At 45.0% G+C, this 1,153,433-nt stretch overlaps 2 protein-coding genes across 8 annotated transcripts in view; both read left to right on the top strand.

Moving 5' to 3' along the window:
• GREB1 (growth regulating estrogen receptor binding 1) overlaps positions 1–17,982 on the top strand; it is a 612,299-nt gene extending 594,317 nt beyond the window's left edge. The window contains exon 33 of the mRNA XM_086926326.1: positions 11,625–17,982. Within this exon, the coding sequence (XP_086782452.1) occupies positions 11,625–11,788 (164 nt within the window). The 3' untranslated portion in view covers positions 11,789–17,982. The remainder of the gene's footprint in view (positions 1–11,624) is intronic.
• A 215,793-nt stretch (positions 17,983–233,775) lies between these two features.
• On the top strand, positions 233,776–746,199 carry LPIN1 (lipin 1). Of its 7 annotated transcripts, XM_086926319.1 has the most exons (22): positions 233,776–234,013; positions 455,031–455,087; positions 614,794–614,994; positions 616,287–616,382; positions 628,375–628,703; positions 662,281–662,400; positions 665,252–665,359; positions 677,947–678,076; positions 680,112–680,466; positions 684,070–684,163; positions 693,207–693,397; positions 705,853–705,946; positions 708,210–708,279; positions 712,433–712,525; positions 713,885–713,964; positions 719,778–719,922; positions 722,032–722,180; positions 725,022–725,108; positions 725,962–726,114; positions 727,730–727,844; positions 738,610–738,713; positions 745,735–746,199. In XM_086926319.1, the coding sequence occupies exons 1-22, from the start codon at positions 233,792–233,794 to the stop codon at positions 745,892–745,894; spliced, it is 3,153 nt and encodes a 1,050-aa protein (XP_086782445.1). In that variant the 5' UTR covers positions 233,776–233,791; the 3' UTR covers positions 745,895–746,199. The 7 variants fall into 7 exon arrangements, with proteins under 7 accessions (XP_086782445.1, XP_086782446.1, XP_086782447.1 ...); XM_086926320.1 differs by lacking the exon at positions 455,031–455,087; XM_086926321.1 differs by lacking the exon at positions 665,252–665,359.
• Positions 746,200–1,153,433: the final 407,234 nt, after the last annotated feature.

The raw sequence follows: 1,153,433 nt of genomic DNA, 5'->3' as shown, positions 1-1,153,433 counted from the left end.
CTACCTATATAGGGATCATTATCTGAAATATAGATGATATACTACCTTCAGGATATTTTATAATTGGATTGCACTACTAGATCGTCAAAAGTAGTGTCAACCCTCGCTCCTCTTTACCCCCTGGATATTTGGGTTTCTTTACCGGAAGTGGTCCTGAAGAAGGTGGCCCTGAGCCGCCGAAACGCGTCGACCAAGTGCGGGGTCTCCCATTGACCTTGGAGACCTTCACTCTTGATTTTTCTTCCGTGTTTTAAATGTTGTGAGAATGTGTGTAGTTTGAGTGGTAATGTGGAGATTGTTATGAATGTATTTGGATGTTGTTATCTTTTTTCTTTTTTCCAGGGGTTGTTTCATACATGTGTTAGTCTTTAGTCATTTGATTTGTTATAAATGTTTGACTCACTTGCATTCGTTGTTATATTCTTGTGTTCTCTTTTTTTGTATTTATAAAAATATTTTGTTAGTATAAAAATTATAAATTTCACCATATCTGATGAATTTTTTGAAACAATGTTATTTGAAGTAAAAATATGGAGCATATATTTATAAAAATGAAATAAATAATATATACCTTGTTGTAATATTGCAAGTTATGGTCTTGTTCTTGTCACCTATTTTGTAGTAGCTGCATCTTTCAATTATGTGGTAGGTAAGGGAAAACTGTTCTTTCTTGTCTGATCATTTCATTCCCCTCCTTCCCTGGCTTGTACAAGTCTTGAGGGGGTCCCATCATTATTGCTAATAGTTTCCGCTGGATTACCCCCTAGAATGGTGCGACGCTGACCTTCGCAATTTGGGTATTGTGATATCACTCAATAGGGAGGAGACGATTAGGCTTAATTATGGTGTTGCTATTACCAAATTGGCGGATAATGTTGCGCGATGGATGTCCTTGCCGCTGTCTATGGCGGGTAGAGCCTCGCTGGTGAAAATGGTGGTACTCCCACGCTTCTTGTATCTGTTCCAAAATATTCCCTATCACCCTGGCGCGTATTTTTTTAAACGCCTTAGGTCGGAACTACTCAGGTTGTTCTGGGGGGCAAGCAACCGCGGTTGAAATGGTCTACTTTAACATTACCTTATGATAAAGGGGGGTTTGATGTCCCGGATTTCGAGGTGTACTATTTGAGTGCTCAGGCGCAATATGCCTATCATTGGATGCGGCCCACGCCGTTTATGCCTCAGATAGCGGCTGAGGAATGGATTGCACATCCCCTCCCACTTGATGGTATGGTGCTGGGGAGAGTCGGTAATGTGGATACGCAGCCCACCATGGTCACTTGCACGGTGGATGCCTGGACTCGGGTTGCGAAGACTTTGGGGCTAAAGTTACTTTACTCACCGGCGCTGCCGCTTGTCTATCACCCTGCCTTGTCACTGCTACGGGAAACGGGATTCCAGAATATGTGCAAACGGAACAAGATACTCACATGGGGGGATTTGTTCCTTGAGGGTAATTTCCGTGCGAGAGGCCAATTCTTCCGTGAGGAAAATCCCTCTCCCTTAGATGTTTTTTATTACGTGCGGCTTCGGCAGGGGCTCCGTGCTTTGCTGCCTCAGTTCCCGAGTGAACCTGGAGTGGCTCTACCGCTACACGCTATATTGGTGTCTGATGGTCGTCATCTGGTCTCGAAGTTGTACAGCACCATTAGGGCGCAACGAGAGGTGCCAGCTAGTCGCGCACGTGAACAGTGGACTCTTGAACTTGGCATCGATATTTCTGACGAGCAATGGGCCTATTGTTGTGGCGTTACTGCCAATGTATCTTCTAGCTGCCGACTGAAGATAATTCACTATAAATTTGTACAGAGGTTTTATTATACTCCAGCTAGGAAACTCAGATTCCGCCTGGTGGAGGATGGTAGATGTTATCGTTGTCGGGCGGAGGGGGCTGGCTTTCTTCACTTGGCTTGGGAGTGCAGTGCGATACGTGATTATTGGGCTCAGGTACACAACGCCCTACAAGTCATGACTGAGGAGGCGGTGGCATTCGATCCCATGGTGATGCTGCTGGGGTACACGAAGGAAGTGCCGACAACTTATCGCAGATTTGCAGATTTGGCTTTGCTGCTAGCGAAACGAAGGATAGCCTGTAGGTGGGGAAGAGGCAGGGCTCCGAAATTTAAGGACTGGATGGACGATATGGTATATTGTCAGGATCAATATAATATATATGCTGATATGATGCCTGTGCGGTGCAGGCCTAAGGATTTCTGGAGTCCGCTGCAGGTTTACTGGCTGACCAGGGCTGCACAACATGCTGATTCAGATAGTGAGGGTCATGTTGGCCTGGTGTGAGAGCGGTCCTTCCTGGCTGACATTATGCTGCAATAATAGACTGGCGTACGCTGTCACTGTGTGCTCTGGATAATCCATCCTGCCGTTCTTGAGGTGTAATAAGCGCTGATGGCTGAACTCTGCAGGTGTAGTGGGCAACTGTTGTGTAATATGTCACGATTACCATTTGCCTCTCATGAATGACTGCTGACTGTTGCCGGGTATCGCTATCTACTGATGATGTGCATTATGTATTACGCTCTGCTGGGAACCTACCGACTGTAATGTACCTCCTCCTTATGCTCCGTGATACTATTGCGCAATGTTGCCTGTCCTCAATGTAGACCGCTGTTTCTGATTGCAGTGTTTGCTTCCCAGTGCGAGGAACGATGTCTTATAATATATGACTTTGTAATGTGTCTTTTACTCTTGTGCCAGATCTGAATGTACACCACTGTATGTTTTTTCTTTTGCTCAAATAAAGGTTTAAAAAAAAAAAACATGAGCTGAAGTGTAGGAAACAGGAATTAAGGGAACAAGCCTGGGAGGACCTGATCAAGGCAGCAGCACTGCGGGATAGTAAGTTATTCTGGAGCACTGTAAACAGCCCATTCCTCCAGAAGGAGGAATTCCCAGTTTTAACTGCGCAGTTTAGTGAGGACAGTTGGGTCCAATACTTTACAGGAATTTTTGATCCAACCTGTGAGGTTCAGGATAGTCCCTGTGTTAACTCCACCAGATTTATTCAACCGTTGGGGATTACTCTCCAAGAAGTTGACACAGCAATTCGAAACAGCAAAGAGGGGAAAGCTTCAGGACCAGATGGGGTGCCGGTCGACCTATATAAAACTGACCAATATAAAACTGATCTGGCCCTGTGGAGCCCCCTACTGACCCAGGTGTTTAACGCTGCTGTCAACGATACTACCCCCTCTACCTGGAGTGAATCTGTAATCCTGCCAATCTATAAGAAGGGAGATAGAGGAGAGGCTAAGAACTACCGCCCTATCTCCCTCCTGGATTCCTCGTTAAAAATCATGAGCAGGGTTTTACTGCTACGTCTGGAGGAATGGGCTGAAGCTAATAACATCCTTGCGGTCTCCCAATACGGTTTTAGGAAGGGCCTTGGCACTAATGAGCAGTGTATCAATTTAGATCTTTTAATAGGAAAATACACTAAAGCTAAACAGGGTTCTTTGTTCCTTTGCTTTGCGGACCTCTCTAGTGCCTTTGATCTGGTTGACCATACTTTGTTGTGGTCAACCCTACTCAAAATGGGAGCACCGGCTGCGATAATCCATTTCCTGGAAAGACTTTATAGCAATCTATCTGCCCAGATTCGCTACGGTCATGAGGGGGAATGCACAAGGAAGATCAGGGTTAAATCTGGCATTAGACAGGGTTGTGTCTTGGCCCCTCTACTTTTTTCCCTTTTTATAAACTCCATGGAGTCCGAACTGAGAAATGTACAAGCCGACGCCCCACAAGTCGAGGGACAATCAATCCCGGTGCTGCTTTATGCAGACAACACTGTCTTACTCTCAAGAACTCCCATAGGCCTCCAGAAACTTATGAACCATTTTTATGATTTTATAAAGGGGAAGAAATTAAAAATTAATAATTCTAAAACTTTCATCATGGCTTGCGGGAAAAAGGTGAACCAACTTAAATCATTTTATTTTAAGGAAATCTGAATTGAGGTTGTGAACAATTTCTGTTATCTGGGCATTACTTTTAATAATGGTGGGTCTTGGGCCCCAGAACTACTCAATGTTAAAGCTAGGATGGGCAAGGCTTCCTCAAGTGTATTTCGTTTTGCTGCTAAATTGGGAAGTCGCCGCATCCCTGACATGCTGAATGTTTATGGGCACAGGTGTGCATCTATTGCCCTTTATGGCTCAGGGGTTTGGGGACACAGGACCCAAGGGGATCTGCAAATTGCTGAAAATATATTTCTTAAGAGACTCCTATGCTATGGGGGTGTGAAATTGTGTCACTAGATGAGGACTTGTGGGAAAAATCTTTTTCCCTTTTGTACAAATTAGTTAAACCCACCTGGCTTAGACGTAATCATCTGTTTACCCTACATCGTGCGTATCTCTCCCCTCTACGCTTGTCTAAATATCAGGATGGGAAATGTTGTAATAAGTGCCAACTACTAGCTGCCTCAGATATACATATGTTTTGGGAATGCCCCCTCATATCTGCTTTCTGGAAGGAGATCAAAACCACTTTAGACTCAATTCTCAAGATCAACATCTCCTTAACATTACAACTAGTCATTTTCGGGTTTGATCAGAACATCACTGGGGCATCGCGGTCTCTTCTTTTTTATGCTATTCTACTGGCAAGACGGCAGATATGTATGCATTGGGTAGATATCATCCCTCCCAACCATTCCGCTTGGTTAACCTCACTCTACGAGACAGCTAAGGCAGATTTGGAAAGAACTTGTAATGTTCAGAATCTCACATTTTGGAAACTTCTGATAGATTGGAAGTAAAGTTTTCTTCGCCTCTTTGGGGTTTTTTTTTTTTTTTTTTTTCCCCCAAAGATCTGATGATTATGCCCATCTACTCCATGGCTCAGTATATTGGTTTGCCCCTACCTTGCTATTTATGTACTGGCCTAACAGGCATGAAGTTGCCTAGAGGAGCGTTAATAAGGTGTATTGTATAGCCCATCAACTTGTAATAACTCCTGCCTAGATTGCGAAGCGGCTCAATTCTCAGGGCCTTGCTCCCAATTGCAGTGAAGTGGTTGGGCTGTTTTTACTTGCACCTAAGGAACGTGAGTCGGGCAGATGAGGATAAATTTTTTTTTTTTTTTTAAAAAAGAGACTCCTATGCCTCTCATCTTCAGCATCTACTGAACTGACCCATAAAGAACTAGGGCTGGATTATATAACAGACTTAATCGGATTGAGACCCCTCATGGCCTGGAGGTCTATTTGGTCTAAAGATGAAACTGGTTTTACCAGGGGAATAATTCAAGACTGTTTACGCCTGGATAATGCCTACCAGATTCCGTGGCTAAAATATGTTGTCTCATCTTTTAAGGAACTTTTCGATCTGGATGTCCACAGTGATCCTCCGTGTGCCGTTGACTTACCGAAGCAGGAGGTTAAAAGAGTTTTTTTGGGGCATAAATATAATAGGCGTAAAGAACAATGTAGCCATTATTCAACCCATGCTTTCTATTTTTCAAACAAGGAAGAAGGGATTGGCATTCCTATGTACCTAAAAGTTACTACCAGACAGTCTCATCAGTACGTACTCACAAGGCTGAGATTAGGTATTGTACATAACCTGGTGGCATTCCAGAGGATGAAAATTTATTCTCCCACCCCCTGTCCGTGTGATGGAATCACTAAACAATGCACACTGCACTTTATGCTAATATGCCCTCTGTATAAACATTTGCGTATTCTCTACCTCAAACCATTGTTTAAGAAATACTCTGTGTCCACAACTGTTAATGCCATGAGATTTCTATTTGCACTTGCCACCCCAGATATTTGTTTTTTTATCGCAACCTTTATTCTAAAATCAGTATCGGTCAGAAACAGTTTGGTTTTTTAATATTGTGTTAGTCCAATCTTGTCGCTGCTAAGTCCATGATTTTACTTATCTGAATTCTGCTATTTTATTGTACTGTATTTCCCTATTTTGTACCAATTCATATGTGTCTTAATCTGTATGCTTTTATGATTGTTTTTACGAATAATCGAATACAGTTTAAGAACTGAACTGAACTGGGAGTTTGCATGGGTCACAGAATTAACACCAATGTTGTAACCCTAGGGTAATACATGCGAGATACATAGGCTGACACACACCAGATAGCTCGGAAAATGTAGCGTTGCAACCCAGAGGCCCTCGGAGGCCAGGTGAAGTCAGTGCAAGGGAATGAGCTACAATGCTGGCTACATTACACAATGCCTGTGTGCTTGTTTCTTTCTCTGTATGCGAGTCCCTTCTGTTGTATGCCATTTTCACCTTGTGTTTGTTTCTTCTGCTGTTGTGTATGCTTCTAGCAGTGTGTGTGTATTTGTCTCTGTCTAGTATGTTGCTATATATTACTGTTTATTATTGTTATGACATTTATGGAACAGGGTGACTTTGCCCCATTGGAGCTAATTTTGGCTTTTACTAATAAAACATGTGGCATGGCGGATGGCCTTGCAGGTGCTAGAGGATGCCCTTCACTTTGTAAAGGAAGGTAACATAATCTGCCTTCTGTCATTTCTTGGTATCTCAGCGGCTTTTGATAATGTTGGCAATAAAGCACTTCTCGACACTTAGGCCATATTTTTGGAAAGACTGCACTGGCTTTCTTTTTTCCCTTTGGAAAGATCTCAGTTTATATTCACTGAAACTACGACCCTCCCCCCAGCCCCTTACTTGCAGGATTCTTAAAGGTACCACCCCATCATCAGTGCTATTTAACCCCGTGCATGACAGCTCTGTGAGCTTTCACCTCACTGTGTTGTAGTTCCCTATTTGTGTGGATTACACCCATCTGTTATATATTGCCACTTTGCAGTCCTGCCTCACAGGAATACACCAAAGGATTTCTTTTGCTTTTCAGCATTAAATATGCTATTTGGAAAAAACAAGAAAGATTAATGTATTCATAAGACAGAATAGGTTTTGTTTGCAATGTCATGCATGCATTAGTACTTTCAGACATTAGTGGGGACAGTACTACCATCTAGTTCTTTCACCTCTTATTTTGCTAAAAGGGCATCGCACTTCATTATCATTAGGGTTAAGGAAATCTGACAGCATTACCCTTTGGCTGGCCACATGCTTATCCCATGGCTACCAACGATGATCATATAATGTACTACCTATGCTGCACCACATTCAAACAGCTCATATGCATATAAGAACATCTTAAAATAGCCCCTGGGTCCACATTTACCCAAAGCAAATATGCTAGCAGTAAAAATGAAATGAAAAAAAAGCAAGAGCATCTGTTCACTCTGATGCCTAGAACTTTTACTTACATTTATGTGTGGGGTGGGGCACTCTTTCCGGAGATGTATCGGCTTGGTTAAAACAGAGCATGTCTCTTTCCCCTATGGAGGAATCGCGTTGATTGAGATTTGCCAAAACCCTCACCTCTTCTATCTATCTATCGCCCTCACTTTATCTATCTATCTATCTATCACCCTCACTCTATCTATCTATTGCCCTCACTCTAACTATCTATCGCCCTCCCTCTATCTATCACCCTCACTCTATCTATCTATCGCCCTCACTCTATCTATCACCCGCACTCTATCTATCTATCGCCTCACTCTATCTATCTATCGCCGTCACTTTATCTATCTATCGCCCTCACTTTATCCATCTATCGCCCTCACTCTATCTATCTATCGCCCTTCCACTATCTATCGCCCTTACTCTATCTATCACCCTCACTTTATCTATCTATCTATCTATCTATCTATCTATCTATCTATCTATCTATCTATCTATCTATCTATCTATCTATCTATCTATCTATCTATCTATCTATCTATCTATCTATCTATCTATCGCACTCTATCACCCTCACTCTATCGCCCTCACTCTATCTATCGCACTCTATCTATCTATCGCCCTCACTCTATCTAACTATCTATCTATCGCCCACATTTTATCTATCTATCTCACTCTATCTATCTATCGCCCTCACTCTATCTATCTATCGCCCTCACTATCTATCGCCCTCACTCTATCTATCTACCACCCTCACTATCTATCACCCTCACTCTATCTATCTATCTATTTATCTATCTATCTATCTTTCTATCTATCTATCTATCTATCTATCTATCTATCTATCTATCTATCTATCTATCTATCTATCGCACTCTATCTATCGCACTCTATCTATCACCCTCACTCTATCGCCCTCACTCTATCTATCGCACTCTATCTATCTATCGCCCTCACTCTAACTATCTATCTATCGCCCACATTTTATCTATCTATCTCACTCTATCTATCTATCGCCCTCACTCTATCTATCTATCGCCCTCACTATCTATCACCCTCACTCTATCTATCTATCGCCCTCACTATCTATCACTATCTATCTATCTATCTATCTATCTATCTATCTATCTATCTATCTATCTATCTATCTATCTATCTATCTATCTATCTATCTATCTATCTATCTATCTATGTATCGCCCTGACTCTATCTATCGAGTCTGTACTAAGTAAATTTCTGCTTTTACTTGTTTATTTATTTATTAGTTTTCACTTTTATATAGCACAAGCTTTACCCGCAGGTATCAGAGCACTTTAAATCAGCATGCTTATAACAAGCAAGACTAGCACTTTATATTACTGGCAACTTAGCTTAGCATAAGCAACAGCTAACCATTCACAAACAATGTTTATATACCAATTGTAAATTTAAAAAAAATATATGCAAAGCATTGTCATTTACAATGCCAGTAACTCAAACTTTAATGCTGCGAGACCTATTGCATTGCAAATGCTTGTTATGAATATGAACACTCTCAAAGTTTGGGCGTCCTCTCCATGATACTGAGTGGACAATGGCAATAGAATCCCTGCAGAGTATATCACGCAAAGGACTTTTGAAGCAGCTATAAAGAAGTGAAATTGGGATATACTGTGCTTAATGTTCCAGATCACCGAGTAGCCTGTTTTAGGTTAGGAGGGACAACAACTGAGAGAAGGGATTGATTATGACCAAAACAAAGGACCATTGAAATCAATTCCACTGCTTTTTTGATCTGACTAATATGGGTCAGATCCGAATGGGAGCACTATTTAACATTTGCTAGGTGTGATATACCCACTCCAAGATAAGAGAAAAAAGGGCACAGAGCTGGTATTAAGGGCAGGGATAGCCACACCAACGTCGGGCCTAGCTAATGACGGCGTGATCAACAAAATGGCTTGATACCAGCTCTTTCTTCTAAAGTAAGTCAAACCACTTTTCCCAGAAAATGACTTCAGAACTGCTCTTCAATCACTCATATCCTTGCATCTGGATGGTGGTAGCACACTCTCCTTGACTCCCAGGCTCCACACTCACATTCCTTAAAGGCATTTTACATGCCACAGTGTGTCTTTTACATGGCCTGAATAAATCCAATGGCTTCACTTTCCAGCCCCCAACATCTTCAACCAGCTGCGCCATTTACAAAGCCATCACAAGAAGCACCCCCACTTTTATTGCAGGCAAGCTCACCATCTCTAGTGGTTCTCGTCACACTGCAGCCTGGACACCATCAGACTTTAGATTAAGCAGTGTACAAAAAAAAAATCAAGGCAGCCATAGATGCACTCAGGATCTGAAACAACAACCTAACACTGCTCCAATTCAGGAAAGAGTTAAAGATGCACCTCTTTAAAGAACACTACAACCCAATGCATTAACAGTCCATAAACCAGCTACCTCCCCTAAAACACATTGGGCCCGATTTACAGAACTAACTTAAGACAAAGTCCTAAATTTAATACCATTTTCGTATTCACAGAAGGCACTTACTCATTTTGGTATTCACAGAAGACACTTACTCATTGGCGTATTCACAGAAGTTAGGAGTCCTAACTTTGGGACTCCTAAATGCCTTCTGTGAATACCGAAAGTCCTAAAGTTAGTATTTTTCTCAGTTTAGGAGTAGTAAAGTTAGGACTCCTAACTTTAGGACTCCTAAATGCCTTCTGTGAATACTGAAAGTCTTAACATTAGGATTTTTCTCAATTTAGTAGTAGTAAAGTTAGGACTCCTAACTTTAGGACTCCTAAATGCCTACTGTGAATACCAAAAGTCTTAAAATTAGGATTTTTCTCAGTTTAGTCGTAGTAAAGTTGAGAAAAATCCTAATTTTAAGACTTTCGGTATTCACAGAAGGCATTTAGGAGTCCGAAAGTTAGGAGTTCTAACTTTACTACTAGTAAATTGAGAAAAATCCTAATTTTAAGACTTTCGGAATTCCCAGAAGGCATTTAGGAGTCCTAAAGTTAGGACTCCTAACTTCTGTGAATACCGAAATGAGTAAGTGCCTTCTGTGAATACCAAAATGGTAGTAAGTTTAAGATTTTGTCTTAAGTTAGTTCTGTGAATCAGTTCCATTGACTTTATGCTTGTCTTTGACCATGTCCATGTCTCTATTGTCTTTTGGTGAGGTTTGTGCTATATGCCACATACATTCATACATCCATGCATTTAATTGCTTCAGAATAATATGTCTGTCAAGAGATTAGTGAACCAGAGCAGATCATGTACATGGACATTTGGAAAAGGTTTTGCTGTGACTGCAATGCTTCAGATGTGTCAAGTGTCATCCATCTGGGAGCTAACAGACTAGATTCAACTGATAAACTAGGTGGAGTGAAGAATAAAATGTTGTATTTAATTCAGTGGACACTGCTTTATAGGTGATGATGCTCGAACATATCCACATATTTTGTTTAAGTGTTTCAATTGGGTATAATTACACTGAAAGAAAAGAAACACTGGAAGGATAAAAAAGTATTAAAAAAAGAAAGAATCAGGATTTACATAGTTGATGGTTTATGTTTTTTAACCCGTAGCGTGCTAATGACGTGCTCAGCTCTTCATGAGGCACGATTGAGTCTCACTCATGACGAACTGAGCTCGTCACGGCCGTTGGAACGTTTGCACGCGGGGATAATTTCCCCGCTGTGCTGAACGTTCGAAAAACGGGTGTGACCGTAACAAGCTCAGATCTTCATGAGTGCAGCTCCGCTGTGCCTCATGACGAGCTGAGCTGGTCAGCAGCACGGCGGCGCGGCACGCGGCTCCCCTTCCCCCCGCACAGGATGTGAAAAACCCCGCAGGGAAGGGGGAGCAGGATTAGGAGTCTTAACAGGTATGTCCATTACACATTTTAGGGGCTTGATCATATATTTTCTTGCACATACATACTTTTATTTGATTTTTTTCTTCAGCCACTGCTCATAAAATAATGTATTGTAAGATAAATTAAATTGCAGTTTATATAATGAACTGTGCCATTTTGGTGAAGGTTAGAATACCAGTTTATGTGTGTGGAAGAAGTGTCAATTCTTATTCTCTTATCAGTTGTCTTAATTATGGGAGCACTGGGTTTTTACGTTTTCAAATGCAGCTGCCTGTATGACCTAGCCCTATCCTTCTGTTCATTGTCTTTAGAATCTATGGCTTTAATAAATCATTGCCTCAGCATGCAATGGCACTTTGTTAGACCATAGTACCATTTACATAGAAGATGATCTTTCTTTAGAGAGCTTTGCAAGCTGATTGTAATAAAAGTGTGCAAGCTTCTTCCATTATTCCAATCTGACGGAATTGTCAATTTTCCTGCAGATGCCACATTGTGCGTAATTTGCCAGGATCGCAATTCTCTGCGTCAGACTGTGGTCCGGCTTGAACTGGAGGATGAGTGGCAGTTCCGGCTAAGAGATGAGTTTCAAACTGCTAATTCCAAAGAAGACCAACCGCTTTTCTTTCTGACTGGGAGACATGTTTAACTGGACACTTCACAGTGACAACGTTAAATAGCAAAAGCGTACCATTGTACAAAGACTGCGCTTGTTTCTTGTTGACATCGGTTTGCAACCTAATATGGACATGTTGCACAACAGGTCATCAACCAGAGCCAACTGAGTAACTTCATTTGTTAAAAATGAGAATGGTCCTATTTGTGAGCTCTTCTGTTTCCTACATTTCAGAAATGTGTTTCAGATTAGAGACGTGTCCTGGTAACTCATTGTACCAGGAAAATGTTTTAAATATAAAATGATGTACTTTTTTTTCATTTGTACCTAGTTTTATTATTTTATTGTATTGTATACCAAGAAGAAGGAAGCCTCCACCATAATGAAGGGCAAACTGTTAACACTACCATTTTGATACACCAATGGTGTTTTCTTAAAGTGTTGTATAAAAAGCTTCATTTCTTAACACTGTCAATTAGGGTTTGTATTTTAGAGAACAAGAGAACGGGAAATATATATATATAATGTGTGTGTGTGTGTGTGTTTGGGTTAGACGGTAACAAATTAGAAACCATTGAATACTGTTTTCTTCAAGCTATAATATTCTGATATGTCAATAGATACTGTTGACTTTGTGGTTGCCAACCATTATTAATGTCCGAGAACTGTTAGGGCTCTCCCGAAACCTTTATTCATAGAGGTTTTAATCCAAGGCACTGGCGATACCAAGTCCTCCCTGGGTCTACTCATGTCTCTAAAAGTGATTACATTCCAGGTGTACATAGGCAGAACCTCTGCATCAAGACTTTTGCTTTTTGCGCAGATGAACGCGGACATTGAATTTTGTGCCTTAAATCCCACCTGGTTGCCGACCAATTTATTTCAGAACCTGGCTTCTCCTAGCACAGTCTGTAGCAAGTGCCACAGTTAGTGAACACCTAATTGTGAAGGTAATGGCATATCATTATGGTATACTCCTAGCACATAATGATTCTGCAACCTCACATTTCGCAATGTGGCCAGAAATTGCTTATGGCTCTATCAAATGTGGATACATAACATGCATGATACACAGAACACAATTAATGGACTGAAGCTAATTTAAAGTCACAAACCCATGCAAAACTTCTCAAATCACAGCCCCATACTACTCCCCATGTCAGAGAGATCCTGGTAAATTGCAGTTTGTATCCTGAAAAGAAAATGTTAAAAACCGTGGGCCTCATTTATGAAAAGTGTTGCATCACTGCATGAAAACAGCAATGAAAAGCTTTTTAATCTGCTATCTTTGCGACGCTATGGATGCACTGTGCTACTGTACAACGCTCCATGTTGCATGAATTTACAGATATGTCAGTATTCCTTACGTATCTGTAGGCACAGAAGTGGTATATTGCTGGGGTGTGTCTGAAAACACACAACTTCAGCAATGTATCCTTTCACATGGGGCAAGCTACATGTGAAAGGGCATGTGTCACTCCTTACGTCTGCTGTGAAGCAGGCGTAAGGATTTCACGCAGTGGCATCCTTGAAGTTGCATAGTGAAATTTCATAGATTTCACTGCACCACCACTACGGGCCTCTTTTGCAGGGGAACGCCCACCCTGTATACATTATACCTGACATAGGTATAATGTAGCACAGGGCTTTACAAAGTGACGCATCTGCCTAGATTTGTCACTTTGTAAATAGGGCCCATTGTGGCACATTGATTATGTCACCACATTGTCACAAAAAATGCTGCAATGGTGGCGTAAAAGGCTCATAAATAAGGCTCCATGATTATGAAGGATGAGTACAGTTAGAAGCCAGGTTTTGTAACAAGTGCGGGATATAACTCAGGGGATTGTTTTTGTGCAGAAAGGTGCCCCTTCTCAAAACAATCCTGCATGTGACGAAGGCAGACTTGCATTAGGGTGCAAGGGTTCCTTTGTTGGCGCTAGGCAGCCCACTGTGCGCCAGTGTTGGGGAAAAGACAGAAATGCGCCATATTGTGTTAAATATGATGCATTACTGCACTTTACGTGTAATGCAGCGAAGTGCAGCAACGTGACTGGCTACGCTGCAGTACTTTTTTAATACATTGCCATCCTCGTATCCAATACTTGTCATTTGTGAAGTGTGAAAGAACTGGCCCTTCAGTCTCTCCTTCAGGTAATAGAGGCCTAAATATACAGTATTACAGTAAAACATCATCCTGAAAGAGAGGCCATAAGTGTGATATTCTTGAACAATGTCTTAGTGAAGACCTTTAATATCTTGTGCACTTAGAACTGTGTGGTCTATACGTCACATGTTTAAATCATCACTAGATAAGGTGAGATCTTCATCCTTCATGTTCAATTAAATAGTACCAATTTAGTTTGTGTTTAATAATGGCATATAAAAATGATTGTTGTAGCTTTCTGTGGATTTAAACACTGTATAAATAATAGATTATTGTTTTGTCAATTTTAAGAGGTAGACTTGATATTTTTTCTGATGTTTGTGTGTCTTTGACTCCTCCACATTTAGCCACTGGTACTTCAACCTTGCCTTATCTGTTACAAAAAGGAGAGAACATGTATTACAAATTTAATTCCAGCCACTACAAAAAGTGAAGTTGTCCACACAGGCAGAAATCCCCTAGTTAGGTATTGCACCATTTTTAGACACAAGCCTATTGGCAATTGGGCAGAAATTTGATTGATTACATCTTATATTTTACTGTGATATGAACTAAGCTGCTGCCCATTTACAAAAAATCTCTCTACCTACGGAGAGTTGGTGCAGCAGATTTGCAGAGAAGCAACACAGTCTTTGTTTTTATAACTATGTTCAGAAAATTATACTAACTAGCTTCTATTGCTTGGATAGAGTCTAGGTTATGCAGCACGGTGTTCTCAGGTTCCTTGTGTCCTATGACCTTAATTGGCAAGGAACTGCTTGAGTAAAATCTTGGAAGGGACCATTAACCACCAACTCAGTACTTACCTTGAAGAAAACCAACTCCTGGATCCTTCTCAATCAGGATTCAGGCCAGGGTTTAGTACTGAGACAGCAATGCTGGAAGTAACCGACTCCCTTAGACTAACCATTGACGTAAGGGGATCAGCAATTCTAATCTTACTCGATCTCTCCGCAGCCTTTGATACCATCTCAAACTCTAGGCTGGCGGAGAGACTCATGGTTTTAGGAATAAACGGGATGGCACTTAAATGGCTGATTGACTTCTTGTCAGAGCGATTCCAAACTGTAATGCTGGGACCGTATACATTAAAAAAAAGGCACTTGGGTAGAGGCGTCCCGCAGGGCACTTGTTTGAGCCCTACCCTTTTTAACATTTATATGGCCCCTCTGGCCAGGATTGTGGAGAGATTAGGCTTTGTTATCGTCTCCTACGCAGACGATACACAGCTCATCTTTAACATTGGATCAAACCCCACTCTTGATAAAGCTCGTTTTGCCGAAGGCATGATCATCATTGTTAACTGGATGACAGCTAATTGTCTCCAGTTGAATCAGGACAAAACAGAGCTGATGCTGTTGGGGAAAGCAACTGATATCTGGTCAGAGGATTGGTGGCCTAAGGAGCAAGGCGCTTCTCCTTCCCCTAAAGGATCAGTAAAGAGCTTAGGATTAAAGCTGGACCAAGGCCTAAACATGAAAGCCCAAGTTTCCTCCATGACAAGCTCATGTTATTATGCCCTACGATTGGTGAGGAAAATATTTCCTTATATTCCTGTTTCCCATCGGAGATCCCTGGTACAAGCAATGGTCGTCTCTCGCTTGGACTATGGAAATGCCCTTATGGCGGAAGCTGGAGAGACTCTTATGGCTAAACTGCAGGTGGTGCAGAACACTGCCGCTAGAATGATTCTTAACCAGCCGACAGGTTCACTTTCAGCCCCCTCAGCCCCTCTCCTAAAGAAATTACATTGGTTGACAGTAAAAAGAAAGGTCACGTTTTAGGATCTGTTGTTTAATATATAAGGCTGTTAACAATACTGGCCCAGTGTACCTACGGAATAAATTACGTAAATATATTCAAAGCAGGAATCTTAGATCAAGGGCCAAGGATTTGCTTCATATCCCCCGGATTCGGTTGGTCCGGACGGGAGGTAGATCATTCTCGTTCTTGGCTCCCAAGTAGTGGAACCACCTCCCTCTGGATTTACGGGAAACAACAAGCAACAGTGCTTTTAGGAAACGGCTGAAAGCACACATGTTTTAATTCTGGCCAGTTCTATCTGCTCCTCTATCCACCTTAGGATATATGTCTTTCTGGATAGCGCCGCGATGCCCCAAGGTGATGTGAGCGATCTACAAACCCTTAACATAACAAAATCATTTAAAAAGCCTAGAACCTCCTAGGATACAGTTCCGGTTTGAATGGTGGTACATCAGAAAAGTTTTTAATCTGTCGGAAAAGCTTACCATCCTGTCATTTGCTTTTGGTTATTATTGGAATGATCATTGTCAGCAATATAATACATTAGAGGAGCTAAGGTTGTGTCCTATAGCCACCGTCATGTCATGCTATAGTGAATTAAGCTTGGCATTGCTGGCATTAATTTGTGTCTTGCTGTGAATTTTCAGGCTGTGCTGTGGGGTACTGCAAATGGATGTCACAGGATGTACATATATTCTTGTTAATAGAACTGGCAGCTCACTTCTTTCAACACATACTGTAAAACAAAGTGACAGATTTATCTAGGCTTTGTGCAGTTGCAGTCACAGAAAGTGGCTCCAAGGGCAGAAAGTCTTGATAGGATATAAACTTTCCATTGCAAATCGTTTTTGTGTTAGAATAGTGCCCTTTTTAGCCCAAATAGTGCTTTGTGATACTTAGCGCTAATGCATCCATGGGTGGTACTGGGCATACCAGGGCAACCAACCATTGTTCTTGATGCAAAGCCAATTTACTAACATTGTCAGACCTCGCCTTGCATCATAAAAATAATTCTTCCTTGAGGCAGGCACAAAGTTGTAGAAATCTTTTTATTTCTCCTAATATTTCTTACATTGCATTTGTGTTGCAATTTATATCACACATGCAATGAGTGAAATATGTTAAAGTTTATCTAGTCATAACAGCACGCACACGCCTTGGCACAGTTGTGAATAGTTGTGTGCGTGGTACTAGGCAGCCTGATTATGTGCCAGTGCAGGCAAAGAAAGGAGCAGTAGGCCGTATTTAGTGAATATGGCTTTTAGCTGCTCTCCCTAGCGCAATGCAGCAGAGAAACTTTGGTTGCTATGCTCTATTGAGCTATAATTAGGAAAATTTGCCACACGCAGTAGTAGTCAGATCGTATTAAGGAGGTGGCCCCGCAAAACAGTTAAAAAAGCACTTGTTACTATGGTAAATTAGTTTCTGCTTCATGTTTATTGCAGGATAGAGCCATAGTGGCACTTACCAATGTATTCTTAGTTATTGTAGTGCTATTCCAGCTAATGTCTTGTAGATTACTCTTTAATGCATAGTCATTTAACCTTCAGGATTTTTTGTCAGTCCACCTGCTAAGCTGGATGCTACCAGTGGGATGTACTGTTTTTCTCTTTAACAGACACTCCCAATTGGAAAGAGTGAAGTTACTTTTGTGCAGTTCTCAAATAAGCAGACTGAAACATCTGCTGCACAACAGAAACATGCAGTGCAAAGTCCGTTCGTAGTTGTCTGCTCACTCCAGTAATTGTGTATATAGAGTTGATCTAATTTCCTGCGTAGTCTCACAAATGTTTACTTTTTCTCAACTCAGCCCAGTCCAAAGCTTAATATTTTGTATTTACGTCATTGCTGTACAGATTCGAGCACTGCTCAGCCATGTTTCCATGTTGTTTGAGTATAACTTGCCATGGTGCCTATTCCTTATCAGAAAACATGCACTATGTTTTCTAATTGTTACACTGGATAAGTATCTCATCTTCATGAGCTTTAGAAATCTCACAAAATAAGTTTACTTTGGCAAATAAACTAGTTGCAATGTAACTTCGAATAGTAAGACTGTGCCAAAGTTGAGCTCAGCATAGATGTATTGACTAAAATCATTAGGTTGATGTTTACACAAGTATTTTGTTAGACAATGGTATTTGTACATTTTTAATTTGCTTATTTTTCCTTTGTGGAAGAAGCTTTGTGTTTTTTAGTCAATATGGTTGATTGTACATAGCATATTCTGTGAATTTTATTTCACTGTTCATTTCTGTTTGGTCGGTTAATTTAAATACTTTTAAATAAAAATGTTATATTCTAATCTGAGTCCTTTGTAATAAATAAAACTACTAACAATTTCTCTGTTTTGTAATATTGGAAATACTTGCTTAACGGAACACAGAAATTAAGTGCATCATTCTAGTTGCAATTAATTGCCCCACTGTGTGGAATTCAGCAGTTACATATGCAATAGTTTGTCTAAATTGCATCAGTTTAGGAACATACCAGTATCAAGTAGCTAACCGTGGCGGCCCACCAGCATGCATTATTATTTACGCCTATTGAATGCGAGTAGTTCATTTGAATTTGCTGTTTTTGGTCACGTTACAACTTTCCTAGACCATATCTCAAATAGATATTTTATTTTCCTTTTTCAATCATGGGTCAGATCTTTTATTTTTTTTATGCAGCGCAGCAACCAAATTTGTGGCACTGCACAGCGCTACTCAAGGGGGAAAACAGCGCAGAGCTATATCTACTAACATTAGCTTTCTGCTGCTGCATACCCCTACACTGTCCCTCTAATAAGCTCACCTTGCGCGAGGCACAGCCTTGCACCTTGATGCAGAGGCAAATGTGCGCTGTCTAGCATAGGATTTGTACTGGAAGATATCCTTCCTATACAAACTTCTATCGGTAAATAACCTCACCACCATTTCCCCTGTTAACTCAAGGAGGCAATATTATTTCATGCTGAGCCAGGATCTGCTATCTCAATAGATCAGGCTTTGTGTTAAAACCTAGGTGTGTGTGCGATGACTCACTGGAGTAATGCCTCCTAGACGCAAAGCAGCGCACTAGTTGCACTCAGAAAATTGCACCAGTTGTGCTTGAAAGTACCTATCAATGCATTGCTTTGCGTCACTTCAGAGCAGCGCAAAGCCAGAGTAAATCTAGGACGCTGCTCTCAAGCTGCTTCCCTTTCTGGCTTCATCATTGTGAGTTTACTTCCTGTTTAGCCTGTTTGCTTTTCTTATAAATATTCTAATGAATTCTAGGGAGTGATGGAGACTATTACAGCATTCCAGTAACCCTCAGTGTGAGGCCTTTTCCCAAATGTGTCCCTACTTTGTGTAAAAATACACCAATATCCTGCTGTTACCCTCCAATATATCTATCTAGTGCAGTGTATGTCAATGGAACATTCGTGATGTACCAGGATTTCAATTACAAAGACTCTTATAACATATGTGAGAAAGTTGAGAACTATTCAATGTATCTGCAAGTGGCCTGATTACTCACCTGTAGTCTACATCACTTCAAGTCCAGGTATTCTTTATCGTGGTCCTTACAAACCAGATGAATCCATCTCCTGAGACACAAATGCCCATGCAAACAACCAGTGAAGACTGATATTCCCCTGTAGATAGCATTCTTCTTATTTACTTGTGGCAACTTCCTGCCATTGTATGTGTATGTGTGTTATGTCTGTGCTGTAATAAGTATGTGATTTTTTTATTGGTTAAATCAGTGTTCCTAGATGGAATGTGCTCTCTTGGTTTTCATTTGAAAGAATTCAGTTATGTACTGGCTCCTGTCCAGTGCTTAATTTGTAAAAAAAAAAATTAGAGTGCCAGGCCTCTCGTCTGGAGACCACTGCAGCTTGGGCCACATATTGCCCCTGCCATGCTGCCAATTGATAGTAACAACACAACTACTAACCATCACACTTCTACAAGTGTGACAATTCGGACTATTCCAGGCCCCTAAAGCTATAAGGATGGCAATGGCGGCAAGTAATAGTCATTTTTATTGTATACTGAATTAATTGTTGACTTTTGTTGTGGGTATCTGTACATCAGCCAGACACTGCCACCTTGTGGCCGACTGTCACAAGCGTCGGTGTTGACAATTATGTGCCGTGATGAGCACCGGAAGCCACCGGCTGAAATTAAGCACTGCTCCTGGGTGCTTTGCGTTTCCAGATCAAATAAGGACTGGGCCTTTTGCAGCTGACTTCTTACGTTCCTGTTATCTCAGTAAAATATTCAACATGGAACACTTTGTGCTCACAGATACGTTTGGATTAACGTTCCTTTTTTTGCTGCATATATCTCTTTCCATCAATCAATCAATCAATCATTTGTAAAGCACAATACATACCCGCAAGGGTCTTAAAGCGCTGGGGGGGGGGGGGTGGGGGGGTGCTACTGATCGAACAGCCAGGTCTTGCGTATTCTCCTGAAGGTCAGCAGGTGTTGGGTCTGTCGTAGGCTTAGTGGGAGGGTGTTCCATGTCTTGGCGGCGAGGTCGGAGAAGGATCTCCCACCGGTGGTTGTTCTTTGGATGCGCGGGACGGTGGCGAGTGAGAGGTCGGTGGAGCGTAGCTGGCGGTTGGGGATGTAGAAGGAGAGCCGTCTGTTGAGGTAGGCTGGGCCAGTCTTGTGGAGTGCCTTGTGTGCGTGTGTGAGGAGCTTGAAGGATATCCTCTTGTTGAGTGCAGGTTTCTCAGGTGGGGGTGATGTGGCCATGGCGTGGTATGTCAAGGATCAGTCGTGCCGAGGCGTTTTGGATGCGTTGTAGTCATTTGATGAGCTTGGTCAGGCCTCCCGCATAGAGGGCGTTTCCGTAGTCGAGTCTGCTGTTGACGAGGACCTGGGTGACTGTCTTTCTTGTATTTGTTCGGGATCCATTTGTAGATCTTGCGGAGCATGCGGAGGGTGTTGAAGCAGGAGGAGGAGACGGCGTTGACTTACTTGGTCATTGAGAATGTTGAGTCAAGGATGACTCCCAGGTTGCGTGCATGGTCCGTGGGTGTCGGGGCTGCCCCCAGTGCCGTCGGCCACCAGGAGTCGTCCCAGGCTGAAGGGTTGGAGCCGAGGATGAGGACCTCCGTCTTGTCCGAGTTCAGCTTCAGAGAGCTGGTCTTCATCCAGTCTGCGATGGCCTTCATTCCTTCGTGGAGGTTATCTTTGGCTGTGATGGGGCTCTTGATGAGGGAGAGGATCAGCTGCATGTCGTCGGCGTAGGAGATTACGTTGAGGTTGTGCTGTCGGGCTACATGTGCGAGCGAGGCCATGTAAATGTTGAACAGCGTCGGGATGAGGGACAATCCCTGGGGTACGCCGCAGATGATCTCGGAGGCTTTGGAACGGAATGGAGGGAGGCGGAGGCTCTGAGTTCTGCCGGAGAGGAAGGAGGTGGTCCAGTTCAGAGCCTTGTCTTGGATTCCTGCAGCTTGGAGGCGTGCGCGCAGTGTGCAGTGGCAGACGGTGTCGAAGGCGGCAGAGAGGTCTAGGAGGATGAGTGCTGCAGTCTCGTCGTTGTCCAGCAGGGTCCTGATGTCGTCGGTGGCGGTGATGAGGGCAGTCTCGGTGCTGTGGTTGCTGCGGAACTCTGACTGGTAAGGGTCCAGGATTCTGTTTTCTTTGAGGTATCGGGTTAGCTGTCTGTTGGTGGTTTTCTCGATGACCTTGGCCGGGAAAGGGAGCAGAGAGATGGGCCGGAAGTTCTTGAGGTCTCTTGGGTCTGCCTAAGGTTTCTTTAGTAGGGCGTTGATCTCGGCGTGTTTCTAGATCTCTGGGAAGGTCGCGATCTCGAGGGAGAGATTGATGACGTTGTGCAGGTGGAGTGCAATGGTGCTGCTTGCTCTGTTGAAGACATGGTGCGGGAATGGGTCCGACGGAAAGCCGGAGTGGATTGAGCGCATGGTCTTGATGGTGTCATCGATGCTCATGCTGGCCCAGGATAACAGGGGGTCGTGGTCGATGGTGTACGGAGGGTCTGTTGTGTTGCTGTCTCTTGGGGCTGTCTGAGTGTTGAAGCTGTCGTGGATGTCTGCTATCTTGCGGTGGAAGAAGGTGGCGAGGGAGTCGCACAGGGCTTGCGACAGCGGGATGCTGTTGGTGTTCGAGCTGGGATTGGAGAGTTCCTTCACGATGTTGAAGGGCTCCTTGCTATTGTGTGTGTTGTTGTCGAGGCGGTCTTTGAAGGAGGTGCTCTTGGCCGCCCTGATGAGGTGGTGGTGGTTGCGGAAGGCGTCCTTATGTGCTGCGTGGCTGTCCGAAGTTTGTTCACTGTGCCATTTCTTCTCTAGTTTCCGGCAGGCTTGCTTGGAGGCCTAGGAGTTCTGGGGTGAACCAGCTAGCCCTCTTGCTGGTGTCTCTGTGGGGGGGGGTTTCTTCAGTGGGGGGTTTCTTCAGCAAGGGTGCTGGCACAGTCCTCGATCCAGCGTCTGAGGCTGTGGGCAGTATCGTCGGTGTTGGAGGGTTCGGTGGGTGGGCTAAGAGCGAGGTTTGCGTGTAGTTGGTCTTCGGTGATTTTGCTCCAGCAGCGGCGGGGGATCTATTGGGTGCGGTGGTGTGTGGTGGGTTTCTGGAAGGCAAAGTGGATGCAGCGGTGGTCGGTCCAGAGGAGTTCAGTGGTTGGGCTGATAGTGACGTACGGGCTTGAGGAGACGACTGGGTGGAGCGTGTAAATGTAAATATAAATGTAAATGTACATGTATTTATATAGCTCAAACCACCCACATCGCAGGCATCTAAGCGCTTGCTTAGGGAACCCGTCCTGGTATTCCCCTGTGAGATAACCGCGGCAGGGTATCCACAAGGTGAAAGCCAGGCATCCCGCCGCGAGGGGCCGTTGTGGAGATTAAGCAAGCTATTGCCCAGAGTCGCAGAGTGTGAACCCGTGAGTCGAGTAGGCACCGGAGCGAGAATTATTGAGTCTGTGGAATTATTGAGCCCAAGCCCCGTCGAGGCGGGGAATTGAACCCTGGTCCAGGGCCGATCTCAGCTTCCGGGTCTGCCGCCTCTAACCCCTGAGCCACACTTCTCCAGCTCAGGGGTTAGAGGCGGCAGACCTGTAGCTGGCGGAGTGGGTGGGAGGTGTGACGAGTTGCTTCAGTCAGAGGTTGGCAAGGTTATCGATCAGGGTTGTGGAGTTGTTGTTGTTCTCAAGGTGAAAGTTCAGGTCTCCGAGGAGGATGTAGTCAGTGGAGGTCAGGGCGTGCGTGCTGATCAAGTCGGCGATGGAGTCGTTCAACTGGGGGCAGGGTCCGGGGGGTCGGTAGACGAGGGTACCTCTGAGGGTGGAATTAGGGTCTGTATGGATCTGCAAATGCATGAGTTCGGCGGTGCTGAGTGTGTCGTCTGTGCTAGTCGAGACCCTGATGCTGTTCTTGTGGACGATGGCGATTCCTCCTCCGACTCCGTTGGTGCGGTCTCTGCGGGTGATCTTGCAGCCGTCTGGGATGGCTATGGCGATGTCGGGTGCGGAGGAGTCGTTAAACCAGTTCTCTGTCAGGAAGGCGACGTCCTGGGGGATGTTGTGTCGAGCACTTCCCAGAGCTCGATGGCATGCTTGCGTGCGGAGCGTGTGTTCAGTAGTATGCATCGGAGGTGGTTGGGGTCTTTCTTGGTGGGTGGTTTGTCGGCTCTGAGGCTGGTGTAGCTGCAGTTCCGGCAGGTGAAGGGGCTGCGTGTGCGTTTCGGGCGGCCTTGAAGCAGGTGTGGCTCCGTCTGGAGTTGAGAGCATGCAGGGTGCTGGCGTCGTGGCGGTGGTCGTCGTGGCGGGGGCCAAAGGTTCTGGTGCTGGGCTCGGTCCAGGGACGGACGGGCACAGACGGGCTCGCCTTCTGTGCGCCAGCAGCGCGGCTGAGCAGCGGCTGGCATATATGGGGAGGTGGGAGGGAGGAGCAGCTGGGAGGCGGGGGCAGCGAATGGGTAGTGGGCAGTCAGGGCGGCGCGGCCACAGGGGAAGCAGCGGCGAGGGCGGTGAGGGACAACGAAGGTAACAGAAGGAAAAGGGGCACAAAAATTGAGGGTAAAACGATTAGCACAGAAGGCAAAAGGGCACAAAAAACCAATTGGAACAGAAGGCAAAAGAGGCTCAGAAACGAGGAAAAAAAGAGTGGCACAGAGGGCAGAAGGGCACAAAAAAACGAGTGGAACGCAGGGCAGAAGGCCACAAAAGACTAGGGATAAATTAGTGGAACAGAGGGCAGAAAAGCACAAAAAACAAGGGAAAAACAAGTGGAACAGAGGGCAGAAGGCACAAAAAACAAGGGGAAAACGAGTGGAACAGAGGGTAGAAGGGCACAAAAAACGAGTGGAACAGAAGGCAGAAGGGCACAAAAAACGAGGGGAACAGAGGGCAGAAAGGCACAAAAAGCGATGGAAAAACGAGTGATAGAGGGCAGAAATGCACAAAAAACGAGGGAAAAACGAGTGGAACAGAGGGCAGAAATGCACAAAAAACTAGGGAAAAACTATTGGAACAGAGGGCAGAAGGCACAAAAAACGAGGGAAAAACGAGTCGAACAAAGGTCAGAAGGGCATAAAAACGAGTGGAACAGAGAACAGAAGGCCACAAAAAACAAGGGAAAAACGAGGGGACCAGAAGGCAGAAAGGCACAAAAAAACGAGGGAAAAACGAGTGGAACAGAGGGCAGAAAGGCACAAAAAACGAGGGAAAAAAGGGCAGAAAGGCACAAAAACGAGGGAAAAACGAGTGGAACTGAGGGCAGAAAGGCACAAAAAAGTAGGGAAAAACGAGTGGCACAGAGGGCAGGAGGGCGCAAACAAACGAGTGGAACAGAGAGCAGAAGGGCACAAAAAACTAGGGAAAAAATGAGTGGAACAGAGGGCAGAAAGGCACAAAAAACGAGGGAAAAACAAGTGGCACAGAGGACAGAAAGTCACAAAAAACGAGGAAAAAAACGAGTGGAACAGAGGGCAGAAAGGCACAAAAAACGAGAGGCACTGGGCAGCGAGGGGAAAAGAAGGGAAAACTAAACCGAGACACTGGGGCAGCGAGGAGTAAAGAAGGAAAGACCGGGCAGAGAGAGCACAGGGACAGCAAGGGGAACAGAGTGAAGAAAAAGGGGCATGGACCACGTACAGGCAGAGGGGGAAGACAGACACCAGCAGTCACAGACACAACAATGAAAATACAGGCAATACAACAAAAGCAATAAAGCAGAGGATGAACAAACCTACCTACGGCCTACCACTGGCCACCAGGGATGAGGCGCAGGTGGTAGCCTGCAGGAGGTGGAGGGCCTCGAACTTCCTCAGCAGCGGCAGCTGGGGCGGGGACACACAGGCTGTGCTGTGCGGAGGGGGAGCGACCTACCTGGTGGCTCCCCATGACTCTACACTGCCGTTTTCATTAACCCTGGGCGTAGTATGCGTAGTGGGGCTACGCGAAGCTACGCAAAGTGGGCGAGAAACTACGCCCACCTACGCACTTCGCGTAGCCCCACTACGCGCCGCATGCCCCCCTCCCCTACATACCTAATTTTAGTAAATGGGTAAAGAAAAATAAATAAATGGCAATTACCTTGTCCAGTGTGTCCCGGGGCTTCCTCTGCTCGTTCACGCCGCCGTCTTGATAACCAATGCGCATGCGCGGCTGCCCGCGCATGTGCATTTCTCACGAGAAATGCGCATGCGCGGGCGGCCGCGCATGTGCATTGGTTATCAAGACGGCAGCGTGAATGAGCAGAGGGAGCCCCGGGACGCAGCGAATAAGGTAAGTGCCTTTTATTTATTTTTATTTGCCCATTTACTAAAATTAGGTATGTTCGGGAGGGAGGCGGGTGGCGGGCAACTTCGCTACGCCCAAGGAGTGGGCGTAGTGTTACCTGTTTCGCCTACTTTGCAAAGGGCGAAGTAGGCAACACAACGCCCACTTCGTGGGCGTAGCGAAGTCCTTCACCCAGGGTTAGTTTTCATAACAAAGGCCCAGGAAGCGTGCTCTACTAATTTATTTTTCAAGTTAAGGTTCATTTTTTTTGCTGCATATTTCATCTCTTTCCATGACTGTAGGCTGCCGTTTTCATAACAATAGCCCAGGAAGCGTGCTCTACTAATTTATTTTTCAAGTACACTTTATCTTTGGGATTTGCATTCAGTAATTTAGTTTGAGGTCTATTGAGTTTCCTCTCTGCTGCTTTCCATGAGTCTCACATGCTGCCTTCCATAGCGCTGGGACACATTTAGCCAGCCTACTTGTCTGCATAGTGAAAGTTACTTTCATCATTTCACAAACACTTGGAAAACATCATTTCTTACCTTAGTAGGAGTCCGTGACGCATCACACTTTTAAGGGATCTTTTCTGTTTCCTCTGCGGATCAGCATGACTTCCAGTTTCAGTGATGTTACCCTGCTACCCACTGATTGTATTCTTTGAAAGAAGGATTATATTAGACAGTATACAGACATTTGTACACTTGTGCAGATTTTAATATTGATAACTCTGGATAACAAACTGACTGTATTTCAAAGCATCAAGACTTCATCAGCAACAATTTGTACGCTTGTACAATAGTCTATGGGGCATATTATCAAAACGGCGCTATGAAATTATTGCCGCTTTTGCGTCCGTTTCCGGGCGAAAAGCGGCGATAATTTTATCACCTTATCAGCAAAGACACGCTAGCGTGTGTTTTGCTGACTTAGCGCCAGTCACAACAACGCCCAGATTTGCATCTCTAATGAGATGCAAAGTGGGCGTTCCTCCTCGAAATAACTGGAGAAATGTCGCTAACCGACATCTCTCCAATTGTTAAGCTGCACACTAACAGGCAGAGCGATAAGAAAAGTAGCGCTAACCACGGTTAACGCTACTTTCCTTATGCCTGCTTGTTAGCCATATAATCCAATGGGAGCTGGATTACATGGCTAAGAACACCCTGCCCTATCAGAAATGTATCGCAGGTCGCAGTACGATTATCGCTGGATTTCCAGCGATAATCACACTGTTTTCCAGCTAACACTTGGATTCCTATCGCATTGGAGATATGCGTTGCTGATAGCATGCTATCTCCGCGATAGGAACCAGCGTTAGGCAGCGATAATTATCCTAGCGCTAAGTGCGCTCAGCGATAATTATCGCCTGGCCTTGCTGATATGCCCCTATGTTTGGAATCATCAACTGGGTATTTGTTCATAGCACTTCATTAACTATTTATTACTTTGGTTTTCTCTTTATTTGTTTCTAAAGTAACCACTGTCTATATATGGTCCAACATTTTGTTTTCTGTCTTTCCCTTTTTTATGCTCTCTCTTGATATACATATATATTTTTTCCTCATCATGATGCAAATGGTTACGCCTCCAACTCCCTCCCTTCAAGAAACCTGATGAATCTCCCTTGAAGTGGCACATTTTGTTTAGATGCTTCAATGCTTATTTGGTGCTATTGACGGTGCTAAATGTAAACCTGATCACAAAAGAAGCATAATATATCACTAACTTAGGGTGGAGGGTCAAAACATTTTTGATCATCTATCAGATTTGACGATGAGGTTCTATACAAATTCCAGGTTGCTATCAAACAAATAGAAAGACAAAGTAAATCTTGATTTGCGCAGAATTATATTGCCAGGTCCAAACTAATCCATACATACTTATGTGACAGCTTTCAAAGTAATAGCTTCTTGTTGTGAATGTAAACATTTTACTTCCCTGTTGATTGTGGATCAGATAGATTCTACATGCAATTCTAAAAAAGTTCAACAAAAACGTAGAACCGGTGTTAAAATTATCGCCGTTTTATCAGCAGGTAATTGCCGAAAAAACGTCGATAAGGGGCTTGATAATACGCCCTTGTTAATTCCCATAGAAGCCCATGTTCTGATGTTAACATGCCCGTGCAGGTAAGAGGGGTGGGGAGGAGGGGAGAGGTGGGGTGTGGGGAAGTCGACATACGACGACAAGGGAAACTTACATAAAAAATAAAAAAAACATGTCTTCTCTTTTGTTTAATTTAAGTTTCGCTCGTTGTCGTATGTTGACTTCCTCCTCGCCCAACTGCACTTACCTGCACAGGCCTTGCCTGAATGCCTGATATTATCACTACTGCTTTTGAAGGTAGTAGGATTGTTTTACCTAGGTGTTTTTGGACTAATATTGAATTTCAGGATAGGCGTATTAAGGACAAGGTTTATGTAACTCAAAAAGAGAATTGAATTTTGATGAAGGGTGATAAGTTCATTGCTCCACAGTGTTTTAGCAGTGTATTTTTGGGACATCACATTCTGGACATTTGGGTGTGAGTGCTACCAAGCGGAGGATACATAATAACTTTTGGGGGGCTGGCATGGATGGAGATGCTGAGGCTTTAGTGAGAAACTGTTTGCAGTGTGCTAGCAGTGACAAACACCTGTGACAGCAGTTCCAGTACCATCGTTAGCTCCATGTCTGGCTGGATTGCGGCAAAAGGTGGCAGTTAGGGCCTCATTTATGAGGCCCCTTGCGCTACTGGACGTCACTTTTTGTGACGTTCCGTGGCGCATGAGCCTGCTCCATATTTACGTGGCAGCACTAAGCCACTTTTTTTGGCTTAACGCTGCCTCGTAAATAGGGCTTCCTTTAACATAGTTTTCTTTGTTAAAGGGGCTTGCAATCAGTGTCGCTGGGGTGTTCCTAGCTACATCCATGGCTTTTTGACACTGTCCCAAATTTCTAAAAAATTATAAATCTGAGGCAGCGCCAAAAACGTACGCCTCCCTGGGCAAGGTGTAAGGGAGGCACAACGAGGAGAAATATCTTTATTTTTCTGTCGTTTTTCCATTTTCTATGTGTGCTGCATTGTGCAGCATACATAGAAAGAGGAAAAAGCTCTTCCAATTGTTTTTGTGCAGGAAGGTTACCATTCCTGCATAGAAATAATCATCTCCGCAACTCAGGCACTCTTGCACCATGGTGCAAGGTGTCTGCGTTGGTGCACGGCAGCCAATTGTGCACTAGCGCAGGGGAAAAGTATAGGAATGTGCGGTATCTGCTAGATACCGCACATTCCTGCCCTTTTCTTTTAATATTTTAGGACCGTTTCATGTATTAACCAGGCACCTGAGATATTTTATTGTTTTGGTTGACCATCTTTCACGCTGTGTAGTAGTAAAGTGGGAGTATGAACCGACAACAGACAATATTATTGGTTTCTTTAAGGAAGTCTTTCCTAGGGAAGGTTTAAAGAGTGAAACTTTGACAGGTAATGAAGTCCAATTTACTTCGGTGATCGTGACGGATTACCTCAACAAGTGTGGCATTAAACATTCTCGCACTCCTTTTATTACCCTCAATTTAATGGTAAAGTGGAAAGGTTTAACAAAGTCTTAATAGAAGGGGTCCAGAGTGCTCTTAGCTCCAGAAAGGATTGGTAGAAGCCATTAAAGAGAAATGCTGTAGGCTTATTGGGGCATATTATCAAGAACAGGCGATAAAATTATCGCCGCTTTATCGGCAGGAAACTGCAGCTAAAGCAGCAATAATGGGCTTCATAATATGTCCTTATGAATTCCCATAGCAGCCCAGGATCTGGTGTTAACCTGGGCTGCTATGGGAATTCACAAGGGCATATTATCATGGCCATTATCGCCGCAGCGGCGATAATTGTATCGCCTGTTCTTGATAATATGCCCCATTGTTCCACATCACACTCGATAACTGGAGAAATTAAGTTCAAACTGTTGAGAGGAAGAAAAGTAATATGAAGTTTTCCACAGTTTTGGATGGCTTAGGTCAGGAATTTTGAAGCTTTCCATAATAGCGCTAAACACAATAGTGATGATAGTAATGCTGCCCGATGTGATTGTAAGAACATGTCTAGTATAAAAAAAAGTTTGAAGTTATGTGTGGGAGATTGAGTATAGGTGAAAGACCCGCTGTTAAGAAAGGGATTTTCAAAATGTAGAAAACCTGTACAAATCTGCAAGTTGTGAGGCAATGCTGTATGTACATCTAATAGTGGAATGTCTCTGGGGTGGCTAAGTATAATATGAAATTCTATGAAAACAAAGATATTAACTACAGTGTGCAGTGTATGGGTGAATATTGAATGGATTCAAATCTGGGATGTATTAAGTTTGTAGAACATGGCCAAAGTTGTCTGGTTCAGAAGCACTTGTACAAGGAAGATTCCCTGTAGACTTCTGGAAAGTTATTGAGGTAAATAGATTGTTTATACTTGTCTTGCATTTTTGTGCAAGATTTCCCACAGATTTCTTTATTATAGTTATTGATGCGAATAGACTGTTTTATAACTCCTTTGCATTTTTGTGTGTGTAGGTGTATTTGTGTTAATATTCTCGTTGTTTGGGAGGAAGATGTGTGGCATCTTATGGCATCTTCCTTTTATTGTATGAGTATTTTTGTAATGCCTATGATGTAACTTGTATGTGTTTTCTTATTGGTTCAATCAATAATATTTCCTTCTGATTTGTCAGAATTCTTCAGCATACAGACACTCTCAGGGGCTTATTTATGAGCCCTTGCGTCACTTTTGCGCCGCTGGTGGGTCACTTTGTGTGACGCACCAGCGGCGTAAAAAATGCGCCTTGTTGCGTCATATTTACAAAGTGACACATTTAGGTAGATGTGTCACTTTGTAATCTTGTGTGCCATATTATACTGGCGTCAGGTATAATGTATGCAGGGGGGCGTTCGGACGCAAGAAAGGGTCATAGAAGTGACGCAGTGAAATCTATAAGATTTCACTGCACCAGTTCTAGGACGCAAATCCGTCAATATCTTACGCCTGCCTCATGGCAGGCATAAGACAGACACAGGCACATTTCACATAGGACTTGCCCATGTGTAATGACCCATTGCTAGAGTTGTGTCACTTTTGTGACATACTGCAGCAATGCGTCATTTTTACACCTACAGATATGTCAGAAATACTGACGTATCTGTGACTCCTTGCGACCTGAAGCGTCATACTGTAAATATGATACATCATTGGTGTCGCAAGGAGGGAGCAATGAAAAGTGATGCATCACTTTTTTCCCGCAGCTATGCGTACCTTTTTATAAATGTAGCCCTCAGTTTACAGGGGCTCTTGTCAGTCCTCTACTGACCTACTCACCCCTCTGCTGCTTCCTGTCGCTGCTGCCCCCACTGCCCCTCCCGCATTTTTCTCCATTCCCACCGCCCACCTCTCAGCTGTCCCGCCCTCCCCCAACCTCTACTTATTGGAGGCTGCTGCGCACTGAGTCGAGCTAAGCCCCTTTGGTGGCTGCTCTCCCAGCGCGTATTCCATAGCTCAGGCAGTGCTCTGGCCGTGCCTCTGCCCGACACAGACCACGGTTCGCACCCCGGACTGGACTGCTCCGGCCTCAGTCCTTGCCAGCTGCTGCATTATTATTTTCCTTTAATTTTATTTCCTTTTCTTCTTTATTTTAAATTTTATTTCCTTTTAATTTGTCAGAATTCCTCAGCTTACAGACACTCAGTTTACAGAGGCTCTAGTCAGTCCTCTACTGACCTACTCCCCCCTCTGCCGATTCCTGCCACTGCTGCCCCCATGACCCCTTCCCCTCCTGCATTTTTCCCCGTTCCCACCGCCCACCTCCCAGCTGTCCCGCCCTCCCCCGACCTCTACTTAATGGATACCACTGTGTTGCCGGCAAACCAAAGGCATGCCCGTTTGCCCCAGTCTACGACCTGGTCCTCCAAACTACCAATGCTACAGCTCTCCAAGCGCTCAACGACGGCAAAAACAACAACTGTAAACTCTCCTCACCACTCAACACCCACGGTCCTTTCACCTGCCGAAATTGCTGCCACTCCTTCAACACCGCCAAAACCCAGGTCTCACCTCCGCTGACCACCAACACCCCCACCACAGCATAGACCCTGCGATGCCTTCTCCTTAACGTCCTCTCCCTCCACAGACACATCACAGAAATCTCGGAGCTCCTCGACAGCACCTCTCACGACATCGCCTTCCTCACCGTAACCTGGACAAGCGCCACCTCGGGACCTGACATTGCGATTGTCATCCCAGAAGGATACAAAATCACCCGGAAGGACTGCGCAAACCGCACCGGAGGTGGCATCGCCGTTGTCCACAAGGCCAACCTCTGCCTGAGCACCTACACCGACAGACCTACAGACCTCCTGGAACACCTCCACTTCAGGATACAGGCCAACCCAACCACCATCCTATGTGGCACCCTCATCTACCGACCTCCCAGGCCCTGTGCACCTTTCTCCTGATCCATCACTGACATAATCACCCCGCACGCCATCACCTCCACTGGCTACATTCTACTGGGTGACCTCAACTTCCACCTCGACAACCGCCAAGTCCCCAACTCCACCTCCCTCCTGGAAAACATTCCCATCATCAGACTCAATCAGATCGTACCAGGACCAACTCACTCAGCAGGACACACATTCGACCCTATCTTCACAGTAGGAAATTCCATCTCCTTCAGCCACACCTCCGAACTCTCATGGATAGACCACCGCTGCACCCACTTCACTTACAGCATATACTAATCCAATCACTCTGCCAATACCCAAGAACTTATAAATTCCCCATGCACTCTCCTTGCAGCACCCTAAGTATTCAGTCACTATCCATGTACTCATAGAGTGACCCAGGCACTAACACATGCAATACTAGAATCGCATTTGCACTATCCATGCAGTCCTCTAACCATCTACACACCACTTCCAAATTCTCTCCTCCAATTACCCAGGTAGTACCCATGCAGTCAAGCAATCACACTATCACACCCCGTGCACTCTTCCAATCACCCATACAGTATGTACTAATCCACTCACTCCGCGAAAAAGCACTTATAAATTCACCATGCACTCTCCTTGCAGCACTCTAAGTATTCAGTAACTATCCAAGAACTCATGAAATGACCCAGGTACTAACACATGCAATGCTACAATCACATGTGCACTATCCTTGCCGTCCTGTAAACACCTACACACTACTAATTGATTTCGCCAACTACCCAGGTAGTACAGATGCAATCCAGCAATCACACTGTCACTCCCCGTGCACTCCTCCAACTACCCAGCCAGTACCACGTACTAATTCAAATACTCTGCAAAACCCAAGCACCATGTACTCTCTTTGCAGTATTCTAATCATCCGGTCACTACCCCTGTACTCATGCAATTACCCAGGAACTAACTCTTACACTTTTACAATCCTTTGAGTGCTACCTATACAGTTTAGTGATCTCCATGTTAGTACCGATGTACTCCTTCAATTACCCAGCCAGTCCCATGTCCTAATCCAATCACTCCGCCAAAACCCAAGCACTTATAAAATCAACATGCACTCTCCTTGCAGTAGTGTCATCATCCAGTCAGTACCCATGTGCTCCTACAATAACACAGGCACTAACACATGCAGACCTACAATTACCTGTGCATTACTCATGCAGTCCAGCCATCTCCCGGTCATGCACTCTTAAAATCAATCATGCTCTACACATGTACTCTAGCAATCACCCAGATGTTAGCACGCAGTTAATTATCTTTTTTAACCAAATAAGGAGATGTCATCAGTGATGTTATGAGTGATGTCACTGACCATGTCATGAGTGATGTAATATGTGACGTCGTCAGCAGTGCATTGCTGGCGCGCGAGTTATAGTTAGCTGAACTAACTATAACAGGGGAATTTCAATGGTTTTGTATAGGTGAAATGTCTTGCTAACTATACCACACCTGAAAGTATGATTTCTCTGTGAATTTCTATGGTTTTGTAAATGCTAATTCCTATGTATAACGTGCCTGAAACCTATGTTTTTTTCAGTGAATTTCAAAGGTTTTTTAAATGCTAATTTCTAACTTTAACGTAACTGAACCCTATGGTTTTTTAAGTGAATTTCAAAGCTTTTTTAAATGCTAGTTTCTAACTATGCCTGCAGAGGTAGAACATGTGAAGAAAGAAAGAAAACACACAGAAAGAAGAAAAAGAAATGCAGAAAGAAGCAACAGAAGTCCTCAAAGACGAAGAGAAGTGCAGGAAGAAGAAAGACGCACAGAAAGAACAAACAGAAGAGCAGAAAGAGACTTTGTTGCTAAATCATCCTGTGCCCTCAACTTTTTCAGATGGGTACTAGTGGTAACTGACTCTGACTAACCAGTCCTAGAGCCAGGGCTATGCTAAAAGACACTTAGAATACAGTTAAAACACCTACATACACTAGGGAACACTATGCGTTGGGGTACCCCTGTTATTAGCATGAACTCCTCTGTAAGCCCCTAGTATATTAGGGCAGGGGGATTAAAACTACCTCTTAAAATGCACCACAGGGCGTGTTTGCACACTGGTGAAGGGGTGGGGAGCTGAGCTGGCGTGTGCACACGCCCTGTGGCCGTTTTAATTTAGGGGATAAAGTCCCCTTGAATCCTGAGTGTCCTTTAGGTATAATTAGCCAATGAGGTATCTCTAGTTAGCACCACAGAGCTGCGTTGCAGAGAAAAAGGGCACGGCCTGGACCACATCTCTGCAACGTAGTGCAGTAGCGTTTCCTGGAAGCACCTGGTGGACTAGTTGGCCCCCATGGGCCCTCAGGATTGAAGAGGAATTATTTCCCCAGCTTTAAATGCACCATAGGGCGTGTTTGAACACGTCACCTCAGGCCCCGTCCCCTCCCTTACCCACTGTGTAAACACGCCCTGTGGCCGTTTTAAGTTGGGAGATTAACTCCCCTTGAGTCCTGAGGGGCAAATTAGCCCACTAGGTACATCCAGTAAGCACCATTGCAGAGAGGTGTAAAAAGGGGCACAGCCTGCACCACCTCTCTGCAACTCAGCGCAAGGGCGCTTACTGAACGCTCCTGGTGGGCTAGTTGGCCCCCAGGGTCCCTCAGGATTGAAGAGGAATTATTTACCCAACTTAAAACGCGCTACAGGACGTGTTTGCACACATCACCTTAGGCCCCGTCCCCTCCCTTCACCACTGTGAAAACGCGCCCTGTGGCCATTTTAAGTTGAGAGACTTAGGGGCAGATTTACAATTACTGGTGCATCCCTGCATATCAGCAGGGATGCGCCAGTAATTGTGCACCGCAGCTCCGCCACCCTTGATGCGCCGCATTTACAATGCAGTACACCATGGGGCAAAAACGGCACAGATGTGTCACACATCGGTGCTAAGCATGGGCGAGTTTTATGAATTCGCGATTCCCGAATTTGCGTATTCACGAATTCGCAATCCGCAAAATACATGAACTTTCTTGAATTTGCTGATTTTTTTTTTTTTGTGTTCGCAAGGTTTTCTGCCAGTTCGCGAGGGTTTTGTACCAGTTCGCAAACGCGAACTTACTTGTCGGGTCGCAACGGTCGCGATTTTGTTGTTTCTACATCTGGTTCATCACAGCACCCTCTGTTTCACTACTGCCACCCTCTGTCTCACCCATGCCACCCTCTGGTACATCACTGCCACCCTCTGATTCATCACTGTAGATTATGGGGGGAAAAGCACACCTGCCCTGCCTCAACTGACATGAATTAATTTGGGGCTGATTAATGTGTCACTGAATTTGAGCTGGCACCTGCTTCCTTAGCTGTAAGTTCTTCCTGATTAATGATGAGCTTGAACATTTGCACCTGCTAAGTGCTTTCAGTTTTGCAAAATATGTTAGCACACCTCCCCTGCCTCAACTGACATGAATGAATTAGGGGTTGATTAATGTGTCACTGAATTTAAACTTCCAGTCTGGCACCTGCTTCCTTATCTGTAATTGCTTTCAGTTGCAGTGTAATTTTTTTTAACAGGACCTTTGTGTCATACTTGTAGCTATTCTCTGAGCCTGCTGTGAGGGAGGGAGCAGGGTCATAGAATAGTTGCAAGTAGGCAACTGAACTCTGGAGGGGACCCTCAGGAAGCACTACAGGGAATGGTTACTAATGATGAGCTTGAACTTTTGCACCTGCTGAGTGCTTTCAGTTTTGCAAAAATCGTTTTTCTGCAATTTCGCGGGGCGCGAATTTGCGCGAGATCGAATTCGGAAGCCGCAAATTCGTGCAAATATGCAATTAGGTTTTTTTCGGAAAGTGTGCGGCTCGCTAGTACAAGTTTGCGTGTGATCACGGGGGAAATCTCGCGCAAACTTACCCACGCGGTCGTGAACGGGCGCGGCCATCTTGTTTTTCATTCATTGCTATGGTTCTGGGCATGCTTTCTGTATCCACTCTGAATCTCTGCCATCCTTTGCTTGTTTGAAGTTTATCTATTTTACTTATTATCTATCCCTCTATTATTCTAGCTCTATATTTTTGTGTTTTCTGCTACTTTTGGTTAATTTTAAACTACTTTTTTAAACTCTTTTCTTTTCTTCTTCCCTATTCTATTTCTTATTTATTATTTACCTTCCTTTCTGCCCAGACCAGGGTAAAGGGAGCCAGGAAGCAGCCCGAGAAGGGGAAGGGTCCCGCACCCCGTGCCCGGCTCCCGTGTGGGCGTTTGAGGGGGGAGCTAGTGATGCCACGGGAGATCTTTAGCGCGGAAGAGGTGGCCGCACTAGTGTTCTATGTGCAGCGCCGCCTCCCCAGGTACATCATGGCAGGCGGCAAGATCGCAAGCGGGTACGGGCTCCGGGAGCGCCGGAAGTGGTGGGAGAAGGTGTGCCGGGCCATGTATGCTCTGGGGTGCCCTATCTCCCCAATGCTGCGTCAAGCCGTACGTCTGCTTTAAGCAGGCACAGGGTTTGAGTGACGCATCATTGTCCTAAAAGTGACTGATTGAAATCTTGTAGATTTCCCTCAGCCACTTTTAGGATGCGTTCCTGCGCAGGAACGCCCTCCCTTGCGCCGGAACGCCCCCTGATGGCGCAGGGCTTTACAACGTTATGCATCTCCCATATGCGTCATGTTGTTAATATACGCCGCACCATGAGGCCTCTTTTGTTCTGCCACTGCATCTCAAAAGTCACGCAACAACGGAGCAAAAGAGCCGCAAGGGGCTTGTAAATCTGCCCCTACAGACTCATGTCCAGTCCTTCCTTTGTACACCTGGCAATAAGAAGAAATAGTGGTGGTGGATTGATAGTTTGAGTATTTTAATGACTGTTTAATGTAGTAGGAAACTTTTTAGTGTTGTCACTGATCTGCAATCACGATGGACTTTGTCTGTCACTTCGCGTGCTGCGGACTGCTGCCTGCCAGTCCTAGGCGAACCTTTTTAGTAGTTTGTTTAGTGAGTTACATAACTTTCCAAGTCGACGGTCCGCAAATCAAGCAATACTAATATCGTAGTAGACCACATGAGATAGGTCAATATATCCCATGGAATAGTTGTCTATTTGCTATTTCACCAAAATATTTTGTTATTGTTCTTTTGAAATGTTTCATTTGGTTGACAACAATCATCCATGTTTTCGGGTCTTTCTTTCTTTCATGTTGTACATCAGCTCCCCCCAGGGGCAAGAGGACAGAGGAGGAGGCTGCTGCTGCTGTACAAGGCCAGGATCGGTCAGGCAAGGGCTCCTTTGCTGGCCCCGGTAAGTTTTAATTTTAATATAGAGTACCTATTTTTTCCTAGCGTTCCTCATTCGATTTTTTCTAAATCGTCTTTGATCTTCTTGTAGACTGTATCTAAATTCTTATCCTGCCTCTACTATAACTCCCTGTGGTATTACTAGATTATTCTTATTAGTCTGTCTGTGTAGCTAACTAAGATTGCACAGTTGGCAAAAGGTGTTAAACTAAACTCCCATTCTAGTCTGCAATAGCTCTATGCACTGAGTGCAGTCCTCTGGGATTGTCCATAATGTCTTTTCAAGTCTTCTAAATGTTTATGCTTTGACAATTCCCAAAAATAAAATGTGAATGACCACCAAGAAAGAATAAGATACTACTTTACTTTTGGTTTGGATAGGAGGACAATCCATACTACTACTGTTGCAGGGACAAATCTGCAAAAACAGAACTATGGACACTAAATAGTGCATTGTTTATCAATTATAATAGGCGCAGGTAGACTTTCCACATACCTCAGTGATATCAGACTTTGAAGAGCCCCCAATCTCCTTACTGACTAGATAGTGTGGCAGAGTCATTTAGCTCCCGAATTCATCGATGATTGACCCCCAATGATGATTATCCAACGCAGGACAAGAGTACGGAGTCAGAGTCCAGAAGTGTCAGAGGCACGGACTCATGCTTGCAAATTGCAAAATCTTTTTCTCAATCACTCTTGACTAAAAACCACAGAGTCTATTTCAGTTTTAAAGCTTTATTAAAAGTAAAAACATTTATTAAAATCAGGCTTGTCATAAAACATAAACGGTTGATTAAAAATGGAAAAGTGCTTAGTGATTTATTTCACACATTTATTGTGGGCGAGCCGAGCCCTCACCTGGTTTGAACTTTAATTTTTCTTTTTGGTGCTGAATCGTTGGTCACTCCGTCCTAGTGATGATGATCTGATCTTGCTCTTGTTCTTAGAAGTGAAGCTTCTGTCTGTTATGAGAAAAATGGTGCGTGTTAAAAAGCAAGCGTTCATCAGTTGTGCCAAAAAGTGCAGCAAGACAACACCCTTCCCTTGAAAAATGGACATTTTTACTTTAGAGTAGACAGTCACAAATTATTAGATTGGTTTCTGTATTCACATTTCTTCATTCCTAGACAAAATACTAGTGAGTGGTGTATGTCTATGACATGTAACATTCTTAAATGTACTTTGTAGGTGGAACATCTGGTGCCGGACCCAGCGCGGAGGTGGAGAAGGACACTTCTGAGGAGGAGGCGGTGCAAGTGCCGGAGGAAACTGCTGTGCGGGTTGCCACGGTAGTGGCGGGCAGTGGTAAGCTCTTATATTCCTTACATATTGAGATTGCAGACTGTAGAGTGTGCTCTCTGTATAAATGTTCAACAGTTAAGTTACTATACTGTTAAGCAGACTTTCAAATTTAGAACAAAGTAGCCTCCTCTAAATTTACTTCAACTCAGCGGAGAATTTTTTTTCGAGAATCCAAATCAGATCTGAGATGAACTTGATGGATGGGATGAACGAAAAGCGAAAGAAGGGTGTAAGTAAGTGTGGAAGGACGAGCAAGTTAAAAGTAATGATGACTGACAAAGAAGAATGATACATGTTTGATTGGTGCCCGAGGTAGCTGGGAAGGAATATGATGCATGGCTGGGTGAAGGATGAAGCAAGGATGGGTGGAAGGAGAACAGCCTGGGTGGGTGAAACAGAAACTGTATGGGCCTTATTTATGAAGGCCTTGAGTCAGTTTTGCGCCGCCGGTGCGTCACTTTTTGTGACGCACCAGCGGTGTAAAAAATGCGCCTCGTTGCGCCATATTTAAAAAGTGACGCATCTAGGTAGATGCGTCACTTTTTAAACCCCTGCGCCACATTATACCTGCGTCAGGTATAATGTATGCAGAGGGGGCGTTCCCCCGCAAAAAGCCTCGTAATAGTGACGCAGTGAAATCTATGAGATTTCACTGCGTCACTTTTAGGACACTGTTGCGTCAAAATCTTGCGCCTGCCTCACAGCAGGCGTAAGACTGACGCAAGCCCTTTCACATGGGGCTTTCCCCATGTGAAAGGACGCATTGCTGGAGTTGCGTCACTTTTGTGACACATTCCAGCAATGCGTCACTTTTGCGCTTACAGATACGTCAGAAATACTGACGTATCTGTAACTCCTTGCGACATGATGCGTCATACATTAAATATGACGCATCAGGAATGTCGTAAGGAGTGCGCAGTGAAAAGTGACGCATCGCTGTTTTCACACAGCGATGCGTCACTTTTCATAAATGAGGCCCTATGTGTGAGCAATATATCCTTTGGTTGAAATTCAAATGCAAGTCAACCACGGATGTATGGCTTGCGGTTTCCCAAATAAAATTTAAAGGTCGTTTTCCCGTGAGAAAACGTAAGGTTTGTCCAGATGAGAGACATGAAGAAGAATGATTGACATATAGTTTGAATGGATGGATGCCTGGATCATGGTACTATCTGACTCTTAGATAGCATATGTGTATCTAGAGAGAGTAGACGGTCACTGGATGAACTAAGTGTTACTTTGAAGAGCATGTAACACCGCACCCGCACGTCCGTCCCAGTGTAGGAAAGGCAAGGAAAAGAAGTTTTAAATTAATTTTGTCCGAATACAACTATGAATAGTAGCAGTAGTTTGTATTGCAAGCACAGCATATATCCGGCTATTACGATGGCCACTCACTACCTCTGTTAATAAGTTTAGTAGAACTCGGTCATTCATGTGTGGATGTATCACTGTTCACTCAATAAAAAGCAAAGCACCTAAAGTCATCCCATATGTAAGCAAATACATACCATGTGCTGTGATAGATAATCAGATTATTTATCTTCTTCATTTTCCTTTTCTAGTATTCATTGGCACTGTAGGGTGAAAGTTAAATTAATTAAGCAGTAGCCTTTGTAACAGAGTATTCTCAGTGCCACCCGTAATAGAAAAGTAAGAGCATCACCACATGCATGTACTTTACTGGTACAGTTACGCACGTCTGTCTCACTCATCATGGCGGGCGTCTGTTTTTCTCGGGTGCAAGTTGACTGCGCTTGCAGAAGTTAACGTACCAATTTTGCTAAACAAGAGAGAAGAAGAAAAATAAGACTGGTGTACTGTCATAGTCAACTCTAATGGAGTGAGTCCATAGTGCTCGTAGAATTGATTCCTTAAACTCCCACTAATGTCAGAGCAAGGATGAAGAAGTGGGAGGTTAGATAGATACTGTCCACAATAGTTATGTACTGCGCTTGCAAGTTGCTAGTTCTACTGTGACACAACTTTCTGCTGAAGCATTTTGTGTTAATCTTAAAGAGCATTGGTTACAGACTATGGGGCATATTATCAAGGGGGTTTATCTCCGCTTTTTTGGATAAAAATCGCCGCAGCTCAGCGTTAATGTTTTCACGCTAACCAAGCAATAGCGACAATTATCGCTATTGCTTGGTAATATGCCCCTATGTCTTTATTTCTTCATATAGATGCTCCTTCCAAACCAACACGGAAGGAGCTGGCTAAAAGGGCCCGGCAACGGAGGCTGGAGGCGACTGTCGCCGAATATCGCCGGCTGGTGGCCCAGGAGGAGGAGGACACGCAGAGTACGTCAACAACATCCACAACAACACCTGCATCCTCCTCAGCGCTCCCTGGGCCAGCCAGTCAGTGCAGCAGGTCTCCAGCGGTACAGAGCCGGGGTACCGCAGCCACCCTCCACCGCCGAGCAGCAAAAAAATCAGCTGCCCCCCACAGCAGTACCAAAAAAAGATTGCACCGCCTTTCACTCAGGGTGTCCTACCTCGAGCAGAAGCTGCTCAACACCAAAACCCTGCTCGAGACCCTCCGCAAGGAGCATGCCGACCTGACCCGAAAAGTCAACAGCAGCCAGCAGTAGGAGGAGACTGTCCTTTGCCCCTTTTTTAAAGACTTCGGGGGTGGGAATTGGGAGTTGGGTTTTTTGGACTTTTCACGGACATTCGTTGAGGTTAGGGAGTGGGGGTGGGTTGGGTCTTGCGGGAGATTATTTATGTTAGGGATATAAATATACTTTAAACTTTATCTTTGCATACGTGTTTTTTTTCTGCTTTTGAGGCTGGTGGGTGGGGGTTTAACAGTAAGTTTGTTTTCCTGAAACTTAAGTGGCATCTTGATTCAAGTTGTGTAAGTAATTGCCCAAATGTTTTTAAAACTAAGTCCCTTTCACAGAGTAAGTGAACTCAATAGTCCCAGGACTTTACTAGTACTACCGTCAGCCTCTCGTCTCTCCTAATACTCCATTATACAACCTCCCCCCAAACGCTTATCTTACCTGTAATTTGAGTTTGGAAATAGGGCTAAGCACAGGGCTGGCTGCACGGGACATGGCGATTCAGGTTGGCAATCCTGGGCGGATGAAATGTCATCATTGCAGAGGTACTAGTGGTGTTACACAGTGGCAGTGGCAGCATCTGAAAAAAAAGAAAATGAAACCTTGTTTGTCCTTACCGTAGCATTCGAACGGTACGTTAGAGAATATAGCAGGTGACAGTACATTAGAACAGTGCCACAATGTAGCCTAACAAATGGTAAAGTATTGAAAGTATAACTAGTACATGCGTTGAATTTCTTTGACATTGGCTACTACTACAAGAAATAGTACTGAAGGTGAAGGACACAGCAGCGTAATAATTTGCCACGTCTAGGAGGAGGATGTTCTTGATGACCAATCAAGTTGATGGCGCACATGAAAATCTGCTTTCATTTGCCAATAGTGACTCTGTGTCAAGCTGAGTAAGAATATATCGTCGGATTCCTTCACCAGCCTGTTGCTATGACCTTATCCTCCCCAGCAAGTGTGTGGAATTATTGCTGTCATTTAGTCACACATCAATCAAAACCACACAGCCCGGGGGAAGAGGGTTAGGGTTTGGAAAATGGATGGGAATGGGGGTTTTTGGGAAAGTTTTGTTGAGAGAAGAAAAAAAAGCAGAGCATGGACAAACAATAATGGAAGATAAACAAATCTTTGGGTACAAAGCTATCCATAAATCTTTTAAGTGACATAAAGGAAGTGCATGCACTACTGCATGCATGGTTACTGAAAAGTAAGTAGTACTTTCGACAACCGTGAATGAAAGAATGCGACAGTACAGGGCTGCAGTAATAATCTTGAGTTTTCACTTGCCTATCTCTGCACTCAGAGAAACACTTCTTACATTAAATTAGGTTTAAAAAATAGCAGAAGTAAAACCTATACAATGGCTGTAGGGATGAATTTAGAAGCAGAGATCAAATAAATGCAGAGTCACACTAATAGAAGTTCACAGCAATAACATTACTTAAAAGATAATTAGAAAAGAATGGATACTGTATCTGTATGTTGTTGTAGTTGTCCTGTTGAATTTGGTAAGTTGCATGCATACAACCATTCCTCTTATTAGAGGGACTCCTCCATTCCATCTGACGCTCCGTCCATCAATGTTGGTGACCAGAAGACACCCTGTCCACTGCCTGCCTGGCAGATGCTCAATTGCGGCTCGCTAATGTGAAGCCTGACTTCATCCTTTTTTTCCCAGTGCACAGGCTGAAACCCGGCCTGTAATTATTTATGGAAAAACAGGAAGTGATATTAGAACACCACTGACAAATGAATATAAGGTATGTACGCTGTGTAGTGCAATAAGTCACACTTTGAGTTTCCTAGTAGACAGTACAATATTTTTGAAAGTGCGTTCTCTGTCTGAGTCTCCTTTTGAAGGATAAATAAGTATGGGCGAATTAATTTAGCGGATCTTTCCCCTCAAGCTAGGTGTACTGTAAACTGTGTTTAAGAACAAAATTAGACCTTCCCAGCAGTGCTCCCAGACCCTTACTAAACCCAGGCGCAAAAATGTAGAAGACCCCCAATCAGATCTCCAAAAACGAGGCCTAGTAGAAAATGGTGACAAAACGTACTTTGAAAGTAAAGTAGGCCCAAATCCCCCCTTACCCACCATGGATTGTATTAAAACCACTTGCAAGCTAGCAAAAGTATCCATACCTAGCATTGCTCCAAGACTCGCAAACCTCCCCACAAACACCCGGAACCCCCACAAACAGCCCCCGAAAACGGTAGAGTGAGCGAAATCTCAGAAAATGCAAAAACTTTTTCCCCAGGGATTGTCTCCAAAACACTTTCTTTCGGGTATTAGACCTTCCCAGCAATGGCCCCAGAACTGTCAACCTGGGCGAAAACAAGTTTAACCCCCCCAACAAGCCAAAATGCAAAACCCGGGAAAAGCCACACTTAAAAAACTTTGGGCCTACCTGGAATTCAGTCCAAATGCGCTCTGCAGCTCGGCCCCAACTCCCCTTTTCCACCATGGATTTCCTGAAAAACAAATGCAATCAACATTAGACTGTGCCAGCAGTGCTCCCAGACCCCAAAACCCACCCACAAACACCCGGAACCCCCCCAAAAAGCACCTCCAAGACAAGCAAGTCAGCAAAAACGCAAAAACATTTGATTTTGTCCAAACCACTTTTATCCGGTATTAGACATTCCCAGCAATGGCCCCAGACCCGTCAACCCAGGCGGAAAGAAGTAGAAGCCAAAAAGCAAAACTACAAAAATGGGGACTTAGACATTTTCAGGCAAATTTCCAAAATCCCTCCACGCGCGCTCTGCAGCTAGGCCCTAACTCCCCTTTGCCACCATGGATTTGCTTCAAACCTCTTGCAATCAAAAGTATCTATACCCAGCAGTGCTCCCAGACCCCAAAACCCACCCACAAACACCCAGAACCCCCCCAAACAGCACCTCAAAGACAAGCAAGTCAGCAAAAACGCAAAAGAAATTTCTCCTCCAATTTTGTACAAACCACTTTTATCCGGTATTAGACATTCCCAGCAATGGCCCCAGACCCCTGCAGCCACCCGCAAAAAAGCAGAGCACCCCCAAACAGGCAAAAAGCGAAAATGGGCCTACTACCTTCAATTCAGTCCAAATACGCTATGCAGCTAGGCCCTAACTCCCTTTTTCCACCATGGATTTCCTGAAAAACAGATGCAATCAACATTAGACTGTGCCAGCAGTGCTCCCAGACCCCCAAAACCACCCACAACAACCTAAAAGCCCACCAAACAGCACCCCAAAGACAGGCAAGTGATCAAAAGCGCAAAATCTTTTTCTGCTCCGATTTTCTCCAAACCACTTTTATCCGGTATTAGACCTTCACAGCAATGCCCCAGACCCGTCAACTCACCCGCAAAGAAGTAGAACACCCCCACAAGTGCAGAGTCTTTCTTCATTGGGCGTAATCCAGCCATCTGCTTTGAGGGAAATAGGAGTCTGGAGGAGGAGGATAGAGGAGCATGTTCTTGTGAACTTGTGAACCTGAGGAATGCAGACTTCGGCACCTTCAAATCAATAAGCAAATAAGTGAAGACAGTTCTGCTGATGGGCTTGTTTTTGTGATTAGGTGATTAAAGTTTTTATTTATATAGATTTTGCAAAACAAAGAAAGACAGACACAGGAATAAAAGTGAATAAGGACGAAAAAGAAAGTTAGTGATTAATTGACTCATTTTCAGGGCTCGGTGTCAGGGAAGAAGAGCTTGTCCTCAAACTCTGCAAATTCAGACGGGACTAGGTCACCTAACAAAGAAGAACTTCCCTCATCTAAGTTGGTGTCCTCCTCGTCTTCTTCCTGCATGCATTTTCGTATTTTGTAATCTGGTGGTATGAGGTGCTGATTCATCTTGATCATTGTTAACCTCTCCACATTTTTGGCCGAGAGGCGGGTCCTTTTGCGAATTACAATGCCACCAGCAGCACTGAAAACACGTTCAGAAGACACGCTTGCGAGTGGGCAAGACAAGTAATTTATAGCCAGGTTGGTGATCTCTGGCCACAATTCTCTTTTCCCATGCCAATACTCCAATGGGTCATCATGAACATAGACCTCTGTTGAGTCATTCAGATAGTCCTGCACCATCGACTCAAGGTTCTCCAGGGTTCCTCCACTTTGTTTACTTTTTGCTGGGACCTTTTGAGAAGCAAACCCAAGCTGAGTTAGCCAATCATCTTCTTCACACAATGTTACTGTTGTGTCTGGTGCAGATGATACAGTTGCTGGTGTCTTTAACGGCTGAGAGGGAAAATCACTCACTTCTGCCACAGCCACAGATGCAGAAGTGGATTTTTTTGACTCCGGATGGCCTGCTGATGCTGATGTACTGCCTTTTCCTTCAATTTCTTGCCGATCGCTTTCAAACCGACTGGCTGACACAGCTAGCCAATGTTTGTACTTTGTAACATCTGCGTCATCAAAAGGAAAGAATACTCTGCCTGCCACTGCCTTTTTGCACCGTGGATCCAGAATAGTAGCACAAATGTAATGCTGTTCTGTGTGGATCTTTTGAAGACGTTCATAGCAAAGTAGGCGCTGTAATAATGTCTCCGCCAACTCAAATGGTTGTTCCTTTCCCTCTTTTTGAGACGTAGAAGACACCGCCTTCAGTTGGTGCTCTAGCATGCGCAACAATGGGATAGCTTTTCCCAAATTACAGTCCTCCCTGCTGACTGCACGCGTGAAGACCTCAAACGGACGAAGCATGTCTGTCAGGCTTTTAACTAGCTTCCATTGCTCCACCTGTATCCTCAGGTCCATCATAGGTGTACCCTGTGTAAAGAAATACTGATTGACTACCGCATACTGCTCATACAGACGCTCAAGCATGTAGAAGGTTGAGTTCCAACGTGTTACCACCTCCTGGATGAGTGATTTCACTGGCAGTTTACGTTCATGTTGCAGGCACCTCAGCTGCTTCCGGGCCTTAAAAGAATGGTTGAAATGTGTGCACATTCTTCGGCAGGTGGTCAGTAACTGGCACACTGGACTTTCTTCACTCAAGAATTTTTTAACAACCAGGTTTTTACAGTGCGCCAAACACGGCTCTCTGAAATAGTTACCCTTATCCATGGCCTTAACTACATTGGCGCCATTATGCGTGGAAACATAACCAACTAAGTATGGGCGAATTTTGCGGATCTCGCGTTCGCGAATTTTGCGGATTTGCGAACTCGCAATCCGCAAAATCCGCGAATTCCCGCGAATTTGCGAATTTTTTTTTTTTGTGTGTTCGCAATTGTTTCTGCCAGTTCGCGAGGATTTGGTACTAGTTCGCAATTGCGAACTTACTTGTCGGCTCGCAACGGTCGCGACTATGTTGTTTCTACGTCTGGTTCATCATCACAGCCTCCCAGCACCCTCTGTTTTACCACTGGCACCCTCTCTTTGACCCATGCCACCCTCTGTTACATCAATGCCACCCTCTGGTTCATCATCACTGTAGAAGATGGGGGGGAAAAGCAAGCCCACCTGCCCTGCTTGAACTGACATGAATTAATTTGGGGTTAGTTTATTAACAACACCTGCCCTGCCCCAACTGACAATAATGAATTAGGGGCTAATTAATGTGTCACTGAAAGAATTTAAAGTTCCAGCCTGGCACCTGCTTGTCTGCTCCTTTAGCTGTAAATCAGGACCTTTGTGGCATACAGTTAAGGTCAGAGCAGGGTCACACAATAGTTGCAAGCAGGCAACCGAATTCTGGAGGGCCCCCTCAGGAAGCACTACAAAGAATCGTTACAAATCATGAGGTTGACCTTTTGCACCTGCTCATTGCTTTTGCTTTTGCTGAAATCGTTTTTCGGTTTTTTTCGCGCTATTCGCGGGGCGCGGCGTCGTGCGAAACCGACCGCGGAAGCCGCCAATTCGTGCGAATGAGCATTTTATTTTTTTGCGGCTTGTTGTTTCGCGAGTTTTTTTGCAGTATTCGCGAGCCGCTTGCAGCGCAACACGCGAATTTACCCCAAGGTCGAGTACGGGCGCGGCCATTTTGTTTGCGTGACGTATTTCCGTTTCCACCCGCTATGTATAATCTCGCGCAGTAAGCGCATTGCGAGTAGAGGTTCGCACGAGATCGCGCGGGAAATCTAGAGGTTCGCACGAGATCGCGAGGAAAATCTCGCGCGAACTTACTTTCGCGCTCGTGAACGGGCGCCGGCCATCTTGTTTTTCATTCATTTCCTGTGTCTGGGCATGGTGTTTAATCCTCTTGGTATCTTTGCCATCCTTTGCTTGTTTTCAGTTTTTTTTTTTACGATTTTGCTTCTTATCTATCCCTCTCTTTTCCTAGCTGTATATTTTTGTCTTTTCTGCTATTTTTCTTTACTTTTAAACTACTTTTTTAAACTCTTTCCTTTTCTTCTTCCCTATCCTATTCTTTCTTAATTTTCTACTTCTTCCTACCTTACCTGCCCAGACCATGGTCAAGCCAGGCGCCGTGAAGCTGCCCAGGCACTTGAGGGCCGCAGCGGCGGCGGGGAGTAGTGCTGGACCCAGTGGCAGGACAGCATGCGGGAGATTGAGGGGGGAGCAGGTGACGCGACGGGAGATATTCAGCCCGGAGGAAGTGGGCGCGCTGGTCTACTTCGTCCAGCGCCGCCTGCCCAGGACCATCGCGGGAGGCGGCAGGATCGCGGCCGGCGGCTACAACATGCGGGAGCGCCGGAAGCGGTGGGAGAAGGTGTGCTGGGCCATATCCCACCTCTACGGGGTCCAGCGCACCTACAGCCAGGTCACCCATCGCTGGACGGACCTCCTGGACCGCGAGCGCGACCTGCTGGACCAGCTCGGCTTGGAGATCCCCGGGCTTGGTGAGTAGTAGTAGCCATTTAATCACTCACTACTATGATGTTTTCTCCTGCTCTGTGTTGTTGTATTGCAAATATTTGTTTTTTACATGGAGCAAGCCAATAATGCCGCTGATGACGATTACATTGTAGTTAAATTATATTTCAAAATCTTCTGTGCATTTCAGGTGCACTGCTCTCCTTCTCAGTGGCGTTGCTACTATGCTTATTTGTTTTCTATTTCGTGGTCTCATTGGCCTGAGTAACTATTATGTATGAGTGTACTTTACAGAACTGCGTAATGCTAGACACTAGGGGGCAGATTACATTTACAAGCTCCTTGCGCCACGTTTACGTTGCCTTGCGTGACGCAACAGCGGCGTAAACGTGCCGCATCCCTGCGAGTCATTTACAGCATGACGCATCTAGGGAGATGCGTCACGTTATAAAGCCATGGGCCTGCACCACAATGGGTGCGTTCCTAGTACGCAGGGTGGGCGGTCCAGTGGCTGTGCGCCTCGCAAAATTGCCTGCGTGAAATCTACAAGATTTAACGCAGGCACTTCTGCGACACTGCTACGTCAATTCAATTCCTTATGTCTGCTCGAAGCAGGCGAAAGGACTGACACAGCATGTTAAGTATTGGGTGGCCCTGAGCATTACTGGAGTTGCATTGCGTTGGCGACGTGACTCCAGCGATGCGCCGCTCTTACGTGACGAGATGCGTCACGCAAGTGCCTACCCTTGCGCCAGGGCGCGCCGCATTGTAAATGAGGCACATCTGCCGTGTCGCAAGGGTAGTTTTGCGTGACGCATTTGATCTGGCGCATCTCTGGAGATGCGCCAGAACGCGTAAGTAAGTATGCCCCTAAGGGGCAGAATTGCAATTACCGTCGCATCCCTGCAAAGTAGCAGGGATGCGCCATTAATTGTGCGGCCCGCTACCACCACCAAACATGGTGCGCCGTATTTGCAATGCGGCGCACCATGGGCCCAAAACGTCACCGAAGCTTTACTGCTGGAGTTGCGTCGCAACGATGGCGCAGCTCCATCAGTGCTCTGGGGTACCCTATCTCCCCAATGCTGGGTCAAGCCGTACGTCTGCTTCAAGCAGGTGCAGGGTTTGTGTGACGCATCATTGTCCTAAAGGTGACTGATTGATATTTTGTAGATTTCCCTCAGCCACTATTAGGATGTGTTCCAGCGCAGGAATGCCCTCCCTTGCGCCGGAACGCCCCCTGATGGCGCAGGGCTTTATAACGGGATGCATCTCCCAAATGCGTCACGTTGTTATAATATTATACGCCGCACCATGGCGCCCTTTTTTGTTTAGCTGCTGCGTCACAAAAGTCACGCAAGAACGGCGCAAAAGAGCCGCAAGGGCTTAAATCTGCCCCTTCCTTTGTACCCCTGACAATAAGAAAAATAGTGGCGGTGGATTGATAGTTTGACTATTTAAATGACTGGTAATGTAGCAGGCAACTGTTAGTGTTGTCACTGATCTGACTGAAATCACAATGGAGTTTGTCTGTCACTTTGCGTCTTGCCTGCGGACTGCTGCCTGCCAGTCCTAGGTGAACGTTTCAGTACTTTGTGTAGTGAGTTACGTGACTTTCGAAGTCACAGGTCCGCAAATAAATGAAAAGTAACCATAATCAATATAATTTCGCGGAAATATTTTGTTATTGTTCTTTTGAAATATTTGATTTGGTTGACATTGACAAGCAACAATCATCCATGTTTTCTGTTCTTTCTTTCATGTTGTACGTCAGCTCCCCCCAGGGGCGAGAGGAGGACACAGGAGCAGCAGGCGGCGGATGCTGTTCAACAGGGCCAGGATCGGGCAGGCGAGGGCTCCTCTGCTGGCCCCAGTAAGTTTTCATTTTAGACTAGTACCTATTTTTCCTAGCGTTCCTCATTTGACTTTTTTCAAAATTGTCTTTGCTCTTCTTGTAGACTGTATCTAAATTCTTATCCTGCCTCTACTATGACTCCCTGTGGTATTACTAGATTATTCTTATTAGTCTGTCTGTGTAGCTAACTAAGATTGCACGGTTGGCGAAACTCCCATGATTCTAGTCAGCAATAGCTCTATCAACTTAGTGCAGTCCTCTGGGATTGTCCATAATGTCTTTTGAAGTGTTCTATCTGGACTCATGCTTGCAAAAATTGCAAAACCTTTCGCTCAGTCACTCTAGTCTGGACCAAAAAACACAGATTGTATTTAAGTTTAAAAGCTTTATTAAAAGTAAACACATTTATTAAAATGAAGTCATAATAAAACTAAACGTTTAACTGATAATGGAAAAGTGGTTAGTGCTGACGATTAATTGAAGACATTTCTTGTGGTCGAGCCGAGCTCTCACCTGGTTTCAACTTGATCTTGTTGTTAGAAGTCCATCTTCTGTCTGTGTGGAGAAAAATGGTGCGTGTTAAAAAAACAGCCTTCATCAGTTGTGCCAAAAAGTGCAGCAAGACAACCTTCCCTGGAAAAAGGGACATTTTTTTTAACTTTAACGTAGACAGTCACAAATTACATTGTTTTCACATGTCTTCATTCCTAGACCAAAGACTAGTGAGTGCTTTATTCTAACATTCTTAAATGTACTTTGTAGGTGGAACATCTGGTGGCGGGGCCAGTGTGGAGGTGGTGGTGCTCGACACGGAGGCGGAGGGCGATTCTTCAGGGGAGGAGGCGGCGGCTGTGAGAGTTGAGACGGTGGTGGTGGCGGCCAGAGGTAAGCTCTTATATATTCCTTACTTATTGAGATTGAAGACTAGCTGGGAAGGCAAGAATATGAGATGCATGGCTGGGTGAATGATGAAGCAATGATGGGTGGAAGGACAACAGCCTGGGTGGGTGACAAAGAAACTGTATGTGTCCATATACCTGGATCATGCTACTATCTGACTCTTAGATAGCATATGTGTATCTAGAGCAGGGGTACTCATAGTACGGCCCGCGGGCCGGTGGTGGCCCGGCAAGCCTTCCTTGGCGGTGCGCAGACCTTGCAGACAATCACTGCTCCCCCGGCCCCCACAGAGCAGAGGCTTTTTTGTATTTCACCTGTTAGCGCCCCTGCATCTCCACTCTGACAATCACTGCTCCCCCGGCCCCCACAGAGCAGAGTGGAGATGCAAGGCCACAAAGAGGTGAAATAGAACAAAGCCTCTGCTCTGTGGGGCCGGGCAAGCAGTGATTGTCAGGGTGGAGAAGCAGGGGCGCTACAACAAACAAAGCCTCAATAATATGTTATTGGTCTTTTAAAGACCTGTTAAGTACTTTGGTGTTGTTGTCTGTGTGTGCGCGTTGAGGAAGCGGTCTCAACCCGGGCTGAAGGCTGACACAGATAGACACACACACAGTGAGATGACAGAGGGGGAGGGAGAGGGAGGGCAGGAGGGAGAGAGAGATGGAGGGAGGGCAGGAGGGAGAGCAGGAGGGAGAGAGATGTATGTAAATGCTGGGTCTGGTGGCTCAGTGGATGAGGGCATCTGCTGCAGGGACCTGTGTGCAACCTCATGGTCACAAGTTATCGTTTTGCTTTAGCCCCGCCCCCTCTGACTCCGCCCCCACCAGTGCGGCCCTCGGCCCCAAACTACACTGTAAATGTAGCCCCTGAGAGAAAGTTTGCGAGTACCCATGATCTAGAGAGAGTAGACGGTCAGTGGATGAACTAAGTGTAACTTTGAAGAGCATGTAACACTGCACCCGCATGTCCGTTCCAGTGTAGGAAAGGCAAGGAAAAGAACTTTTAATTTTGTCCAAATACTACCATAAATAGTAGCAGTAGTTTGTATTGCAAGCACTGCATAGATCCGGTTATTACGGTGGCCACTCCCTACCTCTCTTAATAAGTTTAGTAGTACTCAGTCATTCATGTGTGGATGTATCACTGGTCACTCAATAAAAAGCAAAGCACCTAAAGTCATCCCATATATAAGCAAAAACATCCCATGTGAAGTGATAGATAATCAGATTATTTATCTTCTTCAATTTTCCATTTCTAGTACTCATTTCCACTGTAGGGTGAAAGTTAAATTAATTAAGCAGTAGCCCTTGAGTTGTAACAGAGTATTCTCAGTGCCACCCGTAATAGAAAAGTAAGAGCTTCACCACCTGCATGTACTGGACGGGTACAGTAACGCAACGCAAGTCTAGGTCACTCCTCATGGCGTGCGTCTCTTTTTCTCGGGTGCAAGTTTACTGCGCTGGCATTATGCCGGCTTGCAGAAAATAACGTACCAATTTTCCAAAACAAGAGATAAGAAGAAGAATAAGACTGGTGTACTTTCATAGTCGACTCCAATGGAAGTCCACAGTGCTCGTAGAATTTGTTCCTTAAACTCCCACTAATGTTAGAGCAAGGATGAAGAAGTGTGAGGTTAGATAGATACTGGCCTCAATAGTTATGTAATGCGCTTGCAAGTTGCTAGTTGTACTGCAACACAAATTTCTGCTGAATGATTGAGTTAATCTTAAAGAGCATTGGTTACAGACTATGTCTTTCTTTCTTCATATAGAGGCTCCTTCCAAACGAACAAGGAGGAAGGAGCTGGCTAGAGCGGCCCGGCAACGGAGGATCGAGGCCACTGTTGCGGAATATCGGCGGCTGGTGGCCCTGGAGGACGAGGAAAGTGTGCAGTCGACAACAACAACAACGTCGTCTGCATCGGCCTCCGTGGCCCCGGGGCTGCCACCCAGCACAGTGGTCCACCCAGACTGAGCCGGGCTGCCAAAGGCAAACGCCACCGCCGAGCAGCAAGGCCAACAGCTGCCTCTCACAGGCATTGCACCTGCAAGGCAGTGAAGGCACGCCTGCGCCGCACTACCCTGATGGTGTCCCGCCTTCAGCAGGAGCTCGCCTTGCTCCGCGAGGAGCATGATGCCCTGGCCCAAAAAGTTAACAGCATCCACCCATAGTGTCCCTTGCCCCTTTTTTAGAGACTTTTGGGGGGTGGGAATTGGGAGTTGGGTTTTTGGGGACTTTTGAAGGACAATCGTTGGGGTTAGGGAGGGTCTTGCGGGAGATTATTTTGTTAGGGATATAAATATACTTTTTCAAACTTTATCTGAGCATACCTGTTTTTTACTGCTTGCCTGGTGGGTGGGGGTTTAACGTTGACTGTTTTCCTGAAAGTTTAGTTCCATTTTCTTCCTTTAAGTGTAAATGCCCAAATGTTTTCAACACTAAGTGCCTCTCACAGACTAAGTGAAGTGAATCCAAGAGTCCTAGGACTTTAGTAGTACTACCTTCAGTCTCTCGTCTCTCGTACTAATACTCCATTATACCCCCAAACCACCAAACGCTTATCTTACCTGTAATTTGTGTTTGAAAGTAGGGCTAGACCCAGGGCTGGCTCCACGGGAAACACCGAATAAGGTTGGCAATCTTGGTCGGATAAAATTTCCTCATAGCGGTGGTACTAGTGGTGTGACACAGTGGCAGTTGCATGCCTATGAAAAAAAAGAAAATTAAATCTGGTTTGTCCTCCTGAGCAATTCAACGGTACAACTGAGAATATAGCAGGTGACAGAAGTACAGTAGAGCAGTGCCACATTGTAGCCTAACAAATGGTAAAGTATAACTACTAATTCGGTTGAAGTTCTTTCACATTAGCAATGGTTCTTTGTCAAGCAGAGTAAGAATATATCCTCGGATTTCTTCACCAGCCTGTTGCTATCACCTTATCCTCCCCAGCAAGTGTGTGGATTTATTGCTGTAATAATAATTTAGTCACACATCAATCAAAACCACACAGCCCGGGGGAAGAGGGTTAGGGTTTGAAAAATGGATGGGTACGGGGGTTTTTGGGAAAGGTTTTGGGAGACAAGAAAAAATAGCACAGCATAGACAAACAATTGTGAACATAAACAAATCTTTGGGTACAAACCTATCCATCAATCTTTGAAAGTGCATGCACTACTGCATGCATGTCAGTGAAAAGTAAGTAGTACATTCGACAACTGTGGAAAGAAAGAATGCGACAGTACAGGGCCTGTGTGGAATTATTGATAACGATATTCAACATAAGGTCTCTGTAGCCAGATACCCAAGAGCCTTGCTGGTCACTATAAATCCATTCACAACAACACTCAATGGGGTTGGTCTGGAAGGTGTCAGGTTTACTCCCCGTGATCCAGTCGATGCAAATATGGTTCCACCTCCAAATGTCACCAACACCCAGAAGTGTAAACACAGGGTGTTCGAGCCATTAGGCGGGGGAGAAAAATAACAAACTAAAATAAAAAATGTGGGATGGGTAAAGGTAGGGTCAGCAGGGAAAGGATACCTGTAACAGAAGACAAGACAGGCATCAGTGAAGTGCTGTCCTAACATACAAGGCTACTCTCATATAGTCTCACTAAATAACCAAGGAAGTAGACAAGTACCTGAGCACCAAGAAAACATGACCTTGGATAGGAAATACTATAGCCCTTCTGCCACAATCTGTGAGGAAGGCCTAAGAAACACATAAACATATAGTTAACGAACACACTCCTGTCGCACCAAACACACTCGCGTTATACTAAGACATCAAACCCACTACTCACAACATACCACAAACATGGTAGAGGACTCAATGTACAAAGGGGGTTCCAAATAGTCAAAGCAAAGATGTATGGTCCAACAAAAAGGAAGAGGGAAACGGTAGTGTGTAGGAAGCAAGAACTACAACACTGCGCTCTCTAAGTAATGACCCAGTAGAGAATCTTTGGTGAAGGTCAAACAGAAAAACGTAGTTGCGACCACCACTGAATTCTGCCAACAACACACCCCACGGTGCACTACACAAAGAGAAATGGGGTAGCCTGTAGTTACCTCACTACATGCCCAGTTATGGAGGTCCTTTGAAATACACAGTTATACAACGGAGACGCGTAGTTGTCCTTACTACCGCGCTCCGTTTTAATAGTACAAAAACGATCCCCGATGTGAACGGTAACACGTGGTATAGACCGCCACTGTGCTCCGCCACACACAATTCAACCAAACAGGAATTCAGCAAAGGTAGAATTCTGTTAGAAAACAGTCACAGAACCTCCCTTAACAATCCGTTCAGGCAGTAATCAGCTGACCGCACGGGCGGCCGAAGAGTTTAGAGCGGCTTTACCTGAAGACGCGTGAAGTCCGTCTACCGCCAAGGACAGAACACGGAAGCGCTCCCCACTGAGCCTCAGGGGGGGAGGGGGGGGGGGGGAAGGTGATAGTCCACAGGAGACATGATAGAAAAGCATGCAGAGCGTCCGCTCTCATGCCGGTGCAGAACAGAAACCAGAATAACGCGCAACAGGAAGCGCGTCTGTTCCCCAGATAAACTTCCTGCAAGTCTCCCGCCTACTCATGGGAAATGTAGTTTCATAGTACGGTAGGCGCTTAGGGGCTGCGTAACCTGACAGAAGGTATAGTAGATAGAAAAGGAGAAATTGCTTTTTTTCTAGGTGTCCCCTCACTCACCAGGGTTGCCCCTTGGTGACATGCTTCATCATTGGGGCCATCCCAGTCCTCTACGGCCTGGGGCGTGCTGCGACTTGCGAATTACGTAGGAGCACTTACAAATGACTATGTGTGGTGCAGATGTGATAGTGGAGTGGACTAAGTGATGTGTTAAGGGATCAATTTAGAAGCCGAGAGAGAGCCAAGAAATGCAGTCACAGTCAGAGAAAAAGGCAAGGGATACTGTATCTATGTGGTTGTAGTGGTCCTGTTGGAAGTGGTAAGTAAGTTGCCTGCAGAAAAAAAATCCTCCTATTAGCGGCACTCCTCCATTGCAGCCGACGCTTCGTCCATCGATGTTGGTCACCAGAAGACACCCTGTAAAAAAAAGCACAGCATAGACAAACAATTGAACATAAACAATTCTTTGGGTACAAACCTATCCATCAATCTTTGAAAGTGCATGCACTACTGCATGCATGTCAGTGAAAAGTAAGTAGTACATTCGACAACTGTGGAAGAAAGAATGCAACAGTAAAGGGCCTATGTGTAAATTATTGATAACGATATTCAACATAAGGTCTCTGTAGCCAGATACCCGAGAGCCTTGCTGGTCACTATAAATCCATTCACAACAACACTCAGTGGGGTTGGTCTGGAAGGTATAGTAGATAGAAAAGGAGAAATTGCTTTTTTTCTAGGTGTCCCCTCACTCACCAGGGTTGCCCCTTGGTGACATGCTTCATCATTGGGGCCATCCCAGTCCTCTACGGCCTGGGGCGTGCTGCGACTTGCGAATTACGTAGGAGCACTTACAAATGACTATGTGTGGTGCAGATGTGATAGTGGAGTGGACTAAGTGATGTGTTAAGGGATCAATTTAGAAGCCGAGAGAGAGCCAAGAAATGCAGTCACAGTCAGAGAAAAAGGCAAGGGATACTGTATCTATGTGGTTGTAGTGGTCCTGTTTGAAGTGGTAAGTAAGTTGCCTGCAGAAAAAAAATCCTCCTATTAGCGGCACTCCTCCATTGCAGCCGACGCTTCGTCCATCGATGTTGGTCACCAGAAGACACCCTGTCCACTGCCTGCCTGATGCTGAATTGTGGCTCGCTACTGTGAAGCCTGACTCCATCCTTTTTTCCCCATTGCAGAGACTGAAACCCGGCCTGTAATTATTCAACGAAAAACAGGAAGTGATATAATATTACAACACCACTGATAAATAAATATAAGGTATGTAGGCTGTGGAGTGCAAAAAGTCACAATTTGATTTTCCTAGTAGACAGTACAATATTTTTGAAAGTGCGTACTCTGAGTCACCTTTTGAAGGATAAATAAGTATGGGCAAATTAATGTAGCGGATCTTGCCCCTCAAGCTAGGTGTACTGTAAACTGTGTTTTAGAACAAAATTAGATCTTCCTAGCAGTGCTCCCACCCAGACCCTTACTAAAGCCAGTCGCAAAAATGTAGAAGACCCCCAATCAAATCTCAAAAAACGAGGCCTAGCAGAAAACTGGTGACAAAACTTACTTTGAAAGTAAAAGTAGGCCGAAGTACCCCCTTCCTAATTACCCATTACCCACCGTGGATTGCATTCAAACCACTTGCAAGCAACCAAGCAAAAGTAGCCATAGCCAGCATCGCTCCAAGACTCGAAATCCCCCCCACTCAAACACATGCAATAGAAATACTGCTAACCCTAACGAACCCTAAGTTAAGAATAGTGGCAAAGGCTTTCTTTAACTATGCCAAATCCCCCCTTTCCCACCATGGATTTTCTTCAAATGACTTGCAACCAAAATTACACATTCTCACGAGTGCTCTAAGACCCCAGAACTCAGTTGGAAAAATCTAGAACACCCCGAAACACATGCAATCCTGCTGCTAGGGCTAACCCTAAAGAACCCTAAGTTACAAAAAGTGCCAAAACTAAAGGCTTTTCCGCGCGGATTTTGTCCCAACCACTTCTACCCGGTATTAGACCTTCCCAGGAATGCCCCAAGACCCGGCAACCCACCCGCCAAGAAGCATAACACCCCCAAACAGGCCAAAAGCAAAATCTCATACTTGCAATATTTCTGGGCCTTCGGTCCAAACGCGCTGCGTAGCTAGGCCATAAGTCGGGGTTGGCACGACGGATTTCCTGAAAAGCAAATGCAATCAAGATTAGAGTGTCCCAGCAGTGCTCCCAGACCACGAAACTCACCCACAAACAGACGGAACCCCCCCTAAGAGCACCTCAAAGGCAAGCAAGTCATCAAAAACACAAAAAAAATTCCGCCTGGGATTTGGTCCAAAACACTTTTATCCGGTATTAGAGCTTCCCAGCAATGGCCCCAGAGCCGTCAACCCAGGAGAAAACGAGTAGAAGACCCCCAAACAGCCAAAGAGCAAAAGTACAAAAATGGGGACTTAGTCAATTTTTCACAAATTTCCCAAATCACTCCGCGCGCGCTCTGCAGCTAGGCCCTAAGTCCCCTCTGCCACCATGGATTTGCTTCAAACCTCTTGCAAAGTAAAGTATATATAGCCAGCAGTGCTCCCAGACCACGAAACTCACCCACAAACACCAGGAAGCCCCCCAAACAGGCCCCCGAAAACGCTACATAGAGCAAAATGTCAGAAATAGCCAAAAAAAAAATCGGCCTGGATTTTGTCCCAACCACTTCTACCCGGTATTAGACCTTCCCAGGAATGCCCCAAGACCCGGCAACCCACCCGCCAAGAAGCATAACACCCCCAAACAGGCCAAAAGCAAAATCTCATACTTGCAATATTTCTGGGCCTTCGGTCCAAACGCGCTGCGTAGCTAGGCCATAAGTCGGGGTTGGCACGACGGATTTCCTGAAAAGCAAATGCAATCAAGATTAGAGTGTCCCAGCAATGCTCCCAGACCACGAAACTCACCCACAAACAGACGGAACCCCCCCTAAGAGCACCTCAAAGGCAAGCAAGTCATCAAAAACACAAAAAAAATTCCGCCTGGGATTTGGTCCAAAACACTTTTATCCGGTATTAGAGCTTCCCAGCAATGGCCCCAGAGCCGTCAACCCAGGAGAAAACGAGTAGAAGACCCCCAAACAGCCAAAGAGCAAAAGTACAAAAATGGGGACTTAGTCAATTTTTCACAAATTTCCCAAATCACTCCGCGCGCGCTCTGCAGCTAGGCCCTAAGTCCCCTCTGCCACCATGGATTTGCTTCAAACCTCTTGCAAAGTAAAGTATATATAGCCAGCAGTGCTCCCAGACCACGAAACTCACCCACAAACACCAGGAAGCCCCCCAAACAGGCCCCCGAAAACGCTACATAGAGCAAAATGTCAGAAATAGCCAAAAAAAAAATCGGCCTGGATTTTGTCCCAACCACTTCTACCCGGTATTAGACCTTCCCAGGAATGCCCCAAGACCCGGCAACCCACCCGCCAAGAAGCATAACACCCCCAAACAGGCCAAAAGCAAAATCTCATACTTGCAATATTTCTGGGCCTTCGGTCCAAACGCGCTGCGTAGCTAGGCCATAAGTCGGGGTTGGCACGACGGATTTCCTGAAAAGCAAATGCAATCAAGATTAGAGTGTCCCAGCAATGCTCCCAGACCACGAAACTCACCCACAAACAGACGGAACCCCCCCTAAGAGCACCTCAAAGGCAAGCAAGTCATCAAAAACACAAAAAAAATTCTGCCTGGGATTTGGTCCAAAACACTTTTATCCGGTATTAGAGCTTCCCAGCAATGGCCCCAGAGCCGTCAACCCAGGAGAAAACGAGTAGAAGACCCCCAAACAGCCAAAGAGCAAAAGTACAAAAATGGGGACTTAGTCAATTTTTCACAAATTTCCCAAATCACTCCGCGCGCGCTCTGCAGCTAGGCCCTAAGTCCCCTCTGCCACCATGGATTTGCTTCAAACCTCTTGCAAAGTAAAGTATATATAGCCAGCAGTGCTCCCAGACCACGAAACTCACCCACAAACACCAGGAAGCCCCCCAAACAGGCCCCCGAAAATGCTACATAGAGCAAAATGTCAGAAATAGCCAAAAAAAAAATCGGCCTGGATTTTGTCCCAACCACTTCTACCCGGTATTAGACCTTCCCAGGAATGCCCCAAGACCCGTCAACCCACCCGCCAAGAAGCATAACACCCCCAAACAGGCCAAAAGCAAAATCTCATACTTGCAATATTTCTGGGCCTTCGGTCCAAACGCACTGCGTAGCTAGGCCATAAGTCGGGGTTGTCACGACGGATTTCCTGAAAAGCAAATGCAATCAAGATTAGAGTGTCCCAGCAGTGCTCCCAGACCACGAAACTCACCCACAAACACCAGGAAGCCCCCCAAACAGGCCCCCGAAAACGCTACATAGAGCAAAATGTCAGAAATAGCCAAAAAAAAAATCGGCCTGGATTTTGTCCCAACCACTTCTACCCGGTATTAGACCTTCCCAGGAATGCCCCAAGACCCGGCAACCCACCCGCCAAGAAGCATAACACCCCCAAACAGGCCAAAAGCAAAATCTCATACTTGCAATATTTCTGGGCCTTCGGTCCAAACGCACTGCGTAGCTAGGCCATAAGTCGGGGTTGCCACGACGGATTTCCTGAAAAGCAAATGCAATCAAGATTAGAGTGTCCCAGCAGTGCTCCCAGACCACGAAACTCACCCACAAACACCAGGAAGCCCCCCAAACAGGCCCCCGAAAACGCTACATAGAGCAAAATGTCAGAAATAGCCAAAAAAAAAATCGGCCTGGATTTTGTCCCAACCACTTCTACCCGGTATTAGACCTTCCCAGGAATGCCCCAAGACCCGGCAACCCACCCGCCAAGAAGCATAACACCCCCAAACAGGCCAAAAGCAAAATCTCATACTTGCAATATTTCTGGGCCTTCGGTCCAAACGCACTGCGTAGCTAGGCCATAAGTCGGGGTTGCCACGACGGATTTCCTGAAAAGCAAATGCAATCAAGATTAGAGTGTCCCAGCAGTGCTCCCAGACCACAAAACTCACCCACAAACACCAGGAAGCCCCCCAAACAGGACCCCCGAAAACGCTACATAGAGCAAAATGTCAGAAATAGCCCAAAAAAAAATCGGCCTGGATTTTGTCCCAACCACTTCTACCCGGTATTAGACCTTCCCAGGAATGCCCCAAGACCCGGCAACCCACCCGCCAAGAAGCATAACACCCCCAAACAGGCCAAAAGCAAAATCTCATACTTGCAATATTTCTGGGCCTTCGGTCCAAACGCGCTGCGTAGCTAGGCCATAAGTCGGGGTTGGCACGACGGATTTCCTGAAAAGCAAATGCAATCAAGATTAGAGTGTCCCAGCAATGCTCCCAGACCACGAAACTCACCCACAAACAGACGGAACCCCCCCTAAGAGCACCTCAAAGGCAAGCAAGTCATCAAAAACACAAAAAAAATTCCGCCTGGGATTTGGTCCAAAACACTTTTATCCGGTATTAGAGCTTCCCAGCAATGGCCCCAGAGCCGTCAACCCAGGAGAAAACGAGTAGAAGACCCCCAAACAGCCAAAGAGCAAAAGTACAAAAATGGGGACTTAGTCAATTTTTCACAAATTTCCCAAATCACTCCGCGCGCGCTCTGCAGCTAGGCCCTAAGTCCCCTCTGCCACCATGGATTTGCTTCAAACCTCTTGCAAAGTAAAGTATATATAGCCAGCAGTGCTCCCAGACCACGAAACTCACCCACAAACACCAGGAAGCCCCCCAAACAGGCCCCCGAAAACGCTACATAGAGCAAAATGTCAGAAATAGCCAAAAAAAAAATCGGCCTGGATTTTGTCCCAACCACTTCTACCCGGTATTAGACCTTCCCAGGAATGCCCCAAGACCCGTCAACCCACCCGCCAAGAAGCATAACACCCCCAAACAGGCCAAAAGCAAAATCTCATACTTGCAATATTTCTGGGCCTTCGGTCCAAACGCACTGCGTAGCTAGGCCATAAGTCGAGGTTGCCACGACGGATTTCCTGAAAAGCAAATGCAATCAAGATTAGAGTGTCCCAGCAGTGCTCCCAGACCACGAAACTCACCCACAAACACCAGGAAGCCCCCCAAACAGGCCCCCGAAAACGCTACATAGAGCAAAATGTCAGAAATAGCCAAAAAAAAAATCGGCCTGGATTTTGTCCCAACCACTTCTACCCGGTATTAGACCTTCCCAGGAATGCCCCAAGACCCGGCAACCCACCCGCCAAGAAGCATAACACCCCCAAACAGGCCAAAAGCAAAATCTCATACTTGCAATATTTCTGGGCCTTCGGTCCAAACGCACTGCGTAGCTAGGCCATAAGTCGGGGTTGCCACGACGGATTTCCTGAAAAGCAAATGCAATCAAGATTAGAGTGTCCCAGCAGTGCTCCCAGACCACGAAACTCACCCACAAACACCAGGAAGCCCCCCAAACAGGACCCCCGAAAACGCTACATAGAGCAAAATGTCAGAAATAGCCAAAAAAAAAATCGGCCTGGATTTTGTCCCAACCACTTCTACCCGGTATTAGACCTTCCCAGGAATGCCCCAAGACCCGGCAACCCACCCGCCAAGAAGCATAACACCCCCAAACAGGCCAAAAGCAAAATCTCATACTTGCAATATTTCTGGGCCTTCGGTCCAAACGCGCTGCGTAGCTAGGCCATAAGTCGGGGTTGGCACGACGGATTTCCTGAAAAGCAAATGCAATCAAGATTAGAGTGTCCCAGCAATGCTCCCAGACCACGAAACTCACCCACAAACAGACGGAACCCCCCCTAAGAGCACCTCAAAGGCAAGCAAGTCATCAAAAACACAAAAAATTTTCCGCCTCGGATTTGGTCCAAACCACTTTTAGTGCTTCCCAGCAATGGCCCCAGACCCGTCAACTCACCTGCAAAGAGGTAGAACAACACCCCCACAAGTGCTGAGTCTTTCTTCATTGGGCGTAAACCAGCCCTCTGCTTTGATGGAAATAGGAGTCTGGAGGAGGAGGATAGAGGAGCATGTTCTTCTGAACTTGTGAACCTGAGGAATGCAGACTGCGGCACCTTCAAATCAATTAGCAAACAAGTGAAGACAGTTCTGCTGATGGGCTTGTTTTTGTGATTATCTGATTAAAGTTTGAATTATATTAACTGTGCACAACAAAGAAAGACAGACACACAGGAATAAAAGTGAATAAGGATGAAAAAGAAAGTTATTGATTCGTTGTCTCATTTTCAGGGCTCGAAGTCGGTATCACGGTCCAGGAATAAGAATAAGGCTTCGTCATCATACTCTGCGAATTCAGGCAGGGTGAGCTCAGTGTCACCTGACAGAGTAGAAATTCCCTCATCTATGTTGCTGGCCACCTCCTCTTCATCCGGCACGCTCTCTCGTACTCTGAAATCTGGTGGTATGAGGTGCTGATTCATCTTGATCATTGTTAACCTCTCCACATTTTTGGGCGAGAGGCGGCTCCGTTTGGGAGTTACAATCCCACCAGCCGCACTGAAAACCCGTTCAGAAGACACGCTTGCGAGTGGGCAAGACAAGTAGTTTAAAGCCAGGTTGGTGAGCTGTGGCCACAATTCTTTTTTCCCATGCCAATACGCCAATGGGTCAGAATTAACATAGACCTCTGTTGAGTCATTCAGATAGTCCTTCACCATCGACTCAAGGTCCTCATCCAAGGTTCCTCCACTTTGCTTAGCTCTTGCTGTGCCTCTGACCTTTTGAGAACCAAACCCACGCAGAGCTAGCCAATCCTCTTCAGCCTCCAATGTTTCTGTTGTCTTTCGTGCAGATGATCCGGTTGCCGGTGTCTTTAACGGCTGAGAGGTCACTTGTGCCACAGCCACAGGTGCAGAAGTGGATTGTTTTGACCTGGGATGGCCTGCTGATGTACTGCCATTTCCTTCAATTTCCAGCCGTTCTGTTTCAAACTTCTTGGCTGACAAGGCTAGCCAACGTTTGTACTTTGGAACATGTTCATCATCAAAAGGAAAGAATGCTTGGCCTGCCAGCGCCTTTTTGTAGCGTGGATCCAGAATAGTAGCACAAATGTAATGCTGTTCTGAGTGGATCTTTTTAAGACGTTCATCACCTTGTAGGAGCTCTAATAATTGCTCAGCCAGAAGCAAAGAGTCTTGGTTTTTGTCATCTTTTCCAAACACAGAACACACCTCCTTCAGTTGGTCCTCCAGCATGTACAACAATGGGATAGCTTTTCCCAAATTAGAGTCCTCCTTGCTGACTGCACGCGTGAAGAACTCAAAAGGACGAAGCATGCGTGTCAGGCTTTCAACTATGTTCCATTGCGGCCCACCCATCCTCAGCTCCTCTATACCCTCTTTCAAGAAATATTGATCGAGTTCCGTATACTGCTCATACAGACGCTCAAGCATGTAGAAGGTTGAGTTCCAACGTGTTACCACCTCCTGGATGAGTGCGTTCACTGGCATTTGACGTTGATATAGCAGGCTCCTCAGCTGCTTCCGGGCCTTAAAAGAATGCCTGAAATGCTTGCACATTTTTCGGCAGGTCTCCAATACACTGTACGCTGCACTGCCTTTATTACCCAAGAATTTTTGGACAACCAGGTTTATACAGTGCGCCAAACACGGCACTCTGAAATAGTAACCGTCCCTCATGGCCTTAACTATATTGGCGCCATTGTCCGTGGAAACATAACCAACCTTGCGTTTTAGTGGGGACAGCCAGTTAAGGACCTTTGTGTTAAAGACATCCAAAATGTTTTCTGCTGTGTGACGTTTCTCCAAACCAAACATGGCTAGTGTTGCATGTTTCCGAGCACCTTTAAAAACAATGTTAGTGTCAACACCTGAGTTTAGCTTTGCTTTAGCCCCTGAAAAAGAGACCCAGTGTGCAGTGATGCACATGTAATCAGCGCCTGCGCCACTGGTCCACATGTCTGTTGTCAGATGTATAGTGTGAACAGCACTCTTCTGCAAAGCTGCCCCAATCACCTTCAGAACATCTTCATGTAGTGCTGGAACCGCAACTCGGGCAAAATAGAACCGGCTAGGAACCTTCCATTTAGGGCAGAGCGCTGTCACTAATTCTAGAAAACCAACCCCTTCTACAAAAGAAAAAGGGAGAAGGTCCAGAGCTAGCATTTTAGCCAGCTTAGTGTTATACAGACGGGTCATTGGGTGGTTGCGTTCATATTGCGCTTCTGTAAACAACATCTTTTTAATGTTGCCCTGGACCAAGGATTTACGGGATGATGATGATCTCTTCGACCCAGTTACGCTCGCTGATGAACTTTTCCGCATTGATGTCTCACTCTCTCCCACACTCTTAGTGTGGCACCCATGGGGTGTGCTGCTGACAGGGGAACTGGGTGTAAGTGAAGTGTTTGAATCGTCTTCTACCTCCTCGTCATCACCAGATGAAAAAACAACGTTTTCATTGCGTGCAATTGCGGCTTCCTTGATCGTGTGTAGGTGCGCAAACCATTGGACATCGTGCGTTCTCCTAAGATGACCTCTCTGGCCTCCGGTACCATAGTTGGAACCCAACTTACCACGACTAACTCGAAGCTTACAAATGCTACAAATGGCTACGTTTTCATTTTTTGGGCAAACACTAAAGAAGTCCCAAACTGGAGACTTGAAATGTCTTCGGGGGCCGGAGGAGGCGGCGATACTGGTGGTGGTGGTCCTGCTGCTAATGCCAGATGAAGTGGAGGATGTGGATTGCCGAACTTCAGTACGTTTTGCACTTTCACCACCACGAATTGAGGTCGAGGACGAGGTGGGTACCTTCTTGCGAGGAAGAAATATGGAAGCGGTAGGTTTTGGTGTACTACTTAACTCCAAATCTAATGATTCCATTTCCATTGCCTCCTCGCCGACATCATCATCACGCTCAGCAGCTTCTCGGGATAGGGTCAAAATGTCTCTTTGCTGCATGCCCGGTGGGGCTGCAGTGACCTTTGTGATGACTGGCTCGTCGTCATCGTGAGAGGCTTCATCACCAGCAGTATCTGTCACTTCTTGTTGAGCCTCATCACACTCCATAGGTTTGAGTTTTTGGACGACCTTCCTTTTACGCTTAGGTACCGGTGTCAGATCATGGTGTGCCTCACTGTCAGACCGCAGTTGTGGTTCCCAAGACAGATCACTTGCATCAGAACGAGGTGGGCTTGAAGAAGATGTAGACACCCCCCTTGATCTTTTCCTTGCTAGGGATGTGGAAGACAATGAATGATCATCAGGAGGAGTGGCTTCCAATGATACCTCGGCTTCATTGTCGATTTCCAAATGTGCCCCTACTTCGGGAGGAACAACTATTGTGGGCACTTGTGAACCTCCATGCACCTTTGCTTGCGCATCTCCTTTTGCTGCCTCTCCTTCCACATGTACTTGGGCGTGTACTTGCACATGGTGTTGTTGTTGCGGCTGTGGTTGTTCAACACTTGTCAGATGAGTTACAACAACCTGTGTTGATTCAGGGACATTGCTGCTACTTTCTTGCGATGAGCCAACATCACTGGTCGATGGTGATTGGAGAAGTACACTGACTGCCTCTGAAGCACTCAAGGGCTTTGACTTAAGTTGGCGTGGTGGTGGAGGCACTGAACCCAATGGAGCAGGGGTGCTGCTCCCAGCTTGGTCCCCAGCAGATCCTGCTGCTGCAGGCGTACTTTTTTTTTTGCTCCCAAAAAACGTGGCGGGTGGCACACCAGCCTCCTTGGTAACTTGCTTCTTCTGCTCCTTACTAGCAACTTTCTTGCTAGAGGAGCTACGGAGAACTTTCTTTGGGGGCGGGGCCATCTTCTTCAGAGCAGGTCAGACAGCAGGCCGCAGTTGCACGAATTTTAGAGTTGTCTGAGGCCAGACGTGACGTCGCGTGACGTTATGCTGCACACACACACCGCTGCAGGACTTCTTCCTGGCACTGGTGGTTCTCTTGAGTCTTGTGCACCTAAAAAAAATGGAAGACAGAGGAACATCAGTTCAGTTATAGAGCACAAAAAAATCGAAAAACACTGCAAAATCAGCACAATCCCAATCCATCCATGCCCTCCATAATGTTTAAATTCAAGACAACCCACAGAAAGACTAGGCCCATGCAAGACTCACTACCCCTGGGCATAAATAAAGGTTGAAAAGTAGGCAAAATGGTTGGAGGCCTAACAACAAAGCCTGCATTCAAAATGGCCACTTGCCTGCCAGCACATGGCCAGTGCCTGTAGCTGCACTCAAAATGGCCACCAGCCACATGGCATGTCCCTCCCCATGAACACCCCCAAAAATCGAAAAACACTGCAAAATCAGCACAATCCCATTCCATCCATGGCCTCCATGATGTTTAAATTCAAGACAACCCACAGAAAGACTAGGCCCATGCAAGACTCACTACCCCTGGGCATAAATAAAGGTTGCAAAGTAGGCAAAATGGTTGGAGGCCTAACAACAAAGCCTGCATTCAAAATGGCCACTTGCCTGCCAGCACATGGCCAGTGCCTGTAGCTGCACTCAAAATGGCCACCAGCCACATGGCATGTCCCTCCCCATGAACACCCCCAAAAATCGAAAAACACTGCAAAATCAGCACAATCCCATTCCATCCATGGCCTCCATGATGTTTAAATTCAAGACAGCCCACAGAAAGACTAGGCCCATGCTAGACTCAAATACCCCTGGTGAAAAGGCCACAAGTACAGGCCCAAAAAACGAAAATCACTGAAAAATCTGCACAATCCCATTCCATCCATGGCCTCCATGATGTTTAAATTCAAGACAACCCACAGAAAGACTAGGCCCATGCAAGACTCACTACCCCTGGGCATAAATAAAGGTTGAAAAGTAGGCAAAATGGTTGGAGGCCTAACAACAAAGCCTGCATTCAAAATGGCCACTTGCCTGCCAGCACATGGCCAGTGCCTGTAGCTGCACTCAAAATGGCCACCAGCCACATGGCATGTCCCTCCCCATGAACACCCCCAAAAATCGAAAAACACTGCAAAATCAGCACAATCCCATTCCATCCATGGCCTCCATGATGTTTAAATTCAAGACAACCCACAGAAAGACTAGGCCCATGCAAGACTCACTACCCCTGGGCATAAATAAAGGTTGAAAAGTAGGCAAAATGGTTGGAGGCCTAACAACAAAGCCTGCATTCAAAATGGCCACTTGCCTGCCAGCACATGGCCAGTGCCTGTAGCTGCACTCAAAATGGCCACCAGCCACATGGCATGTCCCTCCCCATGAACACCCCCAAAAATCGAAAAACACTGCAAAATCAGCACAATCCCATTCCATCCATGGCCTCCATGATGTTTAAATTCAAGACAGCCCACAGAAAGACTAGGCCCATGCTAGACTCAAATACCCCTGGTGAAAAGGCCACAAGTACAGGCCCAAAAAACGAAAATCACTGAAAAATCTGCACAATCCCATTCCATCCATGGCCTCCATGATGTTTAAATTCAAGACAACCCACAGAAAGACTAGGCCCATGCAAGACTCACTACCCCTGGGCATAAATAAAGGTTGAAAAGTAGGCAAAATGGTTGGAGGCCTAACAACAAAGCCTGCATTCAAAATGGCCACTTGCCTGCCAGCACATTGCCAGTGCCTGTAGCTGCACTCAAAATGGCCACCAGCCACATGGCATGTCCCTCCCCATGAACACCCCCAAAAATCGAAAAACACTGCAAAATCAGCACAATCCCATTCCATCCATGCCCTCCATGATGTTTAAATTCAAGACACCCCACAGAAAGACTAGGCCCATGCACCACTCACTACCCCTGGTCAAGGCCCCAACAACAGGTCAAAAATCGAAAAACACAGAAAAATCAGCACAATCCCATTCCATCTATGCCCTCCATGATGTTTAAGTTCAAGACAGCCCACAGAAAGACTAGGCCCATGCACCACTCACTACCCCTGGTCAAGGCCCCAACAACAGGTCAAAAATCGAAAAACACAGAAAAATCAGCACAATCCCAATTCATCCATGGCCTCCATGATGTTTAAGTTCAAGACAACCCACAGAAAGACTCAGTCCACCCACCACTGAGTACCCCTGGGCAAAAGGCCCCAAAACAGCCCAAAAATCGAAAATTCCAAAATTTTAATTGCAGCAACTGTAATGCCCCAAACAAACTTACTTGTAAAATTTCTAATCCAACAGTGATCCAAAGAAAGTCAAAAAGGCCTCAAATCCAAATATCCAGCAGCATCCACAAAAAGTAATCCTTCCAGCTCCAGACCCAAATGAAAAGTGAACAGGAGATGGACAAAGCACTGGGAGGAGCCTGCTGAACAGGAACAGGAAGTTGAAGACTGTGGGGCACTTCCTTCCTCCCACCCCCCTGCCCCCCTCCCCAAAATGGACTCCTCGCTAAAAAAGTGCAGGCAAATGTCAAACTAAGGAGTTATTCACATAAAAATCATCATTTCTAGAAGGTTTATGCTGCTTGCTGGTGGATTTCTTGTGCAGAATTGCAAATTTATATTTTCGCTCGCCGCATCTCAAATCTCGCAATTGCGAAGTACCGCGAGACGTGATCTCGCCGTACTCGCGTTGACAAACTATCGCTGGCAAGCCGCGATGACGTAATCGCGCTCGCCAATTCCCGCGGGATCACACAGCAAGATCCAAAATGGCGCAGCACTCACAAACTATTGAAAAAAACAACTCGGCAAACGATGATAAACGCCGCGCGCCGCAAAAATTGTATCACCAACGCCGCGCGCCGCCAAAAAAATCCGCTGCGTGCGAATTTGCGGATTTTGCGGTAAATTCGCAAATCTCGCGGATTGCGAATTTCCCAAAAATCCGCAAAATCCGCGAGCGTAACGGATTTTCCGCCCACACCTATAACCAACCATGCGTTTTCTTGGGGACAGCCATTGAAAGACCTTTGTGTTAAACTCATGCAAAATGTTTTCTCCTGTAGGATTTTTCTCCATGGCTAGTGTTGCATGTTTCCGAGCAGCTTTATAAACTTTGTCCAGGTCAACACCTGCGGTTACCTTTGCTTTAACCCCTGAAAAAGAGACCCAGTGAGCAGTGATGCACATGTAATCAACGGCTTGGCAACTGGTCTACATGTCTGGTGTCAGATGTATAGTGTGAACAGCACTCTTCTGCAAAGCTGTCCCAATCACCTCCAGCACATCTTCATGTAGTGCTGGAACCGCAACTCTGGCAAAATAGAACCGGCTAGGAACCTTCCATTTAGGGCAGAGCGTTGCCACTAATTCAAGAAAATCCACCCCTTACACAAAAGAAAAAGGGAGAAGGTCCAGCGCTAGCATTTTAGCCACGTCATTGGGTGGTTGCGTTCAAATGGCGCATCTGAAAACAACATGCTTCTAATGGTGGGCTGACCATTTTACGGGATGATGATGACTTCTTCTACCCAGTTACGCTCGGTGATGATGAACTTTTTCGCATTGGTGTCTCACTCTCTACCACACTCTTAGTGTGGCTCATATATCTTGCAGGGGGTGTGCTGCTGACAGGGGTACTGGGTGTAAGTGAAGAAATGTTTGACGCTTCTTCCTCCTCGTCATCATCAGATGAAACATCAACGGATACAGTTTGTTGACTTGCAATTCGGGCTGCCTTGATCTCCTTTAGGTGCGCATGCCATTTGACAGTGTTCTCTCTCTCAAGATGACCTCTCTGGCCTCCGGTACCATAGTTGGTACCAAGCTTACCACGACTAACTCGAAGCTTAAAAATGGTACAAATGGCTATGTTTTCCCTTGTCTGGCTAACACTAAAGAAGTCCCAAACTGCGGACTTCAAATGTCTGTGGGGGGTGGAGGAGGCGATACTGGGAATGCTAATGCCAGATGAAGTGGAGGATGTGTGTTGCCGAAATTTACTACGTTGTGCACTTACAGCACCACTAATTGAGGAAATGGAGGTCGAGGTGGATGGAGGTCCCTTCTGGTGAGAAAATATGGAAGCGGTAGGTGGTGGTGTACTAGTTAACTGCATTGGTGGTGGTCCCATTCCCACGTCGCCAACATCATGCTCAGCAGCATTTCGGGATAGGGTAAAAATGTCTGTTTGCTGCATGCCCGCTGAGCCTGGAGTGACGTGTATGATGACTGCGTCGTCGTCGTGAGTGTCTTCATCAGCAGGAGTATACGCACCTTCTTATTCAGCGTCATCATCACACTCCATAACTATGAGACTTTCGGGGACCTTCCTTTTACACTTAGCTACCTTTGTTAGATCATGGTGTGCCTCACTCTCAGACGGCTGTGGTGGTTCCCAATTTTCATCCATATCATCAGATGGAAGGGGGCTTGAAGAAGATGTAGACACCATCCTTGATCTTTTCCTTGCTAGGGATCTGGAAGACAATGAATGATCAGGAGGAGTGGCTTCCTCAAATGATACCTCGGCTTGATTGTCGATTTCCTAATGTGCCCAACAACTATTGTGGGCACTTGTGCCTCTCCATGCACCTCTGCTTGCGCATCTCCTTGCGCCGGCTCTCCTTCCACATGTACTTGGGCTTGTACTTGCACATGTGGTTGTTGTTGCGGCTGTGGTTGTTGAACACTCGTCAGATGAGTTACAACATCCTGTGTTGATTGAGGGATGCTGCTACTTTCTTGCGATGAGCCAACATCACTGGCCGATGGTGATTGAACAACTATACTGGCTGCCTCTGCAGCACTCAAGGGCTTGGACTTAAGTTGGCGTGGTGGTGGTGGCACTGAGCCCAATGGAGCGGAGGTGCTGCTCCCAGCTTGGTCCCCAGCAGACCCAAAAAATGCGCGGTCGGCACACCAGTCTCCTTGGTAAGTGGCGCCACTTGCTTCTTCTGCTCCTTACTGGCAACTTTCTTGCTAGAGGAGCTACGGGCGACTTTTTTTGGGGCCATCTTCTTCAGATATCAGAACAGCAGGCCGCAGTTGCACAAGTTGCAGAGTTGTCTGTGGCCACACGTGACGTTGTGCTGCACACACCGCAGCAGGACTTGTTCCTGGCACTGATGAGGAACGATGAGGCTGATGATTTGTCTTTCTGCACCTAAAAGAAAACGAAGCCAGAGGAACATCAGTTAAATAAATGTTGCATATGTAGCGCTTCAATTAATAGCTTGCAAGTAAGCATTTTTATTATACCCACCCCCCAAAATGGAAAGACCAATAAAATGCACCACTGACAGAGTACCCCTGGGCATAATGGATGAAAGCATGGCAGACTGGGTGCAGGCCTATGGCACAACAAAGCACACTGCCTGGCTTCAAAATGGCCCCTAGACACCCACCACATGGCCAGGCCCTGCCTGTACCAGTCCTCAAAATGGCCCCCACCCACATAGACATGCCCCATCAACACCCCAAAAAATCGAAAAACACACACAAATCACCACAATCCAATGCCATCGATGCCCTCCATGATGTTTACATTAAAGAAACCCCACAGAAAGACTCAGTCCATGCACCACTGAGTACCCCTGGGCAAAAGGCCCCAACACCACCCCCAAAAATCAAAAAACACACACAAATCACCACAATCCAATGCCATCCATGCCCTCCATGATGTTTACATTAGAGAAACCCCACAGAAAGACTCAGTCCATGCACCACTGAGTACCCCTGTGCAAAAGGCCCCAACACCACCCCCAAAAATCGAAAAACACACAAAAAGCACCACAATCCAATGCCATCCATGCCCTCAATCATGTTCAAATTCAAGACACCCCACAGAAAGACTAGGCCCATGCACCACTGAGTACCCCTGGGCATAATGGATGAAAGCATGGCAGACTGGGTGCAGGCCTATGGCACAACTAAGCACACTGCCTGGCTTCAAAATGGCCCTTAGACCCCCACCACATGGCCGGGCCCTGCCTGTACCAGTCCTCAAAATGGCCCCCACTCACATGGAAAGGCCCCATCAACACCCCACAAAATCAAAAAACACACAAAAATCACCGCAATCCAATGCCATCCATGCCCTCCATGATGTTTACATTATAGAGACCCCACAGAAAGACTTAGTCCATGCACCACTGAGTACCCCTGGGCAAAGGCCCCAACACCACCCCAAAAAATTGAAAAACACACACAAATCACCACAATCCAATGCCATTGATGCCCTCCATGATGTTTACATTAAAGAAACCCCACAGAAAGACTCAGTCCATGCACCACTGAGTACCCCTGGGCAAAAGGCCCCAACACCACCCCCAAAAATCAAAAAACACACACAAATCACCACAATCCAATGCCATCCATGCCCTCCATGATGTTTACATTAGAGAAACCCCACAGAAAGACTCAGTCCATGCACCACTGAGTACCCCTGGGCAAAAGGCCCCAACACCACCCCCAAAAATTGAAAAACACACAAAAAGCACCACAATCCAATGCCATCCATGCCCTCAATCATGTTCAAATTCAAGTCACCCCACAGAAAGACTAGGCCCATGCACCACTGAGTACCCCTGGGCATAATGGATGAAAGCATGGCAGACTGGGTGCAGGCCTATGGCACAACTAAGCACACTGCCTGGCTTCAAAATGGCCCTTAGACCCCCACCACATGGCCAGGCCCTGCCTGTACTAGTCCTCAAAATGGCCCCCACCCACATGGAAAGGCCCCATCAACACCCCACAAAATCGAAAAACACACAAAAATCACCGCAATCCAATGCCATCCATGCCCTCCATGATGTTTACATTATAGAGAACCCACAGAAAGACTTAGTCCATGCACCACTGAGTACCCCTGGACAAAAGGCCCCAACAACAGCCCAAAAATCGAAAAACACACAAACATCAACACAATCCAATGCCATTCATGCCCTCCATTATGTTTACATTAAAGAGACCCCACAGAAAGACTCAGTCCATGCACCACTGAGTACCCCTGGGCAAAAGGCCCCAACACCACCACCAAAAATCGAAAAACACACAAAAATCACCACAATCCAATGCCATCCATGCCCTCAATCATGTTCAAATTCAAGACACCCCACAGAAAGACTAGGCCCATGCACCACTGAATACCCCTGGCATAATGGATGAAAGCATGGCAGACTGGGTGCAGGCCTATGGCACAACAAAGCACACTGCCTGGCTTCAAAATGTCCCCTAGACCCCCACCACATGGCCAGGCCCTGCCTGTACCAGTTCTCAAAATGGCCCCCACCCACATGGGCAGGCCCCATCAACAACCCCAAAAATCGAAAAACACACAGAAATCACCACAATCCAATGCCATCCATGCCCTCCATGATATTTACATTAAAGAGACCCCACAGAAAGACTCAGTCCATGCACCACTGAGTACCCCTGGGCAAAAGGCCCCAACAAAAGCCCAAAAATCGAAAAACACACAAAAATCACCACACTCCAATGCCATCCATGCCCTCCATGATGTTTACATTAAAGAGACCCCACAGAAAGACTCAGTCCATGCACCACTGAGTACCCCTGGGCAAAAGGCCCCAACACCACCCCCAAAAATTTGAAAAACACACAAAAATCACCACAATCCAATGCCATCCATGCCCTAAATCATGTTGCAATTCAACAAAACAGGTGTATCATGCACCTATAACTAACCCTGGTCCTACTGGATACTGTGGCTACCCACAATATATTTTATTTAATGTTCTGAAAAAGTTCCAAAATTGTAGTTGCAGCAACTGTAATGCCCCAAACAAACTTACTTGTGAAATTTCTAATCCAAAAGTGATCCAAAGAAAGTAAAAAGGCCTTAAATCCAAATATCCAGCAGCATCCACAAAAAGTAATCCTTCCAGGTCAAGATCCAAATCAAAGTGACCAGGACATGAACAAAGCACTGGGAGGAGCCTGCTGGACAGGAAGAGGAAGTTGGAGACTGTGGGGCACTTCCTTCCTCTCACCCCCCACCCCACCCCCAAAATGAACTCCTTGCAAAAAAAAGTGCAGGCTAATGTCAACCTGAGGAGTTATTCTGATAAAAATCATCATTTTCAGAAGGTTTATGCTGCCTGCTGGTGGATTTCTTGTGCAGAATTGCAAATTTAGCAATTTCGCGAGTGCGAGATTGTTGCTGCCCGCTGCATCTACGTGTTCGCAATTGTTTACTCCCGCGAGGCGTGATCAAGGGCCTTTATGACGTACTCGCGTTGACAAACGCTCGCTGTGCAAGGTGGCAAGCCGCGATAACGTAATCGCGGTCGACAAACTCCCGCGGGATCCCGCAGCAAGATCCAAAATGGCGCAGCACACGCAAAACATGGAGAAAAACAACTCTTCTCCATAATATTGTATCACCAAGCAAAAAAATCTGCTGCGTGCGAATTTGCGAGTTTTTGGGAAATTCGTGAGAATTCGCGGATTGCGAATTTGCCGAAAATCTGCAAATTCCGCTTGCGGGAACGGATTTTACGCACATGCTTAATTTGTGCCGTGAAAGGGGCGCATTGCTGGAGTTGCGTCGCAAGCCCGACGCAGCTCCAGCAATGATCAGGGGGGCACAATGCAGCGTCAATCCTTACGCCTGCTTCAAGCAGGCCCAGGGTTTTGACGCAGCATGGACCCAAAAGTGACTGAGTGAAATCTTGTAGATTTCACTCAGTCACTTTTGGGAGGCGTTCCTGCGCCGGAACGCCTCCCCCTGCGATGGTACGCCTCTTCTGGCGCAGGGCTTTACAACGTGACGCATCTGGGAGATGCAAACAAAACAGGTGATGTGTCACGTTTTAAATACCCCGTACAATGGCGCACCTTTTGCGCCACCGCTGCGTCACAAAAATGATGAAACAGCGCTGTAAAAGCGCCGCAAGGGGCTTGTAAATCTGCCCCTAATTCCCCTTGAATCCTAAGGGTCCCTAGGGTCAAACTAGCCCACTAAGTACCTCCAGTAAGCACCATAGAGCTGCGTTCCAGAGAGGTGTAAAAAGGGGCATGTCCTCTGAACAACTGTCTGCAACGCATCTCCCTTGTGCAAACTGGAGATATCTGTTGGGCTAGTTGGACCTCATGGACCCTCAGTATTGAAAGAGAGTTAATCCCCCAACTTAAAATGCGCCACGGGAAGCATTTGCACCGTGGTGAAGGAAGAGGGCGTGGCCTGAGGTGACATGTGTGCAAACACACCCTGTGGCGCGGTTTAAGTTGGGGAATTAATTCCTCCTCAATCCTGAGGGTCCTTTGGGGCCAACTTGCCCACCAGGTACCTCCAGTATGCGGCAGAGAGCTGCGTTGCAGAGAGGTGTTCGGAGGCCAGGCCCTTTTTTCAACACTGTGCAACGCAGCTCCGTGACAGTTACTGGAGGTACCTGGTGGGCTAGTTGGCCCCCACGGACCCTCAGGATTGAAGAGGAACTAATTCCCCAACTTAAAGTGGGCCACAGGGTCTGTTTGCACACATGTCAAATCAGGCCCAGCCCCTTCCCTTCACTACTGTGAAAACGCGCCCTGTGATGCGTTTTAAGTTGGGGGATTAACTCCCCTTAAATACTGCGGGTCCCTGGGGTGCAACAAGCCCACCAGCTACCTCCAATAAATGCCACAGACCTGCGTTGCAGAGAGGTGTAAAAAGGGGCGTGCCCTCAGAACACCTCTCTGCAACGCAGCCCCCTCGTGCATACTGGAGGTTCCTGGTGGGCTAGTTGGCCCCCAGGGACCCCCAGTATTCAAGGTGAATTCGTTCCCCATCTGCAAATGTGTCAGGGGGCGCGTTTGCAAAGTGCTCAAAGGAGGGGGCGTGGCCTCCGGCGCGATGCCAGTGCTTTTTTTTTATTTTAGAAGGGGGCTGTGTGACCCCCTTTCTTTTCCTAATATTTTTGGCCCTGGGGACCCCATTCCCAGGGCCTGCCCCCAAAATCAATTTTTTTTCACAATTTTGGGAAGGGGGCCGTCTGGCTCCTTCCGAGGCCAAAATCTGCCCTGGGGACCCCATCCCCTGGGGCATGGTCATATTGGTTACAATAAATTTTTTGGTAGGAGGGCTGCCTTGCCCCCCTCCTTAGGCCATTATGTGGCCCCGGCGACCCCATGTCCTGGGGCCGGACTTGGCCCTTTTTTTAAATATTTTTTTTAAAACTTTGGGGAGGGGGGCCGCTCTGCCCCCCCCAACCTCCTCTTGGGCCACTTGTAGCCGCAAACCCCATCCCCGGGGCTGGCCCTCCCCGTTGGGACCATGGGAGGTCCCCAATTCCCCCACGGTCCCGCCGGCTCCCCCCGTCCTTCGGAGCCGGCATTGCTTTTCCACAGGGGGAGCTGCTAAGATGCAGCTCCCCATGTGGAAAAGCAATTTTGTTTGAATTTTGAAAGAGAGAGTAGGTTTTCCTGCTCTCTCTTTCAAAAATTCAAACCAAATTTGATATGGCAGGGTGGGAGCCGCGAGGCTCCCGCCCTGCCATAGCAAACTACTGTGTCCCGGGTGGGCACCCCGGGACACTGGAGCTGGCCCTGGGGGTGGCGGTCCCCAGGGCCATGACAAGGCTCTAGGAGGGGGGCGCACGTCCCGCCTCCCACAACCAACAAAGCCCCGGGGTGGTGGTCCCCGGGGCAGGGCGGTCCATCACGGACCCCCCAATTTAAATATTTAGAGCCCTGAGGAGGTGGCCGTCCCCAGGCTGGGGGGGCCTGAGAGCCCCACTGCACCTAATTAAACAAGCCCCGGGGGTGGCGGTCCCCGGGGCTGAGGTGCCCCTCTGGAGTGTTGACAGTCAATTAGCATACAGCTTGTCATCGGGAGGGTGCACGGATTCTGCGTGGCCATAGATATATATATATATGATTTTACTTTTGATTTTCTCAGGAACTACTGAACAGATTACACCATTTAACAAAAAGGCACGAGTCTGCACCAAGGACTACCTCTTTGCCAAATTTGGTGAAATTCCGTTCAGCAGTTCGGGCTGTAGCTGCGGCTAAAGGTTCCTGTGGGAGATCCCCGAGGCCTGAGCAGGCCTAGGGGATCAGGGTAGGAATACCCTAATCCCCTAGGCCTGCTCAGGGTGTTTTTATAAAAAAAATCGAAATCGCACTGCGTGAGTGCCTCCTGCCGTGAACATTTTTAGAAAAGCAAGCCAGGTCCATGGGGCACTCAGCCATAATTTGCGGGGGCACACGGGGGTCGCCCGTTGACCGGGGACCTCTACCTTCCCGGGGCTGAAACAAAAAAAATGTGTGGGGGTCACAGAGTCCACATGCTGACTCGGGGACCACCACCTCCCCGGGGCTTTGATAATATACTGCAGTTTGGCATGCGGTCCCCCTGCAGCCATGGGGACCTCAACCTGCCCGGGGCTCTGTTTTCAAATAGAAATTATGTGTGTGGGGGAAAGGGCTCCTCCTCACATGCCTCGGGGACCGCCACCTCCCCGGGGCACTTGAAGTTGACATTTTTTTTGCCAAAGTTTGAAGTCACGATTTAAGTGCAGCGTGGCCCCCTAGTGTAAACGCGATGGGTGGTGGCTCCAAGCAAAAATAATTAAGATATTTTTTTTAAAGCTTGATTATATGTTGGGGTATTGGGTGGCTGTAAAAAGAGCCCTTGTTTTCATTGGGAGATTGTTGTAGCTGTAAGTGCAGATGCAGAGCTTCAGTTTGTTGAGAAACACAACGGAGCATATTAGCAAGGGCAATATCGCCGCTTTAGCAGGACTTTTTCCAGATAAAGCGGCGATATTTTTATCGCCCTATCAGCAAGCTGTCGCTAATAACAGTTAGAGACAGCTTTTAGGCGAGAGTGACCGATTTGGGGCCTGCTTTGCCTGTCAGCGATATTTATCGCTAATGACATGCAAAGTGGGCGTACCCAAACTGTTAGCGACTCAAAGCAGTCGCTAATACAGCTATCGCCTGTTAGCAACGCAGGCTTAGCGATAAAAAAGTTGCACTAAGCGCGATTATCGCTAGACTCTAACGCCTGCTAATAGGATGACTTACCTGTGTATTCAATGGGAGGTGGATTGTCAGGTTAAGCCCCCATTGGCGTTAATGCGTGAATATTGCTGGATTTCCAGTGATATTCACGTATTTGCCGTTATCGCTGGATATTTTAGCACAATGGAGAAAAACGTTGCTAATAGCATGTTTTCTCCGTTAACATATCCAGTGATAGGCAGCGATAAAAAAAAACGCGCTAATTGTGTTTTGCGATAATTATCGCAATTCCTTGCTAATTTGCCTCCAAGTTGCCTTGATCAGTGAAGTGTACTCCATCACTTCTGGGGATGTCATTCATATGAAAGCGCAGATTGTGTTATAAATGGAGCCCATCCTGTGGTCTCAGAGGTAAGCAGAAATAGCTTTATTGGCATTTTTTCTAGCTTTCTCAATCTGAGAACAAAATTGATTGGACCAGTTCCATTTCTGTCTTTGGCATATGTTAGAGTATACAAAGACAGTTTGGGGAAAAGGAATATCAATTATGCAAATGTGCCTAGCTCATTGCCACCACAGTGCACAATCATGAGGTCAGGGGGTTAGAGATGCAAAAGGTTTTAACCAAAGGCATTAATTGATGCCACTTTAATATTCTCTGTCCAATCCATATAATGTCTACGGGGCTTATCAGCAAGGGCTTTATCCTGCTTATTTGGCGTTAAAAGCAAGAAAAGTGGAGATAAAAGCATTGCCCTATCAGCAAGAGGTTGCTAACATGCATATTCCTTTGCATCTCTAATTAGAAGCAAAGAGGGTGTTCCTGACATACACTACATCTCAGGACATCAATAGCGTGGCTTCGCGCTATCAGCAAGGATGCCCTAGCATTTTTGCAGAATTTAGTATTTGGAGAAAACAGCAGTTTTCTCCCAAAAATAACGTCTGCTAAATTCTTGATTTAGCCACCCCTAACATAGGGGGTGGATTCTGCTGATCTGACCACAGGGTCGTATCAGCAAGGTTATCGCCATTTTGCAGGGAACATTGCTTGAACCAGCGATGTTCCCTGCAAAACAGTGATTTCCCTGCTATTGCAGGAATGTTTATTGCTTTAGGGAAAGGAGCGCTAAGCACGCTTTCTGATAGTTATCGCAAAGCGTTGCTGATATGCCCCTACATTTTGCAAAGCTAGGTCTTTGTCAATACCTCTGCGTTTAGCATACCTTTAGCACCAGAAAACATAGCTGTGCCCAACAATCCACACTGAAAGCATCTTGAAGGGATGACTGGAAGTAATGAAAAGATGTATGTAGCTGAAGTAGTCAGTTGGTAGAATGAGAGGTAAGGTGGACAAGATGCTGTTTTTAAGAAAGTAGAGAATTGATTGGCTGTTTAAGAACTTTGTGCATTTAAAAATAGGGTGCATTTTACTTTCTTTAAAAAACAGGAGGCATGTTATCGCCCTATTAGTAAGCCTGTGATAACATGCGTTAGCGCAAGCTTTCCGGCGTTAGCTGCAGGTTTTTCTATCACCTTGCATGCCAGCGATATTTATTGCTAATGACATGCAAGGTAGGCGTTACTGACCTAAATTGCACAGTAAAAGTCGCTAAAAGTACTTCGCAGTATTAGCAAACATGACCCGCGCTAAAAGAAATCGCGCTAGGCCCCGAAAAACGCAGGATTATAACACCTGCTAAAAACCTGACTAAAGATGGTGATGCATGGAGGTACATAGGGGAGACTAGCCAAGATTTCCATCTGAGGAGCCAGAGACACCAAAAAGGTAATGGTCATGCTGCATTATTAGCCCCTTACTATGTACAGTGGTGTTGTAAGGGGGTACATCACAGTACAAAATCATATCACACCATCTGCCATGTGTCATAACATTAATGTTACCATTACTGTTAAACATACATTTCTAACTGTTGTTAGCCTGCCATGTTAATTGTGGCACTGATCATGCCATACATGAGGTTTTAAGGGGGTTTAAAGGCATGATTACTTGTTAGAGGAAATATTATCGCCGCTAACGCAACGCTTACGCACGTCTCCCAAGCTACCGCATGAATGTTCACCGCATGTTAGCGGGAGTTTTTGCTTCCTTTGCCGGCAAATATCTCATGTTACCAATGTGTTGATAATACATTGGAAACAATGCAAATGTATCCTGGAAATGATGAGCTAACAAAAATGGCGAAATCTTGCTCATGCAATCTTTATCTCCATTTCTAGATAATATGCCCCCAAGTTTCTTATTAGTTAGTAACAAATGTTTGAAAGGTACAGTCGAAAGGATATGGTCATATTTTACAAAGTCAACCACACCTGCTTTTTGCCTTTGCAGCATTGTGTGATTAACTTGAAAATATAGTGAACTTGTGACCTGTCAGTTTAGTTGAATGTTCCACAAACTGTTACTAAGGAAACTGGCATTAACCAGAATGGGGTTAGAAGTAAGTTGCTAAGGGTTATTATGTGTAACCAAAAGATGTGCTCCCGCCTGATAGTTAAGACAAAGGAACTTTCAACCCTAATGTTAGTTTGTCATCTGCTTGCATTCAGGCAGTGTGATGTGCCTTGGTGGGGGTGGGGTAGGATGTGTGCGACTTTGGATTCATGTTTATCATGTCTTGCATGTGACAAATATGCGGCATCACTGTGTGCAATGTTGCCTCACAGCTGCTCCTCCGTCCCTCCGGGTCTATTTACTTGGGTGCGCTGTGCAGATGAATCACTTGCACTCCTACGGCACATCATTGTCATGCTTTTCCACAAGCCTCATATCGACACCCTGATGTTGGCAATTGAAGGTGGGGGGCCCCGTGAGTGCAGGCCTATGGTAAGGATAGGGCGGACACAGATGTAGAGTTCATGCCTGGTGAAGTTGCACTGTGAGTAGGGCGAGGCATGTAGCTCATGCTGCGGCAATACAGATACACACCGCACTTGGCATGTATGAGCCAAGACCCGAGCAGTCTTGCGCTCCTTCATTTGTCCGTTCGTGCGAGCACGCCTTCTGGGTGCATGATACATTGCAACATTGTCGATTGTGTGCCAGGTGGCGCCAACACTAAAACACAGATGCAAGCATTTGTTACTTCCTTGTCGAGTCCAGAACTGAATCACTGCCAAAGCCCTGGGCAAATTCTGCACACCCCTAAACTGTACTGGTGTACGCCGGCTCTGCCCACTCCACTTACGCTTACAGGGGGGACGACAAAGCTACATAACCAAGGTCTTTCCCACTGCCAGAGGTAATATGGTTGCGTCAGCTGTCCACAGCACAATGTAATGTGGTAGGGCCAGGGGACATCATGCACACATAATGAACACACGGACACAGTTAGATAGAAAGTGGAACTGGCTACGGGCATGTGTGCCCGACCCCTTTTTATTACCAGGGTCACATGTCCAGTGACGCCTGTGCTGGATGTGTGTGGGGTGAGTGTAAGCCAACCCTCAGGGAATGGTTGGTGCTGGCAACAACTACAACAGTGTTCATTGGATTATGCACAGAGATTCAATCATAAAGGGTCCATGACTTGTGGGGCACTAGGGTAGGGGTTCCAGATCTGAAATTACACACAAAAGATTTTATCGTAAAGGGTCCATGACTTTTGTTGCACTGAGGTAGGGGCAGTAGAGATGACCGTGCTTATGTGAAGAAAATGTTAATGTCCCTTCTGGATATTCCTGCTGCCTTATGTGACATTGTTACACCTGAAGCAGTCAGCATGTGCGCAGCCAGCGATAATGAGTCGTACGGGCAGGCCTCACTGGATGCAATGTCTGTTGCCGTACTGGACTCTGCAATTAATGAATCAAGACTGAATTTGAATTGTGAGCCCTTGTGACCGCAGTGTAGGCATATGGAACAACAGATGAAATATGTATGGAATACATTGTCGAAATATTGGATCTTCTGAGTACAATCTTGTTAGAAATTAAAAAACCTTAGAAATTCACTGAGAAAGCCCAGGTTTCAGTGACGTTATAGTTAGTTTCCTACTGGACTCTGCGGTTAATTAATCAAGACTGAATCACAATTGTGAGCCCAGCTGTTCGCAGTGTAGTACCAAAAAAGAGCTGGCTCTAATCAGTAGGCTGAGCACTTAGAACAACATAACAGAAAGATATGCCAAAACTGATATGACAATTTCAAACAATAAATGGCTAGCAGTAAAGAAAAGGTATTCTCAACCGGGATTTGCTAATTAATAGCTATTTATTCCATGTCAATGAAAAAATGCAACAAATGGATTATTTCAAACATGTTACGTACATCTATAAAGTGAATTTGGACACAGCACAATAAAATTACACACACACTTTCACTAGTCAAACATATCACAGTCATTCAACTCACATACATGCAATCGTACAATACTCAACACAAGCTGGAGTGGCAAGTGTACCAGTGTGAAAAGTAAAAGGAACAGAACTGCTCTCTTAATCAAACTGAAATTTACAAAGCAGTCTCTAAAAAATAGTACGCTCCAGACAATTAGTGGCAATGACAATTATCAGGGGACATTTCATCAAAGTTGTGCACTCAAAATGAACTCAAATGTAGTATATCTCAACACTTGAATTTACAAGAGCAGACCATAAGCCAGAGGCCTTCCCATAGAAGTCCAGGTTAACACCAGAACCTAGGCTTCTATGGGAATTCACAAGGGCATATTATCCAGCCCATTATCACTGCTTTAGCGGCAGTTTCCTGCCGATAAAAGCAGCGATAATGTATCGCCCTTGCTTGATAATATGGCCCATGGTTTCTGAAATGGGTGTGCACCAGGTCATGAAGTCCAGTAGTCAACAGTAGTGGAAAAACAGTACTTTATTCCAAAAACATAAATTAACAACACGAAAATATCAAACAACGAGTGACATTCCCAATGGAAAACATAATCAGGGCAACTTGGTGGATCCCAAATAACTGCAGATCCTCCTGTAAATCCCAATAAAATTCAAGATTCCGAAAGTCCGTATTCAGAAACCTGTTGGATAAATGGTGACAATGTTCAACCGCTAGTATGGTCACAAACATAATCTGGTACATTAATTTCTGGCATGGCTCTGGAAATTCTAAATCCTATGAGCGTTTCGGCTGTAAGCTTTCATCAGGAAGCCATGTACATAAACAATGAAACCTAAACAAGGTACCTGTAAACAAAAAAACATGTATCAATGTTGCGTAACGGGCCTATTTACATTATAAGGCTCAAAAGAGTAATTCACAAAAAACTTACATTATTACAAAAAAGTTCAAAACACTAGTCATAAATCTACACAGTTTAAAGTTAGAACATGTAGACCATTGATGCTATTCACAGCCCATCCATGTTATCTAATTCCCATCACCAAGTGTTAGAATTGAACAAATGAAAAATCAGGGTAAAGTACCGCCTTAATATCTAAAATAGAAAAAAAAACATGCAAATAGATGAAAAAGGATATAGCCAAGTGGGTCTCCCCTACCATGAAGCTCACACCAAAAAGAGCTAGTATTATACTGATAGAGCGCGCAGGTCACCCAACCATATTTTTACCAATACTCACCTGGGCCCATAATCAATAACTTATTTATTTAATCAGGTAACCTTCGCTCTACTACCAGATATTTTTACCTACTAGGTCCTATATCATTGACTTACCAATCCTTGTCACTGGTACCTGTAACCTACTGGATCAGGGAGTTAGTTATAAAGATAGTTCGATAATCAATAGCATTTGCACTCATATTATAACCACAGACTAAGGAAGTTTTAAAACTCTTTATCTAAGTTTCTTAAATGGTCATGATCCAAAGATTAAACACTACAAGACTCTCAATAATGAAAATCAGAACCAGAATATAACTATGCAAAAGATGTATTAAACTGATTTCGATCATTTAGCAAATAAGGGAAGGTAAGAAAGGAACATGCCATATAACCAAACGTTTGAGCATTTGTTCTTTGGGAAGGGTAAAAAAAAAAAGGAACATGCTAAGTCATCAAAACAATTCAGCAATTTTAAAGGGAAGGTGAGAAAAGGAACATGCTAAATCAATTAAACAATTTCGGGCATTTATTCAAAGGGAGGGTAAGAAAAGGAACATGCTAAACTAGTTTGCAAATGATTCTGACCATAGGGTGGGTAAGAAAAGGGAATATATATATATATGCACATGGAAAGCTGTGCTCTGTGCTGCCGCTTAATCCGATGGAAAGCGCTCGTCTGTCCCAATCAGCACGAAACGCGTCGGAGGGGTGATTTTCCATGCTGTGGTTGCTGTTCGGCAAAACTGTGTTTGTAATATTGAGCGGCCTGCCTGAGCCGCGGGAGGGACCCTGCTGCGTGTTGCGCAGTCCTGCTGGGATGTTAATCACGTTCGAGCCATTGGGACAGACGAACGCTTTCCATCGGATTAAGCGGCAGCACAGAGCACAGCTTTCCATGTGCAGACCCACTTGGGACTTTACTTATCGTGTGGGTGTTAGCAGACAGCATCTTATTTCAAGAACAATGCCTGAACTACGATGACCAGCAGCCTCAGGAGAGGCGCCGCCCAGGGGCGGAGTTAAAGTGGTCATCTGGTGAGCGAAACAGCAGTCCCTAATCTCCACAACCCCAGCACTCCATGATTAAGTGCTCTCATCAGCACGAAACGCGTCGGAGGGGTGATTTTCCATGCTGTGGTTGCTGTTCGCTGTGCATGCCTCCGAGGATTAAAAAGCCTATTACTGAACTCCTCTGTTTGGTGTCCTCCCTTTTTGCAGGCAAAACTGTGTTTGTAATATTGAGCGGCCTGCCTGAGCCGCGGGAGGGACCCTGCTGCGTGTTGCGCAGTCCTGCTGGGATGTTAATCACGTTCGAGCCATTGGGACAGACGAGCGCTTTCCATCGGATTAAGCGGCAGCACAGAGCACATCTTTCCATGTGCAGACCCACTTGGGACTTTACTTATCGTGTGGGTGTTAGCAGACAGCATCTTATTTCAAGAACAATGCCTGAAATACGATGACCAGCAGCCTCAGGAGAGGCGCCGCCCAGGGGCGGAGTTAAAGTGGTCATCTGGTGAGCGAAACAGCAGTCCCTAATCTCCACAACCCCAGCACTCCATGATTAAGTGCTCTCATCAGCACGAAACGCGTCGGAGGGGTGATTTTCCATGCTGTGGTTGCTGTTCGCTGTGCATGCCTCCGAGGATTAAAAAGCCTATTACTGAACTCCTCTGTTTGGTGTCCTCCCTTTTTGCAGGCAAAACTGTGTTTGTAATATATATATATATATATATATATATATGCAATCAAAGCTTTACTTTAGGGAGGGTAAAGAGAAGGAACAAATATATGATGACAAACCCACACAGATTTACCTAAAATGGTGTGAAACCAACCCTAGCCACGGGTCAGTTGAAAAACAGGAAAAAACCCAAAGGTTGCAGTTGCAAGTAGGCCAGCAAGTGCAGATCAGAATCAGGACAGGAATACCAGATTTGGATCAGGACAGGACCAACAAAGGTTAAGACCAGCACCCGCAGTTCAATTGCAACGCCTGCGCTACTCCCTCTCTGCAGCTAACAGTCAGAACCCTGATTGGGTTATCAAATTCACCTACAAAGTGCTTCGCCAGCACCTCAGCTTCCGGGACCCCGATTGGGTCAGCGAATCTCCTGACAGAGTGGTTCGCAGCCCCTCTGTTCTCGGTCACCTATTGAGTGCGTTGGGTCAGTGACAGGTCAGCTATTCAGACAAGTCGGACAAATTAACTAACTAAGCCTACCCTAGTTATACTGTTTTCCAGGTCAGTCTACCACCACCCAATGTTGCAAGTGTAAGGATCCCCAATTTTGATTGGTCAAGGAGGAGGAGAGGTCATCACACCACACCAAAAATGAGACTTTTACCGTCTCATATTCAAATTTTCGTTCCCGCCCATCAAATTTAGGTTCTCATGATGTCTTTATTCCACCCAACAATGGATGTTCTATTGACAAATACATTGTTATAACATTGTAAGAATTTAGGTGCACAGGTTCACGTTCCCACAAACATCTATTAGTCAGCCAGCTCCTTGGCTACAGTCCAAAGGTCATTGTTCCAAAGACTTGAGACTTTCGCGCAGTCACAGTTTCAACAAAGATGGAGTACAGTGAAATACAAGTCAGGCCAGTTTTCAGAGTGTAACATGAAATGGAAAAGAAACAGTTTTAAAACACAGAATAAATGAATGCACTGTATACCTCTTATTTCTAGTCTATTCCCATTACTTTATTTTTAACTATTGCGTTATGGTTAGGCAGAACGAACAGCTTAGCAAAAGCAAAAGCAAGAAATTCCCTCCAAAGCAAAGAGTACGACATGTCACGTGAGTATGATAGACGCATGCGCAGTCGAAAATCCCGCATAGCAACAGCCATTTTATTGTAAGCGTATGACAGTTAGTAAAACACATAAGCAAGCTTCCCTCGGATACTCAAATGTTTATGTATAATGTAATATTAATAAAAACAAACATGTTGATTAATTCATTCACGTTATTCGAGGTTCATGAATTCAAGCATGTTGCTTCATGTGCGAATCCTTGCTCCATCAATCCCCTCTTATCATCACCAAAATAATGAAACAGATGCCAACTTTTCACAATTCCCCCAACTCAATCTCTTCAAACTTTCTATTTTGTTTCTTCTCATTATTGTTGTGGACATTTTTCACTTTCTTATATACTAGCAGCCCGTCCCGACGTTGTCCGGTAGCAATTAGGCTTCAGAGCCCCCACCTGCACGTAGAAAAAGGGATCGGTTAGGCTCTGGGTGTATTTAAACCTTTTCTTTCAGACCATGTTTTGGGTTTGCATAAGAGCCCACTTTTCCACCTCCTGGTCACCTTTTTAGATGCTAGGGCAGCATTCTTTCGACTTCTGCAGACACATCTGCATCATACCCACTCTTGTTAGTTTGCTCACTGACTTTCTGACTGTGCTGAAGGATGATTGTACTGCAAAAGCCGCTATTTGGTTCTCTCTATGCATACCAGCCCTCTCAAGCCTTCTGCCATATCCCTTGCGCTCCAGCTGGCTGTATACATCATACCTGTTCCCTTCCCACGCGGCATCTACTACACCTTGTCACAGCAACCCTTCCCACGCGGCATCTACTACACCTTGTCACCTGTTCCCTTCCCACGCGGCATCTACTACACCTTGTTACAGCACCCCTTCCTGTGCGCTCGGTCTTTGTACCTCAATACCTGCTCCCTGGCCGCCTCAGCATCACGTCACTCCACCCCCTTCCTAGCGCTGTTGCCTTGTGACGATCACACAAGTGAGTGACCCCTTTCCAGACCCTCTCTGCTACTCGTCACACGTCTCTCGTTTATCGGGTCCCCCTTTCTTCGCCTCTCGGTTGCTCCAATCACGTCTCACCAGTCCTCCAGTCTCCGCTCTTTGCAATCAATGCTCAGACATCAGCGTACGCCGCTCCTCCCCCGCTCCTGATGTCATGACGTACCTCGCGGCCGGCACTACTTTCAAGGGACTACTTTTTTTTATGGTAAATTTTTTTAATTACGTTTTATTCTTATTTTTATATAGCCTATGTCCATCTCCTGGACCTCCCCTTTCCAACGCTGTATTGGGTGTTGCGATTGGTGGTGTACTTTTTGAGTTTACCTGGCTCAAAGGACACAGTTCTCTCTTTATAATAGTAGTATAGATTTTCTCATTCATTTCTTCTAATTCAAGCTCATCAATATTTCTCTTTACTCCTCGCCTATTTACGGATTATGTCTTTTTATGCTTTCGACATTTGCAATAAATCATTATTCCTAAAACTAATAAGCCTATTCCAAGCATTGGCATCATTATTTTACCTACAAAATTTTTTCCTACATTAGAAAGCCAACTACCTATAGAGGAGAGACCATCAGTAAGTCTCTTCCATGCACTATCAACCTCCAGTGGTTTAAGCTCTTTTTCCAAATTAGTAATATTCCTCACATACCTCTTAATTTCAATGCTTTTGTCAGGTATGTAAGTGCAACAATGTTGCGCTTTCAACATTCTACAGACTCCGCCCTCTTTTGTCAATAATGTATCAAGAGCAAGTCGGTTTTGTAAAACCATTGATCCGATCGCAACCAATTCGGTATTGACCATTAAGAACCCTCCAGCACTGTCAATTGATAACCGATCAACTACTGTTGACAATTTGCAGATTCTACGTGTATTCAGAGCCACTCCCACTGTAGGTATCAATGCACCAAAAATATCACCTACTATTTCATCAAAACTAGCTCTTTTACCACGTATTAATCTATTAGTTTCTTCATTGTTTCCAGTGATTTTGTCTACATGATATATTTTTGGGAAAACTATTCGAAAATAACAACTCCCATACCAATGGTCTGCCAATTTGTAATAAGCCTTGGTTCCGCATATAAAATAAATTCCAGGAAACACAGGTTCAGTTCCATCTTTGAAACCCCAACCCCCAATTACCTTATAATTGTGTTCACATTCACAAAAACCATTGAATATATTGTTATAGTAACTAGTTCTTTCTCTATGGAGACAGAGGGGCATATTACCAAGAAATAGCAATATTTATCGCTAAGTAGGGTTAGCGGCAATATTTTTATTGCCGCGCACCACCGGTTTTTATCGCTGAGATAACTTGCTATTAGCAAGGTTTATCTCAAAAGCGATAAAAATCCTGACGATGGCAGCGAAATGCGTGAATAGTGCTGAGAATACAGCGATATTCACGCATTAGCGACAAAATGCTCTTAGCCATGTTATCCACCTCCCATTGGATAACATGGCTAAGAACTGGTCTGGGCAGGTGTTAGTATTTGGAGATATTCGCGCTTAGCGCGAATATTTCCATCGCTACGCCTGCCTTGCTAATAGGCGATAGCGACCTTAGCGACTGCTGTCAGTCGCTAACGAGTTGGGTATGCCCACTTTGCATGTCATTAGCGTAAATATCGCTGACATGCAAAGCGGGCCCCAAACCGCTCGCTATCGCCTACAAGCTGTCGCTAACTGCTGTTAGCAACAGCTTGTTAATAGGGCGATAGAATTATCGCCGCTTAGCGGCCGAAAACGGCCGCTAACACGGCGATATTTGCCTATCGCCCTCCTTGGTAATATGCCGCGGAGTTTCCCCTTCTTTTCTAAATCTAGCAACATAGCAGCATGGGTTTTACCATTTAGGGTGTACCCTACACTTTCAGCCCATTTAGGAATGTTATGATTCTTATTATTAGCCTTTCTTTGGAAATTCTCTCTCCTTTTCTCAACCATATTCAAAAATATGTTCTCTTTTTCTTGTAATAAGCATGTTAAATAATTCTTGTGTGCTTCAGCTATATCTATTGTACGTATTGTTAGAAAATATTCACCCATATAACGTGTTACATCACTTTTAGTATGTACAGGATTCAGGTTACCATGTATAGGAAGTTCTGAAAATATCACATCTGAATTAGAATAGTAATACTGTAAAGGTCCTTTCTTATAGAATAAACTAGCTAAAACACTACATGAAATTACATATGTTAGTGTTAAATGGTGGTAGGTCACACCCTCAGCTACCGAAGTAGGTAACTTCATACATACATAACAATCTTCTATTTCCATCGCTTCTACATAATGTACTAATAGGTTTACAAATACATTTAAATGAGTTCAGTTTTTAATTCTAGTATAATGTAGTTCTTCCTCATCTAATGCTTCTAAATCTACATTCTTTTGTCTAATTCTAAGTGCTTTCTCCTGTGTATCTATTCTTGCATGTGTATCTGTTGTTTGTAGCTCCTCTGTAACTACTAGTGTTTGCTTATTAGTATCATCTATACTACTATTATAAAGAGAGAACTGTGTCCTTTGAGCCAGGTAAACTCAAAAAAGTACACCACCAATCGCAACACCCAATACAGCGTTGGAAAGGGGAGGTCCAGGAGATGGACATAGACTATATAAAAATAAGAATAAAACGTAATTTAAAAAATTTACCATAAAAAAAGTAGTCCCTTGAAAGTAGTGCCGGCCGCGAGGTACGTCATGACATCAGGAGCGGGGAGAGGAGCGGCGCACGCTGATGTCTGAGCATTGATTGCAAAGAGCGGAGACTGGAGGACTGGTGAGACGTGATTGGAGCAACCGAGAGGCGAAGAAAGGGGGACCCGATAAACGAGAGACGTGTGACGAGTAGCAGAGAGGGTCAGGAAAGGGGTCACTCACTTGTGTGATCGTCACAAGGCAACAGCGCTAGGAAGGGGGTGGAGTGACGTGATGCTGAGGCGGCCAGGGAGCAGGTATTGAGGTACAAAGACCGAGCGCACAGGAAGGGGTGCTGTAACAAGGTGTAGTAGATGCCGCGTGGGAAGGGAACAGGTGACAAGGTATAGTAGATGCCGCGTGGGAAGGGTTGCTATGACAAGGTGTAGTAGATGCCGCGTGGGAAGGGAACAGGTATGATGTATACAGCCAGCTGGAGCGCAAGGGATATGGCAGAAGGCTTGAGAGGGCTGGTATGCATAGAGAGAACCAAATAGCGGCTTTTGCAGTACGATCATCCTTCAGCACAGTCAGAAAGTCAGTGAGCAAACTAACAAGAGTGGGTATGATGCAGATGTGTCTGCAGAAGTCGAAAGAATGCTGCCCTAGCATCTAAAAAGGTGACCAGGAGGTGGAAAAGTGGGCTCTTATGCAAACCCAAAACATGGTCTGAAAGAAAAGGTTTAAATACACCCAGAGCCTAACCGATCCCTTTTTCTACGTGCAGGTGGGGGCTCTGAAGCCTAATTGCTCCCGGACAACGTCGGGACCGGCTGCTAGTTCTTCATATTTCTACTCATTATGTAAGGAATAGCTATTGTCAGTCCTATCCAAACTATGAATACTATTTCTATACTACATACACATACTCTACAGCATGTTTTTAAACTATTTCTTTTCGGTCTCCCATTAACAGTACGATCAGCCATTTCGAGCTTAGGAGATTCAACCCCTCTTTGTAAATTTTACACAGCCTTTTACCCTGTGAAGTTTTCAGGTTGGTCTCACTTCTTCGTCAGTTTGATCAGCAATTAATTCTTCATCACTTTCGTCACTTATTTCCAAGTTTTCAAAGTCTTCCAACACGATTTAGGTCCACTCTGGCCTTTGAATTTATTAGTTAGCCTTTTCAATCGTGGGCTTCTTCTTCTTGGTTGTATCACAGGTTGATCAGCTTGACTTGTTATTTCATTCACTTGTTCTGGTGCTTCATCAATTGTCTTTAAACGTAGTCTCAGTCTTTTGACAAACCTAGGCAACTTGTCTCCTTTTCTGAGTCTTTTAGCTGGCAGTGTGCTTTGGCCTTCTTCCAACACTCTTTTATTTTCATTCAGTTGTGGCACATCTATTTCAATGCTGTCTTCTGTATCCCTCTCTATCTGACTAGGTCCAGGTCTTATTTCAGTTTCTTCTGCCTGGTTACTAATCTGGCCTTGTTCAGGTATGGGCTGATTTTGATTGCTGTCTGCTTCACCTTCTTCTTCCTGAACACAATTTTCTACCCCTGTCTGGTCCTGCTCAAGCTATTCGAACCCTTGATTTTCTTCCGCCCTAATTACTATCTGTCCCTTTTCAAACTCTGGAGTTCTTGGTGGAGTGTCAATTATATGATCTTTCCCTATCTGCTCCTCCTCAAAATCACTTTTGACTTGTATTTCTATGATCTGAGTACCTTCTTCTAAACCTGTCTTGTCCTCACTGTCACTCTGTCTATCTTGGTAGGTTTGACTTCTAGTTCTTACATATTCTGCAGGTATATCGATTATTGGAATCCAATCATCTTGACTGTTGCACAGTTGTTCTTCTTCAGCTACTTCAAGATCGATATTTTGAGACCCCTCAGCTGCACAACCTTCAGCTTCAGTTTCATCCGGTTCAGTTACTCTTTTTGTATGACTGGCATGTATCCAGTGTGGAACTCCTGCACACTTTACAGCTGTAGTAGTTACTAAAATGACTTGACGTGGTTTTTCCCACCTTGGTGCAAGGCAAGACTTTCGAATATGTTTCTTCAGCACTACCCAGTCACCTAGGTTCAGGTCATGTGCTGGAGTTGCTTGTCTGGCGACAGCGTCTTTCCCAACCTGGTGAGAGATAGAACGCACTTGGTCAGCCAATTCTTTGCAGTACTCCAGTACTAAATCATCAGACCAGTTTGTGTCCTGGCACCCATGCTTGCCTCATTGCTCTTCCCATCAGTATTTCATGGGGACTCAAGCCTGTGTTCCTGTCTGGAATACTTCTGAGTTCCATCAGAACAAGTGGCAAAGCATCTGGCCACTCCAATTGGGTAGACTCATACATCTTTCCCAGTCTTGACTTTATTGTGCCATTCAATTGTTCTACCACTCCAGAAGCCACAGTGCAGTTTTTGCTTAATTTTGAATGCTTCACAAATTAGACCAATTATTTCATTATTAAAATGACAGCCTCGATCTGATTCAATCGTTACTGGAAAACCAAAACGTGGTATAAGCTCTCTACGTATAAGTTTAGCTACAGTGATGCTATCATTTCTGCATGTGGGGTAAGTTTCCACCCATTTTGAAAACATGCAGACAATGACAAGGATGTATTTTAGTCCTCGACAAAGGAGTAACTGAATGAAATCAATGTGTAATCGTATAAAGGGACCTTCTGCCTTTCCAATCTTTCCTGGTAGCACTATTGTTTTCTTTCCTGGATTCATTTGCTGACAAACCAGGCATCTCTGGCAAAGCGCCTCTGCTATGTTTCTGAATCTCGAATTGAACCATGACTGTCTGAACAGACGTATCATAGCATCTCTTCCCAAATGTGAATCACCATGAACCATCCTAGCCATAGGAGCAAGCATACAGTCTGGTAACACTGGCCTCCCATCGAGATATACAATGACACCATCTTCAGCCCTTCTCTGACAACCTATCTTCCTCCATTCTGCCTTTTCCTTTGGTTCTGTTCCATTCTGCAAATCTCTCACTTCTTCCCACGTATTCACACCTTCTAGCAACATAAGTTGGCAGCTGTTTCCGCCCACCTCAAGTTTCTTATTAACAGCCATTTTATATTTTGCACAATGTTGAGCTAACTGGTCTGCATATCGGTTACCAGCTGTCACTTTGTCATTTCCAGATTTGTGAGTAGCAAACTTAACAACAGCCACTTCTTTTGGTAACTGGATTGCTTAAAGTAAATATTTTACGTAATGACCATTTTTAATTGGAGTACCTGAAGAAGTCAGAAACTCTCTTTGCATCCATAGTTGGCCATAGTTGTGCACAACCCAGTAACTATACTGGCTGTCAGTATATATGGTTACTTTCTGATTTTTCCAAAATGTGCAGGCTTTTGCTAATGCAACCAATTTGGCTATTTGTGCAGACTTGACTCCAGGTAAATAGGATGCTTCAATTGGACCTCCCAGTGTGCACACGGCATAAGCAGCACTTAGATCTCCTTCCTCATGTCTCATACATGAGCCATATACAAATAGCTCATATTCGGAATCAATTAATGGCTCTTCTCTTATGCCTGGACGTGGTTTTGTACTATATTCAGTCAAGTCGATACAGTCATGCTCAATTTCTCCCTTCACTTCTGCAAAGTGTGAGTTAGGTAGCAGTGTTGCTGGGTTCAGAATATTACACCTAGCAATGGTTACATTTCCTGCCCCTACAAGGATTCTCTCATACTTAGTCAGCCGACTAGGTGTGAGATACTGGGTCTTAATCCTGGTTAACAGAATTACAACTGCATGTGGAACATACACGGTTATAGGATGTCCCATAATAATGGACTCACTCTGTTCCAGGCTCATGCAAGTTCCAGCCACTGCTTTCAGACATCCAGGCAAGGAAGATGCCACTGGGTCTAATGTGGAAGAAAAATATGCCACAGGACGTCTCATCAAACCGTGAATTTGAGTTAAGACGGAAAGTGCACAATTATCTCGTGTGTCACAGAAAAGCGCAAAATCCTTTGAATAGTCAGGCATCCCTAATGATGGTGCTGTACACAGACATTCTCGTAATTTTACAAAAGCAGTCATGCTTTCGTCATCCCACTCTACTGGGTCTTTTGTTCTTTTCTTTGTCATTTGTATCAATGACTTTGCTAGAGCTGCAAATCCCACAATCCATTGTCTGCAGTATCCAACAACTCCAAGAAACATTCTGATCTCTTTCTGAGTTTGAGGCAAATTCATGTTTATAATTATTCTGATTCTTTCTGAGGTAACCCTTCTGACTCCTCTTTCTATCTGGTGCCCCAGATATTTCACTGACGTGGTGCAAAATTGTAATTTTTCAGGTGGCACTTTATGTCCTCCATCACCTAAATTATTCAGTAAAGTAATGGTATCGACAACACAGTCATTTCGAGTTTTAGACGTCACCAATAGGTCATCTATATACTGGACCAGGACTGACTGTCCAGGCAGTACCAAAGACTCAAGGCCCTTTTTCAAAATCTGATTAAAAATAGAGGGGCTTTCTGTGTACCCCTGAGGGACACGATTCCAGACATAAACATGGCTGTCGAATTCAAATGAGAAAATAAGTTTGCTATCTGGGTGCAATGGAATTGAGAAAAATGCGTGACACAGGTCAATGACAGTAAACCATCCAGCCTCCCATGGTATCTGATACAGAATCACTGCAGGATTTGGCACGACTGGACAGCATGGGATAACAATCTTATTAATTTTGCGGAGGTCTTGTAAGACCCTGTAATTGCCACTCAGTTTCTTTATACCAATTATGGGTGAATTACAAGGACTGCTCATTATTTCTTGTAAAATGCCTGCTTCAACCAAACGTTTTATTTCTGCTGCAACACCTGCTTTTATTTCTGGGCTCATTTTGTATTATTGAGTATTTGGATAAACTGCACCTTCTTTCACTGTCACTTTTTTGGGATCGACATTTGCCATTAATCTTACATCTTTTTCAGTAAAATCCCATACATTAGGTTTTACAGTATGTTGTAGTTTTTCTGGTAAGTCTTCAATTGTCAACCTTTTAGTCTCTGTCTCTTGTTTAGCTAACATCAGTTTCTAAACTCCGTCTTCATCTGGGGTTTGAATTTCAACACCACTTGGGGTACAGAAAATAGTGCAATTCATTTTGCACAACAAGTCTCCACCTAACAAGTTTACTGGACTTGAATCACATACGACAAATCTATGAATTTCTTTAAAATTCCCTATTCTAACTTTCATTGGCTTTGTAACTGGGATACTAATTTGTTTATTAGAAACGCCCACTACTTGGATCGCTTCTCCCGAGAGGGGTAGGTTTGGAACGTCTGCTTTTCTCACAGTAGAACGGGTAGCACCAGTGTCCAATAGAAAGGTGACATCATTTCCTTCAACCTTTCCTTCAATGTATGGACCTGACTGGTCTACCGGCAAGGAGGCGCCAAGCACACACTCCTCGTCCTCCCCTCTCAGGCACCGTCAGTAAGGATCTTCACTAAAAAATGTATCACTCAAAAGAAATTGTGAGGTTGCTGTATCTCTTCTTTCACTTCCCTCCCAATTTGTGGTATCTACACTCTGTTGTGCTTTGCTCCTGTAATTTAGCATAGGTGCGGGAGGTAACTGGTTTTGTATTACCTGCTGTTGGGTCTTCCGCGGCACCTCATTCTGCATCTGTGGATTAAAATCATTAATTTGCATCTTACCACTTTGTATCGCCGTACACTCGTTCTTCCAATGCCCCAACTTGTAACACCCGTGACATGGAAACTTCTTCCTTGCCTCCTCCCTATTGTACTTTCCCCTTGGCTTTCCTCCATTTCCATCACCCTGATTCTGGTTACTATTTAATTGGTTTAACTGGAGTTTTTGTTGCTCCGCTAATTTTACTTGTGCCCACATTACTTTTTCTTTTAACTCTTTTTGTTTATTGTCAATCTCATCTTCACAATATTTAGCATATTTAAGGATTTCATCAATAGGTTTTGCTTGCCAACAAATGTTATGATCTTTAAATTTCTGGCCTTAATCCTGACACGAATCGATAAATGAAATGCGTCATATCCTTCATATCTATGTTAACCAATCCACTGTACTGTTTGAATACTTGTAATAAGCGTTCATAATATGCATGCACAGATTCAACTTTATTTTGGGTAGTCCTATCAATTCTAGTCCAATCTGTCTCCTTTGCAGGCACCTTCGAGGTAGAGTATTACTTGGTTATCTTTAATCATAACTTCTTCGGAAGGTGCCCCTGTCTTTGGATCTCTAGGGTATTTGTCACTAGGCCAATAAACAGCAATTTTACATTCTGTACACAAATCTACAGGTACAATTATGTCAAATAATCCATCTAAATCTTTCAAAAGACATTTTGATACCTTCACAAATTTTTCGACTTGTCTGTACCATTCTACAGGTTTCTCACGAAGTTTCGGGAAATCATTTGTAAATGACAAAATATCCTGTCGGGACCACGGGACATGCACATAACCTCCACTTGGTACCTCTCTCATAGGACATCATTTTTCCACTATTTCTGTCTCTTTTAATATGTATTCAGAAGCAATTTGTCTTGCTCGAACCTCTTCTTTTTTCCTTGCCCCTCTGGTTTTCCATTTTTCTAGTTCTCCCCATTTTTGCAATAATGTCATCAGCTTTCTGATTTGTACCTTTCTCCCTGACACATTCATATTTTCTAAATCTTTGTCGCAAAATTCAACTCGATATGGTTTTTGTCATACTTTAGATTTGCCAATATCAATTCCCATACTAGCTGCTGTATCCATTCATTTTTCATGAAACACTTTTGTATTTCAGGTAATGCTTGTACATATAAATAATAATTCATCTTCACTAAATGTATTTAACCTTTCCAATCCCACATTCCCAGCCATCATTTCCTCTAATTCAATTCTTAATTTGTATATATCTAATGGCTTTGGCTGTGATTTTGGTTTCTCTATTTCTCGTGTGCATCTTTCTATTTCTTCTGGGGTCACTACTGTGGCACTTCTTGTACCTGAGGATGTTTCCATCTGTACTTCTCTCAAATTTTGAGGAGTGGTTTTCCTAATTGAGCTACTCTCTGGTTCTCTTATTGGTAAGTCCATTAAGGAGATTACGGACTCACATTCACTTGCCTGATCATCTATTATCATAGGTTCTTTTCTTGGTTGCACTACCGGTTTAGTCAAAACAGGAGTTTCAGGACTAGCTTGTTTGTCTCCGTACAAAGGAACAACTGGACTAATGTTTACTGGTATTGTCAGGGCTTCGGGACTTGTATTTAATTGAGAAATCTTCTGAATTAACTCACTTCTCTGTTTATTTAATGCTTCTCTTTCTCTGTCCTGTAATACCTTTTCTATTGAAGGCTCATGTACCACTTGAGGAATCAGAGGTGGTTTCAGAAACGGTGCATTTGGATTTACTATATTTGGTTCCTCATTATAGGGTGGTGGATTTTTCATTAATAAATCCTCTAAATAATTATCATCTGATTCACCACTAGTCATTAACGGCCAGATTCATCAAGGTAAGGAATTGCGAGTCCTTAATAGCGAATTTTAAGGATTCGCTATTAAGGTCTCGCAAAACGGGATTCATGTAGGAATCGCAACTGAATTTGCGATTCCCACTGATTCCTTATTTGCGATTAGCTAATTGCTAATCACAATAGCTAATTGCTAATCGCAAATAAGGAATAACTCCCCATTCATTCCTATGGGCCTTTAGGCCCATACGAATAAATGGCCCATAGGAATGAATGGGGAGTCATTCCTTATTTTCGATTAGCAATTAGCTAATCGCAAATAAGGACGCAATTTCTAGGGTGCCAGGGGTGTCCAAAGGACACCCTGTAGCACCCCTGAAATGTAATCTACATTGGTGTTGCGCACACACATGTCCAAAGGACATGTGTGTGTGTGTAACATGCAACTTAGAAAAATGCATTTAAATGCATTTTTCTAAGTTTTCGCTATTTACCACGAGGTTTGACTTCGCGGTAAAAAGCGGCCCAAAATTGCTATTTCGCAATTTGAAAATGGTTCATGAATTGCATTTAAGGAATCTCAAATAGAGATTCCTTAAATGCAATTCCTCGCAAATGTGCGAATTCTTTAATAGCGAACTTTGCATTTGGGATGATGAATCCCAAACGCAAAAATTGCACTCGCAAAGGGCCAGATTCTCAGAATCTGGCCCTTTGCGAGCGCAATTAAGCTTGATGAACCTGGCCGTAAATGTTTTATTTTCTCAGTGCTTTTACTTCCAGTAGGTTCTTCTAAAGTTAACACAGGATATAATCCTTCCACTATCATGTTCTGTCGCCATTGTTTCATTTGTTTATCTCTAGTTTCTCTGGGACACTTAGGGTAGAATTTACTCAAACCTTTGTCACTTCTGGGTCTGTCTCGCTCAAAAGCCTCAATCTCTCATTCTTCTAGTGCCTCATACTGCGTTAATCTTAATCTACGTCTGGGATTTAAATCATTCATACGTGTCCTTAAATTGAACGGAACTCTGCTATTAAAAGTACCATTTTGGGGGAATGCCAAAACTCTGTCATCTTTAGTGTATTCCACCCAATTTTCTAACCATACACAAGTGTGGTAGCCTCTGTCCAACATCATATATGATGCAGGAGTATTCGGTGGTGGAATAATAATTCCTTCTCTAGTTTTAATCGGTTTGTCCTTTTTGAAAAAATTCTTAACTTTATTTACGAATGACATTTTTCTTTCACATCCGTGCATAGTATAAGGTCTGCCTCTTATCATCTGTTCTTTAGCAAAACCTAAGTACCTCCTATCAGGTCTGTATCCGTCAAATGGACCTATCTGCCAGATATAGTTTCAACAGGTTTCTTGGTTTTCAATTATACTCGTTTGTTTAATTAAAGTACTTCCAATACCAGTGCGTTTCTTATTTTTCTTCAACCAATCAACACTGTTGTTACAAATAACACTAACTAATGAGTGCGCAGCCTTTCTCGTGAGACGAGTTCCCACGCTCCTGCGCTCACCCCTCCTTTACAATTACTATCTCAGCTACACGCCCGCTGTTTCAACCAATACTAGCGCGGTTCTGAGTGACGTCAGCGCAGCACCGCGACCCACTCCCTCCTTTGCAAGGTAATATGAAAACCTTTTTCTTTTCTCTTTAAAGTGCAGATTTATTATTCAACAGCATAAAAACATTTGTCACTGTACCTGAGTGACTAATTCAAAGGAAAGATACATTTCACTTATTATGAGTAAATCCCTTCTGTTTACTCTTCATACACTATGAGTAGATCCCTTCCGCCTACCTTTCATGCAAGCATTAGAGAACCTGTTACTCCTTCAGACTTATCCACTCCAGGATATATACTAAGACCAAAGTTTCACCAGCGTACCCCTTTGCTATCAATCAAGCTCAGACAAACGTGCTAGTCCTTCCGTGTGACCCTTTCTAGGTGATATCACAACAAAAGTTTTGCTAGTGAACTCTTTGCTATCATTTATTCACACATTCATTCAGAAAACTCTAAATAGTGCTTCCGGTTTTACCAAACCATCCACTAACTTCCTCTAGGTAAGTGACCTCACTGCAGTATAGCTTCCATTTACCACCTGCTATTCTGCCTCCGGGGATTCCAGACAAAACATATAATGGTTACGAACAATTTTGGTTAATACATGAAATCAATATAGAATCAACAGAATCAATAAAATTTCAATAATATCACAATAATATAATTTTTGATCAATCAATAAATGTAATCATAACCAACTAACTAACTACCTATCTTGTAACTAAACCCTAACCTTACCTCTGCTACCAAATAAATATACTGAGTATGACAGACGCATGCGCAGTAGCAAATCCCGCGTAACAGCAGCCATTTTAATGCAAGCGTATTACAGTTAGTAAAACACATAAGCAAGCTTCCCTCCGATACTCAAATGTTTATGTATAATGTAATATTAATAAAAACAAACATGTTGATTAATTAGTTAACGTTTTTCGAGGTTCATGAATTCAAGCAAGTCGCTTCACGTGCGAATCCTTGCTCCATCAATACAATACTAGAGAAAAGGTTTTACCTCGTCAAATGTCGTAGGTACTCTAGCTTCTAGAGAAGTCACACTATATCTCTCCAATGCTTGTGTAGTACAGAAGATTCTGTAAAGAATCAGGGAATAGTCTTACATTGTTTGAAGAAGTTGCACAAAAACGGCATATATGTGGACCTTAATACTCTCCAGTTACCTCTCATGTAATTTAATCAGGTACTGAGATGGACAGAAGGGTCTGAGGACTTTAGCAATATAGTTGCGAAGGTCCAATATCAGACACCTGTTAGTTCATTGAGCGCCTATCCGAGTTGTCAGCAAATCAAAATTGGTCCACTATAACAAAACATGATAATAGTCAAGGTATAGAGATGAAACTCTTAACGTTCGGACGCGAAACATAAGGATAAAGAATCCTAACATGTACCATACCTATCTGAATCTACGATGTATCTAAAAAGATGTGTTTGAGGCAAAGAATGCTAATTGATCCAAAAGTTTACATCATTCTATGGCTTAAGAAGCTGTGTATGGGAAAATATTTAAATCAAAGCTTTATACAATGTTTCTAGTGAACCCTAGCTCAATAGCTGATCATATCTGTAGTGAAGCAAAGGTTCAAATATTCAGATATAGTGGCCCGATTTAATGGCAACACTAGCTTATATAACACAGTTCTTAAGAGTACAATGCAGGAATAAATGCAAGGTACCTCCTATATCGGACCTAATGTTGATGAACAACGATGATATGTCGTGCGTTCCCCGATTTTTAAGAGCCAGAGCTGGTGGCCGCTCTTTTAGAGTGCTTGCGGCCAGACTATGGAATTCACTTCCTGCCTCAAACAGAGGGATTCAGAATCATCTTGCCTTTCACAGAGCCATAAAGACCTGGCTTTTCCCGGCATAAATCCCCTTCAACCTGCTACAGTCTTGAGTCTTTGTTTGCGCTGGGACACCTCATTGCTGGGGCAGCCATGCCCATTACAAATCCGACAATAAAATAATAATATGTGTGGCGGCAACAGTGGAATAACAGAGTACAATCACGACGATTGCTGTGGATGAAACACATTATAATAGTATTGTTCACCCCTACTACACAGATAACGATATTGACATTTAAGTATATCAAGTTTTAAATAAGGGAATCTGCTTACCGATTTTCCAGACAGGTCTAAGAAGAAGACTGTGGAGAACTGATTGGGTGTCTAAAAAGGTCCTTGGGTCCGCATAAGGGCTTTATTCACACAAGGCTAAAGGTGAAAGGATATAGCGTCTTACATACTATACACTAAGAAAGGAAATGCTTTCTATACTGATAACACTCTAAACTTGTGGTAGAGTCGTGCTTATAAATGCCAAATATAAATTACCGTCTTTCAAAGACTGCTCTCGGAACAAATGCCGGGAACTTGATAGAAGTCTAGAGGTCCGTAATTGGACTCTAATTTTCGGATCTGGGGATAAAGAAGTTTCACATCCTGGACGCCGTGTACAAAAATGTATGGAGGTGCTGGTAAAAATCAAACTGAGCTATTTAAACCCTTATTGATGGCGATCAGGGCCGGACTGGCTACCGGGCAGTTTGGAATGCTGCTGAGCTCGGGGCTGAGTGCATTCTTGGAGACCTGCGTGTGCTAAACGAAATTCGTTTTTCTTTAATTATTTCAAAGCACACGCAGGTCTCCATGAACAAAATCAGCCCCCACCGCAGTCAAATCAGCCCCCAGCTCGGCAGCATTCCCAACTGCCCGTAGTCAGTCCGGCCCTGATGGCAAGTACTGGCGCCAACATTGGCGGATGTAGTCTGTGTGAACCGGAATAGGTTTACCAAGATATGCTGGACAGCACCAGCCGACATCGTGTCGGAAAGTCTGATCAGTATGGCGGCCATCTTAGTATGGGTCTAAAAAAGAAAACGGCCCAATAATACAGACTGAAATAAAAGGTCAGGAACTACCATGGGGGAATTCCACCCACATAATGATATGAGGTTTCATCTAACTAACTATATCAAATGTTATTCATTCAGCTTCACAGCTTCACAGCTGCCAAAAAAGCCTCGTTGGCTGAATTTCTGAACAGAAAAGAAAACTGGTGGCCTAATCAACCAGTTATATTTTCTAACTTAGTTCCATGGGATTTCATTATTTATCCCATTTTGATAGGTGTTTAAAGAAAAGATCCAATACACTTCTCTGCACTTACGTATACTGGTGCTTAACCCCTTCAGTGCTGCGCGAATTCCGCTGCGGTGCTGAAGGTTCTAAAGAACCTATGGACTCATGATGGAACGGTTCCGTCATGAGCACAGGCCAACCGACGCTCATGACGGAATCGTTCCGTCATGAGCACCGAAGGGGTTAAAGTGCCAGAATTGATGCAAATTTTTTCCAATATTAGCCATCGTACATCATTCGCAGTATGTTGTGTTTACATATAGTGTTTAACTAATGGAGCTTGAATTTTCTGAGTGCGGATGGCTGACCTATGTTCTGGGAGTCGTGTGGACATAGTACGTGCTGTTTCGCCCACATAGCCTTTGTTGCATGGGCATAGGAGCCGGTAGATAATATTAGAGGTTTTACAATTTGTTAGGGTCTTAAGTTGTAAATCGACATTATTAAAGGAAAAAACTTTCGCCACACAAGTCATGCGCTTGAAATTACCTGTAGGGAATACAGGGCCTGCAATGGAAGTTTGAATAGTATCATTGGATTTGACTGGCATACGGGATTGAACAATAAGATCTTTCAAATTCTTATTTTTTCTGTATGCATACAGAGGTTTAGGTAACTCACTGCCCTTGACTCAGATATGATCAATCCTGCACAAAAAGAGCGTAACAGAAGTTTAGGAAGGTTAAGACCACACAAACTTCTGTTATGGTCTCATTATGCAGGATTTATCATACATTTAAGAATCACGGTTCATTTCAGGTTGATACACCAGCAGCTTCACTTCACCCACACTGCGCTGGAACAGCTGGAGACCAAGCAAGGTAACCACACCACAGCAGTCTTCCTAAACATATTGGGGGCAATTGACTGCATATATGTACTACTTGTGCCCCCTGCTAACACTACACACAATCACTGCAACAGAAACCACACGCATTCTAACAATGTGAAGACAAAACTGGGCCACCCGGGACTGTACACTAATGTGGTTGCAAACTTCGTAGGCAGTGTGCATGATTTTTACATCTTTCGCAAGCACCCCAGCCCTAGTCCCAAGACCGGTCCTCCGCCCAGCGATGACTGCCCAACCCTGCACACCCAGACCTCAATGCTCACCTACCGCCACCAGCATGTCTCCAAGAGGGCCCACCACATGCTGGAGCAACCTCCTCAGCTGTTGCTGAATTCCATGGCATAGGTCCCCAGTGCATCCTGCTGCACCACGCGGAGGAGTCTTGTTTGTACAGCCTGCTGCCTGGTGTACTCGCGGTCCAGCTGAGCTCACAATTCAAATCAGGTATTGATTGCCAGGATGGCGTATCAAGGCCTACGCATCATCGAAGGCTGCACACCCGCTCAGCTCTGGTTTCACGAACTCAGTGCAGCTCAAGTCATCGCCACGTGGTGGGAGGTCCATGTTGGCTAAAGTGCCTTGGCTGCTAGCAACTTTGTGTACCTCAAGTCATCGTCACGTGGCAGGAGGACCGTGTCGGGCAAAATGCTTTGGCTGGCACCACGTTGCAGGAGGCGTGTGTCGGACAAAGTGCCTCGGTTGCCACCAACTCTGTGCACCTCAAGTCATGGGCCCTTTATGATTGAAAATCTTGGTGCGGATGCCATCATGTCACTTCCCGCAGTGGAGAATGTGATGTGGTAGGTCCCTAGGCCCTCATGCATAAATATTAACCACGCAGACACACCCAGATAGAGAGTGGAAATGTGTCAAGCACGTGGGTCCGGCCCTTTTTATTTACAAGGTCACATGTCCTGTGATGCCTGTGCTGGAAGGGTGTGGTGTGGGTGTAAACCAGCCCTGAGGAAGTTGCTGTGGCATGCTGACAACTAGACCTGTGATCAGCTGATCACTACAAGGAATACCTGGGACATATAGCGTTGTCATTCCCTCCCCCTGTAAGCGTAAGCAGAGTGGACTAGTCTGGCGTATGCCAGTCCAGCGTAGGGGTGTGAACAATGACCCCTGGGATCTGGGCATGGTTCCGTCCTGGGCTGGAGAAGGAAGTAAGTAATAGGTGTGTCTCTGTTGTAGTGTCGGCGCCACCCGGAGCGCAATCGATAATGTTGCACCCTGTGACTCAAGTCCCCACAACATGAGCAACATGGACGTAAGAGGGAATTACTGACTCTACATTCATACATACTTCCACACTTGAATGCTCATAGACATCTGTATGAATTTGAATGTGTAATTCACATTCAGTGGAGTGTTGTCTTAAGGTATTTGGTTTTTGGTATAGCCAGTACTATGTACTCAACCAATCACTCCGCAAATTCACAAGCACTTATACATTTACCATGCACTCTCCTTGTAGTACTCTAATCATTCAGTCAATACCCATGTACTCATGCAATGTCCTAGGCACTAAAGCATGCACTGCTACAATCCCCTGTGCACTACCCTTGCAGTCCTCTAACCACCTACACACTACTCATTCGCTCCTTCAATTACCCAGGTAGTACCCATGCAGTCCCGCAATCACCCTCTCACTCCCCATGCACTCCTCCAATCACCCAGCCACTACTATGTACTTATCCAATCACTCTGCCAATACCCAAGCACTTGCAAATTCACCATGCATAATCCTTGGAGTACTCTAATCCTCCCGTCAGTACCCATGTACTCATGCAATGACCCGGGCACTAACTATGCACTGTCCCAATCACTGATGCACTACCCCTGCACTCATGGAATAACCCAAGCATTACCCATACACTGATGCAATCACACATGCAGTACCTTTGCAGTTCTACAATCACCTACACAGTGCCCTTGCTCTCATGCAATCATTCAGCAATGTTTTCATTTTTTTAACCAATAGATGTGGTTCTGTAGGAACCGTTTTTTTAACTATTAAAAATGTAAAAAATATTATTTAAACCTTTTTTTTTTTTGGTGTTCTTCATTTTTTAAAGAACATAACAAATTTAAAAACAGCAAATAAGCTATCTCACAAACATAAAAGCACATTTAAATTTTGTAACATTTATGTGCTTTTATGGCAGTTGTAACAACATTGATGCATGTTTGGTGTCACACTTCTTACAGAAGATCACCACTTCAAAAGGTTCAGGTATGATGTGGGGCCTTGGCGCTGGAGACACTTGCTGTGAAGAGGTAGAACGGGCGTTTGGGTCTTTTTTTGCGCTGCCTCATTAAGTTGTCTCCTCCTCTGCTCTCTAGCCAGGTGAAAAGGGTGTAGAGTTTCCAGATGCTTTTTCATGCTGCTGGTTCCGCACCAGTATTTTTGCACAAAGCGGTAGGCACCACGCAGTACCTGCAGCTTCGTGCACGCAAAGGAAAACATGGTTTATTTAACATTGCGGCATGTGCTGCTTCAAGCAGCACCCCCCCGCAATGTTAAATATACAGGATGTGACCATCAGGGTGGCGGTCACATCCTAATCTGCACGGAAAGACCGCCGCAGCCCCTGTGGACGGTCCCTCCGACTCTGGGGTGGCGGACGGACGCAGGTCTGTCCGCCATCCTAATGAGGCCCTAGGTATTGATAATTTCTTTAATACTATTTCTTACTTTTCGAATTACGCAGAAGTTGCGGCCGCGGCACGATGCTGGCGTGACCCCCGGCGCGACTTCTGAAATGTACGGTAGTGAGGTGCGCACAGCCATCGTGTAGGGTGTGCGACCCCTGTAAATCAGTTAAAATAAGAAAAAACAATTAATATAGTTTTCCAAACTTTAAAGTATTCTCAAATGTTGTTTGATTTATAAATATATATGTAGTAAATAAAAAAACAATAGGATTGAGGCACACTATACTTATATATATATTGATGTATATATATATATATATATATATATATTCACTGAAAAAACCATAGGTTATAGACCATATATAGTTAGGAATTAGCATTTACAAAACCTTATTTTACTCACACAAAACCATTGAAATTTGCATATATAGTTAGTTGCACTAACTATATATCGCGCACCCGCAATCCACTGCTGATCATGTCACATATTACATAATTCATGACATGGTCAGTGACATCACTGATGATATCTCAAATGACATCACTGACATCACTGAATTTTCAAGGTTTTGTAAATGCTAATTCCTAACTATATATGGTCTATAACCTATGTTTTTTTCAGTGAATTTCAATGGTTTTTTAATAGCAAATATCAAAAGCTGTAAAATGTATTATTCTTTTAAAGGAAAAATATATTTTATATGTATTTAATATAATTTTTTTATGTATATACATTTTTTGAGGGAACGAATTTATGAACTATCATGCTGAAGAAGAGTGTGGGGAAAAAAAAACAAAGAGGAGGACTAAGAGGAAAGAACAATCAGTTCAAAAATACAATTGCTTTAAAGCATGAAGTGCTTTTCCACACATTTACATTTAAATAACCCATATTAGAACATACAAAATATCTACAGAGGAGACGGTGTACATTGAATTTTAGACTCTTTATTGGTACCTACATGTTGGTACTTACATCACCCACACAACACAACAGCTCTATTCAGAGCTACCCTACCTCAAAGCACTCTAAAATATTATTTTACTATTTCCCTTGGTTTTTCCCCTTGTTACGCTTTCCGGAACGCTACCCAGAGTGCGGCCCGGGCGCTAACCGTGGGAAAATTTGAAAAAAAAATGTTTTTTTTTTACATATATGGGCCTCCTCAGCCACCCTCAGAAAACCTCTGGGGTCAGGATATGTCTCCTGTGCCCCCTTATACCAATTCTCAACATTGTTTATCCTCCATCTTGTGACTAAATTCGTCTGAAACACAAGATGGCGGACTCCCGTTACGCTACCGGTGAGCTACCCGGTTCGCGTACCAGGTAGCGCTTCCACCGCGAAAAATCGAAACAAAATGTATTTTATTTTTTTGCCCCGCGGGGCCCTTTAATAGCCCCCACATCAATCTTAGGGGGTCAGGAGGGGTCTACCTTACCCCCTTTCATTCATTTCCCCCTGCGTTTATTTCCACCTCTTGTCTCTCGATCCTACCGAGAGACAAGATGGCGGCTGCTCCAGACTGTTTAGAATGTTGACAGTCATCGGAGAGCCAATCCGCTTCTCCTCGCGAAGTTCCGTTACGCGTCTGGTACGCGAACCGGGGTGCTAACCGGGACGCTGTCACAGATATAAATATTTTTTGGAACGTTAATTTCTCAAAATCCACTGGAGCACATATCTTGAGACCTAGCAAAGGCACAAAGGGCAAACAGTCTCTACAATTTTGCCAAGTTTCCTAGAAATCCATTCAGCCGTTCGAGCTAAAAGTGAGTCCAACTCAATGTTAAAAACACGTTTTGGGACCCCCCTTTTTTCTCGGCCCCTGCTTGACGAAACCCCCCCAAACTTTCAGGGGATGCTCAGAAACAGAATGTGCCATTTTCCTGAAAATGTCAGCCAATTCCGTCCATCAACGCCAAAGTTATTCAACATAGAATTTTCGGAAATCCCTATTCAAAAAAATCCTAACTATATATACCTACTGGTGACCGCCAGTAGGTAATATATTGATATATATATATTGATATATATATATAAAACATATTTAAACTTTACATAAACACACATCACTGGATGATGTTGTTAGTGATTTCATCAGTGATGTCATTTGAGAAGTCACTCAAAATGTGCCCTAATTTTTCTTTCTTCAGCACTAATCATAATTTCTACGGCAAAATGAACCCCCTCATTTTGTTCCTTTGCAAATTAAATGTTTTAAGTGTTAACACTTTATTCCAATCAAGATGACTTCCGGTGTGCCATACTTTTGTCATAAGTAAGACTGTTAGCGCTCTAGTTGCTCTTTAGAACACTCTGGGACATTCTGTCACTGGGCTATAGTTGGGCTACATCTGGCTGATATTTGGGCTACATTTGTTTTTTTTGTCTCTGGTTGCCATCTTTGGGCTACATTGGGCTACATTTGGGCTCTAACATATATATAGCCCAATGTAGCCCAATATATATTTTTCAAAGTTAATTTTCGTAAAAACCACTGCAGCATATATCTTGAGACATAGCAAAGGCACATTGGGCTACCAGTCCCTACAATTTTGCCAAGTTTTGTAGAAATCCATTCAGCCGTTCGAGCTAAAAGTGAGTCTAACCGCCCTATGGAAAACTCAATGTTAAAAACACGTTTTGGGACCCCCCTTTTTTCTCGGCCCCCGCTTGACGAAACCCCCCCCCAAACTTTCAGGGGACGCTCAGAAAAAAAATGTGCCATTTCCTGAACATTTCAGCCAATTCCGTCCATCAACGCCAAAGTTATTCAACATAGAATTTTCAGAAATCCCTATTCAAAAAAATCCTAACTATATATACCTACTGGCGACCGCCAGTAGGTAATATATTGATATATATATATTGATATATATATATAAAACATATTTAAACTTTACATAAACACACAGTCACTGGATGATGTTGTTAGTGATTTCATCAGTGATGTCATTTGAGATGTCATCAGTGATGTCACTGACCATGTCATGAATGATGTAATATGTGACGTCATCAACAGTGCATTGTGGCGGCGCGAGTTATAGTTAGCTAAACTAACTATAACAGACGCATTACTCTGGTTTTGTACTAGTGAAATGTCCAACTAACTATAACATCCCTGAAACCTATGGTTTTCTTCAGTGAAAAAAATAACATTATATATATGTTATATATATATATATCCACAACTCACATCCACCATCTGCCGCTCCTCATTTTCCTGGGTGCCTCCTTAACGCACGGTGGAATGCGTAAAATGTCTCCAAACACACAGCTCGAATCCCCGAGCTGTTTCACAAGTAAGGACACTCCAGCCAATTTTCGTTGTCTCTGCGCTTAGTTTATTTTAGCGCGCACACTCAGTCAACAAACAAACGCGTTTCGGCGTTGCCGCCTTCGTCAGTGCTGGCTGACAGAGACATTTTTTCATTTAAATAAAGTTAACAAAAACATCACATGTTAAAAAAGTAAACATAACAGAGGCACAATAGTTCATTCACTTTTGGCAGCCATCTTATAGTGTTTCAGATCGGTATCATCACCCTCTGATATAACGTTTGGCTTAAGTTCATTGCATCAGTTTTAGGCAAATTATACACAGAGCAGATAATTCATGTCATAAACATCCAACATTGTATTATTTAGCCCTCGATGGGCTTTTTTCGCTCCGCAATCTCATAGTTCGAGATACATTGTTACCACATGTTCTTACTATTACCTAGCAATGACTGCAGTTAATTCTATTACATTCTAAGGAATACCCTTGTTTGACATATCGTGCCCTGAATGGACTAGTTACACGACGGACTCTTAAATCAGAGTACATCGGTACTATTGTTCATATTAGAAAGTGCCTCATAATACCCTCTTTGTTCCCTACTATTCTGCCCTGGATGGGCTGTCTCATCTTAGTCATTTAAGGAAACAAAGGGGAGAGTAGGACAGTCATGGGGAAAGGGGGGGGAAAAGGAAAAACAGCAGAAAAATTATAACTAGCAATAATCAGTTGTCAGTGGCGGTAAGGGAAAGGGGAAGAGGAAAGGATATGGAGGGGGACACAGATTTAGGAAAAGGAAACCCTCTGTTCCTTGTTCTCTGCTCTGGTTGTGCGGGCTAGTGTAAATGTGCCCACATTTCCTCTTCGTTGTTCAGACCTACCGGGTTTTTCGTTTGGAGCATGATGATATAACGAGACTCCAACATTCTTAACTTCTTGACCCAGTCTCCTCCTCTCTCTGTTCTAACCAATTGATCTAATATGAAGAAGGACAGCAGATTGTTGTTGCTTTGGTGTTCCTTCTCATAATGCCAGGCCACTGGGTAGGTTTGGTCTTTCAAATGAATGGCCCTCATATGCTCGAGGATTCTTAATTTGGTCTGTTTGATGGTACTGCCCACGTACTTCTTACCACATGGACATATCAAGCAGTATACTGGTTTACTATATAACGATGTTTGTATCTTATTATTTCATAGTGTCGGCAATAGATAGTTTGTTGGAAAAAACCTCTATGTATATCGACACTTTTATAGCACCATTAGTTAAGGACTTGAGTTCCTATCTTAGGGACACACAGGACACACAGGACTTCTTAAGAACCATCCAAGGTGTGATGTGGGATGAGGACCTACTGTTGATAATATTAGACATTACAAGCCTCTACACATCGATTAGGCACGAGGATGGTCTGGAAGCCATGAGTTTTTTCTTGCAAAGAAGACCATTGAAATTCAGGACACATAATCACATGATTATTGCATTAACAGAATTTTGTCTGAAAAACAACATTTTTCTATTTTCAGGCCAATTGTACTTGCAGCTACAGGGGACCGTGATGGGCACGTGCTTCGCCCCCAGTTACGGAAATCTTTTTGAGGGCTGGTGGGAGGAGCACGTGGCCTGGGCGGGAACAAATGAAAAGTGGGTTGAGAAAATATCACCGTGGACCCGCTACATAGATGACCTCTTCATCGTGTGGCGGGGATCGCAGGATGAAGCGGAGGAATACATCATAAACCTCAATGAGAATAATCTCAACCTGAGATTCACCAGCAGTATAAGTAAGGAGGAGGTTTTCTATTTAGACCTGAGGGTATACATCCAGGATAATAAGATACAAACATCGTTATATAGAAAACCAACTGCAGGCAATACAATCCTGCACGCTGGTAGCTGCCACCCACGATGTGTAGTGAACAATATCCCGCTGGGGGAGTTCCTGCGATCAAGCGGAACTGCTCCACTGAGGAAGAGTATACTAAGGCCAAAAAAGAATCCAGACAGAGATTTGAAGAAAGGGGTTATTATAGAGGGGTCCTAAATGAGGCTGAAAAAAGAAGTGATGTACGACCAAGGAATGAGTTATTGATTGATAAGGTCAAGAAACCAGACATGACATTAAGACTCATTACGAACTTCCATGACAAATCACCAGAGATGTTCCAAATTTTGCGTAAAAATTGGAATATTCTTAAATCGGATAATGTGGTGGGAAAGTCGTTATCCAACTACCCACTGGTAACATATCGAAGAAGCCACTCACTTAGAGACCACCTAGTGAACAGTCACCATGAAGCAAAGAAACAGAAAAAAGCCCCAGCATTGGGCTTTTACCCATGCATGAAATGCAAGGCCTGCAGAAATTCCCAAAAGGTTAAGGAGTATGAGGTACCAGGAAGGGGACAGAAAAGACACATCTCTAAACTATTGAACTGTAATTCTGAGTTTACAGTATACTGCTTGATATGTCCATGTGGTAAGAAGTACGTGGGCAGTACCATCAAACAGACCAAATTAAGAGTCCTCGAGCATATGAGGGCCATTAATTTGAAAGACCAAACCTACCCAGTGGCCCGGCATTATGAGAAGGAACACCAAAGCAACAACAATCTGTTGTCCTTCTTCATATTAGATCAATTGGTTAGAACAGAGAGAGGAGGAGACTGGGTCAAGAAGTTAAGAATGTTGGAGTCTCGTTATATCATCATGCTCCAAACGAAAAACCCGGTAGGTCTGAACAACGAAGAGGAAATGTGGGCACATTTACACTAACCGGCACAACCAGAGCAGAGAACACGGAACAGAGGGTTTCCTTTTCCTAAATCTGTGTCCCCCTCCATATCCTTTCCTCTTCCCCTTTCCCTTACCGCCACTGACAACTGATTCATGCTAGTTATAATTTTTCTGCTGTTTTTCCTTCCTCCCCCCCTTCCCCATGACTGTCCTACTCTCCCCTTTGTTTCCTTAAATGACTAAGATGAGACAGCCCATCCAGGGCAGAATAGTAGGGAACAAAGAGGGTATTATGAGGCACTTTCTAATATGAACAATAGTACCGATGTACTCTGATTTAAGAGTCCGTCGTGTAACTAGCCCATTCAGGGCAGGATATGTCAAACAAGGGTATTCCTTGGAATGTAATAGAATGAACTGATGTCATTGCTAGGTAATAGTAAGAACATGTGGTAACAATGTATCTCGAACTATGAGATTGCGGAGCGAAAAAAGCCAATTGAGGGCTAAATAATACAATGTTGGATGTTTATGACATGAATTATCTGCTCCGTGTATAATTTGTCTAAAACTGATGCAATGAACTTAAGCCAAACGTTATATCAGAGGGTGATGATACCGATCTGAAACACTATAAGATGGCTGCCAAAAGTGAATGAACTATTGTGCCTTTTATGTTTACTTTTTTAACATGTGATGCTTTTGTTAACTGTATTTAAATGAAAAAATGTCTCTGTCAGCCAGCACTGACGAAGGCGGCAACGCCGAAACGCGTTTGTTTGTTGACTGAGTGTGCGCGCTAAAATAAACTAAGCACAGAGACAACGAAAATTGGCTGGAGTGTCCTTACTTGTGGAACAGCTAGGGCATTCGAGCTGTGTGTTTGGATATATATATATATATATATATATATATATATATATATATATATATATATATATATATATATATATATATATATATATATATATATATATAAGGCAGGATGTCTGACTCGGAATCAAAGGAGTCGCACTCGTTCCGGCAATTTAAAACATTTATTCTTCTGTTGGCAGTGACGGCTTTATTTTCCCGATGCATTTTGGTCAATCCGTGACCTTCTTCGGGGTAAGTGGCCTCGGCATCCTCGCAGCCAAACTGAGCACTCGCCATTCTTGCTACTGATATTTGTTCGCCCTCTAGTGGTCACCTCAAGCAGACTGATGTAGCTATTGTGCATGCTGGTTCTCGTAGTGCTGAGTTGGCTATAGGTGTGGTATCCCAGTGGTGGGTGATGCTGATATAAATTGCTGCCGCTTAAATTAGTCGAAATTACCCACGCAATCCATTTTTAGGGCTCGTGGGCACCTTCCCAAAGTCCAGTATTTGGTGGCAGCCTGCTGTCCTGTGTGCTTTCGCGTTACTCTAAATTGGTCCGTTTTCGGGCAGCATACGGCGCTCTGTTGTAGGTGGTGCGTTCACTCGGAGCAGGACCAAGTTCCAATATATAAGGCAGGATGTCTTACTCGGAAACAAAGGAGTCGCACTCGTTCCGGCAATTTAAAACATTTATTCTTCTGTTGGCAGTGATGGCTTTATTTTCCCGATGCATTTCGGTCAATCCATGACCTTCTTCGGGGGAAGTGGTCTCGGCATCCTCGCAGCCAAACTGAGCACTCGCCATTCTTGCTACTGATATTTGTTCGCCCTCTAGTGGTCACCTCAAGCGGGCTGATGTAGCTATCGTGCATGCTGGTTCTCGTAGTGCTGAGTTGGCTATAGGTGTGGTATCCCAGTGGTGGGTGATGCTGATATAAATAGCTGCCGCTTAAATTAGTCGGAATTACCCATGCAATCCATTTTTAGGGCTCGTGGGAACCTTCCCAAAGTCCAGCAGTTGCCGATATTTCATGTCGGCCAGAAGACACGTCAAGGAGCCCCGTTCTGTCAAGTGATTGCCTGCTTTTCTGGTTTCTGCGCAAGCAGAGTAATGGAGCGTGCTCAGGTATGGGGTATCAGACAACCCACCAACTGAGCGCCGGCATGCGAGGGACACTGCTTAAGCGCAGGCCGTGACTTCACGGGAGTGTTGGTGCAATCTCGCCAACCTATGACCCAGCTACACGGCGCCCTGCGGGTTTGAACATTATGCAGGGACTCGAGGGGCCAGGACATTCAAAAAGCGACCTCATCAAGTCTGCCCAGCTCCATAACGCCAACAAACTATAAGAAATAACTTTGGTTTCCCACATCACGCCATTCCAGACATACAGCATTCTGGGTGTTGGAGTTCTACACTATCTGCAACATGGCGGATGATCACATGGTTGGGGTGGCGTTTGGCAGCGTACCGCTCTAAAAAGACACGGACATCTTATTTAGGCAATACGGACATGAGGCGCGGCAGCAAGAGGTGTCTGAAGAAGGAGTAAATCCGAAATGCATTATACCTACGCTGTCCAGTTGCCATTAAACAGCCTCACCTGAAATTCCCTGTTTGTAGCTCCTTCATTGCACGTCGCTGGAGGGCGGATGCTGATATATATATATATATATATTCACTGAAAAAACCATAGGTTTCACACCAGTTATAGTTAACTGGAAATTTTACTGACATAAAACCATTGAAATTCCAACGTTATAGTTAGTTGGACTCACTATAACAAGCGCGCCTGCAATGCACTGCTGATGACGTCACATATTACATCACTCATGACATGGTCAGTGACATCACTCATTACATCACTGATGACACCATCCAGTGAATGTGTGTCTTTCTGAAAAATAAATATTTTTTATATGTGTATTTGTAAAGGTCGATGGAAGAATAAATGTTTAAATAAGTGTGTAAATGGATGTTTTTTTAATAAAATATTGATTGGTTAACTGGCTTATTAAGTGTATCTTAGTAAATACATATATTAGCGAATAATTTTTAAATATTTAAATGTATGTATCAGTGTTTCACTTTGTGTATAAGTGGCTGCATGGGTTGGTGACTGACTCACTGTTTGTATGTGTTTTGAAGACAGCATATGTGCAGGACTGTGTGGGTGGCTAAGTGTGTATATGTGTGTGTTAGTGAGTTAATGCCTGCCTCACTAGTGTCTTTATGAGTAACTACATATGTTTTAATCTTGTATATGTGAGTATTGATGTATATAAGTGAGTATATGTGAGAGTGAGAGATTGTAAGAGTTCCTGTTTAAATAAGTATGTGTTTCTATAAGTGATTGTTTAAAAGAGTAAGTATGTGTAAGTTTCCTTAGAAGTAAGGTGGTAGTGTGTGTATAGTTGTATATGCTAATAAATGGATGTTCAATAGTTTATATGCATGTGTGAGTATGTGTGTGAGTAACTTTTGGAAGACTGCCGATGTGTAACAGGATGTATATGTGTATCACTACATATGATGAGTGAGTATATGTATGTGTGACTATATAGAAATGTTGCTGAATGAGTGGATGTGTATGTAGATGGTGGAATTACTGAATTGGTTGTTGTAACTGGTATGGGTATCTCCATTTTTTGAAAATGTTAGTTTCTATTTTTGAATATGTGTTTCAAGGGTTACATTACACTGCAAGGAGGTCTGTCACTCTGTCACAAGGATGGTGTCATCAGTGATGTCATGAGTGATGTCACTGACCATGTCATGAGTGATGTAATATGTGGCGTCATCAGCAGTGCATTGCAGGTGCGCTTGTTATAGTGAGTCCAACTAACTATAACGTTGGAATTTCAATGGTTTTATGTCAGTAAAATTTCCAGCTAACTATAACTGGTGTGAAACCTATGGTTTTTTCAGTGAATTTAATAGGTTTTTTAAATGCTAATTCCGAACTATAACTGGTGTGAAACCTATGGTTTTTTCAATGAATTTCATAGGTTTTTTAAATGCTAATTCCTAACTATATATAGGGCCTCAAACCTATGAAATGTAATATTTGTTATAGTGAATCCTATATTGTATATTTATATAATACTATCTTTTTTATTTTTTATTTATTTATTTTAATTTTTTGCCCTGGAGCACTCCCGGTGCGCGCCCCGGCGAGAGCACCGGAAAGCGCAGTTTTCCGGCACGCCACGGTGAGCGTCCCGTTAGCGCTATTGCCGTGAACGAAAACATCATTGTGACGTATCGCGTAGCCGCGTCCGCGTGATACGCACGGCGTAAGCGCACCCGGAAGCACTCGAGCGAATACGATTGCGCAACATAAGCATCCGACGCGTTTACGCGACGCGCCCGGGGGCACGCAGCGTAAGCGCGTCGAGTCATGTGACCTGAAAATAACACTTTTTATTGGTGCAGAACAGTTATGGTTTCTAAATGATGAAAGCCCGGGTCATCTGACCTGAAAATAACACTCTTCATTGATTCAGGACAGTTTTTTTTTTCCAAATGATGAAAGACCCCACCTTTTTTCCTTATTCTGACTTTGTACTTTGACTGAGAAAGACCTGTTTGGAGATCTCTGAATAATATTTTGTACTTTAAAATGGCTACAGTAGCAGCAGCAGCTGGAGCATCTGCACCACCACCACCAAGAGGACCACCACAACACCACAGTGGTGGAGATGAAGAAGAGGAGGAGGAGGAGGAGGAGGAGGAGGAGGAGGAGGAGGAGGAGGAGGGGAGTAGAACATTCCTACCAGAAGACAATACCCCATATAGGCCAAAGCAGCGCATTGTATGGGAGTTTTTTCCATCCCAGAGGGCAAGAAGAAAGTGAATGCGCCAAAGGTGACTTGCCTACTCTGTAACATGGAACTTTCAAGGGGGAACCCTAATAAAAAATACTCCTTTGGCAATAACACCATGATTCGGCACATGCAGCGCAGGCATCCCAACAACTATGCTGCGGCAGAGGTGAGAGAACTGGCCAGCAACCCTCCCCAATCTTCACCCAGCACCTCCAAACGAAAGCAACCCACTCCATCGGGACCAGAGACAAGGGAGATGGTCCCAAACATACAACCACAGTTTGGGGAATACAAGATCTCTTGTATATTTTGTGGTATGACCATCAACTATGGTGAGCAAAGCATAAAGCTCATCAACCGTGCTGGTGACAACCACAATTGCCCCAAAAAACAATAATTTTTTCCTTATTTTTTTTTTTGCTCCAGTTGAGCCGTTTACAATTCCCTGTTGTTTGTTTCTCTACATAAAAATAACAAAAAAAATATAAAATAGTTCATAAAAGCCAAAAAAAGTACAAAATGTTCAAAAAACATTAGAAAAAATATAAAACAACAAAAAGAAGAAAAAAACAGTTCTTTTTAGAACTACCTCCAATTTATAAAAAGAGGCTACATTTTTTTAAAAGTCTGTCATTCTTTTTTCCCCAAGGTACGCTCCCCGGTCCGCTCCCCGGTGTGCGTACCGGGCGCTCCCCCCGCGCAAATCGAAAAAAAAAACTATTTTTTTTTTTTTGCCCCGCGGGGCTCTTTTATGGCCCCCACATCAAACCTAGGGGGTCGGGGTCTACCCTGCCTCCTTTTGGTCATTTCATCCATTGTTTTTGCCACCTCTTGTGTCTCGATCTTACCGAGACACAAGATGGCGGCCGCTCCGGACTGTTTGGAATGTTTACAGACACCCGAGAGCCAATCAGCTTTCCACGCGCGAACTCGCGTAGCGCGCTGGTTCGCCCCACGGTGCGCGTACCGGGAGGCGCTTATAGATATATATATTTTTTTGAACCTAAATTACTCAAAATCCACTGGAGCACATATCTTGAGACATAGCAAAGGCACATCGGGCTACCAGTACCTACAATTTTGCCAAGTGTGGTGGAAATCCATTCAGCCGTTCGGGCTAAAAGTGAGGTCGACCGCCCTATGGAAATTAACATGGGGAAAACACGTTTTGGGACCCCCCTTTTTTCTCGGCCCCCGCTTGACAAATCCCCCCCAAACTTTCAGGGAAGGACCGGCGCGCCGCGAGGCATATTTGAAGAAATTTGCAGGCAGATTCCTCAACCGGCGCCAAAGTTATTCACAATAGAATGTTGAGATTTTCTATTAAAAATAATCCTAACTATAACTACCTACTGGCAACCGCCAGTAGGTAATATATATATATATATATATATATATATATATATATATATATATATATATATATATATATATATTGGAAGCATCTTTAGAATAGTTGTGAGCAGGAAGGTATCCCTGGCTGCACAAAAACTATTCTGACCACAATAAAGGCACCCTTGTATTGCGGCGCAAGGGCACCTATGTTTGCACAAAGCTGCTGCCACAAGTGCGCCAGCGCAAGAACAGCGCAGACGTGCACCATATCTTAGTAAATATGCCTCATTTCTGCTATCTCCCTTTCACACAACGCAGCAGAGCAAGTTCCTTTGCAGCGTTGCATTGTGTGAATTGTGTAAATGGTTATTAAATCAGGGACTAAAAGCTTTCCATTTTTGAGTTAGAATTAGCACCTCCTGTGTGGTGAAGTGGCTTGAAGGTAGATTCACAAGGAGTTATTGGTAATCTTTGACTCTAAAAATAGAGGGGCAGATTTACAATAAGTGGCACATCCCTGCATATTAGCTGGGATGCGCCACCTATTGTACGCCATGCCTCCGCCACCATTTATGCGCCGCATTAACAATGCGGCACACCAATTGGCAAAAATGGCACAGATGTGTGACGCATCTGTGCCGTAGAGGCTGCGCATTGCTGGAGTTGCGTCGCAAGCGCGACGCAGCTCCAGCAAGGCTCTGGGGGGCCCTATCTTGTTAATGCTGCGTCAATCCTTACGCCTGCTTCAAGGGTTTTGACGCAGCATGGGCCCCAAAGTGAATGAGTGAAATCTTATAGATTTCGCTCAGCCACTTTTAGGAGGCGTTCCTGCGCCGGAAAGCCCCCCCACCCCACCCTCCTGCACAGGAACGCCTCCTTCTGGCGCAGGGCTTTACAATGTGACGCATCTCCAAGATGCGTCACGTTGTAAGTACCCCATACCATGGCGCATCTTTTGCGCCACCACTGCGTCACAAAGTGACGCAACGGTGGAGTAAAAGGGGAGCAAGGGGCTTGTAAATCTGCCCCAGAATGTCCTTGCAATATTGACTGGTCTGAAAAGGAGTAAAGCCGAAAACGAGTAGCTTTCTGACTTTTTAAAGAAGCTATCTGATTCACCCTTTCCAAATTAGCATTGAAGATTCACGGCCCTAAATTCCACGTTGTGCCCATTTATTCTACTTTTCCAACAAAGGCCTTGATTACAAGGACTGTGGAGAGCAGTTCCCACGTGGGATTCCACAATACTCCGGGACATATTACCAAGCAATAGCGATAATTATCGCTATTGCTTGGTTAGAGACAAAAATGTATCGCTGAGCTGCGGCGATTTTTATCGCAGATAAACCTTGGTATTACCAAGGTTTATCGCAAATGCGATAAAAAACGGCCGCAATGCATGAATATCGCTGAAAAGTCAGCGATATTCATGCATTACCGAGCTAATGCTCTTAGCCATGTTATCCACCTCCCATTGGATAACATGGCTAAGAACTGCTCAGGGCAGGTGTTATCTTTTGGAGATATTCGCGCTCAGCGCGAATATCTCCAAAAGTTGGTAATAGGAGATAGCGATGTTAGCGACTGTTTCCAGTCGCTAACATCTTGGCACGCCCTCTTTGCATGTCATTAGTGATAAATATCACTGACATGCAAAGCGGGGCCAAAGATGGTCGCTATCTCCTACTAGCTGTCGCTAACTGGTGTTAGCGACAGCTAGGTAATAGGGAGATAATTTTATCTCTGCTTTCTTGGCTTTTAAAGCCAAAAAAGCGGAGGTAAACACCCTTGATAATATGCCCCTCAATTATAAGTGTGATGGTGTTCTCATACTAGGATTTCGCACGGGAACACCGATCTCCATTTTACCGCCAAGAAATTCGAGCCAGTAAAATCACTTTGAAAAAACTGCTTCCAATCCCAACCCTGACCTGTTTCTCAGTGTGTGACCGGCATTCTTCCATATGAAACAAAACAATTGCCAGTACTGCTCGGACAAATTAACCATAGACTCAATAAGCTGAGTTGATAATTCGCAACTTAGAATGACCACTCTCTCAGTCCAATATATTTCAAAAATATTTTTATGTAGGTATCTTATTTCTTCTTACAAAAGTTTTTTAGGAGCTTTTTTTCTTTGTTTATATGTATCAACAAAAAGACAAACTAAATTAAATTTTACGTTCTAGAATCTTATTCACAAAGGGGGGGTGTGGATATGTACAATTTGGTGTGGTAAGGGGTTGTGTAGGCAACACGGGGGGAGACAAACCACATATATTTCAAACTTTAGTAATCATCCCACAATTATTCTGGGTAAATACACAACACATACAAGTGGTGGGGAAGTGAAAAGGTATGTGAAAAAATGTACAGGTATGTGAAAAGGGGTTTGTTGAAAATAATGCTATTTAATATATACAACTAGGATAAGCCTAGAGAGCTTGATTCTCAAAGAGTATGATTGAACACAAATTCAATGAATCAAACGCACAACATGCGATCATTTAGTTGCATTTCAATAAATCAGATGACACACAGTCATCAAATACAAGTGAAACAGATATTCAAATGTAAATGGGTCGACTCGTTTCGAATCCCATGAATCCGTGGGATTCTCCTCAGGACCAAAAACAGGTACAATCTGAAAAACATAAAATTGACACAAAAAACTCAGTCAGATCTCAACACACAAAAGAGACTCTTAACTTAACATTCGGCGCAACATTCACTCACGTAGTACCTTTCGGGGTTTCTTCTAGGTTTCTTTGGTGAAAACTGTGAAACAGAGAAAGATCAGTCTATGAATTGCTAATCCAAGGAAGGAAGGGAGCCTCTATCCGCAATTCTCAAAACTACTTACTGGGGTCTGTTCGTACAATCCTCTGTAATATTGGCGTCTATGAGTCGGCCTCAGTAAATGAAAATAGATGCATACATTTTGATTTTATCTGTTGGAAAAACAAAGCAAAGAGAATTCTAAGAGATGGGTTATGTTTTTCTGTGAACTCGTTAAAAATCGCCATGGTTTATAACAGTTTGACAATAATAGTCGGACAAGAAACGTGGCCGCTTTTCCTATGGCGTTGTCTATTTCTTTTTTGTTAACCGGCGGTGTGCTTATGGGATCTAAGTTTATGAAATTCAAAGTCGGGTGGTCTAGCGTTTACAGTTTCTGCCCACCTGCCTATAAGGTTCCTAAAGAGGTAATAACTTTTGAAAAAACAGTGCTCTCGGCCATTTCATTCGAAGAAAAAAAGAAGCGGAATTACATCAAACCCAACCTCTCAAAAGCCCAGAAAGAGGCATTATGCAACTTAAAAAATGACGACAACATCATAATAAAGCAAGCCGACAAAGGCGGATCGATTGTCGTTTGGGGCACGAATGAATACATTGCAGAGGCTACCCGCCAATTAACAGATCAGGAATGCTACCGCAAAATTGACTATGATCCTACTCAAGAACTCCAAAAAGAATTATTTTCTATCTTGAACAAAGGGTTTGTAGAGGGGTTTCTTGGCAAAAATGAGTTTGAATACTTACAAAATAGACATCCCCGAATACCATTGTTCTATGTACTGCCTAAAGTACATAAAGATGAAAAATCGCCACCAGGGAGACCGATCACTTCCGGCTGTGAGTCACTCTTCAAACCCATATCTAAATTTATAGACTTTTTCTTGAAACCATTCATGCCACAAGTGAAATCGTACTTACAAGACACAACAGACTTTATCAATAAACTGAACACCTTACCATTTACTGAAAATCAAGATCTACTTGTAAGTATGGACATAGTGTCGTTATACACACAAATCCCCCAAGATCAAGCCGTAGAGGTTTTGGAATTATACTTAGATCGGAGGGATAGACCAACTAAGATTCCAACAAAATTTATCTTAGAGCTTGAAAAAATGGCCCTTACTAGGAATTATTTCAAGTTCAAAGAAGATTTTTTCTTCCAAATCAAGGGAGTTGCGATGGGCTGCCCTTTCGCCCCTGAGTTAGCCGTACTTTTTATGAGCCAGTACGAAGAGTCATTCGTGTACAATAATAATCCCTACAAAGAATGGATCGGAGGATGGGTCCGGTTCATAGACGACATCTTCTTGACATGGACAGGAAATGAAGATGAACTCATGAATTTCCACGGATGGTTAAACAACCGAACTAGAGACATTCAATTCAGCATCCAGTTCTCAAAAACTAGACTGACCTTCTTAGACATAGAAGTCTACTGCACAAATGGTGAATTGGTAACAACTCTGTACAAGAAAAAATCGGATAGAAACAAAGCGCTTCATTTCTCAAGTAATCATCCGAGAAGCCTAAAACAAAATCTACCGGTAGGCCAATTCCTCCGAATAAGGAGAAATTGTACATTCAAAGAAGAATATACAGATCATGCCAACGCACTGAAAGAAAGACTCCTTCAAAGAGGTTACCCTTCTAAACTTTTGAAACAAGCTCAGAAAAGGGCGTGGTGGACACCACAGGAAGAATTACTAAAAAAGAGAGAACGGGAAAGACAGTCTAGAATTGTTTGTGTCTCTACCTACTGTCCTTCGTCAAACTGGCTAAAAAAGACTATCCATCAAAATTGGCATTTATTAAAAGAACTAGACCCGCAATTCAACAACAAACCCCTTTTTGCATTCAAAAAGGATAAGAGCATTGCCAATCAGATAATACGAGCGATGGTACCAAAAGCACCCAACCCCACATTGAGAGAATATGTTGGTCTACCACCTATAAAAGGCCACCACAAATGTGGGACATGCGTCAACTGCCCTTCAACGATAGAAGGATCATTATTTCAACATGATGGAATTTTTTGGAAACACGACAGTTTCACTAACTGTAAAACCCGCAATGTGGTGTACGGAATTGTGTGCCCCTGCGGCAAATTATATATCGGAAAAACAAACCAAGAGATAAGACAAAGGATCTCACAACACAAATCAAGAGTAAAAAAGAAGGTACTCACAGCGCCATTAGTACAACATTGGCTAGAAAATGGACACAATGACACCGATCTGAAATGGACGGTCATTTCTAAAATTGACCCTGACAAAAGAGGTGGTGACCAGGAAGTAAAACTAAGACAGAGGGAAGCTATGCTTATACTCAAATTCAACACTGCAACTAGTGGACTGAATGAAATGTCAGAACTCTATAACCTATAGGCAATATCACAAAACATCTATACTTCACCAAAAAAATTTCACTTTTCCATTTGAAATGAGGGGCCTCAGCTTTCGGAATTTTTCATGTGACATAGAATGCCTTCTATTTTAGCCTCCACCAAGGTGCTACATTTAACAAATCTATGAGTATGTTTCAACCAATTATAGCTTTCGTTAAAATTAGCGTCTAAATAGCGGTTAAGGACTGCATCTTGCCCGTAGCGAGAACACCAGAAAATTATTTTCGCGTAGATGCATTGGAACTATTTGTTCGAAAAAAACTACATCTCCCAGCATCCTATGGGACATTGACCGCTTTGCTAATAAGCGCCAAACCCATGACGTGTTAGCACGGCGCCAGAATCTATTGCCAAACGAGGTTCACGGGAACAAGACTACCGACGGTAAGAGCTCATAGGGAATTCGGACTCACTTTTGAAATGTTAAAGATTGCAACGACTGTAAACGCTAGACCACCCGACTTTGAATTTCATAAACTTAGATCCCATAAGCACACCGCTGGTTAACAAAAAAGAAATAGAAAACGCCATAGGAAAAGCGGCCACGTTTCTTGTCCGACTATTATTGTCAAACTGTTATAAACTATGGCGATTTTTAACGAGTTCACAGAAAAACATAACCCATCACTGAGAATTCTCTTTGCTTTGTTTTTCCAACAGATAAAATCAAAATGTATGCGTCTATTTTCATTTACTGAGGCCGACTCATAGACGCTAATATTACAGAGGATTGTACGAACAGACCCCAGTAAGTAGTTTTGAGAATTGCGGATAGAGGCTCCCTTCCTTCCTTGGATTAGCAATTCATAGACTGATCTTTCTCTGTTTCACAGTTTTCACCAAAGAAACCTAGAAGAAACCCCGACAGGTACTACGTGAGTGAATGTTGCGCCTAATGTTAAGTTGAGAGTCTCTTTTGTGTGTTGAGATCTGACTGAGTTTTTTGTGTCAATTTTATGTTTTTCAGATTGTATCTGTTTTTGGTCCCGAGGAGAATCCCACGGATTCATGGGATTCGAAACGCGTCGACCCATTTACATTTGAATATCTGTTTCACTTGTATTTGATGACTGTGTGTCATCTGATTTATTGAAATGCAACTAAATGATCGCATGTTGTGCGTTTGATTCATTGAATTTGTGTTCAATCATACTCTTTGAGAATCAAGCTCTCTAGGCTTATCCTAGTTGTATATATTAAATAGCATTCTTTTCAACAAACCCCTTTTCACATACCTGTACATTTTTTCACATACCTTTTCACTTCCCCACCACTTGTATGTGTTGTGTATTTATCCAGAATAATTGTGGGATGAATGAAAGTGTTGCGAGGTTGATTAGTAAAGTTTGAAATATATGTGGTTTGTCTCCCCCCGTGTTGCCTACACAACCCCTTACCACACCAAATTGTACATATCCACCCCCCCCCCTTTGTGAATAAGATTCTAGAACGTAAAATTTAATTTAGTTTGTCTTTTTGTTGATACATATAAACAAAGAAAAAAAAGCTCCTAAAAAACTTTTGTAAGTAGAAATAAGATACCTACATAAAAATATTTTTGAAATATATTGGACTGAAAGAGTGGTCATTCTAAGTTGAGAATTATCAACTCAGCTTATTGAGTCTATGGTTAATTTGTCCGAGCAGTACTGGCAATTGTTTTGTTTCATATAGTTGCAGCGTAGCCTTACTGCGCTTAAGCCAAACCCTTCTTTGTTCCCGGCATTCTTCCATGGCACAGGTGGCGCGTGGAGACAATACTTTCAGGAAAAATCCGGCCTGCAGTGTTGTTCCCCATTTCATAATCTAACTGAACTGCAGGAATCCCATTCGAAAATTCCTGCAGATAGCCGTAATTCTGTGGAAACTCCAAATGAGCTTGTAGTTTACGACCAAATCGACTTCAGTTGTAGAAACATAATACAGTTGGCCGTTAGAGGGCGCTAAATACACAAAAAGATATATTTCCGTCTTATGAATGTGCTCTTCATACATACAGTAATTCATTCATTTAAAGCGTAGATGCTTGCATCCGCAGGGTGGGGCCTGTAAGGGAAAGGGGATGTATGCTTCCTTTCTTTTCTTTCAGACTATGTTGGCATTCCGTCTGCGGGGAGCCGGTCGATGTGCTTCTACTGTACACTGCCTCCAAATACTAAATGAACAGCATTGGTCCCTTTAAAGGCTGGAGAGAGGATTGCTGTGAGTTTCTAGTTACAACCCAAGAGTAATATATGTGATTGTACTCTACGAGGCACGCCGCCTCCACAAACATTGTGGAGATACTGCTTGCTTACACTACAGTAGATACGTTTAATTTGTTTTATGTTCCTCATTTTTTTATCGTGCGCCCGTCCTCTTCTCTGCCTCTCCTCATTTTACCATATTCATTCATTCACCATTCATCCACAACCTTCTTCTCAACCATGTGTCAACAGCTGCCATTGTCGGCAATTATCCGCAACAACCTGCTATTAACCACTGACAGATATTCAATAAAAACCAAGCCAACAAAAGCTGAGAGGTGGAATGCTTGTAAAAGTCGGTCACCCTCGAAGTGAGTCCTTTGCCCATTGCGTTTTCCTACTGTGCTACTCCTTATCCAAATAGGCATTGGACTCAGTGGTTAATTTGTGAAAAATAAACCCGGGTGCTGTCGTCAGGAGGCAGCCCATCCTGTACTCAAGTCACAATCCCTCTGAACAAGTGCAAAAGGAACCCTATTTGGGCCTCCCCAGTGGGTTGCTACCCAGTTGCTATCGCACAGCCAGCATTTGACCAGCATTTGGGCATTGGAAGGACCCAAGCGTGTTTTGAACATGGCTAGTCTCTGCCTGGAGTGGCACGGTGGGAAAGCAATAAAGGACTGTGGTGCAACCCCGAATAATTAGGGTGGACCGGCTGAGGGCTCTACTCTGATAGCTCCTACTCCACTGGGCATTCGAGTAAGTTTTCCGACTGTTGTCCGAAAACTGAGGGGCATATTATCAAGGGGGTTTATCTCCGCTTTTTTGGCTTTAAAAGCCAAGAAAGCGGAGATAAAATTATCTCCCTATTACCAAGCTGTTGCTAACACCAGTTAGTGACAGCTAATAGGAGATAGCGACCATCTTGGGCCCCGCTTTGTATGTCAGTGATATTTATCACTAATGACATGCAAAGTGGGCGTGCCAAGATGTTAGCTACTGGAAACAGTCCCTAACATCGCTATCTCATATTACCAACTTTTGGAGATATTCGCGCTAAGCGCGAATATCTCCAAAAGCTAACACCTGCCCTGAGCAGTTCTTAGCCATGTTATCCAATGGGAGGTGGATAACATGGCTAAGACCATTAGCTCGCTAATGCATGAATATCGCTGACTTTTCAGCGATATTCATGCTTTGCGGCGATTTTTACCGCATTTGCGTTAAACCTTGGTAATACCAAGGTTTATTTGCGGTAAAAATCGCCGCAGCGCTGCGGTAAATTTTTGTCTCTAACCAAGCAATAGCGATAATTATCGCTATTGCTTGGTAATATGCCCCTTTGTTTTATGGTGACTGTGCACATTTTATGTAATATGCGCCTAGAGGATCTGGGTAAACACTTCAGCATTCAAAACATGCAGGGGCATATTACCAAGCAATAGCGATAATTATCGCTATAGCTTGGTTAGCGGGAAAAATTTACTGCTGAGCTGCGGCGATTTTTACCGCAAATAAACCTTGGTATTACCGCACTATCTCCTACTAGCTGTCGCTAACTGGTGTTAGCGACAGCTAGGTAACAGGGAGATAATTTTATCTCCGCTTTCTTGGCTTTTAAACCAACTACTAGCCATGTTTAAGTGCCGTTGCTGAGCACCGGAAACCACTGGCTCAAATTAAGCACTGCCTGCATCACTTTTGAACCACATAATGTGGTACATGTGTGACACGGGGCTCTAATAAAGAATTATGAAGCCACGCAAAGCCACCCTGAGTGGCTTTGATTGGCCTCATACATCATGAGTGAGCCAACACAGCGCAAATCGCCTTACTCTGCGCCTGGGAGACATTCCATGGGTGTAGCAGTGGGTTTTCCCATGCAACATGCATGGAATCTGATGCTTCCCCAGATTTACAAAGTGATTAAAACCTGAGGAAGCACCAAATTCGTATGCCTCCAGAGGTGAGGCGCAACAAAGAGAAATATGTTTATTTCTCCTTGTTTCTTCTCTTCCCATGTGCAGCAAACATAGAAAGAGGAAAGCGTCTCGTAGGATTGTTTGTATGATGGAAGGTGCCCCTTCCTGTACAAAACAATCCTGCCTGCAAAGCAGGCACCCATGTGGTGCAAGGGTGCCTACGTTGGCACTAGGCTGCAGAAACGGCACCAGCGCAGGCAGAAAGGAGGAATGCACCACATTGCTTAAATACGGTGCATTCGTGCCCTTCCACTTTGGCGTAGGGCAGCGCAGCAAGTTGCCTTCCAGCACTGCCCTATGCCAAAAGGCCATAAATGAGGCACTTATGGGCATATTTACAAACTTTTAGTGACATTCCTGTGGTAATATGTGCTACACCGTATTCAGAAGGCGTTGTTAAGCCACTTGACGTGGTTTAACACTGCCTTGTAAATAAGGTACCCTTTCATGCTATACTTAGAGTGAAAGGGGATGGCAACGGGTGTTGAAGTGGGTGTTCCACCACAACACCCATTGCTTTTTTGAGCTGCCCCTATTTACAAGGGAGGCGTACATAGGTGGCAGCGCAAGAATTAAGACCAGGAAAACCTGGTCTTAACCTGGCTGGAAAAAGAGGAGAAATGTTTACTTTCTCCTTGTTTTTGCTGTTTCCATGTGCGATGTGTTGTGTAGCACACATAGAAACAACAAAACCTCATTGATTGTTTATGTGCAGGAAGGTATCCCTTCCTGCACATAAACAACCATTTAACAAAATGACGTTTTCCAATTTCTATGTGTGCTGCATTAAGCAGTATATATAGAAGTTACAAAACACAATGTAACGATTGTTTATGTGCAGGAAGGCAGACCTTCCTGCACATAAACAATCTACCCCTCAACGCAGACACCCTTGCACCATGGTGCAAAGGTGTCTGCATTGGCGTTAGCGGCTAAATTTAGCACCAGCGCAGGGGGAAACGCCGGGCTGCACCCTATTGTTGTAAATATGGTGCAGCCCTGCCTTTCAGAAGTGGCGGAGCGCAGCGTGGAGCCAGGAAGGCTAACACAGCACTCTGCCACTTCTTAGGTAACCATGCCCCTTAGTGTCTACATGCACAACCTGAATTCAAAGTTCAGGTTGTGCCAAATGCCAAAAATATACTATTGCTCTTTTTACTACTATTACTAATCAAGCTATTAATAATATAATTATATTGATGTGCTAGAAAGCAGTTTAAATATTTGTGATGGGGTTGTTAGAAAGCTGCTGGCTTTCACATTCAATGGTACAAGGAAAGTGGAAGATTAGCAGCACATATCTCAATAGAAGGTTGGAAATAGTGTCCAAAAGTATTTCGACAGAAAATGTTAACCAAGTACCAAGAGCAAGGAGTAGACTGACAATGTAGATGCCCCAGGGTCTTCTAAACTAAATTTAGGCTAGAATGCAAACTAATTGGATACTTAAGTAGAAAGCCTTCTAGAATATTCTTCATTTGTATTGTTCTCAGTTGAAAGGTTTAGATAAAAATAACTCTGTTCTAAAATGGATTTCTCGAGGCCTCGCACTCCACAGATGAAGAGCTCATACAGAGATGAGCATCTCAAAATAACAAACAAAATGACTGGAGGGTTCAAATGCGAGGGCTTCAGTGTTTGTCTTTGCAGAGTTCAAACTAGAAACATATCATTGAAAGATCCTTCTTACTTATTATTGTTTGCAGTGAGAAGGTTTTAGAGACATGGCAGGAAATCACTGAAAATTGCTACAGTTTATGGTTTTAAATATAACAAACTCCCACTTATTTTCTATAGGATTTCAAAGTCACTACTAAACAAAATTCTAGTGCTTTGCTCTACTTAGATCATCGTTTTACTTAGGTAGATTATGGTTGAGCTGTTATGTAATACAGTATTTGTATAGCGCAGGTATACCAAAAAGGTTTCTTCGCACTGGGGTAGGGAGAAGCAACATCTAGCCAGAGCTTTAGCCATATGCTTGTCTAAATAGCCAAGATGAAAATTGTAAATTGATACTTGTATAGCGCACTACTCACCCTCAAGGGTCTCAAGGCGCTTGTACGAATACCACTGTGGAACCCATCCTGGCTTTCCCTGTGAGGCATCCACTCCTGGGCACCCCCAATGTGGAGGCTAGGCATCCTTAGTGTTGTAGGGGCCGTTGTGGAGATTAAGCAAGCTATTGCCCAGAGTTGCAGAGTGGGACTCTATGATTGGAATAGGCACTGAGGCGAGAATTATCAGGTCCGTGGAATTTTGTGCCAAAGACCCGCCGAGGCGCGGAATTGAACCGTGGTCCTGGGCTAGACCTCTGCATCAGGGTCTGCCGCTCTAATCATTGAGCCACACTTCTCCACTACGACTAATGAGAGACTGAAGTAGTGTGGCTCACTGGTTAGAGGCGGCAGACCCGAGAGCAGAGGACGGCCCGGGACCAGGGTTCGATTCCCGGCGCGGCAGGTTTCTGGACCAGGGTCAGCGGACTCGATAATTCTCTCGCCTCGGTGCCCACTCTGATCAGCGATCACACTCGGCAACTCTGGGCATTAGCTTGCCTCATCTTCACTAACGGCCCCACCAGACTGCTGGGGATGCCTGGTCTCACCCTGGAGATACCCATTAAGGGACCATCTCTCAGGGAAGCCAGGAAGGGTTTCGCAGCGGTCGAAGCGCCTTGGGACCCTACGGGTAAGTAGTGCGCTATATAAATGCCTATACATTTACATTTACATTTACATTTACACTATTGTTTGTCATTCATCCTGCAGGGTGATTTTAAAAGTCTTGACTTACAAGGATTGTGTTCTTCCTGAGGTGGTTAGGCTTTCAGTGAGCCAAACCCATATGTCAGACCCTGTTCTGGGGCACAGGGGACAAGCAAGGGCCAGTGGGCCTCAACCCTGGAAGACATTTGCCTCTGATGTCCTGGTCTCGGTCCTCTCGGCCAAGTACAACCCCATCAACACTTGACTCTCATTGGTAGCAATGGTCGAGCAGTCACAGGCTTCTTAGGGAGGTTGGGGTGCTCGAGCTCAAGAGCAACACAGCAGCGTAATAAATGAATGTCCAACCTAGTGCTTCACTTTCAAAAGAGAAACCTTCTTTAATGCAAAATGGATGCCACAGGTGTCCATTATTCTGGTTCACTCACACACAGTATACATGTACCATGCACTCTAACATACGCAACATACACTGGGGATGTTAGCACCAGGAATCATGTAAGGGCATAGAAGCAGAACTATGCACAAATAAGCTAGTATGTTATTTAATGTTATGTTATTTAAGCTTATAAAGTGCATTACTACCCTGAGGCATCTAAGCGCTGTGACAGAAATTAGCCTGGCATCAGGGCCACAATAAAAAACCAGGTCACCAGATACACTCAGAGGAGAACAACTGTACAGCATGCAGCAGCATGCAGGGGACATTCCCGTCTCAACACCATACCAAAACTGGAAATTCCTTATTTGCCCTTTCCTTTTCACATTTGAACCACTTGTGGCACCTCACATGCCCTGTGGGCTGTTCCATGAGTACACACTGGAATGTCAGACACATTGCAATGATGTATCCAGTGGTGAGGTTCAGGCACACATGTAGCCATGAGCGTGGCTCAGAGATTGTGCTGCCCTGACATGATGGGTGGGCATGCTACAGTTGGCCATTTTGCAACCAAGGTGCCAACCTACCAAAGTATGGCAAACAACAAGGAAGCTAGTGCTTGCATACCATTACTCGCTAAACTCTTGCAGACATGCGAATGACTATTCATGTGCATTTCACATAAAAATCTAATGTTGCCTAGTGCAAATCAGAAATAAACAATGTATGGTTATCAGAATTTTTTTTCCATTGAACAATGTAAGGTGATGGCACATCAAGAAAGTTGAGACAATGGAAAAACAACATTTATAAGTGTATTTCCCACAGGTATCAGCACACTTAAGTTGCTTGGAAATGTTACAATGTAACCGCTTAGAATGTATGCAAGTAACAGAAATCAGTTTTCACATGGGGCATGAGCGAATAATGGATAGATTATTGACAAAAGTGAAACAATGAAGGATTTCTAAAGTTTACGTAAAAAGTGGGCTACATTTTCTTACACTAAACTGGTGTATTTTACTCTAGGCTTAAAATATGTGTTAACATATGGTTAGAAAAACAGTTGCAAATATCTATTTTCAGTATATCACACTCGCATAAGACTATTGCAGCAGTCATGCATTATGTTAGTTTGGGAAGAGAAGTTTAGTGAACTCCTCACTTAAGCAAACGTTATGATATAGGCCATCATTATGAGTGGCCCAGTGTTATGGGGCAGTAAAAACGATATTACAAATAGTGGGAGTATCAGTAATACTGCATCCCTGTGTTAGAGAATCCGTTTTTCTGCAACAATTCTTGCATGCAAACCTGTAATTCCTGACAATTTACCAAGGACCAAGGTTCTCCAAAAATACTGTGTACAGTAACACCACACCACTTGTAATCCACTGCATTACCAGGGCACTTGTAATGAAGGACTAAGGCGTAAACAGAAAGGTCCGCAGTGCTTAGAGGTGTTTAGGTTTTCTTATAAGATATGGTATTCTGTACTCCAAGTATAAGCAGCAGTCTCTAATTTCTTTATATTCAGTGACTTGTAATGCATCAAGTCGCTCATTATAAAGAAAAGATGTCAGAACTCGACTATTATAAGTTATTACAGTTGTTTGAAGCAACAAATGAAACATTGCTTTTCTTCCTTCTGCTCAATTTTATTAGCTTACAATGACTAGCAGAAAGAATATGTTTCTTTTTTGCAATCGTTAGAGAAAAGCTAGAATCTATCTGCTTGTTTCTACACATTCCGAGCTACGGCAGCTTTTTTTTCTGGAAACCTACCTGTATTAAATTGTTTCTAATAGCTAAACTAGGGTAGTTTTGGCTAATAACAGCCCTGCTGGACAAACCCTGGAAACAGAACCCTAGTGCCAAAATGTAATGAACTACTGTAACAATAAATGTTACAATTTAGTAGAGAGTCCTAAAATGGAAAACATAATGACACTGTTTGAATTAAAGAACAATTACACTTTATGTTGAAAATCTCAATGCAATATTAATTTAATTAGTTCTTCATTTCATTTTCATTTTGCAAGTTCGTATCTTCACGTAATACATAAGATTACTTCCAAAATTCAGTGTTGCTAATTTAAATGTTATTGATGTAGGACAATCCAACAATTTCAAATTTCAATACAGTCACTTTCCATTCATATCAATTGCAATAATTGTTTTTTTTGATGTTTTGCAGCCAGCACGTATTCCACAGCTTAAAGTGAACTGCTGCTTCTTCAGGCCTTAATCAAATCTCCTCACGAGCTAATACCACAGGAATATCCTTCAAAAAACTGTAAATGATCTCTTTTAGTTCCACCATCACATTAATCCTTCCAAAATGCACTAATTATGAAAAAGACCGTATATACCACTTTTAAGACAATCCGATGCTTTTTCAAAGCTTTATTCACCAATTATCCTAAAGACCCGAAATTCACCAATTTGTGATCCTGAATTTTAATATAAGGTTATATACCCCGCATCTCTTCATTAACTAATAATTCATTCTATTGGTATTCATAATCTCCACCACACGTTCATCGTCCCACCATCTGCTCATTTCTATAATCAGCATATTTTTAAACATTTCTTGCCACAATAGTTTATGTCTCTAATATCTGTTTGCAACACATATCTAACAGGTTTTTGATGTGTTTAATTATGCACTAGAGGTTTTATTTTTATTCTTTCATATGAAAGATGTATGCACCAAGGTTTTACATGGTTTGTGGGAAAGGTGATGGTGTGATCAGTAATCAGACGGGATAAAGTCCCTCCTGATGTTTATGATAAGGATATTCCAAGTCATCTCAGAGTTCCACAACCTTATGAAGGAACTTGTCCTTCGGCCTCATTCCTCTATATTGCTATGGAACTCCTCGCTGACTTGCAATTTGCTTATAATGTACGGCGGGGGTACTTTATCCCTTATGTATTAGGGCTTTAAAGGATTGGGTGTTACAAATTGTCATGATTTCCACACGTGAACCACATTTCCTATGGATTGCAATTCCCTTTACGTCAGCTATTTTCAGTGATTAACAAACTCTGGCCCTACACAATCAGATGGCTGTTTTCCAAAGTTTATTTCAAGACTGAAATGAATACGTATTTTTTTAATCTCATCATACATCAGAGGTATGGGAGAGTAACTGTTCGGAACACAGTGTGCACAGTGAAATGTTCCATGATAAATTGACAAGTCATACAGTGGCATTGACAGGGGCTTTGGGGCTTCAGATCAAAGAAGGAGTCACAAACATTCACTAGCAACGAGAAGTCACAAGCAAGTCTGGGGCCAAGGGCTTCAAGTTATTGATGATTATGAGCTATTAATCAAGGGCAGGGTACACCTGTTTATGTATAATGAACTATCAGCCTGATTTAGAGTTTGACGGGCATGTACTTCAACTCAGATGTGACGGATAGCCTGTCTGCCTTATTAGTGCCAATCAAAAACAGAGGGAGGATTGGACTAGGTTTATCCTCCTATGTGTTCAGAGTACACACAAAAAATCCATAGATGATGGATCATAAGAACCTAGCCAAGGGTAACAGGGGTTTAACAATTTGGTGTGAACCGAAAATGTCAGTAGAAAAGAAAAATGTATTTTCTTGAGTTCCCTCACTTACCAAGAGTTGCCCCTAGGGGACATGCTTCATCATTGGGCCATTCCAAACATATACTGCTTGGGGGCGTGCTGCGACTTGCGGAGTTACAAAGGAGCACTTATTTTGTGAGCATATGTATAGTGCAGTGTAGCGGGAGTGGTGTGTGCTAATTAAAAATGTACCTAACTAGTGAGCTAATGCTTTATTCCGGCTCCTAGTTGGTAAGTATAAAAAGGGGTTAATAAAAGGGAAAAACAAGTATTGTGTCGACATGTTTCGAGGTATCCCCTAAAACCTCTTCTTAAGGACAACAAGGGGACCAGCCCCATGTGTACCACTCCATGCAGTACCTTATTAAAGTGAAAACAGTTTATGAATGCACACCTATTGTGTGCACATTGATAAAATACATGCGGTTAATTCTGAACTCATAGTATCTGTTATGGAGAAGAAATAGCAAAATGCAAATTAATACATACTGCCAGCCCTGGTGGGCAGGTTATCGCATACGCAACGCATAATCAATGGTGTAGGTGCCCTTGAAAATAACATTAATTAGTGCTCAGATCCTGTGTGGATTAATATACTTGAAATCTCTATTGTGAGAAAACAGAGTTAAAAAACATAATAATTACACTTGTGTTCCTGGACAAAACAAGACACATACAAAACATAACAAAAAACTATTCGTATTGAAACGTACTAACTTAGTGGCAATATTACGCCTCATGGTCTGTCTGGGTGGAGGGGCCTGTAGTAACCCTATAGGATAATAGGAATAAATTATAGAATAAACTTGCAGGAGAGTGTTTTTTAAGTTTAAATACATAACTCTAAACAGGCTTGAAAATGCGGAAAAAATGCGTGTAATAAATCAATGTTAGGTTCCTGTAGGTTGAAAGAGTTCTTACTGTGCTTGGCTGCCCTAAGTCAATATGACCTATTCGTCCCAGGCTCGACCGCGTCTTAGCATGTCTGTGCCGCAGTACCTACAAATATAGTCGTGCAAAACAGCCGAGTCATGTCCTCATGCTGTATGGAACTAGCGTGACTAGCCTGCATACTTCCTTCCTTTGGAAAAACGGGCTGCCATGTTGCTAGTGCTCATGATTGTTGATGACTTCTGGTGAAACTCTTCTGGACATCCCAAAAATAACTACTAAGGACCTGACCACTCTCATTAACCAAACTAAATCTGGTTCTCCCTCTGATCTGATACCAGCTAAATTCATCCCCCCGCTAATCGAGATATTGGGTCCTCATATTCAGAACCTACTTAATTTGTCTTTTGCCAAAGGCCAACTTCCATCTGCCTGGAAGGAAGCGGTAGTGAACCCTATTCGCAAAAATTCCACCTTGCCCTGGTCTACACTCTCCAACCTTCGCCCGATTTCTCTCCTTCCCTTCATCAGCAAACTGGCAGAGAAGCACGTCAACACCACCCTCTCCAATTTCATCGAAGCGACAGGGGGCCTGGACCAATCCCAATCTGGATTCAGGCCCAACCACAGCACTGAATCAGCCCTCCTCTCTGTGACAGATCAGATCAAAATGTCACAAGATAGAGGGGGCTCTATGATTCTAGTGCTGTTGGACCTGTCCGCAGCCTTCGATACCGTGTCTCATAACACCCTACTGAACCGGTTGCAGGGAGTAGGAATCGGAGGCGTAGCACTATCTTGGTTGGAGAGTTTCCTCGCCGGGAGATCACAATCTACCAGCCTGGGCCCCTTTCGTTCCATCTCAAGGGGGCTCACGAAGGGGGTGCCACAGGGCTCATGCCTTAGCCCTACATTGTTCAATGTCTATGTGACCCCCCTTGCTGAGATTGTGCGGAAATACGGGTTCATACCGGTCTCCTACGCTGATGACACTCAGCTCCTCTACCCTTTCAGCTCCCTTGACCCTAAAATCAAGGGGAATTTTGCTGAGGGTATGAGAGCGGTGTCACACTGGATGGCGAGGAACTGCCTCCAGTGTAATGTAACAAAGACTGAGGTCTTGCTCTTTGGCAAAGCAAGTATCCTTTGGACCCCTGACTGGTGGCCACTCGACCTTGGCCCAGTACCTGTACCCAAAACACATGTTAAAAATCTTGGAGTGAAGTTTGATCAAAAACTGACCATGAAAGAACACACCAACTACATCGCGGGTCTGTGTTTTCACACCATTGGTCTACTCAGGTGTGTCTTTCCTTTTCTTCCTGCCACATGCAGAAAGACACTTGTACAGGCCTTGGTAACCAGCCGCCTGGACTACTGTAACGGCCTGCTGACATTAGCCAGTACGGATGCAGTAGGTCGTTTACAGGTGGTCCAGAATACGGCAGCCAGATTGGTCATGGGTGCACCTGCCAGGACTCCTTCCAAGCCCTTGCTGAAAGAACTGCACTGGCTTCCCATACGACAGCGCATCCACTTTAAGATCTGTTGTACGGTACACAAATGTCTGTATGGAGCAAGCCCTAAATACCTAGCCCAGTCTCTTGAACTGTACCAGCCTAGCAGGTCCCTGCGCTCCTGCAACCAAGCCCTGTTAAAACCTCCCAACACAAAGAAGACTAGACATGGTGACCGTGCTTTCTCCGCTGTTGGTCCTGCCCTTTGGAACAACCTTCCCATTAACCTAAGAATCACCATAAATCACTTGTCCTTCAGAAAGGCATTAAAAACCCTTCTTTTCCAAGAAGCATTTCCATCCACATAAACCTCAGGCTGCTCTACCTAATAACCTTCTTAGCTGGCAAAGCGCGGAGATACCCTTTCGGGATTGATTCCTGCGCTATATAAGAAATTAAATAAATAAATAAATAAATGAAGACATCGTGTTAACACCTTAGCTGCGTCGAACGTTCAGAACCCAGTGCTGAACGTTCGAATAACGACACACCCCAAATGTCATGCAGTGGGTAGTGTTAGAACACATCAAACCCTGCAAAAACTTACAGCAGATGCTACTAGAGAAAGAACAAAGGTGGGTGTTCAAATTACATACAGACACTACAGGCTTGAACGATAACATACCATAGGGACAGTTCATTAGGTGAATGAACCCATTTATCTCAATAGAAACCCGAGACCGCAAGGAGAAGGTATTCTTAAACACAAACTGCCAGTAAGTGAACAACTGTCCTAACCGCTTATCTAAAAACTTGATCTATAAATGAATAATTTGGCAATCACAGGACAATAGCATAGAGAAATCATCTTCCAAAACCCTCCTACCTAGACAACAGCAACAATTCTAAAAACATGTGTGTTTGTAAGTAACAGCAAATATGTTTGAAACATTCCCAGACTTTAGTTAAGGTGTTTAGTTTTTTTGCTTGGTGTATTTATTATCCCTTCCACTCCAGAGTAGCCACCAATTTGGATATTCATTTATCACGAATATCGTAGACTGGGGTACAATACTATGTTTAGGGACTACTCCAAGAAACTAAGAATGAATGTACTTTGTTTTTCTAATCAATGGATAATATAGGTCAAACATCACTCTGTTTTATTGCAAAACTTTCGAAAGTTTGACCATTCCAAAATGGCCGCCGTTTCCAAACTCTCTCCGCTAAGGGTTGAATATCGCCCCCCCCCCCCTTTTTCATGCAGAAAATCTCATTCTGACCGATTACAAATTAAAAGAAACATTGCCATACATAAAGAAATAATTAATGCTTTGTAATTAACACAATGTCTTCATCAACAATCACGGGCACTAGCAACATGGCGGCCGTTTTTTTCCAAAGGAAGGAAGCATGCAGGCTTGTTGCGCTAGTTCCATACAGCACGAACACATGATTCGGCTGTTTTGCATGACTATATTTGTAGGTACTGAGGCACAGACACGCTAAGATGTGGTCGAGCCTGGGGCGAATAGGTCATATTGATAGAGGGAAGTCGAGCACAGTAAGAACTCATTCTCCCGACAGGAACTTGACATTGATTTCATCCACCCATTTTCTGCATTTTCGATCCTGTTTTGAGATATGCGTTTAAACTTAAAAAACCCTCTCCTGCCAGTTTATTTTATCATTTATTCCTATTATCCTATAGGGTTACTACAGCCCCTCCACCAGACAGACCATGAGGCTTATTATTGCCACTAAATAAGTATGTTTCAATACAAATTGTTTTTTGTTATGTGTTGTATGTGTCTTGTTATGTTGTTTTAACTCTGCTTCCTCACAATTGAGATATCAAGTGTCGTATATTAATCCACAAAGGATCTGAGCACTAATTAATGTTATTTTCAAGGGCACCTACACCACTGATTACGTGTTGCGTAAGCCATAACCTGCCCACTGGGGCAAGCAGTATGTATTTATTTGCATTTTGCTTTTTCTTCTCCATAACAGATTCTACAAGTTCAGAATTAACCGTATGTATTTTATCAATGCGCACACAATAGGTGTGCATTCATAAACTGTTTTTCACTTTAATATAGGTACTGCACGGAGTGGTACACATGGGGCTGGTTCCCTTGTTGTCCTGAAGAAGAGGTTTTAGGGGATACCTCGAAACATGTCGACACAATACTAGGGATTATAATTTCATAACAGTTATTTTTCGCTTTTATTAACCCCTTTTTATCCTTACCAACTAGGAGCAGGAATAAAGCATTAGCAGCCTGATTCATGAACGGGCCGTTTTGCGAGGCTCAAATAGCGAATCATAAGGAATCGCTATTTGAGACTCGCAAAACGGTATTCATGTAGGAATCGCAATATTAATTGCGATTCCCACTGATTCCTTATTTGCGATTAGCTAATTGCTAATCGCAAATAAGGAAAAACTCCCCATGCATTCCTATGGGCCAAAAGGCCCATAGGAATGAATGGTGAGTATTCCTTATTTGCGATTAGCAATTTGCTAATCGCAAATAAGATAGCGATTTGAAGGGTGCCAGGGGTGTCCAAAGGACACCCTGTAGCACCCCTCAAATGATCTGTGACACAGGTGTTGCACACACACATGTCCAAAGGACATGTGTGTGTGTAACATGCAACTCAGAAAAATGCATTTAAATGCATTTTTCTGAGTTTTCGCAATTTACCGCGAGGTCTGACCTCGCGGTAAATTGCGCCTAGAAATTGCGAAATCGCAAATTGAAATAGGATGTTGAATAGCATTTAAGGAATCTCAAATAGAGATTCCTTAAATGTCATTTCCTCGCACATTTGCGACATCGCAATTAGCGATTTTTGCTTTTGGGATGCTGAATCCCAAAAGCAAAAATCGCACTCGCAAAGGGCCGGATTCTCAGAATCCGGCCCTTTGCGAGCCGATTTAGCCTTCATGAATAAGGCTGTAGCTCACTAGTTAGGTAAATTTTTAATTAGCAGACACACCACTCCCCCTACACTGCTCTACACATATACTCACAAAATAAGTGCTCCTACGTAACTCCACAAGTCACAGCACACCCCAAGCAGTAGATGTTTGGGATGGCCCCAATGACGACGCATGTCACCTAGGGGCAACCCTGGGTGAGTGAGGGGACTCAAGAAAATACATTTTTCTTTTCTACTGACAATTGCGGTTCACACCAAATTGTTGAACCCCTGTTACCCTTGGCTAGGTTCTTATGATCCATCATCTATGGATTTTTTGGTGCTTTATTAGTGCATTATATGCTAATGTGATTGTAATTTTCTGAACGTGCTAGCCACCACGTTTGTCCCAGAGTATCTGTCCACCATACTCCAAATCAGGTCCTATATTTGTTGTATCTGAGTAAGAAAGCGTGTTAGGGGAAAGATTAGGAGGTTGGTGGCAAAGGGGAACAATTTGGAGTTTAGAGGGTAAAGTTTAACAAGCAGAGTACAGAGGTTGAAAATAAGGAGGGAGGTTAGGGTAGGAAATGTCCAGGCCAGAGGTTTCCTGGTTTGTGAAATTAGTGAGTTTGAGGGGTAAATGAAGGGTTGGCTCACTTCCTGGACAAAAAAAGCCTGCTTATCTTTCAGAATAAGGTTCTGGTGGGGGTTGACTACCCTATTCTCCCCTTGGCCACGTTTGGCAAGGTGCAATATTTGACCCGGGCCTACACGGTCTAGGATGCCAATTGGCCTAGGTTGTGGCGGACAAGGCCTTGGGAGGCCTAGGAGTGGATGCGTATGGAAGAACTTGCTCTTTCTTGCGGGTGAATCAGTGAAAGCGGCTGTCGTCCCTTCCTGTAATTAGGGCTTAATGAAGATGTATAAGGGTAGGATAAATGGGAGGGTAAAGGGAATTTGTGAGACCATCTTATTCATGACTGGTTTTGACAGCGTTGTTGTATATAAGTGTAAGAAGCTGGGTTTTTCTTTTGCAGTAGCTCCCCCACTTTTTGCCAGATTACTGGTGCACTTTTACTTGATGTGCCCTGGGTCCCTGCTGATCAGGTTCCTAGGGCCTGTATTCTTTCCCAAAACTGTACCTTGTACCCCCAATTGGCACATCTCTGGCTACATTTCAGTCCTTTGTAAAAGGTGTCATTGGTACCAAGGGCACTGTGGCGTGGGAAGGCCTCTAAGGGTTGTAGCACTTATTGTGCCACCCTTAGAGGCTCTGTACCTTTACACACACACACACACTGCCATTGCAGACTCATGTTTTGTGCAGAACAAACTGAAGAGTCGACATGGCACACTTCCCTGGGTGCCATGCCTACAACCTAGTGCCCTGGCATAGGTCGGCAACCCCTCCAGCTGGGTGCACTATACCAGTGGTCAGGGTACAGGTGTATTAGCCCTGTACCAGTACAGTGTCTAGACCAATTCTTAGACATTGTAAGTGCAGTAATGCCATTAAGAGTATATGGTGCTGGGAATTTGTCATTGAACCCCACAGCACCATAATGGCGTTAGTGAAAATTTGGAAGTTTGGTATCAAACTTCTCAGCACATTAAACCAAAATGATTCTAGTGTGGAATTTAAAGAAAAATGCACTCAGAGGGAATCTTACAGATGCCCCCTGAAAAATGACCATCCTCTGGTGGGTTAGCTGACTGGTACACACCAGGCCGCCACCCCAAGACATGTTTCTGGACCCCTGGGGTGGAAGCCTTTGCTCCCTGAGCCCAGAAACGAGGGGGCATATCAGCAAGGAACCGCGATAAATAACACAAAGCGTGCTTAGCGCTTTGTTATTCATCTCCGTCTATCTCTGGAATTTATCGAACTGGTAGTGCGTTGCTCCAGGGCGATAAAAATTCCAGAGATAGTGGGGGAAATCGACGTTTTGCAGGGAACATCAAGCCTGTACCCAAACGTATGCAAATTGGCATAGTGAAGAAAGTAGTCAGAGGATAGAACAGAGTTTTTAGGCAGAAGCTGTAGATTTCTGTGGGTTACACAATAACAGAAATTCCATTGAACACCATTACTAGCCTAACATAGACAATACACATTTCACAGTATATGGTGTTTTAAGAGGTCAACGGCGTTTCGATCCCATTAAAGAATTAAAGGGATCATCATCAGAACAAAATAATGCCTAAATCTTACAAGCCATGATAGCCTATAAAGAAAGAAGAATAGAAAAAATCATACAATGTACAATCTAAAGAAAGGCACACAGTAAAAATACCTTACAGTGTACAATTTTGAGAGACTCAAATGACAGCTGTGATAGTGACTTGGTTAACCCAATTACAGTTGTGACAGTAATATTACCTTATGGGCCACTATGTACACAATTGGGCATAAAGGATCAGATTAGCTGTGCCTCTAGTTGCAAGTGCCACAAATACGTGATACGGTCTAAATTACGAACTGTGAAGCTTAAAAAACGGCGAAAGTAGTGACTAAGTGTAGCCCTGGATAGTGATGGTGATCAAGCCATAGAAGGGGTGAGAGGGTCTTGGACTCCATTAAGGTGAGCCAATGGTGAATGAGGTTATCACCCTAGTCGATAGCACCTTACAAACATGAGGAAATAAAAGTGAAAGTCAGAGAACGGCGATAAACGATGGATATCGGAATTAAGGGGTGACTAATGTGGGTGCGTTGCTGAATGCAAGTGCTTACCGTAGGTCGACCTCTTAAAACACCATATACTGTGAAATGTGTATTGTCTATGTTAGGCTAGTAATGGTGTTCAATGGAATTTCTGTTATTGTGTAACCCACAGAAATCTACAGTTTCTGCCTAAAAACTCTGTTCTATCCTCTGACTACTTTCTTCACTATGACAATTTGCATACGTTTGGGTACAGGCTTGTGCCCTTCTCTATAGAATTGTTGAAGGTATCCTTTTAAACATTTTCTTGTATAAGTAAAAATTGGACCTCTGTCCGGCTGGACAAGTCAGTACTGAATATAGCCTCCATTGTGTCTATATTAATTTTGTGTTCGTATATCTCTTATGCATGGGACCACTGTTGTTCTAAAAAAAAATATGTTCCCCAAGGTCCTGTGCTGACTCGTATGGGTGCCCTTGTTGTTTTGTATAAATTAACTGAAATCCATGGCAGTAAGCTGGGGTGATTAACAGGCTCTTCCGAACATGTGAGTTTTTAAAGACCTCCTGAATGCCATTCGGTTGTTGTTCTCTCTAAGGTCAAGCGGGAGGGAATTCCAAATTCTCGCAGCATTGTGTGAGAATGATCGACCGCCCCAGCGAGCTTGGTTTATTTTAGTCGTGGTGGCTAGATGCAACGAACTGGAGCGGAGAGCTCTAAAGGGAAAGTAGGGAATAGCTAGAGAGTACTTTATGGCTTGACCTGTTCTATGAATGGCTTTTTGAACAAGGCACATGGCTTTGAATTGTACCCAAGCTGCCACAGGAAGCCAATGTAGCTTCTTTAAGGCATGTTTGGCCGATTGCCAGCGTGGAATATTAAAGAGCAGTCGAGCCGGCAAGTTTTGGGTGACCTGGAGTTTGTTGAGCGCTGCCACCGGGGCTCCTAGGTAGAGAGCATTACCGTAATCCAGGTGGGAGAGTATCAGGGCCTGGACCATGACTCTCCTTGCCTGGAACGGGAGCAAAGGGAGCACTTTCCGGAGCATTCTCATCAGCCCAAAATAGGTGGATGCAGTTTTGGTGGCCTAGAAGGTGAAGTCCAGTGATTTGTCAAGCCAGACTCCCAGACTCTTTATCTGAGGTTTAGGAGGGGGAGGGGACCTAGACAGGTAGGCCAAATGGAGGCCAGAGTGGTAGGGGAGGGGTTTCCCAGTAGCATGATTTCTTTCTTATCCCCATTTAATCTGAGGCAGGAGGATTCCAGCCATTTAGCCGCTGCCTCTAAGCATGGGCCCAATGTGCCAGACGACCCCTCAGTGTGGTCCAGTGAGACCACCAACTGAGCGTCGTCTGCATAGGTGACCATACGCACGCCAAAAGGATGAACTATCTCCGCTAGAGGCCTCATGTAAGCATTAAAAAGTGTGGGGCTCAGGGCAGAGCCCTGGGGGACTCCACAGCTGAGTGGCTGCTTGGTGGATACTAACTCCCCCTCAAACATCGGGAAGAAGCGCTCGTCCAGGAAGGAAGTTAACCATCCCAGAGCCGCGCCCGACACTACCATGACCTACAGTCAATGTAATAGGGTGGCATGGTTAACCGTGTTGAACGCGGCGCTGAGGTCTAATAGTATGATGGCTGCTTTCCCTCCCCACTCTAGCACAGTTCTGCTTCTTCGGTCACTGCTAGCAAGGCTGTTTCAGTCCTGTGTTGGGGACGGAATCCCGTCTGGGAGGTGCACAGCAGATTGCTAGATTCTAAATAATCTACTAAGATATTATTAATGTGCTTTTCTAGCAGTTTACACATCCAGGGTAATAAGGAGATGGGATGGAAGTTAGCTAGATTATTTTGGTCCAGGGTAGGTTTCTTTAGAAGGGCTCTGACCATTGCACATTTCCACGCGGTCGGGACAGTGCCCGAAGTGATGGAGGAGTTGAGAACGTCAAGGATGACTGGGCGGAGAGTATCAATGACCAAGGTAAGGAACTGAGGGGGTGCAGGGTCACTAGGGGATCCTGAGATGACTTTAGGAATTATTTTATCCAAGGAGGTGGAGTCTAAAAGAGTGAATTTGTCCAGTATACAAGGGGCTAGAGTATTGGGGCCTGCTGTGGTGGCAACATCCGAGTCAGTTCTATCGGTGGCAAAAGAGGAGTAGATGGTCTGGATCTTCTGAAAGAAGAATGTTGCTAGATTGTTGCAACAGACTGGTGCCCCATCTGGTGACATTCGTTCGGAGGGGGGAGAGACCAATGATTTGGCTATTTTAAAGATTTCGTTCGGAGCATTTGCAGCCAAGTTAATTTTTGATTCGTAGAATTGGGCTTGAGCTGACTTAATTTCCTTTTTATATAGCCTGATTGCGGCTCTATAGTCTGCTTTCTTAGGCTGTGAACGGTCCTGTCTCCAAGCTCTTTCCAATTTATGACATGATTGTTTCATTGCCCTTAAGATGGGAGTATACCAAGGGGCTACTTTTTGCCTTTTTATAGAATGCAGAGGTTCCTTTGGGAGGACTAGGTTAAGGGAGTTGATAATCCAGTTATCAAAGTTGGTACTGGCTATATTGGGATTTGTAGCTTTCGAAGGTTTAGTTTCGGCGAGCACCGATTCCCATTTGGAAGAGGGAAGTGTGGCCCATTTTCTGCCCCAGTGTTTTTTGGGATCTTGTGTAGGAGGGGAATTTCTGGTAATCCATGTGAAGGGTATTAAAAAGTGGTCGGTCCAGGGCAGTGGCACAGGCGACTCGGTGTTTAGACTGTCGAGATTACTATAGATATGGTCTAAAAGATGACCTTTAATATGTGTAGGGAGGAATCCTTTTTGGGTCAGGTCGATTGCTCGAAGACTGTTGGCTGCTGAACCAAGCGGGTCATCTAAATGCAAATTTAAGTCACCTAACAAAGTAAAATTTGCCGAAGTGAGCACTAGGTTGGCGACTAGGTCAGTCATGTTTGCGACAAATTGACCCGGTGTTCCAGGCGGTCGATAGACCAAGAGGCCTGTGAAGGTGTTGGTTGGGGATAGTTCTAATGTAAAGAGTAGGCTCTCACAAACAGGCGTAGTGGAGGGGGTAATGCGGCATTTATACTGTTCTCTATAGATGATAGCTAGCCCTCCTCCTCTACCCGTGTTGCGATCTGATCTGTTTATGGTGTAACCTTGTGGGGTGGCCCATACTGTCGTAGGATCAGCATCCAGCTGGAGCCAAGTCTCTGTTAGAAAGAGAACATCAGGTTTATACTCTTCTAGTAGCAGAGCCAGCTCTGTGTGATGTTTAGGCATCGATCTGCAATTAAGAAAAAGCATCTTCCAACTGCGATCGGTGGAGTATCTCCCTATGTGTTTTGGAGGAGGTTTCCAATTGCAAGCCTTACAACTGGCCTTGTTGCCTACAGGGCGCACCGAGTGCAGACATTGAGGATTGATGGTTGGTCTTAATTTATGCAGGGATTTGGAGTCATAGGTGATTAAAGTACCCACCTTAATACCAGGGGTCTGGGGATCTGGGAGCGGATGGACGGAGACTGGCGCAGACTGGCTTCTCTTAGGCGCCTCTTCGGCGCGTCTTTGGCACTCACGCTCACGCTGTGTCTAACCGCTGCGCGGTAGGGGCCGGGGGTTTAAGTAGATTGGGCTCCAGAAAAGACTGGAGCGTCACCCTGCTAAGAAGGCCGCCCGCTAATGGCACCACCAGGAAGTGAAAGCGCTCTGTTCTCCCTCCACAACAAACAGCATAAATCGCTGCGGTGGAAAGGGGAGTCAGCGCACGAATTACCAGTAACAATAACAATTTTTAAAAAGAGAACGTGGTTTTAAAAACACTTGCAGCAATAGTTACAATGTTTTACCCAGAGCGCTAGCGCTGTAATGATCAGGTTCCAATATGATTGTGCCCGTCGGCGCTGTGGTCTTAAGTAGTCAGGGCTCGAGGAAAGACTGGAGCATCACCCTGCTAAGATGGCCGCCCGCTAATGGCACCACCAGGAAGTGAAATCGCTCTGTTCTCCCTTCACAACAAACAGCATAAATCGCTGCGGTGGAACAGGGAGTCAGCGCACAAATTACCAGTAACAATAACAATTTTTAAAAAGAGAACATGGTTTTAAAAGCACTTGCAGCAATAGTTGCAATGTCTCACCTAGAGCGCTAGTGCAGTAATGATCAGGTTCCAAACAATGAGTTGCTGCTGTTAGGACACATCTCCAGAAGGAGGTTTGATAAGACATCTAAGAGGAATGAAGAGATTTAGGGATAGATTGAGGGATGTTCCTGTTTGGATGAGCCAGCTCTGAGATGGAGGAAATGGAGGTGAGCTGTTAAGCTCCGAAAGTGGTAGGAGTAGACCAGTTGTAAGTAAGGGAACAAGTTTGGGACAATGGGTTAGGGGCTTGATATATGTATTTTGTATTGTGATGGTTTTTATTAACTAAAAACAATTAACAACAAATTCAAAATATCCTTCAGATGTTTGTTGGTCATTGAGTAAATGAGGGACGTTTTTCATGGTGGTGAAACCAATCATTGGCAGTTAATGAACTAAAGTGATGAAGTAATGGAAGAGCCTGTGATACTCACAATAGCAGGTTCTAGTCAAGAGATAGCTATCTATGCCTGTTGCAAAAGCACCAACACATCTGTTAAAATTCAATCCAGTAATCAAATAGATTAAAATAGGATTTATTGTCCAGCACAGCATTAACAGCATCTCTGCTATCATATCCAGATGCAACTGGCTCTCTCCTCATTAACCACCTTCAGAATACAGAATGTCATTGGAATGTAAACAAGGTGTACAGGCAGGCCTCTCTGGAACTATATGATGTCACCCAAGCAGATACAAATGAACACATAAAGATATGATGAAGGATGTAACATATCCCCCTTTTCCATAGGAAAATATAGGTGTTCACACATAATCTCTAAACTTAGTTGGTCTATTTCTTACACGAACATCTTGCTTGATCCTAGAAGATATAGTGTCATCAACATTCTGTCCTACAAGATCAGAGTTGGTTTTATCTCTTGAACTAGAACCATAGACCAAATTATTACATTTGGCAATTCTCCTTACATTCCACAATTTTCCATCTTGTGTAATTACAGAATTACAAAACACTTTTTTAATTTGTATAGGCTTACCAAATTTACATGAACCTTTTCTCGTCAGACCAGGTCTCATAATTCTCACCCAATCCCCCACAACAAAATTATGAGATTTAACTGTCCATTTTTTATTGTACCAACCCATGGTCTTGATTTGCTTCGCTTCAACTCTCTTAGCTGTATCATGTACACATTCCTTAATATCCAACTTATCCTGGCATTTATTTTTAAACCACCACGGACAGATTTTAGATGCTGGATCTCTTCCCTTTAGTAATCTAAAAGGGCTAAGTTCTGTAGTAGAATGAGGTGTGATTCGGTAAACCCACAACCTTTCACTCAACTCATTCATCCATTCTCCACGTGTCCTCACCACATCCGTTACATAGGACTTTAACACCCTGTTAAATCGTTCAACCTGGCCATTTTCGTGTGGCTCATATAATGGCGTGCACCTGTGTGTAATACCATGTGCTTTTAAAAAATTCTCCATCTCTATAGATTTCAATTGCACTCCATTATCCGTTACTAACACTGAAGGGCAACCCTCACGAGCAAAAACTTCCTTAAAGAAAACAATCACAGCATTAGTAGTAGCATTAGATCTCACACATGCAATGCACCTTACAGCCTCTACGGGATAAATGGGCGGCGGACGGAGGGAAGGTCTGGACAGACAAGGAATGGGCTGTGATACTAGCGGGCCCCGAAACATTCCCCGTAACGCACGCTTTAAACAGATTCAGTTTTATATCCTACACCGAGCATACCTCTCCCCAGACAAGATAAACTCATACTTTCCAGGTGCGGCAGCTGGGTGCCCAAGATGCAACACAGAGGGAGCGGACCTCCTACACGTGCTGTGGCAGTGTCCTCAGATCCGGACGTACTGGCAGTCGGTGTTGCCGCTACTGGAGCGTAGCACAGTGATGCCGATCCCGCTCACGTGGGAGGCGTGCCTGCTGGGACTCTTCCACAGGACTAAACACAATAGGGTGCCCTCCCGCTTCTGGGACCTCGGCCTCATCACTGCAAAACGACTCATTACTAAACACTGGAAGTGTGCGGAACCACCCAGGGTAGAACACTGGCGCACCTCACTGGACAACTGGGCAAAGGCAGAAACCATATCCCTACATAATGAGGAAACGGCAGGACTGCATAAATTCCCCATAGCGGCGCTCTGGGATGAAATGCTACGCTCCTTCCACAACGGACTCCAGACGCTATAAGCATCCGAGGGACAAGCCTCCCCAGGCGGAGAACACAGAGAAAGTTGCCCTACACCAGATACCGCAGTAGTTGGACAAGTTGCCAATGCACCCGACGCATAGTAGAGAAGGGCGCTGCCCCCTGCGCGCCCTCCCCCCCTCTCCTCTCCCCCCGCTTCGCCTGCATGCTGCGCCCACCGCAGGCCCCGCATTGCCATCTCCGTCCTGCGGAGATAGGCACGGACCAATCAAGACACCACCGCTGGACCCCCCCACTGCAGGACCCAAAGACCATCTCACTACACGCCATACACCCCCAAGTTTGGTAACCCTGTTCCTCCCCGTTCTTATTATCCTTACATATCCAACACGATAAGATAACAGGGACAGCATGATTGAGCAATGCTTCAGCCGTTGTATTTCTCTGTGCAAGATTACAGTGTACTTTATGTTTCGCTCCGTGATCCATGTCCACACTTCTTCTTTTATTGAGCCTTAATGTAACAAAATACTGTGTGATACATGCTTGTTTTATCCTGTGAACTAAATAAAGGATATATTTAAAAAAAAAAAAAAAATTAGTAGTAGCATTAGATACAAATTTTACTTCGGGCCATTTTGAGTGGAAATCAATCAGAACTAAAGCATATTGTGAATTCTCAGGTAAATTCTTAAATGGGCCCGAAATATCAAAAGCCAATTTTTGCCACGGCATGTCTGGCCACCTAACTACCTTTAAAGGTGGAACATTAGTTCTAAGCATTTTCTCACTTGACACGCACTCTTCACATTCTCTTACAATCCTATCTATAAATGCATCCATTCCTGGCCACCAAAAAAAACCTCTAATCAACCTCTTCATAGAAGAAATACCAGGATGCGTCTTATGAGCCAACTTAAGAATAACATCTTGTATACCTTGTGGTGGAACGCACTTGCCTGACTTAAACAGAAAATAATTTTCCCACTCCAATTCATCTGCTACTCTTGCAAACGGAAACAGCTCTTCTTTAATTAAGTTTTTTTTAGGCCATCCTTCCATCACATATTTCTTGAGGATACTCCACCTATCATCTATCCTGACATAACTATTCCACTTTTCCTCTGTAATTTCTTGAAACTGGTCACCCATTACATCAGCTATCGTTACAATAAATTATTTTTCCTTAACCACATCAACCTTATCTTGTTCACACGGCAAACGAGATAGAAAATCAGCAGTGACATTTCTTTTCCCTGGAACATACTCTGTGCTAAAATTGTATTCCTGCAATTTTGAAGATAACCTCGCAATTTTGGCTGTAGAATTCCAACCGCCACCTGTAGACAATATATTGACCAGTGGTTTATGATCTGTCCCTGTGAACCTACAACCCCACACATACAGCCTAAAGTGCTCCACTGCCCACACACAAGGGAGTATTCTCTCTCAATTGCCGCATACTTCCGTTCACATTCATTAAGTGTGCGTGAAGCAAAAGCAACGTTCCATTCTTCTTTTCCCTCTCTTTGTGACAAAACTCCTCCTAACCCATATAAACTGGCATCCACCGTGATTATACACTCTTTCTTCATCCTAAATGGTTTCAATGTGGGTGCATTAATAATATCTTTCTTAATACACTCAAAAGCTTCTTGTTGTTCATTTGACCAAACATATTTGACATTTTGTCTCAATAAAACCCGCAGAGGTTCCATTTTTGTCGCAAAACTTTCCACAAACTTACTGTAGTATTCACACATACCGGTAAACAATAACAATTGATCTCTGTTTACCGGTGAAGGAGCCTTGACAATTGCATCTACATTAGTCTTCTTTGGAACAATACCATTTCCAGACAATGTATGACCTAAATATTCAACTGTACGTTTGAAAAGCTTACACTTATGTGCCTTTAATGTAAGCCCATGATTCTCTAATCTCTTGCAAACTTCATTTAAATGGCCCACATGCTCAGTTTCATTCCTTGAAAAAAATCAAAATATCGTCCTGAAAACATTTTACATATTCGTCCAAATCTCTAAAAATCAAAAACATTACCCTTTGAAAGACTGACGCCGCTGACGCCAGGCCAAATGGCATCCTCGTATATTGGTAAAGACCAAAAGGCGTGATAAATGCTGTGAGTTTCTTCGACTCCTCCTTAAGTTCTATTTGGTGGTATGCAGAACGTAAATCTAACGTTGAAAAGATATTAGCTCCCTCAAACATTGATACAACCTCATTAATGTTTGGCAATGGATGACAATCTATAATGGTACTAGAATTGAGAGCTCTTAGGTCAACACACACTCTCAACTTTTGATCAGGTTTGCGGACCAAAACTATGGGAGAAACCCACTCAGCTGATTCAATTGTTTCAATGATCCCCTCATCCAAAAGTTCCTTTAACATATCCTTCAGTTCTTGTCTTACACTTATTGGAACACCCCTAATTTTTTGTTTAATAGGTGCGGCATTTTCCTTTAAAACAATTTTATGAGAGAAATTCTTTAATTTCACCAACTTTTCACAAAACACATTCTTGAAACTGTTCACCAAAATCCTCTCCTTGTCAATGCACTTATCATCGTTACAAGTAGTGGCAACTTGATTATATAATGTGTCATCACATAAAGTCACAGGTTCCTTTGCTCTCGGATTCAATATGAATCCCAACTTATATTGGTCACGCCACCCTAGTACATTAACTCCTCTCTTTGCAACGTACAATTTAATAACCGCACATCTATGCTTAAAGTGAATGTTTACTTCAAAATAACCTTCAACTTCAATTTGATTCCCTTCAAAACTCACAGCCATAATATCAGAAGACAATAAATTCTCTAAACACAACTGTTTGCTCAATTTCCCCAAAAAATATTGCTGTGTGATGATCGTCCAAGGAGACCCTGAATCTACCATCAACACTATATCCACTCCACATATCTTAAAATCACTGTTCGGTGATTTCCTAATTTGATCCGGAACTGCATCAATAATGGAAACAACAAATCCTTTGTCAACATTCTCTGTATTACCTGTTGCATTAGATATCATTACTTCATTGTTTGCAACATAAGATACTGCTCCCTTAGAAGGTGTGACGTTCCGTCTGATATCCTTACATACACTTGTAAAATGTCCTACCCTACCACAGTTCCTACATTCTTTATTAATTGCAGGACACCCCGGAAATGACGCCAAATAAGATTTATTCCCACATCTGAAAAAAGCTGTCATATTCCGTGATGGACTTTGAACATTCCTGCACATGTTCATGTTAAAGCCCCCTCTATAATTTTGTTGAAAACGTGAAGGCTGTTGTTGCATTTGGTTCTCACTCTTTTTTTTAACATAACACGCTTCCTCCTCTGTAATTTGTTTTAGAGTTATCTTTTACCACTTCCATCCATTTTTCAAATTGTTCTAATGCTTTTGCTTCAGATATAGCTTCAGCTAAACTAGGGTTTCCTAATACCCATAGCCTTTCTTGTATCTTTTTATTTTTGACATATACTATGATCTGATCTCGTTAGTAGCCCAAAATTACAATGCAAGGATAACGATCTTAATCCTGTAAGAAAGTCATCAAAATGTACATCATCTTTTTGCGATCTGGTATAGAACTTGAATCTATTTAAAGCAATGCTTATAACAGGCTTAAATCTTTTTTCTATCCTTAATAAAGCTTCATTATATACATTCATGTTATCACCACTTCCATCACTCTGTGATGTAATTTGAGGTAATGACCTAAAAATAACTTGACCTTCCGAACCCAAGCAATGTAAAGAAATACTTTTCTTTTTTCTGCCCCCATGCGTTCAAAATCTATAGCCTTCATATATGTGATAAATTCCTCTTTCCATCTTGCCCAGGGCATGGGGGGATCACCTTTGGAATGTAAAAATTTTGCTGGGGGGTCAAACTGCATGTTTATGCTATATTGAAAATAACTTACACACAGTTAACACTTTGACACATGTAAATGTAAATATTAATAGCTGCTTACTACTTTGTACTTAGAAGTTTTAAAATATTCAACATAAAACCGAGAAATATAACCTTAAAGAACTTTCCTAAAAGTTAAAACAATCTTAAAAATATACTTAGAATAGCATTCCGCTGCATTCAGCAGTTACATCTGCAAAGAAATCGCCGTGATAAAATGTATTTTAAATTGCGTGTTAGAAGATCGGCGTTTGTCTTGAGTTTATTGTTTCCAAGGTAACAAATATGGCCGCCGATGACGTTGCACGTCGCTGATGATGTTGCACGTTGTAGAGACGCTCTGATCCGCACGTTGTCCGTAACGCGAAGAGAAGCTTAGACGTTGGAATGCGCCATGGCGAAGAGTTCTCTTCAATTCGTTCCACGTAGTGTAGATCGCGCTCTGGATCGCGCCCTTTGGATCGCGCCCTTACGGATCCAAAAAATGCCGACAACAACTGTAAGTTGACACACAACAATGTCGCCGATGTTACCGATGTTGCCAAAGTTTAAAGTATAAAACGGTGGCAATTAAACGGTGCCGATTAAAGGAAGGCAGTAAGCAGTCAATTTCGAATATCAGCAAGCATAGCACTCTGCAGATAAATTCCAAAGTAGACAAATCCAAAGTAATCGCACTTTAAGTTTTTTAAATAAAATCAGATTCAGGTTAAAAACAGCCACAGGTGCTATCAATGCACAACATAAGAGTAAATCTTGAAAACTGCCGCTGGTGCTATAAAAGCACAGAAATAATGGATAAAAGAAAAATTCTTTAAAGCACTCCGTACCTGTGCTGGTAAATAACTGGAGTGTAGTTAGGTTCTTCTCCCTCGTAGCCAAAATTGTTAAAATTCAATCCAGTAATCAAATAGATTAAAATAGGATTTATTGTCCAGCACAGCATTAACAGCCTCTCTGCTATCAGATCCAGATGCAACTGGCTCTCTCCTCATTAACCACCTTCAGAATACAGAATGTCATTGGAATGTAAACAAGGTGTATATAAAAGCACAGAAATAATGGATAAAAGAAAAATTCTTTAAAGCACTCCGTACCTGTGCTGGTAAATAACTGGAGTGTAGTTAGGTTCTTCTCCCTCGTAGCCAAAATTGTTAAAATTCAATCCAGTAATCAAATAGATTAAAATAGGATTTATTGTCCAGCACAGCATTAACAGCCTCTCTGCTATCAGATCCAGATGCAACTGGCTCTCTCCTCATTAACCACCTTCAGAATACAGAATGTCATTGGAATGTAAACAAGGTGTACAGGCAGGCATCTCTGGAACTATATGATGTCACCCAAGCAGATACAAATGAACACATAAAGATATGATGAAGGATGTAACAACATCCCTCACCGTGATCGCACCATCAGCCATTGGATCCCAGCGTCCACTCACAGGTATACAAGACATGCACATGGTACAATATCGCAAAATCAATGAAAGGGTGGCAGTATGAACATGTAAATCTTGACCAACGAGGGTTGAAATACTAGCTAACCTACTGGAAGACACTCTCCTGCATTGAGACCTCGCGAGGCCACCAATCCAACACAGGACCCATGAAACTTGCACCTCTAAATTTAAGAATAGGACTCATGTGATACTCCAAGGAAAGGTGCAACTGTACACCCATTACAGAAAGATAAAGCAAGTGATGAATGCCTGAGATATGGCATACAAAAAAGCAACAACTTGCCAAAGAAGGATACTTATCCCAGCTCAGACTAAGAACCAGAGTGGCAGGCCACTGACATTTACCCAAACACAATCACTGAGTGGAAATAACATGGCATGGAAACTCACGCCAGCAGTATCAAATGTAAGAGAGGGGCATTTCAAACAAGAACAACCAGTGAACACAGGTGCATTTTCAAGGCCTTCTGGAAAGGAACCCGCTTATTAATAAATCTTTTCTTTTCATGTATGCCTTTCTTCTTTCATGTATACTCCTTTCATATATATACTTCAATCAACTGTAAGGCAAAGAAGACAACCTGGCTGAGTTTCAGTCCTTCAAACAGGAACAGTGGTTCAAATGAGGATACAAATTTAGCTGCAGTTTAAACTTTTTATTGATGACTTGCCTTCATTGATAAAGCAACTCCAGGCCACAACTTTCATGCCCACTGGCTCAGAAAATAAATGTTGTCTGTACTGTACTGAATAAAAAGTAACCCTACCAACCTAAAATGAACGTTAGTTCAACAGTGCAAATCATGCTCCTCTCTCACCTGGAAGGAGGCAGCACGAAGCTCAAAGCCCTCCCCAACACCTCTAAAATACATCTTATAAGCTGCGGCCTAGCTCATCAAAGGCTTGAAGACTTATGACCATGGCAGTTCAACACTGAAGAAACTACATGGGCTCCCCTCCACACCTGTATCATAGAAACTAGATGGACAATTCCAAACATGGAACAAGACATCGCCAGACTGAAGAGAAAGAAATGCAAGAAGGAAAACACTAGAAGGCAGGCTTTACTCATTCCAGGCAGCCAGGGGCAGGAACATCACATATTAACATCAGAATAATCAGTACCCTCCTGAGGCTCAGACAGGAATTGAAAACTAAGGGGCATATTTATGAGAAAATTGTCGGAGCTTGGAGCTGCAACAAATTTGGTATTGCAGCACTCCGACACTTTCAAAATGTAGGGATGTGCTGTATTAACAAGACTACAACGCACACCTGTGTTTCCCTAGTGCGGGCCCTAAATGTATCTGCCTAGTGCCAGTGCAGGCACCCTTGCACCATAGTACAAGCGTGCCTGCTTTGGAGGGATTGATTGTTTATGTGCAGGAATATGTCCCTTCCTGCACATAAACAATCACTAATTGTGATTTGTTACTTCTATGAGTGCTGCAGGATGCAGAACACATAGAAGAAGCAAATCGTCATTATTAAATGATTGTTTATGTGCAGGAAGGAATACCTTCCTGCACATAAACAATCATTAATGGCATTTTGCTTCTTCTACGTGTGCTGCATTCTGCATGAAAGTATTTCTCCTCATTTTGCTATTCTAACACCTGCTCTTGCCTACACCTCCTTGTAAATCTGGGGCAGCATCAACAGCAATGGGTGTTGCGGTGGAATGCCAAAGCAACACCCACTGCACACCCCTTTCACGCTAAGTGATGCGTGTGAAGGGGCAGTATTTACAAGGCAGTGTTAAGCCACAAAACGTGGCTTAACACTGCTTTGTAAATATGGAGAAGGGCAAATCACCAGCAGAAAGTCGATAAAAGTGACGTTCTGGTAGCGATATCCCCTTCTAAGTATGCTCTAAATATCTTCAACGCGCACTAGCTCCTGATGACACTGTATACCCTACCTGTGTGTAAATGATCTTGCATCGTATTTCATGGGTTAAGCCAATGTTCAGTGCTCTGCTGTTTTCCAGTCACTTTTGCACTATGCAAAGGATAACCTTCAAGCTCCTTACCCACGCACACAAGGCACTCCATGACACCGGACTAGCGTACCTCAACAGACGACTCAGCCTCTACACCCCTGCCCGCCAGCTCCGCTCCGCAGACCACGCCCTCGCCACCATCCCCCAAATCCGAAGAGTGACCACCGGCGGCTGATCATTCTCCCATCTCGCCGCCAAGACATGGAACACCCTCCCCATCCACCTACGGCAGACCCAAGATCTTCTAACCTTCAGGAGACTCCTCAAGACCTGGCTCTTCGAACAGTAGTAGCATCCCTTCCTCTCCCCACCCACCCAGCGCCTTGAGACCCTCACAGGTATGTAGTGCGCTTTACAAATGCTATGATTGATATGCATTGTACAAGACAGAGGACCCTAGTTATTTAGGATCATACAAAGGAATAGACATATACTGAATAGTATATAACCTCTGTCCAGCCGGACAGGATTTTATTATTTAGATTTTTTATAATAGTTCAGGTATCTCAACATTTATACAAAAGTGGGCACAACCTGTGACCCACAGGGGACAAGACAAAACAGGTGACAGGGTGTTATGTAAGAAACGCACAAGGCGGTCTGCACTGTTATTCAATATAACAGACTGAGATTCATTTTGAGCAACCCATTGTTAACGACATTTCTTTAAATTCAAAACAACATATGGTGCTTTTAGAGTCGACGACGTTTCGATGCAATTCAGAGATACATGCATCATCTTCAGGACAGAAACATTAAGTCATGTTTGTCTTAGAATTATTTTGCATATGCCACATAACCACTGGACGGGCTGTGTTGTAGTCAAGGACTGTTTAGAAGGGCGTGTTGCCGTCACGGTGCCGCGAGGTATTTCATTGAATATATAGATCGGCCAGATCTGGAGATTACCGTGAGTTGATAAAAAAGATCCGAGATCGGGAACGCGGCATTGCCGGGCTTCCACGTGGGATGTGTGAAGGGTCTTGCTCGATGGCAGGACGGATGGGGTTCTGGCGGTGATCGCTCAGGAAACTCCTCAAGACCTGGCTCTTCAAACAGTAGCAGCATCCCCCCCTCCCCCCAGTGCCTTGAGACCCTCATGGGTATGTAGTGCGCTTTACAAATGCTATGATTGATATGCAAGTAGCAATACCCACAAACTAATACACACAATTCCTGTTGTGTGCGGATGATAGTAGCATCTATAAAGAAGGAGTACTGCATACTATAATCTTGATGAAGTGTACTGGAAAATAAGGGCTGGTGGGCAGAATGCAACAAGACCACAATTAGGAATGTATTCATATTATTTGACTGTAGTCTCATTCTGCCAAGATATCGTAAATGGTGACTAGTCACCAACTTTAAGGCTGTAGCCGAGTTGGTGGCACTCACACCTTTGTCATCACCAATGGCCCACCAAACCTCAGATATGGCCTGACAGAGTAGAGACTATTGGTGGTGTATAAATGGGGCCCACCAGCTCAAAGCCAGTGGTTCCCCCATCTCCTGTTTCTCAGGGTTCATCCTGAAACATTCCCCCTCCTGCCAGACCCACACAAACCTAGTAAACTGAGGGAAACACTAGGGATCCCCTATGCCCTGTGGAGTGGGGGTTAGCTCCTACTGCTGCACATTGATGCATGATGGTAATCCCAAGGATATCCATTCCTAGGTTGCAAAAGAGAAAACCCAGGGATTCCCTTTCCAACACACCACGCACTCCAAGCATGCATAGAGCAAGACTCAATATCTTGCAACAGAACTCATCCCTATCTCCATGCATTTCTAACACTAAAAAGAGAAACAAATAGTTTTGGAACATTCCCTTTGTTACAAATAAAACTAATCAAATTGAAAAGCCTAAAGTCCAACCAGTGTTTGATACAAAATAGCAAGTAGTAGAGAGAAAGATTAAAGTTAAAGACTGTTGTCATTTCAACTGACCAAGGCTCTTGGAAGAAAATTGTCAGTTGGAGCAAAGAGCTAAACTTCACAGAAAATCAATCTAGTGTGTATGTATATATATATATATATATATATATATATATATATATATATATATATATATATATATATATAGATATTCACTGAAAAAACCATAGGTTATAGACCATATATAGTTAGGAATTCGCATTTACAACACCTTATTTTACTCACACAAAACCATTGAAATTCCATATATAGTTAGTTGCACTAACTATATATCTCGCACCCGCAATCCACTGCTGATGATGTCACATATTACATCATTCATGACATGGTCAGTGACATCACTGATGACATCACTGATGACATCTCAAATGACATCACTGATGACATCTCAAATGACATCACTGATGACATCACTGATGACATCTCATTTGACATTACTGATCACATCACTGATGATATCATTCATGTGATAATATGATGAACCTCTTCAGACTCTAATATAACCTTAGATACAATCAGTGTAAACAGACACTCACAGACTGTCACTCATCCATGGAGTTACTCACACACCTAGTCAGTCATGCAAAGAATCAATCACACCTCCATTTCCTCAACTATACAGTTATATAAACTTTACTTATTCAAACATATACTAACACATATTTACTCTCTTATACAATACCTGATACAAGTTCACAATGATCCATACAGCCACTCACACATTCACTGGCTCTTATGCACAGTTATTTATATATGTCAACTCTCACATGTACTGTGTTTTACATATGTACTTACTTTGACATGTAGCACTGAGATATCCATTCACTCACCAATACACTCATGCACACAGTCAACCGCCCATACTGCTGTTTCCACATGCACTTTTGAAACCATACATCTAGTGAATCAACTGCTCACACATCTATGCACAGAGTCATACACCTCCCAGCCACCCCCACACACACTCAGTCTCCCATACAAATACTTGGGCAACCAATCAATAACCCATATAGTTACTCATATAGCTACTTATCAACACATGCAACAGTTTACAGAACAACAGACATAATGATGCACAAATTAAGACAGTTTAGTCACTAACCCATGCACTCAGTTAATCACTCACTCATACAGTCAGTCATGCACCTACTAAATCCTTCATCCAGACACTTATACATCCACTCATTCTTCAATATGTAAGACATATTTTAACTTTACAGAAACATACAGTCACTGGATGTTGTCATCAGTGATGTCATCAGTGATGTCATTTGAGATGTCATCAGTGATGTCACTGACCATGTCATGAATGATGTAATATGTGACATCATCAGCAGTGGATTGCGGGTGCGCGATATATAGTTAGTGCAACTAACTATATATGGAATTTCAATGGTTTTGTGTGAGTAAAATAAGGTGTTGTAAATGCGAATTCCTAACTATATATGGTCTATAACCTATGGTTTTTTCAGTGAATTTTCAAGGTTTTGTAAATGCTAATTCCTAACTATATATGGTCTATAACCTATGGTTTTTTCAGTGAATTTTCAAGGTTTTGTAAATGCTAATTCCTAACTATATATGGTCTATAACCTATGGTTTTTTCAGTGAATATATATATATATACATACATATATAAACATATATCATCTGTATATCTATATAAATACAAACATAAATGCATGCATACATATACTTATATGCATACAGATGCGTGTTATTTACATGAAAGTTGAAAAAACACTAATAAAAGCAAAGCTAAAAAGCCACCTCATTACAAACAGAATGACTTTAACTTAAACGAGGGCGAGATCTATTGCATTTTCAATGCTTGTTTACTTTGGTTCCATCAAGAAGGCATTCAGATGTGTCACACATTTGCCATAAATTCTGAATGTTAGCACTCTAGTTGCACATTAGATCACTGTAGTAAAGCTACTGCTCACCAGGGACGTCTGCTGCTGGTATTCAAAGTGCATGTTTCAGTCTGCATGTCAGAATTTTTTTAATGAAATAGAAGAGGATTTGAGAAGTCACTCAAAATGATCCCTAATTTTTCTTTCTGAAGCACTAATCATACTTTCTATGGCAAAATTAACCCCCTCATGTTGTTCCTTTTTAAATTGAGTGTTTTCAGACTTACCACTTCATTCCAATCAAGATGGCTTCTGGTGTGCCATACTTTTGTCATAAGTAAGACTGTTAGCGCTCTAGTTGTTCTTTAGAACACTCTGGGACATTCTGTCATTGGGCTATACTTGGGGTACATCTGGGTGATATTTGGGCTACATTTAGTCTCTTTTGTCTCTGGTGGCCATCTTGGGAGACTGTATGTCAGAATTTTTTAATGAAATTGAAGAGGGTTTGAGAAGTCACTCAAAATGTGCCCTAATTTTTCTTTCTGCAGCACTAATCATAATTCATAAGGCAAAATATACCCCCTCATTTTGTTCCTTTTTACATTAAATGTTTTAAGAGGTACCACTTTATTCCAATCAAGATGGCTTCAGGTGTGCCATACCTTTGTAATAAGTAGGACTGTTAGCGCTCTAGTTGTTCTTTAGAACACTCTGGGACATTCTGTCATTGGGCTATACTTGGGCTACATCTGGGTGATATTTGGGCTACATTTGGGCTCTTTTGTCTCTGGTGGCCATTTTGGGAGACTGCATGTCAGAATTTTTTAATGAAATAGAAGAGGATTTGAAAAGTCACTCAAAATGTGCCCTAATTTTTCTTTCTGCAGCACTAATAATACCTTCTATTGCATAATATACCCCCTCATTTTGTTCCTTTTTAAATTAAATGTTTTAAGAGTTACCACTTTATTCCCATCACGACGGCTCCAGGTGTGCTATACCTTTGTAATAAGTAGGACTGTTAGCGCTCTAGTTGTTCTTTAGAACACTCTGGGACATTCTGTCATTGGGCTATACTTGGGCTACATCTGGGTGATATTTGGGCTACATTTGGGCTCTTTTGTCTCTGGTGGCCATTTTGGGAGACTGCATGTCAGAATGTTTTAATGAAATAGAAAAGGATTTGAGAAGTCACTCAAAATGTGCCCTAATTTTTCATTCTGCAGCACTAATCATACTTTCTATGGCAAAATATACCCCCTCATGTTGTTTCTTTTTAAATTAAATGTTTTAAGAGTTACCACTTTATTCCAATCAAGATGGCTTCAGGTGTGCCATACCTTTGTAATAAGTAGGACTGTTAGCGCTCTAGTTGTTCTTTAGAACACTCTGGGACATTCTGTCATTGGGCTATACTTGGGCTACATCTGGGTGATATTTGGGCTACATTTGGGCTCTTTTGTCTCTTATGGCCATTTTGGGAGACTGCATGTCAGAATGTTTTAATGAAATAGAAAAGGATTTGAGAAGTCACTCAAAATGTGCCCTAATTTTTCATTCTGCAGCACTAATCATACTTTCTATGGCAAAATATACCCCCTCATGTTGTTTCTTTTTAGATTAAATGTTTTAAGAGTTACCACTTAATTCCAATCAAGATGGCTTCAGGTGTGCCATACCTTTGTAATAAGTAGGACTGTTAGCGCTCTAGTTGTTCTTTAGAACACTCTAGGAGGCTGCAGTAGAACACAAAGGAATCAACTGACAGTCTCTGTCCTTGTTGGATGTACATGTTTTACTGAGAATGTCAGACTTCATTTTCACATGACTGAGAAAGATAATGTGAATTTACAGAAAATATGCTTTCAGTTTAGCTTATAGATCCCCTTCCAAACCAATGTGGGAAAATCATGAGATATTAGTTTTCTTTCAAACAATATTCATGATATCACAGCAGAAGGTTTTTTCACATGGTAAAATCACCTTAGAACCCACCACAATTCCTAAAACGAGTATGGTACCATCAACAAATGATTTATAATGTAACTAAAGTCCTAAAATCCTCTATTAACTACAATGCTTTTTAATGAGGTGCTATCATGTATATTGGTCCCAAGATGGCTGCCAACACTTCTTGGATGAAGTGCTGACAGCCAATCATATCAGATGTGTGGTTAGGCTCCGCCCAGATATATATCTTTTTTTGAACCTAAATTACTCAAAATCCACTGGAGCACATATATTGAGACCTAGCAAAGGCACATCGGGCTAACAGTCCCTACAATTTTGCCAAGTTTCGTGCAAATCCATTCAGCCGTTCGAGCTAAAAGTGAGGCCAACCGCCCTATGGAAATTAACATGGGAAAAACGCGTTTTGGGACCCCCCTTTTTTCTCGGCCCCCCCTTGATGAAACCCCCCCAAATTTTCAGGGGCTGCTCAGAAACAAAATGTTCCATTTTCCTGAAAATTTCAGCCAATTCCGTCCACAAACGCCAAAGTTATTAGACATAGAATTTTCAAAAATCCCATAGAGAAAAAATCCTAACTATATATACCTACTGGCGACCGCCAGTAGGTAATATATATATATATATATATATATATATATATATATATATATATATATATATATATATATATATATATATATATATATATATATATATATATATATATATATATGTGTGTTTCTTCTCTTTACACTTCAATGAAACTTATACATAAGACAGGAACATGTTACTCACAGCAAAAACGTATCTAATGTGCAGGAGGCAGCATAATACCTGGATAAAACACTGAACACACTTGAGAGGAAGGTAATATGCACATTTACAATACTAGCCTCATTTTTTTTACAAAATCCTGTACCCACATTGCCAGGTTTTAAAGAAAGGTTACGCATTTAGGAAAAGTGCAGGGTACTACCGAAAGCCCTATGGCTTCTGGGCTTACAAGGGTCTCGAAAATTAGCAAGCACGTTTAGTGTTAAAGAAAGCCTTGGAGTAGAGTAATTTTTATCCCATCCTGAGAAACTGTAGGAGTGCATCATAATCATGCGTAGTCATCAGTGGCGGGTGGTGACTTTTTAAAGTTGTGGGCGTAACATTATTGTCGCACTGCACTGCGGCGATCGAGCCCAAACATCCTACAGGGTTTTGGGGGGCTTCTCCCCCCAAGGAAATTTGGAAAAAAGAGTGGACAAATGGTGCATTTTCAAGCAAATGTGAGGAAGCAGGAAGGTTAATAAAGCAATTAGTGCTGGGCCTAATAAACATAGCTCAGTCACTGCATAAGAAAAGCTACTGCAGGCTGCGCAGTTGACGAACAATCATTGCAGGTGGCTAAAATGACAATGTGCAACTGCAAATACCAAGAGCAGCTTTTGCAAATCCCCATGTCTTATCTCTCCCAAATTCACAGTGCCCTCACGCGTGGCTTGTTATTTGCTTCTAATAGTACCGGGTTCCCAAGACATGCTGTGTTTCGTGTTAATGTGGTGCTTTGGGATTGTGGCATGATGTGGGAGTTTCTGTCTGCAAGTAACAATAGTGTTGGTTAAAGTAAGTGTGTGATAGATGTGCCTAGGGAACGGGAGAGGCACTGGTGGTGCGGTGGACTCGTGCGTGCGCACTTGTGGTTGTGAAATAGGAACTGTTTGCACTGCCACAAACTTTGCAGGCTGCTCGTCGGCGGGGCTGAGCTCTTGAAATGTGTGATGCCTCGACGTGTGTGCCCTGGTGGGTTTGTGTCTCCCATAGGAATGTGTGTTGACAGGCGTGTTTCTGCACCACACATTGGCTAGCTGCAGGAGGATTTCAATTGTGTGACCGAATTGGTTACACTATTTTGAGATTCATATGTGATTGTTTTCTCCCTCTTACCTCTCAAGCTGCTACCAAGACCATCAGATTGGAGATAAAAGTTTAAGTGAGCCCAAGCTCTTGCAGTCATAAGCTCAAATGTAAAATAACATCTATATTTGATTCGATATTCAGGGCTATGCCTCCGGATATTAGCACAACATTATTTGAAAGTACATTAGCATAATACAGCCAAAGTTTTACATTTGTTTTTACACCTCCTTAGCATTCCTGAACAGATCCATTCAATTCTTGGCTTTTACTGTGTCATCAAAATTGGATTATTGCAGTGGCCCTACCGTGCCCCTTTGTCTTAAATGTCAAATGGCGAGAAAGAAAAACAACAATTTGGTTGATTTGACTCCTTAGCAAATATTACCATGTATTCACTGCATGTACACATCTTAACTGGCAGCCTATGGAGCAAATGATTAATTTTAAATGCAGTGCCTCATTTACAAGGCATTCTACCATACTGGTACATCCTGCCTGACCAGCCAGAGTCAACATTCTAAGGTTGGTTGCAATCGCTCTTAAGCCTGTTACTTGCAGGATAGCTATTTCACCCACTCCGCTGCCAGAAAGCTGCGTAAAAACAATTTAAGTGGTCTAAAGGAGCTGTGATCTATTCTTCCTAGGTGACGACTGAATTAACACTCACACAAAAAACTAGCTTATGGTTGGTTGTTTATGAAGCTGCCCAGGCTCATCTCCTGCTAATGAATCACGGTTAAGAAACATCTACCCTCATTTTCTAACAGGTTCAGCTTTGGGAGTTCATTGTTACCTATCAATAATTACACATACATTTCACTTTCAAAGCACATCATTATTTCTGAGTTTTGTCATATTATCAACAAATGTTAAAAATCACTTCCACAAAGTAAGAACAACCAGATAGCATAGCCTAACTATTTTCAATTCAATGTTTGCTTCATTTTTACAAGGGAATAAAAAATATCTGTCTCTCCAAACATAGCAAGACTGGGGTTGCAGGGTATGAATCAACTCAATTTTAAGTCCCACTCAGTGCTTAATTTGTAAAAAAAATAAGTTCCAGAGCTCTCGTCACAATGCCACTGCAGCTTGCACCACACATTGCCCCTGCTATGCAGTGATAGTAACAACACAACTACTAACCATCACATTCCTACAAGTGTGACAATTCGGACTATTTCAGTCCACCAAAGCTAAAATATTTGCTTGGGAGTCAGGTAATAGTCATTTATAATTAGGGCTGAGTGGTAAACTCTGCTCCTCTGGTAGAGTTTGCTGAGTTTTGCCTTCGATGGAAAAACTTTGCCAAGAGTGAAGATGGTGGAGATTTTTCTTGCATGCCCCTCACAGCAACATTAAGGGGCAGAATTACAAGCCCCTTGCGCCACTTATATGCCGCCGTTGCTTCACTTTTGTGATGCAGCATCGGCGCAAAAGTTACGCCATGGTGCAGGTTATTTACAACATTACGCATCTCATAGATGCGTCACATTGTAAAGCCCTGCGCCAGAAGAGGCGTACCATCGCAGGGGGAGGCATTACGGCGCAGGAACACCTCCAAAAAGTGGCTGAGTGAAATCTACATGATTTCACTCAGTCACTTTTGGGCCCTTCGGCATCAAAACCCTGCGCCTGCTTGAATCAGGCATAGGGCCCCCCTGATCATTTCTGGAGCTGCGTCGCGCTTGCGACGCGCAACTCCAGCAATGCGCCGCTTTTGGCACAGATGCCTGACTCATCTGTGCCGTTTTTGCCCCATGGTGTGCCGCATTGTAAATGCAGCGCATCAAGGGTGGCGGAGCTGCTGCGCACAATTACTGGCGCATCCCTGCCAATATGCAGGATGCCCCAGTAATTGTAAATCTGCCCCCAAGTTGGCAAGTGAGAAAATTGAGCACTAGACCGCCTCTCGGCCAGATTTCTCAACGTGGGTGGTCGTGGCAGGTTACTACCACTCGTGAAGAAAACTCTGCAGCTCCAGAAGAAAATCTACGTGAGCAGCAGAAAGAAGAAGTGTCCACTGCCTCGTTGCCTGGTGCCATTTACTCTGCTTTTACAATGCATGTCAAGCTTCCAGTGCTAAAAATAAGCAAGGGTAGTGCGATGCACAGAACTCCGTGGAAACGCGCAGAGTTTATAGGTTACTTCACAGAATTCTGTGGAGTGCAATTCCGTGAATTCCGCCCACCCCTATTTATAATGTATATTGAATTAAGTTAACTGTTGTTGTGTTCCTCTCAAAATTCGCTAGACAGGGCCACCTTGTGGCAGACTGTCACAAGTGCTGGTGTTGATAATTAAGCACTTGTACCAAACACTGGAAACCACTGGCTTAAATTAGTCACTAGTCCCACTTGGGAGAAACACATCTATAGGAACAGAAATAAGAATTGTCCTATTCTACTTGTAAGTAATTGTTAGAAACGGGTTTTCTGGTTGACTAGGGTATCCACCTATGCCAGGAAGAATCCACCAATCTAGTCAGGATAAGGGGATTACATGTCTAAAATAACCCCTGCTCACCCCCCTTGGTAGCTTGACACGAGCAGTCAAGCTTATCTCAGAGGCAATGCGCACAGCATTTGCACACAGGAAACATAATACAGTGAAAACACTACAAAAGGACACCACACCATGTTAAGAAAAATATCCAATATTTATCTGTGCAAAACATGACCAAAAGAATAAAAAACCAACATACAGTGATTAAACTACGAATAATAGAAAAATAGACTTTATATACAGTTCCTTGAAGTTGATAGCTCCATCCGGGACTATCACTGCATCATGAGCAAACAAATCCAACAGTTCAAGATGGTTGTGATGTCGCAGGCCAGCTATGGTGTTGGGGAGATCCCTAAAACAGTACATTTGGAGATGCAGGGTGTCGGACCTTGCGGTGAGCTCTGAAGGAGAGGCGTAATCAGGCGTCAGTTACGGAAGTCTATGCATGAGTTATCAGGCCCTTTAAGTCGGAAGCGTTGCAGGTAGAACTCCCTGAGTTTTAAGTCAGGAGAGCCGGCGATGTCAGCCTTCGGAGCTGTTGTGTAAAGCGAAACGGTACCCTCAGGTTGTGGTGCAGGCAGTGGATCAGTGATGGTTGTCCAGTGGCATTGGTGAGACCAGGGCTGCGGTGTAAGGCAGGGCAGTTCTTGCAAACAGTGGCGTCAGTGACAGTGTTGCTGTGTTGTCAGGGATACCAGGGAGGTGGTGTGAAGCAAGTCTGTACGGAGTGCAGTGGCCACAGGTCACGGTGCAAGCAGTGGTTCGGTGGCGGTGTTTGATGGCGGCATCGGTGAGACCAGGTTTGCGGTGTAAGGCAGGAAGTGCTGACAGGTCACGGTGCACTCAGCGGGATTCATCGTAGCGATGCCGTCGATAGACCCAAGCGGGTGTCTGGGTCCCACAGGTCACGGTGCAGGCACCAGCATCGGTTGATGAACTGGTGTCAATAGCACTGGCGTTGGTGGGCCAAGGCTGCGGTGTGGGACGGGACAGTGTGTCATGTAAGTGACGAGTGGTGCCCCCAACAGTGTAGGCAGGGGTGTCAATGTCAGCTTGGAGCGGAGTTGCCTGTGAGACCGGGTTGCGGTACGAAGTGGGACGATGCTCCGTGTCTCCACGAGCGGTGTTCACAGGTCATGGTGCAAGCAGTGGCGTCAGTGAAGGCATTACAGCATCCTCTGGGATACCAGGGCAGTGGTGTGCAGCCAGGTGGTGCGGAGTGTGGTGCCCACAGGTCACGGTGCAAGCAGTGGTTTGGTGGCGGCATTGGATGGCAGCATCGGTGAGCCCATGGTTGCAGTGTGAAGTATTCAGTGCCCTCCTCTGTGCCTTCAGGTCACGGAGCTGGCAGCAGCATTGTTCACGATCCTCAAAGCCCTCCCCAACACCTCTGAAAAACATCTTATAAGCTGCGGCCTAGCTCATCAAAGGCTTGAAGACTTATGACCATGGCAGTTTAACACTGAAGAAACTACATGGGCTCCCCTCCACACCTGTATCGTAGGAACTAACAACCTCAGATGGACAATTCCAAACATGGAACAAGACATCGCCAGACTGAAGAGAAAGAAATGCAAGAAGGAAAACACTAGAAGGCAGGCTTTACTCATTCCAGGAAGCCAGGGTCAGGAACATCACATATTAACATCAGAATAATCAGTACCCTCCTGAGGTTCAGACAGGAATTGAAAACTAAGGGGCATATTTATGAGAAAATTGTCAGAGGGTGGAGCTGCTGCAAATTTGGTATTGCCGCACTCCGACACTTTCAAAATGTAGGGATGTGCTGTATTAACCCCTTCGATGCGGTCGCGATTCCCCTGCTGTGCTGTAAACAGCACGAACAGGGGCGGGCCGTGACGAACCCTAGCCGTCATCAGCACACAAGCACCGTAGTGCATGACGGCTGGGGTTCGTCATGAGCATGGAAGGGGTTAACAAGACTACAGCCACACCTGTGTTTTCTCTAGTGAGGGCCCTAAATGTATCTGCCTAGTGCCAGTGCAGGCACCATAGTGCAAGCGTGCCTGCTTTGCAGGGATTGATTGTTTATGTGCAGGAAGGTGTCCCTTCCTGCACATAAACAATCACTAATTGTGATTTGTGACTTCTATGTGTGCTGCAGGATGCAGAACACATAGAAGTAGCAAATCGTCATTATTAATCATTAATGGCATTTTGCTTCTTCTACGTGGGCTGCATTATGCATTAAAGTATTTCTCCTCATTTTGCTATTCTAACACCTGCTCTTGCCTACACCTCCTTGTAAATCTGGGGCAGCATCAACAGCAATGGGTGTTGCGGTGGAATGCCTAAGCAACACCCACTGCACACCCCTTTCACGCTAAGTGATGCGTGTGAAGGGGCAGTATTTACAAGGCAGTTTTAAGCCAAAAAAAGTGGCTTAACACTGCTTTGTAAATATGGAGAAGGGCAAATCACCAGCAGAAAGTCGATAAAAGTGACGTTCTGGTAGCGATATCCCCTTCTAAGTATGCTCTAAATATCTTCAACGCGCACTAGCTCCTGATGACACAGTATACCCTACCTGTGTGTAAATGATCTTGCATCGTATTTCATGGGTTAAGGCAATGTTCAGTGCTCTGCTGTTTTCCAGTCAGTTTTCCACTATGCAAAGGATAACCTTCAAGCTCCTCACCCACGCACACAAGGCACTCCACGACACCGGACTAGCACACCTCAATTTAGTTATTTATTTATTTATGTCATTATTACAATTTATAAAGCGCAGCGAATGTCCGTGGGTGTCTTGGCGCTATAAGTTCAGTTAGTGTCTCTGAAGAAAGATGGAAAAACCTGTCAGTGATGGTAAGGAGCGGACAGTTTACTGGTCAAACAGTCATGTCTTCAGCAATTTCCTGAATTGGAGAAGAGAGTGACTTGATCTAATCGTTAGCGGAAGGGAATTCCAGAGTCTGGCTGCTGTAACCATGAAACGTCTGTCTCCCCAGGTCACAGTCCTTGTGCGTGGTACCACTAGTTGATGCCGTGTCATAGATCTGAGCTGTCTGGTAGGACGGTAAGCAATGAGCTGCTGTTTAAGAAACTCCGGCCCTTGTTTGTGAAGCGCTTTAAATGTCAGGCATAGAGTTTTAAATTTAATCCGATTTTTAATGGTCAACCAGTGGTAGTTCCTGATTATTTGCCTAAACGGTTTAAATTTGGGGGTCCTGGAAAGCAGTTTTGCCGCCGCATTCTGAATCGTTTGTAGTTTGGCGACCACCCGGGCTTGGGCATTGGCAAATAGGCCATTACAATAATCCAGTGAGGAGAGCACCAATGAGCTCACCACAGTTTTTCCAGCACTTTCTGGAAGGAACGGTATTATTTTTCTTATAAGCCTAAGCTTGTGGAATGCAGTGGACGCTGTTTGGTTTGCATGGGTGACAAAATTAAGCTTTTCATCAAAGATGACTCACAAGTTCCTGACCCTTGGGACGGGACTTGGTAAAGCTCCTAGTGATGGAGGCCACCAGACTGACTACCATAACGGGGAGATATTCCCGAAGATGACCACCTCCGTCTTCTCAGAATTGAGCCTGAGGCAATTACCGGCCATCCAATCTTTGATCGCTAGCATGCCTTCTTGGAAGCGTGCATCTACCTCTTCTCCATCATTATTGATAGCGAGCACAAGCTGGGTGTCATCAGCATAGGAGGTAAGGCTCATCCGGTAGGTTTTAATAATTCTTGCTAAGTCCGACGCATAGATATTAAAAAGTGTCGGACTTTGGGATGTGCCTTGGGGGACCCCACAGGGTAAAGCCAGTTCAGCCGACTTAAATGGTCCTAGCGTTACAGCCTGTGTTCTGCCAGATAGAAAGGAAGCAAGCAGGTCCTTTGCTCTGGATTGAATGCCCAAATTACCGACACGGTCAATCAGGATGGAATGATTGACCGTGTCGAATGCCACAAATAAGTACAGCAGTATGAGCACTGCTGTCCCCCCCTGTTCTCTGATGACTCTGATATCATCAGCGGCTTTAATAAGGGCTGTCTCCGTGCCGTGAATTTTGCGAAACCCAAACTGTGAGTCGTCTAGCAGGTTGTTTTGTTCAATGTATTCGGATAGTTGACCGTTCATTGCCCTCTCGAACACTTTGGCTAGAAACGGCAAGCTGGCGATTGGTTTATAATTCTTCATAATTCTTCAGCACATCTTTATCTAGACAAGGTTTTTTGAGAAGTGGTTTTAAAAGTGTGTTCTTCAACATGTCCGGATAGATCCCTGACTTGAACATCACATTACAAACTTGTGTAATGACTATGCTTATAGAATCCGTTACAGGAGGAAAGACTTTGGGAGGACAAGGGTCCAACGACGACCCCGTTTTTATGAGTTTCATAATGTCCGTTATTTGTTCCTCCTCCATTTCTTTAAATTGAACTAGTGAGCAATCAGGGGGTGTGATGTAAGTAATAGGAGTAACGGGCTTGTTCCTAGCTCAGAAATCTGAGTAGATGTCATTTACTGTAGCAAAAAATAAATTGGCCAAGGAGTCGCAAAAGGCCTGAGAGGGAGAAGGGACCATATCTGGAGATTTCCCAGCCAGTTGTTTCACTACATCGTACAGTTGTTTACTGGAGTTCTTTGCATTGTCAATTTGTTCGCCAAAGAACTTCTTTTTCGCCTCAGTAATCATCTTTTTGTAGCTGACCAGTGTCTCCTTATATCGCAATTTACTGTCCAGGTCATAGGACCTTCGCCAGTGTCTTTCGTGCTTCCTACAAACTTGCTTTTGTTTTCTTAGATCTTCCGTGAACCAGGGTGCAGAGGGCACCATCCTATTTCTCGATATGGTCTTGGATGGCACCAGTAAGTCCATTGCACTCCCTATCCAAAGTGAGTATTGTTTCGCAGCTATGTTAGCGTCTGCGGAGATAATTGGGCGGGTACTGACCAGCAGCGCTTTAAGTGCTGCGTTATCTATATCCTTCCAGACTTTAAAAGGCTCTTGACTTGAGGGAACCTGTCTGGTTATGGGAACGTCGCTGATGGAAATGGCACATAAGATAGCATGATGATCGGACCATGTAAGGGGGAGGATGTCTTGTATAGTTATTCCTTTTATGTTAGAAAAAATGCCATCCAGGGTGTGGCCGGCCTCATGTGTGGGTGCTTTTACCAGTTGAACGAGCCCTAGGGTTTCCAGGTCAACCATTAGGGCTTGAGTTTCAGTATCGTCCATTTTTTCTAGATGGAAATTCAGGTCGACCAGGACCATGAAGGAATCTTCGATTGCCAGAGATTCAAGCAGTGAGTTGAGATTGGACAAAAATTCAGAGCGGGGACCAGGCGGTCTGTATATGAGTGCTCCTTTGAAATTGTACAAGGGGGTCAACATAATAGCGAATTGGAATGCTTCGCATGTTGTAGAAGCTATAGGAGATATTCTAGCCGAGAAGATATTTTGGGTGATTATTGCCAGGCCCCCTCCTTTCTTTCCCTGTCTATTCAGCTGGTATACCTTGTATCCCTGCGGTACTGCCACCACTAAATCTGGATCTGATGCACCGTCCATATATCTATGTTCCTATCTTGGATCAGATCAACTATGTCCTGTCTGTGCCTGCCCAAGGATCGGGCATTAATGAGTGCTGTTATAATTTTCTTGGTTTTGTTGTTGGTACCGTTTCTAAGACAGGCTTTGTTGTTAATGAAGGGTAAGGTGGATTTGCACCTAGGACAGCTAGTGATTCTAGTGCGTAGGATGAACTCAGGGTCATAATGAGGGCAGGTGCTACAGTGGGCTGACCTGAGCTGAATGAGATCGGCGTGTGAATAAATAGTCTCATCCGTCGTCTTGCATGGACCAGGGGTCGTGGCCCTATGCCCGGTCCTGGCGCGGACGGGCACAGACGGGCTTGCCATTGGCACGCCGCTGGCGCCCGCTGCGCCCGCCCGCTGCGCGGACGAGATGACATCGTCCTTTTATCCAATGTAGAGGAGGGTGGGAGGCGGTCAGCAGCTGGACAGCAACCCTTTCGTCCCCCCAATATGGCGGCTGAAAACACTCTCTCCCGCAGCATCAGCACTTAATCTGCTGCGCTGGGAGCAGGGTTAAGTTGGGGCGTGATCAGAAAGGTGAGGCTTTCTATTTTTTAAAAATTCCCATACGGTAAAATCAAATGCCACTAAACAAAATTGAATGCACACTCTTAAAAAAGCTAACGAGGTAAGCCCCCGGCGTTCCGTCTCAGAGATGAGACAAACTGAAGTCAGCGCGCTCACGCTCAGGTGATGGTTAAGTAACCTGGGAGGGCGGGAGGCGGCCAGCAGCTGGACCGCAACCCTTTCCTCCCCCCCCAATATGGCGGCTGAAAACACTCTCTCCCGCAGCATCAGCACGTAATCTGCTGCGCTGGGAGCAGGGTTAAGTTGCGCATGATCAGAAAGGTGAGGCTTTCTATTTTTAAAAAATTCCCATAAGGTAAAATCAAATGCCACTAAACAAAATTGAATGCACACTCTTAAAAAAACTAACGAGCTAAGCCCCCGACTTTCCACCTCAGGGGTGAGACAAACTAAAGTCAGCGCGCTCAGGTGATGGTTAAGTAACCTGGGAGGGCGGGAGGCGGCCAGCAGCTGGACCGCAACCCTTTCCTCCCCCCAATATGGCGGCTGAAAACACTCTCTCCCGCAGTGTCAACACTTAATGTCCTGCGCTGGGAGCAGGGTTAAGTTGCGGCGTGATCAGAAAGGTGAGGCTTTCTATTTTTAAAAAATTCCCATATGGTAAAATCAAATGCCACTAAACAAAATTGAAAGCACACTTAAAAAAGCTAACGAGCTAAGCCCCCGGCTTTCCGCCTCAGGGGTGAGACAAACTGAAGTCAGCGCGCTCGCGCTCAGGTGATGGTTAAGTAACCTGTGAGGGCGGGAGGCGGCCAGCAGCTGGACCACAACCCTTTCCTCCCCCCAATATGGCGGCTGAAAACACTCTCTCCCACAGCGTCAGCACTTAATCTGCTGCGCTGGGAGCAGGGTAGTTGTGGCGTCATCAGAAAGGTGAGGCTTTCTATTTTTTTAAAATTCCCATAAGGTAAAATTAAATGCCACTAAACAAAATTGAATGCACATTCTTAAAAAAGCTAACGAGCTAAGCCCCCGGCTTTCCGCCTCAGGGGTGAGACAAAATGAAGTCAACAGACGACTCAGCCTCTACACCCCCGCCCGCCAGCTCCGCTCTGCAGACCACGCCCTCGCCACCATCCCCCGCATCCGAAGAGTGAGCACCGGTGGCAGATCATTCTCCCACCTTGCCGCCAAGACATGGAACACCCTCCCCATCCACCTACGGCAGACCTAAGACCTTCTAACCTTCAGGAAACTCCTCAAGACCTGGCTCTTCAAACAGTAGCAGCATCCCCCCCTCCCCCCAGTGCCTTGAGACCCTCATGGGTATGTAGTGCGCTTTACAAATGCTATGATTGATATGCAAGTAGCAATACCCACAAACTAATACACACAATTCCTGTTGTGTGCGGATGATAGTAGCATCTACAGAAGAAGGAGTACTGCATACTAATCTTGATGAAGAGTACTGGAAAATAAGGGCTGGTGGGCAGAATGCAACAAGACCACAATTAGGCATTTATTCATATTATTTGACTGTAGGCTCATTCTGCCAACATATTGTAAATGGTGTCTAGTCACCAAGTTTAAGGCGGTAGCCGAGTTGGTGGCACTCACACCTTTGTCATCACCAATGGCCCACCAAACCACAGATATGGCCTGACAGAGTAGAGACTGGTGGTGGTGTGTAAATGGGGCCCACCAGCTCAAAGCCAGTGGTTTCCCCATCTCCTGTTTCTCAGGGTTCATCCTGAAACATTCCACCTCCTACCACCCCCACACACACCTAGTAAACTGAGGGAATCACTAGGGATCCCCTATTTCCTGTGGAGTGGGGGTTAGCTCCTACTCCTGCACATTGATGCATGATGGTAATCCCAAGGATAACCATTCCTAGGTTGTAAAAGGGAAAACCCAGGGATTCCCTTTCCAACACAACTCGCACTCCAAGCATGCATAGAGCAAGACTCAATATCTTGCAACAGAACTCCTCCCTATCTCCATGCATTTCTAACACTAAAAAGGGAAACAAATAGTTTTGGAACATTCCCTTTGTTAAAAATAAAACTCAGCAAATTGAAAAGCCTAAAGTCCAACCAGTGTTTAAAACAAAATAGCAAGTAGTAGAGAGAAAGATCAAAGACTGTTGTCATTTAAACTGACCAAGGCTCTTGGAAGAAAATTGTCAGATGGAGCAAAGAGCTAAAATTCAGTGAAAATCAATCTAGTGTGTATATATATGTGTTTCCTCTCTTTACACGTCAATGAAACTTATACATAAGACCGGAACATGTTACTCACAGCAAAAAAGTATCAAATGTGCAGGTGGCAGCATAATACCTGGACAAAGCACTGAACACCTTTGAGATGAAGGTATTATGCATATTTACAATACTAGCCTCATTATTCTTACAAAATCCTGCCCCCACATTGCCAGGTTTGAAAGAAAGGTTACGCATTTAGGAAAAGTGCAGGGTACTACCGAAAGCCCTATGGCTTCTGGGCTTACAAGGGTCTCGAAAATTAGCAAGCACGTTTAGTGATACAGAAAGCCTTGGAGTAGTGTAATTTTGATCCCATCCTGAGATACTGTAGGAGTGCATCATAATCATGCGTAGTCAGCAGTGGCGGGTGGTGACATTTGAAAGTGGTGGGCGTAACATTATTGTCGCAGTGCGCTGCGGCGAACGAGCCCGAACAACCTACGGGGTTTTGGGGGGCTTCCCCAATTTTGAAAAAAGAGTGGACAAACGGTGCATTTTCAAGCAAATTTGAGGAAGCAGGAAGGTTAATAAAGCAATTAGTGCTGGGCCTAATAAACATAGATCCGTCACTGCATAAGAAAAGCTACTGGAGGCTGAGCAGTTGGCAAACAATCATTGCAGGTGGCTAAAATAACAATGTGTAACTGCAAAAACTAAGAGCAGCTTTTGCAAATCCCCATGTCTTATCTCTCCCAAATTCACAGTGCCCTCACGGTGGCTTGTTATTTGCTTCTAATAGTACCGGGTTCCCAAGACATGCTGTGTTTCGTGCTAATGTGGTGCTTTGGGATTGTGGCATGATGTGGGAGTTTGTGTGAGTTTTTATCTGCAAGTAGCAATAGTGTTGGTTAATGTACGTGTGTGATAGATGTGCCTAGGGAACGGGAGAGGCACTGGTTGTGCGGTGGACTCGTGCGTGCACACTTGTGGTTGTGAAATAGGAGCTGTTTGCACTGCCACAAACTTTGCAGGCAGCTCGTCGGCGGGGCTGAGCTCTTGAAATGTGTGATGCTCTAGTGTGTGCCCTGGTGGGTTTGTGTCTCCCATAGGAATGAGTGTTGACAGGCGTGTTTCTGCACCTCACATTGGCTAGCTGCAGGAGGATTTCAAACGCCATGACGTATAATATCCTACGTGAGGAAACCCTTTACCTAAGGTTAGTGCGGTATCAGATTGAAAGGAAAAACGCATCAGAGTACCATTAGTACTTTTCAGTTTTGAAAGTGAGGTGCGTGTTTAGGACTGCCTCTGAGTGAAAGATGCCAGAAAGAGGCGAAAAGTGGAAATTCGGAACAGAAAGTGAAATTGCCTTATAATGGTGAAGTAGCATTGCTATGCTCGTGAGGGTAGTGAGTCAGAAGAGATACCCAAGAGACCCCCCACCCACACACACACTCCGTACCATAACAACTCCCTCACAACCCTCCCAAAAACGGCAAGGTCTGGTGCAGCCTTGGGATGCATTAGCATAAAAAGTACATTTTTGGGAAGGTGTAGTCCTCGTAATAACCGCATTTACTTCAGTCGCTATGTCTCTCAGCTTATTTCGTATTCTGAAGGCTGCTAGCCGGATAGTTATCTGCCTTTCTTTAGACAAGATACCATGATTCCCTCTGCCCTAATTTTGAATATTGGTCACCCTTAAAACACACAAATAAATTCCAAGGACAAACCACCTGTGTTCAAGATGGCATGAGAATCACTAGGCTCCTATGTAACTACTCAAGAGCTTGAAGTCAATCAAACCCGTAACTTTGTAAACACCAGAATCTAATATGAAGTAGTATCAAGATTCGTTCTAACATGTGTGGAGCTGTACTTGCAGCCTTGTTCTGTGGAATGAAGAAGTCACCAAAAGCTTCGCACTGAAACATGTGATTACCAGATTTCAGTCACAATGCCTTTTAACATTAATGAATTCTGCAATAAAATAAACACGCATTTGGGAACATAGGCAACCATTGTGTATCCCCAAAGGTCCACTGATGTTACTGCCATCAGCGGCTGGCATACTCGCGGGAGGGAGGGGGATAAAAATAAACAAATAAAAGGTTACCTACCTTACCGCAGTGTACCGCGCCGCCTCCGCTCCTGGTAAAGGTGCAGCCGGGTCCCACCGCTCCCGCGTGTTCCTGCAGTAACAGGAAGCAGCCAGCAGGCAGCCTCCCTCCCCTACCCTAAGCCAATCATAACGCTGCAATGGCAGTGTTGTGATTGGTGTGGTGCAGAGGAGAGCGCCCTGCCGGGCACCTAAGGGGAGGCCATTTTCTCCATGTAGGCTACATGCAGCCCACATAAAGAAAATGTACAGTGGGCATGACTGCTTTGGTTAGCCCTGGGGCCGATCAAACAGTCAAGGCCCATAACATTGGCCCTGCCACTCCCCCCTGCCCCGAGCAGGACCGCTCACCCGCCCGCTCTCCTGCCTGCCCCCAACCAGGCACTTCTGCTTTCTCGCAAAGTGAGAAGCAGAAACATAAAATGGTAGTTTTGCCATTTTATGTTTCTGCTCCTGGCACTGCGAGAAAGCAGTAGGGCGTATTTAAAGCGCTCCATATGAAGATTTATCTGTATAGAACGTGACTAAAAAAGGTCTATGTAACATTTACATATGAATGTGACAGGAGAAGTTAACGGTTAAAATGTGTCTCATTGGGAGATTAATAAAATAGAATATGCATGTATAGACTACTGATTAAACATGTATACACGGAACAAGAATTATTTCCATAGAGGTGCATTTGGAATGACATCTTCATAATTCTTTCAAATGTTTTCATGTGATAAGAATTTGCATATATTATATGTGTAAAAATGTGCATGTATTCTGTAACCCTGTGCACTGATAAATTGACATGAGGGGGCCTCGAGAAACCATTTAGATCAAGCTCACGTTTAGGGACCCATTAGGATGTCGGGCGGATTGCCTCCGCCAGGGTAGCGGTGGCCACCGCCACCCTGGCGGAGGCAATCCGCCCGACATCCTTCCCTGCATTCCCCCCCGCCATATTACGATGGCGGAGGGTACCGCAGCGATGGGAAACACCGCCCGCCTGTTTATCGCCCGGTCGCCTTGCGGCCGGGCGGAAAAAGGGATAACATGGTGGCGGTGTCTATCAGACACCGCCAGCCATATTAGAATAGGCATTTTTCAATGCCTGTCCGTGGCGGCAAGGCATGCAGTGTGCACTCTGGGGGGCCCCTGTGGGCCCCCAGAGTGACGGCCAAAGGGGGGTGGCACACGGGGGTACCTGTGATACCCCCCTGCATTTGCATAATCGCAGCGGCAGGCACCGTGCGGTGCCTGCCACTTCGATTATGCAAATGCGTGCATTTGTTTTTAACATTGTGGCGGGCGGTGCAGTGAGCATCGCCCGTCACAATGTTAATTTGAGGAATGCGCCCGCCACTGTGGCGGGCGCATCCTAATGCCAATGTCGGGACCCCCGCCCTTTAGGCGGGCGGTCCCGATCTTCGTTAGGGTGGCGGGCGGACTTTTTCCGCCCGCCATCCTAATGGACCCCCTAATGTCTAACATGCAATTCATATTAAACTTCAACGTAGAATGTATTTGTTTGTATTTTTGTTTCCACTGCAGGTGTGGACAAAGCCTCATTAGTTAGCATAGAAGGTTTTGTTTTTATTAGATAGCAAGTTATGAGAAGGTGAACTTTGGAAAGGAGAAATGCAGCAATGAGCAAGCAGGCATATTCTCATGGATGAGGAAAACAATGACCAAGGACAAATTAAGTTGCAACTTATCGATGTGGGAACGGTGGTGCAAGTATCGAGTTGAGCCAGAATCATAAAAAAGTATTAGCAAAAGTCATGTAGGATTGTCTACCTTGAATTCAGTTGATATTTTATGCTGTAACTTAGAGAGGGACAAGAGAGACATCTTAGGACTTCACTTCAGATCTATGCATCTGCCTGTGTGTCTTTATGCTAAATGACCCATGGTTGGAGTGCCTTCTACTGAAGACTACGACAGCAGACACCTTTCTAATTTCACCCTTATTCAATGCTTCTTATTTAGGGTTGTCCCTTTAAGGCAGTGTAGGGAGAGATAGTTTTGGCATGCTTACCTTGGAGAATCTTTTGATGCAGTTCAATCCTCAATTCTTTTTCCTGATTATTTGCTTTGTCGTTATAGTGCTAGTTGTCTGCTTTGTGTTATATAAGGCGAATCTCTTTAGGAGATTCAGATTAATTTTGTTTGTTCAGTATTTCTATATGATAATGTTGAGGCAGGTCTATATCGATATGTTTCAAAATTTATAATTAAATCTTACTAATCTCAGATTTAGTTGTTGAGTGGATTATTGTGTGACCGAATTGGTTACACTATATTGAGATTCAAATTTGATTTGATTTATAAATGTATAAAGTGCAACGAATGCCCGGAGGTGTCTTGGCGCTGACACTAAAAAATTGACGTCAAAGCAGATGCATGTGTGTTAAATATCTGTTTGAAAAAAACAGGTTTTTAAAGATTTTATGAACATAATGAGGTTTGGACTGCTTTTGATCGTAATGGGTAGGCTGCTCCAGAGTTTGGTCACTCTTACCAAGAAATATCTGCCACCCCAACAAACTTGTTTGAATCTAGGTGCTTGCAGCAACTTGTGATTGAGCCATCTAAGATTCCTAGCAGGAGCATAGTATTTTATTCTGGAGGTCAAATAGAGTGGACCTCTACCGTGAAGTGCATTAAATGTGATGCATAGTGCCTTGAAAGCTATTCTTTTCCGAATAGGCAGCCAATGGAGTGCCACCAGTCGCTGAGCCACTGGTTCATGCCTGGGAATATTTAAGATTAGTTTGGCTGCCGCATTCTGCAGACGTTGAAGCTTGCTTAGATATTGCTTTTGAATTCCAAGATACAGTGCATTTCCATAGTCCAATTTGGATATTGCGAGGGCAATTATCACTGTTTTCAATGACTCTGGGGGAATAAAAGTTCAAATCTTTCTGATCAACTTAAGAGTGGACCATAACCTGGCTGTAAGAGCATTGATCTGACTATTAAATGTTAGCCGATCGTCGAAAATCACCCCAAGATTTCTAACTTTGGTGACAGGTTGGGGACATTCACCCAACTCAGAGGGCCACCATGCAGGCGACCAACCCGGAGGATTAGTTCCCAAGAGTAAAACCTCTGACTTGCTACCGTTTAATTTCAGACAGTTGGCTTGCATCCAGCTATTCACCTTTGACATAAAGTGTTAAAACGGTCTGCCACCTCGTTTTCGTTGTCAGTGATTGACACCACAATTTGTGTGTCATCGGCATAGGTGATTACTGAAAAACCATACTGTCTGATTAAGGCCGCTAGAGGGGCCACATATACATTGAAGAGCGTAGGACTCAAGGAGGATCCCTGAGGCACTCCACAATGTAAATAAAAAAAATTGTGAGCTGGTACCTCCTACTTCTACTCTGAATGATCGTTCAGTCAAATAAGATAGAAGTAGCTCTAGTGACAAGCTGTGCACGCCCAGCTCAGACAGTCTAGAGATAAGGATATTGTGATTGACCGTATCGAAGGCCACCGATAGGTCTAACAATATCAAGGCGGCCTTCCCGCCTCCATCCAAAGACTGCCTGAGCTCCTCACTAGCAGTCACCAGGGCCGATTCATTGCCGTGCCCTTCTCTGAATTCATTCTGAGAGTGGTACAGCAAATTGTTTGAGGAGATGAAGGTGGAAAGTTGGATATTGAGGAGCTTATTTATGAGCCCGTGCGTCACTTTTCCACCACTGGTGCGTCACTTTTTGTGACACACCAGCAGGGTAAAAAATGTGCCTTGTTGCGCCACATTTACAAAGTGACGCATCTAGGTAGATACGTCACTTTGTAAACCCCTGCGCTACATTATACCTGCGCCAGGTATAATGTATGCAGGGGGGTGTTCCCACGCAAGAAAGGGTCATAGAAGTGACGCAGTGAAATCTACCAGATTTCACTGCGCCACTTCTAGGACTCAAATGCGTCAAAATCTTACGCCTGCCTCACAGCAGGTGTAAGACTGACGCAAGCCCTTTCACATTGGGCTTGCCCCATGTGAAGGGACACATTGCTGGGGTTGCGTCACTTTTGTGACACACTACAGCAATGCGTCACTTTTGCGCCATACAGATACGTCAGAAATACTGACGTATCTGTAACTCCTTGCGACATGATGCGTCATACAGTAAATATGATGCATCAGGTATGTCGCAAGGAGGGCCCACTGAGAAGTGACGCATCGCTGCTTTCATGCAGCGATGCGTAATTTCTCATAAATGAGGCCCTAAGTATTTTCTCCAGGACCTTTGCACAGAATGGATTTCTAGAGATTGGACGATAGTTGTTAGCATCATCAGTGCTCAAGAGAGGTTTTTTTAACAGATGAAGCACCGATGCTCCTTTCCATGCCATTGGAAACTTTCCGAGCTGTATAATTCCCCTAAATATATCCATTAGATGAGTACTGAGCTCTTCGGCACACAGTTGATAGATCTTGCGGGGACAAGGATCAGAGGGAGCTCCTGATTTAATTTCTTTAATGGTTTGAAAGATTTGGTCCCTACTGGGTGGGGTGAAAGAGAAATTCTGAGTTTCCATTATGGGGGAGGCGTTAGCATTGGGCTCAATAGGAGTGTTGCAGAAAGTGTCATAGATTACTTGCACTTTATCAACAAAAGCCTGGCCTAAAATATTACAGAAATCAGCATTATTACTCGGAATCCCTTTCTCTGGGATTTTAGCTAATTTTGTTGACCTTCTTAAAGAGTTCTTTACTCAAGTTGTTGGATACTGCGATCTTATCCGAATAGTATCTACTTTTTTCCATTCAAATGTGATTGTTTTCTCCCTCTTACCTCTCAAGCTGCTACCAAGACCATCAGATTGGAGATAAAAGTTTAAGTGAGCCCAAGCTCTTGCAGTCTCAAGCTCAAATGTAAAATAACATCTATATTTGATTCGATATTCAGGGCTATGCCTCCGGATATTAGCACAACATTATTTAGAAAGTACATTAGCATAATACAGCCAAGAGTTTTACATTTGTTTTTACACCTTCTAGCATTCCTGAACTTTTACTATGTCATCAAAATTGGATTAGTGCAGCGGCCCTACCGTGCCCCATTGTCTTAAATGTCAAATGGCGAGAAAGAAAAACAGCAATTTGGTTGATTGGACTCCTTAGCAAATATTACCATGTATTCACTGCATGTACACATCTTAACTGGTAACCTATGGAGGAAATGATTAATTTTAAATGCAGTGCCTCATTTACAAGGCATTCTACCATACTGGTACATCCTGCCTGACCAGCCAGAGTCAACATTCTAAGGTTGGTTGCAATCGCTCTGAAGCCTGTTACTTGCAGGATAGCTATTTCACCCACTCCGCTGCCAGAAAGCTGTGTAAAAACAATTTAAGTGGTCTAAAGGAGCTGTGATCTATTCTTCCTAGGTGACGACTGAATTAACACTCACACAAAAAACTAGCTTATGGTTGGTTGTTTATGAAGCTGCCCAGGCTCATCTCCTGCTAATGGATCACGGTTAAGAAACATCTACCCTCATTTTTTAACAGGTTCAGCTTTGGGAGTTCACTGCTACCTACCAATAATTACACATACATTTCACTTTCAAAGATCATCATTATTTCTGAGTTTTGTCATATTATCAACAAATGTTAAAAATCACTTCCACACAGTAAGAACAACCAGATAGCCTAACTATTTTCAATTCAATGTTTGTTTCATTATTATAAGGGGAATAAAAAATATCAGTCTCTCCAAACATAGCAAGACTGGGGTTGCAGGGTATGAATCAACTCAATTTTAAGTCCCAATCAGTGCTTAATTTTAATAAAGTTCCAGAGCTCTCGTCACAATGCCACTGCAGCTTGCACCACACATTGCCCCTGCTATGCTGCCAGTGATAGTAACAACACAACTACTAACCATCACATTTCTACAAGTGTGACAGTTCGGAAAATTTTAGTCCACCAAAGCTAAAATATTGGCTTGGGAGTCAGGTAATAGTCATTTATAATTAGGGCTGAGTGGTAAACTCTGCTCCTCTGGTAGAGTTCGCTGAGTTTTGCCTTCGATGAAAAAACTTCGCCAAGAGTGAAGATGGTGGAGATTTTTCTTGCATGCCCCTCACAGCAACATTAAGTTGGCGCCTCTCAGCGAGATTTCTCAACGTGGGTGGTCGTGGAAGGTCACTACCACTCGTGAAGAAAACTCTGCAGCTCCAGAACAAAATCTACATGAGCAGCAGAAAGAAGCCGCGTCCTCTGGCGCGTTGCCTGGTGCTGTTTACTCTGCTTTTACAATGCAGGTCAAGCTCCCAGTGCTAAAAATCAGCAGGAGTAGTGCGATGCACTGAACTCCTTGGAAACGCGCAGAGTTTTTAGGTTACTTCACAGAATTCCGTGGAGTGCAACTCCGTGAATTCCACCCACCCCTATTTATAATGTATATTGAATTAAGTTAACTGTTGTTGTTGTGGTCTTCTCAAAATTAGCCAGACAGGGCCACCTTGTGGCAGACTGTCACAAGTGCTGGTGTTGATAATTAAGCACTTGTACCGAGCACCGGAAACCAGAGGCTCAAATTACGCACTCGTCCCACTTGGGAGAAACACATCTATAGGAACAGAAATAAGAATTGTCCTATTCTACTTGTCAGTAATTGTTAGAAATGGGTTTTCTGGTTGACTAGGGTATCCACCTATGCCAGGCAGAATCCACCAATCTAGTCAGGATTAGGGGATTACAAGTCTAAAATAACCCCTGCTCATCCCCTTGGTAGCTTGACATGAGCAGTCAAGCTTATCTCAGAGGTAATGTGCACAGCATTTGCACATAACAAACATAATACAGTGAAAACATTACAAAAGGACACCACACCAGTTTTAGAAAAATATCCAATATTTATATGTGCAAAACATGACCAAAAGGATAGAAATCCAACATACAGTGATTAAACTACAAATAATGCAAAAATAGACTTTATATACAGTTCCTTGAAGTTGATAGCTCTATCCGGGACTATCACTGCATCATGAACAAACAAATCCAACAGTTCAAGACAGTTCTGATGTCGCAGGCCAGCTATGGTGTCGGGGAGATCCCTAAAACAGTACATTTGGAGATGCAGGGCGTCGGACCTTGCGGTGTGCTCTGGAGGAGAGGTGTAATCAGGCGTCAGTTACGGAAGTCTGTGCATGAGTCATCAGGCCCTTTAAGTCGGAAGCGTTGCAGGTAGAACTCCCTGAGTTTTAAGTCAGGAGCGCCGGCGACGTCAGCCTTCGGAGCTGTTGTGTGAAGCAAAACGGTACCCTCAAGTTGTGGTGCAGGCAGTGGCTCAGTGATGGTTGTACAGCAGCATTGGTGAGACCAGGGCTGCGGTGTAATGCGGGGAAGTGCTTGTTACAGTGCTGACAGGTCATGGTGCAGTGAGCAGCACCATTGTTGCCGTAGCACTGTCGTCGGTAGACCCAGGCGGGGTCCGGGCCCCACAGGTCATGGTGCAGGCTTCAGCGTCGGTTGATGAACTGGAGTCAATAGCGTGGGCATCGGTGGGCCAAGGCTGCGGAGTGAGACAGGGCAGTGCGTAATGTAACTGAAGAGTGGTGCCCCCAACAGTGCAGGCAGGGGTGTCAATGTCAGCTTGGAGCGGAGTCGAAGGTGAGAACGGGTTGTGGTGCGAAGTGGGACGGTGCTCCGTGTTTTCCACGAGCGGTGTTCACAGGTCATGGTGCAAGCAGTGGCTTCAGTGACAGTGTTGCTGCGTCGTCGGGGATACCAGGGCGGTGGTTTGAAGCAAGTCTGTGCGGAGTGCGGGGCCACAAGTCACGGTGCATGCAGTGGTTCGGTGGCGGCGTTTGATGGCGGCATCGGTGAGACCAGGTTTGCGGTGTAAGGTGGGGCAGTGCTTGTTACAGTGCTGACAGGTCACGGTGCACTCAGAGGGATTCATCGTTGCTGTGGTGATGCCGTCTGTAGACCCAAGCGGGTGTCTGGGTCCCACAGGTCATGGTGCAGGCAACAGCATCGGTTGACGAACTGGTGTCAATAGCACTGGCGTCGTTGGGCCAAGGCTGCGGTGTGGGATGGGGCAGTGCGTCATGTAACTGACGAGTGGTGTGTAGGCAGGGGTGTCAATGTCAGCTTGGAGCAGAGTTGCCGGTGAGACTGGGTTGCGATGCTCGGTGTTTTCCACGAGTGGTGCTCAATGGTCACGGTGCAAGCAGTGGCGTCAGTGAAGGCGTTGCAGCGTCCTCTGGGATACCAGGGCGGTGGTGTGAAGCCAGGTGGTGCGGAGTGTGGTGTCCACAGGTCACGGTGCAAGCAGTGGTTAGGTGGCGGCGTTGGATGGCAGCATCGGTGAGCCCAGGGTTGCAGTGTGAAGTATTCAGTGACCTCTGCTGTGCCTTCAGGTCACGAAGCTGGCAGCAGCATTGTTGATGGCATAGGGTTACCTTTTTCCTCTTTGGCAGCTGAAGCATCCAGTTCAGGAAGCCGGTACCCAGAAAATGTTGAAGGTTTTGATTTACCTGAGACTTCCAACAGGAGGCAAGCTCAACATCAAGCCCTGGAGATACTTAGGATGCAGAAAGCACAGCTCAGTTGTTTCCCTGCCCAACACAGAAGCAGCAACTGCAGGCTATCCCAACAAAGCAACAACAGCAATCAGGCAGTACTCCTCCTGGCAGCTCCTCCATCTCTCCCTCCTGGCAAGTTCCTTAGTCAGTCATCTAAAGTTCTGGGGTCAGGGCCACAATATTTATACTACATTTTTCTGTGAAGTTGGTACAAACAAAGTTCCTCTAGCACAGGCCAGGTTCACTACAGGGGGTGGAGACAGCTTTTTAGAAGGCAGCCACAGTCCATTCTGGTGCAAGCGACAACTCCTCCCACTACTCTAAATGCAGCCAAGTCTATTTAACCTAGCAATGATTCACAACAGGAAAGGCAGGACACACCTCAAACCTCCTCCCCTTGTGTCTGTCTAGTGTGAACGCACAGCACCAGGTCCTGACACTCCAAACCCAGACGGTGAAAACATAAATGGCAGTGGCATACAGGCTGGTTAAGCAAGAAAATACCCACTTTCTAAAAGTGGCATTTTCAAGCACACAATGTAAAAATAATCTTTAGTAAAAGATGTATTTACACATTTTGAGTTCAGTTAACCTTAACTCCATTTCTCGATCTTGTCCCAATAGAAAGTTAAGCTGGTAAAATGTTACAGTGCATCTCCCATGATATCCTATTGGACAGACAGCTTTTCAATAGTGAAAAACAAAATACACAGTATTTCACTATCAGGACATGTAAAACACACCAGTACGTCCTACCTTTCACATACACTGCACCCTGCCCATGGGGTTACCTTGGGCCTACCTGAAGGGTGACTTATATGTAAGAAAAGAGAACGTTTGGGCCTGGCAAGTGGGTACACTTGCCAGGTCAACATGGCAGTAAAAACTGCCCACAGCCACTGCAGTGGTAGGCCTGAGAACCATTTGAAAGGCTACTTGCGTGGGTGTCACACCAGGGGCTGCAAGCCCACCAGTAGGATTTGATTTACAGACCCTTGGCAAACACAGTGAAGTGTACTAGGGACTTACTAGTAAATCAAATATCCCAATCATGGAAAACCAATTATAACACAATTTACTTGGAGAGCATATGCATGTTAGCACTCAATAGCAATGGTAAAGTGCTCAGAGGCCTAAAACCAATGTAAAATAGGTAAAAAACAAGAGGTCAAAAAGCAAAATGTCTTGGGATAAAACCGCTGAAAAAGCCAAGTTTAACAGTAATCTTCAGTTCTTCAAGCTGAAATACTCCTTTACCTTCACACAACTTCACATAACTCTTTGCCTAATAGCAGTACGAAATGACCTTCAATCCACATTCCACTTATGACCTTGAGATGTGTGTGATTGGCTATTGGGTTCCTTAATTGCAGCTGCAGTGGGGCTGGCGCTAGTGTTCTTCATACGTTCTTCCCTTCCTGAATTCTTCATTATATCATTTCATGTATTTCATTTATTATTTCATGTGCATTGTTTGCAGAGAATCTGTATTATGTGTTTGCATTTCACATCTTTTCCAGGTTTATTGATGCAGCATTTCTGTTTCCTCTTTGCATATGGCCAGCTACATATATTTTGATGTGATTTACACTGTACATCATAATCTTAGGGGCAATTTATTCTGCTTGTGAAATGTTCTTTCACGAGAGCTTCATTAGTATGTGGAACCTCTTTTGTACAGGGACACTGGCTGTGCCTGATTTGTTCCATTTACCTTGTGCTTTACTTGTTCTTATATCCTGTATTAGGATGTTGTATTTCTCTGTGCCCATTGGTTTGTGTGACATTTGATTGAAGTTCCTATGAGAGGCCTGTTTGTGGTGTGTGACTTACGTCAAGGCTGGGTGGATGTATGTTTGATCCTGCTTGGCTGGAAGAACTACTTGAGCAGCAGTGGGCGTTTCCTTTGGTGACCTGCCCTTCCTTCAACCTCTCACACTTCTGCAGGTGTGTCACTGGATTTTCATTGCTTATTATTGTGTTTCCTTCATTTCCTCTTGCCACAGCCACAGTTTGGAGATGTCCCCTATTTTGTGCCAAATCTTTTGAACACACCACATGTACACCTCTGTAGTATGCTTTTAAAAAAAATATTGTTTTTTATTAAGTATAAGAGTATTAAACAGTACAGTCAAAAAGAATATAACAATTAGATATATTACAGAGATGAGTAACTATTAGTCAAGCAATACCATAGAAATTAAGAAATTATGATGTACAAATCTAATAGTAGAATATAGTAAAATAAACAAGGAATTCTTCTTTTTATGTTTTTTAATACATACAAAAAAAGCAAAATAGAGAGAAGAAACAGAGGAAAAAGAAAGATAAAGATACAACTATAGGAGTTAGGATGAAGATGAGTGTGAAGACAGAAAAGTAGTGAAGGGTAACCAAAGTAATTCAGATTTAAATTTTTGAGATATCAAAGATGAAAGACTCTGTATTATGTTTAGACTACGGAATATTCCACTGATGTGGTGGACTTTTCTGCCAGCAGAAGTCTTGCTCCTGCTCCACATGTTTTCAAATGGGGTTTTGTAAAGGTCAAAAGAACTGATTGGCAAAGGCTGCTGACATATGCTTAGCATATTATTTTGTATTGTGCAAAGCTGAATTGTGAATCATGCCTCTGTGTTTGATACACCTTACTGAGCTAACACAATCCCATATTCAAAGAATTAAAGACAAAGGTGAGACAAATTATTCACTGAAGTAACAGTTAGCCTTCCAACAGTAGTCCAAGGCTTCGTTCAGCCAGAGGTGATTTAACAGAGCAGATGTAACACATTCAATCTCTATCACATTACAAGATAACATACAAAAAAGGACTAGGGGGCATATTATCAAGGACAGGTGATACATTATCGCCGCTTTTATCGGCAGGAAACTGCCGATAAAGCGGCGATAATGGCCTTGATAATATGCTCCATGAATTCCAATCGAAGCCCATGTTAGATGTGAACACATCACTGCCAATAAAGCGGCGATAATGGCCTTGTTATGTTATGTTATGTTAGTCTCTCTTTTATAGCACACAAATCACCTGGGGGCATCTCAGCGCTTAACTCTAGAACAACCCAAAAGGTAGGAAGCACGGAGGGTAGGAGAGCGTTAGAACAGTAGGGCCTTAAGATGTTTCGTAAACATCAGTTAGGAGGGGGATTCCCGCAGGGACAACGGCAGACTGTTCCAGTATTTAGGCGCAAGGCATGAAAAGGCCATGCCCCCAGATCTGCGAAGTCTGGACCGAGGGACCACCAATAACTGTTTAAGACTTGATCTCAAAGAGCGTGAGGGGATATATCTTCCCAGTTTCTTCCGAAGATACTCAGGACCTTGCACCTGCAGCGCACAGTAAGTAAGGCAGCAGATCTTAAAAAAAGACCTCTGTTTTATAGGAAGCCAGTGAAGCCTTTTCAGTAAAGGTTGTGAAGGGGTGCCATATGGCAGATTCATGACCAGTCTAGCTGCCGTATTTTGAATGACCTGTAATTTCTTCAGGGAGGTGGTTCCCACCTCAGCCAGCAGCGCGTTCCCGTAATCGATGCGACTCAAGACCAGGGCTTGCGTGACTGTTCTACGGTGTTCTAGGGGAATAAAAGGGAGGATTTTTCTAAGTAATCTGAGCCTATAATAGCATGCGCCAGATACCGCGGTCACATGGTCCTGCATGGTTAAGGACTGATTTAATTTAATGCCCAAATTATTTACACAAGATTTAGGCGTAGGGGGCAAGCCCAATTCTGCCGGCCACCAGTCACTATTCCACATTACTGAGGCTTTTCCTAGAAGCATCAGCTCCGTCTTGCTCGGGTTCAACTGGAGACAGTTGCTATTCATCCAGTTAGAGATCGCCGATAACCCCGTAGCAAAGTGAAGCCTGTCCGCCTCAACATGTGGTCCGATGTTAAATAGTAGCTGGGTGTCATCGCGTACGATATTATTTCGAACCCCAGGGCCTCTGCCACCCTGGCCAAGGGGGCCATATAGATATTAAAAAGGGTGGGGCTAAGGCAGGAGCCCTGGGGCACCCCCTTATCCAATGATGTTCTTTCAGATTGATAGGGACCCATTTGGACTGATTGTGAACGGTCTGCCAAGAAATTCCGTAGCCAATTAAGGGCAGGGCCCTTGATACCACAAGAGCTTAACCTCTCCGCAAGCCTATGGTGAGATATGGTATCAAAGGCCGCAGAGAGGTCTAACAGTATCAAAATAGCAGAGCCTCCTGCGTCCACTATTGTTCGGAGGGAGTCAGTCACCGCCAAAAGGGCCGTTTCCGTGCTGAACCCCCGCCGGAAGCCGGACTGCGAGGGGTCCAGGATGTTATTCGCCTCTAAATAGCTATTTAATTGCCTATTAATCAGGCTTTCTAATATTTTACCCAGAAGAGGGAGCAGGGATATGGGACGATAATTGCTCAACTCTTTCGGGTCGGCCGTGGATTTTTTTAGAATAGGGCGAACATGAGCCTCCTTCCAGGCTACTGGGATTATTCCTTCCCTCATGGAGAGATTAAACATCTACTGGACTGTAGGGTGACCTGTTCTCAGGACACCCCCGCACCGCACGGCCACCAGCTGTAGCGTGTGGCCCTTCGCCCTGCTGCTGCACTCAGCCTCGCTGAGCCTGCCGCCACGACCCCGCCCCCGCTGCTCTAGTGGGCTCTCGTGCATTGACTGTATTGCTTTGTCTCTCCCCTCGTGCTAACTCTTATTTTTCCTCATTTTGTCTCCACCCTGGTATTTAACTGTTTTTGTCTCCCCTTGTGCCAACTTTGATTTTGTCCTTTGTCCCATCCGTGTTATAGTATTTTACCTTGTGCCCCTTGTGCCCCCCGCCCCGCTCCCCGCTTCCCGCCGTTGTGATCGCGGCCACGCCCCCTTTTTCTTCTGTACCCTCCCCGCTCCCACCTCCCAGCTGCTCCTCCCTCCCTCCCACTTCGCCATAAATGGCGACCGGGGTACGCGCAGCGGGCGCGCCGATTGTGTGCCGAAGGCGCGCCAAAGGCAAGCCCGTCTGCACCCGTCCGCGCCTGGACCGCGCCCAGTGCCAGGACCCCTGGCCCCCGCAGACACGAGCCCACCCGCCAGTCCTACGACGCCGCCACACTCATCGCACTCAACGCCGGCCAATCCCCCGGCTGCTACCGAGCCACCCCGAGACGCACCCATGGACCCTTCAGCTGCCACTCCTGCAAGTTCACCTGCATCCGGCACTGCACTACACCAGCACCCACCAAGCCGAGCACCAGCAGCAACCACCTGAAGTGCATCCTGCTCAACACCCGCTCCGTCCACAGACACGCCATCGAACTCTGGAACCTCCTCGACACCACGTCTCCAGATGTCGCCTTCCTCACGGAAACCTGGATGAACGCCTCCTCAGCGCCCGACATCGCCATCGCCATCCCGGACGGATACAAGATCACCCGGAGGAACTAAGGCAACCAGACGGGAGGAGGCATCGCCATCGTCCACAGGAACACCATCCGCATCACAACCAACACCGACGACGCCCTCACAACCGCCGAACACATGCATTTCCAGATCCACACCGACCCCAAGACCACCCTCAGAGGCACCCTCATCTTCAGACCCCCGGGACCACGCACACAATTCAGCGAAGACATCGCCGACTTCATCAGCCCGCACGCCCTCCCCTCCACGGACTACATCCTCCTCGGGGACCTCAACTTCCACCTGGAGAACAACAACGACCGCAACACCACCACCCTGCTGGACAACCTCGCCAACCTCGGTCTCAAGCAGCTGGTGACTGCCCCCACCCATTACGCCAGACACACACTCGACCCCGTCTTCTCATCCAGCAAGGACATCGTCTTCAGCCACTCCACCGGACTCTACTAGACGGACCACAGCTGCGTTCACCTCAGCTTCAGAAGAACCACGATCCACCACCACCAGCAACAGGTTGCACGCAGAAGCTGGAACAAGATCACAGCCGGCCAGCTCGCGGCATCCCTGAGCCAACACCCACCAACCAGCTCAGCAAACCCCAGCCAGGCCGCCAACAACCTCACGAAGTGGATCAGCAACTGTGCAGACGACCTCGCCCCACTAAGGATCACGCCTAGCAGACCCAGCAGCAAGAAAGCATCCTGGTTCACCGACGAACTCAAGAGCTCCAAGAAGAACTGCCGGGCCCTCGAGAAAGCCTGGCGCAGAGACCCAACTACAGACAACATGACCACCCTCAAGCTCGCCACTCGAAAACACCATCAACTGATCCATGCCACCAAGAAAACGGCATTCAAGACACGACTGGACAACAACGCACACAACAGCAAGGAACTCTTCAACATCGTCAAAGAGCACTCCAACCCCAACGCCGGAAACAACGACATCACCGCATCTCAAGACCTCTGCAACTCCCTCGCCTCCTACTTCCACAACAAGATCGCAGACATACATAACAGATTCAGCACACAACCAACGCACCCTACGACCGCACCGACGCCCCCCACCACCACCCTCCGCACCTGGACCCCGATCAACACCGAAGACACCATCCGCACGATGAACTCTATCCACTCCGGATCTCCAACCGACCCCTGCCCTCACCACGTCTTCAACAAGGCCGATGCTGTCATCGCACCCCACCTGCGGGACATCATCAACACCTCCTTCGACACCGCTTCCTTCCCGGAGAGCTGGAAGCACGCCGAACTCAGTGCTCTTCTGAAGAAACCATCAGCGGACCCCACCAAACTCAAAAACTACCGCCCCATCTCGCTCCTTCCGTTTCCGGCCAAAGTCATCGAGAAGACCGCCAACAAACAGCTGGCCGCCTTTCTCGAGGCGAACGGATCCCTCGACATCTCGCAGTCTGGCTTCCGGGCCAAACACAGCACCGAGACCGCCCTCATCGCAGCCACCGATGACATCCGAGATCTGCTCGACAACGGAGAAACAGCGGCCCTCATCCTCCTGGACCTCTCCGCGGCATTCGACACTGTCTGCCACCGCACCCTAGTGCAGCGCCTCAGCAACGTCGGAATCCAGGAGAAGGCACTAGAATGGATCATCTCCTTCCTCGCCGGAAGAACTCAGAGAGTCCGCCTACCCCCGTTCAGATCAGAAGCCTCCGAAGTCATCTGCGGCGTCCCTCAAGGCTCCTCGCTCAGCCCCACCCTCTTCAATGTCTACATGAGCCCCCTCGCGGCCATCGCACGCCAACACAACCTCAACATCATCTCCTACGCCGACGACACCCAGCTGATCCTCTCCCTCACCAACGACCCCGCCACCGCCAGAGCCAACCTACACGAAGGGATGAAAGACGTAGCCGAGTGGATGATGACCAGCCGCCTGAAACTGAACTCAGACAAGACGGAAGTTCTCATCTTGGGCTCCTCCCTCTCCGCCTGGGACGACTCCTGGTGGCCCCCCGCCCTGGGCAGTGCACCCAAACCAACAGACTACGCACGCAACCTGGGCTTCATCCTGGACTCCTCCCTCTCCATGACCAGACAAGTCAACGCCGTCTCCTCGTCCTGCTTCAACATCCTGCGCATGCTACGCCGAGACCAGGAAGACGGTCACCCAGGTCCTCGTCACCAGCCGACTGGACTACGACAACGCCCTCTATGCCGGAACCACCGCCAAGCTCCAGAAGAGACTCCAGCGAATCCAGAACGCCTCAGCAAGACTCATCCTCGACATCCCCGACGCAGCCACATCTCTGGACACCTGAGAGACCTGCACTGGCTCCCGGTCAACAAGAGAATCACCTTCCGTCTCCTCACCCACGCACACAAAGCCCTACACAACCAAGGCCCAAGATACCTCAACAGCCGCCTCAACTTCTACACTCCCACTCACCAGCTTCGATCGACCAGCCACGCCCTCGCCGCCATCCCCCGCATCCACGGGAGGAAGGTCCTTCTCCTACCTGGCCGCCAAGACCTGGAACTCCCTCCCGACCCACCTCCGCCTGACCCAAGACCACCTCGCCTTCAGGAAGCAGCTCAAGAGCTGGCTGTTCGAGCAGTAGCGGACCCCCCCTCCCCAAGCGCCTTGAGACCCTTCGGGTGAGTAGCGCGCTATATAAATGTTATTGATTGATTGATTGATTGATAGGGGCCAAACTATGAGATAGAAGCGACATGATTTTGGGTGGGCAGAGATCTGTCGGAGAGCCTGATTTAGCAGAGGCCAACGCCATCTGTGTCTCTGCAAGAGAGACTGGCTCAAAGCCATCTAAGGAGCAGTCAGATCTAATAACATCTTCTTCAGGGAGCCTGTCACCAGTTGTAGTCACCAGCTTATCGGTGGAGAAATTTGCATAGATTTTATCAATTATCTCAGAGAAAAACTCTGCTAAAGAATTACAAAGTTCCATTGACTCCATAGTAGGCTGTTTGTACACCGTCGGTTCCACAAAGTCCTTTACAATATCGAAAAGGGCTTTGGCTGAGTTCTTAGAACGCTCAATTTGGCTGGCAATAAACACACGGTGTGCAGCCTTCAGGTTCAGGTGATAGGTCGCCAGAGCTGATTTATAGAGATGTTTGGAGTTCACCGTTTTGTTATGTCGCCACGCTTGTTCCAATTTTTTACAGACGGCCTTTTCCTGGCTCAGTTCTGGGGTATACCACTTAGCAGAAGGTCTGCTAGAAGTGGGCTTTAGATTGAAATTCCTAGGTATGGTGGCATCAAATTGTTTTTCCAACCCAGCGTTAAATTCAGCCAACATGTTAGCTGCCCCAGGGCTTCTAGCTGAGCCGGAGGCCTATAGGCTTCCTCGAAAGCCTGTGGGGTGAGTTTATTCCATGGCCTATATGCGGTGGAACGCCGACCAGCCGTTTGCTCCCTTTGAGACTGCATAGGCAGCAGGTATGTGAACTTGATCATCGAGTGATCAGTCCATACAAGAGGCAGTGGTATATCAAATTTAAGCTCCTCTACATTGGAGAAGACAAGGTCGAGAGTATGACCACCACTATGCGTAGGCCCTTGTATTCTTTGATGGAGACCCAGTTGCTCCATATCAGTAAGGAGTTTCTTAACTTCAGGTAGGGGACCAAGTTCTCCATGGTAGTTAAAGTCACCTAATACCAAAGATTTGTTAGCCGCAAGGGCGTGCGTGGCTATCAAGTCTTCAAGTGAGTCCGTGAAATCGGTTTTTGGGCCGGGAGACCGGTAAACTAGTGCTCCCGACCAGCACTCCGATGCTGAAAAGTTTATTTTAAAAATCTCGATTTCCAGACTCTCCTCCAGTTTGGAGCTAATCCAGGAAATGTTAATATGCTGTCTATATGCTATTGCAATGCCCCCCCCGATTTAGCTGTCCTATCAAGATGAATAAATTTATAGTCTTCAGGGATAGCTACATTGATAGCTGGATGATTTGTGTAATTCAGCCAGGTTTCCGTCATAAAACATATTTCCGGGGAATAGGTGTTAAGCAGATCCCAAATTTCAAACTGATGTCTGGGAAGGGACCTGACATTGCATAGCATAAAAGTAGGGGCTTCCTCCCTGTTAGACTCCCGGGTGTGTTTCACCTCTCTATGGCGAATACGTTTATCGCCCTGGAAAGTGCATCTGCTACAGGCTACCGGGCCTTGTAACTGGGCCAGGAATTTTGATGGACAGGTTATCATACCTTCCACGGAACCGGATGCAAACCTCCGAAGATTATGGAGATCTGCCGAAGAATAGCTTATGTTTATTTGCTTAGTAGTACGAGCCAAAGATGAAAGGGGGGGTCCTAAGCCCTAGCCCCGGCCTGCCGCGGACGGGCGCAGACGGGCTTACCTTTGGCGCACCTTCAACGCGCCAAAGGCGCGCCCGCTGCCCGCGTCCGCTGCGCGGAGGTAACGGCATGTTCTTTTATAATTACGCCGCTCGCGTCAGCTGCCTCAGCCGCGCCCCCACCGCCCAGCCTGCAAGGAGGGCGTAGGATGTCACCGCAGCGTTTACAGGGAGGTGTGTACTCCGCGCCTAAATCGGCGGAGCCCGTGTGATCAGCGCTTCACTAGGGGAATGAATTAAAAAGTAAAGAGCACACTCTACTAGTGCATTGAACCATAAACAAATTACAAGTTAAAAACACGACACAGCCTAACTCCCGGCTTTCCGCCTCAGGGGTGAAAGAGTAGGGCGAGCCTCGAGCTAGGCGGTCCTTTTGTAATTACTATGCTTTTTGTGAACACATCTAACATCTAACATGGGCTTCGATTGGAATTCATAGAGCAAATTATCAAGGCCATTATCGCCGCTTTATCTGCAGTTTCAAGCCAATAAAAGCGGCAATAATGTATCGCCTGTCCTTGATAATATGCCCCCTGATTTTTTTAAATGACAAATTTCAAAATTTCATTTATTTTTTATTTTCCTGTTGATCCATGTTAAATATTACAGTGCTGTTTTGTATGGTACTGTATAACATGATTGCAGTTATGCCTTAATCGAAGTTCACAGTAATGGCAGTTTAATATTAAAGTCAATGGGACTGTGTCTAAAAATCTCGAAAAATTATGAAGTCAAATAATGGTCTTTTCAGCTTTACTAGGGCACAAGGTGTCTTTGGTGGCCATAACCGAGACATAGCACTCTGTTCGAAAAATTACCTTTGAATGAAGCTGTCAGTCTTTTAGCTTTACATAGTGTGAACTTGATCCAAAGGCATTGGAGCAAATACCATGCGCACCAGCCACATTGCAAAATATAATTTTTTCCGTATCCTCCATATAACAATATGATGCCACAGCAACCTTTTTTAGGGTTTGGCCCCACACAACAAAGGGGAAGAAGAAGAACATCAAAGACAGGGGTACGCTGGAATACACCAGTTGCAACAACAATGACTCGCAGCATGGCACAATCTCCAGCACAACCAACAACGAGCAGCGGAAACAAATGATTGTGAATCTTAGCTCCTATGTTCCCACTCAGTTGGAGCTGCAAGTCCTGGAAAAAGGACTTGGATAAGTCCCTACTTTCAAAGGAGATGCTTTTCAGACGCGCCAAGAATTGGCAGCTTTTTTTAGGAAAATTCGTCTCAATGGTTTTTTCAGGGACAAAGATACTGGAGAGGAAAGAAACTTGAACTCAGGGTTAAATCCTCCTTCTACATTTAACCCACCGGCGCACTTGGTCCCGCAACGCATTATTGCCTTTGAGGAAGCAGTGCTTCATGACTTTGATACTATCACTACTATGAATACCAGCCAGTTTCAGAACCTAACTAGACTGGAAAAGTCAGCACTACAAGATCTAGCAAAGAATCCAGATTTAGTGATAAAATCTGCGGATAAAGGGGGAGCAGTTGTACTTATGAACAGAGAGACCTACAGAGACGAATGTCTGAGACAATTGAGTGATCAGAGGTCATACAAGCCTTTGCAACTAGACCCCTCGACACGTCTCAAAAACGAGATCATCAAGAAAGTGGACGAGGCAAAAGAAAACAAATGGATTACGGACAATGAAGCACTATATCTGGTAGCTACAACACCGATAGAGTGGGCCTCCTTCCTGAGCAGCCTGTCAGGTTGAGGTGAGGCAGGGCTATCCTACGGCAGAGGGTAAGTCCCTTATATTAGTGGCTAAAAGTAGCACGAATAGACTTGTGATATTGTGACCACACACAATACCTACGTTACCTTGTGATTTATATTATGTGTCCTTTTCTCTCTTTTCCTCTCCCCCGTTCCTGTTTTTTGTCTTTCTTTATAGATACCTTGGGTATAAACCTGACAAAAAGAAAGAGCAGGAATACCGGTGTTGTATATATATTTCTATTTATTATTTTTTCACTTGTTGCAGCAGCAATATCACTATTATACCTGGTCCTGAAGAAAGCCGCTGATACATAGTTCTGATCAATAGGCTGAAACATGTCGACCACAATGTGACAGTGGTTATATATCCATACCACTGTGCTGTTTCATTTTTAATCCTGTCAGGTGGAACACATTAATAACAAGCATTTACAATGCAATAGGTCTCGCAGCATTAAAGTTTGAGTTTTTGGCATTGTATATAATAATTTCTTGCATAAATTTTTATTTTAAATGTCATATCCTACAAACGTAATTTCAAAGTAATATAGAAACTGCATTTACACTAAATAAGGTATTTTATTTTAGACAACAAAGCTTTCTTAATTTGCATATTATTTCAAACACACATTTAATTGTAAACATCCATAAAAAAATAATATTTACTGTACAAGCTCTGTGCACGCAGTTGGCAACATGAAAAGCACTTGCATTATATTAACATCTGTGTAAACGTAGAACTGTTTTAAGTGAAATACATGAGATACATTGTCCTTTTGCAGAATTGAACAATGTATATAGTGTGCTGTAAGTGTAATTTAAATGATACATTACCCTCCATGCCTTTAAAAGGTAAGAGAGTTGCAACGCTGTTTTAGCAAGGGCTGTCATAGAGGAGTAAATGGTATGCTCACTGCTTCAAACTTGCTAGGCCAGTGCCTAACAGTTGCATTAGCCTTTCTGCCTGCTATTACCCTCCATGCTTTTAAAAGGTAAGAGAGTTGCAACGCTGTTTTAGCAAGGGCTGTCATAGAGGAGTAAAGGGTGCTTAATTTGTGCCGGTGCTTTCCGGTTTTAAGCACCGGCACTTATTTTTCAGGGCCGGGTCTACACTGGAAGACTGCTGTTGAGAGACTGGCCAAAGAATAGGGAACAAAAGAAAAACCCATGCGCTGTCTCAGGCTGTATGTAACCTGAAACTAAGCAGGAGAGATCGCACTGTATAAAACTGAAAAAAAAAAGAAACAAAGCACTGAATAATTGATGAAGCAAGAGAGAGGCGACTTTTTTTTGTTGCAGATTTATATAGCGCGAAATCGACCCGAAGGTATTGAAGCGCTTTACACAAGCACCAGTTACAGTACACACACACGGACATATTCATTTTCCCCGGGGCCGTGCCTATCAATAAAGATGAATGATTTGGCCAGTTACAGGATGCTGAGCCGACGCCGAGGTGTGAACATGTTTTCCCAGCTCCAACGTCGGCAACTCTTGCCCTTAGGCCACATCCTCGCCCTTAGGGTGCGCCTCAACATTGGTAACCGAGACAAAGGAGCATGGCATAAATTGTATTTTTTCTGATTCTACCAGTAAAGCTGGAATTGCCCCCAGCCCCCTTGTAAATATGGCGTTGTGTGGGCCCAGATAGGTAAGGTTTCCTTTTCTCACCATCTCGCCTTCCTGTTTTAAGAGTATGCCTTCTGTAAAAAAAAAACAAGCATTGGAAATGCAATAGGTCTCGCAGTAGTAAAGTTTGAGCTATAGGTGTTATTTATTTTTTTGTTTTTTATTTATGTGTTGTTTTTTCTAAATAGCGAAATTAATAGCTTTCTTCTTTACAAAGCCAATAGTTATAATTTTTGTAAATGTGACACCTCTAGCATTTGTAAAGCAACATGTTTTGTATTAACGGGACTTATATGTGACTTATATGTATTGAAATAAAAAAAATCAATGGCTTTAAAAAAAATTAATAATTAATACGTAAATAAAATGGATTTTATTTTATATTGCCAATAGCTTAAAGTTTATTAAATATATTTAGTTTAAGATGCTGTGGTTGCGCTGAGTGAGGGTGAGTGAGGGTGAGTGAGGGTGAGTAAGGGTGAGTGAGGGTGAGTAAGGGTGAGTGAGGGTGAGTGAGGGTGAGTGAGGGTGAGTGAGGGTGAGTGAGGGTGAGTGAGGGTGAGTGAGGGTGAGTGAGGGTGAGGGTGAGGGGTTGAGGGTGAGTGAGGGTGAGGGTGAGTGAGGGTGAGGGGTTGAGTGAGGGTGAGGGTGAGGGGTTGAGGGTGAGTGAGGGTGAGGGATTGTGAGGGGTTGAGGGTGAGTGAGGGTGAGGTTGAGTGAGGGTGAGGTTGAGTGAGGGTGAGGTTGAGTGAGGGTGAGTGAGGGTGAGGTTGAGTGAGGGTGAGGTTGAGTGAGGTTGAGTGAGGTTGAGTGAGGGTGAGTGAGGGTGAGTGAGGGTGAGTGAGGGTGAGTGAGGGTGAGTGAGGGTGAGTGAGTGAGGGTGAGGGGTTGGGGGTGGGTGAGGGTGGGTGAGGGTGAGGGTGGGTGAGGGGTTGAGGGTGAGTGAGGATGAGGGGTTGAGGGTGAGTAAGGGTGAGGGTGGGTGAGGGTGAGTAAGGGTGAGGGTGGGTGAGGGTGAGGGATTGAGGGTGAGGGGTTGAGGGTGAGGGGTTGAAGGTGAGTGAGGGTGAGTGAGGGTGAGGGGTTGAGGGTGAGTGAGGGTGAGTGAGGGTGAGTGAGGGTGAAGGGTTGAGGGGGAGGGGTCGAGGGGGAGGGGTTGAGGGTGAGTGAGGGTGAGGGGTTGAGGGGTTGAGGGTGAGTGAGGGTGAGGGGTTGAGGGTGAGTGAGGGTGAGGGGTTGATGGTGAGTGAGGGTGAGGGGTTGAGGGTGAGGGGTTGAGGGTGAGTGAGGATGAGTGAGAGTGAGGGTGAGTGAGGGGTTGAGGGTGAGGGGTTGAAGGTGAGTGAGGGTGAGTGAGGGTGAGGGGTTGAGGGTGAGTGAGGGTGAGTGAGGGTGAAGGGTTGAGGGTGAAGGGTTGAGGGGGAGGGGTCGAGGGGGAGGGGTTGAGGGTGAGTGAGGGTGAGGGGTTGAGGGGTTGAGGGTGAGTGAGGGTGAGGGGTTGAGGGTGAGTGAGGGTGAGGGGTTGATGGTGAGTGAGGGTGAGGGGTTGAGGGTGAGGGGTTGAGGGTGAGTGAGGGTGAGTGAGGGGTTGAGGGTGAGTGAGGGTGAGGTGTTGAGGGTGAGTGAGGGTGAGGGTGAGTGAGGGTGAGGGGTTGAGGGTGAGTGAGGGTGAGGGAGTGAGGGTGAGGGTGAGTGAGGGTGAGGGGTTGAGGGTGAGTGAGGGTGAGGGGTTGAGGGTGAGTGTGAGGAAATATAAATTTTATGGTCAAGATTGTGTTCCCTAGCGTGTACCCCACCGACTCCATGTACCAGCTTAAAGTGCATGTAACTTCCCTCCTGTGCCAGCTACGAAGACGCAAATACATTTGCGTCCAACGTTAACATGTCCTCTTTCCGACTCACCCTGAATGGGTTGAATAGTTCGTTCCTAAATATGCTATGCCAACGTCTTTTTGTAGTGTACCTTACATGTTTTTCCTGCTCTGGCAAAGTAGGCCCTGAATTTCTGCCATCGAGCCTTTTTTCTGGCTTCAGACTCTGAAACCCTCAGCCCAGGCTGCCTCTGTACCCGTGAACTCTGACTTACTTCAAGCGCGGCCCACCGTGCTCAGCTCAGCCTGCTGCCTGCCAAGACTGACTATAACCTTCGAGTTATCTGTTCCGCTCCTCGAAAATACATTCCTGCCTACTAGCTTCAGTAAACATCCCCCTCATCTGCAGAGCAAAGGGCCAACCTGTCTCCGTGCAAGTAATTCATAGCCTCTGTTACCATGCTCCCATGGAAGGCTCATGTCCCCACGCTTCTCATGCAGACACCCAGGCGCTTACACATGCACTCACAGTCAGTATAGAATAGCTTCTGCCCCAGAGACCTTTCCCTCTCGATAGTATGTTTCCCAAACATCAGATATCAGATATGATAAAAGTACAAGTTGATCTGACATGCCAGACTTCTGTCTCTTTCCGTCAGTATAAATGTCAAGTCCCCTGCACCCTCCAGTCTCACGTCAATCACACGTCATGCAGCTGCGCGCGCATCCAAGCTTCCGATTTCTGCTGACATTGCAACATTTCTGTTGGTGCCACCCCTTCTGTGACACCTACCTGGTGACGTTTCTAGCACACACCTCCAGTTCACGCCTAGTCCACGCCTTCTGATTACGTACTAGTAACACGTGGATACTGTTATCTTGTCTTCTCTCAGCTGTTACGCCTACTCTATTGCCTCATATGACGTAAAATAAGTATATAAGCTATGTATTGTCAATAAAGTTGTGCGGCATATGCTCTCTATCCCTTCCTGAACCCTGTGTGGTTGCGGGAACATGATAGCCAAGTCATGACCATTCCTTTTTAAGGAATAAAACCCCTAAGAACTCTAACACCACGGACTCTGGTTTTTTTCTTTCCGATTGAGTTATTATTGATTAAGTACTTACCTGCATAGAAATTATGATAGTAAATTAAATATTTACAACATTTTGGCGCCCGAATAGGGACCCCTCCCCCACCTCACGCGCCGGTTGGTGCATTGCAAGCTCTGTACCCTGCCATCAGCTAGACGGAAACTACGCGTACCGGCAGGATTTCCTGCATCTCCCTCTGGTCCACGGAGGTGACGAAGACTGCGATCAGTACCCAGACGAGGCGGTGAGGAGTGCGGAGGATCCCGACCAGAGCCTAGCCGAAAGAAGCAAGGTCCGAGGTGTCAAGAGGCCCACCAGTTTTCCGTAGTTTTCCGAAGTTTTCCGAAGTTTTCCGAAGTCGAAGTCGAGCCGAGTCCAGTCCAGTCGAGTTTTCCGAGGCCTTCCGATTTCCGTGCTTCCCGGTGAGTACCATTGCTGGGTCGTATCAAGACGGGTTTGGGTACACAAGTCCGGTCTGCACTGTTTTTAGACAGTGTATCTGTGCTGTTTAGCAGTACATCCGTTATTTCAAGTTTCTGCACTGTTTTTAGACAGTGTATCTGTGCTGTTTAGCAGTACATCAGTATAAAGGGGTAGTGATATATGTTTTAAATGTTCTTCATGTGATTAATGTCGTGGTATGAGTGTGACTGTTTTCAATGTGCATTATTGTATGTTCTTGTATAATTAGCTGTATTCAGTATTAAGTAGTTAGGGTTAAGCATTCAGTATTAAGTAAACAAAATGCCGTTTTTCAACAAGTTAAAGCAGATAGGAACTAGGAAAGGGATACTGGAGGAAGAAATTCCTATTCCCCCTAGGGACACTCCAGGAAACTTCATGTACCACAAGCATGGCTTAGATGCCATATTGTATCTAGATTTATGGGCCGATTATACAAAACATCTAGACGAGAGACACAGATGGCCAGTTACTGGAACATGGGATGCTGAGTGCATCATGAAAGTAGAGGAAGCACTATGGAAAAAGAAAGCCAGACAATCTCAGAAAGACGCCATAGAGTTTTGGCGTAAGGAATCACATAAGCGTGCTGAAAAAGCACTACGTAGAGAAGACAGACTTAGAGAATCAGATAAAGCCCAAGAAAACGAATTAGTTACTGAAGGGATCCGAGTAAAAACAGAGCAAGTAGACCGTGCACGAAATAACCTCGTAAACGGTATGTATCTCGCGGCCGAGGGTTCGCCTGAGGCCATTTCAGAAATACCGAAAAATCTGCCGTCACCATTGGTGCCAACTAAAGTAAATCATAGGACCACTAAAGACATATTCCTGAATTCCTATCTAGAGGATGTAGCACCCGCTTACACCAATCTGCCTGTCCGCGCCCTGCCTAACGACAGGGACGGGGGTGGTAACCCGCCCCAAGATCATATTCCGCCAGTACCACAACAGATTCCTCCACCTCCACCACTTCCCGCAGCTAAAATAGATCTACTGAAACCACGTCTACCTGACGCTACTAAAGGACAAATTCAAGCTCAGATACAGACTCCACAGAGAGATAATGCCCAAGCTTCCGCCTCAGGAGGTGCGACGGGGGGTCTTCACACCCCACCATTGACACACAGAATAAACCTCAGGGATATGCAGAGTCCTCTCACGTTCAAGTCACCCCGTCTTGACATACTCAAAGAAAAACTTTCAGTTTGCAGATATGATCCAGTACCCGGCAAAAACGACAGAATGATGATGGCCTCACTACGGTTAAGATCTGCTACTGATTTCCTGCTGTTATTTCCAGGGATGAAGGAGCGCCTAGATAGAATATATCAGTTCATTCAGACTGGTAAAGACCCTGACAGTGTTAAGGATGCCATGGAACATCAGAAAGTTGACATTCAAGCACAGATACTACGTTTTTTCATAAATTGTCTAATAAGAGAACGAGATAGGCCTGGGACAGATCAGAGCGAGTTAGATGCACTAAACAAGAGGGGTCAAAATATATCTGAAGGAAAACATGATAAGGGGGCTTGCATAGCCAGTATGTACAAGAAAATAAGGAAAGCAGTGATAGAAATGCACGAAAAAGAGAAAGAAAGGGCCTCCTCCGAGGAGGAGGAAGAACTCGAAGAATCAGAAAAGACTACAGATACTATAGCGTATGTAGGTAAGGGAACTTACCTTAGGAAAGGTATCCGTCCGGAAAGCAAGAAAGTTTTTCTCTCTGCCTTAACCAACCCGAATTCTTCTGAACACCAGTTCCAGGAGACTGATAAAAGACTCCGAGACCGAGTGGGGTACCACATACTAAATTCAATGGATGAACAGGAATTAGCCCGGTCAGCCATATTATGGGCTGAAAATCCGGATATGTATAATGATGACACCGTAGCACAGACATTCCTGAACCTCTCCCCAGACGAGCAGAAATTAGCAGGTGTATACATGATGCAGCACCTCCTCACGAAATACAGAAATAAACATTCCGATCCAGGTCCCTTACACGAAACTCTAGAAGCACTACTCATGGATAGATGGAGAGGTTTAAGTACCAAGTTAATACAAATAATTCTAGAACAACGACATAGATATGACACTTTTGTAAGCTCTGAATATGTTCCCGCTCCACCCCCAGAAAGAAAAATGTATCGTATGGAATGCCTGAGTGGCATTGAAAGTCAGAACCCCTTACGAGAAGTACACCCAGTTATGGGTGAGGATCATCTCTTGAAACGCGTGTATGTACACACGCCACTGACTAAGTTAGAACTGTTAGAAATGAAGAAACTAGTACCCTGCCATGATAAAGACCCTGCAGGTTTCCACAGAGAGCTTAAAGACATGTTACTGATGGGGGATTACACATACGAAGATATTATGAAAATGTTAAAGGTACTGCTGCCCACGGGCATTTACGAGAAATTAAAGGAAAAGGAATGGGAGGTGGGAGACAAAAAGATTGTATGGGCAGAAATAGAAGACGAAGAAAGCAAACGGGTCCCAGGGGTAGGCCTCGGGGACAAGACTAAAGCATTACCAGGTTTAATAGTACAGGTTCTGCCAAGATTACTAGCAACTAGGAAAGAAGACTGGGATGCAATCTCAGCATGTAAACAGAAACCCGACGAAGATACTAGTGACTTTTACTCAAGATTCGAGAAATGTTTTATTATTAATAGTGGTCTTAAACCAAGTAGCGAGTCGTATCCGCATCTTTTTGTATCAAAGCTAGTCGAGAATTCCCTGTTAGCAGTTAAAAACCGTGTATACAAGGTCGAGAGTACATGGCAAGCAAATACGCCATCCCAGATGTTACAAATGTTACAATACCATCAGAACAGAATCAGAGAGGAACAGGATCAAGAACAGAAACGTATGAAAGACACAAAAATGAAAATGTTAGTAGCCCAGTCGGTACATACCGACGGAAACAGAAAGGGTACGAACCAGACAAATCATTCTGCAGCTCCCGTTAAAGGGACATGCAACTATTGTAAGCAACCAGGTCACTACGTACATGAATGTCCAGTTCTGAAACATAACATAGCAACAGGTAAAACTAAAGAGAGACCGCATCCACCAAGACAAGAGCAAGTTCAGCCACAGACTTCACAGAATGTACAGCCCAAGCAGAACACACAGCCTATGCATGCTTCATCTCATACAGCACAGACAGTAGCGGTACCACAGCCTCTTGCCGCGACTCAACAAGTTTCCCAACAGATGTACCAGTATGCCCAGTCTGCTTATCCAGAGTATTCACGATACACATGAAACAGCCTAGAGAGGGAATTTGGCTTGCCTCTTATTGAAATTCCTGTAGATCAAGAAGGTCCTTATGTACACAGTCAAGTATTGGGAAAAGATAGAAAGTTTTTAATTGACACAGGGGCAAGCCGCACGACGATCAGCCATAATGAAGTCCCAGGGGCACCCCTCTCAGGCTCACAGAATGTTTCCCTTGGTTTTTCAGGACAGCCCATTATAAATGAAGTATCAGAACCAGTCCCCCTGGCTGTGGGTCCATTATCACGTGTTACAGACTTGTTACTTACGAAATCATGTCCAGAAAATCTGTTAGGAATTAAAACATTGAAGGCTCTAGGAGCCATAATTTGCTGTTCCCCGGAGGGGGTCAGACTCTTTCTGCGGGATTTCAAGGGTCATTATGTTTTGCGAGAATTCGATGTCAGATTGAAAAATGTACCAGATCACTTGTGGGCAACAGGCCCAACTGATGTAGGTTGCATGCATATCACACCATACCGTGTTACACTCAAGACAGGAGCTGTTCTACCACGAATCAGACAATACAAGTTACCACCCGATGCTGTAGTGGCTTTACTGAAAATCATTGAAGAGCTCATAGCCCAAGGAGTGGTCGTAGAGACCGACTCCAATATCTGTAATTCACCCATCATTCCGATTCTTAAACGTACTGATCCCAATGCACCGCCAGTATATCGGCTGGTGATTGATCTTCGAGAACTGAATAAATGTATTGTACCACAGTACCCTGTGGTCCCCGATATCTCTTCCTTATTGACTGCTATTGATTCAGAAGCAACGTTCTTTACTGTAATTGATCTCAAGAACGCCTTCTTTAGTGTGCCTATTGATCCAGAGAGCCAATATCTCTTCGGATTCAGTTTAAATGGACGAAGTTTCAAATTTTCCCGCGCACCTCAAGGATTTACAGAAAGCCCCAGCATCTATAGTCAAGCACTGAAAAGACAATTAGATTGTATTCAAATGCCAGTTAACACTGCTTTACTGCAATACGTCGATGATCTGCTGATCACCGCACGAAGTGAGCCCGAATGTGAACGAGCATCACTGACAGTCTTACATTTTCTGGCCGACAAGGGACACAAGGTGTCTCCTTCGAAGCTACAATTCTGTGTTCAGCAAGTTGTGTACTTGGGTCACTTGCTGTCCAAAGTGGGGAGACAGCTCACTCCCGATCGCATTCAGTTAATTGTAAATATGCCACGACCCCAGACACAAAAAGAAGTGCGGGCCTTCATAGGCCTCACCTCGTACTGCAGACAATGGATTCCTCAATATGCATTTCTAGCTAAACCACTCATCCAGTTAACGACACAGGAGGCAGCGACTTCGACTGTCCTCCCTTGGACTCAGGAACATACACAAGCCTTTGAGGAATTAAAGAAAGCTTTATGCCAAGCACCAGTTTTAGCGACACCATGTTACAGCAAACCGTTTACACTTTTTGTTACAGAACGTGATGGTACAGCATTGTCTGTCCTCACTCAAGATCAAGCAGGTTCACATAAGCCTTGCGCTTATTTTTCAAGTACATTGGATTCAGTAGCCCAGGCACTCCCTGCGTGCTTAAAGTCAGTAGCAGCAACAGCGTTAGCAATAAGAGAGAGTGATTCAATTGTTTTAGGACATCAGTTAACAGTACAAGTTCCACATTCTGTAGAGGTTCTGTTAAACAGAACCCAGACTCAACACTTGACTATAGCACGACTGACAGGTTATGAATTGACACTATTCCAGCCACACATAGAAATCAGACGCTGCAGCATTCTGAACCCCGCAACACTGTTACCTACAATTAAGACAGATCCAGCCCCGCATGATTGTATAGAAATCATTAATGCAGTAACAAAGCCCCGACGAGACTTAACAGATGTTCCACTGACAAATCCAGACCTGACACTTTATGTGGATGGTTCATGTATGAGAACAAGTACAGGAGAATTAGTGGCCGCGTATGCAGTGACCACTGAAACCGAAGTAAAAGAAACACATCGTATTGACACACTGTCTGCTCAAGCGGCAGAGCTTATTGCTCTGACTCGAGCCTGTATTCTAGCCAAGAACAGAAATGTTAACATATATACTGATTCCCGTTATGCGTTCGGAGTTGTACACGACTTCGGCATGTTATGGCAGGAACGAGGTTTTCTGACCTCTCATGGTGCCAAGATCCAACATGGTCCCCTCATTCAAGCACTGTTAGAAGCAATACATCTGCCTTCAGGCATATCCGTCATGAAGTGTAAAGCACATATTAAAGTTACAGATTCTGTTTCCCAGGGTAACGACCTGGCAGACCAGACAGCAAAACATACAGCATTGACTCACACTCAGACAACTGACATGACAAAGACCATAGGACCGACAAATTGCATGACAGTTAGGGATCCCACACTAGATGTAATCGATATTCAGGCACATGCTACTCCAGATGAAATAAAGAAATGGACTGAACTAGGAGGGATCCAGACAGATCAAGGTTGGATGACGAAGGGAAAATCTACATGGTTTCTCCCTGATTCTATGGTTCAAGTCATGGTTAATACAGCACATAGTCCAGCACATCTAGGAGAAAAAGCGATGTTAGACAGTTTACAAAATCTTTGGAGCAATAAACACTTACGAGCAGCAGCAAAACAGAAAGTGCGTACTTGCATGATCTGTTGTCAGTTCAATCCAGGTAAAAGCGTCCCTGTAGAGCGAGGTGGATTTCATCCTCCCGATCACCCTTTTGAAGTCCTCCAGATGGATTATATCCAGATGGACCGTTGTCGAGGATTCAAATATGTCCTCGTAATTGTTTGTGCTCTGTCCCGTTGGACCGAAGCATACCCAGTCCCAGATTACACTGCTCCGACCACTGCCAGGCAGTTGGTTCGTGAATTCTTCCCACGGTACGGCTTGCCTCGTGTCGTGTACTCAGATAACGGTCAGCCATTCTCATCCGAATTAATGAAGCAGGTTTCCCTATTGCTAGGATATCAGTGGAGATTCCATTGTGTCCGACATCCCGAAGCCGCAGGCCTTGTAGAAAGGCATAACCAGACATTAAAGACACGCCTTGCAAAAATATGTAAAGAGAAAGGGGTCGACTGGATAGTCGCCCTGCCCGTGGCACTATTCTACATGAGGATGGTGGCCCACTCGAGATCAGGACTATCCCCGTACGAAGTGGTCTTTGGGAGACCACCGAATATGTGGGGGACGCCCATTCCGAAGAAGATTACTGATGTTGATTGTAATATGTTGACAGATTACCTTGCCTCCTTGATGTCTGCACTCCAATCATGTCGTTCACAGGTTGCCGCAGCTTTCCCCGACAACACTGATGTAAAGCCACATGATGTCCGTCCTGGGGACACAGTTTTAGTACGGAACTTTGACAGAAAGAGTCCGCTGGAGCCCCGCTGGAAGGAGCCAAAGACCGTCCTTCTTACAACGAGGACCGCAGTGAAACTGGAAGGCAGAAAGGGGTGTGTCCACACGAGCCATATCAAAAAATACAATGAACTGAAACCAGATCCAGGCTCGTCCACCCCCACCAAAGACTGTATCAAAACTAGTGACTTTAAAACTTCCGAACGAGAGAAAACTCCACAAGAAGAATATAGACTTAAGCTCCGATCTAGCAAGTCAGACAGTTTAATTGTTTAAGTCCTCCCCTAGGTGAATCGGTTAAATAGTTTCTGACATGTATCCCCTAGATCGAGATAGAGAGAGAGAAAGACAATTAAAGAAACGAACATATTGTAAATCACTACGTAGTCACTGTATGGTGACATTATTAAGTATGTTTTTTCTAAGTGTTCTGATAATTATTGCAAGTATACTGCTCCCCATCTATTATCCTATTTTCAAGCGTGAACAATCTGCTTATAATGTTTCTGCTGAACATTCTTTTAGTAAATTACCTCCACATGAACTTTCTTACAGACTTGCGCTGCGCAACAACACATTCATTAGTATGTTACATCACTCCCATCAGACTCACAACGCTACAAACTGCTGGATATGTGGCCGACTCCCTCCCTACCAGAAATACGAGGGAGCTCTGCCCCTCTTTCCGTACCCGTTCACTCACAATGGTTCCTGTGGTGCTTGGTTTAGAATAATAAATTCCGTAGATCCTGATATTGCTGTTTTCAAAGGGAGCTGGGTTTGGGGAAACCTGAACTTAGTTCTGCTTAATGCCTGTTATCCTGACAAGAAGGGACTCCCCATTAGAATAGGAACTGATCTAGAAAATGAAGTTTATGGATTAGGTAATTACACAATTAACCTCATGATCCTTACTGTTGAATCCGAAGCTGCTCCAGTTCTGCCTGCTATGTCAGTGCTACCAGTCACTGGTGAATTATGTGTCAGCAAGAAAGGTTCAGTACACTTAGGCCATAGTAAATGTACTATTGTGGTCGAATTCAGTGATCAAGGCAAGTCTTCTTTTAAAGCTACCCGTCATTCCTATTTTGTTTGTGGTCATACCGCATACATACGCTTACCTCCAGATTGGGATGGTACCTGTTACATTGCATTCCTTCTGCCACCTGTTTTTCTAGCTCCTCCTGATTACCACAGAAATACAAACATAGTAAAGAATAGACTCAGAAGAGATATCTCACTTGTCGATTACACTGAAACAGCATGGGAACAATACACCGATTTTAATAAAGGATTCTTTTTCTTTTTAGGTCCCGTCCAAAATAGTAAACTAATACGCAGATTAACTAGAACACTTGAAGCAGTAGTGAATGAAACTGCCTCCGCCTTAGGTAACTTAACAGAAGAGCAGTCCGCCATGCGGGTTGTTGTTCTTCAGAATCGTCTTGTTATTGACGTCATCTTGGCAGATAGAGGTGGAGCCTGTAAGGTCATCGGGTCAAGTTGCTGTATTTTCATCCCACAAAACGCACCATCAGTGTATCAAGCTATTACAAGTCTTCATAAAATTGCAAATCTGATACATCAGAATCCAGGCACCTGGACTTGGTCCGGTTGGTTCTGGACAACGTTAACTGCTTGGGGATGGAAGATCCTATCCTTCCTAGGCATTGGCCTAGTCCTAGTATTCAGTTGCTGCCTGTGCCTACAGTGTGGGCCAGCGATTTGTGGACTGTGTGCCACATCGTGCATTGAACATTCCAGTTTCCTCTCAAAACGTGAAAGAAAGAAAGAAGAGCAAATGATGTTACAAGAACAAACTGATCGATTCATGAGGATCGATATATCATGAAGGGTCCGTAGGGAACAAGGAGGGAATGAGGAAATATAAATTTTATGGTCAAGATTGTGTTCCCTAGCGTGTACCCCACCGACTCCATGTACCAGCTTAAAGTGCATGTAACTTCCCTCCTATGCCAGCTACGAAGACGCAAATACATTTGCGTCCAACGTTAACATGTCCTCTTTCCGACCCACCCTGAATGGGTTGAATAGTTCGTTCCTAAATATGCTATGCCAACGTCTTTTTGTAGTGTACCTTACATGTTTTTCCTGCTCTGGCAAAGTAGGCCCTGAATTTCTGCCATCGAGCCTTTTTTCTGGCTTCAGACTCTGAAACCCTCAGCCCAGGCTGCCTCTGTACCCGTGAACTCTGACTTACTTCAAGCGCGGCCCACCGTGCTCAGCTCAGCCTGCTGCCTGCCAAGACTGACTATAACCTTCGAGTTATCTGTTCCGCTCCTCGAAAATACATTCCTGCCTACTAGCTTCAGTAAACATCCCCCTCATCTGCAGAGCAAAGGGCCAACCTGTCTCCGTGCAAGTAATTCATAGCCTCTGTTACCATGCTCCCATGGAAGGCTCATGTCCCCACGCTTCTCATGCAGACACCCAGGCGCTTACACACGCACTCACAGTCAGTATAGAATAGCTTCTGCCCCAGAGACCTTTCCCTCTCGATAGTATGTTTCCCAAACATCAGATATCAGATATGATAAAAGTACAAGTTGATCTGACATGCCAGACTTCTGTCTCTTTCCGTCAGTATAAATGTCAAGTCCCCTGCACCCTCCAGTCTCACGTCAAACACACGTCATGCAGCTGCGCGCGCATCCAAGCTTCCGATTTCTGCTGACATTGCAACATTTCTGTTGGTGCCACCCCTTCTGTGACACCTACCTGGTGACGTTTCTAGCACACACCTCCAGTTCACGCCTAGTCCACGCCTTCTGATTACGTACTAGTAACACGTGGATACTGTTATCTTGTCTTCTCTCAGCTGTTACGCCTACTCTATTGCCTCATATGACGTAAAATAAGTATATAAGCTATGTATTGTCAATAAAGTTGTGCGGCATATGCTCTCTATCCCTTCCTGAACCCTGTGTGGTTGCGGGAACATGATAGCCAAGTCATGACCATTCCTTTTTAAGGAATAAAACCCCTAAGAACTCTAACACCACGGACTCTGGTTTTTTTCTTTCCGATTGAGTTATTATTGATTAAGTACTTACCTGCATAGAAATTATGATAGTAAATTAAATATTTACAACAAGTGAGGGTGAGGGGTTGAGGGTGAGTGAGGGTGAGGGGTTGAGGGTGAGGGGTTCTCCATTTGAATGCAAAAATAAAAGAAACATTCTATCCTTTCAATGAAAGGTTTGGGTAAATTCACGGGCCATGTGTGTATTTGTTACTGCAGCAAAAATGTTTGTGAAATCAGAGTAGTCTCCATAAGATTGTGTACTTCATGGCAGAATCTATCAAGACTTGGGAGCAACCACTGTAAGTTGACTATTTTTTTTTGTGTTTTTGTCATTTTCTGGGGAACTATTAAAGCCACGTTTTGCCTCTAGAGAGGATGTCTGTTTCCTTTAAAGATGAATTAACAGCACAGTCAAGTTAATCATTCTGCCCAACAGTAGCCATCACTGAAAATGCATGATTTTAAACTGTGTGTGGCTTGGAATGTTGACCTTCATATACAGCTGTTTTAGCTGACAAAGTAAGACTGATGTGGGGCTTACTATACCCGTTTACATCATACATCCAACATTTATTTCTAGTAGTTTAAACACGAGAAAGAAAAACTTCTTACACGTACAGTGAAATAATTTGTTGTAAGCAAAAGTATTTTATAGCAGAGAAAATACATTTTCTACTTTCCTTTTGATAAAGCCTTACTCTAGTCAAAGTAGACGTCAATGCCCAGCATGCTCACTGTGCAGAGTACTGGAATGCGTGTTTGCACGAAAAAACGTGTTAATTTTATACGAGTACAGATAATGAAAAAGAAAAATAGCAAAATATAGGACATAACACCGTACCCATATCCACCTTAAACGGACAACACAACACTGTATAGTTTCTACGCAAACAAAATTATACACAAATGAAAAAACGCGCTCAACTGTAATTTTCGTGGTACTGTTTCAGAAATGTGCCCTTTATTGAAAAGACGTGTTCAGTGATACAGATATTACCCTTTAGCAAAAAGCTCAAGTAAAAAAAAAAAAAAGCAGAAACTATTCGTAGCTTCAAGAGGGTACACCATTATTTAAAATAAAAAGTATAGCGGGTGTAAAAATAGTAACGCCCTGCCTGAAGACGGGCTTCTGAGGCCTCAGAGATACAGACACAAGCCCTAATCACTCGAGTGAGGTCCGTAATCACCAAAGAACAGGAAGCTTTGGGCGGCTCCTCGTAAGTTACTGACTCCTACATATAAGGGCGAGGTATCTATAAACAAGCACTGCCGAAGCCAACCATGCTGGGGCTTTTACTGTGGTCGTTGTCTCTTTAATGAAACCAGTACAGCGTGTGGTCAAGAGACAACAAGACGGAGGGAAGAGAGGGGAGGGGGGAGGAGAAATGCGACACGGCGGGAAGGGGAGGGGGCGGAGCGGGTAAAATGAGACGGACGTGCACGCGCTTTTAAGCTCAATGCGCATGCGCATTGAGCTTAAAAGTCACGGGCACTGCAAGGAATCGCCACGATTCCTTGCAGTGGATAAAGAGTGGATAAGCCCCCATAGTCTTGCTTGCTCGATGCGCATGCGCATCGACAGGCGAGACCTAAAAAAACACAGAAGGGAAACGATCTTTAGTAGCCTCGGCCTCAGTCCGGGAGGAGACGAGACGAGAGTCTGGGTTGGTTTGCAGTAAACATGTTAATCCCTCCCCCACCTCATGCTGGCCTGGGATGCTTCAAAGAGCAGGGGCTGGAGGAGGGGCCCACAGTGTATTAGGCTGGCAGTTGGCGCCTTGCACGTGAGAGAAGTAACGGGCTGGAGGAGGGGCAGTCCAGATTATTTTGTTTGAATATCGGCATGGTGTGCATTGCTCTATCAATACTGTTGCCTCAAGTTACAGGATAGATTACACTACTGCTAGTGCTGCCAAATGCCCACTCCTTTGGAGCTGAGGTGCGTCTTTGTTGATTGGAGCCAGGCTGCAGCCCCAGACAGCACGTCGACATTGACTGAATTGACTGTCTCATGGGAGACGGGTCATCTGCATTAGGTATGTGAAAATAGGTAGCAGCTAACACTTTACAGCATTAATGCTGTAAAGTGTAAAAAAACGTGTTGCCATTGTTAAGTTTGGTATGGAGATGTTTCCCAATTGCGTTTCCAGGTTTTGGACATGTAATATCTGCAACCCTTGGTTAGTGCATCTCATCAGCCACAACGAGAGAGTGCAATCACATTCCTATTTACTAGCGCCTCACAGTAAGTGAAGAGTAATTAGTTTTGAGGTCTGCGCGCTGGTGTAGCTGGAGCGGTAGGCAACAAGAATGAGCACAACATGTAGTAGAGTAAGGGTGGTAACTTCCAATGATGCAGCAGGTGTATTGGCACCAGGACCCAGGAGTATGAGGCACCTATGATCACAATTAAATAGCTGCTTTTTACTACTTAACAGGGAGCTGTGGCAGGGGCAGGAAAGCGTTCTTGTTAGGGTACTGCATAGAGTACACAAAGGCAGATGCAACGCTTAGCAGTCACTTGTAGCTGGGACCTTTTGGACACTTTTAAGATACTCTGTCCACTGGTGGCCTTACTGTGCTCAATCTAAGGGATAAAACACTAGCCAACGATAGTTATCGTCACTTACTTCACTGAGGTATAAAAACTGTAAATCATGTGCGTTACCACGGCCGATGGTGCAAGGGCAGTATTTAATTTGAGCCAGTGGCTCCGTGTGGGGATTACCAGCCCATTATTAGCTGCTCTTATTTTTTTCCTATCAGGTTATTTACCGACCACAAGAGGGGAAAAAACACAGCTTTGAAAGACTAAGGAAGAGAAAGATGACGGAGGAAGAGAAAGACAGGAAAACATTCACAAACAGAGAAAGCAGGGGCCTTTAAGAATGAGATAAAGGGGCAGGGAGTGGCTGATAGTGAATTAAAAAGACATGAGGTGTATTAAAGACCACCAGCCTTGGAGTTTGGCGTGCCGACATTTAATTGCACCAGCCTCTGGAATCTGAACTGAGGTTTGAGCACCGGCACCTTTTTTTTTTTAAACAAATTAAGCACTGGGTATGCTCACTGCTTAAAACTTGCTAGGCCAGTGCCTAACAGTTGCATTAGCTTTTCTGCCTGCTATTACCCTCCATGCTTTTAAAAGGTAAGAGAGTTGCAACGCTGTTTTAGCAAGGGCTGTCATACAGGGGGACAGAGTATGTGTATTGCTTAAAACTTGCTAGGCCAGTGCCTAACAGTTGCATTAGCCTTGCTGCCTGCTATTATGCTTAATGCTTTTAAAAGGTAAGAGAAATATGTGCATTTGCGTTTTAAATGTCCAATCCTATAGCAACACACTTTCAAAGCCAATAAAGTAACTGTATTCAAAGCCCCATTCTCCTTATAGTTTTTTGCAATCTTTTATTTTGCTCTTCTGAAATGTTAACATGTATGCATTATAGGATGTGCATGCTTTTAACACTAATTAAGGGCTAATACTGAAATATTAACTAAAATATTTTTATACTAGACATTGTATTAAATCACGACGAGAAATACTCCATGGGCCCCAAAGTGACTGAGTGAAATCTTGTAGATTTCACTTAGCCACTTTTAGGAAGCGTTCCTGCGCTGGAACGCCTCCTTCTGGCGCAGGGCTTTACAACGTGGCGCATCTCCCAGATGCGTCATGTTGTAAACACCCTGCAGCATGGCGCATCTTTTGCGTCGCCACTGCATCACGAAAGTGATGCAACGGTGGCATAAAAGAGGCGCAAGGGGCTTGTAAATCTGCCCCTAAGGATTTTGGGGCCAGATGTACGACCATTTAATTTAGCGCCTTGCAATTGGCGACACATATCGAGTGGCAAGTTGCGAGTCGCTAAATGAAATGTACAACAGTGTGTTTAACACTGTTTCGGATTCCCAATGGGGTCGCAAATTGCGAGGTTCATTAATATTAATGAGCCTCTCGCAATTTGCGAGCCTATTGGGAATGCCAGCCCTCCTAGGTATGGTGCCTGCTGGGCTCTGCAGGCCACCATGCTGGGACTGCTTTTAAATAAAGAAGTTTAAAAAAAATGCAACCCATTTACCATGCATTTAAAAAAAAAAAAAAAAATGAAAGGTTTTCGTTTCATTTTCTAAGGGCAGGCAGAGGTCCCTGGGACCACTGCCTGCCCTTAAAAAAATAATTTGCATGCATTTGCAAAGGGGGAGGGGTCCCTTGTGGACCCCTTCCCATTTGCAAATGCATTACCATCTACTTGAAGTAAGTGGTAATTGCGAGTGTTTTGGGACCGCAAAACATTTGTACATGGTTTTAAGACTCGCTATTTGGAAGGGAATGCCCCTTCCAAATAGCAAGTTGCAAAACCTATTTAGCGAGTCGCACACAAATTGCGACACGCGAAATAGGCAATGTACATGGCCCAATACATTTTTGCATGTGAAAGCAGGTTCACGAACCCGTTCACGCATATAAAAACGGATCGTACATCTGGCCCTTAATATTTTATATTGAAGTAATAGCCCCTCTGTCACATGTATTTCATTTGTTATATAGCATCTCTCATACCATTGTAGGATGTCAGAGCACTTTACATCACACACATATAGAAACATTGAATCGTACATGTAAATCAGTGTGTGTATAAAATGTTTAAAGAGTGCTTGGTCTGGAAAAGCACAAACTCAGGATTCAGAACATAACACAGTGGCTAGCACTGACTTTAACATTAAAAATGTATTCCACCCAAATAAATCTTTTTAGTAGCATCAGGATAATGAATAACTGGGAAAAAACAAAAGTTACTAACTGGTACCATGCAGTTTGCAAGCATCTCTTTGATGACAGTTTATAGGTCCCTCTGCTACATTAGGATTGTCACTTATGAAGTGCTCAGTAACAAAAGAATCTGTGACAAAAGCAGTAACCACAAACCTATGCACATAAAATGATGCTTTTTAAAATGCATGTTACACGTTCTTTGCAGTGGCACATTAACCCTCTGTGCTACATTAGTTAAGTCAAAGCTGCCACTAAACAAAACTCTCCTCACGCTCCAGCAGGTACATTGATCACTGGCTTTATCTTGACACTTTTATTGCTGCTGGAAAGCTGCTAACTATACAAGAAATTTTTCTGTGCTTTTAAAACTGTTGCCTGCGGACCCCCTGGGAAAGTGTCACGGACCACAGTTTGGGTGGGAAACACTGCTCTAGACTAATGTGCGCTGTAGACTAGTGTGCACTGTAAATTAGTATGCGCTGTACACTGGTGCCCGCCACAGAGTGGTATGTGCTGTAAAGTGGTGTGCATTGCAGAGCAGTGGTATGCGTTGTATAATGTTTTGCGTCCCAGAGTAATGTGCATTGTACAGTGGTTTGTGCTGTAGAGTGTTAGTATGTGTTGTAAAATGCTATACGCTATAGAGTAGAGGGTGCTGTAGAGTAGTCTGTGCTGTAGAGTGTTATAGAGTGGTGTGGGTTGTATAGTGGTGTACATTGGTAAGTGGTGGGCATTGTAGATTGGTAGATGCTGTATAATAATGTTCGTTGTACACTGTTATGTGCTTAAAAATGTTGCATGCTGTAAATTGGTGTGCAAAGTAAAATAATATGTGCTGTACACTATTGTACCATGAGCTGTGGTGCATTGTACAGTAATATGTACTGTAAAGTACTGTATGTTATAGAGTGATGTGTATTATAGAGTGATGTATGCTGTACAGTAGAATGTGCTGTGGAGCGGTGTACGTTGTAGAGTAGTGCTTTGTAGATTGATATGTGCGTAAAATGTTGCACACTGTAGAATGTTTTGCACTGTAGTGTTGCATACTGTAGAGCAGTATGTGCTATTGAATTGTATGTACTGTATAGTAGTATGCACTGCAAAACAATGTGTGCTGTAGAAGGGCATGTTTTGTAAACGGGCATGTGCTGTAATTAGGCATGCGCTGTCAAGGGGCATGCGCTGTAAAGAAGCATGCGTTGTAGAGGAGCGTGCGCTGTAAAACGACATGTACTGTAGTACAACATGCATTGTACAATGGTATGCGCTGTAAAAGGCTATATGCTGTAGAAGTTTATGCACTATACAGGGATGTGCACTGTACAGCATTGTGCGCTGTAAAGGGCTATGTGTTGTAGAGGACTGCATGTTGCAGAGCGATATGCGCTGTAAATTAATATGTGCTTTAGATTGGTATGCATTGTAAAGTGATATGTGCTGTAGATTAGTGTGCGTGCTAGAGTGGTGTGCGCGGTAAATAGGTGTGTGTTGTAGAGTAGTGTATGTTGTAGAGTAGTGCTCATTGTACAATTAGGTGCGTCGTAGAACAATGTGCCCTTTAAAGTGTGCATTGTAGAGTGCTGTGCGTTGTAGAGTGCTATGCATTCTACAGGTGCGCATTTTGTGGAGTGGTGCGCGTTCTAGAGTGGTGTCCATTGTAGAATGCTGTGCACTGTAGAAAATGTGCGATGTACAATACTATGCGTTGTAGAGTGGTGTGCACTGTACAATGGCGTGTGCTTTAGAGCAATGTACACTGTAAAGAGGCGCGCGCAGTATAGAGGCGCATGCAGTATAAAGATGCATGCAGTACCCAAGTGCACCCTGTAGAAGGGTGCATGCTGCAAAGAAATGCGCCCTGTAGAGACGTCTGTGCTATAGAGGGGTGCCCGCTGAAGTGTGCCATGCTGTACAGGAGTGTGCATTTTACAGTGGTGGTAGAGGCGTCTGTGCTGTAAAGGGCTGCGCGCTGTACAGTGATGCACGCTATAGTGTTACACGCTGTAAAGGAATGTGCATTGTACCGGGATGTGCGCTGTAATGGGATGTATGGTGTAGAGAGATGCGCAATGTAGTAAGGTGCCTGCTGTAGAGGAGTAGGTGTTGCAGGCATTGTGCACTGTACAGTAGTACACGCTGTAAAACACCATACGCTTCAAAAGGCATGCAGTGTAGAAGGGCATGCGCTGTAGAGTAGTGCATGCTGTAGAAGCGCCTAAGCTGTAGAGAGGTGCACACTGCAAAGGGGTACGTGCTATAATGTTGCGCACTGTACAAGGCTGTGCACTGTAACAGGATGTACGCTGTAGAGGAATAAGTATTGTAGTAAGGTGCGCATTGTAGAGGGGTGGGCATTGTAGGAAATGTGCACTATAAAGTGGTGCACACTGTCTAGAGGTGCACGCTGTGAGGGCGCATGCTGTAGTAAGATGCGCGCACACTGTAAAGGAATGTGCAATGTAGATTAGTTATAGAACAGTGTATACGTAATAAGTATTAATAACGTGTAAATGAATTGTACTTTTCTAGCAATATGGCATATTAATTTGAGCATTAGTTGGTTTGTAAGACTGTTTGTGATTTAAAAACTGCGTGGTCATAGACTGCAATACAGAATAATAATGAGAATGTGAAGTTATTTTCTTTAAGTGAGATTGCAAAAGCACTTAATGAATAGGATGGAATTGCTAATATACCTTTCAGTTGTTTGAGCTTTTATTTTGTGTTTCTTTATGTATTTTGCAGCCGTGAAAGCGTAAACTGCAACACATAAAGAGAATGATAACTTAACATTTTTTGTTCAGAAGAATTGTAGTTATTTTTAAAGGCTATTTAAAACACACCTAATGTTCTAAGTCCTTTTAAAGAAAAATTAATAATGTCTGAGTTACATGTACGCAGTTTAAAAACGCTTTGTTTGTGCTAAAATGGCTTTTATGTTATAAGAAAGTTTCTACGAATATATAGCATCTAAATGGGCAAATGTCGTTTGAAACAGTTTCGTGTGTCCAAATTGAAGCCAGCTGTCCATGCATGACTGAAAATGAAACTGAATGTGTAAGCACGGCTAAGAACGAAACTAAATGTCTAAGCAAAAACATAATTTGCAACAACAGGGAAGTGCCATCTCGATGTAAATAGCTGTATGCCTTACAATTGTTTAAGCATTTGCCCTTCATTGAAGCTATATGTGCCTTACTTAACAAACGTATTGTTGTTTTAGAAAGCTTTTTTATTGTCTCAAGGATTAGCTTGTAGTATGGTGTATGCTGTAATAGAATGGTATGTGTTGTAGTGGATGTCTGCTGTTGAGTTGTATGTAATTGAGCGATATGTATTGTTAAGGGCAAAGTACATAGTAGTGTAAACTGCAGACTGGTATTGAATGCAAAATGCACATTGTTGTTAAGTGCAGAGTGCCTATTGTTAAGTGCAGAGAGCAGTTTGCTGCTAAGTGCAGGGCGCAGATTGTTTCTGAGTGCAAAGTGCAAATTGTTAATGAGTGCAGGGTGCAGATCGCTATTAAGTGTACAATGTTAAATGCACAGTGCATATTGTTGTTAAGCGCAGACAGCAGATTGTTACTGAATGCAAGGTGCAAATTGCCACTGAACACAAAGTGCAGATTGTTGCTGAGTGCAGAGTGCTACAGCGCAACGCTCCAATCTACAGCGCAACGCTCCACTCTACAGCGCAGCGCTCCACTCTACAGCGCAGCGCTCCACTCTACAGCGCAACACTACACAATGCAGCATTCTGCTCTACAGCGCAGCGCTCCACTCTACAGCGCAGCATTCACTCTACAGTGCAGCATTCACTCTACAGCGCAGCGCTCCACTCTACAGCGCTCCACTCTACAGCGCAGCGCTCCACTTTACAGCGCAGCGCTCCACTCTACAGCACAGTGCTCCACTCTACAGCGCTCCACTTCACAGTGCAGCGCTCCACTCTACAACGCAGCAGTCCACTCTACAGCGCAGAACTTCCCAGTATAGCACTCCACTCTACAGCACAACGCTCCTCTCTACAGAGCAGCGCACCACTCTACAGCGCATCGCTCCACTCTAAAACGCAACACTACACAACGCAGCATTCTGCTGTACAGCGCAGGGCTCCACTCTACAGCGCAGCATTCACTCTACAGTGCAGCATTCACTCTACAGCGCAGCATTCACTCTACAGCGCAACGCTCCACTCTACAGCGCAGCATTACAAAACGCAGCACCCCAGTCTACAGTGTAGCAATTCATAGCCCAGCACTCTACAGCGCAGCACTATACAATGCAGCACTCCACTCCACAGTACAGTGCTCCACTCTACAGCGAACTGCTCCACTCTACATTGCAGTGCTCCACTGTACAGCGCAGTGCTCCATTCTACAGCGCAGTGCTCCACCCTACAGCGCAGCACTACACAACACTCCACTTTACAGCGCAGACATTCCCAATTTAGCACACCACTGTACAGCGCAGCATTCCAGTCCGCAGCACAGCGCGCCACTCTACAGCGCAGCGCGCCACAGCGCAGTGCTCCACTCTACAGCGCAGCACTACACAACACAACACTCCACTTTACAGCGCAGACCTTCCCAATTTAGCACACCACTGTACAGCGCAGCATTCCACTCTACAGAGCAGCACTCACTATACAGCGCAGCGCTCCACTCTACAACGCAACACTCCACTCTACAGCGCAACACTCCACACTACAGCGCAACACTCCACTCTACAGCGCAACACTCCACTCTACAGCGCAACACTCCACTCTACAACGCAACACTCCACTCTACAGCACAGAACTTCCCAGTATAGCACTCCACTCTACAGCGCAGCGCTCCACTCTACAGTGCAGCACTACACAACGCAGCACTCCACAGCACAGAACTCCCCAGTATAGCACTCCACTCTACAGTGCAGCACTCCACTCTACAGCGCAGCGCTCCACTCTACAGCGCAGCGCTCCACTCTACAGCGCAGCGCTCCACTCTACAGCGCAGCGCTCCACTCTACAGCGCAGCGCTCCACTCTACAGCGCAGCGCTCCACTTTACAGTGCAGTGCTCCACTCTACAGCGCAACACTAGACAACGCAGCATTCTGCTGTACAGCGCAGCGCTCCACTCTACAGTGCAGCATTCACTCTACAGTGCAGCATTCACTCTACAGCGCAGTGCTCCACTCTACAGCGCAGCGCTCCACTCTACAGCGCAGCGCTCCACTCTACAGCGCAGCGCTCCACTCTACAGCGCAGCGCTCCACTCTACAGCGCAGCACTCCACAGCGCAGCGCTCCACTCCACAGCGCAGCGCTCCACTCTACAGCGCAGTGCTCCACTCTACAGCGCAGCACTACACAACACAACACTCCACTTTACAGCGCAGACCTTCCCAATTTAGCACACCACTGTACAGCGCAGCATTCCACTCTACAGAGCAGCACTCACTATACAGCGCAGCGCTCCACTCTACAGCGCAGCGGTCCAGTCTGCAGCGCAGCGCGCCACTCTACAGCGCAGCTCGCCACTCTCCAGTGCAACGCTCCACTCTACAGCGCAACGCTCCACTCTACAGCGCAGCGCTCCACTCTACAGCGCAACACTACACAACGCAGCATACTGCTCTACAGCGCAGCGTTCCACTCTACAGCGCAGCATTCACTCTACAGTGCAGCATTCACTCTACAGCGCAGCGCTCCACTCTACAGCGCAGCGCTCCACTCTACAGCGCAGCGCTCCACTCTACAGCGCAGCACTCCACTCTACAGCGCAGCGCTCCACTCTACAGCGCAGCGCTCCACTCTACAGCGCAGCGCTCCACTCTACAGCGCAGCGCTCCACTCTACAGTGCAGCATTCACTCTACAGCGCAACGCTCCACTCTACAGCGCAGCGCTCCACTCTATAGCGCTCCACTCCACAGCGCTCCACTCTACAGCGCAGCACGCCGCTCTACAGCGCAACACTCCACTCTACAGCGCAACACTCCACTCTACAGCGCAACACTCCACTCTACAGCGCAACACTCCACTCTACAGCGCAACACTCCACTCTACAGCGCAACACTCCACTCTACAGCGCAGCGTTCCAGTCTGCAGCACAGCGTGCCACTCTACAGCGCAACGCGCCACAGCGCAGTGCTCCACTCTACAGCGCAGCACTACACAACACTCCACTTTACAGCGCAGACCTTCCCAATTTAGCACACCACTGTACAGCGCAGCATTCCACTCTACAGCGCAGCGCTCCACTCTACAGCGCAGCGCTCCACTCTACAGCGCAGCGCTCCACTCTACAGCGCAGTGCTCCACTCTACAGCGCAGCGCTCCACTCTACAGCGCAACACTACACAACGCAGCATTCTGCTTTACAGCGCAGCGCTCCACTCTACAGCGCAGCATTCACTCTACAGTGCAGCATTCACTCTACAGTGCAGCATTCACTCTACAGCGCAGCGCTCCACTCTACAGCGCAGCGCTCCACTCTACAGCGCAGCGCTCCACTCTACAGCGCAGCGCTCCACTCTACAGCGCAGCGCTCCACTCTACAGCGCAGCGCTCCACTCTACAGCGCAACACTACACAACGCAGCATTCTGCTTTACAGCGCAGCGCTCCACTTTACAGCGCAGCATTCACTCTACAGTGCAGCATTCACTCTACAGTGCAGCGCTCCACTCTACAGCGCTCCACTCTACAGCGCAGCGCTCCACTCTACAGCGCAGCGCTCCACTCTACAGCGCAGCGCTCCACTCTACAGCGCAGCGCTCCTCTCTACAGCGCAGTGCTCCACTCTATAGCGCTCCACTCCACAGCGCAGCGCTCCTCTACAGCGCAGCACGCCGCTCTACAGCTCAACACTCCACTCTACAGCACAACACTCCACTCTACAGCGCAACACTCCACTCTACAGCGCAACACTCCACTCTACAGCGCAGCGTTCGAGTCTGCAGCACAGCGCGCCACTCTACAGTGCAGCAAGCCACAGCGCAGTGCTCCACTCTACAGTGCAGCACTACACAACACAACACTCCACTTTACAGCGCAGACCATCCCAATTTAGCACACCACTGTACAGCGCAGCATTCCACTCTACAGAGCAGCACACTCTACAGCGCAGCGCGCCACTCTACAGCGCAACGCTCCACTCTACAGCGCAGCGCTCCACTCTACAGCGCAGCGCTCCACTCTACAGCGCAGCGCTCCACTCTACAGCGCAGCGCTCCACTCTACAGCGCAGCGCTCCACTCTACAGCACAAAACTACACAAAGCAGCATTCTGCTCTACAGCGCAGCGCTCCACTCTACAGCGCAGCATTCACTCTACAGCGCAGCATTCACTCTACAGTGCAGCATTCACTCTACAGCGCAGCGCTCCACTCTACAGCGCTCCACTCTACAGCGCAGCACTCCACTCTACAGCACAGCGCTCCACTCTACAGCGCAGCGCTCCACTCTACAGCGCAGCGCTCCACTCTACAGCGCAGCGCTCCACTCTACAGCGCTCTACTCTACAGCGCAGCGCTCTACTCTACAGCGCAACACTCCACTCTACAATGCAACACTCCACTCTACAGCGCAACACTCCACTCTACAGCGCAACACTCCACTCTACAGCGCAACACTCCACTCTACAGCGCAACACTCCACTCTACAACGCAACACTCCACTCTACAACGCAACACTCCACTCTACAACGCAGCAGTCCACTCTACAGCACAGAACTTCCCAGTATAGCACTCCACTCTACAGCGCAGCGCTCCACTCTACAGCGCAGCGCTCCACTCTACAGCGCAGCACTCCACTCTACAGCGCAGCACTCTATAGCGCAGCGCTCCACTCTACAGCGCAGCGCTCCACTCTACAGTGCAGCACTACACAACGCAGCACTCCACTCTACAGCACAGAACTCCCCAGTATAGCGCTCCACTCTACAGCGCAGCGCTCCACTCTACAGCGCAGCGCTCCACTCTACAGCGCAACACTAGACAACGCAGCATTCTGCTGTACAGCGCAGCGCTCCACTCTACAGTGCAGCATTCACTCTACAGTGCAGCATTCACTCTACAGTGCAGCGCTCCACTCTACAGCGCAGCGCTCCACTCTACAGCGCAGCGCTTCACTCTACAGCGCAGCGCTCCACTCTACAGCGCAGCGCTCCTCTCTACAGCGCAGTGCTCCACTCTATAGCGCTCCACTCCACAGCGCAGCGCTCCTCTACAGCGCAGCACGCCGCTCTACAGCTCAACACTCCACTCTACAGCACAACACTCCACTCTACAGCGCAACACTCCACTCTACAGCGCAACACTCCACTCTACAGCGCAGCGTTCGAGTCTGCAGCACAGCGCGCCACTCTACAGCGCAGCAAGCCACAGCGCAGTGCTCCACTCTACAGCGCAGCACTACACAACACAACACTCCACTTTACAGCGCATACCATCCCAATTTAGCACACCACTGTACAGCGCAGCATTCCACTCTACAGAGCAGCACTCACTCTACAGCGCAGCGCTCCACTCTACAGCGCAGCGCTCCACTCTACAGCGCAGCGCTCCACTCTACAGCGCAGCGCTCCACTCTACAGCGCAGCGCTCCACTCTACAGCGCAGCGCTCCACTCTACAGCGCAGCGCTCCACTCTACAGCACAAAACTACACAAAGCAGCATTCTGCTCTACAGCGCAGCGCTCCACTCTACAGCGCAGCATTCACTCTACAGCGCAGCATTCACTCTACAGTGCAGCATTCACTCTACAGCGCAGCGCTCCACTCTACAGCGCAGCACTCCACTCTACAGCACAGCGCTCCACTCTACAGCGCAGCGCTCCACTCTACAGCGCAGCGCTCCACTCTACAGCGCAGCGCTCCACTCTACAGCGCTCTACTCTACAGCGCAGCGCTCCACTCTACAATGCAACACTCCACTCTACAGCGCAACACTCCACTCTACAGCGCAACACTCCACTCTACAGCGCAACACTCCACTCTACAGCGCAACACTCCACTCTACAGCGCAACACTCCACTCTACAACGCAACACTCCACTCTACAACGCAGCAGTCCACTCTACAGCACAGAACTTCCCAGTATAGCACTCCACTCTACAGCGCAGCGCTCCACTCTACAGCGCAGCGCTCCACTCTACAGCGCAGCACTCCACTCTACAGCGCAGCACTCTATAGCGCAGCGCTCCACTCTACAGCGCAGCGCTCCACTCTACAGTGCAGCACTACACAACGCAGCACTCCACTCTACAGCACAGAACTCCCCAGTATAGCACTCCACTCTACAGCGCAGCGCTCCACTCTACAGCGCAGCGCTCCACTCTACAGCGCCACACTAGACAACGCAGCATTCTGCTGTACAGCGCAGCGCTCCACTCTACAGTGCAACATTCACTCTACAGTGCAGCATTCGTTCTACAGCGCAGCGCTCCACTCTACAGCGCTCCACTCTACAGCGCAGCGCTCCACTCTACAGCGCAGCGCTCCCCTCTACAGCGCAGCGCTCACTCTACAGTGCAGCATTCACTCTACAGCGCAGCGCTCCACTCTACAGCGCTCCACTCTACAGCTCAGCGCTCCACTCTACAGCGCAGCGCTCCACTCTACAGCGCAGCGCTCCACTCTACAGCGCATCGCTCCACTCTACAGCGCAGCGCTCCACTCTACAGCGCTCCACTCTACAGCGCAGCGCACCACTCTCCAGCGCAACACTCCCCTCTACAGCGCAACACTCCACTCTACAGCGCAGCGCTCAACTCTACAGCGCAACACTACACAACGCAGCATTCTGCTCTACAGCGCAGCGCTCCACTCTACAGCGCAGCATTCACTCTACAGCGCAGCATCCACTCTACAGTGCCGGATTCACTCTACAGCGCAGCGCTCCACTCTACAGCGCTCCACTCTACAGCGCAGCGCTCCACTCTACAGCGCAGCGCTCCACTCTACAGCGCAGCGCTCTACTCTACAGCGCAGTGCTCCACTCTACAATGCACTACTCCACAAAGCACACTAGTCCACTCTACAACACACCACCCCACTATACAGCGCTGCACTCTACAACGCAGCACTCCACTGTACAGCACAAACACTTCCTAACATGCTCATTGTATTGAAAACACACACATTATTATTGTAGTTAAACACAAACACTTTTTTACGGACTAATTATCAAAAACACCCACTTTTCAACACACTTGTATTAAAACACACACATTATATTAAAAAAAACCATTAAAAAAATTGTATGCAGAAGCTGTTTGCACACAGTTGGCAAGGGAAAACTGAAACTGACATGTTCTTCACAAACCAGCCTTTAAAACTGCAACAAAGTAACAAATGTAGAACTGCTCGTGTAAACTGAAACTGACATGCTCTTCACAGTTGACGCGCGCGACCTAATCCAAGTCCAAGATCTGCGCGTTCACATCTCTTGTCTCTTGTCTGTTCCCCTTGAGTCCTTGAAAACTGAAATGATCACAATAAGTCTCGCAGCGACGGATCGCTTTCGCGATCCGGTTCGCAGGTGCGAGACCTAAAAACGAGTGTTAGTGATTCTCCCTAGACTGTTTTAGCTAACTCACTTATTTGTTCTACACAGCGCTGCACACCTCACTACACCCATAATCCTCACATATGGGAATAGTTTCCATCCTTATATACAAAAAAACATCTCTGAGCTCCTTCTTTAAACTACGAAGTAGTAGCTCCCAGTGGCGACTAGGTTTTCCCCACTGGTAAGGAGGACCCATATGATGAAGCATGTCACCTTCGGGTGAGTGAGGGTTCTAATCCTTAAGGGATGTCTCCCCCTTAATGTTAATTTACACTTTAGTTGGTTTTGAGAGAGTAAGGGCCGTTTTTGTCAAACACAGGAGTGAGACTGTAGGTGTTCTTTGGTATATACATTCATCTGTAACCTCCCATGAGGACTGGCCCTTTTACTTCGGCTATTACATGGTACGTCTTCTTTAGTCTGTAATCACTATTTGCTTTAATAAGTTTCTTTTAGTGCAGGAGGGTCATTTGTGCGCAGTTGTGACACAGACTTGTTTTTTAACTCATAGCAAACGGGGAGCTCTTTAGGGGCCATGGGAGACAGAAGAGGCATCTCAGCGCAGCCTTCAAACATTTGGAATGCAATAGGTCTCGCCGAACAGGTACAGATGCCCCTGTCACAACTGATACACGCAGGGCCCCAGGCAGAAAAATCTATCCCCTCGATCCCCACAGATGATTCCGCCTCCTTAGTACAGCAAATCATTGAACTCACGAAAGAGCACCAATAGCTTCCGACCTTAAAGAACATAAACTTGTCGCTGATACTGAAATTGTATATTTTCGCCAGACACAACTTAAAAAGGAACATTCCATGATCACTGTGAGAGTTTATCAAGCTCAAAAGATGTTCAGGGTTAGGAAATCGAAAAAAGTGCAAAGAATTGTGGAAGAACCCCATGGTCGGCCGTATAAGTAATTGACATAAAACTTTAGTTCACATGGATGAGAAATATGACAAACAACTTTCTTGATGTCAAAATACCATTTGATTTAGTAAGCCTGCAGTGTATGAACATGAATTTGGGCCACACGCATTTCCAAAATATTTTATTAGCGTGAAGTCTGAAAATTGTATACAAACAATATTTTCTCTGCAGCAAAAGTTAATATGGTTGGTTTAAAACTGTCTATGTCTAGACAATACTGTACCTTTTGGTATTCTGCAAAATAAAACATAGTCAATCCACCAGGCCCAGCGCTCATGCTGCACGTATCATTCACATATTGTGCAGTAAATGCTGCAGCTTTCGCATTTGGTCCACCCACCCCGAATCCAATCAGTGGGCGTAGCAATAGTATATTTCTTGACGCTGTAGGCATTCAACACATTCCTTTCAACTTCCTTCAAATTCCAAAATTCCTAACTAACGTAACTTTGACAGGTTAAGCCAGTATGAGTATCAGCAAGTAAAGGTGACGTCAAAATGTTATCTGAAGGCACAACAACCAGAATAGCTTCAAGGGAGTAGGTAAACGACCGGTAGCTGCCTACGTCTGTGTAATACGTTGTACTTTCTTTATTAATGTTCACGTGCGCTCCTCACGCTCATGTTGTGATTTTATGTCTTTGACTGCATGCGCACACTTGCTGTTATGGTGTGACCTAAGTTGTAAAGTGAATTCCCATAAATTTGCACTTATCAGAGCCCAGGGTGACTCCAAATTCCTTGAATTTTTGAAGAACTTTTCTCAAAGTTAACATGTGATCATTTCTGTCTTTGGAGTAAATCAACACGTCATCTTGATGAGCCTGTACTGACTCAATACCTGCTAAAATGTGATTTCTAAACCTCTGAAACACACTAGCCGCAGAAGCTAGACGAAAAGGTAACCTAAGGTATTTATATGCCCCGAAAGGTGTAATAAACTCCTTTTAGGCTTCTTAGAAAGAGAGATCCAAATGGTACCCTTCATGGATAAAAACATTGAGAAAGACGGATAGTTCCTGTTTTGTTTGTAAAGATAAGAAAAACATGCTTAAAAATGTTTCCTTTAAACAAGCTGTGCAAAACAGGAATTTTGACAGTACGAATTACAATGTTATTAGTGAATACATCCAGATTGGACTACGCAAATGGCCTATATCTTGGCCTACCCAAATATTTGGTACATCGCCTGCAGATCGTGCAGAATGCGGCTGCGAGACTGCTAAAACACATCCCTTTTAGACAGCATGTCTCTCCGCATCTACACGACCTGCATTGGCTCCCTGTGGCTAGTAGAATAAAGTTCAAAGCTCTAACCTTGGCGTTCAGAGCACTTAAGGGGTCCTGTCCTGATTACTTAAAACTTAGACTTCCCAGGTATCACCAGGAGAGGCACCTGCGTTCTAACGCTCGGCTTCAGCTCCTCGTCCCTCGCGCCAAAAAAGCGAGATTCGGTGGCAGGTCCTTTTCTGCTAACACGGCAATACTTTGGAATACCCTGCCGGTCGCCATCCAAACTGCCACGACTGAATCCTGTTTCAAGAAGCTACTAAAGACCTGGCTATTTGCCCAGAAAAGATAAGCACTCTCCCCCCTTTTTTTGTTTTCCTGCCTAACAAGAGTTGCCCACTTAGCGCCGGGACACCTACTTGTGAGGTAGCTGATCGCGCTTTAGAAATGTCAGTATTATTATTATTATTATTATTATTATTATTATTATTATTATTATTATTATTATTATTATTAATATAAAATTGGAGACTGGGTAATGATTAAATCTCCAATAAGAGTTAAGAAAGGTTTGTCAACATTTTCTCTTCCTGTACAAGTTTTGAAAATTTCTAAAGGATCTTTATTTCTTGGTCAGAAAGTTTGGTGGAGTAAGAGAATGTTAGTAAAATTAACATCTGATCAAGCTAGTAAGATTATTTCAAAGAAAAAAATTCTTTATGATGATTTACATTTTTTCACACTTTTTGGATGATTTGTGCATGCAAGATGAGGTTTCTAATTGTAATGATATTCAAAATCAACATCCTCAGCATCAAGAGTTAGATGACTCTGTTACAAATTCAATGGTGGCGGATAATTCTTTACCTGATGATGTTATACTTTCTAATACTGAAACAGGAAGACCAACAAGGAATTAATTGTTTTTTTCCTTCAAGATACAAAGATTTTTATTTATCTTAATTTTGTTTTTCTTTTTGTTTATGAAAGGGGAAGGGTGATGTAATACGTTGTACTTTCTTTATTAATGTTCATGTGCGCTCCTCGCTCTCATGTTGTAATTTTATGTCTTTGACTGCATGCGCACACTTGCTGTTATGTGCGCATGCAGTCTAGTGATGCTTTGAATATGTTTTCAATTAAAAGTGTATTCTCGTGGTTGCAGCCTTTGCCTCTGTAGTCTGAACGGTAAAACAAATCAGTTTGCCGTTTGGACTGCAGAGAGGAAGGATGCACTCCCGTGGTGTTGATGTCTTTAACTTGAAATAAACTTCAATCAACATTTCTACGAGTTTCCTGAAGTTTCATTAATGTTTAAATTGCAACTTTACAGTCTCCGAAGCGTGCTACAAGCATTTTGTGAACAATTTTCTTTTGCGTATCAGGAAGGGCTGTGACTCTGTAGGGCATCAGTTAATTTTCCCCATCGTGAACAAGGGGAAAATATTCTTCCCTGACAAGAAGCGGTCACAATCTCTAATATAATTCCTAGGCATCATCAGTGGCTTTATCTTTCCATGGCTGTAGCTGTCCTCCAGTGCAGGAGGTGAAGTGACACCGAGGTTGGAGGATTTGAGGACCCTACTGCACGCCAATTGACCACCACATCGTGAATAATTAAAAAAGTTGAGTGATAAATGACGTGAACGCGAAAAACATTTTACCACTATATTAATGGAGCTTGTTCGTCTCCCCCTTATCCAGCCAGCACCGAAGACTACCGTCGACCTTGGGCAGAGACGGGCTGTCTGTGCTCTACAGGCCGGAGTGTGCGCGCCTTCCTGGCTTCATCTGAGGACAGGGAAAAGACTGCAGGGCTGAGCCACAGACCCGAAAAGGTGCCCTTTATCAGACAAAACAGCCTTGAGTGATAGGGGTTTATTGTGCCTTTTGGCAACAGAACAGCCTTTCCATTTATAAATCTGTTTCTAAACAAAATATACCAGTGTTATCTTAACCCCATGCATGCTGGTGACGGCTCCCGTTCATCATGGCACACAGTGCTCGTGTGCTGATGACGGCCGGGAGCCGTCACGACCACGCCCGCGATCGGAATGTGCCACACCGGAGCGGAATTCCGACCTCAGGCAAGGAGTTAAAGTTCTTTTTGACCTCCGCTCTACTAATTTTTTACAGTAATGTATACATTTTACGACGTGTTATTTAATAATGAACCCAACAGTTTGACAGAAAACACTGATAGGGAGAAGTTATCATTTTGAACAGCGTCTTAAAGTCCTTCCTGCGGTCACCCTCCGAGTCCACATTCTGGGTGCACCGTGGATTTCCTTCTACAAAACATTATTTTGTATTACTTTACTCTCATTCCCACGCCTCCTGTCCATTGGCACCTTCAACAGCCGAATCACTGCTGCAGTGATGGCAAGTGGCAATCCCTCTCAGCCAATCCTCTCACCCAATCCTGGCGCTGGAGCAGCACCAGGATTGACTTAGGGCACGGTTACTCTCCGCCCGCAAGCCCATTAGGAGACCGAGGTTTGAGCCTTTGCTCAACCATCGCTCTCTTAATGAGCATGCGCCAGCCTGAGCAGACACCAGTGCGCACAACTGGGCACGGCGGAAACATTTTCCGACCTTCCCCACTCATGCGCACTTGTGCTGCTGCCTGCCCCTGCCAATACCTATCAGTCAACATGACGTTGGACCGCCCACCCCCTTCAGACTCTGAAGGGGTGGGCGGTCCCACGTCATGCTGACTGACATGATTGTCAGTTCTCCCTCGGTGTCTCTGAACTTAAGTAAACTGAGAGTTTACTTAAGTTCAGAGACGCTGAGGGAGCTGCGGGCAGGGGTGGCTTGTGGAGCAACGCCCCAGCGCCCTAATGGATGCACCGCCACTGTCCTGCTGGTGCCGAGCACCGGCAGGTCTAAAAAGCAGGTGCTGAGATGGGTCCCTATTGGGCTCTCCATTTTGGCCCTCAATCGGGGTGGAAAAAAAATCTTAACTCTGCAGCAGTACCACCCTTCAATACCTGTGATGTAACTTCAAAGATACTCCTTATAGTTCTTTCTCAGGTTCATTTCAGAATCAAAGCATTTGCAATATTATATTTAAACACAACAAAGCCATAGTTTTTGCAACAACCACTGACAAAGCCAATAGTCCTGGCGTGTTGTAGGTGTAATGTTACTGGTTGTATTATATATCAAGCGCCAGGATGCCCTTTGGGTGACAGGACTGCGCTTTATAAATACACTAAATAAATAAATAAATCTGGATGCAATGACAGAAGCAGCTCACTAAGCTGAGCAAAGATTTATAGTGTAGGTGTTATTAATCCACAACCTTAATCACATCGGACACGCCCCTTTGAGAGGCGCCCCCACCCCAGTTTTTTCATCCAACTTAAAGCCCTGCTTGCATGGTATCCCTCCCAAGAGTGCACTCCTCAGAGACTCAGACTCGTTGAGGTACACCTGTTGGGACATTGGGGAAGAGGAGGGCTCTGACTGAAGTGAGAAAATGAGAATAAAGGTGTTGAAGGGCAGCTGAGGGACCCAGGTTTTTTTATGGCCAAATGATTAATAACATGAGTTAGAAAATGTCACGAACGTTTTGCAAAATAAAGTGATGGAGGGCATTGTCTACATCCTTAGAAACTCAGGTTGTGATGTGAAGGATCAGCTTACAAAGTTAGCCCTCTCCATGCCTCACTCCACACATGCAGAAGCACATCCCTGCTCTTTCTTCCTCGCTGGCCAGCTCCCGAGGAACAGATGCTCCTCCTTACAGGTTCTTGCATTACTTATGTGCTACAGAGATTGCTCGCAATCTAGCTAATAACCAAGGGGCATATTACCAAGCAATAGCGATAATTATCGCTATTGCTTGGTTAGAGACAAAAATTTACCGCTGAGCTGCGGCGATTTTTATCGCAGATAAACCTTGGTATTACCAAGGTTTATCGCAAATGCGATAAAAAAAACGCCGCAATGCATGAATATCGCTGAAAAGTCAGCGATATTCATGCATTACCGAATTAATGCTCTTAGCCATGTTATCCACCTCCCATTGGATAACATGGCTAAGAACTGCTCAGGGCAGGTGTTAGCTTTTGGTTAGTTTTGGTTAGCTTTTAGTTGGTAATAGGAGATAGTGATGTTAGCGACTGTTTCCAGTCGCTAACATCTTGGCACGCCCACTTTGCATGTCAATAGTGATAAATATCACTGACATGCAAAGCGGGGCCCAAGATGGTCGCTATCACCTACTAGCTGTCGCTAACTGGTGTTAGCGACAGCTAGGTAATTAATAGGGAGATCATTTTATCTCCGCTTTCTTGGCTTTTAAAGCCAAAAAAGCGGAGATAAACCCCCTTGATAATATGCCCCCAAGTGCACAAGTTGATTGCCTCCAATCAGGGTCCGTGTACCACACCTGGGCTTCCTCTCAAGGTGCATAAGCTTCCCGTCTTCCAGAAGTTTCTCAGAAAAGTTCCTGGTGATGATCTCACTGGCCTAACTCACCTTACAGAGACAAGTAGTAAGTCGTCCATGTTTCACGGTCCATTGTCAGGTTCTTCCTGAGGCCTAGCAGTTTAGGGAGCCTCCGTGAAGCCAGTGGTCACATTAGTGTTGTTATCTGTCTGTGGTGGTAGGCCGCATGCTGGTACCTCTAACACTGGTGGGCACACCACTAGCCCCCTAACAACACCCGACAAATCTGAATTTGTGCATTTTGAGTTTTTTTCCTTGTTAAACCTCCTTGATTCAATTAAATCATTGTTGGGAGCTATACTTAGACTTCACGCGGCAGGAACCTTCTTTTGTGTCGCTTGCTGCCTAATGAGCCTCTCAATAAACTTTCAGCTCCTCCTATTGACCTATTCCCACAAAGTTGTGAGCAAATGTGCAAAAGAACAGCAAGAAACATTGGGGCTTATTTACAAGCCCCTTGCGCCGCCGGTGCGTCACTTTTAAATTGGGAAAAAGCGACGTACCGGCTGCGTAAGGGCTCGTAAATAAGCCCCATTCTTTTCAATTGAAGTGCAAAATTTATTTGCCAAATTTTACACCGTGCCCTGCATACCTGCTGTCTACAATGAAACGCACAAAGCACAGTTGTAGCAGCAGCGCGCGGTAGGGGCCCGCTTCCTCGAGCTGTTCTGCGCCCTCTCGAGGCCCCTGCACTTCGCATCTGAGACTTGACTGGAATACCCGAGGAGTCAGTTCCGAAGTGCGCACATGCGTCTCTGTCTCAAGTTTCTGCCTTGGCTGCCATTCCAAGAACTCGGGCAGGTAAAATTAGCAGGCAAACATGTGCCCGGGCGACGCGTTTGCTCCTCATTGTGAAAATCCGTGTTTTGAGCGCAGGATTGTAGTGTACGATGAAGCGCTCGCCGGGCGCCACCACCCTGGGACTGCGAGTGTCCTGGTAATGGATGCACCCAGCCAAGTTCAACTGCAAGAGGAGGAAACAGCCGAGGACGCCGGGCTAAGGAGAGATGCGGGCATTTCCATAGATTCACCTTGGTCTTGGGTAAGGACTGAAGCCGCCTATGAGTGCAGCGTCCGTTAAACATAGACCGTCTTTTGTCCTTTTTTGTTTTTTTAAACATCTGAAATGCATTTGCAGCAATTTCCGGAAGAAAAGCCTGCACCGTTGTTTGGATAGATTTTGGTCACAGGAGATGACGAGCACACCCCTGGTTTAATGATAAAATATAGAATTATATATTTTTTCAATAGTGGCCTGCACTTTTATCGTACAGTCCTAGTCGGTAAACATTTTTCATGTTACGTTGGCCTATGCGTTTTCAGGAAGGAACTAAAAGGAATTCTGTTTAACAAAAGTACAATGAATGTATAAAGTGAAGAACAAACTGAAACTGTCTTTGAATGGTTCTGATATTCTGTGCAGTTATGCTTGAGTTCCCCGTATTTTTATTTATTTTCGTCTCCATCAAACCTTAACAATTTAGCTATTTGCATAATAGTTCATATATTTCATAGAAGAACATGGTATTGTTGGATTGATAATGTCATAAATCTAGAGACTACAGAGTAAATTAATTATATGGGAAATCATTAAGATATATATATATATATATATATATATATATATATATATATATATATATATATATATATATATATATATCTCTCCTCCAGTGCCGGTAGGTGCGTGGGGTTGTCCCGGCGCGGTCCTGGTTAGGCCACCGACAGGCCTCAAATGTACATCAATCCCCTCCAAATACTGAAGGAAGCCAGGACACTCAGAGTTCGTTGCAGAATATTTTAATGGCAGTAGAATACGGTGCGACGCGTTTCGCCGATAAGGCTTGCTCACGCTCGTCAACAACACATAGTCAGCCATTTTTAAATGCTGAAAAACACACCCCCAGTGTACTACAGTGTAATCAGACGTTAACACAAAGTCGCCATCTTGTAACATATAAAATACATTGGCAGAATTATCCCACAGTGTGATTTATACATAACAAAGCATCATATGCGTAAGGGGTGAAATATAATTCATGCATAATATATGCTAGGTAAAATTCAGCCACAGATAAGATATTCGGTTGTTATTTCCTCATGCGCTAGTAAAACCACCTGGTCCAGTAAAGATTTGTTATCAAATATCTTTCAATCATTATACGCTAATATATTAAAGATCTTGTGAAAGCGAGAGGTCGCGATCACGTGGTTTACAAAGAAACAATATCCCCGCGCTCATTGGCTGCTGAGATTGTGTGTGAAATGAAACCCCATGCGATTGGATATCGTCGCTAGGTAACAAGGGAAACAACGATTGTCACGGAAAGGACATGTAGCAATTAAATAACAATGCAAGCATTGCCCAAGTGGGCAAATCAATAATAGTGCTAGATTGCAACATATTATACTATAACCAATGAAGTTGTGAGGTAAAGTCCAAATGCGCCGTGAATGATCATAGATCGCGCCATTTTAGTGACAGTTCAAGGTCCTTGCCCCAGTGGGCATTAATGTGGTGATTCCACAATTGTTTCCAAACGAACTAGTATCCAAATCCAATCCACTCATGCTATTACGCAATGCCAGATAACGTCTGTGAAAGAAAAGGTTTCTTGTGTAAGTGAATGAAATAAAATAGAAGGATTTAAAATACAGACAGCATATATACAGTACAGTTCATTGTAAAATGTGTATCATTCTTCATGTAAATGTATGGCCAGTTCCTCACTGGTATTCAATCCTACAGGGGCCAGACATTGAAAATCTATAATGTATCTCGATTCAAGTTTTCTCATGGAGAGCTCACAGTTACCCCCCCGTACCCCCAAATCCACACAATCAATAACCACCATGCGTAACTTAGTATCATCCTGCATGTGGTGGTCAAAAAAGTGCCTGGCGACGGGATATTGCTTAGTATGATTTCGAATCGCTCTCAGATGTTCTAACACCCTCTTTTTCGCCTCATGTTTGGTACTGCCCACATACCACTTGTTACATGGGCAGATTAACAGGTAAATGCTGTAGGGGGTGTTGCAGGATAAACTCTTTTTAATGGTAAACACCCTCGATGTACCAGGTATGGTGAGAGATTTACAATTGGTACTAAACCTACAGGCCTTACATCTCCTACAGCATGTAAATCCATTGGATGTGGCTTGGGTGGGGGGATTGGTGTCTGTCACATAATTACTGCTGAGCTCATCACGTAATGATCTGCCCTTTCTAAACGTTATCTGGGGGTTATCTCCTAGATATTTTTTGAGGTGATCATCCGTATTTAAGACATGCCAGTGTTTCTTAAGTACTTGTCTGACATCATGGGATTGACCAGAAAAGGTAGTGATGAATCTGATGGTTTCAGTTTGTTCTTGTGATGGTTTAGGAACTAACAGTTCCTCACGGGATTTGCTGCTACTTCGTTCTATGGCTTTGGCAATGATTTTGTTGCCATAACCTCTTTGTCTGAACCTTTGGCACATGATTGTTTCTTCAGCTTTATAACTCTCTTGTGTGCTACAGTTTCTCCTAGCACGCAAAAGTTCTCCATAGGGGATACTGTACACAAGGCTTTTGGGATGGCAACTGGATGCTTTCAGAAGGCTGTTCCCTGCTGTACTTTTTCTAAACAGTTTAGTGGTCAAGGTGTTGTCCCTGTGGCTGCGATACATTGATGATATTTTTTTCATTTGGAATGGTGATGAGAAGTCGGCGAAACATTTTGTTGACAAACTTAACATCAACACACTCAATCTAACTCTGACTGAACACATCAGTAAGAAGAAGATGGAGTTTTTGGATGTAGAAGTAGAAGTGATTGACAACACCTTGACCACTAAACTGTTTAGAAATACATTTACATGAAGAATGATACACATTTTACAATGAACTGTACTGTATATATGCTGTCTGTATTTTAAATCCTTCTATTTTATTTCATTCACTTACACAAGAAACCTTTTCTTTCACAGACGTTATCTGGCATTGCGTAATAGCATGAGTGGATTGGATTTGGATACTAGTTCGTTTGGAAACAATTGTGGAATCACCACATTAATGCCCACTGGGGCAAGGACCTTGAACTGTCACTAAAATGGCGCGATCTATGATCATTCACGGCGCATTTGGACTTTACCTCACAACTTCATTGGTTATAGTATAATATGTTGCAATCTAGCACTATTATTGATTTGCCCACTTGGGCAATGCTTGCATTGTTATTTAATTGCTACATGTCCTTTCCGTGACAATCGTTGTTTCCCTTGTTACCTAGCGACGATATCCAATCGCATGGGGTTTCATTTCACACACAATCTCAGCAGCCAATGAGCGCGGGGATATTGTTTCTTTGTAAACCACGTGATCGCGACCTCTCGCTTTCACAAGATCTTTAATATATTAGCGTATAATGATTGAAAGATATTTGATAACAAATCTTTACTGGACCAGGTGGTTTTACTAGCGCATGAGGAAATAACAACCGAATATCTTATCTGTGGCTGAATTTTACCTAGCATATATTATGCATGAATTATATTTCACCCCTTACGCATATGATGCTTTGTTATGTATAAATCACACTGTGGGATAATTCTGCCAATGTATTTTATATGTTACAAGATGGCGACTTTGTGTTAACGTCTGATTACACTGTAGTACACTGGGGGTGTGTTTTTCAGCATTTAAAAATGGCTGACTATGTGTTGTTGACGAGCGTGAGCAAGCCTTATCGGCGAAACGCGTCGCATCGTATTCTACTGCCATTAAAATATTCTGCAACGAACTCTGAGTGTCCTGGCTTCCTTCAGTATTTGGAGGGGATTGATGTATATATATATATATATATATATATATATATAAAAATTAATAATGTTTATGTATCATTGCATAACAATTGTAAAGCGCTCTGATACCTGTGAGGGTCAAGTTCTCACTATATAAAACTCATTTTGAATTTCTTTTAATTCTTTTTTATTTTTTCCATGTCACAATGTAAAACAGGTATATGTCAACAATTCATACAGTTTGACTGAGCATCGTTAAATGCATTTAATGATTCATAATACATTTCCATATATGATTACTCATCATTAGAATTAATAAAATCCCATTGAAAATTATTCCAAATCTTTTCAAACTTTTAATAGGGAAGAGAGGCCCCTTGCTTTGGCCAGAGCGAGCTCTGATTCATATAGTTGATATATAAGGGTACACTATTCAATATCTTTAGGGGGGTGCGTACACAGGAACCCATGCCCTGGAGATGCAGAGCCGGGCAAATACAAACATAATTATTATTATTCTCTTAAAGCCTCCCCGAGATCATATTTAAGACCAGCCATTCTCTCTTTAATAGATAAATGTGCTGGGTATCCCAGACTTAAGGGTGACCGTGAGGCGAAATTGCGCCTACTGGAAACCCGGTACATCCTAGAACTTGATAGTAAGCAGCCACAGGGTCTAAATGCAACGGAAGATCTTTACACCTGTTTATAAAGTCATGACAGGCATTTTGCACTTGCTTTCTCTTCTGCGCTTACAATTATTCTAAGATATGTCAGCCATTCATTATGTGTTTTTTTGGAAATTGCCGCATGGGTACATGGTCTTTTTAATTTTACAACACTGTTGTTGCTGCATGTTAAAACATCTAAAGCCTCCACATTTTCTGTGTTAAGAACTTTTCCATATACGGGAGGATTGGTCCTTGGAGTTTAACCAAGGGTTCAACACAACATGTGTTTTTTTGAATAAGTTATGATTTCTTTTTCATACATCTATTTGAGCACTAGCACGAGCACTTTATGTATTTTTTGTTACTTAGCACTTTTCTTAGCCTATGCCAGTAAGTGAGGTACTATATCAGGACGCAAATTCACGAGATTCTGTGCCCACTGGGGCTTAATTTTTCTCATCAAGTGCCTTGTACATTTGGAGGTTGAGCGTTTTGTGTATTTGAACATCTGATTGCAATGAATCCATGTTTGATTTATGTGGGTTTATGTTCACGACACGATTAACTTGTATTTATACAGTTATTTACAACATTCTTTGTGGTTTTTAAAGTGTAAATATATATTTATATTTTATATATTAAGCCACTTGTACTTTTAGCAGGGTATGTGTATGAATTAGACATAGATCTGCTAGCACTTGAAAAGGAAGTATTTCTTCTATGTTGCTGATTCTTGTGTAACGATTTGCGCGCGCACTTGCACTTTAAATGTTTGGCATTGGCTGTAGGCAACTGGCCATGTGATCAAGCTGTAAAGGCGAAACGCGTTATGGCGGCGGCAGGCTTGCTGAAATAAACACGAAGGATTGAGCACTACAATTTGGGTCCGTTCTTTCGTCAGCGTGAGTGTGGGGCTGGGGCTGCTGCCTTAGCCGGTGACGAACTTTCGTTCATATATATATATATATATATATATAAAAATTAATAATGTTTATGTATCATTGCATAACAATTGTAAAGCGCTCTGATACCTGTGAGGGTCAAGTTCTCACTATATAAAACTCATTTTGAATTTCTTTTAATTCTTTTTTATTTTTTCCATGTCACAATGTAAAACAGGTATATGTCAACAATTCATACAGTTTGACTGAGCATCGTTAAATGCATTTAATGATTCATAATACATTTCCATATATGATTACTCATCATTAGAATTAATAAAATCCCATTGAAAATTATTCCAAATCTTTTCAAACTTTTAATAGGGAAGAGAGGCCCCTTGCTTTGGCCAGAGCGAGCTCTGATTCATATAGTTGATATATAAGGGTACACTATTCAATATCTTTAGGGGGGTGCGTACACAGGAACCCATGCCCTGGAGATGCAGAGCCGGGCAAATACAAACATAATTATTATTATTCTCTTAAAGCCTCCCCGAGATCATATTTAAGACCAGCCATTCTCTCTTTAATAGATAAATGTGCTGGGTATCCCAGACTTAAGGTCATATATTGTGTCACCCCTTCCCAAAATGTTTGTAAACACAGACAAAGTGCAAACATATGTAAGACTTCTGCATGCAAAAAGATTATACTTAAGGCATTTAGTTCTATCTGTGTAGTCCGTTGCTCCCCATTTTATATGTATAATATAAAAGAGACATCGTATGCAATTGTTACAAATTAAGATTAACAGAGTGTACAGAGCGATCTAGCAGATCTAAAGACATCTGAATCTCATGAGAAACAACCTCAGATGAGAGAAGCCTGCTCCACTTTGCCGCTAGTAGCGGGATGTCTTCAGCAACAGACTGTGAAAGCGCCTGACACATCGTACCAATGGAGGGTTTGATACTGGGTTTAAAATAGTATGAGGAAGGCCTTAGGCTCTTAATGCCAAGCACATATTCGTAGCTAGTCCGCATAAAGTCCGTAACTTGCAGATATTTAAAGAAAGAGTCGCGAGGAAGACCATTAAAATCTTGTAGATCAGAGAAAGAACGAAATCCGTTAGGATCAAATAGTTGGCCCATTGTTATAATCCCTCAGTGTGCTCAAACCCTGAAAGTTGGATCCCGGAAGATAGGGGAAAACGCAGGATTGTCCCATATCGGAGTATCTTTATTAATAAAGCCAATAGAGTATTTTTTACAAAATCCCCCTCCAAATATAGATAGTATTTTTTAGTACCTTAAACCTTACCCTTTTGTCATAATTGGGATTCCCTAGTTGGTAAAGGTAGAGCCTCACCTCTGCCCCAATAGAAAGCTGAAAACAAAATGTTGTTGGGTCTGGCTCATCTAAGGTAGATAATCTACACATACGTCGCGTGAAAGCGCCCCATAAATAAAGTTTGAAATTTGGGAGTGAAAGCCCTCCTTTCTTATAGGGAAGTTTCAGAAACCGAATGGCTAGCCTTGCACATCTGTAGCCCCAAATAAAACTTCCAATAGCGCCCTCTAGGCGTCCGAAAAAAGATCCGGCACCCTCAATGGAATTGCCCTGAACAGGTAGAGAAATTTAGGAAGAATATTCATTTTATTATTATTTACTCGCCCGATAACGGAGAGCGGTAGCTTATTTCAAGATTTTAATTTAAGGATTATTGTCGATAGCAACGATTCATAGTTCCGTTTATTTATATTACAAACTTCGGGGCATAGCCTAACACCAAAATAGACTGCTGAAGAAGTAAGACCTGGGGTAGGAAAGTTGGGCTTGAAATTTAAGAGAGCCTGAGTTTTAGATAAATTCAGCCTGAGCCAGAAAAACTTCAAAAAATACAAGGCTCATGGTGATCTGGCTAATTGCTGTTACTGGATTGGAAGAGAAAATCGCCACATCGCCGGCATATGCAATCAATTTCAGTTGTTGATCACTGAAGACCAAGGATTTAATTAATGTATTCCTAAGGAGAGACTGTAGATACAGCTCTCTATATAGGGTGAATATTAAGGGGGAAAGTGGGCATCTCTGTCGTGTACCTCAATAGATTCGGAAAAAATTCAAATTACTCCCGGCATGGGAAACCCTAGCACATGAGTGCCTAAATCATGCTTGTATCTTTTTGATAAAAACATCCCTTATACCAAAGGCACGCAGGGTGGCCCATAAGCAGCCTCAAGCAACACGTCAAATGCCTTATCTACATCTAATAGGATCATACCATATTAATATTACACTTTTCAGCAACATTAAATGCTGCAATTGCCGTATTAGTATGTCCTGTAGTATCTCTGCCAGGGACAAATCAGTGTTGTTATGAAGATACTAAAACCAAAATTACCGGAGCCAGGCAACTGGCTAAGATTTTGGCGAACCATTTAGCATCAGTATTGGTCAAAGAAATAGGTCTATATGATCCAAATTATTCAGCTGATTTATCTTTTTTTAAAAAGAAACAATGTTAGTTGTATTCCAAGTTTCTGGACTACCCCCCAACGCCCCGCCTGAATAAATTGGACGACCTTACCGAACTTCACAATCAGTAGCTCTTTAAGTGTCTTGTAAAACTCAAACAGATAGGTAGTCCTCAAAGACTGCCTTGCCGGAAAGTAGGGCCAATAATGCTGCCTCAGTTTCAAGCACATACATTTCTACCTGTAAATCGTTTTCCTGATCCTCACTAAGAACGGGTAGGTGATACTGTTGCATTTATTCTGAGGCTTCACCCTGATTAAATACTTGCGGCTGGCTATATAGCTCCCAATAAGCTATATAAAACTCTTAAACTAAAAAAGTTATATATATTGTGTATAAATATATATATTACATGTTTGGGTGCTTCTATTTCACAAAACGCAGTGGTGTAAAAAGCCACCCATAATGACTCAGGGGAAATGTGAAATATGTGACATTTTTCATGGTTCCATGTGCAATATGGATACCATCGTCATTATGATACTTTACAAATCACTCTGCATAGCTTTGCCACTGTGCAGGCTACTAGGATTATGTGGCATAGAGATTATAGTTATGCAGCAAGGTTTACAGGTTTATACAACAAAAATTCGCAAATTATGCTGCACATTTTCTGTGAGTATTGTTTTCAGCAACTTTAGCTGGATTCAGACAATTTTGGGTAGAAACTATTTTTTTGTGAAATCTTCAAATTTTGAAATTTATGCATGAAGTGATCTGGCAAATGAAGAAAATCTATAATTATGTGGCAAATGCTGCAGCCACAGAATTGAATGAATCTTCTGGCCATATTCAATGTTCATTCTATCCTCAACAATTTATTCATGAAAAGTTAACCTAAATATTGTAATTGCAGTAAATGGAAATTGTTAGGGACAATCTGGAGAAAACACCTTGTTCAAGATAAGTGCCTCAAAATCAAAATGTAAAAAAAAAACGAAACAACAGGTAACAGGTGCAATCATGACCAAATCTTTCATATAAGCTGAAACACGTCAGGTGACTTTCATTGGAACCATAAATCACAAACTAAGTAGCAAGATATACCAAGTGCCTGTATCTTCTGTGAAACACCAAGGATATATATATATCACCCAATAGCAGTGGCGAGTTGGTGGTTATAGTTAGTACCACGTTGCCATAGAACTTTGACACTGTTTGATGAATCTTCACAAAAAATTTCCAAAAGAATATTCTTCCACCACAGCTCCTTTCTGGAAAGTTTCGGGGTGATTCGTCAAGGGAGACCCGAGAAAAAGGGAGGGTTCCAAAACATGTTTTTCCCATAGGAAATTTAAAGACAGCTATAGCCCAAACAACTGAACGGAATTACACCACATTTTGATGTTGTCAGTGATGTCACTGACCATGTCATGAGTGATGTAATATGTGAGGTTATAAGCAGTGCATTGTGGGGGATTAAGTTTAGGTAGATCAGGTAACTTTAACTGCTGAATTTCACTGGTTTTGTATGAGTGAAATGTGAGCCTAACTATAACGTCCCTATAACCTTTGTTTTTTTCAGTGAATTTCTAAGGTTTTTGTTATTCTATTTCCTAACTATAAGGTCCCTGTAAGCCTTGTTTTTTTCAGTGATTTTCTAAGTTTTTTTTAATGGTGTTTCTTAACTATAACATCCCTGTAACCTTTGTTTTTTTAAGTGAATTTCTAAGGTTTAACATTTGTATTCCCTAACTGTAACCTGTAATCCTTGTGAGTCAGTGTGGGAGTGAGTGCATGAGTGTCTCAGTGTCAAGTCAAGTCAAGAAAACTTTATTCGGTTGTTTAAAATGACAACCATAAAAGCATTACACATTATACACATATTAGCTCATATTGGCATAAAAAACTGTTAAAAACTGAACTAACAAGAAAATCACTTCACAAAAAGTTGCAGGCGTATTAAACATTAAGATTAATTAATAAAAGTGTTCCGAAGACATAAAAAAATATATCTTTTCAATTAGCAATACTATTATCCTTCCATACTTTTCCTAAATTTGATTGCCTGTTTTAAAAAACTGCATACAAACAAGGTGCACTCACAACTTAGCAACTGGAGATAATAAAGTGCTGGTCTGAATTGAGAAAAGTTAAGTTTTTTTCGGCAAGGTTTTAAATATAGCCTCCTTGGAATATTATAAAAGGGACAGAAAAATAAAAAGTGTGCCAGGTCTTGCGGAGACTTTTCGTCGCAGCCGCAAGCCTGCAACACTTGTCCACGATGAGAACCTTTGGGCACAGCCAGAAGTAAATGAAATAAATCCAGCCTAAACCTTGTCAACAAAAAACGGTCATAACTTGACATTGGCCATGTAACTTACGGTTCCATGAGCAGGGTTGTTTTTATTAATACATGGTTTCGTACACTGACTTTCCTCATTTCACCACTCTCCCTATCTAGGTATCTGGAAGAAATAAAAGCCTTCTTCACAAAGATAACATCTAATTTGGCAATGGATTCAGGAGTTAAGAAAAGTTCGGGTCTCCCTATATCAGTAAAGCAATTACACAAGTACTTTATCCAAGGAACCTTCAGCCTATTTTCCCATGTTAGCGCTTCTCTCATTATGAGCTGAGTAAGTGGTATGTCGTCATTTAACCTACAATTTAGCCAACATACTAGAGGGTTTACTGCCATTTTATCACATAAAAATGGGATACCCAGCTCTTCATGTACAGAAAAATTTGCTGTTCCCCTGGGGACTCTTAGTAACTGCTTGAGGAAATTGTTTTCAACTGTCTCTAGGGCTCCTAATAGAACGAATCCCCATATCTCACTACCATAACATGCAGTAGTAACACTCTTGGCCTGGTAAAGTTGGAGTAATGCAGCAACTGGGCTATTTCCCATTTTTCTTGAGAAATCAAATATTGCTGCATTTGCCCTGATTACCTCTCCCTTTTTTCTTTGTATTACGGGTCCCCAGTTCAATTGATGGTCGAACAGGACTCCTAGATAGGAGAATGTGTTTGTTACAGGGATTTGTACTCCGTTTACATTTAGACGATTAGGCTTTTTATTTCCCTGGCCAACCTTCATTACGAAGGATTTAGAGTTGTTTATACTCAGGTCTCTAGATTTCATGAAGGTAAAAAAAGAATTTAATAAAGTCTGAAGACCATTAGCAGTTCTGGATAAAAGGACTGTGTCCTCCGCATAAAGCAGAACCGGCAGTCCCTTTCGTCCAATATACGGATAGTCTGCATTTGTACTTAAAAGGTGCTCCTCCAATTCATTTATATATAAATTAAAAAGAAACGGGGCCAGAATACATCCTTGACGGACTCCCCGGTACACTCCAAAATCTTTTGTCACGTTTAAATCTTGTGTGTACCTGACATTTGCTTTCGTATTGGAGTGGATATCTTCTAACAGATTGATTAAATTCTGCTCCACACCCATTTTCGCCATGGCGTCCCAGAGTTTTCTACGGCTTACACAGTCGAAAGCCGACGAAAGATCCATGAACGCCATGTGAATTGTTCCTTGTCTGGCCTTGGTATACTTCCCTATAATTAGGTATAAATTTAGGCATTGGGTAATCGTAGAATGACCGGGCCTAAATCCGTATTGGATTGGGGATATTATGTTATTTTCATCTGACCATGTGACCAGTCTATTTAAAATTACTCCCCCACTACTTTGGCAACAGAGTTAATTAAAGATATTGGTCTGTAGCAGAGGGGGCGATTACGGTCACCTTTTTTGAACACGGGCACGATGGTAGATACCCCCCATGACTTTGGGCAGCCACAAGTCACAGCCGCATTAAGTACGGCTGTGAGAACTGGTGCCCACAATGTTATACAGGATTTAAAGAGGTCCGGTGGAAGACCATCCGGTCCTGGGGCCTTGTTATTTGTCAGCCCTTCGATTCCCTTTGCAACCTCGTTTGTTGAGAAGAGCAACAAATTTTCTTTAGATTTAACCGGAATGTGTTCGACCTGCAACTCATTATTTTTAAAAATAGAACTAAAATGATTGACCCACTCTTCCTCTGGGATATTTGTACCCACAGTAGAGTTTCTAGGGTTCTCAAATAGGGGTTTATTCATAATATCCCAAAACTTGGAACTGTTTCTCAATGTTTCAGGATCTAGCAGGGACTCCCAGACACTTTTCTTTACCTCTCTCTTACGATTAGCGAGGGACTTTTTATACCTGGCCCGCATAACCTTGATAAGCACCGGATCTCTAGGTTTTGTTTTCAGTGCTATCTTGAGCTCGGGGCTAGCCTTGGAGCAATCTTTATCAAACCACTTTGGATTACTATTTGCATTCCCTTTAGCTGGCACCGTTAACAATGACTCTACTTTTAAGGCAACATCCTGAAATGATGCTAAAATTTGTTGCGGTACTGATACAGGTGATGTACATACTGAAAGTTCATGGCTACACATATTACTAATAGAAGTGTACAGGTTTTCACAGTCCACCAATGACCATTTTAAGCGACGCTTTCCATTTATACATTTTGTGGATCCACGATCCACACGTGGATTTCGTTTTTCAAACATTTTCCCACCCATTTTGATGCATATAGGGTTATGAACGCTATAAATGCTCATTTGAATGCAGTAGTCCAGAACAACATTAGCAAGGTCTGCAGAGAATAAGATATGGTCTATATATGATCCTGTTGCATGGCCTTTAAATGTGGGAATAGGGAAGAGAGTTTGATCCGCCACTGTGGACATTGCTGTGATGAAGTTGTTTTCATTCATTAACGCATTTAGTCCTGTTCCACGCCGCGAATGGTCAAAATGGAAACCTTCCAGGCTATTACAACCCAGTTGGCCAACAATGGTCTCTCCAGGGTTCCCACATGGATGTGTATTAAAATCACCTGCAATTATTATTTGGCGAGGCCAATATCCAGCAATATCCCTTAAGAATTCACATAAAAACTGTATGTTACAATCGCCAGTCTGATTCACTGCATTATAGAAATTAATCAGTATGAACTTAGTTTTTCCCCACTTTAACTCTAAAACCTGGATATTTCTGTTGTCAATGTGATGTTCGACTTTGAGACATGTAAGAGCCAAGTTGACATATATTGCCCGCCCCTCTTTTGCTCTACCACTAGCTGAGGGAACTGCTGGGATAAAGAAACTTTGATAACCCTCAATATGTACATTTTTGTCCACCAGCCATGTTTCTTGGAGACATATTACCGCATGTTCCTTGACAAAAGACAGCCAGCCTTTATCACTAAATTTGTCAGAGAGCCCAGCTATGTTCCAAGATATTAAACTTTCATTACATGTTAAAGATGAACACACAGTTTTATCTACATTTTCATTTTCATCTGGGATAGGGGGCATTAGACCTATACATCTGCCAACCTGTGCTTCCACAGAATTATATGTAGTTGGATCTTGAATAGGAACAAGAGTTTGTATTTTTGATGAACTTATGGGTTCATTTATCTGGGCCGATGGACCCATCAACTCAATATTAAGTCCATGTGACGCAGGTACATGGTCCTCTTTTCCTAGTCCTACATCTTGTTGTGTATGATCACTATTGGCAGGAGTGAATGGTGTATCGAGTAGTCATTCCACCCCTTCCAACTCTCCCTGGCCGTAAAAAGCATCAAACCTATTAGAGATGGGAATGTTGTACCGGTTGTTACAATGGATAGGGTATTGATATTCTTGTTGGTGTATCTGTTGCGGACCATCTCATCTATCTGAGCTGTGCCCCCAATTATTAGCTGGAGCACCTTGGCCCCAGCCGTTTGTTGTTCCGGGCCACACTGGCCTAGTATAGGTGTAAGTTGTCTTGGGGTATGTCATGCTTCGCTGTTTTTTACCAAAAAATTCTAAGGTGAGTGGAACAATGGTGCCTCTCCTACGCTGAGGAGGGAGAATGTTTGAAAGAATGTTTGGTAATACAGCGGAGTTTGTGAAGTTTAGAACTATACAGTCACCTTTGATTTTTTGGGGATTTTGCCCTATCCACGGTACCCTTCTAGCTGATTTAAGGTCTCCTGCTAGCTGCTGTTTCCCCCAAGGGGCCAGCTGCATGTTACCAGACAGCCAATGCAGGGCTTTACTTGTCAATGCTGTGGGGGATTCTAGTTGGCCTGTAGCCAAAGGGGGGACATTTGCCAGTACCAAAACTAGGGGAGATGCATCTTCTATAAATTGTAGTGAATCTTCTTCTGTACCTAATGTGGTCGATACAGATGGTTTTGGGAGCTGATCCTCTCTAATCATTGGTTTACTATGCTCTATTACTGGAGCCTGTCCGGTGGGGATGGCATGTAATTCATTTACACCTTCCTCCATTCCTCTCACAGTAAGCTCTTTTGTGGTAATGGCTAGATTTGTGACTATGGTTGATATATTTGTCACCTCTTCCGCTATCTTTTTCTAGACCGCACCTAATTTCTTTACATCAGCAGAGAGCTTATCTAGCTTAGCCACTACTGGTTTAATGAGTGCCTTAAATTTGCAATCAATCATATCAGCTATCCTAGTTAGGAACTCCTCGTCCACAATTTGTTTCACAGTTTCATCTCCTTTCCCCCTATTTTTATCCCTAATTTTCGGTGGCGATGCAACCCTCTTCCTCCCTGGATGAGACCCACCACGATGTATTTGTGCACTTTCTAAATGCCCGTGTAACCGGTACAAGAACAGGGGGATCTTCATCTACGGGGTTCACCTGTGCACCCTCCTGCACGGGGGGGTCTTGTTCTGTGTCATCTGTCTGGGACTCAGTATCATTATCATGGGTTAAATCTTGGTCGGATTCTATAAGTACACTCTGGTTAGGTGTCCCACTAACATGTGTCTCTGTATCTGCGATTTCATTTCCCACATCCTGAGATGGTATATCTACCCACGGAGAGTTTGGTGGTGGGCTCAAGGGGGAAAGATTAGGCGATTGACTTAAGCCTAATGATTGTCTCCTTTCATTGTTAATCTTGGATACTACATGTACCATATAATTGTCCATGGTATTTGCCACAGCGACTGGAATCTTTTTTGGCATCCTCACTAATATTAGTAGCAACGCTTGAGTTTTATTGTGTAGGTGGATTTGACAATAAATATATCAAAAGTGCTATACTAGTAAGTCACAAATTGGATATAATCAGGAACAAAAAGTCTTACTGCGGCCAGATGAGTCGTGTTCAACAAGGACAGTATAACGCGCCCAGTCCAGTCACGGTCTGTCTCGGACTGTCTAAGACTGTCCGCCCTTTGTCCGGGCTTAGTCCGGCGTCCCGCTTAGCGTCGGGGGGGTGTCTTTATAGGAGGAGGAGCTGGGGGCGGGAAGAGACTCCAGGTGCGCTTCGATGATCCTGCGCGGAACCCTGGGTCTCGCAGTCCCGGCCCCTGTGTGGACAGCCTCACTCGAACCTGGCGGTAGATTTCACCTTTCCTCAGAGCACGGTATGCACGAAAAGCCAAGCAGAGTCACGGTAACAGCAATCAGCTGCGAGCGGCTCCCGCGAAGCGGGGGCCGTGAGCTGTTTTATCAGGCAGGCAATCAGGGAGGAGCAGGGGGCGGAAAGAGACTCCAGATGCGCTTCGATGATCCCGCGCGGAACCCTGGGTCTCGCAGTCCCGCCCCCTGTGTGGACAGCCTCACTCGAACCTGGCGGTAGATTTCACCTTTCCTCAGAGCAAGGTATGCAGGAAAAGCCAAGCAGAGTCACGGTAACAGCAATCAGCTGCGAGCGGCCCCCGCAAAGCGGGGGCCGCGAGCTGTTTTATCAGGCAGGCAATCAGGGAGGAGCAGGGGGCGGGAAGAGACTCCAGGTGCGCTTTGATGATCCTGCGCGGAACCCTGGGTCTCGCAGTCCCGGCACCTGTGTGGACAGCCTCATTCGAACCTGGCGGTAGATTTCACCTTTCCTCAGAGCACGGTATGCACAAAAAGCCAAGCAGAGTCACGGTAACAGCAATCAGCTGCGAGCGGCTCCCGCAAAGCGGGGGCCGCGAGCTGTTTTATCAGGCAGGCAATCAGGGAGGAGCAGGGGGCGGGAAGAGACTCCAGGTGCGCTTCGATGATCCTGCGCGGAACCCTGGGTCTCGCAGTCCCGGCCCCTGTGTGGACAGCCTCACTCGAACCTGGCGGTAGATTTCACCTTTCCTCAGAGCACGGTATGCACGAAAAGCCAAGCAGAGTCACGGTAACAGCAATCAGTTGCGAGCGGCTCCCGCGAAGCGGGGGCCGCGAGCTGTTTTATCAAGCAGGCAATCAGGGAGGAGCAGGGGGCGGGAAGAGACTCCAGGTGCGCTTTGATGATCCTGCGCGGAACCCTGGGTCTCGCAGTCCCAGCCCCTGTGTGGACAGCCTCACTCGAACCTGGCGGTAGATTTCACCTTTCCTCAGAGCACGGTATGCACGAAAAGCCAAGCAGAGTCACGGTAACAGCAATCAGCTGCGAGTTTTTTTAATGGTGTTTCTTAACTATAACATCCCTGTAACCTTTGTTTTTTTAAGTGAATTTCTAAGGTTTAACATTTGTATTCCCTAACTGTAACCTGTAATCCTTGTGAGTCAGTGTGTGAGTGAGTGCATGAGTGTCTCAGTGGGTGTGTGAGTGAGTGAGTGTGTGACTGTCTCAATGGGTGTGTGATCGGGTGTGTAAGTGCCTGTCTAGGTCTGGGATTGGCTGCATAAGTGTCTCACTGGGTGTGTGGGTGGGTATGTGAGTGTTTGAGTGGGTGCATGAGTGTCTTAGTGAGTGTCTCAGTGGGTCTGTGAGTGGCTGTAAGAGTGCCTGACTGGGTCTATGAGTGTCTCCATGAGTGTGTGTCAGTCTGTGAGCAGGTGCATGAGTGTCTGAATGGGTCTGTGAATGGGTGTATAAGTGTCTGAGTGGGTGTGTAAATGTCTGTGTGGGTCTATGAGATGCTGTCTGAGTGACTGTACAAGCCTGTGAGTGGGTGCATGAGTTTCTGAGTGGGTCTGTGAGTGGGTGTATGTATCTGACTGGGTCTGTGAGTGGCTGTAAGAGTGCCTGACTGGGTCTATGAGTGTCTCCATGAGTGTGTGTCAGTCTGTGAGCAGGTGCATGAGTGTCTGAATGGGTCTGTGAATGGGTGTATAAGTGTCTGAGTGGGTGTGTAAATGTCTGTGTGGGTCTATGAGATGCTGTCTGAGTGACTGTACAAGCCTGTGAGTGGGTGCATGAGTTTCTGAGTGGGTCTGTGAGTGGGTGTATGTATCTGACTGGGTCTGTGAGTGGGTGCATGAGTTTCTGAATGGGTCTGTGAGTGGGTGCATGAGTGTGTGAGTGCATCTGTGAGTGGGTGTGTGAGTGACTGAGTGGGTCTGTGAGTGGGTGCATTGGTGTTTGAGTGGGTCTGTCAAGGGGTGTGTGAGTGTCTAAGTGTCTGTGTGGGTGTGGCAGTAGTTGTATGAGAGATTCAGCCACAAAAGAACCATACATGCCCCTTTATCCAAAAAGAGACAAGTTTTGCACAAAATATCTACACAAACTACTGAACTGATTTACACCAAATAACTGGCAGACCACCTCGAAACTTTCCATGCACAACAAAAATCACAAGCGCACTTGTTGGGGAAAATTTTGTGAGGATTCGTCAAAGGGCGCTAAAGATATGGGCAAGTAAAAAAATGCTTTTACTAAGGAAACATGGTCCTAACTATAACTACCTACTGGTGATATATATATATATATAGCTCCCAATCCCAAAATGAAGGCCAGCACTCGCGTTAGAGATTAAATCCTCGTTTTGGTTTAATTTGCACATTACAAACAAACACCTTTTAGTGTTAAGCCTTCGTCCGTGTCAGCGGCCGCCTCACTGTCAATGTTTTTCATGTCAATTACTCGTCATCAACATCATGGAACAATAAGAACAACTATGCACCGACTACCGAGGCGGAGTATATGAAGAATATTCAGGCATTTGGAGAATTTATTCTGAAATGGTATAGAAAAGGAATACTCTCCACAGAGGAACTTTACTATCTGCAGAACAAGCACCCAAAGATACCAACTCTTTACCACCTACCCGAGGTTCATAAAGACAAGACGAATCCAACAGGGCCACCAATCGTCTCATCGATAGGGAGTCTTACAGAGAACATGTCCACATATGTGGACCATTTCCTGTAACCATATGTGTCCCAACTGGCATCATACACAAGAGACACAAAAGACTTTCTAAGATATAGACAAGGAGTGAAACAGGAACAGGATTTCCTAATGATTACACTTGATGTATCAAATTGGTACATCAGTATAAGGCACAGAGACGATTGGAAGCAATCAAGTACTTTCTGAGAGGGCGACCCCTAAAGTACCTGGAGCACAGCGAAATGCTGTTAGACTTTGTGAATTTCTGTCTGAATAATAACATCTTTTTTTCAGGATCAGAGGTACACACAGATACGGGGTTCAGCCATGGGCCCCTGCTTCGCCCCCAGCTTTGCAAACTTGTTCATGGGCTGGTGGGAGAAGCAGGTGGCCTGGACTGAAACTATGAACAAATAGGTAGATGGGATTGTATGCTGGCGGAGATATATTGTTGATCTCATTATTTTATGTAGAGGGACAGAGGAATTTGCTAAACAATATATTACTCGCCCGAATGAGAACAGCTTTAACCTCAAGTTCACCAGCGAGATAAGTGCCATTAAGGCGAATTTTCTAGATCTAAAGGTATTTGTTGGTGCTAACAAGATCCAAACTGCACTTTACAGAAAAGCAACAGCTGGAAACTCAGTGCTGCATGCTAGCAGTAGGTATTAACCCCTTCGATGCTCATGACGAGCTCAGCTCGTCATGAGGCACAGTTGAGCTGTGCTTATGACGAGCTGAGCTCGTCATGAAACCATAGTATTCAAGCAATATCAGCACAGGAGGGGAAAAGCCATAGCAGCCAAGGTGTTAAACAACAATGGCCTAAGACCTCTATAGTTAGAAAAACTGAATTAATCAGTAATCAATCATTAATTATTTAATTTTAGGAGCATGTACACATTAATCAGCTCTATCCAGTGCATGCATATATTCATAAAAAACATAAAAAGGCAACAGCATCAACATGAGACCAAGAGCAATATTTTAATCCATTGTCTCTGGGTCAAACAAGCCACATATTTCCTGGCTATAAATCAATACAAAATATATTGGTTGCCCCGAACGGAGCGTGCAACATAGCAAAGGGGTGCAGTAAGATGTGACTAGTGATTAGAGAGAAAGAGGAATTCAAAGAGTAGTGACATAAAATATTCAAATTGGTTATACAAAACAGTAACGGATCCACATTCATCCGTCCTGCACAACCTGGCCACTAAATTAATTACACAAACGTTCTCATGAGTTTCTCAAGACAAATGTATGTCGTTGATATTTGCACATCAGTATAGAAAGCAAGGTGGTCCAGGTTTTTTATATACAGAGCGTTGATGTTTATCCAACAGTTCAAGGTGAGAGGTTATCCAAAGGGAGACTTGAAAGAGGCACAGAAGAAAGTTGAGGGAAAAGCAAGGGCAGTACTACTGCAGGACGAGTCGAGCAAAGTCGATAGTAAGGTGACCAATAATTTTAAAATGATCACAAGCTACTCAAATGCTGCAAGTAAGGTGAGAAGCATATTGCAAAGAAATTGGAGAATTTTGAAATCAAACCATATAATAGGTTGAGATCTGCCACCGCACACGCAGTTGACATTCAGGAATTCCTGATCAATAAGAGACCAGATAGTGGAGAGCCATTTACCGGCTAAAAAACAGCCTTCAAATTTGCAGTTTCTTTCAGGCTTCTTCCCTTGTGGAAGATGCAAGGCCTGTGCCAAGAGTAAAAAAGGGAGTTTCTATAACATCAAAGGCCTGGCTGAAGGGAAGAAGATAACAGAATGTATGAATTGTAATACATCATATACTGTATACTGTCTGGTTTATCCATGTGAACTGCGATAAGTGGGGAGTACAATTCACCCAGCCAAGGTACGCATATTGGAGCATCAGAGGTCAATTAGTAATAATGGCGGCAACTACCCGGTGGCACGTCATTTTGCTAGTCACCACCAAAACAGTAGGTCCCTTCTTACCGAAAGGTAGACTTATTGGCTGCTAGTGCTGGTGAGCACAAGGCTGTCAGAGTGGAACCTGTCCTCTGGAACCTGTGAAGGCCCTTACATAGCCCTGAGCTGAGCTGAGCTGAACTATTCAGCATGGGCTCATTTGTCTAATGCTCAGGTGTTCACCGTCATTCTGTCTTTGACAGAGCAGTGTCCATTTAAGCCCTGTGCTGTCAATTACATTCACACTATGGGGCAGATTTACAAGCCCCTATCGCCACCACAACGTTACTTTAAGTGACATTGTGGTGGCGATAGGAGCTTTGCCTTATTTACAAGGCAGCATTAATCCACTTAACGTGCCTTGTATATAAGGCCCCCTTTTACGCTGAACATTGCTTGAAAGGGAAGGGCAATGGGTGTTACGGTAGGCGTTCCACGCAACACCCATTGATTTTGACGCTGCCCCCTATTTACAAGAGCAGTGTAAATAGGAGGCAGCACCAAAATTAAGACCAGGTAAACCCTGGTCTTAAACAGGAGAAATTAGGAGAAATGGTTTTTTTTTCCTCTTTTTTGCTGTTTCAATGTGTGCTGCGTAGTGCGTCACACATAGAAATAGCAAAACGCCACTGATTGTTATGTGCAGGAAGGCCCTCCTTCCTGCACGGAAACAATCATTTAAAAAATGCAGTTTGGCAACTTCTGTGTGCTGCATGAAGCAGCACACACTGAAGTTACAAAACACCATTTTAAGATTGTTTATGTGCAGGAAGGGGGACCTTTCTGCACAGAGTGGGGCTCCTCCCTGAGCCCCACTCTGTTCCTTTTGGAGCCCAAAGAGATCAACTGCAGAGGTAGTCTGACTCTCTGTGTTCGGATTGTGAGGAAGGAGCGGATCCATTCCAGGGCTTTGTCTTAGATGCCGGTGTCATGGAGTTTTGTGCATAGGGTGCAGTGAGAGACGGCATCAAAGGTGACCTTGAGGTCCAGGAGGATGAGGGCTGCAAGTTTGCCTCTGTCGAGGAGGCCACGGACGTCATCTGTGGCAGCAAGGAGGGCAGTCTCAGTGCTTTGGTTGCTTTGGAGAGGTCCAGGATGTGGTTCGCTTCAATGAATTCATAAAGTTGGGCGTTGATGGCCTTCTTGATGACCTTGGCTGGGAAGGGAGAAGAGAGATGGCTCTGAAGTTCTTGAGGTCTGTCGGTCAGCAGAGGGTTTCTTCAGCAGGGGGTTGATCTCTATGTGTTTACAGTCTTCCGGGAAGGAGGTGGAGTTGATGGAGCAGTTGATGGTGTGGTGGGGGGGCAATGGTGGTGCCTGCTCTGTTGAAGATGTGATGTGGGCAGGTGTCAGAGGGTGCTCCGGAGTGGATGCTCTTCATGATCTTGAGGGTGTTTTCCTCTGTGAGAGGGGTCCAGCTGATTAGGACCAGATTGGGGGCCGGCATACTAGGGTGCTGTGGGAGGGTCTTGGGTATCAAGGCTATCAAAACTGTCGAATATCTCCTTGATCTTGTGGTGGCAGTAGGTGCCAAGGTTGTTGCTGAGGTCTTGGGAGTGGGGATGTCTGCTGTCTCTGTGCTGGGTCTGGCAAATTTTAGGACCACGATGAAAAGTTCCTTGTTGAGTGCGTTGGCATTGATCCTTTCTTGTAGGGCCACTTGCTTCATTGTTCTGATGAGGTGGTTGTGGGCAGTGGCAGCAGTCTTGAAGGCTGAGTGGTCTTCTGGGGTCTTGCTGCTCCTCCATCTCTTCTTGAGCCGTCCACAGGTGCGTCTGAACTCGTGAAGGGCAGGAGAGAACCAACTGGCTTTCTTGGGGTGTCGCTTGCTTGGGGCTTTCTTCGGGGGGGCAAGGAGTGGGCACAGTCGGAGAGCCATCGGTGGAGGTTGCGTGCTGTGGTGTTGGTGTCTGTGGATGTCAATGGAAGGGTATTGCTGAGGGCAGTGGAGAGCTGTTCTTCTGAGACCTTGTTCCAGCTTCTACTAGGGTAGCTGTGGGCATGGTGGTGCACGGTGGGTTTGGTGAAGGTGAAGTGGACGCAACAGTGGTCGGTTCATTGGAGCTCGGTGGTGTGGCTGAAGGTGATGTTTTCATGGAGCAGAAGATGGGGTCGAGCATGTGTCCCGCTGAGTGGGTTGGAGAGGTCACCAGTTGTTTGAGTGCAAAGGTGACAAAGTTCTCCAGGAAGGACAAAGTGTTTTTGTCAAAGGAGTTGTCTTGGTTAAAGTTGATGTCGCCAAAGAGGATGTAGTCTGTGGAGGCGAGAGTATGGGGTGCGATGAAGTTGATGATGGAATCGCTGAAGGGTGGGTAGGGTCTGGGGAGTCTATAGATAAAAGTGCCATGGAGGGTGGTGTTCGAGTTGGTCTGGACTTGGAAGTGGATGTGCTCCATGTTGTCCGCGTGGGTGGTGATTCTGAGGGTGCTTTTGTGCATGATGGCGATGACTCCCTCTTGTTTGTGGGTGCGGACCTTGAGAATGAACTTGTAGCCATCTGGGATGGCAGTGGCGATGTCCGGGGCAGAGGTGGAGTTCATCTAGGTTTCTGTGAGGAAGGCGATGTCGGGGTTGATGGAGTGGAACAATCCCAGATCTCCACGACATGTGTGCGGCGGTAGCATGTGTTGAGCAGGACGCAGTTGAGGCATCCGGGTCCGGTTGTTGTCAGTCGTGCAGTGGGTGGGGCTGGTATGAAGTGGCAGGTGAAAGTGCAGCAGCAGTTCCAGCAGGAAAAAGGGCCTTGGGTGTCCATCGGCGATGCCCAGCGACAGGCGGTGCGGCAACCGGTGTTGAGAGCGTAGAGGGTGCTGGCGTCGAGAACCAGGATCCCTTGAGCTGGGTGTGGTCCAGACACGGAGGAGTGATCGGGCTTGCCTTTGGCGCACCAGTGGCACGCCAGCGGCTGCTATATGTAGTGTGAGGGAGAGGGCTGGACAGCTGGGTGCAGGAAAGCTGAAGCAGGAATTGGCCCTGTAGGGGAGCGGACCTGCAGGAGCAAGCAGCAGCAGGAACATGGGAAAACAGGCAAAAGAAAGATGCTAGAGAGCAGAAGCAGTAGAAGAGCAGAAAAAGAGAAAAAAGTGAATAAAAACTAAAAAGCGAAGGAAAACGAGATCAGAAGGCAGAAAGACAGAGGGCAGAGCAGATAAGCTCCCCACTGGACCACCAGGTATGAGGCGCAGGCAAGTGCTTCTGGGTGGAGGAGGACCTCGAACTCTGATCAGCAAGGGTCAGGGGCAGCAGCTACTTCGGCGGAGCTTCGCGGGAAGTGAAGCACTTCACTGACAAGGTCGGTGAGATAGCTCCTCTCACCGCGCTGCGGCTGCCATAAGTAGTGTGAAGGGGAGGGCTGGACAGCTAGGAGGTGGGAATAGACGCTGGAGGAGGGGTGGGGCTTTTGTGACGTTCTGGTGGCACATGGAGCTTAGCCATATCTACAAGGCCACGTAAAGGCACCCTGCATGGCATTTCGTGGCCTTGTATGGGAACGCAGCGCAAGTCGCTACTTTGCCTCACACGATGGTGAGGCGTGTCATGGGCATTACAGTGGGTGTCCCCATGTAACTCCCATCGCATTTGACACATTCCCATATTTATATCAAGCTATAAATCTGGCAATGCATCAAAAGCCTACACCTCCCCAGGGGTGGTGTAGAAGAGACGCAACGAGGAGAAATAACATTATTTCTCCTTGTTTTTTCCTCTTTCTAATTGTGCTGCCTTCTAGAAAGAGGAACTCCCCTCTATTGATTGTTTTTGTGCAGGAAAGTGTCCCTTCCTGCACAAAAACATTCATACCTATAATGCAGATATCCTTGCACCATGGTGCATAGGTGACTGCATTGGCGCATGGCAGCAGACTGAGCACCAGGCAGGGAAAGAGGACAGGAATGCGCAGTATCAGATAGTTACGATGCATTCCTGCCCTTTTCTTTTGCCGTAGGACGGTGCAGCAGGAAGGCTTCCTGCGCTACCCTATTGCAAAATATTGTAAATGAGGCCCCATTTAGGGCCATAAACCTGCATTCATCAGGAGCCAGTGAAGTGCTTTGTTCACATTTGCAAGGTTCAGGGAAACTTCAGACCAACAAATAGCACCCACAGCTGACTACAAGTTGAGCACCTCAATCTTAAAGTCCCAAAAATATCTCAAGTTCTGTGCAAAAGGCCTCCGGGATCTGCTGTGCTTTGATCCCACTGGATTTCCAGAGAAAGACTTCAAACAGCGTGGAGGCAGCACCAGGTATGTAGTCACAGACCAAATCATAAAGTTATTTTGAAATTTCTTTTATTTTTCTTCTTTGTAAGAAATGCAAAAACAGCCAACGCGTTTCGTTCCTACCTGAGGAACTTTGTCAGGGCAGAGAGTATGATGAGTAAACCAAATGCGGTTCCCAAGGATGAGTAAACGGATCAAATTCGCACCTTAGTGAATCAATAGTGACAGAAGAATATCTTGGCTGAATTGCTGATGGAAGTGTTGCATGAGCCGAATATTATAGCCCCCTTCGGTACAAAGGAAAGTAAGGCTAAGATCACCAAGGCCGATAGTGTTTGTTCCAGATTAATACAAGGCCACTTTGTATACTGAATTACTCCGATGTAATTGCCATGATAAGACGTCTTACGAGGTACGGGAAGGATTACCGAAGACTTCATTTTCTGATTGGAAAAGTTGATGGCTTATTATGGCCACTTTGAACATCGTGCCTCTTCCCAATTAAACTTGGACTGTCCATACATTCACTTACAGGTATTCCGGTGTCTTTTTTGTACATACTAGTGATATATGGGAGTTTGAAATCGGGCAATTACATTGGAGTAATTCAGTATACAAAGTGGCCTTGTATTAATCTGGAACAAACACTATCGACCTTGGTGATCTTAGCCTTACTTTCCTTTGTACTGAAGGGGGCTATAATATTCGGCTCATGCGACACTTCCATCAGCAATTCGGCCAAGATATTCTTCTGTCACTATTGATTCACTAAGGTGCAAATTTGACCCGTTTACTCTTTCTTGGGAACCGCATTTGGTTTACTCTTCATACTCTCTGCCCTGACGAAGTTCCTCGGGTAGGAACAAAACGCATTGACTGTTTTTGCATTTCTTATAAAGAAAAATAAAATACATTTCAAAATAACTTTATGCTTTGTTCTGTGACTACATACCTGGTGCTGCCTCCACGCTGTTTTCAGGGAAACTTCAGGCAACCTGCTTTTTTGGTCTTAGGAGCCTATCAAGTTGGTTCTTTAAGAGCCATGAGTAGATGGCATTGCAGTATCCCAGGGATCCCATGACTAGTTCTCTCATGAGCTCCAAATGGTGCTCGGTCTAGACTTGAAGAACATTGTTGCAGAGGATTGAAAGTAGCTAATTAACTCCTCTGAACACTGGGTTGACTTGCAGTGTGAAAGAGAGCTGAGCATGAAATGCAATTCCTAGCTTGCTTACCTTTTCCTGACGTTATTAGAGGTGTTTCAAAGCGAGGAGTTCAAACGAAGGGTAAAGGATCCGTTTTAACCCCTTTCATTACTAGGATCTCGATCTAGTCTTCATTCATGCATAATAAAACCCGCCTTCATTGATTTAACAATGTGATCCAAGTATACAATGTTCTATTATCCTCCTGTCTGGGTAGTCCCACAGCTTGAAGTGGAGTTGGAAACATTGGTGTACATTTGGAACCTTGCATGGTAATATTGCTTGATAACTGTGCCATAGGGTGTATACAAATATTCAACAATCAGTGGGGGTCTCTGGGCTATACCACATGGCACCAGTCAAAGATTATTCCACTGAACCGATTTTTATTTTCTAGTACAGGTCTTCACCCTTTCCAGGAGTATTCTGTGCTCCATAATGTCATATGCTGCAGAGAGGTCAAGTAGCATTATTGCAGTTTTTCTGTCCTAATCTACGTAGAGGGAAAACATCTATGATGTTGGATGAGGTGGGTTATGTGCCCCTGGTTGCTCTGGGTCATGTGCCCCTGGTTGCTCTGGATCCTGACTGCTTGTTTCTGCCCTAGGTGTCCTTGGAGTTGTCTAGTTCCTTCTCTTAAAATGATAGTTTGCCTGCTTAAAAATATTCCAGTCCGGAATCAGAGTATCATTTTTACTCCATGGGAAATCATTTTACTCCCAACTTTTAGAAATACTACTTCACAATCTGGAGCACTGATGTCTGTCCTGCAGACACTGTACAAAATGCAAACCAGAGTATGTGTAATCATGTGTATTTTTTATATGCAATAACAAACTGGATGATGAATCACAATGTACGGTAAACGTCGTTTACAACGCGGTGTTTACACCGCACGACCTTTACCGCGCTGCCATTACAACGCAAGTCATTATTACGACTTGCGCTGGATGGCGCTGTTGGTTAAGGAATATTGTAATTTTCGATTCCAAAACCTTCCCTACTGTTACGTGGGCTGGTGTTGGAATAGAATATTATAATAATCCTAAATCCGCGCCCTCCAACGCAAGTCGTTGTAACGACTTGCGTTGTAAAATCCACGATGTAAAGTACCGCGATCAAAATGATCGCGTTGTACTATCATACATCCACAATGTACATGTGCATGGACTATGAGCACGACTCTAACCAACATGTCTCTACAGCAATTCATTTCCAAGAGCTATTATGTATCAATAAATAAATATGAACAATTCTGCCTGAAAAAATATTTATAGTATTCCAAAAGGTTATAAAATGTAAAGTTCTCATAAGCTGAAATATACAATTTGTTGTGCAGAAATTGAATACTCTAATCTCTTTTTCAATGTTTGTGAATTTAGATTGCAATTGATGGTATATCTGTATATCCATAGCCTACTAAATCGAAATTTCCCAATACGGGCCTTAACATATTCCTGTGCTTAGGATCCAATGACTCCTTAAGATGACTCTGGAAAAACACCAGACTGATCTTGACAGCAAGTGGGTAAAAATATGACTAAGTGCTGTTTTGCCAGCACTGACAAATGCAAGGTCGCCCAGTGAGTACTACAGGTTGTGTAATCCAAGCTGTGTCCAGTCAGCTGTATGCTGTCGTCAGATGAACTTTTCCACCCTCAGCCGTATCCAGATCTTAGTGACTGACATAATCAGCTGCTTATAAAATATTGGCTCTGCAGTATAGGAGAAATCCCACTTTTGCTGACAAACATCCTTCCCTTGCCACCACACCCCTCATCTGCTGAACGGCACTTTATCAGACAAACTACATACATGTGCATGCACTTGAACCCCCTGGGAGATCAGAGATCTCTGGGCACATCTGCTGTTGTCTTGAGTTCCTCGTGACCCCATTGCTGCGGTCCTGCTGCTGAGCCATGTCTTCTTCAGTTGGAGAACTTTTCTCCCAGTCTCTAGTTAGGTGGGTTAGGGATTCCAATGAAATCCTGCTTTACCCTTTCCTAGCTAATGATACGATGTTCAGACATAGCATTAATTTATTTTTTGGGAGTTTTATATAGCGCAAACTCAACCCAAAGGTATCAGAGCATTTTACATGATGAGCACCATTTGTGTTACAGATGGACACATTCATTTTGTTAGGCAAGGGAAGTAATTTGCCCAAAATCACAGGATGTTGAACATCCCTTCCGAGACTCGAACCCTGTTTCCCAGCTTCGAGGTCGACTGCTCTAGCAGTTAGACTTCACAGTACTGAACCTACGGTCTACATGTTTGCAAAAACGAATTTTTGTGGGAGATTTTTCCAGCAAAACATTAACATTTCTGTGGGAGAAATGTTCCTTAGGTTTTGTTTCTCACAAAACCTATATTTTGTACTTTTGCAAAGATTGCCAAAGTTAAATTTGCTGATTTCTTACATGTTGAAAACATTCATTCTGTAACTGCCATTTTAGGAGGAGAAGCATTTTCATTGACACTAAAAGAACTACAAGTTTTACTACATGAATATTACTGTTTAGCCGATTCACATACTGTGTTACTAACTGGTTACTAAATGGAAGAACCTGTGCAGCAGTCAAATCACAAACATGCGTGTGGGCAGGATCATGTAGCCTTACATTGAATGCTCACCTTTTAGTACATTAAATAAGCTGCTTATTAACACCCCCCTTCCAATGTTCAGTCTCATTTGGTAAGTAAGTAAGTAAATCTTTATTTGCATAGTTAATTAAAACCGTTGCAATACAAACATATATTTTTAATAAAACTGTCACATACATGCATAAAACATATTCCGTAAGTATACTTTAAAAATCTTAAAACCATGTTTGATAAATTTGCTAGTTTTGGACTTTAGCAGCATAATTTGTTTTCCCTTTCTTTTGTCTTCACAAATAAAAAATTCAAAATGTCATAGCAGTGCTGTCTTAATGTTAGCTTATAATTTCTGACGGGGTTCCTGATGTTCCTATTTCTGGCATTTTGCTTTCGCACAGTCTCAAGAATTTTACTGCTCAGTCTCATTTGGTGATGTACTGAAGAAAGCTGGTTGGCTTCTGTGGGGTAACTATGCAGAATAATTGTTAGGCTCCTCTAAAGACAATTAAATCTAAAAGTCTTGTAAAGAGATGCCATTAAGGATTATTCTGCATAAGTTAAGGGTAGTATGAGGTCTGTGTTTCGCTCTGTTAATTTAGCAGGTCTATGATTGTCCACTGTGTTGTACATTGTTGCCTAATGCACATCAACAGCTACCTCCAGCAAGCTATGTAGTCACTTGAAATACCCTGGTTTACATTTCCTTGTTCATTCTAGTTTTGTATGTGCTTGGCTGAGGTGCCAATGGGGCGATGCTAGTTTTGTTTTGATGATTCTTCAGTGGTTGGTTCATCTCTTTCCTTTTTAACGATTTAACAAGGTAAAATTGGCCTCTTACTAGTCCTCTGCCATGGACAGATAACAAAATGGGGTTCCATGTCTAAACAGAAGCCACACAAATATACATCACAGACTCTAATGATTCTCAAATGATTGACGAAAATTCATGGATTGCACAACAAATCTACTCAATTTGATGCATTAGAAGTGGCTCACTCGTAATGCCTCCAAAACGCATACTGGTCTACGGATCTTGCAACCTTGCAGTTTCTCCATTAGATTTCCACCACTGATCCATCACCATCTGCTTTTTCCTACTGCCCGAAACCTATTCATTCCACAGATGATCAGATTAAAACAGGAAAGGAATATGGGCCCTATTGATTCTAATCCAAAGGACATCCTTTCTGCTAGTGTCATGAACTCTAGAATTTATTACTACAGCAGAATATATGAGGACATGAGTGGGACGCATGGCAGAGTTTCCAGACAGACTCCTAGGAACCCAAAACTACACACTCCTCAGTGTAAGGCTACAGTGCATTGGCCATATCCCCAGGGGCAGCTCCTCCACTATGGCGGAGGAGCGTCGCCTCACTGTTTTCTCTCAGTGTGAGAAAGACAAAACATAAAATGGTAAGAACTTCCAGTTATTAACATTTTATGTTTGCTTTGCACATTGCAGGTGGGAGGGTGGGCAGGGCTGCTCTGCTCTTTGAGCAGGGCAGGGGAGGAGTGGTTTTCCCACTCCTGAGTGTGCAAAGACTGTTTGGTCGGCCTTCTCAGGCTGCCCATACCAGTCATGCGCACTCTGGCCTTCTCCATGCAGGCTGCATTGCAGCCTGCTTGAAGAAAATAGCTGCCCCATTAGCCCCTGGCTGGACCCTGACCTGACTAATCACAACTCTGTTTGCAGCGTTGTGATTGGCTTAGGGGAGGGAGCCTGGCTGCCTGCTTCCTGTTCCTGTCGGAAGCAGCAGGGCAGCAGCAGCGAAGACGCGGGACCTGGCGGAATGGTAGGTTTTTATTTTTTTTAATTGTGATTCCCCCATCCACCACCCAGCTGCGAACCATGCAGGTCAATACTGCATATCCCCGCAGCCCTCATGTTTCGCTGTTGACTACTGATCAAATAGAAAATGTAATCCAAGTTGTCATGCCCTGAGCCTAATGCTCTTTATGTACATGCATTCTCCCATCTTACTAACTTGTTAGTGACATACCAGTCAATCAGATGGATAATTTTGGCCACTGAGAATAAACTCACAATTTATTACCGGCCCCCGGTAGCTTGTCTCCTTTCTGGTGAAGAATTGGCTTGGTAGTTTAGTCTGCCCTGTTCCCATGATGCACTGGGCCAGGGACAGACTGATTTGCATATAGCCAGGTTCTGAGCTGGGATGGTGCAGTGAGATAAATAACGGTGATGGATCAAGCCCTGATCTTTGGACTGGGTAAGAGTGGTCTGCTTAATTCAGACACTCTGTTCATCACCACCCCCTTTTCTGAATCGTTTTTGGCCACTATAGGTGTGGCAGGGTATACTCAGACATGAGTCCCTTTCTCACTGCACCATCAGGATTCAAGCAAGCCGGGCCGAAGACGGCTAAAATGCCAGAAACCGGTCCCCGGTAGCTTGTCTCCTTTCTGGTGAAGAATTGGCTTGGTAGTTTAGTCTGCCCTGTTCCCATGATGCACTTGGCCAGGGACAGACTGATTTGCATATAGCCAGGTTCTGAGCTGGGATGGTGCAGTGAGATAAATAACGGTGATGGATCAAGCCCTGATCTTTGGACTGGGTAAGAGTGGTCTGCTTAATTCAGACACTCTGTTCATCACCACCCCCTTTTCTGAATCGTTTTTGGCCACTATCGGTGTGGCAGGGTATACTCAGACATGAGTCCCTTTCTCACTGCACCATCAGGATTCAAGCAAGCCGGGCCGAAGACGGCTAAAATGCCAGAAACCGGTCCCCGGTAGCTTGTCTCCTTTCTGGTGAAGAATTGGCGTGGTAGTTTAGTCTGCCCTGTTCCCATGATGCACTGGGCCAGGGACAGACTGATTTGCATATAGCCAGGTTCTGAGCTGGGATGGTGCAGTGAGATAAATAACGGTGATGGATCAAGCCCTGATCTTTGGACTGGGTAAGAGTGGTCTGCTTAATTCAGACACTCTGTTCATCACCACCCCCTTTTCTGAATCGTTTTTGGCCACTTTAGGTGTGGCAGGGTATACTCAGACATGAGTCCCTTTCTCACTGCACCATCAGGATTCAAGCAAGCCGGGCCGAAGACGCCTGAAATGCCAGAAACCGGTCCCCGGTAGCTTGTCTCCTTTCTGGTGAAGAATTGGCTTGGTAGTTTAGTCTGCCCTGTCCCATGATGCACTGGGTCAGGGACAGACTGATTTGCATATAGCCAGGTTCTGAGCTGGGATGGTGCAGTGAGATAAATAACGGTGATGGATCAAGCCCTGATCTTTGGACTGGGTAAGAGTGGTCTGCTTAGTTCAGACACTCTGTTCATCACCACCCCCTTTTCTGAATCGTTTTTGGCCACTATAGGTGTGGCAGGGTATACTCAGACACGAGTCCCTTTCTCACTGCACCATCAGGATTCAAGCAAGCCGGGCCAAAGACGGCTGAAATGCCAGAAACCGGTCCCCGGTAGCTTGTCTCCTTTCTGGTGTAGAATTGGCTTGGTAGTTTAGTCTGCCCTGTTCCCATGATGCACTGGGCCAGGGACAGACTGATTTGCATATAGCCAGGTTCTGAGCTGGGATGGTGCAGTGAGATAAATAACAGTGATGGATCAAGCCCTGATCTTTGGACTGGGTAAGAGTGGTCTGCTTAATTCAGACACTCTGTTCATCACCACCCCCTTTTCTGAATCGTTTTTGGCCACTATAGGTGTGGCAGGGTATACTCAGACATGAGTCCCTTTCTCACTGCACCATCAGGATTCAAGCAAGCCGGGCCGAAGACGCCTGAAATGCCAGAAACCGGTCCCCGGTAGCTTGTCTCCTTTCTGGTGAAGAATTGGCTTGGTAGTTTAGTCTGCCCTGTTCCCATGATGCACTGGTCCAGGGACAGACTGATTTGCATATAGCCAGGTTCTGAGCTGGGATGGTGCAGTGAGATAAATAACGGTGATGGATCAAGCCCTGATCTTTGGACTGGGTAAGAGTGGTCTGCTTAATTCAGACACTCTGTTCATCACCACCCCCTTTTCTAAATCGTTTTTGACCACTATAGGTGTGGCAGGGTATACTCAGACATGAGTCCCTTTCTCACTGCACCATCAGGATTCAAGCAAGCCGGGCCGAAGACGCCTGAAATGCCAGAAACCGGTCCCCGGTAGCTTGTCTCCTTTCTGGTGAAGAATTGGCTTGGTAGTTTAGTCTGCCCTGTTCCCATGATGCACTGGGCCAGGGACAGACTGATTTGCATATAGCCAGGTTCTGAGCTGGGATGGTGCAGTGAGATAAATAACGGTGATGGATCAAGCCCTGATCTTTGGACTGGGTAAGAGTGGTCTGCTTAATTCAGACACTCTGTTCATCACCACCCCCTTTTCTGAATCGTTTTTGGCCACTAAAGGTGTGGCAGGGTATACTCAGACATGAGTCCCTTTCTCACTGCACCATCAGGATTCAAGCAAGCCGGGCCGAAGACGGCTGAAATGCCAGAAACCGGTCCCCGGTAGCTTGTCTCCTTTCTGGTGAAGAATTGGCTTGGTAGTTTAGTCTGCCCTGTTCCCATGATGCACTGGGCCAGGGACAGACTGATTTGCATATAGCCAGGTTCTGAGCTGGGATGGTGCAGTGAGATAAATAACGGTGATGGATCAAACCCTGATCTTTGGACTGGGTAAGAGTGGTCTGCTTAATTCAGACACTCTGTTCATCACCACCCCCTTTTCGGAAGCAGCAGGGCAGCAGCAGCGAAGACGCGGGACCTGACGGAATGGTAGGTTTTTATTTTTTTTAATTGTGATTCCCCCGTCCACCACCCAGCTGCGAACCATGCAGGTCAATACTGCATATCCCCGCAGCCCTCATGTTTCGCTGTTGACTACTGATCAAATAAAAAATGTAATCCAAGTTGTCATGCCCTGAGCCTAATGCTCTTTATGTACATGCATTCTCCCATCTTACTAACTTGTTAGTGACATACCAGCCAATCAGATGGATAATTTTGGCCACTGAGAATAAACTCACAATTTATTCAGTGGAATATAAACATATTTGGGGTAGAACACTTTATGCTCAAGGACCTTCTCTATAAAGAAACACCCTTCCTTTTACCCTTCAGACTATTCACCAAGCGGTCAATTCAGAAAGACATTTATGAACCCTCTAATACTTATAAATGCAATTCACATAGGTACGGGAATAGGACCACACCTGCACCACTTCTCCCTCTTATGTGCAGAGTTCTGCTGAGAAAACCGAGAACTCTATTGACATAGTGGTAGGTTGTAGGTGTAAATGTGGCAGTGGCAAGGAAGAGTTGGTAGAAAATGGGGAACATCTACTACAATTTCAAGGAGGATATAGGGAAGTACACTAAAGTATAAAAACACACCTTTAAAACGCTAAATCAATTACAATTCACCAAAGTTACACTTGCATCCAATCCAGTGACACACTCCAGCAAAGTAAGTCATAGTTATTGCAAGGAAATCATATACAAATCGATGCACTCAGGGAATAACACTACCAGCATGCAGACCTATATCTAAAAAAAATTAATAAATGAATGAAAGAGAAAAAATGAACATATGTAGACATCTCAAACACCCACATACATTAAAACTCAGAAATGTAAACATAACAGATGCACCTACATAGAATAATACAAATAAAATAACATTGTTATTGAATTATTTAAAAAAAAAAAACCTTTACATTTCACATCCAGTATAACTCTGCAAACACATATAAACACACGCGCGCACAAACACATACACACAAAGTCTGTTTATTGTATTCACATGATACCTGTTTCCCTGTTCCTTTCTAATCTATTGCTCTACATAGAGTAGGTTTGTACAGCTACAGTTGGTGGATATAATTGGTACATTTAGGCCAATATTTACCGGCGGGCATAGGCCTAAATCTACTGCGCTGATTGATTGCTGCTTGTAAATTTACCTTTCTTTCTGTGGCACGCAGCTGACAGTCCCAGCTCCATTTGCGTAATGGCGCTATTGTTGTCCTTCTGTCAGCTAATAATCTTTTTGATCCCCTTGAAAAACTTTCCGCCTCACTTAGGAGGCACGCGGAAGCAATCTCTGGGCTGCAATAGTTATTTTCAAAAGCAAAAACAAATAACAGGATTATCTGCCTGTTCCATCACTCTATGTTTTGTTTCCAGGCAGGCGAGCGGAAGCTGTGCAACTAGTCAGTTTAGGGGGAAAGGAGCTGAGTGATTTGGGGAGCAAGGATGGGAAACATTTTGCATTGTAATTGAATTGATATAGTACTTTACTACCCCTGATGAGGCATTGAAGCATTTTTCGGCACATGGCACACCACTCCGTAACCCAAAGATAGATTAGCGGTGAATTAGCAAAGGGGAATATAGATTGTTACTGGGAAGGGTGGACCTGGTAGACATGCAAGGCTGTTAGTTGGTTGAAGAGGATAAAGGTTGGATAGGGGAAGGAGGAGTTCAGTAGGATTATTTAAAAGATCATAGTAGTAAAATAAGTTTGGGAGGAGTCATAGGGCCTAGTAGTTGGATGAACAGGATAAAGGATGGATAGAGGGGGGAAGAGTTTGGAAATGGTCATTTGGGAGTTCATAGTAGTAAAGAGGTCTGGGATGAGTCAGAGAGGGGAGGTAGGGGATTTATGGTGAGAGGAATAGGATGAGTGATAGTTGTGGTAAGTAGACATTTGGAGGGGATTAGTTACCTTTTTTTTCTTTTTTTTCCTCTGCAGTGGAGGGAAAATATATAAATATGTAAATACATAACCTCACATAAGCGGTATACATACACAAATATTTTAAGATGATACACATATGACAAATAATTACGAAATATAAAATTGTACTAGATAAATTCTTATGTACATGTATGGATACATATTTACAAACTCAGGATTTCCATTTTTGCTGTAAATTAAGTTTATTTTATTTTTTATTTTTCAGTTATTATTTTTTTCCATTCATATTTGTTTCAATGTTTCAATAGTGAAGAACTTATAGAAACAATTGCTATATTCATGTTTACACATTGTGACAAATATGTGCTAATACAGGAGAATAAACCCATACACATACACTCATCATCTTATATGCTATTGATCTAATATATGGATCTAATAATAAAGTTATACATATATGTAAGTGCGTATATATTTTGTAATTTCTATGTTTTTTATATAATTATTTATCATTCCTCTAGTAAGTATAAAAATACATATCGAGAGATCAATATCCATATTTTCGTTTTTTCCCCTTTAATTAATATTATTTGTTTTTATTTGATTATTTTTTATTTGTGTATTTATATTTTTTTTAGCAATAACTGTATTGCATATTAAACATTAACACATACTTTCTGTGTAATCATGTTTATATGTTGTGATATGAATGAGCATAATAAATAGAGACCCAGAAGCATGTAGTCAATACCTATATCGCATTTATTTAATGACCTATATAAATTTTAAGCATAAATATGCTGTCTGTAGTTTTTCCAGGAGCAAGTGGCTCAAAGTCAGCCTGAAGACCATTCTAACTAAAGTCAATAATAGTTACACAAGGCTTTTCCAATTAGCCAGTTCACCTTCCCCATATTAACAACTACAAGTAAACAGTCAAAGTTAGGAAAAAAGATAGAGCAACAAAAAAGTAGAAAAGGTAAAATGTATACTACAAAAAAGAAGAGTATACAAAAAGTTGAAAAAGTAGTGAAAAAAGTATTGTTTGCAGATGGGATTGGAAAGAAGTTCATGGGGGACAAAACTCTCCTTTAAGGGTGCACCAGTCAGTGATGGGATATAATGAGCGGCCTTGATTGGTGGTGGCTGGTGAAGTTTGGAAGTAATGAAACATGAACACCTAGGGTTTAGGGGAGCAGGCATGGGCTGGTTATGAGCATTCCATACAGTGTGAATGCATGTAAGGAATGGCCATCAGGCATCAAGATATTCCAACAACATTATGTAAGGAGTGAGCACCTTCATGCCATGGGTATCCACAACATTACAAAAGTTACCACTATTATGCCACAGACAGCATTATGTCATAGAAGTGCACTAGCATACCATGGGTGTCCAGTGTACCCATCATGAATTGTTACAATATGCCACAGAAAGCATTATACAAGGGTTGAGTTGAGGGATCTGCAAATCACTTTTGGATATGTTTACTATAGATAAAGTTATTGTATGAGAATAAAACTATGGAATAACAAAATGGAACTAAGTTGATTCAGCTAATTATGAATTGTTTATCTATCAAGAGAAAAGGTGTTTGAACTAAAGGATCAAACAATGAAACCCACCAGGACATTAGGTTGTTCTCGAGGGGAGACACTATGCAGGTTCAGGACAAGTGCTACTTGACGATTACTTTTGCACTTAAGGTCAGAAGGTGACACCTCACAAGCACACCATTAGCATCAGATACAAGAGTAAGAGATTTAAATTATTAGGAGTGCACTGATACTTATATCCAAATCATATACCCAATTATGAAACATGCCCAGAAGAGAGGCAGCATCAAAGAACAACCCTCATGGTAGCCTGGAAAGTAGTGCTAAGTTCTGTCTGACAAGCTGAGGAGACACTCGCTCTCAGAATCCGTGCTGCACTCATTGCCAGTTTTTAGTTTTCTGGTCCTTAAGGATCACAGACCTTATCACACTATTGCATTTAGAACTCAGGTCTGAGCATCAAGAGGTATTATTTTAGATAATTCGTTGGTTTCACTGCTCACTTTATCCTTTATTTGTATTTTTATAATTTTTTTTAACTTACTGCATGTGCCAAGTATGCTACTGCGCCAACAATATATATTTTGACCTTCTATCTAGATCTCGTTTATGTCCTTCGGGTTGAGATCCAAATTGAAACCAAGAGGTATCGGCCTTCAGGTTCACTTCATTGGTTACTCAGAGGGCATACATGAAAACATTGAAGAGATCAAAATAGGAAATACAGAAACAAAATTATAGGAGTTAAAAAAGAGAGGGCATCATTTTTAGGTCAGGAAGTATATGATGGCAGGTGAAACATAAAAGGTTACTGCCATTCATCCGGAAATAGAGGTGAGTGACAGGTGCAGCGTGGTAAAGAGAAAAGGCCCTGATCTTTAAAAAAAAGGAAATCGGAAACTGGAGCAGATTTAAAAGCCATCACAAATCCAGCAAAAAGCGAAGGAGAAAACAAGAGAGTAGGTATCAAAATAGGAATGCAAGGGGCATTAAATAGACAAGAGGGTCACGCCTAAGAGGCACAGGATGTATTTTTCTTTCTTCTGAGTATATGTCAGGCCCGCAATTGCCATCAAGACAGCTCGCCCACCCTCAAACATTAAGAAAACATGGGTGTCATGTAAAAAGATCAGTTTATAAACTGCAGACTAGACAAATGTGTGTTCAGTTGGTTTAGGCATTAAAATATGATTACAAAACTTTCACTCTAATACAACTGAAGGAAATATATACATGTATTTATAACGGGATGAAAGCCATAGCTACCTGGATGTTGGAAAACAGACTGCTGCTCAACCCCTCTAAAACATAAATCATGTTATCTGGACGTGCCCAAATTCTTTGGGCTCCTGACTGGTGACCAGCAGATCTGGGCCCTGATCCTGTACCCAAACCGGTGGAAAAAACCTGGGAATCCGCCTAGACCTCTCTATGAAAGAACATGCCTTAGCCATTACCGGCTCTTGTTTTCGTATGCTACGTATGTTGAGAAGAGTTTTCCCTCTTTTACCACTCTCCTCAAGGAAAACCCTTGTCCAAGCCCTGATCAAACCCTTGTCAGTCGCCTGATTACAGCAACTCACTCTTGGCCTCCGTAAATGAGAATTCGCTCTCTAAAATTCAGGTTGTCCAGAACACTGCCGCTCTTCTCGCATGCAACCTCCCCCCAGGCTTGGCCAGAGCCCCACTTTCTCAGTCTCTACAATGGCTACTGTTAAGAAAGAGAATCATTTTTTAACTATGCGGTCTAACCCACCGTGCTCTCCAGGGTTAAGGGCTCTCTTACCTTCTTAGGTCCTGCGATAAGGCCTTGTTCAAAGTCCCTATGTTTAAGAAGGCCAGAGCAGCCTGCTGATCTTTCTCTTTCCTTGCCCCTCATCTCTGGAATAATCGGACTACGCAATTATGCTTCTGTGAAAATTATTCCCTTTTTAGGAAGGTGCTTAAGACGGTATACAACCTTTACAACAAATCTTTTACCACGCACTACCATTACAACGCAGTCATTACAACGCAAACCATTACAACGCATTGCGCTGGGGGGCGCTCTAGGATAGGGAATACGTTTAATTTACTATCCAACACCTTCCCTAGTGTCCACAGGAACTGGAGTTGGAATAGTAAATTAAACTATTCACTATCCAGCACCCCAAAGCGCTATGCGTTGTAATGGTATGCGTTGTAAAAACCGCGTTGTAATGGTATGCGTGGTAAAAGTATGCGTTGTAACGTCATACATCCGCTTAAGACCCACCTATTTTAGATTCACTTTCAGCCTGTCCGTATTATCCTGGTCCCACGCCAAGATATTCCTTCGGGGGTAATTCAAGCGCGTAATAAATTAAAATAACGTTACATAATCAATTTCAAATTAACTATAGTCTTTATTGAAGGATGGGACAAACGAGCTCCCCCATGCTAGACAGTGACGAAGGACATTGCAATCTGTAGTATATTATGTCTACAGTGCTACACACTGGACAATAACTATGCGCTTGCAGGTTTCTCCTACTGTGGGTATGGATGAATCTGCATGTGCACAGGAGGTATCTGAATCAAAATGAGTGGACCATAGTACAAGATATGAAGCGCTTAAGTGCAGTAAAGATATCGTTTGCAGAACATGTAAAGTAAGATAAATGGAATACCAGATGATAACTACAACGCATGTGATATATATTCATTATAAACATAAGTACCTCCCCCACATCTCACACATATCAATCAGGTAATTTACACATCCAGTCGTGCTGGCCAACCCCACTCTTATTGAACTTTACACCGCAGCATAGAGGATGAGTATAAATGCCAGGCATTTTAGCCCAATGTCAGTGGAAGTATTCCAGACATTTCAGTAAAATAATCCCGAACTCTGTATCAATGAAGTCAAATTGCTCTTTAGGTCTGGCCGGAGACAGCTTTAGATGTCTCACCAGCATTTTGTTTTCAGAGAACAAATAAAAATAATGAAAATACACAGGGACTTTTGATATGCTCCCTTTATCCGTTACTCTATTCAAGTGTCATTTACATTTTGCTGCTCCCCACAACAGCCTTCATTATGGGGCAATAGATCAGCCCTGCACATTTAAGCCCAGTTAAGCCATTGGCTGTCTTCACTATCAAAGATGGCATATTGCTTTTTCACATGTGCACATCTGGCTCGGAGTCCACTGCAATACCAGGGCTGGTAGGCCAATCTTTTATGTCATGTCTACTTTGATTTCATATTTTTTAAATGTACTTTTGTAATGGGTCTGTTTGTAACAGTTTTTCTTTTTGCAACTATTTGCGTGCCACCTTTAGATTGTAGCCTTTTTACTTTTTTTAATTACATTTACACTTTTAATGTATATGGCACATGTTTTAAATAAACAAATAGAAAAAATGAAAGGCTACACCTGTTGGTTTGCAAATGCTTGCGTCGTGTTTAATATCTCTTTTGAAAGTTTCACAACATATTTTCTCCACGTTGGTCCGATGTATCATTTCAGCTCATGATAACCTTTGTTTGAATATTGAGTCAGCCACCTGAGCTCTATAAAAGAGATCATGTAGGATCCTTCTGAGAGCCTCATTACATGTGTTCTGGCCAGACCATGCTTACAGTTCGCTTATTGCTGGTTGTGCATATGCCAGCTGACCTGGCAGTGTAGAAAAGGTAGTTTTTTTGTGACTAACATCAGAGAATCAGATTGCTGTAAGGTGAAGTGTGTGCCAGCAAACAGGGACTCAAATGAGATGGCGTTATGTCCTATTAATAATAATCTAAAACTTGGGATCATATTTACAAGGAGATTGCACCACAGGAAAGCCACTTTTACCTACGTTCCGGTTGCGCAATGTCCTGCTCCATATCTATAAAGTGGATTTAAGCCAATTTTTGTGGCTTAACTCCGCTTTGTAAATATGGTTCCCTTTCACACAGAAATCTGCATGAAAGGGGTGTGCAGTGGGTGTTGCTGTGGGCGTTCCACTGCAACACCCATTGCTTTTTGACTCTGCCTCAGATTTACAAGGATGTGTAAAACTGTGCCAGCGCCAAAAACGAAAACCATGCAAGGAATTTGCAGATGTTAGAATGGAGCAAAAAAGAGAAATACTTTTATTTCTCCTCGTTTTTGCTTTTTCTGTGCACATAGAAAGAGCAAAACGCCATTAATGATTGTTTATGTGCAGGAAGGTGTCCCTTCCTGCATATAAACAATCATTAAATAATGACTATTTGCTACGTCTATGTGTGCTGCAGAATGCAGCGCACATATAAGTAATAAATCATCATTATTGACTGTTTATGTGCAGGAAGGTACACCTTCCTACACATAAACAATCAATCCATGCAACACGGCATCATTGCACTATGGTGCAAGGGTGTCTGTGTTGTGCTGGCATCTATTTTTAGCACTAAGGAAAACACAGGGGTGCACCGAATTGTTGTAAATATGGATCATCCCTGCGTTTTAAAAATGGAGAAGCGTGGCACTGATAATTTTGCAGCAGCTCTGCCATTTCCTTGTAAATATGCCCCTTGGTTTGTCCACCAGTATCTGTAGTGAACCTTCTAGGATCCCTGACAGGCTTCTAAGCTGGTCGAATAGGAGGCACCTTAACATGGACGCACTTGAAAACCAGACAGCTCACCTTAAACAAGATTTTTTCTTTTATTAGCAACTGGTGGAAGGTATACCTGGCTGCCATGTTGTGAACCTTTTCCCTAAACCCAGCAAATAAAGGACTGCAGCATTCTTTGCGTTTTGTGAACCATGTAGCTGCCAGTGGGGCAAACAGACGTTTTCTAGGCCTGTCGCGCGCCCTCCCACTGCACCCCATTCAATTGGATTCTGATGTAATCTAATCATGTCCAGCCTGCATGTGTTGCTCATCAGCTGGAACTCACATGACCGGTCCCTCAGCTGTTCCAGAACTCACCCCTGCCTCGCCCAACCATGACATATCAAGTCTGAAAACAACCTGCTGTCTGCGCCAATTTGTAACACGTGCATCAGTTGAGTATAGACCTAAAAAATAAAAACTCACTGTAAATGCCAGCTTCTTCTATTTCTCTGTGATAGCTCAAAAATACGTGTTTATCAATGTATTTTTTTTAAAACCGTAACACTATATTACGGACATTACCAGAAATTATTTTCTAAAGGATGAATGTTATCAGTATAATAACTATGCAGTAATGCACAGAAATCCAACCTTCTTAACATATACAGGGTTATACTTGTGTCTGAGCAGGGGTGAGCTATGCTATACATTACACTGTGGTCAAATAGAAACTCCAGAGCTCATAAGACTAGGGGGCATATTATCAAGGGGGTTTATCTCCGCTTTTTTGGCTTTAAAAGCCAAGAAAGCGGAGATAAAATTATCTCCCTATTACCTAGCTGGTGCTAACACCAGTTAGCGACAGCTAGTAGGAGATAGCGACCATCTTGGGCCCCACTTTGCATGTCAGTGATATTTATCACTAATGAGATGCAAAGTGGGCGTGCCAAGATGTTAGCGACTGAAAACAGTCGCTAACATCGCTATCTCCTATTACCAACTTTTGGAGATATTCGCGCTTCCAAAAGCTAACACCTGCCCTGAGCAGTTCTTAGCCATGTTATCCAATGGGAGGTGGATAACATGGCTAAGAGCATTAGCTCGGTAATGCATGAATATCGCTGACTTTTCAGCGATATACATGCATTGCGGCCGTTTTTTATCGCATTTGCGATAAACCTTGGTAATACCAAGGTTTATCTGCGAAAAAAATCGCCGCAGCTCAGCTGTAAATTTTTGTCTCTAACCAAGCAATAGCGATAATTATCGCTATTGCTTGGTAATATGCCCCTAGATTCTCAAAAATATATTTCTTATGTGCATCTATTTAGCAGTCGTTACACCAAGCCAGAAATGTGCCATCACGCACGCAACATAACGGGACGCCATTTTGTATTCTGGTTAACGGTTCTCATTCAAGACAGACACTCTGTGGTTTCATTGCGCACTCGGTGATGCGCACACCTTTGGTTGGTAACTATCCGCATTACTACATGCATAATTCATTAAGTTTATGCGCGTTTGGTGATGCGCACACCTGGGCATTATAATACCAATAAAAATCAAGAGGTGCACACGGTGACCGGTACACCTGTACTTTACTTTTTGGTGATTTGTGAAACGCTTTAAGAGAGTCATCCTGGGGAGCGCTCAGGCATCTTTGAATGCCGGGAAGGATTGGGTAAAAAAACTTCATAGCACCATTTGTGCACACAGAATTACTCCCACAGGTACTGGTTATATCCCATTTAGAATTCTGAGAAGGAGAGAACCTTTTACTAAAGACAATGTGGCATGGAATGAAATGAGAGTATGTGGCAAATGGTCACCTCCTGAGGTGAGGTCACACTTGCGGAAAATGCATGATTCATACAAAACATATTTTGACAAAAACCATGGTACGAAAGATGCAAAACTGAAATCAGGTGATTGGGTAAAAGTTAAATTAGGATCTAAAATGAGGAGAGGAAGAACACATTCCCTGCACCTTTGCAAGTAGTTGAAGCGTATTCTAGGTCAGCGAAATTAAGTGACAACACGGTATGGCATCACAGCAGAATGGCAAATTGTAATAAAATTCCTGATTGTAAGGTGCTAAATGGTAGAAAAGTTGGCATATCAACTGCTATGAAATGGATGTGGGATGACGTGACATACTAATCTAAATGATGCCCCTGTACCGGTTTCTGCTTCAAGTGGAAGTGTTACCAGTAATAGTCAGCCTCATCAGCCACATTCCCTTGTCCAGCCAGAGTTACCTCTCTGGTCATTCCAGAGAGGTAGCTAAAACACGCATAGGCAGACCGTTAACCTTACCTATGAAATTTAGGAGTTTTGTTATGCGAGTGCTGTGAGGAAGAGGATAGGGCTGTAACCACAGCATACTTCAGCCAGGTAAACGCTTACTTTATTTCCTTTAATAAGTCTCAACATTGTAACTATGTTTTGGATTCCCTTAAGGAATATCTTGTTGTAGTTATGCTCTAATTGTATCAGTAACCTTGTGTGAGTACACTTGCTGTGTAATCCTGTTTATATGTCTTCTATCTTTCATCAACTACTGCACTCTATTCTGAGGGTTATGTGCTGAAGGAAATGTAATGATATTTAACATTTTTGTGTAAAGAAGAGAGATGTGGTATCTCAGTTACCGGTACCTAGGTAACAGGATGCCACCGGCTTGTGGGGGAGAATCTGGAATGTGGGTAGTGTGGGCAGTTGGGAGCAGTTTCTGTTAGGGAAGGTTGGTATCTGCTTGCTCTCAATAAAAGACTCCCCCACTTACCTTTTCCGTCTATTGGTGATCCTTACAACGCCATGCAAATTCCTCTCCCTGTGTAGGATCCACTCTGCAAATACTATAATTCACACACGTGTGAGTGCTCAACACTACTCAACACTACTCTCAACACTGGACATTGTCATTGCCCATCTTACTTTTAATCTCCAATCTTGCTATGTCAACACATCACAGCTGTCATTGCTGGTGGGTGTGCCTCATCTGTGCATACAGTCAACTACTGTGAGGGCCAGATAGGTGTGCCTGTGTCATGCTATCACTCACACAGTCCCCCTGTTAGACCGACTCTTCTATCCATGTCAGGCCATGTCAACCTTGTTTCCATGCGTTCTGTGCAGGCAGGTGTAACCTATGCAGCTCAGCCCTACTGGCACTAGTTTATGCACTCATTTTCTGTCTTGCTTTGCAGCCTCGGTGTCGCAATGTCTGCATATTCCTGCTTCCTCCACTGTGCAGTTCCACTAACTTTGTCTTCTGCAAAGTGGTGAGGTGGGAACACACTCCCTCGTCATCTGGTGAAAACTACCCACTTTGTCCCACGTCTCAATTCTGGACCATTGAAGGAGGCCGTCTAAATGCGTCCTGACAACTTAGGTCTTTCTGGTGTAAATCTCCACAGTCTCATCTGGTAACTTTACAGGTTTCTGTGAAGCTCAGCATTGCCTATCTATGGCTAGGACCAACCTATTCAAACACTTCAAATTAACCTCCACCCTAATCCCACTGTTAAGCACTCGCCAAATATTCTAGGGCTGGAGTTAGAATAGTAAATAACACTGCCCGAAATATATATGTAGAGAGTTTGACTGAATTTAGGAATTGATTTAGAACTACATTTTTGTATATAAATATTTATATAGGTTTGGGTCTGCGTTTTTGAGGCTGTTTTACAACAGATGATTTCACTTGGAAACGAAATTAACGTCTGAAAACTCATTGCACATGACCTATTCATGGCCTTGGAAAGAATGTAATTTGAGATCATTCTGAATTGTACTTTGCCAAACTTTATATTTTTACATAGCTTACAATTATTAATGGTTTTCATCAGGGATCCTAAACAATAAATACAAGAAGGATTTTAAGATTTGTGTACATATATGTGTGGAAAATATACTTTTCATTAAAATAGAAGTATATTTGATCAGTAGCGGCTGCTACCAGAAGGGGGTTGTGGCGAGGAGAGGGCAGGGTTCGTGATTGGGTAAAGCCAGCCACCACCTCTCTTCCATCCTCTTAATCTTCTTCCTGTCTCGAGTCCTGGCAGCAGGAAGCACCGAAGAACCCAGGCTCCCCTGAGCCAATCACAAAGCTGCTGTCATGACAGCGTTCAGACGGCGACTGGGCGCCTTCGCATGTGTTCCATCCAGGCTGTACAACATGGTCCAACCGTCATGCTCACTTAGAGAGCGCCACCAGTCCTCCCTCCTGCTCTGGCCAGCCCCGCCCCACATGAAACGGAGCCACTGCAGTAGAAAGAAATTAAATGCTAATAATGTTGCGTTATTATCATTATATTTTTCCTTTTGAAGTGCTCGAAGAGCAGTGGGGCGAAGCTACTCTGCCTTAGCGGCGGAGCCGCTGCTGTGTTTGATATGCTTTTACATAGAAAACCAGGTGACCTCCCAAATTATTATAACTACATTTGACACAACGTTTGTACCAGGCATATGGGTACATGACTATGGTATGTTCTTATTTGATTTGAAAAGAACATCCTATGTGTCATACTAGAGTGGAATTGAAACATACATACTTTTAAATCCAGATTATTGTGTGGTTGATGCACTTGCTCATAACAAGAATTGTCCACCCTATAGAGGTGTACCACAAATCGAACACAGTCATGTTCCAGGGTGTGATCCATGGGGTAATGTCCTCATTGACACAATATTAGCAGATGAGTGCAGAACCACCTCATTGGGGACTTAGGTGAAAAACTAGTTGAGCACAATCTCTTCCATTTCATCTGCTCCTTTTACCATTAAACTTACCTTAGCAAGATTAGCACACAGCCCAGAGTTGAACATCAGTATGCGTGGCCTGATGCAGTGGAATATTGTGCAACACACAGCTGACCATGACAATCTTCAACACCACTTACAGTGAGTAAGGGAGCACACTCCGAGAGTGAAACAAGCACACTCTGCTTGCAGAGTATTTGATGGTTCCTGTGGCATATTACTTATCTGCTACTTAATGAATATAACAGGCTTAATAGCAATCCAAGCATTGGAGGGAGGGTGGCAAAGAGAAAGAAACACAATCGTACCAGTTTTAAAACATTTTTTGTATTTCAAATGACAAACGAATAATACTATGATTTTGCTGCGACATACAGATAGTGTACAAAGTGCAATGTGTCCCAAGTGATTGTGAGCGAAACAAAAAGTGTATACAGTTGAGTGAACTATACAGGTTTCAGCTGTGACTATTTACAAAGGAAGGAAACTTGACTCAAGGCAATTATTTCAACCAATTGTTAGACAGCGGCTATACAATCATAGTCACTGTGTGGGTCTGGTTCGTTTCCTAGTGCGTCGACGGCGTTTCGACCCTTAGAGTGAGGGTCTCATCAGGACTGGGCAGTGAGGGACGTCTTGTAATGGGGTGTTCCTGAGTATAACCCATGCGTGACAAAGTAAAGTAAATTTACTTACAGTGAACCCAGCCGGGCACACTGTCTGTGACAACTTGGTAACGTGTTTTATTTGAGTTTTGGCGGTCAATGCCGTCAGTGCGCAGGATGTACAGGGATTGCCTGTGCACTTTCTCGATCCAGCTCAATCGCTGCCTCCGATCGTTTGTTTGGTACAAGGTTTGTGTTTGAAACATAGCCGCTGTCTAACAATTGGTTGAAATAATTGCCTTGAGTCAAGTTTCCTTCCTTTTGCTTGGATTGCTATTAAGCCTGTTATATTCATTAAGTAGCAGATAAGTAATATGCCACAGGAACCATTGTTTTCTGGATAAACGCATTACCCTGGTTCCGTTGTGAGTAGGGTCTCCCTTGTTCTCTTTTCTTGCAGAGTATTTGAAGCATGACTTCAACAGACCAAATGTGTGCTCAATCATGCATTATGGTTGTGTGTGTGCTTTGTTGTTACTCAGAGGGGACAGTTTGATTGGCAATGGAAGGGAATAAGGGAATGCGGAGAAAGAGGACAGGAAGAATCACCTGTGTGAAGAAGAGCTTCATTTCTACAAGTGTGTTGCATATTATACGTTTTGTATGCCACTTTAAACATGTCTTTCACTGTGTCCTACTATGTGCTGATTGTGATGAGCAATGTGGACATACACATGGTAGGTGTTGTTCAGCTACTAAGCAGCCACATGTCTTCATAGACACAGACATGCAGTTGTGATGCACAGCGGAGAGACAAAATGCTGGTGATGGAGTGTCTTGGAAGCCCTGCATCAGGCCACATTAGTGATTCCTCACCCCTTTCTCACAGCTAGTTGGCATTGGTTACACAATGATTGTGATTGTAATTGCAATTGTATTTTTTATAGTGAATACTACCCCTGACGAGGTGTCAAAGTGCTTTTCGGCGAGTAGTACACTACTCTTAAACCCAAAAATAATCAGTGGTGGATTAGTATAGTGAAATTTGAGTTAATTTGAGTGGTGGAAATGTGAGTCTATTAGTTGGATTGAAAAGGATAATGGGGGGATAGAAGAGGAAAAAGTCTAGAAAGTGTTTATTGGGAGATCATAGTATTAAGATGAGGTTTGAGATAAGTGTAAGGAGAGATGGAGGAGGGAAGAATCTCTAGCAATGGATTAGGGAGATCTTAGTTGTAAAATGAATTTTGGGATGAGTCAAAGGTGGGAAAAGGTGAGGGAAGAAATTTAGAAGAGTTCTTTGGGAGATCATAGTATTGAAATTAGGTTTTGGTTGAACGAAGGAGGAATAGAGTTGCACAGAACTATCCTTTTCATCATTTGGGGGAGAGGGAATTTACAATACAATATTGTTTCAAATTGAATTGCACTCACTTTGCTGCTTGTAAAATCGAATTGCACTTTATCAAAATTGAATTGTTTTAGCCTAAGCCACCCTTTTAGTGTTTTCTGCTTTTGCACATTAAGACATTTGGTGATGCCATTTTGGTTAGCGCTCCAGTCTGTCTGGGTCCTCTCTATAAAATAAGAACCGCTGTGTGGTCGCGGGGTTATCGTGCACAAAACTATTCTTTTCTGCCATTTGGGGAAGGGGAATTTGCGATACGATACTGTTTTAAATTGAATTGCACTCAATTAGCTGCTTTTAAAATTGAATTGCACTCTGCCAAAATTTAATTGTTTTAGCCTGAGCCACCCTTTTAGTGGTTTCTGTTTTTGCACATTGAGTGATTTGGAGAAACCATTTTGGTTAGCAGTTCAGTTTTTCAGGTTTCTCTGTCTAAAATGAGACCCACTGTGCAGATATGCGCAGCGGGCTAGCCTAAGGCAACACTGTCTGCGCCGGTCTGCATCCAACCGGGCCGGGGGCTCATAAACTCTGCCTCTGATCAAGTAATTCAAGTCAAGTCAAGTCAGAGAATTTATATAGCGCGCTACATACCCAGAGGGTCTCAAGGCGCTTGAAGAGGGGTGGGGAATTAATGGTCAAAAATCCACGTTTTGAGTTGCTTTCTGAATGCTAGGTGGTTCTGAGTAAGGCGAAGGTGAGTGGGAAGTCAGGCAGGGGTGTGTACTGGCCCCCTTCTTATTCACGCTGTACACTAACGGACTAGAGGCAGCAATGCCGCAGGGTACAAAAGACTTTCCAACAGCTGGACGACGACCAATCCCAGCATTGCTCTACGCCGACGATGCAGTGATTCTTGCCCGAACTCCAATGCAGTTACAAAAAGCTGTAAACAATTACTGTACCTTCATGACCAATCTCAATCTGAAAGTTAATATAAAGAAAACTTTTGTGATGCATGTCGGCAGTAAAGGGAAAAGGACGAAAACAATCTTAGTAGACAACTTACCACTCGAAACAACAAAAACCTACCCATATCTTGGAATCACCATCGACGAGGAGTTTAAATGGAAAGATGCAATTAACTCCCGCAAGTTATCGCTCATACGAACAGTCGGCGCTCTAAAAGCCTTCTCTCTCCGCCTAGGGAAAAAACCCCTGGCAGAGATGTTAAAGATCTATAATGCAAAATGCATTACCACGGCCATCTTTGGAGCAGGAGTCTGGGGAACGGCAAACGCGGAACAAATTCAAAAAATCGAAAACACCTTCCTCAAATTTTTACTAGCAGTCCCTAAGAGTACGACCACCTTTGGATGCCATCTAGAACTTGGACTTGAATATATCTCAGATCTCATCAAGATCCAACCCATAATGCTATGTCGCAGAATATGGGCAACGGAAGAATGCACACTCACAAGAGCAATTATCGAGGACTGCATGAACCTAGAGCACATGGAAAAGATTAAGTGGCTTCACTACGTAAAAACCTTCCTCACAGATATTGGCCTTCTGAGGTTTTTCAATGACCCACAGTCAGTCACAGACATAGCAAAAAAGGAACTAAAAAAGATATGTCTGTCTCACTTAAACCAACTAAGACTGATGACAGAAATAGGTAAATCGTCAGTACAACATAGCCTCATGATACAAACTGTTCCATCCATACAACCATATCTACAGGAAGACCTGACACATTTTGAAAAGTTACTGCTAACCCGTTTCAGGTTCAATCTTTTCCACATCATGGTCTCATTCCCCACCCAAAACAACTGGACACATATTACAACAGCGTGCCCCTGTGACTCTAACTCATCCCAGTCCACAATCCATGTTCTCTTCTTCTGTACCTTTTACACTCCATTCCGAAAGAGATGGATATTACCAATCTTAAAAGCAATGAACGTCAGAAGATGTCGCCCAGCATTCCTGGCATTACAGTTCTTGGATAATCCTCTAGTCTCAAGATCCGTGGCTCGGCTCACTACCTCAGAGTGTGCTTTAAACACCGTACGAACTTATGAGCATTCTGAAAATTCGTCTTAACATAGTCTCTAGTAAATGTATTGTACAGTATTTAGAGATCAAAATTTTTAACACATATCATGAACTTTTAAACGTCTTTTTTTAATCAGTGTTTTTACTGTATAAATTTGTACTTTTGTGGCTTTCATATTGAAATCCGAATAAAGTTAATTTTGATTTGATTTGATTTGAGTGGGAAGTGAGTTCCAGGTTTTAGCTGCCAGGTAGGAAAAGGATCTACCTCCCATGGTGGTTTTGTTGATGCGAGGTACAGTGGCCAGGGCTTGGTTGGATGATCGTAGCTGTCGTGAGGGGGTGTAGAAGGACAGTCGTGTGTTGAGGCATTCTGGTCCGATTTCGTAGAGTGCTTTGTGTGCGTGGGTTAGGAGCCGGAAAGTGATCCTCTTATTGACGGGGAGCCAGTGGAGGTTTTTCAGGTGACCAGAGATGTGTTCTTTGCGCGGGATGTCTAATATGAGCCTGGCTGAAGCGTTCTGGATTCGTTGGAGTTTTTTCTGGAGTTTAGCGGTAGTACCGGCGTAGAGGGTGTTTCCGTAGTCCAGTCGGCTCGTGACCAGAGCGTGGGTGACCGTTTTCCTAGTTTCGGTGGGGATCCAACGAAATGTTTTTTTGAGCATGCGAAGAATGTTGAAGCAGGATGAAGAGACGGCGTTGACTTGTCTATTCATTGAAAGTGAGGAATCCAGGATGACGCCCAGGTTCCGTGCGTGGTCCGTCGGGATGGGTGCTTTTCCAAGGGCTTCTGGCCACCAAGAGTCGTCCCAGGCGGAGGGGGAGGTGCCTAAGATAAGGACTTCTGTTTTATCTGAGTTCAGTTTCAGACGGCTGTGTTTCATCCATTCGGCTACTTCTTTCATTCCTTCGTGTAGGTTAGTTTTGGCGGTGCTAGGGTCATTGGTGAGTGAAAGGATCAGTTGAGTGTCATCCGCGTAGGAGATGATGTTGAGGTTGTGTTGGCGTGCGATGGCCGCGAGGGGGCTCATGTATACGTTGAAGAGGGTGGGACTGAGTGAGGATCCTTGGGGTACGCTGCAGATGACTTCAGTGGCCTCTGAGATGAATGGTGGGAGGCGGACTCTCTGGGTTCTTCCAGTGAGGAACGAGGTGATCCATTCCAATGCTTTTCCTTGAATTCCGATGTTTTTGAGGCGCTGTAGAAGGGTGCTATGGCAGACTGTGTCGAAGGCTGCGGAGAGGTCAAGGAGGATGAGGGCGACTGTGTCTCCGTTGTCCAGGAGAGTTCGAATGTCGTCTGTTGCTGCGATGAGGGCGGTTTCAGTGCTGTGTTTGGCTCGGAAGCCGGATTGTGAGGAGTCGAGGGATTTGTTTGTTTCAAGGAAGGCGGCGAGCTGGTTGTTGACTGCTTTCTCGATGACTTTGGCCGGGAATGGAAGGAGCGAGATGGGGCGGTAGTTTTTGAGTTCGGTGGGGTCAGCTGTGGGTTTCTTCAGGAGGGCGCTGAGTTCGGCATGTTTCCAGCTTTCCGGGAAGGTGGCGGAGTTGAAGGAGCAGTTGATGACATCTCGGAGGTGTGGTGCTATGATGGAGTCTGCTTTGTTGAAGATGTGGTGAGGGCATGGGTCAGTTGGGGATCCTGAGTGGATGGAGTTCATCAGGCGGATGGTGTCCTCAGTGGAGATTGGGTTCCAGTCGTTGAGGGTGTTCAAGGGAGGTGGGGGTCCTGCAAGGTGTTGGGTGGGTTGGTCTTCGGGTTGGTTGTCGAAGCTGTTGTGGATGTCTGCAATTTTGTTGTGGAAGAAAGAGGCTAGGGAGTCGCAGAGGGCTTGGGAGGGGGTGATGTCGTTGGAGTTGGCCGTGGGATTGGTAAATTCCTTGACAATATTGAATAGTTCTTTGCTGTTGTGGGCGTTGTTATCTAGTCGGTCCTTGAAAGCGGCTTTCTTGGCTTTTCGGATCAGTTGGTGGTGTAAGCGGGTGGCGTTTTTGAAGGCTACCTTGGTGCTGGCGGTTGGATCTTTTTTCCAGGCCTTCTCATGGGAGCGGCAGAGTTTCTTGGATTTCTTAAGATCATCGTTGAACCAGGAGGCCTTCTTGCTGCCGAGTTTGTTTTGTCGTTTTTTCAGTGGTGCTAGGAAGTTGGCGCTGTTGGATAACCATAGGGTGAGGTTGGAGGCGGCTTGATTGGGATTTGAGGAGTGGGCTGGGGGGTTAAGAAGAAGCGATGAGGAGATCTGGTCGGTGGTGATTTTGTTCCAGTTCCTTTGCAGAGTTGGTTGGGGGTGGTTGTTGGGTTTGGGCTTGTTGTAGGTAAAGTGAACGCAGCTGTGGTCAGTCCAGAGGAGATTCGTGGTGTGACTGAAGGAGACATGATTGCTGGAGGTGAAGATGGGGTCGAGTGTATGACCTGCGATGTGGGTGGGGGAAGTGACAAGTTGTTTAAGTCCGAGGTTGGCGAGGTTGTCCAAAAGGGTGGTGGAGTTGCGGTCGTTGTGCTTTTCAAGGTGAAAGTTGAGGTCTCCCAGAAGGATGTAATCTTTGGAGGGGAGCGCGTGTGGAGTGATGAAGTCCGTGATGTCCTCACTAAATTGAGCGCGGGGTCCTGGAGGTCTGTAAAGGATGGTGCCTCTGAGTGTGGTCTTGGGGTCGATGTGGATCTGGAAGTGGAGGTGTTCGGAGTTGGCGAGATTGACGTCTGAGCTGGTTGAGATGCGGATTGATTTCTTATGGACGATAGCGATTCCTCCTCCTGTGTGGCCGGTACGGTCCTTGCGTATGATCTTATAGTCTTCAGGGATGGCAATGGTGATGTCTGGGGCAGAAGAGGCGTTCATCCATGTTTCTGTTAGGAAGGCGACGTCCGGGGAGATGGTGTCTAGTAGATTCCATAGGTCAATGGCGTGCCTGTGGACCGAATGGGTGTTGAGCAAGATGCATTGTATGTTGTTAGGGTCGGATATCTGTGGTGTGGTCGTAGCGGAGTTGCAGACGGTGCCGTAGAATTTGCAGGAGTTGCAAATTCTTCTAGGGGAGTATATAAGCCTTCTTGCAGAAGGCTTATATACTCCCCTACCATCATTTAGCACTGTGGGGGTCTTTCAATGAAAGCTGTCTTCACTCAATGTGTTTACCCACAGTAACACAGTGAAAACACTACAAAAAAAGTTCACACCAGTTTGGGAAAATAGTTAATATTTATCTAAGTAAAACAATACCAAAACTACAAAAATCCAATATACACAAGTCAAAATATAACTTTTCAAAGATTAAGCAAGTTTAGCCCATTGAAATGAATGGATGCATTTGTTGAAACACAAAGTACCTTACATGCATCAAAAACCAAAGATGGTGAAAGGTGCAGTGGAGGTGAGGCATCAGAAAAACAAAACGATGTGTTGGTTCCTTACTACAAAGGGGAGGTGATGTGTTGGTTCCTTACTGGCAGGGGAGGTGATGCGTCGGTTACTTACTGCTAGGCAGGGGAGGTGATGCATCGGTTCCTTACTGGCAGGGGAGGTGATGCGTTGGTTTCTTACGTGACCTAGTTTCCCTACTGTGGTACAGTGTGTCGGTGTCTAGGAACAATTCGTCAAAAATCCAGATGCGCTGCATCAATGCAACAGCGGTGATGCAGGCGCTGTGCCGATTTCACAGATGTGAGGCACATGCTGCATCTATTTTTCAGCAGATGCTGCGTTGGAGCGGGTGCCACCGACGTCAGTGGCACAGTGCTCAGGACTCATTCTGGGGTGATTTTTCTGATGTGCAGCAACGGCAAGTTGGGGCCTGCGGTGAAAGGCGTGGTTAATGCTTCAAGCAGGAACCTCAATTTGGTGCAGGCAGCGGTGATGCATCAGTCTTTTGCAGCAATACGTCCAGAAAACAAGCGCCGGAGTCAATGCAAGGAATTTCTTTTTAAGATCACCAGGTTACACTTCCAAGGGCCCAGAAACTGGATTTGCCCCCACTTGACAAGTCAGGACTCTCAGCAGAAGAGCCCAGGCACTGGTAGCTAAAGTCTTTACTGGCCCTGAGACTTCTTAACAGGAGGCAAGCACGCACAAGCCCTTGAAGAACCTTGGAGCAGGATTTAAAAAACACAGTCTGATCCTTTCCCTCCAAGGACAGAAGCAGCAGGCCAGAACAAGAACCCAACAGGTAGAGTGGCAGTGCATCCTACTGCATCCACCTCTTATTCCTGGTAGAATCTTCTCAGGTCAGAAGTGTTCTGATTTTGGGGTGTTAGAGGTCCAATACTTATACCCCTTTCTGCCTTTGAAATAGGCAAACTTCAAAGGAAGATGTGTAGTGCACAAGACCCTGCCTTCCCCTGACCTGGCTCCAGACACACTACAGGGGGGTGGAGACAGCTTTGTGTGGGGACAGGCACAGATCAATTCAGGTGTCAGTGACAACTCCGAAAAACCAAAGGAAATAATGGACGGAGCGTTGACAATACAAGCACTCACCCCCAGTCAACTGATCTGGGTTTAATCCATCACTGTTCTTTAGCCCACTCTGCCACCCCAGTTCAGACATTGCCATATGCAAATAAGTCTGACCCTGTGCCTCATGGGAACAGTCCAGCCCGAACTGCCAAGCAATGCCTTCCCTGGACCGGAAACAAGCTACCGAGGACCGTTTTCTGGCATTTCAGCCTTCTTCAGCCCGGCTTGCTTGAATCCAGTGGCAAAGTGAGCAAGGGACTCACGTCTGAGCATATCCTGCCAACTTAGGTCGAACAAAGAAAAACCAAAGGAAATAATGGACGGAGCGTTGACAATACAAGCACTCACCCCCAGTCAACTGATCTGGGTTTAATCCATCACCGTTCTTTAGCCCACTCTGCCACCCCAGTTCAAACATGCCCATATGCAAATCAGTCTGACCCTGTGCCTCATGGGAACAGTCAAGCCCGAACTGCCAAGCCATGCCTTCCCTGGACCGGAAACAAGCTACCGAGGACCGGTTTCTGGCATTTACACTTTGTGGGTAATCCTGCAAAAATGGGTAGGATAACAGAGTTAACACAGTTCTGGGAGAGTTCTGTGTTTTGTCCATTCACAATTTTGATTAAAAATTTTGCAAAGAGGGTTAATATTCCTTTTACAAAGCGCATTGTGTAACATGCAGATTAAAGATTTGTTTTGTATTTAGATAGGTATATGGCCAACTACTTTTAACACGGAGATCATTTTGTTAGTTCCAGTTCATAAGTTGCAAACCTTCTAATGTAGCACAGTGATATGTTTACAACTTCAAGGTGCTGCATGCAAACTGTAAGTCATGAGTTTACATCCTGATTGTATTTTTCTAATTCTGCTGTTATTCGAAGAATGCAAAGAAGGCTTCCTTTGAGAAGTAATAAGTCTTGTTTGTAGAGACAACCACAATCGCTGTGTTGTTTAAGAACCTGGCTTAGTGTTACTCCCGACCATTCACCATGGATATGTGATTCCTACACCTTATAATCCTTGTATGTATGTAGAATATCCTGTACATTAATATACACACTTGTATGATTTATTGTGCCTCTCTGTGTGACATAAAGCACTCTGACACCCTATAAGTAGTTTTATAAAAGAAATAAATTAAAACAATTAGTAGGTGCCACTTAAATCAATAGTTGTGTAATTACTCGTGCAGACAGATACATCTTGCCTCCATAGTTTCCTGAATTAGTTGTGAAGTGATAACAAGCTGTGCTTCTTTGTTTCCTTCCATTGTGTTGGGGTCTAGGTGTTAGGCTCTAGGTGCCTCCCAGCAGGATGATACTGAACAAAAGGAGGGTTGATGGCCCTTTAAACCAGGCCTCTGTTATGGTCCAGCTGGATGTTAAAATAAGAAAGCCCCCCAGCTGCCTGCAGGTTCCAACTCTAAACAGAATGCAGATAATGTGGGGGTGTTGCTGAATACAGTGGAGTATGGTGTCGGACAGTGGAGCGGTGCAGATCGGAGTATAGTACAGTGGCGTAGAGTGGGATAAAGTGTAGTAGAGTCAAGTATAGAGGAGTGGAGTACACTGGTGTGGGGTAGTGTGCAGTGGAGTAAAGTGTCATAGAGTGGAGTAAAGTGGCATACACTGGTGTGGAGTGCAGTTGAGTGGAGTGGTGCAGCATACAGTTGGATAAATTGTTATAAACTGGAGTACTGTGTTGTATAGTAGAGTTGAGTGGCGTGTTGTACAGTACTGGAAAGGAAAGTGATGTACTGAAGTTGCATACAGTGAAATGGTGTAGAGTGGAATAGCATATGCTGAAGTACCGTACAGTGGAGTGGTGTACACCAAAGAGGCGTTGAGTGGAGTAGCATACAGTGTAATAGTGTAGAGTGGAGCTGTGGACAGTCTAATAGTGTAGAGCGGAGTGTCATACAGTGGAGTCGCGCAGAGTGTAATAGTGTATAGTGGAGTAGTGTACAGTGTAGTGACGTATAATGGAGTAGTGTAGACTAGAGTGGAGTAGAGAGGCGTGGGGTAGAGTGTAATAGCAAACAGTGATGTGGCATACATTGAAGTGGAGACAATCGAATAGTGCAGTGGTTTTGAGTGGAGTGCCATATACTGGAGTGGTGTAGAGGGGAGTAGCATACAGTGGAGTGGCATGTAGTGGAATAGCATATACTGAAGTAGCTTATAGTGGAGTGACGTAGAGCGTAATAGTGTATAGTGAAGGAGTGTACAGTGCAGTGGAAAAGAGGTACAGTGAAATAGCATATACTGGAGTAGCATATACTGGAGTGGTGTAGAGTATAATAGTGTATAGTGCAGTAGTGTACAGTGAAGTGGCGTAAATTGGAGTGGTGTAAACTGGAGTGGCGTGGGGGCAGAGTGCTATAGCATACAGGGTGTACATTATTTTATTTTGTATTTATTTATTTTATTTATAAAGTTTTGTATAGCGCTAACATGATACTATTGGGTATCAGAGAGCTTTACATGAGTACAATTGAGCATATAACATGATCACCTATATAAATGGAAGTAAAAAGCCTTGCACATACATAACTTACTACGCTTGTTCTCACAGATAGTCCTCAAGAAAAGGCCAAGAATCATAAAAAAGTCACAAGTATGGATACAATCAGTATACGTAAAGGAGATAGCTTAGGGTAAAAACTTGTTCATCAGGAATGTTTTTACTTCTTTTTTGAACGATGCAGTGGATGAAATTAGACGAACATCTGTTGGCAGAGAGTTCCTTATCGTTAGGGCTACACCCTAGAAAGCTCTGTATTCAGTTTTCTTTTTATGGAACCGCTGTGATTTCAGTAGTAGGAATCTCACACTTTGCGATTGTCTGCAACACCCCGATTTTTCTAGTTTTTGGGCCAAATATCTGGGGGTGTTGAAGTGTAGGCCTTTCTGTCATGCATGCTATCTTTAGTTGAATTCTTGCCTCATAAGGGAGCCATTTCAGTGATTTTAGGGGAGATGTGTTTGTTTTGTTTTGTACCGGAGACAAGTCTGGCAACTGCATTGAGATGGCTCTTAGAGAGGTCAGTTTGTATCTAGGTAGGCCACATAAAGTGGCACAACCGTGGTCTAATCTGGGCAACACAAGAGCTTGAACCGCATTGAACGGTACATTGGAGGGGGATCGAATAGCCTAGAATGAAGTGGTGTAGAGTGGAGTGCTATACACTGGAGTGGTATAGAGTGCAGTAGAGACAGCGGAGTGCATACAGCAGAATAGCATAAGATGGAGTGGCATAGAGTGGAATAGCAACTACTGAAGTAGCATATGGCTGAGTGGTATACAGCAGTGTGGTGTACATGGAAGAGGTGTAGAGTGGAGTTGCATATGGTGTAATAAAATAGAGTGGACTGGCGTAGAGTGAAGTTATGTACAGTGTAATAGCGTAGAGTGGAGAGGTGTAGCAACAAGTATTATACAGTGGAGTAATGTGTAACAGTGTATAGTGGAGTAGCGTACAGTGGAATGGCGTATAATGGAGTGGTGTAGTCTGCAGTGGCATACAGCAGTGTAGGTAGAGTGTAATAGCATACAGTGGAGTGGTGTACATTGGAGTGGGGTCCAATGGAAAGGCAAAGAATGAAGTGGTGTAGAGAGGAGTGCCATACACTGGAGTGGCATAGATTGGAGTAGTATACAATGGAGTGGTCTACAGTGGAACAGCATACAGTGGCGTGTTGTAGAGTGGAGTGGCCTACAGTGGGGTAGAGTGGAGGGGCGTACTGTAGATTGGCGTAGAGTGGAATACCATATAGTGGAGTAGCGTCCAGTGAACTGGCATACAGTGGAGTGATGTAGACTGGAGTGGTGTAGAGTAGAGGTGTACAGTGTAATAGCGTAGGGTGGAGTAGCATAGAGTGGCATCTCACAGTGGAGAGGTGTAGAGTGGAGAGGCATAGAGTGAAAAAGCGTATGATGCGTGACTACAGTGGCATGGCACACGGATGTAAGTGAAATTTTGCAGCAATGTACATTATGGTTGGCAGAGTATCGCAAAAAAGGGATTTGTACTGCCTTGCGTTTCTCCAGACTTACCAATCAATGCAACGCCAAGCATAGTGGTCTTGCGTTCCTTTGTAACTTTGACTTAAGTATTGCATGGCCCATGCGACACTACGAGTGGCACAGGGGTACCACAATCTAATAATACAGCGAGGCCTTAGTTATTTTTTTGGGGCCAGGGTATACCATGATGACTTTGCAGTATACCGTGGTACATGACGATGACAAGCCAGTATGTCATTGGGTAAAGGCTCTTTTTAGAGAATGAAAAGGCAGCCATATGTTTTTACTACACTCTGGCTATGTTCAGTGTTAGGGCGTTAGATATAGGTAAGTAGTTTATCTCTACCCACTACCACTTTGTTAAAGTGATGATAGGAAGGCACCTTTATTTACATTTTTTAATATATTTTTAAATAAGTTTACAAAACGTACTGTGGTAGTTTCATAACATTTTGTGAAATTCTGAGAAAATACAGTGGTGACAGATGTCATTTAGCTTAAATGCCTTATAGCTTAAAATATACTTACCTGACTTAACTGCGGTATGCAAAAAGCTTCATAATATATAATCCTGTTAAATGTTATGTAAAACTATTCATCCGTTTTCGCGCTACGTCAAAATGCATTGGTGGAAAAACGAGTTTTGGGACCCCTTTTATCTTTGCACCCCCTTAATGATTCACCACAAAAATGTACATCATTTCAAAATGTAGAAAATGCTATAGGTCCGGAAGGTTTTGTGGTGTTTGTAAAACGGGTGGAAAGTAATTAGGGAGTTAATATCTGAAGAATTCCTCTCTTTGGGAATACTAACTAACTACAGAGTGGCAATCATATTTAATGTGACTTCTTTGTTGTTATCTATTGTATTTGTTATCGGTTTACATAATCATGTGACCATAAATGTGTCTTTTAGTTGTTCATGTAGTAATTCTGAAACTTTACATAAGCAGTCTAGTTTCTTTTTTTGGCTTCCTTGTTACTTTTAGTAGGATTGTTTTACATATGACGCCCAAGGTGAATGAAAGCCAATCATTGTTATTGTTATAAAAATCGAGAATATTATTTGTTCCCTAGCGGCCAATTATTTTACTACGCTATATTAGCATGTGACCATAAATGGGTCTTTCAGTTGTTCATATAATAAATCTATAACTTTACTTCTGCAGTCTAGTTTCTTTTTTGTCCTGCTCTGCACAGCACAGCCCTGCCCCACACCCAGAATGGAAACCAATTGAGCCACTGGGCCAGTACAGAAAAATAAAATGATAATAACATTGTGCTATTGACATTATCTTTTTTGAAATGCTCCGAGAGTAGTGGGGTGACGCTCCTCCACTTTAGCCGAGGAGCCACGGCTGGATTTGGGTGGAGAGGCAGTGAGAGAAGTTGGGAGGGCTGGTCTACTGGTCCCTTTTTAGTTTCACATCCCTCAAAATGTCCAGTGGGTCAGTAGACGAGTCCGTCAGATGTCAGACTTGTGCCTGACTTATGCCTTGTGTCAGCAGGATGTTAGTAGGTGGAAGGGTCTCTGCTGTGTTCTAGTGGTTATGAGTTTGAATTCTGCAAGACAGGCTCACCCTTCAGTCCTTCCAATAGCAGCATCTTTTATCTACTTTGTTTTGAAATGTTAGAAGTATTTTTGTTGGTATTTAGATAAAAAGAAGTTACTATTAGCCTTTCCTACCTCAACCAAGTGAGATTAATGCAGTGCGTATCCCCGTAATAGAGATAGGAGATATAGGTATTTCTTTTAATTAGGCATTTTATTTATTTTCCTTTTGTTTATGCTGCTGAACATTTTGCTGATTACCATTGAAGATGCTTCTTGTAAAGCTGCTTCAGTGTTGCCAAAGAGGATGAAAGGTCTAGTCACGTCATTGTGATGTCCGGTTGCACGCACGCTAGAGAGTCCTGGGGCCTCATTTATGAGGCTGTGCGTCACTTTTACGCCGCCGGTGCGTCACTTTTTGTGACGCACCAGTGGTGTAAGAAATGCGCCTTGTTGCGCCATATTTACAAAGTGACGCATCTAGGTAGATGCGTCACTTTGTAAACCCCTGCGCCACATTATACCTGCGCCAGGTATAATGTATGCAAGGGGAAGTTTTGACGTAAGTAAGCCTTGTAGAAGTGATGCAGTGAAATCTATAAGATTTCACTGCGCCATTTCTTGGCCGCTAATGCGTCAATTTCTTACGACTGCTTCACGGCAGGCGTAAGACTGACGCAGGCACGAACAGCATGGGACTTGCCCATGTGAAAGTACACATTGCTGGAGTTGCGTCACTTTTGTGACACACTCCAGCAATGTGTCGCTTTTGAGCCTACAGATACACCAGAAATACTGACGTATCTCTAACTCCTTGCGCCACGATGCATCATATTATAAATAAGACGCATCAATCATGACGCAAGGAGTGCACACTGAGAAGTGACGCCACGCAGCGATGCGTCATTTCTCATAAATTAGGCCCCTGGCATTTAATTTTTTCTCCTGGGGCCCAAATATTCTAGGACTGGCCCTGTGTGTAGGTGATGTGGTGTGAAGTGGTAACATAAGGGCAGGCTGCACAGCTTAAGCTATCTTCTAGACAGACCTAAAAAATCAGCATGTGAAAACTTATCTTTTGCTTACAATCTCAGCTTACTTCTAGTCAACACGACTTGTTCTGTATTTAACTGGGGGTGGTTCCACACAGAGGCCTCCGCAGGGGGCCCATGCTGTGCTGAGATCAGCCTGATGCACTTGAACAGTTCAACGGAGATGTGTAACGTGAGATTTGCATTCTGTGGCAGTGAGAGAAAACGCGGTTTATTAATAGATGTTTGGCGTGCATAAGAAGTCACTCAGTGAATGCAAAAACAAGACGGGATCACATTTCTGTCTGACGTGCCTCGGCGGATGCAGAACAGCAATTAGGGAAAAAGAACAGTAAAGCCCGCGCGTCTTGCTGTAAGCACCACTGCACTTCGAAATCAAATCACGGCTTTTTCCATGAAAGATTAAAATGCATGCGTCACTTAGTACCTGTGTTAATGGACATTTTCCATAATCCACCAGCACCGACTTGTTTTCAAAGTACCCGCATGAAGCTCGCTGCGAGGCACATTAATTAGAACCTTTTAGTAGTACAGGGCGTTCTTGTTCTCTGCACTTAAGGCACTGGTATCGGGCTGCACAGCCAGAATGTTCCTCTGTGTGCACTATCTCCATTTAAGAGGTCCTTTAGACGCTTGAGTAAAGTGCACGACCAAACCCCCCACAGTGCAAATGACATCTGCATTCGGTACTGGAATGTGATTGCACTTTTAGGTAAAACATACATTTGGCGTAATACCTTTTGTGCTTCCACAGCACTACCAGAAGGGTAGCCTTCTTTACTCCATAAACAAGGCATAAATTGGAGCAGATTTCCAGCAGCACCTCAGAGGGTATGATGTTATGATGTGTAGACATGTTTTACAAACTCTCTGGTCTTAACTTTTGTCTATCCTAACTTTTCATCTAAGAATTACTTTGCAGACAACCCTTGGCTAACTTTGGGTTCTGGCACTAGGTAAAGAAAATGTGCTTAACGTGGCTCGAAAAATAAATGTGGAGAAGCAGTCCCAGTCTCATGTAAATTGCCCTTGCTCTCACTTTGTACAGGAGGTTATCACAATATGACACAGCACAACCCACTGTCCACTGTTCCACTGGTGCACATATGCCATCCATTAGCACAGTCAAAAACACAATCTCAGAATGGACATACCACATCAGCATATTCCTCCCCTTTCCGCAATGTTATTGACTCAGCCTCCCACTGCACGAGTCCCTTTTGCCAATGCCTTGCCGTCACAAGATGCAGTAGCACCCACCATCCTGAATCATTTTCGGGCAGGTCAGACATCACAGGGAGTGGAGGGTACTGTCACTTAGATCAGCTTAGGGGCAGCATGTTGAGAGAGAAGTTGAGGCAAACCGCCCTGACAGTCTCGGCGGAGGCATCGCCATCATCCACAAGGACTCCCTCAACTGCACCGCCTCCAATGAAGACACAACACCCATCATGAAACACCTCAACTTCCAGATCAGACTGGACACCAACATCATAGTCAGAGGAAACCTCACCTACAGACCTCTTGGCCCCCGGCCAGCTTCTGCAACTCAATCCCAGACTTCATAGCCACCGTGTCCATCGATTCCAACCACTACTTCTCCCTGGGTGACCAGTACTTTCACATAGAAGACCCAAATGACTCAAACTCCACCACACTCCTCGAAAACATGAGCATCATCTGGAAATCTCAACTGGTCACCAGCCCCTTGCACAGAGTCTGTCACACCCTGGATATTATCTTCTCCACCGCCGACAGAGTTAAATTCTCCCACACCACGAACTGACCTGGACGGACCACAGCATCATCCACTTCACTATCGACGGTCAACGAGATTCTCCGACGAGACTCCCGAACACGACATCCAGAATCTCTCCAGCTGGATCTCCTCAGCTGCCAACACCATCGCCTCCCTGAAGAATACTATCAACAACAGACTCCCCAAACAGGCCAGCTGGTACAACCCGGAGCTACTGACCCTCAAGCGACACTGCAAGAAATTAGAGAGACACTGGCGTTCCAACAAGAGCTTCAACAACTTCGAATTCTACAGATCTGCCCTCTACAACTACCACCACCATCTCAGAGAGACCAAGAAAGAAGCCCTGAACACCTGCATCGAGGCAAGCGTCAACCGCACCAAGGAACTGTTCAGCATCGTCAGATAATTTTCCTGTCCCTCCGCCAGCGAGAACACAATCTGCCCCTCCCAAACCCTTTGGGATGACTGCCAGACTACTTTCACTGCAAAATTGCTGACATCTACTGCAACTTCGACCCCCAACCCACCGGGCTTTACCACCTCAGTACACTTGCCAGCCCCTCCCACCACCCCAGGACCACCAACTTGAATCCGCTCTCCATGTGAGACACCATCGCTATCATGAACTCCATACACTGTGGATCTCCCACTGACCCCTGCCCACACCGCATCTTCAAGCTAAATCCTCTATCAACCCCAACAAACTCAAAAACTACTGCCTAATCTCACTCCTCCCCTTCCTCGCCAAAGTTTTGGAGAAAGCCATCAACCGCCAACTCATGGACTACATTGAGACCAACAACCTGCTCGACCCTTCCCAATCTGGCTTTCGAACAAACTACAGCACTGTGACAGCCCTGATTACAGCTACTGATGACATCAGATGCTTTCTCGACCAATGCAGAACAGCAGCCCTCATCCTCCTCGACCTTTCAGCAGCCTTCGACACAGTCTCCCACCAAACTTTGATCACCATACTCGACCACATCGGAATCCAGGGCAAAGCACTCAAGTGGATCTCTTCCTTCCGGCCACAACCAGAGGATCTACCTACCACCCTTGTCCTAAGACATCTGATGTGGCGTACCCCAAGGATAGTCCCTCAGCCCTACCCTCTTCAATACCTACATGACACCTCATGTAGACATTGACCGCATCCACGGACTCAACATCATCTCCTACGCTGACGACACCCAGCTCTTCCTATCCCTCACAGAAGACACTGACTCCACAAGGGCCAACTTCCAACACACCATAACAAACATCACCACCTGGCAGAAGACCAACAGCCTCAAGTTCAACTCAGATAAGACAGAGGTCATCACCTTCGGAAAGAAGACCTCCCCATGGGATGACACATAGTGGCCTGCCGCACTCTGCCCCTCACCCACTCCCACCAGCCAAGCTCGCAACCTCGGAATCATTCTGGACTCCCACCTGACCATGAAGCAACAGATTAACACCATCTCCTCCTCCTGCTTCCTCACCCTCCGCAAGATCTTCCGATGGATCCCTGTCTCTTCCAGGAAGACAGTCACCCAGGCCCTCATCACCAGCCAACTCAACTACTGTAAAGCACTCTATGCCTGAACCCCCCAAAACCTCCTGAACCGCCCCCAGACCATCCAGAGTAGCATGAGTCATCCTTGACCAACATCACGTCCCATCTCAGAGCCCTCCGCTGGCTGCCCTTTCAAGAAAGATGCTGCTTCAAACTCCTAACTCACGCCTACAAAGCCCTCCACAAGTCCGGACCCGCCTACATCAATGACCACCTAACATTCTTCCGACCTACTATGAATCTCCAATCCCCCACCCCTGCTTTGGCCCACATCCCCCGTATTCACCACAGCTGATGTGGAGGATGCTCCTTCTCCTACCTTGCCAACAGGTCCCGGAACTACCTTTTTTTTTTTTTGTATGTTCTTATATAGCGCTCGAATCACCGGGGAGGTATCTCGGCGCTTTCCTTGGGAACCCGTCCTGGCTTTTCCCTGTGAGATAGCCCCTACAGGGCATCCCCAAGGTGAAAGCCAGGCATCCCGCCGCGGGGGGCCGTTGTGGAGATTAAGCAAGCTTAATGCCCAGAGTTGCAGAGTGTGAACCCATGATTAGGTCAGGCACCGAAGCGAGAATTATCGAGTCCGTGGACGTTTGAACTCAAGACCTTGCCGAGTCGGGAATTGAACCCTGGTTCCGGGTCTGACCTCTGCTTCAGGGTCTGCCTGCTCTAACCAGTGAGCCACACTTCTCCACCTTCCCTGAAAGAATTCAGGAAATAGCTCAAGACCTGGCTCTTAGATGGAGGCTCACACAGCCCACCAGCACCTGGAGACTCCCCGGGGAAACAAGCTGCGTTATACAAGACCTTTTGATTGATTGATTGATTGAAGTGGTTGACTATGTTAGTTGTGAGCGGTTATAATGAATAAAAGAACCTCAAGCAACTTAAATTGTAGTGTTCTTTTTAGGTTTCGCCTGCACAGTGGTTTGTGAAATCTGTTGTATTTAATATAAACCTTAAAAGGGGATTACATCCCGCCCTTACTTTTCATTGGTTCTTGTGCTTACCACTTACTTTTCCTCCATTTCTATTTGCTGTATCATCCTATTTTCTGTTGTTCCTCGTGTGTTCCTCTTATCAGTATCCTATGGCCAAAGTACTGTTTTACTCTGCTTTTGTGGAACTTTTCTAATGTTTTGACTGCACATTGCTTTCGCTGTGCTTGTCTTCTTTGTCTTCCGCTCTTTATCTAATTTCCTTGTGGCTGTCTTGTTGCCTACAAAGGTCAGTGTTCTAGTGTGCTTCTCTCCAGTGAGGCGCCTTGTTCTCCTGCGTTCTGTTTCACTCTGCACCATAGGCCGCATATGTGCCTTCCATTTCTTCCACGAGGCTTGGAACGTATCGTCTCCAAGCCTCGCTTTCAGCCCACAGCCCTGCCCCCAGTTTGCCCCATCTCCAGTTTTCATTACAAAAACGCAGGCACAGAGCTCTACCCTGTAAGGACTACTGCTACTCACGTTAAGGAGCATTCATGCTTCCATGCAATTCTTTTGGCATGAAGTTCATTGAGCTTCGCTGCACCACTCCACCCGGGCATACCCTTCTTCCCCGAGTTGGTGTATTCGCACGCATGTATGGAAGGATTCTCCCCCATACGCACTCTTTACTTCAGCACAAATAATGCCGCACCAACGTGCTCTTCATCACAGCTCCACATATTACTCCTTTCTGCCTCTCATACCTGCACCAGAAGCCTGCAACAGCATCTGAACCCACCTGTTCGGGCAGTAAACGCTTGTGTATTATGGCTGCTTTCTTTTCCATGGACATTTCTTCTCTCTGGCAGCTGTTACAGGGACAATTGATGATTGCAGTAAATCCAGTATACATGTCATTTCAAAGCTTGAATGTTTAGCATTGCTGTTTGTGTTTTATGAGCTGCGTCAGTGAGTCTGTTAAATTGGAAACATGAGCTCTAGTTGAAATGACGTTAATTGCTATAGGAACATTTTTGACTGGAGTGACTTACTGCAAGGCAGTCTGAACCTGGGCTATCTTCCACACTGGGTATTTTAAAATGTAAATTTGCAGTTTGTGACCAAACGAAGATTTCAACCATGGAAAAACAAAATAAAGCTTAAATTCAGATTTGGCTTATTACTATTTCACTAATTAAGTGCTCTTGGTTTTTTAAATGTAAATCTGAGGGGGGTATTTACTTGCAACAAGTCAATGTAATGCTTTAATTTTTTCTGTTTGCCAGATTTATTGACAATTTTTTGTTTAGCGAGGAGTAAGGGCCGTTAAAGAAAAATGTGTCAAACAGGTGGTTTGCGATAGTGGTTCAGTTACTGACAACTTCTTGTCAGCTTCCCTCTGTCCCTTATGTCAGTGACAAAGCTTGAGTGACTGTTTGCTTGTCCTCAAAAATCTTCACACCATATAATGTTCTGCTAGCCCTGTAGTTACAAGACATATATTTCTCTGCAATGAAATGCTTTATGGGGTTGCAGTGGAAGGTAAGGAATGAGAGCTTGTGGGCCCTCAGGTACATGTACTTATCAGCGAAAGTCAGCTGGCACAAGTCGAAGTGCAGACACCATCAAAGAGGGAGGAGATAAGAGAATCCACCTAGGCACTCTCTTGCTCATACACTTATTAACATGTACATACAGAACATAATATTCTTCTGTAAGTAGGTCAGTTTGTAACATTGTGGAATAGAAGATATCACTCACTCACTCACACAAACACCCACCTGCCCAGTGATCCAGACACTTATGACTTGCCTTACAATTGACTATGGCTGTGCTACAAACATCACATAAATCCAATACTCACCACACAACTACTGTACAATAGACAGTCTTCACAACACACATCTAAAACACTTTCAGTATGCCATAATCAGTTTCTAAAAAGTATCTTCCACCCAAAAATATTTATTACCACCTATGTTACCTGCAAGATGCACGTGTGCGTCTCCCTACAGTTTGCAGGCGCACAGGGCCACTGCTGGAGTGTGGATCAAGAGAAAGATTTGCCAAGCATTTTAAATCATTAACTCTGAAGGAAGCGTTCTCTTGGTGCGTGCTGTCATAGGAGCAGTACACCTGCTTTCAATAGCTGTTCTGATGGGTCTGGTGGCTCATTGGTCTAATGCGTCCACTGCAGGGGCCTGTGTTCGAACTCACGGTCACAGGTTCAAATCCAGGCATGTCCGCTCAGCCTATCATACATCTGAGGTCGATAAAATAAGTACCATTGATTTGGGTAACATGAAACATCTGTTATTCAGCGCTAAGATGCCTCCGGCTGAACTTGTGCTTTACAAATACACATGTTATGTTATGGGGGCCTCTGGAAGAGGAAAGTATGACTTCGGAGGCATCTGTTACCAAAACCGTCTGCCGTCCTGCTGGTGTGAAGTGCACTCTTATGTAGAATGCACTTAGATCTTTAGAAGCCCTTTTATGGTTTAACTCTTTTTTATTAGAGAGACAGCCAAAATATCACAGCGCGTTGCGCAAAGCAGCATGCTGTGGGCTACGCAGAGCCCTGGCATATGGCATGGCATTTTGAACAAACTAAACCTAAAACTTAAGGAAAACAAGAGATAACAACTCCCCACTCCCGTTATCCCCCCATCCACTGTGAGTTGAAGATTGTGCTGGGGTGTTGTGTTAGCAGTTGTTTCGAAGCTCATAGGGCCTTAGTGTCAGGTGTGGTGAGACGCAGGAAGCCTAAGTATCTGGGGCAGGTGAGTTCCCGAAACTCCTGAACAAGGATGGCCAAGAGTGGTTGCCAGAGCTCTCCAAATTTCGAACCCTTCCCAGCTAGTGTAAGGGATATTTTTTACATTCCCAGTATGTGCCAAAAGCGTTGGAGCCAGACTGTGTGAGTAGGAATCTGGGAGGTCTTCCAGTGAAGTAGAATGTTTTGAGTGGCCGTGCTCAGCGCGATCGCTATCTGGCCAGGCGTGGTGCGTCCATTGGGGTGTAGGGGCGTAGCCCCACCAGCCACCATGGACCCACATCGCGGCCGCCGGTCATATCTGTAAATAAAATACATTGCGCTGAATTGCGCAGGGGGGTGGCCTGCTGCAGCTTGATTGACAGTCCACACACTCAGGCTGCAGCAGACCGTAGTGCGCAGTCCCGCTGGGGACCTTACAGTGCGCATGCTTGAGAAAGTTGGCAACTTTTTCAAGCATGCGCACTGTAAGTTCCCACCGTGCTGTTCGCCTGCCACAGCCCGGGTTTCCTAAGGGCGACAGGGCGAGCAGCAAATGTGCCCCCCTAGCGCCAGGATTGGCTGGTCCACCCGCGCAGCATCCTATTGGATGCCGCACCTGGGGGTGGCCCGGCATTCATCTCAGGAGCAGCAAGCCAAGGAGGACTGGTCGGTGGCGGTACCCGATCTTGTAGCCTGCTTCTGTTCCATCCTGTGTGTAGGCGCCAACGGACCCGAGGCAGCGGGGACCTGGTCAGGTAGGATCTGTTATTTTTTTTTTTCATTTTAAAGCTCCCCCCAACCCTGCGTGACACCTCTCCCTCCCGCGAGCCACGACTGTTGTCGCTCCACAGTGAAGCCTCGTAGCATATAAAAATCTTGATTTTCTAATGCCATTTCTTATGGCTCACATGTCTCTCCCAAGTGGAGCCCTCAGGCCGTCTTATAGCCGGTTTTATTATGCCTGTTCTGGTGCATTTTTCAAGTGTGAGCTTCTAAGACCATTCCTGAGCCTGGCTGCATAATTGCTAGTTGTTTGCAACTTGTTGATAAACTAAACTAAGCAATGCTCTGATGCATGTATCTCCTGGGCGACTCCTCCCATCAAGTACCAGGGCTTGTTGAATAATGCCCACTGCTATGGGTTTCACCCTGCCTGATCTGGGTAGACTGATCTCATGAAACTTGGCACTATTGCTACTCGTTTGATCATATGCTAGTTGTATAATACGCATATGTGTTGGTTGCGCCTGGAACCCTCGTAGGTCATTAGGGCATTCTGCAACTTAACATAACATTTAGCATAGCTAGTTGTAAAATGCCCATTCACCTGTGTTGTCGTCTTGTGCTCTACTGCAGACTCTTAAAGCCATTTCCTATTGCTTCTCTGGACTTCATCACTTGGTGCACGCCCAACCCCTCTACCGCGTAGGATCTGACTTCTAGATGCATGAATTGACGGATGATGCTAGGGCCTGTTTGCGCGAGGACATCTGATATAATTGAAACTAAAGTGAGGTGCAGAAACAGCAGTCCGCCGTCATATTATCTCTGTTAACTCCATTTCCTACTGCTGGCTGCATAATAGCTACTCCTATGCCACACCTGAATAGACTATGTGGGTTGCTCTCCTTTACTGCTGAATGGAGTCTTTAGGTGAAGTACTATGGCTGGTCCATTTCAATGGGTTGCTACCTGCCACACCTGGATAGACTCACAGAGACACTATATCTGGTTGCACATTGGTTACTCCTTTGCTGCTCTATAGTGACCCGTCAGCACACATCGACTGTGGCTCACTCTTCTGTGTCCATTTGTATGGGTTGCTCTTAGGCACACCTGGGTGGACTCTTCGAGGAAACACTATGGCTATTCATATAATAGTTGTTTCTGTTTCTCCGTGATGTAACCATACGGGCTGATTTTATAATACCCACTTGTTGCTTCCTGACACTCCTCGTTGAACTCTTCATTGCACATACCCTGGCTGGTTGCATAATGCCCTTTCCGCTGGCATATTACTCTGGTACTTCTCCATTGATTTTCATATCTGGGCACTTTTAATGCTACCTTAAAATATTCACCGCTGCTCAAAATGTATGATCGATTCTGGACAAATCTGCAACTCATAGGTATCGTCATTCACGCTCAACCATTTCTTTTTTGCAGCTTTTTCTGTACATGCCTGAACTGGAAAAGAAACATGCATGCTGTGACACAGTTTGACAAGTCCCTGCATGCATGGCATCAAAACAGTTCCCACATTGACCACAATGCTCTCACAGATTACAACTCCATCCATGGACCAGCATCTAATGCTTAAGCGTCCTAACTTTCACTCGTTTTCACTTCAAATTCCAGACAAACCATGAGAAGCGCACACACCTCTCCACACACTGTCCATATGAGCCACTCCCTAGACATACACTCTTCCATCCACAGCACTCCCACGGAGTAGCATGCTGCCCGTCTGCCAGTGCACCACTTCAGGGAATGCAGTGCTATATAAAGGCAACTACAACTCGAATTCGTGCTGTTTAGCCTACTGAAGTGGATCAACGCGTTCTCCCAGGTCCCTTTGCATGGGCTGTAACTTTTTATTTGGGTGTATTCTGGCTCTGGCTCGAACTCTAGGAACACGAGCATCAGCCCTTTAGCCGCCCTCACCCTCCACTGTCCTCAGAAGTGATTGGCCGCTCCCAGGGGAGAGGACGGACAGGCTGTCTAACGATGGGACAGGCAGATCATCCCGGGGACAGTTAATTGTGAGCTTGGATGTGGCATCTTGTCAGCAGAGATGAGTTGTCACGTTTTCCACTTGAGCTGAAACAAAATGATTGTAAAATAAGTTATTGGTGTCCTTGGGCCTGTCTGCTAGAAGGATGGCTGGGCCTGTGCGACTGGCCCATCCGTCTCCAGCAGCCGGCCTGGTATTTATGAGACGGGAATGTTATTTTATTCCCCCTCTAGTCATCCTCGACTGCGTGAAAAGTGAAAGTGCTTGCTGGACTCGTACGTCAAACTCTGCTGCTTGGAGAGCCGGCAGATTGGAGCTATTACCACTGGTTTTATGGATGCGTATATTGGGGGGACTGTGCGTGTGCAGCAGCACTGATGCCGTCCAGGACCGGTCTGGGAACCAAAAGCAGCCCGAGCAAAAATGTTTAGGCCAGTCAGATAAATTCCTCTCTGCTGCTTGTCCCTTCCCATCCATTTTCTCTCTCTCCGCTCTGTCTCGAGCTCTCAGAGCCCAGCAGGGCCTGCTGCAATTATTGTTGGGTGGCTGGAGAAATTGACAGATGCATCAGCAGTGGCCCCAGACCTACAAAAAAACAGCCTCCCAGGAAAGTTCCCTATCTTCAAGTGGCCATTCCGGTTTTAATTTGGGCGTGTACACAGAACACAGCTTTTAAAATCGGTCCAAGGGCCGGCCAGGACCATTCCTGCCTGCTGTCTCTTACCTGGGATTGGTCTCCTTTGTTGCTTCTGCCTGTTCTCGCCCTCGCTCTCTATCACACTCCCATCTCTCTGCCTTGCCATTCAGCCGTGGAATCCCACTGTTGCTAACTCTACTTAGCATTTCACCTTCCTTGACTCGGATACTACCCTCGGAGTTCCTACCTTGGCACTGCTGTCACACTGCCTATGTATGCCAGCCCTTTTTTTCATTGTCTTTGCTCTAGCCCTCTGCTCTCACCTCTCGGCTCCTTCTCTATTCCAATCCGGGACTCCTTTCTTACTTCTTAGGGCCTAGTAATGCTCCTTCTCACAGCGTTTTTGGTACTCCTGACTTGATAGTCCCATCTGTTGCTAACTCAGTCCTGGCGCTCCCGTCTCTATGGCCTTGCACCGATGTTGCTTATTACCATCTTTAATAGGCTCTCTCCTGGTCACACCAGTTCACCAGATCGTGCTAAGTAGTATCATTATCTGCCATTGCCTTTTCTAGTCTCTGTCCCAGGGCCATAGATACTATCACATATAAAAATTAGCCAAGTGTCCCATTGTTTCCTTGACTCTGCAGTGATAGCTGTCTGGATTCTCCTGCAAAGCAGCACAGATGTTGTTATACTTAAGGTACACATAGAACAATAGTTCTAAGTTATATGGAATGACTTGAATTAATTGACCATGAAAAAATACATTTGATATTTCAGAGCATGTACATGGAATGGCTGGCTTTCATGGAGCCCGAAATCAGACTTGTCCTTATCATGGGTTAACATCATACTCTTTGAAGAGATGGCGCTTGAACTCCTCTCTGACATGCAGTACTATTCGGACAGTCCAGATCAGTAGAGTGATGATTTGCATATCCTTGGTGCAGAGTCTAAGAATGCTTGTTTGTTGATCTTCATTTTTAGGTCGAGTTTAGGTTCCTTACAGCTCCTTCACTTGAAGTGGGTTACCACCTACCTGTTACTTTTTGGCTCCCGCTCGTACCAAGTCAGATCCAGACCCAGACCAGTCCCCACAGTTGCTCCGGATTAAGGGACATTGTCATGTCATCACAGGCGCGATGTAAAGACTCCCAGTGAGCTGAGGACTCTTTTGGCTCAGGAACCAACTAGCTGCCTGGAGACCCTTGTGGTTGTTAAAAGATTTAAGATCAGCCTGTAACTCAGTCTTGAGCTGGGGGGGTGACCTCGATTACAAAGTGGCTGTGCCAGATGTCCCATTATGACCCCTTTTGCCTGTCTCCCCTTCAGACGCAGAGGGCATAAAACTGGGGGGTGCGCAACCCTGCCAAAAAAACTGAGGGGTGACCCTAAGAGCACAGCTGCCATCCAATCAGGGGTGGGATGCCTTGGTGTGCTGGTCTGGTTTTCTGGGTGCATTGGCTCAAGTTTTTCCCATGTAATTGAACATTTTCTTGGGAGGGTAACCCCCCCAAACACCCCTTTTGGGGTTCGGGCACGCTCGCTGCGCTCGCTCGCTACGGTGCTGTATGCAAATCACTTTGCGCCCCACCACTTTCAAATGTCACCCACCGCCCCTGTATCTGGCGCCCTATTTTCGACTTGAGTGGGTATGTTAGGGGGTTCAGCACTCCCAAAAGAATATAGCCAGGGAATCTGGGGAACTCCGTGTCTAAATGCTTATTAATTTCGTCTAGAATTTGGGACCAGTATTGTTGCAGGTGTTCGCATTCCAAAAGGAGGTGGACCAGCGTTCCGGTTTTCCCACAACCCCTCCAACACTCCACACTTTGCGTGGGGTCCGCATGATGCAAGTGTTCTGGGGTGTAATACCAGTAGGTGACTAACTTGGTTAAAGTTTCTGTGAGACCCATGTTGCTTACTGTGCATCGAGCCCTGTAGTATACCCTTTCCCATTCTTTACTGCTCAGTATGCGTCCCAGATCCCTCTCCCATCTTGAGCGGCTGGCGTTGTATGTGTGTTTGTATTGGGAGAGTAGCATCTTATAGAGGCCTGAGATCAGATTCCTGTCGGATGATCGTGTGATTAGCTATTGTTCATATGGGGTAAGAAGTCTCTCTGCGTGTGGCCTATTGTCCGGGTGCCGCGCCCAGTGTTCTAGCTGCAGGTAATGGACCCATTCTGACTCAGGCAGACAATAATCAGAGCTGAGCTGGGGAAAAGGAATCAACCCCTGGATAGCAAAGAAATGAACCAATGCTCGGCATTTCGTGGCTCGCCACTGTATGAAGGAAGTCTCCCCCATCCCTGGGCTAAAGACTGGGTTGTCAAAAAGTGGGGTAAGAGGGAAGGGAAAGGTCGTCAACCTGTGTCTCCTATTGGTCTGGTCCCATATAGTTAGGTTGGTACGTGTGATGTGAGAGGCATAGAGGTTGGGGGTCTATGCGGCTTCTTGGGGAAGGGAATCTTCCTGAGAGATGTACCCGCTACAGCCCGATCTTGAAATAGGCAATGATTCTCTGACTCCACTAGGTGTCAGAGCTGAGCAGCTTTGTAGTAGAGTTGGATGTCAGAAATCCCGAGACCCCTTCAGTGGGTGGAAGGAAGCTAACTAGTTTCTTCAATCGTGGCTTGCGTCCCTGCCAGATGAATAGAGAAAGTTCAGATTGTACCTGGATGAGCCAGCCGTCTTGTGGTCGTAGAGGAAGCGCCTGAAAGAGGTACAAGATTTTGGGCAGGACTGTCATCTTGACAGCTTCTATCCTCCCAAGCTACAAGTTAGGGTCATGTTTCCACTGCTGCAAGTCAGAGCGTATTTGAGCCTACAGTTTAGCACAGTTAACGAACGCAGTGGATTGGACAGTGGGAGCTAAGAGAATTCCCAAGTATGGGATCGTGTCTCGGGACCACTGCAACGGGTGTTGTCTTTGGAGGTGTGCCTGCGCATGTGGAGATAGGGAGAGATGGAGAGCAGTCGATTTTACGATATTAACTTTGAACCCGGAGGCCTCCGCGAATGAGTCCAGCATAGATCAGGGAATCGCCCCTGGGGACGCAAAGGTGTTGTATGGCCTAGTGAGTAGGGGGCTAGAGTGGGGCAGAACTGTTTATAAAAGGCTGCAGTTTAGCTGTGTGGACCTTTTCCATTGTGCTGGCATGCAATGGGCTGTCAAGTGCCAACACAGGCAACCTTGCTCCATGGAGCAAGAGTGCTTGCGCTGTAGGGGGTGATTGATTTTGTGCAGGAAGGTAGACATTCCTGCACAAAAACAATCACAATAGGTGTTTTCTACTTTCTATGTGTGCTGCAGAATGCAGCACACATAGAAAAAGGAAAAACGAGGAGAAATAAAGGCATTTCTCCTCGTTGCGTCTCCCTTACACCTCCCATGGGGGCCATAGGAATGTTATTGTATTTGTGCAAATTGACGTTAGTCAGAAAGAAATTCCCTTTGGGCAGATAAACACTAGTACATAAGTACTCACAGACATACAAAAAAACTACTCAACAACCCACATATCGCACGGAAGCAATGTAAACAGGTGAAAATTACTATATATGTGAAAACACTCTGAAAATAATTCAAATTCTTAAAACAATTTATTAAAGATACATTACATCAAGTAAAAACTAAAGATTGGGAAACTCATAAGGACGGTACAATAATCAATAAAAACAACATTCAAGTAAAAAAGGAGTGTACAGGGTGAAAGGATAAAAATCAAACAGAAAGCATTAGTTTTGAATTTCTCCTTGATTTATATTCCCAGATTTGCTCCTTAGGCGTCGACGCGTTTCGGCGGTGCTTTCAATTTAATCCGCCTTCATCAGGACAGTTTATAAATAATGTTTCCCAAATAATTTCTCAAGCGAGAGATAAGTCTGGAGATGTATTATAAGGGGTATTCAGCCTCCTTATCATCAAGTAGAGATATTCGTCCAGCGAATAATTTTCTCTCTATATTTTTAGACACTATTAAAACTTAGTTGCTTTAGGCGTAAATACGTCTTTGTAAGTTCATGGTGATCTCCAGCACAATGGCTAGAAGAAACAATCACAATAGGTGTTTTCTACTTTCTATGTGTGCTGCAGAATGCAGCACACATAGAAAAAGGAAAAACGAGGAGAAATAAAGGCATTTCTCCTCGTTGCGTCTCCCTTACACCTCCCATGGGGGCCATAGGAATGTTATTGTATTTGTGCAAATTGCCCACACCTTCTCTCAAAGCTTGTAACATTTACTTCTTGGTAAATCAGACTGTGCAACTCAGCAATAACTAATCTGCTCTAGCTCATCTACTAATCCCACCCACCATCTACATGAACTCCTATACCTACCCTCATTAATGATCATAACTAACTGACAATACGTTTAATCCATCTCAAACATACTGGAGTGGACATGGTGACATTGAATGGTCTCCTTGTGAGAACTAGACTAAAACCTTTACAAAAATATCCGCTGAATTACCCACTTACCTTGGATCCCAAGCAAAGTGCTGTTTGGCATAAGGCACTTCAACACCTTGTTAGGACTAATAAGCGTTATATAATATGGCCGGGATGCCCGCCACCCCCTCCCAACACCAATTCCCAATGGGAGTAGACGGACACAGGTTTGAGCTTTTGGAAGGCGGGGGGGAGTTACCCCCCCCCGGCCGTATTTATAAAAATATGAAACAAAATGTAAAACATTAAATAAAAGTTTCATGAATTATGTACATTTTTACATTTATTACATTTCGATGAAGACATGTTCTTTGGCTAACCTTAACAGATCTCTAATACAAAGGTTTCCTAGCCGAGTCTAGCATCCTGTAAATGCATACATTCTAAATTAAAATTGTACATCCTAGCATTAAGGGCCAACGGCAATGTCTTAACCGGTGTCAGATCCCTACTACCAAAATCCCGCCCTCACGGTGTGAGTGGCGCATGCGCAGAGGACTTTACCCTCATTGCCAACTGTAACTTCCCTTGTCGTGGGGGCCCCCTTTTCACTCGACGCCATTTTAAAGGTCGTCCGAGTTCCCGTGTGAGGTATCTGTAGGAAGGACAGCGCGGACTCCCCCCCATCCCCACCCTCTCTATCCGCCGTCGTGGATATCCGGCCCCCGGGAAATTCGTAGGAGGGGCATCTAGCCGCCTCCCCCCTGGGAGGGGCCTATGGCCGTCTCCCCCTAGGCGACCCATCCTTAGTGGGTGCCGCCTCCCCGTGGAAGGGGCCAATGGCCGCCTCCCCCCGGGCGCTCCCATCCATTCTGGGTGGCGCCCCCCTCTAGGGACCTTGAAATTACTGCTCACCGATCATGACCTTACCGCCACAGGCCGGATAGTTGACCGACTATCCGGCCCCCCCACTCCTCCTAAAGGTCATGCTTCCTCAAACCCCTTAACCATGCTATGAAGTCTCCTATGAGTAAGTCATTTCCCTCCCTGGACAGGTGAACGTAATCATTTAGATACATGTAATCACCCCGAATACACCCGTGAGGGATGCTATGCAACTGCGCGGAGCGAAACAATTTCCCAACTTTATGGTTAACCCTTTTCACAGAGTGGTTCAATGCTGACACTGAAATGCCCCCCGCCAACTCTTTCTGGGGATCATGTGGGACCAGGCAATCGTGCACCCCGGGACTTTTTTAGCCAACCAGCTAACTTCCGACAGGATGTGTTCTAATAACACTCGTCTTCCCAGTGTCACCAAGTCATTGCCCCCCAGGTGTACTATGACTACAGATGGCGGTGACCTTTGCCGCCCTAATAGGTCCTCAAAAAACGATTGAAATTGGTCAAAACAGAGCCCGCCCTTCCCATGGAAGGTCACTCTGTAACCGTATTCCCCAGATGCGTGAGTCGCGTCACCTGCCTTGCATACGTCCCCGGCACGTCTCACATATGAGTGGCCCACGACCCATACCACTCTCTCTCCAGTCGGTGATCCTCGACCGCTGGTCTCCTGATGCTGGGTCGACTTCCAATTCCGCCCCGCGTGACAGGCTCGCGAAACTGTAATGTAAACAAAAGACAAGAAGCGTGAGTGCATGTCAATTGATCTTTACAACATGTGCAATCGCACATACCTTTTGAAGAAATTCGAGGACCAACGGCCTAGCTGCTTTACTTCCACCGCACTCTGACCCCGGGCTGTAGCCTCAGTAGCAGCCCCTATCCTAAATGAGTGGGTCCCAAAATCGCACGGGTCCATGCCCGCAGCAGCGATTGACAGCGCCAGCACCCTCTGAAACTGAAATCTCGTCAGTGGGGTGCCATCCTTGTGCCTAAGCAAGCTCCCCCCCCATGTAGCCGTCCTCAGTGCCAAGTATTCCTCTACACACTTTATCGGACAAGTGGGGGACCCCCGTGCGCGCTGCACGATAATACTATCCCCCATAGCTCCCTGGTCAGTCTTGGACCTGGCTATAGAGATTACCATAGAATCACCCCATATTTGGACGTGATCCCTGCCCATGCCTCCCTCTATATCCTTCTTGTTCCTTGCGACGAGTTCGCCCACCCGCATAGCCCCATGGAATGCCAAGGCGAAAGCTGCCCGGAACAGAACTGCTTCGAAAAGGGAGGAGCACTTCTTATCTAGCTTTGCTAAAAGTCGAGACAATCTGTCTAAACCAATCGGGCGCCTCGTATCCAGCTTGCGACCCTCGAGGCGCTGCCAGCCACGGAGTGCCTTCCTAACCAAAAAGGAATCCGTCGGATCTCTTATGCCATGTGCCTGTGCCATGTATGAAATGGCCGCCCTATGTCTATTGGCCGTTGCCGCTGATCGGCCTTCTCTGTGCAGCGCAACCAGGAACCCCAGGAAGGATTCCTCCCGTCCCCAGCTCTGTCTCCCTGATGGACCCAAAAATGTGCAGTAGGAACGAAACGCTCCTTCGTATGCCTTCCTTGTCCTGGGAGCTAAGCTGGCTGCCACGAGGTCTTGTAATCCGGGGCACCGATTAGCCATAGAGCTTCGGGGAACGGTGCCGCTACTAGGTCTGCTGAGGGTAGATAGCCCCTGAAAGCCTGCATGTTTGAACGAGAGAGTGCATCAGCTGCATAATTCAGTACGCCTGGCACATGTTTTGCCCTGAACTGTACATTCAATTTCATGCAACGTAAAACAATTTCTTTCAACAATCTCAAGATCCACTTGCAGCGGGCTGCCTGCTGATTAATGCACTCGACCACAGTCGTATTATCAGACCAAAACACCACCGAGCGATCCCTGAAGTCGTCTGGCCATGCCATCAGAGCAACCCAAATGGGAAATAGCTCTAAGAACCCAATGTTACTTGTCAGACCGCTGGAGTGCCACCACGTCGGCCATACTTGTGCCGACCATCGGTTACCAAAGATGGCGCCAAATCCCACGCTCCCAGCTGAGTCGGTCCACAAACCTAGTTCATCCGAAGAAGCTGGTGGTTTGTTCCACACAACTCGACCGTTGAAGTCCGCCAGAAATGCCAACTAAATGCGCATATCCTGGTGAACCTCTGCCGACAGTCTCGTACAGTGGTGTCCTTCCTTGAGACCAACCATAGCTTGTGCAATAGAGCGTGAGAAGGGGCGGGCCATTGGTATCACCCTTAAGGCGAAGTTAAGCTGACCCACTGTTTGCTGTAACTGGTGCAGGGTCACCTTCTCCTTGGCCAGGCATTGCGTCAAGGAAGCCCTAAATTTGGCCACCTTTTCCATCGGTAAATGGAAACATCCCTCCACAGAATCGAGCTCTATTCCCAGAAACTCCAGTGAAGTAGATGGTCCAACCGTCTTACCTGGTGCCAATGGGACTCCGAATTCCCGCATGAGAATGCAGAAGTCCAGCAGCGCCTGTGCACATGTCGTATCGCCGGCTGCTCCCAGAAACAGGAAGTCATCCAGATAGTGCATAACATGCCTATGCCCTGTGGCCTCAGTGAATGCCCACTCTAAAAAACAGCTGAACATTTCAAAATAGGCACAAGAAATGGAGCAACCCATAGGCATGCATTTATCCATGTAATAACTCCCCTGAAATGCAAAACCTAGCAAGCGCTGATCTCGCGGGTGTACCGGGAGCAACCTGAACGCAGATTTGATGTCTGATTTCGCCATCAGCGCTCCGGGGCCCAGGTGGTTTAACATGGCCACGGCATCATCGAACGATGCGTACCGCACCAAACAAATATCTGGGTCAATGGCTTCGTTCACCGAAGAGCCCCTTGGGGCAGACAAGTTGTGAATGAGTCTAAACTCCCCTGGGTCTTTCTTCGGGACCACCCCTAGCGGGGAACACACGAAATCCTCCACCGGCGGGCGGTGAAAAGGCCCCGCCACCCGCCCCAAGCTGACTTCTTTGGAAATTTTTCGTGCAGCTACGCTTGGGTTATGTTGTACAGATAACTGATTTTTACAAAAGGAGTCCCCCCGAAAATCCCCCGCCGGGATGTTGAAGCCATATAGGAATCCCTTCCTCAATACCCCTGCGGATACATGATCAGGGTATTTGTTCAACCAAGGAGTCAGAGCCATGATATCGACAGGTGTAGACAATCGGTTACAAAAAATCACCTCACTCTTGCTTCGATCCCCCTTTTCCTCCCGTTCCGCTGTTTTTAGATCTACAGCTACTTTCCGAGTGTGAGGAGTTCCCACAGCCCGCACACGCATGCCTGAACCTACATGTTCCCTGGGGCCTGCTACAGTTGCCTCTATTGAAGCCCCAACAAACCCCCCGCTTGCCGCCATTCCCGCCGGTCTTGGGCTGATATTCCCCACCGGCGCCTGCTCGAAAGGGCACCGCGGGCTTTTGGCGAGCTGACCCCGACCCGCTCCCGCCCGGCGAGGACGTACCTGCCGCCCCAGGCAAGAGCTGCTTGTGCCATGACACCGAGTCGAGGCAATCCCAGGTCAAAGTTGCATCAAACTCTTTCGCTTTTCGGAATTTCATGTCGTAACCTTTCCATTCGTCCCCCTCATACATGGTATAAAAATCCATAATCCTATTCTGATAACAGGTCAACTCAGTCATGACTTCAGGCTTTCGTTCCCCCATGACTGCCGTAAATATCGAAAAGGCTTTTACCCAATTTGCTACCGTCTCATCGACCCTAAATTCCGCCATCTTGGCCCGCCAAACACTAGGATGCCATAAATCCTTCTGGGATTTCGCATATTCCATCTTGCGATGGTCAGTCAACAATGAAAACATATTCACATGTTTTTCCCCCATATCAGTTCCTTTGTGGCCGCAGGGATGTGCTGGGCCACCCTTTCGCGCCTTGAAGGTAACGAACCCTCCCCTGCCATTGGCAATGTGTGCTTACCAGGTTCAACCGTCGTGTCTGCCGCTTTTTCCCGGCTAATCGCAGGTCCTCCCGGCGCCACCTGTGGGGGAACAAGAGGAACATTCGCCGTCGCGGCCTCTCTCGATTGCCGTAACTGCTCGATTATTAATCTAGCCTCCTCAGCCGGGTCACCCGCGGCCACTGCCCCCCCCCCGCTTTCTTCTTGAGCCATGGCAATACTGCCGCTAACTGGATGGCCAGTTCCGGGGGCATCTCCTCATCATTAACAGGAGTAATCACAACGGGGATTGGTAAACCTATATCTGGGTTTGGTACCGGGCTATCTGTCGGTGTGATGGGAGCGATTGGGGGCACCTCAGGAACCGGATCTTCCCCAGAAAGCGCCCTCCTCTTAACCCGCTTTCCCCTACCCTCCGGGACGACTCCCGGCAAGGCCGGGCCTATTACCTTCTTCGGACGGCCTGAGCTGTTCTGGGCCGCTAACTGTTTCTTAACATCGGCCAAACCTCGACCGATCGAGTCAACTTTACCGAGTTTTCGGTCCATGATCGCCATTCGATTTGACAAGGTGCGCAGTACCTTCTCCAACTCGGAGCTCTTTCCTGCCTTCTTGCCGACCATAGCTGCGTTTGATCAACGAGGTCCTGGATCCTTGTACTCCAAATAACTGAAAGAGAAACAACAAGATTACAAGTTCTCAAAAATTGCCGCTTGTTCCGTCGAGGGCTCACGAGCAACGAGTTGGAGCAGCCTTCAGAGCACAGGAACAAGAGGACGCTTCTTCGGATTCCCGCTCTATTTATCCATCTGCGAGAGGGTGGGGACCCTCCTCCGGTACGCCTACTGGGGCGTGGTCTTCCGTGCGGGTGTCTAGGACAACCCCTCCTGTGCGGGAAAGGGCGCGCCCCGGCTACGCCACTTCGGGCATACCAGCCGAGCCACGCCTCCCGCCCAAAATGGTGTTTCCCGGGGGGATCGGGGCACCCAACCATACGTTCGGGGGGACCGAGTGGTGGCCCCTTTCCAATATAATTGCAATTCAGTACTGAATAAACGATCAGTTAACTTTTCATAGTGTCCACTCCATCCCCTATCGACTTATTAATAGATGCCAGCTGAAGGGCTAAGTGTCAGACAAGGGATCAGCCCTCAGGTTTCATCTTGGTTTAAAGGGAGAGTGATCTCACTTTTGATTTATACCACTGATTCTGGTGCATCACTTTGACACACATGGCCTTGACTGCAGTGCACAGAGACCATTCACTGCCTCACACAGGGAAAAATAATGAGGGAACATTGATTACCACCAGTTACTTCCTACAGGAACACAGGTAAATAATCGCCCCACATTTAAACCTGCTTTTCATATATTTCTTTTACAGTGAGTTTTATGTTGCGCCAACATCACCCGAAGGTACGGGAGTGCTTTATATTACCACTAGATACTGCACAATATATTGCCTTTCTCAAAAAACAAGTTATAACACCTTTACGGAGTTTCTCTAACTTATATTGCACAACTGCTCACCAACCTAAACCGTACAAAAAAAATCTAATTATTATTTGTCACATAGGTGAAACCTATTGCGTTTGCCAATGCTGGTTTTATCCATAGTCTCCAGTGTGTTAACTTTATAACTCTTTATTACCAACCATTTCAGACATGTTGTGTTCCTCTCACCTCTGTCAATGCAATAGCAGAGGAAGACTGTTGAATAGTGAGACGCTACTAGAAAACTATAGGTGTGGGGACTGTAAAATGTAGTAGATTTATAAACCAATGCCCCGCAGGGGCAGCATTATGCCATCTTCACCCAGTCCCAAAAAGGATGAGTCCTTCTGGATAAGACTATGTCCCTCTTTAGGTGCTATGTATTTCTTCTGAATGTGAGGGTACCAGAGAATAGGGTGATTCATGGGTTCCACCCCTCATATTCAATTCAGTCCGACATGTGTACGGCTTTTCACTGAGTTTCATGCAACCCCCTTTTCAGGTCTGTTCCTTTTTGTATAATATACTAACTCACTAGGGGCTTTGAGCCAGCCCTCTTCATCCATTGGTCCGTTATTGTGCCATTCATATTTTTCTTCCACCTACTTTAGCATACAGCATGGAGCAGGTGGGTCAGCCCACTTCAGGGAATGGTTAACTTCACTGTGAGTGACACCATGTTTGCTTTCCGCAAGTGGGCACGTCCATGCAAAGTGTTGTTCCCTTAGATGCCAGGTTCTACCATGGCAATATGTGCTGTCTGAGACCCCCAAAATATTTTTGCTTTTAGCCATTGCTTTTTTTTTTACATTGATGAGGCCTCAGTAGCTTCCCCAACAACAAAGTTTTGCAAAACCCATGACAAAAAAAAGCATTGACAAAATGTCAAATGCTGGTGGCCTATGCCAGACCAATTGGCTTTGGAATGGCTTGTTCCTATATAGTGCTCCCCTGGATGGGAAATACATTCCATTTCAAATGTGCAGTAATAAATCTGCAGACATCCACATCACTGCAGACACTATACCCCAAAGCCATAACTGAAAATAATATAGCATATAATATGACATTTATTTCTTTATTTTATTTTCAGTTTCATATAGTATAGGCGTGTTCGGGGGTATTAGAACACTTTACAATGACATTGGCAACAGTTAAGGGCCTGATTCACAAACATTAAACATTTATAAATTACTATTTGTTGAACGATGTTGAACTTACCAATGTAAATACCTTTGAGAATTGGGGGCCTAGAGTCTCCAAACAAATTGCATCAGCAGAAGCGCAGTTTAATGAGCGTCTTACCAGAGATGCTCAGACACCATTCACAATTTCCTTTTGGGACATCCCAGCTTTTAAGGCCAAAACATTGAGAGTTTCTTCTTCTGTACCTGTCTGAAAAACCTGGACTGCCGTTGTCTCTCTTTTACAAATCGGATAGTTTCCTACATTTTGACCACCAATGTCATCCATTCATACCCTAAATATTTCCCATGCCAGCACCTTAATACCCCCTGGAGAAGATGACATTAGACTAGCAATGTATGCCTGCATATGGACGATGACGCACCACAATTCTACGAGTAGTGGAAGGGATATCATACACCAACATCTCAACCATTAACATTCAATATTGGTTGGCATCATGGGTCTTAAATGAGCAGAAAATGGGTAATAAAATGAAAATGTTTTTCTGGACATGGGCTATTAAAGTATGTCTTGGCCAGGCCCTCACAATTCTTAAGATGACACAGGCTTGAATACAACCTAAACAAATAAACATAGACATTATATCCCAATTTCAGTGGCGACCGGTAATTTTACCAGGAAGGGGTGCGAGGGGCAACACAAACACACACTCACCCACACACATTCACAACACTCACAAACACACATATATACATACATACACACACGCACGCACCAAACATCAAAAGACATAAAACTTACAAGCTGTCGGGGAGGGATGACTTGGCGGCCCTGGGGGCTGGGACTGCTTCCTTCCCCCATTGGCTTACCTTAGGCCAGCCAAGGCAGCAGTTCCTCCCTTGTCACAGAGTGGGATGGGTTCAGTGAGACTGCTGACCCCACAACACTCTGTGATGAGGTGTCAATGACTGAGACTCTGCCCTGGGCACTTCAGAGCTTAAAACTGAAGCCTCCGGATCCGAGGCAATCAGTGACGCTCCCCCTTGTCAGGAGGGCCTAGAGGCACTTTTGCTATGGAGGTCACACTCACAGGACTGTGAAATCCTCAGCCTGGCCAAGTTCAGCTCAGGCAGCCAGAAGCCTGCGCATTTAGTGCATGTCTAGCTCCTGGCTGCCTAACCGGAACAAGAAAAAGTTTCTGTCAGGCTGACCTTTGTGCAGCTTGCCAGACGCTCTTTGTTGGCGAAAAGGGTGGGGGCCGCTGCTGCTCAGTTTACTTTCTGCTGTGGCAGCCACAGCCATACTGTGAGACCATGGGTGGCAAGGGACGTGAAAGGGGTGTCATACAGTGAGCCAGGGGTAGCATCTTCTACTTTCATGGAGCTGTGATGCCACTGTATCAGTCAGAGGCCTCTCCTATGGAGTGAGTCTACTCACCAGCGTAGGACAGCATGTGATCGGTGACAAGGGCATTGAACTCACTCCGGGGTGAGGCAGAGCCCGGCCTGGGTTGCTACCGGGTGCGTAGCCAAGTCCCTGGCAGTACAAAAGGAATACTTTATGTAACTGTAACAGCCATAGATGGCAACAAAACAAAGCTTGCCAGAGGCTCTCCTTGTACCAACATGTTTACTGGACCTCAAGACTTATTTTTAGCTTGTAGTGCGAGGGTGCATAAGGCCATTTATAAACGCGAAGGGGAAAACTGAGAGCAGCAGGAACACATCAGTCTCATACACAATCCAAACTTCATCTGCAATCCAAACATTTCCTGTTCTAAACTATAAATGATGAATTTAGACATAACATCTTGAATACGTTCCAAACATTAACTATGGAGGCCTGTCTTTTGAATGTAACATTTCACACAGATTCCCCTTGGGGGAAGATAACATGTGCAAAAACAACAGTTGATGGACAGAATGCAGAACAATGTCATACATTCAACCCAGTACAGAGATCTGGGCCTAAATCCATCGGTTTTTTTGCACTCCACATCACCCCAGAAGATAACATGTCCCAAGAGAGCCTCAGTGATTTATTCATCACTATCAGCTTTTGGGGCTCAGCATTTTTAACAATGACCTCCCAATCTTACCTGAATGAATCTCACAATTACAGTTTTAGTTTAGTTTCAGTTTATAAACTTTATTTCGGTTTCTTAAAAAAACACAAAAGTTAAACAACATATACAAATTGGACAAGTGACAATAACATATGTTATGTATAACAAAAAGATGTTATGGTATGTTATGTTATGTTATTTTTGTCTTGTATAGCGCACGGCTACTCAAAGAGTGTCCCGGCGCTTTATTGCACACCTGTATCACAACATAACGGAAGAAAAAAACAGAAAAGTGGGGAGATCCCTAACTAGTGGTGAAAACTGATAACTACAAAGTAAAAAGCCAGGTCTTAAGGCCCTTCCTGAACGCCAGTAGATTGGAGGTACTACGCAGTGACACTGGCAGAGTATTCCAAATTTGCGGAGCTAACAGTCTGAAAGATCGACCTCCTATACGTGCCCTTTTTATACGAGGGACCACGGCAAGAAACAAAGACCCCGATCTCAGGGACCTTGCAGGATGGTAAAAAGCTAGCCTTTTTTGAAGGTACTTTGCTCCTGAAGCATGTAAAGCTTTATGGGCCAAGGTCAGGGCCTTGAAGACTATCCGTTTCCGGATAGGAAGCCAATGAAGAGACTGCAGGAGGCCCGAGGTTCTAGCACGGCCGGGTAATCCAAAAATGGCCCGTGCTGCCGAGTTCTGGACCACCTGCAGTCGTTGCAGCAGATACTCCGGTAGGCCGAGGTAGAGGATTTTCGAGTAGTCCATTCTCAAACCGATTATAGCCTGAACCGTTATCTTCCTATGTTCCTCTGGTAATATAGGAAGAAACCTGCAGAGCATCCGGAGAAGCCCAAAGCAGGTGCCGGTAAGACCAAGAATCTGGGATCGCAGCGTCAGGCCATTGTCGATCTTAATCCCCAGGTTCTTGGCTAACTGGGAGGAGCCTGCAGGAGGAAACATATTCGCAGGCCACCATTCCTGCCAGTCTGGGTCCGATCTGCAGCCGAAGAAAAGTACCTCCGATTTATCCGAGTTGCACTTGAGGCTGATTGATGTACGAATGACACCCCGGAAACGACAAATGAATCATTAAATAAATAGACATTTTAAAAAACTTGAAAAAAACAGGTCCATGATTTAAAAGCTTACAAATAGATATAGGCTTCTTTTGTTTAAATATGGGCAGATTAAGCCACATATCAGAAAAAATCATAAACAATAGAAATTTACAGAGTGAGAAGAAATCAATAACATAAGCGGTTACATAATTCTCGCATTGTTCCATCTGATCACCCACACCTAACCCAAGAACTTAACGGTTGCAACCACTATCAGGCCTTCAACAGAAGTTTTTAAGATTCTGAAAGCCTCACGGCTAGATCTAGTACCCATATTATCACATATCGGTTTAAGCCATGTGCGTCTAGGTATAGTGTATGCGTGACAAACAAAGAAAATATGAGTCACAGCTTCACTTACATTGGAGCAAAAGGGACAAACACTAGAATTTGTGATACACCATTTAGAGGTGAAAGAGTGCAAAGGCAGAGAACCTACCCTAAACTGGTGGAATAGCTTCCTGTCTGGTAGACGTGATAAGGTCCCAGTAACCCTCCAATTTAGTTTCATGTTTTAATTCAATAAAAACATTTGTCAGAGAGCCATTTAAACAAGATGCAAACCGCTTCATGTTAACCTGATTCCAATAGGCTACCTTCAACTCAATTTTACTGGGGAAAACACTTCCCATAGGAGTAGCCCACAAGTGTTCCAACCCTAATTCACGTAGTAGGATTTTAAGGACACTAAATCACACAATTTTATGATTGGTGTCAAGATCCCTCACTTCTAAAACGGCCTGGGCATAATGGTGAGTCCAGGGGTGACCAAAAGTCGCCTCCAATAGGCTAAAAGTCTATATCTGGCCACATCTGTACATTTACATTTACATCCCTGAATGATTGATAGCCCAGGTCCAGAAGAAGAGGAACTATTGGGGGAGACCAATAAGGGACCGCAGGAATTTGTTCTGATCCAACATTAGATTGTCCAGATTGGCATGTCCCCACAACTCCACCCCAGATAAAATTGAAGCTCCAATTTTGACATTATATATCCGAAGCACTGGGGCTATTGGTTTAGTGTATGATCGTTTATGTTCCCTAAGGAGAACTCCTGAAAGATGGGCATGTTTAGCGGAGAGACAATCTAATTGTGCCTTCCAACACAATTTCCTGTTGATTAATACCCCCAGATATGAGAATGTCTCAGTTTGTTCCAGAGACCCCTCCCTCATTCTAACTTCACCAATGACTTTTTTCGAGTTGTGCAGAACCATGTACTTGGTTTTATTAACGTTTACAATGAGGTCATGGTCTTCACAAAACTCTTCGAATCTTGTGAGGGCACGTTGGAGACCCTGCCTGGTTTTCGCTAGTATGAGAGTGTCATCGGCAAACATTAATAGAGGGGTCTTATTTCCGGCTAAACAGGGAGCATCTGTGGGGTAATCTTTAAAATAATTTACTACCCCGTTTATATAAATAGAAAAGAGGGTGGCTTCAAGGATGCATCCCTGTCTCTCCCCCTTCTCCACCGGGAACTTTCCAGTAGTCCGACCTGCCGGGCCCCACCTAACCTGGGCATAGTTACCAGTATGTAGTTTGACCACAAGAGCCAAAAGCTCTAGCGGCAAGCCCAGTTTCAGAAGGGTGGACCACAACTTAGTACGCGGAACCAAGTCGAACGCTGACTTCAAGTCAACAAAGGCAACATAAATGGTAACCATCCCCAGGGTGACAGTTCGCCAATATATTAAAATACATTTTAAAACCTGATCCACAGTGCTGATTGATTGCCGAAACCCTGCTTGTAGGTTAGAGAGTATATTTAAATCCTCCAACCATTCCTGGATTCTGCCTAGCACCACCCTGGCAATAACTTTTTGGATACAGTCAATCAGGCTTATGGGCCTGTAATTGCCAGGGTTTGATCGGTCTCCTTTTTTAAGAACAGGTAAGATTACCGCTCCTGCCCATGTGCTCGGCAGGGATGCGCCTTTAGCAATGGCATTTAATAACAATTGTATGTGCAATGCCCAAGAATCAACATTGTGAAGAAATAAGTCAGCGGGGATACAATCAAGCCCCGGAGCTCTACCTCTCGGAACCAGGAGGAGGGCATTTTCTACTTCTTTTTTGGTAAAGTATATTGTAGGAACAGAGGATGGCATCACAAAGATCTCTTGAACTGTTGGACTGCTTTCAAACTGGCCCTTAAAGTGGAGAACCCATTGATCGGGCGCCACATGATTAGTTGGAATATTACTCTGGTCCCCGTTCCCCCACTTCACTAAGTGCCAGAACGCAGTCATGTCTCTGCCCGTACAAGACTTTAGCAGATCCCTCCAGTGGTCTTCATCCCAGTCCCTCTTGGCCTGAGATTGAACGACCTTATAGGCCATCCTTTTCTCTCGTATCATAGCACCATCCTTGCTTTTTATGGCAGCAGCTAACAATTTGTAAGCAGTACGACAAGCAGAGTTCTACCAAATAGCAGCCTTCTGGGCAATGGAAGTATACGCATGTTTAGATCTAGCAGTAAAAAAACTTTTTAAGACTGTTAAAAAGGATATCCTGGACCTGTACAGCAGTAGGTGAGAGGGAACCGTGCATTTTGTCATCTAGAAGAGTGGCTATAGCTTCAGCTAACATAATACTCATCTGATTCAGTTGGTCAACCTTGCTTGACACATTGGACCATTTAAGCCGGCGAGTGTCATTTGTTAGGAATACTTCTAAAGAATCTACCAGTGGTTCCAAAACTACTCCAATATTGAGATTTCTCACCTGCATAAAAAAGAGCAATGGATTGTGGGCACTTTCCGGATGCGAAAGAACCTTCATATCTATCAAAAAGACCCAGAGCTCCATGGATAAAAGAATAATAGTATATGCGACTATTACCCAGGCCACTAACATATGTGGGCAACCCCTTTTTATCTGATATGGAACAGCCATTGGCCGCTCTCAAACCATGTTCCAGGCACAGAACTTTTAGTTGTAGTGCTGAGCCAGACCACCTCTTAATAGGCTCAAGGTCAAGTAGAGGGATTGATCACTTATCGTCCTCCTCTACAGTTAAAAACATGTCATGAAAATCCAGGGGTTCAAAAATACAATTAAAATCACCGGCCACTATTATGTGATTTTCACCTCCGTGGTTGGTTAAAAAATCATCAAGCAACACTATAGTATTAGAGGCCTTCCCTCCTTGCAGTGCCTTAGAATAAACATTGACTAAAAGAAAATCAGGAAATACACACTTGCTAACCATAATAATAAGGATATCCTGGGAATCAATATGTATTTCTTCCAGCTTACAGTTTAAACTTTGCCTAACCCATGTTATTAAACCTCCTTTAGGGCGACCCCGTTCTCCCTGTTCCGCATTTTTGTAAAAATTAATATAACCAGGACGAAATAACTGTTCTACCCCCCAGGTCTCTTGGAAAGACAAAATATCAAACTCTTCAATGAAAGAGGACCATTCACTTGAAACAATTTTGTTTTCCAATCCCGCTATGTTCCAGGAACCAATCCTTAAACCTACAGATTATGTCTTCGTAACTGTGATATCTTCATGGGGGCTTAGATTACTCCTATGCAGGGCAAAATCCACCATTTGTGGGGTGTAGTTCACATTAGGAGGCATACCACAATCTTGTGCCATACATGAAATGGGCCGGTCTAGGTTGCTACTCTGAGCTTGACCTCGGGTGTCAATTGTATAGGGTTGATCATTCTAGATATGTAACATTTCCAAGGGGCCCCTAGTCACAGAAACTATTGGTAATAGTGTTGCAGCGGACCCTGCAGGATTGCCCAGTCAGTCTATATTTTCCAAACCTGAGAGTAGATTAAAGGTATTATAGGTGGGTACATTATATTCGTAAGGATCCTGGCGGCACGAGTAACTTGAAAGTCACCCAGTGCAGTCGGCAAAATTGGACTTTTCCTGTAACCGAAACCCAGGGGTAGGATGCTAATATCTACCTCACTAAAAAGCCTAGACCCTGCCCTGTCAAGAATAGTTTTCATTATATGGAGAGAGCCAAAGTTCAGCACCACACAGTCACCTCTACATGCTTTAGGCGACCTTCCAATCCAAGGAATCCTGCAAATCATTTTCAACTCCCGAAATAAATGACTACCCAGCCCAGTTTTGTTATTTAAGTAAAACAGTGTCTTGTTGGGGGGCGTGGCTGGTGCCCGAACATGGCGGCAGCATAGAGGACTAGCTCCGGCAGGGAAGCGGCCTCTCCATCTATCCGCACGATAATCCGTGACTAATTCTTACCTCCAACAGCGGCACCGAACGCCCGAGACCGGGCGGAGCTGGTAGCAGGTTCCCGGACGGAAATCGTGAATTGGACGACAAAGTTATCGTCGAGTGCTGATCCGACCGGAACACAGGCCCACCTCCGGGCACTCTAGTGGCGACTGAGGCCGACCGGAAGTGCAGCCTGCTCGGCGACCGCAGACAGGAAGTGGTCGGTGTTGGAGGACCACATTGAGTGACGGTCGGCGGGTGGACTCCCTGCCCAGAAACAAACTGCTTACTACACCCAGCGGAGGTTCATAGGAAGGGTGCCCGCAGATGGTCAAGACAACCATCCGAACTTTGTCCTGCAGTCTGCCGTGCGAGGACCATCGGGGCGTCTCTCTCATTGCAACGAAAGCCCTCTTCACATTAAACTGAGGAACGCACCTTGACGGTGATTTCTCTTGATATCCCATCGAACCGACGAACTGTATTCTCTCCGCGACCGAACAATGGCCGGGAAAGGTGTGAAAGGCGGTACAACCCAGACTCGTATTGACCGATTCACAAACGATAGAACCGCCTCCCCTCCGGCGGATGGGAAAAATCCCCCCGTAAAACCAGGCGAGCCTGCGGGGACGAAGAAGGCGACGTTGGATGACGTTATGAAGGCACTCTTGCAGGTCCAAATGACGGTGGGCTCTATCTCGGCCGAAATCACCCTTATCCGAGCGGACTTCCACAAGATGGCCGAAAAAGTAGGCTCGCTAGAGCTCGTCACGAAATCGCTGGTGGAGGATGTCTCGGAATTGCAGACGGCCATGGAAGCGGTCATGGCGGAAAACAAGCTCCTTAAAGATAAACTCGACGATCAGGAGGGCCGTTCCAGGCGGAACAATGTACGCATTCTTGGCGTTCCGGAGACTGAGGGTGTGAGAGCGATGGATTTATATGTGGAGGACCTCATTAAAACTCATCTTCAACCTAAAGGTCTGTCAGCTTTCTTTTCAGTGGAGCGGGCACACAGAGTCCCGGGGGGTCAACCTAAACCAGGGGCCTCGCCTAGGCCGATCCTAGCAAGACTGTTCAACTACCGCGACCGGGACGTCATCCTCCAGGCGGCACGAGTATCACCACCGGTAAAAATCCTCAACTCAACGGTGGCGTTTTTCCCGGATTATACGGCAGAGGTGGCCAGGCGACGAAAAACCTTCTTGGATATCAAAAAGGAACTTAGAAAACGTGAACTCCCCTACTCTATGATCTTCCCGGCCAGGCTCCGGGTGGTGGCGGAGAACAGAACCTGTTTTTTTGACGACCCTGGAACTGCACGAGACTGGCTGGATGGCTGGCGCCCTGCCTCCCACTCTCGCCGCCCTGGACGGACTAAGAACGGCTCACATCAGCATGACCGAAACGATGTTGGGGACGCTGGTACGAACAGTGGCAGAAGCTCGCCGGTAAGGGACGATGCTGACCTAAATCAGGAGGTGGACCCATGAACATGTATACGAGACATTGATGTTTGGGACTGCGGCTGGAACCGCCGAGGACACTGGGCCGAGGGCCTCCGTGGAGGGTATGAGGGATCGCTAATTCCGGAGTGCTCCTCACCCCCAACGAGCAAGTAACTGTGTGTTTTCTTTGGGATGGGTTTAAGCACTCTGCTAAGTTGGGGTGGCGGGCAGTTTGGAGTCCGTGTAGCAGGGAAGCAGGGAGGGTGGGGGTGTTGGGTACGGGGGGGTTCTGTTGGTTAGCTTGTTTGAATTGTTTGGCTCTATTCCTCATTTTGAAATTGCTAGTAGTCACATATGACCGTATTCCTGGCACCGGGTGTGTCGCCTCTGATCCTCTAACGCTAATATGGCACAAACGTGTCAATAATTGCACAGGGTTGGGAAATTCTTTGATCACTATGGCTCCGTTCTACCCCATGGGACACCAACTTGCACGCATGACTACAAAATGGCGGATCTCTCACGACCTACTACCGTAACACCTGACACTGGGGTGGGGTCTGTGCCACCGTTACAGGTACTGTCGTGGAATGTTCGGGGGTTAGGAGATAAAGTGAAGAGGGGACTGGTCCTACAATGTATTAAGAGACTGAATTGTGACATCGCCCTTCTGCAGGAATCACACTTAGTGGGGGCAGCCACCAAAGCTCTGGATAGGAGAGGATATCGCATGGTAGTACATTCGGACTTCACTTCAGGTTCCCGGGGGACGGGTGTCTGGGTGAAAAGAACATCGCGCTTCATACATCACTCCACGAAAACAGACAAACATGGCCGCTTCGCGGCAGTGTGTTGGCAATGGGAGGGCGTGCCCATTAGTGTGGTGTCTGCGTACATCCCACCAGCGCTACACTCATCGGCACTTCCGGACCTGGGCAAATTTCTTCTGGAACTCCCGGAAAGGGACCTGCTGGTGGGCGGAGACTTCAATGCACTGGCCAATACTGACATGGACAGGTTCCCGGTGCGCTCCCTCCCCACTGGCCCAACGAAATTCAGGGACTTCTTGGAGGCACAGGGTCTGGTTGACATCTGGAGACAGCTCCACCCTACTGATCGCCACTACTCCTACTACTCATCCACCCATGACTGCCTGTCTCGCATTGACTATTTTCTCACATTGGGGGGTGGCAGACTCACATTTGCCGATGTACAGATTGCGCCGCGGGGTATATCAGACCACTCCCCCTTGATCGCTACACTGTCTTGCACAACCATGGCTCGTAAACGGCTCTATCCCATTTACCCCGGTTATCTTAAAATCCCTCCGGTCCGAAAATCCCTCAAAACCGCCACCAAGCATTACTTCCAGGAGAACTCCGGCTCGGTGTCCTCACCGACGATACTATGGGAGGCGTACAAGACGGTATTGAGGGGCCAGGCAATCGCGACCATAACCGATCATAAACGTAAACAAAAACAGGAACTGGTAGAGCTGGAACTGCAGTTGGAACAGGCTAACGTAACTCATATGACCGCACCGTCAGAAGACACTCGACACGCGCTGTCCCTTTGTCAGCAAAGACATGACGACTTTCTCCGTCGACGGGTGTTAGAACATAGAACATATAGAGTCGACCGCTTGCAGAGTTTATGATGTGGGCGACAAAGCCAACAAATTACTGGCCTGGTTGCACAAGAAACGGGACGGAGGCAGGCACATTCTGCAGTTGCGGGACCGAGAAGGGACGTGTCACACGCATCCTCCTAAAATCGTCGACCTCTTGGCAGACCACTTCCAAGGGGTATACACTCCAGAGGTGGTGGTCACGGCAGAGGCGGCAGCGTTCGCACTCCAAGATGTAGAGGTAGAGACATTATCACCGGAGGCGATGACCGAGCTGGAAGCGGACCTTACGGTAGAGGAGCTCCGTATGGCGACAGGTGCGCTGCATACAGGCAGAGCGTTGGGCCCCAATGGGATACCAATCGAATGGTTTCAACTGATGTCAGACACACTGGGCCCGCCAATGCTGGCCATGTTTGAGAACTGCCGTGAGACTGGAACACTGCCTCTAGACCAACGCGTGGTGACGATAGTAGCTATCCCAAAACCCGGCAGACCTCCAGAGGACTGTACGTCTTATCGCCCGATCTCGCTCATTAACGCAGAGGCGAAGATCCTGGCGAAATTGATTGCTAATAGGCTGACTCCATATCTCTCCCAGTTGATCCACCCTGACCAATCCGGCTTTATGCCGCACAGGAGTACAGCGCTAAATCTCCGTAGAGTGCACGGTGCACTGGCCCGAGCACATTCCCTGCAAGAACCGGCGGCCATTTTGTCACTAGACGCCAGAATGGCTTTTGACATGGTAGAGTGGCAATACCTGTTCGCAGTTCTGACCCGGATGGGCTTCGGACCGAAGTTTCTATCATGGGTCCGACAGCTCTACGCGGACCCAGTAGCCCACGTGGCGGCCAATGGCCACATCTCACGAGCGATTCCTCTAGCGCGTGGGACTCGCCAGGGCTGCCCCCTATCCCCATTACTGTTCGCACTGGTCCTTGAACCTCTCGCGATTGTTATTAGAAAGACACCACTATTGAAGGGTATTAGATGGACGGAGGCCTGGGAAGACAGAATATCATTGTATGCCGATGATATGCTGGTCTACTTATCTACCCCCAAATCGAGTGTTCCGATACTATTGGCACTCTGCGATAAACATGGCTCGGCCTCCGGCTATACTATTAACTGGGCGAAATCGGTCCTTTATGTTCTGAAGGGCCCTCGGCCAATCCTCCCTGAACACTGTCCTTTAGTGCTGACCGATGTCTCCTTCAAGTGCTTGGGCATCCATGTCACCAACGATACGGCCGTATTCTACGACCGGAACTTGGCACCCCCCCTCCTCCGTCTAAAGGCAGACGTACGACATTGGTCATCCCTGCCGCTCACGCTCCTGGGCCGCGCTGCCCTGTTTAAAATGATGGCGCTTCCGCGCCTCCTGTACGTTTTGGAAAATACCCCAGATGTAATCCCGCCCTCCTACTTTCATAGAATCACCGCAGTTCTCACCACCTTGCTATGGGGTGAGCTTCCTCCGAGAATAGCTCACCTCAAACTTAACCGCGGTTGGTACGATGGGGGAATAGCGCTACCAAATGTGCAGCTCTACTACTGGGCATCTCAACTCAAGGTACTCAACCAGTGGCTCCATGCGTCGCACGATGACCCAGCATATCTGGCTGACAGGGCCCAACTAGGAACGCAAAGTCTGTTGGCCCCTTTATACAACCCAAGTCTCCTCAAAGACCTGATTGGCCCTACCAAACATACAGTCACCTTATGGTACAAAGCACTCACTAGGCTACAATGGAAGGGGGTCATCACGAAGCTTACCCCGCTTTGGGATACTAAGAAACTGGGCTGCCTCAGGACCAGTAAGGGATTCACCCAGTGGGATAATATAGGCATTTCTACGGTGGGGGATCTCTGGTCGTCCGCAGGGGTGATTCCCTTCGAACAACTACAACAACAATATGCCTTAGGCCCCACTGAAACATACAGATACATCCAAATCAGGCACGCTCTCCTGGCGGTGTTGGAACCAGGGACTATGGTCCCGGAGTCCTCGCCCCTGGAAGACCGGCTTCTTACGGACTTTTTACAGTCACGGGCCACCTCACTCACGTACCGCAAACTGCTGAATAATCTTCCAGACCCCCTACAGAAACTGAGAGAAAAGTGGGAGGATGAGTTGGGAGCTATGGATGAGACGGACTGGAATGCTGCTATGGCGTCTCCAAGGGAGGCTGGGGTGTCGGCTAGGTTCAGGCTGATACAGTTAAAAGTGCTGCACAGAGTGTATTATACAAGGACCACCCTACATAAAATACACAGGGCTGATTCCCCTCACTGTCTCAGGGGATGTGGGGAGGACGGCACATTGTTACATACGCTGTGGGATTGCCCTCTCATCGCTAGGTATTGGCAACAGGTCATGCGCACAATCTCACAGGCCCTTGATACCTCCCTCACACCGGAGCCACGCCTCTGTCTCTTGAATATATGGGAGGGCATTGATCTTAACCTCAGACAACAACAGTGGGTCACGATTGGTACAATGGTGGCTAAGCGCGATGTAGCGCAGAGATGGGGGGTGGCGGAGATACCTACTCTGGCGTTATGGTGCAAGACCATGGACAAATTGATGCTAACTGAAAGAACTGTCTATAAACTCAGAGCGAACCCAAAGAAATGGAATAAGGTATGGGAGGCGTGGAATAGGTACAGAGGGGACCTGTGCGACCCGCTGCAGGAGGATGAAGACGAGACTCGGATGATGAGGAGGAAATGATTGATTAACCTGTAGGGTGCCATGGGGTGGGATTGGAAATGTAACCTTGTTGTTGAGAATTAATAGACACTGTGCTTGAGGGTGAAGGGGTATGGCCTGGGGGTTGGGGGTCGGCGTGTTCTACTAGTAACCTTTTTTCCATATTGCTTTATGTCTATTCATTACAAATGAGCCACTACGTTTGGTTTGGTTTCTATTTTTATAAACAGGAATACTCAATAAAAAAAAAAAAAATGGACTTAAAAAGTAAGACTTCATGGCTCCGAAAAATGCATCCTAAAAGATTTGCCGTGTCATCCTCACCATACGCTGCCGGACCGGAGGGTTGTCGGCTGAATAGCTGTGTAAACGTACATACTGTTCTTTTACCTTACGTCATGCTTATTGTATAACTGTACTGCTGTTATGGATGATGACCGTCAATAAAAGTTTTACACCAAAAAAACAAAAAACAAAAAAAAAAACAGTGCCTTGTTTCTTAACCCATTCGCTGCTCATGACGAGCTCAGCTCGTCATGAGGCACAGTGGAGCTGTGCTTATGACGAGCTGAGCTCGTCATGAGCAATGGAGTTCACCAATGGTCAGCACAGGAGGGGAAAACCACTAGCAGCCGAGGTGTTAATGATGCCCAGTGTTCCTCCTTGTCTGTTGGTAATCGGGGAACATTTGTTAGTATTACAGTATAGGGCGTGGCTTCTGGCAATAAATTAAAATGATCTTTAAGGTCAGCCAAACCACCCCGGGCATTGCCATTAGTTAATTCCACTGTTCTCACCCCTGGGGGGACTACATTTGAAATACTGGGAGTTGGGATGCAGAGATCCTTAGACGATGCTAGCACACCTGTTGTAAGACCGGGACCTGGATCAGTGCCTTTTGCGATTGCTGCAGGCAATGCAGTATCTCTAAAAACTTTAGGACCCATAGTTACTTGGTTTGGAGGGATGGGATTGGATACGGATAAACCTTGTTCAATTTTGTCCAGTCTCTGCTCTATTTTGGACAGCTGCGTTAACCCGTTTAGCACGTCGAACATTCCGCCCCAGTGCGGACGTTCGATCGCGCTAACGGGATTCGGACGTCCAACGGTCGTGCGCAGCACCAGCGAGGTAGTGCACGCGATGACCGTTGGACGTTCGAAGCACGGAAGGGGTTAATATTAGTGTAAGCATTGATAGTTTGTCTTCAATTTTCGCCAATATAGTTCAAGTTCAAGAAGGGGCGTGGCTAAGGCGCCGATGTAGGTGGAAGCGGGACTCCGGAGCTCCTACGCCCGCCTCGCACCACCATACATCCTGCGCCCGACTCGAACCCCGAACCCTCAAAAGTGCCCAGGAGGGCGTCAGGGGTACACAGAGGGAATCTGGAGGACTGGGGGCCCCTGTAACTGCCCCCACTGCTCTTTCAGTGGAGAGCGTGGCGCCCAAAATGGTGGCCGCCGTCCCGATCTGAAGCGACTGGCGACGGAGCCTGGGAGGTGCCGAGGAGCCCTGCGACGCTGTGGAGGCTGGTCGCTTGCCGGCGGAGACCCCTTGAGAGCCCGCAGAGGTGAGGGGCACTGGTTGGCGCCCTCGCGAGCGGGACCGGAGGACGGGGGACGGCCGGCCTGCCTGACCCCAAGATGGCGCCGCCTGGGACCCTGTGACTGCTTTGGCGGCCGTTTACGGAGCCGCTGGGACCAGGTGGAGCACTGAGACCGTGTCGAGCACTGGGCCCGCCCTCCTAGTGGGGGAATTGCTGAGGAGCCCACGCCACAGGTGGGTTGGTGGCACTCGAGCGGAATCAGCGAGGTGAGCAGGGGAGAAGGCGCTGAATACCCACCCCCACGAGGCGCTGAACCTGAAGGCGGGAAGGGGCGCCCACCTGGCTGGGGACGCCCGAGAACAGCGCGCTGCATCGGGACTGGTGCTCGCAGGCGCAAACCCTGCCTGAGGCTTCTGGACGTGGGGGCCCCACCAGGCGACCAGACCCGGAGCACTGGTGCCCCACGACCCGGGTGGAGCGTGACCTGGCCCTTGGACAGCTCCACGGGCTAGCCCCCGCGTGGCGCGGGCCCAGAGAGGCGCGTGAGTGACGAGCCTGAGGCGCATCTGGGGCAGAGAGCGGGAACACCGGCGGCCGCCGCGGGGGCACACAAAGCTAGCTGCCCACCAGAATGGTACGAGGTGGCAGGAAGAAGGGCTTCGTGGCCCTGAAGCTGGATGACCCGGGGCACCTCATTGAAGACGACCTGCCGGAGACGGGACCCTTCCCTGGGGGACATCATGCAGGCGATTGTGGCGTCACGGGAGGCTCTCGAGAAGCGCATAGATACCATCGGATCGGACCTGACCCTCCTGAAGGATGACCATAAAAAGCTAAAGGAGCGGGTGGTGACCTCGGAGTTCACCCTGAAAAGTCTGCCTGGGGACGTAGCGGAGCTAAAGACGACACTGGCAGAAATGGCGCAGAAGGTACGGGTGCTGGAGCTCCGAGCTGAGGACAGTGAAGGGCGCTCTCGGAGCAATAACCTCCGCCTCGTGGGGGTCCCCGAAAACATGGAGGGGCGGGACGCGGTCACCTACCTGGAAGGCTGGCTGCGGTCCGAGGTGGCCCCAGAAGGTCTCTCGCCGTTCTTTGCCATTGAGCGTGCACACAGAGTCCCTGCGTGCCCCCCCAAGCCGGGGGGGCCTCCGCGCCCGATTGTGCTGCGTCTCCTGCACTTCAGAGACAGAGACCATATACTGCGGAGAGTGAGGGACATCCCGGACCTGAGAATCGACAACAGCAGGGTCATGGTCTTCCCGGACTTCACCAGGGATGTGCAAAAACAACGGGCCTCCTTCCTGGCGGTCAAGCGGAAACTGCGATCGCTGCAGCTGCCCTACGCTATGCTGTTCCCGGCGCGGCTACGGGTGGTCGCTGGGGAGCGCACCCACTTTTTCCTAACACCGCAGGAGGCTTGGAGCTGGTTGGATGCCAGGGGGGAGCCGGGCATGGATCCCACGCAGCAGACTCCACCCAGGAGACGCTCCACGGAAACGACGCCGACGCGACGAGCTGGCTCCCCATCGGGATGGCAGCAGGAACGAGCCAAGGCGGTGCAGGCAGTGGCGGCCATCAGCCAGGGGGACGCCAGCCCCTCCAGTAGCGCATCGGAGCAGTCGAAGGCCAGTGCCTCCAGCCCTGGCTCCAGCAGTGGACACAAGCTATCAGAGACTGACCTGCCGGTGGTGACTCCCCAGAAGGCGGATGGCATCCTTAGCTGAGCTGGATCGTGGGACAATGGCCACATGAGTAAGGTACTGGGGTACGGGTATGGAGAGGGGCCGCTTCTGGACGCTATGCAGTGGGGTGCGGATCCCCCCGGGACTTATCACTGAGATCTTGGGGGAGGGAGAGTCGGGGGACCTCTCCTGAATGTTGCTGGGGGAGGTGGGGCGGGGGCGGGGGGCTTCGGGCCTGTCTGGGGCCGGCATCACTGCCACTCCAGCCCTATTTTGTAGTGACACGCTTTTGACACTTGAGTTTGGATGGGGTTTCCACGTTGGTTGTCTGTCCGGGGGTGTGGGAGTTGGGGTAGTTTGATTATGCAAGTTGGGGGGGGGTCGAGGGAGGGGCCTGGGCGTGCAGGGGGGATTGCTGAGAGGGAGGATAGGACATGGGGGACTCTACCATGGGATCCGACTTAGGCTGCAAATGTCTCACATGGAACGTAAGGGGGATGCACTCGATGCATAGGCGACACAAGATCCACTCCTATCTGGTCAGGCGGGGCATACACATCGCCTTCCTGCAGGAAACGCATCTGCTAGCCAAGGAGGGGAAGGCACTACAGCGGCGCTGGAGGGGGCAGGTCTACCACACTGGCTACTCTGCTTATGCTAGGGGGGTGGCCATCTGGATACGGGCGGGGGTACCCTTCCAATGTACACAACAGGTAATTGACCCAGAGGGGAGATACATAATGGTGCGAGGCAAGCTGGATGGGAGGGACCTTAACCTGGGTTGCTTGTATGCCCCAAATATAGACCAACCTGCATTTCTCTCACTACTGTCCAATAAACTGGCCCAGTTCTTAGTGGAGCCCTTGCTCCTGGGCGGTGACTTTAACAGTGTGGCCGACGTTGCCTTGGACAGATCCCACCCCCCCCTACCGAATGCACCAGCTGGTAGACTTGCACTCGCGCGCTCCGCCTGGCAACGCCAGTGGGGACTGGTCGACTCCTGGAGGGCTAACCACCCGTCGGACAGGGATTTCTCATTCTTCTCCGCTCTCCATGAATTGCACGTCCGCATTGATGCCTTCCTGTGCTCACAGGACGTGCACGCGGAAGTATGCCACAGTGAGTATCTCACGCGTTCGATCTCTGACCATAACCCGCTTCTTGTGCGGATGCGCTGGTCGCAAATCCGCCCGAGGATTCCGGCTTGGAAACTCCGCCCTGAGGCGCTAGACGATCAGCTTTTCCGTACCACAATTGCCTCGGGCATCGAGGCGTACTTCCAGGTGAACGCGGGCACGGCGGGTTCGGCTACGACGGAATGGGACGCCTTCAAATCTGTGCTACGGGGCCAGTGCATTGCGACGTCATCGGGGGTGCGGAGAACGTTACTGGAGGAAATTGAGAAAGAGGACGAGACCCTGCGGGGGCTGGAGCGGGCGAGGCCTGAACGGCCGGACACCCACGAGGCCCTGCTGGGGGCGCGGGAGGCGGTGGCGGCGTCGGTGGAGCGCCTCCGGTGCTTTGACTACAAGGCCTACCTCACGCGAGCGCACTCGGAACGCGACAAGTCGGGAGCTCTTCTGGCCTGGCTGGCCAACCCGGCCCGCCGGAGCTCGGTCATCCTTGAGCTCAGGGACCACGCGGGGGCGGCGAGATTTGATCAGCAAGGGATCAACGCGTTGTTCTACGACTACTGCACGGAACTCTACCGCAGCAGGGTCCTCCCTTCGCTGGAGGAGTTCCAGACATTTATGGAGGGTCTTGACCTGCCAGAACTGGGAGAGGAGGACGCGAAACGGCTCGGGGACAAGATCGAGGAGAGAGAGGTGCGGGTCGCCATAAAGAGCATGGCGAGGAATAAGACGCCGGGCACCGACGGATTCCCTACGGAATTCTATCTCACCTATGCAGACCTCCTTGCGCCCCGGCTGACGTGGCTGTACAACGAGTCGAAGCGGCTGGGTTGTCTCCCTGCGACCACGAGGGAGGCGCTGATTGTCCCCCTGCTGAAGCCGGGCAAGCAACCGTGGGACAGAACGGCGTATCGCCCACTGTCCATGCTTAACCTGGACTACAAGATTTTAAGCAAGATCCTGGCGACGCGATTGCTCCCCCACATGCCCACGCTGGTCCACGCGGACCAATCGGGTTTCATCCCGGCCCGCAATACGGCGCTTAATGTACGGCGACTCCTGCTTATACTGGAGGCTGACACCTATGACGGCGACGAGGCAATGGTGTTTGCTGTCGATATGGAGAAGGCCTTCGACAGCCTGGAATGGCCTTATCTCTTCCATGTCCTACGAACGCTGGGCCTCGGCGAGGGCTTCGTCAATTGGACGATGCTGCTCTACCAGAACGCGACGGCGAGAGTCAAAACTGGGAGGGTTGTCTCTGAGATGTGCAGGGTGGGCAGGGGCACCCGTCAGGGATGCCCTCTCTCCCCCCTGCTGTTTGCCCTGGCCGTCGAACCCCTTGCAGCGCGAGCCCGGATGGGCCAGGCGTATCAGGGCCTGGACGTCTATGGCCAGGTACACCACATTGCATTATACGCAGAAGACCTGCTGATGTTCCTGGCGAACTCGGCGGACTCCTTGCGTGGAGCTAAGGCTCTCCTGCAATCGCTGAGCAGAGTCTCGGGCCTCCGAGTGAACTGGGCGAAGTCCCACCTATTCCCAGCCCGCCCACGGAGAGCATGCCCACAAACTACGGAGGGTGTGACGTGGGAAGAGAGGAGCCTGCGATACCTTGGCACCTCGATCTTTCATGACAGGGCCGATATCCTTGAGGGAAACATCGGATCGGCGATCAGGCACACCAAAGGGAACTTCGACTTTTGGGGCACGCTCCCATTGTCACTCATGGGGAGGGTGGCGCTCCTCAAGATGGTGACCTTGCCGCGGCTGCTTTACTTCTTCGGGACCCTCCCGATCTGGATCCCGGCGAGCTACTTTCGGCGGCTGAGATCGATGGTCATCGGCTTTCTGTGGGGAGCGGGCAGGCGCAGAGTGGCACATGCCACACTTCTCCGCCCTCGGGCGGATGGAGGACTGGCAGTGCCGGACTACGAGCTCTACTACCTGGCGGCGCAGCTGCAATGGCTGACACAGTGGGTAGCGCGGGCCAGAAGAGGGGAGGACGGATCAGGAGAGCCGGCGGGCCCGGTCCAGGTGTTGTCCCGGATTGTTCTGGGACTTCCGATGGGGGATTTCCACCTCACTCAGGAGTTTGCGACGGCCCGAAAATGCTGGAACAGATATCGCCGGAGATGCGGTATTACGGTCCCGTACGCACCTGAGATCCCACTTAAACTCTGCGGGGCGCTTCCGCACGGGGGTTCGTGGCGCGGGCTGGACGGTTGGGACCAGCAAGGACTGTCATCCATGGGCGACCTGTACGAAAACGGGGCGATGTTGCCCTTCGACCTCCTGAAGGACCGCTTTGAGCTGGCGGGTGGGGACTTCCTCCTTCACGCGGCATTACGGCGGCGATTCGCAAACACTGGAAGGCGGGCATGTCGGAGCCACCGCTGTCCCTGGGCTGCCAGTACGTCGTCATGATGGCGGGGACGGTCAAGGCTGTCACGTGCCTATATCGACGTATGGTCTCGGAATCCGTCGCTCCACTGCTGACCTTGAAGGCGAAATGGGAGGCTGATCTGGCGACTGAGATACCCGAGGAGGCCTGGAATGGCATACTGGAAGGGGCCCGGAATGGGACGCGCAACGCAAGGTTCCAGCTGGTGCACTTTTATGTCTTACATAGGGCCTACCTCACCCCTGACAAGCTACATAAGTACTTCCCGGACCACTCGGCGTCCTGCCCGCGTTGCCCGGCAGATCCCGCCGATTTCCAACACATGTTCTGGTCCTGTCCTGAGCTGGGGCTCTTTTAGAAGGAAGTAGTGGAGGTTCTGAGGGAGGTAACGGAGAGGGACCTGCAACTCACTATGGCACACTGCATACTACACTGGTTCCCGCACACATCAAAAAACAAAGTTACTAGCAAGTTTCTGGACTTGGGGCTCCTCCTGGCGAAACGGGCCATTACGTCCCAATGGAAGGCGCCCAGGGGCCCCGTAGTAGAGCGCTGGAAGGCTGAGCTGCATAAATGGGCTAGGTGTGAAGGTGAGCTTCGTCTGCAGGCCGCGCTCAGGGTAGGCAATGACATGGCACTGGAGAGGGCCAGGGCGTGGGAGGGGCTGGTCCTAGATCTCACACTCCTGGACATGGAAGAGGAGGACTCCCCGGTGAATAGTCCGGCTCCGGTGGTGCGCCCGCCTGACGGGGGGACGGCTTAGGCCCACACTGATGCCCCCTTACTTTTGCATTCCAATGTGATGACTTACGAATAGTTGCTGGTAAATCCTGGTGCTCTGCTTCGGATCTGGTCTAGTTGGGAGGGTTGAGAGCTCGGTTAGATGGTACTCTGGCACGCCTGGGGGGAGTGGGGGGACTGGGAGGGGGCGGGAGGTCCGGTATGGGTGGCTCTGGGCGAGGGTGGAAGGGTGGGTAGGGATGGGTGTGTTGAGGGGGGAGGAGGGGGATGGGTTCAGTAAGGGCAACAGTGACTCTAGGTTCAACTGGACTTGGGGCACGGAAGAGGGAGCGTTAGGACTGAAAAGCAGCTTTGCCATTGCCCAACCACCTAGTAGTTCTGGACCTATGCAGAATGCTCCAGCACAGTCTTTCTCCCCATGATATTGCCGCTCAACCTCCGGGGTGTGAGCTGAATGGCTGTGTGATACGGGGGCGCGGCGCTTGTTTCGAGCGCCCAAGGGAATGGCCCGAAAATACTGTATGCATTTCTGATCTTGCTGCAATAAAAAGATATTTACAAAAAAAAAAATAGTTCAAGTTCATGAATTTATATAGCGCACTACTCACCCAGGGGGTCTCAAGGCGCTTGGGGAAGGGGGGGTTCAATTTTTGTCGAATAGCCTGGTTTTAAGTTCTTTTCTGAAGGAGATGTGGTTTGGAGTAAGGCGGAGGTGAGTGGGGAGTGAGTTCCCTGTCTTGGCCGCCAGGAAGGAGAAGGATCTGCCACCCATGGTGGATTTTCGGATGCGCGGGACTGCGGCGAGGGCTTGATTGGACGATCTGAGTTGGCGGGTGGGTGTGTAGAAGGACAGTCGAGTGTTGAGGCATTCGGGTCAAAGTTTGTAGAGGGCCTTGTGTGCGTGGGTAAGAAGACGGAATGTAATTCTCTTGTTGACGGGAAGCCAGTGGAGGTCTTTTAGGTGTCCGGTGATGTGATCTTGGCGAGGGATGTCCAATATGAGTCTCGCTAATGCGTTTTGGATGCGTTGGAGTTTTTTCTGTAATTTTGCTGAGATTCCGGCATATAGTGTGTTACCATAATCCAGTCGGCTCGTGACCAGTGCTTGGGTGACAGTCTTTCTTGTTTCGAGGGGGATCCAGCGGAAGATCTTTTTGAGAATACGAAGTACGTTGAAGCAGGAGGATGAGACTGCGTTGACTTGTCTGGACATCGAGAGAGAGGAGTCTAGGATGAAGCCCAGGTTGCGTGCGTGGTCTGTGGGTGTGGGTGCTGTGCCCAGAGTGGAAGGCCACCAAGAGTCGTCCCAGGCAGAGGGGGAAGATCCTAGGATGAGCACCTCTGTTTTGTCTGAGTTGAGTTTTAGGCGGCTATGTTTCATCCATTCGGCTACCTCTTTCATGCCTTCGTGAAGATTAGTTTTGGCGGTGTTAGGGTCTTTGGTGAGGGAAAGGATTAACTGGGTGTCGTCGGCGTAAGAGATGATGTTAAGGTTGTGTTGACGCGCGATGGAGGCGAGTGGACTCATGTAAACATTGAAGAGGGTGGGACTGAGTGAAGATCCTTGTGGTACTCCGCAGATGACTTCAGTGGCCTCTGAGTTGAAGGGGGGAAGTCGGACTCTTTGAGATCTCCCAGCGAGGAATGAGATGATCCAGTCCAAGGCTTTTCCTTGTATGCCGATGTTGCTGAGGCGTTGTATAAGGGTGCTGTGGCAGACTGTGTCGAAAGCGGCGGAGAGGTCGAGTAGAATGAGGGCCACTGTATCTCCGTTGTCCAGTAGTGTTCGGATGTCGTCAGTCGCTGCAATGAGGGCGGTTTCTGTGCTGTGTTTGGCTCGAAATCCAGACTGAGAGGGATCGAGGGAGTTGTTGGATTCAAGGAAGGCGGCGAGCTGGCTGTTGACGGCTTTCTCAATGACTTTGGCGGGGAAGGGGAGGAGGGATATGGGTCGGTAGTTTTTAAGTTCAGAGGGGTCCGCTGTGGATTTCTTCAAGAGGGCGCTGAGTTTGGCGTGTTTCCAGCTTTCTTGGAAGGTGGCAGAGTTGAACGAGCAGTTGATGACATCACGGAGATGGGGTGCGATGACGGAGTCAGCTTTGTTGAAGATGTGGTGGGGGCAGGGGTCGGTTGGCGAGCCAGAGTGGATTGAGATCATTAGGCGGATGGTGTCTTCGGTGGTGATTGGGTTCCAGGTGCTAGGGTTGTTAGTTGGCGGTGTGGGGTCTGAGGGGGGTGGGGAAGGTTGTTCGCAGTGAGTGTTCTCCAAGCTGTTGTGAATGTCAGCAATTTTGTTGTAGAAGAAGGAGGATAACCCATCGCAGAGGTCTTGGGAGGGAGTGATGTCGTTAGATGCTGCGGCGGGGTTGGTGAATTCTTTGACGATGTTGAAAAGTTCCTTGCTGTTATGGGCGTTGTTGTCGAGACGATCCTTGAATGCTGATTTCTTGGTGGATCTAATCAACTGGTGGTGTTTGCGGGTGGCTGCCTTGAGGGTGGCCATGTTGTCGGTGGTTGGGTTTTTTCTCCATGTTTTCTCTAGGGTGCGGCATAGCTTCTTGGATTTTTTAAGGTCATCATTGAACCAGGGAGCCTTTTTCCTGCCTGAATTGATCTGGTGCTTTTTCAGGGGTGCTAATGCGTCAGCACTGTGGGTGATCCATTGCTTGAGTTTGGTGGCTGCTTGGTTAGGGTCCAATGAAAGGGTGGGAGGGTTTTGGTTGAGTGATGAGAGGAGTTGGTCGAAGGTGATTTTGTTCCAGTTTCTCTGAGGAATAGGTTGTGGGTCAAGGTGGTTTTGTAGCTGAAGTGAACACAGCTGTGGTCCGTCCAATGGAGAGCTGTGGTACGGTCGAAGGAAATGAGCTTGCTGGAGGTGAAGATAGGGTCGAGCGTGTGCCCGGCTACATGGGTGGGGGTGTCGACAAGTTGTTTGAGTCCGAGATTGGCCAGGTTGTCGAGAAGGGAGTAGGTGTTGCAGTCGTGTTTGTTTTCAAGGTGGAAGTTGAGGTCTCCTAATAGAATGTAGTTCTCGGCGGTGAGGGCATGTGGGCTGATGAAGTCAGTGATGTCATCGCTGAATTGAGTGCGGGTTCCTGGAGGCCTGTAGATGAGGGTACCTCTGAGTGTGGTTCTAGGGTCGGTGTGGACCTGGAAGTGGAGGTGTTCGGCGGTTGCAAGATTATCGTCGAAGCTGGTCGTGATTTTGATGGAGTTCCTGTGGATGATGGCGATGCCTCCTCCTGTTTTGTTGGTGCGGTCTTTTCGGATGATCTTGTAAGCGTCCGGGATGGCTATAGCGATGTCGGGTGCTGATGATGTGTTCATCCATGTTTCTGTAAGGAAGGCGATGTCCAGTGACGCGGTGTTGAGTAGGTCCCAGAGTTCAGTGGCGTGTCTGTGGACCGAGCGGGTGTTCAGCAGGATGCTTTTCAGGTGGTTAGAGTCGGAGCTGTGTTTGGAGGAAGTGGATTTGGTCCTGAAGCAGGAGAACTTGCAGGTGTGACAGGCGAATGGGCCGTGGGTACGTCCTAGGGTGGCATTGTAGCATTGTGGTGTGCGGGGTTGATGGCAAGGAGAGTAGTGGCATCATATGTGAATCTATGGGCTGGGTACGGCGGGAAACAGGGGGTCTGGCGCTGGGCGCGGTCCAGGCACGGACAGGCGTAGACGGGCTTACCTTTGGCGCACCTTCGGCGCGACCGCTGCGCGTGGACGCTGCACGAAGGTTCATCTGACTTAAATGGAGGGTGGAAGGGGGCGGAGCGTGGGAGGGGCAGCTGGGAGGCGGGAGCGGGGAGGAGACACGGGCCGCAAGTAAACAGCACAACAAAATGGCGGTACGGTAGCGTAATCGAAGCAGGGGCACAGCCGGAGTGAGAGCAAAGGTACAGTAACACACAGATCAGCAAAACACTATTCAGCCTGTTATCAAATCACCGCAATGCAGGGCCAATGAGCAGGAATAAATAAAATGCGAACAATACCAGGCGCTATGTTTTAGTCGAGGCGCTCTGAGTTGCAGGCGATGTATGGGTAGCCAGGAGCTCAATCAGGGCAGGCGATGTGGTCAGCAAACAGCAAAGCGTCTCTAGGACAGGCAGTGAGTCAGGGGAGCGACCGCTATGGAACAAGTCCAGACGGTCATATGAGAACTGCAAAGTCACTAGACACCCCACAAGCCTGCACAGTATTCTCAGATGCATTAGATGTACATGATTCTACATTTCCCTGTGATTTCCCTCGCACCGCACCTCTGGTCTTAGCCAACTTATTGGCCTGATGAGTAGTAAGTGGCATCCCACCCGCTTTCCTTTTTTTTGATACCGGGGCAGGAGCGACAGCCTTTCCCTTTGCCTGTGATAAGTGTTGGTTATGGGTAAAACTTTGACTGGGGGTGACGGGGAAAGATTAGGCACACTGACAGGGGTGGGGAATCAACTGGTGAAGCTATAGGTGACATGGTACTCTGATGACGTGAGGACTCTGTGGCTAAATTAGTGTTTACCAGGGAGCCCAATAAAAGTTCTTTGGAGGAAGTGCGACGGGGTTCCAAGGACAGTCTCCTTTCTGCGAGTATATTTTCATGATTTAGGACAGACGCGGCCCTCGTCAGAAATGCATCCAAAGTGCCTGCAACACTCTGTCCACCAACCCCCTTATGACTATCTTTACTCATGGTGGGGGAGAGAGAGAAACAACAGCAACAACTTCAATTTTGCGATTTTGCAGTAATGCAACAAGTATACTGGCACTTGAGAGTCACTAACCAAAAAGAGTAGAAGTGTTCAGTGTTCGTTAAAAGAGGGGTGGGCCAGCCCAGCCTCCTCCGTGCTTCGACGGGTGCCGGACGGGCCGGCCATTGGCCGCGCGCGTCCCGCGCCGCGGTCTTTTAAGCGCCTCCGGGCGCTTGGCTCTGGCGTGTGGTATGCGCGACCCCGGGCGCACTGGGTATTGTAGTCCTCAGCCAGCACTTGCGGCAGAACTGCCGGCACTTCAACAGGGCTGGAGCAGCACAGAAGCCCCCGACACAGATGCTCCCAACAACAAGCATTGGAAATGCAATAGGTCTCGCAGTAGGAAAGTTAGAGCTATAGGTGTTATTATTTTTTAATTTTTTTATTTATGTTTTTTTTCTAAATAGCTAAATTAATAGCTTTCTTCTTTACAAAGGCAATAGTTATAATTTTTGTAATTGTGACACCTTTAGCATTTGTAAAGCAACATGTTTTGTATTTACGTGACTTATATGTATTGATATAAAAAAAATCAATGGCTTTTAAAAATTTTTAATAATTAATACGTAAATAAAATGCATTTTATTTTATATTGCTATTAGCTTAAACTTTATTAAATATATTTAGTGAAGATTATGTTTATTTTATTGTGGCGAAAATCCAAGAACAGAAGTGCATTTTTAAGATTTAGTTTGACATTTTGAATACATTTTGTAACATTGGCAAAACATATTTGAACTATTGATGCAGTGTTGGCGCTGAGTGATGCTGTGGTGCTGAGTGATGCTGTGCCGCTGAGTGATGCTGTTGCGCTGAGTGATGCTGTGGTATGAGTGGTGCAGTGGCGTTGTGGTGTGCTGTGGCATTTTGTGGTGCTGAGTGATTTTGTGGCGCTGAGTGATGCTGTGGCATTGAGTGGTTCTGTTGGTTGAGTGTTGCTGTGGTGTTGAGCGGTGCTGTGGTGTTGAGTGACGCTGTGGCATTGAGTGAGGTGTGTGAGGGTGATGGGTGTGAGGGTGATGGGGTGATGGTGAGTGATGGTGTGTGAGGGTAATTGGGTGAGGGTAAGTGGTTGTGTGTGATGGTTATTGTGTGAGTGATTGATGGTGTGTGAGGGTGAGTGGTGTGTTAGGGGGATGGGGCTATGGTGAGTGATGGTGTGTGAGGGTACTTGTGTGAGGGTGAGTGAGGGTGTGAGGGTGAGTGAGTGGGGGTGACTGTAAGTGTGTTGTAAGTGTGTGTGTTGTTGTGTTATTGTGAGCTTGTGTGTGTGTGACTGTGTGAGTTTGTATGTGTGTGCGTTTTGAGTACGGAATTTTGCATAGTCCTAGAATGAGTCCCTTTTCCCTTTTTTTTTGTACGTAAAAATGGCGGACGCTACCCTGTGCCATAACGCTACCTATGTTATTTAGGTTAGCGTTCTAGTTTATTTTGCTGATTTACCTTGCATTTTGATTGACGTGTATTCCGTCCAATCAAATTGCAACGTTTTCTTACTTAGCGTTGCAATTGTGTCACGGTAATTGGGAAACTTCCAGATCTTCAGGAACCGGCATATGTGTAAGGCGTGACATTCACTTTGCGATCGTACTTGGCTTGTGTATGTACCTATTGTACTTTTATGGAATGTTTCTAATTTTCCTTATTTAATGTATTTTTGCTTACTTTTATGTAATGTATGTCATAAAGAAAACGTTTTGGGATGTACTCTTTCTACATGTTGCTATATTTGTTTAGTTGACAATGTGTTATTTAGACTGTACTTTCTTTTATTTTTCCTTGCGTTTTTGTGTTGATAAAATTGGATTTATGTTTTCATTGTTTTTTGTTTTCCGTATACTTTCTGAATTTCGACCACCTTTAAATATTTGTATTTATTGTAATGGTACGTAAAAGCTATATTTGCTGTATATTTTGAAACCTACATGTTTTGCTGCTTTTGAGAAGCAATTCCTTATCTATGTTTTTGTAAGTACTATAACATTTTAAAGCAATACTTATGGAGTGTAAGCTTATACTTTTCAAAACCTGTATTTTTTTATCAAAAAGAAATGTTATGTTTTCAATACCATTTGAATGACTCTAAAGTAGTATGTATGTTAATTAATGGCAAAGTATACGTATGAAGCCACCTTTATTAATTGTTTAGATTTTTTTGGTAAGTTTGAGTGGAATACTTTATTGTAGTTTTGGAAGAATTGCAATTAGGCTGTGAAGTCTCGTGCTCTTGTGATTACGCACTTTCTACGATTTTTTCCGGCATTGTTTAATGGTTTATTTATTTTCCCTTACTTTAGTAAGTGCTTTATGTTGTGAATTTGGGTCCTTTAGATGGCTTTTTCCCCTTTTAAATTGTTGTATTATTCGCTGTGTATTCAGATGTTTCCCTATTTTATTTGCATTTATGTTTTTTTTAAAAAAATGTTTTATTTTACAATCCCTTTCTGCATTTTTATGTATTAATTGCTGCACTGTCCTCGCGATGCATTAAGTTTTTATTTTTGAATAGCTACAAGTGTGTAATCCGATTTTTACTTATTAAAATAAATGTTGCCTAACGCTATTTATGTGTGGAGTTGGAGGGTGGATTAGTAGTTTGAGGGTGGAGTTGTAGTTGGAGGGTAGAGTTGTAGGGTGGTATTGTAGTTATAGGGTGTAGTTGGAGGGTGGACTTGGATGGTGTGAGTGTGAGGGTGAGTGGATGTGAGGGTCCGGGGGTGTGAGGGTGTGTGATGGTGTGTGAGGGTGATCGAGGGTGACGGTCTGAGTATGAATGAGGGTGTGAGGGTTGTGAGGGTGTGTGAGGATGAGGGGGTGAGGGTAAGGGGGTGTGAGAGTGTGTGATGATAGGTGTTGGTGAGTGAGGCTGAGAGTTTGAGGGTGAGTGTTGTGAGGGTGTGAAGGTGAGTGAGGGTGTGCGAGTTTGAAGGTTGAGTGTGTGACTGTGGGTGAGGGTGAGGGTGTGTGAGGGTGAGGGGGTGATGTTGAGTGATGGTGTGTGAGGGTGAGTGAGGGTGTGTGAGGGTGAGGGAGTTGAGGTTGTGAGTGATGGTGTGTGAGGGTGTGAGTGTGATTGAGGGTGTGTGAGGTTGTGAGAGTGTGTGAGGGTGTTAGGTAGGGTGAGGATGAGTGAGGGTGTGTGAGGCTGAGGGTGAGGGTGGGTGAGGGTGTGAGTGTGAGTTGTTGTGATGATGCTTCTAAGTGATCATTTTTTCTCCGTGAATATTGTACACTTCAAATGTATTAATGTTGTGAAGCGTTGTTTCAGAAGGTAATCAAGACCTATGTAATGTTGATTGATGCTGTTGTTAGCGCTGAATCAAAAAACAAACACATCAGTAACTTTTTTTATATTATGCATGTAAAAACTTTTCATTTTTTTTGTAAGGTACACATCAATTTGCACTGCAAAAGCTTGGCTTGCATTAACATAGATGCGCAGTCATTTTGTCTGTGTTTCCTTATTAGAGACAATGTTTACCTCCTTTTAAATTTTCGACTACAGATGCGTATTAATTGTGGCAAAGTATATGTATGAAGCCACCTTTAAAAATTGTATTCTTTTTTTGTGTAGTTTGAGCGGAATACTTTTTTGTACTTCTGGAAGAATTGCAATTAGGATGTGAGGTCTCGTGCTCTTGTGATTACGCACTTTCTTTGTTTTGTGGATTCTTCCCGCCATTGTTTAATGGTTTATTTATTTTCCCTTACTTTAGTAACTGCTTTATGTTGTGAATTTGTGTCCTTTAGATGTGTTTGTCCCCTTTTAAATAGGTCTATTACTCGCTGTGTATTCAGATGTTTCCTTTTTTTGGGGGATTTATTGTTTTTGTAAAAAAATGTTATATTTTTCAATCCCTATTTGCATTTTTATGTATTAATTGGTGCACTGTCCTCGCGATGCATTAAGTTTTCATTTTTGAATACCTACAAGTGTGTAATCCGATGTTTAGTTATTGAATTAAATGTTGCCTAACGCTATTTACGTGTGGAGTTGGAGGGTGGATTAGTAGTTGGAGGGTGGAGTAGTATTTGGAGGGTGGAGTTGTAGTGTGGTGTTGTAGGGTGGAGTTGGAGGGTGGAGTTGGACGGTGTGAGGGTGAGTGGATGTGAGGGTCAGGGGGTGTGAGGGTGTGTGATGGTGTGTGAGGGTGAGTGAGGGTGACGGTGTGAGTATGAGTGAGGGTGTGAGGGTTGTGAGGGTGAAGGGGTGAGGGTGTGTGAAGATGAGTGGGTGAGGGTAATGGGGTGTGAAAGTGTGTGATGATAGGTGTGGGTGAGGGAGTGTGAGAGTTTAAGGGTGAGTGAGGGTGAGTGTTGTGAGGGTGTGAGTGTGTGAAGGTGAGTGAGGGTGTGCAAGTTTGAAGGTTGAGTGTGTGACTGTGAGTGAGGGTGAGGGTGTGTGAGGGTGAGGGTGTGTGAGGGTGTGTGAGGGTGTTTAGGCTATATGTTTGAGGCTAGAGTCTGAATGTATCCAATGTATGCTGCTGAATGGGAGAGAGGCTGGGTGATTTCTGTTGAAAGACCTAAATCTAGACAAAGGTGTGGCGAAATGGTATGAGTTGATGTATGCTGCTGAATGGGAGAGAGGCTGGGTGATTTGTGTTTAAATTCCAACATGTAGATAGAGGTGTTGTGAAATGGTATGAGAGACTGGGTGATTTGTGTTTAAAGACTGAAATGTAGTTCGAGGTGTGGCGAAATGGTATGAGCTGATGTATGCTGCAGAATGGGATAGAGGCTGGGTGAATTGTGTTTAAAGTCGGCAATGTAGATAGTGGTGTGGCGAAGTGGTATGAGCTGATGTATGCAGCTGAATGTGAGCGAGGCTTTATGATTTGTGTTTAAAGTCCTACATGTACATAGAGTTGTGTCTAAATGGTAGGCATGATGAATAGGAGTGAGTCTGTGTGTTTAATTGTATTTGTAGTCAAGTATGTGTTTTTAATGAAAGCTAGCCATCCCTCCTGCGACTTGAACTTGTGACCTAATTTTTGCTTGCGGTGTGGCGAAGTGGTATGATGCCAGCATAGAGCCTAGAGTCTGAATGTCAAGAATGTATGCTGCAGAATGTGAGAGAGGCTGGATGTACCGTAACAAAACGTAAGTAGTAAGTTGTAAGCTTCAAGTCTGTGTGAAAAATGTGCACTATTCTAGCTTTGTAAAAAAAAGCGTAACATTTCCAGTGCCTGTTATTTATTGTCAGGGGGATGTGTGTTGTTGTCCGGCTTGTTTTTTTTTTCTAGGGCTAACAACCGCCTTGCATCCTGCTGTTCAAATTAGCATATCCCAAATGCAACTTCACAACTGATTAGAATCTTGACAACGGTGGTTAAAGCACTCTAGCATCCTGTAGTTTCATTTTCACAAGACTTAAAGTCTGTGGCCTGTGTGTTTATGTAAATGGAATAGAAGAGTAGGCCGAGCGGTACAGACGGATTGGTGGGGAGTGGGGGTGGATGGGAGAGAGGCTCTGTGGTTGTTTTGTTTGTAAAAATCACGCTCCCTTATGACCTAAAAGACATAGTGTAAAATTTTGCATGCAGTTCTTGTTGCAAAGCATCCGAAATGTTACACAAACGTTATTTTAATGACGCCGACATAGTAATTAATTTTTATTTGCAAGACTCTAGATAAAATCCCAACAATATCCATCGGACGCTGGAGAGGGAGGAAGGGGGGAAAGAGTAGGCATGCTGAATGGGAGTGAGTCTGTGAGTTTCATTTAGTTTGTACACAAGTCTGTTTTTAAGTAAGGCTGTGGTGAGTGTGTTTATGTGAAATGAATTGGAGAGTGATGCACGCATGCTGGAGAGTGTTTGCGTTTAGTATGCAGCAGAATTTTATGTTTGTGTGTGTTAATCGTGTTATAAGTGTAAGGTGAGCCTGTGGCCACAGTGATCCCCTACCACGCTGTAGAGGGAGGGGGTCCCTAGCACGCTGTAGAGGGAGGGGGTGAAAGACTAGTCATGATGAATGGGAATGAGTCTATGTGTTTAATTTTATTTCTTCACAAGTATTTTGTCATGAAAGCTACCTTATTTGTGTGTGTTAATCGTGTTATAAGTGTAAGTGTATAAGTGTAAATATATGGTGGAATGACCTCCCTCTGGACCTTAGGTCTTTACCCTCCTTACAGAAATTCCGCAGTGCTCTCAAAACCTGCCTCTTTCAGCAAGCTTATATGTAAGGATGTCTGCTTCAATTTTGATCGTATTGTTAGGCGCCTTGATACCTGCGGGTTATTGTTTAGCGCGTTATAATTTTTTTTTATAAATAAGGTGAGGCTGTGGCCACAGTGATCCCCTAGCACGCTGTAGAGGGAGGGTGTCCCTAGCACGCTGTAGAGGGAGGGGGTGAAAGACTAGGCATGATGAATGGGAGTGAGTCTATGTGTTTAATTTTATTTCTACACAAGTATTTTGTAATGAAAGCTAGCCATCCCTACTGTGACTCGAAGTTGTTAGCTTCTGATGCAAACCTCAAGCCTAGAGTCTGAATGTATCTAATCTATGCTGAGAGGCGGCCAGGAGGGGAGAGACGGCCCGGCGGCGATTTCAGTTTGAAGTCGTTTGCATGGTTTTTTTTGGACTGTATGAGCGTGCTGGAGAGAAAGGGGAGAGGCGGCCAGGAGGGGAGAGACGGCCCGGCGCCCGTCAAAGCGAAAGCCGTGGCAGTGAATAAATTAGGGGAGGAAAGTGCCTGAGGCACAGCGCATGCTGGGAATAACCGTGGGAGGGAGCCTTGTCGCTTTCATGTGCACGCGCTTTTAATATCAATGTGCTTGCGCATTGAGCTTGAATTTCACGGGCACTGCAAGGAATCGCCATGGAATCGCAAGTTGGTTAAAGTCTGTTTAAGCCCCCATAGACTCACAAGCTCAATGCGCATGCGCATTGACAGGCGAGACCTAAAAACAGGTAAGGGCAGGCACAAGTGGAAGGAGTCCCTTTACTTTAAATCTATTGAAAATAAAAAAAATCAACAACTGCTTTTAAAAGTGATAAAGTCCATGCATTTATAAACCTTCATTTTAATTAATCTGTGACTGTGAATATGCTCGCATCCCCCTTATGAAGTTAATGCAAATGTCATTGAAATACTTAGCAAACACTGTTTTGCAAACTCCAAAAATGCGTTTATGAGTACAGGAATGCCCTCACGCCTCCTAAGAGGGCAAATGCGTCCACGTACCACAGCAGAAAGGTGATAAACTAAAACATGGTGCATTTACTGTGTGTCTATCTTAGCAAAAGTGTAAAGAGGGCACCGTCCTGTCTACTTGTACTAATTGGATTATAAATTTACCAAAGTGCAATCCCCTCACGCCTCCTGGGAGGACCACCAAGTCACGTGCCAGAGCAGAAAGGTGATGAACAAAAACATGGTGCATTTACTGTCTACTCCACTTCTGGCCCCACTTATCTGGCTAATGTGCTTTGTATGCTCCCTGGTGTGAATCTCTAGGGGCCTCATTTATGAGAAATGACGCATCGCTGCGTGAAAGCAGCGATGCGTCACTTCTCAGTGCCCACTCCTTGCGTCATAATTGATGCATCATATTTATAATATGACGCATCATGTCGCAAGGAGTTACAGATACGTCCGTTTTTCTGACGTATCTCTAGGCGCAAAAGTGACACATTGCTGGAGTGTGTCACAAAAGTGATGCAACTCCAGCAATGTGTACTTTCACATGGGCAAGTCCCATGTTGTTAGTGCTTGCGTCAGTCTTACGCCTGCCATGAAGAAGGCGTAAGATTTTGATGCATTAGCGGCCAAGAAATGGCGCAGTGAAATCTTATAGATTTCACTGCGTAACTTCCATGACCCTTTCTTGTGTCAAAATGCCCCCCTTGCATACATTATACCTGGCACAAGTATAATGTGGCGCAGGGGTTTACAAAGTGACGCATCTACCAAGATGCGTCACTTTGTAAATATGGCGCAACAAGGCACATTTTTTACACCACTGGTGCGTCACAAAAAGTGACGCACCGGCGGCGTAAAAGTGACGCACAGCCTCATAAATGAGGCCCCAGGTCTTTTGAAAAATGTTGACCTTTATAAAATCCTGGTAGTCTCATGCCCACAGTACAGACACCCTGCAGCTCTCTGGCTCACACTGAGGCTGGCCTAAGGTGTTGTAAACAATGCTTAAGGAGGGCGTGCAGAAAGCTTCTGTGCCAGCTGCTGCTCTGTGTATGCAACTGCACAGACCTTTGAGAATATGGACATAAAAGCTTTAGGAAGCCCATTCCATTTGGACCTCTGCTCTATTGACTATTTCCGGAAGCTTCTTGGAAGAAGGCCGTGAGAATGTTTCCATAACATGTGTCTCAACTCATTTCACAGAAAGACCTTGGAACTTTTAATTACAATAACACATTACTTCTGGCCTGGCATTCTTGGGACAATCTCAGAATGCTTTCTGTCAGTGCTGTGGGATTGTTACTGCTGGGGACCCCAAGGCTAAACACATGAAAGGCCTCAAAGGAAAATTAATGATCACTAAAAATACTCTCATTGGACATTTGCACTTTTTGAAAAGAATGCACGGCATATTACCAAAATATGAGCCTGTAATAGAACGGATGCAGATGTAGATTAAGATGCCAAGAGTTAGATCAAGTCGGCCAATCAGTGGCACTATTTACAAATCAGTTTTTTAAAACAATATATAGCATTTAATCATTCATCCATGTAAGATTTGATGACGAGCATCTAGTAAAATGATGGGGATGCAACAGCTAATTCCTCAGACCTTCACTTGGAGCATTTCTTGTAGTGGGGAGGGACAACTATTGATAAGAAACATGGCATGATAGCTCTGCTGGTTGTGCGCTTGTTGCAGAGAAGCAACCTGCAGGTCGAGTCCTATCCAGCAGGGTTGACTGACTCCATGTTTCATTCTTCTGTGTATGATAGCACAAGTACTCCCAAGCTTATCGAGACTTTTATGGCTGTACAGACAAAGGATAATCCCACAGAGCAGTGTGGGGGGCGGTACATGTGTCTTAAGCAGAACTTTGGAACTTCCAGTACAAGAGACTATATGGTGAGTAAAGAGCATGTCTTCTACGTCCAGTCCCTCTTCCTCTAAACTCATGAAAATGCATAAGAATTCAGATGGCCGAGAAGGAACCCCACTGACACAGGCCTGAGGCAACCGAAGAAATTTAACAGAAGGACTTGGTCCAAACTGAGCAGCTAATCTGCTACTGACATATATGCCATATTGTTGAATAGTAAAAATACCTGGGGCCTCATTGGACAACCCAAAAAAACGAGATCAAAACTGCCCGGAAGTTGTGAAGATGAACCTCTGAAAACATCGACAGAAATGCAAAAGAGAGACGTTCCTCGAGCAAATAGACAATGATGTTGACGACGATCCCAAAAACACACCAAAGTCCAGCGACTACTAGCCAATGACACGCCCGATAAAAAGAACATCTCTCACAGAATACTAAAGAACAGCACCCCCAACACTCTTAAAACTAAATGTGGTCATTAGTGCACAGACATGATCACTTCCCCGCCAAACAAACTGCAACTGATCTATATACAGAGCAGATGCTGACACAGGAGCACACTGCACACCTAAAGCGATAGCTAAAAACTGATGCTCAGTGCTATAAAACTATATAATACACCTGATATGCATAGATATAGTACCAAATGATTGTGGGAAAAATATTGTGCTATAAAATATTATAGTAAAATATTACCTACCAAAATATGGTCTAAGTATGTATATGTAGGTAAGAGTAGGTTTACTGTCATTAACCTTATGTATGTGTACTTGATGATTTATATTTACAAGTTATGTAGACTCAGAGCTAAGAATAGTAAATCTATATTAACCTGTATATACTTTTGGCTAAAATATTTTGTCCTATCATATTTATGTCCATCATATTCTAAACTACAACCATACACATGTAAACACAGGCACATATGCAAATAAATTGAGTAAAAAAAAAGACAGCCCTTCATGTGGGCAAGCACACGAGGCAACCACGTGGAAGACGGCTGCAAAGTGGAGCTGGCATACTGTATGGATAAGTGGGAGGGCGGGATTTTTGATCTCTAATTTACCACTCCAGCTCTAAACCCCGTTCAGGTCGACTGAATCTTTATTGCCTGTCATTGAGGAAAGAAAGTGCATCCAATACCAGGTTAGTTTGACTAATAATGGGCTCGACTCTGAAAAACCACATACTACTTCTAAGTTTCAAAGGTTTATTATAGAGTCACAGATAACTGCAAATACAGGCATCTCAAAACGAGATTCAAAAGATATAGAGGCACTAATACAAACATATGTTCTCTAAAGATTCTTAGGCGACCAAAGAATATCACTATAATCAATTCTAAAATCATTAGGGTTGCAATGATAGACACAAATTGTAATCTATCCGTCATTTAGAAAGGAAGGAAGGAATCAGGTTAGGCTGTCCCTACTCTGTACTGGATGGTATCCCTACATAACAAAGTCCCTACCTATCAAAGGTGTCAGCTGTGAATGACTTCCTAAGAAGTTCATTCACTCTTAGTCTTAGGTGAAAACCTATGATCTCCAGTCATGACCCCTCTCTGCCTACCCATCCGCTCTCTGAAAGGTCCCCAGGCATCTGCTCTCTCTCCACCCAGGGGTGCTGTCCCTAATACAAAATCATAATTACAGTTGAAACGCCCCTCACGAGACGCCCCTCACGTGGTGTCGGTTCTGGCTTTTTCCATGATGATCTTCTTTTGGGCCTCGTGTTTAGCGTTGACCTTGCTTCCCAGGCGTCTTCTCCAGCTCGCTGATACCCCCTAAACATTCCTGAATCCTCCTCCATGTCTGTACCAGTTTACTCGAACAGAGCTCTATTCATCAAACTTTGATTGGAACCCCCCTCGCACCACCAGACAGACATCCGCAACTTGGATCCCATTTCTCATAGACTTCTTACAGAAGTTTGCAACTTATTTCTCGACACAACTCGACATGTATCAGCACGTGCAAATTAGAAAAAACCTTTTTCTCTCTTCAGGCCTACAACCCTTCTCGCAGAGGTTCTATTCTCTTCAAATCCTTTCGAGAACTAAAATAACATGTTAACACCTTATTCTTTAATTATGAGAAACACTTCTATGGAATATAAATCTAACGAATGAACAGAGTTACTAAATAACATAGTGCAATCCACATCATGTATAAGTGTACATTTCCGATCTTCTTTGCCCTGGCCATGAGGCCTGTTCCCTTCTATGCTTTGCAGCATGACATTCCTCCTTTAGCAGCTACATAACATGGATTCTGGTTAATCACGTCTAATATTTCTTAAGCATTTCCACACATTTCTATTATAGCCCATACTCTATAGGGGCTTTCTATTTCTACTAAACACTCTTGAGTAAGTACGGATACATTTTCTCATTTCTCAAGTTACATTAGCTAGCTTTACGCCATGGGCTTGTGCATATGGTGTATACGTACGTTTTATTCAAATTGCGCTCTCTCATAAGCAATTAGGGCCACGATGACACTTATCAAGCACTACAATTATACCACACATCGAACATATATCGCCGTTCTTTCAACGACGTGAGTAAATCATGTGAAACTAGCAATGCAACACATTCCACCAAGCCCTGGTGGTACATGGGGAACAAAGGAGGACCTGGGCCAGCCAAAATGGAGGAAGACACTGAATCCAACTCAAACTCAACGCAATGCCTGCATTTGTACAACCCTGCAAACCCGTAAAGATTACACTTGAAATGCAACATTGGCAGGGAAGGCACCTGCTGGCCTCTGGAATATCGCTCTCCTCCAGAGAGCCACAATTCATGAGCTTTCCACAGCTTTCTAACACTGGCACTGGCTGAAATAGTAAGACACAACAAATACAGAAATGAACACCAGTCACAATAACTGATTAACAAGTGGCTGAACCCATATAGTACACCAAGACCAGACAGGCAGGGCAACTAATACCTTACTTAACCAAATAGTGTGGCCTTGGCAGGGATTGGCTGTAGTCAACCAGGATAGAGAGTCATCTGTTTGTGGCGATGCTGTGGAGCAAGAAGCAGACCCCCAGTAGGTTACTGGCTTCTGTTTCTCCACTTGGTTCCAAAATAGATGATCCACTGTAGGGACATGAGTCGCTGCTTGAGAATCCCAATGGCTACCAGATTGTGCATCATGTACGGTTGTGTGCTCTGTTGTACCTCTCCTGTTCCCTATTAGCTGGGGTATGCTAAGTTGTCATTTCCCTTGTATTTAGGTGGTATCCCCAGTCACCATATCTTGGTCTTTGCATTCTTGCTGAGACTCCACTGGCGTCCAGAAAAGGTGTGTTGTGTCATTAACTTAGCATCATTTTGAGTAGGTGGCAAAGCATAGATTAGAAACAAAGTTCAACTAGATGTTGAGGGAGGCACATCTTTTGTGGTTGAGGTACACTAATGTACGCCTATCGGTCGACTTGATGGCCATATATCTGCAATCAAGAGGAAGCTTCAACTGTAAAAGTACAAATGTAATGTGAATTGTAGTTTGAGGGGATCAGTGATTTGTACAGCCTTGCAGATTAATAATTAGAAGGTGCCAGTGGAGTGCTGTAGGGACCTAGCATGAGATACATTTCTGGATGGGGAGTATGAAAGTGAGGATGATTAGATCACTGGTGGTGTCCCTGTTGAATCTCATTCTTTGTATAAACTCCTGTTGTGTATAGTGAGGACTGGTGTCTTTCGACTGAACTACATATTCCTTCAAGTTATATCCAAGGGACACACTATGTAATAGCCTGTTGTACGTTGATAGTGATGTTGCAGGTGTCTCCATTCAAGTCAGGGCCTGGATACTCTACATGCTCCCTGGTGCCACATGTCCTCACTTTTAGATCAGCGGTTCCGGCACTGTCTCATAGTGAGAGTAAACCTGGGAAAAGGTGAGGGAGAAATTCATTCCATCAAGCCGAGCGAAAAGCCTGAAGAGAATAGGAAAGGGAGGAAAACAAGACTGTGCCCCTAGGAGTATCTGAGACTCTGCGTCGGAAATAGCCGATTTCGACCAGAGCTTCTACCAGGAAGGCTGGACAACGAACGGACCGTAAAAAAGCATGAAATAAACGTGCAAAGGCAAAGTAAAGGGCTAACCAGCACAGGAGGAACGTCTCTGGAGCTGCAACACCAAATGGCGAACGAGGCCAGAGACGCGGTACGTGGTCACAAGCGCTCATGAGCACCGGAGCCACTGAGCAAGCAAAGCATTAAAGCAAGTAAACAAACCAAACCAAATGTAAGCCAGGTCTGGTGGCTTAGTGGACCAGTGTGTCCACTGTGGGGACTGTGTTTGACCTCATGGTCACAGGTTCAAACCATGGCGGGTCTATTCAGACTTTCATCCTTCTGAGGTCGATAAAATGAGAACCATTGAGTTAGGTAACAATAAACATCTGTTATTCAGCGCCAAGACACCCTTCTGGGTGAAAGTGCACTTTACAAATGTTATGTTAAGCACATAATAACAGAATAGTATATTACAATATGTCATTAACAAAAATAATGTGCAACAATTTACTAGACTGCGAGCAGCAAGAAAAGAGGACTGTTCAGAGTCAAGATAGGTGTTGTAGATAATGCTGTTATATAATTGGCTGTTATTAGTACTACTTTTTGTCTCCATTTACTATTTGTCCCAAAGCCTCATGGTATTTGTAGTATTACGGTTTTCTTGACTGCTGTTATTGAAATAAATTCAAGATTAGAGAAGCATAATAGGAGCCTCCAGTCTTGCAATAAAATTCAAGAGGGCGACCGTAGTGCACTTTTTCGCATTAGTCCTTTGTTGATTTTAATGTAGCTCAATGAGGAAAGAAATACATTTATTTACACAGAAAGAAATGGCCCCCAACATCATGATTAACCCCTTCACTGCGGCTGCTATTCTGCAGCAGTGCTAAGGGGGCGGGGCGGGCACGCGGCGGTCCCTTGCTCGTGACGGAACCGCTCCGTCACAGCACGCGGGTGAGCTGTGCTTGTGACGGAACGGTTCCGTCATGGCCCGCCCCGCTCAATAGAACGCTCAGCGCAGGCGCGGAATTCGCGCCGCGCATGAGCGGCGAGCGGGCCATGGCGGAACCGTTCCGTCATCAGCACAGCGCACCCGCAGCTGATGACGGAGCGGTTCCGTCATCAGCGTGCAAAGGGTTAAGGGTTCTGCTGAAACACATAGAGGTTGTTAATCTTCAGCGACTGCCACTGGAAATAAAGGACTTTATGTAGCAACTTGAGTGACTATCTCGCTGTTATCTCAATGAATTTTGACATTTAGACGTGCTGGCCGACGAGCTACGACTGGGCACCAATGACCGTTTGGTGCACGCTGGCAACCGCCAAATGAACTACTATTGAACATGAACTTAATGCTAGTTAGACATGTTGAGGCCCAGTTAAATGATTCATTTTGTGTAGTTAAACGCATTAATCCATTTATTTTGCGCGCTCACTAGGAGGGATTTTTTTGGTAGACATAAAAGACGTGGCAATAAATCTATCATAGTCTTGCTTTAGTTGTGTCGCAGATTATGTAAGCAGCAATTTATGGCCTGATTGATCAATTTGTAGAGAAATCGCTTCCAGTACTGAAGACAGATTTTCATGGTTGGGTTCAGCATGGCGATTTTATCTCCTGGATTTTTACCAAATTAGCCTTGGATCAATCAGGCTCCTAAAAGCAAGAGAAAAGCAAGTTTGTTTATAAAAATGGGCACTGTGGCGTGATAGGCCCCACTCATTAGAATAAAAACACAAGCACAGAAGATGGTAGAGTCCCGGACCTCGGACTGCCGAGGCACTGGCTTTTCTGAATATTGATTAAGGATATAATGTAAAATTGGATAAACCCAAAACTGCATCACTGGCAGGGAGAAAAGGAGGCATGCACAACACTAATGTTCTCCCAAAATTCGAAGAAACTAGTACTAAGAAATTCAAAGCAGGCCGAATAAAACAAAATACACTATAAATAGATCGCGGTTGGTCCTCAAGCAGTAGTTTGGATGGTCATACTAATCAACTTGTGAAGATGTTCATAAGGCATGCACAGATAGTGAACTCTTGAGAACTGGATGAAGAGGCGACCTCCAGAATCACAAGTGCCATAGGCAAAGGAGAGCTTGAACCTGTAGGGCTCTCTCCAAGTAGCGAGAACCAAGCCATTTCTAATTCGTTATTGGCATCTGAATCATTGTCATCAGGCACCTGTGGAGAAGCCCAACACTTTTTTTTTAAACAGTTCTTGTCACTGATGTCACCCCTCTCTTGGCAGTCAATATAGTGCCTTGAATGCATGCCACCTCCCATGGAGATATTTCAAATGAGAGGCAAAATGTACTGTCAGAGTGACCGCCCTGTTAAAGTACAACATTCTTCACATTGATGTGAGACCAACCGTGAAGCATGATGTTGAGAGCTGCTTCTCTCATTTAATTTTTTTGTACCATGCCAGCATCTATTGAGCACAGATAGTGGTTTAGTATAGGTTATTCGGCGCCACTAAGAAAATCTCACAAATAATATGACTTTGGGATTATATCTGACGGTGCTAAAAGGTAGAAGGAACGGCACGAGCCTTACATAAGCTATAACACTCCTTAGCACACGTAAGTTAAAGTGATGTTATATATACAAGTGTTTCCACATTCTGATACAATCATGAAGAGTAGTTGATATTGGTTCATCAATTCCTGTTTTATTCTTGTTCACTGGAAATTTTCAACACAGCCGACACGTGTTTCGTCGTACTTGGGAATGTAACCCACGACTTTTTCAAGGCTGCAGAGTTTAAAAACAAAAGGAACATAGACATATTGCCATATGTATGTGTACTTTAGATCACTATTTCAAATTTGATTAAACCCATTATTCATTTTATCATACAAGTTTATGACCATGGCCCACACCGTGATTAGGTGCCAAACTTTGTCTATTAGTGAACACAATAGAAAACATAATGCATGTCATCCCTTCCTATTTGGAGGAAGTATTTCACACCTTGATAAGTTGTCACAGTTCATAGTACAAAATCAACATTGTTCCCAATTGAGAGTCACAACCTAATATATAATAAATCCATTTTCGTGTAACACAAAATGTACCTCTGTTATTTACAGAAGGTCTATGAGCCTCTATGAAGTGGAGAGATCTCATACTTGGATGGTCTTATTAAGGCGTGATTCAATATCGTGTACTGTCATCATCAGTGTGCACATTCTATTCTTTATAAGAACCCTAAACCAAACACCACGTGTTAAGGTTTCCAGAGGTTATAGTGTTTTTTTTGTGAGTGCTCATATTCGTATTCATTAAAAGGCTAATTCATGCATGACTAGTGATAAAATAGATGGTTGACGCATATTAGTGAATACCTATTTCCAGATCTGTTCTTTTTCCACTGTAAGGATAGTAAGTAAAAAACAGTATAAGTGCTTTCCGTTATTTTATTTTTTGTTTTTCTATCACACTGGATTGTTTTTATATAACTTTTTGAAGAATTTTTAGGGGGGCTGACTTACTCAGTATGCAGTGATAATTCCAACCCGCATGGGGGTTCTACGGGGGTCCTCCGCTGTATATTATTCTACGAGTGCAGTCCAATTATCTCCAAGTTTTAGTTGTTGCTGGAAGGCTAAAAGGAATATTATTTATTAGAACTCTTATTTCTTAATAGTTACTATTCTATAATATGAGTGCTAAATGGTATTTTATTACAAATTTATAGTGCATTTGAAATGATTCTTTTGAATCCCCAATTTAATTTATATATTTTCCCTTTTAGTTAACATTATTTGTTCATTCCAATGCTTGTTTAACATCATGTGTGATGTTTCAGTCTTGTATATTTTTAAGTATCACTATTTCTTCTCTATCCCCCTTATGCTTTAAATAAATCGATCCAGGCATTCTAGTATCCTCCCATATTATGCAAATGAAGTGCGGGGTCACACACACTGGTTTCCTTAAATGGGACCTGTTAACTTGTGAAAGATTCCCATGGTTATAAGTTGTTAACCCCTATATTCTCCTTACTAAAGTTAGTTAAACGATCCAATTTCAAAGACGAGTTCTTAGCTCGCATCTTTCCAAATACAGGTTTGGTGGTTTGCTTACCTTTCGCCCGGTATATCGTAACCCGAGAAGTATTCCCCGTTTACGATCAGCGTGTCCGCTCGATTGCCGTCTCCTGAACCCGCCGCATATTTATTTCAAAGTACTTCCGTATTTTGGAGGCGGAGGTAAATGGTCAATCAAAGGCACATGACCTGCGTGTCAGTGTTCCATTGCCGATTGGGCTAAAAATACATGTGACCTTGGTTTAGTTATTTTCTGTTTATTGATTCAGAAATGCGGTCGCCATCTTAGACCGTGCATGTGAAGGCTGATATCGGTCTATCCTATCCCTTATTCTCTGGTTTACCAATATTTCGTAGTGCTTTATTAAAGTAAACGAAATACAATTCAAAATCGCCGTATGGTCCAGCGATTAAGTATGACGATTAAAATGTTGGTACATATTAGTGGGTGACAGTCTGTTTCTTTAAATAAACGAGATGCAATTTAGCATTAAGTATCTCCGTATACTCTAGTAGTTAGAGTTTTGGTACCTCTTACTGGTTAACCGTCCATGTGTTTGCTCAATTCTCGTCTCCCAAACTTACCACATGTTTATTTCAAAGCAATTCCGTATTTTAAAGGCCAGCATCTACTCTTCATTAGGGAAGGAGGACTCCTACGTGTGATGTGGAATCAAATCAATCACCATATCGGTCCATGCTCATTTGGTGGGGGGTATTCTCTCTGTGGCAGCATGAGAGGTTTGCTGATATTGAATGCATTTATTCTGCACTTCACATTTTGGCGTACTCCACATTCTATCCAGAGGCATGGTCAATTCAAATAGATTTGGTGAAGGTTCTCCTGAACCACTCAACTTCCCTGTTGGCTTGTGGCCATAATGAATTAATCTTGCAATGTTTGATTTGAAACACGTATGAAATATCCTGTAGACTCCTGACCCTGGAAGCAAGGCCCATTCTCTGTATGCATTTTTTTGATGAGGCATGAGTAGCCATTATCTTTCATTCTTGGGAATGAGTTCATCAGCTGACTTTTCTCCACTTCTAGATATTTTGAATGTTCACAGATTATCACTAGCGGATATTGTCCGTCCCTTAGACTTCCAAAACTCGCACTCATTCTGGAATATGGAGGAATGTCTTCCATAACAATGGGTGCTAGTGGGTACAGCAAGCCAATAGCTTGACACTGAGACTATTTATTCGATGTATTTCGCACTATCTCATCCAGCCTACGAAACCAAACCTTATTTCAGAGTCAACTTTTGATCTTGGCAATCCCTTAATGCTCTGCATGGGCAAATTGTATGTCTTTTAGTAAAAGAGATTAGGGAACCCGATAAGCTTCAGGGTTGCAGGTTGAAATGTTTAATACAGACAACCTCCACTGTTCATTGTGTATCCAACTGTCCTTTAGCAACCAACATAGGGAGTGGACATGAGCGTTTCTCTACCACAGAGACTTACTCTTCAGTTTCAATGGCACATTGGTGTTCAGCACATTAAATTTTTGATAACCATACCACAGTATGTTAACTACATTTCTAACTTCTGACAAAGATATAGGTGGTGATGCAGACTTTATAAAATCAACTTTAGTGTGTCATGGTCTACCTCTTTGGCTGAACCAACATCTTAAGAAGCAGATAGAGAGTTTGGCTAATTCACATTTTCTGAGACTGAAAGTGAAGCCGTAGTCTCAAAATTGGTGCAAAACATGTTAGAGTCTGGAGTGGCGTTCGCTTGGTCTTGGAATGCACATAAATGGTGTCATTGACATTTATGACTCCTTTGAGCCCCAGTGGCAGTTGGTTAATACAAACAAACATACATTATAAAAACACATTACATTAAAAATGACAAGAGAGAAAAAATAAAAGTTTCACTTGCCTTATCCGGTAGCACGTCCTCGAAGCTCTCCAGTCCCTGGCTCCAGACTCCTCTGAGCACGAGTCTGGAGCTAGTCCAGACGTTGCTCTCGGATGTATGTCGTTACAACGCATACTTTTACTCCGCATACCATTACAACGCGGTATTTACAACGCATACCGCTACAACGCATAGCGCTTTGGGGTGCTGGATAGTGGTAAGTATAATTTACTATTCTAACTCCAGTCCCCGTGGACCCTAGGGAAGGTGTTGGATAGTAAATTAAACTTACCTCTTATCCTAGAGCGCCCCCCAGCGCAATGCGTTGTAACGGTATGCGTTGTAATGCCGGCGTTGTAGTGGTAGTGCGGAGTAAAAAATGCGTTGTAACAGGTGCATACCGTTGCTCTCATGCTGTTAACAATGTTAAGCAGCATGAGTGAAGCGGCTGGATTGGTTGGAGCTGGCTGACTCAGCGCTCCGAAAGGCACTGGAGGCCTGTGCTTGCTCTACAACCCTGTCTACGATATCTGGGTGGGAGAGGTTTGAATTGAGCATATTGGGCTGGCAATAACTTCTCAAATGATGTTCTGAAATACTTCCCCCTCACTGGAGATTCCAAAATATAAGTTGTTTGTACCTGCAGAGACCAAGGTGAATGCAAAAGGTTGTATAATATCTGTACTATGATTCCAGCAAGACCTGATAGTATCTAGAGTTGAGATCAACCTTGGAAAACCAACAGCCTCCATGTATCGCTGCTATGAGATCATCCACTATTATGGAATTCTTGCATGGTACCTAATTGTATCGGCACTGATGCACACCTCATCAGGTAGATTTGGATTATGAGCAGCTACGATAAGTGAAACCCACAGTGAGGGCCGTTCTTCATGCACAATTATGTCAGCCTCTTCCAGTTTGCTTGGCTGTGTCTCTACTTTTGGGGGGGCAGACACACAGCCACCAGTCAATGCCACCATGCCACAGGTTGATTGGTGAGGTAATTCATCAGTTTCATAGACGTTCATTTGAGGCATTTTATTTCATTGAATAGTCAATCAAAATTTCTCAGTCATACATCAAAGTAATTGGAGTGTATACTGTATACAAACTGAATCAGGCACAGTCATTCAGCCCTCTGACAGTTTAGAAGTGTCCCAGCTCCCATTTGAGTTACCTTTACTTTTGTGGTGGTGGTGCAGTTTTTATGTTTCAGTTCTGTGATGAATACATCCCATGGTGGTGGGGACAAATCATTGCTGTATACACAGATCTTGAACTTTGTGGGCTTTAACTGGGGGTCTCGAAACCAAGGAGTCAAATTTTGCCGTGGACATGGCATTTATAGAGGCCCTGGCATTGCCTTCAACCTGGATTTGACATCTTGGTTGAGCACACTTGTTGCTATTACTGTGCTATGCAGACACTTTTTTCATTGTCAACCATGCCGTCGTTCAGTGTCTTGCTCACCATCCTTTTTGATAAGCACGAGAATCGACAGACTTGGGCAAAATGATTGCATTTCCTTCAGGCCGAACATGTCTTCCCTCGGGATAGTCACTCAAAGGAATATTGGTACATGCCTCTGTAGTGCCTACAGATTCTGTTTTATGCTGTGAGTGGTGCTGATTTGGGATGCATAGAGGATGTTGTGGCCTAGTTTACTGGCTCTGCTTTTACTTGCTTGACCACATGCAATGTCTGGGAACTATAGAGTTCCAGTGACTGGGCCAGTAATAAAATGTCTGGTAGGGACTTACCTGATTCCCTCAGAGTCTGTGTTGCAATTTAGCAGAGGCACACTATTGGTTGAATTGGACTCATATTTCCTGTAGGTAAGGTGCACATGCTGGCGAGTTCCTTCAGGCTTGGCAGAGAGGGTGATTAGCTGCCAGGACGGTTTGCAGAGCTTCCAATAACAAGACCATATATTTTATCTCTTCAAAACATTATCTCACCCTCATCTTGAATACACTATTTGGTAAAGAGACTAGTCACAAGCCATGTGTTTCTCATCTGTAATGTAGCTAAGTCACTTCTGTGTCGTACTAGTAGGGTGGCCAGTGCTTAATTTGTGCCCGTTTCTGCTGTTGCTCAGTACTGGCACTTATTTCTTAACACCAGCACATATTTATGACAGCCCACAACAAGATGGTGCTTTCAATCTATTTTTAAAAGCGTCCTGGACCAGAGTGTTTCACTATCTGATATACCATTACAAATAATAATACCAGGCTGCCTAGGCCATTCTTATAAATTTAGCTCACCAGGTATAGTTCAAATTGTCAAATTTGTAGGAGTGTGATGGTGAGTTGGTATCATTAATACTGGTATTTGGCAGCTTTGACAGAGCCTGTATGTAATGCAAGCTTCAGTGGCCTCCTGAGGAATATCTTAGCCTTGGTTTTTATATTTTTACAATTTAGACATAGGTGGTGCGAGGCAGATTCACTCTGGAGCCATGCACGACACCAGAACTTTGGTTCTGGCTTGTGCAAAGAGCGGTGTGGAGGTGTCAGCCTTCACTGCACTCCTCACTAGCATCTGAACTTATCCTTGACACTAGGCAGGGCTTAGCAGCAGCAACACAGAGTAAGTGCCAAGAAGGAAATAGATACACATCTAGTGGCTGAATGGCACAATGTAAAATCATAAAATGTAGGATTTTTTCTGGCTTCCCTGCTCAACTAAACTATATCATCTTAGGTAACCACTTTATTTCGCTGTGGTTCATTTTTAGGGTTGAGCCTGAGCTAACGCGTGCATCTCGCTTGCGAGACACGATTGTTAACAAAAAGGGCTGAGTCCGCCTGTTGCCTACCATTTGTTGGCTTAAGTGGCACTCTTCTTTACAGCCTCGTAATTCGGCAAGGACGTCCTAACATAATTTCCGTTCCTCTCTGTGGAGCAAGGACCAATATCTGAATGATTCAACCTCATCTGTTCCCGTCTGCAGCTCCCGACGTGACTGAGGTACTAATTTTTTTTTTTTTACTTGTAATGCCCTGCAAACAGAAGGAGTATGACTGGAAAACAGATTGCCCAGCAACACAAACAAAATTGCAAAGATGTATTTTCTATAGTTAGCTTTCTTTTATTTTGCCACGTCTTCTTTTTTCACTTTGCACTCATGTTTTCTTTTGTTTTTGCTCTTGGGCACTGTTCTCAAAAGATGAGGATTATATTATTGCACAGCGACATTGTTTCTTTCTTATATGTAGTTTCTGAAATGATTTTCGTCGAGTACACCCCACTCCAATCTGCCCCACTCCAATAAACCCCACCTCACACGAATCCGCCCCACTCAATCCAATACACCCCAGATCAGTCCAATCCAAACCACTCACCCCAATCCACCACACTCCAATCCTCCAAACCTGCCCCACTCCAATCTAAAACAACCTGTCCCACTCCAATCTAAAACAACCTGCCCCACTCCAATCCAAAAGAATCTGCCCCACCAAATCCAAAACAATCTACCCCACTCAATAAAAAACAATCTGCCCACTCTACTCCAAAACAACCTTCCTCATTCCAATCTGCCACACTATAATCCAAAACAATGCCACACTCCAATCCAAAACAATCTGTCCTACTCCAATCCGCCCCACTCAATCCAATACAATCTTTCCACTCCAAACCCCACCACTCCAATCCAAAACAATCTGCCCCACTCAATCCAAAAGATCTTTCCCACTCCAATCCAAAAAATCTGCCCCACACCAATCCTAAAAAATCTGCCCCACTGCAATCCAAAACAATCTGCTCCACTCCAATCCAAAACAATCTGCTCCGCTTTAATCCATAACGATATGCTCCACTCCAATCCAAAACAATGTGCCCTCTCCAATCCCAAACAGTCCTCCCCACTGCAATTCAAAACAATTCACCCCACGCCATTCCAAACCACCTCACCCCAATCCAATCACCCCACCCCAATCACCCCACTCTAATCCAATCCACCCCACACCAATTCAATCTACCCTGTCCACTCCAATCCACCCCACACCCCAATCCAATCCACCCCTGTGCAAACCAAAAAACTGCACTCCAATCCAATTCACCCCACCCCAATATACCCCAACCCATTCCAACCCCTCGACTATACCAGAGTAGTGTGCTACTCGCCATAAAGCACTTCCAGGCCTCATCAGGGGTAGTAAGCACTAAATAAATACAATTACAATAAAGTTGCTCTATCTAAGACTCTAGGGCACATAGAGGGTGCACTTGGTAACTGACTTGACTCTTAATTCACTAAAGACCTTCTTCTTCTTAAGGCGGGGGATATGGGGCCATGGATATTTTTTAGTTCATTTTTAAAAACGGTCACTTTTAACACAAGCCTCAATGCAGTGATATACTCGGATGTACTAAACTAAGACGCTTCTGTACGTTATACACCTTTTCGAGTCTTTTTCCACATGGTGTTTCTTGCAGTTTACCTGCCATTTATTTTCAACTCAGCTCCTAGAAGTCAGCCAGACCCTCGTTTCGGCTCTGGCTCGGCTCTCGCTGTCACTTTGTTGGCTCGCCTAACTGCACTAGCTGCAGAGTTGATTTCCTCGAATACCAGCTACACTCGATTTTGTATAAACTTCGAGAAGCGGCCAGACACGCTGAAGAAAACGCCAGGAGTGCCCCTGCAGCATTCGAACTCGAGCCCCAGATTAGTGTTTAGAAGGCGTATTTCCACGGAAGGTCAACAGGGTTGTTCGGTCTTGTTTTTGATTTCCTTTCGTCAGCAAACCTCGGGCATTCTGATTGGCTAAGAGAGCCCACCGCCCACTAACTGGAGGCTTCTTGCGGCTACTCTGTATTTCTAGGAAACCGACTGCTTCGTGCGCGTTTTCTTAGAAAGAAATCAGTGGCCACTGGGTGGGGGCGTGTCAGGTTGCGAGCAATTCACAACAACCGGATTTTTCTGTAATTTGTCGAAGCGCCACATGCGTAACACTTATGGATAAGTTATTTTGCAAAAAAAGTGAAATATAGCGGTTTACAGAGTGCAAATTTATGCGAGCCTTAAACCACAGTTCGACTTATTGTCCTTATTTGCAAGACAGGGCCAAAACAATAGCACGGCCAGTTTCGGAACTTTGTATTAAGTGGCAACTCATTCGATTCTGACTTAAAAAGAAATTTAGTGCATTAGTAAACAGCCAAATCTTTTTTTTTTTTTAATCTTCCTTGCAATCAAAACACGACAGCGTTATTCAGTATTATCGAAAACACAAGCCATTTCTTGAGCTAGTTAAATTAATTGATTCGGATTATGAGAAACTGTCATAAATCAAACGAGAGTGAACTGCACTGGTCTTCGTATCAGAGTCCTTTGAGTATTTTCCCTCAACCAGTAATTACTGCCAGCCGTGTAAGAGATTGCCACTAGGGTGTTTATTGGGTAGAGTCATCATTGGGTTCCCACATCTGGGTACTCGCTTAACCAGTCGAGTAATGCCTCCATCCGGAGGGAGAAACTGATTTGTGCAGTGAAATATAAAATTACCTTCCTCACCTTAAAAAGTGAATTTTAATGTGCACAAGATGTATAGAGGTAAGATTAAAAAGGGGAAAGTGGTGATGTTTGGACGTACTAACATTCCTTAGCGTCACGCTTAGGTGGTTGACATGTTTCGGCCTTTGTTGCCCTTATGGGTCATTGGCCTTCATCAGGACCTTAGTTGTCAGATCCCTCATGTGGTTGTTCTTCAATATTTCCATAATTACACTTTCATCTCTAATCTTCCTTATTTCTGTATACAAAGGCTTTTTTTACTGGCGTGTTTTGTGCCTGTTACTTGGGGCAAAAGGAAAGGAGTCAGAGCATAAGAAGTATGTGCAAACATTTTGTGATATCTGCGACTGTATTCCCAATGTGAGGCTATACTTGTTATCATGCAACTACTTCTGGTGAGTGCCGGTAACACTGTCCACACTCTGGGGTTGCATGCACCTTTCTTCGTATTCTGGAGGTGAGCAGTTTATTAACCATAAAGCGCTGTGATTGGTACTTGCAAATGGGGTTAAAAGCAAGTCTAGGACTGGTAGGAAGGATGAGTTAGGTCTAGGGACTCCATTATTTTGCGAGTGGTATGACATATTGAATACTGAATGTTGCCCACCGTTGGATCATAGTTGCTCCTCTTTTTTAGGTTCAGTTTGTAGAAACAGGTCGGATAGAGGTGTCCTCAATGGCTAACTGTTGTTAGGTATCTAATTTTCAAAAGTGTTTTCTGTTTTTATAAATACCTCATTGTATGCAAGGGTTTTGCCTCATAGGAGTCGGGTGAAGCGAGGGTCTCGTGCCAATCTATAAGTAGATAGCTAGATATGTAAACATCATCAATCACCACTTTAGTTCAGCGTTGCCGCAGACTGGTCAGGTGCCTGCCTTTAAACCACCAAATGTTTCCATCCTATTTTGGACCCGCCATGTGTCAAACATACTGCGCACTTACTTGATCCGAAAGAGTGCCTTGGTGAAGGCTCCTAAGTCAACCTCCCGGTCCTGGAAAACTGAGGTAGTGGAGGCCTCCTATATGTTAATATGTAAAGAAAAGAAAAAGGGCAATGAAAATTGTGTCCAAAGGAACAGAGTAATCACAACGAATTTAACAATTTAAATCACATGTCAATGCAAACATATTAGAAATAACATGTCAATGAAAAAATATGAGCAATCAGGTTATAAGTGAGAATAATAATGAGACACCAAATACCAAACAGGGAATGGGATGGGTGGAATAATGTGAGCCTCAGTGTCTTTAATGAAATCTAGATTCTCTAGGCATGTTAATAGGAGAATTGCAATTTCATTACAAGAACAGAGGCTACATTATGCATGTTGGTAGCCTTGTAAAACGACATTAGACATGTATTCAATTGATTTACAATAGTGTCTTGCGAAGGTACTAGCATTAGACCAGTCGGCAGCTTTAAGAATATCATCCAACTTACCTCCGGACCAAAGTGACTTACTCGCCATAGCACCTCTGAGAGAATGAGCTTGAAACTTGGTTATATCGATACCTGCTAGAGTCATAGCGGACTTAACCCATCTAGCAATTGAAGTGTCGGAAATGGCCTTATGAGGGTTAACGAAGGAAATTAGAAGCTAATTCTCATCAATAGGCCCCAGGTTAGACATAAGCTTTCATACATTCAAATACACAAAGTTTCGGGCAAGGGTCGAAACGAGGATAAAAGATTGAGTCAGACATGGTCTTGGTTCTTCTGTAGACCTCAAATTTGACTCCAAACAAATTATAGGATCTGTTAGAGATCTCCAGAGCTTTAACGTCAGAAACTCTACGACAAGAGATAAGGCAAAGAAGAGTGGCGAGTTTAATAGAGAGAAAAGATCTCATTATTTTCAGGTGGGCGCTTGGGCGTGAGGGCAGTGTAAGTGTCTAACCCCTTAAGTGCTGCCTCGGTGCATTGGCCGACGGCAGCACTACCTCCCCAGTACTGCGCACGACCATTGGACGTCCATTCAGCACTAGTTCCAATGGACAGCGCAGCACTGGGGAGGGATGTTTAATAGCATCTATGAGGTTAAGGAAAACTCTCTGTATACCGTATAATGTTTTGAAAACAGGTTTATTGACTTGATTTGTTTTGTTCCTATCAAAATCATTGTTTTCATCACACTTCAGAATTACAAAAGTTGCTTTATTTGTGCTTTCCTAATTTCTGAAATAATGTGATAAATGTGTATATTTGACTAAGTGACAAATGTTGTGTGATCGAAATAACCTGACATGCTACATCCTTTCCTTTTGTTTCCTCTACCCCAGCAGGATTGTCAACTAGATCACTATTACAAAATCCTCTCACTTTACAGCCAGAGAAATAGAAGTACACTCAGGTTTCGAATAAGGAGCAATTTGTCAGAAGATATAGCCTGATGTTTGACCTTGCCTTTGAACGCCCAGCAAATGTGAGGAAATAAACAGGCCATTTCTTTTGCTCATTCACCTTTAGGGTTCCATCTTGAATATTTATGGGGGGGCTGCAGCACCTCTAGCACCCCTACTGCCAACACCTATGCCAGAGGGCATTGAGAGTGACAGAGTCACCCCTCCTTAAGAATTTTGGTAGGATGGTTCAGGCCTCTTAGACGATAAGCTGATTGGCTAGATTGTGGGTAGGGCTAGGATATGTTATCTGGGAACTTCTGGGTGGAGCCATTCTCTTCAACTGTTACAACCCCTTGAGAAAGGTCAGGGGGAGCTGTTTGTGTTTTGGACAAGCGGGTGGGGAATTGTAGGTGAGGTAAGTGAGGGTCGTAGGTAGTGGTAGGGTAAGGAATGTTTGGTTGTATAGTGGTTAATAGGCAGCAGAGAACGATGACCAGCAGGGTAGTTGAAGAATTGCGATTCTCCTATTAACATGCCTAGAGAATCTAGATTTCATTAAAGACACGGAGGCTCACATTATGCAATGACTTTTAATTGCAGATCCAAGCAGCCGCATCACAATACAAAGGTTCCAATAAGAACACTGAGATAAACTAAGAGAAATAACATAGCAACTATCTGCCTCTTTTAAATCAGGCGAAAAGAAGATCCAGTAGAAAGGAGAGAATTCGAAATGAAATCCAAACAAGATTTGAAGAAGGCGACCAGCCAGTGAGAAACCATCCAACGTAGCTCAAGTAGAAGGGTTATCTGAAAAGAAAAAGGGCAATGAAAATTGTGTCCAAAGGAACAGAGTAATCACAACAAATTTAACAATTTAAATCACATGTCAATGCAAACATATTAGAAATAACATGTCAATGAAAAATATGAGCAATCAGGTTATAAGTGAGAATAATAATGAGACACCAAATACCAAACAGGGAATGGGATGGGCGGGATAATGTGAGCCTCAGTGTCTTTAATGAAATCTAGATTCTCTAGGCATGTTAATAGGAGAATTGCAATTTCATTACAAGAATGGAGGCTACATTATGCATGTTGGTAGCCTTGTAAAACGACATTAGACATGTATTCAATTGATTTACAATAGTGTCTTGCGAAGGTACTAGCATTAGACCAGTCTGCAGCTTTAAGAATATCATCCAACTTACCTCCGGACCAAAGTGACTTACTCGCCATAGCACCTCTGAGAGAATGAGCTTGAAACTTGGTTATATCGATACCTGCTAGAGTCATAGCGGACTTAACCCATCTAGCAATTGAAGTGTCGGAAATGGCCTTATGAGGGTTAACGAAGAAAATTAGAAGCTAATTCTCATCAATAGGCCCCAGGTTAGACATAAGCTTTCATACATTCAAATACACAAAGTTTCGGGCAAGGGTCGAAACGAGGATAAAAGATTGAGTCAGACATGGTCTTGGTTCTTCTGTAGACCTCAAATTTGACTCCAAACAAATTATAGGATCTGTTAGAGATCTCCAGAGCTTTAACGTCAGAAACTCTATGACAAGAGATAAGGCAAAGAAGAGTGGCGAGTTTAATAGAGAGAAATTTTCTATTCAAAAGAAAATTGTCGGGCAAGAGGTGAAAAGATCTAGAATCAAATTCACATCCCAGAGTGTATCATATTTCGGTTTCGGGGGTCTTTTGAGATGAATGCTCTTCATAACCCTACAAACAATGACGTTTTTACCGACTGTCTTATCATTAACAAGAACATGACCCGCAGAGATAGCGGATCTATAGCAATTAATCAATCTATAACTCAAACCTTTGTCAAAAAGTTCAGCCAGAAAGTTCACTACATCAACGATAGATGCCTGTATGGGATCCAAATCCCTCTCCAGGCACCAACGAAACCAAGATTTCCAGATATTATTGTATCTGTAGTGAGTTCCCGGCTCCCATGACTCTCTGAGGAGAGTAGCAGCTGATGTCGAAAGAACTGATACTTCGTTGGATTTCCTGACACTCTCCAAGCAAGAAGGTTCAAACTCCTGGATAGGGTCAGAAGGTGAGAATCTCCGTTTACGTCTGTAAGGAGATCTTTTAGAGAAGGTATCAGAAAGGGAAGTTCGTAAGTTAGCTCCAGAATTGTGGGGAACCATGCTTGTGACGGCCAGAAGGGAGTTATCAGGACTAGAGAGCATCGCTTTTGCCTCACTTTCTGCAAGACTCTCTGCATCATTGCAAATGGGGGAAAGGCATATGCATTGATCCCTAACCAGGGTTGGAGAAATGCGTTCACTGCTAGAGCACCGGGATCTGGCATCCAGCTAGAGTAATGCTCTAGTTGAGAGGTGAGACGGCTCGCAAAGAGGTCTATTTCGAATGGACCCCAGCAAGAATTCAGTGAGTCAAAGACAGCGACGCTGAGTTTCCAATCACTGAAGTCCGAAAGGAATCTGAAATTCCAAGCGGCAGAAACGTTCGATTTCCCTGGGTAGTATTCCGCTTTGAGGGCAATTTTGTGTTCTAAGCAGAACATCCAGAGTCTCTTGGCCAGGTTGGAAAGGTCGGCAGATTTCGTACCTCCCAAACGATTGATGTCGGCCACTGCGGAAACATTGTCCATCCTCAGAACAACCGACCTCCCCTGTATAGAGTGCTTGAAACTCATAAGGGCGTACAGGCCAGCAGTAAGTTCGAGGAAATGTATGTGGTGAGATGACTCCTCCCGAGACCATACCCCTCCCGTATTCCGGTCTAGGAAGCGTGCACCCCAACCATGAAGGGAAGCGTCCGATTCCAACACAAAATCTGGTTCTGAACCAGAAATTGCTTTCCCATTCCAAGCCTCCATTTTTTCCAACCACAAGTCTAGTTCTACCTTGGCCTCCAAATCTAGGGTAATTCGGTCCTCGTACCAGAGACCAGACCTCAAGGCCCTTCCTTTTATCCTTTGCAAGGCCCGGTAATTCAGAGGGCCTGGAAAGATCGCTTGTATGGAGGAAGATAAGAGACCTAGTAGTCTTGCCAGCTCCCTTAAAGGGATATCCTCTTGTCTCAATACATGTTGAATCTCTTTTTTGATGTTTGATATCTTTGAAGGAGGTAAGAGGAGAAGACACTTGGAAGTGTCCAGAGTAAACCCCAGAAACTCCAGGGATTTTGAGGGGGATAGAATGGACTTCTCTTTGTTGATGATGAATCCTAGACTTTCTAGCAGATTCATAACCGTTACCAGATCTAGGAGAATTTGATGGAGGTCTTGAGACATTATCAAAATGTCCTCGAGGTAAATGATAAGGCGAACCCCTCGTTCCATCAGGAAGGAGGATACTGCTCTCATAACCTTGGTAAAGCACCAAGGGGCGGAAGAAAGTCCGAAGGGGAGAGCCTGGAACTGGTAAAGATGATTTTTCCATAGGAATTGTAAGAACGACTGATGTAAAACCGCCATCGGAATCGTGAAGTTGGCATCCTCCAAATCTAGTTTGACCAACCAGTCTTCTTTTTGGAGAAGATCTCTCAGGATATGTATTCCTTCCATTTTGAAATGCCTGTAGACAAGAAATTTGTTTAGGCCTTTCAGATTTATGACCGGTCTCAAACCTTTTCCTTTTTTCTTCACGAGGAACAGTGTGCTTACGAAAGTTAAAGAATCTAAAGGAACTTCTATTATCGCTCCTTTCTGAAGCATAGAGGAGATCTCCTCCTCCACTACTTTCTCTTTTTCTAGTGAAACAGGGATGTCCCTTAGTAAGGAAGCTTGAGACGGAGTTTGAACAACATCTATCATAAAGCCCTTCACTGTGGACAGAACCCAGGGATCCCGTGTTATTTCCTCCCATATTTTCGAAAAAAGCTTGAGTCTGCCTCCCACCTTTAAGGGGATAGAAGGAGAAAGCAAAGGAGCAGGACTTTCTTGGAGGATTCAAGGTGAATGAAGCTCAAGATCTTGCCCCTCTGGCTCGGTTACCTCTTTCACAATTGAAGGCAGGTGTTGTAGTTATATTGTTGATAGCCTCTTCCGAAGGGGGGTGATCTCTGGTAGGGGCTCTGGTTAAATCGGCCGGAAGAAAGGCCCCTTCTTCCGGCCCTCTCAAAACATTATTGTTAAATACTCTCCTTATGTTATGTTGGGCCTTATCGAGTGCTGTGAAAGTAGACACGTGCTTTCCAAGTGATTTTATAAGCTCCTCCCCAAAGAGAAAGCCTTCGGGTTTGAAGAAGGCTCTTTCTCTGCCATGTCAGAAAGTTTGGGATCGAGTTTATAAAGGATCAGTCTACGCCTTTCGGCATTAATACTCGCGTTGGCGTTGCCCAGAAGAATGAGTGCCCTTTGACTCCATCCCCTAATCAAATCTGTATTGAGGGGGGTACCGTGAAGGTGGCACTCCTCTGCGGAATGAAGTATTCTGGTAAGTGGCCCAAGGACATCTAATAGGTGGTCCTGGCAGCCTTTACACGATTTTTTTAGTCCCTTCCTGGGATCGCGCCCAAGCTTGAAGAGGAACTTAATCAGCTTCGGATCTAGATTAGGGGTATAGCATGCCTTTCCATCAATGGAGGGTCTAGAACACTCCGCCCTTAATATATTTCTCGTCTCCCTTTCAAGAGGGAAACGTATCCATTTCTTAATGAACTTCGAGACATGCTCTTGGGGAGACCATTGTGATGAACTGGGGTGTTATAAATTCAGGGGGAGAACATTTCTTCCCCTAATGGATCTAAAATACTGTCTTTCGATGAAGAAGGGGGTTCATCCTCCGTGTCGAATAGACCAACATCCTCATCATCAAGGTCCAGAACATACTTGTCTGGATCATCAGAATTATCATCATTAGGGTCCCCTTTATAGTTCTGAGCACCATGAGAGATAGAGCCGCTGAGGGCATCCGAGATGTTTGGGCCGCGAAGGGCACTCAAAGGTAACGTGTCGCTTGGGACAGCCTTTTTAGTTGAGGTGCGAAGACCTTCAGGTTGCTTTGAGGTGCTAAGACCACCCATATCGCTAGAGGTGCTAGGACCCTCTGTGCTCGCTGGGACGTGAGGAGTGGTATAATTAGACTTCTTTGCGCGTTTGCCGCTAACAGGTAAGTCAATGCAGGGAGTCTCATCAGAGACATCTTCCTGAGAGGGAAGGGGTCTTTTATAAGGTGCGACTTGGGCAAGGGTCTCCAACATACAAGACTTCATCTCTCTTTGGATTAGAAGTCGAAATTCTTGACTATCAAAATTAGGGAGTGCAGTATTATTTAATTCCGACTCAGAGTCAGATACATTTTCCATATTAATATTCCCTCTTTTTTTATTTTTTTTAAATATACAAAAGATAATTATTCACCCCTTTTTTATGTATATAATATATGTCTCACAAATTGGCCTTATAGGACCAAGATCTCTGTTTTCCAAAATAAATTTGGTAAAATTGGCTTATTAACACCAATATATATATATATCTCCTTAAGGGGTTAAAGGTAATAGGCTTTGTTGTCAATATTTTCCCTTAAGGTTGTTAATACAATAGGCTTTGTGGTAACAAAATCTCCTAAATACCGATCCAAATGAGTAAATCAGAGATAAACTCTGAAAATGACTCGAGCAACTGATTCGCCAACTGCCGGTAGAAGAAGGAAAGACCCTTGGCGAGACACGCACGAAGCGTGCCTCTAGCAAAGGGATCTTTCCTCTAATGCACGTCTTGCAGAAACGAGTGCACCGCGGTGATCTTTCGAAGTCACTGCGGGTGTTTGTATATTAAGGCGAGCGAAGGGAGAGCGGGTATAATGGAGCGCTCATCCCTAGAAATCTGGGTAAGTTCAGTGCTCGCAAACCGCTCCGCTCATTCGAGCATTAAGGGTGAGAGAGGCACTCGCGTTATGAGAGAGGCGCTCGGTTTGTAATCCGATCAGCGCTCCTTTCCCACCAGAGGCTAAAGGTGTCAGCGAGCAAAGGAGGTGTCAAAACCGCTCCGACCACGCTCAGGGGGGGGGGGGGGGGGGGGGGAAGAGCGGCGATTTAGGAGCGCATAAGAGATGTATAAAGAATATCAAACAAGTACCTGTAAAGGATAGGAGCGCATAAGGGTAGATCTAAGAATTAGCCAAAACCCTGTGAAAAAAAAAACCTGAAAGGAAAGGTTTAGATTAAGCAGCACATAGGAAAAAAGGGGAGAGGATGATCTCCATAAATTGCAGACCATAGGGAGGGAGGGAGGAGGTGGGGATAAAGCCACCCTTTCGCGCAAACCCCCCAATACCAATCAATTATTGACCTAAAGACAATATTAGTAAAAGTAGAGAGAGAAGATAATAAGCTACTTATCTGCTTGGAGCCGCATTTAAAAGAGGCAGTGTAAAGTATGTACAATTGAAGAAAGAAGCTTGTCCAAGTAGTAATCCAAGCAGAGAGATTTAATATCCAAATCCAAATCCAGCATATCACGGGAGTGCTGCTGTTCTCTTGAAGGTTCAACTGCTCACTGACTAAACGTCTGCAGCTGAGCCAACAGGAGAAATGCACACCACAAGAGATGTATCTTCAAACATAAACATGTTTGAAGATACAACAATACTTCCACGAGGAACCGTGGTTCGAGACCAGGTTCTAAATGACGTGTTAATAGAAATAGAAATAATACTACAATAACACTGATGTAAACTAAGCACATTACAGGCAGATAGTTGCTATGTTATTTCTCTTAGTTTATCTCAGTGTTCTTATTGGAACCTTTTTATTGTGATGCAGCTGCTTTGATCTGCAATTAAAAGTCATTGCATAATGTAGCCTTCGTTCTTGTAAAGAAATTAAAGGTTTTGTAGGCCACAAGCAGGTAGGACCTGATTAAACCTGGGGGTTTGGAATAGGCATGGGTAAGACTAAAACAACACTTGAAGGAGTCTGTGCAGGGGTAACTGTAGCAGAGATCACTTGCTCACCATGAAGGTTAGGTTCAATACAAGAGGGCGATGTGAGGGATGGAAAGAGCAAGGTTGAAGAGTTTGTGGGAAATTGAGGTAGCAAGCATCACAGGGAGCGTCAGAGTGGTTTCTGTCAGGATCCTTACCTGCATGTGGTCCATCAAGAGCACTTTCTGGGTCACTCAAGGCTACACGGAGGAGCGTGTCGTCATGGGCACCCGCTGTGTGAATTGTGGTGGAATGTGCTGTATTAATAGAAGGACCATCTGCAGAAAGCAGCCTGCATTATGTTTATGGTGGGCCGCATGGTGGGAAGACTGCAGTATGCTCTGCCAATGGCCTTGGGGCACCAGAGGGAAGTCTTAATCTCAGTCATCCCAAAACCAGGAAAGGACCGTACAAACTGTGCCTCTTACCAGCCTATTGTGCTCCTAATCCTGGATGCCAAATTATACTCTAAAATTTTAGCCACGTGCCTAGAGAATGTCATGCCATACCTCTTGAGGTGGATCAGGCGGGGTTCATTAGGGGAGGCAAACACATGACAATTTGCGGCGAGTGGTTCACCTCAATGAAAAAGTGCAGAAAAAAGGCATCCCTGCAGCCCTTCTCTCGTTAGACGCGAAGAAGGCCTTTGATCAGGTTGATTGGGCCTTCTTGACACGAACAATGAGGACATTTGGTTTTAACGAGACCTTTATAGGCATGGTGAGGGCTAACTACTTTGCTCCTCGCTCACAGGTTTTGGGAAATGGGATAGCCTTGGAACCCTTTGTCCTATCACTGGGTAGCAGACAGGGTTGCCTGCTATCCCCCCTTCTCTTTGCCCTCAGCATTGAACCTTTTGCAGCGCTAATTAGGGATAACCCGGGCATAAGCGGGGTGCCCTTCAGGACAGATGAGCATAAAATGTCCCTCTTCGTGGACGATGTGTTACTTCCAATCATGAGACCCCTGTCCTCTCTCACGGCCATCCAAGACGAGCTCACCTCTTTTGAAAGGGCCACAGGATTTAAAGTTAATTTGTCAAAGTCCTATCTCCTCAATCTAACATTGGCCAGAGACATCATACGAGCAGTGGAGGACCTGTCCCCCTTCCAAAATACGAATAAAGACATCACATATCTGGGCATCAGGCTCACCCCCAAACTATTGAATCTCTACGGGGCTAATTATACCCACTTGCTGCGACAAATTAAGGCAGACTTGGCCAGGTGGAGAACCGCCTATACCTCCTGGATAGGGTGCATTAATACAATTAAAATGAATGTGGTGCCCAGGCTGCTGTACCTTTTTGAGGCCTTACCAATACTGGTGGAAAGAGCTCTATTTGCTGACCTAAAAAAGATGATCACTAAGTTTATTTGGCTGGGGCAAAGGGCACGATTATCCTACCGGTTGCTTAATAAAGTGAAGGTGGAAGGGGGACTAGTATTACCAGTCTTCTTGGGCTGCTAGAGGGTGGCGCAACTCTGGGGGATTGCAGATTGGTCTCTACAAGAATCGTAAAAAGTTTGGCTCCATATGATCCGACAGATAGTGGACAGTACGATTTGGGCTCTCCTTTTGAAATCAAAACAAAATCGGCCCTTGAATTCCTACCTAAATACCCTTACTGTCAACACTCTACGAGTGTGGGATGACCTCAATAGATCAGCGTCCCTAACCACCTTCCCGTCCCCCTACACCCCGTTCATTTCAACCCCGAGTTCCCACCAGCACAACACGAGGGTCCTTTCGAAGCTTGGAGGGAGGGGGGTTGCCTGATGATCTTGTATTTGCTCAATCGGGGGCATCCTTGAGGGGGACTATCTCCTGCCTTTACGCACTCAGATGGACAGTAAACCCTGATCCACCCCTAGACACCAAAGATTTTGTGATTCTCTTCCTACTGCTCCGCTGGGGGGGACAACAATGGGGCTCCTTATATAAGGACATTTCCAAATAGAATTGTTCCGTGTTTTTAAGGGAGGCCCACTGTAAAATACTGTAACAATGGTACTTGCACCCCCAGAAGTTGAACAGAATATTCCCTAATACCTCCAACAGATGTTGGAGAGGATATGGGCTCCTGGGAGATTTTAGGCATATCTGGTGGGACTGTCCCCAAATTCAGCCCTTTTGGAAATAAACTTTATCCCAAATTAAGATGATACTGGGTTACCCAATTCCCAATACAATGGAGTACGCTCTCTTGGGGATCCGGGACTCCAGTTTAAAACATCAAACCCACGGGGATCGCTCTGTCATGTGGCGGTGCTTAGGGGCTTCCAAAATGGCAATAGTCGCAGCGTGGAAGGAGGTAGAGGGCCCCTCCCAAACACAATGGCACACTCGACTGTGGCAAGCTCTGGCAATGGAAAGAATGGTGGACATAGTAGAAGACAAGAGAGGGGTTTTTAATTACACATGGGCCCCTCTGGTAGGGTATTTGTCTGAGGGCTTGCTCCTTTTCACTTGTGGTCCCAGGCTACAGGCTTTTCACCTCTTCCATATCTAACACACCAGTCAAATGTGACTCCTGGGCGGAGAGGAATGGGGGCTTGGTGGTGGGCTCTGTGCACAGTGACCGGCCCTCATCATTGACCAAACATTACTTTGTGATACCGTGATATCACTATTAGTTTAGTTTTGTAGTTGAGTTTTGTGGTAAGAATGGCTGGGAGTGGGAGACGCTAGAGTCACTTAAATAACAATCCCACAAGGAGAGTAAAGCATGATGTTTTAATGATTAAAACACACCTCCTCCAGATGGGGTACATAAACATTGTTGATATCTCAGGTCGAGTCCTAGTACATAAGACCTAAATGTTATGCTGGTGCCTCCCACTTCTATTTGTTTTGTATGTGTTTTTAATTAACTGAAATAAAATGAAAAATGTTTTGAAACAAAGATAAGATGTGTAAGGTGGAGTTTGTGGATGTTTTTAAGTTGCTTAATCATGAAATTCAGGCCAAGGAAGGTTATAAGGAGGAGGCGTGGGAACTGGTGAGGAGGTTAAGGGTGCTTTTGAGCATAGAAAAATGGACGTCAGCTTTTTGATCTATAATAGCGTGTACTGCGAACGCCATCCAGAGTGATGCGCTATGTTATTCAAGTACATGGACATTAAGCGGAGAGCCAAGTTGGACTAGGTGTGTGGCATTGCTACCTTATGATGAGGAGTTTGTAGCTAGATTAGCAATGACTCTGGGCAAACAGTGGGGTGGGGTTTCTGTTTTATGCACCCTCTTTTGAATGTTTAACAGGTTTTTACACTGGCTCTTTAGTTTATGGGCTGATATGAAACAGGTAACCCACTATTTAATCAGGGGTCTCCAGCCTTTTCTGTACTGAGAGGTATTTATGTTCGATGAAACGCATTGAGAGCTACTAATATTATTAGTGTGTTTAAACTCCTTTTTTTTATTTGTGTATTATTTCAACCCAGTAAAAGCTTTCTAATTTAATAAGCTGGGCTTGCCATAGGTGAGCTACTCAGAGGTAGCTTAAGAGCTACAGTAGCTCACAAGTTACTGGTTGGAGACCCTTGATTTAGATGATTTTTCGTTGTGGGCAGAGTCATCTACTGAATGTAGTTGGGCAATGCACGATTTTCAGGAATAAATGTAGGATGTCTGTGTACCCTTTGCTTTTAAGAAAACAGAGGGCCCTTCCATGTCATTCACTTTATTGGGAGGTAGAGTTAGGCAAGATGAAGATGGAAGTGTGTTTGTCTCAGAACAAAATTGTGAAGTTATTGGCATTGCTGGAGGAGACCTTAGTGGCCAAGAACCTTACGTTGCCCCGTTCCGCCCCGGCTTTGTGCCGTTTGTGCGGAGGGTCAGCTAGAGGAGCGTCACTTCCTGCTCGTGACACCACTTCCGCCCTGCACCTACTCATCGCAGGTTAGCGGTCTAGTGTTGCTGAGCCTGTTTGTATTTAGTCCTTGCTTCCAGCTCCCGCCCAGTGACAAACGCGGCGATCTAGGCTGCGGTTGTGTGTTTGCTGTGGATGCTGCTCTGTCTTAATCTGCTGATTTTAATAGCACGTTTGAAAATTTATTTTAAAATCCTTATTTGTGCATTTACGGTGTGACATTGTTAAGATCATTCTTACCTGCACATTTCACTCGCTCGTGGCCCCGTTCCGCCCCGGCATTGTGCCGTTTGTGCGGAGGGTCAGCTAGAGGAGCGTCACTTCCTGCTCGTGACACCACTTACGCCCAGCACCTACTCATCGCAGGTTAGCGGTCTAGTGTTCCCTCACCTCCAGTATAAAATGGTGGTATGTCGGAAGCGCAGCGGACGAGCGCAGCGGGAGCGCCGACTTCGCGCCAAAGTCGCGCATAAGTCAAGCCCGTCTGCGCCCGTCCACGGCCGACCGGGCCCAGGGCTCAGTCGTAATGCCCATTTTTATACTTATTCCTCTACCGACCTCCAAAGACTTAACTCCCCAGGGCCCATTTCTGGCTGTACTGCCAGGGCCGCCCAGGACTGTGGCATCTTTGTCCCTTCTGACATCCCTGTTCTAGAAACCCTCCCTATCACGAACCCTCCCCTGCCCCTTCCCCCTCCATGTCTCGGAAACCCGCTCCTTTACTGGTGTATTATCTTAATACCCGCTCCTTAGTAAGCCACCAGTTAGAGATATTTCAATTACTGCACGAGAGAGCCATTGATATTCTCCTCTTAGCCGAAACGTGGCTAACTGAGGACTCAGCCCCCGACATCCTTGCAGCAATTCCTGCTGGTTACTATATCATGCAAGCCAACCGACCTGCCGGGAAGACCGGTGGCGGGGTGGCGGCCATCATTCGCTCTGAACATAAATTCATAGAGCTGATTATGACTCCCATTCCCAAAACTGACTGCCTCACTCTCAAATTCTCCTCACCCAAGTCCGCCTTTGTCTGTGTCCTTGCTTACAGGCCCCCCGACTACATGCCCCTCTTCTCTCAACTTTTTGGCGAATTCATCTCTCAACTCGCGATCAATCATGCTAACATCATGATCATCAGTGATTTCAACTACTGGCCATCTGATGCCCGCGAAAGCCAATCCTCTGCGGAGTTTACTGACCTTTTAGCTGGTATGAATTTTCACCAGCACATTAACACTCCCACTCACCACAAGGGCCACATTCTAGACCAAGTCTGGACGTCTAATCTCGATATCTCCCCTCCCTCCGTACTTCCCTGTTCCTGGTCCGACCATTGCTCTATATCCTTTTTCCTTTATCTTCATATATCCTGCCCCCCCCTCCTGTCAAGAATCTATCTGCTCGTAATTGGAAGAAAGCGAATTTGACTGATTTTCATGCCTTATTGGCCTCCACCGTTCCCACACCCTCGATCTCGGTGGCTGACCAGGCTGTCCACCTCGAAGAATGGCTGCTTCTTGCCTGTGACAAAGTTGCCCCTTTCAAAACCATTAAAGCCAAGCGCCCTCATGACGCTCAGCGGTGGTTCTCTGACCAACTTAAGGCGGATAAACTTGCTATCCGGCAGGCAGAGCTCCGCTGGAGGCGCAACTACGATCCCCAGCTCAGACTCGTTTATGTAGAATCCTTAAATTCCTACAAAAAATCGATCCTGGCAGCCAAAACTGCCTACTTTTCCCAAAAAATACTGGACTCTAACACTAAAGCTAAAGATATCTTATCCATTGTCAACGAGCTTTACCTGCCTGATAGGGTGACACCTCAACCCCAACCGACCCAAACCTTGTGCGATTCCCTTAATTCTTACTTTATTGACAAAATCACAACCATCAAAAACAACATCCCTTCCCCTTCTTCCCCTCTACCTTTACCTTTTCCTCCCATGAACACTAGTCGTCTGATAGAATTCCCGCCAATTTCTCCAAAAGAATTTTCTTCACTACTCCACAAAGTCAGTTCAGGTTCCCCTAATGATTGCTGCCCCCCTCAGATTCTGAGGAAGGCCTTTCTGGCATGTCCTGGCCCCCCACTAGCCTTGCTCAACAACTCTCTAGCTACTGGGGAAGTCCCTAGTTCCTTCAAACAGGCAGCTGGCATACCCATTCTGAAAAAAAACTAATGCTGACCCCACTATTTTAAGCAATTACCGACCCATTTCCCTCCTTTCCTACCTGGGAGAAATCTTGGAGACATATGTCACCCGCTGTCTGAGCACCTTTATTGAGAACTCCTCCTTCCTGGATGCCCAACAAGCAGGCTTTTGACCCCTCCATTCTACCGAGGCGGTCATAGTAGCCGTCATGGACGCCCTCAGGAAAGGTGGCGACAAAAACATCTCACAGGCCCTTGTCCTTCTGGACCTGTCGGCAGCTTTTGACACGGTCGATCATACTATCTTGATCGACCGTGTCAACAATGCTGGCATCCAGGGGGTGGCCCTCGATTGGCTCAGATCCTTCCTCGACCACCGGTCTCAGGCAGTTCACCTGTCCACTTTCTCTGCACCCTACTCGTCTCTAACTTGCGGGGTCCCTCAGAGTTCTGCGCTATCACCCTTACTATTTAATTTGTACCTACAGCCCCTTTTAGCCTCCCTCCGCAATACCCCGGTCACTATTTTCAACTATGCGGACGATCTTCAGTTAATCTTTCCCATTGATTCTCTGACTTCCTCCTGTCTTAATTTCCAGTCCACCATGCTGGCCATTGCAGAGTGGATGTTTCACAGCCAATTGAAACTGAACCCCACAAAAACAGAGCTTGTACTGGTGGGGGACTCCTCTAATTCGTGGAATTCCACCGTTTGGCCTTCATCCCTAGGGGCGGCACCCACTCCGGTGAGCACTGTGAAGAGTCTGGGGGTGATCATCTCTGAAGACATCTCTATGAGGCCACAAATCAACTCAGTCACCTCATCCTGTTTTTTCCATCTAATGCGGATTCGCAAAATCATCAGGTTCCTCACCAGAGATGCCCTGATTCTAGTCATCCTCGCTCTTATTACCTCCAGACTCGACTATGCTAACACTCTGTACGTGGGGATTCCAGCATTCCACCTTCACCGGCTGCAACTGGTGCAGAACCAGGCAGCCCGCCTGATCTTCCACCAGCCGAAACATCAGCACGTCACCCCCCTTCTGCGTAACCTTCACTGGCTCCCTGTCTCCAAACGCTGCACCTTCAAGCTTGGATGTACCATCTTCAAAGCCCTATCAGATTCAGCCCCCGGCTTTATCTCATCTTGCCTGACACGTTATGTTCCCCACAGAGATCTCCGCTCTACATCCCTTAATTATCTTGTGGTTCCCAAAAGCAGACGTAAAAAGCATGGAGGGCTGAGTTTCTCTGTCTTGGCCCCCACTACCTGGAATTCCCTTCCAACTGCACTTCGTCTCTGCCCCAGCTACGACTGCTTTCGCAGACTGTTAAAAACCCTCTTGCTTCAGTCAGCATTTGAGTAAATCCTCCTCCCTGGTCACCGTGTTGTCAAGAGCGCCATGAAACCGTTGGTGAACGTGTGCGGTATAAATATTTTTAACAGTAACGTTGAGGAAAGTGAGAGCTTCTTTTGGGCACCTAAATTTCGCATAAAGATGGGTTGCCCTTTTTATGGGACATTGGGGCATATTACCAAGCAATAGCGATAATTATCGCTATTGCTTGGTTAGAGACAAAAATTTACCGCAAAGCTGCGGCGATTTTTACCGCAAATAAACCTTGGTATTACCAAGGTTTAACGCAAATGCGGTAAAAATCGCCGCAAAGCATGAATATCGCTGAAAAGTCAGCGATATTCATGCATTAGCGAGCTAATGCTCTTAGCCATGTTATCCACCTCCCATTGGATAACATGTCTAAGAACTGCTCAGGGCAGGTGTTAGCTTTTGGAGATATTCCCGCTTAGCGCGAATATCTCCAAAAGTTGGTAATAGGAGATAGCGATGTTAGCGACTGTTTTCAGTCGCTAACATCTTGGCACGCCCACTTTGCATCTCATTAGTGATAAATATCACTGACATGCAAAGTGGGGCCCAAGATGGTCGCTATCTCCTACTAGCTGTCGCTAACTGGTGTTAGCGACAGCTAGGTAATAGGGAGATAATTTTAACTCCGCTTTCTTGGCTTTTAAAGCCAAAAAAGCGGAGATAAACCCCCTTGATAATATGCCCCATTGTGTTTTTAATGTTCTGTGCGCATCACAAGGTGTGGTTGAACACAGATGTAAGAACATATTTGAAAGTTTTAATTTGAGGTTTTAACTGTGTAACAGTGTGGTTGGTGGAGGATGAATGGATTTGACAGGTCCAGATTTTCTCAAGCACAACAGGTTCCAGACGTTTTGGCCTCTATTGGGGTGGGAGATGTTGTGCTAAGCGTTGGCCACAGGATTGGTTGAAGCCCATTGTGTTTCTTGTATTTTTTCAGCTAGTGATGGTTATATTTTTGTGGGGGCCGTCGTTAGCTAGCAGGAGAGTTATCCTTAACGCAGACATTCATACAGTGGTGTCCTTGGCCAATACCAAGAAAATCTGAGATGCTAGCGTTCTTAAGTTGCTAAGGATTTTCTTATTAGGTTGTTTGAAGTTTACTATTGTTTTCAAAGCAAGGTATGTTTCTTGGATGGACAATAATGTTGAAGATTGGTTGTCTCATTTGCAGTAGAATAGGTTCCGTGTACTTGCACCGGGAGTAGCAGTACAGAAGGCAGGAAAGCCACTGGAGTTCTGGGATCTGTGATGCTAAGCACTGTGCAGTTGGTTGAAAGATCTATTACTGTTGGTACAAAGAAAAGCCTACTGACAGGTATGGAGGGAGTTTTTGGAAAGTGGGTGCAGTCGAGGAATGATGGGGTAAGACAGGATGAACTGGAGAGATAATGTGCTGTTTTTCTTTATGTCACAGATTGAGAAAGGCTTTTGCACAGTTACTATATAAGTAGTGTGGTATCACGATCATGATACGTTTTCCTGTGGCTATGAGCCTTGTGCAGGGGAACATGGATGTAGGATATTAGCGGGATGAGCCACGGAGAAAGGGAGTGTGGAAGACACACAAAAAGGCCCATAACATGCTATTTTGGGAAGGCGAGTTGTTTGTTTACAAGAGATGTGTTTCTTGAGTAGGAAGACTTTGGGGCATATTATCAAGGGGGTTTATCTCCGCTTTTTTGGCTTTAAAAGCCAAGAAAGCGGAGATAAAATTATCTCCCTATTACCAAGCTGTCGCTAACACCAGTTAGTGACAGCTAATAGGAGATAGCGACCATCTTGGGCCTTGCTTTGCATGTCAGTGATATTTATCACTAATGACATGCAAAGTGGGCGTGCCAAGATGTTAGCCACTGGAAACAGTCCCTAACATCGCTATCTCCTATTACCAACTTTTGGAGATATTCGCGCTAAGCGCGAATATCTCCAAAAGCTAACACCTGCCCTGAGCAGTTCTTAGCCATGTTATCCAATGGGAGGTGGATAACATGGCTAAGAGCATTTGCTCGATAATGCATGAATATCGCTGACTTTTCAGCGATATTCATGCATTTCGGCCGTTTTTTATCGCATTTGCGATAAACCTTGTTAATAGCAAGGTTTATCTGCGATAAAAATCGCCGATGTGCGGCGATAATTTTTGTCTCTAAACAAGTTAGAGACAAAAATTATCGCTAGTTGTTGGTAATATGCCCCTCAGTTATTTGCATTATGTCTGATATGGTGCTCTTTTGGAGCATTCAGAATGTTAGAGATGCTATGTGGATGAGGAGAGATGGGCTTGCAGAGTGTTGATGATGAATGCCAGAAAAGGGTAAGGATATCACTAAACGGAAATAAAGAAGGGATTAGGTAGGTAGGGGCAGGAAGCTGTCCTCTATTGAAACTGCGAGGAAGTGTACAGCTCGGTGAGAGAATGGCATACATTTTTGGCCTCAAGGGGGCATATATTTCTTTATCAAAATGGGGTGAAGCTGGCCCAGTTTCAAGTGTTGAATGGTTTGCGGATGTTGTTAATCAAGCTGGGCATTGCGGTAGAGGATTATGGCATACACACTTCTTTAGGATGGGAGCTGCTACTCAAGCTACAAGGCTGCGTTTTAGTGTTTTGAAGCATGTGAATATCGTACATGAAGATGGCAACTTGTTTAGACAGAACGGAGGGCACTTGTCGTTTTTTTGGACAATGAACATTAACTGACGGAGCTTCACTTGTCAATAGCTGTAGTATTGGGTGAGAAGTTAGGGTTGTAAATTAGGGTTCTGAAACAAGTGCCTGAAGATGGCAACTTGTTTAATCAGGAAGGAGAGTACCTGCCTTCTATTTGGCCAAATGATAATATCTGATGGAGCTTCAGTAAACTAAAGCATTGGGTGAGAAGTTATGTATGTAGTATGTTGGGGTCTGGGAAAATTGGTTTGGGTACAAAGGGTGAGGAGTGGGGCTGGAAAACCTATGGCTTACTCTAGTTGGCAGGGTGAAAGTCATGTGGGGGATTATTTACTGCATAAATATATGTACGTATGTATGTAGTATTTCTATAGCATAAACCTAGCCAAGAGGTAGCAGAGCTCTGTACAGGCTCACTGACAAACATATAGGGTTATGGATGGTTAATGCATTGTGAGGTAGGTGTGTAGAGAGGTGACACCTTATCTCCTTCCTAACTTGGCGCAGGATTGGCGAACCTGATGCAGAAGAGTTTGTTGGTCCAGATCTCGAATGCATAGATGGAATGACCTGCAGCTTTGTTTTTGTTATTTACATTTCTTAGTCAGCAGTGCTGGCGAAAAGATGGTGGGCTTCTCTTCCAAATAAGTTGAAGTGCAGGTTATGATGGCTTTGTAAGTGATGCAGCTAGTTTTGAAGATGGTGCGGGCTGGTAAGTGTAGTCACTGGAGTTCCTTCAGGATGGCGATGACTTGGTCATATTTCTTCCAGGCCTGCAGGAGACGTGTTGCCACATGTAGGATGCCTTTAAGTGGTGCCAGTGTGAAGTGTGGAAAGCCATGGAGCAGGTGGTTACCATCAACCAGATGCAAGTGTACGAGGGCTTGAACAGCAGTTCTAAAATTGCTTTCTGGAAGAAACATTGTCACATGCGTCAAAAACAAGATCTGGTTCCAGGATGTCTCTGTGATTTTTGGCAATTTGTTCCTTAAGGGTGATGTTGGTGTCCAATTCAAATGGCTTGTTTTAATGATTGGGGTTCAAAGCCATCAAGGGTTTGTCATTTAGTGAGGCTTGTACTGTTTCTTGTTTGCTTTTCTTAGCGAATAACTGAAATTCTGTCTTAGTTGTGTTGAGCTTCAGGCCGGTGCTGGGCATCCATGATTGAATGATGTTCAGGTATTGTGTGAAGTGTTAGATGTCTGAAGCAGAGGAGACTTTCAAGTAGAGTTGCGTATCATTGCCATATTGGTGACTCTTTATGCTGTTATCTGAGAGTAGTTACAAACAGCAAAGTGTATGGGTGTCACAACAATACACTTTGCTGTTTGTAACTATTGAAGAGGCCCAGTGTGGGTGCAGTTTAGGGCCCAACCCCCCTTTTTTGTAAAAAAAAGTTATCTGTGAGTAGAGCAGCTAGCAGATCAGAGTAGTAGTTGAAGGTGACAGGAGGCAACATGGAACCCTGGTAGATTTTGCAAGTGATATGAATCTTTTGAGACCTAGAGATGCCCAAATGAATCAACAAACTGTTGTTGATTGGAAAGGTAGGTGGCGAATGAGTAAAGGACATTGCTGGTAAATCCTATTTGAGACTACAGGGTGCGTATGAGGGAGGGATTATCAACCGTGTCAACTGTAGCCGAGAGGTCCAGCAATATGAGGAGCCAGGGGTCCTCTTCCGCTTTGGTCAAGAGGTCATTTTTTACGATGTGTAAGATGGCGATGTGCGTGCTGCAGGGTCAGATGAAGCAAAACTGGTAGTTGTGCAGGAGATGGGTATCATTGATGTGATCTTGGAGGTTAACATAGGCTGCTTCATCAATAAAGTTTCAGATGAATGGTAGGCGAGTGATGGACAGGTAGTTGGTGAGGGCCTCAGGGTCTGTTGTAGTTTTCATTAGGAGTGGGATAATGTGTTTTGTCTTGAGAACATCTGAGAAGATGCCTTGAGTGAGGGAGGCATTGACAGTGGTAAGTGAGGCTGAGAGGCCAGAGAGAGTTTTGTTAAAGGGTAAGAATTTATATTCAGAAGACGTGGGTTTGTGGGACTTGAATATGTCAGTGAGATTTGCAAGATATAGAGCCTGAAGGCTGGTCTTTGCTGAATTCTACGGGAATACGTGGGTTTAAGAGATGAAGCTTGCTTGGTGTCGGATATTCTGTATTTTTTCAGTGTGGAAGAAGTTGATAGCATTGCACTTTTTTGTGGAGTGAGGAAGAGATGGGCCAGGCAGGAGTTAATGCCGTGGCTGATTGACTTAAAAAAATTCAGAATCTTTTGGTGGTTTCATTGAATGTGTTGGTATAGTACTTTTCTTGGACCGATGTGATGAGCTGTCTATGGGATATGTGGAGGGACTTCAGTATTATAAGGTCATCTTGAGTTCTGTTTATCTTCCAATTTCTTTCCTGTCTGTGAAGTCAGCATTTATTGTCAGCAAGATCTTTCAAGTACTAGGGTGCTGAGAGTTTCGGCATTTACATGCTTTAATTGGGACATGGGTATTTATATAGTTTTCCCGAAAACTGTTGAAGTTGTTTAGAAGGGTGTTGATGTCGGATGTGGATTTGATAGGGTGAGAGATCAGTTCAATTCTTAGGTTGCCTGTTGAGAATTCTTTGAACCATTCTTCTAGCATGAAGAGGGCATCAAGCTTCGTACCAGACGTCTTCGATATCTGGTACATGGTCTGTTGCCACTAGTGCTGTCACTTCCTGTGCAGAAGGATGATGCAAAGCTATTGATGTCACTTCCTGTGCAGATGGATGATGGGGAATCCATGGGAATCTAGTGATGTGAATTCCTGTGCAAGTGGATAATTGAAAATGAAGTCATTTTGCTAGACTTCTGTTTTTTAAAGATGGTTTTAGTGAAAAAGCAGTGATGTCAAGCCCCCTGCAGATGACTGGTGGGAAATCCAGCATTGTCAGTTCTTGGCAAATGGTTGATGGGATATTAAGTCCTTTTGCTTGGCTTCGTCTTTTACAGATGGCTGTGGCGGAGAACCAGCAATGCCACTTTCCTATTCAGATCTATCATGGGAAGTCCAGTGTTGTCACTTTCTGTGCAAATAATTGATGGGAAATGAAATCCTCTTGACTGGCTTCTTTTAAAGAAGATTTTGGTGGGAAACCTGCAATGTCGCTTCTTGTGCAGAAGGAAGATCCGAAGTCCAGTGATGTTGCTTCCTGTGCAGATGGACGATGGGAAGCAAAGTGCTTTTGATTGGCTTCTTCATTTAAAGTTGGTTATGCAGGAAACCAGTGATGTCAGTTCCTGTGCAGATGGATAATGGGAAATATATTTATGTACTTTCCTGTGATCTGATAATAAATCTGTTCAGTTAGGGTTATCGCAAGGGAGAATTACTCCAGACTGAGGGGATGTGATATACGTGGATTGGTGATGGTGATGTTTTGAGCATGAAAGAGAATAAATGGGTGCAGTATGAGTCTGATTGAAACCAGTATGTGAAGATTGTGCGATTTAAGTTTTGGATGACTTTAGGGCAGGATGGTTTGCTGGAGGAGTTTTACGGATGGGATTTGTTAGCATTATTATATGTCTAGTGAAACAATGATTATGCTGTAAGGCTGATGCCAAAGGGGTTGCATATAGCTGCATTGCAGATGTGTTCTATCAAATGGCCTTTTCCACTCCCATGGTTGTCCAAGTGTTTTTGGTTGTGCCATCCTTCCATATTACCAGTTCTTAAAATAGGTACAAGTTCGACACATTGATTAGAATGACTTGTTTTTCCCAAATGTTTATACATTTTCAAAAGTATACCACTTTGTGGTTGTAATCGCAACTTACATATTATGCCGTTGCCTACTCTTCTCTCACTTTTGCATTCCCAGTCTCAATGTACCTTTTTGCACATGTATTATACTCTCTTACATTATGTTTAGTCAGCTTTTATTTACTATTATGAACAACAGATTTGAAGAATTGTACTCCTGTGTAAATGCATATATGGATGAATGTCCTTTTGCGACTTGCTTATTTTGTCATTTTTTTCTGTTCTCTATGTATGCAGATTTGCTTATGGTGTATTACTTATACTGGCATGTGCAAATTATATGAATAATAGGACTATAGGGCAACAAAGCACAATTATAGGGCACACTTATCAAGTGGTCCGTGCCGTGGGTGACATCATGAAACCAACCCTGGCTTCTTACCTAACAAGTAGGGGCTGAAAAATCATAGCCTTCCAATCTAGACTTGGAAGCTATTAATGCTTGGGTGAATAAAGAGAATATCGGGCGACTGAGGTATGTCCCTGCTGATAAAGTGTGCTACATATCTCAAGGGAAAAAGTAAACTCTCTCTTTATTTAACCCATTGTGGCCAATTCATACAGGCATGTAAGACTATGTACAGCAATCTTCCGGTCGTACTGTTTTACATAATTTTACAAGCTTTTCTTTATGAATTAGCCCCAAAGCAACTAAAAAGGGAATAACATAACAGGTGTATTTGTAAAGCGCTCGATTACCCGTAGGTGTCTTCGCGCTGAATAACAGATGTTTATTATTACCCAACTCAATGGTACTCATTTTATCGACCTGAGATGGATGAAAGGCTGAGTGGACCCGCCGGGATTTGAACCTGTGACCATGCAGTCGAACACAGGCCCCTGCAATGGACGCATTAGTCCACTGAGCCACCAGACCTGTGATATTCTAGGAATATGTATTTAGTAAACAAGAAAGGACTATGCCCTCTTTGCACTTTTACTAAAAGGGAGTTGGATGTTTTGGGACAGGTTCACAAAGGCATGTAGGAGTACATAAAAGAGTACTCCTGCAATACCACATCAGTGTTCATACAAATGCTTTTATGAATTGGCCCCATTATATTTTTTAACAAAGTATTTGTAACACATCCTCGCATGCTCATAATAAAGGATTTCCAAATGTATTGCAGTCCATGCACTTGGAAATTCTCCAGGTACATTTTGAAACTACTGACAGTTTATATCAATATGATCTTCACCTGCGGAATATACACAGCTAAGAGCTTTCTCTTTAGAAACATGTGTATTTCTGTATGCAACATAGTATTCACAGTCTGGAAACCAATAAATATTTGAAGTAAAAAATAACTCTGTTAGCTTCTGATGATATCTGTCTAGCAATCTACTTTTTGAATAAGTTAATATTCTGGAGGATAGCAAAAAACGAATATTCAAATAGGTTGTGTCACATAACATCAATTCATGCGTTGGTTTAGTAGTGACTTAATGAGTTTGGATGAGTGGACAATACCTTTGGAATTGTAACAGTTCGGGACATGTATGAAAATATTAATCCAGTGGCTATTTTACTGATTGATTTTTTTGTTGGTGTTATAACCCACATATTGCCTTTTGGTCACTTTGCAGCTTTCTTGTCTAAGACTATGCGGATCAAGAAACAGAATCTACTGCAGGTGAACAGATCGTTTACAACTCTTGACCCAATGGTGGGGTGTGAGGGTTGAAAGGGCCAGGTAGTACCTGAGGGCGCTTGACCCTCATGGTGATGTAGGCAGATTTGAAGGGCTTGTTGAAAAGATGTGTCTTAAATGCTTTTCTAAGTCCTGGAAAACGAGGTAAGCCCTTCAGAAATGGAGTAAAGTCGTTTGAAAATCCAAGTCCTACTAGCCTGATGGTTTCCCCAACCTTTCCCTTGCAGTCGAAAGATAATTGGATGACTCTTTTTGAGTTGCCTGATCCTAAGGCTTTCTCCAAACATAGCGGTGGGCATGTTTAGCAGGTATTGTGGTATCCACTCAGAATTCGACGCATAGAATCGTGAATTTAATTCTTTGATCTAACCTGAGCCCCTGGAACCCGTTTGTAGCGCGGGCGATATGATGCGATTGCATTGAGCTCAGAAAGTTACAGAGTTTGGTTTTGGATCCTCTTGAGCGTCTGAATCTGTTTCATCCGAGCACTAGTCCAGCCAGGAGAGAGCTAGTGGAAAGGTGAGCACATTTCAATGTTTTCTATGGAAGAGAAAAATAACTCCTCTCGTTGGTTGTAGTTTCACTTCAACTACTTCTATTACTGCCTCACTTTTACTTTGCCCTATTTTAACTTTTACCGCCTGTGAATAACATTGAAACTGTATTTACTTTGTGCCCTTTACTTTCCCCTATATTCACTGTATTCACTATTCGTAAACTGTACCATAATCAGAACCATTTCCATAATCTTATTTCTAATGTATTTACATTCTGTTGCATTAATATTTACCCTAACCCTAAATGTAAATTCCATTTTCAATTTGAAATAATCATTTACTTTTAATTTCTAACACTAACCTTAACCTCATCTCTAAATGAAATTACATTATGTTTTATTATAATTAATACTGACTGTACCCTAACCATATTTTCCATATTGTATTTATTCACAAAAATAATAACTGTTTTGACGTCCTAATGCGAACTCAAGCGCTACAAATAATTTAATTACAACAATTGATTCAAATTAAATTAACTTGAATTAAACTAATTGTGACCCTAAATTAAATCAATATATTACAAAGAACAGTGGTCCCTAGTATGTCAGGGATTTGGGAAATGATAGGCAGACACTAAATAGTAAGTATGTCTTTTGTCCAGCCGGACAGGATTTTTATTTTAGGTATAAACAAATAGCACAAGGATTTTTTACACAGTGGGTACGACCCGTAACCCACAAAGGAGCAAGACAAAACAAACGAAATTTAGGCAAAAAACGAACAAGGCGGTCTATGTACTTGTATTTCAGTGAACAGACTTAATTTTTGTTTCAAAACACCATTGCATACATGTTTTTCAACATTTCAAGTAAATATGGTGTTAGACACACTAACACCATATGTACTTGAAAAAATCCTTGTGCTATTTGTTTATACCTAAAATAAAAATCCTGCCCGGCTGGACAAAGGACATACTTACTATTTAGTGTATGCCTATCATTTCCCAAATCCCTGAAATACTAGGGACCACTGTTCTTTGTAATACGTTACCGCCCAAGGTCTCTAGTCCAATACCTTTGGGTTCACTTGTTTCTTTGTAAACCTAAATTAAATCAAATCACATTACAAAAATGATAAGCCTTATTCTAACCCTAATGCTTACCCTACATTTATGTTTAATTAAGTACAGTTATTTTTATTTATTTTTATTATTTCAATACAAAGATAAGCCCTGATTGTAAATGTTATTGATTTATGTCAAAGAAATATATTAAACATAATAATGTTGCTATTGCTATTGCTATTGCTATTAAAATATTTATTTACATTATTGCAAACACTTACCACGAATTTAAAAAAGTACTTTAACATCAAATTATAGCAACCTGAAAAGTCATTTTTTTCTGGTGCTTTGAGTAATGGTAGAATTCAGTAAATGCACATATTGAAGGTGCTGTTAAGAAAGGTCCCAATTGAACCAGATCACAAGTTTTTTCTATCTGTGCTGGCCACAGGATTGTATCCATTCCCCTCTTCCTCACCCAATTAAGATATCGGTTTTGCTCCAATGAGTTACCAAGACCTTCTCTCATTGTTCCAAATTATTCCTCAAGGACAACAACTTGTAAAAGATCCAATCTACAGGAAAAAATTGAGAAACCCAAAGTTGACACGATTTTTCCTCTGACACATAATGTTCAGTAAATGTATTCCCACTTCCTGATTTAGCATGGGGACATTGCAAAATTTCGAAAGTGAACCAGTATGAATAAATGCTCCTCCCCCTTAACATATCGTGATATTTTGTGACCACAGAAGACGCTGAATGCGCTCTGACGCCTCTGTGCTTGCGATTATCTAGTGATCTCATTGATGCTCACAACTTTCTCTCCATCGTCATGGAATCTGGGGAGCACTGAGTTGTGGGACAGCCAGTGTGGCTGTGCTGAAGTGAAGGCCTCTCCAGTGCGACCTGTGGTGTGTCTATAACTGGGGGTCGAGTTAAGCCAAGATGAGCCACGTCCAGTCGAGTTGAAGAAAAAGCAAAACAACTCGGAATTTCAAACACGTCGGCAGCAGTCATTGTCAGTAATTTTCCTTTTTTTATCAAGCTGACTTTTACTTGCTAGCGTATGAGCCACTCGGCCCCACTTGAAGGGGACCTCATGCATGCTCACACCACTATGGCTGAGCAAAGGCAAGGTGATAAATAAAAGAGAGCTGCTTCCAGATAGAGTCTAGTGTGTCAGTGGTCTTCCCTTAATGCTGGCATAGCAGTCTACTTTGGCAACAGAGGATCAATCCCTTTCACAGACCTTCATGAACCATATTCCCTGTGATTGCCTTCTACCAGCACCTTCCAGTGGAGCAATCCATCTCCTCTGAACCTCACCTAAAGGCTGCTGTGGACAGGCACTGGCTGCATGACCCCTAGACCTGGCAAGATGCTGGCAGCTCCATCGGCACCATTGACCCCGCTCATCATCTTGGAGGAGACCTTTAGCTCATCAATCTCACGGGACCTGCTCAGATACCGGAACACATCGACCTCATCTCCCAGCTGTGGAGCCGATCTCCTTTTTGGTAGTCTGTGGTGGCACGGCGCCCCTCTGACGGGAACCGCAGGGAAGCACGATCCTTCGCAGCAAGTGAGAAGTGCGCATCCTGTGACTGCTGTCATAGTTACTTTTACGCCTTTACAGAAGTGGATGTGATGGTGAAGAGATCACTCCAGTTATATTTGTAGGTGAAGAACTCTATAAACTCATCGAGAACCTTCTGGGCACAGGGCTAGCCATCACTATATTCCTGCTATTGCCACTCTCAATGCACACTTTGATCCACAGCTGAACCCGACTTTGAGAGCCTGAGCTAAATGGCCAGCACCTGTACAGATGATGACTAGCACAAGGAGGTCGGTGCTCAAATTATTCAGGGGTGCAAGTTGTAAGGGTTGAGACAGATGATCCTGCATCAGCCAGGGGTAAAGCTTGAAGGTAGCCTAATACTTGCAGGGTCAAATGAACTCTCCAATAGCAGAGAGGAAGACATTGAAGTGGCCCTTGCTGGAACACTAACACATCTCGGCTATACTGGAATGGTGAAAGTGAAAGAAGAGGTGGTGGGAGCAATAAGAGAGAGACCACTGCCCTGACAACTAACAGGGCACGAAGAAACACAATATCGATGTTCGGTATCTGCGGCCTGGAGACTCATGCACCCGCCAGCCCAGCACAGACATATTCAAAATATGGCAAGGCCACCCCTTTTGCACTCGTGTGCAGGAGCGGAAAGTCAAGTCAAGTCAAGTCAAGTCAAGTCATAAAATTTATATAGCGCACTACATACCCAGAGGGTCTCAAGGCGCTTAGGGAGGGGAGGAGGATTACTTGTCAAATATCCACGTTTTAAGTTGCTTTCTGAATGCTAGGTGGTTCTGGGTAAGGCGAAGGTAAGTGGAAAGAGAGTTCCATGTTTTAGCCGCCAGGTATGAGAAGGTTCGACCTCCCATGGTGGTCTTGTTGATGCGAGGTACAGTGGCGAGGGCTTGGCTGGAGGATCGTAGTTGGCGGGGGGGGGGTGTAGAAGGACAGTCGTGAGTTGAGGCATTCTGGTCCGATTTCGTAGAGTGCCTTGTGTGCGTGGGTCAGAAGTCGGAAAGTGATCCTCTTATTGACGGGTAGCCAGTGGAGGTTTTTCAGGTGACCAGAGATGTGTTCGTTACGCGGAATGTCCAATATGATCCTGGCTGAGGCGTTTTGGATTCTTTGGAGTTTTTTCTGGAGTTTAGCGGTAGTACCTGCGTAGAGGGTGTTTCCGTAGTCCAGTCGGCTCGTGACCAGAGCATGGGTGACTGTTTTTCTGGTTTCGGTGGGGATCCAGCGAAATGTTTTTTTGAGCATGCGAAGAATGTTGAAGCAGGATGAGGAGACGGCGCTGACTTGTCTGTTCATTGAAAGTGAAGAATCCAGGATAACGCCTAGGTTCCGTGCGTGGTCTGTCGGGATGGGTGCTTTTCCAAGGGCTTCCGGCCACCAGGAGTCGTCCCATGCAGAGGGGGATGTACCTAAGATGAGGACTTCTGTTTTATCTGAGTTCAGTTTCAGACGGCTGTGTTTCATCCATTCAGCAACTTCTTTCATTCCTTCGTGTAGGTTAGTTTTGGCGGTGCTGGGGTCATTGGTGAGAGAAAGGATCAGTTGAGTGTCATCCGCGTAAGAGATGATGTTGAGGTTGTGTTGGCGGGCGATGGCCGCGAGGGGGCTCATGTATACGTTGAAGAGGGTGGGACTGAGTGAGGATCCTTGTGGTAGGCCACAGATGACTTCGGTGGCCTCGGACTTGAATGGTGGGAGGCGGACTCTCTGTGTTCTTCCGGTGAGGAACGAGGTGATCCATTCAAGTGCTTTTCCTTGTATTCCGATGTTTCTGAGGCGTTGTAGGAGGGTGCTGTGGCAGACTGTGTCGAAGGCTGCAGAGAGGTCGAGGAGGATGAGGGCGACTGTGTCTCCATTGTCCAGTAGAGTTCGAATGTCGTCTGTTGCTGCGATGAGGGCGGTCTCAGTGCTGTGTTTTGCTCGGAAGCCAGACTGTGAGGAGTCGAGGGATTTGTTGGCTTCGAGGAAGGCGGCGAGCTGGTTGTTGACAGCTTTCTCGATGACTTTGGCCGGGAAAGGAAGGAGTGAGATGGGGCGGTAATTTTTGAGTTCGGTGGGGTCCGCTGTGGGTTTTTTCAGAAGGGCGGTGAGTTCAGCGTGTTTCCAGCTTTCCGGGAAGGTGGCGGAGTTGAAGGAGCAGTTGATGACGTCTCGGAGGTGCGGTGCTATGACGGAGTTTGCTTTGTTGAAGATGTGGTGAGGACATGGGTCTGTGGGGGATCCTGAGTGGATGGAGTTCATCAGGCGGTTGGTGTCCTCAGTGGAGATTGGGTTCCAGTCGTTAAGGGTGTTCAAGGGGGGAGGATGTTCAGCATATGGTTGGGTGGGTTGGTCTCCGGGTTGGTTGTCGAAGCTGTTGTGGATGTCTGCAATTTTGTTGTGGAAGAATAAAGCCAGGGAGTCGCAGAGGGCTTGAGAGGGGGTGATGTCGTTGGAGTTGGCTGAGGGATTGGTAAATTCCTTGACGATGTTGAAAAGTTCCTTGCTGTTGTGGGCGTTGTTGTCTAGTCGAACCTTGAATGCTGTTTTTTTGGCCTTTCGGATTAGTTGGTGGTGTATGCGGGTGGCGTTTTTGAAGGCTTCCTTGGTGCTGGTGGTTGGGTCTTTTTTCCAGGCCTTCTCAAGGGAGCGGCAGAGTTTCTTGGACTTCTTAAGATCATCGGTGAACCATGAGGCCTTCTTGTTGCCAGGTTTGCTTTGACGTTTTTTCAGTGGTGCTAGGGTGTCGGCGCTGTTGGATAACCATAGGGTGAAGTTGGCGGCGGCTTGGTCTGGGTTAGAAGAGTGGGCTGGGGTGTTTAGAAAGAGCGATGAGGAGATCTGGTCGATGGTGATTTTGTTCCAGTTTCTTTGCAGAGTTGGTTGGGGGTGGTTGATGAGTTTAGGCTTGTTGTAGGTAAAGTGGACGCAGCTGTGGTCAGTCCAAAGGAGAGCCGTGGTGTGGCTGAAGGAGACGTGGTTGCTAGAGGTGAAGATAGGGTCGAGAGTATGACCTGCTATGTGGGTGGGGGAAGTGACCAGTTGTTTAAGTCTGAGGTTGGCGAGGTTGTCCAAGAGGGTGGTGGTGTTGCGGTCGTTGTTCTTTTCAAGGTGAAAGTTGAGGTCTCCCAGAAGGATGTAATCTTTGGAGGGGAGCGCGTGTGGAGTGATGAAGTCCGTGATGTCTTCACTGAATTTTGCGCGGGGTCCTGGTGGTCTGTAGAGGAGGGTGCCTCTGAGTGTGGTCTTGGGGTCGATGTGGATCTGGAAGTGAAGGTGTTCAGAGTTGGCGAGATTGGCGTCAGAGCTGGTTGAGATGTGGATTGATTTTTTATGGACGATGGCGATTCCTCCCCCTGTGTGGCCGGTACGGTCCTTGCGAATGATCTTATAGTCTTCAGGGATGGCAATGGTGATGTCTGGGGCGGAGGAAGCGTTCATCCATGTTTCCGTTAGGAAGGCGACGTCCGGAGAGGTGGTGTCTAGTAGATTCCATAGGTCAATGGCGTGCCTGTGGACCGAGCGGGTGTTGAGCAAGATGCATTGTAGGTGGTTGGGGTCGGGAATCTGTGGTGTGGTCGCAGCGGAGATGTTGTCGGTGCCGATGAATTTGCAGGAATAGCAAGAGAAAGGTCCATGGGTGTGTCCAGGAGCGGCTTGGACGCAGTTGGGGGCGCGACCGGGGTTAAGGGCTAGGAGGGTGGCGGCATCGTAGGTAATGCGGGAGGGCTGGGCAGCGCGAGGGGCAGGGGGTCTGGCGCTGGGCGCGGTCCAGGCGCGGACGGGCGTAGACGGGCTTACCTTTGGCGCACCTTCGGCGCGGGTTGGGCGCGGTCGCTGCGCGTGTACGCTGCATGCGGGAACTACTGTCATATGTGGAAGGTGGAGGGGGGAGGGGCGAGGGCAGCTCAGCTGGGAGGCGTGGCGGGCTCAAGGGAACAACAACAACAACAAAATCAAAATGGAGGGGAGGGCAGAGCAGGGCGCCGGGGGATAACACACGAGGTCAATATCACAATGCGCAGGTAAATATCAGAGCGAGCAAGCAAGCAGCCAGTAAAGCAGTGACCAGGCAATGAAAACGCTAATGAATCCTGGCGCTGTTGAAATACATAAACAACACTAAAACGCTATAGAATCCTTGCGCTATTGAAATAAATAAATAAACAACACTAAAACGCTATAGAATCCTGGCGCTGTTTAAATAAATAAGCAACACTTCGTAAAAGAGCAGCTTCACAGTACGATACCGCCTTTCAGCAAGCAGACAGGGGAGCGACCACTCAAGGCAGGAGCGAGGAGTGGATCACGGCGCTGCGAGGTCAGAGGGCGCTCTATATTGGTAGTGGGAGGGCGGCTCAGCTGGGAGGCGTGGCGGGCTCAAGGGAACAACAACAACAACAAAATCAAAATGGAGGGGAGGGCAGAGCAGGGCGCCGGGGGATAACACACGAGGTCAATATCACAATGCGCAGGTAAATATCAGAGCGAGCAAGCAAGCAGCCAGTAAAGCAGTGACCAGGCAATGAAAACGCTAATGAATCCTGGCGCTGTTGAAATACATAAACAACACTAAAACGCTATAGAATCCTTGCGCTATTGAAATAAATAAATAAACAACACTAAAACGCTATAGAATCCTGGCGCTGTTTAAATAAATAAGCAACACTTCGTAAAAGAGCAGCTTCACAGTACGATACCGCCTTTCAGCAAGCAGACAGGGGAGCGACCACTCAAGGCAGGAGCGAGGAGTGGATCACGGCGCTGCGAGGTCAGAGGGCGCTCTATATTGGTAGTGGGAGGGCGGCTCAGCTGGGAGGCGTGGCGGGCTCAAGGGAACAACAACAAAATCAAAATGGAGGGGAGGGCAGAGCAGGGCGCCGGGGGATAACACACGAGGTCAATATCACAATGCGCAGGTAAATATCAGAGCGAGCAAGCAAGCAGCCAGTAAAGCAGTGACCAGGCAATGAAAACGCTAATGAATCCTGGCGCTGTTGAAATACATAAACAACACTAAAACGCTATAGAATCCTTGCGCTATTGAAATAAATAAATAAACAACACTAAAACGCTATAGAATCCTGGCGCTGTTTAAATAAATAAGCAACACTTCGTAAAAGAGCAGCTTCACAGTACGATACCGCCTTTCAGCAAGCAGACAGGGGAGCGACCACTCAAGGCAGGAGCGAGGAGTGGATCACGGCGCTGCGAGGTCAGAGGGCGCTCTATATTGGTAGTGGGAGGGCGGCTCAGCTGGGAGGCGTGGCGGGCTCAAGGGAACAACAACAAAATCAAAATGGAGGGGAGGGCAGAGCAGGGCGCCGGGGGATAACACACGAGGTCAATATCACAATGCGCAGGTAAATATCAGAGCGAGCAAGCAAGCAGCCAGTAAAGCAGTGACCAGGCAATGAAAACGCTAATGAATCCTGGCGCTGTTGAAATACATAAACAACACTAAAACGCTATAGAATCCTTGCGCTATTGAAATAAATAAATAAACAACACTAAAACGCTATAGAATCCTGGCGCTGTTTAAAAAAATAAGCAACACTTCGTAAAAGAGCAGCTTCACAGTACGATACCGCCTTTCAGCAAGCAGACTGGGGAGAGGGAGGAAAAGACTCCAGTGCAGTTCTGAACCAACCAGACACTGTGCCATCGAAGAGGAACCTCAGTCAACATCCACTTGATGACGCCTTACTGACAGCGTCAATATAAAGGTGAAGCTAACATCTTGGTGTCATTTATGAGACAAGACGATTGTAAACAATGACATCATGAATGCCACAGTGAAAGATCTGATTGACACAGGCACATGTCAATGTGAAGAACATAAACCAATGTCAAGCACTCTTTCCTCAACCGCCGTTAGGTATGACAACAACTCAAATCTATGCCTATGGTAGGCCCTTGCAGGCACAATATAAGCAACAATACAGAACAGTAGTACATGATTGAGGTCAGATTTGAAGTAACCTCTGAGGGAGGCGGAACATGGCTAAGTTGTTAGGCCTTGTCTTTTTCGCCCAGCGAGTGTCAGGTATAAGAGATTATCAAAGACTTTCAAAGCCTGTTTCAGGGATTGGGATGCTGACAATGCACCTCTGACAAACCACACATTGACAAGTCAGTGAAGCTCACAGCCCATAGACACTTGTAATTGCGGCCCTAGATAGAAAAAGAGCTAGCACTTCTGGAACAGGTAGGCATCATTGAAAAAGTCAGTGGGCCCACACCTTCGGTATTACCCATGGTTATCACAACAAAGTCGAAACAGCCTGGAGCAGTGCGAATACATGGGGTGCACATTACACTGCAATAGACAATATCATTGTGGACGTTAACTTGGCACAGTGGTTTCCAAACTCAATCTTAATGCTGGTTATCACCAGCTACTTCTGGACCCAGGTAGTATATATATATATCACAGCATTATCTACACATCTTGGCTTAAGGAGGTATAAACGCCGTAACTTTGGGATAAGATTGATAGCTAAAGTGTTTTCAAAATGCCATCAAGGAGCCACTATCCGGCTTAATAGCATTATTAGCATCGGTGATGGTATTCTCAAAATCCTGAATGAACACCATCAGAGATTAAGAGTGACACTCCAAAGACTGAAAGAATAAAGTTTGACCTTCCGTAATGCAAATGTTTTTTTTTTCAAGAATGAGATTCAGGATCAGATTGAGTTTGGGATATATCTCTTCTAAAGAAGGCATGAAGGTGAACCCACACAAGTCAGAGGTGACTGTAATGTTCCTCCCCTGTCAAATGAAATGGAAGTAAAGAGCTTCCTAGGCATTGCCAATTATTGCAGGAGTTTTGTGCCGAATTCGGCCACATTGTCTAAACCAATGATGACCTTAACGAAAGGTAACTTCTGTTGGGAATGAGGGAAGCAGGCCGAAGAAGCATTCACCAGTACTGAGAAAGCTTTACTCTTTGACACCACAACGGCCTACTTTCACCCTGGAAAAAGGACTGAACTCATGGTAGTTGCTAAGCGGGTACGTTTGGGAGACGTCCTTGTACAAGAACACGCTTAAGATGCATGGACACCCATTGTTTATACCAACAGAGTGCTGACCGACACAGAAACCAGGTATGCCAAGATAGAAAAAAAACTGTGGTCCTCAAGTGGGCATGTCAGCACATCCACCTAAATGTATAGGGAAGGGAGTTCCGGCTGATGACAGACCATAAGCCACTTGTTAACCTGTTTTCAGGGACTTCACAACATCCCCTGCCGAGAAATGAGAGATGGGTGTCCAACTTCAGCAGTACAATCTCACAGTGACATACTTGCCAGGAGTTAGCAACCAGTCTGACTACTTGTTAAGGCATCTTCCAACACCCAGGTAAGGCGTGGCTGCAACCCACAATGAATTAGAAGATTCTATCCACTTATTGGTACAAGGGCCTGCTCCAGGAACATGGCAGCAGATGAATTTGCAGATGCATCCAGTGAAGACAAATGCATTCAAAGGGCAGTGTACTTCATGCAAATGCATAAGTGGAAATACTTCCTGTGACACACCCATCCCTGGAACCCAACTGACAAGAAGATGTTTACACAGAGATGGGGAGTGAGGGACGACCTGATTACCCCTGAGGGATGGCTGCTTCTATGGAGGACACACCACACAATGCTACCACGAGCACTGCAAAAGAGGGTAATTGACTGGTGCACCAGCGTCACCAGGGTACCACAAAAATTCAACAAAATCTGAAGGAGAAGTTGTGTTTCCTGGGGGTGGATGAGGTGGTAGAAGACCCAAAAAAAACCATGGCAAGCCTGTCAGTAAATGAGTGAATCTATGTGTCCAGCTCCAGTGATAACAGAAGATTCCTTATGGACACTATAGGCGAAAGTCGGCATGGACATTGGTAGCTTTCCGAATGGACAACTAACACTAGTGCTAATTGATGGACATTCATGGTTTCCAGTTGTAGACCTCACAGAGTCCACAGCCATGGGCAAGATATGCCCATTGCTAGAGAAGACATTTCCACGTTTGGGCTGCCTACTGAAATCAAAACCAACAACGGACCCCTGTTCTATGAGGCTGAGTTAAGTGACCGCCTAAGCTACCTCAGTATCAAACACATGAAAATCACACCACAATGGCCACAAGCCAATGGGGAGGTTGATGGTGTATGCACACTCTCGCTACAGCTCTACAGATTGCAGGGTACGAAAGTGAGGCGATAGAATGAAACCTACAGTTGGATCCAGGGCCTGACAGGGAACCAAAACTGGCCCAGACAAAGTGCTCGGCCGGCCCCCTGCGGGGCTTGTGGGGAGGTACTGCAGAACACTGCACAATACAACCCAGTGCTCCCCTACCACCCTCCTGATTGGGATATCATCACGGGACAGAATTCCTACAGGACCAATGTGGTGCCCGCTGATATTAGACACCACCACAGCCCAACAAAAACGCAAATACAAAAATGACCGGGCGAGTCAAAATAGGAAAGCCATAGACTCCACAAGAAGACTGGGAGTCCGAGTAGTAACTTGTGACTGACCCCCAGGGTGTTAATTCCAGACATCAGTGGGGAAAGGTACACCGGTTGCTGACATAATCAAAGGCACACTGGGATGGAGAACAAGTCACCTGTAAAGTTTTGTGGTTCAATAAATTCCCTGGGGTGGAGAGGCAGATGACCATGAGAAAAAATTATGGATCGGGTAGGCAGCCCCCTCAAAGTAGTGCACTATACAACACAAACATTACCAAGAGAAATTTCGCTCCCTAAGCACAGAGGGAAAGTCAGAGATCAAAGGGTCTGAAGAGAAACCGCTGAGTCTAAAATATGACTTGAATTCAAATCCGTCTCCGAGCCAGATTCTGCAAAATTATATGAGCATGATTGAGTGCAAAGTACATGCCTAACGTGTGAAGGGATGTAGTGAGCCACTTGACCGATAAGTGAAGGGGCCCTCATGTAGGCACTCACCAATACGGCTGGGCGCAGACAAGGTGCTAAATAAAAGAGAGGGGGACTGCTCAGAGCCACTCTCAGACACTGCCTAGTGTGTCTGTGATCCTCATTGCACATAGTGCAGAAGCTGTTCTACCACTTTTCAGTCTGATGGGAATTGGTCTTGCCTGGAATTGGTGTCACCCGAAAGGTTAATCTCTGAATTACTGTACACTAGCCCACCCACACTCACCTTCAATATGGTGATGGGCAATAGAATATATAACCAATTTAATGGGAAATGCAGGTAATTTCAAGGGCAGCCACATTTTCCAGAACCAAACCCTGGCTGCCAAGGGAATCGCTGCTAGCTCAACAACTTGGGAAGTGCGTTTAAACTTACTATTATTTCCCTCATACTCTGGTTTACTAACTGTTAGACCTGTCAGCCTTAAGGTGGTCTTCCCCCAAATGTTTTGCTAGTTTGCCTCCAATGTTGCTGAATCTGTTTTTGTTGGCCTTAGGACTCTGTGCACTTTACCACTGCTAACCAGTACTAAAGTGCTTGAACTCACTCCCCTAAACATGATTTGATTGATATATACCTTATTGGCATATTTGATTTACATGTAAGTCCCTTGTAGAGTCGTATTCCATATATCCAGGTCACGAATGTTCTGATTTGTTACCTTTGCCTCAAATTGTAAAGTGCTCTGATATCCTTCGGGATCAAGTTTGCGCTATATAAAACTTTCTAAATAAAAATAAATAAAACAAGCATTGGAAATGCAATAGGTCTCGCATTAGAAAAGTTTGATCTATTGGTGTTGTGGAAATGTAATTATTTTTTGAGTTATGTTTATGTTTTTCCAATAATAAAAGTATTAATTTTGTTCTTTGAAATGGCAATAGTTATAAAAGTAGCAAATGTGACACCTATAGCATTAGTAAAGGTACATGTTTAGTTTTTCCCTGTCTTACATGTATTGATCTGACAATTCCCAATGGCGTAGAATTTTTCTAAATATTTAATACTGACATAATATTTGTTGTAATTTATAATGGTACTATATTTAACGTTTGTAATTTATCACTTGACTATCGACGGCAGAAAGGGGCGTCGAAAGATGGGAGGGGGAGTTGGTATCCTTGGTTTGCTTGCGCTGGACGGTAGGGGTCAGACATGGTGCGATTGGGGGTTGGTTCTGGGCAGTCGAGGTGCGGGGTGGGGGGATATGCGGGCAGCTGCAGTGCTCGTGGCGGCTTGAATTGTGGTGCAGTCTGAGAAGAGAGGGCTGCTGATACAGGTTGTGAGGTGGGGGCGGTGGGGTGTCAGCCGCATGGGTCGCTCTGGAGCATAGCGTTGTAATATAGAAAGTTACGGCCATTAAGGGGCTCCCGATGGCTCTGGTGATGGTGCAGTGCAAGGCGAGCAAGAGGTGGCCGAGGTAAAGGGGAGTGGGGGGATTGTGGCACCAACGCAGTGCCCTCTTGCGCAAGACGTGCATGGACAAGAGGAAGCTGATCCCAGAGATACAGTCCATACACAAATAACTCCCCAAAAAATGATGCCATTCTCTCGACCCTGACCTAGTCACGCTAGCTGAAGCTGCTAGCTCGTGACACTTGTCTGAAGTGTGCCCAAACTGACTCAAAAGCAGGTAGCCAATGGCTTTTCCCCAAGACTTGGCCGATGAACCTGAGTGCTCTTAGCCTGTGGCACTTGCCCAAGTGTGCCTGAGCCGGCTTTGACATTGTGACCCTGAGTGTGGCTTGCTCGATGCTCGGACCTGAAGGGTGCCCAGTTGGACTGTCCCAGCCGCCAAGTAAACTGTAAGCACCCAACTGCTGCAAGCAGTGTCCTGCCCAGCTGCGGAGTCTGTTTGACAACCAGCATGTGTGGCATCGGAAATGCACCTTTGCCAAAGTAGAGGAAGCTGAACTGACCCTTGATCTTCGGCAACCACCAGGTCACAGTCAGCTTGTATTAGAGCCTGCAGGACCCATAGACAGCACGCAATACTGACAGCATCTGTTCCTCTGATGGGAGCTGGGCTCGGATTCACCCACGAATGTTGCACCTTTCATGAAGGAGTGGAAGGACAAGAACTGATCTGCGCTGCAGCCTGAGTCAAGGGTTAGGCAGCTGGCCTACAGAAGACTGAGAGAGTGAGTGCACTCTTCTGCCTCAGTGCAATACCACTGGACCTATGCTTGAGACCGACCACACACTGCCCTAAGCCACTAAATATGAGTGAGAGGGCTAGCATGTGAAGTACCCTTGTTTAGGTCCCTGCGTCAACTACTCAGAGTACCTGCGTCTTGTAGTGTGTAGTATTATGTTTTAAAGTGCATTGAAGTACTTTCTTTATAATAAAAATAAAGACCAGGACTGAATTGGACAATCACTTATTGAACTCTTGATGCTGGTGATTGTTGAATGCTGAGCTTGCTGCACTCCACACAAACCTCCCTGAGAAACCTATGACTCCTTTCCATCACTATCAATGAGAGCGAAGTGTTGAAACGGTTGTACCTTGCCCAGTTTGCATAGCCACAGTAGGATGGACACCGGAGCATCAGAGGGAAATGACTCCAACCCCCATAGTTGAGGCCCGCAACCCCTCCTTCCCTTATGGACCCAGGCATAGGGTCAGAAAACAATTATTTCTCAGACAAAGAAAAGAAGCGTAGGAAATCAAGACTTTATTTGCTTTCTTCAACTATTTGATGATAGCACCGTGTTACCACCTACACAGTTACAAGATTGAGAAACCTTTCTTTTAGACCTTTTTAATATTTTCTCTTCTAATTTTAGCATATTGTACAACCTAATCCTCAAAACTACAAAAATATGAAGTCTTAATCGCCATAGAAAAAAGAAACCACTGAAAAATGCTAAAATTACTGGGGAAACCATAAAACTGATACCTTGCTTGAGAAGGAATGTGTCAAAATGTGAAGAAACATGGCTTGAACTCCATGAATCAATCAATGCAAATGATTTGTGTGAATTTTGGTCCTTGTTAGGCCTAGGCACTGCATGTTATTACGATATGTGATTACTATATTTCATAAAACAAGTGGAAAATCTTTATTAATTAATTAGGCCAATGTTTTACTTATACAGAAATCAAATGGCAACAAGGAGTATTTTCTATTACTCCAGCAGAAGTCCCGGCATTCATATAAGGTTATATATCTTTGTGTTTCCCAGGTCCTAATGATATCTCAGTTGATATATTTAAGTCGAACTCAACTGGCATTTTAAGCCCTATGTTTGACAATATTTTCTAAGTGGTCAAATTTAAGCCTCATGAAAGAGCTGAGTTATACAGCCAATGAATAAAGCCAGGACAAAACCACACCCAAACATCTATTAATGAATTGCCTTACTAGACTCAGATGACACATTCTTTGCCAAATTGTATACTTGCTGAACATCCCTTCCAAATGGATTTATGAAAAAACGATTTATTCTCCCAAACAGGTTTCAGATCTCACTATTCTACAATAGATAACATTATGGTCTTATCGACAGTGGCAAACACTGCAATTCAGAATAAGGACAAGAGACTTTGCCTCCTATAAACTCTATTCAATGACCCTTGATAAAGTGGATGAATGCAGTTTAACTATGGTGTAAATTGTATTCATTGAGAATATATAACAAATCTATTGCACTTTCTGAAGAGTCTCAAGAAGAAACGTGGGTCCAGGTCAAATTAATGGATGGCTCGGGCTTTAAACCAAGAATCCCAATGGCAAATTATTTAAAACAAGGCTGCAGAGATATCTTCCAAAGCTTGAATGAGAAGAGAGTAGCCATCTAGGAAACACAGATGATTTGGTAATTTTGTCCTTGACCGAAATGGGCCTTCAGCGACAGCTAAACCAGTAAAGTTCAACGACAGTTGAACCAGTAAAATTCAGCAAAAGTTGAACTAGGAAATTAATTACATTAATTCAAATGGATTAACAGGTAACCTTAAAAAAACGAAACGTATGTCATTTGGATAACCTAAAGCAAGTTTTCATTGGATCTTAGCCTCTACATTCCAGAACAAATTTCTATAAAACATGATATATTAATTTGAATACCTAACCTAAGTACACCAGATACTTCATCTATCGTACACACACTAAGAAGCTGAACATGTCATATTCAGGGCAACATTAGAGGGTGCTGCTTGCCAGGGCATAGTAGCCCATCTCTATTTTCATATGGGAGAGTTGTCCACAACACCCTTCCAAACAACATCATTTCAATAGGCATGGCTTTCTGGGGTCAAATGAGCCAGCGTGCAAGAAGCTGGATTCTTTTTCATTACTTTGATCAGTGTTACCTGCCATACCATTCCTCTCATCTATTATTTGTCTTTTCTTTTGGCAAAAGGATGCTTTTGTTAGCACTGCCTCCTTTTGTTAGCCAGTGGTGCAAGGCTATGTAGATCCTGAAGCACCTAGGAGTGGTAAAACCTCTGCAATGGCTATGAGAGGGCTGCAGGGTGTTACCATGGCAGTGTTTGAGGCAGTACCCGGGGTTAAATGGGACAACACTCACTATTCCTTCAGGATAGTTGGTGTTGCTTCATCTAACATGAGCCTCTTGTACCATGGGTCTGGAATCAGCCAACACCATGTGGCTGATCAGTGGTCAAATGGGTGTGCAGGATATTTCATCCCCTTCCTAGCTAACTTGGATCTCAATAAGTTAGTCCACACTTGCGTTTATATACAGTTAGTTTATTCGACAACATAGGTATTACTTGCAATCAAATAGTGTGTAGTTTCCCATATTTCATTTTGTCTCTGTTGTCGCAACGCTATATCCGCATGGCCACGTAAGAGCCCAGATTCTTTAAGCAGTGGAGTCTGCAAATGTCTTTTTTCTTTTCGTCATGGCATTTATGCTGGCTTGCCTCTACCACCTTTGTGGATTGTGCAGATATGCAACACATTTATTTTGCCTGAGGGCGATGACTGTGACTGGCAGAAATTCCTATTTGCTAGAGATAGTCATGCCGCCAGAGTTACAACAGAGAGGAAGAAGCACGTTGCCTAACACAGGAGTTTCGTACTTGATGAATGCAGTCTATAATTACATTGTTCAACTGTTCTGCCCCGGGGAACCTATGAATGACGCTATGTGTGGTGTGTTTTGTATTCTGAGTATTGCTGCCAGGATTATCGTCAACGACAATGTTTCAACACTTCCGTTTGACGTTGGGTTCAGTCTTTAGTAGCTCTGCTCTTCACGATACACAAGCCCATTTTTGAAGGTAAGTAAACATTTTACCTAGTGAGGAAAGGAGAGGCGTCCACTCTGAAGTTACTGCTGATGTGCGCATAATATTAGGTGCGTTCTCAAATTATTTTGATCCTGGTACATTGCCACACGTTTCGGATTCATCAAATCAAAATTCATCAGCATCCTGTATATTTATATCTAATCTGTCATATGAGTTATCCTCCCCATTTGTCGCTTACCAGATATTTAGTAAATATTATTGGAGGTAGGATTGTGTCAATTAATTATCCTGGAATTGGTTTAAAACATATTTTTCCTAGGCCAACCCAACATGTGTTTCTCTCTTGGAAGCATATTTTCCAAGGCTTTAAAAAAAAAAAAAAAAAACTAAGGGGCATATTTACAATAACTGGCGCATCCCTGCAAATCAGCAGGGACGCGCCAGTTATTGTGCACCACAGCTCCGCCATCATGGATGCGCCGCATTTACAATGCGGCGCACCATGGTGCAAAAACTGCACAGATGCGTGACGCATCTGTGCCGTAAAAGTGACGCATTGCTGGAGTTGCGTCGCAAGCGCGACGCAGCTCCAGCAATGCTCTGGGAGCCCTATCTAGTTAATGCTGCGTCAATCCTTAAGCCTGCTTCAGCAGGCGCAGGGTTTTGACGCAGCACGGGCCTAAAAGTGACTGAGTGAAATCTTGTAGATTTCACTCAGCCACTTATAGGAGGCGTTCCTGCGCCGGAACGACCCCCCTGCACAGGAACGCCTACATGTGGCACAGGGCTTTACAACGTGACGCATCTCCCAGATGCATCACGTTGTAAGTACCCCCGCTCTATGGAGCAGGATTTGCGCCGCCGCTGCGTCACAAAAGTGACGCAACGGCGGCGTAAATGAGGCACAAGGGGCTTGTAAATCTGCCCCAGAGAGAATTGGTTTTATATTTTTGTTGTATCTTGTATCTCAGTGATTGATCATAATTACAAATCGCTGAAAGGAGGTATGTTCGAACATTTGTTTGACAAGCACTAAATGACCCATGCAAACAATGTCATGCTTTTTGAGGATTTGACGAGCCTTGATTGTGTTTACAGTTATTTCCAGTCAGTAACTAAAGAAAAATGTTGTATCTTAAAGCATATGGAGTTATCATCTGCTACTAATAGTACTCTCATGCATGTAAACCTAAGACGTAATGCACTAACGATACCACTTTATGTTTATCTGCAAGATGTTTCTCTGTGTATCAGCTTTATTAAACTGGAATATGTACCCTGGGAACTTCATTGATGCATAATTGTAAATTAATTTTGTTTTGTGAAACACCAGCCATTTCATGTTAGGATTTTTCACAATGCTTCTTGCTGAGGTATGAATACTAGTACTAAATCAGAACAATTTTCTTTTCTTTCTTTTGTCTTTTTTGTCCATAAATGCATGAAGAGTTCTATCTTTTCGTCTTCTTAGACTTTCTTTGCACATTTGTTGTATGCAACATAACAGAAACAACTATAAACAGATAATCTTTGTTTCTTTTTTGAGCTAAGAAAACGTTTTTTTCAAGAGTGAAACAGATTGTTACCATTCTCTTGGGAATATATATTTTATTTAGGATTTAAAACAAATCAGGAACATTAATTGACACAGTTCTACTCTTAGAGAATATTGCCTATATCTTTGGCAAAAAGCATATGGAGCCGGGCAATCAAGTCAAACATTTATAAGTTTGAGAGACTGGACAAAGACAGGGTTATCTACAAATGTACATATTTAAGGCAACGTGGGCCTCATTTATGAGAAGTGACAAATCGCTGCATGAAAGCAGCGATGCGTCACTTCTTGGTGCCCCCTCCTTGCGACATGATTGATGCATCATATTTACTGCATCATATTTACTGTATGACGCATCATGTCGCAAGGAGTTACAGATACGTCACTATTTCTGACATATCTGTATGGCGCAAAAGTGACCCATTGCTGGAGTGTGTCACAATAGGGAAGCAACTCCAACAATGTGCCTTTTAAAGGAATTGTGTCAGTCTTACGCCTGCTGTGAGGCAGGCGTAAGATATTGACCCATTTGCACCCTAGAAGTGGCACACTGAAATCTCATAGATTTCACTGCATCACTTCTACGAGGCCTACTTGTGTCAGAACGCCCACCCTTCATGCATTATACATGGCACAGGTATAATGTGGCGCACGGGTTTACAAAGTGACGCATCTACCTAGATGCGTCACTTTGTAAAGATGACCCAACATGGCGCATTTTTTACCCTGTTGGTGAGTCACAAAAAGTGACGCTCCGGCGGTGCAAAAGCGACGCACGGGCTCATAAATAAACCCCTGTGATTTTAAGGAAAGACAAACAGTGTCTCAGTGTCTGACAACACAGTAACAGCACATCATTTACGAAATGATATACAAACAAACTCTGCATAGTAAATTACTGTTTCTGTCATGTTCCAACACCTTTAAATAAATGCCTAAATAGATGCTATTTCTTCTGGGATTGGTTTATCTGATATGGACATTGTGGTAGATTTTAGACAATATTAGTAATTTGATAGATGAATACATTAGTAATTTTATGGATGCAACATGGGGCAGTATAAAGAGAGGTCCTAAAACCTACATTGTTTTAGACTATTCAAAAAGGTATTTTGCGGTATGTAAAATAGTATCCCTGTAGTATTCTTTTAAGTATACCTAGAAATGCCCCTTTTAATTGACCCCAAAACATTTTATTGTGATTAAAATGGAAACATTCAGTTAATATTCATATTTATTCATTACCAATAGAAATAACTGTGCCCTCTTTGCACTTTATTAACAGGGAGTAAATTACTCTATTTCCATGTAGGAAGGACTGCCCACCAGAGATTTTTAAAAGACTTGCAGGTAGGCAGTCATTTAAAAAAGCATTGCCGGGAACCACTTTGATGGAAGTTCCTGTCAATGCATTTTACTCTCTTCTACTGGGCTTCATCATCAGGATGCAGACCTGTAGCAAAGAGTATTTCATTTTTCTTTTCAAAAGGATAAAAAAAAATGGATTTCCTTTTTGATAAGAAAAAATATAATGATCCTCTCACCATGGGAGTCTTCTCCCATTCTGCTTCCATAGCCTCGGGAGAATTACAAAGATGTTACTGTTCCTTGCCAAAAGGTTTTACATGGCAGAGAGAAACAGTAAACAATGACTACCTGTCCACCCACCCAAATTGGGTGGATGGACATTCAGCCATTTCTCCGACGGCCCTTGGGAGTAATGGCCAACGGGGTTTAATCACGGCGGAAACAAAGTAGTCTCCGCCGTGATTAACCCTAAGGCCTGCCTGCATGTAAATGTGGCTGGTGGACCACTATATTGGTGGGGAGGAAGCTCCATCACTGTTGCAATGAAGTAGCTCTCCACCAATATATAAATCAAGCCCTTAGTCATTTTGCCATGCACTTCTCAAGGATAACTCGCTAAACCAAGACTGACTCTGTTGGCATCCAAGTTCCCACCCATGAGACAAAATTAAATCCTAAGGAGCCTTAGTTCAAATAAATCTGAAGGTGATAGGATCAGCATTTACCCCAAAGGCAACAAGGGCTCTAGGGAATAAAGTGAAATCAAAGAGTTCAATGCCCTATGGAAGATCTAAAATACTGTTGCCAGGCCCTGCGCCTAGATGACCTTGGGTACCAAATCCCCCTCTCCCCTGCAGGCAGCCAACCCCCCACACTGTGCGACCATCAGACATGCTCAGAGTGGTATTGGCTGCAGGGCCTGGCCTGGTTCATAGACACTGTTACTGTTTATGCGGGAGGGGGAGGTGTCATGTTGCATACAGATTCTGTTTAATGCTTGTTGTGGGGTTATTGTAATTGGTAATATGAAATACATTCCTAGAGTATATGTGGACAATTTCATAAAGACATAGGAAATATTCATACTCGTGTGAAGACAATTATGCTGTTCAAGTAGAGCTATGTAGACAAACGTTTTCAAGGTGTTTTACAATTATAAATGAGTATAATTACATGTTTTACAGTGGCTATATCATTCTATTAATGTGTTGTGATGGCTAGTCTGCACACCTGACCCAGGCCTGTCACTAGCTTGGAACGGTCTACTATCATACGCTTGCACAATCGGAGACGTTTTTATAAATGATTTATATAATGTAAGGAACCACATGAGAAAAAGCGTAGAAATGCTTCAACAAGAGTACGGGAAAGAATTGATTATCATAATTGTAGGGTTTGTTGGAAGGGTATCAACACTTCACCTTGAACTGGCTGGGAAATCTGATAGCCGATGTAACACACTATGGGGTATATTACCAAGCAATAGCGATAATTATCGCTATTGCTTGGTTAGCGTCATAAATTTACCGCTGAGCTGCGGTGATTTTTACCGCAAATAAACCTTGCTATTATCAAGGTTTATCTCCTAAGCGATAAAAATCGGCCGCAATGCATGAATATCGCTGAAAAGTCAGAGATATTCATGCATTAGCGAGCTAATGCTCTTAGCCATGTTATCCACCTCCCATTGGATAACATGGCTAAGAAATGCTCAGGGCAGGTGTTAGCTTTTGGAGATATTCGCGCTTAGCGCGAATATCTCCAAAAGTTGGTAATAGGAGATAGCGATGTTAGCGACTGTTTTCAGTCGCTAACATCTTGGCACGCCCACTTTGCATGTCATTAGTGATAAATATCACTGACATGCAAAGTGGGGCCCAAGATGGTCGCTATCTCCTACTAGCTGTCGCTAACTGGTGTTGGCGACAGCTAGGTAATAGGGAGATAATTTTATCTCCGCTTTCTTGGCTTTTAAAGCCAAAAAAGCGGAGATAAACCCACTTGATAATATGCCCCTATAACCCTCTAGTATCTATCTCGTGGACTGTCCACAAGAGTATGTCTCTGTATACAATCTGAGTTCACTCTGCCTACGACCACACGCCTCATGACTCCCCTGGTTATTAGCGGGAAGAATGTCTTCTCCGCTTGAATATCTGCCTTTGTAAGTCATAAGAGATTTATCTCCACTGTTTTCCCTTTATAAATTGTAACTGTAATGACAGCTGCTTTAGGGTCACTCTTCATACGGTAGGAGGGTCATATGTGTGTCTCTAGAAACACACAATACAATGTAATAATCAGACCTGGTGTGCCCTGCTGCATCATCTAGTTAATAATACAGAATACATCTCCTCAGTTCTTGTTTGCTTTGAGTGTAGTAAGACACTTCAGAGACTGGAAGGGAAGTGGAGGATGATTGAAAGCAAGTGACAAACAGAAATGAAATGCGAGATGAAAAGGCTTGCTAAACAATGGCCAGTCAGAGCTCCAAACAGAGAGATCATGTGTCCTCAAAACAATCACACACACACATTGTCAAACAGAGTAAATTAAGAAAGAGTGAAATAAACACAAGCAGCAACATTTGCAGAAGGAGGGCTTCATACCACTTCCAGCAGAATGAAAGTTCCAAAGGCATGGTTGTTATATACATATTTACTCAATAGAGCGGTGGCATGTTTTATTTGAGGCTGATCTGCCCCTCACTCACCTCTTCTTTCTGTGGTCAAATACAGATTATTTTTCTTTTGACAATGTAGAAGAACCCTCCTTCCAGCCTAATTGGCTACAGCTGTGAATGTTCTTATAATTCCCTTACATCATCATGAGCAATTGTCATATGCACATCGAAAGATGTAGGCCCTCATAGATAGTTCCAGGAAGCCTGAGGTTAGTACCAGATTTTCCAGGGAGGGTGGCAATTCATTAGTAGAAACTAGAGAAAGTGACTTTAAACTGTTCTTCAAATGTGGAAATCCAGCTTAATAGACTTTGTTTTAAAGATATTTATTAGCATTTGCCAAGTAATACATATTAAGAAACAATTAAATAAAAAAAGAACCACCCCCAACCAAATCGCAGATAGTTTAGGCAGGCAGATACAGGTGAAATGGAAAAGCTTGACATAATGGGGCCACATGTAGTCAACAAAACACTGTAAAAAAAACAAAGAGGATAGAAGCATCTTGGGCAATGGTATGGGGAGAACAAACATCCTCACACAGTTCAAGTAATTCCACAACATTGTTCTCAATACTCTCTACATCCGAAGAAGAGCGCTCACTTGCAGGTTCTGGGTGTGCGAAGTCGCTCACTAAGCACGTCCAGGTACCCAGGTCCTCTTCAACCCTCAGGCACACCTCTTCAGCCACTGCCCTTTCTACCATATCCGCTCCCCATCAATCCTCACCGGGGCTCAAGGGGCCCATCCATGCAATTGCTGTCGCTGTTTCGCAAGAAGCAGCGTCAAGAGTAAGAACTTAAATGCCATGTTGTGACCTCGGGCAGCAGACATACCACTGGTGTGTCATCCACAGACCTCCACAAGGCAGGTCTCACACATGCTAACACATTTAACCAGAAAGCATTTACCACTGGACATTTACTCTCCAGATGCAGGAAAGTGACAACGGTGCCCGACGTCTAGGACAGTTCCCCGGCTTACTGGGGTCTATTCTAAGCAATAGCAGCTTAATAGAAATTAACAATTGGAAATGGAAAACATCTCAGTCTGAATCGAATGTTGTGCAACAACTACAACAGCCTGTCCTTCAGGATCTAATGCATACACCACTAACTTCCTCAAGTCCCCTAAATCACACAAATCCACTGAAGTTTAATTCTCCAGCTGAAGTACTAATGGCCAATTCAATTCCTGCAACAGATAACAATCAAAAGATCTCGCATCCAAATAACATGCAACCATTTCATCCAACACTCTGTGAAGAAAATTACCACTGGAACCTTGTTAGAATGCTTCATCCATGAAAGAAGCACAGAATGGATTGGCTTCATTGTCAACTTGATGTGGTTGATGTACCTGCCTGTGTTTAAATAGAATGTGCTACCGCAAAGGTTGGCAAGCATGCAAAGTGGATGTTGAATGGGATGAGTAATGTGATGTGTGAGCCGCCCCAAAAGGAGCTTTGCCAGCACACAACAGGGACAGGTCTGAAGTGGACATGAACATCCCTATGCCACCATCTCAAGTCCTGGAGCCCCAACTGACAAACATGCTGAGAAGAAGCCAAAACACCCGATGGTCAGCTTGTTTTCCCTGTGTACTGCTGTTGTGAACCCTGCCTATGGAGTAGCATCCCCTTTTTTCTGACCCTATGCCACCTCCTCCAAAAAAAAAAAACTTCAGTCAGCCTAAAATGCATGGATCCACCTTATCCTTCCACCAAATGAACTTGGGAGCAGCCTCGATGGCCAATAAATCATAGTCCACGAGGGCTCCCCAAAAAGATCAATGTCCAAATGTTTGAGCTGCAGATTCATTTGTCTGCAGAACAAAAAGCCAACGCGTGGATCTGTGAAATGCTTATCCTTAAATTTCCTCAAACACCCGCTGCTCCAAAATCATTCTAGAGAGATGAGTTGGTTCAGGCTTACCCAGCGATGGGTAGTATTGGACCCTTAAGATAGGCTGAGCTCGGAGCGAGAGTGCTAAAGTTAATTTGTGCTGCTTCAATTTTCCCCTCCTTTGTGCCATTGCACCGAGGCCTAAAGCAACACTGGCACAACAAGGGTGCACAGGTCCTCATGCAAGCAGGGTAGGATGTAAACAGACATAACTGAAGTTCAGTTTGCCCCTCACCAAATCTAAAGGCTGCTTGGGAGCCACTATAGGCTTTAATAATTGATGGAAGTCACTGGAAACTTCATGGTGACTAAGATTCTTTTTGAGATGCAATGTAAGGGTGTTAACAGCTTAATTCTGAACTGCTTCCGTTTAATGGACGCATAAAATGTTTGCACTAGGTATATAGGCCCAGATGCATCAAGGTAAAATCCGCTCGCAAAGGGGCAGATTCTCAGAATCTGCCCCTTTGCGACCGGTATTTTTGCATTTGGGATGCATCATCCCAAATGCAAAAATCGCAAATTAAGAATTCGCTAAATTGCGATTACTTGCATTTAAGGAATCTCAAATTGAGATTCCTTAAATGCAATGCATTAAAGTTAAAAAATTAGCGATTTCGCTAATAGGAGTGGCAAATTACCATGAAGTTCAACTTCATGGTAATTTGCAAAAACCTTGAAAAATTCACTTTTTCACATTTTTCAAAGTTTCTTGTTGCGCACGCGCAACACATGTGCACAGATCAATTTCAGGGGTGCAACAGGGTGTCCTTTGGAGACCACTGCACCCTTAAAATCGCATTCTCAATTTGCTATTCGCTAATTGTGATTCGCAAACTGAGAATGTCTTCCCATTGATTCCTATGGGCCTCTAGACCCATTGGAATGAATGGGGAGGTATTCCTTAATTGCGACTCGCAATTTGCGAGTCGCGATTAAGGAATTTTAAGAATTCGCTATTTTTTGAGCGAGTTCTTCTTTCATAGCATTTTGCTATTCCTTATTAGAGATTCCTTATATTTCGCTAATAAGGAATCGCAAAATGGATGCTTGATGCATCTGGGGGATAGTCTGATTAGTATTACTTAAATACTTTGAAAACACTTTTTTTAATCTTAAACACTAAATAATTTTGCTTTTCTTATACCGTGCGTAATACAATTTTAAAATAACGAGATACATGTTCACAGCGCTTTCAGTTACTGTCTGGCACCTAATAGCACTATAGAACCTAGAAGAACGGACATCTTTGCTTGGCGGTGCTTTTTTTCAGAAACCACACAGTCGGTCACTTTTCAAATTTCTTTTCTTTTCAGAGCTTCGCTAGCCTTCTTGAAACGTGCTCGGTTTAAAAAGTGCCTTGCTGGCTGCGCGGGAACTTGTTTTTGCAGCTTGTTTTGTTTCTCTCCGGGACATCAGTAGGCCAAGCACAGCCAGGCCTTTCTGTGCTAGTGTTCCCATGGTCAGGGGATGGGAGAAGCCCCTTGAATAATGTCCAGTGTCTTCGAGAGTTTGGCCGGGCTCCCGGGAAGCACGTGCTCGTCAGCTCGTAATAGTTTTCTGTCTGTTCCATGAGATGTTGTTGTTCAGCGCTGTGACTATCTCATTGTTTTCGTTTTTCGAATCGGACTTTACTACACCCAATTGAGTAATGTCATTTACGTAAGATTGAGATACGTTGAAGACAACAACAAGACTACACAATCTGTACTTTCAGAAGAATCTATACAGGGCCTCTATGCAGGAAAATGACGTGTCCGCTTTAGGGTGACCAACTGGCATGGGTGCAAATTCAGGACGGTGAGTGTAAAAATTCAGGACAAAGGGTCAAAATTCAGGACAAAAATTCAGGACAGGAGGTCAAAATTCAGGACAAAACTTCGGGACAAAAGGTAAGTTTTACAAACACATCAGAGGAGGTTGTGCAATAGTATATAAGTAAGTAAATAGACAACCACTTAAGTACAAGTCAAAATAAATGTATATTAGTCAATCGTGCACTTCACAGTCTTTCAGTATGCCCTCAGCTTGCTACCTTAGACGATTCAAAACTAGCATCTCGCTCCAGCAGGTACATTAGTCACCAGACAATGGTGAACCACACCTGAATATAAGTTAGGCCGCTTTTGTTGATGATTGAAAACTACTGGATTCACAAGGAACTTTGCAGTGCCAGCCCCCTGTAACTAAACCTCCCCACCACCCTCTCGAGCCTCCAAGGGAAACGCCCAATCCCTGATTCGGCCAGTCTGGCCTTGCCCCCACCCGCCAATGTTGCCCCTCGTCTTCACATAAACTGTCTCTCATGTGTATTGAGTTTCTTTGTAGTGTTACTCATCCCAAGTATGTAGGGCAGGGTGTCGGAGTCCGATACATCACACACACACATTATATAGAGACAATGAATAACATAAATGTGAAAGTCAATGTATAGGAAATGTTACTTAATATAATGGGTGCTACAAAGTGTAATTCTTTCATCTATCATTCAGCCTTTGACCATTCATTCTATCCTTCCATCTGTGTGTCCATATATATCTAAACATATTCAACCATTTTCAAACCTATCCACCGTGTATCTTTCCATCCATCTTTTCACTCATCCATCCCTCCATCCACCCTTTCACTCATCCGTCCAGTATTCATCCATCTACCTTTTCACCCCATCCATCCACTCTTCCACCCATCCATCTATTCACTCATCCAACCAGTCACTTGTCCTCCTACCCTTTCAGTCATTCATCCTCCCTTTCTCTCTCCATCCCCCTTTCACTTATCCATCCATCCATCCTTCCACCCACCCATCTACTTATCCATTCATTAACCCAGCCATTGACCCTATTACTCATCCATCCTTTCATTCATCCATCCATCCATCCGTTCTTTCATCCATCTACCCTTTCACTTCCTCACTCATCTATCCATCCTTTTGTCTGTCTACCCCCTTTCACTTACTCATCAATCCTTACATCCACTCTTTCACTCATCCATCCATTCACTTATCAATTCATCGATCCATCCATCCTTTCACTCATCCATCAATCCATCCTTTCACTCATCCATCCACACATTCACTCACCTATCTACCCTTTCACTCATCCAGCCATCCTTTCACTCACTCATCTACCCTTCCACCCATACAGCCATCTATTTATCTTTTCTCTCATCCATCCATCCTTTTTTATTATCTATCCATTCACCCTTTCATTCATCCTTTCACTAATACATCCAGTCATTCACCCATTCCTTCACTATTTACTTACCCACCTTGGCATATTATTAGCTAAAGAGGCCCATCAAGAACTTCACGCTTGCTATAGTTCCTAAAGCAAGGGGTGCGGTGGTTGAGGGTTTACTATGCCCCTGCACATAGGCAACCTGAAAACTTAGAAGTCAGGAGTCATGCATGATGCAAACTGCCAGGACGTGAGGTGACTGTGACATGGTGGTGTTTCCAGCACTTTAAGTGGGGTAAAAAAACTGGGGGGTCTCTTCAAAGGGGGTGTTCGATGTAATTAAGGGCATGGCTTAAAACACCTAGGCTAAAAATCTGTGCTTAGCATAGTGTTCCGCCCGATTGGTACTATGCTGTTTTGGTCATTGCATCCAGATATATAATACAGCAAGTATCGTTACACCAACAACAAGCCAGGACTATTGGCTTTGTCAATGGTTGTTAGTTTCTTAAAATAAAAAAGCCGCAACCATGGACGTGAGGTCCGTTTTACGGACGGTCTGTGAAATTTACGGACGGTTGGTCACCCTAGTCCGCTTTACCACTGGTGCAGTGGCACTAGGGCCCAGGGCCCCTCTGCACCCCTATTATGACTGTCTTTTACTGCCAGTGTGAGGGACAGGGAGACTTTTTTGCCATTCAGGCCGATGGCACCCTTGCTACACTCAGTACTGTAAAAATGTAATCCTAAGTGAATTTACTATTTGTATATATATAACTCTAACCACTAGTATATGTAGTAGACCTTTGTACTTACTACAACTCAGTTTATCAGTTTGTATCTCTTCCTTGAGTGACTTTACAACTTGTACATTTGCAATTTTTTCTGTTTGTATCTCTTCCTTGAGTGACTTTACAACCTGTACATTTGAATTTTTTTCTGTTTGTATCTTTTATTGTAACTCATGTAATCCAAAGTCCTTATGTAACGCAACTGGTTCTTTTGTAAAGCGCTCTGACACCTTCGGGTAATGTTCGTGCTATATAAATCGCATTAAATAAAATAAAATAAATAAATAAAGATACAATGGGCCATATGATCAAGAATGGCGATAACATTATCGCTGCATTAGAGGCAGGAAACTGCCACTAAAGTGGTGATAAGGGGGCTTTAATATTATGCCCTTGAGAATTCCCATAGCAGCCCAGGTTTGATGTCCTTCACACCAGAACCTGGGTTTCTATGGGAATTCTCCCTAAAGCGGCGATAATTTTATCGCCATTCTTGATAATATGGCCTGTTGTGCCTTAGTGCTTTCCACCTGTTTCCAGGACTTGGTCAGCAGGCGCTTTAGTGACAATGAGACCGTCCATTTTCACAACTGCACTGATGAAGAGCGTGAGCCAGGCAAACAGCGGATGAGAAGTAGGCTTGTCTGGTGAGCAAGTGTGAACAGTTTCATCATTTCATCACTCAGCCCCTCTCACTGCAGGCCTGGTGATAAAGACGTGGGTGGGCACATGCCTGAAAGAACTGTTTTCAATAACAACAGCGCTGGTGTACTGATCTGTTCTAGGTAACAGGAGATGTGGCATTTGGGAATGGGCGATGAGGGATGGCTGGACCACTGCCATAGAGAAGGCTGGCGATGACAGCCAGCAAACTGTTTTCTTTGATATGGAGTGAAGTGGGTCTTAGAAAAAAAGGAGAAAGCACAAGAAGGCAGAATAAAATGTGCTTTTTTAATAGTAACTTTGGGGATGAGAGGAGTTGCTTATATATTGTGATCAGTTCTATAAAATATACATTGAGTTAGCTTCGCCTCCTCCCAGAGGAGTATTACACTGTCACATCATGCTATAGGCTGTTTTGTGTATCATTCCATATCTTGAGGGCTGATATTGCGAGCAGGAGGGGCTATTTAAGATCAGAAAAATACAGTGAATTATCACACATATAGGTTTTACACAGCAATCACTTTTTTGTGTTTTCTTGAATACATTAGGCTTTATTAATGCTTTTGTCAGGGCTCAAGTGTGAATCATTACCATTGTTACTTTTCCCACCACTATTATTACTATTACCAGCACCATTACATCTACACCTTTTTTACAGCGGTGACTCTATGACAACATGGACTGGAGGAATAGGAGTCACTTTATTTTAAGTGAGAAGACGCAACTCCTGTAAGGCCCCGACAGCTTCAACTGCTCTCTCAGCTCACCTGCCTTCTAATCCCCATATTCCACTCCAACATTCTCAATCCATGCTGTTGCATGAGCAGTAGCAGTCTTCTAAGAATATATCACATCACCTTTTCCAATGAAACAATAGACTTTAGAAATATCTTTGGAACCTTATGTTGACATGAAAAATACTATTATGCAAAACTACAGTTGTACAAAATTACAAATGAGTCAAATAGACTTCAAAAATATCTTTGGAACCTTACAACACTATGAAAATACTATAATGCAAAACTACTGTTGTACAAAATTACATTTCAACTCTTCACCATCCATAACATAAATATGAATATTTGAGGAACAAATTCTGGGGCATATTAGCAAGGAAGTGGCGGATAGAGGCGTTAGCTTCTTGGCTTCACGCCTTTCTCCGACACTTTGGAAAAGTAAGGCTGCACCATATTATCAAGGATATGGTGCAGACTGCCTGGGCATCACAATGGCGCCTCAGGGATACCTGGAGACATTACAACCCCCATGTTAAGGTATATTCCTACTACTCAGGTGCTCATGACCTGAATATGCGGCTGGACCGCTATATGCTTTCAGAGGAGCTACTTCCACATATATCTGCAGTCTATTATCTAGGCAGGACACACTCTGATCACAATCCACATATACTGGAGCTGTTGTGGGAGCACACCCCACCGCCAATCCCAACCTGGCAGTTGCAACCAGATATGCTACTGGATGCACCCTTCCGAGGCCTGTTAGCCACTAATATCTCACAATACTTTGGAGAAAATACTGACACCGCCACAACGCCTCAAGTAGAATGGGACGCATTTAAAGTTGTGGTCAGAGGCAACTGCCTCTGTGCGCAAGTGGGTATGCGGAGGCAGCTAGAGGCCGAACTTACACACCTTGAAAATGACCTGCTTTGCAGAGAGGGTGAGGAGCTAGTGGGTAATAATAATGGGTCCTTGGCGCGAGACAGAGAGGAACATTCCAGATTGCTAGATCGGCTCTGCAACTTGAACTATGCAGCACACTCGGCGCACACCCACCATATGGGTGACAAACCTGGCAAGTTGCTGACGTCACTCATACGGCAGGATGCAGTCACCATGCCGGTGACGTCCATACGAAATGCACAAGGTGACGTGGCGCATACCCAGAGTGCTATACACAACGCCTTTGCAGAACACTATTCTGCGCTGTACAGGTCCTGCCTAATAGCAGCAGACACGGTTATGCAGGAGTTTCTATCTGCCCTGATGCTGCAGCAACTGACAGAGCATCAGCAAGAGGGGCTGGGCATTCCTCTGCTGCCGGAGGAGATAAAGTATAGCATCTTCTCCCTCTCGAATGGTAAATCGCCGGGTCCGGATGGACTGCGGGCTGAATTTTACAAAGCCTACTCGGACATATTGATACCGGAGCTGTTGGGGGTCTATAAAGCAGATCTGGATGACTCAGCCCTCACACCCACGCAAAATGGGGCGATGCTGATCTCCCTCTCAAAACCAGGCAGGAACCCTGAACTCGTGGGTTCCTATCTTCCACTAGCGCTGTTGAACACAGACTATAAATAAATCGCCTCTGCGTTAGCTAAACGATTAGCCCCATTTGTGCCGGCTCTGGTGCATACAGATCAAAATAGATTTGTCCCAGCAAGGAGTACCTCCCTTAATATATGTCGGCTATTTAGGGTCCAGAAGTACGCGACGAAGAGCTGGCCACGATCTGGATGTTTGGTGCTGGACCTGAAGAAGGCCTTTCATTCCCTGGGATGGCCCTATCTCTCAGCGGTCCTACGCAAGTACGAGCTGGGAGACGGGTACTTACAATTGGTTCAGTTATTGTACCAACACCCCATAGTACGGGCCCGCATGGGCAGGCTCATCTCTGACACGATTAGAGTCAGACGTGTAACCAGGCAGGGATGCCCTTTGTCTCCATTGCACTTCTCCCTTGCCATGGAACCTCTAGCGGCTTTGCTCCTTGAGAGCGGCGCGGACTGGGGTATCCCCTTGGATGATGGTCTCCACACAGTGTCCCTATATGCAGATGACCTACTGCTGTACATCAGAGACCTTCATGCCGTGCTGCAGGCCATATCCGCAATGTTTCGTGGCTTCGAGGAAGTGTCAGGCCTTAAGGTAAATTGGGCTAAATCGGGTGTCTATTCTTTCCGCGAAGGCGTGGCCGCAACTGATATAGTTATTAACGGGACTGCGCTTCTGAATCTGAATGTCCAACCACATTCAGATACTTAGGAGTCTATATCTATAGATCCCCAGCAGACATCTTGGAGGGTAACCTAGTGTGTGCCATTTCCTCCGTAAGGGCGCAGATACATTTCTTGAAGACTCTACCGCACAATGTGATGAGCCGTATTACCTTAGCGAAGATGATAGTACTGCCAAGACTGTTGTATTACTTTGCAAACCTTCTGTTATATGTTCCGGTACAACTGTTTCGGGAGCTGGAGGGATTAATCAGAGGTCTAATCTGGAGTGCAGGGCGACCCAGGATAGCACTACAGAAGTTGTATGCACCACCGGAGAGCGGAGGCTTGGCAGCCCCACGTTTGGAACTATATTACTTAGTCGCGCAGCTACAATGGGTCGCAAAGTGGCTGAGTGGCAAGAACCTGGCGGACACGGCGACCGAGTCATCGTCATGTACACAGACTCAAATCTATAGTCTGTTTCACCCGCTGGCAAAACTTCCCGCCTGACACAGTTACATAGGGCCTCATTTATGAGGCCTTGCGTCAGTTTTGTGCTTCCGATGCGTCACTTTTTGTGACGCATCGGCAGCGTAAAACATGCCTCCTGTTGCACACATTTTACAAAGTGACGCATCTAAGCAGATGCGTCACTTTGTAAACCCCTGCGCTACATTACACCTGCGTCAGGTATAATGTATGCATTGGGGGGCGTTCCCCTGAAAAAAACCTCGTAGAAGTGACGCAGTGAAATCTATGAGATTTCACTGCGTCACTTCTAGGACATCGTTGCGTCAAAATCTTGCGCCTGCCTCAAAGCAGGCATAAGACTGACTCAGGCCCTTTCACATGGGGGTTCCCCATGTGAAAGAATGCATTGCTGGAGTTGCGTCACTTTTGTGACACACTCCAGCAATGTGTCACTTTTGCGCTTACAGATACGTCAGAAATACTGACGTATCTGTAATTCCTTGCGACATGATGCATCATACATTAAATATGATGCATCAGGTATGTCGCAAAGAGTGCGCAGTGAGAAGTGACGCATCGCTGCTTTCACGCAGCGATGCGTCATTTCTCAAAAATGAGGCCCACATAGAATTAGCCCATAGAGGCTACTGAAGGAGTCTTCAGCTCACAAAAGATACGATCACTTATGCCCCAATACTGCCGCTTATCAGGACACCCTGGACTGCAGCGGGAGTGGAGATGCTAGGAGACTTCTATGTGGACGGAGCCCTTATACCTTTTGCGACTCTGGCGATGGACAGCGGTTTGCCAGTAGGCCAGTTCCTCTTACATGCAGCCATCATACGGACGTTGACATCGGCATGGGGAGACTTTACAAATGAGCCGCTGACACATCAGCTATTGCAGTATCTGCATGTGATGGGGGAGGGGTCACACGTGGTCCAATGGCTAGTTCAGGCTTTACTTACTCATGTATTGAAACCAACACAAAGACTCCATGCACGTTGGACTGAGGACAAAGGACGACCCTGGACAGATAAAGAATGGGAATGTGTCTTAGCCAGTGCCACACATATACCACGCAATTCACGATTTAAACTAATACAAACATATATACTACACAGAGCGTACCTCTCACCAGATAAGATTAATAAATATTTTAACATCAACACCTCCGATTGTCCGAGATGCCGTCTGCTAGGCGCTGACCTACTACACATGCTGTGGTCTTGCCCCTCACTTCGATCCTACTGGCGTGTGGTAACAGAGATACTTACAAACAGCACAAGCACCGAATTAACCAAACACATGGGAGGTCTGCATTCTGGGGTTTTATAAGCGGATGAAAGCTAACAAAGTAAGCTCTATGGGGCATATTATCAAGGGGGTTTATCTCCGCTTTTTTGGCTTTAAAAGCCAAGAAAGTGGAGATAAAATTATCTCCCTATTACCTAGCTGTCGCTAACACCAGTTAGCGACAGCTAGTAGGAGATAGCGACCATCTTGGGCCCCGCTCTGCATGTCAGTGATATTTATCACTAATGACATGCAAAGTGGGCGTGCCAAGATGTTAGCGACTGGAAACAGTCGCTAACATCTCTATCTCCTATTACCAACTTTTGGAGATATTCGCGCTAAGCGCAAATATCTCCAAAAGCTAACACCTGCCCCTGAGCAGTTCTTAGCCATGTTATCCAATGGTAGGTGGATAACATGGCTAAGAGCATTAGCTCGGTAATGCATGAATATCACTGACTTTTCAGCGATATTCATGCATTTCGCCGATTTTTATCGCTTAGGAGATAAACCTTGATAATGGCAAGGTTCCTAAGCGATAAAAATAGCCGCAGCTCGGCGATAAAAATATCGCCGCTAAACCAACATAGCGATAATTATCGCTAGTTGTTGGTAATATGCCCCTTGATTTCATGACTTGGGCCTCATAACCGCGGAACGATTGATAACCAAGAGGTGGAAACACAAGGACCTCCCGGAGGTAACCCACTGGCTAAAATCCCTAGATGTCTGGGCACAGGCGGAGAGCACTATTTTACACAGGTAAGAAACAGCAGGGTTACATGAGTATCCCATTGCACAGGTCTGGGACGACATCCTCAAAGCCCTTACACAATCTAGTGATGCACCACATGCATCCCCCACGCAACAAACAGGGGATAATGCCTAGCAGGTCGTCTGGGTGCAACTGACACGCTGCCTTTGCAAAGCAACTCGGCCATCGCTGTTGGGAGAGACAATGACCCCACATTCCATCATAGCACTTTATAGACACGACTACAGGTATAATTCCCTGGTGTCCCTGTGATTATACACAGTACAGGAAAAGCAGCTCACATCCACTACGAACCCACAAGCCTAGACATGACTGAACTCGAAAGGCACCTACTATGCTAGATACATATTCCTCTCATTATTGGATATCTCCCTTTTTCTTTTGATTTTATTTTGTTTTCGTTAGTTGTGGTTAAAATGCTTGAAATATGGATATCTCACAGGCGATTATCAGCCGCGGTCGGTAGTAGGAGTTTTTGCAGGGCGGTGACGTGGGGAGGGGGAGAAGCAGGGTGGGGGGTAGTAATGTATGGATTACGGATTTTAACAGGTAAGTAAACATATAAATAAATAAAACTAATTTTGTTGCGTGCACTGCATCACCAAATATGGTGCAGTGCGCGCAACGAAATTCTTTTTATTTATTTATATGTTTACTTACCTGTTAAACTCAGTAATCCATACATTACTACTTCCCACCCTGCCCCTCCCCCTCCCCATGCAAATGCCCTGCAGAAACTCCTACTACCGACTGCGGCTGGCGGTTATGGTACTCACCTTTTCCCGCCCGAGTAATTTTGAATTTTGTGATTTTACAAGTTGAGCCGTGTATGGGCTGTACACCTATGGTTCTAATGTTATACCTGCATAAGGAATACCCTTGTTGGGATGAGACACGCATGATAGATATGTCCTGCTCTTCAATTATACTTGGGCTGTTGAAGCCTATGCTAATTTGCAATTGCAGGTCACTTCCCAAGATGCTGCTGAACACCAAGACATAATTGTAAGTTATATATATATATATTGAACTGTGTAAAAAATGGCATTGTAACACTGATCCTGCTTTCAAGTGCGACCTGCACCAATGTTTGGTTTGTATGGAAAATGAAAAAGATAAAATACAATAAAGATATTAAAAAATATATATATATCAAGGATATGATGTAGCCTCGCGGTTCCCCCTGCGATGGCGCTAAGTTTTATAACTTTGCGCCAACACAGGCCCCCTTGCACCAGAGTGCAAGGGTGTCTGCGAGCAGGGAGGTTTGTTTATGTACAGGAAGGTGTCCCTTCCGGCACATAAACAAACCTAAAATGTGAGTTTGTAACTTACGTGTGTGCTGCTTCATGCAGCACACATGTAAGCAACAAAATGGCATTTTAAAAAAAAGGTTTGTTTATGTACATGAAAGGACACATTCCTGTAAATAAACAAACCATGGCATTTTGCTTTTTCCATGTGTGCACAAGGCAGCACACATGGAAAAAGCAAAAAAGAGGAGAAATAAAGCATTTCTCCTCTTTTCGCCATCTTAAGACCAGGATTTTCCTGGTCTTAAGTTCGGCACTGCCACCTATTATAGCCACCCTTGATAATACACGTCACCCCGATGCTGAAAACTTTACACTGGCTCCCGGTTGCGCAACATTGTATCTTTAAATTGGGATGTACCGTTTTCAAATCTCTCTTTGCCTCTGCTCCTGTCTTTATTTCTCTCTACTTGCACCCCTATGTTCCCTCTCGACACCTCAGATCCTCTGCTCACAATCTTTTGATTACTCCTAGGTTTAATCGCAAGAAGCACGGTGGTGCCTGTTTCTCTTTTCTTGCTCCGTCCACTTGGAACTCCTTTCCTCTCTCAATCCGTCTCACTCCTGACTATTCTACTTTTCGTAAATTCTTGAAAACATATCTGTTCCGTCTTGCTCATGGCTAGCTGCACTCACTCCCCTGTGTCCTTCCACTGGTCTCCGAGCGCCAAGAAACCAATTGGTGTATGTGCACGGTATTAAGTTTCTTTAACATAACATAACATAACATAGGTGGCAGCGTCGAATTCAATGGGTGTTGTGGTGGAACGCCCACCGCAAAACCCACTGCAAGCTCTCTTTCACTCTAAGTTTAGCGTGAAAGGGGCACTATTATCAAGGCAGCGTTAGGCCACTTAACATAGCTTAACGTTGCCTTGATAATAGGGAGCTGACCCTATCGCCACCACAACGTCACAAAAAGTGACGCTGTGGTAGCGATAGGGGCTTGATAATATGCCCCTCTATTTCTAAAGCACACACATAACCCTTCAATCTTTTGGGTTTCCTAGTTAGACGAGTAGGTCTTTCCCTCTGCTTTATGTTCCCTAAAAAAACATTAGTCTTATTGGATGCAAATGAATCATGCCATGAATCATGCCGCAAGTGTTCCCTTTCACTACAGAGCATAACTTTAACCGTGTTCCACCAATTTCCATCAGAAATTCTCACTTTGTAACTCTTTTCATCTTCCACTTCCTTAGGATTAGACAACCCTTTTTTGCATATTTCTCCAGGACATACTCTCACATACATTACCTTTCACAATTATCCTATTTTTTTCCTCATCTTCTCATATAGACTCTGATACTTCTTCATTTTATCTTCAAGTATCATGCTATCCACACTTTACGCTTAGTCCTTTCCATCCAAGCAGGTACAACATCACAGCGGGGTACCCTCCCTTTCACCGAAAAAATTGCATCTTAATAGTGATAGTCCTATAACTCCACAACAGGTTTTGCACTTGCAGCCTACAACACAAATTACCACATACCACTGAACATTTGACACCAATACACAATTGAACGTTTGATCAAGCCATTCTCACGATTATGGTAAACAGCTGTCCTGTGATGTTTAGTAGCCCATTTCTTAAGGAATCATTCAAAGTCCACTGAAGTGAATTGACGGCCATTATCTGATACCACTACACAGGGGCAACCATCTCTCCTAAAAATTATTTCGCAGAAGGAAATCACTTTGGATCATTTAACCTCTCTTATACAAGCTACCTCAGTCCACTTGGATTAGTAATCTACCATCAAAATGGCGTATCTGCCCTCTTGATTCAGACAATCAGATGGACCACAGATATCAATGGTAACCTTTTCCCATCCCCTTCCTGGAAATGGAAAGGGAATAATTTGTGTTTCTAGACTGCACATACAAGGTACACAATGTAGAACACATCCTTCAATTTGCCTATCCCGGGCCGGGTTCCAGAAATCTGCGCACACTTTCCTTTTCATGGCTGAAATGCCACAATGTCCTTTATGCAACACTTGCCAGCAGTCTCTGGCACAAATTCATTGGTAACAACTTAAGCTGACTCTGAAACGCCTCATCCTCTAAAACTGCCTTTTACCAATCCTCTTCACTAATGGCATCCTTACAAGTCTTGGACACCTAGGTCACTACCCACTCATCATCATCCTTAAAGGTATCATCGGGCAATGGTAATCATGATTAACAATCGGCATTGCTATTTTTGGCACCTGTGAGGTACTTATTGGTAAATGTAAATTAAAATCAGTGGTCTATGATCAGTGTGCAACTCAAAGTGTGTTCCCCAATCAAAGGTTCTAAAATACTGCATACACCACCAGCAGGCTGACAACTTATTTTTAATTGTGTAAGAAGTGCTTTCTGCTCCCTTCAAGGTACGTGACAAAATGCCACCACTCTTTCACGCCCATCTCTCACTTATATCAACACAGCTCCCAAGCCATAATTGCTTAGATCAGTTACAATAATGGTCATCACTGGGATCGAATGACTTCTAAACCACGACATTGACAATGGACTCTTTACTAACTCAAATGCTTGTTGACAGGATTTGGACCACAACAATGCTACTCCTTTTTCATCAAGACATATAACACATCAACCTTCTCAGAAAAATGATTGTTGAACTTGGAGTGATACTCTGCTAAGCCTAAGAAGGAAGGTAGTTGGTCCTTATCCTTAAGGGAAGGTGCTTTTTTCGATGGCCTCCACCATGCTTTATTTAGATTTCACTGCCTCATAAGGCAATGAATTACCCAAATATTTGTAAATAAATGTAAATCTGTATTTTAAAGCGTGAATTACTCACCCTTACAGGTCTCAAGGCGGTGGGGGCCATTGTGGAAATTAAGTGAGCTATGGCCCAGAGTCACATGATGCTGAGCTGAGCTGCCACCGGGAATTGAACCATGATTCCTGTGCTCCGAGGTCAGCTGCCCTGGCTGCTGCTCCACACCTCTTTCACTTCTTCCACACCCAAATTTGCACTTTTCCAACTCGATTGTCAGTCCAGCTTGTTCCATCTTTTCTAACACACACTAGTGTTGCATCATGTATCTTTTTATTCACACACTAAACTAACACATCATCTTGGAAGACCAATACATTAGATATCCCTTAAATTATGCCCTCCTTGATGTGTTGAAATACAGCAGATGCTCCTACCAGTATCACAAAAGATGTCAAGTCCCTTGATTCAGGATGTAGTTTTATCTCGAGGAACACTTGAGAAACAAATCCAGAAACTCTGGTGATCCACAAGGAATCCCGCTGACAGAGCCCATCACAAAGCAGCCGTCAGCAACTACCACCTACGCATCAAGTAAGCTAAGAAAGCACCCATCACGGCCGGCATCAATACAGCAGCCAACCACACGAAATAACTTTTCAAGATAGTCAAGGAATTCCCCAACTTTGCAGCCACAGAAATCACAATCTACCACTTCCAAGAACTCTGCAACAACCTCTTGGATTGCCACCATCTACAACAACTTTGACCCCCAACCCACTGCCCTCGACCTCAACAGCCTTGGCCAACCAGCTCACAGCAGCCGAGTGATCACCTCATGGTCACCACCCACCACACAGACTACCTCGACCATCTTATCATCTATCAACTCATGGCCATAAAACGACCCCTGCTCTCACCATCTTTTTAACCTTGCAAACAACTGAATCAGCACAGAACTCACAAGCATCATCAACACCTCGATTCCCACAGCAGCCTTACTAGACAGATGGAAACATGCGGAGGTCAGACCCCTTCCAAAGAAAGCCTCTACCGACCCTCCTTAACTCAAAAATTACAGACAGATCTTCCTTCTCCTGTACCCTACCAAAGTATTCGATAAGGCCAATAACCAATAGCTCACTGAATGCCTGGAATAAAACCACCTGCTCGATGCCTCCCAATCAGGATTCCGTGCCAACCACAGCACTGAGCTTGCACTGATCGCAGCCACAGCAAACATCAGAACCCTCCTCGGCTGTAGGGAGATGATGGCCCTAATCCTCCTTGATCTCTCTGCTGCATTCAACACTGTATCCCTCAGCACCCTCATTGACTCCAAGCATCGGCATACAGCAAACCGCCCTTAAGTGGATCATCTCCTTTCTTACAGGACACACACAGAGCATCCGGCTGCCTCCCTTCATCTCCAAACCCAAGTACATCATATGCGGCGCATCCCAAGGATCATCCCTCAGCCACCCTCTGTTTAACATCTACATGACCCCCCTCACAGACATCATCAGATCCCACAGACTCCACATAATCTCCTGTGCTGATGACACACAACTCATCCTTTTGTTGACCAAGGACCTCTTCACCACCTGAACAAACGTCCAAGACGACATGACCAACGTAGCCAACAGGATGAGAACCAACTGCTTTAACTTAACTCTGACAAGACAGAAGTACTGGTCTTCGGGAAAAAACACATCCATCTGGGACCACAGCTGGAACCCAGCAGAACTCGGACCCACATCTGTGCAACAGACCATGCATGCAACCTTAGCATCAGCCTCGACTGCGAACTAACCATGAAACAACAAGTCAACATAATCACCTCTTTGTGCTTCCGCACCCTCCGCAGAATCTTCAGATGGATCCAAGTCAACACCAGAAAGACCATCACTTAGGCCCTCGTCACCTGCTGGCACAACTACGGCAACGCACTCTACGCCAGCATCTCCATCCAGCTCCTCAAAACACTCTAGACCATAAAGAACACTGCAGCAAGATTCATCCTGAACCTCCCCAAACTGACCCATATCAACCCACACCTCAGAAACTGGCTACCTATCCAGAAGAGATGCCAGTTCAAGATTCTCATGCATGCTTACAAAGCCCTAAATGATCAAGGACCGACCTAAATCAGCCACCTACTGAGCTTCCATCTACCCACAAGACAACTGCATTCTTCCTCACTTGCCTTTGCACACATCCCCTGCATCCGTCACAGCTGGAGTGGGGGATGCTCCTTTTCCTACATCGTGCCAAGACCTGGAACAACCTGCCCCTACATCTTCGAACAGCCCCCTTCTTAGCGGACTTCAGAAAGGAACTCAAGACCTGGCTTGTTGACAGAGACCTCGCAACCCCATCTCCCATATACCCTAAGGGGGGGACAGTTGATGCGTTCTATAAATGCTGATTGACCGATTGATTGATTGATCTGAGGGTAAGCACTATGTAGATCCAGTGTAGTATAACAGCTGGCTCCTCTTGCATTCATCAACATTTCAATGATACGAGGAAGAGAATGCCGGTCCACCCATATGCTCTCATTTATATCCTTAACAGCCATACACATTTGCAGCTTTCTATTAGCTTTTTATGCCAACACTATGGGACCAAGCCATTCTGATCACTCAGTGGGTTCAATTACTCCATTATCACACAACTGCTCCAATTCATTGTTCAGCTGTTCACATAAAGTAAGTGGAACATTCCGCACCCTATGTATTTTAGGCACCGCCCCCTTTTTTAGTTTCATCCGATGTGCAAATTTCTGCAACCATCCCAATTTATCTGCAAACAAATCAGTAAATCAGAATTCCGTTTATCTAATTCCTTCTGAACAATAAGGAACACTTGGTCGGGGTGATTAGGCTAAAGTGTTATACCTAGTGCCCTTTTTTCTTTGTTCCCCAATAATGTTTTTCCCTTTTTGAACCACATAAACTTTGTCCATTGCCTTCTTATCCTGGGATTCTAAATCAACTGTAAAATAGCCAATACCTGGCAATTTGACTCCACAGTAACCTTCTGGTTACACATCAATGGGATTCAATTAGCAATTGCTCAGATTTTCCCAAACACTTTTATCAATTAAGGTGTATGGTGAACATAAATCTGCCAACATCTGCATCATCTTACTATTAATCTACACCATACATTTTGGAGGACGATATGTTTCACTGGTCAAATTATTAGCACACATATATTTATGCCAAATACCAAAAGAACTTAAACATCCTCCTCATCAGTAACACTGCAGTCCCGAGTTTTCACTTTCTTCTCATTCACAACATTGACTGTGCATTTTTCACGAACAAATGCACGCATCTTACACACTTAGGAAATATGCTGTAACGTTTTGCATTTGTAGCACCTCACTTTGGAAACTGGTTAAGCCCCTGGTACTGCTGCATGCCTCATACTTCCACACCACTTCTGTAACATGTTCTCTTTTTTATAATTTTCTTATAACTTCGACCAGGTTTACAATGCCCAATGAGCTGAAAGGGCTTTTAGCCCCCCCACCTCCTCCCCCACATTAGCTGCTGTGACTGGGCTGGCACCCCTGGGCTGGGGCTGTCAGCTTTGCCAGGCCTGGTCAGACACTGCATAGGGTTCTGCTCATCTCCCAAGCCTCTTTCCAGCGGCACAGCTTGCTTTTTTGTTTTCTCCACTTAAGGTGTCATTTGCCTCCGCCTATTGGGGCATATTACCAACAACTAGCGATATTTTTCGCTAAATGGTCTTAGCGAGTATTTTTTTTAACGCCAAGCATCGCCGGATATTATCGCAGAGATAACGTGCTATTAGCAACGTTTATCTCTAAAGCGATAAAATATCCGGCGTTAGCGGCAAAATGCGTGAATATCGCTGGTAATCCAGCGATATTCACGCATTATCGCTAATGAGGACTTAGCCATAATATCCAACTCCCATTGGATATAATGGCTAAGAACTGGTCTGAGCAGGCGTTAGTTTTTGGAGATATTCGCACTTAGCGCGAATATTTTCATCGCTACGCCTGCCTTGCTAATAGGCGATAGCGATGTTAGCAACTGCTTTCAGTCGCAAACAGTTGGGTACGCCCACTTTTAATGTCATTAGCGATAAATATCGCTGACATGCAAAGCGGGCCCCAAACCGCTTGCTATCGCCTACAAGCTGTCGCTAACTGCTGTTAGCAACAGCTTAGTAATAGGGCGATAGAAATATCTCCGCTTAGCGACCGAAAACGGCCGCTAAAGCAGCGATAATCACATATCGCCCGCCTTGGTAATATGCCCCATTGTTTTCTTTTTCATAGAGAATGTGGCCATTACACAGGTGTGAAAGTTACAGTAGGCAATACAAACTGCTGTCCTCAGTTCTCCCCCCACGCACAAATGGAAAGCAGGAGTCCATTGTAACACTCCCAGAACAACAAACTTCACTGTCTGCCAATCAATAATCGAGCCCAATTTATGGCCATATGCTATATGCATAAGTGTCTCTTTCAAACAGGACCCTTGTATCTGAGACATTTTGGGGATTATTTACCATCCCTTTGCGCTGCCTGTACGTCACTTTTTCCCATATTAAAAGTGACGCTCCGGTGGCTCAAATAAGCCCCCTTGTGTCTTGGGATAAACCCCATTGTTCCCTCGGCTCAAGGCATCTGGACTTGGCAATGGTTCCGATAGTCTATACAACTCGTCAAGGTGGTAAGGGTTCTGTGTTTTTAGGACCTGAGCTCTGGAACGCCTTGCCACGGAGAATGGGAGACTGTAAAACACAATTTTTTTAAGCTTCTTAAAACCTGATTATTCTCACCTGTCTAATTCTTATACAGATTTCAATTGGTATTGTGCGACATTGTGCGGTGGATGATGATGATGTGAGGAGGCTAGCATTGGGAAACCTTTCTTAAGGTAGCCATGCGCTTTACAAATTACAATATAATAGTAATAATAATAATTACAAAAGAGAGACATTAAGTCTCATCACAGGGCTAACACAGCTGTATGTCTGATGGATTTAGGATTTCGAAGTAGAAAGGATTGAATTCAGAACAGTGCATGCCATTAAAACACCAATGTCAGAAGCAGTTTGTTTCATTGTTTAGTTATGAGTTAAGCCCTCATAATGTGCAGAGTGAAAAAAGAAGTAGTGCATCATGACTTATGGAGTTTGAAGCACTATATATATGCAATTATAAAACATACAAAAATATGCACCTGTAAATAATATGTGCCTTCTAAGGGAATCTAAAGCTCAAAATCTAATCCCAGCAGGGACATCACTGCTTTTCATCCTTCAGGGCTGATACAATGGGTAAAACTACAGAATATTTACAGTTCTGCATAACTGTAAAATAACCTGAAGAAAGTGTTGTCCAGAAGGCAAGTTATATAATTTGTAAAATTAAAAAAATGTTTCCCAGAAACGTTAAGGCTGTATACTACCACATCAATAAATTAAAAGTCAAAAGTATTAAAAGGCACTAGTTTCTTGCTTTTGAAAATTAAAGTCCTTTACATGTACTTCAAATGTTCCTATCTAATGGATAGTTATGTTGAGTTACAAAGAAATGATGTCCATTCTAAATTAGATAAGGGTTCTGTGGGGCATATTATCAAGACCAGCGTTACAAATTATCGCCAGTTTAGCGGCAGAAAATTGCCGCTAAAGCAGCGATAATAGGCTTGATAATACACCCTTGAGAATTGAAAAGGTACTAAATCGGAAATTAGAGACAGTAACTGCAACATGTGGTCAACCCTAATGGAATTTCATGTTGGTTGTGTGGTTTGCATGGCTAATCCTTCTTGCATGCTATTTCAACTGATCTTTGCAAACATTTTAGTTTGCATTTCAGGTTATATACCTACAAAGCACTTCAAAACTAAGAATATTTAATGGAGTTATATCAGTACCAATAAGTGCATTTTCAAAATTCAATGTGTATCACAGCATGGGCATGAGGCATTCCCTGCCAGACAGCAAGATAGTTTTATTATATCAACATCTTACTCCCCAAATATCATAAAATTATACCTGAAGGTAAATATCACATAGATATGACAATAACTAAAGAAATGTGCTTAATCTGCACTTTTGTACTGCCAATTTTCCAAAACTTTCTTTAGGGAAGAATGCTCGAGCACCTGCTTAAAGATGTGTGTATTTTAAGTCCTATTAGGTTGATGCAACCTGTCCAGTTTCTTTGAAATATGTCATGCCATTAATTGACACATAAAGTAGAACATACGATTCTAAACCATGCTAGTCTACCAGGCCAATTTATAATAAATGAAAACATTTGCCATTAATTGTGCTATAATTTATTGTGAACCCCAGAACTCCTAAAAAATATATCAAATTCTATTATGGTGAAAATAATGTTTCATAGCCAGTGTGCTTTAAAAGCTAATTGTCCTCAAATGGCCCAGATAAATGACTGCACCGTACAAATAATGTGTGCATGGTTATAATGCTGCCTCAACCCCACTGTTTGACATGTTAGTCCCCCCGAAGGTTTAAGTTTAGTTGCGCCCCTAACTTCGACTCATTTTTGCTAACAAATTCATTGTATGTCCTTCATGTAGCATTTTGTAGTACAATAACATCATTCACTTCACATTGCTCCATCTTCCTCTGAGACGTATTGCCACCTAATTCTTTTACATAGCGGGAAGTGTCTTAAATGTGTCTTGCTAAACTGATTGATTTCTCTTATGAAGGATACTTCAGTCCTAACAGCTTGTCTTGAATTTTCAAGTTACTTGTTCTTTTGATAATCTGTTCTCTTTTAATGTATTCTTGTAAATCCATGATCATACATAATATGGGCATTCTCTTTAAGATTGTCACATACTGTTCAATTGTCTCTACAGGTAATTGGGCACGACACAAAAACTTGTGTCTCTCAACCACCACACTCATTTTCCTGCCATAATTCTCTCTTGGCCCACAAAAAATCATTATCTGACCCTTCATCTCCTCAGATCGAGCATCCACATTTCTACCTTCACCCTAGGCCTCGATATTGTCCTAAGGATTTTCCAATCCTCCCAAATCATGGTTGTCCTGGTTCCTGTGGAAATGGGGAGAAGGCGGTATCGATTGTACTGCCATGATTAAAACAAATAATGTCTTTACCACTGTTTATTTGGCAGAATGAATGAAAGTACAGTCAAACCAGCAACAACTTTGTAATCAGAAACAGCTGATCCAGTTGGAGCAGTAGCCACCTGCAGTCAACCCTCCACAAAGTTAGTGAGGTGCACACTGAAGCTTTGGTTAGCATTCCAGCTTCCTCAATTAATCTCTCCCTGATCAGGTTGCACTTCCTGGTACTATTCAAGCTGATGTACAGCTTTCAACCAATCAGGTCACAAGCTTCCTACCAATCTGGACTCAAGCATAGCTTCAGTATCCTGGGATGGTTGAGAATTACACTGGGTTAGATGTGCTGCCTCCCGCTCCCTAATTCAGTGGGGGTAAATACTGTGCGGAATTCCGGTCCTGTACAAGCATGCTCAATTCTGGCCAAACACAATTGATGGCTGCCACTCATGATGTAGTTGCTAGATACATTCCCCTCAAATGGCGTGGCCTCCATCCTGCTTGCTGCCGCACATGTCATCCTAGCCATCCAAGGTGTACGCAACACTCCTAGATTCTTTGCAATCCTTGAAACTGCTAACCTTTTGATTTGGCTGGTGGAAACCTAAACTATATTTAAGGCTTCCTTACTGTAAATTGAAGTCTATGGGCAATTCTCTATTCCTTTTGCTTCCCCACCAACACAGGGCCATAGTAACTCACGACAAATTACGTTGTACAGGGGTCTTGGATTCTCCTCATCTCGGTCAGGTGCAGTTCTCAACCTTTTCACATGTCATCATTCACCAATCCTATCCTCGTCGCCAGTTTTACAGTGATGACACAATGACAGCATGAACTGTTGGAATAGAGTAATTTTATTAAAGTAAGAAGAACTGACCCCTGGTGGGCTACATCAGCTTCATTTGGTCTTTCACCTCACCAGCCTTCCCATCCCATTATTCCACCCCAGCATTCTCACCACAACTGTAGTAGGACCCATGCCGGTCTACACAGAATATAACAACCGACATTACCATTATTGCCCAGCGCCATTTCTACCACCACCACTAATAGCACCATTGCCACAATTGCCATCACCACCTCCACCATTACCATCACCAACTCTACCACTGTACTTACCACCAGCATTTTTATCACCACCAGTGCCTCCCATCATTTAAGCATGTCTGTGCTTGTACGCTTTACCCAAAGAAAGCCAGACCTATTGGCTTTGTCAATGCTTGTTATTCTGTCTTGTCTATCTTGGATGTCCATATCAGAGTTTTACAGGATAGGAACTATTGAATCATACCTGCTTGTGGTTAATATATTTGTTCAACATTTGAAGTGCGCGTGTTTACTCTAAACGATAGGGAGAGTCAGCATATTGGTTTCGATTTTCCCAGTATAATTTTTAGTAGAGTGGATCAAATGGGTCTTGCTGGATGAATATATTATAGAAAGATTTATTCCAGGGGAAAATAAAATAGAATCATTTTGTGTAATCAATCAAGCAGGAATTGTAAGCGCACCACTCACCCGTTAGGGTCTCAAGGCACTGAGTTTGGGGGGGGGGGGGGGGGGGGGGGGATCCGCAGATCTGTTTAGCCGAAGAGCCAGGTCTTGAGGGTCTTTCTGAAGGTGTTCAGGGAATGTTCTGATATCTGCTGGTAGATCGTTCCTGGTCTTGGCCTCACTGTGAGAGAAGGATCTTCCGCCTGCTCTGGCTCTGTGGATGCGCAGGGTTTCGGCCAGTGCGAGGTTGGAAGATCAGAGGTTTCTTTTGGGTACGTGAAAGTTGATTCTGTCGTTGAGGTATTTGGGTCCATTGTCGTGTAGGCATTTGTAGGCTTGAGTGAGGATTTTGAAAGTGACTCTTTTCTCCACGGGGAGCCAGTGGAGACTTCGTAGGTGTTGGCTGATGTGTTTGTGTCAGGGGATGCCGAGGATGAATCTGGCGGCGGTGTTTTGCATTGTCTGGAGTTTGCGGAGTAGGGACTTGTTGATGCCAGCGTAGAGTGCGTTTCCATAGTCCAGTCTGCTGGTGATGAGTGCGTGGGTGACTGTCTTCCTTGATTCAGGAGGGCATCCACTTGAAGGTCTTGTGGAGGATGCAGAGGGTGTTGAAGCAGCTGGAGGTGATGGCGTTGACTTGTTGGTTCATGGTGAGTGATGAGTCAAGTACAATGCCGAGGTTCTTGGCGTGGTCTGAGGGGGTAGGTGGGCTTCCCAGGGCGGTCGGCTACCAGGTGCTGTCCCATGCAGTAAGGGTGGTACTGAGGACAAGGACTTCTGTCTTCTCAGCGGTGAGCTTCAGGCAGCTGTTGGTCATCCAGACTGCGACGTCTTGCATTCCTTTCTGGAAGCTGAGTTTGGCAGTGGTGGGGTCTTTGGTGAGGGAGAGGATGAGCTGGGTGTCTTTGGCGTAGGATACAATGTTGAGGCCGTGTTGTAGGACGATGGCTGCGAGGGGGGCCATGTAGATGTTGAAGAGGGTGGGGCTCAGTGATGAACCCTGTGGGACTCCGCAGGTGATTTTTGAGGGGTCGGAGAGGAAGGGTGGGAGTCTGATCCTTTGGCTTCTTCCGGTGAGGAATGATCGGGTCTAGTCTAGGGCTGTTCCTTGTATGCCCGTGTTGTGTAGTTTGGAGACTAGTTTGCGGTGGGAGACGGTGTCGAAGGCTGCTGATAGGTAGAGTAGGATGAGGGATGCGGAGTGGCCTTGGTCCAGGAGGGTGCGGATGTCATCTGTGGCGGCCAGTAGGGCGGTCTCTGTGCTATGGTTGCTTCAGAATCCGGATTGGGATGGGTGGAGGATGGTGTTCTATTCAATGAATTGTGTCAGTTTCCTGTTGACTGTTTTCTCGGCAACTTTGGCTGTGAAGGGGAGGAGCGAGATGGGCCAATAGTTCTTGAGGTCGGTGGGGTCAGCTGTGGGCTTTTATGAGCAGGGGTTTGACTTCTGCGTGCTTCCAGTAATCTGGGAAAGTGCCTGTTTTGAAGGTGGTGTTGATTGTGCATTGTAATTCGGGTGCGATGGCGGCTGCGGCTCTGTGGTAGATGTGAGGGGGCAGGGGTCAGTGAGGCACCGAGTGGATGCTTTTCATGGTCAAGGCAGTGTCTTCAGCTGTGATCGATGTCCAGTTGGAGATGGTGGGCTGGCTTGTGTTTCTGGGGGGCGGGGTCGTCTGGGGCGCCTGGTGGATTGTCAATGAAGTTGTCATAGACGTTTTCGATCTTGAGGTGGAAATAGGTTCCAAGCTTGTCGCAGTTGTCTTGGGATGGGGTGACGTCTGAGGCTTCGCTGCGTGGTTGGTGAATTCTTGAATGACACTGAAAAGTTCCTTGGAGTTGGTGGAGTTGGCCAGGATTTTGTTGTGGATGTAGTTCCTCTTGGTGGCTCTGATCTGGTTGTGGTAGTCCGTCATGGCATCCTTGTAGGTGGTGTGGTTTTCGGTTGTCTTGGGGTTTCACCAGTTCTTCTCCAGGCATCTGCAGGTGCTTCTGGGGCTTCTTGGAGAGCGGTGGTGAACCAGGCGGCTTTCCTTGGGCATTGTCTGTCGGGGTTGCATAGCGGGGCGGGCTTGTCTGTGCAGTTGGAGATTCAGGTGTGGAAATCACTGTATGCGTCGTTTGCGTCGGGTGCCCAGGTGTGGTTGTCTCGGGTGAGGGTGGAGTTAAGTTGCTCATTGGTAACCTTGCTCCAGTTCCTTCGTGGTAGGCGTGGGGCTGCTTTGGGTGCCTTAGGGTTGGTTGATGGCGAAGTATACGCAGTGGTGGTTGGGCCATAGATGCTGCGTGTGTGGCTGAATTGGATGCTGTTTCCTGCCGGGAAGATGGGGTTGAGGGTGTGTCCTGCTCTGTGGGTCAGTGTGTTGACGGGTTGTTTAAGTCTGATGTTGGCGAGGTTGTCACTAAGGATAGTGGAGTTGGGGTCCCTGGGGTTGTCGAGGCGGAAGTTCAGACCTCTAATGAGTATGTTGTTTGCTGAGATGATGGCGTGGGGTGCGATGAGGTCGGTGATGGCAAAGGGTGTTCGGGGAAAGGAGAGTCTGTAGAGGAGGGTACTTTGGAGTGTGGCTTTGGGGGTGGTCTGGATCTGGAAGTGCAGGTGGAGGGGAAGGTTTCGCTGGAGGTGGTAAGGCGAAGGATGCTCTTGTGGCTGATGGCGAGGCCCCCTCCTGGGTGGTTGGGGCGGTCTTTCCTCTGTATCTTGCATCCGTCTGGGATGGTAGTGCTGATGTCGGGGGCGGAGGATGCGTTGGTCCAGGTCTCTGTGAAGATGGCGATGTCGGGCGAGAGAGAGAGTCAAGTAGGTTCCAGATTTCCATGGCGTGTTTGTGTACAGAGCGTACATTGCGGAGGATGCATTTTAGGGTGTCGCCGGTGCTGGCGTTAGCGGTGTTGGAGGCCGGGGTGGCGGGGAGGGTCTGATGACAGTGGAGGCAGGAGAACTGGCCGTGGGTCGTGTTCAGCGAGGCCTGTGAGGAGGGTGGTGGTGTCGTAGCGATGGGTAGTGGGAGGTTCAGGGTTCCTGGTGCTAGCTGTGGTTCAGTTGTGGATGGGCGCAGACGGGCTTTCCTTTAGCGCGCCAGTGGCATGACCCCACGGCGGCCGCCATTAAGTAAGGGAAACAGAAGGGAGGAGAGGCTGGGGGGGGCGGGAGCGGGGGAATTCCAGAGGAGAGGGGCTGAAGAGGGCGAATTCCAGGGTGGAGGGGTTACAGGGCAGCAGCGGCGAAAGGCAGAAGGAACAGGCAGGCACGAGAAAATAGAAACAGTGGTGGAATTAGAGCAAGACATGGATGGGCACAATAACAGTGGCACAACAGGGAAAAATTAAGTAACAAAAACATCTGAGAAAGTTTACAGTGGTTGCAGAAAGTCTGGTCCCAGTTGGAGCGGGCAGCAGGTGCAGGAGCGGGCAGCAGGCTCGAACCTCCCAAGGGGGAGGTCGGGGTCTAGAGGCAAGAGACGACACAGCGGAGCTGCGGGGAGAGAGTGGACCTAGACCAAGGGTCGGAGGTTTTACTCGCGCTCCCCCGCAGCGGCCACCATTAAGTAGGGGAGGTGGGAGGGAGGAGAGGCTGGGAGGCTGAAGGGGGGGAATTCCAGAGGGGACTTCCAGGGGGGAGGGCCGCATGGGCAGCAGCGACGAAAGGCGAAAGGGAATGCAGGCACGAGAAAATAAAAATAGTGGTGGAATTAGAGCAAGACACAATAACAGTGGAACAACAGGGAAAAATTAAGAAAAAAAACGGCTGAGAAGGTTACAGCGGTTGCAGGCAGTCTGGTCCCAGTTGGAGTGGGCAGCAGGCGCAGGAGCGGGCAACAGCCTCGAGCCTCCTAAGGAGGCAAAAGACTGGACAGCAGAGCTGCGGGGAGAGAGTAGACCTAGACCTAGACCGAGGGTCGGTGGTCTTACGCAATGATTGTTGCTTGTGAAATAGAAAGCAAACAAAATGGAGTTTGTTTTCAAGACACACCAATCATTCAGTTTAAACAAATTTGCTCTAATCTGTGGTATCTTGGAGGTGGAACAGTGAAATGTGGAACCTTGTAGATTCTACTAGTTCTCAATGTATAGTCAGTGGAATGTTAAAGGGGCAGTTGGTGTTGGAATTTGAATTTGAATTTAAAATTATTTTTAAAGCGCGCATACACCAGCGGTTTCTTGGCGCTACAACTAACAAAAGACCGGAGCTGAAAGCAAAAAAACAAACTGCTAGTGGGTTAATTGAAGGACTTCGTGAACAGATGAGCCTTAAGTTGCTTGCGGAATTGTGGATACAGGGTTAGGGCTCTGAGCTCAGGGGGCAGAGAGTTCCAGAGGAGTGGGGCGAGAGTCGCAAATTTCGAGCCTCCCCATTTCTTTCTCCGGAACCGTGGGACTTTAAGAAGGGACTGGGTAGATGAGCGTAGTTCCCTAGTGGGAACGTAAGGGATGATCTCGGATGAGATGAAAGCCGGTGCCGTGCCCAGTCGAGCTTGAAAGGCGATGGAAGCGAGCTTAAACTGGACACGAGCACGAACAGGAAGCCAATGTAGAGATTTTAAAAGGGGGGTAGTGTGGTGAAATTTCGGAAGTTTGAATACCAAGCGCGCCGCCTGGTTTTGGATCTGTTGCAGCCGCCGTAAACTATATGCAGGAATACCTGCATATAGGGCGTTGCCATAATCCAGGCGGGAGACCACCATGGCCAAGGTGATCAGCTTGAGGGCAGCAAAGGAAAAAAAACGGGACACCCTGCGTATGGTACGCAGTGAAAGGAAAGAAGAAGAAACCACAGAGCTAACCTGGGAGTGAAGAGTGAGTTGAGAGTTGAGTTTAATACCTAGTGTTTTGACTGAGGTAGAAGGGATAGGTGGAGAGCCAAGAGAGGGGGGCCAAAATAAAGACGACCAGGGACTGGATGAACCACCTGTCAACACCAGCTTGGTCTTGTCTGGGTTGAGTTTTAAATGATTGTGGTTCATCCAGTCCCGGATATGGATCATAACAGATTGGAAATTAAGAACAGAAGAGGGGGAGGAAGACAGATTGAAAACAAGCTGGAGGTCGTCCGCATAGTTAAATACGGCGACCTCCATTTGTTGCAGGGAGAAGATAAGAGGGGCGATATAAAGATTAAACAAAAGAGGGGAGAGGGAGGAGCCCTGGGGAACCCCGCACTGAACTTTCCGAACGTCCGCAGTGAAATCACCCAGGCGTACAGCCTGGGTGCGGTCACTCAGGAAGGAGGATAACCAGACCAGTGCGGTGCCCCCGATCCCCGCCACCCTGACACGGGAAAGCAAGATGGTATGGTCCACCGTGTCAAAAGCGGCTGAGAGATCGAGGAGGACCAAGGCCTGGGGCTGGTTTGTATCCATGCCCTCCCTGAGGTTGTCCAGGACCGAGAGAACTACGGACTCCGTAGAGTGTGCGGGGCGGAACCCTGCCTGGCGGGGGGCAAGAGCTCCATGCTTCTCCACAAAAGAGCTCAGAGCGCAGGTGACATGGCGCTCGAGCACCTTTGCCAGAAATGGCAGGAGGGAAATGGGGCGAAAATTGGCAGAGATTGAGGGGTCCGCGCCCGGCTTTTTCAAGATGGGTACAATTACTGCTGATTTGAGTGGATTAGGTACTACGCCTTGAGAGAGGGAGCTATTAAGGAAGTGGAGGGGGGGTCTGGACAGGTGATGTAAATGTGGCGAAGAATATGAGCAGGGCAGGGATCTAATGGGGAACCAGATTTGACAAAAGGTATTATGGAAGTCAGAGATTCCCTAGTTAGAGGGGGAAAGGTAGTGAGTTCTCCCTTAGGAGGGGGACACTGGGGGTCAACAAAAGTGGGGGAGGGGAGAGGGATATTAGCCTTGATGGTGGATATTTTCTGAATGAAATAGTTGTTGAGAGAGTGACAGAGTTCTATGGAAGGGGCGGGCTTTAGGGTTGTTCTGTCCGAAAACGCTAAGTTGTGCACGATTGAAAAAATTTCCTTCGACTGGTTTTCTGCTGCGAGGATTTTGGAGGAGAAGTAGATGGTTTTAGCCTCCAAGATGTCTTTTTTGTATTGGGCCAGGATGTTAACGAAATCCAATCGCAATAAGGGGCAATAATTTCTCCTCCAAGCCCACTCCGCGCGACGTACCGCTAGTTTGGAGGCCTTAAGATTTTCGTTGAACCACTGGTTGGCGTCCTTCTCCCGCTTAGAGGTAATTCGTTTAAGAGGGGCAATAGAGTCGCAGCCTAAAGAGAGCCACTGATCAATGGCCTTGATCTGGGAGAGGGTGGGTAGGCCTTGTAATGAAGGGAGGGAAGTGGTGAGTAGGGAGGATAGAATTTCCGGATCAACTCGTCCCCAAGCACGGACCCAGATGTTTTTGGGGAGAGGGGGCTTGGCCGGAGGACAAATGGGAAGGGCAAATGAGATCAGGTGGTGGTCAGACCACGTGCAAGGCAAGATGGAAAGGGACTCTACGGGGCGGTTCAGGGACCAGATCTGGTCTAAGATGTGACCTTTGATATGGGTAGGGGAGTGGATATGAGGAGTAAAGTTGAGTGATTGGAGAGTGTCTGAGAATTCTTTTGAAGATGGACATTCAGCTGGGTCAGAGGGCCAAAAATTGAAATCCCCCAGAAGTAAAATGGAGGAGTTGTTAACAGTGACCGTGGCCAGTACTTCCAAAAAGTCAGGGAGAAACAATAAAGGGGATTGAGGGGGACGATAGGTAAGTATGCAGGTAAGGGGGGTCGTGATCGAGGTGATACGGATAGCCAGATACTCGGTGGTAGTGATGTCTGGCAGAGACAGGGTTTGAAAGGGAAGGTCGGTACGGGTGATGACTGCTACGCCGCCCCCGGCTCTGCCAGTAAGGCGATCTGCACGAAGGGCGTAATAAGTGGCAGGTAAAGTGGCCCGTAGAGCAGGGAGGGAGTCATCACATAACCAAGTTTCCATTAAAAAAAGAAGATCTGGGGCATGAAGGTCTAGCAGTACCGAGAGTTCGTGTGCATGGGCTACTGCAGACCGGGTGTTAAGATAAAATGCCGAGAGGGTTTTGAAGGTAGCAGGGAGAGCATTGTCTGTAGAGGAGTGATGGGGAGCAACTTGGGGAGGGGGAATATCAAGGGGAACAGCCGGAGACAGACCAAGAGACGAAATGTGAGAGCAGGTGGAGGCTGGTAAAGACCATGGTCCCTGGAGGCAGCGTAGTTGAGCCGGGGAGTAGGTGGTAAGTTGGGCAGAGTGACGCGCCCCTAGCCCCGGACAGGCGCGGACGGGCGCAGACGGGCTTGCCTTAGGCGCGCCTTCGGCGCGCCATCGTCGCGCCCGCTGCGCCCGTCCGCTGCACCTCCGGCCCATGCACATATTTTTGTATGATGATCAGGGGAGGAAAAGGGAAGGAAAGGGGCGTGGCCGGTAAAGTGGGCGGAGCTTACTCACTTCGCTGTAGCTGGCGTCAGCGAGGGAGGATTCCCCAAGACAGCGTCCAAATCGGCTGTCTGGGGCTCTCAAGACAGGCAAGGATCCAGGTAAGATGCCAGTGAATAAGCACACAGTTTAACACAATCACATTTTAAAAACAAGTAAAATTAGCAGCGCTCCCGGCTTTCCGCCTCAGGAGTCTGTTAGCAGGACGCGCTAGTGATCAGCGCGCCCTTTTGACTGGGTGGAAGGGGGCGTGGCCGGTAAAGTGGGCGGAGCTTACTCGCTTCGCTGTAGCTGGCGTCAGCGAGGGAGGATTCCCCAAGACAGCGTCCAAATCGGCTGTCTGGGGCTCTCAAGACAGGCAAGGATCCAGGTAAGATGCCAGTGAATAAGCACACAGTTTAACACAATCAAATTTTAAAAACAAGTAAAATTAGCAGCGCTCCCGGCTTTCCGCCTCAGGAGTTTGTTAGCAGGAACACAGTTGGAGGTGGAGGTGTAGATGAAGCTTTTATATGGAGTATACCTATACTGTTTAGTCAACTGTGTCAACCTCTCTTTTATTGAGTACCACCACATTTTGGGGACAAGCAGATAAGAGATGAATTATGTCAGGAAACAATAATTATAAAGTCAGAGAAGAACTGTGGTCACAAGATGATCCATCATGAACAGACATTATAAATTTGGCCAAAAGACAGTAACATAGCTTAGTATGTGTGGAAGTAATTAATAGAAATTCTACTGAAAGTGGAACTAGCAGTGCAATGTCTGCATTCAATAAGTGGTGAAAGAACCAGATGAGACATTTTCAAAAGTTCAAAGCAAAGTTAAGCAGTTCAAAGGGAAATGTTTCAGATGTGGCGCTGTAGGACATACAGCTAATGGCAAGAAATGTCTAGGGTGGAAGATAACTTGCAAACTATTTTTCTGGAAGGGATTCATGAGTATGTGTTGTAGGAGTAAAAACAGTGATGGGAAAGGGAATGAGATAATGGATGATGAAGAGGAATGTGAAGAAATAGGACTAGAAGTGACTGGTAAAGTAGATAACGGACCTTATGATGAAGTGATGGTACAAGGGCAGAAAGTAAGGATATTGTTTGACTCATGAGAAAAACTGACTATCATTTCACAAGAAGTATTTCAGAATAATATTAAGAACAAAGTAGAACTGTTGAAACTAGACATCAGACCGGCTGGTTACGGTGGAGAGTCCATAAAGTTTGTGGGATATTTTGAGGGTTTGTTGGAGTACTTGGGTAGATTGGCTGCAAGGAAGAATTATGATGCAGCTAAAGGAGGTGCGTGATAAGCTGGTTCCATCATGATTTAGGAACAATGCTGGATCTTAATTCAGAGACTGCGTGAACTTGAAATTGTTTAAACATGACCATAATCCAAAAAGTGATAAGTCTAGAAGTGTGTTTTGCAAAGAATTTCCAGAAGTATTTTGTGATTTATTGGGTTGGTTTAAGGGGTATGTATATACAATCAAAATCAAAGAAGGTTCAAGTCTCGTGGTGAGCAAGATGAGAAAGATTCCTCTTGAGGTTAAGGAAGCAGTTCTCAAAGAATTAGGAAATGTAGAAGCTGCAGTGGTGATTGGAAAGGTGGAAGGAACTGAATGGCTGCCTCCAGTGGTGATAGTGCGGAAACAGATTGGGGAGATCATATTATGGGTGGACTTGAGGGGTTTGACCAAAGCTGTATAGAAGACAGGTTTCCCGAAACTTGGGATCAATGATTTGGTATGTATGCTGGGTGATGCAAGATGGTTTTCTATGCTAGACTTAGTCCCTGCATATCATTAGGTGGCATGAGGATTCTGTGGATCTCTCCGCATTCATTATGATTAAAGGGATGTAGCAATTCAGAAAGATACCGTTTAGGTTGGTCTCTGCAACCTCAGTTTTCCAAAGAGCAATGGACAGTATGTTAGGATATTTTTCAGGGGTGAAAGCGAACCAGGATGATATTTTAATTTTTGGGAACAATTTAGAAGAATATGATGAAAGAGTTTGTGCGGTTTTGGGAAGGTTACTCGATAATGGTTTGACTCTCAAAGTTAATAAATGTAAATTTCATAGAGAACAACTGGACTTTCTTGGTCATACGTTGATAAGGGAAGGGTTGAGACCCAAGAAGGAGCTTTCTCAAAGCACCAGTTTAATGGCAGTTCCAGAAAACAAGGAAGAGTTAGCATCTTTCTTGGGATTAGTGGAATTTCATAATAAATGTATTGAGAAGTTTTCATAAAAGATGTTTGTGATGAGGAGTTTTTCAAGAAAGAATGTTGAATTCAAGTGAAATAAGAAGGGTGGAGATTACTTTTTGTGGTTGAAAGGAGAACTACAGAATGTACACAATTAAAAAAGTTACTGTCCTGAAATTGAAAATGTGATATGTACAGATGCAAGTATGAAAGGGCTGAGTGCAACTTTCTTTCAAAGATGAGGTGGATTTGAAAGTACTGTCACTTTTATTTCACGTGCCCCTAAACCAGCTGAGATCAGGTACTCAGTTATTGAAAGGAAAGTGCTTGCAGTCTTCTGGACCGTGAATACATTTTTTTTAAATGGTATGTGGTAAGAGTTCACAGTAAGAACAGACCATAAGCCATTATAGGAAGCAGTCATGATAAAAGGAGCAGGAAATATTTCCAGTAGAATTGCGAAGTGGGTAATGGTGCTACAAGAATTAGATTTTCAGGTTGTTAATGTGCCTGGGAAAAGTAATGGAGTTGCGGATTGTTTATCTAGGATGGTCAGTGGAGGTGATATGGAAAAGGATGAGGAAATAGATGATGCAAAGGTGTGTGTTGTAGGTGAAGGAGCTGTTGAGAGGGAGGGTTAGGAGAAGTCTGTGAAGATAGTGTAGTGCAGTTCCTATATTCCCAATAGGCTCTGCCCATTGGAATAATATATCCTATATATGTGACGTAGGACTTAGGTCAACTAGGTCTCTATCGAATATATTAAACTTAATTGTGAGTGCCAGCTAGCTCAGAGGTCACTAGAAACTTTCTCAAATAAACAAGAAGGGATTCGTTTCTGACAACCACATAAACATGACAACTTTGTTTCCCCAAGATAAAACGCATCTTCAGAGTCCTGGAAACAATAGATAGATATTTTACTCAGTCAATCGTGCATGCTTAGTTTTATCAGAGGTGCAGAGGAGTAGAGAGACGGGCGTTTTCAATAAAAGTTTTTATTGAACAGTCTTCTTTCTCATGCAGAAGAAATGAACTGCTACAATCGTAATACTGGCCTGAGCCTGGGCCTGCTTGTGGATTGACTGTCTGGTTTGAGGGTCCTGAATGGGGCTGGGTTTTCCCCACACAATGCTGGCTCCACCCCCTGTGGTGCGTCTGATGTCCTTAGCCTGGCCTGTGAAAGGAGTTCCCTATAACCAGTTGTAGCTGGTTCTCACACTGCCTGCACCCTGCTAGACAAAGGATTTCTCTGTATAAAAAGGGGTTGTGTCCCCTTACAAAATGTTCTTGTTTCTGACTTGAATCCTGCCAGGGGCGTGCTGCTGCTTGGGCTCAGTGGCAGGCTTGCCTCCCTGGGCAGTGCCCAGCCCCTGGATACCTGATGGACTGATGTCCTGAACTCTGGAGACCTTTTGCTGGGTCCCCATTTGCTCTTTGCTTCACTTTGCTGATGGACCTTGCTTGTAGTGCTGGGGGAGCGCTTTATTTTTAACAGAGACCTTCTTTTGCCTGCTAGCGCTTGGGAGCGCTTGATTTGTCTTTATAGCGCCTGGAAGCGCTGTATTTCCCCCCTGAGCGCCTGGGAGCGCTCTATCTGTTTTCACTGCACTGGGAGCGCTTGTTGTCCTCAGCCGGTGCCCACCCGGCATTTGCCTGCTTAATTGTCGACTTTAAAGTCCCCTGGCAACCGCCCACCCCACCAGGGAACCATGCCGCTCTTTCTTTTGGCCCCCGCGATTCACCGCCACTGCCCCTTGCCAAGAATCGCCAGAGAACCTCGCCGCCATTAGCCCCGGGGCCGCATTGGGATTGGGCCGCAGAGGGAAGCTTCTCTGAGGAGCCGCGCAGCCATTGGTTGGCTGCGGGAGGCTCGTCCCGTGAGGCCGCGCTGTGATTGGACAGCGCCGGAAGAGCTGCCGCGTCATAGGGGGGCTCGTTCAGCAAGCCGCGATAGGATTGGGCAAGCGAGAGATGCCCGACGCGGGAGATCGGGAGCCCACCCCGCCTCCCAGAGCATGGCCGGATTGTCTCGGTCTGGAGGAAGAGTCCGGGTAAAGAGGAAGGCAGGGCTCTCCTGTGGAGGAGGGAGAGCCCCGCGCACGCCGCCGCATGAAGGAGCTGCCCCCGCCGCAAGTGAAGCAGGTGCCCCCACCAGAAAAACAGCCCGGTGAGTAAAAAGGGCTGGGGGACTCCGTGGGGGCTGCTGTTGGTGCCGGAGAGAGGCACAAGGACGAGGGTGGAGGTAGGGCAGCCCCAGATGGCAGTGGGCTGCCCCAATGTTTTGACGGAGCCCGAGTGCTCCAATGCCCACATTTGTTGTAGAGCCTAGATAGTCTCTGAGGGGCATTTCAGTGATTGAGTTCCCAGAGGAGGGACTCCAATGGGCACATTAGTTTTCAGAGCCACGGAGGCTCAGAGGGGGCATTTCTTTGTTTAGAACCCTGAGGCTCCCTGCCCACATGGTTGCTTTAGAGCCCCGAGAGGCTCCCTGCCCACCTTGTTGTTTTGCGAGCCCAGAGAGGGCTCTTAGGGGGCAAAGTTAATTACAGAGCCTGTTTGGCTCCAGGCTGGAGCAGTTTGTTGATTCACAGCTGCCAAGCAATTAGTGGGCGCTGCACCGTTTAGGCCCCTAAGAAATACCTCCATTTCCCCACTCCAACATTTGTGTGTATATGGTAAATCCCAGGTTGACTTTATGTATTCTTTACCCAACCTTTTATACAGGCCTGCTGGTATGTGTTTCAAGCAATACTGAAACTGGAAAATCATCACTGGTATCGGGATGGTGCCATGTATTATCCAATCTACCGCTGGTTTCTCAGAAACGGTTAATGGTAATCTTTCCAGTTTTTCTATGCTCAGCACCGTATAATCTGCTCCCCTCTGTGCCAAAGAGATTGTTTATCTGTAAGGTTAAACCCAGCAAACAATGACGTGGTGTTGATTAGACGCCAAGGCACATAGCCTGAACGAAGGTTTTGTAACGTCCAACCTAGCAGCATCATAGAACGTAATTGAGACTGTCCATGTTGTTACATGAGCAAGTCCTGTTCCATTATGTCTGCGGCAGAGGATACAATGCTGTCCAAAGAATAAATTCTGAATGACAGAGTCGTTAACCCATTGTCAACTACAGAGAGATCTTTCTCTAAATTAATACGATCAATTTCTCGTATTCGTTCTGCAGTTTCCATTTGCTTGACTTTCCATGCTTCATTATAAGCAGCATAAATACCGGCGTATATGAAATGTTTATGACGTGGTGTACGAGGTCCTAGTAAGAAGTCTCTCAAATCAACACCATCTTTAAGTAAAGTTAAGTGTTGTTTTATATCTGGGAGTGCGGATTTTTGTAGCCACTCAAGGCACAGTTTTCCTACAATGTATGTTGTTATTATCCTTGGATGTTGTCTCTGGACATATCTTGGATCTGTCCTAGTTACTGTAAACCCTTGTGTTTTATTCAGGAATCTATCTTGACAGTTATTCCTGTCTGTGGGCCAGATTACCCATTTTTTCCAATCAGGATTAGTTCTGTTTTGTTGTAAAATATAAATCACGTCTACCTCCTAATCTGTAGTTCCATTACTATCAGGTGTGGGCTTAGGTATGGACAGTTTGTTCTAAGTCTTTTATCTAAGCCAGGCCAAGACAAGATGTCGGTGGAACAGTTTAATTTAAGTACATTATTTGTTCTGGGATGATGCAGGCTCTGAATAAGGCTTCTAAACCTTGCACCTGCCAGTCTTTTGTGCCCCAGACAGTTTTTGTCTCAATGTAAAATAATACTGAAAAAGCATGGTATGGTTTCTATGCCATAGAATACATACATAAATAAATAAAGACTAAAAGTACTCAACTAGTGCTTCTAAAATACGCCTACCCCGATGTACCTAACCTAAGTCTAGTACAAGGGAAGAAGTAAGTGAGGTGTAGCATAAATTTAGTATTCTTTGCCAAGAATCTATCCAAGATTTCTCTTAGGGTCTAATCAGTTCCGTACCTTGGTTTAGAATGAAGGAGGTCTGGTATCTCTCTGTCTCAGGACTCGATTTCCCAACTCCCTGCAAGGGGAGCTTGGAAACACTGGAGCTGGATTTCTCAGCAAGAGAAAAGACAGCGTCTCTCTCAGTGCGTCAGCTGGAGGGTCGGCTTCCTTCGGCACTTGCTGTAATGAGCTGCGTCGGGCAAGTAGATAGTCGAACTGCTCCAAACCACCTTGTGTTTGCTAGGGCAAGTATGGGCATAGTTATACCTTAAAGGTGCAGAGTTTGACGTAAAGGTGGACATAATAACCTCATCAATGAGTCGCAGTTCTTTGAAAACTCCATGAGTTCTTGGACAAATCAATATTCAAGCAAGGGGAAGTCCCTAACTGCTGAAGCCGAGTTTTCCAAGAAATCATTGTGGCTTTTCGAACTAGTGAAAGTATACATGCCTGTATTTGGACTGCATGGGCTATGTCTAAATATTGTTATGATTTCTATGCCTATATAAGGTCAAGGTGATTTATACCTATATAAGGGCATGAATCGGAAAAATTACACTAGGGTCCTAAAATGCTATACAACAATAGGGTGTTTCAAAATGTGATGATGAAAATGGAAAATGGTTGGGGAGAGAAGAAATTGATGGATGAGGATGGGAAGCCTTTTTGGTGCATTAAGAATGAGTTGTCATTGGGTGAAGGTATGGTGCTGAGAGAAGCCAGGTTGATTCTTCCAGAACCGATACAGAAGAAATTGGTTTGTATGGCTCACAAAGGTCATCAACAAAACACACAAGATGATGGACGGAATGTTGCACAACGGCAAAACATTCACCCCCAGTCACAGATCTGGGTTTAATCCATAGTTATTTTGCTCACCAAGCCACCCCAGTTCAGACATGGCCATATGCAAATAAGTCTTGGCCCTGTGCCTCATGGGAACAGTCCAGCCCGAACCGCTCCGTCACGGCACGCGGGTGAGCTGTGCTTGTGACGGAAACGGTTCGCCCGCGCTACAGAACGTTAGCGGAATTTGCGCTGCGCAGGCGCGGCAAGAGGGCCGTGACGGAACCGTTCCGTCACCAGCACAGCCCACCCGAGGCTCGTGACGGAACGGTTCCGTCACAAGCAGGGAGGGGTTAATTTTTTGAAGCTTACAGGCTTACTCCTCACAGAACCACTGATAGAACTCCTTTTGAATTGTTCAGAAGGGAGGAGAGCTAATTTCATGTGGTCACCGTCTTGGACAAATGAATTTAAGGGAAACATAGTGTGTGTTGAGGATGAAGTATGGAAGAGCATAGTGAAGAAGAAACTGGAATAAAGGAAAAGGAATACGGACTAGAGGAAAGCAGTTAAGGCTGGGTATGTTGAAGAGGATGATGTTGTGAAGGTCAGGGCTCATGTTACTCATGAACAGTAGTCCGAGTACAGCAAGCCACTGAAGGTCGTCAAGGTATTTCAAAATGCAGTGAAAACAGAAGATGGTTGTATTTGGAACTTTGATGGAGTTGCGAAGGTTACACATGGACTTGGTCAATAAATATGTGAAGAAATTGTGAAAGAAACAAGGTGGAAGCAAAAAAGAGGATGGAATAGAAACCGGGGGAACACTGAAAGATTCAAAGATGCTGTTATTTATAAATAAATTATTTAGTGTATAGTCTACATTTTGAGTTGTAACTTGTTTTTATGTTTGGTGTTCGAAGGGAGATAGGTGGCATATTGGGGTGTAACAGTGACATGTGGAACATTGTAGATTCTACGAGTTGTTGATGGATAGTTAGTGGAATGTTACAGGGGCAGATGGTGCTGGTACACAGTTGGAGGTTGAGTTGTAGATGGAGCTTTTATAAGGAGTCAACATATTATTAAGTCAACTGCATCGTCCTCTCTTTTATTGGAGTAGCACTACATAATCATCAAACGGGTAAAAAAATGTTACAGAATGGATTTACTCCAGTTGTTCACTGGTCTAAAATCATATGTAAAATATCTCCAGCTAAAGTTAGAGCAAAACCTCTTTTTAACGTTCCTGATTGGGCAACCAGCAAAATAGACCCAACCATCTATAACTTTCAGTACAATTGCATTTTAAATGGGATCTTCCTGTTGAATAATTCTATGTCTAGATGTTGTGATACAGTTACAGTAGTTCTTTCTGATTGGGAAAGTCCTTTTATTTTCACAATTTCCTTTGACTCCTAGATTCCAACGGTGAGGAATCATGGTTGGATCCGAAACATATGGACATTTAACCTCAATGTGAGTGCTCTGCTTTCTACACGTCTTTCCTGTTCTAGATAGAGTTTATGTTGTGGAGCTTTAAGTCCTTGCTGCCTTGGTATCATGTTAACATATATTTACTTATAAGGTGTGCTTCAAAGATGCAACTAAAACAGATCACTGGGGATGTTTATCTATGTGGTGTGTTTGTGTGGTGCAACTGGAACTGACCGCTGGTGATGATTGTAGTAGCGATTGTAGTGTGGAGATGGTCTCCCGCTCTGTAATTTATGGGAATCATTTAAGTTCGGGCACACAGCCTGCTAGCCTGCCAGATCAGCTGATGCAATGGCCTTAAATCCCCTGTTGGAGGCTAGTTTAAAGATCCCTGTGCAGCCAATGGCCTGGCGGTTGCAAAGAACTTTGCTGAACAGATACCATATTTATCATGATTGCTTGGAAGAGCTTTTGGTTTTTCAAAAACAAAAAATCGACGGCTTCCTGCCCGCTGAAACCATTAATTGATTGGCTGCCATACATAGTTACGATCCCCAAATAGAGCAGGGCGACAGTCACTATCACCTGATGGTGCCAGTGGCGGACTGGTCATCAGGTCAGAGGTTTATGATGACTGAGCCAGGTGAGATCTCTGCCTTTGGGAGCCCTGAGGTTTTCCCACCTCTGAATGGGGCAGGGTCACAAGAATACTGGTCGATGATGCATTCTCTGTTTCTTGACAAATGCTCCCATCTTCTAAACTTCAGGTGACACACTACGTACTGCAAGGACAATTCATTTTAAGATTACAGAATTTGTATGACGTGTTTAGCTCTATGAGTCCATAACTGAACTTGGCGAGTTCTCGTATATACATTCCCTAATATGGATGTGAACAAACTTGAGGAAAGACAGTAGTCGGGGAGCAGAAGTGTAACTTGGGTTGCTGTTATGGGAGGACTTGGCCTTAGAATGCTCGATATATATATATATCATAAGATTAATTGGAGAAGGACTCAAAGTAAAGAATTTCTGTAGAGTGATTGTTCCATTTTCTGCTGGCAGCACTCATTAGCCTTCTTATGTTCAACTTTTACACATATATGCTTGTGATCATATTAGATGACCCTAAATACAGATGTACCAAATGTGATTCCAGTCATTCTTCTAAAACCTTTAATAGTTAGCAAAACAAAAAAGGGATCTCATAGTCAGAGGATGGGTCAGTAGACATCTTTCCTAGGTATGTTCTGCTAAAATATTGTTTCAAAAATATCGTGAGACACAAATATCCTGTCAAAAATATCATGACAATATAGAAGGTAATAATATTGTTTTTCAGGTACTTTATAACTTTTATAACATAGTTGAATGTAACATCATTTTTTGGTATTTTGTTGTGTTTTATCAGTTTTCTTTTGCAAGTTATTATTTGTTTGATGTTAACTGTGTCATTTTTAAGTAGAGTTTATTTATTTTGATTTAGTAATATATTTAATGATTTATTACATGTTATTTGAATTTATCTATTGGCCGGTTATTGGGTTTTTTGGGAATAGGGTAGGAAGTTTTTTAAACGTTTATAATGTTTTTTATTTTCTATTTGTTAATTTGATTAGTAATATGCACTGCATTAGCTAATACATAATAGACAATTGTAATTAACATGGTAATTAATTGGTGTAGTTTGCAATTGAATAATTAGATAATTCATTTTCTTAACAAATGAAGTGCTTTTAGTTTTGTGTATATTACTTGATTGTAATTAAAAATATTTTGAGTATTAGTAATTACATGAATGTAGTGTTCATTCATTTCAAGTATTATTTTAATTTGTTTTTGTGGGTGTTGAATTTTTGGGGTATTGTGTAGGCGACTGTTTTAAATTGTATATAATTTTAAATGCTTGTTTTTATTGGTAAATATTGTTTTCATATTATTTTTATTGTTTTGATATAATTTTGTAATGTTGAAAAATCATGTATTTTAAATATTTAATTTCAATAGTTTTTAGTATATACATTTTTCTGTCTTTAACAATATCCCTATTTATGTTGGAATGGAAATTTGTGCCCTCTAGAGTCCAACACTTTCCTTACTGTTGCTTACGTTGGACTAGGGATAGTGAAGATGGCTCCTTCCAAAGCTCAACCCTTTACCTTCCGTTACTTTCCTGACTGTTGTTTATGTTGGAGTGGAAATAGTAAATCTGACTCCTCAATAGTCCTACACTTTCCCTACATTGGACTGGAAAATTGAAATCTGACCCTTCCAAAGTCCAATACTTTCCCTACTGTTGCCCAAGTTGGAGTGGAAATCATAAAGTTGACCCCCCCAAAGTCCAACACTTTCCCTACTGTTGCTTACGTTGGAGTGGGAATAGTAAATCAAACCTTCAAAATCCAACACTTTCCCTGCTGTTGTTCAGGTTTGAGTGGGAATAGTATATCTGACCCCTCCATAGTCCACACTTTTTCTACTGTTGCGTATGTTGGAGTGTAAAATAGTAAATCTAACTCCGACAAAGTCCAACACTTTTCCTACTGTTGCATAGTATGGAATGGGAATAGTAAATTTGACCCATACAATTTTTTATGTCACTTTGTTATTTTTAATTTCTTTAAGATTTATTTTGTGATTTAATGTTAAAAGGTATTTTAAATAATTTTTAATTATGTATTTGTAAACCATATAATTTTTAATACATAATTTTTTTCCGTTCTCTATGTTTACATTTATATAGTGTTTTAAATACTGTTAATTATTTTTAGCATTTTTATTTTATTATTAATCTTTATTTATCATTTTAATTATTTATACAGTGTGTTTCTTGGTGTACATTTAATTTAATGCATATGTTTTATTACTCTTTTTTATTATTACTATTAAAATAATATATACGTAAATATTTTATTTTTATGTTTTATGTTATAATGCTTTGCATTATGTCTTTAGATCTAATATAAAAAAAAAATACATATATTTTTCAAAGTTATTATATTGCAGCATATTTAAATGTAAGTATACTTATCTATTTTATGATGAATTTAAGGGCCATATGTATCAACATTCCGTTTTGCGATTCCTAAATAGCGATTTTTTCAGGAATCGCTATTTAGAAATCGCAAAATGGTATGTATGTAGAAAATCGCTTCTTTTTAGTGATTCCTTAAAATTCCATATTTGCGATTAGCAAATTGCTAATCGCAATTAAGGAATATTTTCCCATTCATTTCTATGGGCCAGGAGGCCCATAGGAATGAAGGGGAAATTGCGAACCACAATTTGCTAATCGCAAATTGTGAATATTTTCAAGGGTGCAGGGGTGTCTCAAGAACACCCTGCTGCACCCCTGAAAATGACATGTGTGCGCATATGGCTCACATACATGCCCTAAGGGCATGTATGAGCGTCACATGGCACCTTTTGATTTTTAAAATAATGCTTTTTTGAAAGAATTCGTAACTTACCACCAACTAGAAGTTGGTGGTAATTTGCGATTCCTTAATGGCATTTTGGAATGTTTTTTTCCTTGATACATTGCATTTAAGGAATCGCAAAATTTTCAATTCCTTAAATGCAATCGCAAAATAAGGAATGGCAATTTTAGCGATTCCTTATTTTGCAACAAAAATGTTTCATACATACCATTTAGCGAAAATGGGTTCGCAAACTCCAAGATTCTGCGAATTTCGGCGTTTGCGAACCCATTTTGCCTTGATACATATGGCCCTTAGTCTTCTATATTGTTGTAGGTAATATTTTGTCCATTACATACAAAGTATAGGAAGACATTAGTTTTGTGCTTAATATTTTTTGGGTGCTATTCTTGCATTTCAATATTTTTCATCAGATATTTCTTCAGACAGCCTCCCAGCAGGCATCAGTAGTCCAACAGCGAACCGTAATCTGTAAATGATGTGGACTTTGAAATGAGATGTTAAATGGAGTAATTCCTCAAAACCTTTAAGGAATGGGAAATTAGTTTAGGGTTTTCTCTGTCTCAGGTGCCACCAAAGGGGAGGTGGTTGCTATGTAAAAATACCATAATGTCAGTTTGGGCATTGCTATGTTGCCATCGCCTCAAGCAAATATAAAAATATACGGTCAACCTCAGGGACAAAAATCGAAAAAATGTGCAGAGTCTCTCTCCCTAAAGAAAACAAATTGTTGTGTTTGATGCTGTCTGTGGGAAACTGGATGTTTGTTGCATTACCTCCTCCCCACACACACTTTTTGCCTGGTATCTGATGCAACTTTGACGGAAAGTGTACTTGGTTCCTGCTTACCAGGTCCCCAGTACCAGTGTTCTTTCCTTAATCTGTACCATTCATCCACAATTGGCACCCCTTTAGGGTCCCTGTACGCCCCTAGTATGTGGTACCTCTGGTACCTAGGGCCTTGCAACTAAAGAGGGTCCCTAATAGCTGCAGTAGGAATCGTGCCACCCAAGAAGGCCCCTCACCAATCTCATGCAAACTGCCATTGCAGCAGGCGTTTCTTGGTGCAGAGGAAAATGAAGAGTCAATATGGCACACCCCACTGTGTGCCATGCCTGCAAAACACCCTGAAACTGGTACCAGGGTGCTAGTTTCTGGTCCAGGGAGGATCTGGCCTGGCAGTTCGGTCTGGACTGTTCCCATGGGGCACAGGGTCAAGATTTATTTGCATATGGCTGGGTCCAAACTGGGGTGGCATAGTGGGCAAAAGAACGATGGATTTAACACAGATCTTTTGACTGGGGGAGAATGTTTGCATTGTCAGCATTCCGTTCATCATTTGTTTGCTGTAACACATGCCTGCAAAACACTGCATGTGGTGTAGGTAAGTCACCCCTACAGCAGGCCTAACAGGTCAAAGGCAGGGTGCACTATACCCATGTGTGGGCATATCTGCGGGAGTGGATGTGTCCCTATGACATCTAAGTTCACCCTTTAAATACCATAGGTGCACAGGGAAGCCATACCGAGTACATGGACTGGTTACTCGTCATTATGAGTTTGCAAGTACATGATGACTTTCCTGTGTCCCAAAAGGTTTTGTGCCAAACACCTCGTCTTGATAAACCCACACTGATGCCCATACTGAATTTAACTATATATGCGTCCAGATAGCCCCTTAGAGGTGCCCCCTGAAACTACCGAATTCTAGTGTGTTCACTGACTGGTTTTGACCAGCCAGACACCCTAGTTAAGTTTCTGACCCCCTGAGGTGAGAGCATTCTCTCTCGGAGGTCAGGAACAAAGCCTGCTCTGAGCAGAAGTGACCTCACCTCCTCTAAGCAGGAACTGCGTCCAGAGAGGGAAGCAGTCCTTGCTACCTTTGTTATTAGACCCAAGTCTCTCCAGATAGGGGACATGCCCACCCGCCTGTCCTGACCCCACTTTGTGGCAGCAAAACAGGTGGCAAAATTAGTAAGATTAGGCGGTGTGCCCACCTCAGGCCAGCACCACCCTTAAAGGTTGTCTAGTTGACGTGGATCCCACTTTTCAGAAATCTCCATCTTGTTTGGACGGAATCTATGGTCAGGGTTATGCCCACTTCTCACAGGAAGTGGTCACATTGTCTACTTACTACATGTCACTGCCCTTAATGCCCCTAATTTGAGTATTTAGGTGGCACCCCTAAACCCAAGATCTCAGATTCGATGGATAAAGAGAAGGACAAAGACGAGTCATTGACTGGCAAGAACAGCAGATGAGCGTAGAACATTTGGTGCAAAACCCTTCCTGCTCGCAACTATCTCAACAATCACAACAGAATGACTCATCCTGCAAGCTGGAGAGCTACCAAAACTTTGGGTAGCCTGCCAGCACTGTAAAAAGTTGCCTACACTCTCCCTTGGAGTAGAGGAGCTACTCCCTTGCAGTCGCAGGCAACAACAGGCAGATTCCGGTCCACCACCTTGCAGTTCCCCAGCCCGAACAATGCTGCAGATGACCAGGTGAAGGTGCTTGTGCTCTGGAAGGTCAGATCTGTCTCCCCACTGTAGAACAACAGGAGCCATGCAGCACCAACCCCCACGGTACAGGACACCCAGCACAAAACACCAACTGTGAAAGTCTAGTCCAGATTCCCACTGCAGCACGACCGAGCAGTGGTCGAGGGACATCAGCATCACTGAGACTCACTTTGTGAGTGGCACAGCTGGCCTGATTTGTACCTGCCAGCTGTTTGCCTCGAACCGCCAGGAGCCTCTTTGAGCACCAACCCAGCTGCCCCAACCACTCTGCATCTGAGCCGCCGGACCTGTGCCTCCTTGCTCCTAAATACCTTGCAACCTAAGACCCTGTTTGGTAGCTCTCAGACTTGTCCCCAAGTCCCCCTGTGCAGCCTGTTTCCAGTTTCTCCCATCCCTTCGCCATAGCGTGTCCACCTACAAATCTACCTGCACCCTGCTCCTGGTAAAACTCAGGTAGTTCCAAAGAACTGCTGTTAGTACTTTGGTCCTGGGCCACTACAACTCATAACCCTGAAGTTGAACCCGCTGCAACTGACTGTACCTATCTTTATGCATCTCTGACTATTCCTCCAATAGGATTTCATTGTGTTTAAAAGTGCACAGGTTTGAACGTTTTACTTACCTGTGAAAATGTCTAACAAAAACAGTATTTACCTTTGAATGACGTTTTTGATCTTGAAACATATATAAAAAGTGTTATTTTTGTAATTTGGTCTCAGATTTATTCTTTGAGTGTGTGTCTCGTTTTTGCTTCTGCTTGCCCACACTACCACAAAACAGAGCGTTAGTATTATCTACTTTAGCCTCTGTAAGCCAATTAGGGACCCACTTGACTTGCTACAAAGTGTACTTCTTTTTAGTGCAGTACATATAGAATCAGCTACCTACACTATCCTCTTCAATACGCAGCTGGTTTAAAAAAAAACAAGGTAAGTTCCTACTTACATAATGATTGAAAGATGTTAGGGTCCTAGATACTACTTATGTAATTTGAAAAGGGTGGAAGCATTTCATTCTCTTTATAGAGCGTACTGCAAAATTAGTTGTGTCAACTTGCTTTTAATTGTTGCCACATAAGAGACACCAAAAAATGTTTTTTTTTTGATCATTCAGTCTAGTCAAAGAAAGGAACTCCCAGATCTTCAGGTTTCAGGGTCTGCAGTTTATTCACTATGGATGCCACATCTGCTGACCCTACAATGGCATTTTCAGGCCTCCCTGCCTCGCTGTGGATCTTAGTTTTTTAAGTCAGTATGTGTGACTCCTCAATAGAGAAGGCCCTGGGATCAAGTCTCTTGGGTGAAACTTGAGTTCTGTTTTATGCATGGGGTTTTCTTGAGATAGTATGGTAAAAAGGCTTTTGCAGATTTATGTCACACAATTTTAGAATCTCTCTTTGTAACCAATGCATATATAATCTGATTGACCCTGGATCTCGTTGACATGAATGTGAAAACTATGCCACCTACCACTGGTTCAACTTTATCTGCCCTAAATTGTATTTTACCTCCTAATTCACTTGGCCCTCTGTGAGCCGACTGGAAGTGCCTAGTGTTTTCCTTAGACATTTTAACAGGCGAGCAGAGTCTTAAAGTGTAGTCAACTGGAGTAAGTGGGAGGCTATTACCTGTCATATTAATCATTCTGGGTCTGATTCACGAAGGTACATTTACACTATTGTATAAGTTTCAGAATGTTTGCTAGTCACAGAGGTATTTTACTAGTAGTATCTTTATGACTGCAGAGTCTCCGCACACAAAAAGATAGGACTGTCCTCATACATAGTACATTATCATTCATGACACTGGATGCTGAATTCATTTTCGTTTGCCTTAGGACTCTGCACACTTTACCACTGCTAACCCGTGCTAAAGTGTTTGCGCTCTCTACATTAAACATGGTAAAAGTGACTTACACGCAATTGGCATACTTAATTTACTTGTAAGTCCCTAGTAAAGTGGTACTACATGTACACAGGGCCAGTAAATTAAATGCTACTAGGGACCGGCAGCACGTATTGTGCCACCCACTTAAGTAGCCCTTTGAACACGTCTCAGGCCTGCCATTGCAGCTTGTATTTGCCGTTTCAAACTACCATTTGGACTTTGCAAAATAAACCTTTGGCCGGGACTAAACCTTCCTTTTTCATACTTATAAGTCACCCCTAGGGTAGATCCTAAGCAGCCAATAATGCAGGGTGCAGTATATTTAAAACGTTGGACATGTAATTTTAACTTTTACATTTCCTGGTAGTGAAAAACTCTTAAATTCGTTTTTTACTACTGCAAGGTCTAACTCTTCCATAGGATAACATCGGGTTACCTTATTACAAACAATAATAATTAATTAATAAGTAGAAATGTCGAGTTTGGACTCAAAAGAATTATAATTTAAAACCTTTTTATTGGGATCATTGGATTGTAAGTCACAATTCTGAAAATACCACTTTTACAATGTCGCCATATTCTTGTCCTAACCATTTGGGGCCTGCAGCCTGTATCCTGGGTCTCATGACTAGGTGTAGATGGCAGTTGGCCTTCATGTATCACTACCAGACAGTGAGACAAACGAGGAATAGGTGTTGGCAGGATGAGCTATCTCTGACTTGATAGGGGAACAGAGCTGTCACCTACCACACTTGCACATCACAAAGACTTTGCTTCAGCACACTCACAAAGGGTTTCACACTGGTCTAGTATTCTGGTCTTTTGTACCACAAGACAAGCTGGGACCACGGTAGGATGTAGGAATTTGCAGGCACCTCTTTAGGGGGGGACTCTAGAAGCTTATCCCTCTTCAAAGTGGGCACCAGGTATAAGTTGTGGACCCTCTGACCCAACTCTTCAGTACACATCAGTACACATCATATGAGCTCCACTTAGTTGAGGTCCCTAGGATCAAGAAGGCCAGAAGTGGAGGGCGGCTGTTTGCGTATAACGCTGCTAAACTCTGGAACTCTCTGTCTCTGTTCCTGCGTAGGGAATCTAATCATCTGGCCTTCGGCAAACAATTAAAGACTATTCTCTTTCCTTAAGTTCTGTTACCTGGCTCTAGTTTTGACCAGCGCTGGGATGCTTCCAGGTAGTCATGCGCTATACAAATGCTTTTTTCATTTCAATTTATTTCATATCTGAAAATGTGTAAAACTCAGAATAAGGAATGCTGTACTGCTCTGCTGCAATGAATGAGAAGGACTGGACCTGCATCTTGAATCCCGGGCCATCACAGTGACTCCAAGGGTTAGTTGGCAGGCCTTCTGATCATAGCCACAGGGACAGAAAAGGCTCCAATCTCCTTGAACAATGTACCTGTACTCTGCCTGCTATGAGGTGTGCCAGCCAAGTGGTGTCATCCCAGTCGTACACCCTTGGAAGTGGACCTGAAGGTAATTTGTCTACCAAGCTGTGGTCTTTTTGGCAGAAACGATGCATCGCAACACATTTCATTGCAGCTCCGCATCCGTACGTACTGCTGCTGTGTGATGCATCTCTGGCGCAAGACCCCGCAGCTCTTTGGAACCACTGATGCACGCTGCCGCCTCAACATATGACCTCACATCTTAGCCCCGCAGCTCCTTGGAAATGCCACCGCGTGACACTTCCTCACCGCAGGACCTCACATCACAGCTCCTCTGAATTGCTGCTGGGCGACGCACCCTCGATGTAGGACCTCACACCACATCCTGCAGCTCATTGGAACCCTCGCTGTGAGACACATCCTCTACATTGGAACTTGTAACGATCCCCAACCAGGAGTTAATGTACTTTGTTCAGAGGGCCTAACTTGGTCCCTGTATCCGGCCTGCACTTGTGACTTTGTCGCTGTGTGGCGCAACTAGATGCCCACAGTTGGCGCTTTGTGCTTTTAAGCACTATATTTACTGAGATATTTAAAATTATATCTACAGTTCTACTAATTTTAGTTTTTGTTATTTTGGTGTCAAATAATTTATAAAATGTTACTCTATTTTTCTAAATTAGTGTGAGATGTCTCTAATGTTGTGTTTTTACTTTATTACTGTATGAAATGCTGCATAAATACTTTACACATTGCCTCTACGTTAAGCCTGACTGCTCTTGTGCCAAGCTGCCAGAGTGTTGAGCACAGGTTAATTCAGGGTTTGCTTGTTTTTCACCCTGACAAGAATTTTGGTTTCTGCTTGAGTAGAGTTTCACCCCCCTCAAACACAATTACCAAAACAAGCTTATCTTTGTTTGTCTTATTATCATTAACTTTGTTGTTTACTCTGTCACTGGCATCACTCCTTCAATTGTCAGATTGCTTTGGCATACCATCATGTACCTGATACTGTCACATGGCCCACCGTGACATAGCCGTCTTCTTTAACTTAGCATGATCACACTGCAAACTGTCTGCTGCTTTGCACTTTGCCAGGCAAGTTTATTTAGAAAATGTCTCTTTTGTTATTTTCACATGAGTTCCTAGTGCTCTCTGCAGGTTCCTGGGACTTAGTCTGATTTAGTCTGAACATTGTGAGCAAGGTCGATCAACAATGCCCCATGTTATTCTGTTCTGGTTAGGCCCTAGCACAGAGACAAAACATACTGATGCAGCTGTTGTTTGGGAAAACATACTTTGGTCTTATTGGAATACACAAATAGGTAGCACGCACTTGGAGAGGGACCTGTCCAAGGAGAAGAGCAAGACAGAACCTATGATGTAGGTCTACCATCTATAGACTGAGGTAAGGGGTCTGCAGATAACGCCCAGAGATCTTCTAATATATAATCACTCTGCTTTAATACAAGGGCAGGTAGGTTAGGCTAGTCTGTCTTTTCATAATGAGAGCTCCTTTCATGATTTATGGACTAATTTCTATGCTGACCATATTTGTGTTATGCATTTTCTTACTTATTGTAGTATGTATACTGCATATTAGAACAGTCTTGGGCTGACTTTATTCATTTAGGTGTTTGCTTCACCTTCCAGGTTTAGCCCTGATGTTTAGCCTTGGGTTATACATCAAATTATTTCCATTCAGGGATCTTACGAGAAAAGAAAACTCAGTGAGTCTTTTTTCTTCCCCTATGTTACCTCTGGGCTTTTGATTAAGATATCCTTATTATATTTCAGGATTTCTCCCTTATTTAGTTATAAGCACAGCAATAATAAATTGCTCATATATCAAGGTGACTTGGTGAGTTGCTTGTTCTTTCTTCCCATTGATGGTGGAAATTATTTTTTATACACACTAGAGATTGACAACTGTTCATTTAATATGCAGAGTGTTCTTTTTTATTGTCCTGAAAAAAATTCCCCCAATTTTTTTGAGGGGTTGAGACGTTGACAGAATCCTTTTCCATACCGATATCAAAAAGATCACATTGGGCTGACACATTTTTGGGAAATCAAGTGGATACGTCTCAACTGTAGAGTATGAAAAGGATGTTATGCTGTGACCAGGCTGTTCTGCAAAACCATTATTAACATTGTTCATGTATTCCTTGTATCTATGTCTTACACACTGCTTTCTGCACTGTATAAGAACTTTTGCTATATTCATGGAGCACCTTTTTCAAAGTCATTGTATCAATATAATTTTATCATAAATTGCTATTTGTGACCTTTTACTACTGTGTGTGTTTTGGAACAAAAAAAATGAAGTTTTTTATTCATGAATGAAGAAACTGAATACAACAAATGTGATACTAGAGAGCCTGCAGCACTTATCGTGTCACCCAGTTAAGTACCCTTTTTAAACATATCTCAGGGCTGTCATTGCCACCTGTGCATGCAGTTTTAACTGCTATTTCGACCTGGCAAAATAAACCTTTTGACAGGCCGAAACCTTCCTTTCTAATACATGTCACCCCTATGTAGGCCCTGAACATATAAAAAGTTGGACATGTACTATTACATTTTACATGTCCTCTCAATTCGTATTTCACAACTTTGAGGCCTCCCTCTCCCATAGGATAACATTGGGTTACATCATTACATTCAATAAGTGATAACTTTTGTTTAGGAACAGGAAGGAATGTCATGTTTGGTGTCCTTGGAATTGTAATTCAAAACCCTCTATAATGGAAAAGTTGTCTGTTAAATCACAATTCTGAAAATGCCACTTTTAGTAAGTTGGAATTTTCTTGTCCTAACCATTTGGTGCCTGCATACTATATCCTGGATTTCATGACTCGTGTAGTTGGCAGTTGGTCTTTGTATATTCCTCTGAGACAGTATCACATTAGAGGGATTGGGTGTTGGCAGGATATGCCATCCTGTCTTAGGGGGGTGTACCTGTCACCTTCCACATTTGAATTTCAAAGGCAGTGTGCCCAGAACACATAATAAGAAGGTCAAACTAGCCGATTATCCCCACCCCGACATACTGGGACCAGGACAGGGAGGCAAGAATTCCATACACCTCCGTAAGGGGAAAACTCCAGAAGCTTCTCTCCCTTCAAAGGGGGTACAAGCTGTAAAAATGGTACACACAGATCTACTCTTCAGTATACTCCTGGACTGTGCCGGTATGTTCCAGGGAGATCTAAGTGTCTGTTGTTCGGGAGTCCCCTATGTGCCTGAACCACGTAGTCCGTTATTTTCTTGTTGCGTTTAAGTGCAAAGAGCAGTGGAGCATGACTAGTATCCTCAATCAGGTGCCCATGTCTCATGGTGAACTTTTGTATTTAATTATAATGGGGTTGATACATCAACAATATATCTCTTGGCTTAGAAGGATTGTGGCCTATGTTGAACGACTGTGGAAGAATATAAGGTGCTCATAATTGCTTGAGATACACTAGGAGTTTTTTGTAGAGTCGTGATTTTATTTGCACTTAAGTCACTTATTCACCTATGTCACACACTGCGTTGTCTGCACTATTGCCACAAATACCATGGGGAGAGGAGTTGGCCTAACGGCTAGGGCGGTTGCCCTCGAATCTGGGGAACCGGGTTTGAGTCTCGGCAATTACACTGAGCATCCTGTGAATCTCCCTGTGCCTAACAAAAAATGAATGTGTCCTCATGTAACGCAACTGGTGCTATGTAAAGCGCTCTGATACCCGATACCGGGTCAAGTTTGCGCTATATAAAACACTGTATTTTTTTTTTTTAAAGTTTATCATGTTGTCATCGATAAAGTAAAGTGTATACAAAGAGAATACATGTGAACAAATGTTCATAAAAGAGGCATGGTTGTATGGACTATAACTGAAATTTACTCTCTAACTTTTTGACATATGTAAGCGCAAACTGAGATTGGGAAACGTGAAATTTTATATCTCGGTTACTCCCTGAAAAGAGTCCCATTGGACTAGTGTTTTGGAGACCATGGTTGGAACTGGCATGCTAAAGTGAGCGTCTTATGGCACACCTATGATCCCCCTGCTAGGGCTTCCAAAATAGACTTGATTCTCGAAACAGATGGAAATCTCCTAATTTCAGGTTAGGTGCATCCTGATCCGGGTGATGGATTAAACCCAGATCAGTTGACTGGGGGTGAGTGTTTGATTTGCTCAAACGCTCCGTCCATCATCCCCTTATGTATCGCTTTGTTCGCCCTAAGTTGGCAGGGTATGCTCAGACGTGAGTCCCTTGCTCACTTGGCCACTGGATTCAAGATAGCCTGGCTGATGAGGATTATGAATCCGAAACCGGTCCCAGGATGCTTGTTTCCGGTCCAGGGAAGACATGGCTTGGCAGTTCAGGCTAGACTGTTCCCATGAGGCACAGGGTCAGACTGATTTGCATATGGCCATGTCTGAACTGGGGTTGCTGAGTGAGCTATAGAAGGGTGATGGATTAAACCCAGATCAGTTGACTGGGGGTGAGTGTTTGATTTGCTCAAACGCTCCGTCCATCATCCCCTTTCGTATTGGAAAGTCCACACCCGGCACACATTCACATTGATGATGGTTTGTTGGAGAGCGGCTGTCACAGATTGGTAGAATCAAGAAGGGTCCATGTTTGGAGGCACACATGAAACGTAGAATGCTTAGACTCCATGCAAAATTACGTTATCATGTCAGATGAGGAAAAACATGTCAGGTCAAAAATGCTCAAGAGTTTAAAAAGCCAAAATGCTGTCTACATATATGCTCTAGCAAACAAAAAACTATGTTTACAGCTCACCGTCATCTGCCACCGTCTCAAGGGGTGGAGCATACAAGTCAGCTCACGTCAGAGCTCATGTGAAGTAACACTACACGTTAGTGTTTCCTGAGGCATTTGAAATGTTTTTGGGGAATTAAGTCTACTACAAGATTGTTTGCCAACGAGCACACTTCAGTTTTCAGCTTTCAAATATTCCAACTTTCTCTAGAAAGAAGGAAGTCAAAGTACTGTTTACATGTTGGGCTGTTCTCCTGCCAACACATCTGCAAATATATGCAAGGACAAAGTTCACACAGCACGTGTTGGAATATAATTTACAACCTCTTGACAGCATTCAGAAGCCTAAAGCATTCAGTAGACCTGGCTCCAAGAAGCTGTCAGTGAGCAACATTTTGATGCCCGAGGGATAAATAAACGAAGCTCTCATGACTTCATGAGGAGCTTTGACACACTTTTAATCATATTTCCATCAAGTAGCACAGATTTCATCATTTTGCAAAAATGAACATGGTTCAATTTTGCACTTTGATGAATGGTAACATCCAGAACCATTTCCCATTGTGAAATGTAGGCCTCCTGCGTACATTGATCATATCAGGTTTGTAGGGCCTTATCATTGAAGGTGTCTAGGTTGTTGTGCCTCCTTAGATAAGCTTTAGTTGAAAAAAACGCACTTTCCCATGAATACTTTAAAAGGGCCGGCTCTGTCAGATACTGAGGGGCATATTAGCAAGGAACCTTGTTAAAATTATCGACGTTTTTTCGGCACGAAACTGCCGATAAAATGGCGATAATGGGCTTGCTAATATTTGGTATAGAATTCCTATAGAATCCCAGGTTAGATGTCCTGCACATCACAAGTCTGACAAGAAATTATCAGGGGTTTTTGACTGCATTAAGTCCATCTTGGTGTTTAATAGATGTAAACAGATTGATGACATTTGTAGTAGCTAGCACATAGTCTGTGTGGCAGTCCATGTTATTTGATGCCAAAATGTCCTCAGATATAGGGGAGTTAGCCTTTCATAAATGGTTGCAATTCCCCATCAATAAATTCTCCTAGTCGTGAGCAAATTGAGTCAATTCGGGCAATAATTGGCCTACCTTTTGAAGGGAAGCCTGGTTTATGTATTTTAGGCAGTAAATAAATAAATCGTAAATCATACGTTCTTATATAGCGCCTTTCACCGTAAGGTCTCAAGGCGCTTGCTTTGGGAACCCGTCCTGGCCTTTCCCTGCGAGATTACCCCTACTGGGCCTCCTCAAGGTGAAGACCAGGCATCCCATCGCAGTGGAACCGTAGTGGAGATTAAGCAAGCTATTGCCCAGAGTTGCAGAGTGTGAACCCACGATTTGTGTAGGCACAGAGGTGAGTATTATCGAGTCCGTGGACATTTTGAACTCTAGGCCCTGCCACGTCGGGGGTTGAACCCTGGTCCCGGGTCTGACCTCTGCATCAGGGACTGCCTCCTCTGACCGGTGAGCCACACTTCTCCAGGCAGACAGGCAGTACATTCATTGTTGACACTACTGGATCTTGCTGCTAATTAGAACCCTTGCGGGGGTTTGAAAAAAATGTAAACCCATTTTAAAGTTTACTTGTAGAGGGAGGGGGCAAGGGTTGCTTTTACTTTTGCACACTGTGATTACTATGATTACAGTGGCCGTGCTCAAGTCACTTGCAACATTTTATGACTAGAAACACCATTTTGGGAGTAGCGGTCTAGTCGGCAGTCCTCTGAAGTCAGACCCCGCTACATATGGCACTCCTGGGCGCAGGGACACACACCAGTAAACTGGCCTTCGTTATCCTTTTACTTTTCCAGTCATCTTGCTGCTAATCAGAACCCTTGGTTTTAGAAAAAAAACTTTTAGCCTATTTCAAATGTACTTGTGTAGGGAGGGAGCAGGGGACATTTTTATTTACCATATTTTGCTCACTGTGATTACTGAGATTACTGTGGCCGTGTTCAGAGCCACTCGCTGCATTTTTCGACTAGAACCACCATTTTGGCGGTAAACTAGCATTCATTATTCTTTTACTATACCTCTCGTCTTGATGCTAATCAGAACCCTTGTGGTGTTTTGAAAAAACTTTGCACCCATTTTAAAATGTACTTTTAAAGGGCGGGACAAGGGACATTTTTACTTGTCTGATTTTGCACACTGTGATTACTGTGGCCATTTTCAGAGCCACTCCCCATAATTCTTGACTAGAATCGCCATTTTGGGGGTAGCAGTCTAGTTGGCAGTCCTCTGAAATCCGCCCCACTGCATAAGGCACTTTGGGGTGTGGACGTGCAGGCACACACACCCTTAAACTAGCGCTCATTATTCGTTTACTTAACCTCTCATCTTACTCAGAACTCTTGTGGTTTTTAGATTTTTTTTTTAGCCTAGTTTAAAGTTTACTTGTGGAAAGCGGGGGCAGGGACCGTTGTTACTTACCGCATTTTGCACACTTTGATTAATGTGGCTGTGTTCAGAGCCACTTGCTGCATTTCTTGACTAGAACCACCATTTTTTGGGTAGTGGTCTAGTCAGCAGTCCTCTGAAGTCCGGCTCCCTTATAGGTGGTATAATTGTTTTGCAGAATGTAGCACAGGTAGAAAGAGGAAAAAGTTAGGAGAAATAAACATATCATATCGGTAAAGGCTTATATTTTTGACGCATTCCATCATTATCTTGTCTTATTAAATCTGGGAACGTGTCGGAATACATGGTTGGATGCATGGGAAAACCCACTCCCCACCAATGTAATGCCTTCCCAGCGCAAAGTAAGTCAAGGCAGCAGCTTGCCCACCCTTCCGTTACTACAAATTTGTCAAGCCACGCAGGACACGCAAGGTAGCCTTGCGTGCCTTGGTAAATCTGACCTATGGATTGCTGTGCCCTTGGTCGCCCTGCAGCATGCAAGAGCAACACAATTGTTTGATAAATATGGCCGTAAGTGTACGTGAATAGACCTAAACCAGCTAATTCACTGTTAATGGAGAATCTACCATTTTACGGTTAGAGTTATAATGCAAATCCTTTTTCTTTGCCTTTTGCCTCCATTTGAAAATGGTTTTCCAGGTGAAAATATTCCTTCTTCTGCATCCCTAGAAAATTGAGTGTAGTGTGGTTACTGTTTACACCCAATTTACCATGTTGATATGCAAATTACAAGTGGCAAAATATTTGAAAGGTTGGTAAATTTCCACAGAATCTCACCTTTATGGGTGTTCAATACCTTCTTCATGGCCCTACTCTGTCACAGTATGACATTATTCCCAGACCGAATCTTAAATGTATGACCAATGAACATCTGCTACACTTGTGATTTTCCATAAGCACTGGAGTAAATGTCCAGAGTTCCAAATCCCCTGAATCAAGATCTGTCAATGGCACCAGTAGAAGAAACAGCTGAAAATCCAAGTTCAGCTTACATGCACAATACGTGTTGTGAATTAGGCCATATCAGTGCTTAATTTGGGCCAGTGGTTTCCGGTGCTGGGCACCGGCACTTATTTTTGTGGGCTAGTCCTTTTTTTTATCTGCATTAGATGTTTACCCAGAGCAAAAGAGGGGAAAAAAGGGGAAAGACTGAGGAAGAGAAAGACAACATAAACACCGCCACAATGGGAGAAAGCAGGGGCATGCAGAAGTGCGATAAATGTGATAAATGTGAATGTGGTGTCTGTTAGTTAATTAAAGATTAATGAGGTGGATTTAAAAGTACACAGCCTCGGAATTCCGTGCCCACACATTTCATTGCACCAGCCGCGTGTTTCAGAGCAGAGCAGAGCTTTGAGCACCGGCACCATTCATTTACAAATCAAGCCCTGGGCCATATGGGTTTTAAGACGACAATAGCCAGTGATGTGCCGATTCCCACTTTCTTTGATGAGGGATAACTCTAGGGCTTATTATGTTTGTGTAATTCAAAGTTTTCTTGGAAAACATTTAAGCAACACTTCCTCTTGATGTTTTACGAATACATCCTGCAGACACTGAATAGCAAATATTTGACTTACTTACTGTTAATGTGTAGCTATTGCAGAAAAACAAAATCACATAAACCATCAGTTCAACACGTGCTTGGCCCTGAAGGAATAATTCACACATTACTACTTGAGGCATTTTCTTTTTAGTGTGTATGCATATGGTAATTACAGGAAATTTGATTGTTTGCAAAGAGGGAGAACAGCGAATAATCTCCTACAAAGTTAAGTTTAGAGTAAAAGCCAAATTAATGAGGAATCTCGGGTTTAGCCCCAGCAGCTTTAGTTCCAGCAACAGAACTTCTCTCATAAAAAATACTTTTAAAATATTTTAGCAGTAATGAAACCAAAATCAAAGTTAAGAAATAAAACACAAACAATTTCCAAATCAAATTAGTAAAAATAATGAATATTTAAGGCCCAATTTAAAGTTTGGAGCATCAAGAGATGTTAGAGATGTGTACCAGACACTACAGTTCCTATCAATGAGTTGAAGGTTGGATGAACAATACTGTCAAAAGACGGTCCCATCCACCAAAATTCGAAATTTGTTTTCCAAGAACAAACCTTCAAAGTGGGATTTTGTTTTTGAATAAATAAAAATGAATGAGTTTTCTCCCATGGTATGGGGGTCATTTAGATATTTTTACTCTCAGGTTTTTCACAGCAGTAAGGGAAAGTAAAAACTGGCCATTTGACCACCCACTCTAAATCTGGTGGCCCGTCCAATGACCAAACCTCTGATAGCCCAACAGAGTAAAGGCCGTCAAACGAGTATATCAGCAAGGAAGATGGAGTTGTCTCCATCACCTGGCATACTTAAGCTCCATTCGACTGAAAATCAAGTAGCTGGAATTTTAGTTTGTCTCTGTCAGCATTGAGACAGAATACTCTCTTTGCCAAACTAGAAATCAGCCCCTTAATTACTTAAATAACATCAAAATGACAAAAAACTATTAAGGAGCTCAGTAGTCATGTAGGAACTTTTAACTCCATGGCTGCTAAGGCAATTCCCCTCCTGTGCTGGGAATTGCTATTTTACATTATTCATGACGAGCTGGGCTCGTCATCAGCGTGCGAGGAGGCTACGCCATGACGAGCCCAGCTCGTCATGAGCGTGGAAGGGGTTAGAGAAAATCTCAAAAAATGAATATAGAAAGTAGTGGAAGCAAAACTACGATGTGAGTCAAAGAGACATGTTTGATCTGACTTAGACACTCATGGCGGCGGGCTGGTGAAAGTCAGGTCATGTACAGACTGTAGGTTTGACCCGGTAAAGTACTTTGGAGGACATATCATCTCTAATTTCCATAGAGTTTTATATCTCCTTTCTGTATGAATGCTTCAATTATTGAAAGGTAGCAACATATCATATATGTTATCTTAATAGAATGTATAGAGCGCATGGTGGAGGGGAAGTGTCTAAAAAGCCTTCTTTCTCTACGACCGCCGTCTATGGTCCAAGCCATAAGAATTGAAATAGGTACAAAGTCTTGGGATACACAAACTCAAATGGCACTAATAAGACTTTGGAATCGATTTGAAGATCTAGAAGGGCAAAAAGTTGCCCAATGGTGTAGGAGAGAAATACAAAAGAGTGACCTAAAATGGGCAAAAGCATGTAGAGAAAGACTGATGCAAATCTGTAAAATGCTAAAGGTGGAGGTGTCCCAGGAAACGCTCTAAGTAACATGCACTAAGAGTGAGTTGAAATTAAAAGGGAACGAAGTAAGCAGAACCATTGATATGGGATACCTAGCAACGAAGAAATCAGTAACACACATGATGAATGCCTGGTCAAATGATAACTGGTTCCCCTATTTAGACATACTTCCCAACCGTGGTTACAGGCAGGAGATACTAAGGCTGCGGATAGGGATCCACCCATGGTTAATGAATAGAGACTGGAAAGCAAAAATGCTAGATCAGGAAGGGTGTTGCAGGTGTAGCTTAGGATGCAAAGGAGACCTGGTACATATTCTACTGGATTGCCTGACGTTTTTAGAACAGCGGAAAACGTGGCTACGTCCTGTATTTATAAAACATGATGCAAGGCAACAAACTTAATATTTGAAAGCTCAACTATTGATATTGTAATTGCCCTGGGGAAATACATAAAGGCGATGCAAAAAGCATTAAGAAGCCAAGAAAAATTGTAGTACTGCATGAACTCTAACACGAAGGAAATGATATAAGAACTAAAGGAAAGAAATGAGTTTTAAATGTTAGAATAAGTTTTATGGTAAGATGTATATTTTAGAGAAACTGATAAATGTAAAAAGGACTATTAAGAGATTTTATCTGACATTGGATTAATTTTACTTTGTTTTATGACTTTTATGGGAATATTTTAAAACTGTGATATTGCTTATTGCTATTGTTTAAAGACTATGGTCATAATAAACATAATTTTGACTTGACTTGACTTGTATAGAGCGCATAGCTGCACCAGCAACGGGGCTTCCCAGTGCTTCCCACAGCAGAAGAGGCATCATGCACCATGGTGAGGCAAGAGGGGGCAAAGAAGTGCCTATATTGCAAAGAGACCAGTTTTAAGCTGTTTCCTGAAGCAAAGATAATTCGCTATATTCCTTAATTTCGGGGAGGCAAACTGTTTCAAAGGGCTGGGCCAAAACCCAAAAGGAGCGACTTCCTACTCACTTTCTTTTGAACTGAGGAATCACTATCAGGTTTAAATCAACTAAACAAAGTGTTCTGGTTGGATGATAGGGCTGCAAGAATCCTGAAGAATGGGGTCCCTGACGCATTCATAATGTGCGCAGTCCTGAGAACTTTAAATTCTATGCGCTTCTCAATGAACAGCCAATGGAGTTTCTGAAGGAGCCTAAAGTTGGAGCAGAACTTAGGAAGGGAGAACATTAATCTAGCAGCAGCACTTTGGACTAACTGCAGCTTCTGTAAAACCGATTTCTTACCACCTAGATACAAGATGTTGCAATAATTCAGGAGTGACAGTACAAGAGATTGAATGATCGAATGCTGAAAGTGAGGTTGGAAAAAAACTGACAAGTCCCACTTGTGGGACACCCCCGCGCCGCACGGCCACCAGCTGCTGCGTGTGTTCCCCTCTGCCTGCCTTCTGCCTCGCCGCCGGCCTCGCTGACGCCGTGGTCGCTCCCCTCTGGTTTCCCAGTTGTTTTGCCCGTAATTTGTGCTTGTCTGTTTCTGCCGTCTGCTCGCGTATTTTGCTGTTTTTCCTTGTTTTGCCCGTAATTTGTGCTTGTCTGTTTCTGCCGTCTGCTCGCGTATTTTGCTGTTTTTCCTTGTTTTGCCCGTAATTTGTGCTTGTCTGTTTCTGCCGTCTGCTCGCGTATTTTGCTGTTTTTCCTTGTTTAGCCCGTAATTTGTGCTTGTCTGTTTCTGCCGTCTGCTCGCGTATTTTGCTGTTTTTCCTTGTTTAGCCCGTAATTTGTGCTTGTCTGTTTCTGCCGTCTGCTCGCGTATTTTGCTGTTTTTCCTTGTTTAGCCCGTAATTTGTGCTTGTCTGTTTCTGCCGTCTGCTCGCGTATTTTGCTGTTTTTATTTGTTTTGCCCTAAATTTGTGCCTGTTAATTTCTTTGTATCCCCTGTGCCGTGTCCAGTTTCCTTCCTGATTGGCCGCCTACCTCGCCGCCCTCCGCTCTCGCTTCCCGCCACCGACATTGGCCCCGCCCCTTTTCCTCTTCTGTTCCCTCCCCGCTCCCGCCTCCCAGCTGCTCCGCCCACCCGCGCACTTCGCCTTAAATGGCGACCGTGCGGACGTGCAGCGGTCACGCGCAGCGGGCGCGCCAAAGGTAAGCCCGTCTGCGCCCGTCCGCGACCGGATCGCGACCAGCGCCAGGACCCCTGGCCCACGAAGACCCCGACCGACCCGCCTGACGTACTCCGCCGCCACCCTCACCGCTCTCAACACCGGCCGACTCCCAGAATGCCATCAAGCCTCTCCACGACGTACCCACGGACCCTTCAGCTGCCACGCCTGCAAGTTCACCTGCATCCGGACCTGCCTCGCACCAGCACCCACCAAGCCGAACACCAGCAGTACCCACCTCAAGTGCATCCTGCTCAACACCCGCTCCATCCACAGACATGCCATCGAACTCTGGAACCTCCTCGACACCACAGCTCCAGACGTTGCCTTCCTCACGGAGACCTGGATGAACGCCTCTTCAGCTCCCGACATCGCCATCGCTATCCCAGAGGGCTACAAGATCGTCCGGAGGGACCGAAACGCCAACCAGATGGGAGGAGGCATCGCCATCATCCACAGGAGCACCATCCGTCTCACGACCAGCACCGACAACTCCCTGACCACCGCCGAACACCTGCATTTCCAGATCCACACCAACCCGAACACCACCCTCAGAGGCACCCTGATCTACCGACCCCCTGGACCACGCACACAATTCAGCGAGGACATCGCCGACTTCGTCAGCCCACATGCCCTCCCCTCCGCTGACTACATCCTCCTGGGAGACCTCAACTTCCATCTGGAGAACAACAACGACCGCAACACCATCACCCTGCTCGACAACCTCGCCAATCTTGGACTCAAGCAACTGGTGTCCACCCCCACCCACCTCGCCGGACACACACTCGACGCTGTCTTCTCATCCAGCAAGGACATCAACTTCAGCCACACCACAGAGCTTCAATGGACGGACCACAGCTGCGTCCACTTCACCTTCAAGAAAACAACGACCCACCACCACCAGCAACAGACCGCCCGCAGAAGCTGGAACAAGATCACAGCAGACCAGCTCGCCACCTCCCTGAGCCAGCACCCTCCTGCCAGCTCAGCGAACCCCAGCCAGGCCGCCGACAACCTCACGAAGTGGATCAGCAACTGCGCGGACGAACTCGCCCCACTGAGGACCCCGCCCAGCAGACCCGGCAGCAAGAAAGCCCCATGGTTCACCGACGAACTCAAGAGCTCCAAGAAGAACTGCCGAGCCCTCGAGAAAGTCTGGAGAAGGGAACCGACACCGGACAACAGGACCTCCTTCAAACTTGCCACCCGGAAACACCACCAGCTGATCCGCGCCGCCAAGAAAACAGCATTCAAGGACCGGTTGGACAACAACGCACACAACTGCAAGGAACTCTTCAACATCGTCAAAGAGCTTTCCAACCCCAGCGCAGGAAACAACGACATCACCCCATCGCAAGACCTCTGCAACTCCCTGGCTTCATACTTCCACAACAAGATCGCGGACATACACAACAGCTTCAACAACCAACCAACGCACACCATGACCGAACAACCACCCCCCACCACCACCCTCCACGCCTGGACCCCGATCAGCACCGAAGACACCATCCGCACGATGAACTCCATCCACTCCGGATCACCGACCGACCCCTGCCCCCACCACGTCTTCAACAAAGCCGACGCTGTCATCGCACCCCACCTGCGAGACATCATCAACACATCCCTCGACACCACCATCTTCCCCGAGAGCTGGAAACACGCCGAACTCAGCGCCCTACTCAAGAAACCAACAGCGGACCCCACCGACCTCAAGAATTACCGCCCCATCTCGCTCCTCCCGTTTCCAGCCAAAGTCATCGAGAAGACCGTCAACAAGCAGTTGGCCGCTTTCCTCGAGACGAACGGATCCCTCGACCCCTCACAGTCCGGCTTCCGAGCCAACCACAGCACCGAGACCGCCCTCATCGCCGCCACCGACGACATCCGAGCCCTGATGGACAATGGAGAAACAGCGGCCCTCATCCTCCTAGACCTCTCCGCGGCATTCGACACGGTCTGCCACCGCACCCTAGTACGGCGCCTCAGCAACGTCGGAATCCAGGACAAGGCGCTGGAGTGGATCACCTCCTTCCTCGACGGGAGAACACAGAGAGTCCGCCTACCACCGTACAAGTCAGAGGCCACCGAAGTCATCTGCGGCGTCCCCCAAGGATCATCTCTGAGCCCCACCCTCTTCAACGTCTACATGAGCCCCCTCGCGGCCATCGTACGCAAACACAACCTCAGCATAATCTCCTACGCCGACGACACCCAGCTGATCCTCTCCCTGACCAACGACCCCGCCGCCGCCAGAGCCAACCTGCACGAAGGGATGAAAGAGGTAGCCGAGTGGATGACGACCAGCCGCCTGAAACTGAACTCGGACAAGACGGAGGTCCTCATCCTGGGCTCCTCTCCCTCCGCCTGGGACGACTCCTGGTGGCCTCCCGCCCTGGGCACCGCACCCAAACCGACAGACCATGCACGCAACCTGGGCTTCATCCTGGACTCCTCCCTCTCCATGACCAGGCAAGTCAACAACGTCTCCTCGGCATGCTTCAACATCCTACGCATGCTACGGAAGATCTTCTGGTGGATCCCCACCGAGACCAGGAAGACCGTCACCCAGGCCCTCGTCACCAGCCGACTGGACTACGGCAACGCCCTCTACGCCGGGACCACCGCCAAGCTCCAGAAGAGACTCCAGCGGATCCAGAACGCCTCAGCCAGACTCATCCTCGACATCCCACGAACCAGCCACATCTCCGGACATCTGCGAGACCTTCACTGGCTCCCCGTCAACAAAAGAATCACCTTCCGCCTCCTCACCCACGCACACAAAGCCCTACACGACCAAGGCCCGAGCTACCTCAACAGCCGAGTCAACTTCTACGCTCCCGAACGCCACCTCCGATCAGCCAACCACGCCCTCGCCGCCGTCCCCCGCATCCGAAGAGCGACTACAGGAGGAAGGTCCTTCTCCCACCTGGCCGCCAAGACCTGGAACTCCCTCCCGACCGACCTGCGCCTGACCCAAGACCACCTCTCCTTCAGGAAGAAGCTGAAGACCTGGCTGTTCGAGCAGTAGCGGCTCCCCCCCCCCCCAGCGCCTTGAGACCCCACGGGTATGTAGCGCGCTTTATAAGTGTCACTGATTGATTGATTGATAATGGGTTTAAATCCCCTTAGAAGGCCAAAACCAGTGCCTGCAAGAGTTATCACATGGGTCTCAAAGGTAAAGGTGTCATTCAATCATTTACCAAAGTTTTTATAGATGATTTAGATGATGGAGGGGGGCCCAGGAATTTCCAACCGCCAATGGTCTCCTCAAATCTGGCTGTGCTTTCCAAACAACAGGATCTTTATAGTCAGTTATTTTCCATGCCTTTATTGCAGAAGCACCTTTTGCGATACAGTATCGAAGGCACCACTTAAGTCCAGAAGAATAAGGGCAGAGGAGCTGGCTCAGTGTGATGCTCTCCTGAGTGTCTCTATTACAGCCAAGAGAGCAGACTCCGAACTGTGATAAGACTTAAAACCACTTAGAGACATATCCAGAATATAGTTGACCTCTAAGAACTCAGCATGGAGATTGTTGGCATCAGGAGTATTTCTTCATGGTCTGTGGGTTCACTAATCCCATTGTCTGTGTCTTTTTATTGAGGTTCCTTTTTCCACCTATATCTTGTGTTTATTCAGTGTATCAGTACCCCCAGAGATATCTGTTGACCGACTGCTTTAAATGCGGATCATAAGTAGAGTTCCATCCTCCCTGTAGAGAAAAAGGCGATGTCGATCTCCTGGCTGCTCCAGTCTGTCCCCTCCATATCAGGCAAATGATGTGCATATCCTACCTTCTATCAGCCTGAAGATATTCCCCTGACCTGATTGTAGAGATTGATTGATGGTACATCAATCTCTTCCTCGCTGCTCCTGCCAGGCACTCCCTTTTTCTATGTGCGTGCTCTTTTATAGTTTTACCGGCCTAAGAAGCCCACCTCCCTGGTCTGCCACCTTTTTCTCATTCCATCTCTTGCTCCTGAGATTGGATCAAGAGGCTAGTAGCCCTTTTCCCATTATAAGGAAACTTCTCTCATGTTCCTGGAGAAGATGCTGGAATCAAGAAATACTTTGGAGGGGTCTGCTGTACTTTGTTTTATTTCAAGTGTATCCATCTTGAAGGGAATCCTATCACGGCTGTTTTCAAGGACTAACCAGCAACTTGCTCTTTGCACAGACTCGACCTGTGGTCACAGGGGTCGCCTCCCGCCGCTGCACTTTGACAATCAGGAAGCGGCTGCCGAGTGGAGCGCGGGCCTGCTGGACCACATTTCCCAGCAGCCCTAGCGCCCGGATACCGAGCCAGGGGTGCATAAATTACAGCGACAGCCCCGGCAGAGCGGGGAATCCTATCACGGCTGTTTTCAAGGACTAACCAGCAACTTGCTCTTTGCACAGACTCGACCCGTGGTCACAGGGGCTCGCCTCCCGCCGCCGCACTTTGACAATCAGGAAGTGGCCGCCGAGTGGAGCGCGGGCCTGCTGGACCACCTTTCCCAGCAGCCCTAGCGCCCAGATACCACGCCAGGGGCGCATAAATTACAGCGACAGCCCCCGCGACGCGGGACGCGCGCGGGTGGGCACCGGGGCTGCAGGAGGCTGGGCTGTGCCAGTCCCTAACTTCTATTCTTCAGCGTCTATTCTCCAGTTGCTCGTAGCTCGCAGTGAGTTAGGGGTGTGTGATAATGGTGTTTTCATTCTTGTTTGAAACATAGTAGCAATGTGGCTGTGGCGCCCTCTTTCAGATTGAGGACACGTTTTGTAGATCCGAGTCCACTGTTTAGGGAGCGGTCTATTGCTTTGTACGAGTGTCAAGGATGGCTACAGATTTACCGAACTCACTACCTTCCACTGTTGGGGTCTCTATACTTGGTCCCTTAGACAAATATTTTGCAAGGGCTACTAAAGAAATAGATAAAGAACTTATGTTAGCAGAGAAACGTGCGGAGCGCCGTTTCTCAATTGACCTACTTAAAAGAAACCATTGCTTTCGCCCCTGAAGGTGTCTACGCATTTACTACCTGATAATATAAGCAACCCGGGTGAAAATGCTGAGTTATTCAGCAGGGATAATATTCCTCTTATTTTTCAAGATCACAATTCCTCTCCTATCTCTATTGATATTACTAATGACGGTACTTTAAATGGCCCACCGGCCATTTCTAGTTGTCCAATAGATTTGAATTTTCTCGCAGTCTTGGATCTTGTTTCCCAATCACACTCAATTTCCCCTAATCAAACAACTAATACTGATATTCCTATAGAGACACTTCCACCAGCTACTGTTAGTGTGAGTAAAGTCAATTCCAAGAAACTTCCGAGGGCACATTACTCTCCACCGAAGAAAAGAAGGAGAAAAGGTGGGGTAAATAAGGGGAAATTATTTCACGTGTTATTCCTCCTCCGGCTGTCCCTATTGATAAACCACCTGGCCAACCAGAGAAGGATGCATTAAAAGGGCTTCAAAAACCATCAATTTTATGGGAACAAACTTCGCTGACTAAAGAGACAATGGAGATGTTTGAACGTCTCCTAAAATCTCTTTTGCTCCCACTCACGGAGAGAGTCAAAAGGCTGGGGGAAAAAATGGATTGTATCCTGGCAGCTTCCAACCTTACTGTAAATTCCAACACCGGTAAACCCAAGGAACACTCCTTAACAAATAACCAGCCAACATCTAACAAGTCGAAAACAAATAACCTACAGAAAAAAAACCCTATATTGAAAAACAAAACTCCTCCTCCAAATTCTATTATCTCAACGGCTGTACATGCTACACATAAAGAGAAGGTTATGCCGGTTTTAAAAAAAACGCTTCCTTCTATATACATTCCAAGCACGAAGCCGGTGACAACAACAACGCAGAGAGTACGTTTAAATCGTAGGAATATAGTGGAATTGCCCCCAGAGTCAGCCAACTATGTGATAATCCTCACTGGAGTCCCAACCGTTCCTAATGGAAATACTGAACACAAAGCAAATCTTAAAAACAAAGTTATTTTTTGGTTGGGAAAGAATAGGCCCCTTCCTCCACATCTAAACGGAGATATAATCTCCACCAGACGATGTAAGTGGGTGGGCCCTAGACCCAAAGATATTGAGGGGGATGTCGTGATAGTTAACTTTAGGGACCATAGAGTGGTCACGCATATTAGCGATTGGTTCCCAGGAAGAACTGAGGGGGGTGTTTCTACTCGCAACCTGAGTTATTTTTACCCTGAAGCTCTGTTAATACCCTCTAACCAACCACCAAACCGTCGAAACGTTAACCCTCTAAACTTAGTACACCGTGCTTCACATCCTTCTTTTTCTGCTAATTATACAAATAATTTTCTCCTTTTCTTTCACGTCAGTGTCCCTCCAGATATTTTCCTCCGAATATTAATGTTGGCCACCCTGTTAATCTTAATGAGTACTGGAACATTCCCCTACATAACCTATATGAACCACTCTCTGGGCTCGATTCAAATGAATGACTCGATATGCCAACTCCCGATATAGAGTATTTCTGTTACATTAGATGAAGTTAACAAAATTGCCCCTTCTTTTGTTACCTCTGCATTAATAAGTAGTTTTATTGAGCTAGAAAGTAGTATGTGGGAGAAATGCTGTGTACCCTTAGAGGAGAAGAGTGGGACCTGTAACGATGTCACTCTTTGTTCGTTGAACTTGTATGACATGGAGACCATTTCCACTCCTAGTGAAAAAAAGGATGATTGAGCTGGGGCGGAGGGTTCATTGCACGATGCCACATCTGTGATGTCTAACTGTATGCATTCGGATATTGGAAAGTGTTTAATTTCTCCTACAAATTACCCGGAAATTGTTATGGAGGGTATCGGTGGGAATGTAGAATTTGAGATATTGTATCCTTGTCTGAAAAATGTACTCCTGTGGGTCAGATAAAACTAGAGACCCTGCTCAACACCCCCATTCCTACCCCTGTTTATATTGTACATTCCATACTTAGTTGGAATGTGGCCGGTCTTGCGACAAAAACTGCTTCGCAATCGTGGCTGGACCTGGTGAATACCTATTCAATCCTTTTTTTCCAAGAAACCTGGGCCTTAAACCCAGTGCATCTACTAGGGTACCAGACCTTCCACGCTCTGGCCTTGGTGACTAATCATGGCAGAAATAAGGGCGGTTTGGTAACATATCTTAGTATTAATAGTGGACTAACTGTGCTGACACACATTCCCAAAGATTCCTACCAGATAGTTGTGATTGGTTGGGGTAATTTCCTCAATCTTATTATAGTACATTTTTACAATAATTTAGCTCCAGAAGCTTTATACCAAGTATTAAATGACTTAACTCATGCAATATTTACATTAAAAGAATCTACTACTAAGGAATGCATGATTGCCTGGTTGGGTGATTTTAATTGCAATATCTGCCAGTATGGGCCAAAGGAACTTTGTGGCCTAGATTGTTCAATGGATGATACCTTGAACCATTTTAATATTTCATAAATAGGGGATAGTTCAAATAGTTTTCTTTTCTATTTTAATTTAGATTATGTAAATGAACTATGCTCACCGTCCATACCTTTTCAAACTACCTTCCATGGAAGAGGCTCAAATACCGTGATTGATTTTACTCTTTTCTCTAAATCACATGCCTCTTTCCTCTCCTCATGGAAAACCTTGAATGGGGTTTATGGAGACCATTACGCTTTAATGTTTAATATAGGAAAACACATAGAGAGGTCACAAACTAATATAAATATCGTTAACTATCAACCCCATATCTCCATGGGACGGACAAATGGCTATACTATTAAATGGGACAAAGTGATCCCTGAAACACTTTTTGCAAATTTACTATCCGAAAGACGATCGGAGATTAATACATGCTTATCTCCATCAGAAGACCCGCTAAAAATATTAGGCTCTTTTAACAAAATCCAGCAGACACTAAAATCTTTACTGTCACGTCAACCTAAAACTGGAACTAATTAAAAGAGAGGCTGGTTTGACAACCATTGTACCTCTGCTCTAATAATTCTGAAAAAGGCGTTACATACAACTCCGCGATCTTTAGAGGCCATTAGACAGGCAAGACGTAATTATCGCAAGGCTATTAAGAATAGAGAAAAAGCCTTGAAACAAAAGGCCTGGGAAACTTTAATTACTGCCTCAAGAAATAAAGATGCCAAGGCCTTTTGGAAGGCAGTAAATGCCCCCTTTGTGCGAGGCAACCAACCGGAAATGTTAGATATTGCCATCAACGGGGACACTTGGGTCGCTCATTTTAAAAACTTGTATGATGGTCAGGAGCTACAATGTACTGCTTCTGAGGGTGGCACCATACTTCCTGCCATCTCCGAATCTCACGTTAAAAATCTTCCGCTGGATATTGTTTTTTCATGTGAAGAGGTAAGTCTGGCTATTAGAGAAAGCCCGTCTAGTAAGGCACCGGGCCCAGACTCAATACCAGTAGACGTTTTTAAAGCTAAATTAGATTTTTGGGCCCCACTGTTAGCCTTAGTGATGAATTGTGCTAATACCCATGGCTTAATACAAACATGGTCAGAAGCTATAGTGGTCCCCATTTTTAAAAAAGGGGACAGGCATGACCCGTCCTGCTACCGTCCAATTTCTCTTATTGACGTGTTAATGAAAGTAGCGGGGTGAATTATTTTAAAACTTATGCAAAATTGGATTGAGGAAGCTAATATCCTCTCGATTTTTCAGTATGGTTTTCGCCAAGGTATGGGGACGGTTGAGCAGAGTCTTAACTTACATCTTTTAATTTCCAAATACACTGTAGCAAAAAAAGGGAACCTTTTTATTACTTTTATAGATTTAAGTTCAGCTTTTGATTGTGTTGAACACAAACAACTGTGGGCTGTCCTAAAAAGTCTTGATCTGGATCCCCCCATTTTAGATTTTATTAAAGAGTTATACAAATATGCTGGAGCGAGGGTTCGCTTTGGACAGCAGGGAGAGTGCTCATCAAGATTTTCGATCAAGAAAGGAGTAAGACAGGGGTGCATTTTGGCACCCCTGCTCTTTTCACTCTATATAAACAAAATTGGTGATCACCTCAACAGCTTTCCTTATGACTACCCTGTAGAACAAGGCTGCCCTGTTCCCATCCTCTTCTATGCGGACAATGCTGCAATTTTATCTAAGACCAGCCTGGGCCTTCAAAGGGCAGTCTCTAAGTTCACTTTTTTTCATGAGGGAAAAGGGACTGAAGGTCAACATCAGAAAACGTTCTCTATGTCTTGTCAACAGGGAACGAAGACAATACCCTGCCCTATTTTCATAGAGAATAAAAAAATAGAGATCACAGATCAATTCCTGTACCTGGGGATTTGCTTTTATAGGAAATCCACTTGGAAACAAGCTATCTTAGAGAGAAAATTAGCTTTTTCTAAGGCTATTGGTGCCTTGCAGAATTTCGCTATTAAAATTGGTGGAAGACCTGTCAAGGAGTTGCTTGTCATTTATAAAGCCAAATGTGTGTCTACGGCCATTTATGGTTCAGGGGTGTGGGGAATCAATTCCGCACTTTGCATACAACAGACTGAGAATCGTTTTCTCCGGTACCTCTTAGGGGTACCAAAATCTACTCCTAACTACTTTATACATGTAGAACTTGGCCTATCATATATTTCGGACATTATCATGACGGAACCCATCCTTCTATGGCATAAACTCATAAAAAAAGTCAAGAAACCGGAGGAACTAGTGATGAACATCTCAGATTACCAACTAAGCCCAATAGAACTAAGGGTGTTAAACAAAGGTATGTCATTTGTACCCACGTATTCCACCAACAGACTAGAAACAGAGGTTTCATTATTTAAGTTCATGAGGAAACTTCGTCTCAAGTGGTTTTTCCACACGCTAAACTCAGACCCTAGCACTACACAAGACAGACCACAAGGTTTTAGACCGAAGAGTACATTTGTAGCCCCATTCTCTCACAAAACTCTGGATCTATTTGAAACGTTGGTGAAGAAAGACGTAGAACAGTTATCTACCACGAAGAGCAGGAAGAACAACTTAACCAAACTAGAACACCAGACTTTGAAAAAACTTACACAGAACGACAATCTAAAGATTGTACCAGCAGACAAAGGAGGAGCACTAGTCGTGCTCAACAACTCTTACTATCAGGCTAAGGTTAAGCAGCATGTCACTGATGAGGACACTTACATCAAACTAGACACGGACCCCACGGCCCGTTTCCAAACCATTTTGAAAACTATTCTTGACAAAGCACAAGAAATGGGGTGGATAGACGAACAAACAAGCAAATTCTTGACTGTCCAATACCCTAAGAGACCTCACATATACATGGTGCCCAAAATGCAAAAAAATGCAGTGGACCCACCATTCAGGCCAATTGTGGCGGGTTGTGGGTCACTGCATGAACCTCTAGGCAAGTTTTTAGACCACTACTTGCAACATTTAGTACAACAATGGAACACGTACATACAGGACACTACTGATTGTTTGAAGAGGATAAGTGAAGTCACAATAACACCAGAAGAAAACATCTTGTTATGCACTGTTGATATAACGGCCTTGTACACCTCTATCCCCCATCAGGAGTGAATAGAGGCAGTTGAATGGATGTTGTTACGACATGATTATGACGAAGGTATCAATGTGTTTCTTCTAGAACTGCTACATTTTTGTTTATATCATGGATATTTCAAATGGCAAGATTGTTTTTATCTTCAAAGAACAGGAACCAGTATGGGCTTAACAGGGGCACCGACTTTAGCTAATATATTTATGGCAAAGTATGAAGATGAAAACATTTTACAGAACCCCCAATGGACACAACACCTTAAGCTTTACGTCAGGTATATCGACGACATTTTAATGGTGTGGGAAGGTACGCATGAAGTCCTAGAAAAAATGTTGACTGAGTTGAACTGTTGTCATGACCAAATTAAGATAACACATTCAATAGATGCTGAAACAATCAACTATTTGGACATACTCATAGAAAAGAAGGGAGTTGAACTACACACAAGGCTTTTCAAGAAGTCCACAGACCGTAACAGCGCATTACATTACAGTAGTTTCCATACCCCATCTTTAAAAAATCATTTACCTTTCTCACAGTTTCTACGGGCTCGTAGAATCTGTTCACAAGAAGCACAGGGTCTCCAAGAAATGGAGATTATGGCCCAGGCATATAAAGAAAGAGGGTATCCGGAAGAGGTGTTGCAACAAGCTAAATCTAAAGCCAGCCTCAAAGATAGATGAGGACTGTTAGACAAAACTGTTAAGTCGTCACTTGAGAGGGAGGTGTTTGTCATTAAATATTGAACAACGTGCAGGTCCATCAAGAAGAGCATCCTAAACAGATGGGAGGTTATTGAACAAGAGACATTGTTTGCCCACACCAGATCCAAAAACATAAAAGAAATATTGAAACAGACACAGGTGAGAACAGGAAATGTCAGACATAGAGGCATGGTGAAATGCCACAACTGTGGCCACTGCGGCAATGACATGGTGGGAGACAGTTTCCAACACCCACACACAGGGAAACACATACAGCTAAGACACACATCAGACTGTAACACCAGTATGGTAGTGTATGCCATTAAATGCCCCTGCGGGCTGGTATACGTGGGGAAAACCACCAGAAAAATAAAAGTCCGCATTACGGAACATAAAAGCATGATTAGAACCAGCAATCTGAAGTCTAATCTAGCCATGCACTGGAAAGAGAGACAGCATACCATCCCGCAACTGCGATTCACAGTGTTAGAGAGTATAGATGAGAAGTCACATGCTGACACCAATCGCCTATTGTCTCAGAGAGAAACACATTGGATCCGCAGCTTGAACACGCTTGAACCGTGTGGGCTCAATGATAAAATTGAATTTACGTGTTTTCTGTAATGTATATTTATTATGACTGTCATAATGTAAAAAAAAATTCTATAGCATGTAATGCTACTTTGTCATAACAAGGATCCAAAAACGATAGGTGTTCAACCATCATACTGTCCACATCCACATTTACACTCATCACTTTATCTCACCTTTCATTAAACATTGCGTGTTCTTTTAATTAAGGCACCATACATTGGAGTTATGATTATAGATTGTAGTAATCGCCTTTAAAAACCATTCTAAGATGGCGTCCATTTACACATAATGAGTCCGTTTTCTATGTTTAGTAGTAAGGAGGCGGTAGAGTATAAGACTTTAACATACCCTCTGGATACCGCGCAAGACGACGAGAGAAGGGCTACACCGGACTGTGTTAGGTAAGCGGAAGTTTAGGTGTGAGACAGGGGAGGGACACGACTAAGCGGGTTGTAACGTTTTGGCATTCTCCACAGAGTACAAACGAGTGGCGAATTTACACGGAGTATCTCCATGGGCAATCAAACAGCAGGGGACCAACTGAAACCATAGAGGTAGGCGATGCTGTTCAGTGGTAAGCTTAGACGGGGCATATAGACGCAAGGGGGAGATTGTAATGACATTACTTTTCCCGCAGTTCAGAACACGGGTGACGATTTCCACACCGAGTTCCATTACAGGGAACCTACACATACGGGACACACGCCAGAAAGGAGAGGTAGGCGATATTCCGATTACATAGCTCTACGATGTGGATGAAAGGCAGTGGTTTACAGATAGTCATGAGATTTTCATTTATTATTTCAGGAAGGTGATAATTTCACTTTTTCGAGTTGTCAGTCACATTTGTCAGTAGTCAGGTAGGCTGATTTGAATTCATTTAAGTTTATGTGGATACGGTCACTTGATGGTTTATCAGACTAATGTACATAGGCCCCATGGCAAAGATAACAATGGGACTCGTTATGACAAACGGGCACTAGGTTTTGCATGCACACGAGGTGGAGATCTTGGCTCCCGCAGTTAAAATTCTGATTATTATTATTGTGTTGGCTTTATTTTTAGTATCCCCTGATGAAGGTATCCCATACCGAAATGCATTGGGACTAACTGCAAATGATGTTAAGATGAACAAGTACATGATGTAATGTATCTGATGAAGAAAGAACACATACAAGAAAGAAAACTGGCATTAAAATCATAATGTCTTTCAATTGAAGTGCTTTAATTTTTGACCCCAACACAGAGGGGCATGGACAATATCCCAGGAGCACGAATGGTTGTTTAAAATTTGATTTACTTTCAAGATATTGAAATGTGGTGTCACATCTAAGTGTGGTTTACATAGCACCCCACGGGGGCTTGTGCATAGTGCGTCGCTTACAAACAGTCTCTGTTTGGGTATTTGATAAACTCTGGTTGACCACTGAAACTGCCTTTAACCGCAACATCATATCCGATTGTTTACAATTGGATGGTGCTAAGCGTGTTAAATGGTTGTCGGCAGTAGAAAAAATGATGAGTGACATTGGCCATCCAGAGTTTTTTTAAGAACCCCTCTACCATGGAATCAATATCAAGGAAAGGGCTATGCAAAATGGTTATGGACCATCTAGAGAACAAAAGATGGAAGACGGAGAAACTAAAAAAGTCTGTCCTAGCCTACCAACACATTACTCCTGAACGGGGTCCCCAATTATATCTTATTAGTGACACTAATAGCTATGCTAGAATGCTTCTATCCAGATTTAGAATGGGTTCCTTTTTTCGACTGATCACATTTCCATCTTGTAATGATTGGTCCAGACAAATGTTGCCCTGTCCTTGTGATGATGTTGCCCTCCAATCAAATTTGCACTGCACTTTATTCTGTAAATTTTACAATGTTCCCAGAAAAATTTTGCTAAGACCAATTCTTAAGGAGTGGGGTCTCCGTTCTTGTAGAGAGGTGTTTTTTAAAATGCAAAGGATGGAAACCCCGAAATTAATTTTTACTCTAATCAAATTTTTGAAATTATTGGTGAAATTTAGAAATTCAATGAATTGACTGCACATATTTTTTTAAATTGTTTTAATTTATAGGGTTCTGAGAACCGTATAATTTTATAATTTTAAAGTATTTATTGTATTCTTTGTGTATGAATATGACTAATATTTCTCCTTTTTCATCCAAATTGAAATGGTACTGGCGTTTTGTGATTTATAGTGAAATGTGTATTGTGCTTTTGATGTATTTTAAATGTACGCTTTTATGATATGAAAAATTTATATCGAAATAAAGCTTAATTTGAACTTTGAACTTGATATTGAAGGGATGAAAGGGCTGACTCCCTGTTCCACTGTTTCCCACTGCCACACCTGCCCTGGGCAAAAGGCAAAAGGACAACTGCTACTTGAGCAGCTGTGATACCTTTTATTGAAAACGTCTCTGGATATCTTGTCTTGTAAAATAAAATCAATTGTTGTGAATTTTTGCCCATTGCTGTCCCCACTTCAAGTAGGTATGAGCCAGTGTTAAGACTTTGGTTTGGGGAAGTTGCTTTAGGTGTTTGTGGAACCGCCTTGTAAATTAATACTTTTTTGCTGGAGGAAATATGGAAATGCTGGAGGTTTATCTTAATCACTTAATATTCTCTAGCTTGTGAGATCGCATGAGGTTTCTGTACAGGTTGTCATTTGATTCAGCCACCAATCTATGGGGCGTGTCCCTTTTTGTGTAGCCAATAATAATTGCCTTTTTTTTTTCTTTCTGGTTTCCGCTCTGGTTGTGGCTTATTTTCACCGGGGTCCTGTTCCTGTCAAAGGACCTTCTTCTTAATTAAACAGAGCGTCAATCACCATTTATCTGAAGTTCTAAAAAACAGCTGCCTGAAGAAGGGGATGTCTGTCTGTCCCTAGTGCATTGGGATGGTTAATTATCAGGTGTGGGGGGGCTGACGAGGTTTGACATATTTGCCACTAATTGCATGAGGTACCATTAACAACAAGTACTTATGTTTGTGTTATCAATAAATTAACCCCTAGCAAGCAGAACGGCCAGTGGCGCCTGCTACCTGTTAGCAGCAGTGGGGCGGGGGGAAATAGGTAAAAGCAAATCACTGCCCTCCCGCCCGGCCAGCTGGCTGGCTGCCACCTTTCCTACATCCTCTTCCTGGCTTCTTGGGGAGACAGGATGCAGGAAGCACCAGGGCTCCCGTTGTGATTGGGCTGAGCACCGTGACATGGAGGGGTGGGCATGTTTTCCATGCAGGCTGTAATACATGGAGAACACGGTATGTGCGTATGAGTGTTTTGGGCGGCCCAAGAGGGCAGGCCAAGCACTCATGCTCACATATTTATTTATTTATTTATTTATTTATTTTATTAAACTTATAATGCGCACAGCTAACCATAGTGGGTTTCCCGGCGCTAGGGACAGAGTAGAGAAGAACTAGCAGAGTGATATTGCAGTTAGAAGAACCTCCGACATTACTGCTGAAAAAGCCAGGTTTTAAGTCCCTTGCGAAAACGGAGAAGATTACGTTCCGTCTTCAGGGTCCCGGGTAGGGCATTCCATAGGGAGTGCAAACCACTCCTCCCCCTGCTCTGAGAGAGCCCCGCCCCACAAAGACGCTGCAACGGGGAAAACTAAAATGATAATAACCTGAGGTTTTTAACATTTTATTTTTCCTTTTTTTTACCCTGCAAAAAGCAGTGGGGTGATGCTTCTCTGCCTTAGTAGAGGAGCCGCCTCTGACAATGGCTGCTCCAGGCTGTTGTCAAGGAAAGCAAAGCTTGCCTACTAAAACAAATCCTTCAGCCAGCATTGCATGAAAACAAAGTCATCCCACCACTGATGTTTGCGCCCCTCCCGTGGCTAGCTCCTGGTCCTGGAGACACTTTCTGCATCACACCCAACCCATGCATGAGCCGTTCTGCCTTCTCCACCTCACAGCTGGAATTCCAAGCAGGTGAGCAGACACCTTCTGAAGCCTGTGAGCAGACATCTCCTCGTGGGGAGATGAGGATAGGGTCTGATGAGGGATAACTCTAGGGCTTACGTTTGTGTAATTCAAACGTTCACTCAGAAAAAAAATGAAGAAACACTTCCTGTTGATGTTTTACCAATGGAACCTGCAGAAACTGATTAGCAAATATTTGTTTTACTTACTTTTAATGTGTAGCTGTTGTAAAAAAACAATATCACCAAAACATGAGTTAAAATGTGTTTGGCCCTGAAGGAAGAACTCACACATTACCACTTGAGGTATTTTCTTTTTTGTGAGCATGCATATGGTAATTGCAGGAAACTGGTGGTGAGGGAACCCTCTTTTGCCGGGAGGGGAGACTCATTCCTGCTGAGGAGAAAAGGAACAGAAGTCCCCAATTTGGGGGAAAGGAGAGGCTCAGTAATTCAAAAAAGAAAAGGAGCAAAGGTCCCGTTTCTTGGGTTGATGGGACCTTCTGATGCTGGAAAGCGAGACTGATGGTTCCGTAGGAGAAAAGTAACAAAAATCTTGGCAATTGGAGTGGGAGGAGGGACTGCTGGCTGCCACTGTTAAATTACAATCTCCTCTGATCCTTAGTCATTGGATCCTTTCCAGCTCACATTGTTATGCAGCCTGATAATTATGGTCCTGAGTTTTCAACAAGACAAACAAAATTCCAAGTATCCTTATGCAAATGACAAGCGGGACAGCTTGGCATTGTGAACCTGACATGGGGCAAGCTGAGCTCTCTGGGAGGATCTTCAGCCAGCAATGCTTTCAAATCATGTCGATTTGCAAAATTGTATTTGTAGCCCCACATTTATCATGGGGAAAGAGAACTACAAATGGCAGAATGGCGAATGTTGCAAAGAAGTGAGTCCAGGTTAGTTGAACACCTTAATTCAGCTGTTCCTGCCTGCCTGCTGCCAATTCTGTCTGATGACGAGCTGAACCTCAGAATTTTCTGCCACTCCCATAATTACAAGGAATTTAGTTAAAACTACACAACATCTTTATGGTGCTGTATAGCCCTGATCTGAAGGGCGCAGTGAAGCCATTAAAATTGCCTGCAAAATATTAGACAGTTAGGGGCAGATTTATGAGGCCCTTGCGCCACGTTTACGCCGCTGTTGCGTCACGCAAGGCGGCGTAAACGTGGCGCATCCCTACGAACGATTTACAACGTGACGCATCTAGGCAGATGCGTTACGTTGTAAAGCCCTGCGCCGCTTGTGGGCATTCCGGCGCAGGGTGGGCGTTCCGGGGTAGGTGCGCCTCGCAAAAGTGGCTGAGTGAAATCTATGAGATTTCACTCAGTCACTTTTAAGCCAATGCTGCGTCAAAAGCCTGCGCCTGCTTGAAGCAGGCGTAGGTCTTGACGCAGCATTGTTAAAATGGGACACCCCCGAGCCTTGCTGGAGCTGCGTCACGCTTGCGACGCAACTCCAGCAATGCGCCACATTTCCGGCACAGATGCGTCACGCATCTGTGCCGTTTTTGCACCATGGCTGGTGGAGCTGTGGCGCACTATGGCGCATGTTAACTGGCGCATCCCTGGGGATGCGCCAGTTAACATAAATCTGCCCCTTACTATTTATGTATCCCACACCACAAACTGAATTGCCTCATGGAGCTTTAATTCTTCACCACAATCCCAGCAATAGTACCCCTCCACTGACTTCAGTGTCACCATCCTCCAAACAATGGTTCACTCTCATTAAAATCTGCAGTGTTACGCTGCAGCCTACCTGAAATCCAGGAGCAGTGGTTCCGCCCCAGGATCTCAACATCATTTGGTTATATCCAATGACTTTCAGGTTCAGCTCCAATTTGCCAAGTCCATTAAGGGCAAAATATTTGCTATGCTAGACCACAATGGTGTGCAGCACACTTTTAGATTTGACCCTAAAGTCGTACATTGAATGGCAAAATAATGTAGACGTGTTTCTCTGGAATAACTTGGCAACTCCAAGCTGTTGAAAAAGAAAACAAAGTGCAAGTACAATTTTAATGCGGGGGCAAACAAAATGCTTCTACTGCATTTCATGTAAAAAACAGAATCCATCACTCAGCCAGCTTTTACACTGCCAACTGGTACTGGTAAGAATCCTTCTGCCAGCATTTGAACTGACCCGCTGTTCGTGGTACAGACCCGGCTCTGAGCTGCTACCTGCAGTGCATGTGATCCCACATAGTCCCATGGATGGACCAATCAGAGTGCAGACTGTACACACACTTCACCTTCAGACACTAGGACTGTCAATGAACCATCACTGTGTTGTTTCCTACCCTTGTCTGCTCGTGGTTGCTCTTTTCTCCCAGCTGACCCCTCTCCCAAATCCACTTCCAGCCCCAGTGTTCTCTCTTTCTCTCTACATGGCTTTCTTGGAATGGTATTTTGTACTTTATTGTTGGTCTACCATTCCAGGAAGGCTTCAGTTTGCACCTAAATGACATGTTTACATGCAGCATGACTTTATTTTGTACAATAATAATAAAGAACGGAATGCCATTTCAAATGGCCGCCGTCAGCATTGTAACTTTGCCAATGCTTGCACCACAATTGTACAAGAATTGAGGAAGCCAAAGCTGTCATGCCGCAGGAGGCCATATTTGATAGCAAAATAAATACCAAATAGTGGCACAACGAATGCGGCAACTGCGAACCTATTGAACTTGGCAGTGCTTGTTTGTTTGCATGGTCACCCGAACCTCTGCACTACAAGCATCAGTGGCCATCCTTCAAGAGCTTCAACACTTTGATATTGCCCTTCTTTTGATCAGTACAATATATTTACAAATGCCTCCTATCTGTTTTCCCTATTCATTATTTTTTAAATAGGATGTTGCCTGATTTCAATATTTCTGGTTCGTGGCAACATTTTCGATACAGCACTTTTATTGCAGCTTTAAGTGCTTCACCACAAGTAGCACAGAAAACCTAGGGGCAGATTTGCGCCGCTGCTCCGCCACCCATGGTGCGCCGCATTTACAATGCGGCGCACCATGGGGCAAAAACGGCACAGATGCGTGACACATCTGTGCCGTTAAGGTGGCGCATTGCTGGAGTTGCGTCGCAAGCGCGACGCAGCTCCAGCAAGGCTCGGGGGTGCCCCATCTTTACAATGCTGCGACCAACCTACGCCTACTTCAAGCAGGCGCAGGGTTTTGACGCAGCATTGGCCTGAAAGTGACTGAGTGAACTCTTATAGATTTCACTCAGCCACTTTTGCGAGGCGCACCTGCCCTGGAACGCCCACCTTGCGCCGGAACGCCCACAAGCGGCGCAGGGCTTTACAACGTGATGCATCTGCCTAGATGCGTCACGTTGTAAATCGGTCATAGGGATGCGCCACGTTTATGCCGCAGTTGCGTGACGCAAACGTGGCGCATTCCCAACATAAATCTGCCCCCATATATATAGGATGCTAAACTGGTGATGGTCATTTTCATTTTCAACCTTGAATAAATACCTGACAATTATTATTATTATTTTGAGTTTTATATAGCGCTAGCTTGACCCGAAGGTATCAGAGCGCTTTACATGATAACGTTTACAAGAGGTACATGAGGGGATTCATAAGAGCGACAGTTGAACAATCCAGTGGTAAGTGGTTATAAAGTCACACAAGTATAACACAAGGATGCATTGAGGAATAGCATCGGCAACTAATAGAGGCATATATCAATCAGTAGAATTTGTTCCACAAAATCGTCATCTCCAGAAATACTGGTTTACTGATTTTTCATACAATTTCTGTTTTAAATTCAAGTACACTGATTGCATAAGTCTTGCTCGCAAGATTATGGGTTTGAACAAAAAATGTGTTTGAACTGTGAAACTGGACGTGTGCTGTGGCTGCATGTGCTGCGCTGGCAATGTTTACCCAGTTTCATCTCAAGGATGTTAGGGGCACTAGGCAAAAGATATTTTGAGGGCCCCTGTACAGAATACATTTGAATTGTATTGCCCATTTCAAGCCCACATGATGCTAATGACTACTAAATTATATGTTACATTTAAACAAGATCTTACAAAAACAGCTGAAATATGTCTTGCCTGGGTTTCCTAAAACCCTTAACATGACACTGGTTTTGAGAGACAAAGCTAGAGGCATTGGTAGGCAGCAAGGGGTAGAGGGTTAGATGGAGAAATTGAATAGAAAGAGGTCAAATAGATAGAAAGTTCAGTTTCCCAGTGAGCCCCTTAGAAGGTGGGAGTCCTGGGCAATTGCCCACTTTATCCAAATACCCCTTGCAATTACCTCCACTGACTACATTCTACTTGGGTACTTGAACTTCCACCTCGACTACTGCAACGACCCCGACTCCATCACTCTCCTCGACAACATCGACATCCTGCGCATCCTCGGACTGATGCAGCTGGTCAACACACCCACACACAGAGCGGGACACACCCTCGACCCTATCTTTGTGGAAAGAACAAACATCCGCTTCAACCACACCACACAGCCCCTCTGGGCGGAGCACCACTGCATCCACTTCACCTTCAACACCACCACCGCACCCAAGCCCGCCCGCGACCGCCACGAAGGAGCTGGAGCAAGGTCACAGAGGAACACCTCATCACCACCCTCCTCCAAGACCCCCCCCCAGCGCCACGACCGACACCAACTCCGCAGCCACAGAATTTCATCGCTGGATCTCCCGCTGCGCCAACAAGTTTGCACCCCTCCTTCACACCGCCAAACAATGCCCTCCAAAGGCAGCCTGGTTCACCACAGAACTACATGAAGCCAGACGCTCCTGCAGATGCCTAGAGAAAACCTAGCAAAACCAGAAAACCACAGAAGCACGTAACAACCAGAGGGGCGCCCTGAAGGAATACCACCAGCGCTTATGAGACACCAAACAGACCTTCATAAGAGATAAAGTCTAAACCAACGCGACCAACGCCAAGGAACTGTTCAACGTCATACAGCAGTTCACAAAACCACTCAGTGAAGCCACGGAAGTCACACCTTCCCAGGTACTCTGTGACAAGCTCAGCTCATACTTTCATCTGAAGATCAAGGCCCTCTACGACAAATTCAGCGAACAGACACCAGACACCACCCCCCCTCCAACATTGCCGATAAACCAACCATCATGACCTGGAATTCCACACCCATTACCGCTACCATTAAGAAACGCCCACTCAGGAGCCCCAACGGACCCCTGCCCTCCGCACATATTCCACAGGACCGCCGCCATCGCACCAGAACTAGGACTGACCATCAACACCTCCTTCATATCCGGCATCTTCCCAGACGACTGGAAGCAGGCGGAGGTTAAACCCCTCCTCAAAAAACCCACGGCCGACCCAACTGACCTGAAAAACTACCGGCCCATCTCTCTCCTCCCTTTTGCGTCAAAGTCACCGAGAGACTCTTGAACGCCAAGCTGACCACCTTCATCGAAGAGAACTCCATCCTAGATGCCTCCCAGTCTGGATTCCGCAGCAACCACAGCACCGAGACCGCTCTTCTCGCTGCCACTGATGACATCCGCATGCTACTCGACCAGTGACACACCTCGGCCCTCATCCTTCTAGACCTCCCTGCAGCCTTTAACACGTTTCTTATCGCACTCTCGCAGCCAGACTCCACGATGCAGGGATACAAGGAGCCGCCCTCGACTGGATTCAAACCTTTCTCTCTGGCAGAAAACAGAGGTTAGTTCCGAAAAGGGAAATTCCCCGCCCTTTTTTCCTTTTACTCTCTCTTTACGCTAGATTCATATTCCTACTCACATTGGGGAACTTTGTACCCTTCTTGTGCCACTGTTCGTTCGGACATGTACACTGGACCCCGTTAAATATAGTCCGTCTATGGTTCCTCCTTTTGTTGATAATCCTTTCAAACAATCACAGCAACAGAGAAGCAAAGTGTGTTAACCTACAACACGTGGAAACCTCAAACTATGAATCCATAATTTTCCAAAAGTCAGTGGGAGCTCCAATCCACTCACAATCATTACTGCAGATGTGTCTTACCATGCTCTTTCATAGAAGCGTTATTTGTATGACAGCGTGCAAGCTGCAGTGTAAGCAGCCAGCATGCAAAGGCCAGAGTCTCCTGCCTGCCTCTTTCACAATGTGAGGTAAACAGTGGCAGTTCGGTGATGTTGTCAGGGGAGCTGGGCATTCACAACAGATCTGTACACAGAGGCTGTGCACCATTAAAGGACTGAACAAACCGGTTTAGCCCGGAGCCGGGGAAGCCTTTCAAACTCTTGCAAGAACGCAGCAGGTGCCTTGCAGCATGGGAAGAGTTAAACGGGCGCTATGCTCTTTGAAGACTCCTGGCCTTCTGCCAAGGAGTCAGCGGTGCCCCCCCACCGTGAAGAATGGCATGGTGGGTAATATTCTGCAGGGAATGTTCAATAGCAAAGGCAGCTCAGTTTCATACTCTTGCGTAACTAGTGTCATTTACAAATGTTCGGATGGCGATTACATTTCACATAAACCGTATTTCTTTCTGGAGCAAATACACATAATAATACCAATCAATGGGCTAGCAAATCGTGTTACCTCTTTGGGAATTTACATGTATTTCGTTTTGGAGGTGGGGTCAGACCCAGTAGGTGCTTTCCTTTAACTCTTAGGGGCAGATTTATGAAGGGCTTGCGCCACGTTTACGCCGCCGTTGCGTGACGCAACGGAGCGGAAACGTGGCGCATCCCGGCGCCCTATTTACAACGTGACGTAGATGCGTCACGTTGTACAGCACTGCGCCATGAGGAGGCGTTCCTGCGCAGGGGGGGCGTTCCTACGCAGGAACGTCTCCTGAAAGTGGCTGAGTGAAATCTATGAGATTTCACTCAGTCACTTTCAGGGCAATGCTGCGTCAAAACCCTGCGCCTGCTTGAAGCAGGCGTAAGGCTTGAGGCAGCATTGAAAGAATAGGCCCCCCCAGAGCATTGCTGGAGCTGCGTCACGCTTGCGACGCAACTCCAGCAATGCGTCACTTTTACGGCACAGATGCGTGACGCATCTGTGCTGTTTTTGCCCCATGGTGCGCCGCATCATAAATGCGGCGCACCATGGGTGGCGTAGCTGTGGCGCACTGTGGCGCATGTTAACTGGCGCATCCGTCGGGATGCGCCAGTTAACATAAATCTGCCCCTAAGGGGGCAGATTTATGAGGCCGTTGCGCCTCTTTCCGCCGCAATTGCGTCACTTTATTTGACGCAACTGCGGCGCAAACAATGTGCCCTATTTACAACGTGACGCATCTAGGAGATGCGTCACGTTGTAAAGCACTGCGCCATAAGGAGGCGTTTCTGCGCAGGGGGGGGCGTTCCTGCGCAGGAACGCCTCCTGAAAGTGGCTGAGTGAAATCTATGAGATTTCACTCAGTCACTTTCAGGGCAATGCTGCGTCAAAACCCTGCGCCTGCTTGAAGCAGGCGACGCAACTCCAGCAATGCGCCACATTTCCGGCACAGATGCGTCACGCATCTGTGCCGTTTTTGCACCATGGTGCGCCACATTATAAATGCGGCGCACCATGGGTGGCGGAGCTGTGGCGCACTGTGGCGCACGTTAACTGGCGCATCCCTGGGGATGCGCCAGTTAACATAAATCTGCCCCATGGTGTTTTTGGACTACGGTACGCCCAATAGGAGACTGCCCAGGTGAAGCCTGAACAATTGGGCAGCCAATTAATCATGACTTGTAAAGCACGACTAATCACTTGTAAGGATATCCAGGTGTTGAGGAACAGCCAGGTCTTGAGTCCCTCAATGGCAGCTTCTATTTCTTAGCAGACACGTGGACATTGGGCGCGACAGCTGAGAAACAATACAAATTATGCTTCTGGGACTCAGTTTAACTCTACCCTTAATAGTCCATGTACCTAACATGGTGAGAAATACCCAGAATACAGAGAATCATGAAAAGTCCCCCATTTCACAGAAGTATCCAACGTGGCCACCTCTGAAAGAGAGACTTGCAAAATGGAGTAACAATTGCCTTTATTTTAAAAAAAATGTGGGTCAGAGCCTTGAAATAATGGGCCAGTCAAATCAACGAGTTGGATTTCAGTTCTTGACCAAGCAGAGTTCCGATACAAATGGTATGTTTTGAATACTATGAATGGTTAAATCGTAAACAAAGATTGCAGAATGTGGTACGGTTCCAATAATTACTGCTTTAAATTTACATCAGACCGTCAAATTATCTTTAAAATCCGTGAGGGTTCATTCACCCTCGGTTGCAATGGCGTGCACAGGAACTTACAGCCTGATTCATGAACGGGCCTTTGCGAGGCTCAAATAGCGAATCATAAGGAATCGCTATTTGAGACTCGCAAAACAGTAATCATGTAGGAATCGCAATATTAATTGCGATTCCCACTGATTCCTTATTTGCGATTAGCTAATTGCTAATCGCAAATAAGGAATAACTCCCCATGCATTCCTATGGGCCAAAAGGCCCATAGGAATGCATGGGGAGTCATTCCTCATTTGCGATTAGCAATTAGCTAATCGCAAATGACATTGCGAGTACAAGGGTGCCAGGGGTGTCCAAAGGACACCCTGTAGCACCCCTGCAATGGTAATTAACACAGGTGTTGCACACACACATGTCCAAAGGACATGTGTGTGTGTAACGTGCAACTCAGAAAAATGCATTTAAATGCATTTATCTGAGTTTTCGCAATTTACCACGAGGTTTGACCTCGCGGTAAATTGCGGCCTGAAATTGCGATTTCGCAATTGTAAAATGGATGATGAATTACATTTAAGGAATCTCAAATAGAGATTCCTTAAATGTAAATCCTCGCAAATATGCGAATTAGAAAATAGCGATTTTTGCATTTGGGATGTTGAATCCCAAATGCAAAAATCGCACACGCAAAGGGCCAGATTCTCAGAATCTGGCCCTTTGTGAGCCGATTTGGCCTTGATGAATAAGGCTGCAAATTTACTAACATTTGTCAATAATTATAGGCCCGATTCAAATATCACATTTCTCCCAGACGGTTACATAAGATTGTTGGAGGACCTGATATGATCCCACACGGCTAGTCGTAAACCTTAAGGGGCAGATTTATGAGTTCTGGCGCATCTCTGCAAATCAGCAGGGATGCGCCAGAACTGATGCGTCACGCAATTCCCTCCTTGCGGCACCATGGTGCAAGGAAGGGCAGATGCGTGACGCATCTTGTGGTGTACGGGCGGCGCATTGCTAGAGTAGCGCGCAAGTGCGATGCAACTCCTGCAATGCACAGGGGCGACCTATACTCAACGTGGTGCGTCACTCCTTACGCCTGCTTGAAGCAGGCTAAGGATTTGACGCAGCAGCGTCGTAAAACTGACTCAGTGAAATCTTGTAGATTTCACTGCGTCAGTTTTACGGGGCTTTCCTACGAGGGCACGCCCACCCTGCGACAGAACGCCCACATGAAACCTGACTCAGGTTCCATGTGGCGCAGGGCTTTACAACGTGACGCATCTGCCTAGATGCGTCACATTGTAAATAGGTCGCAGGGATACGCCACGTTTCCGCGCCGTTGCGTCACGCAAAGGCGGCGTAAACGTGGCGCAAGTCCGACATAAATCTGCCCCTAAGAGATTTGTAGGTCTGCCTATGTTTTTAAACATTGTTGTCCTTTAGCTCTTAACGTATGTCCTTCTGTACTCTTAATTTGTCTCTGCTCCCAACCCCTCTTATTCGCCATTCTCCTGTAGAGGTTTCGAGGACAATGTAAGTTTTAATTTATGAAGAGGGTTAGGGCATCGAAGTAGACGCTAGATGATATCTGTAGGACTTAACCTTTTATATGGTTGATTGATACAAAAATCATCATCATCATCATCATAAAAACGTTATTTCGTCCAAATATGGCCATACAATCACGAATAAGAAACAACATCACATTTGTTAAAAACAGCTAAAATCGATGGGGCAGATTTATGTCAGACTTGCGCCACGTTTACGCCGCCGTTGCGTGACGCAACGGCGCGGAAATGTGGCGCATCCCTGCGACATATTTACAACATGACGCATCTAGGCAGATGCGTCACGTTGTAAAGCCCTGCGCCACATGGAACCTGCGTCAGGTTTCATGTGGGCGTTCTGTCGCAGGGTGGGCGTTCCCTCGTAGGAAAGCCCCGTAAAACTGACGCAGTGAAATCTACAAGATTTCACTGAGTCAGTTTTACGACGCTGCTGCGTCAAATCCTTACGCCTGCTTGAAGCAGGCGTATGGAGTGACGCACCACATTATGTATGGGTGGCCTCTGTACATTGCAGGAGTTGCGTCGCACTTGCGACGCTACACCAGCAATGTGCTGCCCGTACACCACAAGATGCGTCACGCATCTGCCCTTCCTTGCACCATGGTGCGCCGCATTGTAAATGCGGCGCATCTGTGGTGCCGCAAGGAGAGAATTGCATGACGTATCAGTTCTGGCGCTTCCCTGCTGATTTGCAGAGATGCGCCAGAACTCATAAATCTGCCCCGGTGTCTTTAAATTCAAGCATTTGCATGGGCCGTTACCTCAGTGGGGACACCAGCACAAAGATCTTATACATCATACAAGCAATCTTCCAGATAATAAAGTGCTTGTGCATTATACAATATCCATTGCCTCTTATCTTTGAAATTGCATGCATAGAAGGCCCATTCATAAACAACTGAAAACACTTGCTAATTGAACATTATAGTTGGAAAAAGTTTATAGAACAATTCCAAATTTACTTCTTTCAGTTTTAAAAGGGATATGTAGACTAAAAACATAGCCCGTTCAGGACAATATGATACAATGTGTTCTCTCATATTAGCAAATTATCTTTAAAATGGCACTACGAGCACACCACATTGAGACTAAAAAACTTGAGATGGCAAACACAGTGGGTGGGTGTGTGTCATATTTCAATAACCTGTGTGCCTCTCTGCATTGTCTAAAGCCCACATTTCTGCATATCGGGCTAATCCAACGAATCCTTATTCTTTTGTATCCTTGACAGATAAAAATTACATGAATGTCTGTCTCTTCTGAATTACTACAGGCTGGACAACTCCTATCAAATTGGTTCCCCCATTTGCTGGTGAAAGCACGCAGTGGGAGGACCCCGTGTCTAAACTGGAGATATAATTTCTTGGCCAAAAGTGGTTGGATATCACCCAAAACCAAGCCTATAGTGGTCTTTAACTTGTAGGTACTCAAGTGTTAGACGACCAGCTAGTGGATTCCCTGTAACCTGGATTCTTTTGTATTCCTTGTAGCTTTCCACTAGTGCTTTCCTAGACATAATGGGACAAATTTCTTCTGCATTAGTCCAGAGACTGCCTCTCCCTATTGCGGCACAGGTGTTCTTAATTTGTGGCAACCACAGAAGTTTACCCGTGCCCTGGAGCCTCAGCACATCCCTCAGCTCTTCCTTATAGGCCAATAGTTCAGGGGTACTCCACAAATGGCGCCAGAATAGAAGGGGTCTAAGAGCGGCCTCATCGGAAATTGGTCTAATCCCCAGATCCATTCTAAGTTGTATGAGTGGGGAGCTGGGGGGAAGACCAAAAAGTTGCTTTGCAAAAGAATTGTCAATGTTTGCTAAGAGGCCCAGGGGGCGATGGCCCTAAATTTCAGCACCATATAATGCAGCACCCCAGACTTGTGCTTTATAAATTTCAAGTGCCGGTTTTATGGATTCATTTGTGCATCTCCTGTATACCTTTGTTAGGCCCCCCATCGATTGTACCATCTTTAGGCTTGCTTTCTAGATTTGGGCACCCCAATTCAGTTTTTCTGTAAGAGTGATCCCGGGATATTCAAAGATAGAGACCCTCTCTAACAGATTACCACCAAAGCAGGGATTAGGCTGAGTGCTAGTCATTGCAATAAAAATCATATATTTTGTTTTTTGTAGATTAATCTCTAAGCCTCGGCTCCTACAAAAAAACTAAAGCTATTAAGAACCCTTTGCATTCCCATAGGTGATTTGGACAGAAGGAGGGTGTTGTCCGCAAACATCATAGCAGGAATTTTGCGACCGTCAAGTTTGGGAGCGTCAATATCCATCTCCATGTTCAAAGACTCAACCAAACCATTAATAAAGAGAAAAAAAAAGTGTCGGGCCAGGACACAACCTTGGCGAACGCCTCTTTATACTGACAATGGGGCAGTTAGTGCGCCATTTTTCCCATGCCGAATTTGGGCGTAGTTTCCCTGATTGAGAAGTTCCAACTGATGGCAAAGATATTGTGGAACACCCATGTCCAATAGAAGTGCCCATAATTTCCTTCTCGGGACCAAATCAAATCCAGACTTAGGATCCACAAAGATCAAGTAGAGGCTGCCACCCTCTACAAGTACAGACTTCCAGTGTAGCATTTGGAGCCTAAAGATTTGGTCAGCTCTAAACCCAGCTCAGAGGGGACTAAGTACGTTATGTTAATCCATCCAGCATGTGTTACCGTCCAAGGAGAACCCGGGAAAATATTTTTTGACTTACGTCAATAAGGCTAATTGGACAATAGTAGACAGGGAGAAGTGGCGATCCCTTTTTAAAAATGGGTATAATTTTGGTCCCAGCCCATGTGGTAGGGATCGACATTCCACATAGAACAGCGTTAAACAAGGAGCACAAATAGGGGTTCCAGATGGTGGGGTCGGAACGAAAAAGATCACCAGGGATCTTGTTGAACCCTGGTGCCTTGGAGGGTGAGATCCAATAGGTGGAGCAATTATCTCATGAGGCAAAAATATAATCCCCCCTGGCTCACCATCATATCCCTCCGTCACATATAAGGATTCAAAATATGCCTTCCATTCATTCTCCGCTATGTTAGGTTCTACCGCCCTTTTGTCATCCGATGATCCCCTATTAACTAACTGGCACATGCATCAACCAAAATTCCCCTCGGTAAAATAGTGAATCTGTAACACAGACTGTTACTATACTCAAAACATAATTTCCCAATGCACAAACCCCAATACCGAATAAACTAAAGAATAACAAATCAACCGACGCAGTAAATTACCAAATCACAAAATAGCGATTTGAAAATACCGATAAATGCAATTGCTCCCGGAAATAGCGAATCGCAATAAAATAATCGCAACGGAATGCATCAAACTTCGCAAATACCGAAAATCCCCAAATTCGCTATTTAGCAGGAGCAGAATAAGGGGAATCTCTACCAGGAGGTAAAGTTGATGAAAGGAAAAAAACAGGTGGATACAATCAGAAACCCTTCAAAATTGCCACTGGAGACCCTGTATGTTAACCAAAATGGCTGCCCTCTACGTACTTGCACGGAGGATGAGAAATAATGCAGCAGCACAGCGCAGGAGGAGAATCCAGTAGAGGGTATTCAGGGAGCGCAGCACATTGCTGGACCAAAGTGAGGATTAAATCTATGACAAGTACAGGCTGAATCGTGCCATGATCATGAATCTAATTGCTGACCTGGAACCACTACTGCAGCACCAGGCCTGTAGGACCAATGCCATCCCAGCGCACGTGCAGGTCCTATGCAGCCTGCGCCTACTGGCTTCTGGAAGTTTCCTGGGGGTTGTAGCGGTTGCCAGAGGCTTATCACAAAACACACTTTCACGCTTGAGTGGTGTGGCTCACTGGTTAGAGGCGGCAGACCCGGAAGCAGAGGACGGCTCGGGACCAGGGTTCAATTCCCGACGCGGCAGGGTCGTGGACCAGGGCCAGCGGACTCGATAATTCTCGCCTCGGTGCCTACTCTAACCAGGGATCAAACTCGGCAACTCTGGGCATTAGCTTGCCTCATCTCCACAACGGCCCCCCACATATGCCGGGGATGCCTGGTTTCACCTTGGAGATACCCAGTAGGGACCATCCCACAGGGAAAGCCAGGACGGGTTCCCCAGCGGTCTACAGCGCGGAGATACCCCATGTGGGGTGATTCATGCGCTTTACAAGACATCATTACATTACATTACAAGACAAGACATCATTACGATTCTTCATCTAATTCATTGATGCCATGAAGACAATGATACATACCCACGTCCCCTTCCCCACAACCCCACAGCAGTTCATCCGGACCAAACAGGACTTCTACCAGGTGGCACAATTTCCCCATGTCATAGGATGCATTGGCTGCACGCTTGTCCCCATCTGTTCCCCATCAGCCAACGAGTACATATTCTGCAACCGGAAGTCCTATCACTCGATAAACGTGCAGGTCGTATGCAATGCCAAGCACATTATTATGGACATTGTAGCGCAATTTCACGGGAGCACACACGACTCCTACATATTCAGACACAATGGCATCCACAGGCGTCGGCTCAGCTGTGAATTCGGAGAGGGACACCTACTTGGTACATACATATACCTATTCGTAACGCCATCATCACATATGTAATTGTATTTATGCCGCTAACCCTTTGCTCCCCACCCTGTAGGTGACAGCGCATACGCCTTGCGTGAATATCTCCTCACTCCCTACCTCAACTCAGCAACACCTCTGGAGCACTGCTACAACGCAGCACATTTCAGTACCAGGAATGTGGTAGAGCGAACATTTGGTATCCTTAAAAGTTGCTTCAGGATCCTACACAAGACGGGAGGTGCATTGCAGTATAACCCTGTAACCTGCTGAAGGATAATAGCAGTGTGAGCCATGCTGCACAACATTGCAACAAGAAGGGGACTACCAATAGAGGTGAACGGAGATGATAACTTTCGTGATGAACAACCAACCACACAACACTTACAGGCACACGTGCCAAAACACAGCTTAAGGTCAAAGGAGGCGGACATACATCACACAACATCACTTCAGAGGCAGGTAAGAATGAGCCATCACAATATATTCTGGGCTAAAAATGTTGAATTCACTTGAGCACTTGTCAAGGTAAATATAAATAATACGTCAACGTGATGGTGACTCACCACATTGTGAAAGATACCTATCCGTTGGCATCACGGGAGTACGACCACGATATGTTAGTGGGCCATGGTTACTTCACCATGGCCAAATAGCCGGTAGTACATGTCTATTTGCGCTTCCCACGTCACCCCCAGCCTCCTGTCGCGTGGCTCCTCTACATCACCTTGATGTGTGTCGTGGCTGTAGAGCTGCGTGAACTGCGCCTCCTGTTACTGGTCTCCAGCACAAAGATGCAGCTCACGCTGTTGGCCACCTTACTTCCCTCCTCCCCTCCCAAGTTGCTGGCACTAAATGTGCCAGACTGCAGATGTTCTACTGCTGTGGTCACCTGGCCTAAGGCCTTCGCTACATCACCGCAGTAATGACCCCGGTCTATCTGCAGTGACACTGATCTGCGTGACAATACAGCAGTGCTGTTGCAGAGCTTGGTGATGGCCCTAGTCAATGCAGAAGAATGGAGCAAGTTCTTACGATGCCTCCTGCGCTCAATGTGTTGTCCTGCTAGGATGGCACGGGTAAGCTCCTGTAGGCACTGCTTGATGTCACGATTTCCTCTGCTACAACTGTGGTCAGTTGACGCACAGCGTCTGTCATTGTGCACATGTTTTTTTGCCAATTTGGCGATGTTCAGGTTCATTGTTCCCATATGTCTCCCCTGCAGGCGCTGAACACGCAGCATCTGGGACTCTACCCCACCGTAGACCTGTGTAGGCTGTTTGGATTCCTCAGCAAGTCTGCCCATGGGCCTGCGCCGCTGTCTGACACGGCCATGTGCTGGTGTTGGAGCTGGCGTAGTGTCTGCCAGTGTTCCGGATATAATGAGGTGTTCGCTGTCATCAGAATCCACCGGAGATGCATCTGTGTGTGAAACAGTGCATTGTTATTTTATTTTTTACTTTATCTGTTTAGCCTTTCTCAGACTTTGAACATGATAAATGCCATATTTAGAGAGATTGTTAGACCTGTGCTGCTGGTCTAATTTCTTGCGCATTGGTGATCATACATGCACACTTGGCTGACATGACTACAACTCCCATGATGCAACACTTCTGTGAGGGTGTATGTGTTATGCACTTCTTCCTGAGCACTGTGATTAGCCTGGGCATGGGTAAACAATATGCAGCTAATCAGCACAGGTATGCATCTTATCTTGTTCAATGGTCACTGCTCCGGAAGTGTCCATTTGGGTGACTCCCACGACTGCCTCTGGCTAAATAGTGCCCTCAACAAGGTCCTCCAGGGCTGTGTTGGCAGGTACTCTGGCTGGCTCCCCTCCTGTGCCAGCTGTTTCCTCCACCCTTTCCGCAATGCGCACCTTTGCCCTTTTCCTGAGGTCATACTACCTCTTTTTTAGATAGTCAATGCTGCGGTGCGTGACTCCTACCGCATTTACCCTCTCCTTGATGCGCAGCCAGATCCTGCGCTTCTCTGCTTCGGGCACCTTGAGTGACAGCTTTCCAAAAAGCTTGTCATGCTTGCTTCTCACCCCCTCTATGAAATGCTCCAGTTCCCTATCAGAGAACTTTCTCTTCCTCTTTCTGGGCGTATCTATTCTATTCTATAGTTTTGGTAGAGCGCAACAGCTGCCCCAGCAATGAGGCGTCCCGGAGCTAAGAACCCAGATCCTAGCCTAAGCGGGGAGAAACCAGGATAAAGGGAGGATTACAGGCAAGGGAATAGAAACGTTTTCACTGCTTTCCGGAATGCCGGTAGGCTATCTATGGAGCGAATGTGTTGTGGCAGGTCATTCCACAGCTTGGCTCCAAGGAACCTGAAGGAGCGGCCGCCCATGCGGCAGAGTTTTATGCGTGGGACGCATAGAAGGTTTTGGTTGGAGGATCTTAGGTTCCGTGACGGCGCGTAGGGAGTGAGAAGGGGTCGAAGCAGAGGGGGGGTGTTGAGTTTAAGGATTTTGAAGGACATAATGAGGGTCTTGAATTTGATTCTAGAATCAACGGGTAGCCAGTGTAATTTTTTGATGGTCGCTCTGGCTGAGCATCTGCGGGGGAGGCCGACCAGAGTTCTAGCTGCAGAGTTCTGCACGCGTTGGAGTCGTGCTATCTCACATTTGTTGGCACCAAGAAGGAGCACATTGGCGTAGTCTAGACGCGAGAGGATGGTGGCTTGGATAATGAGTTGGCGGGTTTTGGCGTCGAAAAAGCCTAATATGTGGCTGAGGCTCCTCAGCAGGCCAATACAGGTGCCGGCAACTTTTTTGGTGTGGGCCCGAAAGTTGAGTGAGGCATCCATCCAAACGCCCAGATTTTTCACTAGGGTTTTGGGGGGAGGGATGGTGCCCAGGGAAGACGGCCACCAGTGCTCATTCCAGAGGCTGGTGTTTTTGCCAAGGAGTAGCACCTCTGTCTTTCCGCCATTAAGTTGTAAACAGTTCCTTCAACCTCCTGAGGCGAAAAGCCGGGAGTTAGACGCTAATTGATTTAAAAAAAATTTGTGTCACTGAATAACTTGCTGATTTTATAAGCACTTACTCACCTGGCTTCACGGGACTGGTCCTAAAAGCACACCGCACAGCTGCCCTGCGCTGTCAGCGGACTCATGAAAATCTACCACGGCGCCATTGCCGGCGTGCTGACAGGCCACGCCCCCTTGGAGGCCACGCCCCCTTCCGAGCAGTTATAAAACGCTGATCCATAGCGCTCACCTGCCAGAACCTTCGAACCTACTGAGGCGAAAAGCCGGGAGTTAGACGCTAATTGATTTAAAAAAAATTTGTGTCACTGAATAACTTGCTGATTTTATAAGCACTTACTCACCTGGCTTCACGGGACTCGGTCCTAAAAGCACACCGCACAGCTGCCCTGCGCTGTCAGCGGACTCACGAAAATCTACCACGGCGCCATTGCCGGCGTGCTGACAGGCCACGCCCCCTTGGAGGCCACGCCCCCTTCCGAGCAGGTATAAAACGCTGATCCATAGCGCTCACCTGCCAGAACCTTCGAACCTCCTGAGGCGAAAAGCCGTGAGTTAGACGCTAATTGATTTAAAAAAAATTTGTGTCACTGAATAACTTGCTGATTTTATAAGCACTTACTCACCTGGCTTCACGGGACTCGGTCCTAAAAGCACACCGCACAGCTGCCCTGCGCTGTCAGCGGACTCACGAAAATCTACCACGGCGTAATTGCCGGCGTGCTGACAGGCCACGCCCCCTTGGAGGCTACGCCCCCTTCCGAGCAGGTATAAAACGCTGATCCATAGCGCTCACCTGCCAGAACCTTCGAACCTCCTGAGGCGAAAAGCCGGGAGTTAGACGCTAATTGATTTTAAAAAATTTTGTGTCACTGAATAACTTGCTGATTTTATAAGCACTTACTCACCTGGCTTCACGGGACTCGGTCCTAAAAGCACACCGCACAGCTGCCCTGCGCTGTCAGCGGACTCACGAAAATCTACCACGGCGCCATTGCCGGCGTGCTGACAGGCCACGCCCCCTTGAAGGCCACGCCCCCTTCCGAGCAGGTATAAAACGCTGATCCATAGCGCTCACCTGCCAGAACCTTCGAACCTCCTGAGGCGAAAAGCCGGGAGTTAGACGCTAATTGATTTTAAAAAATTTTGTGTCACTGAATAACTTGCTGATTTTATAAGCACTTACTCACCTGGCTTCACGGGACTCGGTCCTAAAAGCACACCGCACAGCTGTCCTGCGCTGTCAGCGGACTCACGAAAATCTACCACGGCGCCATTGCCGGCGTGCTGACAGGCCACGCCCCCTTGGAGGCCACGCCCCCCTTCCTCCCTCCTATAAGGGATGTGTCAGTACCGTACGCGCAGCGGACGGGCGCAGCGGGCGCGCCAAAGGCGCGCCTAAGGCAAGCCCGTCTTCGCCCGTCCTCGCCAAGTCATCGCCTTTCGCCAGTCCCCCTGGCCTTACTCCGTCACCACCCCTCTCCTATGATAGAGAGCTACTACATAGCTTGAACCCCGGACGGTCTTGCGCTAACATTACAGGTAGGCCCGGTCTCACTTGCCTGCAATATCAAACCTGCAATGTTATTACTGCTAAACCCCACTCCATTCGACAGCTTCAAGTACCGGATAAAACCACCTCCATCACGATCCTTCACCTCAACGTGAGATCGCTAGCCAAACACCACCTTGAGGTCAATACCCTCATCCTGGATGAAAATCCAGACATCCTCTTCCTCTGTGAAACATGGTTACGGGATGGCACCTCCACCATTCCCAACCTTACGCTACCAGACGACTATCTTATGTCGACCATTAACAGAGATGGAAGAGGAGGCGGTACCGCTATAATCTATAAAAAAATGTTTTCTTGTTCATTTGTTAAGGAAGAATTGCCAGACGGTGAAAGCGCCCACTTTAAAATCATCATAAATCCTAATTTCACTGTGTCGGGTCTCTACATCTATCGCTCACCTGGCCCCACTTCAAAATTCATTGAGGCTCTCCTTGAGACAACAACTTCCTTAATAACTAAAAGTTGTAACTTTACGATTCTGGGAGATCTTAATCTTCACTTTGATCTGCTAAACGACTCTACGATCAAAACGCTCCTTGCAGATCTCTCCGCACTGCAACTCAACTCCTTCATTTCCACTCCAACTCATCTAGCTGGTCACATCCTAGACCCAGTTTTCTCAAACCTAGAGAAACTAGAGTCACCTAGAGTCACCCTTACCAATGGGATGGACGGATCACTCCCTTATTAAATTGGCCATTCCGGTCAATAAAAGCAGGCACAATACGGCACCGACCCGCCGTCTAAAAAGACCATGGCATAAATTATCTCGCAACGACCTCCACACGACCTTAGGGGACTTCCACTTTGACACCAACTCTGACATCAACGCTAACTACAGTGCGTTTCATGAGTGGATCACGGGCGGACTAGACAGTCTCATTCCAGCAAAATGGGCAAAAGGTCGTAACTCCCCATCCAACCCCTGGTACAACGATACCCTCAACACCTTACGCAAAGAGTGCAAAAAGGTAGAACGCCTCTGGCGTAGGGAATATAACAAAGAAGATAAATCAAAATACCTACTTCTACAGAAAACGTACCACAAAGCCATCCGTGCTGCACGGACTGCTTTCTACGCCGACAAGATCGAATCTAGTCCCACCCCTGCTAAAGAAATCTTCAAGCTCGTACAAGAACTTCAGAGCAGCAAAGCTCCCCTCCCTAGTATCTCCTCCGAGCAACAATGCGAAGACCTTGCCAGGTTCTTCGTCGACAAGGTACAGAAAATCTACACCTCCTTCCCTCAGCACTCCCCTAGCACTACCAGCAATCCCTCCTCTTCCCCCAGCTACTCGACCTTGACTTGCATCCCGGAAATCTCTGATGATATCCTCATCAGACTATGCAAAAAAGTCAAATCTGGTTCCCCCGCGGACCCTATGCGCCCGGCTCAATTCTTAGAGTCACTCAACTTCTTCCTACCGGCACTTACCGCCATCCTGAACCTCTCCTTCACTTCAGCGTGTGTACCATCTGCCTGGAAGCAAGAGTGGATTTCGCCTATCATCAAGAAACCCACCCTAGATCCATCAAAACCGGAGAATTTTCGTCCAATCTCCCTGCTCCCATGGCTGTCCAAACTCGCTGAAGCGCATGTCAACAGTACTCTATCCCAGCACATGGTCAAAAACAACATTCTTGACCCATCACAAAATGGGTTTAGACCAGGCCATAGCACTGAGTCTGCTCTCTTAGCCACCACAGAGCACCTCCGAACGATCTTAGATGCCGGTCAAAGTGCTGCGCTGATCCTTCTGGATCTCAGCGCGGCCTTTGACACGGTATCCCATGACATCCTTCTCAATCGTTTGGAGACCTTTGGAGTTGCTGGTCATGCCTTGGATTGGTTCAGATCCTTCCTCGAAAACAAGTTCTTTCGAGTTTCTGCCCCCCCCTTCTTATCCAAACCCCACCCCATTGCACAGGGAGTTCCGCAGGGCTCTGCGTTGAGCCCATCCCTTTTTAATCTCTACGTCCAGCCTTTGGCGGCAGTGGCCAAAGAGTGGGGCTTGACATTAGTATCGTACGCCGACGATACACAGTTGGCCATCGCTCTCTCAGAAGGTCCTTCCAACTCATCCTCTAACTTCAAAAACGGACTCTCTGCGGTCGCCCAATGGATGACAATGAACTGTTTACAGTTGGGATGCATTCTTGTCCATCCTGGATAGCTATGGTGTGGCTGGGTTGTGAGGGTGAAGTCTCTCAGGTCAGCTCCTGTGTTCTGCCTCCTCCTCTGAGCTCCTCAGGGCACTGAATGAAGCATGGGCTGGATGACTTCCTGGTTGTGATGTCATCAGCCTGCTTCCAAAGTGACACGTTTTTTACGAATTCGCTAATACCGAAATCGCTAATACAGATTTCGTTAATAGCTCATTCGGTAATTGCCATTTTTTATTTTGAGGAATCGCTAGTGTGTTTTTGGTGTTTCGTGGCGATTTTTACCGAATCGCTATTAAATACCGTATTTGTTGATGCATCCAGGAAAACGAATCCTTATTTGTGATTCCTTATTTATCGCTAATGAGGACTTGTTTTACCGAATTTTGATGCATGGACCCCTAAGTTCCCAAAAATTTGAATATCGTGAGCGCTTAGGGCATTGTTCCTATTATCCCAGTTCTTGTTTTCCCAGCTTTTTTTTGCTTCCACAATAACTTTCCGATTGATATCTCTTTTTAGGTCTCGGCTAGAGAAACGCGCGAAGCGCGTTCTCGGCAGAGAACTATAGTGATCGTTCCAGCCGACAAAATCCGGCAAAACGAGACAAGAGATGTGCACGCGCGCAGCATTGTGAATGGGAGGGGGAGCGACAAGAGCTGGCCACGCGCAGATTTGGTCGCACGCACGCTCACGATGCCAGCGTCTCCACTGCGCGCCGATAACTGCTCTCTTCCTGGCTGGCTTCACGGAAGGCAGCATGGCGTGCGGTGCCACTCTGAAGCGGGCCATGGGGTTCGAGGCCCTGCTTAGCCTCCAGTCACAGTCCCCTAAGCGCAGGAGGTGTGCCCCGCGGGTCAATAACTGATCGTCAGCGATGTAAGTTCCTGTATTGTTGTCATGGGCGTGTGATGTCATTTCCGCGCTACAATCTTGTTACAGCTACTCCATTGGCAATGTTCACCACTGGAAGTTGTCTGGTTTGCCCTATTTGGTATGCTAATCTGTTGGGCTGCGAGCCTTGTGCCTGCAACACGTGTTTACCTCGAGGACCAATTATCTTTGTCAGTAGGCATCCGTACACTTTCCTCCAAGTTACGAGAGACGCGGATGATAACTTCTCTTGCAGGTTGTCAGCCATTCCAGAGCCTTCGCCTTTCCACCGCGTTCCAGTGCCGTCCTAAGATAAACAACGCCGGTGCAGACACCGCAGGGCTACTAGCAATAATTTGCTTTATTCCACAGTAATATCCGAGCTGAACTGTCCTGTGCTGCAGCGAGACGCTGCTTCATCATGTAACTGCAAAGCTGCCACCGCGTGATGGATTCAAGGGGCGCCCGCGGACGGCGGTGGTGCCAGTAAAGGCACGGTGCGGCGCTCTATTTCATCTTATGAATCTGAGCCTCCTCTCGCATCTTTTCGGAAGAGGAGATTTCAAAAGCAATTTATGCTCCGATTTAGCTGATTTAAAAATGCTCTGCGGTCCTTGCAGTTCTGACAGGGCTCGCTGTGGAAGTCCAAAAGCGCTGTCGTTAAGTTGATGAAGAGCAGACAGCGGCCTTCTCAAAGGCGATCCACAGAGGCCTTCCTCCTGAAGAACCAGCGCTCTTTGTTACCCCCCCCCCTCTGCACAGCGCGCGGAATTATCGCAGCGCGTGTCTCCACCGAATTGAGGGTGGAGGCATTGTTCTTAATTAATCTTTTAAATTTACCTTCTGCACCCCCCGTCTTCCGCGCTGCACGGACAGTACCTCAGCTTCCCCCCAGAGCAACCGGCCAGTTCAGGGCGGGCTTGCCTGGGACACGGAAGGGAAACGGTGGCGGCCATTTTGGGTAGGGCTAGTTAGTATAAAAACAGACGGCTATGACTCCGCGCAGCGGACGCGCTCAGCGGGCACGCCGTATTCACGCCGGAGTCAAGCCAGAGTCCAGCCCGTCTGCGCCCGTCCGCGCATGGCCGGGCACAGGGGCAGGGACCCTTTTCAAACGGAATGTCTATTCTGGGGAGGAAATTCGTCAATTGAATGGGGGCACAACATCTTTAGACCTAACTACACTGACTCGTATAGAAGAACTGGCCATCCAGGCACCGCAGATAGGTAGGTCCCCAGCCCCCCCCCCCCCATACCCTAAAGTTGGTTAGCCTTAACACTAGGTCACTATGTTGTCATAGTCTTGAAATCTTCACCTTATTGCAAGACGAAGACATTGACATTCTGACCTTGACTGAGACATGGATGGGGGACAACTCCCTACCAGACATTATAGCCGCCGTCCCTGTAAATTATGACATTCACTGGCAGAATCGTACAGGGAACACTCGAGGGGGAGGAGTGGCAATAATATTCAAGAGACATCTAGCAGCGACCAAAATACTGGCTGAGACAGCGGATCTGGCCGATTTGCTGGCAATAAAAATCATGCTTGATAACATGTGTGTTACAGTTCTTACAGCTTATCGCCCTCCCAATGCCACCCCAGGCTTTAACGCTTCCTTTATGTCCTCTGTCTCCGACATGTGTTCCAGATATAGAAACATCATAGTCACAGGAGACTTTAATAATTTTCACTGGGACAAAGAACAGAAACAGCCAGCAGCTAGCTCCCTAGAGACAACTATGTCCTCTCTGGGTTTTAGGCAGCTTGTAAACGCCCCTACTCATATAAAAGGCCACACCTTAGATCTGATATGGACCACAGATTTCAGGGTGGTATTAGCTGGAATCCTCCCCTGTATCTGGTCCGACCATCATCTGATCTACTGTGACATCCCTCTGGATACTATACCCTCCCGTCCAGCACCTAAACCCAGACTGACCCGCCAGTGGAAAAATGTGGACGAACACACACTGACCACGGCACTTAGGGGAATTGTCCAACCGACATCATTTAATAAAGATGTAGACCAAGACTGTAAGGACATGATGGACTATTTAGTAACAGCTATCGATCAGTTAGCACCCGAGAAACTCTAAACAAAAAATAGTGGAATAAAGAGAGCCCCATGGTTCACACCCGCTTTGAGAGACCAAAGGAAGGCTCTGCGTAACATGGAGAGAAACTGGAGGAATAATAAGGATATAGACTCCTGTGAACAATATAAGAAGGCGCTTCGCAGCTATAAAAAATCCATCCAGGAAACTAAAGCCTCATTTTATGAGATCCGAATAAATAGGGCGACCAATGTTCAAAAGGAAACATTCAAAATCCTGCAGGAATTAACTAAAAAAGCTCAGGATGTAAATAGCAGCATAAACTGTGATACTTTCCAGAAATATTTCCTGGATAAAGTAGATGCCATTATGCTCGAAATAAAAAATATGGGGCATGGCCTCATCGAGCAACAGGCTATCCTAAACCCAGCTGCCAGCTGCTTAGCAACATTTCCCCCTATGGACTCACTAACCCTTGAATCGCTGATGAGGAAGACAAAATCAGGTTCCCCAGCAGATCCTTGCCCCCCTAGTATTTTCTGCTTGGCACGACCTATGTTAGAGGACCATATCCTAGCCACACTGAATAAATCCTTGAGCACCGGCAGGCTCCCCACTAGCTTCAAAGAAGCTCGTGTAAGACCGTTGCTAAAGAAAGTGGGGGCAGATCCCAACGCCTTAAAAAATTACAGACCCATATCCCAGCTGCCTTTCCTGTCCAAAGTTCTTGAGCAACATGTGCTTAAATCTCTGTCTAGCTTCCTGGAGTCTAACCATCTACTCCATGAGAGGCAGGCAGGTTTCCGCGCACATCACAGCACCGAACTTGTCATGCTTTCGGTGTTGGATGAGCTCAGAAGGATGGCTGACAGTAAGAGACCGAGCGCCCTGATTTTGTTAGACCTATCAGCGGCGTTCGATACTGTCAGCCATACCCTTCTACTGGACAGGCTGGCTGGGGTTGGGATTCAGGGCTCAGCTCTTCGGTGGCTGGAATCATTCTTATCTGGGAGAACCCAGAGAATCCAGATGGGAGATAGCATATCAGGAGTGGGAGGTCTGACCTGTGGTGTCCCCCAGGGCTCAGCGCTATCCCCACTCCTGTTTAACTTATATCTGCAGGATCTATGACAGAATTTCGACTACAAAAATATCGACCTACAAGAATATCGAGTCAACAATATCGAGGGCAAAAATATCGACATCCTATCTACAACATGGTAAGTACAAAAATATCGAAAAAATAATATCGTTGTAAAAAATATCGATGTTCAAAATATCGATTTTTTTTTTAATATATATAAATATAAAAGTAAGTATATAACACTAATAAATAAAATATACATATTTAAAAGTATCTAATAATGTTTAAAATTAATAAATAAAACATATATATTAATAATACATTAATTAAATATATACAGTAAAGATATAATATATATGTACTGAACAATAAGTATTAATAATTAATTTACTAATTTATAAATTAATGAAATATATTCTAATTTACTAATACATGTACAAACATAAAACAATAACATACATAAAATGTAAGTAATATAAAAAATAAAATAAACATGTGATATTTTAACAATTAATTATATAAAACGTTGGATAGCGTAAGGGTAAAAATTACTATTCCTACTCCAGAGAGTGGAACAGTAGGGAAAGCGTTTGATAGCGTAGGGATAAAATTACTATTCCCACTCCAGAGAGTGCAACAGTCGAGAAAACTGACCCTGAACCCAAAAACCACCCCTTTACCCACGAACTGAAAACTGACCCTGAACCCTAAAAATACCCCTTTACCCAAAAACTGAAAACTGACCCTGAACCCTAAAAATACCCCTTTACCCAAAAACTGAAAACTGACCCTGAGCCCTAAAAATACCCCTTTACCCAAGAACTGAAAACTGACCCTGAACCCTAAAAATACCCCTTTACCCAAAAACTGAAAACTGACCCTGAACCCTAAAAATACCCCATTACCCAAAAACTGAAAACTGACCCTGAACCCTAAAAATACCCCTTTACCCAAGAACTGAAAACTGACCCTGAACCCTAAAAATACCCCTTTACCCAAAAACTGAAAACTGACCCTGAACCCTAAAAATACCCCTTTACCCAAAAACTGAAAACTGACCCTGAACCCTAAAAATACCCCTTTACCCATGAACTGAAAACTGACCCTGAACCCTAAAAATACCCCTTTACCCATGAACTGAAAACTGACCCTGAACCCTAAAAATACCCCTTTACCCATGAACTGAAAACTGACCCTGAACCCTAAAAATACCCCTTTACCCAAAAACTGAAAACTGACCCTGAACCCGAAAAATACCCCTTTACCCAAAAACTGAAAACTGACCCTAAACACTCAAAATACCACTTTACCCAAAAACCCAAAAATGACCCTGAACCCTAAAAATACTCCTTAACCCAAAGTTAAATAATATTATTTAATTAGCAATTAATAATTAATTAACAATAACAATAAAGTAAATATATTAGCACATAAGTTGTAATTAATATAATTTAATAATTAATATAATTTTTCCCCAATTAATTAATTAACAGTAACTAAAAATTATATATATAAATAAATTACTCTAATAATGTAATTAACTAACTAATATTATTTAATTACCAATTAATTACTAATTTAAAATATGTACAAAATTATATTAATTAATTAACTAATTAATGTTAATTAGTTGCCAATTAATTAGTTATAAATATTTAAAAACATATATTAATTAATTAATTATTATTAAATTACTCCCCACCCTATTCCCCTATAAACCCACATCCCGCTACAGAAAATATATATCAATTAATCAATTAATTATTTCCCAATTAATCAATATTAATTAGCAAATAATTATAATTAATTAATTTATCCTACTAATTATTAATCAACTTACCATAATTAAATTACTTCCCACCCTATTCCCCTATAAACCCACAACCCGCTCCGGTACTAAAACATCAAATTTCCTTATAAATTTCTATATTATTATAGAAAATGTATACACATATAATAGTAATTATTTTAAATACTTAAATTAAACATATAACACATACATAATAAAAAACTATAAAATAATACAAATATCGATATTAGTGTCATCGAAATTATTAACATCGATATATATGCTATCGATATTACTAACTTCGATATTACTTACATCGATATTAAGTATTTCGATATTACTTACCTTGGGTCGATATTCTGTCCTACGATATTCTTGCCTTCGATATTATGCTCCTTCGATATTTCAGACTCGATATTATGGTAGGTCGATATTTCCAACTCGATATTTTGACTGTCTACCATATCTGCAGCCTCTGATTAACACACTAGCGGAGATGGGCTGTCGGGTGTTCAACTATGCCGACGACACACAGCTGCTGTTGGGCATAGATGACACCGTACAAGCCCAGTCACACGCCCAGGACATACTTAGATACACAGTTCACTGGATGGCTACTAACCAGCTAAAAATTAACCCGGAAAAAACAGAGGTGCTGATAGTACCATCCAAGTGTTCCTCTTGGAGTGACATGTTCTGGCCCCAGGAGCTGGGCCCAACTCCACAGCCAGTTACCACAGTCAAAAGCCTTGGCATTAAGTTAGACAGTGCTCTTTCGATGACCAACCAGGTTTCCACTGTGGTTGGTACCTGCACTGGTCTTTTAAGACAGCTGCGCAAACTAGTCCCTCTCCGAGCCGAGCCGATGCTTCGCACAGTGGTTTCTGCCACCATAGTGTCAAGACTCGACTATGGAAATGCGCTCTACTTAGGCCTGCCAAAGACGCTAATTAACAGACTTCAAGTAGTCCTAAATGATGCCGCCAGGCTCATTTTTAATCTCCCGAGGAGAGCGCATGCCTCCCCATTACTAAAGAGTCTACACTGGCTGCCAATCGGGCAGAGGTCCATCTTTAAAAGCCTCTGTATAGCCCATAAAGCCATCTATGGGCAGGCCCCGGCCTACATTAAGGAACGGATTGAGATATATAGACCGGAAAGAAACCTCAGGTCTTCAGACGCCCAACTCCTTGTTTGCCCACGTTTCAAACCTGCTACAATGGGAGGGAGATCTTTCTCGGTCGTACTACCGAACCTATGGAACGCCCTGCCCGAGGCACTCCGTAAGGAGGGTAATCTGCTCTGTTTCAGGAAAGCCCTGAAAACCAACCTTTTTAGAACAGCATACAACTCAGCGTAATTCCTGTCCTTTCCTCTACCCTTCTCAGTCCCTTGGTTGTTATGACATGTGGTATAAGCGCCCTGAGACCTGCAGGTGACTTGGCGCTATATAAACCCGCAATAACAAATAACAAATAATGGTAAGCCCAATGACTCCACTCGAAACTGTAGAAATAAGACAACAGTTCCATTTCACTGCTTTCGAGGTCTAACACCTACCTAGGGAAATAGGTCTTCGGCTATTATCCAAGTTTAAATAAAAAAAAATAGAAAGGTTCAGGCGTGCAGGCATTTAATTGGTGAGTGTGTCCTATCAGTTACTCCCATTGGGAACTTTTATAGTGAAACGGATGGACAAATTGATGGTATCACTGACAGTAGATGGCTCTAGAGGAAGTAATTCAAAAGTTAAAAAAAAGCCTCCCTTAAATAGCACCACTTTCTGGTTAATGAATTGTCTCAGTGAAAGGTAAGCTCCGCGAGCTCAGTTTGTTTATTACAAATGGCTGAGGCGGCCTTGAAGTATGTTATCACCTGGTCATTGCTGCCAAATGAATTGTTGATGCACACATCCAAATATTCAACAAATCGGTAAATGATTGCACTGAACTATGCAAACCTCTTCCATTCAAAAGTTTCCATTGAGAATGTTTCCAGCAGAGAGGGAGGTGTGGGGTGGAGGAAGGGCAACTGACCAGTCTGTGATCAGTTTCATCTGTAGAGTGTGGGATTTCGTTTTCATTGTGCTAAGAGGTGGTGTCATGACCTTTTATCTGAAGTCCATGTGTGGGAAGTTGAATGTACCTTTGGCCTCTGTTCTCACTTTCCCTGGTCACCATGATCTTCTGTCCCGTTGTTCGTGCCTGTTTTAATGAAAAGCAATGAGCATGTTTTTTTACCGTCTTCCTCCTTAATAGCCTGAGCTTTCTCGCAAAAAATAATAATAACATACACACATACATACACAGATGGCACCTCGGGCACGGGGATGACGCAGTTATTCACACAGCTCTGATGATGCACCTCAGGCACGGGGCTGACGCAGTTATTCACACAGCTCTGATGATGCACCTCGGGCGCGGGGCTGACGCAGTTATTCACACAGCTCTGATGATGCACCTCGGGCACAGGGCTGACATAATTATTCACACAGCTCTGATTATGCACCTCGGGCTCGTGGCTGAAGCAGTTATTCACACAGCTCTGATGATGCACCTCAGGCACGGGGCTGACGCAGTTATTAACACAGCTCTGATGATGCACCTTGGGCACGGGGCTGATGCAGTTATTCACACAGCTCTGATGATGCACCTCGGGCACGGGCTGACGCAGTTATTCACACAGCTCTGATGATGCACCTCAGGCACGGAGCTGACGCAGTTATTCACACAGCTCTGATGATGCACCTCGGGCACTGGCCTGACACACTTATTCACACAGCTCTGATGATGCACCTCGAGCACGGGGCTGACACAGTTATTATTCACACAGCTCTGATGATGCACCTCGGGCGCGGGGCTGACGCAGTTATTCACACAGCTCTGATGATGCACCTCAGGCACGGGGCTGACGCAGTTATTCACACAGCTCTGATGATGCACCTCGGGCACGGGGCTGACGCAGTTATTCACACAGCTCTGATGATGCACCTCAGGCACGGGGCTGCCGCAGTTATTCACACAGCTCTGATGATGCACCTCGGGCACGGGGCTGACGCAGGTATTCACACAGCTCTGATAATGCACCTCAGGCAGGTGCTCACAGCTGTTATTATTCACAAAACTCTGATGATGCACCTCAGGCATGGGGCTGACGCAGTTATTATTCACACAGCTCTGATGATGCACCTCAGGCACGGGCTCACAGCTGTTATTATTCACACAGCTCTGATGAGGCACCTCAGGCACGGGCTCACACCTGTTATTATTCACACAGCTCAGATGATGCACCTCAGGCACGGGCTCACACCTGTTATTATTCACATAGCTCTGTTGCGCTCTCTAATACTCTTTACTAATAACTCTCTCCTACTCACTATCGACTTCTCACTCTACTACTTACTGTGTGTGTGGGTGCTAATTCAATAGGTCTTGCATATGCACGTGATGCAGCTATTGGCAATGTAAATGACAATGCCATTTATTTATGATTTAAAAAAATAAATAAATAATGAGCAATGCCAATAGCTCTACCTTTAATGCTGCTGAGACCATTGCATTGTAAATGCTTGTTTCTCAAGTTACTAGTCTATCATTACTCTTAATTGTGGCTAAGAGGTCTGCCTTAGCCTATCGGCAACTCACATTATACCATAGGTGTCGTGAAGGTCAGTCCCATTCGTTCTTTTGTTAGGGTTAAGTATTTCAGCCAGACTAGATACTAAGTTTTGATGATTAATATAAATATCAGAAAGGGAATTTGAAACCCCATCAATCAGGGTTACTTGTTCCGCATTTGTAAGAAAGGGGATAATTGTTTGATATAATAGAGACAGCTTTTCATCGTATTGGCAAAAATCACTCCAGCGTATTCTCCTTCTGCAATTAGACAGGTTTAACCTATGATCAGCTGGAGATAATGCTACAGAAGCAATCTTGTCACAAGGTGAAATTACCTCTAGTATGAGAGCGTCATGGTCGCTATCATGGCGGGGTGCAATATTGAAATCTGTCACCCTGTGCCATGATGTAGAATCTACCAAATTATAATCAATGAGAGATGATTGTCCCGGTCTGTTAAAAGTATATTTCCCTGGCATATCAGATTTGGTGCATCGATTACAGGCTCGCAGTGTGTGTTAAGTTTGTGGGTATTCAACTGTAATACAAGTGGGGACCATGCACGTACAGGTGAAATATCTGGCTGTGGAATGGCCCAATAGAGATCCTCATCGCTTAGACTTTCGGTAGCCCAACCATTCAGTGGCTCGTATTTACAATTAAAATCCCCTCCCATTATAATCAGAAAATTATCAGGAATTGAATGAAGAAAAGCTGACAACTGAACGAGGGTAGATGACTCTAGGCCAACACGGACCGGCAAAGAGTAGACATTAATCAGGGTGATTCTGATCTTCTTAGGGAAGGTAAAAAAAATACAAAGAATATCACGGGATGATGTCTCTATCTGTTTAGCGTCACACCCCAAATGTGTACCAACCCACGTACATAATCCTCCAGACGGTCTTCCCCTGCCCTCGCTAATGGCAGCTTTACTTAACGTGACATAGCCCACTCTAGAGATATGCGTCCTAGCCCAGGTTTCCTGTAGCATGCAGATTTCGTGTAAACCAATAAATGACTCCCATTCTGGGTTATCCAGTTTAGAGGCGAGACCTGCTATGTTCCAAGAAAGACACTTTAACCTAGAGAGGCCCTTGGTTGCACCTTGATTTAAAAGACAAGCACCCTGGTTCACTCTGCTATTATGAGATTGTGGGCTTATCGCCCTCAGCCTAGGTGACTGTGAACTTTCAGTGAAATCTATGTGGCCAGAAGTATTGTCTATAACATTTTCAGTCTCCCCTTGTTGATCAGTATCTGGCCATAAAGTCACCTGGGGATGGTCAGGGGCAGTTTGGATATTAACAGCTAGCTTTTGTCCCCTATTATCTGCTCCACTGTCTACCCCCACCTGGGCGACAGGCTCTATCCCCTTATGTTCATAATACCCCGGCCCCTGTGTCTTCCACCCGATGAGTTCCCCAGGGGAGACGACGCTTCCATGTGGGGGCCCCCTGCATGCAAGTCAATCCACCATTTCCAATTAATCAAATCTATTGAAGAGTGGTAGGTTGTACACTAACGGATTTAGATGTTTAGGTCCCTACAAAAATCATTTCAAGAATCATACAAGTTTCGGGACTTCTGTTTTTTTCTTGATTTCTTTAAGTTCATTGATACCCATGCATATCGCACTTGACAAGCACATGTTCTGCATATCACGTAGATGTGTCCACATATAAAACTACCAATAAAGAATACCTTAAGAAAGTCCCCCTTTCCTTAAATTAACAAACTCTCTCATGTTATGCAGTTATATTAAAAGTACCTTGTAAATCCCTCCTACACTCCCAAGATAAGAATGTATGTAACTATGGCTTACTAGATGTAACATGTAGATGCTCCTTAGTGAGTAAATAGTCAGATCTTCAGGCTTTTTCGAGATCTCTATATTAAAAATAAAACTTAACACGTTGGGAAACCTAAAGTTCAACTTGCGAATAATGCAAAATAGCAAACAGCTCAGTGAAAGATCGATTCAACTGACCAGGGCCCTGGCCAGAAAGCAGTCAGTTTGAGCCAAAAAACTGAAAGCTTAAAACTATTCCAGTGCATATTGCTTTTCTCTTAATAGAAGTCAATGAAGAATAATCATATGACAGAAAGTTGTTACAATAAGCAAAAACCTATGTAATGTGCAGGTGGTGGGTTAGTCTTCTCACGGAACCTCAAAATAGCCTTGTGCAGAAGATGTCATATACACAATACTAGCCTTATTATTTTCACAAAGTCCTGCTTCCCTTGCCAGGTTAGAAAACAGGGTTGGGCTGTTGGAAAATGTGCACTGTAAAACCCTAATCCCTATGGCTTCCTCACCTACTAAAACATGAAAGCGTGCAAATATATTCTGCGTCACATGAAGCTTCAAGCTTTAAAGTGACATCCATATTTGATGATCAGGTTTACATACGTGGTTACTAACACTGCATTACAAAAGAGTTTATAAATATGATACAGACAAATTTTACGTTTGTGTACACATATTTTTGTGTGTATGATTTGAAAATGTTTCGGTGATGATTGTGATTTAAAAAGTACCAAGTGCACTATGAATTTTATCATTTTCCATGATGTACATCTGTCAACTTGAACCCTTGGTAGTCAAGAAGCACAGGACTTACTGTTATTACAAAGTTACGACTGTATTGTTGATTTACTTTCAAATGTTATTCTAACCATTTATGCTTCATGTTTTGTGTATTTTTGAGTTTATGAATAGATTAATATGTGTGTGATGCTTCTAATAGCTTTTCCAATCTCAGGGCCCGATTCACAGAATGAACTTAAGACTAAATCCTAAACTTACTACTATTTGGTATTCACAGAATGCACTTACTACTTTTGGGATTCACAGAGTGAACTTACTACTTTCGGGATTCACAGAATGAATTTACTACTTTCGGTATTCACAGAATAGATTTAAGACTACTAACTTTACGTCCGCACTCGGGCCGTAAATTCCGGCCCGGAGGCGGAGTTTCCGGCTTGGGGGCAGAGCTTGCGGCCCAGAGGCAGGGAGCGTCCGGGCTGTAGGCGGAGCTTGCGGCTTGGAGGCGGAGCTTCCGGCCCAGAGGTGGAGATTTCAGAAATACCCACCTCCGAGCCGGAAGCTCCGCCTCCAAGCCGCAAGCTCCGCCTCTGGCCTGCAAGCTCCGCCTCCGGGCCGTAAGCTCCGCCCAAGCTGGAAACTCCGCTCCGGGACGGAATTTACAGCCCGAGTGCGGACGTAAAGTTAGTAGTCTTAAATCTATTCTGTGAATACCGAAAGTAGTAAGTTCGTTCTGTGAATCCCGAAAGTAGTAAGTTCACTTTGTGAATCCCGAAAGTAGTAAGTGCATTCTGTGAATACCAAATATTAGTAAGTTTAGGATTTAGTCTTAAGTTCATTCTGTGAATCGGGCCCTCTGTTCCCAAAAAATCCTAAATCCTGTTTACATTCCTATAAAATTCAAAATAATGTAGAAAATAAGGAAATACCTATTGGAACGAAAATGTGTGAGCTGTGAAAGCCGGGATGATGTACAGAATTGATTGTTGTCATTATACCCTAAGGGGCATATTATGAAGAACGGCGTTAAAAATTATTGCTGGTTTAGCGGCAGAAAACTGCTGCTAAAGAGGCGATAATGGGCTTGATAATATGCCTTTGAGATTTCCAATGAAGTCCATGTTCTGGTGTGAACATGGGCTTCTATTGGAATTTTCTAAGGCATATTATCAAGCCCATTATCGCCGCTTTAGCCACAGTTTTCTGCTGCTAAACCGGCGATAATTTTAACGCAGTTTTTGATAATATGCTCCTTAGTTCGATGGTTATTCAGCAGAAACCACAAAAGTAGGGAAACTTTGGTTCGAATCTAATAGTATTCCTTATTTTCCTAAAAGCGACACTCACACAACTGAAGCTGTTGATAAAGATGAATATTGTTAATAGTCACACCACATCCTACATGCAGAGCTGCTGTATAGAAGCTATAACTAAAGACAGGCCATCTTAGTGGTTAAGAGGAAGCTAGGTATGATATCCATAACCGGGCAATGTGGGTATGATATCCATATCCGGGCAACCTGGGTAGGATATCCATAGCCTGGCAACCTGGGTAAGGTATCCATAGCCTGGAAACCTGGGTATGATATGCATATGTGGGCAACCTGTGTATGATGTCCATATCTGGGCAACCTGGGTATGATATGCATATGTGGGCAACCTGTGTATGATGTCCATATCTGGGCAACCTGGGTATGATATGCATATGTGGGCAACCTGGGTATGATATCCATATCTGGGCAACCTGGATATGATATCCATATCTGGGCAACCTTGGTATGATATCCATATCCGGGCAACCTGGGTATGATATCCACATCTGGGCAACCTTGGTATGAAATCCATATCCAGGCAACCTTGGTATGGTATACATATCCGGGCAACGTGGGTATGATATCCACATCCAGGCAACCTGGGTATGATATGCACATCGGGGCAACCATGGTATGAAATTCATATCCAGGCAACCTGGGTATGGTACTCATATCCGGGCAACCTGGGTATGATATTCATATCCGGGCAACCTGGGTATGATATCCATATCTGGGCAACCTGGGTATGATATCCATATCCGGGCAACCTGGGTATGATACCCACATCCAGGCAACCTGGGTATGATATCCACATCCGGGCAACCGTGGTATGAAATCCATAGCCAGGCAACCTGGGTATGGTATTCATATCCGGGCAACCTGGGTAAGATATTCATATCCGGGCAGCCTGGGTATGATATCCATATCTGGGCAACTGGGTATGATATTCATATCCAGGCAACCTGGGTATGATATCCATATCTGGGCAACCTGGGTATGATATACATATCTGGGCAACCTGGGTATGATATCCATATCCGGGCAACCTGGGTATGATATCCATATCTGGGAAACTGGGTATGATATTCATATCCAGGCAACCTAGGTATGATATCCATATCTGGGCAACCTGGGTATGATATCCATATCCGGGCAACCTAGGTATGGTATTCATATCCGGGCAACTTGGGTATGATATTCATATCCGGGCAACCTGGGTATGGTATTCATATCCGGGCAACCTTAGTATGGTATACATTTCCGGGCCATCTGGGTATGATATGCATATCGGGGCAACTGGGTATGGAATCCATATCCGGACAAGCTACAAAAGTTATGGATCAAATCCATGTGTATTGATGCTGTACGGGTTGACAGTGATGGTCGTTGCAGTCCTTCTGCTTGGCCTCTGGATGACCTTGCCGCTTTTCTGGCCCGGACCATACAGTGGGCTTTTCATTCACTCTCCTAATTCCAAATCCTGCTTCTGCACTCCATTTTTCTCAAGTCGTCAAATAGTCATTTCTGGCACAGTCCACAATTACATCCTCTGTCTTGTTCTTCTTTGCTTCAGATCCTCATGAACAGTCCCTAATCATGAGTATTTGAACTTCTCAGGGCTCGAAATGTCAGCATTGTACAAGCGGCTGTGGTATTTCTCTATTGGCTAGTCTTTATTTTTAGCTCAAGTCCTTGGCCTGAAACTGTAACTGTCATATGTATACACATTTATAATGGGCCAGGGATAGTTACCTTTTAAATAATTATTTCTACATTGTTCCAAAGAGTAGCGCCAAAATACTTCTTGTCTTTGTGTGTTGAACAGAAGCACCACATTCATTTTGCACTGCTTCCATGTTGCTCAATATTTTTCACACATATTTCAAATCTACCTCGAAAAAAAGTTCAAATATCCTCTCTGGATTTTTATGGTCACTGAGGTGCAGTGCAGAAATTTGGCAAGGTTGTTAGAATATCCACAGTCATAAAGTAGGGTTGGTGGTAGGAAAAAGAGTATTCGCAATGTTGAAATTTAGAAAACATTCCCAAACAGATGAAATGCCTTTTCCCACTCTCCTAGTGGAGGTGGCGCAATGATAGCGTTTGAAACTTACACTAGCACCACCATTGCTTCAGAGGCTGAAGGGGATTGGCTTTATACACATAGAAACGGATGTATGAAGTTACAACGCATACTTTTACAACGCATACCTTTACAACGCATTTTTTACACCGCAACATCCATTACAACGCATTCCATTACAATGCATGCCATTACAACGAATTCTTTGAAACTACCTTTACAACGCATTCCACTACAACGCATACTACATTTACAACGCATACCATTACAACGCATACCATTACATTGCATGTATGGTAAGTATTGGATAGTGTAGGGGTAAAAATTACTATTCTAACTCCAGGAGGGTGCAACAGTAGGGTAAGTATTGGATAGTGTAGGGGTAAAAATTACTATTCTAACTCCAGGGGGGTGCAACAGTAGGGTAAGTATTGGATAGTGTAGGGGTACAAATTACTATTCTAACTCCAGGGGGTGCAACAGTAGGGTAAGTGTTGGATAGTGTAGGTATGCGTTGTAATGGTATGCGTTGTAATGACTGCGTTGTAATGACATGTGTTGTAGTGGTATGTGTTGTAGTGACATGCGTTGTATCGGCATGCGTTGTAATGGATGTTGCGTTGTAAAAGTTTCATTGTAAAGGTAGTGCGTTGTAAAAGTTGCGTTGTAAGTGTTGTTTCCCCATAGAAACTGGTCTCCCTGTGACGAAAAACAGAGGGAAAAGTGTTCATCCTAACCCTACAACAGCAGCTTTTCAGCTCAGTGAATAACCACTATCATAAGGTCAGGCTTGACATGCATTCACCAGGGAAGCTACAAAAGTAATTTCCTCTGGAGTACTGTGTTGTACATTGTATATACTTCCTGTGCTATTTTCCCTTTCCTCTTTAAGTGTTATGCAGAATGTGAATGCATTCTAGTATGGCTCGACCAGCGTGTTCCAGACTTGTCAGTTAGGGTCTGGCTGGCTGGTGAGGTTGACGTTGTTTCCTTGCTCTGCTGATTAAAGCCATTAACTACAAGAAGTGCTCTTCATCAGTTCTCGTGATTACTTTACTACATTTGGCGACGATCCTGGTAGCTGGCCAGACGAGGAGAACACAGGAGTATGAAGAAAGTATGGAAGAGAGCAGGATACGGTGTGAAACAACAAAAGCTTACCTCGCCGAAGGATGAATCCGCGTGGTGCAGGAATTTGAGACCTCATTCGGTGTCCAATACCTAGGGAAAGGTATTTTGGGCAAATCCCTGGCCGTTGTCATCGAGCGCCGTCTTCACGTGACTACTGGCGCTTCTAAGGAAGGTTTCTTAGCAACCGCGGTGGGTTTTCCGATGCCTGCGTGTGGCTGTGACGTGACATTGGACCCTTGTTCTTCACGTTCTGCTGCACGTCCTCACGACGCATGACATACTGACGCTCGCGTTCGAGCTAGTGTGTCGTTATCATTGGTGCGCCGTGTGGGCTATCAGTAAAGGCTGTTGGCAAATGTGCTTAGCTACGAGAGTCATTTCGAAGGTGGTCACAGCAATCGGACATACAAGCGAGTATTCGATGGCACACTCATCTTGTCAGAAGCCTACTTTGGGACAGTAAGTGAGGAATTCACTGAAGTGAGGGCGATCCCTGCGCTCACAGTTTCTTACGCAGGATCATATTCGCTCTGATCTTTGACATTCAACCAGTTAGTATTGTAACCCCCATGAGTGACAGATGTTTGCCATTTAGGTTATAGTGTTACGTGGTGTTGTGGGGTGCATTCAGTTGTGTCACATTTTGGGTAAGCGTGGGCGGAAAATCCGTTCCGCTCGCGGATTTTGCGGATTTTCGGGAAATCCGCAATCCGCGAGATTTGCGGATTTCCCGCAAAATCCGCAAATTCGCACGCAGCGGATTTTTTTGGCGGCGCGCGGCGTTGGTGATACAATTTTTGCGGCGCGCGGCGTTTATCATCGTTTGCCGAGTTGTTTTTTTCGATAGTTTGCGAGTGCTGCGCCATTTTGGATCTTGCTGTGTGATCCCGCGGGAATTGGCGAGCGCGATTACGTCATCGCGGCTTGCCAGCGATAGTTTGTCAACGCGAGTACGGCGAGATCACGTCTCGCGATACTTCGCAATTGCGAGATTTGAGATGCGGCGAGCGAAAATATAAATTTGCAATTCTGCACAAGAAATCCACCAGCAAGCAGCATAAACCTTCTAGAAATGATGATTTTTATGTGAATAACTCCTTAGTTTGACATTTGCCTGCACTTTTTTAGCGAGGAGTCCATTTTGGGGAGGGGGGCAGGGGGGTGGGAGGAAGGAAGTGCCCCATAGTCTTCAACTTCCTGTTCCTGTTCAGCAGGCTCCTCCCAGTGCTTTGTCCATCTCCTGGTCACTTTTCATTCGGATGTGGACCTGGAAGGATTACTTTTTGTGGATGCTGCTGGATCTTTGAATTTGAGGCCTTTTTGACTTTCTTTGGATCACTGTTGGATTAGAAATTTTACAAGTAAGTTTGTTTGGGGCATTACAGTTGCTGCAACTAAAATTTTGGGATTTTCGATTTTTGGGCTGTTTTGGGGCCTTTTCCCCAGGGGTACTCAGTGGTGGGTGGACTGTGGTTGTCTTGAACTTAAACATCATGGAGGCCATAGATGAATTGGGATTGTGCTGATTTTTCTGTGTTTTTCGATTTTTTTTTTTTGTAAAATTTTGTGTTTTTCGATTTTTGACCTGTTGTTGGGGCCTTGACCAGGGGTAGTGAGTGGTGCATGGGCCTAGTCTTTCTGTGGGCTGTCTTGAATTTAAACATCATGGAGGCCATGGATAGAATGGGATTGTGCTGATTTTGCAGTGTTTTTCGATTTTTGGGCCTGTACTTGTGGCCTTTTCACCAGGGGTATTTGAGTCTAGCATGGGCCTAGTCTTTCTGTGGGCTGTCTTGAATTTAAACATCATGGAGGCCATGGATGGAATAGGATTGTGCTGATTTTGCAGTGTTTTTCGATTTTTGGGCCTGTACTTGTGGCCTTTTCACCAGGGGTATTTGAGTCTAGCATGGGCCTAGTCTTTCTGTGGGTTGTCTTGAATTTAAACATCATGGAGGCCATGGATTGAATGGGATTGTGCTGATTTTGCAGTGTTTTTCGATTTTTGGGGGTGTTCATGGGGAGGGACATGCCATGTGGCTGGTGGCCATTTTGAGTGCAGCTACAGGCACTGGCCATGTGCTGGCAGGCAAGTGGCCATTTTGAATGCAGGCTTTGTTGTTAGGCCTCCAACCATTTTGCCTACTTTTCAACCTTTATTTATGCCCAGGGGTAGTGAGTCTTGCATGGGCCTAGTATTTCTGTGGGTTGTCTTGAATTTAAACATCATGGAGGCCATGGATTGAATGGGATTGTGCTGATTTTGCAGTGTTTTTCGATTTTTGGGCCTGTACTTGTGGCCTTTTCACCAGGGGTATTTCAGTCTAGCATGGGCCTAGTCTTTCTGTGGGCTGTCTTGAATTTAAACATCATGGAGGCCATGGATGGAATAGGATTGTGCTGATTTTGCAGTGTTTTTCGATTTTTGGGCCTGTACTTGTGGCCTTTTCACCAGGGGTATTTGAGTCTAGCATGGGCCTAGTCTTTCTGTGGGCTGTCTTGAATTTAAACATCATGGAGGCCATGGATGGACTAGGATTGTGCTGATTTTGCAGTGTTTTTCGATTTTTGGGCCTGTACTTGTGGCCTTTTCACCAGGGGTATTTGAGTCTAGCATGGGCCTAGTCTTTCTGTGGGCTGTCTTGAATTTAAACATCATGGAGGCCATGGATGGAATGGGATTGTGCTGATTTTGCAGTGTTTTTCGATTTTTGGGGGTGTTCATGGGGATGGACATGCCATGTGGCTGGTGGCCATTTTGAGTGCAGCTACAGGCACTGGCCATGTGCTGGCAGGCAAGTGGCCATTTTGAATGCAGGCTTTGTTGTTAGGCCTCCAACCATTTTGCCTACTTTTCAACCTTTATTTATGCCCAGGGGTAGTGAGTCTTGCATGGGCCTAGTCTTTCTGTGGGTTGTCTTGAATTTAAACATTATGGAGGGCATGGATGGATTGGGATTGTGCTGATTTTGCAGTGTTTTTCGATTTTTTTGTGCTCTATAACTGAACTGATGTTCCTCTGTCTTCCATTTTTTTTAGGTGCACAAGACTCAAGAGAACCACCAGTGCCAGGAAGAAGTCCTGCAGCGGTGTGTGTGTGCAGCATAACGTCACGCGACGTCACGTCTGGCCTCAGACAACTCTACAATTCGTGCAACTGCGGCCTGCTGTCTGACCTGCTCTGAAGAAGATGGCCCCGCCCCCAAAGAAAGTTCTCCGTAGCTCCTCTAGCAAGAAAGTTGCTAGTAAGGAGCAGAAGAAGCAAGTTACCAAGGAGGCTGGTGTGCCACCCGCCACTTTTTTTGGGAGCAAAAAAAAAAGTACGCCTGCAGCAGCAGGATCTGCTGGGGACCAACCTGAGAGCAGCACCCCTGCTCCATTGGGTTCAGTGCCTCCACCACCACGCCAACTTAAGTCAAAGCCCTTGAGTGCTTCAGAGGCAGTCAGTGTACTTCTCCAATCACCATCGACCAGTGATGTTGGCTCATCGCAAGAAAGTAGCAGCAATGTCCCTGAATCAACACAGGTTGTTGTAACTCATCTGACAAGTGTTGAACAACCACAGCCGCAACAACAACACCATGTGCAAGTACACGCCCAAGTACATGTGGAAGGAGAGGCAGCAAAAGGAGATGCGCAAGCAAAGGTGCATGGACGTTCACAAGTGCCCACAATAGTTGTTCCTCCCGAAGTAGGGGCACATTTGGAAATCGACAATGAAGCTGAGGTATCATTGGAAGCCACTCCTCCTGATGATCATTCATTGTCTTCCACATCCCTAGCAAGGAAAAGATCAAGGGGGGTGTCTACATCTTCTTCAAGCCCACCTCGTTCTGGTGCAAGTGATCTGTCTTGGGAACCACAACTGCGGTCTGACAGTGAGGCAGAGGCACACCATGATCTGACACCGTTACCTAAGCATAAAAGGAAGGTCGTCCAAAAACTCAAACCTATGGAGTGTGATGAGGCTCAACAAGAAGTGACAGATACTGCTGGTGATGAAGCCTCTCACGATGACGACGAGCCAGTCATCACAAAGGTCACTGCAGCCCCACCGGGCATGCAGCAAAGAGACATTTTGACCCTATCCCGAGAAGCTGCTGAGCGTGATGATGATGTCGGCGAGGAGGCAATGGAAATGGAATCATTAGATTTGGAGTTAAGTAGTACACCAAAACCTACCGCTTCCATATTTCTTCGCAAGAAGGTACCCACCTCGTCCTCGACCTCAATTCGTGGTGGTGAAAGTGCAAAACGTACTGAAGTTCGGCAATCCACATCCTCCACTTCATCTGTCATTAGCAGCAGGACCACCACCACCAGTATCGCCGCCTCCTCCGGCCCCCGAAGACATTTCAAGTCTCCAGTTTGGGACTTCTTTAGTGTTTGCCCAAAAAAGGAAAACGTAGCCATTTGTAGCCTTTGTAAGCTTCGATTTAGTCGTGGTAAGCTTGGTTCTAACTATGGTACCGGAGGCCAGAGAGGTCATCTTGAGAGAAGGCACGCTGTCGAATGGTTTCCGCACCTAGAGGCGGTCAAGAAAGCCGGAATTGCACGTAATGAAAACGTTGATTTGTCATCTGCTGATGACGAGGAGGTAGAAGAAGACGATTCAAACACTTCACTTACACCCAGTTCCCATGTCAGCAGCACACCCCATGGGAGCCACACTAAGAGTGTGGGAGAGAGTGAGACATCAATGCGGAAAAGTTCATCAGCGAGCGTAACTGGGTCGAAGAGATCATCATCATCCCGTAAATCATTGGTCCAGGGCAACATTAAAAAGATGTTGTTTACAGAAGCGCAATATGAACGCAACCACCCAATGACCCGTCTGTATAACACTAAGCTGGCTAAAATGCTAGCTCTGGACCTTCTCCCTTTTTCTTTTGTAGAAGGGGTTGGTTTTCTAGAATTAGTGACAGCGCTCTGCCCTAAATGGAAGGTTCCTAGCCGGTTCTATTTTGCCCGAGTTGCGGTTCCAGCACTACATGAAGATGTTCTGAAGGTGATTGGGGCAGCTTTGCAGAAGAGTGCTGTTCACACTATACATCTGACAACAGACATGTGGACCAGTGGCGCAGGCGCTGATTACATGTGCATCACTGCACACTGGGTCTCTTTTTCAGGGGCTAAAGCAAAGCTAAACTCAGGTGTTGACACTAACATTGTTTTTAAAGGTGCTCGGAAACATGCAACACTAGCCATGTTTGGTTTGGAGAAACGTCACACAGCAGAAAACATTTTGGATGTCTTTAACACAAAGGTCCTTAACTGTCTGTCCCCACTAAAACGCAAGGTTGGTTATGTTTCCACGGACAATGGCTCCAATATAGTTAAGGCCATGAGGGACGGTTACTATTTCAGAGTGCCGTGTTTGGCGCACTGTATAAACCTGGTTGTCCAAAAATTCTTGGGTAATAAACGCAGTGCAGCGTACAGTGTATTGGAGAACTGCCGAAAAATTTGCAAGCATTTCAGGCATTCTTTTAAGGCCCGCAAGCAGCTGAGGAGCATGCTATATCAATGTCAAATGCCAGTGAAAGCACTCATCCAGGAGGTGGTAACACGTTGGAACTCAACCTTCTACATGCTTGAGCGTCTGTATGAGCAGTATACGCAACTCGATCAATATTTCTTGAAAGAGGGTATAGAGGAGCTGAGGATGGGTGGGCCGCAATGGAACATAGTTGAAAGCCTAACACGCATGCTTCGTCCTTTTGAGGTCTTCACACGTGCAGTCAGCAAGGAGGACTCTAATTTGGGAAAAGCTATCCCATTGTTGTACATGCTGGAGGACCAACTGAAGGAGGTGTGTTCTGTGTTTCGAAAAGATGACAAAAAGAAAGACTCTTTGCTTCTGGCTGAGAAATTATTAGAGCTCCTACAAGGTGATGAACGTCTTCAAAAGATCCACTCAGAACAGCATTACATTTGTGCTACTATTCTGGATCCACGCTACAAAAAGGCGCTGGCAGGCAGAGCATTCTTTCCTTTTGCTGATGAAGATGTTACAAAGTACAAACGTTGGCTAGCCTTGTCAGCCAAGAAGTTTGAAACAGAACGGCTGGAAATTGAAGGAAATGGCAGTACATCAGCAGGCCATCCCCAGTCAAAACAATCCACTTCTGCACCTGTGGCTGTGGCACAAGTGACCTCTCAGCCGTTAAAGACACCGGCAACCGGATCATCTGCACGAAAGACAACAGAAACATTGGAGGCTGAAGAGGATTGGCTAGCTCTGCGTGGGTTTGGTTCTCAAAAGGTCAGAGGCACAGCAAGAGCTACGCAAAGTGGAGGAACCTTGGAGGAGGACCTTGAGTCGATGGTGAAGGACTATCTGAATGACTCCACAGAGGTCTATGTTAATTCTGACCCATTGGCGTATTGGCATGGGAAAAAAGAATTGTGGCCACAGCTCACCAACCTGGCTTTAAACTACTTGTCTTGCCCACTCGCAAGTGTGTCTTCTGAACGGGTTTTCAGTGCGGCTGGTGGGATTGTAACTCCCAAACGGAGCCGCCTCTCGCCCAAAAATGTGGAGAGGTTAACAATGATCAAGATGAATCAGCACCTCATACCACCAGATATAAGAGTACGAGAGAGCGTGCCGGATGAAGAGGAGGTGGCCAGCACCATAGATGAGGGAATTTCTACTCTGTCAGGTGGCACTGACCTCACCCTGGCTGAATTCGCAGAGTATGATGACGAAGCCTTATTCTTATTCCTGGACCGTGATACCGACTTCGAGCCCTGAAAATGAGACAACGAATCAATAACTTTCTTTTTCATCCTTATTCACTTTTATTCCTGTGTGTCTGTCTTTCTTTGTTGTGCACAGTTAATATAATTCAAACTTTAATCAGATAATCACAAAAACAAGCCCATCAGCAGAACTGTCTTCACTTGTTTGCTAATTTATTTGAAGGTGCCGCAGTCTGCATTCCTCAGGTTCACAAGTTCAGAAGAACATGCTCCTCTATCCTCCTCCTCCAGACTCCTATTTCCATCAAAGCAGAGGGCTGGTTTACGCCCAATGAAGAAAGACTCAGCACTTGTGGGGGTGTTGTTCTACCTCTTTGCAGGTGAGTTGACGGGTCTGGGGCCATTGCTGGGGAGCACTAAAAGTGGTTTGTGCCAAATCCGAGGCGGAAATTTTTTTGTGTTTTTGATGACTTGCTTGCCTTTGAGGTGCTCTTAGGGGGGGTTCCGTCTGTTTGTGGGTGAGTTTCGTGGTCTGAGAGCATTGCTGGGACACTCTAATCTTGATTGCATTTGCTTTTCAGGAAATCCGTCGTGCCAACCCCGACTTATGGCCTAGCTACGCAGCGCGTTTGGACCGAAGACCCAGAAATATTGCAAGTATGAGATTTTGCTTTTGGCCTGTTTGGGGGTGTTATGCTTCTTGGCGGGTGGGTTGCCGGGTCTTGGGGCATTCCTGGGAAGGTCTAATACCGGGTAGAAGTGGTTGGGACAAAATCCAGGCCGATTTTTTTTTGGGCTATTTCTGACATTTTGCTCTATGTAGCGTTTTCGGGGGCCTGTTTGGGGGGCTTCCTGGTGTTTGTGGGTGAGTTTCGTGGTCTGGGAGCACTGCTGGGACACTCTAATCTTGATTGCATTTGCTTGTCAGGAAATCCGTCGTGCCAACCCCGACTTATGGCCTAGCTACGCAGCGCGTTTGGACCGAAGGCCCAGAAATATTGCAAGTATGAGATTTTGCTTTTGGCCTGTTTGGGGGTGTTATGCTTCTTGGCGGGTGGGTTGCCGGGTCTTGGGGCATTCCTGGGAAGGTCTAATACCGGGTAGAAGTGGTTGGGACAAAATCCAGGCCGATTTTTTTTTGGGCTATTTCTGACATTTTGCTCTATGTAGCGTTTTCGGGGGCCTGTTTGGGGGGCTTCCTGGTGTTTGTGGGTGAGTTTCGTGGTCTGGGAGCACTGCTGGGACACTCTAATCTTGATTGCATTTGCTTGTCAGGAAATCCGTCGTGCCAACCCCGACTTATGGCCTAGCTACGCAGCGCGTTTGGACCGAAGGCCCAGAAATATTGCAAGTATGAGATTTTGCTTTTGGCCTGTTTGGGGGTGTTATGCTTCTTGGCGGGTGGGTTGCCGGGTCTTGGGGCATTCCTGGGAAGGTCTAATACCGGGTAGAAGTGGTTGGGACAAAATCCAGGCCGATTTTTTTTTGGGCTATTTCTGACATTTTGCTCTATGTAGCGTTTTCGGGGGCCTGTTTGGGGGGCTTCCTGGTGTTTGCGGGTGAGTTTCGTGGTCTGGGAGCACTGCTGGGACACTCTAATCTTGATTGCATTTGCTTTTCAGGAAATCCGTCGTGCCAACCCCGACTTATGGCCTAGCTACGCAGCGCGTTTGGACCGAAGGCCCAGAAATATTGCAAGTATGAGATTTTGCTTTTGGCCTGTTTGGGGGTGTTATGCTTCTTGGCGGGTGGGTTGCCGGGTCTTGGGGCATTCCTGGGAAGGTCTAATACCGGGTAGAAGTGGTTGGGACAAAATCCAGGCCGATTTTTTTTTGGGCTATTTCTGACATTTTGCTCTATGTAGCGTTTTCGGGGGCCTGTTTGGGGGGCTTCCTGGTGTTTGCGGGTGAGTTTCGTGGTCTGGGAGCACTGCTGGGACACTCTAATCTTGATTGCATTTGCTTTTCAGGAAATCCGTCGTGCCAACCCCGACTTATGGCCTAGCTACGCAGCGCGTTTGGACCGAAGGCCCAGAAATATTGCAAGTATGAGATTTTGCTTTTGGCCTGTTTGGGGGTGTTATGCTTCTTGGCGGGTGGGTTGCCGGGTCTTGGGGCATTCCTGGGAAGGTCTAATACCGGGTAGAAGTGGTTGGGACAAAATCCAGGCCGATTTTTTTTTGGGCTATTTCAGACATTTTGCTCTATGTAGCGTTTTCGGGGGCCTGTTTGGGGGGCTTCCTGGTGTTTGTGGGTGAGTTTCGTGGTGTGGGAGCACTGCTGGCTATATATACTTTACTTTGCAAGAGGTTTGAAGCAAATCCATGGTGGCTGAGGGGACTTAGGGCCTAGCTGCAGAGCGCGCGCGGAGTGATTTGGGAAATTTGTGAAAAAGTGACTAAGTCCCCATTTTTGTACTTTTGCTCTTTGGCTGTTTGGGGGTCTTCTACTCGTTTTCTCCTGGGTTGACGGCTCTGGGGCCATTGCTGGGAAGCTCTAATACCGGATAAAAGTGTTTTGGACCAAATCCCAGGCGGAATTTTTTTTGTGTTTTTGATGACTTGCTTGCCTTTGAGGTGCTCTTAGGGGGGGTTCCGTCTGTTTGCGGGTGAGTTTCGTGGTCTGGGAGCACTGCTGGGACACTCTAATCTTGATTGCATTTGCTTTTCAGGAAATCCGTCGTGCCAACCCCGACTTATGGCCTAGCTACGCAGCGCGTTTGGACCGAAGGCCCAGAAATATTGCAAGTATGAGATTTTGCTTTTGGCCTGTTTGGGGGTGTTACGCTTCTTGGCGGGTGGGTTGCCGGGTCTTGGGGCATTCCTGGGAAGGTCTAATACCGGGTAGAAGTGGTTGGGACAAAATCCGCGCGGAAAAGCCTTTAGTTTTGGCACTTTTTGTAACTTAGGGTTCGTTAGGGTTAGCCCTAGCAGCAGGATTGCATGTGTTTCGGGGTGTTCTAGATTTTTCAAACTGAGTTCTGGGGTCTTAGAGCACTCGTGAGAATGTGTAATTTTGGTTGCAAGTCATTTGAAGAAAATCCATGGTGGGAAAGGGGGGATTTGGCATAGTTAAAGAAAGCCTTTGCCACTATTCTTAACTTAGGGTTCGTTAGGGTTAGCAGTATTTCTATTGCATGTGTTTGAGTGGGGGGGATTTCGAGTCTTGGAGCGATGCTGGCTATGGCTACTTTTGCTTGGTTGCTTGCAAGTGGTTTGAATGCAATCCACGGTGGGTAATGGGTAATTAGGGTACTTCGGCCTACTTTTACTTTCAAAGTAAGTTTTGTCACCAGTTTTCTGCTAGGCCTCGTTTTTTGAGATTTGATTGGGGGTCTTCTACATTTTTGCGACTGGCTTTAGTAAGGGTCTGGGTGGGAGCACTGCTAGGAAGATCTAATTTTGTTCTAAAACACAGTTTACAGTACACCTAGCTTGAGGGGCAAGATCCGATACATTAATTTGCCCATACTTATTTATCCTTCAAAAGGTGACTCAGAGTACGCACTTTCAAAAACATTGTACTGTCTACTAGGAAAAACAAATTGTGACTTTTTGCACTCCACAGCCTACATACCTTATATTTATTTATCAGTGGTGTTGTAATATTATATCACTTCCTGTTTTTCGTTGAATAATTACAGGCCGGGTTTCAGTCTCTGCAATGGGGAAAAAAGGATGGAGTCAGGCTTCACAGTAGCGAGCCACAATTCAGCATCAGGCAGGCAGTGGACAGGGTGTCTTCTGGTGACCAACATCGATGGACGAAGCGTCGGCTGCAATGGAGGAGTGCCGCTAATAGGAGGATTTTTTTTCTGCGGGCAACTTACTTACCACTTCCAACAGGACCACTACAACCACATAGATACAGTATCCCTTGCCTTTTTCTCTGACTGTGACTGCATTTCTTGGCTCTCTCTCTGCTTCTACATTGATCCCTTAACACATCACTTAGTCCACTCCACTATCACATCTGCACCACACATAGTCATTTGTAAGTGCTCCTACGTAATTCGCAAGTCGCAGCACGCCCCAGGCCGTAGAGGACTGGGATGGCCCCAATGATGAAGCATGTCACCAAGGGGCAACCCTGGTGAGTGAGGGGACACCTAGAAAAAAAGCAATTTCTCGTTTTCTATCTACTATACCTTCTGTCAGGTTACGCAGCCCCTAAGCGCCTACCGTACTATGAAACTACATTTCCCATGAGTAGGCGGGAGACTTGCAGACTATTTAGTGAGACTATATGAGAGTACCCTTGTATGTTAGGACAGCACTTCACTGATGCCTGTCTTGTCTTCTGTTACAGGTATCCTTTCCCTGCTGACCCTACCTTTACCCATCCCACATTTTTTATTTTAGTTTGTTATTTTTCTCCCCCGCCTAATGCCTCGAACACCCTGTGTTTACACTTCTGGGTGTTGGTGACATTTGGAGGTGGAACCATATTTGCATCGACTGGATCACGGGGAGTAAACCTGACACCTTCCAGACCAACCCCATTGAGTGTTGTTGTGAATGGATTTATAGTGACCAGCAAGGCTCTCAGGTATCTGGCTACAGAGACCTTATGTTGAATATAGTTATCAATATTTCCACCCACGCCCTGTACTGTCGCATTCTTTCTTCCACAGTTGTCGAAAGTACTAATTACTTTTAACTGACATGCATGCAGTTACAGTAGTGTATGCACTTTCAAAGATTGATGGATAGGTTTGTACCCAAAGATTTGTTTATGTTCACAATTGTTCGTCCATGCTGTGCTACTTTTTCTTGTCTCCCAAAACCTTTCCCAAAAACCCCCGTACCCATCCATTTTTCAAACCCTAACCCTCTTCCCCCGGGCTGTGTGGTTTTGATTGATGTGTGACTAAATTACAGCAATAAATCCACACACTTGCTGGGGAGGATAAGGTGATAGCAACAGGCTGGTGAAGAAATCCGAGGATATATTCTTACTCTGCTTGACAAAGACCCATGGCTAATGTCAAAGAACTTCAACCGAATTAGTTATACTTTAACATTTGTTAGGCTACAACGTGGCACTGTTCTAGTGTACTTCTGTCACCTGCTATATTCTGTATTGTACCTTTGTATTGCTCAGGAGGACAAACCAGATTTCATTTTCTTTTTTTCATAGGCAAGCAACTGCCACTGTGTCACACCACTAGTACCACCGCTATGAGGAAATTTTATCCGCCCAGGATTGCCAACCTTATTTGCTGTTTCCCGTGGAGCCAGCCCTGGGCCTAGCCCTACTTGCAAACAGAAATTACAGGTAAGATAGGCGTTTGGTTGGAGGTAGTATAATGGAGTATTAGGAGAGACGAGAGATTTGATTGACGGTAGTACTACTAAAGTCCTAGGACTATTCAGGAAAACAAACTTACTGTTATGTTAAACCCCCACCCACCAGACTCAAAAGCAGTAAAAAACAGGTATGGTCAGATAAAGTTTCAAAAAGTATATTTTTATAGCCCTAACAAAAGAATCTCCCGCAAGACCCTCCCTAACCCCAACGATTGTCCTTCAAAAGTCCCCAAAAATCACAACTCCCAATTCCCACCCCCCAAAAGTCTCTAAAAAAGGGGCAAGGGACACTATGGCAGGGTGCTGTTGGAATTAGCAGCCAGGGCATCATGCTCCTTGCGGAGGGTGGCAAGTTCGAAGCGGAGGCCCTCCACCACGTTCTTATAATTATGGACCTTCTGCTCCAGGTAGGACAGTCTGAGGGATAAGCGGCGCCGGTGTGCCTTGCAAATCCTGTGAGGGGCAGCTGCTTTCTTTGCTGCTGGGCGGTGGCGTTTGGCTTTGGTAGCCCGGCTCCGTACCGCTGGAGCACTGCGCTGGCTGGCAGCCCGCACGGAGGAGGAGGCAGCTGTCCCAGTGGACGTTGTTGTTGTTCCAGACTGCGTCTCCTCCTCCTCCAGGGCCACCAGCCGCCGATATTCAGCAACAGTGGCATCCAGCCTCCGTTGCCGGGCCATTCGAGCCTGCTCCTTCCTCCTTGATGGTGTCTTGGATTTGGAAGGAGCAACTACATGAAAAAAGAAAGACATAGTCTGTAACCAATGCTCCTTAAGATTAACACAAAATGATTGAGCAGAAAGTTGTCACAGTACAAGTAGCAAATTGAAAGCACAGTGCATAACTATTGAGGACAGTATCTATGTAACCTCCGACTTCTTCATCCTTGCTCTAACATTAGTGGGAGTTTAAGGAACAAATTCTACGAGCACTATGGACTTCTATTACAGTCGACTATGACAGTACACCACTCTTATTCTTCTTCTTCTCTCTTGTTTAGGAAAATTGGTACGTTATCTTATGCAAGCCGGCATAATGCCAGCGCAGTGAACTTGCACCCGAGAAAAACAGACGCACACCATGGTGAGTGAGACAGACTTGCGTTACTGTACCGGTCCAGTACATGCAGGTGGTGAAGCTCTTACTTTTCTATTACGGGTGGCACTGAGAATACTCTGTTAAAAGGGCTACTGCTTAATTAATTTAGCTTTCACCCTACAGTGCAAATGAGTATTAGAAAAGGAAAATGAAGAAGCTAAATTATCTGATTATCTATCACTTCACATGGGATGTATTTGATGACATATGGGATGACTTTAGGTGCTTTGCTTATTATTGACTGAACAGTGATACCCCCACACATGAATGACGTACTACTACTAAACTAAAGTTATTAAGGGAGGTAGGGAGTGCCCACCGTAATAACTGGATATATGCTGTGCTTGCAGTTGCAATACAAACTACTGCTACTATTCATGGTAGTCTTTGGACAACGTTACAACTTCTTTTCCTTGCCTTTCCTACACTGGAACGGACGTGCGGGTGCGGTGTTACATGCTCTTCAAAGTAACACTTAGTTCATCCAGTGACCGTCTACTCTCTCTAGATTCACATATGCTATCTAAGAGTCAGATAGTACCATGAATGATCCAGGCATCCATCCATTCAAAGTATATTGCACACATACAGTTTCTGTCTCACCCACCCAGGCTGTTCTCCTTCCACCCATCCTTGCTTCATCATTCACCCAGCCATGCACCATACCATTTTCTTACCTTCCCAGCCACCTCGGGGACCAAGCAAACACATATCATTCTTCTTTGCCAGTCATCATTACATTTCTCGTGCTTCCACACTTACTTACACCCTTCTTTCGCTTTTCGTTCATCCCATCCATCAAGTTCACCTCAGATCTGATTGGGATTCTTCTCGCCAAAGACTTCACAGCTAAGTCGAAGTACATTTAGAGGAGGCTACTACCTGCTTTTTTTATAATACACCCGTGCAGAAAGCACACTCTGCAGTCTTCAATCTCAATGACTAAGGAATGTATAGCTTACCTCTGCCCGCCACCACCGTGTGAACCCTCACAGGCATGTCCTTTTCCGGCACTTGCACCGCCTCCTCCCCAGAGTTGTCCTCCTCGTCCAATGCCACCACCTCCGCGCTGGCCCCGTCTCCAGATGTTCCACCTACAAAGTACATTTAATAATGTTAGAATACACCACTCACTACTATATAATATTTGGTCTAGGAGGAAGAAAGAAATGTGAAAAAAAGTGTACAATTTAATAATTTTTGACTGTGTACTCTAGAGTAAAAATGTCCCTTTTTCCAGGGAAGGCTGTTGTCTTGCTGCACTTTTTGGCACAACTGATGAATGTTTGCTTTTTACTTTTTAACACGCACCACTTTTTCTCCTAACAGACAGAACCTTGTGTTATGTCCTGTTCATCTCTTTCCCTGCTGCTCAGCCTCTGTGTGTGTGATGTCATTGGAATGTTCCTGTGTGCATGGTTTGAATGTGTGGTCAGTTTGATTGAGTGGGCTGAGCAGCTGGATGCTGCTCCCGGTGGGGCCTCCTTCCTTACTCCTCATTACCTACCTTTTACCTTTTTTACCTAATAAATATCAACTTGAGAATATCTACGTCTACAGGATTAATTTACATAAAGAAGTATCTTTTTTATGAAAGCAACAATGGCGACGAGACGGAAAGAACTGCGTGTGCAGGAACTGGATTTAAAAAATGAAACTACAAAGAAAGAAAGTAAAGCTTTAAAAAGAAGACTATCAACGCTTTTGATGCCCCACCGGTGTCATGTCACATCTGACAGCCTACAGGAAACATCTACTGAGGTATGTTTCAAGCGTTGGTCTTTATGGAGTTTATTGAATTTTAAATTGGCAGAGTTACTCAAGCATTTCAGAGCCCAACCTTAAATGACTATTTATAATCCAAGGGCAAGAATGTGAACTTTTAAGCACTTTAATTGAGCCGGCTGCTTTCATTTGATCTATAACCTGTGAAGATATTTAAAAGTAAATTGCAGCTGTGAAACAAATGAGCGCTGCGTTCATGGAAATATAACTGCCTGTTCAATTCATTATCTGCAAGTGGTTGATTTTAAGGTCAGGTTTACTATGCTGAGTTTTGACAAATTTTGAATGTATTGATATAAATGAACCACTTGTTGTGCTCAATTAGTTTGAGGTGTTCATTAAGTTTTTGATATTTATTGATGAACCACTGTTTTAATGGTGCTCTATTTTAAATAGAGGTGTTCACATTTCTGCGAAGAGTCTACATTTATGGTTGAACTTTGAGGAGTTCAATGGTGTATTATTCTTGAACCTTGAGGAGTTCAGTTTTTTTTTTTGGACTTTGAGGAGTTCAATGTTGAGGGTATTTTCTTGAACTTTGAGGAGTTCAATCCTTGTATTTTTGTTGAACTTTGAGGAGTTCAATACCACTGTGTATTTTGGATTACTTGCGGAGCCACATTAGTGCTCATGGTTTGAGGTGCTCCATTTGTTTATCAAATCACATGAGGATGAGTCCTCGGTTTTGTTTTTTTTTGTTTTTTTTACCTGGACCACGCATGTGCTCTATTTTCTAGAGGTGTTCAGTTATTGAGTGTCGTTTTGGTAGCCATTACCCTTGCACTAGTTGTCCTAAATTGTTACTCTATTGGGACGCTATTTTGCTTAGTTTGATTCCCTTGCATGATTTTTGGTAATATTTTCAGTTTTTCTTTGAGATGGGGGATGGTTGTATGTGATTTCTCTCTCCGTTTGGTGCGAGAAGATATTATTCCTTGTTTGTGCGAAAAGATATTGTTCCTCTCTAGGTATCTTTCATGATGATTCATTGCTATTTCATGATATTATTTACAGTTATTCATTTTATATGTTGACTGTTCATTTCAAGACATTACTTACAGTTATTCATTTCCTATGTTGACTGTTATTTAAAATCCTGTTTTTGTCATCGTCAGGACTCACTGTATTTAGTTATATTCTCTCTCTTTTGTTTTCTTTGTTTAAAAGAGGGAGATGTGTTATGTCCTGTTCATCTCTTTCCCTGCTGCTCAGCCTCTGTGTGTGTGATGTCATTGGAATGTTCCTGTGTGCATGGTTTGAATGTGTGGTCAGTTTGATTGAGTGGGCTGAGCAGCTGGATGCTGCTCCCGGTGGGGCCTCCTTCCTTACTCCTCATTACCTACCTTTTACCTTTTTTACCTAATAAATATCAACTTGAGAATATCTACGTCTACAGGATTAATTTACATAAAGAAGTATCTTTTTTATGAATGTAACACCTTGACTTCTAAGAACACGAGCAGGATCAAGTTCAAACCAGGTGAGAGCTCGGCTCGACCACAAGAAATGTGTCCAATTAATCGTCAGCACTAAGCACTTTTCCATTTTCAGTTACACGTTCACTTTTATGACAAACTTGAATTTAATAAATGTGTTTACTTTTAATAAAGCTTTTAAACTTAAATAGACGCTGTGGTTTTTGGTCCTCCAGACTAGAGTGGATGAGCTAAAGGTTTTCGAATTTTTGCAAGCATGAGTCCGTGCCTCTGCCATCGGTGACTTTGGGAGCTAAATGACTCTGCCACACTATCTAGTCAGTAAGGAGATTGGGGGTTCAACTACAAAGTCTGTTATCACTGAGGTATGTGGAAAGTCTAACAGTTACAGCACCTATTATAATTGATAAGCTAAGCGATGCATTATTTAGTGTCCATAGTTCTGTTTGTGCAGATTTGTCCCTGCAACAGTAGTAGAATGGATTGTCCTATCCAAACCAAAAGTAAAGTAGTATCTTATTATTTCTTGGTGGTGGTCATTCACCTTTTGATTGTTGGCAATGGTCAAAGCATAAACATTTAGAATACTTGAAAAGACATTATGGACAATCCCAGAGGACTACACTCAGTGCATAGAGCTATTGCTGACTAGAATGGGAGTCCAATGGAAATGCCAAATGTGCAATCTTAGTTAGCTACACAGACAGACTAATAAGAATAATCTAGTAATACCACACGGAGTCATAGGGATAAGAATTTAGATCCTGTCTACAAGAAGATCAAAGACGATTTAGAAAAAATCGAATGAGGAACGCTAGGAAAAAATAAGTACTCTATATTAAAATTAAAACTTACTGGGGCCAGCAAAGGAGCCCTCGACTGCCCGGTCCTGGCCTGCATCGACAACAGCACCCTCCTCCTCCTCCTCCTGTGTCCTCCTCTTGCCCCTGGGGGAAGCTGATGTACAACATGAAAGAAAGAAAAACAGAAAACATGGATGATATTTATTTCTCAACCAAATCAAACATTTAAAAAAGAACTAACAAAGTAACAAAATATTTTTGCGAAATAGCAAATAGGGAACGACTCCACGGGATATATTATTGACCAATCTCATGTGGTCGACTACGTCATTACTTTAGTATTGCTTGATTTGCGGACCGTCGAATTGGAAACTACCCTATGTAACTCACTAAACAAAGTACTAAAAAGGTTTGCCTAGGATTGGCAGGCAGCAGTCCGCAGCACGCAAAGTGACAGCCAAAGTCCATCGTGATTGAAGATCAGCGACAACACTAAAGTTTCCTACTACATTCACCAGTCATTAAAATACTCAAACTATTAATCCACCACCACTATTTCTTCTTATCGCCATGTGTACAAAGGAAGGACTGGACTTGAGTCTGTAGGGGCTGATTTATAAGGCCCTTGCGGCTCTTTTGCTCCATTGTTGCGTGACTTTTGTGTCGCAGCGACAGCACAAAAGAGGCGCAATGGTGCGGCGTATATTAACAACGTGACGCATCTGGGAGATGCATCACGTTGTAAAGCCCTGCGCCAATAGGGATGTTCCGGCGCAAGGGAGGGCGTTCCTGCGCAGGAACGCATCCTAAAAGTGGCTGAGGGAAATCTACAAGATTTCAATCAGTCACTTTGAGGACAATGATGCGTGACTCAAACCCTGCGCCTGCTTGAAGCAGACGTACGGCTTGACGCAGCATTGGGGAGATAGGGCACCCCAGAGAATTGATGGAGCTGCACCATCGTTGCGACGCAACTCCAGCAATGCGCCACCTTTACGGCACAGATGCGTAACGCTTTGGTGACGTTTTGGGCCCATGGCGCGCCGCATTGTAATACGGCGCACCATGGGTGATGGTGGCGTGACGCACAATTACTGGCGCATCCCTGCAACTTTGCAGGGATGCGCCGGTAATTAAAAATCTGAACCTTAGTGTGTAGCATTGCGCAGTTCTTTCAACTACACTCATACATAATTTCACTGGCCAATGAAATGAACACAAAATCTAAAACAAATAAGCATAGTAGCAACACTACTGAGAAGGAGAGCAGTGTACCTGAAATGCACAGAAGATTTTGAAATAAAATGTACCTACAATGTAATGAGCAGCATTATTGCTCTTGGTAAAAAACAAAAATTTGCAATATAATAACACAGCAGGAGAAAACATAGTAGTAAAGACATAGCTACTACTACTCACCAAGCCCGGGGATCTCAAGGCCAAGGAGGTCGAGCAGATCTCGCTCACGGGTCAGGACATCCGTCCAGCGGTGGGTGGCCTGGTTGTAGGTGCGCCAGACCCGAGAGTGGTGGTAAATGGCCTGGCACACCTTCTCCCACCGCTTCCGGCGCTCCCGGGCCCCGTACCCGGCACTGATCTTGCCGCCTCCCATGATGGTCCTGGGGAGGCGGCGCTGAACATAAAAAATGAGTTGGGCCACCTCCTCCGGGGTAAAGATCTCCCGTGGCATCACTAGCTCCCCCCTCAAACGCCCGCACGGGAGCCGGACACGGGGTGCGGGACCCTTCCCCTTCTCGGGATGCTTCCCGGCTCCCTTCACCATGGTCTGGGCGGAAAGGAATAAAGAAAATAGAATAGGGAAGAGAAGAAAAGAAAAGAGTTTACAAAAGTAGTTTAAAATTAACCAAAAGTAGCAGTAAACACAAAAATATAGGGCTAGAAAAATAGAGGGATAGATAATAAGTAAAATAGATAAAAAAAAACTTCAAACAAGCAAAGGATGGCAGAGATTGACAGAGGATACAAAGACCATGCCCAGAACCATAGCAATGAATGAGAAACAAGATGGCCGCGCCCGTTCAGGACCGCGCGGGTAAGTTCGCGCGAGATTTTCCTTGCGAACACGCGCGAGACTGTACTGGCAAACCGCGGACTTTGCGAGATTACACTTCGCGCCCGGAAACGGAAATACGTCAGGCAAACAAGATGGCTGCGCCCTTGAACGACCGCGAGGGTAACTTCGCGTCTTGCGCTACGAGCGGCTCGCAAAAACGCACAAAACCTTGCCAACTAACACGCCGCAAAAAAAACAAATTGCATATTCGCACGAATTTGCGGCTTCCGAATCCGATCTTGCGCGTGTTCGCACCCCGCGAACCCCGCGAAATTGCAGAAAAACGAGTTTTTCAAAAGTGAAAGCACTCGGCAGGGGCAAGAGTTCAAACTCATCATTAGTAACAATTCCCGGTAGTGCTTCCTGACTGGGGCCCCTCCAGAATTCAGTTGCTAGTTGCAACAATTGTATGACCCTGCTCTGACCCTCACAGCAGGCTCATACAATAGCTACAAGTAGGCCACAAAGAAGGTCCTGGGGAAAAAAAATGCACTGCAACAGAAAGCAAAATTACAGATAAGGAAGCAGGTGCCAGACTGGAATTTTAAAACAGTGACACATTAATAAACTAACCCCAAATTAATTCATCTGAGTTGAAGCAGGGATGGTGTGCTTGCTTTTCCCCCCCATAATCTACAGTAATGATGAACCAGAGGGTGGCATTGATGTAACAGAGGGTTGCAGTGGTGAAACAGAGGGTGCTGGGAACCTGTGATGATGAACCAGACGTAGAAACAACATAATTCGCGACCGTTGCGCGACGAAATGTAAGTTCGCAATTGCGAACTGGTACGAAACCCTCGCGAACTGGCAGAAATCCTTGCGAACACAAAAAAAAAAAATCCGCAAATTCGCAAGAATTCGCGGATTTTGCGGATTGCGAGTTCGCAAATCCGCAAATTCGCGAACGCGAGATCCGCAAAATTCGCCCATGCTTAATTTTGGGGGGTGTTTTGTGTTACAGGTTTCCATCATGGCTCAGCAGGTAGTGGTGGCTCTACCTCCACAGTTCTTAAGTGAGCCCGGCACACCATCTATTTCTTGGGAGGATTGGATGAAAATGTTTGATAATTATATTGAAGTGTTGGACGGTCAGGATTTCTCAGCGAAACGGAAAAAAGCTTTATTGTTAAGTGCTTTGGGAAAGGAGGGCCAGAGAGTGTTTCAATATCTACCTCAAGCTTTGCAACCTGGACAGTCCACTGTGGATGAATACAAAGAGGCTGTCACAAGACTGGAAATAAAGTTTGCTAAGGAGGAGAACTTGGTCATGAATAGGTATAAATTCTACATAAACAAGCAAAGAAGCGAGGAGTCCATAGATGATTTCGTTGGACGTCTTCGTGAGCTTTCAGTTAAATGTAACTTCGGGCAGATGACTGATGAGTTGATACGGGATCAACTCATCGTGCAGTGCAATAATAGAAAAATTTATGAGAGGTTGTGGGCAGCCAAGAATCCTCCACTAAAATTAGCTATTGATTTCGCAAAGGTAGTGGAGGAATCTGAGAGGTGTATGAGGGAATTACAAAAATGTAACTCTCAGAGTCAGATAACGATTGTTGAATGATGAAATTCATGCTGAAGATGACAATGTAGCGGCAATCAAGAGTAAGAGTAAGAGTTTGCAAAATACATTTATTTCTCAGAGTGCCTGGGAAAATGTGTATGAAGTGTGGGAGCAATACACATACTTCTGAGGCGAGATTTTGTTATGCCAGTAACAAAGAGTGTCTTAGTTGTGGTAAAAAAGGTAATTTCTCCAGAATGTGTAGCAATAAGATCAAGTCAAAAATTGCTGTTATTGAGGATGAATCTGTAGATATCAAGAGAGATAGGAATAAGATTTTAGTGATTGAAGACTCAATTCCTGATGTTGTCACTTTTAATGAGTTGAGAGAGAACAGGCCCAAAGCCGACTTTGTGATTGATGGCCATACCGTTAGTCTCATGGTAGATACTGGATCAAGGTATACCATCATATCTGAGGATATGTTTGTGGGTGTGTGGGGTGAAGTTCCTTTGAATGATGTTGACATAAGTCCCACGAGTTATCAGGGTGATACTATTGATCTAATAGGATGTTTTGACTCTGACCTAATTTTTAAGAACAGGTCTACACATGATAGGGTTTATGTCTCAGTGGATGGAAGACGATTGCATTTGCTTCTCGCCCCCTCACAACGTCTGAGAAGAACTACTCAGTCATAGAAAAAGAGGCATTGGCTGCTGCTTGGGGCGTGCATTACTTTAGAACCTATTTGTGGGGGACAAAGTTTCAGATAAAAACTGATCACAAGCCTTTAGTTAGTGTATTGTCCCCGGGAGGTACGGGTAAGGGTTCCCCTAGGTTAGCAAGGCTTGTTTCTAAGCTCCAACAGTACCAATATGACATCTCATACATTCAGGGCTGGCACAATGTGCAGGCAGATTGCCTTTCTAGACTTCCAATGGCTGGTGCGGGCATTGGTCTTGGAAATTTTGAGGGTCAGGAGGAGAGTGCTGTTGCTTATATTCATGACATTGTACAGTTAGCTGAAGGCACCTTTACCAAGGAAGAGTGGCTCCCGGCCATGGATAAAGATGTGGTGTTAAAGGAAGTTATAGACATGGTTAAACTGGGTTCGAAGCGTGAGAGTTGTGTTGCACCTTTAGTACGCCCGTTTATTAAGATTTTGGATGAACTTTCACTTTATGGTGATGCTATTCTTTTGAGGGGTGATAGGTTTATTCCTCCTTTTGACCTATGGTGTAAGTTGATAAAACTGGCTCATGAAAGCCATTTGGGTCAGACCTTTACCCAGCGTAGGATCAAAGCCGATTTCTGGTGGCCAGGGATTGACACACAAACTGCTTCGTGGGTTGAAAACTGCCTTACTTGTAAGGAAGGGGAGAAAAGGTTAAAGGTTGCCGGTAGCCATAATGAGTCTCACATTGTGGCCCCGGATCAAGCTTGGCACAGTGTCTGTCTTGATTTTATTGACCCCATGGATGAGTTGCCAGTTTCTTATCATTTTGCCATAGTAGCCATAGATGTATTTTCTAAATGGCTTGTTGTTGAGTATGTGAAAGAGATTACGACAGACTGTACCGTTCATTTTCTCAAGATATTGTTTTTGGATGAGGGCTTTCCGTCTGTGCTTATAACGGACAATGGCACCCAGCTCTCGTCCAATAAAATTAAGTTGTTCTTATCTGGCTGTGGAGTGTCACATCACCGCACCACTCTTTACAATCCTCAAGGGAATGGCATTTGTGAGAGGGTCAACAGGGTGGTGAAAGGCATAATACAAATGTCATGCTCATCTAATTCTTTCTCCAATGAGTTGGTTCAAGAGATGGTGTGGGCTTATCGCACTACTGCTCATGGGAAAGATGTAAAATGTCCTTTTGGGCTTATGCGTGGGAGGCGTGCTGGCACGAAATTTACACCCTCTTGCTTAAGAATCATCAGATGGGACATTCTTGTTCCTTATCCCGCAGCTTCAATACGAGCAGGTTCTCTGTGGGTAACTTGGTGAAGGTTAAGCCAGGTAGGATAACCAAAGGTCTTGCTAAGGTCAGAGGTCCTTTTCGGGTTAAAAAAGTCTTTCCTGATTATGTTCTATTGGAGAACGGTGAGAAATGGAATGTACGCAGAGTGGCTCAGTATCAAAGATTGGTGTCTACAAAGAGCTCTGTGCCTCTTTTGCGTGATTGCATTTCTAGTCATAATGTGTTAGTTCCTTCACAGAATACTGGTTATATGCGTGTGTACCGTTAAGTTCAAATGAATTGAATCGCAGGGAGGATGGTGATGGTGATCCATGTGGTCAGGTCAATGTGGACGATCATACCAACGATCATACCAATGACTAAAGGGTAGTTTCTCAAGATCATTCACCTTCACGTAGTATTAGATGCTCACGACTCCATAGACTTCCTCTTTATTTAAATGATTACATATGTTAGTTCTTTGTCAAAATGTTTTACCCTAAGTGAAGGAGGTGTGTTGTACATTTGATATACTTGCTGTGCTATTTTCCCTTTCCCCTTTAAGTGTTATGTAGAATGTGAGTGCATTCTAGTATGGCTCGACCAGCGTGTTCCAGACTTGTCAGTTAGGGTCTGGCTGGCTGGTGAGGGTGACGTTGTTTCCTTGCTCTGCTGATTAAAGCCATTAACTACAAGAAGTGCTCTTCGTCAGTTCTCGTTATTACTTTACTACATACTTCTGTCACTTTTGAGCAGTGGTGGCTGGTGACATTTGAAAGTGGTGAGGCGTAAAATAAGAGTTGAACTGCCCTGTGGCGAGCGAGCGTGGTGAGTGAGCCTCAACAACCTCCGGGGGGAAGGGGAGGGGGAGGGGGAATTTTGAAAAAAGAGTGGACACATGGTGCATTTTCAATCAAATTTGAGAAAGCTGGAAGGTTAATAAAGCATTTGTTAATTGCTATTTACCTGCCAAGCAGCATCACACCCCTGTACATCTCCCTTCTATGTTCATTGCCTTGCTATGACCCTTTAGAACAACAGCACAACCTTGTATGTCTCTCTTCTATGCTCATTGCCTTGCTAAGTCCCTATTACACAGAAGCAAGGCCTTGCATGTCTCTCTCTGTTCTGTTCATTGCCTTGCTATTTCCCTGGCTAGCAGCAGCACAGCCCTGTATATCTCGCTTCTCTTCTATGTTCATCTACAAGCCGCCTTGTACTATCTGTGTTAGATGTTTACTGCCTATGTTTTCTACACCCTGAGCAGACTATTTGTTTCACAGGCAGAAAACAATCCATCTATTAGTTTTAGGAAACACATGGAAGTTGTGTGGTATCATTTAGTTCTATGGAATTGTACGTCTTTGAGGTCAATCCTGCTTGGAAATTTCTATGTTATTGTGAAATGCTGCAGACAACAGAAAAATATTTGTTCTGGCTTTGCAACATGAGCCGCACAAACACATGAGAATTTGAGCACATAGAGTACCTGTGAGATAAAACACTAACATTACTAAAAGTCTAAGGGCCAGATGTATGAAGCTCAAATGGGTTCGCAAATGCCGAAATTCGCAGAATTTCGGCGTTTGCGAACTTATTTGACCAAATGGTATATATGTAGCAAATTTCTGTGCAAAATAAGGAATCGCAAATTTGCGATTCCTTATTTTGCGATTGCATTTAAAGAATCGCAAAATTTGCGATTCCTTAAATGCAATGTATGATGCAAAAAAAATTGCTAATTGTCCCTAAGGAATCGCAAATTACCACCAACTTCAAGTTGGTGGTAATTTGCTAATTTCTTGAAAAATTCCCATTTTTGCATTTTTCAAAGTGCCATGTGATGCACATGCACCTCATGTGCACCCATGCTTATTTCAGGGGTGCAACAGGGTGTCCTTTGGACACCCTTGCACCCTTGAAATGGTTCTCAATTTACGATTAGCAAATTGCGAATCGCAAATGGAGAATAATTTCACATTCATTCCTATGGGCCTCCTGGTCCGTAGAAATGAATGGGAAATTATTCCTTAACTGCCATTAGCAATTTGCTAATCGCAATTAAGGAATTTTAAAAAAATCGCTAAAAAAAAGCGAATTTCTACATACAAACCATTTTGCAATTCTCAAATAGCGATTCCTTAAAAATCGCTATTTGAGAATCGCAAAAGTGTATCTTGATACATCTGGCCCTAAATCCTAAGGCCCTAGTACTTCTGTTATGCACTTCTATTCATTCAATGCACAAACGAAGACCAGCATACCTTAAATCAAGGCTTGTGATTTATACAATGTTGTCCAACATAGCAAAAGTGGGCACACATGTGACACTCAGGCATCAAGCTAGATTGCAGTGTTCCAATTCAATTATGCTGATGGACCCTCTGTCGGCAGCAAATGGTGGTGAATGTACAAGTAGCTGCATTGACTGAAATGTCTTTCAATTATGGAAGCTCCGCGTTTCAGAAAGAGTGACATTCAAGAGCTCAGTCACTGGCAATGACTGAGCCAGAACCCTCTCCCACCGCACACAAAACTTGCTCCTTCTCACAATCTTTTCAAAAAGTATCTCCAACTTCTTGGTAAAGTTATCACTTCTAGCTCGTGTAAGCCAAGGGTACTGCCTCTCTGATACCTGTTTTAAGTATGCGCTCTTTGTCTCAAAACAAATCTAGACTTTTTTCATCTTTGACGGGTACAACTGATGCCAGCATTACATATCAGGATCTCAGTCATTCCGCCCGGATTACATTATACTCCCTCTTTACTGTTCCAATGTGTTGTGAAGCGCTTTGATGCCTTTCCTTTGAGAGTGGTGGGAGTTATATCCAATATATAGTATGTCTTCCTCGCTATTAGTGCCAGTGGCGGCATGCCAGAGAGATATGTCCTTCCGGTGCAGGCATACAATCGGTTCTAGGGCGAGGGTGCCAAGAACAGAGAGGTTGGCAGTTTTGGGGTAGGCAGAGGGGGGACAGCTTGGAGAATTTGAGCTTTGTGAGGAGACCTCTCTGGGTGGTGTTAGGGGCTCGGGTAGTGTGAATTGTGCAGGAACGGCAGTGACACCTGGTGTCACTTTTCGCTTGCACTACTGACGGTCCAGCAGGAATGGCCTGCAGTGCGGCCTTTGTCTCGCTGCCTGCCTCCGAACCGCTGCTAAGATTACAGCTCTCAAATCCCCTGACAGCGGCATCTCTGGCCAGAGAGGAACAGGTGATCCCCGGCCAGTGGTTCCTGTCCAGCTGCCGGCCAGACATCACAGGTCTATTCTTCACATTGTAAAGTTTTCACGTGTGCAGAATCCTGCAGCAGAGGACAGGCTGTAATCTCGTAAATTAGCACTTCCGCGTCAGTGTGGTGAGTGGGACAGACAGCTAATCAGAGTCCAGGTTTAGGACTTAGACGGGATGTCAGGGGGCAGCACATTCAAAACGTTGGCATGGCAATGAGGGCAGAACAAGTGAGGTGAGAGGGGTGATGCAAGCTCTCTAAACTTCTGAGAACAAAAGTGGCTGCTGTGTTGGCAAACTAATTGGATTAAATACCGACCACACAATGTCAGTGTATCTGGCGGGTGACGTAGTGCCATATTGAAAGTGAGCAATGGTGCGAGGAAGTATGTGGTCAAGTGAGTGCCCGACATAATTTACATCCCAGTGACTGAGTTTTTGACTGAAAAAACAGTATTGAATAGCACACTGCGCAACTGCCACCTGCCCACAAACAAGTGACGAACACACTTACATACTAGTGCTGGCAAACTAACGTGCTAATGGCGGGGGGGTGGTGGTGCAACCAGTCGCGGATCGCGTGGTCGGCGTGGGGGGTTCACGCGGGGGTGGGTGGCAGGGAATTAAATATAATATCAATATAAAAGGAAAACTTAACTTAGCCTGTCTGCGCCTCCTCTGCTGCTCCCCTTGGCGCCTTCACGAACGGCCCTGGAGTGACTGGCAGCCCCTCTCAGCCAATCCTGGCGCTGCCGGCAGCGGCAGGATTGGCTTAGGGCACGGCTAATCTTTGCCTGCAGCATGCCCATTAGGAGGCCAATGGGCTCCTAATGGGCATGCGCAAACAAGGGTAAACACAAGTGCGTATGAGTGGGCACGGTGCAAAAATTCACCCTCCGTCCCCACTCATGCGCACTTGTGTTGCTGCCTGCTGCCCCTGGTGACAATCATGTCAATCAACATGACGCTAGACCGCCTTCAGTCTCTGAAGGGGGTGCTCGGTCCAACGTCATGCTAACTGACATGATTGTTGGTTCTACCTCGGCGCATTTGAACTTAAGTAAACTGATTCAGTTTACTTGAATATAAAAACGCAGAGGGAGCTGAGGGCAGGGCGGCTACACCCTCACGCCCCAATGGACACACCGCGCCTACCTTTGAGAGCTGCATATAATATGAATCAATGTATGCAAACCCCAGGAGTATTCCTATGCCAACAAGGATCTGGCCTCTTTTTGTGAAACAGCCCTTGAGTGACAAATGTCCACATCGCTAAGTAGCCCCAACCGTGATTACTTTTCAAGTACTGGAGGCTAGATCTCCAGAAGAAGAAGAACACTTCAAACAGTAATAATGGGGAAAACACAACAAAACAAGGTTCCCACATCAAGTTGGAAAAATAGAGATTTCTTTAATAAATTAAATAAGACTAAAATATCAGAAATTCAATCAGTAGACCCAGAGATATTAAAGATTTCAATAAAAACAGCGCCAAAAACCACAAAGTGCCAACTATGGATATCTGGTCGCGCTGGCCCGGAACAAACTCATGTGTTCAGGCCAACCTCGATGGAGCACGGGCTGGCTGCAGGGACCCATTTAGGCCAGCTGAACAAAATACTTTAAATCCTGATTTGAAGAGTTTTGCGAGGATCCAAGTCGGAGATGTGCCACACAGATGAAGTGATCGTCGGTTCCTAGGTGCAGCGAGGCTGCAATGCGCGGTCCTCCGTTGTACTCAAAGATCTTATCAATGAGGGCTAGCGATGTGAAATCCGGCTTCAAAGATGTGTCACGCAGTTGAGGCGATGCTCAAAGGAGCTGCGAGGATGCAATGGAGTCCGGCGTTGTCGACAAGGCTGCTGTCAATGAGTGATGCATGGGCCTGCGCTGATGATGTGCTTTGCAGCAGCATTTCCAGAGAGGCTGCAGAGGTGATGCAGGGCTTTGTAACGGGCCCGATCCAGACAGCAGCAGGGATGTGCCAGTTCTGCTTAGGGTTGCGCTGCGCAGCAAAGGAAATGTGTCTGTTATGCTGGTTCGACAGAGCCTGCCAGAGCACCTTGAGTCCACTTCAAAGGGTCCTGGACTGGGGTGTCACCCCTTGGCAGGGTAGACTCACAGATGCCAGAGTCCAGGTGCTATATTTTTGAAAGCCTGTTGTATCCCTGAGGCTTTAAATTGACAGGCCAGCCAGATAGCTCTTGAATTCACCCTGGGGTTCGGGGTTCAAGAGATGAAGGTCTAGTCCTTCTCACCCAGCTAAGAGAGCAGCTGGCAGAAGATAAGCACAGCAGGGTAGCAGTCCTTCAGAGCAGCAGTCCAACAGAGTGACAGCCTTTCAGCAGCACAGCTGACCTTCATCTTGGCAGAGTATCCACAGGTCCATAAGTGTACTGAAGGGTCCAGTATTTATACCCAGCTGTACTTTTGAAGTAGGGAGGAGGTTCTAGAGGCAGGCCTTTCAGGTGCACAGATGCCCTGGATTCCTGGCCCTGGCTCCAGACTAACTACTGCAGGGATGCAACCCTTTCTGTGCAGGCAGGACACTGCCTATTAAAGTGTAACTAGGGTTGGGCCAAACTCCTCCATCCCACCCTGCCAGTGACGGCCCATCCAGGGACACCTAATCTCTGTGGCTGTTCAGGAGGAATACACAAAGCCCAACTTTCAACTACACCTAGCCACAAGACCCAGAGACAGGCTGCAGGCACCAACTGGCTAAGGCAGAAAAATTCCAACTTTCTAAAAGTATTCAAAAAGAGACACACTTCTCGAGCTCAAACTGTCGCACTGCAAAATTCGGGAACTGATTCCACCAGAATATCCAATTCATCCAAGTATTCCAAGGTGCACACTTATTCCAATACTTTCACCATCCATTTTTTGTTATTGTCTATTATACTCTTCATCACAGCGGAGACAGTGTAGTTCAATCTGTAATCTTTATTAGCCATTTCTGATACCAACTGTATGCCATCCTAGGCTTCCATACACCGGTATGTACAGATTGATCTTAAATTAAAAAATGGCACAATGTATGTAATATTCCAATGCATTTCGAGCCCCTAAGGCTCTTCGTCAGGGGATTCTAAAACAAACTATACAGCTTAACCAAATAATCAATTATACTGTGTGCATATTATCAGAAACAAACAATAAATATGTCAGCACTACCCCTCTCCGTGTCCCATGACCTATTCCAGAGTCATGCAAGCCATAATACAAAGAGCAAAACCCTCCTCTTCACCGACTAAGCTCCTGCTACCCAAATCTACAACAAATCAAACTTAACCGTTAAAACTAGAAAACGTGTGCTTACCCTATCCAACACTGAGCAGTCTCACCTCTCCTGATTCCCTTTTCTTTTGCTTCATCACCTACCTCGCTCTCACTGTTAGAACTGGGGGTCTCTAGTTGGCAATGGTATACACCTTTGACCAAATAGGGACCCTTGCTTTTAAGTCAAGGAAGGGGGATTACACTACTGGGTAACCCCTGCTCACTCCCGTGGTAGCTTGGCACGAGCAGACAGGCTTATCTCAGAGGCAGTGTGTTAAGAATTTGTGAACACATACAGTAATACAGTGAAAACACTACAGATGGACACAACACAGGTTTTATAAAAATAAGTATTCTTTATATAGACTTAACACAAGACCACAAACGACAAAAATCCACAATACTGTACTTAAAATAGACTTAAAGATTGTAGAAGACACTTAGTTCAATTTGATGGTGAATGCGACACGGTTCTCACAAAAGTACCTGGATGCGTCACGTAAAACAAACAAAAGGCTCGCAGATTTGGAGATGCGTTGGTTCCTTGCTTCGGGGGAGACGATGCGTCGCGCCTCAATGCTTACGCAGAGTAGGGGATGCATCTTAGTCCTTACCAGAGAGGAGATGATACGTAGATTCTCGTACTGCAGCCCGGTTATGATGCAACAAGATGGCGCCTCAATGCGATTCAACAATCAGGTGCGATGTGATAAGATGGCACTCTTGATGCAACGACGTGAAGATAATGCGTGCACGCCCGGTAGCCGTGCGACAAACTCTGTAACCTTGGAGCTGCGACAGGCCCTGCGACACGCTTCTCTGGCGATGCGATGGTGACCTCTGCGGCGGTGACATGCTTCTCCGTTGATGCGTCAGGTAACAGCTTTGACGAAGGCACGCTTCTCTGGTGATTCAGCGGCAACCTCTGTGGCAGCGACACGCTTCTCTGGCGATGCGACGGCAACAGCTGCGACTGCGACACGCTTCTTCTCGATGCGTCACGCTCCGTGCGACATGCAAGCTTCGGCATACAGAATTCTCAGCAGAGAAATTCAGAGGGGAGCTGGTGGTGAAGTCTTTTGTCCCTGAGACTTCAGTAGGAGGCAAGCACAAGTTCAAGCCCTTGGAGTAATATTCTGCAAGATGATGAAAGTTCTTTAAAAGTTCCTTCTCGTCTACTTGGCACTGAAGACACCACTGTAGGCCAACACAGCAACACAGCACACTGGCAGGGGGGCAGTACAACTCCTACAGCTTCATTGATCTTCTCCTTGGCAGAGGTTCATCTTTTGGTTCCAGAAGTGATCTAAAGTCCTGGGGTCTGGGTCCCCATATTTATACTAGCAAATCCTTTGTCCTTTGAAGGCAGAGGGTCCTGTACCCAGTCCAAACCAGTTCTGTGCAGTCCTAGAGCACTTTGTTTACATAACTCCTGCATGGTGGGCCAGGGTCATCAGACACACCACAGGAGGTGGAGCCAGCATTGTGGAAGGCAGGCGCAGCCTTATTCAGACCCAGATGCTACTCCTCCCTCCCATCTGCATGCAGATAGGTCTATTCTAACTTGTGCTGACTCACCCTGTCTCCTGGAATCCCCTAGCCCCTGTCACTCACAAAACCAGGCACACAATACACAAGCTAGCAGAGGCAGGCTAGATGGTTTAGACAAGAAAATACCTACTTTCTAAAAGTGGTATTTTCAAACACTGAGTGTTAAAACTAACTTCACTAAAAGATGTATTTTATCATTCTGAGTGCAGGCATACTAAATTTGAATTTCAACCATGTTCCCTGGGTCAGTTAGGATTATAAGGTTTTTATAATCAAACTGCCCATTTTGGCCTACAGAGAACAGGTAGCCTTACAATAGTGAAAAACGAAAATGGCTGTAGTTCACTATTAGGCCCACACACACCAGGGCAAGTCCTACCTTATACTTACAATGCACGCTGCCAATAGGCCTACCTTAGGGGTTTCTGATATGAAGAAAAGGGAAGGTTTTGGGACTGGCAAGTGGGTGCACTTACCAAGTTGACATGGCAGTACTAGACTGCACACAGGCTCTGCAATGGCAGGCCTGAGACACACTTTACAAGCTGCTTCTGTGCGTGGCACAACCAGTGCTGCAAGCCCACCAGCAGCATTTGGTTTACAAGCCCTGGGCACACATGGTGCACTGTACTAGGGTCTGACAAGTACATCAAACAACCTAATCATGGAGTCACTAATCAATACATCAATTTAACATAGGGAGCACTTGCACTGTGGCACTGAATAGCAGTGGCACAGTGCCCCGAAGCATCTAACCAGCAAAACAGATCAAAACCAGAGGAGGCAATCAGTAGAAAATGGAAGGGAGACTCACGCCAATGATACCAGGTCTAACACTCACCATGTCCCCCGTGGCGTTCTCTGCAGAAAATCCACCTATAACAATCCCAAATCTCATCCTCTATTCCAGAAACCCTCACCTTACGCCATCCACTCCCTACCTCTCTCACAGTGCTTTCCTCCTGCCAGAAACCGCCTACAACAATCTCATCTCCTCGTGCTTCTCTTCGTTAGTTTATCGCTCCCTCGTCCTTCCTGAATCTCGATCCCTGTAAGCAGCTGCTCTCACTCACGTGCTCTTAAATACCTTAGAGGCGTGATCGTTAACTACCACCACTTGACTGCTTTCCCCAATGGCTATACAAGATAATTAAAGGAACTCCGCCATACGGACTCAAACTCCCACAATGCAACTTGCTTCCCCACTAATGGATAGGATTTATCCACCCACTGAATCATAAACACCCTTTAACTAAACACGTTTTTAGTGAGTAAATCGAAATAAACAATCTTGTGAAGTACAATGCATATGTGCTCAAAAACGTGTGAAATAAAACATTTTGACATGGCTTTTAAAATATCTTTAACCTAAACAATGATTCATTGCTGAATTCAACTAAAATGAACTAAATATGAATTAAAAGATTGTAAAAATGCTAAAAACGATTCCCAAGACAACTGTGCCTTTTTTTTTAAAAAAAAGTAATTCTAAGCCGATTATGATGAATGCCTGATGAAAATACTTTTCATTCCATTTCTTCTTTACGCTGTCTCCTCTGTGATAAACACAATCTTATATTCTTGAATTCCATTTTTCAAAACAACTATATAATCCATAGGGTGCAAAACTCATTGTGGCGATAACATTGCAAAGCAAAACAAACATATTGGAGGATGCACTCCTTCCCTTGATAACACACCATGCTGTTTAAGTCTTCATTTGAGGTGCATGCAATCCTTACTGTGGATCGCCTCCACTACAGGAAATACTATTATATTCAAAAAGAGACACACTTCTCATGCCCAAACTGTCGCACTACAAAATTCGGAAACTGGTCCCACCAGAATATCTAATTAATCCAGGTATTCCACGGAACACACTTATTCCAATATTTACATCATCCATTTTTTGTAATTGTCTTTTGTACCCTTCATCACAGGGGAGACAGTGTAGTTCAATCTGTAATCTTTATTAGACATTTCTTATGCCAACTGTATGCCATCCTAGGCTTCGTACACCGGTACGTACAGATTGATCACAAATAAAAAAAATGGCACGACGTATGTAATATTTCAATGCATTTCAAGCCCCTAAGGCTCTTCGTCAGGGGATTCTAAAACAAACAAAATATACATCTTTTTTGTAAAAGTTTTATTTATTGCATAGTAAACAAAAAGGAAGAAATATAGAGAGAGAAAGAGAAGAAAGCGAGTGGCAATAGCTCAATAATACATATGCTGGCCTGGGCATAGACCCCGAGAGGCACCACTGCTATGATAATGTCCAGCAACTAGCTCTTCCGTGGCGCTAGGAAGTCCAGCAATAGTGCACGAGCTGATAGTTCAATGGTTCGGGAAGCCTCAGTCGCCTCCTCAAGGGAAAATGTCACTCCAGCGAGTCACTGATCACAACAGCCCCCAGGGGATGCCACCGCTCCCCGCTTCTTATGAAACGCCGCAACAATACAGAACCCCCCCCAACCCCTCCCTCCCATCCCCCTGAACTTTCCCTCCCACCAAGGTGGTGGCGCCACCACACATACTCATTCGCAGTCACTCATACACTCTAGTCACTTAAATCTGAAAAAGATGAAGGGCTCGGAGGGCCGATGGGCAGACCGCTGATGGCAACCCTCGCGATAAGAATCGGACCAGAGGTCCCCATCTAAACATAAAGTTCTTAAAATTGCCCAGGAAGATGTCTGCCATTCTCTCCATGCTTATCAGCTTCCACAGCCTCGCGTGCCACAAAGAAAGTGCCGCTGCCGCGGGTTTCTTCCAGGCCGCAGCCAAAGTAAGTTTAGCTGCTCCTAGACATAGCCACATTATTCGTTTGTCCGCCTTTGTCTGGTATGCCAGTAGTGGGTCCCGAAGGCCTAGGATAACAAAGGCTATGGAATCCGGGATCGGATACCCCAGCATGTCTTTGATATGTGACAAGATTTCCGTCCTGAAGGGCCGTATAACTGGACAGTCCCACCATATGTGGCTGAAATCTCCCAACAGACCACAGCCCCTCCAGCAGAGATCTGATGATGCCGGGAATATGCGATGCAATTTGGAGGGGTACAGCTACCAGTCAAACATAGTTTTTAAGTGAGCTTCCTGCAAGTCCACTGAGTGATTGTGAGTCTTAATGTCACGCCAGAGAACCTTCCATTCTTCCTCCGCAATGTCCCTCCCCAAAAGCCCCTCCCAGTGGTCCATATAACGCGGACGAGGAGAGATCGTAGTACGAAGCAAGAGTTTATATATGAAGGAAATTGTTCCCTTCATCGTGGCCGTCCGTAGGAGAAAGGCCTCAAATTGTGAGGGCGGTCTAGTTGCTGCTTCCCGTACGCCCGTCGAGGTAGCCCAGTGGATCAATTGGGCATACCGAAAATGCTCTGAAGGCGGGAGGCCATAGTCACGCATGCAGTTGGTAAATGAGAGCGGCTCTGAGCCGTGAAACAGGTGCGTAAGAGCTCTACAGCCGCCCTCTCTCCAGAGTCGAAACGGCCCCTCCTGCAGCGCTGGTGGAAAGGCTGGATTGAATTGCAGAGGAGTAAAGGGCGAGGGGAATGTCGTCCAGCGATCATCCCCCGTCACTGTGTCCCACACCTTCAGGACAGTGCTCGTGGGCGTGCTAATATAGGCGTTTCTGGGTCTGTCCACTTTCGGTTTCCAGGCCAGATCCCAAATTGACCTTCCCGCCACACTCCTGTCCATATGCAGCCAGTGTTTCTCCGACTCTTGTTGCGACCACTCCACTAGTATCCGCAGCTGCGCCGCCTTATAGTACAGGTGCATGTCAGGGAGACCCACCCCCCCTCCTCCCTCGGGCGCCGCAGTGTTGCATAAGAAAGGCGCGCCCGTCCGCCCTGCCAGATGAACTTCAGCAGTAGGGTCTTAAGGCGACGGAAAAAATCCATCTCTATAGGGATGGGGAGCGCCTGGAAAAGGTAGAGGAGTTTGGGAAGTAGAACTATCTTAATGGCATGGATCCGGCCCAGCCAGGAGATGTATTTCGGCTTCCAGCGTTCCAACTCTCTACGCACCGCCGAAAGCATAGTAGGGAAATTTGCCGTGAATAAGGACCCAATGGATGGTGTCAAGTGCACCCCCAGGTAGAGCAGGGAGGCGGATGCCCATGCCAATGGCGTGAGTGGGTGGAGTCGCTCCATCTCGGCGGGCGGGAGCGTCAGGTTCAGAATATACGATTTGCCAAAATTGACTTTGAATCCGGCTACCTCCTCATATTCAGAAAGTAATGACTGAACTTGTGGGAGGGATTGGGCCGGGTCCCCTAGCGACAACAAAACATCATCTGCAAAAAGGGAGATCTTATGCTGCTCCCCCGTGAAGGGGATTCCCTGTATCTGTTCCCTCTCCCGCACCGCCAAAGCCAGGGGTTCAATGCTCAAAGCAAAGAGGAGGGGCGATAGAGGACAGCCCTGCCTGGTTCCCCAGGAATGGGCGAAGCCGGCGGAGCGGTGACCATTAACAACAACCCTGGAGGTAGGCGAGCTGTAATTTGCGCGCAGCATGGTAATAACTTGGCGCGAAAAGCCAAATGCCTCCAGAGTGCGGAACAGGAAACACCAATCCACCCGGTCAAAGGCCTTCTCTGCATCCAGTCCCACCAGTACTGCCGGAATATGAAACCGAGAGGCCTTCTCTACGAGATGTATTACTCTTCTCAAGTTGTCATGGGTCTGGCGGCCCTTAATAAATCCCGATTGGTCTGGGTGAATTATCGCCGGCATCAAATCCTGCAGCCTGCGCGCAAGAACGGTGGAATATAGTTTAGCATCAACATTGAGGAGAGCTATCGGGCGATATGAAGAGCATTGAGACAAGTCCTTATCCGGCTTTGGGAGCACCGTGATCATCGCCTCCGCCATGGAGCCCGTTGTTCGGCCCGAGGTCGCCATTTCATTGAAAAGGGGCTCCAAGATGTCACAGAGTTCCGACGCAAATGATTTATAGAACAGCGCTGTGTATCCATCGGGTCCCGGCGCCTTGTGGAGCTTCAGGTCCCCGATAGCCTCCAACACCTCCGATCTGGTGATGGGGGCAGCCAGATGGTCATTCCACTCCTTCGATACCCGTGGGATGGGGAGGTCCGCTAAGAAGCGGTCCTGGGCCACTGAATTCAAGGGATCACCCTTATATAGCGTCTCATAGAAACGGCCAAAGACAGCCGCTTTATCCTTGTCTCTATGGTGTAACGTCCCCTCTGGGTCCCGGATGCCTCCAATGTAGTTTCTCTCCCTCTTGTCCCGCAGTTGGCGAGCCAAGTGTTTGCCTATTCTATTCTCTTGTGAGTAGGAGGTACGCCGAAGCCGATGGAGGGTAAAATCTGCGCAATTGTTATAATGGGCCTTAAGTTTACCCCTGACAGCCGTCAGGGGTCTGAGGGTCAACCTAGATGGATTGGCCTTGTGAGCTTGTTCCAGGGCCATTAGTTCCGTTTCCAAGTCTTCCCGCTCCTTCCTCCGCAAGCGGTTGAGGTTGGCATTAAGACTTAGGCAGGTGCCTCGCAAGGAGGCCTTGCACGCATCCCAGGTATTAAAAAGGGAGGTATCCGAAGCCGGGTTGAGAGCCAAGAAGTCCCCAATTGCCTTCCGCAGTGCCCTACAGGAGGTGTCATCCCGGATAAGCGCCAGCGGAAAATACCATCTCCTCGTCCCATCTCCACCCGTTGGCCAATGGAGTCCCAACACCAGCAAGCAATCAGACACTGACAGAGGGAAAACGCTAGCGTTGCGGACATCCCCTTTGAGGGCCTGGCTGACAAAGATATGGTCTAGACGGTAATAGGTATGATGTACATGGGAATAAAATGTGTAGTCCCGTGTGTGCGGATGCAGAAAGCGCCAGCTATCAAACAATCCAAGGTCACCAACCGCGCCCTGAGTGTCCCCAGAAAAAATCCCTGTGCCCGCCCTCCTAGTTCCAGAACAGTCCAAGCCTTCATCCCATACCAGGTTAAAATCCCCCATAAGTATCATATGCCCCTCAACAAATCCCCCGCTCTGTCCAGCAGATCACGGAGAAATCCATTCTGCCCCGAATTAGGGACATACACCACCACAAATGTACAACCATGCCATGAAGTGCCCCCTTGACCATCAACCAACGCCCCTCCTTATCGCTACTGACCCCTGTAGGTTGGAAGTGAAGGGACGCCCTAAACATAAGTGCCACCCCCCTATGTTTAGTAGCTGCTGAGGACCTATAAATGAGCGGAAAGTGTCTGTGTCGTAGCCGAAGCTCATCCTTACGTGCTAAGCGAGTCTCCTGGAGACCCACAATGTCTAAGTGGTGATCAGCGATATATTTCCAAATTTTTTTACATTTCTGGGGTGAATTGAGGCCCTTCACATTCCAAGTCCCCACACTAACTGGCATGGAAATGAATCAAACCCCCCCCTGCATGTATCCCTTCATAAACTGCCCACACTCCCCTCCCCCCAATAGCAGCCAAGAGGATCCCCAGGTTCCAGTTTGCACCAAGTCTTCACCGCTCCCCCCGCAACCCCCCTGGCCTAAAACCCCAGGGTCGAAGACAACACCCATCCAGACAATGAGCCCTCCCAGGAGCCCAGCAGACATGAGTATAATCCACACATGTGAAAACGGCCCAAGGTAAACTTCGCAATCATTCCAGACGCCACCACCTAGCAACCCAACTCCCCCCTGCCCTCCGACCCCCCCATGCAGTCCCACCCCTCGTCGCCCCCCTCTCACCCCCCTGTAAACAGAAGAACAAGAGAAACATGAAGAAAAAACACAGATCACTGAACCTGGACCTTGCATACTTCAGCACCAGTAGTCCATAGTCCGCAAGGATCCCTTCGGACGGGGAAAGGGGTTGGGAGACCGAAGTGGTGTCCCCCAGGACCATGATCCGGGGTGTCTTCTCCCAAAGTACAATCAGCCCCGAAGGATCACAGGACTCGCGCCCCTCCGGCACCAAACCAACCATGAATCAGGGCTCAGGCTGCCCCAGAGCTTTGCTGGGAGTCCGCCAACATGGCCGATGCCACCGATGCCACCGCATCTCCCCTCTCCTGCAAACTGGCAGTGCGGTCCGGCCGCACACGGTCCGGTGATGGACCCACTCAATGCCATGAGGAGGACCGGCGACGTCTCCGCGACTGTGAAACATTCGCCTCCTGTGAAACATTCGCCTCCTGTGCTGGTGCGTCGTCCCCCAGACCCAGAAGATCCTTTGCCACTTGAAGAGAGCGAATCTGCGCCAGCCTGCTCTGCCACCGGAAGATGATGCGGAAGGGATGACCCCATGAGTAGGAGATATTGCGTTCACGCAGGAAGGATGTCACGGGACGGAATTCACGCCGCTTCTGGAGGGTCGACGCCGCCAGGTCCTGGTAGAGTTGCGGACGATGCTCTCTGAATTGCAAGGATGGGATGGCTCTGGCCTTCCGTAGAATGCGTTCCTTCAATTGGAAGTCATTGACACAGACAAGAATGTCCGGGGGGGACCCCCTCCGCGCCTGGGCAGGCCGACTCTATGCACTCTATCCATCCGAATGTCCTGCACCTCCTCTTTGTTCAAGATCTGTAGGAAGAGCGCCTGGACATATCCACGCAGGTCCCCTGCTTCACCATCCCACTGCACAGCGCGAATACGGATGTTGTTCCGCCGGGAACGGTTCTCCAAGTCTTCCGTGTAAGTCTGGAGGTCAAGATTTTGTTCCGTGAGCCGGATGATGTCCTGCTGCAACTGGTGGACATCGTTCGCCGCACTCAGATCATGGTCCTCCAGTGTTGCGACCCTCTCCCCGATGCCATCGACATCTCTCCGTACCTCTCGGAGATCCGAAGCTAGCTGGGCCTGCAGCTCGGAGATATCTTCTTTAATGGAGGCGAAGAGTTCAGTCATAAATGCCTTGGTGGCGGGGGCATCATCGTTCGATTGCTTGGATGACCCGCTGGCCCCAGGAGATGCCGGTTGCTGAGACGATTTTGGCGCGCCATCTTTCCCATTCCTCTCCTTGCGCAGTGTGTTGGACATCCTGATACAAGCTCTTCGGCAGGGAGACGAGACCTCTCCACCTGATCCTCCGCTACTCACACCACTACCACACCTCCTGCGATATCCGAGGGCGGGGTGCTGGGCGCCGTAGGTCCACCCGACACAATCAAGGAAGGTCAGCAGGACGGCAGAGTCCAGTCAGGCCGGTGCAATGACCGCTCTCGTTGGGCCCGAATTCACGCAGTGATGGCCACCAATTGTCCAGGCCGCTCTGCAGCTGTGACCTCCTTATAGGAGTGTGCTCCCGCTCTGCACTGCGGGTACCCCCCAAGAGAAGGCAATCCTTGACTGTAGTGCCCCAGAGAGACAGTCCGGCGTCACCCTCCTCCGCTACAAAGCACTGCGTCTCCCGAGCCGAGGGCCCAAGCCCGGGGGAGCCCAAGCCTCCAGCAGTCTAGTGCACAACACCTCCTGCAATCCCAGCAGGGATCCCCACGTCTCCCGCGTTATGCAAACGCCCGTTTGGGACCCTGTCCATTAGAGCAGTTCGGTCGGAGGGCCGTCGCAGGCGTGGAGCAAGGATGGTATGGGCACTGAGCCGCGGCCGCTACGGCAGCAGGCCCTTCCGGTCCAGGCCTGAGGTCTGCCTCCTCCCCAATGCGAGGTTCGTGGGCAGCCGCCTCCGTGCGTCAGGGTCAGCCCACGGCTGATCGGGAGCTGTGTGGCGAGGCCGGTGTGAGCCCCCGCTAATGTCCCTCCACGTCCACCTCGATGCAGAACCAGGATGCGCCGGCGGCCAGGCCGCAGCAGCGCCCCTCACCCACCGACCCCCGGGCCTCCTCCGCAGATTCCTCCTCCTGGCCCTGTGGGACGAGCCACCAGGTAGTTGGCGGAACGCGGTCCCCCGGGGCTCCTCAGCCCTCGTCAGGCTGCACCTCAAAGTTATTGGCGGGGGGGGGGACCGCGGCTGAGTCACGCCGCCAGATCTCCGATATGGGCCCGGGGGGAGGGGGATGCAGCGACGCCGCCGCACTCACCCGGTCCCGCCGGCCTTCTCCGCAAGCGCCCCACGCCGTCTGCCGCCTCCAGCAGGTGAAGAAGTGCTGCATCGGCTGGCGATGGTCGGTGCTGCCTCTCCGTCCGCACTCCGTCGAGGTCTGTTCCGGACAGTCGCGGACCGGAAGTCCGGCGCCTCTATCTACGTCAGGCCAGGGATTGCTAGGCCGCAAGCTGCTGTCGCCGTGGCGATAACTCAGAGGCCCTCCTGGTCACTCCTGCCGCTCCGATTCGGATCTTTCAGCTCCAGGGGCCACCGCAGGGCCCAAACAGGCGAGAATCAAGCCTCTTCAGCCGCTATAGCAATGCTTAGCTGGGTTTGGCGCCGGAGGGACACGAAAGAGCGTCTCACTCCGTCGCCATCTTAGCCACGCCCCCAAAATATACATCTTAACCAACTAATCAAGTATACTGCGTGCATATTATCAGAAACAATTAATAAATGTGTCAGCACTACCCCTCTCCGTGTCCCATGAACGATTCCAGAGTCATGCAAACCATAATACAAAGAGCCACACCCTGCTGCACGGTACCAGAATGAGTGTGCTCCCATTCTTGCTCTAAATATTCTCGGTACAGTCACCAATGCCTTACCCATAGATCCTAAATTCCATCCTGGGATGTATTGGGTTATTAACGGATGCAGGTATCTAAGGCCTTTCTTCAATAGAATACGATGGCAGTGGCACATTGCCTTGAATGCGACTCTCCTTTCTACTGGCAGCCAGTGTAATGCTGTCAGGGACTTCTTCGTAGTTGCTCTTCTCGTAAGGCCCAGAACCATGCGCGCCGCCACATTCTGTACTCTGTGTAATTTGGCAAGTCCCTTTTTAGTAGCACCGAGATAATGTACATTCCCGTGATCCAATTGGGAAGTAATTACTGCATGTACAATCGTTTTCTGGGCTTTTGATGGTAATACATCTAGGACCTTCCTCAGGATTTTCATGTTCCCGTAGCATTTACCTGCTACCTTCCGAATCTGACTTTCAAAAGTCAGCTCGGAATCAAGCCATATTACGAGGTTTTTTACTTCTGTTTTGGGGGAAGGCAGTTGGCCTAGTTTTTCAGGCCACCACGCGGATGACCATATGGATGGCAACCGGCCTACCACCATTACTTCCGTTTTGCTCCCGTTTAGCTTGAGGCAGTGGTTAGACATCCAGACTGCCACCGCTTCTAAACATTCGGAGAACCGGGTAGCGGCTTGGTCCTTGTCCTGTGCTAACATCACAATTAGTTGTATATTGTCTGCATAGGAGACAATAGACATCCTATACTTCTCCACTCGCTCTGCCAATGGCCCCACATAAATGTTAAATAAGGTGGGGCTCAAGATTGAGCCTTGCGGGACCCCTTGAGCTAAGGGAATCTTCTTAGATAGATATGTTTGTTGCGCAACTTGGAAGCTGTGGAGAGAAATTATGTCACTGGTTACCTGCTCCCATTTGGAAATTGCAGCTTATTAAATGCAATAAGGTCACTTCAGTGCTATTCTATGGGAGAGGAAGGCCATGCAGTAATGAAAAACAAATGTAAGCATTTTTCACTACCAGTACATGTAAAATGTTTAAAATAGACTGCACCCTGCCCTTTGGGCTGTCCAGGGACTACACAAAGGGGGGACATATGTGTATAAAAAAGAAAGGTTTGGGCCTGGCAAAAATGTTTATTTCGTCTGGATGAAGTAGCAGTTGTAAAGTGCACACACAGGCTGCAATGGCAAGCCTGAGACTTGTTGAAAGTGGCACTTAAGTGGGTGATGGCACAACCAGTGCTGCAGGCCAACTAGTATCATTTATTTACAGGAGCTGGGCACAGGTAGTGCCACCTTACTCCGGACTTACAAGTAAATTAAAGTAACCAATTGGGTGTAAGCCAAAGTTACCATGGTCTAGGGAGTGAGCATGTGCACTCTAGTACAGGTTAGCAGTGGTAAAGTGCACGGAGTCTTAAGGCCAGCAAAATCGAGATAAGCAAAAAATGGAGGAGTATGGCAAAAGGTTTTGGGGAAGGCCACCTTAAGGCTGACAGGTCTAACACCCACTGACAAATAATATATAGATTCTTTCAGAATTCTATGGGGAACCAGTGAATGAACTCCAGCACCTGAGGTACTCGTTCTCGCTGAGAGGGAAGGGACTTTTTGATAGAGAAAACATATGATAAGTTCTAACAACAACAACAACAGCTACAGTATAATGAAGTGCACTCCTGCCATACGTTTGTGGCATTCCCTGGCATATGATAGCTGGATGTTAGTTAACCTATGTTTGGTAACGAAATATTAATAGTATTCTTGTGCTGTGTGTGTAAGAGCAGAACATCCTAATGGGATCATGTGGGTGTCAGCCAGGCCTAGGCCAAGCACCTACCACAAGTACACAGATAGAGTGTAATCCAGTAACAAGAACAACCCATAGGGTTCATGACCTAAAGTTATGACTCAGCGTGCTTACCCCAGAGGTGCTGCCTGTAGTACCGGCCCACTCTGTCCTCTGACTGATGTTGTGACCAGAATGCTCAAGAGAACACCATCTTGCAGTTCAATATAATGAATTCCTATTTATTTTCTCTTGTTTAGACTTTCTACCAGAAGTGCTGTAAATAATTAATATTTACATAATACATAAGTTGATGCATCAATCAGATAATAAATGTACATCATCAGATTGATATAAAATGCAAGGCGTTTCTTAAAACGGTGTTTGAAATAAACAATATATGAATACCATTGATTGAGAACTTTCATTGGTGGTGGCATATCAGGTACGCCTTAGTCTACTTGCTGTAACTGGTGATCGTTGAGGGCATGTCAGGGGACCATGTAGCCTAATATAGGCAGGCCGGCCATTCCATAGACGATGTCCTCCATCTTCACAGGGAAATGCCCCTCTTTGAAAAGCTTCAATACCCTCTACAGGAGCCTGTTCCTAAGGAACACCTGCCTAACTCCACTTTCAAGCAGCACTTTCCTCAGTGCCGCCTGCTGTGCATTGTTCTATCTAGGGTGCTGCTCTAAATGCAACTCGCTTCTAACCAATTGGGCGGAGTGTGCTTTTTGAAGGCAATATATATAAATGTAACATTAAACCTATTGATGCTTGGCTACAGTCACACGTTAAGTGCCATATTTTCTGCTCATGCTAACTCTGCTCAATGAATGTGTCCATCTTCCAGGCAAGACGTATCCTGGCACTCAAGAAGTCTGATCATCTACTTCATCCAAGTGGTCAGACATCACACCCCCACCTTGCACAATATGTACAGCCAGCCTTAATCTATTCCAAGAAACAAAGCTTTATAGGGTTTTTTAAAGAGTCATGGTTTCTCAGTTATTTTGTTTTATTGTGTTTATTTGTTTGTCTTCTTACAAAAAACAAACTTAACCTAACCAGATTTCAGAGCGATGGACCAGAGAACAGGAGTAAAAACACCACTCAGGAAGTCAACCATAAATTAACTGGAGACATAGAAGAACTTAAATCTACACATACATAAGCTTTAACAATGGCTGTTATAATGCATGAACGTAAATACACATGTCCCCTGTAGTGTATTGAACACAGGCCCCTTGTAGTGCATTGAAGATTAGTGCGCAGAGTTTAAAATGGCCTCTGTATATTGCTGAAATGTAGCTGGTGTGGTGTCTGTCAGGGAGGTAGGTGTGCTTCTTTAGAAAATGAATTGGAGCTCAGTTGTTAAAGTTACCTCTTATTTGAGTTGGAAGAAGTAGAACGGGGGTGTCTGATTTGCAAACTATAACATAACATAACATAACGGGTCTGGGTTCACTCAACGGTATAATGGCACTGAATAACAGATGTTTATTGTTATCCAACTCTATGGTACTCATTTTATCGACCTCGGAAGGATGAAAGGCTGAGTGGATGCATCAGGATTTAAACCTGTGACCTTGAAGTCGAACCGAATCCCCAGCAGTGGACAAATTATTCCATTTAGCCACCACACCCACCATATGCAGGAGTCACGTTTGCTCATTACACAATTGTTAGAGGCTTTCTAGTGTGGACAGGCACAATGGAGAATGACAGATCTTTTTAGTGTTCAGTAATTGGTCTGTCTATTGAAGGGGTATATAAGATCAAGGATTCCAACTTCGTGGACGAATTGCGCAGCATCGGGACTTTCCATGCTGATGAAATAGGACAGGTGCGTTGGGGGGAGTGGGTGTAGAACTCTTGTAGGAGTCGTGACTGCTGGAAAATAGACAACCTCAGTCTGAGATGCAATGAGCATGATTGACGAGAGGGGCATTTAGTGTCATCTAGTCATATGACAGACAAATAGTTATTACTTATTTGGAGGTGAGGCGTAAAGAAGGGAAAGCAGTAAACCCACTTTTTCAGTCTTGGGCCTTTCCCACGCAAGCTGCTTCTCTCATTGCTGGTCGGCCCGCATGCTGTCACACATCACTGACTCACAACTCACAAACTACTAACAAAATCGCCAGGTATTGTGTTCTGTAGCAGCAACAGGCCAGGGTTTATGTTACATAATGTCTGTATTGGACATCTTGCATCTAACCTGACTACCCTTAGTAACACATATACTCTACCCAACAGAGATACGACCTTACTGGACTTACCACCCGTTTCAATAAACTGAAAGAAAAATGTATTCGCTGAATTTACCAGTGCTTTGGATCCGTACTAAAAGCAGAGAGTACGATTTGAAAGTGTCAAATGACAATAGCAACAACATCTGTGTGATATCAGCAAAAATGGCAAGAAACGTTGAGGGGAGAGGTTTGGTTTCGTCTGTGTAATCCTTCTTAAACTTTAGAATGTTGGTGTTCCGTCTGAAGGCCATAAGCAATACCTGTTTGTCAGAAAATTTAGATAAGTCTGCCCAGCAATCGGAACCCACTCACTGCGCCTCCTGGCTGTCGGAGTAAATTAATGAACACAGGTTATTAAACTCTGAAAATACATCCAATAGACGCTTATCTGGGATGTGCATTTTAAAACAGCGTGTTCTTTTTTGTGTAAATTGCTTGGAACCATGTATTTTTAGATACAGTCTGGCACATGCCAACAAATAGGTTGTGTGATCAAATTACGTTTGTCCTTGAAAATGCTGTGTTCTCTCAGTATGGTGTGGTGCAATCTTCCTTCTCTGGCATCATTGTCAAGTGTAATGGAGTGGTGAAACGGAGGCAAGCAAGACTTACGTAAACATTTAGTTAAGCCCCCAAGGCTTGTGTCGCGTTAAAAAATGAGGGGAGATTCAGGTTCCAGACCGCTTAATACCACCACCCCCTCCAGTTACACGTTTACAAAAAAAAGTCGAAGTGTGTTCACCACACTACGTTCTGCAAACAGAAAAACGGACTCCCAAACAAAGACATACCGTAAAAAATATTTAAAAAACACAAAAAAGGACAGCATAAAGCATGTGACACCGCCACCTCATTCAATGGTGTGAGTACGTTCTGAGTAACGCAGTCTTGGGGCTTTCCTCCAGAGGCTGCTGATGGCTGGGTTGAGCCGTCGCGGCCTCCTGATTGGACGGCCGGATCACCTCAGGTCTCCTCCTTCCCGGCATGTCACAACAGTAAGAGCTGCCTCCTCGCCTATCGGAAGGCACATCTCGTTGTGTGACAGCATGGGGTTCCACAGGGGCGTCCCGGAGGAACGCTCGCTGGTACTTTGTAGGAACAACCTCCCCGCGGCGGCCTGAAGTTGCCATCATCGTATTCTACAGATACCCTAGAGCCGCCCCTCGGTGCCACTGCTGCAAGGATAGCTCTCCAGGGCTGCTTGATTAAGGCTGCCTGTGTTTGACTTGAACTGACAGAATTGCGTGTGCTGCTGGCGCGTGCCAGTGCGGCGAGCATTACATACGTGAGTACATGCCCATCATATGTACGCATTTTATTTATTATCTCTGTTCAATAAATCTGAATAGCCTTTCAGGGGGGCGGGGTAACGCACTCCAGAGAAGGTTTCATTCATCTGCTGTTTGGGGGGTGTCTGTGGTCTACACGTACACACTAGAAGTGCCAATGTGTGAGGTATTTGGATAAATATGCATGCGATCGTTATAAACTCCATCAAAGCATACCTAGCCAGTTATACTTAGTAACATAGTTTCATTATAGCAAAAACGCCACACTATGTACTATAGGCGATGTACAAGCTGGACCTATTTATTTTTCTACTGATGCATAATGGGGTGATTGCTTGTGCTTTGCGCTGCAGGTCACTGTTTTCGATGTAATGTTGCATAATATGCTATAGAAAATCAATATAGTATAACGATGTAATGCGGAACAGCATGGCAGATGTGGGCATACCAGAAGATATAGCATTGCTTGAAAATATATCCTTTGGGATTTAATTTCCCTGCTGATAAGTTGATACATGGTTCATAGCAGATGCAGGTCGCGAATGCAGTTTTTTGGGGTATTAGGCTATTAGTCCTTTAGTGAAAAACAATAGAAATGTTTACTGGTCAAAAATATGATGGCTGAAGTCGCCAGGCATCATTAGGCACCATTTACCAGTTTCAAGATACAACTGGATTCAGCTGCTCCTTACATAAAATGGTTCCATGTAGCAGTGAAACCATTTATATCCGATCAACTACATTTCCCACCAGAACAATTCAATTGGTAGTTTTCACATATTACAAGAATGGCGGGTACTTCTTTTTGTTGTGTTTGTTTTTCTGTCAGTTTCCTTGGTGATTGGAGAAATAGGAGGTGTCGAATGTGTGTCTATAATGAAATGATGTCAGCGCATTCGAGATGCAGCGTCTAAGTGTTTGTTTCCTGGCATCAGTTATTGTAATGTTTGCCGCCACTCACTGTGCCTGGGAACATCGGAAAGGGAGGAGTCAGGAGTGGCTAGCCAAAATCAGGTACACTGAATGCTCTCTGCTCAAGATCACAAAAACATTGCCAGGGCGGGGCTTTGAAGTTTTGAAACTATGGGGAGGTGTCAGTGATTACAGAGTTGTTGTCTTGCCACCAACCGCTTGCGCAGGAGCAGGAAGGAATGTTTTGAAAAAAATCATACAGGACTAACACCTTGGTGAAGGAGGGAGACTCTAGGAAAGATGAAGTTTCTGTTTAACAAAAATCAGATCACACGATTTCACAATCAAAACTGCATCGGGAATAATTGTTCTGCATAAATGAATTCATGCCACAAACTCAACACCAAAAACATTTCTAGCGGCAACTCCATACCCAACTCAGCTGGCTGGTTGCCCAACCATGTACTCTAGCCAGAACTGTGTTAGTGTGGGGTTGCGAGGATCAGGACTAAAGACGTTTTGTTTTTTTTTTAAATATATTTTTTGTTGGTTTTGTAAGTCATAAACAACAAGGTACAAACTCGAGCCATCTATTACATAAATTCTAACTATTATCTTCCACCAGCTTTTTGGTTCTCCCTCCCCTCCCTCTCCACCCCCCCCCCCCCTCCCCAGGCCGGGTCTCAGAGTGTTCGGTTCTAATGTTTTTCATTGGTGTTTGTAGTGTCAGTTGCGTGTATCGTCTCAGGGCAGGGGCTACCCCCCTTTCCACCTGTATTCTAGTCCCCACAACCCTGACCAATCATTCGGACTAAAGAAGTTGTTGTAATAAATAATACTTTGTTGTAACAAACAGTATGTGCAGCTTGGGACATCTGCTGGTACATCATACCCGCACTCAGGAAACTGGCCATCCACCTTGTGGGTCCCTTGAATGAGGAGAAGCCAAAACCTATGCCGAAGGCCTTGACAGCTCCCTCTGTCCTTTACTGGTGTCCAGTGTATGAGGCGTCCAGTGTATATTCATATGTGACGTCCTGTGTTACCCTCGAAAGTGATAGGACGGCTTAGGCATTTGTATCGGAAAACTTGACTAATCATAATACTCTGTTTCAACGCCTGCCCTTAAAAAATACGTTTCATTTTTGTTTTTTAAATGCATCCCGTTTTCCTTTAAGGAATTACATTTTTTTTTTTTAAAAAAGCAGTCCCCATCAGGCCAACATCCCTGGCAAATTGCGATTCCCTAAATGCATTCGCAATTTAGTTAATCGAAAAAAATTGCGATTACCTAATTTGCAAATGGAAATGGGTTCATGCATCAGAAAAGGCCTTTTTCCATTTGCAACGGGGCCGATTCTGCGAATCGGTCAGTTTGCAACCAGAAAAAAGTTTGATGTGTGTGGCCCATAGTTCCTAAAACTATGTTTTACGGCCTCGCCTTTGTATGGGAGGGCAGTGTTGCGCCGCTGTACGATCTAAAGCAACGATGACCTCAGTGCACTGCCACTTGCATTTTCATACATTATGAAACAATGTGCTAAAAGTTTCTTTAACAGGTTTCTTGGCTAGTAGCGAAGGATAATTGACCTTTTCCCACATTATGAGCCACCTTCTTTGTCTTTAGTGCCTCGCACTAGAACAGTCACCTGGGGCGACAGGCGCTTCCTGGTTGCCGCCCCTAGACTCTGGAACACCCTTCCTGCACATATCCGAGCAAGTCCCTCCCTGTTCACATTCCGCAAACAGCTAAAGACGTGGTTATTTGACCAATAGCCTTGTATATCTTCTTTACCCCAGTTGCTGATCCATCCCTTAATTAGCGCCGAGACGCCCACGGGTATTCGCCGCGCTCTACAAATGTCAATAAATAAATAAATAAAAGAAATAGATTATGTGGAGGTGGTCACTGATCCACCATTAAGGCTGATGGAACAAATCTATAAATGTATAGCGTGTTCAGCAGTCACGTTCGTCCTCTTCAGTCACTCAAGGCCCCAAGTGTTCAGTATAATCTGCTGAATGTGTTTGCCTTTTGTGCTATATTTACTTTGGCTCAGGATCTGAATATCACTGCGTTATCACTTTCGTTTCCTCCAGTTGTGCTGCATATTTTTAATATTTTGCTTTCATAGGGCACATAGCTCCTTTTTGATCTGTTTACATCCTGTCTTTATCTTTCGGGCAGTGTGGCCTCACAAGTGGACACAATACTCCAGATGAGGCCTTTCTTGTGATGTGTAGGGTGGTAACACAACGTTCCAATTATACCTCGTGCCAGACTAACCTTGTCACAATGCATATCTACCCTAAGGCCACTACACCTGCTCATAAATGCACAGACATGCAATATGCTGTATCTGGAACACTGTCTACAATGAGGGTTAGTTAGTTATGCACCTTGTCCCTTGAATGTATAATGCTGGATAGAAAAAAATAGATGTGATATGATATAGTTCTGCTTTCCTCAATTAAGTTCTTTTGGCCTGATTCACAGACTGCACTTTTTAGTAAGTTTACTACTTTTCTGCATTCACAAAATCCACCTATACCTTAACTTACACTTTTGTAGTAACTTACTCTTTTGAAACACAGCTGCAAACAATTGGAGAGAAGGTGGGGCGCCAGCAGAGACACAACACACTGAGCCATCTTTAAGTCAGCCCTCAACAAATATCACCAATGACTCAAAGACGTGAAAAAAAACACCCTGTTAACACCTTGGCTGCTAGGCGTTTTCCCCCTCCTGTGCTGGAAATTGCCATTTTGCTGGTGTCATGACGAGCTCAGCTCGTCATCAGCACAGCTCAACTGTGCATCATGACGAGCTGAGCTCGTCATGAGCATCAAAAGGGTTAAACCACATTGAAGAAAGCGCCAACCACACTGAGGAACTCTTCAGCATCGTCAGAGAGTGCTCCTGCCTTACGGCCACCGAGAACACAATCCCTCCTTCAGAGGAGCCCTGCAACGATCTTGCGAACCATTTCCACAACAAGATATCCATCATCTACAGGAACTTTGAGCCCAACCCACTGACCTCTTCAGCCTCCTCACTGCAATGGATGCCTCCCCTGATCAGCCACTCACTGCATGGGAACAGCTCTCTATAAATAACACCAAAGCCATCATAAACCTCATCTACTCAAGATCACCCTCGGGCCCTACCCCCACGCCTCTTCAACCTAGGAAGCAAGGATATCAGCCACCAACTCCTCACCATCCTCAACTCATCCAACGCCACAGCCACTTTTCCCTCTGCATGAAAAAACACAGAAGTAAGACCTCTCCTCAAAAAACCCTTCGCTGACCCCGCAAACTCCAGAACTACCTCCCTATCTTGCTGCCCCTTTCCCCACCAAAGTCCTTGAGAAGGCCCTCAACCAGCAACATGCTGCACACCTGGAGACAAACAACCTGCTCAATGCCTTCCTCGACAGGAGAGACTTGGCGGCCCTGATCCTCCTCTACCTTTACGAAGCGTTCAACACCGTATCCCATCATACACTCATCAAGAGACTGCACCACATTGTTATCCAGGGAGATGCATCTTTCCTCACCTGACTAACTTAAAGAATCAGCCTACCTTTCTTCGCATTGGAACCCAAGAGCACCATCTGTGGTGTCCCACATGGTTCCTCCCTCAGCCCCACCCTCTTTAACACCTACATGACACCTCTAGTCAACATCATCAGAACCCACAATCTCAACATCATAACCTCAGCCGACGACACCCAGCTCATCCTCTCGCTCTCAGCTGACCCCCACCACCACGAAGACCAACTTTCATAACTACATGAAGAATGTTGTCAACTGGATGAAGGACAACACTGACAAGACCCAAGTGCTGATCTTCAGCAACAACACCTCCCTTGGTGGCCCGCCAAAGTCAGACCCACTCCCACACCGACAGACCACATCCACAACCTCAGCACTCACCATGAATCGTCAGGCCAACTCAGTCTCCTCCGCCTGCTTCCATACTCTCCACTTGTGCCAAAGAATTCTCAAGTGGCTTCCCGTTGGCATGAGAAAAACAATCACTCAAGCCCTAATCACAAGCCGGCTGGACTATGGCAACGCACTGGATGTAGGAACCACCACCAAACTCATGAGGAGACTCTTGATGATACAGAACTCAGCAGCCAGACTCATCCTCAACCTGCCCAATTGGACCCACATCAACTCACAAGTTAGCAGCCTCCAATGGCTCCCCGTCCAGAAAAGATGCCAATTCAAGATATTGACTAACGCCTAAAAAGCCCTCCATGACCTAGGACCAGCATACATCAACCACTGTCTAAACTTCCACGAACCATCAAGAGGCCTTCACTTAGCCTCCCGCGCACAGACATTGCACATTGCGTTCCTTATCTTATCTCGCCTCCGAGTCTATGGGGGTTTTATTTTAAGTCCCTACCGCCATTATTTTCTATGGGAAGGTGTTACAGTACCAGTGGTTGGCCATGTTTGGTGCTGTACTTACTGCAAAAGTGTAAGTTACTACAAAAGTGCAGTTTGTGAATTCCAAAAAGTAGTAAACTAACTCAAAACTGTAAACGTACCCAAAAGTGTAAATTACCTTTGTGAATCAGGCCCTCTCTATCTGTAGGCGATAGATGTGGCAGAGGTGTACGCATGGAGCATATTGCCTTACTATACATTACAAGAGATGTACCACTTGCCCCTTACAAAGAGTCCAGGGATAATCAAATCTGCACTATCTGTAACAACTGCCCTGCAGGCCGTTTATCATGAAATGGTGCATATTTGTATTACGAGAAGTGCCACAAAATCTCTTTAGAAATGCACTTTCAGTCCTTAAGTGGTGGACTTGCCTTTCTTTTCAGGCATTCTCTCCTGCATTGGTACACAGCCGGCGCTGCATTAAAGTTGGGTAAGGTGCAAGAGGTGGTCCCAGATTCAGCAAAAGGCTTGAAAATATGCCTTTTTAATCTGTGAATGTGGAGACGTTCAACAGACTATGCCATTTTGCCCTTAACGCTGTAAATCCTTTCATGGGCAATTCAGATGATTCATGTTTTTGTTCTTGTATTATTGAGGCACGTGCACAGGGAAGGAGGCCCTTAGGAGTCAAAGAGATTGTCCGGAAGGGAGCAACCACCATGCTTCATTTATAAGAGGTCCTGAAAGCTTACTTGGGAGTCCACCACCAGGAACCTCACTCCTAGAATGGCACGCTTGTACCCCTGGCACCCTTCCTAAGAGCTAGACAGAGGTGGACATGTACAGAAACTATCAGTGCAACATGGGGAGGGCTGGCTGCACTACCACATGCACAGACTTCACCAAGAGTATGGAAAGCGAGTCTTGAAGGCCTCTACCAAGGAAATGCAGTCAGAGCCTGCACCATTCTGACTGGGATCTTCTGGCTCCCCTCAAGGGTCACAGAAGGCACTGAGCTGTGCTTTCACTCACTGCTTTGTAAGTGTCTATGCCAACTACGACACAGTATTTTGTTAATACTATGGACAACCCTGCTATGTGCATGTCATTCCATCTATAGGTAGGCATACAGCGGCCGTTTCCCCCATGCTATAATACGGCCTCTGGTGCTTCCTCAAGAAAGGGTATCAGGCGGATATTCTACTGAATAAACACATTTGCCCCAAAATGCAAGCAGGGTTCTAGTGTCTGTGTCATTATTGGTTTCTCTGCAATTCCTTTCCACAATTGCCTATAGATATACAAGTTTTAAGCATGTTGTTTGAGAATATTACTAGTGGAATACTGGTAGACACATAGGGAAGACCAAACCCATTGATATACATTTAATGGAGGATTTCGTTTTTTTCCTATTAGGGACGTGAGTGAGCAAGTTATCCCTCTGGGTACACCGGATAGGCCATTCTGTCATATTAGGGCAGCAAGTCGTCGTTCTGCACCATGTCGCTAGTCCCGGCCCACAGACCCCAATTAGAGAGAGGCAACTGAATATTGAGTAGAATTATATGTTCACTGATAAATGTATAGGAGATTAGTTATCCTAGCATTGCATCTAAATCATCTATTTATTAGGCTTTTCAGTTAAATCATCTAATTATGTAATGGGATTTGGGTGCAGGCCTGTGTCTGTTGAACTACTGTACTGTTGTACCCACTTTTGTTGTGCCTTCAGGATATACTACATGTGGGAAATGTATATTAAAATCTATATTCCTATCACTGGAGTAATACATTGTAACTTTTGGATCAGTTTCATGATCTGTGCAAATTCATCTTGGCAATGAGGTCTACTTTGCTACATGTGCTTGGTACCTTCTTCCACGTTATCGATCACCTCCTATTTCGTTGAAAGGCAAGTTGGGTATAAACCAGCCAGTGAGTTTGATTTAGGTTCTCACATTAGCATACATTGTAATCCATGGCTTACCCTCACCGTTCCTAACTCCCACCGTCTTCTCCTGCTCTCAGACTTGACTGCTGTGGTCTGCCAACCTCCATCTCGTAGTTGTGTCCAAGCTTCCATATGCTCCTTCTCACTTTGTTTACTAGATCTACTTTACACTTGAAATTGAAACTCCTGCTTGGAAGAGCTCAGAACCATTCCCTTCCTACAAGCATTGAAGAAGACATTTCAAGCCTGTTTTCACAACCGTGAATGTCACAATCCAACGTAGTAACGCTGTGAAATCTCCCTTGTATGTTCCAACGGGAGGCACTGTTGCTGTTCTCTCTAGAATACTTTGCTTCCAGGAAACTACAACTCTGCATGTACCCTGTTTTTTGTGATGTCAGTTCTCATCCACCACCCTTCAATGCCCCTCTGAATCGTTTCCTTCACCACTCAAGTGACATTATCCCAATACGTGCCATCGGAGAAGTAACTCATTTCTGTTTGAAATGCTCTGACTTGGTCAAAAAAATGATATGGGTAAATAAATAAGTGGTGCCGCTGGCTGCCTATCAGGAATCTTTTAGTCTCCGACTAGAATTTATGGAGGTGGTAGGAGGATGGCATCATGAGGTCTGGGTTTTGAGAACGCATCTGTCAAAGAGACATTGCTACAATATAGAGTGAGTGGGCTTTGAGTTTTCTCTGTTCAACAACTGGCTTTATTTGACCATTGGCTTGAGACTTTGTCAATTACTTATTGGATAAGCCCATTTAACTCGCACCTAATACTATTGGCTGTTCAGGTGTATCATTCTGCACCCACTAGAGTGTTTGCCTTGAACTCCAGGAGGGACTACTTTATAACTTTAGCATTTCCTGTCCAGCCATGCTCACTCCCTCCTGTGTGTTTTGCACTAATGTGCACAAGTTGAATGTGTTACCATATAACACGCATCACTTTTGACTTTGTAACTGTTTTTTGTGTTAGGACTGTGGTGTTGTTATAGGAGAAACTATATGTGTAGGACTCTGTTGTAGTAGGGATATGTACTGCACACCAAGGCATATATGGTTTGATTAAGGCAGTGTTGTTTTCTTAAATGTCCTGTCTGTTATGTAAACACCGGCACACTTCAATGTAACTATTTACAAATAGTATGTGCTAGTTTCAGTTCAGGTGTGAGACATCGGGTCCAGTGTAACTAAACAATGGAAATTGTACTGGTTAAATAACGCCAGTACTCAAAAGTATTCATCACTAGACACGGGGCCGGCCTTGGGCATGGGCAGCTGGGCCTATGCCCCGGGCGGCAATATTCCGAGGGGCGCAGCCGGAGCTCCCCGAATTAGTCATGCACACAGCAGTTCGTCCACTCCACTTGATCTCAATCGGTTCCGTTAAAGACTTTGTAATCAGCCCTTAATGCACCTTAGCACCTCTCCTCCCATCTTCCTCACACCTCCTGCCTTCACAACGCAAGGACCCCCGCCCCCAAAACAAACATCATATTTTATTTCCGCCTAGGGCCAAACCGATTTAGGGCCTGCTCTGACTAGACATAAACATATAGTTTAAGGTGGTAATAAGATAGCTTCCCCAGCAATTTCCACGTGTCCTAAAATCGCAACGCCAGCTACTGGAGGTGTAAGAGGCCAACTAGAATTTACAGCAGAGCTTCCTCAAGTACTTGCCAATTTTTGCAGAAACGTGCCCTTAAATAACATGTTTTTTTAAATAAGAGCCGTAACCCATAAAGGATACGGTTACAGTTTGCAGAAGTATCAGCGCTGCTAGCTGAGAGCACATCCTGCCTGCTGCGAGCGCGGGGCGCACACAAGGTACCACGGCCTCATGGTGGCTTTTGAGGAAGGTTTATTGACACTGATGCAAACGGCGTTAGGACCCTGACGGTGTTGCCCGACTCCCTGCACTATGGTAATTACCGGGGGAGGTGGCGGGCGCAGAATACAGAGCTGTCCAATGGCAGGCTTCGGGGACGCAGCGGTGTCCCTGGCCAGGGTTTGATTGGCTGGCAGAGGGAGGGCTCGCGGAGGGTAGTGGCCGGGCTCGTGCGGATCTTTGCATGTGGAGGGCTCCTGCACCCTGGCTCAGGATGTAGAGGAGAGGGGACCAGCGGGCCGGACCGGGGGCAGCCTCGACTTAGTGATGCTGACTCCTACTCCACATCTGACTGACTTGCCAACTCGGGCGGCGGGGCACGAGATCTTTTGTCGTTAAAAAATAGTCAACTCTTCTTGTAAGTACCTGTAAACGGTGTTTTCCAGGAATGATTCATTGGCTTTTCTCACAGTGCTTCAGTGCACGCTCGTGCGGGCAGGCGATGCTGCTGAAACTTAAGACTGATAGCTGCGGTGTGCCCAGCACCAGCGCCTTGTTTGGGGAGTGTCACTTTAAGGAACACGATGATACACCCTCCCCAGCCGTCTGAGGGCTATTTAGCATTTAAGGCTGGCATCATGTGAGAGATAGTGCGCTTCAAGGGCATGCAAATGCAATCACGAGCTACCAGTGCAGGTGTGTTTCAACCTCAGCTGCAGCGGAAGGGCAGGCAGTCAGTCTCTCCCGATCTACTGCTGTAAAAAAAGATATAATAAAACAATAAAAAATTATATATATATATAAAAATTATATATATATATATATATATATATATATATATATATATATATATATATATATATATATATATATATAATAAAAGCAAGTCGGCCTTATTCTCAACACTGATTTTGTCATGTGATTTTTGCCATGCAAAATTTATTTGTAGAGGTGGGCGAGCAAACATTTTCAGGGAGAGCCACGCTGAGGGTCTGGCTCCGATCTTAGAGCCGGTGCACGTGCCGAGCATTGAAAATGTTTATTATGTAACTCACACTACAGACATCACATGAAATGTGCTGCTTCAAATTTCGAGAAAGCGTACTCGCATGTGAAGGTTTGGCATTAATAAATCACATTACAACACTGCACTGAGAAGTACTTATTAAAAGTGATAGTTTTATACATGAACCTGTAGTGCACTAAGATGCAAGATCATTGTCATATAAACACTGTATGGTGACCCAGATTGTTATAGAGCAACATTACTGTCTGTTATCAAGCACAATAGGCTTTGTACAACTGGTATTCTGAACTCACATAGTTGAAAGGGCTATTATATGCGATAATGAAGAAAAAAGAGTTTTGGTGAAATACAATATTTGCCTAAGTCACACAATTTAAGCAGGAAGTCGCAATATAACCGTGTGTCTGGTTTCACTTTGTGCAAATCATACAGGAAATGGGTATCCATTTGCTTTTTCGTATGTTAAGGCTTTAGTTTTTACCTCTGTGCATTTTTCTCTAGTTTTGATATAGTCCACATCATAGATAGAGGGAGGCAGGCAGACGCCTCCACATGAAAGCTCGGCTCGTCATGGGCTCGAGGTTTCAACAGGACCTCCAGGTGAACCAGAGCCATTTCATAATCTCCAGCTTTCAGTGGCTTGCCCACCTCTGTTTATTTGTGTATCCCTAGTGTGTGTTTCTTTACGTTCCAAGCATCAGCACAGTGATCCGGGTTTGTAAAAGAGCCGGATGTTAGATGGGCACATCGTGGCACAGAGCCCAAGGGGTTAATATACAAAGATGTCTGTACATCTGTGCACTTGTCCCATGTTCACTTGGGTGCATGCTAGTCTCTCATTCATGCTTGACGGGAACGAGGCTCGGTCTGCCAGAGTCTGGCGGGGTGATGACCAGCGTCGTGTATTCCATAACATTGTAGTGAGCAAGGAGTTGTGGACCTGGCAGCAGTACAATATGCAATTATGCTTTATTGGCACGGCACGTGAGTTTATCAGTGTTGCCTAAGGCTTAATGATTCACAGGTACTGCTACAGTTGTATCGCTTCCGGTCGCCCCAGAGTCACCCCATGATGTTTTTTTCCACCTGATACGCCATGTTGCTCATCTTGGCAACGAGCCCCGTTGCCTCTGAGTTTATAGGTGAACCTCTCAGGTGACCTCATTGCGTGCCCTTATTTCTTGTAATGAGTTGTGGGTGACGCACAAAATCAGAAGCTTGAGCACGTGATGGCTTCATTTACCGTCTATATGAGAAACAAACACCTACAGACAGTATGTCTGGCAAAATGCCTTGATTTCTGCTTTTCGCACATTCATTTAATTCTACTTCGTGTTCAATCATTTCAATACTGTTTTGGATGTATTCTGAAAATCCTGCGTTAACAATGTAAGAAGAGTCATCTTGAATTGTATCACAGACCACATTCCACAGCTGTGTATTTCAGTGATTTATCACTGAATTATAGACAGGCACCGTGAATGCGGGATTGTTTTTTTTACATAGACAGCACATAAACGAGAGCGAAGCTCGAGTTGTCCATGAAGTTATCTACATCAATTAAGTGTAGATGTTACCAAACCTTTTAGAACCATAACCCCCTTTTTTAGAACAACAAGAATTCGCGCCCTACTTACCTCTAATGGACTTGAGGAGGGCGATTTTGTTATTGTAACTAAAGCATTGTTTAGTAGCGCATTGTCATTCACAGACGTCACGCTTTCCATTGAAATGAGCGCTAACTTTGCACAGACCCATAGTTTTACTATTAAAACTATACTGCTAAATAAGTGGTGCCGCTGGCTGCCTATCAGGAATCTTTTAGCCTCCGACTAGAATTTATGGAGGTGGGAGGAGGATGGCATCATTAGGTCTGGGTTTTGGAAACGCATCTGTCAAACAGACATTGCTAACAATATACAGTGAGTGGGCTTTGGGTCTTCCCTGTTCAACCACTGGCTTTATTTGACCATTGGCTTTAGACTTTGTCAATTACTTATTGGATAAGCCCATCAGAGTTGATTTAACTCGCCCCTAATACTATTGGCTGTTCAGGTGTATCATTCTGCTCCCACTTGGGTTTTTGCTTTGAATTCCAGGAGGGACTACTTTACACCACTAGCACTTCCCGTCCTCCCTTGCTGGCTCCCTCCTGTGTATCCTGCACTAAAGTTAAATCTGTTAACATGTAAAACACAAATCTTTTGACTTTGTAAATGCTTGTTTTGTGTTATGATGCTGGTCTTGTTATATATAGGATAAGATGTATTTTTAGGGCTCTGCTGTAGCAGGTGTGATATGAACAGAACACCAAGGCATATATGGATTAATTAAGGCAGTATTGTTTTCTGAACTGTCCTCTCTATTTAAACACCTACATACAATTCGATGTAACTATTTGCAAATTATATGTGCTGGTTTTATTTCAGGCGTGAGACATTGTTTTCAGTGTAAGTAAACAATGTGAATTTGACTGGTTAACTTCTTCGGCGCTTGTGATGGAACCGCTCCGTCACCAGCCTCGGTCGCGCTGTGCTGGTGACAGAGCGGTTCCGTCACGGCCCGCTCGGCGCGCCTGCGCGGCGAGTTCTATTGAGTGGGCGGGCCCGTGACGGAACCGCTCCGTCACAAGCACAGCACGTCCGAGGCTCGTAACGGAGCGGTTCCGTCACGAGTACGGGAGCGCCGCACGGCCCCCCTCCCCACTAGCGCTGCGGCGGAATAGCTGCCGCAGCAAAGGAGTTAAATAATACTAGTAGATACCAGTAGTCATCACTAAACATAAACAATAGTTTGAAGATTATAATAGGATTTACAAATCGGAATGTGTGGAAATAGGGTTTCTGTGAACATTTATTATGAACATTTATTATTTGTCCATCACCAAGTAAAGTGTCTTGATTTGTTCTGACCTATTATTATCTTTGGTTCCATCACACGTGAGAATTTGAAAAACAAAGGGGCTTCATTTTAGCTTTCCTAACTGCTGAATGCATATGTTATGTTATGTTGATTGTGTTTTGATATAGCGCGTGACTTGACCCGAAGGGACATATCGGTGCTTTATCAGGCAGGAGATGAGAGGGTATCGAGGGAGCAGCTAGTTAAAACAGCCTAATTTTTTTGACATGTTTTTAAAATCTGAAAAACTAGGACATGCATGAATAAACAGAGGGAGCTTATTCCTGTGAAGTGTGGCGAGATAAGAAAATGTCTGGCCTCTATATTTAGACATGCAAATTCGTCGAGGATGTACAGTAGTTGATTTTTCGATCGTGATTCTTGTCAGGGATATATAGGGTAAGTATGCCCAGGAGATATTTTGGGCCTAATCCTGACCTAGATTTATAAATGAGGCAAAGAAGTTTAAACAAGGCTCTCTTTGGAATGGAGAGCCAGTGGAGTGCTCTAAGTATGGAGGGTGACGGAGTATGTGGAGACAGGTTGTTAACCATTCTGGCAACGTTGTTTTGAACAACCCACATTTTGGCTACCAGAGATTCATTTATGGCAAGGAACAGAGCATTGCTATAATTCAGGCGGTTGATGATTAATGCCTGGATTAGTCTCTTCCAGGACCTCAAAGAGAGCCACTGGAAGACTTTCCTATGTATGCCAAAGCAAGTACTGCAGATGGAAATGAGCTGGTCTTTCATGGACAGAATGTCATCCAGAAGTATACCCAATTCCTAGCTGTTCTGCTGGGCACAGGGTATGGACCATGTTTGGTGTGCCACCAGTCATTGGACCAATAGAGTTGGGCTTTACCAAACAAAAGAATCTCTGTTCTGCCCCCATTTAATTGAAGACAGTTGTGGGACATCCAAATGGCTATTTTCCTCATGCAAGCGACAAATCGCTGTTTGACTTTCTCCATGTTGTGCCCAAATGAGATAACCAGTTGAGTGTTGTTAGCATAGGAGAGTATTTCAAACCCACAGGACTCTATCAACTGGGCTGGGGGGGGCACATAGATCTAAAGAGCGTGGGGCTCAATGAGAAGCCCTGAGGGACCCCCTTGTCCCCAGTCAAATGCAGCACCCTGGTTACCAACCTGCTGAAGATGTTGTGTTAGAATAGAATCAGAGATGGTATCGAACTCCGCCGAGAAATTGAGCAAAACCAACGTGTCAAGATTTCCAACATCAAAGGATAGCCTGATAGTATCTGCACACACTTGTTCCTCCCTCGTTTGCAGCTTCAAAAAAGAAGACCCAGGGATAAGCCAGAGTCTAAATATGGAAATATTTGAATGTCTTGAAAATTGAGGTTGTTAACAACCGGGACTAGTAACTTTGTAAACATTCTCTGAGAAGATGAGAAGCTGATCAGTAGTGCCTTGTACTGGAAGTGATCCTTCCCTCTGCAAACCTGAGGAAGTTCTCTGGTGCTGAATGGACTGGTTCATGAAAATAGTCATCCTGCAGGTCCAGCATTGCCAAAAAATCTCCTTTGGACAACATTTGAAGTGGTAGTATTCTGAATAAATGTAGCAGACATATTTGTTTAGTTTTTTTAAGTCTAGGATTTGACTTAACTTTCCTTGCAGTTATGGAACAAAGAAGATTATTGAGTAAAACCAAATCTTATCTGTGAGTAAGGTACTTGGGTAATTGCTCCCTTGCACTTCAAGTCCTGAATCACAGACACTAGTGCTTGTCACTTTCATTCCATTTATTTGGAATTGGGATCATTATGAAATGATTCTTTGGAAGCAAATCCTTGAAATCCATAGCATATCCTTCTTCCACTATCTTTAAGACCCAATTGCCTTGGACAATCTCTTTCTTGTGGGAAGAAGTTCGATATTCTGCCTCCCACCTGCTCCTCCTTGTAGTAAGGTTTTCAGATTTTACTGGGTGGCGTTTTGTGACCAGGATTTATCAAACAGTGCGGATCCCCGGCCCGAGCCCAGCCTTTATATGGACATTTTATGTCTTGGACATTTTGCTTTGGTTTCTTCTGAATAAATGATATTTTTTCAAACAGTGCTCGAAATGGATCATCAAGTCATTCAGGTGTGTGCCAAAGAGTTGAGGACCTAAGAGGGGAAGCTTATGTATTAATGACTTCTGGGCTTGTTCTGTGTTCCATGGTTTTAACCATAGGCGCCTCCTTCCAACTATTGCTGCATAGAATTCTTGGCATTGCTGCCCTGGTTTTTGTTGAAAATTCAACACTTCTCTGATATCATACAACATGTCCTGCAGTTGGCGACATTGTACATGCTTTTTCGATTTCCTTCATCCAGATTCTCATAAGGATTCATGTCTTTCCTCTGCCTTTTGTCTTAAGGCTCTTTCATGACAGAATTGACTGCATCCTTAATAAAGACTTTCATCTGAGGCTAGGAAATAGCAAGCATTTCTTCAGGGCTATTCTTTCTTTACCTCTGCACACTTCCCAGATTCCATTATGGCTGCTAAGACGCCAGGCTGAGCATTGGCTTGTTTATATAGTGTTCCTTAGCAACAGTCCTCATCTCGCGAGATGAGATGCTCTGCTAAAAGGACTTTGCCTAATTAGTGAGACGCGCGCGCAATCGGTAGGTTCTTCACCAATTGGGACTACCCTTCACAAGGTGACCACACGAGAAGAAAATTCCTGAAGCGCTCCTTGTCACATACCTGGGTTATCAAATTGCATTACTGTTATTGCACACGAATACATACTGTCTGCTGCCTTTTAAAAGCAAGGAGTAAACCGACTGTGGGTTACTGATAGTTAAAGGCAGACATTGGTGGATCTGGAAATGTCTTCATTTGGGTCCCTATATATATATATATATATATATATATATATATATATATATATATATATATATATATATATATATATATATATATATATATATATATGTATTTCTATATTTCTATATATTTTTGTGTATTTTCATTCTTGCTTCTCAACATGGTTATATCTTTGCATTGTTGATTTGCTTTACAGCTACCGGATGTTTGAACATATTAAATGGTTTCCTATCACTGCTAATTCTTTGCTCACTCTGTATGTCGCCTTTAGTGCACAGTACTCTTCGTTGGTGCCAGTACTTATTCAGACTAGTTTTGTCATTTGGGAGCTTCACTGCATTTCATCATTTTTCTGACTCCCTCATTTAATGGTGCTTACACCCCCCTCAGCGCTGCCTTTCCCTTTTCAGCTTGCATGTGGGTTTACTTTATTTAGCCCCTTTGAAACGGGTTGACACTAATTATTTCGTGTGATTAGCAGTCGTATTGTTTCTTTTGCAATCAACATTTTCCTACTCTTGTGATTAGTATATTTCTTCTCCATTCCTTGTAAGTAGAGGTCCCCCTTGCTATGCGTGATATTACATGCGCACATATTTTTGCAGGCCCCTCCCACGAGTCTGCACGTTTGAGTTATCAGCGTGGTGATGGGTTCCGCTCCAGTGCATGAATTGCACTACTAGGGAAGCAGCGTTTTCTATGCCCCCATCTCGCTTGAATTATTTGACCATTTGGCGGTCTCCCTGATCTTCATACCCTCCTTATATACGGTCCATTAATTGTGGATTTATTCCCCCACCTCCAAACTGATTTGCTCTTGTGCTGAAACTCAACATTGACTGATGACTTACTAGTTTCTTCAACTGAGCTACGTTTTCCCCTCCCCCTTTTTTTTACCCCCTTATCCTTTCACCCCATTTTGTGTAAGCTAATTCATTTGGCATTGTTGATTTCTCTTTGTCCTATTGCTCTACATTGTGTTGTTTGCTTAGATAAACCTTCCTGTCTTTGACGGTTGGTCATATGTATGAATTCCTTTGCCTATGTTTTCAGTTAGCTTATTTTCATACCTGGTCTGTTTGCCTGTTTGGGTTTGAGTGTGCCTTTTGGCTCGCCTATTCTCAATCGCTCCTTCATTGTCCTAATTCGAATAGGTTTCATCGGCGCCTTTGGCCGGGACGTATCTCTCTATATTTAGTTTTGTGCACTTTAGCAGAAGTCTTTAGGGTGCTTTCCCCTAAATGTCATTTGTCAATCTGTCCTGACGATGGCTCTGGTCAAGTAAACCATTTGGGTTGAAATGTCGATGTATTTCTTAGTATGGACTGCCTCAGTTGATTGAACACCTGTTTCTTACATTTGAAACGCTTCAGCTGATTGAAAGATCCTTCACATGTACTGTTCCTTAAATACAGCCTATTAATTTTGTCTTCATGTTTTTCCTAATTATTGTTTTGTACCAGAGTGTCACCAGTTTTTCACTCTCATCACACTTTTTGCACTGTGCTGCTGCAATTCATTCTGAATGATCCCAAAGTCTCAATTTTGTTTACTCAACTTTGTGATTCTGACTCACAAAGTTCAAGTTATTTATTAATTCTCTTTGTTGTGGGCACTGGCTTATTTTACCATTTGTACTTTTTGCTACCTTGGCTTGTCTTTTTTTTTCTTTTTTCTTCCCCTGAGTGAACCTATTGTTTCATATGTTAGAGACAGCCAAACACATTTCATACAGATCATGCATGGGTCACAGGACATTATTTAAATTATGGATGGCTGTACTGTATTCTGCCAGTCCTTCAGAGGAATGATATGGTGTCTCAGAAGACACCACCGTGACTTCTCTGAAGGCACTGAAACTTTGCTGTGGGCAGCCATGTTCAGTGCAGCAGCACAGTGACATTGCTAACCTTTTCCATGCATCAGACGGCCGCCGGCGTCACGGTGGGCGTGTGTGGAGGACAGCCGCTGGCCGTCCAAACTGCGCATGCGTCATTTTTTTCCTCAACTCGGCGGAATGTCCGCCGCTGCGAAGCGGTTAATATTTCAACAATAAATTCCCAGAGTGGGAACAACAACAAATATCATACAGGACTAACACCTTGGTGAAGGAGGGAGACTCTAGGAAAGATGAAGTTTCTGTTAAACAAAAATCAGATCACACGATTTCACAATCAAAACTGCATCGGGAATAATAGTTCTGCATAAATGAATTCATGCCACAAACTCAACACCAAAAACATTTCTAGCGGCAACTCCATACCCAACTCAGCTGGCTGGTTGCCCAACCATGTACTCTAGCCAGAACTGTGTTAGTGTGGGGTTGCGAGGATCAGGACTAAAGACGTTTTGGTTTTTTTTTTAAATATATTTTTTGTTGGTTTTGTAAGTCATAAACAACAAGGTACAAACTCGAGCCATCTATTACATAAATTCTAACTATTATCTTCCACCAGCTTTTTGGTTCTCCCTCCCCTCCCTCTCCACCCCCCCCCCCCCCCTCCCCAGGCCGGGTCTCAGAGTGTTCGGTTCTAATGTTTTTCATAGGTGTTTGTAGTGTCAGTTGCGTGTATCGTCTCAGGGCAGGGGCTACCCCCCTTTCCACCTGTATTCTAGTCCCCACAACCCTGACCAATCATTCGGACTAAAGAAGTTGTTGTAATAAATAATACTTTGTTGTAACAAACAGTATGTGCAGCTTGGGACATCTGCTGGTACATCATACCCGCACTCAGGAAACTGGCCATCCACCTTGTGGGTCCCTTGAATGAGGAGAAGCCAAAACCTATGCCGAAGGCCTTGACAGCTCCCTCTGTCCTTTACTGGTGTCCAGTGTATGAGGCGTCCAGTGTATATTCATATGTGACGTCCTGTGTTACCCTCGAAAGTGATAGGACGGCTTAGGCATTTGTATCGGAAAACTTGACTAATCATAATACTCTGTTTCAACGCCTGCCCTTAAAAAATACGTTTCATTTTTGTTTTTTAAATGCATCCCGTTTTCCTTTAAGGAATTACATTTTTTTTTTTTAAAAAAGCAGTCCCCATCAGGCCAACATCCCTGGCAAATTGCGATTCCCTAAATGCATTCGCAATTTAGTTAATCGAAAAAAATTGCGATTACCTAATTTGCAAATGGAAATGGGTTCATGCATCAGAAAAGGCCTTTTTCCATTTGCAACGGGGCCGATTCTGCGAATCGGTCAGTTTGCAACCAGAAAAAAGTTTGATGTGTGTGGCCCATAGTTCCTAAAACTATGTTTTACGGCCTCGCCTTTGTATGGGAGGGCAGTGTTGCGCCGCTGTACGATCTAAAGCAACGATGACCTCAGTGCACTGCCACTTGCATTTTCATACATTATGAAACAATGTGCTAAAAGTTTCTTTAACAGGTTTCTTGGCTAGTAGCGAAGGATAATTGACCTTTTCCCACATTATGAGCCACCTTCTTTGTCTTTAGTGCCTCGCACTAGAACAGTCACCTGGGGCGACAGGCGCTTCCTGGTTGCTGCCCCTAGACTCTGGAACACCCTTCCTGCACATATCCGAGCAAGTCCCTCCCTGTTCACATTCCGCAAACAGCTAAAGACGTGGTTATTTGACCAATAGCCTTGTATATCTTCTTTACCCCAGTTGCTGATCCATCCCTTAATTAGCGCCGAGACGCCCACGGGTATTCGCCGCGCTCTACAAATGTCAATAAATAAATAAATAAAAGAAATAGATTATGTGGAGGTGGTCACTGATCCACCATTAAGGCTGATGGAACAAATCTATAAATGTATAGCGTGTTCAGCAGTCACGTTCGTCCTCTTCAGTCACTCAAGGCCCCAAGTGTTCAGTATAATCTGCTGAATGTGTTTGCCTTTTGTGCTATATTTACTTTGGCTCAGGATCTGAATATCACTGCGTTATCACTTTCGTTTCCTCCAGTTGTGCTGCATATTTTTAATATTTTGCTTTCATAGGGCACATAGCTCCTTTTTGATCTGTTTACATCCTGTCTTTATCTTTCGGGCAGTGTGGCCTCACAAGTGGACACAATACTCCAGATGAGGCCTTTCTTGTGATGTGTAGGGTGGTAACACAACGTTCCAATTATACCTCGTGCCAGACTAACCTTGTCACAATGCATATCTACCCTAAGGCCACTACACCTGCTCATAAATGCACAGACATGCAATATGCTGTATCTGGAACACTGTCTACAATGAGGGTTAGTTAGTTATGCACCTTGTCCCTTGAATGTATAATGCTGGATAGAAAAAAATAGATGTGATATGATATAGTTCTGCTTTCCTCAATTAAGTTCTTTTGGCCTGATTCACAGACTGCACTTTTTAGTAAGTTTACTACTTTTCTGCATTCACAAAATCCACCTATACCTTAACTTACACTTTTGTAGTAACTTACTCTTTTGAAACACAGCTGCAAACAATTGGAGAGAAGGTGGGGCGCCAGCAGAGACACAACACACTGAGCCATCTTTAAGTCAGCCCTCAACAAATATCACCAATGACTCAAAGACGTGAAAAAAAACACCCTGTTAACACCTTGGCTGCTAGGCGTTTTCCCCCTCCTGTGCTGGAAATTGCCATTTTGCTGGTGTCATGACGAGCTCAGCTCGTCATCAGCACAGCTCAACTGTGCATCATGACGAGCTGAGCTCGTCATGAGCATCAAAAGGGTTAAACCACATTGAAGAAAGCGCCAACCACACTGAGGAACTCTTCAGCATCGTCAGAGAGTGCTCCTGCCTTACGGCCACCGAGAACACAATCCCTCCTTCAAAGGAGCCCTGCAACGATCTTGCGAACCATTTCCCCAACAAGATATCCATCATCTACAGGAACTTTGAGCCCAACCCACTGACCTCTTCAGCCTCCTCACTGCAATGGATGCCTCCCCTGATCAGCCACTCACTGCATGGGAACAGCTCTCTATAAATAACACCAAAGCCATCATAAACCTCATCTACTCAAGATCACCCTCGGGCCCTACCCCCACGCCTCTTCAACCTAGGAAGCAAGGATATCAGCCACCAACTCCTCACCATCCTCAACTCATCCAACGCCACAGCCACTTTTCCCTCTGCATGAAAAAACACAGAAGTAAGACCTCTCCTCAAAAAACCCTTCGCTGACCCCGCAAACTCCAGAACTACCTCCCTATCTTGCTGCCCCTTTCCCCACCAAAGTCCTTGAGAAGGCCCTCAACCAGCAACATGCTGCACACCTGGAGACAAACAACCTGCTCAATGCCTTCCTCGACAGGAGAGACTTGGCGGCCCTGATCCTCCTCTACCTTTACGAAGCGTTCAACACCGTATCCCATCATACACTCATCAAGAGACTGCACCACATTGTTATCCAGGGAGATGCATCTTTCCTCACCTGACGAACTTAAAGAATCAGCCTACCTTTCTTCGCATTGGAACCCAAGAGCACCATCTGTGGTGTCCCACATGGTTCCTCCCTCAGCCCCACCCTCTTTAACACCTACATGACACCTCTAGTCAACATCATCAGAACCCACAATCTCAACATCATAACCTCAGCCGACGACACCCAGCTCATCCTCTCGCTCTCAGCTGACCCCCACCACCATGAAGACCAACTTTCATAACTACATGAAGAATGTTGTCAACTGGATGAAGGACAACACTGACAAGACCCAAGTGCTGATCTTCAGCAACAACACCTCCCTTGGTGGCCCGCCAAAGTCAGACCCACTCCCACACCGACAGACCACATCCACAACCTCAGCACTCACCATGAATCGTCAGGCCAACTCAGTCTCCTCCGCCTGCTTCCATACTCTCCACTTGTGCCAAAGAATTCTCAAGTGGCTTCCCGTTGGCATGAGAAAAACAATCACTCAAGCCCTAATCACAAGCCGGCTGGACTATGGCAACGCACTGGATGTAGGAACCACCACCAAACTCATGAGGAGACTCTTGATGATACAGAACTCAGCAGCCAGACTCATCCTCAACCTGCCCAATTGGACCCACATCAACTCACAAGTTAGCAGCCTCCAATGGCTCCCCGTCCAGAAAAGATGCCAATTCAAGATATTGACTAACGCCTAAAAAGCCCTCCATGACCTAGGACCAGCATACATCAACCACTGTCTAAACTTCCACGAACCATCAAGAGGCCTTCACTTAGCCTCCCGCGCACAGACATTGCACATTGCGTTCCTTATCTTATCTCGCCTCCGAGTCTATGGGGGTTTTATTTTAAGTCCCTACCGCCATTATTTTCTATGGGAAGGTGTTACAGTACCAGTGGTTGGCCATGTTTGGTGCTGTACTTACTGCAAAAGTGTAAGTTACTACAAAAGTGCAGTTTGTGAATTCCAAAAAGTAGTAAACTAACTCAAAACTGTAAACGTACCCAAAAGTGTAAATTACCTTTGTGAATCAGGCCCTCTCTATCTGTAGGCGATAGATGTGGCAGAGGTGTACGCATGGAGCATATTGCCTTACTATACATTACAAGAGATGTACCACTTGCCCCTTACAAAGAGTCCAGGGATAATCAAATCTGCACTATCTGTAACAACTGCCCTGCAGGCCGTTTATCATGAAATGGTGCATATTTGTATTACGAGAAGTGCCACAAAATCTCTTTAGAAATGCACTTTCAGTCCTTAAGTGGTGGACTTGCCTTTCTTTTCAGGCATTCTCTCCTGCATTGGTACACAGCCGGCGCTGCATTAAAGTTGGGTAAGGTGCAAGAGGTGGTCCCAGATTCAGCAAAAGGCTTGAAAATATGCCTTTTTAATCTGTGAATGTGGAGACGTTCAACAGACTATGCCATTTTGCCCTTAACGCTGTAAATCCTTTCATGGGCAATTCAGATGATTCATGTTTTTGTTCTTGTATTATTGAGGCACGTGCACAGGGAAGGAGGCCCTTAGGAGTCAAAGAGATTGTCCGGAAGGGAGCAACCACCATGCTTCATTTATAAGAGGGCCTGAAAGCTTACTTGGGAGTCCACCACCAGGAACCTCACTCCTAGAATGGCATGCTTGTACCCCTGGCACCCTTCCTAAGAGCTAGACAGAGGTGGACATGTACAGAAACTATCAGTGCAACATGGGGAGGGCTGGCTGCACTACCACATGCACAGACTTCACCAAGAGTATGGAAAGCGAGTCTTGAAGGCCTCTACCAAGGAAATGCAGTCAGAGCCTGCACCATTCTGACTGGGATCTTCTGGCTCCCCTCAAGGGTCACAGAAGGCACTGAGCTGTGCTTTCACTCACTGCTTTGTAAGTGTCTATGCCAACTACGACACAGTATTTTGTTAATACTATGGACAACCCTGCTATGTGCATGTCATTCCATCTATAGGTAGGCATACAGCGGCCGTTTCCCCCATGCTATAATACGGCCTCTGGTGCTTCCTCAAGAAAGGGTATCAGGCGGATATTCTACTGAATAAACACATTTGCCCCAAAATGCAAGCAGGGTTCTAGTGTCTGTGTCATTATTGGTTTCTCTGCAATTCCTTTCCACAATTGCCTATAGATATACAAGTTTTAAGCATGTTGTTTGAGAATATTACTAGTGGAATACTGGTAGACACATAGGGAAGACCAAACCCATTGATATACATTTAATGGAGGATTTCGTTTTTTTCTTATTAGGGACGTGAGTGAGCAAGTTATCCCTCTGGGTACACCGGATAGGCCATTCTGTCATATTAGGGCAGCAAGTCGTCGTTCTGCACCATGTCGCTAGTCCCGGCCCACAGACCCCAATTAGAGAGAGGCAACTGAATATTGAGTAGAATTATATGTTCACTGATAAATGTATAGGAGATTAGTTATCCTAGCATTGCATCTAAATCATCTATTTATTAGGCTTTTCAGTTAAATCATCTAATTATGTAATGGGATTTGGGTGCAGGCCTGTGTCTGTTGAACTACTGTACTGTTGTACCCACTTTTGTTGTGCCTTCAGGATATACTACATGTGGGAAATGTATATTAAAATCTATATTCCTATCACTGGAGTAATATATTGTAACTTTTGGATCAGTTTCATGATCTGTGCAAATTCATCTTGGCAATGAGGTCTACTTTGCTACATGTGCTTGGTACCTTCTTCCACGTTATCGATCACCTCCTATTTCGTTGAAAGGCAAGTTGGGTATAAACCAGCCAGTGAGTTTGATTTAGGTTCTCACATTAGCATACATTGTAATCCATGGCTTACCCTCACCGTTCCTAACTCCCACCGTCTTCTCCTGCTCTCAGACTTGACTGCTGTGGTCTGCCAACCTCCATCTCGTAGTTGTGTCCAAGCTTCCATATGCTCCTTCTCACTTTGTTTACTAGATCTACTTTACACTTGAAATTGAAACTCCTGCTTGGAAGAGCTCAGAACCATTCCCTTCCTACAAGCATTGAAGAAGACATTTCAAGCCTGTTTTCACAACCGTGAATGTCACAATCCAACGTAGTAACGCTGTGAAATCTCCCTTGTATGTTCCAACGGGAGGCACTGTTGCTGTTCTCTCTAGAATACTTTGCTTCCAGGAAACTACAACTCTGCATGTACCCTGTTTTTTGTGATGTCAGTTCTCATCCACCACCCTTCAATGCCCCTCTGAATCGTTTCCTTCACCACTCAAGTGACATTATCCCAATACGTGCCATCGGAGAAGTAACTCATTTCTGTTTGAAATGCTCTGACTTGGTCAAAAAAATGATATGGGTAAATAAATAAGTGGTGCCGCTGGCTGCCTATCAGGAATCTTTTAGTCTCCGACTAGAATGTATGGAGGTGGTAGGAGGATGGCATCATGAGGTCTGGGTTTTGAGAACGCATCTGTCAAAGAGACATTGCTACAATATAGAGTGAGTGGGCTTTGAGTTTTCTCTGTTCAACAACTGGCTTTATTTGACCATTGGCTTGAGACTTTGTCAATTACTTATTGGATAAGCCCATTTAACTCGCACCTAATACTATTGGCTGTTCAGGTGTATCATTCTGCACCCACTAGAGTGTTTGCCTTGAACTCCAGGAGGGACTACTTTATAACTTTAGCATTTCCTGTCCAGCCATGCTCACTCCCTCCTGTGTGTTTTGCACTAATGTGCACAAGTTGAATGTGTTACCATATAACACGCATCACTTTTGACTTTGTAACTGTTTTTTGTGTTAGGACTGTGGTGTTGTTATAGGAGAAACTATATGTGTAGGACTCTGTTGTAGTAGGGATATGCACTGCACACCAAGGCATATATGGTTTGATTAAGGCAGTGTTGTTTTCTTAAATGTCCTGTCTGTTATGTAAACACCGGCACACTTCAATGTAACTATTTACAAATAGTATGTGCTAGTTTCAGTTCAGGTGTGAGACATCGGGTCCAGTGTAACTAAACAATGGAAATTGTACTGGTTAAATAACGCCAGTACTCAAAAGTATTCATCACTAGACACGGGGCCGGCCTTGGGCATGGGCAGCTGGGCCTATGCCCCGGGCGGCAATATTCCGAGGGGCGCAGCCGGAGCTCCCCGAATTAGTCATGCACACAGCAGTTCGTCCACTCCACTTGATCTCAATCGGTTCCGTTAAAGACTTTGTAATCAGCCCTTAATGCACCTTAGCACCTCTCCTCCCATCTTCCTCACACCTCCTGCCTTCACAACGCAAGGACCCCCGCCCCCAAAACAAACATCATATTTTATTTCCGCCTAGGGCCAAACCGATTTAGGGCCTGCTCTGACTAGACATAAACATATAGTTTAAGGTGGTAATAAGATAGCTTCCCCAGCAATTTCCACGTGTCCTAAAATCGCAACGCCAGCTACTGGAGGTGTAAGAGGCCAACTAGAATTTACAGCAGAGCTTCCTCAAGTACTTGCCAATTTTTGCAGAAACGTGCCCTTAAATAACATGTTTTTTTAAATAAGAGCCGTAACCCATAAAGGATACGGTTACAGTTTGCAGAAGTATCAGCGCTGCTAGCTGAGAGCACATCCTGCCTGCTGCGAGCGCGGGGCGCACACAAGGTACCACGGCCTCATGGTGGCTTTTGAGGAAGGTTTATTGACACTGATGCAAACGGCGTTAGGACCCTGACGGTGTTGCCCGACTCCCTGCACTATGGTAATTACCGGGGGAGGTGGCGGGCGCAGAATACAGAGCTGTCCAATGGCAGGCTTCGGGGACGCAGCGGTGTCCCTGGCCAGGGTTTGATTGGCTGGCAGAGGGAGGGCTCGCGGAGGGTAGTGGCCGGGCTCGTGCGGATCTTTGCATGTGGAGGGCTCCTGCACCCTGGCTCAGGATGTAGAGGAGAGGGGACCAGCGGGCCGGACCGGGGGCAGCCTCGACTTAGTGATGCTGACTCCTACTCCACATCTGACTGACTTGCCAACTCGGGCGGCGGGGCACGAGATCTTTTGTCGTTAAAAAATAGTCAACTCTTCTTGTAAGTACCTGTAAACGGTGTTTTCCAGGAATGATTCATTGGCTTTTCTCACAGTGCTTCAGTGCACGCTCGTGCGGGCAGGCGATGCTGCTGAAACTTAAGACTGATAGCTGCGGTGTGCCCAGCACCAGCGCCTTGTTTGGGGAGTGTCACTTTAAGGAACACGATGATACACCCTCCCCAGCCGTCTGAGGGCTATTTAGCATTTAAGGCTGGCATCATGTGAGAGATAGTGCGCTTCAAGGGCATGCAAATGCAATCACGAGCTACCAGTGCAGGTGTGTTTCAACCTCAGCTGCAGCGGAAGGGCAGGCAGTCAGTCTCTCCCGATCTACTGCTGTAAAAAAATATATAATAAAACAATAAAAAATTATATATATATATAAAAATTATATATATATATATATATATATATATATATATATATATATATATATATATATATATATATATATATATATATATTAAAAGCAAGTCGGCCTTATTCTCAACACTGATTTTGTCATGTGATTTTTGCCATGCAAAATTTATTTGTAGAGGGGGGCGAGCAAACATTTTCAGGGAGAGCCACGCTGAGGGTCTGGCTCCGATCTCAGAGCCGGTGCACGTGCCGAGCATTGAAAATGTTTATTATGTAACTCACACTACAGACATCACATGAAATGTGCTGCTTCAAATTTCGAGAAAGCGTACTCGCATGTGAAGGTTTGGCATTAATAAATCACATTACAACACTGCACTGAGAAGTACTTATTAAAAGTGATAGTTTTATACATGAACCTGTAGTGCACTAAGATGCAAGATCATTGTCATATAAACACTGTATGGTGACCCAGATTGTTATAGAGCAACATTACTGTCTGTTATCAAGCACAATAGGCTTTGTACAACTGGTATTCTGAACTCACATAGTTGAAAGGGCTATTATATGCGATAATGAAGAAAAAAGAGTTTTGGTGAAATACAATATTTGCCTAAGTCACACAATTTAAGCAGGAAGTCGCAATATAACCGTGTGTCTGGTTTCACTTTGTGCAAATCATACAGGAAATGGGTATCCATTTGCTTTTTCGTATGTTAAGGCTTTAGTTTTTACCTCTGTGCATTTTTCTCTAGTTTTGATATAGTCCACATCATAGATAGAGGGAGGCAGGCAGACGCCTCCACATGAAAGCTCGGCTCGTCATGGGCTCGAGGTTTCAACAGGACCTCCAGGTGAACCAGAGCCATTTCATAATCTCCAGCTTTCAGTGGCTTGCCCACCTCTGTTTATTTGTGTATCCCTAGTGTGTGTTTCTTTACGTTCCAAGCATCAGCACAGTGATCCGGGTTTGTAAAAGAGCCGGATGTTAGATGGGCACATCGTGGCACAGAGCCCAAGGGGTTAATATACAAAGATGTCTGTACATCTGTGCACTTGTCCCATGTTCACTTGGGTGCATGCTAGTCTCTCATTCATGCTTGACGGGAACGAGGCTCGGTCTGCCAGAGTCTGGCGGGGTGATGACCAGCGTCGTGTATTCCATAACATTGTAGTGAGCAAGGAGTTGTGGACCTGGCAGCAGTACAATATGCAATTATGCTTTATTGGCACGGCACGTGAGTTTATCAGTGTTGCCTAAGGCTTAATGATTCACAGGTACTGCTACAGTTGTATCGCTTCCGGTCGCCCCAGAGTCACCCCATGATGTTTTTTTCCACCTGATACGCCATGTTGCTCATCTTGGCAACGAGCCCCGTTGCCTCTGAGTTTATAGGTGAACCTCTCAGGTGACCTCATTGCGTGCCCTTATTTCTTGTAATGAGTTGTGGATGACGCACAAAATCAGAAGCTTGAGCACGTGATGGCTTCATTTACCGTCTATATGAGAAACAAACACCTACAGACAGTATGTCTGGCAAAATGCCTTGATTTCTGCTTTTCGCACATTCATTTAATTCTACTTCGTGTTCAATCATTTCAATACTGTTTTGGATGTATTCTGAAAATCCTGCGTTAACAATGTAAGAAGAGTCATCTTGAATTGTATCACAGACCACATTCCACAGCTGTGTATTTCAGTGATTTATCACTGAATTATAGACAGGCACCGTGAATGCGGGATTGTTTTTTTTACATAGACAGCACATAAACGAGAGCGAAGCTCGAGTTGTCCATGAAGTTATCTACATCAATTAAGTGTAGATGTTACCAAACCTTTTAGAACCATAACCCCCTTTTTTAGAACAACAAGAATTCGCGCCCTACTTACCTCTAATGGACTTGAGGAGGGCGATTTTGTTATTGTAACTAAAGCATTGTTTAGTAGCGCATTGTCATTCACAGACGTCACGCTTTCCATTGAAATGAGCGCTAACTTTGCACAGACCCATAGTTTTACTATTAAAACTATACTGCTAAATAAGTGGTGCCGCTGGCTGCCTATCAGGAATCTTTTAGCCTCCGACTAGAATTTATGGAGGTGGGAGGAGGATGGCATCATTAGGTCTGGGTTTTGGAAACGCATCTGTCAAACAGACATTGCTAACAATATACAGTGAGTGGGCTTTGGGTCTTCCCTGTTCAACCACTGGCTTTATTTGACCATTGGCTTTAGACTTTGTCAATTACTTATTGGATAAGCCCATCAGAGTTGATTTAACTCGCCCCTAATACTATTGGCTGTTCAGGTGTATCATTCTGCTCCCACTTGGGTTTTTGCTTTGAATTCCAGGAGGGACTACTTTACACCACTAGCACTTCCCGTCCTCCCTTGCTGGCTCCCTCCTGTGTATCCTGCACTAAAGTTAAATCTGTTAACATGTAAAACACAAATCTTTTGACTTTGTAAATGCTTGTTTTGTGTTATGATGCTGGTCTTGTTATATATAGGATAAGATGTATTTTTAGGGCTCTGCTGTAGCAGGTGTGATATGAACAGAACACCAAGGCATATATGGATTAATTAAGGCAGTATTGTTTTCTGAACTGTCCTCTCTATTTAAACACCTACATACAATTCGATGTAACTATTTGCAAATTATATGTGCTGGTTTTATTTCAGGCGTGAGACATTGTTTTCAGTGTAAGTAAACAATGTGAATTTGACTGGTTAACTCCTTCGGCGCTTGTGATGGAACCGCTCCGTCACCAGCCTCGGTCGCGCTGTGCTGGTGACAGAGCGGTTCCGTCACGGCCCGCTCGGCGCGCCTGCGCGGCGAGTTCTATTGAGTGGGCGGGCCCGTGACGGAACCGCTCCGTCACAAGCACAGCACGTCCGAGGCTCGTAACGGAGCGGTTCCGTCACGAGTACGGGAGCGCCGCACGGCCCCCCTCCCCACTAGCGCTGCGGCGGAATAGCTGCCGCAGCAAAGGAGTTAAATAATACTAGTAGATACCAGTAGTCATCACTAAACATAAACAATAGTTTGAAGATTATAATAGGATTTACAAATCGGAATGTGTGGAAATAGGGTTTCTGTGAACATTTATTATGAACATTTATTATTTGTCCATCACCAAGTAAAGTGTCTTGATTTGTTCTGACCTATTATTATCTTTGGTTCCATCACACGTGAGAATTTGAAAAACAAAGGGGCTTCGTTTTAGCTTTCCTAACTGCTGAATGCATATGTTATGTTATGTTGATTGTGTTTTGATATAGCGCGTGACTTGACCCGAAGGGACATATCGGTGCTTTATCAGGCAGGAGATGAGAGGGTATCGAGGGAGCAGCTAGTTAAAACAGCCTAATTTTTTTGACATGTTTTTAAAATCTGAAAAACTAGGACATGCATGAATAAACAGAGGGAGCTTATTCCTGTGAAGTGTGGCGAGATAAGAAAATGTCTGGCCTCTATATTTAGACATGCAAATTCGTCGAGGATGTACAGTAGTTGATTTTTCGATCGTGATTCTTGTCAGGGATATATAGGGTAAGTATGCCCAGGAGATATTTTGGGCCTAATCCTGACCTAGATTTATAAATGAGGCAAAGAAGTTTAAACAAGGCTCTCTTTGGAATGGAGAGCCAGTGGAGTGCTCTAAGTATGGAGGGTGACGGAGTATGTGGAGACAGGTTGTTAACCATTCTGGCAACGTTGTTTTGAACAACCCACATTTTGGCTACCAGAGATTCATTTATGGCAAGGAACAGAGCATTGCTATAATTCAGGCGGTTGATGATTAATGCCTGGATTAGTCTCTTCCAGGACCTCAAAGAGAGCCACTGGAAGACTTTCCTATGTATGCCAAAGCAAGTACTGCAGATGGAAATGAGCTGGTCTTTCATGGACAGAATGTCATCCAGAAGTATACCCAATTCCTAGCTGTTCTGCTGGGCACAGGGTATGGACCATGTTTGGTGTGCCACCAGTCATTGGACCAATAGAGTTGGGCTTTACCAAACAAAAGAATCTCTGTTCTGCCCCCATTTAATTGAAGACAGTTGTGGGACATCCAAATGGCTATTTTCCTCATGCAAGCGACAAATCGCTGTTTGACTTTCTCCATGTTGTGCCCAAATGAGATAACCAGTTGAGTGTTGTTAGCATAGGAGAGTATTTCAAACCCACAGGACTCTATCAACTGGGCTGGGGGGGGGGCACATAGATCTAAAGAGCGTGGGGCTCAATGAGAAGCCCTGAGGGACCCCCTTGTCCCCAGTCAAATGCAGCACCCTGGTTACCAACCTGCTGAAGATGTTGTGTTAGAATAGAATCAGAGATGGTATCGAACTCCGCCGAGAAATTGAGCAAAACCAACGTGTCAAGATTTCCAACATCAAAGGATAGCCTGATAGTATCTGCACACACTTGTTCCTCCCTCGTTTGCAGCTTCAAAAAAGAAGACCCAGGGATAAGCCAGAGTCTAAATATGGAAATATTTGAATGTCTTGAAAATGGAGGTTGTTAACAACCGGGACTAGTAACTTTGTAAACATTCTCTGAGAAGATGAGAAGCTGATCAGTAGTGCCTTGTACTGGAAGTGATCCTTCCCTCTGCAAACCTGAGGAAGTTCTCTGGTGCTGAATGGACTGGTTCATGAAAATAGTCATCCTGCAGGTCCAGCATTGCCAAAAAATCTCCTTTGGACAACATTTGAAGTGGTAGTATTCTGAATAAATGTAGCAGACATATTTGTTTAGTTTTTTTAAGTCTAGGATTTGACTTAACTTTCCTTGCAGTTATGGAACAAAGAAGATTATTGAGTAAAACCAAATCTTATCTGTGAGTAAGGTACTTGGGTAATTGCTCCCTTGCACTTCAAGTCCTGAATCACAGACACTAGTGCTTGTCACTTTCATTCCATTTATTTGGAATTGGGATCATTATGAAATGATTCTTTGGAAGCAAATCCTTGAAATCCATAGCATATCCTTCTTCCACTATCTTTAAGACCCAATTGCCTTGGACAATCTCTTTCTTGTGGGAAGAAGTTCGATATTCTGCCTCCCACCTGCTCCTCCTTGTAGTAAGGTTTTCAGATTTTACTGGGTGGCGTTTTGTGACCAGGATTTATCAAACAGTGCGGATCCCCGGCCCGAGCCCAGCCTTTATATGGACATTTTATGTCTTGGACATTTTGCTTTGGTTTCTTCTGAATAAATGATATTTTTTCAAACAGTGCTCGAAATGGATCATCAAGTCATTCAGGTGTGTGCCAAAGAGTTGAGGACCTAAGAGGGGAAGCTTATGTATTAATGACTTCTGGGCTTGTTCTGTGTTCCATGGTTTTAACCATAGGCGCCTCCTTCCAACTATTGCTGCATAGAATTCTTGGCATTGCTGCCCTGGTTTTTGTTGAAAATTCAACACTTCTCTGATATCATACAACATGTCCTGCAGTTGGCGACATTGTACATGCTTTTTCGATTTCCTTCATCCAGATTCTCATAAGGATTCATGTCTTTCCTCTGCCTTTTGTCTTAAGGCTCTTTCATGACAGAATTGACTGCATCCTTAATAAAGACTTTCATCTGAGGCTAGGAAATAGCAAGCATTTCTTCAGGGCTATTCTTTCTTTACCTCTGCACACTTCCCAGATTCCATTATGGCTGCTAAGACGCCAGGCTGAGCATTGGCTTGTTTATATAGTGTTCCTTAGCAACAGTCCTCATCTCGCGAGATGAGATGCTCTGCTAAAAGGACTTTGCCTAATTAGTGAGACGCGCGCGCAATCGGTAGGTTCTTCACCAATTGGGACTACCCTTCACAAGGTGACCACACGAGAAGAAAATTCCTGAAGCGCTCCTTGTCACATACCTGGGTTATCAAATTGCATTACTGTTATTGCACACGAATACATACTGTCTGCTGCCTTTTAAAAGCAAGGAGTAAACCGACTGTGGGTTACTGATAGTTAAAGGCAGACATTGGTGGATCTGGAAATGTCTTCATTTGGGTCCCTATATATATATATATATATATATATATATATATATATATATATATATATATATATATATATATATATATATATATATATATATATATATATATATATATATATATAGACCCAAATGAAGACATTTCCAGATATATATATATATATATATATATATATATATATATATATATATATATATATATATATATATATATATATATGTATTTCTATATTTCTATATATTTTTGTGTATTTTCATTCTTGCTTCTCAACATGGTTATATCTTTGCATTGTTGATTTGCTTTACAGCTACCGGATGTTTGAACATATTAAATGGTTTCCTATCACTGCTAATTCTTTGCTCACTCTGTATGTCGCCTTTAGTGCACAGTACTCTTCGTTGGTGCCAGTACTTATTCAGACTAGTTTTGTCATTTGGGAGCTTCACTGCATTTCATCATTTTTCTGACTCCCTCATTTAATGGTGCTTACACCCCCCTCAGCGCTGCCTTTCCCTTTTCAGCTTGCATGTGGGTTTACTTTATTTAGCCCCTTTGAAACGGGTTGACACTAATTATTTCGTGTGATTAGCAGTCGTATTGTTTCTTTTGCAATCAACATTTTCCTACTCTTGTGATTAGTATATTTCTTCTCCATTCCTTGTAAGTAGAGGTCCCCCTTGCTATGCGTGATATTACATGCGCACATATTTTTGCAGGCCCCTCCCACGAGTCTGCACGTTTGAGTTATCAGCGTGGTGATGGGTTCCGCTCCAGTGCATGAATTGCACTACTAGGGAAGCAGCGTTTTCTATGCCCCCATCTCGCTTGAATTATTTGACCATTTGGCGTTCTCCCTGATCTTCATACCCTCCTTATATACGGTCCATTAATTGTGGATTTATTCCCCCACCTCCAAACTGATTTGCTCTTGTGCTGAAACTCAACATTGACTGATGACTTACTAGTTTCTTCAACTGAGCTACGTTTTCCCCTCCCCCTTTTTTTTACCCCCTTATCCTTTCACCCCATTTTGTGTAAGCTAATTCATTTGGCATTGTTGATTTCTCTTTGTCCTATTGCTCTACATTGTGTTGTTTGCTTAGATAAACCTTCCTGTCTTTGACGGTTGGTCATATGTATGAATTCCTTTGCCTATGTTTTCAGTTAGCTTATTTTCATACCTGGTCTGTTTGCCTGTTTGGGTTTGAGTGTGCCTTTTGGCTCGCCTATTCTCAATCGCTCCTTCATTGTCCTAATTCGAATAGGTTTCATCGGCGCCTTTGGCCGGGACGTATCTCTCTATATTTAGTTTTGTGCACTTTAGCAGAAGTCTTTAGGGTGCTTTCCCCTAAATGTCATTTGTCAATCTGTCCTGACGATGGCTCTGGTCAAGTAAACCATTTGGGTTGAAATGTCGATGTATTTCTTAGTATGGACTGCCTCAGTTGATTGAACACCTGTTTCTTACATTTGAAACGCTTCAGCTGATTGAAAGATCCTTCACATGTACTGTTCCTTAAATGCAGCCTATTAATTTTGTCTTCATGTTTTTCCTAATTATTGTTTTGTACCAGAGTGTCACCAGTTTTTCACTCTCATCACACTTTTTGCACTGTGCTGCTGCAATTCATTCTGAATGATCCCAAAGTCTCAATTTTGTTTACTCAACTTTGTGATTCTGACTCACAAAGTTCAAGTTATTTATTAATTCTCTTTGTTGTGGGCACTGGCTTATTTTACCATTTGTACTTTTTGCTACCTTGGCTTGTCTTTTTTTTTCTTTTTTCTTCCCCTGAGTGAACCTATTGTTTCATATGTTAGAGACAGCCAAACACATTTCATACAGATCATGCATGGGTCACAGGACATTATTTAAATTATGGATGGCTGTACAGTATTCTGCCAGTCCTTCAGAGGAATGATATGGTGTCTCAGAAGACACCACCGTGACTTCTCTGAAGGCACTGAAACTTTGCTGTGGGCAGCCATGTTCAGTGCAGCAGCACAGTGAAATTGCTAACCTTTTCCATGCATCAGACGGCCGCCGGCGTCACGGTGGGCGTGTGTGGAGGACAGCCGCTGGCCGTCCAGACTGCGCATGCGTCATTTTTTTCCTCAACTCGGCGGAATGTCCGCCGCTGCGAAGCGGTTAATATTTCAACAATAAATTCCCAGAGTGGGAACAACAACAAATAATGTCCCTGACAAGCTGGGAGTTTTTTCTGAGAGTCTGTGGGTGTGGGTGAGGGTGAGGGTGTTGTTAACCCTTTTTCTTTGTGGGCCCACTAGGCTTTCCCTGGCAGCCCAGAACAGGAAACAATGACGTTGTAATGTCTTCTCACAAAAGATTGGAGAGTCTGTCCATAGACCAACAACCCGATGGAAGTTGGGCCATCAGCCAATGCTTTCTTCCAGTAGAACCAGCATTCATTCTGCCATGGAACACATGTTGGTACTCCAACTTTAAATAGAAGGGCAAATGTGGTAGTCTACCACATTTTTGGCTGTGTACTCTGCCCACCAAACTCTAAAAAAGTACCTAAATTGGGCCTCTTTCATAAATTGACAATAAAACATACATTTTAACAGATGAAAAAAAAATGAGAATGCTTTCGGAGTGAGCACGAGTGAAGGAGCAGGTCAAAGAAGGGCAACAAATGCAATATAAACAAAACTAATAAACAGGAAAAAGAGATAAAATAGACTCACGCATAAGAAGATAAATATAGCATGCAGATGGAAGAATCCTTTCCTAAAAGAAACTAGTGTAGAGATAGGTAGATAATTCTAGAGAGAAGATCTGTTCTGGGAACTTTGGAGTATCCAAGCAGGGTAGATTCACCCTCCAGAGAACCCTAGAATGCGATGCGACCTGGAGCTATTCTTATCAGATACACAGTTGGTGATGAGGAGGGTTTAAACAGAGTCCTGTAGTGAATCTACATTATTCCGTTTGGCCACACCGGAGCTTGCATAGTTGAAGGGAGGTCTGTGTGAAGAATGGAATGCTGTAATACTCAGTGAGGGGATCTGGAAAGAGCAGGATTCTACTAGTTTATTGACGTGCGCTTGAAAATTGAAAGAAAAGTTGAGCCGACAACCTAACCATTGGATACCGAGGTAAGAGAGAGAAAGATGCCAGCAGTAGAAATACAAGACAGACAGGATTCCATCAGATATGAGTGAGATGAAGAGAAGCACAGGAGAAATACTTTTATTTTTACTTCACATACAATATTTAACAGTTTGTATAAGGGCACTGCTTTAAGTGTGAGCTCTCCACCACTGAAGGGTCTCTTAGGTACTGTTCCCTGTTAGACAAATGTCAACTTTTTTTTCTGTGCCTCTCTGAATCCCAGGGATTTTCCCACTGCACTGCCTCACACTTTGTGCTTCTCAATCGTACAATATATCATTTGTCTTTATTTTCCTTTGTCCACCATAAGCGATACTGAAATAAGCTTGCATCATGTACTTGGTTCTTAGTCTGGGACATACTGTGAGACTGTGCTAGGAGCTGGAGATTTAAGGCAGCCAGAGACAGAGGGTTACCATCGCTTCTGTGTAAATAGCTTGACTGTGATGTTGCATCTTCAGACATTATTCTGATTGAAGATCTGCATGTTGGTATTTTGAATGCACGGTAAGTAGTGTGTCAATAATGAGCTTGGCAATGATACTGATTTATGTAAATTAGAACCAGGAAGCCTCCAAGGCAGCGTGAGGCCACCTAAGGTAATCCAAAAAATCATCCGACGTGCAGTGTGTAGGGGACACCGAAGTGTTCTCTAATGCAGCATCATGTCCTAGATGATGTAGGACTTTTCGGGTTAAAAACATAGTCTCTGGTGGAAGAAGAATGCTTGGTTGCATATTGCATGCTTCTGTGTAGCGGGCCAGGTCAGTGTTTTCCTTTATTTATGGTGTGTTTGTTGTAGCTTGAATATCAGTGGCTGATCTGTTTGGCAAACCCTAGTAAACAGCGTGTGTCCCACCAGCATCAGTAGTTAATTCTAAGTGGAGTATTTCTTATAAGCTTGCCTTCTGATGTTTCTCAGGACTGAGGGTACTGTAGCACAGAGCTTGTGTGCAGAATGACTCCTTAACCTACAAATGGCTCAGATTTGTAGTAAGAAATTGCAGTATCCCACATCAATTTAGACATTGAATGCAATATTTGTCACTAATCAGTAGAACTGGAATATGCAATTTCGAACATTAAGGTAAGGACAACGCCTAAAACCAGGTTTATTTGGTTGTGCTAGAATGGGTGAAAGTCAGAAGTTGAGGCCAACAGTGATGGAGTGCGAGCCGGATTCAGGGCCCAGGTTAGTTGAGCTGGAAAATTACCTTCTAAAGTCCAGTGCGAAGAGTTCAGTTTGCGGTGCAGGAGGCCACAAGGAACAGGGAAAGTGTCACGGATGGGTGCTGTTGTAGCGTGCAGAGCAGGCTGAGCGTCGCAGATGGTTGACCTTTCAGCTGTAAGATCCTGTCGTGCATCGCGGACAATCGCTGCTGGAGATTCGCTGTCATCGTGGGATTATTATACTATAGCCCACAGTGCATATCTTCTATTACTTGTCGTCGTTGTAGTTCGAGGAGTCTGGCTCACTGGAGGTTCCCGTTGGTGGTTGGTACGGACGGCAGATCTTGGTGTGGAGAGGCCCATTCATGGTTGGGAAGAGCCCAAAACATCAGAATTCATCCTTTTCTTTACGGAAGAGTTCAACTGATGCCTTATCAAGGGCCAGAATCTGAGGAACAACTCTTAGGGATCAGGAGCTCACTCCAGCAGAGGCCAGCAGCAGGGGTCAGGCAGTTCCAGTTGCAGGTTAAGTGCAGCATTTCTGCTAGCAGTTGCATGGAGTTCTTTGGAGCCTGTTATGTCCCTGTAGCTCAGAACAGGAGGTAAAACAGCTGACCCTTGAGTCACTGCAGTCTGGGATGAAGGGTACAAATCAAGTCTTCCTTCCCAACAACGGGGGCAGGCCTCTAGCAGCAGGGCGTTCTTCTTCTGTAGTATCCAATCTAGTCCAGGAGTGTACTGGAGAGTGGGTCTGAGACATCCCTTTTTATGCTTGGTGACCACTTCAAGTGCCAGAATCTTCTGGAGTTTCCCCCTACAGAGGTGTCTGGAATTTGCTACCCCCCTGCCCTGATTCAAGTCATTCTGGGGGCGCAGTAGGCTGGTGTTAACTCCATTTTGTGTGAGCTGAGATAGCGCCTTTGAAGTGCAAGTGTGGTAGGTGACAACGCTCCACCCATCAAGTAAGAGATGGCCCCATCCAGCCTACACTCAGACCTTCCTTTGTGATACGTGTAATAGCTACACTTAGTAATAAGGCCCAGGAGCAGGCTGCAGGAACTAAATGGTTAGGACAAGAAAAGGCCAACTTTCTAAAAGTAGCATATTTAGAATTGTGATATTAAGTCCAACTTTACTATTAAAGAGAGTTTTACATTTCAGTTCCTCAGCCACCAAACATTACTTTTCTACCAGCTCCCAATCAAGAGGTATCACTTATTAAACGTAATTAGGTAACCTAATGTTATCATATGGGAGAGGTAGGCCCCACAGTAGTGAAAAACGAATTTAGGTGTTTTTCACTCTCAGGACATATGAAACCTACATGTCCAACTTTTTAAAAACTCACTACCTGCACTATTAGCTGTTTAGGACCTACTCTAGGGGTGGGACCTGCATGTTTTAAAAAGGGTGGTTTAGGCTTGACAAAAGGCTTTTTTTCTAGGTCGAAATTGCAGTTTAAATTTGCACACAAGGGATCCAATGTCAGGCCCAAGATATGTCTAAAAAGGCTACATATGTAGGTGGCACAACAAGTGCTGCAGGCTCCCTAGTAGCATTTAGTTTATAGGCCCTAGGTACATGAATTATCACTTTACTAGGGACTTACAAGTAAATTAAATGTGCCAATTGGGTTTAAGCCATTGTACCATGTTTAAAGGAGAGAGCACAAGCACTCCCGCACAGCTTAGCGGTGGTTAAGCGTGCTTAGTCTTAAAGCCAACAAAAACGGGTTCAGAAAACTGGATGGTGAAGGCACAAGGTTAGGGGATGACCCTGCAGAGATGGCTAAGTCCAACAGATATGTTTTGCTCTTCACCTTCTCTGAATCAGACCTAAGCATTCATCGCTTTGTTTTACTTTTTTTTCCAGACGCAGACCATGAATTACGTGGGCCAGTTAGCGGGACAAGTATTTGTTACAGTAAAAGAACTTTACAGAGGACTGAATCCTGCCACCTTGTCTGGATGCATTGATGTCATTGTCGTACGGCAGCCAAATGGCAATCTGCAGTGCTCCCCATTCCATGTGCGCTTTGGGAAAATGGGGGTTCTACGTTCTAGGGAGAAAGTGGTAAGTAAACAAAAGCAAAACTGTTATATTTACTGTACTTTGTTTAACATTGTGTTACTTGTGTACTCCACTACATTTTATTTGGTTGGAAGATGTTTGCCATCTTTTATTTGTTTGAGGTAGTGCAGAATATGAAGGCTTTTCACCAATATCCCTTCAGGATGCAGCAAATCAACACTGCTTGGGTTCAAGACCGGCCCCTGTCTCTCAGAAAGATTCTTACCTCTGATTTAATCTATGTCTCACCCAGGTGCAGTGAGCATATTTTTCTACTCCAAGAGGTTACAGGAACATTCATAAAATGAAAACTACGTAGTCACCTTTACCAAGTTGGTTTTCCACTTGTGTGGGTGTCAACTAGGTCGATATACTGATGACCCAGACATGTTATCAATTGGGGTGCGAGGCAACAGTGCTGATCCTCATTTTGAGTGCTGCCCAAAAACTGGGACTCGAGTTGCAGGAAAATTCTGCATGCCTTGGGGTTTTCCTAGCTCGAATGTCTCCAGGCAGAAATGTTTGCAGGGAAAATGGTTGGAACTAGGCAAAATGTAAAGAATTTCTGAATTTAAGTGGTCCATACGAAGAACACTGTCCTCCTACCCAAGCACAATCATGTATACCCCTGATGAAATGAGTCCATCGGCTTCACAGTCCAGATCCATTCTCTGACTTAACGGAGAAGCAACGACTAGCCTTTGCAGGGCGAAAACCTCTGCTGAATCCCAGTAAACGTATTGACTGATCTTCCCAATAAACGCAGGGAAATTGATCCTGTGTAGTAACACAGCGCCTTCACATATTATACTATCTTTATGTCCGCACTCGGGGCGCATCTCCGCTGTAAGGGTGGACATAAGGATAGTACTCGTAAATGCACTTTGTGATTTCCCAAAGTCGTAAGCTTGGACATTCGGCCTAAGTTTAGACCAAATGTTTTCGTCTACCTTTGTGAATTGGCCCATAGTGTCTAAACGATACCAGCGACCTTGCTATTGAATGTCTAATATTTCTACCCACGCATTACTCTCACACACATTATCGAGGCCGCCACATCCACAGAAGTAGACTCCTTCTTTCCCAAGCTCAAGAGCTTCTCTGCTTGTTCAGTGTAGAAGCCCACATTGGTGGTCATTGCCACCAGTGTAAGGAGAGGCCTTATGATAAAGCATGCCACCGCCAAAAAACTTCATGCGAGGTCGCAATTAATTACCATATGTCTTTAATACAAAAGGAGCGTGTACACCGACATAATGACTTGTTTTTTACTCTTCAAATTGTATGCGTTTTAGGTGGATATCGAGATTAATGGCGAATGTGTCGATCTGCACATGAAACTGGGAGACAACGGAGAAGCTTTTTTTGTCCAGGAAACGGAGAATGACCAAGTAAGGCAATGCTTAGTTTGTAAATGGATCTGTGAATAATGCTGCTATTGTGTCACAGCAAAAGTAATGGAGAGTTTAACTGTCAGTTCAGAGACTTTTCAGCACAAGACATTCAGGTTCAGTGCGGTAGAAGAATCACCTCACACGTATGGATTAATAAAGGCGCAGTGGAGGCGGTTCCTGTACCCTCCAGGGTTTATCTACTGATGGAGTAATTATAGTGATTCAGAACCAGCTAGCTGTGGGTCATGGCAGGTAATAGGTAATTTCCAAAATTGATGCATAAGAGGAGGGGTTGATGGAGAGTGCTTTTCAATTGACTCCAGGGTTTTTGGTATGATGCTTTTCCATAAACTCTTTTAACTCTTTGCCGAAAACCCCCATGGGTAAGAGTTGCAGAAGGATATGAGAAATAGTGTGAATTGTGTACTACAGGTAAACACCTTAATAGTAGCCAACACGTAGGTTCGTAGGAGTAGTTTAGGGAGGATAAATAGTTATTTTAATTTATCTATGTCGCTTAATTTTTGGTTAATGCGCTATTCTTTAATTCCTTGGCTTGTGGTTCTGTTTGGAGGCTGAGTGTGCAGACTGTTGCCTAGAACTTGTCTGCAAGTAGTAAGTCTTCACACAGACTGTTTCAGAGGGTGTAATGTGCTTTAGGTCTATTTAAATTGATGACGAGGGCAGAAAATGGAAAGCAGGAGATTAAGCATAAAGAAAGACAGGGTTGTTGTTACTTGGCTTCCGTGTCTATGATATCACTGAAAAATATACTAATTAGAAGTAAGCATGCTATAGAAACTGGGAAACTGTGCGCCCATGTGTGAAACTTGCCACACAAAGCTTTAAGAACGTCTGCAGTGTATGTGAGTTGTACGCAGGTGAAGTGGAAGTGAATGCTGGTGCACAGACTGAAGGGTGCAGGCATTGGGTTGGAGAAAGGTCTTTAATAATTGTGTTTGTGATGGAAGTTTAAGTACTGATTGGAGAGCATCCAAATAGGAGGCTGGGAAGCCAGTGATTCATGCATTGTGCAATGGTCTGGGCGAGACAACGCTTACAGTATTGAGACGGAACAGGCATGCAGGGCTCTTGCCAACATCGTGATGAAAGATGTGCCTTGAAAAGCAAGTTTGTTTCTGATTGGTGAAAAAGAAGATGTGGCATCAAGACTTAGGACATTGGGGAAGCTGGGAGGGTGTTTGCATTCCGATGGCAGTCTGCATGGGCACCGATGGTTGTGGTGGTGTCATCAGCTCAAATCTCATCTTTGGCTAACTGAACTCCTTTTGGCCCATCATCCGAGAGAATGCTGCTTGTGCATCAGTGCTATTTCCAAATAACAAGCACATGAGTGGAACACAACTCACCCCTGCAACCAGGCACCAATTTGCCACATCATTTATGCAGATTTCTTCCTCTTGTAAATTCCATGCTTACACTCTCAATTATCAATTATCTGATGATGACCATGCAGATAATATTGGGTTGAAATGCTGGCAGCATACCTGGCAATTAGACAAGAGCATTATTTGTCTAATTCGGCATACTGGATTATTGAAAGCTGATGTTGTGCCACCATAATTCTTTACTATATGTTGGTCCTTTGTCTTGTCTAGGACATTTCATGTTGGGTTACAAATGTAAGTTCCAACCTGACAAGTCTTATAAATCATTCAAATCGGCCATTGCCTCTCGACCGTTCTACGATGTGTTGAAAATTTGTAATCCTGATTCACCTGAATTCACTTTTTTCTCAAGTGTGCATCATACTAGGTCTAGAATTGATTATATATTGGTTAGCAAATCTTTACTTCTCTCTATTCAGAAATCTGAAATTGGATCTATTTTTATTTCTGACCATGCCCCTGTATATGCTACATTTGATTTTTCCCTTACCTCCTCCAAGTTTAGCCAATGGAGATTCAATACCTTTTTGTTATCTGATCCAGTTTTTACCAAGGAGGTCACTGCATTTATTAATGAGTTTTTTTATTTTAATGACCCTTTAGACACCTCTATTCCTAATACATGGGATGCCTTTAAAGCTGCCCTTCGTGCCTTTGTTATTTCCTTTGTTTCCAAGAAGAAAAAAATTGCTCAAATTAAATATGAAGAACAACTACGTCACCTTAAAAACTTAGAGCATGCATATTTTACTTCTAAAAAATCCACTGCCCTCCATGCCTTAGTTGCAGCAAAAACAGAGCTTAAAAAATTAGTATTTATTGACGCTTCTAACATTTTGCTTAAAATTAAATCTAAAAATCATGGCGGTCAGAACAAAGCTGGCAAAATGTTGGCAAATTATCTCAAGGTTAAATCTGAGCGTAAAACTGTTGGCCCCATCCTCAATGAATCAACTAATAAACTTGTGTCATCTGATGAAGATATTGCAGATGTCTCTCATAATTATTATCGCTCTCTCTACTCAGATGATACTTTTCCTTCTGACCAGAATGTCGAATCTTTTTTTGCTGGTCTTCCTTCACCACCGTCCCTTCCTGATGAATTTGCTGAATTAGAGAAAGATATAACCCTTCAAGAAGTAACTACTGCCATTCGTGCTTTGAAGAAATCGAAAGCCCCTGGCCCTGATGGGCTTCCCGTAGACTTTTATTCCAATTTTCATTCCAGTTTTGCCCCTAAGCTTTTACAATTTTTTAATTCCTTCATTGCTGAAGCTAGAGCTTCGGGATCTTTTATGGATGCATTAATTTTTATTATCCCTAAACCTGATAAGGACCATTCTTATTGTAAAAACTACCTTCCCATTTCATTAATTAATTATGATTGCAAAGTTTTTGCTAAGATCCTTGCTTCCTGCCTTGATAATATCATACCCCTTTTGATTAAAACAGATCAGGTTGGATTCGTAAAAGGTAGAGGGGCATCTGATAATGCACGTATGTTCACTAACATTATTTCCCTTAGTAAGAAATGCAAACTCCCACTTGCTGCTCTTTCTTTAGATGCGGAAAAAGCATTCGACCGAATAAATTGGCAATTCATGTTTAGGACTCCCCAGTGGTTTGGTTTTGGGCCCTCTTTCATTTCTTATATTAAATTATTATATTCCTGCCCTCGTGCTAGTATTTTTGTCAACAATCAGTTTTCTAGGTTTTTTTCATTGTCCCGTGGTACCAGACAGGGTTGCCCCCTTTCCCCCTTATTATTTATTTTATGTCTTGAGCCATTCCTAGACGTTTTAGAACGAATTCCTTGATTACTGGTTTTAAGTTTTCCTCCAACGAAATTAAATTGTCTGCCTATGAGGATGATATGTTGATTTATATGTCCAACCCAGTTGATTCACTGCCGCACTTTATGAATGAAGTCAGACTTTATTCCTCTATCTCTGGTTATAAACTTAACTTATCTAAAACGGAAGTCTTGCCATTGAATTCTATTTGTTATCAATTTATGTTTAGTGATACAGAATTAACCTGGTGCCCTTCCAAAATTAAATATCTGGGTATTTGGTTTTCCCCAACCCTCACTGATACTCTCAAATTTACCTTTAACACTTTGATCAACAAACTTCAATCCCTCCTCCTTACGTGGTCTCCCTTCTTTCTTTCATGGTGGGGCAGGCTGGACACTATTAAAATGATGATTACTCCCCATGTGTTATATACTGTTTCTATGCTTTCCGTTAAAATCCCCAATGTATATTTTTCCCGAATAAATTCAATATGCACTAAATAAGCACCCTCGTATTTCTCTGCTCAAACTCACTCGATCGAAACATGAAGGTGGTGTCAGATTTCCTAACTTTAAAACCTACCACTCCGCTTTTTTAATCAAACAATCTTTTTCATTAGCCCATGATTTCCTGGACTTGCCTGTACCCACATGGGTTCTTTTTGAGCTATCATTATTGAATGGGTTTTCTTTTAAACATGTTCCATTTATGTCTAACTGTTCTTTTTTGACCAAATACCCCATTTAAAAATATTCTCAGACTCTGATTTCCACTACCTTCTTCAAGGATTTCACCCCCCCTCCCCCACAATGTTTTTTATCCTCCATATTATGGTACAATAAATTTCTTAAGTACAAAGGTAAATCTTCCTACTACAAATATTGGAAAGAGAAAGATATTAGGTTAGTCCATCAATTTCTCCATAACTTTTCCTTTATTCCCTTTGCTGAGTTGCAACTCTGATATCAATTACCTGATTCCTTCTCTAGGGAATACACTATTATTATTACTGCCATACTATCCCATTTAGCTACTTTTTCTCTCCCATCTGATTTTCCCTCTATTACATTGTCTACTCCTTTATATCCTTTATTTTCCTTTCATAGACCCAAGTCTGCCCTTGTGTATACCATATTGTTATCTAATGTTTCAATTCGTTCCAAATCTACTATTGAAATTGCTTGGGAAAAGGATTTGTCTGTTTCTTTTTCCATTTTGACTTGGGAGAAGGTATGGTCTAGGATATTTAAAGTCTCCGCCGCTGCACGCATAACTGAATCTCTATACTTTGTTTATCATAGAGCGATTATCACCCCTGTTAGTATTTGCAAGTTTTCACTTAACTCCTCTCTTTGTTGGTCATGTTCAACTGTTGCAGGAACGCTGAAACATGTATTATTTGACTGTTCTGCTCTTTTCTCCTTCTGGAATTCAATTTGGAATGTTTGCATGTCAATATTTAAGTTTAATATTACTTTATCATTTGTACATATTTTCCTAGGATCTCTATCACTTGATAAAGGTTTATCACCGCCTATTTCTAAACTGTTTGACCTTTTTATTGCATTAGCTTTTAAAGTCATTTTATCAGCCTGGAAAGATAATTCTAAGTTATCCTTGCCTATTTGGTGGAACTTTATTTGTGATGAGCATAGGATTTCTACTGTTTCCTCCTCATCCGTCTCCCAGAAGACCAGCTCCGATCTCCTCTGGCTTCCTTTCACTACTTATCTTTCCTCTAACTCTCCTTTATGTTGAATTCTTTCACATTTATTTTTCTTTCTTCTCTTCTTTCTTTCTTCTTTCTCTTCTCTTTTTCTTTACTTTTCTCCTTCTCCTCCCCTGTTCCCCGCTCCATTATAATTTTATCTAGTGTTATTTAGGCCTGCTGGATTTATCCTACTCATATTCACATTGTGTTTTAGCTATGTCTTATGCTTTGATTTTGCAAAAATTCTAATAAAAATTTCTTAAACAAAAAAATAAATAATAATAATTCATGCACTAAATACAACAAGACCAACTCCTACTTCTGCTTAAGTTCAGGGCAGTATTGAAGGTTGCCACATCCATAGTATATTATAGTTACACACCAATAGACACTAATTAGTGGCAGGTATTCAGTTTATTCATAGATAAGAGACTTGGGGGAGTAGCTGTCACACTTGATAGACAGAGGAAATGCACCCCAGTTCTTGAGTTACCTTCCAAATCAGGGGAAACGTTTACATCATCTCAACTCTGTTACCCTGACTGTTCTGAGTCTAAGTAAGGAAGCAGCACGCCATTATTCCAGATGTAAATATTTACATCTGGAGATAAATGCATCACAGTTGTTTCAAAGTGTAAATCACTGACAGCGACAAAGTCCGCACTATAGAAAACTACAAATAGAACAGTAAACCCTGCTATAAATGGTAGGTGTTTGTCACAGCCACATACATCTCAGCATGAATTGTATGTTCCATCATGTGCACTTTAATAAGGATTCTGACAAGGAGGTCCTTCGGCATCCTCTGTGCTCGAATGATATCATAATCATAACTGGTAACATATGTGATCAATATACAGCAGGCGTATTACACTTCTCTGTGAAAAGTCCACCACCATGTAACCATTACAAAATATAGGGGCTGCTTAGAGCAGATGTAGCCGGTTGAAAAATTGGAGGTCGAATATTCAGTGATAGTCGATTTGGCCAGTAGTTTGTGGCCCACTATAGAGGCGCATCTTTGTTTCGTTGCGTTAGGATGGACATCGCTGTCATACAGGCAGGGATCTCTCTCCCTTCATTGAAGCTGCTGCTGTGGCACTAAGTGCAAATCTAGTGATGGCCGTTCTGCCCAAGCTAGAGACATCAGGTCTATGACCATCAGGTCATAGAGACAGATACCTGTCTCTATGACCTGATGGCCGTCTGGTCAGAGGTTTCTAATGGCAGAGACAGCTTAGGCTCCGTTTTTGGAAATCTAGCACCACCGTCAACTCTGAGTGGAGTTGAGAAGGGTGCTTCTGCTCTGCTCCTATCTCAATAACCCCCTAAGAAATGAGAGAGTGCCTAGAGGAAAAGAGTGATTTTCTATAATTAAAGCAGAGGTGATCAGCTTCAGCCTGAGCGCAGCATGTCTGAAGAGGGACATTATCATCCTAAAGGATTTCACAAACGCAATAAGGAAAAGTCACATCCAAACTCCGCTGCCAGCTTCGGATTTTCAAAAAATTGAGAAAAAGGCAAGCAAAGCCCTGGTTGAGAGTGTGGTTTACCATCAATAATTGCATCATTTCTTGAGGTGGCTCTATGGCTCTCACCACCTAGTGGAAGCTTCATTTCCATAACCCATCTCACTAAAGGCTACCATGTGTGTCAGCTGGATATGTGGGGGGTATAACTCACAATTTATGTAAAGTTGGATTCCAGGAATGTGACAGAAAACAGGATCTTGTGGACAGCTTAACATGCATTGAAAAGGGCACATAAAGTCATACCCATCAGATCTCACAGCAGGAAAATCGACATATCACCTTAACAATGCTGTGTCCATACAGCACAAAATTGTACATTTGCTACATGATTTATATGCACACTGGTCAAGCTTCCTTGTAACAAAGTCACCATGCATTCCTATATTTTCTTGAAAAACCTATCTACTTCTTCTTGTGTTTCTCTTTTTGGTTACATTTGGGGTACATTGCAATCAAAAACAATTTGAAATATCCCTGCCCCTGTCCCTTTTAATGTGTGTAATTTGCAGTTTTGTTTTACCTTCTGTTAGCAATACAATTTGTTTGGAGCCTCCGCCTCTTGCTTGGTTACCCTTCTTTGGTCAAGTAGGCCCATGTTTGACCAATTACATCACCATGCACTACTTTTTTGTACCTATGTTGGCAATAAGCCCAAAGGTACGCCTGATCAGGTGAAATGCAAGTGGTTTGTAATGAATGCTGATCAACAAGGATGTACGCAATACGCAAACCTCCTCTATCCTGGATTACTTCCTTCCATATTTGTAATTATGACTTGTAAATGAAAGAACAGACATTTGGGATAGCGCATAGAAGTCAAATGTGTTTAATGCAAAAATAGCCAGCATGCATTCAAAATAAGCAAGCTAATTTCCTTTTCAGTGGAACAGAGCTTCACCCTCAATCAATTGGAGCATGTAGTGCCAAAATCCATACATTTTGATACAACATTTATAAAAAAAAATTCTCAATGCAAGTGAATGGAAGCAAGAGCAGGTGATACAATCCAAACCTACCCATAGACACTAATGAGCAAGAGCCAGACTGTTCTAGTGGGAAGAATGGCAGATGATTGACGTAAAAGAAACATGTATTGCCAACAAGAGCTGACATTACTCCTTTTTCAAATCCTCACTTCGATGTGCCAACTTCAAAACTAGGCTACGCTTACTAGAATGGTTCCGCTAAAACGTACAGTAAATAACATGGAATAACAATAGAAGAACTCAATTAACATGCATGTAAGTGTGGAATAAAGCTGCGGCTTCAGGGGGCTACAAGCGGGCAAAAACACAAACCATAATTGATTAATAAAATATAGCAGCACATGCTAAGGCACATATGTGAATTTGCATTCGCATAGTACACAGTCAGTCAGTAGTTATATAGGTAAATGAATCTACGCTCTTAGATTATAATTGCCAATGTTTGCTTCCTCTATTGGGGTGGCGAGTATGAAAACCTGATTGAATTCATTATTAAAACCTTCTATAGTTCTTGAGAGTCAAATTGTGTGAGTTGTGTTCTTGTTCTTTTTAGATATATCTTTCCACACTTATATGTTCCACAGTCCCTAAATCTGAGCAAGATCATACTGAAGCATGGCTCCGACCATGCTTCATAGCCAAATTACATAAATTAACCAAGAGAGACAAGCTTTCCTTGGACAATGTGTTCCCACCTAGTCTTATGATACAAACAAAAATCACATGCACATGTAAACGTGTCATTTAAATGGTGTATATTATGATTACTGCCTGTAGCAGGTTTGGCTGCATGTCAAATAAAAATTGTGACACACTGCAATATTAATTAAATTAATTAGATTTTTTCCAGTTGTATACACTGTAACTGCAACGTTAGCAATGTTTGTTAGGATAATTATTATTGCTTAATACAGTAAATAATGTACAGCATACTGAGACAACCTGTTTTCTCCTGAACTAAGCAACAATGGTATGCAATTGAGCCTATTGACGTGCTCGTGAACCATACCAAGAGCACAAGGTTTACACTTCATGTAATCCGCAGCCATAAGACACCGCCTTCCTTTGTGCTGGGTATTTAGATCTCTGTTCTTAAGCACCTGGATGTTGTTAGCTCTACAAACCCCCAAAGGACCATATTCGTTCAAGCTCCATCCAGGCAAATCCCAGTGGAGTCTGTGTTACTGGTTCGTGTGCTTGATGTCGTGAACACATTTACCCTGACAGACGTGGCTGGCAGCGAACTTGGGGTCTGATGTATTAAACGTTTTTCCTATTCTGTGTCTATTGGAAAATGTGTTCGTACATATAGACACTGCTTTTTCCGCTCTGTGTAAACACTTTGCCTTTTCCTCTGTTTGCTCTTGTGAGGGCACGCTCAAGCTCTTTACTTTGTCTTTAAGATAATACTGGCTGCCTTGTATGGTAATGTTTTGTTATCCTAAAGACAGGTTTGAACAGAACAATCAAAGGAATGCTGGCATTTGATGATGATCGTGTCTGTGGCCTGGCATTTACTTGAGTCCCTGATACTGAAATCAAATGCCACATTCATTTCACCCCTTGAAGCTGAGCCAGTGTTTAATTTGAGCTGGTGGTTTCCAGCACTTGGCACCGGCACTCAGTTGTCAACACTGATGGTTCTGACAGTCTGCCACAAGGTGGCACTGTGTGGTTGTTGTAATACTTTATTCGATAACATTTTTTATCATAAAAGTAAGTACATACTGTGTGGATAATGTACAGATGGCCAAAGCAACAGAGAATTATTGATTAAATATACACAAAAAATTACTGATACCTGCCACCCAAGCCATACTTATAGCTTTGGATGCCTGAAATAATCCGAGTTGTTACACTTGTAAGAGTGTGATAGTTCAAAGTAGTGTTGTTACCACGATTTGCAGCATGTGTGGTGCAAGCTGCAGTGAGCCCCTGACCACAAATTAAGCTCTGAGCCATGTAGGCCTAAGTGAAGAACACCAGGCCAGATGTCGGTGTAGGGGAAACCATGAGCAGGACTTTGCTGGCTCAGCTAAATGTCACATTTCACCACCGCTGAATAGCAAGCGACAAGGTCTGGCTCCACGTCCAGAATATACTCATCTTGCTGTTGTCATCATGAAGTGTCTTTCATTTTGTCGGTACTGGGGTCGTCTATCAAGTGCGAGGTGGGAAATTTGAAGGGAAGAGGAGAAAGTGTGGTAAAATATGCAGTCAACAGTAGAAGCAGTCCACAGTAGTTGGGTGCTGGGTCACTCAGACCATCTTTTCTTCTAAAAATTTCAAGATGTGCACTGCGGGTCACTGTCTTTTTTTAGGGGAACATTACTACCAGCTCAAATCTAATAATCTAATATTTGGTGCTGTGGGTACTTTTCTGGGTAAAACTATTATGCTGTAGCCATTTCAGATTTACTAAAGTAATATTGGGCATGCAGGGACTGTTTCTCAACGAAGACCCCCTACCCCCCACCACCACCTCATCAAACCTCATGTCTGTCCCTTTGTGAAACTGATCATAAAGAGACATACACTTGCATCACAGTATTTTCTGAATTCTCATTTCTACGATTGAGATTAGTTCAGCAAAAGATCCCGACTCATACATTTTCAGGCAGCTGCAGACTTTGTTTATTCTTGGACAGATGAGAACTGTGCTGATAGAGTTGGACGTTTTGGGTAGAAAAGGGTGCTTTAAACGTTAAAACCTACAGCAGACACTCTGTTTCAGAAAGACAGAGGAATAAAGTTGCAAGGGTTATGGATGGTAATTTTTCTCTTTTCATTAGATGACCCAAGTGAGATGGGTGAGATGGGTATGTCCACATCTTGGTTTGGTAGCTTGCTGTGCTGTATGACACAAGCAGCACTTGACCGATGAGGCACAACTAAGCAAACACATGCCTGGTATTGCCTCTGTTTCAAAGCCGGTCAACCTGCACTGTCTTTTTGGGATTAGGGCAAAAACCGATAGATTAACACAACGAGCAAAACATAATGGAATGGAACACTCCCAAGAGCAAGTGGCGGAGAATAATTGAAGCATTACCTGCATTGCTTTTTTTGGTTTTTGTGTTTATCTTTTTTGTTTTCCTGAATGGCAATTTAGACGTATATAAATGCAGACAATGGGTAGTTTAGGTCAAGATCATCTGACCATATCCTTTTGCCGTGCCAGTACACTCAGTGGTAGGAAGTAGGAATACAAATTTTACAATTTCTGCTAGTAGTGCTTTGCTTAAACATGCAGTCTCACACATTTCTTTTGTATTAAAACAACTGGTTGTGCACAAAAGAATTACATGTTGCTGAAATGTAGAGACAATAATTGTCAGAGCATTGTTTGACATTGTTCAGATATTGCCGATTAGAACAAGTAAAAAAGGAAGGGGCAGACTTATGATGCCCTTGCGCCTCTTTGCGCCACAATTGCATCACTTTATTTGACGCAACGGCGGCGCAAACAATGCGCCCTATTAACAACGTGACGCATCTAGGAGATGCGTCACGTTGTAAAGCCCTGCGCCATAAGGAGGCGTTCCTGCGCAGGGGAGGGGGTGGTGGTGGGGGGGGGCGTTCCTGCGCAGGAACGCCTCCTGAAAGTGGCTGAGTGAAATCTATGAGATTTCACTCAGTCACTTTCAGGCCAATGCTGCGTCAAAACCCTGCGCCTGCTTGAAGCAGGCGTAGGTCTTGACGCAGCATTGTGAAGATGGGGCACCCCCGAGCCTTGCTGGAGCTGCGTCGCGCTTGCGACGCAACTCCAGCAATGTGCCACATTTCCGGCACAGATGCGTCACGCATCTGTGCCGTTTTTGCACCATGGTGCACCGCATTATAAATGCGGCGCACCATGGGTGGCGGAGCTGTGGCGCACTGTGGCGTACATTAATTGGCGCATCCCTGGGGATGCGCCAGTTAACATAAATTTGCCCCGAAATGTGCAAGAGGTGAGGGCCAAGTAGGGGTGATTTTATAGATGGCGGCAGCACTGTGGAAAGTACTACACCAGGGAAAGGCGAAATCAACTAGCCGCATACCAGGAACAACCAGGGACCTAATTCACAGATCTCTCTCTGTCAGTTGAGTCATAGTCCTGTTTTAGGAGCGAGTTACTTATTTTCCAGGATAGATAACCAATGCACTTAATTTGGGTAGTTATTTCTTACTTCAGGAATAGGTGTGGCTTACTCGTGTCTTTCCAGAAGTAAGATAGCCCTGGAGGTAAGACACAGCTACTCACTGGAAAATATTTATAAAACCAGATCCAGAATAGGAAGCCTTTCGTGGAATTGCATCTCTGTCTCGATGCAAAAAAACAGTGGCTTATGATCCTTGTTAAAGTATCGCACATTTCCAAGGCCCTGATAGAAAAGCAAATCTTGGAAGTTGGAGAGTGTTGGGTCCCGAGGTTGGTTGCTATCTTTTTGTCTTTGGCTGATACGAAGTCCTCAAGGTGTTACTCTTATACTTGATATATTTCATTTTTTAAATATGGATATCAATACGCATATGTCAGTCTAATTGATGTGCTTTTCATGTTTTCCCTCAGGAAATCATTCCTTCTCATCTGGCTACATCCCCCATTCTCTTAGAGGGACTGACTTTAATTGAAGCCCAGTTGAAAAGGAACTCCATAGACAGAGTGAGAAACTTGGATGCTGCTGGGACGGCGCAAGCCTCCACCACCACATACATGTCCCAGAGCGGAACGGAGAGTTCAGCCCTGTGTGGCTCTGTGAAGAAAAGACGGCGGAAGCGGCGCAAATCCAAACTAGACAATATAAAGCGAGACGATAACCGAGATACCACTGAAGAAGAAGATATGTTTCCTATCGAGATGAGTTCGGACGAGGAAAACGAGCCACTGGACCATGGAAGGTACAACATGTTTGTTCTGATGCAGGATGCTATGATCTCTATAATGCAAAGAGGCTTGTATTATATCCATAATCCAGTTACCACTCACCAGATGTCATTTATTGTGTCAGAGGCACCAAGGCATGTGAAACAATATTGTTTGTTTCAGCCAAAAGGGAATATTTTGCAAGAGACATTACCAGATTTCCTCAGAGTGGCAGCCTTGAGTACAACTGCGGCTAGACATCTTTTGTAATAAGGGGAACTGTTTTGTTCCGCAGAAAAATTGACACTAGAGAAGAAACTATTAAAATTAATAAGTTACCCCGGCTGGGTTGACTTGACTTTAACCCCTTCCATGCTGATGACGAACCCCAGCCGTCATGCACTACGGTGCTCGTGTGCTGATGACGGCTGGGGTTCGTCACGGCCCGCCCCTGTTCGTGCTGTTTACAGAATACCAGGGGAATCGCGGCCGCCTGGAAAGGGTTAAGGCCACTCTAGGAATTCAAATGGTGGGAAAGTAGGACTAAATCTGTTTGTTTACTTACCTAACGATTATGAAAAGTCAGGCAAAGCAGGGTTGCTCATATTTGGCCTGGATGACTGCACTGCTTTCTTTTGAGGTTATTCTAGGTGCCACATTTATTGACTCGGTAAGAAATAAAGGGAGGAAGGGGGCGGCACAGATGTCAGAATGGAACCAACCACGATGAGGCCCTGAGTCGCCGCTTATTAGTCTACATATAATAACTGCATTTTATAGAGTGATCCATACCAGTATTGCCATCTCATCTGTCACCACTCTAAATGGTCAGTGCTATTTTAATGGGACTCAGTTTAGTTACTTTGTAACGATGTTTGACCCACGCGTCCTTGCTGGGATACAAACTGTCGACATGCAGGTCAAATCAGACATAAGGCAGCAAACGTTTGAATAGCTGAGCCATCTTGCTGGAAAAGTAGATAGAGCTCCTGAAGGAAATGGAGGTTTTATTCTTCTGTTGACATGTATTTGATAAAATAAAAGTTAATTTGTGAAATGCACTTACATCAGATTTTTATGCCACATCTCTAACGCACACCATTGGTATATTATATATTATATTATCATGACTCCAGGTAAAGTTTTGATGTGGAATGTTAGCTGATTCAAAACCTTTATTTTACATAAATACAATTTTTAAAAATCAAGGTCTCCACAAAAGTTACAGACAGTAGGTCTAGTCTTATGTTTTGCCACAAGACCAGAAAGTGTGCTGATGAGCTGGTAATGAGGTGCTATCTTTGTTCAATTAACTAGCTAGTGGATTAGGGTGACTCCTGTGCCCTCCCTGACCAATGGGTAAAGAGCTCCTAAGGGCAGACCTTCCCACTTTTGCAGCACATCCTGTTTGCCTTACTGCACACTGTTCCACAGTGCACCGTTCTCAGTGAAACCCAACATGGCAAAATATTTCTTTCCCTGGAGAGAGCTTGTAGAGTACCTAGAGGTGTGTATGTAAGGTAATGAGCAGTCAATTCCCACTCAGCCACTCTAAACTGGTTCTGGGGCCAGCTTTTGCCTCCACTGAGACTACAGCCAAGAGCCTAAAGTATGTTGTGGGATCAAAAGACCCCTCTTCTCCAGTACTAGTCTCCCTCTGGTCTCTTTTACGATGGCTAAGTTTCTTGAAACTTCTAAACTTCCCTGCTTCATTTCAAAATAGAGAAAAGGGGGTGGTGATGAACAGAGTGTCTGAATTAAGCAGACCACTCTTACCCAGTCCAACGATCAGGGCTTGATCCATCACCGTTATTTATCTCACTGCCCCATCCCAGCTCAGAACCTGGCTATATGCAAATCAGTCTGTCCCTGGCCCAGTGCATCTTGGGAACAGGGCAGACTAAACTACCAAGCCAATTCTTCACCAGAAAGGAGACAAGCTACCGGGGACCGGTTTCTGGCATTTCAGCCGTCTTCGGCCCGGCTTGCTTGAATCCTGATGGAGCAGTGAGAAAGGGACTCATGTCTGAGTATACCCTGCCACACCTATAGTGGCCAAAAACGATTCAGAAAAGGGGGTGGTGATGAACAGAGTGTCTGAATTAAGCAGACCACTCTTACCCAGTCCAACGATCAGGGCTTGATCCATCACCGTTATTTATCTCACTGCCCCATCCCAGCTCAGAACCTGGCTATATGCAAATCAGTCTGTCCCTGGCCCAGTGCATCTTGGGAACAGGGCAGACTAAACTACCAAGCCAATTCTTCACCAGAAAGGAGACAAGCTACCGGGGACCGGTTTCTGGCATTTCAGCCGTCTTCGGCCCGGCTTGCTTGAATCCTGATGGAGCAGTGAGAAAGGGACTCATGTCTGAGTATACCCTGCCACACCTATAGTGGCCAAAAACGATTCAGAAAAGGGGGTGGTGATGAACAGAGTGTCTGAATTAAGCAGACCACTCTTACCCAGTCCAACGATCAGGGCTTGATCCATCACCGTTATTTATCTCACTGCCCCATCCCAGCTCAGAACCTGGCTATATGCAAATCATTCTGTCCCTGGCCCAGTGCATCATGGGAACAGGGCAGACTAAACTACCAAGCCAATTCTTCACCAGAAAGGAGACAAGCTACCGGGGACCGATTTCTGGCATTTCAGCCGTCTTCGGCCCGGCTTGCTTGAATCCTGATGGAGCAGTGAGAAAGGGACTCATGTCTGAGTATACCCTGCCACACCTATAGTGGCCAAAAACGATTCAGAAAAGGGGGTGGTGATGAACAGAGTGTCTGAATTAAGCAGACCACTCTTACCCAGTCCAACGATCAGGGCTTGATCCATCACCGTTATTTATCTCATCACCTTGCTCATTGCACCATCAGGATTCAAGCAAGCCGGCCGAAGACGGCTGAAATGCCAGTAAAACTCACATCTGCCTGCTGTCGGACCCGGTAGCTTGTTTCCTTCCCAGTGTAAGAATTGGCTTTTGTAGTTTGGTTTGCCCTGTTCCCATCATGCACTGGGACAGGAACAGACTAATTTGCATACAGCCAGGTTCTGAAACTGGGATGGTGCAGTGAGCTAAAAAACGGTGTTGGATCTAGCCCTGATCTCTTGACTGGGTGAGAGTATTCTGTTTAATTCAGAGACTCTGTCCCTCACCACCCCTTGTTGTAAATATCATTTCAAAATAGGTCACTTTCCCCTCCCGAGCCAGCCCATAAGGCAGGGAAAGTATAACTTTTTAAAAGTTAGTTTTCCTATATATTTATCAAAACTCCAACTTCACCATTGAAATAGATTTTTAACAAAAATCAAAAAGCGTGTTTTTTTGATTTACATGAAAAAACATCAAAAACCCTCTATGTAGCATACTTCAATCCAAAGATGCAGGATCAACCCATTAATTGTACTTTAGCTTTTTTTTTCATCGAACCAGCTACATCCCTAACAGTGAAAATAGGTTTTGGAGGCTGATCGGTGTAGGAACGTGCAAACAATTCATTTTTATTTGTGACACACTAAAATGCCAGGCATTCTACTTTCTAGTCTGCAAGGCTTACCTAGAGGTGACTTACTTAATATTTAAATGTAGGGGTTCCCTCCTGTCAAGAGGTTTATTTTGACAAGCCTACTTGCAGGTTTAAACGCTTTAGGAGTCAGTCTACCCATGTTGGTCTGAAGCTATATTTTCCTTGACAGCCTCGTGGATGGCACAATAGGCATTGCAGTCTACAGGTGACATTTAACTTTCTATGCCAGTAGTGTATTTTCTTACTCCATATACTATGGCCTACAGCCCAGTTTGGAGATTAGCCAGTTTTACCATGTTATTGAGCACATACACCAGTGATAGGGCAGCTGAATCTCAATGTGCAGAGTTCAAAACCTAGCAACATCATTCCTTTAACCCCTTCACTGCGGCGGCTATTCCGCCGCAGTGCTAAGGGGGTGGGGGGACCGCGCGGCGGTCCCGTGCTTGTGACGGAACCGCTCCGTCACGGCACGCGGGTGAGCTGTGCTTGTGACGGAACGGTTCCGTCACGGCCCCACCCGCGCCTCAGAACGTTAGCGCAGGCACGGAATTAGTGCCGCGCAGGCGCGGCGAGAGGGCCGTGACGGAACCGTTCCGTCACCAGCACAGCCCACCCGAGGCTCGTGACGGAACGGTTCCGTCACGAGCATGGGAGGGGTTAAAAATGGGAGCGATTATGCAAAAAGAGACACTTACTCATATGTTATAGATAGGCAGAGTGAAATTTTAACGAAACATGCAAAATGCAGGAAATTCATGGCATTTCTCAACCTTTTGCATTACAGGATTTTGTGTAACTTGTATTACCCGACCTTGCACCTCTTGGAAAAAAAAAAAAAAAACCATGAGATGCCAGCGGGAGACTGGTCCACATATAAAATGTCTTGCCTAGAGATATTTTCTGTTCAAACCAGTCTCCTGCTAAAAAAATAAAAAATATATACAAGATAGTGGAAAATCACATTTTGCTTCAAAAGCGTCATTTTTTTGCGTTTTCGAAACATTATGTGAGAAAAATGTTTACAATTTTGGACAACCTTAGGTTAAATATATTTTAATGGTGAATCTTGAGTATCTCTTTCTGTAAAAAGGATTTATTTGCAGCTTTTCATTTTCATGAATTAAATTATGTGTATATTTTCCCGCTGTAAGCCTTTGTTTAGTTCAGGCCACCATAAAGGTAGAGCACCTTTGTGTGACATTTGACTTCTGAAGTAGCTGCGTGAGCTCCCGAAAGGTGACTTAGAACAGCGCATTCAGTCGCCCGAACCTCCAAATCTTGCCCACCAATTTGTTGAAATTGCTTTGAACACCTGCAGAGAACGTTTTGCAACTAGCAGTTGTTTCAAACTCACAAACATTTCCAGTTCTCGTTCACATACTCGGAGTTTTGGTTATAATTCCAGAATGCTCAGTATTTGAAGAGTATTGTGAAACAATGTGTTCTCCATATCGCTGTATTCTGTATGTACCGTAAAAATGCTATCAGAATTCCACAAAATCCGAAGGTTTCCCAGAAGAAAGCTACATTTAGATAGTTCCAACGGCGCGTACCTTTTACAAGAAGTCGTTTAGTGCCATCTTGTGGCAGAAAAGCTTACCTACAATAAGATTTCAGTAGGAAATCACTATCAGCCTGATTCATGTACGGGCCGTTTTGCGTGGCCCTAATAGCGAATCATAGCGACTCGCTATTGAGGACACGCAAAACGGCATTCATGTAGGAATTGCTAAATCAATAGCGAATCCTACATGTTCTCTATTTGCGAGTAGCAATTTGCTACTCGCAAAAAAAGGAATTTCTCCCCATTCATTCCTATGGGCCAAAAGGCCCATAGGAATGAATGGGGAGTATCCCTTATTTGCGAGTAGCAATTTGCTACTCGCAAATCAGATAGCGATTTTAAGGGTGCCAGGGGTGTCCAAAGGACACCCTGTAGCACCCCTAAAATGCACATTTGAACAGGTGTTGCGCACACACATGTCCAAAGGACATGTGTGTGTGCAACATGCAACTTAGAAAAATGCTTTTAAAAGCATTTTTCTATGTTTTTGCTATTTACCGAGAGGTCTGACCTCTCGGTAAATAGCGGCAAGTAATTGCGAATTCGCAAATTTAAATTTGATGTTGAATTGCATTTAAGGACTCTCTAATAGAGATTCCTTAAATGTCATTCCTCGCACATTTGCGACATCGCAATTAGCGATTTTTGCATTTGGGATGCTGAATCCCAAATGCAAAAATCGCTCTCGCAAAGGGCCGGATTCTCAGAATCCGGCCCTTTGCGAGCGCAAAAAAGCTTTATGAATCAGGCTGTTAGTAAGACTATTATTGCACAGCATGTAGTTATCCATATGGAATTATCTGGTTAGGTCCGGCCAAGATCCAGCCTCATGATTTCATAAAAATAAACTCACGCACACGCAAGCACACACACGTGTATATTTATGCCACTACAATGGAAGTAAATGTTGTTCAATAACACATTATTTTGAGCAATGCTACTAAAAAGGGCGAAGTCACACATTTTTATGTACAGTACTAATGTCATATTGCAACTTATTAGCACAGTAGATCGAACTTGATACCGATTCACACATTGTATATTCCGATTACTTTACACAACAATTACTCTAATGATCACAAGCCTCTTCAAGATGTTTTATGGTACTGCACACATTTTAAACCCTTACATCCTTGTTTTGGTTACATATCTTTTTTGTTAAACCATAAAAATGCTGTGGCATGACCCAAATGTGCAGAATATAGTATGCTATTTATTATGATTGTTGATGGAGAGTACTGGCATCATGACCCTCTCCAGATTTCACCTCTCACGAGGCATGAGCCCTTCCTACACTCAACAGTGGTAATAAATAATGTTACACCTATTTGAAAAGAAAAGGCATGACACACACGTGCATAGAAATTGAAAACATACTTTTATAATTCCATTGCTTCATTGTATTATGCGTGCCATCTTGCAACTGTTCGTAGCTCTGAACCATTCGGTTAATACCTCTATTGGCCTCTGTCCCTGCCTAGAAGAGGTAGTCAAATGGACAAATCAATCATACTTAAAACTCAACAGTGACAAGACCGTGTTGATGCTTCTTGGTAATCCAGCTCTCTTCAAGGCAGATCTTTTATGGCCAGCTTGCATGGGCCCTGTCCCGGTCCCTAAGACCTAGCTGAAGAGTCTGGGTATTTGGCTGGATCAAGATCTCAGCTTTCTGGTCCAGACATGGAAGGTTGCGGCATCCTGCTATGGATGTTCTGCAAAGTGCTTCCACTCCTCCCCTGCCAGGCAAGAAAGCTTATGGTACAGGCACTTACAGCCTGATTCATGTACGGGCCGTTTTGCGTGGCCCTAATAGCGAATCATAGCGACTCGCTATTGAGGACACGCAAAACGGCATTCATGTAGGAATTGCTAAATCAATAGCGATTCCTACATGTTCTCTATTTGCGAGTAGCAATTTGCTACTCGCAAAAAAAAGGAATTTCTCCCCATTCATTCCTATGGGCCAAAAGGCCCATAGGAATTAATGGGGAGTATCCCTTATTTGCGAGTAGCAATTTGCTACTCACAAATCAGATAGCGATTTTAAGGGTGCCAGGGGTGTCCAAAGGACACCCTGTAGCACCCCTAAAATGCACATTTGAACAGGTGTTGCGCACACACATGTCCAAAGGACATGTGTGTGTGCAACATGCAACTTAGAAAAATGCTTTTAAAAGCATTTTTCTATGTTTTTGCTATTTACCGAGAGGTCTGACCTCTCGGTAAATAGCGGCCCAATTTTGCTAAATCGCAATTTTTGCAAGTGTCATGAATAGCATTTAAGGAATCTCTAATAGAGATTCCTTAAATGCTAATCCTCGCATATTTGCTAATTCCTCATTAGCGATTTTAGCATTTGGGATTGTGAATCCCAAATGCCAAAATTGCACTCGCAAAAGGCAAGATTCTGACAGCCTGATTCATGTACATGCCGTTTTGCGTGTCCCTAATAGCGAATCATAGCGAATCGCTATTGAGGACACGCAAAACGGCATTCATGTAGGAATTGCTACTTAAATAGCGATTCCTACATGTTCTTTATTTGCGAGTAGCAATTTGCTACTCGCAAATACTCCCCAATCATTCCTATGGGCCAAGAGGCCCATTGGAATGAATGGTGATTTGCGAGTAGCAATTTGCTACTCGCAACTGAGATAGCGATTTTAAGGGTGCCAGGGGTGTCCAAAGGACGCCCTGTAGCACCCCTAAAATGCCCTTTTGGACAGGTGTTGCGCACACACATGTCCAAAGGACATGTGTGTGTGCTACATGCAACTTTGAATGATGCTTTTAAAAGCATTTTTCTGAGTTTTTGATATTTACCGACAGGTCTGACCTGTCGGTAAATAGCGGCCCCAAAAGTCCAAAATCGCAATTTTGTTGTGTGTCATGAATAGCATTTGAGGAATCTCTATCAGAGATTCTTTAAATGCCATTCCACGCAAATATGCGAATTCTTACATAGCGATTTTTGCATTTGGTATCATGAATACCAAATGCAAAAATCGCACTCGCTAAGGGCCAGATTCTGAGAATCTGGCCCTTTGCGAGTGCAATTTACCTACATGAATCAGGCTGTGAGAATCTTGCCCTTTGCGAGTGCAATTTTGCTTCATGAATCAGGCGGCAATTCTCTCCCGCCTGGACTACAGGAATGCCCTTTACCTTGGAGCTCCAGCCTCGACCTTCACAAAACTCCAAACGGTGCAAAACTGCACTGCAAAAATCCTTGGGGGAACCTCAATCCAGCAATCTGCAAAGCCCACCTTGAGGTCCCTTCACTGGCTCCCCGTTTGGGAGAGAGTCAACTTTAAGGCCATGTGCATCATCCACAAGATGTTAACATTGAATGGCCCTGCGAACTGGAACACCCTTCCCATCCACCTACGGCAGACCCAAGACCTGCTGTCCTTCAGGAGACTCCTCAAGACCTGGCTTTTCGAGCAGTAGCAGCACCCCCCACCCCCAGCGCCTTGAGACCCTCACGGGTAAGAAGTGCGCTTTACAAATTGATTGATTGACTGCGATCAACCACTCCCTGGTCCAGCCTTATATAGCGAATAGATGGCTCCTCTCAGACGATCTAGGCCTGGTCGTAGTTCCCAGGGTTAAAAGAGCCAGAAGTGGCGGTTGCCTATTCTCTTATAATGCCGCAAAGCTGTGGAATACTCTCCCCCTCAGCCTACGTAGGGAGTCTAGCCAGCTAGCCTTTCGGAAATTACGGAAGACCTGGCTGTTCCCCAAAGTGTGCTGCAATGCCCCTTCTCTGTTACTGCCATAGCGCTGGGATGCCCATGGGTAGCTATGCGCTTAACAAATACTGTTTCATTCATTCACTTTTGTCTGTAGGCATTTATAATGTGTACACAAATCATCACAGAGGTGCTACCATTTTGTAATAAACTAATAGCAATCACAAAATGCATAAATAACGCATAGACTTGAAATTGATATTTTTTTGTATTCATACACGTTAACACGTTGCAATAGAAATGACCAATGATGTTAAATATAGATATAAACCAAGTGGGCAAAGTAAATCCATTTTTTTGCAGTAAAATATTCATCCATATTCATCTGTATATAGGGATTTTTTGTGCTTAAATCTTCGACGTTTCAGAAAAAGAGTTTTCCAAAGGCAAGTAAGAAGGTTGTGCTAAACACGCTAATTAGTAATTGTGGCTAATGCACTTCTTTAACTACATGTATATGCTGCGGGTTAGTGCTGATGGATCCTCTAACCTAGCCGCTGAAAGCATTATTCAACATTTTAACTCTTGTGTAGAACATACTCAAATATTATATCGGGATGAGTGGTAAATATTTATGCAAACTTCAATATCTGGGGAAATAGTGCAAAATGCTTTCAGTAGGCTGAGTGGTTATCATCATCAACTTTATTTCGATCATAGAAGATCATAAAAGTACGCAGCTCATTATATATAAAATACAACATGTAAAAAGGTAATCTTAGGTAACATTGTTACCTTAAAAATATGTTTAAAATCACAGGTGCAAAAAATTTGCTTCATCATAAAGCACATTTAGTGCGCCTAATCCAAAGAGCATGCCAGTATCTCGACAGGCCAAAAACCACTGCTCCACGAGTATCAATAATCAAGATTCTTAGTACCTCAAGGTAGTGGCCCGGACGGACTACTTTACCCAATGGAAATATCAATTTTTCCCCTGAATATTTGTAGTATGGGAAACAAAATAACAGATGTACAATAGTTTCTGAACTGGCATTACACGCTGGACAAAGTTTGTTGTTAATAACTTCATTACACCACTTTAAACAGAACTGCTTTGTAGGGAGGGTCTTGTAATGGAACTGGAGATATAATTTACATGCCATTGCGGGGAAAATTTCATCTATTGTGCCCTCAAAACAGAAAGCATCAGGCGTCCCTCGGTTTTTACCAGTGCTTTTGTTGATATAGCTTCCCAAAACCTTTCTTTCAGCCTTACTCTTGGTATGATGGCCAGACTTTCCGGGTTTGTCCAAAACCCCTCCATCCCAAGCCTCCCCAGTAACTCTCTTAGTGATCTGAAACAGGGGATCGAGGATATTGATAGTAACCTCAGCAGCTCAATTAATGGCTCCCGGTAAGAGGCAAGCTCATCCACTCACCATAACCTGTGCCACAACATTAGAAGTTTGTAGTTTAATTTATGTACTATCTGTCTGTGTGCAAGATCCAAATAAAGGGGCACCAGCGGAGTGCTAGAGGGTAAGTCCACCAAAGATCTAAGGAAACAATTCTCAATTACAGACTAGCAATTGGTAGTGCCAGTACCCAACAGCTCTGCTCCGTAAAGTGCCCCCCTAAAACCTTAGTGTTATAAATTTTGAGGACTGGAGCGAGCTGCCTAGACCGTGTTTTCCTATGTATTTTGGTGATGTTAGCAGTCTGGTGCATTAATTGCATTTGAACTTTCTCAATATGTTCAGCCCAGTTAATTGTTGGTGTCAGACGGATGCCAAGATAATCAAAGGCATCAACCCGCTCCAGCTTACTGTTTCCAATTGACACCGATCTTTTAGTGGGGTTGGCCGCTCTTTTTAAGAAAATCATATATTTGGATTTGGACTCGTTAGCACTAGCCCTCGATCATCACAGAACTTAATAAAATCATTTAAAAGCTGCCTGTAGTCCCTGCGGTGATTTGGAAATTAAAAGCGTGTCGTCGGCAAAAAAAAGGGCAGAAACTCTTTTTGCACCGATTTTTTGGGGCATTGCACACATCTTTATCTAAAAAATCGACAACACCATTAATAAAAAGGGTAAAAAGTGTGGCGGCTAGAACACATCCCTGCCTTACTCCAAAACAAATTGGTTAGGGATCTGTGACTTAATTCCCCCCCCACCTCAACTGTGCTGTGTTGGATGAATGTAATCTAATTAAAACATCTAAAAGATTAATCAGAATACCCTGTTCTTTTAAAATACTCCAATGCCTTGCACGCGGGCCTAGTTCACAAGCAGACCGTAGGTCAACAAAGGCCACAAAAAGCTTTCCTCCCTTAGCTGCCACTTCCTTCCAATATATGTAGAGAAGGCAGAAAGCTTTATCCAATGTGCTTATCTTTGCTCGAAAGCCTGCTTGAAAATCTTTTAAAATGCGGGACTCAAGAATCCAATCCTGTATTCTCCCTAGGATTTGCTTACAGAAAATCTTCTATATGAGGTTGATACGGCTTATTGGCCTATAGTTGGCTGCCTTCACTCTGTCCCCCTTTTTATAAATAGGGACAACTTCTGCAATTTGGCAAGAGGAAGGAATAGGAGTACCCGCTAAGATTGAGATAGTCAAAAGATTTATGTAAGATCCCCAGAGTGTTATATCCTCTTTATATAAATCATTGGAGATTCTATCTGGCTCAGGGGTACGGGCTGAAATGCAGGAGTAGATTGCTGCTTGTCTTTCTTCTATAGAAAAGGAGAGATCTCCACCCTCATCGACAGACATCATCCCGCTTCCTTGGGAAACTTCCTCAACTATTATATTCCTGGATTCGTAGAGAGAGACAAAGTGTGCTACCCACTCCTTGGGCTGAACTGTGAATTCTAGGGCTCTCCCACTCCCCTTAAGCCAATATGCTGTTATGTTCCAAAAGCTCTTCGGATCTTTGACTCACAGAGCATTCCTTAAAGAGGACCACAATGAGCCTTTTCACTCCTTCTTTGCAGACTCGATTGCCCGCCTATACTTAACTATAAGGGCCACAACCTCAGGACGGGAGTTCTGCTTTATGGCCTGTATAAGCGCCTCCTTTGAAAGCCTACAGTCCTTGTTATATCAAGTGCCCTGGCGAGATGACTTCCGATGTGTACAGTTCCCTTCCTTTTTCTGTGGTTTATATGGTTGGGTTATCAGTTCCCTTATCTCTTGTGGCTAGAGCCCAGTGTCTCCACAATGTTGTTAATGGGATAATTTGCTAGCTCCTCCAATAAAAGACGGACTTGACTCTTACCCGCGTCTAATTTCCCCGGGTGTCCCTCAACCTAATCCCATCTAATTGCTCTCTGGTTATTTGTAATTGACAAAACACCTAGATCTGGGCTACCCCTTACGTCTGGTTTGAAAGTGCCCTGCTTAGTGAGTATAAGTACTAATGTGTTGTGGTCACTATCGACCCTCTTGGCCACTGTCATGTCTTTAACTGAATGCCAAAGATTGAGAGATACCAGACAATAATCTATTCTACTTTCATAGCCTATTCTATTTAAATTAGGGTCTCCATTGGATCAGAGTTGGTCCTACCATTTGTGGCTCTCAAATCGTGCTGTATAGTAAGAGCCAACAACTGGTCACCTCTCTTGGACCACTTAACTAAGGGGAGATCTATTTGTGGTATTTGCCACTCTCTATCCCAGTCATCAGTCACATCTGAGGGGATCAGGGCAAGCGGTTCAAACGTGCAGTTAAAATCACCCGCAACTAGTGTAGGGGTGTTGTCTGCATAGTGAGACAAGGCGAGATCAAGGGTATACAATGTATTGGTTTCCTCCTGGCCCCACAGCACTCTATTATATACATTAAGTAGCCTTATTTTCTGTCCACTATAAAAGGGAAGCTCCTGCGCTAAGATTTCTTGGGTTTCAACTTTTAGGTGTTTAACTTTGACCCCAGCTCAATTTTTATCCATACCGCTAGCCCTCCCAAGGCTCTTCTAAACTCTTTTCAAGTGGCATTAGTAGCATAAGCAGAGAAGCCACTTCTGTGTGGACAATGCAGACTCTAAGTTTCCTAGTATAGAATTACATCTAAGGAAACTACAAAAGAACACCATTCCAGATCAGCCAGTAGTTTTGAGATCCCAGCCACATTCCACACAAGAACCCTGATGCGGGGTTAAGAGAATCACCCCCTTCCACATCCCCAGGAATTTGGGCAATCACACCCCTGCTATAGGTATATGCATCTAATGGAGATACGGGTGGGTGCTTGGGAGATTACATGTGGATCAATTGACAAGAATCCAGAGATTATACCCTGGTCATAGAAGCTAACCTCAATCATGTCCCAAATTGATTTCTGCATGCATGGGGACACTTTTTACCAATTGTATGTCATCTCTGATGATTGAGTAGCAGTGTCAAGTAAGCCTGAACCAGTAGATGACCTTGTCCTTGAGTGAGTCTTGATCTTCACGTCTTCCCAAAGGGAGTTTTGGAACTTCTGTGAGGTAGATCACCGCTCAATTGTCCCATTCCTGTGGTCTCATGTAAACACCATCCCTTACTATTCCCTTATCTAGTGACCTTTCATGGTCTTGCTTAGACAAGTTCCTTTTATCTAGAACTACCTCTCCTCTGTCTATCCTGCTGCTTTAGACAAATCCAACTGTATTCCTCGTTATTGAGCTCAATATACCTTTTGAGCTACCGTACTCAGTAGTATGTGTCAATGAATGAGTACTCCTAGTTTGCATGAAATCTTGGGTTGGGTTTGCAGTGGCCACACTACTTATTTCAACCCCCCTAGTGGCCAAGCTAGTTGGTGATATTGTGATTTCTGATCGGGCCAGGTTCTCACCATTTACCCTCTCTAGCAAGCTAGCTACCTTCATTCTTAGAGTAATTACTTCATCTTTCAAAGACTCAATTTGATCTTTTAGTATCCGGATTTCACCAACAGAGATTGTACATGACTCGTCGGGGTCACTACCAACCACCGCCAGCCCAGTTTCCACAATTGCAAGTACATCAAATCTATTATGGCACTCAATATGTACAGACAGTATCATACTAGATGCTCTTTTTAAGACATTACAGGGTAGGATAATAGATATACTAGGCTCCGCTTCAGAGGATAAAATGGCTGGAGCCTTACTCCGTCTTTTGTTGTGCTTTTTGAACATTAAAGGTATCTGTTTGGCCAATTGTTTTGCTGGGGGGGGTTCGGGAGAGGTGTCTATCATAGAGCCTCAGTCATTCGGAGGTCTGGTGGGACAAATGGCACTGCCAAACAGAGAGGTGGAGCATGGAGGACCAGCACAGGCTATGTTGTGGCATTCGGATAGGATAGTTATGATCTTATCCATTGTCTCATGACAGACCACACTAGACCACACTAGAGGGCCTCTTATTGTGCGATACCGGGCCCTGGGCTTTTGTTTTACTCATCTCTGGGCGTGTATCTAATAGCTTTCAATGACACCAGTGGCACCAGAGACGTTAATTCAAAATCCAAGTGGAGCACCCCCTCCACAGAGTTGCCGAAGAGGTACTGTTAACTCACAGTTACAGGTCGGAGATGGCACAAGATGATTTTTAAAAGCACATTGCCGCTATTACAGTCAATATAAAGTCAATATAAAGGATATGCCCAAAAAAAGTTGGAAGCAGTCACTTACAAATTTGGCGGCAGCATCTAAAACGGCAAAGAGGGATGTTTATGTTTATGTTTATGTTTATTAAATTTGTATTGCGCACAAATACCCGAAGGTGTCTCGGCGCAGAGGATTATACATTGACTGAAATAAATGAAAAGTGAAATTATTGATCAAATAGCCATGTTTTCAACTGTCTTCGGAAAATTAAAAGGGATGGACTGGTTTTGATGTAAAGAGGGAAAGTATTCCATAGCCTCCCCGTGGCTACCAAGAAACGTCTGTCCCCCCAAGCAACTGTTCTGGTGCGAGGAAGAAGGAAGTTGGATGCCGAGCGAAGAGACCTGCTGGGGGTGTAAATCCTGAAGGCATTTATTAAGAATTGAGGACCTACGTTGTGATTGGCCTTATATGCAATACAGAGGGCCTTGAATTTTATGCGGCTTCTGACTCTCAGCCAGTGCAGTTGACGTATGGCCGCCGAAACGGATTGGTATTTGGGAATGGAAAGAAGAGCCCTAGCTGCCGCATTTTGGACTGATTGCAATTTATCCACAACCTGATGTTGGGCATTTAACAGGAGGGCATTGCAGTAGTCCAATTTAGAAAATATTAGGGTGGTTATCAGTTTTTTTCCTGCATCTGGAGGTAAGTAGGGAAGTCGTTTTTTGATTTTTCTGAGGGTGAAAAAAGCAGATGAGGTCACCGTATTAATATGATGGATAAATGTTAACTTGGTGTCGAATATGACCCCCACGTTCTTGACCTTGGCAACCGGTGCTGGTGGGGGGCCAAAGTCAGTGGGCCACCAGATGTCAGAATCAACCTCTGGTGGAAAATTCCACTAGTTTACCAAGCGCACTCCTATATGTTTAAAGTATAACCAATGTGAACAATTGATAACCTATAATATTTCAATGTTATCACTCGAAGAGAAAATTCAAAGAAAGAAATTATTTTTCAAAACGTAGCTTTATATAATCTTTTGCTTGTAAATCTTGTTCATTTCAACATATTCATTTTGAAATCAATACACAATCTGAAAATTAACAAGTAAATGTCATCACATTATAAATTTGTTGTAATAACCCTGATGTTGAAAAACTTTTTGATGAAAGTGAAGACATAGTTGAGAAATAGGCCCAATGCATTTCGGGGGGTTCCCTTCTTCAGGGGCAATCTCAACTCCTCAATGTCATTTATCAGAATTCAAGTGCTCCAACATGTAAAGTTGATAAATCTCAATCTCTCAGTTGATACTAAGTAGCTGTGACTGAAAGAAATAAGTCTAAGTGGAAAGACAATAATCACTCGTGCGTGAGCACCGCAGCCATCTGTGCTCGAGCACGTACCGGCACCTGCGGGGAATGCTTCTTGATATTTCACTATCAAAGTTGCGTTATCCTCTCCATTAAGAATCTGGGCTTCTTAGTTACTATCTCTAACTGTTCAAAATGACGCCGTTGTGCTTCCAAACTCTACCACGAACTGAGCAGCTAGACTGCTAACCTCTCACCCGGAAGTCCGATGTAGCCCTTCCCAGTATGGCGGTCTATCCCTCCACAACAAGCCGAATAGTGGGTGGTGGAACGGGGATCGTGCCTCTGGTAGCCCTACAGTCGTACACAATCAATTTAGTAGTCAAATTAAAATGTGGACATAATTATAGTGCAGAAAATAAACAGGTATACAATTCGTTTTTAAAAACCGCTAGGAGCCCTACACGAGGAGCGTCCGTCGGCGGGTTCGTTTTAAAAGAATGATTAGGGCAGGAGGCGCATTAATTGCAGCATAGATTCTGGACGCATTTGTCTTTCGAGTCAAGTAAATCTCGCCACTCCTCTTCCTGTCATTGACGGGCGCAGGTGGGCATTGCCCGGGAACGCCATCGTGTGTCCCACTCTTCGGGGCCCAGCTGCTGTCTTTATACGCCTCTGGGCGCAGGGGTGATGCGGCAATGGCCGGGAGGGCTGCTGGGGCTTGTGGTCCTGGTACTGACTGCTTGACTGCCCCCTCCTCCGGACTTCAAAGAACAGGCTCTCGCGCTGCGGAGCTTAGCCGCTGCCTTTATGCGCCACCGGGTGAAGGGGTGACGCAGCAATGGCTGTGAGGGCTGCTGGGGCTTGAGGTCCTGGCCACTTGACTGCCCCCTCCTCCAGACTTCAAATAACGGCCTGAGGGGTTATAGTTCTAGAGCTGTGTGCAAACGTCACCAATGCACAGTGTGTAGATTATTTAAAGCTCTTATCCTATTCAATCATTTGTGAAACTTTGGTGACTCGTACGCACAGTAGAAGCCCACAGATTAATAAATACGTAAGTGCATTATTGGGAGATGGTGTATATGAGCGGCAGATGAGTTCCACCTCATCCTAAGTCCTCGATGATCATCTTCCTCTCCTCCTTGTGTGTTTGGTTGGTGTCTAAAAGGGCAGAGTGGAATGTCCTTTGAGGCAATTGTATTCGTAGAGCTTGCATTCAGGCCGCTCAGTGTTTCTGTCTCCATCTTGATCTTTCTCTGTCTCTGTCTCTCTCTGTCTCACTGTCTTATCTCTCTCTCTCTTCTCTCTTTCTTCTCTCTCTCTATATATATATATATATATATATCAGTGGCGGCCGGTAAGTTTTGGGGGGAGGGGGGCGGACGGGACACACACACACTCACTCACATACACATAACACTCACAACCAGGTGCACAAACAACATTCATTCACAACACTCTTTCCTAAACATTCATACATGCAAGCACGCACGCACCAAACAATGTAAAAATAAAATAAAATCACACTTACCTTCAGCCAGCTCTACTCTGCCTCGGAGGTTCCAGGAGGCTTGAGACTGCTGCCTTCCCTCATTGGCTGACCTAAGGTCAGCCAATGAGGGAAGGCAGCAGTCCTATCGTCATCACAGAGTGGGATGGGGTCAGGGAGGCTACTGACCCCACCTCAGTCTGTGATAAAGTGTCACTGATTGACACTCGACCCTGGGCGCTTCAGGGCTTAAAACTGAAGCGCCCAGGTGCGAGGCAATCAGTGGCGCTATCCCTCATCATCACTGAGAAGAAGGTCCTCACTAACCTTTGCTGATCTGAGAAAGTCACGCCCAACGGAGCTGTAACTTTCTCAGCCCAGCAAAGTTCAGTTCATGCAGCCAGGAGCCAGCGCTAAATGCGCATGTGTGTCTCCTGGCTGCTTAAACTGAAAGTGAATAGTGTCTGTCAGGCTGACTTTTGTTCAGCTTGACAGACACTGTTCCTACGGGCAAAAAGGGGGCAGGGCGGGGCCCTTCCGCCCAATGGACCATGCCGCGCCTGATATATATATATATATATATATATATATATATATATATCTATATCTATATATATATATATATATATATATATATATATATATGAAAAAACAGCACGCCCCTCCAGTAGGAAAGGAGAAGAGGCCACTCAGGGGAACTTCAGGAGCCGTTAATTGAGGACAGCGAGGCAAGATGCATTTCGGCATTGTAGCCTTCCTCAGTTGCCGCTGCTATCACGTGCTGACTCCACCCACGTTTTGAAAGTGTCCTGAACCACCCTCATTGGAAGGTGAGTAGTTCCGCCCCAAAGTCACATGTTGATTCATCCATAGTGGCTCAGATGAGACTACAACTCCCAGAAGCCATCACTCCAGGGGAGTAAAACTCGGGGAAGGAACACAATGTACAGGGTCAAAGCGCAGAAATGAAAATGGAGTTTTCACGCTATGAATAAAGTCCAACAAACTCCCTCGGGTCCCCTTTACAATCCAAACCCCTTATGCAGTGCAGCCGGGTCTTGAGCCGAAAATGCAGTGATTTCGACTCCTCATCACGTCACGAGCTGCCGCTGGCAGTAACACCATGACTGACCTTGCATCAGGGGCGGGCAGAAGTAGTTCCGAAATCACGGAGAAACAGACGGAAGCCTTGACAGCTGGTGCCAGCATCACTCCTGCCGCTTGTTGAATCGGGGCCTCCAGCGCACCTCTGGCTAGTGCGCAAATTGTATGACAAAACCGCACGCCCCTCCAGTAGGAACGGAGAAGAGGCCACTCAGGGGAACTTCAGGAGCCGTTTATATTATATATATATATATATATATATATATATATATATATATATATATATATATATATATATATATATATCCTACTGACGGTCGCCAGTAGGTAGTTATAGTTAGGACCCACTTTCCATAGGAAATCCACAACATTCTATTTGGAATAAATTTGGCGCCGGTGGACGAATCTTCGTGAATTTCTTCGGCCTGCTCGGTTCCGCTCCTTCCCTGAAAGTTTGGGGGTGATTCGTTAAGTGGGTGCCGAGAAAAAAGGGGGGTGACAAAACGTGTTTTCCCCATGCAATTTTCCATAGGGACCTTTAGCCAGGGCTACAGCCCGAACGGCTGAACGGAATTACACCAAATTTGGCAGAGAGGTAGAGTTCGGTTCGCAGATTGTGCTTTTTGTTAAATGGTGTATATCCGTTCAGTAGTTTCTGAGAAAATTACAAGTAAAATCATAGCGATATCTAGAGACAGAGTTCTACACGCGGACGGAGATCCGTTCAATTACGAGCACGGGCTGCATGCTGATTGGCTGTCAACTGTCTGTCAACACTCGAAACTAGGAAGTGTTGGCGGCCATCTTGTGCCTCGGTAGAACTGAGTCACAAGAAAACAGTAAAGCAAAGTTGAGAAATAAGTAAAGGGGGCAGGGTAGAAACATTCTGACCCTATAGGCTTGCTCAGGGGGTCGTACATGGATTTTTAGGGTCAATATTTTTTTTTTTTAATAAAAAATCGCGGCGTACGCGTATGGTACTCGTACGCAGTGGAAAAGGGAAAAAAAACTACAAGTCCGTTTGATTCATTAGGTCTCGGGGGGACAAATTCCGGGGGCAATTTTTAGAGCTATATTTCTATGACAGTATGTAAAACTTTCCGTTTTTTTTCCTGCATCAGTTGTATTCTCTACGCATGCGCAGCCTTGTTTGCAAGTGCCCTTTTTTTTCTTTTTCTTTAAGTTCACCAAGCAAACCTCCCCTGATTTTAGGTATTAAATTTGCTGCTTTGTTTTCCCGGGTCGTGTGTGTCATCCGGTGCTATACTTTTGTAATATATTAATAAACATATTGTATGTATATTTATTTGAAATGTAGTGTCGAGGCGCCAAACATTGATTACATACTCCGTTCAACCACCATTTTAGTAGTTTTCCTCCATTATTTTTATTATACCTGTTACTTTCATTTTACCCTGCGCATATTTTCTCTGTGATCGATGAGATTTCCTGCCACAGACACCACGGTGTTTGTCCTTGGCCTCGGATCTTATCAGACTTGGTCACACGTATACCTAGAAACTAATTTGAAGGACGTAAGCCACAGCCATTAAAACGCGTGTTCGTCAAGAAAAAAATATTATTAAGATTATGCGTTTATTATGCATGGTAAATGCTTACTAGTTGTAAAAGCATGTGTGGTAAAGCGATATGCGTGCTAATGGTTTTGTGATGACAATCACACGTGCTTATGAACCGGGTCTGGGCGAGGTGGAGTCTAGGGCAGCAGGCGGAGGGGCACGCAGCTCCACTCATACAATATAGAAGTAATATAGGATTTTAAAAAGTTTTTAAAAAAATGATTTCATAATTATCCTAGATTAAGTCTTTTGTTAGTATGTTCATTAAATACATGAATATATGTTTTTAAACAATTAAAAACATTCACGTGTTTCGCGTACGGGGCGCCGTACATGACGTCACACGGAAGCTTTGATGCGACGCGTAACGTCAAAGCGTATTCGTAGCGTATGCTGAGCATGATTAGCAGTACAAACTATGGTGCGATCTCTCTCTCACTGTCAAATCAGAGCACAGGCACGCAGTTACATTGAAGATGACCCGAGTTTTCCTCTGATGGTGATAGAGGCTCCGGTTGTTGAGGATCATGTATGCTCATTCCCACTTTTGAATTGGATGGCTGAAATGTTTTCAGATGAGAACAATGACTTCCTCTTGGAGGCTGTTGCTACATACTGTGCTTACACGCTGTTGGATTAAGACTTTGATTTTTCTACGTATTCTTTATTATTTAGCTACTGCTTTCTATTAAAGAGCGAATAACGTTTTTTGGGAAATGTGAACATGACTCTGCTTTTTTAGCTTGGACTCTGCGTTTCTAATTCGCCCACGTTTATATCACATGCTTCGATCAAGGAAGGGTGCTGTGGGGCTGAGCCTTGCACTCACATCCTGTTAAGTTAGCATGGGTTTATTAGAAGCTTACATGCTATTTTTGCTTTTCTGCTCTGCTTTGCACACAACACGTAATTTGGTATGCTAGATTTGTAAACTTCATCGCTAGTTTTATATGTATAGTGAGAGCATGGAACATCAAGTTTATCTTGAATACTGTTTCTTTTATTCAGAATGATCCTCGCACGTTCGTGCCATAACACATATGCAGCTGTGGCCACCTCTGATACTTGCGGGTTTCATAATGCATTGTGGAGGCAAAGTTACACACAGTTGGAGAACATGTGTATCTTGACAGTTTGTGGAGCACTGAATGTGATGCACTACTGCTGACTACCAGAGATATGGGTCTGCCCTTGTAATCCTATGAGACATTCAGTAGTTATAAACTAATCTGTTAGGTAGGGAGGGTGAAATGTAGGTATATTTTAAATTTGTTTACCTTTAAAATTATAGGATGCTTTTTCCGTTTGTATTTGATAGAATAGTAAGAATGCTGACAACCTTGTTTCTGATAATATGTTTGGTTGTATTATCTAAGGTACTGTGCATGAGATTATGGCGTTAGAAATAAACATTTTAAAGTTGCACGTGTCTTTATTTACATCTTGCTTTGGACTGGTGTAAGACTATAATGAAAGAGTGCTCTTGTTATTCAGTTTACTTCATGTAATTTAAGTTGCATGTTTTTGGTTGACTAGTTATTGGTGTCCTATTGATGTTATATGTGATGTCATCAGCAGTGCATTGTAGGCACGCGAGTTATAGTTAGCTGAACTAACTATAACGGGAGAATTTCAAAGGTTTTGTATAAGTGAAATGTCCAGCTAACTATAACATGTATGAAACCTATGGTTTTTTCAGTGAATTTCGATGGATTTTTAAATGCTGATTCCTAACTATAACGTGTGTCAAACCTATGTTTTTTACATCCTTCGTCCGTGTCGTAATACTGAGATATTACGACACTGACGAAGGATGTAAATCTGAAACGCGTTTGTCTAAAAATAAACTGCTGCTGAGCCAAAGAATCCCCGACAGTGCTATTCTTTTCCTTACTAAAAGAAAAGGGAGGTTTACCGAGGTACGCCACCGCGTTTCTGCACCCGACCGCAAAGTGCCCCGCCAATGGCGAATGGAGGAGCAAGATGAAACCTATGGTTTTTTCAGTGAATTTCGATGGATTTTTAAATGCTAATTCCTAACTATAACGTGTGTCAAACCTATGTTTTTTACATCCTTCGTCAGTGTCGTAATACTGAGATATTACGACACTGACGAAGGATGTAAATCCGAAACGCGTTTGTCTAAAAATAAACTGCTGCTGAGCCAAAGAATCCCCGAGAGTGCTATTCTTTTCCTTACTAAAAGAAAAGGGAAGTTTACCGAGGTACGCCACCGCGTTTCTGCACCCGACCGCAAAGTGCCCCAACCAATGGCGAATGGAGGAGCAAGATATATATATATATATATATATATATATATATATATATATATATATATATATATATATATATATATATATATATATATATATATATATATATATATATATATATATATATATTTGCCATAGGTGCTGTCTGTCTATTTCGGTTTACAAGATGATACTAAATCAATCATCATAGTGCTTTAGTAGTCATAGCTTTTTTTCTTGACCAATCAATCAAGTTACACATCAGATTAAAAACAAATCTAACAAGGGAGCGTCCAAAACATTCACAATGAAAACTCACTGCACTTGTATGTCCCCAAATGAGTGAATTGGGTCTTAATGGATTGACAGAGGAAACTGAAAGGAGCGTGGAAGATGTGGAAGTCCTTCAACACTCTTCTGCCCACGTTAAGAAGTAAAACTGTCCCGGTCTTATTAGAAAAATATGCTTCATTCATACTGCATCTACTTGCGGTCATTTCTCTGTTCCAAAAAACACATCAGTTCAGGGTATTTAAACTATGAAGTAGTCTGTCCAAGTAGCACAGCTGAAAGTGGCCTTTCACTGCTTTTCAAAGCCCACTCAAAGCTCATCTGTTTCAGGCAAGGGTGATTAGCGTTCAGTGTGTTTGTATACCAGAGGATTCACAACCAGAACCGTAGATCTACTGCATAAGGTAAACAACAGTGCCTCTATTCAGGGACTCCCTATTTACTATGTCAGGTATGCTTTTCTTTCCTTTTAATAAATCATTGTGGCTTGGTTTCACCAAAATCATAGTGCTAGCTGCTTTGACATCACATGCATGTTCGTCCAGGGACATCACAGGAAGTGACATCACATGACCTGTAACTCTACTGAAAGGTGAATGCTGTAGCATGCTAAGTATTAGTAATTGAGAATGTTAATTGAATTTGAAATGCCTTGAAAAAACAAGAGACAAGGGGCGTGTGGCAAAACAGAAACAGTTTGTTTAATTAAACATAGCAGCCGGGAGAACAGTTACAGGGTCTGACAATTGTCTCAATTTATATTCAGTTGGCATTCTTCTTAAATCCAGTTTCCATAAGGTTGTAAAGTCCTCTGGTGAGCCATTTATTGTGAGGAATGTTGTTTGCTGCCTTCTAGTCATAAATTAGTGGTCACATGGTTACTACAGATGGGCCTCGACCTTGTGGGTACACGTGACCAGTGGGTAACGTGTCCAAATGTCCAGTGTGGGGAGCACATGATCACTGCATGTGCTGTGTTATGATGGGCTATGTGTTCCTAACTCATGTGGTCTCTGACTATATGGTGTTTTAGGAGCGTGCATGCCACCTCTGGCCATGTGTGCTTTATTTGGGCAGTATAATACTTGGCCATTGTAATGTTGCTGCGCCTTTTCTTGGGATTGATCTAGGGTTTCTTGCGTGTGCTGTTGTCTGCTACCTATGTGCTATCCCACCTGTGACCAATGAATTAAAAACCCTGGCCAGGGCCTCATAGCTTGCTTGACTATGTATCTGCAAATCATGGTTGATGTGGAGTTCACAACAGGCGATTTTATTAATAGGGGCGTGATTTCGTTTTGATAAATGAATGTATTGTTTCCCATATTCACACTATAGTTTTCCATATTAACAAGAACATGCACAAACAGCCAGCTCCGATAACTGTAAAAATATAAGACACAGAAGTGCTTTTAAAGTATAAATAGCCCGGAGATCTTGTAAATAGCAAATTATCAGCTGCTATTCTTTATTAATGTTCCGCTTTAATGTTTGGCAACAAGTCTGTGCTGTGGTCTGCCTTAACTTGCCTCGTCCAGGTCTTATTGGATGTTTTGTTTTCAAGGGATTGTAATGTGTCCTGGCTGCTCGGATGTATGATAGGGAAAGGGTGGATTGACATGGGGTTGGAAGGTCCAGCGTGGGATATGCTGAAAGCCTGTCTACTACTTTTAAGGCTTGGTGCTGAATTTCGGCCTAGCTTAGTAGATGACAAAGCAGTTATTCTGGCTGGGCTAAATATTTTACGAAATCTAATTTAAAGAGGTATGCAGGGAAAGGGGAATGGTGTTTTACTTTGAAGAGGTGCTCCAGGACAGAGGGATTGTGCCTAGTTTGAAGAGGTATGCCAGGGGAAGGAATTGTGCTTTACTTTGAAGAGGTATGCCAGGACAGGGAAATTGTGCTTTACTTTGAAGAGGTGGGCTGCAAAAATGTAATAGCACAGGCCTTTGAAGCAGTACATCAGGAAGGGGGAATGGTGTCGTTCTTTGATGAGGTATTCCAGAAGAGGGGAATGGTGTGGTAATATGAAGAGGTAATCCAGAAGAGGGGAAGGGTGTACTTTGAAGAGGTATTCCAGAAGAGGGGAATGATGACATACTTTGAAGAGGTATTCCGGAAGAGGGGAAGGGTGCTGTACTTTGAAAAGGTATTCCAGAAGAGGGGAATGGTGTCGTAATTTGAAGAGGTAATCCCGAAGGAGGAAATGGTGTACTTTGAAGAGTTATTCCAGAAGAGGGGAATGGTGTACTTTGAAGAGGTATTCCAGAAGAGGGAAAGTGTGCTGTACTTTGAAAAGGTATTCTAGAAGAGGGGGATGGTGCCATGCATTGAAAAGGTATTCCAGAAGAAGGGAATTGTGCCATAATTTAAAAACGTATTCCAGAAGAGGGGAATGGTGTACTTTGAAGAAATATTCCAGAAGAGGGAAATGGTGTACTTTGAAGAGGTATTCCCGATGAGGGGAATGGTGTCGTACTTTGAAGAGGTATTCCAGAAGAGGGGAATGGTGTACTTTGAAGAGGGATTCCAGAAGAGGGAAAGGGTGCTGTACTTTGAAAAGGTATTCCAGAAGAGGGGAATGGTGTGGTACTTTGAAAAGGTATTCCAGAAGAGGGGAATAGTGCCATAATTTGAAAAGGTATTCCAGAAGAGCGGAATGGTGTACTTTGAAGAGGTATTCCAGAAGAAAAGAATGGTGTATGTTGAAGAGGTTTTCTAGAAGAGCAGAATGGTGTACTTTGAAGAGGTATTCCAGAAGTGGGGAATGGTGCCGTACTATGAAGATGTATTCCAGAAGAGGGGAGTAGTGTACTTTGGAGAGGTATTCCAGAAGAGGGGAATGGTGCAGTACTTTGAAGAAGTATTCTAGAAGAGGGGAATGGTGCGGTACTTTGAAGAAGTATACTAGAAGAGGGAAGTGTTGTACTTTGAAAAGGTATTCCAGAAAAGGGGAATGGTGCCGTACTTTGAAAAGGTGTTCCAAAAGAGGGGAATTATCCCATACTTTGAAGATGTATTCCAGAAGAGGGAAATGGTGCCGTACTTTGAAGAAATATTCCAGAAGAGGGGAATGGTGTGGTACTTTGAGGAATAGGAGAAGTTACCAGGGAAGCAGAATGTGCGGAGATTCTGAAGAGGTACAGCAGAAGGGGGTGGGGATGGTGAGTTTTTTTCTCCCTTCTTGCACATATAGCTGTACGCCTGAGCTCCATCCCCATCATGCTGAAACGTGAAATGTGTTTAATAATAGATCTGCCTGAAGCCTACGTGTATTTACAGAAAGGCTTTTGTCACACGATAATGTGCCTGTTTTGCTCTGTATGAGCAGGAAACTGTTCAGCCAGGCCTTTTCCCATATTTGGCCATTCGTGGACGCCCTTGCTTGATGTTAGTTATTATTCCACTCTAAAGATAAACTATGCACACAGCAAGAGATTGGTTTGCACAATCCAGTCTACACTGGGTGAGTGAGACCTCCTGTTACTTTTATCAACACAGACTTGCAGTGGAAGGAGCCCTTGGGGCATCTGGATATAGCCCCTGATACTGCTGATAAAATGTGATGCTAAGAGACTGGCACAGAGCAGAGAACACGTAGGACCTCCTATCAGCAAGTTGGCCCTTTATTTGTCGGGAGCCATCCTGTTGGCTTAATATCAGGAAGCAATTACCACAAATAGATCTTTTTTACAGCACTTTTATATGGCATTATTGGGAAATCATGTTCACAGACAGTCACACATTTCCTTGTTTGCACTGTGCTCAGCTCAGTTTGCAAAGCTGTATATTTGTTTTCATTCTTGGTGGCCATCTTCAATACCGGTGACTAGACTTATGCACTATGCATTTATGCATTTTTGTCGGAGAGGATATCCAAATTGTAGTATTAAACATAGGCAGTGATCACCACCAGGCCAGACTGGCCAGGGGATTCTCATCTGTTAATAAAGTCCAGGCCAACATGTCAAGTTACCATAGGCTGCCCCTGAAGAGTTCTGCACAGTGCATGATGCAAGTCCACCCTGACCCACTAGGGTATGTTTTGTGTGTAAACCATTTTCGCTTTAACAGGATACTGCAAACTGTACTGTGAGAGCCACTAGGGCACGCAGTGCTTGAGATAAGGTACCAGGTTAAAAAAAATGTGTGCACACATGCGTTAGTTAGATGTTAAAAACTAGAGTTCCTTCACAAATCTCAAATCTGGATTGGCAGAAGCAGAAATTTGCAGATTGTTCTGGTTGCAAATACCCCTCGTGAGTTGCGAAAATTTGCAAATGAGGTTAGGTTTTACGTATGTCTATGATAGCATCGGGTAAAAAGCGTAGGTCGGGGGAGTGTTGATGAAAGGGAGAGCAATAACCCTGCAAAATGCTTTTAACTTCCACAAAGGAGTTTCTCTGTATTACCTAATGATTGCAGAACCCAGTGCTGGACTGGGAACAAAAGCAGCCCTGGAAAAAATGCTCCTCCAGCCACATCCTTTCCTCTTCTAGCCCTTGGTCTCTCCTTGCACCCCTCTATTCTTTCTCTTTCTCTGGAGAAAGTGACCGGCACCGGCAACAGCCCTGGGCCTCCAAAACTGGCCAACAGCGCACAGAGGAAATTAGAAATAAAAGGCCAGTTCGGCCCTGGCAGAATTATTGCCGCTCGGGAAACATTTGTACTTTGTCTCCTAAAAACAGAAACTGGGTTTCCATGTTGGAAATGATATGGACCACCATGTTTCCTCTTCCTACATGGAATGCAGTGGCGGTTCCTTCGCAAAAGGCGGAGGAGCGTCGCCCCACTGCCTGGCGCAGATCCAGAAAAGGAAAAATAAAACGATGGTCTAGGATCATTTTATTTTTTGTTTGCCAGCTTGTGCAGGGAGGGGCGGGTCATGGGCGGGTGGAGGAGGAGTGCTTGTGTGTTTGGCTGGCCATCAGAAGCCGACCAAAACACACATGCACACTTAGGTTTCTCCAGCCCTGCTGCATTCAGGAGAAACCCCCACAGACTCCCTGGTCTGAGCAGGGTGTCTTTTTAGCCTGCTCAGACCAATCCATGGGCTGCTCTGCAGCACAGGGATTGGCTGGAAGTCTATCCCTGGGACTGCTGGGACCCAGGAAGAGACCAGCAGGAGTGACACAACGGAGAAGGTACGTTTTTCAAATTATTATTGATCTGTAACCTCCCCCCCTCGCACTACCAACACTTGCCTCACCACCCTTTGCTAGCGGCGGCTGCCACTGATGGAAAGGGTGTTCTCAACCCGGAAACCTTTTATCAGATGGAAAGAAATGACAGTGCATGTCCACCTCACAGGATTTATTTCTGCTGAAAATCTTCCTCTTTGGGATTTATCACACACATGTAAATGCCCATCTTGTGTACATGTTAGTGCTTAAGCAGTGGGATTTTGCGTATTGGCACCAAAATAGGAGCTGAAAGATAAAAGTATGTATGGTAAAACCAATGACTTGTAAGTTGACCTTTCCTTCATGATTTGGCTCCATGGAGAGGCAAAAAGACATTCAATTTAGTCCATTTTTGTAAAATGCTACTGGGCATCAGACTTATGCCCTTCCTTACTACATCATCATTATGCTGCATAATGCATAAAAACACTAGTGGACCCAGATGACAGGGAGACTTCATGACTGCCACTCCAAAGTTGGGGCAGTTAAATAGAGGCCTGAGAATCTCCCTAATGATTTGTGTGAAGACTTTAAGAAAACACAAACTATGCTATTTAACCAAAGAAGAAATCAAAGTCAGGCCCTCCCGCCCCAAGGGAAACACCCCCTTGTTTAAATTGATGACAACCTGACCAAAGGCACTTGTTCTAACTAGCCTATGTGCATTTACTGGAGTGGCTCACTGTGGTTCTTCATCGCACAGACTAGGTTAACATACCTGGCACTCAATCAATCCTTTTCCTTATTCGACACAAATACTGGTGCCACAAAAGATCATAAAATCTATCACTAATAAATATAACATTTGAAAGCAACAAAAATTAAAACAGTCAAATCATTACTAAAAATATATGTTACAATACAGGGCTTTTCCTAAGATTTATAGCACCCCAGATATAAAGTGCAGTACTAAAACATGCAAAAGGATACTTAACTGCAAATATATGTCGTGCCGCAAAATCCCTGCTATTTTGTGCGAGTAAAATTGGTTTTAAATAAAATTTTCACAAACCCACATTAAAAAAAACCCACATAACAAGATAAAGTCCTGCGGGCTTTATGTCGAAACAGCATCACAGGGACAGGGGGACATTTATATCAGGGTAGGCAACCAAGGGATGATACAGTGCCCAACCGCAATCTGGTTAGGACAAAAGGGTGTTCTCTTTCATGGCCTGTTAGGCAACTCTGGGCGAGATTGTTACGGGGCTGAAGACTGCCAAGGGCATTGATGCTTTAACAGTAAGGCATAATGCCAATGAGGGCCAGGCGTGAGCGGGGCTTGCCTTAGACAGCGGAAGCTGGCAAATTTAGTAGAGGTAGAAATAGTACACATGGAAAGATTAGCATTTTCAGCCTAGTCGCGAAATGATGCAGCTCAACTCATATTTTTATATGTCTCACATTATAAATATTTTATGTCAAGGTGACGTTTTAAGGAAGCATCTTTAATAAGTATGAGAGTTCAAGGTGCCCTTAAGGGCAGCGGCTGGTGTTTGGGTGAGGGGGAGTAAAGAGGAAGGAGCTAACAGGATTATTCTACTAGACTACATCAATAGTTTACACCATCATCACCGAACAGGAGAATTAAATCTCATGAAACAATTCAGTAGGCACATTCTCACCTACCGTGCATTTAATTTCCTTTTAAATATATAACTTTTGTTCTCTAAGAAATATGGGAAACAAAATGTCCCTCTAAGGTTCCAAATGTTGTGCATTTCTGTGCAGGGGAAAATAAGTTAAGGGGCAGGTGAAAAAGACCTCCCCATATTAGCGGCAATAGGCTATGTTCTTTGTGCCTACAGCCTAGACCGCTGAATCTTGACATGACATTAGAACTTTACTCAAAAAGTGTGTTTTCCTTGGTTTGGTGTGTATCGGCTCAGTGGTTTTGAGATTAAAGTGTTTAAAAAAGATGCCATTTAAAAAGTTTGCACTTATGTATATTTTGGCTGTTTTAACTGCAGAGGATTTGCGTATCTGATCCGTGGATATCTGCAAACCCAAACATTTAAAAAATAAAGGAATCTGATTTGACGTGGACAGAACTTTTGATTCTAGTTGTCGGATTGAGTGGCTGCAAGTGAAAGCGAAGTAAAGTGTGTAAGTGTGTCTGTATGTATGTTTGTATACACTTATACACACACCCACGCCCGCACCCCTCCCCTATGTATATTTCTATATAGGATGGATGGGACATCTGGCAATTTTTGGTGGATGTCCTGCCACCGCCAAACTTTTTAAAAACTTCCTATGTCACTGTGCATTATGTTTGGCATCCCACAAGGCCTGGATACCTAATGTTTAGAAGGGTGAAAGGCTAAGTATGAGGCTGGAATGCCTCTGAGGTAACATCATTCAAAGGTGCTATCTTGCTTCACTGGGTAAAGCAGCTAGGGACATGGCTGCAGGAATTCTGTGTAGTGTTCCTCTTCATGCACAGCTCTGGGCTCGAGAAGATTGAATTAGGACTGTTGAAGGTACAGAGGAACAAAGATTTACCAGGGACCTTCATCCCCTGACAAGCAGGACGAGTCTGTACCCCCTCACATTCCAGGGACCAGGCCCTCGGAACTAAATATTTCACTAGAATTCAATTTCTTGTGCTTAATGTGTGAAGAGGATGGGGAATAAAATCCGAAGGCAATTAATAGGTTTTCAGAAGCAACCATACCCACTACTGAGTTTCCCCTAAAACCGATGGCACCCACCGGCGAGAAATAAGAATGTCACTGGAGTTGGAAAGTGCAAGAGAAGACAAGAAGGCCTGTTTGCTGCTTTGTTGCCCGGTAAAAGGCAGAGGCTGTCCTGCCTTCTCTTGTATTCAAACTTTGCAACTGTTGGGTCAGAGATACTGGACACATCAGGTCCACTGGCAAATCCTGACCAAGAGAGAGATAGCACCTTGTAAGGAAAACACAGTAGGCCTGTGGAGCAGGATTTTGGTTGTGGCCCTAAGCAACACAGCTGTCTGTCTGTCTCTTGGCCAACCCAAGAGGGCCATCTCATGGTTCCGGGATGCCAAAAATATTGTTGTCGGTCCCCTCTGTGAATCAGCTTTGTTATCACTTCCAAGGCTAAACCCGAACCTAGATGTTGACGAACTCACCTCCCAATGCCTCATAGTTCTTGCAGCTGAAAATAATAACGTCGCTCCACTCAAAAGCAAAAGGTTAAGGCCCACTCCCTCAGCACCTTGGTTCAACAAATCCCTTCATGAGGAAAGGAAGCAGCTAAGATTCCTGGAGAAACAATGGAGGCAAGTGCCCTCCACCGACAATTTGGCCATGCTTCGCACAGCAAGATCCAAGTATCACAAGCACATCTTCCTTGGGAAAGCGACGCACTTCAAAACCCTCCTTGACTCCGCCAAAAATAGACCCAAAAAACTATTCGATCTCATCAAAATGCCTAACTGCTCTCCCCCAACCTCCAAGGTGGATGATTCTACAAAGAGAGCAGCGGATTTCGCTATTTTTTCTTCGATGAAAAAGTGAAAAAACTTGTGGATCAGGTCGCTCATCCTACCCCTCAAGAGGAGCGCAAATCCTTAGCCATTTGGCAGAGCTTTGACCCCATATCTGAAGATGCCCTTCTCAAGTGCATACGAGAAACGAAGCCCTCCAACCATTCTCTTGACCCTATCCCCAGTGCCATTGCCATTGACTTCTATACCCATTCCCTCTCCTATTGGACCACTCTGATCAACCTCTCCCTCTGGCAAGGCTCCCTTCCTGCCTCCTTCGAAACTGGGCAGGTCACCCCTCTTCTTAAAAAACCCACTGCTGATGCGAATGACCTCAACAACTTCCACCCCATCACTAACCTTCCCTTTCTTGCGAAGATCACAGAAAGATGTGTAGCAAAACAACTCTCCCGTCATATCAAGGACAATGATCTTCTTGACAACTGTCAGTCCGGCTTCATCCAAAACTGCAGCACTGAAACAGCCCTACTGCAAGTGGTTGATGACGCGTTGAGGATACTCGATTCAGGGGGGTCCTGTCTTCTAATTCTCCTTGACCTTTCCACAGCCTTTGACACTGTCAATCACAACACCCTCCTCAATATTCTTCAACAGAGAATGGGCATGGAAGGCACTGTGCTTAAATCGTTTGCATCCTTCCTTTCTGGCAGATCCCAAATGATCAAAATAGCGAACAGTCTTTCACCTCCTGTGGCGGTAGGTCAAGGTGTTCCCCAAGGCTCGATACCTGCTCCCACATTGTTCAATCTCTATTTAGAACCACTGGGAAATCTCCTAAGTAAATCCGGGATTCACTATCATCTCTATGCTGACGACACTCAACTCTACCTCAAGATTGCCTCTACTCACGATCTCTCCATACTAAGCTCCACTCTTGACTCCATTCAAAACTGGATGTCAACTCATCAACTGATTCTGAATCCCTCCAAAACTGAATTCCTCCTCTTCTCCTCCTCACGCTCTCCTCCCCCGGTTCAATCATGGATGGATCAGATGAATCTACTAAACAATAAACCCATCATTGTCGACAGCGCCAAATCCCTTGGTGTCATACTAGACAAAAAACTCAATCTAATTCCCCACATCAATTCCATTGCAAAATCTGCTCGATACCAACTGCGCCTTCTTTGGGGAATCCGTCGCTTCTTCCCGGAGCGGGACCTTATAACTCTGGTGCAATCACTGGTCCTCTCCAGACTCGACTACTGCAATTCTCTTCTTACTGGCCTCCCCAAATCCCACTTGTCCCCACTTAAGTCTGTTTTCCACTCAGCAGCTCGTTTCATTTATGGGGCCAAAAGAAGCGATCACATCACACCGATGTTATCTACCCTCTGCTGGCTTCCCTTTGAGGCTAGAGCTATCTACAAGACCGCTTGTATCACCCACAAAGCCCTGCACTCCTCCTCTCCTCGCTACCTGGCGAATAAACTGAAACTCTCTGGAGGCTCTAGACCTTCACGCAATGCGGAGAATCTACTGCTTGAACCTCCCACTTTCAAGAAGGAAAGAACGATGGCCCAATCCTTTTCAGGCAACACAGTGAGAATCTGGAACTCCTTTCCGCCTCAGCTCCGGACCACCGCCACCTCTCAGGCCTTTAAAAGGGACCTCAAAGTTCTCCTCCTCCAGAGACACCTCCAAAAGTAACTCACGTCCTCTCTTTTATCTGAAGGAAGACCTCCCACTACTGAAAATTTCTACTTTCCATGACCATGGAAGTGCCTTCCCAGTGTGTTCTTGTGGTTAGAGTGTTTGCCTTTTATTGCAGTATTATCCATGTACTTGTGTTTGGTACCCTCTTGCAACTTGCACTCACCACTTTGCCCCTGTAACACTCGGTTTGCTTCCTCTCACATGCTTTTTTCCCTTTGATACTTGGACAAGTGCCACCTTTGCCTACGTAACGTTTGTTCTTGTGCCTGAGTGTCTAGCATATATTGCAGTATTATACCTCAAATTATACTCTATTTTCTCTTGTAGCCTGCACACTTGTCACTTTTTCCTCCTGTGCACTTTTTACTACCTCATGTATTTTTGGTTGCTCACAATTTTTACTACCTCATGTATTTTTGGTTGCTCACAATTTTTACTACCTCATGTATTTTTGGTTGCTCACAAATTTTACTACCTCATGTATTTTTGTTTGCTCACAATTATCACTTTACCGTATGTAATGTAACGTTTGTTTTTGCAATCTGTTGTTCGTGTAATGTTCTCAGTTTGTATAATTTCTGTTCCTATTGTGAAGCGCTCTGACGCCTTCGGGTAAAGTCCTCGCTATATAAAATTGCATAAATAAATAAATAAATACTGTTAAACTGATGAGGGAAGTCAAATAGGGGTACTCCTCATCTGAGGTTTAAGGCTTGGCACGATAAATCAACCCAGGAGATTTTGGGATCTGATGTTGCTGTTCTTTTTGTTTTGCTTTAACTTTGCCTTACTTTCTTCTAGACATAGAGTGAATATTGAGAGAAATGTCTATCTATGCTTTTTAAAGTATCTTTTTTCCCCACTTAGGTCGCCTCTGCATGGTATCTATGCAGGTGAAGTGCTGGAAAGAAACAATTCTCAAGAGGGTCCGTTTGTTCAGCCCGCCTTCCCACATCACTCAGATGGAGAATGGTCTCCTCATCAGAGGTATGTTGAGATCTATGTGAACTTCTAGGACCTGCCTGAGCACAGTCCTGCTTCTCTTGACCATTCTTTAGACAGCAGCCCATTTTTCCTACGTGCGCTCTGGGCAATGTAACACATAGAGGACGATGGCCCCATGGGACTTATTTTATGATAACTAGTCGGAATTTAAGAACTGCCATTCGCCAGACCAGTGCTGATGTCATTTAAATTATAGGTGATCTAGACCGGCCCATCTGGTTCTGGACGCAGACTTATCAGTACTCCATGAATTCTATAACAGTTTACAAGAGAAAAACGGACCATAAACTCATGTACAGGACGCAATCAACTATATTCATATAATTAGTTCAAACATAATGTAGTAACCTGTGTTGTATTTATCTGCTTACTTATTCCCTAGCTGCTCAGCCAGTGTGAATGTGATGCATGGAATGTTGGTGTGATGGTCTTGAATGGAATGTTTGGGTGCCTGGATGATTGAGTGTGTCAGTTCACACTTGCCTGGTTGCTCTTCCTCCATTGTGTAAAGGGACAAATCATTGTGGTTTGTATAACTTTGCGATGCATATGGCATTGGGACTCATCCCTTTGCATCATCTACACCAATTCTGTAATCAGTAGGTCTTGATGTATCTTTTTGGCTTCAACCTCTTCAGTTTCAATTTCCGGCATCTGTTTGTGTAGCAAGGATGGAGCAATGGTTGGCTACTACTTTGCTGGCTCGTCTGCTAGGAAAACTGCTTTTAAAAAGAGTGGATCGATTATTCACAGATTGCAGAAACCTAGCAAAGTAGTGATACTTTAGGTCACTCCAAAATTGCCAAATGATGCGAAGTTGTTCAGATTCACACAGATAAGGTGTAAAACTGGACACTCTCAAGCCACAGGGCAAATTCACGTGTATTTTCAACATCATCTGACAGCATGTACAGTGTAACCGAGACAGAATTTAAGCAAAAACTTAATGTCAATTCAGAGTTCTTTGGGCAGAGTTAGCAGTAACCTGGATATCTGTAACTCGGGGTGGTTGGGGGGTATTAAAGGAAAACCAGGGAACTGGTAATGAGGCTCTTAGCGCTATGTACACATCATATGGGATTACAGGATAAGAGTGCCTATGAAAAAGAAGGAAGTGGCCTAATGGCCAGAGCTGCTGACTTTGGAGTTGGGGAACCTGGTTTGAGCCTCGGCGTTGGTTCAGCATCTTGTGATTTTGGGCAAATCACTTAATCTCCCTGTGCCTTACAAAAATGCATGTGTCCTTGTGGAAAGCAACTGGAGCTCTTGTAAAGTGCTCCAATACCTTTGGGTCTAGTTCACGCTATATAAAACAGCAACAAAAAAATCCCCGCTCTCCTTTGAACCACTATCTATATGCTTGTATGCATATGGTATTTCTGTAGAGAAAACCGTGCTAGTCGGCAGCGGATCAAATAGCCTGAGAGCAATCTGCCTGGGAGATTTCAAGTGACATAAAGATAGGACCTCTTAGAAGTCACCTGTGGAACTCCATGGACAATGATTGGAAAGTGCCAACTCACTGATGGTCATTCCTGTACTTTTCACTGAGCTGAGAGGACTCTACAGATTCCATAAGGAAAGGCGTTCTTGACAGTCGCACTATGTGAAGTGGAGATCCGTTGCTTGAGCGAGCCAAGCTCAACACTCTGTCGTATGCAAGGTTTGTGTACGTATTTTGTTAGAAGGATGACAGAAAGGGCTATAGAAAGACGTATGTGCGATATTTATTCACTATGGTAAACATAAAATACCACGCTGGTGGTTTGCAAAATGAATAAATAAATAAATAGGAACTAAACAAACTTCTTTCAATAGATTCAGCAAACTCGGGGTGTGTTGATATAGTCGCCACCAAGAGTGATGGATCCCTAATAGATACTCAACAAGATGGGGAAAAACTGAAGCTCTGGAAGCATAAAAATGCATCGCCAACAAGAGTGATGGATTCCTAATAGATACTCAACAAGATGGGGAAAAACTGAAGCTCTGGAAGCACAAAAATGCATCCCTGATTCTAACTTCCCAGTGTGGCCTTCCTTCTTCCTTCCTCTCATTAGAGTGTAATAACTTTGGGTAATATAGTTACCTTAAGTTTTACTTCACTTGTGCAGAGTTACCACCGGTTTGTAACCTGTCACTTTTTCCTTGCTGTATTCATTTAACATCGTGTTGCCAGGTGACTAGTAGTAGAGAAAATTAAGCATTGGCCATGAGCCGCGATTGCAGTGGTGGTGATGTTATACATGGGAGCCCACCGGGCGCTGCTGCCACCTTTCAGCGTTAATACATCCTGTATGAGCAAATTCTTATTTGTCGGTATCTTGAAGAGTGTGAAGCATGTGTAATATGATGAACAATTGCCCCATGGCCATTACATCTTAGTGGAAACACGCGTGTGTCTCAGACAAGAGCATTGAGAAATAGTGCTGTGATATTAGTTGGAGCGTTGGTGTTAAAAGATTGATAGTACACACGTCTTGGTTTTATGACAACCTCTATACATTTTCGTGGACAATCTTTACTCACATTTTTATTATATTAAAAAATCAATTTGATAGATTTGCATATGGCAATGTAGAAATATGGAGGACTAAACCTTAGAACAATTTGAACATTCACTTTTCTAGGGGTTAAAAGAATTTACTACAATTTGTACACAACATTTAGCATTAAAGTCAGTGATCTGTTTCTGCTAATGCTATTCAGTTTTTTCCTTATATTTCTAAAGATGAGTGCCAAATGCACTGTGTCTCATTGAAGTGCTCACTTAGTGATTTAATTAATGGCAAGTAACGTTTGTTTTGCTTTTTAAATGTACCCCTATGTCTAGTAAGCCTATGTACTGCAAAGGGCCCTTCCCTCATCTGACTGGTCCAGCTGATGGAGGGCTATCTAACTCTTGCCCGCAGCCTTCATCTTTCTTCCCCGCTACAGACAGGTAGAGGCCTTGTTTTCCCTTCTTGGACTTGTACTATCTCCTCGAAATGTTAACTTTGTGTTTTTAAGCAGTATACTAACCTGCTCTGACAGCATTCTCAGAAATGTCTATTTAGAGTCATCACTATTACATTTCTGTGGTTTTGTGGTGTTTTATTTCGCTGTGTTTTTTGTGTTTGAAGTGAGGCTAGAAGACTCCTCCGTCCATTGAGTTGTGCCCCTTATTGCATACGTCCCAGTTAGTAAAAAACGATATTCAATATTTAAAGTCTGCGTCTCTTTTTTTATTTTAACCTTTACATAGAGAAGTAGCATTCAGGAGGACGTTTTACTCACTGTGCTGTTCATATATAAACATAGATATATATTAAGATATATGTGCATCTGTGTGTGTGTGTGTGTGTATATATATATATGTATTAAATATAATATATATATATGTAAAACTTATCAATGAAAATATGTCTGGATAGAAACACAGTAAGTAGAGATTTTTTACACAGTTATTGTTATTTATCAGATGTTTTTACTATTCGCACTTTAATCGTTTGCTCAGTACGGTATTGTATACTGAGTAGGGTGTGCAGTTCCTATACTGAAAATTAACGGTGTGGTGACCAAGTCAGTCAAGTCCCAAAGAGTCACTGGGCAGCGTGACTCTTTAGTAGTAAGTGCCCTCACACACCCAGTAGAGTCTCATGCTTCATCGTTGGGCGAGCTCCACGTCGGGCCGGCGCTGCAATGTCCGATGGTTCCCAGATAGACCTACTGGTGACCTTGGATGTGGAATCTCATTACACCAACATCGCTCAGAAAGCCAACCTAGAGGTTATAAAGAATACCCTCTGTACAGAGACATGGACATTAACAACTCCAATCAGCTTCCTTATGGAATGTGCCACCATAGCCGTAACAGAAAAAGGTTTTCAATGTGGACAGAATAGCTAGATCATCAAACCAAGGGTACTTCCATGGGGAGTGAGTACTTTTGATCCTAGTGTGGCATGTCTGTATATGGCCAACTTTGAAGGTCAACACATCCTGAGCACTAGCAACCCCTTCAATACCAACATCATACTGTGGTGCAGATTTATAGATGATATTCTCATCTTTTGGAAAGGGCGGTGTGCGAGGACTTTTACAAGTGGGTCAACACATTAAATCCTTACCTACACTTCTCACCCAACATTTCTGAAGAGGAGCTCCCTTTCCCTGATCTCATGATCAGATGGACTGGAGACACACTACAAACCAGTACATACAGAAAACACCTGGACAGAAATAGTCTGTTGTTTTATGGGAGTCACCATCTGAAGGCCCTTAGGGCTAACTTACCCTATGGGCAATTTTTATGGATACTCCGCAACAGCAGCTCTCTACATGATCATGACACTCAGTCACAATCTCTGGCGGCCAATCTCAAGGCACAAGAGTATCCCCCACACAGTGTAAGGAGAGCCCAAAATCTTGTGAGAAACTAAAATAGAAAAGCACTATTAGAACCTTGCAGTAGACAACAGGAGGACTTACTGACATGCGTAAACTCCTATACTCCTGATTTTAACAAAATAAGAAACATCATCAAAAAGTATTGGTTCATTTCATTTTTATAAACGGGTGACCTACCTTTCAAACTCCCCCGATTTGCATTGAAGCGCACCTCAAAGACATGTTAATCTATACAAGAACACAAGGTCTCAAACAACCAGAACAGTGATCTTTATGGGACCTACCCCCTGTTAGCGGTCATTTCCCTTGTGGAACATGTTCGGTATGCAAATTCACCACGATCACCAAAGAGATCCAGATAGATACAACTTTCATCTGAACACAAATGACACATACAAACTGCAATTCAAAACACTGTGTCTACATGGTTACCTGCCCTTGTGGATTGAGATATGTGGGCATGACCACCCGGCCAGTCAAATTTAGGATAAACAAACACTGTAGCAATTCACGCTGCAGTAAGATGAGTACCACAATGAGCACACATTATCTCAACATGTGCCACACACCAGATGACATAATTTGGACGATACTTGAGGCACACCTTAACATTTACACGGGGTTAAACGATGAGATCCCATGGAATGAGATCTCACACTAATTGTTCTACATGAGATCAAATGCCTGGTTTTGGCGTACCGATGCAGACTACACAACTCTAATGTGGGAGACGCCACTAGTCTCTTCGATGACATACTGTTACTGACAACATGAAGGCTAAAAAACTTGACAAGCACCTGATATGAATGGTCTTGTGGAGGCACTCTTTTTCTGTATATTAGCACATTCCTACACACTGACTGATCAGTCTGTACAGAGTTCCATAGAAATGTACCTTTTTGTTTTACTGTTTTTCTAAAAAAAGATTTTTTTTCCACTTGAAATCACTCGGCTGAGGTCCTTGAAAGGAAACCTTTGATCAAACAAATTGCCATTTAAGAATGCCTCCGCATCGGTAGTGGTATTACAGCTCAATAATGATGCCCACAATGAGTCTCCTACCAGCTCCCGAGGCTCCCGAGGCAGAAATTAATTTCAAATACAAAATCACTCTACAATGGCGCTCGTAAGGAGTCCCCGACTGGGGAAAGTAGTGTTCTAGTTGTGCAGACTGCACTAGCAAGATGGCGCTCCCAACAGAGCTTTGTTGGATGGCAGTGAGCAGTTCAGCATGACGGATCCGCTTCACCTGCAACTGATCAATATGATGGACGTGGTACTTAATGACGGTCACCCGTACAATTCCCTCACTTCCGAGGGAGCTGAGCCCGGGTAGGTTGTACCACACACCTTTGTTGTAGATTCTGCAAGTCTACTGGTGCCCCCGAAGCATCCCATATGCGTGCGCATCACATGAGATGGTGGGTAAATGGCTCGGCCATCCTTAATTCTTGGGGATCTTTCTTTCAGCATGCGTAATTAGTGTATAGCTTAGCCCCAACTTGAGAAAGCCCCAACGCACCACAGCATAGTGGGCTGTCAACCTCTTGGGGGAGCCAGTGATTGGAGTCTGTATATGGTGTATGTCAAGTCTTGGTTTTTTAAATGAATACATGTGCATTATTGTGTGTAATGAACACAACCTAATGGCATGGTTTGCAGTGCCACGCATGCCGCACTTAAGATTTACCACAATTTATGTTTCTCGTTTTTTGATTACATGTCGTTTTTTACATAAATTGTACGGTATTGATATGGATGTAGGCAATTGGCTGGTGATGGGAAATTGATTAATTCAATAATTACCGATTCCAACCACTCGTGTAGATTAGGATTTATTGGTCCTAAAAAAATGCCACCAGATCCCTTGTGGAATGACCAGGGCAAGAAACTTGTCGACCCACCAGCTATCATAGGTCATAATTTCTGGTGCTAGCACACACCTTGTTTTAATATAGGTTAGGGGACTCACTCATAAATATCTTTTTTGAGGACCTTCTGACCAATTTTTACCTGCATTTCTCTAATAGTCACAGCTGACTGAATCACTTCACACCAATCGCACATCGCAGCCCCACATCCATGCTTCATACAGTTCAAAATGACATGTCGAAGAGATCTCTGGTAAAGAGCCCCCTTGTGGGGGCCCGTCAGGCATTACAACGCAGGCCGGACGTGGAGCTCGCCTAGTGATAATACATGACACCCTTTTGGGTGTGAGAGGGCACTTGCTCCTAAAGAGTCTTGCTCCCCAGTGCATCTTTGGCACTTGACTGACCTGGGTACCACTCCCTGTTAATTTTCAGTATAGTAACTGCATTCCCTACTAGATACATTATAGTAATTTTAGGAGCTTTTTACTGGACCTTCAAGTGCCCCTGGTCCCTGCCTCTTGTAAGAATATCAGTACGGTATTGGCCATTTGTTATTCTTGGGCTCTTCTAAGACTGGCGCCAAATGCTGATACATTAAAGTTATGCAAAAGGATACTCCTAAACCTTCACTGTAGGGATTCAATGTTCCAGCCTTACCATTTCACCTCTTGTTTTTTAAAATGCAAAATTAGCAATATACCTATCCCTTCAAATGTAGATACACTTCACCCTTCACATTGCTGAGTGATTATAGTGTTGGCTCCTCATGGATACTTACTATTTCTTTGTGACAATAAAGCACCAGTGTTTTTTTTTTCTTATATTGATTTTTTGTGCATGAGAGGAATGCAAGTCCAAACATTACATTGCAGTAAAACATGTCAAAAGCCAGTGCTTTAAATGGGAAAAAAATAAGTGCAGGTACTCATTAAACTGAGCTAGGGGCGTGGCTAGTGGGCGGGGTTAGAGGCAGAGCGAGACATGATACAAAAAACCTTCTATTGAGTATTAATGTTGCCCTTTCATTTCCTGGATAGTCGTATCAAACTTTCCATATGTGCAGATTAATAGCTAAAACCCTGAATGTGCCAAGCCATCAACAGTACTTTTAGCACTTTCATGCTAGCACTCAATGTGCTCTAGGGCGAGAGGGACTCTGGCACTTACATTGGTTGCGGGACAGAGCAAAACATGAGAAATGTATCAATCTAAACAAAATGTGTTAACTCATTTCACAAAATGAAGGCCAAACGCCAAATATTCATATTTCCTTGTTTTGTAATATTTACAGCTTCTTAAAATAATAATTGTAATGTTCCTACTTGCTTGCATCTGGCATAATCCTTATATATACAAGAGTGCACACACACAAACAAGCATTCCTCACATTTCTTTTCAAATACATCTGTTCCTCTCAAACACACACTATCTGTCTTCACATCTTAAACCTAGCGATCCCTCCCACACTCACCAGTTTGTAGCTAATTCTGTCCCCTGTTGTATCCTATCACTCTCTACCATCACTCCTTCTATTTCTTTTTTTTTGTGTTCAAAATATTTTATTCCTTCTAGTTCTAATCTGCCCTCTCTATGCCTCTCTACCTCTTTCCATAACGGTCTGGATCTCTTACATATCGCTGTCTGCGCTTGCCCCTTCTGCCACTCTACCTTTTCCCACTTTAAACTCTCTGCTTCTTCCCCCCTCACTCTTCACCTTCACTCACCCCCATGTTCCCTCCTCTTCCCTCGACAGAAAGCCCCAGGGCCGGAGAGCTTGCAGTGGCAGACAGTGAACACTGCAGGGTCCCGAGTGTGTGCAGAGTCCAGCAGGGTAGAGGTCAGGGAGAACAATACTGGCCTCCCATGGGGAAGTCATTTGACCTCCCACCTCACCTGGGCGCCAGGGAGCCCACTACCATAACATAACATGTGTATTTGTAAAGCGCACGTTCACCCAGCGGTTTCTTGGCGCTGAATAACAGATGTTTATTGTTACCCAACTCAATGGTACTCATTTTATCGACCTCAGATGGATGAAAGGCTGAGTGGACCCGCCGGGATTTGAACCTGTGACCATGAGGTCGAACACAGGCCCCTGCAGTGGACGCATTAGTCCACTGAGCCACCAGACCCATCAGTCAGAACCTGAGTACCGGTACTCACCTTGACAGTGGAGAAGTGCCGGTACTCGACTTTGTCAAAATAAAAAGTGCCGGTACTCAGTACTGGCGAGTACCGGCCCATTTAAAGCACTGTCATAAGCGGGATGCCAGCCTGGCCCAGTGGTACAACAGCTGTTGTTCTTAGCAGGAAAGAGAACTTTGGCCAAAAACATATGGCATTGGTGACAACAATTATAACCCTGGAGTTTGCTTGGTATAAGAGTAAGTCATGTTGTGCGGCTGGTGTAGCGAGAACGGACAGTCCCTAGCCGGGGCTATCTAACAATGGTGTCTTTTTGGACGTACATTTTGGAAGGATTCAGGCATTGTCAAATGCTATGCTGCAGTGTAGATTCCCTTATGCAGTAGTTAACATGAGCAGAATAGCTTTGTTAAAGTAAAAGCTATTGACATCCACTTGTTCTATAGCCCCATGTATTCTTTTCCGGATTCCTTTACACCCAGAAATACCCAAGATGCAATACACACTTCCTTATGGCAGGTTATGCATGGTGCGCCCTACGAGTCTGGAACTAAAGATATGTCTTTACAGTAGTTTCTTCTTGTAAGAAAGCTTGAAATTAAACCAGCAAACACAAGAGCTTCTGTAGAAAAGACAGTAGCAACAGAAGGCCAATTCTCTGAGTAGCACAAACTACCTACATACAATCCCCAGACCGCTCAATTGTTCCTCCTAGTAGAAATCAACAAGAAAATGGCTTGGTGCATGAGTAAAAGTCAAGTGACGCTCTTCCTGTACGATCCCTGACATGGCAAATAGCCCACCCAATATCATCATATAAGAAAGAGGGGGTAGCGGGAAGCGATTTCTGTAACAGACTTCCCCGCCTCGCATCAGCCAAGCGAATCATCCGTTCTGGAGTGCCGGAAACCAATGCGCTTACCACGGGCCGAGCTAGTGGCTGAAACATCCACAGTAGAAAGCCCGACATGGCTCAGTGATATGGAATGGCTCATCGCCAAACGGCAACAGCCCCCCCCCCCCACCCTGCACACTAATTCTTGACCTAATGCGCCAAATCAAGGACCCCGAACAGCCAGGAGGCTGGAGCAACCAGCCCTAAAGTGCATCGCAGGAAGTCAAGAGAAACCGCAAAAAAGGAGGGCCTTGTACTCACCACAGAAAATCACCTACACCGACACCGGCTTCTGGCACACATCACGACACAACAGTGTGTCCAGCTGGGGAACAAAGAGGCCTGCACCAGGGTTCGGTGGTATAAGTACATGAACCCCCCCCACCCCATCCTCCACCCAGGTGCCTAAAATGAAGCGGGAAAGTGCCGGAAGGGAGGGACCCAAAGAGTGGCGCGAGGGTGAGAGTGCCACAGTGGAGCACTAAAGGGCTGTCCACTGAGTGCGCTGCTGGTAGCCACAGTACTGTACAGTACTGTGTTTAGCTTTCAGTAGTAATGTCACTGAGGATAGCTGATGTGTAGTTTTCCTACTAGTATGAAACACCACCCTTGGTACTACATAATAGCTGTACTACCGTGTGCATTGATATTTTCGATGGCATAGTTGTTTACTACCGGCTGTATTTATTCTCAACAAGGCAAAATTAGACCAAGGAGATAACATGTAAAATTGCTGACTAATGGAGTTTGTGAGTATTGCACATCACATACTGACTAACTAGACGCTGAAGAAAAACACAAATGCAGTGTGTTGCACTAGGCCCTAGATGAAGACGTGGGAGAAATGAAGAGACCTGAGATCTTACATGTTACTTTCATCATGCTTTTGAAAAAAAATGTCATGTTTATGCTAATACTGAATTAAATGTATATAAACAAAAAGTGAAATAGGCAAAATCCATTTTTTTATTTTTAATTTGTATCCACCTGCAGGTGAACTCTGGTTTTTAAATTTGAAAAGATCCGCTGACTACAGAATAGGGCAGATTTCCTGCCCGAATGTAGTAAACTGTCTTTCTTCTGGGTGCCCAAATGTACCTTGCTTGCAGGACAACGCGAAGCATTCTCAGGTGTCATTGGATACCTACAATAATTCTGATTAACTCCAGTGGCCCTAAAACTGAAACCTTTTGTGATTGGTTAAAATGCTGGCCAATCACGATCTCCGGTGTTTGCTCTACCAGAAAGGCCCCAATTTCATCCCTTTCTGCGAGGTCAGTTTTTTAGCACCATTCTGATTGATTTCTGGCATCCACACAGAATCTCTGTAGGATGTGAGCAGGTCATCTCTTGGTGGCCTGTGGACCACTGCAGGATAGTGCATACTTGTCATCGTTTCTTTTAGTCGATGGCAAGCAGAACCTAAAAAGCAGTTTCATTGCATGTGCTTAGCGAAGACCGAAAAAAATTATTTGGACGTACAGTCGTAACTGCACAAATTTCGATTGTTTTTTTTATAGTCTTTAAAGTTTAATTCATGGCATATTTTAAGGATTCCCTGTCAGCTAACCTCACCAATACAAGCCTAATTAGGCCACGTAGACACTGCACCTCCACCCTTTGGAAAATGTACATGAAAAGACTCCACCCTCATTCCTCTCTTATGCTAGCTTTGACATAAGGGCCAAGGAGTAGAGCGATTTTTGTTCTGTATGAAAATAGGACAACGTATCCACATGCAGGCAGCCATCTTTTTTCATAAAACCTAGGTGGTGTGCTCTTTCCTCCCACCCAGCAAACGTGCCCTTCTGCATTCTACCTCGAACATGCAGCTTTGTTCAGAAGAAGAAATACAATCTGCCCCATCTTTGAGGGGCTCCCTCCATCCTATTTGTGTGGCCTGACTTGATGCAGGTGTTATGATCCCTCCCTGTGCTTCCTCGGTCGTAGAGGAGGCATGTGAAAGGTCCCCCCTTCCTCAGCAATTACATACACGACTAGGCCCGGCCGACATGTTTGTCATGCTGGCATAATCTCGTGCAGTTTCTGACAATGTGCATTATGCTTGTTATACAAAATTCCTAAAATTCAGCCATTATGCCACATCATGTAGTTTCAACCTCATTCAGGTAAAATTCCTGTCATGGGAGCATCATGTGAGCAATGTGAATGTACAATATGTGCAAAAATATGGCACTAAATGACAGATTTGCATTTCACATAACTGTGCGTAATTGTTGCGAAATGTTGCGAAGTGTTGCAAAAGGAAATTATGAATATTATCACACACACGCATACATATCTTTCATCGGGAAATGCCCATTTCTAGCCATTGTGGTACTGAGTGATGGTGGTCTCCATTGAGAAAGTATCTGTGAATAGGTAAATGATGCATAATATCTGAGCACCTACTTATGCAGCAAAACTTTGAGAAAGGCAGTCTTGAAAACTCTTGTTTCATTGACTTCACACTCTGAATTACAAGTCGGTGTGCCTTAATCAGGACATTCAATCCTATTTTCTCCTACCTCTTCTGTTCCAGATTTCAATTTGATTGCCGCATCTTAGAAATATTCGACCAGATTCATGAACGGAAAATCGTCTCACAAAGGGCCAGATTCTGAGAATCTGGCCCTTTGCAAGCGCAATTTTTGCATTTGGGATTCATCATCCCAAATGCAAAAATCGCTGTTATAGAATTCGCAAATTTGAGAGGAATTGCATTTAAGGAATCTCTATTTGAGATTCCTTAAATGCAATTCATGAAACATTTAAAAATTGCGAATTCGCAATTTCGACCCGCTATTTACCGCAAAGTCAAGCCTCGTGGTAAATAGCGGAAACTTAGAAAAATGCACTTAAGTGCATTTTTCTAAGTTGTATGTTACACACACACATGTCCTTGGGACATGTGTGTGCGTAACACCAGCGTCTAATATCATTTCAGGGGTGCAACAGGGTGTCCTTTGGACACCCCTGCACCCTTGAAATCCCAAACTCAGAATGCGAATCGCAAATAGCGATTCGCACATGGATATGTCTTCCCATTCATTCCCATGGCCTTTTAGGCCCATAGGAATGAAAGGGGAGTTATTCCTTATTTGCGATTAGCAATTAGCTAATCGCAAATAAGGAAGCTGTAGGAATCGCAAACAAAATTGCGATTTGTACATGAATCCCGTTTTGCGAGTCTGTAATAGCGATTCCTTAATAATCGCTATTACAGACTCTCGAAACGGGCCGATGATGAATCTACCTGATTGTCTCCAAAGCTTAACCCTACTTTGCATAAACACCCACGTCATCTGGCATCCTGCATCCACACCACAGTTAGTTCATTATGAAGTTGGAAGCTTGAATACATTTGAGCAAATGGCACATTTATGCCTGGGCGCTGCGGGAACATTTCAGAAGGATTCTCAAGTCATCCCTTGAGACAGTTTCAGAACACTGCCCGATCGATGGTTTTAATATTTAATGCTCATCTGTCTTTTTGATGTTTTCATTGCTCTTAAGTCTGACGTGAGTGTACTGGTCGCGCAAGGAAGAAACGTGTTTTTCCCCCTCTAACTGCAGTGATTGCCACACACGTGCAGGGACAGTGCCCTTTGACCCCGCCGTCTCACCTAAGGCATAATCTGCAGAGACCATTTTGTCAGCAGTGCCACCAGAGGAGGGAGAAATGTCCAAACATTTTTCATTTAACGACCTCTCAACAACCACGAAACAGGATTCATTTAATAAAACACATTCATTTCTGATCACCTCTGTTTAAAGGCATTTCAAGCACAGGTCGGATGTGATGTCTTAAAAGTCGTCCGAGCTGCACTCAGATGTGAATATCTACACACATTCTTAATAAATAAATGATTGCCCTTCATCTCAGACAAGCCAATGATTATTGTAGCATCCGGTTTGCAAATGGCCGATTTATATTTTCTGGTCTTATGTTTTTACAATTAGACGGCTTTTGTGGGGGAGAAATCAATTTCAGTTTCTTGAGGCGTTTGCCATTTCTCAGTATGAAATCTCTGTTAATAATGTTGTGAAGTGTTCTGCCTAGGGCTGATATCAATGCATCCGCATCGATTTATTTTCGTAATATATTTTTCCACTGCCAGTCCTTAAGCATCGCAGACGTCTTCTGAGACAGCAGATAAATAGAACCTTGAAACTTCTATCAGCAATGTTCTCTTACATTTAGTCCACATTGTCCAGAATAATTTGTCACATAGTTATTGAGTTGCATTTGTGTATGTTGTTCATGCAATCTGTTGGCTAAAAGAGCCAATGAACTTGCTCCGCGCGCTTCTTGTACGTGGGAGTGGCTGTGCGCATGGCCGCCTCCCTGTGTGAGCTTGGAGCGGCAGCCGCCAAAGGGGGAGTCCTTTGATGGGTTTCCACATAAATATCTACTTTAAAACACGTGGACCATCTTATGGTCTGATTTACAAAGGTTTCTTTTAAAAGTCAAAACATTTATTCACAACCACTATCACCCCTATTTGAAATATATTTGAAGCGTATTTCCAACTTTTTAGAAAAGTCCAAAAGCAAAGTTACTCCTGCTATTCTGCGACTGTCACAGATTTCGTGGACTAGAAGAAGGAAAAGTGTATTTACATGAGGAAACATTTTCTTTTTACCCCTCTAGATTTCTAAATCTATGAAATTTCATTCCACAGCACAGCCTTCAGTTTTTTGGGGTGATTTATCCCAATTTCCTCTCAAATGCATTTACTCGTAACAGGCTTGAAATTTACTAATGTATTTCAGGCAATAAAATAACTGCAAAATGTTGTTGAGTGAGACGTTTCAGCTTGTTGCGGTACACTGTCTTCTCCTAGTTTACCTATCCAGAAGCATGCACAATCTGACGTCTGGGAGCAAATTTCCTCTCCAAGACATTTCACTATACTAGCGGAATAGTCGTGTGAGCAGATCCCGTTTGCGAAGTCTTGATCCACTACTCATAGTTATGGGTATTTTGCCCTCATAAATCATTGTTTTCGTGAATCTAAACAGTTTTTATAAGTGGATTTGTAATCATGAATGCACAGGAGTGCTAAAAATGTATCAAAATTTAAAAAACAGTTTTGAGCCCAGAGTGTGCCTCAAAGAGTGACTGAATGATTGCTAGGTGCAGAAAGGGAAATCTTCCTTAAACTCAGTGGCGAAGCATTGAGCTGATTTCAGGTTAATAACTCAGCCATTCCCTTTGCTCTCACTCCATTTCCCGAATTTGTAAGTAGGATTATGGTAAACAGTTTTCTTTTTTTTCTAGTGCTGTACATTAAACTATGAAGGCTGTTTTAAAATTGATGTATTGCAGTCCTTCTCACGTTTCCCTCCTGTTTCCTCCCTACTCCCTTCCTTTTATTTTTTTATTACTTTCAGATACAGGTTAAAACTTTTTATTGTGACCCTTATCTTTGTCACCCCTATCTAAGAGCACAACTTTTAAATTAAAATTTACGTACCTTAATATTCCCATGGTTCCCCGTGTTTCCCAAATTTGGGCTAAATCTTTCACAAAAGTATCTCCATTAAATGCTTAGTGGGAGCGGCTCGGGACACTGGGGAGATCGGTGCCCATCATCAGCAAACCACCCTATTCCCTGGTCTTGGTCACTGCACGAAGATTCCAAGTTAGGTGAGCCCACCAGCACCCTCCCGGCCCACACCTGGACATTTGCGAACACCTTCCTGCCAACCAGCACCCTGCTGCTTCATTCCCTGCTTCTGCCCTCCTCAGCACGTGCTGGAATTCGCGAGAAGGGGCATCCTCGTAATACACCATTTCCTGGTTCAGAATGTCCCTCCCTGAGATATCCTGGGCCAGGAAATGGTCATCTCGAGGTAGGTTTGTAGTTTTTCACTACGTCCTGCATGGTCGCTAAAAATGGTAAAACTTTGATATACCAACCGTAAGCCAAAATCTTCCAAATTTGCCTAAATTTGTCTGAGTGTAATAAACAATGTGCATATGTCTAACAAAAAGCCCAGGTTTGAGGACAACTTGCGTGGAACCTGGGATTTTAAACCATGTAAAATAAACTTTGGAGCTCAATTTGAAATGTATTGTGGCATGCAGAATGCGAATGCAGTGACATCAAAGGATGTGTATTATTAAGAGGTCTTTTTGAACGACTTCCAGAACACAGTGAAATCTTGATGATTTGAGACTACTTTACGTTGTAGCCTAATACACACTTTCGTCTTCAGTCCTCCAGGTTCTCGCTCTTCCACTCCGAAGAGTGACTCGGAGTTGGTCAGTAAACCCCTGGATAGAGGAATGCTGAAGAATAACCCACAGATGCACTGGGCCTGGGGAGAACTTCCACAAGCTGCAAGGGTATGTAGACACAGTGAGCATATATAGCTCACATAACCATGAGATGCACGACCATGCTATCTGTCTGATATGTTGTCATTAAAAGCTGGATTTAGATAACGTCCATCCTCAGCTGTGGATCTTTCACTCACCACTCCCCTCTAGGAGGTGTATATCTCACTGTTAGTTAAATTGACATGTCAAAACTAGTCAGTTTGATTTGTAATGCTACTCAGAACTAAACTACAGTAAATATATAATCAATTCTAGAAATTGGGATGCCACTTAGTTAAGGAGAAGATTTAGACTTTGGGAGTGTGGTTAAATTCAACACTTCCCATGGATGGCCAGTCACACATGATTGTTGCTGCTTTCAACTACTGCCTGATGGTTCTCTGCAGAGCTTTTGAACAAAGATGATCTTGTAAAAATTGCTAGAAACCCCCCGTTGTTAAGACCTCCAAATAAATGTTCCAGTTGCCAGTCCGTAATTACTTTATTAAGAATTTGTGTTGTTTTGCATAACTTTGCATGACTTTTTGTGTAGCACATATCTTGATAAATCTGTCCCCAAGCATTTGTGTTTGACCTGCTTGTTATTGAGCCCTATTTGCCCTCTCATATATTCAACGCCATAACTAATCACTTTAACATGAATACTGTGTTTCAGATATGTCCCTTTTGCAATAGTAGTTCGCAGTCCTGGACCCCCAGAGGTCTCTGAAAAAACAGGGGCACTGAAATTACAAATGACGGTAAAGTGGGTTGCCCTCCTCCATGCCATATTATCTGGTTTATATTTTAAAACTGGGACATAGATCACCAGACGGTCGTGCCCGGAATGAACTCTGTCCCATCGGTTGGATAACGCAATGTTTCTTTCTGGATCTGCTGGCTTTGTTTGTAAAATGATGGAATATTACAATCTCCTGTGGCACTTTCAGCATGCATGTTGAGCATGTGAGAAACCTTCCTTGGCTGGGCCACTTTACTACTTTCTGTCAGAAAACAGTGTAGTTGGCACAATCATTCTTTCTAGTTGTACCAGTTTGCTGTACAGTTCCTCAGAGTTCTTCCTTTCTTTCTCTTGTACATGTACAGTGAATGTTTGGAGTCACTTCTCTGACACTGCAGCTCTCATTTTTACTCTTTGTTTTGTTCATGTTGACATCGTGATCAGCTGCACATTATGTGCCAGAGAATCTTGATGCCAAGATAGAAAAAAAGATCCACAAGTTGCACAACTTTGCTCCTCCGCCTCTTCCGAGTGTAGTACAGCCTCCACCTTTTGTGCTCAGCTGATCCCCTTTAAGGGAGTGAACATGGTGGGAGATTTGATGGATGCTAGCCTGGGTATGACTGCTCACTTGAGATCTTTGCTGAAGATGAATTTTGTCTGGCATGCCCTTGAGAGGCTTGCTGGGTGGTGCTTCTCCTGGATACTGCGAAGAGTTGTCCCAGCGGGAATACATTCATAGAGTCCCTGTGCAGGCAAGTATGGGCCACGTTTAGGATCTCACGACTCAGCCTTAGATATTTATCAGGTTCAGCGCCTTTTGGCAACAGGGTAACCTGCTAGGTTTGAAGATTTTCTCTACAAAAAAGTGCCACAGTGACGTGTCAAGTTCGGTTATATCATACAGTGTCGTAGAATTATATGGTCTATGTTCAGCATCTCTGTAATGATATCCCTGCTCTCCCAGATTGTGTTTACTCTTTCTCTGCATTTAGAAAATGACTAGTACCCCATCCATTTGTATTTTTCCACTTCCTTTTTCGTGGGAACTGATAGTCAAGGGGCTAGCAATCCTAGATTATGTGGCCACTGTTCAAAGCGCTCAGTATAATGTAATACAATATTTAGCTAAAATACCTGTCGCACCTTTTCAGGGAGTCCTGAGACACCTATACAGTGTCACATCATTTCTCACTTTCTAGTAGAAGGAGAAGTAAATATGTCAGCAACTTATTTTATTGAACAGTTTTACTTGAAGGCTCTATAAGAATGGAGGTTTAATATTTTCTGTTTCTTTTAATTTTCTGTACATTTTTATAGATGTCCACGCACAAGCCGCGTGAATCCAATCTCCTAAATGTAAATCTTTCTGAAAGCACCCACTTCCGGGTTATTCAAGACGACTCCCCTACTTCTGACCTCCCACGAAGCTTTGCCGCCCTTTCTGCAGAGGACCACATGGATGCTAGAGCCCTTGAAGAGACCGTCCATGATCTTGAGCCGGAACACGAGGTTCATCAGGGACCTGAATCCACAACCGTAACTATAACTATGCCGGACATCGACTCTCAAGGAGCGGCTGCACCCCCGCTGAGCGCGGAGGAAGAGAAGAACCACACCACGGTCTGCATCAACCAGCCCATGAGCAAAACAGATTCTCCTTCCAAAAAGAAAGGTAAACCTGTGTGCTGAACTTTGTACTTCGAAGTTACACAATCCCCTTTACTTATATATGTTCTGGGCATGTAAAAGTAGGAATTACATTGGATCTGGGAATAATATCATTTTATACAGTAAACTAAAAGGACTAGCTATATTGAGTGAATCATACTGGTGTTTCTCTGCAAAATTAGCCAAGTAGTTATATTTCCTAAAATGTCTGTTCTGTGCAGAATATATAAGGCTAGAAGGAAGCTGGAGCAATAAACCATGGAAGAACATAGTCACAGCATCTTAGTGTAAATGATTAACATATGGCTATGGCAGTTTCTGAGGACTGGAGTGAGTGAACAGTGGCTCTTCAAGGTAAACAGACTATAATCTAGGCGAGATGACAGATTAGTGAATATTAAACTTCCCTTGATGAAATGAACGAAGAAATGAAGATTCTTGTATTGTGCAGCTCAGTGAACTCAATTGCCTCAAGACACTTTTTGGCTGGACATATGATTAAGGGAAGGGTGTAAAACCAATGGTTAAAAGAAACTAATTACAATGATCACTTTAAACTTGATGACCGCTTTTAAAAACAAAATTACCTCAGAGGTTGTCATTGCCAGCCTGCTATTTTCCTGTGGACCCATGACAAGCTGGACTCAGGGATGGGAGTACCTTTGTGTCCTGATCATATTGGGGACCATTGATTGAGGAGAATTCCACAAGAGATGGAAGTAAAGAATTTCTTCTCCTTTCATTTTTGATAGGCTGCCTAAACGATGACGTCATTCAGGTTCTGTTCAAGGTGTGCCCTGTCTGTATCCTCAGTGACCAAAAATAATCATATGGGGGGCCATTGATTGAGTAGAATTCCACAAGAGATGGAAGTAAAGAATTTCTTCTCCTTTCATTTTTGTGGGCTGCCTAAACTATGACGTCATTCAGGTTCTGCTCAAGGTGTGCCCTGTCTGTATCCTCAGTGAGCAGAAACAATTTGTTTACACATTACGAGGTGGGGAACTGGGAGTATGTGTTTTTTCTCAGTCAGAATGTGGATGCTGCCAAAACTGCAGTAGTACTTATACAAAGAATTACCAGCTGCACATTTCTTTCATGTCTCACATTTAAGAACTACAAACCAATATCAATTTGGAGTTTGTAAGGTATACTTTGTTCATACCTATTTTATTTCATTATTTTTAAATGTTTCTGTATTGTTTCAACTAAGAAAAACCACTATACATACATATTTACAATTTGTACAAAACAACATATATATTCTACAACATTAAACAATATATAGAGATAGAATTCATCACATAGAGACAATTTCATCAACAGACATCAATTATTGTGGGGTGCCCTATCTTGACACCAAGTTCATTTACTATCCATAACAACTTAATGCAAGGGAAAAAGTAAAAAATACTCTAAGCAACAAATCGCTCTATAAGACCACACATGAATTAATTAGTCTAAAGGACTTCCAAGTCAATTGCTTCTCAATGTGCCGACGCGTTTCGAACCCTCTCACGTCAATTTTCGGGTTCTCATCAGGGCTCTGTTCTTAACTTGTCTGTTTTCCAGCAACAGTCGATCCACAGATTCGCTTTCTTTTCTATGAGGGAAGGGTGTCCTTCTATTCTGCTACCTGCCTTTGGTGTCTCTTACACAGGCAGTCCTCTTATTGCGTGTGCTCGCACCTTTTATTTTCTTTTTCTGGGGTTGTTTTTCTTATCCTGTACGTTCTTTAGTTGAGTGCTCACTAATCATTTCCTGGTTATTCAGCCTGTTTTAGGTATTCCTTACAACATTGGGCCACCGGTTTTGCCAACATCTGGCGGTGGATTCGCGGAAACCGCCGATACTTCGTGTTAATTGACGCGCAATCGTCAGCGTCTTTTTCATGGGGCCATTATCTGTTTTCACAGCTTCTTAGGGCTCTCTGACTCTGGCTGACTCTGCACTCACACTGATCACCATGCACTCACATCATTCAGCCTGCCCTCACAAGACCACACTGCACTTATGCCACTCGCCATGAACTCACACCGTCGTTCTCCTTCCACATGAGCACACTGCTCACTCTGCACTCACACTGTACTGTACTTGCACTGTGCACCCTGTACCTCACCCTGCAGTCACACAAGCACACTACCCACCCGGACTCATTGGACATTTCACTCACCTGTCCCCCGCTCTGCTCACTCAAACAAGCCCATCAGTAATCATACAATCCGCACCCAAATTCATATGGTCACCTTACTCACCCTGCTGTCACTCATCTCACCCTGTCGCTTCACTCACTGTGCACTCACATGGGCACTCCTGTCACCCACACAGCACAGAGGGTTAATGTGCCTGCTACAATGAACGTGTACCATGCAGATCACAGAACTTAGTGCAAGTAAACTATGAGTAGCCCTATAAAAAATCTAAATGTTTGTCAGAAAGGGGCTATAGAGATTTGAGGTGCATTGTTGGCGAGTGGTAGTGAGGGAATTCATGGAGAAGGGTGAAATGGGGGTGGGGGCGTAAAGAAAGACTTGCACCGTGCACGACCAGTGCTAGGGCCATCCCACGCTGGGAGGCTTAGCCCCCCCTGAAGTTGTGCCCCTGGACTTGAGCATGAAAGAATCTTGACACTTGCTGTGCCCTACAAATGCACAAGCGCCTGTCATGACTAAAATACACTAAAAACTGATTGAGCTCTTTGTGTATGAATGATTATTTAGCAAAGTAAATATAACATTAGTTAGAAACAAGATGTTATTGCTTTCAACTAGTCATTTGGTAAGCTGCAATTCTAGAGAAATATCTGGTATGTCTAGCATGTCTCGTGCAACGTAGTCTGCCCTTATTGGTGGACCACTCGTACTCATTGATTGGTGTTTAGTCCCGAAAGGGCTCCTCCTCCTCTTTACATTTTGGCATTTACTTTGGTGTGGTTTGTTTAGTAAAGAAAGTATACTCCATAATGTTAAGTCTGACATATTATGATTTACCCCCAGCATATCGAGTTTTAACCCGTTAAGCACGCCGAAAATTCCGCCCCAGTGCGGACGTTCGATTGCGCTAACGGGAATGGAACGTTCAGCGGACGTGCACGCGACGACCGCTGAACGTTCCCCGCACTTAAGGGGTTAAATATCGTGCTACAAAAATGTGGTAATCAGAATAACTACAAAAATATTTTGAAGGTAAGCATATATAGAAGTATAGGTTTACTAAACTTGCCTCCACATATATGTACTTTGAATCTGTAGATTTCTGTAAAAAGTATGTGAAGTTAAGAATAGTAACTCTATACGTACTTATAAGTACTTACTTTCATGGCATTTTGGTGGTTTATACTCAGGCTGTAATATTTTTGTACTCACTATTCTGACATACAACTAAAATTATGAAATAAGTACAAGAAAACAGAAATTGGTAATTTACTGTTCGCGATTTCTTTTGAGTTGCCATATAATGCATATCTTTTTGCTAAACATCAGTAATACTATTCAGTTAAAAACCCCTTCTTAACATAACTTCAAAAATCGTTTTCCTGCCAGTTCTTATTGATTTTGTTCTATATGAAGCCTTGTTTTGATCATTCCCTCTATATTTCGGTTTGTAGACAAACGGAGCAGACATCTTGGAGCTGACGGTGTCTATTTAGATGACCTCACCGCCATGGACCCAGAAGTGGCTGCCCTCTATTTCCCCAAGAGGTAGATTTCTTGTTGCTTCAGTGCATTTCAGTTAGTCATTAGGTTGCTTTTTACTGGCAGTCTAAATATCAACAGTACCACATTCTATTACTGTAAATTATGGCCTCGAGCCATGGGATTTCTTTCTATTAGTTTTTTTTTTAATTTCCTAGTGATTTGATGCACGCGTTATATGGTGTATTATGGAAATTTGTTCCACAGTAGAAGATGTGCCGATGAGGAGCAGGCATGGGTTATTTATCACTGAATTCTAAAGTAGTGCCTCAGTCATTGCTGTTAAATGGGCAGAAAGGGCATCACCACTTTACGCTCACTATGAATGAGCAATGTACATGCTTGACAAGGCTACATGGCATCATCACAAAGGCATGGGAACACGTACATACAGTTCTCATGGGGAGGCACATTTGGACAGATGTAGTTGTTTAAAAGAAGATTTGATTGCATGATTCGCTCAGTTCCAAGAGCGATCGGCGCAGTAGCATTTGGTTGCAACACGTTTTACTTGATGTTGAACCAGGGCCGGCTTTAGGGCAGTGTGACTGGTGCAGCTGCACTGGGCACTGACCTGGGGAGAGGGTGCCGTTCTCAGCAATAACTTAAGATTTCAAAACACCTGAAGAGTTCCTTGTGCATCAAGCTTTCAGGCAGCAATACAAATGCCAAGATAACTCTTGTGATTAATGTTCCTGTTAGAGAGAGGGATGGGAGTTTTGTCTATAGGGATAATGGCCCACATGCATCAATCTCGGCTTTTGCGATTTCTAAATTGCGATAAATAGCGATTCGCAATTTAGAAATCGCAAAAGCCTATGCATGATTATTTTTTAAAATATGCGATTTTCAAATTGCGAATTCGCAATTCCCATTCAATCCTATGGGCCAAAAGGCCCATAGGAATGAATGGGAATTGCGAATTCGCAATTTCAAAATCGCAAATCCTGATTGCATTTCAAGGGTGGTGAGGGGGGTTCAAATAAACCCCCCCTGCACCCCTGAAATGTATTTTTCGCATCATGTTGCACACACACATGTCCTAAGGACATGTGTGTCCGTAACATGAATGCTTTTAAAATGCGTTTTCTGTTTTAATTACACTTTTTGCAAATTTACCGAGTAGTTCAACTACTCGGTAAATTTATCCCTCTAATTGCGAATTCGCAATTTAAAAAGTATTCATGCATTGCTTTTAAGAAATCGCAAATTTTCGATTTCTTAAAAGCAATCGCATTTTTAGAAATCGCAAAAATGTTGCGATTTCTAAAAATGCTTGATGCATTCCCAAAAACATTTTTGGAATCGCAAACGGACGATTTTAAGGAATCGCAACGTTTGCGACTCCAAAAATGCTTGATGCATGTGGGCCAATATGCCTGCTGCAAAGAACGCGAGTGGAGGACGGCTTTTGTCATAGAGATTCTCGTGTAACCGCAGTTCATAAGATACAACTGTAATATAGAACAGTGACAGTTACGAACTGTCATCAAAGAGCTGCATGCAAACTGCATAAAATAGGACGTTATGTTTTCCCCCCCAGGCCTTCATTATCCATTCCTAATGTTGCTAAAAAGGGTTTGTTTGGGTGGATATACATTATTATTAGTAAAGCCAGCATTTACCAGTGTTTGAAAATAAATGAAAAGTATGTGAGAGAGGGGCTATGGAGAGATGAGGGGTGCCTTTGCCCAGTGGTAGTGAAGGAATCCGATGAGATTATAGAAGTGTGCATAGCGGATTGTCGCACTGAGTGCCACCAGTGCTAAAGCCGGCCCTGTATTGGATCTTTAAGATACTCTGCCTCCATTAAAAGACCAGGAGCCTCATTTCCTAAAAACCCATAGAGGCATGCGCATGAATATTTCACTGTCGGCTACAGGCTACCTGTACTAAGAGTTCCTCCATATCATGCTGCAGTCATTTCCTTTATACTGTGCCCCACTCCCTGCCATTAGAGGTTTCTGATATAATGGAACAGTTCATCAGGACCCGTACAAATTAAAAGAATGGTGCCCCTTCCTTGCAATAGGTGTTAGTGAGTACTGCTTTAGGAAACGCAGGCATAATTTGGACAGGAGGCATTGGAAGCGAGACACTGAGGTTTGTCATGCATCCTGGTGATAGGTGTGGTGCTACTTAGTGGACTGGGCTACCGGGCTTTCTAAGTCTAATATCGACCAATTAAAAACTTTCAGCCTGATTCATCATAGACCCGTTTTGCGAGTCTATAATAGCGATTCATAAGGAATCGCTATTACAGACTCGCAAAACGGGATTCATGTAGGAATCGCAAAAAGATTTGCGATTCCTACACAATCCTTATTTGCGATTAGCAAATTGCTAATCGCAAATAAGGAATAACTCCCCATTCATTTCTATGGGCCAAAAGGCCCATAGGAATGAATGGGGAGTATTCCTTATTTGCGATTAGCAATTTGCTAATCGCAAATAAGATAGCGATTTAAAGGGTGCCAGGGTTGTCCAAAGGACACCCTGTAGCACCCCTTAAATGCAAATTGAAACAGGTGTTGCTCACTCACATGTCCAAAGGACATGTGTGTGTGCAACATGCAACTTAGAAAAATGCTTTTAAAAGCATTTTTCTAAGTTTTCGCTATTTACCACGAGGTTTGACCTTGCGGTAAATAGCGGGTCGAAATTGCGAATTCGCAATTTTTTAATGGATGATGAATTGCATTTAAGGAATCTCAAATAGAGATTACTTAAATGTAATTCCTCGCAAAATTGCGACATCGCTATTACCGATTTTTGCATTTGAGATGATGAATCCCAAATGCAAAAATAGAGCTCGCAAAGGGCCAAATTCTCAGAATCTGGCCCTTTGCGAGCCGATTTCGGCTTGATGAATCAGGCTGTTTATTCCCAAGCACTTCACCACAAAAAACAAGTGTTAAATCTTGTATGAAGAGTTCTGTGTACCTAGTCACCTCTTCCAAATAATGGACCGGTTATGTCTCTGTTATTACATGAACACAGTAATGCACGGCAGGGTGTATGGTGAAGAATAGTCTTGCGGCGTGTGTGCTTGAGTATGTGGCCTTGCTTTGTGACGTCATGAACATGTGTTGCCTGTCGTAAACCTTTTAAGCTGGCACACAGTCTTGCGTAATGGCTGTTCTGTCCAACTTTATTCCACTTCTCCAAAGTTTTCAACTTTTTCTCCCATACGTTTTGTTTAAATTCTGTAAAAAAGGCAGAGAAAAATCTGGCACCACAAAAATCTTCCTAAATTAAAAACATAAATAGAGGTGTGAACTGGCAGCTTCCTTCAATCCGTAAGATTCCAGATGCCACGGGTCTAATTCACAACTACTTAAACGTGATCAAATAAACTCTGCATACAAACCTGGCAGGTGAGAGAAAAGCGTTCCATGCAGGCATACAATCCACTACACCGGCAGATTTTCTGCATTCATAAGTCACATCTAAAATGTAGCTGCATGCATTCCCCAGGGAGTGATGTAGCACTGAAAACTGAAATACAAACGAGGAGATTACAACCAGACTACTATAATTTAGGGAATGTTTGGAAAATAGTTGATGCAATTTATGAATTTACAGCTAAGGGATACCTCCTTTACTCAGTTGTAATTGATGCAGATAGGGTTAGAATGGGCATTAAAATCCTCCATTTTCACTGGGTGTAATAAAGAAGGGGACACCACATACACACACACACACACACACCCACACACACGCGCGTGTGCGCAAAGGTTTTGTAAAAACATTTCCATAGCAAACAACATTGGCAAAGAGAATACGTCGGCAGCAAACACCAGATCACCTGCTTTTGCCATTTAAAGATTGGTGTTCGTGCGATCAAAGACATATGTGCGCATGCATACATATGGCTAATATTTTGGAAGTATTTTTGTAATAAAAGTCAAACTAAAATCCTTCCTAGATGGTCACCTGTAAGTGCGCACACAGGCAGTTGTTGTGGAATGGTTTAAGAAGCTATTTTCAAAGCTGGCAGCCACTATCAGTTCGTGGGCTGTACGCAAACGGCAAAGATGGACCACGTAAACAAATATTTTGTAAGTTGCAAATGGAGAAAAACTTGAGATTCTTAAACTGAAAAAGCACATTCTGGGCCAGGAGTTCCTGGATCTGAATTGGACTACTTTGCTTGTGGATGTGTACATTGTATAATAAGTGGAATGCTGCCACTCGCAGAGCCCTCAGCAAATTTGCAAAGTAAGTGTACCTATTGCCCCATCAAACAATCAGTCAATCAGGAGTTTGTTAAAGCGCAACTACTCACCCGTAAGGGTCTCAAGGCGCTAGGGGTGGGGGGGGGGGGTGCAGGTTCCATCCATCAAGGAGGGGGTCTGTCGAAGAGCCAGGTTTTGAGGTTTCTTGCGAAGATGGGGAGCGATGTTGTCTGTCTGAGGTGGAGCGGAAGGGCATTCCATGCTTTGGCCGCGAGGAAGGAGAAGGAGCGGCCTTCTGATCTGGTCTTTCTGGTGCGGGGGACCTCGGCGTAGGAGAGCTGGGCTGATCGTAGGGTCCTTTGGGGTGCGTGGCCCCATGGCCATGCTGTATGCTGTGGAGGGCAGAAGTAAAACGTGACTGACACTACTGCCAAGAAATTAATGAAAAGAGCTTACTGAAAGCCCCTGTATGTTTTTATCTTTATACATATATATATTATTAAAATCGAATGCCTTCGGCTGAAGCCGGACCTATCAAAGACGTTTTGAAACATTTTACATATTTCCTAATCTTACACATATATATTTTCTACAGTGTTGCACCTCCACGAACAGAGTTTAGGAATAGAGGTTTTTGTTAGGGATTTATGGGAATACTTTCCACTACCATGTGTGGAAATTAGGATTATGGTACATCCCTTGGTGAATTGGAAATTGCATGCAGCCTCTCAAATCCCAAGGCATGTATCAAGAGACTTCTATGTGTATTCCACATTTTCGCCTATGGGCCTGATGTACTAGTATATTTTACAATCGTAAATTCTGTGATTAGCAAAATAGATGCGTTGTAAGCTCAAAATAAGTTTTTACTATGCAATAATTCCATTTCAGAAGTCTGCAAACATTTACTGACTCCCTAACATGAGATTCAAATGCATCCCACTTGCAACTTTGAAAGGATGTGTTGTAGGGATCCCTGCCAAATTGTGAATTGGTATGTGATGTATCAGTATTTTGCGTCCTTAGTTTGACCACAGAACATTGAAAAAGTACCCACTCCAGAGTTGGTGTGGTAACACATTTTCAAAAGGGAAGGAAACCATTTGGGACTCTTCCTTTATGAATGGAACCCAAAAGTGTATTGGGGATTTAGACAGAGGTCCAGAGAACCACTGCCAACTCTCAAAGCAATATTAAAGAAAGAGTAAACTCCTTTTCAAATGCAGCTGCGTTAAAAAAAAGTTTTAAAAAAAGTATTTTATTTAAAGGCAATCACGAAAATGGTGATTTGTTGAACCAAGCATGCCACAATCCCTATGCGTGTAACCAAATGTTGTGCGAATGACCTTCCTAATGAATATTAATTAGGCAGGACAGTCTGCAACTCACTATTGGGCATATGTACAAGGCCCTATCACCACCACAGCGTCACTTTTATCAGCATTGTGGTGGCGAAAGGAGCTGAGCCTTATTTACAAGGCAGCTTTAAGCCACTTAACGTGGCTTAACGCTGCCTTGTAAATAAGCCCCCCTTTCACACTGTGGTTAGCGTGAAAGGGGTGGGCAGTGGGTGTTGCGGTTGGCGCTCCACCGCAACACCCATTGATTTTGACGCTGCCCCCTATGTACAAGGGCAGCGTACATAGGAGGCAACGCCAAAATTAAGACCAGGGAAAACCTGGTCTTAAGTTGGTGAAACAAGGAGAAATGCATTATTTCTCCTCGTTTTTGCTTTTTCCATTTGTGTTGCCTTGTGCAGCACACATGGAAAAAGCAAAATGCCATGCTTTGTTTATGTACAGGAAGGTGTACCTTCCTGTACATATTTTTTTTTTGAAAAGGCCATTTTGTCACTTTCATTTGTGCTGCATGAAGCAGCACACATGAAAGGGACAAAATGGCAGTTTAGAATTGTTTATGTGCAGGAAGGGACACCTTCTTTGTACATCAGGCCCAATGAACTTCAAATTCGATTTTTTTGTGGAAATGCTTATGCTGGTTCTTCCTCATCAGTATTTTACTTGTATAAAGTTCAGACACTTGGTGGCGCTGTTGTCAAATTTTTAAACCGTTACCTGTGGACCATGATTTTTTTTCCATCTGAAGGGATCTGAAACATTCCCCACTCTTGCACGTAGAATTGTGATTTACCAGTGTTTGTAATATTGATGCGACTGTTTCGTTTTCGCACTATAAATAGTAGCAACCAAAGACTTAATAAATGTGTTTTGTGAGTTTTTTCTCAATCTTGTGCGGATACATTCTAATGCAATATCGGATTTGACCAAAGCAGAGGCTCTCCCCTCAGAAACTAGCTGGACACTTTTAATTTGCACAACAGTGACACCACATGTCCGAATGTTATAAGAGCAAATCCATGCTAAAAACGCATTGACAAGGACGCAGTATTCTGAAGTGATTTAAATTAAAGTTATTTCAGCGGCAGAGCCAGAATAATACAGCCATAATATACCCATATGCAAAATATTATGAAAGTGGCTCTGACACACTCAGAGGGCATTACAATGTCAATCTGAGCAGTGGAGGAAATGGATTACAGGCATGCATATTTCTGGATTTCGAGTAAGCTGCTGGAGCCCTGTGTGGATTGTTTTAAAGGCAATAAATACATTTTTTGAGTATCTTGGCGTTATTCATCAACCCTCTGTAGTTTGGAAAGCATGTATTAGTGATTTAGAAGTTTCATTAATATTAACAAGCTGCACTGGAACCTTTGGGGTCCAAGCAACAGTTCGATGCGTTTCACATTTGAGGTTTCAGCTTTGCAGCAAAAATATGAAATAGCTCTGTTGTTTCCATCCTTGCGTCAAGTGGAGCCTGATGCAACCCCACCGCGAAGATGGGGATATTCTACCCTATCGTCTATGCTGAGATGTAGCATTGTTCTAAAAACTTGTGTGTGTTATCCTAAATTTCACACTAAGATGCCTCAAGTACACCTATGATGCCCAACGATTCCTCTAAGTCGCTTAATACTTGTAGGACCCCGACACGCCATCTTTAAAAAAGTGTTACTCCCAGGCTCTGTCTTCTGGATCACGCGTCATGACCTGAACCTTTGTTCAAGTGTCCGATTTATCATTTCATTGTCAGGGGTTTTACGGTTGAGACAGAGAGGAGAGCTACCAGGAGAAGGTGATATGGTAGGACACAAGATTCCCACTCAAATTTAAAATTCCGGCCATGGGCAAAGGAAGCGGGTAACAGTGGAAAGAGGAGAAAGCTACTGGCTAACATGGGTCTCCCCCATTTCTGGATTAGCAAATAGGCTAAGTAGGCACCAGCCTATGGACCCCACTCCATTTAGGGGCCCCTCAACAACAGATCAAAAAAATATTGATTTGATCCTGAAAGAAAATTACAATCAAGCTTTCTTAAACATTATTTCCAAAGGATAGAAAAAAATTAATCAACTCAAAGAAACAAAATCTTTACATTAAATACTCTACAGAGAGAATATTATATTAATGTAATGAACCCATTAATAACTTAAAGTAATCCAACCAGAGACATCAGATTCACGTAAATGTCTCTTAAAAACTCATCTTCTGGCAGCTGTCAGTTTGAAAAAAATATCCGGTGCATTGGGTATTAGGAGATAATTTGCATGGGGGCACTGCACAGGGTTTAATCCGACACTGGTCTCCCCAGACTACTGAAAAGTACTGAAACGTGCATTCATCCATGACTACACACCCTTCCCTTTCCCTTGCCTATTGGGAAACTCCCTTCCTTGGACACTGGTACTCCTATTAAAAATAAGTAGTGGACAGGAAAATAAAAATAAACCAAGCTCGTTGGCGCTGAGTCCCCAGATTTTGCTTTATCTGTATTTCTGTTGTAGCCCTTGGATTGTGTCACATCCGTGCAGGGGCGGCTCTAGGCTCATGGTGGCCCTGGGCATGGAGCATAGGTAGGGGGCCCCGGAAGAGGGGGTCCAGGCGGGGCGGAGCGCGGCAGCCAGTGAAGAGGGGGGGTCAGGGTGTTTGGAAGTGGACCAGAGCCGAAGGCCGCCAAATCCCTGCCAGGGGCCACCACGCAAATATGTATCCATCCTCAGAGGAATATTATATTAACCCCTTCGATGCTTGTGACGGAACTATTCTGTCATCAGTCATGGTTGGGCTGTGCTGATGACGGAATGGTTCCGTCACGACCACGCCCATTGACATTAGGACCCAGCACACCAGGATATTCTCCTTAGCAGCCAAGGTGTTAAGGATATATATTGGCGTGGTGGCCCCTGGGGTTTGGTGGCCCTGTGCAGGTGCACAGCTTGCACATGTTTAAGGCCGCCCCTGATCCGTGGGATTGTAGCTGAGAGTGTGTTTTTTGATGTTGTCATGCTGTCTGCGAAATGGTCACCTACTTTCATACGGGTCATTTTGAAAAACGGAATTGGTCAAAATAAAACACATTGTGAAAAAGCACTGATAAGGAATGATGTGTCAGAATTGCATCCCTGGACATGTATAAACCTGGCACCTCAAATACATGAGCCTTGAGGACCATGGACGACCAATCCTTAATAGATCACAGGGATTTGTAAACGACAGAGTGATGCTGAAGTTCATGCACAAAAGAAGAGTCCTTACTCACTCACCATAATAGTTGCTCTGGTGAAATAGGAACATTGCTACTTCCACAGAATCTTCTTTCTACTGCTCCAGCACAATGCTGGGAATTGCTTTTGAAATAAATTAAGTCAATTTGTGTCTGAAGAAGGTTTTTTAAAATAACGTTATACAGTTCACACACATTTTAACAAATACCTTAATGGTTCTTCGTATGTCTAAATCTCTACACATTGGTTAAAGGAATAAAGCAACCTTCGAAAATCTATTTTCTAGTGGTGAACATCTTGTACCCGGAAAGAGTGGGACTGAAAATGGAGCCCGATCAAATAACCAGTCTCCCCAGTCTGTCGGAAGTTCAGGGGCCGACAGCGGTGTGGAAAGCATCTCGGATGGAATAAGAGACCTGCCGTCCATCGCCATTTCACTCTGTGGAGGTCTCATTGACAACAAAGAAATAACAAAAGGTAAATCCTAGCACCGACTTTGAAACTGTAGTCTGCCTTAGATATATTTGCAGAAGGGAAATTGGAGATAATATGGAATTGACTGAAAATAATTAAATTAAATGTAAATTAACTTCTAAAGTGCCTCCATCAGTTATTATCCAGTTCAATGTGCTACTCCATTATTTAAACAAGCATTTGTAATGCAATTGGGCTGGCCTTTGGGACCTTATAAATGTTTAGCCATGCAGCACCTTATCCTGGGTGTTGTGCTGCCTGTTATTGGAGAGCTATACAATTAGTACACACTGGGTCATGAAGTGTGATTCAGGAATACGTGTTTGCCTTAGGAAACATTTATAGACACATTCCTAGGCTTTTTTAATGCACAGACAGAAAGAAGTGCACGCGAACAGCACTATAATATTTTGTGTGCGACTGCAAAGTACTATGAACTAACATATAAAATCATGTGCCTTCCCTCCTCTGTGTCACTTCGGAGCCATGAAGCAACAGAAAGGCAGGAAAAGGGCTGCCCAAGCTTCTATTGTTAGCTTATTATGGGCCAAGATGCAGTTTCTTGGCATCTGCTGTTCATGGGTAAATTGGTAACACATAACAAAATCCAGCTCTGAAGATAGGGCTTTGTGTTTGACACGAGAATTGCAACAATGTGTGTAATTTGCTGTTTGCACGCAAACAAAACAAATGGCGCGTCAAAAGGAACAATGTAGCAGGGTCAGTAGTCAGGACAGGAACAAAACATCCACAAGGTGGGACAAATGTCTTGTGTTCACAAACAAAAACTGTGGAATTTATAAAGGCGGACCAATCAACCAATGAAAAGCGATGGGCGTGTGATGGGTGTGTTTTATCTCCACAGAGAGAATACAGCATGCCTCGCAGAGCGCATGCATGCTGACTCTAGGCTCGACTTAAAAGGACACTTTATAATCCTTCCTGATTTTATTTTGTATGTGTATAAATATCCTCACACAGAAAAAGGCATTGGCAAAGCAAATAGATCTGGCTTTTTCTTAGGAGAAGGCTTTGGTAATTGTAGGGCAACTTTATGCAGGTTGCTCTCTGTTGTCCTAAAAACGCAATCCATATTAAAGTAATAACTTGGATACAGCAATATTGAATCCAGGTTATCTGATTTAGAGCCAGTTTTCTGAACAGCTGCATTAGCAGAGTTTAATGCTACCCTCAAAAACAGTGTTATGGAGAAGATTGAGATGAAGGCTGCATTGTACGGTGTTAATTTTTAAAAAGCATACACAGGAAACTGGTACATTGTGGATACACTTGACAAATGGTCCGTATTTTTCTTCCATGTTTGGGAATGCCTACATACGTGCATGTCCCTACATTATAAAGAAAAAGCCATAAATCCATCAACATTGTGACAACAAAGTGAAACAAATGAATATGCAAAGGCGATTAGTGAATAGCACTGTCCTTTTGACTGGCTAGGGCATCCAAACAGCTTGCATTTCCTAAACAAGAAACCCATAAATCAGCAATTAAATGTGATTGTATCAGCACAGTAAATACATCAAAGAACACACACTGGGTCTCAATTACAAGTTGTATCTGCAGTCTAACAAAATGGATACTTGATGGCATATAATCGACATGTAAGGGAAAAACAGATGCATCCTCAAAATGCCCTGGCCTTGTTAGCACCTTAGCTGCTTCGCAAATATCCCTCCCCAGTGCTGCGCTGTCCATTGGAACTAGTGCTGAATGGACGTCCAATGGTCATGCGCAGCACTGGGGAGGTAGTGCTCGTGACGACCGTTGGCCGTCAGCAGCGCTTAAGAGGTTAGACAGCTCATCCTAGCAGCTGTGAACCACAACAAATATAAAAGTCAGTCCTGACTGACCCAAATCCTACGCTTCCTCTTTACTTTTTACAATACTTTTTTTAAAGGGTTGACAATCTAAATATGTCTCTAACCTGAAAGATTAGTAATACAGAAAGATTTTGATATTGGGTGTTATCCTTTGAATATTAATCACCTATTGTTTCTCTTTTTACTTTGGGAGCTGGGCATCCTGTTCTAAGCATCATCAGTGTATTGTATGCTGAATGACTTTGTGTGTAACTCCTACTTTCCTAATCTACTTCTATTGTTCCATAGTTACACTCCTAGAAGGCATCTGTGGTGTATTCAGTTTCTTATCATTTGCCTTATAATTATAAGTGAGTGAGGGTCAACATTTATATACCACACACTGTGGACTTCACCTACCTACACACATCTAAGAATAAGGTCGAAAACACTCTTTTCTTTGGCAAGAATTAGACACAGAAACTGCTAACTCAGTGTGGTGGTACACAACATTTGCAATGTAAATAATTGTGCTTCAGTCTTGATTCAAACATTTCCCAGAAAGCAATTCTTTCTTTTCTTCCATTCATCTGTCATATCCATCAAAGTGCCTGTTGCACTTAAGCAGCATTTATGCTTTTTTTTCATCTCTGTCTGTGATTTTCATGATTTCAATGGTTCAGTACTGGTTATGTTGCAAATCACTCGACTTTATCTTTTGATGGAGATACTTTAATAGCTTAGTCCAGATTGTGCCTCTGTCTCTATATCACCTATCACACCTGCAATGTGGGACTCCATCCTGGTACAGATCCCTTTGACACCATTCCTTATCCATGCTGGAAACAGCTCTAGACGTATTTCTACCAGCAACATCTCATTACAAGATACCCTTCCTATTGCTGCAGTATGTAGAAAGTGTCTGTCTTTGCCTCCCCTCCACCTGCACTGCTGCCCCATCCTCCTCACATCTTCCTGTATCTTCTCAACTGCTGAAACCTTTCCCCCACCCTAGATTGCTACTAGTACTGTACACCTTACCCTCCGCTCCAAGCTCAACTGGGATCCCCCTATTCCTTCTACCTTCTCCCTTATCCTGTTACCAACCATAAAAGCCCCATCTCTCCTGCCAAGTACAGCGCCCCTTCTACACTTCAACTCTGTACTAATAGTGAGGTTTACACTATGTAAAGATGTATTAATACATACAGAAAACAATCTATGCTGTAATGTGGTTGGAAATGTAATAGCATATGGTTTCATACATAAGCTATGTACAGTAGACTTAACAGTGGTTTCTGTCCCACAGTAGCTCCATGGTCCTCTGCAGTGCCCTTTACTAATTTCATGCCTATTATTCTCTGTTAGAGAAGAGGGCATTTTACAACCCTGCGCAGATGTCAGAGTGGCGTCACATTTATACTACTGAGACCCATCGTGCAAGGACCACAGCTGTGAAATGTCCAACTTCTTTGTTCAGCTTTCTTTTCACCCATCATTTTCTATCTTGTAAAATTAAACAATTCTTATCAGGTTGAATTCTGAAATCATGAACACAACCACAGGATTTGAATGACTAGATTCACTAAGTACTCAAAATAAGCAGAAATAAACTCCTGAACTACCATTTCCAGATGGAATTCCTACCCAATATTGATTGAAATCTCAAAGATGAAAGGCTGTGAGGCATCTATTGTTATCCTGCAGATTCCCAAACAATTATGGAGCATGTGCCTTGCATCTATCAGCATCAGTGCCAGAAGGATGAGCAGTTCATCCCACGCCTTAGGAGCAACAGATTGCCATTTGACATCAGGCCTAATTGTTACTTACGGTTGGCCTGCAATTGGATCATGCTAGAACACGGAAGACCCTCACGACAGTCCTCCTACAGCCCAATGCCAATCCCCTGTGCCAGATGCTGGGGAACATAGGTTAAGATCCAGGTTTTCTTTACCTGCCTCCTTACTAATGTGATCCATTTGAATATGTGCATAAAATGGCACACCAAATTCTGAATGTCAGCAAACCCATGCACAGTGCATGACTGCACCACTACAACTGCAGCATTACTAACACTAACAAAGTCATGCAAATTGGCGAATATATTTCTAGTCAATGCATGATCTTTGAGGCACAATGCTGAGGGGATTGTTGAAACACAGAGTGACATGAGAACATATGACTATATAAGGATGTAAGTACCGATGGAGAAGTCCCATGCTTAAATGTTACTCACTATGTCTCCTACATATCACAACCTTCAAACAATCAGAAAGGAAATGGACCTCAAACTACATTTGTTCCCAAACAGCAATAGGCCTGGGGTTTCCCATAACTGTGAAAACAGTCTTGTCAGTAATAATGTAAAAGATTGCCTCTTAGTACATAGTTTATATACTTTTAGGTCGAAGCCTACCAGACAGCTCAGCTGTCTCGTTTGCTAATAACATCTTGGGGACATTCGGAAATCTTCCCTGTGAATGCATTCTACCCGTTGCTTACCATTGGCTTCGTGGTTTGTAACTTTATGGCTTTCTATATGCTGGCTTTACTTGTTTTAGGTTGTTCAGGGTGAGTTTGTCCTTCCCAAGGAGCAAAGCCTTTTCACATTAACTCCCCTTGTATGCTTCCCTTCGACGAGTGCTCCTTTCTTGAAACAGGCTTGTAAATCTTGTTCTTATGTTGTCAAATTTGCTGTTCATTCAAAGACAGATTTCAAATGCTAGGCTCTGTCTTCTGAAGGAGCTTGGTGCTTGCCTTTCTTTCTCTGACTTCAAACATTGACGATTTATGTGACAACCATGCTGGATACTGAGGGTAGGAAAGAATGTTTTCCTAGCACACAACATATTTAATTGAACATACCAGTATTTCAGAATATATCAGAATTAGGAAATTAGGAACACACAAATAAAACAATTTTTTTTGTTAATTCTGAAGTGTGTTGGAAACAAATACTTAAATATGATTTAAAAAAATCAGTACACTAGGTGCTGTAATTTTCATACATTATCATTTGTTCACTGCACAGTTTTATTAGTTAAACTGTATGTCTGTGCAAATGTTATGGTGATTTGAATTGTAAATATGTTGTCTGTAATACAAGTGTACTAACAAAACATGCATACTCCACTGAATACTATGCCCCTGCACTCCACACCAATCCACTGTACGCCACTTGAATCTACTCTGCACCACTGCACTCTGACACTGCACTCTACACCACTTTACTCTATGCCACGACACTCTACACCTCTCTACTCTGCACCTCTCCACTTTCCGACACTTCACTGTACTCTGAAACAATCTACTCTATGCCACTGCACTCTACTCCACTCTGCGTCACCCCACTGTATGCCACTGCACTCTCATGCAAACCACTGCACTCTACACCACTGTACTCTACACAACTGCACTCCTCCAGTGCACTCTACTCTAAACCACTGCTCTCTATGCCATTGCAATCTACACCAAGGCACTCAACAACACTCTACTCTGCAACACTGCATTTTCCGCCACTGAACTCTGGTCCACTCTACTCTGTACTACTGCACTCTATGCCACAGCAGTCTGCATGACTCTGCTCTACACCACTTTACTCTAAGGCACTCTACTCTGCACCACTGCGCTCTATGCCACTTTACTGTGTTCCACTGCATTCTATGCCACTCTACTCTTCACCCCTCCACTGTGCATCGTTGCACTCGACTATGCACCACTCTGATCTACACCACTGCATTTTACGATGCTGAATTATAAGCAGCTGAATTCTAAACCACTGTACTCAATACCACTATATTTTGCAACACTCTATGCCAATGCACTCTGTACCAGTCCTCTCTATACTACGCCACTGCACTCTACTCTACTCTGCAGCCCTCTATGCCAATGCACTGCACTCTACGCCAATCTACTGTATGCCACTCTACTCAACACCACTGTACTCTACACCACTGCACTCTATGACAATGCACTCTGCGACACTCTACTCTGCAACTCTGGAATCTACGCCACTCTACTCTGTACTACTAAATTGTATGTCATGCACTCTACACAACTGCACTCTATGTCACTGCAATCTACGCTGCATTACTTTACTCTGTCACTGCACTCTACCCCAATACACTTTACACCACTCAACACCACTGCACTCTACGACACTCTACTCTGTAACACAACACTCTATGCCACTGAACTCTACTTCACTCTACTCTGCATAACTCCACACTATGCCACTGCACTCTTCAGCACTCCACTCTCAACCACTGCACTCTATGGCACTATATTCTACTCTGCACCACTCTATGCCACTCTACTCTGCACAACTCTACGCCACTATACCCTATTCTACTTTACTCTGCATGACTAGACTCTACCCCACGGTACTCTATGCCACTGTACTCTACTCTGCAGCACTCCACCCTGCACCACACCACTCTATGCCACTGCACTTTACTATGCAACACTCTAATCTACGCCACTGCATTCTATGCCGCTTCATTAACCCTTTCGACGCTGAGGACGGAACCGCTCCATCATCAGCTGCGGGTGCACTGTGCTCATGACGGAGCGGTTCCGTCATGGCCATGCCGCAGCACCTGTGCGGCGCGGATTCCGTGCCTGCGCTGGGCGTTCTATTGAGCGGGCGGGGCCATGACGGAACCGCTCCGTCATGAGCACAGCCCAACCGCGGCTGATGACGGAGCGGTTCTGTCACCAGCTTGCGGCCGCCCCGCCCGTTTAGCACTGCGGCGGAATAGCCGCCGCAGTGAAGGTGTTAAACGCCACAGAATTCTATGCCACTGCACTCTACGCCACTGTACTGTGGAATACTCTATGTCAATACACTCTACACGAGTCCACTCTACGCCATTCTCCTGTACACCACACTGTCACTTCACTCTATGCCATTCCAATACATGCCATTGTACTCCACTATTGACCATTCTACTCTACGACACTCCATGCCACTCTTTGCTACGCCAGTAACTTTAAGTCATGCTTAACAGCATCCACACTGGTGTATACATTAATAACACACATTGGCAAAGCTCATAGCTCTTGCACATATGAGACCTATTGGCTTTGTCAATGCTTGTTTTCTTTTAGGCAGCTGACCTGAATGACCATTGGGAAAAACTAACAGAATAGATTTTTTCATTTCCACTGTATGCCAATCTTGCATTGTAAATCGCACAAGAGAACCTACAATTAGTCTGTCCTTCCCCTTAAAGTATGTCAGTTTTAGTTATGCTCTAGAAGTAAATGTTGATATTTTGCTTTGAAAAAACTGTACTTCCAAATCCTTTTTTTCTAAGACTTGTACTTACCATCCATCTGAACATTTTCAGGTCTCTGGCCTAGCGATACAGTGCACAGCAGTGTTCGGGCATCGAGAGTCCTTTCGTCCGGGTTTTGTAAATGGACCTGGAAAATGCACACGCTCGTGCATGTGATTTTCCATTTGCAGCCTGCTATTGGCCTTTCCCTGCTTGTTGTTTTCTAAAATAGACACCAATAGTCCTGAGGCGGGCGCATAGCTCCGCCCCTGGCCTATTGGTGTCTATTACGCGCATTTCCTTCCATAAGGTTTCAATTATCGTGCCCAGACACGGGCACGATAATTGAAAGCGTATGGGCGAGCGTGCACCACTCGTTCTTCTTTTGCCTGCCCAGACAGCCGCAGCTTCAGCGCCTTATGGATCCCCCCCAGGGCAGCAGCTTCTCCCGTCGCGCCCTCCTGTTCAGCCTGCTCGCCGGGTCCTGGCACCTGTCCCGGAGGCTCCGGATGAGCTGCACCCAGGGCCCGGGGAGCCGTGCGAGCACAAAGCGCCGCCTCCGCCGGCCGTAGCCCATGAAGCTGATCTTCCTGATCTTTCTGGCGATCGCCGTGCCGTCCTTGTTTAAAGGTAGGGCAGATGAAAGAAATGCTGTTTGTTTTGATAACTCCCGTAAAGCGGCTGTGTATCGTTTTAACATGCTTCTGTGCCTAACGTAGCGCCTGCTGCTACAAGTGCACGGTAACTAGATCTACCGAAACCCCCTTTGGGCTCCCTAGGGTCCCACAGGTGGCGGGAACAGGCAGTGTTTGGTTGTCTTCTCGTGCTGGAGGGCGGCGCGGAGAGGATCCCGGGCAGAGGGGCGGGACAAGGAGCCTTGGCAGGTGAAGGGGCCGGCAGGGAGCGGAGAGGCAGGCGCTGATTGTCCGGGCATGCTGCCGAGCCCCAGGGAGCTCCCCTGCACTAATCAATCTGCCGGGGACTGCTAACTGCCCTGCCTTAGGACCTACTAGAGACCCCGTACTTCTTGGAATTGAACAGCCGATGATTATTGTGAGGCCAACGAGAAGCACCCTATTGCTAACGGGTGGAGGTGCCGAGAGGCAGACTGCCTGCTCGCCTGCTGTGGTAGCAGCCGGGACCGCCTGCCTGCCCCTCTGCTGCCCGTTTCCTATATTTTCAAAAGACAATAAAGTATTTCTTTATATATTCCAAAATGCAATTCATAAATCTCCGATGGAGATCGCTGCCTCTCCTATCTTTTTTTGTATTTATTTATAAGGTTTTATATAAACAAACATGACCCTAGAGCAGAGGTCTTCAAACTTTGTGATGCAGAGACACCCCTGTCAAAATAATGTAGGCGTAAGGACCCCTCCTCCCAGTGACAAATATTACTAAAACTTGGGACTCCTCCTCATTGACAACTATGACATAAACGTTTCCAATTCCAACAGCATCCTTACTGAACCAGCGCCTAAAATCCCACGCGCCAAAAACACATGGGCCCGAAATTGGAATAGAGTTGACTTTCCCGCTTTGACCTCCCTGCTCCGGAATTCCACCCCAACCCTCGCTGGCCTCTCGTCAAACTCTCAAGCCGAGGCAATTAATGCCTGGCTAGCCAGAGGCTGTGACTCTGAAGCTCCCTTGCGCCGTATCTCCATCCGTCGACCCAAGGATTCAAATAGATGGTTTAATGGCAACTTAAAAAAACTCAAATTGACCGTCCGACAAGCAGAGAGACATTGGAGGAAGGACTACTGTCCTTCATTAAAAACCCTCTATCTCTCTGCACTTGCCAAATATAAAACGGCAATCCTTGATGCCAAAACCGCCTACTTCTCTACCAAAATCACGTCAGCTGAAAACAAGCCTAGGGAGATTTTCAGCATAGTGAATGATCTAGCCTTCTCTGACAGAGCCTCACCCCAAATTCCTCCATCCCAGTCTTTATGTGCCCAACTCAATTCATATTTCCGAGACAAGATTGTTACCATCAAGGCTAACATTCCTCCCCCTTCATCTGCCTTCATCGACCCTCCCCCTCCGACCGTCCCATGTTGTCTTACCTCTATTCCCCCCCTTACCCAGGAAGCTTTCTTGGAGATTCTCCCTAAGGTTAAATCGGGCTCCCCCGCAGATGTCTGTCCTGCACGCATTCTGCAACAAATCTATTCCTTCTGCCCTGAACCCCCCGTCACTTTCCTGAATAACTCTCTGACCCAGGGAGTCGTGACACCTGCACTCAAATCTACCACCATAGTGCCCATACTGAAGAAGCCTGGTGCAGACCCATCCATCTCAGCCAATTATCGCCCCATTTCCCTACTGCCCTACTTGGCCAAGGTGCTAGAGCGCCACGTCACCGCGGTACTCAGCGCCCACGTAGAGGCAAATGGGGGACTGGCTTCCCGCCAGGCTGGCTTTCGTCCCAGGCACTCGACCGAATCAGACGTGGTATCGGTCCTAGATAAACTCAGGAAGGGAATGGATCATAACCAACACCAGGCGCTGGTGCTCCTGGATCTCTCCGCCGCTTTTGACACGGTGGACCACAACATCCTCTTGTCCCGTGTCAGGGCGGCCGGAATCCAGGGAACAGCCCTGGTTTGGCTTTCCTCCTTTCTGAGGGACCGTACCCAGGCGGTTCGGCTGGGAGCCTTCACGACCACCTCACTTCCCGTCACCTGTGGTGTCCCCCAGGGCTCTTCCCTTTCTCCTCTACTATTCAATCTTTATATCTCCCCTCTTATTTTCGCTCTTCAGCAGCTGGAGGTCACTGTATTTAATTATGCAGATGACCTCCAGCTCATCTTCGATCTTTCTTCCTCCTCTCTCTCTGTTTCTATTTTTCAGTCCATTATGATTTTTATCAGGGACTGGATGAACCACAACCACCTCAAATTGAACCCGGAGAAAACCGAGTTGGTTCTCACTGGTGGTTCATTCAGTCCCTGGAACCCCCACTTTTGGCCCCCCACTCTTGGTCCCGCCCCTACCCCTTCAGTCACAGTAAAAACACTGGGAGTGAAAATGAACAGTCATCTCACCCTTCACTCCCAAATCAGTTCCGTAGTCTCCTCTTGCTTCCTCACCCTCCGAACAATCCGTACCGTTTCCCGTTTTTTTTCCCCCCAGGCTCTCAAACTGATCATGGCCGCATTGGTAATCTCGCGGCTGGATTATGCCAATGCCCTCTATAATGGCATTCCGGCATACAGCTTACGGAGGCTCCAGGTGGTGCAGAACCACGCGGCCCGGCTTATTTACGGTCTCCCACGCTACCATCATTCCTCCCCCCTTCTTAGGGAGCTCCACTGGCTGCCTATCAGGGAGCGTTCCCTTTTCAAGACCGCCTGTATGACCTTCCAGGCCCGGCAAGGCACCGCCCCGGCCTTCATTTCCTCGCTGATAAGCGAATATGTTCCCTCCAGAGAGCTCCGGTCCTCCTCCAAAGCTTTCCTCCAAACCCCACGTTTTAAGCGAAAAAAGTGGGGTGGTGCCAATTTTTCTACCTTGGCCCCCACCTTTTGGAATTCTCTGCCTGATCACCTACGTTTTTCCACCCACTATGCCTCTTTTCGAAAAGACCTCAAAACGTTTCTGTTTAGACAGGCCTTCCCTTCATAAACTCGCTCACCCCTGCAATCCTCAGTAATTCGGACCTTTGTTAGCGCCAAGAAACCGCTCGGTGGACGTTGCGCTCTATAAATGTTTTAAATTAGAAATTAGAAATTAGCAAATCATTTTTACTGTGGGAAAATAATATTAAACCGTGTTTAGCAAACCAAAGGTCAGTGAGCATAGAGGCGTGGTCAAAGGTGTGACTAAAAACAAAGGTTTCATGAGAAATTGGCTTAGGGCAGCACCGCATATCTTCTTGCTGCACTGCCCTACGCCAACGTGAAAGGGCAGAAATGCACCTTATTTATGGAACATGGTGCAGTCCTGTCATTTCCCCTTGTGCTGGTGTACAAATTGCTTCCTAGTACCAATGTAGGCAGGATTTTTTTTGTGGAAATGGGAACCTTCCTGCACAAAAACAATCCAGTGAGGGGTTTTTATTTTTCAATGTGTGCTGCAGAATGCAGCACACATGGAATGGGGTAAAAACGAGGAGAAGTGATGCTGCCTGCTGTGGGGAGACGTTAGTTTTTTTTCTCGCTGCCCCAGGTTTACATGCTTTTGTAAATCTGGGGAGCATCCAAATCCATTATTAAAGTTTGAGCTATTGGCATTGTAAATGACAATGCCTTTTATTCATTTGCATCGGTGCGTAAACAAGCACTTTGTACTTATAGTCCATGCTTATGAGAAGCAAGGACTATACGTTCAAAGTGCGTGTTTATGCACCGATTGCAGGTTTTTTTTTTAAATGAATAAAAGGCATTGTCATTTACAATGCCAATAGCTCAAACTTTAATAATGCAAGACCTATTGCATTGTAAATGCTTGTTAAATATATAATTGCAATGTAGGTGCCCATTTTGTAGTGCACACACAAACGTGCTTGCACACTCTGACTCATTTTTTCACTCATTTGCTTCATATACTGAGAAGTCAAATTTTTCCTAGTACATCCATCAAGGATTGCGGTAGTGATTGTTATGTTATATTCTTTTTTGTTATTTGAATTTGTAGAGCGCGGCTAATTTATTTATTTATTTTTCACATTTTTAAAGCGCACTGTTACCCGGAGGTGTCCTGGCGCTGTATGATTGAGAACGCATGTGTTACATCAGGGAAGTCAGTTTGTAAAAAGCCAGGTCTTTAGAGCTCTTCTGAACGATAGCAGGTCTTGTGTCTGTCTTAAGCTTTCCATGTTTTAGCTGCTCCCAAGGAGAAGCTCCTACCCCCCCAACGAGCTTTCCTGACTCTAGGGACTACCACCAGCCTTTGCTCAGCCGATCTAAGAGCTCTTACTGGTTTGTACCAGCGAAAAAGCGCTTTCAAGCATTGAGGGCCCAGGCCGTTGAGTGCCTTGAAGACTATGCACAGTGATTTAAATATTATTCTTTTCTGGACTGGGAGCCAGTGTAGCATCACCAGGTCCCGCGCCACCGAGTCACGTTTGGGCGTTCCTGTGATCAAGCGGGCTGCTGGGTTTTGCAGAATTTGCAGTTTATTAAGAATTCCCTGTTGTGCGTTTAGGAGCAAATCACCTGTGAGGGTATCCCGGCGCTGATTTGTACCTCTGAGCATGAGGAACTTTGCTTGACTTATTCCGCCTAGTGCTTCATACATTAAACTGCACAGTCGGTCAATTAAAATAATACCAATAAACTGATACCACAGATTTTAAGACCAAGAAGAGACTTTCTTAACAATATTGTGCTTTTTTTTGTTTCATCAGAGAAATTTGCAGAACACATAATAACATACCAGCAGTTTGTGGACAACCCAGCTGTCATCGATGACCCCAACCTTGTTGTGAAGATTGGAAACAAGTATGTACCCCTCAAAGTAATGTTTTGTGGGTTGCTCACTTTGTAAGATTTGGGAGATGAGGTTTTGGATTCTAATGAAAGTGGTACAAAGTCAGTCGTTTGGAATTGTCTTGTTACCAATTCATCTGTGTTAGCTAAATAAAACTTTAAATCCCAGTTATTTTGCTTGGTTGCTATGGGGCCTGGTATGTGGCGAGAGCAGTTTGACAAATGACTGGCCACCCTAGCAGTGAAAGTGACTCTCGTGGCTATACAATAGCTGTCAATGTAGCAGTTGGATTTCCAGCATGGAAATTTGGAAAAGAATGTGAATTTTTGTTTTCGTAATCTTGAGTTTTTAGTTGACCTGTATTTGAGTCAGAATAGCATTATGTACCAGCCACCCAAAATGCCAGATGAGTCACTTGCAGTTCAGAAACAAACGTAATGCATTCACAAAAAACTACTAATGAATAGTTATCTTTGCCCACATACCCCCGTTCTGCATCATTCAGACATTTTACACGGCTTCTGTGGCGAGGGCTGCTCAGGAAGTTGCATTATCAAAGCAAGGATGCCAAGACAGCAGGACACAAAACTGGTGTAGTATGCCTCCTAGTGGCCCCTTCATCTCAGTGCATGTTTAGGCGAAAATCCATCGTTTGAGGCCTCGTGTAGGCCCTTGCATGGCAATATACAGCCAAGGTCTACAGAAGAGGCATAGTCTTCATTGTTATGTTATGTTAATAGCCCTTTATATAGCGCACGCACACCCCGGGGCTTCATGGGGCTGACTAACAGAGTAACCCAGGTGGACAAGGGGTTGAGCCTAGGCCGGAGAGAAAAGCCAGGTCTTAAGCTGTTTCCTGAACTATAAAAGGTCGGTACAGGAGCGAATCCCCAGAGGGAGGGAGTTCCAGAGTTTAGATGCAAGGACAGCGAACCTGCGTCCGCCCTGGCGTTGCAGCTTAAAGATTGGCGTAGACAGAAGGTGAAGGTTGGCAGAACGGAGATTGCGAGAAGGGGTATACCTAGACAGGAGGGTGTTGATAAATTGAGGGCTGCGAGTATGGAGAGACTTAAAGACAATACAAGCAGTTTTAAATTGCACTCGTTGGGGAAAGGTGGGCCAATGGAGTTGTTTTAGCAGGGGCCCAGCTGACTGCCAACGGGGCTGTTGGTGGATCAGTCTGGCAGCTTGGTTCCGGACCAGTTGGAGACGTTTGCCAAGATACAGAGGGAGGCCCAGATAGATGGAATTGGCATAATCAAGGTGGGATAGGACTAGGGCTATCACCACCTGGATCAGGGCCGACTGGGTCAGCATCCGACTGATTTTCGTTATCCTGCGGAGCTGGTAGAAGCAGGAGGATACCACTGTGCCCACCTGAGTTTTCAGTGATAGGTCTCTGTCAATTACTACTCCCAGGCTTTTAACCGATGTAGAGGGGGTGGGCGCGAGACCTAATCCCGGGGGCCAGTATTGGGGGCCCCAAAGTATTTGGCTTTTGCGTTGAGAATTATTTCCGTCTTTCCAGGATTCAGTTTTAAATTATTGGCATCCATCCAGCAAAGGATGTGTAGCATGGGGTCCTGGAATTCCCTGATCGAGTCGGGAGAGCTATCAATAGTGAAAATAAGCTGAAGGTCGTCAGCATAATTGAATGTGGCGAATTTGAACTTCCCCAGGGACTGGATCAGAGGGACAAGGTACAAATTAAACAAGAGGGGGGACAATGATGAGCCCTGAGGAACCCCACAGGTCGTCTGAATTTTAGGAGCAGTAGAAGGGGCCAGGCGGACCGCTTGAGTGCGGTCGCTAAGGAAAGACCTGATCCAATTATAGGCAGAACTCTGGATGCCTGCCTGTTCGACACGGTCCAATAAGATGGCATGGCTGACCGTGTCGAACGCGGCAGACAGATATAATAGGACCAGACCCTGAGGTATTCCCTTGTCCGCATTGTCACGGAGAGAGTCCATGACAGCTGTGATGACAGTCTCGGTGGAGTGGGCGGGCCGAAACCCGGCCTAGTGGGGATCCAGGTAGTTGGAATCTTCAATAAAATTAGAGAGGTGTGTAGTGACATAAGCTTCAAGAATTTTGGCCAGGTAAGGAAGGAGAGAGATTGGCCTATAGTTTGAAAGGACTGAGGGTTCAAATGACCACCAAATGATCTTGAACATATCTGTCTGATCTCAATAGGAAAAATGTAAATAAAAAAAGCATATTTTTCCATTGCCTTTGTAAACTGAGTTGTTTTTTTCTTTTCCTGATTTTTAGATACTATAACTGGCCAACGGCAGCTCCTCTCCTTCTGGCGATGCAGGCTTTTCAAAAACCGCTGCCAAAGGTAAGCACTGTCTTGTTTTGCTACAATGCAGGCTGTGGTTGTCTGTCCGTCAGGAGGAGCCTGAGCCATTCTTCAATCAAACTGCACCTCTGATGCAAGCTGCATGGGATCTATGCTGATGTGGCTAGGAGGAGTGGTAGTGCCGAGGCTGCACACATGTTTTGCAGAGCATTCGTAGTCCTTGAAGTCCAGGAAAGTGAAATGCCCTTAATTCAGGCCCATTGCTATTTGGTGATTGGTTTAGTAGTCTATGTGATGTGAAATAAACCTTATGGCTCTACCAAGTCTGCATTGGTAGGTATCCAGCTCAGGCACAGATCACACTTCATCAGGACTCGCGTGTGTAAGACAGCAGCTAACGCAAGATACTGGAGTTTCTTGGCTGCAAATGCACACTGAGCTGATGCAGATATTTCTGCAGCCAATTGTTGTCCCAAACAGTGCACGTTTACAGAAATGAGACAGAGTGTTATCTGCTTGCCACATAAGTGTACACACATAAGTAACAACTTGTAAATGCTCAACCAGCATGTAGGCTGTGCATTTAACCACGTGTGGACTTTCAGACATGTCCAAGCACCCAGTTTCTGGCCAATCAGAGCATAGCCTGTCTCTAGCTTTAAGGTTGCTTTACTTACAATTCGTCCAACCCATCTTAGTTTTTTTTAATTACCTCACCTTTTTATTCTCTAGCTTTTTTCTGGGTGGTTGTTTGATGAGCTCTGCTGGCCTGCAATACTAACGAGAGGCCCAGAGAGCTGGGGGAGAATAGGGCCAGTGTGCTGTGGTGGAGGTTACCAGTCGGCCTGCATGCAGAAGGGCTGGAGTCAGTGACGTCAACGCTGCGCGCCCTGACATCACTCTAATTCTGCTTTTTACAAATGTCTGCAAAGGTGCTGCGGGTAGGCAGTCCATACACTAGGCTGCCTGCAGCCCAGTCCCTGTGATAATAATACTGCTGCATTGATAACTCGCGTGGCAGCAGGCATCAGCAGAGAGTCTAACATGCTGACTGAGGCAGAGGGTACTTCACCCCCACTCTCCCAGGGGCAGAGGATCACTGCCATCCAGGCAGGGGTCCCCGAGAAAGAACAAGACTGCAATGTGCTTTAATGAACATTAGCAATTTCGGGTGGTGAAGAAAGTGACAGTGGTGGGCTTTCACCAGATTTCCTGGTGTGTGGCATGGTAGTCTGGCCATGAGGCCTGACTTCTGTAAAGGACATTATCGTCGCCCTGCCGTCACTATGTTCATTCCACAAAGTGCCATGGAGGCACAAGGTGCCTCGGTGGCAGAGATGGGAAACATCCTTTACAACGCAACCGTTACATCGCGCTACAATTACAACGCATGACACTACATTGCATAAAACTACATCGCAGGCATTACGACACATACCATTACAACACATACCATTACAACGCATAGTACCCCTACACTATCCAAAACTTACCCTACTGTTGCACCCCCTGGAGTTAGAATAGTATTTTATACCACTACACTATCCTACACTTACCCTACTGTTTCACCCCCTGGAATTAGAATAGTAATTTTTACCCCTATACTATCCAATACTTACCTTAAATGCAATGTATTGGTATGCGTTGTAATGGTATGCGTTGTAAAGGTATAATGCGATGTAATGGAATGCGTTGTAAAGGTAGTTTCTAAAAATCCGATGTATTGTCATGCGATGTAATGGAGTGCGCTGTGAAGGATGTTACGATGTAAAAACGGCATTGTAAAGGCATGCATTGTAAATGTATGCGTTTTAACGTCATACATTCGCAAGCGATCCCAACAGAGGGCAGCCTGAGGGGCGGAAATGATGCCTCTACCACCCCAGCTGTTCAACAGCCACCACTAAATGCTAAATTGGGTCATTCAACTTTCAACCGCAAAGGCCAACCGCATCACAGATACATTCAAAGACAATCTGGGGACCTCCCTGAAATAGAGTTTTGTGGCAGCAAGCGCTTGAAATGCCCTGTTTATAAAATGCGGAAGAATGCTTGATGTCAATTTTGAGTTAGGTATAAATTATAATTAGTTACAAAATCTTGTCTTCTTTCTCTAAGTGCAGCCGTGTCTTTGCACATAAAAATGGGAAGCTGTCTGAAATTAATTTGTATTTAAATGAACCTGAGAATCATTTCAGATATATTAGAAATATAGGTGGATCATCCTAGGGCAGACACCAGAGACCTTAGGAGGAAGAGATTTACAATGGAATACTCGTAAAGGACAATTTATTTCCTTTCTAAATTGTTTGCCTGTCAGTAAATTCCCTTGTAGTAGGGATTAACATCCAAGCATGGACTCGATACTACCATACAAATTGTTGATTTAATCACTTTGGCTCCTATGTATTGATACATTTCACCATAGACACAGAATAGGTAAGTCCCTTTGATGCATCATACTTTTTGTTTCTTATATTATTCTGTCGAACCAGAACCAATTTTCAGTAGCGTACTGAACCTGCCAGGGGGCATAGAATTTAGCAAATGAAACTTCATCAATACAGAAAAGGCAGGATTCAAACATTAAATGTTGGTTAGTAGTGAAGATTCATTAAAAACGAATACTTATTTTCTTTACTAACATTTTTTGTAAACGTGATTAAAAAATGTGTTTGAGATGCACAGGAGAGACCCCAAGTTCAAATTCACTCCAGTACACCTTGTGGTCCAGTACCTTGTCCCATAGCTTCTATATCAATTGAATGGAAGTTGTGGCTTTTGTGAGCTACTAGGGCTAATATATAGCTTCTGCCTTTCCTTGCTCTGCTTAACCCACCTGCCTAGGGTCACATCTGTATATGGCTGCAATTTTGTGGGCAAAGGTTATCCACCCACAGTAAGTGACTTAAGTAAGAGGATTAGCTCTTTTCTCTTGATTAATAGTTAATAGAATCTCTTTCTGTCATTGTCCGATAGAACAACTTAATATCTTTGAGATGTGTATTCTTTGTCTAAAAATGTGTTCCCTGCTGTAAACGTTTTCATTTGTTACATTTAAGCTCAACACAATCAGACGACTTGTGGCAGAGCAACCTGACATTTTGCAACATTTCCCTAATTACAGAGGCCCTTGAGTGTTTAATAAAAACCTGAAAATGGGACGTACCCTTTCCCATGAATGGGCACGGCTAGCAGCATGCTGGCAATGAACCAGCATTATTTTTTTATGCGGAAGAGTGTGCCAAAATATCTTGTGTTATGAGAGATCTCATGGTCCATGAGTTGATGGGAGTCGGGTTTGAGAATTTTAGACAGTAAGCTATCAAGAAAAAGAACAGTTTCTGAATGTAAGATTCCTGTGAAATGAATGGTACCGGGGATACTGGTCAAGAGTGAGATTACCCGCCAGAGCAGTGCTAAATTTGTGCCGGTGGATTATGGTACTCAGCACCAGCACTTAATCATCAACTCCGGCGCTTTTCATGAGCCCCAGTTAAGGACACATTAATTTGCTGGGAGATTAAGTGATTTGCACAGAATCAAAGGATGTTGAGCTGACGCCGAGACTCAAACTTTGTCTCCCAGCTCTGAAGTCTGCAGCTCTGGCCATTACGCCACATCCTCTCCCCACTTTCATGGTTAGTAGTTGGCTCTGTTTTAGGCGGCACTAACAGGAGAAATAGGCTGGTGCAAGCTGGCGCCTGTTGAGAGCCCCAACACTTATTATTTTACAAATTAACCACTACGTCAGAGTGTGCAACCAACAACCAATGAGTGACCTTTGAGTTGTCTGCTTCTTTGCAATTAAAAACTATGCCAAGTCAGGTGGCGAGCATGTGAAAAAGACACAAGTGGCAAGATGTTTTTGATTAAACAACACAATATAAACTAACGCTATTTAATACTGTGTGTAGTTTACAGAATTAATACTAACTCATATTTATGCTTTTTTTTCCTTAATTTTCTTTTTCTTAAAATATTTTCAAGTATTCATGCTTCAGTTATTTCTGTGCAGCATTGGATGCCATTATGCTTTGTTTTTCTAAGATATATGGCCAACAGACCGTACGTTGAGTTTTCGTTCCTTTGCTCGCTTACCTATTTATGTTTTGCATGCTTGAGGTACCACTTTGGTTTCTTTCGTTTTTTTTTTAGTTATGTTATTTATGTCACCATGCATTTGTCACAGGTCACTGTGGAAACGCTAATGAGGGACAAGATGCCCAAAAAGGGAGGGAGATGGTGGTTTTCATGGCGAGGAAGGAACACCACTAACAAAGTGGTAAGTCTGCAAAAAGGAGCAGGATTTGATTTTGCTTCAAGTGTCTCAGGGTGCTGGATCGGTGTCCAACCTGTGCCTTTGCATCTAAGGACAACCGAAGTCATACTCTGATGTATGCTTGGGACGTTACGTCATGCAGTGATTGCTTGTCGGGCCTGTGACATGTGCCTTTATGAGCGCACAGTTGCTCAAATCATCTGTTGTTCAGCCTTAGTGTCTATGTAAATGTTGTTACCTGTGTGAGAATGCCCGGCCCCTGTTTCCCTGGTGGAACTTCCAGTTGACCACTAGCAAATGGTTACTCTTGAATCTAGTTGCAGTATGTTTGTATTTGGAGATTGGCGTGTACATGTTCAGCAGAAGAAATAGCTATATTCTAGCTGTGAAAGACCAATATCACAATAACCAGGTCAACTGGTCAAGATGCACCTAGTCAAGATTACTGTTCCCCACAGCATTCCAGAAGATATCACAAATCCCAGAGAATGGACCCAGTAGAAACCATTTGAAACTGGTCAAGCAGAAATTCTGTCAGGCATAGCTGGCGGTGTTGGCATCTGGTTTAGTGTTTTGGTTCTTCTGTGGTTTTTGCCAAATTGTAAATGTAATTTATGTGTATGTTTTAAATTTCTAAAATGTGCCTGTGGAATGGAACAAAAGGAGAAAGAGCCCAAGAGTGTCTTAAATACCCAGAAATTAGCACTAAATTGCTATTTAAACAGCTAACACCCCCGTTTTCATTGTTTGTCATAGTTAGCAGAGTAGATATCTGGAAAGCTATGTCCTTTTAGATTTTTTGGTGTTTTCTTAGTTTGTCTTTCGTTATCCATACATTAAATAGTACAATTTGTTGTGCTAAAACTGCTCATATATAATGATTAGGCAAATCAGGTTTTAATTCTGAATTTAATTTTCCCAAATGTTGCTCCACATTCAGTTTTTAAGTCCTCTCTCACTGTGTGACCTGCTTCTAACTCCCACTTTTTTAGAATGTGTAAATCAACTAAGTCATGGAGCTGTTTTTCAGTAGAATATCATTTCCCATAGGATGGCTTTGTTTAAAGATTCCCATTATTTATGAGTTTTTCATTTCCTTTTATTATAAGCATACAATGTGCTACATCCTGCCATTTGAAATCACTTATCTACGCGCCCTTGCCAAATCAGAGCAAATTTGTTCTGTCCTCTTGTTGATACGCTTCCAAGTGTTCAGCTGAGTTCTAATCTAATGCAGCAGAAGGATGATTAGGAGAGCATATGCACTCCACATATATTATGAACTCACGGAAATATTCTCTGAGGGGCGTGGTCTGTTCGTCTTATATTTTTATGAACATTCTATTTGTTCCACTTGTACAGGAAGCCAAACCAATACAGGGATTACCCGGCATTGGGCCAGCTGCAGGCGAGCCGTTGTCACAGAGGGACCTTGGTAGCAGGTAAGAAGCATGGACTAGACTCTCAATTGTGACACCTGAATAACTTGCGTACATGCTCAAAGTTTTGCATCAGTTGTTCCATTCCTAAATGATCAAAAGAGAATATATGAGGCCGGTGCTTATGGCAGGTGAGATTAGCGATCAGTCTACTATGAATAGAAAGCTACCATATTTTGGCTCAACAGAATTTCATAAATAAATATAATCTATTTATTTTAGGCATTGTGTGTGCAATGACATATCACTTCCACCCCTTAGTTTGCTGTATATCTTGTAAAATGTGTTTGCGGTGAATGAAGAAATAACTAGCAAACTGATTTTATTTTCAGTAAGATGTAGTCCTCGAATCGGTCACTCCCTTGTGGCTTCTGTTGTCGGATCCGAGATGCAAAAATGCTAGTTTAGGTAGTTAGGAGAGGATATAGAAGATTCTGATTCTGACATTAAGTAGACATTCTTTTCAGCTTTTGTAGAGGGCTGTTCCTGCCTTCTCATTCACTGTCCAACTTCTCAGTTGCTGTTGCAGTCCAGCAAGATTGTGAGGGTCGAACTTTTCCTTGGTTGCATTTTACAGAGTCTAGAAATATATTGATGGTTCTGTGTAATTGAAGTTTTGTTAGCAGTGGGTAACCAGTTATAAATTGAATTTTGTAGGAGGTGGTAGGCTTTTGTTGATTGACAGATGAGCTAAATCATTTCAACCCCACTTTTGGAATTGTTGGTCTCAATTATTGTGCTTCCCGAACTTAGTTCACAATTGCTTACACTGTTCAGCTGTCAAGTATTTTCTGAAGAATAGGCAACTAAATTCTGCTCTCAATTTTAGTTTGAAATCATTCTAGGCTCCAGGGCTTTGGACTCTAAGGAACCCACCTCCATATCTCTGCCTATCTGTCACACTTCATGAAGTGGCTGACCGAAAGCAGCATATTAGTGTATAGTATAAGGCCAGCTTATATAGACCTACTAAATGCTGGTTCAATAGTTCGGTGCGTGGAGCAGATAATTTTGAACTTCACTGGCTCAGTTGGGAGCTTTTGCAGGTGGCCCTGTTGGATCATGTGTATATGAACGAAGGTAATATTTATGTTGGTAGCATGTGTTGCTGTAGATACACATGCTCTACATATACCTGTCATCGAGTACTGGGCTTGGACACTTGCAAGATATTTTTCTTCGAAGAAGTCTTTGGAATCACAAGGTATATTGTGATTCCTTCCTTAGCTGGCAATACGCATGAGCACTGACTGCATGTTAGATTGTTTGTTTCCGCCATCGTGTTTGGATATGCATGACTTTGGGGCTGAGTTCGACAAGATTCTTAATCTCTGCTTGGGCCCAGCTGGTATATTCCCAGACTTTGATATCTGGAAAACCTCTGTTGCTACTTTATTTTAGCACTGTTCACTTCCAGAGACTTCTGTCAAAGACAAGATCCCTTTGGGCTCTTTTTTTGAAAGTATACAAAAACTCCTTGCTACCATCTACTCAAGGCCCAATCACTGCATCCAATAGAAACCAAAAACGTCATATAAATTCTATTATATATTTTTATTGTTAAAGGATCCTCATAAATTCAAAAATATATATAAAAGGATTAAAAAACAGTTGTATCGTCAATACTCAGTGTTAAAAACAATTAATACACAATCAAATGAGAGAATACATCTGATTACACAATCATCAAAGAACCTAATAAAACTAATGAATCTCCTAGCCACTCCAAATAAAATATACAATGATGTTAATGCTCCTGGTTTGATATTAAATGACGTTCTTTTTCTCTTGTTATAACCAGGTGTTATTTGGGTGCATTCTTAACCAAAGCGACGCGTTTCAATGGTATGATTGGGTTCACCACCTTCTTCAGGCCCAAAAACTACTGATCAATGTCTCCCAATACATTCATCTCAAAAACATTATTATAGAAATCAAAACAATTATAAAAAACACTCAATGCAAAATGTACAGTTCTATGTCATATTAGGTTTCAGTTTCACTTCGTTATTGTGTAAGAAAACATTTCCACCAACTTTATTAAACATATTTTACATATATATATTACACCCTTGGTTCCATCATTGGTGCCATACACGGTGATTCACACACACTTTCAAACAACTCTATTCATACCACTTCGCTCTCCCAGCGTGTCATTCATGCCAATAAATTCCAGGGTATTACCCACCAGAGACTTGATATTCAAGGGAGGGTTTTTATCTCTTCCCCGATGGCAGCTTCCTACTCAGGTTAGCCACAATTTTAATTCCGAAGTGGGGGTGTAAACGTCCTCCCTAGAAAGATAGTACCTCCTTTAGAGAGTAAAAACACATAAAAAGGATACATTAATGTCTAATGATAGCCTACACGGCCAAAACATCCCTTTAAAATCAGAAAAACCCACACTCTAACCTTAATGGATTCTGTTAACGTCGTTTATTCGAAAAGGCAAATCAATTCTAAAAAACCCCAGACACAACCTCGTTTATTGCTGAAAACAAACAAGAGGATAAGAGAAAAACAAAGCAGTATATACCTTGATGTACTCAAAAGCTCAGACTACTTTTAAGACAAATATGGAGGCAAAAAGAATAATGAGTGCATCATTATACCTTATAGTAGAATATGAGTCGTAATAGCCATGGGAGCTACGGCCCTCTACGTGAAGAATCCAATTTCGTAAAGACTTCCAGGGACTGACATGCATCGACTCTGTGCACTGAGGAGCCTTGGGCCTCGTGCTTCTTGACCTCGATGACGTTCAGCATCTTTTTCAACAAAGAATGTACACAGGGTGATGGAACAGATGCTCTTTCAGATCTATCCTGAGTGTCATCCGAAGTTCCCTTGGACCGATAACCACCATGTGTATAAACTTTGTCTGTCTCCTGTCCATGACAACAATGCATGAGAGACCTGGCTGTACTTATGTTCAAAGAATACACTTTTATATTGGCAGAAAAGGTGGGCACACCACAAGATGCAGAGGCAGGCTTACGACGACACTCAAGACATCTTCGGGAAACAGCCCTCCCCTGGCAACGAGAAAGCTGAAAAGGCCAGGCCCTTAGGCCTTCTGCTCCACAAACCATCACCTACCCAAAAGGCCATCTTCTCTTCAGAGCCTTTAAACCTCCAGGCTCCCAGTGGCTCCAAGCCATCGGGACCCCGAATCAAGACCATGGCACATATTGTGAGTATGGCTGAAGTTGAATCACACACCAGGCCTACCAAAAAGCCTTGAGTGTACACAGAGCACGGTCCTTGAGATGGTCCATGCACCCAGCCTTTCAACAAAGACTCCATTCTCTGGGGCCCCAGTGCTCTCTTGCACCAGACGGCATCAACCAAAACCCTTGGAGCCGACGCCTCCCTGTATATGGGTGCTATCCAGTCAAGCCCAAAATCACTTCAGAGTCTTAAGATCGTCTCAACACCGGCACCAAAGCCAACCTCCACTTCAAAACTAATATCAGCATCTAAGAACACAAAGGTTGCCCAAGCCATCGGGGCTAAAGGCACCACCGGATCTGAGACCAGCATTGTACTCAAGCTATTGGCATCGAAGACGCCCTCGGTGCAGAGCTCCAGCGATTCAGAGAAACCTATCCTCCAACAGCTTTGTATGCAAGACAAAAAACATCTCTTTATTCATCCTCATACCAGCATGAGTTCCACAAGACTGCCTCCAACGTCCGAAGAGACTTTGCCTCGCAAGCAAAAGCCTACCTTTGTGGAGGAACTTGCCTTGGAACCTCCCTGTTGCCCAAAAGCAAGAAGTGCAAGGACACCAGCCCCATTCCGTTTTCCCCCCTCCTCCATTTCCTCCTCTTCACATCCTGCACCTCCTCCTCCTCCAGCACCCAACACTTCACTACTGCTATATTCATGGTGGTGGTTACCCTCACTCCTCAGAGAGATAGGCCTGACCCTTCACTCAGGTGACCCCGATTAATACACCAATCTGGTCGCCACTAATGATCCATGAGATGACTATGGTGTAGATTCCATAGGGGACTCAGGCTTGGATCACTACCCAGCTAGGTTGTCACCTCTGGATGAAACAACCACATATCATAAGGTCATCCAACCTAGATGTGCAATTTCTCCATGACGGCGACCATTTTGTCGTGGAAACCTTATCTATATATTGAAACGGAAAGTGCATTTTCTGCCCATGCTCAAGGAGATGCTGAAGGCGCCCACAGACACAATCAAAGAGCCAGTGAAGGCCAGGGTGGTCACACTTAAGGTAGATAAAAAATATATACCCCCCATGCATCAGGGGGACAGATCACTCCAGATAGGTTGGTGGTCCACACTGCATATAAGTGCACTTACTCCCAGGGCATGGGCGATGCTCCCCCTCCAGATGAAGAGAGGGCACTCCTTCTACCACATACCAGTGGTTAAGGCCTTTATAGAGGGTCTCAAACAGGTAGCCCTCCCAGAGATCTCCTGCTCCAGTGTGAAACCTCAGTGTCGTCCTCAGCAGACCCCTTTTAAGCTCTTCCACTATTGCCTTCTCCAGAACCTCTCCTGGAAAGTGGATTTTCTAGTGGCAATTACCTCTCTTAGAGGCATTAGCGAATTACAAGCACTTGAATTGCAGGAACCCTTCATTCAAGTACACAAGGCAAGGCAGTACTCAGAACCTACACTAAGTTCCTGCCTAAGGTGGCATCCTCTTTCCACCGTAACCAAATCTTTGAGCCTCCAGTCTTATTATTTGCATGTAGTCTAATATCTAAGTGCAAATGCACCTTCATCAGATTGAATACTTTATTTTGTACTGGGAATCAATCCATTGTTTCTCCTAAAATGAACATAGGTGTGGAAATGGCGTTGTAACTGGTGATCGAATGTTCTTGCTATAATATCTTCGATTCCAATAGATTGTCATGTGTTTTCGCCTGTTTTGCTAGGAATGCCTGCTAACGTGGCCTTTTCTTGAACACCCAGATAGATGGTATCTGTTCCCATTTGATGCCTGAGGCTATTAGCAGCTATTTTCTGTGACGGTTTGATTTTCGCGTGACATGATGCCTCCCGCGGAAAATGCTTCCTGACATGTCCTAAATACAATCGGAGATGAACTGCTATTTGGAAATGCTTTTAAAGCTGCAGTGCGGCCGCCGGCTGCGCGCGCGGTCCCCTCCCGGCGTAGAGCGTGAGTCATCCTGCCGCGCTGCTTTCCATAATGCGGCGAAGGGGGGCATCTTTAAAGGATGCGGCGCCATCTCGCTCTCAATGAGGCTCGCCGCGCCCATAATGCACCGTGGCATATTAATCAATAGGCGGCCGTATCACTTGATCCCCCTGGCCGTGCGTCAGCGCGGTGCGTTCACCCAGGCGGGCTCGGTGTGCAGTGATTACGAGCAGAGCCGGTCCTAGGCCTTCTGAGGCCTTCTGAGGCCCCGGGCGAAAGGGAAGATGTGAGGCCCCTCTAAGTGCCTTACTGCCTGCGCAAGTGCGCTTTTCCCTATTCTGCGGGGCCGGCAGGGGGCCCCCTGAGCGCGAGGCCCTGGGCAGCTGCCCATACCGCCCATGCCTAGGACCGGCCCTGATTACGAGTGCGCATGGGCTGGTGACTGACTGCTGGGGCAAGGTGAATGATGGGGAGGCCTGCATGAATGAGAGGCTGGCGGCGCGAGTTCATTGACTCGCGCCGGGCCCTGCTTTTTAAAGAGCCTCCCCCGAGATCGCACTTGGATTCAATTAGCAGGCGCGTGATTCAGTGCAATAGTAATGTGTTTTTAATGGCTGGCAAAATGCATTCACCGCGCGCGCATTTTCTTGTGTTGCTGTTCCAGGATAAAAGATGAATCTTCCTCGAGCGACGAAGAGGGCCGGACAGCCAATCAGGGCGGGGGACCCATGCCGTCCAGCCAGAGCCACCTCCCGGCATCCTCCGGGGTCACGTACAAAAAGACCCTCCGGCTCACCTCGGACCAGCTCGTGAGTCTGTCTGCACTACTTTCTGGCTAGTGAATGGTGTGGCGCACAGTTGGTGGCCATAGCATACCCAACTGTTTAGGACACCTCCCTTGTTCACTTTACTGCTTATTGTTAACCTTTCTGATTGTAGGAGTAAGTCTGTTGTATTTACAATCTTCGTCGAGCACGTACCAAGTTGAAGTGCCTTACATAGAACACCGTACAGGCCAGAAAGAAACATATGCAATAAAATTAGTTTTGTGAAGTTAAGAAATGAATCTTCGGTACACAAGTAAAGTGTGCATGCGCAGGCTATATAAATAATGGAAGTCAAATCTTATATACAATAATTGCCATGAACTATGTACATGCAAAAGCGCTTTAGTACTTGTAAGGGGCATCGAAAGCGCTATACAAATATTAATAAAATATTCAGTACTAGTCTCAGGTGCGTACTCAAAAGAGAACAGATTCATACACTGCGTGAAGCTGTGTGTGTGAGTGAAGATGATGTATTGTTAACTACGCTGATGGACACCATATTATAGTGAGCCCAGCTACTCATGTAAATTGTAAGTTGGCGCAGGTCTGACCACTTGTTTCACTTAATGGACTTGAGGTCAGTATCTCTGGTTTCAATCTTTGCGCTGTGTAGTGATCTTGGTTGGACAAATACATATTACTTTTCAAATTCGACTGTCCATGCCCATTTCTACACCCAAATCCCATGTGTACTTTTTGTGCCCCTCTTCAGTTTTTGTAGGTTTCTGCTAGAAACGCAAGAGAATAGGTTTTAGTGAACTAGAACTGGGAGTGCTATAGTGCTGACCAGTGTGGTAGTACAAAGGGATGAAGCAGGTTTTTTGGGCTACTCTTGGACAGTGGGATGGCAACATTGCCCCAGGCTGCTAATGAGCGAGATCTAGGAAACGCAGCACAGCACAGATAGCATGAATGTCGAATCCCCAAAATGCCAGGGGTATCAGATTTGACGTCATGTCACCCTAGATGATAACACAGGGATGACCTCTGGTCCTACCCTTAATCCACCAGCCACCTCCTAGTTAATGCTGAGGGGCTAAGAGGATGCCACAGTGTATGGACTGCAGGAAGTGCAGAAAGTGTTGCGTGTTTGATATGTGGAAAGAGGTTACACCAATCCCAAGAGAGGCATAGCCCACTCAGTGGGAGTCAGGCTGAGACAACTTTACTCTTTTGACTTATTTACAAAGAACCAATATAAAACTAGGTCAGATTCGACCCCTTGTACACCGAAGCGTTAGGTCCTTATTGCAATCTTGGGGAATTACTGTGCAATAATATTGCCTTAGGTTGAATCTGATACTGAACCTTGTGGTTTTACTCCATGGTTAAATTAGTGCCAAATTCAGTGTTTCTGAGGTTGAAATGAGGAATAGCCGGGGTCTTCGGAGTTGGGCCTGATTACCACAAAATGTCCCTCTTTTTAAACCTCTTTTTCAAGAGCAAATTCCTCCATCTAATTCTTGAACTTAATTTTGCAGAGAACATTTGAAGGAGTGCGGTAATAGCACACAAATCAGAATATAGGGCGTAAAAAGTGTTAAAGCTCAATCTCTGTATTTCCAGTACGCTTGCATTTAGGAGGTAAACAAGAAAAGTCTAGTAGTGTTTAGTCTCCAAAGTTTGAGAAAGCGCAGTTCCTTGATTAAAGTTCTAAATAACTCGAAGACACCCCAGAAGTCTGATGTTCCAAAATTTGAGCCAAATTCACAAAGATTTTGTTGCGACATACTTGTAGCTTACTTCTGAATTCCAGCAGGTAGCCTGGAAAAAGCCAAGAGTACTCCTGGCTTACTCTTCAAATTCATGAGTGTGCCACGAGTAAGGAAAGAGTGAACCAAGCTACTCAAACACTAATCTTTGTGAATTGGGCCTCATGTGCAAAGTACATAAAAAAGCATTAAAACAGCATATACATTGCACTTTGTGGTTCTTAACTAAAGCTTTTTAAATATAGCAGAGTTTAAATGCTGCTTTATTTGAAAGAAGTGATGAAGTTGGCTGTCATTATTACATACATCCTTTCAGATTTTCAATGCCTGCTCAATACTAATTCCTCTGTGTTTGTGTGTGTTTTTTTATTTTCAGAAAAGCCTGAAGCTGAAGAGCGGTCCCAATGATGTGGTCTTCAGTGTCACCACACAATACCAAGGGACGTGCCGCTGCGAGGGTACAATATACTTATGGAACTGGGATGATAAGATTGTCATTTCAGATATTGATGGAACAATCACCCGGTACGGTCGCCGCAATGTTCTGTGATTGCTTTGTCATTTGTGCCGATCACATTCTCTTCTGCAAGTGATCATTACTGAGATCCAAGGAGCTGCATTTTGCTTCTAATACTGTACTGCACATTAGAGTAAATTATAGTGGGCAGGGTGCCCTGCTGTGGATCTGATTTCACAAATATCCATGTAGAGCAAATGTCCCTATTCTCTGAATTTTACCCAGCAATTTTGCTCTGGAAATTCAATGTAACACAGTTGATATATTCTCATATCTGCAGGCATAATGGCTGTATGCACTATTATTATAGCATATTAGACCTCTTCTAATGTAAAACTGTATGGGGTTTGAACTCCTTGATTTTTTTTGCATACTCCAGCCCCAAATGTTTTTTCTAGCGGTGATAAGTTTGTTAAAAAGGAATCTGTTCTTATGAAATTTTAGTTTTTTAATTAACTGATTAAACAAATGCTAGATTTAACATAAAAATGCAAAGCGTAATTCCTTTTTTATCTCAGTAAAAATTAAACATTGTAATAACGGTCTCACTGACCTAGCGTCTCTTTATCATCGGAAGGGTAGCCTCAAGTGAAAGGATTGAGTTGATAGTGCAAGCCAAATAACATATAATTCAAAGACCTTAGGACATTTTCTTGCTGGACAGAAACAAAATTCCACCTTCACCTTTTATTTGAAAAGTCTTTTCTGGATTCTCGCTTTTTGATATGTCCCTCTTAAATGCTTTCTAACCTTGAGGTTGGACACCTTTGCTTTTGTCACAACCTCGTAAACAATCTGAAACCCAATAATGATTTCACAACAAAAACTGCTTATAATTTGTTAGCTGGTTTGGAATGGACAAAGCCGAATGCAAAATCAAAACAGAGGTACAACTGAAGCACTTAGGGCTTGATGCACTAGAGAATTTTGCGGCCATGAAGTTTGTGTGTCACAGAGTAGCAGTGTACTAAAGATAGATTACTGTTCACAAATGTCTTTGTGGTTGCAATCCATTGCTTGGATAAAGATCCCAGAAAGTGGGTGGTATCCATTCCCAAAGTGCCACTGTTCATGAGAGACCGATTCCACTCTGGGAATGTGGGCTCTGGGCGTTGATGGAGCATGCAGCGGCCCAGGGCACCACTGCATGTTCCCCACAATGCCCTTTGCATCATGCCAGGTTTTATTTTCCACCAGAAGTTTTTATTGAAGTTTATATGATTTAAAGTAGACAGTTATAGGCAAAATATCGAATAATGCAAGGTGAGCATTGCCATCGATACCTCAATACTATTGTCTAAATCTAAAAATGTGGAAAACCCAGGTCCCTCGACCTCCACCTTCCTCTTCTCTGTGGCCTTGACAAATCTTCAAATCTGCATAACATAAACTGAACAGTAGTCTTAACCACTCATCCTTTTAGCCACCCGGACCTCTTTTGTATCTCTAGTGGGAAAGCAAGTCTAACACTTTAATCCTAGGGGATCATGTGCTCTTGGGAGGTCAGTTGAGGGGCATTACAGTAAGGGCCTCCAGATTTTCTCAAATTAGTTATATTTTTACAAGGAAGCCCTTGCACGTTTGACAGACCTTGGCCGGGATAAATTTAAGTCTGAAGATGTGAATGGAGGAAAGGGAACTCTGCTGTCCATCACAGGCCTCCATCACCGAGTTCGGAGTCCTTTTCCTAGGATTCACAAACCGAATCTTGCCTTATAGTTATTAGTCGGCTGAATTCTACAAACCCTTCTGAATGGACTCTTTTGCAGTATGTTGGATTAGTCAGTGGCGGCTCCTCCGCAATGGCGGAGGTGTGTCCCCCCACTGCCTGGTTCAGAGCCAGCAAATGAAAAATAAAACCATGTTCTAGCATCGTTTTATTTTTCATTTGTCGACGCTGAGCCAGCGCTCTAGATAGGGGCGGGGCCGAGGTATGGGAGGGGGAGGAGGGAGGAGGAGTATCATGTGCACTCCCTAAGTGCGCATATATGTTTGGCCGGCGGTCCCAGGCCGGCCAAAACACACATGCGCACTAAGGTTTCTCCATCCCGGCTGCATTGAACAGCTGGGCTGGAGAAACCGCACAGACTCCCTGGTCTGAGTGGAGCATCTTTCCAGCGCGCTTAGGCCAATCCCCGTGCTGCTCTGCAGTTTGGGATTGGAAGGGGGGTCTGTCCTAGGGGCTGCTAGGAACAGGAGAAGAGGCTTAAGATAAGTTATTTTTTAAAATATATCATTACCCCTCCCCGCAACTCCTCACACGTTCCTTCCACCCGCCACCACCCTTTGTTTGTGGCGGCTGCCACTAGGATTAGTGCATTTATCGTAGCACAAAATATTATCTGGTCGTAATCCAGTTGCTGTGCTGAAATAGTGACTGTGTTGGGACACCAGAGCGATACAGCTGGCCTGTATTCCCATTGGTCTGCTTTTTCGTTTTTAAACTTAATAAACTGTTTACCTGTTTTTCCACTGCAATACATTTTATGAATTCTCAATAAAGTTGTGCTCTACTGCACACGTACACCTAAAAAAATTATTTGTGGGAATATTTGAAATAACTGCATGGGAATCCAATGACAAAACACAATGATTTTTATTATTATTAGTGGCATTTAGCATCATTCTTTTGATCATGGAAATCACAATAATGATAATACTAGATTAGTGCAATAATAACAACAAACGTATTTATTGGTTTTACTAGTAATAGTTGTATAAGTATGTTGCATTATAACATTTAATAATGGTAGTACCGTTGTAATATTTGAATAATACCTTTTCTGTTACTACATTACAGTAGCCGTTACTGCTCATTTTGATATTTGTATTATGCACTTTTTCCCCAGGTCGGATACCCTAGGCCATATTCTTCCAACTCTTGGCAAGGACTGGACCCACCAAGGAATTGCTAAATTGTACCACAAAGTCAGCGAGTAAGTAGCTAGCAAATCCTGGCCTGCACTACAGAGGTAGCATCCTTTGTGCATTTCCTTATTTGTACTCTTCAGTTCTTCTTGAATCATGTGCCCCCATTCCCAGGGAAGTGAAGGTAAATTCTGTAATAGCCTTAAGGACGAACTGAAAGTTGCTTGAAAGGGGAGAGGCACAATCAATTAGGGCTTCACACCATTTTGGGAGTTAATACATTCGGTCCTTCTGTATGCACTGCAAATAACTACATTTCATAGGGAATTGAAATCGTGTTATTCTTTCCTCTTCGAAAAATGGGGTAAACAATCAAATGCAGTCTAAGGCCATGTATAAATATTCCAATGACTTTGCTTTGCTTAAGTGTGCTTGGGGCTTTACCTATTCAAGCTGATTGGGTCCTACTGCTAATCTCATATAATAATAGTTAAATAAATATGTGCCGTTAAAGAAACACCACAATAATTGGCCAGTCAGTCAAGACAATGGCTTTTGGCAAGCATTTTTGATTTGGACCAGTTACTCTTCAATTGCGATTTGCGAAAATTTAGCTCACGGTGTCTCTGTTAAACATCCTTTTATTCAGTTATTGTTTAGTGTATGGTACCATACACTTAGAGAATCTTAAATGAATGAAAACCTCACAGTCTGGGGTATTGCTTGTTTATTTTCTATTTAGGATTTAAGCTCGATTGAGGAATTTTTAGCTTCTCCCACTCTTAGCAAATCTGCCATCTTACCTAGATTATTTTATCTTGTCTTTATAACATCTCTGTTATTAAACAGTTACAATAAGCTTTGCATACAAGCAGGTGTTAGGCACAATAAATATAAGCTCTCTCTGTTTCCTTTGCTTAGAAATGGCTATAAGTTTTTATACTGCTCAGCACGTGCTATCGGAATGGCAGACATGACCAGAGGCTATCTGCACTGGGTGAATGAGCGAGGCACAGTATTACCACAAGGCCCGGTGCTGCTGAGCCCGAGCAGTTTGTTCTCCGCTTTGCACAGGTATGACACATTTAATCTCAAATTGGGGGAGTGGGACTATTCTGGGAAGTAAATGCTCTTTTGGGATTACAGACCATTGTATGTTTACCAAAACCATAGACTGCCAATCATTCACACAAAATCGAGAATACTTGTGAGGCCTTTACCAACTTCTAGTTGAAGGGCTAATTAAGTAGGCAGGAATGAAAGACTGAGGGCCAGATGTACGACCATTTTTTGTAGTCGCAAAAGGGAAATCAACCCGTTTGCGACCACAAAAAACGGTGGTGGTATGTACGAACGCTATTTTGGGAGTCCCTGATTCGCAAATAGCGTTTGCGACTCGCTATTAGGAAGGGGCGTGCCAAGGGCATCCCTTCCTAATAGTGAGTCCAAATGGCTTTAACCATTGTTTTGCGATCACATTTGCAGTCGCAAAACCCTTGCAGTTTACCACCTACTTCAAGTAGGTGGTAAACCGTTCGTAAATGAGAAGGGGTCCCAGGGGACCACTTCAACCTTTGTGAGTGTTTGCGAAAATATTTTTTTAAATCAGGCAGTGGTCCCAGGGACCCCTGCCTGCCCTTAAAAAATGAAACTGAAATGTTTAATTCTTCTTTTTTAAATGCATACCGTTTTCCTTTCAGAAAAATGGGCTGCATTTGAAAAAAACCTGCTTTATTTAAAAAGCATTCACAGACATGGTGGTCTGCTGACCCCAGCAGACCACCATCCCTGGGAGTGTTAGCCATTCCAAATGGGGTCGCAAATTGTGCTTTCCTCATGAATATTGAAGAGACATGAAATTTGTGACCCTATTGGGAATGGCAGGCAATGTCTGAGCACTGTTGTACATTCACTTTAGCGAGTCGTAAATTGCGAGTCGCAATTTGACCAATTTGTGACTATAGTGAATGGTCGTACATCTGACTCCTTTCGTTCAAGTGGTAGTAGAATTAGGTCTTCTTAAAGTTAACACATCTAAGATGGTATTCCAATCTCTAGACTTCCAAACACTTGTTCAAGCTCTCAACCATGACTTCCATACTTGGTTGTCGTTCTAAGCCCATTGTCGCACCCTAAGGACTGTTCTCCGCGGAGCAGTCAAGCTTATTGTTGTAGTATGAAAATCCATATGCAGACATGTTGTAGGTTCCAAGTAGTTCCTTTCTTAAGTTTCAATTATAGATGTAGTAAGATGATAGTAGGATGGTAAATAAGATGGAAGTAAGATAGTAGTGTAGCCCCACCAGGAGCAGACTCCCTGTCTGTCCAGCCTCTAATCTTCAACTGCCACACCAAGCCCACACACCAACATTCCGTGACATCATACAGTATTCTCCAGTCATTCAGGCTGAACAGAAGGGAGAGTATTTGTGTAAAGAAAGAAGAGAAGAAATAAACTTACAACACTTATATTGAGCACAAGGGCGTTCAGTCACATGCCCCCTGATAGCTACTAGCAAGTATAAAGTGGTGTATAAGATGAAATAAAATATGGGGATGAAAATCATTGTGTATTAGTGTCATGTTATTTGTCAATATTCCTTCATAAACACCCATTTATATCATTAAGTAAAAGTAGAGATTATGCGATTCTAATTTCCAGGTTTCACTGGTATTTTTCTTATTTCAGGGAAGTGATAGAAAAAAAGCCAGAAACGTTTAAAATTCAGTGTTTGACAGATATTAAAAATCTCTTCTATCCAAATTTGGAGCCCTTTTATGCTGCTTTTGGAAACCGACCAACCGTAAGTATGACTTGGGACCTTTGTTTCTTGTTAAGATTTGGTTATTTTAGTTTGTTACAAAGATGTGTGTATGCCCCTGCTTATAATGACGTTTAAGGTCGATGCAAAAGGGCATTTATGGATATATATTTGAGGAATAATGTCTACCCTGTCACCTTCATTTTCTGGAACTACACGATCATAGAAATATTGCACAAGAATATCCATTAGCTAATTAAATACTAATATTTATTAAAGAAATATATAATATAGATTGGCAAACAGTTCCCTCCTTTCGGCACGATAAAAACCCTGGTGGGTAGATAGTGTCTCTCTGACAGCAGGGAGGCACAAACTGTGGATTCGATTCCAAGAAAATGAACTCGAACAACCATTGCAATGCTGCACACCCTTTCTGTCACCAGTCTCCACATTTTGCCACAATATTCGGTAACTGTCATCATCAGCTGCCAATAGTTGTAGAAGGTTAGGAGGCTTTATTTTTTAATTAAATGCATAGAGCAGTTTTAGAAAGTTCCAGCGGGGACTTCTGCAAGGTGTCAAATGTGTCAGCTAGTAGCATCAGAGCCATCTCAGAAAAAAAAATCAACAATAAATGAATGTAAAATATATAAAATAAACCTAAACCATGTTATATAATTGTGGAAACTCTCTCGTCATTGATTTGCCCGTGCATGGTTGACTCTACTGCTTGCTGACTGAATTGTTAATGTGGCTCTATTACTCGTGTACCTTTCTACTTCTATTGTCATGCTTGTATTCCACTTAAGCTCTTTTTCATTCTTTATCGGTAAGTAATAGTTATATTCCTCCTGTTTTGAACCCATTTTATCATGCACATTATATAAATATTTTGTTATGGCACTTCAGTGTTAGGTACAGTTTTTTTTATCTGCTTCGATTCTTTTATTCGAGGTCGCCACTCATTTGGCACTTCAGTGTTAGGTACAGTTTTTTTTATCTGCTTCGATTCTTTTATTCGAGGTCGCCACTCATTTGTTGTGCTGTACACAGTGGAATAAAGCCAGATTAGAAACAATTCCTTTGCTCGTGAATGTTTCTACCAGACAGTAAACCAGTCAGCTCGTGTAGGCAGCGAAGCACACGTGGTAAACAGTCATCTTTTACTAATACCTCTTTGGGACAGACAGGCTACTGATCTGGAGGCTGCTTATAGCTGCAGAAACTCGTGTGTGCCCAAAAAGCCCCAAAGTAGATAAAACTTGATGGATCTAATAACAGATTTTAAAGGTTCCCTTTTCAATTTCTATTACTGGTTTCTAGTTTCTGTCACTCAAGAGTTTTGCAAATTGTAACTAACTCAGAGAAAATGTAGGTGCACTCCATTCAGTAGCAAACATCTGCAATGGGCATCTTAGCCCTCTACTGTTCTGGACAGAAAAGATGTGAGCACTCGGCTGCACAGACAAATTGTATTCAGCAGGAAGGGCCAACCTCTGCAAGACATTGTGCTGCCCCTCTCTTGAACTAAGCCTTACGCTTTCAGAAATGCCCATAGGTGCCATGCTTCTGCATGAACGTGTAGTATTAACAAGGTTTATTTAAAATGATGCTCCTGTGAAGTAAGCCACTTGCTTGATAGATATAAATGGGCTTTAAGAGTCAAATAACTGCATTTTAGCGACTTTCTGAGTATTATAACTTCATATATACTCTTTTAGACAGTAAAATGTTGTTCTACATCTCTCTGTAGACCCATTCGACAGTACATCCCTTTTCAATGTGGTTTTATGCCCACATCCTAGGCTTCTTCCATTAGCAGTAGGTGGTAGCTGAATCAATAGATATTTTTAACTGTGGTCTTCACCAATCCATATTGGGAAATAATGGTACATGAAGTAGATGCCAGGAAGGTATTACTTTCTATCTTGGTAGGGTAGACAGATGCTCTTGTGAGCATCTCATTTGACTCCATTAAAATGTTGGTTTATAAATCATTTATTACTTTAGAAGCACATCATGCGCTAAATTGATTTTTTTCTTGTCATTTCACCATTAGAAATATTTACATACATACCCTTTGTAAGTATGTATTCAGCATATCTCAAATCCTAAATTTAAGCTTAAGTCTCATCGATTTCCATCTGAAAATATTAATTTTCTGCCCTTTTTTATAGTTACAGTGAAAGTTAACAAGATCAAAAATTATTCATCATCCCAGAACTATTGTTGGTAGTTGTAGAGAGTTGGTTTCTGGTTATTTATGTATACTCCTTTAAAAGAATGTACTATTGCATTGTATTCTATATTCTGGAATGTTTAAAGTGCATCATTCATTTTCTACCCGAAGACTGACTGGATTAGTCGTGGGTCCTGTGTAAGAAAATAAACCTTACTTTCATACCAGCAAACCTTGGATCTGCTTTTATCTTTATTTGTGAAAAGAACTTCTTACATTTAATGGCGACAAGGAAGGGATTCGAACCCACAAGTGCAAAGCCTGCCTTAATGGTTAATTATTTCTCTGCTTTTTGCAGTTATTGGTTACGGTACTTTAGAGCAGCACTGCGTACTTACTTAGAACTATTGTGATAGAAGATTGGTTTGAGCTTATGAATCACTATGATCTGCAGTATCAGAGTTGAAAGTTTCTATTCTAAGTACCCATCACCTTCTATAAATTTAAGTACATATACATTCAGAATTTCATGTTCCATCTGCAGTTGTTTTCAAAAACATATTCCCAGAATTCCATACATCTCTGCAAACCTGTGCATTAGAGTGGAGGACAGTTTTATAATTTCACTCCAAAAGAGGGCTATTATATCAGGATTCAGTAGGTCTAGCATTTCTGCTTCCATTATGTCTTCTAAGAGACAGTTCATGACAAGATTGAGCCATGTAAAACAAAGACTATCACCACAAATACTATTTGAGGATACATTTTGTACTGCCCAGGTGTAACAAGATAGTGATGGTCTTCATGATCATATTATTATTTCCCCATGGGCATGACAGTTCTTTTATGTGCATTTCCATTGATTACATGTGTAAGATGGCCAGCCGAGTTTCAGAGCATACCCATATTGGGCTTTGTAACCACAATACTAACAGGTTCGGCTATGTACTTGAAGTTTAAGGGAAGCCATACCTTATCAAGGAAAGCAGGACAACTGAATCCACTTGGGTTCTCTAATTTTGAACATTATTAGGTGTGGGTGTCGCATCTAAATGATCCATTGTGGGGTGGATTTGGGATACACATATAGAAACAGTCTTTGACCCAGGTAGGGGCCCAGAAATTGAAGTGATAGTGACATCACAAGAAATGTCATTTTTTAGAACATGTATATACAACCTGAGAGAAAGGGTATAACAGGCTACTCTCCTACCCCTCAATCATAATTATTATCAACAAAAGAGAGCCTACTATTGTGAATTTCTAAAAGACAAAATTGCCTAGGTGAGAAAACACACACAGTGACTGGACTATACATGTGGTCAAAAAACAAACGGAAAGGAAACAAGGAGTAGAAACTATCTTTTAAAAGAACCCTCACTCACCCTAGTGGTGACATGCTTCATCATGGGGTTCGTCACAGGAGGGACCGAATATCCCCCCTGTGTGCTTCGACGCCTGCAATTGCAGCGGAGCTGGTGTTATGATAGTGTGATGAGTGATCTGTGATTAGTGAAATAAAAGATGCCAACTGGACCCAAACAACTTTATTAAAGGGCCAATTGTTCACAATAAATAGTGGGGTCACTTAGCGGATTAAATTAGAACCCTAGTGACTCAATGTGGGTGGTCAACATGTTTCTGCTGTATATGCTATCGCAGCTCAGCTTTCTTTAGGACCAATTTAACAATCAAAAAGCCGTCCTCCGGGGGTCCACACACGCTAAGGTGTGCCCACACCGTTAGGACCAAACAGAGAAGACCAACATTTGATACTCTCCTTTAATAAACTCACGGTTTTACCCGCAGTCAGTGTTCCTGCAATTTGCCCGGATACAATCTGTAAATAAACACATGCATTTTTAGATGTAACTATGTCCGTTGCTTGACTTACTTTTACCAAAGTTACTTCTTTATATTACATTTTACTGGCTAATGTTCAGTCTATTCATAAAATGTGCGCAGTAATTATGCTGGTTAGCTGCCCTTCTAATCAAAGGCAAATATATCAAGGGAGTTTAATTTTTCATCTGAAACACCGATCGTTAGCCCATAAAATACAGTCCTTTTTCAGACCTCTCAGAGGTCTCTAAGACAGACCGAACAGACAAGTTTTAGCAAGGAAGAAGGGCCACATTTTATACACTCACTCTGTCTGGAAAGAGGACGTGCCACATGGACACTCAGTGTGGCAATGTCTTCACGTCCCGTTTTTACTGCGAAAACAAACAAAACGGGGCGAGTTGCCAAACGTTAGTCCTCCATGCTGTTACCATATTTGACACAGCAGTAAGGACTCAGGATAAAAAGCGTAATGTAAGAAATTGTAAATACGCTTGCTTTCAAACGGACGACTCGCCGCCTGGAACCTAGTGTTTCTCTCACTGGCATCCGGATCTTACTCGCAGTGGCGCCGTGGTTGTATTTGAAACAGCGTTATGGGTACGTGACAACGTCATAAGTCACATGACCGGTAGATATTTGCCGAAAAAATATATTCTCTCAGGCTAATCCATTTTTTATGTCCAAGATATTAATGATTTCAGTTTACAACTATCTTTAATAGATTGTGCGGTCTGTGTGAAATTATTAAGGTGGCTATAAACATGAGGAAAAGCCCCTTTACGCTGACTCTGTAAGCAGTAACACCACTCTTCCGGTGGAGTTAAATGGAAGGCTAGACCGCTGACCTTGTTTACGGATCATTATGCAGATTTAGGATACAGTTTGGAAATGAATGAGGCACCTCTGACTTGCGTCACTACATACAATACAGCATCTAATGTAGTGAGTTGCTGTATTAATAAACATTGGAGAATTCTCACCTACAACAATTGTAATTGGGAAAAGCCTCTTTTCTCGTACAAGAGAGCGAGAAGTCTTAAAGATTCTTTGGTCCACACTCGCCCCCGGAAGACGCAATAATCTGCTCAAAGTGTTCTGAATGCCTGGGGTCTACCACCTGTAGTGGGGCACTACCCTTGTGGTAGTTGCAGTGTGTGTCCTTTCACCACAAGCTCCAAAACTTTACATCTGGAACCCAATAAGATCTGGGAGCAGAGAAGCCACACTAATTGCAACACCACCAATGTTGTTTATTTAATAACCTGCCCCTGTGGTCTATATTATGTGGGAATGACCAAAAGGATGGTCAAACTCCGCATATGCGAACATAGGAGCAGCATAAGGTGTGGCAAAAGCAACACGAAAATGACGACACACTTTCTAGAATATAAGCACTCCCCCAATGACATTCACTGGACAGTGATTGAACACCTGCAGAACGGCAATGAACAAAAATTATTTGAACAGGAACAAAGATGGGTATACCGTTTGTCGTCCCATCAAAAGGGACTCAATGATGATATCCCCTGGGGCAGCGTATTGAGATAATGCCCATCCACACAGCTTCCAAGTCCTATAAAATCATATATTTCCAAAAATTATGCACATTCATTTATTGGTGTTTTTACATAATTGGGCTTAAGACTGGGCGCATACTGATGATGATACTGGGCGCATTATGATGAGTATTTTGTCCAGATTGTGAAAAAAAATCATTTCCAAACGGTATCCTAAATCTGTATAACGATCCGTAAACAAGGTCAGCGGTCTAGCCTTCCGTTTAACTCCACCGGAAGAGTGGTGTTACTGCTTACAGAGTCAGCGTAAAGGGGCTTTTCCTCATGTTTATAGCCACCTTAATAATTTTACACAGACCGCACAATCTATTAAAGATAGTTGTAAACTGAAATCGTTAATATCTTGGATATAAAAAATGGATTAGCCTGAGAGAATATATTTTTTCGGCAAATATCTACCGGTCATGTGACTTATGACGTAGTCACGTACCCGTACGCTGTTTCAAATACAACCACGGCACCACTGCGAGTAAGATCCGGACGCCAGTGAGAGAAACACTAGGTTCCAGGCGGCGAGTCGTCCGTTTGAAAGTAAGCGTATTTACAATTTCTTACATTACGCTTTTTATCCTGAGTCCTTACTGCTGTGTCAAATATCGTAACAGCATGGAGGACTAACGTTTGGCAACTCGCCCCGTTTTGTTTGTTTTCGCAGTAAAAATGGGACGTGAAGACATTGCCACACTGAGTGTCCATGTGGCACGTCGTCTTTCCAGACAGAGTGAGTGTATAAAATGTGACCCTTCTTCCTTGCTAAAACTTGTCTGTTCGGTCTGTCTCAGAGACCTCTGAGAGGAGGTTAAAGGACTGAATTTTATGGGCTAACGATCAGTGTTTCAGATGAAAAATTAAACTCCCTCGATACATTTGCCTTTGATTAGAAGGGCAGCTAACCAGCATTATTACTGCGCACATTTTATGAATAGACTGAACATTAGCCAGTAAATTGTAATATAAAGAAGAAACTTTGGTAAAAGTAGGTCAAGCAACGGACATAGTTACATCTAAAAATGCATGTGTTTATTTACAGTTTGTATCCAGGCAAATTGCAGGAACACTGACTGCGGGTAAAACCGTGAGTTTATTAAAGGAGAGTATCAAATTTTGGTCTTCTCTGTTCGGTCCTAACGGTGTGGGCACACCTTAGCATGTGTGGACCCCCGGAGGACGGCTTTTTGATTGTTAAGTTGGTCCTGAAGAAAGCTGAGCTGAGATAGCATATACAGCAGAAACATGTTGACCACCCACATTGAGTCACTAGGGTTCTAATTTAATCTGCTAACTGACCCCACTATTTATTGTGAACAATTGGCCCTTTAATAAAGTTGTTTGGGTCCAGTTGGGATCTTTTATTTCACTAATCACAGATCACTCATCACACTATCATAACACCAGCTCCGCTGCAATTGCAGGCGTCGAAGCACACAGGGGGGATATTCGGTCCCTCCTGTGACGAACCCCATGATGAAGCATGTCACCACTAGGGTGAGTGAGGGTTCTTTTAAAAGATAGTTTCTTCTCCTTGTTTCCTTTCCGTTTGTTTTTTGACCACATGTATAGTCCAGTCACTGTGTGTGTTTTCTCACCTAGGCAATTTTGTCTTTTAGAAATTCACAATAGTAGGCTCTCTTTTGTTGATAATAATTCTCTAGAACATGTCTTCAAGGGGGCTGATGGCACATTCTAAAGACCATGTTTGAAGTATTTTATCTAAGGTAAATTAAAGGTAGGCAGCTCCCCTCTCCCAGAAAGCCGGGACGCCGTACATATAGGGTACCTCTTACTGCCCCCGCCTCACCCTTCCATCATGGTCATCATCAACCCTAAATGGGAAACTTCTGAACCTTAGTAGCCTGAAAAGCAAATAATCTTGCTTCTAATGCTCTCTTCATTCTAGCTCTTTTCAGCTGACATGCACCACAGGAACGAAAGATGTTGTAAGACAATAAAATTACACTCTTCTTTTGATATCTAATGTCTTGATGTCTAATAGTTTATGTTGATCTATTTGTTAGATAAAAGTTCATACCTGGTAGCCACAGGGCCAGTTCTACATTAATATCAATACAAGTATCTGCATTACAGCACTACTACACATTGCACAAGATGGCACTAGGTTGCAAGATTTGGCCTGCAACAATGAGGAGAAAGGAAACTTGCGCAAATCGAAAACTTCCATCCTTGATGTGGTTTTCCCCATAATGTTTTGCCTTTAGACCTCCTGTTTTGCTGACTTTGTTTTTGCTGGTCGTAGCACTCTGCACACTTTACCACTGCTAACCAGTGCTAAAGTGCTTGTGCTGCCTCCTTAAAACATGGTAAGATTGGCCTATACCCAATTGGCATATTTAATTTACTTGTAAGTCATTTGTAAAGTGGCAATACCTGTGTCCAGGTAAATTAAATACTATTAGTAGGCTTGCAGCACTGATTGTGCCGCCCACATAAGTAGCACTTTAAACATGCCTCAGGCCTGCCACTGCAGTCTGTGCCTGTGCTTTTTCACTGCCATTGTGACCTGGCAAAATAAACCTTTTGCCAGGCCCAAAACCTTCCTTTTTAATACATGTATGCCACCCCTTGGGTAGGCACTGGACAGGCCAGATGGCAGGGTGCAATGTTTTTGAAAAAGTAGGATATGCCACTTTTACTTTTACATGTCCTAATAGTGAATAACTCTTACATTCGTTTTTCATTACTGCAAGGAGTTACCTTATTACATTTAATAAGCTGTCATTTCCAAATGGGACCAGGTACCCAGTTCATGTGTGGTGTCTCTGGAATTATAACGAAACATCCTAACTTATGGTGAAGTCGGATTTTAAATTATAATTTTTAAAATGCCACTTTTAGAAAGTTGTAATTTTCCTGCGGTAGCCATTTGGTCCTTGCAGCTTGTCTCTGGACACATATTTGGGTATGGTTGACAGTTGGGCTTTGCGTATTCCTCCTAGACAGACTCACACAATAGGGAACTTAGGTATGTCTGGATGGGCCATCTCTTGCAATAGGATAGGAAGGAGCTGGGTACAGCCCCACTTACCCTTGAAAATGTAGTATTCTGCCTCCACATAAAGGGCTGCATACCCCCTGTAGTTAGTCTGGAGCCAGGCCAGAGAGTGCAGGGCACTTGTGTACTTCAAAGGCATGACTGTAGAAGCTTCTCCCCATTTCAAAGGCACAGCGGGCTTTATATACTGGACCTTAGTCACCAACTCGTTAGTATACTTGTTAACCTGTAGATACTTTGCCAGGGCGAAGGACTAGTGTATTGATGAAAGCATTGCCACCCTGCTGGACTGCTGCTCTGAAGGACTGCATGCCTGCTGCCCTCTTGCCTGCGTGAGAGGGACATTTCTGGCACCCAGAATCCCAGAGTGACTCCAAGGGCCAGTTGGCTGGCCTCCTTGCCTGGCCTCAGGCAAACAACAGGCTTCCAACAACCCTACAGCTGCACCTGGACTCTGCCATCTGTGAGTTGACCCTTCCAAGTGGTGCCACCCAAGTGGGTTTACTCTGTGGATTCAGCAAAACCGACACATCTCCTCTGATGACGGCGCAACCCTGAGCAGAACCAATGCATCACTGCTCCTGCGTGGTTTAGACCTGTTGCAAAGACCCGCATCACAGTCTATCGGAACCGCCGCTGCATGATGCAGGCCCTCGCATCCCTCGTCAATGACAGAATCGACGACGGACTCACATCACGGCAGCGCAAGCATTCAGCGGCAGGATCTTTGGCGTTATCTATGACCTCGCACCACAGCCTTAACTCATCTCAGAACTGACACATCGCCTCAGCTGAGCTACTATCTTCGATGCGGAACCTCGCAATTCTTCTCAAACTAGCATTTAAGGTACTTTGTTCAGCAAGACTAGCTGGGTCCCTGTAGCAGGCGAGCGCTCCATCAAGGTCGGCCTGAAGTTGTCACTGTATCCTGGCCTGGCGCAACCAGATATCCACAGTTTGCTCTTTGGGCTTTTTGTTGCTATTTTCACTAAAATCTTTAAAATTGCATATCTCAATCTACTGATTGAATCAGATGTTAATTTAGGGTTGGCTTGTGCCTCTCCCTGACAAGGATTGTGGTTGCTTCTTGACCAGGGCTTACACCGCAGTCAACCAACAACCTAATTTCTTTCATCCTTGCTTTAGAGCTGTGCATGATCTTTCCAGGCAGTTTCTTAAATATAGATCTTAACTCGCTGTTATTGTATGCCATGAGCAATCTAGAATATGTCCTTACTTAACAATGGGGCCCAAGACCTAAGACCATTAACCAGGCCTCTTGCGGAGGATAGAACTCAAATTAAAAGAAAATTAGACTACCATCTATGTGTTTTTGCAATACATGTCAAAGGAGCCTAATCGCATTACAGAAACTTGTTACTCTCAGTGAACCTTTACCTAGTGATCAGGTGGCAGGATATTCTCCCCGTGAATGTGCTGGACATCCTTGAGAAGATATTGTTAATAAATACAATACTAGGCTCATTATTTTTCCGAAAGCCTGCTTCCACTTGCCAGGTTTGATAGCGAGATCTTGCTGCTAGGAAATATGCAACCTTGAGCCTTACGGGGTTCGGCCTACTACAGCAATGACTCAGCAAGCATGTTCAGTGCCACAAGAAGCTTCAAACTACTAGAAAACAACATCCATATTTGTTTAGAAATATTGAAACATTCTGGGCTATATATCTTATTAGTAACACTATTACGTAGGAGCATATGAACATGATATAGGCAAGCTTTAGGTTTTCACACCACTTTCCAATATTGTGAAAGTCTAGGCAAAATCCTTTATTCTCCCTGGACCTCAGTCCACTTTCTGACAAAGTTGAGCATGCTTAAAGATTTGCTGACAAGCTATAAAAACTCTATTTACTGAACCTTTGGACATCAAGGTAAATATTTCCTCTCCTTTACAGGCAAACCCACGGCTCCTTCTGGTTTCAAAATCAATTCAAATATGCTTTGGAAGATGAACTGCTCAAAGCCATAGAGTTATCTTGGATTCTAATGGTTTTATTCTGAGATGTGCATGGGTGCTTCAGTGGTCCTTTGACAGCGAATTAAGCTCAACGCAGTGCTAGGAAATCAAACGATACAAATTAGTACCATGTTTTTTCTGCTGGGATCATTGTTTAGAGGGCGAGGATGCATGTTTCACAACTTTGACAAGTATGTTTCTGTTTTATACAGGATGTGTACTCCTATAAGGAAGTGGGGGTTTCCTTAAACCGGATTTTTACTGTCAATCCTAAAGGAGAACTCATTCAAGAACATGCAAAGACCAACATCTCATCGTGAGTAAACGTTTTATGCTCAAAGAAATTACACTATTCTCTTGGGTGAACTGAAAGGTGTGAGCAAGAGAGAATGCAGGCTGAGGGGTAGACTATCTTCAGGTTACAGGGCAGCCACCGTATTTGCACGCTGTATAAATGACGCATGGCAACAACAATAACAAAAATGGGTTGTGCAAGAAACAGCAGAGAACTGCATGTGTCCTGATCACTAAATTTATTTTTAGCTTCCGCAAATATTATATTTACATAATTATTTGTAGATGTTAGGCAACAGAACGCAGGTTTTCTTCACAGGTGGAACATAGCATGAACCCACTCTGAGCACAACTCAGGAGTAGATTCAAGTCCCTCCCCTATTTTTAGAGAGGGTGATGCTACATCCCCCCAGCCCGAGTCGAAGTAATTATATCACCTTATGACCCTCCACCAAAGCTGTTTGTATATGCAATCTCTGTGTGATGTTCCATACTTGTACAATGTGGTCTCGAAGTGTGCTTGACCCCCTCTCTTAGTGCTTCAGGCAGGGTTCAGTGTCCCCTTTGTTTCTGAGAAGGACACAGTGGACAGTTGTCGATGAAGCTTTTACTCGCTGTTGGAACGTACTACTAGTTACGCTACTTAACGTGCTGAGGATGTCTCCTGTGTGGTCATACTAGCTAGGAACATTTACGCCAGTGAATACATGTTCAAGAAATATGCACTCTATATAGAAGCAAGGCTTTAGGACTGAGCTGGGCCTACAGGCGTGGGCAACGCTCACATAAGGCAAGTAAAGGCAGCAAGCTGAGGGTACCAAATGCCTGCAAACGGCTTAGAAAATGGTCATTTGTCAGTGCAGGCACGGTGTTTCAGTTCGTAAAATGCTATTTTTCCGGGAGCACTAAATCCAGTAATTTTGCCTGCTTGGTGGCTATATCAGCCAACATAGTGTATAGGCTTGCCCTACTGGAAATACTTACTGGTAAACTCGTCTTTCTCTTGGAAAATAATAATTTTTTTACCTTAAAGTACTTGTTATTCTAGTTCTACTTTTAGTGTCTTGCCGGGCTCCTTAAGGTGCTGTCCAGCTGCCCTCACTTTTCTTGCAGTTATGTTTTCTTACGTGATATTTTATGCAAATTATTGTGTTTCTTTTCTCCAATATGCCTGCAACTAGATCCCTTCCTCATTCTATCTCAGAAGGAAATGCGTGAGGCAAAGGGCCCATGTTTACCTAATCATTTAAGTATAGACTGCCACACCATGCAAAAACTCCACAATACAGATGTGGTTGGTCCAACATGCCCGTCTCTCAATATTCCTATTTTTAGTAACTAGGCACAGTGCTTTGAGGGTTGTGAGGACAGATGTAAACTACCTTTACACTAGTGTACATAGTAACATTGTTTGTACACCTTCTTGACCAGAGCGACTGAGCTACCACACAGGCGAAGTCACTGCTTTTCGGGGTAGGCACTGTTACCCCATGATGCTTCTCAATGTTACTGGTCACCTCATGAGGTGATAAAACCACCCAATCCAGTATTTGCTCTTGTCTGGAACAGTGCAGTGGATCTTAAGAAAAGATTTCAGCTGAAGGTGAAGACTCGACCATAGTCATTTCTAATTCGTAGACTGCACCTGACACACTTTTAAAGTATTTTTATCTGGTATATGCAAGCAATGAGTGCATCAAATTGAGTATGCCACCACTCCAACCCTATGACAGCGAGTACCACTACCTGGACCTGGTTATTGCATTAACTTTCGCCTGTCCTTGTTTCAGTGGGGCATATTTATTAACTCGGGGCCTAGCAATGTGGGTGCTAAAACCTAGTCATGGTAACAGCATGTTGAGGTAATGACCTTGGTTGATGCAATGCTGAGGTAAGTGTGGTGATAAACACTTGAAGGTTGAACTGGACCAACCCAAGGTAAGTAGTGGGAACGCTAGTGTATTTATGAATATTGCCGCCCTTAAATTAGTGGTGTCCCTTATTGGTTTTCTGCCAGCCTGCTGATCTGAATCTTTATGTCTCCCACCTCTTCTAATGAAGACATCATTCCTATTGGCCAGTGATTTCTCTGCCCCACTTAGAGTTATGACTCCTGAAGAGTAAATTATGTATTTTAAATTATTATACGTTCAATAACTTACTTACTGAGTAAGGAAACCACATGTTGTATTTCTTATGCCTCCTGCTGAAACTAAGGCTGGCCCTCCCAGCTTAACATTGCCACTTTGACACTGTCAAATAATTCAACAGTCTGGAGGCTGATTAAAAAATGTTTCGATGTATATTCTATATCTTCTTTTAGAAGACTTTTGTTAAAGCTTTAATTAAAATCGGAGATGAAACTATGGATAAGAAAGTTTTTTAGCCATTGATACTTTTCCCACCCGAGCGCTGATTATTTTAGTAGAGCTTGTGTTTGAGAGGCATTGAATTTCCCCTTGGGTACATGTCCACACCACTAGGCTGCATGCCTAACTTCGGCTTCCTAATTCAGCTGATGAAAACAACATAAGAGTAACAGTGAATAGGACATATAGGCCTCGTGCTGCAGTCTTACATGTCAAGGTCCTACCCAAGGTTAAATGGGTATTACAGAATGGAGAAAAAGGGAGGCCACACAGATGAATACACAAGGATACCTTTGAATTCTCCATAGACTTTGATTGTGGGGTCCTGAGTGCTGTAGTAGTTGTGGTGGGAAGGATTGCCCAGCCGAGCATCACAGTATTATTTGAGGTGGTTTTTAGTGCAGTTATTGCAAAGTATAGGTCGGTCAGAAGCAGAATGTGTTCTTTGTGAAAAGCTGCCAAACAAACTTAACTTGCAGCATGTAGGAAAGCAGCAGTGCCTCATTGCTTGTGTGTCTGCGTAAGATGTAGGAACTCACTGGCGTAAGTTGTCTCTGGCTAAAAATACGTTCTTTTCATCTGCTTCAGCAGTCTTTTGCGCCTCCCATTTTTTAAAGGAAACTAGTCATTAAAAGAAAGTAGGGCTCCCTTTACGTACCCATGCTTGCATACTGCTACTGGTTAGATTAAAACACAAAACCTTGCACTGTAATAAAAACTATGCCTCACTTATTCAGTGCATACCAGGTATATTTTAAAACTTGCCATCAGAGCCAGACAAGGTCGTTCAGGGACAAATTGTAGAACTGGGTCCCTTTTAGAAATAGAAAGTTACTGGGCTCACCAGTCCCTTGAGGAACCTGCCTGTCGCAAGGATCACCTAGTTCTCCGGACAGGAGGATTTCACTGTGCACTTTACACCGATCCACGCCATCTTTCACTGGAGGGGCCGACAGCTTTAACAGTCACTCTCTGGCACACGACCCTGCGAAAACTGGGGTAGGAAAAGATGATTACGTTGACCACACCCTTATGGGAGGCTGAACTTCTAGGCGTTATGGCAAAAAGGCAGGGATTCGATAAATGGGACTTGATAGGGATCCCTACTGTGGGGAACTTGTGAACAGCCAGATGGGTGAGTGAGTCCATTTGTTGAGTTACAAAAAATATATGAATTAGCCCCCTCAGAGACCTTCCGCTATTTACAAATTCAACATGACCTCCAGGTAAACCCTACCAGAATCATCTCCACTGGGGGACAGACTGCTGGAGGAACACCTCTCCCAGCAAGGTGATTTCACTCACATACCGTAAACTTATAAATAACACCCCAGACACTCTCTCCCACCTTCAAAAACGTTGGGAAATAGATTTGGAAGAATTGCAATACGAAGACTGGGCAGAAGCCCTGGCTTCACTGAGGGAAGTCGCTGTAAGACTATGTTAACGACTAGTGCAACAAAAACCTCTACACAGAGTTTACGCCTCCTGAACTATGAGGGTAAAAAAGGGCAGACAGATAGACGAGCAGTGTCTTAGGAAATGTGGCCAAGTAGGAACGTTTTTCCATATATTGTGAATCTATTAAGGCCTGGGACCAAGCACTTCTAAGTGTCTCCCACATGGTCCGTTTCTGAGAGATTGTCCACAACTTTGTACGACATGACACCTAGACTCTCATAGGCGCTGGAGGTTCTTCCATGCCGCTACAGGTTAATAGACCTTCTGCCATTTTATTCTCCCTAAGCAGCTCCCTCCCACAATGCATGTGGGAGCGCTTTCATGGGTGAAAATGTCTGTCACGACAGCAGACGACTCTGAGTCTGACAGCTGTACAGCAAAACCATTGTGGTGGTGGCACTGCGAAAAATATTCTCAAGGCCACAATTTTTTTTATGTGCCTCTTGTTTATGCTCGATATAGGTTTAAAACAGAAGATGGTTTTATCTTAAGGCAATGCATTGTGATTTTCTGTCACCTTCAGAAATAGTGCAAGATCCTTACCTTTTCTGCCCTGAAGGTGTAGACTATATTGGTAATAAGCAGGAATTTGCCCCAACCTTCTCACTTGAGATATTCCTTTGGCACCCGTTAAATCCCGAAAGGGAGTCTGAAATGAAATATTCTACCCATCAACTTTTAAGAATTCAGACACACAATCATTACCCCCTTTTTTTTTTTTTACAAAAACCGTTACATTCTTTTTATTAAAGCACTGGCACAGTTCATACCAACATGTTTTGAAATGAAACCCGCAACTCCAGAAAACAAAAACACCCGATAAATAACGCCTTCTAGCCTGGGCTTTTGATTAATAAGTAAATAACACATGCAAGGTATTTCACCTCGAAAATGTTATAATAATAAAAGTTAGTCCTTTTTTTCAAGTCCAGCTCTCCTCCCGAGTGTAGTGAATCACTTCGAAACCAACAAAATGCAAGTCTTTTCATTCACAGTCCCTCAGATTTGTCTTTTTCTGGTCATGATGTGTGTAAACCTTACATGGGTTCTTAGCAGATGTTCAGTTTCATGTTGTTACAACACATGAATCGTTTGGTTACTAAACCAGTTTTGTTTTTGAAACTTACATCTTTTCTGACCTTGCTCACCACGCGCAGAACTTCTCTGACCGAAAACCACAGAAGAAGTGATGGTTTTGTTCGAGAACATGCAGTATGGCTATTATTGTGAGACCAATGTATAAATTGTGATTTGAGACTTCACAGTAAGGACATTGTGAGATTTCTGTGGACTGGGACGATTACATCCGTCTCCCCTTTTTTGGGGGGAAGTCTTGGCAGGGAAACAAAATATAAGTTACACCGAGGAGGGTGCTTCAGAATAGATGTGATTGTCCACTCACCCCCATTCCAACCCTAGCATTCTTTGACAATAGATTGAAACTATCTCACTTCAATTAATAAAGACTTCCAGTAGATTCCATCATGTATTGAAATCAAAATACTCCTTACTGTGATTCACATCTATGCACATGATTCATTACTTGTTCATTGATATGAGCAGGGAGGGTTAGCAGTGTTAGTACAGAGTTGGTATCCTATCCTTTAGGTAAGGTATCGGTGACTGATGACGTCTCTAACCTTAGATGGGAAAAGACACACCACAGTGGTTGTTTGGGGGTTGGTCCTATCTCAATCGGGACCATAAATTTAAAACACTGTCCTTACTCTCGTTAACAGTCTGTATGAGTAATTATTAAATTATTAATTTAAATGCCACCTGCTACTTGTTTTCATTTAATTATTTTAGAATGATACTCATCCCAGTGTAGGGTGTCACAGCGTTTTACATCAAAGACAGAAACACTATAAATCGTACAAGTGTGTAAATCTATGTACAGGAAATGTTACATAAAAGAATTAGGGTTATAAGGTGTAGGAATCACATATCATTCATACTTTTAGACTGAAAGGGCCTTATTCCGATAGCAGCGGTCGGACCGCTGCACTCTGTCAACACAGTCAGGAGACCGTCTGACAAGCAGGCGGTGGCCCAAACGCCAAATTACGATACAGCCGCCAGGCTTGCAGTCACCAAGTGCTTATTTTGATAGTGGCTTCTGCTGTGGCCCAGGAAAAGGGCCGCAGCACAAGCTGCTGTGAACCAGAGCACTTCCTGCACATCCATGGACCATGTGCCGTGCACCATGTGGTGCATGGCACTCAGTGCATGGATGTGAGTGGGGGGCACTACATGTGCCCCCCAAGCAACTGTGCAGTGGCCCACGAGGGATGAGGGCCCTGTTTGGGCCCCCAAATACAGTTTCTGACGCCCTCTACATGGCGCTGTTCCTGCCATGAACAAGCTGTCTGAAAGGGATATTTTAATCCAGACGGCGGGTCTGGCTAGGCATCGCCTCCCTTCAGGACTCCGATTCTGACTGCCACCGCACCAGGGTGTGAGATCCTAGTGGAGGCGGCATCTATTCCCTGACAGAATAGGGTCGACCGCAGCATTGTAATGCAACGGTCAGACTGAAGGGCGGTTGGCGGCAAGGCCCCCACCAACGTCCTGTTGGTGCCAGTGCCACAACCATCATAATGAGGCTCTGTAGGTAAGGAGTGAATGGCCAGGAGAAACAAAGTCAGGATATAAAATGTGCCACAGAGATTGTGGTTGTCTGTACTAACATGACTTTCAATTCCCAAAGAAACCCTTCTTTACAATCTTAAAATTACAACTGATTGAGAATAAAACAATAAGGGTCTGAATAAATAAACCCTTCTCTAGTGATTTCCCTAATGATCATTAAAGACTAAACCAACTATGATCCTGCACCTGTATAACTCCTGCTTGCATTATGTTTTCCAAAGACTCCACAGCAATGCACCCCTCCACCCCCACTACAATCCTTTTGGTGACTGTGCCCCTTTACTGTAAACTCTGGTTTACTGTATATTTTGTTTTCTGAATTCAACGCATATGGGAGGTGTCCAAGACACAGATGTGTGCAGCGCTCTATGGAGGTCCCTGAATAGAAGTATTATTTCCACCAAGAAGATTCTTATTCGTCTGATAACATCTTCACATAGAACCAGATAGTATTTGTGGGTTGTTGTGTTGAGGGTGTGTTGAAGGTGTTTATTTCTCTTTCACACAGAGGCATTTTATCTCTTTGTTTGTAGTCATAGTGTCCTTCTTCTGTCCCTACAGGTACGTGAGACTCTGTGAAGTGGTCGACCACGTGTTCCCGTTCCTGAATAGAAGCTGTACCTCTGGCTTCCCATGCTCCGACACCTTCAGCCAGTTTACCTTCTGGAGGGAGCCTCTGCCACCCTTCGAGAACCCAGATATCCACCCAGACTCTACTTAAGGGCACTTAAGGATGCTTGGACCATTGTCGAAGGACTACATGTCACCCAAAGACGCAGGCGATACTGCTGTGCCTCTCTGCTGGTACAGTGGAGCTCACCAGCTGACTTTGTTTTTATACCATGAAGTTATTTATTTATTGACGGCATCTAGAAGCACATTAATCATGTCGAGTAATACACTGGTTTGGCAATGGCAGGAGAAGCTTGAACATGGTGGTATCTCAAGAACTATGTTCTGTCATGGAAATCTGCCTCAGTGCTGTGTCAGCAGGATTGTGACATAAATGTGCGTCTAAGAATATTTTTTAAAAAGTATGGTACTGTTAACATTTATTTTACAGTGGTCACGCTAACCTTCTTCTGGTGCTTTTTAAAATGTAAAGCGGAAGGACATAAAGTGAGTGATTAACTGCAGTGATAAAGCACTAAAAGTGCCCCTAGGAGCACGTTCAGGCACTTAGTAGTAATAGTATTACTAGTTTCACAAGCTTTGTTTATTCTCAGAAGGCCATGTAACTTAAAGCGTTTATTTGTCTTGCAGCAACTAAGTTTGGAGCTTGGTTACTTGTTAATAGACTCAGCTTTTTACTGAGATGCCATATGATTTCAGACTTGTCACTTCACAATTCTGTGCCTCATTTAATGAGTGTGTAACTGGCATCTAGTCACAATGCTGTTCTTGTGTTTTGCACAAAATGTGAAAAAAAGATTTACTCAAAGAGCTGTTTAGGCATATTTTTAAATAAGGTTGATGCAAAGATGTCAGATGGTCTTGTGGTGCATTGCTAGATTTGACTTTTAAACATTTTCCCTTTTGGTGAGAATTTCTGGGCTGCTTGTAGTGGCTCTACGAGTCACACATATAATGCTGTAATGCAACAACAGAGCTCGAGTTTTTAGATTTCTATACTGCAAGAGACTAGATGCAGGCCAACTGTAAGTAAGAGAGAAATTCTATTGGCGATTAGGATTGATGCAGTTTAGGCAGATGCCTCATGATGGGAGTAAGCCACAGAACTACCAGGCCTTTTTGTAAGGAGAAAAACTACAGCTTAGCAAAAGATTTTTGAAAGGAGGAAAGTTATGGGTAAGCGGCAAGGTGCTTGCTGAGTCTTGAGTTAAAACTCATTGAGAAATTGAGGTGTGATTTTATTTTACGTATTTTTTTATCTTGTGCTTCAATCTAAGCTTAGGGATATGAGTTGTACTCTAGAGAGGCAATTCCCCACTTGAAGCTATGTACAAATGGTAATAACAGGGAGTCGCACTACTTCAAAAGCGTTTTCACATCTTGTTCAGGACTTCCTGGTCTAAGGTGACTGCTCATGTGAGGTCATTTAGGGGTCATCGCACTGTATGATGGACTCAGTCTGTCTTCTATTACTAGTCTGGAATGGGAACTCCCCTAAGACCTCAAAGGGGCCATCTTATAGTAAGTATGTTTTACTCAGTCTGACTTCCAGTCTGAGCCTAAAATGGCTGCTCTTGTGAGGAGGTATGGATTTCATCACGATGTCAATATGTTGGACTCCTTCACCCATCATTTCTTTCTATTTTTACATGCTGTTTCATTGTGTGACTTAGGCTGTGAAAGCCCCATCACTAGAAGTGATCATGTGAAGTGCTTTATTTGAACTTTCTGGTGACAAAGACTGTTGCTAGGGTTGTATGCAAGGTGGACTGTCGCTACAGACTTTTCTGAAGAAGAAAGTGTTGTACCTGTACTCTCTGCTGTGAGGCAGTGTGTTGCTGAGAGTATTAAAACAGAATATTTTAATTTAAGAGAATATTTTTGTATCACCATTTCATCGCTGTTAATGTTATTTATATTACTTTGCTATATGCCTTTGATGCATGCAGCGTAGAGCTGCATTGTCTGCATATAAGCCTTATCTATTTTGCTACCGGCCTGTGGTTTGACATGATGCCTTTAATCAAATCACCATTTTGTGTTCAGGGCCGAGGGACAGGGGAAGGAATCCTGCTGCCTTATGCGTCCGAAACTAGCAGATCAACTCATTTCTTTGGTGGAAATTCCATTTGATGCCTTACAAATGGCTTTCCTGGATCCAGTTGCGGCATATTTATATCAGGACCTAGAACTAGATATATGTAACAGAAAACAAACAGAAAATGTACAACTTAAGAAAAATAGCAACCTAAGCCAATAGACAATGCCAAAAACTAGTTCCATGTTTCAAGAGGAACCATTTGGAATGTTCTCCATGGCAGATTATTAGATCTCAGATGTCTAACAACCAGCAACAATATCCCAAAGAAACATTTTCAGTCTGGTCATTTGGAATTTTCCACCAATGCGTGTAACTCAAAAGCTGCCAAAAATGATGACAGTCAATGAAAAAACACTACCTTGACAGGTTTTTGGGATTGGAAGACTCCATGTGTGTAGCACTGTGAAGTGGGTCTGTACCAAACTTCCAAGTGTTCTTGTGTGATTGATGCAAACCGCTTCTTTTTAGCCTTTAATTTAACATGTATTTAGCTTTTGCATTAGCTGAAAATGTTCGGCTAAATTTGTGTGTCAATTGTTTGCCACGTTGAATCTTTGGTTTGATGTTGCTCTTGTCACTGTGCTTTTGTTTTCTCAGCTATATTCTTCATTTTAAGAAGCACTTTGCCAGTGGCAGGAACAACTAAATAGAGCTGTTTGATCAATTGTTTTCTTTCTGTGAAAGAAGTTCTGTACTTCCTGCTTACGTAGTAATGCCAAAAGGAGCACTTTTTGCTATTGTGATTTGTGTGTTTGTTCGTGTCAATGATTTTGAAACAAAATACAAAATTGTATGCATGCAGTTACATCTAGGAATACAGTCCAGGTTGGGAATCTCCCAGAGTGGTTGGAAGACTTTATGATTGCTGCTATTTGGGACATTCTCAACATTACTCACATTTTCAATAACATATCAGTAGCACAATTTACAAAAGACAGCTTCTAAGTGTTTTTTGACATTACTTCAAAAAACACTTTTTGACCTTTTTTTTATCTTTAACAGGAATCATGATTCTCAGTTATTATATACAATGAAAATGTTGGGCTATTGCTATTGTGCAGACAGCAGCGGTGTTATAAACTATGTTTCATGGGAATTATGTCATACTCATGAATGGTTTTTCGTAATTCAAGAGAATGATGCCATTGCAGTGAGTTATGTACTATCAACTAATAGAATGGATGCCTTAAACAGAAGTCTTTTACTGTTATGTTCTACTCATTAGCAGCTTTTTGTTTAATAAGAACTAAACATTTTTTTATCAAAAACAGCCAAACAGTTTGTGCAATGAGCTCTATATTCACATTATTTTCTTTCACTATGCCAAAGACAACCAAGATAAAACTCTTTTTGTAGGGAATCCAAGTTTTGCAGGCAGAAAAACATGTTGCAGGGAGACCCTCATGATAACTACATTTATTATCCTTATCTAGATGACATTATCATTCGTGATAATTTCTTATCACCAACCAGAAGAGAAAGCAAAGTTTTGAGTTTGGAAGTCACACTCCAAAATTCCTAAAAATGGCAATGGCTTGGAAGAGGGACCCCATTCTCACCTCCCAAAGATGTATAACTGTTCTGAAACCAAATCAATGGTGGCTACTTCAACATCTAAGAACTTCTGTTTGCCACAAAGAGTAATGTCACCATACCAAAAGTACCATTTAAATAAAAGGAGCAAAGGGGCCTATTCCAGATGCTCTTAGCTGTGAAGAAGTCTCAGAATTCCCCAAAAATCTTTCTTAAAGAAAATTTTCAGCAAACGTCCCTCATAGTGATCGTGTTAGTGTTTCAGAAGAATAAGCACACATTTACATACTAGGCCTCCAGTATGTATATTTTGGCATTCAGATTAAATCAAAGCACTGATGATTTAAATGATTAAAAGCAACAGAAGAACACTTTTATTTGAAAGGGATGCAATTATAGCTACGATCATTCCCAGAACTTCTCATGGGCAATGTGAAAAAAGCAATTCCATTCGTAACAAAGGTCATCCAATTTCTAGGAGTTGAAATTAGTTTCTGCTCGACAATAGCAAGCCCAGTGAAGCAGAGGCCATGCAATCTACAGACCCATCTCTAGTTGGTAAGTGAATGGTGAGCCATTACACAGCTTTATTAGACCTATTATTGACTTTTAATAGCCTAATACTAAACTTTTCATAACACATGAGAAACTTGCAACATGAAGTACAAGAGACATGTACTCGGACAAGTTAGTGGGGAAAAAAGATTGTTCTGACCCTCTTCTATGCAGCAGTTTTTGTACCTAAGTAACAGCTGATGCACTAGTAGCAACATTTATGAATGGAAAAAATGTCAGTTTGTACATGCAAATGTATTAGATTTACTCACAGATAAAATTACTCCAGTTTGGTGTAAGTTTATGTGCAAGTTTATCCCCTCACAGCAGCTAGTTGTTGGTATTTGAGGGGGAGGTACATGCAAAAATGTAGTAAACACCAACAAACCTTCACTTGTGGACAGTTATAAAACATTTGCAGTTAGTTTCCCACCTACAAAAATCACAATATTTTTGTTGGGGTGGAAGGAAAAGGGATTTTTATATGGAAAAATGCCCCCATGGAGAAGAAAGTTATCAAATGCACTTACTTTTTCCATTTGATTGTGTGTGTTTACACATATGAATATGCCTGAGAAGCTGCAAAAGTCACAGCTTCCTAGTAGTCCGGAAATTGTTTATGAATTGTAATAACTTCAGAAATTTGCTCTTACGACAAGAATAATCCTAAATTAGCAAAAGTCTGACTTTGTGGCTTTGTCAGATACCATTGAGGTCGGCCTTGGTATTGTGGACATCCACATAGAGCATACATAGAGATCTACATTTCACTAGCCCAGAGGAGTATGTTTTTGTTATGAGCACTTAGTGGCTTAATGCGTAGGAGGGAGGGAGGGAGGAGACCTAAAACTCAAACATCTTGGCCAGTCAAATGTTTGCAATGGCTTTGGTAGGCAGGCATTCAATTGTTATTTTCCACCAGAAATTGCTAGGAAAAAGAAGTGAGAGTCTTTCTATATTTGGCGTTGTTCCACGCACATAGATCCAGTCAGCTTTCAAATGGAGGACCTAATGCCATACCTCTTAGTGATAGCAATATTGGATCTTGAGCATGCATCAATGTATGTATTAGGCAGGGCTAGCAACACACAATACAAAAGAGTGACTGGACAGCCTCATTCACATGAACTAAATTGTTCAATTTCCAGTTTTTTCCACAGCTAAGAGTTAACAGCAAAATACATTGAATGCCAAAACCGCTTTTCAAAAGTATTTTGTGTCCTTTGTGATTGTAATGAAGGACATGTAATTTGTAAACGAGCCCAACGAGTGACAGACAGGCTGTGTAAGATTCTGCTATCAGTATGCAGAGTTAATTTCTGTTCAAAAAGGTCACAACAACCTATGACTGCTCTATTTGTCAATGCTTGCCTTTATGAGCTCTGTAAGGCTACAACATGGAAAAGTTTTCAGACCATCATGAAACAGAGCTGGGACACTAATGCACATTTAAAATTTGGCTAGATAATAATGAGTTAATTTAGAATACCGCCTCACACTCCTTCCCAGGAAATTTAATATCAAATATTGTAAGATAATACATTTTTAAGCTGCAACTGATTTGGGGCCAGAACATCTACATTTTTGGGAGGTGAGGACAACGTCCCTCTCCCAAGGCGTTACCACCTTTATGCTTTGTGGAGTGTGTCTTTCTCTCCCAGTTGTAGTTAAGAAATGATCACAAATAATAATGTGTTCTAAAAGATGTGCACATCACTTAAACATTATACACTGGATAGTAAAAATGTACCGACCTGTAAGTGTAGTTCTCCAGCATTGATTTTTTTTTATAGAATGATTTTTGTTCCTTTCTCCTAAGGAAATCCAGTTCTTATAATCTGTACGATGCACAAAAGAATATAACATAGCCTCTAGTAAAGGACACACAGCAGAAGTGTACGCACCGTCCGGGTTCCAAAAAGCAGCGGAAAGGAAGAAAAGCTGTGCAAATTTACAGCAGTTGTGCTGTTTGTAGAACAGTAAAATTGAAAAGAGTTCCCACAGATTCCCAGCCTGATAGTTAGACATATTAAAAAAATGAATATTTGACATATTACCAACAAGTAAATAATTATTTTCATGTTACATTAAATAAAACCATATAATATAGAAAGAATTTAACAGATTACCAAGCATTTTGATTTTATAATGTAATTTAGATATGTTTATATTACTTGTAAAAATGAAAATCTAGCTAGTCAGTGGTTGATGCATATAATTTGTGGAATTTGTTTTCTATCCCTTAAAAACATATGAATGTATGTTGATATCCACGTTCCCAGCACACCTGTTTGTTGTGGAGCAGAAATATACATACCTCATACCCATGCACAATACCACATCTACACGTGCAGAGCTAATCTTTTAAATATTTGCTTTTTTAAGTGTTTATTTTATTTAGCATGGGAGGTTTCCCACCTGTCACGCTGTCTCACAGTATCGAAGAAGTGGTTGTTATGGCAGGTATCCATACATCCGAGAAGCCTATATTGTTTACACTGTAGCGTATATGTTTTGAACATGGTATGTTGCGATGCATCTAAAAGAAGAAATTAAAAAGTGCTATATATTCTAATAAACAGGTATTGCTGGAAATAAAGTGTGAGAGGTTCTTTTCTTTCATTGATGGGTTACCTCCTCATCCATCTTCAATACTTTGTGGGGAGGAGTTCTGCTTCCCGAGGAAGGGTGCAGATATAGTTGAGAAGATGTTTTTTCTTTACCTATCTCTTGGTGTGTGTATATATGTATATTATGTATGAGTGTGTATACATATACAGATATATATGGAATGTATGTTTGTATGTACATATATATATATATATATATATATAAGTCCCACCCACCTCCATGAGACCAGGTACCCAATGGATATAGTTGGGAAGACGGCATACGTGTACACATTCACACACACACATAAATATATATATATATATATATATATATATATATATATATATATCATTCCCAAACGGTCCTGTCGCAGAGGGAACAACTTGGCAAGTCGGTGCTGGACTCGGGGCCAGGACCGGGTCCCGTGTTTTATTTTTACACGAAAAGGAAAGCCAGCACTCCGCTCATTGGATGCAATGAAGATTTATTCAAACACTGTTACAGCCTACGCGTTTCGAACCAGATGGTTCCTTCTCAAGGCAGTGTTACACAGTTGTCCTACATTACTTTCAATTATTTATGTTTTTGTGCATCTTAAGGTGCATTATGGGACATGCAGTTTAGAGCTTATTTTGCAAAGTTATTCATAACATTTGTATCAAGTTATTACATAAATGCATTCTCATGTGTTGGAAAACATTTAGGCCGAGTGCCCAACATTAAATCAATGTCCAGTTGGCACTTAGATTATGTGTCTAGGCAGTGTACTTGACTGTGCACATGAGTGGAGCTGCTTCCTCCGTTTATGCTACTGTGGTTGATAGCTGGTTTAGCTGTGCTCACAGTTTAGATTACTCGGGCTGAGTGCCCTTGCCACTGCCTATGATTAGACACAAGGATATACATATGCACTAATTAAGAAAAGAGCAAAAAGTTTTTTTGATCAGTTTTTTGATCATGGATTGTCTACCCAATGATGATTGAATTGGTGAGTGTTCTTAGGCAAATTGTCGAGTACATGTGTTTAGAGGTGAAAGTAAAGTTCTTCGTCCCCATTCAATCCTGTCGGTTGTCTCGTTTTGAAACGCATGATCAGTTTCGATTCTAATCTTCTTAGGTTCAATTTCCTGTTGCCACCACGTTCGTGCTGTCGAATCATTGCAATGCCAAAAAATTGAATGTCCTTCCATGTTTTGTTGTTATGAGTTGTAAGATGTTTGGCCATAGCATAGGTACAGTCTTTGTTTTGTATAGCACAAATGTGCTCCAAGATCCTTTTCTTTAGAGCACAGGTGGTGCTGCAAATGTACTGCTTCCCGCAGTAACATTGTAGCATGTAGATTACAAAGCTGGTTTCGCATGTTATGTACTCTCTTATGATGTACGTTTTGCCTTTTGGATCAGTTATTGTCTTCATATTTTTTCCTATCTTGCAGGCCTTGCAAGTACTGCATTTCACAAATCCTTTCTTCTTTCCAGTTAGCCAATTGTTAGTTTTCATGTCCTCATAGTGGCTGTGTACTAGATGATCTGAAAGGTTCGGAGCTCTCCTATAGGTCATTAAGGGTCTTTCCCCCACATTTTTGCCTATGTCTGGGTCTTTTTGGATCAGACGCCAGTATTTGCTGAGTATTTTCTGTATTTTGTGAAATTCTTTGCTGTATGTAATGATCATCCTTGGAGGTTCGATCTTTCTTTGTTTCCCGTTGGCATTGATGTCTGATGATTTAGGTAGTAGTGTATCAGCTCTTGTTTTGTTTCTAGCTTTTCTTTCACCCTGGATGATATCTTCATGTTTGTATCCGCGTTGTAGAAATCTTTCTTTGGTCTCATCAAAGTTTTTTTCCATTTCTCCTTCTTCAGAACAATTTCTCCTCATTCTTAGTAATTCACCATATGGGATGCTTTTTTTCAATTTTTCAGGATGAAAGCTCCGTCCCTGCAATATGCTGTTTGTAGCAGTTTTCTTCCTGAAGGTCGTTGTTTGTATTTGATTGTTGTGTACATATACCTTGGTATCCAGGAATTCGACTTCTTTATTGCTGATGTTGTAGGTGAATTTTAAGCCAACTGTGTTGTTGTTCAGTTCATCAAAGAAAGTTTGAAACTCAGATCTCGTTCCTTTCCATAACAGAAAGAGATCGTCAATGTAGCGTAACCATAACGCTACATTGGCCATATGTTGGTCGTTTTCTTCTCTCCAAGCTATGCTCCTCTCCCACCACCCCATCATGAGGTTAGCATAGCTTGGAGAGAAGGAAACTCCCATCGCGGTACCGCACTTTTGCATGTAGACCTTTTTGTTAAAAAGGAATACATTGTTGTATAGACAGATTTTGATCATATCAATCAGCATTTCAGAATGGTCACGTTCTTTGATTGGTCGCTGCATAAGGAAATATTGTACTGCATGGATGCCTATCTCATGTTCTATAGATGTATATAGTGAGATGACATCGATGGTTACTAGCATGTACGTTGGTTGCCATTGGATGTCCATTAGGATACGCAAAAAATCTCTGGTGTCTTTAATGTACGAACTCAGAGTAGGTACAATGGGAGATAGGAAATGGTCAACATATTCTGACATATGTTCATACAGACTGCCACAGCTGGAAATAATTGGTCTCCCTGGGGGTTTGTTTAGTGTTTTGTGGATTTTGGGAAGGGAGTATATAGTTGGTGTGATAGGGTGTTCCACCATGAGAAATTTCTTTTCTTCCTCCGTTATTAATCCTTTTTCTTTCCAAATGTGTAATTTTATTCCTAACTCGTTTTTGAATCTTGGTGTCGGATCTTGTGTTACACAGGTATAGTTTTTCGTGTTGCCCAATTGTCGAATGGTCTCTTCCACATAGTCCACTCTCTCCATGATCACTATATTCCCACCCTTGTCGGCTAGTTTTATCTCGATCATGGTGTTTTCTTTCAAAGTTTTTATTGCCAGGCGTTCTGATTTGGATAGATTTTCTTTTCTGATGTTTTCCGTTTGTTTCATTTGTTCCAAATCTGCCAACACTAATTCATAAAAAGTGTCGATTTTATTTCCAGGGTTCAAAATGGGACAGAACTTGGATTTGTTTTTAAATTCTGTTGGTCTTATCTTGTCAATTGTTACATCGATTTCCTGTAATATTTGTGTGTCTGTGACTTCGGAGGCCTCTATTTGGTTGGCTAGTTCGTATGCCGTGCGTAGACATGGAATTTCATTTGTCATGATTTCACCAGCTGTATCGATGGATTCCTGGATGTTTGTGGTCGATAATGAGGATGGTGTCATCTTTTGATGTGGGAATTTCGAAAAATGTTTTTGAAGTTTGAGTTTCCTCACATATTTCTAGAGGTCAATTTTTGTGTCCACAATGTCTTGATGTATCTCTGGACAGAATGACAGGCCTTTGTTTAGGAGTCTGCGTTCATCTTCAGAAGGTGTATATCTGGATAAGTTTGTTATAAGGTCAGGCGGTTTCCTATCAATTGGTTTTTTGAAGTTTATTTTTTGGAAGGTTTGCGGTTCCGCAGGTTGTATCCGCTTGCTTTTGCTCCTTCCTCTCCTTGTTTTGCGTTTTGTCCTCTTGATTGATAGGTACCCCTTCCCATTGGTCTCGTTGGTTGATAATTTCTGTTTTTGGTTCTTCCTCTCGGAGCCTGTTGTTCCTGGTAGACCAGGGTCAGTTTGTCTAAAAAAGAGAGCCTTCTAATGTTTCTGTTGGTGCGTTGTTCTCCTTCACTGACCTCAGATTCCGGTTCGCTGGATGATGGTGTTGTCATCGGTTCACCTGGTGGTTTCCATTGTTGTTTATAGATGCCATACTTCTTGGCAAATGTCAGAATTGTGCCAAATTCGTAATCATCTTCATCTCTACGGAATTTTCTTTGTTTCCTTAGTTGTACCACCTCCTCGTGTTTGTCTAGATTTTTCTCCATGTCTATGCGCAATTTTTTATTAATGCCGCTATCTTCTTTTAAGGATATGATTTGGTTTTCAATGTCCCTTATTTTGTCATGAAATTCATCTACGTCTTTTCTCGCATATTTGATGATAATTAACATCATATTGCGTGAGCAGTCCATGTTGTTAATGCCCCATTCCTCTAGCATCTCCGGTTTGGTGTCTGGATGGTTAGGGAGGGTAAATATTCGCAAACCCCTTGGGACCATTTTATGTTCAATGTATTTCTCAAGGGTAATTATTTCCCATGATCTTGATATTTCCTTTCGCATTAGCTTCTCTAGTTGCGAAAAAAGCTGTTTGGCTGTGATTGTCGTGGGTTGCGATTCTTTTCTCGTTTCCTCTCTCCCTCGATCCGGTCTTTCAGTGCCTTTTTGGAATAGGCTCTCTGCGACTGTTATTCTTTTAGCGGCGCGTTCCTCCATTCTGATTTATTTGAAAAAGGCGTATTTTGATAGTATTGCTTTGCTCTCTTGTTCAATAATGATGAACGTATGTTTGGACAACTTTTCACAGTCTTATTTTTAAAGGTTCGTCAATGGGTTCCCCTTGCGGGATGTCATTGATTAACAGTGTGTTTTGTTTTTCCAACAAGCGAGGTCAAACTCTGAACAGAAAGGGTTTCGTTCATGTGCGTTCTTTTGCAAGTGAGATATTTGCTTTGAGACCTTACTTCGACATACAGAGCGTCACTTTCACACACCGTTCCGCTTACCTGGGAGACTCCCGGTAGTGTCCGCGTCCTCCGACCCAGCACTCCGGTGCTCGACCAGTGGGTGTGGAAAGAGTTTAGCTCGTTTGTTTTGCTCAATCAGCTGTCAGCATTCGGGCGCCTTCCCTCGCCGGCTCAGTCCGCGGCGTTAGCAGGTGACCGGCGTATCCGATACGGTTCACCAAAGATGATTGCAGGTATGTCGGGTTCACCTCTGTATGTTAATACCATTCCCAAACGGTCCTGTCGCAGAGGGAACAACTTGGCAAGTCGGTGCTGGACTCGGGGCCAGGACCGGGTCCCGTGTTTTATTTTTACACGAAAAGGAAAGCCAGCACTCCGCTCGTTGGATGCAATGAAGATTCATTCAAACACTGTTACAGCCTACGCGTTTCGAATCAGATGGTTCCTTCTCACGGCAGTGTTACACAGTTGTCCTACATTACTTTCAATTATTTATGTTTTTGTGCATCTAAAGCTGCATTATGGGACATGCAGTTTAGAGCTTATTTTGCAAAGTTATTCATAACATTTGTATCAAGTTATTACATAAATGCATTCTCATGTGTTGGAAAACATTTAGGCTGAGTGCCCAACATTAAATCAATGTCCAGTTGGCACTTAGATTATGTGTCTAGGCAGTGTACTTGACTGTGCACATGAGTGGAGCTGCTTCCTCCGTTTATGCTACTGTGGTTGATAACTGATCAAAAAAACTTTTCTTAATTAGAGCATATGTATATCCTTGTGTCTAATCATAGGCAGTGGCAAGGGCACTCAGCCCGAGTAATCTAAACTGTGAGCACAGCTAAACCAGCTATCAACCACAGTAGCATAAACGGAGGAAGCAGATCCACTCATGTGCACAGTCAAGTACACTGCCTAGACACATAATCTAAGTGCCAACTGGACATTGATTTAATGTTGGGCACTCAGCCTAAATGTTTTCCAACACATGAGAATGCATTTATGCAGTGGTCGAAGTGGGGAAAAAAAAGTAGGGGAACTGTGGGTGGAGAATCAGGGGGCGGGAATAACCGAAGATTGAATCAGTGGGCGGAGTCAGGGGTGTGGCTAGAAATAGCAAAACATACCAATTTTTAGTACGTTTAGCATTTCACTGACCCGTTACAGCTTATAACGTTATTTAATTAAAAGAATGGATATGTTTATTTGAGGTTTAATTCAGGAAAAAGCAAACACTCATAGGGAATACAGGTTTATGTAAAGCATGTGAAATATAAGCAGGAACAACATGTTACCTTAATGCTTTTACGCTCATTGTTCAGAAATCCATGATTATTTTTTGTCTCAAACATTGAGGTCATGAATGCAGGGCTCCTCCTATACAAATGTGTTAAGCAGGGCTCAGAAGAGAAAGGGACTCTTCAGGAGAATCTAGACTCACGGAAACCCACAAAGGCTCCTTCATATTCATGTCAGCCAGCTAGCTGCTCAATCATAATATAGCCAAAAGAACAACTGGTGGGCAGAATGCAGAGCAATATCATACATTCACCCCAGTGCAGAGAGCTGGGCCTAAATCCATTGTTTATTTGCTCGCCATTCCAGTTTGTACCCAGCCTTATGCAAATCAGTCTTGATCCTGCGCCCAATGAGAACAGTCTAGCCCGAACTGCCAGGCCAGGTCCTCCCTGGACTGGAAACAACATCCTAGGACCAGTTTCGGGCTTTCAGCCCTCATCAGCCAGGATAGCCTGATTCCAGTGGCATGGAGAGCATGGGACTCATGTCTGAGCATACCTGTCCCACTCGGGGTGACAAATGCAAAAAGAACAATTGATGGAAAGAATGCAGAACAATGTCATACATTCACCCCAGTTCAGAGATCTGGGCTTAAATCCATCGTTTTTTGCTCACCATGCCATTCCAGTTTGGACCCAGCCATATGCAAATCAGTCTTGATCCTGCGCCCAATATGAACAGTCCAGCCCGAACTGCCAGGCCATATGTATTCAAGTGTCCTTTCATTCGGGAAGTGAACACAAAGAAGTACCCACTGAACTATACACATAACATATTGCTCTTTGATATACATGGTACATGTTCTTTGCAGCAGGCATATTACCCCTCTTCACTACCTTAGATGAGTAAAACAGCCACTAGACAAAACATGCTCCCATCTCTCTCCAGCAGGTACATTGATTACCAAAGTTATATTGGCACTTGTATTGTTGACCGAAACCTGCTGAATATACAAATAAGTTTGCAGTGTTTTTAAAACTCCTGCACTTGTACAAAACCCGTCCCCCGAAACTAAACTGGCCCCCTACCCTTCCAGTCGCCCTGGGAAACGCCTGCTCCTGCCCTTTCACTGCTCCTGTCCAGTCAGTACTCCTGCTCATGCTCGATCAACACTCCTGCTTCGTCAATTCCCCCGCCCCCTCCCTTCTCCTGGCCCGTCACTTCAAGTTCAAGTTTGGCATTTATATAGCGCACTACTCACCCATAGGGTCTCAAGGCGCTTGAGGGAGGTGGGGGATTACTTATCAAATATCCAGGTTTTGAGTTGTTTTCTGAAGGAGAGGTGGTTTTGGGTAAGGCGAAGATGGGTGGGGAGGGAGTTCCAGGTTTTGGCCGCAAGGTAGGAGAAGGGTCTTCCCCCCATGGTGGATCTGCGGATGCGTGGTATTGTGGCGAGGGCTTGGTTGGACGATCGGAGTTTGCGGGAGGGGGTTTAGAAGGAAAGGCGTGTGTTGAGGCATTCGGGTCCAAGGTCGTATAGTGCTTTGTGTGCGTGGGTGAGGAGACGAAACGTTATTCTTTTGCTGACGGGGAGCCAGTGGAGGTCTTTCAGGTGACTGGAGATGTGAGCTCTGCGTGGGACGTCTAGAATGAGTCTGGCTGAGGCATTTTGGATACGTTGGAGCTTTTTCTGTGATTTGATTGTAGTTCCGGCATAAAGGGTGTTTCCGTAGTCTAGTCTGCTGGTGACCAGTGCGTGGGTGACTGTCTTTCTTGTTTCGGTGGGGATCCATCAGAAGATTTTTCCGAGCATGCGTAGAATGTTGAAGCATGAGGAAGAGACGGCGTTGACTTGTCTGGTCATCAATAGGGTGGAGTCTAGGATGAAGCCCAGATTCCGTGCGTGGTCCGTAGGTTTGGGGGCATTTCCTAGAGCCGGTGGCCACCATGAGTCATCCCAAGCGGAGGGGGATGATCCTAATATGAGGACTTCTGTTTTGTCCGAGTTCAGTTTAAGGCGACTGTTCTTCATCCATTCGGCCACATCTATCATCCCTTCGTGTAGATTGGTTTTGGCGGTGTTTGAGTCTTTGGTGAGGGAGAGGATCAGCTGGGTGTTTTCTGCGTAGGAGATGATGTTGAGGTTGTGTTTGCGAACGATGGATGCGAGGGGGCTCATATATACGTTGAAGAGTGTGGGGCTGAGTGATGATCCTTGTGGTACGCCGCAGATGACTTCGGTGGCCTCTGATTTAAAAGGGGGGAGGCGGACTCTCTGCGTTCTTCGGGCGAGGAATGAGACGATCCAGTCCAGTGCTTTTCCTTGAATTCCGATGTTGCTGAGGCGGTGAATAAGGGTGCTATGACAGACTGTGTTGAAAGCTGCAGAGAGGTCGAGAAGGATGAGGGCAACTGTTTCTCCATTGTCCAGTAGTTTTCGGATGTCGTCTGTTGCTGCGATGAGGGCGGTCTCGGTGCTGTGTTTGGCACGGAATCCGGATTGTGATATGTCGAGGGATTTGTTGGATTCGAGGAAGGCGGCGAGTTGACTGTTGACAGCTTTCTCGATGACTTTGGCAGGGAATGGGAGGAGCGAGATCGGTCGGTAGTTTTTAAGTTCATTGGGGTCTGCTGTGGGTTTCTTCAAGAGGGCGCTGAGTTCGGCGTGTTTCCAGCTTTCCGGGAAGGTAGCGGAGTTGAAGGAACTATTGATGATGTCGCGAAGGTGGGGAGCGATGATGGAGTCTGCTTTGTTGAAGATGTGGTGGGGGCATGGGTCGGTTGGTGATCCTGAGTGGATGGAGTTCATCAGGCGGATGGTGTCTTCAGTGGTGACTGGTTTCCAGTTGCAAAGGTTGTTAGGAGAGGGATTAGGTTTTGAGGTGGGTGGGGTGGTCTGGTCACCCGACTGGTTGATGAAGCTGTTGTGAATGTCGGCGATTTTGTTGTGGAAAAATGATGCTAGAGAGTCGCAAAGGTACTGGGAATGAGTGATGTCATTGGTGCCGGCTGAGGGGTTGGTGAACTCTTTTACTATGTTGAACAATTCCTTACTGCTGTGGGCGTTGTTGTCGAGTCGATCTTTGAATGCTGTTTTCTTAGTGGAACGTATTAGTTGATGGTGTTTACGGGAGGCGTTCTTGAAAGTGGCTAGGTTTTCGGTGGATGGGTTTCTTTTCCAGGCTTTCTCGAGGGTGCGGCATGTCTTCTTGGATTTTTTAAGTTCATCATTGAACCAGGGGGCTTCCTTGAGGTTTAACTTGGTAGGGTTGTTTTTTAGTGGTGCTAATTCGTCAGCGCTGCGGGTGATCCATTGTGCAAGGTTGGTGGCTGCTTGGTTTGGGTCTGATGAATAGGCAGGGGGGTATTGGTGAAGCGATGTGAGGAGCTGGTCGGTGGTGATTTTGTTCCAGTTTCTGCGGGGAATTTGTTGTGGGTGGTTGTGGGTTGTAGTCTTTTTGTAGTTGAAGTGCACGCAGCTGTGGTCTGTCCAATGGAGAGTTGTGGTGTGGTTGAAGGAGATGTATTTACTGGATGTAAAGATTGGGTCGAGCGTGTGTCCGGCACAGTGGGTGGGGGTGTCGACAAGTTGTTTCAGTCCAAGATTTGCAAGGTTGTCCAAAAGGGTGGTACTGTTGTTGTCGTTGTTCTTATCCAGGTGGAAGTTGAGGTCGCCTAGTAGAATGTAGTCCTCGGAGGGGAGGGCGTGTGGGCTGATGAAGTCAGTGATGTCATCACAGAATTGTGTGCGGGGTCCTGGTGGCCTGTAGATGAGGGTGCCTCTGAGTGTGGTCTTGGGGTCGATGTGGATCTGGAAGTGGAGGTGTTCGGCGGTTGCGAGGTTGTCATCGGAACTGGTTGAGATGCGAATGGTGTTCTTATGAACAATGGCAATGCCTCCTCCTGTTTAGTTGGTGCGGTCCTTACGGATAATCTTGTAGCCGTCAGGGATGGCTATGGCGATGTCGGGTGTTGAAGAGGCGTTCATCCAGGTTTCTGTGAGGAAGGCGACGTCCGGAGCTGTGGTGTCAAGTAGATTCCAAAGTTGGATGGCGTGACTGTGGACAGAACGGGTGTTGATAAGGATGCATTTCAGGTGTTTGGAGCCGGTGTTCTGTTTGGTGATTGTAGATTTGGTGAGGGTCCTAATGCAGGCAAACTTGCAGGAATTGCAGGTGAAAGGTCCATGGGTGAGTCTAGGAGCGGCTTGGTAGCAGTTTGGTGGTCGGCCGGGGTTAAGGGCTGAGAGGGAAGAGGAGTCGTATGAAATGTGGGAGGGGTGGGCGGTGCGGGGGCCAGGGGGTCTGGGGGCCTGTCACTTCTCCTGCCCCTCACTTCTCTTGCCTATCACTGCTCCTGTCCTGTTCACTGCTCCTGCCCTGTTCACCGCTCCTGCCCTGTTCACCGCTCCTGCCCTGTTCACCGCTCCTGCCCCGCTCACCGCTCCTGCCCCACTCAATGCTCCTGCCCTATTCAATGCTCCTGCCCTGTTCAATGCTCCTGTCCTGTTCAATGCTCCTGTCCTGTTCAATGCTCCTGCCCCATCACCTCTCCTGCCCGTCACCTCTCCTGCCCCATCACCTCTCCTGCCCCATCACCTCTCCTGCCCCGTCACCTCTCCTGCCCCGTCACCTCTCCTGCCCCATCACCTCACCTACCCGTCACATCACCTGCCTGTCATGTCACCTGCCTGTCATATCACCTGCCCGTCACTTCTTTTGCCCGGTCACCTCTCCTGCCTGTTGCCTCTCCTGCCCCATCACTGCTCCTGCCCCATCACTGCTCCTGCCCCATCACTGCTCCTGCCCCCTTCACTGCTCCTGCCCCCTTCGCTGCTCCTGCCCCTTCGCTGCTCCTGCCCCCTTCACTGCTCCTGCCGCCCCCTTCACTGCTCCTGCCGCCCCCTTCACTGCTCCTGCCGCCCCCTTCACTGCTCCTGCCCCCTTCACTGCTCCTGCCGCCCCCTTCACTGCTCCTGCCCCCTTCACTGCTCCTGCCCCCTTCACTGCTCCTGCCCTGTTCACTGCTCCTGCCCCCTTCACTGCTCCTGCCCCCTTCACTGCTCCTGCCCCTTCACTGCTCCTGCCCCCTTCACTGCTCCTGCCCCCTTCACTGCTCCTGCCCCCTTCACTGCTCCTGCCCCCTTCACTGCTCCTGCCCCCTTCACTGCTCCTGCCCCCTTCACCGCTCCTGTTCTTTCACCGCTCCTGTCCTTTCACCGCTCACACCCGGTTACTGCTCTAGCCTCTGGCCCGTCACCTTCTCTGCCCCGTCACCTCTCCTGCCCCGTCACCTCTCCTGCCCAGTCACCTCTCATGCCCAGTCACCTCTCCTGCACCATCACTTCTCCTGCACCATCACCTCTCCTGCCCTAGTACCTCTTCTTTCCTGTCGCCTCTTCTGTCCGGTCACTGCTCCTGCCCAGCTCACTTCACTCTGTGTACAACATTGAGAAAGGTGTCAAGCAGTGCTGGCTGGTAAAGTTTGAAAGTGGTGGGGTGTAAAATGAAGACACCAATTATCAATTAGTGAGCAAACATAAGTAGGCATAAGCTAAAGAGGAAGGGAGGCATGGTATATTGTTGACTGGACAGGACAAGCCTGGTACCAATAGTGTAGCGTAAAATGAACAGTGTTATTAAACAAAAGAGAAAAAGTTAAAAAAGCTTGGTGCTGGGTACTTTTATGATACGTCTTATGGGTCTACCAGCACAATACTCTTGACAGGTCAAAACGTGTCATTGCTAGCTCTTTCAAATTATTCACAAAAAAAGAAACATTATTTTGCACTTCATGTGTTTAACGCAGTTCTCGCTCTTTTGCTCTGCAAAGCGATGAGAAGAAAGACTTTCAAATCACGTCATTTGAAAACACACACACAGCCATTTAACATTTCAGCCAGGGCAATGCCAAATACTTTAAACTCACCAGGGCCTGAATATGTTGACTTTCAGCCAAGCACAAAAAGACAGTAAAAAGGTTTGCATGGCGTTCTGCACTCATACAGACAATTCCAACCCTTCTCTTATAATGGTGTACAGATTCCTCGCTGCACTCCTGGCTCTTCTAATGCACCTCCGCAGGTTGCTAAAGGAAACAGCAGGCTGCGCCGACCACGCGGTGGCACTTCACCAGTGCATCTGTTTCTAAGTTTTGAAACCCATTTCACTGGTGAAATTAAATCCGGACTAGAATAAATGTTAGCGTACAGCAGCACCATGAAGTGAGAGAAGGAAAACAGACATAGTGGCTGATGTGTAGTCACTATGGTAACACGTAATTAAATTCGCACATGTGAGCCCCCTACTAAAAGTATGTGCCAGGAGTTGCTGATACAATTGTGCCACAGCATCCTGTCTGCAAGATATCGACGGAGCTCACTTGGGAGGCTAATCGGTGCTGAGGAAGTTGTTCTGCACTCACCTTCGGATAAAGTCTGCGCTACATAAAAATGCATTAAATAAAAAAAAAAAGATCATGAAGATAATAAGCCACGCATTCACACTTATCTGTAGAACATTAACAGCGCCAGGGGCTAGATTCCGGGGTTGAGTTTGCCGCCTCCATCCACTAACCACACACACACTCACAACTCGTCACAAGATAGCCACTGGTGTCAAGTTCCCCACAGTACCCTGCTTGGGGAAAGCTCATCTCTAATCATCAACTCTAATCTCAGGGCCACTTGATATGCTAAAGGCAGAGGGCGGCGCATTGTCATTCGAAAGAGGTAATCAGCCTCAATCGGAATGACAATGGGCCTCCTCCGTCTGTTTGAGTTCAGGGAGGGACTGCTGCAGCCTCTGAAGTTCACAGAGAAGTGCAAGCAGCCCCTGGAAGCGAATGAAAAAAGTTTTAAAGTTGGACTATTCTTGCCGTCCCGGGACTCTTTTTTGAAAGCAAGAAGTATAGGATCGGACTGAACAATTTTTTAGAAGTAGGGGCACGCTGTGCCCACCGATCCCCCCCCCCAATTCTACCACTGCATTTATGTAATAACTTGATACAAATGTTATGAATAACTTTTCAAAATAAGCTCTAAACTGCATGTCCCATAATGCACCTTTAGATGCACAAAAACATAAATAATTTAAAGTAATGTAGGACAACTGTGTAACACTGGGAACCATCTGGTTCGAAACGCGTAGGCTGTAACAGTGTTTGAATAAATCTTCATTGCATCCAACGAGCGGAGTGCTGGCTTTCCTTTTCGTGTAAAAAAAAAAATAATAATATATACATAGTCTGTTTTCTCCTTACTATACTAATTTTTCCCCTGCCCCTTCCCCTTCCTTTATAACTCCCTCCCTACCCGTAGCATCACCTTATAAAAGCTGATAGGACTAGAAACAAGTCCCGGCTTGAAGGTGTTCTGAGACGGCGAGAAGGTCTGGGTGGCGGTGAGAGAGCGCAAACTGACCAAAATGTAGAAATACATCACACTTACACGTAGTAAGCACAAATCATGAAGAGAAATGCCATGAGTGCTGATAGTATTCAAAGTTGTATTCTGAAATGTGTAATTAATATAGAAGTTTAAATAGAAGTGGAACTAATACAGAAATGTGTGAAGTAATACAATTTTATTAAGCGTGATTATTCCTGAATCCATGTTGTGTAGCTGCTAAAATGTAAGATGGCATACGGAAACGTTGAAATGTGGTAGGCCTCAGGGCCAGAGCAAGGCGGGAGGGGGAAGGTGATTAAGATGCACAATTTGGATTGCACTAATGTTTAGTATTAATGAGTAGGCTTTTTGATTTATAGATGTGTTTACCGAAATCAGTAGAATATGAGTACTAACATGCTAATAATTAAAGAAGAAGTTGAATGCTATAAAATGTAGTAGAGCTGGAAAGCTTTAAATGTTGATTTATACGTATTAGTCTGGGTTGGGGAATGTTGCAATGCGGTTGGAAAACCATGAGAATGGGATTAGGCTGCAGATGTCTGTCTGGAAGAGAAAAGGGGGGTATTCAATTATTAATATAATGAATAGAAGCTTGTTCAAGAAATGGACCAGACATGGAGGAGGGTTCCGGAATGTTTAAGGGGTATCAGCGGGCCGGAGACGAGTCTGAGAAGCAAGGTCGACTCTAACCACAAGGCCTCATCATGGAAAAAGCCAGAAGCTACACCACGTGAGGGGCGTCTCACGAGGGGCGTCCTAAATGTTGTTGGATTTTTGTATTAGGGATAGCACCCCTGGGTGGAGTTAGAGCAGACGCCTGAGGACCCTTTAGAGAGCGGATGGGTAGGCAGAGAGGGGTCATGATTGGAGATCTATAGGTTTTCACCAAGAGTTTGAGAGTGGGTGGCTTCCCTTGGGAGTCATTCACTGCTGACACCTTTGATAGGTTGAGACCTGGTTAAGTAGGGATACCATCTAGAACAGGGTAGGGAAAGCCTAACCTGTATTTTCCTTCCGCCTGTAAATGAGTGATAGATTTCAATATGTGTCTATGCTAACGGCACTATTGTTTTTAGAACTGGTATTGATAGTTTCCGTTGTTCGTCTGAGGGCTTTCAGAGAACACGTGTACGTAGTTGGGCCCGTGTATCTGGTGAATCTCATCTTGAGATGCTTGTACCTGCAACTTATAATAAATCTTTGAAAGCTAGAAGTTGTTTGTGATCCTTTGAAGCAGAGTCCTTTACTGGGGGAACTAACTTGGTAAGAGATGCACTTTCTTTCCTCAATGACAGGCAATAAAGATTCAGTCGGCCAGACCGGGGTTTTAGATCGATAGTGATAAGGTATTGATCAAAATCTCAACTCTTCCAGTTGGTAGCTATAGAGAATGGTTGCCTTCTTGAGGAAGGTGATCTAGGCCAGGTTAGATTACCCCAAGCCCCCTAGAGACCGATGATCGAAGGAACCACCCGCGGAAGAAGGACCGGATGACGTGAGACAGAAAAGCAGCAGTATCGGTCGAGAGTGAGTATAAAGGGTCATGCGTGTTAAGATTGCGGTGTTTTGTATTGTATCTATGTTGTAATGTTTGGCGGAGTTGAATGACTGTAGAGAGACTGTGGAACAGGTTGTGAGCGCGCGCAACCGGTGGAAATCTTAAGCTCAAGGAGAGCTTAAGTGGTTCGGGTGTATCGGACACTCAGAGTAATTGTTAATCAGTCTAAAGGGGGTCATGAGGTACCAGTGACCACCCGAAGGACCAGATAGGGGGAGTGAGTGCGCGAGTAACAGACGCTGGTCGGAAGTTACTGTGTGCGTAAAGAACCTATCAGAGTGACGACAGACATCTCGTCAGTTGTGTTGATAATTACAGATAGACTGTGGACGTACAGTCGAGGGAAGTGACCGCTTGGTCGGAAGTAGTCATTTTTCGGAGTATGAATGGGACGCATGCATGACCGCGAGGAGAGTTGAGAAAGGAGGGGTGCTGCTGCGAAGCGGAGACTAGTGACGTCAGAAGGTGCCGCGCTGGGATTGGCCGGCCGGTGAAAGACCGCGCTGCGATAGGCCAGCTGGCAAAGCCGCGCTAGGATTGGTGGATTGTCATCAGGAAGTAAACAGAGTATTCAAGCTGGAAATCTTGCGCATAATTATGAAGTGTTTTAAATGGTTAAAAGCGCTGTTTAAAAGAGAACGCAGGGGATCGTATGAAGGGGAAGAAGCCCCGCCGGAGGGTACGCCAGCTCATTACATGGGGGTAAATGTTGGGCTGCACACGATTCTGTGGATCTCAGAGTGGAGTAAGATGACAGATGGAAATGAGGAACTTACGTTCCCGAAGTACGGGACGTATAGATTAGAGGTGCTACATAGATTAAAAGCAATTATGACCTCTACGAGACCCTTGCCTAGACCAACACAGTTTGAAGCCCTTAATGCATGGATTAGGGCAGCGCATGAAAAGAACATGAACAGACGGCAGGAAAGAGTGAAACGCTCGGTAAGAGCAGTGCAGGATGCCAAGTGGGATGAGGATGCTAAAAGATGGAGGGCGCATAACATGGAAGTAAACAAATTGTATCCAGTGTTAGAGATGCCCGGAAATAAAACCCCCCTAGAAGAGGATGACGAGAGCGAGACAGAGGATAGCCTGATAAACAGATTATTGACAGACAGGCCGCCTCCGTATAACAGAGCAGAAGGAGATGCCGAGAAAGGGGGGGGCAATGCAGGAGAGCATGGGCCACTTCCCAGTTCCGAATGGGATCCTGCTGCAAAGAAAGAACTGTCCCAGCCTAGCCAAGTGCAACAGGTGGTCGGGAGGTTTGTGGTGCAAAGAGCGCCAGAAATGGAGTGTGCCACATCCTACGCGTTACCTGATGCACTACAGGTACCTGTTACCATAGGTCCTATAGTATCAATATATGACCCAGAGGGAGCAAGAGGGGAGGAACGGGTACGGAGGGACAGAGAAAGAGCAGAGATGGCAAGGAGGAATGATACGATCAACTCCCCGAGCCAGTTGCCGATACCAAGAGAGTGGAGTACCCCAGTAGCCACGGCAGGGGATCTGGGGAACATTAGATACCCAGAGGATATGAGGGGACCAGGACGGAAATCCTTCCAAGAGTTAAACGAGTACATGAAGCAATGGGATGAGGCAGTTGAGGCTCACAAGAGCATCATAGTGGCGGAAGCTGAAAGGGAAAGGCAGGACAGCAGAGCCCGAACTCACTGCGGGGCTGAAGAGAGCAGTCCGGAGTGGGACGGGAGGGAGAAAGACAGTAGGAGAGGCACCCATTGGGCCCGGAGTGGAGGTAGATCAGACCTGGAAAACGGGGGGGTGTCTCGCCCACTATGTAGTGATGAAGACAGAAGGGCTCGGGAGTACAGAGACAGCTTTAAGTGTATCCACTGCGTGCCAGACAATAGAGAGCAGAGTGGGAGTTGCGAAAGGCCGCACCACAGTCCCTGTGATGACGGACATGAGAACACCCCAGGGTATATGGGAAACAAGGAAGGATCGTATCAGATACTGAGTGATACGAGGCCAAGAGAGAATGGTGATCGAAGGGAGAATAACAGAGAGGCTTACTGTGAGAAAAGAGGAGAGAACGGGCAGAGTAAATTAGGGGGTAACAGGCCTGTGTTCCATCACCTTCCAAGATCGGATGGCCGAGCATGGGATCTGGAGAGATGGGAACAAGAGAGAGCACTCCCCAACTCTCCCGAACCCAAACGAAGGGCCCGGAGTTGGGATGGGAGAGACACCTGTGAACCTCCCTCGAAGGAGATATTACGAGCAGAAATAAAAGCCAAAAGGCTCGATGTCTCCAGCTTAAAGTCAGATCTGGATGACATGGTAGATGGTACCCTGCCCTTAGAAAGAATAGACATGTATGAGCAGGGTGAAATTCTGTTCATGGCAAAGGACGTAACTCGAAAGGCGAGAGCAACCCATGAGAAAGTAGTGGAACTAGCAGGCAAGTACATGGTAGACCTGTCAAGAACCAAAGCCTTACAGGGCAACCACAGGCTACATTACACAGACCGAGACCTAGATGAGAGGCGAACCATCGGATTGAAAACACACATAAGGGAACTGATCACTGGAATAAGGACATGGAGGGCCCTAGATAAGTGGGAAGAGAGGTGGTCCAAGAGAGGGACCGTCAGGAGAAGCACACTTATGATGACACCAGGAGGACAGCAGGGAGTAGAGACATACCCTTTGAGGGAAGTCGCAAATGGGACCTATGTCCACGTCCCTTGGAGTAGGGGGGATTTAGCTGCTTTTACCACCTCTTTCCCCAAATTGCGGGAAAACCCAGTGGAGTGGTATAAGCAAGTTGAGAGATTCGTAAAAATCTCAAAGGTCTTATGGATAGATTTGAACACGCTGTTTGACATAGTAGTGCCAGGAGATTTGTGGACCGCATGCAAGGTTAGTGCTGAGTGGCCCACCATAGAGCCAGAGAGAGATGCTAAGACTAATGGGCCGTCTGAGAGTGTGATGGCAAAGTTCGAGAGAGTAATGACTTGGCTGAAAGATAAGGTGCCAATGCAAGACATAGATTGGGTAAAAATTGACCGAACCAGACAGGAACCCAAAGAGACAGTTCACGAATACTATGAGAGATTGTTGAAGGCGTTCAAACAGTATAGCGGTCTGGATGTAATGGATCCAAAGGACATAGGGCAGTTTGTGTCCAAATTCGTCTTGGGTCTGAGACCGGATATTAGTTTAATGATACAGCAACACTTGATCTGTTGGCAAAATAAACCCCTAGACGAAATATTGAGGTATGCCAGGTACTGCTGTGATGAAATAGACTCCAAGGCTAAGAAGTTAAAGGAGAAACTGATGGTGGTACAGATGCAGGCAGCAGGGAAGGGGGGACAGCAGCAACAGCAACCAGGAACAGGTACTGGAGGAAAGAAACAGTACAGTCAGAACAAAGGCAATGAGGAGAACTCCACCTTTAGACCAAGGATAGATATAACTGCCTTAAAGAAAACAACTAGGTGCCACCAGTGTAACGAGGTGGGACATTGGAAACGCGAGTGTCCCTATAATGTTGAGATAGGAGACGAAGAGGTAGAAGAGGAAGCGACCCAGAGTGCGCCTGCAAGAGGGGTAACGCAGTACCAGGGAAAAGTGCTCAAAGGGGGGGGCCACCTCCCCGAGCTCAGTTCCCACAGCCACCCAGAGTAGGGTCTATGGGTAAGACCTATAGACAGATGCCCCTGTTTGTCGGGGGAGAGGAATGCTATTATGTGGACCCACTAACAGGACAGAGGGTGGAAAGGGATGACTGCACCCTCGGGGCAGCTCTGGAGGTAGATCAGAGGGGACCCTATGTTGAGGCCGAAGTGGCAGGGTTCCCCACGACATTTCTAGTGGACACAGGAGCCACCAGATCCACGATCAGGTCAGCCGCCGTGCCAGGCCTGCCTATGTCTGGAGAGACCATACAAGTGGTGGGGGTCGCTAACAGAAGAATGACCAGTCCTCTGACGGAACCCGTACAGGTGAAAATAGGGAAGTACAGTGATGAGCACCAGTTTGTGGTTTGCGATTCTAGTCCTGTATGTCTGCTAGGAAGAGACCTTTTGTGCAAGTTAAATTGCACCATATATTGCACACCACAGGGCGTGGAGGTATTGACTAATGATGATGATGCTGACTTTAAAGTCGCCAATTCCAGAATATGTGTGGAACTGTATCCCACTTTGACAGTAGACGAGCTACCCTGGGATCTGAGAGAGACCGTTGCCCCGGAAGTATGGGATTTCACTGGGGAAGAGATTGGGTTGGTGAAAGGAGTAGACCCAGTGAAAATCGTAGTGAAACCTCATGCTGAGTTCCCAAGAACACCTCAGTATAAATTGACACCAGAAACGATTGCAGGTATACAACCCGTGATTGAGTCCATGATTAGGCAGGGAATACTGAAGGAAATCGTGGGTAGTCCATGTAACTCCCCGATTATGGGTCTGCAGAAACCAAATGGGAAATTCCGGATAGTGCAGGACCTCAGAAAGATTAATAACATAGTCGTTTCGTGTTGTCCAGTGGTACCAAATCCATCAGTGATACTGTTTCAGATACCGTTCCAAGCAGAATGGTTCACTGTAATTGATCTTTGCCAGGCTTTCTTTTCGATCCCTTTGGACGAAGAAAGCCATTTTCTTTTCGCATTTAAGCTGGAAGGTCGCGTCCTAACATGGTGTCGTATTCCTCAGGGGTATACAGAGAGCCCATCGATCTTTAACCAGCTCCTGAAGAGAAATCTTGAAAGTCTAGTACTACCCCAGAGGTCAGTTCTGGTCCAGTACATAGACGACCTCCTTGTGGCGTCAGAGACAGAGGAAGCTTGCAGGGAAGACTCTATTGCTTTGTTAAACCATCTAGCCGAAAATGGGCATAAGGTGTCCCCGGGAAAATTGCAGTACTGCCTGACAGAGGTACAGTACTTGGGACACAGAATTGAGAAGGGGAAACGGAAGGTGTCACCAGACAGGATAGAGGCCATCATGAAGATGAATGCGCCTAAAACGCAGAGAGAAGTCAGGATGTTTCTAGGAATGGTGGGATATTGCCGACAGTGGATCGCAAACTTTTCACTGAAAGCAAAGCCCTTACAAAAACTGACGCACAAGGAGGTGAGTGATCCGGTACCATGGGACAAAGACTGTTTGATGGCGTTCCTGCAGCTGAGAGAGGACTTGTGTCGTGCTCCGGCTCTGGGAATGCCAGATTACGATAAACCATTCTTGCTCTATTGCTGTGAGAGAGAGGGATGCGCGCTGTCTGTGTTAGTCCAAATCCATGGGAATGCCCGTAGACCAGTCGCGTATTTCTCGGCTACTTTAGACCCAGTAGCCGCAGCGTTGCCCGGATGTCTCAAATCCGTTGCTGCAACAGGTGTCAGCATTGAGAGATGTGAGAATATTGTAATGGGGCACCCATTAGAGGTGCATGTGCCCCACTCTGTTGAATTGTTGATGACCAGGACTAAAACTCAGCATCTGACGAATAGCAGGCTCACGCGCTATGAGCAAGTCATTCTTGCTGCAGAGAACGTGACCCTCAGGAGATGCTCTGTTTTAAATCCTGCTACCTTAATGCCACTTCCAAATGATATTGAGGATGATGAAGAATGTACAGACCATGACTGCCTCGATGTGACTGAACTATGCACCAAACCAAGACCCGACATCGTAGATGAGCCACTGACCGACCCCGATGAAATTTTCTTTGTCGATGGCTCATGTGTAAGAGACGAAGTTGGGCAGTTAAGAGCAGCTTACGCTGTTTGTACAATTACTGGAGTAGTGGAAGCTGGATGCCTGGAAGGAGTACACTCCGCTCAGGTAGCCGAGATTGTTGCCCTGACGCGTGCCTGCCTGGCAAGCAATCAAATCCGAGTCACCATATACACTGACAGTCAATATGGTTACGGGGTAGTTCATGATTACGGGCAGTTGTGGTCTCAAAGAGGTTTCATGACCTCTTCAGGCTCTCCCATTCGCAATGGAGAGTTTGTGCGCCTGTTGTTAGAGGCATTGCAATGTCCAGCAGGTATCGCAGTTGTGAAATGCACCGCACATACCAGAAATATGGACTTCGTGTCACAAGGCAATAGATATGCCGACGAAGTCGCACGGTATTGCGCGGAAACAGGGTACTCTTTCACTGAGGTGGAAGTGGGTGGAATAAATGTAAGGACTGAATTAGCTATGATATTGGAAACTGTTGATACTTGGGACGAACTGAAGGAGATGCAAGAAAATGCTCCTGACTGTGAAAAAGAAACATGGAAAAAGGCAGGATGTGTAGTGGGGGAGGCCCATTTCTGGGTTTCAGCAGATGGCAGAGCAGTGTTGCCCAATGAGATGGTGAGCCCAATGGCCCGACAAATACATGGTCCTGTCCACTTAGGAAGAGATGCTATGCTGAGAGTGTTTAGACAGACCTGGTACAACCCCAAGTTCAGAGTAGCAGCCGAAGCAGTGTGCCAGCGTTGTGTGACGTGCCAGCAGTTGAATGTAGGGAAGAAGACACCAGTTGCACTGAGCCACATAGGGAGGTCAGGAGGTCCATTCAATCGAATGCAGATAGATTTCATTGAAATGCCAAGGTGCAGCCGCCTCCGTTATATCCTGGTGGTTGTTTGCGTTTTCTCCAGATGGGTTGAGGCATATCCTACACGCAGGTGCGACACCCTCACAGTAGCTAAGATATTGCTCAGGGAGCTTATCCCGCGCTTCGGGGTGCCGGCCTCTTTGGAATCAGATAGGGGAACGCATTTCAACAGCTCGCTTGTGAAAATGATTTGTGCAGCTTTGAATATAGACCAAAAACTGCATTGCAGTTATCGACCAGAGGCTTCAGGAATTGTGGAGCAAATAAATGGCACCATCAAGGCCAGAATTGCGAAAGTGTGTTCATCAACATCCTTGAGTTGGCCTGATGCGCTGCCATTGGTCCTTATGAGCCTCCGTAGTACCCCGGATAGGAGAACTGGTTTGTCTCCTCATGAGGTACTGATGGGAAGAGCAATGAGGTTACCTTCTGTCCCAACTGCTGCATTGATTAGCATCACAGATGATATGATCCTGGACTATTGTAAGGGGCTGTCTGACGCCATTCATTCTGTGTCCCTTCAGGTGCAGGCTGCCGAGGTACCATCGAGCCAGGACCCTTGTCATGACTTGCTTCCTGGGGACTGGGTCCTGGTGAAGAAGCACGTGAGAAGCAGCTGCTTGGATGTTCGTTGGCGTGGGCCCTTCCAGATCATCCTGACCACAAACACAGCCGTGAAAGTGGGAGGCCTGCCCAATTGGATCCACGCGTCGCACACGCGGAGAGTTCCAGCACCTCTGATAGAAACAGCTCCTCTCTCGGATAGACGTCCAGCAGCGGACCGAGAAGCCATAGAGGGGGCTAGCCAAGCTGTAGAGGTGCCAGCGGAAGCAGGGAACGAGTCTGACCAAGCTGAGGACGGTCAGTACAACAGCGAAACAGACAACGCTACTGAAGGGGAAAGTAGCTGGGAGTACGAGTCAGACACTGACAGGTCTGACAGAGAGCGTGAACCAACGAGAAGAAGACGGAGTAGAAGGGTACGCGGAGAAGCTGATTGGCCGCAGAGAAGGAGCTCTAGCCTAAGGTCAACTCTGGAGAGAACCCTTCCTCCGATATCAGAAGACTCAGACCCAGAAGACGGTGCTCAGGGCGCTGAAGCACCGGAGTTGAGGAGGTCAAGAAGAGTGCGGGTGCCTAACAGAAGATACTCCACCCCTGAGTGGACATATCTGGCGACAGATGGCTTCGAAACCAGTGACAGGGAGGATCCGAGCGGTGGTGGTGTCCAGTTCTGAGCCCATCGTGACAGTGGAGATAAGATTGTTAGTGCCCGGTGTCGAACAAGAAGGGTCACTGACATTCATGCTTCCCCGTCCTCCCCGCCTCAGCAAGATAAAGGACATGTTTCTCACAGAATTGCAATTCCCTGATTTTGGTTCAAAGATATCAGCCGCAGAAGAGCACAATCTTCGTCTGGAAATATTGAATTTTGCTGTCGAAGCTGCAGGCGAGCGCCTGATAGTGGATGCTTAAAAAGACTTTGTAAATAAGCGCGAAGAAAAGAAGATTACCTAGCGCCTAGGAAGCAGAGAATCTTAGGGACTTTCCCTGAGTGGATGGAGAAGGGCTAGGGTTGTCTATATTGGACTAAAAGGAACTTTGGCGGAAAAGGTTGTCAGCTTCCAGTGCGTGGTTCTCAAGACAAAAGGAGTAAAGAGACTGTAAAGGAAAGAAGGAAAGAAAGGAACTTTGTGCAGAGTTACGAGAGAGCCACACTATCTGACGAAATGGAGGCTGGTACCCAGAACCGCAGAGCAAAATGTATAATAGGTACACTAATAGTAGGAGTGATAATATTAATAGCTTTAGTAGTGACTGTCTCCTATGTAAAGGGACGTGAGGAAGAGGCAAAGGTAACTGATGTGAAATCTGTAGAGGCGCTTACACCCGCCGTTGCTGGTGGGAAAGGGGAGAACACACAAGAGAAAGCGTTATTAGCGGCAGAAGCCCGCAGGTTACATGTAGATGAGTCCCAAGGTGACTTTAGGTCAAATGCTTATGCAAAATTATTGTATGAATATGTGGATGCCATGGAGGTCAAGGACTGCTATGTCTGCATGCAGTTGCCGGCGTCTGTAGATGAAGGCATTCGTTATCATCACCTCCCGCTGACATATGGCATTACATGTAGCTTATTGCTTAGTATATTTTATGGGAGAGATAGTTTTGAATACTATTTCTCCAATTTCGATTCAGTGTTGCCGGAAGTCCCAAATTATAAGCAGATGAACAAGTGGGACTACTGGAAAAGTGAAGACAGATTGGCAAAATTTTTCATTCCTTGGATTACCTTAGATACTTCACATGCCCGCAGAAATAATCTGACATGCAAGGTGTCAGAGGTCGAGAAAAAGTTCATAGGGCAGGTGGATGATCGGAATAGGAGACAAAGGATTTTGAAAAAATCAGGACAAGGGAAAACAGATTGGACCGATGAAGAAAGGGTACACAAAAGTAAGGGTAGTAGTGGTCCAATAGCTTTAGATAGAACGCAGAGAGGAAAGTTATGTCTTCACAGAGCCAAAACGTATTATGAAAATGTATACGTGGGAGAAGTTAGCTGTGAACATGCTTTCAATTTAGAGTACTACACCAAGGACTTCCTGAAGGGAATGCAAGTGATTCCAAATGTATATTTCGTATGTGGAAGAAATGCTTACGTGAAGCTACCTGATAATTGGTATGGCTCATGTTACTTGGCAATTATCTTCCCTAAAATATACCATGCCCAAGACTTAGAGATCATCGAGGGCAAGACATCATCGAGGGGAAGGAGAGATGTAGGAGGTGTAGAAATGGTTGGAGATGTCTTTGGAGCTGTGTTCCCTCTTCTAGGATTAATTCTTAATGATGTTAAAATTAGACGACTAGCAACAGTCGTAGACAGGTTGTCTGCCAGTACTGCTCAGTCCTTAATGCTGGTAGAAGGAGAGATGCAATCGATAAGGGCTATGGTTCTTCAGAACCGTCTTGCCTTAGATGTCCTATTAGCAAAAGAGGGCGGAGTCTGTAAGGCTTTGAAGGTCCAAGAATGTTGTACTTACATTCCAGACAATTCGAAGCCCCTTGAAAAGGTTATTAGGAACATAACTGATATTCACAAGGAGATCGAAGACCTAAGCAGAGAAAATGTCTGGGAGAAGGTGGGCCAAGGGATAAGTGACGCTGGAGGTTGGCTCACCACTTTAGGCAAAAGCTTTGTGTGGAAAATACTAAAACCTATCATCATAATATTGATCTGTGGGATCGTGTTGTGGGGATTGGTGAGGGTATTCAAATGGTACAGATCAAGAAGGTCAGAGAGGGCTCGGAGAAAACAGCTGCAGAGATTGGCTGCCATACAAGATAGTCAGTACCGGAGTCTGAGGGCTTTGGAAACACAGAAACGAGTTATGCTAGCAATCACTGCAGTTTGAATATTAATGATGACCCCGAGAGGTCATCAAAGGGGGGAACTGAGAGAGCGCAAACTGACCAAAATGTAGAAATACATCACACTTACACGTAGTAAGCACAAATCATGAAGAGAAATGCCATGAGTGCTGATAGTATTCAAAGTTGTATTCTGAAATGTGTAATTAATATAGAAGTTTAAATAGAAGTGGAACTAATACAGAAATGTGTGAAGTAATACAATTTTATTAAGCGTGATTATTCCTGAATCCATGTTGTGTAGCTGCTAAAATGTAAGATGGCATACGGAAACGTTGAAATGTGGTAGGCCTCAGGGCCAGAGCAAGGCGGGAGGGGGAAGGTGATTAAGATGCACAATTTGGATTGCACTAATGTTTAGTATTAATGAGTAGGCTTTTTGATTTATAGATGTGTTTACCGAAATCAGTAGAATATGAGTACTAACATGCTAATAATTAAAGAAGAAGTTGAATGCTATAAAATGTAGTAGAGCTGGAAAGCTTTAAATGTTGATTTATACGTATTAGTCTGGGTTGGGGAATGTTGCAATGCGGTTGGAAAACCATGAGAATGGGATTAGGCTGCAGATGTCTGTCTGGAAGAGAAAAGGGGGGTATTCAATTATTAATATAATGAATAGAAGCTTGTTCAAGAAATGGACCAGACATGGAGGAGGGTTCCGGAATGTTTAAGGGGTATCAGCGGGCCGGAGACGAGTCTGAGAAGCAAGGTCGACTCTAACCACAAGGCCTCATCATGGAAAAAGCCAGAAGCTACACCACGTGAGGGGCGTCTCACGAGGGGCGTCCTAAATGTTGTTGGATTTTTGTATTAGGGATAGCACCCCTGGGTGGAGTTAGAGCAGACGCCTGAGGACCCTTTAGAGAGCGGATGGGTAGGCAGAGAGGGGTCATGATTGGAGATCTATAGGTTTTCACCAAGAGTTTGAGAGTGGGTGGCTTCCCTTGGGAGTCATTCACTGCTGACACCTTTGATAGGTTGAGACCTGGTTAAGTAGGGATACCATCTAGAACAGGGTAGGGAAAGCCTAACCTGTATTTTCCTTCCGCCTGTAAATGAGTGATAGATTTCAATATGTGTCTATGCTAACGGCACTATTGTTTTTAGAACTGGTATTGATAGTTTCCGTTGTTCGTCTGAGGGCTTTCAGAGAACACGTGTACGTAGTTGGGCCCGTGTATCTGGTGAATCTCATCTTGAGATGCTTGTACCTGCAACTTATAATAAATCTTTGAAAGCTAGAAGTTGTTTGTGATCCTTTGAAGCAGAGTCCTTTACTGGGGGAACTAACTTGGTAAGAGATGCACTTTCTTTCCTCAATGACAGGCAATAAAGATTCAGTCGGCCAGACCGGGGTTTTAGATCGATAGTGATAAGGTATTGATCAAAATCTCAACTCTTCCAGCGGCAAGAGGACTGGCACAATGAAGACTAGTATGGAAGATTACCGGTAACAAATCTGGATATTTTCAATGCCCTGCTTCACCAACTAACCCTTTTGTAAGCCACCGGGACCAGTCATAGGTTTCACATTAATTCAAGGAGCTCCGTTGACAGGAGAGGCCTGGGAGTAGAGCGTAATCAATGCACAACACAGTTTCAGCGAGAGAGCATGTAATAACTGCTTGTACACTTCACTCCCGTTGATAGGTTAAAGAAATGTGTCTCAGGTCATCAAAGCGCGGCAGCAACAGAGCCTTGATGTATGCTGATTGCCAGAGCCATTTGCTGCACAGTTTCCATGAAGTATTAATCAATTGTTCCTGAGAGCGGATGGAACGGCTTCCGCGCTCGCCTTCATGGTCAGCAAAAACAGACTAATCCGTTTTAAGAATCAACCAACACAGCACCGGGGTAAAACAGGGTTATTTCACAGGGGGAAAGAAGACGTGAATATTGTGAAAATGACCTAGCCTTTCTAAAATTCGATTTCTTTACCTCCCTCTGCAATGTGGCTTGGGCTTGGATAAAAGGTGCAGTGACTTTTGTTTTATGATGATTTTTCACAAGCTTTAATTAGATCAGGGCGAATTAGGAGTGTAGATTTTTGTTGTTGATTTCTTTTGCATCTTTATATAGTGCGAACATTACCCAAAGGCGCTAGGGCACTCTATAGTAGACTTATCTTCTTGCATGGAAGAATTACCAAATAGAGGGGCATATTATCAAGGGAGTTTATCTCCGCTTTTTTGGCTTTAAAAGCCAGGAAAGCGGAGATAAAATTATCTCCCTATTACCTAGCTGTCGCTAACACCAGTTAGCGACAGCTAGTAGGAGATAGCGACCATCTTGGGCCCCACTTTGCATGTCAGTGATATTTATCACTAATGACATGCAAAGTGGGCGTGCCAAGATGTTAGCGACTGGAAACAGTCGCTAACATCGCTATCTCCTATTACCAACTTTTGGAGATATTCGCGCTAAGCGCGAATATCTCCAAAAGCTAACACCTGCCCTGAGCAGTTCTTAGCCATGTTATCCAATGGGAGGTGGATAACATGGCTAAGAGCATTAGTTCGGTAATGCATGAATATCGCTGACTTTTCAGCGATATTCATGCACTGCAGCGATTTTTATCGCATTTGCGATAAACCTTGGTAATACCAAGGTTTATTTGCAGTAAAAATCGCTGCAGCTCAGCGGTAAATTTTTGTCTCTAACCAAGCAATAGCGATAATTATCACTATTGCTTGGTAATATGCCCCATAGTTACATAAGCTATAGAATTACAAAATGTTACATTAATATTGAAAAAAGTTGATATCTAAAACAGTCAAACGTTTGTAAGCATCCGATGAAGTGTAGTTCTGTGAGATAAGTGAACATGTTCTCAATGGAGGGGAATAGGCAAAAATGTCTTAGCTGAAGCATTTCTGAAGGAGGATGGCTTTCAGTTCCGTTTTGAAGGTCACCAGCAAGGTGGCAGTGCGAAGGGTAGGAGTAAGCGATATCCCAGTAACATATCTTAGCCTGGACCACACTCAGGGCTTAGTGACGAGTTTGGCGTTCCATTGGACCGCCAAACCCGTAGTGGAGTGGTGGCAACTGCTGCACCGGAGGACCGGACGCTATATTACAACTTCAGCGGTCGAACGGCCATGGGACCTCTGCAACCGCTGTGGATCCGCGATCCCATTGCATTGGCGTGGCGGTCTGGGGCAGTAATATGCTGGTGGTGCCGCTGCTGCACTGCCAAGCATATGACTTTCCTGACTTCCACACTTTTAATTACGATGATCTTGGCATTAAAAGTGTGATGATCAGAAATATAAGGTAGCCCTACTGGGCCCCCTTGTGCCTTTGTGCAGAGCGGGATTCATGCAGGGAGGCACATGGTATGCCATCCTGTGTACATGTAAATGTGCTGGACTTGTAAAGCGCACAGCTGCCCGTAAGCGTCCCGGCGCTTGCTTAGGGAACCCGTCCTGGTATTCCCCTGTGAGAAACCCCGGCAGGGTGTCCACAAGGTGAAAGCCAGGCATCCCGCCGCGAGGGGCCGTAGTGGAGATTAAGCAAGCTATTGCCCAGAGTCGCAGAGTGTGACCCCGTGAGTTGAGTAGGCACCAGAGCGAGAATTGTCGAGTCCGTGGAATTTTGAGCCCGAGACCCGCCGAGGCGGGGAATCGAACCTTGGTCCACGGTCGATCTCAGCTTCCGGGTCTGCCGCCTCTAACCACTGAGCCACGCTTCTCCACATGAACCCCAACTCCTGCATGGCAGGGATTGCAAAGTCCATGCCATGCAGGAAATTGCGTTGGCACTCCCTCTGCGCTGCAGTTCAAAGGCTCACTTATGAGCTTTTGCCCTGCACCGCCGCAGGACAGTCGCACTGCCTGCCCGCCAAGGCCACAAAGTGACTTCTAATCTGGCAGGTGGCGGTCGAGTTTGGTGGTCTTGGAGCGGGGCCCAGACGTAGCGGCCCAATCCAATACTGTCAAACTCATAATCAGGTTCTTAAAATACATGCCGGGGTCATAAGGCTTGAAAACTGGTTGATATGCATTTTTAATCAAATAATATTTACTAATTAATACCGACTAAAAACAGTTCCTGGACATAAATAACAATAGTCACAGTAAGGTTTATTAAACATAAATTTCAGAACATAAAACGGAACAGTTAAAAAGGATGAAAGGAGGTTATATCAAAAATAAATCAACCTGTAGTCTTCCATATGAGGTGTGTTTTTTTTAACATTTTGCTTGTTGCTTCCTCGACCTATCACTAAAGTGTGACATGGCACAGGCCATTACAAGGTTACTGAGTGTGCAAAACCATTGCAATTGGCACCCTTCTGTAACACTTAATCCTTATTAAAGTGGTAAGTCAGCTTCTCAAGCAAAGGGCTGAATAAGAGAAAACCAACTGCAAAACCAATCGGTCTAGCAACTTTTTAGTTGAAAGTCCACCTACATTGTTTGGCAAGTTTATATGTATGGATTGGTTAGTTGATTACAGGGAAAACAATTCATCTGATGGATGGATGAGTGAGGGCATGGACAGATACATTGATGCATGAGTGCATGTAACATTGGTTGAATAGATGAGTGCTTGGATAAATGACTGAGTTTATGGATGGATAAATGAGTGAGTGTATGGACTGGGCATTTGAGTGAGTACATAGATGTCTGCAAGCATATTACAGCAGTCCTACATTCTGATAATATCAATGAATTACTAATATTGTGCCAGTGGAAAATCAACACCCTGGGTGCGCACCATAGTGTAAAGAGTGTCTATAGTAGGCCACAAATTAACACCTTTTTGTCAGGAATGCCCACAGTGCATCAAGAATTACCTTCAATATGCAGTTCACTAAAATAAATACATTCTGATGGATACTTCTAACTGCAGATTCCTCACCTTAGAATATTCCCAATCACAAGACTGGATGTGGAAGCCTTTCCATAGCAGTGCTCCTGTGCACCAATAGTTGGTGTTGTGCAGCTTGGCACTAACTCCACAATGCCCAGAAGTGATGGAGCAGAGCCACATTCAAACACCTCCCATTGCATGCTGACACCAGTTCTGTTCTTTCTGCTCCCTTCTGTTTGGATCCAAAGTTTAGCTCCCAACTTTGTTGTTTTTTCGAAGACTTCCTAATTTCTTATGCAGTGTACTAAGGAATCACTCAACTTAACCAACAAGATTCAAGCCCTCTCAGGGGTGCAGGAAGTAGACTTGTGTCTCTGGTGCTTTACTCCAGTCACTACTTGACGTTGTGTAATAAATGTGTCCTCTCGCACCAGAAGCAGATCTTGGAATATAAAAGGCGATCGTGGTAGAATATAGGCCCCAATCCACGTCGCAGGGCCCCTAGCTATCATGTTGAAGAGGATGGTCCCTCGATAAATCCTGTTCTTACGCAAAGTCTTCTGGTAAGTTGAGGTTCAAAATGTGTGATAAGAGCAAGAAATTTAGACAGCACTCAGTGCCATCCCACCATTCGAATTGAGCGAAAAAGCATGAACGCCAATCAAAAGATCATACCTCACCAGCTTCTTCTAACTCTGTCCTACAACTGATCGCCCGAATTTTAAAGACTTCCATCTACCCCCAGAAATTGGCAGCTTTTAATGAGGTCATGCTGCAACTCTTTCAGATGCCCTCAGCTCTCTCTGGGACCCTAACAGAGCTCCCACGGTCTGGGTGGTTGTGTTACTGGTTCAGACAACACTTGACCCATGTCTGAGGGGTCGTTAGGCAGGGTGCAGCACTTAATGCCTGTATAGACCATAATCTTTTCTTATATAATTATTCAGATTCCAAATGCTTTCTTTATTTTAATTTCTGAATTCATACCAACATTCCGTTTTCTAGTTTATCCAATAAATACTTTTGGTAGATTCATTTGCATTCAATAAAAATAGACCAGTGCATTTCCAGCTGACTGCTCTTCATCGGGGGCACCGGATCAAGCAAGATTCTTTGGAATGAATCAGACAGTGAGAGATTGTATTCTCCTAAACCTTGGTAGGTAGTTCAGATATATTTTTCATATCCAATTACTGAACGCATAATGCAGTATATCACACATATTCTCGAGCTCATAACGTTGTGAATTTCACCAAAGAACAAAAGAATAAAAGGTACACTATCTATTCGATCAAAACATGTGAAGTAATTCATTTGTATTTCATGTTCAATTAATCAACACGTAATCCGTTATATCACGAGTTCTACAGCAGCGTTTCGGCTTCTGTGGACCCCCATGAATCACTGTTGGAAGCCGGGAACCCCCTCCTAAGCAATTTCCACAGTTTGAATCTTAAAACATTGCACGAAAATATAGTAACAAGTAGACACCAAACAAATATACAAATAATGAACTATTTTTTATTACATTTTTTCAAACGAAAAATATGCAAACATTGAAAATGAAAGAAATTGGATCTACAAAAAAATATTTAAAAGGTAAACTAAAAAACGGTTTGTTGGTATGAATTCAGAGCATAAAATAAGGAAATCTCACAAGTATTTGGAATCTGTATAGTTATATAACAAAAATGAAGGTCTACTGATGGCGATTTACAGGGTGCCCAGCCTCACAATGCCTCTGTGATGGCCAGAGTGTTCTCTGAGGTGTGGGCAACATTTGGACCAGTGATGTGCGGCTGGTGGAAGGCTACAACTTGATACCTATGTTACCATTGAAGAAAATCTTCATAAGATATAGGTGAGCTTTAAATAGAGAAGAGCAGGTCTTCAGATAGTCATGCGACTGGTTCCTGTCACAGTTCCATGAAGACTGCAGAAATCACAACACACACTGGGCACGCACGGCCACATAGACGCTACGCGAGAACACAATCGGTCTGTCAGGGTATGACTTATTGTCGCTAGGAATGTGAAAGAACAGCTTCATCAATAGAAACTAGATGCTACTATATTCTAAACCAGAACTCCCCCTTTTGATTTGATACAGGTAGTCACGTCATCATGTTGAATCAACAGACGTATTAGATGCGTTTTTTGAACCCACAGTAGAGTGGTGCTCGCCAGCTAGTCCATTTTAATGATCACCATTTCCCCCAATGGCTTCTGCTTGGTTGATTTGCTAGCTCTGCTTTGCATCTTTGGTTCTACGGACCTCTTCTGTTGACCCTTTCCTGCCACCAAGTAGTGGCCTATAAACTGCATCCCTTTGAAGAACACAACTAAATACATCCTGTGATCCTCGCTCAAAAGCATTACGTCCAGCTGCAAACTCTCCCCTTCTTTGCCTCTATATGCACACCCATCCTTTTGCAAGCTGGGGACCAATCCAAACTGTGAATGATCATCCCAACAAATCAATGCCTGAGATAGCTACCCCACAATCCCACTTTATGAATGCAGCCTTCCTGTGTGTTGATTGAAAATCTGAGTGACACTACCCACAAGCAATGAATGAAGGTGAGTGAACCAAGGTCTCTATGTATTTTTCTACATTACAAGAGCTATGGCTGTCAGATGGAGCGGTAGGTGGGCAGACTAAAGAAGTTGTCACTGTGTAGTCTTATCATTGAAGCAGTTATGTGATTCATAGTTTGGCCTCTTGCTAAACCAGGCATTTGCCTTCAAAGAAATCAGGCCTAAGCCAGCTCTCACGTATGGCCTTCTTAGCAAGGCTTTACACATTCCATAAAGTTATAGCTCACTGCCACTGCCTGTCTTATGTTGTAAAGAAAACACCACCTCTGGGACAATCTGCAGGTTTCTCGATCCCAGTCTCCCATTGACTCATTTAATGACCATCTTTAACTGTGCCAGCATTTGGCTTCCAGCGTTCTCATCATATTCCCATGAGGCATGGCTGGCAACTTGGAATTTAGAACAAATCCAAAGAGTGGACCTTCACTGCTCACAGTTAACTACGTCAAAGGCCTGAAGAAGACCTTTAATGGACAAAACAAGAGGGTGATTTCTTCAGTGCAACCTATTTAGTTTGAATCAAGTACAACATAAACGTTTACTGTACAGTATAAAACCTTTTCTTAATAGAACCAGTAAATTGCTAAAAAATAAACTGTTGTTGGTGCACTTCTGCAATCTAGCCATTGCTCTCTAATATTTTGCTTAAAGTGGGTGTCCTATTCCCCATCTTCCATCTTGAAAAGTGGGGCAGTCACAGCCTCTCTCCAAGATGGTGGTAGGAGGCGGTCCTTCCCATAGGATCCGTATTGAGGAATGGGACTCATAAGTCCGGACTTCTTAAGCTAGGCCAGGTGCTTTTGCGGCTGTCACTACAAAAACCCATCACACACATCTGCCACAGTTAAAGGGGTGAGAACTAATTTTGCCTAGTGAAGGATATTGAAAAGCTCCAGTTTAGTCAGAACAGCTTCTGCATAAACTGTCCCTAATGGGCCATGCATTGCTGCCTCAGATTTGGACCTGTGGAACCAAAAAAGGCTTGGGTCTATATGCTAACTGGCCTAGACCACTCTAATTGTGAACAGCAAAACAAATGGCCAGCTAGATTATTCGAATATAATTACACCACACGTAGCCAAAAAAAATCCTAAGCGGGCACACTTCTCATTTGATGATTTTTACTTGATTCATAATTCTTTTTGGAAAACATTTACATATATCCAAACATCAAGAATACTCAAGTAGCAAAATTCAAAAGAAACACCATACTACAAATACATTTTACAAACAATATAAATGAAAACCATTCATAAAAACACCATATACAAACAAGAGAAAGAAACGATGCCTCTAATCATTCAATTCATGGGGCACCAGCTCAACCTCAAACACACACGAGAGCATGTGCCTCTTTTGAAACCCCCCACCCACCGTTGGAACAACAGCCACAGACACACTGCATGACCAATGTTTCCAAGCAGCTGGGTGTTGTTTGTCGTCCACAGACAAGATGCTGCATTTGTCATGCTTCGCAGTGGATTAGTTATTTGCAGACCTTCACCGCGTGCTAAGGGAGTTAGAAGGTGGCAGTGCAGCTTTGGCAACTCTAGCCAACCAGCATTTGAGTAAACCACTAGCACTGATCTTGGTTCAATAACCGGGCGACAGCTGGGAGTGCCCCAACAGTGGGAAGCATAAGGATATGAAGCAGGTTGGTGGGTTATACCTGTTACATGGATACCTGACAGCCGGATGTGAGGCTTACACGAGGCTTGTGACCTCTTCAACATGATGGCTGATTAACTTTCTCATGGTCTGATACCTCCCTATTTATTAAGACACATTGATTCCTAACTTTAAGGTTGACTGTGGGTTTGACAACCTACAAAGCTGGTCTGGAAATCAAAATCAGTCCTGGCAAAAATGTTCAAACCAGCCCCACACTGCAAGAGGCTGCAATTAGAATGCCGACATAGCATGGTGGCTGGGTCATGGGAGACTGGCATGCTCTGAAAGCAGAGAGCTGCCCACCAGGAAAAGGCGAGAGTGGTACAATACCCCGTCTGAACCTAACAACCTGGGGTGCAATGTGATTCAGCCTCTGGCAGAACTGAGGTAGTGTAGCAGATGTCTTGTGTACTACTACCTGCAAACCTGTGCCTTATCACACCTCATATGACGGGGTATGGATATCATTGGTGCAGCCGGTGCAGTTTCACCAGGGCCAAGGATTGCGAAGGATCCACTACAATCAAATTATAGCTGTTATTTACCACCTTAATGTGGCAAATGGAGTCCATTTCCCTAGTGTACATCACGGCTTGTGGGACCTTGCCACACCACTGTCATCCATGTTCCACAACCATTCTAACAACATACCTCTGTGGCATGCTCCTTAAATTTGGACAGTATACATTTCTTCTCCATTAGGATTTTTTCATTGCTATGTTTTCAGAAATACGTCCATTCACTTATCATTACGTTAACACAGTAGGAAGATGGTAAAAAGAATATAGAAAGCATATACTTGCTTGTCCATTTTATAAAATTTAAATCTTGTAATCAACTTTCGATTATCTCTGGATTTCTGAATGTATTTGTGGTATACACTTGGCAAACAGACAAGTCTTTAAATACTCTCCACACCTAACCTGGTCCTTTCCAGAAGAGATTTTGCCAGTGGCACAGCAGGCCCCCTTCCCCTGATGTAATAGCGAAAGCCACCATAATTCAGGTGTAGTGGTACCCTCAAGCCTCTGGGGGCCGGTGCAACTGCACCAGCTGCACCATTGCCAATGGCCGGCTGAGGCGAGTGCAGTTGGGCGGGTGAGACTCAGCCTAATTCCACACTACTATCCAGAGCACAACTATTGTTTCCTGAGCTCTGGGCTTCATACCAGCCAGACGGGTGAAAGATAGTTTCCCGGAATGGGGGAGGACCAGTGTGGCCCCCCATGTGAGTTCCCAGAACTGGCATCAGAAGATGTCCTGAGATGTCTCATTAGTTCTAATGAGAAATATACAACAACGCTTCAACCACTGATTGGCCTGTGGCCTTTGGCGCTTCCTCACTTTCTGCAAAAGAATATCAGGACCTCTGGCCCCCCTGACCACTTCCAACCACAGAATACTTAAAAGCTTCCTTTTCTAAACATTTGTGAGAAGAGGTGAATCATTATAGTGGCCAAATACAGACAGATAATCGCACAGCAACACTAAGAACATGAGAAAATGGTTAAAACATAGGCTTTGGGATATTAAAACATAGGGATATGTTTTGTGGAGAGTCAGTAAAATTAATGAGGGGGGGGCAGTCTCTCACATGTAGGGGAACAGAGTCACACTAGAAAAGTATTGGGGCAATTAGAATGCCAAAGCAGGGAGCACCGACTGCATTGTTTGTAATACAACAAATATGGAAATCGCAAAACACAATTATTATAACGCACGAGGCATTAGTGTAACACGCATAGGCAATGCGATAGCCGGCAATGAAAAATGTTTCTGAAATGGGAACAGCTAGGGAGGAGTAATGCAAATTGCCGGCAGATGCTATGACATTATTGCATTACCATAAATCCGGGGCAAGCATTTTCACACATTTATAATGGGCGCTTTTATGAGAGCCGTAGTCTTGTCTCTCGAACATTAGGTTCCCTCCAAACAATCTATTTATTGATTCCGAGGAGCCATTGTGCCGGGCTTTTAATGAGTTTTGCAGCCCGTGGCCTCTTCCGGTGACTCACGCTGTGCTTCCTGCACCGGAGGTTGTGGTTTTTAGTTCCACATTGGAAATCAACCGCATATCTTGGCTTTGTGTCCGCTGCAATCCGAGGAGACGGCTTTAGCCTGCAGTAGAGCTGTTTATGTGTAATAGAACAATTGATAATTTTCTGCAGTTGTGTTAACATCCCTGACAGAATAGCTGCAGACGGAAGACAATTGAAAATATGTCGTTTTTTTAATACAAGCCCTGACAAGCTTGCAAATCCTTTCACATAGTTATTTAAAATGCATAGGAAACGTTGTCAAACCTGACGAAAATCCAATTTCCACAGTTAGATATTGTATTTATACTAATACCTGCCAGAAAGAGAAATAAATGGGGACTGCACAATGGTGTAGATATGGAATATTTAATAGGCAGTATCGAGATACCTTAATCTCGTAGTCAAAATGTCGACCAGTAAGTATGTATAGATTTTCTATACCTTTCGCCGCATATAATTGTACCTTGATGATATATATATTTTCAGGGTACATAGATGAGAGAGGATGTGCATAAGGCCAGAGCTGCTTACTGTGTAACTGGGGAACTAGGTTGGAGTCTCCACGTCCCTAAAAACATACTGTGATTCTTGGCAAATCGCTTAAACTCCCTGGGGCAGATTTACAAGCCCCTTGCGCATCATTTACGCCGCCTTTGCGTCACTTTTGTGACGCAGCGGTGGTGCAAATCCTGCTCCATGGTGCGTGGGTACTTACAACGTGACGCATCTGGGAGATGCGTCAGGAACGCCTCCTAAAAGTGGCTGAGTGAAATCTACAAGATTTCACTCAGTCACTTTTAGGCCCATGCTGCGTCAAAACCCTGCGCCTGCCTGAAGCAGGCGTAAGGATTGACGCAGCATTAAGTAGATAGGACCCCCAGAGCATTGCTGGAGCTGCATCGCGCTTGCGACGCAACTCCAGCAGTGCGTCACTTTTACGGCACAGTTGTGTGACGCATCTGTGCCATTTTTGCACCATGGTGCGCCGCATTGTAAAATGCGGCGCATCCATGATGGCGGAGCTGCGGCGCACAATAACTGGCGCATCCCTGCTGATTTCCAGGGATGCGCCAGTTATGTAAATATGCCCCCTTTGCCTAAAAACATGAATGTATCCCTGGTTAATGTAACTGGTTCTCATGTAAAGTGCTCCAATACCTTCTGGTCGAGTTTGCACTATATAAAAATGCAGAAAAATAAAATAAAATGTGGGACTAGAATAGTAAATCTATACTTACATATATGCACTTCCCTCTACCCTATTTTGGGCCTCGATATCTTTAGTACAATGATACAGTATTTGAATATTGCCTACCCGACATTGCGGACTGCAACCCTGCATTATGTATCCGCTACTTCTGCTCAGTGGTATAGAAAAGATGCCATGGGCCCTAAAGTAAGCAAATAGAACTCTCTTCCATCTGATTAGATAGTAGAACCAGCCACAATTGAGGTGCATGGGGTCTTTGAGATCCCAGGACACTAGTGTCACAGAACCCATGTGCGAAGGTATCTGCATTGCTGCAGCACCTTGCAATGAACATAGAGTTGTCGACAGCAGCATTAAACTGCTTGGGGAAAGGAGACTAGAAGAATGGGAAATATTTTGGAAAGTCCAGTAGAATAATGTGTGCATTTGTTTGTACCTTTACAAATTGCGACTACAGCCTAGGGATGGTCAATATTGGTTCACAATAGTCATGTTTGTGTCACATTTTTCAGGATATCAGTACATATATATTTATATGCATTTATATGCATGTGTATTTAAAAGTAATCGTTTAGTTAGTGGTCATCATGGCAATGTGATACGGGTTAGGCTGTCCTGGACTAATACCTTGCGGAACCGAAAGGTATATTGAAATTGTCCCCTTTCTGTTTGAGGTTTGGAGCTGTTGGTTTCCAAATTGTAAACAGACAATAGTGGTAGGCGTTTTCTCCTAAATCCCTGGATCTCACCCAAGATATAAAACTCCATCTGAATGCATAGACTAAGTCACAAGCCAAGTGCAGCAAAAACAAGCTCAAATTCTTGTGAAGGATCAAAGATAGGCCTGGGCAGAGTTGCGCATTGTGGAACTCCACAAAATGGCAAAGAAACTCTACAGCGCTATGTGAAGTTCCGCAAGCAGCAGAGTGCATTACATTGTGCCGTTCACACTGAGTTTTAGCACTGGGTGTTTGTCCGGGACTGTAAAATCAGCGCGAACAGCACTAGGTGCAGCGCAAGAGGGTGCTGCTTCGTTCTGCCGCTCCAGTAGAAATTCTACTTGAGCAGGTTTGTCAGCATGAGCAGTAGCGACTATCCGCGACCGCCCGTGTTGAGAAATCTTGCAGGGAGGTGTTGTAGCGTTGTATTTTCCTTGCTCGCCAACTTAATGTTGGCAATCGAGGAAAAAACTTCACTCTGCAGAGTTTTCTGGAACTCTGCATTCTCCACAGAAAACTCTGCAAACTCCGCAAACGGAACGGAGTTCACCGCCATGGCCTAATCAAAGACTACGTCCCTGAATCAGACTTCAAAACGATGGTAAAATCCTGAGTTCTTTCCAGCTTGACATGGGGAACTCCTTACTATCCGTGATTCCAGAAATTCACTTTTGCACCTCATAAGGAGACTTTACATGCTGTTGGAGTCAGGAAGGAAATATATACACCTCACTTCAATAGCTACTCACTATAGCTAAGAATATTTCAAGTTGGGCTGCTTTGTGGACCAATTTCTCCACTTGAGTACCCTAAAAGGCCTGGCATAAAAACGGACATTCCCTAGAGGCCTTCGCTCTTTGCTAAGTTCATACTTTCTCGTTTCTGAAATACCCGTCTTCAAGAAACATCAAACATTTTCTCAATCTTTCCGAGGGAAGGCCACAACAATCTGGAACTCCATTCCCCCTGACATCATGACAAATCCATTTTATGGATTGTTCAAAAAAGATTTTATATGCCTCTTACCTCAATGTCAATGCCAGAAATGACATACATGGGTCTTCATTTGCTGATGTTTTAGCCCACGGATCTTTATCTTTGATTTTACTGATGGATTGTGTAAACGTTATAGTCTACGATTGTGATTGTGGATAATATATGTATGTTTATTATTCAATGTTGTCGCGGCAATCTATGTTATCTCTTAATTAATACTTTTGTATATGGTCATCGTTAAAGAGTAGCAACGTGTGGTACTCTATAAATTGATCAGATAACGCTTAAGTAGGATCCTTGAAACATTAAACTGGTATTAAATAAATATGTACAATTGTCTTATGTGGTAGTTGTCAACCAGGAGACAAACTAAAATCATGATTATGAGGGGCGCGGCTAAACATGCTAGATGGCCGGCGTGTTGTAAGAAAGCTCTGCCGAGCAAATTGCTGATCTGTCACTATCCAGTGATTGCAAGCCCCCCAGAAGTAAAGGTGGAGATTCCTGAAACAGCCGCAAAGACAATAACGGCTTCTGAAACTGTACAGAAGACGTGGTCAGCTTCCTGGTGGCGGTGGGGCCACAGAGAGATGAGAAACAGGGGGGTCTGATCAGTGCTGTAGGGCAAGCTTGGGCACGACGTATGCTGAGCTGCGGAGCTGGGCCCCCATCTTTTCCTGTTGTGTATACAGATGCTGAGGCACCTGCAAAGAGTCCCATGGCAAACAACAGCCGAAGAAAATGTATTTATTTTATTTATTTACTTGAGTTTTATATAGCGCTTGCTAGACTCGGAGGTATCAGAGCGCCTTACATAAGGACACCGCGATTTACAAGTTACAAAAGTTTCACAGAAGTTACATAATGTATACATAAACCAAAACAGGAGTAAATTAGCGAACACGAAAGTCAGGATAGGAGAGACCAGGGGCAGCAGTTAATCCACAGGAAGGAGACAGCAGCGGGGAAGAAAATGAGACACATGTCCGTGATCCTGCTGGGTAGGTGACGGCCATAGCGGTGTGCCATGGCCAATCTCCCCTATAGTTGTCGGTGCAGCTCCACCAGGAAGCAGCCATGTATGCATTTAGGGCTCCGCCAGAGAAGAGAGAGGATCAGGAGGGGATCAAAAGGATAAATAAACAATACAGGAGTAAATTAGCAAACACTAAAGTCAGGATAGGAAAGACCAGGGACAGCAGGTAATCCACAGGAAGGAGACAGCAATGGGGAAGAAAACGAGACAAATGTCCGTGATCCGGCTGGGTAGGTGACCGCCATAGCGGTATGCCAGGGCCAATCTCCCCTATAGCTGTCGGTGCAGCTCCACCGGGAAGTAGCCATGTATGCGTTTAGGGCTCCGCCAGAGAGGAGTGATGCTCAGGAGGGGGATCAGAAGGCTAGAAACCAAAGACAGGAGGTACGCGCTTGCGAGGATGGCAGGGTAGGAGGAGTGTGGTTTTGGCAGCCATCTTAGAGTCCGGCACGTCGAGGCTGTTAGTCTCCATGGCTCAGTGGCTAGTTCTAGGTGCCACCAGTTCTGCAAGGTCTGCGGGCTGCCAAGGAAGCCCGCTGGACCACGGGGCCACTAGGAGTACCACCGCTCTAGAGAATATCCAATACCTGGTCTACATCAGCTCTGTACCTTAGCATAGAAGCAGATGTAGAAAATATGAGAGATATCATTGTGAAGCAGAATCATCATAAAGGATCTGCTCTCACATTATAAAATGCCATGGAATTTGTTGAGAGCCGATAGCCTCCTGATATCTTTGGGCCACCCAGTGAAACCTTCAAAAATGTGGAGCCTCTAAGGATCCCCTCTCCAGAGGGCGTGTGATGATCCAGTATCTTCAGCACATCCATATCAGTCTGGTAAGTAGAGTCTCACAAAGTCTCTGCTACGAACATCAGACCTCCAAACTCCCCATCAACCCCATCAAATCTGCACCCAGGTGGCAGATTTGAAGAGAGCCACATGGTGAGAGGAGGGTACCAGTAACCATGGCAGAACTGGAGCAGAAGTAGAATTGTGCCAAGAAGGCAGACTGACCATGCTGTGGCATGAACCCTGGCCAATTTAGTAAGCTCTGCTTAAGGCACAAAGGTGGCGTTTGTTCATATGGAGCTTGAGAAACTCGGGTGGATAAGGTTAGCTGAGCCCTACATGGAAGACAATTCACACATGGTGGTGACAGCCTGTGGGGCCCAACAGCTGTGTAAACGTGGCATATGGCCTTTAGATGGGGATAGGGAGTGGCGGCTGGTTGCTCCGGCCCTGGATTCTCAAACTATTAAGGAAACATTTAAAAGAGGCCTTTCCTGATATCTCCTTAACTGGCATGTAGTGATATGAGAAGGCCACCAGGAAAGACCTGGGATACCCCCCTGTTTCCCTCTCCCACGCCTCCCAAGTTCATTGAACATCAAACTGAAAATGAAATCATCTCCCTCTTTGGACACTAAGGGCAAGTGGACCTGAAGGTGCTGGGCCCAGTGGAAGTGGAGACCTCTCGCCCAGAAACTGGATATAATGGGTAAGCCCCAATCAGCAGCTAACCAGCTGCAAAGTAATATTACTAAATTCCCAAGATCAATGGCAGCGCCTCAAAGGCCAGATGATATGACTAACCCCCTTGGGTCCCCTACCGCACAGACCTCGTCAGAACTGATACTCCAGGGCATTTGCGACACCTGGAAATCCTTAGACACTGTCAGTTCAGAGTGAGTGTGGGTGGAGGTAGGCCTGATAGATGAGCGGGTTACAGAAAAGGAGACAAGTATTTATGCCACCAAATATTCTGTGCAGATATTAATTGGTGATGTCCCTGTTTAAAAGAAGTTATAGGTCACCTTGAGCGCAGGGTGGAGGATGCATAAGGGAGATCAAAAAGGTACAGCCTCTGACTCATATGCGTACCCAGTGGCACAGAGGGGCTATAATTGCCTGATTTCTTAATTAGACAGATAGAGATTCAATAATAAGATAGTCCAGTCGCCCGCCCTGGTTATGGATGCTGCAGAGGTTAGCATCTACCCGGGCTATATTTATTTTTGTCAACTCATTTTGTTGACATTTTCAATATAATAGGTGCACTTACATTGAGCAATGATATTTCGACTTTCAACTTAATAGTACACTATACTCCCATCAGGCGTGGCAACTATAAACAACAGTTACATCAAGTGTCGTATAGCATATATGTGATGCTGCTAACTAGCACTATAATTATAGCACCCACCCTCCCATCCCTCCTTACCTGCCCCCCTGCTTCTTCAATTTGGTCTCATGTAGGTTATTGTTATACACCTGGGATTTCGTCAAGTTCGCAACTTATGTCCGTTCCCACTCTTCACTCCAAGTTAGTTGTGCCCTCTACTCCCTCAGGCGTGGGTGCAGCTGATGGTGTGCTGATGGGAGACTCTCCTTCCGCTTCTGTCAGCCAATCTACAAGGTGGTCTCATGCTAGGGCTCTGTCTGTTGATACCACACCCCTTCTAACGTCCTGGAATCACACATCACTTTCATAGCCTGTCCACATTACCAGGTTCTCCTTCCATTTGGATATTCTGGGGCCCCTAATTGCTTTCCAGTCTACTGTGATTTCCAATTTAGCCAGGACTAGTGCTAGGTCAACAAATTTGGTAGTAACCTTGCGTTTACTAGGGGGTGAGAAACCCCCCAAGAGACAGACTAGGGGAGTGCACTGAATTGGCCTCAGGGTAACATCATTGATACACTGAACCACTTCACTCCTGAAGTCCCCCAAGGTAATCTCTGCCCCAGCTCCACAGACCTGGGGCAGGAGGCCTCAGCCATGTGGAATATCCAATTATTTTGCAGGGGGTTAGGTTTGCTTTACGGAGGAAACCGAAGTTGATCAACTTAAATCTACCATTACAGGACATTTTGTTGGTAGAGGCTAGGATCGCTTCCGATTCTGCCTCAATGATAGGTGCCCCAAATCTACCTCCCACTTCTCAGGCAGGCTTAGCAGAGGTGTAAAAAAGCCAGCTCCCAGGACCCCGTAAAGGTTGGCCACTGCTTTGATACTGCCTGTGGTGGTGCAAATGACCTCGTACCATCTCTTGAACTGCTCTATGCTGCAGGAATTGACCTTCATGTATCTCAAAAGCCGCCAAGAGGTCCTCAAATTCCAGTAATTCTCCACCACTGTAAAGATCACCCATCCATATCATCCTGTAGGTCCCCAATTCCCCGATTCCCCTTAGCTCTCCTTTCTAGCAAGCATCTCCAGTCTCAGCAGTGGGATATCTTGAGAGTAGGGTAGCCGGTCCAGGTTTTCTAATGACAGCATTGTCAGCAGCATCTTACAAGCGGCAGGTTGTAAGTCATTCCCTCTCCCATCCCGAGTCATACAGGCATGGATCCATTGATTGAACCACTAGAGCTGAATCACAAGATAGTACGTTTCTAAGTCAGGTGCTGCAAGACCCTACTCCGATGTGGGCCGCTGCAGCTTAGCCAATGCTACCATCTGTCTTCCTGGAACCCCAAACAAAGTCGACCATCAGTGTCTTCAGGTCCCAAAATATACAACGAGGGATAAACAGCAGCAAAGTGGTAAAGAAATAAAGTAGGTGGGAAGTGCCACCATTTTAGTTATTGCAATCCTTCCTGCCACCAACAGCAGCAGCGATTTCCAAAAGTCAACACTCAATCTCACCTCTCGCAGCAGATCATTGGCGCTGTGATATATTTTAGTACCAAGATATTTCAGGCAAGACCCCTCCTACATAAAGCCATGCAAGTCTTGAAGCTTGGGCATATCCTTGCATAGTGGGAAGAAGTGTGATTTTTGCCAGTTGATATGGAGTCCTGAGATTGTGCATGTTAGATTTGGGGGTCTCTAGTTGGCACATGTGGGTACTTGTGACGAATAGGGACCCTTGTCTCTAGTCAGGGTAAAGGGAATACACTCCTAAAATAACCCCTATTCACCCACTTGGTAGCTTGGCACAAGCAGAAAGGCCTATCTCAGAGGCAGTGTATAAAGCATTTGTGACCACATACAGTAACCCAGTGACAACACTACAAATGGACACCACACAAGGTTTATATCAACAATAAGTATTCTTTATATAGACTTAACTCAAGACCACAAAAAACAAAAATCCACAATACTATACTTAAGATGGTAGCTTTAGCTTAGTTCAGTTCAGTTCTTAAGATGCAACACTTTGCGTCAATGTACCTTACGATGCGTTGCGCTTCTACAACAAGTAATGTTGCAGCGATGGAAATGCGGCAAAGTTCTGGTGCAAAGAAATAAAGACATGAATATCTTCCTGATGTGGCACGCTTCTCCGAGGTTGCGAGAAGTCTCGGTTTGATGCGTCAGCTGCAGCGGTGACACACTTGTTCATGGATGCAACGGCAACAGCCTTCGCTGCGGCACTCTTCTCCGACGTTGCGAGAGGCTTCCACATAATGCAACAACTACAGCGGCGACATCCAAGATGCGACGGTAGCAGCTCTGATGGCGGCCCGCTTCTCCGAGGATGCAAGGCGCTTTTCTTGATGCGGTGCAAAACGACAGCTACAGCGCCGACATCCATGATGCGACGGCAGCAACAGCGACGACGACACGCTTCTCCTTCGTTGCGAGACTATTTTCCTGATGTGGTGCAATACGACAGCTACAGCGCCAACTTTCACAATGCAACGGCAGTAGCAGCCACGGCGACACGGTTCCTCTCCGCTGCGAGAAGCTTCTCTAGATGCGGTGCAATACGACAGCTACAGCAGTGACACCCTTCTTCGGAGTTGCGACGGCAGCAGCAGCGACGGCGACACACTTCTTCTTCTTGAGTCGCGCTTCCAGCTCCATGCAACACGCAGTCCCTCAGAAGGCCCAAAACAGCAGCAGGCACTTCCAAAGAACTCTGGGGAGCTGGGGTTTGAAGTCTGTTGTCCCTGAGACTTCAGAGGAGGCAAGCTCTTTTCCAAGCCCTTGGAGATCCTTCACAAGTTGAAAATAAAGTACACAAAGTTCCTTTCTCCTTCCTTTGGCAGTCAAGCAACCACTGCAAATCCCCCAAGCAGCACTTCAGGTTCCTCTCCTCAGCAAAGGTTTCTTCTTGTAGTCCAAAAGTGATTTAATTTCTTGGGATCGGGGTCCCAATATTTATACCCAAAAATCCTTTGTCCTCTGAGGGCAGAGGGGCCTTTGCCCAGGTCCAAACCAGTTCTGGAGCACTCTGTTGACATGACTCCTTCTCTCCTTTCACAGTGCAGGACAGAGACATCAGACGCACCACAGGGGGTGGAGCCAGCACTGTGGGGGCAGGCACAGTCCTATTCAGGTCCCAGGTGCAGCTCCTCCCTCCCATCTAGATGCAGATCTCTCTATTCACCACTGGGCTGACTCATTCTGTCTCCTGGAATCCCCCAGCCCTGTCACTTGAACTCCAGACAAGGAATATACAGAGGCAGGCCTGAGTAGTTAGACAAAAAAAACTACTTTCTAAAAGTGGTATTTTAAAACACAGAATGTTAAAATCAACTTCACTAAAATATGTATTTTATCATTCTGAGTTCAGTCATACTAAACTCGAATTTCCACCATATTCCCTGAGTCAGCTAGGATAATAAAATGTAATAATCTAACTGCCCATTTTGGCCTATGGAGAACAGGTAGCCTTGTAATAGTGAAAACGAAAATTATTGTAATTCACTATTAGGACATGCCACACACACCAGGGAATATCCTACATCAGACTTACAGTGCACCCTGCCCTTGGCCCTACCATAGGGGTGTCTGATATAGAGAAAAGGGAAGGTTTAGGGACTGGCAAGTGGGTGCACTTGCCCAGTCAGTATGACAGTACCAGACTGCACACAGGTTCTGCAATGGCAGGCCTTAGACACACTTTTACAGGCTGCTTCTGTAGGCGGTACAACCAGTGCTGCAAGCCCACTAGCAGCATTTGGATTTACAAGCCCTGTACTAGGGTCTGACAAGTAAACCAAATCAGCCAATCATGGAATCACAAATCCATACATCAATTTACAATAGGGAGAGCATATGCACTTTAGCACTGATCAGCAGTGGTAAAGTGCCCAGAGTCATAAAACCAACAAAAACAGGTCAGACAAAATACAGGAGGAAGGCAAAAAGTTCTGGCATGACCCTGCAAAAAGGGCCAAGTCCAACAGTGCCAAATTGTTTCAGCAGCGAAATCGCTTTTGGCAAGTGTACAGCTAAGTCACGGAAGAACAGTAGCATATCATCAGCATTGCGGGCCACAAAGTGGAATTTCCCATGTACCTCTAGCCCTCTGTAGAATGCCCTCACCATGCCTTAATCAAAAGGGACTCGACAACATAAGCAAATAATAGTGGGGAGAGTGGGCACCCCTGTATCATCCCTTTGCGCACCTCATACAAGTCTGAGATAATTCTCCCTGCCCACATTCGTGCTGCGGACGCTGAATAAAGGCGCCTCGTCCACTGGACAAATCCATGTCCAAGCTCCATCTTCATACATTACCTGGTAAGGACGGTATGTCTGGGGAAGAGGCACTGAGTGCCTTATATACTCTACAAATCTATTGCTGATGTTGTCATGGTTGTACAGGCGCTCACCCCCCTCTTATTCTACTTCAAGGATCAAAGTGCTCCTACTGGTAAATTTGGCAAGCCATGCAAATAATGACTCCGCCTTATTGCGTTCAGAATGTGCTCGAATCATGTACTCACAGTAGTCAAAGCAGAGGAGCTTTTCCATGCAGACTGCCATGTGTTCCTTTGCCTCCAAAAGTTGGTGCTTCAACTCAGGCCTCCCGGCTGGATGTATGACATTATAACGCATGCTTTTACAACGCATGCTGTTACAACGCAGGTTTTACTACGCATACCTTTACAACGCATTACACTTTGGGGTGCTGGATAGTGAATAGTTTAATTTACTATTCCAACTCCAGTCCCTGTGGACACTAGGGAAGGTGTTGGATAGTAAATTAAACGTATTCCCTATCCTAGAGCGCCCCCCAGTGTAATGCGTTGTAAAGGTATTCGTAGTAAAACCTGCGTTGTGATAGCTTTGCGTCGTAAAAGTTTCGTTGTAAAGGATGTTTCCCCTCTGGGCCTGGCCGAATACTGCTCCATCACCACTCTTTCCCAGGATTCAATTTTTTGCACAAGAGCGTGCTGCATCCAGTACTTCAGCTATACAATGCTCTCTAATGACCGCCTTAAAAGCGTCCCATTCAAGCAGCAGTGAGGTAGCAGTGTCTGCGTTATCAGTAAAGTATTCTCGAATAGCGTCCCATATAGTGTGCCAGAATACAGGAACTTTCAGTGCCTCAACTTGCAGCCGCCAGTCCGGTATCCAAAGGTGTTCCCTGTGCCAGTCTAAATTGAGCAATAGTGGATTGTGGGCAGAGACTGTCCTGCATAAGAATTCAACATTACGGACTTTAATATGGGCCTCAGGTGCACAGAGGAAAGTGTCTAGGTGCACATGCAACTCGTGCAATCCAGAGAAAAAGGAATAATCACGTTCTCCAGGGTGCAATTGCTTCCAGAAGTCTACCAGCCCCCATTGATGCAGCCAATTGGAAAACACTTGTACCAGATCACACAGTCACCCAGTGGGGGATGTGAGTGATCCAGATTAGGGTCTGCAACACTGCTGTAGTCTCCCCGTGGTTTTATGGTTTGTGTTAGACTTGGCATCTTTTGGCGTGTTTCCCCTGAGTTTTTGCTTTTTGCCCTCCCGGTTTTGACTCTGTTTTTGCTGGTATACCATTTCTGCACGCTTTTCGCACTGCTGATCAGTGGCAGAGCGCTGGTGCTCCTGTGGTAAATTGTGTTATGACTGGATGTGCGACTCACTTGTCAGCCCCCAGTAACGGGCACTGCGAATGCCGGAGCTTGTGAGTCCACAGCTGCTCGTGGGCCTACAGTACGGAATGTGCCACCCATGTTCGTAGCCCAAAAAAGTGAATGAAGTTCGGTATGCCTGAACTCAGCATCTAAAGATGCAGGGCCTCATTTATGAAAAATTATGCATCGCTGCGTGAAAGCAGCGATGCGTCATTTCTCAGTGCGCACTCCTTGCGACATACCTGATGCGCCATATTTAATGTATGACGCATCATGTCGCAAGGAGTTACAGATACGTCAGTATTTCTGACGTATCTGTAAGCGCAAAAGTGACGCATTGCTGGAGTGTGTCAGAGAAGTGACGCAACTCCAGCAGTGCGTCCTTTCACATGGGGCAAGCCCCATGTGAAAGGGCCTGTGTCAGTCTTACGTCTGCTGTGAGGCAGGCGCAAGATTGTGACGCAACAGCGTCCTGGAAGTGACGCAGTGAAATCTCATAGATTTCACTGCTCACTTCCATGAGGCCTTTTACGGGGGAACGCCCCCCCTGAATAAATTATTCCTGATGCAGATATATTGTAGCGCAGGGGTTTACAAAGTTTTACATCTGCTTAGATGCGTCACTTTGTAAATAGTGCGCAACAGGAGGCATGTTTTATGCCGCCGATGCATCAAAAAAAGTGACGCATCGGAACCGCAAAACTAATGCAAGGCCTCATAAATGAGGCCTGCAGCCTTTAGCAAGGGTGCCCTTTTCATTCTGAGTTCATAAAGGCCACTTTTAGAAAGTGGGTATTATTTTGCTCGGGCATTCCGTGTGCCTCTGCTGGAATGTGGATTGCCTGTCTGGTTTTTGGGACAACAGACCTGGGTTACGATGGGGGAAGAGGGAGGGAATCTCCTTGCACCTCCAAGGGCCTGGTTTGCCTCTGACAAAACCGTCTCCACCTCCTGCCAGGAATTCACTCCAGAGATGGTCCAACTGGTTCTGGACGGACACAGACACCCTCTGCCTGAAAGATCAAAGGATGTCTGGATACAAATGCTGGTTTCCAGATCCCTGAACTTTAGAACTCATCTGGAACAAGAAGACTGCCAAGAAGAAGCGCCGGAGAAGCTGCGAAAGGAACAATACTTTGCTGGGCTGACCTGCAGTGGCTGCTTCTGTCTTGGGCAGTGAAAGGCCTGGACTGGACTTTCTGCAACCAAATTGGGGAGACTCTTCAAGGGCTTGAGGTAGAGCTTGCCCCCTATTCACGAAATCTCAGGAACAGCAAAGACTTCAGGTTCTTTGACCCGCAGCACTGGAGATTGTGTGTTTTGTGCTGCAACCTGAAGAACGCTCCTCAATGACGTCTATGACGACCCTGCCGAACCCATGTCCTGAAGGCACTGCAGAGGGCACCGCCGCAATGCCACACCACGACCCTGGTCTCACCAACAACCCCTGCTAATGCCATCACCGAGCAGCTGCTCGCACTGCGACCTGTGGGCACCGCACTCCGCACCGCCTTGCTTCACCCCGAAGCTTTGGCATCGCACAGGGCACCGCCGACATGCCGCACCATGACCCTGGTCTCACCGACGATGCCTGCTGACGCCATCATCAAGCCGCTGCTCGCACAGCGACCTGTGGGCACCACACTCCCCACCGCCTTGCTTCATGCCGAAGCTTTGGCACCGCAGAGAGCACTGCTGACACGCTGCACCGTGATCCTGGTCTCACCGATAACACCTGTTGACGCTGCCACCAAGCCGCTGCTCGCACCGCGACCTGTGGGCACTGCACTCTTCGCCTCCTTGCTAAACAACAACGCTATGGTCTTCCCGCCAAAATCGACACCGCTGCCTGCACTGTGGTTCGGGGGCACCGCTCATGAGTTACACAACGCACCGCCCTCATCCCACACCGCAGCCTTGGCCTACCGATGTCATCACCATCAACTCCAGCTCGTCATCCTACGACAGTGCTTCAGCAACGATAATGCCACTGCTTGCGCCGTGACCTGCAAGCACCGTGATGAGCTCTACCTCCATCTCGCACCGCGATCCTGGTCTCACGGACGATGCCATCTGACGCCACCACCGAGCCGCTGCTCGCACCGCGACCTGGGGGCACTGCATGCCGCACAGCTGCGCTTCACACCGCAGCACCCGACGCCTGTTTGCGCCAGCACTCCGAATCCCATCAGAAAGGAGCTCGACCTGCAACGTGAGTGACTTCAAGGGCCCCATCGCCCTACACCGTAGTTGGCCTGCAGCCCCGCTGTCGGCCAGAACTGTTTTTGGATTTCTTGCTCACGACGCCATGATAGCCTCGGACGGAGCTATCGACATTACGGAACTATTTTTAAAAGGATATTTTGATAAGTGAAGATTTTGAAGCATAGTATTGTGGATTTTTATCGTATTTGGTCTTGTCTAAGTATATAAAAATTGGATATTTTTCTAAACTGTTGTGGTGTCCTTTAGTAGTACGTACACTGTATTACTGTTGGTTATGTGCTTTACACACTGCCTCTAAGATAAGCCTGACTGCCCGTGCCAGGCTACCAAGGGGGTGAGCAGGGGATATTTTAGAAGTGTATATCCCTTATCCTGGTTAGGGTGGTGATTTCTTCCTCGCTTTGGCGCAAGTCTCAGCTAGCCAGAAATCCCATTTCTAACATTGGGTGTCAGTGGTGAGGATCGGACCTGCGTTTGCACTTGACTTAAAGTGGTTGGTGTGCACTAACGCCATATCGCAGACTATTAGAAGGCCACATACTAACACAGTTCTTTTTGGCCTATTTTTGTGATTTTGCCAGGTGAACTTTTGGCTTCATCATGCCAGAATCAGTAGCATCATCCGTTGCATCCATGGACATTGCCTTTGAGGAGGATAGGTTGGAGCTCTACACGGTGAGAGAATTGAAGGCTGTGTGCAAAAACCTCAAAGTCCAAGTCAGAGGCCTCACTAGGAAGGACAAGCTACAAAAGGCGCTGAGGGCCTGGGTAGCAGCCAGAGACGCAAATGGGCAATCTGGTGAACTTAGTGGGGAGATGGGGGAGTCTAGTACTAGGAGGGATGAGCTTTTGGGAGGGTAGGAACCCTCCCGGCCAGGCAGCAGTGGCTGTCCCCAGAGCAGTTGGAGTACAGGCAGGAGGCAGGGAAGTTCGAGTTGAAAAAATTCAGGATAGAAAGTGAGAGGGAAAACAAATGAATGGCCTTAGAAGAATAGAAAATAATGTTAGACCATGAGCGAGGTCTTAAGGAGCTGGAGCTAAGGAGTAGGCCCGGCTCAGATGTTGGCAGCAACTCGTCTAGACAGGTAGACAGGATCGTGCACATCCCTAAGAATGTAGGCAAGGAATTCAAGAAGGGGGATGACATAAAAAGGAAGTTTCAGGGATACAAGGCAGCAATCCACATGAATGGGGTCCCTGAGGAGAATCAGGGAGCAGGATTGTGGCCTCTCTTCCCTGAAGAAGCGAGGGGAACCCTTTAATAGCTTTGGGTAAGTGGTATCACCTCACCTATCCAGACATGGAGGACGCCCTCCTCAATAAGTATGGTCTTACTCCTGAAACGTACCGGAACCAGTTTAGGTCCAGTAAGAAGTCAGATACCAACACATGGTTGGAGTGTGTGGATGTGTTTTGCCGATCGTTGGATGGCTGGGTAAAGGGCAGTAATTTGACAGATTATCAGGGGCTCTACAATTTGATTGCATGGGAGCAACTGTCCAGTCTATGTTTTGCAGATCTGTGCCAACACCTAGTTGATAGTAAGCTGACTGACCCAAGGAAGCTTGCTATGGAGGCGGACTGCTAGGTGACTACCAGGGTCCACAAGAAAGCCTCTTGGGAGACTTAGCCAAAGGTGAGCTGGGTTCCCAGCAAAAAGGTGGGGGGGAAAGGGTAAAACACAGGAGTTCTCTAAAGGGCCCCAAAATAACATCCAGGGTAAAGGTTCCCATCCCCCTGGAGATAAGAAGCCAGTGGTCTCAACTGGAAAGCCGGCTGAGACCGTCCCGCAGATGTTTTATAAGTGACCAGGTGGGGCACATGAAGGTTGACCCCAGGTGCTCAACGAGGGTGCAGCCACCCACCGGTGGGCAGAGCAAAGTGTTTGGGAAGGAGGAGGAGTACCCACAGGAGGGTGAGAACCCAGCAGAAATGACCCTCGTCTCACTAGGGGACAGTAAGATGGTCCCAGGAGCCTAGGTGCCCCCTAACACAAAGAAATACAGCACCTGGTGACCATCAAAGAGAAAAGGGTAGGGGCTCTCAGGGATAATGGAGCCAGTGTGACCTCAGTTTGGTGTCACTTGGTCCCTGAGACGTAGGTAGTCCCCGGGGCAGTCCACCAGGTTATCGCAGTCGACAAGTCAGAGCGCCAGTGTCTAGTGGCACAGGTTCCCTTCGAGTGCGGGGGTCTCAGATCCCTTAAGGGTGGTTGTGAGCCCTTCCATGCATGTTGCTTTTCTGATCGGTAATGACCTGGAGCAATCCTTATGGAAGGATGTTGAGCTCAGATCCAACTTGGAGATGTTGGAGTTGCCAGAATGGGCATGCATGTCCACTCGGTCGATGGCAGCCCGAGAGGGTGAACAGAGGGATCCGGAGCCTGCAACAGTGGCCTAGGTCCCTGCCAAGAGAAAGGGCAAGGGGCGTGGGAAACCAGCCTCTGAGACTCGCACGGCCCGGGAGGAGGCGGATCTTGAGGGGGATGTCCAAGTGCCTACAGGGGAGCAGTTAGCCAAACTGAGGGACATCTCTGAGCTGACCCATTGGCAGCAAGAAGGGTGTCCCACCGGAAAGGAGTTCTGCCGGGAGCAGAAAGAGTGCCCTTCTCTGGAGGATCTGCGGTTGCAGGCCGCAGCCCAGGTGACTGGTGATCAGTCCGGATCACATTGGATCTATTGGGAGAATGATCTCCTGTACAGCGAGCCTAAGGTTGCGGAACCTGGATCAGCCCGTGTGCTGGTGGTATCCCAGCGCTTCCGGACCTTCCTACTGGGTCTGGCTCACAACGTGCCTTTGGCAGGACATTTGGGGCAGGACAAGACCTTTGACCAGCTTGTCACCCACTTTTCTGGCCTCAAATGCGAAGGCAGTCGGATGTGAATTGTCGGTCTTGCCAAACTTGCCAGGCGATTGGCAAGAGTGGGAGGAAGGTCAAAGCACCTCTCCAACCATTCCCCATGGAGGGGACACCCTTTGAAAGGGTAGGAATGGACATCATGGGGCCACTGGATCCCAAAACAGCCGTGGGCAACAGGTACATCCTGGTCTTGGTGGACCATGTCACCCAGGCTGCTTCTGTAGACGGTACAACCAGTGCTGCAAGCCCACTAGCAGCATTTGGATTTACAAGCCCTGTACTAAGGTCTGACAAGTAAACCAAATCAGCCAATCATGGAATCACAAATCCATACATCAATTTACAATAGGGAGAGCATATGCACTTTAGCACTGATCAGCAGTGGTAAAGTGCCCAGAGTCATAAAACCAACAAAAACAGGTCAGACAAAATACAGGAGGAAGGCAAAAAGTTCTGGCATGACCCTGCAAAAAGGGCCAAGTCCAACAGTGCCAAATTGTTTCAGCAGCGAAATCGCTTTTGGCAAGTGTACAGCTAAGTCACGGAAGAACAGTAGCATATCATCAGCATTGCGGGCCACAAAGTGGAATTTCCCATGTACCTCTAGCCCTCTGTAGAATGCCCTCACCATGCCTTAATCAAAAGGGACTCGACAACATAAGCAAATAATAGTGGGGAGAGTGGGCACCCCTGTATCATCCCTTTGCGCACCTCATACGAGTCTGAGATAATTCTCCCTGCCCACATTCGTGCTGCGGACGCTGAATAAATGCGCCTCGTCCATTGGACAAATCCATGTCCAAGCTCCATCTTCATACATTACCTGATAAGGACGGTATGTCTGGGGAAGAGGCACTGAGTGCCTTATATACTCTACAAATCTATTGCTGATGTTGTCATGGTTGTACAGGCGCTCACCCCCCTCTTATTCTACTTCAAGGATCAAAGTGCTCCTACTGGTAAATTTGGCAAGCCATGCAAATAATGACTCCGCCTTATTGCGTTCAGAATGTGCTCGAATCATGTACTCACAGTAGTCAAAGCAGAGGAGCTTTTCCATGCAGACTGTCATGTGTTCCTTTGCCTCCAAAAGTTGGTGCTTCAACTCAGGCCTCCCGGCTGGATGTATGACATTATAACGCATGCTTTTACAACGCATGCTGTTACAACGCAGGTTTTACTACGCATACCTTTACAACGCATTACACTTTGGGGTGCTGGATAGTGAATAGTTTAATTTACTATTCCAACTCCAGTCCCTGTGGACACTAGGGAAGGTGTTGGATAGTAAATTAAACGTATTCCTATCCGAGAGCGCCCCCCAGTGTAATGCGTTGTAAAGGTATTCGTAGTAAAACCTGCGTTGTGATAGCTTTGCGTCGTAAAAGTTTCGTTGTAAAGGATGTTTCCCCTCTGGGCCTGGCTGAATACTGCTCCATCACCACTCTTTCCCAGGATTCAATTTTTTGCACAAGAGCGTGCTGCATCCAGTACTTCAGCTATACAATGCTCTCTAATGACCGCCTTAAAAGCGTCCCATTCAAGCAGCAGTGAGGTAGCAGTGTCTGCGTTATCAGTAAAGTATTCTCGAATAGCGTCCCATATAGTGTGCCAGAATACAGGAACTTTCAGTGCCTCAACTTGCAGCCGCCAGTCCGGTATCCAAAGGTGTTCCCTGTGCCAGTCTAAATTGAGCAATAGTGGATTGTGGGCAGAGACTGTCCTGCATAAGAATTCAACATTACGGACTTTAATATGGGCCTCAGGTGCACAGAGGAAAGTGTCTAGGTGCACATGCAACTCGTGCAATCCAGAGAAAAAGGAATAATCACGTTCTCCAGGGTGCAATTGCTGCCAGAAGTCTACCAGCCCCCATTGATGCAGCCAATTGGAAAACACTTGTACCAGATCACACAGTCACCCAGTGGGGGATGTGAGTGATCCAGATTAGGGTCTGCAACACTGCTGTAGTCTCCCCCGTGGTTTTATGGTTTGTGTTAGACTTGGCATCTTTTGGCGTGTTTCCCCTGAGTTTTTGCTTTCTGCCCTCCCGGTTTTGACTCTGTTTTTGCTGGTATACCATTTCTGCACGCTTTTCGCACTGCTGATCAGTGGCAGAGCGCTGGTGCTCCTGTGGTAAATTGTGTTATGACTGGATGTGCGACTCACTTGTCAGCCCCCAGTAACGGGCACTGCGAATGCCGGAGCTTGTGAGTCCACAGCTGCTCGTGGGCCTACAGTACGGAATGTGCCACCCATGTTCGTAGCCCAAAAAAGTGAATGAAGTTCGGTATGCCTGAACTCAGCATCTAAAGATGCAGGGCCTCATTTATGAAAAATTATGCATCGCTGCGGGAAAGCAGCGATGCGTCATTTCTCAGTGCGCACTCCTTGCGACATACCTGATGCGCCATATTTAATGTATGACGCATCATGTCGCAAGGAGTTACAGATACGTCAGTATTTCTGACGTATCTGTAAGCGCAAAAGTGACGCATTGCTGGAGTGTGTCAGAGAAGTGACGCAACTCCAGCAGTGCATCCTTTCACATGGGGCAAGCCCCATGTGAAAGGGCCTGTGTCAGTCTTACGTCTGCTGTGAGGCAGGCGCAAGATTGTGACGCAACAGCGTCCTGGAAGTGACGCAGTGAAATCTCATAGATTTCACTGCTCACTTCCATGAGGCCTTTTACGGGGGAACGCCCCCCCTGAATAAATTATTCCTGATGCAGATATATTGTAGCGCAGGGGTTTACGAAGTTTTACATCTGCTTAGATGCGTCACTTTGTAAATAGTGCGCAACAGGAGGCATGTTTTATGCCGCCGATGCATCAAAAAAAGTGACGCATCGGAAGCGCAAAACTAATGCAAGGCCTCATAAATGAGGCCTGCAGCCTTTAGCAAGGGTGCCCTTTTCATTCTGAGTTCATAAAGGCCACTTTTAGAAAGTGGGTATTATTTTGCTCGGGCATTCCGTGTGCCTCTGCTGGAATGTGGATTGCCTGTCTGGTTTTTGGGACAACAGACCTGGGTTACGATGGGGGAAGAGGGAGGGAATCTCCTTGCACCTCCAAGGGCCTGGTTTGCCTCTGACAAAACCGTCTCCACCTCCTGCCAGGAATTCACTCCAGAGATGGTCCAACTGGTTCTGGACGGACACAGACACCCTCTGCCTGAAAGATCAAAGGATGTCTGGATACAAATGCTGGTTTCCAGATCCCTGAACTTTAGAACTCATCTGGAACAAGAAGACTGCCAAGAAGAAGCGCCGGAGAAGCTGCGAAAGGAACAATACTTTGCTGGGCTGACCTGCAGTGGCTGCTTCTGTCTTGGGCAGTGAAAGGCCTGGACTGGACTTTCTGCAACCAAATTGGGGAGACTCTTCAAGGGCTTGAGGTAGAGCTTGCCCCCTATTCACGAAATCTCAGGAACAGCAAAGACTTCAAGTTCTTTGACCCGCAGCACTGGAGATTGTGTGTTTTGTGCTGCAACCTGAAGAACGCTCCTCAATGACATCTATGACGACCCTGCCGAACCCATGTCCTGAAGGCACTGCAGAGGGCACCGCCGCAATGCCACACCACGACCCTGGTCTCACCAACAACCCCTGCTAATGCCATCACCGAGCAGCTGCTCGCACTGCGACCTGTGGGCACCGCACTCCGCACCGCCTTGCTTCACCCCGAAGCTTTGGCATCGCACAGGGCACCGCCGACATGCCGCACCATGACCCTGGTCTCACCGACGATGCCTGCTGACGCCATCATCAAGCCGCTGCTCGCACAGCGACCTGTGGGCACCACACTCCCCACCGCCTTGCTTCATGCCGAAGCTTTGGCACCGCAGAGAGCACTGCTGACAACCTGCACCGTGATCCTGGTCTCACCGATAACACCTGTTGACGCTGCCACCAAGCCGCTGCTCGCACCGCGACCTGTAGGCACTGCACTCTTCACCTCCTTGCTAAACAACAACGCTATGGTCTTCCCGCCAAAATCGACACCGCTGCCTGCACTGTGGTTCGGGGGCACCGCTCATGAGTTACACAACGCACCGCCCTCATCCCACACCGCAGCCTTGGCCTACCGATGTCATCACCATCAACTCCAGCTCGTCATCCTACGACAGTGCTTCAGCAACGATAATGCCACTGCTTGCGCCGTGACCTGCAAGCACCGTGATGAGCTCTACCTCCATCTCGCACCGCGATCCTGGTCTCACGGACGATGCCATCTGACGCCACCACCGAGCCGCTGCTCGCACCGCGACCTGGGGGCACTGCATGCCGCACAGCTGCGCTTCACACCGCAGCACCCGACGCCTGTTTGCGCCAGCACTCCGAATCCCATCAGAAAGGAGCTCGACCTGCAACGTGAGTGACTTCAAGGGCCCCATCGCCCTACACCGTAGTTGGCCTGCAGCCCCGCTGTCGGCCAGAACTGTTTTTGGATTTCTTGCTCATGACGCCATGATAGCCTCGGACGGAGCTATCGACATTACAGAACTATTTTTAAAAGGATATTTTGATAAGTGAAGATTTTGAAGCATAGTATTGTGGATTTTTATCGTATTTGGTCTTGTCTAAGTATATAAAAATTGGATATTTTTCTAAACTGTTGTGGTGTCCTTTAGTAGTACGTACACTGTATTACTGTTGGTTATGTGCTTTACACACTGCCTCTAAGATAAGCCTGACTGCCCGTGCCAGGCTACCAAGGGGGTGAGCAGGGGATATTTTAGAAGTGTATATCCCTTATCCTGGTTAGGGTGGTGATTTCTTCCTCGCTTTGGCGCAAGTCTCAGCTAGCCAGAAATCCCATTTCTAACATTGGGTGTCAGTGGTGAGGATCGGACCTGCGTTTGCACTTGACTTAAAGTGGTTGGTGTGCACTAACGCCATATCGCAGACTATTAGAAGGCCACATACTAACACAGTTCTTTTTGGCCTATTTTTGTGATTTTGCCAGGTGAACTTTTGGCTTCATCATGCCAGAATCAGTAGCATCATCCGTTGCATCCATGGACATTGCCTTTGAGGAGGATAGGTTGGAGCTCTACACGGTGAGAGAATTGAAGGCTGTGTGCAAAAACCTCAAAGTCCAAGTCAGAGGCCTCACTAGGAAGGACAAGCTACAAAAGGCGCTGAGGGCCTGGGTAGCAGCCAGAGACGCAAATGGGCAATCTGGTGAACTTAGTGGGGAGATGGGGGAGTCTAGTACTAGGAGGGATGAGCTTTTGGGAGGGGAGGAACCCTCCCGGCCAGGCAGCAGTGGCTGTCCCCAGAGCAGTTGGAGTACAGGCAGGAGGCAGGGAAGTTCGAGTTGAAAAAATTCAGGATAGAAAGTGAGAGGGAAAACAAATGAATGGCCTTAGAAGAATAGAAAATAATGTTAGACCATGAGCGAGGTCTTAAGGAGCTGGAGCTAAGGAGTAGGCCCGGCTCAGATGTTGGCAGCAACTCGTCTAGACAGGCAGACAGGATCGTGCACATCCCTAAGAATGTAGGCAAGGAATTCAAGAAGGGGGATGACATAAAAAGGAAGTTTCAGGGATACAAGGCAGCAATCCACATGAATGGGGTCCCTGAGGAGAATCAGGGAGCAGGATTGTGGCCTCTCTTCCCTGAAGAAGCGAGGGGAACCCTTTAATAGCTTTGGGTAAGTGGTATCACCTCACCTATCCAGACATGGAGGACGCCCTCCTCAATAAGTATGGTCTTACTCCTGAAACGTACCGGAACCAGTTTAGGTCCAGTAAGAAGTCAGATACCAACACATGGTTGGAGTGTGTGGATGTGTTTTGCCGATCGTTGGATGGCTGGGTAAAGGGCAGTAATTTGACAGATTATCAGGGGCTCTACAATTTGATTGCATGGGAGCAACTGTCCAGTCTATGTTTTGCAGATCTGTGCCAACACCTAGTTGATAGTAAGCTGACTGACCCAAGGAAGCTTGCTATGGAGGCGGACTGCTAGGTGACTACCAGGGTCCACAAGAAAGCCTCTTGGGAGACTTAGCCAAAGGTGAGCTGGGTTCCCAGCAAAAAGGTGGGGGGGAAAGGGTAAAACACAGGAGTTCTCTAAAGGGCCCCAAAATAACATCCAGGGTAAAGGTTCCCATCCCCCTGGAGATAAGAAGCCAGTGGTCTCAACTGGAAAGCCGGCTGAGACCGTCCCGCAGATGTTTTATAAGTGACCAGGTGGGGCACATGAAGGTTGACCCCAGGTGCTCAACGAGGGTGCAGCCACCCACCGGTGGGCAGAGCAAAGTGTTTGGGAAGGAGGAGGAGTACCCACAGGAGGGTGAGAACCCAGCAGAAATGACCCTCGTCTCACTAGGGGACAGTAAGATGGTCCCAGGAGCCTAGGTGCCCCCTAACACAAAGAAATACAGCACCTGGTGACCATCAAAGAGAAAAGGGTAGGGGCTCTCAGGGATAATGGAGCCAGTGTGACCTCAGTTTGGTGTCACTTGGTCCCTGAGACGTAGGTAGTCCCCGGGGCATTCCACCAGGTTATCGCAGTCGACAAGTCAGAGCGCCAGTGTCTAGTGGCACAGGTTCCCTTCGAGTGCGGGGGTCTCAGGTCCCTTAAGGGTGGTTGTGAGCCCTTCCATGCATGTTGCTTTTATGATCGGTAATGACCTGGAGCAATCCTTATGGAAGGATGTTGAGCTCAGATCCCACTTGGAGATGTTGGAGTTGCCAGAATGGGCATGCATGTCCACTCGGTCGATGGCAGCCCGAGAGGGTGAACAGAGGGATCCGGAGCCTGCAACAGTGGCCTAGGTCCCTGCCAAGAGAAAGGGCAAGGGGCGTGGGAAACCAGCCTCTGAGACTCGCACGGCCCGGGAGGAGGCGGATCTTGAGGGGGATGTCCAAGTGCCTACAGGGGAGCAGTTAGCCAAACTGAGGGACATCTCTGAGCTGACCCATTGGCAGCAAGAAGGGTGTCCCACCGGGGAGGAGTTCTGCCGGGAGCAGAAAGAGTGCCCTTCTCTGGAGGATCTGCGGTTGCAGGCCGCAGCCCAGGTGACTGGTGATCAGTCCGGATCACATTGGATCTATTGGGAGAATGATCTCCTGTACAGCGAGCCTAAGGTTGCGGAACCTGGATCAGCCCGTGTGCTGGTGGTATCCCAGCGCTTCCGGACCTTCCTACTGGGTCTGGCTCACAACGTGCCTTTGGCAGGACATTTGGGGCAGGACAAGACCTTTGACCAGCTTGTCACCCACTTTTCTGGCCTCAAATGCGAAGGCAGTCGGATGTGAATTGTCGGTCTTGCCAAACTTGCCAGGCGATTGGCAAGAGTGGGAGGAAGGTCAAAGCACCTCTCCAACCATTTCCCATGGAGGGGACACCCTTTGAAAGGGTAGGAATGGACATCATGGGGCCACTGGATCCCAAAACAACCATGGGCAACAGGTACATCCTGGTCTTGGTGGACCATGTCACCCGGTACCCGGAGGCAATCCCTCTCAGGTAAACAATGGCACCAGTGGTGGGCCGGGTGTTAATGGGGATCTTTTGCCGCGTGGGGTTCCCCATAGAGGTGGTTTCCAACAGGGAGACCACCTTCATATCAAAGTATATGACATCCCTGTGGAAGGAGTGTGTTGTTATGTATAAGTTCACCACTCCTTACCACCCCCAAGGTAACAGTCTGGTGGAAAGGTTCAACCGGACCTTAAAGGGCATGATCAAGGGTCTCACTGAACCCATGAGGCGTAAGTGGGACGTCCTCTTACCATGCCTGCTCTTTGCGTACCAGGAGGTTCCCCAGAAGTCTCTCGGGTTCAGCCCCTTCAAGCTTTTGTACGGTCACCCTGTGCAAGGACCATTCGGCTTAGTGAAGGAGGGCTGGGAGGCCGCTCCTAAGAAGACACCCCAGGATGTGTTCAGCTACGTGCTGGCCTTCCGCAACCAAACAGCCCGCTTCAGGAAACTCGCTCAGGCAAACTATGAGACCAGCCAGGAAGAAATGAGAAAGTGGCATGACCAGAATGCCACTCTGGTAAAGTTTCAACCTGGACAGAAAGTGTGGGTTATGGCCCCTGTGGAGTCTTGTGCCTTGCAGGACAGGTGGATCGGGTCCTTTGAGGTGGTGGAGCGCAAAAGTGAGGTCACCTACCTGGTGGATTTGCAGGCTCCTCTGAACCCGTTACGGGTCCTCCACGTGAACCGCCTCAAACCCCACTTCGAGAGGTCCGAAGTGAGCATGCTCTTGGCGACAGATGACGGGGAGAAAGAGGAGAGTGACCCTCTCCCGGACCTCCTGTCTGCCCAAGAGGGGGATGGGTTGGTGGACGGTGTGACCCTCTCCCTGATCCTGAGCACGGAGCAACAGAGCGAGTGCCGCCAGTTGTTGGAGCAGTTTTCCCTGCTGTTCTACTTGACCCCCGGTGTTACTCACTGGTGTACCCATGGTGTGGATACCGGTGACAGCCCCCCGGTGAAACATAAGATTTACCGGTTGCCTGACCGTGTCAAGACCAGCATCAAAGAAGAGATCTCAAAGATGTTGGCATTGGGGGTGGTTGAGCCGCAAGCAGCCCCTGGGCTAGCCCCCTGGCGTTAGCCCGAAGGCAACGGCGCCCAGTGCTGCCCCGGAACTGCGGTTCTGCGCGGACTATCGGGGCTCAATATCGTCATGCAGACTGACGCACACCCCATCCCCCGAGCCGATGAGCTCATCAACCGTTTGGGAGCGACCAGTTCCTGAGAACGTTCGATTTAACGTCAGGGTACTGGTAGATTGTGGCTGTTTCTGTCTTGGGCAGTGAAAGGCCTGGACAGGACTTTCTGCAACCAAATTGGTGAGATTCTCCAAGGGCTTGAGGTAGAGCTTTCCCCCTGTTCACGAAGTCTCAGGAACAGCAAAGACTTCAGGTTCTTCGACCCGCAGCCCTGGGGACTGTGTGTTTTGTGCTGCAACCTGAAGAACGCTCCTCAATGACGTCTACGACGACACTGCCGAACCCGTGTCCTGAAGGCACTGCAGAGGGCACCGCTGCAATGCCACACCGCAACCCTGGTCTCACCGATAACACTCCTTGCTAAACAACAACGCTATGGTCTTCCCGCCAAAATCGACACCGCTGCCAGGACTGTGGTTCGGGGGCACCGCTCGTGAGTTACACAACGCACCGCCCTCATCCCACACTGCAGCCTTGGCCTACTGATGTCATCACCATCAACTCCAGCTCGTCATCCTACGACAGTGCTTCAGCAACGACAATGCCACTGATTGCGCCGTGACCTGCTAGCACCGTGATGAGCACTGCCTCCATCTCGCACCACGACCCTGGTCTCACAGACGATGCCATCTGACGCCGTCACCGAGCCGCTGCATGCACCGCGACCTGGGGGCACAGCATGCCGCACCGCTGCGCTTCACACCACAGCACCCGACGCCTGTTGGCGCCAGCGCTCCGAATCCCATCAGAAATCAGCTCGACCTGCAACACAAGTGACTTCAAGGGCCCCATCACCCTGCATCTCTGAAAGGTACTATTTGCGGGAGAGGGCACCGCCGCAATGCCCCAATGCGACCCTGGTCTCACCAACAACGTCTGCTGATGCTATCACCGAGCCACTGCTTGCACCGCGACCTGTGGGCACTGCACTCCGCACCACCTTGCTTCACGCCAAAGCTTTGGCACCGCAGAGAGCATCGCCGACACGCCGCACTGCGATCTTGGTCTCACCGATGATGCCTGCTGACGCCATCACCGAACTGCTGCTCGCACCGTGACCTGTGGGCACCGCACTCTGCACCGCCTTGCTTCATGCCGAAGCTTTGGCACCTCAGAGGGCACCGCCACAACGCAACCCTGGTCTCACCGACGACACCTGTTGATGCCGCCACCGAGCCACTCATCGCACCGCGACCTGTGGGCACCGCACTCTGCACCGCCTCGCTACACGATGACGCTATGGCCTTCCTGATGCCGCCACTTGCCGCTGAAATTGACGCCGCTGCCTGCACCGTGGAAAGAAGGCACCGCTCATGAGTTACACGATGCACCACCCTCATACCACACCACAGCCTTGGTCTTCCGACGCCGGCACCATCGACATGAGGAGAGCCTGCAGAGTAATTTCAGTTTCCTCCATTTCTAGTTAGTGGAACGAAAGTAAAGGCTGCATGCGATTTATTTTTAGAAAATGCATTTAGATTGGAATAGAGTCGGCCTGTACAAACAAGAGACATAATGCAGAGCTCCAATAACATACAGGCCATGCAAACTCCCATATATTCAAAAGCCTGGCGTGGAAGTAGTTCATTCACTGTACTAACTGCTAAGCTCTGAAATAGTTTTACTGCTCCAATGTCGCATGGCTCAGTCAGTTGACAGCTTTAAACAAGCATTGGTGATGCATCGGTTTCGCAAGAAGTCTCTCGGGTTCAGCCCATTCGAGCTTTTGTACGGTCACCCTGTGCGAGGACCACTCGGCTTAGTGAAGGAGGGCTGGGAGGCCGCTCCTAAGAAGACACCCCAGGATGTGTTCAGCTACGTGCTGGCCTTCCGCAACCAAACAGCCCGCTTCAGGAAACTCGCTCAGGCAAACTATGAGACCAGCCAGGAAGAAATGAGAAAGTGGCATGACCAGAATGCCACTCTGGTAAAGTTTCAACCTGGACAGAAAGTGTGGGTTATGGCCCCTGTGGAATCTTGTGCCTTGCAGGACAGGTGGATGGGGACCTTCGAGGTGGTGGAGCGCAAAAGTGAGGTCACCTACCTGGTAGATTTGCAGGCTCCTCTGAACCCGTTACGGGTCCTCCACGCAAACCGCCTCAAACCCCACTTCGAGAGGTCCGAAGTGAGCATGCTCTTGGCGACAGATGACGGGGAGAAAGAGGAGAGTGACCCTCTCCCGGACCTCCTGTCTGCCCAAGAGGGGGATGGGTCGGTGGATGTTGTGACCCTCTCCCCGATCCTGATCGCGGAGCAACAGAGCGAGTGCCGCCAGTTGTTGGAGCAGTTTTCCCTGCTGTTCTACTTGACCCCCGGTGTTACTCACTGGTGTCCCATGATGTGGATACCGGTGACAGCCCCCCGGTGAAACATAAGATTTACTGGTTGCCTGACCGGGTCAAGGCCAGCATCAAAGAAGAGGTCTCAAAGATGTTGGCATTGGGGGTGGTTGAGCCGTCCAGCAGCCCCTGGGCTAGCCCCCTGGCGTTGGCCCGAAGGCAACGGCGCCCACTGCCGCCCCAGAGCTGCGGTTCTGCGTGGACTATCGGGGCTCAATGTCGTCACGCAGACTGACGCACACCCCATTCCCCGAGTCGATGAGCTCATCGACCGTTTGGTAGCAACCAGATTCCTGAGTACGTTCGATTTAACATCAGGGTACTGGCAGATTGCCCTAACCGAGGGGGCCAAAGAAATAACCGAATTTTCGACCCCAGATGGGCATTACCAGTTCCGTGTGATACCCTTCCGCTTGAAGAATGCCCCCGCCATGTTTCGGAGGTTAGCCAACCAAGTGTTGGCAGGGCTGGAGGAATTCTGCTCTGCATACCTGGACTACATAGCGGTGTTCAGTTCCAGTTGGGAGGAACACCTGCAACACCTCGGGTAAGTGTTGCGGGCGCTGCAGACGGCAGGCCTCCTGATTAAGGCCAGTAAGTGGGGAGGTGTGGCGCCGCGGCCAGGGCGACTGACATTGGAATCTGGGGATCACGGTTCAATCCCCAGCGCCGGCGCCAGATTAGCCCAGCACCATGTGACTCTGGGCAATAGCTTGCTTAATCTTCCCGACGGCCCCCAGCGCCTAGAGACCCATACGGGTGATTGTTCGCGCTTTACAAATGTGGAATATTATTATTATTGTTAAGTGCCAAATCGGGCAGGGGTCGGTGGTGTACTTGGGGCACCAGGTAGGGAGTGGCCAGGTGTCACCCCTACAGCCCAAAATCGACACCATTCTGGCTTGGGAGCCCCCCAAGACCCATACTGAGGTGAAGGCCTTCTTAGGACTCACCGGATACTAACAGGGGTTTGTTAAGGGATATGGCACCATTGCGGCCCCCTTAAGCCGAAAAAGGTGATCTGGACTGAATCCTGCCATAGGGCGTTTGATACCCGGAAGGCAGTCAAGTGCAGGCCCCCGACTCCGCCAAGGAATTTGTCATGCAGACTGACGCATCAGAGCATGGAGTGGGAGCTGTGCTCTCACAACTGAACGAAGAGGGCCTAGACCAGACAATAGTCTTCCTTAGCAGGAGACTACTCCCCAGGGAGCAAAGGTGGAGTGCCATAGAAAGGGAAGCTTTTGCAGTGGTCTGGGCACTGAAGAAGCTGAGGACCTACCTGTTTGGGACTCACTTCTGTGTTCAGACCGACCACAGGCCCCTCAGGTGGCTAATGCAGATGAGGGGGGAGAATCTAAAACTGCTGACGTCGTCCATCTCCCTACAGGGAATGGACTTCACGGTGGACCTGCAGTGGCTGCTTCTGTCTTGGGCAGTGAAAGGCCTGAACAGGACTTTCTGCAACCAAATTGGTGAGACTCTCCAAGGGCTTGAGGTAGAGCTTTTACCCTGTTCGCGAAGTCTCAGGAACAGCAAAGACTTCAGGTTCTTCGACCCGCAGCCCTGGGGACTGTGTGTTTTGTGCTGCAACCTGAAGAACGCTCCTCAATGACGTCTACGACGACACTGCCGAACCCGTGTCCTGAAGGCACTGCAGAGGGCACCGCCGCAATGCCACACCGCGACCCTGGTCTCACCGACAACACCTGCTGACGCCATCACCAAGCAGCTGCTCGCACCGCAACCTGTGGGCACCGGGCTCCGCACCGCCTTGCTTCCCTCTGAAGCTTTGGCACCTCAGAGGGCACCGCCGACATCCTGCACCATGACCCCGGTCTCACCGACGATGCCTGCTGACGCCATCACCGAGCCGCTGCTCACACAGCAACCTCTGGGCACCGCAGTCCACACCGCCTTGCTTCACGCCGAAGCTTTGGCACAGCAGAGGGCACTGCGACCCTCGTCTCACCGGTGATACCTGTTGACGCCGCCACCAAGATGCTGCTTGCACCGCGACCTGTGGGCACTGCACTCTGCACCACCTTGCTACACAACTACGCTGTGGCCTTCCCGCCGAAATCGACGCCGCTGCCTGCACTGTGGTTCGGGGGCACCACTCTTGAGTTACACAACGCACCGCCCTCATCCCACACCGCAGCCTTGGCCTACCGATGTCATCACCATCAACTCCAGCTCGTCATCCTACAACAGTGCTTCAGCAACGACAATGTCACTTCTTGCACCGTGACCTGCTAGCACCGTGATGAGCACTGCCTCCATCTCGCACTACGACCCTGGTCTCACAGACGATGCCATCTGATGCCGCCACCGAGCCGCTGCTTGCACCGCGACCTGGGGAAACAGCATGCCGAACCGCTGCGCTTCACACCGCAGCACCCGACGCCTGTTGGCGCCAGCGCTCCGAATCCCATCAGAAATCAGCTCGACATGCAAAACGAGTGATTTCAAGGGCCCCTTCACCCTGCATCTCTGAAAGGTACTATTTGCGAGAGACGGCAACAACGCCTGCTGATGCTATCACCGAGCCACTGCTTGCACTGCGACCTGTGGGCACTGCACTCCGCACCGCCTTGCTTCATGCCAAAGCTTTGGCATTGCAGAGAGCACCATCGACATGAGGAGAGCCTGCAGAGTAATTTCAGTTTCCTCCATTTCTAGTTAGTGGAGCGAAAGTAAAGGCTGCACGCGATTTATTTTTAGAAAACGCATTTAGATTGGAATAGAGTCGGCCTGTACAAACAAGAGACATAATGCCGAGCTCCAATAACCTACAGACCATGCAAAGTCCCATATATTCAAAAGCCCGGCGTGGAAGTAGTTCATTTACTGTACTAACTGCTAAGCTCTGAAATAGTTTTACTGCTCCAACGTCGCATGGCTCAGTCAGTTGACAGCTTTAAACATGCACTGGTAATGCATCGGTTTCACCAGAAGTCTCTCGGGTTCAGCCCCTTCGAGCTTTTGTACGTTCACCCCGTGCTAGGACCACTCGGCTTAGTGAAGGAGGGCTAGGAGGCCGCTCCTAAGAAGACACCCCAGGATGTGTTCAGCTAGGTGCTGGCCTTCCGCAACCAAACAGCCCGCTTCAGGAAACTCGCTCAGGCAAACTATGAGACCAGCCAGGAAGAAATGAGAAAGTGGCATGACCAAAATGCCACTCTGGTAGAGTTTCAACCTGGACAGAAAGTGTGGGTTATGGCCCCTGTGGAATCTTGTGCCTTGCAGGACAGATGGATGGGGACCTTCGAGGTGGTGGAGCGCAAAAGTGAGGTCACCTACCTGGTGGATTTGCAGGCTCCTCTGAACCCGTTACGTGCCCTCCACGCGAACCGCCTCAAACCCCACTTCGAGAGGTCCGAAGGGAGCATGCTCTTGGCGACAGATGACGGGGAGAAAGAGGAGAGTGACCCTCCCCCGGACCTCCTGTCTGCCCAAGAGGGGGATGGGTTGGTGGACGGTGTCACCCCGACCCTGACCGCGGAGCAACAGAGCGAGCGCCGCCAGTTGTCGGAGCAGTTTTCCCTGCTGTTTTACTTGACCCCCATGTTACTCACTTAGCGCCAGCGCTCCGAATCCCATCAGAAATCAGCTTGAACTGCAACACGAGTGACTTCACGGCACCCATCACCCTGCATCTCTGAAAGGTACTATTTGAGGGAGAGGGCACCGCCTCAATGCCCCACTGCGACCCTGGTCTCACCAACAACGCCTGCTGATGCTATCACCGAGCCACTGCTTGCACTGCGACCTGTGGGCACTGCACTCCGCACCGCCTTGCTTCACGCCAAAGCTTTGGCACTGCAGAGAGCATCGCCGACACGCCGCACTGCGATCCTGGTCTCACCGATGACACTTGCTGACGCCATCAACGAGCTGCTGCTCGCACCGTGACCTGTGGGCACCGCACTCTGCATCGCCTTGCTTCTTGCCGAAGCTTTGGTACCTCAGAGGGCATGCCACAACGCGACCCTGGTCTCACCGACGACACCTGTTGATGCCGCCACCAAGCCACTGCTCGCACCGCGACCTCTGGGCACCGCACTCTGCACCGCCTCGCTACACGACGACGCTGTGGCCTTCCTGATGCCACCACTTGCCACTGAAATCAACGCCGCTGCCTGCACCGTGGAACGAGGGCACCGCTCATGAGTTACACGATGCACCACCCTCATACCACACCACAGCCTTGGTCTTCCGACGCCGGCACCATCGACTTTATCTCATCAGCCTACGACAGAGCTTCAGCAATGACAACGCAGCTGCTTGCGCCGTGACCTGCTAGCCCCGTGATGAACACCGCCTCCATCTCTCACTGTGACCCTGGTCTCACAGACTACGCCATCTGACACCGCCACGATGTGCTGCTTGCACCGTGACCTGGGGGGCACCGCATGACGCACCGATGCGCTTCAAACCACAGCACCCGACGCCTGTTTGCGGCAGTGCTCCCAAACCCATCAGAAAGGAGCTCGACCTGCAACGCGAGTGACTTCAAGGGCCCCATCACCCCGCATCTCTGAAAGGTACTGTTTGCGGGTCTTCCCAACACCCTAGTTGGCCTGCAACCCTACAGTCAGCCAGAATTGTTTTGGGATTTGTTGTTCACGATGCCGTGATAGCCCCGGACGGAGCTATCAACATTAAGGAACTATTTTTAAAAGCATATTTTGATATGTGAAGATTTTGAAGCATAGTATTGTGAATTTTTATCGTATTTGGTCTTGTCTTAAATATATAAAAATTGGATATTTTTCTAAACTGGTGTGGTGTCCTTTTGTAGTGCGTACACTGTATTACTGTTGGTTATGTGCAAATGCTTTACACACGGCCTCTAAGATAAGCCTGACTGCTCGTGCCAGGCTACCAAGGGGGTGAGCAGGGGTTATTTTAGAAGTGTAACTCCCTTATGCTGACTGGGGTGGTGGTTTTTGCCTCGCTTTGGCACAAGTCTCAGCTGGACAGTTGGGGTAAGGTATGGTGCAGCTACTCTGAACAGCCTTGTGAAAAAAACTACCCTGGTTGGTATTCAGGGCATAGATCTCAACGAGCGCTAAGTCTTGCCCACAAGGCGGCCTGTCACTACCACATACCTCCTGTTGGGATCAATAACCTTGCTTGTTTTCTGAAAGCCATTCCTGTGCAGACCCATAGCAAGACCTCATAGGCAAATGCTGAATATGCTGTGGCACAAAGCTGACGTAACCATCTCTTTTTCAGGTCATCTCTTTCAGTGATGGTAAGGTGGATTTCTTGCAATAATGCAATGTGTGCATCATCAGCCTTATTCATGAAGGCTAAATCGGCTCGCAAAGGGCCGGATTCTGAGAATCCGGCCCTTTGCGAGTGCGATTTTTGCATTTGGGATTCAGCATTCCAAATGCAAAAATCGCTAATTGCGATGTCGCAAATGTGCGAGGAGTTACATTTAAGGAATCTCTATTAGAGATCATCCAATTTAAATTTGTGAATTCGCAATTTCTTGCCGCAATTTACCGCGAGGTCAGACCTCGCGGTAAATTGCGATAACTCAGAAAAATGCATTTAAATGCATTTTTCTGAGTTGCATGTTACACACACACATGTCCTTTGGACATGTGTGTGTGCAACACCTGTGTGAAATTTCATTTGAGGGGTGCTACAGGGTGTCCTGTGGACACCCCTGGCACCCTTCAAATCGCAATCTTATTTGCGATTAGCTAATTGCTAATCGCAAATAAGGAATACTCCCCATTCATTCCTATGGGCCTTTTGGCCCATAGGAATGAATGGCGAGTTATTCCTTATTTGCGATTAGCAATTTGCTAATCGCAAATAAGGAATCAGTAGGAATCGCATTTTATTATGCGATTCCTACATGATTACCGTTTTGCGAGTCCTTAATAGCGAATCGCTATGATTCGCTATTAGGGGCTCGCAAAACGGCCCCTTCATGAATAAGGCTGCATTTCTTTTCAAGTAAGGATGGACCTTATATCTTTTAGCCATGCTATTGAGGCCCCTGACATTACACCTTATAAAATTATATGTTGTTGTAAATGCCATGGAATTGGGGTATGGCAGCACTATTTGTACTCTAGTCGGAGTCCAATATTTCCATATAGGCCATATCTCTGGACCCCAGGGAGGAAATCATAAGAGGACTAGCAGAAGCAACCCTGAAAATCAGACCCTCAACATAATGCATAAAACCCCAACTCCCCTTCCGAAAGACAAAAAGAAAATGATTTTCCATCCAAACATACCTAGCTCCCTCACCATACGTGTAATCATCACGCGCACAACTAACTATTAGGGGGGTGTGCCAGATGGGTCGCCTCCTTGCCGCACCTCACACCATCCTAGTGGCTAACAGAATACAAGAGTCCATTAACATGGAGGCTACAACGTTGCATAGGCTCCGGCACTGTACATTCTCATAGACATACTCTCACCCGGACAGCATAGTCCGCAACAGACAATCGTTGCATCAGATAATGTCATTGGATGTCCCAGGTGTGATATGTGGGAGGGAGTGTCCTGAATCATGGGTAGAGACAGATGCCCTGTCTGAATCAATGCCCCTTTCGTAGTCCTCTGCGATCTTTGAAGGGGGCTCTAGTCTGTCCTGTTGAGTACTCCCACCTCCTCCAAAGTCTTTTTGCTGTTTTTGTCGAGCTTGCGAGCGGGAGGGGACTACCCCACTCACCTTCTTCCTACGGGCCGTTGATCTACCCGGGCGATATGAACATATTCCACAGCTGCAAACAGGATTCACAGCCAAATTCCATGCACTTAATATACATGCTTTTTTCCCAGCAAAAATGAAGATAATAAACAGACGACAAGACACGGTTCTCCCAAACACCGCAGGAAATCTGGGACTGGCTAGAGATATGGGGCCCGATTCACAGAACTAACTTAAGACAAAATCCTAAATTTACTACTTTTGGTATTCACAGAAATTAGGATTTTGTCTTAAGTTTGTCTTAAGACAGACTTAAGTTAGGATTTTGTCTTAAGTCTATCTTAAGTCTGTCTTAAGTTTGTCTTTAAGACAAATTTAATACAAAATCCTAACTTCTGTGAATACCAAAAGTAGTAAGTTTAGGATTTTGTCTTAAGTTAGTTCTGTGAATCGGGCCCATGGAGGCTTAGAGAGAGAGGATGTACTCGGACCACGTGTTGTTGGGCCTAATGTGAAGCTGGAGGGCTCAAATCGTCCCCAAGAGATGAGATGCTGGAGAACTCGGGGCCTGGTGACCAGCTGTAACATGTGAATGAAGAAGACAGAGGCAGTAGATGTGTCTTGGGTCAAGTACTTGAAGAGCTAAATATACTCTCGGGAGCCCCATTGCAGATTGACTCCAATTATCCTTTTTGACAGACTTCTAGTTTTTGGTCCACTTGCTACAAAAGGTTTAAACGTTGTGTTTGTGTTGGTAAGTTTCTTGAACACTCTCCAGAGCCAGACCCTAATCACTTGATTCCAAAGCTGGGGAAGGGCACAAGATGCTTCAGTTTAGGAATGTTAGGAGGGGGAAGTTGGGGATAGTATTAAGGTAGGTTTTCAAAGTTATGTTTCCTTCACTACAGCCGCACACAAGTAACATTATCAATGGCACCTTACGGTATGACCCCTCATGAGAGCCGAACATGCCCCTTTATACTTAATGATCTGGAATGTCAATGGTCTCAACAATAAGATCAAACGATGAGACATTTTTCAATAACTCATAAGACACTCACCATGGGTGCTGCTATTACAGGAGAGACACTTAATGGGCGCCAGCGTCCTCTTTTTAATCTGCAGTGCTTACACTAGGATATAACACTCTGCATATTCAAATAACTCCAGAGACCTGACCATACTATTACATAAAGAACAACTGATGGACAGCTGCAGAACAATGTCATACATTCACCCCAGTACAGAGATCTGGGCCTAAATCCATCGTTTATTTGCTCACCATGCCATTCCAGTTTGGACCCAGCCATATGCAAATCAGTCTTGACCCTGTGCCTCATGGGAACAGTCCAGCCTGAACTGCCTAGCCAGAACCTCCCTGGACTGGAAACAGTGTTTGCTTAGTACTATTGCATAAGCAGTTTCCATTGCAAGTTGCAAAGAACATTAAACAACCAGGGTAGAATTACAGCAATAGAGGGTATGTTAGGGGAAATGTTATTGGTGGAGATTTTAATTCAGGTATGAACCCCAAGGTAGACATCAGAGGTACAGCACACACACATAGGACTACTCCCGCGAACCCATGGTCCCAATTATTAGCCAGTTTAAACATGTGGAAGGTCTTATAACCTAGTACTAGAGAATTTGCATACCATTCACTGCCCCACAATGCCTCATCTAGATAGCATTATCTGTTTATCCCTTCGACAGAAATGCAACATGTAGTCGAGGCTCAAATGCTTCCCCGTGCCCTGATTATTAAACGTATAAGATCTGGAGGAAGATGGTGTTGGTTGTGCAGACTTAGAGCTTGATGTCTCTGTGACACTGAGTTAGAGGAGCACCATCGACAGCAGATTGTAGACTATTTCACAATGAATACAGGTTTGGTCATGTCCCCATGAGGGCTTTGGGAAACATCCATCTCCTATCAAACCAAGGCTAAGAGGTCTAAGGCCAGAGATATTCAGGAAGTAAAAGCTAACATAGAGGACTCAAAAGGAGATTAACAAACCCCCTCAAGGACCAATCGCAACACGGTCTTTAGTTACTAAGACTTACACTTAGGCAGAAATTATTAGATTCTTAAGGCCCGATGTAGGTAAATTCCATTTACCGATTTTGAAATACCGAATCCTACCGATTCGGTATTTCAAAATCGGTAAATGGTATGTAGGGCCCAACATCTGGATTCGTTACCGAATCCTTAGCAATTCTTTAATTACCGATTCGGTAAATACCGAATCGGTAATGCCCATTCATTCCTATGGGCTTTGAAGCCCATAGGAATGATTAGGCATTACCGATTCGGTATTTACCGAATCGGTAATTAAAGAATTCACAAGGGTGCAGGGGGTGTCACTTTGACACCCTCTGGCACCCCCAAAACAGGCACAGGTGCCATGTGGCAGGCATACCTGCCCTAAGGGCAGGTCTGCCTGTCACATGACATAGGTGTGCATGCACACATGTGCATGCACACCGGAATCGGTATTTTACCATGGATTTGTATTCCATGGTAAAATACTGATTATGTAAGCCATGTGCAGAAGGTACAGTGCCTACCTACATAGCATTTTCGGTAATTTTACCGAATCGGTAAATATTACCGAATCGGTAATTATTTTACCGATTCGGTACATATTACCGAATCGGTAAATTTACCGAATCGGTAAGGATACCGATTCGGTAAAATTACCGAAAATGTGCCCCTACATCTCGGTAGCCCTTTACCGATCGGAAACGGCCGAAAATCGGTATTTTCGGCCGTTTCGGATCGGTAAAGGGCTACCTACATCGGGCCCTTAGACTCTTGCACAAGTGGCAATGCAATACCCACTATTCGAAAATTGAGATAATACCCAGTCCTATTCCTACCAAAAAACTCCTTACTGCTCCCCCAACAAATTGCCCAACAGATTGGTTGATACTATAGTTCCTTGTACACAGTCAGGGCATCTGCTTTAGCCAAGCAAAATATACCTATCATAGAAGTATGATGGTTTTCAAACGTTGTGATCTAGGCTGGCACAAACGAGATGAACCTCTGAGAGCCAAGAAGATTTCTGAAGTAATTGGTGCTCTCCCCTACGGGCACACCCCGGACCCTAAAGGTCTCTCACTTGAGGCATTTAAGAGATATCCATCACAATGAATCCTTCTATTTCTAACTATGTATGAAGAAGCCTATGAAATTGTTACCATGTCCTATGATTTAGGTGGAGCATAGTATCGGTGATACTGAATCTCGAAGACGCCTGGATGACTGCTGCTCATTTTGGCCCATTTCCAGATTAATCTGCAAGCCAATATACTGGCCCATGTCTTGACCAATAGGCTGATGAAGGTGGTCTGTGCCCTAATACACTGTGATCAGAATGGATAATGTCTGGGCAGCGGGCACACCATTGCCTGAGATGCCTGAACAATGCCTTGACATGGTCGGTGGGATCCGGTGAACAGAGGGCCTTGGTCTCCATTGACGTAGAGAAGGTATTTGACTCATTGCAGTGACCTCTTATGATTCACCTTCATGAGCCAGTGAACTTTAGTCCATTTTTCTGTAGATATGCCAAACTTCTGTATGCTGAACCATCGGCGCGAGTTGTTTGGAACGGGCTGTTATCAGCCCCTTTTAGTATTGAACGGGAAGGCGGCAGTGACGCCCTCTCCCTTCCCTCCTGTTTGCCCTAGTTTTCGAGCTGGTGGCTGAGTGGGTCTGGAGAGATGCATTACTATGAAGGTCCAGATGGGGAACGATGTGAGAGGATAGAATATCACTGTATGCTGATGATATCCCAATATATATGTGAACCAGAACACTCTATTCTTAGATTAACTTAGATGCTAAAAGTTTACAGCGAAGCCTCTGGAATTAACTGTCAATTTGGACCAAATCAATATACGTCCCAGGACCTGGGGAACACACCAATATCAGGGCATTGTTTAGGCTTCAATGGGCTACAGACCTTTTCACGTATCTGAGGATACGAATCACACACATCAGACAACTGGTGTGGGACTTGAATGCGACACCTTTTTCCTCCTGTATCAACATGGAGCTCCCTCTGTCTGAATGTGGCAGGTACGGGAGCACAATTCAAAAGTATTCTCTTCCTTTTCGATTGTATGTTTTTCTAAACTCGAAGGGGCAGATTTATGTCGGACTTGCGGCACTTTTGCGCCGCCGTTGCGTCACTTCTGTGGCGCAGCGGCGGCGTAAACCCTGTGCCACGTTGCGACATACTTACATCGTGACGCATCTATGGAGATGCGTCACGGTCTAAGGCCCTGCGCCACATGAAACCTGCGTCAGGTTTCATGTGGGCGTTTCCACGCAGGAGGGGCGTTCCGTCGCAGGAACGCCCCTGAAAAGTGACTCAGTGAAATCTACAAGATTTCACTGAGTCACTTTCCCAACACTGATGCGTCAAAACCCTGCGCCTGCTTGAAGCAGGCGTAAGGTTTGACGCACCACGTTAGAGATAGGGCAAGTTGGAATAGTGCTGGAGTTGCGTGCCGCACGCAACACAACTTCAGCACTGCGCCAACTTTATGCCCTAGATGCGACACGCATTTGTTTATTCCTGCGCCATGGTGCGCCGCATTGTAAATGCGGCGCATCATGGGTGGCGCAAGGATAAACTTGCGTGCCGTATCTTTCCTGGCGCATCTCTGCCGATTTGCAGAGATGCATCAGGCAACATAAATATGCCCCTAAATGTCAAACAGATAATGTGAAATGTTGATACCTTGCCACACGGTACTATGATCAATCTTGAGTTGCATATACTTCTGTTTGCTGTAATCAACATGTTAAAACCCGAATATAAAAGTATTGTAAAAAACATCATCATTACAAGTCAGCAAGACAGGGCATCGAGTCCAGGCAGGGACTCACTTCAGAGCACTGTGTTCCAAAGTCCCCTCAGTGTGTTTAAAAGTGGGTGATTTGCTTAAATAACTGGTTTGATATCAGAGAAGACCTATGATTAGAGGTAAGCTGGATGCAGTGATCAGCATGAAGGTGCTGCTCATAACTCAGCAGCAGGTATGTAAATAGAAAACTGCATAGTTTCTTGGTTAAGCATTAGAGAGTGCAAGAGCTGCTTTAATTGAACTACTAGCAAATAAAATAACCATTTAGGCTCTGCATGCTTTGGAACATGAGGAGAGCCTGCAGAGTCATTTCAGTTTCCTCCATTTCTAGTTAGTGGAGCGAAAGTAAAGGCTGCACGCGATTTATTTTTAGAAAATGCATTTAGATTGGAATAGAGTCGGCCTTTACAAACAAGAGCTCCAATAACCTACAGACCATGCAAATTCCCATGTATTCAAAAGCCGGCGTGGAAGTAGTTCATTCACTGCACTAACTGCTAAGCTCTGAAATAGTTTTACTGCTCAAATGTCGCATGGCTCAGTCAGTTGACAGCTTTAAACAAGCATTGGTAATGCATCGGTTTCGCCTATGTAATGAATAAAGAGCTGTTTTCATCAATAGTTGTCTGGGAGAAGGGAAGAGCTCCCTGACAGATAACACGGGAGTGGAAAGGATGTGGTGCAGCGGCCAGAGCTGTGGATCCCGATTCGAGTGGGAGGGTTCTGCGTTAAAGGGGGCGTGCACTGCGCGTTTCAGGGGGCGTCCCTTGCAACATCCATGGTTTTTTTGACACTGCCCCAGATTCATGAGAAATCATAAATCGTGAGCAAAAAGGGAGGCACAACGAGGAGAAATATCTTTATTTCTCCTTGTTTTTCCTTTTTCTCTGTGTGCTGCATTCTGCAGCACACATATAAAGAGGAAAAAGCCTCTTGCGATTGTTTTTATGCAGGAAGGTTTCCTTTCCTGGACAAAAATAATCATCCCCGCAATGCAGACTCCCTTGCACCATGGTGCAAAGGTGCCCTACAGTGGCGCACATGCTGGTGCAGGGGGATAGGACAGGACTGCACCGTATCTGGAACCGTATTACGTATTGTCATTGTTTGTGCTGGACGCACCTTTTAAAGGTTGCGCTGGATGCAAACAATGACAATGCGCTCTATTATGATGTATGCGCTGCCCCAGAGCAGCTGCTAACTCGCACTGCCCTGGGGGCAGTGCATTCATGTGAAAACATGGAGCGGCTGCAGCAGCCCGTGTTTTCACAGTGCAGGCGTCAACTCGCCTGCACTTTTAAAGGAGTTTGGAGATTCCCTTGCAGGGGGGTGCATTCATGTCTGTCTCCTCTCCAGGGTGCTGCTCTCAGAGGGCACACACACAGTACGCCCCTATCAATGAGGGAACGCCTCCTGAAGGTAGCGCTGGCGATTTAAGTGCGCCAGCGCTATAGGTATTACTGAAGGGGACGCACAAGCGTCTGTGCCTCCTTCTTTAATACCAAAGTGTCCCCTCGGGCGCCAATACTCATTGTGCCCCTGGGGCACTTATTGTAATACGGCCCCAGGTAGATACGGCACATTTCATTCCCTTTTCTTTTACCGTAGGGCAGCACAGTAGGAAGACCTGCGGCACTGCCCTATGGCAAAACCTCATAAATGAGGCCACTGACGTTTTGGTCAGGAGTAGTTCTCTGACCTGGTACGTTCTCAGCCACGGCTGCTTTGAGTGCTGGGACACTTCTGCCAAAGCAACCGAGCGCTACTAATGCACCTGATTGAATGAAAACACATTCAGATTAAAGAAGGCATCCGTTCTTAAGTAGTGTTTGAAGCCACAAGCTGCCACTTTAATACTTTCACGGTGGCCTTCTATTTAGGGTCTTCGATTCAGCAGGCATGTGGTTGTCCAGGTTTTCTGACATAGCAGTAGAACAGAAAATGATAGATTGCACATTCAATTGCCAACATTCGCACTGGAGGTCTGTTTCCTGAATGTTGCTCATATTTAGCAAGACAGGAAATTGTCGTTTACTAGCACCTGGTGTGGGTTCGAATTGCCAGCTGGTTCTGTAACCTCAAACTCGCCTGCTTTTAAAGCATTCTTTTTTCAATGCAGGCTTGATTTCTTTCACTGAATGCTGTGTCTCACCTTGTTCACCTCAATTTGGACAACTTGTGATTTTTTCGTTAGCAATTTCTCTACACGTCTGAAAGAGTTGTTTTTTCCAACCTAAACAGTACTAATGCCCCAGTTCTAACATTGCGCGAGCACTGAAATAGCTAAAACAAACGAGACTTCACATTTTTCCATGACAGGTTTGAGGAGGCCTGGATGGAATTTCCATTACACTGGCGCAATCGTGCATAATATAATCAATTGTGCGTTATGCGAGTTATCTGACATTCCCGAAATTAAACCATTATGCCACATGACTTGGGGGCATATTACCAAGCAATAGCGATAATTATCGCTATTGCTTGGTTAGAGATAAAAATTTACCGCAGCGCTGCGGAGATTTTTACCGCAAATAAACCTTGGTATTACCAAGGTTTATCGCAAATGCGATAAAAAATGCCCGCAATGCATGAATATCGCTGAAAATTCAGCGATATTCATGCATTACCGAGCTAATGCTCTTAGCCATGTTATCCACCTCCCATTGGATAACATGGCTAAGAACTGCTCAGGGCAGGTGTTAGCTTTTGGAGATATTCGCGCTTAGCGCGAATATCTCCAAAAGTTGGTAATAGGAGATAGCGATGTTAGCGACTGTTTCCAGTCGCTAACATCTTGGCACGCCCACTTTGCATGTCATTAGTGATAAATATCACTGACATGCAAAGTGGGGCCCAAGATGATCACTATCTCCTACTAGCTGTCACTAACTGGTGTTAGCGACAGCTAGGTAATAGGGAGATCATTTTATCTCCGCTTTCTTGGCTTTTAAAGCCAAAAAAGCGGAGATAAACTCCCTTGATAATATGCCCCATAATTACGCCAGGTTTGCGGCAGAAATTGTAGCGCAGGAGCACAATAGCAATGTGAACAGCCAGAACACGAGCAGCTGTTCGTGGCTTTTGTGTTTTTTCTTCCATTTGTTTGAGTGTGAAATGCCTACTAGGATCTAAAATGGACACATTTTTCACTAAAATGCAGTCATAAATTCTGGTTTTACATTTCACATAATTTCACATTTCTTTTGCTGTATATATCACATAATCACACGAAAGAAAATTATGTGAATTTATCGCACCTGTACTAAGCAAGTCATTCTCCTACTTATAATTTAGGATTTGATTTTGCACCTAGACACCCCCGGGTATTAGTGCGCACTTATACATTTATATTTCATTTAATTTTGCTTTTCCTTCTTTTCGCGCAGCACTGCAGGTACTGGGAGGTGTAATGTAAACCAGGGCTGAATTAAATGCAAACAACTAACATGAGACAGATTGAGATCTTTGTAAACATGAATAAAATGGACAAATTGTATCTATAAAAGTAACCATGGCTCTGTCAGCATTGTGATAGGATATCAGAGAGACGACAAATAAAACTCTCAGGGGCATATTACCAACAAGTAGCGATATTTATCGCTAAATAGGCTTAGCGCTGCCTATCGCTGGATATGTTAGCGGAGAAAACATGCTATTAGCAACGTTTTTCTCCATTGTGCTAAAATATCCAGCTATAGCGGCGAAATGCGTGAATATCGCTGAGAATACAGTGATATTCACGCATTAGCGACAAAATGCTCTTAGCCATGTTATCCACCTCCCATTGGATAACATGGCTAAGAACTGGTCTGGGCAGGAGTTAGTATTTGGAGATATTCGCACTTGGCGCGAATATTTCCAACGCTACGCCTGCCTTGCTAATAGGCGATAGCGACGTTAGCGACTGCTTTCAGTCGGCGCCAACAGGTTGGGTATGCCCACTTTGCATGTCATTAGCGATAAACATCGCTGGCATGCAAAGCGGGCCCCAAACCGCTCGCTATCGCCTAAAAGCTGTCGCTAATATCAGTTAGCGACAGCCTGCTAATATAACGATAGAATTATCACCGCTTAGCGGCCGAAAACGGACGCTAAATCGGCGATAATTGCCTATCGCCCCCCTTGGTATTATGCCCCAGAATTCCTGAAGACATGCTTGCTGTTTTCACGTATCTACTCTGGATTTGAGTATGGTGTGGGGTACAGTAAAGTGTGGTAAAGCTTTTGATACACGTTTCTATTTGATTTGCTGATTTAAACAAAGATAAAATTACTCTGGTGAACTCCCAAGCAGGAGTTGCAGGTCCGCAGCCGCAATAATACTCATTCTGATTCCACAGACTTGGAAATTCTACAGAAATATACTGCTGCTTCAAAAGTGGAGGTAGTTACTATCCATCCCCACAGATGCCTCCATTAAGAATCCAAATGATGCAGCCAATTTCTCAAACCACTGCAGCTGCAGCTGCGGCGTGGTGTGATTTAAAGAATTTCAGCAACATGTACAGGTACACTGGGTCATCACTGATGAATGCTAATATCTAGAGCTGTAATGTCTATGGTGGTATTCGACAACTGCCCAACACCTGTCATTATCTGTCAGCACAATCTGAATAGTTTACAGACTTAATCTAATATAATTATTCCCCCAACAATCCAAGCGGACCAAAAGATGAGTTCATTATATTTAATATCAGCGGCCGTATTATACATTGTGCTGTGTGGGTGCAATTGGTGCGAACGTTATAATGGAAGAGGCCGCGTCCCCTTCTGTAATACTGAATAGTGCTGGTGCACATGTAGTGCCTGCACTGTCATGAGAGGGTGTTCCCTCATTTGCATGGGGGTGTGACCCCAGGCAAATTGGGGAATTAATGTGCCACTATGCCGCCAGCGTATTATGGACGCGCATGCAGAGGCAAACATGCCCTTAGGAGGCGCACTGACAGTGTGCCACAAAAAGGTGGCATACTTTCAGGGTACCTCCTAAAGGCAGCCCTCTGGAGGAGAGAAAAGGGGCCCTATGGATCCCGCCATGACATCCCCGTGCAGGCAGGTGCAGTCATTCACTGAACCCACCTGGGGCCTTATTTATGAAGGCCTTGCATCAGTTTTGCGCCGCCGGTGCGTCACTTTTTGTGACGCACCAGCGGTGTAAAAAATGCGCCCTGTTGCGCCATATTTCAAAAGTGACGCATCTAGGTAGATGCGTCACTTTTTAAACCCCTGCGCCACATTATACCTGCGTCAGGTATAATGTATGCAGAGGGGGCGTTCCCCCGCAAAATGCCTCGTAATAGTGAATCAGTGAAATCTATGAGATTTCACTGCGTCACTTTTAGGACGCTGTTGCGTCAAAATCTTGCGCCTGCCTCACAGCAGGCGTAAGACTGACGCAAGCCCTTTCACATGGGGCTTTCCCCAAGTGAAAGGACGCATTGCTGGAGTTGCGTCACTTTTGTGACACACTCCAGCAATGCGTCACTTTTGCGCTTACAGATACGTCAGAAATACTGATGTATCTGTAACTCCTTGCAACATGATGCGTCATACATTAAATATGACGCATCAGGAATGTTGAAAGGAGTGCGCAGTGAAAAGTGACGCATCGCTGTTTTCACACAGCGATGCGTCACTTTTCATAAATGAGGCCCCTGGAAGGGATCATTCTCCACTCTTCAAAGTGCAGGCGGAATGCTGTCAACCCTGTGAAACACAGAGTGGCTTTAACACAGCTGCTCCGTATTTCACTTGACTGCGCTGCTCCGAGGGCAGTGCGAGTTTGGACTGCCTTGGGGCCTGCGGATGCTTTCAAATACGGCACCCTATCCCTGTTTGCACCCAGTGCAACCTTTGAAAGGTGCATCACAATGAAAACAGGAAAATTGAGCTGTATATATAATACGGCCCTAGTGTCAACAGACTGCAGCTTCCTTCTGAAATTTTGAAATTATACTTCTGCTTTAACTCCTTCTGTGCTTGTACAAAACGTTTAGGGGCAGATTTATGAGGCCATTGCGCCTCTTTGCGCCGCAATTGCGTCACTTTATTTGACGCAACTGCGGCGCAAACAATACGCCCTATTTACAACATGAGGCATCTAGGAGATGCATCACGTTGTAAAGCACTGCGCCATAAGGAGCCGTTCCTGCGCAGGGGGGGCGTTCCTGCGCAGGAACGCCTCCTGAAAGTGACTGAGTGAAATCTATGAGATTTCACTCAGTCACTTTCAGGGCAATGCTGCATCAAAACCCTGCGCCTGCTTGAAGCAGGCGTAGGTCTTGATGCAGCATTGTGTAGATGGGGCACCCCCGAGCCTTGCTGGAGCTGCGTCGCGCTTGCGACGCAACTCCAGCAATGCGCCACATTTCCGGCACAGATGCGTCACGCATCTGTGCCGTTTTTGCACCATGGTGCGCCGCATTATAAATGCGGCGCACCATGGGTGGCGGAGCTGTGGCGCACTGTGGCGCATGTTAACTGGCGCATCCCTGGGGATGCGCCAGTTAACATAAATCTGCCCACAATATCTGCAACAGAAAATATGGTCGGGCTGACTTTGGATGCATCTAGAAACTAGTATCTTAAAACCATTGAGTACTGATACATTTTAAATCCAGACAGGATGCACACAAATTTCCTACTAAACCACCTTTCAGACAACTGTCTGTTTGTGGGTTGGGGTAGATTTATAGTACGGCACATTCTGGAATACGTAAACATTTTGTTGTTTCTTCTTTGGTAGCAGCTACTGCTATTGTACTGCTTTATTTACATAATTATTTAAATAAAATGAACAGGTCTTTATCTGTTCCCTTGCTTCTTCTAAATGTTACTGTCAAATTTGTACCATGTCTCTAAGCAAATTGGTAGCATATTAAACAAACATTTGCAATGTAATAGGTCTCGCATTACTGAAAGTTTGAGCTATTGGGGTTGCATTATTATTTGCAATGCCAATAGGTCAAACTTTCTGTAATGTGAGACCTATTGCATTGCAAGTGCTTGTTTAATCTTGATCTTACCTCCTTGATCCCATGGTTCAGATTTACAAGTCCCTTGCCCTGCCAGAGTGTCATGTTGCGTGAAGCACCGGCAACTCAACCTGCAGAGTGATATTTACAAGCACACGTAAAGCCACCCTGCTTGACTTTACCTGTGCTTGTAAGTATCACCCCTTTTAACGCAACACTATATGTGCTAGGGTCGAGACATGGGTGTTCCCACGCAACACCCATGTCCACTGATGCATTTCCAGATTTACGAGAAATCGTACATTTGGAAATGCATCAAATTCATCAGACTGCTATGCCACCCTAGGGGTGCTGTAGCCAGGTGCAACAAGGAGGAGAAATGTTTTCACGTCTCCTCATTTTTTTCCTCTTTCAATGCGTGCTGCATTCTCCATCACACATTGGAAGAGGAAATCACCTCAATTGATTGTTGTTGTGGAGAAAGGTGCCCCTTCCTGCACAAAAACAATCTCCCCACGACGCAGGCATCCTTGCACCACAGTGCAAGGGTGCCAGCTCCGGCTCATGGCAGCAGTTTGTGCACCAGCTCAGAGGGAAGCACAGAGATGTGACATATTGTTGTAAATATGTCGCATCCCTGTGCTTCGAAAGCAACACAGCGCGGCACAGCAAAATTACTTGCTGCACCGCGATGCATTAGTTTCCTGTAAATCTGCCCCATGTGTGCTTCAGCAGGCTAGTGGCCTGTAGAACAGGGCCTAAATGTTCCCCTTCCAGATAATGACATGGAAGGACGTAGGATGGGAGGGGGGCTGGGTGTGAGAGCGAGGAGTCAAGAGGTGGCCAGAGCTGTACAACCAAAAGAATCAATTGGTGATGTCTGCTGGGAGGGAACCAAGCTCCGAAAGGCGGGACAGATGCATGATATTAACCAACAAGCGAAAAGGAATTTTAAAAAGCAGCCAATGTAACTAACCAAAAGTGGTGGGTGTGTCCAAAGTCCCTGATAGCCCATATACCGAATACAGCATGCCTCGCAGAGCAACACATGCGCTGTCCAGACTCGACCTAAAAACGTGTTATTTTAAAGAAACAAATAATAGTTTTTGTTAGTATGAAATAGAATACCTATATAGGGCAAGTATTTCTGTCAAGCCCTTGCAGGGACATCAGTAAAAGGCATTTTGAATAGTGTTGGAAATTGGGTTACTGGTTGGGGGGGTGAAAACCTACTCAAGCAGCAACCACAATTCTTTTCTGGATGAACCAACAGCAAAACCCAAAGTAAGCTGTGCTTACCCTCTGGTAGGTTGGCACAAAAGCAGTCAGGCACAACTTAGAGGCAATGTGTAAAGTATTTATGCAGCTTTTCAAACAGTAATAGATTAAAAATACAACACAAGAAAAATCCCACACCAATTTAGAATAATTGAGTAAAATGTAATAAAATATTTGAGTCCAAAAATGAAAAAATACAATTAGTAGAACCAGAGATATGCAATTTCAAAGTTTTAAGTAAAAATTGTGGCGGAAGCACAAAGCGCCAACTGTGGTTATCTGTTCATGCCGAACCACAAAAAAGTCACATATTCAGCCCAACCGTGATTAAGCACAGTCCGGATACAGGGACCAAGATAGGTCCATTGTACCTTAAATACTGGTTTGTGGAACATTGTGAGATTCCATATGTAGGATGCGTTGCACAGCGGCTGTTCTGAGGAATCTGTGGTGCTGCAATGCTGCGTTCTGAGTCGTTGTCGAGGATGCTGCCAACATGAGGCTTGTGATGCGATGGCCTGCATGAGAATACGTTGTAGAGCGTCTGTTCCGAGGAAGCTACAGGGCTCCGGTGTGAGGCCCTGCCTCAAGGATGCATCGCACAGAGACAGTTCAAACGGTCAGCGAGGAGATGCGTTGTGTTGCATTGTTCTGCTCACAGGAGCACAACTGGGCTGGCAGAGCAACTTCAGGCCCACTTCTAAGGATCAAGGACTGGAGTGGCACCACTTGGGGTGCAGAGTCACAGCAGACAGGGCCCAGGCGCCAGATTCAAGGTGGTTGTACCCTTTCCTGTCCCCCTTGAAGCTGTGACAGGAGTGTATTCAACTAGCCCTTGCAGTCACTCTGGTGGTCCTTGGTTCAAAATGCAGGTCCAGTCCTATTCACTCAGGCAGCAGGTCAGCAGGACAGCAGAGTAGCAGTCCTTCTTGCAGAGCAGCACAGCAGTCTTTCTGAGTCTTCCATATGTTCAAAGATGTACTGAAGAGTTGGGTCTGAGGGTTCAATATTTGAACTTGGTGTCCACTTCGAAGTAGGAGAAGGTTCTAGAGGTTTCCACCCCAATGGTGTTTGGAATTTCCTGCCTCTCTGCGCTGGCCCCAGCTTCTCTGGGGACATAAGGACTCATGACAAACCCATTGTGAGTGTGCTCAGACTTAGGCTTTGTGAAATGCAAGTGTGGTAGGTGATAGCTCCTCCCCCTTATCAAGTCAGTGATGTCCCATCCTGTCAACACCTACTTCTCAGCAGCTACACCTAGTCACGTGACGCAGGATACGGACTGCAGGCACCATATGGTTGGGGCAAGAAAATGGCAACTTTCATAAAGCAGTGCTTTCCAAATTGTGACTTAAAATCTGACTTTACCATTAAAGTGGGTTTTACAGTGCAATTATTTAGACTCCAAACTTGACATTCCTATCTGCTCCCATTTGACAGTTATCATTTATGAAGGCCTGGGACATATTCAAAGGGGTACTTAAGCGGGTGGCACAAGGAGTGCTGCATTTAATTTACAGGCCCTGGGTTCATATAGTACCACTTTACTAGGGACTTACAAATAAATTAAATGTGCCAATTTGGTGAAGCTAGTTTCACCCTGTTTACAGAAGAGAGCACAATCACTTTACCACTGGTAAGCCGTGGTAAAGTGTGCAGAATCCTAATACCCAACAAAAATGAGTTTAGAAAATAGGTGGGTGAAGGCAAAAGGTTTGTAGATGATCTTGCAGAAACGGCCAAGTTCAACAAATAGTTGAGATATAAACATCCCTCAAGTCTTCAGGGAGTGGACAAGCCGGGTAAGAGAGGGTGCACTAGTAGGTGAAATGGCAGGGTATATCTCTTGACAACGTTAGTAGGGGATTTTCATGAGCCTGCAGGTTTGAAATGTGACCACAACCTTTTCTGTTTTTGAAGAAGCAGCACATTATTTGACCATTTTAAGACCTCTGGTTGTACGTGCTTCTGTTTATTTTCTTTGAATGGTACTCATTGATATGACCAATGGTGTGTGACTAGAGGGGCACGTCCACCCACCCAGAGTGGTAGGAATGGTAAACCCTAATTGGGTAAGTGTGTGTGTGTCTATCTTAAGTGCATTCACCTCACATGTGTCTTTTTCAAAGCTGCATATTGCATTATCATGGCATACTATCTCAGACTCGGTATGGTTCCCTATAGTGTTTTACTTACTTTACTTACTGCGCGGCATAGTCTGCACATGGGATACCAAAAAAGAAAGCATGATTTTATGTTTTTTTTGTGTGCTGTATGCAATGGCACTACACATGAGAGTTATCATTCACGTTCCTCATTGAGGAGTGATATGTGTATTTCTTTCCATTTTTTACTTCTCCTAATAGTGATTTCCAGACGATGTAAAGATCATATGACACAATGCACTGAAGGTCTGTTTTGTTTGTCTTTGTCCTCTTTTTCAGCTACAATGGCTCTGCATTGCGAGAACAAGGCAAGTCAATAGACTCCCTATACATGCCAGTATTAGCACTGCATATGTTACTGTTTTTTTGTGAGTGACTGTACATCCTGACAAAGGCTGTGGACTGTGTAGGCCATAGGATAGGGGCTGAAACATGTTGAAGGTATAAGAGAGGGTCATAGGACCATAATATCCTAGAAATCCCCTCCTAGGTGACTTTAACCTATACCCACGCTGACCTTAAATAAATGGATAACTTGGCCAGCATGAGGTATTTTTATCTTTGTAGTCCCCCTCCGGTAGGAAAATTATCAAAAGTTCTTCCTGTAGTACATTTTAGCCCACCCTCGCTTTTAGGCGCTGATGATGAAGCATGCCACAACTAGAGTGGATGAAGGTCACATATAAAAAGAAAAGGACACTTTTAATTTCCCGAATAAATACCAGGATTTTGTGGTGGAGAGGTGTTTGTCAAAATTAGGCTGGGCATATCCTTGTTTTTGGCATGTAAAATAAACCATTTGCCAGGTCCACTCCTTCCTTTTTACTACACATACTTCACCCCTACTATAGGCCCTGAACAGCCCAGAAGACAGGGTGCAGTGTATTTAAAAAGTTGGAGATACACTGTTAAATATTACATGTCCTGATAGTGAAAAACTTTTAAATTCGTTTTCACTATTGCAAGGCCTACCTCTCCATTGAGGTTACCTCATTACATTAAATAAGGATAACTTCCAAATAGGAACAGGCCATTAGTTCATGTTTAATGCCTTTGAAATTGTAATAAGTCCTCTTTTATGGCAAAGTTGGATTTTAAATTACAATTTTGAAAATGCCACTTTTAGAAAGTAGGGTTTCTCTTGCCTTAGCCATTTAGAGCTTGCAGTCTGTCTCTGGGTCACATGACAAGGTGTAGTTGGTCTTTGTGTATTCCCTCCAGAAAGCCAAACACAATAGAGAGATTAGGTATGCTAGGTATGCCTGGATGGGCCATCACTGATAGGATGGGCGGGCAGATATGAGCACAGCCCCACTTGCACCTGAATAGGATGTGTCTTGCCTTCACACAAAGGGCTGCATATCTCCCAGTAGGTGGTCTGGAGTAAGAGCAGTGAAGGCAGGAAACCTGTACATTTCAAAGGGAATGCTGTAGAAGCTTTTCCCACTTCAAAGAAGGCACCATGCATAAATATTGGACCTCAGAAACGAACTCTTGAGTACAGTTCTGGACGGTTGCCAGGAAGAAGGACTGCTGTGCTGCTGAAAGGACTGGCACGCTAATGGACTGCTGTCCTCAAGGACTGCTGCCTTGCTGTTCTGACCTGCTGCCCCTTGACTGGCTCCTGCTTGAATAGGGCTTCTCCCCCCCTCAACCAGTAACCCTAATGCTTACACTGGTGTTCAGTGGTGAGGAGTTTGGACTTGTGTTGTGCAATGCCATAGAGTAATTATGTTACACCCTGTATTTAGGAGCACCATGCACTACTTTCAGGAAACTTGAGATTGTACAGAACTGCGCTTCTGAGCATCCCCAATCGACAGTCAGCAAGGACTGCTCTGGCTACACTACACTGGCTGCCAATTCAGCAGAGAGTGCAGTTCAAGGCGTTATGCATTTCACACAAGGCAATGCTAGGCAATGGCCCGCCTATTATTCAGTCCATTATTTCCTCCTCCCACCCGAAAAGGACTCTGTGGTCAGGCAATAAACAGTTGGCGACTGTTCGTAAGATCAGGAAAGTACGTGCCGGTGGCTGTCTCTTTTTGCATAATGCATCAAGGTTGTGGAATCTTCTCCCCCTTGACATTCATTGTGAGACCAACCATGTGGCCTTCCGGAAAGGTATAAAAACATTTCTATTTCCATAAAGTCTGCACCTAGTTTATGAGCGGCTGCCTTTAGCGCTGGGGTGCCTTCGGGTAACCACGCACTCTACAAATGTTTTTTACTTACTTACTTACACCAAAATCCCATATTAATAATTTGAGGCCATTTTGAGTTTTTAATTCTCCCTGATAGGCTTCCTTCATTTTTTCCAAATCTACTCCCATTACTGTCTGGATGCCTGTGACTGAATCTTATGGGTGGTAATGGAATTCGAGCTGGCGAAATCTACTCTGTGGTTGAGCTCTAACAGTTCTACAAGGAGAATGCACTCCCCATCAAAGAGGGTACCAAGAAGTTGAAGCTTCAGAAAGCTCTGAGGACCTGGTAGGAGCTACACCGGTCGTTAGCAGAGGAACAGGATAAGGAGGATGATCTGGATGAGCAGGAGCAGTACCAAGTTATCAGCCCAGAAATACAGCCTTCAGGGAAGGGGGATGACTCATCCACTGAGTTGGAACTCCTTGCCAGAGCAGGGAAACGTGTTTTTTCGCATGACCTGTCCCCAGAGAAGCTGGTGTACAGCAAGGCAGAGAAAGAGTTCTGGCTACAGATGGCTAAGTTTAAATCGAGGAGAAACTGGCCTTGGACGAGAAGAGATTGGCTCATGAGAGGAGCCCCATCGAGCTGTCCCTTAAAGCCAAATAACCAGCATACCCACATTGTCTGAGGAAGACAATAACATTTGCCTGGGTCAGTACCAGAGTGTCCACTAAGGCATTAGGAGAAAACTCCCACAAGGGTGGTAAGGGATTCCAACAGAAGAAAGGGGGGGGGGGACTTAAAAGTAAGGAGTTCTCAAAAGTCCCCCCAAATAATTCTCAAGGGAACCACTGTAGCCAGTCCCAATCTGAGTTGAACAAGAAAGAGTACTTTGATAAACAGACAGAGGGGTTGTCCACCAGTGTATTGAGTGCTACAAGTATGGGTACCCCAAGGGAGACCCCAACAGTGGGCAGACACTCTGGATGGCGAGTGTAGCACTTGGGGTGGAGGTGGTCTCAGTTAGCTTGAGGAGCAGAAAGAGATTACCCTAGTGTCTCTGGGCGATAAGTTGATGGTGCCAAAAGCCGATATGCCTTAAAATACTTCTAAGTATCGGCATGAGTCACCATCAATGGGCAGTGGGTGGAGGCTCTCATAAACATCGGAGCCAGCATGACTACTGTAAGGTGTCCTCAGAGCAGGTCCTTCCTAATACATTTCACCAAGTCACAGTCCAATTTAATGATAAAGTTGGATTTTAGATTACAATTTTGAAAATACCACATTTAGAAAGTTTTTTCCTGCCCTAAACTTTCTATAGTTTTCTAGGAGTCTCAAGTTGCCTGGGTCTGTACACTGCACCCCCATCAGGAATGCGTATTGGGCCCAGGCAGTGAACAATAGGAACTGGGTGTAGCTGAGAGAAGGCTATCTTGACAGGATGGCAGAGGCAGTTCTGGTCCCTGCCCCACTTACACAGGCCCAGACTGGCCGTTGCGGGCACCAGGCAATCCCCCGGTACGCCGCAAGGGTGGGGGCCGGTTTTGGGCTGTTTGTTACAGACGATAGGGGGGGGCAGGGGCGGCCGAGCTCTTTGCCATGGACGGTTATGGCTCCCAGTCCGGCCCGGCACTTACATGTGAAAGGGCTGCTTCCAGCACACTCAGAAATGAACTTGACACCCGTCCTATGTCACCCCAGACCACTCAAGTTCAAGTTCATTTCTGAGTCTGGACAGGCAAAGAATGGAGAAGAAAGGAACTTGCCAGCACCAGATGCGGGGTGGACTAGAAGTTATTCCCACATCAAATGGTGGCACCAGGCATAAATATTGTACTTCCTGAGCCACTCATTTGTACACTCCTGGACCTGTGGAAGACTTTATAAGGACTGCACTTAAGAGGAATTCCCTGCTGCTTGAGGACTGCCTTGTTTCTCAGAGAATTGCCCTGCAGCTACCAAAGGACTTCCTTCCCGCTTGAGGACTGCCTTGCTGCCTGAAGGAGAGAGGACCATCTCCTTGAACCCAGGACTGCCAGAGTCACTCCTGTTGTCAGTTGGCTGACCTCCAGCTTTGAGCTACAGGGACACAACAAGCTCCAGAGGCCTCCCTGAAACTGCACTGCTGATCTGCTGCAACTGGACCTGGACTCGCACTGGGACAGAATCTCCACAAACAGAACCCTCATTGCAGAGATTCTGCCCAAGTGCGGAGACTCAACTATGACTGTGGGGCCTCCGCCACGAGTGTGGAGGACCTTTGTGAATCAGCCCAAGTAGTTTGGTTTTGGTGTGAAGATTATATGTTGCATATTCTAAGTAGTGCAAGCATCCTTGAGTGTTTTGAAGGAATCGTGTCAGCATTACAATTTATCATCGAACAGAAGACTGTGTGCATCAGGCACTTACCCATGTACATGTGCTTGCTTTGCTGCAGAACGTGGACTATCTGCAAAGTTTTCATCACAGGTAAAGGCTCCCTGTAGTAGGGCATTAGTTATGTAACAGAATTTGGGTATATAGGCACTTTGTTTTATCTGAACAGTTGTATACAGATTGAACACCAAGGGCATATGTACAATACTTTTGCGAAGGGCAGTGCTGCAAGCCTTCTAGCTGAGCTGCCCTACATAAAAAAAAGTCAGGAATTCACTGTATCTACAAGATACTGCGCATTCCTGTCCTGTCTGCCAACACCGGCACTGCAGCTGAGCGCCAACTCAGGCACCCTTGCAGTATGGTGCAAGGGTGTCTGTGTTGTCGGTATGATTGTTTTTGTGCAGGTAGGGACGCCTTCCTGCACACAAACAATCAAAGGAGGTGTTTTCCTTGTTCTATAACTGCTGCAGAATGCAACACACATAGAAAGAGAAACAAAACTACGAGAAATGTAAACAATTCTCCTCGTTAAACCTGCTTTGGGAAGGCGTTAGCTTTGGTGTTGCTTTTGATTTATAATATTCTGTAATTCTGGGGCAGTGTCTGAAACCATGGGTGTTGCGTGGGAACCCCCACATCAACACCCAAGGAATGCCCCTTCCACGCAGAGTAAGGCATTGACTTTCTATAAATTTACAATGCAGGTGGCATTGCTAGTCCTTGTAAATATGGGCCGGAACACTGCGCCTCTGGAGTGTCACAAAAGTAACACTCCGGTGGTGTAAAAGTGCAGGAGGGGCATTGTAAATATGGCCTCAAGTGCAGTAGGCATTATTCACCTATCCGTGGTTGATTGTTAATATGTACTTGGCTACCCATGAAGTGTGTACTATAGGGTCAATATTGCACATAACACAACCTTGCTTCACCTAAGGGGGTTGTATGTATGATGACATTATTGATGCTTCATATTATTCTGAGCGATTTTGTACTTTGGACCTCTAATGTCATACTGGTTTATAGAGTAATGTGTACAAAATAAGCTTGGATGATGTCATCAGTGATGTCATCAATGATGCCATTTGAGATATCATCAGTGATGTCATTAATGATGTCATAGAACATTTCATGAGTGATGTAATATTTGAGGTTATGAGCATTGCACGGCGTGAGGGGCAAGTTATAGTTATCTCTGCTAACTGATGAATTTCTGTGATTTTTTCAGTTTAAAATATATTGGCACTGGCATATTCCTGTAACTTTCACCTTTACTTTTTCAGTAAATTTCTAATTTATTAAAAAACAAAATCAGATCTTTTTATCACACGTAACTATAACGTCACTTTGACGTTTGTTTTTTCAGTGAGTTTATAGGTTCTAAAAAATAGAAAGTAATATTTTCCCATACATAAAGCCAACCCCCATCGTGCACGGCCTTTGAGCGGATCGAGTGCATAGCATGGCCTGTTGTCAGAATTTGTGACTATTCCCTCGCAGTCAAGAAACTCCACTTCTACAGCCATGGCTTGCGTCCAACCCCCACATGCAGCCAACCCTGCGCCAGGGGAGGAGTTTGTGAAGCCCATTTCCCAATTTTAAAAAGGGAATGGTACTGTTCCGGCCTTAAAAAATATATTAGGGTAGGGGACACATGGTCCCCGTCCCTGAGCATTGAGAGGCCTTGGAGAAACCATCTAGGAGGGCCAAATTCATTAACATTAGGGGAGGAAGGCATTTGGCCAAAATGGGCCCCAGGGATCCCATCCCCTGGGGCCATATTTTATGTAGAGTGGAGGGTGGGCGTGGCCCTCCTCCCTAAGTCTCAATAGGCCCAGGGCCCCCATCCACCAGAGCAAAATACTGTTTTTTAATTTCAATTCAAGTTTTATTTCGATTATATCAATCATAAAAGCCAACTGCCATAAAATATAGTGTCCAATGATACCAAAAATGTAAAACAGTTTTTTTCATCAAACAATCCTATTAATTGAAATAACAATTGATAAATTGACAACACTATTCAAATTTGCAATAGGCAATACAATTTACAGTTCATTAATAGAAACAAGAACATTTAGCCATTAAAACTGATAACATTCTTAAAAAAAAAATCTTTGATACTTCTTGGATTTCTCCCATGGGCTTAATCATGCTAGATCCATAAGAAGGAATGGGTCTTCCTCTATATTACTTGTGGGCCTGGTCATCTGCTTTCCAAGGAAGTTTGCATGAATTCTCCAAGACCAACTTAAAAATTTAGCAATAGCTATTACATATGGCTCTTTGGTGTTGGTTATAAGGATGTGCAAAGCTGTAGCGCTCGACCCTATGCCCATATTGGAGCTGATTGGTTTTAACCATTTTTTACGGGGGATTTTATGTACTGGACAGACAAATAAGATATGTAATACTGTCTCTTTACAGTACAAACATTTATTATCAGTAGTGCTAGACCACTTTCTGGTATACAAATTGACCGGAAGGCTGCATACCCTAAATTGAAAATATAGGGGCATATTATCAAGGGGGTTTATCTCCGCTTTTTTGGCTTTAAAAGCCAAGAAAGCAGAGATAAAATTATCTCCCTATTACCTAGCTGTCGCTAACACCAGTTAGCGACAGCTAGTAGGAGATAGCGACCATCTTGGGCCCCACTTTGCATGTCAGTGATATTTATCACTAATGACATGCAAAGCGGGCATGCCAAGATGTTAGCGACTGAAAACAGTCGCTAACATCGCTATCTCCTATTACCAACTTTTGGAGATATTCGCGCTAAGCGCGAATATCTCCAAAAGCTAACACCTGCCCTGAGCAGTTCTTAGCCATGTTATCCAATGGGAGGTGGATAACATGGCTAAGAGCATTAGCTCGGTAATGCATGAATATCGCTGACTTTTCAGCGATATTCATGCATTGCGGCGATTTTTATCGCATTTGCGATAAACCTTGGTAATACCAAGGTTTATTTGCGGTAAAAATCGCCGCAGCGCAGCGGTAAATTTTTGTCTCTAACCAAGCAATAGCGATAATTATCGCTATTGCTTGGTAATATGCCCCATAGTCTCCTGCCACTGGGTATAGTTATGAAATCTCAAAAGTTTTCATATTTAGGATCAATCTTATGCTCCAGAAACAGACCAGTCAGTGAATTTGCCTTTGTAGAGTGTATGCGGTCTGCCTTAACAATCGACCAATATGCCTCCCTAAATACTTTTTGTGGTGGAAACTGATTGCCAGCCGGGTCCTCCCATAAATGACTCAGGACCATATCTACCAGCATACTCTTAACCTTTTGAAGCCAGACAACCTTGCATGATTTGTCTGCATCTACTACATCCTTCGCTGCCGTTGCATAGTGTGTGTGTTCTGGAGTGGACTACAATTGGCGCGAAAATGCTACCGGTCTGAATCGTGCTTCCTCCACCTGCAAACTGCAGCCCAAGTCGGATAGCAGGGGTGTTAGTGGGGTGCTTTGTGGTAGTCCAGGCAGAGCTCTTTCAAATTTGTTCTGGCCAGTACTAAAGGAGAAAGGCCATTGAAGCTTCAAAGTTCCGCACCATACATTGAAAATTGCTCCTCAAAAAAAGGAGACTCACGTTGCCGGGGCCACATGATTTAGCAGCTTTTGCCCTGACCCAACATTCCCCTATTTAACCAGATTCCAAAAAGTCTGCATATTGTTTCCCTTGCTAGACTGGAGGATCTCTAACCACCTATGCTTGTCCCAATCCCTTTTTGCTGCTACTAGGGTGGTCTTGTAAAAGGTTCGGGCGGTTCTTATCTTTTGATTTAATGGCTAAAGATAGCTGCCTATAAGCCTCTCCAGAGCCTTTATTATACCACGTGTCCTGCCTAAGTAGGCCTTTGTCGGTTGGTTTATGTGTTTTAGTAAAAAAAGAATTGATTATTGCAAATAAATCATCATGAGCTTTGGTGATGATGGTGTTACATTTCTCTTGTGCTTTCATATTATAAAAATCTACTAATGTGCTCTCCACAGCTGTTTTCATTTGTGTGAGGGATTTTACATTAGTTACAATCCTATCCCATTTCATCCTCCTCAAGTCGTTACATAATAGAACTTCTGCGGTTTCACTCTCAGATGTTGTTCGCCAAGACTTTTTAGAGCCCGGGTACAGAATCAGTAGCACAAGCAGGTTGTGGTTATTTTCGTTACGCCCAGCTACCACCATATCCATAATGGCTGACCATTGTTCGAGGTTGATGAGAATGTAGTCTATACAGCTACTTCTCAAACCGTTACTATATGTGGGGGAGCCCAACTTGTCTGAGGGTGTTCTTCCATTTGCAGCCCTGAGGCCCTTCTCCAAGCATAATGCTATTACATTAGGGGAGGGGGTGCGTGACTCCTCTCCCCAAGTCCAAATGGGCCCTGAGGAGCCTTTCTCTTTGGTATTTTTTAATTATAGGGGAGGAGTATGTGTGATCCCCCTCTCCAAGCTGTAAAGGCTCCGGGGATCCCTTCCCCCAGGGACATATTTTAATTATAAGGGAGATGGATGTGTTAGCCTTAAAAGGCCTGGAGACACCCTTCCTCTGGGGCCTCATTTCAATTATAGGAGAGGTGGTGTGTGGCCCCCCTCCCCAAGCCATAAAAGGCCCCAGACACCCCACCCCCTGGGGCCGAATAGCTTACTATTTGGGGAGGTGGTAAATGTCCCCCCTCACCAAGCCCAAATGGGATCTGGGGACCCTCCTCCCTAGGCCATATTTTAATTATAGGGTAGGGGGGCTCATGGCCATGGCTCCGAGCCATAAGAACCCCTGGGGTCCCCATCCCCTGGGGCCAAATACCATACAATTTTTTTCTTTTGAGTTTTATATAGAGCGAACATGACCCAAAGGTATGAGGTATCAGAGTGCTTTACATGAACACCAGTTGCATTACATAAGGACCCATTCATTTTTTTGTTCCTTCTGTGTAGCACCAAAAACCAGTATGTCATCACTATAATTGAAAGCATTCATGACAGGCTGTATGATACGTGAATGACATCTTGAAATAACTCTGAATATGATGACACAAAAACTTAGACCCTGGTTTAGATGTCGGCGTATGCGTTACTCCATCACATCAGTGACAGATGTCCCTTCTGGCGAAACATAAATCCCATGGGATAGAATGGGATTTATATTTCGGCGGATGGGATATCCATCACTGTTGTGGCGGACTAACCCATCCCCTGAGATCTAAATCAGGCCCCTAGTCTCTTGTAACAGAACACACCAACATGTGTAGAAAAGGTTGTCAGGTACCTACAATTCTCCTTGAGTTCCAACTGAGGATACCCTTTATTGAGATCAAGGTGAGAGAATACCTTTGCACCATTTATCATGTCGGCAATGTGCGGACCTGGCTGTCGTTCTCTTTCAATTGCCTTATTCACTTGACACATATCCACACAAATGTGTACAGCTCCTTGACAGCCCTTTTTGGGTACTACCACTTTGGGAGAAACCCCTGGAGTTGGACCAGTAGAACTCTCAATGATATTGTGTTTGAGTGAGGATTCCAGTTCTTTTTCAACAGCTTACTGTAAGTGAAAAGCCAGCTGTCTGTGTCTTTGAGCAATAGAATGGATGTCCTCCTTAATGTCTTAATTAGACTTTCATCGTCTTTAGTTTTCCCAAACCATGAAACAACAAAGGGAATTGACGTACAATTTTGTGATGAGCATTTATGTTATAGTTCATGGATATCAGTCTCATATCGGCAGCTGTGCTGAAGCTGAGTAAACAGATGCTGTTCCTTGAAGTACATGAATGGGTGCTTGTACTTCTGTTTCTTTGGGTTTCATCACATCACAAATTAACCTTGACAGTTTATTGTCATTGATGCAGCCCACGTATACACTTTAGCTTTCAATGACATAAGTTGGGGCAATGGAGACAGTTCATTATATTTCTCCCCAGGCATAATATTTATTGATGTACCACTATCAATAATGAAAGGTGTTGAAAACCTATTGACTTTTAGCGTGATTTTCGGACAATGTTTGAATGCTTTGTCATGTCGACTTTTCTTAGACCTGCATTTTTCCTCACAAGTCGCCAGTCCAACATGCACACATTTCTTTGATGTATACAACAATATGGCAAAATCATCTTCTTCACTTTCACTTGACATTGATACTGAAGAACTGTTTGATGAAGATTTAGATGTCAATCGACTTACTTTGGTGTCAATTAGCCTCATCAGATGTGGTCACTTGGCCTTATGGGGGTGCGTCGAATAGCGCTTCTGGAATGTTCGGGTGGCCAATTTATCTTCGCGCTTACTTTTTCCTTCACCTTGCAAAGCATTACAAAATGGTTCTACTTTCCACAGCCTTTGCAGATCTGCCCAATGATGTGACATTTACCTTTGTGTGGAAAAGAAAATCCACAACTGAAGCACAACTTCTTTTTTCAGTGGAGAAATCACTCTGTGTCCCTCTGTCTTGTGCTTTGACTTACTTTTCACAATCATGACTGACTCACCCTATGGCACACCTCTGGTCTCCAAGCCATCAGATTGTCGATCAGCATGCTCTTCAGCTCGGACAACCATGAGAACTCGCTCCAGACTCTGGGGCATATTTACAAGCCCCTTGCACCGCCGATGCATCAGGGGCGGTGCATTTGCTGCCCCATATTTACAAGGACCCATAAAGCCACCCTGCGTGGCTTTTCGTGTCCTTGTAAATACTGCCCCTTTTCACGCAGCACTTTTGGTGAAAGCGGCCTTTATTTTTTTATTTATTTGTGTTTTAATTTTTTACAGAGTTTTATATAGCGCAAATTTGACCCGAAGGTATCAGAGCACTTTACATAGGACTTGTTGCGTTACATGAGGACACGTTCATTTTTGTTGGGCACAGGGAGATAAAGTGATTTGCTCAGAATCACAGGATGTTCAGCGTCATTGCTGAGACTCGAACCCAGTTCCCTAGTTTCGAGGTCGACGGCCCTAGCCCTTAGGCCAACTCCTCTCCTTCCATGGGTGTTGCTGGGGGTGTTCCCACGGAACACGCATGGAACCTGACACATTCCCAGATTTATGAGAAATCGTAAACTTGGGAATGCGCCAGAATGCTACACCTCCCCAGGGGAGGCGTAGCGAGGCCCAATGAGGATAAATGTTTTCATTTTTCTCTTGTTTTCTTCTCTTTATGGTTGTACTGCATTATGCAGTACACCTAGAAAGAGGAAAACACCTCTTGGGATTGTTTTTGTGCAGGAAAATGTCCCTTCCTGTGCTAAAACAATCTGCCCGCAATGCAGGCAGCCTTGCACCACTATTTTGAAAAGTTTTCTATAGCGCTGGCTAGACCCGGAGGTATCAGAGTGCTTAACATGGGTTACAGCGAGTTACAGGTTACATAGTTACATCGCTTAAACCCGAGCCACAGGGGGAGGAGGAGAGGGAGGGAGGGAATACACAACGGGAGAAACGAGGAAAACAATGTCAGATGTCCGACTGGGTAGGTGACGGCTGAGGGGGTGAAACCAGGGCCAGACTCCTCTTTAGCTGCATGTGACAGCTCCACTAGGCATCAGCCAAGGTTGCCCGTGCATCAAGGTGAGTACAAACAGTTTTGATTCCCCATGGGGCGTCGTCAAAGGTCCAACGGAAGTTCAGAGGAACGTTATTTATGAGTTATATATAGTGCTGGCTAGACCCGTAGGTATCAGAGCACTTTACATTAGGCTACACAATGTTACAAAGAATAAAAACAAATACACGTTACGTAAAAAATTAAGCAACAAATTGCGAGAGGAAAGAAAGGTGAGACAAATAGAGAGGAGCGGGAAGGGGGAAGTGTGAAGGGGAGGATGAAGGAAAAGGCCACAGGAGAGACGAAAAGACAGCAGGAGAGACAAAAGGAAGTCTGCCCAAAGACCAACTGGGTAGGTAACGTCCGAGGAGGGAATCCACAGCCCATCACCCCAATAGCTAAACAGGTAGCTCCATCGGGCCTCAGTCAGATAGCTAGGTCTCAACTGACGAGGGAAAGTTCATAGAAGGAAGTCCAGTGGATAGACAGGGTGGAAATTATGAGCAAGGACGGGTGAGGGCAAAAGTCAATTGCAGGAAAGAGGAGAAGAGCAGAGAGGAGGGGGTAGGGAGTATGGTGAAGAGGAGAAGGGAGAAAGGACCAGTAGAGAGACGCAGGAGAGTTTGCCCAAAGACCGGCTGGGTAGGTGATGGTCAAGGAGGGAAATCCATAGCCCATCTCCCCTTTAGCTCACGAGGTAGCTCCACCGGGCGTCAGTCAAAATGTCTAGGTCTCAGCCGCCGATGGAAAGATCTCCGAGTCAAGTGTCATGGAGGGTGAGCAGGAGTGGGGTCGGGTGAGGGCTGATCCAGAACAGGACGATGACCAATGATCTTTCATCAGGAGAGATACTTGATCCATTGGAACGTCCCACCAGCTCAGTTTTGGAGTGCCCTGGTACCTCAGGAGTCCCCCGAGGCGGCAGTCAGGACTGGCCCCAGTCGCCATCTTGGGGACAGGCACTGCTTACAGCGGGTCCAGGTGTCATAGAGTGAAAAGAGCGATGGAAAACTTTGAGTTCCGCATTACACAGGAAACAAATATTGCCTCGAGAAGAGTGTAAGTGCGTATTGTGGGATATTGCGGCCATCATTTTAGGCAGGTACAGGCTGTATTTCAGTAGTAAATACAGAGCAGCTGGGAAGTTAAAGCCGGTAGACACTTTGCCTGTCGCCTTTTTTGGTGGCATAAGTGCACACTGACAAGCTTACTACTTTGAGGAAGAGAGGTGGTACCCGCCACCTAGGCAGCCGGCCTCAATGTGAGGGGTGGTTTGTCACATGGTTGATGAGTGCCTATGGTGGCGCTTGGCAGCCAATTGTGCGCCAGCGCTGGGGGGAGCACAGGGATCCGTCATATTGTTGTAGATATGACGCATCCCTGTGCTTTTTAAAGGACTCAGTGCGGCACAGCAAAATGGCTTGCAGCACCACGCTGAATCACTTTCTAGTAAATAAGGCACTAACAGTTTCTCTCAGCATTCCTCGTCTGAACGAATCTGACAAGCATCTGTCGTTCACTCTAAGGCATCTGGGGGCATATTATCAAAGGGGTTTATCTCCGCTTTTTTGGCTTTAAAAGCCAAGAAAGCGGAGATAAAATTATCTCCCTATTACCAAGCTGTCGCTAACACCAGTTAGCGACAGCTAGTAGGAGATAGCGACCATCTTGGGCCCCACTTTGCATGTCAGTGATATTTATCACTAATGAGATGCAAAGTGGGCGTGCCAAGATGTTAGAGACTGAAAACAGTCGCTAACATCGCTATCTCCTATTACCAACTTTTGGAGATATTCGCGCTAAGCGGGAATATCTCCAAAAGCTAACACCTGCCCTGAGCAGTTCTTAGCCATGTTATCCAATGGGAGGTGGATAACATGGCTAAGAGCATTTGCTCGATAATGCATGAATATCGCTGACTTTACAGCGATATTCATGCATTTCGGCCGTTTTTTATCGCATTTGCGATAAACCTTGTTAATAGCAAGGTTTATCTGCGATAAAAATCGCCCATGTGCGGCGATAAGTTTTGTCTCTAAACAAGTTAGAGACAAAAATTATCGCTAGTTGTTGGTAATATGCCCCATAGCTTCTTCATCAATAAATTCTTTGAACTTACAGTGCTTGACGAGCACATCCAGTCTCTCAACAAATTTGTTGATTGTCATTCTTGACAGTAGATGTGCCTTTCGTAAACTATATTCGCCATTGGATGTAAATTGAGATTCAATGTTGCTTTGATTTGACTGTATGTAATTTCGTCAGCTCGCAGCATTTTCATTATCACTTCTTTTAAACCTTCACAAACAGTTTGGTGGACCTCAGCAAACTCTCTGGGAGAGCATTGTCGTTCTTTGGGCTATTTATCCCCTATCTCGTCACCAATTTTGTAGTGTAATCCTTAGACCAGGTGCCTGCCAATGACTATGCCACACATGGAGATTATTATAACACTTCCTTATTCTTCTGTGTGTGACTGCAAAGTTAACATTCTGAATCTACACTAACTTCAACACGCTCGAACACTTACGTCACAATTCTACGGAGTCCATCAGGAGTCACAAGAGTTCCATCAGAACAAACTCACACAACACTACAAAAATCTCACCTGAAATCCTTGGGATGCTAATAGGAGGTCTTTGAATTTTGGTAATTCAAAAATTGCCTGACTTCTGAACCTTCTTAAAAAAATTATTCAGTATCAATGAATCTCTCAGTTTGATTAGGGACTGATATGGGATACATTCTGTATGTTGCGTCTGCAAATTAGGGGGCATATTTACAAAAGAAGTGATGAAGCGCAGTGTTAGCTTTGTTGGCTTAACGCAACGGTCCTCGACTACTGAAACGCAGGTCTGCACTGTATTTACAAGAATATGGTACAGCCCTGCATTTCTCCCTGCGCTGGCGCTAAATTTAGCAGCCTAGTGCCCATACGGGCACCCTTACACCAAAGTGCAAGGGTGCCTGAATTGAGGGGAAGGATTGTTTATGTGCAGGAAGGTGCCCCTTCCTGCACATAAACAATCTGAAATGGCATTTTGTAACTTCTATGTGAGCCGATTTGTGCAGTTCACATAGAAGTTGCAACTCGTAATTTTTTGTAATGATTGTTTATGTGCACGAAGGGACACCTTCTTGCACATAAACAATCAATGACGTTTTGCTGTTTCTATGTGTGTTGGACAATGTAGCACACTTAGTAATGACAAAAATGAGGAGAAATGCAGCATTTCTCCTTATTTCGCCACGGTAAGAACAAGTTTTGAATAATCAATTGCTTTTGGGAATTCTCAAGGGCATATTATCAAGCCCATTCTCCCCCTTTTAGCAGCAGTTTCCTGCCGCTAAAGTGGCGATAATTTTAACGCCCTTCTTGATAATATGCCCCTCTGTGCTTAAAAAATAAAAAATAAAAAGTGTCCGTCTGTCATGCAACTGGCCAAGTTCGCTCTATATAAAACTGGGGGGAACGCACTATCTATTCATCTTTATTGACCATTAGTGAAGACGATTAAAGCAGTGATGATAAACATGTAACTGGAAAAATGCAATGAAAATGGCACTGAAATACAAATGAGCATATTATTACTGATGGATCTGCTTTATGTTTGTCCCTAGAGGTATAAAAGGGAGGAGATTGTGAACTTGTTTTTGCTGTTTTATAATGATTTAATAACACATTTGCAAATTGTCAAGTTGAGTAACCTCTAGCCATTTCGAATGCCCATGTTATTCTAATGTGCTTAAGTTCTCTCGCCTCTGACGTACGCAGCCTTATTTCCATTCCTGGCACTGCAAAGCGAGAATTCTCAATTAAGCCAGCTCAGCATCTGAGATATCCACTGTTGTATTTTTTCTCAAGGTCCTTTTTTGCTCTTCTCATGAGAATCTTAGGCACTTAATAATACTGGAGATGCATACATTTGATCTCATCTTGAGATAAAAGTAGGAGTGCATCATATCTATGAGTAGTCAGCACTCAAATGATTGATTGATTAATGAACTAAAATGGGACTAAAGTATAGTATATATAGAGTGCTTCACGTATAACAAGGGATTTTACAATATATGTGTTTGAAAGAAATATGACTAATGAGAACGAATAAAGTACTTATTAATGAATTTATGAATAACTGTAGCAGGGAATTAACGTACATAATGTGAACCATTATGAGACTAATGTAATTAAATTTGAAGGGTAACATTTTGAGAAGATGCATATGCAATGACATAATGAGTTTTGCATTATTCACATATTAAGAGATTTCATCTGTGGTGCAGTTATATTTGTGCACATATATGTAACCCAGTGCAGTTGCTAAAGTTGACTGCTAAATGTTAAAAAAAAAATTGTATTAAGACAAAAACAAGCTTCAGATACAAGCAAATCTCAGTATATCAATACAAGGCATGTAGAAAACATGGCAAATACCAGGCATTATAAAACCCAGGGGCATATTACCAAGCAATAGCGATAATTATCGCTATTGCTTGGTTAGAGACAAAACTTTACCGCTGAGCTGCGGTGATTTTTACCGCAAATAAACCTTGGTATTACCATGGTTTACCGCAAATGCGATAAAAATCGCCGCAATGCATGAATATCGCTGAAAAGTCAGCGATATTCATGCATTACCGAGCTAAGGGGCATATTATCAAGGGGGTTTATCTCCGCTTTTTTGGCTTTAAAAGCCAAGAAAGCGGAGATAAAATTATCTCCCTATTACCAAGCTGTCGCTAACACCAGTTAGCGACAGCTAGTAGGAGATAGCGACCATCTTGGGCCCCACTTTGCATGTCAGTGATATTTATCACTAATGAGATGCAAAGTGGGCGTGCCAAGATGTTAGAGACTGAAAACAGTCGCTAACATCGCTATCTCCTATTACCAACTTTTGGAGATATTCGCGCTAAGCGGGAATATCTCCAAAAGCTAACACCTGCCCTGAGCAGTTCTTAGCCATGTTATCCAATGGGAGGTGGATAACATGGCTAAGAGCATTTGCTCGATAATGCATGAATATCGCTGACTTTTCAGCGATATTCATGCATTTCGGCCGTTTTTTATCGCATTTGCGATAAACCTTGTTAATAGCAAGGTTTATCTGCGATAAAAATCGCCGATGTGCGGCGATAATTTTTGTCTCTAAACAAGTTAGGGGCATATTATCAAGGGGGTTTATCTCCGCTTTTTTGGCTTTAAAAGCCAAGAAAGCGGAGATAAAATTATCTCCCTATTACCAAGCTGTCGCTAACACCAGTTAGCGACAGCTAGTAGGAGATAGCGACCATCTTGGGCCCCACTTTGCATGTCAGTGATATTTATCACTAATGAGATGCAAAGTGGGCGTGCCAAGATGTTAGAGACTGAAAACAGTCGCTAACATCGCTATCTCCTATTACCAACTTTTGGAGATATTCGCGCTAAGCGGGAATATCTCCAAAAGCTAACACCTGCCCTGAGCAGTTCTTAGCCATGTTATCCAATGGGAGGTGGATAACATGGCTAAGAGCATTTGCTCGATAATGCATGAATATCGCTGACTTTTCAGCGATATTCATGCATTTCGGCCGTTTTTTATCGCATTTGCGATAAACCTTGTTAATAGCAAGGTTTATCTGCGATAAAAATCGCCGATGTGCGGCGATAATTTTTGTCTCTAAACAAGTTAGAGACAAAAATTATCGCTAGTTGTTGGTAATATGCCCCTTAGAGACAAAAATTATCGCTAGTTGTTGGTAATATGCCCCTAAATCTCTTAGCCATGTTATCCACCTCCCATTGGATAACATGGCTAAGAACTGCTCAGGGCAGGTGTTAGCTTTTGGAGATATTCGCGCTTAGCGCGAATATCTCCAAAAGTTGGTAATAGGAGATAGCGATGTTAGTGACTGTTTTCAGTCGCTAACATCTTGGCACGCCCACTTTGCATGTCATTTGCATGTCATTAGTGATAAATATCACTGACATGCAAAGTGGGGCCCAAGATGGTCGCTATCTCCTACTAGCTGTCGCTAACTGGTGTTAGCGACAGCTAGGTAATAGGGAGATAATTTTATCTACGCTTTCTTGGCTTTTAAAGCCAAAAAAGCGGAGATAAACCCCCTTGATAATATGCCCCCCAGTGTACAATTACATTGTAGGCAAATCCCAAGCCACCCGCTAGAATACATCTCTAAACCCTCCCGGAAAAACCATTCAGTGCCCCTCATGAGACCCATCTCAGACCCTTGTATGACTACTACATTTAGGCCTAATGCGTGTTTTCTTAATTTCATGAAATTTCACTTTAGTTTAACGTTATATTTCAGTCAAGTTCACATTGCAGTCTCACGTTCTAGTTGTGCTTGACCTTCATTGTGGAATGTTTTAACCCTTTAACTGCGGGGGTTATTCCCCCGCTGTGCTGGGGGGCGGGGGGCGGTTGGGGCGCGCACAGCACCCCTGTGCTCATGACGAGCTCAGCTCGTCATGAGCTACAGTGCTCGTGTGCTTATGACGAGCTGAGCTCGTCACGGCCGCACCCGTTTCCTTGGAACGCTCAGCACAGCAGGGGAATTATCCCTGCGTGTGAGCGTTCTAACGGCCATGACGAGCTCAGCTCATCATCAGCACACGAGCACCGTGCCTGATGACGAGCATGGGAGGGGTTAATGCATTTTGTTTCCATTGCAGGTATGGACAGATCCTTGTTAGTATAAAGGGAGGGTCTGTACTTTTGTAAGACAGCAAAGACTGAGATGATAGAGATGACAAAGATAACCTTGGTAACAAGCGGGGGTATTGATTCCAATGGAGGAGGAGAAGAATGGCCAAGGATGAATAAAGTTGGAACGTATGGCCATGAGAAAGAAGGCAATAGTATCCAATCTGTGCTGGGAGCTTGGAGAATCATGTGGAATTGTCTAAGTTGAACGCAGTTTTTATTATGCAATGTTTAGTGAGGGGGAGACTAGACCTACTGAGATTTCGTAGGGCACAGACCTAGACTCTTGCATGCATAGCATCATGCTACTTTGAGCCAAATGCTTGGAGTATTTCTACTGAAGACTCAGGCAGCTGACACCTTTCAAATTCTTTGAATTAAATCAAATGCTTTAGAATAGTGGGTCCCCATTAAAGTAGTATAGGAAAAGAAAGGATTAATGATTTCGTTAGAAAACGAACTGATGCAATTTAACTCCAATTTCTCTTTCCTCATATCTTTTTTAGCTGTAGTTGAATTAGTTGTATTGCTTTTGCTATTTATGGCGAATCTCTTCAGGAGATTTGGACACATTTTGTTTATTCTGTATGTCTATACCCTTGTGCTGAGACTCGTGTATTTAAACATATTTTTGAATTTATGATTAAAAATGTCACAAATTCTATTTCCAGTTGTAGCCCCGATTTTTGTGTGGCCCATTTGGTTGCACTGCACTTGGAAATGGATGACTGATTTTGATCTTCTTCTGTCTCTCATGCTACCAATAAAAGCTCCACTGACCTTGGGTAAATGAGTAAATGGGCCTGAGCTCTCACCAGTGGTATCTGAGGTCCAGCAATACCATTATCTAAAGTTTCAATAGTTGTAAAATGTAAGCTACTTCAACTATCTATGTGAAGTAAGTGCCTAAATGTTGGGAAAGTGTCACTCTCTGGGCTGTGATAGCGCTACTATTTTTACATGATAGACATGCTCTTGCCTTTAGGTGGGCTGTAAGTATTTTTCTTTCACACTTCCGTGTGTGCAGGCTGGCCCCAGGCACAAGTTCTGCAGCCATCCATCTATGATCTATATGTTCCCAACATATTTGCTTCCCTGCGCATGGCTGTGTTTGTAAGCTTTTCCTATCCTGTGCAATTGGCCCACCCTTTAGATACAGTGATTATTGGTCAGCGTAGTGGGAATGCTTTATAATAGGACTTATGCCATTCATATAAATTTCAGACTTTTGAGTCAGATACATTCGAGATATATATAGGCAGTTTTACCCATATTATGATGTATACAAGGCATTCTGAATAGAAAAAACATTGTGCCATCCATACAAGGTACACAACCCTTGGTTTCCAAGGATCTCTAGTTGTAAGAAATGTTTTGGGATGATAGGATTAATTGGGCACCAGTCGATCACAGAAACAAATATTGCAGTTCTCCACCTTTACAAAAGTTTACTATTTACAATTATGTTTTCCCCTTCACAAGGTCACGTTTTAGTCCTTTCCAATAGGGTACAAAAGGCCCAGACACACAGGTAAGGGCTTCAACGTTGGATGGTTATGCATTAACTGTTTGCCACAAATTCCAGAGTTTTCCATCATCCAAAGTTTATGCTTGTGGGGGATTCTGGGTAAGAAAAATGCTAGGTGCCATACACATCACACCATTGTGGATTTCCGTATATCTCTAGTTTCTGCAAATAACAGACCTTGGGAGGGGGCATTGGGCCCTGGCTGACCCTAGAACTAAACACGCCAGCAATCTTAGGGATTTTGGCTCCCTTTGACTGACACTAGACAAGGTTGCTGTTTGGGGCCTTTTTCAGAATAGTGGAAGTTTGCTCTGGGTCACACATTTCAGAATTTTCGGTCATCTAACTGTGAGGAAAATTACATGCTGGTTACCAAAAATGTTTTTGGCTCTTTCCTTTCTGTTACAATAAGCCCATCTCACGTTGGCTACTCTTTTTATTAAGAGAAGTGTGGAAATGCAGAATGGTAGCATTTGCTACTACCAATTGATTATAGCATTATTTTTGGCTTCCTATTGTGAATGTCCACAGTAATACATCTTTGTGAAAAAAACTCCCTTAGAGAATCCCTAGTATTATGGGTAAAATTTGGAATGTACAAATGACCAATAACCATCCCATTTTTTCTGGTACATTTAAGCGTTCCCACACACCCAATGTCTAAACCTTTTATTTTCTTTATCAAGCATAGGCTGATTTGGATCACAATGGAAATAATTATGGAATGGCATAATTATTTTCTTTGGCTATCACAGTTTGATGGCAAATTATAAACACTATGGGGCATATTACCAAGGGATAGTATTGCCGCTTTCTCTGCGAATTGTGCAGAGAAAGCTGCGAAACTGCTACAGCCCTATTAACAAGGGCACTTTAAAGCCTGGCCCAAGCCCACTTTGCATGTCGGCGATAAACATCGCTAATGACACGCAAAGTGGGCGTTCCCACGTCCAACCACATGAAAAATGTGGTTGGATTTGGGAACACCCTATTACCAAGGAAGGCGATTGGAGGTAAAGACCTGCGATAAACTCATTTATCGCAGGTCTCCCAACGCCTGCTCTGACCAGGCGTTAGGCATTGTTAACATGGGGGTGTGGATCATAAAGCTAAATCCACCCCCCATATTATCAAGGCCCACATTAGCGCATGAAAACAACGTTCGTTTTCATGCGCTAATGTGCCATATCGCCAACTGTCGCCGGATTTCTATTCGCCTGCCTGATGCGCATTGATAATTGCTCGCTGAAAAGGCGATGAAATCCGGCAATAGCCGGCGATACGGGAATGTGCGTTGTGCGTTTTCCAACGCACTCCTCGGTAATATGCCCCTATGTCCCTCTGACAGGATAACTCTGAGCAATAGAGCTATATAACAGTAAGTGACTTTTGTATATCAGTCTATAACTAAAAATGTTACAGATAAAAACCTTGCTGAAACATTATCTTTTTACTTCTGAATACAACCAACTTTAGCTGTTTGGAAAATATCATGTCACCACTACACATTAGTGCTACGCAAACAAATGATGGATGGAATGCTGAATAAATCATACATCCCCCCCAGTCAAGAAATCTGGGTTAAATCCATTGTTCTTTTGCTCACCATGCCACCCCAGTTTAGACCCAGCCATATGCAAATCAGTCTTGACCCTGAGCCTCATGGGAACAGTCCAGACCGAACTGCCAAGTCAGGTTCTCCCTGGACTGGAAACAAGCATCATTAGCCAAGCTAGCTTGAATCCAGCGGCACAGTGAGCAAGAGACCCAGGTCTGGGCATATCCATCCCTCTTAGGGTGAAAAGTGCTACACAAACAAATGAATGAATGAATGAATGAAAAGAATTTTATAACGCGCAAACTTAGCCCCAAAAGGGCATCAAGGCGCGAGAAACAAACAGACATAAGATCTCGAACTACCGAATGCAAGGCCACTAGTACGCCTGGGAGAAGAGCCAAGTCTTCAGACGTTTCCGAAAGACCAACAGGGAAGACTGGTTGGCAAGTTCCGGAGGAAGGGAGTTCCAAAGTTTAGGGGCCAAGGTGGAAAAGGCTCTCCCTCCCCACCTTGCTGTCGCAAATCTTGGGACCGAGAGCAGATTCTTAGAGGCTGAGCGGAGGGTTCTTCTGGGAGTGTAGACACACAGAAGAGACCTAATACCCTCTGAGCCTGAACCATGTACAGCTCTATGGGCCATACAGAGGAGTTTGAAAGAGATCCTGGAGAGTATCAGGAGCCAGTGGAGTTCCATTCTGGTCTGAGTTACAGAAGCTAACCTAGGAATGTTCAGAACCATCCTGGCTGAGGCGTTCTGTACCATTTGGAGGCGATTGATGGAACTCTTATTGATGCCACTATAGAGGGTGTTACAGTAATCAAGCCTCCATAAGACCAAGGCAACTGTTGCTTGTCTCTGTGCTGCATGGGACAGATACGGGGCGATCTTCCTGAGAATTCTTATGATGGCGCAACAGGTAAACACCATTCTGTTAACCTGGGAGTCAAATAAAAGAGCTGAGTCAATTAACACTCTGAGGTTCCTGGCGGAGAGGGTAGGATGAGGGCATTCCCCCAAAGAGGGTGGCCACCACTCCTTCGACCACAGGTCCTGGTTTCCTCCAAAAATCATGACCTCAGTCTTTTCCCCGTTCAATTTAAGGAAGTTTTGCACCATCCATTTGGAGACTGCCTCCATGCATGCTCTGAAATTGAGGGCTGATTCGCTTGCCGACTGAGTGATGGAAACCAGGATCTGAGTATCGTCGGCGTATGATAGCTCATCAAAGCCGAACGACCTCACCACCTTGGCAAGCGGGGTAACGTAGATGTTGAATAATAGAGGGCTCAATGAAGAGCCCTGCGGTACCCCACATTGCACTGCCTGAGGGGAGGAAAGAAAGTTGCCCATCTTGACTCTCTGCTCTCTATGATGTAAAAAGGAGGAGAGTAAGCTGAGAGCCGTGCCCTCTACCCCAATCTCCTCAAGCCTGGAAATCAGAATTGACGGGGACAGGGTGTCAAAAGCTGCTGTGAGGTCTAGCAACACCAACAGAGTGGAATGTCCCTTCTCAACCTCAGAGCGGATGTTATTAATCACAACCGTGAGAGCAGACTCTGTGCTGTGTGCGGCCCGAAACCCGTGTTGGGAAATATCCAGCAATTTAGAACTCTCCATAAAAGTGGAGGGATTTCGATTGAGGTGGGCCTCAAGGATCTTAGCAGGGGCAGGGAGTAAGGAAATAGGACGGTAGTTTTTTAAAACTCTCGGATCCAGAGAGGACTTTTTGAGCAGAGGTTTAACAACAGCGGATTTCCAAGATAACGGGAAGATCCCCTCCCTGATAGCCATATTCAGGACCTCAAGTAGAGGTGGAAGGACAACCTCTCTGCAAGTCTTCAAAGTTTTTAGGGGACAAGGATCCAAGGGCGAACATGACTTAGTGGCGTCAAGAAGGTGGTTAAGATCTTCAAGGGTCAGAAAAGGGAACCCGATGAAGCGCAGCTTTGGATTGGCTGCAACGGCCTCAGTATGGGCGGGGGAAAGCAGAGGAGAGGAGGGTGCCAGATTGGCATCCAGCTCCATATTGCTAGCTTCAAGAGAGTTATCAATCTTGGCAATTTTAGAATGAAAAAAGCTTGCAATACTATCACATAACTCCTGCCTTTAAGTGGTGGGGTCGGCTACTTTAGGAGCTGATAGGGAGTCAATTATCTTGAACAGATCTCTAGATGATTTTAGAGAGGCAGTCAATGATGGACAGATTGCTGAATAAATCATACAATCACCCCCAGTCAAGAGATCTGGGTTAAATTCAACGTTCTAGCTACTACACATTACACACAATTCACAACATATTACATAGTACACACATATATTGAGAAAGGGGCTTTATGTGAACCCTCAGCCATTGGATTGTTTAGCCAAGCCCACTTCAGTGACTATTTCCTGTGTTGTCTATTACTTAGTGAGAGCAACTTATGGCATTTCACTGGTGTTTACATTTTTTCTACTGCAAGGAAAACCAGTGCTTAATTTGAGCAGGTGGGTGCCGGTGGGCCGGTGAGCCACAAGCATTTATTTTTGGAGACTGGCACTTATTTACCGAGCATGAGATATTTACGAGTGCATAACTGGAAAAAACACAGTGATCAGAAAGACAGAAGAAAGACGGTAAAACCTTCACAAAGGTGCGAAAAATGGATCCTGCAAGAGTGTGAAAAGGCGTAGAGTGTGTCTGGTAGTGGATTCAAGTCTACCAGCTTTAGTATTCAGCACCCTGATGTTTAATTGCACTGGCCGCTTGTTTCTGACCAGATCTTTGGGCAGCCACACTCTTTCTTTCACAGTTAAGCACTGAGGAAAACAGTCCAGTATCCTCACTCTCCTCCTTCCACATCTAGAAAGTGGCAATGGCACACCCCTCGCCTCCAGCTCCACATCACCTTAGAAATCTCCCAGCATCAGTTTCAGAGCACCTCTTCATGAAGGTTGAGGAGTGACCAGTGCATGTAAAACCTTCTCCCACTCCAACAGCGTGACCGCACCACTGATGCCAATCCCCCTCCAGCACACCTAACCATTGGCGATGCCCCACTCCTTCGCTGCTGGGGCATTCTGGACCCATTTTGTTACACAGCCAGCCCCTTGCACGGACTATCCGTGGTTTGGGGCCAGCCTGCCCTGCACAGGTTGAGGGCGCTTACAGTTGTCTGATTCTGCCCGACCTCTATTCTTCTCTGGCAGCAGCAACTGCCATCCCAGAACTGTTCACCATAGACAAAGTGTACTGTATGTGGCTCACAGTGTAATTCAGCTCTGTCCCCACTGTGCCAGTTTTCTCTTTCTCTCATTGCCACACTGTGAGTAAATACTTATTTTGCTGAGGCTAAAACTAGGAGACATAAAGTACAAATAAATTATTCAGTGAACAAACTGGTCTTTCATGAGAAAAGAAATCACTGATGGAATATTGGGTACTAAATGAGCAGTAGATAGTTTTCAATATCACATTGGCCTCCTGCTCCTGGGCTCAGCTTTGTAATCCTAATGCGGTGCCTGCTTTTTAGGTCCTGCCTGTGATAGCGCATACTCTGCATATGCACTTGTGAGAGGTATTGTTTACAACAAGGTCATTGCAACCCGCCCGTTGCTTAACATTGACACTCTAATTTGCTGCGATCTAAATGGCCAGCGTGTACAGACTTCACTCTCTCTTCTTTCAGCTCGAGCATGGACCAAGTATTGATTGTTCTGCTTGATTGTTGTCTCTCCGCTGATCAATCTGTGATTGAGGTACTACTTTTATTTTTTCATCTTGGCTGTCATCTTTGTTGAACCTCTTAGTATTTGAAGCTATATTTTTACCCTGCCACACACACTTCAAAGAAGCCCTTTTTCCTTTAAAACAGATGTTTATTGTAACAAAAGATGTTATTTGCTTCCAAATGTATTTTCACTAAAACATAAATATGGGAGCAATTGCATTCTTTATGTGATAGGATTTGTTGCCAAATATGTTTTTTTCTTCTTTTTCACAAATGTGTAGATGACCACATTGCTCAGAATCACTGGGGTGCTGTGTAGAGAGATAACAAGCATTGACAAAGCTGATAGGTCTCATCTTTAGTATTATTGGCTCTGCCAATGCCTTTTGTTCAGGCTGCACAGCATGGACATTGCCTACTTTGGCAATGATTTGTAGACATGCTATGTAGTAGTGTGGCTGCTGTGCAGCATGGCTAAAGATAATACTAATAAAAAAAGGACTAATTCATCCAGCGCTGACACACTTAAAAAACAGAGCCTTTTTAAAATAGTTTTAGCCACACTACAAAGCATTTGTGCAACTGTACAGCATGGCTACTAAACATTGCCATAGCCGATATGTCTCACAGACAAGACCTACTGGCTTTGCCAATGCTTATCAGAAATGTATTTGTGGACCATTAAGCAGGCCATGGGTGGTACAAGTCGTGGAGTCTTTGTTCTTGAGCTGAACCCCATTGGTGGTGCTGGACTAGTACACAGTCTCTCAGGACGGACTGTCACAGTAAATATAAAATACTGTATACTTGTTCCTACATCAGGGATTGGTGTAAATACAACGCATGCTTTTACATCGCATGCCTTTACTACGCGTTTTTTTACCACGCAGTCCATTACAATGCATAATGCTTTTAGGCGCTGGATAGTGAATTATTTAATTTACTATTCCAACTCCAGTCCCCGTGGATAGCAGGGAAGGTGTTGGATAGTAAATTAAATATATTCCCTATCCTAGAGCGCCCCCCAGCGCAATGCGTTGTAATGGTTTGCGTTGTAATGGTTGCGATGTAATGGTAGTGCGTTGTAAAAAATGCGTTGTAAGTGATGTTTACCCTACATCAGTGGCTGTCTTTGCATAAAGTGTCCGGGTGAGGCCTTCTGCATTCCATTGCCCAGCTGAACCATGGAATGGCAATGCTGCTGAAGGAAATATTCATGCTTTTGTGCATTAGCTCACTGTTCTATCAAGAGACAGGTGTTTGACGAGGATCCATCTCAGCTTACCACTTCCAGAAACTGTATAACTTTCTTAAATATGTTTCAAATCATTGAAAACCCCTGCATCATAATGAACAATAGCTGCAGTAGAGGTTGTGATGTGCACTATTGGAAAATGGCCCTCTCTGAAGGCTCACCCCAAACATTTTGCCCTCCTCCTACTCTTTTTCTGTCCTTCTTGTTGGCTTTCGGACTCTGGGCACTTGACCAGTGCTAAAGTGCATATGCTCTCCCCTCTAAACATGGCATGATTGGTTTACATCAGTTTGGCATAGTGGATTTATTTGCAATTCCCTTGTAGAGTGGTATGCCATATACCCAGGTCCTGTAAATGTAATGCTATATGTGTGCTTCCAGCACTGATTTTGCCACCTACAGAAGTAGCTTTCAAACCTGTCTCAGGCCTGCCACTGCCGTGCTAGTGTGTGTAGTTTACTGTTACTTCGACTTGCCATTTAACACTACTTGCCAAGCTTTAAATTCCCCTTTTATTACATAAAAGTCACCCCTGAGGTAGGCACTAGGTAACCCTAAGGGCAGGGTGGTATGTAACTAAAAAGTACGACATGCACCTTTATGTTTTGATTGTCCTGGTAGTGACAGCCTGGTTAATTTTTCAAGACTGCTAGGCCTACTACTCTCATAGGTTAGCACTGGGAATTCATTAATACACTTTTTAAGCTGTAATTTCTGATGATAGAGGAGTAGCTTTTTCATGTTTCATATGTTTGGAATGGTAATGACAAATCCTCCTTACTGGTAAATTTAAAATGAGTGTTTAAGAAATGGCACTTTTAAAAAGCGGCATTTCTCTGTGCTTATAACTCGTGTGCCTTGCAGCCTGACTCCAATACACATCTGGGGTGGGTGACAGCTCCCATGTGTGCATTCCTTCTAGACAGCTACAATCACAGAAAGGTGAGGCTCATCTGCATTCTGAGCATGCATCTGCATTCATCTGTATTCTGATGGGTCTTCCTAGGCAGGGAGGATTGGGAAGGGCTGACACTTCTACTTCAATAGGTAGTGTCCTGTTCACATATCAATCACTGATATGCCCCCCACAGATAGCCTGGCAGGCAGGACTGGGTTCAAAGGGATCCGTGTGCCCTTCAGAGAGCTGCTTTGAAGTCACATCCTACATCAAAGGAACTTTTGGGTATAAGCACTGGGCCTCTGACCCCGAATATCCAACACTACTGGACTTGTAACCAAGCTCTGCCAGAGGAGCCTAAAGGACTCAACTGGACTGCTATTCTGAAACGATTTCTTTTCTGCTTGTTGCCCTGCTGCCGTCTGCTCTCTGACTCTTTTGAAGGAGAGCTGGAGTCTGCCTTCTGCCAACAGTGATCTCCGGACTCCAAGAAAACGGTCACTCGTCACCAGCAGACTGGACTATAGCAACGCCCTCTATGCCGGAAGCAACAAAAGATTCCTCCACAAACTCCAGACTGTCCAGAACGCTGCAGCCAGACTAATACTCGACATCCTAAGGCACAACCACATCTCTCAACACCTTTGCGACCTCCACTGGCTCCCTGTTGAAAGAAGAATAACTTCATGCTGCTGACACACTCCTACAAGACCCTCCACAGCACCGGACTCCAATACCTCAACAACCGCATCTCCTTCCATACCCCCAAGAGAAACCCCGCTCAGCCGACCACTCCCTAGCCACCATCCCATGCTTCTACAGGACCAGAGTGGGTGGAAGGTTATTCTTCTATCTCGCTTCCACAACCTGGAACCACCTCCGCCTTCACCTCTGGCAAAGCCTGACATTACACCAATTCAAGAAAGACCTCAAGACCTGGCTTTTCGAGTGACACCAACAGAGCTACTCACACCCACCCCTCAGCCCCTTGAGACCCTTACTGGTAAGTAGTGCGCTTTACAAAACCCTGATTGATTGATTTGATTGATTGATCTACAAGGGCTTACTGGCTTGTCTCCTGTTTCTGAAGTCTCAGGACCATAAAAGACTTCACCTGCCGTGGAACTCTGCCACTTATAAGTTTGGCAGCTGTAGCATTGCCAAAGACCAGTGCATGCAGGATCGCCAGTGTGCTCTGGAAAAAGAACAAGTGTTTCACTTTTTAAGGATTGAGAGCCCCGTTTTTGCAAAAGATGCCGCAGCGCCAAGGGAAGCCCCTTTCTAGAGCCACTTTGCCTGGCTGCCTTGACCAATATCGAGCACCCTGTTTTGTTGGGACTGAGAGCCCAGTTTCTGCAACAGACTCCGCAGCACTGAGGAAGCCCTGCCGAGGTAAATCAACAACAGGTAGCTTCTTCACGTCAGCTCCATTCACCCATGTGATCAGAACAAACACTGCACACCGATGGAGCTTTGCTGCATCAGAGGATAGTTCTGTGTACGAGACCCGTGACATGCCTGCCACCGACCTGAGCAACATCACGGGCAGCTGGTTCTAGTTCAAATATACCAGTTTCAAGAGGCCTGCCATAAATGTGCTCACCACAGACTTTTGGAGCTTGTGCACTCCAACATTAAGAAATCCCATTTGCCTTTTTCTAGCATTACTGTAAGGAATCTAATAGAATTTAATGTGTTTCTCGCACTGTGTTCACTTGTATGTCTTTTAATGTTGTTACTTGAAAAGTCTTCATTGGATTTTTGTTGTTTGGGTCTTGTTTTGTTGACAATACAATACCCTATTTTTAGAAACCTGTGTGGAGTCTTTTTATGGTGTATTCATTGTGTTACTTTGTGTGTGTGTTGCATGCATACTTTACAAGATATGTCTGAATTCTCTGTACCAAGTTACCAGATGGTGAGCACAGGCTATCTTTTAGTGTGTACCACCCTTTCTAAGATGCACCTCTTGTGAAAAAAAGGTGAGACCACCAAGACACAAAGGCGAATTGTAATATTTTTGGTACATGTTTTGGCTGTACATAAACAACATATGGTAATGCTTGCAGAACGGTAAGTTTTAATGTTGACATAGCCATTTCAGGCATCCATAATACGTCCTTCGGAGACTTTGGAATCTGGTACCATTACGTTAGTAAATCTGATTTACACATCAGGGCCAGAAGAGTGCTGCACATGCACACTTCACATAGCACACAGTCACGCGGGAGAGACAGCCCTTTTCTTTTCCCCACACATTTATGCCAATACTTCACCACTTTCCCAGTCGCGGCTCGCGGGTGGGGTAGGTCTCATGAGGGTTCATGCAGCATGGATTTAAAAAAAAATTACCTTACCGGGTCCCACGCCGCGTCCGCTCCCAGCCGGGTCCCGGCCCGAGTTTTCCTGGAACAGGAAGCATGCATCCTCCCTCCCCTAAGCCAGTCACAACAGTGCATTGGCAGCGTTGTGATTGGTGCAGACGGCGCCAAGTCTGGCGCCTGAAGGGAGGCCATTTTCTCTATGTAGGCTACAGCCTACATAGAGAAAATATAGAGTGTGCATGACTGGTTTGGCTGGCCCCAGAGGGCTGACCAAACAGCCAGGGCCCACAACAGTGGGCAAGTCACTCCTCCCCGACCCGCCCACCCGCCCGCCCCCAACCAGGCATTTAAAATACCATTTTATGTTTTGCGTGTCGCACTGCGAGAAAGCCGTTCGGGCGACGCTCCTCCGCCCTAATGGAGGAGCCGCCCCGCACTTTCCCTCAGAGGCAAGCATGCAAGAGTAAACACCAGTAAATGCGATCGATGCAGTGACGTCGACCATGGACAAGAATTATATATTTGTGTTAGACAAGGTTACCACATGTGTAGTTGGACTATTTGCTGGGAGATAGCATTGTCAGTCTCCGTGGCACTGTGTGCTCGCCTTGCTGCCTGCACAACCAGCTATTGGGTCCTGCTTTATGTTTCTTAGCGTTAGTCATTGTTTAAAGGTTGAGCATGGAGACTGTCTGTCTTGCTTTTTTTATTCATTTTACATTTCTTACAGCTTGTGATTTTATAAAGTAATTTGTTTTCAAGACCCAAAAGCCTGTTCTTTGTTGCGTGATCAGTGATGACTCACATGTTCTTCCATTGCACCAGGTGGTAGGAGAATACCAAAATAAAGTCATTTCAGGCTGGAATCCTCATAATCCCCTAGCATTATGGGTAATCGAAAAACTGGAGTGGTACAAATGCCCCATTGCGATAAATACAGATTCTTTAGTACATTTAAAAATGTACCGCATTTATAGCTTACCTTAATACCCAATTTCTACTCCTTTAATTTTTCATTATCAAGCAAAGCAAGGTTGGTCCATGATCCACAATTTTGCATTCGCAAACAGTGCGAATCGGTAATTTTGGCCGTTTGTGAATAGAAAATAGCCTTTCAAGCTGTATGAAAGGCTTTGTAGTCACAATTTTAGGTAATCGCAAAAATAGTGATTACCTAAAATTGTGACTACAAATAGGGAATCGCAATTTGCGCTTCCCTTTGCACATGTACCAAGCATTTTCTAAATGCAAACTGCGCATTTAGGAAAATGTTATTGCCATCTACTTTAAGTTGATGGTGACCATGTGCACATTTAGGAAAAGGAACAGAAATGCATTTGCCAAAGTGCCTAGGCATGTGTGTGCTTTGCATGTGCAATTGTTTATATTTGGGGTGCTTCAGGAGGGCTTTAGGTCTCAGAGCACCCTTGGGTTTGCATTACCTAATTTGCAATTACCAATTAGGTAATCGCGAATTTGATAATGCAAGACCATTCGCACCTATGGGTCCGTAGGCCCATAGGAACAAATGGAGTAGCATTACTTAATGGCACATATGAAAAACCTTGTTGCCACATTCTCTTTCTAAGCTTGAATGCAAACAGCCTTAGCTGTCTGAAAGATCTCATTTCATCACTACACTTTACACACAGCTCACAACAGGCACCACATACATTTATTCAGAAAGAGGCTTTATGCCAGCCCTCAGCCATTGGCTTCTTAGGCCAAACCCACTTCATCCACCAGCGTGCTGCGTTGTCCATTATATTGTGAGACAAACGCAAAGCATGTTGCTGATGTTTACATACGAAATTGAAGTCACCTGGGGCACATTCAATTTATTTGCTAGGTTCATTGCTAGGCTATGCTGTAAGCACGGTAGCAACTTCCTCTTTCTTCCCACCCTTCTGCCTCCTACCTGGTGTTTGTTGTCGTCTCCTTGCTTATTTTAGATTCAGAATTTAATGGGAGAGCATTGTAATACAGGGATTTATAGAGCGTGCTTATCACCCATGAGGGCATCGAGGGTCTGTCCATGGGCACAGGTAATATACCCCGAATCACAGGACGGTTGAGCTGACACCCGAGACTCTAACGGTTAGAGTCTCGGGTGTCAGCTCAACCGTCCTGTGATTACATTATACAGTATGTAGTAACGGCCAGAGCTGTCGACTTCAGAGCTGGAGATACAGGTTAGAGTCTAACCTGTATCTCCAGCTCTGAAGTCGACAGCTCTGGCCGTTACTACATACTCTCTGCAGCATCACTTATCCTTTGTCCTGTATCATCGCTTGGATTATTTAGGAACTCACATAATGTTAAACTGTTTTAGAAAATAACATAACAGACCTAATTGCACAGCACACATTTACCTCTAATTGGTCTCCCGGCGCTATTGAAAGATACAAGGGGGCATATTTACAAGCCCCTATCGCCACCACAACGTCACTTTTCAGGATGTTGTGGTGGCGATAGCGGCTTCACCTTATTTAACAGGCAGCGTTAAGCCACTTAATGTAGCTTAAAGTTGCCTGGTAAAAATGCACACTTTCATGCTGCACTTAGCATGTAAGAGAAGGGCAGTGGGTGTTGCTGCGGGCGTTCCATGGCAACACCCATTGATTTTGACGCTGTGCCATATTTACAAGGGCTAGATGTCCAGGTAGGATTCATTCAAAACAAACACTTTATATTTATGAGTGTCACATGAGTGATCACACAAATCAGTAGAGTAACCAAAGGGCTTATATCAAAAATATATTCAATTTATTTTTGATTCGCAATTTTTGTTTTTTTAAATACATGGAAGAAATTTCAGAACTGGCAACAGACAGACTAACATAACATGTAAACTGAATGATAGTCTACATACACCTACAGCATAGTATGTGGCTACGTTCCATAAACCACATAAAAGTAAGTATTTACACATAAGAATTCACAAATCAATTTGTACAGTGAATTATACAGTGTATTGCATGTTAGGTGTTTAAGCGTCGACGTTTCGGTCCATGCTGGTCAAGTCGATCCGTCGGACCATCTTCAGGACAGAGACGTTGCACAGCAATGTCTAGTATAAACACAGTAATAACAATAATAAACCCTGAGGCACACGGAGACCAATATCCAGCTCAGCGCAAAAAACCAACACAAAAGACCAACAAAGTGAGTGTTTTGAATGAATCCTACCTGGACATCTAGCTTTTCTATCTGATATTACCCAGTCCCGGGTGGGATTATTGGGTGGCTCTATTCTACAAAATATTTACAAGGGCAGCGTAAATATGGGACAGAGCCTAAATTAAACCCAGAGAAAACCTGGTCTTACCCTGGTGAAACGAGGAGAAATGTTTATTTTCTCCTCTCTTTTGCTGTTTCCATGCATTAAGCAGCACACATAGAAGTTACAAAACGGCATTTAAAGATTGGTTATGTGCAGGAAGGGACACCTTCCTGCATATAAACAATCTTCCCCTGCAACACAGGCACCCTTTCACTATGGTGCAAGGATGCCTGTGTTGGCGCTAGGCAGCTAAATTTAGCCCCAGAGCATTTCTGAAGTGACGGATCATGTTGTTAACCTTCTTGGCTTATCCACAGCTTCGCTACTTAACTTTATTATTATTATAAATATTATTATTATTATTGTTGTTTATTAGTCAATTAAAACCATAAACATAGCATAATACACAATACCAGACAGTAAATACAATAATAATAATAAAAATAATATTAATAATATTAATTTAAAAAAACACGACAGCTTTGCCACTTAACTTGTAAATATGCTCCAAGAGTTACCCAACTTTCCCGTGCTCATTGTTATTGACCTTGGAATGCTGAAAGGCAGAGTGCACCTACCAGGATTTAAACCTGTGTCCGAGAGGTCATACACAGATCGCTATAGTGGTTACAGTGGTGCACTACACGACCAGTTATTTCTGCTAGATGATTTCTGGTAAATGGTCTGATGGAGGAGAGGGGCACAATGTTTACCACCAATTATGGTTTCCTCCTTCTGGATTATTTTGTATGCTGCTGGAGAACTAGGGCAAGCCAACAGAAGCTCAGGGCAGGCCCATTTCGGAAGCTTGAGGAAACAGGCATGTGTATTATAAGGTCAATTTGCATTTCTTATTTCACTGGAGTGATGAAGACATAGTGATACATTTGCTATTTTTTCTTGCATTTTATCAAGATTTACTGATATTGCTCTTGGCATGTTTTGCTATTTGGGGTCCGATGTTCTGGCCTTCGAAGTTCAAATATGTTTTTATCAATTTTAATACATTTTCAAGCTCTCCCAGCTGCTATAATGTGGGTGCTAGGGGCTGGGGATAAGCCTTTATTTTCTTTTTTGCTCTGTATTTCTTCTTCCTTGTCATGCACTTGTCTGCCATTTTGTCAAATCGATACTAGTTTGAGAGAGTTATATGATTAATGCCCATTAACTCCACTTTTAAGTCCTTTCTGCTAGCGGACTTATTCGTATATTTGGGGCCCTTGTGGAGCCCACATATATTTTTCTGATTTACTGATTTTTTTGTCATCATTTTATGCAATTAGGTTTGGGACCTGAAGGTATCCTGTAGGCCAATGATTAGTATTATTACTTATCATTGATTTTATCCAGTCTCCCTTTTAAGGTCCTGAAGTACTACGGTCCCTTGTGAGGCCCAAAGATCTTATTCTCATTTTCAAGTAAAAGCTTCTGACTCTAACGGCTGCTGTTGTAAGGTTTTAGGGACCTAAAGATGAACCCAGGTATGACTCCCAAGTTGCTGAGTGTTGTATTTTTGTGAAATATATTTTTGTATATGTTTGCAGGTGGGGGTGGAGGTGTCATCACTGATCACTGCTGGCAGCCATTTTCCCTTAGTACAGCATATCTTCTTCTTACTTGCCATTTTCTTGTACACAATATGGTAAAAATGTAAATTGTAAAAATTGATACTTGTATAGCGCACTACTCACCCGCAAGGGTCTCAAGGTGCTTGTACAAATATCACTGTGGAACCCATCCTGGCTTTCCCTGTGAGGCGTCCACTCTAGGGCACCCCCAAGGTGGAGACCAGCCATCCTTAGCGTTGTGGGGGCCGTTGTGGAGATTAAGCAAGCTATTGCCCAGAGTTGCAGAGTGGCACTCCATGATTGGAATAAACACCGAGGCGAGAATTAACAGGTCGGTGGAATTTTGAGCCCAAGACCTGCCGAGGCGGGGAATTGAACCCTGGTCCCGGGCTAGACCTCTGCATCAGGGTCTGCCGCTCTAATCATTGAGCCACACTTCTGCACTTATGGTCAAAACTGTGTGTTGGTTTGTGATGGTTGTTTAATATAAGCGGAAAGATTATACCCAGACTCTGATTGTCTATATTGCACCTCATATCCTGGCCACTGATAAATGTCTACTGCTAGGTGATTTTAACTATCACAGTGAGGACAGTAATGACCCCAGCGTGACACAATAACTAGTTGACATGGAGACTATTGGGCTCAAACAAATTGTGAGGGCCCCAACACACAGAGCTGGACAGACTCTCGATGCTATCTTTACCAACCTAGAGGAAACAACCTGTAATGCTCCTTTGCCCATCACCTAGTCCGATCAACACTTGATTACGTTCTCGATCGTATGTAAGAGTGCTTTAAATAAGTCCAACAAAGAGGACCTTAGACCAGGCCACTCCTGGAGGAGAGTCTCTCCTACCACTTCCTCAGAGGCTTATAAGGCCCCCAATACGTCTCCTAACTTGGACATGGATACTGTCTTGGCCATCTACAACAACTCGCTTATCAGTACCTTTGAGCATCTGGCTCCTATCAAAAAATCTAAATTTATTGCTCCCAGAAACCATACTCTCCGGTATACAGATTCTCTAAGCCAACAAAAATCCAAATGTAAACTCCTAGAATGCTGATGGGGTTTCACAAAACTTCCCATGGACAAAATAGCATACCGGGCTATGCTGACTAAAGCAGCACGAAGGGCGTACGTAACCTCCACCATAGCACAATCTGGAAACTCCTTTAAGGAATTATATTAACCCTAAATTCCTTTCTGAAACCGCAAACCTGTATGACCACTATCCAAGGTTCCCAAATCTCTGCGACTCTTTAGGAGACTCTTTTGAAGAAAAATCAACATAATCTAGAAGAGCTTCCCCCCAGCCCTGTGTGCTTATAGATGGAAGCGGACTGGAAGCATCCACACCCCAATGCTAGGTGACTTAGAATGTTGCTCCACGGAACAAGTGTTGAAGCTGCTGGCCCTTGCAAAATCCAGATCGCACGATGATTCTTGCCATCCCAGGGTTGTGTCTAGTCTTGCCCACTATCTGGCACCATTCGTAACGATATTAGTTAACGTTTCTCTAGACTCTGCAAAAGTGCCAAGTGAATGGACGTGTGGGAAAGTATTTCCTCTCCTTAAAAAACCCTCACTAAATCATGAGGTCTTATCCGATTAACGACCAATTTCACTGCTTCCCCTGCTTGCAAAAATCTTAGAAAGTTTTATTAACAAACAAAGGATATCCTTTTTTTAAATTCACAAGACCTTCGATTCTTCTCAATCAGGTTTTAGAGCACTACATAGCACAGAGATGGCTCTCCTGGCAGTCACATACAGCATCTGCCTCTATTTGGACGCAGGTACTCCAGTCATGCTTGCATTACTAGATCTTTCTGCTGCATTTGATATGGTCTTCCTTTCACTCTAATCCGCAAACTACATGAAGCAGGCATCCATGGCAAAGTGGTACCCTGGTTTAGAGGCTTTCTTGTCAATGACACCCAAAATATTTGTCTCCCCCCTTTTAAATCATGAACCACACACATCAATAAAGGGGTCACTCAGTGCTCATATTTGAGCCCATCTCAATTCAATGTTTATGTGGCTCCATTGCCAACTGGATGGCCAACAATCGCCTACAACTTAACAGTGAAAAAACTGAGGGGCATATTACCAACAACTAGCAATAATTACCGCTATGTTGGTTTAGCGGCAATATTTTTATCGCCGAGCTGCGGCGATTTTTATCGCTTAGGAACCTTGCTATTATCAAGGTTTATCTACTAAGCGATAAAAATCAGCCGAAATGCATGAATATCGCTGAAAAGTCAGCGATATTCATGCATTACCGAGCTAATGCTCTTAGCCATGTTATCCACCTACCATTGAATAACATGGCTAAGAACTGCTCAGGGCAGGTGTTAGCTTTTGGAGATATTCGCGCTTAGCCCACTTTGCATGTCATTAGTGATAAATATCACTGACATGCAAAGCGGGGCCCAAGATGGTCGCGATTTCCTACTAGCTGTCGCTAACTGGTGTTAGCGACAGCTAGGTAATAGGGAGATAATTTTATCTCCGCTTTCTTGGCTTTTAAAGCCAAAAAAGTAGAGATAAACCCCCTTGATAATATGCCCCTGAGTTCGTACTTTTTGGCAAAGCACAAGAGCTATGGTCAGCAGACTGGTGGCCCCCGATCATGGCCCCGCCCCCTCCCCTAAGCAGGTGCGGAGGAATCTGGGATTAAAGACTGACCACACACTGTCCATGAGTGCCTATGTTACCTCCAATTGTGGCTTGTGCCTCGTCACAATAAGGTCACTAAAGAAAGTATTCCCCTGGCTTCCCTCTACCTCCAGAGAAACCCTTGTCCAGGCTCGTACAATTAGTCACCTGGACAATGGCAATGCTTTATTGGTATCTGCCAATGGCAACCTGCTTGCCAAACTGCAGGTTGTGCAGAATACAGCCTCTAAGCTTATCAGCAATCTTCCTGCACGCACCCCTTCAGCCCTAACTATTAAAGAAGCTGCATTGGCTGCCCATCAGAAAATGCAGTGTCTTCAAGCTATGCTGTCTGATGCACAAAGCCTTCAACAAATTTTCTCCTGCTCTCCTCTACTCCAGACTTAATCACTATCAGCCCTCTAGACACTTAAGGTCCTTCATAAAGCCCTTCCCCACCCCCCTTGCATCCAGCTGTGGTGACAGTTCTTTTAATGTACCTGGCCCCATATCATTGGAATAAGCTGCCCCTCCATATCCACACCCACCCCAACTTCTAGAACTTTAAGAAGTTGCTAAAAAATATGGCTGTCCTAGAGTTCACGATGCTTTGGCTTACAGAGCAAGCGCCAAGATTCTCCTTCAGGAGTGAGTCATGCGCAATACCAAGAACATAACTAAATAAATAAATGTCAATTTTCTGAACCTTTTATAAAATTTCTGCTGGAAGTATTGGGGAAATCTAACGGCTCTTGTGTAACCCAAATATATTTTTGCTGCTTAAAATTTTTTTCATCTATATTTTCCGCTATTGTGTTGGGGGCATGGTAGATGTTTGCAATATTATTCATTTTCATTGATTTTTGGTTTTGGTCTTATCCCCTGTTGCTCTCCGAGCGGTCCTGGAGACCATGACTGCCCTCTCTACATTATTAAAGATTTTTCACATATTCTGGTAATTTGCTGCATATGTCCCTGGTATGTGTGGAATCTGGTGTTGTGTTCTAATTTTCATACTTTTTTGTCCCTTTTCCAGTTTTCCTCTTGCTCCTTTGGAGTCCCAGGAGCTTTTATTAACCCTAAATATCACTATTTTTCTGATTTTATTTACTACATTATTTCTATTGTGCTTGTTTATTGGTGATAGTCTGCAGGACCTTGGTATTTTGTATACTTTTAATCAATGCTTACCAGTCTCCCTGATACCCTCGCTTGGGCATCTGGGGCCCAGGTAGTTCCCAGATATTCTTACTGATTTTAATAACATTTCAGTCTGAACTTTATGCTACTGTGTTTGGACTGGTGGTAGTCTGTAGACATTTGCTATCATGTTTAATTGTAAGAAATTTGTGGCAGTCTTTCGGACACTCCCGTAGCGGTCCAGAAGCCTTGAATAGCCTCCAGATGTTAACAGTTTTTCACATAGTTTGGGTTTATCAGGGATGCATGTTTTGACAGCTTGTGTATACTGATGTGCTCATTGAAGTGCCATCTTTTTTGTTAATGCCCACAAGTTACATTCAGGTACTTACATTAAGCCTTTTTTATTTACCTTATCTTATCTTATCTTTCTCTCTCTCTCTCTCTCTCTCTCTCTCTCTCTCTCTCTCTCTCTCTCTCTCTTTCTCTCTCTCTCTTTCTCTCTTTCTCTCTTTCTTTCTCTCTTTCTCTCTTTCTTTCTCTTTCTCTCTCTCTCTCTCTCTCTCTCTCTCTTTCTCTCTCTCTCTTTCTCTCTTTCTTTCTCTCTTTCTCTCTTTCTTTCTCTTTCTCTCTCTCTCTCTCTCTCTCTCTCTTTCTCTCTTTCTCTCTTTCTCTCTCTCTTTCTCTCTTTCTCTCTCTCTCTCTTTCTCTCTTTCTCTCTTTCTCTCTCTTTCTCTCTTTCTCTCTTTCTTTCTCTCTTTCTCTCTTTCTTTCTCTTTCTCTCTCTCTCTCTCTCTCTCTTTCTCTCTTTCTCTCTTTCTCTCTCTTTCTCTCTTTCTCTCTCTCTTCACTACTGGTCTTTCTGAGTGTGGTGGGGTTAGGCGAGGGTCATTGGTGATAAACAATGAACGTAGTATTTCCTATTTAAAAAATTCTTATTGAATAATTCAAGAATATCAACTTTTCCTGAATGCTATTATGTTATAAGTTATGTTTTTTACTGTGTTCACTCCAGTAGCCAGGTCCGACAGCCTGATTTATTATTATTATTGCTGGTAGGTACACAAGACCAAGCTCAGCATCTAGTCCTTCCCTCATCTTGAATTTCCTGACTCTGGACCTCTTGTAAAGTCAAGATGCCACTCTCTAAGCTAATTCTTGCCAAGAAGGTGGCCAAAGAGAAATCTGCCACCTTAGTAAAGAGCACACACCCTTCCACTTCAGCATCAAAGCCTGTTCATTCTTTCAGCATGGTGCATAAACCAGTGTATCTTTTGCAATCTCTTCTGGTTATCAATATGTTTGAAAGGGTCTTGGATACAATGTACCACCTCCTCTGGGTATAAAGGTGTTTGAGAAGCTCCTGGATCCATTGTATCTCCACACAATCATTGATGCGTCAGAAATAAAAGCCCCTTTAACTCAGTGCTGTGCCTGTGCAGAGAGGCAGACAGAATAATCCCAGCAAACAGTACTGAGGTAGCAACATATTAGCATGTAGTGCTTGCTTTAGCATCAATTTCTTCTTCACTATCTACTCCACCAAGAAAAAAAAGGAAAGCCTCTCAAATTTTCAGAGCCCACCTTCAGAAAAGGAGTGAACCCCTGAACAATGCCATGGAACACATGGCAAAAGGCATCTTCCAGTAACAGAAAGAAGAGCTGGCAATGTGTACTTGTTTATGTTGAAAAGAGCCCTGAGAATGTGCAAATCACATACATTTAGGCTGCTGCAGAACCATTTACTGCCTACATCTTCCGAAATCAGAAACCAAAGCAACCACATCTACCTTAAACCCCGAATTACATAAGCCCACCAGTTGTGAGTGCACTCAAAATTCTATGTTTGACATTGTATATACGACCCGTGCTCAGTTTAGGAATTTGTCTCAGCTATGAAGAATCAGAAACCTGCTGCAACCTTTACAACTTGCAATGCTGAAGGGTGGCACAGGAAGATATTTTCGGCTGTCATTAGTGAGGCTGGGGCGACTTTCACTATCAGAAGACGAGATTTGTCTGCTCAAAGTGTGGACAGACTGTCAGTGACCAGAATGAACTGGGGGCATATTACCAAGCGGCAGCGATAATTATCGCTGGCTGCCCTCAGCACGAAAATGTTTATCGCCGGCTATCGCTGATAATTATCGTCATGCCAGCGCTGTATTAACACACAGCGCAATGGCGATAATTATCCCAGCGATAGCGGTGTTTTCCATGGAATATCGCTGGTTTTTCAGCGATGTTCCATGGAAAACTGCGATAACCTTGCTGATACCACCCTGTGGTCGTATCAGCATAATCCACCCCCAATGGTAAGTATAGCTAAGTCTGCATTTTAGCAGACATTCGTTTTTGGCGAAAACCGCAGTCCTTTTAAATATCGCGATGTGAACATCAGCAATAATTTACAAGGAGTACTGCCCAGTGATGCCCACTTTGCATCTCATTAGAGATGCAAAGCGAGGCGTAGGGAAAACCGGTGCTAACATGTGCTACTGCATGTCAGCATCCCCTTGTAGATAGGGCAATAGTTTTATCTCCGCTTTTTTGGCTTTTAAAGCCAATAAAGCAGAGATAAGGCCCTTGTTATTATATGCCCCCTAGAGTTTTGTCCCTAGAGACTACAAGGTTCCATCCGAATCAACAAAGGAAAAGAAGTGAGAATGTTCATACATAGTCTGTCAGGAAGATAGGCTAGAGTTTCTGCTTAGCACTGTGTATATCCCATGCACAAGTAAGTAGTTATCCAAATCTGATCATGCAGGCTGCTTTTCAGTGAAAGGAAGGCTGATGGGTATCAGTGAATTCCTGCTCTGTCCGGAGTGAAGCTGTGTACACACAGAGGACGCACTGCAAAGTAGCATGTAGGCAATGAACTACAATTCCCAGCAGGCCACAAGTCTTTTGTGCATCAGAAATAAAATATGGCAGACATCTTAGATTATTGACTACAACTTTCCAGTGTTGCTGCCGTCAGGACTTTGCAATGTTTATTCTGTATTTCTTCACAAGGAATCATTGATTTTCAGAGTTTTGTTTTAATTAGACAAATGGGTTACACAGAAATATCCTGAAGTTGTGTTGTTGCTGAAAATGAATTTCAAACTATTCTCTATTTAGACGGGGGTTATTTAGTAGGTTACACTGTGATATAACACGGGGGACACATAGTGCGTTACTGAACATGTATTTAAGATTTCATGATTTCATGTTGAAGGTGTTAGAACTTCCCTAACCTCATACTGCTGGGAAAATTGTTTACTTTACAGTTCAAGTAGAAAAAAATAACTCACCCTTCACAAATAGTGTGTAGTGACAAAACTTGAGGTAGCTGTCTTAAACACAGGGAAAAATACTAGTGCACATGCATACATGAGACACACATTTTCTTTATGTTTAGTTTGCAGGAAATATACATTACAGCTAAGTATAGAGATTGAGTTACACAGTGATAGTACTAATGTATATACATTAATAACTGCAGCTAAGCTTACTTATCTGAATTTCAACAGATTTAAGATATCATTTTTCTTGAAGAGTTTAACAACATTCTGCAAGTCTCATTGACCAGACAAATGACAAAGCAGCAGTATTGGAACTCTATTTCTCGATTTTCTTTCTTATTCCATGTTATACCATTAGCACTTACGATAATGTGTGGGATGCACGTTACCTTTAAGAACTTGTTATGAGTGAGCCGGCTCCTGCTTTGCCGAGCGAGCTCATTTGCGAAAAGTAAATGCTAAGGTTGTTATGTTTCCTTTTAAGTTACTGCTTTATGGCCCGCACTGCTGTCCCTCATCGGTTGCACAGTATTTGCTGGGCATCTGATGCATGAGGACAAGCTGCGTTAGGGCTCCTTATTTATTACCTAGGACTTCATGAAATAAATGTTGTACTTATCTTCGCTTGCTTTCCGAAGTCTTTACGCAACATTCAGTAATGATTTCACAAGAAATTTTTGACTTTTGGGAATTTAGGCATATTACCAAGCAACAGAGATAATTATCGCTATTGCTTGGTTAGAGACAAAAATATACCGCAGAGCTGCGGCGATTTTTATCGCAGATAAACCTTGGTATTACCAAGGTTTATCGCAAATGCGATAAAAATCGGCCGCAATGCATGAATATCGCTGAAAAGTCAGCGATATTCATGCATTACCGAGCTAATGCTCTTAGCCATGTTATCCACCTCCCATTGGATAACATGGCTAAGAACTGCTCAGGGCAGGTGTTAGCTTTTGGAGATATTCGCGCTTAGCGTGAATATCTCCAAAAGTTGGTAATAGGAGATAGCGATGTTAGCGACTGTTTCCAGTCGCTAACATCTTGGCACGCCCACTTTGCATGTCATTAGTGATAAATATCACTGACATGCAAAGTCGGGCCCAAGATGGTCGCTATCTCCTACTAGCTGTCGCTAACTGATGTTAGCGACAGCTAGGTAATAGGGAGATAATTTTATCTCCGCTTTCTTGGCTTTTAAAGCCAAAAAAGCGGAGATAAACCCCCTTGATAATATGCCCCTTAGAGCCTGAAGCATACTCTGGATAACCCACGCTATCATCGGTATCATTTCACTCATCGAAGCAATTACCTGGTGAGTGATTCTCCTGTAATTCCTTGAGCCCACAGACCCCAAAGCTACTTTTGGGCTATTTCGAGCGCAGCACCATCCGCTTCCTAATTTTGGCTCTGTGTGCTTCGCTCCTTCCTCAACATGGGTGAGCCACCGAGCCAGCCAGGGTCGTGTAAGCGCTTGCTATCATTTCTTCTGCTTACATTCCTGTCCTACAAGTAAATACTCAGCTGCCTTATGCGCATATGTCCTACTTGCACTAACTTTACATTTCTGATCTGTTTCTGGTTGAATTACAGATGTGGTGCCAATACGCTCATATTTCAAGTTTACATCAATGTTTCTTTAAAACTTGAGAGCTTTTTGTTTGAATTGGCTCAAGTGAACTTGGAAATTCTGTTTGACTTCTCAGAATTGTGTCATTACATGTATCAACTCTTCTTTGGATTGTGGCATCTTAAACCATTGTTTTTAATGGTTTTAAACAATTTAGCTCAGATCTCACCATTTCTTCAACTTCCTAGCAATCCTTTTATTAAGTGGAATGCTTGGTTAAGATCTTTTGAGAACTTTTTAATGACAGTTGGAGCTGATGGCTTTGAACCTACAAGAAAGGCTTGCCGTCATTTGGGAAATAAAGAGTTGCAATTCTTTGATAATTTGTCTCCAGCTGTTGTCAGATCTGGACAATGCAGAGATTCTAATGAATACTCAGATGCGAATACAAGAGTTACAGTCTAATTTTTACAACTACCTAGTATTCTATTGGAGAGATTTTATTTTTGCAAGAAGAAACCAATAACTAATGAAACTGTTGAAGAATGCATATCAACGTTAAGGGCATTAGCTGCTACATGCAATTACAGAGCGTCCATTGACATATACAATCGTGATCAGTTTGTGTATAGCTGCTTTTCAAAAAAGATACCAGAAAGGCTACTCAGTTGTAGAGACCCTCCATTGACAGAGGTTATTGATCTGGCCAAAAGCATTGAATGTTCAATAATCTTCAGGCTCATAATGTCTCAGAAATCCACTCAGACATCTCCTCCAATTGTCAATGCTGTGGGGTATTCTGGACATGTTAATGCTGTACAAATTAAGGTAAAAATCATTAAGAATGTTCAACATATTACTAACACATTTTGTTTCAGGTGCGAATTAAAATCCCATTTAAGAAATTATATGCAAATACGTTCAGTAGATAAATGGTGCAATAAGTGCAAGAAAGTAGATCACTTTGACATCGTTTGCAGATCTGGTGAACACCAATTTAAAGTACACAGTGTTGACTTAAGCGAAGGAGACTGTCCTGTGGATCTATCAAATATGGTCTTGAATGTGGAGATGAACTCCTTGTCTACTAACAAAATTAAGGAACCTTTATGTCAGGTAACTCTAGATTCCAAAATAACTCTTAACGTGACTCAGGTGCACCTATCACTATAAGATCTGATATTTTATTTTACCTACAGTGAGGGGTCTAATGTTATCTTGAGAACACTGGACATCCATCCTAAAGCTCATGGTGATCAGGATATCAATATGGTTCTGTTCTCCATAGACACTGTGTCTTGTCTTGGCAGGTCAATGTCAACTAAAATCTACTTTGCAGTCAAGGATAGAAATATAGTTGGCTGGCAGGACCTTGCAACAATTGGTCTAATGCTTGGGCCTAGTGCTGTTCAACCAGCCAGGGTAGCAAATGTATCTTTACTCACTACTGATGGTTTTAATGCCACTAAAGATATTGTTCAAAGGTATTCTGACATTTTTTCTGGTAAGATTGTGCTCATTCAGAAATATGTGCACGCAATTAAGTTGAAGAGGCATGTAATACCTGTTACACACAAAGTTAAACCTGTCCCCTTAAGTGGAAGAGCTACATTGAAAAAGCTATTAGAGAAGTTAGTTGTAGATAGCATTATCAAACCCACTAACCCCTCTGAATGGGTAAGCCCCATTGCAATTGTGCGCAAAAAGGATGGTGAGATTTGATTGTGCTCTGATCTGTGCAGTCTCAACATAAACAGTTTTCACTGAATTTAAAGAGTTTGGTATCACTCTTCGCACAGATAAATGCACATTTTTGCAGAAATGATTGACTTATTAGGACACTATATCACTCCCAATAGTACTTTGCCAACATTTTCATGAATTAAAGCTATTGAAGATGCACATCTACCCAGTGACAGATACATTTCACTCCTTTCTCAGGCTAAGCAAATTATTTTCAAGGTTTGTTCAAGAGTATGCTTTTATTGTGCAGTGCTTTAGGAAATTGCTCAAGAAAGGAATGAAGTATATCTTGCCTGATGATGTAATTTGTACTTGTAAAGCGCACTAATACCCCAACTGGGGTGTCCTGGCGCTGCAATGCATACCGCTGTGGAACCCTTCCTGGCTTTTCCCTGTGAAATGTCCACTCCTGGGCACCCCCAAGGTGAAGCGAGGCATCCCAGCGCTGTTGGGGCCGTTGTGGCGATTAAGCAAGCTATTGCCCAGAGGTGGAGAGTGGGACCCATGATTAGAATAGGCACCGAGGCGAGAATTATCAGGTTCGAAGAAATTGAGCCCAAGACCCGCCGAGGCGGGAATTGAACCCTGGTCCCAGGCCAGACTCTGCATCAGGGTCTGCCGCTCTAACCATTGAGCCACACTTCTCCAAGAAGCAAGAAACTTTTCAGAAAGTGAAAAATCTCATTATTTCTGCCCCAGATTTAACTCCATATATAGCAGGAATAGTGATACAGAACTGTTGATAGTAGTCAAGTTGGTTAGGGGGCTGTTTTTTCACAGGACAAAGAAAACACCATTGCCTTTACCTCTCACTCTCCCAGTAGTGCGGAAGCCAATGACAGCACCATTGAGCGAGAGGCATTTGCATGCTGCTGGGTAGGTGAAAGGTTCAAGACTTTCATTTGGGGTTCCCATTTGATCTATTCACAGACCACAAACCATTGCTCCGCCTGTTGAGTGGCAAAGGTTGAGGGAAAGCATCATCACAAACTGGTCAGAATGTTATCAAAGCTGCAAGAATTGAATTTTACATTGAAATACATGCCTGGTGAGAAAAACAAAAGAGCGGACTGTCTCTCTAGGTTACCAATTAGAGGTGACAAATCCAACACCCTTCAAGATAATGAGAGTGCAGCTGCTTTCGTGGAGAATACACTGCAGAATGAAGCAGTGATCACACATAAACAGTGGTTAGAAGCTTCTAAACAGGATGCCATTGATGGAACAAGTCTGTTTTCTAATTCATTAACTTTTGCCCAAGGAAAGAAATATTGAGGCCTCTTTGAGACCGTTTGTGCAGATTTCAGAGGACCTTTCAGTCATTGCACTCTCCTTGCAACATGCTGGATTCGTCATATTTACAGTTTGCTACTTCATGTCGTAAGGAGTTGCAGATACGTCAGTATTTCTGACGTATCTGTTGGCGCAAAAATGACGCATTGCTGGAGTGTGCCACTAAAGTGACACAACTTCATCAATGGGTCATTTCAAATGAGCAAGTCCCATTTCAAATGTGCCTGCGTCAGTCTTACGACTGCTGAGAGGCAGGCATAATATATTGACGCATTTGCATCCTAGAAGTGACGCAGTGAAATCTCATAGATTTCACAGCGTCACTTCTACGAGGCTTACTTGCGTCAGAACACCCACCCTGCATACATTATACCTGGCGCAGGTATAATGGCACAGGGGTTTCCAAAGTTACGCATCTACCTAGATGCGTCACTTTGTAAATATGACGCAACATGGTGTATTTTTACCGTGCTGGTGAGTCACAAAAAGTGACACACTGGCTCATAAATAAGCCCCACAGCATCTTTTCTCATGTAGCGTCCAAAGACTGGCCATCTAAATGTAGCCTGACAACACCAATACATACTTCAGGCAACATTTTAAAAATGTTTTAATTTCTCATTACTCGTTTAATTGCATTTTAATGCTGGGTGATTAGTACTATGATAGGTTGTTCTATAATTATTTTCTATTTAAATGTATTTTGGTTTCTCCCTCTATTTATAGCATGTATTTAGGGAGAAAGAAAAGCAATGGATGAAAGGTAGAACATGCCTAGAGTTCCTCATGTTCCCATTCGAAGTGAACCTGGTGTAAAAGTTTGGGATGGATTGTCCCTTCAGGGATGAGCCAAGACTGATTTGACTCTCGCACAATGAACATAAAAAGTAATGCATTGTGTAATAATTATCAATGGTTGACACTAGTTCAAGAATTTCAATCATCACTTCTTTTTGTTACTTTTTATGTCTCACATATGTTTGCTGCCATATTTCATGTTATCAACACACACATGCACACACACACACACACACACCCACACACACACACACACACACACACACACGCACATACAAACACACACAAACGCACACTGGGAATTACACACACTGGGATTAGAGGCAGTGCCGTTTAGCCTTCAGCTTCTTTAAGTCAGTCCACTTCAGCCATCACCTGTTCGATGAGTCTTTCACAATGTGTATCAGCTCACAGAAGTATTGTACAGTTAGATGCCTTCCAGTGATGACTGGAAAAGAAGTCCCTACGCAGCACTGCAAAAGGTGAAAATACATGGCAATTAAAGAGAGCAGTTTGGAAAGTTTTGTTCTCATAACATTTACCACATAGGGTGCCTTTGAGAATAGAAACCATACTGATGACCCCTTATGCCTGCCCACTCTTAAATTTGTAATGAAAAATGATAGCTGAAATGAAGGAAATAGCTCCACTGCATGATCTGACCCCAGGCATCCTGTTATTTTCTAATGAGGTTACCCAATGAACCTCAGGATCTGGGTAGCAATGAGTTTAAACAACAAAAATCCTGTTGGTGAACAATGACCATAGAAGACCACATAACAATTACCATATAAGACTTGCCGAGCCTGTTTGACGCTTCACAATTGAAGCGTCAGGCCGGCTCAGCGAGCGCTCCTTATTTTCACCATAATGAAAGAAAAACATCCCTAACTGGCCGATTCTGTATGTATCATTTACTGTGTTGAAGAGCTCCTTTTCATGTCTAGATTTTCATTTATTGAATCTGAACCCATCACAGACGAGCAGGCCTGCTGTCTTTCTGCTCTCCATAGGAATCACATGGAAGGTCCATTAGCATGCAACTCAAGTATGCCCCTCCCCTATGTCCTAATGACGTCTCTTTAAGATAGTTTCAAACTGTAACTAATTCCTGGGTCGAAACGTCAACATTATCATTTGTCAGCACTAACGTATTACCCCCTCATGGGTCCTCCCCGTCCCAGTCCTTACTATGTGAGGCAGTCCTGCCTCCACCCAGCCAATCACAACACCAGTATGTTTAAACTACATAAGCCCCGCCCACCTTCCGCAATGCCTTTTTTTTTCTGCTACGACGGCGGTCGGAATGCTGGTGCTCCCGGTTCCTGTTTCCTGGTCTGGATTTTCTTCAGGACGTTGCCGTGAGTGTTTGTATTTGCAGTTTTAAGTTTCTGCATTATTTTTCTTGTTTATTTATTTTATTTATTTTATTTTGAAGGTTTTATATAGCGCAAACAAGATCTTTGCAGATATCAGAGCGCTTTACAAAAAACACAAAAACCGGGGGTAGGAAAAACAAGAGAGCGATTAACAAGCTTTTGAGCAAAGAATACAAGTAGACAGTCAGATAAACGAATCTTACAAAGGTGAGGAGTCTCAAATAGTTCCAAAGTGAAGTACAAGTTCAGGTGAATTTAGCCATGAGGAGCTTTCCGCTCCTCCGAGGCTCTCCTGGCAGTGGTTCCTCGAGTGAAGAGAGCTAGATCTGGGGGTTGGCTGTTCTCATTGAATACTGCTAAACTTTGGAACACCCTCCCCCTCTCACTCCGATCCAACTCGGACCTGCTGTCATTCCGCAAAAAACTGAAGACTTTATTATTCTCCCAAGCCTCCGAGCTTTAATGTGTCACGTCACTGTCCCTCCGATTCTTACCCCTAGCGCTTGGACGCCCCCGGGCAGCAATCGCGCTTAATAAATCGATTTCCATTCCATTCCATTCCATTCTTTCTTAAAAAATGTAGTGGAGGTGATAAGTCTGGTTTCTGGAGGGAGAGAGTTCCAGATCCTGGGTGCCATTCCTGAAAAGGAGCGCTTATATGTTTTTTCCTTCCGGAATCTACGAGGTTTCAGAAGAAGATTCTTTGAACCTCTTGTGTTTCTTGAGCCACCAGAAATTGTCAGCTTCTGAGTGAGGTAGCCAGGTGAGCTGTGGTGTATAGCCCTTTGAGTCAGGCACGCAATTTTCAGATGTATTCTGGCCTCAAAAGGCAGCCAGTTTAAGGATTTTTGGTCAGGGGAAATATGCGAGTGTTTTTTTGATCCAGTGATAAGCCTCGCTGCAGTGTTCAAAGAGGCTCTCAGGGGCGCAGTTGTAGAAATGGGGAGTCCGCAGAGGGCGACGCTACCGTAGTCTAAGCGGGTCATGACTAGGGCTTGTACTGCAGTTTGGAAGTCCTTGGCTGGAGGAAGGGTTTAAGTTTCCTCAAAGTATTGATTTGGAAATTAGCTCCCTTAGTTGCCTTGCTGATATGCTGTTGCATGTTGAGATTGGCGTCAAGTGTTATGCCTAAAGATTTTGCCGAGGTTCACGATGGTAGGTTGGACATTGAGTGCGGTTAGGTGCTTAAGCCAGGTTGGAGTGGTGGAGCTTTTCGCGGGAGGTGAGATCAGAAGGAACTCAGTTTTAAGAGCATTAAGTTTGAGGTGATTATCGGCAAGCCATGATTGGGTGCTTCTGAGCGTTGAATTCAGCAGTTTGATGTCTTTGGGGGATTGTAATTTCAAATATAGTTGGGTGTCGTCAGCGTACATGTGAAAGTGTACATTAGATACTTATAACAAGGTGGTGAGAGGTTCCATGACCAGGTTGAACAATGTTGGCGATAGGGAAGATCCTTGTGGGACGCCTAATGTTACAGGCACTGGTGAGGACATCAAGTTGTTGCTCTTGAATTTCTGAGACCGGTTATGTAAAAAGGAAGTGAACCACTTGAGAACAGTCCCAGATAGACCCATTCTTGTGTTTAACAACTCGAGTAAGTTCTCGTGTTTGACAGTGTCAAATGCTGAGGAGAGATCAAGAAGGATGAGGAGGTAGGAATCGTTTTGATCTAGGATTTGGAGGGCGTCATCAATTATGTGTGTCATAGCAGTTTCAGTACTGTGCCCTGCTCAGAAGCCTGATTGATGAGGGTTGAGGAGGTCAAACCGATCAATGTGTTTTGTTAATTGGAGTTGGACGCATTTTTCCAACAGTTTGGCAAGGGTGGGAATGTTGGTAATAGGACGGTAATTGTTTAGGCCAGTAGGGTCAGCTGTTGGTTTCTTGAGTATAGGTGTGACTTGTCCAACTTTGAGGGAGTCGGGGATGCGTCCTTGTTGAAGTGAACTGTTGACAATTTTGGTCCAGAGTGGTAGAAGTAGTGGGATGAAGTCCTTTACAGCGTTAGCAGGAAGGGGGTCTGTGAGGTGGTTAGAGGGTTTCAGTGTTGTGAGCAGTTTGTTAATTGTTTCTTCCGAATAGGTGTGAAAGGATGACCATGTAGCATGGTTCTTTGGTTCATTGGGTGTTATGCTGTGGGGGTTGGAGTAAAGGCTTATGTCATTGAGGAGATCGTTCCTTATGTTATCAGTCTTTAGAGTAAAGAAAGCAGAGAAGTCTTCACAGGATGGTGTATCACCTATAGTGCTATGCGATGGTTGGGGTTGTTCCTTGAATTGTGTATTGATTAGTTCAAACAGTTTTCTTGGTCGGTTTTTTGCTTGGTCGAGCTGGAGGCGGAAGAAATCTGATTTTGTGCGCTTGATTTTCCTGAAGTAGGCGTTTCTCTTTTCCTTCAGAGTTTTAAGGTGCAGTGACGAAGGGGCTGGTCTCCAGGTGCGCTCTGACATACGCATGGCCCGTCTATCTTCGTTGAGTCTGCCATCGTACCATGGGTTGGAGTTTTTGGAGGAGACTCTTTTCAGTTCAATGGTGCAGCCTCATTGATTATGGAAGTCATAGAGTTGAGGTAGTGGTCGATCAAGGATTGAACGTCCAGAGCACCGGTAGGGGGAAGGAAGAGATTGCAGCTGTGGGAAGGTAGAGAGTTTGGGTTGAGTTTCTTCAGGTCTCTTTTCCAGACCTTGGATTTGGTGGGTTGAACTGGGATAAATTTAACTTTTTCATTGATGAAGAATGTGATAATGTGGTGGTCTAACCAGTCACAGGGTTGGATTGATCCAAGTTGGGTAGAGTTCTCTTTGGAGATGATAAGGTCGAGGATAGAGCCTTTATCGTGGGTCGGGCTTTTGCAGATTTGGATGAGGTCAAGAGCGTTGAGGTAGTTTTTGAGGCTGTTTACCACTGCGTCATTGTGATCGTTCCAGTGGAGATTGAAGTCACCAAGGAAAATTTGAGTGTTTTGCCGACCGGAATTGGTTGATATTGTGTCCATGAGTTGTTGGCTGAAGATGAGGTTGTCCCCAGGTGGGTGATAGATGATGTGTAGAGAGCATACAGGTTTGCTCTCGCTGATGACATCTAGGCAGAAGTATTCACATGAGGTGAGCGAGGGGGAGGTGACTCTAGTAACGGAGAGGTTGCTCCTATAAATACATGCGATTCCACCGCCTGTCTTGCTGGTCCTGTCAAGTCTAATGATGTGGTAGTTAGTGGGAACTAGAATATCCATGATGGGTGTAGAAGATTCAGTTAACCAAGTTTCAGTCAGAATGGTTAGATCAAGGTCCAGTGTATTAATGAGATCAGCGTTGTCTGAGGAGTGTCGAGGGCCTGACCTGCAGTTGAGAAGCATGCATTTGAGCTTTGGGGTGCAAGGGGTGGACGAGTGTTCTAGAGTGAGGGGTACTTTTTTAAGGTTATTTGGGACGGAGCCTCTGTTGTTTTGGGTGGGGTGCCTAAGGGGGTTTCGGTGAATCGTGGGGATGGAAAGGTGTGGGGTGGCTAAGTGGTTTTGGGGAAGTGGGTCATATGAGCTGAGAACGGTGCGTATGTCGTAAAGTGGAGTGACGGTGCGTCTGGAGCGGTTGGTGGGATTGCGAGCGGGGATTGAGGTCCAGTGTGGGAAGTTTTGTGTGAGAGGAAGAGTAGGATGGGTGGGGGATATGTTAGGGGGGGAAGTGGTGGTCAGTAGGGCGTGTCTGTGTTGTGTGAGGAGTAACTCTTTGAGGGTGTGGAGATCTTCTTTGACTTGGAGGAGGGTGTACTTAATCATGTCCAGTGTGGGATTGGGAATGGAGGTGGTAATGGGTACTGAAGGTGTGTAGGTATCTATGTTACTGGAGCGGGGGGTGGGTGTGGTGTTACTGCAGGGGTTGGTGGTATTAGTAAGTGGGTTAGTGTTCGGGAGGGTAGGTAGGTTGGGTGTTGTTGATTTTGGAGGGGGAGGGATGTTGAGGGGTGAGTGTGGCCTGGGCGTTGTGGGGGTGCAGGTGTGGTAGTCGGGACTGAGAGTGGGGGGGAGGAGTTGAGGAATGAGTGAGGGCTAGGGGTGTCTAGGGTGCTGGTGAGGTAGTGGGGACTGAGAATGGGGGGGAGAAGTTGCTGGATGGAAGAGGGCTAGGGGTGGCTGGGGTGCAGGTGAGGTAGTGGGGACTGGGAATGGGGGGGAGATGGGATGGGAGGAGGACCTGTTGTGGGGCGTGCAGTTGAAGGAGGTAAGGTGTTCTGAGAGTCTAGTAGGGAGTGGGAGGGCAGGGTTCTGTTGGGGGTAGAGGGGGTGGGGGTGGGAAGGATGTAAGAAGAGGAATTAGCTAAGACTGTGATTGGGGGATGTGAGGTGACTGTAACGGGTGGGTGAAGGAATAAGTGCTGGGGGCAGGGGGGAGATGTGTGTCAGTGGTGGGAGGCGCTATGGAGTCAAGGTTGTTAGGATTGGAGGCCAGATGGATAGGGGTATGAGGGTTGGAGATATATTCTTTGAAAGTGGGGAACAAGTTGTCGAATAGGTCAAGGTTCCTGTCTGTGGATTGAATTAGGATAATGCCGTTGTTGTAGATAGTGATGGTTGCTCTAGCTGGGAAGAGTTGGGAAGGTGTGGTGGACAGTGTTAAGCCATGGGCGGATTTCCTGGTGGCGGAGATAGTGAGTAAGCTGAGGAACGCTTTTCTCCATTGTGCTCTACGTATAGTGTATAAGATGATGTCGGTGCTCTTGGCTCCCTTGTTTAGTGAGAAGTAGGTGTCTACAAAGGGGGTTTCAGGGTGGGACTTCAGGAAGTTGTGTTTAAAACTTTTGGCGGTATTTTTGGAGAGCTCTGGGGGGTAATTAATTTTATATGTGTGTTTGCCCGTGGGTTCCATGTTGGGAGTAGAGGTGTAGGTGGGTGAAGGAGGTTGTGTGGGTAGGAGTAGATAAAGAGCTATGGTAAGTGAGAGAAGGTGTGGGTGTTTAGGCTGAAAAGTGTGCATGAAGGATTAGACCATGTGACTAGTCTAAAATGGGTGCTTCATTAGGCAGGGTAAGGTAGAGAGGATTGACTAGTCTAAGATGGCCGCCAAGATGGGGAGGTAGAGAAAAGTAATGTAGTCCTTCTTTGATGTTTTGAGACCAGTTTCACTGTCTAATTCAGGGCAGACCGAGGAAGACCAGTTTCAAGCTTGCTGAGTGGGGAGTCCTATGTCTGTTTTGATAGTCTCAGTGTCAGGCAAAGATTTAAGCTTAGTGAGAGTCTGGTGAAAAAGGAGGCTGATTTATTGTAGCAGATTTATGACCTCAGCCATTTTAGGCAACAGATCTAAGAGGGGTAAATTGTTGGAAATCTTAAATAAAAGTAGAGCAGAGACAATACCTTGCCAGAGTCCTGTGTATCAGAAGCGTTGGTAATCTCGGCAGTTTTCTACATTTATCATGGGAGGCAACGTCGTGTGCAGCGTCTTCTGGAGCGATCAGCAGGTCTGCTAACGACGATCTCGGGTGCAGCAGGGGGGCCTCGTGAAAGCCGCGAAGAGAAGGAGATGACCAGGAGCGGAGGAATGAGCAGCGAGCGGCCTGTGTTTCGAGCATCAGGATCATCGATGCAGGCGATCGGTGCAGGCGACACTGTCTTCGTCGGTGTGGGGCAGGAGCTGCCGTGTAACACCGGCGGGAGCAGGGGCCGCCGTGCGTTAGCCAGGGGGGCACGCAGGGTCACTGTCTTCGTCGATGTGGGGCAGGAGCTGCCGTGTAACAACCGGCGGGTGCAGGGGCCGCCGCACGGTAGCCTGGGGGGCACGCTGGGTCAGGGGCACAGCCCGCCTCGGTGGCTGCTGTCGTGTGCTGCTTTAGGACGCTCCGTGGGGCACCACGGGGCGCCGTGCAACATCCAGGGGAACAGGTGAATAGGTCGGGAGCCCAACAGACGCCTCAAGCAAACTAGATCGCTCGCTCCATGACGAGCTGCCTAGTCTGCCCCCGAGCTCCACATCAGCCGCACAGCTCCGGGCGTGGATGCAGTCCTCAGCAGTACGGTGGGGGCAATCGCAAACGAGCCAGACACCTTCTATGGCTAGCGCGGATCACCGGCATACACTCCTAGCAGGATGTCCTTCGCGGTCTCCACTGGAATCGGGTTCACCGGCATACACTCCCAGCAGGCCCAGGCTCAACGATGTCCTTCGCGGTCCCCACTGGAATCAGGTAAGATTACGATCCGGTTACTTGTTGATGTTCAGTTCCTTGCAAGAGTCGGTGCAGGAGTCGGTGCTAGCAGGGATTAATCCAGAATTGGGATCCCAAGCACTAGGTCAACCGCGCTCCTGTTCTGGGGTCAGGGACGCTCCCTGTTCATGTGCTGGGCTGGGGCAGGGAGTTTTTTTGTTTCCTGTCCCCGGGTCGTACCGGCGCTGGGGCTCTCGTGCAGCGTCCGGCCCCGCAGCCATTATCTTTTGATCTATGGCTGTGGGTGGAGACTACAGGGCTGCCCTTTTTTTATTTCATTCACCTGTTTCACCTTTGCGTGATTGGATGATTGGGGGCACTGTTTATTGGAGGTTGCTGGGCACTTTCTTTGATTGTGTGGTGAGTTTCTGTTTGTTTGACACTGGATTTCTCGCCATGAGTTAAGGGGCTTCTTCACCTGTGCCTGCTAAGGCGATTTCAAAGCAGAATAATGTTTAGGATCTGCAGCAGGATGACGTCTTACAGATTTCTAGGGCGGATTTGCAGGACTTGATTAATTCTGCGGTCCAGTCTGCGCTGCTGGAGCCTGCAGCTAAGCTGGCTAAGGATGATGAGGAAGACATGGACAATTCCCCTAAGGTAAAGTACATCCAGAGCAAGGTTTTGTCTGACATGCTGGTTCCTATTCGAGAGGTGCTTGGGTTGGACCCTAAATCCCTGCCTGAGGAGGGATTTTACGCTCAGTATAGTTCCTCTGTGGTGGATGGCCTCCCCTTCCATGATGGACTGAAGGATATCCTCACAAAGGAGTGGCTTGAGGTGGATAAGCAGGTTATTCCGCGATTCCTGGGGAAGCGGTATTGCCTGGCGGACTTTGATTCCCAGTTTCCTGAGATTCCAAAGGTTAATTCTCTTTTGTCCTCTATGGCTTCCGCCTCTTCTTCCTCTTTGTCCCTGGAGGAGGCTTCCCTGTCTGACCCGGTGGAGCGTAAGGTGGAGTCTGCTCTCAAGCGTTCTTACGCTGCTTCTCACTTTGGGGTGAATGCTAGCACTTATGCTGCCTATGCTTCACAGGTCCTGCTTAAGGATTTTGAGAAACTGTTTCACTGTCTTCAGGATCAGGGGGACCCTACTTCTGTGTTCGCTCAAATGGAGGTCTTGGCGCAATTCCTCTCGGATGTCACTTTCGATTCCTTGTGGGATTTTTCTTGGCTGCTAGGGCAGCGGTGGCTGGAAGGAGGTCTCTGTGGACAAAACCTTGGCGTCTTGAGGCTGCACAGAAGGCCTTGGTCCAAAAACTGCCTTTTGAGGGTCCCTGTCTTTTTGGGGATGCTTTGAATATGATGGTGCAGCACTCTGTGGAGGAGAAGAAGTTGTTAAAGCCTTTTCAGCCTGCACCTTAGAAAAGGTCTTTCTTCCAGAAGCAGGGGTCTCAAGGGGTTTTGTCATCTCAGCCCTTTCGTGGTCGGGGCCGGGGTCGGGGGGTTGCGTTCCATTATAAATCGAGGCCTCAGCCTCAGCAACAGCAGCAGCAGCAGCAACAGCCTCCCTCTGGTGCAGGACAGAAGTGATTATGCCGCTGTGGGGGCTTGTCTCCATTTGTTTCTGGACCGTTGGTCAGCTCTGATTTCCGACCAGTGCGTCTTGTCTGTCATCAGGTGGGGTTACCAGATTCCCTTCCAGGGCCCTCCCCCTCTGGATTGTTTTCTGGTTACCCCGTTGTCAAGAGACCCCATGTGGCTGTGGTGCCGGTTCTAGTGAAGGAAGTGGGCATGGGGTTCTATTCCCATCTATTTCTGGTTCCAAAATCCGATGGTTCCTTCCACCCCATATTGAATCTCCGTTCCCTGAAAAAATTGGTGCGGTTTGATCATTTTCGGATGGTCATGTTACAGTGCATCATTCCCCTCATCCCGGAGGGCGATTTTTTGGCTTTCCTGGACTTAAAGGATGCTTATTTTCACGTTCCGGTCCATCCTGCCAGTCAGCGGTTCCTGAGGTTTGCTGTCCAGGGGAGGCATTTCCAGTTTCAGGTTCTGCCGTTCGGCCTCTCCACTGCTCCCAGGACTTTTACCAAGGTATTGGCTCCTGCTGTGGGGGTTTTTCAACATTAGGGTTTCTCCGTGTTTGCCTATATTGATGATTGTTTGGTCTATGCTTGCTCTTTTCCTCAGGCTCTTCTGGCAGTGGAGGCTATGTTGTCCCAGTTCCAGGAGCTGGGGTTCAAGGTGAATGTGGCCAAGTCTCATCTGGATCCTGTTCAGAGACTTCAGTTCATCGGGGGTCTGTTCGACACCTCTCTGGCGGCGGTGTTTCTCCCTCCTGCTCGGATCCTTACCCTGCAGACTCTGTTGCGGGATCTGTTGAGACGTTCCTCTGCACCGGCTCGTGTTTGGTTGCGAGTTCAAGGTTTGATGGCTGCGACCACTGCTGTGGTTCCTTGGGCTCGCCTCCATCTCAAGCCCTTGATGACTCATCTGTTGGCTCGGTGGGACCCTTCCCGGGCGGATTACGAGGCTCTGGTTCCTCTCTCCTGTTCTGGTTCCGTACTTTTACTGATGGCTTTGTACTCCCAATCTGGAGAAGGGGGTGCTGTTTTGTCTTCCTCCTCCCCTTTCGTTGATGACGGATGCCAGTCTTTGGGTTGGGGGCCCACTTTGGGGTCCTTGGAAGCCAATGGTCGGTGGTCTCCGGGGGATGGCGCCCGTTCCTTGAACTGGCGGGAGTTGGCGGCCATCTGGGAGGCAGTGCAGTTCTTTCAGGTTCATCTCCTCGGGACAAATCTGTTGGTTCATACTGACAACCAGGTGGCTCGTTGTTACCTGAATCGTCAGGGGGGGGCAGGTGCGCATCGCTGAACATGTTGGCCTCCATGATTTGTGCTTGGGCGGGATCTCATCTGTTGGCCTTGAGGGCAGTGTACATTCCGGGACAGTTGAATTTTCATGCGCACGCTCTGAGACGCAACGTTCCATATTCTGTTCTGTACTATCTCTCTCTTCCTCTGTTCCAGTCCCTTTGCCTTTGGTTCGGGACTTCATGGATCGATCTTTTTGCATCTCCTCTCAACTCTCTCCTTCCCCGGTTTTGTTCGGAGGTACTGTGTCCTCAGGCTTGGGCGGTGGATGCTCTTTCGATTCCCTGGCCTTCGGGTCTTCTGTATACATGCCCTCCCATTCCAATCCTACCGAGGGTGCTGCAGAAGATTTGGGGGGAGAAGGTTTCGGTCCTGTTGATTGCTCCTTTCTGGCCTCGCCGCCTTTGGCTTCCTCTCCTGTTGCGGCTGGCGAAGGGTCTGTTTGTCCGGTTTCCTTTATGTCCGTCTCCTCTTCAGTTTCCGCTCCTGTCCCTGCCTTGTCTTCGTCGTTTGCAGCTGATGGCTTGAGCGGTTGACGTTGGAGTCTTTGGGCTGTTCTTCAGTGGTGGCTCGTGCCATCCAGTTGTCTCGCTTCCTTTCCACCCTTAAGTGCTATGGTCGTCATTGGGGTTCTTTTGTTTCTTAGTGTTCTTCTCATGGGGTGGATCCTGTATTGGGGGTTCCTACTTCTGTGTTGGACTTTCTCCGAGATGGTTTTTTGAAAGGCCTTTCCCTTTCCACGTTGTCTGCTCAGTAGGTGGCGGTTCGTGCATGTCGGGGTCCTGAGGCCTCCTTGGAGGGTGTTGCCCCTTTGGTTAGTCGGCTTCTTCGGAGCTTTCGGCTTCGCAACCGGTTTCTACTGTTCTCGTTCCTTCTTGGGATTTACCTACTGTTTTGTGGGGTCTACAGTTGCCCCCTTTTGAGCCTTTGATGGAGGCGGATTTGTTGTGGCTGTCTGCTAAGGTGGCTTTCTTGTTGGCCATTACATCCGCTCGCCTGTTGGGCGAGTTGGGTGTCTTGATCATTTTGTTTCCTTATTTGCAGTTCCTTCCGGATCGGGTCATTTTACAGCTTGATCCGGCCTTCCTACCTAAGGTTTCTTCAGGTTTTCATTTGAATCAGGAGCTAGTTCTTCCTGATTTGCCTGCTGAGGGGGATTCCCTTATTCCCCTTTCATTGGATGTTTGCAGGGCTCTCCAGATTTATCCAACGTTCCCTGTGGTTCCGGCTTTCTCCTGCCTTGTTTGTCTCCTGTGGGGGTGTGGCTAAAGGGAAGAAGATTTCCACTTCCACGTTCAGTCGGTGGGTGCATTTGGCGGATTGCCAATCTTACAAGTCCTTGGATTTGCCTCCTCCGTCCCATGTACAGGGTCGTTCAACGCGTTCTGTGTCTGCTTCCTGGGCTGAGGCGGCGGGGGTCTCTATCCAGTAGATCTGTAGGGTAGCCACTTGGCAGTCTCATCACACATTTGTGCGACATTATAGGCTTGATGTTTTTCATGCCTCTGCTGACAGGGGGTAATGTCTCGTTACTTACCGGTAATCTTCATTACCCCGATCAGGATCCTCCCCGTCCCAGTCCTCGACCCTCCCTCCCTCCCGCTGTGTATGTGGAGTCTTGTTGATAACAGGCATGGTAGTAGATGGACGGGGCTTATGTTGTTTAAACATACTGGCATTGTGATTGGCTTGGTGGAGGCAGGACTGCCTCACGTAGTAAGGACTGGGACGGGGAGGACCCAAATCGGGGTAATGAAGATTACCAGTAAGTAACAAGAGAATAATCTCCCTTGGACTTTTGAGATATTCAAGAAGGCCTTTTGAGATATTTCTAGAAGCCCTGTGTGTTGAGGATTGGGCAGACAACTTGCAGGCTGCTCTAGCACTGCATTTTATTGTATTTTATCTCTACAGTCACTTCATACTTCACATGGTCACTCTGCACAAGCACCTTTATCACACTGTTCACACTACTTGGAGCAACCATAATTCTACTGTCCATAATTATCTTCATGTACTCCAGATTAAAAAAATACATGCATTTTGTAAGCAAGTATTTCATACGGGTTGTGTTTTCTGTTCTTTTGTGTTGTTGTTCATTTCTTCTTCATTTTAGCTTTAATTCATCGGGGTCTTATATGAAAATTGTTCACCAACAGGATTTTTGTTATTTATACCCATGGCATCCTTGGCAAGTGCATTCACCCTGGCAGAGCTGATTTTTAGACAATGTGCATTCAAGGTAACTTATCAAAATTAAACATAAGCTTGAGAGTGCTTGCCGGCACAAGCTCTTTACACCAGCAACACATATCATAAATAGTTGGCCTCATCTTCAATTCAACTCCACTGACAGCCACATTTTAAAAACAAACACATATTAGTGTTATTTTGGTCCTTATGTTGATGTTATATATGTTTCTTCATTGATTTCTTTTTTTAAATCTTTTTATTAATATTCGCTCAGTACTTATTTCCTTACACAAATATTACAACACAGTCAAACACACTTTTTCATACAATGAATTTCTTTTTTTCTTTCAAAATTCTTTATTGAATTTATATAGAGCATACAAAAAGACAGTAACAGGGTTATTGTTACTAAGGTGAGGTGTAATAAGGCAAGGTTATACATTTATAGTAAACCGTGAGGGGAACGTAAGCCTAGTTGACCAATAAGACCTGTTTGTAGTCTCCCACCCTTTCGTCGTCTGATGGTGTTACGACTATGGGAAACAGAGGTCTTCGTTTTCTATATATCTTCAACACACGCATTGTTTTCTCATACATTGCTCCATGCTGTTTTTTTTTTATTCTTCTATATTAATTCCAGTGCCCCTCAAATTGTGTTCCATTTTGGTGGGCATCCTCTGGCTTTGTATGTTATGTTCTTCACCCCTTAGCACAAATCTAAGTCTTTCTCCCATTCCCAGAGATCTGATGGCCGGGTTGCCCCCCACTTTCTGGCTATATTCCTTTCTGGCACTATTGGCGCTACTTTAAGCTATATTAATGTGTACTTGGGCCATAGTATCTCGCCTGTTACACACAGTATTAGCCATTGTGGTTTCAATGGGATCTCTACCTCAGAGACATCCAACATGGTTCGAGTTACTTTCTTCCAATAATTCTGAATGTAGCTACACTCCCAAATAATTTGAAAAAAGGAGCCTATGTCCCCACACCCTCTCGCACAGTACTTAGATGCACAATGGCCCAATTGATGTTGTAGTGTTCTGGAAGTATAGTAACTGTGGAGGATATACAACTGAATGAGATGGAATCTGGTCTTTGTGGCACCCTCTTGAGGACTCTGCACTGCCTCCTCCCAATCATTGTCTTCGAGTAGTGCCAGTTCCATTTCCCATGCCCCTCTCCGGAGTTCTATCCGGGTTAGGTGAGTTGTATATGATTTTCCTATGTATTAATGAGGTGGCCTTGGTTACCATGGGGTCAATTAATTAATAGTCTATCTTCTAGTGGCGAATATTCTGTCAAGATTTCAATTTTCCTAATATGTTGGCATAGGGCGTGGCTCAACTGTAAGTTGTAAGTAAGCTCAATTGTAAGTATCTATACCTTTCTGTATCTGCAAATTCATATTTGATTTGTAGATTTTCAAATGTAAGCTGTGCTTGCCCCCTCCAAATATCTCCCAGGCTTTCAATTCCCAGCAATTCCCATTTTTCAAAACCTGTCAGGTCTCCCACATCTAGTAGATGATTACAATCCCATAGTGCAGTCCTCCCATCAACTTCCCCTCCCATCCTAGGTGTTTGGAGGTTTCCCGCCAGGTGCGCACAACTGTCTGCGTGTGCGGAGGGAGCTGTCTTTCTTTAGCTCTGTCATATAATGCAGCTAGATAGCCCCTTTCGCCCATAGCCAATGATCTCCATGAACGGCATGAAAGGCTGGGTCATTGCAATCAGAGAATGCCCAGTTGTTCACTACTATCAATTACGAGGCCCAGAAGTATTTTCGGATATTTAGAACTGCAAGCCCCCCTTCATATACTCCTCTTTGTAACTTACAAAGAGTTATTCTGCAGCAGCCTCCGTCCCAATGGAGTTTTCGCAGTTCGCTATCGATACCCTGGAACACTGTCTTTGGTATTTTATATCGGGTATTTTGTAGGATATAGAGTAGTCTGGACAGAGACATCATTTTAAAGAGCACTGCCCTGCCCATCAGTGATATTGGTAGTTTCCTCCAGCATTCCACATCACTCTTCAATCGCTGTATCTGAGTATATAGATTTCCTTCCAGGAAATCTTCTTCTTTCGCGGATAGTCTTAAGCCTACGTCTGTAAACATATGTTTAACTACTAGCGGTTTCGTGTCAATCAGTCTCCGGGGGATGTCATCCGTTAAAAATCAGAGACTTGTCCCAGTTTATCATGTATCCAGAGGAGCTACCGAACAACTGGAATATATGTAGCACCCTGTGCACTGATCTATATGGATTTGCCAGATAGAGGAGTACATCATCAGCATATAGGGAAATTCTGTCCTCCCAGTCACCTCCTTCCTTTATGCGTGATATTATAGGATCATTGCAGACCCAGGCTGCCAGGGGCTCCAGTGCCAGTGCGTAGATCATAGGTGAGAGCGGGCAGTCTTGCCACGTTCCCTTTCTTTTTTTTTTTTTATTTCTTTTTATTAAAACAAACATCAGCATAAAAACATTACAGTGGGTCAATTACAGTAGCTGAGCAAACGTACTGGGACAATAGGATATACAGGTTTCAAGAAAAAAGTTTGAACTTCACGGGGAGGGGTAATCATCGGATACAACCTCAAAAAGCGGTGTACAAATTCCTCCCCTGTAGCTATTCCATGGTCCCCAGATCTTTGACCATTTTCGAGGGCGCCCCCTAGCAACACATGTAGTCTTCTCCCTAAACCTACACCAGTCTAAATTATTTTTCCACACTTCAAGCGAGGGCTGTGCGATATCACGTTTGGAAATCATGTAGCCCAGAGCTACCCATTGCGTCTGTGAGTTATTTAGGTCAGTGAGTGTTGAATGGTCACGAGAGACACTCCAGCCGTTTCCTCTTGACGCCGCAAACTCCCAACTCCCTCTAGGATCAACCAACACAATCGGGATTAAAACTCTGACAATGTTAACTACTCCCTAAGGGAAAGTGGAAGTGGAGAGAGAAACAAACAAAAATAACAAACAGTGGTCTCTGGTGCTGTTTCACTTGAAAGTGTTCCAAGCCGTTTGTTCCTATTACGCAATCCAGATCCTACGTAATCCTGAAGTACAGTGCATCAAATCAAAAACTCTGCTTCTTTAATTAACTTAATTTTTCTAATTATTCAAACTCTTCTGAAATACTGACCATAAGAATTTTTGGCCCTTGTTCACACATAACTGGTTCTGGAGCCAAGCGCAATCAGTAAACTTCAACACTTTCTCCTTTAAATGAAGTTGAAAAATAAATCAATTCTGCGTTTAAAGTTAATTTGAAATTAGTATGTTAATTTGTTAAACTATTTAACATTTAACTTAAAACTCATGCTCTTGCTCATACCTGAAAAGTCCAGTTTTACTTCTGATCGGGGGGCGGGGGGGTTCTGAAACTTAAGGATAAGAAAGAAGAACAAGTCAGCAACCTACTCAAAAAGGTTACCTGCTAATTAATGTGAGACTTTAAAAACCCCAAAGTTTTGTTACATATGATTCTAAACAACTTAGACCTTATGTGACTAAGAAAACTCTTCCAGTAATATATACAAATACTTTCCGAGACTTGTTTAGTTTTTTTAGCTGTCTCAGCTCAATTGAAAAAAATTGTCTCTGAAAACTCAGTTAGCTACTCAGGCTAAACTAGCCCTTACACAGTCACAAATAACTATTTACATCTGTCCTTAATTTTCTCTTTTCAGTCTTCCTCGACGCTGAAGACGAGATTCCGGTTTACCTTTCGTCGAGAAATGAACGTCGTCATCTACGCTCTTCACCCTTCGGGAAAATCGTCAAGTCTTCTCTCCGCAGGACGATTAACAGGTAAGAAAATCAGCCAAGAATTCCTGGTAAGTTTTAGGTGACAGGGATTTGATGAAGGGCTTCCGAAGGAAGGAAATAAATTCGAAAAATGAGGAATCAGAACTTTTACGGGTCAAAATCAAGGTCGATGCAGCAGACTGAAGCGCTCGTCGTTACGTCAACTGGAGACGAAGCGCAGATCCGTTGACGAGGGTTCATTAAATAGACTTTCCTCATGACAATACCAACATTCCAGTAACCAGCGCGTGAAACCCACACTAAATGCTCACGCGCACGCGCGCATTATAATTAACGCTGTTACAGGTTAACTTCCGAGCAACAATCCAACTAGCATTGGTGAAGACAAATAAATTATACTGAAGACAGAAATTACTCAAGTTAACATTCTCTCCAGTAAAATCTAATTACAGCAGATTAACAATTTACTTGATCATAATGTTAATCAGAGCCAATTCACAACAGGATTACGTAGGAAGACCAGTTGCGATGGGAACACCCTTAACAGTTCTCCCCCCCAAAGGTCGCCTCACTGGTCTGGGTTTATCTGGATGTAATGCATGAAAAGACCTAATGAGTCTAGGGGCGTGAACATTCTTTTCAAGTTCCCAAGATCGTTCTTATGCATCATAACCTTTCCAGTCAATTAAATAAAACAGACTACCCCGAACCCTTTTAGAATCTAAATATTCTAGATGATCACCAATCACCACTGGTGGTGGTGGATTATCAGGTCGGGTAGTAGGTTCATACGGTTTCAAAAGAGACACATGGAAAACAGGATGAATGGCATATTCATCAGGCAGAATTAATTTTAAAGACACTGGATTCAGTATTTTCTCAATTTGAAAAGGTCCAATATATCTTGGTTTTAACTTTCTAGGACCTTCTAACTGAATATTTCTTGTGGATAACCAAACCAACTGACCCTTCTTATATAACGGTGAGGGATTTCAATGAGAATCTGCAGTTCTTTTCATAGTAACTTTACTTTTAATCCACTGTTTTCTAGCCTTTTCAATGATGTTAATCTATCAGTAACTGCAGGCATGGTCTGTTGCACTTCCGGTAAAAGAATAGGAAGAGATCGAGGATGCTGTCTAGTTAGAAAATAAAAGGGAGAACAACCTAAGGCTGAATGTGTGGTATTATTATAAGAAAATTCAGCCCAAGGTAAAACTTCATCCCAATGACTTGACGAGGTAGCTAACAGACATCGCAAACCCTGTTCAACATGCTGATTAACTTTTTCAGTTTGCCCATCTGTCTGCGGGTGGAAGGAGGAAGACAAGGCTAACTCTATCCCTAATTGTTTACTAAGCTGTGACCAAAACTTCGATATAAATTAAGGACCCCTATCAGAAATGATCTTAGTGGAAAGGCCATGAAGTTTCACAATAGTAGATAGAAATATCGTACTAAATTCAGCTGCAGTTTTTTGCAAAGGAATAAAATGTCCCATCTTAGATAACAAATCAACCACTACCAAGATAGTTGTGTACCCATTGGATTTAGGAAGGTCAGTAATAAAATCTAGACTAATTGTATGTCAAGGCTGTGGAGGAATATTCATTGGATTAAGCAAACCCATAGGAGCTGTGTGTAAAGCTTTCTGTCAAGAACAAACTGGACAAGCCTTGACAAATTGCTGGATAGCAGGAATCATTTTATCCCACCAGAAATTGCGCTGGCACAACTCCAAAGTCTTACTAATTCCTGGATGTGCAGCAGTCGCCAGATCATGATTCCATTGCATAACTTTTTTTTGTAAATCTCTAGTAGGAATGAACAATTTGTTGTTATGAAAGAAAAGACCCTCAATGAAAGCAATATCTTTCCTAGATAACCACTCTTGAACATTATGAGTCTTTAATTAATCCTTTATTGAATCTAAGAAACTTTCAGAATGAATTTCAGCAGCAATTCTCTCCTTAGGAAGAATACTTGGTGGTTCACTAACCAGATTAAAATTTTTTTCACAGATTAATCGTGAGAGAGTGTCTGACAACAACTGCTTGTTCCCTGGACGGTATGTGATTAAGAAATCAAATTCACAAAAAAATTACAACCACCTTTTTTGTCTAGGTGTGAAAGCTTTTACAGTAGAGTAAAATTGCAGATTTTTATGATCAGAAAATACTGTGATGATATGTTTAGCCCCCAAGAGATGATGTCTCCATTCCTGAAAGACATCCTTAATTGTCAAGAGTTCTCGTTCTGCAATAGTGTAATTCTGTTCAGCTAACAATAATTTCCTTGAATGAAAAGCTATAGTATGTAAATGACCAGTATCAGGATCTTTTTGAAGTAACACTCCACCAATCGCAGTTTGCGAAGAGTCTGCTTCTACAAAAAATGGTCTATCAGGATGAACCAAAATCGGAGCGGAGGTAAAAGCCTTTTTCAACAAAGAAAAGGCTTGGTCTGCTGCCTCAGTCCAAGAGAAAATGTTTCCCTTCTTTAACAACTGAGTGATTGGAGTAACGATTTCAGAAAATCTTGAAATGAAGCGTCTGTAGAAATTAGCAAAACCAAGAATCCTTTGCGTGTCTTTTATTGAGGTTGGAATTGGCCAAGTTAAAATTGCTTCTACTTTTTTGGGATCCATATGAATTTCCTCTGGTGACAAACAATAGCCCAGAAATTCTACCTCTGTGGCGTTGAAAACACATTTTTATAATTTTGCAAATAAAGTGTGATACCTCAGCCTCTGTAAAACTGATTGAACATGCCGTACATGCTCTTCTGTATTCTTAGAGTAAATCAAAATGTTGTCAATATAAACTATACAACAGGTATCCAGCAGAACATGTAACACTTCGTTAATAAAATATTGACAAGCTGCTGGAGCATTGCAAAGACCAAATGGCATGACAGTATACTCAAAAAGACCGAACTTTGTGCGAAAAGCGGTCTTCCACTCGTCGCCTTTCCTTAACACGAATCAAATGATATGCACCCCTAAGATCCAGCTTAGTATAAATACTGGAGCCTTTAACCTGAGTAAGTAGCACTGGAATCAAAGGCAGAGGATACCTGTTCTTGATGGTTGCTTTGTTGACTGCAAGATAATCAATGCACGCTTTCAAATCCCCCGTTTTCTTTGCAACGAAGAAAAGCGGCGACGAGACTGGTGAAGTTGAATGACGGATGAACCCTATATCTAAAAGTTCATCTAAATACATTCTCAAATATTACTTCTAAGGTTCAGTCAGAGCGTAAATTCTACTGCATGGTAGAACAGCTCCAGGAACTAAGGGCCCGATGTAGGTAAACGCGATTTTCCGATTTCAAAATACCGAGGCGGGCCGAATCGGTATTCTGAAATCGGAAAACGAGATGTAGGGGAAAAAAACCGAATGAATACCGATTCGGTCGGCATCGGTAATGAGATTCGGTACGTTCCGATTCTGCTCGGTCCGAATCGGAAAGTACCGAATCGGCCAACAACGATTCGGAAATCACCGAATCGGCTACCACCGAATCGGATATTCCCGATTCGGCGAATACCGATTCGGTAAAAGCCGATTCGGTAAAATCCGATTCGGCAATCATAGACCCATGGCGAAAAAGCCCATAGGAATGCATTGAAAGAACCGATTCGGCTTTTACCGAATCGGATAATACCGAATCGGATTTTACCGAATCGGTATTCGCCGAATCGGTAAAAGCCGAATCGGCAATAGGCGATTCAGCCAATGAGGTGGCTCCCCCTCCCCCACCCAAACAGGGAGTGGCAACCCTGGCAGGTGCAGCTAATTAAGAAGTTTCTGGAAATATCTGGAAAGCCTGCCTGAGCCCAACACACACAGTTAGCAGCAGTGGGAGAAGGAGGTTGCAAACTGAACAGGAGAAAATGGCAGATCAGGCAGGAAGCCAGAAGTCCTCCCAAAAGAGGAAGCCCAAGTTCACCACCACCGAACTTCAGGTGCTGGTTGAGGAGGTGGTGAGGGTGCACCGCCAGCTGTTTGGCAAGCTGTCCCTCAACGTGCCAGACAGCACCAAGAGGAGAATGTGGGCCGACATCGCCCAGAAGGTCAATGCTGCTGGTGTCACCCCCAGGTCCATTGAGGAACTGAAGAAAAGGTTTTACGACCTCCGCAGCCTCACGAAGAGGAAGCTGGCTGACATTCAAAGGCAGGCTGGACTCACTGGAGGAGGCAACAACCCGGCGCCACCCCTCACCGAGCTGGAGGAAATTGTCTCCAGCACCATCGAGAGGGAGAGCATCGTAGGAATCGGGACCCTGGACAGCTCTGCGAGAGCCACAGCTACAGGTAAGAAGCATGTGCATCATGACACACCCTACCAGACACCTCCCCATTAGACACAATGCATAGGCAAACACCAGCACTGTACTGTCACCAACATACAAGAGACAAGCATCATGGTACATGTAGTCAGCAGAAGTTAGCCAAATATGTCAGTGCAGAATCACAAGACAGGAAACTGTGTGACACGGTGTAAGGAGATGCAAGGACATGTGGAATGCCATAATTGTACTGACTGTAATACATCGGCACTCAGTTTACAAATGCTTCTTTGTACCTAGGGGCACCATCAGGCGGCACAACTGTGACAGCAGAGGGAGCAGCAACGTCCAACACTGCAGTCGCAGGGCCGAGCACCAGCCAGGCTGGCCAGGAGGAGGAGGAGGATGAGGAAGGAGACACCCCAGGGCTAGGAATGGAGGGAGTCCTGGTCATTGACTTCCAAGCAGTGCACTCCCCAGTACTGGCCAGCACACCCCCCTTGCAATTTTCACCAGACAACTCCCCTACAAGGCAGACCATTCCGCCTACACCAGCTCCTGCCACAATCGTGGCCTTGCCACCTGTCCAACCAGTCCTGGGAGCAGGGGCTCAGGGACCGGCCAGCACCACACCCCCACCAGTGGCACCCCAGCCCACTCAGCAGGCCGGAAGCAGCAGTGCCCGACGCCGTGCCACCACCACCACCACTGCTGCACCAGCACGGGAGGGCAGTGTGTTCCTGGGCCTGGAGGGACAGATGGTTAAAATCCAGCGCCAACAGGCCAGATCCACCATGGCCTGCCAACGCCAGCTCCTGCAGCACAACATGCAGATGGGGGAGTTGGTGAAGGGTTTCCAGGCTGTTGTGGACAGCAACAAGGAGGTGGCAGCAGGGTTAGGCAGGCTGACCACTGCCATCACCCACTCATCTGCCAGACAGGAGGAGCATGAGGTTGCGCGCAGGAGGGATGCCCGGGTGCTCAACCGGGCCATGGCCCGCCTTGCAGCGGCGACCGCACAACTGTGCCATCGCAGCTCCAATCAAGAATCTGTGCTCAGTCAGCATACAGCTGAGCTGACTAGGGGGATGGCCAGGATTACCACGGCCATGGAGGCCATGATAATATCAAACACCGCCTCCAATCCTGCCCTGGACCTGGGTGATGCTGGAGACAGCAGCAGCCGCAGCAGCCCGGCCAGCGCTGCATCAGAGCCACGGAGGAGCACCAGGCGATCCGCTGATGCTGCTGGGCATTCGGAGGGGGCCGAGGGACACCCCAGTGGGTCTGGCAAGCGGGCCAAAAAATAGCCTGGCAAGGGGGGATGAGCAAACCAGAACCCTGGACTTTATTTGAGTTTACAATCTCCATTTTTTGATGCACATCAGTGCTGTAACTGTGGTGCATCACTATTAAAAAAAAAATTTTCCAAGCAACATTTAGCTGTCTTTGCATCTGTACTCAGTCAGAAATAGTTCTCAGTGATCTCCTCACGTCTGTATCTTCCATCACTTGGTGTACACACCCCAGCTGGCTGTGTCAGTGGCACAGCTTCGTCGTCGTCATAGTCCTCGTAGTCAGACAACTCCACCTCAGTGCCCTTCTTGACCGCAAGGTTGTGTAACATTGCACATACAGCTATGATCTTGCAGCAGGTGATGGGGGTATACTGCCTTGCACCTCCACTCTTGTGCAGGCATCTGAATCTACTTTTCCAGATGCCAAAGGTCCGTTCAACAACATTCCTGGTGCGTATGTGGGCCCGGTTATACCTCCTTTGGCTGGGTGTGGAGGGGTTGAGGTAGGGGGTGAGTATGAATGAGCGGAGGGCATATGCACTGTCGCCTGGAAGAGAAAGGGGTCACATTAGACACATGCATACATGTATTACACCTACCTACTATGTGTTATGGGGGTCTGATGATGTGGCTCACCTAGGAGGTATCCTTCTCCAAAATCGCCAGCCATCAGCCGTGCATATATGCCGCTCTGTTGGAATATATAGGAGTCATGGGTACTTCCTGGAAATTTTGCTACCAGGTCTGTGATGGTGCACTTGGCATTGCAGATCACCTGCACGTTGATGGTGTGTGTAGATTTCCGATTGCGGTATATGTATTCGGTGTCCGCTGGTGGGCAAATCGGAATATGCGTGCCATCTATGCAACCGATGATTTGGGGAAATTGTGCCATCTGGTAGAAGTCAGCTTTGGTTTGTAGCAGTTCTGCGTGGGTTGCAGGGAATGAGATGTATTGGTCCATCCTGTCTATCATGGCGTCAAGGAATATGTGGAAGAACCTTGACAGGCTGCTCTGGCTCACCCCTCCTGCTGCTGCTACTCCACTTTGATAGCTGCCAGACGCTACCAGGTGTAGGCTGCATAGCACCTGGACGTGCGCAGGGATGGCGTGTGCCCTTGGGGTGTGGTGGTCCAAGTATGGCTTAAGGTCCCTGATGAGCTCAAGTATGGTGTCAGAGTCCAGCCTGTATCTCTGTAGGATCTCAGCCTCAGTGAGCATGAACAGGGTTATCCTCTGTCTGTAGACCTGTTCATTTCTTAGCCATTCCCTCTGTCCTTCCTGCTGTAGCCGTAGCCGCCTCGCAATGACATAGAAAGCTGCCATCCTGCAAGTTGCAATGCATTTTGGGACTGTTTATATGGGTTGGAGTTGGTTACCACCTGATTGCAATCCATGGTAAATACCGAGTGAATTCTACCGATTTTGAGCCGATTTCGGTGTTTCTGTGCCTCCCTACATCTCCCCAACTGTCGGAATCGGGGAATTTCCCGATCGGAGATTCATACGAATCGGCATGTTTTCCGATTCGGCTCATGTCCGATTCGGTATTTTTTCCGATTCGGTACATGGACCGAATCGGTGATTTTCCGAATCGGTGTCACTAACGAATCGGTTCTTGGACCGAATCGGTGATTTTCCGATTCGGTGTCACTAACGATTCGGTACTTGGACCGATTCGGTGATTTTCCGATTCGGTGTCAATAACGAATCGGTTCTTGGACCGAATCGGTGATTTTCCGATTCGGTGTCACTAACGAATCGGTACATGGACCGATTCGGTCTTTGTAACCGATTCGGTGTTTTTCCGATTCGTTACATATCCGATTTTCGGTATGTACGTATCGGATTCTTTCCCATTCGGTACTCATTCCGAATCGGTTTTCTATCCGATTTGTTCTGTTTTTGGTTCCCTACATCTCGATGGCTGTTTACCGATCGGTAAGGGCCAAAAATCGGTATTTTCGGCCGATACCGATCGGTAAAGCCCTACCTACATCGGGCCCTAAGTCTATCCGACAATCATAGACTCTATGAGGTGGAAGTTTGGTAGCTTCAACTGGATCAAAAACTTTAGAATAATTCTGATACTCTACAGAAAGACTTCTAGTTTCAGAATTCAGTGTTGCACAAAAAAGAGGCATTACTGGATCTTTTGTTTCCTGATAACAATGTAATTTACAATAAGAGGACTCTAAGGTAACAGTTCTTTTAATCCAATCAATCTTTGGATCATGTAATTCCAGCCAAGGAATACCCAGAATAACTCCAAAGGTAGGTGTGTCTATAAGGTCAAAAACCGTATTCTCAGTATGTCCGTTGTCAGTTACTATAGTCAATGGTTCTGTGTTAAATCGTATTAAACCAGAAGATAAGGCAGAACCATCGACAGCTCTCACTGGCTCTGGTTCCTTTTTAGGAACAAATTTCAGATGTAATTTACGAGCAAATTCTAAATCGAAAATATTTCCAGTGGCCCCTGAATCTAAAAGCACAGGAATACTGTGTCTTTGATGTGAAGATAAAATAAAACCATCCGAATAGTGAAATGCTTAGGAATGTGTGTGGTAACATTAGTGGCATAATGAGAGATCTTTGAGGTAGCATCACTCGAAGAAACAATCTCAACTTTCTTCGAGAGTCCTAGTTTTCCGACTGAGATTGAGGAATTGTTTCTATCACTAAAGCCCTCCTTTTTACATGGCTTAGTTGTATAATCCTGAGCAAAGCAAAGTGCCCAGGTTTACCACAATACAAACACAAGTTACCCTTACGCCTTCGTTCTTTTTCCTCTGGAGTAAAGGTCCCTTAATTCCACCTATTTGTATTGGTTCTACCAAAGAATTTTTATCTTGCTTATCTACTCGAAGATGTTGGTTTCTGAACTCACTCTTCGGTTTCTCACTTCTACGTTCATTTAACCTGTGATCTAACTTAACCACGAGATCCTGGAATTCTTTGAAGTCATCAGGTAAATTAACAATATGTGCTAGAGAATCCTTCAGGTCGTCTTTAAGCCCTCTATAAAACAAAGATACTCTTTTCCCCTCAGGCCAATGTGTCTCCGTTAGAAGTCCATTAAAGGTTGTTATATAAGAAATGAGATCCTTAGTACCTTGACGAAGACTCAAAAGCTCATTATCTGACGCCTGAATAAACATATGTTTAGCAAATGATTTGGACATGGCAATTTTGAAATTATGAAAATTATGAAGTAGGGGGTCGTTATTATCTATCAATGGCATAGCCCAGTTTGCTGCCACCCCTCCTAAATATGAAATTATGAAAGCAACCTTTGCAGTGCCAGTGGTAAAAATCTGAGGATTAACACATAAAATGTAATTGGCATTGACTAATGAAAGTAGCGTGCCTATTACTTTCTCTAGAAAATCTTTCAGGGTTTGCCAACGGGACAGGTGTAGGAGTAACTACAGTAACTTGAACTGGTTGACTACTTGACTGTTCTCCAAGAGAATGTGACTGGTGGGTATTGGTACCAAACTTAGATGGAGTTAAAATTGTTTTTCTATCTACAGCTGGATCTCTCCAAACCGAAAACCCGGCCCTTGTTTCATCTAACTCTTGACGAAGCGATTGATTCTCCAATCGCAACCCCTCCATCTCCACATTTAATTTCTGCACTAACTGAGTCAACTGAGGAATATCCATGAGGGTAAATTTATGGACTCAAGAGGAAACAATTTGGTTTTTGGGCTTCGTCTTCTGTTGAATGGTCACGAGAGACACTCCAGCCGTTTCCTCTTGACTCCGCAAACTCCCAACTCCCTCAAGGATCAACCAACTCAATCAGGATTAAAAATCTGACAATTTTAACTACTCCCTAAGGGAAAGGGGAAGTGGAGAGAGAAACAAACAACAATAACAAACACTGGTCTCTGCTGCTGTTTCTCTTGAAAGTGTTCCAGGCCGTTGTTTTCTATTACGCAATCCAGATCCTACGTAATCCTGAAGTACAGTGCATCAAATCAAAAACTCTGCTTCTTTAATTAACTTAATTTTTCTAATTATTCAAACTCTTCTGAAATACTGACCATAAGAATTTTTGGCCCTTGTTTACACTTAACTGGTTCTGGAGCCAAGCACAATCATTAAACTTCAACACTGTCGCCTTTAAATAAAGTTGAAAAATAAATCAATTCTGAATTTGAATTAATTTGAAATTAGTATGTTAATTTGTTAAACTATTTAACATTTAACTTAAAACTCATGCTCTTGCTCATACCTGAAAAGTCCAGTTTTACTTCTGATCGGGGGGTTCTGAAACTTAAGGATAAGAAAGAAGAACAAGACAGCAACCTACCCAAAAAGGATACCTGCTAATTAATGTGAGACTTTTAAAACCCCAAAGTTTTGTTACACATGATTCTAAACAACTTAGACCTTATGTGACTAAGAGAACTCTTTTAGTAATATATACAAATACTTTCCGTGAACAATTTGAATGCTTTTGCCAAGACTTGTTTAGTTTTTTTAGCTGTCTCAGCTCAATTGAAAAAAATTGTCTCTGAAAAGTCAGTTAGCTACTCAGGCTAAATTAGCCCTTACGCAGTCACAAATAACTATTTACATCTGTCCTTAATTAAACAAATGTACTGTCCCTTTTCTCTTTTCAGTCTTCCTCGACGGTGAAGTCGAGATTCCGGTCTGCCTTTCGTCGAGAAATGAACGTCGTCATCTACGCTCTTCACCCTTCGGGAAAGTCTTCGAGTCTTCTCTCCACACGACGATTAACAGGTAAGAAAATCAGTCAAGAATTCCAGGCAAGTTTTAGGTGACAGGGATTTGATGATGGGTTTCCGAAGGAAGGAAATAAATTTGAAAAATTAGGAATCTGAACCTTTTACTGGTCAAAATCAAGGTCGATGCAGCAGACTGAAGCGCTCGTCGTTACGTCAACTAGAGACGAAGCGCAGATCCGTTGACGAGGGTTCCTTAAATAGACTTCCCTCATGACAATACCAACATTCCAGTAACCAGCGCGTGAAACCCACACTAAATGCTCATGCGCATTATTATTAACGCTGTTACAGGTTAACTTCCGAGCAACAATCCAACAAGCATTGGTGAAGACAAATAAATTATACTGAAGACAGAAATTACTCAAGTTAACATTCTCTCCAGTAAAATCTAATTACAGCAGATTAACAATTTACTTGATCATAATGTTAATCAGAGCCAATGCATAACAGGATTACGTAGGAAGACCAGTTGCGATGGGAACACCCTTAACAGTAGGTTCCCATACGTTAAGCAAGCATCTCCTCGCCTCTGGGGAAAGGGAGACCCCAAGCACCTCTCCCATTGTATCATGAATGCTACGCCAGTATGTAACAACGGATTCACACTCCCAAATAATATGCATAAAGGTATCAACAGAGCCACAGTCTTGTCTACAAAGCCCCGATTCTGAGAGACCCATTTGCACCAATCTAGGGCCAGTGAGGTAAATTCTGTGTAGGATTTTTAACTGAACCAGACGGAGGCGGGCTGGAATCGCAACCTCTCTAGGCGACGACACTGCTAACTGCCAGTCTTCATCATCCAGTTCGAGTCCGTCCTGTATCCATTTGTCCCTCAGAGCCCCAAGAGAGTCGGCCCTATGGTTAATCAGTTTCCTATATATGAGAGAGAGCGTCTTGTCAGGCAGATGTCCGTCCAGTATCCTGTCTTCCATAGCTTACCAAGGCTCTCAGAGTCCGACAGCGGGGTGGCCATGGTCAGCCTATCTTTCCAGCCCATGGAGTCCGTAGCCCCATGCCACACATGTACAGAATGCTTAGTAGGCCCCATCAGTTGCACTCTATTAGGTCTAGAATATAGGGCTCTGTTATAGCTATTACCGGGGAGCAGCCACCTATCCATAGCGTAACCGGGATTGTCAATCCGACCATAAGTACAGTGATTAATTACGGCCAAATGGGCCGCCCAGTAATATCGCTTGACATCCGGGAGGGCGATGCCACCATCGTACCATGAAAGAGTCAACTTAGGTAGTGCAATACACGGCCACCCCTCCCACAGCAGACTTCGCTGTAGACTCTCAATTTCCCGGAAATAGCTTGATGGCACCACATCTAGGGAGTTTTGTAAGGCATAGAGAAAGCGCGGGAGGGCCCTCATTTTAAACAATGCCGCTCTGCCTAGTAATGAGAGAGGGAGTTTCTTCCAGTTGGATATATCACTCCTGAGTCTACTAAGAGGGGGAAGAAGGTTACGAGAATACCTTACCGACAAGTTAAGAGATACATAAATCCCAAGATATTTGAATCCTGAGTTACAGGAGGGTCACCCCTTAACACAAATAAGACAGATTTGTTCCAGTTAATAGAGAAGCCAGAGTTACGTCCAAAAGAGGCAGGATATCACACACCACTATGAGAGACTTACGCGGGGAGGCTAAGTACAACAAAATATCATCCGCATATAGGGAGATGCAGTCCTCCCACTCAGGGGACCACGCAGCCCCCTAATCGAGGGCTCCCAGCGCAGCCAGGCCACCAGGGGCTCCATAGCCAACGCAAAAAGAAGAGGACAGTGGGCAGCCATGTCGGGTGCCGTGCCCCAACAAAAGGAAGCAGAGACTTTACTATTCACTACCACTTGTGCCAAAGGTTCCGAATACAGCAGGCACACCCAGCCAATGAAGCCAGGGTCAAACCCAAAATTGGCCAACACCGCCCACACATATGGCCATTCAACCGTGTCAAAAGCCATTGTGGCGTCTAAGGACGCAATTACAGCCGGTTCTCGTAGTGTCTGTGCCCTAGCCAAAACTCCATGCAGTCTACGCAGATTCAGAGCCGTATTTCTGTGGGGCATCAAGCCCGATTGACAGGATATACCAAACAGTAATGACCTTTATGAGCCAATTTGCCAATGTTTTGGCCAAACCTTTTGGCTCTGCATTAAGTAGAGAGATAGGCCTATATGAGGCACAGCTAGTCTTAACCTTACCCTCTTTATGTAACACAACTATTGATGCTATCCTCTGATCCCTCGGAAGGGATCCTTTTTCTCTGGACTCCAAGAACATTCCTCTTAAATAGGGCGCCAGGCGGTCCGGCCTAAGCTTGTAGAGTTCTATGGGGAGACTATTAGGACCTGATGCCTTACCAGAGTGTATAGAACGGATAGCCAAGGTAATCTCGTCGGCCGTAAGGTCACTATCCCTAAAATTCTTATCTTCCAAAGAGAGACATGGGAGTTGTATATCACGGAGTAAAAGACAAGAGTCGGCCTACGGCCGGGATGAAACTGAGGTATAGACATTGTGGAAATGCCTAGCGAACTCCTCAGCTATAGACTGAGGATCTGTAAGTCCTTCACCCTCCTACGTAATCAATTAAGGGACAAGATGGCTAGCCAGTTCCTTCTTATCTAGCCAAGCGATAAGCCTTCCTGCCTTGTCCCCTAGGTCATAGAGCCTGCCCTGTTGCTCCCTACTGAGTGCCTTCGCCCTGTCCATGACTAGCGCCTTATAGTCATGTTGTTTAAGGCTTAGACGATGAAGCCTACCCTGCGTCACCCATTGCTCCAACTCTCTTTCCAGGTGCTCGATTTCAGACTCCAGTTCCACCACTTCTCTCTGCTTCTTTCTTTTGGCCCCCATTATCAGCGACAAAGCCTGACCCCTAAAACCAGTTTTAAACGCCTCCCATAAGGATATCGAAGAGGAAACAGACCCCTCATTCATGACAAAATATTCTTCTAGTTTAACAAGAAGGTCCTTATGAATCTTGGGACTACGCAAATACCACAGATTTATAGGGGCCACTCGCCCTGCTGAACCGCGATGTAGAACAACATGCACCCACACTGGAGAATGGTCTGAAATCCCTCTGGATAAATGGCTGACCTCCGCCACATATAAGGATTGTACTGCCGGGACTAGACAATAGTCCAATTGCGACAAACTATTATGCGTCCCAGAATGGAATGTGCACTGCCTCTGATTCAGATGCAACAGTCTCCAGCAATCCACCAGACCCATCGCCTCTATGAAATCGGGTAACCATCTCACCGCCCGCCCCAACTCTCGAGGGGGATGTCTGTCATTATCTCCTGAGACAACCGGGTTAAAGTCGCCCCCAAAATCAAAAAACCCTCCGCGAGTGACAGGCGGACGGACCTGAGGTCCGCGAAAGTTGTGGCCTGCAGCCCAGGTGGAACATAAATAGAAAGAAAGGTGATGGGGTGACCCTCCCACAAGCCTGATACCCCGACATACCTACCCCCTCCGTCCTCCCAAACGGAGGCAACAGACAGCGGAAATGCGTTACGGATCAACACCCCACCCCTCTCGAACCCGGGGTGAACCCTGAATGTGCAATCAACTTATAACCCATCCTGTGCAGTGCCTTACATGAATTGCCAACCAGGTGAGTCTTCTGGTGTAGTAACACATCCGGTGACTGCCTCTTAAGAAAAAGAAGAACTACACTGCGTTTGATCTTGACCCCTAACACATTGACATTCCAACTCAACACTTTTATTTCACTATCCCCCATCGCCTACCCAGCCCCGCTTGCCTCCCCCCACATGCTGCACATTGAAACGATACTTGATGCTGATGGAACCACAGTTCTAACAATACTAACCATGAACTTCACACCCCAACAACCCCCCTCCCCGCTTCCCTGCCCACGGGGCTCAAAACTGCCCACTGAAAACTTCAGAGTGCCTGACGCCCCAAACACTTCAAAGAAAGAAAATAAACAAAGGAGGAGGATCCCGCTCCACCATACCCACCCCAAACCCCACACAACAACAAAGTGCCCCCTGAGCCACAAGTCAAATCAGTCCTCAAAGTTCCAGAGGGCCAAGATGCCACCCGGTTTGACTCAGTCCCAGGCACCTTTCCCATTAAAGGACCACTAGAGGGGCAAAGAGCGTCTCACTCCTGTTCCAGTTCCGCCTCGTCTTCCGCCCAGCCCGGCGACTCCGCTCCGTCCCTAGGGAGAGTATCCAACCAGTCAGATGCAATCTCCGGGCTATCAAAAAACCAAACCTTACCCAGTACCTCCACCCTCAAGCGCGCAGGAAACATCATGGCATATTTCAAGCCTCTATCTCGTAGTTTCTTTTTGACTGCCAAAAAATTCTGACGCTGCGTCTGTACTGCCTGTGTGAATTCCGGGAAGAAAGAAAGGGTAGCGTTTTCAATAAGCACAGGGCCTCCAACCCTGGCCGTCTGCACGATAAGGTCTCTGTCTCGAAAGTTCAGTATTCTAGCAATCAGCGGGCGAGGCAAAGCCCCGGGTTTCGGCCCCCCCCGGGCACCCTGTGTGCATGCCCCACAGTAAAAAGCTTACTGAGGCCCTTGGGCTGGAGCAGTTTGAGGACGAGGTCCTCCACAAAGAGGTCAGGAGTGGGCTCCTCCGATCTTTCCGGAACCCCTAGTATTTGTATACTATTTCTCCGGACCCTCCTTTCATACTCATCCAGTTTGCGTTCCGCCTGTTCACGGGAGGATTGGAGCACACGTACATCTTGCTGGAGCTGCGCAACATCGTCAACCAAACTGGAAGTCTTAATATCCAATGCTTTGACCTTCTCGTTCACCTTGGTTAGATCCGCCCGTATTAGGTTCACTTCTATAGACACCGTATCCAACTTGGCATCCTCGGTCTCCATTTGCTGTCCCAGGGAGGTTTTAACCCTGTATATAGCACCACTAATGTCCTGTTGCGTGACTTCACTCTCTTTGTCCGAGTGCGCCCCAGAAACCATCATTGGAGACCCGGCTCTGGATAGCGAGTTTTTGTGCTGGGTATAGCGGTCCAGTTTATTGGTTTGTACTGGCTTCAAGACTCTCTGTGATCTTGAGGAGTGCTTCTCCCCCTCCTGTTTAGATACCATTCTATTAGTTATTTAGTGCCCGGTCCAGCCAGCCCTATAGAGGCTCCTCACCCATCTGGGCCCTGCAATAGCACTCAGTTCCCCAACAGCATCTCTAGGCAGGCGTTCCTGGGGGCAGCCAGATGCCTCAGGGCACTCCCAGTCAATCAACTCACCGCCGCCGGGTGCCCCCACGCCCCAGGTCTGGGAGAACCACTGCCCCGCTTGTCTCCCCCAGGGCCTGCCACACCAACACCGGGAACACCAGAAAATGCCGGACGCGCACCGGAAGCCACTAGGGGGCACCATGCAATCACACCCCGATTTGCCAGTGCCACCACGGAGTACAGAAGGTCATTCGGGGGAGGGGGGGCGATGATGACATACATTCGCCCCTTTCGATGTCCTGAAGCCAATCCCCCTCCTCTGCCTCAGAAGAATCCGCCCAAAATGCCTCCGGGCCATCACATCACACTGCCCAGAAGGGGGGCGGGGAGGGTACTCAGCTGCAGCTCCCGTTAAGTGATCCGCCGCTCCTGCCGATTCTGAGCCGTCACCAAGGGAGGCCCAACCGGACACTTCCGGTTTCGGGTACCGGTGTTGTTACACTCCGGGGCGGCCGGTATCATCACTCCAGCCCCCGGTCTCCGCAGCTGGCAGGCCCCAGTTTTCAATCGGGCACAACTTTTGAATGGTGCCTCTCCGAAGTCCCGGTCCAAGCCCCAGGCACACCGCTTGCCCTCCCATGCGTTTTCCCGGGCTCAGGAGGCAGGATAAAGGACAGGATGTTGGGGCCGGCGAACGGACTCGGCAGAGCCAAGAGTCTACGCAGCCATCTTGCCGAGGTACGTAGCTCCTCCCCCCTCGTTCCCTTTCGTAGTGAGAAAGAGCAGGATACTGTTCCGTTAAACTTTACCCTGGCCTGTGGGTCTTGATATAATAGCTTTACCCATGCACAGAACTTAGGTACGAAGCCCAGTCTGTTCAGCGTTGCAAACATATACTGCTATTCAATACTGTTGCATGCCATTCGTGCATCTTCAATGTATTCTTTCTTGGTCCAGTGTAGCACCCCATACAATATCCTTAAATTAAGTTGTGTGCCCCTATGAGGCATAAATCCTGATTAGTTCAAATGGACCAATATAGAAATGAACTTCTGTAGTCTGGTCGTCAAGGCCTTGTCGAGCACTTTTGCCTCAGTGTTTAATAATGATATTGGTCTAGAGGACCCACAATCAGTGGGGGGTTTTCCTTTCTCGGGTATCACCACTATCGTAGCTCTTCGTAGGTCAAAGAGAAGTTCCCTCTTTCCCTGGTACATATACAACAAGTGAGGTGCGATTTTACTCGCTACACTCTTATACATTTCCACAGCCATTAGGGCCAGCCCCTTCCCTGATTGGAGATCTGCGAGAGCGTTTGTTATCTCTTCCACCGTGAAGACCTGGTCTAGTGTCTCTCTATCTTCTTCAGATAGTGTGGGGAGGATAACTTCTTGCAGTAGTTCTGCACAGTCCGCTGCTGTGCGCTTCGAAGAGGGGTAGAGTGTTCCTTAGTATTGTGCGAATGCCTCTGCTATCTCCTCGCCTGCATGATGTGTTATTCCATCGAAAGTATATATTTTCTGGACCCAGCTTTCGTCCCGATTTAGTTTTTTCTAGCCATGCAATTATTTTATTTTATTTATCGCCAGTATCATATAGTTTCCTCTGCTTTGCTTGTGCTTGTGCTCTCACATTTCGCTAGTCCAGGTTTCTATATTCCTGTTGCTTGAGCCAAAGCTGAGGCTTTATAGACTCATTGTAGCTCCTCCCTTCCTAAGTCTCTTTTTCCAGTAGACTTATCTCTCTTTTGAGCTCTTCGGATTCTCTTGTTTGTTTTTTGTGAATGCCTATTTGTGTTTGGATGTATCCCCTAAACACTGATTTATATGCCTCCCAGAAGGTGGTTACCACATCAACTGACCCTTCAATATCTTGGAAGTATTTTGCAGTATATATCTGTACTTTTTGCACAAGTTTTTTGTTCTTGAAGTGCCATGGATCCAGTCTCTGGGGCAGTGCGCTACCTCTTACTGGTCCTTTTCTCTCTACCTCTACTGGGGAATGGCCCAAGATACCTCGTGCCTTTTGGGATGTGTTCCTAAATTGGCCCACCTGCATTTTAAATGTAAACAGATAATCTGTCCAGGAGTGACTGTTATGTGTGGCTGAGGTGTCCGTATATTGTTGGCTTGTTGGGTTATGTGTATGCCACAGATCAATCATTCCCAACGCTGTTATGAATCCCTTAGTGGCTCCCTTCCACCTGCCCCTACTGCCCCAGATAACCTGTCTATCTGTGGGTCCATTACTTAGTTCATGTCGCCTCCCAGGGTAAGCGTACCCAGGGGCAATTCAAGTAGTGTATCTCCTAGGGCTGGGAGGGTATTTGTGCTTGTAATGGGGGAACATAAACAGAGCATAGATCTATAGTCATACTCTCCCACATACACGTAAGTGAAACACCTGCCAGGAATAAATGGAACAGATGCCTTGACTAGGACACCCACTCCCTGAGAGCCCGATGTATATCCTGCATGTGCTAAGAGTTTGTATCCCCACCTATCCAGAGTTTTGCAATGGTTACAACTCAGATAGGTCTCCTGGAAAAGCACCATATCCGTCGCTTTCATCATAGATATTGAAGTATCAAGGTACATTTGATCTTACTGCCCAGACCATTGACACTCCATGTCAAAATTTTCAGTGTCATAATGAGGTACATTTCCTGGTATTACGGCTCAGATCAGTCCCTTCATGTACTTTGCAGGCCCATGCATCTATGTGGCAATCACCTTGTGCTGATCAATGAGCATCATTCAAATTCCTGTCGGTTGGTGTCGCTGTGTTTTCCTGTTGGTCTACATTGATAGTGTCTGAGCATATAGAAAAGAATAACAATACAAACCCGCCCAACATGGCTGATTAATCTCCCAAACCAATTGTAAAAATTGTAAATTGGTACTTGTATAGCGCACTACTCACCCGCAAGGGTCTCAAGGCGCTTGTACGAATACCGCTGTGGAACCCATCCTGGCTTTCCCTGTGAGGCGTCCACTTCTGGGCACCCCCAAGGTGGAGGCCAGGCATCCTTAGCGTTGTGGGGGCCGTGGAGATTAAGCAAGCTATTGCCCAGAGTTGCAGAGTGGGACTCCATGATTGGAATAGGCACTGAGGCGAGAATTATCAGGTCCGTGGAATTTTGAGCCCAAGACCCGCCAAGGCAGGGAATTGAACCCTGGTCCCGGGCTAGACCTCTGCATCAGGGTCTGCCGCTCTAATCATTGAGCCACACTTCTCCTCCAATCCACCCCTCCATCCTGCTTCACAGGCCTAAAACAACCAGCCTCCCCAATTTGCAGAGAGCCTGTCGCCTCATATAAACCTGCATCTTGCTGGGGTGGGCTAGAGACCCCTGCCGATCTTCAAACCCAATATAACAGCCTGCTTTTTCTTGCACATTTATATCACTCCTATGCATGAGCTTCATGACCGTTAATCTTTCTACCCCCCTCCCCGTATCTACCTCGAATCCCCCGGGCCCTCTCACCATTTCACCAGGAGCAATTGTAATCCAACAGGTCTGACCACAACAGAGCCCATTTCGTCGTCTTTGCCGAGTTGGCCTCATTTTCCTCCCGGTGTGTCTGATCCAGTTCTTTCTTCTCTGTCACTACCTTGTGAGCTATGGGATTTGCCCTGGTCCCTGACCTTTGGAGCCTTCTGTTTTACTACTCTCCATCCCTCCAGGCATTCCCAGGCCACTTCTGGGGTGGAGAAAAGCCAGGACTTTCCTTCTGCCATTATTGTCAGTCTTGCTGGATAGAGCATCATATATTTAATCTCCTTATTCCGTAGTTCATGTTTCACAGCTTCAAAGCTATGACACATCTTTTGTACTTGTAATGTAAAATCAGGGAAGAAGTGTATCATTGCATTGTCATGCAGGAGGTCTCCATGGATCCTCGCTGCTTTTAGAATCGCATCCCTGTCTCTATAGTTGAGGATCCTTCCGATAATCGCTCGTGCTCCCGGTCTCGGTTTTGGTATTGGGGCTCTGTGTGCACTTTCAACTGTGAAATAGTTTGACAAGCGTACAGGGCGTAGGTGGCTTAGAATAAGATCCTCTAAAAAGAGATCATTACTTGGTCCTCCCACTCCCAAGATGGGCTGCATGGTCTTCATGGCTCCCGCTCGCACCGCCCCAGTCTACATTAACTCCTTGATTACTGCCTATCTTCCTTGCCGCAACCTCCGCTCTTCAACCCAATCTCTCCTTAGTGTCTCCCGCTTTCGAAAGTCCAGAGTGGGTGGCACTAGATTTTCCACTATTGCCCCCCGCTTCTGGAACAATCTCCCTCTGACCATTAGGTCCATCACTGAATACCTCCACTTTCGTAAAGCACTCAAAACACATCTGTTTGCCCAAGCCTTCTCCCCACAGTAGTGTCCCGGTGCTCTCCCCTTCCCCGTTTTCTTGTCAATCCCTCAGCGCCAGGAAACCGCTAGGTAACAGAGCGCTTTACAAATCCTTTCAACTTTCAACTTTCAACTTTCCCATTCCCTCTGGGAGACCCCACCACCCATATGCCCCTTGTTGCTGCTGAAGGTGCTTAATTTGTTCCTCCAATGACTTTGTAGTGGTTTGCAGCTGTGTTATGTTTCCTTCTGCAATTGTTACTTTTTCCATTATATTACGTAAATCTGCTCTCAATAAATTTACTTCAACCATAAATGTGTTGATTTTGGGTACGATAGTGCCTTTGAGATCTGTTATGGCTGCCATGATGGTCATCAAAGAAGGTTCCTCCGCCCCTGTCTCTTCCATCTGTGCTTCTGGAGCTGCTGTAGGGAGCTTTGTGACTGCGTATTTGTCGATCTTGTCGATCTTATTAGCTTGAATTATGGATGGGGCCTTTGGTTTCACCATTTCCTGATGGTGGGGGTCCAGGAGACTCTCTACCTTATTTAGTTCTGTTGCCTCACCTTGCTATTCCATGCCCCTCTTAGTTGTTTCCCAGTCTAATTCTTGAAGCCCTGTGCACCTTCCTGTCCGGCCGTTTTGCTCCAGTTGCACCTGGGTCTTTACACCCTCTTTCGTTTGTCTTCTTAGCCTCCTTGTGCAAGCCTTGGGCTGTCTGTGTGGGCGAGCCCACTACTCCCTGGTCGGGTGTCTATGGCTCCTTTAAATAGCTGTCCCCTCACATGATAGCGCTCAGATTCAGGTTGGCTCTGCTTTCTTTATGCTGCTCTCAGCCTGTCAAGAGTCGAAGTTTGCATGATCTGCTGCGAGTTCGATGTCCCGCTGTTCCCTCTGTTATTTCCCCCTAGTCTCCATTAGGTGCCTGTAGTATCTCTCCTTGCGCTTTCTCAGGCCCTGGAAGTCAGCTCCATGCCTGGGAAAAGGCCTTTTCTCTGCTCCTGGGCTTGGTTCTTGATGTCTCCTCTCTTGACTGTGACCCGGCCCGGGGCCAGCCGCGCATTCACTCTTTTCCTTCCGGTTTTACATCCCGGGTGGCACTACCATCACAAGAATGCCCGGTCTTCCCACTGGTCTCCGCGGGTCTAGCAATGGTCTGCTCCCCGGGGCCTGCTGTAGCAAGACCAGTTCCAGGTCTTTGGCTCTGTGGGAGCGGCTTTCCTGATTCCAGGCTCTACTCTCTGCGGGCACTATTACTGAGTGAGGGTGCCAATATAGGTGTGTACTGAGGATTAGTAAGTGATGGTAAGAATCTCTAAAAGCTCTAGTTATTACTGAATATAGGGAATCCTTTTCAGTGTGACCATTCTGGACATTTCACCTTTTTATGGATCCTATTGCTAGCTTTATGAATCTCTGTATTGTGCCACAGCCACAACGTGTGTCTCTGTAAACCCGTAATGTATAGCTTGTTTCCTACAAACGGGTTAGCTACCTTTCCAGTAAGACCAGAATATACATCAGTGGTGTGGAAGTTATGTGGCACATTTACTTACATTTCACCCAACGCAGCAAAGAAAGTTGCTGTACTACATTCCATGAGAGGGAAACAGTAGAAAAGCTTCATATCTACTAAGATGTGCCTCAGTTCTGCTGCCTCCTAGCACTGCGTACTGTGTGCAGTCTAATGCCAATGCAGACAGCCTTGCACCATGTGCAATGGTGTCTGTTTTACAGGCAGGATTGTTTTTGTGCAGCAAGGGATACCTTCCGGCACCAAAAAAATCCTTAAAGGCATTTTCTTCTTTCTTTGTGTGCTGCAGAACAAGGAGAAATAAAGATATATTTTTGACGCATTCCTGGGTTGTTAGAAAGGGGATTTCTGGTTGGCTAGGGCTTCCGCCTAAGCCAGGCAGAAACCACCACTCTAGCCAGGGCAAGGGAGTTACACACTGATGATAACCCCTGCTCACCCTGTTGGTAGCTTACCACGAGCAGTCAGGCTTATCCCAGAGGCAATGTGTAAAGCGTTTGCGCAATACACACACACAGCAGCAACACACTAGGCACACCACAAAATAAACTCCACACAGGTTTATATATAAAAATAGCCTTTGTATTATCCAAAACACATTAGAATAGTAATCACACCATATACACTGTGCCAACTGGCATTAGGATATTTACAGGGATTATATACACATGACAGGGCCAATCGGGCCACAGCCAGAACCATCACAATGCAGGTAGTCAATATAAAAAACAACCAGCAACCATTGGCACCATAATGACCTAAGCATTATCATATTAGCATTGGACACCATCCTAAAATATCATAACATGATATTAGGCATAAACACATTATGCAATAACGTCATCAGCATAAACACATTACGCATTAGGTATCACCAACATGAACACATTATGCAATCACCTCATAAGCGTAAACACATTACGTATTAGATATAACATTAGGGCCTTGCTCCCTATCAACATAGAACTGACCCCCTTCTCTTGGGCTCAAAATGCTTTCTGTCCAGAAATGTCAGGGCCTAGCTGCAAATGCAGCAACATCCAGGGGTGCGCAATGCGCTGGGGCAGGGCAGGAGTATACCTCACTCCTTTCTTAGCAACTGAATCAAAAATGCCCCCAAAGAAATAGTGGCACTGGCACTCCTGTGCCTCCTGGGTCCCCGCTGGGACTTTGCAAAATAAATGTGCCCAACGTTGCAGTTGCCTGCTAAGGCGGCACAACTGAAGAACCAAAACAGCACTGGCACCACTGTTATGTTATGTTATGTTATCCAGTTGTTAAAGCGCAAATAGCTGCCCCAGCAACGGGGCGTCCCGGCGCTAACCTAACCAGTACCTGAGGGGTGAAGGAGGATAACCAACAGAGGACTAGATAAGGGAAAAGAGATGCGTTTTTAATTCTTTCCGAAAGGCAGTTAAGTTGGTTAGGGTGCGGATGTGTAGAGGCAGGGAGTTCCACAGTCTTGCCCCCAAGACCTTGAAGGAACGTCCACCCATTCTACACAGCCTGGAACGGGGGACTGTCACAAGGTGTTGTCCTAAAGAGCGTAAAGTACGCTGAGGGGTGTAGGGAACAAGGAGCGGGCGTAGGAGTTCAGGGCAGTCCGAGTTAAGAATTTTAAATGCAGTGGTGAGGGTTTTAAAATGGATGCGGGATTCAATTGGCAGCCAGTGCAGATTGCGGATGGTAGCTCTGGCCGAGCACCTGCGTGGGAGGCCAACCACTGCTCTGGCGGCCGAGTTCTGAATACGCTGCATCTGTGCTAATTCTGCTTTATTTGCCCCCAAGAATAGCACATTGGCATAGTCCAGCCGGGCAAGAATCATGGACTGGATGATGAGTTGGCGGGTTCTAGAGTCGAAGAAACCAAGTATCGGGCTAAGACTCCTCATTAGTCCCACACACGTAGCTGCCACTTTCTTTGTGTGGGACTGGAAGTTAAGAGAGGAGTCGAGCCAGACACCTAGGTTCTTCACCACATCTTTCGGCACGGGGGTGGGACCAAGCAGAGAGGGCCACCAATGGTCACTCCAATGGCTAGGGTTTTTGCCAAGGAGAAGCACCTCCGTTTTCCCGGCGTTCAGCTGCAAACAGTTGTGTGTCATCCACTGTGCAACTGCCGCTAGCCCATCCTTGAATTTAGTGGCCGAGGTAGAAGGGCCTTCAGAGAGTGTGATGACCAGCTGTGTGTCGTCGGCATACGATACAAGCGTAAGGTCCCACTCTTTTGCCACTGCTGCAAGAGGCTGGACGTATAGGTTGAAAAGTGATGGGCTGAGCGCCGATCCTTGGGGGACTCCCTGTTCGATGGAATGGAGTTGGGAGATGTAAGGTGGGGCTGAAACTTGAAAGGACCTGTCTTTGAGGAAGGACCGGAACCACTCAAGGGCGAGTTCATTGATCCCTATGGCCTCAAGTCGAGTCAGCAATATGCTGTGTGAGACCGTGTCAAAGGCCGCGCTAAGATCCAACAGGATCAGCGCGGCACTTTGACCAGCGTCCAGGGCGTCCCGAATGTGTTCCGTGGTGGTCAGCAGGGCCGACTCGGTGCTATGTCCTGGCCTGAAGCCATTTTGGGAAGGATCAAGGACGTGGTTTGACAGCATATGATGAGATAGCACTTTATTGACATGAGCTTCGGCCAGTTTAGACGTCCAGGGGAGCAGCGAGATGGGTCTGTAGTTTTCAGGTTTTGTGGGGTCTAATGTGGGCTTTTTAATAATAGGAGAGACCCATGCGGATTTCCAGCGGGTGGGAACCACAGCTGAGGAAAAAGAGAGATTGAGTAAGCTAGAAAGCGAGGGAAGGAAAAATTCCAATGAGTCCAGGAATTTGGATGGTCTCATGGGGTCTGTGGGGGAGCCAGACTTAACCTGTCTGCACAGTTTTGCAAGGTCGTCGGGGGATATGTCAGGTATTCTTGACAGTTTCGACGTGTCCACTGCAAAGTTGGAAGTGTTAATGGGCACTGGCTCATTTTGAGGAAAAGAAGTATAAATTTTCCTCACTTTCTCAATGAAAAAAGTGGCAAGGTCTTCGCACTGTTTCGAGGAAGTGATATAGGAGCCAGTGTTGGAGACTTTTTGGAGGCTTTGCACCAATTTAAAGATCGTTTTGGTGGGGTTGGTGCTTTGTTTAATTTCCTTTGCGTAAAAGGAGGCTCGGGTGGTACGTATCGTCTTGTGATATGTACGCAGTTTTGACAGGTAGAGGGCTTTGTCGCTATCTAGGTAGTTTTTCCTCCATTCTCGTTCGGTTTTCTTGCAGTCCTTCCGTAAGGTTTTAAGCGTATCGTTGTACCATGGGTTGGAGGGGGAGCTGCGGGTTTTAGTCCATTTTGCAGGAATAACGGCGTCAAGCCCTGTCACAATCCAGTCATGAAAAGCAGCGTAGGCTGTGTTAATATCTCTGTTATTGTCGGGGAGATGGAATTCTCCTAGGTTTTGAATGAGATTTTCTGAGGACAGTTTGTGCCATGGTCGTTTGTGGCAGGGGTTAGCCGCAGCTTTAGCGTGCGGTTTTTTTGCCGTAATAGTAAGTTTGACGAGGAAGTGGTCGGTCCAACCCATGGGTTCAGGGGACTCAGCACTGGCTTCCAAAATGTTGGTAAAAATAGGGTCTAATATGTGCCCGGCAATATGAGTAGGGGAGTGGACCAGGGAGTTTAGCTGCAGGGCTGTAAGGTCGGCCAGCAAGTTTTTAATGGTGGGTTCATTGACGGAGTCCAAGTGGAGATTAAGATCACCCAGTATGGTGAAGTTGGGAGAGGAGACTGCCAGAGTGTGGGATAGTTCTAGGAGTTCATCAATAAATCTGGCAGAGGGGCCTGGTGGCCGATAGATGTAAAGACCAGAGAGGGTGAATTGAGGGCAAATGGAGATCTTGAATCGAGCACATTCGCAACCCCAGATGTCTTCTTTCGTGAAGGAGCAGTTATACGTGGTTCGGTATATAACGGCTATTCCCCCGCCCCTAGAGTCTCTGTTAAATAGTTTTACGGAGAAACCATTGGGCAGCGTAAGGTTCAAAATGCTAGTCTGGTCGTCATGAAGCCAGGTTTCGCATATGAACAGAATGTCGGGGTTTTCGTCCGTAATGAGAGTGTGGACTTCCGCATGATGCTTTGCAAGAGATCTAACATTCAGTTGAAGAATCCGAAGGGGAGAAAGCTTAGGTGTTGTCGCTATACAGCTAGCTAGGCACGGCTTAGGAGTGGTAAATTTACAGGACTCACAGAGAAGTGCTGTTTGCCCGAGACATCCTCCCGGCTTGTCGCATCTGGTGCTGGTATTTAGTGCGAGAAGATGTTCTCTGCCATAGCAGACTCTAAGCTGTGAATTTTGTGCAGGGGGTCTGGCGAGAGGCGATGTCCTGGCGATGACGGGCGCAGACGGGCTTGCCTTAGGCGCGCCATCGGCGCGCAAACGGCGCTCCCGCTGCGCTCGTCCGCTGCGCTTCCTCCAGATGCACATTTATCCCGGAAAGAAAAGGGGTGTGGCCTCAAGGGGGCGTGGTCAGCGCGCACGCCGGCTCTGATGGCGGCCGCTTTGGAATAAAGGAGAAAGCGCGCCAGCTAGTGATCAGCTGTGCGCTACGAACAGAATATCAGGCGAGACTGTGCTACCTGAGCCCCACTCCGGGACTCTTAGACAAAAAGGGCCCCCTTGAGGCAGCTGCCCGCTACGGCAGTGCAGCTGTGCAGGAAAAATTGCATTGTGCTTTGGAGCCCCGCTCTGGGACTCTTTCTATCAAACTGCCCCAAGACATTGTAGCGGCCCTCTTTCCTGTGGGTCCTCTCAGAAAATAGGCACTGGCAAGGTGCCAATTAAAGCCCTCACTCACCGGGCTATTCTGGGCTCTTCTCCGGTTGTGGTCGCGGCAGCCTGGGGAGCCCAAGAGGTTCCCTCTTCACTGGCCTTCACCCGGTTCCTCTCCTGGGATACGGGACATCGGAGGGGAGCTTGCCAGGCTCCTGACGGCTTCTGTGGTGGGTGGGACTTTCTCTCCCTGCTCCTCCAGACGCTCCTGAGCACTGCCCACAGTCAGGTGGACTTTGCCTGCCTTCCGGGTCGGGCCGGCCGCTCAGTTTCTCCTTCAGCACCAGAGTGCGGGATGGGCACCCTCCTCAAAATAATCACATAAGCGGGGTGAGCACCCACCAACAGCACCAAATTCGGGGTGGGCACACGCTAGGAAACACCAAATGTGGGTTGGGCACCCGCATTAAAAATATGCATCAAGCGGGGTAGGCTCCCTCTGATTAGATCCACAGAAATGGGGGGTAGGCTCCTGCTTGAGCAGCAATGCAAGGGAATCCCCACACTGGGATTTCCTTGGTGTACACAATGCAGCCCAGCAGATGCCAGCTCCTCCCAGCAACACAAAGCAAAGTGCTCTTCTGAAAAAGTAAAGTGCCCACGAGGCGCTAGAGTCCAAAGTCCAGGGGGGAAATCTGGGCCCAGGCAGGCCAGCACACAGGGCCCTCCAGCAGGGAGGCACTCCCTAGTGGCGGTTCCTCCTGAGGCCCAGCAGCAGCAATCCTCCAAGCACATGAACAACCAAAAAGCAGCCCCTTCATGGGGTCGCAGTCTCTATATTTATATTGCACCTTTGCTTTATTTGCCCTGGCACAGGGCTTGGGTGAACTAGCAAAAACAGGTTCAGGGGGAATTGGAGAACTTTATTTACCAGACTCCTCTTCCCCTTTGTCAGGTGGGGGCTCGTCACCAGACACACCACAGAGGGGCAGAGCCAGCATTGTACAGGCTAGGCACAGACCTATTCAGGGACCAGGGACTTCTCCTCCCACTACTCCAAATGCAGATGTCCCATTCAGCCTAGTGCTGACTCACCCTGCCCCTCCTGGAGCCACACACACCTCACCAGCCCCTGTCACTCAAAATCCAGCCATGCAATTCACATCAGGGAGGCAGACACATAGCACACAGAAATGCCAACTTCTAAAAGTGGCATTTCTAAAATAGTCATAATAAATCTGCACACACCATTGCGTAGCATTTATTATCACTATTCCAAATATAACAAACGTGACCACGCTGCTCCTCTCATATCAGGAATTACCACTGAAACACTTATCAGGGAATCCCCAATGCATTCCTATGGGAGGGCAGCCTCACAGTAGTGAGAAACCAAGAAGGCTGTTTGTCACTTCCAGGACATGTTACACAGTTAAGGTACATGTCCTACCTTTTACCTACAATGCACCCCGCCCATAGGGATAGCTAGGGCCTACCTTGGGGGTGACTGACATGTAATCAAAGGGGGGTCACAGACATGGCACACACTTTAGGTGCCATGTCACAGCGGCAGAAACTCTGCGCACACAGGCCCTACAATGGCAGAGGCCTGAGATAGGTTTGAAAGGCTATGTTGGTGGGTGGCGCAATCAGCGCTGCAAGTTCACCAGGAGCATCTAATTTACCAGCCCTGGGTATATGAGATACCACTTTACAAGGGACTGCCAGGTAAATTAAATAGGCCAAACAGGTGTAGACCAATCTCACCATAAGTAACACAGGGGCATACTAGCAAGAACCTCGTTAAAATTATCACAGTTTAACCGGCAAGAAACTGCCGCTAAACCTGTGATAATGGGTTTGCTAATACGCGTTATAGAATTCCAATAAATGTGCAGCACATCTAACCTGGGCTTCTACTGGAATTCTATAATTCATATTACCAAGCCCATTATTGCTGTTCTAGCGGCAGTTTCCTGCCGCTAAAACAGCAATAATTTTAACGAGGTTCTTGCTAAAAATGCCCCACAGAGAGCACACACACTTTACACTGGACAGCAGTGCTAAAGTGCCCAGAGTCCTAAAACCACCAACACCATATCAGGAAAAAGGCTAAGAGAAAGGCAAAAGGTTTAGGGGTGACCCTGCAAAAAGGGCCAAGTCCAAGACAGGTGTACTAGCTTTAGTAAATCTGGGAATGGGCCAAAATCCATGGGTGGATGCTTTGGAATGCCCATGCTCCACCCTTGTACTGCCTCCTTAACAGAAAGTAACACAAGGCAGCACAATGCACTGCCTTGCATTACTTTTTGGGAAAAATCCCATGCAAAGCAGCATAAATCTGATTTGCGTAACTTTGTAAATCACAAAAAACATTTTGCGTTGTGGCTGTGCCAAAAAAGTGGCACACCCACAACACAAAATGTTAGTAAACCTGCCCTATATGTCATATGAAGGTTGCAGTGTGTAGGCACATCACTCACACACTTGACTAAAATGTATGGCTTCATACAGCTCCATTGCACAGTGGCTGGGCTTCAGTGTAAAAGTACTGCCATGACACACAGCATGGAAAGGTACCTTTGCCATGTAGACAAACCCTGTTAAAACCGCCATTCAATGCAAAGCTCCGGCAGCCACCTCATTGCGTTACAGTATAGAACGGTCGTGGAGACTGTCAACGAGTATCTCCAGCAAAGTCCATCTGCAAACCCATGCCTGCTCTTCACCCTACTGCTCCATTGTGGTAAGCCTCAACTTTGACCTGGTCCAGCATGACCAGATATCCATATTTGATGCTTTGATTTTTTTGGGCAATATTTTGACTAAAGACTTTAAAATCTTTAAAAATGTATAACTCCCCTTGAACTTATTGGATTTGTGTCATTTTTTTATCAAATAATTTACTAAAATGTAAATTTGTGGGGGATTATTCTAATGTTGTGTTTGCGTCTTATTGCTTTGAAGTGCTGTATAAATACATTACACATTGCCTCCAAGTTAAACCTGACTGATTTTATGCCAAGCTACCAGAGGATTAAGCATGGGTTAATTTGGGATTGGTTATGACTTTACCCAGACAAGAATTGTGGTTGCTGCTTGAGTAGGGTTAGACCACCCTCAACCAGTCATCCAAGTTCCTACACTACCCCACACCCAAGGCCCTTTTGTTCACTGTCTAGAAGGAATACACACAACACAACAGGAGAGCCATTATAGTCATGTGATCTTCGACTCTAGCATAAAAGCACATTTGGTTTAGGATGAAAAATGTGCACTTTCTAAAAGTGGTATTTTCAGAATAGTAACCTAAATTCAACTTTACCATTAAAGATGATTTTAAATTACAATTCTAATGAGTGGAATAAGTATTTCTCTAACTGCTCCCCAACTGAAGTTATCTTCTATTACGTGTAATAAGGAAGCGCAAAGTTAGTTTTTGGGAGAGAAAGCCTTGCTACAGTGAAAAGCGACTTTAGGATTTTTTCTCCGTCAGGATATGTAAAACTTTCCCTCACCCTCCCTCTCCTTCCCTCTCTCCTCCCCTCTCCCTCACTCCCCATCCCTCCCTCACCCTCTCTCACCCTCACCCTCACTCCCCTTCCCCCTCTCCCTCCCCCACTCCCCTTCCCTCTCTACCTCCCTCACTCACCATCCCTCCCTCCCTCCCTCCCTCTCTCCCATTCCCTCTCCCTCCCTCACTCCCCTTCCCTTACTCCCTTACTCACTCCCCTTCCCTCACTCCCCTTCCCTCACCCTCACTCTCCTTCACCCGCTCCCCCTTCCCCGACCCTCACTCCCCTTCCCTCTCTCCCTCCCCCACTCCCCTTCCTTCCCTCACTCAACATTCTTCTGTTTCCCCATGCTGCATGATAAGCACTAAGGAGGTTAATTGGAATTGTATGGTAAACATGTACATTGATAAACCAACCTGTCTGGTGCATCTGACCCTTTGCGCTCCAAATCTACGATCTTGCCATTCCCCCTTATCCCCACTCCATCCCATTGGGTGCAAATTGTCTCGGTATTCATGTATGTCAGGATTTCAGTCGGTGTTATGAATGAGCCTTGGTTACTCTGTGGCAGCTGCCAAGCCTGCGTGTACATCTTCAGAACTTCTGAAAGAATGCCCTCTGTAGGGTCTGTACAGCCATGTGTTCCTAAAAAAAGCTCTCACTCTAATTCAGGTATTCAAAACACTATTTACAGCTTTTTGTTGAGATGGCAGAGCCAAGTTCCATCTGTGCCCTCTTTTCTACAACACCTCTGTTGTAAATAAAACAGCGATAATGTTAAGCATTCACTGAAGACATGTTATTGTGTCTTCATTGTAGTTTTCCCGCTAATAACTTGAAAGTACGGCCGGACTCCATCTTGTTTTCCGGCGTCTATTTTGTATGATACCCTCTGCCATGTGCTCGGCACGAGGCAAGTCCTACCTCACTGACCGTCACCCCTGGAGTTTGCCCAGCAACAGGCTATAAATAGTTCCAGCTTGCCTAGCGCATGCCCAGTATGTGTAACATCTGTTTCTGCTTAGAGGGGATTGGAATGTGCATTTGAGGGGCTTCATGAACCGTTAACTCCACCCATGTATCGATCATGTTTGAGAAATGTCCTTATATGGTCGTAAATCATGCTTTTGAGCTGTAACCGCCCACTTATGAGCCCCTTCTTTGTGTATAAAAGGGGACCGCATGTTCGAGTTCTTTGTGCTACCTTGTACAATACTGCAGAGTGTTGTATGGGCTTTAGTACCACCTTTAAAGGTTTATTAAACTATGTTTTTTGTATTTCCAGTTTCCGTGCCAATTTCTTATGTAGTCTGAGGACTTTGCGTACAGAAGGGCGAACCCTTTTGCACTCACTTGGCCTTGCTGAGGCCTGTACTCATCAATTGGCGCCCGTCACGTGGGGCTCATCGGCGACTCGGATGCTCGAAGGACTGGTCGCGACGAAGGATTGGAACCTTGCCGGGGACGTGATCACTGCCAGCGGCGCCTTTTAGTCCTGGCATCCCGAGGTATTCTTCCTTCCCTTCCGATCTGACCATCTGGGTGGTGCCGGTCATCGACTGAGACCTCTTCTGTCGGTTTGCTGCGTAGTGGCCGTTTGGGCGAATTCGGAACTTGGCAGTTGGAATCTGGACGCTCTTGATTGGTAAGAATCGTTGTACGATACTTGCTCCGAGCCTTTGATAGTCTTGTTTGGCAAGGCAGCTTTATACGCTTGCCCCGACTGAATTGTTTGATTGTTTGGAAGTGACTAGTCATATTGTTGATTCATTGAAAGTATATATGATTTGCAACCCATATAGGCAGGCAATGTGGGGATATTTCTCCTGACTTGTGAATTTAAGCGGCGCAACGTTTTAAGTGCCATTTAGTTATAATATTGCGTATTCAGCACTATTTTTAGACATGCCTGTTTTTAGTGCACTCCGTAAGTGGTGCTGCTGCTTTGGTAATGACCGGTTGGTACTTGAAGAATCACAGCCGGCTCCCCCAGAGGGGACGCCGAATAGGGATATGTACGTGAAATTTGGTCTTTCCCCCATAATGTACAGCACGTTGTGGAGAAAATATACAAAGAAGGATCCTGAGTTGCGATGGCCTATGTATGGATCGTTTGATTTGAAGAAAATTGAGTATGTAGAGCAGTGTATGTGTAAGCGGCGAGTGCAACAAGATATGTTTGAATGTATACGAATGTGGGTGAAAGAGGTGCCAGAGCGTGAGAAGCGTGAGCAAGCACTGATTGAGAAAGAGCAGCGGAAGAGTGAGCGTGAAAAGGCGCATGAGGCGAAAAAAAGGGAAGCAAGGGAATTAGAAGAGAAACAGGAAAAAGAACGTCGGTTGCAAATATCTGGCCTGAACCCTGTTTGTCAGCCTCTTTATCCTGTCCTTAATAAACCGGATGATGATTTTTTGTTATTAGATCGCTCACCACCCCCGTACGCTGGCCCGTCTGCCCCGAGTGGAGGAGATCAAGATTCTAGGCCACCCGGACAGAAGGTGGATACGCGGTCTATGTTATCGGCTGATCACATGGCTGATCTTCGTAAGATTTCTTATCGGGTCACCAAAGATACTATGCCCCTTGCCGATCTGTTGACAGAGCTTGAGACATGGGAAGATAGGGAGAGACTATATTTTGTTGATTTTCTTTCTAATGAAGTGGTGTCAGCCTTTCGGAAATATTCTGATGTTCTTGAACCAGCGGATGTGATAGCTGATGCAAAGGAAATGCGTAAAGGTCTTTTCTTTCTCCCCAGGTGCCCGATGCAATCCCACGGCTATTTGTGTTACGGGATGAAATGTTTCGGCTCCGGGACGAAATACGGAAACGGAAAGCTGGCGAGGAGCCATCGAATCCGACTGGCGGCGGGAAGCAGTCATCCATCTTTTATTCAGATAAGATCGATGCAGTGCATGCTAAACCAATGCAGGAGGCGGCGCCTTTGTATGTTCCTCCTAAAGGAGCGGGTACTAGTTCAGATAGAGGGTCGGCGGATGCTCAAGGGTATTTTATCTATAATTGGGTCTATACTCCTTGGAATAGGGCTGACGTTATGGCATTGAAGGCAGCATTACCTGATCCTCGAAAGAATCCTGCAGCCTTTTATGAGGAAGTTGAGGGGGCTTTGAATTCTTGTACTATGACTTTGGCGGATATTGATTTATTCTTCGGGCTTATATTACCCCCAGATATGTGGAGATCAATACGAAAGATTGATGATCTTCCAGCATTTAAAGCTCGATGGGCGGATCTTGAGGATGAGGACAGGGAGAGGAAACCAGCACAGAAGCCGCCCCAGTCGATTTTAGATCTTCCTTCTGCTATTGTAACTAAATTAAAAACGCTTATCCCCCCTAAAAAGATTGATTGGACTATGTTAGCGTCTCGTAAACAGAAAGTAAATGAATCCATTTCAGATTTCTTCACACGGTTTGAGGAAACATTTCATGATTTTAGTGGTCAATCACTTACGGAGGACACGGGTCGACATCTCTTTGTTGATAAATATGTTTCGAATTTATTACCAAGTATAGCAGCTCGATTAAAAGCGAGTGAAAGTTCTTGGACGACTTCGACACCAGCATCCCTCCTGACGATGGCTCAGTATTACGAGCGTCAGGAATTAGAAGCAAAAGGTAGTGAGGAAAAGAAATCTAAAGATCTAAAAACAAAGGTTATGTTAGCGCAAGTGTATGGGCCGCCTCGTAGAGGTAACGATCGGGGCGGCAGGAATTTTTCTAACTCTCCTTCGGGCCGTACTGATTTGGTCCGGGATCAATGTGCGTATTGTAGGCAGAAAGGTCATTGGGCAAATGAGTGCCCGGTGTTGCGTGCACAGCGCCAGGAGCGTGGGCAGGGGTCTATGAGGGGTAGAGGAAATTTTTCAGGCCCTAGAAACAACACAAATGACCGAGCTAGATTTGATTCTAATGTGCGACCCCGAGATTGGTCCAATGTTTTTGATCGACGGAATCAGTACCAAATGTCTGACTATGTACCTCCCGAACAGCATGATTCACAGTATGCATAGGATTGCGTAGGATGGGGTAAGGAACCAGTTGAAGTGCCAGTAGATCAGAGGGGTCCTTATGTTACAGCACATGTCTTGGGCTCTACTGATAGGTTCCTGGTTGATACAGGAGCTACTCGTAGAGCTTTGTCCAAAAAATTGGTTCTGAGGGCTCCCCTGTCTGGCTCAAAAATTACATCAATAGGGTTCGATGGAACGCCTTCTGTTAGCCCACTGTCACAAACTCTTGCACTTTATGTAGATCAGTTTGCTGCACCATGCCCATTCCTACTCTCTCCAAAAACTCCTGATAATATTGTGGGCCTGGACATGCTCAAATATTTTCGGGCCACGATACGGTGCTCCCCTGAGGGGGTACGTGTTATTTTGAATGATAATTATCCACCAATGGAGAGGGTGTACATGATTACCGTAGAGGCTGCATTGGCCTCTTTGCCTGAATCTTTGTGGGCCACGTCCAATACTGACGTGGGACAGATGATTATCCCTCCGGTGCACATCAGTGTAAAGGAGGGAGCTGTGCTGCCACGCCGGCCTCAGTATCGGATTTCACAGGAGGGGGAGGAGGCGCTTATACAGATAGTGCAGGACTTGATTAAAGTAGGGGTGGTTGAAGAAGTTCCATATAATGTGTGTAACAGTCCTATACTACCGATTTTGAAGAAAGACACTGACACCAAGATTTATCGATTTATTATCGATTTAAGGGAGGTTAATAAGATAGTGATACCTCAATACCCAGTGGTTTCTGATATCACGACACTCCTTACTTTGGTCCAGCCAACTGCGACAACGTTCTCGGTTATAGACTTGAAGAACGCTTTCTTTTCGATCCCTATTCATCCTGACAGCCGATATCTTTTCGACTTCACGTTGAATAATAGATCGTACAGATTCTGTAGAGTTCCTCAAGGCTATACTGAGAGCCCCAGCATTTACAGTCAGGCATTGAAACGACAATTGGATTCTTTTATTTTACCCGACGGTGTGGCGCTTATACAATATGTCGATGACATCTTGTTGGCTGCCGACACCCCTGAGCAATGTGAAGAGTACACTTTGTCCCTACTTACCTTTTTGGCATCCCACAATCACAAAGTATCGAAAAAGAAATTGCAATATTGTAGACCAAAGGTAACCTACTTAGGTCACCTTTTGTCTAAGGAGGGGCGTGCACTTACACCAGATCGTATTCAAGCCATTTTAGACACACCAGTACCCTCCACGCAGAAAGAAGTTCGAGCCTTTCTGGGTCTCACCTCCTTTTGTAGACAGTGGATATTAGGGTTTTCATACATAGTTAAACCACTGTTAGGCCTGTTGACAAAGGATACTCCAGTTCCCCTTCCATGGACGGATGAATGTGAGAATGCTTTCCACCAATTACGTCAGGCCCTTTGTTTAGCACCAGTGTTAGGCACCCCTAATTACACAAAGCCCTTTACATTGTATGTGCATGAGAGAGATGGATGCGAGTTATCAGTGTTAGTGCAGATGCACGGCGATAAGCAGCGCCCTTGTGCATATTTCTCGGCAGTACTTGATCCTGTTGCTCGAGCGTTGCCTGGGTGTTTTCGCTCAGTTGCGGCGACAGCTGTGTCAATACGCCAGAGTGAAGGTATAGTCTTATCTCATAAGCTGTTGGTGTTGGTCCCCCATGCTGTTGATGCCCTTTTGAATCAGACAAAGACGCAGCATTTAACTAGTGCTCGTCTGACAGGATACAAGCTGACATTGCTGGCTCCTCATATAACTTTGAAGAGATGTGCAACGTTGAATCCAGCTACGTTGTTGCCCTTCCCAGCGATTCAGCCTGAGGCGCAAGAGACGCATGATTGTGTCTTTGTGACTGAGGAACAGACAAAGGGTCGTATTGATAAACAAGATACGCCCTTCACAGATGTGGATGGGGAGTTGTGGGTGGATGGGTCCTGTTTAAAGTTACCAGACGGAACCACTTCCGCAGCATATGCAATTACCACATCACACACGATAGTGGAGACAGCACGCATACCACAGAAATCAGCTCAGGCAGCAGAAATGATAGCGTTGATAGGAGCTTGTGAGCTTAGTGCAGGATTATGTGTGAATGTTTACACAGACAGCCGCTATGCTTTCGGAGTAGCGCACGATTTTGGCCTGCTCTGGAAGGAAAGGGGCTTTTTGACATCACATGGAACTCAGATAATGTATGGAGAATTAGTACAACAACTTTTGACTGCACTGACGCTCCCTAAGAGAATAGCTATAGTGAAATGTAGTGCACACAAGAAAGTGACAGACAAAGTGGGACAAGGAAATGCTTTTGTAGATCGAGTGGCACGTGAAACTGCGATGCAGCCTGGCTCTACTTCAATGTATGTCGTGAAGTCACAAGCTGAGCGGTGGCACGATGCTACGGAAAAGGTACTAGAAATGCAAAAGACTGCTACTGAGAAAGAACGAGAGCAATGGTCCAAAGATGGAGAATTGGATGATGAGGGTTGTTGGAGGAATAAGCAGATGGATAGGTGAAAGTTACCCACAGCCTTCGTGCAACCTATGGTTCAGATGGCACATGGGCTAGCACATGTTGGAGCTTCAGCAATTGTGAAATTGCTTACGCAAGTTTGGGAGCATCCAGAAATTGCTAACACGGCTAAGAGAGTGGTACAGACCTGCATGATTTGCCTTAATTATAATCCAGGAAAAGGGACACGACCTCCAGCAGGAGGATTTGCAACACCTACTGCACCTTTTGAAGTACTACAAATGGATTATATTCAGCTGGAACGCTGTAATAATCTGAAGTATGTCCTGGTTGCGGTTTGTGCATTCAGCAAGTGGATTGAAGCATACCCTACTAAGGACAATACCGCCATGACTACTGCTAAGGTGCTTTTGAAGGAATTTTTCCCTCGCTTCGGTGTTTGTAGATTGTTGTGGAGTGATAACGGGCCCCATTTTGTGGCGGACGTTATTAAGTATGTCCTGAAGGGATTAGGCATTGTGCAGAAGTTCCACGCAGTGTTCCACCCACAATCAGCAGGTTTGGTGGAAAAATACAACGGCGCGCTTAAATTAAAAATCGCGAAAATACAGGCTTCTACTTCTCTGACTTGGCCAGATGCTCTGCGTTTGGCGTTGCTGTCTCTCAGATCGGTACTACACTCTCGGACGGGCTTAACGCCTTACGAGATCGTTTTCGGGCGCCCCATGAATATATGGGGGATGCCCAAACCAAATTCAGTGTATGATGTACCTTGTGTTTTAAAGAATGACTATTTGGCACAATTAACTGATAGTTTGGTTTCCATTCATCAACAGGTTCGAGAAGCACTCCCTGATCGGTCCACAGGAGAAGGTCACAATATCCGGCCTGGTGATTTTGTCCTCGTGAAGTCTTTTTAGAGGTCGAACAGTCTGGAGCCGAGATGGTGTGGCCCTGAACAAGTCCTCCTAGCCACGAGAACAGCAGTACGGGTGACGAATCGCAAAAACTGGATTCATTCTATCCACTGCCGGAAAGTGCAACCTGATCTGGTGGAACCTGCTGTACTGACTGACCATCGAGATATCCTGACTACGTAGAGAGGCCGTGCTGTGGTACCTGACGATTCTGAGGAGTTCTTCCCGGACCAGACAACGCCTGCATCGAGAAGATATAATCTGCGACCAAGGAAAGAATCTGCAATTGTATGAGAAGTTGTCAGAACGGTCCCTAGGTTTGTGAAACGGAGAGCCAATGAGGCAAGGGGGGGGGGGATCAGCCATGCATTAGAGTAGTGACACCCGTCTTGGCCCGATGGTGAAGAAAACAACGGCTACCTATGGGGTAAGAGTTCTGACAACACTTTAGTTTCAGGAAAAAACTGTGTACATTTGCTCAAGATGGATAAAAGGAAGATTTTTCTGGTTCTGTAGGATTCATTTTCGTTATAGCAGTCATTGCTACAGTCATGTGGTTTGTTGAGGAGAAGGCTCCTGCCCGTGAACTGTATGTTGTTTCTACTCCAGTCCCTGATGAGCACTTTTTCTATTCACTCCCGTATCAAGAGCTGAAACGACAGTCATATTTGAATAACACCTTCATTCAGATGTCGCATCATACCCACGTTGCTACAAATGCCACAGATTGCTGGATATGTGGGATGATGCCAGCACATCAAAAGAAAGGGGAACACCGTTCATACCGCTTCCCTTTTCTCACAATGGCTCTTGCAGAGCATGGTACACTTTGCTTTTTGCTACAAGAAAGCCTACAGTTGGACGACTGATTTTCAAATTGAATAAAGAATGTCATCAAGATAAAGATGGCTATCCACAAGCCAACGGAACTATATGGGAGTGGGAAGAGTATCGACCGGACAATGAATCAACACCTTATATTTTTACGAACACTAGAGACACTGTTGGACAAGAGAAGTTTGTGATTTCAGTGGCCCAAGCACAAGCTGATTTATGTGTACAAAGTGTAGGCCATATTCCTGTAGGTGTTAGTGATTGTATTGTTGTATTGAACATTGATGGCCTGAATAATAATACTTTCCTTGCTTCACATAACACCTATTTTGTATGTGGGAATAAGGGCTACTATCGATTACCAGCCGGATGGTCTGGAGTATGTTATGTATCGTTTTTATTGCCACCTGTATTTTTGGCACCTGCATCATATCATAAAGATTTGAAGTTGTGAAATAATGTAACTGTGAACAGATTTAAACAGACTTTATCTATAGATGATGTTGATCAGATGGACACTAGTCTGCAACAGTACATAGATTTCAATTTAGGACTGTTTTTTTTTGTGGGAGCTGCTCTGAATAGCAGAAAGATACGGCGATTAACAAGAGTAGTGGAAGCTGTTACTAATCAAACTGCTGCAGCTCTTGGGAACCTTACTGAAGAGCTACAAATTACTAGGATTGTTGCGTTGCAGAACCGAATGGTTCTCGACGTTATGTTAGCAGATAGAGGTGGAGCTTGTAGAATTATCGGAAGTAGCTGTTGTGTGTTCATACCTGACCATACTCCTTCTGTGTATAAAGCCATTAACAAATTACACAAAATTGCAGCTGATATACATCAGGAAAATGGATCTTGGACTTTCTCTGGGTGGTTCTGGACCCTGATTTCCACATGGGGTTTGAAGGTTCTTACTGGGCTATGCATAATTGTTGCTATATTATTCACCTGTTGTGTATGTATTCAATGTAGCCCTATGATATGTTCGTTGTGTATCTCACTTTGTGTACCCAATAAACAAGCTGTTGCGGATGCTGCCCATAAGAAAACTGTAACTAGAGAGATAGCGGATATGATGAGCATCGATATAAACGATGAGTATCTAGATTATCCAAGAAAATCAAATGTCTTCAGCAAATGCTGAAAGGGTTGTCTGTTGTAAATAAAACAGCAATAATGTTAAGCATTCGCTGAAGACATGTTATTGTGTCTTCATTGTAGTTTTCCCGCTCATAACTTGAAAGTACGGACGGACTCCATCTTGTTTTCCGGCGTCCATTTTGTATGATACCCTCTGCCATGTGCTCGCCACGAGGCAAGTCCTACCTCACTGACCATCACCCCTGGAGTTTGCCCAGCAACAGGCTATAAATAGTTCCAGCTTGCCTAGCGCATGCCCAGTATGTGTAACATCTGTTTCTGCTTAGAGGGGATTGGAATGTGCATTTGAGGGGCTTCATGAACCGTTAACTCCACCCATATCTCGATCATGTTTGAGAAATGTCCTTATATGGTCGTAAATCATCCTTTTGAGCTGTAACCTCCGACTTATAAGCCCCATCTTTGTGTATAAAAGGGGACCGCATGCTCGAGTTCTTTGTGCTACCTTGTACAATACTGTAGAGTGTTGTGTGGGTTGTAGTACCACCTTTAAAGGTTTATTAAACTAAGTTTTTTGTATTTCCAGTTTCCGTGCCAATTTCTTATGTAGTCTGAGGACTTTGCGTACAGAAGGGCGAACCCTTTCGCACTCACTTGGCCTTGCTGAGGCCTGTACTCATCACCTCGAGCCCTTCTCCTGGGACGTTAACTCACCAGAACCTTCTGACGGGGAGTTTCAAGATTAGGTTACATACTGGAAATTTATTACAGAAATAATTATACACCCTTGTACCTATGTGCTCAGACAGAAACATGAAATTGAAGATGACAGGCATCCAACCAGGTGTGTCAATGTTGCACCTAACTCCACACCAGAGACCATGCCTGCAGTTTGACTTAAACTCCCACCCCACTTTCATGCACTCTGAATTCTTTGTGTCTGTTCCATACCACCCTAAATTCTGATCATTTCTGACCATGCCTACCATGGCGCTGAGTGAGCAGTGTTCTTGATGTATAGCTTCCATGTTTATCTCTCCTTCGAAATGCTGGTCTCTGGTAATGCTTGCCTGGGCTGTGCTGGAGACCCATGAAGTGTGCCTTCAGTCACATCTCCCTGTCTACAGTGCATCATTTTACTAGCAACCTTAGATTCTTTATTCTGCATGACCTCTAGTGATGTTGAGAGTTTGTTCCAGAAATAGGCACAAGCCCGTCTGTGCCCCAACTTGAGGAATTTCTTGCTGCTGACTTTGGAGCTTTGGGGCTACAGTCCTTTTCCCTCTGCTAGACTGATGCTGCGAGCCCTACCCACGGTTCAGCGATGAGTCAGCCTGAGACAGGAACGGCTTCTCACCCAGTGTGTCGGCCCGGCTGAGACAGCTTCCGGGCACACACACAGAAATCCGCACCGAGCACTTCACAGGTCTTTAAAAGACCATTTTCATGTTAATGGGGCTTTATTGTATTTCACCTCTTTGGCACCTGCAGCTCCGTGCTGCCTATCACCGGAATGAATCACCTGACCCCACAGAGCAGCAGAGTTTGCTCCGGTTGCAGACACTCTTTAAAAATGTGTTTTTAAAACACGGGTACGATGTCGGCAAGGTCCACCAGGGAAGGCTTGCCGGGCCGCTGGCGGCCCGCGGGCCGTACTATGAGTACCCGTGCACTAGGCTCTTACAGTACAATTATATGTGCTAATTAGGTGTTTATCAATTTTACCATGTTTAAGGAAGGGAGCACAAGCACCTTACCACTGGTTAGAAGGGGTAAAGAGCACAGACTCCTAATGTCAACAAAAATGGGTTTAGCAAAAACAGGGTAGTGATGGCAAAAATCTGGAGAATACCACACCAAAGATATCAGGTCTAACATGTGCCCCTCCTCCCAACGGAAAGCAGGTAAAACTACCCACCTTATTGGAAGTTCCATCGCTAAAGCTGAAAAACCTGGAAAGACCATCAGCATTGGGGAGGTCATTCTATGGGTGATGTTCCATTGTAAAGTCCACTCCGGGTAGGGAGATGGGATACCTCAACAGTTTGGGATTCCCACCTGTCATCTACATCAGCCATCTGAGGGGTCTGTGGTTCGTCAGAACCCGAATGTGAGTCCCCAATAAGCATGGTCTCTACTCTTTTTATTACCCTGCATGCGCTAAATCCATTTTCTATTGCCAGTGGACTCCCAGACCAGACCGTGAGAACATCTAGGGCGGGTTTCCCACACAGCCTGCCCCTCCTCTTCTTGGCTGGCACCTAGGCCATTGTTGTAGGCATAGGTAATTTGCCTCTCCTCTTGGGCTGACATGGACCGTGTGGTCAGGTGAACCGACTCAGGCAATCCTCCAAGGGGGGACTGGAGATCAACCTCTTTTCAGATAACGTGCTCCTGGCCATTGCCTAGCAGACAGTAAACAGGCATGGCTGTACTCACAACTACCCTTAAGGAACCCGCAGACCCCCTCATTCAAAGTGAACCAGAGTAACAGGATAGTTACTCACCTGGTTGTCTGCTGTCACAACCTGCTGGACAACATTAGGGATTACCTGCTCTGCGGACACCAGATAACAACTAACAGCCATCATACAGGCTCTTTTGTCTATCAGATTCTCTACCTCTGCCCATTGATGGTGAGCAACCGGCTGCACTGTATTGCCTTTGGCACCATGTCTCTGTCACCCAGGGACACCAGGGTAACCGCTGTCCTTCCCCCAAAATTAACTGGGGCATCCTCCTCCCCGAGTAGTACACTAGTCATTCCAGGAGTAGACCTACCAGTGGGGGGGCTGGATCCTGTGCTTGCAGATGCGGTCCTTCTTAAAGTTCCCCTACTGGTTGCACTCATGGCATTTGGGTCCAAAGTGGATTGGTGCTTCTTCCCATACAAAAACACCTTCCTTTTTGTTCATGATCGGATTGGGAATCCTTTTCCTGAGAACTCTTTGGGGGGGCTGGTGAGAGCTCTTTTGGTTGTTTCCTATACCCCCTCTTTCTTCTGATGGAGACTCAGTCGCTCCTTCTAGTGGTCCTCATCCAGCAGGTACCATCTTTGATACTGTGGTACTAATCCAGAGGTCATCCTTCCTCCTTTGCAAGCTCCCTGAGCTTGCAGTCTATCAAGTGTTGGCACAACTCTGTAAAGCAATTTCTGAGCACATGCGCTCTCAGAATCAGATTATACAGCCCATCAGAATCACTTGCTTTGACGCCTTTAAGCAAACCATTCAGTGCTTCACTGGATTAATCCACAAAATCCACCTAAGACTGGTTAGATAATTTTTGACTGCCCCTGAACCTTAAGTGGTATTTGTCTGGAGTGAGACCATACTTAATGATAAGGGTTGTTTTCATGGGGGCATGGGTGATCTAGCCAGCTACTTCTAGGACTAGCAGGGTATCCCTCCCAGCAACTGCCATGTGCTTCCATAGACTAGGCCCCCCTATTCTGGGACCCTAGTCATACTGCAAACCTCATATCAATATCATCATCCACCACATAACCAGGCACCAGGTCTTTGGGAATGTGGATGCTTTAACCTCCTCTAGGCTAGAATCATTGTCATACTCAACTCCTTTCGTATTCACACAGTCATGCAGACAAACTGGCCACTGAAGAATCATTGTAACGAATAAATTAAATAGAACTACTGTCTTTGCCAATACATGTTGCTTTTTTTCAGCTAGAAGCCCTAGCAATGGTCTATAACATGTATGGCATTGCTTGTGTCTCTACACAGCGGGCCCATGGATTAGCAGCTTTGGATTGCCACATTTGGCATGAGGCAAATAATGATTTGCATATGAGTGGGGCCTGCACCAGAAATTACATCACTGGATTTCCCATCATCCAATGGCACAGTAAGTGCCTTCCCATCCTGCACTCCTACCCCCTTCCAGGACACACTTAATGGCAGCTGCAGCACAGGCGCCTGCAGAGAGTGCGCTGCTGGTGTACTCGTCTGCAAATGTATATGTTTGGACCGCACCCAGTACCAGGAACCCTGGTTCTCCCCTACTCACAGCTATCCTGCCCCGCTCCTCCGTGCTCTCAGCCCGCCATAATGCTGCCATACCGCACCACTTAACATGGGAGAATCATTCACATGTGCCTTCTTTCAGTTCTCATTCACTCTCCCACACCCAACACCAACCACCCACCACTCCAGCACCAATAGCAGAAAAGAACACCCCACATTTTCAGACACACGAGCCACCTGCTCATATTCGCACAGACCAAACATCACCCACTCAACATGACACACTCGCATGCATGCTCCTCAACACCCACTCACTCACCAAACTGACCACAGGGATATGGGACCTACTGTACGTCCATGATTGGATCTGCTCTTTCATGCAGAAACATGTCTAAACACAACCTCTCCCAGACATCACTACAGCCATCACCACTGGCTACAAGATCACCAGGCAAGATCTACAGCACAAGTCTAGAGGTGGAGTCCCCATCATATTCAAAGATACCATCAGCTGCACCACCTACATGGACACCCCCACCAGCTACATGGAAAACCTCATGTTCAGGATACACATCGCAACCAACTTCTTCCTGGGTGGAACACTCGTATACAGACCACCAGAAGCACTCACCAATTTTGCCATAGACATCAAAAACATAATCACACCCCACCTCATCAACACCACTACATTCATCCTCCTCTGAGAACTTAACTTTCATCTAGAAGACTGCATAGACATAAAGTCTATGACCCTCCTAGGAAACCTTGGAAACCTCGACATCACACTTGACAAGCCAGCAACTATTACCTGGATAGACTATGCCATTGTCAGTTTCAGCACTTTCAGACCATCCACCGAGGGCCACATCTTACCCTTGCCCCCACCACGCCTTCACCAAAGGACTCCTTCCATTTAACTAAGCACAAAGGATTGACAGATGTTTCAGAAACTCTGACGCATCTGTTGGCACAAAAGTCACGCATTGCTCGACTCGTGTCGCAAGCAGACCTCAACTCCAGCAATGCAATGGGAGGCCTATCCTCATTGTACTGTGTCACTCCTTATGTCTGCTCCAAGCAGCATAAGGTTTTGAAGCAGTGGTGTCCTAGAAGGGGCGCAGTGAATCACTGAGACACTTTACGAGGCGTTCCTGCGTGGGAACGCCCACCCTGAATACATTTTATCTGAAGCAGGTATAATGTGATGCAGGGCTTTTACAATGTGACGCATCTCCCTAGATGCATCATGTTGTAAATGGGCCACATTTTTAAGCCGCGCTGTGTCACATAAATAACCAAGAGGCGTGTAAATCGGCCCCAAAATCCCTACCCCAGCAAAGACCAGGCCTAAGGAATAACGCAGGGCTTTTTGAATGGGACTCACCTATCTGTTGTGGCGCAGTGCTGGAGTTGCGTCACTTTCATGAGCAACTCCAGCAATGCATCACTTTTGTGCTGCTGGAGCAGGGGAAAGACAAAAAAGTTTGTGTACCCCTTGTAAAGTCATTCTCTCATAACGGTAACATTTACTAATTGTGTGAAGCATGAAAACTAATCAACCAAGTGCACATAGAATAGACACCTCACTTGGGAAAACTAATTGCTATTCTGCTAAAGATTAATTTGCTAACAGCTCAAAGAGTCATATTAATATAGAGCTGTGGTATTGTAGATATAATTAAAAAAAATGTGTGTATTTGTGCTTATATAAGATGTTTGTAGCAAAAAGAATGCAAATGGTAAGTAAATGACGCATATTCATGTGCCTTTGCTAGGTAACTACTAATAGGGAAAATTAGAATAGTGGGAGGTAAACAGAAGGTCTAAAATTCTATATCTAACGCCTGTTGTGTTTGTTTTCATATTAGTTCCCATTGAGGCCCGTGCGGCTTAGTTTGAAAATGGCTGTTTAAACGAGACAATGAAATCAACTCCAGGGAAAGATGGCCCCCACGCATTCGCGGAGTATGCTAGAAATGAGTGAATGGCCTGTGTTTGGAGCAAGAGATGTCAAGGTGTGTGTGGCCAATAACTGGGAGATGTGCCAAAGGATGGTTGTATTTAAAAAGCCTGGGAAACAAAATTGCTGTAACCTTATTATGAATAAAAGATACAAGGACTGAATGACAATTGCAACGTGGACAATTTACTCATGAGAAAGTATTTGAGAATGACATTGCAAATTGAGAGCTGGTTTGGACAAGGAGGACATGAGGTGATCATCACCACCCCTCTAATGGACCAATGAGAAATGAGTGCAGACCCTAAAAGTTTCAATTTTGGGTTAGATAGTTAGGGAAAAGGGTATAAAAGAGCTTGTGCGAAAGAGGGAAAACGTTGATGGTTCAGTGGATTTTATTTCGCACCACGACATGCTGTCGGTCTGAACAATTTTATGGTGCAAAATACTTTGAATTATTTTTGGACTTTAAATTTTGATCAGGCAAAGAAATCGAATGCAGGATCTATGTCGGGAGGGAGACATCAAGGAGGTTAGAAAGACAGTCAGCTTGGGAACCTGTTCTATGCAGTTCTGTCATCTTCCTATGGCAAATTGGTAATATGCTTTCTAATTTTTCATTTCTTGAGTGTATTTAATAAATGCTTAAAATGTAGTTTGTCTAGAGAAAATGCCATTTTCTTTCTTGACGAATTTATATAAACGTTGTGAAATCCAAACTCGAGTTTGTTGTTATTTAGAGAAAAAAAAATCATGACAATTAAATTATAACTAAAGGGAAAATTTGTGTTTGAGCTGATCTTAATCGCCATCAACTGACTTCTACTAGTTGATCCATTGACTAAATAGCAGAGTACCTTGATGTTTATTTCCGTACGCCTGTTGAGAAAATTTGTGATGTACATACATGTATATAATGTATAAGATCTAGAGTCTAGGTTAATGAAGTACCTCGCTATCCAGCAGCTCGCCTTCTTTTCCACTGATTCAGGAGTACAGTGATGTGTGGATGTGCGACTCGCGGTGTTATGGGCCCCACCGATGAGTAAAGTAAGTTGTTACTGGGTTGAGTGGGATGAGTTTGGAATGTTGTTTGGGGAGCCACGCTGGATCAGTGCCAACAGATCCGTCAGATTTTCTGATGCATCTGTTAATCCTTGCTCCATGGAGCACTGAATTGTTAATACAGCGCATCCATGGTGGTGCAAGGACATTTGGCGCTGGAGCAAGGAAAATGACGCATCTATGCAGATGCGTCAGTTCCTTGTAAATGGGGCCCTTTGGGCCTCATTTATGAGGCCATGCGTCCCTTTTACGCCGCCGGTGCGTCATGTTTTGTGACGCACCGGCAGCGTAAAAAATGTGCCTTGTTGCACCATATTTTCAAAGTGACGCATCTAGGTAGATGCGTCACTTTGTATACCCCTGCGCTACATTATACCTGCGCCAGGTATAATGTATGCAGGGGGGATGCATGTAAGCCTCGTAGAAGTGACACAGTGAAATCTATAAGATTTCACTGCGCCACTTCTAGGACGCAAATGCGTCAACTTCTTACGCCTGCCTCACAGCAGGCGTAAGATTGACCCAGGCCCTTTCACATGGAGTTGCGTCATTTTTGTGACACACTCCAGCAATGCGTCACTTTTGCGCTATACAGATACGTCAGAAATACTACCGTATCTGTAAGTCCTTGCGCAATGATGCGTCATACTGTAAATATGAAGCATCATTGGTGTCGTAAGGAATGCGCACTGAGAAGTGACGCATCGCTGTTTTCATGCAGCGATGCGTCACTTTTCATAAATGAGGCCCATGGTACTTTCACATGGGCAAGTCCCATGTCGTTACTGCCTGCGTCAGTCTTACGCCTGATTTTGACGCATTAGCGCAGTGACATCTTATGATTTCACTGCATCACTTCCATGACCCTTTCTTGTGTCAAAACGCCCCCCTTGCATACATTATACCTGGCGCAGGTATAATGTGGTGTAGGGGTTTACAAAGTGACGCATCTACCTAGATGCATCACTTTGTAAATATGGCGCAACAAGGCACATTTTTTACACCACTTGTGCGTCACAAAAAGTGAAGCCCCGGCGGCGTAAAAGTGACGCACAGCCTCATAAATGAGGCCTTTGGTGTTTATGACTGGAGATCTACAGAACTGCTCTGGAGATTCGTGCCTTGACTGTGGGAACTGGTTACATCTGATTACGAAGTTATTGCATTGTTCCTATCGTACACGCAGCAATACTTACAACAATCCCTCAGCATGCTAATCTCTTTTTGAAATATTAAATATTTAACCTAAAGTGCAAAACATCACCTATTGTTTATATGCGTCTCGCTCTAATAGCCTGTTTCAGATCAGCGGGCAGCAGTAAAGTCTGCCCTCTGTCAAATGTAGAATTGTAGTGCCTCTTGAAAAACGCGGGCGCCTCCTTCACACGTTGAATTATATTCTTGTGAGGCCATTTAAGGGAGCTGCCGTTGGGAAGATATGGCCCGTGACCAGCAGGTGGTGCCCTGCTGTCAGGTTACGGACCCTGGAGCGTCAGTGGTTCCAGTTCGCTGGCAAAATGTCACACTAAGCACTTTGCATCTGTCAGCACATTCCTGGAAGGTCACAGTGAATGATGAATACTCCTGTGTAGGAGCTGTAGATTTTTTTTCCACGGATTGCATCACTTGGCGGCCTCTCGGCTTCATTCATTTGACTCCTGCGGTTACAATCCTTTTCCAATTGTTTTGAGCCTGTTTCCTCCACAGGCCCTCTGCGGCCGAGGCAGGATATTCATGACTGGCTGGCCCCGGGAGGCTGGCCGGCGTCCAGCTACTTTCCACTGCAGAGGATACACACACCCGGCGCCCCTCCTCCCTATGCCCGAGGTCTAAAATACCTTGCGGTTCTGGTTAGCTTTCGTTCCGGACTCGCCTCCGATAAAGGATGCGCGCCATCATGTGATACCCAGGGTTGCTTCAGCATAGCTAATTATGACAAAGGCTTTATTTAGACACGTGTGCGCGAGGGGGGCCGTAAAACAATCTGCTTCGGATGTGGCTGGTTAGTTCACTGCATTCCACCCGGCATCTCCATCAAAGAAACAACTTCCAGCTCTGGAAAATGATCTCGTGCTTAGCGCAGCGAGTTTCGCTTAGAAGGTGATAGAATGCTGTTGGCAATTCACGGCGCGGTGCTTTCTTCGCGACTGCCGGAAAGAGGTTTTTAACAGTATATATTTACCTTGGAATTATTGCTATGACACTTCATCACACGGCCAGCCACTGTACCATGTTTTATTTAGTTATATCAACGTTTTCTGCTTCTCTTGAGTAGGGGCCCATGCTGCAGAGATCTTTATGTAGGTGTCAGGTTTATTTATTTTATTGCAGTTTTAAATAGCGCGAACTCGACCCGAAGGTATTAGAGGTCTTTACACGTGCACCAGTTACGTTACACAAGGATGCATTCATTGTTTCGTAGGCACGGGGAGTTTAAGTGATTTGCACAGAAGGACAGAATGTTGAGGCAACGAGACTCGAAACTGGTTCCCCAGTTCCAAAGTCGGCAGCTCTGACCCTTAGCCCACATGTGATCATATAGAAGTTATGCACCCGCATCAAAGAGATACATGTAACCAGCAATTAGTACGTTTCTAATCTTTTAGTTTAAAAAAAAAATCATATTGTTAGATCTTGCATCATTGGTGTGAGTCTCCCTTCTATTTTTACTGATTGCCTCCTCTGTTTTTGATATGTTTTTGCTGGTTATATGCTTTGGGCACTGTGCCACTGCTATTCAGTGCCACAGTGCAAGTGCTCCCTATGTTAAATTGATGTACTCATTGGTGATTCCATGATTGGGTTATTTGATTTACCTGTCAGTCCCTAGTACAGTGCACTATGTGTGCCCAGAGGCTTGTAAGTCAAATGCTGCTGGTGGGCTTGCAGCACTGGTTGTTCCACCCACAGAAGCTGCTTGTAAAGTATGTCTCAGGCTTACCATTGCAAGGCCTGTGTGCAGTCTGTGACTGCCATGTCGCATTGGCAAGTGCACCCACTTGCCAGTCCCTAAACCTTCCCTTTGCTTCATATTAGACAACCCTATGGTAGGCCCAAGGGCAGGGTGCATTGTAAGTATAGGTTAGGGCATGCTCTGGTGTGTGTAGCATGTCCTGATAGTGAATTACAGCCATTTTTGTTTTCAACTATTGCAAGATTACCTGTTCTCCATAGGCCGGAATGGGCAGTGAGATTATTACATTCTTATAATCCTAACTGACTCAGGGAACATGGTAGAAATTCGAATTTAGTATGCCTGAACTCAGAATGATAAAATACATCTTTTAGTAAAGGTGGGTTTAATATTCTGTGTTTGAAAATACCACTTTTAGAAAGTAGGTATTTTCTTGCCTAAATGTCCATGCCTGACTCTGCTAGGTTGTGTATTCCTTGTCTGGGTTTGTGAGTTACAGGGCTGGGAGATTCCAGGAGACAGGCTGGGGCAGCACAGTAGTGAATAGAGAGATCTGCATCTAGATGGGAGGGAGGAGTTGCACCTGGGACCTGAATGGAGCTGGGCTTTCCCTCTACAATACTAGCTCCACCTCCTGTGGTGTGTCTGATGTCTCTGCCCTGCACTGTAAAAGGAGAGAAGGAATCATGTCAACAAAGTGCTCCAGGGCTGTGCCTTTCCTCCCCTGTGCTGGCTCCACCTCCTGTGCTGTGTCTGATGTCTCTGCCCTGCACTGCGAAAGGAGAAAAGGAATCATGTCAACAAAGAGCTCCAGGGCTATGCCTCCCCTCCCCTGTGCTGGCTCCACCTCCTGAGGGGCGTCTGATGTCTCTGCCCTGCACAGTGAAAGGAAGGAAGGAGTCATGTAAATAAAGTGCTCAGGAACTGGTTTGGACCAGGCAGATGCCTCTCTGCCTTCAGAGAACAAAGGATTTTGGGGAATAAATATTGGGACCCAGTCCCAAGAACTTTAGATAACTTCTGGAAAAAGAAACCTTTTGCCAAGGAGAAGAACCAAGGAAGCTGTAGGAGTTTTACTGCCCCTCTGACAGTTTGCTGTTTGCTGGGTTGGCCTGCAGTGGTTGCTTCATTGCCAAGGAAAGGAGAAGGAACTTTTAAGGCCTTTCATTATTTACAGAATATTCTCCAAGGGCTTGAACTGTGCTTGCCTCCTGCTGAATTCTGAGGGACAAAAGACTTCATCTCCAGCTCTCCTCTGAATTTCCTTGCTCGGAATTCTGACTACAGACATTTGCGTGTCACTTGGGGCTGGAAGCGCGACGCATCGAGAGGAAGCGTGTCGCCGCCGCAGCTGAAATCGTCGCATTGCTGGAGAAGCGAGCCTTCGCCGCATCTCCCTTGAAGCATGTCTTCGTCAAAGCTGCCTCCTATTGCATCACCGGAGAAGCATGACGCCATCGAGAGAGTCACCATCGCATCACCGGAGAAGCGTGTTGCAGGGCCTGTCGCGGCTCCAAAGTACAGAGTTGTCACAAGGCTGTAGGGAGCGCCTATGCATCATCATCGCAACGCCATCGCATCATCGTATCAAGGGCGCAATCTTCTCACACCGCAACCGGATCATCGCATCGCATCAAGGTGCAATCTTGCGCTCTGCAACGAGCCGCAGGCCGAGAATGTACGCATCAACCCCGCACCGGTAAGGATCACGAAGCATTCCCTACTCTGCACAAGCATTGAGGCACGACTTATCATTTCCCCGGATCACATGCATCTCCCCTTTTGCAAGCCTTTTGTTTACTTTGGTCTACGCATCCAGGTACTTTGTTGAGAACTTTGTCGCATTTATCATCAACTTGAACTAGGTAACTTTTACTATCTTTAAGTCAATCTTAAGTATAGTATTGTGGATTTGTGTTGTTTGTGGTCTTGTGTTAAGTTTATATAAAGGATACTAATTTTTATAAAACCTGTGTTGTGTCCATCTGTAGTGTTTTCACTGTATTACTGGGTATATTCACAAATGCTTAACGCACTGCCTCTGAGAAAAGCCTATCTGCTCCTGCCGAGCTACCAAGGGGGTGAGCAATGGTTATTAAGGAGTGTAATCCCCTTATCCTGACTTAGAAGTAAGGGTCCCTATTTGCACAAAGGTGAATACCATTGCCAACTATAGACCCCCAGATCTAACACATATGTTAGTCTAAAGTTGTTAAGAAAGGGTTTCTTTTGGGTAGCAATAAAGTACTTGTATGTGCTGTTTAAATAGTTATTAGTGTAATCAGCACATGTGGAGGTGATATTTCCAACATACTTAAAAGACATGCATAGATCTACACCTCTTACATAGAAGTCTTTGAAAAGTCAAAACCAGCTTGCAAATATCAGTTTATTTCTTAGAAACTTATAAAGTGACACATAGATCACCTTTGTTTGCTCTCGTGGCATCTGTTTGAGAATGCAACAAGGTGTTAGGTTACATCTGTAATCTTTACCCTGCTTCAGTTTTCCAGGCATGGATGAGACTCAGGCAACATTAGTTGTTGGTTGCCCTGTAGGTGAGGCATTTGAGCTGAATGTGTGTGGCTCTCACCTACCTGCACAGAGTCTCAGTCTATGTGATTCACTGGGGCCAATCTGCAGATTTAAGGAGAAATGACTGATATTCAGGAAGGTCTTTCTGTTTCTGACTGCTGCTCACAAATCTCATATCAGGGGTGGACATATCTGCTATGAACTCTTATGCCATGCTTAAAACTAAGGGACAGATTTACAATACCCTTGTGACATCTTTACAACACTGTTGTGTCACTTCTGTGACGCAGCGCCATCGTAAACAATGCACCACTATGCAACAAATTTACAACCTGACGAAGCTAGTGAGATGCGTCATGTTGTAAAGCCCTGCGCTACATTTAGTTTTAGTTTAGTTTATTTAGATTTATAGAGCGCCTGGTTACACCAGCTGGTGTGACCCTGCGCTGTTGCTTACCACTGATAATTCTCCGAAAAATTATTGCTATTCAGTTCATAGGTAGTTATGTATCTATTGTGAGCTTCTTATGGAAGATCTTCTCTAAAGGTTCCTTCCGGAGGGACATGGGTAATTCATTCCAGCTCTAAGCTGCCGAATAGCTAAATGATCTTGCACCCATACAAGCTCTTTTTATCCTAGGGACTTTTACCAGATGTGTTCCGGTAGATCTTAACTGACGTTCTGGTTCGTATATGGAGAGTAGGTTATGCAAAAAGGTAGGGCCTTGTCCTTGCAAGATACAATGGCTATAACATAGTGCCTTAAATATGATACGTTTTTGAACAGGTAACCAGTGTAGTGTCTTTAGTGAGTTTTTTCAAGGGTGCCCTTCTTCGCAAGTTCAGGGTAAGATGTGTGGCTGCATTCTGGATGGCCTGCAACTTCTGTAATCCTCTAGATGTTGCTCCAAGCAAGAGCACATTCCCATACTCCATTTGTGCTGTAACCAGAGCATGGATCAGGGTTTTTCTTGATGATATAGTAAGAATGTCTAGGATTTTCCTGAGGATTTTTAAGATTGTGAAACACTTCCCACTTGTTCTATTGATCTGAGCATCAAAAGATAGTTTTTGAAACATTATACCTGCGTCAGGTATAATGTATTCAGGGTGGGCGTTCCGACGTAGGAAAGCCTCATAAAAGTGACGCAGTGAAATCTACAAGATTTCACGGAGTCACTTTTATGACGCCACTGCGTCAAAACCTTATGTCTGCTTGAAGCAGGCGTAAGGAGTGACGCAGCATTTTAGGAATAGGGATTCATAACCATTGCTGGAGTTGTGTCGTGCTTGCGACATGACTCAAGCAATGCGCTGCCTTTACGTCAGAAGATGCGTCATGCATCTTTCTATCCTTGCGCCATGGGGCGCTGCATTGTAAATGTGGCGCATCCATGGTGGAGCAAGGCTATTTTTCCATGACGCAAAATAACTGGCGCATCTCTGCTAATATGCAGAGATGCGTCGGTTATTGTAAATCTGCCCCTAAATACATTTAGTCTAATCAAAAAATTCCCTGAGTTGGAGTGTGAGGCCTATTGACAAACTCCTTAACTACATTAGTTATTCCAGTATCTGTCTCTTATTATACCTCATGTAGGGGATGATCTGAGAGTTTCAATAAATCACCCCAAAAATATTTGGGCCTCTTTATCCCACTCTGCCATGTTAAATAAATGTGAAAGTTGTTTTCCTTCCTTCATATTAAATGCGCCATAAACCGAGTTTATGCTAACCTAGATTGTGTTTACGCTGTCCTCCATCTTGCACCCACGTCACAATGTATCACGTGATGACTATTGCTGTTCTCCCTGTTCTAAATAAAGCATTACAAGAGAGTCCATACTAATAAACAGAGTGTTCCCCGATATTGTATCAGTGTACCTGATCAAAGACAGTTCAGTTGTGCCCAGCTATTGACATACAATGTATCAATTGAATTGCTCGCATAAACTGTGAAAACGTCTGCAGACCCAATGTATTACTACATGAGAGAATAAGGGCAACAAGGAGAGAGCGAGGGAGAACAAGGGGGTATGTCCCTTTTCACTTGTAAAGAACAACTTGGACCGAACCCCTAATGAATCCACATACCAAGTTGACTCAATACCATACACTGGAATCGCAAAAAAACAATAGCTTTGTAAGAAGAACCCTCACCCATCAACCTAGTTTGCGGCATGCTTCATCATTGGGTCCCCAGCTGGACTGCAGAGTGCAACCCAGCTGTGCTTCGACGCCTGAATTACAGAGGAGCGGGTTTGTTTTTTGGGTGTGAAGTGTGCTCAAAGTGGTGATATAAAAAAAATCTCTGGGATCCTCCACTGATAGTGTTTATTCCTGGGGTCCTAGGTCACAGTTAAAAACAGAGCGGCATATTGAGGAGATGAAAAATTGGTCTTCATTATCCCCTTTAACTGGTCGACATGTTTCAGCCTCGTCTACAATAATGAGGCTTTCTTCAGAACTATAAAGATGTGAAATGTGATGTGGCAAAAAGGGAATATACACTTTTACTTGGACCAAAGACGGTCCTTTTCTTCAATTAATCATCACTCCATGAAAAAATCCATAAGAAACTGTTTTCTGAAGCATCTTTCAACGAAATATTTTTTATTTTAATGATCTTTTCTCATTAAAACTCATTTTTCAATTATTTGCAGATTTCATTATTTAACGCATTTCACATCAACCCAATGCATTTCGGGTACAAATGGACCCTTCGTCGGGGGTCACTATGGAAAGAACAAAAAAACAATTTTGAGCCCAAAGCTATGTTCACAAATGTATAGAAATCAATTACATTGTCCAATTCACTACGTAAATTATTGCAAAAGATTACATACAACAAACGTGATTACCCGTCATTAATTCAAAAAAATCCTTGGTTGTCTTATCTTTTGCAATAATTTACGTAGTGAATTGGACAATGTAATTGATTTCTATACATTTGTGAACATAGCTTTGGGCTCAAAATTGTTTTTTTGTTCTTTCCATAGTGACCCCCGATGAAGGGTCCATTTGTACCCGAAATGCATTGGGTTGATGTGAAATGCGTTAAATAATGAAATCTGCAAATAATTGAAAAATGAGTTTTAATGAGAAAAGATCATTAAAAAAAAAATATTTCGTTGAAAGATGCTTCAGAAAACAGTTTCTTATGGATTTTTTCATGGAGTGATGATTAATTGAAGAAAAGGACCGTCTTTGGTCCAAGTAAAAGTGTGCACACCTCTAAACCGAGAGTAGTACCCCTGCCCTCATCTATGTTGAATTATTTGACAGTGTTTCGAGATAAAACACTTACAGAGGGAGTCGCACAACGTTAATGATTTTTTTCAAACATATGAAAAAAATGGAATAACAAGAGTGCAACTGATGGACATATAAAGAAAAAGGGAATATAGCCACATAAATTTTTCGGCACACACGCTAAGATGTGCTGTGCATGCAGTGGTGTAGCGGTACTTACGGACCCCACCGTCTTGTTAAAATACCAGCTGTGTGAATTGGGTAGCTCTAATAGATCCCGGAGGGGGTGGACTCCTGCAGTCACGTATTCTTCAAGGCTATCCACGGATACCCAATGATGAAGCATGCCACCAACTAGGTTGGCGGGGGAGGGTTCTTCTTACAAACCTATTGGCCCTTATTTATGAGGCCTTGCGTCAGTTTTGCGCCGCCGGTGCGTCACTTTTTGTGACGCACCAGCGGCGTAAAATATGCGCCTTGTTGCGCCATATTTAAAAAGTGACGCATCTAGGTAGATGCGTCACTTTTTAAACCCCTGCGCCACATTATACCTGCGTCAGGTATAATGTATGCAGAGGGGGCGTTCCCCCGTAAAAAGCCTCGTAATAGTGACGCAGTGAAATCTATGAGATTTCACTGCGTCACTTTTAGGATGCTGTTGCGTCAAAATCTTGCGCCTGCCTCACAGCAGGCGTAAGACTGATGCAAGCCCTTTCACATGGGGCTTTCCCCATGTGAAAGGACGCATTGCTGGAGTTGCGTCACTTTTGTGATACACTCCAGCAATGCGTCACTTTTGCGCTTACAGATACGTCAGAAATACTGACGTATCTGTAAGTCCTTGCGACATGATGCGTCATACATTAAATATGACGCATCATTGGTGTCGCAAGGAGTGCGCAGTGAAAAGTGACGCATCACTGTTTTCACGCAGCGATGCGTCACTTTTCATAAATGAGGCCCATTGTTTTTTTGCGATTCCAGTGTATGGTATTGCATCATCCTGATATGTGGATTCATTAGTGGGCCCATCAACGTTACATGAGAGAATAGTCAGTTTTATTCTGTAGTAGAATGTTTCTTCTTGCTTGTTTCATATTGGTGCACACTTGAGAATCATGTGCTTGTGTAGAATGTATGAATTTCTTTGTCTAAAGTCTTATAAAAGGACATGTGGATTTCTGTGCTCAGGAGACCCTTTTCCACACCTTTTAGAAGGTGAATCTATGCTGGATTTTGCTTAGAACTGTATGGAGTTCTCTGCACTTACAATATGTAGGATTTTCTGCTAAATTCACTTATGGCATGTTCTATGTCATCTGCCTATCATTTCTTTATATAACGTTTTGAAATGACAGCCCTTTCCTGTAATTCTTATAACATTTTTTCAGCATCTGCTATAGAGCTTAATATAATAGACAATGCTATATCTCCCGTTGGGAAGCACCAAAGTCAGTTCCGGAACTACTCCGCTCCTAGCCATTGCCATGCCCCATGAGTTAGATTTGGGGTAAGTTTGAGCACTGACAGATCAGGCAGCAGAGGTGATGATTCCGACTGGAGCCGACCCAGAATTGAAAAACTAATTGGCTATAGAACCGAGAATTGCATCCTTTATGGTCCAGACGGTTACCCTGGAGATCTAAATTGACCCTGTCCCAACCCAATGCTGGTTCCAGAGATAAAAGGAGGCTGAAGAAATGCACAACATGACTATCAATAGGGATGGCATGTAAAATGTGGCAATATTAGTTTCATGACGGTGCTTGTTGGAAGTTGTAGTAGGCGTATTGTGGCAAAATGCAGTGGACAGCTTTTGAGAGTAATTATTATGTGGCTTTGCTGGATTCTTGGGAGCAATGATCATTGTATTGTTGATGATATTCTTGGGCTTTTGAAAGGGACACATGTCTGGGCTATCACATATATGGTGTAGAGTTAAAGAGCGGTATCTCAAGTTAGAACATTGAACTGTTGAACTTGTCTGCTAATTGAGGTCTGGTGGCATTGGAGCATTGCGTCATTAAGGTGCTGTGCAGGGATTGGCTGGCAGATGCCGGAGTTGCACTGTGAAAGGGTGACCTTTGACAGAGGCCTGCTGGTATTGGTGGACGGATTGCGAGCTTGTAGGTGCGTAATAAATGAGAGATTGAACAGGGAGTGACTGAGACCTTGCTAAAATGGGGAATCTCTTGTCAAACAAGGAGAAGGAAGTAAATAAGGAGGAAATGTTTCCTCCCATGGGTACTCCAGGTAGGGAAATGGGGCAAAGAAAGGGTTACACACGTGCATGTGGCTTAGCCAATGGCACAAATATATGTCCAAAGAGTGGGTACTATGGTTTAAAATCACAGCCTAGCTCCACACAATTTGAAGCCTTTAACCGCTGGGAAAAAATGGCAAGTGAAGAGGACAGAAAGAACTTTGAATTAAAATTCTGCATTAGAGTTAATTCAAGGAGAAGCACGCAGGATGATGGCCCTGATAGAAGGTGAAGAGAAGGAAAAAGACAAACCAAGAGGGGGACAGAAACAAAAAGTGAGGAGGAAGGTGCCTTCACAGATGAGCTCCTTGGCACAAGACCACACCCATATAATGCAGATGCTGCTGTACCAAGTGCTAACACTTCGGGACAGGAATGATTGCAGACTTTTCTAGAGATGTCCACGCACCCCCAAGTTATACAGAAACAGCCGCCTCATCTTTTGCTCAGACAACTGCACCTGTAGTAGTAAGCACCCTTGCTTTGTCAAGTGCCGCAATCATTTTACCAGCTGAGGCACTTGTTAGTACCATCCCGAGTCAACCTACCCCAGGTATACCTACGCACCTTGGCCTGGAGGAATGCCATTAGTACTTCGACAAGGAGGGCACTCAGTGGTGGAATAGGAGCTCAAAGAACCTGTACAGAATTATCAGGTAACTCACCAAGTGTAGGGCAAACCCCACAATGAATCGACCTTGCCCAGCTGAAAACAGCATTTGAGGAAAGTGTGTAGGGAAAGGTGGGGATGGACCATCAAGGACAATATGGGGAGAATGAGTTGCTTTATATGAGCAAGGAAGCATTGAGAGTGGCAAAGGGGGCACATGCGAGGATGGAAAAGGTGAAGGATGAATGTTAAATTGATATAACACAGCAAAAGAAGTTGTGAAAGAATGCCTGGATGACAATGGGTGAGAAGGAGATAGGAAAGTTGAAATTGAGGGGCTTGAGAACACACGTGAGGGAATTGATTGAAAACATTAGGGAATGGAGTGATAATGAAAAATGAGTGTTGTGGTCCAAGAAAGAGAAGGTCAAGTTGAAGCAGAAGAGAGAGGGATCAAGGGACGAAAAGTAAGGAGCTGTAGGAGTGTGACAAAGGAATATCGCTTGCAGGAAGTGCAGCGAGGAACTTATGTACACTTCCCCTGGTCACAATCTGACCTTATTGACTTCATGAATACCATTTCAAAGCTTGGAGAAAATCCCGTCAAGTGGTACATGCAGATGAAACAGATTGTGACCATCTCCAAAGTTTTGTGGGAAGACTTGAATATGTTATTTGAGGTGGCGGACCCAAATAGCCAGTGGGCGGAATATTAAAGAGCAGTTGATTGGCCAACACAGGAACCACCTCAAGTGGCAGGGACGAATACCCTTTCGCCCATTGTTAAAGTCAAATACGACAAGGTCATGAAACATCTAAAGACGAAGGTTCTCCAAATGAGATGAATTGGCCGAAGATTTTCAGAACATCTCTGTTAGAAATGGGGTCTCTAGTTGGCAGTGGTTTGCACCCTGTCCAACTAGGGACCTACACTCTAGTCAGGGAAGGGAGTCACACAGTTAAGATAACCCCTGCTCACCCCCTTGGTAGCTTGGCACAAGCAGTCAGGCTTTTCACAGAGGCAATGTGTAAAACATTTGTAAAGGGTTCTGTGTAGGGTTTCTAAGTTTACAGGAAAAATTGGCACCTGACATGTAACCCACATGAACAGGGTGATTCATTTAGAGCAAGAATTGATCTCTTTAAATTTGTTAGGGGCCTCAAACTAAAAAAGTTATTTTCAGATACTCCAACCAAGAATGATAACTTGAGAACCATTCAGGAGGTCAATCCCACCAACGCTCCTAGCATTAACGATCTTAAGGTTACTCAATTACTCTTATCTCTAGCAGACTGCGATAATCCTACCAATACCTTGGACGATCACTTTCATAATCTAGACATTGATACACATCAGACCATTGCAAGCGGGCTGAAAATGAAATCTAAGTGGACACCCACCTCACCGGGTGGCAATTCGGTGGACACGTTTTACAATCTAGTCCTTGAGGATCTGGACAAACATGATAACAAACTCAATTCCAATAGGAGAAGAGGTAAAGATAATTTGTCAAGAAACAAACGTTTGGCTCTGAATGCTCTTAGCTCTGACACTGACATCATCATAAGGGAGGCGGACAAGGGTGGAAATGTGGTGGTCATGGATAGATCGGACTATCACAATGAAATCCTCACCAACTCCAAGACAATACTTGCTACGAGACACTTAACTATAACCCTATGGGCCTACTGACCATCCTTATCAATAAACATCTTAGAGAATGGCATGAACAGGGTATCATTGATGAGGAAGAGTCTCTATACTTAAAAGTAACATGACCCACTTTCCCATATCTGTACACTCTCCCCAAATTTCACCAAAAATTTGACTCCCCCCCCAGGTAAACCTATAGTTTCCAGTTTCCGGGATGGTTGGCCCACAGAGAAACTTTGTTTATATATTGATCTCTTTCCAAACCCAATGGTCCAGAACCTCCCCTCCTTCATACAAGACACCAAGCATGTTCTGAGCATTTTAACGGACATGCAATGGCAACCCAGTTTGATTATGGCTACCCTAGATGTAGTATGCTTATACACTTCAATTAAACCGGACATGGGAATACAGGCAGTCACCAAATACTTACACAACAGACCACCTACACTCTGGGAACATACAAATATGTTAGTTTCCATGATGAATATTATTCTCAACAACAACGTGTTTATCTATGACAAATAATGGTACAGACAAACCAAGGGGGTGGCCATGAGCTCTAGATTCTCCCTTTCTTTCGCAAATCTGTATATGGGCTCCCTTGAATCAGAGTGGATTTGGGGCACCAAGGGATCTAAATGGACAGACCACATTATTTACTGGGGGAGGTATATTGATGACTACCTCCTCCTCTGGTCAGGTACCCAAGCCAATCTTAAAGAATTCTGTGATTTTCTCAACAGCAACAACAGACATGAGGTTCACGTGTGAATCAAGTACCACCAAGATCAATTTCCTTGACATAGAATTATATATCAAAAACAATACATTACACAGCCGCTTACACCGCAAAGAAAGCGCATGCAATTGAATTTTGCATGCAGACAGCTCTCACCCACCTCATCAGACTAACAACATTCCATATGGTGAATTTTTCAGAGCTAGGCGCAATTGCAGTGAAGACTCAGAATTCCTCAGATGTGTCAATGACATGAAAATCAGGTTCCACAATAGAGGCTACAAGCAACATACCATAAGGAAGGCGACCATGCCAAACAGTTATCAAACTATCTGGAAAGCAATGACCTGCTCGACGCCTCGCAGACAGGCTTCAGGTCAAACAACAGTACAGAAACAACCTTATTGGCAGTACTGGATGACATCAGAAGTCAGGTTGATGAAGGTAAAACGGTGGCCCTGATATTGTTAGACTTATCAGCGGCTTTTGACACCGTATCTCACAACCTCCTGATGCAAATGTTAGCCGCAAAAGGATTGCAGGGAAAGGCCCTGACCTGGTTGGAGTCTTTCTTAACAGACAGATCACAATCTGTCCGATTAGGCAGCTACAACTCCACACCCAGTAAGATCAAGTATGGTGTACCACAGGGGGCATCATTAAGTCCAACATTATTTAATGTCTATGTATCATCATTGGCCAAGATCGGCAAAAAGTGGGGCGTTAACATCTGCTCTTACGCCGATGATACACAACTAATGATTGCCTTAGATGGGGAAGAAGATCCCAAAAACAGACTGCTAAACTGTCTTTCTGAACTATCCAGATGGATGCATAATCACTGCCTGAAATTAAATGCCGATAAATCGGAGATTTTACTGTTTGGTGGATCCCAGCAACTTTGGGATGACACATGGTGGCCCAACATTCTTGGTGCCCCCCCCAAACCTACCCAGACAGCAAGGAACTTGGGAATCTACATCGACAATAAATTGTCAATGAATAACCACGTGATAACTATCTGTGGTAAAAGCTTTGCATTACTGAAAATGTTACGAAGAGTGTTCCCATGGATTCCTTTGGAATGTAGAAAGATCCTAGTACAGTCACTATTAATCAGTAGACTTGACTATGGGAATTCCCTTTTCGTTGGCATGGCAGATTACTTATTCTCTAAATTACAGCTTGTTCAGAATGCGGCAGCAAAAGCCGTCTGTAATAAAAGAAAATACGACTCTGCTACAAGCTGTCTGAGAGCATTACACTGGCTGCCAATGAGAGAAAGAGCCACATTTAAAATACTATGCCTCACCCACAAAGCATTGCACAAAACAGGTCCAACCATCCTAAAAAAACAGAATCAACTTCTATGTTCCACTTAGAAATCTTCGCTCCCAATACACAGCAAGAGCAACAACCACTAGAATAAGGAAGGCTAGGATGGGAGGCCGCACCTTTTCACACTTGGCAGCTAATCTATGGAATAACTTACCGACAGATTTGAGACTCACAGACGACCATCTTGCCTTTAGGAAAAAACTCAAAACAACACTGTTCCCTAAGACCCAATAAACCACCATATCACCGACAACAACCACCAGTTACACGTACACTGTTAATTTTAGCGCCATGATATCCTTTCAGGATGAATGTCAGCGCTTTATAAGTACTTTTACCATTACCATTACCATTACCATTACCATTACCATTACCATTACCATGCAAGTTGACAAGCTGGATAGAGCCACCACACTAAAGAAAAAAACCTCCGCGAAAACACAGGAGGTACAACCAGTTAGAATGATCATGGACTATAATGAAATGAGCTTCACTATTGAGAAGAGTTTCAAGAAGCATTGGAACATTCTTTTGGGTGACAGGACACTTAAAGATGCCATAGGCTTGAAACCACAAACAACAAACAGACGATCCAGACATTTGAAAAACAGACTCAGTCCTACAGTCCTACGAACAAATAAAATCACGATGTGGCTAACACCTATATCAAAAGGTTTCTACAAATGCAGTTGCTGCGGTGTCTGCAAATGGGCACTTCATGGGGCTAAGAACTTCTATGGCCACAACAAAAAGAAACAATATGAGATCATTCACAATATCACGTGCAATACTAAATATGTTACCTACATAATTGAATGCACTTGTAAAAGCCAATATGTGGGAAGCACCATTCGCTTACTCAAGGAACGCATAAGTGAACATGCTAGAGCCATTCATCAGCAAGATGCTCGCTACCCCATGGCCTTACATATTGCTTCCTGCCCTACACAGGGCCCACAAAAAAGTTTCCAGTTCTTTGGAATAGACACAACTGGGGCTAATGTGAGAGGTGGTAACCGAGAACTGAGACTTAGACGCCAAGAAGCTTCCTGGATTATGCGTCTTCAGTCTGTGCGTCATGGACAAAACTCAGATCATGAACTACAGTACTTTCTGGGAAACTGAACAATTTGTGTGTGGCTACGCATAAGTTATGCTTTAATGAACGTAATAGATTCCTTTTTTACCTTCTTCTCTTTTTTCAACAGTCATTCGATAATTGACACTGTTACAAAAATATAGCATTATTAATATGTTACTGCTATTTTGCCAAGAACATTATGATAGACATATCTTTCTTTTGTGTTTCAAATGCTGAAATGTTCCTTCTCTAGGTTTTTAGATTCTCTTTCAATGTCATCTGAATCCTATTGTCTAATGGGCATACATTCCTTTTTGTATGTCAGGATATGCATACATTATGACAGATTTAATAATGTTTTCTTTAACCCACTTACTGATGTTTCATATGGACATTTTTGAAATGTTTAATTGTGTATCAAGAGGATCCGTTTTATCTTGAGCATACCCCTTTCTCTTCTGTTCAAAAAAGTTTCATATTTCTAACCTGTTTTTTTAACATAGAGGCTCCTTCTTTAACCTTTTTCTATATCTAATATAACTCATGGTGATTGTATTTATCGGGGCTAACACTAGATTGTGTTACAACACGGTATTTTCTTTGGAAATTTTATACACAATTCCACTGTCAACCTCATTTCCAAGGTTAGCGGTGTAGTCTTTTCTCAATGCTCACTAGGAGCAAGGCGTTTCCGGCGGCCACTTCCGATATTTTAGGAGTAGGCGCTCACGTGCACTCTGTGTAACCCTTACAGAGGACACCACATTGCAAGAAGAAAGCGCACCTGCACAGGTAAACGGCCCATTTTGTGATTAAGATCTCGAAACTTGTTAGGTTTTTTGCCCCACGCCCAGGAGCATGTAACTGACCTGCCCCTTTTTCTTTTTAGTTTTCCTTGCCAACAGATATATGTTTGGACGGCCGTACCCGACCGTGTACTATCAAACGATGCATTTCACGGTTTGTTTATATTAATACCCGCCACTGTCGGGTTGGAATTATCACCGACACACCAGTGAGTCAGCCTAACCTTTTCATAATTTAATTGTGTGTTTTACTCAATTGAAGATAGTCCCGATGTATATGAGTTAACAACTCAAACATTTTTTCACTGCTTAGATCCTTCACATGACACTCAGCAGACAGGTAATTTACCCCCCTACGCTGCGCTAACGCAGTCAATTACTATACGAATCACGCTACCCTACTTTTATTTAATTCCTTTAATCTTTAATTACTAATGGAGCCTCTCTCTCTCTCTCTCTGTACACTAGTATCTCTATCTTGTCATTTGTTGGAATCTTATTGCGAATCGTTGTTGTATGATGATATTGATAGGAAAATTTAAATAGTTTAGTTAAGACATGCTTTCATTTAAGTTTCCTTTATACATGTACAATCGTCGGGGTACTGAGATAATTTGGCACGGTATCTACTTTGAGCGTTATTAACAATTTGAGTTGATCTGAAGATTGATAGCACATAGTTCCTTTAGATGGGCCTACTGTTCATTGCTTTTCTCCTTAATAAGGGTGTACATCATTGAGGTTATTCATTACTATGGTTCAAATTACAGTGCCTAATATTTCACATGCCCTCTCACTCACGCGTCACCTCATGACCGTTTATGTGTAGATTATGAAGCTCAGAATGAACGAATTCTGTACCAGCGTATATATATGATTTTGGGATCTGGGTGACCCAATAATTTCTTCAAAAATACCCATCCTTTCCATGATACATGCTTGAAATTTGTCACTAGGTTTGATCCTTTTTATTCTGTGCATTGTCACGATTATCATGTTTATTAGCTTCTTTTTTTCACGATATAGGGTTTGCACTCCCATGAGGTGTTTTTTCCTGCGCATTACCACCATTGAATGTGTCACCATCATGTGTATTTAATTTTAGTTTTTTTGTATATATATTCTTTTGTATACTAGACCATGTTTTCCAATTTTTTTTTTACCCCCAGCCCTGAAGAGTCACTGGTACAGAACCCGCGTGACGAAACACGTGTCGGCTGGTTGTTTGCCTTGATGTTACCATTCCTTCCTACCAGGATGGTTTAAATATATTTCACTTGAAAATCAACCTTTCGGGCCTTGTCCAACTTGTCTCATTATTTACTTATGCTCAGTGGACTATGAATTTGATTACAATATTATTGATCTAGTGTGTGCATAGGCTTTGTGTTTCTTGTAAAGCATTTGTACCCACACACACAGTAACAGAGTAAAAACACAATACAAGGAGTCCTCTCCAGCTTGGAAACATATCCAATATTTATCTGAACAAAACAAGGCCAAAATGACAAAAATCTAACATACATAAGTCAAGCTATCACTTTTAGAAAGCTTACCGTGAAAATATAGCGCTTATAAAACGATAGCTCTGCACAGTGCTATTTCGATGTTGTGACAGGTGCTAATCCAACAGTTTGGCACTGACCATGAGAAGCGTGAGCTTCCGGCTACATAGTCCCACGTACCCTCACTAACAGTGCCTTGGAAACAAAGAAAACAAAGACATTGCATGGCATAGGAGAGGTGAGGCATCACTGGTGCTGGTGCGGTGTCAGTTTCTGGCTGCTGTGCAGGAGAGGTTCCAGCTACTACTGAAGACAGCTGTGCCACCCAGATCAGCAGCAGTGAAGGCCTCCATACCAACAAGGAGATTTTTCACCAACCTCTGGAAAGTGGCAGGGTTGTTTTTTAACCCAAAGGGCATCACTATAAACTGGTAGCGGTCCTCTGGAGTGGAGAGGGACTGACCTCCCCATCTCTTCTCTGTTAGGGCGATCTGCCAGTACCCTGATGTAAGATTAAAGGTACTTAAGATCCAGGCAGCCCTAACTCATCAATGATCTCATCAACTGGGGATGGGATAAACAATAGTCTTTGTCACAGAATTTAGCCCTCTGTAATCCACACAGATCCTCAGTTAAGGTATGATGCCCGCTGGGGCAGCTTTTGGCACCAGAGCCACATGACTGGTCCAGGGGCTACTAGAGGGTTTTATCACCCCAACTCCAGCATTTTAGACACTTCAGCTTTAATGCTGGATCTCACCTTATCTGACATTCCTTAAGATTTATTTTTAACAAGGAGGTTATCCCCTGTGTCCACATCATGGGACACAGGTGGGTAGTCCCAGAGATAAGGGAGAACAGGGAAGAGCATTGACCCAGCACTTGATGGCAGTTTCTCTGTTGTTCAGGAGTCAGAGTCATGGAAAGGATTACTCCTGCCACAGACCCATCCTTCTCCTTGGAGTTCAAGAAGTTAGTGGGAGGTTCACCCTCCTCTTCCTCTTCTCCATCATTTACCAACAGCACGATGAGCTCAGACCACTCAAAGTAGGGTTTGAGGTGATTTACATGCACCTACTGATTTGGTTGCCTAGGGGTCTTGAGGTCCACCAGGTATGTGGCCTCAGCCTTTTTCCAGTCTCCTCATTTGCCCATTCCAGCAGTCCTGGAGGGGCGTGGGCTCTACTGGCTCCATCATTCACACGTTTTGACCAGCTTGAAATTTCACAGTGGTCCAAGTTATGAAATATCACTCCTTCATAACTTATTACTGACTTCAGGGTTACTAGAAGCATGCTTTCATAACTTAGACATTTGGCTTCTGAAGGCCAGCCTGTAGCTCACTACTTTTCGGGGTACCTTGCTCACACCCTTCTTTCACCAGATTCAGAGTCCCTCTGACTGAGTGCCCATACAACAGTTCAAAGGGATTGAAAACCACTCCTCTCTGTGGCACATCCCTGTAAGAGAGCAACAGAAATGGTAAGAGGATAACCCACTTTTTCCTCAAGGCCTCAAACAGGCCTCTGATCATGCCTTTCAGGGTCTTGTTGAACCCTTCAACATGCCCATTGGTTTGTGGAATATAAGGGGTGGAGAACCTGTATGATACGCCACACTCCTTCCTCATTGACTACATATCAGCAGACATGAGGTTTGTGCCCCTGTCAGATACAACTTACTTGGGGAAACCCACTCAGGTAAAAATACCCTTCAGGGCCTTTACCACTTCAGGTGCAGTAAAGTCCTCAAAGTCCTCTGGGTATCTAGTGGCATGATCCACCAGCACCAGGATGAACTTGTTGCCTTATGCAGTCTGGGGATCCATAGGCCCTAAAATGTTGATGCCCTCCCTCTTAAATGGGGTGCTAATTACAGGCAAGGGATTAAGGGTGCTTTAAGCCTCTGCCCTTTCTTTCCCCACCCTGGCAGGTCACTCAAGTCATACAGAACACATCTGAGAATCAGAAGTGGGGGACAAGCCTTACAAATGTCTTATCTTAGCCTAGGAAGCGCTACAGCACTGGAAGACCACCATAGCACTTGATGTCCCATGCCGAGGGACCTTAGGCTCACTGTACATGAGGTTGTCCTCCCAGTAAATGTGGTGAGTACCAGAGGCATCAACTGCTGCTTGGGTTTCAGCTTCTTGCCTCATGCCTCATACCCACAAGGGTTGGGCAATCCCTTTGTAGCCTACAGAGCTCCTCCTTTGTGGGTCTTCTTTCTACATGCCATCCAGCAAGCTCAGACAGGTCATCAAGGGAAACAATGCCCTCCTCAGTGGACACTGGGGCGGCCACTGCAGGTGCCCTACTCATCTCATTGAAGGTACATTCAGGGGATGGTTTACCACACCCCTGTCTTAAACCTTCTTAGCAGCTGGATGTGCCTTTGTTCCAGGCTCCATCCCACTCTTGACTCTCTCCGGGGCAGCTATGGACCTTGTAGTGGCAAATATCCACTAAGGTAACTCTAACATCTCCACAAGGAACCTTGACCTCCACTTCCTTCCAGGTAGTCTGCTCCAGGTCATTACCTAAAAAACTGTTCACAGACATGGCAGGGCTCACTTCAACTTTCAGAAGATCTGACCCCCAAATCAAATGGAACCAGGGCCACAGAATAGTGACCTTTTCTGTTGGTAGCCACCAACACCTAGTGGAATGCTTTAGGAATTACATGTTCTGGGGAAATCAGCTGACTCCTTACCATAGTAATGCTGGCTCCTGTATCCCTCAGATCCTCTACACCTTGTCCATTAATGGTGACCCATTGCCTATATTTAGCAGTAGTTGAGGGCACATTGATCATATGAACCATCTCATTGTCACCCAGGGGTCCGAGGTTAAGCCCTGTAAACTCCACCCCATTAAATGGGACAAACTCCTCCCCCAGCACTACGCTAGCCACCCCTGCAATCTTTCCTCCAGCGGGAGGTGGTGATTTTTTTGAAATCTTGAGATCCCCCTTGTAGTGTCCATACTTAGGGTGTTTCTTCTGGTGGCCAGATTGGGAATGTGAACCAGGCCCTTTCCCCTGTGAGATGTTTGTGTGGCCTTTGGAGAGCTTAGGTCCAGATTCTCAAAGAATCATGGAACACAACACAGTCCTGCCAAGTATCACGCATCAGGCGTGACTCTAACGCATTTCAGTGTGATGTTCCGCAACACCGCACTAAATTGCATTGTCACGCATTTTGCCCACTGAGACTGCACTCTGCTGATAGCGCCAAAACTGGCTACAGTAATGCCAGGGTACTACCACGCGCGTGGGCGCCTCTGACACGATGTATGCAGGCTGCTGCTCGCTCCCTGCAGACTTGCCAGCAGGACTCGGGAGACAGTAATTGACATGATTGTGCTGCTCTAGGTGAGAATGAAAGTGCTCACTGCCCAACAATGTTTGCTACAATGTTACAATGTCTGCAAGGGCAGACCAGGCTGTGCTGCTTTGCATGCATTAATTACCTCCCAAGCGGTGCCACAATGAGTCACTTACTCACCTGCTGCCCATTTACCGAGACCCCGGGTGGGGCCTGCCCTGAGAGTTGTGCGTTACTGGCTGTGGTGCCCCTAAGGACCCCAGTAAGCTCAGCAGGAAATGAGGTCGGTCTCTCAGGCGGGGACTCCATGGACTGGAGTTAGCACTGCTGGTGTCGATGTCCCATCGCCAAAGGCCGTCCCAGTCGGACTGTGACTGTGTGAGAGCTAAGGCCCTGCCTGCTGAGTGCGCGGTAAATTACCCGGCCGGCATTGGACCACCGGCGCGGCCGGGATAGCAGGCACTGACAGCATTGATTCGACGTGAGACTAATAGTCTCGCATTCATCATGGTAACGCTGCGTGCGGGAAGACTCACACTGCAGTGCTGTGTGGCCGCCGACTGACCCCCAGTGCTGTGCCGCTGCTTAGGACTCACCTCCGCGGACCTGTCAACCCCGGCGCTCGGCTCACAGACAGGACAGTGCCTGCCACAGCCAGTGGAGTGCCAGCTGCAACTACAGTCACTGGATTCGACTGATAGTAGTACAGTCTGGTTGAAGTCACACAGAAACAGTAAGTACTACTACCATAATTCTCTGGCCACTGTGGGAGGCAGCCTGCTGCCACTGAGACTGTAGTGTTGTTACGGCCTAAGTGCCGTGTTGTTTAATATCATGGTTACTAAGCATGGGCGAATTTTGCGAATCCACGGTTCCTGAATTTGCATATTCACGAATTCGCAATCCGCAAAATCCGCGAACTCTCGCGAATTTGCAGATTTTTTCTTTTTTTTGTGTTCGCAAGGGTTTCTGCCAGTTCGCAAGGGTTTTGTACCAGTTTGCAAACGAGAACTTACTTGTCGGGTTGCAACGGTCGCGACTATGTTGTTTCTAGTACGTCTGGTTCATCACAGCACCCTCTGTTTCACCACTGCCACCCTCTGGTTCACCCACGCCACCCTCTGGTACATCACTGCCACCCTCTGGTTCATCACTGTAGATTATGGGGGGAAAATCACACCTGCCCTGCTTCAAGTGACATGAATTAATTTGGGGTTGATTAATGTGTCACTGAATTTGAACTTCCAGTCTGGCACCTGCTTCCTTATCTGTAATTGCTTTTTGTTGCAGTGCAATTTTTTTTCACAGGACCTTTGTGGCCGACTTGTAGCTATTCTCTGAGCCTGCTGTGACGGTCAGAGCAGGGTCATAGAATAGTTGCAAGTAGGCAACTGAACTCTGGAGGGGGCCCTCAGGAAGCACTACAGGGAATGGTTACTAATGATGAGTTTGAACCTTTGCACCTGCTGAGTGCTTTCAGTTTTGCAAAAATCGTTTTTCTGCAATTTCGCGGGATTCGCGGGGCGCGAATTTGCGCAAGATCGAATTTGGAAGCCGCAAATTCGTGCGAATATGCGATTTGTTTTTTTGCGGCGTGTTAGTTCGCAAGGTTTTGTGCGTTTTAGCGAGCCGCTTGTAGCGCAATGGCGCGAAGTTACCCTCACGGTCGTTCACGGGCGCGGCCATCTTGTTTGCGTGACGTATTTCCATTTCCGGGCGCTATGTGTAATCTCGCATAGTGTGCGTCTCGCTGGTACAAGTTCACGTGTGATCGTGAGGGAAATCTTGCGCGAACTTACCCACGCGGTCGTGAACGGGCACGGCCATCTTGTTTCTCATTCATTGCTATGGTTCTGGGCATGCTTGCTGTATCCTCTGTCAATCTCTGCCATCCTTTGCTTGTTTGAATTTTTTTTAGATCTATTTTACTTATTATCTATCCCTCTATTTTTCTAGCTCCATATTTTTGTGTTTTCTGCTACTTTTGGTTAATTTTAAACTACTTTTTTAAACTCTTTTCTTTTCTTCTTCCCTATTCTACTTCTTATTTCTTATTTACCTTCCTTTCTGCCCAGACCATGGTAAAGGGAGCCGGGAAGCAGCCTGAGAAGGGGAAGGGTCCCGCACCCCGTGCCGGGCTCCCGTGCGGGCTTTTGAGGGGGGAGACAGTCACAGCCCGGGAGATCTTTAGCGCGGAGGAGGTGGATGCACTAGTTTTTTATGTCCAGCGCCGCCTCCCCAGGACCATCATGGCAGACGGCAAGATCGCTAGCGGCTACGGGATCCGGGAGCACCGGAAGCGGTGGGAGAAGGTGTGCCGGCCATGTACCAACACTCTCGGTTCCGGCGCACCTGAGGAAATAGAAATTTTATATGACCAATGTGTCCCCTGCATGTACCCCACGTTTAGTGTATGTTCATGTCACTCATGCACTTTTCCTCTCATGCCAGTAATAATAATGCCTCTGCATTTCCGTCTAACATTAGAATGTCAGTTACCAAACCTTCCATGAAAGAAACGTTAATTCTGCACTGAGGCCTATGTTGCCAATGTATTTGCATGGTGCACGTTTAAAAGTCGAGATGAACCCGTTTTGTGGCTCAGCCGAGCCAGGACCCGAATTCAGGCTCCATGCCTCCCAGACACTCTGAAAGCTGCAGTTTAGCTTAGCTATGTATCCCTGACCTCTCGCATACTTCCTGCTCAGCCGAGAGGTGCCCAGCCCGGCCTGCCAAGACAGTATTTTGCTTACAGTTATCTGCTTTTGCTCCACAGAAACACATTCCTGCTTAGTGAAGAAGGTAAACATAACCGCCTGCAGAAGATAGGGCCCAGCCTTTCTGTCTCCGTTCAAGTGATTTACAGAGCTCGAATCCATAGAAAGCCCATGGCCCCCACGCAATGCACGAAGAAATATATGCACACACTGGCTCTTAGTGATGAGCAACCTTTGCTCGAGCGACCTTTACTTCAGATAATACATCCTCCAAACTCAAGATATCAGATAATACCAGTCGTGCAGGTCGCCCTGACACTCAAGGCCTCTCTACTAGATCGAAAGTCAGCTCCCCCCAGCTTTCCCCAGTTACACGTCGATTGCACGTCATGACCAAGTTACGCACACAAGTAGGGTAAAGGTTCCAGCTGCCCATGCAGACCCCCTCCATGTATCCACCCACCTATGACACACCTATGACTCCTCAAGTGAACGCCCCCGTGTACGCCTTCTCACACGCCCTTTTGCACGCCCATGTGCTCTTATCTTTCTCCTTCGCTTGCTCCGCCTTCTCTATGCAATGTAATGTATGCTTAAAGTATAAATATTGTACTCTGTGAATAAAGTTCAGATGACGATCCTTCCTGAACCTTAGTGGTCACGGAACCCGATTCTCCCTTAACTCGAGTTACTGAAATAAAGCCCTTTTGAATCGGACACCACGGACTCTGCCTCTCATTATATGCATGTCCCATTGTTTAAGTATTGAAATTCCGACAGGGTAATATTTTATTTACCACATAATCTGGCGCCCGAATAGGGACAAGTCCCCTTCCCCACGCGCCGGTAATGTAGGTCCAGCCCTTGCCCCCTTCTACAGCCGTGACGGACTTCAAAGTGTACACGACAGCGGGACTTCCTGCTTACTCCCTCAGGCCCACGGAGGAGACAGACTGCGACCAGGCATCCACACGAGGCGGTGAGGATTGCGGATCATCCCAACCAGAGCCCAAGCCGTGAGAGAGCAAGGTCTGAGGTATCCAGAGGCCCACCTGTTCCGAGGCGCATGCGCAGCACCGCAGTCACGCAGTATCGAGTTTCCGAGGCCTTCAAGTTCTGCTTCCCGGTGAGTACCGTTATTGGGAATGCATAAAGAATAACGTTTCAAGACGGGTTCATTTATTTGAGCTCGGTAAAGACGTGTCTGGTCACACAGGCACGGTAAAGACGGGTCCATTTCGGTGGACACAGTAAAGACGTGTCTCTTTATGAGACCGGTATGGTTGTACTGTATTCCAGTGCATAAAGTTAACGGTTTTCAAGTTCATGTTCTCCCCCATGTATCAGTTAAAATTTATCTGTTTTTGATGTTTTAGTGTTGTAGTGTGAATGGTTGTTTTCAGTCTTTTTTTGTGTATATTGCATTGTTCGTTAAGTTCGTTCCAACATGCCACTGTTTTCAAAATTACGTCAGATAGGGACCAGGAAAGGGATACTCGAAGAGTCAGTTCCCGTCCCGCCTAGAGACACACCTGGTCATTTTATGTACCAGAAACACGGGCTAGATGCCATATTGTTTTTAGACTTGTGGATAGATTACACGAAGGATTTAGAGGAGAAGTACAGATGGCCTGCTTCAGGAACATGGGATTCTGAATGCATTATGAAAGTAGAGGAAGCGCTATGGAAAAGGAAAGTAAGACCGTCCCAGAAAGATGCCATTGAGTTATGGCGTAAAGAAGCGCATAGGAGAGCAGAAAAAGAATTCCACCAAGCAGAGAGAAGTAAACAAGCAGCGGAAAAAGCCAGAGAAAAAGAACTGCGGGATGAGGGGGAACGGGTCAAGGCAGAACAAGCTGATAGAGAAAGAAATGCCCTTGTTGCGGGTATTTATCCCGTCCTTACAGAAGAACTAGCTAAAGTGGCCCCCTCAGAAAAAAGAAGTAGGTCGCATACGCCACCACCTGTACCCTTTAGAGTACGTAGACAGAAGCCGACAGCCTCTGAGGCTTTTATTTCCTCCTATCTAGAAGAGCCCGCACCGGACTATGTAAACGCAGAATTCCCTCCTCCCCACGGTTTCCCTCCGCCCCCATCACAGGATCAGCTTCTACAGATGCAGCTTCCGCAGGCCGTGAAAGACGACATAGGTCAAGGGGCAGTGGGAGGGGGGCCACCGACAACGCCACGAACACCGACAACGACACGAACACTGCTAGGGTTAGGGCTACCACGAACGCCACAAATGACATCAGCACCATTTAAGCATACTGTAACCGTTCCACGTTGTATATACGATCCAGTACCAGGCGAGGGTGCAATGCTCGTGTATTCACTAAGATTAAGACATGCTGCCGACTATCTGATCACATTACCAGGCATGAAGGAACACCTAGATAAAATATATCATTTTATTAGAACGGGGGAGGGACCCGTCTGTATAGAGGAGGCCATGGAACAAAGAAAGGTGGAGGTTAAAAGCATGATTTTACGTTTTTTGATTAACTGTCTGATCAGGGAACAAGACCAACCAGACAACGAAGTAAAGAAAGGTCTCACTGATTGGAGTGACAACATAGCTGCCGGTCGGCATGATAAACAGGGACAGACAGAATGTATGTACAAGAAAATACGAAAAGAGATCTTAGAAATACACAGGAAAGAGTCTGACGGGAAATATGAGTCACCACCGGAAGATGTTGAGCACGAAACTGAGGAAATGGACAAAATAAATTACGTAGGCAAAGCACGACAGTTTGACAGGCCCAAATGTCTCGACTACCGCAAACAAGGACATTCTATAAAAGAAAGATATTCCCTTGAAAATCTATTCCAAGCTACTGAAAAAGCACTGAAACGACGGGTAGAGAGCGAGATACCACACACCCCACACGAACAGGAATTAGTCCGGTCAGCCGTCCAATGGGCGTCCAATTCTAACATATATAGCAGTGATATAGTGGCCCAAACTTTCTTGAGCCTTCCGCCGAACGAACAGCGTTTGGCTGGTATTTACATGGTTCAACATTTGATAACGTTGTACGAGAATCAATATTCTGATCCCGGTCCCTTGTATAAATTACTGGATGATATACTTCTAGAAAGATGGACAGACCTAGGTACTGAAATAATGAATGTCATTATGGATCAACGACATAAGTACTTGACTTCTCTGACCACATGCATGATTCCCGCCCCACACCACGACAGAAAGAACTTACACATAGACAGACAGAACCCCCTACGAGAGGTACATCCCGTCAAAAATACAGCGGGTGAGCTTCAACGAGTGTATGTTTACACACCCTTAACGAAATTAGAAATACTGGAAATGAAAAAGATGTTGCCCTGCCATGATAAAGACCCGGGGGGGTTTCACTGAGAATTAAAAGACATTCTCCGCATAGGGGATTACACGTATGCTGACATTATAAAATTATTGAAAGTACTGTTGCCTGCTGGTATTTACGAAAAGTTTAAGGAAAAAGACTGGGAGGTGGGAGAGAAAAAGTTAAGTTGGGCAGAATTCGAAGCAGAGGATAAAGGCCGACACCCTGGTGTTGGTCTTGGGGACAAAGCTAAAGCACTACCTGAACTCCCGATACAGGTTTTGCCGAGACTATTGATTACTAAAAAGGAAGATTGGGATGCTATTTCAGCCTGTAAACAGAAACAAGACGAGGACACAAGTGATTTTTATTCTAGATTCGAGAAATGTTTTTCTATTAATAGTGGTCTTAAGCCCAGTAGCGAGTCATATCCACATCTTTTTGTGAGGAAATTAGTAGAGAATTCCTTACCCCCGATCAAGAATAGAGTACTGAAGGTTGAGAGTACCTGGCAAGCGAATAGCCCTTCCCAAATGTTGCAAATGCTACAATACCACCAGAACCGAATTAGAGAGGAACAGGATCATGAAAAGAGACGCATGAAAGATACGAAAATTAAAGTGCTGGTTGCACAATCGGTACCAGCTAATGCGAATAAAAAGGGCACGACACTTGTTAATGGGAACTGTAATTATTGCAAACAGCCAGGTCATTTTGTAAAAGATTGTGCCGTCCTGAAACACAATATAGCTACAGGCAAGACAAAAGAGCGACCACATCCTCCTAGACAGAATAGCACCCCACAGAACGCGCAACAGACAGTAGCGAATCTTCCACCCCCACCACCACCTGCCACGCAACAAATGTACCAGTACACACAGTCGGACTATCCAGAATACCAACAGTTCTCATGAAACAGCCTAGAGAGGGAAGTTGGCTTGCCCCTTATTGAGGTTCCTGTAGATCAAGAGGGTCCCTATGTACATAGTCGTGTATTGGGAAAAGACAGAAAATTTCTGATTGACACAGGGGCGAGCAGAACTACCATCAGCCATGACGAGGTTCCAGGGGCACCCCTTTCAGGCTCACAGAATGTTTCCCTGGGATTTTCAGGAAAGCCTATTGTCAACGAAGTGTCGAAACCAGTTTCCCTAGGGGTCGGTCCATTGTCACGTACCACAGACTTGTTACTTACTAAGTCATGTCCAGAGAATTTGCTTGGTATAAAGACATTGAAAGAACTAGGAGCAGTTATATGTTGTTCTCCGGAGGGAGTACGACTATTCTTGCGTGATTTTAAAGGACATTATGTGTTGAAAGATTTTGACCACAGACTCCGGAATGTACCACAGCACTTATGGGCACAAGGTCCGACTGACGTAGGTTACATGCACATTACACTACACTGTGTCACACTCAAAACAGGAGTAGTACTACCACGAATCCGACAATACAAGTTACCACCTGATGCCGTAGTAGCCTTACTGAAAATTGTTGACGAACTCATTGCACAAGGGGTGGTAGTAGAGACTGACTCGAATATATGTAATTCACCTGTCATCCCTATTCTTAAACGAACAGACCCTAATGCACCACCAGTTTACAGACTAGTGGTTGACCTTCAAGAACTGAACAAGTGTGTAGTTCCTCAATACCCAGTGGTCCCAGACATTTCTTCATTACTGACTGCAATTGATTCCGAGGCGACGTTCTTTACTGTAATTGACCTGAAGAACGCCTTTTTCAGTGTCCCAATTCATCCAGATAGCCAATACCTTTTCGGATTCAGTTTAAATGGACGCAGCTTTAAATTTACGAGAGCTCCCCAAGGTTTTACAGAGAGTCCTAGCATTTACAGCCAAGCATTAAAAAGACAGCTGGACAGTATTCACATGCCTGCTAACACTGCACTGCTCCAGTATGTAGATGACATCCTAATCACAGCACGATCAGAACCAGACTGCGAACATGCATCACTGACAGTTTTACACTTCTTGGCAGAAAAGGGGCACAAAGTGTCCCCTTCGAAGTTGCAATTCTGTGCACAGCAAGTGGTGTACCTTGGACACTTGCTGTCCAAGAGGGGTAGACAGCTGACACAAGAACTTATTCAGTTAATTGCTAACCTTTCACAGCCCAAGACACAAAAGGAAGTACGGGCCTTCATTGGCCTCACTTCATACTGCAGACAATGGATTCCCCAGTATGCCTATCTAGCCAAGCCACTCATACAGTTGACAACACAGGAGGCAGCGTCTTCGACTGTCCTCCCTTGGACACAAGAACATACCCTGGCATTTGAAGAACTGAAAAAAGCCTTATGTCAAGCACCAGTTTTAGCGACTCCTTGTTACAGCAAACCTTTTACGCTTTTTGTCACTGAACGAGATGGAACAGCATTATCTGTTCTTACACAAGATCAAGCAGGAAAACACAAGCCTTGTGCTTATTTTTCTAGTACAATGGATCCAGTGGCCCAGGCTCTGCCTGCGTGCCTGAAATCAGTTGCAGCAACAGCCCTAGCTATAAGACAGAGTGACTCCATAGTTTTAGGACACCCCCTGACAGTCCAGGTACCACATGCAGTGGAGGTTCTCTTGAATAGGACACAGACACAGCACTTGACTATAGCGAGACTGACAGGATATGAACTGACGTTATTTCAGCCACACATAGAGATTAGACGATGCAATATTCTCAACCCTGCTACACTCTTGCCCTCAAGCACAGTAGACACTGCACCACATGACAGTGTGGAAGTAATAAATATAGTGACGAAACCAAGACAAGACCTGACAGACATTGCCCTGCCCGACCCTGACCTGATACTCTATGTAGATGGTTCATGCATGAGAACAAGCATAGGAGAGCTAGTGGCCGCATATGCCGTGACCACTGATACTGAAGTCATAGAGACACAAAGAATAGACACACTGTCAGCACAAGCAGCAGAGCTCATCGCTCTGACACAAGCCTGCATACGAGCCAAGAACTTGAAAGTAAACATATATACAGACTCACAGTATGCTTTCGGGGTTGTTCATGACTTCGGAGTGTTATGGAGGGTGAGAGGTTTCCTGACCTCTCATGGGGCTAAAATTCAGCACGGTCCCCTTATTCAGGCTCTGTTAGAAGCAATACATTTGCCTGCAGCCATAGCTATCATGAAATGCAAAGCACACACGAAAGTTACAGACACCATTTCCCAGGGTAACGACCTGGCAGACCGAACAGCTAAACTTACAGCCCAGACACCAACAGACACGACAAAGACAGAGGTACCATTACTGACTAAAAGCATGACAGTCAGGGATCCTTCACAAGATGTACTCGACATACAGACACATGCCACTCCAGATGAAATAAAGAAATGGACTGAACAAGGAGGGGTCCAGACTGACCAGGGTTGGATGACCAAAGGCAAAGCTACATGGTTTCTCCCAGACTCTATGGTACAAGTCATCATAAACACAGCACATAGTCCAGCACACTTAGGAGAAAAGGCAATGCTAGACAGTCTACAGAATATCTGGTTCAACAAGCACCTGCGTGCAGCAGCGAAATTTTACTTATTATCTATCCCTCTATTTTTCTAGCTCTATATTTTTGTGTTTTCTGCTACTTTTGGTTAATTTTAAACTACTTATTTAAACTCTTTTCTTTTCTTCTTCCCTATTCTACTTCTTATTTCTTATTTACCTTCCTTTCTGCCCAGACCATGGTAAAGGGAGCCGGGAAGCAGCCTGAGAAGGGGAAGGGTCCCGCACCCCGTGCCGGGCTACCGTGCGGGCGTTTGAGGGGGGAGACAGTCACAGCCCGGGAGATCTTTAGCGCGGAGGAGGTGGATGCACTAGTTTTTTATGTCCAGTGCTGCTTCCCCAGGACCATCATGGCAGACGGCAAGATCGCTAGCGGCTAAGGGATCCGGGAGCACCGGAAGCGGTGGGAGAAGGTGTGCCGGGCCACGTACCAACACTCTCGGTTCCGGCGCACCTACAACCAGGCCACCCACCATTGGACGGATCTCCTGGACCGGGAACGCGACTTGGTCGACCTGCTCGACCTCGAGATCCCCGGGCTTGGTGAGTAGTAGTAGCTATTTCATCACTACTCTGTTTTCTCCTGCTCTGTGTGTTATTATATTGCAAATTTTTTGTTTTTTACCAAGAGCAATAATGCTGCCGATTACATTGTAGGTAAATTTAATTATATTTCAAAATCTTCTGGGCATTTCAGGTGCACTGCTTTCCTTCTCAGTAGCGTTGCTACTATGCTTATTTGTTTTCGATTTTGTGTTCATTTCATTGGCCTGAGAAATTATGTATGAGTGTAGTTTAAAGAACTGCGTAATTCTAGACACTAAGGGTCATACTTTCAATTACCGGCGCATCCCTGCAAAGTAGCAGGGATGTGCCAGTAATTGTGTGCCACGCCACCACCACCCATGGTGCGCCGTATTTACAAAGTGGCGCACCATGGGCTCAAAACGTCACCTAAGCGTTACGCATCTGTGCCGTAAAGGTGGCACATTGCTGGAGTTGCATCGCAACGATGGCGCAGCTCCAGCAATGCTCTGGGGTGCCCTATCTCCCCAATGCTGCATTAAGCTGTACGTCTGCTTCAAGCAGGCGCAGGGTTTGAGTCACGCATCATTGTCCTAAAAGTGACTGATTGAAATCTTGTAGATTTCCCTCAGCCACTTTTAGGATGCGTACCTGCGCAGGAATGCCCTCCCTTGCGCCGGAACGCCCCCTGATGGCGTAGGGCTTTACAACGTGATGCATTTCCCATATGCGTCATGTTGTTAATATACGCCGCACCATGGCGCCTCTTTTGTTCTGCCGCTGCGTCACAAAAGTCACGTAACAATGGAGCAAAAGAGCCGCAAGGGGCTTGTAAATCTGCCCCTACAGACTCAAGTCCAGTCCTTCCTTTGTACACCTGGCAATAAGAAGAAATAATGGTGGTGGATTGATAGTTTGAGTATTTTAATGACTGGTTAATGTAGTAGGAAACTTTTTAGTGTTGTCGCTGATCTGCAATCACAATGGAGTTTGTCTGTAACTTCGCATGCTGCGGACTGCTGCCTGCCAGTCCTAGGCAAACCTTTTTAGTAGTTTGTTTAGTGAGTTACATAACTTTACAAGTCGACGGTCTGCAAATCAAGCAATACTAATATCGTAGTAGACCACATGAGATAGGTCAATATATCCCGTGGAATAGTTGTCTATTTGCTATTTTGCCAAAATATTTTGTTATTGTTCTTTTGAAATGTCTGATTTGGTTGACAACAATCATCCATGTTTTCGGGTCTTTCTTTCTTTCATGTTGTACATCTGCTCCCCCCAGGGGCAAGAGGACAGAGGAGGAGGCTGCTGTGGAACTGGATGCAGGCCAGGATCGGTCAGGCGAGGGCTCCTTTGTTGGCCCCAGTAAGTTTTCATTTTAATATAGAGTACCTAGTTTTTTCCTAGCGTTCCTCATTCTTTTTTTTTGTAAATCGTCTTTTATCTTCTTGTAGACTGTATCTAAATTCTTATCCTGCCTCTACTATGACTCCCTGTGGTATTACTAGATTATTCTTATTAGTCTGTCTGTGTAGCTAACTAAGATTGCACAGTTGGCAAAAGGTGTTAACCGAAACTCCCATTCTAGTCAGCAATAGCTCTATGCACTGAGTGCAGTCCTCTGGGATTGTCCATAATGTCTTTTCAAGTCTTCTATATGTTTATGCTTTGACAATTCCCCACAATAAAATGTGAATGACCAACAAGGAAGAATAAGATACTATTTACTTTTGGTTTGGATAGGAGGACAATCCATACAACTACTGTTGCAGGGACAAATCTGCACAAACAGAACTATGGACACTAAATAGTGCATTGTTTATCAATTATAATAGGCGCAGGTAGACTTTCCACATACCTCAGTGATATCAGACTTTGACTAACCCCCAATCTCCTTACTGACTAGATAGTGTGGCAGAGTCATTTAGCTCCCAAATTCATCGATGATTGATCCCCAATGATGATTATCCAACGCAGGACAAGAGTACGGAGTCAGAGTCCAGAAGTGTCAGAGGCACGGACTCATGCTTGCAAATTGCAAAACCTTTTGCTCATTCACTCTTGACCAAAAACCACAGAGTCTATTTAAGTTTTAAAGCTTTATTAAAAGGAAAAAGTATTTATTAAAATCAAGCTTGTCATAAAACATAAACGGTTGATTAAAAATGGAAAAGTGCTTAGTGATGATTTATTTCACACATTTATGGGGTCATTACGATCGCGGACGGACTTGAGTCCGTCCGCGACCCCAGAGCATGAGGGAACGTCCGCATGGGCTGCGGCGTTCCCTCTGTGCAGATTAGGATGTGACCGCCTGGGTGGCGGTCACATCCTCTATTTTAACATTGCGGCGGGTGGAGCTTCAAGCTGCACCCGCAGCAATGTTAAAAAAGCATGCACAGCATTTGCGTGCACAAAGCGGCAGGCACCGCGCGGTGCCTGCTGCATTGTGCACGCAAATGCAGAGGGGTACCATAGGTACCCCCCATGTGCACCCCCCACCCCCCACTACACCTAGGGGGCCCGCAACGGGCCCCCGCAGTGCAGTTACACATGCTTTTCCACGGCGGAAAAGCCGCCGCGGAAAAGCATGTTCAAAAGCACATCCTAATCTGGCTGACGGTGTCTGAGAGACACCGTCACCATTTTAGTGCTTTTCCGCTGCGGTTGTAAGCCAGCCGCGGCGGAAAAGCTGCGGACCTAAACCATGACCCACCAGCCATCCTAATGTGGCGGTGGGTCCTGGTGGGTCCGCAGAGGATTTTCCGCATCCTCCGGGCCGGCCGTGGCTTCCGTCGGCCAGAAGGATGCGGAAAATCCTCCATCGTAATGACCCCCTTATTGTGGGCGAGCCGAGCCCTCACCTGGTTTGAACTTTAATTTTTCTTTTTGGTGCTCAATCGTTGGTCACTCCGTCCAAGTGATGATGATTTGTTCTTATAAGTGAAGCTTCTGTCTGTTATGAGAAAAATGGTGCGTGTTAAAAAGCAAGCATTCATCAGTTGTGCCAAAAAGTGCAGCAAGACAACACCCTTCCCTGGAAAAAGGGACATTTTTACTTTAGAGTAGAAAGTCACAAATTATTAGATTGGTTTCTTTGTTCACATTTCTTCATTCCTAGACAAAATACTAGTGAGTGGTGTATGTCTATGACATCTAACATTTTTAAATGTACTTTGTAGGTGGAACATCTGTTGCTGGGCCCAGCGCGGAGGTGGAGGAGGAGACTTCAGGGGAGGAGGCGGTGCAAGTGCCGGATGAAACTGCTGTGCGGGTTGCCACGGTAGTGGCGGGCAGTGGTAAGCTGTTATATTCCTTACTTATTGAGATTGCAGACTGCATAGTGTGCTCCCCGTGAGAAAACGTAAGGTTTGTCCAGATGAGAGACATGAAGAAGAATGATTGACATATAGTTTGAATGGATGGATGCCTGGATCATGGTACTATCTGACTCTTAGATAGCATATGTGTATCTAGAGTGAGTAGACGGTCACTGGATGAACTAAGTGTTACTTTGAAGAGCATGTAACACCGCACCCACACGTCCGTCCCAGTGTAGGAAAGGCAAGGAAAAGAAGTTGTAATTTTGTCCGAATACTACCATGAATGGTAGCAGTAGCTTGTATTGCAAGCACAGCATATATCCAGCTATTACGATGGACACTCACTACCTCTGTTAATAAGTTTAGTAGAAATCGGCCATTCATGTGTGGATGTATCACTGTTCACTCAATAAAAAGCAAAGCACCTAAAGTCATCCCATATTTAAGCAAATACATACCATGTTGTAACAATCGGATTTTCGGCCCAGATAGAATCAGCTCACCAGAGCACCACTAACCCAGCCGAAACGCAACCACCTCCCTCCATAGGACCTATTTACAACAGGTATCTATGTTTCCTACCCAAGGATGGGGAATTAGCAATATACATGCTTAGATCTTCTACAATACCACACTCATACAATATAGTCTCGCGACCACATGGGCCCAGACTAATCTCCCCTGGGGCAGTTCTGATTACCTACCATTACACACTGGCTGCAACCAGTGCTCGACCAAGCCACAATCCTGTGGGTATATGCACCAGTATCCCCCCTGGTGTTCTCTCCTTCCTGCAAGCCACAATCCTGTGGGTATATACTAATGTCCAAGCCACAATCCTGTGGGTATATACACTAGTGTCCCCCCTGGTGCTCTCATTAACGCTGCCTTACAACGACGATCACTTTCCTATAAATACCGTTAGCTCTTCATGTTGGGGAATCTCTCATTATTCACTAGAGGTACAATACTACAATATTATGGATCACACAAGAATGGCCGAATTACACGGTGTGCAACTTATTCTCTATTTCAAGGGCTCCTCTCTCCCTCATTATTCAGTTACCATTTACCTGATCGGGGGTAGCATCTGTTCATACAATAGCACCTGACTAGAAGAAAGGTTAACTTTACTGTATAAGAATAAGGAATGTACACACTGGTTCACTAAGAACTGTGGTATCTTTATTATCAAAACAACAATAACAATATAATACTATACTATAACATATAGCCTGAAAAGGAAAATGAAAGGTTAGAATGTGTGCACGCTAACATGAAAGGGTCGACGTCACCTTATTGATATGAAGTCTGGACTCAGCAGTCATCTGGGTTCCCTTCTCGTCTGTGCCTTGGCTCATCTTAGGGTCACACCTCTGCAGTCACGGATACATGTCTGCACCGCTATTCTCTGTCTCCTCCGCTTCCCTCCAAGTCACTGGAACCTTCCTCTCATCAGCTGCTTTCTCTCTGGCTGTTCTGCACTACTCCTCTCTCCTCTCAATCACGGACTGTCTTCACTTCTCAGCTTCGATCTTATAACTCAGTTTCTTACCACTCTGGTATTCGTTCCCTCAACTAACTGCTTCACTCTGTATGCTCTGATCTTAAGGTCAAAGCTCGCCAGCTGCTCCAACTAAAATAACTTCAATCTTTCTAAGAGTGTATCAGCTTCTCGGTCTTTCTCGGACTTCAAAATGGCGACTGCCTGCCTTGAAATAATTAATGGCATTGATGCTAACAACTAGCTGCCGCCTACAGACTGACTGACTCACTGCCTCATGCTTTCGCTAATATGGAAGCTTGTCCCTTCATGGAAAGTTACGGCCAGTAACCTGCCGCCCACCAAATTCTTGTACCTCCCCGTACCAAGGACACGTTCTCAGCCGGCCGGCCTGATATTATGTCTTCGGCATGGAGAAAAATACAGTCAAGTCAAAATCCACTTTATTCGATTAATTAAAATCATAAAAGTATTCTACAGCAAATATCATACGTTCATATATCTTAAAAACAGTTAATACAATATTAAACAGTAGGTGGAATTAAAAGCAAGTTAAAAAGGCATTATTTACACAAAATTCATTACAGTTTGCGCTCAACACAACAGTAAACATGAATTCAAGTATCTGTCCTCAATTGTGATTCCAATCTTAACCTTGATCTCTTACATCTAACAGATGCAGCCAAAAAGCTAGCAGTGCAATACATAATTACAGGGGAATGCATCATCTGTAAATATAACAGCGCAGGCTTGTACTGCGTAAAACCCAACTCCTTCAGAATTGATTTTAGATATCGGGTGCGAGGTTCATGATAAAAAGAACAGAAGAACAAAAAGTGCGCATTATCCTGGGTGGAAAAACCATCGCATTTGCATGGGGACGACTCCTCGAGCTTACACCAGTCTTTCTCGTCCCGCAGAACCATATAAATTTGGTTAAAACGGAATTTAGACAGTAGCCACCTATGAAAAGAATTAGTGACCACTGCCAGGTAAGGAGCCAACTCAAAAGATGGGGTTATCAATACATGAGCCCTCACAGAGGGTTTACATAACTCATCCGCTTCACGCTCGGCCATACGTAACCTGATGAAATTGGTCTTCACCCACAACAAATCAGCTTTACACAGGGATTCTGGACTATTGAAGATTTCAGGGCGTCCCAGTTTTGCGGCCATGGACTCAACATATGACAGCCACTGAATATCCCTCCTGTGATCTAATATAAGACAGTCTTTGATAATCCTGTGATTAAGGCTGAGGTTCGGATTAAGCCAGAGCTTGATCCACATCAGAAGTGGAGCTAGATTAATTATATCTAGAATATAACCCAAACCCAGCTCAAGGTGTAAAGAGTGAGTGGCAGTTGACTGGGGTAGTCCCAACAGAGAACGAAGAAATTTGTTTTCCTCTGTCTGAATGCATTTAGAATTAGCGTAACCCCAGACTGCAGCCCCGTATCTAGCAATCGCGGCTGTCTTGGCTTTATAAACGGCCAGGACAGCCTCGATTGGTTTTCCCCCCAGTCTCTTTGTGAACCCCAGGATCGCAGTATATGAGCTTCTCACCGCGTTCGCTTTTGATGTTAACTGCGGTGTCCAAGTTCCCCTTTGATCAAAAATCACTCCCAAGTAGGTAAAAACTTTAACACTTGTAATCACCTCTCCATCGCAAAAAAAGGTTTTTTCTTTAAATTTACCACATCCTGCTGACATAGTGTGCGATTTGTTCTTATTAACCACCAGGTCAAGACTGGACATAAAGTTACCGAAGGAGTCGAGTAACTTTTGCAGGGCAACTGGGGTCCTGGCTATTAGCACTGCATCCTCGGCATAGAGGAGCACCGGAATTGGTGCACCCCCCATGCTCGGAATATCCTTTGAGGCTGCCGTTAGGTCATCCTCCAAAGAGTTCACGTATAACGTGAATAACATTGGCGCCAGTATACATCCCTGACGGACCCCTCTAGTTGATCTAAAACTCTCGGTACACTTTCCGCCAGTTGTCATTCTGATGCGGGCCCTCAGGTCTTTATGGAGCTCCGCCAGAAAGTGTACCAAGGAACTATCGAGGCCCATCTTCAGGAGCATTGCCCACAGCTTAGATCTATTAACAAGATCAAAGGCTGTAGACAAGTCCATGAAGCCAAGGAATATACTTCCCCCTTTTGCTCTAGAATATTTAGAAATTATGAGGTGGAGATTGAGGCATTGATCCTCTGTACTCCTCCCTGACCTAAATCCGTATTGTGCCTCGGACAGAATATTGTTCCCCTTGGCCCACGCGGCTATTCTCGCCAGGACAACCTTTCCTAGGATTTTTACCGAGGAGTCCAACAACGATATTGGTCTGTAGCATTTTGGGTCTCCTCTCTGCCCTTTTTTAAATATTGGCACAATCGTAGCTAGAGACCAGGTCTGAGGGAATCCCACTGCGGCAGAGGCATTAAAAACTTTCGTTAAAATATTGGCCCAAAACAGCGGATTTGCCCTGAACATATCCGCTGGCACTCCATCGGGGCCCGGGGCCTTGCGTCCTGCTGTATCCTCTATAGCTCTAAGTACCTCAACTGTGTCAAAACTCACAGGCTCCAGGGGGATCTCAGTAGTAGGGATTGTGAAGGGTTCCAGCTCCCTATTACTATCATAAATTTTTTCAAAATGGCGAAGCCAGTCCTCCTCTGATATATTAAGTTCCAGTACTGAGTTTTGGTCACCTGAAAGTAAAGGAGTGTTAATAATTGACCAAAACTTAGCACTGTTTTTTAGGGTGGCTTTATCCATTAATTCTTCCCAGGCTTTGCTCTTTAGTTCATTTTTACGCAAATTAGTGGCCATTGTAAAATCCTTTCTTAATCGCGCAACTAGCGCTTTGTCCCTTGGGCGAGTATTGAGAGCTTTCTTAAGGCGGTTGTGTGCTTTGCTACAATTTTTTTCAAACCAGCCTTTCACCGATTTATGTTTACCCCCCTGACCTTTAGCTGTAAGGCAAGTGGACACAAACCGGCAAACACCTTCAAAGGAAGATATAACCTCCTTGCTCCCAGTTAACGGGTTGGCACACACATTTAGCTCTTCAGAAACTGAAGAGGATAGAGTTAAGAAAAAATTGTCAGGTACAACCATTTCCCATTTAATTCTTCTCCCCTGATCCTTATCCTTAACTGGCAATATAGACCGGTGGGTGACAGATGATTTTAACAAGAAGGAGCTATTCACTAGCTCCAACCCCACAGGATTATGGTCACTCATTGGCATAGCGATTGCATTATATGAAATCACATAATTAAGAAAACCTCTTGAAACAAAAATAAAATCAATTATCGAATCACTAGCCCTTCCCGTATAAGTGGCAACCCGTGTACTATTATCGTAGAACTCTGGTTCATACAACTCATTGTCCCGTAATACATTTTCGAGCGCCAAACCCTTCTGTGTATATTCTAGGTGAGGGGGGACACGCTATCAGGCCCATCTTCATCCACTAGGGCACAATGTGAGCACAAATGAACATTAAAATCGCCCATTAAAATAAATCGACACAAAGTGGATTGTTTGTCCCTGTAAAGACTTAGAAAATCTGCTAACCATGCAAAATGCACAGTTTCTGGGTGACCGTTCGGTGCATTATAACAATTAGCAAGAAGCAATTTACAGCCATCCTCTAATTTTATCTCAAGTACAAGGAAATTATGAGAGGCACAGTCAATCAGGGTGATTTTGCCCTTGATGTTCACCGATACCAGCGTCAAAAGACCTCCTTTGTTCCGGCCTGCAGGGGAAGGCAAAGCAGGTACAAAATAAGAAGTAAAACCGTCCAACCAGTAATCACACTCCATGTCCCAAGTCTCTTGAATGGCAATGATATCGTGGAGCTTTACGAAGTTTTCCCAGTTTGGGTCTCCCTTCTTAGACCGCAAACCAGCGATGTTCCAGGATAACAGTCTGACCGTATCCCCTTTAGCAGTTGTGATCTCTGTAGAACTGTTACCATCCGCAACAGAAGAAGGTACATGAACCGTTGGTGTCGAATCCACTGTGACATCGTCCACTGTACCCTCTCCGGCACCCCGTCAATCGCAAAGATCGAGACCTGAGAGAGCGTCGACTCTGTTGTGAGTTGCAATAGGGGGACCAAAGGTAAAGAGATTATCGCGTCCCTGAAACAAACTTTGAGGAGCCGATCTGGGCCCCACCGGGGTAAATGGACTCAGTCTTTGTCTGGACAAGGAGGCTAAATTGACATGATTGTAAAAATACCCTAACGGGCGCACTTGAATACCATTGCTGTCCTCCATCAAAGATGCTGCCCGTAGGAGGACTGTGGCCACATGTTGTGGGTATTTAAAGTTCACAACCACACAATCCCCTCTACTAGTTTTCCTCGAGGGACCAATCCAATTTACCCTCCTGGTCGTGATAATGTCTCCTGCAAATTTAGTAGGGAAACCACATTTAGCACTCAGCCAGGCCACCACTATGTTTTTGAGGGAATCATGAACTTCCTCTTGTGGCTCGGTAGAGCCTGGGGTATGCACTGGGACATTAGCCAACACGATGACATAGGGGGCGCAATCCGGGGGTAGATTAGTAAAATTTTTGCGCCTACTTTGTATGGCATTCGTGTTGTATGAGAGACCTGATCTCTGATGGCTCCTAGCCGTGTCTACAGCCGTGTCTACTGGCAAGGGACAGGTGGCTGAGGGGACAGTATGGTTGTTATTCGCGCTATTGACCTGAGGGATCATAGGAGATGGATTGGAGGCCTTTATAGCATTTTTCCCTACAACCTCAGAGCTCACTGTACTAGTTGGAGGGAGTGGGGGGTTAGCCTTAGCTAGATTGGCCAACCGCTGATCCAACAGACCACCTAGTCTTATTATCTCTGTGTTCGCGGTATCCAATTTGGCCGCTAGGGAGTTGAGGGAATCCTTAAGTTTTAGATCGATAGTGGCCTCTATGGTTTTGATTAGCAAACCAAACTGCTCAGGGCTCAAGGTGATACTAGTTTCTTTTTTATTCTCTACGTTCGATTTGGCTTTAGGGGAGATGTGACTATCAGGCAAGTGAGTGTCCCCTCTTCTCCTGTAGGTGATCTTACCCCCCCTCTTACTTTGCTGCTTTCTACAAGTTCTAACAGGTCTCTCTCTTTTACTTTCTTCCGCTACCTCTACCTCTTCCTCAGAGTCAGAAGATAATTTATCAAGCATTATTGTATCAAGCGTTATTGTATCAGGGGCCTGGTGGATCGAAGCTACTACTACGCTAGCTGAATTAGATGCATTTGGTCCCCCTAACACACAATCAGTGCTATTTTTGATCTCTGGAGGTGCCTCCGGCGTAGTTACTCTTACTGGAGAGAGATCATGATCTAGAGAAGCAACTTTGCCCAAAGAAGCCCTTCTGTCATCGTTGATTTTATTCACCATTTTGACAAGGAAATTGTTCATAGAGCCTGCCCCCGTAACCACCTTGTCTTTCTTTGTGCCTGACATTAGGGAAGATTAAACAGAGTTGATTTACAGCTTTGACTATGCCTAGGTGTCACCAGGAATAATATGACCAGTTTATCGGGGTATAAGCCTGTAAAGTCCCACAGCCTTATCCGACACAGCTCCAGATAAGTAGAAAAGCACAGTTTGTTACTCACAGGGTCTCTGGCCCAGCCCAGCCTCCTCCTGCCTCTGACGGCCTCAGACGGCCCACCCTCTGCCCGGGCTCCGCCCGGCGTCGCCCGCGCGCGTCCCGCTTTGTGGAGGAAGCGTCCTTCTCAAGTACCGGCGACCCGGAAGTCGCCACAAGTCTCCCTGGGAGCTGTAGTCTCCAGCCGCAGGCCGCCAGGTGTTGCAAAGCGGCGCGGCGAGACTGCAGCGTTAGGGACCCAGGAGACTCTCACTGCCCGGTAATGTGCCTCCTCAGCTCCTCTGCGCTCCTCTGCGCGGCGGAATTGCTCTCCCCCGCTCCACCGAGGAAGCGTCCTTCTCAAGTACCGGCGAACCGGAAGTCGCCGCAAGTCTCCCTGGGAGCTGTAGTCTCCAGCCGCAGGCCGCCAGGTGTTGCAAAGCGGCGCGGTGAGACTGCAGCGTTAGGGACCCAGGAGACTCTCACTGCCCGGTAATGTGCCTCCTCAGCTCCTCGGCGCTCCTCTGCGCGGCGGAATTGCTCTCCCCCGCTCCACCGAGGAAGCGTCCTTCTCAAGTACCGGCGAACCGGAAGTCGCCGCAAGTCTCCCTGGGAGCTGTAGTCTCCAGCCGCAGGACGCCAGGTGTTGCAAAGCGGCGCGGCGAGACTGCAGCGTTAGGGACCCAGGAGACTCTCACTGCCCAGTAATGTGCCTCCTCAGCTCCTCTGCGCTCCTCTGCGCGGCGGAATTGCTCTCCCCCGCTCCACCGAGGAAGGCCCTTCTCAAGTACCGGCGAACCGGAAGTCACCCCAAGTCTCCCTAGGAGCTGTAGTCTCCAGCCGCAGGCCGCCAGGTGTTGCAAAGCGGCGCGGCAAAACTGCAGCGTTAGGGACCCAGGAGACTCTCACTGCCCGGTAATGTGCCTCCTCAGCTCCTCTGCGCTCCTCTGCGCGGCGGAATTGCTCTCCCCCACTCCACCGAGGAAGCGTCCTTCTCAAGTACCGGCGAACCGGAAGTCGCCGCAAGTCTCCCTGGGAGCTGTAGTCTCCAGCCGCAGGCCGCCAGGTGTTGCAAAGCGGCGCGGCGAGACTGCAGCGTTAGGGACCCAGGAGACTCTCACTGCCCGGTAATGTGCCTCCTCAGCTCCTCTGCGCTCCTCTGCGCGGCGGAATTGCTCTCGATAAGGGCCAGCCTGAGCCGGTTCTCTCCAAGCGAACAACACCTCGTAACTAAAACATTACATTTGACCTAGAAGCATCTCAAGCTGCCGGGGCAGAAAGAAAGATGGAGTCTCTCCCGTTTGAGGCCTACAAGGCCCGAAATCAGCATAACTCCATGAAAAGTATACTAACACTCTTACAAAAGGACGGATTATCACTAATACTAATGAATCTATCCCCTAACATACATTTATAAGCCCTGATCTAAGGAAAAGGGTACGGGATTGTGTCAACACGCCTTGTGAATAGGCTCTATATACGGTTCTAATCCTTCTATTAGAATGATAGTAGACTAAAGTCACCTCCAATCACCTTCCCTCATAAAAGGGCCCAAAAAGTCGGTCAGAACACATGTGCAGTGATAGATAATCAGATTATTTATCTTCTTCATTTTCCTTTTCTAGTATTCATTGGCACTGTAGGGTGAAAGTTAAATTAATTAAGCGGTAGCCCTTGTAACAGAGTATTCTCAGTGCCACCCATAATAGAAAAGTAAGAGCATCACCACCTGCATGCACTGGACTGGTACAGTAACGCAAGTCTGTCTCACTCATCATGGCGGGCGTCTGTTTTTCTCGGGTGCAAGTTGACTGCGCTGGCATTATGCCGGCTTGCAGAAGTTAACGTAACAATTTTGCTAAACAAGAGAGAAGAAGAAGAATAAGACTGGTGTACTGTCATAGTCGACTCTAATGGAGTGAGTCCATAGTGCTCGTAGAATTGATTCCTTAAACTTCCACTAATGTTAGAGCAAGGATGAAGAAGTGGGAGGTTAGATAGATACTGGCCACAATAGTTATGTACTGCGCTTGCAAGTTGCTAGTTCTACTGTGACACAACTTTCTGCTGAATCATTTTGTGTTAATCTTAAAGAGCATTGGTTACAGACTATGTCTTTCTTTCTTCATATAGATGCTCCTTCCAAACCAACACGGAAGGAGCTGGCTAAAAGGGCCCGGCAACGGAGGCTGGAGGCCACTGTCGCCGAATATCGGCGGCTGGTGGCCCAGGAGGAGGAGGACACGCAGAGTACATCAACAACATCCACGGCGACACCTGCATCCTCCTCCGCGCTCCTTGGGTCAGCCAGTCAGCGCAGCAGGTCTCCAGCAGTACGGATCCCGGGGTACCGCAGCCACCCGCTACCGCCGAGCAGCAAAGAAATCAGCTGCTCCCCACAGCATTTGCAAAAAAAGGATGCACCGCCTTTCCCCGAGGGTGTCCTACCTCGAGCAGGAGCTCCTCAACACCAAAACCCTGCTCGAGACCCTCCGCAAGGAGCATGCCGACCTGGCCCGAAAAGTCAACAGCAGCCAGCAGTAGGAGGAGACTGTCCCTTGCCCCTTTTTTAAAGACTTCTGGGGGGTGGGAATTAGGAGTTGGGTTTTCTACTTTTTTGGACTTCGTTTTCAGGGACATTCGTTGGGGTTCGGGAGAGGGGGTGGGTTGGGTCTTGCGGGAGACGATTTATGTTAGGGATATATAAATATACTTTAAACTTTATCTTGGCATACATGTTTTTTACTGCTTTTGAGGCTGGTGGGTGGGGGTTTAACAGTCCTGAAACTTAAGTGGCATCTTGATTCAAGTTGTGTAAGTACTAATGGCCCAAATGTTTTCAAAACTAAGTGCCTGTCACAGAGTAAGTGAATTCAATAGTCCTAGGACCGTCAGTCTCTCATCTCTCCTAATACTCCATTATACTACCTCCCCCCAAACGCTTATCTTACCTGCAATTTGTGTTTGGAAATAGGGCTGGCTGCACGGGAAATGGCAAATAAGGTTGGTAATCCTGGGCGAATGAAATGTCATCATTGCGGTGGTACTTATGGTGTTACACAGTGGCAGTTGCAGCATCTGAAAAAAAAAGAAAATGAAACCTTGTTTGTCCTTACCGTAGCATTAGAACGGTACGATAGAGAATATAGCAGGTGACAGTACACTAGAACAGTGCCACAATGTAGCCTAACAAATGGTAAAGTGTTGAAAGTATAACTAGTACTTGCGTTGAATTTCTTTGACATTGGCTACTACTACAAGAAATAGTACTGAAGGTGAAGGACACAGCAGTGTAATTATTTGCCACGTCTAGGAGAAGGATGTTCTTGATGATCAATCAAGTTGATGGCGCACATGAAAATCTGCTTTCATTTGCCAATAGTGACTCAGGTCAAGCTGAGTAATAATATATCCTCGGATTCCTTCACCAGCCTGTTGCTATGACCTTATCCTCCCCAGCAAGTGTGTGGAATTATTGCTGTCATTTAGTCACACATTAATCAAAACCACACAGCCTGGGGGAAGAGGGTTAGGGTTTGGAAAATGGATGGGAAAGGGGGTTTTTGGGAAAGTTTTGTTGAGAGAAGAAAAAAAAGCACAGCATGGACAAACAATAATTGAAGATAAACAAATCTTTGGGTACAAAGCTAACCATAAATCTTTTAAGTGACATAAAGGAAGTGCATGCACTACTGCAGAGCCGACAACCGTGAATGAAAGAATGCAACAGTACAGGGCTGCAGTAATAATTATGCGTTTTCACTTGCCTATCTCTGCACTCAGAGAAACACTTCGTACATTAAATTAGGTTTGAAAAACAGCAGAAGTAAAACCTATACAATGGCTGTAGGGATGAATTTAGAAGCAGAGATCAAAGAAATGCAGAGTCACACTCATAGAAGTTCCCAGCAATACCATTACTTAAAAGATCATTCGAAAAGAACGGATACTGTATCTGTATGTTGTTGTAGTTGTCCTGTTGAATTTGGGAAGTTGTAAGATGCATCCAACCATTCCTCTTATTAGCGGGACTCCTCCATTCCATCTGACACTCCGTCCCTCAATGTTGGTGACCAGAAGACACCCTGTCCACTGCCTGCCTGGCGGATGCTGAATTGCGGCTCGCTAATGTGAAGCCTGACTTCATCCTTTTCCCATTGCACAGGCTGAAACCCGGCCTGTAATTATTGATGGAAAAACAGGAAGTGATATTAGAACACCACTGACATATAAATATAAGGTATCTACGCTGTGTAGTTCAAAAAGTCACACTTTGAGTTTCCGAATAGACAGTACAATATTTTTGAATGTGTGTACTCTGTCTGAGTCTCTTTTGAAGGATAAATAAGTATGGGCGAATTAATTTAGCGGATCTTTCCCCTCAAGCTAGGTGTACTGTAAACTGTGTTTTAGAACAAAATTAGACCTTCCCAGCAGTGCTCCGAATCCCTTACTAAACCCAGTCGCAAAAATGTAGAAGACCCCCAATCAGATCTCAAAAAACGAGGCCTAGTAGAAAATGGTGACAAAACGTACTTTGAAAGTAAAGTAGGCCCAAATCCCCCCTTACCCACTGTGGATTTTCTTCAAACCACTTGCAAGCAAAAGTATCCATACCCAGCATCGATCCAAGACTCGCAAACCCCCCCACAAACAGCCCCCTGCCCAAACACATGCAATACAATACTGCTAACCCTAACGAGCCCTAAGTTAAGAATAGTGGCAAACGCTTTCTTTAACTAGGCCAAATCCCCCTTTCCCACCATGGATTTTCTTCAAACAACTTGCAACCAAAATTACACATTCCCACGAGTGCTCTAAGACCCCAGAACTCAGTTGCAAAAATCTAGAACACCCCGAAACACATGCAATCCTGCTGCTAGTGCTAACCCTAAGGAGCCCTAAGTTAATGTGCCAAAACGCTTTTCAGCATGGATTTTCTCCAAACCACTTTTATCAGGTATTAGACCTTCCCAGCAATGCCCCAAGACCTGCCAACCCACCCACAAAAAAGCAGAACACCCCCATACAGGCAAAAAGCAAAAATGGAAAATCTCATACTTAGAATATTTTCGGCCTTCTTTCAATTCTGTCCAAACGCGCTGTGCAGCTAGGCCCTAACTCCCCTTTTCCACCATGGATTTCCTGAAAAACAAATGCAATCCACATTAGACTGTGCCAGCAGTGCTCCCAGACCCCAAAACCCAACCACACCAACCTAAAATCCCGCCAAACAGCACCCCAAAGACAGGCAAGTGATCAAAAGCGCAAAATCTTTTTCTGCTCTGATTTTCTCCAAACCACTTTTATCCGGTATTAGACCTTCCCAGCAATGGCCCCAGACCCATCAACCCAGGTGGAAACAAGTAGAAGACCCCCAAACAGCCAAAAAGCAAAACTACAAAAATGGGGACTTTGAAATTTTCAGGCAAATTTCCAAAATCACTCCGCACGTGCTCTGCAGCTAGGCCCTAACTCCCCTTTGCCACCATGGATTTGCTTCAAACCTCTTGCAATCAAAAGTATCCATACCCAGCAGTGCTCCCAGACCCCAAAACCCACCCACAAACACCTGGAACCCCCCCAAACAGCACCTCAAAGTCAAGAAAGTCAGCAAAAACGCAAAAGAAAATTAACCTCCGGTTTTGTCCAAACCACTTTGATCCGGTATTAGACATTCCCAGCAATGGCCCCAGACCCCTGCAGCCACCTGCAAAAAAGCAGAACACCCCCAAACTGGCAAAAAGCAAAAATGGGCCTACTACCTGGAATTCTGTCCAAACGCGCTGTGCAGCTAGGCCCTAACTCCCCTTTTCCACCATGGATTTCCTGAAAAACAAATTCAATCCACATTAGACTGTGCCAGCAGTGCTCCCAGACCCCCAAGCCCACCCACAACAACCTAAAAGCCCGCCAAACAGCACCCCAAAGACAGGCAAGTGATCAAAAGCGCAAAATCTTTTTCTGCTCCGATTTTCTCCAAACCACTTTTATCTGGTATTAGACCTTCCCAGCAATGGCCCCAGACCCGTCCACTCACCCGCAAAGAAGTAGAACACCCCCACAAGTGTAGAGTCTTTCTTCATTGGGCGTAATCCAGCCATCTGCTTTGAGGGAAATAGGAGTCTGGAGGAGGAGGATAGAGGAGCATGTTCTTGTGAACTTGTGAACCTGAGGAATGCAGACTGCGGCACCTTCAAATCAATAAGCAAATAAGTGAAGACAGTTCTGCTGGTGGGCTTGTTTTTGTGATTAGGTGATTAAAGTTTTTTTTATATAGATTTTGCAAAACAAAGAAAGACAGACACACAGGAATAAAAGTGAATAAGGACGAAAAAGAAAGTTATTGATTCATTGACTCATTTTCAGGGCTCGGTGTCAGGGAAGAAGAGCTCGTCCTCATACTCTGCGAATTCAGGAGGGAGTAGGTCACCTAACAGAGAAGAACTTCCCTCATCTAAGTTGGTGTCCTCCTCGTCCTCGTCTTCTTCCTGCGTGTATTGTCGTATTTTGTAATCTGGTGGTATGAGGTGCTGATTCATCTTGATCATTGTTAACCTCTCCACATTTTTGGGTGAGAGGTGGGTCCTTTTGCAAGTTACAATGCCACCAGCAGCACTGAAAAGACATTCAGAAGACATGCTTGCGAGTGGGCAAGACAAGTAATTTATAGCCAGGTTGGTGATCTCTGGCCACAATTCTCTTTTCCCATGCCAAGACGCCAATGGGTCATCATGAACATAGACCTCTGGTGAGTCATTCAGATAGTCCTGCACGATCGACTCAAGGTTCTCCAAGGTTCCTCCACTTTGCTTACTTTTTGCTGGGACCTTTTGAGAAGCAAACCCAAGCCGAGTTAGCCAATCCTCTTCTTCACACAATGTTACTGTTGTGTCTGGTGCAGATGATACGGTTGCTGGTGTCTTTAACGGCTGAGAGGGAAAATCACTCACTTCTGCCACAGCCACAGATTCAGAAGTGGATTCTTTTGACTCGGGATGGCCTGCTGATGCTGATGTACTGCCTTTTCCTTCAATTTCCTGCCATTCTCTTTCAAACCGAGTGGCTGACACAGCTAGCCAATGTTTGTACTTTGTAACTTCTGCGTCATCAAAAGGAAAGAATACTCTGCCTGCCACTGCCTTTTTGTACCGTGGATCTAGAATAGTAGCACAAATGTAATGCTGTTCTGTGTGGATCTTTTGAAGACGTTCATCGCAAAGTAGGCGCTCTAATAATTTCTCTGCTTTTTTTCATCTTTTTGAAACGTAGAACACACCGCCTTCAGTTGGTGTTGTAGCATGCGCAACAATGGGATAGCTTTTCCCAAATTACAGTCCTCCCTGCTGAATGCTCGCGTGAAGACCTCAAAAGGACGAAGCATGTCTGTCAGGCTTTGAACTAGCTTCCATTGCTCCACATGTATCCTCAGGTCCTTCATAGCTGCACCCTGTGTAAAGAAATACTGATCGACTACCGCACACTGCTCAAACAGACGCTCAAGCATGTAGAAGGTTGAGTTCCAACATGTTGCCACCTCCTGGATGAGTGCTTTCACTGGCAGTTTACGTTCATGTTGCAGGCCCCTCAGATGCTTCCGGGCCTTAAAAGAATAGTTGAAATGTGTGCACATTCTTCGGCAGGTGGTCAGTAACTCGCACACTGGACTTTAACAACCAGGTTTATACAGTGCGCCAAACACGGCACTCTGAAATAGTTACCCATATCCATGGCCTTTACTACATTGGAGCCATTATCTGTGGAAACATAACCAATCTTGCGGTTTTTTGGGGACAGCCATTGAAAGACCTTTGTGTTAAACTCCTGCAAAATGTTTTCTTCTGTATGACTTTTCTCCATGCCAAACATGGCTAGTGTTGCATGTTTCCGAGCAGCTTTAAAAACGTTGTTCGGGTCAACACCTGCGTTTAGCTTTGCTTTAACACCTGAAAAAGAGACCCAGTGTGCAGTGATGCACATGTAATCAACGGCTTGGCAACTGGTCCACATGTCTGTTTTCAGATGTATTGTGTGAACAGCACTCTTCTGCAAAGCTGCCCCAATCACCTCCAGCACATCTTCATGTAGTGCTGGGACCGCAACTCTGGCAAAATAGAACCGGCTAGGAACCTTCCATTTAGGGCAGAGCGGTCCCACTAATTCAAGAAAACCAACCCCTTCCACAAAAGAAAAAGAGAGAAGGTCCAGAGCTAGCATTTTAGCCAGCTTAGTGTTATACAGACACGTCATTGGGTGGTTGCGTTCAAATGGCGCATCTGAAAACAACATGCTTCTAATGGTGGGCTGGACCATGATTTTACGGGATGATGATGACTTCTTAGACCCAGTTACGCTTGGTGATGTTGATGAACTTTTTCGCATTGGTGTCTCACTCTCTCCCACACTCTTAGTGTGGCTCATATATCTTGCAGGGAGGGTGCTGCTGACAGGGGTACTGGGTGTAACTGAAGGAATGTTTGACGCTTCTTCCTCCTTGTCGTCATCAGATGAAACATCAACGGATACAGTTTGTTGACTTGCAATTCGGGCTTCCTTGATCTCTTTAGGTGCGCATGCCATTTGACAGTGTGCTGCCTCTCAAGATGACCTCTCTGGCCTCCGGTGCCTGACCTGCCTGGAGGCTGAGACTGGCAGGAGAGAACAGAGCCGTTCCCGCTTTCCTCTTCGGACCATGGGCTCCCCGCTGACCAGTTTGCGGAACACGATGAGGATGCCTGCTAACTAGAGCCCCCTGTGGATGACTGGTGGACCGAGCGGTGTCAGTGGTTTGCCTTCTGGACATCGCTGGAGCGGACCAGGACCAGGATCGCTGCAGGCGCCTGAAGCATAACGGAGACCCCACTGCGGAACGGTCCTGCCCGCCTGTGATTGCTGCCGAGACCCCCGGTGTCCCGCTCACATTGGGAACTGTGCACCCCGCCCCGCCCGCTGAGATCTGGACATCGCTGGAGCGGACCAGGACCAGGATCTCTGCAGGCGCCTTAAGCACAACGGAAACCCCACTGTGGAACGGTCCGGGTAGGCGCCCCGCGGTAGTGGAGACAGAGGAGGTGAGAGGAATGGCGGACAAGCCGAGCTCGGGCGTCCCCACCCACTGGGCTCTACGCCTGACTGCTCGCTGCGAGCTGAGTCCCGCGCCTCGCAGCGACGCCGGAGGAGACGGACAGTGCAGGTGGCGGGCGGAATCGACCCTGCACTTCATCATCTTTTTTGTTATTCTGCAGATCGGGGCACTAGCGGAGAACAGCTCTGGCCAGCCCTCCCCAAGCCTGAGGATTGTCACTCTCTGCCCGGAGTTTCTTTTGCACGTAGAGCTACTCCCCCCCCTCCCGCCCGCCCCGCAGCAGAGGAGTCCTCTCGAACTGGAGGGCTGAGAGGGGCTTGGGTCGCTGGTTGTTGCACCGGGAGCCCTACAGACCTCGCGGAGGTCACGGGAGGCTTTGGACGCCCCATCCGCCACTCAGGGGTGACACAATCTCTCGCAGCGGACCTGCGAGAGCTAAGCACCGTTTAGGCGAGGAGAAGAGAAAATTTGTTTATGTGCATATGCCGACATACATTATCAAAACCCCATTGTTTAAAATGGCGGGGGTCCAAGATCTAAAAACTAAGGCAATAAATCACCTCCTGTGGCCACGAGGCTCCTCAAGATAAGACTCCCTCGAGCATGAAAGTGAAACTGCCCTCCCGACTCACAAAGCAACCACAATAAACAGAGGACTAATGTTTCTTCCCCCTCTATGTGGCACCCATTTTGTCCAGTCTCTTTCTCTCGGGCCGCCATCTTGGACTAGTCATTGTCGCTGGGCTATTAACTAATTCACTATATAAACTGACACTAAGAACTCACCACTTTAGACTAAGCCCAACTAATGTACTCTGACACACACCTATCTGTGTCTTGTAACCAACTGTTTGCATGTGTATTCTGCTGTTTATTTTTATATTTTATCTATAGATTTATATGTTATCAGAACTATTCCTCCAATTGTACTCTGCACTACTCTACACAATTCTGCAACCTGCACCCATTTCTCACTTTTATCTCCTGTAATTCACCAACTGCTACCTCATATAGTGTAGGTTTATATTTTATCAAAACTATTCCTCCAAGTATACTCTGCACTACTTTGCACAATGCTGCAACCTGCACCCATTTGTCACTTTTCTCTCATGTAATTTACCGACTGCTAACCCATAAGTGCCTGCCTATTTTTGCAGTACTCTACCTCTACTTGTATCTTGTACATTGCTACTTACAATTAGTTTGTGTATTTAAACACTCGTGTGATTAAGTGCCTGCATTTAGTGCAACATTATACCTCCATCTGTATTTTGTACATTTTCTTTTTTTGTAAACTTGAACATATCTCACTTTTCTACACTGTCAATGTACCGAGCGCTACCTCAAATTGTTCTGGCGAATAACTAGTATTAATATTGCTCATGCAGCTTTTTTTGGTGACACCGGTATTCGGTTTCAGTATATCAGCAATATTATTTCTTTATTTGGGCACTGTACATCTATGTAAGCTGCACCTATTTCAGGTCTATTTCATATCTACTCTGGATATGCACCGTTTGACACCATTTATATTTTTATATTTTTGTATATTTCGTTACAGTGTGTAAGCTGTACCGTCTGCTACCTCATATTTCTTTATTTATTAGTGTACACTGTGTAAGCTACACCCATTCGCACTGTTATTTTTGGTTTGCACAGATTGCTACCTCTTTATCTTGATTATTTTGATTATCTTGTTACTCACTAGTGGCATTCGTGTACCACGTAATTTATTGTCGGCATTGTGCTTTACACAGATTGCTACCTCTATATGTTGGCTATTTTTGTTACTCACTAATGTCACTTGTGTACCATGTAACCTACTGTCTGCATTGTTCTTTGCACATGTGTCGCACTATCATCTACCCTCCCACACCCACCTTTACCGCCACACCCACCTACACATATACCGCCATCCCAGCATGGAGCCCTTCGGCAAGCACACATATAAAATCAACTACCCATCCGCACTCACCAAAAAAGCCGCTAAACGCTTTAAACACAACTTCCTGAGGTCCCACCCTGAAACCCCCTTTGTCGACACCTACTTCTCACCGGTCAATGGATCCCTGAACATCAATATCATCTTCCACACCTCTCGCAGAGCTCAATCGAGAAAAACGTTCCTCACCTTACTCACTGTCTCCACCACCAGGAAATCCGCTCATGGCTTAACTCTCTCCATCACACCATCCCAACTCTTCCTAGGCAGAACCACCATTACTATCTACAATAACGGGATTGTCCTAATTCAATCCACAGACAGGAACCTGGAACTACTAGACAACCTGTTCCCCACTTTCAAAGAGAACCTCTCCAACCATCGGACCTCCACTCACATCCCCTCCAGTAATATCACCCCAGACTTCACAGCCCCCACCGACAACTCTTCTTACCTAGCTCAGCACCAGAACGACATGCACCTCACCTCCTCCCCCACCACACCAGTCACTCACCCACCTGCTGCAACTACCCCACACTCCGCAATCACAGACATAAATAACCTCCCATCATACACCAGCCATCCCCACACTCCCATCCTGGGGACCCTCATTCATAATACCCCCACCCCTCCTCTCCCCCCTGACATCATAGACCCCGCCCACAACCCCTCTAACCTAGTTCAGCACCAGATCGACACACATAGCGACAAATCCCACACTCTGTCCCCCCCCTCTCTCAGCCCCCACTTCCACACGCTAACTAACCATGCAGAGCACACCACATCTACTACCTTAACTCCCCCTCCCAACGACAGGACCATCTCCAACCCCAGCTCCCCCCCCACTCTCAGCCCTCACTACCCTTCAGGGTCCCCCTTCACCACCATCATACACTCCACTTCCACCCCGCTCTCTCCGCCTGCCACGAATTCCCGCCTCTAGGCCTCCAACCTCCTCCGTACTTTATCCACTCCCATCGCCCCCCTACCCTCTCTCCACCCTAACACCAACCCGTACGACGACAACACGGAGCCCTGCATGAACACCCCCCCCCCCCACCCGCACGCTAAGCCCCAGGTCAGCCACCCAACCATGACTTCCACCCCCAGCACTAATACTTACCCCACGCTAGACAAGATTATGTCCTTCCTCCTACAACTCAAAGAAGAAATTCACACCATCAAGGAAGACATGCACACCATCAAAGAGCTGCTCACCACACCCCCTAGACTCGCCTCACTCACCACCACCCCCCCCTCTCAACTTGCTCCCCTTCCGTCCCGACGACGCTCCTAAGCCACGTCCCTCGCACCGGACCGCGATCCATGCCCACAATCGCAACAAGCACACCCGCCGCACTCACTGGACCGCGATCCCCGCCCACAATCGCAACAACCGACCCCTTCTCCGCTCCTACGACCCAGCTCCCCTAAACCTCACAACCGCCTCGCACCTCCCCATCCCCACAATACACTCAAATCCCCGTAGATCCTCCACTCTTAACAACAGAATATCTGTCCCGAATAACCTTAGAAAAGTCCCCCTCTCTCTAGTACCCTCTTCCTCTCCCGACACACCCCGTCTCAAATGCACTCTCCTAAACTGCAGATCGGCTTCTAAACACTCCTCCGCCATCGCTGATCTCATCCTAACATTGGACCTTGACCTAATCATCCTGACTGAAACCTGGCTAACCGAATCCTCTACACCTATAATGGACATTCTGGACCCCCCTAACTACCACATCATTAGGCTTGACAGGTCTGGCAAGATAGGTGGCGGAATCGCATGCATATACAGGAACAGCCTTTCTGTTCTGAAAGTCTCCGTGCCGTCCCTACCCTCTCCAACTTCCTACGAATACATCTGCCTCGATATCATCAGTGATGGCAAACTGATATGCTCTCTCCATGGCATTTACCACCCTCCCAGAGACCACCTCATCTTCGCCCAACAAATGATGGACTTGATTTCAACCAACGCAGGACGACAGCTCAGCCAAATATACCTGGGTGACTTCAACCTCCATTGGAACAATCTTAATGATGCGGTGGTAAACAGCCTTAAAAGCTTCCTCAGCGCCCTGGACCTCACACAATTATGCAACAGCCCGACTCACGAGAAAGGCTCTATCCTCGACCTTATCATCGCCAAAGAGGACGCTACTCAACTTGAGTCTATTCAACCCTGTGACTGGTCAGACCATCATATTGTCACATTCCACATCAATGAAAAAGTCAAACTCAATTCGGTTCAACCCTCCAGACCTAAAGTCTGGAAAAGAGACCTGAAAAAACTCAACCCATTCTCCATACCCCCGAACAGTCGCGACCTCCTACTCCCGCCTACGGGCGCTACAGATGTCCAATCCCTGACTGACCACTATCTTAACGCCGTGACCTCAATAATTAATGAGGCTGCTCCCATGCAGCTAAAAAGAGTCTCCGCTAAAATCTCCAACCCATGGTACGACGGGAGTCTCAATGAAGATAGACGAGCCATGAGATTGGCAGAGCGCACCTGGAGGGCAGCTCCCTCTGCACTACACCTGAAAACCCTGAAGAAAAAGAGAAACGCCTACTTCAGGAAAATAAAGCGCTCAAAAGCAAACTTCTTCAGCCTCCAGCTCGACCAAGCAAAAAATCGCCCTAGAAAACTGTTTGAGTTAATCAGAACACAAGCCAAGGAACAACCCCAACCTCTCAGTACTTTGCACGAAGCACCCTCCTGTGAAGACTTCGCCACTTTCTTTACCCAAAAAACTGACAACATAAAGAATGATCTCCGCGCTGACGCAAGACTCCACAACACACTCAACTGCATAACACCCACCGAACCTAAAAACAATGCAACATGGTCAACCTTTGAAACCTACTCCGAAGAAGAAATAGGCAAACTGCTCAGCACCTTGAAACCTTCCAATCACCTCACGGATCCCCTCCCTGCTAACGCTGTCAAAGATTTCACCCCACTGCTCCTTCCTCTCTGGACTAAAATCATCAACAGCTCGCTCCAAGAAGGAACCATCCCTGACTCCCTCAAAGTTGGACAAGTCACACCTTTGCTAAAGAAACCTACTGCCGACCCATCCGACCTAAACAACTACCGTCCCATTACCAATATTCCCACTCTCGCCAAATTATTGGAAAAATGCGCTCAACTACAACTGACTAAACATATCGATCTGTTTGATCTCCTCAACTCGCACCAATCAGGCTTCCGAGCAGGACACAGCACTGAAACTGCTATGACTCACATAATTGACGACGCCCTTCAAATCCTAGATCAAGGTGATACCTGCCTCCTCATCCTGCTTGATCTCTCTTCAGCATTCGACACTGTCAAACATGAGAAGTTACTCGATCTTTTGAGCACAAGAATGGGTCTTTCTGGGACTGTTCTCAAGTGGTTCACCTCCTTTTTACACAACAGGTCGCAGAAATTCAAGAGTAACAACCTGATGTCCTCTCCAATACCTGTGTCGTTAGGCGTCCCCCAAGGATCTTCCCTATCACCAACCTTGTTCAACCTAGTTATGGAACCTCTCACCACCTTGCTTCAAGCATCCAATGTACTTTTTCACATGTACGCAGATGACACCCAACTATATCTCAAATTACAATCCCCCAATGACATTTTACTACTGAACTCAACGATCAGAAGCACCCAATCCTGGCTTGCTGATAATCATCTCAAACTCAATGCTCTGAAAACAGAATTCCTGCTGATCACACCTCCCGCAAAGATCCCCACCACGCAAACCTGGCTTAAACAGTTAACTGCACTCAATGTCCAACCCATCATAGTGGACTCAGCGAAATCTTTAGGCATAACCCTCGACTCCAGTCTTAACATGCAGCATCATATCAGCAAGGCTACTAAGGGAGCGAACTTCCAAATCAATACCCTGAGGAAACTTAAACCCTTCCTACCAGCCAAAGACTTCCAAACTGCAGTACAAGCTCTAGTAATCCCGCGAATTGAATACGGCAGCACCGCCCTCTGCGATCTCCCGTTAACCAGCACTGCACCCCTAAGAGCCTCTCTAAACGCTGCAGCCAGACTCATCACTGGATCAAAAAAACACTCGCACATCACCCCTGATCTGAAAACACTGGACTGGCTGCCTTTTGAAGCCAGAATACATTTGAAAATCGCCTGCATGACACACAAGGCTCTACATCTGAGCTCTCCCGGATACCTCACTCAGAAGCTGTCAATCTCTGGCGGCTCTAGAAACACTAGAGGCACAAACAATCTTCTGCTAAAACCTCGAAGATTCCGGAAGGTAAAAACCTATAAACGCTCTTTCTCAGGAATGGCACCCAGGATCTGGAACTCACTCCCTCCTGAAACCAGGCTCATCTCCTCCTTCACACTTTTTAAGAAAGAAGTAAAAGCTATTTTTATGGCCAAATACACTTGACCTATTAGCGTGGATCTGGAAAGACCCTACACCGACCTGTATTACTTTGTTAGAATTCTATGACTATGTATTTCACCTGTATTATTGACGCTACTGACTATCTATGCACACATTTAACTCTCTGTTCGAACTCTATGACTATGTATTTCACCTGTATTATTGACGCTACTGACTATCTATGCACACATTTAACTGTTATATTTGTATTATTGATGTGCTGTACTACTTTGCTCCCTCACGTACCTACCCTTCCCACTTATTATGTGTAACCCGACTCTCTTGCTGGCATTCCCGGCTTTGTAAAGCGCTCTCTTATCTGCAAAGATCTTGTTCGCGCTATATAAAACTTTCAAATAAATAAATAATAAGACTAACTCCAAGCTTACAAATGGTACAAATGGCTATGTTTTCCCTTGTTGGGCAAACACTAAAGAAGTCCCAAACTGCGAACTTCAAATGTCTGTGGGGGGCGGAGGAGGCGATACTGGTAATGCTAATGCCAGATGGAGTGGAGGATGTGTGTTGCCGAACTTTACTACGTTGTGCACTTGCAGCACCACTAATTGAGGAAATGGAGGTGGAGGTGGAGGTGGATGGAGGTCCCTTCTGGCAAGAAAATATGGAAGCGGTAGGTGGTGGTGTACTAGTTAACTGCATTGGTGGTGGTCCCATTCCCAAGCCTTGTAATGTAATGTAAAGCACATTTCTATAGCGCTCCTATCACTCCAGGGAGTATCTTGGCGCTTAACCAACCCAGGTGGACGGGTAGGGGGCAAGATGATGAGTGACCTATTACATCACACTACTAGATCAAGGCTCTGCAGGCGACATCAGTTAAAGAAAAGACCCAAGTTTTTAATGCTTTCCTGAAGTGGGTCTCCTGGGATAATGCTCTTAGGGAGGGTGGTAACTGATTCCAGGCCTTAGCGCCCAGAAAGAAGAGGGATCTGCCACCTCTTGTAGTCAGCTTAAAACGAGGGATAGTAAGCAAGTTCTGGCTAGCAGATCTCAGACAGCGGGTGGGGTGATATTTCTTAAACCCGTTGCAGAGGTATTTAGGTCCTTGCTGTTGGAACGCCCTGAACGTGATGACAAGTATCTTAAATAAGATCCTTTTACTAATAGGCAGCCAATGTAGCGCCTTCAGGGCCGCTGAGGCTGAGGATCTACGTGGCCAGCGTAGTACTAGGCGCGCAGCGGCATGTTGGACCATCTGCAATCGGTGCAGGACTGATTTGTTAGCTCCAGCATACAGGCCGTTGCAGTAGTCCAACCTGGAGTTAATTAAAGCCACAGCCACCGTTTTTCTGGCTGGCAGCGGGAGGAGATCGAAGAATTTCCTCAGTGCCTTTATAATCTGAAAGCAGGTCCCAGCTATAGTTACTGCTTGATTTTTAAAAGACAGTTGGTCGTCGAACTTGATACCCAAGTTCCGAGCCGATGTGATGGTGTTGGGAGGTGCTTCTGCTTCAGCAGGCCAACACCTCTTTGGGGAGAACAGATTGTGTTTCCCAAACGGCATGATCTCTGTCTTCCGGCATTACATTTCAAATGGTTGTTGGTCATCCAGTTGAATGTCGCTGTTAGGCATTCCTTTAGATTTTCTTCAGCGCCTGGCCTGTCCCTGTCCAGCACCAGGATTAGCTGGGTGTCGTCAGCATAAGAAATTGTACTGATCTTAAAAGATGCGATCAGTTCCATAAGTGGGACCATGTACAGATTAAAAAGTACAGGGCTTAAACTAGAGCCCTGTGGTACCCCAGAGCTGACGACCTTTGCTTCCGACTGGAAAGGGCCCAGCACAGTGACCTGACGTCTGTTGCTGAGGAAATTCCTAAGCCATACCAGGGCTTTGAGTGACGTTTATGATGACTGCGTTGTCGTCGTGAGAGTCTTCATCAGCAGGAGTATACGCCACTTCTTCTTCAGCGTCATCATCACACTCCATAAGTACGAGAGTTTCGGGGACCTTCCTTTTACGCTTAGCTACCTTTGTCAGATCATGGTGTGCCTCACTCTCAGACGGGTGTGGTGGTTCCCAATTTAGATCCATAGCATCAGAAGGAAGGGGGCTTGAAGAAAATGTAGACACCATCCTTGATCTTTTCCTTGCTAGGGATCTGGAAGACAATGAATGATCAGGAGGAGTGGCTTCCTCAAATGATACCTCGGCTTGAATGCCGATTTCCTGATGTGCCCCTACTTCGGGAGGAACAACTATTGTGGGCACTTGTGCCGCTCCATGCACCTCTGCTTGCGCATATCCTTGCGCTGCCTCTCCTTCCACATGTACTTGGGCTTGTACTTGCACATGTGGTTGTTGTTGCGGCTGTGGTGGTTGAACACTCGTCAGATGAGTTACAACAACCTGTGTTGATTGAGGGATGCTGCTACTTTCTTGTGATGCGCCAACATCACTGGTCGATGGTGATTGAACAACTAGACTGGCTGCCTCTGCAGCACTCAAGGGCTTGGACTTAAGTTAGCGTGGTGGTGGTGGCACTGAGTCCAATGGAGCGGGGATGCTGCTCCCAGCTTGGTCCCCAGCAGACCCCGCTGCTGCTGAAGGCGTACTTTTTTCTTTATTCCCAAAAAATGCGGCGGTCGGCACACCAGTCTCCTTGGTAAGTGGCGCCACCTGCTTCTTCTGCTCCTTACTGCCAACTTTCTTGCTAGAGGAGCTACGGGCAACTTTTTTTGGGGCCATCTTCTTCAGATGTCAGAACAGCAGGCCGCAGTTGCACAAGTTGCAGAGTTGTCTGTGGCCACACGTGACGTTGTGCTGCATACACCGCAGCAGGACTTGTTCCTGGCACTGATGAGGAACGATGAGGCTGATGATTCGTCTTTCTGCACCTAAAAGCAAACAAAGCCAGAGGAACATCAGTTAAATAAATGTTGCATATGTAGCGCTTCAATTAATAGTTTGCAAGTAAGCATTTTTATTATACCCACCCCCCAAAATGCACCACTGACAGAGTACCCCTGGGCATAATGGATGAAAGCATGGCAGACTGGGTGCAGGCCTATGGCACAACAAAGCACACTGCCTGGCTTCAAGATGGCCCCTAGACCCCCACCACATGGCCAGGCCCTGCCTGTACCAGTCCTCAAAATGACCCCCACCCACATGGACAGGCCCCATCAACAGCCCAAAAATCGAAAAACACACAAATATCACCACAATCCAATGCCATCCATGCCCTCCATGGTGTTTACATTAAAGAGACCCCACAGAAAGACTCAGTCCACGCACCACCGAGTACCCCTGGGCAAAAGGCCCCAACACCACCCCAAAAAATCAAAAAACACACAGAAAACACCACAATCCAATGCCATCCATGCCCTCAATCATGTTCAAATTCAAGACACCCCACAGAAAGACTAGGCCCATGCACCACTGAGTACCCCTGGGCATAATGGATGAAAGCAAGGCACATTGGATGCAGGCCTATGGCACAAAGCACACTGCCTGGCTTCAAAATGGCCCCTGGACCCCCACCACATGGCCAGAGCCTGTCTGTACCAGTCCTCAAAATGGCCCCCACCCACATGGACAGGCCACATCACCACCCCAAAAGTCGAAAAACACACAAAAATAACCAAAATCCAATGCCATCCATGCCCTCCATGATGTTTACATTAAAGAGACCCCACAGAAAGACTCAGTCCATGCACCACTGAGTACCTCTGGGCAAAAGGCCCCAACACCACCCCAAAAAATCGAAAAACACACAAAAATCACTACAATCCAAAGCCAGCCATGCCCTCAATCATGTTCAAATTCAAGACACCCCACAGAAAGACTAGTCCCATGCACCACTGAGTACCCCTGGGCATAATGGATGAAAGCAAGGCACATTGGATGCAGGCCTATGGCACAAAGCACACTGCCTGGCTTCAAAATGGCCCCTAGACCCCCACCACATTGGCAGGCCCTGCCTGTACCAGTCCTCAAAATGGACCCCACCCACATGGACAGGCCACATCACCACCCCAAAAAGTCGAAACACACACAAAAATTACCATAATCCAATGCCATCCATGCCCTCTATGCCCTCCATGATGTTTACATTAAAGAGACCCCACAGAAAGACTCAGTCCATGCACCACTGAGTACCCCTGGGCAAAAGGCCCCAACAACAGCCCAAAAATCGAAAAACAGACAAAAATCACCACAATCCAATGCCATCCATGCCCTCAATCATGTTCAAATTCAAGACTCCCCACAGAAAGACTAGGCCCATGCACCACTGAGTACCCCTGGGCATAATGGATGAAAGCAAGGCACATTGGATGCAGGCCTATGGCACAAAGCACACTGCCTGGCTTCAAAATGGCCCCTAGACCCCCACCACATGGCCAGGCCCTGCCTGTACCAGTCCTCAAAATGGCCCCCACCCACAAGGACAAGCCCCATCAACACCCCAAAAAATTGAAAAACACACACAAATCACCACAATCCAATGCAATTTCAATTTTTCAAAGCTTTATTCGACAGCAGTCATAAAAGCATTTTGACCCTAACACTATACAATAAATACTAATCTAAAATACTTTCATAAAAACACGTATTAAACAATTTATGCTGACGAAATTGATACAAGTATAAAAATCATTCCATTACAATATTTGCATTTGATAAAAAAGCAACATGGTTACCATAAAACATTAGGTTGCTTTACCCAATAACATACGTGTGTGGATTACCCATGCCCAACCGAGGAATTTAGCGACTGCAATTGCAAAATAAGGTGTGCAATCTGTTTCTAATATTCTGAGTGCAACTATTTGCCTGCGAATCCCCAGATTCAGACACACTGGTTTTAACCATTTGCGGCGTGGACCTGCATATATAGGACAAGCAAACAACACATGGGAAACATTCTCAGTTTGATCTTTACAGTGGTAACAGTGTTCATCCCTTGTTGGTGACCAGTGTTTTGTAAAAGCATTAACTGGGAGGGTTCCACATCTAAATTGGAAATACAACTTTCTGTCCTGTGGCTTTTCGATGATGTCCCAATAGGTTTCACAGAAAGGGACCATTTTGATGTCTAGGAAACGGCCAGTTAGATTGGAGATGCATCCAGAGCGATAGGCTGTAGAGTATACCATCTCCCAATAAAGTTTCTTCAAGTTTGCCTTGGTAGGAAAACATGACGTGTCCTTGTTTCCCCAGAGATGGTCTAACTTCAGCTTAGCCAGCAACCCCCGTAGTTCCTTTAGCCACAAAATGGTGTGGAAACGGTCCATGGTGATAACGTCAGCCAATGCTGCAGCATAGTGGGAAAGCTCCCGGGTCACCATTAGGCGTCGCCATTATAGCAGGGGGCGCAGGCGAGCAAGGTCCTCAACACTTTTCCTTCCCAGATCATACAATAAATGCTTTGTGGGGCCATTACTAACCGCCGTAGGAATCTATTCTCTGCTAATGACAGGTTTTTTAAGTTTGAAAATCCCCATAATTCTGCACCATAGAGGAATGCGCTAACTACCTTCATGTTGTAAATCTCAAGGGCACAATTCACTGGTTTAGTCAGCGACGCTCGATGTTTGAGTGCTACTACGCCTGCTAGCTGATTAAACTTTAGAACTGCCGTATCAATATGAGTATCCCATCTCATATTGCCCTGGAGTGTTATACCTAAGTAGGTAAACGCCTCTACCCGTTCTAAAGGGATGCCATTGTAAGTAATTACACCCTTGTATGTCGACCTTTGGTTCATGCACATGAACTTTGTCTTGGAAGCATTCAGTTCTAATCCACGAATCTCACAGAACTCACCAAAAGCACTGACTGCCTTTTGCAAACCGCTTGGGGTGCGGGAGAGTATTAACGTGTCATCCGCAAACATGAGGACTGGCACGTGGGCACCAGCCAATGTTGGAGCGTCTGTCGGAGTTCTTTTTAAATAGTCTACTATGCCGTTTATATATATTGAAAACAGTGTTGGGGCCAGGACGCACCCTTGCCTCACACCACGCTCGACGGGGAAGGGCTCAGTTACTTTGCCCTGGGCACCCCATCTTATTTTGGCATAGTTATTTTCGTGCAGGCGAACCAAAAGTGTAAGGAGTTCTGGACTTATACCTTCTTCATCTAGAACCCTCCATAGCTTTGGTCTTGGAACTAGGTCTAAAGCTGACTTCAAGTCAACAAAGACAGCATAGAGAGGGCCGTTTATCAAGGTCAGCAAAAATAAGGATTCCCTTTTCACATATTGAGAGAAGAGACTTAGGTCTCTGGGGGGTTCAAGGGAGACAGTTTCTGTGTGATAAATTCGTTGCATTTTGAATATTTTTTTAATACATTGCTATTTTGTCTGATAACTTGTTGTATCAAATGTTTTTAATGGCTTTTATGAATAAATGTGTAAACTTATGTGAAATGTTGGTATGAACAGAGAATAATATCTTTAAATAAAAATATTTTTGTAAACAATTTTACATTTAGTGTATAAATCCTTATTAATTCATTATCAGCACTGATATTCAAGATTTTTTGTTAATTAAGGCTAGCTACAATTTTATTGTGAATTTGTCAATCCGTATGCAACTTGAGATACGTTTTGTTGGCTCACCCTGCGCCCCTCCCTTGAACCCCCCAGAGACCTAAGTCTCATCTCTCAATATGTGAAAAGGGAATCCTTATTTTTGCTGACACAATACCCCTCCCTTTTCGGAAAAAGGGTTTCTCTTTCTGACTTGAAGTACCGTTTATCAAGGTCACATTCCTCCAATAAAGGGCAATAAAATAAAAGACCTGATCGATGGAACTAGTTAAGGGGCGGAAACCCGCTTGGTATGGGGACAAGATGTTATTCTCCGCTATCCATGTTTGCAGTTTATTCTGCACTAATCGGCCATCAGTTTTTGTGCTGAATCTATGAGACTGATGGGTCTGTAGTTGTTTGGGAGTGATTTGTCACATTTTTTAAATATTGGGATTATTTCCGCACCCTTCCAAGAAGAAGGTACATCTGCGCCTAATGCCACTGAGTTGGCTAGCCATGCAAAATACTGGCACCATGTTTTTGATCACTTAAAAAGACATCTGCAGGGATGCCATCCATACCTGGCGCTCTCCCCCCTGTCACACAATCCAAAGCGGTGCTAACATCATTCACGTCAAATACTTGATGGTTATAATAGACGGTGGGTGGCAGAATATAGCTTTCTGGAGCCAGGCTACAAGCATATTGGGGCTTAAAAAACTCTATCCACTTGTTTTTTGGAACATAGTTTTGTGGGGGGCAGCAATTCCGCCCCTATCCCATTTTACGGTAGCCCAAAATTGCTTTGGATTTTTAGCCGCACATGCAAGCTTCAGCTCGCCCAAGTATTCCTCATCCCACTCCCTCTTGGCTAGTTTTAGTACATTTCTGTATGAGTCCCTAGCCTTCTTTACTATTTCAGAGTTCCCCACCTTAAGTGCACTACTCAGGTTCTGGCGAGCTATTCCGCAGTTTTTGTCATACCACCCCTGCTTTGGTTGATTTTTCATAGTCTTGTTTAACTTTGTTGTTTTTAAGAGGAATCCCTGCAGTCTATTAAAAAATTTGATATGGGCCTCTATCAAAATTTCTGGGAAATTAGGTTTGTTAGCAAGAGGTCTTAAATTGTTTATTTCCTCTAACACTACTCTCTTAAGCTCACCAACCCTTTCAGGATCCTCTACTAACTTCCCCCATTTTAAATGACGTTGATTGTTAGAGCATATAACGTCTAGGGTTACCCTGTCTTCCACGTTGCTTGCTCCTATAACCTCTTGGTAAGATTGAAAAACCAAACAAAGAGGATTGTGATCACTTTCAACCCTATTTACCACATTCATGTCTAGCAATTTACCCCAAGCCCTGATGTCCACCAAGAAGTAATCTATTCTGCTGGATGCCCTGCCATTGTCGAATATATTACTCCCATGGCAATCAGACGGTGTACGCCCATTTGCAGATCTCAGGCCCCTTGCTAGACATAGGCTTTTGGTTTGGATAGCCACGGCACTCCATCTATTAATCGTGGCCACCTCGAGCTGGGGAATTCCCCATTTACTATCTTCCTCCTGGGCAAGATACTTGTCCTCTTCTCCCAGAGGTTCAAAGGTGGTGTTAAAGTCCCCCCCTACAATAATGGATATATCCATTGGCAACGCTTCCAGCTCTTGGTCAAGGATGGATATAACTTCAGAGGTCTTCCCCCCTTCACCCCCCTAGCATATAGATTAAAAACAGCCAACCCTTGGCCATTATCCCATTTTACATTTACTGCCAGTATATCATGTGTTGCCATAAACCTTTGCTCTATTGTACAGTGTAATGATTGGCGGATCCAAATTAACAAGCCGCCTGATGGGCGTCCTTTTGGATTTTTTATGGCCAGAATATAAAAATGTAGATATCCCTGGTGATAGACTGGTATTAAGGACCACGTTTCCTGTAGTAATATAATATCATGCTGGTCAATGAAATCACACCATTCGGGAGAGAGCAATTTGTTCGCTACGCCAGCAAGATTCCATGAGATAAAGGTGAGCTTGGATTTATCAGTGCTTGAGCCTTCTTGTCCTAGGCAAGTAGGTTTTATTGGATTCTCGAAATGTGGAGGTGGATGGAGAGGCACTATTGTTGGGGGGGTGCTTGAGGAATTAGATATTTGGGACCCAGATGCCAAGCCAGTTTCCTTCTCAGAGCCATGTTCTATTTGCCTTCCAGGGACGTCCCCCCCCTCCCCTGGTGAGAGTATCAGGGAGTCCCCTCTTATTTTCTACTGGTAACGTCGCCAGTGAATGCTTACTTTTAACGATACTTGGGCTATTGATCACCTTGGGGTTGTTTCCATCAGTAGGTGTGCTACATTCGAGTCAATCACACTCATTCAAATTAGACAATGCATCATATCTGTTTACAAGGTGCAATCCCCATTCACTACCTTGACCACCCCTTGCCTTTCTATTAGGTACAACAGACCATTTGGTCCTTAGCACGCCTGGATTTGCAATAATTCCCCTTCTACTGTAGAAAAAATCAAGAGTGAGTGGGATTATTTCCGCAGTTCTATGTTGTGGGGGAAACAGATTCTGCAAGATGTTGGGCAGTACATCGGGCCCTATGAAATTCAATACCACACAGTCACCAGCAAATCTTTTCTGGCTGTTCCCTATCTATTCTACTCTTCTAGCTGAGATTAGTTCGTCTGAGAGCTGTTGCTTACCCCACGGCGACATGGACATATTATTAGACAACCAGTGTATTGCTTTACTTAGTAAGGATTGGGGTGATTCTATCTGTCCTGATTTCAAGGGTGGCACATTGGCCAGAACCAGCACCAGGGGGGACGCTTCTACTATTAGCTCCACCGGGCCAGGTTCTACGCTAGATACATTACGCCCCACTGATCTAGATTGGGGACCCTCTGTAGTTTGGCCGCTCGCTCCTGAGGATAAATGTGAGATGAGGGGAGGATTAGTATCTTGCATCTCAGCTCCCCCCTCCACAGCCCCTTCCGTATTTCCATGGTGATCAATTTTACTTAACACCTGGTTTGGCAAGTCATCTATACTACCACAGGTGTTCTTTAAAAGACCCTCTAATCTATTGACCTTGTCTGTTAGGTGGTCAATCTTAGCAATCAATGGCTTGATAATCCCCCTTATTTTTGAGTCCAGCATGCTCGCTAGTTTCTTGAGTAGGGCTTCATCCCTCAGCATGATACCCTCATCGTCACACCCAGGATCATCTATATCATTTTTCCTAGGTGGTGTGGCTGGTCTCTTTCTGCTAGAGCGCAGACCCACTCGTTTGGGCTGGTTTTTAGTGTTCCCTCTGGTCACTCTGGGCGCTGGTGGGAGGGATTCATTCTCAGCAGTATCAATGTCAATAACATCAGAGTAAACCTCACCATTAATATCCACATTTGCATTAGCTGGTGCATTCTGCATAGGACTATCAGAGATAGGCTGAGAGGGTGCAGAAATTTTGTCGGTATGATCCAGCTCCAATGGGTTATCTGGAATTTGTTCCACTGAATCAGTAGTAGCAGAATGGGTCAGACCCAGGGAAGACCTTCTGTCATTATTTATTTTAGCAACAACCTGGACCAAATAGTTATCCATGGTGTTATTGGGTGCAGATAAGGCTTTTTGTTTAGACATTCTGAGCTCTCTTTCAGATGACAATTATCACAAGTGCAATCAATGGTCAATGACCCACAAACACAGTACCTGATGGTGATCGACGGTAGAATGGAAGGCTTGCAGTAGAGAAGCAAAGTTCCTGGCCCAGTCCAGTCACAGACAGTCTCGGACTGTCTAAGACTGTCCGCCCTTTGTCCGGGCTTCGTCCGGGCGTCCCGCTCGCTTCTCGCGTTGCGGGAGGACCCGGGCTTTTCAAGAGCTTCCTGGCGCAAGGTGATGACGCGCACTGCGTGCGCCGAAGCAAGACCCCCTGGGAAACCGAGTCTGCTCAGCGGCCGCTGATGTTTCCAGGCACGGCGGCGGCAGTCACTCGGCGTGTGGCCCAGGTTTCTGACGAACAGGCAGGAAGGGTCTCCAGTTCTGGTAGGGATTTCAGCAAGCACAGTCTGGTCGGGAGGACCCGGGCTTTTGAAGCGCCTCCTGGCGCAAGGTGATGACGCGCACTGCGTGTGCCGAAGCAAGGCCCCCTGGGAAACCGAGTCCGCTCAGCGGCCGCTGATGTTTCCAGGCGCGGCGGCGGCGGTAACTCAGCGTGTGGCCCAGGTTTCTGACGAACAGGCAGGAAGGGTCTCCAGTTCTGGTAGGGATTTCAGCAAGCACAGTCTGGTCGGGAGGAACCGGGCTTTTCAAGCGCCTCCTGGCGCAAGGTGATGACGCGCACTGCGTGCGCCGAGGCAAGGTCCCCTGGGAAACCGAGTCCGCTCAGTGGCCGCTGATGTTTCCTGGCGCGGCGGCGGCGGTAACTCGGCGTGTGGCCCAGGTTTCTGACGAACCGGCAGGAAGGGTCTCCAGTTCTGGTAGGGATTTCAGCAATCCAATGCCATCCATGCCCTCCATGATGTTTACATTAAAGAGACCCCACAGAAAGACTCAGTCCATGCACCATTGAGTACCCCTGGGTAAAAGGCCCCAACACCACCCCAAAAAATCGAAAACACACATAAATCACCACAATCCAATGCCATCCATGCCCTCCATGATGTTTACATTAAAGAGACCCCACAGAAAGACTCAGTCCATGCACCACTGAGTACCCCTGGGCAAAAGGCCCCAACAACAGCCCAAAAATCAAAAAACACACAAAAATCGCCACAATCCAATGCCATCCATGCCCTCAATCATGTTCAAATTCAAGACACCCCACAGAAAGACTAGGCCCATGCACCACTGAGTACCCCTGGGCATAATGGATGAAAGCATGGCAGACTGGGTGCAGGCCTATGGCACAACAAAGCGCACTGCCTGGCTTCAAAATGGCCCCTAGACCCCCACCACATGGCCAGGCCCTGCCTGTACCAGTCCTCATGTAAGTGATTTGATATACATGGAGTCAGAATTGAGATCACAATACGTCATGTAGGATTAGTTTAAAACATGAGTCTCTAATTGGGAAATTATTTATGAATGTTGTTTATGACAATCAACTGTACCAATATCACGGTTCTTTATGTTAAGCTGAGTACTGCACTAATGTTGTAAATATATCAATCTATTATATGACGCAAAGTGACCAATTAATAAGTCTGGACCTCCCGGTTAGATAAAGAATTGTTACGAAGTCTATTTTTATGAGACGAATTATTAGAAATGTGATTAGATAAATGTAATAAAATTGTAAAAGAACATATGCACTGTTATGTATAACTTTGTTTCCTATAAAATTCTTTACAGAGTTTCATCAAAGACTCCTGAAGAAGGCAGTTTTTCTACTGCCGAAACGCGCGTCGAGTCCATTTAATTATTTTGTTATAAGTGCAATTGTTGTCTCAGTAAACACCTCTTTTTTGTATATAATTGTCAAAACTAGCCAGGATTCATACTGTCACTATGATGTTTTTGCTTTTTAATGAATGTATTTGATGTATTGTGTTCATAAATTAAATATGTCATTGTTTTATTGTATCATATAGTTTGACTTATCACCTGAGTCTCTATATGATTTTTACCTATGTTTAATTAAATATATATATTTTTTAATATACACACTATCTCCCGACAATTCTTTTTCTCCTTTGGTCCCAGCTTGTTTGGTCACTTTCTCTATGGATGGCCTAGGTTTTTGAACTCACATTGGTTTTCACCCTGCCCTAGGAATCTGTGTATTCTTGATACCCAGGGGGTCCTTGTTTTTTTCTCAACCAGTCCTCAAAATGGCCACCACCCACATGGACAGACCCCATCACCACCCCAAAAAGTCGAAAAACACACAAAAATCACCACAATCCAATGCCATCCATGTCCTCCATGATGTTTAAATTAAAGAGACCCCACAGAAAGACTCAGTCCATGCACCACTGAGTACCCCTTGGCAAAAGGCCCCAACAACAGCCCAAAAATCGAAAAACACACAAAAATCCACACAATCCAATGCCATCCATGCCTTCAATCATGTTCAAATTCAAGACACCCCACAGAAAGACTAGGCCCATGCACCACTGAGTACCTCTGGGCATAATGGATGAAAGCATGGCAGACTGGGTGCAGGCCTATGGCACAACAAAGCACACTGCCTGGCTTCAAAATGACCCCTAGACCCCCACCACATGGCCAGGCCCTGCCTGTACCAGTCCTCAAAATGGCCCCACCCACATGGACAGGCCACATCACCGCCCCAAAAAGTCGAAAAACACACAAAAATCACAACAATCCAATGCCATCCATGCCCTCCATGATGTTTACATTAAAGAGACCCCACAGAAAGACTCAGTCCATGTACCACTGAATACCCCTGGGCAAAAGGCCCCAACAACAGCCCAAAAATCGAAAATTCCAAAATTGCAGGCGCAGCAACTGTCATGCCCCAAACAAACTTACTTGTGAAATTTCTAATCCAAAAGTGATCCAAAGAAAGTAAAAAAGGCCTCAAAACCAAATATCCAGCAGCATCCACAAAAAGTAATCCTTTCAGGTCAAGATCCAAATCAAAGTGACCAGCACATGAAGAAAGCACTGGGAGGAGCCTGCTGGACAGAAACAGGAAGTTGGAGACTGTGGGGCACTTCCTTCCCCCCCCCCCCCCAAATGAACTCCTTGCAAAAAAAAAGTGCAGGCAAATGTCAACATGAGGAGTTATTCTGATAAAAATCATCATTTTCAGAACGTTTATGCTGCTTGCTGGTGGATTTCTTGTTCAGAATTGCAAATTTTGCAATTTCGTGAGTGCCAGAATTTTGCTGCCCGCCGCATCTACGTGTTCGCAATTGCGAACTCTCGCGATGCGTGCTGTGCACGGTGGCAAGCCGCGATGACATAATCGCGGTCGCCAAACTCCTGCGGGATCCCGCAGTAAGATCCAAAATGGCGCAGCACACGCAAAATTTGGAGAAAAACAACTCTGCAAACGCTGAATGACGGTAAGTGAACGCCACGCGCCGCAATATTGTATCACCAAGGAAAAAAATCTGCTGCGTGCGAATATGCGAATTTTCGGCAAATTCGCGAGAGTTCGCGGATTGCGAATTTACCGAAAATCCGCAAATTCCGCGAGCGGAACGGATTTTCTCGCCCATGCTTAATGGTTACGCAGTCGTTTACAGTACAGATTGGTTACAGGAGGGAGAACTAGGGTCAGCGCCCTTCCATTTCTGATGCTCTGCAGAAGTTTAAAGAATTTCTTGGAGTTTCTTCTTGCTCAAACGGCTGTCATTTCTGATAATTAGAAGTTTCCCTCGTCTTCATTGCATGATTTTTGATCTCAAGAAAGTGTCACTCATAGTCGCTGGAATGTCACTCATAATTTTACTGAAATTATGAAAATGTCACACATGGCAATCTGAAACCTTGGCAGCTATGCAATGCAGCTGCCAAAAATGCTGTGCTGCATTGATTGAATATAAAGCCCAGATTCAGACAGGTTTAGCGGCAGGTTAGCGTTAATTTTGTAATGCTAACCTGATGATACACTTTTTGGGGGATTACAAAATCAATGTTATTTGGGATTAGCGTTGGTTTGTATAGGAAAGTAATGCAAAGCAGCGTGAAATGGCTGATTTTCATTTCTTTGCATCAAGGGGGCGTTACATGGATGGTACATATTCATTCTCATGCAACCACCAATGTTTTTTTAAACTTAATTTTATCTACTAACATGCGTTAATAGGGCTTAGTGACAAAAATTAATACAGCTAAAAAAGCAGGCGTTAAAAGTAGAAATGTCTTAATTTCTCCTTTTTTTCCGACTTTAAATGTGTGCTGCACTGTGCAGCACACATACAAAGTAGGAAAAGTTGGTGCGTCTAGCCATAGCATTTTGTGCAAGAAGGGTACCCTTCCTGTACAAAACCTATGATAGACTCAGGCACGCACTGTAGCATGGGGGCGCTAAGGTGTGTGCCTGGCGCACAGCAGCTGAAATCAGCACCTGCACTGGGCAGCTTGGTGGAGAGAGCCATATCTCTGTGAATATAGTGCTCTGTCTGTCACACAATGCTGCACAGCATTTTTGGCAGCTGTACTGCATTCCTTGACACATTCAAAATCTCGGCCGGAAAGAGCAGGCGAGCGTGTAACGTCTGCACAGGTAGCTGAACTGATTGCCCTTGCCAGAGACTGCTGCACCTCGGAATGCTTGCGAGCCACTATTTACACTGACAGCCAGTATGGTTTTGGATTTCGGCCAGCTATGGTTGTAGTAAGGATTTCCAACATCAGCAGGTACCCTCATCTGCAAATACCAAAGGAAATTGCTGTGGTTAAGTGTGCTGCACATACGTGTGGCAGTGATTTTGTCACCAGAAGCAATCGTTATCCAACAAAATTGCCTGATGCTTTGCTGTTGAGTCCAACACCTACCATTCAGATGAACCATATAAAGCAGAAGGAGAAACTGTATCCAACATGCTACTGAAGACTGTACATATCTTCAATGAGTTGAGGAAACTGCAACATACTGCCCCAGAGTGTGAGAACTAAATGGGAAAAGATTGGAAGTGTGAGGGAAAGCCAGTGATATTTGGGTGTCCAGCGTGGGAAAACCCATTCTTCCTGATTCCCTTCTGGTTGTGATGGTGCAACACATGCATGGTCCAACCCATATAGGCAGAGATGGAATGGTGTCTACCTTCCAATTAAATTGATATAATTCTAATTACAGAACAATGGCAGAAATGTTTTGGCAGCACTGTGTTACCTGCCAAAAGGGTTGCTGTGACCATAAGCCATATTGGAAAGTCTGATGGTCCCTTCAACTGTCTCTAAATCAACTTTGTGGAGATGCCTGATTTATCCAACTGAGGCATTCCCTTCCATCGTGTGTCTGTTCCCACGATGGGTTGAGGAATATTCTACCCAGATATGTGACAGTCTAATGACTGTCACACTATTGTTGCCAGAGTTGATACAGCTATTTGGTATGTCTGTTCATTTTGAATCGGTATAAGGAACACACTTCAAGAGTGGTGATGCAGTTACTGTGCATGGCTTTAGGGATTGACCAGAGATTCCACTGTAGGTACAGGCATGAGGCATTAAGTATAAAGCAGATACTAAACAGGATAATCAAAGCTCAACTTACTATAACCTGTGCCTCCACATCGTTCAAATGACCGAATGCTCGTCCTTTGGTGTTAATGAGCACCCAAAGTACCTTTTATATGAAAAGTGAACTGTATCCTCAGGAGGAGCTGATGGGTAGAACTATTTGAATTCTCTTCATCCCAGCAGCTGCTCTGGTGAATATCACAGATGACCTGGTCCTCAAGTGCTGCAAGGGATTGTCTGATGTGGTACATTCTATCTCTCATAAGGATGATGTTGCTCCAGCTGCCCATGGGGTCCTCAGGACATGACGTGAACCCGGGTGATTGGGTTCACATCAAAAAGCACATCCATAAGTCTTGCTTGGAGGAGAGCTGGGGAGGGTCCTACCAGGGGATCTTGGCCACCAACACTGCTGTCAAGTGTGCTGGTCTGCCAAAGCTGATACATGCCTCCCTTACCAATAGGGCAAGGCAGGAAGAGGAAGAAGCTGAGCCCACATCTACTAATTCTCTGAGGCGCCCCAGGTTTGAGTTGTATGAGACTTCAGAAGAATAGGAAGACAGGCTGAGGGTCCACAGTCTCCATCTCAGGAGCATCACTCGGAGCAAGAGGTTGATGAGAGTGCTGTTGTTCCAGCGGCGTTGGCCGCATTTTTGTGATAAGAAGTCCCTGAGTGGGACAGGGGAGACACCGTGGTGACTGGCCTATTTACTTCTTCACAGCTGCACTACACCAGCGTTGGCAGCTGCAATGTTTTGCACACATTTGCTTTAGAGAGTACCAGTGGGGACCCATCCAGAAGGCACAGTGGGTGCTAGTGCCTAATGTCCTTCACAGCTGCACGGCTATTAGCTGCAGCTGCAACGTTTAGGCCATCATTCTTTTTGGGGCATTGTGGATGAAAAATGGAGTGAGATGCACTCCTATGCCCCAGCGCAATTGCGCACTTGTGGATTCTGCTTCATTGGCAGCCGCCCTGACATTTTGGACATTGGGCATTAGAGTCCTCTGAGAAGGCCAGTTGGCCAGGGGGACTGGGTAAGGTTAATAGGGCGCCAGGCCCTACTGTGATTTATGTGGTGCTAGGAAATGTGATTTCCGCACTGTGTTTATGCTTGTGAGGTTATTGTCTAATGCGTTTAGACTTATGAGGTTACTGCATAATGTGTTTATGCTTGTGAGGTTAGTGTCTAATGCGTTTAGACTTATGAGGTTACTGCATAATGCGTTTATGCTTAGGGGGTTGGCGCAGAATGTATTTCACACCTAATGTGATGCTGCTTGCATAATATGATTTATGTTGCAGGAGATGATGCCGAGTACAGAATTTTGCCAGTAGTTACTGGTTGTGTTCTACATTTACTATTTGTGCTTGTGATGTTTCTGACAGTGGCTCCATTGGCCCTGTCAGGTGTATATAATCCCCTGTAAATATTGCCTAGTGCCAGTTGACACAGTGTATATTGTGTGATTGTTATTCTAATGTGTTTATGATAATACAAAGGCAATTTTTATATATAACCTTGTGTGGAGTTCATTTTGTGGTGTGCCTAGTGGGTTGCTGCTGTGTGTGTCTGTTGCGCACATGCTTTACACATTGCTTCTGGGATAACCCTGGCTGCTCGTGCCAAGCTACCAAGGGGGTGAGCAGGAGTTATCTTCAGAGGGTAACTCCTTTGCCCTAACTAGAGTGGTGATTTCTGCCTGGCTTTGGCACAAAGCCTTAGCCAACCACAAATCCCATTTCTAACAGGTTCACACTAGTAAACAGTGTTTCTAGAGATTTTCTCTCAGTAGACCTGATGAAGGCTATTTCAACTATACCCGGCTAATTGAATTACAATGTACAAATTGAACTGCTCCAATAAACTGTGAGAATGTCTGCAGACCCAATGTATTAATTCCATGAGACAATCTTCAATTATATTCTGTGGTAGAATGTTTATTCTCGCTTGTTCCCTTTGGATGCATACCCAAAGAACCATATACTTATGTAGAATTTATGATTGTGTTTGTCTAAAGTCCTATAAAAGGACATGTGGATTTCTGTGTTCAGGAGATTCTATCCCCACCCTTTAGACTGAGAATGCATTCCGGATTTTGCTTACTACTGGACGAAGATCTCTCTACTTATGATTTGTATGCTTTGCTACTAAATGTACTTATTGCATGTTCTACATAATCTACCCATTAGTTCATTAAATAAAGGTTTGAAACACGAACCCTTGTCTGTCATTCTTGGCTATTGCTAATAGACAAAGTGATGGATCTAGTGTCAGGGAGCACTAAAGTCTGTATCGGGAACACTCCACTCCTGGCACTAGCAATTGGCGTGCCGCATGAGTTGGATTTAGGATAAGTTTGAACGCCAACATACACACTTTAAATAATTAAATAATATACATACTCAGTGCAAGGATCACAAGTTGGATATTATTTTCATGACAGTAATCCATTTTCTCAACCCTTACATGAGCTCAGAGACTATTCTTTCCAGGATCATTCCTATACTTTGATGAACACTATCATGTGGTTTGGCCATTTCGTCAATCAACCAATCAGATCAAATCACCTGTGAGGGTCTCAGAGCACTGGATGTTCTGCTAGCTTTGTGGTGATCCGTTTATTTGAACAGCCAAGTCTTGAGTCCTTCTCTGAATTTCTGGAGAAATGGGGTGGCGTAATTTTGTTCCAAGCTTTTGCCTCCAGGCGTGAGAAGGGGAGTCCTCTGCTGCTGTTTTCATAGACCGGGTGCGGGGGGGGGGGGCGGGGGGAGGGGGGAGCGTTTGTCTGCGAGGAAGAGGGAGGTGGATTGTAGGTGTCTGGTTGGTTGGTGGAAGGTCAAGCGTTTGTTGATATAAGCTGGTCCTTGATTGTGCAGGGATTTGTATGATTGGGTCAACATCTTCAGTGTCTTGGTTGATTAACATCCCTCAACCAAAGCCACTCCCAGAAAAAGAAAAGCTAAAGCCTATGGTATGCACTAATTGCAGTTTTCATTGGGTTGTTGTTCTACGACATCCATTACTGGCAAAAGCTGCAAAACAGTTATTCAAGATTATAAAATCCATTAAAAACATTTGTTTGTGCCATCATTCCTGTTTACAACTTCAGGCCACTCTCTGCTTTAATATGACATTCAAATCTAATAAACAACAAAAGTACAGGTCTCAAATGAAGCTGTGCAACACCATCAGTAGGAGAATAAAGCCAGGCATAACACTATACTTTCTTGCTGTAAAGTAGAAGTTTTTGAAGCAAAGAGGTGAGATCCCACAAAAAGATAACAATCATTCACAATCCCCCCTTTTGCTAGTTTTTACAACCATCAACTCAATGTCTTCATCACATTCTCTGTTTCAAACACTCCGCCCGTTTTCCCAGAGTAGATTACTAAAAGAAGAAAAGAACTGATCATGACTGACGAACGACAGTCCTTTCCAAATGTTATGCATTTTGATATTCTTCCTGATGTGCCTACAATTAGCCTTATTCATTGATTGCATCCGTTACGAATATTTCATGCTCGCATTTCATTTGTGGCGTGATTCCAGTCAACAATTCTTTCAGTTTGAAATTGTTTTGTATTGTATGAATTGCAGTTATTGCTAATGGAAGGATTATTGTGCTAATTTCTACTGTCCAAAAATGACTGGGGTCTCCAGTTTCAGTTTTTCTACCAAAATCGCTTATTTAAAAGAAGGGTCTTTCGTATGTGCCCTTGAACTCCTTAGGTACGAACATGGGCTTTTGTTTTAAATGGTTGAATTAGCGCTAGGGATGTTTGCACCTGTTTTATATATATCAGGCAAGAAACATTGGGGCATATTAGCAAGGGCCATATCGCCGCTTTATCGCCCTATCAGCAAGCTGTCACTAACAGCAGTTAGCGACAGATTTTAGGTGATAGCGACAGGTTTGGGATCCGCTTTGCATGTCAGCGATATTTATCGCTAATGACATGCAAAGTGGGCATACCCAAACTGTTAGCGACTGAAAGCAATCGCTAACACAGCTATCGCCTATTAGCAAGGCAGGCAAAGCGATAAAAATATTTGCGCGAATATCGCTATAATCTAACGCCTGCTAAAAACATGACTTACCTGTTTATCCAATGGGAGGTGGATTGTCAGGTTAAGTCCTCATTGGCGTTAATGCGTGAATATCGCTAGATTTCCATCGATATTTACGCATTTCGCCGCTATCGCTGGATATTTTAGCACAATGGAGAAAAACATTGCTAATAGCATGTTTTCTCTGCTAACACACCCAGCGATAGGCAGCGATAAGAAAAAATACGCCAAGCGCATTTTGCGATAAATATCGCTATTCCTTGCTAATATGCCCCATATCCATTTACAAAAGACTAAGGGGCATATTATAAAGATCCGGTGTTAAAATTATCGCCGCTATGGCGGCAGAAAACTGCCGCCAAAGCAGCGATAATGGGATTGATAATATGCCCTCGAGAATTCCAATAGAAGCCCGTGTTCTTTTTTTTTTTTTAAAGTCCTCATTTGCCTTGCCCCCCACTTAGGAGATATCAGCCACCTTGCGTGTCCCTGACCAAGAGACGGAGCAAAGATAATCTTGCCCATCTCTGGTGCCAGAACCCGAGAATATTTTCCTAGTGGCAGAGAGCTCCCAAGAAAAAGAGGGGTTTTAAGATCTTGGGCTGACTCCATCTAGGTATATTTCAACCTATAGGACCAAAAACCGAAACGAGGCCAGACCCGGTCCAAGGAGTAATGATGGCATAATCATAGGACCCAGGGGGAAAAAAAAACCTGGAATACTATCTCCATTGTGTCAACAGATCCCAAAAGGCCAGGTTACGTTTATTGCAAGATCTAGCCATGTGCACCTTTGATATTTCATATAGGGACGTGAGCCAACCTGAATATGATAGAGCAATTTTCTCAACCCACTGTATACAAATCTGCCTTCTAGCCAACAAAGTGGCATAGAACAAAAAAGATCTAGCCTTGCCGGTGATGCTATCCTCCAAGCCAAAGATGATAAGTGGCAATGAGATTACTAATGATGTACTCAGGATAGAGTTCAGAGTAGACATCACTTCCTCCCAGAACCGGCCGATGTCAGGGCACTCCATGAACATATGAATGTCTGGTGCTTCCAATAAATTGCATTTATTACATTTCTTGTCTGGGAGAAATTTGGAAAGTCTCAGCGGTGTTATATATGCCCGATGGGCTGTGAACAGGTGGTTGCGTCTTAACCATGATGGCTTCACAACTTTATAAAGGAGCGCAAAAGATCTTAACCATACCTCCTCACACTGAAAGCCAGTCACCTCTCCCCACAGCTCATCTGGGAGAGTAAAATCCCCATTGATTTCCTCCTGCAGCTGCCAATACCAAAAGGCCACCTCCTTGCCTCCCCTAGGTATTTCCACTAGCAACTACTCCAGGTAGCATGACTTCCCAAAGTGTACGTCTTTACACCCCTGAGCCCTCCCTCATCTTTCCAGCTGGATGAATTTAAATCTGGAAAGCGCTGGACCTATACGATCGTATAATTCATCCCAAGCTATTACTGATCCTTCCACCATTAGCTCTCCCCATCTAGTGATCCCGGCCTCCTCTAATGAAGAGGATAAGCTGTCCCTTAGGCACTCCGGTAGACCCGGAGAGTCCCATATGGGAGCAAAATTAGAATAGTCGGACAGCCCCAGTCTTTTTCTAATGGCTAACCCTACCTTAGCCCAAGACTGTAAAATTTTTTGCCTTATTTTCTTAAAGAATTTCTGGCTCCCAAACTTAAACAGAAATCCATCAGTTGGTAGATTTTCTCCGGTTAACATGGCTTTATACATCATCCCCTCAGGAAGATTAGATGGTGTTTTTAAAAGCATCCTAGAATAAGATAACTGAAAGGCCCATGCGTAGTATACTAAGTCCGGTAGGGCAAGATCTCCCTTTTACCTCCTCCTCCTCAACTTCTTCCATGCAATTCTAGTAGATTTGTAATTCCAGATAAAGGAATTAATCTCTCGCTGACACTTATCAATCATCTTGACATCAAACCCCAAAGGAATGGCACCAAAAACGAATGTGAACTTAGGAAGAATACACATTTTTATTAGGTTCACCCTACCCATTATAGAGAGTGGCAGGTGAGTCCAAGATTTCAGTAGGCCCTTACATTCCCTGGAGATTCGGGCTAAGCTAGCTTGTGCAATGGTACCGATGTCTTGGGTAATTCGGGTCCCGAGATAGCGCATAGATGTGGTGGTATTTATGCCTAAGCGTAGATCTGGAATATTCCACACCATAACCTCGGTCTTGCTTGAGTTGATACTGTAGCCCGAGACATTACCAAACTCTTCTGCCCTTTGGATCACAGCAGGGAAGGACAGTACCGGGTCCGAGGTAAAGAGTAAAATATCGTCAGCACTCCTTAAACTTGAACGATGGAATATTTTCGTCTTCCCCCAAAACCTGGGCAAACGGCTCAATATATAAATTGAAAAGGAGGGGAGAGAGCGGACAGCCCTGCCTCGTACCTCTAGTGATCTTAAAGGGTTCTGTCAAGACCCCATTAATCAGCAACCTAGACGAAGGGGCCCCATAAAGCAAGGCAATGGTTCTGCTAAAGCCCTTCCCAAAGTTAAACTTTTTTAGTATGTGGTTCAGATAGGGCCAATAGACCCTATCAAAAGCCTTTGCCGTGTCAAGAGTGAGGGTAGCCAGTGGAAGGGAAAAAGCCGAGGCAATATATTTATTGCCCCTACCAAGTCGTGTGTAAGGTCCGAGAGATGGCGCCCTTTGATAAAACCTTTTTGGTCTTGGTGGACAATGGTGCCTATTACTCTTCCCAATCTTGCTGACATTATGGCGGCAAAGCTCTTATAGTCGCTGTTCAGCAACAATATTGGCCTGTAGGACCCACAGTCCGAAAAATCCTTCCCTGGTTTAAGGATAAGAACAATTGTGGCCTCACCCCACGATTTTGGCGGTAGCATCCCTTCTCTTAGGATGCCGTTAAAAAGGGTCGTCAATACTTGGACGATAGCATTCCCCAAAGCTCTATAGATCTCTACAGGAAGACCGTCTGGGCCAGATGCTTTCCCTTTTTTTGTTTGCCGTATTGCTTCCCTCACCTCTGCCTCCGTTATTACAGTCTCTAAGCTATTGCTCTGTGCTATTGAGAGGGTTGGAAGCATAATCCCTTCCAGCCTGTATCCCTTGCCGTCTGATTATTAGGTAGCTCTTCCCTATAGATTGCCTCAAAAAATTCAAAAAAGGCGTTGACAATCTCTAGATTAGATACCCTTGGCGCCGCTTCCCCATCTACCTTGATTTCTCTGATGTATTGCAGGGCTTGGTCAGATTTTATTTTCCATGCCAATACCCTGCCCGCGGCCTCTCCAAACTCAAAATGGGAAATCTTACATGCTTTCCACCTTTTATTAACCCTCTCTTGTAAGATGTTTTCTAATTGGAGCTTTAGCTCAGCCAGTTTTGCCTGCTCCTCTAAGGAACCTAGAGACTGCCCTAGGTTTAACTCAATGTCCTTCATTTCTTGTTCCAAACTGGCTATCATCTCCTTGTATTTTTTAATCCGATAAGAGGCCCTGCAAGTGATACACCCTCTTAAAAAGGCCTTGAAGGCCTCCCAGGCAACCGCCAGGGTTGAGGATTCAAGATTTATTTTAAAAAATGCAGTTGTTTCTGCGACCAGAAAGTTGACTTCTTCTTCCTCAAGTAGGAGTGTCCGGTCAAATGACCAAGATGGGTGTTCCATCCTGCTGTCGGATCTAAGGCTAAAAACAAGAGCCGAATGGTCTGACAGATGAGATGGGAGATACTCTATCGCTGTCAAGGTGTCTTTCAAATTATAGCTGAACAGAGCATAATCGATTCTAGATTTGTGCTTGAATCGACTATTCTGAAAGGAAACCCCCATTTTACTACCTGCTCTTTCCCTCCATAGATCCGCCAGGCCAAGCTGGGTCATAATTGCTATAAGAGTTGCCTGGATCTTGGTGAACTGCAGGCCCTCGAATTTACTGATTTATCCAACTTTGGATTCAGCACGATGTTGAAATCACCCATCTAGATCACCTTATCCTGAAAAAGTACCAGATGGTTCCTAATGGTTTCCATATGCATTGGATCATCTGAATTAGGGCCGTAATAGCCCACCAAGGTACAGCTCCGACCCGCCAACAAGACTCTCAGTATCAGCCATCTCCCTGTATGGTCTTCTATGAGATCCAGAATTTGGGCTTTAGTAGCTTTTTTGAAGATAAATAGTGCCCCCCTGATATTAGCATTATGGTCGGTAGAGCAGAATTTTTCGACCCATCTCTGTTTTTTAAGTATCTCTGCGGCCTCTGTTTTAAGTAGATGTGACTCCTGGAAGGCAAAGATCTACGCGGGAGAGTCCCTCAAGTACTGCATAATACGTTCTCGCCTATTTCTCACGCGCAGACCACTGACATTCCAGGACATATAATGTAGAACTGTCATGGTGCCACATCTATCCCCGCTCCTCGACCTTTCCCAACAGCCCCTGAGGGAATCCTAACATTAACAATTTAAAATTCTGATAGTGAACAAGTGTCAGAAATAAACATACTGTAGTATACCAAGAGGCAGACTTATGAGGATTTTTTGTTATTTTCCCCCTCCCTCCTCCCCCCCCCCCTGGAAAACCCACCCCTGCTTACTCTGGCCTGATGGGTAGCCAGATTTACGCCTCCAACAGCTCTCCACCCTTAACTCCACCCTGCTACTATATATATACTTTTTTTTTAAATTATAAATGAAATTTCCCCAACAACCCCTCTTGTGACTATAATTCACTTTTTTTAATGCAAGTGTATCTATCATATGTTATTATTTTTTATTTTTAAATTTTTTTAATTTTTTTTTATCCTCCATGGTTTCCCCATTTTTAGGTTTAGGCCTAAGGTTTTGTGTTTCCCACTCTACTTAATATCAAAGGGAAATACTTCTGTTGCACTAGTTTGGATTAATAATTAATAGTTAGAGTAGAGTAGAAACTATATAGACCCAAATTTCCCGCTATCTTTTACTCTGAGCCTGGGCATGATCTCTAATAGACTCTAATAGCTCATCAGCTTCCAGGGGAGAACGGATATTATGCATTTTATTGTTATACATTATGCGCAAAAAGGCTGGGAACCTCATCTGGACAGTGGCGCCTAGAGGTCTAAACTTATCCATGCGCTGTCCCAACTCCCACTGTCTATCAAGGGTGGTCTTAGATAAATCTGACCGCACCTCAAAGGAGAAGTCTGGGCCCTGCATTGATCTGGCTTTCAGTGGGAGGTTCAAGATCTTATCCTTGAGTGAATATGTCAAGAAGTTGATCAAAACCTTTCTGGGTTTGTCTCTTCCTGGTTTCAGGCAAAATGGGTCCCGGTGAATTCGCTGGATGTCTTTATCTAGCTCCTCAACTGATTCCTCCAAGTTAAGAGAGTCTTTTAGTATCTTAATTACAAAACATTTGAGGTTTGTGCCCTCCTTCCCTTCCGGAATCTTTAGAAGCCGCAGATTGTTCCTCCGGGAATAATTTTCCAAACCTTCACCTCGCTCTCGCATACTCTCCCCATCCCTTTGCAGTGCTTGAATTTTAGATCTAGCTATCTCTAGATCAGATGTCAGCACCCCCACGGAGCTTTCCAATACCTCATCCTTGCACATAGGCCGTCCACCTTTTGATCAAATATCTCACAGGAAGCTCTGATTTCGTTCTGATTCATTTTGGAGACTGCAAAGTCAGCACAGATTTCCTCCCTCATTGCAGTTATTGACTTGACCAGAGCCTCAAGTGTATTGCCAACTTCTCGGTCCTCCAAATTGCCCCCATCGCCATCGCCATCGCCTTCAGGCATCACTTCCTTATCTGGTGTGTGTCCCCCTTGGGACCCTTCACCTGACTACCGGTTATATGCTGAAGTTGCCTCAACTTCAATAGCAGGCACGGAGGACTCACCTGAGCCATTAACTGCCTTAGCTAGTGTGTTAGGTACAGGGATGGCTAATGGGGATGATGACACTAAAGGAGCTGATATCTCCATTGGCCTAGGAACTAGACTGGATGCAGGGGCAGCTACAGAGGTCTGAGCTATCTGTGAAGCTGTCTGTGAAGACCCTGCCATAGCAGCCGCCACCCCTGATGAGATATCCAGTACTTGGGGCAGCACTTTAAAAAAATGAGCGTAATGATGGAGTTATGCCGCTAGAACTCTTTGGGTGTCTATTTCTTGTTCCATTTTGCTTTATGCCTTTAACCACCTCCCTAGGAACAGTGCTCTTTGCTTCACCTGTCACTGAAGTATGCTCCTCCCCCACAGCTGCACTTCTGGTTGCACTCTGCCCCGATCTTGTGGAGCACCCTTGGTCCTGTAGTTTTTTTGAGCCCCTTGTCTAGTTTCCTGGTCCCACCTCTTGTGCACCTTAAGGGTATGGCCTTATTCTTCCCTTCTGAACTAGTTTCCCCACTGGAATACCTAACCACCTTACTTTCAGCTGAGGAGGGGTCTGCCGAGTCATCTGGGCACGTCGTGTCTCCTCCGGTCACTTCTGAGCCTGCTGTTACCTGTAGACCGGTAACTGACTCGCCCGGATCCAGCACAGCGATGAATTCTTTTGTCAAGCCTGCCCCCCTCCGATCAGCCACCACAGCTCCACGGAGCCCACGGGCAGCCGCTACGCGGCCACGCATGAGCTCCACGGCTGCCCGTCTCCAACGAGGCAGAAACGCGGAGGGGATGGGGCGGACCGCGGCAGGCAGGCACATTGAACGAGTCACCCGGGGGTTAACTTGAGCGAAGGATCCACAAAGGTACGTTGTTCTGGAATGCGCCTTCTGTCCTTAATGGCGCAAACTCGCAAACCAGTTTCCCCTAAGCAGAATATTTTGCCTGAATAGTCCCGTCAGGCAGCAGAGTGGAGTCTAGAGAGCTGCCTCTGAGCGTGCCAGCCGCGTTAGCCTGCGGCCGCCATGTTTTCCTCCCCCCCATAGAAGCCCATGTTCAAACCAGAACATGGGCTTCTATTGGAATTCTTAAAGGCATATTATTAAGCCCATTATCGCCGCTTTAGCGGCAGTTTCTGCCGCTAAAGCAGCAATAATTTTAACGCCGGATCTTGATAATATGCCCCAGAATTATTTAAGTAATGAATTGATGTAGCCGAGTTGCAAGGTGTATTCTTTTATTCTCAGTTCATTGTTCACTTCTGTTTTTTGCTTGATATAAATTAGACATTATACTTAAAAAAGTAGAAAAGTAGGTTCTAGCATACCTAGCCCAATCTGACCATTGCTCAGAAATGCTGTATATCATAGTTAGAATGGAAGAAAGGTCACAACAGAGTTTCAAAAGTAGAAACAGTAAGAAAAGGCGATGAGATATTAAGTGTTTTGAATAAGATGTGAGTCAGTAGAAATGTTTAGATGGAGCCTACTTTTTTCCAGATTTACTGTCGGTTGGATCTGAACTGAAGGAGGATGATCAGGGGTTAAGGCCTTAGTAGGGAGATTGTGGACAATAGTTTACTTTGAAGAGTATACCAAATGTGTTGGCCCAAGATTTGAAAGGACCCCACACAGACAGGAGTGTGAATGACCACAAGGCTTTTATTGGCTGAGCGCAGTGTCCTGGCGACCTGTAGAGGAAAAGAATATGTACGAGGTGAATTGACTTTCCGAGAATAAGTTTGAAGAACAAAGTGTGGAGTTTTTTTTTTAGACTTTAGAGTGGGAGCAAGTCAATAAACCTGATGTATTTGATGAGAAGTTTATTAGTTTTGTGGGGAGCTGAACAGAACATGAAAACATGCCTGGGTAGCCCTGGTTGTTATGCTTGGACACCCGCTAGCAGAATATTAAAGTAATTTAAAATTATGGGGGATTTAATGAGAGTTTTCATAGTATGAAAGTTGTGGTGAGGTCAGATTTTCTTGAATTGCCTTACTTCTAAATCATTCAAGTCCTTAGATTCTGTAGTCAGTGGCGTGTTAGCTTGGATTTTGAAGATTACCAATGTGAGTGAATGAATGAATGAATGAATGAATGAATGAATGAATGATTACGTATTTGTATAGCGCATGGCTACCCAAAGGCATCCCAGCGATTAGGCCACGTTCATTCTCAAAGTCTAGGTAAACAGGAGGGTTTTCAGCATCTTCCTGAACCTAAGATGGTTTACTTCCATTCTGACGGAGTCTGGGAGATTATTCCAAAGTTTTGTGGCCTGTAGAGAGAAGCGTCGGCCACCCATGCGTACTCTCCTTGTTTTGGGGACTGCTAGAAAGTTCTTGCTGTTAGATCTTAACTCCCGACCAGTATGATAGGGGCGGAACATTGATTGAATCAGTGCAGGTCCTGATTTATTAACTGCCTTATGGGCCGTGATCAAAGCTTTAAACTCAATTCTCTGTTGCACTGGTAGCCAGTGAAGCTGACGTAGTGCAAATTTGGCAGAGGTCCTCCGTGGGACATTCAACAGCATCCGTGCTGCACAATTCTGCACGGTCTGCAGGATCTTAATTGTCCCCTGAGGAGTGCCTAAGTATAGTGCATTGGAATAATCTAGGCGCGACAGAATCGGCGCCTGCACTAAGATCCTTCTAGCTTCGAAAGGAAGGAGCCTGATGATTTTCCTAAGTAGCCTAATAAGGCCATAACATGTAGCTGCTACCTTCTGGGCCTACACCGAAAAATTAAGAGCTGGGTCCATCCAGACCCCTAGACTCTTAATTTGCTCTTTAGGCTTAGGCGGATGGCCAAGACTATCCGGCCACCAATCCTCCACAGTGGTGGGTGCCTTATGTCTCAGCATCATCACCTCTGTTTTTGCTCCATTAAGTTTTAAAAAAGATTCATCCATCCATTCACGTACTTTATTGAGGCAGGTAGAGAGATTTTCAAAAGGGCCTTCCTGAGTAGTTAAGGAAATGATAAGCTGTGTGTCATCTGCGTACGTTACAAGTTGTACTCCCCAGGGGAGCACCACCTCAGCCAAAGGCCTCATGTAAATGTTAAATAAGGTTGGGCTGAGGGACGAGCCCTGGGGAACACCGCAATGAAGACATATTTGGAGGGAGGAAGCCTCGTTTTCCAAACCACAAAGGTCCTGTCGGACAGAAAAGAGTGCAGCCACCTTAGCGCGCGGCCTGAGCCACCAACTTCTCTTAAACTGTGAATCAGAATGGAATGATTCACGGTGTCAAAGGCCGCGCTAAGATCTAAAAGTAATATGGCCGCACGGTTTCCATTGTCCACGATCTTCCTTGCTTCCTCAACCACTGTAAAAAGGGCCGTTTCAGTGCCCTGGTTTCTTCTAAAGCCTGTCTGTGTGGAGTGTAAGGAATTGTTATCCTCCAAAAAAGTGGCAAGTAGAGAGTTTACATGTTTCTCCGCGAGTTTGCTGATGGTGGGAAGAAGGGAGATAGGGAGATAATTTGCCCAGTCTTCCGGGTTGAGGTTGGGTTTCTTCAACAAGGCCTTAACTCTTGCCTGCTTCCACGCAGAGGGGACCAAGCCAGAGGCAAAGGAAGCATTGATCACTTCCTGAATCACTGGAGCTACAGTATCTGATACCAGGTTCAGTATGGCAGGGGGTGCAGGGTCGGCTGGAGTACCTGACTTTAGGCTCTATAAAAAGAGACTGGGTTGTAGGGACATCTAAAGGGGCAAATTCCACGAGTTCAATTGCAGCAGTGTAAGAGGGTAAGCTTAGTTCGGTGTGTGTGTGTTGAAAGGATGAAAATATATTAGCCACCTTTGTGGAAAAATTTTTGCAAGTTCCTCACACCGCACCTGTGCTAGTCCGGGGTCATCAATAGGAACGGGAGGTGTAACCAGGGATTTGAAAATTTTAAAAATGTCCCTAGGGGAATTAGCCGCAGAGCTGATTTTATCCTGAAAATAATTGGATTGGGTGGATTTAATCTCCTGTTTGTACTTCCTTACGGCAAGCCTGTAGCTGACCTTGGCAGCTTCAGAATAGTTTTTTCTCCAATGCCCCTCATGTTGTTTGCACACTAATTTAAGAGCTTTCAGCTCAGGCGTATACCAGGCTTTCTTGTTCTCACCACTCCTATGAGATAATTCTATCTTTGGGAGAGTGAGATCCAGAGAAGCCTCCACCCACTGGTTAAAACACGCATCAGCTTCCAGAGGGTCATTGGTAATTTTTGGTAAAGTATTTTTAAGGTTAATATTCCAAATTTCCGTTGGAAGTTTGCACCAGACTCGAGTAACTCTCTTAATGAAGTTAGCAGGTCCGGCCTGTTTCTGTGGGGCCATGGAGAAAAGCAGTAATGAATGATCAGACCAAGGAACCCTAATAGCATTGTCGTAGCTAAGGGTATTTAAATTAGTATAACAGTGGTCTAAAATATGGCCTGCTATGTGCGTAGGATCCGTGACTATCTGCTTCAGATGAAGGACCTCCAGACCAGCAGTCAAATTGAGGCAGGCCGGAGAGTCTGGCTCATCTAAGTGGATGTTAAAGTCACCTAGGATGGTAAAGCTAGGGGCATTACTTGAGTAGTTTATTGCATTAATCGGGAGATCTTCCCAAAATTGGGCATAAGGGCCTGGGGGTCTATAGAGCAGAAGTCCAGAAAGAGTGCAAGTAGAAGAGAATGAGATGGCAAACATAAAGCTTTCAGCCCCTGATATTAAAGCTTTTTCTGTTCTACATCCTAATTTTTTTTTGTATATGATAGCGATCCCTCCCCCCGACCATCAGAGCGGTCTTGTCTCAGTATGGCATAATTAGTGGGTAAGGCGCGGACAATGTCCGACTGGGAGCTATCATTTGTCCATGTCTCCGTTAGGAAGAGTACATCTAGGTCTCGTTCCTCAAGGAGCAGGGAACGCTCAATCGCATGTCTTGGCAGCGATCGACAATTGAGTAGTGCGAGTCGATACAGAAAAACTGCATCTCCTACGCGACTGGACTTATCAGGGAAGAGTTTATAGTTACAGCCAGTACAGGATTTGGGGGCGCTCTTATGAACACCCAATGTAACACATTAGAGCCTTCGCCCCTTCTAAGCTTGAGCATGTCACTGTACCCCTAAATTGTACAGCTCAACTGTGCACCCAGGAGTTGAATGAATCAGGGATCATGTTAACCTTCAATCATAAGATAATGTGTCCCAGAGGTAGGTTACCAAACACAATTAACTCAATAAAGAAACAACAGACTCGAGAAGTGAGTTCTTGATTGGAATTTAGATGAACCAGGAAGGTTTATTATGAAATTAAAAAGAGTACAAAACAGAAATAGTAAAGTACAGATGCAGCCAACCTCATTGAAATACACAGAATAATTGCCACAAATGACCTCTGTAATAAGAACTGTTAGACCTTACAGCCTTGGAGTGGGGTTCCCTGTATTTATTTGCCTTTTCCTCCTGTGTTTTACTGTGTGTTGGACTTCGTTTTTGCTGGTCTAGACACTTTTGCCACTGCTGTTCATTGCCAAAGTGCAAGTGATCCCGCTGTAAATTGTTGTCATGGATTAGTGTGTCCACATTGGCTTATTTGATTTACTGCTAAGTCCCTAGTACAGTGCACCATGTGTGCCCAGAGCCTGTAAACCAAATACTGCTAGTGGACTTGCAGCATAGATTGTGCGACCCACACAAACAGCCTTGCAAAAGGGTCTCAGGCCTGCCACTACAGTGCCTGTGTGCAGTCTAGTACTGCCATGTCGACATGGAAAGTGCCCCACTTGCCAGGCCCTAACCTTCCCTTTCCCTACATGTGAGTCACCCCTAAGGTTGATCCAAGGTACCCCTGTGGGCAGGGTGCAGTGTTTGTGAAAGGTAGGACATCCCCTGATGTGTGTGGCATATCCTGATAGTAAAATACTGCCAAGTTTGTTTTTCTCTATTAAAAGGCTATCTGTCCCATAGGATAAAATGGGGAGTTTACTTATAACATCTTATAACTATAACTGGCCATGGGAGCACAATGGGAAAATTGAGTTTAGTATGCCTGAACTCTGAATCTAAAGATACATCTTTTAGTAAGGATGATTTTTACATTCTGGGTTTGAAAATACCACTTTTAGAAAGTAGGATTTCTTCTTGCTTAGCCATCCAGTATGACTTTGCTTGGTTTGTTGATTGACTGTCTGGTTTTAGAGTGACAGGGGCTGGGGATATTCATTCGGTTCAGACAGCCACTTGGGGGGGTGAGGTATGTCCTGTCTTTCCAGGGTAAGTGAGGGCTGGACTAAATAGACCTGGGGTGCATTTAGAGTAGGGGAGGATATTTCTTTCACATCTGAATGGGCCTGGTATGCCATGGACAATGCTGTCTCCACCTCCTCCTAGGAAGCTGGGCCAGTGAGGACAAAACTGGTTTTGCTGAGCACAGACACTCTTTGCCTCCAGAGAACAAAGGATTTTGGACTATAAAAAGTGGGGCCCAGACTTCAGATCACTTTTGGGAAAAGAGGAATCTGCTGCGAGAAGAGCTGGAAGAAGCTGGAAGAGAAGTACTGCCCCTGGCCTACAGTAGCTGATTCTGCCAAGGAGATGAACTATGTGTGTATCCTGCTTGACCAAGTATCTCCCAGGGCTTGAGGTAGAGTTTGCCCCCTGTTCAAGAAGTCTCAGGAACAGCAAAAAAAACCAGCAAAGACTTCCCCATCCTTCTGGGCATCGTCTCTGGAACTGATGGTTTCAGTCGCCTCAGAAGAGCAGCCAAGTCTGTTGCAGTCCGTCGCTGGCTCCGTGGCCTGAAGGCACAGCAGAAGGCACCGCTGCACTTCGCACTGCATCCTTGGACTCACCAAGACCGCTGGGTGAACATCACTGTGCGTTGCCTGCACCGTGTCCTGTGGACACCGCACTGCCTCACTTCACACAGCCCGGACATCACCAACACCGTTGCTGCCCGACCCAAACTTCGACCGGCTCCTTTGCCTGCACTGTGACCTGCCAGAACCATGTCAAGCACTGCCTCACACAGCATCGCAAGCCTTGGCCTCATTGACGCCATTGGATGACCGTCACCGAGCTGCTGCCTGCACCGCATTGTGAGGGCACTGCAAGCTGCACTGCTTACACTTCACATCACAACCGCAACAGTTGCCCCAACTTGCCCATACCAATGTGTCGGCCACAACAAGAAAGGTACTATCTACGAGTCTGTCGACGCTTTAGCTGGCCCATACTGACACGGTCAGCTGGAACTGTTAAACTCTGTTGTTTTCAGCATCGACTCGGAAGAACTGTGTTTTTCAGCTATTCTTATAAATGAAAGGTTATCTTGCAAAATAACTATTTTTTACAGTATTGTATGTTGGAGTTTTGTAATTTTTGGTCTTGTTGGTTTAGATAAAGATTTGCTATTTTTCTAAACTGGTGTGTCTATTATTCAGACTCTTATAAGCCCCTCTCTGAATTAATTATTTCCAGCTGCTTCAGGAATTGCCATGTTGGCCAGCTATAAATAGATTATTGCCAGTGGTCAAAATTAAGGAGACCATTGTTTTCTTAAAATATTTTTATTGTAATTTTAATGGATCAAAGAGAATCTGGTTAAACTTGCTGGTGCAGAAGGTATCATTATTAAGCCCACATCATTGAAATAGACATAATATGTAGGGGTATATTTACAAAGAAAGTGGCAGAACGTGTCGTTAAGATTAGAAGGCTAACGACACGCTCCGTCACTTTAGAAACGCAGGGCTTCACCATATTCACAAGAATATGGTGCAGCTCTGCGTTTCCCCCTACACTAGCAATACATTTATCTGCCTAGTGCCAATGCGGGCACCCTTGCACCACAGTGCAGGGGGCCTGTGTTGAGGGGGAAGATTGTTTTTGTGCATGAAGGTCCCCCTTCCTGCACATAAACAATCTTGAAATGCGGTTTTGTAACTTCTATGTGTGCTGCTTATTTAACACTTGTACGGCGCTGCGGATCATTCCCAAGGGGATCACTCGGCACCTTGGTGTGACACTAGCAGGGACCAGGAGCCATGCAAACGCCTAAAGCATCCAGATTTTTTGTCTTTTGTTCAAATGTCCCAGAGAGGTATAGCAACGTATCTCTTCTGGTAACCTGTTCCCAAAAAATGGGGCAAGATAGGAAAATGCATGCCCTCCCATTCAAGATTCGCAGATCTTGCATGGCACTAACAGGTTGTGATTGCTTGACCTGAGGAGGCGACCGGGGACATAAGGCCTCATCTTCTTCCTTAAATAGTCTAGCCCCAGGCCTAGAATCGCCTTAAACACCAGTGTGAGAAGTTTGAAAGCTGCTCTTTTTTTGATGGGCAGCCAGTGTAGGGCTAGGAGCAAGGGTCGCGAGGGGGAAAATCTAGGTTTATTCAGGACCATTTTTGCAGCAGTATTTTGCAGCACTTGGAGCCTAGTGAACAGTTCTTCCCTGGCTCCAACCAATAGGGTGTTGCCCTAGTCCAACCTGCTTACAATAAGCGCCTGAATCAGGGTCTTTCTTGCACCCAGGGGGATCCAGGAAAATACCTTTCTCAGCATCTTCAGGATTCCGAAACAGATGCCCGAAAGTTCGAAACTCCAAGTGAGTGGGGTCCAAAATTGGGCCCAAGAAGGCATCAGCATTGTCAAAGTGCTGCTTGGAGCTGGTCCTGGTGAAGTCCTCTTCATTCGTACTTTGAAACTTTTCTGGAAGTCAGGAGCCTTTCAGAAGGGAAAACCAGCAAATTGAATCCGACCAGTTCAATGGCAGCAGCTGCAGCTCATCAGTGGTAAAGTGGTAGCCTCTTTTTCTTTTTCCAAATAGTTTGTGAAAGTTTCTATGGGCCTAATTTAGATCTTGGTGGACAGGTTACTCCATCACAATGGTGATGGATATCCCATCTGCCGAAATATAAATCCCATAGGATATAATCAGATTTATATTTTGGCGGACGGGATATCCGTCACTGTTTCTCAGAATCAGCCCGTTTGCGAACGGGAAAAGGGCTTGATACATATGCCCCTAAATCAGGCCATTAGTGTCCAGTCTTTGCAGTTTTTGATAGAGAAAGAGTACTCTCTAACACTAGCAAAGGCTCCGGGACCTTTTAGGCACCACTTGGATGACAGGGCTCAATCTCTCAGAAGCCACAAGCAGGGCCCACGGCAAATTCAATGAAACAGGTCAGCTGGGCTTAGTGAAGATTTGTGCTTCTTGTAGCATTTTTGCTCCTGGACCTTAACAGGAAGTTGGCCACTAGCCCTTGGAGTCCCGTCTTCTGTCTTGGATACAGGTGGGGAGCAGGTCCAGCCCTTGAGGTTTCTCTCCAGGAGGTACAGTCCTTCAGTTTTCCACAGATCTAGCAGTGTTCTATTCTTTTATGCCCAGTGCCAGCCTGTGGGTGGGGGAGACTCCTGGCTTCTTCCTAACCAATGGGGTAAATGTTCCGAGTGGTACTGCTACCCACTTTTGCTGCTCTTTGTGTTGGTTTTAGTGTAAACTATCCTACAGTGCCCCCCACTACCTACAACCACCATGGTAGAAACTTTCTTCCCTATGCAGAGCTCTGACCACATCTCTGATGTTTGTCTAAGGAAATGAGAAAACTTCACCTGCAAACCAGTTTCGAAACAGGTTTTTCCCCCACTGGGATTGGTGCCACTCTGGCTACTTGGACAATGACAGGGGTGGGCCTAGGTCTGAGTTATTTCTGCTTGCTACACAGGCATGCCCCTCTGAAGTTTTCGTATTTGGTGTGCACAATCCCAAGGCCATCCTGGCAAGATGAGTTAACCCCTCCTCCCAGCCAATTCCCTTTTAATCCCTTTTCTAGGAGTCATTGACAACTCCTTGCAGGGAACCAGCATACTGACTGTTACAAATAAGGACTAACTCTGCAAAAATCTTTAGGTAGGAAAATGGCAACTTTCTGAAAGTGGCATTTCCAAAATTAAAATTTATAATCCGACTTGACAATTAGAATGGATTTTAAATTACTATTAAGTTGAGTCCTTGAATCATGGTTCTAGCTCTTCCCAAACTTAAGTTCTGCATTATAAGGTGTGATATCCTCCATTTTAAATACTATGCATCCTGCCCAATAGGCATTTAGGGCCTACATTAAAGTGACATATAAATACTTAAATGGAAGGTCTAATTTCCAGTTTTTATTCTGCACTCTCAGGCAGCAGGGGAAGGCCCTTAGACTCAGGGCCTGATTCACAAAGGTAAACTTACACTTTTTTTAATTGTAATTGATTTAATAGTAAGTTGATGACTGTGGAGATTTCACAGTTGGGGCAGAGAACTCCGTACATACAAAATATGACATATCTCTCTTTTTATGTGCGGAGTTCTCCTCCCCGACTATGGAGCCTTTGCAGTTGTAAACGTGCTATTAAATCGAGGTTTGTGAATTTCAAAACAAAAGTAACCTTACTCAGGCCCCTATTTTCTCTTCAGCTGTACAATTTGGTGTGCCCTCTTAAGATTGAAACAACATCAATGGACGGTAAACAATATATAGACAGAATATCGAAAATAAAATATTAACAGGTAAGTCTAGATTTACGCAACCTAACTTCACATCCTTGGGGCCGATTCCGATTTGGGTCGGAAGAGCTCCAAACCATGTTCGGAGCCCTTCCGACTGAATCGGTACGTGTCGGACAGATTCCTTTTCGACTGAGCCATTCCGATAGGCTCGGTCAGAAAGGAATCCGACTCGGATTTCCGGATAGCCTACGACGGCATCTGCCATCCGGAAATCCTCCAGTACTCCCCTGGTCGCCTCTTTACGACTGAGGGAGTACGATGGCAGTTTTTCCCTTCCTTTCCGTGCCGGTGTGTACGCCACGAAAAGGCAGTCGGAAACTGTCTCTGGGGAGCGCCCAGCAGGGCCCCCATGGGTGTGAGGCCACCATTTGGGCATCTATGGTGCCCCTCCTTTGATCCCTGCACCCGGTGGCAGGCACCTTGGGGTGCCAGCCACATGGTGCAGGGATGAACCGCACCCCTGCATTTCACTTTGCAAGCATGCTTTCCGGTTGGAATGCATGTTTGCATTGTGAACCATACGAATGCGACCGAACAGGGTTCGGTCGCATCATACTAGCAGGGCCGTAACCGACCACAGCAGGTCGGTCGGTTACGGCTCCTGACCGATGTCAGACGGACCTGAGTCCGTCAGACATCGGAATTGGCCCCTTTGTTTCTACGCAGCAAATATATTTTCAACATACATAGATGTAGAGTTATAAGAACTGTTAGTCCTTGTGGTTTTCTCTAACCTTTTGCCTTGAGACCTCCTGTTTTTGCTAACTTTATTTTTGTTACCTTAGTACTCTGCACACTTTACCACTGCTAGCGTGCTTGTGCTGCTTCCTTAAAACATGGTATCAATGGCTTATACCCAATTGGCATCTTTAATTTACTTATAAATCCCTAGTACAGTGGCACTATCTGAGCCCAGGGCCTGTAAATTAAATGATACTAGTGGGCCTGCAGCACTGATTGTGCCACCCACTTGCATAGCACTCTGTGCATGTCTCAGGCTTGCCATTGCAGAGCCTGCATGTTCAGTTTTAAACTGCCATTTCGACCTGTCAAAGTAACCCTTTTGCCAGGCCCAATCCTTACTTTTTAATACATATAAGTCACCCCTAGGGTAAGCCCTGGACAGCCCATAGACCAGGCTGCAATGTATTTAAAAAGTAGGACATGTACGTTTAAGTTTTACTTGTCCTGGTAGTGGAAAACTTCTGAAGTAATTTTTCATTACTGTAAGGCCTGCTTCTCCCATAGAATAACATTGGAGTTATCTTATTACATTTATAAGTGTAATTTCCAAATGGGGACAGGTAACCATTTCCTGTTTGGTGCCTCTGGAATTGTAATTTAAAATCGTATCTAATGGTGAAGCTGGATTCTAAATTACACTTTTGAAAATGCCTCATTTGGAAAGTTAAAAGAACAGATGATGGATGGAATGCTGAACAATGCAAACATCCACCCCCAGTCACAGATCTGAGTTTAGTGTATCGTTTTTTTGTGCTCACCACGTCACCCCAGTTTGGACCCAGCCACATGCAAATCAGTCTTGACCCTGCTCCTTTTGGGAACAGTCCACCCTGAACTGCCAAGCCAGATCCTCCCTGGATAGTAAACAAACATTCTCGGACTGGTTTAGGGATATCATCCTCATTAGCCAAGCTAGCTTGAACACAGTGGCACAATCAGCACGGAACCCACGTCTGTACTTACCCTTCCAACTTAGAGCAACAAAAGCAAAAAGAACAAATTATGGACGTAATGCTGAAAAATGCATTCACTCCAAGTCACAGATCTCGGTTGGATCCATCATTTTTTTGCTCACTACGCCACCCGAGTTTGGGCCCAGCCATATGCAAATTAGTCTTGACCCTGCTTCTCATGGAAACTGACCAGCCCGAACTGCTAAGCCAGGTCTAACTTAGAAAGTTGGAATTTTCCTGCCTTAACATTTGCTGGCTGCAGCCTGTCTCTGGGACACATGACTGGGTGTGGGTGTCAGTTGGGCTTTGTGTATTCCTCCTAGACAGCCACACACAATGGGAAGCTTAGGTGTGACTGGATGGGCCATCACTGGCAGGATGAGAGGGAGGAGCTGGATCTAGTCCCACTTACACTTGAATAGGCTCTGTCCCGTCTCCACACATAGGGCTTCATACCCTCTGTACGTACGGTGGAGGCAGGGCCAGGAAGGCAGGGCACACGTGCACTTCAAAGGCATGCATTTAGAAGCTTCTCTTCACTTCAAAGGCACAACTGGGTATATGTACTGGACCTAAGATACCACCACTTCAGTACACTTCTGGACCTGTGAATACTTTGCCAGCAAGAAGGACTGCTGTGCTGCAACAAGGCTGCCACTCTGCTGGACTGTTGCTCCGGAGGAACTGCTGCGCTGCTTTGCTGTCCTGCTGCCATTTTGCCTAGGTGAGGACTGGACCTACATCTCTTGAACCCAGAACCCAGAGCAACTCCAATGGTTAGTTGACTAGACTCCTGATCAGAAGACTCAGGGACATAATAGACTTCCAACAACCTTGCATTTGCACCTAGACTCTGCCATCTGCGAGACTACCCTGCCAAGTTGTGCCACACCAGGACTTGACCCTTGGAACTGGGCTATACTGTCCAATAACATTAATTAATGGAGATTAAGCATGGGTGAATTTTGCGAATCTGGCGTTCGTGAATTTGCGTATTTGCGAACTCGCAATCCGCAAAATCCGCGAATTCTCGCGAATTTGCAGATTTTTTTGTTTTTATAGTGTTCGCAAGGGTTTCTGCTAGTTCGCGAGGATTTTGTACCAGCTCGCGATTGCGAACTTACTTGTCGGCACGCAACGGTCGCGACTATGTTGTTTCTACGTCTGGTTCATCATCACAGGTTCACAGCACCCTCTGTTTCAACACTGCCACCCTCTGTTTACCCCATGCCACCCTCTGGTACATCAATGCCACCCTCTGGTTCATCATCATCACTGTAGATTATGGGGGGGAAAAGCAAGCACACCTGCCCTGCTTCAATTGACATGAATTAATTTGGGGTTTATTTATTAATGTGTCACTGTTTTAAAATTCCAGTCTGGCACCTGCTTCCTTATCTGTAATTTGCTTTCTGTTGCAGTGCAAATTTTTTTTCCAGGACCTTTGTGGCCTACTTGTAGCTATTCCATGATCCGGCTGTGAGGGTCAGAGCAGGGTCATACAATTGTTGCAACTAGCAACTGAACTCTGGCGGGCCCCAGTCAGGAAGCACTACAGGGAATGGTTACTAATGATGAATTTGAACTTTTGCACCTGCTGAGTGCTTTCAGTTTAGCAAAACTCGTTTTTCTGCAGAACAGCAAATGTAATGCCCCAAATAAACTTACTTGTGAAAGTTTATTTCTAATCCAAAAGTGATCCAAAGAAAGTCAAAAGGCCTCAAATCCAAAAAAGGGCAGGCAAATGTCAACCTGAGGAGGTATTCTGATAAAAATCATCATTTTCTGAAGGTCTTTGCTGCTTGCTAGTGGATTTCTTGTGCAGAATTGCAAATTTTGTAATTTCGCGAGTGCAAGATTGTTGCTGCCCGCCACACCTACATGTTCGCAATTGCGAACTTACACCGCACGCCGCAAAATTGTATCGCCAAGAAAAAAAAATCCGCTGCGTGCGAATTTGCGGATTTTCGGTAAATTCGCGAAAGTTCGCGGATCGCGAATTTACCGAAAATCCACAAAATCCGCGAGCGTAATGGATTTTCCGCCCATGCTTAATGGAGATTCAAACATTTACTCCAAATTTCTAGCCTCACGATTAGCGCAAGTGATAACAAAGCTAGTGTCTAAACACCAGCATGGTTTTATTGCTGGGAGGGACACTAAAGACCACATCAGGAGAGTAATTTTTATTTTTGATGCAGCACAGGTGCCACATGACCCTATGGCCTTGATCCTACTAGATGCAGAGAAGGCATTTGATAGGGTCTCCTGGCACTTTCTCAGGCAGACAGTGCAGGCAATGGGCATTGACTAGGGTTTATACTGGGAATTAAAGCCCTATTTTGCAAACCTGTAACAAATATCTGGGCTGTCCTTGCTCTCCACTTTTGTTTGCACTTTACATTGACCCTTTTATTAGGAAAATAGAGCAAAATGCTGCAATTCCACCTATGAGGGTGCAAGGGTATGAAATTGAAAGGCAAACACCCAAAATATTGAATTTTCAATATCGATTGTCCAGAATATCGAATCAAAAATATAGAGAGGCCAGAATATTGAATTCCCAAAATAAAGTTGTATAGAATATCAAATTTGAGGTAAGAAATATCGATTTCCATAATATCAAATTTAGAAATATCGTTTTCCATATCAATATTTTATAGTGTTATGTATGCAAGTATATGTGTTAAAATTATTTATTATTTTTGTAATGTATGTTTAATTTTTTTTAAGTGAATTTAATGTTATTTAATTTTTGCGTAATTTAATTCCGTAGTGGGTTGTGGGTTTATAGGGAATAGGGTGGGAAGTAATTTAATTAATTATAGTAAATTAAATATTAATTTTTATGAATTTTTATGAATTCATAATTATTTTTAATGTTTTTTTTTGTTTTAGTTCTGTAGCAATATGGTGGGAAGTAATTTAATTGTAATTAAGTAAATATTTATTTTTATTTATATGTATTGATAATTCATTGATTGTTAATTAATTATTAATTAATAATTATTTTTATTCATTGGTAGTTAATTTTAATTAATTGTTTAACTGATAATTATGTTAATTGTATGAATTTATTATTTGGAGTGGGTTGTGGGTTATAGAGGAATAGGGTGGGAAGAAATACAATTTTAATTAAATCATAATTGAAATTATTTTTGTGTATTGATAAATGATTTATTGTTATTTAATTATTAATTGGTCATTAATTAATAATAAATATTATGTATTGGTATTTATAATTAATTAATTATTAAATATTTTGTAATTGGTAATTAATCTTAATTAGCTTCTAATTGGTATTGATAATTAATTTATTATTTAAATATTAAATCATTACTTTCCCTACTGTTGCACTCTCTGAAGTGGGAATAGTAATTTTTACCCCTACGCTATCCAACGCTTTCCGTACTGTTGCACTCACTGGAGTGGGAATAGTAATTTTGACCCCTACGCTATCCCCCGCTTTCCCTACTGTTGCACTCACTGGAGTGGGAATAGTAATTTGTATCCCTACGCTATCCAACGCTTTCCCTACTGTTGCACTCACTGGAGTGGGAATAGTAATTGTTACCCCTACGCTATCCAACGCTTTCCCTACTGTTGCAGTCTTTGTAGTGGGAATAGTAATTTTTACCCTCCCGCTATCCAATGCTTTCCGTACTGTTGCACTCTCTGGAGTGGGAATAGTAATTTTTACCACTACTCTATCCAACGCTTTCCCTACTGTTGCACTCTCTGGAGTGGGAATAGTAATTTTTATCTTCCCGCTATCCAATCCTTTCCGTACTGTTGCACTCTCTGGAGTGGTAATAGTATTTTTAACCTCTACGCTATCCAAGGCTTTTCCTACTGCTACACTCTCTGGAGTGGTAATAGTAATTTTTACCCCTGCACTATTCAACGCTTTCCCTACTGTTGCACTTACTGGAGTGGGAATAGTAAATTTTACCCCTACTCTATCTAACGTTTTCCCTACTGTTGCACTCACTGGAGTGGGAATAGTAATTTTTACCCTCCCACTATCCAACAAATTCACTACTTTTGGACTTGTTTGGGTGTGAAAACTTTAATTATTTAATTTATTATATATTATTTATTTTTATATTACGATAATAGGTATTTATATATATGTAAATATCTTTTTAATAATGTTTCAAATATTTTATAAATAAGATGAATAATTATTTTATAATATTATTAAGGAAATATATATGTTAAAAAATAGTATGTTTTTTTACATTACATTTATTATTTTTACATTTTAAGCTTTTTTAAATTATTCTAACTGTTTTATTTATTTGTATTTATTATTTAACTTTGATATTATTTTTAATACATTAAAAAAAATCGATATTTTAGATTACTATATTTTAACTATCGATATTTTGAACTCGATATTTTAGTACTTACCTGTTTGTAGATAGGGATTCTATATTCTGTCCCTCGATATTTTGGAGTCGATGTTCTGGGCAGTCGATATTCTGTCCCTCGATATTAGTCACTGAACCAAATTAAAATTCTAGCACATGCTGATTATATAGCGTAATGACCCCAAAACCAGAAATAGCATTTAAAATAATTCAGGAGGAAGCCTTACTTTTTGGGGAGATGTCCGGATACGCTTTAAACTTTAAATAAAGACAAGACCCAAATTATTAATAATGATAAGTTCTTGATGGTAGACAAATGAGTGGTCAAAAATGCGATGTATCTGGGTGTCTGCATCCGAAGTGGATGAAATTGTAAAGGAAAATTTGGAGACTCTTATAGGGAAGACTGAAAAAGAGCTTCTCAGATGGATTAATTTGCATCTTACAATGATTGGAAGATTCAATGTGATAAAGATGTTTTTTTCCCCTAAAATCTTATATATATCTATATCTTAAAATCTTATACTTTTTAGATCTATTCCCCTGGAATTTTCGAACAAGTGGTTAAAGGAATTTGACGTCATCTTTACAAGGTTTTATAGGCTTATTACAAACCTAGAAGGGCTTTGAAATATCTCTTACTCCCGAGAGAAAGAGGAGACTGGGTACTACCAAATCTTAAATTGTATTACTGGGCTACCACACTGTAACGTAGCCTCATCTTACTAAGGGAATCATCAATGAAGGAACCTACGAAACACATCCCTTCTACATTTGAGTTGTTAATTGGCAGGGATGCATGGGGATGCCTTTGGAGACAATTGGAGCTGAGTTATTATAAATAAGTATGTTTTAAGTGTCTCATGGGAGTCTATAAGGTATGGTCATAAGTGCGAAAACTGACGGGTCTAGGAAGACTGAATTGTTATTCTCCTTTTCGGAATAACCCAATCTTGTCAGAAACATTTAGGGATGGGTATATCCAAAGTTGGGTTCAGGCAGGCATAGATAAACTAAGTAATTTTTTTTTCTCTATCAGGCATCGCAACATTCAATGACCTGAAGTTAGAGTTCGGTGTAAATAATAGTTTTTTTTTAAAGTATCTACACATAAGAGACTATCTACAACGTAAGGGTGGTGGTCCTAATGGTGTCCGTATTGGGACAATATATCATTTATTAAATACTGAAATAAAAGTCAATCTCAACAAGTTTTCTCTTAAATGGCAAGAAAAGATGACGATATCTGAAGCAGAGATCTCTAAAGCTCTCATTTTATCCCTAATTGCTTTGATGTCGGCTAATTTACAAGCGCAGTTCTTCAAGACCTGTTTTATACAGAAGCTAGAAATGTGAAGTGGGGGAATGGAAGGGGGACGAGCTGCCCCCGGTGTGCTACATCTTGTGCAGATACAGTTCATATGTTCACTACATGCACCTCTTTAATTCCTTTAAAGAATGAAATCACACATTTTTTTCATTTTAAATTGAAGATAGAAGTATCGTTAACTCCATGTGTGATTTTACTAGGAGTACAAAAATGGGAGAAGGGACTCTGGATATAGAAAATGTTCTCGCTGTCTTGATGGCTATGTTAAGATAACAATTGCCTCTGCATGGTTGGACCCACAACCCCCATTGTTCCAACAATGGATGTCTCGCTTACTTGCAGTTTTCAATCTGGAGAAAGCTGTTAATGCTCGAAAAGGCTATCAGGCCAGGAGGAAAGGACTATTAATATGGGCACCCTTATCTAGATGGGTAAATTAATGTATTATGTAGGCTTTCTTAACTGTGTGGTTTCTTTTTTTTACCCCAGCACAATGCACTTTGAATCATATGATATACGTTTTAGCTGTAAAAGTGTTAAATTGAAGCCTTTTGTTTGTCTGCTTAATCAATCAATGTTAAATAACAGCCAGATTGTCATGAATTGGGGGCTTAATTGCAGTTTATACTGGAGTGTGGAGGGAGTGGAGGGTGGGTGGATCATGTTGTATGTATTTCTGGAAACTGCAATAAATATAATTTTTTTGAAAAGGAAGTGGGCTTAAGGAGCTCTGCCAGCCTCTGTGGATCCAGCAGAACCAACACATCTCCTCGGCTATGCATTGCAAATGCAAGCAGAAGCAACACATTGAAGGTGCTACATGGATTGGATCCGATGCAAAGATATGCATCGCATCACAGCTCTTTGGACCCGCTGCATCGCCCTGACTGCGTGACGCATCCTCGCCACAGGCACCCCGCATCCCTTGTCGACAGTAGCCTTGACGACAATGCTGGACTCCACATCGAAGCCCCGCAGCTCTTCAGATCCGATGCATCACCTTGACTGTGTTCTGCATCTCTGATGCCAGAGTTCACAATGCAAGCCCAGCCAACAGAATTCTCTTTTTTTATATATATATATTTATTGTTCAGTTCGTAGCATATAGCAATTGTAAATCACACATTATCACAGTACTGTAGAAATATTACAAAATTCAAGAGAGAAAAAAAAACAAGAGAATAAATCAATACATGGATATCATATAAAGCATCATTTCAAATCGACATCTCATATGTTGTAACATGGGCTGCCAAATTCTTATCCCTAATTGCTTTTTTTCCAGCAATTTAATACGATATAAACTAAACTCAAGATTAAACACATTTTAAAACTTAGCTCGCCACATTTCATATGATGGCGCCTCTGGTTGCAGCCACATCGAAGCAATACACAGTATCTCAACGGCCATAGCCATAAAGATAAAGTATCGAAATGGATAGCAAGTCTGCATGGGTTCCCTGTCCTCCCCCACCCCTAGTAGTATCATCTCTCTAGAGATAGAGATATCAACCCTCGTTGTTTGCGACAAAAATTGTGCAATAGATAGGAGAAATTGTCTTAGAACAATACAATCAAAGAATATATGTACAATGTCTGCTTCATCTGTCTGACACCTAAACATTTCCCATCATAAACTCCGCCCCACTTCTTCATTTTAGCAGGTGTATGATATAAATTAAACAATGTTTTGTAGTGTTGGGTGCGTGAATTTGCTGTCAATATGACTTTGCTAGCCATATCTATTGATTCTTGCAAAATTGAACCAGAATTACCCAATCTTTCCCTTCACTTCTCTCGTTGTGTCTCGATATCATCCCGCTGAGTTGCCAGTAGTATATCGTAAAGTGTCCAAATCTTAACCCTTTTAATCAAAGCTTCCAAGAGTTTGTTAGTTAAAATAGGCAAATATCTGCAGTGTTTATGGATAAAATAAGTATTTAAAGAAATCATTCTTGGGTATCATAAATTGTTCGGCTAATTCCGCAAAAGAAACAATTCCCACAGCACGATAAATGTCTCCTAGACAACATATCCCCTTATCCCTCCAAATCATCATCTTTGTATCCCAAAATATTGAAGGGAATATTTCTGTAGAGTCGAGAGGTGTATAATAACAGATCAGATTTATCAATGTAGTTTTACGCGTCCACTTCCAGACTTTATATGCAGCAATTATAGTTTTAAATCGCGTTCTTTTAAAATAACTTGGTTAAAAAAACTTAAGCAAAGACTCGCACGCCTGGGCCCCTAATGACATCTGGTAAATATTAGGGGATTCAAACAACCTGTTCCACCCCCAATGATCAAATATTGCCTATTTTGCAAAAAACAAGCCAAATAGTAAAAAGCAAAATTCGGCACTCCCCATTCACCACGTAACAATGGTAGCATCATATATTTTGAAGCACGTCGAGCTTTCTTCCAGCCCCAAATAAACCTGTCTGGAACAGATTGCAACTGCATTAGTTGTGCTTGTGTCAGCTCTAACGGTACTGTCCGAAAATAGTATATTGCCTTGGGAAGTATACACATCTTTAAGACATTGCGTTGACCTACCATTGATAGATGAAGACACTCCACTTTTTCAAGTTGTCTTCTAACTGACTCTAGTATATCAGCCACGTTCACATCAACTATCTCTTGGAGCGACAGCCTAATTTTTATCCCCAAATACTTTACTTCTTTTGTCACATGTACCTCACCAGGGCATAACCCCTCAGAACAAACAACCTGGGTTTTCGAAATGTTTAACTTGTAACCAGCAACCTCCCCAAACTGCTGAGTCAGATATTCAATGTCCCTTAATGCTTGCTTTGGGTCCGATGTTACGACCGCTATATCATCAGCGTTGCGGTATAAAAGGGGGTGGTGATGGACGGAGCATCTGAACCAATAAAACACTCACACCCAGTCAACAGATATGAGTTTAATCCATCATCGTTCTTTAGCCCACTCTGCCACCCCAGTTCAGACATGGCCATGTGCAAATCAGTCTGACCCTGTGCCTCATGGGAACAGTCCAGCTTGAACTGCAAAGCCATGCCTTCCCTGGACCGGAAACAAGCTTCCTAGGACCGGTTTCTGGCATTACAGCCGTCTTCAGCCAGGCTTGCTTGAATCCAGTGGCAAAGTGAGCAAGGGACTCACCTCTGAGCATACCCTGCCAACCTATGGTGAACAAAGCGGTACAAAAGGGAGTGGGGATGGACGGAGCATCTGAACCAATCAAACACTCACACCCGGTCAACAGATCTGGGTTTAATCCATCTCTGTTCTTTAGCCCACTCTGCCACCCCAGTTCAGATATGGCCCTATGCAAATCAGTCTGACCCTGTGCCTCATCAGCGTAGGCAAGAACACGCGCTTGATGCTGACCCACTGCCATTGACTGTATACCATTAGTAGTCTCCAGCTTTTGCAGCAATGAATTGATTTAAATGACAAAGAGTAAAGGCGATCATGGGCGTCCTTGTAATGTGCCCCTGGTTATATATACAAAAGATGACTCCAGCCCCATTGTACAGATCTTAGCACACAGACGTTTATACATTGTCTGTAATACTAGCAAAAATTTGGGGCCAAACCCCATCTTGCACATTGTACCCCATAAAAACGCCCATGACACACAGTCAAATGCTTTTTCAGCATCTAGAAAAATGATACCTATATTTTTTGCAATGTAGTGGCATAATCCAGCAATGCTATAACCCTATGCAAGAGATTAACCGTACTCCTGCAAGTCAAGAAACCATGCTGATGCCGGGATACCAGCGAAGGAATGACTTGCGCTAGTCGAGTAGCCAATATTTTTGAATACACTTTAGCATCCGCATTTATTATTGATATAGGTCTATATGACCCGGGAAGTCTAGGGGCTTACCCTTCTTCTTAAAAACCAAACCACTATATTCGCATCATCCCAAGATGAAGGGGAATTCCCACATTGAGCTTCTACGAAAGAGGCAAGCATATCTTCCTTTATAATAGGAAAAAGCATACGATAGACCTCCAAGGGAAGTTTATCCGGTCCAGCTGCTTTTACTAGTGCTAAGCCATCTACTGCTATCTGTAATTCCTGCTTAGAAATAGGAGCTTCCAACTCTTCCCTTTTAACAGGTCCAAGCTTAGATAGGTCAAATTTGCGAAGGTATTGCTCAATCTGGCCCTGAACAACAGGGTCTTGAGTATACAATTCTTTCTAGTACCAATGAAATACCTCCATTATATCTTCAATAATTTCGACTATGCCACCTCTACCACCCTCCAGGATTTCAATTTGTTGGGATGCCTGCTTGCCCCACAATCTTTGAGCTAAACATCTGCCAGTTGTCTCTCCATACTCGTATCTTTCTGCTTTGTGTATTTTAAACTAGATAGCTATTTCTTGACTCCAGACGCTGATAATACTAGCCTTGCTACAGGCTACCTTGGTTTGTGCTGCTTGACTATCCAAATTTGCACTAACCACTGATACAAGCTCACACTCAGTCTTCCTTAAATCCTCAAGTAAATCTGCCATTAATATTTTCTGTTGCTTCTGTTTAGCCCAACCATAACTAAGTGTTTCACCCCTTCATCCCCCTGTAAAAGAGTCCCAAATCATTGGTTGGGCAGCAGATCCTCTATTATTTTCCAAGAACCGTGTAGCCCAAAGTTGAATATGGGATATATATTCCTCATCAGTTACAAGTCTTTTGCTAAATGTAAAGGACCGCTGTTCCCTCAATATATTAAAGCGAGCCAGATCCATAACCACAGGTCCATGATCTGACGTAATACGGGGCATTACCTGCATCTTTGCACCCACAGTTAAAAATCGAGGTAGAAAAATATAATCCAACCTCACAAACTTATTGTGTGGAGCTGAAAAAAACGTATACCCTGGATCACCATGATTCAAAACCGTCCACCCGTCCACAAGACCATGATGCTGTAACAACTGATGTAAATTAAAATGTAAATTGTTACTTGTATAGCGCACTACTCACCCGCAAGGGTCTCAAGGCGCTTGTACGAATACCGCTGTGGAACCCATCCTGGCTTTCCCTGTAAGGCGTCCACTCCTGGGCACCCCCAAGGTGGAGGCCAGGCATCCTTAGCATTGTGGGGGCCGTTGTGGAGATTAAGCATGCTATTGCCCAGAGTTGCAGAGTGGGACTCCATGATTGGAAAAGGCACCGAGGCGAGAATTATCAGGTCCATGGAATTTTGAGCCCAAGACCCGCAGAGGCGGGGAATTGAACCCTGGTCCCGGGTTAGACCTCTGCATCAGGGTCTGCCACTCTAACCATTGAGCCACACTTCTCCACTTGTAAAGCCCTGATGTAAAGCCCTGAATACTTTCAGCTTACGACCTTTATACTCAGCAAAGTGGGCTTCCCATGTCTGTGAGTCCCCATGTATATTAAAATCCCCTAACAATATTAAAGGGGTCCCCCACAATGCTAGCTCTACATTCAAAAACTCCAGAATCTTAGCTTCATCTAAATTTGACCCGTACACTGTGCAAATTGTAGTCTTGGTGCCCCCTAAAATACACTCGGTAATAGCTCACTTCCCTAGTTTATCTACTCTCTCTCTACCTGTGCCTACTACACCCTGGTGCACCAGAACTGCCACTCCCCTATTCATCATGGATTGTCTAGACGTCGATAATAGTGCAAATCCCAGCTCTGATAATATCCTGCGGTTGGATCAAGGAATATGCGTTTCTTGTACGCAAAGAATATCTGGGTTAATTAATCGTAACTCAGCAATAACGCATTTTCTCTTGAGGACATTGTTCAGTCCACAGACATTAAATGAACATATACGCAGACTCCTATCCACCATTAAAGTATATATATCGCTGGCCATTAACATACAGAAAGTAGTTCAAATATATACCATAGATCCTACAGCACGTGCTATGAACTGACATTTTACCTTTTTTACCCTTAAACAAATGCCCACCCAACCCCTTACACCCCAAGTGACCCTCAACACCCCCTTCTCCCATCCAACAGCTCTCCCCTCTACCACCCTGCATGTGACCCTCCCCCTTCAATGAGGCATTAGGGCCAATCGCCCTTGTGATGCTCGGTGAATGGCTCCCTTGGTACTCAGCCTCCGGTGACCTTAATTATGTACACGGCTAGAAATATCAGCATCAAAAGAAAGTTAATGCATATAGCCATAAAACAAAACATAGTATTGCATATAAAAACCATGCCTGCACATTAATCCTCAGCCCAAAGAGTGAAGGTATTCTTTAGCTGCAGCTTCAGACGTAAAGAACTGTGTCTGTCCTTTATTAACTGTCTTTAAAGTAGCTGGTTGCAATAGAAACACGTGTAGGCCTTTTTTGTGTAACGGGGCAATCAATTTCCGCAGCTGCCATCTCTTTTCCACTGTAGAATGACAGTAATCAGTCTCACAAAGAATTGCATCCCTTTACCAGATCTCTTCTTATGTGGTCTAGCCAGATCGAACAGTGCCTGTCTAGCCAGAAAATTATTCAATGAAATCTATATGGCCGGCGGTTGTTGCAACGCTTGCCAGCTCCTTGCTGGGTGTTGCCGAAATGGGAATCTATTTTTTTTTTTTTTTTGGAACAGTCATTGCAGATCCAAACACTGTCTGAGAAAGCCGGAAGAGCAAGCACGAAGACAGCAACAACCCTCGGAATCGAGTCGAACAAAACAAGACATAGCCAAGACCTCGATCCAAGATACCTTCAGAACCAAGAAAAAAGAGACAACAGCACTCCAATAAATGGACTGAAAAGACCAATGGTGATGCCCTACAACCTAATTACAGCCCTGATGAAGACCGCACAACAAAAGTTGATCTAGTCCTAACGATAAGACGGTCGAAAAGCGTTGGCATTATCTAGTGGATTGGAGACCTTTATGCTCGATAATATATATATATAAGAATAAAAGACTTACTCCCGGTAGAGCATAATTGCTGACAGTAACTTTCTCCTACACTATCTGGGACTATTGATTCAATCTATAATCTGAGGGACATATACTCCTACCCCAGATCTAGCATTTGTTAAAGTACAGTAGGATGACTAGAAATGACTCGAACCAGTAGGATGATTTAGAAATGACTCGAATGTACTAACTAAATGAAGTGTACAGTCTAAACTTCTTGACCGTATTGTGAATGTATATATGTTTTTGTGTAGAGTCATACTTTTTTGTGATATAAACACGTCTTGTTGTGGTAATAACCTTATAATTTTTTGTGTATAAAAGGAGAGCCTTTGAAAAAATGCGGATACCAATGTATATATAAAAATATAAAGCAAAGTAAATGATCGATAACGCAGAGTCAATAAAAGGGACTTCTGTGACAAGATTGACTTTTCATTTATGGTGTCAGAGGTACTACTGTTGTTAAATATTGAAATGGGAATCTATGCGCCTGTTGGATTTCATATGCCCACTTCCCTTTTTTCAACTCACGAAGTGCTTCCTCGAACAATTCAGCTACAAATTTGCGAATATCATGTCCCTCAAGTTCTTCTGGGACCCCAAGAATACGTAAGTTATTACGACGCAGACGCAGACGATTTTCTAAGTCAACAAGCTTGTCATGCACATCCTCCTTGTGCGCTTTTATGTCTGCAACAACTTCTTTTTGGGTCACCATCTGATCTTCTAATGATGATATACGAGCTTCGGCTTCCTCCATCCTGTCTGTAAAGTCATTAAATGTCTTTGCCAAGCGTCTGACAGTGTTCTGCAATTTTCTACACGCAGTGTGTGTTATTAAATGCTCCGCTCGTGCTTCCAACCTGTGCTCAGAGATTGATCTATATATTTCTTCCAATGACACCTGAGTTGTTGTCTCCACAGCCAGACCCCCACTTGCTTGGTCAGATAGGTCCAGTCCATCTAGTAGTTGTTCCCCTCTAGAAAGATCCCTGTCAGGTGTTTCTATGGTTGCTTCTCCACCAGTTCCTTGCCTATCTTTCTTCCGAACCGAAGGTGCCTCGACAGATACGCCCCCCCAAAGAATTGTTCCTACTACGCTGTCATCCTTAATAGTAGGGGTAATATCTCCACTGAGATTGAAAATCTCCTTCCAAATCCGACCGTTCTGACTGCTCTGAAAGTGAAAAGAACTCACTATCTTTGCTGCTAATGGGGTCATTCACATCTTCGCTAACATTCCAATTGTCGACATCCAATAAGATGCTTTCATTACCATCAGCTACCGGTTGGGGTGTTTCATTATGCACTAAAAAAGCTTCTCTCTCTTCCAAAGGCTCATCAGACACTTCACTTCCCTCTAGCTGGGCATCAGGATTACAAGATTTAGCGACGGAAGTCGAGGCTTTTTTGCCAGTAACTGATTGAAAGATTTGAGATATCTTGGGTGTTCTTTGTACAAAACCTTTCCACTGCCCAATGCTTTCCACGCTCTCAACGCCAAGCGTTTCTTTAGACATTTTTGCTGCGAGTGCAGCTCGTGTGCATACCGCACCTTCCCCAGCAGCTCTTGTTTTCCCTCCACGAGCAACAGGTGCCATAACAAACGCCCAGCAGTGTCCCAAAACTACGCGGATATAGCAGCCAGTAACAGTATACTTTAAAGTTAATGAGCTCCAGCGGACAAAGGTCCCAATATATTACCCTTGCAGCCAACAACTTACACACTCACCGGAGTAGCCTCGGTTGCTCTTTCTTTAGTCTTTCAGGTTTTTTTTTCCTTTTTTCCGAGCTCGCAGCCAGCCAGCTAGTAGCAGCTGGGGCAAGATGGCGTCTGCACGGCAGACGTATAAGTAAGAGGATCCTCGTAAGACCCGGTTTTTCCCGATATACTGATGGAAATGGAGTGCGCTGTAGGCTGCTAGGCGGAGTAACTGGGAAGCCGGTGGAGAGGCTCGCAGTCAGGCTGGGGCAGCTTGGGGAAACCCAATTCATAGACGGCGAGCAACGGTGTGGTGGAATAGTAGAGAAAATCAGTGGACAACTTCATTTTTTTCGGTGTGGGTAAAGGCAGCAGCCATGGCATAATATTGGATACAAAGTGCCTGAAGCTGTTTGTGAAGAACCGGGTTTTAGAACCCAGCGGCTCCAGGGGCACGCCCAATGTCTTTGGGTTCACCTGCCTTAGAATACAGAGACACGGGATACTTCTCGTGGCGCCAAAGACCACATTTATTGGCTGCAACCAGGAACAGAGGTCTACGAAGCACAACACGGGTGGTTCGTCAGAGACTGCACAATTTTAGTATTGCGAGACATCGTCTTATATGCCAAAATCACATTCCTGACTAGCATCAATTATTTACGAACTGTCCAATCACACAATGACATTTCAGAAGGTATCGCATAACGACAAGCCCACTTTCAATTGTCCAGCCCACCATAAATGACAAGGCAGAATCCAACATTCTTGCTCGGACAGGCCGGACAAACCCATAATAACAGACCTCAACCCAAACCATAAATAGGCCATAAAAGAAGGAACAGAAACAGATGAGAAGCAAGATAGAAGGGTGTGTGCGTGTACCATAAACTCAGCAATGTCTTGCTCTTTGATCTCTATCTGACCAGCTGCCTAACAAGGAACTGGCTCAACAAGGTCAGCTTCGGGCAAGGGAGTCAGTTCGTTCAGGTCACACAGAAGTCAGCTAAAGGTGTACGTGTCCCAAAGAATCGGCCTATGTGAGGGCAACCACAAAATGGCTGCCGTACACAAAATGGAACCCGGAGGTTCAGAACGAAATCCCTGAATACACGGCGTATCCATCCATCGATTATGTCGAAAACACTCGTACATACCGCACTCGAGATTTGCGGTCCGCTGATACCAAAATCGTCTTGATACGACGACCTTTATTGAACGGGTTCAGAATCACGGAACCTCAGACCCTCCTTTTGCTCTTACATAGGCAATAAACCCAAACTCACGTCAGTCTGAATCCAGGTCTATATTCATCAGATCATCAAGATGTTGCTGTAGCATCATCCTATTACTTAGCAACTCTCTCTGGACAGGTCTCCTTGCACACGAAGTAGCACAAAGGCCACATATAGCAGGAGCACACTGCACACAAAGACAGAACAGGAAAACGATAGCTAAGATCATCCCAATGACCATCAGAATCTTCCATCCCCAAGTGGATAACAATCCCCAAAACATCCCATTAACGACCAATCTCCTTCGTCCACATGTACAGACTCGGAGATCTTATGTAGCTTGGAAATGACCTGGTACACTGCTGGAGCGTTGTCTGGAATGAAAACGCAGCAGCTCAATTGAATCAATTTGCATACCCCTCCTCTATCTGAGAGTATGACATCTAACGCAACTGACGTAAATAATTAATTTACTCTCTTAATTTCTATGCAGGTAAGTACTTAATCAATAATAACTCAATCGGAATGAAAAAAGACAGAGTCCGTGGTGTTAGAGTTTCTTAGGGGTTTTATTCCTTAAAAAGGAATGGTCGTGACCAGGATATCATGTTCTGACCACCACAGGGGTGTCAGAAGGGATAGAGCAAACTTTATTGACATTACATAGCTTATATACTTAATTCACATCATAAGTAATGGTGTAAGAGGCGTAACAGCTGAGAGAAGACAAGATAACAGTATGCACGTGGTACTAGTACGTAATCAAGAGGCGTGAACTAGGCGTGAATCAGAGGTGTGTGCTAGAAACGTCACTGATAGGTGACGCAAGTGGGTGGCACCAAGGGGTGGTGCTAACAGAATTGTTGCAGTGTCAGCAGAAATCGGAAGCTTGGATGCGCGCGCAGCTGCATGACGTGTGATTGACGGGGTGCAGGGGACTTGACATTTACACTGACGGAAAGAGACAGAAGTCTGGCATGTCAGATCAACTTGTACTTTTATCGTATCTGATATCTGATGTTTAGGAACCATACTATCTGGGCGGAAAGGTCTCTAGGGCAGAAGCTATTCTATGCTAACTGTGGATGCGTGTATAAGCCCCTAAGTGTCTGCATGTGAAGCGTGGGGGCACGGGGCCTTCCATGGAAGCATGGTAACAGAGGCTATGAATTACTTGTATTGAGACAGGTCGGCCCTTTGGCTCTGCAGCTGGAGAGGATGTTTACGGGAGCTAGTAGGCAGGAATGCATTCTCGAGGAGCGGAACAGATAACTCGAAGGTTATAGTCAGTCTTGGCAGAAAGCAGGCTGAGCTGAGCGCGAGGGGCCGCGCTGAAAGTAAGTCAGAGTTCACGGGTACAGAGGTAGCCTGGGCAGAGGCTGTCAGAGTCAGGAGCCAAAAAAGAGGTTCGATGGCAGAAATTCAGGGCCTACTCTGCCAGAGCAGGAAAACATGTAAAGTGTACTACAAAAAGACGGTGGCATAGCATACTTAGGAACGGACTATATAATCCATTCATGGTGGATCTGAAAGAGGACAAGTTAACGTTGGACGCAAATGTATTTGCGTCTTCATAGCTGGCACAGGAGGGAAGTTACATGCACTTTAAGCTGGTACATGGAGTCGGTGGGGTACGCGCTAGGGAACATAAATGACCAAAAATGTATATTTCCTCATTCCCTCCTTGTTCCCTACGGACCCTTCATGAAATATCGATCCTCATGAATCGATCAGTTTGTTCTTGTAACATCATTTGTTCTTCTTTCTTTCGTTTACGTTTTGAGAGAAAACTGGAGTGTTCAATACAGGACGTGGCACACAGTCCACAAATCGCTGGCCCACATTGCAGGCACAGGCAGCAACTGAATACTAGGACTAGGCCAATGCCTAGGAAGGATAGGATCTTCCATCCCCAAGCTGTTAACGTTGTCCAGAACCAACCGGACCAAGTCCAGGTGCCTGGATTCTGATGTATCTGATTTGCAATTTTATGGAGACGGGTGATAGCTTGATATACAGATGGGGCGTTTTGTGGTATGAAAACACAGCAACTTGACCCGATGACCTTACAGGCTCCACCTCTATCTGCCAAGATGACGTCAATAACAAGACGGTTCTGAAGGACAACAACCCGCATGGCGGACTGCTCTTCTGTTAAGTTACCTAAGGCAGAGGCAGTTTCATTCACTACTGCTTCAAGTGTTCTAGTTAATCTGCGTATTAATTTACTATTCTGAACAGGTCCTAAAAAGAAAAAGAACCCTTTATTAAAATCGGTGTACTGTTCCCATGCCGTTTCGGTGTAGTCGACAAGTGGGGTATCTCTTCTGGGTCTATTCTTTACTAGATTGGTATTTCTATGGTAATCAGGAGGAGCTAGAAAAACAGGTGGCAGAAGGAATGCAATGTAACAGGTACCATCCCAATCTGGAGGTAGACGTATGTATGCGGTATGACCACAAACAAAGTAAGAATGACTAATAGCTTTAAAGGATGATTTTCCATGATCACTGAATTCGACCACAGTGGTGCATTTACTATGACCTAAGTGTACTGAACCTTTCTTCTTGATACATAATTCACCAGTGACTGGCAGTACTGACATAATCGGTAGAACTGGTGTGGCTTCGGATTCAACAGTGAGAATCATGAGGCTAATTGTATAATTACCTAATCCATATACTTCATTTTCTAGATCAGTTCCTATTCTAGTGGGGAGTCCCTCCTTATCTGGGTAACAGACGTCGAGCAGGACCAAGTTCAAGTTTCCCCAAACCCAGCCCCCATCGAAAACAGCAATATCAGGATCTAAGGAATTAATTATTTTAAACCATGCTCCGCAGGAGCCATTGTGAGTGAATGGGTACGGAAAGAGGGGCAGAGCTCCCTTGTAATTCTGGTAGGGAGGGAGTCGGCCACATATCCAGCAATTTGTAGCATTGTTAGTTTGATGAGAATGATGTAGCATACTAATGAATGTATTGTTGCGCAGCGCAAGTCTGTAGGAAAGCTCGTGTGGAGGTAACTCACTAAAAGTGTGTTCAGCAGATACATTATAGGCAGAATGTTCACGCTTGAAAATAGGGTAATAGATAGGCAAAACGATGCTGACAACAATAATTAAAATACTCAGAATAAACATGATTAATAGTGTCACTATACAGTGACTACGAAGTGATTTACAATATGTACGTTTCTTTGCTTCTCTCTCTCTCTCTCTATCTCGATCTAGGGGATACATGTCAGAAACTATTTAACCGATTCACCTAGGGGAGGACTTAAACAATTAAACTGTCTGACTTGCTAGATCGTAATTTCATGCGATAACTTTCTTGAGGAGTTTTTTCTCGTTCAGATTCTGTAAAGTCTTTTTGTTCGACACAGTCTTTGGTGGGGGTGGACGAGTCTCGATCAGGTTTCAGTCCAGAGAATTTTTTTATATGACTCGTGTGAACCCACCCCTTTCTTCCTTCGATTTTCACGGCCGTCCTTGTTGTGAGAAGAACGGTCTTCGGGGACTTCCAGCGGGGCTCCAGCGGACTTTTTCTGTCGAAGTTGCGAACGAGCACAATATCGCCAGGACGAACGTCGTGTGGCTTTACATCAGTGTTGTCAGGGAAGGCTGCGGCAACCTGTGAACGACATGATTGGAGTGCAGACATCAAGGAGGCAAGGTAATCTGTCAACATATTACAATCAACATCAGTAATCTTTTTCGGAATGGGCGTCCCCCACATATTCGGTGGTCTGCCAAAGACCACCTCGTACGGGGATAGCCCTGATCTCGAATGGGCGACCATTCTCATGTAGAATAGTGCCACTGGCAGGGCGACTATCCAGTCGACCCCTTTCTCCTGACATATTTTGGCAAGGCGGATCTTTAGTGTCTGGTTATGCCTTTCTACAAGGCCTGCTGCTTCGGGATGTCGGACACAATGGAACTTCCACTGATATCCCAGTAATAAAGAAACTTCTTTCATTAATGCAGACGAGAATGGCTGACCGTTATCTGAGTACACGACACGAGGCAAGCCGTATCGTGGGAAGAATTCACGAACCAGCTGCTTGGCAGTGGTCGGAGCAGTGTAATCTGGGACTGGGTATGCTTCGGTCCAGCGGGACAGAGCACAAACAACTACGAGAACATATTTAAATCCTCGACAACGGTCCATCTGGATATAATCCATCTGGAGGACTTCAAAAGGGTGATCGGGAGGATGAAATCCACCTTGCTCTACAGGGACGCTTTTACCTGGATTGAACTGACAACAGATCATGCAAGTACGCACTTTCTGTTTTGCGGCTGCTCGTAAGTGTTTATTGTTCCAGAGATTTTTCAAACTGTCTAACATCGCTTTCTCTCCTAGATGTGCAGGACTATGTGCTGTATTTATCATGACTTGAACCATAGAGTCAGGGAGAAACCATGTAGATTTTCCCTTCGTCATCCAACCTTGATCTGTCTGGATCCCTCCTAGTTCGATCCATTTCTTTATTTCTTCTGGAGTAGCATGTGTCTGAATGTCGATAACATCTAGTGTGGGATCCCTGACTGTCATACAGTTTGTCTGTTTGGTTGTCTTTGTTGTATCAGTTGTCTGAGTGTGAGTCAGTGCTGTATGTTTTGCTGTTTGATCTGCCAGGTCGTTACCCTGGGAAACAGAATCTGTGACTTTAGTATGTGCTTTACACTTCATGACGGATATGGCTGAAGGCAGATGTATTGCTTCTAACAGTGCTTGAATGAGGGGACCGTGTTGAATCTTGGCACCACGAGAGGTCAGAAAACCTCGTTCTTGCCACAGCATGCCGAAGTCGTGTACGACTCCGAACGCATAACGGGAATCAGTGTATATGTTGACATTTCTGTTCTTGGCTAGAATACAGGCTCGGGTCAGAGCGATGAGCTCTGCCGCTTGAGCAGACAGTGTATCAATACGATGTGTTTCTTTAACTTCAGTTTCGGTGGTCACGGCATACGCGGCCACTAACTCTCCTATACTTGTTCTCATACATGAACCATCCACATAAAGTGTCAGGTCTGGATTTGTCAATGGAACATCTGTTAAATCTCGTCGGGGCTTTGTTACTGCATTAATGATTTCTATGCAATCATGCGGAACTGGATCTGTCATATCTGTAGGTAACAGTGTTGCTGGGTTCAGGATACTGCAGCGTCTGATTTCTATGTGTGGCTGGAATAGTGTCAATTCGTAACCTGTCAATCGTGCTATGGTCAAGTGTTGAGTCTGGGTTCTGTTTAACAGAACCTCTACAGAGTGTGGAACTTGTACTGTTAACTGATGACCTAGAACAATTGAGTCGCTCTGTCTGATTGCTAGCGCTGTTGCTGCTACTGACTTTAAGCACGCAGGGAGTGCCTGGGCTACTGAGTCCAATGTACTTGAAAAATAAGCGCAAGGCTTATGTGAACCTGCTTGGTCTTGAGTGAGGACGGACAACGCTGTACCATCACGTTCTGTAACAAAAAGTGTAAACGGTTTGCTGTAACATGGTGTCGCTAAAACTGGTGCTTGGCATAATGCTTTCTTTAATTCCTCAAAGGCTTGTGTATGGTCCTGAGTCCAAGGGAGGGCAGGCGAAGTTGCTGCCTCCTGCGTCGTTAACTGGATGAGTGGTTTAGCTAGAAATGCATATTGAGGAATCCATTGTCTGCAGTACGAGGTGAGGCCTATGAAGGCCCGCACTTCCTTTTGTGTCTGGGGTCGTGGCATATTTACAATTAACTGAATGCGATCGGGAGTGAGCTGTCTCCCCACTTTGGACAGCAAGTGACCCAAGTATACAACTTGCTGAACACAGAATTGTAGCTTCGAAGGAGACACCTTGTGTCCCTTGTCGGCCAGGAAATGTAAAACTGTCAATGATGCTTGTTCACATTCGGGCTCACTTCGTGCGGTGATCAGTAGATCATCGACGTATTGCAGTAAAGCGGTGTTAACTGGCATTTGAACACAATCTAGTTGTCTTTTCAGTGCTTGACTATAGATGCTGGGGCTTTCTGTGAATCCTTGAGGTGCGCGGGAAAATTTGAAACTTCGTCCATTTAAACTGAATCCGAAGAGGTATTGGCTCTCCGGATCAATAGGTACACTGAAGAAAGCGTTCTTGAGGTCAATTACAGTAAAGAACGTTGCTTCTGAATCAATAGCAGTCAATAGGGAAGAGATATCGGGGACCACGGGGTACTGTGGTACAATGCATTTGTTCAGCTCTCGAAGATCAATCACCAGCCGATATACTGGCGGTGCATTGGGGTCTGTACGTTTAAGAATTGGAATGATGGGTGAATTACAGATATTGGAGTCGGTCTCTACAACCACTCCCTGGGCAATAAGCTCTTCAATGATTTTCAGTAAAGCCACTACAGCATCGGGTGGTAACTTGTATTGTCTGATTCTGGGTAGAACAACTCCTGTCTTGAGTGTAACACGGTATGGAGTGATATGCATACAACCTACGTCAGCTGGGCCTTTTGCCCATAGGTGATCTGGTACATTTTTCAATCTGACATCAAAATCTCTTAAAACATAATGACCCTTGAAATCTCGTAGAAAGAGTCTGACTCCCTCCGGGGAACAGCATATTATAGCTCCTAGAGCCTTCAGTGTTTTAATTCCTAACAGATTTTCTGGACATGATTTAGTAAGTAACAAATCTGTAACTCTGGATAATGGACCCACAGCCAATGGTACTGGTTCTGATACTTCATTTACAATAGGCTGTCCTGAAAAACCAAGGGAAACATTCTGTGAGCCTGAGAGGGGTGCCCCTGGGACTTCATTGTGACTGATTGTAGTGCGACTTGCCCCTGTGTCAATTAAAAACTTTCTGTCTTTTCCCAATACGTGACTGTGTACATAAGGACCTTCTTGATCTACAGGAATTTCAATAAGAGGCAAACCACCTTCCCTCTCTAGGCTGTTTCATGTATATCGGGGGTAATCTGGATATGCAGATTGGGCATACTGGTACATCTGTTGTGAAACTTGCTGAGTCGCGGCAATGGGCTGTGGCTGTGGTACTGCTACTGTCTGCGCTGTGTGGGATGGAGCATGCATAGGCTGTGTATTCTGCATCGGCTGTACATTTTGTGAGGTCTGTTGCTGGACCTGATCGTGTCTAGGCGGATGCGGTCTTTCTTTAGTTTTACCTGTTGAGATGTTATGTTTCAGGACTGGACATTCATGTACATAGTGACCTGGCTGTTTGCAGTAATTACATGTCCCTTTAACGGGAGCTGTAGAGTGATTTGTCTGGGCCCCACCCTTTCTCTGGCCGTCGGCTGGGACCGTCTGAGCTACTAACATTTTCATTTTTGTGTCTTTCATACGCTTCTGTTCCTGATCTTGTTCTTCCCTAATTCTGTTTTGATGATATTGTAACATTTGTAACATCTGGGATGGCGTATTTGCCTGCCAAGTACTTTCAACTTTGTACACTCTATTTTTAACTAATGGTAGGGAATTCTCGACTAGTTTTGATACAAAAAGGTGTGGATATGACTCGCTGCTTGGTTGTAGGCCACTATTTATAATGAAACATTTCTCGAATCTTGTATAGAAGTCACTAGTATCTTCCTCTTGTTTCTGTTTACAGGACGAGATTGCGTCCCAATCTTCCTTTCTAGTTGTCAATAACCTTGGCAAAACCTGTACTATTAATCCGGGTAATGCTTTAGTCCTATCCCCAAGGCCTAACCCTGGGATTCGCTTGCTTTCTTCGTCTTCTATTTCCGCCCATGCTATCTTTGCCTCCCCCACCTCCCAATCTTTTTCCTTTAATTTCTCGTAAATGCCCGTGGGCAACAGTACTTTTAACATTTTCATAATATCATCATACGTGTAATCCCCCATGAGTAACATGTCTTTGAGCTCTCTGTGAAAACCTGCAGGGTCTTTATCATGACACGGAACTAGTTTCTTCATTTCTAGCAGTTCTAACTTAGTCAGTGGTGTGTGAACATACACACGCTTCAAGACTTGATCCGCACCCATAACTGGGTGTACTTCTCGTAAGGGGTTCTGACTTTCAATGCCACTCAGGCATTGCATGTGATACGTTTTTCTTTCTGGAGGCGGGGCGGGAACATATTCAGAACTTATGAAGGTGTTGTATTTGTGTCGTTGTTCTAGAATTATTTGTATTAACTTGGTACTGAAGCCTCTCCATCTATCCATGAGTAGCGCTTCTAATGTTTCGTGTAAGGGACCTGGATCAGAATGGTTATTTCTGAACTTGATGAGGAGGTGTTGAATCATGTATACACCTGCTATTTTCTGCTCTTCTGGGGAAAGGTTCAAGAATGTCTGTGCTAACGTATCATCATGATATATGTCTGGGTTTTCGGCCCATAATACGGCTGACCGGGCTAGTTCCTGTTCATCCATAGAATTGAGTACATGGTACCCCATTCGGTCTCGAAGCCTTTTATCAGTTTCCTGGAACTGATGTTCAGAAGAATTCGGGTTTGTTAAAGCAGAGAGAAAAACTCTCTTGTTTTCCGGACGGATGCCCTTCCTAAGGTAGTTTCCCTTACCTACATACGCTATAGTATCTGTAGTCCTTCCTTGTTCTGCAAGTTCTTCTTCCTCCTCGGAGGAAGCTTTGTCATTCCCTTTCTGGTGTGCCGTTATCACTGCCCTTCTAATTTTCTGGTACATACTGGCTATGCAAGGCCCCCTGTCATGTTTTCCTTCGGCTATATTTTGACCCCACTTTGTTAGTGCATCTAATTCACTTTGATCTGTCTCGGGCCTGTCTCGTTCTCTGATTAGACAATTTATGAAAAATCGTAATATCTGTGCTTGAATGTCAACTTTCTGTTTATCCATGGCATCCTTGATACTGTCAGGGTCTTTCCCTGTCTGAACAAACTCATATATTCTATCGAGACGCTCCTTCATCCCTACATAGCATAGCAAGATATCAGTGGCAGATCTTAATCGTAGTGATGCCAATATCATTAGATCGTTTTTTCCGGGTACTGGATCATATCTACAAACTGACATATTTTCCTTTAATGCGTCAAGGCGAGGAGACTGGAACGTAGGCGTGTCCCTGAAATTAAATCTGCGTGTTAATGGCGGGGTCAGAAGACCCGCAGTCGCACCCCCTGAAGCGGATGCTTGGGCATTATCTCTCGGCGGAGTCTGGATCTGAACTTGAATTTGTCGTTTAGTAGGATCAGGTAGGACTTGTTTCGGTAGGTCAATCTTGGGTGCGGGAAGTGGCGGAGCTGGCGGAACAGGGGAGGTCTGTCGCGGTACTGGCGGAACATGATCTGGGGGCGTAGTGCCACCCCCATCCCTGTCAGTAGGCAGGGCACGAACAGGCAGATTGGTGTAAGCTGGTGCTACATCCTCTAAATATGAATTTAGGAATATGTCTTTAGTAGTCTTATGCATTACTTTAGTTGGAACTAATGGTGGCGGTAAGTTTTTCGGTATTTCTGATAGGGCCTCAGGTGTACCTTCGGCCGCGAGATACATTCCGTTTACAAGATTGTTTCGGGCACGGTCTATTTGTTCTGTTTTTACTCGGATCCCTTCAATAACTAATTCGTTTTCTTGGGCTTTTTCTGATTCTTTAAGTCTGTCTTCTCTACGGAGTGCTTTCTCAGCACGCTTATGTGATTCCTTACGCCAGAATTCTATGGCGTCTTTCTGGGATTGTCTAGCTTTCTTTTTCCATAATGCTTCTTCTACCTTCATGATGCACTCGGCATCCCATGTTCCGGTAACAGGCCATCTGTGTCTTTCGTCTAGGTGCTTGGTGTAATCGGCCCATAAATCTAGATATAATATGGCGCCTATGCCATGCTTGTGGTACATAAAGTTACCTGGAGTGTCCCTAGGGGGAATAGGAATTTCTTCCTCCAGTATCCCTTTCCTAGTTCCTATCTGCTTTAACTTGCTGAAAAACGGCATTTTGCTTACTTATTACTGAATGCTCAATCCTTATTCCTTAATACTGCTGACAGCTAGTTTATACGAGAAACACAAAAATGCACATTTAAACAGTCACATTCATACCACGACATTAATCACATAAGAACATTGAAAACATAGATGACTACCCCCCCCCTATACTGGATGTACTGCTCAACAGTACAGATACACTGGTGTAACAGTGCAAAAATTCGGAATACTAGATATACTGCTAAACAGTACAGATACACTGCCTAAAAACAGTGCAGACCGGACTTGCGTACCCAAACCCGTCTAGATACGACCCAGCAATGGTACTCACCGGGAAGCACGGAAACAGAAGGCCTCGGAAAACTCGACTGGACTCGACTCGGTACTTCGGAAAACTTCGGAGAACTTCGGAAAACCTCGGAAAACTTCGGAAAACCTCGGAAACCTGGTGGGCCTCTTGACACCTCGGACCTTGCTTCTTTCGACTAGGCTCTGGTCGGGATCCTCCGCACTCCTCACCGCCTCGTCTGGGCACTGATCGCAGTCTTCGTCACCTCCTTGGGTCAGAGGGAGATGCAGGAAATCCTGCCGGTACGCGTAGGTTCCGTCTAACTGACGGCAGGGGACAGAGCTTGCAACGCACCAACCGGCGCGTGAGGTGGGGGAGGGGTCCCTGTTCGGGCGCCAAAATGACGTAAATAATTAATTTACTCTCTTAATTTCTATGCAGGTAAGTACTTAATCAATAATAACTCAATCGGAATGAAAAAAGACAGAGTCCGTGGTGTTAGAGTTTCTTAGGGGTTTTATTCCTTAAAAAGGAATGGTCGTGACCAGGATATCATGTTCTGACCACCACAGGGGTGTCAGAAGGGATAGAGCAAACTTTATTGACATTACATAGCTTATATACTTAATTCACATCATAAGTAATGGTGTAAGAGGCGTAACAGCTGAGAGAAGACAAGATAACAGTATGCACGTGGTACTAGTACGTAATCAAGAGGCGTGAACTAGGCGTGAATCAGAGGTGTGTGCTAGAAACGTCACTGATAGGTGACGCAAGTGGGTGGCACCAAGGGGTGGTGCTAACAGAATTGTTGCAGTGTCAGCAGAAATCGGAAGCTTGGATGCGCGCGCAGCTGCATGACGTGTGATTGACAAGGTGCAGGGGACTTGACATTTACACTGACGGAAAGAGACAGAAGTCTGGCATGTCAGATCAACTTGTACTTTTATCGTATCTGATATCTGATGTTTAGGAACCATACTATCTGGGCGGAAAGGTCTCTAGGGCAGAAGCTATTCTATGCTAACTGTGGATGCGTGTATAAGCGCCTAAGTGTCTGCATGTGAAGCGTGGGGGCACGGGGCCTTCCATGGAAGCATGGTAACAGAGGCTATGAATTACTTGTATTGAGACAGGTCGGCCCTTTGGCTCTGCAGCTGGAGAGGATGTTTACGGGAGCTAGTAGGCAGGAATGCATTCTCGAGGAGCGGAACAGATAACTCGAAGGTTATAGTCAGTCTTGGCAGAAAGCAGGCTGAGCTGAGCGCGAGGGGCCGCGCTGAAAGTAAGTCAGAGTTCACGGGTACAGAGGTAGCCTGGGCAGAGGCTGTCAGAGTCAGGAGCCAAAAAAGAGGTTCGATGGCAGAAATTCAGGGCCTACTCTGCCAGAGCAGGAAAACATGTAAAGTGTACTACAAAAAGACGGTGGCATAGCATACTTAGGAACGGACTATATAATCCATTCATGGTGGATCTGAAAGAGGACAAGTTAACGTTGGACGCAAATGTATTTGCGTCTTCATAGCTGGCACAGGAGGGAAGTTACATGCACTTTAAGCTGGTACATGGAGTCTGTGGGGTACGCGCTAGGGAACATAACATGACCAAAAATTTATATTTCCTCACAACTCTGTTCTGAAGAGTCATAAGGCGATCCGACTGGAGCTCAGCAGTCAAGTTACTAAGGGCACCAGCAGTTTCGACTATGGTGGACTCAACCACTCTCGTCAACTGTTGAATGTTCCTGCTGTTAGCCATAGGTTCCCAAAATGGCAGAAAACCCTTCAAGAAATCTCCTAATTCTTGTCCTGCAGTATCTTCCTTACTGAAGATACCTTAACAACTCTCGTCTTGTGGTAATCTGCCGAAGCTGTATACGTAGGAGGCAACAGGAACGAGACAAAACATGTGCCCAAAAAATCAGGGGGCAACCATTTGTATGCTCTATCGTAACAGATGAAATAGGTAGCTAAAAACGATGGGGAAGTCTGGGACGCAAAAACATACGTCTCAGTGCAACCATTCTTCCCTAACTGAGCTCTCGGATTCTTGCCATTACCTTGCAGACAATAATGACCCTGATGGGGTACAATCCAAATCGGAAAGGATCTTTTTGCTCGCTGGTTTATACTCAGACTAACTCCATATCCAGTCACGTTCCATCCAATATATGCTTGTGTCTCATCTCTCTGGATAGTCTCATAGGAACTAATTCTTCTAATCATATCAACTATACCCTTGACTAGAGCACTATTCTTTGGACTATCCTTCACAGAACGTAGGGGGTAAACTTTTACGAGCATAGATGAACATCGTTCTGTATGCCCACACAGAACCATTGTAGCTAAAAGGCAGAACCAGGTAAGGAATACCTTTATCAGTAGTATGAGGCATAAGACCACACACCCAACAATTAGTCGTGTTCACTACTAGCTGGTGTTGGTGCAGAAGCTGAACAAAGGAATTATTGACAAATTCCAACCTTCTAATGGATTCATGTTCGGGCAGAGGGTGAAAAGAATACGAAGAAACAGTAGGAGGAGGCATAGGTTGTGTAGTGGGTGTAAACGTCACTTTGAAAGAGAAAGTCACATATCCTATCAGAAACATTTTTAAACTAAACAGCATCAACAGACATAATATTAAAAAACGTTTTCTGCTCATTACAGTACATATTTTGCTCTTAAAGCTCATTCTTTCAACAGGTCTCTCCATCTCGAAAAACTCCATCCTCTAACCGTGCTGTTCCCGGCGGTTGGGTCTTCCGTGCTAAGGAATGCGTCTGTCAGTCCAGGGAACGCCCTTAGACCAACCAGAACCGTCGACCTTGTGTCTTCGGCTTGCACTCCTAAGTCTTTACACCGCGACCTTACAGCTGAACCAGGATGGCGGTTCGAAAAACAAAAATCGGTCAAAACAGTTCCTCGGAGGAGAGAGCATAAATTCAAAAATAGGAAAGAAAGAATTTCAATTTATTTGTCCCACGACTCTTGGTCGCAAATTATAACGGCTCTTGCCAGGCAATGTCTGTTCACAGAACAAGAGTTCAGGTTTGGAAGTGTCAAAACGATTTGACGGAGGCACAGCTTCTTGCAGAAGATAGTCGCTTTCTCGTTCAGAGTTTGTCTCAATTAAACGTGCATCGCTAAAAGGCAGAAAATGAGGCAAGGTTTCAATTTCAGAGTCAGGAATACCTTTCTGGACCCACCGGTCGTACGGCAGAGGCAAAGGGGCCCTCTTACAATGTATGCCGTAGATCCAGTTCTGGATCCAGTTCTTTTTACCACACACTCGCACTGCTGATTGCGTGGACAGTAGCATCAAGTAGAGTCCGTTCCAACGGGGCTGATCATTCTTGGTCCGCTGGAAATTCTTTACCAAAACCAAGGAACCAGGTTCAATAGCATGTCCTGGATCTTCAGATGCTTGTGGCAGTGTATCATGAACCTGTCGGTGCAGAGCACGCAATTTAGCCGTCAATTTGTAAAGGTAATCAAGCAATACAAGGTGCTCTATTTCACTAAATTTGGTCGGCCGCGGCACTCCCCATATATTTGCCGGGCAACCAAAAACCACTTCATAGGGACTAAGTCCCATTCGCGAATGTACAGTCATCCTTGTTGACAGAAGTGCTAACGGCAAGGCATCGGGCCATTGTAGACCGGAGCTCCCCTGAATCTTGGCCAGTTTTAGCTTAAGGGTGCCATTATAGCATTCTACCAAACCAGCTGATTGGGGGTGATTTGCAGCATGACATTTTTGTCGGATTCCTAAACCATCACACACTCTCTTCATCACTTGACCCACACATTCACTCCCATTGTCACTCCAGACCACTCTCGGCAATCCAAACCTAGGGAAGAATTCCTTAACAAGGGCTTTAGCTGTGGACAAGGCAGTGTTATCTTTCAGGGGATATGCTTCTACCCATCTCGAAAAGGCACAAACAACCACGAGCACATACTTTAAGTTGTTGCACCTCTCCATGTGGTTGAAATCTAGCTGCAAAGCCTCAAACGGATACGTCGGAGGTGCAAAATGACCAGCTGGAGTTGGAGTTCCCTTACCAGGATTGTACATCAGACAAACCATACAATTCTTAACCAGATTCTCTGCACACTTAGGAATTCCAGCATTTTGCCATACTGCAGCCAACAACTTACAAATCCCTTTCTCACTGATGTGAGCCATTCCATGCGCCATCGCAACCACTGGAAGCACGTACGCATCAGGTAACAACCATCGCTGATGCTCTGACAACTCAACCCAACAACCATTCGAATCCATTTTACCCTTACTTTCTCTCCATTCATTCAACTCTTTCTCTGTAGCTTCAGCTTGAATGGACTTCACGCTCTCTACCGTATCTTCACAGATACTTCTATCCGGAACCCATCTCGCCGGACCCGCAACATACATTCGACTCATCACATCTCCCGCCGTTTCTTTCGCAACTTCGGCAGCAAACTCATTACCACGACCAACATCATCAGTAATTTTCTTATACGCACTGAATTTCACGGTCGCAACTTGCAACGGCAAAGTAAGTGACTTCAAGAAGTTCATTCACCAACTGACCATGCTGAATCTTAGTTCCATGCGAAGTCAGGAACCCACGCTCTTTCCTCAAACGTCCAAAACTATGAGCCACACCAAACGCATACTGGCTATCAGTGTACACAGTCACTTGTTTCCCTTTCGACAACACACATGCTCTTGTCAATGCAATCAACTCCGCTACTTGCGCTGAATTATGTGGGATACGTGCAGCTTCAACAATCCTATGCAAAGTCGTAACAGCAAATGCCGCAGTCGTATCACCATTCGGAAGCTTAAAGCACGAACCATCAACCCATAAGGTACCATCACACTCTGCAAGAGGAGTGTCCCTAAGGTCTATTCTCCCTTTCGTTTCTTCTTCTGTCCTAAGGAAGCAATCATGCTGTTCAATAACATCTGTCTCAACTGAAATTGGCAACAACGTTGCTGGATTCAACGTATTGCATCTCTTTATGTGCACATGACTCGCTAAGAGTGTCAACTTGTAACCTGACAACCGAGCACTAGTTAAGGGCTGTGTCTTGGTCCAATTCAACAAGGTATCCACTGCATGTGGAACCATCACAATCAACGTATTATCCATCACCAAGCCAGCAGACTGTCTAATAGAGACAGCCGCTGCTGCTGTAGCTTTCAAACAACTCAACAACGCTTTAGCTACCGGATCCAAAGTTGACGAGAAATACGCACATGGACGTTGCTTATCGCCAAACTGTTGTTTCAAAACTGACAATGCACATCCCTCTCTCTCGTGGACATAGTGTAAAAGGCTTACTGTAGTCAGGAGTACCCAACACAGGAGCCGAACACAACGCATCGCGTAATTCTGAAAAACTCTTCTGACATTTTTCAGTCCAAGGAATAGGATTTGGAGTATCCTTAACAGTAAGAGCTATCAAAGGTTTCGCAAGAAGAGAAAAATTAGGGATCCACTGTCTACAATACGAGGTAATACCCAGGAAAGCACGCACTTCTCTCTGTGTCGTTGGCACATTCATTTTCGCAATAGCTTGAATTCTTTCTGGGGTCAATCTTCTTCCCTCCTTCGATAAGAGGTGACCTAAGTAGGTCACTTCTTGTCAACAATTTAGCAAATTCGAAAGAGACACCTTGTGATGGAAATCAGACAAATGACGCAACAACGACAAAGTAGCCTCTTTACAAATCTCTTCATTGTCAGCAGCAACTAACAGATCGTCGACATACTGAATAAGGGCAGCACCATCAGGTAAGACAATCGAATCAAGTTGTGTTTTCAAAGCCTGACTATAGATGGATAGACTCTCACAATAGCCTTGGGGAGCGCGCTTGAACCGGAAACTTCGGCCTCCTAAAGAGAAGTCAAAAATATCCCTACTCTCCTCGGCAATCGGGATGCTGAAGAAAGCATTCTTCAAGTCAATCACCGAAAACCAGGTAGCAGAAGCTGGAATCAAAGTCAGTAAAGCAGTGATATCTGGTACAACAGGAAATTGCGGAACTACAATCTTATTCACCTCGCGAAGATCGATCACAAACCTATATACAGGCGGTTGCGAAGAATCAGTACGTTTCAGAACATGCAAAACCGGACTATTGCACACACTACCTCTCGTTTCTTCAATCACACCTTTCTCAATCAGATCATAGATGATCGCCAAAAGTGCTCTTTCACCATCACTAGAAATCCGATATTGGGGAATACGTGACAATCTAGCATTCGCTTTCAGTGTCACAACGTATGGTGGGATCTCCAAAAGACCTTTATTTTAGCCAACAGTTGCACTCTTTTGTAAACTTTTTCATCAATCTTCCATGATACTTAATTCTGTGCGACTCCCTTGTTGAGTGTTTTGTCTAGGAACACTGTCCAGTAAATTACGATAGGTGAGAGCAGGAGTGCTGCCCTCAGGTTCAAGGTTCCAAAAGACCCACATCATTAGGACCAGTAGCCCAAAGAGAATCAGGAAGAGAAGACAATTCAGCTGGAAGTCGATCTTTAGACAAATACATCGGAGAGATCACTCTCTTACCCAATGTAAGCTGTACTCCTGAAGGAGAGCAATGTAGCGTCGCATACAATCTTTTCAACAAGTCTAATCCCAACAAGTTCTCACCACAACCTGTCATCAGAATAAGGGGTGCTTCGAATTTACAAGGTCCAACAGAAAGAAACAAAGGACTAGAAATCGGATTACTAACTGGGGAGCCAGAAAAACCTACTGAAACATTCGTTAAGCCAGACAAAGGTGCTCCAGGGAGTTTAGAGTGCATAATAGAACTCTTCGCAGCACCAGTATCCAACAGAAAAGGCTCTGACACACCTGATGCAATCACTTCAACATAAGGTCCACTCTGATCTACTGGAACTGAAACAACTCCATCTCTTTGTCTATGGCTGTCATAGCAATCATTACCATCCATATTCTCACCTTCGACATAGTAGTCGTCCATATAGTACTGAGCCGTCCTACCAGACGCACCATTCTGCTGATCAAAACTATTCATAGAATTCTGTGGAGACAAGGAACGCGCATTCTGGGGAAACGCACCACGTCCTCTACCTCTAGGAGCTTGCTGAACACTTCGACCTCTCACACCAGAAGCACCATTTGTGCGCTGTAACAGAACCGGACAACTATTCTTGAAATGACCCTCTTCTTTACAATACGCACACTGATTAGGGCCTACAGGAAAACGCGGTTGAGAAGACTCAAACATTTGCGAGTTTCTCTGATACTGCTGAGGTTGCTGATAATCATGCTGGTTATTACGAGGCGTATACGCTTGCTGCAAAAGAACCTTCGTCTTTAACTCTTTAGTCTTCTTGTCAACTCTATCTTTCTCGTCCTTATCCCTATTCTCATAGTACTGTGCAGTAGCCAATATCTGTGCTGACGACGAAACAGCCCAAGCACTCTCAGAATCCTTCAACTTAGTGCACAAATCTGGAAGCAAATTATGCACGAACTTGTCAACGAACAACCGTTGACCACCTTCCGTACTCATGTCCTGACCGCTATGGTCGATAAACGTCTCTTCAAACCTAGTGAAGAAGTCAGACACACTTTCGTCTTTCTCTGCTTACATGCAGACAATTTGTCCCAGTTGACACGTATAGCAGGCATCAAGGTCTTCATATATTTAACAATCCTACCAGGGAGTTCTGCAACTAAAGGCTCAGGTTTAGCACCACCAACTTGTCGGCCATCTGCAGCACCAATATTAGCCCATGTATCACCTAACTCCTGCGCATGATCCGTATGACGAATCAGTCCCCATAAAGGCTGTGGGACTACATTTCCAAACAACATGTCTATGTCGGCTAGATTCATAACACATGAGTCTGCAGTCTGTGATAATTCCTTATAGTACCCTGCAGGATTTTTACGTGGATCAGGCAAAGTCTGCTTAAGGCCAAAACGTCAACTCGCTTCGATGAAACATGAACCCAAACACGCTGAAAATGTAGCAGAATAGGTGGTTTAGCGGCTACATCTCCTGCTCTCCAAACTGGGGGAACCTCTCTCATCGGATATTGACATACTGTTCTCCTAACAGAAGGATCAGGCTCAAACAACGGCTGAGAAGGAGACTCACCCCTAAACGACAACAATGTCGCAACTGCTCTCTCAACGTCGAGACCCACTATAGTTCCCTTCGCAAACTCAGACTGTACACGGAACAACTCAGACGGAGTCTGTCCCAAATCGCCATCTTCCCATTCTTCACGAAGGAAAGTACACATCTTCTCAAAAACATATCTCTGCTTCGGTGCTTCCCATTGACAGAAGACATCCATAACAGACTCTAAATTATATCTTAAAGAATGAGTCACCCATTTACGCGCTAAGTGATCCAACACTTCCCGCTCATCGGGACCAGGCAGTTGGCTACGCAACTGTGTACGCACTGAAACAGGGGTCATACCCAATGACCCAAAAAGAGGAGAAAAGAGACCAGTAACAGTATCAGTCATTCTCTGTCGAACAGAAGGAGACGTTGACATAAGAACAGGAGACAAAGCAGAATGAGAGGAAACCAAGGTAGGAACAGTAGCAGAAGAAGTAGCAAGTACAGGAGACAAAGTCGTAGGAATTGGAGACGGAGCAGGTAGCAAAGTCGGCGGACCTTGAGAAGGCTGCGCCAGAAGAATAGGAGCCAACTGAAGAGGAGCTGGCGGTTGTAGAACAACAGGAGGCAAAGCAACCGGAGGTTGCGAGCTTAAGGTTGCGGAGGTGCTGTAGCACTCTGCACATAAGGGGGTGGAGAACTCAACAAATGTGACAACAAAGGATCTTTCTCAAGGTCCTTCGTTGCACCTTGCTGTTGAGGTGGCAAAGCTGGATAACACTTATCAATCACCATTTTACATTGCCTGTGCAACTGCTCACTCGCTTGTTCTTCTTCGTTATCTTTAAACTGTATAGCAGCTTGCATTATCGAGATACCTTTCTCTCTTTTATTTCTCTTCGCTAACTTAATTTCTTTCTGTTTGGCTTCCTTTCGCCAAAGGGGGAAAGAGTCAAACATCGCCGGCTGGGCTTTCTTCTTGAAAAGTTTAACTTCTAAATTATCTAAAATCTCCGTGTCATATCTACCATATTGGGGCCACTTTAGGACACCATCCTTCCTAGTATATCTAATCCATACTTCATTATACGTGATAGGGCCACACGCCATGTGTTAAATAGAGCTCATAAGTCGGAGTTCCAATCGGAGGCACAGGACACGAGTCCTCCAATCGGGAATCCCTATTACAACCACAACAAAATATCTTTCCAAGTCTGCTAAGACCAGGCATCTTCGCTCACTAGCTTCAAACTTCAAGGGAATATCGAATACGATAGCCTCGCGAATACACGAGTCCCTCGGCTTTGGAGCTTGCAAGTCCCAAATCAAAGATCCCAAGAGGATACCCAAAACAAAACTAAGGACTGGGAGACGCTCCACTCATACTTAACTGAAATATCGATGATGTCACCAGAAGACCCGTCTATCGTCTCACTCTACAAATCGTCAAAAGGCTCCAAGACAAGGCGACAGTCAGGGCAGCAGTCCTTCGTAGCCGTCGGAAAGCGGTGAACCTCGCAGCAAAGACTTTCGGACCACGACGACATACAGGGGTCGATGAAGTGGCAGGCCTTCCTCCAGAATTTTCACAAGAAGCTCCGCACAATCTTCAGGCTTGGACCGGTACCGCTGAAGTCGCCCCACGTTGGGCACCAACTGAAGAACCGGGTTTTAGAACCCAGCGGCGCCAGGGGCACGCCCAATGTCTTCAGGTTCACCTGTCTTAGAATACAGAGACACAGGATACTTCTCGGTGACGTCAAAGACCAAATTTATTGGCTGCAACCAGGAACAGAGGTCTACAAAGCACAACGCGGGTGGTTCGTCAGAGACTGCACAATTTTAGTATTGCGAGACATCGTCTTTTATGCCAAAATCACATTCTTGACTAGCATCAATTATTTACGAACTGTCTAATCACACAATGACATTTCAGAAGGTGTCGCATAACGACAAGCCCACTTTCTGTTGTCCAGCCCACCATAAATGAAAAGGCAGAATCCAACATTCTTGCTCGGACAGGCCGGACAAACCCATAATAAAAGACCTCAACCCAAACCATAAATAGGCCATAAAAGAAGGAACAGAAACAGATGAGAAGCAAGATAGAAGGGTGTGTGCGTGTACCATAAACTCAGCAATGTCCTGCTCTTTGATCTATAACTGACCAGCTGCCTAACAAGGAACTGGCTCAACAAGGTCAGCTTCGGGCAAGGGAGTCAGTTCGTTCTGTAGAAAAAGGTAGGGCTGGGACCTTTCTCAAGATTTGCCCGGCGCTAACCGCCCTTGTACCATTCAAGTTTACCAAGCAATGAGGCAGGCGCCGGAGACCAGAAGGCAGGAAACAGAAGTTTATTCCGACGGAGCAGAACACATCAGATCAGACAACAAGGTATCGTCTCGAGGTGCTCTAACAGCCTCTCGGAGGCCTGGCCTCTTATACACTGGTTTATGGCATGTGACCTTCCTTTATTACAATCACAACTTTGTAAGGCAAGAAAAAGACATCCCCGTAATCCTCGTGTTAATCCCACCCCCATATACCTTCACAATGGAGGTCCTCAACCTGCTGATAAGAGAGAGGGTCATCACGCAGCTGAGTGTTTCGTCGAGTCTTAGGATGTGTGCGCCTGATCATGTCACAGGGGGTGGGGAGGCCTGGATCAATAGAGGGTCCTTTGAAGGAGAGCGACCTCATACAATAAGGGTCAGTAAATGATATCTCCCGGCTTATGCAGTGGCCTCGGACCTGTGTGGACAGTCGGACACGGGGTGAGGGGCCATCAATGGAGGGGTATTCATGCTGCGTGGACAATCCAGCGCAGAGGGGAGGTTTATCAACAGAGGGGCATTCATGGGAAGAGAGGAGGTGTTGGTCAGGCGCTGGCGTGACTCCCAAGGACAGGGTCATGCAGAAGGGTCATGCTCATAAGGAGGAGGGAGGGGGAGCCAGGGTGCGCGGAGGATGCTTGCTGGGTCAGAGGGGCACGCTGGCGATCGATCGTGGACAGGGAGACCATGATATCTAAAATGGCTGCCGTGCGCGTAGTACATAGGTGACCTAGAATGGCTGCCGTGCACGTAGTGCATAGGTGACAAGCTGGCGCAGATGATGTTCAGATCGCAAACTAAAATTCCACAGTCCTCCCTTTTAACATGTCTCGCCAACTTGTCAGTTCGTATTTATCCCCATAAGGCCACGTATTTCTACTTCATAGAGGGGGCTCATGTGCTCATTTCGGAAGTCCACAGTCTTTGGGCACACACAGTTAGAAACAAGGCCGAACAAAGGTGGCAGACATTGGATACCTAGGCAACACCCACATAATATCACAACAGGTACCAGCACGAAGGAAAACAACTTCCAACCCCAATTTTTCAAAGTGTCCCAAAACCAGCTCCCAAGCGACCATCCTTCCTGTTCTTGGTGAACCTCCGAGGAAAGTCTGTGGAGGTGTTCGATGGCTTTGTAGACTGAAGGCGAGTTATCTGGCACGTAGGTGCAGCAGCTGGATCCGATGATGCGGCATGCTCCTCCTCGGTCGGCTAGGACCACGTCTAGGACGAGTCGATTTTGAAGGGTCACAAGGCGGACCGCCTGAAGCTCCGCAGTGTTGTTGGCGAGGATGCCAGCCGTGATGTTGATCGTTGTTTCTACGGCCTGGGTCAGGTGTCGGATAGCACGGCTGTTTGCCATTGGACCCCACAGAGGAACAAGTCCCTTTGCTGCATCCAGGAACTGTGCTCCGGTGGAGTCGGCTTGTCCAAGGTCGTCTGCACGCCTCTGCCGGTGATGGTTGGCAGGGGCTACATATGTGGGTGGAAGAACGAAGGCAATATAACAGGTGCCCTTCCAACCTCTCGGGAGCCAGGTGTAAGCCTTGGTGCCACACACAAAGTACATGTTTGGAGAAGCAACAAAAGAAGGGGGTTCAGCTGAGTCCAATGTTCTGGTGATTCGGCAGGCGCTGTAACCCACCAGCTGCGTCCCCTGGCCTTCGAGACACACGAGACCGGTGACATTGATAACAGACAAGGCCACGGTTAAAGTGGCGGTAGTTTGTTTTTGCAGATGAGTGAAGGTGGTTCTGGCCGGATTGTGGAGCACCTGTACTTCGACTCGTTCTTTGGCTGGAATGTCTTTGATGAAGGCGGCGCCTGCGAGCGCAGGACACAGGGCAGCTGGGGTCTTTCCTGTTTTGTTCAGCCAGAACCCAGAGTAGAAGTGTGACACTGTCCGGCTGGAGGTGGCGTTGTCCCTGTGGCTCTCTTGCATGAGGATCAACCAGGCGAGGCAAGAGCCGTGAACTGAGAAGGGTGAAGGGATGAAGGGGATGGAGTGTCCAGTGGCATGCGGGAGCAACCTGCAGATCCAACAGTTCGTAGCATTTGCAGCAAGGTTGTGTTGGTGCAACAGTTGCACGAAGGAATTGTTCCAGAATTCCCTGCGCCTTTCTCGGAGCTGAGGCGACAGAGAGATTAGGTGATGCTCTTTCAGGGGTGTTGGCTGTGCAGTAGGTAGCAATGTCTCATGAGCCGGTGTGCTTTCCTCCAGAATCCAGAAGGAGGTCATGAGGAGGAGGCAGAAGAGGAAGACAATGAAGAGTGCAATTGTCTTTGATTTGTGCAGGTTGTCAGTCTTTGGATTTCTATACTGGGTATTTCCCGTTGCTTCCATCATCTTCTTATCTGGCGCTTCCATCATCTTCTTATTTGGCGCTTCCATCACCTTCAAGGGGCTCGGTAGTGGGCAGAACCACAGACTTCGTTTAGCTTCTCTCCCGGCGACCCTCGATTGTGTGTAGGTCACCGTTCTGAGATTTAACTTAGTCCGTGGCCTACTTAGCCGAAGCTCCCTCCTTTCGACGCAGGAAATACCCTTCTCTGGATGGCACAGTGGGATCAGAGAATTTTGCAAGTTCGAGTACCTCAGTATCGGGATAACAGTCCAATATCGGTCGGTCTTTGCTCAGGAGCTCTTCTTGGGTGCTGACGTTTTCTGTCGTGGCCAGGTTTGCAGAGACCTTGCGGCAATGATGCGCGTGCAGCCAGTGCTTCTTCCCCTCCACCCGGAGTGCCGTTCGGGTGGTGATCAGCACTTGCCAGGGGCCCGTCCACCGAGGTTCCAGACTCTTGGTTCGCTGGAAATTTCGTATCAATACGAAATCTCCCAGTTGGATGTCGTGGCCGGGGCCCCTGGAAGCATCGGGGATGGCCTGCTGCACCTGTTGATGAATGACAGACAACGTTTTAGTTAACTTGCACAAATAATCAGACAGTAGGACGTCTGGGACGTCATGAATGGAGGTCGGTTTGGGAGCAGTCCAGAGATTCATCGGTCGCCCAAATACGACCTCGTAGGGGGTCAAATGGTGCTTGGTGGGAGTGGAGCGCATCGATAACAAGGCCAGTGGGAGGGCATCCGGCCAGTTAAGTCCAGTGGTGGCCACTATTTTCGCCAGTTTCAGCTTTAGTGTGGCATTATGGCGTTCCACTAGACCAGCGGATTGGGGGTGGAAGACCGCATGGAATCGTTGCTTCACCCCCAACCCCTTCAGGATTAGTTGGATAACCTCAGCTATGAAGTGGGGGCCATTGTCGCTCCATAAAATTCGGCAAAGGCCATAGCGAGGGAAGAATTCCTTCAGTAGTACTTTGGCAGTAGTCATGGCAGTGTTGTCACGGGTTGGATAGGCTTCTACCCATTTGCTGAAGGCACATACGATGACTAGTACATACTTCAGGTTTTGGCATCTCTCTAGTTGGATGTAATCCATCTGAAGGACCTCAAAGGGGTGATTGGGGGTCCCAAACCCTCCCCGGGGCACTACAGTTCCTTTCCCGGGGTTGTGTTGCAGGCAGATAAGGCACTGCTGAACTAGGCGTCTGGCTGAGTCAGGGATTTTGTCGTTATGCCAGACCTTGGAAATGAGTTCGATCATGGGTGCAGTTCCTATGTGTGCGGGGGAGTGAGCCATTGTCAGTATGGGAATCAGATATGAGTCGGGCAGCAACCATTTGCTTGCATCCTTCGTTCGCCAACAGCCCTCCTCATCCTTCAAACCCACCCTTGCCCACTTAGTCAGCTCGTGAGGGGTGCTGGCCGACTGTATGTCTCTGATCATTACCCTTGTGTCACTCCATGTTTCTGCTTGTGACCTGGTCACATACATGCGTGTCACCGTCCTATTCTCAGCTGTGGTTCGTGCAGTGATGTCGGCCAACGCATTCCCTTGTCCAACTAAGTCTGTCACCCTTTTGTGTGCCTGACATTTGATTACCGCTAATCGTTTGGGGAGAAGAACTGCTTCAATCAGAGCGGAGACTAGATCTCCGTGGAGGATCGGGGTGCCGTGGGATGTCAGGAATCCCCTCTCTCTCCACAGGAGCCCAAAATGGTGGACCACCCCGAAGGCATACTGGCTGTCCGTATATACGTTCGTGGTGGTCCCTGCGGCTATGATGCATGCTCGGGTGAGGGCTATCAGCTCTGCTGCTTGGGCAGATCGTTGTGTGATGCAGGCTGTCTCAACTACTGTTCGGGCTGTCGTTACTGCATAGGCAGCTGAAGTGGTGCCATCTGGGAGTTTGATGCAAGAGCCGTCTACCCATAGCTCTCCATCGGGGTCAGGGAAAGCAGTGTCTCGGAGGTCAACCCTACTCCTAGTTTGTTCGTCCGTGAGGGTCACACAGTCGTGGATGGGAGGAATGCCGGGGTCATTTTCAGGCAGGGGTAACAATGTGGCAGGATTCAAAGTCGTGCATCTCTTTAGTGTGATGTGGGGTGCAAGCAGAGTCAACTCGTACCCTGTCAGTCGTGCGCTAGTCAGGTGCTGGGTTTTGGTCTGGTTCAAGAGGGTGTCGACTGCATGGGGTACTAGCACTGTGAGAGGGTTGGAAAGTACAATTCCCTCGCTCTGACGGATAGAGACAGCAGCGGCGGCTACTGCTCGAAGGCAGGCAGGTAAAGCTCTGGCTACAGGATCAAGAGTGGCGGAGAAGTAGGCACAAGGGCGCTGCTTAGGACCAATTGATTGAGTTAGGACAGACAATGCGCATCCCTCCCTTTCGTGGGTGAAGAGGGAGAAGGGTTTGGAGTAATCCGGTGTTCCGAGGACGGGCGCTGAGCAGAGTGCATCCCGCAATTCCTTAAAGGAGGCTTGACACTCAGCGGTCCAAGGGAGCAGGGAGGGGACATCTTTGGTCAGTAGGGCAAGTAATGGTTTCACAATGAGGCTGTAATTAGGCAACCACTGTCTGCAAAAAGAGGTTAGGCCAACCAAAGAGTGGACCTGCTTTTGTGTTTTCGGGATGGGGGTGTCTAGGATGGTTTGGATTCGGTCGGGTGTAAGTTTCCTCCCTTCTTTGGACAGAAGATGGCCTAGGTAAGTCACCTGTGGCTGACAGAACTGTAACTTCTTTTTGGAGACTTTATGGCCATTCTCTGCAAGAAAGTGTAGGAGTTGGACGGTGGCTGTCGTTGCAAGCGGGGTGGTGTCAGCCGCCAAAAGGATATCATCGACATATTGGATCAACACCACTCCCTCTGGTAGCTGGAAGGCATCCAGCTGTCTTTTGAGGGCCTGGCTATAAATGCTGGGACTTTCAGTGTACCCCTGGGGAGCTCTACAAAATCGGTACGAACGGGATTTTAAAGTGAAGCCGAAGAGATAACGGCTGTCTGGATGGATGGGGATAGAGAAAAACGCATTCTTAAGGTCGATAACAGTGAAGGTGGTGGCAGTGGACGGGATGAGGGTCAGAATGGTGGTGATATCAGAGACCACAGGATATTGGGGTACAACCACTTTGTTAATCTCTCGCAAGTCGATGATGAAGCGGTACGCTTTCTCATCTCCTTCACCTTGCTTCTTAACAATAGGTAGGATTGGGCTGTTGCAGACATTGCTAACCACCTCTTCAACCACTCCTGCGTCTACCAGAGACTGAATGATCGCTACCAGTGCCTTCTCACCCTCTGGCGATATCCGATATTGCGGGAGTTTCGGGAGCGTAGCGTCCTGTCGTACAGTTATGTGAATAGGATCAATCATCATTCGCCCCACATCAGAGTCATTTTTGGCCCACAGGTACGAAGGCAGGGTGTCAAGCAGGGACAGGTCAGCGTCAGTTATGGAGCACATGTGTCGTGGGGGACGGGATCTGGGCATGTCTGGGTTGTCGTACAGGATGACTCGTATTCCATCTGGGGAACACCTAATGGTAGCTCGAAAATGCTTCAGTAAGTCAATGCCCATAATGGCATCAGGGGAGTTGGAGGAGAGTAGAAATGTCGCGTCAGTAGTGTTGTTTTCTAGGTCAAAGGTAACAGGTACGGACAGGGGGTTAGTGGAGGGCGTCCCATCGAAACCTATCGACGTTATGTGTGAGCCAGACAAGGGTGCCCTTGGAATCAGTCGTTTCGATAACACACTAGGTGTCGCCCCAGTGTCTACCAAGAATGGAGACTCTGTACCCAAGACCTTAGCGGTGACATAAGGACCTTGCTGGTCAACACAGAGCTCGACTGGATCCCTCCCTTGCCCCTGGCAGTCCTATGCAAAGTCGGGGGCATGTTCACCTTCGGATAGCTGATATTGGTTCTGTCGGGGACGGTCAAATGTGTTCGGTCTTCCTGATCTGTCATTATTGGTGTCGTTGGGGCTCCCTCGTCCCTGTACTCTATTCCTCGGACCACCCGCCACATCCCTGGAATCCCTATTTCTATTCATTTCTAGCAGAACTGGACACTGGAATTTCCAATGGCCGAGCCCTTTGCAGAAGGCGCATTGGTCATTGCTAACGTCTCTACGTCCAGTGTGGGGTGCTGGGGTGTGATCTTTAGGAGGTAGATCTCTGGGGGTGGTTGATTGGTAGTTCCCCCTTTGGTGTTCCCGTCCTAACGCTATACCTTGTATCTGGGCTATCATTACCCTTTCCTTTAAATCTTTCTTCTTTTTCTCGGACGCCCTATCATTCTCATTCTTTTGGTGCTCGTAATACTGAGCCATCTGAAGGATAGCTGCGGGTTTGGAGGCCCCCCAACTACTCTCACTCGTCTGCAGTTTTTGGGAGACTTCTTGTGTTAGTCCCTTTACATAATTTTGCACAAACAGGTGCTGTCCGGTTGCGGTGGTCATGTCTTGGCCACTGTAGTCGGAGAACACGGTCTCAAATCTGGAGAAGTATTCTGACACATCTTCCTGGGGTTTCTGTCGACAGGCCGTGACTATCGACCAGTCTACTTTTCTTTCCGGGACCAGGGTTTTTAACTTCTGGACCAGTTTGTCTGGGAGTTCCAGTATGTCCTTCACTGGTTTACTCCCCGGCTCTCGCTGTCTATCTAGTTTACCGAGTTGGTCCCAGGTATGTCCAAACAGATCCGTGTGGTCAACCTTCCGGATTTGCTTCCACACATCAGCTGGCAGGCATAATCCAAAGAACAAGTCAATATCTGCTAAAGTCATTATTGTTGAACCCAAGGCTGTGCCTAATTCGGTATAAAATGCCGTCGGGTTCTTTCTTAAGTCGGGCAGGGTTTGCTTAAAGGTTAGGATGTCTTGTCGGTCCCATGGTTGGTAAACCCAATTGTACACAACCCTCCCCTTTGCATTTTCACTATTAACATCATCGCTCGTTCCCTGGCCCCGTGGCGGGATCCAGTAAGGAGCCGCTTCTCTGATAGGCATCATAGTATTGGCTACCTCTGCCGAGGTTGTTTCAGGGACCGTAACCTTGGCTTCTGGTTTCTGTTCCGCGAGGTGGCGGAAGACCTCAAGCATTTGCATGAAGAGCTCCGTCGCCTCACGTTCAGTCCCATCTCCAACATCAATCTTTCTATACAGTGTTGTTAGTTTAGCGGGACCCTTACTCTGATACCTATCTTCATACGCGTTCAGGGTGTGGTAGCTGAATCGCAAAATGAAATGCCGTCTGTGGCTGTCGGCATGTGAATTATATACGCTCATTGTGTATTCTTCGCTCTCCCTTCGTTCTACCAATGTCTTTGCTATTTCGTTGATCCCATCCCGCTCATCTTTACTTAACCTACTTAACCTGGCTGATGATTGTTTGCTAGCCTCGGGGTCGTCTGACGAAGTTGTTAATGCGGCTGGTGCGGAGGCCGTGAGGGCCGGTGCACTAGCACTAGGGTCACTTTCACTCACACTCGGGGATTGCAGGTTTTGTTGGCTGGGAGCATATGGAGGGGGCATGTAGATGATTGGGGGACCTAGCAATAACTCATCGTTTGCCCGTTGTTTGGAGGGTAGTTCAGGGTAGAGCGCAGAGGGGGTCCTAACAGGACATTGGCCTGTTGACCCTGATTCTTGGTTTTGTGTAGCTTCTTTTCTTTCTTTTATTTCCTCTTCTAGTTGCTTTGCGGCCAGGTGGGCTGCCTTTCGTAATTCTTTCCCTATTTTTGCTTCTTCTCTTTTCTTTCGTTGTTCCGTTTCTTTGCGCCACATGCCGATACTGTCGAGCATAGTGGGCGTGGTCTTATTCTTCTGGAGCGCTATTTCTAATGTTTTTATTTTATTTTCACTAAAGGAACCTATCAGTGGCCACTGACTTTCAGGGTTCTTTTTCGTATATTTATGCCATAGTCTAGTGTAAGCTATAGCGACTAGTCCATACTTAGTGAACATGTCCTTATTAGGGGTGCCCTCCAGTGGAGCTGGATGGTTCATCTCTAATAAGCGGTCCGGGCTAAACAGGCTACCAACCAGTGGGGAGAAGATAGGCATGACGGTTTACACCGGGGACAAAAGTCTGCACTACCTATCTTATCACGGCGGGCAAAGACTAGACAGAATATTTCTATTCTCCGTTGTTTGCCGGCGGTGAATACCTCAAACGAACCAATACCGAACAATCGGTCAATCAAAACAATTCAGTGGGGAGAATAAGTGGGCACGAAAAGTTATCGTTACCCACTCTTTCTCTACCTGCAAAGAGAGACCTTGTTCTTCCCTGTTTGCAGACAAAGAATCTCCAGACAATAATCCACGAACGACAGTTCGGGAAACAGTGGGGGAGGAAGATAGGCACGACGGATTACAATGGGGACAAAAGTCTGCGTTACCTATCCTTCACTGTTTGCAAAGAGAGAGCCTGTTTGTTTTTCCCCGTTTGCAGACAGCGAATCTCCAGAGGTTTCAACAAAGCGTAATACTAGTATTATCCAAACAAAACAAGTTTCCTCAATTCGTCGTGTTTACACGACCTTACCCGGACCGCATGGACGGTTTCCTGTCCTCTGGATCCAGCGCCCGATCGTCCTCTCTCCTTCGTGATGTTCGCGGCACTCCTGATGGTTCCCAGTCAGGACCGTAGATCACTCGAGAGAGGTCTGTTCAGAACTAGTGAAGGTCGGATGATCGGCTGTCAGACGAGGGTCTATCGGACATGAGCTCTTCCCGATCGTTGCAGTCGTTCACTCTGTCATCGGGACCTCTCCCACTGGATCCACGTGTCGCTGATGGGCCCCACGCTTTGGGACGCCAATTGTAGAAAAAGGTAGGGCTGGGACCTTTCTCAAGATTTGCCCGGCGCTAACCGCCCTTGTACCATTCAAGTTTACCAAGCAATGAGGCAGGCGCCGGAGACCAGAAGGCAGGAAACAGAAGTTTATTCCGACGGAGCAGAACACATCAGATCAGACAACAAGGTATCGTCTCGAGGTGCTCTAACAGCCTCTCGGAGGCCTGGCCTCTTATACACTGGTTTATGGCATGTGACCTTCCTTTATTACAATCACAACTTTGTAAGGCAAGAAAAAGACATCCCCGTAATCCTCGTGTTAATCCCACCCCCATATACCTTCACAATGGAGGTCCTCAACCTGCTGATAAGAGAGAGGGTCATCACGCAGCTGAGTGTTTCGTCGAGTCTTAGGATGTGTGCGCCTGATCATGTCACAGGGGGTGGGGAGGCCTGGATCAATAGAGGGTCCTTTGAAGGAGAGCGACCTCATACAATAAGGGTCAGTAAATGATATCTCCCGGCTTATGCAGTGGCCTCGGACCTGTGTGGACAGTCGGACACGGGGTGAGGGGCCATCAATGGAGGGGTATTCATGCTGCGTGGACAATCCAGCGCAGAGGGGAGGTTTATCAACAGAGGGGCATTCATGGGAAGAGAGGAGGTGTTGGTCAGGCGCTGGCGTGACTCCCAAGGACAGGGTCATGCTCATAAGGAGGAGGGAGGGGGAGCCAGGGTGCGCGGAGGATGCTTGCTGGGTCAGAGGGGCACGCTGGCGATCGATCGTGGACAGGGAGACCATGATATCTAAAATGGCTGCCGTGCGCGTAGTACATAGGTGACCTAGAATGGCTGCCGTGCACGTAGTGCATAGGTGACAAGCTGGCGCAGATGATGTTCAGATCGCAAACTAAAATTCCACAGTTCAGGTCACACAGAAGTCAGCTAAAGGTGTACGTGTCCCAAAGACTCGCTCGGCCTTAGTCATCGGCCTATGTGAGGGCAACCACAAAATGGCTGCCGTACACAAAATGGAACCCGGAGGTTCAGAACGAAATCCCTGAATACACGGTGTATCCATCAATCGATGATGACGAAAACACTCGTACATACCGCACTCGTCATTTGCGGTCCGCTGATACCAAAATCGTCTTGATACGACAACCTTTATTGAACGGGTTCAGAATCACGGAACCTCATTTGCAACATTGTCGCTGCTATTGGTTGGCTTTGTAAAATTTACGTGCACAAAATTCATGAACTTTAGATACATATTACTCGTACCCTGATTTTGAGGTGGATGTTGTTTATTCACATCCTCTTAATCATACATCTTATGTACAATGCATAAACAATATTCACATTTGTGCCCATAGAGTAGGAAAAAAGGGGGTGGTGAAAGAAGGTTTAGTGAAGGTGAAGGTAGTGAGTGGACCATTAAGAAGATAACATGTGATAGAACAATATTCAATTGGTTTAAATCACATGGGTGCTATAATCAGTCACCCTATACATTGATGAACATCCGTTCAGTCCTATCCCATATAATTTGTAACACAATATTAATACATTGTTGAAAAATGGGTAGATCACATGTAAAACAGTCGCTGGGGGTCGCGTAACTAGTTAGCATGGGGTTGGTGGAGCGATTTGTCTGGTTAATTCCAATAACAAACGAGACTCCTCCATGCTAACTAGTTACGCGACCCCCAGCGACTGTTTTACATGTGACCTACCCATTTTTCAACAATGAGCAGGCATTAGTTTTGGCGATAGCGGTAATATTTCCATCGCTACGCCCACCTTGCTAATAGGCGATAGCGACGTTGCTGGTTGGGTACGCCCACTTTGCATGTCATTAGCGATAAATATCCCTGACATGCAAAGCGGGCCCCAAACCGCTCGCTATTGCCTAAAAGCTGTCGCTAACATTAGTTAGCGACAGCTTGCTAATATAGCAATAGAATTATCGCCACTTAGCGGCCGAAAACGGCCGCTAAACCGGCGATAATTGCCTATCGCCCCCCTTGGTAACATGCCCCTCTGTCCTCAACATTCTTCTATCGCCATATTGTTGTTATCGATATTTAGTAGTACAGCCTGCTCCCCTTCCTTCTTTGTTCCCTTTTACTCCTTATAAATCCCCTTACTCTTTCCCCTGCTCGCTAGCCGCTGGTATAATTGTGACTACTTTTTTTTTCCTTTAACCTCCCTCATGTCATGACCTCTTAGTCATTTCATATTCTCTACCCTGCTTTTTGCCATCAGCTTCACACTAGCGCAGTTTCACTTGGGTCAGTCTATCATATTTCCACCCACCAAAGAATTAGCCCTTTCAGACTGTTTTCATTTGATGTAAGAAAATAGTGTGATTGTTCATGTTACTTTGTAAAGCGCTTCTAAAGTTCACAGTGCATGAGCGCTATATAGAATTGTTAAATAAATAAAATACTCACATTTTGAGCAAAATAACAACCGAATCCAACATCTTCAATGAGCTGCAGATGTGCTTAGTAGCTATTCAAGATTGTATGATTTCCAATTGGCTACAGCTCAATGGCAATAAAACAGAGTTAACATTTTTTGGCATTAGCGGATATTCCACTCTTTCTAACATCTGTCTTCTTCTCCTTTCTGATCAGTTTCTTCCGGTTTCCACACAATAAAGACTCTTGGCTTAGTATTTATTGTTGATATGTCCCTAGCGCTTTCATATTGGGGCAGTAAAAACAAAATAGATTCTTCCTGCTACACACTCTTTGATACATAACCCTTTTCCTGTCTGTTAAGCAATTTTTGTCTGTTTGGAACAGAGATCTGTGCAGAAATAAGGTGCCCAGCAGAGAATTTTCCAGTTTTGTGTCCAGCCGATAGAGACAGGATTACTTTAGTAATCCCAATCATCCCTCATTTACTGCCTTGCAGGAGACAATACGCCTTTCTTGGTTAGTGGAATAAGTGTGCATTTATTGCATTAGTCCATTTCCAACTGTTACTAGCAGTAAACACCTGGGAAACAAGCGTTCTAATTGCTCTGTTCCTCACTAGCAGTGCTTAATTTTAGCCGGTGGTTTCTGGTGTTCGGCACCTAATAGCCAGCACTTGCGCTTATGACAGACTGGCACATGGTGTTGCTGTCTGGCGAATTTAGGTATGAGTATAACATTTATTAGCTGAATTTACAAAGACTAATAGCTGCCTCCCAAGCCTTTCTTTTAGCTTTAGGGACCTGGAATAGTATGGATTGTCACATTTGTAAGAGTTTGATGGTTAGTAGCTGTTTGCACTGTCATTGGCAGTGCTTGCAGGAGCAAGCCACAGTGGCCTCCAGACGAGAACCCCGGCAATTATTTTGTTCTACAAATTAAGCATTGCATTAGCGTGGAACGTCTAGTCCCAAGAAAATGGGTCATATTGAGTAGAAAACACTAATCACGAACAACCAGCACTCTCCTGCAAAGCGGCAGAAAGCTCCACAGCTCTTTCTTTTATTTATACACCAATCGCTCTATGTTATTACATCCACAAGCCCTAGCCAGGCAGTTTTTAGGCCTAGCATTCGAGAACTCTGTTATATACTTTAGTATATACTTATAAGTGTAAGTACTTTGTGGGCTCTAGAGATCATCCCTAGGACTTGTCTCCTTCCACTTAGGCACTTTTTTTCTGTTCAATTGCCTCTATTTAACTGTCTTGATAGAAAACGACCAGCTAAGGTCAGTAAAATTCCAGAATTGCTTTCTGCTGATGGACTTTGGGGCATATTATCAAGGGATTTATCTCTGCTTTTTTGGCTTTAAAAGCCAAGAAAGCGGAGATATAATTATATCCCTCTCAGCAACAGGGTGCTAACACGCAAATTCGCATGTTAGCACCCTTTTTCATTACGCTTCCCCTTGCATCTCTAATGAGATGCAAAGGGGGCGTTCCAGAGAAAAATAATAGGAGAAATTTGTTAAGCGACATTTCTCCTATTATCAAGGATATCGCTAACCCTGTTAGTGATAAAAAAAGCAGCGCTAACCGCGGCTAGCGCTGCTTTTTTTATACCTGGTATTTTCCTGACTTAGCCATGATATCCTATGGAAGGTGGATATCATGGCTAAGTTTGTGAGCCCCTATCATCAAGCTAACGCCAAACTTCGAGAGATTATCGTTGGTTTTCCAGCGATAATCTCTCATTTGGCAGTTAGCGTGAGGATTTTTATCACTTCTGAGATAAACGTTGCTAATAGCAAGTTATCTCAGCGATAATTTCCGGCGATGCTTAGTGATAAAAAAAATTGTTGCAAAGCCTCGTTAGCGATAAATATCACTCACTCGTTGGTAATATGCCCCCTTGTTTTGTAAAAAAAATTCTGGCAACTACCTCTATTTAACTTCCTTGATAGAAAACGACCAGCAGAGGTCAGTAAAATACCAGAATTGCTTTAACATTCTCTAGATTCCAGTCCATAGAAATTGTCTTCCACGAGCACCCGTAGACAATAATATTTTGTTAAAATCTTGTATTTTCAGTTATATGGCCACCAAAGGCCCTGATTTTATATTAAAAACAGCGCTTTGAATTATACCATTTCCCGCTGAAAGGAAATATTTCTCTCCATGTGTTTCCGTACGTCAAGCAGTTTGGTGCTTACTTTCCCTACATGTCAAAGAACAGTAGATTTTTCAGCACCCAGGCTAATGTGCTGCACAGCTAAATACAGGTCCCAAAGGCGAGACCGATTGCATTGCAAATGCTTGTTGATTTTAGTAAATCAAAAGAAAAATACGTCCTGAGAATCTTTACTCAAGTTTTGCATAAGATTTCAAAAAGAAGAAACCATGGGTTAATTTCACGATCGTAAAACAGTGATTCTGGTTGCATCAGGAGAAGTTTTCTTTACATATTTAAAAAATACATATATATATATATTTATACTTACTATGGTGATGCCTGAACATTTGAAATTGTAGGCTTTCTTTCTTGTGCTCCTAGATGGCTATCTCTTGAATGTCTCCTCTGGATCTCTCCTCTAGTGGTCCATCCAGAATTAAAGAATGAACAAATTAATGAATTCAAAGAGCCACAAACTACTTTAGGAGTTACTTTGTAGTGTTTTTAAGGCAGTTGCAGGATTTTCTGTGGACCTGTTTGTGGGTGAAACAATGGTGTGTTTTTGCAGAACCTCTTTTCTGTATATTCAGTTTTGTTAAACAGATGAGCAGATAAAAGAATAGAATAATTACATTAGTTTGTGAGACTTTCATTGAACTCATCATTTTATTTCAGACTGATAATGGCTACCCACTTGTAACTCGAATCTAGCTAAAATTCAAATAAATAATGTTCCTCAATTAAAATAAGTTATGACAGAAGGGAATCATTCAATTAATCATTCATTGGCTGCATACTATCAATCTATGATACATTAGGCTTTCATGTATTGAAAGTGATACCAGTTCTTCAATTTAATATTCAATTTCAGAATAAATAATGACACTTTTTGACAGTAATAGAAGAGTTGCAGAGGCTTAGAATGAATGTGATGTACACATCTCCTCTATCATTAATGATCCAACATAACAAAGGTTACTTTGAAAGCAGTGGACTGAAGACCATTCAAGAACTGACAGGGATGAAGTGTGTAGTCATCAGGTTGGCCATTGTCCACAAATCAGGCTGCAGCATCTTTGGAAACTTGGAGACCACAGATTAGGTATGTCAGCAAATCAGTGAGCGAGGGTGCGCTTGGATATAGCTGAACTTTGTAGTTGAGGGCTTTCTAATTACAGCTGAATTATTTGCCAGGAATATTAGGAGGGATAAAGTACTAGAAAAGGTGGAGAAAGTGATGAGCACCTACTAGGATCCATAAGTCTGTGGAGTTGAAGATGCAAGGCTCCGTGGACGGGGTGGAGTGAGGGTGTTGGCAGTCTGTGCTCATTCTTGATGTTGGTGAAGACAGGTTCTGTGTTGGACTTGTTGGACCTCTTTTTTTTTTTTTTTTTTTTTTTTTTTTTTTAACAAAAGGGGGGAACAGGGGAGGACGATATTTAATGGGGTCCAGTGTACATGTCCAAAAGTAGAGCTAACAGCAGAGTACAAAGTTCCCCAGGGGGTGTTGAACAGTGTGGAGCAAGGAGTTGGTATATTGAATACCGTGGCTGCAAAAGGAGGGTTCCCTAGTCGGAACTTAGAGAGCCTCACACACCCAAAGTAAGAAGCGTGAAACACACCCTTACTAGAGGGTGTCCGGTGTCATCATCGGCTCACTGCCCCTCGTCAGACCGGCGCTGCAATGTCCGACGGAGTCCCCAAAGGTACTCTTTTGACGGGGTTCTTTTAGTTCCTTGCCGAAGGTGGATGTGGGTGAGGTTGAAAGAGGTGTAGTCAGTGCAGTGGTGAGTGAAAGCGATAAAAAAGGTAATCAGTCCACTTGCAACTTTAATAGCGTGGCTGATTCCTTAGTTAAAAGGGGTGGGAGGGGAGTTTAGAGACTGTAAAGGTGTACAGAGCAATAACTCTACCCCCTAGTGTGGTCAACATGTTTCTCGCCGGAGGCGATTCGTCAGGACCAAAAAAGAAATTAAAGTACTACACAGAAAAGTGAACTCAATGCTAATTCTCTATAAAGAAAGCACATACAACCTCGCTGGGTCGGAGGACAAGAGGGCCAAGGGGTCCTGCTCTATTTAGGCGACCTAGAGGTAGGGGAAAAAAATATAAAAACAGAAAGAACAGCTCAAGTCAAATGGAACATAGTGACTCAATGCTCAAATCGTGCAGCGTGACTCATGTGACGCAGGCTCCACACTGTGAAAAAGTGAAGGGGGGTGGTGTGGAAGGGAATACCAATTGATCCGGTAAATTGGGTGCAACGTCCCTTCTTTTGCATACACCACCCAAATGTCACAATTGGGAAATTTCTATTGTGTGTTAAAAACAGTGGTATATAACCGAAGCTAAAAAGGTAACAACCCGTCCCTCAGGCAAACAACAGCAGGCATACAGCATTAATCAAGTTCTTACCCTAAGGGGATTAAGACTGGGCCCCGCAGCATGCTCCCGTGAGGCCAGCGTTATAGGGTTTGGATACACCTATTGGATGTAAACATTAATGGCTGGTAACTACGACAGGTGAGGTAGAGGTGAATGATGGTGCACTTAGTATTAGCAGTAGCGGCCCCAGATGGCACGTAAGGCACTCTCCCGGCAGTAGTTAATAATCGGGTTGGGTAGGGAGAAAGTCTGGGCGGGATAATCCCCATAGACTGTGGCTCCCTGGGTGGCAGTGTTATTCATGTGATGGTAAATACGTATCAATCACAACACTCCTAACCATTATCATAGGGGACAGGGAGGTCGGTGAAGTCAAGCCCTCGGTCCCTTTAGCAAAAGATAAAGCGGGAAGGGGGCGGGTACATGGTCAGGTGGGCCATACTCTTATGCTTCTAATATATTGTGCTTAGAAGAGATACGCTCAGAAAGACCCCAGGTTAAAATGAAACAAATGCGTGCCTGGTTTCTATATAGAAGGAGGGAGACCCGGCGAGCTGGGAGCGGGTCAGGTGAGTGGTCAGACTTTGGTTAACTGCATTCTGTATCGCTGGGCCTCCGGGGAGACTCCCGATCAGCCAGGTGATCTATATCGGGCCCAAGCGGTGATCGAACAACGCGGCCCGGTGTTGTCCCGTCATCCGCGCTATATAGTGACAATGGGGCTTTAGCGGTCTTGAGTAAGGCTTACCTTAGCGACGACGCTGGAACGGCGGAACACCTACCCCTCACGCTCACGGCACCTGGTCAGGGTGCGGAGCAGCTGGTGGAGGTTTCTGCCGGTGTCCGCCGTTTTAAGGAAGTGAAGGCGCGTCTAGAATGCATCACGCGCATGCGCAGCACCCGGTCTCGTACAATGGGCGGAACTAGATGTTCGGGTGGTTCAGTGAAGGCGCCATCTTGGGAGTGGCAATGATACTTAGAAGGATCGCGAATTGCTTCGAGGTCAATACCTCGCGGAGGCATGTGTTATGAGACCAAAAAAGGGGGGGGGGGGAAGGGGGGAGGGGGAAAGGGGAACGTAACAGGAAATGCCTGAGTGAGTCTTCAAGAAGTGACCATAGGGAGTGTAATGGTGTGGATGAAAGCGCCAAATGCGTCATAGTCTACACCTGATGTCAGGACACTGTCTGCAATAACTGTATGATGCCGGGACTGCGTGACTAAACCCAGTCAGTCCGTGGGGATATGTACTGAGGGTGTTCTGTTACGGGTAAGAGGTAGAATAGCACCGCTGGTCAGGGGTATATGACACGGGAGGAATGCCTAGGATGTGATACTATTACAATGGGGGTAAACAGATATTAAAGTAGAGGGTATCTACCTTGAGACACTCGCCCAGGGAATAGCGTCATTCAGCCCTATTGTGTCTAGCTGGAGACGATGCACCCATCTCTGTTCAAGCCTGAACAAAGCTTGTCTCGTCATGGCTGGTTGGGACTCAAGCACTAGCCATTGGATGCTCTCAGCTGAGTGATTATGTTGTTTGTAGTGTTCATACAGTCTCGTATGAGTTTTGGAGCATCGTATATTGCTTTTATGCTCCGTTATTCTCAATTTGACCTGTCTCATGGTCATTCCGACGTAGAATTTGCCACAAGGGCAGATCAGGAGATAGACACACTTGGAGCTATTACAGTTAGTATGTCTATTCAGTTTCCAAGTGAAAGAGTCTGTTAGTGTGATTTCTTTACACTGTCTAGATTGGGGACAAACAGCACAGCCCCCACAGGAGTAGTGTCCAACCACGGGTGGGAGGTCCCATAATGTGCGTTGTCCAGCAACAGGTGATTTCTTTGGACGTGTATGTATCAGGGAGTCTTTTAGGTTCGTTGTCCGTTTAAATGCAAACCTAGGCTTGGGTAGATCAGTGCCCCCTGAATTTAGGATGCCCCAGTGCTTATTCACTGTTTTCTTAATGAAGTTTGAATTCCTGGTGAAACTAGTGACACATGTTATCAGATCGTCGCGTTCTTTTTGGTGTACTTCCAGGAGGGCATCTCTATGGTTGTTGAGGGCTCTCTTACTAGAGTCTCGAATCAATTTGGTGGGATACCCTCTGTCAAGCAGCTTACTTTGTAAGGTATTAGCTTCCTGTCTGTAATCATCCCTTGAGGAACAATTCCTACGTATCCTCAAGAATTGACCGAAAGGAAGATTTTCGCGTAGTGCTCTGGGGTGATGACTGTTAAACAGAAGGAGGCTATTTCTGTCCGTCTCTTTACGAAACAGAGTGGTACTCAGACCGGCTGGTCCCAGCCGTATCGTGAGGTCAAGAAAGGGCAAAGCTGTCTCTGACATAGTCCCAGTGAATTTCAGGTAGGGATTCTGTAGGTTAATCCAGGTGCAGAACTGATTACAGCTCTCTCGGTCACCCTTCCATAGTATCAGAATGTCGTCGATGTACCGACGCCATAGAGTGAGATGTTGTCGGAAGGGATTGGAGTCAGGGTAGATGATCAGGTCCTCAAAAGCCGCCATGTAAATGCAAGCAATGCTAGGGGCAAAGGTACAACCCATAAAGTTGCAAGTGGACTGATTACCTTTTTTATCGCTTTCACTCACCACTGCACTGACTACACCTCTTTCAACCTCACCCACATCCACCTTCGGCAAGGAACTAAAAGAACCCCGTCAAAAGAGTACCTTTGGGGACTCCGTCGGACATTGCAGCGCCGGTCTGACGAGGGGCAGTGAGCCGATGATGACACCGGACACCCTCTAGTAAGGGTGTGTTTCACGCTTCTTACTTTGGGTGTGTGAGGCTCTCTAAGTTCCGACTAGGGAACCCTCCTTTTGCAGCCACGGTATTCAATATACCAACTCCTTGCTCCACACTGTTCAACACCCCCTGGGGAACTTTGTACTCTGCTGTTAGCTCTACTTGTTGGACCTCGTCAGTTATTTATTAAAGGTACTGTTCTGCAAATTACTGAAAAGAGGAGAATGAAGTGTGACAAGGTAAGGCTACTGGTAGCGCACACTGCTACGCTTCATCTAACCATTTTTTCAAGAAAAACAATGCACTTTTTACAAGGTGAACCGAAACAGCAGTGAAAGGGGTCTTTTAATTAAATTCTGTAATCTTATAATGAGGGACATCAGGCCAATGTGGCTTAGAGCACAGAGTATTTTAGTTTTCTGTTTATTAGGGCAGATTAAAATTAATAGTGAGCTTTATGTATATACCAACCAACTTTAGGACAAAAACCACTGTGATGTTCAATTTAAAAAAAGGATTTGTCTGTAATAATCTCTGAGCGCTCAAGCAGTCTGCCTCACACGCCTTCTTGTGCCGTAATACCAATGATATACGATGGCAGTGTCAAGTCAAGAGAGTGATGTTGGTTGCTTTAGAACAGAAGGGCATATTTATCAAATTGTTGCATGGCCCTTGAGTCACGCAAGGTAGCGCATGGGCGAAGCAAAACCTAGATGAGATTTACTAAGCCATGCACGGTCAGCTTGTGTGGAGCCGCGCCGCATGGTAAATCAGGAGTAACGCAAGGCAGCGCAAGTCACTGAAATGCGTTATCCTGTCCTAGGGAGGCATTTCACCGTAGATCATGGGTTTTTCAAAGCATCCACCCATGGATTTTGGCACAGAAATGCTGTAAGGGTTCTTTCTGGGAATGCGTCCCAGGAGAGGCATAACAAAAATAAATATTTATATTTCTACTCTGTGTTTCCTCTTTCTATAGATAGTAACCACAAGTGTGACACAACAACAAATGCACAGGTTCAGTAATACCTCATCTTCGCCAACTTTGTTCAACTTGTTTAAGATAACAAAAGAGGACCCAATGGTCAAAGTTTGCAGGGTAGACAATAGACCCAACAACATCGAAACTGATAACAAGACTCCAAATGGACACAAAATTGATGAGAACGCAGACTCGTGTTGCCGGCACAAATACCAGCAGAAGAAAAGGCATGTAAAATAAACTGACACAGAAACAGAGCACCAGAGGACCATACTCTCTCAGCTGAACCAAGCCAGAACCTCCCACCACAAACTCTGCAAGGGGCCAGGATAACTTAAAGCTAATATCCATTATTTTGGTAACATCAGAACCAAAATCTGAGCATGGTGGTGTCAACCATAAGACGGACCGCACAGGCATGGACTTCAGTGTTTAAAGAGGAATGTGCAACCAATCTAGCAACCTTAATTTATTAACGATAATCTCAAATTCATCCAGAATTCTTCATTCAGAACCTTTGTTAACTTGGATAATGCACCATTGTTTAGAGGATAAACTGCAGAGCCAACAGCAACAGAAACTAATCACTGAAAACGGTAAAACAGTTCCTCCTGTTTCAGATAACCCTTATTGCAGGAGCTCTGGGAAGATCAGTAGGACATGTCAATGCAATTAAAGGAGATGGAAAACACACCATAAATGGCATAATTTTGACAACGTCCAAAAACCTACCCCTCAAGGCTTAAACGTGGATAAGCCCCGTACCAGTGCAGGAAGAAATCCAGAAATGGCAAGAGGTGAAGAGGAAGGTAATGGCCAGCCCTACTGAATATTTCACAATCAACAGTTGAAGCACTAAATTATCATTCATCGAAATTACATTTCCAGATCAATCTTCTCAACACCTTGGCAGTTTTCATATTAGGAACTGACACCAAACTTGAATACTTGAACAATCTGATTGTTCGAGCTCAGAGTAGCACTGATGTCGTATACACTATGGGCCCCATTAGGATGACGGGCGGACATTGTCCGCCCGCTACCCTATCGTAGAACGGGCTGGCCCGCCATGAGGGCGGAAGTCCCGTGGGGGGAATTAGGATGTGCCCGCCACAGTGGCGGGCACATCCTGTAGTTTTTGCATTGTGGCGGGCGGTGCACTCTGCACCGCCGGCCACAATGTAAAAAAATGCTGTTTTGCATTTGCATATGCAAAGTGGCAGGCACCGCGCGGTGCCTGCCGCTTTGCATATGCAAATGTGGGGGGGTACCATAGGTACCCCCCATGTGCCCCCCAGACAGTGGCGCCAACCTGGGGGCCCTGCAGGGGGCCCCGCAGCAATCACCGCATGCCTTTCCGTGGCGGCATTGCCGCCGCGGAAAGGCCTCTGCTTTTGCCATTGTAATATGGCTGGCGGTGTCCATTGGACACCGCCACCATATTAATCTATGACCGCCGCGGTTGCAAGCCGACCGCGGCGGTAAAGTGGCGGACGGTCTTTCTGTCCGCCGCTGTCCCCTCCGCCATCCTAATCAGGTGGAGGGCAACAGGAGAGTGGTTGTCGGGCGGATTGCCTCCGCCTGGGTGGCGGTGGCCACCGCCACCCTGGCGGAGGCAATCCGCCCGATATCATAATGGGGCCTTTGGTGTCACTGCTCCCCCATAGCAGATAGTTTGAGAACGCTTCCTCAGATACTCAATAGACTGGTAGAAGTAACAAAAAATAGCATAGCTCAAGGGAATCAAAGAGATAAGGGAATCAAAGGCGAAATTTCCTGTAAACAGACTGACATAGTGGCCTTACAACTGATCCAGCGCCCCTATAGAAAATCTGTCTCAACAACACTACCCAACACCATGATACTCACCATTAATCATAAACTTCTGCAAGGCCCATAAGTAACCAAGACAAATATTGGGCAACTGAATCATGTGACCTAATTAATCAGAACTATTTTCAAACTATTTACACTTTATATACAACTGCAGTTTGTCATCAATATATTCATAGAAACATAACGGAAATATTTAATGAAGTCACCTGGAAGATGGATCAACTGATGGTAACGTAACTAGACTAAGAATAAACAAGACCAGCTTGTCATTTCAAAATCTATTTTATTAATTTTATTATCAGTCAAAGAGCATATTTAGAATATGAAATCTTTTATTGGCATTCTTGAATGCATCATTTATTCAAATAAAGGCACATTAGTCTGACACTTCAAAACGGATTGGCTTGTGAAGAATTTAAAGCAGCAAAGGTCTCAACCCCTAAATTCTATTTCCCTGACTAAACCAATTAAAACCTAAATGGAAAAGTCATTAGTTCAGCTTTCCTTACGTGAATCAAAAGTCCGACAGCACTTCACGCCCTTCTGGTTTCAGGAACGAGCCAACCAGCTCCTCCCAAGGGGTCAGGTTTTATACCTTTTCTCTAGCTAAAACTTACTAATCTAAACTAAAAAGTATTCTTTTTTCCATCATTCAGCATTTCCATTGGCTGTCAACCATCAGTTCATATGAGATCATAACTTTTTCAATCCAAAGTTGTGCCTTTCAAAACATCTTTTGTTCTCTATTCACAGGCAACATTAGCGTCCGAGGATTTTGCAACATCTTATTAAATAACAGTTCGCTGCTTCCTCAGCTCGGCTGATCTGCCGTTTCCTGTCCTTGAAGTTATACAACTCAGAGCACATCTTGCACAGTTCCATTTATTTATTGTGACGGATATCACTGTGGTCAAACCTTTTTACATTCTTTGCTGTGCTCGGCTCATCACGACAGGATTCCAAACACCCTTTTAAAAACTAGGCCTCAGGCCTCTTTCTCGAACCCTAGTATGCAAAGAAACACAAAACAATAATTAATTTGAGTAATGAAGATTATTCTGTTACCCACCCCATTGCTAATTATTAACCCGGTTAATTATGTTACCTAGCTTTAAGCACATGAAAGCAGCATTATAAAAACCTTCTTCTTATAGGCTTCCAGGATTCTCCACAAATCTTTGCCACATGTAAGACACAACATAGAAAATAGCACATTTTAAATAAGCACATGCTATTAATTAAACAGCCGCAATTAATGTTGACAAAACAAATAGACAAAGTTAGTTCATTATTTTTCAACATACTTGCAAATGCAAAAAAGAGCACATAATTTTAACCCCATATGTCGTGTGTGCACTTTAATCTAGGTTGATTAGTACACTTATGTGCATAAACTTCATTAATACAATTAGGCATTGTGGAAGTTTAACTTCACGAGTCACAAACAACATTTATTTCTGAAACTCGCTTCATCACAACAAAATTTGGTGGTAGGCTATCTGACAACCAGGAACCTTCTCAGTTAAAAACAAACTTATTCTAATGTAAGTTTTGTGTTAACTTTAACTCCAAAGCAAATGATAACCCATGGAATATTTACTTCCTACGCGGGGCAAAAGCAGATGCGTAAACTGAATCTTTAATATATGCCAACCAGTCTGAACAAGGAAACTAACTGAACAGCACATTTAATATTCAATCTTCCCAGGACATAGCACAAAAGAAGCAACAGGACAAAATTCCTAATACAGGACTTCTGAGGTTTTAGCACATAGCCCTTTCAATGCAAACTTTCCTCACATCAAATATTCAATGTACTGTCAAGCTCTGGAGGTAAGATAGTTAACTGGACTATAGAACAGCACAAGTGGAAAGAACCACACTATCTCAGTACAGAAATCGAGGCGAAAGCATAAAAAGCTCTGTAACTGGAATTTAGATCTGCTGCCCTGGAAGAGTCCAAAAGGGTAATTCCTCCAAGTTTTATTAAAAAATCATTTATGAAAGAAGGTAGAGGGACATCAGAAGAAAATGTACAGCAATGTAACTTGAAAGTCAAAAATAAAGCAAATAGATTAAAAGCTATAGACAGCCACACTTTGGAGCCTGTTAGATCACCCATGCAAAATAAATACTGATACACTGCCACAGTTACTAGAAGTCATGAGAACAGAGGAAAAAGTCAAGCATAGTATGGTCCACACCGAATCAATTCAACAAGAATTGTCTTTGGGATACCTATTTCTATGCCCTTTTTCATTTTAAGAAATCCCATTGGTTATGAAATCACGTGCCAAGGAAAGCCAAGAAGGAATAAACAGATCAAGGATGTTCTGGGTCACGAAGGCACTCAGATCCATCAATTTAGAACTGAACCAGACAACCTAGACTGAACCTTGATTCACACGGTCTTAGCAGGTGATAAGAAGTTATGAACAGAGAACCCAACTCAGTCATTAACTTCTAAGGTCTACACCAAAGATAAGATTAAATGTGTAGCCACCTGAACATCTGCTCATGGAATATATCTGGTATCCACCACAAGATCGCTTATGCAGACGTTTTTCAGTACTTGAGGAAATTTCATATCATCCTGCTCCAGGAGACTTGGTCTGAGCACTTTGTCCATTTGTTGGGCTACTTGGCACATTATAATGCCGCATTAACATCTAGAAACAAGGGGTGGCCCAAGGCCGGTCTTGCAGTATACATATCAGTGAACGTAAATGTGAAGGTCGAAGTCATAAACATGCCAGAGCAATGGATTCAGGCTATAACAATTGAAGCGTGGGCTCAATGCAGAAACAATCCACTAATTGTTTTAAATATGTATATATATCAATCCCACTTACAGGGAAAAGCCAGCAGTAGTAGAAAAACTGTTGTCAATAATCATGATTATAAAAACAAACTAAACACTACATACTTACTACATACTCTCCCCCATTTGATGTACCAGGCGAAGGTACTTACAGAGCTCAATAATGAACTTAGGTGTGTGGACCACCTCCCTATGACGAACATATGGGGCCCCATCTCTTGCAGAACTTTTAGATGGATAATGCCTTGGCCATCAGTGGAAATGCAGACAAATCCTACTGCCCCCCAACAAGGCATTAAAGGTGGGCTCATAAATGCCCATTCTATGTGCAAACATAGTCAAGATATCAGGGACCTGATTTTAACACATCGCCATGACTTTCTTTTCATAACTGAAACTTGACTCAAAGAATGGAGTGCCCCTGATCTGTCTGTTGCCTTACCCCCTAATTATGTCATACTTAGGGTTGACAGGCAAAAGGATAGGGGAGGAGGTGTGGCGATAATAATTAAAAGCTAATGAAGGTGCCATACGTTCAGCCTTGATCAGATCAAAGGGACTGAGAGTATTGGCTTCTACATTTCCCTCCAGCCCTCAATCTCTTTACTGGAGGACTGATATATCGTCCGCCAGGTAATCCTTACGGATTCTTGGAATCCTTAGGTGAACTCTTAGGACAACAGCTGCTCCGTTACCCTCATTTTACTCTCCTGGGGGATTTTAATTTACATCTCGAATCTAAGACGGAACCACAAGTTGAACATTTCCTACACACTTTAGACATTTTTGGACTATCTCAAAAATTTGAAAATGCAACACATCTAGCCGGCCACACTTTGGATGGCATCTGCTCTAATTTCCCAGCACTAGTATACCTTCCTTCCATACCTCAAATAGGGACTGACCACTGCCTTATTCCATTTAACATAAATGTTTTTAGTCCATCTAAAGCTGGTAATAAAATAGTCTGACAACCTATCACCTCCATCCAAAACTGGACTGCGATTGCCAAAAACACTAGGCTTGAGCAAGTAGCCCAAGCCCAAGCCCCCACTATGACCGGTGATGTGGAGCAAGATTCCTTAAATTTTTCACTTATGGATGCCGTTCACTACCTATGATTTAGCGCCCCTTAAACGTCTTAGGAAATATGGCAAAACCAAGAAGATGAGTGCTCCATGGTACTCGTCAGCTCTTTCGGAAACTCACCTCCAGTGGAGGAAAAGCGAGAGGAAGTGGAGAAAGGACTATGATCCCATAGCAAAGGTTCTCTTTGTAAAAAAGAGGAATGAATACTTTGCAAGCATAAAAACAGCCAAGAAAAACTACTACACAGCAAAGATTTTCGAAGCACAACAAAAACAAAAAACTGTGTTTGGGATTGTGAAATCTTTTACCCATCCCAAAATGCTTCAAATGGAAAAGCCTCCTTCTAATGACACTTCGACCATGTCATATGAACCCCTCAGAATGTTTAGGCCGGCCACTTTTGCCCGTACTAGGGATGCTATCATATCCTGTAAATCAGGGTCGCCCTTGGATTCATGTCCTCCCCTCATTCTTCATCAAATTGTAAACCCCCACATCACTAATGAAGAAGCAAAATAAAAACCCAGTTGACCTATTGAACCTACGCCCCATCTCTATCTTACCAATTCTTGGTAAGATAACGGAAGCCATAGTACAGCAAGAAGTCTCTAATTTCGTGAGCTGAATAACATATTGCATTATCAACAATCCGGGTTCCGTCCCAAGCACTCAACGGAAACGGCTCTTATGGAATTGACCGATTCCATTAAATTCTTGCAAGACGTGGGAAAGGACGCTGTCTTGATATTAGTTGACCTATCGGCGTCATTCGATACCATCTCCCACGACATACTCATCGACAGATTGAGAGGCAACGGCATTACTGATAACGCCCTTGACTGGATCAGTTCATTACTTTCGGAAAGAACCCAAGTTATATCACTGGGCTCTTTTCTCTCTAAGGAAAAAAAAATCAATGCAGGAGTACCCCAGGGCTCGATTCTAAGTCCTCTCTTTTTTAATATATATATGAGGCCCCTAATTTCCCTTATCGAGTCATATGGTATATGCATTACTTCATACGCTGATGACACGCAATTGATTGTTTCCTTGGAAAAAAATTCTACTAGTGCCAAATTAAATTTCCAAATTTGCTTGACTGAGATCTTTAGGTGGATGGATAACAACCACCTTAAATATAACTCAAGCAAAACGGACATTTTGCCAATAGGGAACACTGTTGAGTTTTGTCCTAACAAATGGTGGCCTGAGGGCACTACTTCCCCGCCTACTGCGGTCAAGTCGGCAAGGAATCTGGGTGTTCTTTATGATTCCTAATAATCTTTCGACCCTCATGTTAGAAATCTAGCTGGCTGCTGCTTTAATACCATAAAATCCTTGAAGACATTTTTTGACTTCTTGCCTATTGATGCTAGAAAGTCTGTTGCAGTCTCTTTGATACTTTCACGATTTGACTACTGCAATAGGCTGATGGCAGGAGCAAAAAAACAAACTCTGAAGAAATTAGAGTGTTCAACACGCAGCCGCATGGCTGGTTCTCAAACTACCCAGAAAATCCTGAGCTTCTGCAGCGCTTAGAACCCTGCATTGGCTCCCGATTCATAACAGAATTCTTTTAAAAATCTTATTGACCATTTTTAGAGCACTAAACAATATTGGACCCAAGTACTTAATAAACAGATTTACTCGCTATAACCCTACCAGAGTTCTGAGGTCAGCAGGACAGAACCTTGCGAATACCCCGAAATTTCTTCTTAAAAGGAAAGGTGGCAAAACACTTAATGTTCTGGCCTCCAAAGCGTGGAATGCCATGCCTAATGCCCTGCGAATGTTGCCCACTGAGTCCCTCTTCAGGAAGAGACTTAAAACTTGGATATTCAATCTAACAGACCCTTATGTGCTGAATGCAATCTAGTGCCTCTGTACACTACTCACCATATGTCCTATAGCGCCAGGATGCTCCTTTCGGAGCACAGTTTGCGCTTTATAAATGCCATATAACATAACATAACATAACCCGAGCATGAGGACAATATAATTTCCCAAGATTTAGCATGGAACAAACCAACCTAGAAATATCCGAAAGTGAGATGAAGAGACAGACAAAGAGTCTGATTTGCCACCTCTGTCGCAATTGTAGACAGGAGAATATTAAAGGATGATAATCCTCTGGATTGGACACATAAGACTGCTACATCCACCACTACAATAGACTTTTCTATAGCTTCTCTAGCTCTTTTTACCTACATTGCAGATTTCAAAATAGAACATCGTGAAGGAAGTGATAGCAACCCACAAACCATTGATCAGAAATCAAAGGTTCAACTACTCACAGTATCAAACATTTTTATTTCAGGCGTGACCCCAGACAAGAATGGCAAGTACAGATACAGGAGGACATGCTTACAAAATGTATGACCCTGCTTAAGGAAAAACCACTTGACTCACAGAATACTATAACTACTTGAGAATGGTTTTCCGAGACACTGTTTACCTCCTACAGAAAAAACATGTTTTATCCAACTATAGATAAAAGCAAAAGCATCCCTGGATGACAAAACAAATTAGCACCCTAACGAGATGCCTAAACAGAGAATATTGACAACTAAATAAGGATCATACTCACAAGGAATAACAAACTAGGTTGAGAAAACTGCAGCAGGCTTACAGGAAAGCAGTGTGGAAAGCCAGGAAAAACCACAACGACCAGTACTCAACAAACATTCTCCACTCCTGCAAACTAAAAAATTCACAGTCTTTCTGAAAGATGATCAATTAGACAGCCCCGCCAAAGTGCTTAACGCAAATATAAATGAAGAAACCTGGGAAGCCTACTTGAGCAACATTATTTCCTTAGATCCTCACAAGAGGAGCTTTGCACAGAAAACGTCACTGGAATGCACGGTAACTCCCCCACTAACCCCTCATCAAGCCCGGACTAGCCATAGCGGGCACCGGGCAATCCCCCGGTGCGTCGCAAGGGTGGGGGCCGGTTCGATTTTGTTGCAGGGCCGATTTTACAGCTATGCAAAATCGGCCAAAAACTAGCCCTAGCAAAGTGTCGGCGGCAACTCCAACCCCCGAGTGGGGGGGAAGAGGGGAGAGGGGTCAGCCGAGCACTTTGCCTGAGCCGGTTTTGGTTCCTAGTCCGGCCCTGCCCCATATCAGAAGACTAATAGCATTTTGCAGTAGTATACAATATGGAAGGTGTCCTGGTGATAATGTTAGTCACACAAGTCCAAAGAAACAGGCTAGGATCCACACAACAATGTTAATACTGTGGCCTTACCCTACATTGTGCTACTCAATGGCTCTGACGGCTTAAGGGAAAATAAATTAGAAGTAATCTTATAGAAAAGGTGCACTGAAGGTGCACCACGGCCAAACGGTCTCCCACAAGCACCATCAACAACCAGTCAGGCATTCTGGGCACTAAACCTAATCAAGCTGTGCTCACGAAAAGTCATACTGCACTCACGGAGGTGGTCAATAATACATCCCATCCGAAGCAAACCAGCCAAATATTTATTGATCACCCTACTTGTTAGAAATGGGGGTCTCTGGTTGGCAATGGTTTGCACCTTTTGTCCAAGTAGGGACCCTTCTTCCTAGTCAGGGTAAGGGGGATACACTTCTAAAATAACCCCTGTTCACCCCCTTGGTAGCTTGGCGCAAGCTGACAGGATTATCTCAAAGGCAGTGTATAAAGCATTTACATACAGTAAAACAGAGAAAACACTACAAATGGACACCACACCAGTTTAAAAAAACAAGTAATCTTTATCCAAACCAAACAAGAACAAAACTACAAAAATCCACAAAACAGTAATCAAAATATGACTTTAAAAAGGTAGAAATAGTCCTGTTCAAAGCAAATTGCAGATGCAACACTTTTTACACAAAGTACCTTGGATGTGTAGTGCACACAAACAAAAACTGTTGCAGGGGATGCGTCGGTTCCTTCCGCCCATGGAAGGTGATGCATTTGTTCCTTACTTCAGGGGAGGCGATGTGTCGGTGCCTTACTGCCACGCAGGGGTGGTGATGCGTCGGTTCCTTACTGAAGGGGAGGTGATTCGTTAGTTTCTTACTGTGCGAGGAGATGATGCCTTGGTTTTTTATAGTGACCCCGGTATTCTTGCTTGCGTGGTACCCAGATGCGAGGCGTGAGTATCTGGGACGCGCTGGTTTTCAATGCGGCGGCCACTACACTGCATTGTTGTCTCCAGCTGTGGTCCCACAATGCTTTAGTTCTTGCTGCGGCAAAGCAGGACCTGCATCGGAATCGGTGCAGGGATCTTGGACTTCGGAGATGGGTGTACAGGATTCGGCGTGCGCCGATTCCTCGAGCTGCGGCAGGCGCTGCGTTGATTTTTTTATTTTCTGCAAGGCATCGGAAACAGGTGCGGATGCGTCGAGCTTCTCAAATTTGCATTACTTTTCCAGCTCCCAGCAGCAAACAGCCTCCAGAGGTTCAAAACAGCAGCAGGCCCTCTTACTAGGTCAGAACTCCCAGCAAGGAAGTTCATGGGAGCTGGTGGTGAAGTCTTTCAGTACCTGAGACTTTATAACAAGAAACAAGCTCTATTTCAAGGCCTTGTAGATCTTCCTCAAATAGGATACACAGCACACAGCAAAGTCCTTGCCCTTTCCTTGGCAAAAACAGCTACTACAGGCCAACCCCAGACATCATACAGAAAAGGGGCAGTACTCCTCAGCAGATTGTCCAACTCTTGTCCTTGGTAAAGGTTCCTCTTGATTCCCAGAAATGATGTTTGAAGTCTTTTCTATCCCTGAGACTTCCAACAGGAGGCAAGCTCTACTTCAAGTCCTTGGAGAAAGCTCTAACAGCAGAATGATGAAAGCACAGTCAAGTCCTTTCCCTGCCCAAGACTGAAGCAACCACTTCCGGCCAACCCCAACAGCACTCAGCACAGGAGCAGTACTCCCCCTCCAGCTTTCCCGGTTCTTCTTCCGGGCAGGTTCCTTAGTTCAGCAGTAATCTAAAGTTCAGCGGCCTGGGCCCCACTTTTTATGGCACAAATCCCTTTGTTCTCTGGTGGCAGAGAAGCTCTTTGCCCAGCCAAAACCAGTTCTGTCCTCTCTGGTGCAGCTTCCTGGCAGGACGTGGAGACAGCATTGTCCAAGGCAGACAGGGCATATTTAGGTGCAAGGAAAAGAAATCTCTTCCCACCACTTTAAATGTAGACCAGGCCTATTCAGGTGCTAGTGAAAACTCCTCCCACTACTCCAAATGCAGCCCAGGTTTATTCAGCCTGGCCCTGACTCATTCGGGAAAGGCAGGACCCACATGAACCTCCTCCCCCCTCAGTGCCTGTCTGAGAGAATGCACATCCCCAGCCCCTGTCATTCAAATGCCAGACAGTTAGTGCACACCACCAGAGGCACACAGGATGGCTAAGCAAGAAAATACTATTTTCAAACACACAATATGAAAATTGTCTTTACTAAAAGAGGCTTTTTTATATTCTGAGTTCAGGCATACTAAACTCCATCTTTCTACTTTTACCCAATGGGAAGTTACATTTATAAGATGTTCTAAATAAACTCCCATTCTATCCTATGTGAAAGATAGCCTTTCAATTGTGAAAAACAAAATTGGCAGTATTTCACTATCTTGACATGCCACAACATCAGGGCATGGTCTAAATTTCAAAAACACTGCACCCTGCCCACAGAGGTACCACAGGCCTACCATAGGGGTCACTCACATGTAAGAAAAGGGAAGATTAGGTCCTGGCAAGTGGGTCCACATATGAGGTCAACATGGCAGTACTAGCAAGCACACAGACACTTCAATGGCAGGCCTGAGACCCTTTTGAAAGTCTGCTTGTGTGGGTAGCACAATTAGTGATGTAAGCCCAAGAGCAGCATTTGGTTTACAGACCCTGGGAAGTGCACTGAACTAGGGACTTAACAGTAAACCAAATAAACTAATCATGGAAACTCAAATCCATAACAAAAATGTACAGGTGGAGCATATGCACTTTAGCACTGATCAGCAGTGGTAAAGTGCCCAGAGTAAAAAAAAAAACAAAAACAGGGTCAAAACAGGAGGTCAAAAAGCAAAAAGTCCGGGGATAAAGCCGCTGGACAAGCCAGGTCTAACACTCCCATACATAGAGGCCAAGTAATATACAAGTCTTATTCTGAAGGATCGTTAAGCTTGGGCTTAAAACAAATCCCCTCAAATCAAACAGGGTTTTGCTTGGGCCTAGGTATCCTCCTAAATCTTGCAACCCTAGCACGATGCATAAATAATGCTTTCAGTGCAAGTATAACACTGTTTACTTGCTTTGTCGATTTTAAGGAGACATTTGATTGTGTATGCAGGGAACTGTTGTGGAAGAAATTAACCATCTATTGGCTACTCACCAAACTACTCAGAGCTATCCAGTCTCTATACCGGGAAACATGGTTACATGTGAAAATAGGGGATGATAGTAAGGTCTTGTGAAAAATGTACATATCTTCTAGCCTGAATAGGGGGTGTGTCCTCACCGCCTTGCTTTTCAACTTACTTATGCATCTCATACCTGTAGGGAGAGATAGACATGGTAAACACACATCCTCCAAAACTCGGAGGCCATCTGAAAGCAGACATGCTATACGCCAATGATTTGCTTCTAATGAGCATGACTCCAGCGACTCCTTACTGCTCTTTAAATCTTTATAAAGCGCAGCAAATTTGAAATGTATCTGACAAAAAACAAGGCAATGAAAATCAGCAAGAAACTAAAGACTATTTTATCATGAAACATAAATGGTTGTCGTCTTGCAATAGAAACAGTATACAAATCTTGGGTTGATAATTGACTCAAGTGGCACCTTTGTACCCCATACAGAAGTGATGAAATCAAGGCAGCCTCCTTGACCCCAGGATTCTATACTTTGCTCAAACTCTTACGAGGCCCAATATCAGGCCCCTTACTGAAAGTAATGAAGGTGAAGATACTCCCAACCAACTTATATAATTGTGAGGTAATAAAAGGACAAGCTTGCCAAGCTCCTGGACACATTAACTGAAAAGGCCTACAGAACAGTATTCAATCTACCAAGTAACACCTTGCAGACCCAAATGAAACTTGAGCTGGCTTTATTAAACCAAAATTGGGCCACAAAGTGCACCTTTTTAAAGAGGTGTCAAAGACTCAGACCAGGCAGACTCAGATCACTGGCCTATTGCATCTAGTTACCCTTGAGACGTGTTTTTGACGATTGCTAACAGTCATTGCAGGTTGGCAATCTATGGAACACTTCTATGTCAGCTCGTGAGTCACAAAGTCTTGTAAATAATGAGACCAGTTGTTTATCCCTGCAGAAGGCATAGCAACTTTTGCCAAGCGTGCCTACACCTGGCAAGGTATGAACAACTACAGGGGTTTAAAACCTAAATCTTACTTCAACACAGGTTATTCCAACTATATCAAACATACGTTCCTTCGTCTCCGCTTAGGTGTTCAACCAAAGCTGGACCAAATTCCGACTTGGATAAAAACAGCAGGTGTAGTAGTGTGTAGACTGTGTGGCTCCTCAAAAGAGACAATGATACATATATGGGTGGATTTATGAAGGTTTTGCTTTGCCCTTGCGTCATGCAAGTAGGTGCAAAGGCGACACAAAACCTAAGTCAGATTTATCAAGCCATGCAAGGCCAGCTTGCATCCAGCTTAATGAAATGCAGTGCAAATCACTGTGTTCCGTTACTCTGCTCAAGGGAGAAGTTCCATGGGTGTAGCGTGGGTGTTCCCAAGCTTTCACCCATGGATTTGGCACATTCTCAGATTTACCAACAATGGTTAACCTGGGAATGTGTCAAAATGCTACGCCTCCCCAGGGCAGGCATAATGACAATAAATATGTTTATTTCTCCCCGTTTTTTCCACTTTCTATACATGGCGCATTTTTGCAGCACCCGTAGAAAGAGGAAAATGCCTCAGGGGATTGCAAGGCAGGAACCCTTGCACCTGTGTTGGCGCCAGACAGAATATTGTGCTGGGAAATGGCAGGAATGTGCCGTATTTCAAATACAGCGTGTTCCTGCCCTTTCCCTATCACGCAGCGTGGAAAAGTGACTTGTTGCGCTGCACTGCATCATTTCTTAATAAATATGAACCTCACTGTTTACCTGCCAGGACATGTTAACAGCACCTGGACGGATGTTAAGTAAGCTATCCAATCAAGGGATCACTGACATAATATCGATAATATAAATATCGATGTAGCAAAATATTGAGTAAAAAATATAGAATGCAAAAATATCGAACTCCTATCTCCAAACAGATAAGTGCAAAAAGATTGAATCAAAAATATAGTTGTAAAAAATATAGATAGTCAAAATATCGAATTTTTTAAATGCCTTAAAAGTAATTGAAAAATAATAAAATATTAAATATAATTAATTTAAAAATACTTAAAATACTTAAATAACCTTAAAATTAATAAATAATTAATTTAAATTAAAAATAAATAAACATACAATTTCATTTTTAAATACATACATGTATATAAACATAGTATTAATAAAAAATATACAATATTTTTACCGTAGGTTAGCGGGACAGTAACATTTACTATTACCACTCCACTGAGTGCAGCAGTAGAGAAAGCGTTGGATAACGTAGGGGTAAAAATGACTATTCCCACTCCAAAGAGTGCAACAGTAGGGAAAGCGTTGGATAGCGTAGGGGTAAAAATTACTATTCCCACTCCAGAGTGTGCAACAGTAGGGAAAGCGTTGGATAGCGTAGGGGTAAAAATTAATATCCCCACTCCAGGGAGTGCAACAGTAGGGTAAGCGTTGGGTAGAGTAGGGGTAAAAATTACTATTCCCACTCCAGTGAGTGCAACAGTAGCGAAAGCGTTGGATAGCGGGAAGGTAAAAATTATTATTCCCACTTCAAAGAGTGCAACACTAGGGAAAGCGTTGGATCGCGTAGGGATAAAAATTTCTATTCCCACTCCAGTGAGTGCAAGAGTAGGGAAAGCGTTGGATAGCGGGAGGGTAAAAATTACTATTCCCACTCCAGACAGTGCAACAGTAGGGAAAGCGTTGGATAGCGTATGGGTAAAAATTACTATTCCCACTCCAGAGAGTGCAACAGTAGGGAAAACATTGGATAGCGGGAATGTAAAAATTACTATTCCCACTCCAGGGAGTGCAACAGTAGGGAAAACATTGGATAGCGTAGGGGTAAACATTACTATTTCCACTCCAGGGAGGGCAACAGTAGGGAAAGCGTTGGATAGCTAGAGTGTAAAAATTACTATTCCCACTCCAAAGAGTGCAACGGTAGGGAAAGCGCTGGATAGCGTAGGGGTAAAAATTAATATTCCCATTCCAGTGATTGCAACAGTAGGGAAAGCGTTGGATAGGGAGAAGGTAAAAATTACTATTCCCACTCCAGAGAGTGCAACAGTACAGAAAGGATTGGATAGCGTAGGGGTAAAAATTACTATTCCCACTCCAGGGAGGGCAACAGTAGGGAAAGCATTGCATAGCGGTAGGGTAAAAATTACTATTTCCACTCCAAAGAGAGCAACAGTAGGAAAAGTAAATACTTCATATATGATTAAAAATAAATTAAAAATTTATACCAATTACAAATTAATTCAAAATAATTACCAATTTAATATAATATAATAATTAATCAATTAAAATTAATTTAAAAAAATATTTACCTAATAATACAAATTAATTACCAATAACAATTAATTAATTGACAATTGAAAAATAATTAACAATTAATTCAAAATAAATACCAATTAATACATTAAAATATTTAAATAATTATAATTAAATTACTTCCCACCCTATTCTCCTATAAACCCACAGCCCGCTACAGAAAATAAATTAATAAAATTAACATAATTATCAATTAATCAATTAATAAAATTAATTACCAATTATATTTTAATTATTTACCAATTAAAAATTAATTAACAAATAATTCAAAATAAATACCAATAAATACATTAAAATATTTAAATAATTATATTTAAATTACTTCCCACCCTATTCCCCTACAAACCCACAACCCACTACAAAAAATAAACAAAATTAACATAATTATCAATTAATCAATTATTAAAAATTAATTACCAATTATATTTGAATTAATTACCAATTAAAAATGAATTAACAATTAATTCAAAATAAATACCAATAAATAAATTAAAATATTTAATTAATTATATTTAAATTACTTCCCACCTTAGTCCCCTATAAACCCACAACCCGCTCCAGAATTATATTACGCAAAAATTAAATACCATATTATAAAATAAAAATACACTTTTAACACATATACTAACATAAAAAGCACTTACATAATATTAAAAAATAAATATTAACTTACTTACCTAAAATTCGATATTTTTGTTGTCTATATTCTGTCCATCGATATTTTTGTTGTCTATATTCTGTCCATTCGATATTTTGTCCATTCTATATTTTGGATTCGATATTACTGCTATTCTATTCGATATTTTTGTAGACTATATTCTGTCCATTCGATATTCATTTAATTTAACTTCATAAAGCTTTATTTCGATAAATTAATATCTTGAAAGCTATACAATCCAGTATAAAAATATGTAAAATAGACCACAATACAGTAATATAAAAACATAGTGCATAAAAAAGGAGTTGAGAAACTTTCACATCCAATATACAATAAAAAAGTTTAAAAATGATCATCTGAAATCTTAAAAGTTCATGGCTCAAGGATTAAACTTCAATTTTTGAGCTCTAATGCTCCAGGCTCATTTGAGGTATTTAGCTAAACCACAGACATAAAGATCCCTGGTGTCAGATTTAAGGATACGTAGTGCAGCTGAATGGTTGCCACTGCCCATCTCCTTGCATATCGGCTTCAGCCAACGCCCCCTGGGAACTTTGTATGCTGGACAGACAAACATAAAATGTGCAATTGACTCTGTGGGAGCCTCGCAGCATGGGCAAAGGGCTGAGGTTTGATAAGGAGGCTTCCAACGGGCAGTCATCTCTCGTGTGGGAAGCGAGCCTGTCCTAAACTCAAAATAAAGTGCTCTGTTTTGCGGTTTTTGTATAATGTCTAAATAGGTCTCATAGCGGGTAAGGGGCTTTTGCTGCATGAACTCTTCTGTGAGCCTGCCTATTCTTGGGTGAAGCTGGTCGTTTTTGGCCACCCATTTCCAGTACAGCCTCTTAACCTCAGCCTTAGGTGGGGCAGTTCTATTTTGCCACTCCTCATTAAGGTCCAGATCATACAAAAGATTCTTTACACTTTTTAGCCATTGGACCTTGTGCCACCCATCCATGTCCAAAAGCTTCCTCAGCCCTGCTGCATATTTTGAAAGTGCTGGGGTCCGCCAAAGGTGTACCCAGAGCGGTAGCGGGCAAAGTCTTGCTATATCACTGAGCGAATGACAGCCCAGGTCGTGAAGAAGGGGCTTGGTGGGTACCGTCTGGGGAAGCATCATCAGATCTTTTAAGAATTTATTTTCCGATTTTACAATTTGGTCGATGTTAGAAAAACCCCATAGTTCGGCTCCGTAGAGGGCCGAGCTGACAGTCTTGGCTCTATAGATTGTAAGGGCGGGGGCAATTGGTCTGCTCATAGAAGAGCGATGCTCTTTTAGTATATATCCCACCACCCTTTTATGTGACAGGAGCATTTTCTGTACATGGGTTGACCAATTCATAGAATCGGAGATACGGATGCCCAGGTAATCGAAGGTGGTGACCCTTTCTAACTGAACAGAATTAAGCAATGGAGGGTTCCTGAAGGTTCTGGATGGATTAAGAGTTAGAAACTTCTTCTTCTGAGTGTTAATGGACAACCCTCTAGTAATGCAGAACCGCTGAAAACTGGCCAAAAGGGTCTGCAAGCCATTCGGGGTTTTTGAGATGAGGAGGGTATCATCGGCAAAGAGGAGTGTTGGTATTTTCTCGCCCCCCGGCAGGGAGGGTGCATCAGATGGTATCTGCTGTAAATACTCAACCACCCCATTTACATACAAGGAGAATAGGGTGGGAGCTAGCACACTTCCCTGGCAGACTCCCCTATTTACCGGTATCCAAGCTGTTTTTTCCCCATGTGTCCCCCATCTCACTTGGGCGTAATTGTCCTCATGGAGGCGAATCAATAGGTTCACAATATGCCTTGGGTCCCCTGCTCTAACAGAACCTGCCACAGGCGCTCACGTGGAACCGGGCAAAAAGCAGTCTTAAGATCGATAAAATCGAGGTACAGACTGCCTTTGCCTATTTTGACCACCTTCCAATACAAGAGGAGTAGCCTAAAAGCCTGCTCAATTGTCCCCGTACCTGCCCTAAAGCCAGCCTGATAGTCCGAAAGGACTTGGCTCTCCAATAAGACGCATCTAACAAACTAATTGGGCGGTAGTTTGCGGGATTGTCCCTAGCCCCCTTCTTAAAGATTGGCACCACTTCGGCCCCCTTCCAAGATTCCGGGATCGTCCCGCCATTATCAATGGCATTAAGTAAAGTCGATAAAAATGTGCCCCAATTGACGGGGTCTGCTTGGAGGAGATCCCCAGGGAGGCCATCTGGACCTGCTGCTTTAGCTGGAACTACCCGCTGAATGGCGGCTTCTACCTCTATATCTGTGAAGGGATATCTAGTGGAATCCCCAGGGACCACCCAAGGATCAACTGGCGCGCCAGCTAGCGATTCTTCAACATCATCGTCATATAGGCTCTGGAAGTGCTCGTACCAAGTTTTACTTGAGATATGGTTAGTAATAAGCTCACTAGCAGGGCGCGTTTTTTTCCTGTCTATTTTATCTTTTTGTGCGTATATCGATTCTTTCTGGCTCATAAAAAATAAATACGCTAACAAACTACCTTTTTTAGGTTGAGCATTCGAGACCTCTTATATATACTTTAGTATATACTTATATGTGTATGTACTTTGTGGGCTATGGAAATCAGCCCTAGGACTTGTATGCTTCCGCTTAGGGGCTTTTTTCCAGTAGAGGTCAGTAAAATACCAGAATTGCTTTCTGCTTTTTCAACTGCCTCTATTTAGCTGTCTTGATAGAAAAAGACCAGCAGAGGTCAGTCAAATACCCGAATCACTTTAGAATTCTCTAGATTCTAGTCCATAGAAATTGTCTTCCATGAGCACCCATAGAAAATAATATATTTTTTCAAATCTTGTATTTTCAATGATATGACCACCAAAGGCCCTGATTTTACATTAAAAGCAGAGCTTTGGACTATATCATTTCCCTCTGAAAGGCAATATTTCTCATCATGTGTTCCTGTACCTGGTGCATCACGCAGTTTGGTGCTTACTTTCCCTCCATGTTAACCCCTTCGATGCTGATGACGAGCTCAGCTCGTCATCACCCACGGGTGGCGTGTGCTGATGACGAGCTCAGCTCGTCATGTATCGCGGTAATTTAAAAAATGCCGCACAGCGCAAAAATCGCCGCAGCAGCGATGCGGTTAAAGAACGGTAGATGTTTCAGCACCCAGGCTAATGTGCTGCATAGCTAAATACATATAATGTCCCAAAGGCGAGAACGATTGCATTGCAAATGCTTGTTGGTTTTCTTTTTAGCTTTTATTGGCAGTATTAGGCCAATATATTGTGGAAGTGTTTCGGGGGCCGTTTTGAGATGAAATTAAAAGATGTTCAATCGATGAATGTGCAAATTGAATAATATATGCTGTTCATTGCTGATATATGGATGAAACATTGATCTGAGTATACATTATGATTCCCTAGGTTCAGGTATTTACCACAGTGCAGTAAATATTTCTGAGACTGCCAGAGAAAAATTAGGAACTACATGTCGAAAGAGATGCCTACCAAAACTATTTCAGCATATGTCAGAGTTTTCTCAGGTGTTCTCTGAATTTGTTACAGGGAAATTGTGGCAGTGTGGGATTTACTGCAAAGCTCAAAATTAAAATCCCATTGCAAATTCATGTTAATGCAAAGATTAGAGTTTGTAAACCGAATCAGAATCAGAGCCTCAGCACAATGCCTTGCAATGCATCATGATACCTGAGCTCTAATCCTGGTTTTGACACTTATGTAAAAAGTACAGGTCTAATTCACAAACCCATTTCCATTTGTAAATTTGACTTACATGTTAGATTGCAGGCAGAAACCCTTAAATCTTTCAGTATTTCTAACATATATGTAGGCACAAAAGTAATGCATTGCTGGGGGGTGTCTGAAATCAGATGCAAGTCCATCAATGTGTCCTTTCACATGGGGGCAAGACCCATGCGAAAGGGCCTGCGACAGTCCTAAGCCTGCCATGAGGCAGGCGTAAGATGTTGATGCACTGGCATCCTAGAAGTGATGCACTGAAATCTCATAGGTTTCAGTGCGCCACTTCTACGAGGCTTTTTGCTGGGGAACGCCCATTCTTCATACATTAAACCTGGCGCAGGTATAATGTGGCGCAGGGGTTTATAAAGTGACGCATCTGCTTAGATGCGTCACTCTGTACATGGGGCGCGACATGGAGCAATTTTTACGCAGCCGGTGCATCACAAAAAGTGACTCACTGGCAGCGTAAAAGTGGCACAAGGCTGGCCTTGGGTTACTAGTTGAGGGAAGAGAAACCCTACTCAAGTAGGAACCACAATCTCTGTTGGAGTGAAGTCACAAGCAAACCATAAACTACCTGTCCTCAATCCTTGGATAGCTAGGTACGGAGCAGCCAGGCTTAACTCAGAGGCAATGTGTAAAGTATTTATGCATCAGTTCAAACAGCAATATAGTAAAAATATTACACGAGAAAACCCCACACCAATTAAAAAAAAATAGAGCACAATGTAATAAATAAATCAAGGTTAAAATTACCAAAACCCAGTCAGTAGAAACAGAGATATGCAATGTTAAAGATTTAAGTGAAAATAGTGCTCAAAAGCCTAAAGCGCCACTCGCGGTTATCTGGTCATGTAAGACCGGGAGAAAGTTACAAGTTCAAACCGACTGCGACGAAGCGCAGGTCAAATGCACTGAGTAGGTTAGTCCACTGAAAAGTTACCTTCTCAGTGTAGTGCAAAGAGTTCTGTTCACGGTGGAGCAGGGCGCGAGGAGTAGGGAAGAAGTTGCGGACAGTTATCAATGTAGTGCGAAGGGCAGGCCGGGCATCGTGGACAGGTGTGGCTGTAGGAAGAAGACCCTGTTGTTGATGCAAATTGTTGGGCTAGTGCTTCGTAGTGGCGCTCCCTGCAAGCGGTCGTTGCTGTAGCACAAAGGGGCAGGCTGACACTCCTTTGCATTGACCGTATGTACGAATGACAAGGTTTCAGCACCAACGGGTCCTTTCGCAGTCGCAAAGAGCCCAAAATCTCAATTTCGCCTCTCTGATACCACACAAAGGGTCCAGGATCTGAGGGGCATCACTTGGGGGTCAGAGGCCTCCTCTAGCTGGATCTGGGTGCTGATCCATGTGGTTGGGTGCCTGTTATGTCCATGTGGCTCTGATCGTCAGGCCAGCAGAGTAGCTCTTGGAGACACTCTGGGAGTCCTGGGTTTAGATGCAGGTGACAGCACCTGGATATCTTCTCAGGTCATTAGTGCACTATAAAAATCAATATAACAGCAGCCCAGCAATCCTTCTTCTTGGCAGAGTCTTCACCGGTCCAGAACTGTACTGAAGAGTTGGTGTCTGAGGTCTAATATTTTTACCAGTTGCCTTCTTTGAAGTGGGTTTGGTTTTTAGAGGTTTCCCTTTGAAGTGCACAGGTTTCCTACCTCCCCTGCCCTGGCTCCAGACTAACTAGAGGGGGTATGCAGCACTTTGTGTGGAGACAAGACTCAACCTTTTCAAGTGTAAGTAGGGATGTGTCCAGTTCCACCGTCACATTCTGCCAGGGATGGCCCAGCAATCCAACTACATATCGCATTTTCAGTCAATCTATGTCAGTGATCTTCCTCAGGGACAGTACCTTAAAACACAATTTTAAATCATCAAACTACATGTCACACCTTCAGTCAATCAATGGCTGTGATCCACCGGAAAAACAATCACTTTCCTTTGGTTTAACTTATTATTGGCCAAAAAATCCCCCCCACGGCTTTAGTAATATTTTTTGTAACTCTGGAATCATAAGGCTGTGCTACCAAAGAAGAATCACTGTTAATCAGGTGTGTGTCAGGGGTTAAATACATTTATAGCAGTTACTGTTTTAGAGTTGTTATGGTTTTGTGGCTGACACAATTAGGGGCATATTTACTAAGAAGTGACGGAGTGCGGAGTTAGCTTTCCTGGCTTAATGCCACACTCCACCCCTTCTGAAATGCAGGGCTACACCATTTTTACAACAATATGGTGCAGCCCCACATTTTCTTCTGCGCTGGAGTTAAATTTAGCAGCCTGGTGCCAACACAGACACGCTTGCACCATAGTGCAAGGGTGTCTGTTTTGATGGGATGATTGTTTCGTCCCGCACATAAACAATCAATAGCGTTTTGCTGTTTCCATGTGTGCTGCGCGGCTCAATGCAAGCTTATGAGTAGTGTTCAATATATACACACTAAGGTGCATTGGTGAATGAGTACCTGTATGGATGGTTCAGTGGATGTATGACTCACTGTATAAGTGAGTGCTTAGGTGTCAGATTGAATGTATGGTTGAGTGACTGGTTATATGTATGTATCAATCTGTCAGTAGGTGTCTAAGTGGCTGTATGGGTGTGTGAGTATGTGTGTGAGTATGTATGTGAGTGGGTGTATGGTTGATTGACTGGTTTTCTGAGTACCTGTATGGGTGTCTGAGAGTCTGTGTGGGTGGGTGAGGGGGTGTGTGACTGCCTATATGGATGAGTGAGTGGGTGAGTCGGTGGCTGTTTGGATTAGTGAGTGTGTGAGAAGCTATATGGGTAAGTGAGTGTGTGTATGGCTGTGTGGGTGAGTGGATGTATCAGTGGTATATGGTGAGTAACTGGGTATGTGAAAGGCTGTATAGGTGAGTGATAGGGTATATGAGTGAAGGAAAGTGCCCCTTCTTTTCATGGTTACCCCCATTTTTGCCTGACATCTGATGCAACACCAATTGACTTGGCCTTAGCTCTATCAGCTTGCCTCAACCACAACCTTCCTACAGCAAAGAAACTGGCATGTCCAGCAGCAGCAGACCCCAGAGCCCGGAGGACGTGCCCAGCACTCAACCAACAGACTCTGTCTCCCATGAGCACCGGATTTGCTCAAATCGCAGACTATCCCTCAAAGTCCGAACTCCACGATTCTACACCACTCTGCACCCTCCCATCACTAGCCAAGACCGAGTGTCCCCATACTCCAAAGAGGTCCCCCCGACAATCCTAAGTTGGGATAGACATCTGACTTCCCACAAGCTTCGAAACTACACCTGCAGCCTTTACTGGAAGGGTCCCCAGACCGATGGCGGTAAGACAATTGTACCCTTGCCTGAAGCGATCCAGGAAGTCCGACTGCGTCTCTCCGACTGACACCGACCGCGACGGATTGCAGCCTAAGGAAACTGTGTAGTGTAGTTCCTATTTTCCCAATAGGCTCTGTGCATTGGAATAACATAAACAGCAGTGTAGACGTAAGACTGAGGTCATCTAGGTCTCTACTGACTATGCTAAACTTAATTTAGGTTTGCGCCAGCTAGCTCAGAGGTCACTGGAAACTTTCTTGAATGAAGAGGGATGGATAACCTTCCCTGGCTCAGACAAGAAGGGATTCAGTTTCCGACAACCGCATAAACATGACAACTTTGCTCCCTCAGAATAAGAGTATATCTCTAGAGTCGTGTGAAAACAATAGACAGATATTTCACTCTGTCAGTAGTGCATACTTAGTTTCACCAGAGTGCAGAGAAATAGAGAGACGGGCGTTTTCAATAAAAAGGTGTTATTTATTGAGCAGTCTTCTTTCTCATACAAGAGAAGTGAATTGCCACAATTGCAATACTTAGAGTAAAGTAAAGTGCGTACAGTAAAAGTAGTATTATGAAATAATACTGTAAAAGCATTGATACGGTTTCTTAGCCATATGGTACTTTAAAATGGATAAAATATATACATACACAAATACATTGACTAAAAGGCTCAACTGGTGCTTCTAACTAAGCCTACCCCGATGTACCTGACCTAAGCCTAATACTTGGGAAGGGACAAGTAAGTAGCGATGTTAAGTTAAGTTGGTTAAGATAGTTTTGCCAAGAATCTGCATTAAGAATTCTCCAAAGGGTTTAGTCAGCTCCGTACCTTGGTAATAGAATGTGGGAGATCTGGTATCTCTTTCCTCAGAACTCGATATCCCAGCAACCCGCAAGGGTAGGCTGGAAACACCGGAGCTGGATTTTCTCGGCTGGAGAAAAAGACAGCGTCTCTGTCAGTGCGTCAAACAGGAGGGGCGGCTTCCGCGGGCACTCGCATCAGCTGGGCTCTCGAGCAAATAGATGGCCGCTCTGCTCCAAACCACCGTGTGTTTGCTTAAGGCAACTGTTGGTATTTTATACCTGAAAGGTGCCGGGTTTGACGTAAGGTTGGACATAGACGTCACCAAGAACTAACAGTTCTTGCAGGACTACAGGAGTTCTTGTTCAAATCAAAACAAAAGCAGGGGGGGTTTCCCGGGCTGCTGAAGGCTTGGTTTGTTTAAAGAATGCGTTGTGCTTTCTAGGAGTCGATGGGAGTAGCCGTGCTGTGCTTTGGATTGCATGGGTTATTACTGAATATGAATCTGATTCTTATGCCGTTGTCAGGACATTATTGATTATAACCTCACAAGGGCAAAATCGGGAATATCGAATGAGGGTCCTAGATAAGAACACGACAACTGATGCCTAAGATACCTCAGCCCTCGATGCCTACCCGGCCTTGGTGGCCCAACCAACAGTGTCCAAGCATCCTCCTTGTTTCCCAGTCAACTGTGCCGGTCGTTGGCCCCTGAACTATCGACCGCAAGCGTAGGAGCTTTGCTCCCGCATCCAAGTGGCCTGCTGTTGGGCCCGACATTCTGCACCCGGCGCCTCAGTGCCACTGGTGGTTCAATTAGAGTGTCCACCTGGACCTTGGAGAACATTTGCCCTAACCTTGAAACCTCAACATCAACTTCATAAGTCAAATACGTACCTCCGAGTTCTATAACCATTTTTCCGCCCACAAGGACCCATAGTATGAGATTTGGGGTCTAGAAAGTGTTCTATGTAGAACTGCTAATGTATGGGAAAAAGTGAGCACTATTGTAAAGTAATCTGAAAGTAATCAAAGAATACTTATTGTGTGATTCCAAGTAGTCTGAAAAGTGATGTCAACCTGTAACTGATACAATTACAAGAACAAATGCATTTCCTTGAACAGTTGTGCATTTGAAAGTACTTATTACCTACCTGTACCAAGTCCTGCTTGGTTGTATAAATAAACCATAAGTATAGCGTTTGTATACTTACCTTATTGATCTGGATTCTGACTCTGAGTGTGTGACATCAGCCTTAATTGACTGAATACAATAAATGTTTAACACACCCTCCTGATAAGCCTAAATGCTCAACCATAATACGACAAATAGAGCTGCTAGTGATTATCTAATTTAGCCTCTGTTATACCTCTGAGGATCCACTAGACTGCAGAGCCAGCTTCCAACAATGAATGGGCGAGTGAGTAAATGTGAGAGTAGCTGTATGGATGTGTGTGCTTTTGTCAGTGACTGTATAGGTGAGTGAGTACATGTTACTTTCTGTATGAGTAAGTAGGTGGGTGTGTGTGTAACTATATGGGTGAGTAAGTGGCTGTGTGATTGATTGTATGGATGAGTGAGTAGGTAGGTGAGTAGCTCTATGGGTGACTGACTCAGTGTGTGAGTGGTTGTATGGGTGTGTGAGTGCATATGTCAGTGATTGTATTAGTGAGTGAGTGAATGTATGAGTGGCTGTATGGGTGAGTGAGTTGATGTGTGTGGAGATCTATGATTCAGTGACTGGGTGTGTAAGTACAGGTATGGGTTTGTGAATGGTTGAGTGGGAGTGGCTGCATAAAAGGTTCTTTGCGTGGGTGGACCGTCAACAAACAGCTGGCCGCCTTCCTCGAGACAAATGGATCCCTCGACCCATCGCAGTCCGGATTCCGCGCCAACCACAGCACCGAGACCGCCCTCATCGCCGCCACTGACGACATCCGAGCCCTGATGGACAACGGAGAAACAGCGGCCCTCATCCTCCTAGACCTCTCCGCGGCTTTCGACACGGTCTGCCACCGCACCCTAGTGCAGCGCCTCAGCAACGCCGGAATCCAGGAGAAGGCACTGGAATGGATCGTCTCCTTCCTCGACGGAAGAACACAAAGAGTCCGCCTACCACCGTACAAGTCAGAGGCCACCGAAGTCATCTGCGGCGTCCCTCAAGGATCCTCGCTGAGCCCTACTCTCTTCAACGTCTACATGAGCCCCCTCGCGGCCATCGCACGCCAACACAACCTCAACATAATCTCCTACGCCGACGACACCCAGCTGATCCTCTCCCTGACCAACGACCCCGCCGCCGCCAGAGCCAACCTGCACGAAGGGATGAAAGAGGTAGCCGAGTGGATGACGACGAGCCGCCTGAAACTGAACTCAGATAAGACGGAGGTCCTCATCCTGGGCTCCTCGCCCTCCGCCTGGGACGACTCCTGGTGGCCCCCGGCCTGGGCACCGCACCCAAACCGACAGACCACGCACGCAACCTGGGTTTCATCCTGGACTCCTCCCTCTCCATGACCAGACAAGTCAACGCCGTCTCCTCGTCGTGCTTCAACATCCTGCGCATGCTGCGGAAGATCTTCTGGTGGATCCCCACAGAGACCAGGAAGACCGTCACCCAGGCCCTCGTCACCAGCCGACTGGACTACGGCAACGCACTCTACGCCGGAACCACCGCCAAGATCCAGAAGAGACTCCAGCGCATCCAGAACGCCTCAGCCAGACTCATCCTCGACATCCCACGACACAGCCACATCTCCGGACACCTAAGAGACCTACACTGGCTCCCGGTCAACAAGAGAATCACCTTCCGCCTCCTTACCCACGCACACAAAGCTCTCCACGATCAAGGCCCGAGCTACCTCAACAACCGCATCAACTTCTACGCTCCCAAACGCCACCTCCGATCTGCCAGCCACGCCCTCGCCGCCGTCCCTCGCATCCGCAGAGCCACCACAGGAGGAAGGTCCTTCTCCTACCTGGCCGCCAAGACCTGGAACTCCCTCCCGGCCGACCTGCGCCTGACCCAAGACCACCTCTCCTTCAGGAAGAAGCTCAAGACCTGGCTGTTCGAGCAGTAGCGGCACCCCCCCCCCCCCCCCCCCAAGCGCCTCGAGACCCTACGGGTAGGTAGTGCGCTCTATAAATGTCTTTGGATGATTGATTGATTGTGGATACGTGGTTCTGTGGATGATTTTTTTGGTGATGTCATTTGAGAATATACATGCAAATCAAAAAACATTTTTCCTAACTATAACACATACTGGTGACCACCAGTACGTTGTGTTTATATATATATATACACCCTTAATGCTTACCTAATACAACGCCCTCCTCAAGAAGCCCAAGGCGGACCTCAAGGACCTCAAGAACTTCCGGCCGATCTCCCTGCTCCCCTTCCCGGTGAAGGTCATCGAAAAAATCGTCAACATACAACTAGTCCGCTACCTCGAGGACAACAACATCCTAGACCCATTCCAGTCCGGATTCAGACATAACCACAGCACCGAGACAGCCCTCATCACCGCCAGAGACAACAACAGGTGCCAACAAGACAACGGCGAAACATCAGCCCTCATCCTCCTTGACCTATCAGCCGCCTTCGACACGGTCTGCCACTCCACACTAAAGACCCGCCTTCAAGAAGCCGGAATCCAGGAGAAGGCCCTGGACTGGACCACATACTTCCTCTCCTGCAGAACCCAGAGAGTCCGCCTCCCACCCTTCCGATCCGAAGCCACCGACATCATCTGCGGCGTCCGTCAGGGCTCTTCTCTCAGCCTGACCCTGTTCAATGTCTACATGGCCCCCCTCGCACTAGTGGCCCGCCAACACTACCTGCACATCATCTCCTACACCGATGACACCCAGCTCATCCTCTCCCTCACCAAGGACCTGCACACCGCCAACACCAACCTCCACTAGGGAATGAAGGCCATCGCCGACTAGATGAAGAGCAGCCGTCTGAAATTGAACTCGGACAAGACAGAGGTCCTCATCCTCGGCCCCACCCCCTCTGATTGGGACGACTCCTGGTGGGCTACCACACTGGGGACAGCACCGACACCCACGGACCAGGCACGCCACCTAGGATTCATCCTCGACTCCTCCCTCTCCATGTCGAAGCAGGTCAGCGCTGTCTCCTCATCCTGCTACAACACTCTCCGCATGCTCCACAGGATCTTCAAATAGATCCCGACCTAAACCAGAAGAATGGTGACCCAAGCCCTCGTCAGCAGCAGGCTGGCCTACGGCAACACACTCTACGCAGGAATCCCGGCCAAACAACTATGACGACTGCAACACATCCAAAACACCTCCGCCCGACTGATCCTCAACATCCCTCGTCGCAGCCACATCAGCCCCCACCTGAGAGACCTACACTGGCTCCCCGTCAACAAGAGGATCACCTTCAAGCTCCTCACCCACGCACACAAAGGACTCCACACCACCGGCCCAGCCTATCTGAACAGCAGACTCAGTTTTTACACCCCCACCCGCCAGCTCCGCTCTTCCAGCCTCGCCCTCGCCGCCATCCCCCGCATACAACGAACGACATCAGGTGGCTGATCCTTCTCCTTCCTCGTCGCCAAGACCTGGAACACCTTCCCTACTCACCTGCGGCAGACCCAAGACCTGCTCACCTTCAGAAGACTCCTCAAGACCTGGCTGTTCGAGCAGTAGCAGCACCCCCTCCCCTCAGCGCCTTGAGACCCTCATGGGTGAGTAGCGCGCTTTACAAGTGATTGATTGGTTGAATACATACATTTAAAATGCATATGCCTTTACCATTCATGCACTTACAACAAAATTCGTTGTAAAGGCATGCATGGTAAAGGCATAGCGTTGTAGAAATCCTGTGTGGTAATGGAATGCGTGGTAAAGATACCTGCATTCCACCGGCCGTGTTTTAATGGTTATGTGTGGTAAAAGCAGCGTTGTAATGGCTGTTTCCCCCCAAGACATACTCAAACACAGCACTTCATGTTTAAGATACTCATGCTTCCAGACAGTAATAATTTGTGAAATTATAAGTCACAGTGAAAACGTTGTTCTCAGAAGTCCACAGCCAGGGCTGATGAATTACGGGTTTTCCGAATACCTAGACTGCGTGGTCTAAATGCCACTTCATTGCTTGTTCTTCAACGACAAACCACTCCCTGTCCCTTTACATCACTTTGCAGGTTCTTTGTAATCACTGATTTCTACCGTTATTACTGTTTACCACCTTTTTCTTCCTCCTCCTTTCCTCCTTTCGTGTTTTTCTCTTTCTTGCTCTGAGTAGGTCTGATGAGAAAAATTAAGGGCCATATTATCAAGCATGGGCGATACATTATCGCCGCTTTTATCGGCAGGAAACTGCCGATAAAACGGCGATAATGGGCTTGATAATATGCCCTTGTGAATTCCCATAGAAGCCCAGGTTAACACCAGAACCTGGTCTGAGCAGGCGTTATTTTTCGGATATATTCGCCTTAGCGCGAATATTTCCATCGCTACGCCTGCCTTAATAATAGGTGATAGCGACGTTAGCGACTGCTTTTAGTCGCTAACAGGTTGGGTATGCCCACTTTGCATGTCATTAGCGATAAATATTGCTGACATGCAAAGCGGGCCCCAAACCGCTCGCTATCGCCTACAAGCTGTCGCTAACTGCTGTTAGCGACAGCTTGCTAATAGGGCGATAGAATTATCGCCGCTTAGCGGCCGAAAACGGCTGCTAAAGCGGCGATAATCACGTATTGCCCGCCTTGGTAATATGCCCCTAGTTTCAGTTGTCCCCGCCGGCAATCATTGGCCAAGTGAAGTACTTCTTCCAGAGATACGTTTATGAAAAAATAATCTGTTGCTTCTTGGATTTAAATTAGTCCCTTAATTAAAATGAATTATGCATCTTAACTCACTTATTTCAGGGACAGCACTTTACAACTTGCAGAAGTTTAAATCACCAAACTATATATCAGTCAATCGATACCAGTGATCTACCTGAGATACAATAATTTTACTTTGGTTTTTAAGTTATTATTGACCAAAAACCCTCCCACGACCTTAGTAATATAGGGGCATATTACCAACATCTAGCGATAATTTTTGTCTCTAACTTGTTTAGAGACAAAAATTATCGCCGCACATCGGCAATTTTTATCGCAGATAAACCTTGCTATTAGCAAGGTTTATCGCAAATGCGATAAAAAACGGCCGCAATGCATGAATATCGCTGAAAAGTCAGCGATATTCATGCATTAACGAGCAAATGCTCTTAGCCATGTTATCCACCTCCCATTGGATAACATGGCTAAGAACTGCTCAGGGCAGGTGTTAGCTTTTGGAGATATTCGCGCTTAGCGCAAATATCTCCAAAAGTTGGTAATAGGAGATAGCGATGTTAGGGACTGTTTCCAGTCGCTAACATCTTGGCACGCCCACTTTGCATGTCATTAGTGATAAATATCACTGACATGCAAAGCGGGGCCCAAGATGGTCGCTATCTCCTATTAGCTGTCACTAACTGGTGTTGGCGACAGCTTGGTAATAGGGAGATAATTTTATCTCCGCTTTCTTGGCTTTTAAAGCCAAAAAAGCGGAGATAAACCCCCTTGATAATATGCCCCATATTTTTTTAAATCTGGAATCATAGGTCTGCTCTTCCAAAGAAAGACGAGCCACCGCTACCCGATTGTGTGTCAGGGATAAAACACATTTATAGCAGTTACTGTTTGAGACGTGTGTGGTTTTGTAGCTGGAATGGAGGAGGGAAATGTACTATAAAGAAAGCACGCCTCGTCGCCAACTACTAAACACAGTTCAAAGAAACAAGCCAGCCCCTGCTTCACCCTCTTGAAAGAACACAGAGTTCGCCTTGATGTGTGAAACCGCAAAAATGTAACCACAGGATAAAATGTTATCTTTGCTGGAAATGACCTCCCTCGACATCACCTTCATGAAATGTTCCTGAGCTCCCGGAGCTATGACTTCCGCCCTCGCGTCACTACGTGCCTACAGGAAATTCTGGGAGTTGTTCCTCTGACTGAGAGAGAACATTTGGTACTTCTGACTCAGACGGGCACCCCACTGCCACCATGTATTTCCTAGTAACAATACATAGAATAATTCCCTGCAGGCTTCTCAGAATGTGACGTCTCGTTGGATTTCTGGAAGGATCTGTGGGTGTTCAGTCTGTTTCTTTCGGGGTGCTGTATTTATTCCAATGGCACATTGTCTGCGTCTACATTTTCACGAAAGCTTGTAATCTGATCTAAATTAACTTTTACGTTATACTGAAGAACTATCAAAAATTGATTAAAAAAACACAGTAAAACGTGTGCACATTTATCTTGGTTTAATTCTTAGGCCTTTCTACACAAGGTCAGTTTAGTCTACAAGTCCTTCGATTAGTTCAAGTCATAATTATTGTAACCATTTATCACATACTCAGCAAGTGTTGTTATAAAATAATTACAGAGTTGAATACACCAGTTTAACTGTTTTACAGAGGATTAAACGAGGGCGGGGCTTCAGGAGTGATTTTGACACACTGTTACACATTTAGGGGCACATCTACAAGAAACTAACGCAGCGCGGTGCCGCAAGTCATTTGGCTGTGCAGCAGTGCCTTAGATTCGAAGCACAAGGATGCAACATATTTACAATATGCCGTATCTCTTTGCTTCCCCCTGGGTTGGCGCACAAACTGCTGCCATGCGCCGGTGCAGGCACTCTTGCACCATGGTGCAAGGATGCCTGAGTCGTGGGGAGATTGTTTTTGTGCAGGAAGGGGCACCTTCATGCAAAAAACAATTAATTGAGGTGATTTCCTCTCCCAATGTGTGCTGTAGAATACAGCACATATTGAAAGAGGAAAAAAACGAGAAGAAATTAAACATTTCTCCTCGTTGCACCTTGCTACGTCACCACTAGGGTGACGTAGCATTCTGACGTATTTCCAGATTTACGATTTCTAGTACATCTGGAAATGCATCAGTGGACATGGGTTTTGAGTGTGAACATTCACCGCAATACCCATGTCACGCCCCTAACACGCAATGTGTTGCGTGAACAGGAGCAATATTTACAAGCACAGGTTAAGTCATGCAGGGTGACTTTACCTGTTCTTGTAAATTTCACTTAGCAGGCTGTCCCACTGGTACGTCACGCAACGTGATGCACTGGCGGCGCAAGGGGTTTGCAGATCTGCCCCAAAGTTATTTTGTTGTTCATTTATATGGTTGGCCTGCTCTTTACCATAACCCTGTTGGTGCAGCACATGGATTGTTGAGATGTGTCTGTGTTGGGGGATGCCAGTGGTTCTAGGACAAGTCCTCCATTCCAGTGCACCCTCATCCAATGAATCCAGACCCATGTGCTTACATCACGGTGAGGTATGGGACTGCAGCAAATAATGGGGGCACCATCGTTCTATCTGCAGTGTATGTGGCTTGAGCTTTCCAACTTTCTTAACAGAGCCTTAGGCATCCATTTATGAGTGCAGTACATGCCTCTGGGGTCTTCCAATTCTGGAAGTTTGTATTCCAATTTAAGGCAAGTTGAGAATTAAGATGACTATTCGGTGTGACTCCTGCCCCCCAACCTCAGATTTTTGGGTCTTGCAGTAAGATAACTATAATGGAGTCCCTGTGAGGTTGTTACTGGTCAGGTACACTGGACATAGATTCACTCCTATCTTTGTTGCTATGTAGTCTTGACTTAGGCCATCAACATCAGTGGTACAGTCGTGTTTTTCCATTCAATCAAAGCACATTAAAATACTGACACTTTGGGATCCATTATGATGTCGGGCGGTGGCACCACCGCAGTGCTGGCGGGGCGGAAAAATGCCCTTTTCTGCCTGCGAGCAGTGGTACTCTCGTCTGCCATATTAGTATAGCAAAACATAGATCATGTTCCCGTCCACTGCGGAGCGACGCTCACCGCCATCAAAGTGCGCCCACCACCGCGGCGGTGGGAGCCAACGGAGACTTACTGCCATGCGGAATGACGTCCGCCCCGCTCCACAAATTAGGATGGCTCAAACAAGCAGACGCACTGCAGCGGAGACACCGCACAACCTGAGTTGGCGGAAACTCGACAGCGGAGCGCAATAGCAGAGACCCGGTCCACACCACCCAGTCACGACCACCATGGACCCATCTCTACATGTGTTTCCAGTGCTGTACCTGCTACACCACTATCATCAAATTGGCCGCTGCAGACGCCGCGGCAGGAACGCAACTACACAAAAACAACACACAACACACAGGCTGACACAGGGTCCTATTCCACTACAGACACCCTGCTGGGGGTCACAACACATCCACAAGGGCACCCACACATGACCCACCTGCCACCAAGTAACCCCACTGCAGCCAGGACACACATCGACCGCGAACTTGCAGCAACGTTCCGGTCCCAGTCACGTCACCGCAGCGGTCAACACATGCGCACAATGCAGAAGGCAGGGCCAGTCCAAGGCATGGGCAAGGCACAAGGACCACTGGGACACACCTCCCCCAACGACACATCAACACACCCCATCAAGTCACAGGCTAGGTGCCCATCCAGTGCACCCCGGTGCACAGCAACAAGCAACAAGCACAGCAACAAGCAAGCCCAATCCACACCCTGCACCACAAAACAAACAACCAGGGAGACAGCCACTGCAGGAGTGGCTGACAAGGAACACACAACACCAGTGCCATACACACTGAAGGCTGCCAATACTTGCCAGCACATACACACACAAAGAAACACACACCCTGGGTGTAGCCACAAACAGAACACACACACAGGGATGCCTGAACAGATGCCTGCACAAAAACAACACACAAACACCACAGGAACACACACAGAACCCGATCAGAAACACACATACTCTGTCAGCCAAACTGGGGAAAGGCAATTGGAGCACACACACAACAGGAGTGCACAACCTCATCAGTCAGGAACAAAACACACACAACATACCACAAATCACACAGGAAGTGCACCAGCACAGAACTCCACTGCCACATCAAACCAACCACAGATGCACATGAAATCAAAAATGAACAAACACCACAGGACATTAGGGGATGCACATCAGGCAGTGCCAAGTCCACATACATACAGCACTGTATGCACAACAAGCAGTGTGTGCACAACAAGCACAACAGTCACACACAGACATGACTGACACAACATCAACACACACAACACAAATCAGCACAAACACAAAGGGACACCCAGGAAGTGAAGCTATACCACAGCCAACACACATACATCCGACACAACAACAACAGATGCACTACTAAGGGAAACAAGACCACAACCATCCGGACCAGAGCACTGGTCAGCACACACAGCTGAAGTGCACATGAGCAATCCTCACTGACTAATAGCACAAGAACATCACACATAAACCATTGGGGCAATGTCCAGAGTGTAACACCACTCTTGGCCCAAGAACTGCACCACAAAGCACAGTATCACAAATGAAGTGATGTGGAGGCACACACACATGTAAACCAAGGGAACAGCTGACATCAAAGTGAACTGACCTGCATGTCAGTAGTAGACATGTAGGGGTGTACCATACACAAATTGAGTGAGTGCAGACCTACAATGCGTAGGCATAGGTGGCACACATTTGGGATGGCATTACACCACACCCCCCCATGCCATACAGGAGGATAAAAGGCACCATGTGCCTGCAATACATGAGAAACACAAACACAATGGCAGTGTGGAGCAGCTGGGCTACACAGTCTACACAAACATACCCAAGACACATTGATCAAACAAACACAACACTGATGTGCAAGTCACACACTTTACACACTCAGTGACCAAAACAACAAGGAGGAGTCAGACAGAACAGCATGGACACACCCATCCACTGCACAGTGCACAACAGACAACTCACACATGTGCATACAACCATATCCACAGGGCAGGACAATCCAAACAACAGGTACATGACTCCTGGGTGACACATGTGTGTCTATCACAATCCAGGGGCGCACACACATTCACACCCACTACAAAGTCACATCCTTCACACTGCACACCTCTTAATTACCCAAGAGCAAACATCTCACGTAGGCCATGGGACCAGGACTAAGGGCTAACACAAGATGGCCATACACATACACAGCTGGGCACACATAAAGGAATGACACACATACATCATGACATTGCCCAGCCGGCATGCAAACCTGTGCCCACCATCACACCCTGTGCTGGCAGTGTCCCTCGACCTGACATGGCAACAATGTAGCCAACAATAGCAAACCACTAAAAAGAGAACTGCACGACAGGCAAAAGAGCCATCACAGATAACACTAGTATCACTGTCTGAATGGACTGAAGTCACTGTCACCCCTGTTTAAAAATGTGATGCGGGCAAAGAACTTGGCAATGTTGAAGTCACACATAGAGCATGGTTCACAGGCAACCAAATGCACACACCAAGAGAACTGTAATCAGCAAGGACACTGACATAACACACCACAGGAGTAACTGTCTTCATTCACATATTGCACAGATGTGACAGTAGAACAACAGTAGACAAGAGCAAGGCACAAAATGCTGATCATATGCAAGATAATCTGCACAGGTTAACTACAAACAGGAAGGCCAGTGTCCATGGCACAGGGAAGAGTCCAACACAGCAGAGCAACAGGGCCAGTGTCCATGGCACAGGGTAGTGTCCAACACAGCAGAGCAACAGGGCCAGTGTCCATGGCACAGGGGAGAGCCCAACACAGCATAGCAACAGGGCCAGTGTCCATGGCACAGGGGAGAGCCCAACAAAGCAGAGCAACAGGGCCAGTGTCCAGTTCAGGTTGCACATCAAGTACACAAGAGGCTGCACAGGGGAGAGCCTAACACAGGAGAGCAACAGGGCCAATGCCCATGGCACAGGGGAGAGCCCGACACAGCAGAACAACAGGGCCAGTGTCCAGTTCAGGGTGCACATAAAGTACATCAGAGGCTTCACAGGGGAGAGCCCAACACAGCATAGCAACAGGGCCAGTGTCCATGGCACAGGGGAGAGTCCAACATAGCAGAGCAACAGGACCAGTGTCCATGGCACAGGGCAGAGCCCAACACAGCAGAGCACAGGGCAAGTTTTCATGGCACAGGGGAGAGCCCAACACAGCAGAGCAACAGGGCCAGTGTCCATGGCACAGGGGATAGTCCAACACAGCAGAGCAACAGGGCCAGTGTCCATGGCACAGGGGAGAGCCCAAAACAGCAGAGCAACCGGGCCAGTGTCCATGGCACATGGGAGAGTCCAACACAGCAGAGCAACAGGGCCAGTGTCCATGGCACAGGGGAGAGTCCAACAAAGCAGAGCAACAGGGCCAGTGTCCAAGGCACAGGGGAGAGCCCAACACAGCAGAGCAACATAGCCAATGTCCATGGCACTGGGGAGAGCCCAACACAGTAGAGCAACAGGGCCAGTGTCCATGGCACAGGGCAGAGCCCAACACAGCAGAGCAACTGGGCCAGTGTCCATGGCACAGGGGAGAGCCCAACACAGCAGAGCAACTGTGCCAGTGTCCAGTTCAGGGTGCACATCAAGTACATGAGAGGCTGCACAGGGGAGAGCCCAACACAGCAGAGCAACAGGGCCGGTGTCCATGGCACAGGGGAGAGTTCAACACAGCAGAGCAACAGGGCCAGTATCCGTGGCACAGGGGAGAGTCCAACACAGCAGAGCAACAGGGCCAGTGTCCATGGCACAGGGAAGAGCCCAACACAGCAGAGCAACAGGACCACTGTCCATGGCACAGGGGAGAGCCCAACACAGCAGACCAACAGGGCCAGTGTCCATGGCACAGGTAGGAGCCCAACACAGCAGAGCAACACAGGGCCAATGTCCATGGCACAGGGGAGAGCCCAACACAACAGAGCAACAGGGCCAATATCCAGTTCAGGATGCACATCAAGTACATGGGAGGCTGCACAGGGGAGAGCCCAACACAGCAGTACAACAGGGCCAGTGTCCATGGCACAGGGGAGAGTCCAACTCAGCAGAGCAACAGGGCCAGAGTCCATGCACAGGGGAGAGCCCAACACAGCAGAGCAACAGGGCCTGTGTCCATGGCACAGGGAGAGTTCAACATAGCAGAGCCACAGGACCAGTGTCCATGGCACAGGGGAGAGTCCAACACAGCAGTGCAACAGGGCCAGTGTCCATGGCACAGGGGAGAGTCCAACACAGCAGAGCAACAGGGCCAGTGTCCATGGCACAGGGGAGAGTCCAACACAGCAGAGCAACAGGGCCAGTGTCCATGGCACAGGGGAGAGCCCAACACAGCAGAGTAACAGGGCCAGTGTCCATAGCATAGGAGAGAGCCCAACACAGCAGAGCAACAGGGCCAGTGTCCATGGCACTGGGGAGAGCCCAACACAGCAGAGCAACATAGCCAGTGTCCATGGCACAGGAGAGAGTCCAACACAGCAGAGCAACAGGGCCAGTGTCCAGTTCAGGGTGCATATCAAGTACATAAGAGGCTGCACAGGCAAGGAGAGAGCAGCAGTGAACGACAAGGCCAGTGGCCAGAGAGAAGTGCAGAGTCAGGACATGAGAAGCTGCACAGTGAGTGTGTATGACTGCACACTTCCATGGCCAGCAACACACCCAGGTGGCAAACAATGGTCCGGACTAGCACACCTGAATGGGAGACTGGTGTATGAGGGGGAAAGCCACTCACATTTGGCAGTCAGGTGGACTGGGAGCTGGTTGTGTGTCGGGGACAGCAGGCCCAATTGACTGGGGAGACAGAGGGCCAGGTGATGTAGGGCTATCAGTGGATTGGCAAGCTGGAGGGCTGTTTGGACCAGGTGGCGTAGTGCCACATGGAGGGGGAGTCATGCAGACCTGTGACACAGTGTGTGTGGGAGTAGTTTGAGGGGTGCCCTTCTACTTTTTGGGAATTCAAAATGGCTTCCATGTACTGGGGTTAATGGGAACTGGGGATGACACAACAGGCACACACACCAACTGTCCTGCATCAGGTGCAGACACTGGCACTCCCTCTGGTGACGTGCTGGATCCTGCTGAATGCTTTGTCTGGCTACGCCTCTGGACCACCTTCCCCTGTTTGCCAGGTTTCCCCCCCCTACAGTGCCTTCCTTTGCCTGTTTGCCTGGGGCAGCCCCTACAGTGCCCTCCTCCACCTGCTTCTCTGGGCTTGGAATTGGAGTTAATGTGGCGGAGGAATGTGGCCCTGTGCCCTTCCTAGGTGTACCCTTGCCACACAACACCTCCTCAGTGGGCATAGACACTGCACGCCTAGCTCTGCGTGACGTTTTAGGGACATTAGAGTCCTTTGCTGGTGATGCCTCTGAGGCATGGGAGCCTGATGACTGCCTCATTGCTTTTTTGGCCTTGCTCTTCCCTGACGGGCTCTTGCCTTTCCATTCTGGGGTGGCTCTGCTCTTCTGTGGGGATGGTGTCTGTGGGCGGGCATGCTTGGGAAGTGTCTGCTGGGTGCTCCTTGTGCTATATCGTGACTGTGAAGCATGGGAACCGTGGTCACTATCATCCGATGTGGCCAATGACTGGGGGGTGGACAAAGGCACCTGAGCAGGAATCGGAGTATGTGCTTGTTTGTTGAAGGGCAGACCACTGTAGATGACAAAGCCTGGACTGTACGGTGTAGCCCACCCACGTCAGAGTGTATGCCCTCCATGTAGGCAACCACCTGGCCTAATTTTTTGTCATGGTCACTGAAGGCATTGAGCAGGGCTGTCTGGCCCACACAAAGCTGGCGCAGGAGCTCTACAGGCTCAGCACTGAGGGCAGCAGGGGGGACAGGTGCAGGCTCAGCGGTGCCAGGTGTGAATGTAACACGTCCCCTCTTACCGACACATACACGGACAGCACCAGAGGAAGTGGACGGGACGCTGGGCACTGGCCGCTGTGTGGTACACAATGATGCAGAGTCCCCATTCCCTGTGCCTGCCAACATGGATGCATCACCGCTAGCATCAGATGATGTTGTACTCTGTGTCTTACGCACGGATTTCTCCTGCATACTCTGGTCCCCCTCAGATGCGCTGGTGAGCTCTTTGTCACTGGCCTCCAGTGCAGCTGTAGAGCTACTCTCGCCACCACTGGATTCTGGATCCTGTTCCTCAGTGTCCACTGGCAATTCTGCATGAGAGAGATGCAGGGTGTGTTAGTGTCATCAGCAGGACAAAGCAATCCAATCAATGCAGTACAGGAGATGCCCAAATCTACATGGTGACCACCACACCCTGCAATCACATTGCAGTAGCACACTACATTGACCACAACAGTGCCTGTAACTCTGAATCTCTGCCATTACTGAGACATGTTGAGGCCGCACAGCACAACACCCTGGCCGTGCATGAAGTATAACAGACACACAACTTGCCATGCCCACACCTTGGGACATGATGTGGGGGCAACACTTATGACCACTGACAGACCTTGAGGGGACAGCACACACCCATTAGGATATGACATTCTACAATGGCAAGTAGGCCATACCAAGCACCATGTGGTACTCTGGGGCACCTTGTTGTCAGATGTGAGGGCCTCACTGATCATGGTGCATGCAAAGTAGTCAAACATGAAGTCACACTCAGATAGTGGACACTGCTGTTCACCCCTAAAAGATTCCCCATACTATCTCAATGCTGAATGACCATGTAGATCCTAACACATCTGGCTTTGGGAAAGCACAGCAGGGAGGATCACCTTTGTGAGGCCACTTTGGACCAATGCATGACACTGGCAACCATCCCAGCAGCCACTCACATGACACAGCACAGCACTACCCCATGAACATCACATGGCCCACCAGTGCCACAGGCCCAGTACACATGCATCCGCTCCCAGCCAAAGTCACCCTCCCCAAATACTCACCCCTGCCTTGCTGCCGTTGCTCCTGCAGACGTGCATCCAGCTCAGGATGAGTCACTGCCAATATGCGGCCCATCAGTGGTGTCATGTTGCGGCATGCCAAATGCCCAGTGCATGGTAGCAGCCCCAATATCATCTCTGCCACGGTCTTTGCCAGCCGCCTTATGTCGTCCCACCTTTTGTGGCAGTGGGTGCGTAGTCGGTTGGATACCCCCAGGGCTCGCACCTGAGCTGCAATGGCCCTCCACACAGACTTACGCTGGTGTACCTTGAGCTGCAGGTATGTGAGAAAAGGAGAAATGATCAGTGACACAGTGTCATGTACCAACAGCTATCAGTACAGTAGCAAGACACAGACTCATTACCAATTGTAATCTCCATCCATACCAAACTGGGGGACACCTTACAAGGGTACCCTGCATGGGCCAAACAGATGTGATTGAATGCGTACAGGGTCCCTCATGATCTCACACACATGCAGGATGACTACACTGAACCCCCTCAGTGGCTTGAACACATCTCCTGTCCCATGCATGTCTGGCCACTACATACATCACAAATCTTCCGGTGTCTGTGTGTAGAATAACTGTGTGCATGACTGGGCAGCATTCAATGAACATGTCCTGTGAACATATGTGTTTGTAATGTGTGTGGGGTCGGGGCACATGGACTCACCAACAAAATATGCATCTGCACAAGTGTGGTTGTGTGCAATTATACCGGCCTGAGATGGTGCATATCTTCATCTTGGTGTGAATGAACAACAGGAAGGACCCAGTAAGTGCAGTGATGTGATCTCGTCTTGGTGGGCGGGCACTGGGCACAGTCTCTAGGTTCACACTGAGTCGGACAACAGGGGCACACAGAGACAATCACCCAAGCAAGTACTGTCCTGGCACCTGCATGTCCAACATCCTGTGCCTCTGTATGGCTGACAATGTAATACACTCCACTCAGACATACAACTTCAGGCAGGTTAAAATGTGACATTGGGACACACAGACTCCCTCACCCTGGAGACAGCATGTTTGTCAGTGTATGACACAACCCCACACCCTCAGACATTTACTTCAGCAGCACAACTACATGTCTGCCCCCCCTGCCCTACATCTCCCTCTATGATGACTTACCACTACATTGGGGCCACCATACAGCCTTGGGTACTGTGCCAGCTCCTCGTCCACAAGGACCTCCAGCTCCTCACTTGTGAATGGACTGGCACTGATTTTTCCTGTCCTTGCCATCCCTGTTGACATGGAACACCTGTGGTGGAAGTGAGTGGTCCCAGACAGCAGTTTCTTGAGGCAGCAGCAGGAGAGGGTCCCAGGCAGAAGTCTCTTGAGGCAGCAGCAGGAGAGGGTCCCAGGCAGCAGTCTCTTGAGGCAGCAGCAGGAGAGGGTCCCAGGCAGCAGTCTCTGGAGGCAGCAGCAGGAGAGGGTCCCAGGCAGCAGTCTCTGGAGGCAGCAGCAGGAGAGATTCCCAGGCAGCAGTCTCTGTGAGCAGTGGATATGTGAGACTCACTCCCACTTATTTATAGCCCCCTGGGGTCTTTTCTTAGGTGCCAGGCTGCAACAATTGGTTGTCCAGGTCTGCTTCTTTCAAAAGCCTCCAATGACCTCCTCTGCGGTGGCGGAGCACGCTTTCTGCAATTTTCAAAACAGCATCATGCCACCGCAATCATCGCTCCCATTGGCTCTAGGGCATGCTCCATGGCGGTGATGCACCGCAGGGTCCCAGGGTACGCTACCGCGATGGTGCATCTTTCAAAAGCATCCAATGCCCGCCTCCGTGGTGGCGAGGCACGCCTTCCGTGATTTTCAAACCTGCATCATGCCACCGCAATCAACGCTCCCATTGGCTGTAGGCAATGCCCCATGGCGGTGTCACACCACCGTGGCCAGGCGGTAGCTACTGTGATTTGGGTGGCGGAGCATGCCCACCGCCATCTGCCCATGTCTCCAAGCCAATGGCTACCACACTTGTGAAGGGTGTGGTGCTGGCGTCACACCGCCGTGGACCTGTGGTAGCTACCGCGATTTGGGTGGGTGTGACAGGTACAGCAGATGAGTATGAGACAGTCAAATTCTATTTATACACATTGGTGGATCTTACGCTACAAGGCGTGCACATATGAAATATGGGGTTCAGTATGTGTGCATTCACATTGACCTAGGTGTTGTTTGCGGCACTTGTGTATGGTAAATGGAGAGGTATGCCCTCTGTGTGTCTCAAATGTCCACCCATGGAACCGGGTGTGCCACGCATTTCTCATGGCAGTCTTTGTTTTTCCGTGACATCCTTAACGGGATGCGCTGTGGCCATCTCATGATGGTTGTCCTTGACATGTGTCCATTTACATCTCAACTAGGAGGAGGCCTAATCTCATACGTCACCTGACACAGCTGGAGGACATGGAGGATGGTGCAATCATTCGCAAATTCTGCCTCGACAGACTGACCCTGAAGACCCTTTGTGATCTGTTGGAGCCCCATCTGCAGCCTCGTCACCACTACCCAACAGCATTCACACCAACGTACAAAGTGATGGCAGCCCTCCATTTTTTTGCAACTGGTTCCTTCCAGGAAAATGTGGCCAGCGCTGCCGGTATGTCGCAACCCATGTTCAGCCTGGTGCTGAGGGATGTTCTTGCAGCCATGACGATATATAAGGATAGATACATACATTTCCCCAGGGGCGCAGAATTGGACGGTGTGAAGGGTGACTTCTATTCCCTTGGTCACATCCCCCATGTTGTGGGTGCCATTGATTGCACGGTCTGGTGCCACCACATCACTCTAGCAATGTGCAGGAGGTGTGCCTTGCGGACATGACCATATCGCATGTGTGTGCAAGATTCCCTGGCTCAGCCCATGACTCGTACATCCTGAGGAACAGCATTGTGCCCCGGATGATGGCAAATCTGCTTCCAGAGCGTGCTTGGATTGTGGGTGAGTATGCCTAGTGATATGGCATGCTGTGTGTGTGACCTGCTAACCTATACCTGTACAACATTACATTGTGTGTTTGTCATTCCCAGGTGACTCTGCATATCCCAGCCGGCCATGGCTGCTAAGCCCACTACGGAATCCCAGGACCCCGGCTGACATCAGGTACAATGAGGCCCATGGCCAGACCCGTCGTGTCATTGAACTGAATTTTGGCTTGCTCAAGTCAAGACTCCGCTGCCTTGACAGGCCTGGGAAGGTCTGCAAGATCGTTGTGGCATGCTGTATGCTCCACAACATGGCCATTCACAAGGGGATTCCCCTGCTCCTGGACTATGGTGAGAACCCAGGGCCTGCTCAAGGGCCTGAGTCCAATGATGAGGACAGTGAAGAGGAGGAAGGAGTTGACATGCGTCAACAGCTCATCACCCACTACTTCACTTGAAGGTGGGTGACGAGGTACGACTTGTACATTGTCTGGTGGGATTGCTGTTGTCATGAAGGGCTATGTGTGGATGCCTGGTACAGACAGGCACATATTGAGTCACCTGTGTGTGGAAAGTTGGCATTGACATTTCACAGGTGAAAGTATACAGAACTCTGTTGACACTTTCTGCACTTTGTGTTGTCTGCCTGTAGACTTATGTGGATGTTTGTTGTAGTGTTATGTCTGTGATGCCAGTGATAGTTGTTCTGTTGTGCCACCCTATGTGCCTCAAAATTATACAGGCCTACATACTGTACATCTTTTGGATACATCATGGACATTTTGAACACTGTAAATATTGCACTAAAGACAAAGCTGCACCAATTTAAGTGTGCTAGGTATTTTATTTACAAAGTTAACATGTGAGGGGTGCGGGCATATTTACATGAAGGTGGTGATGGAGCAGTGAGTTGACAGTCATGGTAATTTAGATGTAAGAGTAGACACCACATGGATGTGGTGACCCAGTCCAACAGACAGGTGCCATTCACAAGGCAGTGTGGGGAAGGACAGTCCAGTCAATGCAGTGGGGAAGAGGGTTGCCATCAAGGCTGGCTCCGTGACTGGCGTGTGGCTGGTGCTTTGCCTCCAGAGACTCCCAGGCTCTTCATTGGATGCCCCCTTGATCGCTTTGGCGGCGGGGACCTTCTGCATGCCCAGCGGCGTCTGAGGACTTACCCCTCTCTGTGGCCGCAGGGGAGGATGGTGCACTGTCATCCTGCAGCACAACATAGGGGGGCGGAGGTGTTGTTTGGGACGCAGGCCTGTCCCTCAGTAACGCCACTTGCTGGGCCATGAGGTCCACCATTTGTCCAATGCGTGTGTCGATGGACCCAATCAGCAAGTTGAGTCCACATAATAGTTTGTCAGACCGATCACTTTGTCCCTGGACCTTTCGATATGCCCCGATGACTCTGGTAAAGCGGTCCAGGGATGGTGTGCCAGCCTCCTGAGGTCAGGGGGTGACCCTGGCCCTCCCACCTGCCCTGCTACCATGGACCTGTTGCCTCGCCACTGTGGGACCCCGCACACTCTCCCTGCCATCCACAGTTGTTGGTGTGGCCTGGTCATACCCTGGGACAGGGAGGGTGCGGCAGGTAGTACTGGTGGTGGTGGTGGTGGAGGTGGCAGTGGTGGAGGCACAGGCCATGTCTGCAGGAGTCTGCTGTGCTGTTGCTGTTGCAGCAGACTTGGTGGTGGGGAAGATGGGAGCCTGGGACCTGTTGATCCCAGGCACACCAGATGGGCCGGCCTGGAGCTCATTGTCCAAACTATCCTGGGACTCAACATCCGAGAGTCCATGTACCGGGTGTGGAGACTTGCTTTGCTAGTCGTTGTTGTCCTCATCAGTGAGTTCTTCATCACCTGTGGATTAGATGGGAATGGTCAGTGTTGGGCACTCTGCAAGTATTCTGTTATTTGCGTGTCATCCACTGTCTGTACACTACACAATTGAGAGATCTTCACTAGTATTATTAAGTGCAATACTGGGTGTCATTACATGGTGCAGAGGTACATCAATTACTGGTACATGTCAGGCATCAATGCATTGCATGCAATTGGTGCTGTGTGTAGTGATGCTGGTCTCCCACCCACAAACAGCCAGCCCAGTGAAGATGGCTACTTACCTGTAAGTTTCATGAGGGTGACGCAATGGCTGCCACATGCTTGTGGGTAGGAGGGAGGGCTCCATCTTGCTGAGGTATGGGACAGGGGGCATGGTGGGAGTAGGTGTACAGGCCTCCCTCCCCAAACAGGCCTCCCAGTGAAGATGGCTATCTACCTGTAAGTTTGTTTGGTGAACAATGCAATGGCTTCCAAGTGCTCCTGGGAGGGAGAGGGCTCTATCCTGCTGGGGTGTGGGACATGGGGCATGGTGGGAGTAGTGGTACAGTATTCCCTACCCCAAACAGGCCTCCCAGTGAAGATGGCTACCTACCTGTAAGTTTTTTTTGGTGAACAATGCCATTGCTTCCATGTGCTCCTGGGAGGGGGAGGGCTCTATCCTGCTGGGGTGTGGGACAGAGGGTATGGTGGTAGTAGTAGTGCAAGCCTCCCTCCCCCAAACAGGCCCCCCAGTGAAGATGGCTACCTACCTGTAAGTTTGATGAGGGTGACACAATGGCTGCCACATGCTTGTGGGTAGGAGGGGGGGTTCCATCTTGCTGAGGTGTGGGACAGGAGGCATGGTGGGAGTAGGAGTACAGGCCTCCCAGTGAAGATGGCTACCTACCTGTAAGTTTGTTTGGTGAACAATGCAATGGCTTCCAAGTGCTCCTGGGAGGAGGAGGGCTCTATCCTGCGAGGGTGTGGGACTGAGGGCATGGTGGGAGTAGTGGTACAGGCCTCCCTCCCCCAAACAGGCCTCCCAGTGAAGATGGCTACCTGCCTGTAAGTTTATTTGGTGAACAATGCAATGGCTTCCATGTGTTCCTGGAAGGGGGAGGGCTCTGTCCTGCTGGGGTGTGGGACAGAGGGCATGGCGGGAGTAGTAGTGCAGGCCTCCCTCCCCCAAACAGGCCTCCCAGTGAATATGGCTACCTACCTGTAAGTTTGATGAGGGTGATGCAATGGCTGCCACATGCTTGTGGGTAGGAGGGAGGGCTCCATCTTGCTGAGGTGTGGGACAGGGGGCATGGTGGGAGTAGGAGTACAGGCCTCCCTCCCCAAACAGGCCCCCCAGTGAATATGGCTACCTACCTGTAAGTTTGTTTGGTAAACAATGCAACGGCTTCCAAGTGCTCCTGGGAGGGGGAGGGCTCTATCCTTCTGGGGTGTGGGACAGAGGGCATGGTGTGACTAGTGTTACAGCACTCCCGCCCCCAAAACAGGCCTCCCAGTAAAGATGGCCACTGCCAGTCCGGTTTGCAGGCTCCCAGTTCTTGCTCCTCCTCTCTTTGACAACCCTCTTCAGATCATGCCACCGCTTCATGATCTCCTTCTTGGATCGTGGGGTGGTCCCTACTGCATTGTCCATTTGTACTATACTTTCTCACATTTGTGTCCTCGTGGCTAATGGTGTCTGTTGGACCAGGCTACCAAACAGTTGTGGTACCACTCTCACTATCTCATTTACCATGACTGTCAACTCACTCTCCGTAATTTTGGCCATTTTCTGTGATTCCATGGTGTGTGGTGTTTGAAGTGTTTGTAGGTGCAGGGGTGTAGGTGGTGGGTGTGGTGTTTTTGGGTGAGGTGCGTTATGTGCTGGGGGATTGTTGGTGCTGGTGTGATGGTGGTGGTAGAGGTGGTGGTAGTGGGTGTTCTGTGTTGTCTTGTCTCTCCTGTCAGGTCTGGTGTGTGCCCTTCGGTTCTGGAGTGTTGCAAAGGATTGTGGTCAGTGAAGGGGCTGGTTTTATACTCAGCTGTGTGGGTGTGTCATTCTGGGGTATTGCTGTCAGGTGTGTTGTGGGAGTTGTCCTGGAATTTGTATGTTTTTGTTTGGCATGTAGAGGTTTTCATCATTTGGAAGTGCTTTGTGTATTTGAAGGGGCATGGCAAAAAATTTTATGTGCACTGTTTGCCTTTGTTGTGGTGTTTTTGCATTGTCCGTCATGTTTTGTGAGGATTATCCGCAGCGGTGGCCATGCTGCAGCTCTCCCGTTGGCTCTCCCATTCACTGCATTGTGCGACTGCAGCCGTCAGAAACAGCGGTTCGTACCACGGGACCATCGGGGATATACTAATTTCCCGCGCGGTGTCTCCGCTTTGCTTGCGGCGGGTTGTAGCTTTTCCGCTGCGTTTCCGACCGCCACGGTCGGTTTTTGGACGTCAACAACCGCGTAGGGCAGTTTTTTGTTTGCTCGTTACTACCGCGTCTTTTTTGGCAGTTGTTCCTAATATGGCCGCCGGGTTCTCATCGGTCCATGGCGGTCGGGATGGTTTTCCGCCCGCCATCCTAATGGGGCCCTATATATTTACTTTTGGCATTGTCGGTCCTGCGAAAAACAGTTCAATTGCCTTTGGATCTCATGTTATCAGTACTTCAAAAAATGACAGCTAAGAAGGATGCAGGAAGAGTGGGCTAAGGGTCAGCGGATTATAGCTATTGCCTATCATGGGATTATCATGGTTTGCCATTGCATGAATGGGCTATCCTTCAAGGCCATGGCATTCTGTGAATGTTACACTATCTCATTAGTGTTCCCATTGGTCTGTAATGACGGGCTAAAGTAGTAGATTTGTTAGACTGTAGAAGCAACATGGCATGCAAATGTAAAGCTTGCAATTCAGCTTCAGTGTGCGTTCTTTAATTATTTACTTTACTAACATGCAGAAATTTGTAAGGGTGACTAATGGCTTTTTTGTTTAGAAAATCTACCCCGTTTGTCATTATGAGATTTTAAGGCTATTAAGGTAATCAATCATCCATGCACCATCATTATTTTTAATTTGCTGCCAGGATAACATGTATTGGATTTACAGTTTTGTTGCTTAAAAAGTAAAGACATAGTACATACAGGCAAGTACATACTGGCTTTATTATAGATGTCCGGATAATTCTTGCCCATTCTCAAAAGTATCTACTATGCAATATTTTGCTTTACATCCCTGTAGATAAGTGGCGGCTGGCACAGTTTGCAGGTGGCGGGGTGGGTGAGGGGTTGGCGCTGGGGGAGTGGCATTGGCGGGGGTCACAAAGTAAAATAATAAACACTTACATTGCTGCCAGGTCCTGCGTCGCAGCTCCTGCTCTCCTGCATCCGACTCAAGGAACAAGAAGCACAGGCCAGGCTCCCCTGACCAATCACAGCGCTGTAATGCAGCATTGTGATTGGTTGAGCGTCGTGACACGGTGGTTAGCTAGGAGCTGGAAGAGTGGGCATGTTCTGTACGCAGGCTTTAATGCAGCCTGAATGGAGAACAGGGAAATTGTGCATGACTGTTTTGGGTGGCCAGAGAGGGCCGGCCAAACAGTCTATGCATCCTTAGGAGTGGTCTACCACTATTCCCCTGCTCTGCAGTCCCGCCCTGACCCATTACACAAGCTGCTGCAGCAGGAGGACAAAATAAAATGATAATAACATAAAGGTATTATTATTTTGGGCTTTTTCCTGCACTGACCTCCCCACTCCCCCATTCATGGACACATGAATCAGGATTTCATAACAACAGGAGAGAAAGGGCTTGAGGCAACACTCCTGTGCCCCCAGTCAAATATATAATAACAACAGAGCAGTGCTCAAATTATAATACTAGGCTACAAAAAAGCAGTGTGTCAAAAAACAAAACCCTTCAACAGGAATAGCAAACACCTCCCCCAGTTGGGTTGTAACTACAACTGTGCACCTGTATACCACATTGTAAAACAGGACAGGGATCTCCCTTTTGTAGAAGGACCCTCACTCACCACTAGCTGGTGACATGCTTCATCATGGGGTCCCCGCTGGGGTGGTCTAATACCCCCCCAGCGTGCTACAACACCTGTTTACAGCGGAGCAGAATGTGGTGAATGCAACAGTGCCCAAATCAAAATGTAGTGATAACATGTGCAGATTAAAAAAATACTAGGTTGTAGCCTTTATACCTGTTTTAATAATGACCAACCCGTATTTGTTAAAAGCAAGTGAGCGGACTAAGCAACGTGTGTCCTTAATGATTATAGAAAAATTGTGGTTAACATGTTTCTGCTGTTTGACTGCAATTTGCTCAGCATTCGTCAGGACCTTAAAAAAAACCCCAGTGGTATGCGCGCGCTAAGGCGCACCCTACTGTGAGGCTCGATGTGTGAAAAACAATTAACAATTAACAATCACGAGCAGTCTCCGTGATAAAGGTCAATACAGAATGTAAGACCTAGCCAAAAAACGCAATTAGCGAAGTGAAATATCTCCCATAGGTAAAGACAGCATGGGTAATCTTCACGCGGTAACTGTTGCCTTACTCGCGGCTCCCCGTTCGCAAGCTATCTTCAAGGCTGCCGTCTCACCCGGAAGGACCTACCGGGTGAGACCGCAGCCTCGAAGATAGGGGATACAGGTGAACAGTTGTAGTTACAACCCAACTGGGGGAGGTGTTTGCTATTCCTGTTGAAGGGTTTTGTTTTTTGACACACTGCTTTTTTGTAGCTTAGTATTATAATTTGAGCACTGTGCTATTCACTCCTCTGTTGTTATTATACACATGAATCAGGAGCCAGCACCACAACATGGGAAGCTGTGGTGATGAAACCCCCTTCTCCTCATGAAGCCCCGGGCCTCATGGAAGGTTTCTCCTGCTGGGGCGGTGGGGTACATGGGCTCAAAGAGACTATGGGGAGGAGGGCCACAGGCATGCTGCTCTCTACAATTTTTAATAAATTTAAGAATTGCTTACCGCCTAGCACTGACACACCCTGGGAGTTAGTTTTTGAACTTGCAGAATAGCTTCATCTGTTATGCTTCAGCATAAGGGGAGTAACAGATCGAGATCCTTAAAATGACATCATTTGGGCCTGTGGGCTAATTTTGAAGATCTTGGGCTCAATTTGCCAGAGGGCACAGCCTGCCGGAAGTTGGTTCCCTTTGCCTGCCCATTGTACTCCTCTCCTCCTGCTGGGGCACAGAAGTCCAAGTCTTTCCCTAAGTGGTCCTCATAGGGTGTAAGGGGGGCAGTGTCACTTGCCCTGGAGAGACCCATCAGCATGCAGACAGAGAGGCAGATTTATCATTGAGTTGCATTGCCCTTGCGCTACGCAAAGGGGCACAAGGGCGACCCAACTACTAAGTCAGATTTATCAAGCCTTACAAGGCCACCTTGAATGGCACTGCATGGATTGATAAATCCAATTACTATTCCTACTCCAACATGTGCTTTCCTCTATAAAAGTGCTGGATGTTGTTTTTAGGTTTAAACTGCTTTTTAAAAATATAATTCTTTCTTATGCATGTTTATTTATCAACAGATAACTACAGCGTCAAAAATCAGCTGTAAAAAATAACCTTATATTTTCTTGGATAAAAATCAACATAGGACCATCAGAAAATTATTTTAAAAGGTAAAAATTAATTTAAAGTATACACGAAAAACAACAAAAGAAATGATATTTGCTAAAATAGAATGACATCCAATTTACATTTTCAAAACAATATAAAAAAAAGTCTTCCAGATTCTCTAACTTTAAACAACATACAAGCATAAATCAGAAGGTAATTTTTACATCTAAAAAATATGTAAATAAATGTTTTGAACAGTAAAATAATAATAATATTTTAAAACAACAAAATGCTCTTCTTCAAAAGAATCATACTTTTTAAAGGTAAATAAATATGTCAATCTTCTCATAAATATTATTGCAAAATAAACACAAATGTTTTTTTCTGTAAAAAGACTACATGTATTGTAAAAAGGCAAAACATTAGCCTGTTCTTCCAAAACCAAAAATATGTAATTCTTTTTCAGGTGAAAATGTTTACAATTATCACAAACTCCTAACAATAATTTTGTATCTACTATTTCAGACCAAATAAAATTCAAACTGGTCAAGAAGCAGAAAACCACAAGAAAAATCTTCCAAAAAAGGTAAGATAACAAAAACATTAAACAAATTTACTTAACCATGTTTCTCTCCCTACTAAACTTTATTTAAAAAACATAAGACTAATAATACACATAACATCTTTTTACTTTCAGAATCAACTAATAAACAAAACCGTCCACCAAAGTTAAAGTATCAATCAACATCTTATCAAATGGTAAGAATCTAGAAATATTTAACAATAAAAAAACATAACCATTTTTTCTCCTAATCTAGCTTTTTTTTTAATAACATTTCAGCAATCTTTGAAATGCAACACATTTAAAACATTAAGGGGCCGATTCCGATTCGGTAAAATGCCCTCCGAATAGCCGTACAGAGCTTTTTTCCCGTACGAATCATATGCAGAACTGTACCCGTAAGTCTGATGTAGTACAATGTGTACCCAAAGCAGTTCTCCGTACAAATCGTACCGAAGACCGTACAACTCACTAATCTGTACGAATCGTATTCTGAACGCGCAGTACGCGATGTCCGTATGGATCGAAGCTGCATTTTCCGACCCAGCAAGTACGAATCGTATCAACAACACTCCTGTATGACTCTTTTTCTACGGGAGCTTAAAACGTACGTAAAAGGAGATTTCGCCTAGAAATGCATACGAAATGGACCCCCCCGGTACGGTGCGCACACCCCATGATTGAAGGTGGTTCGGTGCATCGGGATACGGTGCGTACAGCCCTGGATTTCAGGTGTACGATGCATATGTCCCCGTGCATACACCCCATGATCGTAGGTTTACCGATCGTAGGGGTGCAGTTCATACACCCAAGGGTCGTAGATGTACGGTGCGAACACCCCATGCGTACACCCCTTGATTTTAGAGGTACGATGCATATGTGATAGTGTTGCCCTCCGTACGAATTGCTCATACACGACATTTACCGTATGAATCGTGTACTCAGTCCCTGGTCCGGATCATACTTGGCGGGTCTTACGGCATTTTTATGAATCGTACGGTTCACTGTGCGGGTCGATGTCGTATGGATTTACCCTTCATTTTTGTATGGTTCGCAATGATTCAAACGTATTTTCTTGCAACCGATCGTACTACGCGATTCTGACGGATTCGTATGATTCGTACGGAAACAGCTACGAATACGGATCGTCGTACGGATTCGTTTCCCGAATCGAAATCGACCCCTAAATATGACTTTCAAAAAGCATTAACTTTAAAGATTATAAAACATTGCAGATATTGTACTGTATATTTTTTCTCTAAAACAGGTAAACAAAAGAAATGAAAACATGTTTTTTTTTCAATATATAACAGAATATGACTTCAAATCAAGCAAAATATATTACCTCCAGCCGGGAAAACCGTCTACTCAATCATAGGGGGTATGTTTATTTTAAGGAGAGACTATCTTAGCCCAGGTGTCTTTGGAGGTGTGTGCAATACTACTCAACCCATTACACAGGCAGAGTGGTTACTCTTGGTGACCCTGTTTTTAGAACCACAGAACATAATCATTATGCCTCTGGAATGGAGATTGAGGTGAGAGAAACATTAAATGAAATTAAAGAAATTGCATCCATCTCTAATGAACCCTGTGGTGCAGTTTGGAGGGAGGTAGCCCAACACATTCCCACACATGTTGCAAGTAGTATGTCCACAATTGCTAGTCTTGGAAGAAGAATTCAACATAAAAAAACAGGCAAGTAACCCACAAATAGATTAACACCCCAAACCTTTTCTGACATAATCATTCCACCAGAACTCTCTGCAACTGCTACTAATGAACCATTTCTTTTGCATGACAACAAAAACCCTCAAAAGAGAATACTAATCTTTAGCACACCCATAATCTTGTAAGGTTGGAGAACAGTGATATTTGGATGATGGATGAGATGATAAAAGCACATCCCATCCATTCACTCAAATATACACTATTCATGCATGTATTAATAACACAGTAGTCCCCTTAATTTACAGTTTACTCCCTGATAAACAATCCTCAACATACACTGAATTATTATCAGTGATAAAAGCCAAAACATCAAACAAAAGTCCTGGAAAAGTACTAATTGACTTTGACTTACATATGATTAATACTATTACCAAATTGTTCACGGATACACAAATTCAAGTATGTATTTTTCACTTTTCACAGGCATATTAGCGAAACATTAAAAAAACACCCTTAGTTGAGGATAATATATCAGATAGCAAACTACAGTTTAAACTAAAAAAACTAACAGCCCTTTGCTTGGTTCCTCCTGACAGTGTAGACGATTGCTACACTTCAATAACAA

The sequence above is a fragment of the Lissotriton vulgaris genome, chromosome 6 (assembly GCF_964263255.1).
Source record: "Lissotriton vulgaris chromosome 6, aLisVul1.2, whole genome shotgun sequence".
NCBI lineage: Eukaryota > Metazoa > Chordata > Amphibia > Caudata > Salamandridae > Lissotriton > Lissotriton vulgaris.
This window is presented reverse-complemented; position numbering and strand designations above follow the sequence as displayed.

Excerpts from the sequence above, each read along its gene's own strand:
- LPIN1 (XM_086926319.1), top strand. The coding sequence starts at position 233,792 with ATGTGCCCGGGCGACGCGTTTGCTCCTCATTGTGAAAATCCGTGTTTT. Across the intron at positions 234,014-455,030 it reads TAGATTCACCTTGGTCTTGG|ATTCCAACGGTGAGGAATCA; the intron begins GTAAGGACTGAA and ends TTTGACTCCTAG. Across the intron at positions 662,401-665,251 it reads GAATGGTCTCCTCATCAGAG|TAAGCCTATGTACTGCAAAG; the intron begins GTATGTTGAGAT and ends CCCTATGTCTAG.